Source organism: Mus caroli, unplaced genomic scaffold (genome assembly GCF_978045245.1).
Source record: "Mus caroli unplaced genomic scaffold, Mus_caroli_1 scaffold_11, whole genome shotgun sequence".
Classification (NCBI taxonomy): Eukaryota; Metazoa; Chordata; class Mammalia; order Rodentia; family Muridae; genus Mus; species Mus caroli.
This window is the reverse complement of record NW_028227266.1, coordinates 103,060,471-103,933,026: the sequence shown is the minus strand read 5'-3', so window position 1 is coordinate 103,933,026 and position 872,556 is coordinate 103,060,471. Positions and strand designations below refer to the sequence as shown.

The 872,556-nt window shown below is 42.4% G+C and overlaps 3 protein-coding genes, 1 long non-coding RNA gene, 2 other non-coding genes and 1 pseudogene across 9 annotated transcripts; 3 read left to right on the top strand and 4 right to left on the bottom strand.

Moving 5' to 3' along the window:
- Positions 1–22,862: 22,862 nt before the first annotated feature.
- On the bottom strand, positions 22,863–47,586 carry Mrpl3 (mitochondrial ribosomal protein L3). Its single transcript, XM_021171912.3, has 10 exons — positions 47,329–47,586; positions 46,225–46,409; positions 45,456–45,547; positions 44,022–44,120; positions 38,377–38,476; positions 36,246–36,306; positions 28,923–29,031; positions 26,528–26,605; positions 25,070–25,147; positions 22,863–23,328 (listed from the first exon to the last, which is right to left on the bottom strand). Exons 1-10 carry the CDS (start codon positions 47,418–47,420, stop codon positions 23,176–23,178), a joined length of 1,047 nt encoding a protein of 348 aa, XP_021027571.1. The 5' UTR covers positions 47,421–47,586; the 3' UTR covers positions 22,863–23,175.
- Positions 47,587–62,064: 14,478 nt separating this feature from the next.
- Positions 62,065–547,394, bottom strand: Cpne4 (copine 4). 3 transcript variants are annotated; one of them, XM_021171653.2, is made up of 16 exons: positions 547,265–547,394; positions 426,992–427,172; positions 230,550–230,729; positions 204,415–204,486; positions 203,197–203,271; positions 188,675–188,758; positions 185,413–185,502; positions 114,101–114,199; positions 110,633–110,719; positions 109,957–110,016; positions 96,155–96,288; positions 85,585–85,639; positions 84,071–84,122; positions 81,266–81,399; positions 76,444–76,680; positions 62,065–64,093 (listed from the first exon to the last, which is right to left on the bottom strand). In XM_021171653.2, exons 1-16 carry the CDS (start codon positions 547,315–547,317, stop codon positions 63,959–63,961), a joined length of 1,728 nt encoding a protein of 575 aa, XP_021027312.1. In that variant the 5' UTR covers positions 547,318–547,394; the 3' UTR covers positions 62,065–63,958. The 3 variants fall into 3 exon arrangements, with proteins under 3 accessions (XP_021027312.1, XP_021027313.1, XP_029337977.1); XM_021171654.3 differs by lacking the exon at positions 547,265–547,394 and adding an exon at positions 544,071–544,400; XM_029482117.2 differs by lacking the exon at positions 547,265–547,394 and adding an exon at positions 525,640–525,858.
- An 87,798-nt stretch (positions 547,395–635,192) lies between these two features.
- On the top strand, positions 635,193–635,335 carry LOC115032059 (small nucleolar RNA SNORA17; annotated as a pseudogene).
- An 83,797-nt stretch (positions 635,336–719,132) lies between these two features.
- Positions 719,133–719,204, top strand: Trnae-uuc (transfer RNA glutamic acid (anticodon UUC)). Its single transcript has one exon. It is a non-coding gene; the product is annotated as a tRNA-Glu (tRNA).
- Positions 719,205–723,887: 4,683 nt separating this feature from the next.
- On the bottom strand, positions 723,888–723,959 carry Trnac-gca (transfer RNA cysteine (anticodon GCA)). Its single transcript has one exon. It is a non-coding gene; the product is annotated as a tRNA-Cys (tRNA).
- Positions 723,960–776,242: 52,283 nt separating this feature from the next.
- LOC147002140 (uncharacterized) lies at positions 776,243–796,801 on the bottom strand. Its single transcript, XR_015044560.1, has 3 exons — positions 796,654–796,801; positions 795,059–795,153; positions 776,243–776,455 (listed from the first exon to the last, which is right to left on the bottom strand). It is a non-coding gene; the product is annotated as an uncharacterized LOC147002140 (long non-coding RNA).
- A 1,095-nt stretch (positions 796,802–797,896) lies between these two features.
- On the top strand, positions 797,897–848,605 carry Acp3 (acid phosphatase 3). 2 transcript variants are annotated; one of them, XM_021172578.3, is made up of 11 exons: positions 797,897–798,087; positions 808,508–808,603; positions 811,684–811,770; positions 812,209–812,361; positions 816,284–816,382; positions 820,130–820,222; positions 822,104–822,236; positions 826,622–826,704; positions 829,117–829,220; positions 835,256–835,425; positions 845,158–848,605. In XM_021172578.3, exons 1-11 carry the CDS (start codon positions 797,971–797,973, stop codon positions 845,274–845,276), a joined length of 1,254 nt encoding a protein of 417 aa, XP_021028237.1. In that variant the 5' UTR covers positions 797,897–797,970; the 3' UTR covers positions 845,277–848,605. The 2 variants fall into 2 exon arrangements, with proteins under 2 accessions (XP_021028237.1, XP_021028238.1); XM_021172579.3 differs by lacking the exon at positions 845,158–848,605 and adding an exon at positions 835,796–836,055.
- The last annotated feature ends 23,951 nt before the right edge of the window (positions 848,606–872,556 follow it).

The following is an 872,556-nucleotide window of genomic DNA, read 5'->3' as shown; positions in this document are numbered from 1 at the left end:
TGTCTTGTCCCTGATTTTAGTGGGGTTGCTTCAGGTATCTCTCCATTTAATTTCAGATTGACTGATGATTAGCTGTATATTGCCTTTATTATGTAAGGACCTTGAGTTCCTGATCTCTCCAATTCTTTTAACATGAAGGGGTGTTGTATTTTGTCAAACACTTATTCAGCATCTAATGAGATGATCATGTGTTTTCCCCCATTTGTTTATATAATGTATTATGTTAATGGATTTTCATATATTGAACCATCCCTGCATTCCTGGAATGAAGCCTATTTGATTGTTGGTTTTGGTGTGTTCTTGGATACAGTTTGTGAGAATTTTTTGAGTATTTTTGCATTGATATTCATAAGTGAAATTGGTCTGAAGTTCTCTTTCTTTGCTGGGTCTTTATGTGGTTTAGGTATCAGAGTAACTGTGGCTTCATAATATTAGCTAGTGTTCTTTCTGTTTCTTTGATCGTCTGATAGAATTCTGCACTAAAGCCATCTGACTCTGGGCTTTTTTTTTTGTTGTTTGGGAGTTTTTAAATGACTTCTATTTCCTTAGAGGATGCAAAATTGTTTAGATAGTTTACCTGCTCTTGATTTAACTTTAGTACATGGTATCTGTCTAAAAAATTATCCATTTCATCTAGATTTTCTAGTTTTGTTGAGAAAAATGCTTTTGTAGTAAGATCTGATGATTTTTTTAATTTCCTCAGTTTCTGTTGTTATGTCTCCCTTTTCATTTCTGATTTTGTTATTTTGCATACTGTCTCTGTATCCTTTAGTTAGTTTGCCTAAGGATTTTCTCAAAGAGCCAAACAGCTTTTGGTTTTGTTGATTCATTATACTTTTCTCTTTGTTTCTAATTGGTTAATTTCTGCCATGAGTTTGATTATTTCCTGCCATCTACTCCCTTTGGGTGTGTTTGCTTCTTTTTTGTTCTAGGGCTTTCAGGTATACTGTTAAGTTGCTAGTGTAGATCTCTCCAGTTTATTTATGAGGGCACTTAATGCTATTAGTTTCCCTCTTAGCACTGCTTTCATTGTGTCCCGTAAATTTGGGTATGCTGGGTCTTCCTTTTCATTGAATTCTACAAAATCTTTAATTTCTTTCTTTATTTCTTCTCTGACCAAGTTATCATTGAGTAGAAAGTTGTTCAGTTTCCATGGTTATGTGAGCTTTCTGTTGTTTCTTGTTATTATTGAAGTCTAGCCTTAGTCCATGGTGGTCTGATAGGATGCATGGGATTATTTTGTTCTTCTTGTATCTGTTGAAGCTTGTTTTGTGACCTATTATATGGTCAATTTTGGAGAAAGTACCATGAGGTTCTGAGAAGAATGTATATCCTTTTGTTTTAGGGTTAAATGATCTGTATATATTTGTTAAATCCATTTTGTTCATAACTTCTATTAGTTTCACTATGCCTTTGTTTAGTTTCTGTTTCAGTGAACTGTCCATTGGTAAGAGTGGGGTGTTGAAGTCTCCCACTATTCTTATGTGAGGTTCAATGTGTGTTTTGAGTGTTAGTAAAGTTTCTTTTATGAATGTGGGTGCTTTTGCATTTAGGACATAGATGTTCAAAATTAAGACTTCATCTTAGTGGATGTTTCCTTTGATGAATATAAAGTGTCCTTTACCCTCTAATTTGATAATTTTTGGTTGAAAGTCTATTTTATTGGATATTAGATTGGCATTGCTTGTTTCTTGGGACCATTTCCTTGGAAGACTTTTTTCCAGCCTTTTATTCTGACATAGTGTCTGTCTTTGTCATTGAGGTGTGTTTCCTGTATGCAGTAAAATGCTGGGTCTTGCTTGCATATCCAGTGTTATGTCTTTTTATTGGGGGATTTGAGTCAGTTGATGTTGAGAGATATTAAATACAGATGATGGTTAGTGCCTGTCATGTTTGTTGTGGGAAGTGGTATTATGTGTGTATGATTCTCTCCTTTTGGGTTTGTTGTGAGATGATTAATTTCTTGCTTTTTTCTTTAATGTAGATACTCTTTGTGTTTTGGAGAAAGTACCATGAGGTTCTGAGAAGAATGTATATCCTTTTGTTTTAGGGTTAAATGATCTGTATATATTTGTTAAATCCATTTTGTTCATAACTTCTATTAGTTTCACTATGCCTTTGTTTAGTTTCTGTTTCAATGAACTGTCCATTGGTAAGAGTGGGGTGTTGAAGTCTCCCACTATTCTTATTCTTATCTTCCCATTTCCAGGGAAGTTTCCAGGAGTTTTCTTTATAGAATCCTCTGTAGGGCTTGATTAGTAGATATATATTGTTTAAATTTGGTTTTGTCATGGAATATTTTGGTTTCTTCATGTATAATGATTGAACTTTTGTTGGATATAGTAGCCTGGGCTGGCATTTGTGTTCTCTTAGTGTCTGCATGTCATCTGTGCAGGCTTTTCTGGCTTTTAGGGTCTCTGTTGAGAAGTCTGGTGTAATTCTGATAGGTTTGCCTTTATATGTTACTTGGCCTTTACTCCTTACAGTTTTTAGTATTCTTTCTTTGTTCTGTGCATGTATTGTTTTGATTACTATGTGGCAGGAGGATTTTCTTTTCTTGTCCAATCTATTTGGAGTTCTGTAGGCTTCTTGTACTTTTATGGTCATCTCTTTCTTTAGGTTGGGGAAGTTTGTTTTGTTTTGTGTTTTTTCTATGATGTTGCTGAAGACGTTTTCTGTTTCTTTGAGCTGGGAATCTTCACTCTCTTCTATTTCTATTATTCTTAGGTTTGGTCTTTTCATCATGCCCTGGATTTCCTGGATGGTTTGGGTTAGGACTTTATTAATGCTTTGTGTTTTCTTTGATGGCTGTGTCAATATCTTCTATGGTATCTTCTACACCTGAGCTTCTCTCTTCTATCTCTTGTATTCTGTTGATGATGCTTGCATCTGTGGCTCCTGACCTTTTCCCTAGGCTTCCAATTTCCAGGGTTGCCTCTAGTGGTGATTTTATTATTGTTTCTATTTCCATTTTTAGGTCTTAGACTGCTTTGTTCAATTCCTTCACCTGTTTGATTGTGTTTTCCTGTATTTCTTTTAGTGAGTTATTTATATCCTCCTTAAAGGTCTCTATTAGCTTCATGAGATGGGATTTTAGGTCATCATCCTGTTTTTACCTGTGTTGGGGTATCCAGGGCTTACTGTGGTGGGAGAGCTGGGTTCTGATGGTGTCAAAGTATATTGGCTTCTTTTGCTTATCATCTTGTGCTTGCCTCTCCCCATCTGGTTATCTCTGGGTTTAGCTGGCCCAGATGTCTTAACTTTTACCATTTTAAAATTTATTTTAACTGTGTATGTGCACATGTGGTACATGTTTATGATGTGTGTGTAAAATGTGCTTCCAAGGAGGCAAGAAGCTGCTCTCCTCAACCATATGGTGTGGAGGACCTGGATGATGTAGACAAGGAATCCTTATAGAAAGGGAAGAAATTGGGGTGCTATGGGAAGAGAGAATCTTATCTTACTGCCACCTAGTGTGATGCTCTGAAGAACATCAGAATTCTGAGTCCCAGTGTGGCATTCTAGGACATTATGAAAGACAGAAACACCCCATGTGACAGTATAATGGCATAACTTTATGTAATACATATCTAAATATTTAAAAATTAGGAGTTGGTATTTCTATTCTTACTTAGTAAATGATACTGGAGAACTGGGGCATGCTGGTAGGTGTTTAATGAGCAGCCCTGAGGGGTGCAATTGAGGTAAGGGTGGAGTGGGGGAAGCCCAGAGTTCAGATTTCAGCTGGTTTTCATGGAACTGTAGCTGAGAACAAGAGGACATCCAGGCATGCTGGCTTTCAGGAGCCAGAAAAGCCAGCTGCAACACATCCCTGGTGCCAGTGCTCCCGATGTCATCCAGCTAGCTTGTGGCAGAGGCAGGAATTTGACCAATGTAGCCCTGCTGCAGAATCTGGATTCTTCTTGCTTCACTGCTTCCCAGTTCTCTATGTCCACGGCTGCAGCATCAATCCTGAGAAATTCACCAATACACTAGGCTTAACTAATTCCAACACACTGGTGGTTAGACTCTACCGGTGGTTATAATTTGTCATGACTCACTGGGCTCCCAAAGCTGTATTCCACACCACACTCTGTTCAAGCACGCCATCCTGATGAGTTTGAGCTTCTCCCTCCTTTGCATATAGGATATCATATCAAGAATGTTTCTGACTTCCATCATTCGCCTTTCCCCCTTCCTCTGCTCTCCAGAACACTAACCTGCATGCTAAACAGAGCCTGAGGGAGCACATTAAATGCATGGAGAAGTAGCAGAGTCAAAGCAGGCAGGAGGCCCAGCCAACCTCATATTGCTTGTAATTGAGATGTTATACAATCCTATTAAAAGTCTGCAGACATCTAGTTTCCTTTATGGCTAAATATTACTGAGCCTAGATTCATGAAACCCTTTAATATATTCTAAAATCACAATGATAAATCCGAGATTATAATGGAACCCTGTGGCTTTAGAATATGATCAGGAAAAAGTCAGCTTCAGATCCCTACAGAGGCTGCAGGAGAGTGAGCACATCTCTCTCTTTGAAGGAAATACAAAGAGTTATTGGGTTGGGAGTTTTCAGACCATGGTAGTACAAGATGTAGGTGCCTTTCCCCATTCTTGAGACAAACTTACAGCTAGCTGCTTATTATTACTTCCATTGTCCCTGGCTGGGAGTTTTGTCTGAGCATGAGGTGTGCTTGGCCATGTACTGGGTACACAGTGGGCTAGGAGCTTTGGGAGATATGTTTACACACATACACACACATACACACACACACACACACACCATATTTCTAATTATATATGTGTATATATATCATGTATATATAATTCATATATAAGTCATGTTTATAATTCACACATATAATTTATATATAATTTAAATTGGAGTATTCACCAGAGAAGACTGCTCAGACATGGGTTTAAGCCAATTAAGTCTTTATTAGCTGGGGGCTACACTGGGTTTTAGGAATCCCAGTGCAGCCCAGAGTCTTTCTCAGGATAAACTTTTAAGCTCAAAAACTATGTTCTGGGTCAACATACTTCAGTTAACAAGAACAGTTAGCCAGAAGCTGAATCACAGAATCTAAAAAGCAAGGTTGGGACATCTTGAGACTTTCTCAGAACAATATAGAGTTTGATTGATTAGACTTTTGTTTTAGTGTTAATTATATATATATATATATATATATATATATGTATATATATATATACACACACACCACACACATATATCATATACACACATATATCATATGCATATATGTTATATCTTAATATGTACATAAATAACATATTTATATATTTGCTAGTATGGCTTCTAGGCTGTGGTCCAAGTAGTCCAATAATGCTGTCTCCTGGTGAAAAGGCCAAGGATCCAGTATTTATTCAGATCATGAGACTGAATGTCTCAGCACTCCCAGTCTGCTGCTGCTGGAGTCCTGGAGGATTCCTAGAGAGCTGCTGGTCTTCAGTCTACACTGGAGTCCTGAAGAAGTCAATTGTAACACCAGAGAAGGAGTGGATGTCTTAGCAACAGTAGAGATGATCTTGCCAACAAGAGTTGGGGCAAGCAGCCAAAATGTAAAAGCTTCCTTCTTCCATGTCCTTTTCTGTATGTTGCCACCAGAAGGTGTGGGCAAGATTTAGGGTGGGTCTTCCACCTCAAATGATCCAATCAAGAAAATCCTCCCAGGTGTGTCCAGCTGCCTGTGTTCTGTCACTTGCAAATGAGGTCGAGTTGACAAGCAGGATCAGCTGTCACAATGAGTGTCTTCAGCACTCCACTCTTCTCTGCAGATGGTTCACTTGAAGGGAAAATTAATGAAGAAACTTCAGTGACTTAATGTGTAACATCCTGTGCAGCAGATAAGGAATACACATTCTTCTCAGCAGCCCGTGGGGTTCTCTCTAACATGAATTGCTTTCCATGGCTCAAAACAAGCCTTGCCAGGTGAGAGAGGATGCGCCTAACTCCTCGTATCTCAGCAGATCACAGCAGAGCAAAATCAGAAACTAACAGCAAAAGAAACTCCAGAAACAGCACAGATACTTGGAGGTCGAAAAATGTGCATTCTTGGATGAGTTGAAGAAAGCAAGCAGGAAATGTAGAACTTTCCAGAATCAAGGGAAGCTGGGTTGACAAAGCAAGTGAGACCCTCTGGAATCGACCCTGGGCAGTTTTAACAGTGAGGTTTATGTGGACTGTTGTCCTTAGATTTAAAGAGCAGAGGGGCTCAGTGGTGTGATCACTGGCTCTGCAAGCCTGAGGGCCTCACTCTGAGTCGTCAACCCCGCAACCCCCGTGTGAAAAACAGGGTGTGTCACACACGTGATTGTAACCCCTGAACTGTGGGGAGCAGAGAATCACCCGGGTTTGCCAGCTTCTAGCTCAGCTCCGGGTTCAGCGTGAGACCATCTTAAAGGAATATAGGTAGGGAGTGCTAGAGCAGTCCTGCGGTGCCTGCACACATACATGTAGAGATATACATACATGCATACATACACAAAATGTGTATATATGCATACACATGCATACATCCATAAAGACATATTTAAAGGAACAGGTTAAATTTGTGACCATTTTGTAGCAATTTTACAATTGTTATGAAATCGACACAAACTGTACACTTAGCCCAGCCTCAGCATAAAAGAACAAAGTGCTTGCTGTACCATCAAAGAAACAGCTGCTCCAGTTTCCTGTCTGCCTTTCTCCTTTGCCCCAGCTGCACACGTCCTGACCTCAATGAGAAACGGCCGAGAACACCACACATCTCAGAGAGAGGTGATCCTTCCCAGCTTGCTCACAGCTTGTTTTGAGTCACACTTTTTTTGGGGGGGGGGCTGGGGATGCTTTCCTTGTCCCTCTGATGTGAATTTTGCTAGGAGCTTTCTATTTTTGTCACGCTGATTGCTCCGTGTACACTGAAAATCATTGATTTGGTATTTAGGAAATTGCCATGTTTGAGACAGCAACGCTTTTAACTAATGGATTGATGAGCTTTAAACTTGCTATTTAAAAAAAAAACACATTACAAAAACAAGGCCCTTAAAATTACAACTCATAGTTTACTAGGTTCAGGATAATGATAAGCAGTGACCTCCATTATTCATTTCAACTCTGTGGCTAACCAACCTGGGAAAACACATTTATCCCCACTTCACTTAGGAATATATTAGTGGGTTGAATAAACCAGTCTTTAAACATCAGTACCTTCCACTAGATCTTGGTGAATAGAATCAACCCTGGTAATAAACACTGACCCTTCACTCTTGACACTTCCTGTCTACAAGGTCCACTGATGGCTTTGGGAAATGAGTGGCTGAAAGCCTCCCCTGTGTCCGTGATGTACTACTGAAGGGCTGTGACAGCACCTGGGCAGTGCTCATCTGCTAAGTACCCACTCTGATCTAGACACAGTCATTTCTGATCTTCTAGAAAAATCCCCAACGAGCATGGGACTAGGGAAAACAGAGGCATCAAGAAACTGTCACAGGCCTCTCTTAGCTGGGCATGGTGGCATACACCTTTAATCCCAGCAATCTGGAGGCAGAGTCAGGCATGCACGCATGCGCACACACACGCATGCGCACAGCCCCTCTCCCTGGGCAGGTAAATGCTGGGGGGCTTGGCCAGAGCTCCAGGTTGTCTTGCTTGCTGCCTGGTTCCATGATGCTGCCACCTTCTGCTCAGTGGACTAATTAGAAGGTGGCTTACGCTAGTGAACACTGTGAAAAGCTGGGGCAAAAGACCTGGAAAGGTGCCTCAAAGACGCTTTTCTCCCAACAACGGGGTTGCTGGGAAAGAAGTGGAGACGTGGAGATCAGCTCTGTTTTTGTCAGGCTCCTGCCTCCATACACTCCGGTGAGGGTCTTTTCCAGCTGACAAGGCCTTTGGGGGTGGGATATGTCTCACTAGTTGACAGTTAGCTTCCCTCAGGTTCTCTCCCTCCAGGTGGCTCCTTAGCAGATGCTTTTCATTAGCATGCAGGGTCTAATCTCATTAAGAATTGATGTTGGCAGAATTTATTTTTACCCGCAGTTGGAGGAAGGAAAAGGTTAGCTCCTTGCAGAGCCATTCCCACACATGACTCCCCAGCCCCAGAAACCCTTCCCAAGGCTTTTCCAGTCCTGGGAAACATGGGAGGTGGGGCTTCAGGGGTGGCGAAGAGGAGCCAGAGCAGCACCTACCTAAACAGTTGTCTCCTGCCTTCTACTCACACCACGTACACACACCATACACATATACACTCACTCACAACATTCACACACATACACACAAACTCATAGCATGCACATACACACTCAGTCACATCACTCACACATATACACACATACATACACTCACATATACTATACACTCACACATACATTCACACACACACTACACACTTATACACTCCCAGCATATACATACATACTTAGTCACACTACTCACATACATATACATGCTCTCACACACAAACACACTCTACTCACACACATTATACATTCACACACACTACACACAGTCACACCATTCACACACACACAATACAAATATACTACACATACTACACACACACATTATATACTCACAATACACTATACACACTCACATTACACACACATACTTATAACATACATACATACTACACACACATATTTATATATACACACTCTCACACACACTATTCATACACATACTTACACTACACATACACACACATACACACTATATATATACACACATTCACAGTACTCACATACTACATACATAGACACACACACACACACACACACACACACACACACACGACTCTCCTTAGGTTGAAGTCAAACATCTACCCACCCTAATTGGGGAGAGGGGCTGATACACCAAACAAAGATTCTGTTAACTCCACCCTGGTGAAGTAATGGGCTCCATGGGGGTTGCATACACAGGAGAATGGTGACCACTGAAAAGTTCTGTCCTCAACAAAAATCTGACCTTTTCACTCCACATTTCTAAGATTCTCTACAGCTAGGGCAGGGGAGAAAAGCCAGGAGAATCTTAGGAGAAGGTAGGGAAACCTCTCTCCCCTTCCTTAGAAGGGAGTTCTAACAACCTCCAAACCACAGACCTGGCACCTGCTGTCTAGTTTTGTTTGGTTTGTTGCCATGATTACCAGACAAAGTCTCCTGGAGGTCATTACAACTGCTCTGTTTGATGGTGGTGACAGTCATGTGACAGTCATGTGACACCTGGAGGACACTGCTAGAACACATGCACAAACACATGTGCGAGCGCACACACACACCTGCACACACCCATATGTGCACATCCTTTTAGGTAACTAGCATGGGGCAAGGCTCTCCCTTCAATACGATTCTTTGCAGGACTGGGTGAGAGGAAGCCCTGATCCTGCGAGTTGGGCCCTGATCCTGCCAGTGCAGGGATGATGGACGCAAAGCCAAGGCTACCCAGTCTCTCTGATCTAGCTTGGTCATTTGTTTCAGGTTCTGGCCTCCTACATTTGGGAATTTGGGACAGGAAAGATGTTCTTGTTTCTGCACTCCTGCTTTCTCCAATTGTGTGGAAAGGGCACCAAAGGTTATCCAGAAACACGGCCAAGCCTTCGCCTTCCGGACATACAGAGACCTGGACTTGAATGCAGGTGTAAATGCTTATTCACTGTGTGGCTTTCAGTAAAATCGTTCAACCTTCACTTTCTCACTTGAAAAATATAGGCCAGGATCTGGGAGATGGGTGGGGTGAGAGAAGGCTTGCTGTGAGGCATGAGGACCTGGGTTTGAACCCCAGCCACCATGTGAAACTGAGGTGCAGTGGGACCTGCCTGTGGTCTTGATCCTAGGGAGGCAGAGACTGGAGGATCCCTGAATCTGTGGGGTCCAGGTACAATTAGAAACCCTGCTTCTAAAGGTAAGGTGGAGGGACACTGAGGAAGATACTGAAAAGTTGACATTCCTGCTTCCACATGAATGCACATGTGCACACACACACACACACACACACACATTAAAGTCCAATGGAGGAATACATGACAACCTCCTTACAGGCTCCCACGGAGACTAAATAGGGCAACATACATGATGCCCAGTTTCTGTTGCTTAGTACGCATTTGATGGATAGGTCTTTTATGCAGCTCATATTGTGAGGCCGAGTAGGCACTGAGATGTTCTGCTAGAGGAATGGTTATTGTATTATTAGCATATACCAGACACTTTACACTTTAATTCACACGGTAGTTTTCTAAAGGGGAGATGATTATCTATCTTTCAGGGATGTAAATTACTCAGGAGGTTGAGTCAGGAGAATGTTATTCTGAGTCATGAACAAAAATATGTCAAAGAAGTAAAACTAAAGACTCACATAGGTTACTCAAGGTTACACCCTGGGGTCAGGTCACTTGGAAATAAATGCCAGGGGACTCTCTTTCTAATCCTCAAACATATTAAGTTTTGGAGTTTCCTGTTACACACACACACACACACACACACACACACACACACACACACACACACACATACACACACTTCCAAGTGTCTCAACAAAACTAACTTATACGTAGGGTCACTGGATGCTCCTGCAATCGTCATGCTTCTCTGAATTTGCTCAGTATCTGTTGTGATGCCTCACTTTCACCTCTCGTTTTCTTAAGTTTGATTCCTTCTCTTTCTGAGCGATTTCTGATAGAATCATCTGGGTTTCAAAGCACTTGGTTAGCTTCAAACCCTCCAGCTCCAATGTCTGTAACATATATCCTCTCAGGCGTGTAACACTCCTTGCCTGCTGGTTTCCTTGGTAGATAGATGTCCTATGGCTCTGACATCGGCAGCATCCTGGGATCTGCACTGCAACTGGACTTCATCTTTACAGCTTCATACATTAGGTCTCTAGGGGCTCTCTGCAAGGGATCAGAGCCTTCATGATGCCCCCACTCTTGCATCTTTCTCAAATATAAGCCAGTACTATGGATGCTGCTGCCCAGTTTTGCTTCCAGCAGGAGATGTCGCCTTGCTCACTTGAAAGCACACAGTAGGACTTTTTCAAGATCTCTCCAAAGCTGATGTGAAGGAACATTTCATCCACAAGGAAAGACTATCTAAACACACAAGTGAGAAGCAACCTGATGAAAATGGAGGCTGGCTGCAGTAATAGGCAACTACAGAGAAGGGTCCTTTTAGAGTGGGTGGCTCTTGGGAGGGATGGCTACAAACTACAGCATTCTCTGACCATAGCTTTCTAAGAAGAAAAGACAGCATGACAGCAAGACTTAAGGCTTAACAGTTGGAAGATATATTATAGCAATGACTACATGACTGTCCCCTTACTAGTAAAGTCTCTATTTTATGCTCTCTATTATTCTATTTATGTATATGATTGCCTGCTTGTATATATGTGCAGTGTGTGTGTGTGTGTGTGTGTGTGTGTGTGTGTATGGTCTGCAGAAGCTCAAAGAAGCCATTAGATCACTTGGAACTTGAGTCACTGAGGTCGGGAACTGAATCTGGGTCCTCTGCAAGAGCATCAAGTGTTCTTAATCATTCAAACATCCCTCCGGGCCCTATAATGTTCTTATATATTTTAATTATGAGCAATGGCTGAGAATCAGAGTCCACTGGGGTGACTTGACCAAGGCCTATCCCACCCAGCAGCAGAAAGTGGTGGACAAGAAGTTATCAATGGGATTAAATGGTGGCAGACATGGCCGATCTGATCAATGGTGATTTGATTGGTTAATGAATCATACGACTGATGGATATGTGAGATGACAGCTCAGGGCAGTAGAATAATGTCGGAATTCTGGCCACATCAGCAAAGAATCACCACACTAGGGGTCTGGTGCTGATTTAAATAATAGCTTCTCGGTCAGAAATATTGCATCCCTCCCTAGAGGGTTCATTTCACTGTGATGCTAGAATCAGGTCATGTACGTTTTCATATTAAGCTTTTGCTAAGTAAGCCTTAACAATAGTTCAAAATGATTTTTTTTCGTATGTTCTCAAAAGAAAAGTAATGAGTCCTTTGTAAAAGAAATGTGAAGAGCAGAAAGGGGAGTTATTGAGTGTGGCCACATTGGGAAGGGGACAAGGGTCCAGTGACACCTCCAGCCACCTTTTAGCACCTCTTTGTCTAATCTTCTCCAATGTTGCCTTTCTTGGCTGAGATTGTTTTCCAGTTTTATACATTAAATCAGGAGGTTTTCATTTAAACTCTCAAAGCATGAAGAACTGTTGGTTTAGGAGGCCGAGAGTGGCTCCCACACTCAGGAAGGGTTTTAGTGTGGTTTGGTTGTGTCTTTTCCACTCACACTGACTTGGGGAAGAGGCAAGTCTCAATGACCAGTTACGTGCTTATTCAACTGAAGGCTTTGGTTTCTGGCCACTTGTTGGACAGCCCAGAGATCATCTCAGGGAAAAAAAATGGCTTCTGAAAATGCTTTAGCCCCTAGTGCTTCTAGGAGCCCTCAACAAACAATCCTTCCAGAGTTAAATAGCCTGGCCTCCTCCTCCTCCAGCCCCAGGCTGTAATATTTGCTTGAGGAAGTTTGCAGTAGGCCATGACATTTCAGGAAAGGTTGTTACCCCAAAGCATTCCTGCAGAATTTATCAGATTTTAAGAGTGAACCCTGCCCCCTTGTAAAGAGATGCTACTTTGTAGCTGAGGATCTGAGTTCATCTGAGGCCCCTGAACTTTCTGCTTTCTGTGGAAATGAAAACCCTCATCACCAAGGACAGGAACAGTGGAGGTTCAGGAAGGGCAGCAAAGTGGCGGCAGGGTCTTCCCACTCCACACCATTGTTTGTCTTTCTGTGTCAGAACTCCAGATTCCTTCAACCTTTTGACCCATCAAGTAGACCTTAGGGAGGAAAGAAAGATGGGGATGCTGCCCACCCCTCCCACCCCCAACTTGTTTTTTTAGGGCTGCAGCAACAAATGATACACTTGGTGGCTCAATAATAAAAATTTGTTCTCTCAGTTCCAGGGACACAGAAGGCCTAACCTAAGCAAGGTATTAACAGAGGGATACTTCCTCTGTGAGTTCCTGAGGAGGTAACGATCTATCCCTCGCCTCCTCCAGCTTCCACTATTCCTCCACTTCCACACTTGCGTTTCATTCTGCCTTCCTTATAGTAGGATTGCATGTAAGGTTCCCCTGGACAACCCAGGATCATGTGCCCTCAGTACCAAAGCAGGACAATAGGGAAGAGAGAGAGATAGAAAGAGAGAGACAGAGACACAGTGATAGAGACAGAGACAGAGAAACACAGAGACCTTCTAGTGGCCTTGTGCAATTCTTACAGAGTCAGTATCAGAAACAAACAAGTCTGCAAAGGAAAAGGCCAGAAACCCATCTGACCAAGGCAGAATACATGTCGAGTAGCTGCCATATTGGAAAACAACCGTAGAGAAGTGTTTGGGGATTGAATTGGGCAACAGTTAATTATCTGTTGGCCTGGTTCAATAAATCTTAGCTACTGTTACTGACACTGGTACAATAAAGAAAGAAATGATAATTGTCTCATCCAGGTTGGTGTTGGAATGAATCTTCCAGAGCTGAGTCCAATACTAATTAATTTCTGGAGGAGTCCAGAGGGAGTAAGGGGCTGCAAGGAAATAGCTGTACAATAAATCTCCATCCAACCTTTTAATTGCATTCATTAATTCTTTTATTGATTTCTGAGTCCTCTGTTGGTTTAACCAATGTGATAGAAATTTTTAAATTTCTTACTGTTCTCATAGATTTGGGCTTTTCTCCTGTGATTCTATATGCACAACACGTAAGGTTATGTGTTTTGAAGTTATGCTGTAGGCACATAACATTTCGTGATGGTCTCTCCTTTTATCATTGCTTACTGCTTCTTTTTATCCCTGATAATAGTTTTTGCTTTGAGCTCTTTGTCTAATATAGACGGTGTTATATAGCTTTTATTCCCCTTTCATTTTTAGTTTTTCAAGACAGGGTTTCTCTGTGTAGCCTTGGCTGTCCTGGAACTCACTCTGTAGATCTGCCTGGCCTCAGACTCACAGAGATCCACCTGCCTCTGCCTCCCAAGTGCTGAGATTAAAGGCGTGTGCCACCACACCTAATTTAGCTTTCTTTTTCTTACTGTTTTGTTGATATACATTTTTTCCTGTTCAAAAGACATCAAACCTTTATGAGTTTAAGAGCTCTGTCATCAATACCTTGCAACTAGATTCTTATCTAATGTAACAATCTCTATATTTTTTAGGTAATTCTAATCCACTTACATTTGATGTAATCTGCATGAATTTTTCAGTACTGTTCTGCTTTATTAATTCTTTTAGTCATTGTGATGGTTAGTACTGTTAATGAAACACCTAGGAGACAAGCCTCTGGGGACACTATTTAGATGGAGGTTAATCTTTGAGAATGTGCGAGGTATTGAGGCCTGCCCCCCTAGTATAGCTGTATAACTATTTGTTCCAGACCTGCCAGCTATTTCACATTGTTGCTGTAATATGCCTGCCTGATATTTTATATTGTTGACAGAAAAATAACGACTCAGAGCAGGGTCAAGCTGACCGCACATCCTGTTATGTTCTGAGGTTTGTTAATCTTAAGAAACTTCACAACCATAGGCTTCACTTAGGACCAATCAGAACTGTTCTAACTAGCCAAAACCAGCTTGAGTCAGGGCTAACCACCCTGCCATACTGTGTATGAGCTCATTGTGGTTTTTTTTTTTTTCCTTTATAAACTGGTCATGAGAAATGTTCGAGGTCCAGTTTTAACTCCCGAGTCTAGGCTGTGTTGCTGATAGATCAGTCTTGGGGGGGGGGTGTTCAATACACCAGCCCTGTTTAACTGAGACCAGAGTCTGAGTGGTTTGCGAGGCGATTCCAGAGCCTCAACATGAGGGACTAACTTGATTCCTTTAATTGAGGTGGGAAGACCCATCTTGGGGTCCTGGACTGTGGAGAGTGAATAGAACAAGCCGAGTGCTAGCATACGCTCATCCATTGCTCTCTGCTCTTGACTACGATGTAATGTGATCAGTTCTCTCAATCTTCGGCTGCTACGACTTCCCTGCCATGACAAAGTGTAACCTGCAGCTGTGAGTCAAAGGCCAAGTATTTTATTACAGCAACAGCAACAGAAAAGATGGTCATAGAAAGCTTGAAGCAGATATTTAAGTTGTCTAGTATTTACCTTAGCTCCTTACAATAATCAATTTCCATTTCCTTTCTGGCTGGTTTTATTTGCAATTTCTCATCATGTTGCATAAAATTTATAGTTTTACTTATCTCTTTCAGCCTCTGCTAGTCCGTTATTCTAGAAGCCATAAACTTTTATGCCTTTTGTTACTTATTTCTTTTCCTCTTGAGGGACTACATTTCTTAGCAACTGGATTTGAGTTAGGGATTCCCAGGTGGGCTACTACCTGATTCCCAGGTGGGCTTCTCCAGTGTATCATATTCTGTGAAGTATGATGGACATCTGCCCTTCGAAGGTAATATCACTTCAGGTCTTTTAACTTTACAACTAATAAGTAATCAGTGAAGAGAATCTTTAAGACAATACAAGCTCCTAGTCACTAACAAAATTGATCTATCTCTTCCTCTTAATTTGATATCCATTGATAATTCTTGGTCTGGATGGGTCTTTACCATGATGGCTGCAAAGCAGTAACAAAGTTACAGAGCTGGACTTTACAATCTTAGTACGTTCATGTGTTCATTTCTTCATTCATTCATTATTAGTTTATTCATTGTGGTAATTAGAGAGAGAATGTAATGACTGGCCATGTCAGGTGTCTTAAAAGTTTGAAGAGATGTACGTAGTCTTAGTAACTCTGTAAAGAGTGATCATGAAGTTTATCTTTTTAACTTGTATTTTCTAATTGTCTGTGGTATTATCTTCATAATAGAAATAAAGGTTTTCAATCTAAAACAATCCTATTTCTTTGTGTGAAGGTAAAAACATGAGTTTAATTTTCCCATGGCACAAATTTAATTTGTATTCTTTGCTTGATAACTTTTTAAAATTTACATTCCAAATGTTGTTATGCTCAAAGCTACCTCTTCCAGAGTTTTTCATCCCCTTTCTCCTCCCCTTTGCTTCTGAGAGGGTGCTCCCCCACCCACACACCCACACCTCACCTCACCCACTGCCATCCCTCTTCCCTGGGGCATCAAATCTCTACAGAATTAGGCACATCCTCTCCCACTGACGACAGACAAGTCCTCTACTACAAATGTACCAGGGGCCACAGACCAGCCCACATATGCTCTTTGGTTAGTGGCTTAGTCTCTGGGAGCTCCCATGAGTCCAGGTTAGTTGGCACTGTTGGCCTTCCTATGGGGTTGCCATCCCCTTCAGCTCCTTCAATCCTTCCCCTAACTCTTCCATAGGGGTCCCTGACCTCAGTCCAGTGGTTGGCTATAAGTATCTGCATCTGTGTCAATTAGCTACTGGTAGAGCCTTTTAGAGGACAGCCATGCTAGGCTCCTGTCTGCAAGCACAACATAGCATCAGTAATAGTGTCAGGGTTTGGCACCCACCCATGGGATGGATCCCAAGTTAGGCTGGTGACTGTATGGCCTTTCCCTCAATCTCTGATCCATTTTTGTCCCTGTATTTATTTTAGATAGGAACAATTCTTTGTCAAAAATTCTGAAGCTGGGTTGGTGACCCCATCCCACTGGGAGCCCTATCTATCTACTGGAGGTGGCCTCTTCAGGTTCTATCTCTCCACTATTGGACATTTTGGCTAAGGTCATCCCCATTGAGTCCTGGGAGCCTCCACATCCCAGGACTCTGGAATTTTCTAGAGGTTTCCTCTGTCCCCCATCCCGGCAGCTGCATATTTCCATTCATTCTCCTGGCCCTCTGGGCTGTTTTCCCGTTTCCCTCCACACCTGATCTTACTCCCTCTTTTACTCTCCCCCACCCCTCTTCTACCAAGGTGCCTCCCTCCCTCTGCCCCCTGTGACTATTTTGTTCCCCCTTCTAAGTGGGATTGAAGCATCCTCACTTGGGCCTTCCTTCTTGGTAAACTCCTTATGGTCTGTGGGCTGTATTCTAAGTATTCTGTACTTTTTGGCTAACGCCCTCTTATCAGTGAGTACATACCAAGCATGTCTTTTGGGGTCTCAGTGACTTCACTCAGGATATTTTCTAGTTACATCTATTTACCTGCAAACTTCATGATGTCCTCATTTTTAATAGATGAATAATATTCCATTGTGTAAATGTGCCACATTTTCAGTTGAGAGACATCTGGGTTGCTTCTAGTTTCTGGCTATTAAGAATACAGCTGCTAAAACATATTAGAGCATGTGTCCCTGTGGTATGGTGGAATATATTTTGGGTATATGCTCAAGAGTGGTATATCTGGGTCTTCAGGTAGAACTATTTCCAATTTTCTGAGGAAGCCACCAGATTGATTTCCAGAGTGGTTGTGCCAATTTGCAATCCCATCAGTAACGGAGGAATGTTCCTCTTTCACCACATCCTCACCAGCATCTGCTGTCACCTGAATTTTTGATCTTAGCTACTCTGACTGGTATAAGGTGCAATCTCAGGGACATTTTGATTTGCACCTCCCTGATGACTAAGGATGTTGAACATTTCTTTTTTTTTTTTTTTCCAATTAGATATTTACTTTATTTACATTTCAAATGTTATCCCCTTTCCTGGTTTCCTCTCCAAAAATCTCCTATCCCCTACCCCTTCCCCTGCTCCCCAACCCACCCACTTTCTGGCCCTGGCATTCCCCTACACTGGGGCATAGCGCCTTCACAGGACCAAGGGTCTCTTCTCCCGTTGATGTCTGACTAGGGCATCCTCTGCTACACATGCAGCTGGAGCCATGAGTCCCACCATGTATACTCTTTAGTTGGAGATTTAGTCCCTGGGAGCTCTGGGGATACTGGTTAGTTCATATTGTTGTCCCTTCTATGGGACTGCTAACCCTTTCAACTCCTTGGGTCCTTCCCCCAGTTCCTCCATTGGGGACCCTGTGCTCAGTCCAATGTTATGCTGCGAGGATCAACTTCTGTATTTGTCAGGAATTGATGGAGCCTCTCCAGAGACAGCTATAACAGGCTTATGTCAGTATGATCTTAGCCATTCTGACTGGTGTGAGGTGGAATCTCAAGGTTGTTTTGATTTGTATTTCCCTGATGACTAAGGATGTTGAACATTTTTTTAGGTGCTTCTCAGCCATTCAGTATTCCTCAGTTGAGAATTCTTTGTTTAGCTCTGTACCTCATTTTTAATTGGGTTATTTGGTTTTTTGGAGTCTAACTTCTTGAGTTCTTCACGTATTTTGGATATTAGCCTTCTATAGGATGTAGGGTTAGTGAAGATCTTTTCCCAATCTATAGGTTGCCATTTTGTCCTATTGCCAGTGTCCTTTGCCTTACGGAAGCTTTTCAGTTTCATGAAGTCCCGTTTGTCAATTGTTGATCTTAGAGCTTGCTCTGTTCAGAAAAATTTCCCCTATGCCAATGTGTTTAAAGGTATTCCTCACTTCCTTTTCTATTCAATTTAGTGTATTTTGTTTTATGTTGAGGTCCTTGATCCACTTAGACTTGATCTTTGTACAAGGAAACGAAAATAGATCAATTTGCATTCTTCTACATGCAGACTGCCAGTTGAACCAGAACCATTTGTTGAGAATGCTTTCTTTTTTCCCACTGTATGGTTTTGGCTTCTTTGTCAAGGATTAAGTGTCCACAGGTGTGTGGGTTTATTTCTGGGTCTTCAATTCTACTCCATTGATTGACTTGTCTGTCTTTGTACCAATATCGTGTGGTTTTTAAATCTATTGGTCTGTAGTACAGCTTGAGATCAGGGATGCTGATTCCCTCAGAAGTTCTTTTATTGTTGAGAATTGTTTTCACCATCCTGGGTTTTTTGATCAATTTTAAAAATAAAAAATATGTTTAAAAATCAAAATGAATACTTGCTTCATAATAACTTTTTCAAGGATTTTTAAAACATTTAAAAAGTTCTTAGTTTTATTTTAGACAGAATCTCTCCATAGGCTGTCCTGTTATAGAACTCACTATGTAGACCAGGCTGATCTCAAATTCAGAGATCCACCTGCCTCTGCCTCCCAATTGCTTGGATTAAAGGCATGTGTCACCACGCCTAGCTCTTTTCAAGATTCTTTATTTACTCCTTCAGTGGGTTCCCTGAGACAACACATCCTCGCCTCGACATAGACTAAGCAACTCAAAAGCTCAGGGTAGAACAGAGATGGCATATGCTTTGGCCTGACAATAGTTCTGCAGAGAGCAGTGGTGAAGAAATGGAGTTATCCTCACCACAGAGTGCCTGTAAAGTCAAGACACTTTGTTGCCTGGTGGGGAGAAATGCAGAAGACTTGAATTTGATGCCAGCATATAAACCCACTCAGTCTGATTAAGTCAGTCCACCAACTAAATGGGAGAAACCATCTCTTCATTCTTCCTGGGTCTGCCTGTCCAGTGTTCCTCACCAGGTAGACATAAAATTGGGACATTGTTTCTATGAAGCTTCATGAGTTCTTTCCTGAAGTTGTCATGACTCAGCCTTTGCCTTTAGGAAAGAAGGCTTAGCAATTTTAGCTGTTAGGACTGCTTTGCTATTCTTGGACCTCAGGATTTGTTTTCTTAAAGAAAGTTGCACAGTGTTTTACTGCCTGGGGTTGCTTCCTCCTTCTGGGAAAGGCTGCCTCCCCGATAATGTTGCTTAGCTATGTTTACAGGCACAGCAACGGGGAGAGAATGTCTATCTCCTCCAGAGGAAGGCCTTCTTCAGTGTCTGGTCACCGGATTCGGAGGCTAGAAGCCAGAGTCTGCCCAGGGTGAATGAGTTGGAGTAGAAGGTGGCTTCCAAGGCAGTTCACGGAGTAGCCACTCACTACATAGCCTCTACTTCTCAGCGTGCTTACCTGTGAAGCCGAGATGACTGCACATGCGTGGCTGTGACCCCTGTACTGTGGATGCCGAGGGGTAGGACTGCCAGGAGTTTGAGGTGAACCTGGGATCCATGTATAGCAAGACTCTACCTCAAAGCAAAAACCTGCTTGCCAGTGTTGGAGAAGACTGCATGAGACTGTAAAGCATCTGATGATGTGGCTGCTCAGAGAAAGCCAAGCTCTTTGTTTCTTTGGGGTTGGGAGTGAGTGAGGTAGCCTGGGTGAGACAGCTCATTGACTGTCCATCCTCAGTTCACACTGCGATTCTCCTCTGTACAGCTCTTCTAAAATTGTACTAAAGTATTGGGCCACAAAAAGAAGACAGCAGCCATGCTCTGTTCCAGTTTGCAGAAAAAGAAGCTAAATTATAACAGGTAAAAAAACAAATCTATATTGTTTTTCCTAAGTGTTTTTCTAAGCTTGTCATACTTGGTGCAAGCATGCTACAAGAATCAGTAAAACAGCAAACACAGATAACACCACTTTGGAACTCTGAGCTATTGAAATGGACAATATATTTCTAAAACAATAAAACAAAACCCTCTTTTTTGTGAGATATGATCACAGTTCCTCCTAGAAGTTTTGAATGTATGCAATAGCATGTACACACAGGACACTGTTATTGTTACATTTTTACAATGGTTTCTCTAGGTGAATTTACTTAAGTGGACTCTCCCAGTTAACTGGCTTGTGTTTTATAAATACTATGACTATCTATAAAATAGAGCATGTTGATTTGGGCCAGTGCCTTTGGCTATAAACTGGTGTAATCTGGGAGAGCTTCTAAAAGGCAGTTTTAGGCCCCTCCCCTCCCACTAAGAATGGAACTGAGTTTTTCAAAGCTCTTTAAGTTTTAACTTGGGACTAGAGTAGAGAACTGACGAGCTAGGTGACATGAGGCTTGCTTGCCTCTGTAAGCAGTGCCCAGTGTCCTTTCTTGAGCTTTCTGGTTTTCATTGTGAACCACAGAACCTGGACCTTCCTTCTCGGGGACAAAGGTATCTAAAGGGGGTTTGGGGCCATTAAGTCAACTGTGCGATGGCCAAGCATCTGAGGTACCCTCACTCCATAGTTAGCTGGTTAGTGAAATGAACCACACAAGCAGGGAGATGCTGCCCCCCCCCCCCCCAACTCCCCTTACATGTGGCAAGTTTTAAGTTTTTATACAACACCTCTTTTCCTTTTCTGGAATAGAATCTTTTCTTTGACCACTTCTTTAGCCTTGGTTTGATTTTCTAAACATCCATTTTCTCTGTTGGTATCCTCACCTTTGTCCTAAGCCTGATGGTGGAGATGAAGGTATTTTAGCAGCAGCCTGGTTGCTGTTACTACCTTGTCACACTTCCTGAGGGGTGAGCATGCCAGTCTGGGAACACATCAGATTCAATGCTCCTGCAGCTGGCAGAAGAGATGAACAGTCAACTAGAACTCCTGATGTCATCTTAGCTTCATCATGTAAACAGGACACCATCTTTGATGAGGCAGTTTATGTTGGACACTTGCAAAAGCCATTTATTACTATTCATCTCTGACACAGCCACTACACGTTCCTACCAGGATTATGACGCAGTCTTTAGTTGACTCTTTTGCAGACAAAGCAAAGTCACTGCCACTGCAGAACTGATGGATATGTTATAGTCATGGCACAACTGATGGATCCTCTTTCTCCTTAAAACAACAAACTGTCTAAATGCTGAAAATGAAACATACCTCAGGACCACATGAAGTCTGTTTTAGCTAGAGAAATCAAGACCACAACTGTCAATTTCATTCTCTTCTTCAGATGCCAAGATGAGCAATCGTGGCCGTCCCACACCAGGGCACTGTGGCCAGGTGAGTTCATTTCTTACCTTTTATGGTGGTATGGACTCATTATGATTAAACTGGCCCATCTAACTTGAACTGACTACCTCATTAATCTACAAAGAACCAGAAATATGTGGCATGGACTTTTAACCATATTTAGAAGCAGAAAAGTGGAAGGCGAAGGCTAGGACTCAGCTAAGACAGCAAGGCATGAGTCTTCTCCCTTCAGGGAATCCTAGGCAGCTGTGGAGAGAGAATGTGAGTGGCACGTGCCAGCTGTCTGGGGCAGCCCACAGTGAGTGACCACTGTCATTTATTGGTCATGGAAGAGGCCTTACAGCAGATGGAAAATTAATGGAAATTCCCCAAAGCAGAAGCAACTAATCTGTGGCTAGTCAGGCAGTCTCTCAAGAGGGAGACGTCATCTACAGAGAACAGGTAGTCATGATGACAAAGGAGTATGGAGCCCCTGATGGCTGCCCTAACAGGGAGGATAGAGGTTCTGTCAATCTAAAAGGTGACGGCTCATAGTTAGTCTAACTAAGCTAGTACCCTTGACCAGTTGGTTCCCCTTATGTTTTATTATTAGACAGTCTGGTTGTATAGCTCCAGCTGGCCTTGAATTTAAATCCACTACCTTCCTCAGCTTCTCTAGGGCTGGGATAGGTGTGTACCATGCTGGCTACTAGCTGGCCTTTCCGAGGCTTACACAATTACTCAAGGCTCAGTACTAGCCCCATTTTACAGTTAATAACCTGCACCAGTGTTGGTACAAATGGCTAATTGGAATGCAGTCTGGTTACAAATATGATCCCTGATTTCAAGAGAAAACAGAAATGGCATGTCAGGTTCACGCTCAAGTCAGGAGCCAAGTTCTGAGAAGTGAATTGCCCATATGTCCCCCCATGCTCAGCAGTAGAGCCCAGCAGTGGCTGCTCCACAGAAGCAGGCTATGCTGGGGCTCTGTATCCACCCAGTCCTCATTTTAACACGTAGGTTTCTATAATTTAGATTTAAAAAAAAGTCCTCCTCCCATTAAATTTCTAAACTCTAAAACAATGTTATATTTTTTAAGAAATGGTTTCTTTTATCCAACAGGCAGCAATGTAGTTCCTTCAGGTTCTGTTTCACAACCACACATTAAGAGAGATAAATCTTTAATAAACGTTTATAAAAACAAAACTAGACTGGGAAATATGTCTAAAGAATGACACCTACAAATGACAGGCATCTTGTTCTTCACAAATTGTTAATTTTAACAAACTCAGTCTATGTGACTATTTGTTTAATGCAGTAACCTTGCTAACCAGGCTGAAGTGAGGGCTAAGTGACTTATTTGTGTCCTTTGATAAAAACAAGAGCATGCTCTCATGACTAAGCAGAGGGAACACGATTCCCATTCCTGATCAGGTTCATCAGAGTGCACGAGCACAGAGTCCTGCACACCAGGGCATCAGGCAAAGGTGATGGAAGGCTCACTGGGCTGCCACACGCTCTCGTCGAACAAATCTTCTGGAAGTTCTTCTTCGTCTCCATCGGGAAAGTAGGTGGGGAAAGGCAGGTTCTTACAGGAGTCCTTGTATGCAGGCAGCGTAGAGTCTTTGATCTGAGAGAATAAGGAAAAAACTCTCACTCATATGTGCTACCAATTTTGGTCTGTAAAGGGACCACCGACAAAGAGTCTCCACTCTACACGTCTGAGCATGAATGCAGCCACTCCACACAGAGGCGAGAACAGCTCTTCTGCTGTATTCCTTTGTATTCTAGGAATTCTGGTTAATTGTTTTTCCTCAGTTGAATCAGCTAGCCCCTGAGAATAAAGCCACTGAAGACCACTGTGTACTTTACTGTGACCTGTAAGTCTGTATTTAACTGTCCAATAGGATGGATATTTTAAAAGTACATCTCAAGTATCTTTTATATGCATATTTATTTTTCAAATATAAAGGTCTGATACTAAATACTAAATACCTAACAACTGTCCAGTCTGCTGTGTGCTCTGTTTGCCTGATTTGTTACTCTGTTTTCTATACTTAGAATAAAATTTTGGAGGTTGAAGCTTAAAAACATGGAATTTACTCTATTTCTGTTAGTTTTAAGTCTATCAACACAAAAAGGGAAATATCGATTTTATTAAAGAAAGTAGCTGATAATGCTGGCAAGGAGCATTCTAACTGAGAAGTTAAAGACAGAGTGACATTCAGCAAAACCAAGAGAAAGAAACCCACAAGTGTTTACAGAAGCTCTGAGAACATGTTATGGCCTGAGAACTTTCAGATTATGTCTGGATTCACAGCAGGTGTCCCTTAGCAGAGGTGCTGATAAGATCCAAGATGCTCTACTTTAGTTTTGGATAATAGTACTGGGATCCTCAAAGCTTCTGTAGACTCATTCAGAGAGAAAAATATACTTATATAAACAATAAAATAGGGCTGGTTCATTTTAACAATGAGAAATAAATAATTTACTCAAAATTAGTCAGCAGCTGTTAGGAACAACTAAGTATATAAAAAGAGTTCTATTTTAATGCCCCTCATTACAATTGATCGGGAAGTGGCCAGGACGCTGCCCAGGGAACCATCACAGTCCGTTTTCTTCAATGCCTAACCTTAGGCTCAGCTTTAACTAGGAAAACACCCTAAAAGAAAACTGTGTGCTAATCTGATAAACATTGTCACATAGGATGCAAGTAGTGACTTCTCATCATGCTTACACTTTTATGTATTCACCATACCTGAGGGTTTCCTGTCTCAAAGCTCTGATCCTGTTCCCAGTATAAATGAACATATCTAATGCAGTAAGTATACAGTTCACACTGTGATCTCTAATTGTTTCTGCTGGGGCATTAGCGATGGGCTCACCTCAGCTATGAGCCCACTCACACAGCAGATCCTCGGAAGCACCCAGCTTTACCTCAGTTTATTTGGTCTACACATTAGTCTTATTTCCCTTTTCCCTTTCTCTTTAGTTCTGACAAGGACAGCAGATGTTTGGGGAGGCAGGTATGACTGAGTGATGTTTCAGTGAGACCCCAGCCTCCACTTCAGCACTTCTTGTTCTTTCCTCAAATTTCTGGAAAGACAGAGGAAGGACACTGGGCAATGGCTCCCCTCCCTGAAGCCTTCATTCCCACAGACTCATGGCTCCAGTGTGCAGCGCATTATTTCCAGTGTGTCTTTTGTTTTTACTGAGATGCTACTACAAAGAAAGCCGGGGTAGGGCACACGTGGCAGCAGAGACGCTTCTTCAGAAGCTACAGAGCAGAGAGAGCAGAGAGAATTCATGGACAGAACCCAAAACAACGAGGAGGAGAATTGTACGCACCTTTAGCAGACAGCCGTACATACCTTTACTAAGCAATTTTTATGTCCAGGCACAGAGCCATTGACATAGATTATGTTGTGCTTGGTGTTCACTCTCCACACCTGTAACAAGAAGCGAACCACCTATGAGAAATGAAGGCACCAGGAACGAGGAGACAGTGAGATAGAAGCGCTCTCCAGTTGACCACCCCAGCATGAAGGCCAAGCAGAGGCTGAAAGCTTTCAGCCCTGTGTTAGTGACTTGTGAGGACCTGCACCTCACTTTCATTCCTGCCTCTCACTTCCTGAGTGTGGCGGCTGGTGACTCCCTCAGCTCCATGGAGTCTGCTGACTGAGAAAGAGGTGCGGTCAGTTCTAGTGAGGCTACTATTACTGTTCTACACTAGCCACTGGGAATTCCTAACTCATTGAATCTAATCTCTAAATCAAGCAGGCTAAGCAGACTGCCTTTTAAAACATCTCAACAAGAAGCAAAACAAACACACAACTGGAAAGTAATAGTCAAAATTGAAATAAAATAAAATAAAATAAAATTAAAAAGACAGTAAGAAAATAAATGCCACACCGAACACCGTGACAAGTAGACAGACTTTACTGAAGTAAAATAGAAATGGTGGGAAAGAGATGCCTATTTATCTGGTAACTGACTTCAGGGTTGACTGACTGGGTTGAGGAGACTGAGCTGGTATGCCTGTGAAGGAGTCTCAGTGTGGACTTTTAGTAGGTGACTCGCATCCCATCAGGGGCCCAGAGTAAACAAAAGCGGCTGAGAGAAGTATCTCCCCTCTGTCCTGGAAATCTGTCCCAGCCCCTCAACTCCTGTCTCTCTGCACCTAGGACGCAGGGTCCATCTGTGCTTGGGCTTTAGTCTTCGGACTTCTGCTCCAGCCTGAGAACTCCCATCACTGGGCTTGCTGGCTGAGGCTTTGGAGTGAGTCAAGGCCCCAGCCTGGAGGCAGCCCACAGTGGGTTTCTCAGCATCCATATAACAACCAGAAGGGAACCCCAGAACCATCCTTTCATGGATCCATCAGACTGTCCACTCAGTCACACATCCACCCACTCAGCCAAATAGTGTTCCCCCTGCCAGAACCCTGATATAATTATAAAAAAAAAATATTCAGAATCTATACATTTTATGTGTGAATAAAAATTCCGGGTGTTGTTGCTATGGCAGCTTATTTTGTTCTTTCTATGCTTTGAGCTATAGACATATAAATATATGCATGTCTGTTGTTTTAATGGAAGTATAAGCATATAGAAGCCCAGTACAGTACAACTCATTCCATTCTTTTGAATGACTCTAATTCCACATCTACAACTTAACCCCACACCCTACACCTTTAACAGTTACAAAGCACCCTTGTTCAGGACACACACACACACACACACACACACACACACACACACACATACACACACACACACAGTGCACACTCTGGCCTTTGCATGTAAACTTACATTAGCACTTTACAGACTTACTTTCAGTCCATACACCGTCCTGTTTTGGTTTCCCATTCGCCCGGGCATTTTAGTTCCAGGCCAGACTCTGGCAATATCCTGAATAACAAAAGACAAAGTTCACATTTACAGTAACTTTGATTCCAAGGATGTATAAGGCACAATGGTTCTCTCTACTGCTAGTACTCTCTCTTGATGGTTAATCTGCAATCTGACTTGAAAGTGGATGTAAGTCCAGCTTCTCTCAAGCATCCACCATTTGATCTGTATCCACTGACAATGCTGGCGGAACTCATCATCTGCAACAGTCACCAGGCAGCAGGATGCCCTTGCTCTGACTACAGGAATTAGCCAGCTGGCAGGAAGGATGTCCCATTTTGTTCTCTTTTTTATACTCATACTCATGGATGCAATTCACTTATATCAGCAGGAACCCCTTCTCTTTGGGGGGTAAGCAGTTACTGCTTGTTCCTGAGAGAAGGCTACATAGCTCAGGCTGGCCTTGAACTCTTGATCCTCTTGCCTCAGCTTCTGTACTCCATGAATTTTCAGCTGTAAGCCACAATTGTCTCAGCTCTGCTAAATGGGAAGCTCCTTAAGCAGGCGTCTGTGTCTCCTTCCCATGTCTAAGCACTTCCTGGTTTTCCTGTCTAGGGCATCTTGGGTTCACTGTGTCCTTCCAGTGCTGGAGTTTTAAATAACCCAACCACTGCAGGGCTTCCTGTCTGTGGGGCAGGATGCTTAGACCACACCCTGCACTCTAGGCATACCCACTGCACTGGAGCACTTCTGTAGGTCACTGCAGCAGGCAAAGTAAAAAAACGGACAGACAGACACTCATGAATACACACACACAAGGCTGGGGCAGACTGATGACACAGGATTCGAGGTTCACTCTAACCCCCCCTCCCCCTTCCACACCATAACATTCTTCTCTAACGGAGGAACATGATTCTTGGCTTCCATCACCAATATACCTATTTTTCCTGCTCAATCCTACAATTCACAGAAAATTATTTATGAATTGCTGCCATCAGTGCAAAAAGCAAATCTAAATGTAACATTTGTATGTGTTTGCTGTGTATGATTTTCCTTCCTTCTGTATCTGTGCATGTGTGTACTGTGTCGTGCCTCTACACATGTGCTGTAACATCCCTTGGGGCTGGAGCATGGGCACTTGCTGGACATTCACATTATTACTCGGGTGCTGAATTCTCACTGCTGCTCAGCAATCCCTCATCTGCCCCAGCCCAAAGAGCACATGTTTACCCTTACACTCACGGTAGGTAACCAGGCAGCTATGTTAAAATACCTGACTTAGTTACTCTTCCCTCCTCTTCAGTGTGGCTGCGAGTCAAGTCAGCTGAAACACTCAAGCTCATTTCCTAATTATATCTCATGTTGCATTTACTCCCCTCAAACGTGAACAAAAGGTTTTGATTTTGAAATTGTAAACCATTAGCAAGGCTCCAGGGGTAAACACTACAGCATACAAAGAGCATCTTCCACTGAGCCTGCCCACCATCACCTGGAGGTAGGCAGTCTCACTGCATCTTCCCAGCCCTTCTACTAGTGAGGACGAACCAAACACACACACACACACACACACACTGAGTCTGCTGCAAGTCACCACTGTTTCCTAAAGGTCTCACCCATTTTTCTTCTAAGAAAATGCTTTTTTTAAAGAGATACCAGTTTAACCTACCCAAACCCCTGTGGGCATCCATGTTTGCTATTACAAGTAACAAGGCAGGAGCACCTCGTGCCTTGCCCTGGGGAGAACACACTTAGGGCAAAGCCAGAAGAAGCTCTGTGGTGTGGAAGGAAACGCCTGCAGTTTCCCCTTCATCAGGGCAGCATGCTTCCGGGCACCCATCATGGATTTTGACCCTATTTCCTGGCCGCCTTGTGAACAGACCTCTCTTTAGTTCTCAGGAGACAGTGTGACAAAAATTCAGCAACTTGGAACACAATCTGGTAGGTTAGGGACAGAAGCTGTGATGTGCTTTATTGTGAGAAGAACGGAGTGTGTGACCTCAGCCACCAGCAGAGGCATTCTTACTGCAGTACTGCTTACTTCTGTTTCTGTCAATGACTCCCCTTCCTATACGCTATCCTTGACAATCTGAAACAACTGCTTCCTTCAGAGCAAAACTAGTATGTGAGGTGGCAGCCACCTTCAGTTGCTGTAATAATTTAGATGGGACACCGGGGAAGACAGGAACAGAGAGTGCTGCCCACATGTACTCATGCACTAGAAAAATGGGTGAGGCCAGGCCCACGGAAGACTGACAGCTACCAGGACCTCCAAGGCTGAGGCAAGCAGAGTCCTGCAAGATCTTGGCTAACCTGGGCTATAGAACGAGCCCCAGCCCAAGTCCTACCTCCTTCAGTGAGCTCCACTATTTATACTCACCCCAGTTGAGATAGCGCCAGGTCTCCTGTGAGTCTTTGTTTGACCGTGAGAAGCAGGTTGGCCTTTAAATCCCCATCTTTTCATGACGCCCTGAAAACCTTTACCAATACTGGGGAGAAAAGTTAGAATTTACATAATGAATGGAGTATAAAATATATCTGATACTTTTTGACAGCACTTTGGAGTTCTAACATTACTTCTTATCTAAATAACCAGAAAAGGCCATACCAGCCAAACTGCAAATGAACATTTCTTTGTCTGTCTTGGTTTGCACCTCCCGCTGGAACCTAGCTCTGTATAAAATGTTATGTCAAGACTGTAAGACAACAGCAAGCTAGGTGTGGGGAATTTACCTATGAAGTTCACCCTCATAATCTCGGGATGCTAGCAAAGCTCTGGAAGCTTCATCTCATAACAAGCATGGCCAGCAGCAGTCAGCAGGACGGAGCCTAGAGACTCCCTCCCCAGGGCTGATGCTGGGCTTAACCCTCTTCCCAGGAGCCTGGGACTGACTGGGTTCAATGACTACAATATGCTGAGATGAGATGTCCATGTGAGCCTTGCTTATAAGAGGCCCTTCTCTGGTACTCTCTCTCTCTTTTCCTAGGCACTACAAGCGCAGTTTTCAGTATATGAGCACTCCTATGGATCACAAAGTAACAAGATTTGTTCCAGGCAACAGCAGGGCCCTGCTGCTGTCAACAACTATGCTAGTAAGCTTGGAGGCAACTTTTCTCTAGTCAGGACCCAATGTGACTATGGCCTGGGAGAGACCCTCAGCCAGATGCAGTTAGGCAAGTGTGCTCAATTTCTAACCACAGACACTGAGGTTGCAACTGTGTGAGGACAACGAGTCAGAAAGCAACAGCTAGTACACAAATCAGAACACTGAATAAATAAACCTCTAGATGCTGGGCAAGTAGCTTTAGATGGCACCAGATGGATCCTGACCTGTGGTGAATAGGAAGCTAGTGGAAAAGCAAAAGTAGAAAAAGGCAGTCTCTTAACAACTTAAATATTATTTTTTAGATGAATATACTTTATTGCAGAGTCTGTTAGCTTGAGAAACAAGCTAACACCATCAAGTTTAAACATTACTAAAGGCTATCTCTGAATGTCAAGTGCATCCCTCCAAATGATCCTGTGCAGGAGCAGGGGACTTGTAGATCTACTACAGGCATCATCTATGTGCTCTTAAAGTGCAGCTTTTCTTCACCTTTCACTAGACAATAGCAATATAATTTAACGTAATGCAGTGTAGTTATGATTAGATGCGCACTGTTCAGATCAATTAGAGCACAGCATGAAAACCATGCTGCTCCCCCAGAACCTTGCTATGTGCTTATTAAGAAAGAATTCTCAGACAGGATGGACTTGGATAACAGTTTTAGATAAATCAAGGACTTAACATAAAAACAACTCTAAGTTATACACAGACCCCCTCAGGCGTATACTTTCTCACTCCTCAATAACTAAGGGAAAAAAGAGCATTCCTATCACAATAGGAACATATATTCAATGGAAAAATTACTGCAAATCCTATAGAGAGCTGAACACCGAAGAGAAGCTATAAGAATCAAATACTGAAACTATGCTTCAGAAATTATTAATATTTACACTTAACAATGAAGTTCAGTGCATACTTGCAAAGTAATGTAAAAAGCTTAGCAATTTAAAAATAAAGAGAAATAAGTGAAGAGTAATTTGGAAGTCTTCCATCATTTAGCAAGTAGCACCTAAGAGCAGAAGGGTGGGACCAACAGTGCCATCTTGAAGAAACAAGCTTTAAAAGGACCACCTTTGCACACTGGCCGCCTTCTGAGTTCTCAAACTGATTATCTGCCTTAAAAAGTCAGCGTGAGAGCATGCACCAGAAAAACCGCAAGCAGGTAAATTACAGACGATAATTGAGCTCATTTCAGAGTAAATGATTACAAGATGAAAGCGGTACCCTGAAAGTGCTAATTATGTGTCAGCTAATTGCAGATTGTTTTTCAGTCTGGGTCTGGAACACTTCATGAGCCCCACTGTGTACATCGGGAACCTCTTCAGTAAATAACTTCTAAACAAAAGGCGAAAACACAAGAGACACGACAATTATGGGCTTAATTCGGGATGCGGAGGCCAGGGTGCACCTGTTGCTCGCGGAGGCACAGGTAGCCAGCGTCTCACTTCTCCAGCTGCTAACCAACTCAGAACAAAGGTGAACCAGGAGTGGAGCGAGGGATGAACTCATCTTCACTTAGCTTAGCCCTTAAAAGTGTAAGTTACAGAAAAGTACACCAAGGCAGATGCCCAGCTCCTCCCCCTCCCCCACTGTGGGGCTTTGCTTGCCTGCTTGTTTGTCTGAGACAGGCAATTGCCCTGGCTGGCCTACAGTGTACTGTCTCACAGGCCGGCTTAGAACTCATGCAATCCTCCTGTCTCCCACAGGACTGACTTTGCAGGTGTGCACCACTCTTCCTAGCTACCCAGTGTAGCTTAACTAATGGCTGCAGAAAGAAATCAAGTGAAAATTCAAGCCAGGGAGAATGCAACTTTAGACATTCCAACGTTAGTAAGGCTTATCTGAAAATGAGGACAACACAAATGAATTTATTTAGATGCTTGGACTGTTTAAAGGTCTCACTAACTTAGAAAACCTGCCGCTGTTCCTTGGCCCGTGTTCTCTTATGGGCTGCATACAGGGCAGAGATCATTTAGCCCACGGCCCAGCCTAAAGAAGTGAGCCTAACACCCATCACTGCCACTGTCATGCTGTGGGGAAAAAGGAAAAGGGGAAGAAAGGTTCAGAGCAGTGGTTTTCACCCTGTGAGTCCTGACCCCAGGGGTCATACAAACCTTCCACAGGGGTCACATATCAGATATCCTGCACATCAAACATTTACATTACGATTCATACCAGTAGCAAAATTACAGTTATGAAACAGAGAGGAAATAGGTTTATGGGGGGGGGGGAGGGGGGGTCACCACACCATGAGGCACTGCATTAAAGGACCCCAGAATTAGGGGGTGAGAGCCACTGCTCTAAAGGCTCGATCAGTAACTGTAATGCATAACTTACTATTTCCCAACTCATCCCATTCATCTCTAGAGGCCACTAGATTTTCATCTCCTTGTCATATCATGACGACAGCACAAATATCGACAACATACATGGTTTTAAATCAAATTATCAGATACTTCTTTACACAGTATGGCAGGGACAAGCATGTCTGAGGTGAGGAGAGATGAGAAAGCTGCTCTGCTCAGAACCATCTCTGCCCAGTTCTCTTAGGACACCTCTATAATCCCGCCCCCAAGTCCTGTCCTTTCCACTGGCTTCAGTGATATCTCTCCTGTTCTTCCTTCTCTTTTCTCATCAAACTAACCATAAACCTTTACAATCTATTTTCTTCTTCAATTAGTCTCTGGGAACTTTTCTGAGATTAATCTAATCCAAAAATGCAAATGGATTTTAGTAAAATAATTTTTATTATGAAATCATTGCACATACTGAAGAACAGACTATAAGGAAGCCCAAGCATCCACCACTGACCACCAACTCCAGGCCTGCCCTGTCTCATCTTGTTTCTCTTGCTCTGCAGCTCCAATAGGGTACTGAAAAACCATCTCCATCATGAATATAGCAGTATGGAAAGCTAAGGACACTTTTAAACTACAAACCACAATATGGTTACCATAGTCTTTAAAAAGTAAATGACTCTTTAGTATCAATATGCAGCCAGTGTTCAGAGGCCCATGCCCTCCTGTGAAAACATGGCTGTCCTCTGTCCCTCTCTGGAGTCTCCCTTCCTCTCTGCCACCAACGTTCACTTTGTCATTTCCTTAATCTTTGAGACACCCTTCCTCCCTAATGCCTCATGTACAGGCCCTCTGAGCATCTGCTTCTGCTTCTCTTACTACTGTTTAAGCCACAGACTGGCATGTTAGCATGCTCTGAGCACCTGCTTTTGTGAGTCCTTTTACTGGGGTATAGAAATGTGCATTCAGGCTGGGCAGTGGTGGTGCATGTCTTTAGTCCTTTAATCCCAGCACTTGGAAGACAGAAATAGATGAATTTGTGAGCTCAAGGCCAGCCCTGTTAACAAAGTGAGTTCCAGGAGAGCCAGAACTACACAGAGAAACCCAGAAGTCATCTTTTGGGGCTGGAGAGATAGCTTGGTGGTAAGAGCACCAGCTGCTCTTCCCAAAAACCTGGGTTCAATTCCCAGCACTGTCATGGTAGCTCACGCCTGCCTGTAACCCAGCTCCAAATGATTTGCTACCCTCACAGACATACATGCAGGCAAAATACCAAAATAACAAATCATTAAAATAAACAAATTTTAAAAATGTACGTTCATTTGCATGTTGACTATGTCTGTCTTAGAGCTATTGAGTCAAAAGATGTTTGATGTATAAGAACTCTTAATGAGGTCATGCCTTCTACTCCTCTTTCACAGTATGTCTTACTGAGGGTAGGACTTTCCTTTTAAACTCTAAACAGAAGGCAGCTGAGAACATGGTAATGGCAGACAACGGTCCTGAGCAGGTAGGTCCTCAGTGCCAGCCTCAAGCCAAGTGCTGGAAGCCCTTCTGCTAAAGATGAAGTATTAAGAACTAAGGAACTGCCTCGGTCACAGAGCCGTCTGAGCATGGCTTTCAGCTGTGACTCTAGGTTACCGGTTACTTAGTAATCTCCAGTCTTGTTGACCTGGGGTTTGGTTGCTTGGTAGACTTAATTTAGGAAAGCAATCACAGCCACTATGTTTAAACAATAAACCAAGATCCAACTCTAAGACTCTAAAACACTTCCTCTCAAATTAGCTTTCATCTAGAAACAACCATTCACTTTAAGTATTATTTTTTGAAATATTATCTCTTTATAATCTAACCACTCCTTGTTTCACTACATAATTTACTGCTCCGAATAGAGTAAATTGAATTTTTAAAGGATTAAAAATGGAGGACAAAGTAGAAAAGTCTGTCCCCACATCAGTCACAGGAGAAAGAAAATGAAGGGACACAGAACCTATACCTGAAAGGTGGTATCTCCATTCATAGTTAATGGGGAAAACAATTCTCTCATAGGCTCCAAAGAGCTTAAATTCAAAACAGGAAGTGCCTTCCAAATGAGGAGCATTGAGGGACATGCACTAAAGAACTTAAAGGGAAAATGAAAAACAAGCAAATACATGTGGGCTGTCCAGACATGCCATAGCCCAGGAAGACAGCACAGGGAAAAGCTGCACAGCTAAGGAGCCAACACTGCACTCCGGAGTTCAAACTGAAGTACATGCGCCCAACAATCAGCCTACAGGCATGTAAACCCTAGGGGGACAGCGGCAACATGCTAACACAGTGGCATGGTCCCTGCAAATACTCAACATAAAATTATGTGAAATCCAACTCAAGCCGGTGTCGGGGAAGTCAGTCTACACAAAGACACAGACCAGCGTACAGTGAGCTTCCACAGGGCAACCCACCTCTCATACCGAAGTTAACCGAATGCTGTGCTGCAGCCATGCAGCGGCAAGAACCTCCTCAGTGTGGTCTGCTTTCTTCCCAGCAGGCCATCACTGCTTCAATCCTAAGGAACTCGTCCCCCTAGTCATCATTTGCCATTTATCCTGGAGGCTGCCACATAACTTCAAATCATTGTTTTCTAGAAATAGAACCTTACAAAAACAAAATGAAACAAAACCCAATCAAATAAAGCCCACCCCCACCTTTCCTCTCTATCCAAGAAGACTGGAATTACCAGAAGGGGGAAAAGCCAAAGACACTCCACAGCTCAGCATCGGTATTTGAGCTGAAAGCATCCACTGAGCACAGGCTTGGAAAAACTAAGCTCTATACTAAACCAGTCACAAGCCTGGCCCCAAGTCACCTGCCGACCAAGGCATCTGACTCCATGCCTTCTCAGAGCAGCCTGTATGTCCTGCAAGGTATGGAATGGGGTTCACACAGCAGTGTATATAAACTCACAGGATTAATGCATGGCATCTTAGGACTGGTAATAATTAATAAATTTAAAAGTAAAATAATCTGGTCTGTAACCCAGAGTCTTCACTTGCTAACTAACAAAGCTCAGGAAAGCTGAAGAACAGTCTCTAAGAGACAAGAAGGAGACTTTACTGGGGAGAACAAAAGGGACAGGTTGAGAATCTCCTAAAAGCTCTTCTGACCGCCAGGCTATCCCACTTCACTTCTAGAGCTGGACAAAGAAAGGCAGCTAGCAGCTTTGGCAGTGGCCTGTGTCTGACATGAGGTGGTCATGGTGCGGAAACTCAACTGCCATCGGGTTCTTTGTAAGGAACCTGAGGCCACACTCATCAGGTTCTTGGGATGAAAACTGCTGTTTGGTCACCATCACAAAATAAATGCAAACAAACTGCCCTGTCCCAGAGTCCACAGACACCTTTATTTGTTGAAGGCTCTTGGTGCTGCTATCTTTGTAGGCATTGTCATGTGACTGAGAAAACAAACACAGAAGACTGAAGTCAGGATCCATGGTGAGAGAACAACACATAGCAACCGGGGCTTTAATTCTGGCTGTTCTAGGTTGTGTGAGTTCCATCTGCCAGCAGAATCCAGTTTGCAAGCATCTACATGGACTTGGGTACTCCACATTACAGAGCAGTAACTTCTCTAAGATCCGAAGAGCCCATGGAGTCACAGAGACACTGCTACATCTCGGGGCAGAAGTGGTTAAAATCCCCAGAATTCTAGTCCAGACTAAATGAACCACGGTCAGCATTCTGTCATGGCAGTTAAAAGGTCATCTCTACATTAGGCCCTGGGATACACGAGGGCTTCCCTTCCCCGCAGAGACTCACTACCTCACACTAAGAGTCCTGAATCATGCTCCTAAGGGGACCTGAGGTGTGGGATCTCCTTTAGTTTCTGATAAAACAACTGCAAACATGTTTTACAGTTACACTAAGAGACACTTAAACACAACAACCACTTTTACAAATAGTATAAAATCTTACAACTCCCGGTGACTAGAAAGAACCTGGAACCAAACTCCAGTAGTCACTCGGGTCGCCCACCACCCCTGCTTAGCTGTGTTTCACAATCAAATCTTGGTCTTTAAAGCAGACCTAACTGGGAAAGTACTCAAGTCATGTGATCTTCCTCTGAGCCCCAATTCTGGAAGCATACATCTCAGTTCATCTAATGTACACTTTTATATGAAACCAGTAGTCAGTGACTTTATAGACAGACGTATGTGAGCAGTCTGTCTTCATGAGCTGACTCTCGAGACTGTACTTTCACCCGCTCTGTCCTTTACCCTGTGGAGAAAAGCAAAGCAAAGGAGAACCACTGAGGACCTACGTTTTGGCTGTGACATCCACATACTGTCCAGGGCGAAAGTGAGCTGCATAAAGAGGGGTCCCTGTATGAGAAAGAACACAAGAAATCAATGTTATCTGTCAGCAACAGAAAGGACTCCATCCACAGATACTTGGCCCAGATAGCTCTCAGCAGTGCTTTCAAATGCTCACAGATCTTCAGCAATTAGGAGCATCAAAGACACCCAAACCCTAAAGCCATCTGCAAACAGGGCCTACTTAATGATGAGAAAGCTGAGGAACAAGGGGTCCCCGCCCTGTGCAAGGCTCCTGGTGCTCCAGTGAGCCTCCAGACTACTCCTGCAGGCCAGCACCTTCATGGAGCCGAGGTGGAGCTGCTCTAAATGAGTGAGTTCGTGGCAGTTACTGTCCCCTTGCTGGCAAGCAACGTTTAATGATTCCTGGTTGTTTCAGTGAAGAGGTATGCTGAATTAAAATATAGTGTCCACTTACATGAGGGGACCAGGCAGGGTTTGATGCAGTCTTTCATCATCCAGTGGATGAGGAACTGTGCCAACCTGACTCAGTCTCTCCTCTGCTGGGTATGGATTGTGGTGTATATATTCATATGGCACCTGCTCATGTCAGATTACTTCTGCTCTAGGCACAATACTGATAAAGTCTCTCTCGGTCTTTGGGTTAGACAAAACCTGTCCTTATAGATACTCAACACTTGTAAGGCTCAGCCCTGACCTCAAAAATTTGTTATCTTGGGTAAGAGTCAGCACTCTATCACCAATTAAGAGCCCTTTAAAAAACCAAACAAACAAACTAAAGATTAAAAAAAAAGATTAAAAAGAGGGACCAATGTAGCTGAGAATGAACTGGAAAGCAGGTCCTACTTTGTTTAATTAGTACAAAGAGAGGGGTTCAGTGGAGTTTAAGAGAGCATTTTCTTTCTTTCTTTCTTTTCTTTTTCTTTTTTTTTTTTTTTTTTGGTTTTTTGGTTTTTTGAGACAGGGTTTCTCTGTGTAGCCCTGGCTGTCCTGGAACTCACTTTGTAGACCAGGCTGGCCTCAAACTCAGAAATCCGCCTGCCTCTGCCTCTGTCTCCCAAGTGCTGGGATTTAAGGCGTGCTCCACCATGCCTAGCTGAGAGCATTTTCGTTAAGGTAAGATTAATCCAGGTTTGTAAAGGGGATTTAAATAGGGACTTCATCCTATGTATGCCAAAATATCACATTATACTCTATAAAATAAATACAAATGATTTATCCATCAACAATATTAATTTAAAAAAAAAAGAAAAATTAAGGGATTATAGAGACCTCATTTTTGTAAGGCTGAACAACTCAAACTGCAATGTGACCATCACTGACTCAGAAATGTAATTTAATATGGTTAGAACTCCAGCAAAAATTAACATGAACTTGACTTTTACAACGATCCTAAACATGAACAGAGGGCCTGGACAAATTACATCTGCCAATATCAAAGTGGATACTTAACTTTTCTTCAGAACAAAGTATTTCAGAACAATTCCTTTATATTTAAAGTGGAATACTGTTATAAATCAGACCAATAAATGATACAAGACTTATACTAATTTTATAATTCAAAATTACTTTGCCTTCAAGTTAAGAAATTTAAACTTAAAAAATTTCACTATCTTTTTGCTGCAATGTAAGTTTAAATACCATGGAGCTCTCCTGAAGGCCGAACATCCACAGGAATCAGTATAATCACATGCCAAGTCCTTAAGCTGACATTCCATGCACGGGAGATAACTAACTCTCCCAGGGCTACGTCTGAGGCTCTTTTTGAGGCTGCATTTCTCTCTTCAGGGAGTATAGCTGTTCCTAGCAGAGCCCTAGCCTGCAACCATGAACACACTTTGAAGCTAGGGCGCCTACTTGGAGAGGCTCTTTATAAACGTGTCACTCCCCACATTTGCACCAGAGTTCCTCCCTCTCAGGGAAAACAAAGAGGTTCCTACAGCTTCCCCCTACCAGAAACAAAGACTGTTTGTTCCCAGTGATTAAATCAGATAGGTTTTATATTTAAAAATACATGCTTGGGACTTTGTGTTTTGTTTAGCTTTACTGAAAGGGCTGACATTAAACAAACCACATATTTGGTATTTTTACCTCCCTCCTCTCCCGACCTCAGATTACCTGGCTTAATTACAGCGTTATCTGTCACATGAAAGATTTTATGTATCTGTTTTGGTGGCAGTCCAAGATCTCGGTAAAATTCCAATCTAGAGTCAGGTTTCTAGAGGGAAAAGCAGCACATTGTGATGCATGAAACAGCACAAATGACCTGAGTGCAGAGCCCCAAACCAAATTACACACACACAGAAAAATAGAAAAATCAAAGCATACTTTATTCCCTACTGAATCAACACCATCTAATTCCCACTGCTTAAGGGAGATGAGATTATATCTAAACTAATTATCCACGTAAGAGCAAATCACCTTGCTGCTTACATCCAACCATGTGCACAAGTCTCAGCCTGGCCGCCCTTGCCCTTGCTGGTTTGAAAGCCATCCACACTGGCCTCAGGTCCTCTGTCTACACTAGTCTCCTTCTTCACAGAATGTTTCCAATAGATTTTCAGATGAGCTGCTCTCTAACTCAGGCCTCCCGGTTTACTGTCCAAAAGAACCATTTTGTCATCCTATTTTTCTTATTCCTTAGACCATTTATCTACATCCACTGTGATACATACTACAGTCTTTTTTTATTGCTAAATCATCTATACCTGCAGCTCAGTGGATTGTATCCTGAATGCAGTGAACACTGCTGCTCTAATGGGGCTATTCAGTGAACACTGCTGTTCTAATGGATTTGAGCAGTGAACGCTGCTGCTCTAATGGGGCTGTGCAGTGAACACTGCTGCTCTAATGGGTTTGAGCAGAGTGAACACTGCTGCTCTAATGGGGGCTGTGCAGTGAACACTGCTGCTCTAATGGGGCTGAGCAGTGAACACTGCTGCTCTAATGGGTTTGAGCAGAGTGAACGCTGCTGCTCTAATGGGGCTGTGCAGTGAACACTGCTGCTCTAATGGGGCTGAGCAGTGAACACTGCTGCTCTAATGGGTTTGAGCAGAGTGAACACTGCTGCTCTAATGGGTTTGAGCAGAGTGAACACTGCTGCTCTAATGGGGCTATTCAGTGAACACTGCTGCTCTAATGGGGCTGTGCAGTGAACACTGCTGCTCTAATGGGTTTGAGCAGTGAACACTGCTGCTCTAATGGGGCTATTCAGTGAACACTGCTGCTCTAATGGGGCTGTGCAGTGAACACTGCTGCTCTAATGGGTTTGAGCAGAGTGAACACTGCTGCTCTAATGGGGCTATTCAGTGAACACTGCTGCTCTAATGGGGCTATTCAGTGAACGCTGCTGTTCTAATGGGTTTGAGCAGTGAACACTGCTGCTCTAATGGGGCTGAGCAATGAACACTGCTGCTCTGAGGGGGCTGAGCAGTGAACACTGCTGCTCTGAGGGGGCTGAGCAGTGAACACTGCTGCTCTGAGGGGGCTGAGCAGTGAACACTGCTGCTCTAATGGGGGCTGAGCAGTGAACACTGCTGCTCTGAGGGGGCTGAGCAGTGAACACTGCTGCTCTAATGGGGCTGTGCAGTGAACACTGCTGCTCTAATGGGGCTGAGCAGTGAACACTGCTGCTCTAATGGGGCTGAGCAGTGAACACTGCTGCTCTGAGGGGGCTGAGCAGTGAACACTGCTGCTCTGAGGGGGCTGAGCAGTGAACACTGCTGCTCTAATGGGGCTGAGCAGTGAACACTGCTGCTCTGAGGGGGCTGAGCAGTGAACACTGCTGCTCTAGTGGGGCTGAGCAGTGAACACTGCTGCTCTGAGGGGGCTGAGCAATGAACACTGCTGCTCTGAGGGGGCTGAGCAGTGAACACTGCTGCTCTAATGGGGCTGAGCAGTGAACACTGCTGCTCTAATGGGGCTGAGCAGTGAACACTGCTGCTCTGAGGGGGCTGAGCAGTGAACACTGCTGCTCTGAGGGGGCTGAGCAGTGACCACTTTTCTCTCGAGAAGCTATTGTTCCCTCTCTTCCCTCCAAAAGACAGATCCTATCATCCTTTGCCCTTCCCCTTCTCGCTTGCTGAGAACTCCTACACCCTTTCTCACCTTCCTTCTCACTCATGTCTGCAAGATAAAAGAGGCTTTCCATACAAGTCTGTGTCTTGAGATTACTTTCTTGTGTTTCAAATTCAAATGTACTTGGTTTAAGTTTTCAAAATTGCTTTCAACATTTACATAGCTCAGTTGATTTATCAAGCACAATGTTATTTTGTTACCATAGACTTTGAGTATTCCAAGAAACTTCTGAGAAGAAACCCTTATGTTTTGATATGTTTTGATACAAAATAGCTGAAATGAACATCATAGCCTACTTTAACACTAGACTCCAACATAAAAGAATTAAGACAACATATATATATCTTAATTGCTTTTCAGTTGCACTAAAATTGAATAACTGCTTCAACTAAAATCATAATCTTATAAAACTAGGTCTTAGCCATGGCACAGCCAATGCTCAGCAGAAGCGACAGCAGAAGTGCTCGAACAGTCTGTTCAGCCCTGCCCCCTTCCTTTCCAAACTCCCAAAGAAATGATTCAAAAAGGCAATGTAGACGGCACTGTCACACGTGGGTAGCCCCGAAGATGAAGCTGAGTCTCCTTCTGCAGAATTCCTCAGCAATTATCCTTCCTACAATGAAAACACTGCTCTGCTCCCAAGATGAATTGATTTAATCAATTTTTAGGGCCATTTAGTGTTCTTACAAAGAGACACTATGGGCCACGTCAGTTTTTATATGATACAAAAATAGCAAAAACAAAGTAGACTACTTTTTTGGGGTGTAAATTCCTTGTAGATTAAAAAACAGTTCTAGCCTTATTATGAATAAAACTATTTTAATCAACTTATTTTGAGTGCCCAACTATTCAATATTTGATATTCATAGGTCTTAAAAAAAAACAAAAAGCAAACTAAAAGATAAAAACAAATCCTCTATATCGTTAGTCTAATTGCAGCTCCCCTGAGGGCTAAACATGTAAGTGGCTGGTACATTTTTAGTTTGGAAAATTTCTTTCCTTTTTAAACAAAAACACTTTAATTATAAATGATGAGTGCTTCCCACACTGGCAAAGTAACTTTCTCTTTTTCTTATTAGTACACATTAGTGACACAGGGTAGTGGGTCTCACTGTGACAATCGCACATATTTTGATCACACCCATCCTCTCTAACCCCCTTCTCTCTCTAACAGACCTTTGAGAAGTGAACGCTCTTAAGGTTTACCTAGCTGAATGGCTAGCATCCCCCACAGTGTAAGACAAAGCTCGTGACCCTCCAGATCCTCACTGGGCTGCACACTCACCGCAGATAACACTGTAAGGTTATACACGTGCACACTCACCGCAGATAACACTGTAAGGTTATACACGTGCACACTCACCGCAGATAACACTGTAAGGTTATACACGTGCACACTCACCGCAGATAACACTGTAAGGTTATACACGTGCACACTCACCGCAGATAACACTGTAAGGTTATACACGTGCACACTCACCGCAGATAACACTGTAAGGTTATACACGCAGGAGAGGGGACAGCCATCTCGAGTGTGAAAGCAGAATACTAACCTTTCTGAGAAAAATGATTAGTACGTACAATGCTATTTTGCAAATACTGTTTGTGTTTGATCAATAACACATCTTCATCATTACATAAAAGGGACTATATTAAATTGTGCTCCCGAGCACATTTTCTTTAAGAGCTAAAGGATTCAGAATTGATATAAACTTCAGAACTGGAAAAGAATTTAGAGATCTCCAAATCCTATCTTTACGAGTAAAAGAAGGACGCTGAAGGGGGGTGGTGGTGAAGAGGCGCAAATGGAGGAACCCAGGATCAGCGCTCTGCCTATGCACCATGTCTTCATCATTCCTACTTAGTTTTAAAAAAACAATGTAGATTCATTTTTATATGTGTATATCTTGTCTGCATGTATGTACGTGCACCATCTACATGCCTAGAGCTTGCACAGGACAGAAGAGTGCATTAGGATGTCCTGGAACTGGAGTTACAGATGACTGTGAACCGCCATGTAGTGCTGGGAACTGAACCTGGGTCTTCTGCAAGAGCAGCTAGTGTTAACACTGGGCCATCTCTCCAGCCCTGTTTTCTGCTGTCTGAAGACTCACTTACTGATACATCTTTTAGAGTAGAATAAATTGTCCCAAATGATGGCTAATTTATAGATGTCAAGACTATAAGGTCATACATTTACAAAATTGATAATGGAAAAGACATTAGCTGTATAAAAACAAAGAAGTGACTCTCACAAGTGTCCCTTTGACACCCACTGTCGTTCTCCCACACACTGGGTGTCTCCAGTTCTGCAGCATTTATGCTGATTTATGAACTACTTCATTCATCCCTCTTAGCAGCTTGAGGGTCCCAGGGGTTAGGATCCAGAAACATGGGGTTTGTAGGGTCATGGAGTCTCTCTGTTCTTATCAGTGGTCAGCCAAGTCCTGACCAGAACATCACTCCTCTGTGCCGGAGGCTGCAGTGATTATATGTGATAATGGATGCAAAAGCCTTCACACCATGCTCCTGGCATGTAGTAAACACTCAATGAGTTAACCGTGGCAAGCACCTCCATGCCATGGACCAATCTCCTCTCAGTGACACATTCCTTCCATGAGACTCAGGAGTAAATGAACCTCCCAGTTTTGTCAGAGTAGAACCACACTCATGACGACTCACGAGGCCCTCTTGAGAGCCGTGGAGAGAGCAGACAACTACGGCACCCTGGTTAGCCCAGCTGCCGGCAGGAGCTGTCCACACCTCATGCCGAGCGAGTGTTCCAGGCTTGTTGACTCTTAGCTGTTACCCAGCCTGGGCTAGGCTGAGCTGTCCATGCTCCTGTGAGCAACCCTCACACATACTGCTCCATGTGATCCCAGTATCTCAGGGCTCACAAGCTGGGCTTTTGCTTAGCTTCTCTGCTCTGTTGTGGGTTCATTCTGAGGTGAGTTCATTCATGTCTCCATAGGAAAAGTCACACAAGAGCATGCAAGAAATATGTGCTACACGTGACAGGCAGTATGGTTACATCTTGATTTTTGCCCATGTTTATTTCATAAATGACAACAAAAACCTAAATTTGTTTGGAAATGAGTGGTGTGTTCACTCGCCCTTGAAGATATTAATTGGGGGCATTTTTCTAACAAGCTACACAGTCAGCATTCTGTTAACACTGCACTTAGGAAACAATGATCTGTTAAAAAAAAATCTGATGTGGGTTCATATGCATCCCAAACAGAAAGTTCCTTCTAAAATACGTAACAATAATTTTTATGAACTTCTGGTTTTAAGTGTAAAATTGATTTTTTTTATACAAGAAAAAAAAAGGTAAAATATCTATGTTTTTCTATGCAGGAAAGCCCTATATCAAATGAAAAAACCAAAATCAAACAAATGGACCAGGGTGTGCTGAGTATGTACAGCAGTCCAGGCAACTGGAGGAAGCTTGTTTAGTCCTTGTGATGAGGCCAACACAGGCAGTGAGTACGTTAACCTTCGATTCACCGATATACAAACACTGCGGCTCTGTGAAGTCAACCCAAAGTCTCTGCCAGCCCGCCTCTCCCCAGCCAGGCCTCGGGGTCAGTGTCAGTTTGTGACTACAGAACATCCTGCAAACATGAACGTATGTAGAGCTAAAACTAATAACATGTAGTATTTTAGGAATGAAAATATAGACTTACATAGAAGCGTGACACAGTTTTCCCACCCACTGTCAGAGCTGCGATTTTTCCATTATGGTCTTCCTTGGGAGTGTATTTTAACACATGACAGTCTTGTACCTGAAAACAAACACAAAACCTGAGCTTGTAACGTGATCCACCAGCCACAGTGAGTGCCTAGGACAGTCAGGATTACAGCAAAAATAATTATTTTTAAAGAAGAGTTATAATCCCAAGACTGTGCCTGCCTCTCCCGAATCTTCACTTCTCAAACTGTGACCCCAATCAGCATGAGCATCCCCTGGGAATACGGTACAGTGAACCCAGGTCCCAGTCCAGACTTTAAACCTCTGGCTAAGTAAGGAGAGCTGCCTTTTACTCAGCACTGCATTTGAGAAGCTCACTTTCCTGCTATGTGTAACCCCATTCACTGCCCCAGACTGTGTGAGTGGTCATCATCTACCTGTTCTCCACACTGATGAACACTTAGGAATTCTAGGTTATTAAACACCATAGTGCCTGAGACAGTGCTGAAGAAGAACCATGGCATACACCTTCCAGGACTTCCCAGAGAACCCAGCGAGACAATGACTACAGGGTTCATAGGCCTAAACTTGACACACAGTAATAAACTGCTTCTTGTGCGGTTGTACCAGTCTGCCATTATTGATCCACACTCAGACCATAATAGTTCATGAAGGCTCTGTACCTTGTTAGGATTCTAAGCGTGCACAGCTTATATTTTAACCATCATCACACCTCTGAGATTAGACCCAGGACACTGAGCTGTCCAGAATGATCTAGAGTAATGGTCTAACTTCATCTGTGCTTTCTCTACAGTGAAAGCAGTTGACAGTTTCGAGACACTGTGCACTGTCTCTAGGAGCTGACATTCGTCATCTCCTGTGTTCCTCACAGTAACAGTGTGCAGTGAGGCCTAACTTTTCCTCTTATAGAATTATATCACTTAGAGAAGAGGCTAGAGCACTCATGAACATACAAGTGGCAGAGCCAGGATTTATCCTCGGAGCCTGAGTCCTTAACCATCTCAGAATGACTGCTCTTGGTGAATAAAATGTGGTTTCCCCAGAGGAAGCAGAGTCCTCTCTGACTGTCAGCAGGGAGATCACAATCACAGTCAGGGCAAGAACAAACTACTGTGAACATGATGGGCTTGAGACACTTTCTAAGAATGAATTAAGTGGATGATCTGTGAGGCTCTATGCCACCCTACCCTGCCTAGGCATTACTCCAAGTATTCTAATCCCATTATGAGAAAACTGGTGTAGGCTAGAATCAACTTTCCTGGAACCGTCAGAAGCAAAGCTCTTTACTATTATCTGTCATATTCTTCTTTACCACACCGTTTTCTGTCTGGGATACACATTTCAACCAATGCAGGTTATGTGCACAGATCTTGGCACACACATATCCCTTATATGCATGTTTTCTTACCTGTAGTAATGTGACTGCATGCTTTTGACCATCTTTGGTCCATAAAGGCATCATGCCTAGCTTCAGGGCGATGAGGCCAACTCTGAAAGAACCTGCCAACAAATATAATATATTCAAGACTACTTACAGATGTAATTATCTTCAATTATATCAGGTACAATATACTGGTGGTTAATAAATGTTTGTAAAATTAGCAAATGTAAGATAATTCTAACATTTCAGTTTTAAAATAACAGTATTCATATAATAATAGTATTAATATATATAAGCCAGGCTAGACTTGAACTTTTGTCACTAAACAAAGCAAGTGTCTCAATAACTCCAGCGAATACACGTTCACAGGAAAAGCCCCATCCTGCTTGGTCTGGCCGCCAATGGGTTTAGTGTATCATACTACACACATGCCACAGGACATGCTGATTTTGGAACTATGCTTCCCAAACAGCACACAAGCATCCCAACTGAAAGTAGCTGTATTAATACAGGACAGTTTACACTGGATTTTCCAGCCTCTTCTTCCTGGTTTCTACCTTTCATTTTATATTCTCCGTATCTAAAGAAGACAGTATATGCAGAATGCTTCTCCTCACACCTACAAAACACCTTCCTGAGGTCCTTTCCTTATTTGCAAACAAATAAGCTGGCAGACGAAAGCAGAATGAAACAGAAATGAAAATTCAAGATGGCATATGTATAAAGCAGTCACCATTTTCATGCAATCCAGCCATACTGTAATTAAGGGGTCACATCTCAAATCCCTACGCCTCACCTGGTTCCCAGGGATGTAAAGGCCACGGCTCATCTTTCAAGGGATTCAGTTTACTTGTCAGCTGGGTTTTATTTTCATCGGAGACCAGCTGCTTAACAAACGAGAGGTTTTCTTCAGAAAGATGTTCATCCCACCAAGTACTACTCTTGCTGTGGAGATTTCTAACAAAGAACAAGATGTTCTTTCTGGAAACAAAAACAATCAAATCATTATTTCCATTTAATGTAGGGGAGGCCACAGTTAGATAATGCACTCACGGCCTCAGGGAATGGTGTGGTTTGTCCATTTCCCCCAACACTTCTTATAATAACACGGGGGCTTCTGCTTTAACCAAAAATGGTTACCCTGAAGGCTAAATTTCTTTTTTTATTAACAATAAACAATCCTACCTAACTAATAATAAACACATGAGAGGCTACTAACCCACATGAATCTGTACTTGACAGTTTTCTAATGGAGTGGCATCGCCAATGTTAACAAACTACTAAATAAGCAGTTTTAAAAACAAAACTAAAAACCACAGAACACAACCCCTGTCCAGCAAATGCACTAAGAAGGAGATTAGCAGGCTTGAGGCAAGGAAGGAAGGAAGTGTGCTTAATTTTTGCATACGGTGAGGGGTGGGATAGAACCTAAATAAACCTCTGGGCAGTCTACTTTGGTTGGCAGTGAGGAAGTTCCAGCTTAGAATTACAAGTGATTTTCTACTCATTAGCTGAGTGACTTTGGACAACCTATTTCCCTTTAGTTTCAGTTTTATCTGAAAAACTGTCACGACAGTGGTCTGCTCACGGGACACAAGGCCTAATAGGACACAATACAAACACAACGTCTAGTCCAGCACTCGCTGGTTGGAAGACATTCTTGCTGCTGCTAATAGTCGCAGCTAACCCCTAATTCCTTGAACATTAAAACAAAAACCCACTACCCCTTCAAGGCTTTAGACTGAAAGATGCTTTCTTAATCTTCTATGCTACCCCCTTGAACACATAGCCCGTTCCACTTCTAACCCTCTGCGCCAAACCAAATCTCTGTTCAAGGACAGAGTTTGAGTGGGCGGCGCCCTCCCCCCTCCCCACGCTACCCACTTTTGCCCATACCCACCTTCTCCCTAAGCCGGGGCCAGCACCTAGGCCTCCGGCGCCACAGCCCAGCACCCGGGCGCTAGCCTGCGCCAGCAGCCTCCAACCCGGCATGGAAGTGGCCGGGCAGAGCTCCGCTCGCGACACCTCCCGCCGCGCCGCCGCGAAGCTTTCAGCAAGTCCCCGACCCCAACCCCAGGAGTTGGTAGTAGCCCTGGGACAGCAGTCACGCCGTTTGTCCGCCAATGCCCTCCGCGGAGGAAAAGCACAGCCGGGCCACTTCCGGTCCGTTTCTCAAAGCGGTCCGGGTAAAGACTCCATACCTGTAACTATGGTTCCGTCTCCAAATGGCTCTACTTTGCCAATGGATTAGACAGTTGACTCTAGCGGTGGCAAAGAACGTTTGGGGCTTTAAACTTTAGGAGAATGAGACAAGAAAAGATAAAACTTTCTTTGTAAACTAAAGAAAGAGAAGTCACCTCCAATAATACTCACTGTGGGAAAACTCACTGTGCTAAGTAAGTAGCACTTTGGCAATTTTATATTGGTTAATCCCAAGAACAGCCCTTTAAAGAAGTTATTTCTATATTATAATTAAGGGAGCAAGTACTTAAAATGTATGTACATGCCAAAACCAGATGAACAGAGTTAACACTGAAATAGGACTGATGTATGCTAAGAATAAAGTGGGGTCAAAACAGAACAAAACAAAACAAAAACAACAAAACCGGACAACATGCAACTTTCGGGGCTGGAGCACAAACAGTCCCAGGCCATTCTTCAACTCATCAAAGACCTTAAACGGGAATTGTCTAGAGAGGCAGCTCATAGAGTTGAGATCAGGTGCAATTGTTTCAGGAAAAAGTGTTGCCATAAAGTTTCAGAATGATCGTGATACAGCTACAACAGTACTGAATCTTCTATGCCCCAGGTCCGTCCTACCCTGTATGTGCTAGACATTCATTTCTCTACTCCAAAAATCCCATCTCAGTCACATGAGTGTTTTTGGAAAAGCAGAAACGACAATTTGGCCTTTCAGCTTCTTCTTTTAAAAAAGAAAGAGAGAGCAAGAGAGAGCGAGAGAGCGAGAAAGAAAGAAAGAAAGAAAGAAAGAAAGAAAGAAAGAAAGAAAGAAAGAAAGAAAGAAAGAAAGAAAATTAAAGACCTGGGTAACCTGCTTTAGAAAGTTCAGGCAGGGATCGAGTTATTGCTTGGACTTGAGGGCTCAAAATTGTTGCCTGTCCTTCCACTAGGTGCTGTTGTGGGTACCTTGACAGCTTCTCAGTAATATTTTGAGACTTAGAGAAAAGAATGCATCACTCTGTCCTTGCTACCTGACTTCACAGATACTTAAGATAGGCATATTCATTGAGCCTTGACATCTACTATGCATGAGAATAAGAGAAAAAAAAAACCTACTATCACCAATATCTAGTATTTTGTATGTCTATAGTATACAATAGTCTGTGTTCAGTATTGTATCTGTCCATCAGTCAATGATATCCAGGAGGTCACTAAACTTGTAGGAAGGCAAGTTTAAGTAGCTCAATGCAACAAGAAGGACTATGTGCCTGGGGCTGTCAGTATAGAAGTAAGTTGAAGAGCTTTATTACATGATTTGGGCTTACTCCAGGTGTTTTAAATGTATTATCAAGGAAATGAACGTATCTTCAAAATGGATGCTATGAAGAATTAAAGACAGTTCAGCAATTGGGCATCTTAATTTTTGTTTTGGTAACAGGAAGACCAAATCATGGGTTGAGAACAATTGGTGAACCTGTTAGTCATGTTTTTAGCAGCCTCTAGAAATACTGTGTTGATTTTTGGATGTAAAGACAGCAGTATGGGTGGTAAGAGGATTCATTTTCATTCTCTCAGTATATTTTTCCCACTTAATTTTTGTAACTCATGCAATGATACTGTCATTATCCCAACTTAGGCAAAGGGAGACTGCATTAATTCTATAATATTACTGGGTAATATTATAGAAGTATATTACCCAGTAATATTATAGAAGTAATAATAGTAAGAGGTAAAGACAGTGTCTAAACAATGGCAGTGTCACAACAGGGATGTTTTCCTAGACATTTTATTTGTTTCTCAGGAGTATCTGTGTTACTGTCCTGGCCTTAGAATTCTTCTAACAATAGAGAGGAAAGCAAGTAAGTATACCCCATGCAATCAATGGCCTGGGGTGAGGGAGCATCCAGGTTAACCTTTGTTTCTTGTGCCAAGTTTTACCTGACCCAGAATGGGGACATTGTGTCAATGAAACCAATGATAGGCACCACTGCCGAAGTGAATTGAAGAAAACCAATGATAGGCACCACTGCCGAAGTGAATTGAAGAAAAACCATAATTTGCTGTCCTGATTGACAACTGGGGCGCGGCATTGTCATTATTCTAGATTTAGTCATTGCTGTGTACATCTAAGTGACAGTCCCAGGTCCCAAGAGACCTAGCACTGGTTTCTTTAGGAGATACAGGCTCAGAATTCAAGCTTTCCATAACTTGTGATGCTACTCCTAAGAAACTGCCACTTTGCCTTGATAAGACTTCATTTCTCACTGGAGCAGAGATAACCTTCCCAGTCTCTTTTTAATATGGCATTTCTGAGGTCCTTACCCCACTAATTCAGACCAAAGCTGATGAAAGAAACTTTCTGCTCATAAAAGCAAGAATAAAGCTATTTCCAATTCTGAATTACTACATGCATGCTCAGAAAAGAGAAACCATCCATCATAAGAGTGTGTTTCCAAGCCAAGCTTCACTAGAGATACTGTCCTTGTGTGTTCCTACCATGTGCTTCTGCCACAGAGTCTCAATGATATTTGTGATGCGTTCCATGTGGTTGGCTTATTGCATAATAATAACAACAACAATTTCATCTTCAGGTGATTATATTTTAGTGGCTATTTATGAGTCATTTAATAATATACATTATACTTGAAATTTAAAGCCTTTAATAAATTAGTTTAGTCTTTACACTATCCTAGGCCTTATTCTAAGTTGTGGTGAATTAGAATATTTACAGATTGTTAGTGATGTTATTAATCTGGGACACCTGTGGTGGTGGGAGAGAGAAAATGCAGTATAAGAGACTTTGGACTTGGAGATTCCATTGCTGGCTGAAACCAAAAGCCTAAAAGGCCATGGTGTAATGTCCCCAGATGCCCATTCAACCAGGAAATGAACTTCATTTCAATGCAAGATCAAAACACATTCGAGCTTTGCCATAAGACTTTCAGGACATAATCTTTATTTTTACTATGCCAGGCCCAGACTTCAGGGTTTCAGGAAACTATCAAATGGAAATATATTTAATTTGAGGAAAGCAAAAGGAAGAAGTGAAGGAGAAGGGAGTAAGAGGAATTGGAGTGGGGGAGGAACAGGAGAAGGACACAAAAGAGGAGGGCAGAGGAGGAGAAGGAAAGAAGAAGGAGAGGAACGGCAGCAACTAGAGGAAGCCACCACCAGTGTGGCTATGTCTGACATGTTAAAAAAGTATTTCAGAATCTCGTCCCCTTCTGTTATTTTTTAGTGTAGTTGTGAGATTTAATATGATACCAATGTGCATTTCTTTAAATTTTTTATTGTTATAAAAGTGTTAGCAGCGGAAAACAGAACACCATACCAGTGAAACACATGGCTCCAGTCGAGGCCATCTGGCTTGCTTCCCTCCTGGTGCCAGACCATTATTGCAATGCTCACCATCTACATTTGCAATTGCACGAAACTCAAAGAATAGGTAACTTCCCCACTTAGCAAAAAACAGACAAGCAAACCCAGGCAGGCCATCCAGCTTTACTGTTTGGCTCCTACTGTGAAATCACCAGTACTCAAATGGCTCATGGCAGGGAAGATGGGAGAAGCAAACAGACAAAACTGTGTGTCCTCGGGGAGATGTACAAACGACTTGAAGAGGATTCTCACAGAAGAGGTAATGCGAATTATCCCTTGGGGCGAGAGGATGGTTTTCCAGGAGTAGAGAATGGACATCATAAAGAAAGGAACACAATTACTGCAAAAACAAGAAACTGACCTGAAACTCTGGGCTCAGAACAGCCACTGCTGTACTATCTGTAAGGATTCCCTTTGCCAGGGTTGTAGAAGCTTGTTACTTCTATGGTTTCTCAGGCATTGGTTGGAATGAAGATGACGGCTGATGCCAGCTTGGGGCGGCTTTCAGGCTTATTCTTTACTCTGTTTATGATGGTAGACGGGCAGATATTGCTTTTGTGGCTGAAACCCATGTCTAGTCTCTGCTTGTGCTTCCTCACAACATGGTGGTTAGCTTCTAAGCACGAGCCTTGAACACGCATAGGTTGTACAATCCACCTTGACCTAGCTGTGTGAAACACGTGGTGTGACTTTACTTCCACCACAAGGGCGAGGGTCACCCTGAATGGGAACATGGCAAAGCTACACTATAAAAAGAGCACGCGAGCCGAAAGACCTTGTGAGCATCTTCAGAGCCACAGACATCATATGTCCAGGTGGATGAGTAGGGCTGGCTTTAGGCTGTAGGGACAGGACTGATGGCTGACTGCCATGACAGAGTGATCCTGTGAAACATTTCAGACTAAGTCTGGATGGCTTACAAGGCACTGCGATTTGTACCATATTTTCCTTTGCTCATGAGAGAAGTTTCTAGATACACATATAGTACCTCTTCCATTTAGAGAAACAAAGGAAAGGGCAAAAGAGTGCATGTGTCTGAGGGACAGGAGGACAATGACAATGGGCATGAGTGTGAGCAACTGACTGGGACAAAAAATCAGACAGAGCAGGCTGCTGTCCTCATGATCATTTCCAGCTGTGTTTGCATGCTCCGGGGGCAAGCAGCTAAGGTGGGGAGTGAGCGAATGGCAAAGGTTGGGAAGAGGGCTGCCAGGCTGCTCCAGAGTCATGTGGCGACAGTGGTTTCTCCGTCTGTGGCATTTAGACTCCAATCAGGCCTAGAAGCATCGTCATGGCAACTTGCCCATCTGCGCTGCTGAGCTGAGACAGGATTCCCTTAGTAACGGAGGAACGGGGAGATAATGCTTAAAATAATCTTCTATGCCCAGAAAGAAATGCCTTTGCAGTTTTATTAGCCGCGTAGCACCATGGGGCCTGGCTTTCACTCTCACTTTATATCAAAATGGAACAAAATGGGTTCTTAAAGCAAGAATTTCACTGTCTCCACTGCACAAGGCATTCATTTCACTGAAGCCAATGGCTATCACACCTAGAATTTCTGGTCACCATTACATAAATTGCCTCCAAATGGATCAAGCAGTCTCCATCTGAAATCACTGGGCTTCATCTAATCTCTTTTCTATATCCTGCTGGAGTCCCAGCAGTCTCTCCATGGGGGAAATAGTTATGCCAAATAAGAGTTTAACACTTAGGTCATTTAGCCTGACAGTTCCTTGCATCTGATGGCCCTCCTTGCTCGGGCCTCCCCTCCAATTTTCTTTTAGCTGTGACTCTGTCTCCTGCCTGAGCCAGTCCTAGTGACTGACAACGCTGGCTATTAATTCCTCTCGTCTCTCAGTGTTTACCTTGAGTGTAAGCATGTCCTTTTTACGGCTGCATCTTCCTCTGTTTTACATAGTGAGGAGACTTGAGTTCCTAAACATCTCTTCTCAATGAAACTGAAGGCTCTTCTGATTGAGCCAGTAGCTCGGAGGCTAATGCTCATTTAGCCTGCATCCGGCACTGGGTCCAGGCCCCAGTAAAACAAAGAGACTGTGTAGTTCACCGGGAAAGCTGTCTCATTCCCAGCCTCTTTACCCTCCACCATCATTATCCCCCACCATATTCATACACCTGTTACAGTTGGTCTGTTAAGAGTCCTGTGGGTCTGGACCACCTTACAGGTGCCCACCATTGAGGATGGTGTATTTCCTTCTTTAAAGACAATGTTTTAAATTGAAATAGAATGACAACATGTCTTCCTTCCCTGTTCTCCTCCAAGCCCCCCTCAGTTACTCTCCTTTGAACTCCCCCATCTCTCTCTCACTCTCAAGGTGATAGTCTCATTTTCTTTGATTATATTTGTTGTGTGTGCGTGCAGGAACACCCCCCTTCCCCACGTGCACACACCCACAACACTTCTCCCCACACACGTATGCTCAAATACATATAAATGCAACTTGCTGAGTCCTTTTTTGCTTGTGTGTATTTAGTGTCAAAAAGCTGACCATTCTGCACAGAGCAACACATTAGAGAGCTTATCCATGAAAGAGGCTGTTCTCCTCCCTCCAGCCGTCAGCAGCTCCCTGAAGTCCTTTGCCTGGGCGTGGGAGCCTGGGAAATTCTTCCTTTTCCAGGTTAGCATGTTCACTGACAATGCTATTGTAGTTTTGCTTATGACTCCATTTCTAGTTTCTAGAAGAAAGTGTCTCTCAGCGGATTTCCAAGCGACTCCCCAGACAATACATATTATCGATGTAGCCCTTATTTGCCTCACAGGGTTTGAACCTGTGCCCCTATTGCTGGAGACATCACCTGTGTAAGACATAGGACTCTGATGATCCAAGTTAGATCTGAACTGACAACCTCTCTCCTGCAGTTTAGCATTCATAGTTTTGGAAAATACTAATCAAGTTTTCAAAGAAAGAATGCAATTAAAGTTCCCTGGCCTGAGGCAACACCATGAGCCATGGCAACCACCAGCATGGCAAGATAGCCACAAAGGTTCAAGAAATAGCACTGACATAGCCATAGGGAGCTATGGTGGATGTCAGCCCCGCCCAGCAGGAGGGAGAGCGTACCTGGTGATGGAAACATGAACTCCTCTTTACATCTCTATTTTCTTTCTCTGTGTGAGTGTTTTGCCTTCATGTCTATGTATCATCCACATGCCTGCACCCAGGGAGGTCAGAAGAAGGCATCATATCTCCTGGAACTGGAGTTATTGGTGATTGTAAGCGCTGGGAACTGAACCTGGGTCCTTTGTAAGAATAATAAATTCTCTTAATCACTGAGACATCTCTCCGGGAAATATGAGGTGGGATCCAAAGTTGACCACAAAACCATCCATCCTCAATGGTCTCTAAGCCTGGTAATCTCTATAACTATACTGGTAGCCCGTGTTGTCATAAATAATGATTTATAACGCCCTGCTATTATATCTCCACGGATGAAAAGTGTGAGGATCAGAGTTGATAATACATGGTGGTGGAGGTGGTGGTGTCAGTCTGACCTCGAAACTGTCATTGGTAACCATAAAGATGCTGCTCTTTTGGAAGGTCAGGCCTGCTTGTTATCCATTCTTCTAAAATGAATCAACACACTCCTGAGAATGAACTAGTGTCTGCAGAGTGCCAGCTCAGCTAAGCTCACGTTGATCCAAAGATAATAAACAAAGAGACAGGCAGAGCTGCAGCTATATTTAATGATATTTTTAGTCACTTTCAATTCATTTGCTTCATATTAAACTGTAAATTAATTATAAACTAACCTGAGCGATTATGAAATTATTTTCTCAACCTAATTCAGTCCCCGTGGGCATACATAATTTTAATCCTCCACACTCCAGTCCACCTGTGTTTGACATTTGGCATTCTGATTGCTTTCCAGGATGGAAGGATTGAGATCCCAGGGGATCCTAGTGTTGCCAAGGATTTACCTTTGTGTTGTTAATATATGCAGGAAGTCCTTTTTTTTTTTTTTTTTAGCGTTTTTGTGTTACTTGAGGTGGGGGCCATTAAATACAGGAGAGGGGAGAAACTATCTTCCCTTTGAAATGGACCAAGTCTTTTAATCATCAGGGAGATAAATTCTCCTTTTGGAAACCTTATCCTGAGCATTTAGAGGGGAAGTGTGATGAGCGAGCTGGTGTCTGCCCCATCCTAAGGGGGACCGGTTTCAAATTCAATTCTGCTTTCAACTTCACAAAAGCGAAGGCCAATGAATGTATGTGCATATATACATAAGAAAAGGACATTAAGTGCTAGATGAAACCTGCATATGTATATATATATTTAAAATCCTTCTCCCTCCCTTCATAAATGCCATGCAAGATTTTCAGGATGATTCCAGAACTTGAAGCCCTATTTCCTTTCTGGGAAAAATGTTGCTTCTGTTCCACCAGGGAGGTTATAATTTAAGCATTCTTCTCTGGTCTCAAACATCAAATAGCCTCATGTTTGTCTATGAATTTACACTGGAGTTTTAAAGTTACAAACCATCTATCTGTAAGGGGCTGGAGATGGCTTAGTAGGTGAGCATGTTTATTGCCTTTCTAGAGTCTCTGGGTTCAGTTCTTGGCATCACCATTAGGTAGCTCACAACTGCCTGTGACTCCAAGTGGCCTCTGAAGGCACCACCCCCACCTATGTGGTATATGTTCACACAGACATATAAAGTAAAGAGAAAATAAATCGGAAAGCACCACAGTTTTATCTGAAGAGCTTGCACCCACAAAATCTCAGTGAACCTGGGTGAGGTTCAGAATTACATTACCCATTCTAAAGACCCCCCTACCCCCCCCCCAAGTAAAGGGTATGGAATATAGTTCTACGTTTCAACCTTTTGTATGGTGATCCACTTAACTACAGAAGGCTATAGAATGTGAGTAAAAATCTCCTGGTCAAGAGAGCAGACTGTCCGGTCTGAGTGGAGATCTATTCCAGCTGGGCCAGGTCGTTCACTTGGCCAGGGTAGGGCTTACCATGCTCAAGAGGTGGACAGAATAACTAGTCCTTCATTGAGATCCTGAGCTGTGTCTGAATCTCATATCCATTCCACCTTAAAATGGTGTGGTGTTTGCATCTCTTCTTTTCTCTTTTCCTCCAGGTAGTTGCTAAGTTCCCAGCTGACTGTGAGCTGTCACCATGCTGGGGTGGGTTTTAGTGGTGCAGATATCTTTGAGTCATTTCTACTCCTGCAAGTAATCTCTTGCTCATATTCCCATCAGTAGCCCCGGGAAAACTCACGCTTCACCAAGTCAGGCTTGTGTGGTATCTACATTTTGGTCTCTCATAGGCTCTCTATCTGGTATGAGTGGATTTGTGAAGCATTTACCCAGGAAATATCTTCTCACACAACAATTTCTTTAAGTACTGGTGTTCCCAAGTCCATGTCCTTTTAATAGGCTTGGTGATAAATTGCAAAACACACATAAGTACTTGGATTTCCATTTCTATCTAAAACGACCCCCACAGGAAAAGCAAGCCCACGATTGTATTGGGATTGGGATAGTGGATTTTCCCCACAGAGCATCACTCTTCCAAAAAACATTTTAAAAAGGAGGATTGACAGATTATCCAGGCATGAATGTTTGGATACATTTCTCTTGAAGTTGAGTGAAGTGAGCCTGTCGCTCCAAGAAGAACATCTGACAGGGCTTATTGCCAATGGTAACATTTGAGCTTTCTAGCAAGGATTAGGATTTTAAAAAAATTAAATGTGCTGCCAATATTTGACAGATTCTCAATACTTTCTTGATGAGATAAAGTGCTATTAGACAGCAGTAGGTCATGCGATGTTTTGATGTTGTTAAATCAACTGTGTAAGCGTTTAGACTATCTGATACATCTGAGTGAACTAACATTTTCTAGATTACCAATGCATGACATTACAAAACCCTTCATAAGCAAAGAAGCTATTGACAAATGCCAGGTAAATTTTATTGCTATGATCTCCTGTTCTACATTTACAATCCTACGCTGGATTGACTTTGAATGAGATAGAAACATAATGTGATTGATTACAACCAAAAGCTAAAAATAGGAACATCAGTTAAGAAATTGCCTTCACCAGACTGACTCACCTTTCAGGCACTCTTTGGGGGCATTTTCTTGGTTCATGACTGATATGGGCAAGCATGAGGACAGCGCCACCCCTGGAGAGATGTTCCTGGGTTCTATAAGAAAGCAGGCTGGGCAAGCCACAGAGAACAAGCCAGAAAACAGCATTCCTCCATGGTCTCTACCTCAGTTCCTGCCTCCAGGTTCCTGCCAGAAGTTTCTACACCAACTTCTCTCAGTGATGAGTGTGACTTGAGGATTATCATCTGAAATAAACCTGTTCCTTTCCAAGTTGCTTCTGGTCATGGGTGTTCTGTCACAGCACTAGAAAGCCCGAGACACAGATGGTTTGTGACTTTCAGTGTTGGAGTTCACACAGAGCATCATGTCTCTTGCTGTCTATCCTACCTGCTACACCTTTCTACAGCCCCAGCTTTGGGTAATCACTTTCTATTCCTTCCTTCTGGAAGATCACCTGTGTTAGACTCCACAGTCACTGGAGATCATGTAGTCCTTGTCTTTCTGTGCCTGGCCTATGTCAGTTAACACAGTGTCCTCAGGGTTCACCTATCTTACCTCAAAGAATAGAATTAAAAATTTTGACTGAATTATTGCAGTATAGAATAAACATTGAAAGTGATGGATATGCTCATTGTGAGAGGCCAAACCTATGCCATCTTAGGATTGGCCTCCATTTTAAAGAAAAATTAAAAACCCTGAGAACTTGACCTGCAACAGAACCCAAGCTGCACCTAACTACTAGGAAGGCCCCCATGGCTTGTCCTTGGTCTATACCAAAGAGTTCCTCCACAGCTACTTTCTAGCAACAGATTAGTCTGACTCTTTCAGATGTACTTAGTTCATGGTCTTGCTTCAGAGCACCCACCTGTCTGCTTACAATAGACATCCAGTTAGATGCTTGCCAGGATGGACACCCCCTCACTTGCTCCCATTCCCTATACAACTTTGTCCTGCCGAGCGTTCAAGGCTGCTCTGCCTTCCCTTCCTATTCTGCTGTGTCAGGGTTGAGTTGGAGGAGAGCACAAGCCTGAGCTTGTAATAGAGACCCTAATGCTATTACGTCAGAGACAGCTCCTTGGTGGTCTTTGGGGTTCACAAATGCTTCCTGGCACAACATTTACCATGATTTAATCATAGAAAAATGGATTAAAACATCTTCCTGCACCACATGAACATGTTCTACTAATATGTGCTTATAAATATAAAACAACAACAACAACAACAAAAAACCAAGAGGATGAATGCAAAGTAGAAATGAGAACATCACTGAAGATTTGCCAAATTTGAAGACTATCAGTCTAATTCCTTTTATCTTTTGAAAATAGATTTAAAATAAAATTATAATATTTATTTCTTTTTCCATTTTTGTGTGTATGTGTGTTGCATGTGTGTGGGCATGTGTGTGTGTGTGTGTGTATATATGTGTTGGGGGGTGCTCACAACATATGTGTGAGCATGCTTGTGGAAAGCTGAGGTCGATGCTAGGCATCACTCTTGATAGCCCTTCCATCCTGTTCTTTGAGACAGGGTTTCTCTATCATACCCAATATGGCTAGTCTCACTAGCCAGCCTGCTCAGGGGATCTCTTCTCTCCACTTTCAGAGAGTAGAGATGCAGGTGGGCGCCATGTCCACCTGGCATTGTTATTGGTTCTGGGGTTCTGAACTCTGGTCCTTAAACTTACATGACCCTTGCTTTACTCTTTAACCACTGACCCATCTCTCCGGTCTCTTAAGTATTTATTGCTGATAAGACATAATGAGCTGCTCTGACCCTCTTACACTCTTGCCTCTTTCCCCCTTGTGTCCCTTCTCTCCGCATTCCCTTTCCACCTCTCTCCACGTGGCCATGGCCAGCCTAAACTTCTCTACTCTCTCCTTCTCTCTGCCTTTCTTTGCCTCTACTACTCTCTTAACTCCCCTCCCTATGCCCTAAATAAACTCTATTCTATACTAAAAAAATTTTTAAAAAAAGATATAATGAGTTGATTTTTGTTACTTACTACATTTTCAGTTACAACTTCCCCCTTCTTTTGACATGGAGCTCTCAAGAACACAGACTAACCTCCAACTTGCTAGATAGGCTTCATGGGTCTGTCTCTAGACAAGTGGGCAGCGCCATGCTTGACTTCCAGTTTCTCTTTCTAATACAATTATCAAGAGACACAAACTCAGAAAAGGACACTAACAGTCTCCGAGAGTCATGAGACCCCATGCGGAGGAGGCCAGATGACCCCTTGTTGTCATACTAGACCCCAGAGTCAACTTAAACCCAGTGTTAGTTCTCTTTTGACTGGCACTGTTTGACTCCTATCCTGTTTCTAATAGGTAATATTAACGGGTTTCATGCAAAGCCACAGAGTTTATGATTTTGCTGAAAAGAAGATGGACAGTCTGCACTGGGTCACATTTCTGCTTGGTCCCCTGAGCTGTGGCTTCCAGCTTCTGGACACAGGCTTTCCCTTGGCCCTCTGTTCTTACCCTCTGGTCTTGCATTACTCATAGGGCTTGCTCAGATCCCTGAAGCATCCTCATATGTAGTGTCTGGTCTATATGGTACCCTTAGTGCCTAGATGGTGGAAAGAGCTGGCAGTGTCCTGAGGATCTGCTGCTCCCATGCTGGGGGAAAGAGAAGAGCCCATGAGAGGAAGATGGCATCCTCAGATGAGAGATAGGTTCCGAAATTGGGGGCAAAGGTATTTATGTGTGTGTTTGGCGTGTGCATGTGTATGTTTATATGTATGTATCGATGAATGCAGGTGTGTGCACACAACATTGGAGACAATTCTGGATGTCAGTCTTCATCTTCTACTCAGAGGCTGTCTTCCAGGGTTTGCTGATGTGTAAAGCAGGATAGTTAGACTGTGAACCCCCAGGAGTCTCTCGTCTCCACCTTCCATGTCACAGGAGAAGTGTCATGATTACAGACACAATCTGTCATGTATCACTTCAATTAGGTTCTGTGGATTTGAATTTGAGGCTTTGATGCATGACAAGCAATTTAACCCACTTTCTTACAGATTTCCTAAGGATCTGTTATTAATATAACCATGGCTGAGTACAGTGCCAAGAGGGCAGAGATGGAGATTTCTACGTGAATTTGGGTTCAGGATCCAGAGTAGCCATTCAGATTCTTGCTTCACTAAGGAAGCCACGAACATTTCCAATCTAGTGACAGCATTCCTCCATTTAAGCTATTTCTCCCTAAAACCTTGTTTTTCCTGAGTTCTTGCTCATTCTTTATTGATCTATCTCATTTCACTAAAATTTTTCCTCAATGTGCTGCTGCCTGTCAATCAAGGGAACAGTTTTGCCTTGTTTTGCTGTATTTGAGCACCGTGTGAAAACCACGTGGGCACTGAATTCAGAGAGAGCTTTTCTGCCTCAGTTTTGCCTGCATTACATGTCTTTCCAGTCTTTGCTAGACTTCTTCCTTTGACTCTATGTACTTCATAGTGTCGGTGGAAATCCTTTGCTTCCACCTTTGCCTTAAAGCCAAGGCTTCCATTTCAGGTAGTCAGAAGCACGTGCCTGTCAGAAGCCAGCTGATTTCAGTTAAAAGGGGGTGGGGCTCAACTTAGAGTAAAAACTGTTTTAACTGATATCAGCCTGCTTAGCTGACAAGGGCAGAGACCTGGGGCTAGCTTCCCCTCTGCCAAACAAATTAGTAAGGAATATTCAGATATTAAACAGGTGCCCTTTTTGTTCTGGCTGTATATGTGTTGTCGATGCCACCTTTCTTTGGGGTCACGTGATAACTCTTTAGATTTGCATATCCCCTTTACCCCCACCCCCAAGTGTGTGTGTGCGCATGTGAGTATAAAATATGTTCACATGTTACTTATATGAACTACACACATATGTATTTCTTTGGTTTCTTTTTGCCTGCTAAAACTGGTCACAAAAAAGGAGACAGCCTTCAATATCTAAGGTTAAAGAAGAGAACCAAAGACATCAATGGTGTCTGGCTTTTATATCTGATTTTGGAGCACTTTTGTCGAAGAGAACAGTAGTTGGCTTACAGCATGGAGGGCTCGGCTCCCCAGACTCCTCTGAGCACTCACTCCAGAAGATAAGATTTAGCCAAATTGCTACCAGGGCCTGAAAAGCTGACTCTGTCCTACCCAGTTTCAGTAGAGGGTTTGCCTGTGAGTTCTCTATTTAGAAGGTATGTATTGAGAAGCCTGCCCTGGGAGATGGGTGGCAAGTGGGTAAAATCCAATTTTCACTCCTCATAGAGAACCTGATACTATGATCCCAGAAACTCCAGAGAAATTAAGTGAGCTCATACACAACGAGAACTAAGAGTGACGTCTGTTTCAGTGACCTCTTGTTACTGACAATGTTTGTGCCCTTCCACAGTTCACATATGGGAGACCTGGTGCCCACTGTGATACTATTAGCAGATAGACACTTTGTGAGATGGCTAGGTAATGAGGAAGACATTCTTGTGGGGGGGATTAGTGTTCTTGTAAAAACAGAGAACTCTTTTTTTCTATATCATGGAAGCTAAGGCAAAGTTAAATGTCTAACTGTGAGTTACAAAGAGAGGTTCCAAATGGCTGGCACCTTGATCTTGGTCTTCTTAGACTCTTAAACCATGAAAAATAAAATTCTGCTATTCAAGCTACTGTATGTTATTTTGTTATAGAAATCTGGGATAAGATACCCTTAAATGATCGTTCAGTACTATTTTTACTATTTGGGGGCGGGAAGGGGCCTGAACTTGAGTCTGGCTATGTAAAGGGAAGTAAACTTCCTAAATGTCTGTCAGGCAAACTGGACTCTGACCTCACTAATTCGACATCCCAGGGAGTCTACACTGAGTGAAGACATCCCAGGAGATATTGGAGGATATCATGGGACAACATGGCATGCCACTTAAGGACAGTCACAAACACTCATCCCACATATTAAATCTATCACAGGTCAGATATAGATCAGAGGCAGCATTGACAAGTCTAATTGTTTATTCATTCATTTTATTGTTCACCTCTGCATTGCCTAACTAGCTGAGTACTTCCTACATACCAGGTACATAGACAAGAATGTTCACACACCGGCTTGGGGTTAGAAACAGTCATTAGGTATTTCTGTAATATAGAGCTTAACTATTTCAAGTTAGAAGCAATGGTGAAGCACCAGTGTCCCCTGATACCCCCTCAAGCATGTGACATACACAACTCACTGACAGGAAATTGCTTCAAAATGAGGAACAAGACCACAACTCTTAGAAAAAGATTCTGTAAGTACCCAATTTATTCAGAAAACAATACAATTTAAACATTTGTGACTTTTTTTTCTGTCGTACATTTTTTAAACCACCATTCCCAAAATGTTATGCATTTGGTTGACATGTATTTGCAAGATAATCTATAATTATAACTCTGGAAATCGTACAAGACATTTGATTTGCTTAATTAATTATTATTGTTTCCGCTTCAAAAAAGAAAAAGAACAAAAACTACCCCCAAAACAGATTTCTTTTGCTTTGGATACACTTCACTATTTTTCTGACCAAAAATAAGTTACATTTTGTGCCTTTTATAGCTTATAAAACATTTGTCCATTTCTCAGAGAGAATATCATAAGAGAAGAAGTCATTATTTTGGTTTTAGACTTCCTTAGATTCAGACAAAATATCTCCACCCTACACAATTCCAGGGCATTTCTGCTTATGGAAATTGTACTCAGGAGTGATACAAAAGAGGCCAATAAAGGCCCCCACAGTGAGCTCAAAGACCAAGCGATTAGAACAGAAAGTTGGGCAGCCATGTTGCTATTTGGCATGAAGAGGATTCCACTCAAAGATCCAAGGGAGGAATCTTGGGAAATAAATTCTAGGAACGGGCATAAAAAATGGAACCACCCATGCAGGGAGCTGTGCTGCCTCTTTTAGCCAAGCAGGAGCAAACCAGAAGGCGTGCTCCTCAGTCCGGCTGAGGAAGAGGCGGGGCTATAAAACAGGGAGGCTGGGATGTCGGGTGGACAGCTTCTGGAATCAGTCTCCTTACTTTCTAGTCTCATCTTGGAGACAGGCTGGTCCTCTAAGCTACTGGGGAGCCTGGGGGCGGAAGAGGTGCCATGGGCAAGCAGGCTAGGAGCTGTTCTGTTTGGCATGATCTCTGTGGTGAAAGCCTCAAGTTCAGAGCCCCATTAGTCCTCATGCCATGCAAGGGATGCATTAGCATCGTTGAGGACCTTGTGAGACGTGCAGAACCCCAGGCCCTGCTTTAGAAAGCTTCATTAGAACAAGATTGTCCAGGAAGTTGTGTCAATGGGAGTGTGTAAAGATGGGTACTGGGATAAATAACCCAGGCCAGCTTAAAAAAAGACTACCTCTAGGTACATAAATTTATTTAGTAGAGAGAGACCATTCTCAGCAGGGAGAGATTATAGATAACAACTGCAAAAACAGTGTAAGGTTATTTTTATTATAATTATTTTAAACATGCAAAATACAGTCCATGCATCTGCCATTTTGAAAAGTCTCTCATCCTATAGGAGATTAAGCCAAAATATAAGTTTTGGCTATCGACATTCACGAAATGTTTCAAAATGCTTTACAGTGTAAAGATAATAAGAAATTTAGCAAAATTTCAACAAACCGGTATAAAAATGGATACATATACCATTTTAATTTCAAGGCGACATGCTGTAAAGAGTATGTTATAACTGTATTTCATTGTAAAAAGTCTTTAACAATTCAAGGGTTTAACAGATCCAGGCCTTGGGCTACACATGCAAAAAAATAAAATAAAATAAAAAGTCAGTTAATTAAAAATCACCAAAACGTGCTATCTTTAAATGTATATTATTGTTTTCTGTTTTTGTTGTTATTTAAAGTACAGGAATAGATAAACAGTGCTTCAGAATTCTGTAAAAGTGTAGTTCACGGTGCCAGTGTCCGGGACGATTCATATACTTCCGATGAACACTTTGGTTTAATCCCTTTACCATTGTAATAGTCTACGACTTGATTTGGGACTTCAGCCAACACACTCTTGGCAAGGGCAGCTGGCGATGCCTGCAGGGAAGAAGAAACAACCATCATTTGAAGCGGACGAGATACAGATGCAAAGATTTGAGCCCTGCCCTGAGTGGCCAGCTTCCTTCCCTCAGTCATCCAACCATCACCCACTCAGTGTTCACGCTCTGTGTCTGCAAATGTAAACTCACATCTGAGGATGAACTGTCCTGCAGGGTTTTGCTTTGTTTTAAAATTTGCATTCATTTTTAGATACTTATGTTCCGGTTGCTATGCCAGAAGTGGTGGAACTCTGGAAAGAGTAAAAGTCGTGTGAAGGTGACTTGGCGTGGCCAAGTTCAACCCATCTATGAGGTGTCAGGCTGTACACGCTGCCCACCAGTGTTATCACATCAGACAGATACTTCCAAACAGTCAGATACGCCTGGATGGGGATCTGTGTTTCTAACACAATGCTCTGGTGATTCCTACTGAAATCTGAGATGTGTTGTTATAGAAAGTCACAAACACTGTGAGACCAAGTCATCACAGAAGAAATGCCAGCATGCCTCCAATATTTAACTTGGACACATATTTAAAATTTTGGGGAGTGGGGTGTGGGATTTGAGGATTCTAGAGACAGCAAAGCATCTAATGAAGAAATGCATCTGAAGAAAGAATGCTCATTCCTATGTGAGGGGTGGTGGTGGAAGGTGGGGTGGATTGTGAAGGTGATTGTGGTGGTGGTGGTGGTGGTGGTTGGTGGTTGTGGTAGTAGGGACTCGGTTTGGGTAGTCATTCAATTAGAAAGTGAGACTGGGGTGAGGATCTTGAATGCCCTTGTAGTATTGATTCTGTAGCAGAGAATGATTGAGGTCAAGAGCATAGTGGACTCTAGGGTCATAGATAGCTGGCCTGACTCTTAGATCTGACCCTTGGTATTGACTTCATAACCCCTGTTCAATTTGCTCCAATGGTCTGAGCCACCATGTTAGCTATTGAAAGAATTGGAAGGTTGGCAGATTGACCATTTAACAAATATTTGAGACTGTCAAGAAAGGAGAGCTGGCCTAGGGACTGTGCTTCTAATCTTCTCTTTCTTAAACCATTCAACACCTAGCTCTGATCTCAGAAGCAAAATAAGAAGGAAACAGAAGCCATGCTGTCTAATGGAGTATGAAAAAAACCCAACAAAACCAACCAACCAACCAACCAACCAACCAACCAACCAACCAACAAACAAACAAACAAACAAATGAAAAAACCTGGTAGCTGAGAAGCCCAGAAGCATCATGAAGAGTTTTGGTTTCTAATGATAACGCATGCATGGAGGCAGGAGCAGAATTCATCTCCATCCTCTCCTTGATTACAAAGGTTAGAAGGTCAAAACCCAACTTAGTTTCCCAGCTTTTTCTACATCTAGGGATTGACGCCACATGACCTAATTTGCCCTATGAGATATAAGAGGACTTTTCCTAGATGAATTTTAGAACTCCTTTCTTTCTGCTTCAGGGGAACAGACTTAGTTGTCTCTGTTTTCCTCTTCCTTTTCTTTTTTCTCTTCAATGAGAATGATAATTCTTGGAAACAGACTACCCTATTATCATCATGAAGACCCATCAAAGGAGGCCATACAGCACTGATTTGCACACCCCGGAATTAACCAAGAAAGGAGTGGTCTGAGCCATCATTGCTAATTTTTAGCTTCATAAGAATAGGTTTGCTCACTCCTCATCAAAGACATTTTTTCCCCTGTAACAACCTTCTGTGACAGTTGCTTTCTAGTCATAACTGGTCAAAATGCAAAGAACAGTCAAGGGCCAGCCCCAGTTGATGTAATCACAACACAATCCCTACACCCAGATCTCAGAAGAGGGGTTGGACAGATTATAAGAGCCAGATGACCAGGAGGTCTGCTGAGATAGTGTCGTTCATACACAAGAGGGGAGCTGTACTCCTTAGATCTCAACAATATGGTCACCTAAACAAGAGCTGATGAACAACACCAGTTGACATGCCAGTGCAGATAGGTAGAATCTCAGAAGACCCTGTCCCTGGACGAAGAACTACTGGACCTGGACACTGATGGCTGTTGAGAGGGATGGTTTTCTCCAGGGAGCTCCCCAGTCCTGTGTGCTCTGCCCTAAATACATGTACATGAGTGCTAGAGATTGGACTAGGTCCTAACGTTTGCACAGCAAGCACTTTATAGACTGTGTCGTTTCTCCAGCTCCAATTTTAATGAATCTGAATGCAAAGACCCACTTGTGGTTTAGTGGCTCATTGGAAAGCTCTGGGCCTAATGAAGCCCCTTGTATATCTGTGCTGGCATGGGTGCTTGGTGTAGGAACATGAGTTGGATAGAAAAAAAAAAGGCAAAACCTCAAAATCAGTTGGTAATTAATAGCAGTAATATGGGCAGTATACACTAACCATTGTACAGAAGAAACTCCACCTTCCACCATCCAAGGCATCTGTAGCATTTGCCTCATCTCACTAAAAGTCTGTGTCACTGAGAAGCTAAGCAGTCTGCCCAGAACCACATAGTTCAGAGCCTGTCCCTATGCACTTTAATGCACCATGTTAGCACACAGAGCAACAAAAGAAAGGCAACTCATGGGTTACTGGTGTCTATGAAATATCAGCTCCTCGCCTCCCTTTTATTTATGGCTTATTGAATTCTGAGTAGATTAGTTTGGATAATGAAATGTTTTTCAAAATCTAATTTGAAACCCATGAAGATAAGGTAGGTGAAAATCCTCCTGTCACTCTGCCTGTGTCACCCCAGGGAGACTGCAAATGCACACACAGCACAGAGTACAAGATGGGCACCGTGTCCTTGTCCTGCTTGGGGCATTTCTCCCTTGGGACAATTCTTTTGTTTCCAGTCCCCCTTCAGTTCTTGTCAACAATCTTCCTTTTTTTTTTTTTTGTCAATGCCTAGCTTAAACTGGAAGGTGGTGGCTGGAGGTCTGTCTCTGCTCTGAAGTCATTTCAGGGGTGTAGGACCCATGAGCTGCAGGTCACATGTAGCTGCATGTAGCTGAGGATGGGGATGAAGGCAATCAAGCTAAAGTAATAAACTTCAGATCATGAGGGTTTCCTTTGCAGTTTTTGGAATTCCACTGCATGGTTCTCAGACATAAACTCTGTATCACGCTGTGATGTCAGAACGTTGGACACAGAGCTAGAGGGATGTCTCAGTCAACAACGTGCTTGCCAGGCCAGCATAGGGACCTGAATTTGTATCCCCAGCCCTCATGTACATAGTGCGGTATGCATTCCTGTGCACCTGTAATTGCAATAGTGGGCTGTGGTGTGCTGGGTGGGGAGGGAGATATGTAGATTCTTGGAGCTCCTTGGCCAGCTTGGCAAGTAAGCTTGGGTTCAGTCAGAGACTCTCTCAAAAATTGAGGTGGAAAGTGATAGAAGACACAGGCATACAAACCTACACGCATGCACATATGTACACATACATACATACATATATACATCACATATTATACACACATGCACACACACATACACACATACATGCTGGGAATAACTGTAGGTTATTATCCACCCATGGGCTGCTTAGCATGTGGATTTTTTTGCAAGTCTTCAGAAAATTCTCCAAAGCCTGGACTCATGCTTTCTTATCTCACTGGGGTCCCAGTGGGTGCCAAGCAGTGAAACCTGAGTGTGTAAAGTCCTGAGTCAATGTGCATTGTTGGCATGGGTGTGGCCATGCAAAGAACCGCAGTGCTTCAACCCCATGAAATTTGGCCTGGCTGATGGAAGACCAGCAAACCCTGTGAGATCAGCCTTCCCTCTCCCCTAGGGGTGTTAGGAAGAAGAATGCCACGTGACATAGCTGCAGCAGATTGAGTTGGCCCCAGGATACCCTTCCATGTGGACAATGCTAGACCTTTTTGATGCCATACTTTGCTGTCCGTAGCAGACAACTTGAAACTTTGGATGAGCCTCAGATACCTTTCTTTAGAAACTCTCTCCATGGGAAAGTGGAAGATGGGATGCTGGGCAGTTATTCTTTCCTACCGCACTGACCTTAGATCTCATGGTGAGATCAGCTTCCCCTGCCACTTGAAAATGCCCTCTACACTCAGCTCTGCAGCAGGGGATTGATTTCCTGCTTGCTTGATGATTTTAATTACACCGAGGCCCTCTTTAAAAAGAGAAGAGTGATTACGTGGCAGTATGGCGAGGAAGAGACTTGGGGAGGCCTGGAGTGTACAGTCTCTTCTTTTAGAAGTTGGACAGGTCATAGAGCCTAGGGTTCAGCTGAGGCTATTTGGCTGATGCTAGAACTGAATGACACTGTCATTCTGCCTGTCACAGAAAGACAGAGGTGCAGGAAGCCATGCCTGGAGAGCACATACAGAAAATAGGACAACTGAGAATAACTCTGTTACTGAGATTGTCGCTACTTAGTGTGGCTAGGTCCCAGGGCGAGCCCAAATTGGATTTGATGTGCTTGGACACAGCCAGTAAGTTGGCTGTGAAGAATGTTGGAAGTTCACTTGAGGGAGAGTCTTTGGAGCAAAATGGCTTTTCCAACTATGCATCTAGTAAAGAGAGCCTGCATTGGATTACACAGTGCTGTGGAAAAGCCTGCACTGGATTGCATGGCACCATGCCTCCCTCTCTTGTATCTCAAGAGCAATGGAGCCCTACCTACATAGGGAGGAGCTGCCGTAGAAGCTAACAGGGCTCTTTCCAGAAGAACACATGCATTTGTGCATTCATGGTAACCTGTACTGAGGAGACAAAGCAAAGGACACTGAAGTCTTGCATATTTCCTTCTGCTAGGAGCTCATGTTTAGACACCCCTCCCCACCCTCAATAGTGGCAACAGCAGCAGAAGAGAATCCAGGGCTTTAGTGGAGAGCAAGGGCTATAGATGTGCTCTGTTGTTCGATGATGCTTACAAGGGCCTGCAAACTAAAGAATACAGTCCTTTGCAGTCTATATGTCTACCTACTATACTTCAATGGTCTCCCAGACATATCCTGGGCATCTCTGAAAGACCTTAAATGAACCTAAGAAAGTCTTAATGTTGGATATCACAATCTGTTTTGGGGTGGGGTTTGTGGCAATCTCAATCTACTTCTGACTCTATGGGCTTATCCCCAGAATGTAAGAGTGTTATGAGAATCTTTTCAATATCATACTTGGCAATTATCTTGAGTGTTTTCTTGCTCCAGCCAACCAGGAAGCACAACTCTGCTTCATTACTTACTATGGATAATGGATCACGACTGCACAGACCAATAGAATACAGGTGACTTTCATCCAGCAGAGAAGTGATTTAAAGATTATGGGGCCGGGCGTGGTGGCGCAGGCCTTTAATCCCAGCACTCGGGAGGCAGAGGCAGGCGGATTTCTGAGTTCGAGGCCAGCCTGGTCTACAAAGTGAGTGCCAGGACAGCCAGAGCTACACAGAGAAACCCTGTCTCAAAAAACCAAAAAAAAAAAAAAAAAAAAAAAAGATTATGGGTTTGTATGTTCTTGGCCACGAACCAGTCTGCTTTGATGAGCTTATTCCAGCATTTTCTCCCATCTCTGACCACACTAAACTACTTCCATATTCATTTGTACTAGCTCAATCATCTTGCTCCTGAGTGAGCAGACTAAATTGCCAATGCCATTCACTATACTGAGATGGCTTAAGTGTCTTATCATTTTGCTCATGACTTTTGCCAAGCAGAGATAATCTTCTGTTGGCAGGGTCAGACTGAATTTCAGCTCATCCTTGCTTCTTTCCCAGGTATCCTTGAGTAATCAATAAGTTGCCCGAATTTTTAGAACACCCCTGAAAGAAACAAGAGCCCTGTAGGGCCACAAGCCTCTCCGGTCAGAAAAGCGCTGGGGTAGCTAGGGCGCAGGGTCGGCTGGCACTCGCCAGCTACCCACGACCCCCGCCACAGGATTTTGAGACTGCTGGTGAGTGGAACACAGCTTCTGCTCCAGTCCAATCACGCGGGACCTGAGACTGCTTTGGTTGGGGAGGCAGGAATCCGGCCTCAGTAGGGCCACAAGCCTCTCCGGTCAGAAAAGCGCCAGGGTAGCTAGGGCACAGGGTCGGCTGACACCCGCCAGCTACCCACAACACCTGCCACAGGATCTTAAGACTTCTGGTGAGTGGAATACAGTTTCTGCTCCAATCCAATTGCACGCGGGACCTGAGACTGCATTAGTTAGGGAAGCAGAAAACCGGCCTGAGTAGGACCACAGGCCTCTTCCGGCCGGACCAGCACTGGGATAGCTAGAGCGCAGCGTCGGCTGACACCCGCCAGCTACCCAGGACCCCCACCACAGGATTTTGAGACTGCTGGTGAGTGGAACACAGCTTCTGCTCCAATCTTTAAACAGTGACAACGACAACAACTAACCCCAGAGATTAACAGATGGTGAAAGGTAAACGTAATAATCTTACTAACAGAAACCAAGACCACTCACCATCATCAGAACCCAGCACTCCCACTTCACCCAGTCCAGGGCACGCCAACACACCAGAAAAGCTAGACACGGATCTAAAAGCATATCTCATGATGATGGTAGAGGACTTCAAGAAGGACTTTAATAACACACTTAAAGAAATACAAAGGAACACAGGTAAACAGGTAGAAGACAGTAAAGAGGAAGCACAAAAATCCCTTAAAGAATTGCAGGAGAACACTGCTAAAGAGTTACAAATCCTTAAAGAAAAACAGGATAACATAATCAAACGGGTAGAAGTCCTTACAGAAAAACAGGAAAACACATCCAAACAGATGATGGAATTGAACAAAACCATACTAGACCTAAAAAGGGAAGTAGACACAATAAAGAAAACCCAAAAGGAGGCAACACTGGAGATAGAAACCCTAGGAAAGAAATCTGGAACCATAGATATGAGCATCAGCAACAGAATACAAGAGATGGAAGAGAGAATCTCAGGTGCAGAAGATTCCATAGAGAACATCAGCACAACAATCAAGGAAAATGTAAAATGCAAAAAGATCCTAACTCAAAACATCCAAGAAATACAGGACACAATGAGAAGACCAAACCTACGGATAATAGGAGTGGATGAGAATGAAGATTTTCAACTCAAAGGACCAGCAAACATCTTCAACAAAATTATAGAAGAAAACTTCCCAAATCTAAAGAAAGAGATGCCCATGAACATACAAGAAGCCTACAGAGCTCCAAATAGACTGGACCAGAAAAGAAATACCTCCCGACACATAATAATCAGAACAACAAATGCTCTAAATAAAGACAGAATACTAAAAGCAGTAAGAGAAAAAGGCCAAGTAACATATAAAGGCAAGCCTATCAGAATTACACCAGATTTCTCACCAGAGACTATGAAAGCCAGAAGATCCTGGACGGATGTTATACAGACACTAAAAGAACACAAACTCCAGCCCAGGCTACTATACCCAGCCAAACTCTCAATTAACATAGATGGAGAAACCAAAGTATTCCATGACAAAACCAAATTCACACATTATCTCTCCACGAATCCAGCCCTTCAAAGGATAATAACAGAAAAAAACCAATACAAGGACAGGAACCACGCCCTAGAAACAACAAGAAGGTAATCCCTCAACAAACCTAAAAGAAGACAGCCACAAGAACAGAATGCCAACTTTAACAACAAAAATAACAGGAAACAACAATTACTTTTCCTTAATATCTCTTAATATCAATGGACTCAACTCCCCGATAAAAAGACATAGACTAACAAACTGGCTACACAAACAAGACCCAACATTTTGCTGCTTACAGGAAACTCATCTCAGAGAAAAAGATAGACACTACCTCAGAATGAAAGGCTGGAAAACAATTTTCCAAGCAAATGGTATGAAGAAACAAGCTGGAGTAGCCATTCTAATATCTGATAAGATTGACTTCCAACCCAAAGTCATTAAAAAAGACAGGGAGGGACACTTCATACTCATCAAAGGTAAAATCCTCCAAGAGGAACTATCAATCCTGAATATCTATGCTCCAAATACAAAGGCAGCCACATTCATTAAAGAAACTTTAGTAAATCTCAAAGCACACATTGCACCTCATACAATAATAGTGGGAGACTTCAACACACCACTTTCACCAATGGACAGATCATGGAAACAGAAACTAAACAGGGACACAGTGAAACTAACAGAAATTATGAATCAAATGGATCTGGCAGATATCTACAGAACATTCTATCCTAAAACAAAAGGATATACCTTCTTCTCAGCACCTCATGGTACCTTCTCCAAAATTGACCACATAATTGGTCACAAAACAGGCCTCAACAGATACAAAAATATTGAAATTGTCCCATGCATCCTATCAGATCACCATGGACTAAGGCTGATCTTCAATAACAAAATAAATAATAGAAAGCCAACCTTCATGTGGAAACTGAACAACACTCTTCTCAATGATACCTTGGTCAAGGAAGGAATAAAGAAAGAAATTAAGGACTTTTTAGAGTTCAATGAAAATGAAGCCACAACATACCCAAACTTATGGGACGCAATGAAAGCATTTCTAAGAGGAAAACTCATAGCTCTGAGTGCCTCCAAAAGGAAACTAGAGAGAGCACACATTAGCAGCTTGACAACACACCTAAAAGCACTAGAACAAAAGGAAGCAAATTCACCCAAGAGGAGTAGACGGCAGGAAATAATCAAACTCAGGGGCGAAATCAACCAAGTGGAAACAAGAAGAACTATTCAAAGAATCAACCAATGAAGGAGCTGGTTCTTTGAGAAAATCAACAAGATAGATAAACCCTTAGCCAGACTCACTAGAGGGCACAGGGAAAGCATCCTAATTAACAAAATCAGAAATGAAAAAGGAGACATAACAACAGATCCTGAAGACATCCAAAACACCATCAGATCCTTCTACCAAAGGCTATACTCAACAAAACTGGAGAACCTGGATGAAATGGAGAAGTTCCTAGACAGATACCAGGTACCAAAGTTGAATCAAGATCAGGTTAATTATCTAAACAGCCCTATATCCCCCAAAGAAATAGGAGCAGTCATTAATAGTCTCCCAACTAAAAAAAGCCCAGGACCAGATGGGTTTAGTGCAGAGTTCTATCAGACCTTCAAAGAAGATCTAATCCCAGTTCTTCACAAACTATTCCACAAAATAGAAACAGAAGGTACTCTACCCAACTCATTCTATGAAGCCACAATTACTCTGATACCTAAACCACAAAAAGACCCAACAAAGATAGAAAACTTCAGACCAATATCCCTTATGAATATTGATGCAAAAATCCTCAATAAAGTTCTTGCTAACCGAATCCAAGAACACATCAAAACAATCATCCATCCTGACCAAGTAGGTTTCATCCCAGGGATGCAGGGATGGTTCAATATACGGAAATCCATCAACGTAATCCAGTATATAAACAAACTCAAAGACAAAAACCACATGGTCATCTCGTTAGATGCGGAAAAAGCATTTGACAAGATCCAACACCCATTCATGATAAAAGTCTTGGAAAGATCAGGAATTCAAGGCCCATACCTAAACATGATAAAAGCAATCTACAGCAAACCAGTAGCCAACATCAAAGTAAACGGTGAGATTCTTGAAGCAATCCCTCTAAAATCAGGGACTAGACAAGGCTGTCCACTTTCTCCATACCTATTCAACATTGTACTTGAAGTCCTAGCCAGAGCAATTCGACAACAAAAGGAGATCAAAGGGATACAAATTGGAAAAAATGAAGTCAAAATATCACTTTTTGGAGATGATATGATAGTATATATAAGTGACCCTAAAAATTCCACCAGAGAACTCCTAAGCCTGATAAACAGCTTCGGTGAAGTAGCTGGATATAAAATTAACTCAAACAAATCAATGGCCTTTCTCTACACAAAGAATAAACAGGCTGAGAAAGAAATTAGGGAAACCACACCCTTCTCAATAGTCACAAATAATATAAAATATCTTGGCGTGACTCTAACTAAGGAAGTGAAAGATCTGTATAATAAAAACTTCAAGTCTCTGAAGAAAGAAATTATAGAAGATCTCAGAAGATGGAAAGATCTCCCATGCTCATGGATTGGCAGGATCAACATTGTAAAAATGGCTATCTTGCCAAAAGCAATCTACAGATTCAATGCAATCCCCATCAAAATTCCAAATCAATTCTTCAACGAATTAGAAAGTGCAATCTGCAAATTCATCTGGAATAACAAAAAACCTAGGATAGCAAAAACTCTTCTCAAGGATAAAAGAACCTCTGGTGGAATCACCATGCCTGACCTAAAGCTTTACTACAGAGCAATTGTGATAAAAACTGCGTGGTACTGGTATAGTGACAGACAAATAGACCAATGGAATAGAATTGAAGACCCAGAAATGAACCCACACACCTACGGTCACTTGATCTTCGACAAGGGAGCTAAAAACATCCAGTGGAAGAAAGACAGCATTTTCAACAAATGGTGCTGGCACAACTGGTTGTTAACATGTAGAAGAATGCGAATCGATCCATTCCTATCTCCTTGTACTAAGGTCAAGTCTAAGTGGATCAAGGAACTTCACATAAAACCAGAGACACTGAAACTTATAGAGGAGAAAGTGGGGAAAAGCCTTGAAGATATGGGCACAGGGGGAAAATTCTTGAATAGAACAGTAATGGCTTGTGCTGTAAGATCGAGAATTGACAAGTGGGACCTCATGAAACTGCAAAGCTTCTGCAAGGCTAAAGACACCATCAATAAGACAAAAAAACCACCAACAGATTGGGAAAGGATCTTCACCTATCCTAAATCAGATAAGGGACTAATATCCAATATATATAAAGAACTCAAGAAGGTGGACTCCAGAAAGTCAAATAACCCCATTAAAAAATGGGGCTCAGAACTGAACAAAGAATTCTCACCTGAGGAATACCGAATGGCAGAAAAGCACCCGAAAAAAATGTTCAACATCCTTAAGCATCAGGGAAATGCAAATCAAAACAACCCTGAGATTCCATCTCACACCAGTCAGAATGGCTAAGATCAAAAATTCAGGTGACAGCAGATGCTGGCGAGGATGTGGAGAAAGAGGAACACTCCTCCATTGTTGGTGGGATTGCAAGCTTGTACAACCACTCTGGAAATCAGTCTGGCGGTTCCTCAGAAAATTGGACATAGTACTACCGGAGGATCCAGCAATACCTCTCCTGGGCATATATCCAGAAGATGTCCCAACCGGTAAAAAGGACACATGCTCCACTATGTTCATAGCAGCCCTATTTATAATAGCCAGAAGCTGGAAAGAACCCAGATGTCCCTCAACAGAGGAATGGATACAGAAATTATGGTACATTTACACAATGGAGTACTACTCAGCTATTAAAAAGAATGAATTTATGAAATTCCTAGCCAAATGGATGGACCTGGAGGGCATCATCTTGAGTGAAGTAACACAATCACAAAAGAACGCACACAATATGTATTCACTGATAAGTGGATATTAGCCCAAAACTTAGGATACCCAAGATATAAGATACAATTTGCTAAACGCATGAAACTCAAGAAGAATGAAGACCAAAGTGTGGATACTGTGCCCCTTCTTAGAATTGGGAACAAAACACCCAGGGAAGGAGTTACAGAGACAAAGTTCGTAGCTGTGATGAAAGGATGGACCATTTAGAGACTGCCATATCCAGGGATCCATCCCATAAGCAGCTTCTAAACGCTGACACCATTGCATACACTAGCAAGATTTTGCTGAAAGGACCCAAATATAGCTGTCTCTTGTGAGATGATGCCGGGGCCTAGCAAACACAGGAGTGGATGTTCACAGTCAGCTATTGGATGTATCACAGGGCTCCCAATGGAGAAGCTAGAGAAAGTACCCAAGGAGCTAAAGGGATCTGCAACCCTATTGTCGGAACATCATGATGTACTAACCAGAACCACGGAGCTCTTGTCTCTAGCTGCATATGTATCGAAAGATGGCCTAGTCGGCCATCACTGGAAAGAGAGGCCCATTGGACTTGCAAACTTTATATGCCCCAATATAGGGGAATGCCAGGGCCAAAAGAATGGGAATGGGTGGGTAGGGAAGTGGGGGGCGCTATGGGGGACTTTTGGGATAGCATTGGAAATGTAACTGAGGAAAATATGTAATAAAAATATTAAAAATTAAAAAAAAAGAAACAAGAGCCCTAAACTTCGTGAGCAAAGGCAAGTATTTTCAAAAATTTGGTAACTATATTTACCATGACTATATTTGTAACTCAATATTTGCTTTCTTCCCCAAATAGTTATGATTTGTATATCCTTCCTATAGGATTTGTTCAGCCTAGATAGGGGCTGCTAATGCTGCTTTAAGAACAACAGATGACAACCAACATTGACAGACATATGGGAGATGTGAGGATGCCCCGTGATGTCTATGCATACATGTTTGAAGTTCCGGAAGGGCACAAACTGGACGATGTCTCGAAGGACAGGCTCTCCCTTGGGTGACCTTAGAATTCCGTCGTCACCATCCAGCATCTGCATGTCACTGAAGTCGGCGTTCCCCACCCCCACGATGATGACTGACATGGGGAGGTGGGAGGCGTGGACGATGGCCTCACGGGTGTCAGCCATGTCTGTGATGACCCCGTCTGTCAGGATCAGCAGGATGAAGTATTGCTGGAGTCAGAAGTCAGGTGGCAGGTGGGAGAGAAAAATGACAATACACTATTAGTTAGGTATCTATATCTAGGTGGCCTCCTTGCAGGACAACCATAACAGCAGGGACAATAGACGTTTTTGTTTATTTCTTCAACTTTTTATTAAGGAAATTCCAGAGCAAAACCAAAATAGCCTAGGCACCTCTGTGGGGTCATTACTTGGCATTAACAATTATCAACATATGGTCAACCTTACTTTATTTATTGGCCTTACCTGCTGGCTTTGTATTATTTTTGAATCATATTCTGTATATCACAACATTTCTATATGCAATATGCACAAAGATGAAAATTTTACTAATAAAACAATATCCTATATGTGAAACTAAAATGTATAACCTACTGAACAAAGCCACGGGTATTTGTGCTTTGCTGTAGAAAAGCTTCTCCCTGTGATTTCAATTTCTGCCTTAAACTAAAACCTATGGTCTCAAGAAACATTCTCTGGCCACTCACATTCCTGGTACAGGGTGTTTTCCCACAAATGGTCTCCAAATTAGATTCTAAGTAGATGATACCCTCCACGAATCCCAAAAGCTCTGGCTCCTTTAATGCTTCTTGTTTGTTCTTATCTACCACTTTGGTTGCTATCCCAAATGCAATGTTAGCCTTGACTCTAGATGACTGTTGTATCTCTGCTCCTGGACCATCAATGTCCGTCCTTCTCCACTTCTGTAAATCCTTGTTTCAGCCTCATATTATCTCACAGCCTTACCAAAGCTGGTCATCATCACTAGTACACTTAGGACATTGAGTCTTCCAGCATCTACCTTCTAGACAATCTCCCATCCTTCCAGCCTATTTGTTTGCCCTCTGTCTTCCAATTGACTTTAGAGAGACCTCAAAACCTGTGTTGCCTCTGTATCTTTTGGGTTCTTAGCTCTGCCCTATCTGATCTCGGCTTCATGTCAACAACAGACATATGTTAAGCCTATGTAGGGTAGCTCTACCTTAAGGTCATGATGAATGGAGCCACAATAATTGTAGCATGATAATAATAATAATAATAATAATAATAATAATAATAATCTTATTGACTATTATAAAGCTTAAGATAGTTAGGAAGCAGGATCCTGGGAGTCAGGAGTACTGGATTCTAAGCTTTGTTCTGTGATCTCTGAAATACCGCTTTGTGCCTTGGTCTCAGATACCTTATTTCTTAAAAGCTAAGAGGGACAAGACCATTATATAGTCTCGTTCAGCTTGAAGACCTTTGAAAATCTAGGGCTGTGCTGTCTTGTGTAATAGTTAGTAACCTCATGAAAATATTGAGCATTTCAAATGTGGCTACAGTAAAAGAGGAGTTTAATTTTAAATAAAAAAATAGACCCATTTCAGTTATTGAACATTTTAAAAGTAAATTTAGAACAAACCAAATTAAATGTATGATATTTTCATCTATCAACTTATAATATCTAAATAAAGACCAAATGTTTGTTATAACTCAGCACCCAAAACTGAGATGCCATTAAATGTAAAATACACAAATATTTTAAAGTCTTAGTACAAAAATTCCCAGAATGTCTCATTCATAATTTTTATACGAATCAGATGCTAATGAGCCAATATGTTGGCTAGTTGGGATTTTATTAGTAGTAAAGGGTATTAAAATAGGTCTCCTTGTTTCTTTTTACTTTGTAAATCTGGTTACCTCAGAATTTAAAATAGTCTCTAGGACTTTTACTGTATTCCCTTTGGATTATGATGGTGGAAATCCCTGCTAGGAGATGACTGGTTAAGGGTCATTATGATGGTTCTCTCAGCACGCATATGAAAACTATCCTGACTCTTGGTTTTCAGCCTTCCTCTTCCCTCTCCCTGTGGAGAGGCTGCCACGGGGTGGAGATAGGGATTGGAGTGAAGACTCTTAGACTTGTCAGTGCAGGAAGAGCCATTGCAACTGAGAGCAAGTGTTGCCCATCATGAGCACACTACACTAGCTCCACTGTGACATGGGTTGAAAGAGGTTGAGGGAGATTAAACACAGGTCAAACCTAAGAGGACTTTCCACGCAGTCCCAGAAATATGCCTGATGGTTGCAGGAAGTAAGTGTGGGAGCCTAAGACATCTGAGCAGAGGTATTATAGCTCTGGTGGAACACTTGTCAGGCACAGGAAGTCCTGGGTTTGGTCCTCAGCATTACAAGGACTAATACACGAGTAAGAATGAACATAAACATGCTAACTCACAACAACAACAACTAAAGAGCTCTTTGGAGTCAAGGAAGTGTGACTATTCTAGAATCTGTTTCTTCCAGGTTTAGTGTACTAACTTTAACAAGCTACAGACTATTATAGCAAACCAGATGGAAATTCCCAAATAAAGCAGTAATAACAGCTCATTCGAAGGTCAGCTTAGGAAAGTGCTCATGTGTGATCAGGTCTATGGGGGCATTTATACCTAGAAGAATTCTTTTTTTTTTTGGTTTTTTGAGACAGGGTTTCTCTGTGTAGCTCTGGCTGTCCTGGAGCTCACTTTGTAGACCAGGCTGGCCTCGAACTCAGAAATCCACCTGCCTCTGCCTCCCGAGTGCTGGGATTAAAGGCGTGTGCCACCATGCCCGGCCCTAGAAGAATTCTATAATTATCAAAGAGAAAAATCCTATTGCAAGATCCTCTGACACAGCTTGTCTAAGGGGCTTAAGCTTATGCCCTTTCCTAGTGATAACAAGGGACCCTAGCTCACAGTGTCCAACAATGGGAGAAACTGCTAGAGAGAATGTAAATTCCCCATGTTGCCAGGAGGTCTTATTTATCTGATACCTTGTTTATGGTTGCTTTATTACATGCGGTTCTGCCTTTGGACTATTGCAGTCTCTGCAAGAGCAGACTCATCGGGTCCTGGAGTTGTTAGTGATGGCCATCACCACATTGTTGGCTTGTAATAGCACAGAATCCACACCCGTGTCTTTGCTATTCTCCCTTTACTTGTGTAGGCCCTGGCATCCTAGAAGGATATTAAGCTGCAGGAAATGCCAAAGATATCACAGATACTCTTGTCAATAAAGGAAAAGGGACAGGTTTCCCCTTGCCTGGTTTCATAAAGAATATGGTTTTGGTTTCATTTTTTTTTTTAAAAAATCTATTTTAGCTACCTTATCTATTTCATGATGCCCTTGAACAGATTATAGAGCTGAGGATGAGCATACCTTTCTAATTCTCCTGTCTCCACTTCCTGGATGCTGATCTTATGCGTGTCCACCACCATACCTACATTATGTGGTACGAGGGATTAAGTTCAGGGTTTTGTGTATGCAAGGTAAGCACTCTGCCCACTGAGTTTCACTGCCAATCCCTTAGTTATGTTTCCAAAAGAGGAGTCTGTTTTCTGCATGAAGCGTGATACACTTCATGGGGAAAGATGAAGTACAGATTCTACGTAGAATTTGCTTTGATGTAGGTGAAAACAGTTGTTGGCCCTGAACAGTGTCCATGAAGGTATTCAGAGGTGGTAACACATGGGATATAGTTTGAAGATAGACTAGCATCATAACTTGCTGATCAATTGGATGGGAAGGGAGTGTTAACAGAATTTCAAGATGGTAGCCAGCCACTCTTGCCTCCTAGTTAATGTCCTCATTTGTTCTTTTCCCACAATGAGTTGGACTAGTCTGTGTGATCATCAGAGTATCATGAGATGATGAAGTGAGTCTTCTGTGGTAAGTTATGAGACACAGTTATTCCTTTGTCTTCTCTTGGATCACCTGGGTGGGGCCAGATGCTATGCCATGGGAAACTTTCTCTAGTAGTTATCCCAAGCAATGAGGAAATGAGGTCTCTGACCAGAGACCAGCAACCACATGGCAGGAATGAGACTAAGCCATCTATTAGCAGAGCATTCAGCTTCAGGCCACTCTTCAAAGGACCTCACTCCTGGCCAGTATCTTAGCTGAAACCTTGGGAGACCTAAGCCCAGACCACACAGGCCAGCTGTGCTTGAGTCTCTGGTCCATAGAGACAATGAATGTTTATTGTGGTTTTAAACTGGTTAAGGCTGTGTGTCATTCAGCAAGAAGAAATGAAAAGAAAAAACACAACGTAAGTCAAGGACTCGGATTACTTCAGGGTTGTAGCCTAAGCAGCTAGTTGCATGATGGAAGAAAAAAACACAAGGTAAGTCAAGGACTCGGATTACTTCAGGGTTGTAGCCTAAGCAGCTAGTTGCATGATGGAAGAAAAAAACACAAGGTAAGTCAAGGACTCGGATTACTTCAGGGTTGTAGCCTAAGCAGCTAGTTGCATGATGGTAGGGTAGAGACTGGGAAGGCCAGGAGTTGAGCATTGTCACAACGCAGTGACCATAGTAGCTTCTGCTAGTGAGTGTCTGTGTTCAGGCAAAGAGGCAGACATTTGACATTTGTGTCCACCCTAAGCTTCACACCCCAGCAGAAGAGAGTTTAATTAACTTCATCTTTCCTCCGATAAAGAGACTGTGAAGATAGAGAAGTTAAGCCATTTAGGAAAACTAGCATTGACTGTCAGGCTAAAATGGGCAGTATGACCAATAATCAAAAGAAGCAAGGTGAATCCTGTCTCTCTCCTTACCGATGCTTCCTTGGTGTTTGTCTCCTCCGAGGCTGACTTGGCAACCTTCTGAATGATGGGAGCGATGTTGGTGGGACCATAAAGCTGGAGCTTGGGAAGACAGCTCTGATAGGCTTCCACGACTCCTTGAATTCCTAAGATGAGATTTGAAAAAAAAACAAAAAACCCAAAAAACAACAGTTTCATGGTCCATTTGAATATATTTGTATACACACGAAAGCAACACATTAACTTTCTCCAGATAGTCTTTATTCATACCACTTGTAGGATCTCAAGACAAAAGGAAATGCTGGGTCAGTATTTCCTGCCTCCCCTCCCCCACTGAGATCATATCACAATGGGTGGTCAAAAGCAACCTTTTCCACAAACTTCACCCCTCAGAAGCTTTTATTAGCTCACTAAGGTCTAAGGAGGCAGAAGCTGCTCCAGTTCCATGGGTGGACAAGCAGAGGTTAAGAGAAAGTGCCCCAGGTCCCAGAAAAAGTGAATTGCAGACTCAGTGTATAAATACAGGTGTTTGAGCTGAAAGAACCACTAAGCCAGTTGGCTCTAGAGGTCCATTTGTTTGTTTGTTTATCGCCTTGTTGATTTTAGAGTAAACACTGCTGCCTGTAACTGTCACCCTCTCTCCAGATACCTCCATTTCAGTATCCCCCACAAAAGAGCTTGCAGCAGTGCTGAGAGGACACTGAGTGTACCATGGACGTGAACACAGCCTTCAAGCCTATACGCTGGGTGTTATGAGACGACCGATGTCAACTGCTCATTTAAGGACGGGTGTTCACCCTGAGGTCACATGGGCTCAGGAAATAGAAAAGCCAGGGGTTTTGCTGGGAGAGGTCCTTCTGCCTGCACTCTTTGGCCCCATGGAAGACCATTAGAAATAAATTGCCGTTATAAATCCATTTTATTCACATGGATGCTGCTGTTGCCCATGCAACTTTTGCTTTCCCCTGCTTTAGCTCCTTCTTCTATCCTTCTTGGTACCAAAGCAGCACGCTGCTCTTGATTTTGACTGTAGGGAGTCACAGGAGTCACTGTTGAAATTGTTCTCCATAGCCATCACATACTGCAAATCAGCCTGTGAACAATTTGGATGAGCAAGTTCTCTTCTGTTCTGCCTTATATGGGTTTCTCACCTTATTGAAAACACTCCACCCACCTAGGCCAGCCTGAAACACAGATGCCTGCCATTCCAAAGAAACCAAATTATTTTAAGACATGGAAAAGAAGCAAAATGAAGCTGAGTTTTTTTTTTGGGGGGGGGGCAAGGGGTGTGGGGCACACACAAAGAGGGCCTTAGAGAAGGAAGTTTGATTTCCTTTTCAATACTATCGGGGACTTGAACTCTGAGAGTGTGAGCTGGTAAACACTAGGGTATGCACCCCAGTCTCCTTTGGAGGGAAACCACCTTACTGTCTTTGACAGAGTCTTTTCCTGACCTGGAAGCTCGGGGTTTCAGCTAGACTGGGGATATCAGGAGAATAGGAGCTTAAACTGTAAGGAGCCGTCCTCACATTCGCCATTATAAGATGGCACTGACACCTGTGTTCTAAGTAGTAAACAAACCATCTGCACATGCGCTGGGGTAGTTTCCCACCCCATGTGCTCTGCCTTTCCCGTGACGACAACTCTGGCTGATGGGCTGCAGCCAATCAGGGAGTGACACGTCCGAGGCGGAGGACAGTCCTCCATAAAAGGGAGGGGGCTCCGCCATCTCTCTCTCTCTCTCTGGCTCTCTTCTCCACTGGCTCCTGATGGGGTAAGCAATAAAGCTTGTGCCGCAGAAGATTCCGGTTGCCCTGAGTGTGTTCTTACCAGGGGGAACAAAAGCGGCGGGCAACAAAAACAGAATAAACTGGTTTTGAGTGATGGGGGAGGAAATACTACAATAGCAGAGATCCCTGACTTTGAGGGCACTGTGCTCAGAGCCAAAGACACTGATGTCCTAGCCTTAGTAAATGCCAAGTTCATGAAAGAAACTGCAGAATGTTCTGTGCCCTTCACTTCATCTCACTTCTCCCTCAATAAGGAGGAGGAGAGGAGTGTGGACATTTACACCCTATAAATGTCAACGTCACAGCCGCAAAGGCTCTCGGCTTAGTTTGTTACTTCTTCAGAGCAGATGGGATCATCCTTATCATTGTTCCCCAAGCATCATTATCTCGTGAGATCAAGTTCAGGAATTTCTAGCCAGGAGAAAACAAAGTAAAATGGTCTAGACCAAGATGGTGAGTCTTTGCTCTCTCTCTCTCCAAGGTATTTGTTCCAAGTCAGCATTGTTAATGTGCTGGCAGCATCAAGTGATTTCCACATCCTCCCCTCACACCCCTTTCCTTAAACCTGCACAGAAAAGAAACTGTGGAAAACACAGGTGAAAAGCAGAGAAGCAGAGGAATGTCTCAGCTTGGTCCATCATAGGCTATTCTCTCATTCAAAAAAAAAGAAAAAGAAAGAAACAAACAAACAAAAATAAACAAAGCTAAAATGAAATTTTAATCAATAAATTAATTAATTTTATTTAATTAATAGATTAACTTTGTTTTGGCTGGAGGAATCCATGATCTTGCTGAAAGCTCACTTTCTCCTAGCCAGTCTGTCTGTCTCTTCCAGGGTGCGTGGGCTTACTTTATAATGTGTTTCTCAGCTTCCTGTGGAGCACTGTGGCTTATTTGGGTTTTCAGAGCTGATTTCTGTGCTTTGACACAAACAACCCATGTGCCTCACTAGAGAGATGCCAGACCTGGAAATGTGCACAGCGTCACGGACTCTGAGACACTGGCTTTCTGCACACTTATGACTTACCTGCACACTCCGGGTTGTCTTCATTAAAGTTGATTGCAAAGTCATGAGAGACCTAGACACCGATGAAAATTTTAAAAGAGGAAGAAAGGAGAATTACAACTTGAATCCATTAAGGAGGCACTGGAGGTTTAGGGTTTGCAAACAAATAGCGTTATATTCATTATGAGTTAAGCAGCAGGTACCATTTTAAGCCATTATACAATCGATCTGAGATGGAGGGTGAAGTCTCAGCTCCCTGTGGAGCTGAGGTGACAGGAAGACTTTTTAGGATCAGATAAATGCTCACCGGAGGGGGGAAAGTATAGCATATTGAAAGAGAAAGAAAGAAAAAGGAAAGAAAAAAAAAAGAAAAAGAAAGAAAAGGCTTCAGAAAAAGTAGCCTTAATTGGTTTCTAGATTCTAGACCCAACGATCAGACCCAACGATCAGTCCGTATTCAACTGGATACGGACTGAAGGGTTAAAGTTGGATGGAAAGTTGAATGGGCGCTGAATTGTACCACCAATTAAAAAAAAAGAATTCAACTCAAGATGCCAGATAGACATGGTGCGGCTTATAGAGGTGTTAGCTAAGTTGTTGACATTTAAGAATCGTTCTGATACCCAGAATTACAGTGCATGGGGATCTTCATGTACACACAGGTGAAATCGAGTGTCTTCTACTTCTGAAAAGATAAGTGACAAAAGCCATCTACCCTGTAATCTTCCACCACAAACCTCCCTGCCTGGCCGTGCCTAAGCGTAAGGTTAGGCGACACACCGCTTGCTATTTTCTTCCCCCTAAAATCTGATAAAAAGAATGGGATATTCTGGCATCTGGACAGTTTTATTAAATCACTTGAAATTTCATGGAAAATTCCATTTCAAAGGCTATTTCTGATCGTTGGGTCTCTTGGATGCTAAAAAAGTAGGTCACCTCATTAAAAGATAGATACCTCCTTTCTTAGTGGGAGGTCACAGGTGAAGCAGCTGGTGTGTGCCCACTGTCCCTTTATCCTCCGCAGATTCCAGACAGGTGAGCTGACTTCCAGCTGCCCTACTTGGTTTATTTACCTCAAGTCTTCCTTTGTCTGTCCAAGCTATATACTATACACGCTGGCACTGACAATCTCTACAGAGATCTGAATAGATATTGTTTGAGTTCCCGGAGTTAAACGTTTTGGGGGTGTTTTCTTCATCTCATATCATATTAATAGTGAGTTTAAACCAAGAGACCCTGTCTGGGCCTTTGGACAACGTACCCAGAACACTCTGTGCTCTAGGCTAGACATCCATAGTTACACAGAGAGCAAGGATGTGTGCAGTTACAAGATCCTAGGTCCAGCCGGGCATAGTGGCGCACGCCTTTAATCCTAGCGCTTGGGAGGCAGAGTCAGGCGGATTTGTGAGTTCGAGGCCAGCCTGGTCTACAGAGTGAGTTCTAGGACAGCCAGAGCTACACAGAGAAACCCTGTCTCGAAAAACCAAAAAAAAAAAAAAAAAAAAAAAAAAAAGATCCTAGGTCCACTCACTCACCGTGTATTCCGGGGGTATCCTGGCGCCAAACCCAAAAGCCGGGAACATTTTGTCACTGGAATTAAATAAAAAAAGAAGCTGCTTCATTTATTCATCTAAGAAGGAAGAGAAACAGGAGCCTGTGTAACCTCACCAGGGCATGTCGCCAAGCCAAGTGCTGAGTCATGCAATAGCGTGGTTAATCAAAATTAAGAAACCATCATTAATGCTCATTACTGATTAGTATACAGCCTCTCCCCTTAAGGTTTTTACTAAGCTTGATAGCCAAGAGTAAACAGATCTCAGATTTATACAGATCCTACCCCCCACCCCCAATTATGATGTTCTGTTTTCTTGAAATAGTGATGAGGAGTTTGGCAACTCCAATCATTGACTGAATTAGGATATTTCATATATATATATATATATATATTCATATATATATATATATTTCATGTATACACACACACACACACACACATATATATACATATATATTTTTTAACTAAAGAAAGAGCTTAGTCTTTCTCTCTCTCTCTCTCTCTTTCTTTGGTGTAGGCAGACACCTGGAGGAGAGGTATCAGTCAAGATTGTGTTGCTGATTAGAGCCAGGGTTCAAACACAGACACTCCGGAATCTAAGGAGCCATCAGAAGGCAGCGGGGACGTTGATATCTGCTACCCAACAAAGCATGTTTATAGGATTCACTGTATCCTCCACGTTAAGCTTATACACAAGCAGCAATAAATTATTTGCATGTCTTTTCTTACTTCCTGAACTCAAAGGGACACTGTCCTTTGTGTTAAGTTCTTCTTGTAGTGGTTTCCTTAGGTTTCTTAGGCTGTGCCTCACTCTGTAGCCCAGACTGGTCTGGAAATTGCACATTAATCTAGACTAGTTCCTAACACATGGCAGTCCTCTAGCTTGCAGACTTGTGGCCAGCTGTATCACCATCTCACATTCCAGCACCCCCGGGCCCTGACTGCACTGTACCCTTCTCACCTTTACCACTGAACTTTTCAGTTCTGTGGAATAAGGAGCCAATGACAAATAATCCATGCATTTGGCTCAATTAGTAATGCCTGTGTACAACTTAATTCTGATGACGAGCTATGAGACTCACGCTCGCCCTTTATTTATCTTGGTCTCTTGTATGATCATTCGAATTTGTCTGCTGATTTGTGTGGTCATGTGTACCTTAACCCTAACTAACCTGCACTGTAGTTAAGAGAATGGAGAAGGGAGTCATGACTGACACCACTGCCCCAGGTGTTAGACAGACTTATCCACAATCCTGGGAGTTCTACTTACTCTGTGCTTAGAAAGACGGAAAAAAGTGATCACCAGAGAGGATTATAGGATTCCGAAGCCTATGCCTTTCTAATTGCCATCATAATGTAATAGCTATAGGTAGTATTAATCATCTACTGGCAATGGCAGTATCTAGGTCACCGAGTGGGCAACCAATAAGACCTTTCTTAAGCAACATATGTGCCGCTGTGGCATTCTGGAATATTGAACCTTGGCAGAAGCCATCTGCCTTTGGTTTGTTTGTTTGTTTGGTTTGGCTTTTCTTTTTTGTTTTTTTTGTTTTTATCTCCTATTAAGAACACAACTGAGGTTTGTTCTTGGAACGGTTTCTACATTTTTCAGTTCTTTACAGAATTAGTCAAGGGCAAAAAAAAAAAAAAAAAAAAAAAAAAAAAGGAATTCAGGTCAGGTGTTTACCACTGACTATCTTCTGTAGGAAATGAGGACATTAACCCCTCTTTCTGAGCAAACTCAAGCAAATTTGAGAAAATCAAAGCAACAAAGCCAGATTCTTACCCAGCCCTTCCTAATTGACTTAGAAGTCCCTAGCAACTGATGACAGCTTTGACAAAACCTTCCAACACAGTTAGGTCCACACAGCTGGGGTTATAGACTTAGAGAAACCAGAGTTCTCTGAAGTAAAGGTTTAAGTCCTCCATAAAAACCACACTCCCTCGTCTCCTCATTGCTGTGTCAAGGCAGGCTCTGTTGTACCTCACATCTAGCATCTGTTAGAGAAAGTGCCGCTGGTGATAAGTAGGGGACACAACCTCCTGGTCCTTGGAAACTTTGGAAGACTTTGCCTCAGCCCCTCCTCCTTAGCCTAAACGAGTGGAAGACCATGGGGGATCTTGCTGGCCAAGTGAGAAGAACTTTCTTTTTTTATTTTATTTTATTTTATTTTAATTAGGTATTTTCTTAATTTATATTTCCAATGCTATCCCAAAAGACCCCATACCCTCCCCACCCCCCGACTCCTCTACCCCCCACTCCCACTTCTTGGCCCTGGCGTTTCCCTGTACTGAGGTATATAAAGTTTGCAAGACCAATGGGCCTCTCTCACTGATGGCCGACTAGGCCATCTTCTGATACATATGCAGCTAGAGACACAAGCTCCGGAGCAGGGGGGTGGGGTTACTGGTTAGTTCATATTGTTGTTCCACCTATAGGGTTGCAGACCCCTTTAGCTCCTTGGGTATTTTCTCTAGCTCCTCCATTGGGGGCCCTGTGATACATCCAATAGCTGACTGTGAGCATCCACTTCTGTGTTGGTTAGACCCCGGCAGGCATAGCCTCACAAGAGACAGCTATATCAGGGATGGATCCCCAGGTATGGTAGTCTCTAGATGGTCCATCCTTTCGTCTCAGCTCCAAACTTTGTCTCTGTAACTCCTTCCATGGGTGTTTTGTTCCCAATTCTAAGAAGGGGCAAAGTGTCCACACTTTCGTCTTCGTTGAGAAGAACTTTCCAGAATGGAACATGAGTCATGGGTCTTCCACTGCAGGGATAACTCAGGAGTGAGAACCAGGCGCCTGGGAGATGCCATGCCCTCTGCTTTTTTCTAATGGATTTTCTTCTCTCTCTCTCTCTCTTGAGGAAGGGTAGATATGATGTTGTATCTACTTCCAATCACCAACCATGTGCTTTAATGATATTCTTTTTAAACCAGCTAAATCCCCCTTGGGGATTTGGAGTTTGCTGAGCTTCATGCACTGTTATGTAATTGAGTTTCCAGAGGAAGGGTAGGGAAAATGCCTCACCTACAAGGAGAATAATTAATGCACCAGAAGGCTGAATTCTCTGAAGTCAGCCACTAGAAAGCTTCTACCTAATAAATATACTGAAGGGGAAAAAATCCAAGCCTAGCACAATAGATTTAAAGTCCATTCCTCCTGTTTAAAAATAAAATGAGCCAGAGAGGAGTCTTATGCAAGGACTAAGGGAAGGAAGTTGAACAAAAGAAAACTTTAATATGAGAACACTTCAAAGAAGTCAGAACTGGATCCATCGGCCACAGAGCATAAGGGCCATTAGCAGCTGTCAGGAGAAAAGGACAGGCAAACACTGTCCACTGGGAAATTTCAGAAGTATATGTCCACACTGGGAAAGGCCACATTTCTTATTGTCAGACTAAAACAATGGTAAACACAACAAAAGGGCTCATGCTTTCTCATAGTGACATGCCAGGTGCCCTTAGATTCACAGGAAATAGCTGTGTCCAAGTATCTCCATGTGAGAAGTTGATTTTAAGCACGTTTTTCACTCGCTCCATTAAGGAAAACACTGAGCTAAAGCAAGGGGTTAATACACGTCAAGGGAAATTCCCAATCTACATGCCAACGAAGGTCAACTCAAGGTGGCCTCTCAGAGGACATGGGTGTTGGCTGAAAACAGTTTTTCAAACAGTCATCTTAAAACAATCCTATGGATAGAGATGCAACACTCTTCTGGGGATATGAGAGTATAGCTTTCTTTTGGAAACGGGCAATCAGTATTCAGTTCTTCTACTTCTCCATTGTCTGCTGAGCACATCCCAGATCTTCTGGGAGCATCTGTGTTGGCGGTGCCTGGTCTCATCCATGCATCTCCCTTCACAACTCCTTTTTTCTTTGCCTCTTCTGAGTCGTATCCACTGTGCTGCTATGCTGTATTGCTTCAGAGAATAAAAACTGAATATCAAGAAAGAACTATTCTGCAGGATTCAGTACCAACAACCAAGTACTGAGATTCAACTCTCAAGCACAAGATTCAAACATCAGATAAAAGAAAAATTCTACAAAATTCAGTAGCAACCAAATCTTCTGCAACCCAGGTTATTGTCCATTTTCACTTTTAAAAATTGCTTGAGGAGTGTAGCTCAGTCGTAGAACATCTACCTACCATGTAAAAGACTTTGGGTTAAATTTCTTGCACTGTATAAAAGAAAGAACTTAGGATGTATTACTGTCAGTTGGTAAGTTATTAAAAATATATTTTGGGGGACTGGTAAGATAGATCAGTCGGTAAATATGCTTGGCATTGAGTCTGACCACCTGAATTTGATCTATTCTTGAGGCACACATGGTAGCAGCATGTGTGCTCTTAACTGCTAAGGTATCTATCTCTTAATTGCTGAGCCATCTCTCCAGACTCTATACCCTAAGTAGTAGTTTTTGATTACTGACTGTTATTTTTTGGGTGGTGGGTGGGTTATATCATTGAAAGAATTGAGTAATACTGTAGGTTAAAAATCTAAGTTCACATATTTGAAACTGAAGAGCTGGTTCAGGTATTTTTTGGTGAGAAAAAAAAATCCAGGATGATTGCCAATAGCTAGTCTACACGGCATAGCATAGGCATTCCAATGGGCAGCTACAAGAGTTAAATTAGAGTTTATTTTTTAAGTGTATTTAAGTACTTATAATACTCCAGAGTTTTCAATTCTTATCATTATTTAAAGTCATGATGAAGAAAGTTAGATGTTATCTATGAAAGAATGTGTGAGGGCTATGCATTTTTACAGAATCCTTTTAAAGGCAAATGAACAAAACAGAAAAAGGAACAAGACCCCCAGATGTCATTTGTCCAACATGATCTTTAGATCCTACACTACATTCCTTTCTCTTTTTGTGTTCAGTTTATTTTTTTAAAGATTGGATTCTGAATCTTAAAGATAACACCTTCCACCATTGATTATTTACCACAGGCAGAACTGCCTGGGCACTGCAAAGGAAATTAGATGTGCCTCTGATTTGCAATCAAAGAAATAAATCTCATGAGAAAAGGGGTGTTGCTCTGGGATATGAACCTAGATCTACTTGTCATTGGGACCTCACATTCTTTAAATCATCCTTGTAGACTCCATTAACTACAGGAGGCTTATCTGGTCTAATGATTCAGAATAATAAGCACATTTATACATTTATGTTCTAATAATCTCTCTCTCTCTCTCTCTCTCTCTCTCTCTCTCTCTCTCTCTCTCTCTCTCTCCCCCAATAGCTACTGTCAAGATTCTCTTCCTTCCCACTCTTCCTTCAGCAGGGAGGAGGTGGGAGCCCTTCCTCCCCTTACATACTTTCCATTCTTATCCTTACACAGGAAGGGTTTCTGGGTTATGCTGAGCTGGGGCTATGCTTTGTTGTTCTGAGATATAGTCTTTCCATGTATCCCAGGCTAACCTTGGACTCTTGGGGTCCTCTGGCTTCAGTCTGGCTATGCTTTCAGGAATGAGCCACAGCACCTGAATCACCATGACTTACTGACATGCTTCTGTGTTCCACTAGACTGTGAGTGACATGGGGAAATTCTGCCATGTTAAATCTTTGCTGTCCCACACAAAAGAGTGGCATCTAGGCTGCAGGCGAGTTAATGGTGGATTCCAATTCTGGATACCTATCATGACAACAATGGCAGCAACAGCAGCAGCAGCAGCAACAACATCAACAACCACACAACAACAGATTTCTAGGGGCACAGCAGATAATGAAATCAGCCTATGGGAGTGAGGCCCAAGTATCAACATGTTTTGAAACTTCCCAAGTGGTTTTGGCATGCAGACAAGGTAAGAATCCTGATGGGACAAGGTCGGGTGTGGCAGAGGCTGTATTGAGAAAGCCCACATCATCTGCTGACCAACCCAGTGCCCTACACATCAAAACTCGTGTCAGCTTGAGTTTCAGCTTCAAGTTGTCCCCGAATACAGGACCTAGCACACTCCTGCCTTGCTTTCTGGTGTCCCAAATGCATTCAAAGTTGGCCATTTCTTTAAACTGGCACTGTGTTTGCAGCGTTAGATCACAGACAGGCTGCATTTTCCTCCCTTTTTCCCCCTTTCCTTCATGGTATTAGGGACTGAACTCAAGGTATCATGCATGCCAAGCAAGTGCTCTACCACCAAAATATGTCTAGCTCTGTTTTTAGTTTTAGAAAATATGAGACAGGATATCACTAAGTTGCCCAGGCTGGCTTTGAACTTGTAGTTTTCCTGTCTCACATTCCAAAGTCACAGATTGCAGGCCTGTGCCAACAGGAGCAGACCAGGCTTTTCATTAGAAGATAGTTAAGGTTGTCTGAGACCCGTAACAATACTGGCCCCAAGCAAAGCGTGCCACATTGGCACTGAGGTACACAAGGAATATGAAAGCTGTGAATGAAAATTCTTGAAAAGAAGCTGTGTCTGTAGATGTACCCACTGGTGTATTTTAAATTTGCCTTGATTTTTGACTTTCTTTGGAACCAGTCATTTAGGGTAACCTAAATTTAAGGCCATGGTCTTTCAATATGGCCTTAAAATAAAGGCTCATTCATTCCCTTTAAGATGGGAGCTGTGGGGCTGGTGAGATGGCCCAGTGGGTAAGAGCACTGACTGCTCTTCCGAAGGTCATGAGTTCAAAGCCCAGCAACCATATGGTGGCTCACAACCATCTGTAACGAGATCTGATGCCCTTTTCTGTAGTGTCTGAAGACAGCTACAGTGTACTTACATATAATAAATAAATAAATAAATAAATAAATCTTAAAAAAAAAGATGGGAGCTGTGGTTTTTACTTTGATAGCACTTCCTGGAAGCCAGCTTCAGCAGGGAAATGTGTGTGTGTGTGTGTGTGTGTGTGTGTGTGTATGTGTGTGTATGTGTGTGTGTGTGTGCGCGCGCGCGAGCGTGTATGTGCACACACACTCTGGGATGTGTGGGACCATGTGATTACAGGCATGTGTGTTTTTGTTCATGTGTGTTTTCATGAGAGGCAGATAGCCTGAAAAGTCTTTGCAGATGGTGAAGTATAGTGTGGGCCAGCAACACTGGCTTTGGGAACTGCTATCTTGTGGTTGGGGGAACCTCCCTTCAAGGCCATCTGGAGAAGAGCTTTATGTACCTCTCAAGCTGCTCTGTTCAGTGGGTCACCTGCTTGTGACCCAGGATCCATGAGTATACAGGGCAGAGAGACAACCCTTGGCTGTCAGAGGCAGAGAGGAGTTGCTAAGGCTCATGGGAACTGCAAACCTCTGTGTGGTTGTGGGAGGGGGATAGTGGCTTCTGTCAGTTTTTATGCAAGCGTTTCTTTTTAAGCACCAACCTCCCTGACTTTGAAGCAGGAATAAATTAATTCCAGAACCCTGACTTGAAATTTCCTGACTCTGCCTGTCTCCTGTCTGTCCACCCACACAAAACAGAAACTGGTGAACCTTGTCAGCTTTCATGGGAGCTGCTTGCCTTCCAAGCTCTCCCAGGGAGTCTCTTAAAAGAGCATGGAGGTTTTTTTTCAACCCTCCCTTTCTTCTTTAGAACTTTCCCATTTTAATGTTGAGTTGCCTTTTAAAACAGAAATAAAAGTGTTGCTCTGTTGGCCTGCCAAAAGTTGATTTTCTTGTTCATCTGGGAATGATGACTTCAGAATTACACTATGAAAATTTTAAAAGGAATAATTTCTGATGACCTCATATAACTCCCAGGGTGACATAGTGAATATGTTTCAATATGTGTTTTTGAGGGAACACAACATATCTGTCAACTTTTGTCTGGTTTGCATTTGAAAGGGATGAATGCTTTACGACATCCAATGGCTCTGACTAAGGTGTCTGTATTCTGTGTGGGAAGCCACCAGGGAATGGACACTCTCTGCAGGAATTGGCCAGTAAATGCTTCCTGATAATGGACCATTGCCCAGATGAGCAAATGAAGGTGATATAGGATTATGACGCAGACTCTGAACCTCATCTTGGTTTTTAGAAAACTGGCCTCTCTGCTCTGTGGAATTCAATATTGGATGTCTTCTTCTCTGCAGGTTCATGGTTCTTATAATATATATATATATATATATCCATATGTATTGTATTCAGTTCTTTTATCTATTTATTTAACTTCTATTTTACATGGGGACCTTACTATGTTCCTTAAGTTGGGGTTGAGCACAGTACATATCACTGCCCTGGGCAAGGTACCTTCTAGTATATGCATCTTAAGGTCCAAACATTAGGGATCCTGCTAACACTTCCTCCAGTCTTATCTCCAAACATGTACACTATATTACACTAGATCATTAACATGATTATGCACAAGTAAAGGAAAAGAGAGGATTCCCACTCCCAGGTCTTAAAGAAGTCTCTGACACACTGTAGGTGTAATTTATCAAACTCGTTCCTCCCTAGTAAAAACCCCATCTGCTTCAAACCTTACTATAAATTGTCCCTGAATTAGAGCCTGAAGAAGTCAGAGCTGAAACTCATTATTGTCACAGTCAATACCTCAAGGTCAAGTATTCTGAGTGTCACTTTGTATTAGTCAGGGTTCTCTAGAGGAACAGAGCCTATATAATGAATATCTATCTATCTATCTATCTATCTATCTATCTATCTATCTATCTATCTATCTATCTATCTATCTATCTATCTCTATGTCTATCTCTGTATCTAATTCTCTCTATATAGGGATTTATTAGAATCACTTACAGGCTGCTGTCCAGCTAGTCCAACAATCGCTGTCTACCAGCAGAAGGCCCAAGAATCCACTAATTGCTTGGTTTTTGAGGCTGAATGACTCAGCTAGTTGTCAGTATTCACTGGAATTCTGAAGAAGTAGGCTCTAATGCCAGTGAAGGAATGGAGCTGCTAGTGAGAGCAAGCAGGCAAAGGGAAAAAAAGCTTCCTTCTTCTATGTCCTTTATGTAGGCTGCCATCAGAAGATGTGGGTCAAAATAAAGGTATATTTTTTTCCACCTCAAAAGATCCAGATTGAAAGTACGTCTTTCTACATCAAATGACTTAAACCAAGAAGAAATCCCTCTCATAGGTGTCCCTAGCTGCTTGGGGTTTAGTTGACAGCCAAGAATGGTCATCACAGATTTCAGTGATTTAAAATGATTACTGAAGTATGCTTTAGGTGTGCAGCAAGAGCCACTGGAAAGTTTGGGGGGTGCTTACTGCTCATTGATTGCATAGGGTCTGGCAATCCAATCTCTAAGTGTCTCTATGCTACACTAAGGTATTTTGCTGACCAGATTGAATACAGAGATCTCAGCAGGCAGGAGACTGACTGGACTTTTCCTATAGCTCATGCTGGAGGTTTCACAAGGGTGTGTCCTTTACTGTGCTACAGCAGAAACAGGTTTTTAAAGTGGTTGTTACCAGTAATGAACTCAGGAAGAACAGAAATAACGATATGTGCTCATGTTTCTCTACAACCAGAGCACAGAGATGCTTTGTTTATCTTCTTGGATTAAAAGGTCAGCTGCTTACAGCTCATTACCAACTAAGCTTGTTTCCCCATCACACCAGGGAGTCCTCTGAGAGGTGCACCTTTGTGTTTACATTGGTTCCACCTCCAGAAGCCTTAGGTAAACATCTGTGCTCCTTCCCTTTATCCAGTGACACAGGAGTGACAGCAAATCCAGCTTGCTATAGTTTATGTTGATCACTTCTCTGGGGAAATATTGAGAGGCCGAACCTACTCCATCTTGGGACTGGCCTCTATCTTAAAAGAAAATACAATACTGTGGTGGAAAAGGCCAATATTTATCATTACGAAGAAATAAATAATAGTGATTGAATCTTAAGATCATCTCTGCATACATGTGAGCACACACACACACACACACACACACACACACTTTCCTGTCCATATTGATGTGCACCTGGGCAGACATATCTTGTCTGTTAATGTTACCAGTAGCTTCCAAGATCGGTAAAACACAAAGATTTTGTACTCAATATGTAGAACCTGAAAGACTGTGGTTCAAATACCATTTCTGTTTGTGGGGCAGTATACAAATTGCTAATATTTCCTATAGTCTTATTCTTTTAATAATGATGACTATTATATAAGATGCATAGAATACAGAGGATGGATGCAGGAGCATCCAATAAAACCATGCATCTAAAACTCAGATGTGTACACCAGACATCTAAGAATCTCTTCAAGTTGTAAAATCCAATTCAGCAGGACAGGGTGCTGCTGGCGCATGAACAAACTGTGAGGAGCAAGGACACCTTCACACTTAGTCCACACAATGAAGCTTAGATTTGCTATCTATCTACTTCACCAACCTAATAAGAGCAGAGCGCTGAGAGAGAGAGAGAGAGAGAGAGAGAGATTTGTTGGCTCACTGGAGCAAATGTGGCACCAACTCAGTTTCTCTAGGAGCAGAGGATGAAATGTTTGACACAAAGTTTTATTCTGTTCTTCCAAGAGTTTCTACATGAGGAGATGCCTGAGCTGACTGCCACTCTTTGGCCATGAGTCAGCCAAGGGCCATAGGACCTCCCACCTCAGAGATAAGACCACAGTTGATGTCTGAAGTCTCTTACCTGTCATAGTCTTGGCAAATCTCTCCCACAGCCACCAAGGCCTTTAGGTACTCATTGGGCTGGTAAGGGTGGATATAGTGCAGGGAACAGCTGTTTCTGGGGTCTCCATTAGAGGCAGTGAAGTCTATAGCTACCTGGAAGAGGGGAAGCATAAGAATAAATGCACTGTTAAGAACTATAACCAACCTGGAGACATGGCCTCGGATAGAGAAAAATAAGAGTACATGACATATCTGGCTGATAAGGAAAGTAAGAGAAGTCAGTTTCCTGAAAACCTTGTTATGAATTTGACTGAAGTCAGTTTTGCTGTCTTGAATGGCCCCTGCTTCTTCCTATCCAAATGGGACTTGAGACGATAGTTCAGAAAATCCAATCACTATTGATTCACATCACCAAGCATCAAGGGTAAGGGTGGGGCATCTGTCTCCAATTTCATAATCCACCAAGAAAAGGCTACTGTGCCCCCTGGGCAGAAGAGCTCCATCTGTGAAGGACAAGAACCCTTATGGCCAAATTCTGTGTAGAGAATCCCGACTCCCTGAGAAAGCTGCTGTCTAATTTCTATGCAGTCAGTTGCAGAGATATGTATTAGGGTGGTTTTAACAAAATGCATCCCAGGAGCCACACAGTGAAGCATCTTCCAATGCATGTGAGGACTCCTGTCTGTAATGCAGAACACACCTGGATAGCTTGTCATTGCAGGTGGGAACGAGAGAAGAGCAGCCTTTGTCTAGCCATCAAATAGTCTTTCTCCTTCAGCTGTCTGAGATTATTCTAACTCCCAACTCATCTTTTAAAAACAATATATTTTAAGTTATCATAAAAAGCAATGAGTTTCTTTAATGTCCTTTTCTACATAAACACCATCATATTTTATCTTAATTATCCTTCTTCCAAACTGTTCTTCCCTGTGTTTTTGTGGACCCTGCTGGCTGATTTCCACTTTTCCCCAGACAACCCCCTCTGCTTGCTTATCATATTTATTCTATTACCCTCTCTTCCCCCTGTGCCTTAAGACTTCCTCTTCCCATCTTGGTCCATTTTCTAGTTTCATAACACACACACACACACACACACACACACACACACACACAATTTTAAATCTTAGTTTCATATGTAAGAGAAAGTATATTTGTCTCTCTGAGTTTGGTTATTTCACTTCATATAATGATTTCTACCTTGTGTCTGGCTAGGGTTATTATTAAACTTTTTATTTTGCCTGAATCAGACTCTAATATGTACCTCATATTTTTAATCCATTGGTATGTTGGGGACATCTGACTATATTGCCTAGTTATGGTAAATGGTGCAATTATAAACACAGGGGTGTGGTACCTCTGTGGGATGATGACTTGGAGTCCTTCAGGTATATTGCCAAGAGTGGTATAGCTTGGCTGTATGGTGGTTCTGTTTTCAGTGGTATGATGAGCCTCCATACAGGTTTCCATAGTGACTATATGAGTCTACATTCCCCACCAAGATTGAATTAGGGTCCCTCTCTCCCGACACCCTCATCCACATTTGCTACTTGTTTTCTTGATGATGGCCATTCTGACTGGGATGGGATGAAATCTCAGAGCAGTTTAAATCTCCATTCTCTTGATGGCCAAAGATGTTGGATAGCTTTTTAAGTATCTAATATTGGCTCCTTGTATTCTTTTTATCCTGTATATGGCGTGTGTGTGTGTGTGTGTGTGTGTGTGTGTGTGTGTGTGCACATGCCCAAGGTCAATACTGGATACCTTTCTTGATCATTCTGCACCTTATATATTGAGGCAGTGTGTCTTTCACTAAATCCAGAGCTTGCTATTTGACTAGGCTGGCTAGCTAGCTTATTCCAGGTATTCCCTATCTGTGTCCTATGCACTAGAATTGCAGCTAGACCCATTTGGCTTTCACATGGATTTGGGAATCCGAACTCTGGTCCTAGGACCCTTGGAGCTATTTCTCCTGCTCTTGCATTTCTTCTTTTGAGAACTATCAAATCAGACATTAGCCTATTTACCTAGCACATGGTATGTCTTTGACATTTTATTTGTGCAGTTCTTTATATATTCTAGATATTAATCCCTTCTCTGATGTGGAAGTGGGAGAGACTGTCTTCCCACTCTCTGTGTTGTCTCTTCTCTCTGGTTATCGTTTGCTCGGCAGTGCAGAAGCCTTTTCATTTCAGGCTCCCGGACTTGTCAGTTCTTGAGCTTCTTTCCTGTTCCTTTGATGTCTTTTTGTCAGCAAGTTTTCTGCTGTGGTTACAACATCTTGAAATCTTTTCTCTGTAGTTCCCTCTAGAAGTTTCAAAGTTTGGGAGTCTCAAATTAAGGTTTTTGACTCATTTGGAATTCATTTTTGTGTAGGGCAAGTGATAAGTCTCATTCATCTGCATGCGAAAATCAAATGGTCTCAGACCACTGTCAAGGAGGCTGTCCTCTTGCTAATGGATGTTTTTGCCAGTGTTGTCAGACACTGGTGACTGTAACAGTAGAGGCTTAATTCTGGGTCCTCTATTCTATTCCCTTGGCCTACTTGTTTGTTTTTGTGCCAGCATCACACTGTTGCTGCTGTTTTCCTACTATAGCTCTAATGTAATTGGAAGGCAGTGACTGCAGTGCTTGTAGCATGGTTCTTTCTGTTAAGGGTGTCACCATTTGGGATTTTGTTCTTCCTTATGAACTTTATGTTAGTTTCCTGCTTCTGTGAAGTAAAGGCCACTGATCACCTCACTTCCCAATGCTCTTTAATAGTTACCATTGATCTCTTGCAGGGTTTCTCTGGAACCACTAATTTTATAATTGGCATGTTCTGGGGCACTGTTATGTAGTCCAAGGTGGCACTGAACTCAGAGATCCACCCGCCTCTGCCTCTGTAGTGCTGTGACTAAAGGCAAGCATCACTGAGCCTGTGTTGGCACTGTCAGACATCTGACTCAGCTTTGCAACGATGTGTTGAAGGGTCCCATGAAGCCAAGGTTACAGGAAAGCTCAAGGCAAACGTTGGCTAAGAATGTGCCCCCCCCCGAAATGCATTGCAGTCTTGGAGAAACAGTTGTGACTATTTAACATTTTAGGATCTAAATTCTGTATCTCCCTAAGTCAGGGAGCACTGTAGTATTGGAGTGCCTGCCTACTGTGTGAGAGGCCTTGGATGAGCTGAGCTAAGGCTCCCATTTTTGGCTTGCTTAGAATTTAAAGCAATTTTTTTTCTATATAGTAAAAGATTATTTTTAATATTTAAAAATAAAAAAGGTCATTGAGATTTTTATTACATTGGATCTGTATGCAAACCTTTTTCCACTGCCACCTTCTTATTAACAGCATTAATTCTGGCAATCCCTTAGCATCGGAGGTCTATCCAAATTCTACTGTCTTCTTCAACTTTTTTCTGAGAACCCTTACAGCTCCTTTGTTAGTATTTTTCTTTAGTTATTTTAACCTACTGTGAATGATATCCGTCTCCCACCCAACTCACCCTGATGCTTTGTTGTCAAGTTGTATATAGATATGCATACTGATTTTTGTGTGTTGATTTTGTATCCTGTTACCTTGCTAAAAGTATTCATGAGGTCTAAATGTTTTCTGGCAAAGTACCTAGGATCTCCAAAGCTAAGTACAGGATCATCTCATCTAAAAATAGAAAAAATTGGCTTCTTCCCTTCCTTGATTGCTTAGATAAGGTTTTTGAGCACTGTAGTAAGAAAGAGTGGGCACCTATTTTGTTCCACATGTTAGAAGAAATGGTCTCAGTTTTACTCTGTTCACTATAATGTTGGTTTTAGGTTTATTTTATAATAGTCTTCCTTATGTTGATTTGTATTCTTTCTATTCCTAGTTTCTTGGGTACTTTTATCATAAAGGAGTGCTGGGTTTGTCAGGACTCTTGGCATTACTTGAGTTAATATGTGATTTCAATCCCTCAAGTGTATTTATTCATTTGCTGATCATACTTCCTGGTTTGTGAGTATCGAACCAACATTTCCTCTTTGGGATAAAACCAACTTGGTCATATGCTCTTGAGTTCACTTTGCAAACATTTTATTGAGAATTTTAACAGGTATAGTTATCAGGGTAGTTAACTGTAGTTGACTTGTGAGCATTTACAGTTTGGCATCAGAGTGGTACTGGGGTTTGTAATGAGTTTGGTTTTAGAATTGGAAGATCTTTGCCTTCCTATTTCATAGAACCATTTGAGAAGCCAATGATATTGGCTCCTCTTTAAAAATTTGGTAGAATCTGGCAGTAGATCTGGGCTTCTTTTTGATGAGAGATAATTCTATTACTGCTATCATCTTGTGGATCTCCTATAACTGGAGTTACAGGTGATTGTGAGCCATCATGTAGGTGCTAGGAATTGAACCTAGATCTCTTGGGAGAACAGCTAGTGCTCTTAACCATTGAGCCATCATTCTAGCCCCAAAAGATAGGGCCAACCTTTTGATGGAGTCTATGTACTGCTCTTTATCAAATACTTCTTAACAACAAAAGATAGCAATGAATACTTTAAGATTAGGGTGTTAAAATGAGAGGAAACACCTTGGCTTTCCAACAGCACCACCACTGAAAGAATAGTCAACCTGGCAAAGATATCTCAAAGACTGGTCAGCTTAGGGTGGGGAAGGATACAACGTGAAGTCATGGGGGAAAGTAGAATATTCATGTTGCATCTTATTTTCTTTCTGTTTGCACTATACTAGAATGTGCCCATTGGTTCCCTGATAGCAAGAAAGCTCTATTTTCCACACATGATCTTGGAAATTATGATATGGGAATCATTGTTTGTGTTAAATTTAGAAAATTCTATTATAATCAATGACTGGGATGTTCCCTGGACTTTCAAAGAAGTGTGGGGGGGCATCTAGAAGGAAAAAAGCGCTATAATTAAAGAGAATGATGGTGGAAGAAACATGACTTTGTCTGAGCTTGTAGTCCTCTAATCAATCAAAATGAAAAGAATAATCTAACTATAATTTATTTACAAGTTTTTGTTTTTTTTTTTTTTAAATGAAGCTACTCCTCTTCTTCCTTACTTCTTTACAGGACTTAGTTTAAAATTATTTCAGGAAGGAGTCAACTCTGTTTTCAGAATACCTCTTCAATTTTGACAAGGGATGTCTACTGATAAAATGAAGGTACAAAGTACAAAGATGTGACAAGGAAGATCATGGAAAGGGAACTCACCACCCCAAAGCATCCTGACTCTGAAACATCATGAACAGAGAGGAACAACTTCTGTTACAACTTTTCTCCATGTAGGCTGCTTTATTGGCATTATTACCTTGTATGAAACTATCAGGTATGTAGAAATTGTTGTTACTTTTTATTAATTACCATGATGCCCAAAGATATTGAAGGACATACAAGTACTTTATGGTGGGGCTGGGCTTAAAGTTACATCTATATGCCTTCTGTTATACACCTAAAAGAACATTTTCAGGACAAAATATACTGATATTTTAACCTTTCCCTAGTAAGTTTTTATTTCTTGTGTATCTGACTGTAGTTTCTTGAAGCAATATCTTTGCCATAAGAAAATTTATTACATTTGCTTATATGTAAAAAAATAAAATAAAATCCATCAGTAGATGACTGGATACATGTGCACCATGGAGTCTTTTCCAGACATAAAAAAGAACGAAATTACATTGCCTGCAGAAAAAATGGCTGGGGCTGGAATCCTGTTCATCATGTAAACAAAATAACTCGGAGGCAGAATACAACACATTGCATGTTTTCTCTGGCCTGTGGCGCTTAGATTTTAGATGGCTGCATAGATTTACACACATTTAGGATATAGAAATTGAAGTAAGATTGTCTGATTCTGTGAAGGAAGATGACTACTGAGGGAGGAGAGAGAAGAAGTCTGACCAGTGATTCTGTCAAAATAAACGATATGTGAGAATGAAAAAGTCTTTATGAGCCCTACCACTATGTACAATAAATATATGACAATAATAAAAAAGTCCTAAAATCTTTAATCTCTAATGTAACAATTCCCATTGAAAAATGAAGGGGCCTGGCCAGGAGGTAGAGAGATTGTGAAGTAGGAAGCAGGATGTAGCTGTGACAATTCTGGGGAAGTGGTCTTGAACCAATTAGTTCTCTGTGACTAACCAGTTGTGGAGGGAGGGAAAGGGACAAGCAAAATGTATGTGGCAGATGGGTAAGAGTGGGAAGAGGTTTTACTGAATATGGATGAAGGTGACCCCAGGGACCCTAATGCCTCTGTCTTTTGAGATGGGGTTCATCCCGGAAGTGAGAACTAATCTTCACAAAGAAAGAGAAGACAATGCATAGCGCTCCCTCCAATTGAACACTGGGATGCAAGGGGGTGATACTTAAAACCTCCATGAACTCTAAGCAAGAGACAGGAAGCACCCAGGGATCCATTCATGAGGCTCTGGTCAGACACTTCTGGTCAAAATATGTGCAGGCAATTCTAGAAAATTTTTCTTAAGAGGAACATCCAAGAGGTTCTCAGAGTCTGCGGGTGTTGGTACCCGCTGTTCACTCCAGCACTTGGGAAGGCAAGCGGGTACATGAGGGTTGCAAGGCAAGGTCAGCCTGGGCTACAGGGCAGGAGATGGCATCCATCATACCATGCTAGACCCCTGGGCTACAGGGCAGGAGATGGCATCCATCATACCATGCTAGACCCCTGGGCTACAGGGCAGGAGATGGCATCCATCATATCATGCTAGACCCCTGGGCTACAGGGCAGGAGATGGCATCCATCATACCATGCTAGACCCCTGGGATGAGTTTGGTTCAGACACCCACCATTCTCAGCCATTTTCTCTCAAAAAGATAAATTTTAGAGACGATAACACCTGTGGTTTGAAAATACTTATCCCAGGGAGCAGCACAATTAGGAGGCGTGGCCTTGTTGGAAAAGGTGTGGTCTTGTTGGAGTAAGTATGTCATTGTGGGTGCTGGGAATTGAACCCCCATCCTCTGGTGCACTTAACCACCCCAATTAAATGTCCTTTATAAGAGTTGTCTTGGCCATGGAGTTTCTTCACAGCAATGGAAACCCTAATGAAGACTATGCCTTACATATACAATTGGGTTTGGAAGGTAAATCAGAGCTGGAATGACCAAATATGACATCACTCCTTTCCTTTCTACCTAGAAGATCACTTTAAAACTGTAGGGAACCCAAAACTTGGTGTGATGATATATTGGTGTAAGTTCTGTACTTGGAAGAGTGAGGTAGAAGGACTGCGAGTTCTATAGACTATCCTGGGCTATATGGTGGAACCATTTCCCAAGTATCCCACCGGAAGTTGGAGATGAAATACCCACCTTCAGGAGGTGGCCTTCCAACAAGAGTTCTGTGCTCTTTAAAGTTAGCCATGGTGGGAAGAGAACGCAATGAAAGGTTAGATTTATTTTAGAAAGCAACAAGCGGGAGGTGGGGGGTGAGGAGAGCAGTGAATGTTGGGATTAAGTTGAGAAAAAAAAAAAAAAAAGACTGAAAATGCCTGTCCCCAGAGGTGGCTGCAGACACTCAGATTCCTAAGTGCCAGCAAGCTAGCTGAACCTTTTCTGATGGGAAATCTTTATGAAAACCTGGTCTTTTGGTGAGTGTTCCAGCCTTCTTGGCAGGCAGCAGAGAGCAGGCTCCTGGGAAACAGCTTATGTTTTGAGGATGTGTGGAGTGGCTCTGCAAACCCAGGCCTAGAAAGCAGGCCTGACACTCTCTAGATGCTCTCTCTGGCGCATCTGGGAGAGGGCTAACTGTGAAGAATGAATGTGTCTTTGACACTTTTAGTTTTTACACCAAACAATCCTAACTGGCCATTAGGGGGACTCTGTTGGATACAAGCCACTGGAAGCAGAATCTAGGGAGTTGCTGGATCTCTTGTTACCTGGAACTCACATGTATACTGTCATATCCTGAGGCAGCCACACAATTTGGACTTAGGTAATGAGTCTGGTAAGAGAGGTGGACTTTGGACATTTCTTAAGTGATAACCTAAACTCTTGTTCTCAATTCTCACAAAATTCTGTGGGGTGGTCATGAAATAAAAAATAAATTCCATTTCCCTGAAAGTGTCTAGTGCATTTCCTGGAAATGATAGAACATTTGCCTCCTCTGCCCATTGCACCCCGGCTATGTGTAGGCATTCAGGACACAGAGATCACTCTTCTGCATCACAGTTCATCAGGTGTCTAAAATAGAGAGTTAGAAACTTAAGCCAGGAGCTATAAGGCATGCTAAGTAATCTTTTCTAGAATAAGAAAAGATTTCCTGGGAGGATCTTGAATAGATAACCCAAATTTTAGATTTGATGGTCAGGATGAGAGAACCCATATTCGGCTTCATGTCTATAATACCATATTACTAAACAACATAAAATCAGAGGAAAGTGGAAAACATCACCTTTAAATTTTTACAACAACACATCATGAGTAGCCATGCCAAAATATATTAATAAAAGTTACTGCTCAGGACTCTGTATCTTAGTAAGTAATTTTATTTTACTTTCTAGTTGTTTTATATATTTCTCCCATCCATTTTGCACGGCCATAGCAGAATACTATAGACTGGGTCATTTACAGATAATAGAGATAGGATTGGTTCATAGTTGTAGAGGCTGGAGTACCCAAGCCTGCCTCTGTTGCCCAGAGTTGCTCTGTTGCTCAAACTGTTGCCCAGTCTGAGAAGACTGGAACGCTCGCCCAAAGATAGGCTCACTGCTAGAATCTATCTAGGAGTATTTCATTGTGGAAGGCAGAAGAGAATGTGTGAGAGAGAACACAGATGTACTCTCTTTTATAATTCATATTATAATTATATTATAATTCCTCAAGAGCGTAAAACTCTCATGCGTAAAACTCTCATGACCTATAAACCTCCAGAAAGATCCTATCTCTCACTTCCCAATTCCGTTGCTTTGGGGATTCAACAGATGCTTCATGGGGACACACCCAAACTATAAAATATATAAAATCACACATAGACGCATACGATAGTGACATCTAGTACATAGTTGTACTCACAGAGTCATTCTGGTTTTCTTTATACTCAGTGCTATCATAGACATGGCTCTATGTGATTACCTTGCCATTGGAATTATAATTTAAAATGGCTTTATCATAGTCCATTTAGATGAAGTGCTGTAATTTACACAGTTGTTTTACTGTTGGACATTTAAGCTGTAGAAGTTCCTATCTGTGAAAAATCTATGCTACAATTAACATTTCTATGCATCTATAAAAGTCACAGCTTTCAAAGGAAGACTTTAATTCTTCCACTATCTCCTTTCCAGACATCTTACAGCATCTGTTTCTTCCGCATTGTCTATAATTACATTTTGTCTATGAAGTTCTAGTATGTGGTTTTATTTTTAGATGCACAGCCATGTGCCAAGCCATGTGCCTCTCTCTGTCATCTGTTTCACCTCTATTCACCTCCTCTAAGACTGCAACACCACAGTTATCTTCGTTCTTGTGCCTCCAGGATTCTCATGAGGTATATATGGAGCTCACCTGGGGGACGCTCTGGATTTTCTATGGTTATGTGCAAAGTCAAGTACGCATTTTCTACTGGGAGAATCTGAGGCGTGTCTCAGGTTCTCAGATGTCCTGGTGACCAAAAAGAAATAAATGACTAAGGTTCCTTTTAACATCAGGATTGTTGCCTTGGTCTTGTAACTTTCTCCTCCTGATCCCTGACTGGCCATCTGGCCATTTGGGATTCTGGGCCTCCTTTCCTGTCTTTTCTCTTGCGCACGGAGGTCTTATATGACTTCTTGTCATTGGGTACCTTGTCTTTCTGTATTCTTTTCTTTCTCCATCTCCTCCAGATTCAGGTACATTCAGTTCCACCTGTTTATTGGGATCAAGGCTTGCCTTTGTAGGTGCCATGCAATGGGATACTCAAACATCCTTCCAGCATTCCTCAAAGTAAATCCATCCTTTGGTTTAGATCTCTCTTGACTTGCATTTCTCTGTGAACAACATCTGCCAGGCTTTGCCAGACAGGCAGCAAGTCCAAGTCATGCTAGACTCATTTGCTTTCTAAATCTCCTTTTTTTTTTGTATCCCAGGTCATTGTTTTCCCTTCCACACACCCCTTCTCTCACTACCACATTAGGTTCCCTTCTTGTCATTGTCCACTGGCACTGTTGCAATGGCTTTTACTGTTGGGCCTGTTGCCCCTGCTTTCACCTCCTGCTTCAACACTCCATATCCTTCGCTGCTATCACTTGCGTTTGATAAATAGTGCTTGATAAACATCACCAGATTTTCTCCTCTAAAGCACATTTCTATTGCTTCCTGTCCTGTTCTTGGTCCATTTGAACAACATTCTCTCACAACTCAAGTCATCTCAAACTCTGACCCAAAGATACCTCTCAACACCTCCTAAACACACCTGCCACTCATATTAACACAAGTAAGTTTCCAGCATTTATCATTTGAATTTATGTACATACGTACGTAATCCATGGGGGATATTCTTCAAACCAAATTCCTAGAACTTTGCCAATCCATCTAAAAATCCACCCGAACTGTTTTTCCTAGACAGTTTGGGGTTAAATAAAAGTATTTCAGGCAGTCTGTTGTTGGGCGCAGTTTCCCCAGCTTTAACCCTCTTATTTTGAATCTTAATCCTCATGGAAGACACAAAGGCTTCTCTCTACTCCTGAAGGCCACATGAGATACTCAGAGTCTCTCTAGGAGAGACTCAGAAGAGGTGAGTATGGAGAGTTTAATAAAGGGGCAGACCACAAATGTTTAGAAAAGATTATAAGAAATCAATTACAGAGGGTAGATAAAACTGTTTCTAGAACTCAGGAAGAAGAGTATATGAAGGACAGGGCATATGGTAAGAATGGAGACCTTTTATGAAACGACAAGGTCTCTATGGTTCATACCTAGAAAGCAGAAATCTAGAACAATTCTTCTGCATTGGGTTTCCTGTTTGATCTCTGGTTAATTCCTATCAATGGAATACCCAAGAAACAGCTCAAAGTAGGAGGACCTGGCTAGTGCAGGTGCTTGGGGCTCAGGCAGGGGTGGGAAAGAAAGATTAGGTCTGTAGGATGAAGTGTAGAACATTGAGAACTTGGTGTCACTTAAATATCACTCTTTAGGACTCAAGTTTCTTGTGCCTAAAGCTACCTGTCTTGCTCAGCAGCCATGCACAGCTTCGTGAACCAATGAGAATCTTTGCCTCTGGGTGGTGCACAGGTCTAATGACTTTCCTCCTCCTTCTCTCTTCCCTGCCCTCTCCATGCCAGGGAGGCCCCTCCCCCCATATCTCCACTCTCTGCCACTCATTTCCATGCTGCAATAAAGTTACTGGGTGGTACATAAACACTAGTAGGCAGAATTAAACCACACACTATTTTTAATTAACTGTACTACAGCTTAAAATTTGCATAACGTTGTACTATTTAAGCAGCAAGAACTTCGTAATGAGAAAGCTGACTTCATTTTGGAAGTAAATGCCACTGGCATGAGAGACTGGTGCATTTTCTTGGACAGAGCATCCAGAACTCTTATTATCCTTTGAGTATCTAACCTGAGATCTTTAGGAGGAAGGGGCTTGTGATGGAACCCTCAATAGCCCTGCCCCTTCTCAGCATTATTTTACATTCTCCTTCCTATTTGTTGCTCCTGACTGAGATCCTCACACAAGTCTACTATTAGTTGGCACTGGAGGAGACGAGGGTGGGGATGAACATGGAGAGAGCTAGGACTTGGGGTGCTGCTGGTGGCAAATTTTGAGGTAGCCTCTACTCAGTTGGGGAGGGTTAATGAGAAGAGAAAATTGAGGAAAACAGAGCAGGAAAAGCAACCTTTCAAAGTCAAGCAGCTACAGGAATATTCAAGAGTACATACCCTGTGAGCCAACTGGTGGAAAGTCACACATTCCGAAGAACTGGGTAGCACAAATTGGCCTTTATGGGAAATTTCAGGGGGACACTCAAAGATGAATGGGAAGAGAAATGGGTTGAATCTTGGAGGAAACTAAGAAAGGAGGGTAAATATAATCAAAACACATTATATGAAATTCTCAAAGAAGTAACAATCAGTCAGGATGTGGTCTGGGAATGCTGTGGGGGTGGCTGATGCTATCCAGCACAGCCCCAAGGGCAAAGCAAGCCCGTGAAGGTTGAATAAGGAGTTGTTCAAGAGCCTAGGATCTACGGAATCCAAAACAAACCGAAATCAATAGAGCTTTCCCTTGAAAAACCTATAAATAGCTTCTTGACATCACTCCTTTGCCTATTATCTTGGGAAACTATTTCAGTAGCTCTCCTTGGAAAACTTCTTGTTTTGCTACTGCCCTGCAGATAGACCTGGATCAGCAATAAGTGTGCTACACAGGTAGTGTTGGATGGGTGTGCCCACAGGACTTGCTCTGCTTGTGTTCTTTATGTACCAGTGTGAGTGTAGGAGGGCAGGTGGCTCCATCACTGTAGAACCTTAGACTTTAAGGAAGTGATGTAAGCATTCAAAAGTAAGTGAGCAATGCTGAGTTGAGACAGAACATATGTTGACTTTTCTTTACACGAGAACAAGTTATCCTAGTGTTCTATACATGTGAGGAGACATCATGACCACAGCAACTCCTATAAAGGAAAACATTTAGTTGGGGCTGGCTTACAGTTCAGAGACTTAGACCATTAGTATCATGGTGGAAGTGTGACAATAGGAGACATGGTGCTGGAAAGGAGCCAAGAGCTCTGCATCTAGATCAGCAGACATAAGGAAGAGAGAGAGAGTGACTCTTGGCCTGGCTTGAGCTTCTGAAACCTCAAAGCCCATCTCCAGTGACACACTTCCACCAACAAGACACACATACTTCAACCAGGACTCATGTCCTAATCTTTTCTAATAATGCCACTTCCTATGAGACTATGGGGGCCATTTTCATTCAAATAACCACACAAGTCTTTTGCTAAAGACACACTGGACCATTAAATGCCCATTTATCTTGATTCTCCTTTCTAGTTCTGAGACCAGCATTATCCTTGATTCTGGGAATGCCTGGATTTTGTCAATTGTGTTGGACTCAAACATATACAAAATCTAAACTCATTTTCCATGCTTTTCTCACATGGATGATTTGGTAGAGTGAATGAAAGAGGACTGAGCTTCACAAGTACAGTTCTGTAAGATGAGAGGTAAGCATTGTACAAATTCCACCTTTTCTGTACTATAATCTATAGCTCTTTCCAGTGTTTCAAGCACAACTACATTTTGTTATGTGGGTATGTTCTTTCTGAAAGTTAAATCTGCCTATATCTCAGAACATTTTGAATATTGATTGAGTGAACACAAGTTACTCCAGAGTGAATAGACACAATTTTGTGTGTGTGTGTGTATGCACACTCTCATTGCCTGAGAAAGCATTTGGATAGCATTCCCTTGGTACTGATCATTGGCTATGACATGGATGCCTGGGTTCTGGTTATATGAGCACAACTAAGGCATCTGTCTGAGTACAGTGGAATAGAGCAGCATGGCTCACTTCCTTTTCATCCTTCTTGCTCAGCCATGGGGTCTGGAAATCTATAGCCTGTCTTGCACCTCATGTCACATGTAGGTACTTTAAAAAGGAAAAAAAATCCTAGGAGGGATTTCTAAACCCTCCGAGGCTGAGGAGCAAGGATCATACTCACCAGAAGGAGATGGAATATGGACTCATTTAAGAAACAGGGACCCACATAATATTTTAGCAATAGTACTTAAAAGCTCAAGATTTTTAAGATCTTTTGTATCTGCATGTTCACAAACCCAATACCATTCCCACCCCTCATCGCTCCAAAAAGGATAAACACAAAAGCAGCTTACTGTAAACTGGATTTGACAGCCACCCATGATGTAGTCCAAGAAGGAATGCATCTTGTGGATCTGCATGAAAGAAGGTCTGGATTAATAACAGTATGCTCTGCTTTCCCTACAGATTGAAGGCCTGCACTTCAGAGATAGGCTGGTAAGCCAAGACAAAGGGTAGAAAGAAATTTGTGGTGAATCTTCAACGTCAATACAGATGGGCCCAAAACATCTACAGATTCTCACCCCTTGCTCCACTTTATTTGAGTCTATGTATTGCTTTAATTGACATCATCTGCCCTTCGGAGAAGACCCAAACCTTATTTCAAGAGTCATTACTACTTTAGAATAAGGAATATCTCATACTTAGTTACTTCTCTCACACCACTTGAGCATCTTCCTCTAGATCTGCCCTGTGCACAGAAGAGCCTGAGCTATGACCTGCACTTTCCTGTCTTTCAGGGCAAGACTGTCCCTGGGAAAGGGAAGGTGACATTGGGTTGTCACAGCTTTTAGGCCACTCATGCTTATATTTGATTTCCTCTATCCAGCGCTATATTGATTTTGTGAATTTTCTTTTCTTTGAGAAGGTCACTCCCTTGTGGAAACACTTCCCCTTTGATCACATGACTTGAACTCCTCCCACAAGGCAAGTTTAGCATTATGCTCCTGGTGGAGAGGGGATTACACCTACCTTGCACTGGTTTAGAATCACCATGCCTGAGTTCTTGTAATTTTTCTTCTTGGCTTTGTACTTGGGGTTGATGCATTCCCACTGTACCTACACCAAAAGGGTCAAACATGAGCATCTTCAAAACAAAGTCAAGTCATCGAATGAGGCCAAGATCCTACATGCTTTTGGGGACATACACATGGATCTGGATGGCTGGAAAATGGTCTCTAGGTGGTACCGTTGGTATCCATGAAAATGGCAAGGGGAAGTGATTGACAGACAATGGACTGCCTAGTGGATATTCTTATGCCTTCATTGCCCAGCTTTGTGTCCTTTGATGGGCTGCTAGACTCCTCTATGCCTTGGATTTCTCCTCTCTAAAGCCGACCTTATGATTCTTCAGTTCTCAGCCCTTTCCTTGGCACTCATTCCAGAGGATACTCTTTGAAGGACAGGATAAAAGCCTTGGGAGACACTGAGAACCGATGGATTAACTGGTAGTAGCTAAAACAGTTTCCATCTCTTCCAGACTACAGACAATTGACTCACAGTTAGAAGCAACTGCAAGGCAAGCACCCAGCGGTCACTGGACATTTCTGTTACTGATCCTGAAGGAGCTGGGACCTTCGGCTTCCACTCAGGAGACCTAACTTTATTCCTGACATTCAAAAAATGCCTGAAGAAGCAGCTTTGGAGGCATATGTGAGCAGGATAAACTGACACAATGGCCTCCAATGACCTTGGTGCCCGTGTATTAGTCATGTGACTTGTTTTGGCCAATAGGTCATTAAACATGTGGTGAGAACAGAAGCTGGGGAAAACCAGTGTTCTGAAGTTGCCTTTTCTTGCTTCTAAGTTTTATTTTACCACCTTGTGAAAAAAAAATACATCAGAGGATAAAACCACCACCACTACCACGGAGATGCACTAGCCATCTCTGCTGCTTAGGCACAAAAGTGTGAGCGTTCCACGGCTCCATAATAGGCAGAGAGGAGCTATCCTGGGTGAACAAGATGAAATTGCCAACCAAGAAAATGTCAAGTAATGATGACTGTTTGGGGGCAGGAAGTTAGTGGGAAACTCATTACTCAGGAACAGATCACAGTAGTGTCTCACAGAGTCCATCAGTGACTCTGAACCACTTCCCTAGTCACTCTAAGCCTCACATATCAGGACCACTCCAGATCCAGATCTTCCAACCACATTGATTCCTTCCAGGAGGGTCTTGGAGAGGGCCCTCCTATTTGGTATTATAAAAATTTTCCACTTATCAGTCTCAAACTAAAGCTATTTATGGGGATGGTCAATAATTAATGGTTAGTTAAATTACTGCATTCTGTCAGCATAATGACCCAGGCAGGGAAAGGGAGATTGAACAATGGGTCTCCTCTTTTTCCCTCTGATATAGGTATACTAGGGTCCTCAGGTTCAAGGTTCCTATCCTCTCACCTATCTGATTGACCTGCTTCTTCCTCTTCTCTCTTTAAATGATACTTACACAGTAGCCAAAGCATTCTCTGAACATACATGTGTGCATATGTGTGTGTGTATACTTGTACATGAACACACATGAACATTTATGTGCAGGCCATAGATCCACTTCAGGTATTGGTGCTCAGGAGCAATCCATCTCATTCTTTTGAGATTAAACATTTACTGACATGGATCTCTCTAGGTAGGCCAGGTTGGCCATCCCACAAGCCCCAGCTACCCTCCTAGCTTCTTCTCCCTAATGTAGGAGTATACCACCATGCCTGGCTTTTTAACATGGGCTCTGGGGATCAAACACAGGTCTTTGTGCTTCTACAGCAAGCACTTTATCAACTGAGCTACTGCCCCAACCCACTGACACAACCTTTTAGCAAATTTGAATCAGTTTGATCCTTTTCAGCATCACCCAATGAAGTTTTCTACAGTGGTTGGGATACTCTGTGTCCTTGTCATCCAATACCACAGCCACCAGCTGCATTAGATGGATCTAACAGTGTTTCTTAATCTAATTTTAATTAATCAAAATATAATCACATGTGGCTGGTGGCCACCATATTTTTGGAGAGCACAGTTTAATTATGTCTTCATAACATTTGGAGGACTGTATTAGAGTCAATTCTTCCTGACCTCTGCTCTGTCTTTGATTGCTTCCCATGCAAGGGCACCCCACACTCTCTGCACCCAATATACTGGTCCCTTTCCAAGTACTCCAGCACACCAGCTCGTTCCTGCATCAGTATCTAAGAATGTTCTCTCTGCCTGAAATGTTTTTCCCTTACTCACTGCCAGACTTGCCTTCTTTCATCCTTAAAGGGTCTGAAGTTAAATGTGACCTTGTCAGCTGATAACTTGTAATCCACTCCCTAATTGGAGGGTTTCTATCCTGTGCATGTGTGCATATATGCATAAGTGCATGCATTTGTGAGTGCAGGTGTGTATGCATGTGTGTGCATGTGTATGTGTGTGTGTACATGAAAATGATCCATGCGTATGTGGGAAATAAGAGGACGACTTACAGGAGTTGTTTTTCTCCTTCTACTTCTTTGGATCTCAGGGATCAAACTCAGGCCACCAGGCTTGGCAGCAAGTACCTTAATCAGAGGCGTCATCTTTGCAGTCCTATCTCTCCTTTTTAAATAACATTTGTCACAAGTTGTAATTGCCTTCTAATTTTTGTTTACTTCGTTCATGTTTATATCATACTTTGACTCCCATCAGTCTGTTAGCTTTAGGAGAACAGAGACAATGTTGGCAGGATTGGCCATTGTGCATCTAGAGCCAAGCACACTGGATGCCGTAAAAATCACCGAAGAAGAGAACTGTTCCCAACAAATAAATGTGTCAGTACGGGGTCTTGATGTGGAACTAAATTTTACTAGCATCTCACAGATACAGAAAGTACAGTGACCTGCACTTCATGGTCTCAATGGGAATTACAGATTTATCTTTGTTTATCTGGAAGCATCTAGCCATGGTGGTCTTCAATTATGATATATGTTATAATCTTACTTTTAATGGCATCTCAGGAACCCAAAGATGCAATGTTTCCAATATTTATTGATTTGCCTATTTCTGTTTATAGAGGAGGGCAAGATACAACTTTATGAGACACTTTACAACTACAGAGGGTGATATTGGTAAGCTGGCATTGACTTCTTAGCTCAATAGGGCCTGGCCATGTACATTTAATGGAGCAGCAGTTTCTCTAGCTGTGTTCCTTATTATACAAGGAGTGATGGCTTATAATTTAGAGTTGATTTTAATTGTGGCCCTTGGGAAAGCAATGCCCAAGATTGCATAGCTAAAGGAAATTAGACCTGCACTCATTGAACCACTCTGGTTTCCCCATGGAGGAATTGCTATTTCAGGGTTGCAGAATGGCTTTGGGTTGGGAAGGTTCTAGAATCAAATCCCACCATCCTCCCTTTTCATCGGACTCGCCTTTCCACTTTTAGCTAAAAGTGAATCCTAGACAGTGTCTGGGGCAACACTACCTACCTGTTTCCCTTCCATGGCTCCTCTCATCTCCTTGAAGGTGGAGGTGAACTCTCCAATGAAGTCATGCTTGCCGTTGGAGTCCCAGTCCCACACTATGCACTGCAAGACAAAAGGATGACTGTTTTCCCCAAGGCTCTCATCCCAGCAGCTTCCAGCAATGAGGACTTAATGAGGAAGAGTATGTGACAGATGCTTGGTCTGGAACAAAAGCTCGATGTGATGACGTAATATCCCTTTGGAGTCCAGAGCTTTTTCCTTGGTTATGTTGGCCACAACCTCCTGACAGCCCTGTGACACATCAGTCACTGTGACAATTTATCTGTGTTCTCAGAAGAAACCAGTAAGTCCCAGCGAAGAAAGGGATGACTCTCTGGAAGGGGCACCTAGTGAATGGCAGCCTGAGTCATGAAGGTAGCTGTCCTGCTGAGACCCAAATGCCTTTTCTCCTCAGCTCTGATAAGAAAAAAATCACAGACAGTATCTGGTTTATAGCCGGAAGATGTCTGAGTTCAAGAATTTGCGGTTTCCAGAACAGTAGCCTGTTAGTGATTTTGATTGAGTGATGCTAGTCTTGTTTTTTTGTATTTTGTTGATGATAAAAGTACAATGCCAACAAAATCAAATGAAAAGGCTTAAAAGTGAAAGCTTTCATGGTACATGCAGGATAACTGGATGGATGACGGTGAACAATATTTCACATCCATCACTTAGCTGTGGCTGTCTATGTCTAACCAGAGGGATTCATCTACTGCTGTTTAGGTGAGATTCTGGGTGTCCTGGCAATAATTCCTACAGTGACTAGATTAAATCAGCAACAAGCCCTCTGATTGGGTCCATAACTAGGTAAAGAGGAAGGTTCTGATTTTTTTCCCCTAGAGTGAATGTTATTCTACGGTCACGTTTACATTATAAGCCAAGGGAGCACCAGACAAGGTCAAGAGAAAGAGTTACTTGGAGGTATCTTCTAGAAAAGCAGTGTCCTAAAGATATCTCATTCTCCCCCCAGGCTTCAGATTTCTACTGTCTAGTCTGTCTAAGATGTTCAATTGCAGACCCGTTCTTGGATCAGGTGGGGCTCCTTACACATATACAAAGAAATGTGTCCCACCCCCAGAAACATCCTTACTCATTTAAATTTTGTTACAATAAATTGCACCCACATCCATGTAGCTACTACAAATTGGAAATGGGCACCATTCACAATATTTGTCCTTACCACCACATACCACATACTACACATGGGTCATCTCCATGCTGTCTGCTCTACATTGCTCAACTTCATCCCTCCCCTCCCCTCCCCTCCCCTCCCCTCCCCTCCCCTCCCCTCCCCTCCCCTCCCCTCCCCTCCCCTCCCCTCCCCTCCCCTCCCCTCCCCTCCTCTCCCCTCCATTTCTTCTTAACCACTAACTACAATAGCCACCCAGCTGGCTTCCTAGCCTCCCTTGTATTCCCCTAACTTTATGATCCATTAATTATGCTAATTACTTGCTTTGAATAAAAGTGAGTATTAATAGGTCTTCCAAGATCTTTCACAATCTGATCACCATCAGTCTCCCCAAATTTACACTTTATAACCCATGCTTAGAATAATTTTAAAAAACTTTCTTTACTAATAAAAAGTAAGGTTGGTGGGACTGTAAAACACTTGTTTCACTAAGACTTATTTTTCTGTTTGAGGCATCTTGAAAAAAATCTAATTTCTCAGTTTTTCTCACCTTTAGCATGGAAGATTTGTTAGATAAGCCTTTTGATTAGAAAATAATAATACTACTGCCAGTGAATAAAGAATACGTCAGCACAGCCCAGAGTGGAAGAGGTGAGGACAAAGGGAAGTACTTTGCCTGAAACAATAAGGAAAATCCTAGTTGATAAGCAGGGTTAAGGACTGAGAACAATTTGGACAGTTTCCATCAAAAGGCTGAGACTGAACTGCTGTACCTTAGCTCTTGAATGTTCTTCAGAGACCCAGGCATTGAAGACCCAAGCTTGGCCTCTATCCTCTGACATTATTAGAACATGGTGGAACTTTCAGGAGAAGAAAGTTAGGTGACTAATGTGTGCTCTGAACGTAGATTGTCAGATCTGTATTAGTTATCTTCATTGCTTTGATAAAATAGCATGACCAAAATTGACTTGTGAAAGACTTTATCTTGGCTCATAGTTCCAGAGGGAGAATCTCTAGTGGGAGGAGACATGGCAGCAGATTGGCATGGTTGTTGGAGCAGGAAGCTGAGAGATCACAAGAAACAGAGTAAACTGGAACTGTGACAAGACTATATAGTTTTAAAGCCTTCCCCTGTGATATACTTCCTCTGACAAGACTCCACTTTCTAAAAGATCAACAACCTTTCCAAACAGTGTCACCAACCAGGGACCAAGTATTCAAATATGGGAGCCTATAGGAGACACTTTTCATTTGAAGAAGCACAAGACCTCAGACACTCCTTTTTCTCTGTTTCCCAGCCACCTTGAGATGAGCAGGTCTCCTTGGTCATATGCTGTCACCAGGATGTTCATGGGCCTATCTATTGGCCATGTACTCCAGATTCCAAACCTGTAAGCACAAACAAATCTTTCCTCCTATTTACTTGATTAACTCAGGTAGTTTTGTCAGGGTGACTGAATATTGACTAACATACAGATCCAGCAAACGAGTAGGGAGGAGGCAAGCTAAACAAAACAAAACAAAAACAAACCAAAACCACTGGAAGCAATGATGTCTGATCCCCTGGTGCCCCTCACAATGTCTTGTCTCCTGTTAACACTGGGACTGCTGTCAGCATGGTACCCACAGCAGCATTCGTGCTGATGGTTACTTGCAGAATAAAGAGCATCATATTCATGTTCTGGAAACAGACTAGAAAGCAGAATGAGATGTCCTACAGCAGTGACTGAGAGCTGAGTGGTAAGCAGGAGTGGGGAGGTGGGGCTGGTAACTGAGTTTGAGTAGCCGACACCACACAAGCACTGTAGAGGTCATGAAATATTGTAGTGATAAGGATGCTCATTCTTTGTGTGTAGTATTGTGTGTTTGTTTTCAAGTATACATGTTTATGTATGTGTTACATAGATGTGTGTGTGTGTGTCTGAGTGTGTGTCTGTGTGTGTATGTCTGTGTGTGTGTGTGTCTGTGTGTGTGTATGTCTGTGTGTGTGTGTGTCTGTGTGTGTGTGTCTGAGTGTGTGTGTGCATGTGTGTGTGTCTGTCTGTGTGTGTCTGAGTATGTGTCTGTGTGTGTGTGTCTGTGTGTGTGTGTGTCTGTGTGTGTGTCTGTGTGTCTGTGTGTGTCTGTGTGTGTGTGTCTGAGTGTGTGTGTGCATGTGTGTGTGTCTGTCTGTCTGTGTGTGTCTGAGTATGTGTCTGTGTGTGTGTGTCTGTGTGTGCATGAGTGCAGATGTGTGTGTAGCCCAGAGATCAACACTGGGTGTCTTCCTCTCACTTTCTTCTTTACTTGATGGAGGATCTCTAATGGAACTTAGGGATTGCCAATCTAGTTAGACTTGCTGCCCAGCAAACCCCAGCAATCCCCCTGTCTCAGCCTTGTTAGTCCTGGGATTATAAGCACACATTGTTGCACCTAGCTTTTTATATGTGGGTGCTGGGGAATCAAACTTGGGTCTTCGCGCTCACAGGGCAGGCAAGCACTTTATTGGCTCAGCCATTTCCCCAGGTCCTCAGTTTCTTTTACTTAGACTTTATGGTTGAAACATATTATGTGCAGGCAAAATATTATAATAAAACCCATAATTACTAACAATTAATAATGCCAACAAAATAGTAACATTTGCAAGTCATCCGAATTCTATACATGACTATTAGAGATAGTTGAGTGTGGCTATTCTTTGAGATGCCCACACTCATGCTCTCTGTGTGCTTCATTCTTTCTTTAAGTATGTTTCCTCTCTATTTTTAAATAAACCCCAATTTCGCTTCACAACAAAAACCACCACCACAACCAAAACAAGAACCCCACAACAAGAAGGGAAATTTTGCTAAAACTCATTTCTTAATTCCCACTAATGCTTTGGTCTTCCAGTTCCCTTGGCTGACAGATGCTAAAAGTAAATTGTAATCCCAGGGAGGCTTGAAAATGGTCTTCATTAAGAAAAAAATCCATGATCCTCCCATTGATCAAGTTTGCCTATGGTGCTTTGACTCTGCCTGGTTTTTGTTCCCATCACAGACTAAGGCTACATTTCTCTGTCCCTTTCAGTTTGGGGGTGGCCATAGGACCCTGGCTAGGCATTAGAGTACAGGGAAATGCTCTGAGGACTTTTGGAGGGAATCATGAAGGACTAGGATGTGTTTCCACGGCTAACCTCTGCCTGTGCCTCGGTGACCAACAGCATGGTAGCTGTTGTGTTGACCCGAGGCCCCAACTGAAGGCTTCACAGCACAACTCCCTGATGATGGTTGATGGACATAGACACATGCACATAGAAAACAAAGCTCCATCATGCTCCACCTCTGAGATTACTGTACAGTCTGCTGAGAACCACTTATGGCATGGACATAAGACAACGACTTGGTATTGATTGTAACTCTAAATATATATATATATATATATATATATATATAAACAAACCAGAAGTTTGAAAAGAAGGCAGTAAAAAATACTTACTAAGAATTACATTTTCTCAAAGCCCAAATAATATGTTCACAGGGATTCTGTTTCATTGCTATAAATATCCAAATAGAAGTGTGTGTGTGTGTGTGTGTGTGTGTGTGTGTATGTATGTGTGTGTGTGTGTGTGTGTGTGTGTGTGTGTGTGCAGTCCCACATACAGGATCCAGTAGGAAAAGCCTAATGGGGAAGCAGTGAGGGACCTTTAGGATGTTTTTGAGCTATCATCATCTATCTTGGGCATGGCAACGTTAGTTCTAGTTGCAGGGTGCAAAATAAACTCAATGGGCAGCTTTGCTTCTTTTGGTTGAAATGCTAGGTCTTACAGAAAAGCAGGCTGAGAGCCTTGGGGAGCAAGCTAGAAAGCAGTATTCCTCCATAGCTTCCACTTTCATGACTGCCGGAGTTCTAGTTTCCTTCCTGCTCAGTTTTCTTCCTGACAGATTGTGATCTGCAACTGAGATTCTCTGTATAGCTCTGGCTCTCCTGGAACTCACTCTATAGACCAGGCTGACTTCAAATGCAGAGATCGGCCAGCCTCTGTCTCTTGAGTGCTATGATTAAAAGTGTGCACCACCATCACCCAGCTTAGCCCTGCTTCTTAAGGTAACAGGCATCTCGTATTTGTGGCAGTTGTGAAATTTTGTCTTAAACACTCTCAGAAAGGGTCCCAAAAGATCAAAGGCACTGAGGCATACAGATAAAATAGTCTGTCACTTGCTGCCTCAGAGCTCTGATGCAGCTGAGGAGGTACATCTCAGTGAAAAGCAAACAAATCAACCCTCCTCAGGGAAGAAAACTGAGAGAGTGAGATGCCTTGGTGTGAGGCCTTGACACATCTGGGAGAGCCCAGCTTTGCAAAACTCTCTGCAAGCTGGAAAGTTCTCACAGCTCCCAAAGGGCTTGGGGATAGAATCTGAAACTGTAAGCTTTTGCAGATGGTCTGATCGATCAATATTCTTCCTACAGCAAGGAAATTGATGATTGGATTAGTTTCTGTTCCTGTTGCTGTGATAAAATACTCTGAGAAAAGCAACTTAAGGGAGAAAAGATTTCTTCTGTCTCATAGTTCAAGGTGGGAAGTCCTGGGGGAGGAACTGTTTGAAGCAACTAGTTACATCACATCCATGACCAGGAAATAGAGTACGGAGGACAAATGTTGCTGCCTAGGTCCCTTTCTTCACTTGTACAGACCAGGACCCCAGGCAGCGATTGTAGAAGTGGGTCTTCCCATCCCAGTTAACACAATTATAATAACCCCTACAGGCATGCCCAGAAGACTAGTTCTCAAGTGAGTCTAGGTTTTTTTGTCAAGTTGACAAAGCTAACAATCACAATGATCTAGACAAGGCTTCAACAAATCTATTCAGTATGTCAGGGATTCAAACTCAGTCCTTCTAGAACCTCATTAGTGTCACTAATACTGTGCAAATCACAAAGTTTTCACGATTATAAAAATATAGATTGGATATTCTTTTGCTGCACAGTGTCATGGAGACCATGCAGCTTTGGATCTGCAGGACGGACCCGTCACATGCTCCAGGAGTTAGTGGGTGGGATAGACGTTGGGGTGGGCTAACTCAGGGCAATAACAGGATATCTGAGAGGAGTCCTGGTGAAGATCCAGTATTGATAGTGTAGCAGAAGCTGGAGGCCTCCAAGCAGACCAATGGCATCTTGCAATGAGCATTTGCAAGTAATGGTGTTTGGACAAAAGGGTGTATTGTGTGACACACTTCGACACACTACAGCTTCCTCGATGAGACTTTTTGCTTTCCTTTTGAAAGTGGGTTGCGAGAACAGAGGGTAACTACGAAGCGATAGGGAGATGAGTGGGGTTGGGGTGTATGATGTCAATGTCACAAATAATCAATAAAAAGGTTTTTTTTAAAAGCATAAAACAGTCAGTACATGCCATTCACTGTTGTAAGCACATCCTACTGATCAGAGCTTATACCTCAGTGTTGGAGAATGAATCTGGACCCTTATTTTATGCAAGAACGGAAGCCAAATTTTGGATCAAGGACTTAAAAATGAGACCTGAAATCCTGCACCCCAGGAAGAAAACAGAGGGAAAGTTTTATGACATTGGTCTCGACAATGACTTCTTGGGTATGACACCAAGTGTACAGCAATGAAAGCAAAGGTGGACAGACAGAAATACAACAAAGTAAAGACCTGTCCGGCAAAGGGAACAACAAACTGAACTAAGAGGTGACCTGTGGAATAGGAACAAGCATTTGCCAACCCCTTCTCGCTTAAGTGTTCACTTCCTGAGAGAGGAACTCATTCACATCAATAGAAAAATAAAATAAACAAAAGAGCAACAAATCAGAAAACAAGCAAGAATAGCTGGGGGTTTGCAAGCATTGGCATCACCTCTCTGGGCTTTATCTTCATGGAAAGCCAACACTTCTACCCATCTGCCTGGGCAGTTCAGACAGAGTTATTGTCTCATCAAAATGAGGCAGGATATGGGTCAGCACTGGAATGATTATAAATGACCCCACGAAAGAAGTTTGTAAGATGTGTCAGAGCTAAGAGAAGGGGCACTGCTCTTCTTTTGTGGTGTTAGCCTAAGTGAAATGAATCACAAATTGAGACTAAGATATTAAAATTTTTATGACCAACTTCAGGCAAGGCACAGTTGTCATTTAATAAATCAAAGAATACCAGAATCGTTAGGGCACTCATATGAATAGTGCCCAGTTCCTATGAGAACAGGATGTGTTAAATACCTTGTCCTCTCTGGCCTGTGTTATAGTTGAATGTGTTGGCAGCATCTCAGTAGCCCCCCCTATGCCTGGTAGGCCCAAATAATTGGGCAAAGCCTTGCAGAAGTTGGCCAGGCTAATTATTTATTGATGTAGCTCAGCAAAGGCTTTTTGGGAAGGGCTAATCTTCTAGACTCCCACTCTCCTTTCTCTTTTATGCTCTCTCTGCTCCTTAATTCCTTGCATTTTAGTTCTGATGAAGTCAAAGCTGTGCAGATTTTACCTGACTGACCCATCCGTAATGAGGTGTTAGAAGGGCCAGCAGAGACACAATCTCAACTCTGCCCATAGGAAACCTGAGCCTAGAGATCTGAGGTGAAGATGGGAGAAGAAAGATTCTAAGCTCAATCCATCACTTGCTAGATCTGTTGATCTGCTGCTGGGGCCTCTTCTGGGGGCGGGGGGTTATATTGGTTCTGCTATTTTGATTCCAATGAATTTGGGTTATCTTTAGCTTGGGAGGTTTATGGGAAAAAATAGCCTAGGAAAAAATTGTGCCACACTGCCTGGGTTCCAGGAACAGTTGGATAGGTCAAGTATTAGTGGAACTTATGAAGTACTTAAGACTGTGAACTATTTAAAATTCAATTCTCTAGCAAATGGGTCATCTGGTGAATCTCCCAAGTAGGAACGACTCACAATTATTCTCCTGTTCTGCTATTATGCTAACTCAGCTAGTTACCTTGTGATCATTAGTTCCTATATTATAACTAATTACCTTGTTTCTTCTGCATCAAGTTCTGATTTTCCCAAATATTATCTATTCTCTGCTATCTATGATGACTAATATTATATTTCAAGGCACTCCATAGCCTCTTGGCCAACCCTCAGCTTGGCTATCCTAATGTAAACTATCAACTTCTTATTTTTTTTTAATAAAATTCAATATGTATTTATTCCTTGAAAATTTTATACATGTATGCAATGTATGTTGATCATATGTATTACTTAGTACTTCTCTATAACCTTTCCTAGGCGCTTCTAGACTATCACTATTTCAACTTCATGAGGTTTAAAAAATACTATCATCATCATCACCACCACCACCATCATCATCATCATCCCTAAATCCAGTTAGTTCTGACCACATGTGCATGGATAAGGAATTATTCATTACAGCATGTGCTACCTACCAGGGACAGCACCTGCAAAGAAAAAAGAAAATTTACTCTTTCTCTCATTGGCCATCAACTGCGAATAGATTCTCTACTTGGAATGGGGACTCAGAAATCTCTGCTTCTATATATGCTGAAATTCTGATAGGCTTGATCTAATGAAGGTCTTGTGGGGGCAAACTTAGCCATGCCCTGTCCTTTTATCTGTTCTCAAGGAAGCATAGGCATGAGACACCAATGGTGACTTTCCAACAGGGAGCCCTTTGAAATGGAGCTGTGGGCATGACAGATGTTTGGAAGCTCCAACTGTCCAGTCAAAGGTGTAGAGCTAATGCCCTAGCAAGGCTTGAGAGCCCAGTACAACTCCAACTGCTCTCCAAGCAGAAAAACTAGTCAATGAAAATGAGTTCTACCTTCAAAATACTTAAGCGAAGGTTTCAAGAGCTCCTTTATAGACCATTTCTTTCTTTTATAATTCATCCTATTTTATTTTATTTTATTTATTTTATTCTATTTTATTTTATTTGGTGAACGGGTTTTAATAGTTGGAGTTCCTAATGTGTTAAAGACAGAAAAATCTTTATTAAAATTTTAACTTTTACTGAGAATACTTTCTTCTTTCATACAATTCATCCGAACCACAGTTTCCCCTCCCAGTGCTCTTCACATTCTCTCTCCCCCAGAGTCATACCCCCTCCATTTCATCTTCCAAAAAGGACATGCCTCCAAGACACGACACCCAAACAGGACAAAGCAGGATGCCACAAGACAAGGCAAAAACCCTCCTATTAAGGCTGGACGAGGCAACCCAATAAGAGGGAAAGAATCTCAAGTGCCAGCCAAAGACTCAGAGAAACACCAGCTCCCACTGTTAGGAGTCCCACAAAACCATAAAACTAATAGCTGTGATGTATATGCAGAGGACCTGGGGCATGCAGGTCCCATGCAGGCCCTAAGCTTGCTCTTTCAGTCTCTGTGGGCTCATTCTGGAAGAGGGGCAAGAGAGACAGTATAGGAACCAGAAGGGATGGAGGATACCAGGAGAACATGGCCTACCAAATTAACAATAAAATCTAACAAAGTTTAGTAGCTGTATCAATTCTAAGGATTATCTGTTGGACAGAATAAGTACATACTTTCAAGATTGTATTTTGTTTAGTTAGTAGTTAGTACTGAGGTAGTATTATGTTTCTGTGACTGTGTGTTATACCACTGAGAACTTTTCGTATATTTCCAAGTAGCCCAAGCTTGTATAATAAACTGGAGATTTGAGCTCTATTAGAAATACTACTGCATCAAGAAAAATAATATTTTGAGTATAAGTAACTGTTAACAAGAGGAACACCTGAAAAGCTATCATTTATAAATTGAAAATAAGTAAAATTTCACTGAAGGGTCCTTTTGTCACCTGGCATCAGTTATCTTTGATGACATCATGTCAAATGACCTCAGAAAAAGATTTGGATTCATGGCTTCAGTCCATGGCTGCTTGGCCGTTACACCTGTGGGAAGGTAGTACATTGCAGCAGAAGCATGCGGGGAGGGGTCGTGAAGTGACTCATTACAAGCTACCTGGGAAGCAAAGAAATGAAAGAAAAGGAGGAAGGAACTGGGGTCCTAACATCCCCTTCACAAGCATGGCCTCTGTAACTTCCTTCCTTCCTTCAATGGGGTCTCACCTACTAACTCCCAAAGACACCAGCATCTGAGTACCAAGCCTTCAACACATGATCTTTGGCAGGGGGATACACCTAAGATCTAAACCAGAACAGTGTATAGTGTATTTTCTTTATCATCTATCTTTGATGGACTTCTAGGTCGCTTCCATATCTTGGTGACTGTAGGTAAAGCTACAATAAGCATATGGGTGCACATATCTCTTTAACACCTGAAATTGGTTTTATTTTGTTATCCACAGATGATTTGCTGGTAGTTAGATCTCTAGTTAAAGATAAATCTTAGTGTGCCATAGTGACTTTGGCTGTGATGATGCTTGGAGCTTTAAGAAACATTTTACAGAATGCTGACTCAGAACCTCAAGTCTCAGGGTACAAAGAACCTGCCAAGCAAATGACTTGTACATGACAAGAGAGACCCAGAGGAGAGTGGTAATCTGTTTAGCAATGATTGTGTTCTCAAATCTTTCAGTTGAACGAGGTTACATTCCAAATTATAATATATTCTCCCAATGCAGCTATGCAGGGTTACCTACAAATTCCTTTGTGAGACACATGTCAAAGCAATCAAAGCAATGCTCAGAGCACATCCCAGCCCATAGAGGTGACTTTGCAAATATGCACAACACTATGAAAGCCCATGCTTTCCAGTTTTCCCCCTTCCATAGATCAAAGATCCAGAGAACACTTTCCCCCCTTTCCCTGGACTGGTCTGGAATTCACCATGTAGTTTGGGTGGCCTCAATTTCATGATCATCCTACCTCAGGTTTCCAAGAGCTATAAATACAGAAATAAGCCATCTCACCCAGACCCCGAGAACACCCTAAAAGCAATAACACTTCTAGGCAGGATGGTATATGACTATAATCTAGTACTTGGGATTTAAGCAGGAGAATTTTGAGTTCAAGACCAGCTTGGTTTACTTAGAAAGCCCATATATCAAAACTTTTTTTTTAAAGCTATGCTTCTAGTTAAAGACAGAACAGGAAGGCAGGAAGATCTCTAAGCTTCTTAGGAACTTACCCTGAGGCAACTGAGATGTGGAGTCTGGGGGTGGTGGTGGTCTTACATCACCTTGGTATTTGCTTCCTAATCATCTGGCTTTAGTAATCTATAAAACTAGAAGAACTTGATACAGAAAATGCATGACTGAAAAAATGGGGCAGGAGGCTAGAGGAAGAGAGCCAGTCAGCAGGGCAATTTTGTAAAGAAAGTAGTTTCTTGATGTCCCATTACACATTCTTTTTTTCTTTTCTGTTTTTTTTTTTCCAGAGCTGAGGATCAAACCCAGGGTCTTGTGCTTGCTAGGCAAGCACTCTACTACTGAGCTAAATCCCCAACCTCTTGGCAATGCAAATAAAAGGAAAGCTGCCATCTTGAGTAAAGAACACCCAAGGTGACTAACCTGTCAGCAGGAGGAAGGATCTCAGAATGAGAGAAAGTGGCTGAACTGTGGGACCTAGACATGCTAATTAGTAGCCTCAGGTGTGTTTCATTTCCATAGCAACCCAGCTAACCCAAGTGTTGACTCTGCTGGTACTTTGTGACCTGGATGGCTATAAAAAGACTGGATGTGGAAAGCCAAACCTCTAAACCATCAGAGAGAACAAAGACGAAATCAACCCAAGAGTAGCACAAAGCTAAAATGATCTGATTCACAAGAGAGGCTCATTCTCTATCTTTACAGTTCTGCACCAGTGTCTAAGGTGATGCCATGCAGGTAGCTCTTTCCCTCCTAGCACCCATCGTACTTGCATTGTGTCCGTGGCATGCACACATGCTTAGTTGCTGCTTTATCTTTTACTACAACAACTCTGGCCGATAGATAATATCTGACTAGGACTCTGAATCAAGGAGGTGGACAATTGATTCATTATTGAGGAAAGGGTATGTTTGATTGGTAGCATCTTCAGGGGGAGAAGATAAGAGAATAGGCAGGAAGAAGGGGGCAGAAGGGGGGGTGGCAATACTTTTACAAGGTATTTTATACTGTAGCTAAATCTAGTTCTGAGATGGAGAGAGAGAGAGAGAGAGAAAGAGAGAGAGAGAGAGAGAGAGAGAGAGAGAGAGAGAGAGAGAGAGAGATCCACAGCCACTGTCATAGCTCTGAGGACTTGGTTTCTCTTCCATGATGGATAAATAAAATAATTCCTCCTCACTTCAAAGAACACACACACACACACACACACACACTCCCCAACAAATGGGTCTGAATATGAGAATATTGCATAGTGGCCTCACAGAAAAATTTCACACTAATAAGGAAATAATTTTTTAAATAATTTTCTCTCTCAAATGAATTGTAGCTATTGTCTTGACCTTCCCTGTGACCACACAGAACTTGGGAGATTCTGAAGACATAAGTAGCTATCCTGGGCAGAGCAGATGATTCTTCTGGGCCACTGTAAATTTTAGAAAACAGCCCATAAGAGGAAAGGTCTGAATGGGTCTCATCCACACTTGCTCATGAACTAACCAGTACCCCGGAGCTCTTGTCTCTAGCTGCATATGTATCGAAAGATGGCCTAGTCGGCCATCAATGGAAAGAGAGGCCCATTGGACTTGCAAAATTTATATGCCCCAATATAGGGGAATGCCAGGGCCAAAAGAATGGGAATGGGTGGGTAGGGAAGTGGGGGCGCTATGGGGGACTTTTGGGATAGCATTGGAAATGTAATTGAGGAAAATATGTAATAAAAAATATTAAAAAAAAGAAGCATTTATCATTCCTCATCAGTTACGAGAGAAGCATTATACACATAGTCAGAGGAGCGGAAGCTGTCACAGAGACTCTAAACGGCTAATGCTCAAAGCAATCTGCAGAAAGAATAGTGAGTGACACAGGGGCTGGTGGCTGCAGGAAAAGCTTATGCATTGTGAACACTTCCAGAGAAAGCCACTCAAGACAAAGGGGAACTGGGGATCTCTTCTTTGTCACCCCCTCAAAGATCACAAGTAAAAGGTCAAGATAAATAGCAAGGAAGACTGGATACCAAGATGCTGTAGGCAGCTTAGATCTATAGATAAGAGTCTCTATGACTGCTGGCCTCACAAAAGCTCAGAGCCATAATCTAGCCAGAAAGTGCTGAGACATTTCAAGTCACCCTTTGCCTCCCATGTGTACTCAGGGACGTGTGTTTATACAATATGATTGATTACCCTGCATTTGGCCTTGTCAGTCAGCCACAGAGTTAATTACACATTATTCTCAGGCATTATTATATAGAAGGGTATGGCAAGCAGTGCTAAATGTAATGGTCCTTAGCACTCAGCTATTAATTTGATGACATGCCCACATCAGCACTGATGGGCATGGGCCTTCCCTATCAAGGGTAATTTATGTCACCAAGCTTACTGGCTGTACCATTCCCCTTCTTGCCAGCTCATTTATTCACAGAGACGTAGGCCATGAATCTGTCAATAAAGGAAAAATAAATGGAGTTTGTTTTTCTTCAATCTTGATAAGTGTTGATCGTGAAGCAATATGGATTTTATAGCACTAAGATACAGCCTGAAAGAAACGTGGGCTCGCCATAACATTTGTCAAAAATGGACTGATAAGATGGAAGTTGGAGGTCATGTATACCTAACTGAGGTCTCTCCAAAGGAATACCAGATTGTCAGCCACCTATCCCCAACAGACTCTTATTTGCACCACTTTAATGTACCCGAGTGACTGCTCATCTGTCTAGGTTTATCTTCTGAGAAGTCTTCCCTGAGTACTGGACTTGGTGAAGTGTCTGTCTTGTGATGGGGTCCTCCAGGAAATAACTCATGAAAATGACACACGGAAAGGTGTTTCTAGAAACAACTTACATGAGACTGGAAAACTAGGTCAGAGCAGAAGAGGACACAAACAAATATTTCTTTTTTTGAGGTTTATTTTTATTTTCGTTCATTCATTAATTCTCTTTATATCCCAACTGCAGCCCCCTGAGAAAGGAATTTTGACTCCGTCTCTCAGGTATGTCTGAAAACAGAACTCATACCTTGGAACTGAAGTTTTCTGGGGAGGAGAACAAAACATGATCTCACTCTGTAGCTCAGGGTGGCCATAAACTTACCTCAATCCTCCTGCCTCAGCCACTCAAGTGCTAGGATTATAGGTATAAGCTACTAGTTCTAACTCAGGATTGGACACTTAAGCCCCTGGTGTGGGTCAATCACTGATAAAGGGTTTCTCCAAGCATTTCAGGTCAACCATGCAGTGAGGCTGTCTCAGCAGCCTTAGGCTAGTCCTCCCATTAATATATAGGTACTGGATGTTAAAGGAGAAAGAATGTGGGGGCAGCTGTGTCACCAAATACTAAGGAAATACAGGTGTGACATGGGTGATGTGTATTGATAATATTTGCCTCACTGACTCTGAAAATTTTTTATAACATTTAAAGATGCTCTATGAGAAAATTTATCATGCTGTTTTATGATTGCTGAGCTAACGATCTCTCTTTCCTATGGATTTTAAGCCTCATCATGGGAGAAGCCATGGCTTGTTCATCACTTATCATCAGTGAGACACCTAGAACTTGACCCATGGTTAGTCTCCAGAGTCTTCAAAAATATCCATGAAAATTTAAACAGGGAGAGAAATGGGGCATGTGTCTAAAGGGATGGGGCAAGGGAGTTAATTGAAATGAACAGGGTATAGCTAAGACTCTTGGAAACCCACAGTTCAGTAAAACAATAAAATAAAATATCAGAAAAGAGAGTTCAAAGGCAGATCTCCTACAAGACTAGACAATGCCAGTCTTAAAAGTAATGGGTCACAAGAAAAAAAAAAACAAAATAAGACAAAAACAAAACAAAACAAAACAAAACACCTTGGTGCCAGATGCGGGATACCTCTGTAGTAATTGTTGACTATGGAGAACCTTGAAGACCTCCAAACAATACAAGCTCTTGCCTTTTCTTGGTTGCCCACAAGAACTATCTGATAAGACCATCATTCTGAAGATTCCTCACACTTTGGATACAAAATATAGAGAAATTGAGTTGATACTCAGCTGAAAGACTCTGCTTCGCTGGCTAGCGCTCTTAGTGCTGGATGGTCCCATGCAGGCTGCTGACAAAGTAAATCAACCAATGGTCTTACTTGGCTATGACTTCTATGAACCATAATATTAACACAGTAGGCAAAATGTACCTATTGTGTCAACAGTAGCCTGACTGTTATAGGGGTAACCAACTGTTATGTGATTGAATTTGAGGTCTTCTCCACAAGAAGAGTATAAATGTCAGTGACTAGCTAACAACTCTACTATTCAGCAAATATTTGTTACTGATCAGAAGGAAAGGTAAGAAGAGCAGGAGTTAAAAGTCATTTTCAGCTCTCCAGTGAGTTAAAGGTGAGTCTGATCTACATGACATCATGTTTTAAAGCAAAAAGACTTTAAATTATTAAGTACTTAAAAATCCATAAAATTCAGAATTAGCTGCTATACATAAAATGGTAGGTGAAATGGACACGGTTGCTGACTCGTGGAGCTAACATTTTTGAAGGAGTTGGAATTTATCTGGCAATCTTGAAACCAGCTCTAGTGATCTCTTACTGTATGTGTCCTGTATCCAATGGGTGCACATTGATCTGTGAAGGGTATTGACAAACATGTACTAACTTTATACAATTCACATCCTCTGTTCCCCTTTATTCTGAACCTTAATCGTGGTCTGTTTAATGATAGTTGGTCTCAGGGACACTTACATTTGTATCTTCTGGGTGTCTCAGGGGACACGATCAATACCATGGAGGTTCTCAGACATATGAGGCTCACACCTTCCTGCATGAAGCACACACTTACTGTTCCCTGTACCCAGAAGGTTTATCATCCTTTCACAGGTCAGGACTCACTGCAACTTTATCCCAAATGGAGCTTTCCTAATCAACTCTATATGAACACCTCAGTATCTTTCCTCAAACTATTCCAACCTCACAGTACCCCATCTGAAATGCACCTTCCAGTCCAGCACACATTAGATTTTATCCTTGATTTATGTGGTCTTCTTGAAAGAAAGAGATCTCTTCACTTTCATATCCCATTACTCTGTCATTATTTTCCCCACATAGCAGACACTCAATAGCATTGATTGAATAAAGAAACAAAAAATTAATTTCTTTCTCAAAATCTTTTTCACAAGGCAGTCTCATGGCCAGTTGTACCTACATGCAAATATTCACATACAAGTTCCTTGGCTAAATAATGTGGGGGGAGATTATGTATTATTATGCTCCAAACTTGAAAATTATTCCCAATGTACTTTGGTAGGATCTGGCCATAGAGAAAACAAATAGACAATGAACAGCATGAGGAACTGGAGGAAACGGTCACCCCCAGCTTCACGTGCATGCCATTCCTGTACCTACAGTTTGCCTGAGCATGAGCAGCTACTTAAGCTGACAGATGGTGCTTCTCATCCTATTAATGTGCTTTGCACACTGACATGCCAAAAGCTCGGAGTTCCTGCGAGAGTCAAATGGGTTAACTTCTGTCCCAAGGCAACCTACATGTAGTTGAAGATGCAGTCCTTCCTTCCTTCCTTCCTTCCTTCCTTCCTTCCTTCCTTCCTTCCTTCCTTCCTTCCTTCTTTCCTTTCTTTCTTTCTTTCTTTCTTTCTTTCTTTCTTTCTTTCTTTCTTTCTTTCTTTCTTTCTTTCTTTCTTTCTTTCCTTCCTTCCTTCCTTCCTTCCTTCCTTCCTTTCTTTCTTTCTTTCTTTCTTTCTTTCTTTCTTAGTTTTTGAGTTTTTTGAGACAGGGTTTCTCTGTGTATCCCTGGCTGTCCTGGAACTCACTTTGTAGACCAGGCTGGCCTCGAACTCAGAAATCCTCCTGCCTCTGCCCCCCACCCCCCAGAGCTGGGATTAAAGGCGTGTGTCACCACACCCGGCTGCAGTCCTTCTTTCTTGTTATTAATACTTATTAACATTCCAAAAAATTGATGCTTTGTGAAGTAAACTTTTCAAAATTCATTGCCAGGATATGTGAATAGATTTCAGTTTGATTTTCCTTTGCAAATAGTAGCCTTGATGCAGAGAGTGGAATTTTGATGAAAATGTGGGTCCATTTTTCAAAACTATCTTTGAAAACATAGTGAATGTTATAGCAGCCAGGGAACTGTCTAATTGAGTTCCCATACTTTTTGTTGGTTTCCCAAAATAGTTATCAGAGGACCAGTTACAAGGAGGGCCATTCCCACTGGTGAATGGATGGGCTTTTACCTCTGGGCAAACAAGATGTGTTCCATATCCTCAAAGACAAATAAAGCTATCCAAGAGTCCAGTAATAGGAATTGAATGAGAAGAAAAGTTCAATTACTGGTGTAATAGCCTGATGAGATAGGTCAGTGACCCTACTTAACACTGTCAAAAGCTTGTTCTCCTCGTGTCCATCTTACGAATACGTGTTTGACTTTATCTGGATGGAAGGGATGGGATGCCTTCCTGGCTGGTTCATGGAATCAAATCCTTCTAGCTCATAGGGAAATATTCTTTAGAGTCTGCCTCTATAGGAGAATTGACTCTTTTTGACAAAGAACAACTGGTAGAAATTTCAGCCTTAACAAATGAGTGTAAACTTTTAGTTTTTTCATGTCATCTGGGACTTTCCAAACTGTCTTAGACACACTAGCAAAAGAAGCATGATAATTCAGTGAAGTTGCCCGTGAATGACCGAATTAAGATAGGAAGGCCAAGGGATGAAACAACACCATATCAGTCAGTAAATAAATACATAATCAAATAAATAATCTTTAAAAAGAATACTGGGGGCTAGGGAGATAGTTAAGCTGGTACAGTATTTGCATGGCAATCGTGCAAACCTGAGTTTGACCTCCAAAAGAAGAAGAAAAAAAATAAACAGCCAAGTGTGGTGTTGTGCACTCATCTTAGCAATGGAGAGACCCATGGTGGCTCCCTGGGACTTGCTGACCCATCAGTCAAGCCTGCTTGGTGAGCTTCAGACACATAAGATTCCTCTCAAAACATAGAATGGGCAGTTTCTGAGGAACAGCAGCAGGGGTTGACTTTTGGCCTCTACCCATGTACAAACACATGCACACAAGTTCATCCATACACAAATGCACAACTATGTGCATATGACCTTCTGGAAAAGGATTACTGGATTACCCTAGACTTTGTTTTCTATTATTTAGAGAGTCCCTTGAGTAAGTCTATACAAAGCCCCAGGCAGTTATTCTCAATTAGACCCAGAGATTCAGATGTGATCATCTATAAATGCTACCCTAAAAAATTTAAAAAAAATCACAACAGTTAACTGAGCCTCCCAAAGTCTTAAACTTCAAGGGTGTAATGTTATAGTTCTCAATGATAAATGAGCTGTGTATTCCAAGCAAATCAGTGGAGCATTATGGACACTTAGACCTGGGCAGAGGTCAAAATCAATAGCTGTGATAAAATAAGGTCTACAACAATGTTTATGAATCTAAGTGGAATGCTTGAGTTTCCTTTGTATCATCTGATGGATAGGTGGTCAGTCTTTCTTAGGTATTCACTTTTGGCTTGAATATGGTCCTTGCAAAACTGGTCTGTGTGAATCATTTTGTGAAATTGGATCCTATGATTTTAGTTTTTTTTTTTTCTTTCATGAAAATCCTCCAATTCTCAAATACCTATGGTAGTTGCATTGGCAATAACTGAATAAGAGAAGTAAATAAGTGGGCTTATCTTAGAAGGGCAGAGTCATCAAGTTGCCTGACTATGTCAAGACTTCTTCCAGGCTGGCAACAAATGCCACACCACCAACTTGCGGTTTCCATACTGATTAAGCCATACAAATGAAGTCATCTGTTCTTTCTCAGGTCTTCAAGTGCCTTCCCCCCCGCCCCAGAGACCAAACAGGAGGTTGTCTCCTGGCATCAAATTATAGCAATCAATAAACCTTCCGCAGCATGGCTCACTTAGTGTCAGAGACACAGGCATTTTGCTAGAAGAAACAATGATTACCTGTCATGGGATCTGAAAATCATTGTGTTTACTAGAGGTCAAGAGTGCGGGCTCTTTGTGGCCAAATGCTAAACTACCCTCTGGTCCTCAGACTGCTCTCTGTGGGAATCTCATTTTGTGAGTGGTACACTCAGTTATCCAAGCCTAGTTGTTTGAGGAAATTCTTCTATTGCTTTCTCCATTTTTTCTTCTCCCTCTGTCCCTAGCACTCACTCAGATATTGAGACCTCTAGCTTTCACTTCCTTGGTCCTTTTATAATTTTTTTTAGATTTATTTACCCCAAGTCCTCAGTGGGCTTCTATTCCCTGTACCACTTCTTCATTCTGTATTTAATAGCACAAATGAAGTTTCTAAATTTGTTATCAGAATATGGCACTCCTCTAGTCCAAATGCCTTTCCTCTCTAAATTGTCTCTGCACAGATAACCCGACAAGGAGTCTGCAGAATACGCTGGTACTTGATAAATACTGGGATGGACTGACTTCATAAAAATATAAGTAAAATGCATGAAGATCTGGCTCAGCAAGTAAGAGTGTTTTATGCTCTTACCGAGGACTAATGGTTAGTTCCCAGCAACTGTCTCAATTATCATGCAAGCATGCCCCTCCAAAATTGCATAAAACATAGCATATCCTCAACAAAAACATACTCAGTGGTGAATCAACAGGCCATGTGGCATAGAGGAAAATAACTGCTTATTCAGATGCTGAAAATGGTATGCCTTCCACTCCAGCAACCAACTGGATTGTCCCATGTTCTCTAGTAAATCACATTTCCACCGGGAATTCTCTCAGTCCAATCATCTGTCAGGTCGCAGATCAAATTCCAGCTTCTTGGATAAGCCCTATTCATATAAACTCTGTAGAAGACAGCGACACAGTCTGAGACATAGTGACTGGCAATACAATGAAGGGCTACAAAGCTTGCCTCCTCACACTGCTCATGCAGTTGTGGGAGTTTCAATCTTCCCAAAGAGCACTGAAGTATGAAGTTGCAAAGGATTAAACAAGCATTCTGGAACCCTTGGCGATTATCCGAACTAGCCAGCCCTCCCAGGGTCATCAATCTCCATGAAAGCTTCTGAGAGTGACACACTTCACTGTGAAATATCACAAAGCATGCTTGCAAACACCTCCCCAAAACCATGTATGTGACTTAGCCTGATAAAGTCAATACCCCCACAGCCCTTCACTTTTGGATACCTCCCAGTTTGGCTTTGATGAGTAAAATATTTTAGAACACCCTTTACGCAATTATCGCTATGATCCACTGAATGGTTGAGCACTCGTGACTCAGGAATGTCTGTGAATGCAGTTTTCTGTCAAAGATTAGGCTTTTTATTAAATTAAAAAAAATTTGTGAATGTGAGCCAGAATATAATGGTAACTCCTGTCTTCGTGTCTTATATCATAGACTCCTGGGTCTTTCATTTAGGAAACACATGCATCCAAACTGACAACGTGTTCACTTCAAGTGTGACTCTTGTGCTCTACTCCATACAAATGAATCAAAGTCTTTGGAAGTAGGGACTAGAAATCTGAAATTTCACAAGCTCTTCTTTGGGCATTCTAAATATCTAAGGATGAAGAATTTTCAGTTATTATTCATGTAATGCAAATCTATCATGCTGCAGATGAAGGCTAAGGCCAAGAGAGATGAGAGGTCCTGCTTCATCATTGTCTCCTGTCCAGTTGACATAAGATGCACATGGGGACCTGAATCGGTGAATCTCAAAGCTGTTTTTGATTTACTGCAGTCTCATCCTTTTCTTTTGAGACATTCATTCACTGTGGTAAAGCACAGGGTCCTGACGAGACTGCTTCAAGGCTCATGAGCTATCTCTGAGGTACAAGACTTGAAGGCAAAGGACTCAGTTAGACAAATTACATTTCAATTCTTTGCAGGATGGCATGTAAACAAAACCAAGGAGAAAGTATGTTCGCATCATCTAGTCATCCTCTCCAGATACTGAATGCTTTCCTGCTCTGTTCTCACATTGTACTCGGGAGAGGTCTGATATTAGTCATTTGTTCTTCTGTGTAAATAAAGTAAAGAAGTGTTTTACTTGCATATGCCACTGGCCAGGTGCTATTTTCTTATTTGCTCTTGGATGATGCCCTCTTTGACTGTCTGTAGTGAGTACTCCCAGACAACCTTTGGTACAACCTTCCATTTTGGGCGTTTGCACTCTGTATGACTCTTACTTATTTGCACATCTGTCTGTCTCCTGAACTCTGTTATCAGCTTCTAGAAGGAAAGGAGCTAAGTCTTTCATTTCTTCATCCTGATTGCCAGGACAACTGTTAATTTACAGCAATTGATGAAGTGGAGGGGAATGGGGGGGGGGGAAGGGGGAACCTAAAGTGTGTTGTGATCAAGTTCCTGATAGGAAACCCTTTAAAGGAGGAAATGGCTCACAGTTTAAGGCATACAGGCCTTGGTTGCAAGGATGACCTGGGGGTGGGACCTGCCCATGGTAGTAAGTGACTATATGTTGACATCTTAATGGATTAGGAAACAAACAAACAAAAATTAGCATAACATTAGCACTTAGCTGGCCCCCAATTCTCCTATCCCTTACCCCCAACCACACTCCTGCCTTTCCATTTACCCATGGACCTTCCCCCCTTTTCCTTCAGCCCATGATGCCAACCCACATTCAGGGTGTGTGAGGGTGTGTCTTCCCTCTTTAGTTATCTTCTCTGATCTTCATAGACACACCCAATGCTGTGCCTCACTAAGGCTCCCTGTCTAGGCAATTTTAAAAATTGAATCAAGCTGAAAATCAAAAGTGAATGTCACAAATATCACTCTGACCTTTGGAATAAATAAACTGGGTAGAGAGAGGCAGGATGACTTGGAGATGATAACAGGGAAAGGGAGGAGGTTGAACGGAATTCTGAATGATTCCAAGAGCTGTTGCTGCCTTAAGCAGGTAACCAAGTTCTCTCTCTCTCTCTCTCTCTCTCTCTCTCTCTCTCTCTCTCTCTCTCTCTCTCTCTCTCTCTCTCTCTCCCTCCCTCCCTCCCTCCCTCCCTCCCTTCCTCCCTCCCTCCCATCCTCCCTCTTTCCCAAAATGTTCCCTTCCTTTCAGATCACTGGTATTTTTCATCAACTCTCTAGTCCTGGGAAAGGAAGTTCTGCCCCATTACTACACAATGCAGCGAGAGAAATGAAAAGACAAATTGAGACCAGATTTAAAGGAGAAACAGTACTAAAACCCACAGCCAGAAAGTCTAGAACCTATAGACAGGGCAAGATATAGGAGCAAGATGAAGTCAATGGTTCTGACCCTAGCCTGAAAATCGAGCTCATTACTCAAGATACTATATATTCAAGATATGCCACTGAACAGATCTAGGCTTCAGGGCCAGACAAAACTCCATTAACATGACCACATAACATCTATTACAGAAAGTGACTTAACTTCAAGATGGCAGATGAGCTGTTCCTACATCATTGGTATTCATGCCCTAGGTATTTCATCTTTACTCTTGGGGCACAGATCAGTACACAAGTACTAGCCAGGCCAAAGAAATGCATGATGGGTGATGGTTTTGTGATGGTGTACAAACTCCCAGGTACAAACTAGTTTGTCCTGGGAGTTGAACAGTGATGGCACACTCAATCTTTAGAACAGTGCTTGAAGTAGATTCTGGTGAAAGAACTTCCCTTTTCTGTAAAGAGAAGTCCTCACTATGTAACCCTGGTTGGCCTAGAACTCATTATGAAAACTGGTCTGGCCTCAAACTTACAGAGATCCACCTGCCTCTGCTTCAGTGCTGGGATACACACACACACACACACACACACACACACACACACACACACACATATATATATATGTGTATGTTAGTCTCCAAAAAAACCAAATAACCTAATTAAAAAAAAAATGGGTACAGAGCTAAACAAAGAGTTCTCAACTGAGGAAACACAAATGGCCAAGAAGCACCTAAAGAAATGTTCAACATCCTTAGTCATCAGGGAAAAACAAATCACAATCATCCTGAGATTCTACCTTACACCAATCAGAATGGCTAAGATCCAAAACTCAGGTGACAGCACATGCTGATGAGGATATGGAAAGAAGAGCACTCCTCCATTGCTGTTAGGATTGCAAACTGTTACAACAACTCTGGAAATCAATCTGGAAGTTCCTCAGAAAATTGGAAATAGTTCTACCTGAAGACCCAGAAATACTACTACTGGGCATATACCCAAAAGATGCTCTACCTTTACCTCAAGGACATGTGCTCCACTCTATTCCTAGCAGCCTTATTCATAATAGCCAGAAACGAAACAACCCAGATGTCCCTCAACTGAAGAGCAGATACAGAAAATGTGGTTCGTTTACATAATGGAATACTATTCAGCTATTAAAAACGAAGACATCATGCATTTTGCAGACAAATGGATGTAACTAGAAAATATCATCCTGAGTAAGGTAACCCAGACCCCAAAGGACATGTATGGTATATACTCACAGATAATTGGATATTAGCCAAAAAGTACAGAATACCTATGATTCAACCCAGAAACCATAAAAAGTTTAACAAGAAGGAAGGCCCAAGTGGGGATGCTTCAGTCCCACATAGACTGGGGAACAAAATAATCACCGGAGGCAGTGAGAGGGAGGAACCTTGATGGGAGAAGGTTGGGAAGGACAAGATGAGGTATCGGGTGAGACAGGAAAGAAGTGCAGAAAGCTAGGAGAATGAGTAGAAATATGCAGCTTCTTGGGGTGGGGGATGGATGGAACCTCTAGAAAGGCCCAGAGACCTGGGATGTGAAAGGATCCCAGAAAGCAATGGGGATGAACTTAGCCAAAATGCAGAACAGTACGGGCATGGAACCGGAAACGACCACCTCCAATACATAGACAGGGCCCCTCCTAGTAGAGAGATGGGGTCATTAATCCACCTTCAAAATCTTTGACCCAGGATTGTTCCTGTCTAAAAGAAATGCAGGGACAAAAATAGAGCAGAGACTGAAGGAAAGGCCCAACTTGGGATCCATCCGATGCACAGGCACCAAACCCTGACACTATTACTGATGTTATGTTGAGCTTGCAGACAGGAGCCAAGCATGGCTGTCCTCTGAGAGGCTCTACCAGCAGCTGACTCAGACAGATGCAGGAACCCACAGCTTACCGTTGGACTGAGATTGTGGATCCCTATGGAAGAGTTAGAAGAAGGATCAAAGGGGCTGAAGGGGATGGCAACCTCATAGGAAGACCAACAGTGTCAACTTACTCAGACTGCTGGGAACTCCCAGAGACTGAGCCACCAACCAGGCAGCACACACAGGCTGGTCTGAGGCCCCTGGCACATATATAGCAGAATTCTGCAGTATCTGACCTCAGTGGAAGAGGATGTGCCTAATCCTGTAGAGATTTGATGCCCTAGGGAAGGGGGATGCTGAGAAGGGGAGCACCCTCTAAGAGGCAAAGGGGTGGGAAAGTAGGATGAAGAACTCAGGGAGGGAGGACCAGGATGAGGGCAACATTTGGAATGTCAATAAATAAAATAATTAATTTTAAAATATTTGTTCTTTCTACCACTTAAAATATTCAGCGCAGTACTAGCCACTCATTTTTTTCATATCATGTGCCTTTTAGAAAACTGCATTGGTCTTTCAGTTATCCACCTGTGTGGTCTACAGTGTCTGTGATTCTTTTTTTTTTTTTTTTTTTTGGTTTTTTGAGACAGGGTTTCTCTGTGTAGCCCTGGCTGTCCTGGAACTCACTCTGTAGACCAGGGTGTCTGTGATTTTTAAGAGCTTTTCCAAGATGTTCTTGGGAAGACAATGCAGTTGGCATAGTGGGGATACTCCTATGCAGCCTATGAATGGGCAGTGGTAATCCAAGCTAGCAGCATATTATGAGGTTACTCTCAAGAGATGGGTAATAGACAGAGATGTCTGTAGTGCAGACAATATTAAACCAATATGTGTTTTGATCATCTAAGGCTCTTAAAGATTATCTCTTGAGTTTGAGCTTATAATAGAATTACATCACCTCCTTCCTTTTCCTTCCTCAAAATCCTCCCATATACCCCCCTGCTCACCCTCTTTCGAATTCATGGCTTCTTTTTTCATTAACTGTTACATGTATATATGTGTATTTTTGCACAATACAGTTTTTTCTAAGTACTTTAAGTACAGCATGCTCAGTCTGTATAATGTTATGTATGTATGTTTTCAAGGGCTGACCATTGGATAGTGGATAACCAATTGGTGTGCTTTCAACTGTTTATTTCTGAGTTAATTCCTAGAATTTTTGTTTCAGTATGTCTGAGACATGGCCCTGGAAGCTGCACTTCTTACAACTGCTGTGTGGTCTAGAGAACACACTGTCACTTACCTATAATGCCAAGAATTGGAGAAGAGGGTCACAGTGGTTAGGTCCCTGTGAACCTGCACCATAATAGCCAGAAGGTGGAAAGAACCCAGATGTCCCTCAACAGAGGAGTGGATACAGAAAATATGGCACATTTACACAATGGACTACTATCCAGCTATTAAAAACAATGAGTTTATGAAATTCTTAGACAAATGTATGGATCTGGAGGATATCATCTTGAGTGAGGTAACCCAATCATGGAAGAACACACATGGTATGCACTCATTGATAAGTGGATATTAGCCCAGAAGCTCAGAATCCTTCTTAGAGGGGGAACAATATGTCCATGGAAAGAGTTACAGCGACAAAGTTTGGAGCAGAGCCTGAAGGAATGACCATCCAGAGACTGCCCCACTTGGGGATCCATCCCATAAACAACCACCAAACCCAGACACTATGGCAGATGCCAACAAGAGCTAGGCGATAGGAGCCTGATATAGCTGTCTCCTGAGGGGCTCTGCCAGTGCCTGGCAAGTACAGAAGAGGATGCTCACAATCATCCATAGGACGGAGCACAAGGTCCCCAATGAAGGAGCTAGAGAAAGTACCCAGGGAGCTGAAGGGGTTTGCAGCCTTATAGGAGGAACATCAATATGAACTAATCAGTACCCCCCAGAGCTCCTTGGAACTAAACCACCAATCAAAGAAAACACATGGTGGGACATGTGGCTCTAGCTGTATATGTAGATGAGGATGGCCTAATCGGCCATCAATGGGAGGAGAGGCCCTAGGTCCTGTGAAGGTTTCATGCCCCAGTATAGGGAAAATGCCAGGACTGGGAAGGGGAGTGAGTGGGTTGGGGAGCAGGGGAGGGGGGAAAGGGGATTGAGAGAGAGAGAGAAGACACACAAGTCAAATATACTCCCAAGATTCTTAGTAGTTACTAAGAACAGACTGCCTTTCTAATTCTATCTGAGCCTTAAGATTTCAAGCTAGCTATGGAGGTGGTCTTTGAAATATAGCCAATGTTCCAGCAAATGCAAACTACACATCAAGATCGGATGTGTCATGTGATCCCCATGGCGACCCTGATGCTGGTAGATACAAGACATTAAATGTGATGACAGGGACTCCATGCAGCAGGAGCATCTCCTAAAATGTAGGTGCAACCTCATTCTGTTGGCCAGCAAAACTGGCTTGCTATTTTATTTTCTCCAGAATAAGATGCAACCAGTTCCTGGACACTTCCTGGAGCAATGGCTGCACAATATTAGCTTTCTTTGTGCAGCTGGGTGCTCTGAGAGGAGCCTTTGTGAACAATTCCTTGTAAGTATGAGGAAGCTACGTGAAAGAGAGAGTGGCAAGGGGCTATGCAATTACATGATGAAGCTGACAACTGGTGGATGGGAAAGGGCCTGTCCTGGCAGAGGAATTAACCAAGTATTTCTGGTTGTTGTTGTTGTATGACATTTTCAGAGTCAGTGAAGATTCTTCTGCTGTGAAAATCCCAATATGGCAGGTAGCATAGGAAAAGACATGGCGTGAAGGAGGGAAGGGAGAAGGGAGGGAGAAAAAAGGGAGGGTGACCACTGATCATTGACAATGATTAGCCAGGCAGTGGTGGCGCACACCTTTAATCCCAGCACTAGGGAGGCAGAGGCAGGCAGATTTCTGAGTTCGAGGCCAGCCTGGTCACTCTGTAGAGTGAGTTCCAGGACAGTCAGAGAAACCCTGTCTTGAAAAACAACAAACAACAACAACCCCCCCCCCCAAAAAAAGAAAAGAAAAGAAGAGAAAAGAAAAGAAAAGAAAAGAAAAGAAAAGAAAAGAAAAGAAAAGAAAAGAAAAGAAAATGATTAATGATTAAACTGTAGATTGTTTGGATACAACCAAATGGATACACTATTTTATTCAGCTCTCCAATAACCTATACATTTTCACTGTATAGGCTTGGTGTAGCTAAGCAACTTGTTCACCTCTACCAGCTTGAAAAGCTGTATTCAAGTGTGTCTAATTTCCAAGGCCAATTTCTAAGCCCATCCTGTTTCATCCTGTCAGCCCTGCTCATCCTTGTCTGATAATAAGAATCACCGATTCATCTATTCAAGTTGATAACAAGATCCCCTCCAAAACAGAAGAAATCAGAATTTCTGAGTGAGGAGCCTAAGTATCTGCCTGCTGAATCCACACACCAGGCAGCTCTTCTCCAATTATTTTGGGGAAACCATACAATGCATCCCACTGTCTTGACAAATGGCAGGAGGCTGAATAAGTGGGTAGGAGGGATACAGAGATTAAGGAAGTGGACTGGAAAGTCCTGTCTGTGATTGCAGGGGAGACAGTCTTCCGTTTTCTACAGTGTTTCTGTCCAAAGTTACATAAGTTGTAAATTAACCCCTCATGACAACGTTTGTTTGCAGGCAAAAGCAATGGATAGCCACTCCGCCACATTCTCTTGGGTGTTTGTACCCAAGCGAGCTTTTGCCAGGGCGCATCTACCTGGAGTTGTTCTGTGTTGGTTACATAACTTGTGGGAGATGATTTTACTCAGATTCAGAGGTGAAAGGAAATGCAGAAGGGTTCCCGGGAGAGCAGCCAACTCACATGTCCCTGTTTTCAGAACACAGACATTACTGTAATTGTTTAGCTGATTAAAAACATAATGATGATGATGGATATAATTTAGAGAGAGCTTCTTGGAATAAGAGATTATGTGAGAGTTTTTAAAGGCTTCAAATTGGCAAAATTGTAGTTGGGTGAATCAGGTTTCTTTTTGCTTAGTGGATGACTTCTCCTGAGCTCTTTAGGCCCCCATCCCCTTGCCTCTTCCAGGGCAGATGTGGGCTGTTTTACTTCTTCTTTTGTTAAGTCTTCAATGAAAATATGGTCTGTGGTGTAGCTCCCCAAATATGCTCACATTCTAATCTCTGGAACTACAACGTGTGATTTTGTTGACTTACATGGCTGATGTCCTTGGATAGGAAGATTATCTGGATTATCCAAGTGGGTCTAAAGTAATCAAAAGCATTCTTTAGGAGGAGGGGGGTGGGTTAGAACCAGAGATGGAGGAGCTGAGGTCAAATGATGTGAATGATAGACGAAGGTCAGAAGATAAGGACAAATACCCCAGGTCTGGTAATCAGATGGTTCTCTTCTACAGTCCCCAGAAGGAAAGCAGCTGTACAGGCACCTACTTTAGTCTAGTCTCATTTTGGATTCTGATCTGCAGAGCAGCAAGACAGAACATCTGTGTGCTCTCCGGAACCAGCTTTGTGAAAATTTATACAGCAGCAATATGAAAATAATAAAACACCACCCAGTGGCTTCTCTGTTATTCATTTGTTAAGAAGGAGGACTTTCATGACTTGGTGGGGTCCAGGGTCAGGTTTGATAGCGATCATCACTTAAAATGACCATGGAGAGGATAAGCCCTAAGCTCTCCCCTTGAGTGTGAGATCTATAGTTTGTGGTTTTTACAATCACAGATGCCAAAGGTGTGCCCCAGTGTCTCTCCTGTGGTCTCTTTTACATTTATCCTGAGAGTGGCACCTCAAGTGTCTTTAAAGCTATCACTTTTAACAGCAGCTTTTAAGGTGAGCCTCAGAGACTCCTCTCTACTGATTGTTCTAGCTTATGGATCCTAAGAAAAATTAGCACAGCCATCTCATAAGTGGCAAGTGTCTGTGAGTCATCTTCTAATTGTGCTTTTCTGATGACAGTCAAATGGCTTTCTGTACTGAGCTTCATATCTTATGACTCTCTGTCCCTCAAAGAAGCAATTTGGAAGTGTGTAGGCAATTGACCAGTTGTAGTCAATTTTCTGGTTCCATTGCATTTAGACATCTCCTTTAACCTCATCTCTTTACTCTCAATTTTTGCTTTTGAGAGTGTACTCAGCATCTGACCATGAGGGCAATTCACCTGCTCTCCATACCAGGAAAAGTGGCAGCTCTAGTTTGCTCAGCTGGTGAATAAATGAGTGTACTGACCACTGTCACATGCTCTAATGATTCTTCTTCTATGAAGCAGCATATCGTGGATTTAGCCCCAAAGCGAGACTCAATTGAAAGCCATGAAGGCTAATTCCTAGACCTCAGACATGAGCAGATGTGAGCTGAGAGGCAAAAGCTAATATGGATGCACCAAATCAGGAAAACTGACCAGTGCAAAACAGTCTTCATAACTCCTTTCATGCATGAATCTCTAATTCTAATATGTAAGTGTGTATGATGACGCTGGCCCATTGGAAGCATTATGCCAGTTTGTATACATAAACACATCAGGAAATAATTATATAACATTGCAAGAGAAATTTTATTGTCTAGAGAGGGTGGGCACCTTAAAGGGCAGTCAGAAATGACTGTTACTTGTGAGGTAACCATGGAGTGGAAGCCCACGTTGAAATAGTGGATCTCTCTTCATGGAGGTGGGCTTCTTGTCCTTGGTACTGAGGTGTTCTAAGAGAATCTCACTGTAGTCTACTATGGGTTTAGTTGCTATCATTTTTTGGTCTGCTGCCTGGGAGCCACACTGATAGAGATGTATAGAGGAGACTGGAATATCCTCCAAGGTTTTCTGAAGTCTTCTTGATGCCTTTCACAGAGGTAGATAGGTACAAAGATAGAGCCAGGTATTTAGTGGACAACTTAAAGAGTTAATGCAGAAAGTTTGTCTGCAATGTCTGTAGCATTCCTATTTCTACACCTTTGCCACACAATTAATCTACTCTATTTTAAAATCAGACCTTATGTCACTAAACTCTACTGTAGCGATATATGTCAAGATAAAAAACAAAACAAAACAAAACAAAAAACACAAACAAACAAAAGTCCTGCAAGCCTGTGCTTCTTTTTTATGTGACAAGACAGAGTGTGTGGAGAAGAAAGCCATTGTTGGATGATAGTTCTTGTTCCTGTTATGAAGAGTTCTGATGGCAGATTGGGAGGAAAGCTCAGTGGGTAGGGTGTCATACATACATGAGGTCCTGGGTTGAATCTCCAGCACCCACATAAAAGCCAGAAAGTTGTGGCAGCCTGATTGTGACCCCACTACTTGGAAACCAGGGACAGCAGATCCTTGGGCAAGCTGGCTTAGCTGGGTGACAAATGAGGAGTGCATGTGACCTGCATGCTACACACATAAACACTCAACAAAGGTAAAAAAAAAAAACACATAAGCAAAAAGTTACAAGGGCTGTACTGGGCAAAAATTTAACAGAATCTTCCCATTACCAAATTGCATGTGTAATTTTAGTTACCAAATCTCCCTTCTCCAAGCTTGGTATTGTCAACTGGGAAAAGTTCTCTAATTGTACCTCTTGAGAGCTGGGATTTTTTGCCTTAGGTCATTTTATAACCCTCTCAGTTCTTTAGAACCCTCCTTTGGTTCTCCTTTGGTCCTTTCACAGCGAGTTTGGCTTGCTAAGTCATGGCCATAGCTGTTTAGAGTGTGGTATGGACAGGATCACCATGAATCAGCAGCAATGAGATACTTGCAGGAAAACATGTGGTTACAAAGAAGTCAGAAATCCAATCTCAGTTCCCACCCCAGATCTATGAAACCCAAGTATCCATTAAAAGAGGCTCCCAGCTGAGCTTTCTGCACATTGTTTGAGAAGCAATGGGTTAAATTGTTGGCTGAATTAGAGAGATCTATTTTCAGTATGCCCAATGTGTTTTCTGGTCCTATGTGTTTAGAAATAAGCAATGATTGTCTCCCTTGAGTTTGCTCTGTCCTCGGCTATAGGAACAAAAGGTACAGAGGGTTCAGCTCATTTTCTTTTTGCATGGTGCTCATTTACCAACTTGTTCTATACTTTCACTCCAGAGACCCCACTTTTCCCTAACACTCTTCTTTTTTTTTTTTTTTTTTTTTTTTTTTTTTTTGGTTTTTCGAGACAGGGTTTCTCTGTATAGCCCTGGCTGTCCTGGAACTCACTTTGTAGACCAGGCTGGCCTCGAACTCAGAAATCTGCCTGCCTCTGCCTCCCAAGTGCTGGGATTAAAGGCGTGCGCCACCATGCCCAGCTCCTAACACTCTTCTTAATGTGTGGTGCCTGTCTTTGCTTTGCCATGCACTTTCTGAGTTTTGCGTGCCATTTGGGGCGTTCCTCTCTTGGTTCTTCTAGAAATCCTCTGGATTGCTACTGAGGCTGCTCTGTGGCTGGCTCTCCTCCCTGCGGCTCTGTGCTTCTGCCTCACCTCTCTAGGAACACAGTTATTTTTGTGTAAGCAAGGAAAGCACTTCTGATTCTAGCTGCTACCAATTCGTTCGGCAATTGTGACCCCCTGGCAACTGCCAAGGTCATTCCTTCAGGAGAAATAATCTTACCTTTCAGGAAAACACTACCTCTCTTCCTTACCACACAAAACAGCCCTTTCCTCACAGTTTTTTTTTCTCACATTTCCAGCTAAACTCCCTGCTTGACTCTCATGTGTATGCATGCTATATTTCTCTCTGCCTCTCTTTCTCTGTCTCTCTGTCTCTCTCTCTCTGTGTTGCACAGGCAAGTGGCTAATGCCAGTGTCTTCATAAATTTTCTTTCTTCCTTCTTTTCTTTCCTTTCCTTACTTTTTCTTTTCTTTTCTTTCCTTCTTCCTTCTTCCTTCCTTCCTTCCTTCCTTCCTTTCTTTCTTTCTTTCTTTTTTCTTTCTTTCTTTCTTTCTTTCTTTCTTTCTTTCTTTCTTTCTTTCTTTCTTTCTTTCTTTCTTTCTTCCTTTCTTCCTTTCTTCCTTTCTTTCTCTCTTGAGTCAGGATCTTTCATTGCACCTGGAATTCACTGGTTTTACTATGCCAGTTGGACAGAAAGCATCCTCCTGTCTCTGCCTTCTCAGCCCTGATATTACAGGCAGGACCACATCTGCTTTTTTTATGCACCTGAACTCAGGCTTTCCTTCTCATGATCCAAGCATGCTACTGAGCCATCTCCCCAGGCCTGATTCTTTTTAATAGCATAGCAATGAATTTCAAGTAGGGCAACAAAAGGCTGTTTTCTAGAAAGCCCTCTAACATCCCATATTTTCCTCCATTTCTTTCTGTCACTTACAGAATCTGCTACACATTAAATGGACTCACAGCTCTAAGCAGATTTAATGAAGTGAAGAAATTACAGTAGAAGCCATAACTCTTCCTGCAGAGTGCCTTTAAAGAAGACAAACATCATTTGTGTTTTCTGCTTTCTTGAATGAAGTACTGCTTCTATTTGAATATGTTCCTTCTCTCATTTACGTAACACGTTACGAGAATATTATGATTTTAGGTGATGCTACAGAAACTGTGACAGGTTGTGGAGATGGTTCAGTGGATAAGAGCACTTGCTATGAAAGTAAGGGGACCTGAATTAAAATTCCCATCACCCACACATGAGCTGAGCATGTCTATGTGTGCCTGTCACCCCAGTATTAGTTTGCTGGCCCACCAGTCTAGTTAAAATGGTAAGCTTCAGATTCAGTGAAAGAATCTGTCTCAAAAAGTATAGTAAAGGGTGATAGAAATATCTGATATCCCCTTTCTTGTCTACACATGTATGTACATGTGGGTATATATGCCTGCATATGCAATGGAACATATTACACGTATATATGTAAATAGAGGTAGAGATAGATAGATAGATAGATAGATAGATAGATAGATAGATAGACAGATTCTGTAGCAGTTCAATAATGTGTCCTTGTTACCTGGACTCTATAACTACACTTGTGCATGGAAACCCTGAAGACACTCTCAAAACAGGTCCTATGGTACAAGCCCTCTACCAACACGTTTCTATTTGAAGATAAGATTCTATTTTAACTACCTATACTTTTATCTTGAGTGTAGTTTGATCTCAAATGTAGTTTATTTCCAATCTTTTATTTCTTCCAGTCAACCAGAGGTCCACAGTGCACTAGAGCCCTCAAACACACTCAAACACTCCAGCTCAGTCTGCTGTTCCCTCTCTTCTCGTGCTCACACTAAGATGTTTATCAAGCTTCTGCTATATAGAAGAAATGATATCCCCATTGTGCTGGCTAGTTTTTTTTTTTTTAATGTCAGTTTGACATACGTTAGAGACATTTTCTAAATTTGTGATTGGTGCAGGAGAACATAGTTTACTGTAGGTGGTGCCACCCTGGAATAGTGGTCCTGGGTTTTATAAGAAAACAGGCTGAGCAAGCTTGCTTTAAGGTTCCTGTCTTCTTTGGGTTTCTGTCCCAGATCCCTGCAGCGATGGACTGTTACCTAGAAGTGTAACAAAAATACCTTCCCCATTACTTGTTTTTGGACATGGTGTTTCATCACAGCAGTAAAACCCATGAATAAGACCAGCGTATTTCCCATCATTACAGACTAAAGGAACCTGTTGTTCCAGGTTTCAATCTGAAAGTAGAAATATGCAGATGGCGAGTTCATAGGAGATTTCTGCTGTGGTCATATAGAGTTACTCTGTGAAGGTCTATGCAGACAAGAAAAAGTTATGCCTGCCATACAAGAAAGAACAGTAGGAAGATATACATATACTCATAGTAACACTGTCTGGAGGTAAAGATAATTGTCTTTAAAAAGGAATAATTTTATTTAACTAGTTGTTGTGTATATGTGCATGTGCATGGGTGTGGTTGTGCATGTTTTAAGACATGTGTGGAGAAGTCAGAGTACAGTCTTTTGGGAATTGGTTCCAGTCCTGCAAACCTCGTTAAAAATGCATAGAGAGATGTTTTACTAAATTGTTATTGTCAAACTCCCTCTAATTATTTATGTTTATGTCTATAGATTTGTGCTGCTCTTAGCCTTGGTCAGAGAAGCTTTATATTTCAGGAATGGTGGTTAATCAGAGACTTACTGTCCGAGAATAAATGTGTGCTGAGAATGAATGGCCGTGAGTATTCAGCTGTAGATGGGTCATCTACAGGTCATCTACATCACTGTCATCTACATGTCATCTATATCACTGTTTTCCCATCCAAGGCCCCAGGAATGTCATAGAAGATGGACCAGGAAGAGTGTAAGAGGCAGAGATTAAGAAGATCTGTGAAATGCTGTGTTTTAGACATTGCTCAATTAACTGTGTGGGGTGACCTACACAAGACCTAGTCAGTTAAAATTTCATCATGTATAGAGGAAATGGTTCTTTGGCCTCATATCTTGTAGAAGATATTGCCTGTTGATGGTCTCTAAGGGAGGTAGAATCATATTTTTGGGGTGTGTGTAGCTATTGGTAGGTTTCCCATGCCCCTGTGGATTTCCTCATACTCAGGAGCATATGGTCAAAGCTAATGGTACTGAGGAGTTTGATAATGGTAATAACTTAAAATCAGGACCTGAAGCTGGGTATGAGGTGGGTTGATGGGTCCCAGTGGAAGAGTTGGAAGGAGGTAGTGAGGAATGGATATGGCTAGGATACATTGTATCCATGTAGGTATGCAAGTTTCAAATGACAAATAAAAAACACTACTTTAAAAAGATGAACATTAGAAACTGACTTTTTGAAAGCCACCATCAACAGCAATGGTCATATTGACTATATGGTGTTGCTTATCTTTGAGATTTAAAAATGTGAGAAATGCATGTGCCTTAGACTCAATGGAGCAGCAGATGTAGAAGTAGAGAGGCAAGGACTTCCAGGGATGCAGTGGGTGTGAGAATCAGGCTTGGAAGAGTATCTTAGGTCTGAGTGAAGGCATGCAGAAGCTCTAAGTCATGATTTCTTCTTGAGCCTCCTGAGAACCCAGAGCTGGCAGGAGTCACATAGACTGAGTGTGACTAACTGGGGAATTAGCAGAGAAATCTCATTACCTGAATGACCTTCTAGGCCCCTTGTTCTTTGGAAATCAGAACTGAAGGCAGAATGACACATTTTTTTGATATCTTTTCCCCCACAACATTGCTACCTTTAACCTTTCAAAATTAAATTCATTTTCATAATGTTACTGTGTAATCATTAGAGTAATATAATCATTTTCTGAGTCCCAAAAGAATACAGACCCAGCAGGAGATTCCTAAGCAAAGTATTTTACAGGCAATGTTGTACAGGTCTAATTCTCCCCCAGCCTCATTCTTTGACATATCTCTCTGATGACATTTTTATGATTGAGATTTTGGAATATAGTAGGGAATTACGTGGTGCAACAGCGGACCTAGATGTAGCCCCGGTTTGAGTTTACACTGTTTCAAAACTGTAGAAAGATAGTCTAACTTAATAACAGAATATTTAACTTCTCGAGAAATTACTTGGTGACTGTATGTTTTTAATCATCTTATACAGAAAATGAAAATTACTAACACTTTCCTTTTGCTCCAGTTCATAATAAGGAGTAATTGAAGATTGGTCTCCATCATGAAGTGCATTTTAATGAAAGAATCACCTCACGCATGCTAAATAATTGCTAGAACAGGTCAAAATATGGAAGCAGTAGTTTTTTGTGGGGGTTTGTGTTGGGATGTGTTTTCAGGGGGCAGGAAGTGGAAGGAATGGCAGAGTTGTGGATAGAGACGTTGGATAATTATTAAAAACTGGCTATGTACCTGTCTTAGTCAGGGTTTCTATTCCTGCACAAACATCATGACCAAGAAGCAGTTGGGGAGGAAAGGGTTTATTCTGCTTACACTTCCATGTTGCTGTTCATCACCAAAGGATGTCAGGACAGGAACTCAAGCAGGTCAGGAAGCAGGAGCTGATGCAGAGGCCATGGAGGGATGTTCTTTACTGGCTTGCTTCCACTGGCTTGCTCAGCCTGCTCTCTTATAGAACCAAGACTATCAGCCCAGAGATGGTGCCACCCACAAGGGGACCTCCCCGTTTGATCACTAATTGAGAAAATGCCTTACAGCTGGATCTCGTGGAGGAATTTCCCCAACTGAAGCTCCTTTCTCTGTGATAACTCCAGCCTGTGTCAAATTGACACAAAACCAGCCAGTACAGCATCCATTCTGTGCTAGGGGCTTTACACTCGTTGTTTATGTTCTGTGAAACCCTGCGGAGTATATTTTTATCTCTTAAACCCAAAAGAGGTTAAGTATCTTGCCCTAAGCAAATTGTCAGCAGGTAACAGAGACTTCTGGTTGCCAACACCACTTCACAGAACTGCTCTTGTCACTGAGATGGTCTTGTCAGTGACCTCATTATGATAACTTCAATGGGAAGTTTTCAGTCCTTATCTGACTAGGCTTCAAAACTAAGTGCTGGACCTGCCAGCAACTGATTTAATAATAGGAACTTTTCAGACTCGGAATACACGTCCAATGGCCGCACTTAGAATCCAGGGATACCAACACTGGCAACCATTTTGTCAAAGTTTCAGCCATATGACATCTAGGCGAGAAAGAGTTCTTTATCTAGAATCACTTCCCCAGGTGAAGATGTCAGAATCAATGAGGAAAGTAAGTAATCAAACTCTCTTATTATAATAATCCAATTTTGCCGAATTCCAGCTAGCAAAGAAATCCTGAGGAAACTTACATCTGGGTGTCCAGTTAAGGGCCCAGTAATATTCAACAATTTCAGTCACTTCTCACTTGCTTATTTATCTTCCTGAGGTAAGTGTTTTAGACTGAGTGAGTGTGCTTGCTTCTATGTTAAATATCAAACCTTCAGGAATGTTCATCTTGATCCTGATGTGACATTTGAAGGTGGAGGGTTTAAAAACCAGAAGGTCAAGGTAGAACAGCGCTTTCTGAGACCTTATGAGGGTGTGCTGAGCTCAGAGTCTCGAGTCTTGGTTTACGAGAGACTATTCTCCAGCTTTGTACTATGATCCAAGCTGAGAGCAAGGCTGGGGAGATGGCTCATTCAGTGACGTTCAGACTGGGCAAGGATGAGGACCTGAGTTCAATCCCCGGAACCCAAGTGAGAAAGCAAGACATTGTGGCAAATGCTTACAATACCAGTTTAGGGGAGGTAGAGGCAGAGAGATCCCTGGGACTGGCTCACTGGCCATCTGATCTAGGTAAATCAGGAAATTAGGCCAATGAGATATTCTGTCTCAAAAAACAAGGGGGACAACATCTGAGGAATGACATCCAAGGTAAATATCACTGGCCACCACATTACACTTATACACATGTATATGTCCACGTGTACATGTATGTGTGTGTGTGTGTGTATATATATATATATATATATATATATATATATATATATGTGTGTGTGTGTGTGTGTGTGTGTGTGTATACCATACATGTCCATGCATACACACACACACATACATCTGAAATCATCCCGAGTGTAGACAAGTGACACAGGCTTTTTTTCCCCCTGGGTTAGTAAGTGTCAGGAGACAACATATTGGGTGCTCATCAACACAGTTACATATGGGTTTTTAAGGCTTATATTCTTTTGTGAGCAACTTATACATTTGAAAAAACACTTATTATAATTATAGGTGACACTTTAGAGGGTGATTGCTTAGTCCAAAAGACCAAACTGAATGTTGATTTCTATGATTTTGTTGAAGAACTGTTATTTGCAGATTTTAATGCTTCCCATAATTCATATCTACTGATTGTTTCCCATTTAAGACAGATTATTAAAGAACCAAAGTCACGAAAATTCTCAGAAATCCTACTGATCCTAGAATGACTTAGTATGCATTATGAATGGAGGCTCCTATTTTGTCAAACTACCTTAGTTATGGATTTAGACATAAACACCCTGAAGTGGCTCCAAAGGAACTTCATTAAGTATTTTAATTGTGTGTGTGTGTGTGTGTGTGTGTGTGTGTGATCTTGTGTACACACTTGTAGGTCAGGGTCTCACTGAACATAGAGAGCTTGCTACTTTGTATAGGCTGGCTGCTGGCAAGCTCCCTGGATCCATCTGTCTCCTCTTCAGTGTTGGGGTTACTGGTGTACCCTGCCATGGGTAGGGTGAAACTCAGAGCTTCATGCTTGCTCAGCAAGCAATTTACCCAGTGATCTATCTCTCTAGCTCAAGCATTTTGATATTTAATCTGCTCATGTTAATTGTACAAAGAGGCTTCACCACAACATCTCCACACATGCACACAGTTTGCCTCGACCATATTTATAATCTCATTACTCTTTCTTTTCCTTCCTCCCATTCTCTTCCTCTTTTATATCCTATCAGTGTTTTTGTGAATAGCCTATTCTAGAGTATCAACTTGTAAGCATTCTAAGTACTCTTGAAAGTGTACAAATCACCTTTCCATCTGATAAATGATAGTGTACGATATTAGATATTAGTTATACCTATCAAACATTAAATATGTCCAAACTTATTTGGGCAAGTTCAGACTCATAAGATTAAGTGAAATCTGAAGTGTTCCCTTGTTGCTACTAGCTGAATTAGCACTAAACGGCAATACCAGTTTCAGCACTTATGCTACTGGACAGCACCAATAACTGATAATTCTCTGAAATGAATAACACACATTATAAGACATTCTGTTGACCTGAAATGCATCTACCATGCTTCCTGAAGACTAAATGGCATTTAGAGTGGGAAGCAATCTCAAAACTCCTCAGAATTTGCAAGGAAGTTAACACAGACATGCAAAGTGATATGGTATTTAGGAAAGTGTCTGTCACTGTGCAACTGGACAATATAGTCTGTAGCATCCATTCTCAAGTGTGTACAGGCATCAGAATCACCAGCAGGCTTAAATGTCTGTGTTGATAGGTACTGGGCAGAATCTGAGCTATGACATTTCTCATATGTTCCAGGGCAATAACAGTATTGCTTGTTAGAGAAAGAATTGCACCTTGAGAAATGCCAGTTCATGTAATTAACTACTGTCCATTCTTCTCAGCTTCGGTCACTTTCTGTGCTCACAGGTGATATATAAACCACATTTGTGCATCTGGGAGCAGAGAGTGTCTGGGCTAGAAATGAAATATCCCAGCATCAGTGTCATCTTCTGGGCTTAGGAGAGCAAGAAGGTCTAAGGGTAGTGTGGATGTCCAAGGAAAGGAACAGGAATATAATAACGTGTGATCATGGAAGTGTAAAGGAAGGCTGGGGACAACCCAGAGTTATTGTGGTGTCTTTCCAGGAATGAGTAGAAGCAAAGACACGGCACGCAGCCTTTTCAGTTTTAGTTAATTCAACTGCAGTCAATAAAAACTGGTTCTCAGATGAGAAAGAAGAGATTTACGTCACACTAACAAAAAATACCTCTGATGAACCAGGCTGGAAACTGATTTCAAGGAGAAATTGTGGATGCCCCAAACCATGAGTAGCTCAAGAAGGAAAAGGGAAACAAGAACAAAGTCATTCTGGAGAGACGATCTCTGTAATGGACGGACCAAGGATGAATTAGATTATATCTGTGCTCTGGCCACTATCCACCTGCGTTGTCCAAGTGGACATAACCCTAGACTAAAAGAGACTAGGTTTCAGAACTAAATACTGAAACCTGCAACGCAGAAGACCTTTTGGCTGCTATTTTTTAGAATAGCTTTTTATTTTCTAGAGTTAGCATCCCTGCACCTCCCCCAACCCTGGTACCAGTAGTGGTTTGGTTACTTCAGGCATCCCTACTGTCAGACAACTTGCTTATGCTGTAGCTTATTTGGTGTCTGGCCACAAAGAATCTTGTTGAATGATCTATCACAACATCTAAGACAAATATCAGCACATACTTCCTGGCCACCTACAGTTTCATTTTTTTTCTGTTAATTCTTATGCCTCCTTGAGGCAGGTCTTCTTTTATTATATTTTCATTTTGTTCTGGATGGAGACACAGAGACATATCTTAACTAGTCACCAAGATTGAAGAAGCACCCAAAATGTCAAGTATACTGCCTTTACAAAGTCAACAGGGAGCCCGGTTTTCATTCTTTGAAGTCTCAATGTTGTAGTACCTGCTTAGTTGTCCTATAAAATTCTGGCTGCTGAGAAGGTATTTCGGAAATGGTAGCTTCCTTAGACAAATCCAAAGTGCTTTTTAGTCTCCATCACTGACTAAAATAATGTCACAGGGAAGTGGGCAGGGGCAGGACCTCACAATCTTAGTTTGTTTAGTTTAAGCACAGGACTCTCAGAGAAGAGTTCCAGAGTTGTTGTGAGCAGAACTCGCATACTGATTGAAATGCCAGGCAAGGCATTTCTTTTCAACAGCTCCAGGGCGTCCAGTTTCTGATGCCAGGGTTACTGTGGGCAGGAAGTCTTTCAAATCTGATTTGTGGCACACATAGGACACAATGTCTGAGGTCAGGTGGCAAACAGTGCAGGAAACAAACAGGAAATCCTCACTTTCATATCAGACCAGAGTAGGAAGCGGTTTTTTATTTTTATTTAAAAAAATAGACAGTGCCCCAAGCATCAGGAGTCAGGCCAAAGTGGGTTTTCACATTTCACATTCATATCTTTCTTATTGTAAAATGAATCGACAGGAAAATAGAATTTGCTTTTTGTGATAACTGTCAGTGAAATATATCTACACTACTAAACTAGGGAAATTACTTTTCCTGTAAATTACCATAGCAGAAAAGGCTCACAAGGTCCAATTCTGTCCTGGGGAACCTTCCTTGTAAAATCTCTCCCATTTCTCCAGGTTCCTATGAACAGCATAGATCAAGTTCAGAAAGAGAGTCCTGTCAAAGGCAACCAAAGGCTGTAACACCAGGTTTTCACCTCAATAAGAAGCTACTACTACTCTCCAAAATTCATTTTTGTATCTTAGAGCTAATATAAATAGATACATTAAGGAAAATCATGTACATAGGTATATCAGGGTAGAGAGAGGGCTGCCATTTAGCATCTTTGCTACCTTGGAAACCGTCATGCTTAAAGGAGAAATGTAGTTATCAGGTGGTGCCTTTGTGTTCTCCAAGCTATTGGTCCCCAGATACAGAAGACACAGTCTCATAGAGAAGGTAGGGGAGGAGAGCTTTCTATACCATTCACACAGGTGCCTTAAAATGTTGCACAGATTCAGAGGGAACAATGAGGAACAAAGTAGCTCCTATATACACACTGTCAAGGCATTGCTTTGACCAGGTAGGACAATCCACACTGTAAATGTGAAGGACAGGTCCTGAGAAACACTGTCAGTCAAGAAATTCAAGTGTCCTAAATATCATCTCGTAAGCCTTTCTTAATGGGGCATGCCGGATACATCCCAATTTATGCAGATGTTGTAAGTAGTCCAAGATAATGTGACCGCTGGCAGCTGATGTGAGTGTTTAGGTTTCTATACAGGATCAATGAGCTCATGAACTGTGCATCCCCTCCTGGCAGAGAAGAGCAACACAGAAAGCAGAGGGGATGGTGAGAGGGAGGAGAGCTTGTGTCAGACTCCAACCTTTGCCTTTCCCCTATCTCCCAATCTTTGATGTCCCCGCTGATCTCTTGTACTGTGAAGTGTTCCAGAGGAGATATTTTTGGATCTAAGGACAGTGTCACAGTCAGATGGTTCTGAAGATCCTGGAGAGAAGGCTAGGTTTATAGTGGGAAGTCCTGCACTGTATTGACAGGGTGGCTTGGGTCTCAATCTAGACTGTTATTGCTAGTAGCTATTTGATGTTCATGGTTCTCAGAGTAAATAAACAAACAAAAAATGATGATAATATATCTTAGCATGCAGAGAAGACATTTTCAAGGCAGAAATTAGAGAGGCCTTTTGATTCCCTACTCCCCACCCAACCCACCCTCCAACTACCCTATTAGGTATCAAGGGGATCACATTTCCCTGTGGTGGTGGTGGTGGGCGTCTACTATCCAGATAGACTTCCAAAAATATTCCCTTCCTTTCTTATCTTCAATGTCACTGGACTTTAGGGGCTCATCATCTCATGTTCCAACAACAACAGCACCACAGTCATTTCCCTGCCATATTCTACAAGTCTGAGGAACAGAATAACAATCACAAATTCAGTTCTGACCACATCCTCCTTGTCTCATTCCCCAGGATTCTTTTCCGTGGTATTTCTGAGTTTAAACATCACACATCTGCTTCTACATGGACATCACATTTCCCCCACAACACTTGAGCTGTTTTGATATAGAGTCAATCATCTTTGTAAACCCAAACCAAGGGTACTGCTTCACAGAGAGGAGGTCTTCAGTGGAGCTTCATATAGGACTGAATAAATGCTCACACATTCAGTGGCCTTGAGAGAGTTGAAAGCACACTCTGTGAATGATTATTACCTATAAGGAATAAATAGTTTATGAACTATTATTTTTATTTATTTGCACACACACACACATTCACACACACACACACACACACACACACACACACACACACACGTGTGTGTGTGTGTGTTCCAGAGGACAATTTGTGGAAGTTACCTCTTTTCCTCTATCAAGTGCATCTCAGATCATCAGGTTTGGCAGCATGGACCTTTACCTGCTGAGCCATCTGACTGGCTCTGAACAAATGCATTAAATACTTGAAATTGAGATGGAAGTGGTACTCTGGATTTGATCTTTGATCATCATTCTTTTGAGTATATTATCAACAGTCTCAGAATACAGCAGGCAATTTAAGATGGGCAGAATTAAGCATGACTCAGCTGCAAGAAACAAGGGTAGACACTGTTGTCCCCGTCTGATAAAAGTATAAAATAAAGCTCAAGGTATATGTCACTATGTGCTGCCCCCGTTGCCTGTGGAGGTGTCAGAACCAGAAGACAATTCCGAAGTCCCTCTCATGGCAGCCATATAGCAGCTAGTCCTGTACACAAGAAACCCAAGCATTTTCCTCCTTGACTACATTACTGGGTCTGACTGGAGATGTATTTGCAAGTCTGGAAACATGGAGCCATATGGGAAATGAGCTAGGGTAGCTGTATCCAGGTGGAAAGTTGATTTGTAAAAGGCAGCAGCTTTTGCCACACTGTACTGCATAGAGTAAAAGAAAATCCATATCAAACAATCCTTTCAGGTTATATGGGACTATTTGACTGTTGGGATTCTCTCCTCTGATACCTTCCCAGCCCTGAGAGGAGGTTCTTATATGGACTCCTTTTCATGTGTAACACCTACATCTAGAATCTACTGCCACCACTGAAGAGATGCCCTCAAATACACCTACCTTAGAGCAGCATCTATGTGGAGGTGTGGATGTCTACAGCTGATACTTATGGAAAGGTTTGCCCCGTGACAGCTGTCACTAGGTGGGAAGGGAAGTGAGTTGAGGATAATTTCATGTCCTGATATAATGCATGGCCAGTTGATTATAAAGAAAGAAAAGATAGAGCTGGCTTGATTATCAGGTCCAGGGTGGGGGTCAAGCCCTTTCCCTTTCATGTCTATCTGAGAGACCTAAGGGAAATTTCTATTTATTCTCAAGCTGAACAAACACCAAGCCTCACAGGTCTGGGTGGCTCATTCTACACCCTGTAGGTCATCAAATTCTTACATTAGAAAATAACAAATACAAGCTGAGTGTGGTGGCAGAGACATGGCATCCCAGATACTTGGGATGCTGAAGCAGAAGGAGTTCATGTTCAAGAGCCCTTGGTCCTGTGAAGGCTCTAGGCCCTAGTATAGGGGAATGCCAGGACCAGGAATGGGAGTGGGAGGGTTGGGGAGCAGGGGGAGGGGGAGGGGATAGGGGATTTTGGGAGGGGAAACTAGGAAAGGGCATAACATTTGAAATGTAAATAAAGAAAATAAAGAAAAAAAGACATACTTGGCCTATAGAGTGAATTCAAGGATAGCCTGGTGCTTAGAATATGTAAGGTCTTGAGGTCAATGACCAACTTAGAGGCAATTGTGCCAAAATGTAGAACCTCCTATTTTGAACTTGACCTTCCTTAATCAAAGGCAACAAGCAACCACTTAACATTAACTGTAAATGTAACATTAACTATAGTGCTGGATAACGGTTTGCAGCAAAAGAATACTTATTTGTTATCTCACAATTTTGTAGATCAGAGTCCACTCATTGCTTTCATCATCTGGGGTCTTGTTCAGGGCAGAATGGAGGGATTGGCCTGACTTCACCTAGATGCTTAACTAGGAAAGTGTTGACTTTTAGCCTCTCTGGGACTGTAGGCAGAATTAGTTTCATTGTACCTGATTTTCTAGAAGCCAGCAACAGGGAGGCTTATAGTCTCTGACATCTGGGACTCCCTGAACCCTCTTTGAAAGGGCTTCCCATAATCAGCTCTATTATATCAAAATGGACAGATGTGGTATCCCAGCTACACCTTCATCTTTGCCATAGAATATGACAGAACCACAGGATGGCATATCATTATCATCATAGCTATTGATAGCTGAAAGCAACAGGTCCCATCCACATTTAAAAGCATGAGATTATGCAAAGATATGAATGGTAGGAGACAGGAATCATGAGGGCCAGCCTAGGGTATGTGTAGTGTGGTTGTGGAAAAGGAAGAAAATATTAATTATTAGTGCTTTTGTTTGTGCTAATTTTTCTACATCATAAAAATTCCCCTATTGGATAAAATTCACAAACTAGTCCCATAACAGTAGAGATATGTAATTAATTAATTAATCATGCAATTAATTAATAGCTCCTTTCCTTGTAGTCTCCTCCCACCTTTTGAAAATCATTCATGATATCCTGTACAAATAATTGAATCTATCTTTCTATTTTGCATCTGTAAAATGGGAAAACCCTGGGAAGTCTTGGAATGCAGTACAGTTAGTACAATACAGGTATAGGAAGAAAACTGTTTCTTCCTCTTTGATCTCAGACTTAGAAGAAAAAGAAAGAATGTTCAAGGTGCCCTCTCCTCTCTGCCCTTCCTTACATAATGTCTCCCCCATATCTACAGAGTCCTTGGCTTTTAGAACAAGCTTAGGACAGCCCTCGAGGTTCCTGTTTCCTGGTTGTTCGCCTTTAAGGGCCCTTCACTTTCCTATTAAATTATAGTCAGGTTGTTGGCATTTATCCTCTTCCCTCATCCTTTAAACACTGAGCACAGCTGATAAATAAATGTGACACTTCCCCCTTTCACTTAAGGACAGAGGTTTAACCTGTTCCCTCACCCTTAGGAAGGTAGTGTGTCCGAACAGAAGGATCACAGAGTCTCGGGGCACTTTAGTAAATGTAAAATGAACTTGGGACTCAACCGGACCTGGGCTTCAGGCTCTGACTTTAAGAGATCTGTGACTTTTAAAGGAGCGTACTCAGCTCTATGGGCTCCAGCTTCTTTCTTTGCGAACCTTGAAGGCTTGTGGTATGGATTAAGGGAAAGTACCCAAATCATTTCTGCTACACAGTAAGAGCACATTTCATCTATAAATCCATATTAAGGTTTTGTTTTGACTTCTAATGAGCCTTGTGGCACATAGCAAGCCATTTCTCTTTGCTAGATCTCACAGTTTTTGTTGCTGGGATAATAAAATGGTTGGGATGCCTTAAGGTTCCTACCCCTCAGTCGTCTAAAGAATCCAAGACTTTCCATATCAGAGCCACTGTGCATTAGTTTCCATCTCTCACCTCCGGTGAAGATCGATGTTATCATTCCTGACGTATTTGTCTTAAAGGATAGTCAATGACGTTAATGACCACAAGCTTCAGAAATAAGTGCTGTGGTTATAGTCTCAAACAGATTGAAAAGCTTTGTTTCATGTGCGTGTGTGTGTGTGTGCATGTGTGTGCATGCGTGCATGTGTGTGTGTTTATATGCACATGTGTGGGACACCGGACATAGCTGCTGGGAACCACACTCTGATCCTCTGCAAGAGCACCAAGCACTCTTGATGGCTGAGCCAGCTCCCTAGATTACTGATCACTGGGAATGAATAAGACTGAAGTGTGTTAGAAGACAAACTCATTTTTAGAAACTAACAAAGCTTTGGAGGCCGACAGCCTTTGCTGTTTGCATCCATATCAAGTGGTCACTTTATTGGCAAGTTACTGTGGGTCTCTACAGACACTGAATTTAAGTGGAGATTAGGGCAGACTGGAAAACTTTGCATAATGTCACTCTACAAAAATAGGACATACTTGCTCATCATCAGGAAAACCCACTGGGGACTTTAAAAATAGTCACTTCAATTTTGAATTTTTAAATAGGAACTAAAAAGGTCTAAGTAAATATAACACATTGGCATGTATATTAAAAACGTGTGGGGATTTTAAACGAGTGTTTTCCTTTTCCTCACTGCAAATGTAACACATTTGAAGGTAGAAAATTAAAAAGAAACTTTTTTTTTGCAATTTTGCCACTGAGAAATACATTTTGGTGTGTTTTCTTATAGTCATACATATATATATATGACTACATACATGCATGTTTACTGAGTCTTACATGTGTGCCCCAACTTAGATCTCTTCTCTGAGAGTCAAATTCATTAAGCCAATTGTCATGTTAAACAGTTATCCTGGTTTGTTCAAGACTTTATGGCTTCCTGCACTTATGTAAGGGAAATTCTGGGCTGTCTACTGAAAGTCTCAGAAACACCTTAAACTCAGCAACTATGAACCAAAACTTACCTTTCCCACCCCAAACCTGTTCTTCCAGTGTCTCATATTATAGTATGGTCCCTTCTCCACACATGTGAGTGAACCAAGAATCAGAGACTCATTCTAGTTTCTCCTTTCCTTCTCCCTATATCCAGCATACAATTTGGGGCCGCGTTCTGATCATCTTACATTGCCATGAACTGGATTGCCCATCTCAACTTTATCCTCTCTCCCTCCAAGTTTCAGCTAAGAGCTCAAACACCATTTCATCCCCTTTCCTCACAGAACTACTGCTTCTCATTGCCTGGGATAAAAACCTAAAATTCTTAAGGTGAAACATAGGCTGTACCTAACTTACTAACTTTGTAATCTCCTAACTGTTCTTGCAGTCCCTGGCAACACATTAAAATAATATAACCTCCAGCCTTTTCATTACAAAGCCCTAGGCCTTTGGGACACAGAATCCTACACACGGTATTGTCCCAGAAAACCCCTGAAGCCTCCTATGCAAACCCTCTTGCCAGCTACTTTGCCACTTACATGGCAGCAGAATTTGATGACTCATTGGCTGGAAGAGTCTTAGAAGGCTTTCTGGGCAATGGTGCGTTAGTCTAGGTGGTTGTTTTCCTCGTTGATTTTCAGAAAAGGCTCCCAACACAAAAGCCAGACATGGTGGGAACATGGCGTCATGTTGTCCTGGCTACTCAAGAGGCTGAAGCAGGACTGATTTTGATCCCACTCTCTACAACACAGTGGGACTCTATCTACCAAAGCTAAAAATGGTGTGAGCTCGTCTACTGGGTGCATTCTTGAAGCCCTGGGTTCAATCCTCAGCATTGAAAATAAATTTAAAAAAAAAAGGGGGGGATCAAAATGTCTCAGTCTATTCACTTAAGCAGTGGACCTTCACCTTGCTAGATTACTCTGGCTGCATCTAAGAATTTCTGCCATCTTGGCTCTTTGCCCAGAGAATTTTATTTAATTGTTCTGAGGTGGAGGCCTGGGAATCCATGTTTTTCTTATGCTCCCCATGTGGTTGTAATATGCATCCAAGGTTGACTTATGCTTCTCAGGCTACTGGATGCCCATGTACACAGTGGGGGGATCTGGCACTTCTAAAGCCCTCGTCTTCCCATCCTAAAAGTAGCTATGACTTCTCTCACTTGATGTTATTTTCAAGACAAGGTCTTATGTAGACAAGAATGGTTTTGAATACCTCATCATCCTGCTTCCAGCTCTAAAGTGCTGGGATTCCACACATATGCATCATAGTGCCCAACACTATTGTTCATCAGAGCCCAAAGTCTCCTAGGAGACTTTCCTACCTGGGCATCAGGGACCAGGTTTATCAGCATCAAAGTGACATTTTGATTGCCATGTTTTTGAGTTATGTCTTTACTTTTCAATTGGACCGAATTCAAGATGGGTTGAAATGAATTTTCACCCTTAAAATTCCCCAAAGTGCAAGAGATTAAATATGCACTTTTAATTCCAGGATCTCAGCCTAAACTGGGAGCATCTGGCTTGTCTGGATGGGAGCCTCGACAACCGAGCAGATGCTCATTGCACATCTTACGTTGCACAGTAAGTTACCTACCTACTTACTGTGCAACGTAAGATGTTAGTAAATGTCTGGACATGCAATTGTCCAGACCAAAATATGGGTCATGGGGAGGCTGGAGCCCCCAGCTGACAGAGAACTACAGAGCCTCCTCCTAGTGTTCAAATGCTTGTGTCAGTGCCTGCTGGTGGAAGGATATCATGTGAGCTACTGGAACGAAGTGCTGATTTTGGGGAAAAAACAGTAATGGATGCAGGTACAAAGAATTGCAAGACTTGAAGACAATATAATATTATGGCAGTGGATCCTTTCTCCTGTATTATTAATTCTCTAGATGTGGATGGCCAGCAACATCAGTGGCACCCGGGAACCTATTAGCCATGTACATTCTCAGGCTCCAATCCCTGCTGCGCCAGAAACCCAGGAATTCGTGTTTTAACAAGCTCTCCAGGTGACTCTGATGCTGCTGGAAATCGGCAGCATTGTTTGGGATACCATGCTGACCTCAACCATCCGAAAGTCCGTTGTACTCTGGTATATCATGGGCCTTCAAGAGTTGATTTCGTGATTGGAAGTAGCAGAGTTGAGGAGGTTGTAAAGAGAGCCAATGAATCAGGCCAGCTGGTCCGCAGGGGAGATGAGCTGGACAGAATGCCTCCTGACAAGTCCATTTAATGATTTTATTCTTTCATGGGATGTCTGCCATAATGTGTTTTAAATGTCAGTGCAATCAGGCATGCTGGGTACAGGCTTAACTGCTAAGGGAGAGAGAAGGGAGGGGTGAGAGAGGAAGGAGTAGGTTGTAGAAAAGCTTTAAGGCCCAGGCTCTCAGGTTGGCTCTCCCTTTTCTCACTTTCTTCAAGACTTTTAATTGAATCCTGTTTGTCTCACCCACCCCGCCCCCTCTCCTGATTTATTCCACTGAACACCTCCTGGCTTAAGGGTAAGCCAGGATTTATCATTCTTAGCTCTAGACTTGGTTTATGTCATTTCAGAAACTGTTCAAAGGGAGCCAAGTACAAACCCATGAGATACGGCACTGAAACGAAAGGGACCTGACATTTGGAAAAATCCACACAGCAGCCTCCATCCTCCCTTCTTTTCTGAGGAGAATTTAGTCTCTGTATCCTCCAAAGCTGAGCTCAGAGAGTCAGTTATGGTCAAGAAAACTTTCTTCTTTGTGGGACTCACTCTGTAAGCCCTCAGTCCTGAAGGCATGCTTCCCCTTTGCCTCCCTCCTCATTTAGACCCCTTCCTCCCTGTATCCTGGGGCTGGTGGTGGGAAATAACATCTGGTAATGAAGAAACTCCTTGGAAAGAATATGGCATATTTCAGTGGGGAATATCCCTCAAGATGCAATAAGAAGTGTTTGCATGTTGAATTTAGACTTGCTATAGGTCACAGCAAGTGTCCCAGGTCCAACATTAGAGTCTCTCTCTCTCTCTCTCTCTCTCTCTCTCTCTCTCTCTCTTTCTATACACACACACACACACACACACACACACACACACACACACACACACAAGATTACAAGATTAAGGAGTATTCCCCCCCCCCTGGGAGATTTTAAAAGGTCAGGTCAAATAGTAAAACCTTACTACGGGCTTTGACATCCATTCATCCACCTCACATTCATCCATAGAGGATGGAGACATCCTTAGAGGTAGAGGAGACAAACCATAAGCATGCATGTACATGAGCAAGATGATAGTAGATGACCATACCTGCTTTGAAGGAGATGAATAGGTGATGAGGCGGGAGTGATTGGAATATGAATGACATGTGTGATTGTGTCTGAGTAGCTGACTCCTGAACATACACAGAGGTTGAGAACTTGCTAGCCATGCAGAGACAGGGACAAAATGTTTGAAGAACAGATGAGGATGTCAGGTTTACATCTGGCTTTAGATGTGTGAACTCAAGGGGTTATTTGAATATGTTAAGAACATTAATCACAATGTAGACTTAAGCACATGGGTGTGGCTACACATTCTTTCAATGCCATGAAGAAACTTTGTTTAACAGGTCCTTCCAAGGATAATTTATTTCCTTACAAGAACATATAGCTTGATTTCAAAATTTACTACTATTAATTAAGGACTCAGGGGCCTGACCAGCACCAGGGTAGCTAGAGCGCAGGGTCGGCTGACACCCACCAGCTAGCCACGACCCCCACCACAGGATTTTGAGACTTCTGGTGAGTGGAACACAGCTTCTGCTCCAGTCCAATAACGCGGGACCTGAGACTGCTTTGGTTGGGGAGGCAGAAATCCGGCCTGAGTAGGGCCACAAGCCTCTTCCAGTCAGAACAGCACCGGGGTAGCTAGGGCTCAAGGTCGGCTGACACCCTCCAGCTACCCAGGACACCCGCCACAGGATCTTGAGACTTCTGGAGAGTGGAACACAGCTTCTGCTCCAGTCCAATCACGCGGGAACTAAGACTGCTTTGGTTGGGGAGGAAGAAATCGGGCCTGAGTAGGGCCACAAGCCTCATCCGGTCTGACCAGCTAGAGCGCAGGGTCGGCTGACACCCGCCAGCTACCCACGACTCCCGCCACAGGATTTTGAGACTTCGGGTGAGTGGAACACAGAGTCTGCTCCAATCTTTAAACAGTGACAACGACAACAACTAACCCCAGAAATTACCAGATGGCGAAAGGTAAACGTAATAATCTTACTAACAGAAACCAAGACCACTCACCATCATCAGAACCCAGCACTCCCACTTCGCCCAGTCCAGGGCACCCCAACACACCGGAAAAGCTAGACACGGATCTAAAAGCATATCTCATGATGATGGTAGAGGACATCAAGAAGGACTTTAATAACTCACTTAAAGAATTACAGGAGAACATGGCTAAAGAGTTACAAGTCCTTAAAGAAAAACAGGATAACACAATCAAACAGGTAGAAGTCCTTAAAGAAAAACAGGAAAACACATCCAAACAGATGATGGAAATGAACAAAAGCATACTAGACCTAAAAAGGGAAGTAGACACAATAAAGAAAACCCAAAATGAGGCAACACTGGAGATAGAAACCCTAGGAAAGAAATCTGGAACTATAGATACGAGCATCAGCAACAGAATACAAGAGATGGAAGAGAGAATCTCAGGTGCAGAAGATTCCATAGAGAACATCGGCACAACAATCAAGGAAAATGTAAAATGCAAAAAGATCCTAACTCAAAACATCCAAGAAATACAGGACACAATGAGAAGACCAAATCTACGGATAATAGGAGTGGATGAGAATGAAGATTTTCAACTCAAAGGACCAGCAAACATCTTCAACAAAATTATAGAAGAAAACTTCCCAAATCTAAAGAAAGAGATGCCCATGAACATACAAGAAGCCTACAGAACTCCAAATAGACTGGAACAGAAAAGAAATACCTCCCGACACATAATAATCAGAACAACAAATGCTCTAAATAAAGACAGAATACTAAAAGCAGTAAGAGAAAAAGGCCAAGTAACATATAAAGGCAAGCCTATCAGAATTACACCAGATTTTTCACCAGAGACTATGAAAGCCAGAAGATCCTGGACAGATGTTATACAGACACTAAAAGAACACAAATTCCAGCCCAGGCTACTATACCCAGCCAAACTCTCAATTAACATAGATGGAGAAACCAAAGTATTCCACGACAAAACCAAATTCACACATTATCTCTCCATGAATCCAGCCCTTCAAAGGATAATAACAGGAAAAAACCAATACAAGGACAGGAACCACGCCCTAGAAACAACAAGAAGGTAATCCCTCAACAAACCTAAAAGAAGACAGCCACAAGAACAGAATGCCAACTTTAACAACAAAAATAACAGGAAACAACAATTACTTTTCCTTAATATCTCTTAATATCAATGGACTCAACTCCCCGATAAAAAGACATAGACTAACAAACTGGCTACACAAACAAGACCCAACATTTTGCTGCTTACAGGAAACTCATCTCAGAGAAAAAGATAGACACTACCTCAGAATGAAAGGCTGGAAAACAATTTTCCAAGCAAATGGTATGAAGAAACAAGCTGGAGTAGCCATTCTAATATATGATAAGATTGACTTCCAACCCAAAGTCATCAAAAAAGACAGGGAGGGGCACTTCATACTCATCAAAGGTAAAATCCTCCAAAAGGAACTATCAATCCTGAATATCTATGCTCCAAATACAAAGGCAGCCACATTCATTAAAGAAACTTTAGTAAATCTCAAAGCACACTTTTCACCTCATACAATAATAGTGGGAGACTTCAACACACCACTTTCACCAATGGACAGATCATGGAAACAGAAACTAAACAGGGACACAGTGAAACTAACAGAAGTTATGAATCAAATGGATCTGGCAGATATATACAGAACATTCTATCCTAAAACAAAAGGATATACCTTCTTCTCAGCACCTCATGGTACCTTCTCCAAAATTGACCACATAATTGGTCACAAAACAGGCCTCAACAGATACAAAAATATTGAAATTGTCCCATGCATCCTATCAGATCACCATGGACTAAGGCTGATCTTCAATAACAAAATAAATAATAGAAAGCCAACATTCACGTGGAAACTGAACAACAGTCTTCTCAATGATACCTTGGTCAAGGAAGGAATAAAGAAAGAAATTAAGGACTTTTTAGAGTTCAATGAAAATGAAGCCACAACATACCCAAACTTATGGGACGCAATGAAAGCATTTCTAAGAGGAAAACTCATAGCTCTGAGTGCCTCCAAAAAGAAACTAGAGAGAGCACACATTAGCAGCTTGACAACACACCTAAAAACACTAGAACAAAAGGAAGCAAATTCACCCAAGAGGAGTAGACGGCAGGAAATAATCAAACTCAGGGGCGAAATCAACCAAGTGGAAACAAGGAGAACTATTCAAAGAATCAACCAATCAAGGAGCTGGTTCTTTGAGAAAATCAACAAGACAGATAAACCCTTAGCCAGACTCACTAGAGGGCACAGGGAAAGCATCCTAATTAACAAAATCAGAAATGAAAAAGGAGACATAACAACAGATCCTGAAGACATCCAAAACACCATCAGATCCTTCTACCAAAGGCTATACTCAACAAAACTGGAGAACCTGGATGAAATGGAGAAGTTCCTAGACAGATACCAGGTACCAAAGTTGAATCAAGATCAGGTTAATGATCTAAACAGCCCTATATCCCCCAAAGAAATAGAAGCAGTCATTAATAGTCTCCCAACTAAAAAAAGCCCAGGACCAGATGGGTTTAGTGCAGAGTTCTATCAGACCTTCAAAGAAGATCTAATCCCAGTTCTTCACAAATTATTCCACAAAATAGAAACAGAAGGTACTCTACCCAACTCCTTCTATGAAGCCACAATTACTCTGATACCTAAACCACAAAAAGACCCAACAAAGATAGAAAACTTCAGACCAATATCCCTTATGAATATTGATGCAAAAATCCTCAATAAAGTTCTTGCTAACCGAATCCAAGAACACATCAAAACAATCATCCATCCTGACCAAGTAGGTTTCATCCCAGGGATGCAGGGATGGTTCAATATACGGAAATCCATCAACGTAATCCAGTATATAAACAAACTCAAAGACAAAAACCACATGGTCATCTCGTTAGATGCGGAAAAAGCATTTGACAAGATCCAACACCCATTCATGATAAAAGTCTTGGAAAGATCAGGAATTCAAGGCCCATACCTAAACACGATAAAAGCAATCTACAGCAAACCAGTAGTCAACATCAAAGTAAATGGTCAGAAGCTTGAAGCAATCTCTCTAAAATCAGGGACTGGACAAGGGTATCCACTTTCTCCATACCTATTCAACATTGTACTTGAAGTCCTAGCCAGAGCAATTCGACAACAAAAGGAGATAAAAGGGATACAAATTGGAAAGGATGTAGTCAAAATATCACTTTTTGCAGATGATATGATAGTATATATAAGTGACCCTAAAAATTCCACCAGAGAACTCCTAAACCTGATAAACAGCTTCAGTGAAGTAGCTGGATATAAAATTAACTCAAACAAATCAATGGCCTTTCTCTACACAAAGAATAAACAGGCTGAGAAAGAAATTAGGGAAACAACACCCTTCTCAATAGTCACAAATAATATAAAATATCTTGGCGTGACTCTAACTAAGGAAGTGAAAGATCTGTATAATAAAAACTTCAAGTCTCTGAAGAAAGAAATTATAGAAGATCTCAGAAGATGGAAAGATCTCCCATGCTCATGGATTGGCAGGATCAACATTGTAAAAATGGCTATCTTGCCAAAAGCAATCTACAGATTCAATGCAATCCCCATCAAAATTCCAAATCAATTCTTCAACGAATTAGAAAGTGCAATCTGCAAATTCATCTGGAATAACAAAAAAACCTAGGATAGCAAAAACTCTTCTCAAGGATAAAGGAACCTCTGGTGGAATCACCATGCCGGACCTAAAGCTCTACTACAGAGCAATTGTGATAAAAACTGCATGGTACTGGTATAGTGACAGACAAATAGACCAATGGAATAGAATTGAAGACCCAGAAATGAACCCACACACCTACGGTCACTTGATCTTCGACAAGGGAGCTAAAAACATCCAGTGGAAGAAAGACAGCATTTTCAACAAATGGTGCTGGCACAACTGGTTGTTAACATGTAGAAGAATGCGAATCGATCCATTCCTATCTCCTTGTACTAAGGTCAAGTCTAAGTGGATCAAGGAACTTCACATAAAACCAGAGACACTGAAGCTTATAGAGGAGAAAGTGGGGAAAAGCCTTGAAGATATGGGCATAGGGGAAAAATTCTTGAATAGAACAGCAATGGCTTGTGCTGTAAGATCGAGAATTGACAAGTGGGACCTCATGAAACTGCAAAGCTTCTGGAAGGCAAAAGACACCATCAATAAGACAAAAAAACCACCAACAGATTGGGAAAGGATCTTTACCTATCCTAAATCAGATAAGGGACTAATATCCAATATATATAAAGAACTCAAGTAGGTGGACTCCAGAAAGTCAAATAACCCCATTAAAAAATGGGGCTCAGAACAGAACAAATAATTCTCACCTGAGGAATACCGAATGGCAGAGAAGCACCTGAAAAAATGTTCAACATCCTTAATCATCAGGGAAATGCAAATCAAAACAACCCTGAGATTCCACCTCACACCAGTCAGAATGGCTAAGATCAAAAATTCAGGTGACAGCAGATGCTGGCGAGGATGTGGAGAAAGAGGAACACTCCTCCATTGTTGGTGGGATTGCAAGCTTGTACAACCACTCTGGAAATCAGTCTGGCGGTTCCTCAGAAAATTGGACATAGTACTACCGGAGGATCCAGCAATACCTCTCCTGGGCATATATCCAGAAGATGTCCCAACCGGTAAGAAGGACACATGCTCCACTATGTTCATAGCAGCCCTATTTATAATAGCCAGAAGCTGGAAAGAACCTAGATGTCCCTCAACAGAGGAATGGATACAGAAATTATGGTACATTTACACAATGGAGTACTACTCAGCTATTAAAAAGAATGAATTTATGAAATTCCTAGCCAAATGGATGGACCTGGAGGGCATCATCTTGAGTGAGGTAACACAATCACAAAGGAACTCACACACTATGTATTCACTGATAAGTGGATATTAGCCCAAAACTTAGGATACCCAAGATATAAGATATAATTTGCTAAATGCATGAAACTCAAGAAGAATGAAGACCAAAGTGTGGACACTGTGCCCCTTCTTAGAATTGGGAACAAAACACCCATGGAAGGAGTTACAGAGACAAAATTTTGAGCTGTGATGAAAGGATGGACCATCTAGAGACTGCCGTATTTAGGGATCCATCCCATAATCAGCTTCTAAAGGCTGACACCATTGCATACACTAGCAAGATTTTGCTGAAAGGACCCAAATATAGCTGTCTCTTGTGAGATGATGCCGGGGCCTAGCAAACACAGGAGTGGATGCTCACAGTCAGCTATTGGATGTATCACAGGGCTCCCAATGGAGAAGCTAGAGAAAGTACCCAAGGAGCTAAAGAGATCTGCAACCCTATAGTTGGAACAACATGATGAACTAACCAGTACCCCGGAGCTCTTGTCTCTAGCTGCATATGTATCGAAAGATGGCCTAGTCGGCCATCACTGGAAAGAGAGGCCCATTGGACTTGCAAACTTCATATGCCCCAATATAGGGGAATGCCAGGGCCAAAAGAATGGGAATGGGTGAGTAGGGATGTGGGGGGCGCTATGGGGGACTTTTGGGATAGCATTGGAAATGTAACTGAGGAAAATATGTAATAACAATATTAAAAATTTAAAAAAAAGGACTCAGACCCTATAAATATACATGTTGATCTATTTGCAGGTGTGTATGTAGCTATGCCTGTGTACAATGTAATACCTTATGTCCAATAACAAAGATGAGTGTAACATTTACAGTTGATTGCCCTGAAGGACATTAATCCATTTATTTTATATGTAGAAATCTTAGTTCTTCATAGATGATATGGAAGTAAAGAGAAGAAATATTGATAGCAGAAAGGTTTAAGCAGGATTGGGTGGGGGTACTCAGGGTAGGGTAGGAGCACAGGGGAGACAAGGGGGCTGGGAGTGAGTGCTAGCCAAGATAAGGGTATATGAAAAACCATGCTACTTGGTAAACTAATTAAAAACACAGGTTTAAAAATGGGAGTTAGAAGGTAATTCCCTGCGCTATTAGACAATATTACTCCTAGGAGCCACAGAATATTAAAAAATTCCAGTAGCAAGTATGGAATAGTACCTGGTCAGGGAGACTCAAGAGAACCTCCAAACAATATAGGCTCTTGCCATTCCACTTGGTTGCTTACCAAAACTAAGTGATAAGGCTCTATTGCCCAAGACACCACATACTTTAGTTGCAAAATACAGAGAAGTTGAGCTGTAACTGACCTAGAAGTTTTCTCCTACTGGCTGGCTTTCATAACATTTAAAGATATTATGCCTGCTTCTAGGAAAGAAACAGAATCAGTGGTCTTATCCAGCTGTGATCTTTATGAACCACAATGCCGACATGCCACACAAGATGTGTAACAGAGACAAAGGTGGTACAGTAAGTTTGGTGATAACCAATCACTCTTACACTGGATTTAAGGCTCACTCCATAAGGAGGAATTCATGGTTGGTACTATATCCTCAGTTAAAAACTCACTGCTGAGGAGGCTTTGGTATGGGTTTGGGGAATGTGTGAGTTTACTATTGATACTCAGCTAAATTGACATGGCCCCAAACTCCCTTTAAATATTTTTTGCTACACTCTTAGATAAATGCTACTCTGAGTCCTAATCAGAGAAGTGCTTTGTGAGTGGTGGTGAAGGCAGAGACTCATGGTTGCTCAAGGTGCTGAGAAGAATTAAGCTAAGCAGGAGTTAGTAGCTCTAAATAACATTTATACCACAGCCATTAAGACTCAGGGAGCAACACAGAAGAGGGAGCAGAAAGAATGTAAGTGACAGACGATAGAGAGGTAGGCTGGAAAAGGCTGTCATCTGGGCATGACACAGCTGTTGCAAATACAATCTCACAGCAGCTATAGTTGCCTGCACTGGGCCTGTACATGACTGTGCTTCTCAACAATTGGGGATTGGGGAGAGGCTCATGGACCCTACTACTCTCTGCTTAACTACTGGCTATTGATAGCTAGGGGAGGCGATATACTCACTAAGGAAGGAGCCCAGAAGGCCCTAGCAGACTATTCTAACTATTCTAAACCTATTGTCACACAAATGGTCCTGACTAAAATCAACAGGCCAAAAGAAGAGACTGTGGGAAGGGAACTTGCAGGGAGAAGGGAGGATGGCAGAGGTGGGAGAGAGATAAGTGGGTGGGAGGTGACAATAATAAGGATGCATATATGGAATTGTCAAAAAAAATCATTTAAAAAGAGGTAGGATTAAAGAAAACAGAAATCTTAGTTCTAGTCACATTTAGAGGGAAAGATGTGTAAACTGAGTTCCTGAAAACGCTTAGGTTTATCATCTCCTTGCTTTTCTCTGTAATTAATGAGTTGGATACAACATAGTAAACATAATCACTTTGAAGTCCAATGCAAATCCTGCTTTCTTACTTTATCAGCATTATATCGTGAGAAGTGTCATTCATAGTCCAAATCAGAGGTCTGGAAAAGTTGCCTTGAAAGACTTCAATGTTTACTTCTTCACAGTGGGAAAGGTTTTTAATCTGACCTTGTTGGCAGGAAGATCTTCAGAGATGGAGCTGACTCACTGAGAGACATTTGCTTGAGTCAGGTCTGCAGGGCAGGCATGCAGCTGCTCCCCGCACAGCATAAGCACTAAATAGGGATGTGGTTTACTGAGGAGGAGGGGAACCACAATCTAAGGTTATGCTGGGCATTTCTCTCTGGAATGCACCTTTAACAGAACCTTCAAATAAGGCACCAGGAAAGTTATCTCTGAGGAAGAACACCAAATTTTATAAAAAGAGCCCTTTAGGTTGGGTCAACTGGGCTCTAGTTACTAATGTTCAGATACAAGGGAAGGCCCATCTCTATATGGAATGTGAGGAATATTGTTTTTTTTTTGTCTAATCAATTTATTAACATTTTAATAATTTCTTATAAATTAGAATTATGGCCTCTGGAATTACATATTTCCTTATTCTGAGTCAATTCTTCCAGATCCTGTCAAGTATTTGGGCAAAGCCAGACTCCTTTCATTGAAGAAGCTCTAGTCTAGACCAGTTGCTTGCTGGGAATCCCAAACACGAGAAGCCTCTGTAGACAGCATGAGGAGGCATCTCTCTTCTCTTACTCTTTTATCTCCAGCTGCATGAGGCCCAGGTGTGGCTGGTCACGGTACTGTTTCCTCTCTTTATTGAGAGAGTCAGAAAGTATTTATTGTTCCTTTCTAGAGTTTGAGATCCCAAAAACACGGTAATTCCCATGTTCTCAGAGGGCAAATAATTTCTTAAGAAGTTAGTGGGAACTTTCCTGCTTTCTTCCTTAATATTCAGTTTAAGGAATCTGTTTCATGCTCACATACCTGGCATAGCCTTGACCGTCCTCGGCCCTGCTTTGAAGACCAAGGATGTTGTAGGCATGTGAGATCTCAGGAACACTACACCTATGAGGGGAGCTATTTCTACTATTTCTTCCAGCTCCCAAGGAGGCCTCTGGGATTGCTCTGCTAAGCAGCAGAATGAGGATCCTTCCCCGAGTCTCAAGGACTCTCTTCATAAAAGCTGATGTAATTCCTCAGAGATAACTCTCTTCCTGTTTTGTTTGTAGATTCTATTGAAAATATTTTTCTGGAGAAAACCTTACAGAATAGCCATAAACTGTGATGCTCCCCCCCCCCAACCACATTGTTAGTGAATGCTTAAGTTGTGAGAGTGGAGCTGCATACACACCCCACAGATCTGACTCAGTGGCAAATGCCTCCTAGGAAGCCAACTCCATCCTGACCTTCCTATCAACAAGGTCAGGTTAAAAACACTTCCAACTGTGCAGTAATAAACATTGAAATATTTGGAGATAATGTTTTCAGTTGCAGTGTTAACAAACTAGTACAATAGATGAGAACATAAAAGACTTAGATTAGCACGCAAACAAACCAACTAACAAATAAACTCAAGAATGAGCCACGAAAGTGGCCGGCACACAGCATCAGCCTTACCAGTTACAGATTGCCATACTACAACTAGAATTGTTCTATTGTACTACAAATACAATCAACCTCTGACAGCTGTACTACGGGATTCCCAGAATCCCCACTCTCTTCCTTTCTCTATTAGCTACTTTTCTCATCACTATGAGAAAACATCTGACTGAAGCAGCTTGAGAGCAGAAAGGCAATGAGAGCTTGCCTTGGCTCCTGGTATCAGAGGGCTTCAGTGGATCACAGCGCAGAAGGTACTGCAGAGTTCGTAAATGATGGAGTGAGTGCACGGGAGAGACTCCTTACCTGATGACTGGGAAACTCTGGAACCAGAGCCAAGTGGAACCTTCAAATGCTAGTGATCTGCTACCACCAGGTAAGCTCCAACTCCACACCTAAAGACGTCAGAGCCTTTAAATTAGCACTACACGTGGGGAACTGAGCCACCCACACATGAGTCCATGGAGGGCTTTTTAGATTCAAATCACAACAGTGTTTCTTGTCATCATTCAGCTTCCCATCGTTCCTCTGATTTCATCCCCAAAACTGGGCACCTACCACTTTTCTGGGTAGAATTGGCTGCAAGTAGGATAAATATGAGGAAACAGAACAGTGGATGTAGTCTGTACTTGGGAGACATGGTACTCAGAAGGACAAGAGGCCTCTCATCTATTATCATCTGGAGATCTTACCAGAGACATGACTAGTGCTCGCACAGGGCTCTTAGTTCACAACTGAAGTGATTTCTTCAAAATCACTGTTTGAACCAGTCAAGTCCTGGCTGTCTTGTCAGACAGTTAAAGACATGCCATAGCCCTGGGCAATTTCGCCGATAAAATAGTTGGATTTTGTGCCATTATCTTAGTATAGAAGCAGTACCTGGGGCTGATCTCACCCTTCCCCCTTTGTAGTTTCTTAATACAACAGCCTGAAGAGGGCTTCCATTAGCTTCAGGGATATCACACAGAGACGGGGGTGGGTGGGTCTATTCAATAGATGTTAGAAAGGATGATTTGTGGAGAGAAGAAGAGTGGGGTATTGGTGCTGCCTCCACCGTACTCTTCATTCATAATGACTGGGCAGAGGATTTATGAAACAGAAGAACTCCAGTGTCAGAAGGGAATCTTTAGGGAGCTGCTAGGTGACTGACAGAGCAAGAATAGGTAAGCTGTAGGAAGTAGAGGTAGGAGCCAAAGGCCCCATAGAACACTGATGCTGGGTAGATGCTTCAAGTTTACTCATGTTAACTGGAAGATTACTTATTTATTGTGGTAAAAGATTTATCATACTACATCTACCATCAAATTGTTTTGAAGCACATAGCTCTGCAGTATTAAGTATGGATTACATTGTGGTATAACCATTATCATTGCTCACCACAAGAAATGATCTGTCTTCCTCACTAAAACTTTATGACCATTAAATACCAGCTCCATAGCTTAAGCTTTATGTAAATCCAATTTGCTGGATTCCTAGACAAAACAGGTCTTGCTTTGGGAAGATAGTCTCTCTGTCTCTCTCTCTTTCCCTCTGTCTTTGCTTCTCCCTCTCTCCTCCTCTGACCCCTCTGATTCTCAGTGATAGAAGCATCACTTCATTATTGAAGTAAGCAGCACCCACTGCTGACCCCATTTGTAGGAGACATCATCCCCTTTTCCCTTTTAGAATTACTAAATACAATATGCAGCAGAAGACTCTCATTGGCAGCAGGGGCCTGGGGCAGGAAGAAGGGCAATTTCCTGCTCCGTGGATGAAAGGATGATATTTGGGGAAAGAGGAATGGGTTATTAACACAGGACAAGCAAAATAGGAAGGTGCTGAAAGAGAAGAAATGGCTGGGAGGTAACTGGTCTGGCCACATGTGTATGTTCAGTCAACTGCTCCTCGGAATGTGCAGGCTTAGATAAAGTCATCATCTTCCAATTAACACGAGTGAACTTGGAACATCTGCATGACATAAGTGTTCTATGGAGCCTTTGGGTCTGATGCACACTTCCTACAGCTTACCTATCTTCCCCTTCACGACATTTTATTGTACCATACTGTTGTGAAATTCAGCTCAAAAGTCAGATAGACTTGATTTTGTTCATGCCACTTAAAAACGTTGTGGATCTAGGTGTTAGACTACTATTTTCTTCTTCTGAGCCCCAGACTTCTCATCTACACAATGGGCAATAAAAACATTTCTCCATATGAAAGTTAGGGGATTACATTTAGGCCATCGGATGACTCTCAGAAGAGACTTTGAACTTTGAACGTTGTTGAGACTGTTATAGACTATGGGATTTTGGAAGCTGGACTAAATGTATTTTGTATTATGCTATGGCTAGGTATGACCCCCATAGACTCATGAGTTTGAATAAGCCTATGGGGACCAGGGAGTGGAATGTGGTGGTTTGAATATGCTTGGCCCAAGGAGTAGTGGCACTATTAGGAGGTGTGGCCTTGTTGGAGTAGGTGTGACCTTGTTGGAGAAAGTGTGTCACTGAGGGGGTGGGTTTGGAGACATGCCACACCCCAGCTGTCTGGATGCCAGTCTTCTCCTGGTTCCCTTTGGAATAAGATGTAGATCTCTCAGCTCCATCTCTAGCACCATGCCTGCCTGGATGCTATCATGCTTCCCACCATGATGATAATGGACTGAACCTCTGAACCTGTAAGCCAACCCTAATTCAATGTTGTTCTTTATAAGAGTTGCCTAGGTTATGGTGTCTCTTCACAGCAATGAAACCCTAAGGGAAGTCAAAGAACCAGTTACACAAATCTCTTTCTTTTTCTTTATAGGCATTCAACTAGACTATATTGTTCAGTTTGCCTGGCTGCTCCGTGTGACTGAGCTGTTACTGAGTTCTAGTAATTGGTTTCAGACACAAAGCTTTCTTTTTCTGTTTCCTGGAAGTAAATGAGGGTGTGAGCCAGAGGTAGGAGGAACCTGAGTACCACTCCCAAGAGTTCTCTCCAGGGTCTGGTTATGTAGTCTTGGCTGGTCTAGAATTAGCTATGTAGACCAAGGTGGCTTCAAACTCAGAGATCTACCTTCCCAGTCATTGGATTAAAGGTTTGTGCCACCACACCCAGAGGAAACCTGGGTTCTTGAATCATGAAGAAACAGACATTGATTTGAAATTTTTTATCTGTACTTGCTTTATAAGCAAGAAATAAATTTGATACATGGAAGTTCTTTGCTATACTATGTGTTTGCCTTTTAAATTTTCTTTTATATGTGCGTACGTGTGTATGTTGGCAGAAGACGCCAGTGTCTTCTTGAATTTCTCTCTCACTTGAGTTTTGAGACAAGGTCTCGCTCTGAGCCTGAAACTCACTACTGATTCACCTAGACTAACTTGCCAATGGGCTGAGAGATCCTTTCCTCTCCTGTGTCACCCTCCAGTGCTGGGGTTATAGACATATACAGTTGTGCCTGCCCTTAACCTAGATACTAGGGACCCCAATTCAGGCCCTTATGTCTACACAGCAAGCACTTTCCCCACTGAGCCATCTCTCTAGCCCCCTGCTGGATTGTTTAAGCTAAGGTAATTGCAGAGTTCAGTGAGAAAACTTAAGCCAAGGGCCTACCGAGCACAGTTCCTAGAGCCTGGCACGCACTCAGTACATATTATCTGTTCTTTAGCAGAGACAAAAAAGCACACGAGAGGCTCTGGTTTAAGGTAAGATTTTGCTTATTTAAGCTGCGAATCTTAGATTATTTTCTACAAAGCAGAATCTCTGATCCTCATTTGTGAAGGAGGATGATATTAGTGAAAAGGAAGAAATATTAAAATGAGGAGGCCATGTCCCCATCAGTTCACAAGCTTGCCCCATTCCTGCATTATTGAACACTGCTTTTCACACTGTGGTATTGATTACAGATTCTCAGGTAGAATCATGGATCAGGGGTACCATTTACTCAAGTGGAGTTAAGAATTCCAGAGACACAGACAATTGAATCAAGAGAGACTTGGATGAGACTTGAATCCTCCTGTAAATTTCTGAACATTTTGGTAGAGTGAATGATTGACAGGCACAAGACTAAAAGCCCTGAGCCCACAAGGCTATGAGGGAAGCACTTGAATTTGAACAGATTTCAAGAAAATATAATAAGACCATGGACATCCAAGTCTTTCACCCTTCATAGCTATACAACAATAGAAAGGGAAGTAAAGTTGCTTTAAACTGCCAGGCTCTTAATTACCATTGCCAGTAATTCTGATCACATTAATGGTCCCTTCAAGTCAAGTTGCCTGTGGTTTGCATGCACCAAAACCCCAGAAAATGTTGATCAATCCCCATGCTATAGATTTGGGGTTTTATGGAACTGAATGGGGGTCACTATTAAGGACTAAGCTTTGGAGGGATTTAAATTGCAATGTAGTATCATCCTTCCCAGGCAGTAAAATACAGATTTATTAGAGGAAATCAACAATAAGTAATGCAAGAATATTTAAAGGATGGATAAAGGTTAAAGGTAATGGGTTTACAGGGACTGGGGATAAAAAGCAAAGGTCCAAGGCAAACTAAGAACATACTGGAGGGCAGTCCCAACTCAACTCATTAGGCAAATGCATATCATTTTGACTCAGAGAGTCCAAAGAAGAACAGTGGAACTTAGGGAGAAAATACAATTTCAACTCAAGACAGCCTGGTCACAGTTAGAAGGGGAAGATGCAGATAGTTGGACTAGTGAAAGAACAAATGCAAATGATTTTATAGAGTGGCAAGAACACACACAGACGTGTACACTTAGCTTTGTGTTAAGATGGCAGAAAAATAATGAACTGCTGAAGGGCGGAACCTGAAACAAGTTGGCAGTAAGAAGGAGAGGGTGTCTCTTAATGCAGGCTAAGCAAATGGTTGTGTCTAGTACTATTTATGAGTTATTAACAAGGAAGACTCCAGCCTCAATGAGCTGGGATTTTGACTTACGAGAGCACTTTAGGGATCGTTCACAAGTCCCAACTTTGGGAGTCTCAGATGGCAACTTGTAACTGTGGCTGTTTCATTAAGCCAAAAAGGAGGAGGTGACCGATGAACAGGTGTGGGCAACATTATCATTTGATGGTCACTTTTGATGGGTATCTGGGCTTCCTTTCTCACTCTCATGGGTCTGACTTCTCCTTTAGTTTTAGAACACTGCTCCCTGCTTTCTGTTACCGATGATTACCGACTATGTTTTCTCTGTGCCCACCTTAGAATGACCTCAGTTAACAGCCTGGACCCCTTGCTTGCCACTCTCAAAGCAGCTAGCTTTCATCAACGCTTACTTGAAGGAATTCACATGCAATTTATAGAGGGGAGACTCCAAATCATCTGTGTAACTAATATATTGGAAAAAGAGAGAATCTGTCTCTTTAGTATAGGTGGTTCAAAGTTCTCAGTGTGAGCAGGTGGTATTTGTCAAGCCTGCTCTCGTGTGGCCTCTCCCCTCAGTACTAAGTATGTTATGGTGTCAATAAATGTTTGCCAATGGTGCTCCCCAACCCTCTCCTTCTCTAAGACCCCCCCAATCTGAAAGACTCTCCTGTGAGAAGCATACAGTCTCTAAAATTCATGACTTGTTTAGGATCAGTGTGTTGGTCAAATCAAAAGAACTGATGAATATCACATCTCATTGAATTGCTTTTTGGAGAGTATCTTCCCTTAATGGAACATTAAGTGATTCAGGGTTTCAGACCTCATAAAATATCTTACATGTAGACATTTTTCTTGTTAAATGTTTCAATGACAGAAAATGAAGCATTTTGCTCAAGAGTCAAAAACATGCTCATCATGGTGATTCATCTTCTAATAAATCAAATACAGGAGGAATGAGTTCAAGAGATAGCCAACAACTTGACATCCACATAAAGTTATGTCTTAGGGAGAAAGAAATTATAGAACTTTTAAATTGATGATCTCAAAGCTTTGGTCTAGGAAGCAAGGAAACCTTTAAGTACCCACTTATGAAGTTTGAGCTTGAAGAATTCAAGGGCCAACTTAAAGGAGTTCTCCTTGCTCAAAGACATAATGATAGAGTGTGTGAAAAGATTAATAATCGTGGAAATAGACTGAAACATTCACATAAAAATCCATGAATTCTTAATAACACCAGGGGCATTGTTGCTCAAAATCAGAACTTGGCCCCAGTGACCCATTTGTAGGAAACATAATGTAGAAAAACACTTCAGGACACACTAGTCTGCTTTTTTTTTTCCTTTAAAGAAACCTCACAGAAAACAAGACTAAACATACAAAGAGGGAGCAACAACTAACTCATTAAAAGAGCCTCATTTTCACCCTGGGCATGTTTTAAAGCCTGCTATAAAACCAGGATAACAGGGACCTATGAGATGTCTCAGTGGGTAAGAGTGCTTGTTCCACAGACATGAGTTCAAATCCCTGGCCCTCATGTATGGTCTCAAGTGCTGTGCCTGCAGGTCCAGCGCTGTGTATGGGTGGGTGAGGCAGAGAAAGGACAAGTGGGACTTGCTGGCTCTCAGCCTAGCTTCAGATTTAGTGAGAGATTTTGTCTCAAGGGACCAACGTACAAAGTGATAGAGAAGGATACCACACATCCTCCTTCTGCCTCAGTGTCTATTTGTGGGTGTGTGCACCTGGCACATATGAGCACATACAGCACACACACACACACACACACACACACACACACACACACACACAAACACATACAGAACAGAAAATCCAACTGTTTCAGAGGTTAGCAAATCACTAGCAGAGAGGCAGATATACACAGGTGGCAAGGTATCTAATGGCATTAAATGCTTCCAGGTAACAGTCTTGGGCATGAGATAGTTTTCTGGTTGTGTTTACTGGAAGGTCCTTCATTCTTTGGTGGTACATCCTGGAGTATTTTCACATCAGGAAATGTAGTTGCTAAATAACACCATGGCATACTATTGCTTGGCCTCAGGCTTTACCCTGCCCCTTTATGGCTTTCTATAGTAGCTTACCATAGGCCTCTAGAACATCATCATCTTATGATGTAGCAAAAATGTAAATATTTGATCTAATTCGAAACATCTATTCTTTTAAAAGGACTCAGAGAAATTTGAGGGAGGGGCACCTGAGAGCATTGTGGGCCTACTGCCTGCTCACCTCGGTTCAAGATGGCTCAGCGGTGTGAGTGACAGGGAACGTCAGGGCGTGATGACAGGAAGCTGGCCATGATTAATGATTTCCGAAGCTGTGGGATGGTATGGGGGTGGGGGAGGGGGAGGGGAGAAGGTCTCAGCACTCTTTAAACTGCCTGTGTACTTAAATACTTTCATATTAAATACATAAATCAATTTCAAAAGTGTCATCTAGTCACTGTTTTTGACTTTTATCATGAAGAGGAAAACAAACAAATGGAGAAGCTACTAGCTACTTAACGTTGATGTTCACGTAGATGCTGCGTAACTAAGAAAGACACTGAAAGGATGCTTTGGAACAAAAGCCTTCATTATTAAGTTAGGATTTAAAATCTAGCCTGATAGATGGTTTAGGACATTCCGATTTTCAATTTTGTTGGTTGGGAAGATGACACCCATATGATTAGAGCTCTGATCTGGCAGCTTGGCACTGCAGTATTTGGAGAAGCCATACTAGAATTTCATGGCTGCTCTCGAAGCAAAAGAACCAATGAATATAAATAAAAGGCCGCATAAGAACCCATCCCACCTTTCAGAAGAGCCAACGTTGCCACTGCAGGGCCAGCCCGGCAGTGGGTGGTAGGGAAGCCTCCTCACAATGGGGCTAGGCCTAGCCTGCCAACCTCCCTATTAGACCAGCTTTCCTGGCACAGGTTAAGGCCAGAAGCCGTTACTGCAGGAACTCTAGGCAGGGACTGGATGTGGTAGATGTCTGGATGCACAGGGAACAGATGCTTACTGTGTGGAGAAGCAGCGTCAGCCGGGAAGACAGAGACATCTGCAGGAAGCTTGTGAACTGATGAGACAGCACATTCTGTAAAGCGCTTTGAGGATTTGGGGTTGGTCCCCAGAGAGACCTTGTTTTGTTTTTTGAAGGTTGACATCACCCAAAGAACAATACACATACGCATATACTCAGACGCATGTGCCCACACTCACTGCCCACTACAAGGGCTAAGAAAGTATTGGTAAATAAGGCTAGGAAGCACCCCATGGATGTTAGCGCCACCAGGAAGGCGTTCTGCAAGTGGGAGGAGATTGAAGAGACTCAGAAGCAAGCAGTGTGCTCAAGGAAATGCAGAAGAATAAGGACAGCCTCCAAAGCAGAGAGCTGACTGTCATTTCTCCTGCATGTGCAGGGTGTACAGCCTGGGTCTAAGCACTGGACAGAGAGAGGGTGGCAGGGAGGAAGCCAGTAAAGAGGAGTGGAGAAGGGCAGAGTGGAAACTAGTGAAAGCTGCCGACGCTTAATCTCAAAAAGTGTGGTCACTGAACAGGGACATGAATCCCATTGGGAAGCTTGACAAAAATGCAGATTCTTATGCCTATTCTATATCCCCTGAATCTGAAACTTGGGGTTGCAGGTGAAGCTCAGCCATTCCTATTTCAACAAGTCTTTTAGGCACTGTGAACATGTCAGGAGTTTGAGAATACTGGACTGTACCAGCAACTCTTAATTAAAAATGACTTTTCCCTCTAGGGATCATTCTTCAATGTCTAAATATATTTTGGTTTATCAAATTGGTGAGAGAGTCAGGGAAGGAGTGAAGGAGAAGGAGGGGAAAGAGAGAGGGAAGGAGAGAGAGAGAGAGAGAGAGAGAGAGAGAGAGAGAGAGAGAGAGAGAGAGAGAGAGAGAGAGAGAGAGAGAGAGTAACTACTCTCTATAATACACAGGACAGTCCCCCAGTACAGTACCAATAGATCAGCTGTGAAGATGCTGAGAAACTGGTCCTCCCTTCTACGTTTACCCTTGCTTCTTTTCTTCTTTCCTCCACCATTCCTTAATTCTGTCTCTTCCTCTTTTCCATCTGACTATATCTTATGACTCTATCATCTCATACATGTTCTTGTTCCTACAGAGACCACAGAGTTCTCAAAAACCCACGGAGGGATCCTTATTTATATTTTTATAAAAATATTCATCTGTACTAAACCTTTTTTTTTTTTACCCACTCAATGACTCCCAGTGGCAAAATGCCAAAGGACGTGATATTTTATTCGTGGCCCAAGGAAAAGAGTTATTTTTCTGGGACAGGTGAGCACTGCTCAAAGCAGAATTGGTAATCGCCACCCATACCGGAAGCTGCAGCTCTCGGGCACCTTAAAAAGGAGTTTCTACCAAGAAATCCAATCGGAAATCCCATCCTTCCCACACACACACCCCCCAGCATGAATGAGAGTTTCCAGAGGTTGTCCCCAAATAACTTTGTTTTTCATAAGAGGTAGAGATAGACATTGGACATGTCATTAGCACCATGGAAGTCAGCTAGTCTGTTCACTACCGACAGTTCAACCACAATATCCACACAGTGGATTTAAGCAAGGATATGCAACATTACCGAGACTAGGTCTAACCAAACAGACGGGATTCTAACCTGAATGATAACAATGAAACTACAAGAAACTTCAGGGTGAATGGGGTAGAGGATGCCATCACGTAGGCAGACAGCAGCAGTGCCTATGGTGGCTAGTGTGATGCGACAGCTGGACAGACTGGAGAACTGACTGGGAGGTAATCCCTGAGGTGTTCCTTTGGAGGACTAGCTTGATCGTGTTACTTGACATGGGAGGACCCATGTTTCTGGTGGATGAACCTCAACTGTGTAAGAATGGAGGAAGTGAGTTGGGCACTAGCTTCCATGAGTCTTTCCTCTCTTCTGACTGCAGATGCACTAGGTCCCTGATGCCTTCACTACTGCCCCACAATGCACTGCAGCCTGGAATGTGAGCCAAAAGAAATACTTTCTCCTTAAGTTGATTTTGTTAAAGTATTTTTTATCACAGAAACAGTCACTAAGACAATGCCCATCTTGCAACTTGCTGAGAATGGCTCCCCTGAGAAGCAACCATTCATGTTAATTCCGAGTGGCGAGTGGACCACTCCTTTTATCTTCATGTGGACAAGGATGCTGTTGCCCTTTGGAATCTGAAGCCAATGAGGGTCTGAGTTACCCAGCATCCCTCCTATGCCCTCAGGCTCAATTCACCTTCTGACTTCTGTCTTCCTTCTGGTTTGCTCACTGTACAGAACACCAGAAAAGCTGATGGGACCCTGAATCTGCTTGATAATCATGTTAATCAACTGGACTTTGGGCTTATGGATAGTTTGTGTGAAGTGAGTTAGTCATCCTGAATCCATAGAGTTGACTCTGTGGTATTAGCAACGAAATTTCTCAAGATTCCAAGACCAAGGGCAGAGCAATCCAATGACCACAGCAAGTGTCTCCAGGAAGAGACTTCTGGTATTCAGTCTGTTGTCTCCATCTCATGATTCCTGATTCTCCCAGTACATGAAACCCAGGCCCTCCAATTTCTATATTTCCATAGTGCTCAAGGTATTTGTGGCAGATTAAAAAGATTGGTCCTAATACTTTTCATTTCCTCCCATGGAGAGGTAGAATACATTGTGTTTGAATCTGGAGTAGGCACACTTAGGCTTCTAGGTTATGGAGAAAGTAAATGGGTTCTTCAACTTGCACTCAGAGGCCCTGCAGCTTCTGTTTTGGACTCTTGAAACCCACAGCTACTAGACATAAAATTTTAAGCTAATGTGTCTGATGACAAGAACTAAGACACACACACACACACATACACACACACACACACACACACACACACACACACATGCACTGCCTACCAACCCCTAGAAGTCACCCCATTCATGGGCAGCAGACCATGAATGCCTCACAGAGACCAAGAATGCCTATGAACCACCTAGATTGTCTATGAACCACCCTGTTTGCCCATGCACAGAGTTATAAGCTAAACACATTTACTACCTCAAACTACCACACTTGTGTGTGTGTGTAGAGTAATACATTATATAACAATAGATACCTGATGCAGAAATATTTTCTTTCCAGAAACTTTCAATTATACTCTGAAGTTATTGCCACATTTTGTTTCTGAAACATCCCAGGCACTGTCTTTTGACATAATACATTAGGATTTATTTTAGAGCTATTGTATGAGTGTTGATAGCTCTGGAAGAAGAAACAGCCTCACTTTCTTCTATTAAGATGCTAAAAGGTGAGAGGGTTGGGAGAGTGGCACAGAAAATTCTGCATGCCCTGGTTCATGGGAGAGAAGAAGCGGGTGCAGTGCAATGCATTTTCAAATTCACATCTCTCAGATAGGATCTAACCTTCAGCCTGCGGTCTGGATCTCCACTGCATAGAGAGTTTACCGATACTTTGAATGACTTCCAGGCTGGGCTTAAGTTATTCATCACAACCTGGGAAGAGAAAGAGATGAATAGTGATTTGAAGAGGAAAGGCTTGACATTTTCATACTCCAACAGGAAAATGACTCCAGAAGCCACTGTGCTGTTTATGAAAAGATATCCATTTTGGACAGGTGGCTTGATGCAAACTTGAGGACAGTGGATATTTTAAGAGTGGCCCTGAAGTAGGTCATTATGGGCAGAACCGCTGTGTTCTCTGGCCTCAATGTTGTTTCATGAATAAGGACAGTGACATTGCCCAGCATGGGAATATAGAAGATAATCTCTTCAATATCTAAAGACCTGGGGTTGAGGCAAGGTTGCCTCTGGCCACTGATAAAGGATTCCCCAGTCCTGAAGGGCCATCAGTCTTACGGTATGGATTCCTTTCCCTTGGAGTCAGCAGAGGAAAGGTATCTGGGATGGGTGGAAAGGTACTGCTGAAAACATCACCTGTGAGCAGTTAGTGATTGCTGGGGCTAGGGGAGTCTATTAGGCTTGTGGTGTGGATCCTGGTCAGTTGTCCATGCTCCAGTGAACAACCTCACAAGCACGCTCATGTGAGCAGTCCTAATTAAACTCAACAGCTCACACAAGCACACAAAAAGACATCAAAGTAGGAGGTGAGCTTGCTGGGCACCCAGTGAGAGTGAAAGAGGGTTAAGATATGTGTGTGTGTGTGAGTGTGTGAGTGTGTGTGTGTGTGTGTGTGTATGTGAGTGTGTGTTGAGAGCTTTGGAAGTCTATGAGTTATATCAGATGGAGAGTCTGGGAATTTTCTAGATGAAGAATACTCAACTTTACATTAGCCAAACACTATCTCAATTAGAATGTTTAGAAAGATATAACCTGGTAATTCTTCAGATTATAAAGTTAACCAATAATATAGCAAAAATGTATTTAAAATCAGCTTATTAATCATGAACTTGGCTAAATGTTGCCTAAGAGTCCATGAGATTTTTCCTGCCTTTGTTTTGTTTTGAATGATCCAGCCTGTTTCAGAGTGTATAAGTGGTTCCTTTGTATCAGGCATGTACTTTAGAGTAGGGGCTACCAGAGTGTGATTCATGGACCAGTAGGTGCTATGTTACTGAGGACTTCGTGCAAGCACAAATTCTGAGCTCCACCTAGTCCTATAAGCAGACACTTTTGAAGATCTTTCATGTTATCTACTGAATGAAACTTAAGAGGGCACCCAAATAAAATCAAACTATTAAATGAATTCTGCTATGTTAATCTATGAAGTTTTTAGGTAGAAGTCTTTGTGGATTTTGATTTTGGAAAAATATTCTGTCTCCAAATAGAGTAATTATTTCATAAATGATTCCCACTTCTTCCTTACTATAATTATGAATTATTGATGAGATCACAGATTCATTATTAAATTTATTTTAATGTATTAAAATACAGAAACAATGTTCCTTCGTGAGTTTGTCTTGTCTCCTAATACCCTGGGCATGACCAAATTTCTGAGAAGGAGAATTGGTTAATATATTCTGTGTTTATTTAGGACAATGTTAAGGAGTGAAGAGGTTTGGGGAAATCAGTAGCAGAGAGAGGGAGGGAGGGAGAGGGGGAAGATAGAGGGAGGGAGGGAGAGAGAGAAGAGAGAGAAGAGAGGAGAGAGAGAGAGAGAGAGAGAGAGAGAGAGAGAGAGAGAGAGAGAGAGAGAGAGATATGCTGGCACTCTGCCTGCTCTCTCCTCTTTCTTTACTCATTCTGAGACTCTAGTCTATGGTATTGCATGGCTCACATCAGCTATGGGTCTTTCCCACCATAGTCAGGCCTCTCTGGAAGTACCCTTATATACCTCCAAACATTTGAGGTTTTTTTTTTTTTTCCTTTAGGTGATTCTAAATCCCATCAAGTTGACAATGGATATTAACCATCATAGGCATTGCCTGTGCATATAAGAGAATTGTACCAGGCATTTAGGGTAGGGAAGGATAAGGATTAAAACCTGTAATCTGCAACTCTATAGGTGGAACAACATTATGAACTAACCAGTACCCCGGAGCTCTTGACTCTAGCTGCATATGTATCAAAAGATGGCCTAGTCTGCCATTACTGGAAAGAGAGGCCCATTGGACATGCAAACTTTATATGCCCCAGTACAGGGGAACACCAGGGCCAAAAAGTGGGAATGGGTGGGTAGGGGAGTGGGGGGGGAGGGTATGGGGGACTTTTGGGATAGCATTGGAAATGTAATTGAGGAAAATACGTAATAAAAAAAATAGAAAAAACCCCTGTAATAGCTCTGAAATATCTCCCATAGACTTATATATCTGAATACTTTGTTCCTAGTTGATGGCATCTTTTGAGAGCTTGTGGAAACTTTGGAAAATACTGCCTAGTTGGGAGACATTGCCCACAAGGCAGGGTCCTGCCTCCTGATCCTTGAGATGTAATCAAGCCCCTCTGCTTCCTCTCCCATGTGGGCAGAATTCCTTGAGAACAAAAACAAAGCCTTCATCCTTTCCATTGCTTCTGCCAAGTATTTGGGCACAGGGATAATAAAAGCAGTGACCATGAAGCTGCTTGGAGGGAGAATGGGTGAGGAGCTCACCTAGGCCCAGTGACTTGTTACCTCTAGTGTTCCTAATTTATTATAAATAAATTATAGCTTGGCTGTGTTGAAATTCAACTATAGGATGTTATCTAGAAAGGAGAATTTTCTCCAACGTTAGAAAATCAGAGTAAACACCCAGATCAAAAATGTGGAGGATCATCCCAAGGAGAGAGGAGGCCCCAGGTCTGTCTGTCTACAAGCAGTGAGCTAACAAGAAATAGGATGTCCCATGGCCAACCCTAGACAAAGAACTATAGGTAACAAATAACAGTGAGAGCTGGAGGAATAGTCTTTCCTGAAGAAGAGTCCAGCAATTGACTTTCCAATACCAAGGGTCATCTCTGAAATCATACAAGCAACATTTTATGGATTAAGCAGACTGTAGTTCTATATTTAAGGTAACACATACACACGCATGTGTGCACACACAAGAGCTACAGAAAAAGAGGTCACAAATTTAAGAGAGAGCCAAGGGGCACATGGAAAGGGTTGGAGGGAGGACAGGGAAGGGGAAAATAGTATAACTATATTTTAGCTTTTAAAAATTGGAAATCATGTACAGCAATTCTTTACAAGGGCATTACTGGTCTCAGAGGCAGAGTGCACGCATCTTACCTCTGTTCGGTGCACAAGCTGTTGAGTCGCGTCATCGTTCATTCTGAAAATTTCCAGAAATGGGTCGGATTTACTGAAGAAATCCTAAAACAGATAAATGAAATTAAGTGTTCTTTAATTCTCTTTATCTCTTTCCTGAACTTGATATGGTCCTGACCACTGGTAGACTTAATCATCATAACTGATTTTCTGGGGAATGGAGGACAACTGGCCATTTCCTTTTGGAAGGTCAGCCTCAACTCCACACCTTCTCCTCCTTACCCCAAGTCAGTATGTGCCACCATTTCTTCCTGTGCTCTTGTCCTTCCAACTCACTCTTTGCCTGGAATGAGCTGCATCTGAACTCTTTGTTATGTATTTGCTAGGCTGAACTCTGAAGGATTCTTCACAGATGGATTCAAATGCCAGTTCCTTGAGAAGTCAGAAATCTGTTGTCTCAGATACGCTAATCATGGCTATTTCAGAGTCCATATCTGACCTCTGTGATGTCTGGATCATTTATGCCTCTGCCTCTATTATCTGTTGCCTGGTTCTGCTTCTTGGTATGTTTGTTAATTTTGATTAAATAAACACTTCATAAAGAAGATTACGAAGGTTTCAGATGAGTCATCAGCATCTAAAGGCGCTAAAATGAGGGCAGTGCCTTGAATCTTGTCCGGATTAAGCTGTTCAGAGGTAGGACTTCAAAAGCCTTTAGTAAAAAAGAGTCCTTCTATTTCGGAGTCCTCCCTCCTTGGGTGCTGTCCTTGGAATGAGCTACCTGCAAGCCAGAGTATTTATGGAGTAGGTCCTCCCTGTAGAAAACTCTGAGTCTCTGTTGATCTCTGCTAGCCCAGCTTTAGGTTCCTGGTTCACTTTCTCTGTTTCTGTTTGTTAATTAGTGAACACGTTGAGAGGCGAAACCCCTCACATTGCTGCACTCCTCCCTGGAGCATCCTGTTCTCTCAGTGGCCCTGAATTTCTACCTTTTCTTTCCCTATTCCATAAGTCAATTGAATTTTGGGCTCAGTTTTTGTTTTCTAGACACTTCCTGGTAAACTTCACAGGCTCTCTATCCCCATGCTATTTAAGGAGCCAGGCTTGCGTGAGAAACCTGCACAAAGTGTGTGAGTTATCTCGCTGGCTTTTCTTCTCTGCTCAGTTTCTGGGTTCTTTCATCTTGGCTGCCTGAGAACCCACAGACAGATGTCCCTTGTATCTTTTTAGTGCTTAGGGGTGTTTCCAGTGGGAGGAAAAGCCAATACAAACAGGTGCTTTACTGGCGTCAGAACCTACAGAGCATATATCTTCTTTATAGCTTTGGTTTTTTGGACCTGTGGTTGGTAAATTCTCAGAAGGGAGGAACTATGCCTTGCTTTCTCTTACACATTTACTGTTTATCTTCTTAGCATTTTACAAAGTGTATACTTTCTTGTTATTTTACAGTGTACTCTCTAAGTATTTTACACGGGGAGTACATTTTGCAGTGTATACATTATAATAGTGCCTGGGTAAAGGAACACATGCATGAATGAATACAGTAATGAATGAATGGATGGATGAATGAATGAATAAATGAGCCTGTGGTATAGAATATGGAGGCACCTCTTCCATAGCACTCCCAATCTAAAATGTAACAGAACAGAATTAAATCTATATTGGCCCTAACATCCATCGAGTTAACAAGCCACCATCTGACATTTTATTTCCCTTTGGCTCCAACTTGTAAATTTCCCTTCTCTACCAGGGTCTTCAGTCATCTTCCCCTAAGCTGTAGGGGGTGTGGAGGCCATAAAGCCTTTGTGTTATGTTAGGATCCTAGGAACACTAGTACCTAGTTGTACTCTCTGCCTTCAAGTTTGCTGGGAAGATAAATATAAGAGTCAACATGACTTATGCTAAATAGTGAATGAACAAGTGTGCAAGGGTTCTTTAGAAAGGAGGCATAAATGGTTGATTTGACTGAAGAAAATGGCTGTGAGGATCTAGAGCAGGAATATTGTGAAAGAAGAAACATGGAGGGGTTTGAGGAAGCAGCTTAATTTTTCTGTGTGTGCTGAGGGAGGGTGAAGACATAGTAACAAAGATCACTGATGGGCTTTGCTATCCTGGAGAGAAAGACCAGTGCCACCAAGGGACAGTGAGCAGGAAAGCAGCAAACCTGGCTCTGTCCTGAATATGAGCCTAAAGAGCATTGAAGCACATATGGACACACAGACTGGAAGCATACACAACTGCACAAGTTCAAGCTCAGTGGAGACCCAACCCGAGGGGACAAGTAGACACAGGGTGGCTCACCCAACCGAGATGCTATTTGCAGTTGGTACCCATTGGCAAAGGGGAAAAAAACAATCAATTTTTTTTTCCAAGGAAGTGCTACTGGGTATATCAACCTACTATACTCCAGGGTAGGCCCCATGCCAGGGGTGGTTGCCCAAAACAAACATAACAAATGCTAAGGTTTGTTGATGTGTGTGTTGTTTTGTCTTGTTTAGGCATGGTTTTTATCTTTTTCATTTGTTTCGTTTTTCATTTTTAATGCTTATGATCAAAGTATATTTTATGGGCCCTGAGCATCCTGCTATCCCAGGGGGATCTCCACTCTCCTATCACCTCTCATCCATCTACATCAGACTCCTGAACTACACTGACAGGGGCATGTTGTCCTGAATGGCTCTACCCAGCAGCTGACACAGACAAATGCAGACATCCACAGCCAAACAGTGGATAGAGCTTGGGAACTCTTATGCCATAATAGGAGGAAGGATTGAAGCCCTGAAGGGGATAGGAATTCCTCAGGAAGACCAACAGGGTCAACTAACCTGAACCCTTGGGGTTCTTAGAGTATGAATCACCAATCAAAGAACATACACAGGCTGGATCTAGGCCTGCCTGCTCACATGTAGCAGATGTATAGCTTGGTCTTCAGGTGGGTCCCCAACAACTGGAGCAGGGGCTATCCCAAAAGCTGTTGCCTGCATATGGGATATGTTCTTATAGCTGGCTGCCTTGTCTGGCCTCAGTGGGAGAAGTGCCTAGCCTTGAAGAAACTTGAAGTGCCATGGTGGGGGGATACCTAGTGGGGCTCCCACCCACTCACAGTAGAAGGATTGTGGGAGGGGCTGACCAGGACGGGGGCAGTGAGTGGAATATAAAGTGAGTAAGTAAAAAAATATTAAATTCAATTGAAGATTAAAAGATATTCAATTTATATAAGATCAAGGCAAACTCTCTGTATTGTATATTCTACACAATTTCAACACTAAAAATAATTTTGCAGCATTTTCTATAATTATTTCATAAGTCTTTAAAAATAATTCATTACTATCTAACTAGTATGTTTAAATTTCATAAAAAAGTACATAATCATTTTTTCAAGTAGTATTGTACTGGCAATGGTTTTAAAGACTGTGGTAAGACAGAAAAGCAGACAGCATTATATTGTTTACAAATTTAAAATAAGCTAATAAACTTTGGTTGGTGAAAGAAATATATTTTATGAAAATTACTTAAAAACAAATATTCTTAAAAAGAATATTGCCAGAGAACCTTTATAGAATATCCTAGAAAGAGAAGATGGGCAGGAGAGAACTACTTTCTCTGCATCCCGCCCCATCCAACCTGAGAATTGAGTACTGCCCTTTTCATTCCTGTCTGAAGGCAATGTCTGTCTTCCTCTTACCAGGGGTCTAAGTGTCTGCCTTCTTTGTTAGCCTGCCCCACACACCTTGCCTCATCCCTAAATGGCCCATTTGTTTCCCAGACACACTTGTAGCTCATTCCCATGTGCCTGTCAAGGCATTTGCTTCTCAGCCCATTTCTGTTTCTATACACTTCTAAAAATATTGTTGCCACCTCTCTTCCCCTTTCCCTTCTGGATGTGGGGCACATTAGCTTGTTCCTATATGCCCATGGGCTGCTGCTTTGCCTCCATAAATAGATTACTGCCCCTCGGGGGATGTTTGTGAATTATACTTAAGAATTGCTGACCACCATGGAAGAACTCTATCAATTACTTTCTTTTTTCCTATTTATGGAAAGATTTAAAACTTTTCTTTGGTGATTTTTCACTTAAAATGGAAAAGGTAGAAAAATATAAGTTAAAATCAGAAAGATAGGGAAAAAATCCAGAAACCCATCTATAACTTGGTGTTTGGAATCTGATGTTTTTGTATTGTTCATTTCTGTCCTGAGAACCCAGAAGACAGAAGTTGGTGGGAGACCTCACAGAACAATGTAGCTCTCAGACATCAACAGAGATGTTTCTTTGAGTAGCAGATGGTGGTTAATACAGAACTCTTAACTAGTCAGAGTGCAGAGAATAAAAGTCTGTGGAGTGTCATACTCTTCTCCACGTTCAAGGACAATTGTGGAAGAAGAGGTGGTAAGAGTCAGAGGTCAGGGATGACAGAGTGAACAAAACAGCATCTAGGCACAACAGGAATTCTGCAATCAAGGACTTGCAGCAGCTGTGGTTGCCTGCACAAAGCCTGTGTAAGATCAAGCCAGTCTATCATTTTAGCATGGAGAGGGGGAGGGACCTATAAGCAATCTTCTGTCTGTCCATCTGTCTGTCTGCTGTCTCTCTCTCTCTCTCTCTCTCTCTCTCTCTCTCTCTCTCTCTCTCTCTCTCTCTCTCTCTCTCTCTTTTCCCACCCCCTCTCTCAGCTGAGAACCTATTGACAGTTGATGGCTTGGGGAAGCAAGCGGCAGAGATTCAGTTTTCTTTAAGGGTGTGGTCCCATAGTCTGATAAATGCCCCCACAAATTGGATTCAGTTGGTTATTAAACACACACACATGAGAGAGAGGGGGGGGAGATAGATTGGGATGAATGGATCCAGGAAGAATTAGGGGGTGGCTAAGTTAAAGACGCATTGTATATATGAGTGAAGTTCTCAATGAAGTAATAAAAATACTACATCACAAGAAAGAAATCGGTGAGAAGCAACAGGTTTATTCAAGACTTCAGGGTTTTAAATCTATCTCAGTGGTCCAAGGTGTTGTATAGTGTATAGCAGTTTCTTCACAGGTTAATGCCTTCTATCTTGGAGGGAGGCTCATCAAGACATGGGATGTTAAAAGGGCAGTGAAACAGCAGGATATCTTAGGACAAAATGTTTACAAGGGGGTGACACAACAGGATGTTGTAAGGGGAGGTGAAACATGCCATCCTACAGAGAATCCTGTTAAGCTCAGGAAGTAATTCAAAATAGCATCAGGAAGTTCCAGAAATTGAGCAAATTGAGTAGACCCAGTCTCTTCCCAAGAGGATATGTAAGTATTGAGGTTTGATGAGAGATAGTCTCAGATAAACTGACTGGCTGAGAAGAGGTTCGAGGTTGATAAGCAGTCTGGAAGAAGCAGAGACCAGCAGAGCTATCTGGACAAGTGTCAGACCAGCTGAACCACCTGGAAAGGACCCCCTCCAACCTGCTAAGCTTCCTGCAGGTTACACAGTACAGTGCCTTCCAGGTTTCCAGCTTCCATGAGCTGTCATTCATGCTGGGATAGGCTTTACTGATGCAGACATCTTTGAATAATTTCTTGTAAATAACCTCTTACCCATATTCCTGTAAATAACCCCAATACAACTCATTGGTCCACTAGGTCAGACTTTGGTGGTCTCCTTTCTTTGGTCTCTAACGGTTCCCTATCTGAGATGAGCAGATAGATGTCTTATCATGTCTCTCTAGGAACAGTGTCACACAACACAGGGCGCAAAGGTCTTGAGAGGTCCTTCTCTCCAGAGGACCATCTCTTTGTTCTGTTCTTGGAAGTCACCCACAGCTTGGTCTTACGGTGCTGAGTCTGGATTCTTCCACAGAAACATGCAGCACTCTCCAGTAAGTCACTTCACATGCACAGAGGAAAGGTGGGGATCCTGGGGATGAGGGGTCACAGGGGACACCTTGTGAAAAGCATGGGATCCTTAAAATATCAGGGGAAGGTTTGAGAGAAGAAGCAAAAACTAAAGCTAAAAATTCTCCTCCTTGCATCACAAGTCTGTGTCTTTAAGACAAGCAACTCAAAAGCAGGTGAGATGGCTCGGTGAGTCAAGGTGCCTGTCTTCAAGCCAAAGGACCTCTTGGTGCTCAGGACCCACAATGCAGTAGGAGATAATGGACTCCTGAAAGTTATCTTTACACACACACACACACACACACACACACACACACAGAGAGAGAGAGAGAGAGAGAGAGAGAGAGAGAGAGAGAGAGAGATCACATTATGATCAAATATCCTACCAACGGGGTAAAGGGAGGGAGAGGGAAACAGAATGAATGAGTAAAGACATAATAACCAACCTAAATGTTCTGGACATTTTCTATATTACAATTGAAATGAATATATTACAATTCCCCAAGTATCAATAGTAGTTTGGTAAATCTAGATATACTCTACCAGATAATTCAGTATTTTGTCACTTTCACTTGGACGCATGCTGAAATTTTCTCATTTATTTCACACTTCTCATTTATTTCTCGTTTAGAAAACACCATTCAGGGGATGAATGGGAATTCCTGGACAGAAGCTGTGTCTGCCAAGGCTGATCGACTAATTAGAACTTCAATGATGTGTAAGAGGTTGGAATGTTATAAATCTAGAGCCAAAGTATCCTGAAGGGATCTTTTACCCCATTTAGTAGCCACGTTCTGCTCTCCTCTGTACATGACCTAACATCTTTTGTGACTACAGGGAAGAGCCTTGGGAATGTATGAACAGACCTCTAGTTCCACCAATCAAAGGGTTCGATTGCTGTCAGACAGCATCCGAGGCCAATAGAAGAGTTCCCCCTAATTTGCTGTAACTGCCTACCTGATATACCTGACAATATAGTTGAAAAGCGTTTTATTTCATACATATTTAAACTTGGTTGCTATAAAGAGTTTATGAAATGGATCCCTCATTGAAACATAGTATTTGGGAAAAGACCTAACCCTGTGTACCAGGCCCTGGTTCCTCATATTTAGCTCCAGAATAAACCATCTCCATCATTCCTGTATTACAGGATCTGTTTCTTTAACTGACAAGGGTTATTAGCATTAGGGTACTGTGAGTGTACCAGAGTGTAAAACGTAGAGTCAGATGCAGTCTCTGGCTTCATTCAAATGAAAATCTAATACATTCTAGGTGGCTTTAGCGTTACTGTCAAATCCAAACTCCACCACATCTGCTCTGGATAATCCTGAGCACAGGGTCATAGCCTCAATTTCCCACACACAGGGAGAAGATCATTTGTCTTCTCTATAGCAGTGTGGGAAAAGTAGAAGAGCTGTCTGCATGAATATGTCACATGGTAAACTTATAGATGCTGCCTTCTAGGAGTAATGTATGAAAAACAGAAGTCACACTAATACTGTGAAGAGCCAGTCAAATATGAGGCTAGTGATGATTAGGAGTATGTTTGATTGCTGGAAACAAAACCACTCAAAAGCAGTTCAAAAAAGTTACTCATGCAGATCCTCACAGGTTGTAAATCACAACCCTGGGCACAGTTGTTTGGTCACCATAATCTGGACTCTTTAGTTTTCTGTATATCAAAGTGATCTTGGAGACAGTTCACCATGATGAAGGTGAATGAATCAGGCCGATTAGACAAGTTTTGCTATAGTAAATCATTTAATATTCTATAGGTAACACCACTTTGGTCCAATGTGAAAGAAATCTGCTAGGTGGGGGTGACTATGAAATTTGTGGTAGTTTCAAGAACTAGAGAGGAAGAATGAAAAGTTCCCAACAAAGAGCAATGGCAAATGTTTGAAGAGTTGAAAACACTAATCTCCATAATGTGCTCATTACACATTGAGTAAGTATATCAGATTATCATACAAATAATTGTCTATTTAAAAAAATTAAAAAGAAGATACTCCCCATTCTATAACAGACATAATTTGGAACACACCCATATTTCTATCTGATCTTTTCACAATAACAAGGAAATCAAACTAGCCTACATGTCTACCAGTTGACGAATGGATGATGAAAGGGAAGCAGAGATATACAATGGAATTCTGTCCAGTCATGAACAAACATGAAGCTGGGAGATTTGCAGGGAAATGGGTGAAACTAGAAGCCAGCATATCAACCAAAACAATCCAGGATCAGATAGACAGATACCATCATACCATCCACTCTCTTTTCTTTGTGACCCCCAGCTTCTGACAGTTCGTTGTGTGTATACATGTGGACAAAAGCTAGGAAACTAGAACGGGTCCATGGAAAAATGGGAGGTGTGGACAAGATAACAGAACAAAGTGGAATGGGGGATATGGGGATGAAAAAGGTACAGAGCAGGGGCAAGGGGAAGCAGGGAGATGTGGATGCATAGGAGAGGGGAGTCAGCTAAAACCAAAGATGTATGAAAAAATCATGTGGAAGCTGTTACTTAACAGGCATGTTTTATAAAAGAATATATATTTTAAAGAAACAAGAAGAAAAATGAACAGTGCATATTTACAGCAGTAGTGTTTGAACCAGAACACTGATTCAGAGAAGAACTGGAAGGAGGTTGCCATATCTAGACACCACGGTTAGTCAGCTTTGGGTCTGTGGGCAAAGCTCCCTGTGCTCTGTGTGTAAGTTAGAAATACAAATGCCTACCTTTGGAAATACAGTCAGCATCTTAGGGATCATATGGGTCAGGTACTTGAGTGCTGGTATATTGGAGTGGCTTAGTAACTATAATTTTCCCATCATTTATACTGACTGGGCCCCCAATTCCAGGCAGCCATACTCAAGAACCATGACCCTACAGGACAGCAAAAAGAGCTTTCCTATCACAGTAAAGGGGGAGTTAGCCAACTATGTTATGAGAGACAAATATAGCCATTGTTTTTATGAATAAAGTTTTATTGGACCACTGCTACATCCCTTCATTTATGTTTCACTTATGTCTGTCTTCATGCCTCAAGACACAGCTCAGTGATAGGGACAGAGAGCATATGGCTTGCAAAGCCTACAGTACTTACCATCTGGCCCTGCACAGGAAAAGTTTGACAACCTCTATTTTAGAGACACATTTGCTTCGTCATCTACATCTCTGTCAAGCTAGGTTCCTGGAACCATTAAAATAGAGTCTGTCATGACAACCTTTGCAGATGTGGAGGCCAGTGGAAAAAGCAGTTTCTCTACAGCAGCATGGATACTTCCTCGGGGAAGGGAGGAGAAGGAAGATCCTGTTAGCTTTTATGTTCCAAAGCATGTATATGTAATGCCTCCATGGTAGGCTAATCGCCAACAGCCTGCTAATATGATGGAGGTGTGCTAATATAACAAAAGAAGCTATAAAGCCTCTCTCTTTGCTAAGTGAGTTGTGTAAGCCTATCTCTCCACTAAGTGAGTTGTGTCGACATTAAAGAAATAAGATACCCATCACAGATGCAATTTATTTTACTTGCTCGCTCTTAATGACAAATGCCTGTCAGACTTCAAAGATTTCAGCCTTTGGTAGATAGCTGCTGCTCGGATGAGCTGCAGAAAGGAAACTGAAAAGTAACTTTCTGCCAAGAAGAATGGACAGACTGCTTTATCACTGTGGCTTGCAAAAGTATTTAGCACTCCCTGGTGAATCCCACAATGGCTCCCAAACACCTGGTTTTGATATTCCTTTATACTCTTAAAAATTATTGGAGACTTGCCAGACTTTTAGTGTGGATTGTATTAGTTAATAAACACCATGTTATAAAACTTACACCTTAAAGAATATTCACTTGGTTGTTATTTTTTTTTTTAATGGCAAGGCCCACAAAGGGGAACAAAGTAACATTTAATCAGAAAAATAAATGTACTTTCCAAATTCAAGAAGCCAGTGAGGAGAGTATTACTAAAGTTTGTACACAGCAACCCAGTGACCGCAAGGAGAGGGAGAGGAGCTTGGGTTCTGTGCTCCTGTGCTCAGGGAGGCTCAGTCACCCTCCAGAGCATCTCATTGTTCAGGAGTGAGAGAGTGAGAATATCGAGAAAAGCTGTCTTAGTGTTACTATGGAAACAGGTTTAGGGATTCCTATGGAAGCAGGCAGGGATATAGTACCTCCCTTTGACAACTGCTGACCTCCAGCATATATACCCAGCCTCCTTTGCCTGACTTCCTGATTCTCTGAGCCAAGGGTCCCACCTCCTGAAAGCAATCTAATTTATATGTGAACCAGGAACTTCACTGGGTCACCCTCTGTCCCTGATGTTTGTTCGTTTGTTTGTTTTTTGAGTGTATATTTGTTACTTTAGGTAAATCATTTCACATCTCAGAATCTCAAATTACCATCTTTCAGAGAAGGCGGGTGGACAGAGCAGTGTGTTTTTAACCTGTGGTGTTTAAATGCTCAAAGGTTCCCAGAGTTCCTAGCGGCTCAGGGATTCAGATTTTCTGCGACTTGTATGAACTGGATACAGCCCATTTCCACCACATATTCAAGCTGCAGTTTTTAAGTATATGCAGAAATCAGTTACTTTAATGTTACTAATGTAATAAAGCCCAAGAACTTATTTGTATGACAGATGCTTTTAGTCATTGATTTCTAGCCAGTGAATATATCTGATGACTACATAAGTGGTTGCAAAACTGTTTAAAGCAAAAATCTAGAAAGGAATCTTACTTGAGAATTTCCAGAAGCTAATTTTATTTCTACTTGTGAAAGAAAAGGATTGTACTGTGTTATTCTGTTCTAGCCGTGTGTGTGTGTGTGTGTGTGTGTGTGTGTATCTTAGTATGTATGAGGACTGTGTTTAATCTGGAGAACCTGTGTAAAAACCTGGATATGATAACTACATGGCAAGACTGTTGCTGAAGACACCACCCACTTTGACTGCAGAGCACAGAGTGCTTAGTTGTGAACCGATCAGGAAATTCTCTATCCAACAGCTAGCTTTCATAGAGCTGAAATGTGCTATGCAGACTGCTGGAGGGAAGAAAGGACGTTGATGATCTTATCCAGCACTGAGCCCTTCATGCTGCAATACCAAACTACTAGACATGATGTACTTCTTTTATAATAATGGTCAAATTATTTATGGGGTAACCAATGGCTCTCTTGATTGGATATGAGGGCTGCTCTACAAAAGGAAATTCACGTCTGGTCCTATAAGCATGGTTAAAACCCATGGCCACTGAAGTCATAGCCCTAGGGGAGAAATGATGTTGTTCTGCTAAATGGGTGTCAAACTGCACTCTAAGTCCTCATCCATAGACTTGAGCTGCTCTCCTCCTTACATCATAGACTAGAGTACTCATGCATATGTCATAGACTCAAACACCCATGCTTACATCATAGGCTTGAGATGCTCTCATGCTTGCATCATAGACTCGAGATGCACTTATGCTTACATCATAGACTTGAGCACTCATATTTACATCATAGAGCATAGTACTCATGCTTACATCATAGACTCAAGGACTCATGCTTACATCATAGACTAAAGCTGCTCTCAACCTTGGGTAGTGAAGCTTCTTGCTGCAGTGGGTGGTGGTTAATGTAGGACCTCAAAACTAGTCCAAGTGTTGAGAGTTAGCGATCAAGAGTGCCTGGCCATAGACGAGACATCTCTATCAACCGTTCCCCCAGTGTTCGGGGAATTCATGGAAGATGAGACAGAAAGCTTGTAAGAGCTGGGGTATGGGGAGGAACACTGGGAAGTGTGCTCCTCTAGACAGGACGTGGCTCTTCCACACATGAATTCAGAGTGGCTGTGGTTGTCTTCCTAAGAGCTGCACATAACCAAGCCAGTTACTACTAGCAGTGGGAGCAAGGGCTATCTCTGACATTTTGACCTACTTCTGGGACCCTTTTTCTCCTACTGGGCTGTTCTGTCTAGCCTTAATAGGAAGGTAGGCACCTGGTCCTACTGCAAATTGATATGCCATGCTTGTTGATATACAAGGGAGGGATGTTCTTTTCTGAATAGAAAAGGAGGAAGAATGGGTTGGGGTGTGGGTGTGTACTGAGAGGAGAAGAGGAAGGGGAAACTGTGGTCAGGATGTACAATATGAGAGAAGAATAAAAAAAATATTCAATGTTGAGCCAGGCATGGTGGCCCTGCCTTTAATCTCAGCACTTCAGCAGGCAAAGTCAGGTGGACATCTGTGAGTTTGGGGCTAGCCTAGTCTATATAGGAGTTCCAGGACAGCCAGCACTGCATAGAGAAACACTGTCTGAAAACACAAAACAAAACAAACAAATTTCAATGTCAAAGTGGGAGGAGCTCCCTAGACCTCACTGTTAGATGATATATTGACAGTTGATAGCTTCTTGGGGATCAAGTAGCATTGCTGTGGGTATGGAGGGTTGGTTACTAGTAAGCACCCATGCCCCAGTGGATAGCTCCACATCTGTGTGCAGATAGGCAGCAGTAATTGGACTCACTGTGCTATATTTTTTTAATTTAAAGAGATGAAATGAACTTGGGAGGAAAATGTTTGTTGGGCAGGGGCCTGGAAGAGAGAGAGTCAGGTGGATATAATCAAGATACACGTGTGCAAAAATTTCAAAAAATAAGTAGGAGGGAAAAAAATCTAGATTTGGTAGGACAGGTTTGCAATTTCCACACGGTGGATGCAGAGACAGTTGGATCTCTGGGGTTTGCTGGCCAGCCAATCCAGCATAATCAGTATGCTCTAAGAGCCAGTGGGAGAGCCTGTCATGAAAAAGAAGATCCATGGCTCCTGAGGGATAATATTTAAATATTGTCACACACACATATGCACATGTGCATGTGTGCACACAGGCGCACGCACACGTGCGCGCGCGTACACACACACACACACACACACACACACACACACACACGGCTTATAAGGATTAAAGTCTGATATCCCAGACATTCTTATTCACACACTGATTAAAATATCAGGTACATCACCATAACATTATAGCTCATGTAGTTTTAAATTTGTATTTAACTTAGAAGATGCTGTCCAGGTTGCAGCAAGGGAAGCATATCCCCTCCCGAGCACCTTTAACTAACAGACACCCAGTGTGGTTTGGAAAATGAATGATGAATAAAGGAATAAACTCATAAATAAGAGAGCAAGTGGGTCAATAATTCCTGATGTGGTGTGGCCTTTGGCATAAGGATACATTTGATGGGAAATCATAGAAATGATCAGGTGAAGCTGGGCGTCTAACCTTTGTAAGGTGTAGGGCCTAAACAACTTTCACACACATGTACACATATATACTCACGCACATATTCACACATAAACTCACACTCATACACATGTACATACACATACTCACACACATATGCACACAGACATATACACACATCCACTCATACACACACCGATGTACAGACACATAGACACACACTCATATACATGTGCACACACATATACACACATAAACACACTCATATACATGTATACACACATACATACTCACACACACAAACACACATGCATACACATTTATACATACACTCATACACACACACTCATACATATGTACACACACATACACACATACACAAACGTACACATGCATCCTCTCTCTCTCTCTCTCTCTCTCTCTCACACACACACACACACACACACACACATGACTAACTAATTTGGCATAGAGTGACATGGGATTGGATCTTCAGCTTTACCACTATCAGGATGCAGTGGCCATGGAAACACCTTGTAAACTCTTTCTGTAGGGAATGGAGCTGGCTGAGGGTTATAGGCTTCTGAACTCTAATGTCCATCTTTGCATTCACACCGTGGCCAGGCTACCTAGGGCTGCTCTGTCCAATAAGGAAATGCATAGGGGACACTAAGGCAGGTCCTTGGCTGGGAGACACAGCCCTGGAACTTCCCAATGGCTTTGCTGCTCCTCTTTTGGTCTGGGTGGCATTCTAGGAGACTTTCCATTCATGCTTGCTCATTTCTCTTTCCTCAAGGGTTGAAATTTCCTCATGACCTGTCAGTTCCCGCAGATTTTCCTTTCTGCAACCCACTGGAATTTCTGCAGATAACAATCCTTGTGTCTTTAATCCAGCCTTGGTGTCTGTTACTCAGAGGCTCTGGAGTGTGACATGGTGAAAGCTTACTACTTAGTTAGTAAGAAACTAACTTACTAGTTAGTTAGAAAGCTTAGTTACTCATCTTTTACTCTTTCTTCACCTTCAGTCATACTACCCCTCACCTGGGAATTGTACAAATGACTAATGAGACAGTGTGTGCAAAGCTCGTAACCCTGAACTGGGCAAACACCGATGCTAATTTATGTGTGATCCTTCTAACCCCTCACAGCCTTTTTCCATTTAGAATGGCCCTGGTGATTGGGAAATAGTCATATTTTCTTGGGCACAGCTGACCTATGATGTTTGGAAACAAATGAAGACTTAGTGTTACCAAATGGTCATGTACTAATTACAGGCCCTTCCCCTCCTTCTTAACTGCCTCTCCATTTTGGGGAAAGCCTCACCTTCCAGACCTCTCTGAAGTCTTTGATATGTTTAATAATGTGGGTTGAAAGGGAAAAATAGCTTCGAGGAAGAATCTGATTAAACTGTGTGTCTTGGTTTTATTACTTCCTTCAGTGAGGTCAATGCAGACCATTTTACCTTATCATCCAATTTCCGTGCATTGAATGCAAGCTCAACATAGTCGTCATTGCCCGATAATTCTTCAGCAATCACCTAGGAGAAAAGCACACAGGAGTTGCTCAGCCCAGGAGCCTATCAGCACATTCGGGTCGCTTTGATCTCTAAATGAATAAACACAGACATTAGTAAGACGTTTCTCCACATTCTTTATGCATACATGCACCATTTCCAGCTCTGGACAGGAGCTCACTAGAATACACAGCAGCAGGGTGACTAACTTTCAAACTCTGGGCATAAAATATGAGATGGGGCCCAGGCTGTGGGTAAAGCTATCAAGAGGAGAGACTGAGAAGCTTCCTTGCTTGGCTTGGTGATGCATGCTTTTAATCCTAGCCTTTAAAAGGCAGAAGTAGACAGATATCTGTGAGTTCCAGGCTAGCTTGATCTACATAGCAAGTTCCAGGTCAGCCAGGGCAATATAGTGAGACCCTGTCTCAAAACAACAAACAAACAAACAAACAATCCCCCCAAACCAACCAAACAAACAAAACAATTAAAAGGCACTTGCCTTTTCTTTAACAAGTCACTAGACTCATTAATTTTTGATCAATTTATTTATTAACAGTGTCACAAAGGAGCTGCATTTGGGCATTTATTTTATTTTATTTTATTTTAAACCCGGACTAAACTTGCTGAAATAGCTACTGTCTATAGAACCAAGCAACAGAGCTCCAATCTGTTGCTTAATAAAGACTGCTCAGGCTAGCCTCTTCTTGGGCAGCAAACCAAACCTTGAACTAAATCCTTTTAAAAACAAAAATATTATAATAGGAGAATGAGAGAGAGAGAGAGAGAGAGAGAGAGAGAGAGAGAGAGAGAGAGAGATTCTATCTGAAAAGCCTAGTCAGTTCCATATTCTCACTGTGTTCAACAAAGTTAACTTTTTTTTTCTTTTTTCTCTTTCCTACTCTATATTGTGATTGCAGAAACTCTCAGTAAGAAGTGAGTGATCTCCCATTCAAATCTACTTTCCTTCCCATTTTCTCTAAGGGTAGAACAATCAAAATAGTTTACCAAGAAAGAAAGGGGTGGAAGGCAGAAAAAAAAAAGACACACAGAGAAGCCAGGGGTAGTCAGTTAGTTCCCAGCAGGCAGAGGAGACGTTACCCTAGTGTCCCTTTTGGATTGGGGAGTGCACAGTGTCTGACACCTGTTGCCACGACAGGGCCAGCTTACCGTGATGGAGGACTTCCCTGCTGTGTTCCCATGCTTCAGCAAGGACTTGGAAAGCTTTCTCTGTGATACAATCTGCAAAAGGAAACAGAAAGAAGATGCTATGTATGTGACTACAGGTCTATCTTTAACCATTCTTCTCTGCAAAATGCTTCATCAACAACAGCTCCACCTGAAACCATCTATGTCCACTTATGAGTCCAGCCTTATTCCTGGGCCTCTCTGGATACAAATTAGCCCCTGCTTTCTCCTTCTGTGTGTTCTGGAAGAATGGGGATTTAGATAACTCATTTGGGAGATGGTGTAATTGTTGCTGAGACGTTCATATCAGAACAAGGAGGGCAGTGTGGAACGTGAACGTCAAGTTAACAGGAACAAAGTTTTGGAACCGTCTGAAATTAGCATCAAATCTTTGCAAAGTAGGTGCCGGGAGGAGGAGGTGTAAATACGTAACTTCTGGGTCTGTAACCTCTGGATTCTATTTTCAATATATACATCAGGGAGCTATCTGTCTCATCAGGAAACCAATGCTCAGACAAGCAACTTGGGTGCTCTTCATGACCCGGTGTCTGCACGCATGCAGGGACAGCTACATCATCACACTGAAGTTATTCTTAGAAGAACTTGCTTGTCCCTCTGATTGCCCCCACCTTTTTGTCTACTGTGAAAGGCAGCAAGCATGGTAAAACACAGTGGCAATAGTGTGTGTCTGTGTGTGTGTGTGTACATAAGCCACGCCCAAAGGAAAAAGAGTTAAGAGAATCCAGATGGTGTTGTGCCTGTGCTTAGGGGAAGCAACATCACCATCTTTGATGTCTAACCCGGTCCCCAGTGATGTGTGTAGTGCTATTGTGTGAGCCCCTCCCTTGAGTGGCAGCTTCTAATCATCAGCACACCTGGAGAGTGGAGAGAGAATATGTGGTTGGGAACTCCCATTTCTCATGCTATCCTGGGGGACACAAATAACTGAATTGTACAAAGCCTCATGCAGAAAGGGGCTGATGGTTACTTTCAGTTGAGCTCATGGGTATGGGAAGAAATCTACCCCTAAGCTGATCCCAGGAACAGTAGCACCCCAACTTCATCTTAATAGGCCCTTATCTAGAAGACCTAGAAAAGCCACACCCTGGTTCTAGAAACAAGGAGTATTGAGATGATAAAGGCTTGCTTTTGTAAAGTTATAGCATTTTCAGGTAATTGTTTTCTTTTTGTTAATCACAGAAAGGCACTGTGTGAGGTTGGGAGACAAGCCATTCTCATACGGTGTGTTTCCTGTCTCTCTGCTAGAGTACTGAAAAAAAACCAGTATTCTAGTCAGAGTGAAGAAGCCTAGAAATGACATTCCCGGGCTGAGCAGAGCGATGATGCAGGATCCTGTGCTTGTGGTGATCACCGGGCTGTGGTCTGAAGAGTAGAGAGCACTTCCAACATGAAACTACCTGGTGGTCACACCAGTGTTGCTGGTCACACCAATGGTAGCTGCAATGACAGCTCCAAGGAAGCCTCCCACTTACAGAGAGCACCACTACGTCAGATGCCTTCACTCTGTAGGCATCTTCTCCCCACTGCACGAGAGACTTTGGGCCAGACATCAAGAATAGGCACAAACAAAACTGGACTTGACCTCACAGAACACAGAGTTTCTTCCTATGAGTCTTGCAGCAGGAGGGTGGGGAACACAAGATGAATAAATGACCAAATACCTGTAGGGTTGCAGACCCCTTCAGCTCCTTGGGTACTTTCTCTAGCTCCTCCATTGGGGGACCTGTGATCCATCCTATAGATGACTGTGGGCATCCACTTCTGTACTTGCCAGGTACTGGCATAGCCTCACGGGAGACAACAATATGAACTAACCAGTACCCCCAGAGCTCGTATCTCTAGCTGCATATGTAGCAGAAGATGGCCTGGTTGGCCATCATTGGGAAGAGAGGCCCCTTGATCTTGCAAACTTTATATGCCCCAGTACAGGGGAATGTCAGGGCCAAGAAGTGGGAGTGGGTGGGTAGGGGAGCAGGGTGTGCGGAGGGTATAGGGAACTTTCGGGATAGCATTTGAAATGTAAATAAAGAAAATATATAATAAATAATAAAAAAATGACCAAACACTGATTATCTATGAGCAGCAAGTGGGCTAGCATCTGACAGGAGACGTTTCCCATTTTCCAGGTTAATCTGCTATCAGAGGCATTTCTTCCTATCCTCCTTGTGCTTTGCCTACATTGGTTACTTACCCCGGTTCTAGTTGATCCCAACAAACCTTCAGGGACTCTACTAGCCACTTACAGGTGCAGATGGATTGTCCCCACAGGCTGGGTCTTACAAGATCCATATTTCCATGCTTCAAGCAAATGTAAGAGAAGTGAACACACGGGAGCCAAGTTGGACCATGGTATATTGTCTTCAGTCTTGGGAATGTGGGTGTGCATGTTCTTATGTGTGAAGTTGCATGTGTACCTGGCTGCATGCACATATGGAGGTTAGAGAGCAATCCTGGCTGAGAGTTTTTGAGACAAGGTCTCACATAGGCCTGGTACATACCAGTCAAGCTAGGCTGGCTGGCCAATGATACCTGGAGATCTGTCTACCTCAACCTTCTCAAGATTATAAATGTATACTTCCACTCCTGGCTTTTATTTATTTTCTTCACTTGGGCACTGGAAGCTGAACTCAGATCCTCATTCTTGGTGACACCCCATTTCCCCAGCTCCCTTTGCCCAGTCTTACCAGACACAACCAACATAGCAGTTCAGGATGTGAAGAACCAGTTACTGTGCACTATCTCCTGCCTTCTGAGTGCTAGAGAGTGAGCCTTTGGCGTCCAAGTGACTAACCAAACCAAATAACAACCCACTTTGTACTCTCTAGGCCTCCAACTCAGCTTCCAAGGATGAATAATCATTAAGGTTTCAAAGCTTCCATGGTGACAATGATAGACATGCAATGGCCTGTCATTGTTGATGCCATTCTTGGAGCTCTCCGGCAAAACCAGCATGGGTGCCAAGCTGGGGTATGGAGAAGTCTGTTCACTGCAATCCCCCACCCCACCCCCATCACACATATTCTGTTGCTTTGTGAGGAGGAGACCTCAGGTCCTGCCTTGGAATGAGAAAGTCAGAGTGACAAGGACCCACCCTGGCTGCAGCTGACATTTGAGGCCAGCAAATAATAAGGTTTGCTTGGCATCAAGGCTAAAGGGGGTTGCACCTGTCACAAATCCTTGAATTTGATTCTGTTTACCCCGTGGCAGGGTCACAGCTGCAGACCTTTGTATGCTGCAGGAGGGTGATGCCCAGAGAGAGCAAATGGAAGCTGAAGCCCCTGGGTGAGCAAGGTTGGAGCACAGGGACATTTGCACCACCAAGAGTCTGCTCTGCACCCAGCCCTGGGTCAATGGAGAGCAGACTCCTCTAGTGGGGAAAACAGCAGTGTCCAACAGCACAGGTCTCCATGTTCCGTAAAGCCCAATGTTAACCAAACAGTCCTCATTTTTTAGGAAAGCCTGGAGTTTCATTTAAGCAAATAGGACCAAAGCCAGGAAAAATAAACATTCAGGCCAGTGTTGTAGCAAGTGTATAATCAGCTGTATTTCAAAAATAGTCATTTGGATACCAGACATGCATTTGTCATGAGGCTGCTTGTAGTGAAAACATTCTCAGAATTCTTTTTATAATCAGCTTTGAAATTGGTGCAGTTGCAAATATTTATTGAATATCTTATATGTGTCAAACATTGGCTCATACGCTACAAGGGTGGAGAGAAATCTGTTAAAATGAATTTATAACATTTATTTTATTTTGTTTTGTTTTGTATTTTTGAGACAGGGTTTCTCTGTATAGCCCTGGCTGCCTTCAAACTCATTCTGTAGACCAGGATGGCCTCAAACTCAGAGATCCACTTGCCTCTTCCTCCTGAGTGCTGGGATTAAAGGTGTGTGCTGCCATTACCTGGTTACATTTTAAATATTTTTAATTTAAGTAAAATTAAATCTCTTTCCCTGGTCATTTTCTCTCGTCTAGCTCCTCCCAGCAGCCGCCCCTTGAACCCTCATATGTCTTACACTCAAGTTGATAGCCATTTTCTTTGATTATTGCTATATTATTGATATTTATGTGTATATTTATATAGTTATAAATGTATGTGTATGCATGACTATGTATAGATACAATCTGAGTCAGTTTTTGCTGTCTTTGTGTACATGCAATCAAGGCCGACCACTCTACATTGGACAACAAATGAGGGTGACTCATCCCTGGGAGAGACAGATTCTGCTTCTCCCAACAGTCAATGGTGTAGAATTTAGTTTTAGGAATGGAGGGGGAGCTGCACATTGGGCTGAAAGGAGAGAGTTTTTTTTTTTTTTTTTGGCTGTTGTTTGTTTTTTGTTTTGTTTTTGTTTTTTGTTTTGTTTTATTTGTTAGAGCCTTGTCTGTGAGAAGGAGGTGGGACTGTTGGAGTGGTGGAGCTGGAACAAGTTTGGAGACCCATGGTGCTGAAGACTGGGGAGGTTTGAAGGAGGTGGGTGAAGATTCCTACACAGGCCTAAGGGGAAAAAATCAGTTCTGTGATCCAGGCATAGGCTTAAGAAAGCCATAGTTCCTGGAGGGACAGGCTGTTAAGGAGTGTTGGAGAAGCTGTGGTGTTCAATACAGGAGCATTGAGGCCTCGCCCTGGGATAGGCTGGACTGTGCAGAGTGGGCGGGGCTGATATGGGAGTGAGTATGCCATTGTCCAATGGGCAAGGAGAGAGGAGGAGGGGTTGCTCTGGAGGTTCGCTAGGGCAAACTGAAAGGAAGCCTGCGTGCCAGAGCCACGTGGGGGACAGAGTGGGCTGAAGAATCGGACTATGGAATTTGGAATCAAATTCGCAGACAAATGATTTGTGCATACCTTTGGAGGGTTAGATTAACAGCCTGGTTCGGAGAAGCCATTGCAGCCGAAATAAGTATGTTGCTGCCAAGACTAGGGAGTTGGAGGTGGGGCTTGGCCAAAACAGGGGACTTGGATTCAGGATTGGAGTCCTTAGAGGCAATGGGGTTCGCTGGCAGGACCATACTTACTAGTAGAGCCTTGCCATAAAACATTGGCTATAGAGAGAGGGATGAGAGTGTGGTTTCCAACAAACCTGGATAGAGGGGAGTTCAGACCGTTGCCCATATGTAAGGAGAAATTTAAGATCATGGAGGATGCTAACATCAAGAATGATCTCTGACTAACCAGTACCCCCAGAGCTCGTGTTTCTAGCTGCATACGTAGCAGAAGATGACCTAGTCAGCAATCATTGGAAAGAGAGGTCCCTTGGTCTAGCAAACTTTATATGCCCCAGTACAGGGGAACGCCAGGGCCGAGAAGTGGGAGTGGGTGGGTAGGGGAGCAGGGCGGGGGGAGGGTACAGGGAACTTTCGGGATAGCATATGAAATGTAAATAAAAAAATATGTAATAATAATAATAACAATAAAGAATGCTCTCTGGTGGCCATTTACTGAAGCCAGGCCACAGAACAATGGTGTTTTGGGGCTCAAAGTCTGAGACAGTTCCAATTTGGATAAATTTCTTAACAGGCACCCCAGGGGGGACTGACGATAGGGTTGAAATTCAGCTTTGCCCATCTCTCAGTCGAAGTGGAGACCCCTAGGCCTATGACTCTTGTCAAACAGTGTCCCTGGGGTCAAACAGTGGTGGGTGGAGAAACCATAGAAAGGACATCTCCAAATCCAAAGGCTCCAGAGAACAAAGTCCTGGTCTACAGTCAGTACCACTCAAAGCCTCCGAGCATAGAGATATCAAGTGTGGCTGTAGGAAGATTGACCAGCTCTACAAGAGGAAAGCCAGAGAGGTTCCGGCAGCTTCCCTGTCCTCTGCGTGAAACTACCAGGATGCTTTGTTTTGTTTTTGTTTGTTAGGTGTAGTCCAAGAAATTGTAGTAGCAAACACACGAGAAGATGGGAAGCTGCAAAAAGCAAGGACAGTGCCCAGGGCTGGAGAGAGCCCAGTTGGTAACGTGCTTCCTGGACAAACAGGAGGACCTGAGTCCAGTCGATAGTACCCATGTACTAAAAGCTGTGCCCAGCAGCACGGGCCAGAAATCCCAGTGATGGGGAGGCAGAGGAAGGTAGATTCTGGAGCAGACCAGCCAGCTAGTCTAGAGTAATCAGTGAGTTCTGGGTTTGTTCCCTCAAATAAGGTAGAAAATAATGAAAGAAGGCACTCAACTTGGATCTCTGGCATGTGTGCACACATACACACACACACACACACACACAGAGACAGAGGGAGAGAGAGGGAGACAGAGAGACAGAGAGACAGAGAGACAGAGAGACTGCTCTCTCAGGACACATCTCCATTCCATTCTTTCTGACAATTTTCACTTTTCACATGGCTAGCCCAGTTTGTAGGGCTGATGATACTAATCTGTCTTTTATTTTTCTCCTAGCACCTTGCCTGCTCCTCTTCCTTCAGAAACAGATTCATGGTTTCCCAAGTAAAGGTCAACCAAGTCTTCTACACCTGCCGGCTGAGCAGGATCCCATAGACTCCTGACTCTCCCACACCACCCTGTCCCTCTTCAGCAGGAAGTAGCCAGATCTGAATTGGCATCCCTATACCCAAAGAGGTCAGAATGTTAGGCTGGAACCCTGATCACCTCCTGCACAAGCTGGCAAGCACCACCTGAAAGAACTCCTTCCCCGCAACCCCACAGAAAAAAATCTCCCCATCCATTTGGAGAAAACTTTGGGTTAACCTGCGATCACTCCTCATCTCTGTGCTTCTGTCAACCCACCCAGGAGTGCCCGCCCAGGAGCTCAGTTTTTAACTATGTATAGACACAATCCCAGCTCCTAGCTGGCACATCATCACTCTGTAAAACCCCCTTGCTTTAGCCTGGATGTGTGACTTCACTGACACCCACCCGTGAGATCAGTGAACCCACCCTAGAGGTGACTCCTAATAAACCTGCTTTTATCTACTTTTAATCTGGTCTAATCTGGACTATATCTGAGTCACCTAGGAAGAGAAAATGCCTGTCACTCGTATTTCCTGCCCACAGATACACAAAACAGGAAGTGGGAAGAACTACACTTTTGGGGACAGCTTTCAGCCAAGGATGGGCAAACTTGGTATATAAACACCCCATCTCCTTTTCTTTGAACTAGAAAGTAAGAATACAGTCAGACAAATAACTTCAGTGCACTGTGGCTGGCTTTGCTACTTTGTGGGTTCTTCTTTCTTCCACCATTCTCCACCCTTCTTCCACCCATTCAACACTTTAACACTAGATAGGAGAGACAGAAGGATAGAGAGAAGGTGGTGGATGAGAGAGAATTCCTAAATAAAGTTGTGGATCAGGAGGGGGGCAATATTGTTATTAGAATACTTCCTGCTGATTAGGGCGTTGAGGTCCTTGGGACAAGTTTGATTTTTGCCATCAGGATATCTATTTTTCTTTTTCTCCTTATTTCTTCTTTGTGCACTACTACTCACGAACCAAGACCAACAAGGACCACCAACAACCAAACAACAACCTACCCCACTTCTGGGAGTCCCTAGCATGTATATATCTTCTGAAGAGTCCCCAAAATTCCAAATGTCACACAATTGCAGGAACTATCTGCAGCTGATAAAAATCAGAGCACGAGGCAAATCATAGTCAGCTGCTGTAGACAATTTGAAGCAGTCCCACATCCCACACCTAGGATTAAAACAAAATACATTCTTCCAATATTTCTGTGTTTTAAAACATCAACAACAACAACAACAAAAAACAAAAACCAAAACCAAAACAAAACACAACAACAACAACAAAAACCACCCAAACCTCCAAATTCTTACTACAGTGCATAATGTGATCCGATTTTAAAGGTGTACTTAAAGGGCCTTTTAAACTAAGTTGTCCTGGTGGGACTTCACCAAGGAGGAAAACTTGTAGCACTTCAGAGAGGCACAACCTGCCTCCCCCATCTTTCGTTTTGGGGATAAAGCTAAGGCTTTTTTATCCCTGAGTTACGTCCTTCTACTTCAGTTTTACTTTTTATTGTGAGAGAGGCTCTCAGTAAGTGTCCCAGGTTGTCCTTGAACTCATTCTGTAGCTCAGGCAGCCTTTGGATTTGAGAGTCTCTTGCCTCAGTCTCTTGAGTAGCTGGAATTAAAGGCGGGTATCATGAAGTCACGCTAGAAAAACACAATTCTGAAGCTGTCTTGAGCATGCAGGAGAGAGGGTGGCAGTATGCCTGTGCCACTTAGACAAACTAAGTATAGTCTTCAGCCTTTAGGTCAGTGCTCTCCACATATGGGCCATGATGACCCCTCTAGGGGTTGAAGGACCCTTTCACGGGGATAGCAATAAGACCATCTGCATATCAGGTCTTTACATTATGATTCACAACAGTAGCAAAACTGAAACTATGAAGGAACAAAAATAATTTTATGGTCGGGGGTCATAACATGAGGAACTGTATTAAAGAGTTGCAGCATTAGGGAGGCTAAGAACCAATGCTTTAAATGGACCATCCTAGGGAGGATGATTCAGAAGGATAGAGCAGGTAATGGTAGCAATGGGTGATCTATTGGTTTGGGCTTCCTGCCTTAAGCATTCTATTAAGTAGGGTTCTAATTACTTCGGTGTAATTACAGGCTTTTACTCTTTCTCTGACTTCATTAGCAAGAGTTGGAGTGAAGGAGAGGGATTTAAGGTTTCAATCCTTCTGAGCACTAATTACTCACCTTTGCTTTGTTACTAAGTATGGCTCCATTATCATCCCAAATGACTCAGTTTAGTGACTAGTCAGAAGCCACTTGGTCCCTCATCCCACCCTGCCTGCCATACCATGAGCAATCAGGGAAAGAAGAAAGGGTTGTTCACGTAGCTCAGTGTCCAGTCCATAACATTCTAACAGGGGAAGGGTAGGCAACAGCTTATCCTTGTTTACGTCAAGGCAATCAAGCATTGGCAGTCTGTAGAGCTGGACTCTATAGACTTTGCAGTTTTAAAATGAAAGATGTTAACCCAACTTTGAGGTAGACAGAGTGTCCTTATTGTTACCAGTTAAAAGTCACATACTATTTGAGTCATACTAAATACAGCCATGTGGCAGCTGCTGCTATAAAGGGCCTGTAGGTACTAATGGGCTTAGTTCTCATGGTGGCCATTGAAGCACTGCTATATGCTCACACACAGGTGAGAACTGAGGCGTGGAGAGCCTGTAGTTTGCGAAGGCTGACCATCTAGCAAAGAACTACAGACTTGAAGCTTAAAGCAAGAGCAATTACTTTTATGGAGCTCTAGAGGGCAGAAGTCTGAAACCAAAGGGTTGGCAGGGCCATGTTTCCTCAGAGGATCTTGGGCCACTCTGAATCTTGTCCCTGCAGCTTCTGGTGGCATCTCTGTTCCTCTGCTTTTTTCCCTGATAACTGATTCACTCTTCTTTAGATGGCCCTCTCCTCCTCTCTCACAAAGACCCTTGTTAATGCATATGGGACTCGTCTGGCTCACTCAGGGTCTCTTCATCTTGAGATCATTCATAAAGGCTTTTGCTAGTTGGGGTCATGCTCACAGGACATGGGCAAAATTTGTGAAGGCTATCATTTAGGCCATGACAGAAAGCTAATTTACTGAGACTTTCACAACCAGTAAGGGAATCTGGGATCTGAATCCAGACAATCGAGTTATAGCATCCATGTTCATTAGACTGTTAGGCCTTCCAGGGATGACAGAGGCATTACTACACAATGCCACTATACCATCTACGCCAAGAACTGCAAGGAAGCTGTAGATTGAAGCCCAGGTGTGGGGCCTTAAGGAGCTTCATCAGCTGTACCCCAGTTTCTTAACCTGTGAACTCATGATAATATTATCTATCACACGTATTTCTCAAGTGCATAATGAGCATTTACAAGATTCCACAACCAGACAACAGGTGTTTTGAAAATGCTTTCTTGCCTTCTATGCCATCCAGTCAGTCCCTACTTAGAGATAATTACAGTCCTCTATTTATTGACTTAGACTGGGGTCCGGAGGTAGAAAGGGAGTGTGTGAGGCATTGAAGACACCTCAATCAATTGAAGATTGATTAGGGTCTCATGATCAGATGATAGGTGGGGTGGGGAGTTTGGGGTGATGGAAGGCTTCCAGGTTTCCTTTCTCCGGCATCTGGGAGGATAGAGGTACCATTCACTGCATGGACTCCACTAGAGGAAGGATGGGTGATAGAAGACAGTGAGCTTGGATTGGGGATATTGAATCTGAGATGTCTGTGAGTTATCCTTTGACTTGTTACCTATATTGTTGGATATTTGAGGAAGTGTCCTGGCCTGGAAATCTCCAAAGCATAAATACTGAATGGAAAAGAAGGGACAGACATGGATTATAAGAAAGGGAAAGAAGGCAGGGATAAGAGTGAGCCAGCCATCTAGGCTGAGCCCTTAGCAATGTCATCATACTGTACTTTACCCCCAACCCTTGGACAAACCCACTAGTGGGGAACTAACCTCCAGGTCCATGGTGGAGTGGGGGGATGGCATTCAGTCTTCTGTCTTCTCCATGCTCATCTATGGCTGGGGAAGGGTCTATGTGGGGGAGTTGACATTTAATTCATGTCAAGGTCTGTCTTCTCATTCATGTGATGATAAAAGCTTCAAAGAGAGACTCATTCAGAAAGGAGATGTTGGAGCTATTACTTAAGATGTAGTAGAGGGGACCTTTATGCACCAAGCAGGGATGTGTGTAAGTTGGTGCAAAGTTTCTGGGTGGATCACTAGCTTTGTTTACTGTTAGCATTTAGTAAACTTATTATTCAATAAGAGATGAATAAATATATGGACAAAACATATCCAGGACTGAACAGGGCAAACATACTCCAAGTTGCTTAAATCCTCTGACTCCTGTGTCTGGAAAAAAAAAAAAGCCATTTCTTGGCTTAAAGAGCTCTCTGGCACTCCATTTGTGAATATTAATCAGAAATACTCCTGGATTAATCTACCTCCTTGTGGAATAAAGTGCCCCATGCTAGGTATTCGTGACTACTTTCACAGTGGCAGCATTCAGGAAGAACAGCACATTTTGGGTTAAGTTTACAAAGGGTTGAGCTGGAGAGAATGGCTCAGCAGCAAAAAACACTTGTTGCTCCTCAGTGGACTGGGGTTCGATTCCCAGCACCCACATGGAGACTTATAACTGCCTGTAACTGCAGTTCCAGGGAATCTAATAGGTGTGCACAGAGTGCACACATATGCCTGCAGACAGAACACATGCCATACACATAAATTATAGTAAATAACGTTAAAAATATTTATAAGGGTTGTAGAAATCGCATTCCATTTGATTTGAGGGATGTGATGGAATGCAGAGTCCATGTTGAAATCAACTCATCTTAATTTTGAATTGGAGCTACACTCCAGTGTGATCTTGGGTGAAGGAGTTGAGCTTCCAAGGTTGCTGACTCTTGTCTCTAATCTATCAATTAGAGATAATGGTGCTCTCATTTGACACAATACTTCATGATAGAATAAGGTTTCATGGAAATTGGTCTTTATTTTCTCCCTTCTCCTGCCCCTCCCCCTCCCCCTCCCCCCCCCCCTTTCCTTCTATCTAACACTTAGAGAAAGCCAGTGGGAAAGCCTGGGGATTTTTAAAACTGTTTTAATATTTTTCTTATTAAGGATATGAAACAGGGCAGATGTAATATAGATTAGGAATATGAGAAGAGCATCTTGGAATTCCGTGAATCCAGATGTCTCATGTAAGCTTTTGCTGTGCCAGTTTGCAGGCTTCTGTTCTTGCCTGAGTGTTGTTGTAGTTGTTGATGTTGCTGTTGCTGTTGTTGTTGTTGTTGATGACGATGATGATGATGATGGTTGTACAGGTAGCAATAATGGTAGTGATCATTATGCTGCTGCTGCTGGTGGTAGTGATGGTGATAATAATGATTAAGATAGGGTTGTAGTTATGGTGCGGGGGTGATAGTGATGGTGATGATAGAGGTAATTATTGATGTTGGTGACGGCACTGATGGTGATGGTAATGGTTGTGGTAGTGGGGACGATGTGATGCTTATGATGACTAATGGTGGTGATAGTGTTGATGGTGATGATGGTGATGACGACGACGACGATGATGGTGGTGGTGGCAGCTGTGGTGGTAGCAATGATAACTATGATACCATCAAGAGCACCAAGGTCATAAGTGCCAGCCAGACCTAAGATGAAATGGTCAGCTATGAAAGTGATTTATTACTACGAAGTAGCCACAAAATTATGTTGTTCAAAGTGGGGCATTTTAAAAATGAAAGAAAAATGTGATTAATTAAAACAACATGATGTGTTTAAGTTAATATGGCCTAGGCAAATGGAACCACAGGCTACAGTCTCATTTTATGTCTCTCGCATGAGAGTGTACAGTCCCTTTCCACAGAAGTGTTCAGAAGAGGGCACACTCCTCAGCGGGAAGAGAGCTTTGTCTCCTCAGTTCTCAGATGTCTGATTCCACTAGGGCCCTGTCAGCAAATTAATTGTAACAGCAGAATTCTTGCTTTGAATTTCAACAGAGGGGAGAGGGGTTGGCAGGATTTCTGCTCCTTCATTTCTCTGACTAGTGAGGTCAAGAGTCTTGCCCTGAGCCTCCGTGTGGGCAGATGCTAAGGAAGTAGGAGACAGGGCTGGAGTCAGCTTACTCTGGGCCTTTGGGAGCTGGGACTCAGGAGTGTGCACCTTGGATGACCTGTACTGGTGCACAGAGAAGCCCCAGAGGCCCACGTTCCATGTGAAGCAAGGCTAATTAATTCATACCTGGCCTCATTTTGCCCTGGGATCTAAATCTAAGACTCTTGGGAGTGACTTTGTAAACCGAGCAGGTAACTTTTCTTCCTCTAAACTTTATTAGATTAATTCAACATACAAATATTATGTTTCTCAAATTCAGCTTGAATCAGCTCTGGGAGAATCTCACAACCCCTTTGCAGAGGCAATGGTGGTTTCTTAAGCTATTTGTTATTAGTGTCCTGGGCCTTCCTAGGTCTCTTCGGTAACCAAAAGTAATATTACAAAAGCTCAGAATCAGATTAGCTAGGTCATTTCTACTTCCCATGGGCAGAGTGTTGGGGACCAAGGTTTTCTCAAAAGCATCTTAGGACAACTTCTCAAAAATCTTACAAATAAAGCACTCCAGAGACTTTTCTACTGACATCCTGGGCTGAAAATCTGCATATATTGTAAACGTTTATCAATGGTTTAAGAGTCTCTCTCTCTCTCTCTCTCTGTAGTTCTTGCATGTGTATTTGCATCTACATGGACATTTATATATGTGGGAGGTGGAGAGGTTAAGAATCTTTATAATGTATGTTCCATCCTCTTTTGCTTATTTATGGATGTTCAGGATGTTTTTACTAATACTCACTGTTTGGTTTTTTTTTTTTTTGCGTGAATATGTGTGGTATATGGTTGTGTGTGTGTGTGTACAGGTGCATGTTTGTGTCTGTCTATCATCTGTCTTCTTGTCCTCTCTCTCTCCCCATCTCTCCATCTGTCTCTCTGTCTCTCTCTGTATGTCTTGGTGTATCTCTGTCTCTCAGTCTCTCTCTCTCTCTCTCTCTCTCTCTCTCTCTCTCTCTGTTTCTGTCTCTGTCTCTCTATTTCTCTGTGTGTGTGTATACAGGTACATGTCTGTGTCTGTCTATCATCTGCCTGCCTGTCTCTCTCTCTCCCTGTCTCTCCCTCTGTCTCTCTGTGTATGTCTTGTGTGTCTCTGCCTCTCTCTGCCTCTGTTTCTCTCTCTTCCTGAAACCTGTGTATCATGATGTAAAGCTCTCGTGTACTGTTTCAGCACCATGCCTGTCTGCTTTCCACCAAGATGGTTACCGACTAATCTTTTAAAACCATAATCAAGTCTTCAATTAAACGCTTCCTTTTCTAAGTTACCTTGGTCGTGGTGTCTCTCAGGGCAAGAAAACAATAAGTAAGGCATGAACTGTACCCTGGAGCCAACCAGGGACTTCAGGTTCTTCTGTAAATAAATAATGACAGTTCTATTTGACCACTGTGGTGGTTTCCAATCCTGGTTTGCTTTCCACTGTTGTTGTTCTGAGACAGGGCCTCTCTGAACCTGGAGCTCACTGTTAGTCTGGTCTGCCTGGCCACCGAGCTTCGGAGTTTTGTCCCTAGTGCTGAGATTATAGAGAGTCACCAATTAACCTGGATTTTAGGTAAATGCCTGGGACCCAAACTCCAGCCCTTATGTTGTGTGGCACACACAACTCGTGAACTCCTGAGATCCTTTGTTGTACTTTTTTTTTTATCATAATGACACTATATATTCATTGTAAGAAGTATAGAGAAACACAGCTGGGACATTACACACTAGCTATAGTCTCACAACCTAGAAGCAATCATCATTAGCACCTAGATATATATCCTCCTTAGCCTTTGTCCTTTGAACAAACTGGAAGCTTACTGACCACCACCATATTTTTCCTCTCTTTCTGAAAGAAAATATGAGACACTGTTTAATATTCTTATGACTTGTTAGGTATTCTGAAAGGCGCATTATCAACACTACCTAAATTTCATTCATAACTTGAAGAAGTCAGGAATATTCACGTTTTAACATAATTGAAGCAAACTTTATAAGGTTAAAATTCATAGTGCAGAAAACTTTTTTTTATAAGAATGGTTTGAGGGGAAACATTATTTATTAAAGAGCTTTGGTTACTGAGGTTTAGCAAACCAGTGATCTGGCCTATTGACAAGGCTGTTCATGGTGATACAGTGGCTTCCGGCTCCACACTGGGACAAGGGCAGTGTATTCTTACCTGGGACTCGGGATGCTGACATCTGAGAAGGGCATCAAGACAGCACATACAGAGGAAAGGTGAGTGGCAGGTGGTGGGACATGTGTGCTACATCTCAGAGACAGGGCCAGGGTGCATGGATAGCCAGTTCTGAGCTATGTGGACTAGAGAGTCTAAGGAAAGCTGGTTAGGAATGAAAAAGCAGAAGCTGAGGTGGTCTCAGGTGTAGGCACTAAGTGGTTCCTTGCCTGGGTAAGCTAGTCTGGGTGCTGAGTGCTTTGTACCAGCCTGGCTTAAAGGGTTAAGGCCAGGACAAATACCTGGAGCTGTTTTTCAGCACTGAGGTGGGAGTCCTTGCAAACTGTCTTTCAATTCCAGCTGTCTTAGCCTCCTTCTCTGCATTAAATAAGGCTAAGACAGGTATTAAATAGCTGAATAGATGTGAAACAGGGCCCATAAACATAATCCCATTTAAATTGCCACTGCATATATCTTTTTAATAGTATCTTTGAAATGGAATGGGCACAGGATTGCTTTCACTAGGGAAGCGGGGTGCCAGGGTAGAGCAATGCCATCTGTTATTCAATGGCATCTAGGACTTAGCAACATGGAACCTCTGAGTCACAGATGTGCTGTAGGGGTGCATGTGGGCTGTGTGGCGGGGACTTGGGAGACCACTTTTTAAATGAATGAGTACAGAAAAAAAATGCTTTGTTTCTGAGGTGAAAGGCAAAAAATGATTGACAGCCACTGACTCTGGATGGGGAGGAACTCAGAAAGGAGCTGACCCTAACCTTCCAGAAAAGAGAGAGATGAAGTCCATGACCCACATGTCCCAGAGAGCTTAAACAGCGTGGCAAAAGCCAGATAGGGCCTGGGTGGCAGCCACCTGATGTACAGGGCATGACTCCAATTGCAGACCCTCTAAAGGAGGTGCAAAGCTCTAAGGGAAGACTTCCAGAGGAAGCGGGGACTTTCCTAGAGTCTGAATTTAAGGTTACTAGCTTGAAAGAGCTAGCAAAGAAAAAAAGGAAAGAAAGGATTTTATTATCTCTGGAGAGGTTGGGGCTTGAATCCCCACAAGTACCCCGAATCCCATCTGTGAGCAGAGCATCAACACTAGAGAGCAGTACTGTTTGCCAGGCTTCCACAGCTGGTCCAGGGGAACTGAAGGAATGATGCTTACCTATGACACCACTCACTTATTCAGGTGCCACTGCAGTGTCTCTGCAAAATTAGGGAAAGCTTTGCCTCTGAGAAACAAAGGGGAAATGAGTTGCTTGCCATAATATGTAAATTTAACTTCCCCAGACATCATTTTTAATGCACAAAAGAAGTAGATATTATTGAACAAAATGACTTAGAATCTTGCTCTAGGCGTGACAGTGAGTTCGGATGCTACTTTTGGCGTCCACAAATGGAGACACTTTGACCCTAGATCAAATTCCCATAGATTGTGACAACTTAAGATCTATCGGTCTTTTCAAGGGCCATTGAGCTGATATCATCTGGACATCTATCTCTGTCAGGAAGAAAACCCATTGTCTGGATAATAGGTCTATTTGACTATACATAATGGATAGCAGAAATAAGCAGTGGCAGCCAAGATCTCCATCAAGCTGAGGAGATGGCTCGTGGTTAAAGAGCTTGCCATGCAAGCATGTGGACCAGAGTTTAGACCATATGAAACCCAAGTGAACACAGGGTGGGCATGATACTGTTGTGGGGCAGTGGATCATGCCAGGAAACTTGGTAAAGTTGAGTGGGTTCAGAAACCCCGGCACGGCACCCATCTGAGGACAGTAGGAGTTTCTCTGCTCCCTACCAGATCCTTGGCCTGGAACATATAACCACACTCTCCACATAGGGAGCTGACAAATGGTCATGTAGATCACAACAACGTTCTCCATGCTAATGAGGTATCTAAATGGGCCCTGAGGGCTTAGTTAATAAGCTTCCCTTTCCAGACATTTCTTCTTCCAAAAGGTATTTAGTCTCTGGTCCACCCTGAGGAAGTGGCATGCACTCATTTCCCATGATGAACAGTCAATAAACAGTTTGAAACCAAGGACTGTCTCTCTCATCAAGACCAGCCATGGGGAGAATGGTGAAAGCCTTTGTCTACTGAACTGCAGAAGGTTCTTCTGTATTTCTGGACTCTCTACCACTGAGCAAGCTGGTGTTCCCCTTCCCCCAGCCCCAGGCTCTTAGCCCACGGGCCTACTCCATTCCCAACTCCCCCTGACTTCCAGCTGCATCTGGATATTCGGGAGTTTGGAAACCCCTGGTCCTAGTCTCCTCACAGGCCTGTGGTCCCCCTCCATTCCCAACTCCCTGTTGTTTCCAGCAGTGACTGGACACCTGGGAGTCAGGGAACCCCAACTTCTGCCTCAGCCTATGTCATTTCTCACTCAAGCTGAGGCCACCACCCAAGGCTATGTTATCCTATCCTGAGTGGTGCATTGGCCCTTCCCATAAACCCAGCACCCGATGTCAGTGTAGGGGAAATGCAGTCTAAGGCCTCCCATTTCACCTGCCCAAGTGGCATTCCTACACCCTAGTGTCAAGGCAGAATGTGGGACCACACCCTGTAATTACAGTTTCAGAAGGCAGAGACAGGGGATTTCATGAGCAAGCTGGCTAGGGGAACTAGCCATGTGGGTGAGTTCCGTATTTGATTGATAGAGCCTGACTCAGTGTGTAGCATGGAAGAACAACTAAGGATGCCTTCTAACAGCAATCTCTGAGCCTCTGCATGTAGACAGATGAAGGTGCTCATGCCCCTCTACACACATATGCACCCCCACACATGCAAAGACATATATACACGCATGACAAATAGAAGAAGAGGAGGGGTGGGAAAGGAAAAAAAAAAGCCAGTGTGTATTTGTAATCCCATCACCAGGAAAAGGAAACAAGGGTGGATCCTTGGGGTTCACTCATTGGCCAGTCAGCTGGGCCTACTTGATGAGTTCCAGACAGGTAAGAAATGTTATCTCAAAAAGCAAGGTATATGGTGCCCTAGGAATGATATCTGAGATTGTTCTCTGATCTCTATAAGCACATACATACACAAGCACTGCTCCCCTACAACATTCACCTGAATGCACACACACACACACACACACACACACACACACACACACACTCATGCATGCACATCAAGAATATAACCCATGAGCCATGTACAGACTCTGTTGTACAAATGTTAACTTCATGATAAGCTCTTGCTTCTGGGTCCTTAATTTCTCTAGATAATTTCTTACATCATTGGTTTATTTTATCACGAAAGCTATTGATAGAGTCTGACTCACTAGCAGATACAGGCTTCTCAGAGTGTAGTCTCTGGTGCAGCAGAAGGGGTGTCAGTAGGGAACCTGGAAATTCTGACCATGGGTCTCCCATGAGATCCTTGGGATCAGACACTCTAGGATAGGCCAATCAATCTACATTTTTATAGGTTTTTGGATCAGGGTCTGGAGAGATGTGCCAGTGATCACAAGCACTGGATATTCCAGCACAGTACTGAGGTTTGATTCCTAGCACCCACATGGTGTTTCACAACCATTTGTAACTCCAGTTCCAGGGGAACTGATGCCCTTTTTAGGCCTCCATAGGCACCAGGCATGCATGTGGCACATAGTGTGCTATCCTTCTGTTACAAACAGGAGCCAAAGAACCCTATGCCGCCAAGACCAGAACCCCTAGATGGCTCACAGACAGAGTTCTCAGTTTTAACAGACAGATACAAATTTTATTCTGGAGAATAAAATACACTGAGGGGCAGCCACATGGCAATGAAGAAGGGGGATTTAATGTAAATGCTGCTGACCCATAGAAAAGAGAAAATGCCTCTAAGAACTTAGGCAATGCATATGTTCAATATGACTGAACACAGAAGGAATCCTGGCCAGGTGGGGATGCCCCTGGGTGCTGACTTTGTACGATTCTGCCTTTAAGAGATTGGCAGTCACTCAAACATTTTTCAGAGAGCCATGCTGAGGTCTTTTGATTTTAAGATTTATTTTGTTTTTAATTATGTGTATACTGAACAGGATCTTGGATCCCCTGAAAATGGAGTTACAAGAGGTTGTGAGCTGCCCAACATGGGTACTGGGAAATAAACTCAGGCGCTCTACGAGAGTAGCAAGTGTTCCTACTTGCTGAGTCATCTCTCCAGTCCCTATATAATATTCTTAAAGCAAATGTCCTTTCTGAGGGAGGATAACTAATGTCATGTTTGTGCAAAAAAAAAATGTTTACAGGTCATCTATATTCCTTCTGTATAAACCATAAAACAAATTTAACTGAAAGAGAAAAGGCTCCACCAAACACTACCAAAGTCAACTCCAACTTCGCTTTGCATGAATACTGATTTCAAATGTATACTAGTTAGTGATGAACTAGCTACTGGAATAAACGGAAAGAACCATAAAGGTTGGTGTGGCTTTCGACAATGTTCCTGTCCTCTTGGTTTCATTTCTCTCAACTGTTTAATGTCAGTAACAGGAGTGGCCAGTGTCTCTCAAGGCTGGGTCCTGAGGTGGTAAGGGACAGTAACTCCCTAGCCCAGCAGCTTGAGGAAGTCATATTTGTTCCTTAGGACCATTGCCTTTGGTGTGTGAAGAGAGGTGGACATATAGGAATGGTGAATGAGTGAATAAGCAACAGAAGAAGAAGGGACATGAAATTGCCAGGGCAAGGGGCAGCTCACTCTTGTAGGTGGTGAGGGATCCTGTCTTTTCTGGTGAACCCTTGGTAGGGTGTAGCACAAGATGGCTTAGCTGTGCGTCTAGTTTGGGGTAGGATGCTCTCCGAGTTCACCCAGAAGGAAAGCACAGCTTTCTGATCACTCTGTGTCCTTGTGATTCGCCCCCCTCTCCCATCTGCTGAGAATGTACAGCTCTGCCTCTCTGAGGACATGAACCTTCCATGGCCTCATTGGGCACTTTTTTTTTTTTGGCTCCGTGAAGTCACTTGCTGTGCTTGAACCCAACTGCACAGTCTGCCAGTTCCTAGCCTGCTGAGGGCTGCAGCTTTTCTTTCTGTAAAGCAAAAGTCCGGCTGTTCACGGCAGAGTAGGCACATCTCAAACTCTGAAATCCCTCCAAGCACCTGTGGAAGCCTAGTGGGTTGGGGAATGGGGTAGGGAACAGGCTGCACATGTGATTTCCTGTGTAGTTCTGGTGAATTCACTTCCTTTCTTTCCTGTAGGCTTTAGCTCTAGTAAGATAAGGGTTAAGGGTTGAAATAACTACCCAGATTATTGCAACATTCTGTTTTTATTTGTTTGTTTTGTTTGCTTTTTTGTCTTATTTTTTGTTTATTTGGTTTGGTTTGGTTTGGTTTGGTTTGGTTTGGTTTGGTTTGGTTTGGTTTGGCTTGGTTTGGTTTGGTTTGGTTTAGGTTTTGATTTTTCCAGTCAGGATTTTTCTGTGTATCCCTGGCTATTGCAGAACTCACTCTTTTAAACCAGGCTGGTCTCAAACTCAGAGAGAGTCGTCTGTCTCTATCGCTCTAGTTAGTGCTGAAATTAAAGGAGTGTGCCAACTTTTCGGGCTTCAACATTCTGTTTTAAAACCATCCTCCCCCCACCACACACATAAATTATCCTAAAAGAACTGATGCTACGGCATGCATTCACATGAGCCAATGTGTGCCTTGAATCCCTGGATGAAATGAGATCACTAACAAACTGAAATTATACTTTCAGTATTGGTGGCTGCCCAGGACATGGGAACTCGTTCTTTATAACTCTTCCTTTCCCTTGCTGAGACTGAACCTTCCCATCTTTCCCTAGATCCTCACCACATGAATAACGGCACTCAGACATCTTCAACAACACTCCAAGTGCTTTCTTTATATCAGGGTCTCAGCTCAGCATTTTTTATGTACTGACTCACTGATTGTGTGGGTAATCATATGTGAGCATGTATGTTCATAGGTGGATATTTGTGTGTGTAGGTGTATATATAGACATGTGTACCCGAGAGTTCCACATGTGCACATGCATATGGATATGGAGGCCAGAGGACAACTTTGAATGCCATTTTCTCAGGCAGCTGTCCACTTTGTTTTATGAGAAAGGGTCTCCTGCTGGCCTGAAGCTCACCAGCTGGGCTAGACTGGTTGGCTCCTGGGCCTCCATTTCCCAGTGCTAAAATTACAAGTTCATGTCCTGCACTCAGGTTCCCCTCCTCCAATGGTTCTGAGAGGATCCCACTTAGGCTTTCCTGTTATGCTTGCATGAACTGAGCTATCCCTCCAGACCAACCCTCACAATATCTCCAAGGCTCAGCGCTACGATTCTCTCTATTGGTAGATGAAGAAATGGGGCTTTGATAGTGGGAAGAGTTTGTCTTTGGACAGAGAACCTGGGAGCACTGAGAGAGAATGCTTGAGGCCATTGAGGAGCCATTAAACAGTACAGCGCACAGCGGTTATACTCAAGCCTTACGGAGCCACCTGGGACACCGGCTGTGTCATTCTCCCAGCTGACATCTAGCCATTCTTTGCCTGCCTTAGCTACCCATGACAAAAACACTTCCTTTTACCACCACAGATGTCAAGAGGGAACATGGTAGTGGTTTTTCTTTTTTGCTTGCTCATATTTGAGAGAGCAGATAGTTTGAGGGGAAGCAAAGGTCTCCTAAGTGCTATCCTTGCCTCCACATCCCTCTGTTCCCATGCATCCTTCATGAGCATGCTGACGTGCTCTTTCTAACACTTGCATCCAATCTCGTCTTTCCCCTGGCTACCAAGGACTCAGTGCATCAAGTCTAAGCATTGAAGGCTGCTGCATGGCCCAACTCTTCCTCGCAGGTGTTGCATCTGCATCCTCTTCCCATCCTCATCCGACTGCTTACCCAGTCTCTTCAGGTCTCTCTGCCATCACCCCAATGCCCCATGTGACCGTATCTTTGTGTGCTCTGCTCATTTGGTTTGGACAGTCCCTTTGTTTCCTGTGCTGGTGAACTGCTCTTGAGTTCATGTTTCAGGTTCAGAGTCCTCTTTCCTGTGAGTTCTTCTTTGATTTCCTCTGGACAGACAAGTCTTTGTACTACAACTCCTGGAACACATTTCGATTGTAGCATTTAACCATGGGTACTTTGGTCATTTATCTACAGGTTGGTGTCACCTAGGTAATTACAGAGCTTCTCAGGGACAGAGTCTCTGTCTGCTTTGTCTTTGTATCTCTAGCACCAAGCATAGTATTTGTCATGTCCAGGGAACCTGGTAAATGCTTACTGAATGACTAAGTAAATGCATGAATGTTACATTGCCTCCCCTAAACCAACCACCCTAGAATCAGACAATGAAGTTCAGTGGCTGGTGGTAAGGAGCTCCTCCTTATCATCATCACCACCATCATCATCACCACCACCACCACCACCACCACCACCATAATCATCATCATCATCAAAGGATGCTTTGATTGCCTGAAGCCAAGTGATGCTGAATACATATGTGTCAGGAAAGCCAAATCTACTAATCTCATGACCAATAATGAGGTGATTGTCATCAACAGAGGCCAGCATGTCACCTGGAGTTGGCTTGGGGGGTGGAGGGGCTGCATGTCAACCCTATGCCTCCATAGTGATTTTTAGCTTGAGGCGCCCTGAGGGCTACACATACTCTAAGCCACACTGCAAGACTACCACAATCTCCCAGGAATCCCAGGCAAAAGAAAACAGTCTTTGTGTCTCTAGGCTAGGAGCTTTCAAATAACACCCTCATGTTTTACTAGTTAGTGCTGGCCACAGGCATAGCCCTAAGCCACAACTCTAGCAGGTGGAGGGGTGAGAAGTGCAGCCGAGCTTAGTCAGGATTCCCTCCTGAGTTAGAGATGGAGTTTTCTCTACAGGGCCCCATGGCAAAAATAATGATCCCCAGATGATCAAGGCATGGCAAGTCATAATAAGAACTGAAGAACACACATATAAGCCTCTGTTTCTATCGCCAGGTCCACGAAGTGACTCCAAGTTACTAACTTCTGACCATCAGCCACTGAACACTTCTTTGCCTAAGCTTCCACCAATCTTAAAGCCTCCTTTGCTACCCAGGCAGCCAGCTAGGAATGCTGGGAGTTTGACGTCCCCAGCCTTGGAGCAGCCCTGCACCAATGACTGCTCAGAACAGATTCAGCCTGAGTGTGAAAAAGCCAATTTCCTCATCCCTAGGGCACATACTCTGACGTTTCTATGCACTGGCTTCCAGAATGTTCCTAATAGAACTCAGCTCCAATTATGCACTATGGTGGCTGGCTTGACTATACATCCTTGAGGGCTGCTTTTCTTCCATGGAGTTGCTTCTTCAGTCTATTCTGGTGTCTCCTCGACTCTTTTTGCCTCTGATTTCAGAGCTCGTGTCTTGACAAAATCAAGGAAACAGGCTCTTTACCATATGGCCAGCTCATTCTTGAATCTAGAGGCCTGTATGTTGCCCTGCCATCAGTGGGGAATGTGATTTCTTCTCCTTATTTCAGTGTAAATGCCACTGTCCTTGGCAAGCCTTACCCCAGACTACCACCATCCACACACACACACCTAACGCCTCCCAGTGACCAGCCTTACATTCTGTAATTCCTCGTAATAGTTGTAATTTTCCTACTCAGCCCTTTGCTTCCCCATCTACAACTAAACTAGATTTGACCAGCTTGAAGGCAGGGATGCTGTCTTCAATTGCTTTTATATTGTTGACCTCTAGTGCCATAGCTAGTGCAAACCAGGGTCGCAGACCTGCTGGTGTTTGGAAATATGAACCTTGTAAGGAACTAAAGTAAAGTTCAGGGTTGTTTCACAGGCAAAATTATTTTTAAAAAATTGAATGAGAAAGACATTTATCCTGTGACTTCTACATAGATCTACATTTATTTCCTGTGATAAATACAACTTATATCTATATAAAAGAAGCCCAGAGTCTGAGGTAGAATCTTGCCAAGGCTCACTGAAGTATATAATGATATCATTTTTTAAGCATCTTTTTTTTAAACATTGTTTTGTATCATTTCTACCCCTCCTTCAACTAACTCTTCTGCTATCTCCTTACTCACTCTCAAATTCATGAATTCTTCTTCAGTTATTATATTAACACACACACATACACATACCAGTGCATGTATGCATGTGTGTGTGTGTGTATGTATGTGTGTGTGTGTTACTGCACATAAATTCAACCCACTGAGTTCATCTAAAGGTTCCCATACATATAATTTTTACAGCTGACCACTTGTTTTTAAAACCTTAAACAAAGTTACACACAAAATCCATAAGTCGTTCATTTCATTTGTACCTAAAAGGTGGCTGTCTCAGCAAAATTCTAAAATTCTCTATCATTAAGTCTTTTAAGAAGTCTTCAGGCTGATTCTATTAATTGTCCTCTATTTCTCTCTCTGCTTCTCCTTGGGAGAATTTCTGCATCTGGCCTTTGGCTTTCTTTAAGGGAATATAGTGTGTTCCTGTGAAGGCGAGCACTGTATTTCATGGAAAAGGCTAACAGGGGCATTCTAAGTCACCTCTCTTTTCGACTGGGAGAAATGTCTTCCAGCAAGTGGCATGCAGGAGGGCAAGCACCCACATGGGAACACAGAGGCTTGCCTTCTAGGCTGATTTTTCCTCACAGAGTTTTCTCTTCCTGAGGCAGGAAGGGAATGAAGGTTTGCTGGAACATTAGGCTTCTATAATTTGGAGTCCCTCTTTGTGACAAACCTTGCAAATCTACAAATAACAATGTACCCCATATCCTTAGTAGGAGGCCTGGGCTGCAAAGAGCTTTGAAGTTCAATCTTTAGTGGTTTACAGGAAGTAGGCATCTGGCCTGGCTCACTGACACCAGGCTCTCCTAAGCCACACCCCTGGCACACTCACCTGACCTTTAGACTTGTTCACACAGCTTTCTTCCTGGAGAGTTCCCCTCCTTCTTCTGCCTTCCCTGAACCACATTTTTTTTTTATTTTTGGTTTCCCACAAAGTTTGGTCCATTTCCTGAAGGCCCACACACTAGGGTAGGGACCCAGAACCTGACACACAGTGATGCGCTTGAGCACATGGATCGCACTTTCATTTTCCACACAGCTCAATTATTTTGGAGGCTCAGAACAGGTTTTGTACTTTGATCCCTCTCTTCTAAAGGAAACCTGTACCCCCAAACCAGAGACATTAAACAGGCCCAAGGCTTCAAGAAACTGGCTACCATAGAATTCTTGAAAGCATTCACCAACTGAATATTCATATACACTGGGCTCTGATGTTACAAAACCAGAAAACCTGAATTATATTTCACTCTGGAGTTTCAGAAGGAACCCTTGATCCAGACAAGCGGCTTCTGGGCTTGGAGATGCCAGACCTCTCTTTCCCTTCTCACCAACCAAAACCATAAAGACCAGATTCTCAGACTCTGCACAACTGGCTCATTCTTGTGTCCTCTCGGGTCCCTAGCCCCAGGGTTTGAGGACACTAACCTCTCAGACCAATAAAAAATCAGCTCTCAGCATTTTGAGGTTGAACTGAGTCTAAACCATTGACTTATTTCTTACAAATGCTCCACTGCACTCTGGGTACAGCAAAAGGGGATTGAGAGGGGATAGACAGGAAAGGCCAGTGGAAGTAAAAGGATGGGCTGTGGCCAGCACTGACTCTGCTACTTACAAGGGTGAGCTGTTGGCACCAGTGGGTCTTACCCTTCCTAATGCTAAGACCCTTTCATACAGCTCCTCATGCTGTGATGACCCCCAACCATAAAATTTTCTTATTTCTACTTCATAACTGTAGTTTTGCTACTGTTATGTATTATAATGTAAATATCAGATATTCAATACTTGTGGGGGTCAAGATCCACAGGTTGAGAACCACTGGTAGGTCACTTACACACTCTGGATCTTTTTTTCCTCTTATCAAAGGAACTTAATCCATGTCACATTCCCATTAGGGGTTAAATTACAGTATTTATTTAATCTTGGGCCATTTTAACTTTTGTCTCCGGAGATTTTGCATAAATTTGAATGAGGAAGAGTCTATGTGTGGGAATCTTCCAGATCATTTAGGAGATGGCAAGTTTGTCATGGGACAGGGTGGTGTGGCTCTAACAGACCCAGGAATAGCGATGTAGTAAGTGCTGGATCTGCATTTGTTGCATACATGACCGACACAATGAGGACATTCAGGAAGAGAGTTTATTAACTCTACAAAAGAACCAACTGCATATACTTGCATGATCTCTTGTGCATATAACTGATATAACAGTACCTAGGAAATGTTGGAAGATGCTGTAGTTTAAAGAAAATGACCACTTAAGGAAAAGAGAGCAAGGATCAGAAGAGGGGAGGAAGGCCTGAAGTGGAGGAGACAAAAGACATCTGTCTACCTGGCCAAGTGTGCACTCCATGCCGCCAAGGAAGTCAGCTTCCTTCAGTCCATTGTGGTTGCTGCTGATGTCATGAACTTCAAACCGGAGACGTTGGACCTCTTCAAAATAAAAGTCCACTGTAAACAGCTTTGAGTACACTGGGTTTATGCAGGTACGAATCACCTCTGTCCTGTCCACCTGAAAGGAGAAAAAGGAAACCCACGGGGATTAGGACTTTTAGTACTAACCTTCAAGCAAATTAATCTATAAATACCCTCCCAAGAGTCACTAGGGCTAGCAAACTGAAACTCTACAAGCCACTTCAGAGAATGAGCTAAGCTTTGGTGCAGACAATTTTACCAGACATCACAAACAGTCGGAGGTTCTTTATTTGGAGTTTTTAATCATGTTATATGGATTAGGTAACAGAACAAGATGAGATCATCATTAGTGCAGGAGAGTCTGAAGGAATATCTGGACTCAGTAGGAAAGACATCTGTGATCAATTAGTGATGTCTGCTGGGCACAGCCATAGGAAATGGTAGGCTAGCTGTCTCCTTTTAGCCAAGTCTACTCTAATGGGGGTTTCCAACTCGTGATTCCCAGGACAACAGAGAGGAGGGCCATTAGAGCAGAGGTCAGCTGCCTTTGTTCTCAAGTATGTTCTTCATTAGGTAGACATTCACTGGTTCACCACAATTGGAGACCTTCAGTTTTCTCATCTACAAAATGTCAATTAGAAGAATAGACACACTGTTCCAACATGCCATGAGCTATAATTCTTTCTGCCTCTGTTTGTCCCCTTCTCCCAGGTCCAGGGCTGAAACATGCTGTACTGTTCCACGAGGAGGCTGAATCTACACATTGAATTTCCTGGGCTCTCGTTTGGGAGGGGAGGACCAGAGGGAGGACTGGACATGAGATGAGGGAGTCTGAGAACAGAGAGATTCAAGCTGCCTCTACACATACAGATGCTGCCAAAGACTCTTCCCCTCTACCCAGAAAGCATGTGCTAAGCCTTGGTGATATGAACCCTCATTCTTCTCTGTCCCCTCCCTATCACATGCTTTGTTACTGTTTGGATTGTTTTAAAGATTTTTTTTTTAAATTATTACTTTAATTATGTGTACAAGTGTATCTTTGTGCACATGTGTATGTTTACATGGGAGTGGTGGCTGGCAGAGTCTAGAAGGCAGCATGTGTCCCCTGGAGCTGGAGTAATTATGATTTCTCTGCTGTAGGCAATGGGAACTAAACTCAGACCCTCCACTGAATCATTTCTTCAGGTCCCATTTTTCATTTTTTCAGACAAAGTCTTTCTTTGTAGTCCAGGCTGTCTGGGAGTTAACTATGTATCCAGGCAGGCCTAGAATCTACCACAGTCTTCCTGCTTCAGTTTCTCCATGTGCGCTGGGATTATAGGCACACACTGTCATATATGGCCTTTTGGTCCCATGTCTTGTCCCTTCAGATGAAGGGTAGTAATGCATTCTGCTGAAGCTCCCCCGATGTCCTACTGTCCAGTGCTTGCTCCGTGCCCTTATCCTGGGAGAGTTTAGTTCTCCAAAGGCTCAGTCTCCAGGACTGGACACTCTGGTTCTGCTATCTGTTTCCTGTCTAGATCTGGACCATTTAAGGTTCTTTCCCTTTGTGTTTGTCACAAGTGAAAACACACAAAGCCATTTATATTCTTGGAAGCCTGGAAAAAATAATGTCTCCCAGTTCTTGTAGCACCATCCAATGGGAGAAGCCAATTCTTTCATGCTCCACAAATCAACTGGAGCCTGTTGTTCCTGCACTATGTTGGCTTTCAAGTAGAGATGTGGTCTGCCGACTGTTTCAAAAGTGCTGGGTCTTAGCACAAATTATAATACCACTTCCTTTACTCTCACATAGGTAAGAGGAAATAATAATCTCCCAGAGGGAAGAAGTCCTCTACACTGTCATCCATGACCACACTGCTCCACAAAGAGAGTCTCATGCTCGCTCCAACACTAAGGTGCATTGACTTGACCCTGGTCCTCGCCACTTGCCTTCCCATGCTATAAGTGAGGGACATCACTCATCATGCACAGGTGGGTGAACAATCCAGGTTTCAAGGAAAAGGAGCATATCGCTTCTGTCATGTCATACGCAGCAGAAAGGAACATAAGCTTTTGTCATATCATACGCAGCAGAAAGCCATCTCCAGTCCACTATGCTTAGGATTTTACAAGTTGGTCATTCTTTGACTATTCTGGCACCTTATGAAGACTCCATTCCTATTTTAGCAAAATTTTACACTCATACACATAATACATATACATATACATATACATATACATATACATACATACATGTCAGTACACACACACACACACACACACACATCCATTTTGGGAACAGGGCTGATTCTATCATTGACTATGGCAGTACAAGAATGTACTGGCATAATTCCTGAGTCTGTATAGTTTTGCATAATGGTGGAAATCAGAGTTTACAAGTTTGTGGATCACCAGTTTAGGTGACATGAAGATAATCCTTTGCCTTTCGTCAGTGGGCTTTCTGCTTCGTCCCCAATGTATCAAGGGCAGTTTCTACTATTCTACATTTGGAAAAAGATGCTGTAACAGCTGGTGACTTTCCTGCATTCCTCGATGGTCAGAGACCTCCACACTGAGATGGGGCATCTACACCACAGGCCTGACATGTCCTTCCAGGCTCTTCTCTCTCATGGAATGGCTCCATTTGTCCCTGAGAGACTCATTGTATTTTAACATCTGGTCTGAATGGGTGAAATAATGAGCCACAAAATGAGAGGTTTACATATACTTCTGTGGTATCTTAGAACTTGGTTATAGGTAGATTTGACATCTTCAGAGAAGAGAGAATACATTCAGTGTCTTGGTCAGGCTCAAGTGAAAAGAGACAGTGAATGGAAATTGGTCTTTGTTTTTGTATTAGACACTTCAGTTGACACAAATGGATCACATTTTAATTCTCAAGTGTAATTCACACATAGAGCTATGAATCATGTTGGCATTAAGCTACATATCTCAAATAGGCTATCCAAGCATGTGACCCCATCCCCAGGAAATGAGAGAAATGGGAAGAAATGAAATAATACAGATTTACTTTATGAAAATATTTGATCTCCAAGGACAAACAGCAGCCACTTGGAACCACAAGAGCATCAGGTTTTCGACACAGAGAGAAGGTGGTGAGGGGAGTGAGTGCTCACAATGCTAAATGCGTAGGAAAAGGTGGTTTTAAGCATTATGCATCCCCAGTCATTATGAGAGATGCATCATCTCTTCTGGAGACTCAAGACAGGGTTCCCAGAGCAGTAGCCTTGAGTTGCTCATGATTCTTAATAAGGGGTGTCGCATTCAAGGTAAGCATATCTAAAGATCCTTACTAACTGCAAATGCCGGCTCCAGCAGGGGAATGGTCCCACTCCATTTAATCCAATCCCTCACACTGATTTTCTGGGTAGAGGGTAGGGCCCAGCAATCCAGGCAGTCCTGTGCTTCCCAAGGGCTGGTATGGCAGGAGCACACCAACGTCTTCTGTGTGCCCTAGGCAATCATGCTTGCCAGTCCTTGTGAAATAAACTGCTCTCTGTAAGTTGAGGCTCTTCTTATTAAAGTGTGGTTTAAACTTCCTTGCTCTCTATCACCCACTTTGCAAGGACATCAATAGTAATTCAGCCCCTATCTTCCCTGGTCATCATGATTGACATATTCATATTGCTTTAGAAATTTCAGGACATGCTTTTATCCATTTAAATAAGTTGTAATGGTGGTGGTGGTGTGCGTGTATATGTGTGTGTGTATGTGTACATGTGCAGAGGTCAGAGGACACCTTGTAGGAGTCAGTCCTCACCTCCCATTACGTGGATCTGGGGACTAGAACTCTGATCACTAGGCTAGTCTGCAGTTGCCTTGAGCCACATCTGCAGCCATCTGTTAACTTTGGCTTTTGCAGCAATCATGCCAGCAAGCTTTGTACCCTTTTCCAGCTGAAACAATTTCATGTCATATGTGCAAGGTCGGATGCAGTGTAGGCTCTTAAACTCAGCATGTGGACTGACTGCATCACCTGGCCCTTATTTCATGTTTATTCATATCCGTCCTTTGAAAAGCAAACATAACTAGGCTATGGTGGCATGAAGAGAGAAGCCATCCATAACTTTCCCATTTATACACAGCTTGCAAGTAACAAGGGTGGATTTGAACCCAGGTAGTTGAGCTCTGGAGCTCATGTGTTTACCCTCTATGTTAACCTCTGGTCTTACAAACTTAAAGTTTTTCTCCATAAAGGCTCTCAAGCCTCAGGACTTGAATTCTAACCCTAGATCCAACATGGTAAAAGGAGAGAACCGACTCTTGCTGGTTATCCTTTGGCCTCAGCACACAGACTGTGACAAGTGTGCTCTTAAATAAATGAACAAAAAATAAGTAAGTGTAAATTTAAATTTTTTTGTTGGTGAGAATGTGAAGGTGGTGACCATAGGAACCAATCACTGAAGCCAGCCAGAGTGCACTGGGGTTAGAAACCCTTGTTTCTAACAGGCATTGGTAAATAATGACATCATCGACCAAAGGATTTCACTATATCCTCAGGGCAGGCTCCAAACTAGATACTCCCTCAGACTGATATTCTTTAAGTACTTTCTCCCCATATTTATTTAGGGTGGATAGAGAGAAACTAATTTTCTCTGAATGAAGAACGGATACGCTTATGTGCAAGAAAGAAAGGGTTTATTGCAGGCAATTTTTCAAACCATATTAACTTCCAAGAGGGCATATTAAGCTACATAAAGCTTCTATAATAAAACAGATGGCTGGGCTAGCTGAATGAACAGTGTTCTGTCTCAGGACCTCAACTCTTGCCCAGTACCTGCAAGAATTCATGTGTCCTTTAAGCCACCCACCTCATGTCACTTACTTAAAGCAACCCTGGAAAATGAATGCACCCTTCTTACTAGAAACATTCAGCCTGGTGCCTTGCAGAGAGCTTCCTGCCCAGACTGGCATTCTTCAGCCACCATGACATAAATCCTTCCAGCCCTCTGGAGCAGACTGAACAGGGTATCAAGGGACTCCTCTCCCCTCTCCCCCAACTAGCAGTTCATCGAGTCCTCTGCTGTGCACTTGATCATTTCAATATATGAGCCTATGGTGCCAGAGATGTTCTGGTTGGAGGTCCTGGAATCAACCTGACATTGACCACAGAGATGGATGCTGCTGTCATGATGGACACCGTCTGGGGCTTTGATGTTGTTTAAAGCAGCCAGTAGAAGTGCAGCACCTTGCCTGGAAGTGTGGTTCTGAAGTCAATGAGATGAGTGCCACCTGACTTAGTGCCAGTTGCCTTGGGTTTCCACTCCCTTCACTACCAGATTTGTAGGCTACAGGCTCTACGCAATCGGAACATCAAATCATCCAATGGTCTGGCACATGCACGAGCTGTCCAATATGTCTTCTGGTGCCCAGTGCCTCTGTTCTCCACAGTTCACTTCTCTCCCTCTGAATGTCCAGTGTGTGAGGCTCAGCCTTCCTGATTTCTATCCCAAGCCTTATTGCCTTGAGCATCTGCTGATTTCTTAGAGTTGATTCATAGAATTTTCCATAATGTTCTGTCTGGTTCAAATGGCAGAAACTAGCCATATGCATCTTTTAAATTTTGAAACGCAGCCAGTGGAACAAAAGAAGTAATTTAAAATTTTTACCTGAATGTAATTATATTAGATTTAAATAGTAACGATGGACAGCACAATTCTAGCTTGTCTCAGCTCTATCTCCTCTTGGCTTAATGAAAACCTGTATGATATGCATGTGCTCACTTAATGAGGCTGGCGATTCCGAGCTGATTTCAATATAGGGCACTAATTCTCAGGCTTTGCTATATCTTGCAGCTACTTGGGGGTCTCCAGACCAATTAAATTAAGATTCTCTAGGGGAGGAATGTAGTCACCAGCCGTTCTTAAATCTACCTAGGTGATTCCAATGTGTAGTTAAGTTTTAGAGTCAGTAATTTATTATCAGCAGTGTTGGCTCAGCTCCATAGTGGAAGGAGAGTATGAGCTAGATGGGCCAGACCTACTGTGTGTGTGTGAGAGAGAGACCTACTGTGCTCACCACACTTTGTACACTAATACATTTCTGTCATTGAAAGCTAAGGAAATAGGCTGGTAGATTTGACTTGCTTCCTCCTTTCTCTGTGTAGCAAATCTGGCAGTGACCATGTCACCCACCCCATTCTACCTACAAGCCCAGTTAGCTGCCATTCTGGCAGAGTTCTAGGAATAACAAGCGCTCCCCCATCCATCCCTCTCCACCTCCAGTAGCATGTCCCAGTAAGAGAGGAGACTTCTCAGCATTGCTATTTCAGGACACTGAAACATCTGATTATTCCTTCAATCTCACCTGTACAGGCCAACACGGACTCTTCACTAACTTTTTTTTCCATATTGCTGACTGGTTCTATGGTATTTTTACATTTGTCTGTCTATCCATGAATATTTAACTTCTCAGGAATCAAACATAATGTAAAAGTTTTATGAATGGCGGCTACAAGTGAACCTGTGTGGCTGGTGGCTCCTAATGAGTTTTGTGGCTTTTAAGATTTGGAAACCTCTAGCGTCCTTCTCTTCACTAGCATCACCCTAACCTAGCTCAGTATTGGGTCATAGAACACATCTGCAGAGCGCTTAGAGAGCACCACAGCTGCTCTAACCTCTTCTCAACCTCCTCCCATATAGCCACTCCAATACCATGAATCAGCACCCAGTGTTTTACACACGAGGAAACATAGGTTGGAAAGGTTAACTGTGCAGGGGACTCAACTATTAAGTGAAGGGATGTAACTAGAATTTCCCTCAGAGCTCTATCCTGAGGCACGCCTCCACTTCCAGAGAAGACAAATCTATTCAGATATTGTCTCCCCACAACTATTTCAGGACAACTTGATAAATCAACATTGCACATGTTCTCTGAGAGAGAAACATTCTTTCCTCTCCAATTCCAACTGGGCAGGTGTCTCTTAAAAGTCTTTTCACTGTGATCTATGAGGGTCCAGCAGGAACTTTCGGGGTCTTGGGTCTTAAGCTTTCTCATCCTCTTTCTTCAGCCTGCTTTATCTTGCTCAAGTTTACACATGTGTGTATATGCATATGTGTATATGTGCATGCAGGTATATTTGCTCTTGTGAGTGCATGTGTAAGTGTGGAACTGTGTGTGTGCAGGTGTATTCGCTCTTGTGAGTGCATGTGTAAGTGTGTGTGTGTGTGCATGTGTGTGCAAGTTTACTTGCTCTTGTGAGTGCATGTGTAATTCTGTGTGTGTGTACTCACTCTAGTGAATGCATGTGTAAGCCAGTGGTTGACATTAAGATGTCTTCCTTAATCACTTCTTTCTCTTATTATCTGGATCTCACTATTATAACCTGACAGGTTGAGTAGCAAAGCTTTGGGACCATCTAGTCCCCTTATCCTCTCCACATGCTGAAGCCACAGCTGCATCCTACTGGACAATCTTCCTATGTGGGAGCTATGAGTTCTGATCTTAGGGCCTCAGATGCAGGCAGCAAGCAATTACCTGCAGAGCCATCGCTCTAGGTTGCCTCCTTCTTCCTGTTTAGATGGGGACCTCTCTACAGTGACTCTGGAGAGACAGAGATGCTCCAGATCCAGAGAGCTTAAGAAAATTCTATCACAAAAAGAAGAGTCCACTCCTCAGTATTACATTAGCTGTCTTTTCACAGAATTGCTGCCTTCATAAGGAAACTGGAGACCTCCCATACTAGCAACTTAAAAGCACACCTGAAAATTCGAGAACAAAAAAGAGCAAACATGCCCAAGAGGGGTAGATTGCAGGAAGTAATCAAATTCAGGACTGAAATCGATAAATTAGAAACAAAGAGAACACAAAGAATCAATGAAACCAAGACCTGGTTCTTTGGGAAAATTGAAAAAAGAGATAAACGCTTATCAAAACTAACTCAGAGGCAGAGAGACAGTATCCAAATCAACAGAATCAGAAATGAAAAGGGAGACATAACTACAGACCTGAGGAAAACCAAAGAACCATCAGGCCCTACTTCAAAAGCCTGTACTCCACAAAATTGGAAAATCTAAACAAAATGGATAATTTTCTTGACAGATACCACTTACCAAAGTTAAATAAAGATCAGGTAAACAATGTAAATAGTACTATAAATAGAAGCAGTCATTAAAATCTCCCAACCTGGGGGTGGGTTGGGAAGCAGCTCAGGACCAAATTGTTCCGCACAGAGTTCTACCAGACTTTCAAAGAAAAGTGAATAGCAATACTCTTCAAACTATTCCACAAAATAGAAACAGAAAGAATATTGGCAACCTATTCTATGATGCCACAATCACCCTGATATGTAAACCACACAAAGACTCAACAAAGAAAGAGAATTTCAGATTAATTTCCCTTATGAATATTGATGCAAAATTACTCAATCAAATGCTTGCAAACCAAATCCAAGAACACGTCAAAAACATCATCCATAATGATCAAGTAGGCTTCATCATGAAGGGAAGGCAGGAATGGTACACTATATGAAAATCCATCAATATACTCTACCATAAAACAAACTGAAGGGGGAAAAAAACACGAATGATCATCTTATTAGGTGCTGAAAAAAACCCTTGACAAAATCCAGCAGCCCTTTGTGTTAAATGTCTTGGAGAGACCATGGATACAAGGTACATACTGAAGCATAATAAAGGCAACATAAAGAAAGTCAACAGCCAAAATAAAATTAAATGGCATCTTAAGGCAATTTCTTTAAAATTAGGGATAAAACAAGACTGCATACTCACATCTATTCAACAAAGTAGCTGAAGTTCTTACCTAGAGCAATGAGACAACTAAAGGAAAACAAAAGAATACAAATTGGAAAAGAAGAAGCCAAAGTATCACTATTTGTATGTATGATATATGATGTATGATATGATATATGATTGATTGATATATGATACATGATATGATATGTGATGTATGATGTATGGTATATAGTATATGATAGTATATATAAATGACCCCCCCCCAATTTTACAAGAGAACTCCTATGGCTGATAAACACCTTTGGCAGAGTGGCTGGATACAAAATTAACTAAAAAAACATCAGTAGCCCTTCTTTGTACAAACTATAAACAAGATGAGAAAGAAATTAGGGAAACAACACTTTTTATAATACCCACAAATAATAATAATAATAAATCTTGGTGTATCTCTAACCAACTAAGAAAATACCTGTATGACAAAATTTCAAGTCTCTGAAGAAAGAAATTGAAGAAGATATCAGATAATGGAAGATCCCATGCTCATGGATCAGTATGATTAGATAATAAAATGGCCACCTTACCCAAAGCAATCTACATATTCAATGCAATTTTCATCAAAATCTTGACACAATTCTTTAGACCTTGAAAGAGCAATTCTCAACTCCATATGGAAAAAAAAAACAGGATGGTTAAAACAACCCCATATAGTAATAGAATTTGTGAAGGTATCACCATCCCTAATTTCAAGCTATACCACAGAGCAAGAGTAATAAAACCTGCATGGTATTGGCATAAAAAGTGCACAGGTCAATCAACAGAATAGAATTAAATACCTGGAAGTAAGAGCTCAAACCTACAGACACTCGAGTTTTGACAGAGAAGCTAAAACCATACAATGGAGAAAAAGAAAGCATTTTCAACAAATGGTTTTGGCCTAACTGGATGTCTGCATATATAAGAATGCAAAGAGACCCATATTTATCACTCTGCACAAAACTCAAGTTCAAGTGGATCAGAGGACTCAACATAAAACACTAAATCTAATAGATGAGAGAATGCTGAAATGCCTTGAACACATTAACACAAGAGACAAATTCCTGAACAGAACACTAATAGCTCAGGCACAAAGATCAACAATTAGTAAATGGGACCTCATGAAACTGAAAAGCTTTTGCTAGGCTAAGGACACCATCAATAGAACAAAACAGCAGCCTACAGACTGGGAAAAAAATCTGCACCAACCCTCCATCTGACAGAGGACTAATATCCAAAATGTAGAAAGAATTCAAGAAGTTTGACACCAACCAACTAAATAAACCAATTAAAAAAATGGGGGTACATAGCTAAACAAGAATTCTTAACAGAGAAATATCTAAAAGTCAAGAAGCACTTAAAGAAATGGTCTGTGCCTGGAGCTCATCCTATACCATAGTGCTCCACACCCAAATACCACCCAGAGAAAGCTGGTCTCTCAGGAGTTCTGACACATCTATGAGCACAGCTAAACCACCACTTCTACTCAAATTCCTGGCCCAAGAGGGACCTTCCCAGAGCTATCAGGACACAGGAACCAAGGAACAGCAGGAACAGGATCCTTCCAGTTTCTGTCTGCAACCTGGAGCTGACCTTGTGCCACAGCTCTCCATACACAAATTCCTCACAGAGAGCACTGGTCTCCCAGGAATACTGACACACAGGCTTGCAGGAAAGACAAGCCACAGTCAGAGACAGCAAGAGCAGCTAACACCTGAGATACCAGATGGCGAGAGGCAAGGGCAAGAACATAAGCAACAGAAACCAAGGCTACTTGGGATCATCAGAACCCAGTTCTCCCACCACAGTGAGCCCTGGAAACGTCAACATACCAGAAAAGCAAGACTCTGATTTAAAAACACATCTTATGAGGATGATAGTGGACTTTAAGATGGACATAAATAACTCCCTTAAAGAAATACAGGAGAACACAAGTAAACACCTAGAAGTACTTAAATAAGTAATATAGAAATCCCTTAAACAATTACAGGAAAACACAACCAAACAGGTTAAGGAATTTAAAAAAATCATCCAGGATCTAAAAATGGAAATAGAAACAATAAAGAAATAACAAAGGGAGAAAGCACTGGAGATAGAAAACCTAGGAAAGAGATAAGGAGTCATAGATACAAGCATCATCAACAGAATATAAGAGATAGAAGAGAGAATCTCAGGTGCAGAAGATACCCTAGAAAACATTGACACAACAGTCAAAGAAAATGCAAAAAGCTCCTAACCCAAAACATCCAGGAAATCCAGGACACAATTAGAAGACCAAACCTAAGGATAATAGGTATAGAAGAGAGTGAAGATTCCCAACTTAAAGGGACAGCAAAATATCTTCAACAAAACTATAGAAGAAAACTTCCCTAATCTAAAAAAAGAGATGCCCATGAATATACAAGAAGCCTACAGAACTCCAAATAGATTGGACCAGAAAAGAAATTCTTCACATTACATAATAGTCAAAACACCAAATGCACAAAACGAAGAAAGATTATTAAAAGAAGTACGGAGAAAAAGTCAAGTAACATATAAAGGCAGACCTATCAGAAATACACTAGACTTCTCACCAGAGATTATGAAGGCTAGAAGATTCTAGCAGATTTCATACAGACCCTAAGAGAACAGAAATGCCAGGCCAGGATACTACACCCAGCAAAATTCTCAATTACTATAAATGGAGAATCCAAAATATTCCATGAGAAAACCAAATTTACACAATATCTTTCCACAAATCCACCCTACAAAGGATAATAGATAGATAACAACAACACAAGGAGGGAAACTACACCCTAGAAAAAGCAAGAAAGTAATCTTCCAACAAATCCAAAAGAAGATAGCCACACAAACATAAAAATAACATTAAAAATAACAGGAAGCAACAATCACTTTTCCTTAAGACCTCTTAACATCAATTGACTGAGTTTCTCAATAAAAACACATAGACTAACAGACTGGATATGTAAACAGGACCCAGCATTTTGCTGCATAAAGGAAACACACCTCAGTGTCAATGACAAACACTACCTCAGAGTAAAGGGCTGGAAAACAAATTTCCAAGTAAATGGTCCCAAGAAACAAGCTGGAGTAGCCATTCTAATATGGAATAAAATCAACTTTCAACCCAGAGTTTTCAAAAATGCTAAGGAAGGACACTTCATACTCATCAAAGGAAAAGTCTACCAAGAATAACTCTTAATTCTGAACATCTATGTTCCAAATGTAAGGGCTTCCACATTCATAAAGAAAACTATAATAAAGCTCAAAGCACACATTGCACCTCACACAATAATAGTGGGAAACAGAAACTAAACAGAGACACAGTTATGTTGATACCAAACCACACAAAGACCCAACAAAGAAAGAGAACTTCAGACCAATTTCCCTAATGAATACTGATGCAATACTCAATAAAATTCTCACAAATCAAATCCAAGAACACACCAAAATGATCATTCACCATGATCAAGTAGCTTCATCCCAGGGATGCAAGGATGGTTAAATATATGGAAATTCATCAATGTAATCCACTATATAAACAAACTCAAGGGGAAAAAAAAACCACATGATCATTTCATTAGATTCTGAAAAAGCATTTGACAAAATTCAGCATGCCTTCATGTTAAAAGTCTTGGTAAGATCAGGAATTCAAGGCCCATACCTAAACATAGTAAAAGCAATATACAGCAAACCAGTAGCCAACATCAAATGAATGGAGAGAAACTTGAAGCAATCCCACTAAAATCAGGGACTAGACAAGGCTGCCCACTCTCTCCCTATTTATTCAGTATAGTACTTGAAGTTCTAGCTAGAGCAATTAGACAACAAAAGGAGGTCAAAGGGATACAAATTGGAAAGGAAGAAGTGAAAATATCACTATTTGCTGATTATATGATAGTATACTTAAGTGACCTCAAAAATCCCACCAGAGAACTCCTACAGCTGATAAACAACTTCAACAAAGTGGCCAGATATAAAATTAACTCAAACAAATCATTGGCCTTTCTATACTCAAAGGATAAATGAACTGAGAAACAAACAAGGGAAATGACACCCTTCACAATAGTCACAAACAATATAAAATATCTTGGTGTGACTCTAACCAAACAAATGAAAGATCTGTATGACAAGAACTTCGAGTCTCTGAAGAAAGAAATTGAAGAAAACCTCAGAAGATGGAAAGATCTCCCATGTTCTTTGATTAGCAGGATTAATATAGTAAAAATGGTCATTTTGCTGAAAGCAATCTATAGGTTCAATGCAATCCCCATCAAAATTCCAACTCAATTCTTCATAGAGTTCGAAAGAGCAATTCCCAAATCCATTTGGAATAAAAAAACAAACAAACAAAAAAAAACAAAACAGGATAGCAAAAACTATTCTCAACAATAAAAGAACTTCTAGGGAAATCACCATCCCTAACCTCAGGCTGTACTTCAGAGCAATTGGGATAAAAACCGAATGGTGTTGGTACAGAGACAGGCAGGTAGATCAATGGAATAGAATTGAAGACCCTGAAGTGAACCCACACACCTATGGTCACTTGATCTTTATCAAAGGAGCTAAAACCATCTGGTGGGGAAAAGGCAGCCTTTAACAAATGGTGCTAGTTCAGTTGGTGGTCAACATATAGAAAGATGTAAATTGATTCATTCTTATCTCCCTGTACAAAGCTCAATTCCAAGTGGATCAAGGGCCTTTACATAAAACCAAATACATTGAATCTAACAGGAGAGAAATTGGGGAAAAGCCATGAACACGTGGGCACAGGGGAAAAGTTCCTGAACAGAACATAAATGGCTTAATGCTCTAAGATAAAGAATTGACAAAAGGGACCTCATAAAATCACAAAGCTTCTGTAAGGCAAAGGATACTGTCAATAGGACAAAATGACAACCAACTGATTGGGGAAAGATCTTTACCAATCCCACTTCCAATAGAGGGGTATATCCAATATATATAAAGAACTCAAGAAGTTAGACTTCAGAGAACCAAATAACCCTATTTAAAAATGGGGTACAGAACTAAACAGAGAAGTCTCAACTGAGGAAACTCAAATGGCCAAGAAGCACCTAAAGAAATGTTCAACATCCTTTGTCATCTGGGAAATGTAAATCAAAATGACCCTGGGATTCCACCTCATACTAGTCAGAATGGCTAAGATCAAAAACTCAGGTGACAGCAGATGTTGGCAAGGATGTGGAGAAAAAGGAACACTCCTCCATTGCTGGTGGGATTGCAAGTTGGTACAACTACTCTGGAAATCAGTCTGGTGGTTCCTCAGAAAATTGGACGTAGTACTACCTGAGGACCCAGCTATACCACTTCTGGGCATATACTCAGAAGATGCTACTGCTACAATGTGTAGTAAGGACACATGCTCCACTATATTCATAACAGCCCTATTTATAATAGCCAGAAGCTGGAAACAACCCAGATGTCCCTCAACAGAAGAATGGATACAGAAAATCTGGTACATTTACACAATAGAATACTACTCAGCTATTAAAAACAATGACTTCATGAATTTGAAGGTAAATGGATGGAACTTGAAAATACCATCCTGAGTGAGGTAACTCAGTCACAAAAGAACACACACAGTATGCACTCACTGATGAGTGTATATTAGCCATCCTATATACAGTTACCAAACCCAGATGCTATTGTGGATGCTGGGAAGTGCTTACTGACAGGAGCCTGATATAGCTGTCTCCTGAGAGGCTCTGCCAGTGCCTGACAAATACAGAGCTGCATCCTTGCAGCCAACCATTGGACTGAGCACAGAGTCCCAGATGGAGGAGTTGGAGAAAGAATTGAAGGAGCTGAGGGAGTTTGCAGCCCCATGGAGGGAGCAAGAGTGTCAACATGCCAGACCCCCTGGAGCTCCCAGGGACTGGACCACCAACCAAAGAGTACACATGGAGGAACGCATGGCTCCAGCCACACAAGTGGCAGAGGAAGGCCTTGTTGGCATCAGTGCGAGGAGAGGCCCTTGGGTCTGAGGGTGTTTGATGCTCCAGTGTATAGCAATACCAGGGTGGGAAGACTGGAGTGAGGGAAGGGAGTATCCTCATAGAGGCAGGGGAGGTGGGATGGGATTGGGGGTTCCTGAGGGGGAGATCTGGAAAGGGGAAAACATTTGAAATGTAAATAAAGAAAATATCCAATTAAAAAAAAAAGAAATCATCCTTAGTTATCAGGGATGACTAAGCATCCTTAGTCATCAGGGATGTGTAACGCAAAATGACTCCGAGATTTTACCTTACACCCAGAATGGCTAAGATTTTACCTTACATCAGAATGGCTGAGATAAAAAACTCAAGTGACATTCAAGGCTGTGGAGCAAGGGGAACACTCTTTCATTGCTGGTGTGAGTGCAAACTTGTTTAACCACTTTGGAAGTCAATATGGTGGTTTCTCATAAACCCATAGACCCAGCTCTACCATACCACAAGGATATTTGCTCAACTATGATCATAGCAGCTTGTTTTATAATAGCTAGAAACTTGAAACAACCTAGAGTTCCCTTAACCGAAGAATGAATAAAGATAATGTGGTACATCTACACAATAGAATACTACTCAGTTATTTAAAAAAAAAAGATATGAAATTTGCAGGCTAATGGATGGAACTAGAAAATACCATTCTGAGTAATGTAACACAGATCTAGAACGACATGCATGGTATGTACTCGCTTATGAGTGAACATTAGTCATAAAGTGTACGATAATCATGCTACAATCTGCAGACCCAAAGAAACTAAGTAATAAGGAAGGCCCAAGTAAGGATGTGTAAATCTCACTCAGTAGGGGAAGTAAAATAGACATCAGAGATGGAAGGAGGGAGGGAACTGGGTAGAAGAGGGGGTGAGGCAGGGAACAAGGATGGAGCTCAGGTTGGGTGTGGGTGGGTGGGAGGGGGCTGAAGGAGAGAATGGAAATCAGTGGGGAGAAACTCTGGGACTAGCTGGAGACCTGGGATGGGGGAGACTCCTGGGAGTCTATGGGGGTGACCCTAGATGAGACTCATAGTAGTGAGGAATATGAAGACTGAATTGGACATCTCTAATAGCCAGGAGGGACATCCAATACAGGGATTGGAACATCAATCCTTCTACCCAAAATTTGTCCTACCTTTAATATGTGCAGTGATAAAGATGGAGCAGAGATTGAGGGAACTGCAAACCAATGACTGGCCCAACTTGAGACCCATCCCATGGGAGAGGGTCAACCCTGACACTATTAATGATACTCTGCTTGCAGACAGGAGTCTAGCATAACTGTTTCCTGTGAGGCTTCATCCATCAGCTCATGGAAATAGATGCAGAGACTCACAGTCAAACATTAGGTGGATCTCAGAGAGGTCCTGTGGAGTCCTGTGGAAGAGAATAGGGGATCATATTGAGCCAGTTGGAGGGGTCAAGAAGACTACAAGAAGACCTACAGAGTCAATCAACCTATGCCCATGGGGTCTCACAGTGACTGAACCACCAAACAAAGAGCATGCAAGAGCTGAACCTAGGTTCCCTATACATTTGCAGCAGATGTGCAGCTTGGTCTTCACATGTGTCTCCTAAAAATTGGAGCAAAGGCTGTCTCTGACTCCATCACCTGCCTTTGGATCCCCTTCCTCTAGCTGGACTTCCTGGCAGGGCCACAGTAGGAAAGGATGTGCTTAATACTGCTGGGATTTGATATCCTAGGGTGGGGTGGAACCCAAAGAAGCTTCCCCATCTCTGGGGAGAAGGAAAGAGAATAGTAGGGGGAAAGGATTTGTGAAGGTGGGACAGGGAGGAGAGGAGGGAAGGAACTGTGGCCAGGATGTAGCATGAGTAAATAAATAATGAAAAAAAAATTAGGTGTCTTTGCTTGCTCACTGAAGAGTGGACAGAACGTTCCAAGATCAAGTGCAGGAAGGTGGTGGACTGTGGTCACAGAAAGTGCAGCCAGGGTCAAATCTTCAGCACAGGGGAGCATGGGGGCTAGCCCAACTCAACTGTAAAGAAAATGTTCACTTAATTCAGGATGTTGGCTATTAATAGAATGTTCCCATCATATCGACTCTCTGCCACAGCTGCAGATTCCTCCAGAGAGGTCATACAAAGCTGGAGAGTCTTGGGTTTTTTTTTTTTTTTTTATTAATTGGTATTTGAAAACAGTCCAGATATTCCTCTACCGAATGGGACATATATATCTCAAGCCCAGCATACTTACCAGACAGCAGGATCTGAACTCGAGATAGTTGGAGCCCTCCCAGCCCCCTCACCACGGGGATCCCATGCAAGGATGAGATTCTGGAGCCATCCTGTGGTTTCCTATCCTACTTACCCTGACGCCTTTAGAATAACCATCCATTCTGCTTATGAGTCAATTCCTAACTCTCCAGATTGGGAATCAACCACAAGATTCAAATGGACCCTTTCAGGGTGCCCCAGGATAAGGAGAAACATATCAGTTGTATGCCCTCTGTTTTTCCCACTCTGGTATCCAGCAACTTTACCTGATGGTTCCTACTAGAAAAATAGGATATATATATATATATATATATATATATATATATATATATATATATACACACACATACATATATACATACATACATATATACATATGTGTGTGCATGTGCATATATATGTGTATATGTATATATGCATATATCTGTATATATGTGTATATATATTACACACACATATATGTAAAACACTATGTATATTATATATAGTAGTGGTCCATTATGTTTTATTTTTTTAGATAGGATCTCACTATAGTAGTAGTCTAGGCTGGCCTTAAACTTATATCTTCCCTTAGATTTCTTTTTTTTTTTGAATTATTTTTTTTATTAGGTATTTTCCTCATTTACATTTCCAATGCTATCCAAAAGGTCCCCAATACACTCCTCCCCCACTCCCCTACCCACCCACTCCAACATTTTGGCCCTGGCATTCCCCTATACTGGGGCATATAAAGTTTGCAAGTCCTATGGGCCTCTCTTTCCAGTGATGACCTACTAGGCCATCTTTTGATACATATGCAGCTAGAGTCAAGAGCTCTGGGGTACTGGTTAGTTCATAATGTTGTTCCACCTATAGGGTTGCAGTTCCCTTAAGCTCCTTGGGTACTTTCTCTAGCTCCTCCATTGGGGGCCCTGTGATCCATTCAATAGCTGACTGTGAGCATCCACTTCTGTGTTTGCTAGGCCCCAGCATTGTCTCCCAAGAGACAGCTATATCAGGGTCCTTTCAGCAAAATCTTGCTAGTGTATGCAATGGTGTCAGCGTTTGGAAGCTGATTATGGGATGGATCCCTGGATATGGCAGTCTCTAGATGGTCCATCCTTTCCTCACAGCTCCAAACTTTATCTCTGTAACTCTTTCCATGGGTGTTTTGTTCCCAATTCTAAGAAGGGGCACAGTGTCCACACTTTGGTCTTCATTCTTCTTGAGTTTCATGCGTTTAACAAATTGTATCTTATATCTTGGGTATCCTAAGTTTTTGGGCTAATATCCACTAATCAGTGAGTACATATTGTGTGAGTTCCTTTGTGATTGTGTTACCTCACTCAGGATGATGCCCTCCAGGTCCATCCATTTGCCTAGGAATTTCATAAATTCATTCCTTTTAATAGCTGAGTAGTACTCCATTGTGTAAATGTACCACATTTTCTGTATCCATTCCTCTGTTGAGGGACATCTGGGTTCTTTCCAACTTCTGGCTATTATAAATCAGGCTGCTATGAACATAGTGGAGCATATGTCCTTCTTACCGGTTGGAACATCTTCTGGATATATGCCCAGGAGAGGTATTGCTGGATCCTCTGGTAGTATTATGTCCAATTTTCTGAGGAACCGCCAAACTGATTTCCAGAGTGGTTGTACCAGCTTGCAATCCCACCAACAATGAAGGAGTGTTCCTCTTTCTCCATATCCTCGCCAGCATCTGCTGTCACCTGAATTTTTGATCTTAGCCATTCTGACTGGTGTGAGGTGGAATCTCAGGGTTGTTTTGATTTGCATTTCCCTGATGATTAAGGATGTTGAACATTTTTCAGGTGCGTCTCAGCCATTCGGTATTCCTCAGGTGAGAATTCTTTGTTCAGTTCAGAGCCCCATTTTTTAATGGGGTTATTTAATTTTCTGGAGTCCACCTTCTTGAGTTCTTTATATATATTGTATATTAGTCCCTTATCTGATTTATGATAGGTAAAGATCCTTTCCCAATCTGTTGGTGGAATTTTGTCTTATTGACGGTGTCTTTTACCTTGCAGAAGCTTTGCAACTTTATGAGGTCCCATTTATCGATTCTCGATCTTACAGCACAAGTCTTTGCTGTTCTATTCAGGAATTTTTCCTCTGTACCCATATCTTCGAGGCTTTTCCCTACTTTATCCTCTATAAGTTACAGTGTTTCTGGTTTTATGTGGAGTTCCTTAATCCACTTAGATTTGACCTTAGTACAAGGAGATAGGAATGGATCAATTCGCATTCTTCTACATGATAACCGCCAGTTGTGTCAGCACCATTTGTTGAAAATGCTGTATTTCTTTTCCATTGGATGGTTTTAGCTCCCTTGTCAAAGATCAAGTGACCATAAGTGTGTGGGTTCATCTCAGGGTCTTCAATTCTGTTCTACTTGTCTGTCATTATACCAGTACCATGCAGTTTTTATCACAATTGCTCTGTAGTACAGCTTTAGGTCAGGCATGGTGATTCCACCAGAGGATCTTTTATCCTTGAGAAGAGTTTTTGCTATCCTAGGTTTTTTGTTGTTCCAGATGAATTTGCAGATTGCCCTTTCTAATTCCTTGAAGAACTGAGTTGGAATTTTTATGGGGATTGCATTGAATCTATAGATTGCTTTTGGTAAGATAGCCATTTTTACAATGTTGATCCTGCCAATCCATGAGCAAGGGAGGTCTTTCCATCTTCTGAGATCTTCTTTAATTTCTTTCTTCAGAGACTTGAAGTTCTTGTCATACAGATCTTTCACTTCCTTAGTTAGAGTCACGCCAAGGTATTTTATATTGTTTGTGACTATTGAGAAGGGTGTTGTTTCCCTAATTTCCTTCTCAGCCTGTTTATCCTTTGTGTACAGAAAGGCCATTGACTTGCTTGAGTTAATTTTATATCCAGCTACTTCATTGAAGCTGTTTATCAGGCTTAGGAGTTCTCTGGTGGAATTTTTGGGATCATTTATATATACTATCATATCATCTGCAAAGAGTGATATTTTGACTTCTTTTCCAATTTGTATCCCCTTGATCTCCTTTTGTTGTCTAATTGCTCTGGCTAGGACTTCAAGTACAATGTTGAATAGGTAGGGAGAGAGTGGACAGCCTTGTCTAGTCCCTGATTTTAGTGGGATTTCTTCCAGCTTCTCACCACTTACGTTCATGTTGGCTACTGGTTTGCTGTAGATTGCTTTTATCATGTTTAGGTATGGGCCTTGAATTCCTGATCTTTCCAAGACTTTTATCATGAAGGGGTGTTGGATTTTGTCAAAGGCTTTCTCAGCATCTAATGAGATGATCATGTGGTTTTTGTCTTTGAGTTTGTTTATATACTAGATTACGTTGATGGATTTCCGTATATTGAACCATCCTTGCATCCCTGGGATGAAACCTACTTGGTCAGGATGGATGATTGTTTTGATGTGTTCTTGGATTCGGTTAGCGAGAACTTTACTGAGGATTTTTGCATTGATATTCATAAGGGAAATTGGTCTAAAGTTCTCTATCTTTGTTGGGTCTTTTTGTGGTTTAGGTATCAGAGTAATTGTGGCTTCATAGAATGAGTTGGGTAGAGTACCTTCTGTTTCTATTTGTGGAATAGTTTGTGAAGAACTGGGATTAGATCTTCTTTGAAGGTCTGATACAACTCTGCACTAAACCCATCTGGTCCTGGGCTTTTTTTGGTTGGGAGACTATTAATGACTGCTTCTATTTCTTTAGGGGATATGGGACTGTTTAGATCATTAACCTGATCTTGATTTAACTTTGGTACCTAGTATCTGTCTAGAAACTTGTCCATTTCATCCAGGTTCTCCAGTTTTGTTGAGTATAGCCTTTTGTAGAAGGATCTGATGGTGTTTTGGATGTCTTCAGGATCTGTTGTTATGTCTCCCTTTTCATTTCTGATTTTGTTAATTAGAATACTTTCCCTATGCCCTCTAGTGAGTCTGGCTAAGGGTTTATCTATCTTGTTGATTTTCTCAAAGAACCAGCTCCTCGATTGGTTGATTCTTTGAATAGTTCTTCTTGTTTCCACTTGGTTGATTTCACCCCTGAGTTTAATTATTTCCTGCAGTCTACTCCTCTTGGGTGAATTTGCTTCCTTTCGTTCTAGAGCTTTTAGGTGTGTTGTCAAGCTGCTAATGTGTGCTCTCTTTAGTTTCTTTTTGGAGGCACTCAGAGCTATGAGTTTTCCTCTTAGAAATGCTTTCATTATGTCCCATAGGTTTGGGTATGTTGTAGCTTCATTTTCATTAAACTCCAAAAAGTCCTTAATTTCTTTCTTTATTCCTTCCTTCACCAAGGTATCATTGAGAAGAGTGTTGTTTAGTTTCCACATGTGTGTTGGCTTTCTATTATTTATTTTGTTAATGAAGATCAGCCTTATTCCATGGTGGTCTGATAGGATGCATGGGAAAATTTCAATATTTTTGTATATGTTGAGGCTTGTTTTGTGACCAATTATGTGGTCAATTTTGGAGAAGGTACCGTGAGGTGCTGAGAAGAAGGTATATCCTTTTGTTTTAGGATAAAATGTTCTGTAGATATCTGTCAGATCCATTTGTTTCATAACCTCTGTTAGTTTCACTGTGTCTCTGTTTAGTTTCTGCTTCCATGATCTGTCCATTGGTGAAAGTGGTGTGTTGAAGTCTCCCACTATTAGTGTGTGAGGTGCAATGTGTGCTTTGAGCTTTACTAAAGTATCTTTAATGAATGTGGCTGCCCTTGTATTTGGAGCATAGATATTCAGAATTGATAGCTCCTCTTGGAGGATTTTACCTTTGATGATTATGAAGTGCCCTTCCTTGTCTTTTTTGATGACTTTGGGTTGGAAGTCGATTTTATTAGATATTGGGATGGCTACTCCAGCTTGTTTCTTCCTACCATTTGCTTGGAAGATTATTTTCCAGCCTTTCATTCTGAGGTAGTGTCTATCTTTTTCTCTGAGATGAGTTTCCTGTAAGCAGCAAAATGATGACTCCTGTTTGTGTAGCCAGTCTGTTAGTCTATGTCTTTTTATTGGGGAGTTGAATCCATTGATATTGAAAGATATTAGGGAGAAGTAATTGTTGCTTCCTTTTATTTTTGTTTTTAGACTTGGCATTCTGTTCTTGTGGCAGTCTTCTTTTAGGTTTGTTGAGGGATTACCTTTCTTGCTTTTTCTAGGATGTGGTTTCCATCCTTGTATTGGTTTTTTTCTGTTATTATCCTTTGAAGGGCTGGATTCGTGGAAAGGTAATGTGTGAATTTGGTTTTGTCGTGGATATCTTTGGTTTCTCCATGTATGTTAATTGAGAGTTTGGCTGGGTATAGTAGCCTGGGCTGGAATTTGTGTTCTCTTAGTTTCTGTATAACATCTGTCCAGGATCTTCTGGCTTTCATAGTCTCTGGTGAAAAATCTTGTGTAATTCTGATAGGCTTGCCTTTATATGTTACTTGACCTTTTTCCCTTACTGCTTTTAGTATCCTATCTTTATTTAGTGCATTTGTTGTTCTGATTATTATGTGTCGGAAGGAATTTCTTTTCTGGTCCAGTCTATTTGGAGTTCTGTAGGCTTCTTGTATGTTCATGGGCATCTCTTTCTTTAGGTTTGGGAAGTTTTCTTCTATAATTTTGCTGAAGATATTCGCCGGTCCTTTGAGTTGGAAATCTTCATTCTCATCTACTCCTCTTATCCATAGGTTTGGTCTTCTCATTGTGTCTTGGATTTCCTGGATGTTTTGAGTTAGGATCTTTTTGCATTTTGTATTTTCTTTGATTGTTGTGCCAATGTTCTCTATGGAGTCTTCTGCACCTGAGATTCTCTCTTCCATCTCTTGTATTCTGTTGCTGATGCTCGCATCTATGGTTCCAGATTTGTTTCCTAGGGTTTCTATCTCCAGTGTTGCCTCAATTTGGGTTTTCTTTATTGTGTCTACTTCCATTTTTAGGTCTTGGATGGTTTTATTCAATTCCATCACCTGTTTGGTTTGGTTTTCCTGCAATTCTTTAAGGGATTTTTGTGCTTCCTCTTTAATGTCTTCTACCTGTTTAGCAGTATTCCCCTGCAATTCTTTAAGGGATTTTTGTGCTTCCTCTTTAATGTCTTCTACCTGTTTAGCAGTGTTCTCCTGTATTTCTTTAAGTGTGTTATTAAAGTCCTTCTTGATGTCCTCTACCATCATCATGAGATATGCTTTTAGATCCGGGTCTAGCTTTTCCGGTGTGTTGGGGTGCCCTGGAATGGGCTAAGTGGGAGTGCTGGGTTCTGATGATTGTGAGTGCTCTTGGTTTCTGTTAGTAAGATTATTACGTTTACCTTTCGCCATCTGGTAATCTCTGGAGTTAGTTGTTATACTTTTCTCTGTTTAGAGATTGGAGCAGATGCTGTGTTCCACTCACCAGAAGTCTTAAGATCCAGTGGTGGGTGTTGTGGGTAGCTGGCGGGTGTCAGCCGACTCTGTGCCCTAGCTACCCTGGTGCTGGTCGAACCGGAAGGGGCTTGTGCCTCTACTCAGGCCGATTTTCTGCTTCCCTAACTAATGCAGTCTCAGGTCCCGCGTGATTGGATTGGAGCAGACACTGTGTTCCACTCACCAGAAGTCTTAAGATCTCGTGGTGGGTGTCCTGGGTAGCTGGCGGGTATCAGCCGACTCTGCGCCCTAGATTCCTTAGATTTCTAATGCCTGGATTACAAGCATGGGCCACAACACCATTCCTTGCCATTTAAAAAAATTATTTATTATTTTATTGTATGTACATATGGGTGTTTTCCCTGCACGTATGTCTGTGAACTATGCGCATGGCCAGAAGAAGCTGTTGAGTCCCCTGGAACTGAAGTTATGTGGTTGTGAGCTGCCATGTGGGTGCTGGAAAGGCAGCCAAAGGTCTTCAGCACTGAGCCATCTCTACACCTCCTCAGATTTTGGATGTATGCCATTGATAGCTGTTGTTTTGGGTGTGTTATTGAAGCTGGGAACAACAGTGGTTTTATCCTGACCCTAGTTCTGGGTGATCAATGGGAATATTGGGTCTGGAAGGTACTGCTGACTGTCTCTAAACTTGGTGAGAATCATCGCTCAGCAGTGCAGTCAGGAGGTGGATAAGCAGCTCCCTGTCACATTCCTGTCACCCCTCAGGCACTCATGGTTCCATTTTTTTTTTTAAGTAGAGAAAACTGAAACTCACAGAAGTTGAAATGACATTCTTAAATCCCTCTAGCTGCACATAGTTAAGCTATGCCTGCTCCCTGACTTCTGGTGCATATTCTCAACCTCCCCAAACCTCTTAATCCATTACTTTCTATACAACATATCTGTAGGATCTGGTACCCAGAATTAATGCTAACCACAAGTACATCATACTTAGACTCAGCTTTTTTGTGGGTTCTGTCAGTGAAGCCCAACCCCTACAACATCTGAAACAAATTCTATAATAATAATAATAATAATAATAATAATAATAATAATAAAGATTTATTGATGGAGGCCACATCTTGGAAACAGGTGCTGCCAGGAAGCAGGGCCCCACACAGTGGGACAGGTTAAACCTCTTTCCTATATGAACAGCATGTGGAGAGGACCTCAAACTAGATCAGACTGGATGGCCAGCTGACAGAGAGTGCTTGGGTGGGTGTCATGAGTGTCCTCAGGGAAGGATGCTCAATAGTTCAAAGTCTCATTGACTCCGGTCAGAAATCCAACCAGCTCTGCAAGCATCTATCATTAATGGCTTTTACAGTTAAATACATTGTGAAAGTCTTTTCCACTGTGCCCAGATCTTAGAAAGATCAGGCAGGATATGTATCTTAAAATACATTGAGTTCTAGAGCAAATCAATAGTCTGCCTTTTCTATTATTTCCATAGTTTTAGTATTTCCATAATACTTACCCCTCCTTTTTCTTCATATTATATATATATATATATATATATATATATATATATGATGTTGATATGAAAATCATGATATGTTGATATGAAAATACATTTCAGAGTTTGCATTAACATATTAGTAAATTAGCTATCTCTATTAAATATCTTAGGCATTTTCTGAAAATATAAATATTTAAAAAGGCAGGGCCAGTTAATTTATGTAGTACCCTTCACATACTGTCAAAAACCATAATTCACATACTGTCAAAAGCCATAGCTTATTCAGTAACTCATACTAATACAACAAGCAAATGGTGATTAGCCTATGAATACATCCAATACTTTGTATGATGCCAATATCCCCTGTCCCTAGTGTTTCCTGTGGTCTCTCCTGACCCAGGTCTTCCCTCATTTCCTCCCTAATGTCTTATCTGAAACCACACACAGCGGCTACCACAATTTCTAATTATCACAGTACTCTAGCTCAGTTTGGCAGAGAGACTTCCATCTCTTGGGGAGCAGGGCCTGGATTGCAGTGCACACAGATCCCTCTGCCTTCACACAGCTTTGTCAGGTGTGTGGCACATGACTTAGGCAAGTAAAAAATCTAGGACACACCCATGTAACAATCACTGTGTGCCTGGAATTTTCTCCCACCATGGCTCAGTAACCCATCCTCCCTCCCTTTCCAGTTCAACACCCCCCCACACACACACACACACAAACACAAGTTCCATTACTAGTTTCTGAAACTCGGCCCCCTGGGAAGCTAGGACACTTACACTGTTGCACAGTTGTGAGTTTACAAGGTGCAGCTGTGTGTGAAAGTGCTGAAAGGAAGCATGTGGGGACACACCCAGAGTCTGGGTACTGCAGTCTCATTCTTGAGTCCTGTTTGTCTGGCATCGTGCCTAGCCCATGAATACTAGAACGTTCTAGACTATTACTGCTAACTCCCTCTCCATATGGGTGATTTAAGCCGTTTTTCATATCACACATATCATATCTCCAAACTTCCCACATTTTTAAACACCAGAGAGGGTCCCTAGCAGACAAATGGGGTTGGTCATCATGAGATTAATTTCAATGGAGTATTAATTCATGGGGAGCCACTTGGGTAAAATGAATCCTCTGAGCAATGGCCTCAAGATTGTCATCAATAATGACTTTAGTAGAAGAGGTAAAAAGTTGTTTTTCCTTTTTCCCATTTTTAACAGCACCTCCCAAAGGTTGAAATATGAGCCTATTTGTGATGCCCATTGCTTTAAAGTCTTGCCTTGCCGCTAGAGGCTTTTCTTCCCCTGTTGCTGGGCCCCTTGTAATCTTGCCAGTGGGCCAAACCAGGTCTCTAATTGGTAAGCTGGCCAATCACACCATCAACAGCAGCATCATTGTACCAATCATCACCACACAAGCACACTGCACAAGCAAGGACCTGGCAACCTCGTGCTATAAACTCGGCAGTAAATCAAGCTGCTGTTTCATAGTACATCTCTATAGTAAATCTAGCTGGTACTCTGGAGGCCTATCACAGGCTCTGCGCTAAACTTCAGATATTCATTAGCCCTGTGTAACTATGAAATGAGTTTCTGTTTGCCTCTTGTCCACAGTTAGGAATTTGCAGAAATGTAATTCAAACTATATGGCTTTGCTACTGCATTAGTGATTTCAGGGTCTACACATGGACATTCAGAGACTGTTTTTCCCATTTTGCTAACAACTATTTGTTTCTTGCATCTTATTTATTTATCCATAGCAAATTCTTTGCAAATTTCCAACTGGCAAGTTGTATTAATGTCCATGTATTTACTCAAGGAAAGCTTAATGAGTGTTTGTGATGGATTTCAGGTCTGGATGAGGCCCTACAGATTCAGCTTCATCTTGATACTTAGCAATCCATCTCACAGCAGAGTCCAAGGTAGGAGAGAATTCTTACTCAAAGCAGAAAGCTGGGACTCCCAGGAAGACACTGTGTGTGCTAGGTGGGACTGGACTTTATGGAGCCCTACAGTGGAGGCTGTCCTGCTACAGCTCTGAGAAAGACAGAAAACAAATGTGTGTATCATTAGCATCTTCGGATGAATAGTATGTATGCTAAATGCGAGCACCTTTTCATTGTGGTCATAAACAGTCCTGCTAACTCGATGTAGACAATTCATTTGATCTGCCAGCTGTTCCAGGAGAAAGGCTGAATGTTTTTTGCTTATATGTACAAGACATCAAACTTTTAGGAGTTAACAGGCATGGACCAGAATGAAGCCATTTGGTCCCATAAAGATAAGATCTTTGTCTAAATAGAACGATCAAATATAAAAAGAATCAAAGAAAGACTAAGGCATTATTTAGTGGAGCAGAGAGATTGTTTTAAAAATAGATTCAGGGAAGGAGAAGGAACAGATAAAATCTGTGTGGTTCCTCCCAACTTGGAGGATTTTTTGCTTGTTTGTTTGTTTTGGAGTATTTTTAATGATTTATTTTTATTTTATGTGCATTGGTATTTTGTCTGCATGCATGTCTATGTGAAGGTATTTAATCCTCTGGAACTGGAGTTATAGACAATTGTGAGCTGCCATGTGAGTGCTGGGACTTGAACTTGGGAATAGTAAGTAGTTCAGCCAGTAACTGCTGAGCCATCTCTCCAGTCCTCAATTTTGGAGTTTTACTTTTATGAGAGGATCAAATTCAGAACTTTTATGGCCCTGGCTTTGATGGAAGGTGTGATGGTTTGTATATGCTCAGCTGCAGAAGGTGTGGCCCTATTAGAGTTGGCTTGCCACTGTGGGCGTGGACTTTAAGACCTTCATCCTAGCTGCCTGGAAGCCAGTATTCTGCTAGCAGCTTTCAGATGAAGATGTAGAACTCTCAGCTCCTCTGAACCAGGCCTGCCCGGACACTGCCGTGTTCCTGCCTTGATGATAATGGACTGAACCTCTGAACCTGTAATCCAACCCCATTAAATGTTGTCCTTATAAGAGTTGCCTTGGTCATGGTGTCTCTTCACAGCAGTAAGACCCTAAATAAGAAACAGGTAAACATGGTCTGTGGCCCCTATAGAAGTCTGTATAGTGTCTGTGGATCATTTCCAGCTCACTACAAAGCAAGTGCACAAACATCTACAAAGCAGGAAGAGTGAGTTAGCTGCTTTCACATCTTATACATTTTATATTCTAACCATTTGGAGCCTTGCTGACTCTAGAGTAGCAACCTTCCCAGATCAAGCTACTTCTTAGGGACAGAACAGCGTAGCATCTATCTGTCTGTTTGTCTGTCTGTCTGTCTATCTAGGTATCCCCGGTGTGTCTTTCATAAGCAAACCAACCAACCAATTGACCAGGAACCACCCACACCCCAAGCACCTCCCAACTGCACACCCTGCACTAATTACTCCAAGGCCAGAGATCTGACCTACAGGCTTGACTGTGTTGTCCTAGAACCTTTTAGGGAATTTAAACTAGCTCATCTCAAACTACTTACCCCAACTGGACTGTCACTTCCCATAGAAACTGTACTAGAGACTTCTGAGCTGTCCTGGTAGCCCTCCCTTACAACCCTGCCTCCCTTCTCTATGGAATGGAAAGTGGACATTTCCATATCTGCAAGCTATACCAGCTTAGAAGGAGTCTGGAAACAATTAAGAGACAATAGGACAATGGGAAGGTCAGAGGTTAACAGAGAATGAATGAAAATTTGAGGATCGTATTATAGATTTAAATTTAAATTGCCTTTCACAGGACTGTTGATTTAGTTCGGTTCTAGAGAGGCAGAGGCAGGTGGATCTCTGAGTTTGAGACCAGCTTGATCTACAGAGTTTCAGGACAGGCAGGGCCACACAGAACAACTCTGTCTTAAAAACCAGAAAAGAAAAAAGGAAAGACAGAAAGGAACGAAGGAAGAAAGGGAGGGAAGGAGAGAGGAAGGGAGGGAGGAAGGGAGGGAGGGAGGGAGGGAGGGAGGGAGGGAGGGAAGGAGGGAGGGAAGGAGGGAGGAAGTAAGTAAGGAAGGAAGAGCTCTTCCCTCACGTTGGCAAAGCTTTGGGTTTGATCCGCAGCATCATGTCAAACTGGGCATGGTGGCACCTGAAGGATCAGGAATTTCAACAGCTTTCCTTGGCTATATACAAAGTTCAAAGCCAGCCTGGACTACAAGAGACCCTGTCACTAAATACATACATACATACATACATACATACATACATACATACATACATATTGCTTTTCTTCACCCTGTTTGGGCACCAAAGGAAATATCTGACACTTATTGAGCCTCTACTGCATATTGCCTTAATTACTTTATACCACTTGAATTCTAGGACAAAACAGAATTGCAAGGAAGATTCAAAAAATACCTTCACTCTAAATGTGAAGAAAGTGACTTTAAGCAAGAAGTTTTGAGATTTGTCATGGTTGGCCACTCTCCTCTTGGAAATGTTGAAAATGAATTAGACTTTCAGTTCTAAGCATTCTTTCTTTCAATCTTACATTATGTTTATCCCCCTATGCACAAAATATGATTGTACTGCACTCTGTATTGTACTGTTGACTGCACTCTGAGACCTCAAACACAATCTATGTGGGCAAAGGTGCTTCCATCTGATATTCACAGAACTGTGTGAATTCTGGGGACAGTCATATGCTAGAACTGATGCTTGGACATTTAAAACCAAGTTCGGGAGCACAGCATAATTCACTGATTTTCAGACTGTCATTTCTCCTTTGGGGTAGCCTGAGGTTTGCCCAGCCAGCTATTCCTGACCTGGTCTCAGGCAGAAACCCCTCAGTTCTATAATATGAACTTAAAGGCTGGGCTTGGATCTAGGAGTTGATATTGTCCATGGACTAAGCCTTAGGCTTTGGCCTTCCTCTCTGTGTTAGCTTTCTAGGTTATTATCCAGTCTCACAGAAACTAGACAAACGAATAGCTTCTGACCTGAGATCTGAGACCCAGGCATCTCCCTTGAACACCAGCCACATGGACCAGAACAGAACTGCTCCTGCTCTGTATAGAGGTACACAGAGAGAGTCTAGCCAAAGGAAGGGACAGGCTAAGAAGGAAAGGTGTGCGGGGAAGGACTGGTAATCCTTAGCTCAAAACCTGGAGAACTCCTTACTTAAAAGCCTTGTCAACACATGGGAGATCTTGATGAGGACCAACTAAAAGAAAGTGGGGGGAAAAATCCCCTGGAGAGGCAACTAGCAATGTAACAGAAAACCTGGGAAAGGGAGAGCCTCTCACCTCTGGGGATCAGGAATGTCGTGCATCATGCCCTGTGAACTGTGCTACTAGTACAGCAAGAATTGAAGTGGGATCCAGGTAGCCTTGACAGCATTCCCCAAGGCACTTGCAGATGCACCCACTCAACAGGGGAGTCTTCATAGCTCAACAAACTCCCATGCATTAATTAAGCAAAATCTTAGATGAAACGTGAGATGAAGAGTAAAATAATGTGTCCCAGGGATAACTCCTGGAAGCCAGGCTCTTCCACTAAAACCACATCCCTGCCTGATGGAAGGTGGCCTTCTGCCTGGGGAGATTTGAAGCTACTCCCTGCAGATGTGCGTAGAAACTGCCAAAAGTTAATAGAAAAAGCTACTAGTAGGCTAGGAGCAAACTATTGCACAATTCTCATGTGAATAAGAAGAGAAAGAGTGGAGTTTTCAAAAAACTATCTTTTGGGGGGTCATAGAAGAGAGGCAGGGCATGTTGGCATGAGTAAAAGTTTGTAATTCATCTGATCACAGAGATGTGTGTGCCTGAGAAGGAAGATGGGCTTGAGGTTTGGCAGACACTCTTTGCTGTAGACCCAATAGTTAAGTTCTTCCCATCTCTCTTACCAACCTCCCACTGCCAAGAATGGGAGTGTCAGAGGCTCCACACTTGACCCTGCTTCCCTTGTAGCCAGAGCCTGGTTATATAACCCTGTCCTGACCAGGCCAGCAGGACTGGAGAGGACAGTTCCTGGGGATTCTCAGAATGCCCAGTCCCTCCTTGGTAACAACACATATGCACAGAAATGAAAGTATTTTTCATTTACTTCCTTTAATGGTGTCTTTGATGTGATGTTTGAAGATGAAGCCATCGACTTGCAGTCATAAGAGATGTGATGGTTAATTTCCTGTGTTACTTTGATTGGGCCATGGGGTACACACACACACACACACACACACACACACACACACACACAGAGAGAGAGAGAGAGAGAGAGAGAGAGAGAGAGAGAGAGAAAACACAAATATTGTATAGATGTTTGTACCTTAATCTCACTAAAGAGGAGTCTTTTCTTTTTCTTTTATGTCTATATTTATATAACTTAGTTAAAATAATTATACAATAATTTGATAAAGATAAAAATGAGGTTTTTTTAGATTATACATGCTCTAATGACAATTCAATAGAATAGAATGCAATAACTAGGAATGGCTCATCCCAGAATTCCTTGATAATTGTTGTGGTACAGGAGAATTGAAAATGAAAATCTCAATGATTCTAGAAATGAAATGAAAGAAAGCATCTTGTAAAAATTATGGAACTCAGAGAAATGCCTACATTTCTGTATCTTTACATATCTCTGCTACAGAACAATTCAGAAACAATGGATATCATAAGGAACAAGATTATATACAAAGCAAAAGAAGCTGGAGACATTTGAGTAAATATGAAGACATATATTTTTTAAAAAGGGAAAGCAAACAGAAAGAATAAGAAATTCCAGGTGTGGTGGTGCATGCCTCTAATCACAGCACTCAGGAGACAGAGGCATGAGGGATCACCATAAGTTCAAGTTAGCCTGGGCTACATAGTCAATACTAGATCAATCAGGGCTACATAGAAATTGTCCATTAAAACTATTCCCAAAAGAAAACTCACAAAGAAGAAACTCCAACAACAACAAAGAAATGGATAAAAACCCAGGAAGGGGGCCAGGGAGGTGGTGCAGAGAAGGAAGTGCTCTTGGCACACAAGAATGAGGAGAATCTGAGTTCAACTCTCTATCATCCCTGTAAATTGTAGGTGGACTAGTGTGTGTCTGAAACTCCAGCACCAAGGATGGGTGACTGATGAATGCCTATAGCTTAATGGTCAACCAGTTCAGCCAACCACTGAGCTCTAGATTCAGTGAGTGACACAATCTTAGATAAGGATGCTAGTGATAAAGGGAAAATGTCTAACATTGACCTCTGGCCTTGACCTGTGCAAGTGCAGGTGAGTACACACACACACACACACACATACACACACACCTATACACACATACATATATATACCTACACACACACATCACACACACACATGCATACATATATACCTATACTGACACACACGTGCACACACACACAAATATATATGCACACACACATATATATACACACACACACACACATATAGACACGCACACACAGACACACACACAGAGGAAACCCAAGGGCAGTCCTTTGAAATACAAAATGAATTAGATCAACACCTCATAGTCTGATTATAGATAAAAGAGAAAGAGCAATGACAGATGCAGAAAAGATCAAAAGAATATTATGTGCAAATTATTTCCCAAAGGGAAATGACTTCTTTAGCAAAATATAAACAACTTAAATGTATCCAAGAAGAAGTGGAAAACTTGAACAGACCAGCAACTCTAGATGAGCCACTGAAGGTGATTAGATCCGCTGCTGAAAGGCCAGTGGGACCAGATGGGTTCACAGCTGAGATTTATCTAACCTTTACAGAATGGGTAATTAGGATGTTACTCCAACAGTTCCAGGCCAGAGAGAAAGCCAGGCAGCTCACCAACTAATTTCATGGCACAAGCAAAAATGTAATAGCAAAACTTGATAAGGAACAGGAGAAAATAGGAAAGTATATATCAGTCTCATTAGGAATATAGATGCAAATCTGTGGGAAAGGGGAGTTGGGCTCCAGTAAGAAAAACTGGGTTAAGCATCAGGGACTTTCCACGTGACCACATCGCTAGCTTTGAAAAATGATACGGAGTAAAGATGGAGGGAGGGTTAAAATAGCCAGAGGCAAATCACATGTGAATAGAATAAGCAGAGCAATGCAACTATAACAATTAACATAAGCAATTAGTAGGGACACTCAGAATTAATATTCTCATGTTCTAGACTGCCATCTGAAAGCCATAAGACAAGAAAATTTCAACATAGGCAGAACCTTATACAAATAGAGTTAAAATTATTTTCTTGTTGATGGTTATAGGATTGTATATCCATTATGAGCCAAGATACTCAGTAAGTATGTCAAGATTCATAAAGTGATTCGGCAAGGCCAGAGATGGACATGGGAATGATGGTACCCTTACTAATGGCAATACAAAACTTAAATCTCACAAATGTGTTTTAATTAAAATATATTTAATTTAATACAAAATTTTCATTCAATTGCAGGAAACAACAACAACAACAAAAACCTCTTAGTGCCTTTACTCAGTTTCCCCCAACAGTAACCTTCGATGGACCATAGTATAAGGTCACAGTGTATAGACCTGAGAGTGCTGAACCCTTCCTTTGCCATTTTATAGATACTTCCATTCCCTTCCATTCCCCCCCCCACTCTCTGTGTGTGGGGGGGTGTTCATTTGTGTGGATGTGTGTGCATGTTTGTGTGTATACACTGGGCTGTCATTCCTTCTCAGACATCATCCACCTTGTTACTTGTGACAGTCTCTTTCGCTGACCTGGCCCTGGCCACCTAGGCTAAGCTGGCTGGCCAGCAAGCCTCAGGGTTCCTTTCTCTCTCTGCCTCCCCAGCCAGTGGGATTGCAAGCCTAGAGCACAACAACCAGCACATGAGTCCTGGGGATCGAACTCAGACCCTCATGCTTGCATGACAAACATTTGATGGGCTCTCTCTCTCTCTCTCTCTCTCTCTCTCTCTCTCTCTCTCTCTCTCTCTCTCTCCCTCCCACTCACCCTCCGCTAACTTGTTCTCCAGGTCTTTACTTTTGACCATTAGAAATGTTATTTAAATGGACGTCTACAGAGTGCAAGCATTGGGGACTGCCTCTCTTCACACCACACAATTCTCTAGAGACTCCTCCAGGTTGTTGTCTGAACTGGCAATTTGTCCTTCTGTACAAGGAGGGATGGTACTGCGTACATGGCATAGTTTAACCTTTCACCTGTTGAGGAACATCTGTTTCCAGTTTGAAGCTATTAAGAGTAGTGCATTATAAACCCTCATATGCAGATTTTCACTGGAGTGCAAACCATAATTTCTCTGGGATAAATGCCCAGGAGTATAATTGCTGAGTCATGTGGTAGTTACATGCTAATTTTTGCAGAAACTGACAAATTGCTTCTGAGAATGTCTGTCCCACTTTACATTTCCACCAGCAGTAGCTGCAGGATCTATTTCCCCCTAAACCCCTACACAATTTGTTATCTTTTTCACATTTTAGCCATTCTGAGAGAAATATCCTGGTGGTTTTTATTCTAATTTCCCTAATTGCTAACACTTTCTCATGTGCTTAATTCCCATCTGTGCATCTTTGGCAAAATGATTCTTCATGTTTTCTCATTTTCTAGTTGGATTGGTACTTAGTATTGAGCTTTGAAATTTTAATTAAAAAATTGTTTGACATTTATGGATGTTTTGCTTACATGTGTGTCTATGCATCCCTTGGGAGTCTGGGACCAGTGGGGGTCAGAGGGCATCAGATCCCTTGGAACAGGAGTTGCAGACAGTTGTGAGCCACTAGATGGGTGCTGGGAATCGAACCCAGGACCTCTGGGAAGAGCAGCCAGTGCTTTTCCAGTGCTTAACTACTGAGCTATTTCTCTCTCCAGCACGGTCATTTTTTCTTTAAGAACCCATAATTAGTATTGCCCTTAAATTTTTGGTTTCCACACATTTTCTGTTAGATACAATTGAACATTGGGGCTTAATGAACTCACTTTTAATGACTGGAATTTCTTTGCGGACAGACATCTGTGCTCTCTACAGTAGATAGGACAGTGTTCCTTCCTCTTTCTTATGTTTTTGGGTTATTTCCTTGTCTTACTGTCTTGGCTAGATCTTCAGCACCATGTTGTATACAGGCTGTGGGAACAGACAAATTCACTTTGTCCTTTTCATTGGGGGAAAGTGCTCAAGTCTTATTTGGTTGTGACAAACAATACAATCAATTCTATTTGCTATTTCTAAAGGTTTTCTATGTGTACTTTTCCATTTTCATTTCTGATGCTATGAGAAAATGCCTAGACAGTAGCAACCTTAATGGAGAAAAGGTTTACCTGGCATGCAATTCCAGGTTACAGTCTATCACTGGGGGGAAGTCAAGGCAGGAGCTATTATATTCACCATCAAGAGAGGCAAGAGAATGAATATATAAGTTTTTATACCCAATTTGCCTTCTCTATTGCTCTTCCACTTGTTTAGTCACCATAACAACATGAGGAAGCCTTTTGCTGAGAACACTATACACTATGGCTACAGGAGATATAGAAACCAATTTCAAATTGGTAAGAACCAAACCAAACCAAAAAACAAACAAACAAGATATTTTATCCTTGCTGGCTAGCTCTCTTAGTACTGGAAAATACTATGCAGGCTATTGAAGGGGAAAGACATTACCAGCATTTAAAGATGCTGCTAGTCTTACCCAGCACTGGACCCTGTAGGCTGCAATACCAGGCAAGATGTTCATGACAGTGCAATGACATCACTGTTATGGGGGTAAGCAAGCACTATCCGATTGGATTTGCAACCTGCTCCATAGGAGGAAATTTCATGCTTGATACTGTAATCTTGATCAAAAGCCCATGGCTTTGGAGGTCAAAGCCCTAGGGTAGAACATGTTATTGTTATTTTGCCAAGTGGCTATGGTGCAAAATTGCTCTCTAAATATTTATGCTTATACCATAGGACCTGAACCTCTGTCAAACTTCGTCAGAAAAGGTTCTTTTTGCAGTAGTCAATGGAAAGATGCACAAATGTCAAAGGGCTGAGGACAAGAGACTCAGTGCTCAGCCCTAAATGGGGCATGCATATTATCTGCCCCCCCACACACTGACACCACCAAGGCTCCCCCCCCACACACACACACACTGATACTACCAAGGCTCAAGAAACATAGAAGAGGAGGAAGAGGAGGCAGAAAGAATATAAGAACCAGAGGATGGAGATGAGTGCTATAAAATGCTGTCATGATAATGAAATCATGAGTTCATAGCAGTGTGGTTCATGCACAAGATCTATACATGATCAAGCCAACCAAATAACTAGTATAGATAGAGCCGACAATCATCTCCAGGCCCCACCCCTTACTGAGGAGCTATTAGTAGTAGATAACTACCAGGGGGAAGGAGAATTATTCATATATATATATATATGTGTGTGTGTGTGTGTGTGTGTGTATATATATATATATATATATATATATATAGAGAGAGAGAGAGAGAGAGAGAGAGAGGCTTCCTATGTTCCGTGCTTGGTACTGTAACCCTGATCAAAAGGTTTTCAAAGTCGCACATGCATGCACATGTGGGCCACAGTAGCTGGACCTAACGGGCTATATAACAAAGGTTGAGAATGGGGTACAGGAGGATACATGAGTACAATTGGAGCAGACCATGGGGCTTAGACATGATCAGACTTCATTAGTTCATGCCTCAGCAGGGAGTGTCTTTACTCCCACATCCTGTGTGAAGGATGCTTCTTTTTAACCAAGGGTGGAATTCTCCACCAATGGGCCGTTTCTTTTAGAAGTTGAACACCATTGTAGTTCCTCTCCTCCTGTATGTCACTTGATGGGAAGTTAGCTGTCGCCATTGTTTTGGGGAAAGTGAGTCCTCTCTGTGGTTGCTCCTTCTTTTTCCTTGCTTTCCGGGATAAATTGTGTCTCCTGCCACTGTGGTCTCTTTGTTTTCTCATGGTTTATGGAGCTCAGTGCTCACCTATCGCCAGAGTTTGCAGGTCTTTAACCTCCCTAGACTTTGAAAACTTCCTGCCATGTTGTCAAATTGGTCTTTCGGGTCTGTCAGCCCCTTCTCTTTGACTCTGGCAATGTCAAGGTGACACCTTATTTAGCCATCCCTGTAGCACCATTCATTATTTTTCCAGCCCGTTTTCCTCTTTATTGAACAAATTGGTTAGTTTTCTATTATAGCTTTCAATTTACTAAGTCTTTCATCCAAGCCTTCTGTCCTGCTGATAATTTTTTGTCTTTGTTTTTGTTTTGTTTTTTGTTTCTGTTTGTTTGGTTTTTTTTCCTCTCCCATCAGATATTTCAACTCTTGATATTCCCATTTTTGTTCCTCATTATATCTTCTCCTTCTCTGCTAAGGTTTCAATTTTTCCATTTAAGAATAATTGCTTTTTCAAGCATTTTAATTACGGCTGTTTTAAATCTTTGTCAGATAAATTTAGCATCACTGTCATCCTAATAGTGACATCGTTTAATTACCTTTTAAAAAATAGTTTGAGGTGTTTTTTTCTCAGGTTTGGAGATGACAAATAAAATCTAGACACTTTTATGTTATAAGACTGTGGATCTTGTTGGAATTCTTTCAGTTGTTTTTTTTATTCCCCTGATACTGCTCTGAGAAGAGGAATGGGGCATGACCTTATTCCCTGCAGTGCAGAAACTTGCATTCATCACATGGTCTCCAAGCCCACAGCAGGTTGGAAGGGAAGCACCAGCTCCTCATTAGGATTCTCTGACACTAAGCCTACCAGGGTGTTGGGAGTCTGCTACAAAAGGAGTGGAGCCATGTTTCATCCCTGGTGTTTGGGTTTGAATAGTTCTTTCTCTCTCTCTGACTCCTTTTTCTCTGAGCAGGCTTTGTTGAGGGCTCTTCTGTCTGTTAAGTTTAGTGTTTTTAAGTCACAGGGTCTTTGTTGTTATGTGTTTATTGCTTTTTTTTTTTTTAGCTCTAATGTATCTTACTCTTTCTCATTTTTAAAAAGTTTTCTTTTGTTGTTGTTGTTTGCTTAATATTTAATGTCCAGGCTTTTTTTTTTTTGCTATAATTAGAAGAGAGATAAAAATACATGTATTCTATCTTAATAGTGGAAGTGTGTTCTTCCAACTAAACTTTAACATGAAAGACACAATATCTCAGTGAGAAGTGACAGATTTTAATCGAAAGGTCTGAGGGTAACACTCATATGTTTATGTTATTTCTGAGTTGACAGAAGAAAAACGTGAATATAAGCCATCAGGGAGGAGTAAATTTCTTCACCAGACACTGAAGCGTACTACAAAGCTGATGTTGCTCAAACAAAGAAGTTCCCAGTAGAGGAATTAACAAATAGATCAACCTAACGTCACTAAGATGTCAGAAAAATTGCAATATTTATAAGAATTTACACATGATAAAATACATTGCAGTGGAAAGAAATGTATTATGTTTTAAGTTCTCAACTGTCTAATAACTTACAGAGCCTGTCTTACTTCATATGAAAATTTAAAAGCATGCCTAGAGACAGTAAATGCTTAGCTGTAATGAAAGACTAAAACAATACTTCAAGAAAGTCAGTGTAACTACACATGTCTAACATAGGGGAAAAGCTCTCATTCTAGCTCAGTTAAGTGTGTAATCACAGAGGTTTAGAAAGGTAGGAAAGGGGGTGGGAAACTGTAAGAGCAAGGGGAACAAGAAGTTTGCTGTGAAACTGCGTCTCCTAGAAGTACCAGAAGCTACACACAGAGTCTCACCAACATGGCTGCATAAACAAGCCCTGCACTGAGAGGACTGTATTTATGTTCTTGGGAATATACTCACCGCCCCCCTCCCCAAATGTATGTATGTATAACAACAGTTAAACCCAAGTCATGAATTTAAGAGAGAGCATGGAGGTGATTGGGAGGCATTGGAGGGAGGAAAGAAAGGGAAAAAACAATTCTAAAAACAAAATATTGTTAGAATGAATTACATTAAAATATTGAATTTCTATATATAAAATTTATATCTATACATACATATGCATATATATGTAAAGTTTGAGAGATGGTTCAGTGGCAGACAAGAGTTCACGTTGCTTTTGTAGGGTACCAGAGCTCTGTCCTCAGCTCCCATAACCTGCTGTTCACAACTAACTGTAACTACAAGTCCAGAAGGTCCAAAACCATCTTCTGGTCTCCACGGTACATGCAGTCACATGCATGTACCCTCACACAAACATGCATACCCAATTAACATAAAAACAATTCTTTTTTAAAAAGTATACTATTTTTAATGATTTATTTGATTTTTAAATTGTATGTGTGCATGCACATGTAAATGCAGCTACCCACAGAGACCAGAGGTGTTAGGTCTCACAGAGCTGGAGTTACAGGTGATTATGAAACTCCCAATGTGGGTACAGGGAAATGAACTTCGATCCTCTCAAAGATCAGTTGTACTTAGCTGCTAAGATGTCTCTCCAGCCTTCTTATAAAAGTAGCTTTAAAATTATGTAAGAAAATCATCATAAAGAAAGTCAATAAACAAATGATAGAGTTAGAAGAAATTCAGGTCCCACATAGTTCAGATGACTTAATTCGAATGCCAACAGTGAACTGTTGAAAGACAAATAGAAAATTAAATCGTGGCAATAAGGTAACTTGCAGGAATGAGAATTGATGTCCAAAGAATTTGAGAATTCTCACATTCACTAGGGCTCTATAACTAGGAACTGAACCAACAACACAGTCAATTGACTGTCACTACACCCTTTACATTCTGGGGTGATATCAGCTATTCTGTTTGAGATGTGGGACCCAAAGCGCATGTATAGTATTGGTCGGGAAAGAAGATGCTACAACCTTCTGGGGAGAGACATTTAAGTGACATGCATTTAAGAAAGTTTAAATGGTGGCTGCAGAGATGGCTCAGAGCACATATTGTTCTTGCATAAGATTCAAGTCAATTCCTGGCACACACATCAGGATCTAATCCTTCTTGCCTCCAGAAGCACATACACTCACGTGCACACCTCCACACCAACACACATGAAGACACAAAATTTAAAATAACAATACAAATTTGAATGTAAATATTTCCCCATAGCCTACCAATCTGTTATGAGAGTATATCTCTGGTAAACAAAACCACTGGCATGTTAAGAAAGTATAACAAACAGACCATTATTTTCAGTGCTGGGCATCTGTATGGGATTATATGAACTCACAGCCAGTATGGGATACTATGTCCTAAGTTACATTTTGGAATGAGAATATAAATGGAGAGACAGGATGATCAGAAATTAAGTGGGAAAACCAATTATTCATAACATGTATGAGGATAGGATCACATACCTAGCTATACAACACAGTATGTGTTGTGTGCATTTGAAGAAATTTTAAAGTTAAATATCTATCTTAAGTCACTACCAAAACTGAACACACTCATAGCCAGTCTGAAATACTACTTTCCTCCATGACAAAACAGATTCTGATTCTTTATATGGAACCAAGCCAAAAGACTTGACAGACACATAGAGACCACAATGCATAAAAACCAGTGACTGAAGATAAAGACAGCTCCCAGCAGTGATAGGGTAGGTGACTCTCACAGCGAAGTGCCCCTGTAACAGGATGCTGTGTATCACAGCTCAGAACTTTGGGCACCAATCTACTCTAGGGATCCACAGTGATGTCTAGGGCAGCACCAGAAATTCTGAAGAGAAAAGAAGACACATTTGGCATCTACCGACATCGTGGTACCTGCTAGCTCAAAGTAATGCCCATTCTCAGAAGACATTTGCGTGAATAGGTGTAAGCATAAGTGGAGCCCAGGCTAGCTTTGAACTTGTACACACTTAGGTATTTCTGCCATATTCCTTTCAAAGGCATGCTACTTAAGTAGGATTAGATTTGGGTACTTGCTTCATCATGGGGCAGGGAATGAGGCTGCTAGTGGGTTCCTGTGTGAGTCCAGGGTTTGAGAAGCTCTACAGTGACCCACAAGCGCACACATTCAAAGGTGATCAAATATGATTATTAAGGGGTGTTTTAGTTATGATTTTACTGCTGTGAACAGACGCCATGACCAAGGCAACCCTTATAAGGACAGCATTTAATTAGGGCTGGCTTATAGGTTCAGAGGCTCAATCCATTATCACCAAGAAGGGACCATGGCAGCATCCAGGCAGGCATGGTGCAGGAGAAGCTGGGAGTTCTACATCTTCATCGGAAGACTGCTAGGAGAAGACTGACTTCCAGGAAGCTAGGACTAGGGTATTAAACCCACGCCCACAGTGACACACCTACACCAACAAGGCCACACCTCCTGATAGTGCCAATCCCTGGCCTAAGCATATACAAACTAATTTTTACAAGGAATAAAAATTATTTTTTCTTTATATTTATGTGCATAACTTTTATAAATTACTTGACCAGCAGTTTGGACTCAACTACTTAGTAAACGGAGTAGCTAGGCATTTCTTTTGGACTGGACTCTTATGAGAAAAATCATTGAATGGCTACTGGATGCAAGGGTATTATTTGCTAAGGAATGATGCTATAAAGTAAGCTGTTGGCTGAGGGGTAGAAGAGCCATGTAGATGCCCATGGGGAAGGGGGGCAATAGCTATAATGACTACGAAAACAGCTATGTGGGCCTGTGACAGATGGCCTTTTCCACAGTGACATAAACTCTTCCTCTTTTATGCATAAAACAAAATTAACATCCCACAAGTGCCACTGATCCCTTTCTTCCTCTTCACTGCAAGGAGCTAATTGATATTCCATCCACTGCTTCTGTGATAACCTGCAGGGATGAAAGACAGCAAAACAATTACAAATCAATTACTGTTACATTGGGGTTCTCCAGAGCCATAAATCTGAGTGCTGCTTTGCCAGGAAACACAATCATTTTGACAAGTTTCTTAATATTCAGGAGCCAGCCATCAGATCTAGTCAGAATCTGCATATTCCAGTGTTGATGACTTCTTTTGTGTTTTTGTAATGGGAGTAGTCAAATTCAAAGACCACTTGTCTACTTTATTTTATTATCATTAAGTAAATTGCATGAGAATCATCCATCCTGGTGTACAAGTTACTTTTGGGCCAGAGACTGCTGGAGGTGTTCTAGGGCTCTCCAACATCTGTCAGGGAGATCCCCATGAAACAATTTCAAAGACACAAAACTTTCTGGGGGCAGCCAAGAGACACCCTGAGTGTTGTACTGGTGTACAGCAGAGTGCACAGCATCCACTCCCTTCTTAGAGAATGCCAATGTGCTCAGCCAAGTCTTCATGATCAATTGTCTCCCTCAAGCCAAGCACTGCTAAGGCCAGTGGCCAGTCTGCTACATGTTATATAAGGCTGTTATGGGTGGCTATAGACTGGGTACAATGTGACAAAGAGCGGTGGCATTTGAAACACTTGGTCCCTGATATATATGTGCCAAACTCAAGGAGTCTTAATTATTAGGCCTTAATTATTAGGCCATGTTCCTTAGTACTTCAACATGAACAATCTTGGAACATTAGCAGCTTAGCCTTCATCTGCTCACTGTTCCTACACCTTGTGCTGAGAAAAGCCTGTGTTTTTCTGAAGATACTTCGTTGCTACTACAGTCAGACCAAAGATGCCTTTACCTAGACATGTGAGTTTCATGATTACTTACCCATGTCCTGCCTTAGGGTAAAAAAGACAAATGACACAAGTCAGCTGGTTAAGCTCACGGGACAGTTTGGAATGGAAAAGGGCTGAAGAGGGTCCTCTCAGTGGAAAAAGCCACTGAGATAGTGGATCTCATCTGCCTCTAGACAATTAATTGGCTATCCTTCTCATGGGTTTAGCAAGTCCTGAGTTAGAGTATTTAAGAGCTGAAACATGCCTAACTCAGAGGCAGTGGGTGGGGTTGAGGTACCGGGAGGAACCTAGCTAGTTTGGGTCACAAGGATGGAATGCCAGAAAATAGGAGGGGCTCAAAAAGAAGGAAGAAATAAATCAGGTGTGATGGTTGTAGCACAACTCACCAGGCAACAGGGAATAAGCCAGGTGGATGCTAAAAGACACTGAGCTTGGCAGAGCCTGGAGGTAACCTACTGGTTTGGGAGCCTCTGTGAGAGGCTATAACTTATATATTGGGTAGGCTTGATAACCACTTACTCTTTGCAAGGCGGCCCTCATCAGATAACTATTCCATGGATTTCATAACTAAAGCCAAGAAACTTAAGTCCTGAAAGCTTCTTCCATTCTCTTATTCCCTACAATCAAGCCAAGGCACCATTTCCTTCTCCTCTATCAAATCTCAGCTCATAGTTTAGAAAGTAGAGTTATAACATTCATCTGATGGGAGAGCCTTGCCAGTCAGACCAGTTGGTAGCTATGGAATGCTCTTTTTAAAATAATTATATGTGTGTGCATACTTGTGAGTGAGTGAGTGAGTGAGTGTGTGTGTGTGTGTGTGTGTGTGTGTGTGTGTGTGTTCATGAAGGTAGCTATGGAGGCCAGAAGAAAGTACCAGATTCCCTGGAGGTGGAATTACAGGTGATTGTGAACCACCTGCTGTGGGTGCTGGAAACCAATTCTAGGCCTCTGAAAGAGCAGCAGGAAATCTTAACCAGTGAACAATCTCTGCTATTGCCAGTATGAAAATTTTAACTAAAGAAAAAACAAACAAAAGAATTGGCTAACAAAAAAGATATGAGGGGGGAAATTCCAATGAAGTAGAAACTATGTACACAATTGGATCTTGTGTATTGTATTTATCAAGGTACACCAACTGCTTTGTCATTGATGGGATAATGGATAAAAAGTTGTATAAGGACTCAGAGTTTAGAAGTGCTTCAAACTATGCCTGTAGGGAAAGTCCTTTTGAAGAAATGATTAACATTAACAAGAAATGAATAATAAAAAAAAAACCTTCAAAACTGTCTCTCATGAAAATGTGAATAAATCTGTAAGGTTCCTCACAGGGCATCCCAAAGGCAGCACTTTAATATTCTTTAAGTGCTATGAAGACCAGGAGGTCATTGATACTATGACATCATCAAGCACCCATTTTAGAGGATCAAATCCAAATGGCTTTGCCATTCTTGAAATAGAACTTTCTTCATCACAAGGAAAGTGCTCTGGTCAGAATGCCATAGCATGATACCCACTTATCTAATAATCTTACTCATATCTTTGATGTTGGGTCAGAGTGCAAATAGTGACCATTTTTAAAGGAGGGTCAACTCCTTCAATACTGGAACTGTCACCATTGCTCTTAAGAGGGATTTTGTTTAAATAAAAACCATATGCATAGGTCCCTGACTTAGTTATGATAATAGGGACTTCTCTGAGTGATGCAAAGACTTTTGTTAAGACCTTATTGCATATTCATATAAGCCACCTCCACAGCATCTCTGTGAAGTGGGCATCCTGATCTTCCTGGAAGAGGAAAGAGACTCAGCAAGAGCTTAGAACTGCCCAAAGGCTGCATTTTTAGCCACCACATTGTAGATTCACTGTTAGACTCTGACCACATGCACTAAGTGATTTGCAAAAACAACAGACCGAGCAAAGAACAAGCAGACACCATGCCAGTTCCTCATTAGTCATTCACTGCAGGCTCCAATGGGATGTGTGCTCCTAGGCAACACTTGAGGTAGCATTCTGACCACTAGACATAGCAGGGACCCTCATCTTTTTGCCCTTTGTTCCCCCAAATCACTTGATTCACCTGTCCTCATATGTATTTCATAGGAAGAGGTAAAATGTATCGCACTGCCTACCAGGAGAATTTGATGAGCAAAGCTTTGGATGTTACTCCCATTTATACTCTGAATATCCAGATAACACCATTCCAAATAAAGCTTAAGTTTGGGATAAATTTTATTTTTATTTTTTTAACTACAAAATAGTAGCCAACTTTTGACAAAATGAGATGAGTGATTAACCCTGTACTCACACCCTAAGGTAATGATAGTGTCAAAGACCAAATGAAATTGAGGTGCAAACAAAGACAAAGACAGACGAGAGATTTAACAAGACAATTTAAACTTCTTAAAAAAATAAAAATAAAAACAAGCTTAATTTGTTTTTTCCCACATTTTTTATTAGATATTTTCTTCATTTACATTTCAAATGCTATCCCAAAAGTCCTCCATACCATCCCCTCGCCCTGCTCCCCTACCCACTGACTCCCACTTCTTGGCCCTGGCATTCCCCTGTACTGGGGCATATAAAGTTTGCTAGACCAAGGGGCCTCTCTTCCTAATGATGGCTGACTAGGCCATCTTCTGCTACATATGCAGCTAGAGATATGAGCTCTGGGGGTTCTGGTTAGTTCATATTGTTCCACCTATAGGGTTGCAGACCCCTTCAGCTCTTGGGTACTTTCTCTAGCTCCTATATTGGGGGCCCTGTGTTCCATCTTATAGATGACTGTGAGCATCCACTTCTGTATTTGCCAGGCACTGGCATAGCCTCACAAGAGACAGCTATATCAGGGTCCCTTCAGCAAAATCTTACTGGCATATGCAATAGTGTCTGCATTTGGTGGCTGATTACGAGATGGACCCCCAGGTGGGGCAGTCTCTGGATGGTCCATCCTTTTGTCTTATCTCCATTCTTTGTCTCTGCAACTCCTTCCATTGATATTTTATTCCTTATTCTAGGGAGGAATGAAGTATCCACGCGTTGGTCTTCCTTCTTGATTTTCTTGTGTTTTGGAAGTTGTATTTTGGGTATTCCAGGTTTCTGGGCTAATATCCACTTATCAGTGAGTGCATATCAAGTGACTTCTTTTGTGATTGTGTTACCTCACTCAGGATGATATCTTCCAAATCCATCCATTTGCCCAAGAATTTCATAAATTCATTGTTTTTAATCGCTGATTAGTACTCTATTGTATAAATGTACCACATTTTCTGTATCTATTCCTCTGTTGAGGGACATCTGGGTTCTTTCCAGCTTCTGGATATTATATATAGGGCTGCTATGAACATAGTGGAGCATGTGCCCTTCTTACAGGTTGGAACATCTTCTGGGTATATGCCCAGGAGAGGTATTGCTGGATCTAGTGGTAGTATTATGTCGAGTTTTCTAAGGAACCGCCAGACTGATTTCCAGAGTGGTTGTACCAGTTTGCAAAACGCTTAATTTGTTTTATTCCTCATAAAAAAACAATATATGGAAAGTATGCTGGGGCATGTGTTCCCTGCTCTGAGACAGTGGTATGGGTGTCACAGGTGGTTGCTGAATTCCTGATGGAGAGAATAGGATAGTTTAATTTTCTTAGCTGACGGATAGATAACTCTGAAGAAAGAAACAGGTCTCTCCAGAGGGAATGCTGGGTAATTTCTCTATGAGATTGAAATGGAGGCTTTGGGCTTGAATGAGGTTGTAACTATTTTCCCCGAAACTTGGGGTAGGATTTGTTTCTTTCTTTATAAAAGCAAAAGGAAAGAAAGAAAAAGAAAGGGAAAGGAAAAACAGTCAGGTGGGGTGAGGGGAGAACAGAATGTAGAGGAGCTGAGAGGATTAGCTCATGCTAATTCTCACCCAACCATAAATTACTTGCTAAAGCTACAAAATGAGAGAGAAGATGAAATTTTTTCTTATGAAAGGTCTTAGTATATTGTCTGGAATGACAGATGGTGCTGATACAGGGGCAAGACTGGAGACACAGGGGCAAAGCTACAGAAGAGCGTGTGTTTCCAAAAAGTTGAGTCCCTTGGCAGGGAGCAGGGACAGCTCAAGGCTCCCATCAGCGACAAATGGTGTGGGTTATATCTAACAAGACACTGTGGGGTGACCACCTGTACTTTAGGCCATCACAATCCTGTTCCCTTGCTGGTCTGGACCCATTTGATTCTTATGTTTAGGATTTTTTTTTACCAGGAAATCTTAGGCTAACTCTCAATGACACCAGGAAGAGAAAGAAGCCAGAGTAGAGGGTAGAAATGGAAACAGGTAGGATGTCCAGTGAGTCACCAGATGAGGGGAAATACAAACCTATATTCACACCACCCAGACAAACAAATTAGGATGCCTTTTGTGTAGAAACAAATGAGTGGATGCCATTTTTAGTCAGTAAAGAGGCATATGATAGCAGTCAGGTGAGTTTCTCTATGTAGCAAAATACACAGTGAACCATTCAGTACTCATCATATGAAGGATCTTTCTAGAATTTCACTTTAAATAAAAACTCAATTTAAAGATAAACCATTCTTGAACTTCCATCTCTTTCCCTCTCTCTGGTAAAGTTCATTTATCAGAAGTAAGAAGCCTTAGTCGCCCCTGACCTCCATACATCACAGTATGCCTGAAAAGATTGTATTCATATTGAACTTACAGTTTTGTTCATTTGTTTGTGAGACAGGGGCTCACATAATAGTCCAGACTGGCTTCAAACTCACTAGTAGACAATGATGGCTTTGACACTGATTCCACTTGCCTTTTCCCTCAGTGTGAGAATTGCAGGTGTGCCACCATGCCTCCAAATACACATGACTTTTCTCAAATTCATTTAAGCATACCTAAAAGACACTGAAATGAATAGCAATTCATTATTTTCCAGGCTCTATTCTATAGGTTTGCGCCCCTCCGCCATTTCATTCAGTCTTAAGAGCTCTAGAGTGATGGAAGATTTATTCTTATTTTGCTAATAAGCTAACGGAGGGTCATCATGGTTAATGTATCCAGATCAGTTATTCACTCTCCTTCCTGGAACTCAAAAGTGCCTACTATGTCACCCATCATCCTGTGGTTGAGGAGATAACAGTGAGAATAATGACCAAAGTCCCTAGATTTGCAGTATTTACATGTTCTGGGAGATCAAAATAACATATAAAATGTAAGATATGAAATAGACTAGACAAGAAATTAGGTACAATAAGTATTGGCTTATATACAAAGCATGAATGTGGGTGATAAGCATTAGAGATAGAATAGGAAAGACATTATTGATGCATATGGCAAGAGAAACATCCTTCAACTTCCTGAAACTCCTGTCAAAAGGATGGAGCTATTTACACCCTTGGATTTCTGGGCATGTGTCTTCATTAACCAACATCATCTGGTGGAAGCTATGCTTTGAGTAACTGGTGGGTGGGTGTAGCTTTAAAATGACTAGAAACTTCCTCTTTTATGTCTTGAAACTCCAAAATAACACACTGTGAAGAGGCCAACGCTATACACCAGGAGGCCCCTATAACGCAAGGGAGAAAGAATATCACCGTCTCTGTGCCTTGCCCCATTTCTTGATCCAGAGTCATAAGCCAGGATGGTAATAACTTCTTGATATTTAAATTATTATTCTTTCAAAAAAGTTTTTAGTTGACTAATTCTGCCATTTGACAATTTTACAATGCATATCAGATATCCAAAGTTATCTCTCGCTTATCTCACTCCCAACTCTATCAACTACCCACATTCCTACCAGTCCCTTTCCCAGGTTCATGACATGGGGCTTTGTTCTGTACCTAATTAGTTTAACTAGGGACACTTGTGTCTCTTTTGGAATCTAAGTGTCCATTGAATCATAAGTAGAGTTATAGGCAGATTGAATTCCACATAGAAAAGTTTTCTATTCATTTAATGGAGTATGGGGTGTACTGCTCATATATGTGTGAATATCTGAGGACAACCTGGCTAGGAGTCGCCTCTCACTTTCCACCAATAGGTCCCGTATACTGAACTCAAGTCTGTTAGCCTTGGCACCAAACACATGTATTCATTGAGCATCTAGCCAGGTCCAAGCCTCTGATTTTTGAGGTAATCTATTACAAAGTATCAGAACAGCATAACAGAGGTAGCTCTGAGTCTAAAGAGTGAGCCATATTTCTGTTAGCAGCTCTCTTTGCTGCTCTGGCTGGACTCAAGCTAGAGTGATTCTCCTTCCTCTGCCATCTGAACAGCTAGGACTACAGGCACACTCCACCATGCCTGCCTGAAAGTGAGCTATTCTAAGCAAAACAGTCTGGGCAGAAGAAATAGCATCCCCAGAGATCTGGATGGACTAGAATCCATCAACAAATGACAAGGAGACCAGGCTGGTTGGACCAGACTTAGGGAAGGGGAGAGAAGTTAGTGAGGTAGGCTCAGAAATAAAGCAGGCAGGATATCATGTATGATCTTGCAAAACATTCTAAGAACCTCCTTATAAATTATAAGATGATTGATGATCATGGAAATGTTATGGTATCACAAATACCCAAGATTTATGACATGCACTGGGAGATCAAAACATCAAAAAAGGTGTTAGATATGAAATAGACCAATAGGTAAGATATAAACTACAATAAGTATTATCTTATATACAAGGCATGGGTGAGAAGCATTGGGGATGAAGTAATTGTTAATAAGTTGACAGGAAAGATATCAGTGAGGCATATGGCAGGAGAAACATCCTCCAATTTCCTGGGAACTCCTGTCACAAGGATGGGGCTACTTACACCTTTTGAATTTGGGGTGTATGTCTTCATTAAGCAACATCATGTGGAAGAAGCTATGCTCTGAGTACGTTGTGGGTGTAGAAATACCCCACTGTTTCTTAAAAATCTGTAAGGCCAGAGATTGTATATTATTGAGTAAAGTCAACATCCTAGCTAAGTGGCAGAGCCAGAGCACAAGTCAGGCTGTCAGCCACAACTAAAGGTCATGCCTTTAATCACTGGGTAAACCATAGATGGATCTACTCCCCTGTGATCACCTTTCTTAGTAAAGGTGTAGTACCTGAACGTTTTATTTAAGATCTGATTGCTTTTTAAAAAGACTTGAGTTGAGAATTAAAATGTATGTTTGTGTAAATTAAAATGAGTGTGTGAATGTGTGTTCATGTGTGTGTGTGTGTGTGTGTGTGTGTGTGTGTATGTGTGTGTGTGTAAACCAGATGGAAAAAAATTTTACCATCAGAGTTCAGATTTTTTTATCACTTTGGGGGACATTAATGTCAAGAAATAATACAAATTGTTCATATTCCAGTCAGTGTCAGATAATCTGGGGTAATGGATTTTGAAACATTAGCTGACTAAATGTTCTGTCTCAAGTGTGTCTTGCATCTGTTTAAGGGGAAGTAGTGCTATGTGTGCTGTAATATATACATAATATACACATAATATATACATATACACATACATGTGCATGTACACACACACATCACTTTACTTTTGGAATATCTGCAACACTAATGAACAAATTAAAGACTCTGGTGAGGTCTGTGATGCAATTGGAGATGGCTTGTCATAAAAATACCTCTGATCCCTCACAGGTATAATTAATAATCTTCTAGAATGTATACTTATCTCACCACTGTGAGTAGAGGTTAAATGATTCATTACATACTCATTAATCATTGATATATTACCGAATGTATCATTTATCATGTAGCTTAATCGCATTGGCTTTTCTGTCGTTGGTGCTCAGCATGTGGGTGAGAACCAGCATTTCATTTCCTCTTTCTCTTGGTGACTGTAGTTAGCACGCTTTTCTAGAGCTTTGTTTCTTCAATACTAATTAAGATGCATAATCCAAGTCTTGAATATTACAAATGGTGGTCAAGTTTACTGTATGTTTGTAAATGCATATTTGCATCTCCATGTGTGCCCCCTCTCTGTTCCTGTGGATTTAGGGGAGAGAATATCCAGGACAGAGGTTAGGAATGATCTTCTATGAGCCAAGAACTCCATTTTTCCTCTTCAAATATATGTATATGTTTTTTCTCTAGGCAACTTAAAATGGCAGTAAGATGAGGTCCATCTTTTAACATTTTCTCCCCTTTGGGATACAGAGGCACCTGACCTGAAAGGGGTTAATAAGAATAGCAGTCAGCTGACCTCTAAATAATATTAAGCCAGAACCAGAGAATGGCTCTTTCAAATAAAAAAAGATTTGATAAGCACAATTTCATTCCCTTTGCAGGAAAGTTGGGGTGATAATATAAAAGAAAATCAAATGTCTTTCTATTCCTTTATACTTTCACATTATTTTCCTCTCACCCATATTACAGTGAAGTCAAAGGTTCAACATGGTCATTTTATCATTACAATTAAAAACATGTACATGTCAAAAAAGAAGAAAAAAGTCCTGACCAACCCTACTAAGATTTCTATAGGGCAGGAACCAAGGCAGGAAAGAATCATATACAACACAAAATGATTTCTTTAGGGAAAAAATACAGTCTTCTCTACAAGATATAGCCAATTAGCATTAACTTTAGAAAGAGTAACAGATTCAGGCAGAATGTCCTAGATTTTTGCATGTCTTTACTTGTGACAGAGCTGTTGCCATATGACTCAACTGACAATGAGCTTCTCCTTGTTTAACTAGACCACAGTAGAGCACCACAAGGAACATGATGTTATAACTGATTTAATAGCTGAGGTATCAATAACTGTAGTTGCCATATTCAAGCAACCCCATTTGCCAAGCAAATACACCCTTCTTATGTACATGCAAAAATAAACATGTCCCCAGCTCACTCTGCTCATGTTTACTTTTAATAAATCCGATGATTATTTCTCCAGATCTTCCATCTCTTTCTGAGATGTCTCACTGTAATGTGGCTCAAATTAATGATAACCCTAAATGCAATATTACCAGTTATGATTTCTCCCTTCATAGTAGTGTCTAAGTGGCTAATGTTCCCTGCTGTAGATAACAGCCCGGACAGGCTAATGAGGAGATGATGATAGGAAGAACAGAGAGGCCACAGGAAATTGTGCCCCTGGCTCTGCGATCAGATCGTATTTACTTCCCGAACTTCACATCTTTCAGACATCAGGGACCTGAAGGAAATGAGTTGCAAGCTCTTGGAAGGAATAAAACAAGCTCACACCAAGCCTGGGATATTCTCTTTGGAAGAAAGTATGTCATAGACGCTTCAACCATTGTATGTTTTTCAGCTTAATATTAAGAAATGCATCCTAGGAAATGTTCAGAACATTTTTATAATGGAGGGGAAGAGAAATAACAGTAAAATCCAATAACACAGACTTGATGAAGTTATTGCAGTAGACCTACAATTGTCTGAAGCGAGCACATTTATGATGTGTCCTGTGTGGAAGACTCTATAATAGTTGTACATTTCTACTTATTTATTCTATATACAGCTTCAGGAGCAAGCAATGCTGCTATATTTCACAGATGGTTAGATGAGATATGGAGATCTACTACCCTATCCCAAGCCACACAGCCACTCCAAGCTGACCAGGTGGTTGGCCAGGCATTTGAAGCCAGCACTTGGGCTCCATGGCCAGTGCTCTTTCACTGTTTCTTCTCTCTCAATGCACTAGCCAATGGCATCATGCTCAGGAGGTATGACCAAAAGCATGACTTACTGATATGTGGAAATAAGTCTAAAACAAATGGAGGAGTGGTAAAAAATAAAAGCAGGTTGTAAAATAGGTTGAATAGTCCTTGAATTTATAGATAAATGAATAAGTCTATGAAAGGAAAGCAGAGGTCTATTAAAATGTATCAAAATATTAAGATATATCAAACTAATAACTGATATGTTTAGGAGAATCTTTTATTACTTCAATTTCTTTATGCTAATGTCTTTATTCTCATCATTGTTACAAAGGCTATGTGTTTTGATTTCATGCCATACAAATGTTAGAGTAGAAGTTTTAAAAAGAGAACTATTATAGTTAACTTATTCATACACATATTCATGTATGTGTATATATCTACATACACATACCAGTATAGATTTCGAATCTAAAGCTAGTCATGTTTTGTCAGAAATAGTATATTCTAGATTAATCCTGGCAGTGTAAATATTGACAACCCTCCACAGGGAGTTAATCTGTCAATATAAATTAAGAGCTAAAAAAATGTTCACTTCATGTTATCCTGTAATCCACTTCTGGAAATGATCCTATTATCAAAAATCAGAAGAAGAGGGCTGCCACATATTCTTAGTATGAAATACAACACAGAGTAGTTCATTAGTTTATGCCTTGGAAGAACACCGAGAGCTGGCTATCAGGATTCCTATTTGGATAGCACCCTGATAAACCCACAAGGAAAGACAACTAGGCTCGCTTAAGAGCTCCTTGACTACTCAGCAAAGGTCTTGGGGTAGTGTGCTGGTTGTCCCTCCATCCAGGAGATGCCCCACAGAAAACCACAGACTAAATCTGATTCCAAGATGCCAATGGTTGTGAGAGGCAGAAACTCCTACATCTGATGACCTGTGCTGTTGTCGTTCCTTTCCAAATTCTGGGCATTTCTAGTATTCATTCTATGGGAAGTGGAAAGGTTATAACAAGTATGAGACTTGTAACACAAGGGTCACCATGAGAAACCACAATACACCTCCTGTTTGTGTTGGAGCCCATGGACATCAGTGGAGAAGATCTTTGCAGCCAAGAACTAGAACACCAGGCTTTTCAGTTGTTATAAATGACAGTGGGAATGGGAACTGTGTTCTCTCTCAATCTCTCTCTCTCTCTCTCTCTCTCTCTCTCTCTCTCTCTCTCTCTCTCTCTCTCTCTCTCTCTCTCTCTCTCTCAGAACATACAGAAGGCATTTAATAACTCTGAGGACACTTGCAATTGGAAGATGTGATCCTGAACAAACACAACAGCTTACTTATGAAGACTAATGGCTTGATTGTCAAGAATTATTATAGGCAAGTCATCAAGTGTACTAACGCAAAGGAAGGTGAATCCCAAATTTCCTGTCACAAAGAGTTCCCTGTCCCCTCAGATTGACTACAAGGCAACTAGCCCAGACTCTGAAGATACCACCCCAGGACTCTTCCCTGGGTATTCTGTCTCATTCCAGTAAATCCAACTAACTTTGTTTGATGCTGGATTTCCTATGTGTCTTTAGACAGGCAACAGTTGACTCCTCCCTAGATTAAGGAATGGAAGAAGAGACTAGGAGAGAATCAGTAGAAGGTAGAAAAGATGTTTATTTGATTTCGTTTGCTAGTATTGCTGAGGATGACGTAACCTAGAACCCTGGGAAGGATGACCACACAGTAATGAACAAAACATGGAGAAGGAGTTCTGGGGGCCTCTGGGGACAGCAGGTTCCTAGCTCACTCAAGGCTATGGTAGAGACATAGTACTCCTTACTAAGGCTCATGTGTTGGAAGCATGGTTACTCCACACGTGAATGGGAGGTAATGTGGGACCTTTAAAGGATGGGTGTCTGTGCTGTTGTACAAAAACAAGGTCTCAGGTTGCTTAGACTGGGTTTGAATTCACCACATGGGAGAAGATGAGCTTGAGTTTCTGGTTCTCTTGCCTAGAGCCCCCAAGTGCCAACCGTGTCTACATTTTCATGTGGTGCTGAGGATTGAACGCAAGGTTTCATGTGTACTAGGCAGACACTCTCCCAAATGAGGCGCAGCCACCTCCTCAAGTGTTCTTGATTTTGGATGCTATTGTACATGTTGCTTTCCTTCTTCCATTGATTGTCATATGGTTAACAACACTGACAAGTGTTAAACTCACTTTCAGAACTAGAGTAAGTCATTATGGATTATATATTATTGAATATGTATTTTTGGTATGTTATTTATGTTTATTTGATTTAGTATGCTAATATTTGACTTATAACTTTATGTTGACTTTCCTGAAGGCAATTAGACTCCAAACCTGCTGGCTAAGAAAAAAAATGAAGTAAGGCATAGAATTTTCAACTTTATCTATAAAATGACTACAAATAATAACCCATTTACAGCATTGTTTTACAGCTGAGTTAAGGCAGCTGATATTGAATCTGATATTTATCTGTAACTTCCTGACTGCGGTAGTAAGAAGAGAAGATCCTATGTGTGCTTAATTCTTGGTTCTTGTTCTCTTTCTGTGTCTCTCTGTGTCTCTCTGTGTGTCTCTGTCTCTCTGTCTCTGTCTCTCTGTCTCTCTCTGACTCTGTGTCTCTGTCTCTCTCTGTCTCTGTCTCTGTCTCTGTGTGTGTGTGAGTGTAACCACATTGTAGCATTTATTTAGAACTGTGCCTTTAAGAAAAAAAAATGAAGAAAAAACAATTTAAATTTAAAAAAAAAAATCCCCCTGAAACCCAAAAGGGTTCATATAGAATAACTGAGCTTCTACGAAGGTATTTTAATCAGCAGTAGCTCGGTTACTCCCTTCAGGCTAGATGGGGCACCAATAAGGGAGTCAGAGTCATAGCTGTAGCTGTGCCTCACTCCACTTCCCCACTGGGCACCATTCAGGCTTTGTCAAACTTGAAAGGAAAAACAATCATTGTTATATTTTTGTCTCTTATTACCTCACCTTAGTAAACTATTTCTTCAAAACAACAGCTTCAGCCCCAATCTGTCACTCAGAAGATAACTTAAGGCTATGGGAATTTCTTCAGAGTCTTCTGAATCCTTCTGCCCTAAACTCTCACCCTAAACATGCATTCTCAGATTTCATGTTTTGGTTGTTCGTGTGCACATGTGCATACATGTGTGTGTGCTTGTATGTATGTGCACATATGCATGTGTTTTAGGACAAACAGGTTGTAAATGCTCTTATCCATAATGTCCTACACTTCCACAAAGCACAGCCTGTATCCCAGTCTATCTGGCATCTGGGATTCCAGTTTGCAGGCCATCAGGGCCTCTGGAATTTTGCTTGTTTGTTTTAGAGGTTTTTTAAAATTGTGCCCTCTAAATTTTCTTGCGGAATATTTAAAATGGTTTACTTTATTTTCTATTGAGAATAATTTCCCCCCCTCAACACTTCCCAGACCTCGGGCTTTTATGATGCCCTGCTACCTCATTTCTTTATTTAAGTCTAGTGAAGACAAACATAGAGCTTAATAACTAAACAACAAAGTTCCCCTGTTTCAGGTAATGCCTGGACACCTGAGATACTGCACCTAGTCTAGTAGGAGACAAGGCTGAGCCATGTGGCTGGAATCAAGCCTCTCCAGTGTTCATGTAGCAGAAGTCTCAATGTTCTTATGCCCCACAATTCCTACAGAAAACCAAGGGCTGGTTTGGGGTGCATTGTATCCACTCTAGAGCCAACCAGATTCCTTGTGCCTACCACAGGTCACAAAGGATGCCCATCGCGGGGATTCTGCCTGAGGCCAAGAATTTCAATATTTCCTCTTGTCGGAAGAACCATAAGTGAAAACAAACTCCTGCACACTGTGAACTGGACACACTGGAGATGTGGAAAAACATTCTATCATAAATATCATATCCTGATCCAAGGACTCCAAGCATCAGGGTGGAATTGACTTGGGAGTCCTCCTCTGAGTAAATGCCTTTCCTCTTGATCTTTTCTTTCTATCCAGTGTTGTTTGGGTATCCAATGGAATCTCTCTATTTTTTAAAACAATCCCAGAACTTAAAGGACCTTGTACTGGCTATAATTAGTTAAATGTTCAATAACTGCATTCATCAGTAAGTCCACTGGAATGCCAGCTAATCATCTTCATCCCAAGCAGGGCTGGACTTGCTCCCTTGGATCAACTATCCAAAGGTCTAGGAAAACAAAATTGGTTCCTTCTACCACTGTGGATGGCTGCTTTTATCCTTTGCTCCAGGAATCCAATGTCACACTGCCCTGCATTGCAGCCAGACTGGATATGAATGAGACCCTGGCATGGAACTTAAGCTCCAAACTAGGCAGTGGTTCCAGAGGAAGTCTACCTCCAACACTCCCAAAGCAACTTGCTAATTCAAGAAAAATGATAAGTTCATTTTCTATGATAGAAAGAGGTATATCAAATATCTCATAGTTTGATGATTAGGGAAGGGCAAAATATTCTATAACATACTATAATACTCAACTATGGCTTGAGAGCATGGATTTTCATTGAGTATTGGATCCACTGATCACATCCTAGCTGTGTTTATCTATTGGTGTAGTCAGATACCACCCACTGCTTCATAAGGAACCTTCCAGTGCACACAGATTCTCAAGTAGTAGGCAAGATCATTAGATAGCAAACTCTGGGAGGGGCTCTAAAATGAGCTTAGTATATACGCAGAAAGACAAGGATGGTGTTGGTGCCTGTTCTGCATTGTGGAAGATATGGGGAAAACCCCAAGTTAACGTGTGACTTCTAACAGTGAAATATGGTCATCTGCACTCAAGGGTCCACACTGTTGTGCTCAACATAACAGTCCATATCTCTTAGACATCTTGTCTGGGCATGTGAATTGTTGGAATCATAAAGAAAAAAAAAGGCACAGAGGCATCACATGTCTTTTCAAAAGTTAGTATTTCATTTTATCAACCACTCCAGAACCCATGGGAACCTATTCATAAACATGAAGGTAATGTCCGATTCAGAAAGTCTTTACCTTCACCTTCATTGTAATTCCCTGTTTACGTAGCCTTTTGTTCAAATTTTATCTCCACCAAGGTTTAAACTCTATGAGAATGAGAAGTACGTCTTATGTTGTATGTCATTAGGTCCCACTCAGTGTCCAGGGACAGATTATCACATGAAATACTCAGGGAAAAATCAAATAGATCTCTACAATGTTACTAATGGATGTGTGCATAGGGTAAAGCATGTACATTTATTTATTTTCAAGGATATAAAATGTAATTTATTATTATTATTATTATTATTATTATTATTATTATTATTATTATTATTAAAGTATATGAATGCTTTGCCTCTATGCATGCATGTGTACACTACCCATGGAGGCCAGAAGAGTGTGTTGATCTCCTGGAACTAGATTGTTGTAAATTGCCATGTGGGTGCTGTGAACCAAACTTGTGACTTCTTCAAGAGCAGTAGCTGCTGAGCCACCTTTGCAGCCCTCTAGTTGACTTTTTAAAAGGTGTATTCTGCTCTTCAGTTGATCCTATTTGAAAATGACTTCACACATTCCCCATTGATGTGCAATTGTCTTTTTCTTTCCTTTGTCTCCACTCCACTGCACACATTTCCAGATGTGATCATTCTTGGACCCATACTGAGTTTGCTACTGTTTTGGATTGTATGTGTAGATCTATGTGATATGTACCTCTAGGTGTGCATGGGTGCAAGCATGCAGAAGCCAGGGGAGAGGTGATGAGGGTCCTTCTCTGTTGCTCTCTGCTTTTCTTTTTTGAAATAGGGTCTCTCACTGAATTTGTAGCTTGCCATTTTAGGTCTAGGCTAGTAGCCAGACAATAAACAATAAAATGCCTAAATAATAAAATCTTATCTCTTCTATTCTCAGCATTGGGATTACAGGTGTATAAATGTTCACATCTAGGCTCCTGGGTTTTATGCTGGTTCTGGGGTGTCAGAACTTGGATTCTCCTGCTTGTATATCATTGAACCTGATTTCTGTTTTTCTTAAGAAAATTGAGGCTCATTTCTGAGCCTCCCTCCAGCCCTTGCAATCACCAATTCACAAATGACCAGGAAAGAGACAGAATTCAGTTACCATCAAGTTCCTAGAGAGAGATGGCTTGGGAAGTTTTGCAGTTGAGGTTTGGTCTGTTGCTATGTGTTATGATGCTAAATTCTGTATCCCCAGGTCTACTCGCCTCAAGATGACTGAATTCACACATATGCCAGCTTTTGTTGTATAAACCTTGCTCCTTAATTTAAAACTATTGGTTAATCAAGATGCCTACAGACTGTGGCTGAGCAGAAGAGAGGTAGGCAGGACTTTGTTTCCCAGGCTTGGGGTCTGAGGCAGAAGAGAGGGAGGAGGAGAAGGAAGAAGGCACCATGGGGTAGGTGGATTGTGAGCTCATGGCCATGAGGGCCAGTTGCTTATAATAGGAGTGGCCCAGGGGGAATATGGCAAGTGATATCTCAGGGTTATTAACAGAAAAGTAGACAAGCTAGCATAGAGGGTTGATATCGGCTCAGCTCTAATGCAATAAGGATTATTATAAATATAAAGATTTTGTCTTTTATTTGGGAATTAAATGATCTAAGATGGGGTAGAAACCCCTAAATAATGTTTACTGCAACATTTTATCAGGACTCTTATCCTTCAGAACAAGTTCTTTGTTCTGCCAGAGGAGTGGTTTCCCTGTAGGAGGTAACATCACAAGGGGTTATCTGAGTTGTCTTCAACTCTATGGAGAAGAAGAATTTACAAAGACAAAACTGGGTAATCTGGCCCATACCTGCATCATACCAAAAAGAGTCTAGCATGCGACAAGGGTTTCAACAAATTTATGCTACACAAATGGATGGATAAACACAATGTATTGTGTTGATTGGAACTATAAGTAGTCTTGCCATAATAAATGTGTTGGTATAACTTCTTTCAGACGAGGTTCCCAGCGTGTGAGCTATGATGTGACATCTCCATATTAGTCATAGTCAAAGAAATTCACTCGGGGTTCCTTTTCATTGTTGGAATCACAGGTCACATCTCCTCCTGTCATAGGCTCCTCAGATAGCCACAAATGCCATAATTTCTTCCTGGAGATAGAAATTATTGATGTGATGTCACCTGGCCTTTTTCCTCCCATTTGTGAATCACAGATGGCCTGGTAATGCCCTGTCAGTCGAAAAGAATGCACGCCATGGGGAGGGATGTTTATCCCGGATCTTACTGTGTGTGATGCATTAGCACATTTTTTCCATTTATACCCCTGTTGGCATTTTGTTTCTTCCTAGGACTTGTGATTTTCAGGCTACATAATTAATATATATGGGGAAATCCCAGAGTCAGAGGAGTCCATGGGTTGTTCCCTAAAAGTGGAGGTGAACCTGATCTAGACATTCCTGCCTACACCATTAATAGACATTGGAGACAACATCCCCTTTAGGACTATGTAAAATCTAGCTCAAACCCCCTTAGTCTCTTCTACTTAAGTAAGAGATGTAAGATATGTGGGTAGAGTTATTTAGACATAACACTGAGCAATACTGAATGCCATAGGATGCAATGTAGGCAAAAGATCCTCGCCTATCAATTTGTCTTCTCACTGCAGTGTAGTAGAGAAGAACCAACCACGGTTTATCTCTGTAGAGAGAAGCATAAACAATTTTAAACAACATTCTCCATTTTCAGTAACATGTGGTTTAACATGTAACCATAGAAATATTCACTAATTATATAAAAATACCCATTCACTGTTAGGATTGTTCTCTTTTAGGATGGTGTGGCACTTAGTTTCTTTGTGTGTGTGTGTTTGTGTGTGTCTATGTGTATGTGTATATATATGTGTATCTATGTGTGTCTGTGTGGGTGTGGGTGTGTGCGCGCGCGCGAGCATGTGTGTGTGCTAGTCCACTACTTTCCTATTGGGATATTTTCTCAGGCCTGTTTTGGTTTTGTACACAAACAATTGATGGACATGCAAATGGTCCTGGGCTAAATTTGTTGTTAACTATGCTGGTATTCCAGAAAGCAACACTTGAATTTATGTTCTTGACGAGAGGAAGAAGTAGATTCTTTGGAGTTCTGATGACAGAAGACCTCTTATCTTATAAGTGATTACTTCTTACTTAATAAGAAAAGCAGTTGAATTTCATATAAAAAAAAACCCCTAAGCTGTTATTTAATATTTCAGGGATTCAAAACAACAAAGAAGATGACATATAGAATTGTTTTCTGCATATCTTGGTGACTTTGTTTTGTGCTGAGCATAACAACATTTGTGTAACATTGACTTTGCTTCCTCAGTTTCCAAATGAGGAAGCTTAGGCTTGGGATCACCAGATAAGAGACTCACAGACAACCTGTTTAATAGCCAGCCTCCCCAACCTCCTTGCTAAAATATCTCCAGCTTTATCTATCAGGCAGGGTCCTTACAAAAGGTGTCCCCTAAATGAAAGTGAATTATGATTGGTCAAAATTCAAAGTGGTAACATAACATGCTCTTTGTCTAGTGAATGGCTCAGACATGAACCTGTATCTAGTCCCAGGAAAAAATAGAGTAGACTTGACAGTCTGTCGAGGAACTTCTACAGTGTATTTACTGCCCTGTTTTTAAAAAAAAGAGCTAGAGAGAGAGGGAGAGAGAGAGAGAGAGAGAGAGAGAGAGAGAGAGAGAGAGAGAGAGAGAGAGAGAGAGAGAGAGAGAGAGAAATAAAAAGGCTTCGGTTCTTCTGCTGGACAGGGAGCATCAGAACAAAATGCTGCCTGCTCTGCTGCCATCTTGTTTCAAAGTGGAACCACTTGAATGTAAAAGCCAGCATGCTTTAAATGGAGGAAGAGAGGGATGAAAGTGCCCGTGCTCACAGGGACATTAATAATTCACAAAGAGTTGAATATTCTATTACTTGCAATCAAAAGCACTTCAGCTGGTGCAGTGACCGAAATGAGATTTACAGCAAAGCCTGACTGACCAATAGATCCATGAAATTACCAAGGTGTGGTCTGGTGCCCCCAGGAGACCTTTTCTTAGGTGCTTGAGGGAATGGCATCAGATCTTATGAGAGAAGTTTCCCTGTGCTGTAGATGGTGGTTAACGCAGAAACTTAACAACGAGTCAAAGTGAAGGGAGTAGGTGTGAGTGGCGTACTCAGACACAAATGGAAAAGATGTATCACACAACTGCTTCTCAAGGCTCAAAGACCACTAAGGAAGAGGGGCAGAAAGGTCAAAAGAGCCAGAGTTGGGAAAAGGCAGGAATAAAACAGTGTCTATTGGACATGACAGGGCTGCTGTATTCATAAACTCACAACTGTGGTTGTGTTGTGTGGTTGCCTACAGACCTGCACACTTTAGCAAGGAAAGGAAAGGGCTCATGAGCCCACTCTCACTGAGGCGCTGTGGATATTTGATGGCTTCTAAGGAGGGAGGGTCAATTTTTTTTTTTTGTTGTTTTTGTTTTTCGAGACAGGGTTTCTCTGTATAGCCCTGGCTGTCCTGGAACTCACTTTGTAGACCAGGCTGGCCTCGAACTCAGAAATCCGCCTGCCTCTGCCTCCCAAGTGCTGGGATTAAAGGCGTGCGCCACCACCGCCCGTCAAGAGAGTCAATTTTTTAAGAGTGTGGCTCCTGCTAAATCTATCAGGTTCCAGTGGATATCCCCCTACTCATATGTATATGGACAGCACACGATAGAGGGTGTGGGTTATTAACTAAAAATAAAATTTAAAAAAGGAAATAAATTTGATGAGAGTGGAAAGATCTTGAAGGACTTAAGGGGAAGAGATAGAGTGGATATGATTAGAATACATTGTGTGGAATTCTCAAGGAATTAATGAAAATATTTGAACAACAGCATAAGAGAAGCTAAGATGATGACAACCCATGGCATCCTCTCCCTACTGTATCCCTCCTTCTGCTCACAGAGGTTCGGTGTTAGAAACACTTCATCAACTTTATCTGGTTAAAAATAATAATTAAAAAAAAACCCAATAGAGTACTTTTTTAAAAAAACAGTGTCTTTTCTTTTATTGAAGATAGATGTTTTTAATACACTATACACTGATAACAATTTCCCTTCCTTTACCTTTCCTAGTTCCTCTCCACATCCCATACACCTAAAACCATCCCCTTTCTGTCTCTCATTAGAAAACACAGAGGCTTCTAGAGGATGATAAGAAAATATGATAATAAGAGAAAACAAACATATCAGAATTGGATAAAACAAACAAACAAACAAACAAACAGAAAAGAGCCCAGTAAAAGGCACCAGAAACAGGTACAAATGCAGAGACCCACTCCTTATTCACACACTCAGAATTCTCATAAAAACCATAGGGCCAGAAGCTATAATATATATGCAAAGAAACTGTGGGGGGAAATATATAAAAATAATAAATAATAAAAAATAAAACTTTTAAAAATCAAAAAGAGAAGGCCCTGGCATGATTCCGTGAGACAAGAAACCTCCGAAGGTGCTACTGAGTTTGTTTTCTCTTAGCATCTACTGTGGGGCATGGGGCCCGCCCTTAAAAGTAATTTGCCTTCCCAGTGAGACAGCCTTGGGAAAAAACTAAAGTTTCACTTGCAAGTGGCTATCATTAGAGATAACTTCTGGGTTAGAGATGAGGTCTTGTGTCTACTTCTCCTTTCAGCCCTAGGACCCTATCTGGTACATACCTGTGCAAGCCCTGTGCATCCTGCCTCAGTCTCAGTGTGTTCATCCGTGCATTGCTCCTGCTAGGTTTAGAAGACCTTTGCTCTAAAGACCAACTCTAAAGCTGTCTTCTGCTTAAGAGGATCATAGTCATTAAATTGTCTCATCTGATAGAGTATTGGGAAAGATGAAACTCAGAGACAGTTCGGATATTGATTGTCACTTGACCAAGTCTTTACTTTTTATTACCTAGATGCCTAATTCCCAAGGCTATAAAATAAATAGCTAAATCAGCCATTTTCCATCCGTGTGCTTCGGATTTATGTGTATCTTCTGCCTTTTATTGTTTTTAATTTCCAAAGAAAGTCCACAATAAGGAGTGGAATGGCTTTGGTCCTACAGAGGAAGGAAAAGGGTAAGGACACTGAGGCAGACAGAGAGGTCCCAACCTTTGAAACCTTTGATTCTTCTTGCATCAGGAATCATGCATCAGGGATAATGTTTTCTTGTTTTGTTTTGTTTGGTTTGGTTTGGTTTTTTTCCCAAAACAAAAAGTAACTGTCTTTGACAGTTTATACATGATAAATATTTGAATAGGCTAGAGAGTTAGAAAAGGGGTATAAAGAGAAAGGATGGAAGGAGGGAGAGAGGGAAGGGGACATGTACCCATTGCTTTCATAACTTTAAATGTTTCTGTGCATTATCTGACATTTCATTGCTGTGAAAAAACACCTGAGGTAATGAACTTCAGGCTGAAAGGGTTGTTTTCCTTATGTATTGAAGAGGTGCCAATCTATGGGGACAGAGAATACAAGGGTAGACAGAAGGCGGAGTAGAATGACAGCAGGGAGTGGTGGGGCAACCTATGAATCCTAAGGGTATCCTTCACCTAAGTAGATCATACTTGGCACAGTCCTGTCACTCACCAATAATCTTTTAAAATTTTAAATCCATTGATGAACTAAATCATCCATGAGGTCAAAGCCCTCAGGATCTGTCTTTGAAACTCATTCACATCCATTATCTAAGATGGACTTTTCAGATCCTCAAAACCAGTGGTTCTCAACCTTCCTAATGCTGTGTCCCCTTAATACAGTTCTCCATGGTGTGCTGATCCTTCAACCATGAAATTATTTTCACTGCTATTTCATGACTGTAATTTTGCTACTTTTATAAATGATAGTGGAAATATATGATATGCAGATGGTCTTAGGAGTCCCCTATGAAAGGGTCATTTGACTACCCAAGGGGTTGAGACCCACAGGTTGAAAACCACTATTCTAGCCCTTTCTCAAGCCAATCATGTTGACAGTGAAGATTGATACCACACTAGATGTATCCTTATATAGAAGTGTGGTGGAATTTAGATTAATCTCTAGAATATGGTGGAATACAGTTGACCGAGAGGAGGCCCAATGGCAACGGTGGCAGAAATCTGGGCATCTTTAGGTCCTGTTTTCTGAGGGGTAGGTTTGCTATGGACCACACGTATACAGAACAAGTCAAAAAATCTTAAATGTTCTATCAGAAAGTCAAGAAGAATGCAGAGGTATCCATTTCCCCCTTCTTTCATTTGTCTCAACCTGCAGTCGCAGGTCTCATCACAACAAGGGGAAGAAAGATGTGTAATGTGGTGGTTTTTCTATACTTAGACCAGAATCTGCCAGGAAGGGATGGTGAATTATGCACATCATGCAAAGAAACACACAATAAAACACTGGTCTAAATAATATGTAAACTCCCCTCAACCCTCAGGCACGAGAGAGCTCCATTAGTGGATACTGTGCAACATCACAGTCATCCTTGTGCTGGATCCAGGTGTCCCCCTTAGTGCTTGAGAAATTTTTCTTATGGGCACTTCTCTCTGGTTTGCACTGGAGGATCCCTGATACTGTCACCATATCATTTCTCCTCACTGAAGCAAGAGATTTCCAAGCCAATGAAGCATCCTACTTAGCCAATGACGGTTCACTGTCTCTTCTTTACCTTTCAAAACAGGATCTTATACATTTCAGGTTGACTTCAAATTTATTATGACCTTGAATGTCCAATTCTTCTACCTCCACCCTCAGATGCTGGGATTATACGCTGCTACCACGACATCTGATTTGATTGTCTTCTAATGTATTTCTTAGGGAGATGGTTGCCAACCTACAATGAGTTTGTCCTTCTTTTCATGAGACTTAAGAATGTTAAGCAACAGGAGGCGGACCAAAAATCTAGTGGGGAGATCCAGGTACCTGTGTTCTTTTCATGGCCTAAGGAACTGTCAAAGTCCTGATATCAGTCTCTGAAAACCCAGACTCTGCAACTCGAGATGGAGGAGGCTGATAGCATCTTTGTTGAACACTCATTTCAGCATCCCGTCACCACCCACAATAGATAGGGAGAGACTGTGATAATGGCAACTTCATTTCAGACAAAACCATTTCAGTCAGATTTAAATTGATGAAGTAATGCCAAGCAAGGGCACTCCCCCTGGAGATAAAGCAGATGCCAGTTTGGGAAAGGCCCCAGACAGAAAAGCTTAGGCTCGATGCAATCAGCATTTCTACAAGCCAGCATTTTTACACAAACCATTGGAAATGGGGTTGTCTTATGTAACACAACACATTTACTGCATCTTGTTGGACAATGACTTGTTTATCAGGAGTTGACAGTTGATTAAAGGCTTTGCTGCAGGGAGAAAATAGCTCCTCATTTCATCCTCCACCTGCTGCAGAGATGTTTAAGGAGACCTGGTAAACATTAACAAGTACCTGGAAGCATGTGTATAAGCTGAATTAGGGAGTGTCAGGCTAATGCATTTAGTTTTATATCAGTTACAACTATTCCATTCTCCTAGGGGCTTAAAAAGGCTGACTAGAAGCTGCTGTGGTGATGGATTTTGTTTGTTTCTTTGTTTGTTTTGGTCAGAAAATGCATGTTCCCCCTTCCCTCGGAGATTCAGCCATTGGATTATACCCTACCTGGAGCAGTAGAAACACTCAACACCCAGTCTTTAATTATATTTGTATTTATTTAGTGTGTGCGCACATTCATAGAGGTTATAATACAACTTGTGGGGATTGTTTCTTTCCTTTCATCACATGGGTACTGGAGTTTGAACTCAGGTTGCCAGGTTAAGGAGAGTTGTCTTTACCAGCTGTGATACCTTGCTGGCCACCAACAGGCATTCTAAAGTGCACACACTCAGGATGGAGAGATGGCTCAGTACTTAAAAGTATCTAATACTCTAATAGAACACCCAAGTTTGGTACCTAGAAACCCATTTGGATGCCTCACAACTACCAATAGCTCCAGCTCCAAGGAATCTGATACTCTCTTCTGGCTTTTGTAACATCTCTCTTCTTAATTGTGCCTACCTACATGCAGACACACGTACCTAGAGATAATCAAAATGGAAATGAAATCTTAAAAAAAAAACTGTTCACATTTATCTTCCTGAAAGGGCTTTGTATTATAGGCAAGGCTCAGATTTAATGTGAGAAAGCTTATCTTTTCTTCTCCTTGAGAAAAGCATGGTCAGGGGAAATCAGGTAACTCATATCAGTCTTCTATAATGACTTGAACCCAACCCCTCCTTTGCACAGAGCAGAACTTCTAAGACAAGGTGTGTTTAGTTAGGGCTGTAAATTCAGGAATGTAGGGAAAGATCAGAGATCAGCTTTGAGCTTATAAATACACTGAGTCCGCGGCAATAGCATCTCAGAAATGTTGTTTATGTGTTCATTTCCTTAGTGTGTTGGTTTGGATGAGAATGGCCTCCATAGGCTTGTGCTGGTTTGGATGAGAATGGCCTCCATAGGCCTGTATGTTTGAATGCTTGGTCCTGGGTTGGTAGAACTGGTTGGGAAGGATTTGAAGGTGTGTACTTCTTGGAGATGAGTCACTGGGACTGAACGTTGAGATTTCTGAAGACTCGTGGCATTACCAGTGTGCTTGGTCTGCATCATGGATTTGCATCATAATGAGAATGCTAGATTGTTCCTTCACTCAGCCATCACAGACTCTAACCCTCTGAAAGCTTAAGTTCAAACTGAAAGCTTTTAAACATATGTTTCCTTGGTCATAGTGTTTTTATCACAGCAATAGAAAAGGTAATTGTCTTAGCTGGTTAGTTAGTATCTAGTTAGTTATACAGTTGAGTTTAAAAGAGCCTGGGAATTTCAACTGTTCAATATAAAGATTATTATAGATAGGACAAGGGAGGGATAATCCCAGCAGTGTCTAGTTAAGAGCTGTTCTACTGGGGGAGGAATCACATTGAAGAAAAAAGACAAGAGACATCCAAAGGAGACTTTGCATATGTGTAGAGTTCTGTTCCTCAGCAGGTATGCAACTTCTCTCCCATGGGAAGATGTATCATCATCAGAAGTCTCGGGGACTTCCTACCTACTCTCAAGATGTTGTAGTCCTGTTGATCCTGTCTTTGCAGAAACACCTAGAGAACAACATTCCTGGAGATCCTTCAAGCCTTTTAAGACTAAGCCTGGCCCTTGGCACAGATAGATGGTAAGGATGTGGAATGCAAAGCTCTTAGCATCTGTTCCTGGGTTGAGATGAAAGGAAGCATAGAAAGATCTTGAGCTTCCTGGGATGGAGTGTAGTGTTGTCCTGTATTGCAGACTGAGGGACCATCAGTACAGCATTGATGCGATTGATTGACAGTGCTTTGAGGGAATCCCAAAGCAAGAGAACCATGTGGACCCACAGCATTCTGACCTAGTGGTCAAACCAGGCCTGCTAAGCAAGACTGAGATTTGATTCTCGGTGATGCTTCAAAAACTGTTTCAGCAGGGAACCTGGTTTATTCCTCCTCTCCACTCTGGGGTCAGAACTGCAGCCTGAACCCCACTATCAGATCTGTTCCTTGGGGACCAACATCTTCTGGAAAGCCTCTGGTTGTTTATCCCCACCTTTAAGCTCTAGGGACCCTGAGCTGCCTCTCAGTACCTGGTTGTTTCCTAGACTCTCTGGCCAAAGGACGAGAGAGTTCCTATCTCACTCATCCATCCAGGGAACAAACAACACAATCCATCGTGTTTCCTTCAGACTGCCCAACACTACAGGGAAGTAATAGAACTTCTCAGAGAAAACTTTCTCTGCAAGTGTGATTTGTTGTTTCATTTGTTTTTAGGTTTCAAAGTCAATGCTGACATCTATGGACTCTAGATTGGAGTGTTCTTCAAAGTGATCTTGTTAATTCACCTGAGCAATATTGAGATGATGAACAGTAAGTTCCCTGCCTAGTATTTTTTTTATATTAGACTCACATTACTTCAGAAACCATTTACTCCTACTTTTAATGATGCCAACTGCCAAGCAAGCCTTACTTTTATGGTCTTAATATAGATACCCACACAGTGCTCTTTCATTGGTCCCGGTACTGATGTTTGATATAAAATTGAGTAATTAGAACTAATTCTACATGTTTTTGATATGGAGGTATCTAATACCACCTCTACTCCTTGGCCCAATCAGCTCCAACTTCTGTTGTAATTGTAGTACATAGATCAAGCCCCTGATTAATTCTGCTGATTTCTAGCCTCTGTATTTTTCTCTGAGGTTAGGGAAGACCACATAGAAGAAAATCTAATAACAGGTGGATGTCCATTCCCTGGAGAGGAAAGAGTTTCTCATCTTATAGTTTGTAGTCCATCATTCAAAGAAGTCAGGGCAAGAACCTAGAGATGGGAATGAAAACAGTTGTTCCCCATGGTTTGCTCAGCCTTCTTTCTACCATCTTATACCATCAGCCCAGGGGTGGCACAGAGCACAGTGAGCTGAGCTTGCCCACATCAATCATCAATCCAGAAAATGTCCCATAGGTTGTTCATGGGCCAGTCTGGTGGAAACATTTTCTCAGTGGAGGTTCCCTCTTCCCAAATGACTCCTGCTTCTGTCAAGCAGACATAAAAATGACCAGCATAGTGGCTTATAATTCCTAAAAGGGAACAGTTAGCTGAATCTTCCAGCCTACCAGTCTTTGGGAAAAGAATACTGGAATGTATCCAACACAGTTCCCCTTATCATCTACAGTGCAACTGGACTCCTACTGTCCAGGATAAGAGCAGTCTTTCACTATCCTAAGAACCAGTGTCACCAGATAGTGTCAGTGATATTAGAAGAGAGTTCACTTTGTGTCAAGGACATGCTAGGCACTATATATCATATCACTCAGTTTAAGCACAAAAGCAACTATGAAGCATATATCATTATGCCTATTTTAGAGAAGAAACTGAAGTCAGAGTAACTTTCTAAGGTCACTCAGCTGGTTGGTGGTCGAGTCACTTAGAGTAGAGTAGTGGTTTAGCTACTAAGGTAATTTCCCAGGTCAGATTTTAGACAGGCTATGTGAGCTTCCTAAGGAAAGCAGAGGTGATAGTAAGACTCTTTTGTTTTAAAATTTTATTTATTTATTCACTTTACATCCCACCCACTGTCCCTCTTCTGTCCATCTCCTCTCACAATCCTTTTCCTATCCCCCCAAAACAATAAATGAACTTCTGGAGGAATCACCATTCCTGATCTCAAAATGTACTACAGAGCACTCAGGATAAAAACCACAGGGTATTGGTAAAAGACAGACAGGTTGATCAATGCAATACAGTCAAAGACCCAGAAATAAATCCACATACCTGTGGACACTTGGTAAAGAAGCCAAAACCATACAGTAGATAAAAAGAAAGCATCTTCAACAAATGGTGCTGGTCTAACTGGATGTCTACATGTAGAAGAATGCAAATAGATCCATATTCATCACCCTACAAAAAACTCAAGTTCAAGTGGCTCAAGGACCTCAACATAAAACTGGATACACTAAGTCTCATAGAAGAGAAAGTGGGAAATACCCTTGAACACATTGGTGCAGAAGATAATTTCCTGAACAGAACACCAATGGCCCAGGCTCTTAGGTCAATAAATGATAAATGGGACCTCATGAAACTACAAAGCTTCTGTAAAGGCAAAGAACACTGTCAAGAGGACAAAATGACAGCCTACACATTGGGAAAGGATCGTCACCAACCCTACATCTGACAGAGGGCTAATATTAAAAAATGTACAAAGAACTCAAGAAGCTAGGCACTGAGATGAACCTTTTTCAATGTAACAGCATATTTAGGAGATTTCTGGTGTGACAATTAGTACATAGTGTTTAGGCGGAAATCCTGGTCTTCCCTGCACAAGTCAGAGGTTCCCTCATCTTCATTCAGCCCCACCCACACAAGAGAAAACTCCAGGCTAACATGTCATCATTCCTTGTCTCCCCGTTTTCTACAACCTACCCAATAGTGTCTGCTCAGGCGCTCAGTTTTTAACCATGTATGGGTCAAATCTCAACTCCTCCTTGCCATCACTCCTTGCCTAAGCTCCATAAAACCCCTTTGCATTAGCCCTGGATGCAGGACTCCACTGATATCCACCTGTGAGATCAGTGAACCTGCCCAAGAGCTGCTTCCTATTAAACCTGCTTTTATCTGCTTTTAATCTGGTCTAATCTGGCCTATATCTGTGTCATGGAGGGAGAGAAAAAGCCTTCCACATACCCTGTCATTGTTAGGTGGAATTATGTAACACCCAGGTAGAAATCACATTTGTTTTGTTCTGGGAAAATGGAAAGCACTGTCTTTGGACATGAAGAGATGATCCCTTACTCTTTGGACATGAAGAGATGATCCCTTACTCTTTGGACATGAAGAGATGATCCCTTACTCTTTGGACATGAAGAGATGATCCCTTACTCTTTGGACATGAAGAGATGATCCCTTACTCTTTGGACATGAAGAGATGATCCCTTACTCTTTGGACATGAAGAGATGATCCCTTACTCTTTGGACATGAAGAGATGATCCCTTACTCTTTGGACATGAAGAGATGATCCCTTACTCTGCTTGGAAGTTCTGAGTTCTGAGCCCTGAGCATCAGGAACCCCTGAGCTTTCTGACTGCCAGGCTCCTGCCTGAGCTTCCTGGCACACCTTCTGTGAGCACATCTGTTAATACCACTCACACTTCTGCCTCTCTTTTTGTATCTTCAGACATTCGAATTCAAATGATTTGCTAATTGATTCGCCCACCACGCCCCTACTTATTTCTGAGTCTACCACAGCCCTTTGTAATCACTGCTCTGAAGACACTCAGGAAGGGCTGATTTTCCACCTTGATCCAGACCATTACTTCAGGAGGGAGGACATGGTTGTCACAGATGGGCTCTGTAAAACCAGATGTTGAGGAGGATTTGGGAGTCCTGATGTTTGGGAGTGGGGTCTGGGAAGGGATTAGTGCCTAGAAAAAGAGGACAAGAAGCAGATTTCCAAAAAGATCAGAAAGGATGAACTCTTAGCTGATCTGCTGCTGGATCTGGGGCAAATATGATGGGAATTGCTCTACCTTAGACCTACATGGTGAGACAGACGATTTCATTTCACACTGCTCATTTACTGTATGTCACTGAGATGTGCACACGAGACGTATCTTGCAGTGAGGGCACAACCCCACGGTAGCTGAAGGTTCCCTGTTCATCTTTCCTCCTGTAGCTGGACATCAATCTTCCACAAAACAACCTAATAGAGCCCCCATGATACAGGCGGTTCATCTCTGATCTCGAACTAGACATGAAAGTTCATCAGCCTAACGGAAGTGCTGACACACCCTTTTCCCTTGTTTATTAGTTCCTGGAAGGCTAGGGATTATGTATTTATAGACCCCAGAATACACAGCACAGTGTCCTTTGGTTCATGAAGATGGACTAGACGCTTATTAAACAAAATAAATAGAAGAGAATTATGATAAAGTTAAAAGGGAAAGGGTAGTTATATATCAATTTGAACAATTAAATAGTTTTTTAAAAGCAACATTATTCACTGGTACAGATACATAGCAAATATATTAAAATTATAAAGATATAATTGAAATAACTCTCAGAAGACATTGGTAAGTATGACTGATTTTTCAGATATTTGAATGTTAGAAGCGAAGGTGAGATCCTTTACTGAGAGTAATTATATCATTTTAAAATTTCCCTAAGTTAGAAAAAATTTAAAAATTAAAGAAAGGTGAGCCATGGGGGAAAAATCGGTAGCAAATTAAGCATGAAGAAGTTATACACATTTATTGAACTATCAAAAATCCCCCAAGGGAGAAAAAGTTTCCAGATTTGTTTTCAGGGCTCCCAATGGAGAAGCTAGAGAAAGTACCCAAGGAGCTAAAGGGATCTGCAACCCTATTGTTGGAACAACATGATGTACTAACCAGAACCCCGGAGCTCTTGTCTCTAGCTGCATATGTATCAAAAGATGGCCTAGTCGGCCATCAATGGAAAGAGAGGCCCATTGGACTTGCAAACTTTATATGCCCCAATATAGGGGAATGCCAGGGCCAAAAGAATGGGAATGGGTGGGTAGGGAAGTGGGGGGCGCTATGGGGGACTTTTGGGATAGCATTGGAAATGTAATTGAGGAAAATATGTAATAAAAATATTAAAAATTAAAAAAAATCCCCCAAGGGAGAAAAAGGGGGCAAATGATATTTATTAAAGTTTTAAAACAAACAAACAAACAAACAAACAAGGAATGGGCCTGACCTTTGTTAATCAATGGGTTTCAATTTTAAAACTGAAGAGAAAGATTCTTGTGCCTCTAAGTGGCCGATCTTTAGAGCATAATACTGTTGGCAGCGGTCAGGGAGATAGAATTTATATCCAATACAGATTTGGTGGTGGAATCAATTTCAACAATTTTCTTGAGGACACTTTGGTCACACAAATCAAAAGCTTTTGAGCCATCTATGCTGCTCCTGAATATTTTCCCTGAGGAAGTCATCTGAAATAAAAACAGTGATAAATACCCAGCAATGAAGAAATCAGAGGGAAATACATTAGCTGATTCACTTACTATGCAGCTATTAAAATTTACCCAGTTGAAGAATACTTATTGAAATCAAGTTATAATATTCAGTTGAAGGAAATCAAATATAAACGAGGCAGATTGAAACCTATTTGTGAATACATTTATCTGTACATCCTAGATGAATAGAAATTAATCACTCTATCAGAATATGATAATTATCATTTTCTGTATTTCTTTCTTGCTTCAAGATATTCACATACTATACACATTAGCCTGGCATGAAAATAAATGAACCAAACTGTCTTTCCTTCTCAACGTCTTCCCCTACGCAAGGCTTGTGAACAAGATGCCAAGAATAGATGACTTTACCACAGTTCTGTCCCCTGCTCTGGCCATTGATCTCAGGCTACTTACCCAATAAAGGATGACCTAATTCTATCATCTTTCTCATTCAAAACACTTAACCGTTTCTGTGCTAAAAAGATAAAAATCCTTCTGCGATATAATGAAAACAAATCTGGAAACTTGCATGTTTAATTCCAACTCCCAGGCTAAACAGCTACACCCTTGAATTCTGAGAATCACTCTCCTCTTTGCAAAATGAAGTAATGAGCATTCGCTGGATAGTCTTGTTATTGCAGCACAGGCAAGAGGACCAGACTGCCTTGTTTCATAGCTTGTCTTTGCTGCTGACTGTAGAGTTGGGATTATGGCCAAGGCTTTAAACCTTTCTGTGACTGATAACTCATGTAGTAAGAAATAATGATAGTGTTTGCTTTACCAGGTTTTAGAAGCATTTTGGAGATTAACAAGCACTGAGAGCAGTCCCAGGACCTTCTTTCTGCTCACCGTGCTACCATTTCCCCTGGATATGTAGTTGAGACACTTGGTGCAAAACTCAGAGACAATTCAGTTCATCAAGCACTTAAGGATAGTTGTGTACCAAGCTCTATGTACAAAGTCCAGAGTATCTGAAAGCCTCACCTTTGCTAAAGCCTTGGTCTTGAAGGGGAGGCATGGACATAAAGAAAAAAATGATGACAGCCACATGGACGAAATCAAGTCAGCATTCCACTCAGGGCACCTTACAAGCTCTGAAAGCTAGCCCTCGTCCACCATAGGAGTTCTGAGAAGAGCAGGACCCTGGTAGAAACTTGAAGCACATAGCGGTAGCCATCTTGAATCTTTCTCCCTCTATACCCTCCTGTTTCTAAGCACCTCTCATCAAACCTGTAAGTAGGGACTGAGTGAGAAGAAATAACAAAGACAAAACCTGGGGGAGAAGGCAAGTGTGTTTTTCTTTCTGTTTCTACCTTCTCCCTCTTCTTAGGCAGCCTGACAGAACCACACTGCCTCACATCCACCATGCATACTTTTAAAGTTCAAGGTCCTTTCTCAGTTGCCGCCACCCAGATGTGGGAATTACGTACTTCTCTCCCTGAGTTGTTCTGACCTTTCATGAGAAGCTCTGTTTACCCCCAGTTCTCATAAAGAAGTAAATACCCAAGTCTTGCTGTCACAGAGTTTTAGGAACACCAAGACATGAGAACATCAGACAAAACTCTGTTTTCCCCAATGATTCTTCCATTTTCTGAAGTCTCGAAGTGCTGCTGTCTGACTTCCCATCACCCCAACACATCTGGTTTCAGTTACCACCCCCTCCTTGCAGGGTTTCGAGCAGTCCCTAACTTAAAGTACAAGTTGCTCAAATACAAGTCAAGAGCAGGCTGAGCCTAGGGAGTGTCCTAGGGGAGCGGGGATGCTCCCCAAGTCTACAACTTCCATTCTTCTGTAGCTCATTCCTGCTGGTTTCTGAGACTCCTTGGACCACTCCTCTCTGAAGTTTGCCCTCTGCTTCTCTCCCTGGTTCAATTATCATCTGCACTTACACCACAGATATCAGGAGCATCTGGCTTTGTCAAGCAAGCCAGGGGTCCTGAACACGGTAATTATGCTTCCTGTCTGCAGCCCAGTACCAGCATGGTGGTGAGCTTGTACTCAGCCAGTGTGCAATCAATGTTTGTATATGATTGAAAACTGAACTTCCCAGCTAGGTCAGATATGTGAGTTAAGGTAAAAGTAACAGATGGCATTCTAGGATAAAAATATCTTTACGGCAGTCACAATCCTAATTGGGTCTCTAAAGTGTCAAAGACTGATCCTTAGTCACCTGGAGCTGAGCATATGCCTCACCTCCTATGGGGGAAAATGTGTCAAAACGTACCTTTTCTTTTTATATTTTACTGGATAAGTGACACATGGCTATTACATGTTTAAAAAAAACTAAACACTTAGAGCCCAATACCCGATGACATTTCCCAAATCAAATTCTAAGCCGTTAAGGCCAAGGGCTACTTTTATAGGGTATCCATTTGGCAGCACAAAGCAAACAAAACTCTCAGAGTTACACAGAGAACAAGGAAAAGATCATCTATGCCTAGCTTGCTCTAAAAAAAGAGTCCATCAGTAAATGAAACTTATCAATGGAATGAAACTTTTTGAGGCCCTCTGTAATTTTAAATACATATTTATGTACATTCTGGCAATAGATGTCCAACAGTGTGAAGGACCTTAATGCTATCAAACTGTGTACTTAAAAAGGCTAAAGCTGGGAAATTAGGTTATATATATTTCTACATATATGCAACACATACACAAATGAAGTATGCACATGTGATGACTAATGATCATTTTCCAATTACTCTGACTCGAGACTATTTCTTGGGGTCATTTTGCTGGAAGACTATATACCTCCCTGCCATTGCTCAGTGGCCAAAGACTACTTAGAGTGTAGGATTGTGTCCTTGGCTGAAGAGGGAAGGTGAGGCTAAGCAGAGCATCCATTATATGCTCTGGGAGACATCTTCTAGCTTTCTTAATTATATTCCCACTAGAGAATTCTGAAAAGTCTCTGACTTCTTTAAACACGTCAAAGCTGGCATCTAAATGATTCCATATTGTATTTCATCCGTTGCAAATAATTTATTTGTATTATTGCACTTAAATATGTTTAGTATATTTGATTTCTACTCTCTTGTCTATTTAAAGTCAAAAGACTGGCCATTGATACAACAGTGATTTGATTCTATCATCGATTAAAACAAAAGTACATAAATGAACTCTTCCTTCATGACTTTTGTAACCTTTACGTCCCCTTTCAAGTCACCTTCCATTTTATTTTACACATGAAACCGAAGCCAAATGAAAAATAGAACTTTATACTTTAAAATGTTTTATTGATTGGTCTTTCATTTCTCTGTGACAAACTCATTTGTAAATATAAATTTTTGAAGCACAGTTCTGCCAGCCTAAGTATTAAACATATTATTTGGATTGAGCTATTGTTGTAATTATGAGTACAAAGTTGGCCAAAACAATGAATTACAAAAAAATTAATGAATCATTTTAGTTCATTCAAAATGTTTCTTAATGAGATAGATGGTAGCCCTTCCCATGATTACTTCATGTACTTGTGTGTGAATAAATGAAATTTATCATCATTTGCATTTCTCTGTATTTAAATAGACACAAATACAGAAGTTTGGTGCCACACAAGCTTTTGTACTCCCTCCAAGTTGTATATAAAAAGTCTCATGGTGATTTATCATCAAAAATATTTTTAAATATCCAGCAAGTGACAAGTTAATTATGTCCACCTTAACTTTTGAGGAAGGAAAACAACTAGAGGACAGGACTTGGGGGCAGCTTTATTGATTGCAGAGCCAGGAGAATTATCTGCTTCACACTGTTTCATATACCTTCACACTTCTGCACAGCACATGCTCTCCATGACTGTTCTCCATGGGCAGCATGTAGCCTCCCTCTTCCTTGCCTCCCTTAACCCTTCGGACCATTCTGTGGATTACTGTAATCATAGATACCAAGGCACATAACTTATTTAGAGTTCTCTGTGCACTCCCATTGTTCTTTTTTCTCTTGTCACTTCCAGCCCTAGAGTCCCATGTAGCCTAAACTGGCCTTGAACTTGCTATGTACTTGAGGTTGACCTTGAACTTCTGATTCTCTAATCAAGTGCTGGGATTACAAGAGTGAGTCATCACAGGCAGCTGGCTTTTTCTATTGTTCTTAAAAAATCAAATTCAATGTTCTTACCTAGCTGATAGAACTGCATCAGTGGTTTTTAGTCTGTAATTATGATCACCTGGGGGACCTAAAATAACAGTGAGAGGGTACTAGCAACAGCGACAAAACCAAAGCTATCAATAGGTGGGTTCCATATCAGGCCAACTGCACAAGCATTTGTATAGATGCAATTCGGATATGCAGTGGGAGTTGACAGTCACTGTCCTGACCTCTGACCGATGATCTGGTTTTTCACTTACTAGCTCAGTCATTTAGAATCTGAACCTACTGAGTTTTTTAAAACAATTTTGGTTTTTGTTGATTTTTGAGTGTGCTAAAATCTTGTGGTTGCCCAGGCCCTGTGAAGTAGCTATTTCTGGGATGCTTTTGCCCACATTTGCTGGCCACTTTTGACATTCAGATCTCAGTTCGAATATTACATCTTCAAAGAGGATTGTGGGGAAAACAAAAGATTTGCCAGTCTCTGCACCTACACACATGATATCAGAACCCTCAATTCTGTGTGTATGTGGGTATGTGGTGTGTGTGTCTGTGCATGTGTGTGTGTGTGTGTGCGCGCGCGCACGAGCGCGCGCATGTGAATTTAGGTCCTCTGAAGAGACCAGAAGAATCCCCTGGAACTGAAATTACAGAAAATTGTTAGTCATCTGATGTGGGTGCTTGGAATTGAACTTAGTTCCTCCAGAAGTGCAGCAAGTGGTGCTCTAGAAGGTGCACCACTGAGCCATCTCTTCTTCCCCCTAGATATCCTTCACGTTCTCTCTTAACTCTGGGTGTTTAAGGCTGGCACCAGGTCTCTGCATTTGAATGTATAGCTTATGTTCCATCAAGGTGTACATGGAATGAAAGCTTTAGGAGTGAAATCAAGTCCTTGTTCCAAGCCAGGGAGCTGGTCAACCTAGAGAAAACCATTCTAAATTCAACCAGGAGAGGGAGGATTTCTCACTTCTTCCAGTGATACGGTTCTTTTTGTCTGTTTGTTTACTGAGTCATTTTGGAATCAGCTTCACTAACTACAGGAGGATGAAGGACCCCATCCCAGTGGCAATCTCCCAGCGACCTGACATAATAGTCACATTAATCAGCCTCTGTGTGTATGTATAGCTTTCCATGATCCCTGGGAACTATTATTCCTTACACACTGGGCTGGTTTGTAACCAGTACCTACATGCTGATGGATGGGTCCTGAACACTAAAATGGGAGGCATGATGAATAGAGCCCAGGGCAGAGCACTGACATATTATCTAGTTCCACGGGAATCACCCAACTCATCTCAGTTCCTTCTCCCATCCTGGAAGCTGAGGCACAGATTCATCACCATCTTCCTTGGATTAGGCTTTTCTTGAGCAAAGATTGGAAACTTCTGTAAAGAATATCCTTCTTCACGCTCATCCCAGCTGTCCAGTGCTATGTGAATAAAAGCCACTCTGGGAGGCAACATCAGCTACATTGAGCCATTCTGGAATCACCATCAGCTTCACCCACTACACAAGGTGGTGCCTTGACTGCAGTAATTTCTCTCTTTATTGGACTCGATGTTGAATTGAATCCCTAACTTGAAGCCAAATGTCCCATCCCCAGGGGTTTAGTTCCAAACACACTTATTGATTTCTATGCCTGCTCCCTCGGGTCAAAAGGACAAAAATCCCCCATAGCTTTTTACAAAGTGGGGCACGCTCTCTAAGCCTTCTGCCTGTTGCGTCCAGAGAAAACCATCTTGTTGGAGGAAGGACACAAATGCAAACATTTTCTCCCAGTCATCAGTCATGGCCACATAACATGGCCCCTCCCTACTGCAACCTCCTCCTATCCTTACTCCCAGACCCTCCATCAATAAATAGATTAACCTCATTTGCTACTCTCTAGGGAGAAGGCATTCAGCCTGGGCTTCCTAAGGTGCTTCTGTTCCTGGTACAAAAAGCTGAAAATGTCATCGCATTTGCAAATGAACAGAAACCTCCCACTCAAAGAGCATCCCTGCCACAGTGGCTCACAGAGGCAGCCCACAGGAGCCTTCCTCAGGATGCCATTCCTTTCTTGTCAGAATAATACACACATATTCTTTTCAGCTAACTACATTGGGTAAATCTAACTTGCTTTACAAAGGCAACAACTTTGCCTGCTTCTGACAGTGATGGCTCTCTCTTTCTTTGGAAAGGGACAAAGTACTCCTCTTTCAAATTTCCTATTGGACCAATCACCTTCAGTTTCTAGGCTTGTCTTACTTCATTCCACACTGAAAACTTAAAACTCTGTAGGTCACAGTAGGCTTGATAGTCTTTTGTTTTGTTTTTCTCTGTTTTGTTTTGCTTTGTTTTGTTTTTGAGACAGGGTTTCTTAGTGTAATCCTGGGTATCCTGGAACTCACTCTGTAAACCAGACTGGCCTTGAACTCACAGATATCCACCTGCCTCTGCCTCACAAGTGCTGGGATTAAAGGCTTATGCCACCACCACCCAACTAGGCTTGTTATTCTTAAGCCCTGGAAGTCTAAAGTTTGGACCAAAATTCCAGCCCCACCAAGCCTACCTTCCCCTGAATGTCATTACCAAGAAGAGATGAGCTAACAGTAAGACTCCTACATCTTCATTATCTGCAGCACTCGGGGCTTCAATAGGTTTTAATGTTTATATTCAAGTCAGTATGTCCTGAGCAAAGGCTCCCGAACACTAATAAAACAGGACAGAATATCTCCAGTTTTCTAAGGACCAGCTCATGATCTCATAAACATGAATGAAACAGCCTGGTGCCTAGCCTCATGCCACTGGCTAATCCAGCCTGGTAGTTCATCCTGTCCCAAAGACCTCCCTCCTAGAGCATAGCCAACAGTGTTCTCCAGAGATTCTAAGTATGAAAAGCAACTTCCCTTACAAGCTTACCATGCATGTGTCTCGGCAGGGTCTGAACCCAGGAGGGCCACCTACTACATATTTTTATCTTGTGCTACAGGAAAGGAACATGAAAATGAGGGGGCTCTGGTTGCAAACTTTCCTGGAGCCTTTAGATTCAATAGGTGGGGAAGCTGTGTTAATTACTGTTCCCTGGCTGCCAATGGAAGCTCATTGTTCATTAATGCTAGAATAGAGGCTTTCTGATAGAGAATTATCTGGTTCAGATGTGACACAACAATGCCACTATCATCAAAACCTACTGAACCAGCTGTGTAGATGCCTGTCTGCATGTTCACCAAGCAAATGAAAATGCTGAGAGCATTAGTCAGCTCCAGATGTTAAAACAAAATACAAGACCAGGTGGTTTGAGCTTCAGAAGTAAATTGTCTCATATTCTGGAGGCTTGAAGGTCTAGTAAGTTATCAGGCAATTTAGCTCCAGGTGAGGACTTGGTCCTAAGAGATAGATCACTGCTGTCTCTTCTTCTTGTTTGGGCACCAGCCCTATAAAAGTAAGTGTTCAGTCTCGTGACCTCACCCAATTTTTATAGCCTACCTACATGATCTTCAAACACAGTCCTATTTGAGTTAAGTGTTCCCATGTATGAATGTGGGAAGACATAGGCATTTGGTTTATAATGCCCAGTAAATGGCAAGTTACAAAACATTTGACCTCAGCTGCTCTGCTCCTAGACCTCTGCTGAAATTATGTCAGGGATATTTATAAACTATATATTGTGCTAAGTAAGATGTAGCTACAGAGATGTGGAATGATTCAGTCATCACCAGGACCATCTACATTGATTCGTGGCCTGGCTGTTCTAAACAAGAGGAAGATAAATTAGACATGCTGTCAACCCAAAGCATATCATATGAAAGCTAGACAGACATATGAAACTATGTAACTACAACCAGACAAAACAGTCTAATGTAAAAGATGTATATGGAATGTTGTAAATATTCACAACCAGGAGATCATGTGATCTAGCCTATGGGGCTGGCAAGGCAAATTCCAGGCAGTTGTGGCCTTTTGGTTGAATCCACTGTGGCAATTTATGGAAAACTTGAAAGTTTCAAATGAGACAAGTATTTGAAAGCTAAATGATAGATCCAATACTCTCCTCTGATCATTAATTGAATCTGGGACATGTGAATGAACACGGAACTGTGGGAAACTAGTGATATTTGGCCATGAGGCATTAATGTCTAAGACTTCACAAAGCAGCATTATTGTTTGTAGTTAACATTTCTCCTCTTTAATTTTTTAAGCCAAAATCCAAAAGAAAATCAATATGCTGGAATTATGCAAGGTTTAACTTGATTCCACTTTAGAATTTAAATTGAACTTATGTGCCCCATCGTCAATTAGACACACTTTTCTCCAAGCTCGGTAGTCAAGGCATTTATGGAGCTCTTCAGATGTACTTACTTGGTAGGGTTTTGAAAGCCAGGTCTGTGAGGAACCAAATGTCATGAATGTTATGGTGGACGCACTTTTCACTTTTCAAGTTATCTCTTGAGAGACTGGGTTATAAGTGAGTTAGAAAGAAGCAGAAGTCTGGACCAGGACCTCTCTCCAAAGTAAAGATAAACTCATTTAAGATTAATGCTGTGTTTAAATCAACACAATGAACAGAGCTATTATTCTAAGTGTGCCCACCATAGTAAATACATGGAAAGCGCAACCCCAAAGCTGGGTCATAGAATTCACCCACACATTTTGTCAGAGTGCATTCTGTCCTGTCCCACTGAGCCTGTCCTATAGGCAAGAGTTGTCCACAAAGTTGTGCTTTGTGCTAAAAAAAAAAAAAATGAGCCTACATTCCCTAGTTTTTAGTTTTAATTTTGTTTATAACGTGTGTCATTCTATCTCAATCTCTGAATCTTAGAATGAAATTAACTGGAACCATCCTCAGCAATGAACTCCCTCTTGCCCATGACTCAGTTCTCAAGACTGGTCCTCTATCATCAGTTAGGTTTACACAGCCACCTTTTCTTTTCTAAACCTGGAAGTACAACCTGCTCAGTCTGTATAATGCTACTTGTATGTATGCATTCAGGGCTGACCACTGAGTATCGTATAACAGATTGGTGTGCTCTTCCCTGGGGAAGACTAGCTCTTTTCCGCTCAGCATTCCTTAGTTTAATCACTATTTTCAGTGCCATCCTAGCTCCCTTCCTGTGGTACAGTCAGTAGAAGGCAGGGCACAGTGATCCTCCAAGGTTGTCATATGCAGATGACCTAGGCTTAGTAAGAAGTGGCTGGTGCCGGCAGCTAAGGTTTCCGCTGCTTCTCTACCATCAAAGTATAAAGACTAGAAATGGATAAGGCTCTAGACTCTGAGAACCTTTCACTTTCAATCTGAGTCAACACAGGGACTGCCTCTTACTGGTCCATATATAAACTTATTAATTTACTGTCTCTTCCCAGAAAGATGCCCTGGAGCCTGTGACCCCTGTGTAACCACTAGGATGGTTCCTTCAGCTCTCACAACACCTAACAATTTCAGATCTATTTGGCGATCTCTACCCCCCATTGCACAGCAAGTTGTTTTAGCTCCTTGCAAAGGCCTAGCACAGAGTAGGTACTTGAAGATATTAGGAGGATGGATATATGACAGAAAATGGGTTGGTTGTGGAATTGGAAGCTAACAAGGAATATGGCAGAAAAAAAGCCTAATTTGTATAATTAAGTCTGATGATTGATAAAAAGGAAACCAATATACAGAATTCTGACCTTACATACAACAACATATTTGTTCCCTAGGTGCCTAGAATGTCACAGCTAGTATGAAACAAAATATCTTATGAGTGAGAAAACAGAGTTTCAAATCTACTTATCGTATGGTATGTTCTGTGGGGCTCTCAGCCTGTGTGGAACATGTATACTGTGTTTTTCACTGATAGTGTTCATATGAACTTTGGGAAGGCTAGATGGAACAAAATTTAAGGAGGGTTCATTGAGTTTATAGTGGATGCTTTGAATGTTATTCTGAGTGTGTGGAAGTAATTTCATAATTAATTAATTTAGCTTTCTAAGATGGTATCACACTTTGTAGTCAGGGTGGCTTGGAACTTATTGTCTGGTCAAAGCTGGCCTTGAGCTCACAGAAATCCTCTTGCCTCTGCTTCCTAATTTCTGGGATTATGGGCATATGATACCCTATCTGGCTCAAGACAGAGATTTTACATTCTCTGAGGGTGTGATTGGTGTGACTGGGCACTGGGGAGCTACTCTGAAGCCAGGCTAAAGGCAGTCTTGCTTACTGGGCAACCATATACATTTTTGTAAGAAACATGGAGGTTTCCATAAGGGTATAAAGAGAAGAAAGGATGGGTCTGAAAGCATTTTAGGGGCATACCCATCAGCGCTTTATAGTATGGGGTCATCTAGAAGGATTCTCAGCCTATTCTCCCTTCAGCTCTAAAGAAGAAGGCAGTGATGAGAAGGGTCAGAGTTCAGCATACCAGCGGGGCCTTAAGTCAAGTACCTAAGTATCCAGAGCCCTGGACTAGATTGTGCTATCTGAATGTAATTTCCCCCAGTGGCACATGCAGGCGGCCCCTATCAGAGCAAAACCTGGCCTTAGAGAAATGGCCTGTTTCTATTGGTAATGGCCACAGCAGGCCAATCAATCCATACCCAGGCAGTGCCTGGGATTTCGTAAAATGTTCCTGCTGCTTTCCTGATTGAAATGGGGTCAGGTTTATTTTTGAACTTTCCATGCATTTTCCAGTGAATTCCTGTCCAATCCATGCAGAGCTTATATACCACTGGTGAAGAGCTGAATCTGTAAAACCAAGGGGGAAAAAGCTGCCTTTTGACACTAAACAGTAACAGAAATGGAATCAAACCCAGATGTCTCTACAAGTCTTCACTAAAGTCATAGGTCAACAGAGGACAAGCTGGGACACTGATGAGCTCTGGGTGCCACGTTCTCATCAAAGATGACCACGCAGTCACAGGTTAGCTCTTTCAAATGTAGGGCACCACTGTGTAAAAGTTCCCACAGCATAAACTCTGGCCTATGTAAGTAGCATTGTATTGGGCTGATAAACATGATAAAGATACATGAAATGTTTCAGGTCTGAGCTTAGTCTGACTTAGTGGCACTGTCACCAATCTATACTAGATATCAGAGAGAACTAATTCAAAACTAGTGGGGAGAGAGAGAGGCATCCCTAAGACCCACAGATGAGATGTCAATAGTAATCTGTCAAGAAAGTTAGAAGGAGGTTAAGGAAATGGCAGAAAACAGTTCAGGTCCGTGTCAATCAGAATATATGTACATAAAACACAGAGAGGAAAAGAATCATATAGAAGATAAACTAGGGTAATTTTGGCGAGAATCCATTTCTGATCAGCGTTACTTGGTCAAAGTAATAAACACGGAAGACTTCCTTTGTAAAAGAATGATACTGCAAAGAAATGCTTTGTGATCAAGGCAGGGAATAGCCCCCCCACCCCCCAAAGGCAGGAATTATTATTCAAATGTCCACAAACTCTAGTTTGGGGAGCAGAACAACCTTAGATAATTCCAAGCTTTTCAGTGTAACAGAGCAGAAACTGTTGACAAACTACCCAGCTGTCTCTTCTATAATCCAAAATGGAAGTTCAGGGAGGTGGCCATCAGAGGCTGGCTCTGAGCTAAACTCTGATGAGATGGCGCATGCTAGTGCTGACAGGTACTATTAAAGGCGATGGCCTAAGTCACAACACACCGAGATTTTCCCAGCAAGACTGTGAATGGCCCTGTGAGCACACATCTAACCTGAGCTCATTAGCAGCAACAGGAAGGCACAAAGTGTTCACGGAGGTCCATGCTGGAACTTTCCCCATAGCTCTCAAGGTGTCTGAAGGTACAGAACAGTATCACAATGATATGTGATAGACATGGGCAAAGATGCTGCTTGCTAATAACTGAAAAGAAGGACCAGGTCATGATAACATGGAGCCTCAAATTACTATAACAGGACAGCTGCCCAGAGACTGTTACCCTGGATAGGCACTTCAAGCAGTTGCTCTGGCTTTAATATTTCGGCTTTAGAGCGGATGTGTACATGACTGTAATTAGGTACTTTGTAGGAGAATGTTTTGTTTTTAGAAGCAGGGACTTGTTTTGCAACTCTGGCTCTCCTGGAACTCATTATGTATACCAGGCTGGCCACTAATTCTAAAAGATCTTCCTATCTCTGCTCTGCATTCACAGTGCTAAGATTCAAGGTGTGTACCACCACACCCAACCTTTGTTGTTGTCGTTTTAATCTTTTTGTTATCATATATACTTGTTAGTTTTTATTGTCAACCAGACACAAACTTGTATCACTTGGTTGGAAGAAACCTCAGTAGAGCCAGCAACTATCAGAACGACCTGTAGAACATCTGTGGCTTTTTGTTTGGTTTTGTTTTGTTTTGATTGTCGGATATAAGAGTGCCCAGTCCAATTTGGGCAGTGTCATCCCTTTGCAAATGGGCCTGGGATATACAAGAAAGCTGGCTGAGCAGGCTGTGGCTTTCCTTGATGATGGACTATAATCTAAAATAAACCCTTTCTATCCCAAGTTCTTTTTAGTCATGGTGTTTTTAATCACAGCAACTGCCACCACATCAGAGCAGCATACAAGGTAACAAGTTCCAGGCTATAATTTTCATATGTTCATGTCACTACAATTCATGCCCACTCATTCCCCCTCCCCCCACTTCCCTTTCCTTCTCTTACATTCTCCTTTGCCATAACAGATAGTTCTACCTTCAGTTATCATATAGAGCCATTACTCTCTCTTTTGCTTGCTTCCTTAAGATCTTTTCCTTTCATAATCTCATTTTTTACTCTCATGCCCTACACACACACACACACAGACACACACACACACACACACACACACACACACACACACACACACACGCGCGCATGCACGCACATAGACACATACTTAGATCTGTGGTCTGCATATGAGAAAAACAGCATTTGTCTAAGTTGGCCACTTCTTCTAACATGATGAACTCCAGTTCCATCCATTTGCTGCCAACACCAAGGCTGTATTCTCTCCTCTGTGGCTGATGTAATTCTATTCTATGTATCATATTTTCTTTACCCACTCATCTGTAGATTGCTATCTATTCAGAATAGTTCAGCACTAAACATGTACAGACAAGTATTGCTATAATAACACTGAAGGTTAGGGCTCTGCTAAGGCAACTTAAAACTGTTTCCTCCTACACAAAAAAACTGAGATAAAAATCAAATAAATTTAAAAATTGAAAAAAAAGAAGGAAGGGAAGAAATTCTATCTCTGAGTGAGACAAGCCATTGTTCTCTCTCTTAAGATCATTCCATCAGCTTCCTGTGTTTCGAAGTAGCAAGAACCAGGTTTTTGCTTCAGAAAAAAAAAATCCAACATGTATCATTCCTTTGAGGCTGTGATGGTGAAAGTCAGAATTTCTTTTGGACTCCATTGACCAGCAGTTAGACATGATTAGTCACTGGATATATTTGTCCAACTGACCCACTTAGATAAAAATGAATTTTCCCCCCCAAAATTCTTGTTAGGAGAGAGGTTCTGTAACCTGAAACTGCTCTCTTTGTCCTTCTGCTTGAAATTATATCAAGTCACTCTGTTATAGTGTTACTTAATGGGAAAATGTGTTTTTATACGTACAAATGTTGATTTTAAAAATTACTTAGTTCAGTCAGGACAGTCAGTCACCTGGGCTCAGGAAGGCGGACTCACCTTAAGCCATGCTCAAATGATAGTGACATAATGCACTATTCCTCCCAGAACCCACCCTAGGCACTTGCCCTAATGTAGTTGCTGAAGGACCATCATACCATGAAGCTCTCTTTGCTCTGCCTTTCTGAGTCCTCAGTCAGAGAGGTCCAGCTTTTCCTTGTCTCCTTTTCTCTCTCTGTCTTCCAGATGTGCAAGGATAACTGAGCTCAGCACGTGCTCCCTAACACGTTGCTTTCTCATTGTTCCTCTGATGGATTTCCTTCCTCCCTTCTCTCCATTTTCCTTCTCCAGGCAGCTGCTGGGATGGACAGCTTGCTTGCCCTGAGGGTTTTTTTTTTTAATGGTAGTAAAATTGTCTTCAAGTTTTCTTCTGTGTCCATTCTTAAATTCCTTTATTAATGAGAATAAGAACTCTTGGAAAGAAGCCCAGTTTCCCCAGTAACATCTGGCACCCCAGGTAGGGATCCCCAAAATTTCTAGTAATAACATCTCTATAATATGCAGACTTACAGCTCTTCAGGTGCATACCCAGAAGTAATATAACCAGGTCATAAGGCAATTCTATTTTCAGAACTTTGAGGAACTTCTCCATGCTGATTTCTATGCTGGCTACCCAAGTTGCTATTCACCATAATCTCACCTGTCTTTGTTGTCATTGATTTTCTTAAGGATAGTCAAGCTGCCTAGTGTGAAATAGAATCTCAATGTAGATTGAATGCACATTTTTCCTGATAGCTAAGGATGTACAATTATTTCTTGGCCATTTGTATTTCTTATTTTTAGAACTAACTATTAAATTCAGATATTGATTGGGTGGTTGGATCATCATGATGTTTAATCTTCAGGCCAACTCAAGACAAGCAGAAACTGAAGCAATCTTGGAACACAAGGCTGGCACTATGGAATGCTTAAGAAAATGTAAACAGAGGAGAAAGACAGTCTAGGTCATGACAGCACAAGAAAAATAAAATAAAATTATGAGAGAAACAGGAAAGAATGAGAACTGGAATCATGTAGGACACAGTAAACCAAGGATCTCCTGACAGGAGTCAGGAAGGGGAAAAGAACTGGCAGTGGCTCAGACAGCTAGAAAAGCAACTGGGAAAATCATAGGAAGTAGTAGACCCTCCCAATAATAGCTTTAAATGCAGATGGCCCCAACTCCCCACAACAGAGATGTAGGCTAGTTGACTGGATTGAAAAGCATAATCTGTTATTTGTTATCTTCAATGAAGCCCACTGGCAAAGGCACCCCAGGCTACAAACCGAAGGAAGGAAATCAACATGTCAAGCTAAAAGGAGCTGAAAGTGGGCACAGCTATTCTGATAACTAGTAAAGTTGAATTCAACCCCAAAATTACCCAAGATGGATAAATGAGACCACTATATATTAATAAAGTGGGGGAAAGCACAAGCAAGTACCATCGTTGTAAATATGTATTTTGGTGCATTTTCTAAGTTACATATTCTATTTGAATTAGAGAATAGCTGTTTAGGAATTTCTTCTTCATAAACAATTTAAAGTATGAGAAACATTATACCAAGTTTAAAAAAAATGTATACCACTAGAAAATATCGTTAGGCATCTATTTGTGCCAGCCACGGTTCTTGGCACAGGAGATAGACAAACAGATAGCTTCCTGTTCTCTTGAGAAACACATAGGTCTCTGTCACATAGATTGTTCTCTGCCCTCTAGAAGCTTCGACACAGGTCATAAGAACACACTGAAAATGTTTATTGCAGTGCTGTTTCTAGTTAAAAGAAATGAAACACATGGCATCACTATTTAACAAGAAGAATGTTGGTGGAACATGTACTTATAATTGCTGGGTCATTATACAGTGACAGGGTGATAGTTATTGTAAAAGTAACTTCTATTCTCCTGCTGTAACTGGTGTCAGGGAGGCTCGCTGCTTCCGTCTGCTAGCCTAGGCCTACTCCCGAAAAGCTTCTAGCCTCCTTACAATCTAATCTGGGCCTAGAATGTTTTCAGCCCCTGAGATTTGCTGCTGAATAAATGCACCCTTTCTTGTTCTTTCTGAACTCTAGTTGGCTGGTTCATCTCAGCTGTTCTCACTCAAACTCCTTTATGCACTGACTTAGTCAATCTGGCTTTTCTCTCAGCCTCTGAATGGCTCTGCTTGGCCTCAAACCAACTCTAGCAATCCCTTCTAATCTTCTGGCTCCTTCTCATTCTCTGGCTCATTCTATCTTCACCTGTGTCTAGCTTGTTCTGTCTTCAACCTATCTCTGAAAAACTCTCCCAGGAAAATTGCTTCCTTCTTCCTCTGGGCTGCTCTACTCTCCCTCTCAGCTCTACTGCACTGCCCTCTATGCACTCTCCTGTATCCTGGACTGCACTTGCTTCCTCCTGTGCTGTCTGTCTCTCCCCTAAGTAGCTTCCCTTTCCTCTCTCTTCTCATGAAAGTTAGGCATATTCTATTCTGTCAAATCTTTCTCTGATTCATCACATTGTCTGCTCTCAATTAAACATCACTTTCAAGCATGTGTGCTTCCTTCTACAAACTAACTTTACCTTCATTGTTTTGGATTAAAGGTGAGTATTGAAGATATGTCTTTATTCCAGCCAGGGGCATTCAAGGTATGTGCTAAGGGCTGAGTCACACCACAACTAGAAACGGGTTCAAATATCCTGTAGCAGGTTATGAACAGAATGAACAGCCTATATAAGATCTGTACTTGAACAGGCAGTATAGGTTCCTGACTGAACACTTACCTCACATGAATAATGCCCTGGGCTCACTCATCAACCACCACCTTTAAAACTAAAGCAACTGAAATTCTGATTCAGGTTTGACTTCACATTGAAGCATCTGAGTTTATAAAGCCTGACTCTGGACCCAATAAATCTTAATTAATTTTCTTTACCCCTTATCTTTTCGATGTCTCAGACTGCCTAGAGTAAGTCAAGTCTCTGCCTCCAGTCCTAACACACTGATCAGTCTGTTCTGTCAGAGAAGTGGCAGTTGAGGTGCCCCACCAGCACTAAAGATTTCTGTCAGCAAGTTGAAGCCCTTAGAGTCCTATCACTTCCATACCACTCACATTTGGTTTTCCTGTTAGCAGAATTTACACTTTATAAAATGCAATTGGCTGCTATCAACAGAACCCAAATGTAATGGGGGCATGGGAGGAGAGACTTTTAATGACAACGAATAGACACATATCATAAAAATTACAAGTTGTAAGAGTCCATGGGATGTGAATGCGCCTTGTGGATAAAGGTCGAGCATCCCACTATGTTTATCTGACCCACAAAGCTAGCAGCCTGGCCAATCAAGATCAGAGATAAATGATTATAATAGGAGCTGTTCACTGAACTGTGTGCAGGGTCTTTTACTGTGGAACTCATCTCACAAGAAGCTAGTGCTGTGGGCAGGACAGTGGTGGCATGCACCTTTAACCCCTTCCATCTGAGATGAGATAGAGTTTCCTTTAGCAAGTAGAATTCAACAGAAGAGGACAGTGTGCCTTTTCTGAGCCTAGGCCACAAGAAGGGCCAGTGCTCTGATTCTCTCTCAGAACTACGGCATTGTCACATGACCAAGGTCGATCTAACATGGCTTAGTTATCCCAATTGCCCCAGTCACTTGCCAGACTTCATCTGCAGCTGAGCACTTGCACATGATAAATTCCAGCTGAGCACAATCTAAACCACTGACCCACAGCACCGTGAGCTATACTAAGTAGCCAATGTTCAAGCTAGTGTGTTTTGGATGGTGCAATACTGAAGGAATATATCTAGAAGCAGCCTAGATTCCAAACGAGCGTAATCCTGAGTACTTGCCAGATTCATTTGCCCTGAGGCTGGTCCAGAAGAAGTCTTGTTACCCATTCTGTGAGTTTTCTATCCTCACGTGCATATTATCAGTCCGGGAAGGTGAATCATGTGCTGCCTGCTACAAAAGAGAAACATGCATTCTTCTAGAAAGTCCACAGCTTGCCTTTCTTGGTGCCTTGGTGAGAGACGTTACTGTGGATAGCTAATTTGAAGGAAGATCTTGTGGAGATGCAAGTGGCAAGATGCATGTGTGAAGATGCCCCAGCGAGATAAGCAGAGAGGTGGGAAAGGCAGCATCCACTAGACTGTGAGCAGGGATGCTGACAAATTTTACACTTTCTAATTCAATGTTGATTCTGTCTTTGGACCAATGTTGTTCCAATTTCCCACACCATCTCTGAAAGTGCCAGTATGAATAACGACGGTATAAAAACATCATTTAATGGAGGGTGCATCTCAGTAGGAGAGTGGCTGCCTAGCATGTATAGCAGTCTCGTTCTAATCCTCACCATTGGCAAGAAGAATTACGAATCAATGCAGTTCTGGGCATGCGGGGGGGTGCTCACTTAGATGATTTTTTTAATATTTATTTTTTTTAATTTTTATTTTTATTTCATGTGCATTAGTGTTTTGCCTGCATGTATGTCTGTATGAGGGTGTTGGAACCTCTGGAACTAGAGTTACAGACAGTTGTGAGCTACCATGTGGGTCCTGGGCATTGAACCTGGATCCTCTGAAAGATCAGCCAGTGCTCATAACTCCTGAGCCATCTCTCCAGCCCCCCAGTTAGATGATTTTTAGTTGGGCCTCTTCTGACGTGGTATCCATATGGCAGAAAATATCACTTTTAAACCCTCCTCACTCTGGTATCTTGTGCTTGCTGCTGGCTAGCAGCCAGAACACCTACAACTGGTATGTTCACCTGGCCCAGGGCTTTCCCACTATGTTATATAGCTGCTCCTTCATTGTTTTAGAAGTCAGCGTGCTTCCCTGTGCACTGCACTGGCTAGGGTGGTCTCACAAGGTGATGGGCAGATGCAAGAAAAGAGGTCCAAGATTCAGCCCACCACCCACACATGGACCAATGCTAAACGATCAAGCTTGAAGAAAAATGTGTGAACCAGAAGATATTCTCACAGCCTGCGATGAAAAGTAACTTCTCAAAGATTTTCATGTAAATCATGGGTAGTCATAAAAATTGAGAGTAATTTCACTTTTATGGACTTGAATCTGGAATCATGCTAACCGGCAACTTCGGCATCGAATATTCTGTGGCAGTAGCCAAGCCGGTCTCAAATATAATTAGATACTTGAAATTTCATCTGGGTCTTCTAAAAGCATCTTGGAAGTTAATGAGAACCTTTCCGTTGGCCCAATGCCATCCTTCCACGTACAACTAAATGACATTTAATTTAGAGTATGAACTTCACCTTGAGATATTAATCAGAACACAGTAATTTTATAGTTGCAAGCCTGGGGCATGAAAACACAGTCAACTTGATCAGCTGATATTAAGGCCTAGGTGTAGGGGGGGAATTAATCTCATAAGCAGTGAAGAAGTCACAAAAGGACACAAAAATCATTTCTCAGTGATTTCCCTGCTCTGTTCTACTGCCCAGCAAATGGTGTGAGCCAGGATTTTTCCCTCTGAAGTAGAAACCGGTAGGAGAAAAAGAATGGCCAGTGAGTCTTCTTGGGTTTGCCTCTCAAACCATAACAACTATCCAGGAAAGTAGGCTGCGAGGGAGAAAGCTTATGGTTCTCAAAATTTGTTACACACAAAATAGAGTCTATAGGGACCACCAGGGTCTTCTTGTCCATACGAGAGGCTTTCTAAGATTAAAAAGAAGGAGATAAGAGAAAAAAAAAAAAAGAAAGTGTGCCTACTACCACAACAATGGACCTGCACTCCTGACAAATTCAGAGAGGCCTGGGAAAACTGAGAGGTCAGGAATTGGTGTCTGTGCTACCAGCATCCTAGGAGGCTTGTGGATTAGCACACCTCTAGCAGGCTGCCCTCTAGCAGGTTATGGCAAGGATAAGTAGGAGGAGGTGGGCACACTGTGCAAAAGTCTCTCTGTCCCAAGAAAACAGCGAAGCATTATAAAGTCCTGAATTCTGTGAGCATGTTGTCCAGGGTACGGAGTGTTTTATATAGTGACAAGCCACTGAATTTGGGGCAATTTGATATAATAGCAATATAAAATGAATATGACCTCTCCCCTTAACCACAAAGCTTCAGTAAGCATGTAGAGACAATCGAGATATCAGAAGATAGAGGGTCAGACCACAACTGTGTGGTCATAGAAATTGAGTAAGATTGGAATGAAAATTCACCCAGGCTAATGAAAACCCAGTAGAACGTGCACTAATAAGAAACCGAAAGTGGGGAGACTGCATTAGTTAGGGAAGCAGAAACCGGCCTGAGTAGGACCACAGGCCTCATCCGGCTGGATCAGCGCCGGGGTAGCGGGAGCGCAGGGTTGCCTGACACCCACCAGCTACCCACGACCCCCGCCGCAGGATTTTGGGACTGCTGGTGAGTGGAACACAGCTTCTGCTCCAATCCAATTGCGCGGGACCTGAGACTGCATTAGTTAGGGAAGCAGAAACCGGCCTGAGTAGGGCCACAGGCCTCATCCAGCCGGATCAGCGCCGGGGTAGCGGGAGAGCGCAGGGTTGCCTGACACCCGCCAGCTACCCACGACCCCCGCCGCAGGATTTTGGGACTGCTGGTGAGTGGAACACAGCTTCTGCTCCAATCCAATTGCGCGGGACCTGAGACTGCATTAGTTAGGGAAGCAGAAACCGGCCTGAGTAGGGCCACAGGCCTCATCCGGCCGGATCAGCGCCGGGGTAGCGGGAGAGCGCAGGGTTGCCTGACACCCGCCAGCTACCCACGACCCCCGCCGCAGGATTTTGGGACTGCTGGTGAGTGGAACACAGCTTCTGCTCCAATCCAATTGCGCGGGACCTGAGACTGCATTAGTTAGGGAAGCAGAAACCAGCCTGAGTAGGGCCACAGGCCTCATCCGGCCGGATCAGCGCCGGGGTAGCGGGAGCGCAGGGTTGCCTGACACCCGCCAGCTACCCACGACCCCCGCCGCAGGATTTTGGGACTGCTGGTGAGTGGAACACAGCTTCTGTTCCAGTCCAATCACGCGGGACCTGAGACTGCTCTGGTTGGGGAGAGAGAAATCCGGCCTACATAGGGCCACAACCCTCTTCCGGTCAGAAAAGCACCGGGGCAGCTGGGGCGCAGGGTCGGCTGACACTCACCAGCTACCCACAACACCCACCACAGGATCTTAAGACTTCTGGAGAGTGGAACACAGCTTCTGCTCCAATCCAATTGCACGCGGGACCAGAGACTGCATTAGTTAGGGAAGCAGAAAAACGGCCTGTGTAGGACCACAGGCCTCTTCCGGCTGGACCAGCACCGGGGTACCGTCAGCTACCCACGACCCCCGCCGCAGGATTTAGAGACTGCTGGTGAGTGGAACACAGCTTCTGCTCCAATCTTTAAACAGTGACAACGATAACAACTAACCCCAGAGATTACCAGATGGCGAAAGGTAAACGTAATAATCTTACTAACAGAAACCAAGACCACTCACCATCATCAGAACCCAGCACCCCCACTTCGCCCAGTCCAGGGCACCCCAACACACCGGAAAAGCTAGAGACGGATTTAAAAGCATATCTCCTGATGATGATAGAGAACTTCAAGAAGGACTTTAATAACACACTTAAAGAAATGCAGGAGAACACTGCTAAACAGGCAGAAGACAATAAAGAGAAAGCACAAAAATCCCTTAAAGAATTGCAGGAGAACACTGCTAAAGAGTTACAAATCCTTAAAGAAAAACACGATAACATAATCAAACAGGTAGAAGTCCTTACAGAAAAACAGGAAAACACATCCAAACAGATGATGGAAATGAACAAAACCATACTAGACCTAAAAAGGGAAGTAGACACAATAAAGAAAACCCAAAATGAGGCAACACTGGAGATAGAAACCCTAGGAAAGAAATCTGGAACCATAGATACGAGCATCAGCAACAGAATACAAGAGATGGAAGAGAGAATCTCAGGTGCAGAAGATTCCATAGAGAACATCGGCACAACAATCAAGGAAAATGTAAAATGCAAAAAGATCCTAACTCAAAACATCCAAGAAATACAGGACGCAATGAGAAGACCAAACCTACGGATAATAGGAGTGGATGAGAATGAAGATTTTCAACTCAAAGGACCAGCAAACATCTTCAACAAAATTATAGAAGAAAACTTCCCAAATCTAAAGAAAGAGATGCCCATGAACATACAAGAAGCCTACAGAACTCCAAATAGACTGGACCAGAAAAGAAATACCTCCCGACACATAATAATCAGAGCAACAAATGCTCTAAATAAAGATAGAATACTAAAAGCAGTAAGAGAAAAAGGCCAAGTAACATATAAAGGCAAGCCTATCAGAATTACACCAGATTTTTCACCAGAGACTATGAAAGCCAGAAGATCCTGGACGGATGTTATACAGACACTAAAAGAACACAAATTCCAGCCCAGGCTACTATACCCAGCCAAACTCTCAATTAACATAGATGGAGAAACCAAAGTATTCCACGACAAAACCAAATTCACACATTATCTCTCCACTAATCCAGCCCTTCAAAGGATAATAACAGAAAAAAACCAATACAAGGACAGGAACCACGCCCTAGAAACAACAAGAAGGTAATCCCTCAACAAACCTAAAAGAAGACATCCACAAGAACAAAATGCCAACTTTAACAACAAAAATAACAGGAAACAACAATTACTTTTCCTTAATATCTCTTAATATCAATGGACTCAACTCCCCGATAAAAAGACATAGACTAACAAACTGGCTACACAAACAAGACCCAACATTTTGCTGCTTACAGGAAACTCATCTCAGAGAAAAGGATAGACACTACCTCAGAATGAAAGGCTGGAAAACAATTTTCCAAGCAAATGGCATGAAGAAACAAGCTGGAGTAGCCATTCTAATATCTGATAAGATTGACTTCCAACCCAAAGTCATTAAAAAAGACAGGGAGGGACACTTCATACTCATCAAAGGTAAAATCCTCCAAAAGGAACTATCAATCCTGAATATCTATGCTCCAAATACAAAGGCAGCCACATTCATTAAAGAAACTTTAGTAAATCTCAAAGCACACATTGCACCTCATACAATAATAGTGGGAGACTTCAACACACCACTTTCACCAATGGACAGATCATGGAAACAGAAACTAAACAGGGACACAGTGAAACTAAGAGAAATTATGAATCAAATGGATCTGGCAGATATCTACAGAACATTCTATCCTAAAACAAAAGGATATACCTTCTTCTCAGCACCTCATGGTACCTTCTCCAAAATTGACCACATAATTGGTCACAAAGCAGGCCTCAACAGATATAAAAATATTGAAATTGTCCCATGCATCCTATCAGATCACCATGGCCTAAAGCTGATCTTCAATAACAAAATAAATAATAGAAAGCCAACCTTCACGTGGAAATTGAACAACACTCTTCTCAATGATACCTTGGTCAAGGAAGGAATAAAGAAAGAAATTAAGGACTTTTTAGAGTTCAATGAAAATGAAGCCACAACATACCCAAACTTATGGGACACAATGAAAGCATTTCTAAGAGGAAAACTCATAGCTCTGAGTGCCTCCAAAAGGAAACTAGAGAGAGCACACATTAGCAGCTTGACAACACACCTAAAAGCACTAGAACAAAAGGAAGCAAATTCACCCAAGAGGAGACGGCAGGAAATAATCAAACTCAGGGGCGAAATCAACCAAGTGGAAACAAGAAAAACTATTCAAAGAATCAACCAATCAAGGAGCTGGTTCTTTGAGAAAATCAACAAGATAGATAAACCCTTAGCCAGACTCACTAGAGGGCACAGGGAAAGCATCCTAATTAACAAAATCAGAAATGAAAAAGGAGACATAACAACAGATCCTGAAGACATCCAAAACACCATCAGATCCTTCTACCAAAGGCTATACTCAACAAAACTGGAGAACCTGGATGAAATGGAGAAGTTCCTAGACAGATACCAGGTACCAAAGTTGAATCAAGATCAGGTTAATGATCTAAACAGCCCTATATCCCCCAAAGAAATAGAAGCAGTCATTAATAGTCTCCCAACTAAAAAAAGCCCAGGACCAGATGGGTTTAGTGCAGAGTTCTATCAGACCTTCAAAGAAGATCTAATCCCAGTTCTTCACAAACTATTCCACAAAATAGAAACAGAAGGTACTCTACCCAACTCATTCTATGAAGCCACAATTACTCTGATACCTAAACCACAAAAAGACCCAACAAAGATAGAAAACTTCAGACCAATATCCCTTATGAATATTGATGCAAAAATCCTCAATAAAGTTTTTGCTAACCGAATCCAAGAACACATCAAAACAATCATCCATCCTGACCAAGTAGGTTTCATCCCAGGGATGCAGGGATGGTTCAATATACGGAAATCCATCAACGTAATCCAGTATATAAACAAACTCAAAGACAAAAACCACATGGTCATCTCCTTAGATGTGGAAAAAGCATTTGACAAGATCCAACACCCATTCATGATAAAAGTCTTGGAAAGATCAGGAATTCAAGGCCCATACCTAAACATGATAAAAGCAATCTACAGCAAACCAGTAGCCAACATCAAAGTAAATGGTGAGAAGCTTGAAGCAATCCCTCTAAAATCAGGGACTAGACAAGGCTGTCCACTTTCTCCATACCTATTCAACATTGTACTTGAAGTCCTAGCCAGAGCAATTCGACAACAAAAGGAGATCAAAGGGATACAAATTGGAAAAGATGAAGTCAAAATATCACTTTTTGCAGATGATATGATAGTATATATAAGTGACCCTAAAAATTCCACCAGAGAACTCCTAAGCCTGAGAAACAGCTTCGGTGAAGTAGCTGGATATAAAATTAACTCAAACAAATCAATGGCCTTTCTCTACACAAAGAATAAACAGGCTGAGAAAGAAATTAGGGAAACAACACCCTTCTCAATAGTCACAAATAATATAAAATATCTTGGCGTGACTCTAACTAAGGAAGTGAAAGATCTGTATAATAAAAACTTCAAGTCTCTGAAGAAAGAAATTCTAGAAGATCTCAGAAGATGGAAAGATCTCCCATGCTCATGGATTGGCAGGATCAACATTGTAAAAATGGCTATCTTGCCAAAAGCAATCTACAGATTCAATGCAATCCCCATCAAAATTCCAAATCAATTCTTCAACGAATTAGAAAGTGCAATCTGCAAATTCATCTGGAATAACAAAAAACCTAGGATAGCAAAAACTCTTCTCAAGGATAAAAGAACCTCTGGTGGAATCACCATGCCGGACCTAAAGCTCTACTACAGAGCAATTGTGATAAAAACTGAATGGTACTGGTATAGTGACAGACAAATAGACCAATGGAATAGAATTGAAGACCCAGAAATGAACCCACACACCTACGGTCACTTGATCTTCGACAAGGGAGCTAAAAACATCCAGTGGAAGAAAGACAGCATTTTCAACAAATGGTGCTGGCACAACTGGTTGTTAACATGTAGAAGAATGCGAATCGATCCATTCCTATCTCCTTGTACTAAGGTCAAGTCTAAGTGGATCAAGGAACTTTACATAAAACCAGAGACACTGAAACTTATAGAGGAGAAAGTGGGGAAAAGCCTTGAAGATATTGGCACAGGGGAAAAATTCCTGAATAGAACAGTAATGGCTTGTGCTGTAAGATCGAGAATTGACAAGTGGGACCTCATGAAACTACAAAGCTTCTGCAAGGCTAAAGACACCATCAATAAGACAAAAAAACCACCAACAGATTGGGAAAGGATCTTCACCTATCCTAAATCAGATAAGGGACTAATATCCAATATATATAAAGAACTCAAGAAGGTGGACTCCAGAAAGTCAAATAACCCCATTAAAAAATGGGGCTCAGAACTGAACAAAGAATTCTCACCTGAGGAATACGGAATGGCAGAGAAGCACCTGAAAAAATGTTCAACATCCTTAATCATCAGGGAAATGCAAATCAAAACAACCCTGAGATTCCACCTCACACCAGTCAGAATGGCTAAGATCAAAAATTCAGGTGACAGCAGATGCTGGTGAGGATGTGGAGAAAGAGGAACACTCCTCCATTGTTGGTGGGATTGCAAGCTTGTACAACCACTCTGGAAATCAGTCTGGCGGTTCCTCAGAAAATTGGACATAGTACTACCGGAGGATCCAGCAATACCTCTCCTGGGCATATATCCAGAAGATGTCCCAACCGGTAAAAAGGACACATGCTCCACTATGTTCATAGCAGCCCTATTTATAATAGCCAGAAGCTGGAAAGAACCCAGATGTCCCTCAACAGAGGAATGGATACAGAAATTATGGTACATTTACACAATGGAGTACTACTCAGCTATTAAAAAGAATGAATTTATGAAATTCCTAGCCAAATGGATGGACCTGGAGGGCATCATCTTGAGTGAAGTAACACAATCACAAAAGAACTCACACAATATGTATTCATTGATAAGTGGATATTAGCCCAAAACTTAGGATACCCAAGATATAAGATACAATTTGATAAACGCATGAAACTCAAGAAGAATGAAGACCAAAGTGTGGACACTGTGCACCTTCTTAGAATTGGGAACAAAACACCCAGGGAAGGAGTTACAGAGACAAAGTTCGTAGCTGTGATGAAAGGATGGACCATTTAGAGACTGCTGTATCCAGGGATCCATCCCATAATCAGCTTCTAAACGCTGACACCATTGCATACACTAGCAAGATTTTGCTGAAAGGACCCAAATATAGCTGTCTCTTGTGAGACGATGCCGGGGCCTAGCAAACACAGGAGTGGATGTTCACAGTCAGCTATTGGATGTATCACAGGCTCCCAATGGAGAAGCTAGAGAAAGTACCCAAGGAGCTAAAGGGATCTGCAACCCTATTGTTGGAACAACATGATGTACTAACCAGAACCCTGGAGCTCTTGTCTCTAGCTGCATATGTATCGAAAGATGGCCTAGTCGGCCATCAATGGAAAGAGAGGCCCATTGGACTTGCAAACTTTATATGCCCCAATATAGGGGAATGCCAGGGCCAAAAGAATGGGAATGGGTGGGTAGGGAAGTGGGGGGCGCTATTGGGGACTTTTGGGATAGTATTGGAAATGTAATTGAGGAAAATATGTAATAAAAATAAAAAAAAAAAAAAAAAAAGAAACCGAAAGTGGACAAATGCCCAGTGGGGTCTACTTGAACAAGTGAGAACAGGTCATTATCATCCGACTGATGTTACAGAAATTTGTGAACATTAATACAGAAATGCAATAAACTGCTTCACTGGACCAGGCCATGAAGTCAGCAAAGGAGCAGCTTACTGTGGGCCAGGCAGTCCCTCGGCATTTTAGACTTTATTCATGTGTCTCCAAAATCCCCCCCCTCTCTCTCTCACACACACACACACACATACACACACACACACACATGTTTTATGTGATACTTCAATAAGTACGTATATGAACATATATGGTTATTCTTGGAAATAACCTAAATAAATGCATTAGGTTAGAACATCTGAGAAATGAAAGACAACTCATGGCTTCACGCCCAGCAAGAGTTTGTCCTAGACAAGCTCAGTTTTCTACTATATTCAGAGGCCCCTTTTATATGTGTCTGATAGTCCATGTCTCTCTTCTGTCTCAACCCTGACTCTTATCCTTTCTGTGAGAATGCTATTCAAATTAGCCCCAGTATAAAAGTTCTAGGCCCCTGAGTGTCCCAGAAGCTAACAGTTATTATAACAAATCAAGATGAACACATTCCAAAGCAAAGAGAACACCTATTTCTCCAGAAGGAGAAATAATCTGACGGTTTCTGGTGCAAATGGTGAAATGCTAAGAGCATCATTTCATATAATCTCATCTTTATGCAAAAGCTGTAAAACTGAGTCTCAGAGAGGTGAAGCAACTTGTCCAAGGTTATACCATATTGACTGACCAAGGGAGGGGCACGGCTTTTCTGAAGGACAGTGTTGAAGGGTACTGCTCACTATTCAAGTGTGGAAGAGTGAACTGCCCATGAAGGATGCCTTGGAAATCAATTGCACTCACTAGGAATTTCAGCTCGATGCCTGCCTGGGTGTCTTTGGGTCAATAAAGAACAAATTAAAGAGTTTTATCCCTGGCCCATAACTTAGAGTCTAAATTACCTAGGGCTGCAATTAGGATCTGGTGTTTATGACCCCCCAAGGGGGGCATAAAGGATAGAAAAATTAAGATAGCCAAACTGGGGGAAAGCCATGGAGCCTGCAAAGTACAGTTCTAGTCAAAGAATCTGTAAAATTAGAGATATTAAGATGAAAGCATAGCAAAGATATTTAAGTTCCAGAAGGGAGAGAAGAGGAAAACAAAGTGATAGAGAAGGGGGGGGGGTCAAAGATAAATATTCAGTACATATTTATTTCATGCAAAGCAGGGTGACTATCCAATCAAGGCAAAGATCTAGGCTCAAGGGCAAAACCAAAAAGACAGGAGCCTGCTGTTTTGTTGATTAGCCCAAAGCACACTTTCTATATCTTCAAATAAAACAAGGGACTTGAAGGTTCTCTGAGCTCTGCCTGGGGCCCCATAGCCCTGGTAATAAATATCAAATATCATGTGTGACTGGAGGTGCCTGAGAGCACGCACCATCTTTTATTCATTCTGTTCTGCAACATGTTTGGTTCTGAGAACTTGCTCAGATCTAAGCTCTCTCAGGAGCATCGGTGGGAGAAGGGTGCATGGCTCTTACCCTACATCACAGAAGCATATGGAGTCAAACCCATAGATAGAGTACACAAGGGCTGTAGAAGGCTATTGCTTCAAAAGTGGCTCAGGGTTGCAGGACAAACTGAACCCGAAGCTGGATCTAAAGGAGTGTATATACACCTTTCATATTAAGGAGTATATATACACCTTTCATATTAAGGAGTATATATACACCTTTCATATTAAGGAGTATATATACACCATTCATATTAAGGAGTGTATATACACCTTTCATATTAAGGAGTATATATACACCTTTCATATTAAGGAGTGTATATACACCTTTCATATTAAGGAGTATATATACACCATTCATATTAAGGAGTATATATACACCATTCATATTAAGGAGTATATATACACCTTTCATATTAAGGTGTAGGTATAGTTGTATCCTCTCTAAGGACAGAGTCAGCTATTTTTCAATGACAAATAGAGTTCCAATCTTAACTTTTAAAATCCTAAGGGTGTACTCTCTCTCTGGCTTCAGGGGCACGTAATTTGGCAGGGCCTTTTCGGTTCACTATTGTACACCATTACAGACTAATACAGAAGCCACTACCTCAAACCTAAGCAGCTGCTGTTCCAGAGAAACAACCCTACAGAGTCTTTCACTGCTTTGAAAGTGACCCATTAGTCATCGTTTGCTTGCTGGAATTAGTCACAATGGAAGCCCCACCAATTATAACGGCCTGGGAAATGGAATTGGTGTCCAGAAGACAGAACTGGAAACGAATAGCAAATACCACTGCTGACTACCATAGGAGTCCTTCCTTCTTTCTGCTCTGCTTGTCTTTAATTGAGGCATGAAATATAGAGATGAGATTCAGGCACTGCCTTCAGATGGCATCTCAGAAATTCTATCTGCAGGAGCACAGGGCATCAACAATCAAGAGGAGGTCTACAGAATGGCAACACAATTTGAAGAAACTGGTAGGTCTGTCAGATAAGGGAAGATTAGAAAAATTAAATATGCATGGTTTGTCTGAGCAGGCCCAGTAGGGAGCCACAGTGGGTGGTGGAGGTGGACACACTCGCAATCTAAAAATAGCCAAGAGATAGAAAGATCAGAAGGAAGAATTATTCAACATGAAAATCAGAAAGCATCTTTAGGCAGCCCACCCGAGAGAGCTAGGGAGGAGGCCATGGGATCCTGAAACTGGACAAACGGACAGCATTTTAAGTAAAGCCAAAGACAGAAGGACATTCTGGGTAAATATATACTTGAGAATATTGGGGGGGGGAGCTAGAGAATAAGAACCCACAGGAAGTTAATTCAGAGAGACATTCAGACTTGGAGATGAAGAGCCTCTGGAACATTTTTTTAAAATATAAACTAAATAATTATTTTATGTATTTATATATTTATATATTTATGTATGTATGTATTTATATATATTTATATATTTATGTATGTATTTATTTATTTATATTAGATATTTTCTTTATTTACATTTCCTAGTTTCCCCTCCCAAAATCCCCTATCTCCTCCTCCCCTCCCCCTGTTCCCCAACCCACCCACTCCCTCTTCCTGGCCCTGGCATTCCCCTACACTGGGGCATAGAACCACCACAGAACCAAGGGCCTCTCTTCCTATTGCTGATCACCTAGGCCAACCTCTGTTACATAAGCAGCTAGAGCTATGAGTCCTACCATATATTTTCTTTGTTTGGTGGTTTAGTCCCAGGAGCTCTGGAGGGTACTGGCTAGTTCATATTATTGTTCCTCCTAGGGGGCTGCAAACCCTTTCAGCTCCCTGGGTCCTTTCTCTAGTTCCTTCATTGGGGACTTTGTACTTCTGGGACACTTTATTTTTCTTTTCTAAAAGTTATTAACATGAGGAGTGGTCTCATTTACTTTTTCCTAGAATATTTCCTAAGGAGAAAGTATGTTCTTTTTCTTTATTATGAAAGCTGTGTGTTTTCAGAATTACCAGATTCTAATGCCTGTATCAATGTAGGAGTGAAGCAAGAGTCAACTCACTTCAGAGCAAGATGTTCTCAGGCTCAATGGCTCAGCCCCTGTCTTGTATGACATGACCCTGTAAAGACAAAGTCTAGAACTCAGGGTTGTACTGGTAGATGAATAGGACTCGAGTCACGTCCCTAGCCTTGGAGGCCATCTTGAACTTTCAGGCAGGTTATTATTTGATAACCATCTATATCTGGCTCTAAGACTCCTAAACCTTATGGGGTTCCTGTTCACTTTCTCTTTAAGAGAAAGAACAAAAACATTGCCCTCTCCTGAAAAGTCAACCCCAAATGGATGTGTCAATCACCTGAGCACACAGCTCTCCTTAGAAAAGATGTCTGTTCCAGAGGCTTTAGAAATAGTACAAAACCTGACAAAAATGTACATCAACACAATGGCTTCCCTGGCCCTTCCTTGTCCACCTCCATGCTGCAAGAGTACGGGGCTCTTTAAAGGGTCCTTTGGCTATTGTTCATGCTCATCCCTTCAGGGTAGCCCACTATACTCTTTAACAGAGAGAACACATGACTATCTAGCCAAAGGGAAGCCACAGAAAAATTGATGCACTTAATGATGTATATGCCATCAGTACAGCAGGAGGGGTGGCAGAAGGGCTTTGGGAGACCTGGGCTGTTTTGAGCCAAGGCACAATTTGGAAGGCTGAACTAACATTGCGTTTCTAGCTTGTCACAGAAGGTATGCAAGTGACAGAGCCCAGAGCCAGAGTGTCAACAGCTAAGGAAATGGTGTGGGGGTGGGGGAGGTACCAAAGACCAACAGAAAAGGAATCAAGCCAGAAGAACCCAGAAGTTTCAGGAAAGAAGCCAGGAGGCTAGGAAAATGGAAAACAGTGTTGCTGATGTTTTGCAGTAGAAGTCAGTGGAGAGAAGCACTCTTCTTAACCCACGAGGGATGCAGGAGCATCCTTCATCAAATAAAAAGCATTTTCCCACCACCTCTAAATGAAAAGAATATAAATAAAACAAACAACGCCTACCCACATCTGAAATGTTGTCGACTTCTGTTTTGTAAGAATCCTGGCTCTTTCCAGCCGGGGCTACCTCCTGATCTTAAACACTCTGTGTCGTTTTGTACAATTCTAACCACTCAGGTCTCCTAAGTGACTGAGCCACAGCTTTCTTTTCAAATGACCCCCCCCCCCGATTCAATGTTTAAGAAATAGTCCTCTGATAAGTGAATCAAAAAGCACAAATTTTTCCATGTCATACTGTCCGTGTCAAGAAATAGTTTCTTTTCAGCCAAACATGAGATTGCTTTATTAGTTGAGTATATAAAAACACTACAGGATCTCTGTTCTTTCCCAACACACGCTTGGGTAACTCCCATTAGTAACAGCAGGGATTGTAACAGCCCACACAGGAGAAAAATAGAAGCTTCATAGGCTGAGGCTACAATAAGCAGCCCAGACGCCCAGTGGATTCATTTTGCTGTCATAGGATTGCTCGACTGTGCCTCAGTTTCTGTATTTGGCTAATGGTGAAGTTCTGTGCCCTCTGTCCACAGGGTACACTGTAAGGGCTAGTTAAAGACTGATACCAACAGCTTCACATGCATTTTATACACATGTACACACACACACACACACACACACATACACACACACACACACAGGCATGCATGTGCACATTCACACAAGTATTATCTAAATTCTCATTATTCTCAGTATTGCTTTGAGATGGGAGGTTGTCAGTAACTCATAACTTTGGGAGGGGGTGTCTGTCCCTAACTTATTGTCCCATCTTCTACATTAATATATGAGAGAAAAAGCACAATGCCCACCAAGTTTACTTAAAACCTAATGTGGGGCTGAGGAGATGATTCAGTGTGTAAAAGTGCTTGCTCTGTAAACATGAAGACATGTGCTCAAATCCCCAGTACCCATATAAAAAGCCAGGCATGCTACACATCCCTATATCCAAGCAGTAGGAGTTTGAGGTAGGTAGATTCAGAGTACTTGCTGATCTTCCAGCTTAGCCAAAAGAGCATGCTTCTCTTCCAGTAAGAGATCCTGCCTCAAGGTAATGAGTCAGAGAATGATAAACAAAGACACCCAGCATCCTGCTCTGACCTTTGCATGTGTGTGGAGGATTGGAGGTGTGTGTGTGTGGATATACACATCTAAACACTTCAGTGCATGCAACAGCCCCCCCCCATCATGTCACACACAGACACCTAATGTAATCTTTGAATCAACTCTATTTATAGATAATATTATTCCTATTTGATTGATTCTATAAGGTGGATGATTTTTCTAGGAATACTTTACAACCTCGTGATACATGTGACCCCAGGTCAGGGCTGAGGAAGGACATACAGGAGATATAGCTGTACTTAATTTCCTTCCAGTGTTAAGAAAAAGTAACAGAAGAGGATCGCTGTCAGATGGGGGAGGACATGCTTGATAAAAGACAGTGGGGCTGCACATGTGTAGATCTAGGAGAAAAACAGTGAAAAGACAGAAGGACAAAGAGAAGTACTTCTAAAGGCCACACTCTCCCTTCCCTGCATGTCTCATATAGTAAAAGCTCTCTCTCTCCTTCTCTCTCTCTCTCTCTCTCTCTCTCTCTCTCTCTCTCTCTCTCTCTCTCTCTCTCTCTCTCTCTCTCTCTCTCCCTCTCCCTCTCTCTCTCTCTCTCCCTCTCTCTCTCTCTCTCTCTCTCCCTCTCTCCTTAAAAATCAAATCCTGCCCGGCATGAATATGTATAATTAGATGTTCCCTAGGAGTGAGAAGTAGTAATTAATTCAGTGTTAAACATCACAATCTATTACTTGAACTCCATGGCAACCGTGGTTGCCAATAGAGAGAAAACAAAATTTCGGAGCCTATTTTAAAATAATTACATTGAAATTTTTGAAAATGTGTAAAAGCGGACGCTTTCTATTTTTAGGTTTAGACAATAGGCAGTGCCTCAACAAGTAGAGATGGACATCCAGAAATAAAAACAAGGGAATAGCAATCCCATCCTAACTGACCAAAATGGCGATGTGGACCCTGTGACTCTGACCTGGTCCAGAGCACAGAGCACAGCTGCTTGCTCTGGGTGAGATCATTGCTCAAGCCAGAAGGAGATGTATTAATAATTTCCCAGGAGATTGAATCTTTGCAGTCAATCTGAACTAGATTTTAATCCCAGATCTGTCACTTAAGTGTTTTCACAGAGACAATTTCCTTCCTACTTGTCAACAACAGTGGTGGGGTGGGCAGGTGACTTGCAATATTCTTAAACATGTCAAAGGTATTAAGTCAAATATAGTGTGGTTGGCTGTGTTCCTCTGAAATCATATTCTGAGTTTAATATGTCTTTAATGCTAACAGCTTGAAAAATGAAAGCAAAGGAGGAAGAAAGACAAGATAGAAGGAAGAGGTTATTCCAAGATAAAGTCCCCTTCACAACCTGGGATGGTCTCTTGGGGATCTCTGGAGCTAATGTACCTGATAAAGCTAATCAAGCATGGAAAAGAATGCCACGAGTATTTCCCACACCACAATCCGTCACTTGGTAGGTTGGCCTCTCCATGGAGGACTGGACGTTGGGTGAAGGGGGAACATTGGAGGCAATCGATGAAGGAGCTTCAAGCTACCAGCTTCCTCAGCAGCTGGTCCATGAGTCCTTGGAAGGTGAAGTGGAAGTGAGTTTGAATGCTGAATCTCTACATTCATTTTATACTATGTAGACAGTGTTTGCTTTCTTTCCTTAGAAAATGTAATTATTACAAACATTTTTGACTAGTAGAGATTCTAGTGTCCAGAAAAAGCCATTCATAATGGAAAGCATAACATTTTCTATTCTTTAAAATAACCTTGAGGGTTGGGGAAGTGATGCAATCAATAAAACATGCACCTTTCAGATCTAAGGGCCTGAGTTCAGTCCTTAGACATGCATTGTAATCCCAGACCCGAGGAAATAGAGTCAGGCAAAGCCCTGAGGCTCACTGGCCAGCCTGCTGAGCCTAATGGGCAAGCTCCAACTAGTCACATCATGCCTCTTTGTCTAGAATCAAAATAATCCATCAGCTCTCAACTACCAGTGCTCCCATGGAAACTGCTCTCTTCCCTCCCTTCTACTGAGAAAGTTGACTCAGTTAACCTTTATGCTGCAATATACTCAGTTTCAAGTATAATTAAATTGTGTGCTGCAGATAGAAATGATCAGATTATAGGATCTCTAGAGTTTGTTTAATCACCAGTATCTTTCTCTATCAGTATCCAACTTATTATTATCCGACTGTATTCTTGAGGCAAGTCTAGAGCAAAATTCTATAGAACACTTAGGGATTTTTGGTTGCAAGCAATAGAACCTGGATTTTTTTCTAAGTTACACAAAAGGGAATTTGTTGAACAAGGTTGTGCATTGACCAAGGCTAAGTGGATGGCTTTGGAAAATAGCTGGGCCACCTTCTTGTAGAGCAAGAACAAGCAAAAAGTCAGCAATACCCTTACTGAGAGAAGATTAGGTTGATGCTATTTGTTCTGTTGATGCATCCAGAGAGATAAGTATCAAATGTGCTGTGTGGCATGTGTTCCTTTCAGAGACACAGTCTGGAGGAGAATCACATGGAGATATGCTCTAGAGGGAAGATGAAGACCGGAAGTCCTTTGGTTTCCATTAGAAACAAGGATGTTGTTTTCCCCATGAAACTATTCAAAATATAGTTTGACCAAATTCTCTCAGGATGCTATTTATTAGATATCCATGCTACCTCTGAGGTCTTATGCTTCCCATTTATATTTGATGGATTTCTTCGGGAAACAAGAGAGTGTCTATCTCTCATCATTAGTAATGGTACAGTTTGAAGTAAGCAATACTAGGTTACGAATTCAATATAATAAGAAAATTGGCATTTTACATATATTTCTATATGTAAATAGAAACATACATTTCTATATGCAAATTAATTTGCTTCTAACCCAGGGAGAAGCAAATTAATTTCCAACTTCAGAAAACCTAGAAAAAAAAATCACAATTTACAACAAAGTTCAAAAGTCACTGGGTCAGTGCATGGGCTAGTTAGGTAGAATGATACTGTTTTCAAGTTCTTTTTTTTTTAAATATTTTTTTTATTACGTATTTTCCTCAATTACACTTCCAATGCTATCCCAAAAGTCCCCCATACCCTCCCCACCACGACCCTACCCACCCATTCCCACTTTTTGGCCCTGGCGTTCCCCTGTACTGGGGCATATAAAGTTTGCGTGTTCAATGGGCCTCTCTTTCCAGTGATGGCCTACTAGGCCATCTTTTCATACATATGCAGCTATAGTCAAGAGCTCCGGGATACTGGTTAGTTCGTAATGTTGTTGTACCTACAGGGTTGCAGATCTCTTTAGCTCCTTGGATACTTTCTCTAGCTCCTCCATTGGGGGCCCTGTGATCCATCCAATAGCTGACTGTGAGCATCCACTTATGTGTTTGCTAGGCCCCGGCCTAGTCTCACAAGAGACAGCTATATCAGGGTCCTTCCAGCAAACGCTTGCTAGTGTATACAATGGTGTCATCATTTGGAGGCTAATTATGGGATGGATCCCTGGATATGGCAGTCTCTAGATGGTCCATCCTTTTGTCTCAGCAATGTTTTCAAGTTCTAAAGGACATTGCTTAGATTTTTTTCAACTACTATCCAGGGTGCTGGGTTATACTTTCATATGATTTGTACCTGAACTCCATTGTAGAGTTTGAAATTTGGCTCTTTGTAAGCTTCTCAAAGAGGTGTGTGTGTGTGTGTGTGTGTGTGTGTGTGTGTGTATGTGGTGTGTGTGTGTTCTTCAGGCTGGTTGCTTTGGTCCTTAGAAATGCACAAATGGCTGTAAGCCTAGCCTTAGCCCAAATAGGTTACTTTCTAAAGTATTTTTTGTTTTTTGTTTTTTGTTTGTTTGTTTTTTGAGGCAGGGTTTCTCTGTGTAGCCCTGGCTGTCCTGGAACTCACTCTGTAGACCTGGCTGGCCTTGAACTCAGAACTCTGCCCGCTTCTGCCTCCTGAGCGCTGGAATTAAAGGCGTGCACCACCACCACCTGGCTCTACTTTCTAAAGTAACAATATGAGAGGGGTTAGAAAATTATCATTTTTGATTCTTATTCCTAAAACTCCACAGCTATCAAACTATCCATGTAACTCAGAATTCATTGATTTAGTAAGGGGGGAAGACTTGGCTTCTAAATTTACTGAATTTACTGTTAACAAAATCAATGCCCTTGTCTTCTCAGAGAGGCAGCTGGCTTTGGGCCCTACACAGTGAACCAAAGGCCCATCCCAACACAATCACAGTGTTACTGGCATTTAGGCTGTAGAGGTATAACAGGGATCCAAGTCACAGCCTCACTCCCAGAGTCCTTGAAAGATCCATCTACCTGAGATCATTTTGAAAACATGTGTGTTTCAAATCGCTAAGATACTCTTTTTCATTTAGTCTTGGCTTTCCAATATAATTACCCAATTTCTATACATCACAACTTCTCTTGTTCAGGAAAAGAAGGAAGAAAGAAGTTAATATTTATAAAAGCATACTCTATTCTTTGTGTCAGGCTGGTGGTTTCCTGCAGTTCTTGATCTCTATTATACTTTTAGAAGACAACCAGGCATGCTAGAGGTCACTGGGTTATTTCCACAGTACCATGCCCTTGGAAGGTCATAACCTGTCTGCAGTCTCAAGCTTGCAAGTAGCAAAGCTGTATTTACATTGACCCTGGTGTTCTCAGCCTCCCACTAAGCCACAAGCTTGGCAAAGCTATAATCTAGAAACTGGCCCTTTGGGGCAGTGTTGCATCAGTACCAGCAGCACCTCCACTGTGGTTGGGATTGATATGTGCAGAATCTCCTGAATACAGATGGGATAAGGCCTTCTCTTTTACTGAGCATGCACCAATTCGAACCCTCCTTGCAAGTCAATGATAGAGGAGAAGCTTTGGGTAACCACTGATGTTCAAATTTTTCTGAAGTTACAACCACACTCTAATTAAAGATTAGGCAGGAAGGAAAGCGGACTTTCATCAGCTACGGTGCAAAAATATTTAAATATGAGCACATGTTGCAATTACAAAACAAAACAAACATTAAAACTATATTATTTTGAATCTGGTATCAAACATAGACAGCTAGACATTTCTTCTTTTGTTTAAAGGATTGTTGAGCTGTCTCAGTGGGCAGAAGCACTTGGCACAGGCCTGTCACCCTGAGTTTGATCCCTGGACCCTATGAAGACAGTGTACTCATATACATAAAATAAATAAATAAATCTTAAACAACAAAAACCCAGGGTGTTTTAATCATCTCTCCCTTACCCCTTCTCCAACTCTCCCCAGATCTACCCCCCTTCCCTTCCTACCCAACTTCATGTCCTTTAAAGTATGTGCTTTTTAGTGTTCAGCTTCCTTTAGTCAAAAATATCTATGAGCTATTTCTCTATTGTTTATGTGTGTTATTATAGTTTGTTCTTTTGGTGGCCACTGGCTGTTTCATTGTAAGAAAATGCTGCTGTTTGTTAGTGCATCCTCAAGTTGAAAGTCATTCAGGTTGCTTCCAGTTTGAGCATTACAAAGATTTTACTGGCTTTCGTTTAGAAGACCTTGGGTGGATATATTCTTTCTTGTTAATGGATGTAAGGAAAAGAATTACTGCATTCACACAGTGTATTTTTAAATTCTTATCTAAATTTATCTCTTGGTTCTCTTGTTGTACACACACACACACACACACACACACTTTGAGACAAAATCTAACAATCTAACTCTGTAGCCCAGGCTGGTTGCAACCCACTATGTGGCCCAGGATGGCTTTGAACTCCCTATAATTCTTCTGCCTTGGCCTCTTGTATTTTAGAATTGTAGGCACAAGCCATCATGTCCCAACTTAACAGTGTATTTCTTGAGAAATAGTATGTTTTGAAATTTTATCTTATAAAATAAAAGTAGGCATCATTCCAGTGGGATACTGCACCTGCTAGGGTTCTGATCTCTCTGCCTGTACATTGGCAAAGATGATAAATCCTCCTGAGATGAATGTTTCCAAATCACTGACATTTGACTGCTACAGTTTAGGTACCCCCAGGTATCCACAACCTATGTCATCAGCACGAGATGTAAAGTTACAGCAGTCCAAATTTGAAATTCAGCTCCAAAATGGACCCAGCGTGTCATTAAATGCAAGAAACGATGTCTAGAATATTAACTCTACAGCCCTAAGTGAGACAGTTACTACTTTATTTAAAAATAACTAACAAATCAAGAAGTAAAGGGCCCAAGGTAGCATGGTTTGACAAATGTTGATGATATTAAGTTGGAATAAATCCAAAGCAACACCTTTTACAAGTAGATGTGGAGAGATCGGCTGAATTTATGTGTCATCTGTTACTGAAATAACTACACATATATCACTGCTGTCAGGACTGTTTATCAACAGAATGTGGGTGCATTTCAACCAGGCCATTAATTTAGAATTTTCAGATTGAGAATTAACAAGACCCCACCCCCATTCCCCCCACATACTCATGTATGCATGCCAATGTTACCCAGACTCTCACAGGAAGAGATGGCCATCATTTAGGTCTGCTTGGCTCTACAGGGATAAACTAAGTCCTTGCAAGATCTGTTTTCTCTTACATTAATTGTATGTTTGGGGTTTAGAAGATTAATGAAAATGAAGCTGCCTTGGGGGCCAAAGACAAACAGTAAATTTATGGCTTTTTACAGTGATTCTGTCCCAGGTGTTTGATCCTGCACTAACTGTCTAATTCATGTATACTGACTGTCCAAAGTAGCAGTTCTATTATGGCATCTCCACGCATGCATACGATGTGCTTAGCTTGTATTTACATCCATATCGATCCTCTTCACCCTCCATCCCTCCTTCCTATAACACTCTTTATACTTTTGAATATTTTCCATACATTCTAGATAGAGCAGAAAATTTCTATGTCTTCTTGCTGTGCTCTGTATTGTTCAAAAATTGTCTCATATTCTATATACAAGCTGTCAAGAAACTGTTAAAATGCAGACTATATCCAGACCTTGTGCTGACCTCCACCCTGGGCCGCAACCTTTCTCTCTCTCTCTCTCTCTCTCTCTCTCTCTCTCTCTCTCTCTCTCTCTCTCTCTCTCTCTCTCTCCCTCCCTCCCTCTTCCTTCCTTCCTCCCCCCCACCGTGTGTGTGTGTGTGTGTGTGTGTGTGTGTGTGTGTGTGTGTGTGTGAGAGAGAGAGAGAGAGAGAGAGAGAGAGAGAGAGAGAGAGAGCTGCCCTTGCTTCCTTCATCCTGATTCGTCCCATCCAGCTGACAATAGGATTCTTTATACTCTCTACCCCTGCCTCCTTCCTCTTCCTAAATGTGCCAGGAAAGTTCCTCCCTTGGGACTGTCCTGGATATCCCTGCTATGCACATTTGTTCAACATCTCCTCCTCACCGAAGCCTGCTCTGACCACGGCAGAGGAAGCCTGGAAATCTCTTGCTTCCCAATCCTCTGACTCTCAAAGCACTGACCTCATTCTTTCTAGTACTGAATGACTGGTTCTAATACACATGTATTTCTTTATATGCATATATGCACATTTGATAATATATGTGTGGAGGTCTGGGGACAAAGTGTCTCCTCCTACCATGTGTGTCCTGGGGATAGAGCATAGGTCATCAGGCTTGGTAGCAAGTGCTTTTCCCACTGAGCCATATTTATTTTTTTGTTTTTATTGGCTTTCCTATCCAACTATCTCTGCCAAGGAAAGTCTATGAATTTGTGTCTATTTTTCTTTACTGATCTGTCCCAAGTGTCCAATTCTCAACATAGAGTAGGCGTGAATATTTGCCAAACAAAGGAATAACCTTGGATTAGAAGTTTCTGGAAATGAAGGTCTTTTTTTTTTTTTTTAAGTTAACTTCAGTATGGAACATTCAGGAAATAAACCAAACACTGCTGTCGACACCATTGCACTAGGTCAGATGTTGGATTCTGTATTGCTCTCCAGGTAAAAATCTAACATGGGAGTAGAAGAAGCTTTTGTTGTGAATTTGTTGTTAGTCTTATATTGTGATCTTTTGTTTCTCCAGGCTGAATTTCAGTAACCCAGGCTAACCTTGAGTTACAATATAGTTACAATATAACCTTGGCCTCCTGATCATCACGCCTCCACATCAGGGTTACTGCAATTGCAGATGAGCATCAGTACATAAGGCAGAGTAAAGCTCTTAAAGGGAGAAAATCAACCATCATCCTGGATAGTTTGTCTAATACACAAAATTGTTAGAAATAACTCAAAATTGAGAAAATGTAGCTCAGTGGATCCCTATATGGATTCCACAGGTGTGCTTGGGCCTTCTTTCTCAGGAGTAGGTGGTCCATGGCACAGGATAGATGCTGAGAAATGCAGGGGAAGGAATTAGATCATGCTGCTAAGGCCTCAGCCTGCTCCAGGAACTTCTCATGCCACCCTTGCACAAATGTTGCCCATACACCCATCTTTCCCAGTCTACCTGCACTTGGATGGAGACTTGATGCTTTCTTTAAATTGAAGGGATAAACCAAACTCTTAAGCTTTGTACGAATTCTCTAGAATCCCTGCATCTCTCATTCATACAGGAAAAAAAGGGAAACTAACATGGGATATTGGGATAAATTTTAAAATTCTTAGATTCTAGCCAGATCCTGATACCACCCTCATCCACCAAGGATGATGTTGATCTTGGGGGAAAGTAGAGAATATAAAAAAGTAAGAATGTTCATTTTCCTTTGTCTGCAACACAGGCAGACATACTACAGAGAGATGTGGCAATCAATAATGTTGTAGATAAAACACAAAATAATGTTGTGTGAAAATGCAACCCGAAAAACCCTTTCCTGTCATCAGGATATAAAGTTTAGGGAGCCAGTGCTTTACTGAGAGACTCGGCATGTCCAGATTTCCCTTGAAGTCATCAGTGTGTCACCAGATTCACAGAGTGGTTAGTGCAGACTCAAACAGCACAGCCATCCTAATACCTCAGCTCCCATAGACTTCGCTGTGTGCATTGACCTTACTTTTAGAGTGTTACACAGATTTTTCTTTCTAGTTCTTTCTTTGGGTATGGGAATATCTCTTCTGTCTGTCCCTATACCACGTTTTAGAGGTACATGTTTCTGTTTTTGATCAAACAAGTTGATAGCTGGAGTAAAACTCCTATCAGGATGCTCTGTATCTTGAATGCCCCCCACTCCGGGTTGGAGTAGGGAAGAGTTAAGTCATTCAGGGACTTTAGGATGTAAGGATAGAGTGTTGCTTATGAGAAGGAGGTGAATTCATGGAGATAAATAAGCAGGAATAGAAAGAAAGAGAGCAGATGTCTATGTCTTTCAAGATGTGAATGTTGACATTCTAACGCCCAAAGGTCATGGTAATAGGAATTGAAAACTTTTAGGGGGTAATTAGACAAAGAATCACTTTAGGAGTGGGATCAATGACCTCATGATAAAAACCCCAGGGTTCCTGGGCACCTTTCCTCATGCAAAGACACAACACCAAGGTGCTGGCCCTAAGCCAGGGACTTGGTCTTTCCAATAACATCCCACTTCCCAGGTCCCTAGCTATGGAAAATAGTTTTCTCTTGTTTATAAGCTAACTAGTTTATTTATTTATTTATTTATTTATTTATTTATTTATTTACTTACTTATTAGTTTTCTTATTGTTTTTATAGCACCTTGAGCAGATTACAACAACAGTGTTTTTTTTTTAATCTTTACTTTTATGAGTCTATATCTATATACATAATGGGTTTATTAAGACATTCTCATCCATGTATAATGTGTATTTTGCTCATGTTCATCTCTCATTCCCCTCTCCTGTCCCCTCCCAGGTCCTCTTGCACTCTTCCTCTCCCTGCCTGTTCTACTTTCATATAGGTTGTTGTTGTTGTTGTTGTTGTTGTTGTTTTCAAGATCCAATGACTTTCATGAGGGTTACTTAACAGAAGCATGGCTTGAGAGGTGCCAGTGGCTAGACCATTAAAGAAAATGTCTCTCTTCCCTTAGTAACCATTAGCTGCATATAAAACCCCGGGACAGTTTCAATTGGAGGGTAATCGTAAATGGTAGGAGTTGACTGGGTGTTCTCTGGGAATGGTATGATTTCTCAGTTTCTTCAGCTGTAAGTTCCATCTGTGTTAGAGGAGAACTGGGGCAGGCACCAAGGCATGCCACTCAGCTGGGCTGACTTGTGTAAGGTCAACTGGTCAAGACTGGGGAACTTTGCATAAGTTATAACTGACCCCAAAACACCAGAGTTTCCAACTGATTCCCACAGCCCCACATAGCAAACAGATTCTGCTTCTACTGAGACAGACACATCTTTTTCAGCAAGAGGAACCTGACATGAGGGAATATATTTCCCCATCTGTACAGAAGCGGGGGCAGAACCAAAGGCTAATGTATGTCCTCGAGTAACTACTGAAGATGTTAAAATGATTTCAATAATTTAGAGAATTCCCCAGATAAACAAGAAATCTTTGCATCCCAAGATAGATGCAATTACTTTACTTATTCATGAAACATCAATTTTAATTCCACATTTTTAAAGGACAAGAAATATTCACATCTCCCCTCCCCCACTTCTTTCTTCTCCCTCTCTCTCATTCTCTCTCTCTCTCTCTCTCTCTCTCTTTCTTCCTCACTTTCTCAAAGCTAGCAAGAGAAACAGAGATGCAAACTACAATGAAAGCCTGAGATTTAAGTTATTTTTTGATTTTGTAATAATCTTCATATCCCTGTATTTTCTTTCTTCCTTAATATCACGGGACAGGCAGACTTAATTATCTCCCTTTACATGGGCTCCTTGTTTCTTTGCTTGCTTAAGTCATTCTCTTGTTCAGTTTCTTACATGTGGAATGATGAGGAAGGATTAGAAGAGGGAAGAGAAGGAAATGTGATATCACTGTTCATGAGAGAAGTCATATTTCTATTTTCTTATTTAAATCTGGAGAGGGTTTGTTAGGCTGGGGGGTGGGGGTGGGGTGATGGCTAAGAAGTCCTTTGAAGAGAGAAAGCTAATTCTTTCAGTAATTATGCTTGTTAGCAGAGACAGAGAGAAAGGCTCACCACTGGAAATGGGCTGCTGAGACAATAAATTATTTGGAGGGGAAGATAAAGTCATATCACTTCTCTTCTCACCATGAAATAAAAAGAAATCCAAAATGGACAATGGTTTAAATGTAAGGTGGAGGAAGAAATTACCTTATCTGATCCGAGGGTATAAAAAGAATGAACCAAAGGATGGATTTATAAAACAAGTGAACTGTTTAACAAGACATGTAGAGATAGAGAGAATATATGCTCACCTTAACTAACAGAACTCACTTGATGTTTGCCCAACAGTGAAGACGTAATTAAAAGAAGAAATAAATGTTAACTTAAAATGAATTTTGTCTTACTCATAGCATAAGCATAGTGGCTTCTATGGGTGACACAAGCATTTTCCAGGCACCTGCCAATTTAAACTGAAACCCTGGGTCAGCAGAAGGCAATGGTAGAAGTTTCTGAAAGATGGGGTTAAGATGTTGGTTGGCTCTGGAATTTTCCCCTTCCAAGTTAGCATGAAAGTTGGTATTGCCATTACTCTCGCCTTGTTTATATGACTGCGAGGAGAAGGAGAATTACCCTCTCCCAGGGATGATTCCCTTGCTGGTTGTCCATGGCAAAATGCTCATCACTGAGACCATGTACACATAATCAAAAATAGACTTATCAGGTTGCATCTCTAGATATGTGCACATACATACATACATACATACATACACACAATACACACAATACACACACACACACAAATACATATGCAACAATAATAATCAAAGAATAAGAACCTATCAATTTTAAAGTTGTGGTGTGGGAGGGGTTGGTGGAAGGGCACATGGAAGGGTCTAGAGGCAGAGGGGAAAGCAATGTACTTCTATTTCAATTAAAATACATTTTGAAGTTTGGGTGGTATTGCAGGCTGTTAGTCTTAGCACTCATATAGAAAAAGGCAGGTCTCTGATTTTGAGGCCAGTCTGTTTTACAAAGTAAGTTACAGGATAGCAAGGCTACATAGAGAAATCATCTCGTGAAAAAAATTATATCTATCTATCTATCTATCTATCTATCTATCATCTTATCTATCTATACACACACACACATGCACACACACACACACATACACACAAACACACACACACAAAGTTAGTTGAGTCTGTGATAAAGAATTGGGTAAGCCCCATCTATGTATTTAGCTTGATCTGGATGCCAAAACAGCCTGTAACTTAGAACCATTAAAGGACAAGTTGTAGGAACAAAAGGCTGAAAGCCAAGCTCTGAAGCCAAAAGGTTAGGCTGAGCAACCTAACCCCCCACTCACCGTTTAAAGAGAATTATTATTGTAAGAAACAGAGAGAGATTAATTCAATATGGCATATTGAGAAAGAGCAGATAAAGGGGTTCAAGGACCCTCAAGTCAACCTTCAAGGTATTAACATGAGCATTACGTTTACATGGAGGAAGAATGGGGGCAAATGGAAGAGCTGCATGCAACTAAGCAGTCTTGGTCCCAGGGTAGGTTGGTTGAGCAGGATCTCAGGTATGGTTTCCAGGGTGGTTCCAAAATTACCACTGCCATCAGTTTCATAATGAGCCAGTCCCTTTGAAATGGTGATCTTATCATGGCATGATGTCTGCAAAATTCTATTGCTCATGTAGTCCAAAATGACTCGCAGTGGGGTGAAATAAGGTATTGTGAAAAGGAACAGTAAGATGCCTAGGCTCCTGTCTCTGTCTTGTACCATACAGGAAGATGGAGAGGGTAAGAACCATGTTCTTCAGCAAGCATCCCTTGACAAATCAATATGTGGAGTACATCACAAGACTGTCTCAAAGTCACCGAGATGGATACAAAGTGAAGGTAGAGGTGTCAGGTTTTCTTTGTTCTTCTCTAGGGACCTCTTGAGGCCAAGTAAGTTTCTAAGTGCCTGCTATAGATAGAGTTAAGAAAAAAACATCACCCGAAGAATGAGTTCTCTCTACAGAGGACAGAGACAGGGAGGCTCTGCAGGAAAGACCCTTCTCATCTTGCAGATCCATTCACACCCAAAAGAAGTGGTACCCCTCTCTCCTCCCATCCACAGAGCTATGGCATGTGAGGTGGTGGCCTGACCTTCCAGCTCTTCAATGAGCTTCTCCTCCATGGAGCTCATGCAAAGGAGCACTAGTAACTCATTCTCTTCTACTGGGGCAGGTGTAGAGGGAGAGAGCTATGGAATGCCTCTCTAGCTAACTTTCCAGAGATTCAGTATAGTGGAACAGTATGTGACTTATTAGCTGTTCATTAAGCCAAGGCCAACATGGACAGCATCTCTGTGCTTTGCCCTGTCCTCCATCTAGAGAGTGGGAAGAGGGCTCCTTTGGATTAGCATATGAAGTCCCAGGCTCACCCTGAAGTGGCCCATGCTAAAAGCTGAACACAGCTGACACAGAGGGGCCTGTATGAGCTGGAGCACAGTATAATATGTCACCCGAGTGTGGGGTATACGAGCTGGGCATACTGGGAGAGCACTTTAAGGGCTTTGAAAATAAAATAGCATTTGAGCCAAACTCAGATATATGAAGCATCATAAAATATTCATAAGTACATAACTAGAATGATATACCACAACTAAGTGGGGTTTAATCTAAAATATAAACTTGGTTTAATTGCTTAAAATAAATCAGTGTGAAGCTGGGAATAGGGTAACTCACTCAGTCCACACATAACACACACTACTGCTGATGGATTTGAAAACTGGCCCTGCCATTCTGGAAAACAAAGTGGTAGCTGCTGCTGCTTCCGCTTCCGCTTCCGCTTCCGCTTCCGCTTCCGCTTCCTCTTCTTCTATTACTTTTATTTTTTTACAATCCAGTCATTGCCCCCTCCTGGTCTGCCCTCCCTCAGTTCCTCATCCCATTCCTCCTCCCGTCAGCCTCCAAGAGGATATCTGTCCCTGCTCCATCTGCCAGGCCTCCCCAGTCCCTGGGGCCTCAAGTCTCTCGAGGATTACACATGCCTTTTTCCACTGAGACCAGACCTGGCAGTCCCCTGCTGTATATGTGTCAGGGGGCCTCAGACAGGCTCATGTATGTTGCCTGGCTGGTGGCTCAGTGTCAGAGAATCCTGGGTGTCTATGCTAAAGAAATTGAAACTTAGCATATATTTTTAAAAAAAAAAATCAGTGTAAGTAAGTGCTCATAGCTCCAAACACAAACCTAACCAAAAACCTCCATACACGGTAGAGACATTGTTGGACATCTAGACATTTATTGCCATCTAGTTCATGGTAATAAAAACAACTGATAAACAATAACTTGAATGGCTCTTGAGAGAAGAACGTTACCCTGGAGTTGGGGGTGGAGAGTCTATCTCAACTTATTACATAGTGATTGCACTTCACTCTCTATGTAATTAACAAATGACCAAGCCATGATGATGGAGAACAGGTTGTTAGCTGCCAGAGTCATGGATGCTGAAGTAGCAGAGGGGGAGCGGGAGTTTATTTTGGAGTTGGTAGTGACAGAAAAACGCTTCTGGTTGTGGTGGTGGATCTTCAGTTCTATTTGGGTAATAAAGCTCATTAAACTATATACTGCATCTCCTGCACACACCAACCAACCAACCAAACAAACAAATAAAAAACAATGGAAATTTAGAGACGAGGAGAAATGTACATTCAGTGAAATTCGAGTACTGTGGCACCAAGGTTTGTAGAAAGTCAAGTTTCAGCCTTGATCATTGCATTAAGGTTAATTTGCATATGATATCCTCTTGGGAGAAGAAGGAAATATTCATGTATGGAAATATCACAATGAAGCCCACTGTTCTGTGTGATTAGTGCAGGCTTAAAAGATTCAGTGGAGACTAAAGAGATTGGCAGGAGGAGGGGAGAGAAGAGAAGAGAAGAGAGAAGGGGGTGAATTGTGGGGGAAATGTGCTCAAGATAAAATATATATGGGAAAAATACATATAAAAATATAAAAACAGAGAAATAAAAATCAGAAGGAACAAACAGAAATGTTCATCACTGTTGGAAGTCACAGCTTGAAAAACCATGTAAAATACTGAAGAACATCAATGAGAAAAAAGGTGTGTGTGATGGGGATAAGAGGGAATTTTACACAGGGATTCTCTGAGTCATGTTTGTAAATCCTTTTTCTTCCTCAATGTTGTGAGTCAAACTCAGGTTTTTTACACATGCTGTACTGAAGTAATAAAGACACATAAGAAAATTTATTCATTATAAGCCTACTACTGATGGCTTTTTAGCAATTTTGCAAAGACAGTAAAATCCTCACCACTATTTTGAATACTTGCATAGCTGCCTGAAGAAACCTCTGCTTATTTTCAAGTACCCTACCCATTCCTATCCTCAGGGCCAGGCTTCAGTTCTTTTTAATTCCTATGGATATGCAATTTCTAGATTCTGTACCATGAGTTCCACATTAGTCTGAAATTGTTTCAATATAAATATTTTAAAGATAAAACATTTAAATATATTACCTTAAGATTTATTTTGCTAAGAAATTTAACAAAGCTATCAGATATTCATGTTGTCTCTCTCTAGACATATGAACATTTTAAAGATCCCACTGCAACCTATATTAGAAAAAAATACAAATGACAAGATTACACTAGGGACTTGATTACATTACACAAAGGAAAAGAAACATTAAAATGTATTTTTGTTGGTTGGTGCTTAGAAATAGTACTATTATTAGAACAAGCAAAGTTAATTTAATACAGAAGAGAAGAAGTCAGCCCAAGAGGACTAATAAGAACTAAACTATATATATATATATATATAGTGGTTAACAAAGTTATTTCTGAAGGTGACACAGAATTGTGTTTAAAAAGTAATTTGTGCACTATGAAAACTATCCTGTAGGATTTGATAATGCTTCCAGGTGAGGACCAACCTTATTTCTCTCTGTTCTGTGATGTAAATGTGTGGTGTCTTCAGAAATAGGATTTTCCCATCAATTTCCAGAGGTAAATAAAAGTATTGGCAATAGCCTGTAATACTTGGGGTGGGGGCAGTTTATAGGAGCCCATTAGCCAACAACTCAAGAAGAGGTAACTCATTCCTCGTACTATGGTTTTCATTTGCTAGTGAGTAGTGTCTAGGAGTCAATATTATCCATCTGTGGTACAATAATGATGGGTGTAACTGGATACACTCGCTGTTGTGATAGTGGCATGAATGTTTTGGGAGTAACCAACCACATTCTGATGAGGGCTAAGGCTTGTTCCGTGAGATGGAACCCCCAGCTGGCACTGTTAACAGGTCCAAGAGTCTATAGCTAGACAGGTCATATGCCCTAGGGGAGAACCCAATGCTATACTCTGCTGAAAAGATATATTGCTAAAAACATTATTAATTACTTATTGCTATACCCATAAATCAGTGCATCTCTTAACCATCATTAGAGAAGGTTTTCCTTGAAGTAGAAGGCAATTAACAGAAAGACTCTCAATCTTCAGAGAAAAAGAGACTGTAGAGTGCTCAGCCCTAAATGGGACATATTTATCATATAACTCTCCACAAGGCCTTGGGATCCTTGAGGAAGAAGATGTGGGAAGATTGTAAGAGAAAGAGGAAACAATATATTCTGAACACAAGAGGGCAATCGCTCATATGAACTCATGGTGATGGTGACTGCATAAACAACAACTGAGAGAGCTCAAGACAGATAAAATTCCAATACAGAGGGGTGAGATATGGGCATGGAATCCCACCTCTAGCTGAGGATCTACTGATATCTACTGGCTACTAGAGAAAGGGACTGTCACCTTTCTTTAATGATGTGATCCCTGATAAGGTAACCACATTCCAAGGAAGGTTTTACCCAAAAGAAATTGAGTAACATAAACTGGTATTAATAGGGAGAGAAAAAGCAGAAAACTCAAGGTTGAGTGGGTAAGGAAGTAAGAGTGAAAACAGTGGATATGGGAGGAGTTTGGGGTGAATATGATTGATTGCATCATATGAAATTCTGAAAGAATTAAGAAAAATATATTTAAGAAGAAATAGAATAACTCCTGAAAGCCCAACAAAGTGGCACTTGGCATTTAGCATGATGTCCTGAGTTTGATCTCTTGAACCTACAAGGTAGAAGGAGGAAATGACCCTCATGGGGTTGTCCTCTAACCTTTATCAGGTACACTATAGCATGTTACCCCTCCCAAGTGACAACAAGAATAACAAATGTAATAAAAATCATTATCAATTTTGAAAATTCGGTGGCAAGTGAAGATAACATTAAAGTACAAACTAAAAGCTGGTGAGGTGGCTCAGCACCAAGACGGATGATGAGTTCGATCCCGGGACCCATGTACCCATGTGGTTGAAGACAGAACTAGTTTCCACAGATTATCCTATGAACTTCACAGGCACACTGCCCTGCCTATGCCCATGTGCACACACGCATGCACGCACACACACACACACACACACACACACAAATGAATAAAATTTAAAATTCCCAGGCTAAATTTAGAGTAATCATTCTACTGATTTAAGTTTTAAGTTGTTTCTTGAAGACATTAGAAGAAAATTCTGACAGGAGGAAAACATCACTGGAGTGGAGAAATGACTCAGCCACTAGAGGTTCAGGCTCACAGCCAACAGGACAAAAGAACATCCATAAGGATCTCATGGAACCAAACCAAACCAAGCTCAAGTAATGAGTAATGACACAGCATTATGGTGAGAAGTTTTCAGTGACTTCTGGAAATTCTCAGCATCAGTCTTGGGAGGTGACTCCAGTAGTGAGGACCTGAGTCTGGTACCCAGAGCCCACATACAAAGCACTAAGTGGTGATGCTGTTTTGTAATCCCAGGGCTGAGAAAGCTGGAATAAGGGACCGCCTGGGGATCCATGGCCAGTCACTCTAGCCCAATCAGAGAGCACCAGGTTAAATGAATGGTTCTGATTCAAGTTACCAGGTGACTGGTGCTTCCTGAGGCATGACAACTGAAGTTAACCTCTGGCCTCCATACCACAGCCTACATGTGCAACCTCACCCACAAACACATAGACACACATGGACACAGACATACTCACACAAAAGAGTGAAGTCTAAAGTTATCTGTGCATTTGTACATACGCATACATAGGTAAATATGTGCGTATGCATACATGTGAACCAAGTAAATTCAAACATTTATGACTTGGGAATAATTCTGATCTGAAAGTTTACTCATTGAAACAATCTGTTTTCTTACAGTAAAAAGGAGCGTATTTTAAAATAAAGACATTTGAACTTAGCTCGTTATTTTCAAATGCCGAGTGATGAGAGTGGGGGCGGGAGGATGCTGTAGGAAAACTTTACAAAATGACCTCGAATCCTTCCTACGATGCGTCATGACTTGGTCTCAGCAATCACGTCTGTGCAGAAGCATGGGGTGCCAATGAGATTGACATGAAGCTGTGACCCCCACACTGTACATTTGGAAGGGGAAACAATGCAGTTAGAATACTAAAGTTGAATACTAAAGTATTCAGATACTTTCCAAATCCACATTATAGACGTGAGCCAACGAATGGTGAATACAAACAATGAGCCTGTGTGTGTGAGAGAGAAAGGGCCTCAGAGAGCCCAGGCTAAACTTGAACTTGCTATGTAGTAACCTTACACTTGGAATTCTGATCTTCCTGCCTCAGCCGCCTAAGTGCTGTAAGCATAGGTATATACCGCTGTGCCTGTCTGATGTGGTGCTGGGACAAACCCCAGGACTTTGTGCATGGGAGGCAAGCACTCCCGAAACTGTACTGCAGTAGGCTTTTGAATTTTTAAAGATCATATTGGTGGAGAAAATATAACATGGGAGATGCTTATAGTCTAATGCAAAATTAATCTTTAAAACTAGGGCATAATATATATGCATTATATATACTTAAATTTCCTTTAAGTTTGTTATTTAATATATTTAGTTAAAACAACAAATACATACATTCATTTTTACCTATATATACATAGATATACATTATTTTTGTATATTGATATATTAGCATGTCTATTATATTTGAATATGTATATTTAATACAATATTGATATTGGTTATTTTGGGTGACAGAACTGTGGTATACATTTATTTGATTTTTTAAACACTTGTTTGTTTGTTTACTTGTGGGAGGGTCACCCCACACACAAATGAGTGTGAAGTGTGAAGGTCAGAGACTCATTTGCAGAAATCTCTTCTTTGCTTCTTCCATCGTGTGGGTCTGGTGGATCCAACTCCCGTCTTACGGTTATAACAGCAGGTATTCTTACTCAGTGAGCCCTCTTTACCAGCCCTACACTGATGCTCTACAATATACCATTGTTATGATGACAAGATAATCGGCAAAGGACTTGCTTAGACCGCAGAGCCCTGGCCTGTGGTTCCTGGGTCACTTGCACTCATGACCTCTATTCTGTCACCTGTGGATGGAGGCTGAGGTCATGCTCTCTCCAGGTTCCTTCCTAACTCTGATTGTACAGTGCAAGTACCTAGCATGTGTGAGACACTGCACAATGAAGCACACAGTGATGAAGGCAGACCAACCACAGGTCCCTTCACTCTAGTCAGGAAGAAACCATCGTATGCAACTGTAAACTCCCTTGGCATGTGGGAGAACTGGGGAGTGTCATGAAGAGCTGGGTCTACGAGGGAACTTCACATCCGGGAGGGTGATGGCAACATTTTCGTGAATTTATATTACCAGCCTGATCAACTTCACTCCCAGTTGTGCTGTGATTTTTGCCTCTATAATTCTTACAATTGCTTTCCAATCTCTTCCCATTAGTCATCCGGATCGTTACTGGTTTTTACTTCACTTTCCTCTGCGCCGAGCCCTATCAGCAGTGAAAGGGTGACACGGAATGAGTGAATTGGGATGCAAAAGAACAAATCGCAGCTCAGCTAACAAACACGTTGGCTAAATGCCTGCCTCAAGCAGGAAACTGCCAGCCAAAATATTTATCAACAGGATTTTAATTCTACAGTCTGATTTCAATTTCTACTTAGCAGAGTGCAGGGTGTGTCAAGCTGGTGAACTCTAGATTTCTAATCAGGCCTGTCGAAGCAGCAAGACAAACATTGGCATTGGTGCTGCCACTGTGGACTTCAGGTGGCAGGGCTCCTGAACATCTTCAGACATTCCCTTCAGTCATTGGCTGCCGTTATGGAAGTCTCTCGAGGTATTTACTCCTTAGCTTTTTAATATCATTCCAGTTGTGTACTGGGCCTCCAGAAAGACAGTTCTGGTTTTTCTTTAATCCAAACTGAGTAGAAAATGAAGTTGGAGCTGTCTTGAGCAATATTGACACATCTAGACATCAGTCACACTGCCACAAGCCTTAGGTTGGAACATGCATCCAGCTGTGGGTCTGCCTGTTAGGCTACCCCATTGGGGAGCCTTCTCCTGGTGTGCAGTTGCTTTTGTTAGCCTTTATGTTTCCCAACTGCACCCACACATTTCTCCTTAACACAGTTCTTCCCTAACCTAGCATCTAAGGAGAAACAAGGATACCCTCTCAGTCCCCAAAACAGCTACAGCCCAGAGGTCAGTGCCTATGGAGAAATCACTGGGCTACTGGAGACAGAAAGGAGTGAGACATTCCCACTGAGTGTCTGTGTTTCTCCCTCAACCACAGAGAGTCGGTTTCCCATGAGGACAGATAGGGAAAGTAATGTGGCATTTAGATGCAGATGGAGAATATTTAAAGTAAGGGGAAATCACATCAGGAAGCAAGCAGAGAAGCCATCTATCGTTGTCACAAACAGAGATGGAACACCCAGAGCTTCCTTCATGCTCACTGCCCCGAGCAGATGGAGGCAGTCAGCAGACAGCCTCTTGGGGCAGCCCCCAGGTACAGGAGGTATTATCACAACAGGAAATGGAAGGTGGCTTTCAGTAGTATTGGAAGCAATTGAAAAGGTCTACCTGGGTTACTAATGCCTACAGCAGGATGTGGGACATGAGTCGAGGCTAGACCCCAATCTCCTTCTTTTGGAAGCGATGGGATAGAAACTCTCAATGGGCTTGCTCTCCTGACTTTCTGAGAACAGCTGGGTCAATTCACCCCAGACCGGAGGGAGAGCTTAAATAGTAGAAGAGCAATTTCAAACGGGCTTGAGGAAGCACCCTCAGTTTATAGCAGCTGACTGGTTTGTCAGGTTTCCAACACACTAATAATTAGTTGCATGTTCCAATTAATAAGAGAAAGGAGGGGCTGGTGAGATGGCTCAGTGGGTAAGAGCACCCGACTGCTCTTCCGAAGGTCCAGAGTTCAAATCCCAGCAACCACATGGTGGCTCACAACCATCCGGAACGAGATCTGGTGCCCTCTTCTGGAGTGTCTGAGGACAGCGTACTTACATATAATAAATAAATAAATCTTTAAAAAAAAAAAAAAATAAGAGAAAGGAAACCTGTACTTGGAACGAAGGGGCACAAGACAGGAACCATGGCCATCAGCAGATCTTATCACTTTCCCACTGACCAGGAGATTCCATTGTAAAAGGAACTTCACATTGGGCACAGGCATCCACTCGGAGGTGACCAACAGGGAACTGGGGGATGTACCAATAAGGAAGCCTTCCAATGCAATGTGGTTGTATGCCAGACTGGAAAGGGAGAGGGAAAGGAGCCTCCTTGAAGAGAGAGGATCACAAGGGTAAGAGGACTGCATTTTATACTGACCTCATTTAAACCCTCAATTGACCACTTATACCAGGACCATTGTACCAATCTGCAGGAGGCTGAAGCAAACTGGAAATTACCAAGCCACGTCCACTGGCTAAATCGCTGTCTTTGTCACCAACCACTGAGTACAAAGACAGCATGGAAGGATGTTGTAGTCCTATGCAGAAAAAACAAGTCCCATTTTTGACATCTGAGTCATCACCAAAACATTTAAGTTACTTGTATGTAAAAAGAAACACTGACCCTAATAGACAGCCATCGGCAAAGGTCCCATCGTGGGAAGAACCACGGACAAGAACAGCATTTATCCAAGGGGGGAAATTAAACAAGAAGAATTCACCAAGTCCAAGATCCAAATCTTGCACAGATATTCAAGTGGGTTGGACTCAATTTTACTTCTGCCAGCAATACTTTCACTCTCTCTACACTTGTATGCAGGAAAAAAATAAGTAAAAACCCAACCATATTCATAAAGCATTTTTTTTCAAATGCTAAATGAAAACAATAAGTTTGTCTCTTATACCTTCGGCGTGTTACGCTGTGCCTGACAAAATTCCGAGAGATTTCTGGAAGGCAGTGGTGGAAGCAGGGAGGTGCGCTGTTGGCAGAGATCCAGAGAGTCTGCAAATTATTTATGCAAAAATGCAATGGGACGGTGTTTCATATTTGAATTATGCATGCTTCTGTTTTATCAAATTCATTCCACCCACACGCACATTCGAGAGTCATCATCTCTTATTTACACACCGCAGGGTACGCTGCTCAAACACAGGGCAGGATGATACAGTGCATGCAGAAAAAAAAGGAGGAATGTTTACAGCAAAAGTATGCGTATTTATTAATCAATTCAACAGATTTTAGATACACTTTTAAAGGCTGAAGCTATGTCCACAGGGAACAGGAGTGATTTTCCCCCCTTGCTATACTGAAGGCTAGCCTGTGGTTTAGAATTCAGCATCGGCTCCAACAACTGATCTGCCTGAACCTCACTTTCCTTGTGTGTAAACTGGGAAGACCAAGGCTCCACTTTAGAAGTGCTAGAGGAGTAATAAGACACAACAACAACAACAATAAAGCTGTTGTGTGGGTGGGGCTAGCCCACTGCAGCCTTTGCCCTCTTATTCCCAAGGTCAAGGGACCTTCTGTTGGTTGCTCTTGTTTGTATTGTTAGCAGAAACTAAGACTACATTTCTGGGAAGCTCTAAAAATGGCAGTGTTCCAAGGCCAGCATGGGCAACGTAATAAGACACTCGATGAAAAACATGCTGAGTTTAAAGAGGCCAAGAACATAGCTCTGAGGCAGAGTACGTGCCTAGTGTATGCAAAACTCTACGTTCAATTCCCAGTGCTGGAGGATGAACAGAAGAGCAACTCCTTTCTCTGTGATTAAACCCAAGAATCTCTGAATGCTCCCTGTTCTATGTCCTCATTGCTTACCATCAAACCTCCTTGCAGTCAGACTGATACTACAACTTGTCAATATATTATTTCTTTAATCTATGCCAGATAGATTTTTTAGAATATAAATTATATCTATCACTATTTCATGTGTGTGTGTGTGTGTGTGTGTGTGTGTGTGTGTGTGCACGTGTGTCTGTGTGTGTACTGTCAGAGGTAACTTGCTAGAGTTGGTTCTCTCCTTCCACCATGTCCCATGGTTCAAACTCAGGTCACCAGACTTGACAGCAAATGTTCTTAGCCCCTAAGCCATCTCCCCAGGCCCAGAAAGTTTTAATGGGTATCACCTCACAAAATATTCTCAGCAGCTCTTGGTATTATTGCTGTAAGAAGGTAGTTAATAGAGGCTCATGATGGATACAGGTAGTGGAGAACACACAGGGCTATCAGGGGAAGAAAATGGTGTTTGAATGCAGTGCATTAGTCCAGGGCTCTGAGCTGATCAGAACTGTGTTCTCTTGGCTCTTTCCACATCTGAGTCCCTTGTCACACCTGGCATGGAGCTGATGCTGAGTTGATTCTTGTGGAATGATTTCAAACTGAAAAGAATGATCAAAATATGCTATGGCAAGTATAATCATTTTTCTCCTAGTGATTTTCTTCTGAGTACCACAGTCTTGATCTTGAACATCCCACAGCAGGCCTATATACTTGGTCCTTGTGTAGGCCCTGTCATGAGGTTACAGGGACTTTTTAAGACATGGAGTCTAATGGGAGATCCTGGGTCACAAGGATTGTGTTTTTAATGGGGACTGCAAGACACAAGTCTCCATTTCCCTCCTCCTCTCTCCTTTCTGAGCATCATGAGGTGAGATGTCTGCTCTACTACACACTCTTGGCATGGAGTTCTGCCTCTTCCTAGGTTCCCAAAGAAACAGGGTTAGGTCATTGAAATGTCTAAAGCTATATAGACTGAAACCAACACTGCTTCTGGTATAAGTTGATTTTCTCTGGTATTTTGCAACAGTAGTGGAAAACCCACCAGCATAGGACCTAACCATATCACATCTCTTTCATCATCTTCAACTTTCTCTTCTCAAGTTTTCCAGCAATGGTTCCCATGTGATGCTAAGGCAGTCTGTGTGCTCCCGAGCCACTCTCGACTAATCAGTCATTGTGGCTTGCGAGTTTTATCTTGTTTGCTGCTGCCGGTTTGGTTTGTACCTTCACTGTAGATAATCACTTCCCTCTCTATTTGAACATCAGGGAAAATAAAAAGATGATTTGGGGAAATACCTTCAACAAGAAAACAGACTCAGAGTTTCAATCTATTAATATATATTCACAGGGCATAAGAGTCACTGAAAAGTCATATTAAATTGATTTAAAATGCTGATTCCTCGTTGCATAGGACAGTAATGCCATTGTAACCCCTAGGAAATTACAATAGATATCTCTCTTATGACAGATGTCATGCCCAACCACTTAAATATATTATTCCACTTAATCTTCACTACAACTCTGTGAGGTATTGTTAACATTCCGAAGTGAGAAAAATAAATCTTCAAATATATAACTCTCTTACTCAAGGTCACAGCTACTCAGTAGACCCTTGGCTCAAACCTAGTTCCACCTAAAACCAGAGTATCTGTTCTACGCCACATAATTCTGCCTTCCAAAGTTTACACAGCTCGCCCATTTAATTACAGCACAGTGTCCAGATACGCAATCCCGCTAATCCACTCACATTCAGCTACAGAAGGGTAGGATTCTTTTGAAACTACAAAAGCCCAGCGGCACAGCAATGGAATGTGGTCCAAGTCAGTCAGAAAGTATCTAAGTAATTCCATGTACTGCCTTTAACAAAACAGGTATACAGTAAGGTATATGACTGACAATTAATTGAAAGAATTAAGGAATGCATGGGCAATCAGTGGCACAGTAACTTAACCAGGACTAAAACTGTTGGCTTATAATCTTCCTGGCTTCACAGTCTCTGCAAATGCTGTTGAGTTAAGAACTGGACACTAGCTTGACTTTGGCACCTTTCAGGACATTAAATTCCAGGCTATTTAGAAGCTTTGCAATGTGATAAAAAAAAAAAAAAAAAAAAAAAAAAAAAGCTTAGTTACCATAAGTCATGGACTCCATCTGCATCTGCTTCATTTTGTTACTGAAATGAGTTTGCATCCTTTATTTTTAGTTTTAAATAATTAATTGGATACCTCAGCTAGAATGGCTATTGGTAAAGAAACAAATAATATATGGTAACAAAGATACAGGGCAAAGAAACCTTTACATGGTGCTGATGGGAATATAAGCTGGTTCGGTCACTATGAAAATTAATAAGGTGGTTTCTCAAAAACCGAAAATAGAACTACCATATGACCCAGTCACACCACCCCCTGCACATTCCCAGGGGAACTGAAATCACCCTCTCACATTTGTGTTTACTCTTGCACTGGTCACAAAGCCACATAATGGACTCAAGCTTGGTGCCTATCACTAAATGATGGAAAAGGAAAATGTGGCGCACATATATACAATAGTGTTATATTCGGCCATAGTGAAAAACAAAATTATGCTGTTCCAAGGGAATTGGTGCACCTGGGATCATCACATTAACCAAGATGACAAATAAGTCCCACATTTTCTCTCATCTGTGGGTCCTAGATTTTATAGACACAGAAACCATGTATGAACATAGGGCCTGAAAATCAAGACTATCCAGGGAAATGAATTGGAATTGTGGGAGGAAGAGGAAGCCAGGGTTAATGTGGTCAAGTACACATTTTAGTGATACACTTAGATGACGATCTCTTCATGAAATGCATCATATGCACAATGCCAATTAATAAAAAAGTTAACTAGAGTTAAATTGGGTACATCAATCTGATGGCATTAGGCTCACAGCACAGACACTGCAGTCAAAGTGCTCTGACTCTTTCCTGTATTTGTTTCACAATACACAGTCTCTCTGTGCGTTGTAGGCTGGCCCAGAGCTCACTATGTAGCCCAAGCTGGTTGTGAAACTGAGATCCTCCTGCCTCGGTCTCTAAGGGCTGGGATAACAAGCGCATAGCATACCCAGCCCAAACTGCTTCAATTCCAATGTCTATAAATGGCATGATGAGGAGGAGGGGTGGGGGAAGATAATTAACCTGCTTCTTATATGTAGAATGGTAACAATTATGCACTTGGCTCATGGAGATATTTTAATCAGGTAAAAACATGTAAATAACTTAGAAATTCCTGGCACTTTGTAGGATATACTCTTTAAGAATATCTAGTGTGATGCCGGGATCTGAGAGATATTAGTTTGCCCAGATTCTCTGGAAGGGATTGCTTTGTTCATCCTGTTCGTGACTAGACATCCAAAAACACTCCTGGCGGAGTAGACAGCAGATGCCCTGCATGGGTAAGTACGTGGATCCTTCTTTCCCCCTTTATCACCACATGCTGCTGTCAGAAAGCCTGTCTATAAAGACTTTTGCTTGATCCTCAAGCATAGCTGTGCCCCCTGTACTCTTGCTCTTCGTGTGTCAATAGGGAGACATCTCAGTAGAGATGCAGAGAGATGCTTAGGGATTGGCCTGGCATGGGGTAGAGAAGGTTATGAACCAGATAAATTTTCTTTTTTTTTTATTAGGCATTTATTTCATTTACATTTCCAATGCTATCCCAAAAGTCCCCCACCCACTCCCCCACCCACCCACTCCCACTTCTTGGCCCTGGCGTTCCCCTGTACTGAGGCAGATAAAGTTTTGCATGACCAATGGGCCTCTCTTTCCACTGATGGCCAACTAGGCCATCTTCTGATACATATGCAGCTAGAGACATGAGCTTCGGGGGTTACTGGTTAGTTCATATTGTTGTTCCACCTATAGGGTTGCAGATCCCTTTAGCTCCTTGGTTACTTTCTCTAGCTCCTCCATTGGGGGCCCTATGATCCATCCAATAGCTAACTGTGAGCATCCACTTCTGTGTTTGCTAGGCCCTGGCATAGTCTCACAAGAGACAGCTATATCTGGGTCCTTTCAGCAAAATCAATGCAATGGTGTCAGCATTTGGAGGCTGATTATGGGATGGATCCCTGGATAGGGCAGTCTCTAGATGGTCCACCCTTTTGTCTCAGCTCCAAACTGTGTCTCTGTAACTCCTTCCATGGGTGTTTTGTTCCCAATTCTAAGAAGGGGATAAATTTTCACTTATTAGAGATATTCATGGAAGAAATGCAAAGACAGAGTAAGCCAGCTACTTCATGACTAATATCCACATAGTAAAGAGATGCGTGTTCAGTTTGGGGAGCTAGACTCTCTTGGGAGGAAAGCATTTCTCACATCTTTTACCCCAGTGAATGGATTTGGATGGAAGGCTGCTTTTTTTCCTTCAAACTAAACCAGTGCATGGCCTGTCTATGTCCTTGTGGCCATAGGGCATCCTCATAGGATGGTGGCTCAATTCCTACAAACCCAGTCAGAGGCTTATGTGGTGTGTGTGTGTGTGTGTGTGTGTGTGTGTGTGTGTGTGTGTGTGTGTGTGTCTGTGTGTGTTGCTACATGCAAGATATGATGAATATGTACATATGGAAGCCACAGGAAAACTATTTGTTTTGTTCTCCAGGCATTATATATCTTTCTTTTTCTGAAGCAGTCTCTCATTGGTCTGAAGTTTTCTAAGACTAGGCTGGCTGGCCAGTGAGTACCAGGAATCCCTGCCTCACAAGAACTTGGATTAGAAGTGTGTGCCTCCATACCATTTTAAAATGTGGATTCTGGACATCAAACTCAGTTCTTTAAAATTATTTATTTGTCAATTTATTTATTTTTATTTTTCTAGCCATTTATATGTGTATGGGTATTTTGCCTTCATGATTTTCTGTGTACCATGTACATGCCTTGTTTCCACAGAGCGCAGAAGAGGGTGTTAGATCCTCCAGAACTGGAGTTACAGACAGTTGTAAGCTGCCCTTTGGATGCTGGGAATCAAGCCCAGGTTATCTATAAAAGGAGCCAGTTCTCTGAACCTCGAAGTCATCTCTGCAGCCCCCAAACTCAATTCCTTATGCTTCAAGGGAAGCATCCTGCCAATTCTGCTATCTTCCCAGCTTGGGCTGTACTTCTTTCTAGAGCAATAACCAAGTGCCTCACTTGCTGAGTCACAGCCCACCCCGGTTCCACATCCGTACGAGACAGAAAGTCATGCCATTCACCAGAGCAGATAGGAGAGGGTGTGCTCTCAGGATGCCCACAGGTGCTACTGGACTGTTCTAATGACCCTATAGGCACAATGTTTGTATGTCTAGTGCCACAGGCATGCCTTCCCACCAGTCCTCTGGATGCTCGAATTCCAAGAGGTTGGTTCCACTTTTCCTCTGCGGCTGTGCCCAGAGTCCACCTGTGCTTAGCTTTGCTCATCACAAGCTGTCGACTTGGTGTCAGCTTTGTCTTAATTTAATCCATACCCGCACAGTGCCCCGCCCCGCCCAGTCTCCTTGTCACTCCTCCATAAACGAAGCAAGCTCCCTTCATCTCAATAAATCTAGTCACAATTGGTATAACTAGTTCCAGAAACCCATGTTTTCAATAATGTATCTTCCTACAGCTTCAGGCATATGTGGTTGAGCAAAACTGAATGCGCTGCTGGCTCTGCCTATTATCGAGAGAAAATCTGATTCTCTCCTGCCTAGGGGCAGAGCTAGGAAGAGAGTATGGGGTGGGGAGCGCAGAATATGTGTGTGGGGGGGAGGACTGCAGAATATGGGTGTGTGGAGGGGGCATGGGATATAGTTGAGTCCAAAGCTGTGGCTGATCAGATGTTACAGTGTCACACCAATATGAGTTCCAATGCCATGCAGCCTGGATGGTACAGGTAGGTACAACTTGTGTTAAGAGCCAGCTCAGGAACATGTGTATTACAAGTCCACCTTAGGGACCCACTCTTTGCAAGGCTGTCACTATTTCAAGGAAGGACAAAAGGAGTCAAATGGACCGAGAAAAACAGCAGGCTACTGCAAGCGATAAGTGGTTAGTAGACATTGTGAGGAAGAAAATGATCACCACGCTCCTAACAATGTGATTTGTTCTGATTATTAAGGCAATTTGCAACATCCGGACAAGAAAAAAGAGAATTGAAGATCCCTGTTTCTTCATAATTCAGAGGGAACAGGGCATACATATTTTCAGGTAATTCATTTTGCACTTTTCACAGTTTCACCCGCAATGGAATTATATTACTCCCAGAGTTAAATATCTTTCTCTTTACTGTTGTTTGTATACATGTGTGCTTGCATGGCATGTGCAAGGGTACATGTATGTATGGGTCTGTGCATGCCACACAGAGGCCATAGGCTAACCTCTTGTGCCTTCCTGTATCATTATTCCCCTTCGCTTTGGAGACAGGGTTTCTCACGAAATGCAGAGCTCACTGATTGAAAGGGACTAGTGAGGCAGACGCTCTGTGGACTCTCTTGCCTAGACCTTCCCAACACTGGGATTTCGGGCATGCACCACACTGAGCTTTTCCCATGCCTTCTGGGGGTTGAACTCAGATCCTCAAGCACTTCCCTGGCTGATCTCCTCTTCACCTCAGATACGTCTCTTTATATAGCATTATTCCACAGTCGGTGTAACCAGCTGAACACTACCAAGTTATATGACGAGAATTTACCCTCTTGTTGTCAATGGAAACTGTTTTCATATGTCCACCTTTAAAGAGAGTATCGTGAGGCTCCAACCCCTCCCTATACATAAGGTTAGCATTCCTTGGCTCCTCTTTCCATTCTCAGCCATTAGATTCTAGAGCATCCCTCTCCAGCATTCTCAACAATACTGGATATTATAATTTATAAAACCCCCAAGCAATTATGATAATTTAAAAAATTTTATGCCTTCAAAATTAACACTTGATTATGAATATAGCAACACTTTTTATATGTTTAGAAAGCATTTGGATGCCTGCTTAAATTGCCTGTGGGATCTCCATGCCTTTTGCACAGGTATCCATCTATAAAGGTAAGATAACACTTGAAAGCATGGATTTCTGAATTGTACGAGGAAAGAGGGGTGAACAGGGATGAAAGGTGACGGAAAATAGCTGTTGGGAGCGTTTTAAGTAGACCAACTGAATCTCTAAGAATGCTTGGAAACCCACCTTCGGGCTAAAGAGCTAGGGAAAATGACTAATGACTCCCCCTTTAAACCAATTCTGAGGAAGAAATTGTAACCCTGGTGGCAGCTGCCACAAGAGAGAAAGAGTTTCCTGGCCACTCTGTTTCATTTAACTCCCCAACCCAGTACTGATATGACAGATCTGTGGGGCCTGAGACTAACGGAAGAGAGGAGGCCATGGTCTCCTCCTCCAAACTTATAAGATAAAGATGTCCCAGTACAAAAAGGCCAGGGGAGGCTGGGCAGCTGAAGCAAACAGGGGATGCCTGCCTGGAGTCTCTGGGATTCACCCTCAGTTTAACCACAGTAACGAGACAATCACAGATGATGAGGGTATGTGCGGAATCCCCAGAAGTTAAGAGATACCTGCAAGGATGCCCTCACTGTAACTGAGAATTCTGTTCCAGGTGAGCTTGCCTGGATTTCCCCTGCAGCACCTGAATAGGACTTATATATTCCTCTGTGTGTGTGTGTGTGTGTGTGTGTGTGTGTGTGTGTGTGTGCACGCACCCACACAGGTATGTACATGTATCTATGTGTATATGTGGAGGAAAGTCTAGTGTCCTTCCTCAGAAGTTGTGTTCCGAGACAGGGTCCTTACTAGCCTAGGAATCAGTGTTCAAGCTAGGCTGGGATAGCCAGTGAGCCCCAGGGAGTTTCCTGCTTCCCATACCCCAGCGCTGAGATTAAAATCATGTCCCTCTAGATTAAAAAAAAAAACAACTGAGTACAGGTGAGTATATCAACACATAAGCATATGTATGCACCTTGTACACACACATGCAGATACACACACACACACACACACACACATTACAATTTCTATTGCCACATCTGAAAATTATTTTTCATACATTTAAATATATCAATGGATTAATGTTACAGTCAAGTGTCATGGTGACATTCAGGGGACCAATAAAAGGCCATTCATAGTGAGCCTTCTTTAACATTTTTAAAGGGCTGAAAATCTTCAGGAAAAATAAAAGTTGGAGAAAAGAATCATACTATTATAAACACAGAAGCTAAGAGATTAAAAAATAAAAGTGGCAACTCAATAAAAACAGTAATTAGAGAATATAACTACACTGACATCATGACTGGAGCTGTCCAATGACCATTAAAGATATCTTCTCCATTATTGGAGAGATGACGAAGTAGTTAAGGCCACTGATTGCTCTTTCAGAGGACCTGAGTTCGATTCCCCATTCATAATCATCATAACTCCAGCTCCAGAGGACCTGGCACCCTCTTTAGGTGCCAGGTATATAAGTGATGCACAGAGATGTATGCGGGCAAAATACTCATGCACATAAAATAAAATATATTTAAAATACATTTTAAAGATAACTCCTTTTAAATCTCAAAGAGTGATATACCCAAGCATGCTAGGTCTAAGGTCATAAGTGGTGTAATAGTTAAAGTCCTTAGTGAGTTGGGTAAATTAATGTGCCTATACTGTATAGTCAGCATTCCTTAGTTTTCCTTGGCTATCTGAAGAATGACCACTTCAAAAAGCAAGATGTTTTCTAGTAAGAACTAGGCTTCAGTTATTTTTGCCACACTCACACTCTCCTGGGCCATTCCAACTGCATCCTGTCTATTATCTAGAATGGCAGGCGATGCAGTGACCACTCTCTGACATCTGTTGAGAAACCTTTATCAAGGAGTCTCAGAAAAGGTAACTCCAACGACATGTAGGGCAGACAGTAGTGCCGCTGCACAGAGCACTAATTCAGAGATGCTCTCTAGACCCCATTTACCTAAATGACGAGAGAGTGTGGCAAGCTCTGCTCCTTAATCAAGTCTTACTTAAGTCTGTTCTCCACAACTTCTGCTTTTGTGAATAAGTAGCATTTTCAAATCCTCCCTGGTCTGAGGACACTAGGGAAACTCCAGACAAACTGTGTGCTGTAGATAGGTTTCCCATGCCTGTGATAAAATACCCTGATGGAAGCAGCTTAAGGAAGAAAGTATTTATTCTGACTCATAGCTCAAGAATACAGTCCATCACTATAGGAAAGTCAGGGAGGCAGAAGCCTGAAGCCACTGTGTATATTGTATCCATTGTATCCATAATCAAGAATCAAGAGGGATGAGTATCTGTGCTGCTTGCCTTCCTCTCTTCTTTTCTTCTTCTTCTTCTTCTTCTTCTTCTTCTTCTTCCTCTTCCTCCTCCTCCTCCTCCTCCTCCTCCTCCTCCTCCTCTTCTTCTTCTTCTTCTTCTTCTTCTTCTTCTTCTTCTTCTTCTTCTTCTTCTTCTTCTTCTTCTTCTTCTTCTCTCTCTCTCTCTCTCTCTCTCTCTCTCTCTCTCTCTCTCTCTCTCTCTCTCTCTCTCTCTCTTTCTCTCTCTCTTCTTCTTTCTTTCATATAGTCCAGGAATGGGGCCTAGGGAATGGAGCTTCATATTTTGAATTAACCTAATAAAGATAATCCTCTGGGCATTTGTATCTCCCAGATGATCCTTGATCTCATTAACTTGACAACTGAGAAAATATACAGCTATCCTTAATCACCAAGTTCTCAGTTTTTCCTACCACATAAGCTCCCAGGATAGAGAAGCAAGACGGTCAGGGGAAAATATGCTCAGATGAGGACACAACAATGAAGAAGGTTCCTTAGCTCCCGCATAATAACACACTCTAGCTACAACTACTGCAAATACAGTCCAAAAGTCCTGGGGAGATTGGGTACTATGGTTCTTAGGGATAATGTGACTGAACTACCATCTAGTAACAAACTCCAGATCCGATAACTCAGGAAACTGGGGTAGTGCCATGACTGATCCTTTGCAGAGGTACAAGGGTGGCAGAGAGCACTGCAGGTCTCTGGAGGTGACACATGTGGGCATTGGAACAGGTGTAATGACTGACAAGTGCCCATTGAACCACAGGAATCAGCCAAGGGCAGACACACTGATAGGCATAGAGAAATAATCGCATAACTGTGGACAGAGAAGCAAAGTAAGGCACAGCAAAAACACAGGACCTAGAAGAGGAAGGAGATAAAGGAGAGAAACGCATGTCTTAATAGGCAGAGGCATTTGGGGAGAGCACGCGAAAATATGGAGCTCAGTCTGCCTGACGAGGGCACTGGGGTCACTCGATAGCCATCTTGCATTAAGTAAGCCTTCCTGAACCTCTGGTTTCCTGTCTGTACACTGAAATACCACCACCTAAATCATAGGCTTTTTAGTAAAGGTTATTTTAAATAATATATTAGATGCCAATACAATAGCTGCCACTTCAAAGTTATTCAAATACCTTCTGTCTAGTGTCACTCACACATTAGCTGGGTTGTGGCTGCCCATTAAGTTTAGGGACTCCACATTTTTAACATTTTTTGGAAACATGAGTGCTCATGGAGGCTGAGATGAATAGACCCAGAGGAGAATGAGTTCAAATCAGATTGCTAATCATGACAAAGTCTCATAAAGTGGCCTAGGCTGTCCTCAAACTTCTAGACTCAGGTGGTCCTCTTACTTCAGCCCCCAAATAGCTGGGACTACTGGGGTGTACCACTGCACCCCATTATTTATTATAACTTAAAGTATATACCCACACTTCTACCCATCCATCTCTCTCTGTGTCTCTGTCTCTCTCTGTCTTGCTCTGTGTGTTTGTGTGTGTGAGAGAGCGACAGAGACAGAGACAGAGACAGATAGAGCACATGTTCCAACTCCTTTGATGTGTGCATGCAGGTGTATGTTTGTGAACATGAACACAGATACCCATGCTTGCTAATCTTTCATGTATGTCCTGGGGATCTAAACTCCAGTCATCATGATTGCACAATGGGGGGGACTTGATCCACTGGGTAATGTCCTCAGCCACACCCCACTTTACTCTAGTCATCTCTTGAGAACAGGGTGACACTCACAGGTTCCTGGTAGCAGAGATGAGATGCCTGTTTCTCTGTTGAGCTTCCCTGTGGTTCTTAAAGAATGTGCCATAGCTGGGGAAGCTCATTTCCCCCAGGATCAGGCAGCTAGCATCTGACATCTGGTATATTTTGTTCTGTAAAGTTCACTGGTGGTGCTTTAGACTCCTATACTGTACTGGCTGGTTTTGTGTGTCAACTTGACACAGGCTGGAGTTATCCCAGAGAAAGGAGCTTCAGTTGGGGAAGTACCTCCATAAGATCCAGCTATGGGGTATTTTCTCAATTAGTGATCAAGGGGGAAAGGCCCCTGGAGGGTGGGACCATCTCTGGGCTGGTAGTCTTGGGTTCTATAAGAAAGCAAACTGAGCAAGCCAGGGGAAGCAAGCCAGTAACATCACTCCATGGCCTCTGCATCAGCTCCTGCTTCCTGACCTGCTTGAGTTCCAGTCCTGACTTCCTTTGGTGATGAACAGCAGCATGGAAGTGTAAGCCAAATAAACCCTTTCCTCCCCAACTTGCTTCTTGGTCATGATGTCTGTGCAGGAATAGAAACCCTGACTAAGACATATATGATCCTTTATACTCCCAAAAGAAGACTTCTAAGTCCATGGCTTGCCAGTACCCATCTTGTGCTCATGGTCTGAGTAGTTAAGGCAACATTTCTATGATCACCATGAGGCTGGAGTATTGCTTTAAAACAGTGGTCCTCAACCTTCCTAACACTGCGACCCTTTAATGCAGTTCCTCATGTTGTGGGGACCTCCAACAATAAAGTTATTGTGTTACTACTTCACAACTGTAATTTTTCTATTGTTATGAATCATAGTGTAAATATATGCTATGCAGGATATGTGATATGTGACTCCTGTTGGGAGAGGTCAGGATCCACATATTGAAAACCTCTACTTTGAAGTGAAGTCATGACAGCTCAAGATTTTCCATTTAAGGCCATTGTGCACTCTCTCCTGTCCATCTGTGGGTTGAATAACCCCAATCTTCCTTGAGTAAAATATTGAGGTGACAAGCAAATAAAAACACAGAAAATGGATGCCAACATATCCTCACCGCATACCCACTCCCACCGCCTCCTTTCAGTCTCCACTCTTCCACGGCATTGCATCAATGGGTGATAACTGCTACTGAAGAGAACATTGTCTTGGAGCTGACTGCCTTCAAACCTACTCCATGTGAGCAAAACTGACGAGCACAGGGGTGTGGAGTTTTGTTGTTAAATATGAGAAAAAGAAGCGAGGTCGGGGGGGGGGGGAAGATATCAAGTGGATGAGGCTTGCCAGGGAAGCTTCTAAATCTGTTCTGCTGTGAATTCAAACTGGGACACTGGGAACTTTACATCTTTGCCATGTTTTTTAGGCAATTAGTAATTAAAAGCACATTAAAAAAAAAAGCCTTGAAGATTTGTGCCCAACTCCGATTTGTCTCCTCGGAACACAGAGGCACTTGTGAAATGCAAAATTCTTTAATCACTCCAAATTGCCCAAGCACTAACCAGGCCAAGAGCATCAATTGCATCTAAAATAAGATGCAGGTGTTCTCAAAAATCTCCATGCAGTCCGCTCTTCACTCATTTGAAATTGCTCTTCACTTCATGTGCCCAGCAGAGAGGAAAGACTGGAGGAGGCACTTCCTATCACAGTCTCCGTGGTAGAAGGACAGCGGAGATGCCAAAAGCAGCGAGGAGGGCAGGCTGGGTGAGGCTGGACCACAGGACGGCTGTCCACCTCCTCTCTGATGTGTTAGTGTGTTCAACCAAGGGAGAGGAAGCTCAGGCAAGTCCCCAAGGGCATCCTGACCATACTCGTTGTGGGTGGAATTATCCCCAGTTTTCACCCTCAATGGATCCATATGGAGATCCATAAGGAAATCCCCTCACCAGAGAGCACTGTAGATTTCCCCACCCTTGCCTTTGTCTTCTTCATTTTTTATGAATGGATAGAAGGCACAGTCCCACAGAGTGTTTGTGTGATAGTCTCTCTCTCTCTCTCTCTCTCTCTCTCTCTCTCTCTCTCTCTCTCTCTCTCTCTCTCTCTGGGATGGACCTCTAATCCCAGAAGGAAATAAGAAAATGACTCAACAGAGGTGTTCAACCAATCAGAATCAGAAGGAGCCCAGCCTGAGCTACCAGGCTCCCAGCCCACCACAGACACCTCAGCCAAAGAACACTTGTATTCCTATGCAGTAGTTCTGTGGGTATTTGTTCTCCAGCATCATGGAAGCAGCAGCTAACTGAGACACAGCACTAAACCCCATCTTTAGTGAGCTAAAAGAGCAGGACACATTGGGTACAATTTTAAGTGCTTTATATGTGGTAAACTTATTTAATCTTCTTAAGACTTGGCATGATCCTATAGTGTGAGAGAGTAGATCCAAGTTGCATGTCTAATGTATTACAAAGCAAGAACTCAACCTTGGGTGGTACAACACCAGAGCACCCTTCCCTAACCCTTCTGTTATAATACTATCTGTTCACTTAAATGTGATCCTGCTTCAGATGCAGTAGCTCTGATCATTTCTACTGCATTTATGTACAAGATAATATATAAGCCATTTATGATAATGATAAACAGAAGCCATGTAACATTAGCATAACATAATTACTTATGCTAATATTTAGTGGCCTTAGGCATGTGTGAGTATGCATGATAATGTATAAGAAAAGCCCCAAAGTGGAAATGACATGGAAGGTGTCTGGGATAGGTTTGTGGTTGATAATAATTTAGACATTATCAATATCAATAATGTTTAAATCTTTTAAAATGAGACTGTGTTTGTACATTATCACTCAATTGCAATTAATATTTTCAGTTTTCTCCTTAACAGAACATTCAATGAGAAACTTAAATGAGTTCTCTCTGACTTTAATTCCCACTATGTAATAGTTGGGGAGTTTGGATACATAAGGGTTTGTCTCCTAATCTCACATTCAACGTCTTTGTAGAGTCCTTTCATGGGAGCTGGTGATAGAAGAGAACAGAGCTAGTCCTCTGTAGGATGATTTCTGTAATCCTCTAAACATCCAGCATGGAGCAGTTAGAAAGCAAACAACAGAGCAATCTAGTGGGAGAAAACAGCAGCTTAGCCTGAGCTGGCTTGGGTTACATCCCCTGCTTTCCCAAAGTCCATTCTCCATTGCCACAATTGTGGAATTCCATGCACCGGAGGGGTTATGCAGACTAATAGCTTTGCTATCACACGGGGGAGAAAAAGAGGCATGTGTGGGAGATGTGGGGTGTCTGAGATCTCTCACGAGCAGATCACAAACTAGGATCCTAGCCTTTTCCTGTTCACTGCATGTCTGATGAGGTCACCTTGATTTCTGAGGGAAAACAGAACCAGGGTGTACCCATCCTCTCTGTGGGTAATTCTCATCACATGCACCTGTATGGAGTACTTACGTAAGGGGGAAGCTTTTTAGAAAAACCTACTCCCGGGAGATATATCAGAGAAGCGAGCGGTAGCTATTAATCTGCTGGTTCGTGAGTCCTTTTATCCTTTACCTTCCCGACAGACTCTCAGAGCTTTAGGGGCATATCCCAGGAAAGGTGACTTGGGGCATTAAAAAAAAAAAAAAAAAAACAAGTTCCCTTCTTGGGATCTCAGTCTAATAGTATGACATGAGCTGTGTGCTCTTACAATATTATTAAATGGGGCCAGGACAAAAAGTATCCAGTAATCTGTACAAAGAAGAATATAGTTATGACTAAGTGGGGTTCAGCCCCAAGTGGAGGGCTGATTAACATTTGACCATGAGTCCATCTAATATATAACTTCCAAAAATAAGAAACAGCCGACAGTGGATGTAGCTAAGTTTTAAAGCACTTTTCTTGTCTTCTCCTCTCAGTACAAGAAGACTAAGGGGAAACAAGCAAACAAACAAACATGTGAACAAAAGTCCATATTAGTAAGAAATGTAGAGTAGACATGTGACAAACTGAAGAGCCTGTTCACGTCAAAGCCTCTCTGAACATGGAAAATGGACTCTTCCTGAGCAAATCTTCCACAGTCTTGGGGCTGGTGACTTATTGAATGGTGAAACACTAGATGCCTTTCCAAAGATCAGAGACAAAGCAAATATATCTGATCATGTTATACCTGCTCAACAGCTCAGGAGATGAAAAAACTAAAAGGCTTTAGATTGACAAGACCACCATCATCCCTGGGTCTCAGAATCCTGGGTGCTCAGAAAAGTAAGATGTGGTTTAGAAAACAAAGGAGTTAAACTAATTGAATGAGTCAGCAAGGTTACATAATACAATGGAAAAATATAAATGGGTGTGCTTTATATAATAAATAATTTACATATAAAACAAGCCAGACGCCATGGAAGTCCATGACCTGGTTGCTGCTGTCTGCAAAGGGCAAGGAAGCTTATTTGCAGAGATCTTAGTGACTGCACACTTGAGGTTGAGAATGAGAGACAGGGAAGGCTTCTGTGACAACCCCCAACCCCCAAAAGAGAAAAGAAAAAGAAACAGTCTAAACAGGAAGCCATCAAAGAGAACTCTTAAAAATTGTGCTGGGGTTGCTGAAGTGTGGCTCATCACAGTTGGTGGCTTCTGGCAGGGATGGGTATGGAAAGGAGTCAGTTATGTTTAAGGGGCTGACCACTGGGGCTTTGGCCATCCATGCTCAGGTGAGGATATGGGCAACAAAATTGGACTTGGTATTTTTACTTTCTTTTACTTTCTTTCTTCCTTCCTTCCTTTCTTCCTTCCTTCCTTCCTTCCTTCCTTCCTTCCTTCCTTCCTTCCTTCCTTTCTTTCTTTCTTTCTTTCTTTCTTTCTTTCTTTCTTTCTTTCTTTCTTTCTTTCTTTCTTTCTTTCTTTTCTTTTCTTTCTCTTTCTCTCTCTCCCTCCCTCCCTCCCTCCTTCCTTGCTCTCTCTTTCTCCCTTCCTTTCTTCCTTCCTTCCTTCCTTCCTTCCTTCCTTCCTTTCTTTCTTTTCTTACTTTCTTTCTCTCTCTCTCTCTTTCTTTCTTTCTTTCTTTCTTTCTTTCTTTCTTTCTTCTCCCTCCTCCTCCTTCTCCTTCTTCATTTTGTTTTGAGGGAGGTATCAAGGATGGAGGTAGACCTGGGAGTACTGGGAAGTGAATATAATTAGGAACATATTTCCTAACGCATTATTTTCCAAATAATCAATAAAAATATTATGTTAAAAACAAAAAAAATCTTACGGTAACATAAATAAGATGCTTACGAATAAATTTAGTAAAATATATATAATCTGTATAGTGAAAATTCTAAAAATAATTGTCAAAACCAAATTTAACCGTGTGTGTGTGTGTGTGTGTGTCTGTGTGTGTGGTGGTGGTATGATATTCATGTATGCAATCTATGTGTACATATGTGTATTGGTGTATTGTAGGATCTTGTAGTTCTGGCTGTTGCATGTTCCTATCCATCCCTTTCTGCATGTTTAAAGGAATGTCTTTGAGAATGGTTTACATATATTTATGTGCATGAGTGCTTTGCCTGAACAGATTGTTGTGAACTACCATGTGGATGTTGGGAACCAAATAGGGGTCCTCTGGAAGAGGACCCACCCAATCCTGCTTCCTAGACCTTGCATTCCCCTAAACTGGGGAATAGAGCCTTCACAGGACCAAGGGCCTTTCCTCCCACTGATGACCAACTAGGCCATCCTCTGCTACATATGCAGCTAGAGACGAGTCCCACCATGTGTCCCACCAGTGCTCTTATCCACTAAGTCCCTGTTTTCCAGATATCTTACAGTGTTTGCGACTGGAGATTTATCAGGTTAAGCTAAATAATTACTCCATCACTTTCCACTAAATTGACCGCGCAACCTCAATCACAATACCAGTTTAATTTTCTAAAGAAATTGTTCTCCTGAGTTTACAGTTTCTTGAAAAACTCACGTGATGTCAAAGAGTCAAAATAACCCTGAAAAATAAAAATATTGGCAGGCTTATGAATTTAAAATTTATTCTGAAAAGGGTGATACTGGTGTAAAAGATAGGAAAATTGATAAATTGAAGCAAGTAGAGTCCAGGGAGTCTAGAATTAAAATCACACAAGCACAACTATAAACTGATTCTTAACAAAGGACCCACAGAAATTCACAAAAAAATTTTTTTTTTAATTTTTAAATAAGTAGGGCAGGAGGTGGAGGATGTGGCTCTGTGGGAGTACACTTGCCTACCATGCAGGAGGCCCTGAGTCCTATTCTTTTTGTTTGTTTGTAGTTTCATATTGTGACTTTTTAATATATATTTTCTTTATTTACATTTCAAATATTATGTTTTCCAGGTTTCCCCTTACAAAGCCCCCCTCCCCTATTCCCTCTCCCCTATCCCCTCTCTCTTCTCCCTGCTAACCAACCCACCCAATCCTGCTTCCTAGACCTTGCATTCCCCTAAACTGGGGAATAGAGCCTTCACAGGACCAAGGGCCTTTCCTCCCACTGATGACCAACTAGGCCATCCTCTGCTACATATGCAGCTAGAGACGAGTCCCACCATGTGTTTTCTTTGGTTGGTGGTTTAGTCCCAGGGAGCTCTGGGGGTACTGGTTAATTCATATTATTGTTCCTCCTAGGGGGTTGCAAACCCCTTCAGCTCCTTAGGTCCTTTCTCTAGCTCCTTCATTGGGAACCCTATGCTCAGTCCAATGGATGGCTGTGAGCATCCACTTCTATATTTGTCAGGTACTGGCAGAGCCTCTCAGTAGAGAGCTATATCAGGCTCCTGTCAGCAAGCACTTGTTGGCATCCACAATACTATCTGGGTTTGGTGATTATATATGGAATGTATCCCCAGGTGGGGCATTCTCTTGATAGTCATTTCTTCAGTGTATACTTCACACTCTGTCTCTGTAACTCCTTCCATGGGTGTTTTGTTACCCCTTCTAAGAAGGATCGAAGCATCCACACTTCTTCTTGAGTTTCATGTGGTTTGTGAATTGTACCTTGGGTATTCCAAGTTTCTGGGCTAATATCCACTTATCAGTGAGTGCATATCTAATGACTTCTTTTGTGATTGGGTTACCTCACTAAGGATGATATCCTCCAGATACATCCATTTGTCCAAGAATTTCATAAATCCATTGTTTTTAATAGCTGAATAGTACTCCATTGTGTAAATATACCACATTTTCTGTATCCATTCTTCTGTTGAGGGACATCTGGGTTCTTTCTAGCTTCTGGCTATTATAAATAAGGCTGCTATGAACAGAGTGGAACATGTATCCTTATTACATGTTGGAGCATCTTCTGGGTATGTGTCCAGAAGTGGTATTGCTGGGTCCTCACGTAGTACTATGTCCAATTTTCTGAGGAACTGCCAAACTGATTTTCATCGTGGTTGTACCAGCTTGCAATCCCACCAGCAATGGAGGAGTGTTCTTCTTTCTCCACATCCTCACCAGCATCTGTTGTCACCTGAGTTTTTGATCTTAGCCATTCTGACTGGTGTGAGGTGGAATCTCAAGGTTGTTTTGATTTGCATTTCTCTGATGACTAAGGAGAGAAGTGTTTTCAGGTTTCTGTGAGTACCAGGGTTAGAGGGTGCCAGCTCAGAAAAGGGGATAGGGGATTGGGGAAAGATTGTGGGAAACAGTGATCTGTTGTGGGGTAGTAAGCAGGATGTAAAGTGAGTAAGTAAAAAAAGAAATAATTAAATTAAAAAAAAATATCCAAGATCACTGAAGCAACATTCTATAAATAAAAATGAATTTGACATGGCTCATAGGCGTAAGCAAAAGCTTGGGTTCCAAACCATCTATCAGAAAACATTTTAATTTGCTATCCAATTTTATTTTAAATGGGGAAGACATGAGTCAGCAAAATTCAGCAGGTTACAGAATCTGTCTTAGAGAAGGCAGAAAGAGACAGGTCCCTGAGCATCTCTGGACATTCTCTTTGATATATCCTGTCAATCATTTCTATTGTTGTGTTTATTCTAATATAAAATAGATATATCTATATAACCATAGCACCAGCCATACCACAAACACTCACAAACTTTTTCCAGCCACCTAAGGAAATAAAGCAATACTGGTAACTATGAAGTCCTTTATGATACCTAGTACTATGAAATTTATATTTTCATTATAAGCATCAGAAGTGGATACTTTGTGAGTTATAGAAAGACAATGATTTCTTAGGGTAGGATTAATTTTCAATAGATATTTAAATATTTAACTTTAATCAGAATTTATTTTTTTCCTTTTAGAGGCATGTTAGGAAACAAAAAGACAACCTATATAACACAATATTGAAATATTAAATTGGATAAAATCTATGACCACTGGATTTGTTAAAAATTATTTTTAAAATTTTGACAATATCAAACGTTGGCATGGATACAAAACAAATGAAGAGCTTATTCACTCCCACTAGGAATGCCAATGCTATAATCACTTTGGACACTGTATGAACTTTCTTAGAAAGCTAAATGTACATTTACTACTTGACCTAGCAATTTCATGTTTATGTCCTGGCACAAGAGAATCAAATAGATATATTTGGCAAAATACTTGTATAAGACTATTTCTTTTTTTTTGTTTTATTTTGGTTTTTTGTTTTGGTTTGGTTTGGTTTAGTTTGGTGTTTTTGAGACAGGATTTCTCTGTATAACCCTGGCTGTCCTGGAACTCACTCTGTAGACCAGGCTGGCTGCGAACCCAAAAATCCGCCTGCCTCTGTCTCCCAAGTGCTGGGATTAAAGGCCTGTGCCACCACTGTCCAGCTATAAGATTATTTTCTAATATCTAAAAACTGGTGAAGCATGAATGTTCAAAACAGAAGAAGAAGTGAAAAATATTTTATATTCAAATGATGAACTGTTAGGGTAAACTACAGATACTCAAGACAACCCGGAAATATCTTTACAACATCATGTTGAAAAGGAAGTAGCTAGGCAACACACACACACATACACACACACACACATACACACACACACACACACACACACATTTTACATGACTGGACTCTGAATTTAGAGTGCTTTCTTGGAAGAATGAGTTTGGAAGGGGGAAGGTCATTGAGGACTTTCTGGTAAGTCAATATAATCTACACATCACTTTTCCTAAGTATATATCAATATGAAAAGAATCTGCATTGGCCATCAGATCTGTGCTCGGGAAGTAAATCTCATATGCAAATTTACTACAAGTTTTTTAAATGATTAAGTGGAATCCAGGAGTGGTAGCACACACCTATAATCCCAGCACTTGGAAGGTAGAGGCAGCGGGCATCAGAGGTGTAAGAACATCCATCCTCAGCTACATAAGCTAGGCTACATGAGAATTTTGTCAGAGAACACAACATGAATAATTTTTAAATAAATAGAATAATGTTTCACCAAATCTGACTGAAGAAAGCTAATATTCTCTGCTTCAGGGTTCAGGAGAAGCCTATGTAAAATCTGTACATTCTCATTTCTTCCATTCTTTCTTTCCCCTTCTCTTTGTCTCTCCCCTCCCTTTTCTCTCCCAGTCCCCATCTTTTTCCTTACTCCCCCTACTTTCTATTAAGAATGCAAGGAAATGTATAAAAAGTTTCATTAGATAATTCATTTTCATGTAATTCAATAATTAAAACCACCTGTGACCACTGCTTAGCACAGAACCAAATACCTGCCTAACAAACTTCTCCCCACTGCCGACACAAGCCAACTATGGGTACTCTTACAGCACCATCAAACGTAGGTCTAGCAAAAAGGAATACATGGATCATTTCAAGAGAAAGGGCCAATTTTTACTTTGTATAGTGTGATTCTCATGAGCCCTTTTCTGAGTTTGATTTGTCAGTATTCAAGAAAGCCTGGTGTAGGCTTAATCTTAACTGATGCATCTTGAAGTTATTGGATTTTTCTATCCTGGACCACAAGATACACTGTCAAGTCATCTATGGCCAGACAATTCTGATGACTGACAAGCTCCACATGGATAAAGGCTGTCTTATGATGAGGAATGTAGATTTGGTCAACACATGTCTCTCACCATGGTAGCAGCAATGGCTTTGACCCCACTAAGGTTGGTACAAGGAGGACAGATGTGTAATGTTGCCTGGCCTCGGTTTCTGGGCACAAGCAGGTATTTTTGGCTTGTTCCTTGTCAATAATTATTCATTCACAGCATTCTGACTACCAAGGGATCTCGATCAGGTTTCAGAGAGACTGCTCCAGAGCTTGGTATGATGGTGCACAACCTTAATCCCAGTACTTGGGAGGTAGAGGCAGGTGGATCTCTGTGTGTTCCAGGATAGCCTGGTCTACAAAGTGAGTTCTAGGATAGTCAGGGCTGCTAAACAGAGAAATCCTCTCTCTGGATAAAACCAGACAAAACACAAAAAATCTACAAAACAAAAACAAAACAGCAAAGAAGGTGGCTCCTTTTGAAAAGTGTCCATCCCACCCCTGTACCTCTTGGTTTTTAAAGATCATCATCTCTATTATTAATCTTGCGTCCATTTTTATGCACGCAGCTGAATCACAGAGTCCTTAGTTTCTGATTTCAGTTGAGTTCTCATTTGTCCTCTTAATTGTGCCTTGAGGTTGCAATGCACGGGAGGGGAGTGCAATGCGTAAGTATATTATGAAATTCAATAATTTCATCTTGAATTTCTTTGGGCCTTCACTTACAAAGACTTCCACTTTCAGCCTTGACTTAGCTAGCTCATAATTCTTTATCTGGCTATATCTGCCATCACTATTACTGCCATCAAACCCAATCCTTTCTAATAAACAGATATTGAGTTTATATAAATAATTTTTTTCTGTTTCTTCCTGCACTCAGTTTCACATATCTGCCTTTCTGAGCACCTCAACCCCAGATGAATAGGTATGAAAGCCCTCATTATATTTGAGATGAAGCTAATGGATCATTTGTGTGGAGTCATTCTGCTGTGTGCTAGAATACTGTGCTCTCTCCCTACACAGGCCAGAAGCTTTTGATTCCTCTGTCTGCCAGGGCTAAAACAAAAATAACCAACCACGCAGCTTAGTCTGTAAAGTCCATTCAAGACATCACACATTTTTGGAGCACTCACTGCAGAGAACCCGGAGGAAACACAATTGCCCATTGTATGGTTTCCACACACTCACTTCTGTCATAATGAACATATATTCACTTTGTTCAAATTTATAAGTTTTATAACAACAACAACAAAAATGTTTCAAAACATCTGTGAATGAGCCAGGAAACCAAGACACCAAGCTTCTCATTCTGTACTTGTACAGGACCTGGAGGGTCTGTGCTTTGCCTGGAAGATGGGATGGGATACTTCAGTTCTGCACTAGGATACGGAATGAAGATGAGAAGATACACAATGATAGAAAACCTGAGTAACAGGCAGCAAAATGTACCAAAACAAAATGAACAAACAAACAAAAACAACACTTGGGAAACCTGCCCAATGAAGAGACTTTCTCCCAACATGATCTTTAGAATGAAAATGCTTTGGAGCTGATGAGATGAATCAGCAAGTTAAGTCACTTGTCACCAAGCAAGGTGATTTAAGAATAATCCCAGACACTCACAGAATGGAAGGAGAGAACTGACACCTACAGGTTGCCCTCTGACCTTCACATATGTGCTACAGTGTGTCTGTACAATCAGATACACAAATAAGCACAGATAGATAAGTAGGCAGATAGATAGATAGATAGATAGATAGATGATAGATAGAGAGAGAGAGAGAATGAATGAATGAATGAATGAATGAATGAAAATGGCCCCAATAGTCTCATAGTGAGTGGCTTATTGTTAGGAGGTGTAGCTTTGTTGGAGTGGGTGTGGCCTTGCTAGAGAACTTGTATCACTGGGGGTGAGCTTTGATGTTTCAGAAGCATAAGATAGGCCCAGTGTGTGCCTCTCTCTTCCTGCTGCCTGCCAATCAGAATGTAGAATTCTCAGCTACCTTTCCAGTACCAAGTCTGCCTGCATGCGGCCATGCTTCCCACCATTATGGCAATAGACTAAACCTCTGAACTGAAAGCCAGCCCCAATTAAATATTTTCCTCTAAGAATAGCTGTGGTCATGGTGTCTCTTCACAGCAATAACACCCTAAGCCAATAGCTATAATAAAAGCAAGTGTTTGCATATTCACAAGGAGTTGTTACTTACTGTCTCCGTTTTACACATGAACAAACTTAAACAATGAACACTCACTCAGTGCCACAAAACTAGCATTCCTGGCTGGCAAAGCCTCAGACTCGAACCCATCCTGGTTGAAGAACCCCAGTTCTTCTCCATGATGATCTATTATTGCATTGATTCAGTGGAGTGGGAATTTTGTCCATTATTTCTGTTTCCAGCATGGTATTTCACACACAAGTGTCAGCTTCCCCGGATGTATACCAGGTATACCAATCACCTTGAATCACAATTCCACTCTCTGCCTCAAGGACAGGCGAAGAAAAAGAACAAAGATAAAAGTCACATGTTCCTTTGGATAGTTTCCAAACAAAGAGGCATGGAAACATACCTTGTGCTGACCCAGTAACCGATTCGTAGGTCTCAAGACGACACTGAGAGAAGTTGACCTGCAAGCTAACAGGCAATGCATGGTTTTATAATAAAGACAAAATGGTTGCTTCTACCCTGCAAACTTCAGCAGGGCCACCACAATATGAATCAAGGAAAATGGAGAGCAACTCCTCCAGCAACTGCTTAATCCCTCACTGACAGATGGGAAATGGGAAAGTTTTCATTTATGGAGATCTGCAAATAAGTCAGAGCATTGCAAGAATTGGTAACTATCTGTTGAAACTTTAAGCTGCTGGGAACGAATAAGCTGGATCCCTGAAGACTTGACTAACTTGACTTTAGGAACTTTTTTTCATTTACCTTGAGACTTAATAACTCCATTTTATAAAATGGTTTGGGTGATTTGATATTCTCTAAGGTCTCAGCTCTGGCATCCTATAGTTCCATAGAACTGCTGTTAGGCAGCCTTGGGACCAAATGTTCTTTCTGGTTCCCACTGTCTGAGGAGGGTCAGCAAAAGGAACACTCTGAGGGTTAGCTAGGGAAAGCCTGTGATAGCCCCTCATCCCCCATCCCCAGGCCTCCTTCTGCTCAACTGATCAGACTCCTGGGCTAATTGTGTTGTGGCTTCCTCTGAGAAATTGAATCCCACCCTCATTTCTCCTAACAGCACAGCAATTTCCAGCAGGTGTTAGGTGGTTAAGAAAAAAATTAAGACAGAGAAAAAAATACCAGATGTAGGCCATATAAATACTACCACACAGGTGTTGGGAGGGGGTAAGTTCTCCTAATTATGCAAATATGTCTCTTTTTCTTGACAACTCAACTTTTCTGAAAAGCTAAACACATTTCTTTGGGGATGTCTTATTAAATTTAAAATTTCAATGTTCTGTATTTCTGTGCCTTCAAATTTCCTTCAAACTCATTGAGTCAAGAAAATTAAATGTTTCATCATGATTATTTGCTTTTAGACAACATCAGAAGTTTAAAAATATAATTATTTCAGATGTGAATCCATGTGTTCCAACTCAACTTCCCATTCTTCTCCCATCTCACCTCCCTCCCATCCCTCCCTATCACCAGTTCCACTAAAGCAAAGGTAGTTTGGGTTTCTTTTGACTATTACTTTTATTCATGTCTGTGTATGTCTGTGTCTATCTGCAAGCCGCATGTATGCAGATCACCACAGAGGCCAGAAGAGCATGCCAAATCCCCTGGAGCTGGAGTTGCAAGTGGTTTTGAGCTGCTGAATATGGGTGATGGGAGTTGAACCCAGGTCCTCTGGAAGGGTAGTACGTGCTCTTAACCACTAGCTATCATCACCCCAGCCTAGCTAGTTGAGTTTCTATTTATGTATATTTAATTTTTCTGATGGATGCTAGAGAACTACTGCTAAAAGAAAAGGGTAGCTCAAAAAAAGAGACAATAGAAGCAGGAAAGCCCAGACTATACACAAAGCTTGGATCAGAGAGATGTTCACAAAGAGGCAGTGAGTTCCAACGCCTAAGTGGGACTTTTCATCCTTCACTTGTTATACATAGTCTCTCTTTTCACGTGAACCTAAGAGGGCATCCCCAGGAGCTGTCACAGCACACTAAAAGCTATATTGCAAACTCTCTTTTGGATGCCATCACGGGATTTAGAAACCAGCACTGTCAAACTGTTCCCAAAGCAATGGCAGTATAAAGACCATGAGTCCCTAAACCATCATCTAAGGGTCATTGTCATGTCTATAGATTCTGTTTAGGACTTACAACACTAAAACAATAGGGTCTCATCATACATACTACCAGAAACAGCTTGAGATCCAGCCATTTGTCATCCATAAACTCCCCACCAAGGAATGCCAATCACTGACACTCCTTAAGAAGTGATTTTCAATTACAGTGACACATTCACATCACTTAAGAGCTGCACTTTGTGGAGGTGTGGCTTTGTTGGAGTGGATGTGGTTTTGTTGGAGAAACTGTATCCGTGGGGGCAGGCTTGGAGGTCTCAGATGCTTAAGCCAGGCCTACTGTGACCTTCTCTCCCTGCTGAATTCAGATCCAGATCGGAACCCTCAGTAACCTCTCCAGTGCCATATTTGCTTGCATGCCACCAGGCTTCCCACCCTGAGGATGATGGATGAAGCTTCTGAACTGTAAACTAGTCTGGACTAAAAGTTTTCCTTTATAAGAGTATGTTCATAGTGTTTTTTTCCATAGCAATAGAAACCCTAACTAAGATGCCATATAAGCATGAGAACCTGAGTTCATGACAACCACGTGACAAAGCTGTGTGTGATGAATGCATCTGTAACCCCAGTGTTAGGGAGTCATGCACGCACAAAGAGGGTGGGAGGGAAGGAGGGAAGAAAGGGGGAGGGAAGGAGGGAGGAGGAGAGAGACAGAGGGAGAGAGAGACCCTAATAGTCAGGGCACAGCTCATGCTAATAAAATTCGAATCTCTCAGGGCAGAGTCACACATCAGCATCTTAAGGGTCTCTAAGTCATTTGAATGTTTATCCAAGACTGGGAAACAATATTATCCAGAAGATCCCATTAAGCATCACTGATTTATAAGCAGATTTATAAGGGTACCTGAATTCAGCCCAAGAGTCTGCTGGTGCCTCGACTTGTTTATTTCTCAAGAATCAAATTCTGGAAGGGATTGTCTAATGGATAAAAATTGCCAAGGGAGACACTGTCCAGCATAAAGAGATTACAATGTTGCCAGATATGAATAACATGAATAATGAGTAGGTTAAAGCAGCCCAATGCAAATCCATTCACAAAAGGACTCCATGGTGCTGCACTTTCTTACTCTGTCACAATGTCCCCAAAGTCCCCATTCCATCTTTTTTTCTAATCTCAGGTCAACTTCTGATTTCTACCTGGCTTCTCTATGCACAGAGTCAGATTTCAACCCATCATGGCACCTACCTGCATCTTTATCTATTCACGAGTTAGCCTTTGAGTATCTGCAAAGCCACATTGGTGCGTCACACAACAAAGCACAGCAGTGATGCCTTAGGAGTTACCCCTGGGTGAGAATGATGATCACAGGGAGGACCTATCCACCAGGGCCAATGGTGCCTAAAGTCATAAATCTACAAAAGCCACCAGATTACTAACTTACAATAAAGGATTGGAAATAGTTCAGATACTAAGTGAGGATTACAGTTCTACAGAACACAAGGGAAGGAGAGACAAGACACCAACAGCTTTATATCTGACTTGAGCCCATTTTTATTATTCTTATAAAACAGTTAAAAGAGATATTGGGAAATAGGATGGGAAATAGTCTAGATAGTTCACATATCTCAAATAGCATCTATGTAGCAAGAATAGCCATTATGAAGCTGTGATTGTATCTTACACTTTAACTATGTGTATCTCAAAGAACTTCTATGTAGTGAGACTAGCCATTCTGAAACTGTGATGGTTCACAAAGTATCTTACACTTTAACTATGAAATATGATTTTATGGAGTTATGCACTACCAAAAATGAAAAATCCACAACAAGATTAGGAATAAAAAACCAATTAGCTTCATATCCCCTTTCCTAACTTATGTCCATTACCTGGACTAATGCTTCTTCATCCCTTGGTATGCAGCTTTTCTTGTTTTGTTTTGTTTTGTTTTGTTTTCTACATGGTATACTGTTTCCACATGCAGATATGCTTGTGGATTTCAATCTTGACTACAATACAAACATATATACTTTTGCTTCTATTAAATACAAAATTGTAGTTTGACTCTATAATGGACGCCCCCCAGGCCCATGTGTTAAACATTTGCTCCCCAGATAATAGTGGCATTTTGGAAAGTATTGAGAACATTTTGAGGTAGAGCCTACCCTCTGAGACCAGACCAGCTGCCCAGAAGAAACAGAAACTAGCTGAGCTGCCTGGAAGATGTTTAGAACAACCGAGTAACTTGGAAAGGACATTCTCCAGTCTGTAGTCTATGGTCCAGGTTCCCAGCTTTGTGGCTGTCACCCATGCTTGGGTGGGCTTAGGTGATGCAGCTGTCTTTGAGTGATTTCTGCTTCTGCAAGTAACCACTCACCCATACTCCTGTAAGTAACCCCAGTAAAACTCATGGTTTACCACATTTGACTTTGGTGGTATCTGTACTTGGTCTGTTGTGGGATCCCTGTCTGTAATGAGCAGGTGTGTGTGTGTGTGTGTGTGTGTGTGTGTGTGTTGGGAGCGACCTTGTTTGAACATTAACTGCCTTAAGTGCTTGCTGGCATAAAGTCTTGGCCTCTGTGGGAAAGTACTAGCCCAGCTGAGTACAAATAGACATAGATCCTGAAGTTAGCAGAGAACAAATAGCTATACATCTTATGTATAGGTACCTAATAACCCATTATGTTCTGATCTTCCTGCTGAACTGTATACCCAGTCAATATCCTGTTCCTGGGAACAGGTGCATTACCCAGAGACAAAGCGACCCTCTTTCACCTCCTTCCTGCTCCTATGAGTATATAACCTGTGTGGGAAAAATAAAAAATTGTCAGCTTGAACAGGACCTCTTGTCTTGCTGTCCATTTTTTGTGTTTCTTGTCCCCCCCCCATTCTCTTTCAGGTGTCCCTCAAGTCCCTGTTTGACTGTCCCATGGATTGGGACATGTGTGTATGTGCTTTGTTTCCTCAAGAAAAGTTTTGTCACACAACATAATGATCTTAAGTCCTTCTTGAGTGAGGGGCACTCTAGAAAAGAGAATGATCTTGTGTGGCAAGGCTTTTTGAAGCTGAGATCTCACTGAAGCACAGAGAGCCAGGATCAGCCTCAACATTGTGGCAACAACACATTCCTTTCCCCCAAATCAGGTGGCTGAGTACAGTATTCACCTTGGAGTCTGGGTTCACTTTGTTATGACCTAAGCATAAAGTGGAATTCTCCCATAACACTGGTGAACTCGTGCAATGCCTGTTTCTTTTAACGAGAATTCTGGACATTCAGATTGCTGACATTTGTTTAGTAGCTGAATTCCAGGACTGAGGTCTCTCTGTTCTCTATGTTTTATTCTCACAATTGACTAATGGTTATGGAAACCTTAGTCACTGAATCTAGATGCTATGGAGCTGGAATAGCAAAAGACAACAACAACAACAACAACAAATCAGTGGTATCCATAGGAAACCAAACTTTTCCAGAAGCTCCCAGACTTTGCTGATGGGAACTCTATCTCATGGCAAGGGGCCAAGATACAAGGAAGGCAGGAAACTGTGATTCATACAACAGGCCAACTGCCTTTTCCAGTAATGTCCCCAAGGCAGACTCTTGTCTGTGAAAAAAAGGAAGAGCAACTATTACATAGGAAGCAGGAACCTCTATCATGTAAATTCAGACTAAGGAATCCAGGTTGAAAGAAAACCAAGAAACAGGTAAAAAACACTTAGATAATATGGAGACCTGGCCAGTGCACAAAATAATTGTTTTGTAAAGTGACTCTTTCCAATTTAGCAGAACAAAGTTATATAAATGAATAAGGCCTGCAAGAAGAGACAGAGAAAGGAGAGTATTATACAGCTTTACACAGAGGAAACAGATTGTTGGGACAAAGAATCAAAGTCAGCTCAAATAAAGAGGCAAAGAAGTGACCAATGAAGAAAAGGGCAGAACAGGAATGAGATACCACCAAGCATTAGAATAAAAAAAGAGAATGCAAGACACAAGGATGTCAGCAACCAGTACGCCAGTCTCCTTAGAACTTCAAACGAGGAGTCAAAAAGACAGCTGCTGATGCTGGAAATGTTCAGAGCTGATTGCTAGTGTTCATAAAAGAAGTTAAAGGTCACATTCTGAAGATAGAAATAGGCTTCCTTGATGTGAGGATGGAGCTGCAAAGAGAGCCGTGATACTGAAGAGGAAGTAAGTCCCTCCCACCACCACCTCCCTGGCACAGCTGTTACAAGAGCAGGTACCATAAAAAACAAAACCATCGGGAGCTGATAAACTAAGAATTCCCAAAGTCGTAATGCTGCAGCAAGGAAGAGCAAGCAAAATGTTCGAGAGATCTCAAGGACAGAGTGAAGATGGAGTCACGGGGCAGAGAGAAGGCCAAGGTTGCTTCCATTGCTAGGAAAGAAAGGATACGTTGAAATATTGAATTAGCCATTATGAATTGTCACTAGAGGCATTGCTTGTAGTTAGGACCACTTACATACATCAGTGCAGCCCTCTACACAAATGGTGCCTCTGTTCCTTCTTGGAAAATTCCAGTAACTTCTTGACCACAAACTTCCTTTGCAAGTTCAAAAATCTATTCCCTCATGTTATAATTGATTTCTATTTGAGGGAGGTAAGGCCTCTGTGGTGGACCTGACACCAACTGTCCTGGCAGGGATCCCAAATTTAATTCAGGCTCTGCCACTAACCAGCTCCAAGACTTCAGAAAAATAACATTCTTTCGCCAGACCTCATTTCCTCATCTGTTCAATGAGCGAGCTAGACCATCTGTCCCTTGGCTCTCCCATCCTCTATGTAAATGGATGATGAAGAATGTGTTTTCCTTCTAATAATCCTTCATGAAATATATCTCAACAGTAGTTCTTCAGAATGAAACATTACCTAATAATTGCCATTTGAGAAGCAGGCAACCCCTATTCCTTTATTCTTTACTTTTTTTCCCTAGATCCCTACCGATAAAAATACTACTGATAATATTTTAGTAATAAAACCTGCCAAGGAGAAATGACTTAAGCAAGCAAAGTATATTCTCAAAAAGCATTTCCCTTGGTGCCTGGTCCCCAGTATGTACCCTTCTTGTCGTCAGAAAAGTAGCTCCTATGGTGATTTGAATGAGTATAGACCCCCACAGACTCATATAATTGAATGCTTGACCCACAGACAGTGGCACTATTAAGAGGTGTGGCCTTGCTGGAGTAGGTGTGGCTTTGTTGGAGGATGTGAGTCACTGTGAGAGTGGACTTTGTGACCCCCTATGCTCAAGGTACAACCAGTGTGACACACGGTCCCCCTCTGCTGACCCCATACCAAGTTGTAGAACTCCCAGCTCCCTCTCCAGCACCAAGTCTGCCTGGACATTACCATGCTTCCCACCATGATGACAATAGACTAAACTTCTGAAACCGTAAGTCAGCCCCAATTAAATGTCCTTTATAAAAGTTACCTTGGTTATAGTGTCTCTTCATAGCAATGAAGTACACACTCAGACAGCTCCTAATTTCAATCATGCCTCGTGTTTGTGTGAGGTAATCTTTTTCACCTTCACACTGCAATTAGGTGTGGCACCAGCTAAGTCCTGGTGGAAAGCAGTGTCCTTAAAGAGAATCAGCCACACACTTCTCTTCCCCATCCTTGCAATGTGAAAGGACTGGAAGTTGGATAGGGCTATAAACATTCAAGGCTGTTCCCATGACTCACTTCTTCCATTGAGACTCCAGCCCCTAATGGTTTCAGAATTTTCACAAATAGCACCATTAGCTGGAGACCAAGTGTTCAACCCCTGAGCCTATGGGGGCTATTTTATGCTAAACCCACAGCCCAGCCTAAATAAAGCCTAATATATTACTGATTTCATATCACATAAGTTTTTTTCTGGAAACTTCTTTGGGGTTAGCATTTGAATGCAAGACAGCTTCAACATCTATGACCAACATATCTCCTAATCCTCTATAAATAAATAAAATCAAGTGTGTGTGAAGTGAAAGACAATCTTTTAACATGGGACTGAAACATCTCAAGAGCAGCTTTGGGTGCCTCCACATAGACAAATATTCCTAGGATGAGTACAGTCAACAACCATCTCTCTAGATGTTGAGATGGTGGATACCAGTTCTACAAAGGGTTCTTGTCTTCCACAAAGTTTCTGAAAACTAGGAGGATAGGGGTACACAGCCTCAAAATAATAACTGACAAAAAAATATCCCATACATATGATAGGTGCATTTTAGAGGCTGTTGTGATATAAACCAAAGATTCAAAAAGAATTTAGACAGTAGAAAAATAGAGTATTTCTTCTTCCATCCCCTTGACCCCTCCTTTCCAGTGACAGTCTTGAAAAGGACATCTAGACAGGATAAATTTTACAATTTCCACAAAGAGTACACCGAGACTGGTGTTGTTTCTCATTGTATTGAGTGAGATCACCACTTTCACATTGTTAGTAGGTCTTTTAGTTCTGTGTTCTGAAGCTTATAGCAGCTGAACAGGGACTATTATTCCAGAAATAGGTTATATTAGAACTATTAATTTTTTTGTCATTTTAAGATAAAATCCTTCCATATTTCTCACAATAATGATATTCTCCTCCAAGAAGAAGATGAATGTCACTGATAATTCTCAAAATAGCTCCGACAGCCCATTCAAAATGAACAGTAGAGGCAGCAGGAGCCCATTAGTTAACTCAGCTTTTCATAATGTAAGAAAAACTGCTGGCCATGTATCCTCTACTTCTGCATATTTTATAGTAATGGAATATTTTTAGACAAAAGCATAAATAAAAGATGTTCCTGGGTGTTTGAACAGTACATTGTATAATTGTATTTTATTACAACTTTATCCTTTCTTGATGCCATCACAACTTCATAGATGATTATAGTTGCATCTTGAGAGAAGAAGAAGGAAAAGATGGTTCCAAAATGCATAAGAAGTGATTTGGATTTTTTAAAATTACTCATACATACTTCTATTTCTATTTTCTGAAAGTAGAAGTGGCCTAGGCAATGTTTGACACCACAAGTATCACAAAAGCTAAAAGCATGTGTGTCTTTTTCTCATGCTGCTAGTATATTGAAAGACTCAATAAGAAGCAATTAAGAAGCAAGCCATAAAGATGTGTCATCTCTATGATATGAAGGATGTAAAGGAATATCATGCTCTCTCAGTCTTGGTCGCAAGGGAGAGCAGAGTGTGAAGGGAGGGCTTAGGATGGTTTCTCAAGGAAATGAAAGTTGAGTTATAAGCTATCCACACCAAGCAGGAGATGTTCTGATGGGTGTGGGAAGAGGAAAGAGGATGAACAACTTCATTCACAGAAGTACCCTAGTGAGGTTCTGTCAAAATATCACCTCAGGCAGGTCCCACCTGGCTGGCCGCCTTACCCTCAAATGAACAAGCCACCACTACTTACAATGAGCTGCTCATGCATTCACTCAGTCGACGTATGCTCTCTGAGCACTTGCTCTGTGCTACCTGTCTTCTAGAACTGTCGAGATTAAGTATGAAGAATACACAGTAGTGACACTCAGGGAGGTGCCAGTCTTATGAACAAATGCAGTCCTTACCTCTGGCTGTGATAACAAAGCATAAATGTTACACAGTGTGACCAATGAACAACCAGCAAGAATAATCTTTAGAGGAAAGAGCAAAGCAGTAATAAATGAGGATAGAGGGATGGTCAAAGGAATTCCGGAAGGGAGAAGACTTGGAGATTCAACATCAGGCACTGCACAGTTTCTTCTCTTTAAACCCAGCCAGCTTAACTTCATTAGCTTTGTGGGGAATGCATTGTTTTCATAATAAGCTCCCTTTAGATGTTCTGAGCAAGGATGCTAATTAGTGATGGCACTACCAGAAGGCTTCTATTTAGGAGTCACTTGACTCCAAGTAGGAGACATCACATGAAGCCGTGCTCAAGAAGCATGAGGATCCATTTGTTCAGTGCCCTCTGTGAAGGGGCCCTTCTGATGTTCAGTGGAGAAGCAATAGAGACAGCCAATAGATTGCTATACCAATTATTACATAGCTTCAATAGTCTATAGGAAAGGTCCAAAATCTAGAGTGAGAGAGGGCAAAGAGAATATGATACATTTTAAAAAGTGGATGATAGTGTTTAGATATAAAGCGATTCCTAAGTTAGGAAGAGCAAGAGAGAAAGAGCCTGCAACACCTAATTATTTGTAACTGTGTTCTGCAAGTGGTAGCCACTGTCTTATAAATTCTCCTGCTGTGATACACATTGAAAATACCCAACAAGTCCCAGTTTGGATGTTGTTCCCATAGCTAGGGACACTGACCTGGGTGGAGGAAGTAAGTCACTAAGGAAGGACCTGTGGATGTCTGTCCAGTCTCTAGTTCTCACTGTGCCCAGGACTTTTCTATGTCCTGATCTGCTGTGCTAAGATGGGAACAGCTTTTCAGGCACATGCTCTTACTGCTGTGAACAGAGATTCTCTGCTATATTTTCCCCACCATGAAGGACTGAGCCCTCTGAACCCATGACGCATTGTAAACCCTCCCTCTTACGTTATGTAGTTACATACTTGGGTCATAGTGTTGCAAAAGTAGTAGCCACCAAGCAAAAACAGAACATGTGTATATATTCTCTGTATAGAGGGAGGTAAGCTGAGTAGCAAAGAAAACTCTGTTGGGATTTGTCTCAATAGGAAGCATCAGAATTGATGGATATTAGTATCCAATATACCAAGGAAAGTGGAAGAGTCTCCATGGAAAATTTTAACATTAAGACTGTAGTTTCAGATGCTCGCAGTGGGACTGATCATCAAAATGTTGACAGCAGCAAAATGGAGATGTTGGAGGCAGTTTGCTGATGTCTTCATGTTCTCTTCCCACCCATTCCCACCCTGATGCTAGAAACATCTTCTACTATGCTACCATGGGGACATTGAGTGTTCAGGACACCTCCTGGGGTCCAGGGAGATCATGATGTAAGAACTGGATAGGCTGGTCTATGAATGGCATCGACCTCAAGATGCCATTGTCCTGAGGCATAAGCTCTTCAGTCTGCCTGGCTGGTGCCATTGCCCTCTTATGAGAAAGGAGGGGCTCGGAAAATTCAGACCCTTACCAGTCAAAGAAAATAAAACACAATGACTGTGTGTGCACAAACTCTATTTAATGTCCTCACAGGTTGATGTATTTTTATCTCTAAAATGAAATACTTTTCTCTGCCAACCTCGAGTTCGAGACAACGTTGCCACCCTGATTCTTTTTTAGACACCCCCTCTCCTAGCTCCTGACTAAGATGCTGTGACAGATTACAATCTTCAAAGATGACTGGCTGATGTATTGTGTTCACATGCTCTTCCTATACTCTGGTGTTGACACATCTCCAACAAGACTGGAGGGGAAGAGGGTCTTCATTCCCAGGCTGTCAGCTGCCCAGTCCTTTGTGATTGGTTTAATCAATACACTCTGACAGAGGTGAGATTTCTGAAATGTATGAGTCAGGGCTCTTCAAAGAAACAGAACTTAGTGTGTGTATGTGTATGTGTGTGTGTGTGTGTGTGTGTGTGTGTGTGTGTGTGTGTGTGTGTGTGTGTGTGTGTGCACGCATGCCCATGCACACACATGTGCATGTTTTGGGGTTTTTTTTGCATTTTTTTTAATTTTTAAAGATTTATTTATTTTATGTATGTGAGTATACTGTAGCTGTCAAACACACCAGAAGACAGTATTAGATCCCATTACAGATGGTTGTGAGCCACATGTGGTTGCTGGAAATTGAACTCAGGACCTCTGCAAGAGCTGCCAGTGCTCTTAACTGCTGAACCATCTCTCCAGCCCTGCACATGTTCATGTTAATGTGCATGTGCACATGAATATGTGTGTGTATACATATCCATGCTTGTATATGAGTGTATGTGTATATTTGTATATGAGTGTGTATTTGGGGTATTGCAGGGGGTATTGCAAGGAATTAGCTCTAATGATTACAGAAGTTGGAAAGTCCTATGGTTGGCAATGATGGAAAAGCTTTGGTCAGAAGCCTGTGAACTTTAAAAGCTCAAGGTGTCATTACACACTGAAAGCCACTAGGCTTAAAACCTAGGGAGAGTTAGTATTCCACCATGTCAAGTCCATAGGCAGAATAAAGTAGGATGGATTCTCTTATTATAGGTAAAGTGAACTTTCTGTTTTATCAACCCTTCAAGTAGTTAGATGAAATCCACTTACAGTAGGAAGGGAAATTTACTTTCTTTAGTCTATAAACATAAATGTTAATATCATACAAAACCCTGTCATACAAAGAACATTTGACTACCCCATGGCTCAGTCAAGCTCACACATAAAATAACTTATCACTGAGATGAAGTCACAAAATGCTATAGGGCTGTGCTTCATATTCCTCTCTCCCTATGCTAATTGCCCTAGAGGTCCAGCCATTATGTTATGACTTAGACTAGAATATGAGTAGAAGCCAAATGTAGACATTTTGAGGAAAAGCACTAGCCAGGCACTATAAGTGGTCACACTGTACACATGACTAAGTGAGACACTGGATAATATCAGCCTTCAGTCTTTTCTAACAAAGATTCAGTATCATCAGGGTGGGATACGCTTTGATGTGGTTTGTCTTAATAATAGAGCCATAGAAAATATAAGAAACAACTCATGATCACCCCTAGATTTATGATGAGGTAAAGCTTTGCGTAACAATAGAATCTCACGTGGTCCTATGATACCAATTTTAATAAGTCATGGCTCCTATCACTCTGTTTTGTTCCTCCATTTGCTGTCAGAATCACAAGACTGGGAGCCTTGACGTGGCAGGATTCATGCCTTTTTGCCTATATGCTTCCAGGTCCCAGAACACAGCAAAGAAGATATTGATGGATAGGTGAATTTGTAGAGGGTCCATTTTATTCATTCCTTCAATGCTTGTTACACTCAATCACAAATGGCTTGAATGCAAAGCTGGGTATTGTGCCATTGACCTATAATCCTAGCATATGGTAAGCTAAAGCAGGAAGATTAGAACTTTAAGGTCACCCATGGCTGCGTAGTAAGTTGCCCCCCACAAAGAAAAAAAGAAATCAATGGTAGAATAAGAATTACTATTTAGTGAGCTTCTACTAGTAATGAGCATCAATTTATTTTGAATCCTTACCATCTCAAGTTGTATAAGGTGGTTATGTTACTAATGAGATAGAAGGAGAGTGGCAGACTATTGTCTACATAGTCAGTTGCAGAGTCAAGGCCAAAACAATTGGAGAGATAGATGAATGGGTAAAGCATTTGCCGTACAAACATGAGGTCCTGGGTTCAGATCCTAACACCCATATTGAAAAGCCACACACAACAATATGAGCTGTAGCCACAGTGCCAATGAGGCAGAGCCAGGTGGGTTTCTGGTGCTCACTGACCAGCACGTCCAGCTGAATCTGTGAGCTCTAGACTCAGTGAGACAATTTGCCTCACAAGATAAGATGAAGAGTGACGTTGGAAGACACAGACATCAACCTGTGGCCTCGATATGCATGTAAAGTGTAGGCACACATGCATACACACATGCATGTAACCCCCCCCACACACACACACACACCACACTTTAGGTAAGGTTCAAACCTCAGTGGCTGTTAAAAAGCCTGTGTATCAATTTATTAGAGAGCACAAGTTGATGCTTCAGACAGGACAGACAGGAATGGGAAGTCTACTCTTACCTATCTAGGACAGCCAATAAATCTGCAGATAACATCAAATGACTTAAATATCTGTCATAGCCAACAGGAGCATTTAGCTGTCTTGTACAATAACTGTAGACAACTCATGCCTATGACTATCAGACCATTTGGGGACAATAGATGGGTGTGATGATTATTAAGCTGGTGTCATTCATTGCTTTGTGATCCTGGATGCATTGACTCTGAAAACCAGTTTCTACCTTACCTCTAGATCTCTACTGGGCTCAGCCTCTGCAGGCCACTAGTCAAAACTGCAAGGCTCGAAAAGGAAGAAAAGGAGGCTAGCTCTGCACCACCTTAGCTGTTCTTCTGGTTCTCGTGTGCATCGGCAGCCTTCCCCAACCACATGTAGCTCCTCACCTGAATTGTTGAATTTGCTTTTCACTTTCCCACCACTCATGAAACCAGCCTTGACGATCCCTTCTTATCTTTCTGTGCCCAAGAAAAGAGGCTGATAAAGGGGAAAAGGGTTCATCAGGATGCTGGTCCTTCATGAAAAGGAAGGCATGGTGACAGGAGTAACTTGAGCCATGGTGCCATGGAGCAAGCATTGAAAGGGGGATTCAGTAATTGGTTTATTTCTACTTTTAAGGTCTGTCTGTGACATGGTGCTAGTCACAGTAAATGTAGGTCTGCATTCCTCAGTTAAACAGCCCTAGAAATGCCCAGAGATAAGTCTCCTAGGTGAGTCTATATTCCCATCAAGTTATCTTGATAATCCAGACCAACCAAACACCACCTCTCTAGAAGACAGCACATCCCTGTCCCTTCCTGAAAGTCTAAGCTTTGCTAACAGTCCTACCCAGGGTCCCGTTTACTCCCATACCCAGGGTAGAAGCTGCTTCCTGCAGCTGCTGGTTTTTTTTTATTCACTAACAACATCGCAACTTTAGCTCCTACTAATCAGTTCTTTAGATGGAATTTTCCCTTTCAAGATAATGGATGGCTTCTGTCCTCTGATCAGACACTGACTGATACAGTAGAGATGGAAATGATTGTTCCAGCAAAGCCCAGTCCTAGATTTAGATAGAGAAATGAATCTTCAGGATGCTGATCCTTTCCTCCCTTCTTAGAACTGAAGCCTAACCTGCCTATCCTTATCTTCTTGTCAAGCCATGCTTCACTTGCTCTGTAGTGAGGACCCGAGGCCACACCGAGGCACCTGCTGTTCCAGGAACTTCACTAGCAGAGGCCAGACTTCTGCTGCGTGGGAAGCATTTCTTCTAGCCCACTAGTGTCCCTACTTGGGTCCACAAATACCTCCGGCACACTAACATTGGGGCTAAATGGTGGGGATTTAGTAATGACAAGTGATCAGATGATACACGCCAAGAATCCATTCTTTTTTTTTTTTAAGTGATTGACTAATAAACAGTTCTTCTCAGCTCAGTCCAGCAAGGAACACAGAGGGCCCTGGGGGTAGTCCAAAGGAATGATCATCATGGATTCCTTCTCCCTGGATCCTCATCATCCTTTATCACCACCTGCATTTCACTCATCGGGGCCATACTTGAGGGAAAGGCTAGCCCATCAGACAGACAGTGGACAAAGGAGAAGATAACTGGATATCGCTCCTCCCATTCCCAAGTCATTTCTTTCTAGTAAACCTCTGGAATCAGTAGCACAGTGGTTGCCTTCTGTGGGAGGAACCTTGAGAACAGCTAATCTTGATTGAAAACCACTTCAGTAGCTTATGGTTTAGGACTCATTTACCCACCCAGTTAGTATTTATTGGACAGATGTTTATTAAGCAGCTACCACCAGGCATTGGGTCAGACACTGGAAATAAAACAGGGAATGAGATAAGGTCTCAGCCCTCAGGATGCCTTCAGAAATGGGCATTTGAAAATATAACAAAACAAAACCCACTCTTCATCCTTTATATTCCTCCTGCACACAAGCCGTTCTGGAGATGGGGTAGGTACCAAGACCTCTTTTGATGCTTGTGTAACCTTGGTAAGTCACGAGGTCTCTAAACTTTGGATTCTTCAACTACAAATGAAGGTTAACTCCACAATGCAGCAAGATTGTTGTGGAGACAGAGTGGCTGAGCTCAGGAAAGTCCAGCATACAAATTGGATGAGCTTAGAGGAAAACACCCACTTCATCTCCCTTGTTATACTTAATATGCTCATTTAATCTGCAAAGCATTTGCACTGAGATGATTGAATTACTACTTTATGGTAAATAATTCAATTTAAAAATTCACATCTGGTGTTCCTTGTTACAATGGGAGAAGATGGGAAGAATTTGGCTTAAAGTCAAATTAGATTCCAAAAGAGGAGATGGGAGGGGGTGCATGCATAGTATTTGTGACTATTTCTCTTATCCATTGCTGGACCAAAATCCTCTATAGAATGTGTGTCTTTCAACTGACACTGGAGGCCTTAGCTATTGGTTTCTCTAAAGAGATCTGAGAACATGATACCTCTCACCTGTCAAGGAAACCTATGAATTAGACCTTTTCTTATTATGTAAACAAAGAAACTGGAGGTGGGAACCCTAAGTGAATGAGGCTTGCCAAGCCAGCCACTAGAAAGTTTGGGTCCCCTATCTGCCTTTTGCCAACAGGCTATCTGGGCTTATTAAGAGACTCTTAGGTTTTTGTTGGTTGGTATTTTTATTTTATTTATTCACTAGTCCTATTTTAAAAAAATAGAAATGACCACCTTGCCAGAGGAAAACAAGTTCTCTTGTTTACCAAGAGAACAAAGACAAATGTTTATCTGGTTTAGACAGAACTCCAAGACAAACCAAGTGGAAGGCATACCATTCATGGCGGGAGGAGGGATGTTTGTTGCAAAGCATTACCTTCCCATTTCCCACTGAGTGTGTGGGTAGTGGTGTGTGCTATCATCTATTTTACTAAAGGTCAATTGGTACGGTAATGGAGGAAAGGTGGCTGAGTCTAATGAGGCATGAGCACAGCATCACCCCTTAGAACAAACAGAGAAGGGACACTGAGTGCAACCTAAGCCCATGCGTTGTTCACCAAAACAAAGGTGGGCCTGCACCAGCAAAGGGCACTGTCAATTCCAGTGGTCTTGTCCCAAGGCTAAGGAGAAGCTGACTACACCAGGCTGTTTGGGAGGCCTTTCTCCAACATCTACAGCAGACATCATTTTTATTTCGTATCAAACTAACACCTTCTCCCTTATTCTGCTTTAGGGGTTTGAAACTCAACCACTAATTTTCCAGCCTCCTCAGAAGCCAGTTCTAAGCAGTTACTCAGTGGTCTTCAAGACAGAGACCTAACAGGCTAAAGAGACACCTCAGCATTTAAGAGAACTCACTGCTCTTGCAGAGGTCTTTGTTCCCAGTACCCACATCTGGCAGGCCACAGCCTCCTGTCATTCCTGCTTCAGGATAGCTGATGCCCTTGTTTTGCTTCTGTGTGCACCCACATACATAGACATACACTTATACAGGCACATATGTATCTCTTATATAAAATAAATATATTTTAATATAATTTATTTACTATGTTATCATTTTATTATTTTAAAATATATTTATAATTTATTATGTATTCATGTAAATAACAATTTATAATTTCTATATTTTATATAATGAATATATTATGTGCTTATATAAATAACATTATATTTTTAAAAATAATAAAAAATTTAAAAGCCAGAGATATGCGCAGCTGGTAGAGCACCAGGCATCACATTCTGAACATAACTGGAATAACCTTTTGCCTCTCTCTTTTTCCCATTAGAATGTGAACAAAATATCTGACCATTCAACCACCATTCTGCCTTCATGGAACAGCTATGGGGACAAGAAAGACTCAGCTTGTTAAGAATGTGATAAAATAATGGGATGAACAAACAATATGGATTTCTGTAGTGATAACAGAGGCTCTGGATCAACACCAGAAATAACTCTTTATATGAAAAAAAACATAATCTTATTTATGACCATCTGACCCACTTTCGTACTGTAAGTAGCTGTGATTTGAATACTACAGAGATTTAGTTTGGGTTGCAATGAAACACATGAACCAGTATGGAAAATGATTCTAGCATATATAAATCAAGAATAGCATACTGATTTTACAGATGAACAGGAAGAAAATAGATACTAAATACAATAGTATAGGGCTCCACAACACAAGAATGGAAGAGGAAACAAATATAGCAGTAAAAACTTTTATGTTTTTAATTTTAAGATATTGTTCTGATAGGGTTGTAGGGATGAAGTGGTTTCAATAAAGAACAATAGCTAGGGCTAGGGACATGTACTTAGACTGGAATACAATTGAAAAGAAATCATTGGCAATTGCCCTGTGTCATGTCTGTAGTTTTGGATCTGTAGAACTGGGTCCTTCACACACTGCAGCAGTTCATCAGTGGGGTAGATGTTGGGCTGAGCCAATTCAAAGCTGTGAATCTGGTCCTGAAATGTACCAGAAATGCTCAGCCCACTGGCTCTCACACACAGGATATCTAAAAGGAGTCCAAGTGAAGTCCCAGTATTGACAGAATAGCAGAAGGCAGACGCATCCCTCATACCAGACCAAGAAGTAATTGTAATGAATATTTGCAAGCAAAAAAAAAAAAAGTGAACAAAAGGGATACTGTGGACACACTGTGACACACCACAGTTTCCACAATGAGGTTTTTTTCTCTCTCTATTGGAGGAGATGTTACTAGAGTACATCTAGAGATGTACAAAGAGATGGGGAGATGAGTGGGATTGGGGTGCATGATGTAAAATTCATAAAGAACCAATAAAATGTTTAAAAATGTTTATCAAAAAGAGATAGAGCAAAAATTAAGATGGTACACATTTGCAATCCCAGCATTCAGGAGACTGAGGCAGGAGGATTAGTGACCATTCCAAGCCAACCAGAGATACACATTAATTCTCTGTCTAAATGCAAATGAAAACAAAAAGTCTCTGTCTTAAAAAAATACAAAACAAATAAAAACAAAATATGATCAACTTCAATATATGTATCACGCATAATGAATATGTGTGTTAGAATCTCCCTTCTAGGGAGAGGCTGTGAATACAGTCTTCATAGAAGAGAGATTGGTTAACATGTATGAGGACCTGGGTTTGGTCCCCAGCAAAGTACCACTGCAGACCCACCAGAAAGGTTATAATGCAAAGAATGGATGACACCATGTGTTGGGGAACAGGAAAAATGCTGGTGACCATCACACATTACTTGTGGGAGTATGTCTTGGTATAAACATTTTTGGAAACTATTTCAAAATATCTACCACAGTGAAGCATATTCCCATTCTATGACTCATCAATCATACTTCTAAATATTTGTAGCACAAAGAACCGAATCCATATGCTTAGGAAAATGATCTATATGTAGGAGGGTCCAAAAGCGACATTGTCCCTGAAAGCTCTAAACCAACAATAGCCCAAATGTACATTAGCAATAAAATCAATCAACACTTTATAGCTACACAATGCAACAATATGCAGCAGCAGGGATGGCTCAACTAGACTCCATATAATACCATAAACTCACAAACCTGTTAGCTAAAAGAGATCACAAGCTAAACAGGAAATCGTATACGATATATGTTCACGAAGAAGTGAAGCACAGTCCAAATCCCTGTGAGAAGCCAACACAACGTTACCCCACACAGATGGAGAGGAGAAGAAGATAGGTCCAAGAGTGGTGTCTGAGGTGCTGCTGATGTCTTTCCTGGTTGGGTGTTGATGTTAGAGTTCTGCTTCCCTTTTAAAAGTCGATTTAGCCACACAGTTAAGGTAGGTGAGATAAGGTTAATCTAAAAATATTCATCAGAGGACATTGCTCTAATGGAAGGTTTGGGTAAAATATCTCATTGGTGGGATGGCTGACTCATTAAGAAATCAAGTTTTTCAAACATGCTACCATCAAGAAATAAAACATTTGATTAATAATAAAAGTTCAGCCCTGACTCATGACAGCAAGGAATGGAACCAGCTTAGGTGACCATCAACAGATGAAGGGAAAGTTAAAATGTGGCACATAGGCACAATGGAGTTTTATTCAGCTGTAAGGAAAAATGAAATCTGCAGGGAAATGGATGAGTGTTATATCTAGAAGGTGTTAGATTAAGCAGGGCAATCCATATTCAAAATGACAAACATCACATGTTCACTCTCTCATGAATCCTAACTTTTAATGCTTAAATATATGCATGTGTATAAGTGGGTGTGAGTGAGGGCATAGGATTGGACATATAAGGAGACGATGAGAAGGGGCAGGGTGTGTTGAGGAAAGAGAAGCAACAGATTGTCTGAGGAAGGGAAATGAAAAAGAGGCTCTTGGGGAGGAAGGGTATAAGATGGAGTCAGAGGAATGAGGGGAGAAGGGGATAGAGGAATGAGGGGAGAAGAGGGTAGAGGAATAAGGGGAGAAGGGGGTAGAGGAATAAGGGGAGAAGGAGGTAGAGGAATGAGGGGAGAAGGGGGTAGAGGAATGAGGGGAGAAGGGGTCCTCTGGGAAGGAGAGGAAAGGGAGCAAAATTAAATGTTTAAAATCCTAGAATGAAACCTTATATTTTGCACACTGATTAAAAATAAGCAGATAAAATTTACCTTTTCAGAACAATGCTGCAACTATCGGGTATGCCCACCCCATAAGAAAGTTCCCATGCACTTAATGCAGCAAGCAGGAATCTCCTTCACCCACACACCCCACACTCAAATACTAAACTGTGTTAACCTGGTATCAGACATGGTCCTGGGTGTAGCAAGTCTGTGACCAAGATCTTGACCTTCTGGGATTACAGTAGTCTGCCCTTATTTCCTGAATCTACAATAGTTTAGAAATGGGTCTGTTTATTCTAGAAAATTCCACCCAAATTACAACTGAAGCTCTTTGGTCTAGCATTGACACACTGGGTTGAATTTATTTGCTAAGCCCTAAAACTTAGCTCTGTACTGAATGCAACGATTTATTTTGTGAATGTGTGTGTGTGTGTGTGTGTGTGTGTGTTTCTGTCTGTCTTTCTGTCTGTCTGCCTGCCTGCCTGTCTGTCTCTTTTTGTGCCTGTATGAAAGAGTCAGGTGTGTGAGATCATCTAAGACGAAATGAGCTTCAAATCCATTCATGAAGTAAGTGTTCAGTGTGATGGGAGATACAGCAGATATGTGAGTGAGATTATATGTGTCAGGCTGAACCATGGTAACTGGTATAACCCAACCAAGTACATTTTATTAAGAGGTTTGCCAGCTCACTCACTCTCAATACCCAGCAATGGAGCAGAAGTCAGCTGTCATATCCAACATGCCTGCACTCGATCTCATTGGTAGATTCAGAGGAAAGGCCACCATCGGAGTGGATTCACACAAGCTGGAGACCACATCTGTGGCCTCCCTTCCCCCAGCCTGGAACCTGCTTGCTCAAGGGTGGAGCTACCTGCTCATTCGTCCTGCCACGCCTACTGCTGGAACCTGCCTTTGCTGCCTGGAGGCACACACGTGTTCGTCCTGCTACTGGACCCTGAGTTACTTGGCGGGAAGCTGGGTTCCCTCCCCCTTCCTTTATAACTGAGTGTCTGGAAATAGTAAAATTGAGCCTTGATCAGAACGTTTGTTGTCTTGGCTCCATTCTTTCTTCCGCCCCGTCTAGATTCCTCTCTTTTCAGATCGAACTGCCATTCTCAGTTGAACCGTTCGTGTTGTGGACTGCGGGCAGGCCGCAACACACATCCAGGCAATTCTCTATTCAAAGACTTAGCCCTCAAAAGCAGCAGTCCCTCCTGGGAAGCCCTTTCCTCTCCCCAGCTGAGATCTTCTGAAAACCATCTGTGCTGAACAGACAGCAGCAGGGGCCCTAGGAAGGCTCAGGGCTCTTCTTCTCAATCAGTCTTTAAAAATAGCAAAGACCATCTTTGCTGGGGGTTAAGGCTCCAGCCAGGAAGATGCATCACCCTTCATATGGTATTCTCAGAGCTATTCATTACTGACTTATCACAGTTTATCAACTGGGGTTCTCCCTTTCTTGGGCTCAGATTTCTGCAAAACGTTTAGGTTTTTCTTTGAAAGCAGTGTTATTTCTGCACCTTATTCCCTCCAGACTCACACCTTAAAATCAACCCCAGGTCATATATCCTCTATAAAGTCTTCCTTGGCTCACCTTCCTACTCCAATGTGGAACATACCTTTCTCCGACATCCCCATCCAAGTTTGCAGAGAACATTTTGATTCGTGCATTATGCTGTCTCCTGAGGAACATAACTGTTCATTCTCACATGAAGCAACAAGAAGGGCACATGGCATATGGGAGGTGTGCGGTAACTGTCAGTGACCAGCTGACACTTTCAAATGAGAGGTTTGGAAGTGAAACTGGCTAGAACTCAAAGTACTCTGTTGAAGAGCTACAGAAAGCGTGAACAGACTTGTTCCTGATCTTAGTGGAACGACTTTACGTTTCCTTCCTTTAATTTGATGTTGGCTATTGGCATGCTGTATATTGCCTTTATTGTGTTTAGGTATGGGCCTTGTGTCCCTGCCCTTTCCAAGATTTTTATCATAAAGGGGTCTTGGACTTTGTCAAAAGGCTTTTTCAACATCTAATGAAATGATCATGTGGCTTTTTCCTTTCTGTTTGTTTATGTGGAGAATTCCATTGATGGAGTTTCATATATTGGACCACCTCTGCTTCCCTGGGATGAAGCCTACTTGATCATGGTGGATAATGTTTTTAATATATTCTTGGATTTGGTCTGTGAGCACTTTGTTGAGTATCTTTGCATCAATGTTTATGAGAGAAATTGGTCTGAGATTCTCTTTATATGTTGGGTCTTTGTGTGGCTTAGGTATCAGGGTGACTGTGGACTCATAGAATGAGTTTGGCAGTGGCCTGTCTGTTTCTAGTTTGAAGAAATGGTTTGAGAAGTACTGATTGGTATTATCTCTTTGAAAGCCTAGTAGAATTCTGCACTAAAACCATCTGGCCCTGGACTTCTTTTGGTCGGGAGACTTTTAATGATTGATTCTATTTTCTTAGCATTATATGGGAAGTCTAGGGGAGTAATCCTAGATTAGATTTCTACTGGGGAGCATACAGAAACTGAAGTGGCCACCTCCTGTAGCCAGGAATAATTCCAGTGGAGGGAAGAGGACATCAACCTATCCATAAAACCCTTAACCCAAAATTTGCCCTGCCTACAAGATATTTCATTAGATGTTGAAAAAGCCTTTTGCAAAGTCCAAGACCCCTTTATGATAAAAATCTTGGAAAGGGCAGGGACACAAGGCCCATACCTAAACACAATAAAGGCAATATACAGCATGCCAATAGCCAACATCAAATAAAGATGGAATAGAGACTAGGGAAAGGCCAACCAATGACTGGCCAACATAAGTCCCATCCAATGGGAGAAAATCAACCCTGACACTATTAATGATACTCTGCTATGCCTGCAGACAAGAACCAGCATAACTGTCTCCTGAGATGCCTCATCCAGCAATAGATGGAAACAGATGCAGAGACCCATAGAGAAACATTAGGCAGTGCTTGAGGAGTCTTGTAGAAGAGTAGGGGATAGAATTGAGCAAGCTGGAGGGGCCAAGGATATCACAAAAAGGCCTACAGAGTCAACTAACATGGGTCCATGGGGGCTCACAGAGACTGAACCAGCAATCATAGAATATGCAAGGGCTGCACCAAGTCCCCCCACATTTGAAGCAGATGTGTAGCTTGGTCTCCATGTGGGTCCCCTGACAATTGGAACAGGGGTTGTCTCTGATTCTGTTGCCTGCCATTGATCCTCTTCCCCTACCTTGTTGGGCCTCAGTGGGAGAGGAGATAAATAGTCCTGCTGGAACTAGATGTCCCAGGGTGGGTGGTAACCAAAAGGGGCTTCATTGTCTTTGAGGAGAATGGTAGGGGTAATATGGAGAGGGATTTAAAAGGGCAGGACTGGGACAAAAGGAGGGAGGGGGCTGTGATTGGGATGTAATGTGAATAAAAATAAATAAATTATGAAAAACATAGAAAAAAAGAAAGAAAGAAAACGTGAGACTGTTTCCAAAACCACAAAAGACTGAATCTGGCTTAAGAACTGAGACAGGAATGGAGCCATCTATCCCACTGAGGCGCCCTCCTTGCTAGATCCCTGGCCAAAGAGTATACTCTTATGTTTTTAGGTCAAAGAATATGAAGAAGTGAGTAGATACACAGGACGAGTAAGTCTAGAAATCTAATTAAATTGTGCCACAAGAAATTTAGGTGGTGAAATTATGCTGTATTTGGACATGGTGTGAAAAATATAGATTTTAGCACTCTTGTCATCAAAACCAAAAAAAGCAGGGGATAACTGTAATATTGTAGATGTGTTAATTGCCTCACATTATAGTAACCTTCTTACACCTCTAAGTAGCCTATACAATCAGACTGTATTCTTTACATGTGCAGGATACATTTAGGTTTAAGGAGCTCCAAATAGGGATGAAAAGAGACTTGAGTATCTTCCAATGAGTTTGTGAGAATTTTCCCTTTATATGACCAGAAAGAGAGAGGAAGAACAGAGGAAAAAAATGGCGTTAAAGAAAAGATGAATGAGCCGGGCAGTGGTAGCTCACGCCTTTAATCCTAGCACTTGGGAGGCAGAGGCAGGCAGATTTCTGAGCTCAAGGCCAGCCTGGTCTACAGAGTGAGTTCCATGACAGCCAGGGCTATATAGAGAAACCCTGTCTCGAAAAAAACCGAGAGAGAGAGAGACAGAGAGAGAGACAGAGAGAGAGACAGACAGAGAGAGAGAGAGAGAGAGAGAGAGAGAGAGAGAGAGAGAGAGAATTACTCTGAGCATCATGACTAGTATTTTAATATACAAGAAAGAACCTGGGAATGAAAGGTCACGGAGACACAAAACTTGTTAGGATTAACTGTTCCCCCCTTTTTATGCTTTGCCACCATGCAGACTAAGGCTAAGTTACGTTAGAAATGTAGCAGCCCCACATCTGAGCTTCACTCTGCTCAAGAGAAAGGCAGCCCCTAATATCTAGGAAATGACTTGGTTCTCTCTACCTGGCCTAGTGAAGACTGGAGCTGGCCTGGTACACACAGCTGAGCTTCTATGTCCTCCTTTCAAAAATTTTTCATAAGACAAGGTCATTCTATGCCTACGATGGAGCAAGACAAACGTGAGACAATTTCATAATCATGCCTGTAGCAAAGACACAAACATTGTTCAAACCCCAAACACATCCACACGTCTCCCTATCTTGGACGAGATGCATAAAATCTATTTCTTTGCCTTCAGTCATGGTCGGTTCTCCACACTTGAATAATATTTATTAAAAGACATTAGAATTGCCCTGTCTTCTTGACAACAGTCCATCTAGAATAAAGCTTTCTCCCATGCAAACCCTCTTCCCAGTGCCTAATGTCAATGCTGTGAGTTCTTCTGAACTCTCTTACAAAGGATCTTTGACTACCCTACAGTGTATATCTCCTCTGTACCCACAAGCAACAAATCCAACTTATTCCACAATTGGTGTACATTTCTCAGTTGTTCACTAGAAGATATGGACAATTCTTTAAAAACTTGGTTCAGTCAAGGAGAAAATGGGTTGCCCCCAAAGCTAGAGTATATTCTCAAGTATTAGACTCTTTGGAAGAAGCACCAGAAAAAGATATTGCTCTAATTTTTGTCATGTTTCTGCCCCACCTCAGTTTAAAAATGGAATATCAGAGAAACTCCCAGAAGAAATGGTGATGTAAAAATTTATTATTTTTGATTTTTATTTCAAAACTTTTTTCCTTACAATATATATTGATCATATTTTTTCTCCTCTCCCAATTCTTCAAAGATGCTCTTTATCTCCTTACCTACCCAACTTCGTGTTCTTTTTTCTCGTCAAAACAAACAAAAAAGCAAGCAAACCCAGAAAGAGGAGACAATGGAAACAAAAATAATCAAATAAAATACCAATAATGTAAAAATTAAAAATAAAATAAATAAGCCAACCAAAATGAAAAAATAAACTCCACCCCAACCAAGAAGCTATTTGCACTTGATGCCTGCTGGGGAGGGGACAATAAGGTTTTGTTTTGTTTTTTTTCCAGTGGAGTGTCACTGGTGTATCAACCACATTCCATGGCAGGACCCATACCCAGGAGTAGTGGGCCAACAAAAATGAAATAAATTAGTTTATTGGATATGTTCTTTATTTATATTTCAAATGTTATCCCTTTTCCTGTTTTCTCCACCTCCCAGAAACCCCCATCCTATCCCCCTCCCTCTGCTACTATGAGGGTGTTCCTCCCACAGATACCTGACAAGAGCATCCTCTGCTACATATGCAGCTGAAGCCATGGGTCCCACCATGTATACTCTTTGGTTGGTGGCTTAGTCCCTGAGAGCTATGGGGAGTCTGGTTGGTTGATATTGCTGTTCTTCCTATGGGGTTGCAAACTCCTTCAGCTACTTCAGTCCTTTCTCTAACTTCTTAATTAGGAACCCTGCACTCAGTCCAATGGATGGCCGAGAGCATCCACCTCTGTATGTGTAAGGTTCTGGTAGAACCTCTCAGGAGACAGCTATATTAGGCTCCCTTCAGCAAGCATTTCTTGGCATCAACAATAGTGTTGGTTTTTGGTGACTGTATATGGAATGAATCCCCAGGTGAGACAATCTCTGGGTGGCCTTTCCTTTAGTCTCTGCTCTACACTTTGTCTCCATATTTGCTCCTGTGAGTATTTTGTTCCCCTTTCTAGGAAGGATCAAAGCACCCACAGTTTGGTGTTCCTTCTTCTTGAGCTTCATGTGGTCTGTGAATTGTATCTTGGATATTCCAAACTTTTGGGCTAATAACCACTTATCAGTGAGTGCATAGCATGTGAGTTCTTTTGTGATTGGGTTACCTCACTCATGATGATGTTTTCTAGTTCTATCCATTTGGATAAGAATTCATGAATTTATTGTTTTAGTACTCCATTGTGCAAATGTACCACATTTTCTATATCCATCCCTCTGTTGAAAGACATCTGGGTTCTTCTGAGCTTCTGGCTATTACAAAGCTGCTATGAACATAATGGAGCATGTGTCCTTATTACATGTTGGTGCATCTTCTGGGTATATGCCCAGGAGTGTTATTGCTGGATCTTCCTGTAGAACTATGTCCAACTTTCTGAGGAACTGCCAAACTTATTTCCAAAGTGGTTGTACCAGCTTGCAAAACCACCAGCAATGGAGGAGTGTACCTTTTTCTCCACATTCTCTTCAGCATCTGCTGTCACCTGAGAACTTCTGGGGGAATCACCATCCCTGACATCACACTGTATTACAGAGCAATAGTGATAAAAACTGTATGATATTGGCACAGAGACAGGTAGGAAAATCAATGGAATAGAATTGAAGACCCAGAAATGAACCCACACACCTATGGTCACTTGATATTTATCAAAGGAGCTAAAACCATCCAGTGGGGAAACAGCAGTTTTAACAAATGATGTTGGTTCAAATGGCAGTGAACATGTAGAAAAATGCAAACTGACCCATTTTTATCTCCTTGTACAAAGCTCAAGTCCAAGTGGATCAAGGACCTCCACATAAAACCAGATACACTGAGGAGAAAGTGAGGAAGAGCCTTGAACACATGGGCACAGGGGAAGGTTTCCTGGACAGGACACCAATGGCTTATGCTCTAATATCAAGAATCAACAAATGGCACCTCAAACTGTAAAGCTTCTGTAAGGCAAAGGACACTGTCAATAGGACAAAATGGCAACCAACAGATTGGGAAAAGATTTTTACCAATCCTACATCTGATAGAGGGCTAATATCCAATATATACAAAGAACTCAAGAAGTTAGACTCCAGAGAATCAAATAACCGTATTAAAAATGGGGTGCAGAGCTAAACAAAGAATTTTCAAATGAGGAATATTGAATGGACAAGAGGCACCTAAAGAAATATTTAACATCCTTAGTTGTCATCAGGGAAATGCAAAATAAAACAACCCTGAGATTCCACCTCACACCAGTCAGAATGGCTAAGATCAAAATCTCAGGAATGAATTAGTTTTAAGGAACAATTGCAATTTCCTTTCACTGCTCTTCACACAAGAAACAGCCATCTGAAAATGAAGTTCTGTAGTGTGGTGGGCCAAGTACTGTATGGAAGCAACGGATTTCCCCCACATCCTTACTCAGCGCCATGATTTCTACCAGTTCCTGTGCAAGCATTTCTCCAGAGAGCTGTCACAATATTTTTCTTTCCACCAAAGAATACCAGAGTGCTTTTTCTTCTCAAGTTCTTCTTGTGTTGTATAATGTGACAGGTTATTAAATCAATTTCTTTCCCTCGCTTTAAATAGCACATAGCATCAAGCACAGCAATGCTTCAGAATTAAAAATGACAACCTAGAAATGATTGGATTCACCATTTATCTTGAACACACACATAGACCCAACCCACACTGTTCATGTCAACTCATATTCATTATATATTACTAGTATATGAATTAGCTAGGTTTTAATTATAGCCCAATTTTACTACAACCCTATTCATACAATATCATATCATATCATATTGTATTATATTAATAGTTAACACATTTATTGACATAAATTAAATTTTAGAAAAGACAGAAATTATTTAGGATCACTTAAGTGAGCTCAAATCATGTCAAACCAAGTATGATCATTAATCTTGATTGTTAACCTGACTGAACTGAAAAATACCCCAATTAGGTGTGTCTGGAAGGGCATTTAGAGCCATGCAAATCTGAGGACCCTGACAGATCCATAATGTGATGGTACTGGGAAATGGTAAAAGAAAATGAGGCAAATGTGGAGAAGGAAGAAGATACCCTGGATGTATTCTTGGGGCTGCATCTCACCTGGCACCTCCCTGTACTTCCCCACTTTGTCTGCTCATGGTCTGCCATGAAGAAGTTCCTCTCTCATCAGGCCCTGCTACCAGGATGCTTCATGATGGAGTCTGAGACATGGAGTACAGAGATCCTGGACTATACCTTCAGAAGCCATGAGCAAAAGACAACAATTTCTACCATTTTGATGCTTTTGTTGGGGTCTGATCTCAATAATTAAAAGTTATTAAAAATGCCAAGAAAGTTGACACTTTGACTGGGGCAAGAGCATGCCTTTGCACTGGAAATATTTTATTTTATTATTTTATTTTTTTATTATTGGGTATTTATTTCATTTACATTTCCAATGCTATCCCAAAAGTCCCCCACACCCACTCCCCCACCCACCCACTCCCACTTTTTGGCCCTGGCATTCCCCTGTACTGAGGCATATAAAGTCTGCACGACCAATGGGCCTCTCTTTCCACTGATGGCCGACTAGGCCATCTTCTGCTACATATGCAGCTAGAGACATGAGCTCTGGGGGGGGGGGCGGGGGTACTGGTTAGTTCATATTGTTGTTCCACCTATAGGGTTGCAGATCACCCCAGCTCCCTGGGTACTTCCTCCAGCTCCTCCATTGGGGGCCCTATGATCCATCCAATAGCTGACTGTGAGAATCCACTTCTGTGTTTGCTAGACCCCGACATAGTCTCACAAGAGACAGCTATATCAGGGTCCTTTCAGCAAAATCTTGCTAGTGTATGCAATGGTGTCAGCATTTGGAAGCTGATTATGGGATGGATCCCTGGGTATGGCAGCCTCTAGATAGTTCATCCTTTCGTCTCAGCTTCAAACTCTGTCTCTGTAGCTCCTTCCATGGGTGCCTTGCTCCCAATTCCAAGAAGGGGCAAAGTATCCACACCTTGGTCTTTGTTCTTCTATCTTATATCTTGGGTATTCTAAGTTTCTGGGCTAATATCCACTTATCAGTGAGTACATATCATGTGAGTTCTTTTGTGATTGAGTTACCTCACTCAGGATGATGCTCTCCAGGTCCATCCATTTGCCTAGGAATTTCATAAATTCATTCTTTTTAATAGCTGAGTAGTACTCCATTATGTAAATGTACCACATTTTCTGTATCCATTCCTCTGTTGAGGGGCATCTGGGTTCTTTCCAGCTTCTGGCTATTATAAATAAGGCTGCTATGAACATAGTGGAGCATGTGTCCTTACCGGTTGGAACATCTTCTGGATATATGCCCAAGAGAGGTATTGCGGGATCCTCTGGTAGTACTATGTCCAATATTTTGAGGAACTGCCAGACTGATTTCCAGAGTGATTGTACAAGCTTGCAATCCCACCAACAATGGAGGAGTGTTCCTCTTTCTCCACATCCTAGCCAGCATCTGCTGTCACCTGAATTTTTTATCTTAGCCATTCTGACTGGTGTGAGGTGGAATCTTAAATTGCCCTCGTGAATCTAGTTTTTCTGATAGGCATATGCTGTTTTGACCACTTCAGACAGAACTTGGATTATTTTTAAAGTTAAAATATATATATATATATAGATAGATAGATAGATAGATAGATAGATATTTAACATGACTTCAAAGAAAGAATTATGTAATCTATCAAGCATTAATAATAATATCAATAATAATCATTAACTAAATGATATAGTCCATATTCCTATCTCCATTTATGAATGAGGAAATATAGGTTACTTATTTCTATAGGATCTCATAGACAGTAAACAATAGCTCTATAGCTGAAATATAGACCATCTCTGCCAGAGTCAGCTGTATATTCCCCAACATTAAAAACTACATTCTCTGCAGAGTTTTTTTTTTATGCAATTCCACTCCAGAAGTGACCTACTCGTCCCCTCAGTACGTGTCTCAACCAGTCAACCTTATCTGGAATCCCTATTAGCTCTTAAGTTTTTTTTTTTTTTTCATGTAACTCTTCAGTAGAAATTACAAGGATTACTTTTTTAAAAAAGTTCATTTTCAACTACTCTTGACTTCACCACAGTTCCTTCCTATCCATAGTATCACAACTCTCAGAAGGACAAATCCAGTGGCCTCCTGAGCTCTCTGCAATATCCACATTTGTCATTGTGCACTATCACAAGCGAAGTTATTTCATAGAGTATAAACCCCTTTTCTGTTCCGAGCCCTCTATTTGTGTTGTGGAACTATGTCCTGCAAGTTGAAGTATTTGGCTGAGGCCCAGGAAATAAATACAACTCACAAGTCCCATGAAGATTACAAGAAACTAGCAGGATTCACAAGGCTTCTGTCCAACATTATGCAAGTAGTAACAATTGCTGGGAGAAGAGACAGTCAACTAATTGAGCTGTCTGCAAGCAATATAGATACCTTCAGGGACATAGCCTTAGTGAGTTGCCATCCATTGTAGTGGTTTAGCCCCTCATAGGCTTATATGGTCAAATACTTGGTCCTCAATTTGTAGAACTGTTTGGGAAATGTTAGGAGGCATGGCCTCACTGAAGGTGTGTCACTAGGACTGGGCTGTGAGCTTTCAAAATCCCATGCTATTCCCAGTATCTCTTTCTATCTTTCTGCCACATATCTATGAAACAGAATGTTAGATCTCAGATACTGTTCTAGCCCCACATCTGCCTGCCTGTTGCCATGTTCTATGCCATGATGACCATGGGCTCCAACCCTCTGGAATTGAGAAGTCCAATATACATTGCCTTTTATAAGGTGCCTTGTCCCTTCATAGCAGTATAAAAGTAACAAAGACGTGTATCCTGGGGTGAACTTTTCAGTAATACAGCTGCCTGTGAGTCATCTAATCTGTAAGCAACCTCAAGAAACTCAGTGGTTCACTAAACAAGATTTGGACAGATTTTATTCCCCCTTTGGCCTGTCATATTGGTACCCTATCTGGGGGAAAAAGATATTTGTTCCCATCTCCCCAGGAGAGAGAAATCATACATATATGGCATACTGAATAAAACCCTCCAAGATTTCTTCCATTGTCTACAGGGCTTTGTATGATGATGGTTGTTTGGCAACTCCAAGATCATTTCCTGACATTTTCCTTATCACACTGTCCTCCAGGCACCTTGCCTCCTCATTGTTTGGGAATGATAAAGATGAGGATAATGAAAAAGATGAAGATGATGATGTTAAGAATGACTGATAGCAGATCCAGCCTATTCAGGAACTTTTAAGTACATAGCAGAGTAATGTTAACTTTAGACACCATGTTGCACAGTGGATCTATGATGTACCTATCAAACATAATCTTGGATCCATCCCTTACGAAGTCAGATAGCCTATGACAGGGCCTCTGTCTTTCCCTCTGTCAGAATACCATCCCAAGAATCTAGATGGCTGACTCCTTGCCCATCAGGCTTCTGTATGAATATTTCCTCCTCAGAGAAGTTCTCCCTGACTACAGTTTTAAAATCAGTCTCGATTCATTCTCTATCTACTTCCTTGCTTTAGTTTATCATCAGAGTGTTTGCCATTTTCTAACAATAGATTAGACAATTATTGCATATTTTCTATTTTCCAGGAAAAAAAAAGCTAATACCATGTTGCTCCCTGCTGTATCTCCAGTGCTGAGAAAAGTGTCTGGGCAGGAACTCAAAAAATGTTTGCCAAATTAAACAAACAAAAGTAAAGAATTATTAATGCACATTGCATTGATGGTAGGTGGAAGGACAAACTGCTTTATGCCATTGAGTTGTTGTATAGAATACATATTTAAATAGCAAAATGTAGTTTCAATTTTTTAAATTCTCAGCATGCCAGGGGTTATAGCACATGCCTTTATTCTCAGCACTCAGGAGTTAGAGGCAGGTGCATGCAGATATCTGACTTTGGGGTAAGCCTGGTCTACAAAGTGAGTTCCAGGACAAAAAGTGATACACAGAGACATCTTGTCTCCAAAAAAAAAAAAAAAAAAAAAAAGAAGAAGAAGAAGAAGAAGAAGAAAAAGGAAAAGGAAAAGAAAAAGAAAAAGAAAAAGAAAAAGAAAAAGAAAAAGAAAAAGAAAAAGAAAAAGAAAAAGAAAAAGAAAAAGAAAAAGAAAAAGAAAAAGAAAAAGAAAAAGAAAAAGCAACAACAGAAAAAAATTTCAACATAGTAGTTAACAAGAAAAGACTAATTATCAAAGAAGTGAGAAGTTTCAGCTTCGATTATGATGCTGTGGCCACATGAGTATGGTCCAGGAAGTAAACAGGACTTGACATCCTGATGCACCAGCAGAAAGGGGATCCTGGAGTGACTAGGGCTCCTGAATCTGAAATCAGAGGATTTAGAGAGAAGACTCCACTACAATGATCACACGCTCTTTGAGAAGACATCGTGGCATCTCAGAGTCTCAGCTTTCTTATCTGTGATGAGTAACTGAGGTTGTAGTAGTAGCCTTGAAGGATCAGTTTGAGGAATCAACGAGAACACAAGTGTGAAAGAGATACCCAGGAACAGGTTGTACATCTTCATTTTCCTCATCGCTAGTGTGGTAATATACGTGTACATGATCCTAAAAGTAGGAGAGCAACTGTAATTCAAATTTCCTTCCTATACTCCTTGAAACTATTCATTGTCTAAGCTGAATATTCAGGATAGAAAGTATTTCCTTTCACAAAGTCTATGCTGCCCATTCAAGGTTCCAAGAGAGCTCTCTAAAGAGGAATCAAGATCTTGAATATGATTAAATTCTTCATGCCCACATACTTCAAAGCAATTGTGTTTTGTATGATAATAAGATGAAATCTTCAGACAAATGATGTATCCAGGTATGGTCCTGGGCTTCACTGTGTGGGAAAAGTTAGCATTTCCCATTTAAAAGGGGGTCCATACCCTTGTCTTGAACTGTCATGAACGGAAGTCTACATATAAGTATTCTACCTATTAGTGTAAGCCTGTGGTGTGAAGACATCTGTAGATAATAGGAAACACTGGCTATTCAATTATGCCTAGGACTTCAAGTGCTCCCTGCTGCTCTTCTAGCCATTGTGGAACAGGAATGAACCATACCGGTAACTTGTGCCCTTTGTGACCTCCTCCTAAGGAAGCAATGAGTCAATTTAAGCTGCTTCAGATCTGGGTACTTGCTACACAATCCTAGTTACTAAAGGAAGCTGGAGGAGGTGAATCTTCAGTAGATAAAGGAGGCTAAAATAAATTCCTTACACGACAGCTTCCTTGCTCAGAAATTATTTTGAAAAGGCTAACGCTGAATAAAGTGGGGGAAAGACTGTCCAATTGTTCTTTGATACACAGTTCTGAGGTATGATCTTTCACCAAGAACTTGTATATGTATTCAAGAGGCAAAGATTTTTAACTAAGTCCTCAGATGAGAGAAAACTCTCAAAAAAAAAAAATCAAGTATTTGAAACTAGGATCCAAGATAGAAAGTTGAAGATTTCCAAGCTTCAGTCAAGATAAAATATTTAATTAGCCTATAAACTAACCCCTAAGAACATCTGGAGATTCCAGAAGGCAAGAAATTTTCTTGTCACTTGTAAGTGTGCCAGACAGTGGAGGACCATGTTGGCAAAAAAAAAAAAAAAGCAGAAATGGGAAGAGAGGTTATCAGCATGGCCTCTCTGAGATTCCGAGCTTACAGATTAGAGAACACAGACCAGCAGCGTGAACTCTCTCCATGCCTATTCATCTTCTTCAAAATACAGAGAGTGGAGGGGATAAGGAAAGTCAGATAAGTCCCAGCCAGGAAGCTGAAGCACACCAATCAGATGGTTATTCACATGGTGAACACATACAGACCTGTTAAATCTCCTCAGGGAATGCTCTCATACTTTGTCCAGACAATAGAACCAAGAACTCTTAGGCTCATCAGCAGACCAAAACCTCGCCTTTGGTATTAAATACATCTAGATGTGATCATTACATGATAAGTATTTTCCTATCTCTATATAGACATACATACATGCACACATATGTACATACATACATGAGCACCAACTGATCTGTAATATTAGTTTTCATGTGACATTAGTCTTCATGTATTATCTCCATCAGGCAAAGTAGTGTCTAGTATTTATCAAGTGCCCGGAGTGTGCCAGGTATTACATTAAGCTACTCTTCAGCACTATCCCTTTCCATCCTCAGAGTAAACCTTACTTTTACTATCACTGTGTAAATGATGCAAAATACAGGCCAAAGAAAATTGGTGAATTTGCATAAGCTCATATGGAGAACTGGAGTGATCAGACTCCAACCTCTGCATCCTCAGTCACGTCACTATCTTGCAAGGCAGGTATTCCATCTTCACAACCATTTAGTGAGAAGGTCACACGAGAAGCTCAGAGATGATGGAGGACTTCTCCAAGGTCACACAGTGAATCCGAGGCAGACACTTGCTTCATTTCATACTACCCCGAGATCAATCAAGGCTTCTAGAATTCCCTGAATTGTCTAGAAAGATAACTCAATTTGAGCTGAAGTCTGGTGGTCCATGACATAAAGAAAGATCACCTTGGAGTTTAAGTTTCTTCCTCTGGCATTCTTTCTGGAGTTCTCTAATGCTCTTTTAAAAATGGAACCATATCATCTCCCTTTAAACCACAATCTCATATAGAATGCCTTTACACTTAATAGTTTGATGTATTTTATTAATGTAATTTAGAATTCCTGTCATTTAACTATAATGCTCTAATGGCACACAATCTGAGAGTCAGTGGCTTCAAATGTAGTGATATTTAGGCATTTGAGTTGGTGAACTGATTGACAAAAAAAGGACCAACCATACACAATGGGGTAAGAACATCCCTGTCAACAAATGGTGTGGAGAAACTGGACATCTACAGCAGAAAAATGATACTGGGTCCTTATCTCATACACAAAAAAAGTCAACTCAACTCATAATGGAATAAGACCCAAAACTCTACGTTTCTAGAAGAAACTTAGAGGAAACACTTTGGCATTAACCTGAACAAGAATTTGTTTTGGCTTTAACACCAACTGCATAAACAACCAAAGCAAAACAAAACGAGTAGTATTGTAGCAAATGCTTTCATACTGCAGAGGAAACAGTTAGCAGAGTGGAAAGGAAACATATAGAATGGGAGAATAGATTTGCATACCACTTACCATGCAACAGATTAACGTCTAAAATATATTAGGGATTCCTAAACTTAGTGTCTAAACAAAATAACAACAGAAAACAAATAACCCAATTTTAAAAATGAATAATGTACATGAAATGGGAGGTCTTATAAGTTGATATAAAAATGGCCAAAGGACACATGAAAACATATTCAATATTAATAATCATGACAGAATTCAAATCAACACTAAAGTGAATATTGCATCACATCTGGAAGAGTAAAATTTAGTTTTAAAATGGATACCAAGGTGATGATAAAATTGGGGAGGGCTAGAGTCTTGGCATGCTATTGTTACAGATTAAAAAAAAATGCTACAGACACTGAACAAAAAAATATGGAGTTTAAACTCCTAAAGCTTAAGCCCTAAAAATAGAATTGGCAGATTATGGAGGAAACACACTCTGACCATCTTTCCCAAACATCCCAAAGATCTCTACATTCACATGTTTATTCTAGCCTATTCATGATACAAGATAAGGAAACATCTACATATCCTTTCATAGATGTATGGGTATAAAGTTTAGCATAAACATACAATAAAATATCACTCAGCTCTAAAAGGGAAGGCATCTTTACCACTTGTGGCTCAGATATCATGGACCCGGACAGCATTGAGCTAAATGAAGTAAGTCAGTAACAGAGCAAACACTGTGTGATTCCTCTTACATAAGGGCCTAATGTAGTCAAAGGTAGAGAGGAGGTCATTAGTATGCTTATTACTGGGGACACAGAGAGGATACAGTGACCTTTTGCTTATGTTGCATAAAATAACAGTTGTATGAAGCAAAGTAAGTTTCCGAGGTGAGCACCATCACAGTGCCTGTGGTTAGCAGTAAGTTATGGTGTTTATAAAAATTTTGTTAAGAAAATGAATCTCACGTTAAATGTCTTTACCATTATGAACAACAAACTAAACCAAAAGGCCATATAGAAGCATAAGGAGGGGATGAATACATGTCTTACCTGGATCATGCGGATATTAGCATGCATGCATATACAAGTCTAAACTTATCAAAGTATATACATTAGCTATATAATAATTTCATATAATAATTAAACCCTAATAAAGTTGGGTTTGAAAATATAAATTAAGTATGATTTATATATTTTGTCAAAATATATTTTAGAAAATATTCTATGCCTTAGTTGAGATAATGATTTCATGAGTGCATCCATTTGTCCAAATGTACCCAGCAGAGCATTGAAGACAGTTGTATTTTATATGTAAATTGTCTCACTAAATTTGATTTTTAAAAATGAGGTCTCAGAACTATTCTTTTGGAATCGGTCATCATGGATAATTATTCTGAGAATGAAAGAGCCATGTTCCAGAGAGTTCACTACTGCATGCACCATTCAACAAGAGGTTGATAAAAGTGTTCACAACCCACTTCTCTGGGACACACATGGACACATGTACCCCATTCTGTGTTGCTAGCAGGGATGCTTAAGCATAGGAGGATCGAAGCCTACATCTGGATAGAGTGGAATAAGGAAAGAAAAAAGAAAATGGGAAAGCCAAGGCAGGTTAGAAAAGAAGGTATTATGTGAGTGGGGAAGGGAAATGAGCCTTTCCCCCAGGAGTCTGGTTGAGGCCTCTCACCATCTGAGAACCAAGAATACAACTAACTGCTATGAAAGTTGCCAAGATTCACAATATTCTTTTCATATATAGTTTATGTGCAATAGCTATGAACGGGGCTTAAGCCTTGATATATATTATCTTATCCCTCTCACAAACAAGGTGACTAGCATGACTTACAGCAATGGTGCCCCAACTTCCTAAAACTTTGTGCTCTAGAGTTTGACTTGCTCTGCTGCAGTCCTGTCAGGTGCCCACCAAAAACCACCTTGTGGTCTCATTTAGGTTTCCTGACTAGCCTTGGATGTTAATAACTTCAAAAGGCACAGAATATGGCACATACACGTGGCTACTATAAAGACAACAAAGTATGATTTGTCTTTGAGGTGTTCACACCCATTCACGTAGGCATAGCCTACTCCTCTCCCAGAATTTCTTTTCTCTTTAGCCCATGTGTACCCTTTTTAGTAAATTCCTACAGTGGCTCATGCTGAAATTCTTGTCTGTGTTGAAGCCAGAAATGCTGGGTTTGCTTCAGTGGAAGTCTCTTAAAAAAAGGACTCCCCAGGCTGTGTCAGGGTCCAGTATATAGATGTGTCTCCATCCCTGCATCCTTGTAAAGAGCAGTAGAATATGGGTTGATTTTTGGTTATCACTCTGCTGTGCCCACTATACTTTAGGAATAAGAACAAGTCTAAATCAAGAACTGTTTGAGCTCTTTCCTGGGGTCTGTCTGAGCCTCTAGTCCTCTGTCTCTAAAGCAGAGTGAGTACTGATTGACAGTCACACATTTAGGGAGATGCACATGCTTTCCTCATGGTGCCCAAGGCACTCTGTTGTTAATTTTAATGACCACGATGATTTTACACAAGACTAGAGTGAAAAGCAAATTAAAAATGTAAGTAGAGACTGGGAATGTAAAGGGGTATATGCATATAATATTATTAATAATAATAACCTTATATCAGAGTTCATTGATGATGTGTTAAATGTAATAATCATAATTATTACTGTCACTCCTGGATAGTGCATAAAAGCCCAGGATTCACTGAAGCATATTTTCATAGGAAACTGATCCATGGGTGATTAATCCTGAGTTCCTCAGCATGTCCTACGAACCCAATAAACATATATTAAAATTAGGTGTCCAATGAACCCAACAATCATATATCAAAATTAAGTATATCAGTGGGATTAGCAGTGATTGAAGAGACATCTTCAAAGTCTGCAATGTAATTTGGGTTTCCCCATAATGACAAGTTCTCCTCATTCATGGGATCTGGGCCCAAGGCCACACAATCATCACCTTGGCTCAGCTCCATGGAAAACATCCAACACTGCCGTGGAGGAGAGCCTATGCTCCAGCAAACAGAGGGAAAGCCTTCAGGACACAAGTGTCTGCCTCTCAGGTCTCTGGGAAGCTTTCATTTATCACCCCGGTTAAGATGTCTTAGTTCCAGGAGCTAATGAACCCATTGACACTCACCAAAGACAAGAAGGAATTATTCCCACACCTCATCAGAAGCTGAAAGTTCCACAGTCTCATTAACTGTATACTTTCATCTTTGTGTGGCCAAAAGAGGGTACACAAGATATTATAATAATGGATGGGAATGAACCTCAAATTAAGAAAATTGTGTGTCTAAAACTGTTTGGAAAGAACATCCCAGTCATAAGCTTTGCCTTCCTTCAGTAAAGTACAAAGGCACTGTAAAAGACTTATGTGCAGATTATAGATATGCATGCTGGCAAAACATTCATACATATAAATTAAGAAAAACCCACAGAAATCAGAAGCAGTAGAAAGAAAGAAAGAAAGAGAGAGAGAGAGAGAGAGAGAGAGAGAGAGGAAGGAAGGAAGGAAGGAAGGAAGGAAGGAAGGAAGAAAGAAAGAAAGAAAGAAAGAAAGAAAGAAAGAAAGAAAGAAAGAAAGAAAGAGAGAGAGAGAGAGAGAGAGAGAAAGAAAGAAGAAAGATCAAATAGTAGTTTCATTTCTCATGCCCCACTTTAGGCTACTCCCCTCCTCAAAAGGAATGTTCATGACCCATGCTAGGTTGTTACACTTACAATGAATGAAACATTAGTTACACATAGGTCATCCCAAAGTTAACTCTTAGTTACGCTAGTCACTGTCTACATGCTCAATTGCCACTCATTGGACAGAACAGGTCTGCAATGGAAAGAACTCGGCTGGGCATGCCAGCAGACACATCCAAACCTCAGCCCACAGGCCAAATGCCTTCCCCGCTAGCTAGGCATATTGGCCTAGCATGTATTTAAACCACAGGACAATGCTAAAATGTCAAAAGACATGATAAGGCCTCCCTTTTTGTCGAACTTTAAAGCTCTTGCTGAAAGGTGGATTGCTTTGATTTTCTGAGTCTCACCCCAAAACTTATCAACAGTCTCTTCACTCACTGTTTAACATCTCAGATTCACCATGATGAAGACACTAAGAAAGTTAACATGGTGCTTGAAATACGTTTGGCCACTAGATTCATGTAATTCAATGCTTGGCTGCAGGGAGTGGCACTATTAGGAGGTGTGGCCTTTTTGGATTAGGTGTGGCCTTGTTGGAGGAGGAGTCACCATGGGAATGAGCTTTGCAGTCAGTCAGTGCTCAAGCATTGCCTAGCATAGAATCGGAGTTTCCTCCTGGCTGCCTTTGGATCAAGGTGTAGAATTCTTAACTCCCCCAACATTATGTCTGCTTGCATGCTACCATGCTGCCTGCCATGATAATAATGAAACAAACCTCTGAAAATGTAAGACAACCCCATTTAAGTGTTGTCTTTTATAAGAATTGCCTTGGTCATGGTGTTTCTTCACAGCAATGGAAACCCTAACTATTAGACACTTAAATAGTCTTTCAACCTTGGATAAAAGCTTTTTCTTCCAATTCTGTATTTCTGTATATAGGAATCTCTTTTGTCACCAAGATCTTCAATAGAAAAATCCACCCTTCAGTCCTTCTCCTCATTGAATGGTGCTTGCTGGCCTTAACTAAGCATATCACTCCTCACTTCTAGCATAGATACAAGGATGCGAAAGTCACTTTTGGAACTTGCATCAGAAAGTAGGTGGTGTCACTAAATAAGTGATCCCCACTTGCTAACAGTATATGATTCTCCAAGTGGGTGGTTGGAAAGGTCTATGTGTTGTCTACTTGCCTCTTTTGGTCTAAAATATATTCTGTGTTCTCTTTCTGCACCAGCTGACTTCCAGCAAAGTTTGCCCAATAGGGAGAACAGAAAGGAACAAAAGAGGAAAATTACTCGTCATCCCTATTAGATTTTAAGACAGCTTCTTCTGCCCTATGTGCTTCACCACTGTCTCTCCAGCTCCTGGTAGGTTGGTCCTTCCATGACCCTGATACCCGTGGATCCAGCTTCTTCTAGGTAATGCACCTGCTTGGTCTCCTGTTTGTTCCTCTTGACAGTGGGAGACTGGCAATTTTTAGTAACTGACTCTCTGTTTTGTCAATGTAATGAATATGCATTGGCCAAGCCATCTCTGAGTATTTGACAACTAGCTTTCAGGAAGTTTTATAAGTTTGTCTTAACAGAATCACTTCTCCAGCCACAAGCTAAGTACCAATTTACTGGTTCTCATCTCAAAGTTACTTCACAGCCTTTATTTAGTTTCAACTCCATTATCAATAGCCATACAAATGAATTCTTTCTGGCAGCTGCATGGCATGGGATCTGTTTTTCTAGTCATCTCAGTGGGAAGGAAGTTATGCCTGGTAAACCTACCCAACTACCTGTAACCAGAGAAGTGGGTAATAGAGCCTATTGAAGAATGTACTACCATTTCCCTAAATGAATGTGATTTGTCATGCTATTTTTACTTTCCTTATTCCCACAAATAAGTGTAGCTTTCATCCCTCATCAAAGACACTTCTCTTTGCAATATATGGAGACAGTTACAGAAATCCACAACTTATACAAACTATAAGTCACTGAAGGATGCCCAGCCCTAACTGATACTTCCACAACACAACCCATATACTTAGGACTCTAGGAGCAACCTGGAAGAGAGAGCAGAAAGATTGACAAAGCCAGAGGCTCAAGTTGCCTCCTGATAGAAAGTGAACCTTCAAAATGACAGGTATAATGTGCTCATACAATCTTGCCATGGACCAGCCCCAGTTGGCCTCCCTTAATCTGCGGAAGAAATTTTGGAGTTCCTGGTTACAGGTGGGCAAGGAGTTGGGGACAGACATGACACAAGGGAGTGCTGTGTGTGGATGTATTTTCTCAAAGCAAGCACCAGTCTTATAATACAGACCAAAAAAAGAAGGCTAGGCAAATACATTTGCCAAGGTATACTGGTTCTTAACACAAAACAGAGAAAATGCATACATAAAAAGATGACAGGAGTCAGGCTGTGTTTACAACTGAGAATAGGAACAACCCTTAATTAAGATCAGCTAAACACAGGAGCCAGATGAATGCTCTGATACAATGCTAGTCTAATGTTAAACCCACCACCAGGGGTCCTTTAGTAAATACCTGATTATGCTATTCCTCTGGGCCTAGTGAAAAACCTGCACCAGGGGAATTCTATTCTACTAACCCTTCCATGACTAATACTACAACCCACCTATTTCCTAGGTCATTGTGTATTCCTGTGTTTGGGTGTGACTTGGCTATTGTCCTAAGTAATTACTATATAGACTAGCCCTGAGCTTTTCTAGATCTATTCAAGTAAAATACTGTAAGAAAGCATGCAAGACCCTCTACAATATCGCAGGGACAAATCTGGGACATTCTAGCTATGGGAATGCCAAGGTTCCAGGAGGCTAAGTTTCCATGAAACTCAGGACTGCTTCCAGGCTTTCCAGGCCTGTCATGCCAGTCACTACTGGAATGGATATAGCACAATCTCAACAATATGGTTGTCTGAACTAGACCAGCATAACAGTAAGAGTTGACATGTCACCATAGAGAAGGGAAATGCCACAGTGTTCTACTTCTAGATGTAGAGATTCAGGTAGTCAATGACTGCTAAAAGAGGAAGGGTCAGGTTCCACCAGGGACAAGCTTGGTCATAGGTTATCCAATTCTGAGTAGCCAACTCTGGATACATGTACATGTGAGCAATGTTATATGGAGTTAGGAGGTTGTATATACACACACACACACACACATGCATGGGCACACACACATGTGCACACACACATACATGCATGTACAAGCATGTGTGTGTATATATAACAGTAGTAAAGAAGATGCTGTGAATTGAGGAGGGAGGTGGAGACATGGGAGGAGCAAGAGTGATGTAAATGCAGTGCCCATGTGTGAAGTTCTCAGAAAAATAAAACAAAATAAAGTGTCCTATTCTGTATCCCACCAGTTCTATTTTGACAGCATATCTTCTAGGAACCCCTCTAAAAATAATTGAAGAATTGTGTGCACCAAGATGTTCCGGCTGGTATTACTTAAATTAAGGCATTTTAAAAGGCAAGAAAGCAGACAGTGGCTTAAGTAAATCTATTTGATAGGATATTATGCAACTTGAAAATTACATTTTATCAAAATGGTAAAATGTGGGAAAAGCATATACTGCTAGGCAATAAAATCACAAAAGAACATTTTACATGAATAAGAATCCTGTTAAAATAGATCCTGGGAGATGGCTCAGAGGAAAGCGGATAACCTGCCTTCTAGAACCAGAGCCCACAGGGTGTAAGGTGAGGGGGAACTTCTGCACATTGTCTTCTGATCCCCCACCCCTCCACTCATGTGCTGTAACATGCATACACTCTCATCCTCAACACATGCCAAGTAAATACATATTAAAGATTAAATTGGAAAAAGAAATGTTTAAAATATGAATATCAGAATAGAGAAAACAAGGTGTTTTTGAAAACAACTTACTCTGTGCTAATTTTCAGAAAGTGATTTGTCCCTACTGTATGATCCCATTTAATTTTGTTTAGCTAAGATTTACTTTTTAAAGGTTCACCAACAAAGTCTATAAGACAGTTGCTTAGAAGGAGGAAAAATGTGCCATTACACATAAACCTTCAGTGATGAAGATTTCAGTGTACGTGAGACCTAATTTAGGATTCCAATCTTTCTGTCATTCCTTCTTCAAGGATGAGTTGCTTGCTCACTGGAGTGCCATCTGTACATGAGCAACTACCAACACTCCCTTTCAGAGAAGTGGTTGCTGCCTGAGCTTCAATTTTGCTGTCTGCTCAAACAGGCAGAACAATACTGAACAAGGCCATGCTCTTGCTGTTCTTTTTTCCCCTACTCTTCACAACCTGGAGTCAGTAGATCAGTTCACTCACAGTCTTTGATAAGTCACTGATAAAATATAACTCACATTGTTTCAAATTCACTCAAAACCATAAATATTGTATGATGCACATCTTGTATGGCCGCCATCTCTGCCCTTCCCCAAGTACCATCATGTCTATATGAGCATATACTAGCACAGCTTCTAGCCATGCCAGTTCAGGGGACATAAAGAACCTCCCTGCTTTTTCCTATGGCTGTTCTTCATGGGATCATTGATATCCTGGAATCTAACGGGTAAACAAATAAAAAGATCCATTCCTTCCCCAAAACAGATGAAATAAAAGACCAAGTCCTCTCTTGACAAATTGGAAATAGCCACTCTTTGAAGACTAATTCATAGCAATACCATTTCATTCATGCCATTGCCCAATGATCCATTGGGCTATAGAATTTTTTTGTAGCTTGTTTCCTTCCAACACCACTTAAAGCACTGTGAACATACAGGCTCATAGCTCATTCCATCTTCCTGCCACATCTACCATCCCAATGCATCTCTTCACTGTCAAACCATTCAAGGTTTATATATACACAGGCTTCTCTTTCATTAGTCCCCAGCCAACTCAGATTGAAGTTATACATCCAACACAGAATCCCAATGCCATGGGACTTAGAATGATTCCTTTAGACCAGTAGTTCTCAACCATCATAATGCTGAAACCATTTAAAACAATTCCTCAATGTTGAGGTGAGCCCCAATCATAAAATTATTTTCATTGCTACTTTATAACTGTAATGTTGCTACTGTTATGAATCATAATGTAAATAGCTGATATTCAGGATATCTGATGTGTGACTCCTGTGAAAGTGTTGCTCAACCCCCAAAGGGGCTTGTGACCCACGTGTTAAGAACCACTGCTCCAGGCTTGAGGACTGGGTTCTATTACTGTCAATGTGTCCCATGTTGCTCTCTCAGACACCTGGTCCTAAGAGCCACTCAGCTCCTTAAAACTTGTGCTGTCCCTCACAGTTCTTCAATGCGAGCAAGGTCAGCTCCTTTCCTGCCATTCTGTCAATAGCTTAATTAGAGGACTGGCCCCTAGTCTTTGACCAACATCTTAGGACTCAGCCCAACTCCCAGGTCCAGAGCTCGCCCTCAGGCTATGGAGCAAGGTCCAGAGATTCTATGGGACTGGCTTGCTTGTTACAGTTGCCCTTGACTTCTATCTCAATCTTGAAAAACCCTAGACCCTATACTAACTCCATCTGAGTAGTCAATTCTCTCTCAACTTCCCACAAATGTTCACTCAGAACAAGGGGCCTCCCTCCCATCATGCCCAGGAGCCTGGTTCTTAATAAATCTAACCTGAAGTCTGCCTTGGTTCTGTGGCGCCATCATTTGCAACATTTATCTTGTCATCCCAGCCCAGCCTGGGTTCTGGATGCAAGTCTGTCTCTGACTCAACATTTTGTCAACGATTGGGTATAAAATAGTATATTATAGTTGTCTCTCAGTAACTATCCAAAACATGCTGAAAACACTAGGCTCACAAATTGTCAAAATATTACATATCAAACCATCACAAGATGAACAGAAATATGATTCTATTTACAGTTTTCTGGAACTTCCCTTCATTTTACAGCAAACCTGCTAAAGACAGGAAGTATTTTTTGTTTTATTGTTTTTGTTTTGTTTTTTAAATTGAACAGACCAGCTAGACAGGCTTCTGTATAGCTCTGTGGGCAAGCCTACCTCAAACCATTGCCCATGGGATTGCATCTTGAGGATGACACAAGGGTCCGGCTTGGACAGAGCATCTCTGTCGGAAATGCCTTTGCATGCCACGCGCAGCTCCACTTTGGTCAGGCAGGGGCTGTTAAAGATTCCCAGCGTGTTGGCAGCCGACTCATAAATGTTGCTCATCTTCTTCATTCTGTGTTAGAAAATAAAAAAGAAAAAAAATGATGTGCCAGTCACCGCAACATTTTTCAAAGGAGGAAACGTCCCTATCCCGTCCCCATTCAGGAAGCTATTCGGCACACAGATGCGAATGTCTGAAATCTTTATTATCTCACATTTCAATTGACTAGCAATTTCAGTGAAACATGTAACAAACAATCCTCCCCACCACTACAAAAAGAAAGCTTCCCAAACAGATGCTGGCACACTCGGCTCAGAACACCATTTTCCGGTATCACTTGCAGAGTAAAAATTTTCATCTGTGAAATAAAATTCATGAATTAGTGAAACAGACTACAAGATGCAATCCAGATTTATATTAACTATAAGCTTTATGTGAATATCTTTTTTTTTTACTGACCTGTTGGTTAATGGATTTTATCACATCTCATTTCTTATTTTTAATTATTATTGCAATATGTTGTGTTTGTCTCTGAATACAGGTGCATGTTCACCATGCAGCATGTGTAGAGGTCAGAAGACATCTTTGTAGTGTTGGTTCTCTCCTTCTACCTGTGCAGGTTCCAGGGATCAAACCCAGATCACCAGGCATACAACAAGCAACTTCATCTACTGAGCCATCTTACTGCACCCTCAAGTTTTTATAATTTTCTTTTTTTCCTTTTTAGTATTAATTTATTTATTAATTTTACATCCTGATCACAGCCCACCTCCTCTTCCCAGTCCCTCCCCCCCCAATACGACCCCTTTCCCTAGTTTCTTTTTTTTCTTCCAATTTTTTATTAGATATTTTCTTTATTTACATTTCAAATGCTATCCTGAAAGTCCCCTACACCCTCCCCTTCCCCCTCTCCCCTACCCACCCACTCCCACTTCTTGGCCCTGGCGTTCCTCTGTACTGAGGCATATAAAGTTTATAAGACCAAGGGGTCTCTCTTCCCAATGATGGCCGACTAGGCTATCTTCTGCTACATATGCAGCTAGAGACACGAACTCTGGGGGTACTGGTTAGTTCATATTGTTGTTCCACCTATAGGGTTGCAGATCCCTTTAGCTCCTTTGGTACTTTCTCTTGCTCCTCCATTGGGAGCCCTGTGTTCCATCCAATAGCTGACTAAGGAAATCCAAAACACCATCAGATCCTTCTACAAAAGGCTATACTCAACAAAACTGGAAAACCTGGATGAAGTTTTTATAATTTTCTAAGATCTAACTCTCTTCCTATGTAATGGATCATAGACGTCCATTGTCTTGTCTCTAAAAGTAATCCAAGTTTCTAACTTCTAAACTCTGGCTTTTTTTCCCAAGATGTCCTTGGCCAACCAGCACCCAAGGGAACCCCAGCATAGATTTTTCTACCACGAGTGTCTAAGTTACTCTTTCCTTCCTTCCTATACTCTAGACTCCCAGTTACTATATCATTATTCAAAAAAAGAAAGGGAACGCTGGGGAGACAAAAGAAAAGGAAAAAAAACAAAAGAACAAACAAACAGTCCTCGAAGGCTGATTCTGAACTCGTGAAACATCAGACATGGGTCTGAACACTACGAACTAGCACAGTTCATCTTCATGCCATGCAGTGCTCAGGCAAGAAGTACCCACATTCTCCTCCTCTGAACAGAACAGGCCTGTGAAGATGCTGGGAGACATTCAGGAACAAAATTCCTCACAGTATGCTCTATGCTTCTGGTTGCAGAAGGAAAACCAGCAACAGCTCTCTGATCTTCATGTGGAGTTGATGTCTTACAGTGAAATGTCTCCTATAAGATTGGACACTTCCTCCCTGTCTCCTTCTCTTTCACCATATAAGTATTTCGTTTCTCCCTGTTGCTATTGCCATATTAGTTTTAATGAGCAGGCCACATCACCTCTTTCACAGGGTACTGATTATACCTCAGCCTTAAACATACATGTACGTGAACATAAGCACAGACACACCACATGTGCAGACACGAACATACAAATACACTGCAGTAAAGTTTTAGTGAGATGCAGGCATATACATATTTGCTTACTTATTATCTCTGGTTACCTTTACTTCAGTGGCTGCTTTCAGTAGCAGAAATAGAGATTGCAGGGCCAACAAAGTCTGAAATATTTACTATGTAGTCAACAAATATGTGCCAACCCCATCTCTAAAATGTCAGGTTAAAGTACATTTGTGACTGAGGGAAATTTCTGTCCTATTTTTTTTCAAGTGTGTTGGAAAATTAGTCCACAAGCACATGCAACTCTGTCTTCTACCAACTGAATATTAATAAAGACTTGAGGACAGTTGTTTTGCCATATTAAAAAAGTCAAATTCCAAGGGGATTGGCTCCTTGCCAGTGTCACATAATTATTCTGGGCAGGGCTGGAGTTTCAGTTCCAGCTTTTTCTCTCCCAACCCACAACAAGCAAAACCTTTGGTGTAGAAACATCCAAGTCTACCAAGGCACAATGAACGACAAACATCCTGGACTTGTGTCGTCCCCACACTCATGCTTCCTTTTTAGTTCCATATAACAGTTACTCAAGTATAGAGAACAAGCAGGTTGTAAATCCGTGGCTTACTAAATTATGGTCCCTGTATTTGTATAAATTGTGAGCAATGTGAGAACCAAGACATGCCTGAATGAAGACCGTGGCAAAGCAAATGAGGGAGAGAACCCTTTCGGATGAAGGTGTCTTGTATAGAGACAGGTTGCTGAGTATTCAGTGGGCATTGCCAGCTAAGGTCAGAGTCATCCTGGACTCCTGATTCTTCCAGTCATGGGTTTCTTCCAATCCACCATATACTTCTGATGTTCTTGTCCACCCCTCTCACTAGGAAACACCCCTACTTTCCCTTCATATTATTACATCTGTCCTTTTCCAGATGTGCAGCCTCCATAAAGAATATGCAAGCTTCTAGAGAATGGAGCATCCTTTCTAAAGCCAATCTTCTGTTTAAGATTTATTCATGTTTACTTTATTGGTATGCATCTTTTACCTGCATGTGTGTAAGTATATTCTGTGTGTGTCCCAGTGCCCATGGAGACCAAAAGAAGCTCTTTGTGAGCTGCCATGTGGTTGCTAGGAACAAAACTCAGGTCCTCTCGAAGAGTAATAAGTATTCTTATCCCCTGGGCCATCCATCTAACTCCTCTAATGCTAGTGTTGATGGTTTACACACACACACACACACATACACACACACACACACACACACACACACACAAAATGCAAGAGACTCTATCAAAGAGAGGAGCAGTTCTAGGTTTGATTGCTTAAATCCTAGTTCCTCCACTCACTGTGAAACATAAAACAGGACCCCCAACCTGTCCAGTGGTAGCACACACATGGAAAAGATTCTATAATGGATATGTCAAATAACATATGTTACATGGTTTGTACAATGTTAGGCACAGGTAACTACTCTCAAAGTTTTAGCTATTATTCTCATTCTGCTACTTGGAATCTCTAATATGCCTCCCTATTGCTTTAAAAGCAAAGCACAACTCACTCCTGTGAAGTCCTTCTGCCTTTGTGATTGTGGTGGTTTAATTGGGGCTGACTTACAGGCTCAGAGTTTCAGTCCATTATCATATCAACATCTTAGCATAGAGCTGAAGGAGCTGAGAATTCTACATCTTCATCCAAAAGGAGGGAGGAACAACTAAAAGGAGGGTCTCAAAGCCCATTCCCACAGTGATACACTATGTCGAGGTCACACCTCCTTCAACAAAGTCAAACCTCCTAGTAGTGCCACTCCCTGGGACAAGCACATCCAAACCACCACAGGAGCCTATGTTATCTGGGCATACCTTCCTCTAGAAACTCACAGCCACTTCTCAAGTCAGAAGTTCACCAGAGAACCCACATGCATGAGTTACTATTTCTGACAGGTTCACAGAGCAAGGAGAAAATGGTCATGCCTGCTCTGATAAATTTATGTAGCTGCAGTCTCAGCTTCCAGGTCAGGTCATTTATCCTCCCGACAACGCTCTTTCTATAGCAGCAGCTGGTGCATATGAACCACATATTCCATAAAAGTCATCTCTTGGTCTATATGACAGATGGTCATGTGTCCTGTGTGTGCTACATGAGAGGTCTAATGGGACCTGCATGAGTTCTACAGCACAGGCAACTCCACAAACTCATCTTCCCTCATGTTTTCATTTACAGATGGCTACAGTGCTTTTTTTCCCCCACATATACCTTGTTGCCCTGTGGTCTTCAAGTGGTAACAAGTAGTTTCAACTACCACTTCCATAAATGCAAAGAAAACCTCTGATTTAATGTAAGACAGTCATGAAGATAAGAGACCACATGGCACAGGGGCAGGGGGGAATCAGAGATGTCATACATATATCTATCCTTGATTTGAGAGTCCCATCAGTCAACTTATCTGATTTTAAATGGTAGCAATCTAGTCATATGTATCAAAAACTGTCCAAAAGCAACTGAAATTTTTTAGTTTTTCCCACAATAATTTATGGTGATTGTGTAACTGTTTTATATAAGATTGATACAAGAGCGCCATCTTGGATCCGGGACTCCGCCGAACTTAGGAACTTAGTCTACACAGGTGAGAGTGTGAACCACAGAGGCAGACAGCTTCTGGGACAGGCTGGAGCCACAGAGCCGCTGAGGCAGCACCCTTTTGGGGCTGCAGACATCCGGCACCCTCCCAGCCAGAAGACAGTGGTCCCGCCCTGCACGGGAGCCCTCTGCCTCAGGAGAAGGGAGCGCCATCTTGGATCCGGGACTCCACCGAACTTAGGAACTTAGTCTGCACAGGTGAGAGTGTGCACCACAGAAGCTGACAGCTTCTGTGACCTGCCAAAGCAACACAGCATCTCGGAAAGGTCCTGTTTTGGGCCTTCTTCTTCGGCGAGGAGGAGGTCCAAACACCAGATATCTGTGCACCTTCTCTGTAAGAGGAGAACTTGTCAGCAGAGAGTGCTCTAACCACTGAAACTCAGAGGAGAGAGCCTGTCTCCCAGGTCTGCTGATAGACGGTAATCAGAATAACCAGTAGAACAATCTCTAAACAGAGACAACTATAACAACGCCAGAGATTACCAGATGGCGAAAGGTAAACGTAAGAATCTTACTAACAGAAACCAAGACCACTCACCATCATCAGAACCCATCACTCCCACTTTGCCCAGGCCAGGCCACCCCAACACACCTGAAAAGCTAGACCTGGATTTAAAAGCATATCTCATGATGGTGGTAGAGGACATCAAGAAGGACTTTAATAACTCACTTAAAGAATTACAGGAGAACATTGCTAAAGAGTTACAAGTCCTTAAAGAAAAACAGGATAACACAATCAAACAGGTAGAAGTCCTTAAAGAAAAACAGGAAAACACATCCAAACAGATGATGGAAATGAACAAAACCATACTAGACCTAAAAAGGGAAGTAGACACAATAAAGAAAACACAAAATGAGGCAATACTGGAGATAGAAACCCTAGGAAAGAAATCTGGAACCATAGATGCGAACATCAGCAACAGAATACAAGAGATGGAAGAGAGAATCTCAGGTGCAGAAGATTCCATAGAGAACATCGGCACAACAATCAAGGAAAATGGAAAATGCAAAAAGATCCTAACTCAAAACATCCAGGAAATACAGGACACAATGAGAAGACCAAACCTACGGATAATAGGAGTGGATGAGAATGAAGATTTTCAACTCAAAGGACCAGCAAACATCTTCAACAAAATTAAAGAAGAAAACTTCCCAAATCTAAAGAAAGAGATGCCCATGAACATACAAGAAGCCTACAGAACTCCAAATAGACTGGACCAGAAAAGAAATACCACCCGACACATAATAATCAGAACAACAAATGCACTAAATAAAGATAGAATACTAAAAGCAGTAAGAGAAAAAGGCCAAGTAACATATAAAGGCAAGCCTATCAGAATTACACCAGATTTTTCACCAGAGACTATGAAAGCCAGAAGATCCTGGACAGATGTTATACAGACACTAAAAGAACACAAATTCCAGCCCAGGCTACTATACCCAGCCAAACTCTCAATTAACATAGATGGAGAAACCAAAGTATTCCACGACAAAACCAAATTCACACATTATCTCTCCAGGAATCCAGCCCTTCAAAGGATAATAACAGAACAAAAACAATACAAGGACGGAAACCAAGCCCTAGAAAAAACAAGAAGGTAATCCCTCAACAAACCTAAAAGAAGACAGCCACAAGAACAGAATGCCAACTTTAACAACAAAAATAACAGGAAGCAACAATTACTTTTCCTTAATATCTCTTAATATCAATGGACTCAACTCACCAATAAAAAGACATAGACTAACAAACTGGCTACACAAACAAGACCCAACATTTTGCTGCTTACAGGAAACTCATCTCAGAGAAAAAGATAGACACTACCTCAGAATGAAAGGCTGGAAAACAATTTTCCAAGCATATGGTATGAAGAAACAAGCTGGAGTAGCCATTCTAATATCTGATAAGATTGACTTCCAACCCAAAGTCATCAAAAAAGACAGGGAGGGGCACTTCATACTCATCAAAGGTAAAATCCTCCCAGAGGAACTATCAATTCTGAATATCTATGCTCCAAATACAAAGGCAGCCACATTCATTAAAGAAACTTTAGTAAATCTCAAAGCTCACATTGCACCTCATACAATAATAGTGGGAGACTTCAACACACCACTTTCACCAATGGACAGATCATGGAAACAGAAACTAAAAGGGACACAGTGAAACTAACAGAAGTTATGAATCAAATGGATCTGGCAGATATCTACAGAACATTCTATCCTAAAACAAAAGAATATACCTTCTTCTCAGCACCTCATGGTACCTTCTCCAAAATTGACCACATAATTGGTCACAAAACAGGCCTCAACAGATACAAAAATATTGAAATTGTCCCATGCATCCTATCAGATCACCATGGAATAAGGCTGATCTTCAATAACAAAATAAATAATAGAAAGCCAACATTCACGTGGAAACTGAACAACACTCTTCTCAATGATACCTTGGTCAAGGAAGGAATAAAGAAAGAAATTAAGGACTTTTTAGAGTTCAATGAAAATGAAGCCACAACATACCCAAACTTATGGGACGCAATGAAAGCATTTCTAAGAGGAAAACTCATAGCTCTGAGTGCCTCCAAAAGGAAACTAGAGAGAGCACACATTAGCAGCTTGACAACACACCTAAAAGCACTAGAAGAAAAGGAAGCAAATTCACCCAAGAGGAGTAGACGGCAGGAAATAATCAAACTCAGGGGCGAAATCAACCAAGTGGAATCAAGAAGAACTATTCAAAGAATCAACCAATCAAGGAGCTGGTTCTTTCAGAAAATCAACAAGACAGATAAACCCTTAGCCAGACTCACTAGAGGGCACAGGGAAAACATTCTAATTAACAAAATCAGAAATGAAAAAGGAGACATAACAACAGATCCTGAAGACATCCAAAACACCATCAGATCCTTCTACAAAAGGCTATACTCAACAAAACTGGAGAACCTGGATGAAATGGAGAAGTTCCTAGACAGATACCAGGTACCAAAGTTGAATCAAGATCAGGTTAATGATCTAAACAGCACTATATCCCCCAAAGAAATAGAAGCAGTCATTAATAGTTTCCCAACCAAAAAAAGCCCAGGACCAGATGGGTTTAGTGCAGAGTTCTATCAGACCTTCAAAGAAGATCTAATCCCAGTTCTTCACAAACTATTCCACAAAATAGAAACAGAAGGTACTCTACCCAACTCATTCTATGAAGCCACAATTACTCTGATACCTAAACCACAAAAAGACCCAACAAAGATAAAAAACTTCAGACCAATATCCCTTATGAATATTGATGCAAAAATCCTCAATAAAGTTCTTGCTAACCGAATCCAAGAACACATCAAAACAATCATCCATCCTGACCAAGTAGGTTCATCCCAGGGATGCAGGGATGGTTCAATACACAGAAATCCATCAACGTAATCCAGTATATAAACAAACTCAAAGACAAAAACCACATGATCACCTCATTAGATGCGGAAAAAGCATTTGACAAGATCCAACACCCATTCATGATAAAAGTCTTGGAAAGATCAGGAATTCAAGGCCCATACCTAAACATGATAAAAACAATCTACAGCAAACCAGTAGCCAACATCAAAGTAAATGGTGAGAAGCTTGAAGCAATCCCTCTAAAATCAGGGACTAGACAAGGCTGTCCACTTTCTCCATACCTATTCAACATTGTACTTGAAGTCCTAGCCAGAGCAATTCGACAACAAAAGGAGATCAAAGGGATACAAATTGGAAAAGATGAAGTCAAAATTTCACTTTTTGCAGATGATATGATAGTATATATAAGTGACCCTAAAAATTCCACCAGAGAACTCCTAAACCTGATAAACAGCTTCAGTGAAGTAGCTGGATATAAAATTAACTCAAACAAATCAATGGCCTTTCTCTACACAAAGAATAAACAGGCTGAGAAAGAAATTAGGGAAACAACACCCTTCTCAATAGTCACAAATAATATAAAATATCTTGGCGTGACTCTAACTAAGGAAGTGAAAGATCTGTACAATAAAAACTTCAAGTCTCTGAAGAAAGAAATTATAGAAGATCTCAGAAAATGGAAAGATCTCCCATGCTCATGAATTGGCAGGATCAACATTGTAAAAATGGCTATCTTGCCAAAAGCAATCTACAGATTCAGTGCAATCCCCATCAAAATTCCAACTCAATTCTTCAACGAATTAGAAAGTGCAATCTGCAAATTCATCTGAAATAACAAAAAACCTAGGATAGCAAAAACTCTTCTCAAGGATAAAAGAACCTCTGGTGGAATCACCATGCCGGACCTAAAGCTTTACTACAGAGCAATTGTGATAAAAACTGCGTGGTACTGGTATAGTGAGAGACAAGTAGACCAATGGAATAGAATTGAAGACCCAGAAATTAACCCACACACCTACGGTCACTTGATCTTTGACAAGGGAGCTAAAACCATCCAGTGGAAGAAAGACAGCATTTTCAACAAATGGTGCTGGCACAACTGGTTGTTAACATGTAGAAGAATGCGAATCGATCCATTCCTATCTCCTTGTACTAAGGTCAAGTCTAAGTGGATCAAGGAACTTCACATAAAACCAGAGACACTGAAACTTATAGAGGAGAAAGTGGGGAAAAGCTTCTAGATATAGATATCTTCTAGATATGGGCACAGGGGAAAAATTCTTGAATAGAACAGCAATGGCTTGCGCTGTAAGATTGAGAATTGGCAAGTGGGACCTCATGAAACTGCAAAGCTTCTGCAAGGCTAAAGACACCATCAATAAGACAAAAAAAACCACCAACAGATTGGGAAAGGATCTTTATCTATCCTAAATCAGATAAGGGACTAATATCCAATATATATATATATATATATATATATATATATATATATATATATGGAACTCAAGAAGGTGGACTCCAGAAAATCAAATAACCCCATGAAAAATGGGGCTCAGAACTGAACAAAGAATTCTCACCTGAGGAATACCGAATGGCAGAGAAGCACCTGAAAAAATGTTCAACATCCTTAATCATCAGGGAAATGCAAATCAAAACAACCCTGAGATTCCACCTCACACCAGTCAGAATGGCTAAGATCAAAAATTCAGGTGACAGCAGATGCTGGCGAGGATATGGAGAAAGAGGAACACTCCTCCATTGTTGGTGGGATTGCAAGCTTGTACAACCACTCTGGAAATCAGTCTGGCGGTTCCTCAGAAAATTGGACATAGTACTACCGGAGGATCCAGCAATACCTCTCCTGGGCATATATCCAGAAGATGTCCCAACCGGTAAGAAGGACACATGCTCCACTATGTTCATAGCAGCCTTATTTATAATAGCCAGAAGCTGGAAAGAACCCAGATGCCCCTCAACAGAGGAATGAATACAGAAATTATGGTACATTTACACAATGGAGTACTACTCAGCTATTAAAAAGAATGAATTTATGAAATTCCTAGCCAAATGGATGGACCTGGAGGGCATCATCTTGAGTGAGGTAACACAATCACAAAGGAACTCACACAATATGTATTCACTGATAAGTGGATATTAGCCCAAAACTTAGGATACCCAAGATATAAGATACAATTTGATAAACGCATGAAACTCAAGAAGAATGAAGACCAAAGTGTGGACACTATGCCCCTTCTTAGAATTGGGAACAAAACACCCATGGAAGCAGTTACAGAGACAAAGTTTGGAGCTGTGATGAAAGGATGGACCATCTAGAGACTGCCATATCCAGGGATCCATCCCATAATCAGCTTCCAAATGCTGACACCATTGCATACACTAGCAAGATTTTGCTGAAAGGACCCAAATATAGCTGTCTCTTGTGAGACTATGCCGGGGCCTAGCAAACACAGAAGTGGATGCTCACAGTCAGCTATTGAATGTATCACAGGGGTCCCAATGGAGAAGCTAGAGAAAGTACCCAAGGAGCTAAAGGGATCTGCAACCCTATAGTTGGAACAACATGATGAACTAACCAGTACCCCGGAGCTCTTGTCTCTAGCTGCAGTATCGAAAGATGGCCTAGTCAGCCATCACTGGAAAGAGAGGCCCATTGGACTTGCAAACTTTATATGCCCCAATATAGGGGAATGCCAGGGCCAAAAGAATGGGAATGGGTGGGTAGGGAAGTGGGGGGGGGTATGGGGGACTTTTGGGATTGCATTGGAAATGTCATTGAGGAAAATATGTAATAAAAAATTAAAAATTTAAAAAAAAGAAATGATTGCAAAAAAAAAAAAAAAAAAAGATTGATACATTCCATCCTCCAGGAAAGGTCATTCAGACCTCATTGAAGAGAATTGTGTCAGCTTCCTCTATAGACTGACAAGGGGTGTTGTCTTATGTCTTGTAATAATTATCCTTTGCTTCTGGTAATATTATTATGCAATAACAGATAACTAATATGAAAGATTAGTGAAGCACTCTAGGATGTTTCTGTGTATGTATATGCATGTATACATGGTATACATGCACGGTTTTGGAGTGTAGAACTAGTTTTTATACCTTCCGGCATCCTTGGTAGTTTTTAATCCCACCTTCTTCCTGGGATGTTGGGTACAAGATAGCAATGTGGGAGTATTAATGACAAAGTTCCCAAATTTTCACAGTTTTTCTCAGGCTCTCTGGTTTATGTCTCTGCCCATGCTCAAATAAAAGCCTCAAGCAGATATCATGGACCATGTGAATACATCAGTACCCAAGCCTGCTCAGATCAAGCACCAGCCCTGACCTTGACTCTGGAGATGGGACAGAGGCCAGGAAGTCAGAGTGGTTGGCCTTGGGCCAGCTGAAGCTCACTGTTGAAAGTGATCACAACGTGTAACTCTGTCAATGAGTGATCAGCTTCCCCCATGGCCCTGGATAAGTGGAATAAACAAGTAATTTCACACTCCGTTAGAGACCAGGATTAATACGGCCAGATTATCAATACATTTTCCATGGCCTATTTAAATCCTCTTTGTTACCTTTCATACAACACCCCGGTTATGTCTGCTCAGAATAATTTTGATGGAAGCTGACTTTTGGCCAATTTTAGAAGTAAATTATAATTGTCCTTTCACTCTGATAATTTAAGGTATAAAAACTACCACTTCAGCATATCCACACTCTCTTACAGGACAGACTGATCCAGAAAGTTAATTAGTTTCTGAATGAGCTGCAAACAACACCAAGACAATAGAGAGCTCAAGAGGGAAGGAAATCAGCTGGAGTTCGCAGGGGAATCAACTGAGCAGAATTTGTCCCAAGACCATTAAGAACAAGTGCTTAATCACTGTTCTGCTTGTCACCGCATTACTCAGTCTTTCAAATAGCTCAGCAAACTCAAGGAAGGTGGGAATGCTGGATGTCTTCACCATGCAACCTTTCAACCTTAATACAAGAACTTTATGAAGAAAATTCTAGGATTCTGGTACCGTGTTGGATGGTACTGGACACCATGAACATGTATGCAGTCAGCTATGATCCCAGAGATCAGACAAGTTGATAATACATCTATTCTCAACTGTAAGTAGTGAGTGCTTTGTGGGACCCTGTAGGAGGCAGTGGTATGAATAAGATGAGGAATCCATCTGTCTCAAGTTCCCATTCTGAAGTGATTCTTAGACCTAACCTGATCACCAGTGGTAAAGGAGCTTGCCTCCATGGCTGATGATTCCAATTTGATTTTCAGTCCCACACGATGGAAGGAGAAAACCAAATTCAAACCCCAAGTCCCTCCCACCCACCCACAAGCACATGCCAACATGCATGTACACACACACAGACACACACACACAGACACACACACACACATTATAACACTTGTAATTCCAGTAATAGTACTAAGGCATTGTACTCAAAAGGATACTTAGAGTTTGATAGCCAGTCAGTTGACTTATCATCAAGCCCCAGGTTCATTGAGAGACCTTGTCTCAAAAAATAAGGTAGAGAGTGACTGAGGAAGGCACTTGTCAACCTCTGCACTCCATACACATACACACACATACCCATATGCATGCACACAAATGTGCTTTGGTTTCTATCCACCACCAGCAACAGGAACACTACCACCATCATCACCAGTTTCCTGTCTCCCATCTCCCCTCCCACCTCTCCCCTCTCCACTCTCTCCAAACTATGCATCTCTTCAACAAAGCAAAGCAAACTGCTTCGGAGGTTGTTTCTCTTCAGATGCAACATTCACACAAGCAGTATCCACTGGCGTGTGTGTGGGCATGCCCCTCCCATTAGAGGATGAATGCTTGAACCCCTGTTCCATAGTTCACCAGCTGTGTGACCTTGAGCAATTTACTTGAAGCTGGGCCTCCGATTTACCATCTTTTAGATGAAAGTAGTAACAATTCCATTTTGTAGTCTTCAGAATTTAATGAATGGACTCACATACAGCTCTCAGCAGAGTACCTGGGCCATAGGGATTATTTTAATATCTAATAGGATTACTGCTGATTTGAATCATACCATTAAGCCTGTGTAACATTTATCAAACCCTTACATATTTGCTGAGCATTGAGCAATTACATCATCAGATCATCAGGATAAGGCAGTGATGGTTTCTGTATAGGAGGCCCATTTCCCAGGGAAGAAAATGCATTTTAGAACACCATCAGCCCTACACACATGTACCCGGCCATGAAGCAAAAAGGTCACGTGGACATAAGCCCAGCAACTGTTCAGAAACAGTGTCTGTGTCTTTACCTACTCTGTTCTATGGCCACTTGGGAGGCTAGCTGTTTAGGAAGCTTCAAAGGAGAGGTGTGGAATTCAAACCACATATATCCCAAAATTCTCTTGATTTCCTTTGTCTCCTTGTATGTCATATGTCATCTACCCTCCTCCTCTCTCTTTCTCCTCTCTAAACTTCCTGAACCCTTCTATCTCCTGGGACCAGTAGGTCCCAGGATGTACACTGAACTAATCTGTTGGAAGTAGACTCAAGTCAGAGGAATGTTGATCCCCATGCGCGAGAGAAGCCAACCATTCCCATTGATGGTCAGCATGTAACAAGAAAAAGCAAGAGATAAATAGCAACTAGATTTTACTCTCTCCAAGCTTTCTCTGTAACTCAAAAGGGACGCAGGAAAAAGAGGAAATAGCAGGAATAAAGAATATCTACTCTCACCCAAATGACTACCACAATGTGGACAACTTTTTAATGTAAAAATGTTTCCTTTCGGTAATATATATACATATATATGTGTATATATATGTGTGTGTGTATATATATGTATATATATATATATGTGTATGTAATTTGTATATTAATATATATATGTAATTTGTTTGGTTTCTACCATAACATGGTAAAATAAAACTTGAAATCAATATTACCAAGAGAAACTTTTAAAACTCATGAAGACAAGATAAGACAGTTTAAGTGATCAGGGGGGATTATCAAAAAATGGAGGAAGTTTTGAAATTCTTGGGGAAATAACACATTAAAAAGATCTGTAGGATGTAGCAAAGGAAGTTCTAAAGCAGAAGTTTATAGCTTTGTGCCAACCTTTAAAAAAAAAATCAGAAACTTGGGGCTGGGAGATGACTCAGTGGTTAAGGGCACTTGCTGCTCTTACAGAGGTCCTGGGTTCAATCCCTAGCACCCAGATGCCAACTCACAGCCATCTGTTACTCCAGCTTCAGAGGACCCAGTGACCTCTTCTGGCTGCTTTATATACTATACACACATGTGCACAGACACACATGCAGGCAAAGAAGGCAAAAAAAAAAAAAAAAAGGAAAAAAACACCTCACATACATTAAATATAAATAAATATATCTTTTAAAACATTTAAAAATCAGAGACTGTAAAAACAATGTATGGTACTCAGGATATTATAAAAAAATTATGTTTAAAATATTATAAAAGGAAAGAACTAATAACCATACTGAAATAGATGACATAAAAAAAAAAAAAAAGACAGCACAGGCGGTCAATGAAACAGAGCTGCTAATCTTCAAAATGATTAACAAGACTGAAAAACAGAACTGAGAAGAGGGAAGAGAAGACCCAAAGCCACAGAGGGAGAGGGGACAAGGAATTGACAAGAGACACTCTAAAATCCAGAAGATAATCAGGAATTGATTTGAAAGCTTGTGCCCTACAACAAACAAATAAGCTTCTAGATGTATTCAATATTCAATTCAGCCTATCCAAACAAAGAGATGGGAAACAAGTAGCAAGACTTCTGTAGGAGTAAAAACGTCTTCCTAAAAGAAGACTCTGAAAGAGAGAGTTAAATGGAAATCTAGGAAATGAAAACCTCAGATAATAATAATAATAATAATAATAATAATAATTAATAATAATAGAATAGAATTCATTCCTGAACAGATCCAACCAAAGAGAATTCTGGGGACTGAAGACAGTGTTGATAAATTAGAAAAATCATGCATTAACATGGAAAATAAAACATGTAAATATAGCATGCAAAGCCCTCTGACCAGTTCATTGATAAATGTTATCAGCCACTTAGAGACAAGCTCACACTGGTCTTCCCAAAACAAGTCCACTAAACAGAAAGGGCAGGGGATACTTCCTGTGCTTGGTTTACAAACAGTATTACTCTGAAGCCAAGACTAGATATGGATAGTCCACAAAGAAATAACAGATACACCATCAAATTAGCTTCATCCAGGGAGTGTACGTGTGGTTCAAAATATACAAATCAAGAACAGGATATACCATGTAAAGAGAATCAAGAACAAAAATTATGCAATCATCTAGTAGCAAAAGAAAACAGCTTTTGACATAAATCAGCAAGACCTCCTGATAAAACTCCTGAAGGAACAAATTATAAAAGAATCATATCTCAGTGTGGTAAAAACCTATAGATGCCAGACTCATAGTCAATAGTGTACTCACTGGAAGAAATATTAACATTCTCTGTAAATCAGAGAAGATGAGTGTTCACTCTGTTCAAATTTATTCTTTATAGTACTTGAAATTTTAGCCAAGGCAATAGGTCATGGAAAAGAAAGGGGATACAGACAAAGACGGAAGAAGGCCAATAATTTCTATTTGCATATGATGTGATGCTATAGTTAAAATTCCCAAGCATTTCATGAGGGTTTTAGATTTGATAAATATTTTCAGCAGAGTAGCAGGATACAAGTCAACACTCAAAAGGAAGTAGCCTTTTTATTTACCACTAATGAACCTGCTATGAAGGAAATCGAGGACTAAACTGCATTTGTGAAGGCCCCAGAAGAATCCATCATCAAGGATAACCAAGATCATGAAGTATTTACATGATAAAAATATAAAGAAATAAGGAAAGAAGCCACAGGCTCCTCTAGTTGTGGGAAAGATCTCCTAGGCTCACAGACTGCAGAGTTAGTATTGCTGAAATGGCCATATTGTCCAAGTGATATGCAGTTCCAATCTAACCCTTATCAAGACACCAAAAGCATTCCTCACAAAACAAAACAGTCCTAAATTTATACGGAAACCTGAAATATCCCAAATAATCAAATAGAGCAACTACATTGAAATTGTCATGTTTTAAAAAGGGGAAGTAGTGGTGAACCAAGGAATAAACCCTAGAAACTACAAACATTTAGTTCTTGACAGAAATGTCAAATGTTGGAGATAACAGCCTTTTTTGACAAACGGTGCTGAGAATAACAAATGTCAGTACCCAGAAGACGTCAAGGAGACCCTTACTCTTACCTTGCCAGGACATCAACTCAAAAATAGACCAGAGATATGCTAAGACGATAACTAGAGGAAAGCACTTCGGGATTCAAATGGGGGCTATGACTTCCTGAATGGAACTCCAGGGCTTAGCAAGTAACAGCAAGAGATGACAGATGGGGTCACATCAGACTGACATGTCTGTGTCGAAAAGGAGACAACTGAGCATTGAAGAAAAGCCCACAGCTAGGGGAAAACACAATGTCCAACAGGGTTTTCATATCTCCAATATATAAAAAGCAAGCAAACAAAAACACTTTTTAAAATGTCAAAATAAGTCATCAGAGAGATGAAAGGGAGAAAGGAACATGGAGGGGGTTAAAAGTGAAATGTCAAGATGGCCCAGTGATATTGCCCTTGGTATAAACCAAAAGTTGCATAACATAGAGATATCTGTGCATCCATGTTTACTGTGACAACTACTCCCTATAGCCAAGCCATGGAACCAACCTAGATTCTTATCAAGGTATAAAGGATGAAGATATGGTTTCTACACACAGTTGAGTGTTATTCAGACACAGAGAACTAAGCATGATCATATTAAATCAAATAAGGCAGACTCAGAAAGAGTCTGGAAGGAAACTGTGGTGTCTTCTCTCATAGGTAGAACCTAGGGGCAGGAGTGAAATAGAATAGAGACAACTGAGGAAGAAGAAGGAGGGGGCAGGGGACAAAGAAAAGATGATAAGAAATAAATCCGAGGGCACTGAGCATGCATGAGAACATCACAGCAAAACCCAGTATTTTGTACAATTGAAATACAGTGGTAGACTATCTGAGAGGGAAAAACATCTTGCTTTTCTAGCCACTACTATTAACTACAAAAAAATCAATAATAAATATAATATGCTGATAGTAAATGATAAAAATAAGCTACATATGTATCATCTCATTTTGTCATTGACATGCTCCTTTGATGTAGGTGCTATCAAACTTATAGGACAGGTCACTTCCAGTCTATCACCATAGCTGGCACCTCCCAAGCCAATAATTAAATTCATGCCTAGTAGATCCTGAAACTCAAATTTTGTTTTGTTTTTATTATTTTATATGAAATGGTCATTTTTTTAACAAGTTCTACATCATAAAGGCAGCCTCTGGTACTGTTGGCATATTAACAAATCCTTACAGCGTGGCATGTGCACCCCAGACATGGTGATTTAGCAATCCTAAAGATGTATTATGGGGGCTAGAGAGATGACTCAGAGGTTAAGAACGTACACTAGCTGCTCTTGAAGAAGACCTGGGTTTGATTCCCAGCAAGTATGTGGCAGCCAATCAATGTCTATAACTCCCATTCCAGAGATCCAATGCCCTCTTCCAGCCTCCGCTGGCACCGTATGTTCACAGTACACAGATACACATGTATGTGAAACACCAATATGAATAAACGTAAGTTTAACTGTTTTAATTCATTTTTCTTCTATCCATTTAGTCCCATCGAACCTCAAGTCAACACCAAGCTCCACTTACGATGCAGCTCCAACAAACTGAGGAGTCTGAGGATCTCATGTTCCTGCTGTGATTATCCCAAACACTAGGCACAAGATAAATTACACGTGGAGAAGCTGCAAGAGCCAAGAAACAGGGAAATACAAGCCCAGTCACACAAGGACATGGCTTTCATAAATAACATGGCAGCATGCAGACAAAAAAATGACAGTATGAAAATTGTTATGGGCATTGAAAATCGACAGTAGACATATATGATTTTTTTTCTGGAATATTCTATACCCACATGATCCTTGTAAAGAAAGTTAATTGTTTTTTAGCTGTCTCCTAAACTTTCTAATGGGAAGCAATAGAGACCAAAGAGAAATGCATATTTCACTTCCTGAAAAACAGCATTCTTGGGGAACTATGCAGAAGGAATCTGATATGTTGATGCTCTCAGGAAACTCTGGGCTCATAATTTTGGCTCTGGCAGTGAGTCATACAGATGAGACTTTTCTAGAAAGCAATTATGTCCACTGCATCACATTCATATTAATTTTGTAGCACTTAAATGTCAGCCACTCTTAGGAGAACAAACTGCGTGTATAAATTTAACCAGATAATTATAAAGGCTGACAGAAACTTTTAAAAGTAAAATTTCAACTAAACACCAAGGGAAATAACATGAATGAATGTCTCCTCCCTGCAACAGCCCCTCCCTTCATATTATGTCAAAGGCAAGCCCGGTTCCGGAATTGAGAGGGGGGAAGCAAATTCCAGTGATGTTTCATTATTGTGGCTTTAAAATCATTTCCTCCTGTTTCTCAGGCAACTAAATTTACCCAGTAGGAAGATCAAACTGCAACCTTCTTTTGTTCCGTTCCTTTCCCTTTTTAATATAATCATACTCTGGGTCTTTCTCCAAATGTCATGTTAACAGGAAGCTGGGGGCTCAGAATAAAAAAAATGGATTTGAGACTTCTAGTCTCAAACGTGAGATACACTCAAAAGAAAAAAAAAAGAGCAAGATTATTTTTGTATTCAACAAGAGATGTTACAGACAGCAGATGAAACCAGAAGCCAATTTCCTTGAAAAACTGCAACTTCTGAGTCTTGTTCAGCTCCTACTCCTTCTTGCTTAGGACCTGCTTGGTCTGCTTTAATTATATCCTAGCATTAGGAGCTTTTGCTCAGTAGGCAGAGCACAACATGGAGCGTTTAGGGAAAGAAGAAACTGGGTAGATGTTTTTTGATACAGTATACAGAACAGTCTCTGGGTTGGGGCCCCCCCAACAAAAGTGCATGTGATCACCTGTGCCTGTCCAGATGAATGCAGTGGCCACCAGCTACAGTTGCCTGGAGAGAAGCTACTGCAACTAAACAAAGAGTTTCTTAAGTTTAAATTGCAACCTGTGGCTGGTGACTGCTATATCAGACGTGTATAGTATGGTATACATTTAGGGCTGCGGATGGTTCTTTTCTTCTTTCCTTCCTCTCTCTCTCTCTCTCTCTCTCTCTCTCTCTCTCTCTCTCTCTCTCTCTCTCTCTCTCTCTCTCTCTCTCTCCTTATCTCTCCCTCTCTCTCTCTCTTTTCTTTCCTTTTTTCCCCTTTGTGTAAGCAAGACTCAGCGGAGACACCATTGTTCCATTATTTTGGTGTCAATTAGATTCAGAAGTTCTAAAAGACATAGGCAAAGCTTGGTCCTTCCTGTTCCCTTATCTACTCTTGAGTGCCTAAAGTCCTATAGGGAGGTAGCTACCTTGGGAGGAGCTCAACTGATGAATTCACAGGGATAGGAACCTAGTCATGCACAAAGGACTAGGAACAATACTGAAATGAATCTCCTTGGACCTTAATCTCCAATGGGTGGTGATGTTTCTGCCAAAAGTTTCAAAATCTAGGAGCTTGTTTTGTGGGGGAGAAATGCTTTTCTATGCAAATGGAAGCACCTGAGTTGGAACTTCATATAAAATCCTGCTAACACACCTAAGGAACCTAAGATCCTGACATTAAGGCAGGTGGATCTTGGGAGTTTGGTGGAATGAGCTTTCAATTCAGTGAGAGATCCTGACTCAAAAAGCAAGAGAGAAATGATTGAGGAAAAATTCTATGTAAATTCTTGGCCTCCAAACTCAATCATATGACTGAGTATATACCAGCACACACACACACACACACATATGCACATATGTATATAAACGAGAGAGAGAGAGAGAGAGAGAGAGAGAGAGAGAGAGAGAGAGAGAGAGAGAGATCAAAATGGGGGAACATCAGGTTCATGTAAAATAGACTTATTAGGACATTTATGAAGTAAAATAGAGACTGGGATTTATGTATAAATATTGTGAGAAGAGAACCTGGTTCTTCAGTGGAAGAGAAAGTGGGGGTTAAAGGCAGAACATGTCAGAGGCCAGCATCATGCCCATCTCAGTGACCCCTCAAGTAAGTGCCCGCTCTCCTGAAAACATGGCTGATGTTTACAGAAGAGGAAAGTCACAGATGAAGAAAGGGATGTGTGCTCATCGGTGAGTATGCACAGGTATGTGACATCCTGTATACAAGAGTGTCAACTTGGTGAGATGAACTGCCATGGAACAATGTCAGACACGCACAGTGACTGGAGGCATTTAGCAGGAAGGAACAGCAAAGGAAAAACAGCATTTGGCATGGAGAAATTTTAGAAGCCCGTGACAGCAGGAACAAGTGCTGGCTGAATCAAGTCTGTGTACCTGCACATGATTTAGTGTGATACAACAAAGAAGGAAGAAATTTAGCCAATGTCATAGCGGGGTAGTGGAAAATTCTATGGCTTCCTATTGTTCATCAAATATGAAAAGAATTCAAGAATGAACACAAAATCCCATGGTGTCCAGTGTGGGTACAAACAGACTAGAGGAACAAATGGTAGATGAATAAGCCAACGGCAACAGTGTCATCAAAATTGTCCTGTTTCGGGATGCTTGCAAGCCCGTCCTGTGGTATTGTCACATTTAATTCTGAGACTTACAGTAATAAGCTGTCGATAGTCCTACTCTACATATGAGAACAAAAGACTCATGGCTCAGAAAATCGATGGAAAATGTTTAGTCCCAGGTCAAAAGATAGAGGAGGTAGGACTCAGTCATATTTTAAAAACTCAGCCGTCAGGATTCTGTCTTTCCCAGACTTCCCATGCAGGATTGACGCTGGCTCCATTTGAGACTGCCGATGCTGGAAGTCTTACAATGTTAGAGCTCATTCATTCATTCATAAAATATTTATTGAACACTTCAAGTATGTGCTGAGAACCATGCTGAGTGCTGAGAGACAGAGAGACGAAAAGACAAGGCTGCCACCTTGACTGTGCTAACCGGCTGCTGGGGAAATGACAGGAGAACAAATATTTACAATGGATAAATTTTGCTTGCTCCACCGTCTGCCACATTCTCATTAAAACAGACACCAAGAGACTTAGAAATCAGCTGTAACACTGCAAAGGGGGGGAACAATCCCCCATTTTCCACAAAGCAGCTACAAAACGGGTGCAGGAAGAGGTACCAGTGGGTATTCTCATGAGGAAGTTGCAGAGGTTAAGGCTTAAAGTTGCTTTGTTCAGAGCAAGATATTTCTGTGATCAGTATGTGAGCCTCTTAAAAACAGTGGTGTGCTATATAAGATACTGCACATAATTTAATCATAGAAAAATAGTCCACCCAGATACTTTATAACAGAAAAGATTTAGACACAGAAATAAATACTTTGGAAAAAAAAAAAAACAGAAGACGTGGAAGGGTATTGGGCAGAGGCATATTGAATTTGAGAATATTCACATTTTTTTGAGTATTTCTTTTAAAAAATATAATATTCTTGTTAATTCTTTGAGAATTTCACACAATATAGTTTATCACCTCCTACTCCCCTAAGTCCCACTGGTTACCTTCTACTCCACACCCCCCCATAGTGATGCTTGAATGAGAATGGCCCCCTTAGGTTCATGTATTTAAATGCTTGGACCCCAGTCAGTGAAACTATTTGGGAAGGATTATTACGAGGTGTGGCCTTGCCAGAGGAAGTGTGTCACTAGGGGTGTGCATTGAAGTTTAAAATGCTCATGCCAGTCTCTAGGGTTTTTCTGTCTCTGATCCTTTCTGTGGCTCAGAATGTAAGCTAATCTCTCAGCTACTGCTCCAGAGCCATGGCTGCCTATGTGCTGCCAGACTCTCTACCATGATAATCATATTCTAACTCTTTGGAATCATGAGTCCCAATAAACTCTTTTTTTTATAAGTTGCCTGGGTCATGGCATCTCTTCCCATCAGTGGAAAAGTAATTAGCATATTCCCAAACTCCCTGTCCTCTTATTTATTTATATTTAAATAACATGTAGAGTCCATTTTGAACAGCCCTTATTCTCAGGGATATGAAGCCATCTATTGGAGCATGGTAGACATACTAGGAGTCACATCCTTAAAAAAAACGAATTCTCTTTCTCCCAGGAGCCACCAACTGTCAGTAGCCCCTCAGCTATGGATAAGGGTCATGAGTTTCTTCCCATCCCATGTTCTAGTGTTGGCTGAATTGATCTTGTACAAGTCTTGTGTAGACAGTTTCAGATCTCATGAGTTCATAAGGACAGTAGTCCTGTCATGTCCAAAACCACTGTTTCATTGTGGTACTCTTCAATCTCTGGCTTATTTCACTGTTTTGTTTTCTGATACAAGGCCTTCTATGTAGCCCTAGCAGTCTTTGAATTCACTGTATAGTCTAGGCTGTCAGTCTCACAGGGATCTGCCTGCTTCTGCCTCACAAGTTCTGGGATTAAAGTTCATGGGTGTGACACCCATGTGTCACAAGGCCTGGCAACCACTTCCAACCTTTATGTCCTTCTTCTGAGATGGTCCCTAAGACATGCAGGGAAAGGGTATGATATAGATGTCCCATCTGTGGCTTGGCCCTCTACAAATACTTATTCTCTATACTTTGATCAACTGTGAGTTTCTACACTAACCACTATTTACAACACAAAGAAATTCCAAGTATTCCCTGGCCCTATCATCACTGTTTATAGCATTATAAAGTAGGCATTAACATTTTTATTTATATGAAAATTCTTACTTATCCATACTTCATGCCTCAGTATTTGATCTTGTAAACATTTTCTTATACTTGATGGACATCAATTAGTATGTGTTGTTACATTCCTCTCAATCCAGTTATTACATACCTGATCTATTGGCCTCCATGTCTATAAAAAGTCCTGGTGGTTAAAGACTAAAGACTATCCAATAATTCAAAGTAGAACAGGCTAGAAAAGCCTGTTAAAGCTTCCTAATTCATACAGTGAAAGGCCTTCTGTTTGCAGAGAACTTTAAAATCTGTAGCTCCAGTTATTAATAGAGAGGTCTAAAGTCAGAAACAAATACTTGGGCAGCCGACCAGAACCTCAGAATATCAAATGACCATGAAGTATAGGTATGATCTACATGGTCATAAATCACATAGAATATTATAATTGGTATGACACTCTATGCAGGAAGACACTTAGCTTCTGAGTCTCCTTTCTTCTCTGCATTAAGTGTCCCACTAATACTAACTCAAAGAATGATTGTCCTTATAAATATACAAAGCCAAGAAGACAGAGGAACTGGGTATCCAAGAGCTAAGAAGAAAGACTTCCTACTCATTCCTGACAGGATGACATCATTGTTGCCCCACCTTTAACATAAGTGGACTGTGCCAAAGGATAAGGCTTGTAAAGTGAAATCTTAATCTCTCTATCTTAAAGATGCAATTCCCCAACAAGAAATTATTCTACTTGTAGTAGGCATCACTAATTCAACCCTAGTTTTACCAACAATTGGATTAGAAGACGTCAGTATATCACTTAACTCATGGGTCTTTCACATTCTGGACTTCATGTTTGTCTTTGTTAAAGGCTAGAAGTCCCAAGGAGCATATGAAAAAATACCTTATGTTTCTGTCTCTTGTTTCTGTTTTTGAGACAAAGTCTCACATAGCCTAGACTATCCTTAAACTCAGCTCAGAATTCTCTTAAACTTCTGAGCCTCCTGGCTCTACCTTCCAAGATCTGAGATTACATGTATGTGCTGTGAATTGAACTTAAGGCTTCATATATGTGGCAAGAAAGCATCCTAAAAACTGAACTACATTCCCAATTCCCTTAGAAAAAATTATTTTAATTAGAAACAATGGAAAGAACTTGTAATAGATAGAGGTATTTTTCATTTATCTCTAAAAATCTCTAACATTTAACTCATCAAATAATTATTGGACAAGTATTGGTGAAGTATGTGCCTGGTACTGTTGCATGCCAAGAGGAGTGTTGATATAATATACGGTCATTGTCTTTGGAGAACTTTTCAGTGATATAAGATAAAATGTTTATTGGAGGAATGCACTAGAGTAAGTTATTAAAATGTGCAGGCATTTGAATCTGACAATCTATGGTTACATTCTGGATCCATGGTTTGTTAACCACACTAGAGACAAGATGTACTTTGGATTTCACTTGTGAGAGTGGAACTAATAATAGGGTCTCTCTCAACACTATGATGAAGGTCCAGTGTATAATGATGCACATACAAAGCATACAACGAGCACTAATTAATCGTAAAGGATCTGGTGCTGATGTGAATGAGTTACATAGTAGATATGTAATCGATTGCCAATGGGACCATAAAAAGACCACACCACAAAGCCCCAAGGAATCAGGAAATGACAATACATATAGTAGTTACCCTACAAATCCCCCAAACAATGCACTGTATCTACAACCATAGCTGTCCATTTCACTGACCATTGCTTAGTGAAGCATGACCAAGTTGAAGGACATTTCAGAAACCCAGACTCTGTGTGTCTGGGATTTCCCAGCCATGAAACAACTTTCCTTGGCTTGAGGTTTTTCACTCTAAAAACAGCATCTATAATATCTGCTTCTTGGGCTACTGTTGGGGATTAGAGAAGATAATAGACCAATTATAAAACCAAGCATAATAATCAACACAGTAGACTGCCTGAAATATTGTTTCTATTTTTATATCTCCTGAACTGTGGTACAGATCATAGCAAATATCAAATTATGTTTATAAATTTCAAATCATGTTAGAACTATGACTTAAGGATAATTTATTGTGATAAATTCATACTCTAAATTTAAAATCCATTAATGTTAAAAGTTATTAATGTACTTTCATTTGGGGCCAAACATTTTTGAACAAACAGTTTGAATTATAAGTTAGAGTGGTTCATTAGACATGTGTGACTTTTCTACAGGCATTTAGCTTTGAAAGTTGTAGAAGACTAGTTAGCTTCATTCTTACTTGAGGGTCAGAGGTTAATTCAATTAAAAAAACCTGCTATGGTTTAAGTATCAGTCACACACACACACACACACACACACACTTCTGTATACAGTTTTGTAGGAAATTCTCAAAAAAAGTTATATCGAATAAAGCCTCTTAAAGAATATTTTTTCTCATTAGAGTACTTCCTATGTCCTATGATAGGATCAAGGAAGCAAAGGCTAAAGTATAACATAAAGGGCGATGGGGGAACTGTTTCTGTAAAACCCTCTGAGCAAATATTTCCACTGCTCACTCAGCACAGTTACAGTGAGACACAGCCACAAGTCTCCTTCTGATGAGCAATGTGCTTCAGAGAGAAGGGGAGAAGAAGCAGTGTGTGACCTCTAGCTGCCCTTTGCCACACCAGCTGGACCAAGGAAACAGTGGAGACAGTGAAGCAACAATACCAAAGCGGCTATAGTCAGTGAGGTGCTGCTGAGAGCAGTATCTCTGCAGAATAATCAGGGTTTATCAAAGGCTCTAAGTGGGCTGGCAAGGTGGCTCAGTGGGTACCAGCAGCTGTTGCCAGGCTGACTACCCAAGTGTGATCTCTGGAACTCACATGGTGAAGGAAAGAAGCTACTCCTGGAAGGTGTCCTCTGACCCCATGCATTCACACACACACACACACACAGAGAGAGAGAGAGAGAGAGAGAGAGAGAGAGAGAGAGAGAGAGAGAGAGAGAGAGAGAGAGTAAATAAGATATGCTAAAACATTTTAAAAGGCATAGGTATATAAATCTATGGAGATTTGGTCTTATTTGCTATTACCGCATGGCTTACCTTTTCCTGAGAATGATAACATCATTCTTTTTGAATCAAACAAAATGTACCTGGGGTGGGAGATTCTAAGATGAAAAGTTTAGTAAGTGCACAGTCACATAAAAGCATTGTTGTGAGAATGAATATGTAATGTGCTGGCTTCTGTTGCTTAAACACATCAGGTGAGGGTCGTCTGGGATCCATTATTTATAATGACAACCAAGTGCTCATGAGCGGCCATTTCTAGAATGGCTTTGAAGTAGATATGTGCCTCACAATCCATTTCTTACTTTTCATTAATCCATACCTTAAATCCCTCTGATCTCTCTTACAGCTTCTTTGAAATCAGTGGCTAAGCACCTGTCATTTAGCATCAAAGACATATCATCAGTCCTTGGATATTACCTCAAGTGCCATTCACAGAAAGTCAAATGTTCCTTTAAATGAAATTTACATTTTATAATATTCCTCGGAAATAAAAGAAATATCTAACTTGGGGTTGAAAATAGAAATGATTAAGAAAGCAAAGAGAAAGTGGGATAATTTATAATTTTACTATATAAATAAAATATTTGGAATATTTTATTATACTCTTTTTATGTTTGTATATTTTAAAAGGACTCAGGACCGATAAGTAGTTTTCCTACTTTTTTTTTAAAACCTAATTGGGTGTTTAAGAGTACATTTTATAAACATGAATAACTAATATTCATTAATCCAATATAAAATTTATTCAACTAGCCCATTTTCCTAACACTATTATTTTTTTTTTGCTTTCAATGTGCTACTACTTAAATATAATCTAATGGTATACATATTATTTATATTTATCACTGTCCCAAAGATATATTGTGTATCAGCTTTGAAGTATCACACAGTAGCAACTGTTTAAAGCAATGTGATGCTTTTGCTTTGTGGTTATCAATGGAAATCAGGGGCCATCTGTTTTGTAGAGTATGTAGAGAAGTGACTTCCAAGCTTTTCTACAGCCAGGAATCATTTGGGAGTCTTTACAGAGACATTAAGAGACATGGGTCCTTTTATAATATTGGGTGTTCAAATTTAAAATGATTACCTATCCATTATTTAACATATTATAACAGTGATCTAAAAGATGGACTTGAAAATTTTAATAGTTCTGCTTTTCGTGAAAAGACCACAGGCATAACTGAAGACTGGACTTAAAGCGAAAATATCACAATTCATTTTTCAAACCTACTTGACCATGGAACCTTAGAAATTCAGCATGAAGGCAAAGAAAATCCATTGAAAGGAGCAGGCCTTTCAAGTCAGCAGTACTCAGTGAAAGTTTTTCTTATTATTTGCCAATACAAACGCCCTGTCTATCAGAGACAATGACTTGAATCTGGACAGCCCGTGGAAATGATCTCCCCACCCGAAGCTGTGTTCCAGTGAGTGTCCCTAAAAAACAAAGCCAAACTCTGATTACATAGTACCTGGCCACACTCATCAGTACAAATGTCCCACAGTGGCCATTCTGCTGTCTGCTCTCAGACAAGCCTGGCCTGGAACAGACAGAGGAACATAAAGCTTTGAGTCATTGCCAAGGGAAGTTGACAATAGAAACGGTTGCTTCCTTGACATGTCTGTCAAGATACAGGAAAGTGGAAGGAGTTGAGTGGAAGCTGGCTGCCACAGCACTGAAGGCTGGCCTCTGACACTGACAGTGAATAATGAGGCTCTGGACACGGTCCACAAGAGAGAGCCAATCCTATGATTGTTCGGGGGAGCCAGGGAGTTTTCTACCAATCATGGGAGGCAAAGAATCCCCACCCCCCATGGTTCCTGGTATGTCTGTCAAAAAGGCCTTGAAGACATCACACGCAACTCCTGGAATGGTTAAGATTCCTCAAGCTGGCCAGATTTAGTTTCCTTCTATTCTACCACTGTCTTCTCTCTTTAGGATGGTCAGGCCCCTAAGTTGTACTCACATATACACAAAGATTTGCTGTGTTCTGGAAGACTCCATTGAGATCATGAATGCCTTGGATTTCTGCTCCCTCATTCCTGCCAAATTAAATAAACACTAAACCCACTATGTGCCAGAGGTCTCAAGTTTAAAGACCATGAATCGAATGATCTTCATACCATAGAGGTATCTTAACTCATTCACATCACCATTCTATCAATCCAGAGATGTTTACTGAGAAATGAACATAAGAGATATTGTCTGTGTCCCCATGGAGCAACAATCAGTTGGACCGGTAGGGAGGACATGGTCACTGAACATTTAGCAATCCAGGTAACGACGACCATGGCTTTGCAGTTCTATGGCCCATTGTCTTCCCGGCAAGGCAAGTGAACATGAGCAAGGAGCCTACATTGACTTGTCCCAAAGCCAAGTTCAACTTCCTGTCTCTTTCCCCTCCTTGAGCACACCGACCCTGTCCTTCCTATATCACACACCATCCCGAGTTTTAACCCCCTGTTCCCCAGCTTGACTCCTCCCTTTCAGGAAAGCTGCCCAGGAGAATGATTTCCCACCCTCTCACCCAGCCATCGTCCCTTTTAGTCCTTGGCATGTTGCAAACCCTCAAGAAATATTTGTTAGCTGGATGAATAACAAAGAAACCCTGCAAGATGGTTCTAAACTATGCAGCAAGGCAGATCCCGACAAACCTGAGAGGCCTTCCTGGCACCATCCGATCAACTGCTAACCATGTTTTCTTTTTCTTCTCAGTGCATTAATACTAATAACCCTCATATCTAATATAGAGGGGGAACTTTAACATAAGCCAGGAGTTATGTCAAACTCTGATAAACTCCATAGATTGTCACAGAAAGCCTGTGATGAATGGATGGATGCATGCATTATATACAATCATAATGAAAGATAAGAAACTGAAGTTCAACAGGTTCTGTAGCTTAGGCAATGACAGATGTTAACCAAGCAGCCAGTTTTACCCTAAGGCCTGTTCATTGCTAGTGGCCCACACCTTACTGCATGTAGCCTTTCCTTCTGCATCTCTCCTTTGATCTTATTTCATCCATAGAAAGTAGGCAGATGTGGCACAGATCCCAGCTCCTGTGGCCTCTATGTGGGTCCCTACAATAACTTTGAGTATAATTTACAGAAAGGCTTCTTAAAAGTTTTTCATTTGAGCCAGGTGTGGTGGCGCATGCCTTTAAATCCCAGCACTTGGGAGGCAGAGGCAGGCGGATTTCTGAGTTTGAGGCCAGCCTGGTCTACAAAGTGAGTTTGAGGACAGACAGAGCTCTACAGAGAAACCCTGTCTCAAAAAAAAAGAAAAGTTTTTCATTCACTTCCTTATTTTGCCTGAGAAATATTTCTACAACCCAAAAGACAGGCATACAACAAATAAAATATGCATTGGTTAAATATAAAGAAATTTATTTTAATATGGTATTTTGATATACATATAAATTTAACATTTATTAACCATGAAAGAAAATTTGCATGCTAATGAGATAAATGGTCATGTTAGTCTAACACAATAGCATCCACAGACACACTAATTTGGTACTTCTAGGCTGAGAATGATGATGTAAAAACATTGTCCTTTTATTCTGTAATTACACCGTTATGTTTCTATAAGAGCAATATATTTTGTACAATAAAAACACTGCAATTCATAAGAGAAGGAGCATGGAATTTGGACTGCAGTGTCTCAGGTAACGTTTGACGATGCTGTATAGCATGATGGCATGCACAGCACAGTGCTAGTGATCTGTGTTCAGAGCCAAGGATGCAAGGACACTGTAAAACATAACACAGAAAATTGTCATACACACCTTTTGTGATTAATTTTGAAATAATGTTTATTTGTTCTACATTCAGACCACATGTTTTACTGTGGGCCAGAGCTTTTGCAATCTCCACCTTCAGTGATGTGACCCTGTATGAGGTTGCATTGCAGTTTAAGAAGCATTAAGTCAGAAGATAACAAGATAAAGAAAAGATACACACCCTAAAAGTATTCCAACCCCTCCTAGTCTCTGGAACTCTTTCCTGGGAATCTTCCCCAGCATGTGACTAATTCTTGATAATCTACATGCTTTGAGCTTCTTCTAGGAGCTATAACTATATACAAAGGGTATATCATGGTCAGATGATAGTTTGAGCCAGGAAAGTCCTTTGTAAGAGTGGAGAGTGCTCTGGAGGCTTCCATAGCCAACCAGGTAGTAGGAAATGTCATCATTGTCCCGTGTCTTATATCTATCAGTTTTCTATGCCTGTGGGTCCTATTCCATATGTTTTTCCTTTCCTTGTTAAAACTAGTCCATTCTATGTCCTCTTGTTTTCTGGTCACTTGTCTGTTTTTGAAAGCTCAGCAACTAATTGGATTTCCGGTTGAGAATATTCCTGACAGAGGTTTTTGTCTTCTACTAAACACTTCTGGGTCTGCAAAGCCTTCCTGCTTTTGGCTGGATCTGCATTCATGTCATTGGCTGACTAGTGAGGTTCTGGTTGCTGGGAGGCATTTGGCAAAGGATGGATTTGTCTACTGTGCCTCAGTGTGTGACCCCTTGAAAATCACCTACAAGACACACATGCTTACTGGCTACCATGGAGGATATGCTGTGGAGAAGTTGAGTAGACAGCTGATATGTCACTGATGTCATTCCACTTGACAAATCACATTCAAGTATCAACTTTTTTCAGTGAGCACTAACAGTGTCAAGCAAGGTTCTTTAGTTTCTTGTCAGAAGGGTTTCATGTTAAGAATACAGCTTTTTGAGGCAGGAAACAGATGACACACTCGAATTAGAATGCTTGTGATGTAAGATACTTAAGGGGAATGTTTCAACAACCCTTCAATCCAAGGGACCAATAGAAGGAGCTAGAACCTAGAAGAATATGAATATATATATACATATATATATACATGTACATATATATGTATATGTATGTATGTGTGTATTATGTATGTATGTATGTATGTATTATGTATGTATGTATGTATGTATGTATGTATGTATGTATGTATGTATATTGGACAGAGAACAGCCTGTCCAAGGTAACTTCACAGAAAAAAATCCAGGGGAACACAAACTCCAACTCAACCTTTTCCTTTGACCTCCTGATAATCTTCTACTTTTAAAGAAATGGGAGCCAAAAGACTTACTGATTGGTGGGATCATTTCTAAGGCAGTTGTACTGCTGTGGAAACAAAAGACTATCTCAGTGTACAACTTTAAATTGTACATCTTACGCTGAGTGCAGTGTGAATAATTTTCCCTAGAGTTCCACACTAGGACAACCCTACTAAGCACCTAGCCCAAGACTTGCACCCTAGTCCTACAATAGGGCAATGCTACTAAATACCTAACCTAACACTTGATAAGTGCTGCATGACTACAAACTCCCTCTCCTCTCTTAACTGGGACACGCACAGTTGGCAGTGCCCAGTTAAATATGGGCATGCAGACCTTTTGGCCCCTCACATGGGAACATAAAGATAAACTATCTTTTAAGTGATCTCATGCCCTTAAGAAGTAAAGGACCTGGAGAATGGTATAAATGCCACCAGATTCTCAAGCTTGACTACTCAGAATTTTCATAAACAGGTGCTTTCCAAATTACTGTTTCCTCCCGAGAGCTTTGCCATCTCCCAAGGTGAGATGAGGTGGATGAGCTGATGGGAGGTGAGAAAGAATGAGCTCATACACAGGATGCTAAGGGTGTTGATTAGAAATATTTCCAATCAATTCACAAGCCAGTGCCTTAGACAGGAAATATCACTACCTGATATTTTAGCAAAAGCAGCTTGCACTTGCTTCCTCCCGATACATTGCAGGCAGGTTTCGGTCATGGTGAGAAGAGCTGCCAAAGAAACGTGCCCTGAGGATTAGTAAGAGAGCATCTTTCTCAATATGCTCCTGAAATTCAACACCACTCGTAAAATCCAGCCTCAGAATAAAGGCAGTGGGAAATGTCTCAAGAAAGGCAACTTGAGTGAAGAACAGACTCACTTAATTAAAAAAGTCACGGTGGTGCTAGAGTCTTCCTAGGTGGGAGAAGGGCCGGCAGTAACTTTACTTTCACTAGCAACATTCTTTGAAAACAAGCTATATGTGTAAGAGAGCAAACTTCACCCTGTTTATCTCAGTTAAACTGCACATTCTTGGGTCTGGAGACTTCCTATGCAAGCCCATGGGTGTAGAGACTCCCTGTGTACATACCTGGGTCTAGAGACTGGCTGTGCATGTCTGTGGGTGTGAAGACTGCCTGTGTATATGGTTATGTGTTTTCTGCAGACTTCTTCAGCTCTGAGGGATGAGGAATCCAGGTCTTTCCCTGTGATGACAGAGAACACTAGAGTCTCCAACACTATTTAGTTCTTACCTTCACCTCCTCTAACCTTTTTGCAACTCAGAATAAAAATTTCTAGAAAAGCAATCTCAAAGCAGCAGGCATATTTTTGTCCCTAAAACAAGTGCACAATGCAGCCAGCAAAAAAGGTCACAAATTGGGTGATCTCAGAGAAACTGCTGCATTTCTCTGATCTTACAATTTTATAAATTTGCCGTGGGAGTTTGGATTATGACTGTAAGGTATAGACTAGTTCTGACAGTCTGTGACTCTAAGAAAAAGAAAAAGATTTCCTTTGCTTCTTATATGGCAAAGCTAATTGACTTTGAAAATTATAGACACTGGAAGGATGTGCTGAGAGCTTCAATAGGCAACTTGTGAGGTACACATAGCATCAGGAGACAGGACAGATGGAAAGACTTCCTTAATGATGCTTCTGTGCATATCAGAGTTATCTCCCATGTTAGATCATATGTTTGGACCAAACACCAAGAGGGCTACAAGAGAGAGACTGGAAGCAAAAATAGGAGGGTATGCATGAAAACAATTTGAAAGGTCTCATTACATGAAATCAACTGATGTGGTTATGAGGTCACAAAACACAACCCTGAAAGAACTCTGATACATTACTGATTAACTCACAACTTTGTGAAACACCAGTTAAATGAGATGGGATAGGTCTATACACCTAAAACCCCAATGTTTGAGAAACTACGGCAAGAAGATAGCAAGACTGAGGCTAGATTAAGATACATACGGAGTTAAGAGTTCAGACAAGGCTATAGACCAACTCTATCTAAACAGAAGTGAATTCGTAACAAACTGTGAAAGAGCTAATAAGACCATGCCTATATTCATGCTATGAGTAATTAGATATATGTAAATATGTTCTGAAAGACAAGACACTAAGGAGGAAGAAATAGACACCAACGGTGGAAATCAAAAGTTCCTGTCTTCATAAGCCATGTCAAATGCTGCTACTGTGGGATGAAGAAATAAAAGTGACTGGTCAATATTAGATGGACCATTAGTGGCTTTATCAAGATCAATGCAGTCAAATTACAGGCACATAATTAATGTAAAGGCATTGTACTACATACTTTTAAAAGGAGCTCTGTTGCAAATGTCGTGGAATTATAACAGGGGGGGATAACATTCTAAAGATACAGTAAGTAGGGACTTGATGTATGTTTCTGGGATGAATCCTACGGCAGAGTGGAGAATATATTGCATAGGTTGGACCAGAAGACTGCTAAAGGGTAAGAAGGGATGCTGCCTGGAGGTACCTATGGAAACCTGGCTGATAAGTATAAGATTCTGCCTTCGTTGGGCATGGAGGGACATACAGAGGATGCTGTGGCTATGATGGCAAAAGAATGTACCTGCTTTGGTGGTGTCTATGCCTTTGGCAAACCAAAATAACAGCATTTGATTAAAATATAAAATAAAATAAAAGTGAAGAGAAGGAGGTCCCTGATTTAGGATGTTGAAGGATTTGTAAAGTAAAAGAAAAAAATGAAGAAAAAAATCTCAACAAAAAATAAATAAGGTATTTTTTAAAATCTCTGATTGAAGAGACCACAGGGGAAATGCTAAGTAGGGATTAGCCAGACAGTGCTCTGAACAAAACAGAGAACCCAAGAGCTGTAGAAATTATACATTTGAAGAAATTTACTGCTTGGAGACATCTTGAGAATAGCAAGTAGAAGCAAGGGGGTGTTTGTTTGTTTTGGATCTGAAAGGGAAACATGGATAGATGCAGGGATAGAGATTGCCTTTTATACATTACAAAAGACCTGCGAACGATGAAGGCTGGCAGCCAAGGTGCTGCCCAAGACTCTGGGCATCTTGCTTTGCTTTGTTCTGCTTTATTCATTTTGTTTTATTTTGTTTTGACAGAACTAATGTGCAGTCCTCCTGATATGATTACCGCTCTGCATAAGTCAAATTTTTTTGCTCTTCCCCTCATGAAAACCATATAAAAGTAACAAAGAGAATAAAGAAGAAAACTGTCAATTTCCATTTTTTCATGAGACCAGGGGACACCATTAATCCTCAGAGCCTGCCAAGAGCAGCTGAGAGCTGGCAGAATCTCGTCTGAGAATAAAAACTGATGAGAGAATTCACCATGGACAGATTTTAGAAAAGATCAGCAAAATTCACTTGAAAGTGAAGCTATCACCTTATTGTATAAGAAAGGTGTCTGTCAAAGTGGTGCAGGCAGGCTGGGGGTGGGAGTGGGGATACAGGGAGAGGCAAAATGCTATCCAAAGAAAATGCTAGTAGGTTACACAGACTCACTAGGGTGAATCTATCTGAATAGCAGCAGAGACAGGGAAAGCCTGCTCCAGACCTGCGCCACATCAAACAGACATTTTCTGCACATAACTAATTCAAGAGAAAGCCAAGTTGTCAGTGGCAAGGGAAAAGAGTACACCAGCAAAGACACGCTACAAGAAAAATAACCTTTTAAATCTTGAAGAGAGTAGGAAAAGAACTTACAAAGCATGGTCATTACAGAACATCATAGGCCTGTAAAAACTGTGATCAGAATGCTTTAGCATGGATTTTAAGCATGGAATAAGTAATCCCATTTGCTAGGGAAGACTACAGAGAAGAAACAAAAGATATCAGCAAAGAGCCGGAGGAACAGGAAGAAGGAAAGAATTTGTAAAACCCAGAAAGCCAACAGAAGGGAAAAAATTAGAGAAGAAATCAAGTTTGGCAGGAGGGGTGGGGCAGAGAGGAGGGTGAGAATGGTAAAAAAATGTAAAAGAAAGAGGACCAATCTACTCCTTCATTTCCAATGTGCACAACTCAACTAAAATAACAGGTGAAGCAGAAGAATATAAAAACACCAACAAGAAAACTCTCACGCAAGGAAAACATTGCATGTGTGCACTGAGGGTGAACTGCCACCTACCAGTAAACAGTGCAGAGACAGCCAGTTCTGGGGTGTCACCTAGAAAAAGAAACATCATCGCCACACATTAAAGGATGATTTGGGAAACCACACAAAATCATAGGAGATAAATGAGACAGACATCAGATCTTCCCACGGAGAAAGTCTACAACAGGAAACAACACACAGGCACCAACAAGGTCTTCAAAGACTGAGACAATGAGACAAGTATGTTAAGTCAAGTTGTCCTCTGAGTATAAATGTCACTGATTAATTTGTATGAGCTTATAAGAATGAAAGCTATGTTGCACTTAGGAACCATCTTGAAAAAAAAAAGTACATGGGAATAAACATTGGCTGCCTAATGAGATGACAAAAGAAAACTATAGCAAAAGAATAGTACATTGGGTGCAGCTGACTCTCCAACTGGCATCCACCTAAATGTGCCTTAAGGAGCCAAGAAAGAATGCCTATGTTAATTTCTTGGTTACACACACTCACTTGCTCATGTGCACATTCACACATGCTTGTTCCAACTAGAATCACAGTTAAACCTTCAACCTGAGGTTCAGTGATTCTCCAAAGAGGTTGGTTTCTCTGTTGGTTTAGCTCTAAGCTGAGCAAAATGAAAGAGTGACAGAGGAACATGCAGTGAACCAGACACCCAGGTTTTTAAACAAAGCACAGTTGTTTGTCAAGAAGGATGAAGATGCCAATGCCTTTCTTGCTGTCATGAAAGCCAACCCTTGTCACTGCCCCTCAACACATTCTCCTGAATATCTGAAATTTCATCAATCCAATTTTACTATGGATATTGTGAGGAAACTAGAGATGTTATCAAGACCCCCAAGGAGAAGACAAAACTGAATAAAACACAAAGGAAATAGAGAAGATGAGGATGCATGGAGGACCTCAGCTACTCCAGGGCACCACTGGGTACCTTTAACCTTTATTATGCCAGGCTGGAGACAAGCTGGCCTAGTTCCAAGAGCCCACTGTAAATTTCCAACAATTCTGAAAATGGGATACTAAATGTAGCTGTTATTAAAGATTAAATTATATACATTTTAACTTAAATTAAAAACTTATGTTATAGGTATTTAAAGCTCACCATGTCCCAATAATTTTATTACATTTCACTCTTATTTATGCACTTAAGATTATTTACTTCAGATGGAATACAGGGCCACCAATGTAGGAGCTAGAGAAAGTACCCCAGAGCTGAAGGGGTCTGCAACTCTATAGGTGTAACAATAAAATATGAACTAACCAGTACCCCCAGAACTCGTGTCTCTAGCTGCATATGTAGCAGAAGATGGCATAATTGGCCATCATTGGCAATAGAGGACCCTTGGTCTAGCAAACTTTATATGCCCCAGTACAGGGGAAAGCCAGGGCCAAGAAATGGGAGTGAGTGGGTAGGGGAGCAGGGTGGAAGGGAGAGTATAGGGGACTTTTGGGATAGCATTTGAAATGTAAATGAAGAAAATATCCAGTAAAAAAAAAGATTATTTACTTCTACTCTGTTTGTAACAAGGAAGGAGACACTACATAATTATGCTTTGATGTTACATTGGTCATTTGAAATCAGCCACTCTGGGATACTTACACCATATAAGATAGGTTCACTAAAAGTCAAGGCTCTTAATTTTTTTCCCTCCAGTTTTCATTTCTGGTGGTAGTTCCTATACATTTAACAGCACCCTGCTAGGCACAGCTCTCTGTCTACAGGCAAGAAACCGAAATCAACACAAGACCACATTCAAAATAAACAACATTCAGTCTATCTCCTGCTACTGAGTATTTCAACAGTGCAAGATCTCATCAAGGTGTCCTATTGAGATGCTAAAAAAAGTCACAACCTCTGGTCTTGGGGAGAGACAATATCTTAGATCTAACAACTAAAGCAAGGACTTTCTCAAAGTTCCCTCATCTACCCCATCCAAATTAGGTATTAGGGCTGGGGAGGTGGCTTGGCCATTAAGAATACTTGTTGCTCATTCTGAGGACTCAGGTTCAATTCCCAGCACCCACATGGTGGCTCAAAACCATCTCTAACTCCAACTATGGGGGATCTCATGCCCTCTTCTGTCCTCCATGAGAATCAGGTGTGTATATACATGCAAAGAAAACACTCATGTATTTAAAATAATAAAACAAAAAATCATAGATGTTAGGTTAAAGAAAACCATTAACTTCAAATGTAGATTAGATAGCAAAATAATAGTTTTATTTGGTTAAACAAAGTAGCATATGCTTGTAATCACTGATCTCAAGAGGCAAATGTAGGAGGGTGATGTAATTGCGAGGCTAGCTTAAGCTACATAGCAAGATGCTGTAAGAGAGAGAGAGAGAGAGAAAGAAAAAAAAGAGAGAGAGAGAGAGAGGAAGGAATGAAGGAAGAAGAAGAAGAAGAAGAAGAAGAAGAAGAAGAAGAAGAAGAAGAAGAAGAAGAAGAAGAAGAGAAGAAAGAGAGAGAGAGAAAGAAAGAAAGAAAGAAAGAAAGAAAGAAAGAAAGAAAGAAAGAAAGAAAGGAAGGAAGGAAGGAAGGAAGGAAGGAAGGAAGGAAGGAAGGAAGGAAGGAAGGAAGGAAGGAAGAAAGAAAGAAAGAAAGAGAGAGAGAGAAGAATAAGAAAAAGGAAAGAAAAGATTCAATAACAAGAATAATAAAGGTAATATCTTGCTTGAGTAGAAAAGACTTTTTTCTTTAATTGGCTCTTGACACAGGGCTGCAGAGAGAGCTTAGTAAGTGAAGTGCCCCTTGCACAAGCATGAGGTCCTGAGTACTGAGACACAGCACCTACCTAGCAGTTAGGCACATGTCTGTAATGCCAGCACTGGAGAGAAGGAGGAAGAATGGGCAGATCTCTGGAGCTCATTGGCCAGGAGCCTAGCCAATCAGGAGCTCAGTTGCAAAAAGTAAGGCTAGGAGAAACCAAGGAAGACACTTAAACTTAACCCTGGCCTCCACACACATGTGCATGTGTGCTCATACACACATGAACAAGTACATGGACCACATTAACACACAATTAGACAAACATAAAATTTCATATATTTGAAGTGGGATCATAATAAAGTTTAAAGGGCCTCCTGAATTTTCTCATATTTCTGAAACATTATTTTATTTCTACTGAACACAACACTATAACCTGAAAATCCTTTTACAATGTTTTTACTGCAATGCAATAAATAACTATAGCTTTAAAAATAGAAAAATATTTCTAAAAATAGGAGATAATTAGAAGCAGTTTGAAGAAGAAAAAAGCCTATCCACTGAACAAGTTACCCATATTGATTGAATATTCACTGGTTATAAGGCATTTCTTGCTTCATTCCACCTGAGAATATGTCCCTTATAATAGAAAAATTTAAAAGAAAATCACCTAAGTAAAAAATAAAATCAGACTACTGTGGAGAATACCTACAAAGCTTTTAGGATCAAAACCCAAATCAAAGGGCTGGGGTATGGCACAGAGGCAAAGCACCTGCCTACCACTTGTGAGATCTATGTTTAATTTTCAGTACTATGAGGAAAAAAAAATTGACACTCTTAACCTCCCAAATCCACTACTGCTTAAATATGTTTCTGTGTGCATTTTATCTTGCTAGATTAAAAAACGAGGAACAGGATGTCCCATTAGACTTTTGACTCTGAGTCACTCCTGACTCTTCCATCTACACCAGTGATCTACTAAGCCACATCTAATATGCCTATCTTAGAACTCTTACCCACTGCTCCATAGCCTTGTTCTGTGTCTGAAAGCTCCAGTTTTGTAAAGCTGGTAAAGGAATCATTTATCTTGCCTAACATCCATTAGGTGTTAGGAATATCCATTACCCAGAATCCAGAAAAAAAAAAAAAAACCATAGTTTGCTTCACTGAAAACTAGTCTTTAGGACCTTTTCATGCCAAGCTCTGCAGACTACAGGAGAAGGGCTGAGGATGCAGGTTGTCCCCAAACAATGGATTCTCATCCTGACTCTGCCACCTCTTGGATGTGTGTCTCCGTACATACTTCCCAGTACATCCATTTCTGCAGCTCATGGAACACACAATCACTTACCTGAAACTATTAGGGTAGATGTGCAATGGAAATCCAGGTGCATGGAGTTCACAAAGACGACAATGTGTCATGAAAGATGACCTTGCCCCACAGAGGCCAGTTTAACATCTACTGTACATTTGGAAGTGTCTTGGCAACACCATGCAAACACACAAGTATTGCTAAATCAAAAGCATGAGGACATGCTGTAGAGGACATCATAAAGCTTTGACTCTCCTCTTATAATTTTAGGTCAGAATTTTCCAATGAGTTGAATCCAAAGGTCTTGTCAAGAGTTGATGCAAATAAGTACAGAAGTCTTCAATGTTTTAGAAGTTTCAAAATCATGGATAAGAGACTGGGAACCTATAAGAGCTCATAGGTCACCATGAGAAATGAAAGCTTACCTGTCACAGGCCTGGGGAAGATTCAAGGTCTAATGAACAAGGCAAGATCTTGCTATATTACCCTGGTTGGCTTGGTTCTTGCAACATACAGTAAATACATTGGCTTTGAAATTTAAGCACCTTGCTACCTCCTAAATGCTGGGATTATATACAATGGGTTGTACAATGGAGCTTTCTCAAACTTGTGATGACCCTGCCTCTACCTCCGGAGTGCTGGGATTATATGCATGCGCCTGATCTTCACTCTTACTTAATCCCTCTATGGGCCCTATAAGTCACCTTTCAAACTCCAGAGTACCAACCTCCCATGTCAGCACAGGATTACCCTGAAACACACCAGCATCACCTTGAATCTCCTTTGCTCTCCACTATTTTTCCATCACGAACTTCATGTAGTCTAACTTGTTTGCCATCATCTACAAAGCCAGTTCTTATTGGAGCCTTCTTCAACACCTGACACATCCCTCCATACACTCTAAGAAAATCCTATATGGCTCCAGAGAACAGAGGCATATAAAACAGGTGTATAAATCAAACATTCACCGCCAATAAGACATAAGCACGTTTATTTTAAAACTATTTCTGATTTACATATATTTTATCATTTATTGAAGATGAAAGCCAGTTTGCATACTCATGAAATACGTTGGGATAACCTACTCCACATAGGCATTGAATCAAATGACTCTGTAGGTGTGCCACTGCATTTTCAATTGTTAGCTACTATGCTGGCAGGTGAGGGAAGATGAGCATTTATATATAGAAAGCAGGTAAGGGCCACAGAAATGAAAGTACCAAATATCCTGCCAGTACTTGTGCCTTGCCAGGTAGTAACTAATCGTTGAGAATACAGAGAGTTATCTAACAACCTGTGTTGAGGTGGGTTATCCCAACAGAGATAGATCTGCTTGTTCACCTAGCACAAAACTGTTCAAAGACATACTAATGTGGTAATTTACATTACCAGAAAAAACAAGTAACTTACGTTACTCAAGAGACAAAACAAGCCTTTGTTTTCTGTCAGGAAACCATTTCATTTCCACAAGAGCAGAAATGTTTGCATGTACAGTAAAAACTGCAATTCATAACACACAATGCTCTCAGATCTAAGCGGAAGACTTACAGGCAGCAGTCAGTAGTGGCACGGGGTATTGATAGTGCAGTGTAAAAACTGCACGTATGAATTCCGAACCACGGATGTAGTGAAGTCACACTATGTAACACAGGCAAGCATGGCCAGAAATCCTTCATATTTGTCTTGAATTTTGAGTTTATCTTGGGCCATTGTGTATTTAGAAGACTTTTAGGACATTTATTCAAAAGCAAATCTTTAAGGTGTGACTACTGTCAACCATGAAAACATCTGTAAAATGGAATTGTGGGTCTCACATTGTGCAGAGGTTAACTGAGTGTCCAGGGTTCACTTCCTAAACAGCAAAGCTGGAACTCTTTCTCTTTTTACAACAGAAAAGAATCAGTTAAGTCAAAGCCCAGGAAGACAGGCTGGTGTCATTCCTCTGATGGACAGTGACAAATGACGGCCTGGTATGGGACACTTTAAGAAGAGGAGGAATGGGGAAGAGGGGGTGGCAAGCTGCATTCAGGAAAGTAAGTAAGATAAATGGTTTGGAGGTGGCAGGGCACTTTGTGACCACAGGGTCCTATCTGTTCATAAATTGCTCCTGGCTATTAGTAACATAAGTGTTTCACTAATAGCAGTAGTAGCCCTGGGAGCCTGGAGCTCTCCTTGGGCCCTCAGCTGGCAACCTGCCCCAGACAGAAGCAGCTGGGGTTCCTCTGCCCTGCTCCAGATGACGGAGGAGGGAGACAGCCCTTTCCAGCCTGGCTCTATCAACTTAGCAGGCCTGAGTGATGCAAGTAGTGAGATTTAAATGAAACCAATTTACATCTTATTTTTTCCCTTCCTAAGAGAGAGTTTTTTTAACGATGAATATTTCAGTGTTGAAACTGAGACGGTCCTTCCAAAAGCTCAAAATTCCAACTTCCATCTAATGGTGGGAGAAGACTTGACACTTCTCAGTGGTGTGCAGATGCAAAGTCAGAAACGAGAAACTTAAGTAAAACCCACACATGCGCACACTCTGGACTGGCAGATGTGCCTCTGTGGACAGTTTTATAGAGAATGGAGTGTTCATGCCATCCACAGCTCCATAGGGAATACATTTTCATGTAAGTGTGTGCTCAGATGAACCATGTGTAGGATAAAAGGTCAGGCTGGCCTTTAACCTTACGCCTGCCAAGTGCTGATCATGTGACCTTCCCACACAATCCCTTCCTCTCCCTTCTCACAAGTAATGGGCCATCTTCAGCCTAAAGCTCTTCCCACCCACACCGCTCTTTTATCCCTTTATTCTTTGCCGCCACAGCAATGGTGACAATGCACACAGAACTCTAAGGTCCTTCATGAGGAGAAAGGATAAATACATGGTACTCCATTCATATTGTCTTACAATGCTAGCAAGCAAATGGGTTTATAAATGGCATAATAATTAATAAAGCATATTCTTTTATATATGAATAGTTTTACCTTGACTTATGCTTCTTTGAGGATTAAAATAACAGTGGGTATGACTACTGAGTCAAGTCTTATGATGACTTGGATTGGAATGATAAAAAAAAAAAACACTTAGAAAGGAAGATAAAGCTGAGCAGTGGGGTGCATGCCAATAACAGCAGCACTCAGGAGGCAGAGGCAAGCCAATCTCTGAGTTTGAGGCCAGCCTGGTCTACAGAGTTAGTTGTAGCCATGGCTACACAGAGAATCCCTGTTCCAAAAAACCACACATGCAATGCAAGTTAAAAGCATTCATTCAGTAAACATCAATTCATCACATACTGTTGGTTAGATTGTGAGTCAGAAAAAAAATGTTTGCTTGTTTGTTTGTTTGTTTATAGGTAAGGTCTTACTATGTAACCATGACTTGTCAGAACTTTGTGTACAGACCACACTGGTCTTGAACTCTGATCCTACTGCCTCTACCTCCCTAACTTTAGGACTACAGGCATGCACCATCACATCGGAATGTCTGCTCTATTTTTTTTTATATTTTGACACAGGATACACTTGGTGTGGTTATGTTGCTTATTGTACATTCTTCTCCTAAGATGCTAAATCAAAGTCACTCTACTGAAGGAACAGAGCATGTTTGCATCCAATTCCTCCCATAAAGATTATTGAGGTTGTGTGCATGCTGATGCCATTAAAAAGTGTACGCTCACACACGCCTCCCAAGTTTCTCAATGGGACACACAGAAAATCTTCAGTATATGCAAGATTTATGTTCAGTTAACATGGAACCACTCCTGCTAGGGGAGAGAGTTGGGTACTAGCAGATCCTCCGTTTTTAATTTTTAAAATCCTGTTGGAATTTTTTACTGGGACCACATTAAAATGATAGGTTAATCTGGATAGAATTAACATCCTTAAAGAATCAATTACTATCTTCTCTGTTGCCATCTTTAAGAGCTGTTCTGTAATCTTCTCTGTGAGAACACCATCCATGTGGGGATTGACTTATTCATAGGTGTTCTATAATCTTGCATAACTATAATTATATGTTTAACCATAGCTTTCTAATTGATGGCTGTTAGCATATGGTTCACTACTGAAATTTTTTAATATTTTATCATGAAACACTCTGAGCATTTATTTTTAATTACTCTTGATTCTGGTGATTTTTATCCAGCCATCGATATGGCAGAAACTAATCATCGCCAAGCATGTGGCTGCCACATTTTTATTGTGAATGAGAACATTCCCTTCCACCTTGGCTACTCCTCGCTGTAGACCCCCCCTCACAGGACACCCCTCATGACACGGCCCTCACTATAGAACCCCCTCACTTTCAGAACACTCCCCCTCCAGTGCAAGCTCATGGCCACCAGCTAGAAATGGCATATTCCATCTCTCTTGTAATCATATGGTTAAGTCCTAGATTGTTTTTCCTCTATTGATTGAATGACTGACTGATCAAGTTTTGGGGATTGAACTAGGACTTCACACATGCAAAACATACACTGACTTATATGCCCAGATTCTGGGTTCAGTATTTTACGTGTCAAATCTTGAGGAGAAGGTAGAATGGGAGGGCATCCTTGTCTAACACTTGACCATATCTAAACTTACACCAATGTGGAATTTGCCATGGTTTCTCACTAATGTACTGGCTGCATTGTAGAATCCACCTACTGAACACTATCATACTGCCAGGCGCACAAAGCATGAGGTCTCTGTGTTGGGAGCTATAGGCAATAAAAGGAGAGTTTTAAGCTGGGCGTGGTGGCGCACGCCTTTAATCCCAGCACTCGGGAGGCAGAGGCAGGCGGATTTCTGAGTTCGAGGCCAGCCTGGTCTACAAAGTGAGTTCCAGGACAGCCAGGGCTATACAGAGAAACCCTGTCTCGAAAAACCAAAAAAAAAAAAAAAAAAAAGGAGAGTTTTATCTTTTGGAGACATCTCCGTTAGCTGAGGGAATATGATTGCCTGTTTGGAGCTGAATACCTTTGCCATGGATTTGGAAGCAGGGCCCAGTACAGCAACATAATTATGTCACATGCCTCTCTGCCTCATAGTCCCTGCTTTCCTTACATTCCCTGCCAGAAACTAGTAATTTTCAATGTGTCAATGTTACAACCTCTGCTTTGGGCTCTGTGTTCTAGCAGACCCAGAATAGAGCACAGAGAATAAAGTGTTTTACATTTACTGAGACAATATTGATAACATGTTCCACATCAGTCCCTTTCAGATAATATGCTGATCTGCATTTATATGTTACAGATCTATCCTCTGCTCCTTCACTCCTGAAGTAAACTCTCATTTATACTGTTTTTATTGCTTAGATTGAGATTCATGTATTCTTATTCGATGTATATAAGTGTATCTGGGTAGCATGTGTGTTGCTTGTGCTAACGGAGATCAGGAGTAGATGATAGATCCCCTGACACTGGAGTTTCAGACAGCTGTGAGCTGCCATTGTGGGAACTGAAAATCAAACCAGGGTGCTCTGCAAGAACAGGGAGTATTTTTTGACCACTGAGCCATTTCTCCAGCCCCTGGACTAAGTTTTTAAATGCTAGTCTTTAATTTAGGAATCATCCGTTTCTACTCTTTAACTGAACTAATCATAGTTTCCTTTTACTATCACAATTCATCTCTGTGTCAAAGTAATTCCTCTCTGTAAACTGAGCTAATGGCTTCTCTTTTGTGTCCCCTGAAATATATATATAAGGAATGGTGCACTTAAGACCATTTCTGTTAAGAACACCATACTATTATAATTTTAAGTGGGAGCATATGGTTTTAGTAGCACATCAATTTTAGTGGATACTGGGTCACTGAGGTTCCTATGTCTCCAGCAGTCAAATCTTAATATCAGAATGTTTTACATTTAAAAATATAGCTTGAATTCATTTAAAATACTTAAAAAGATTCTTTTGGATATTGATATAGTTCCCAACTTATTAGTATTTTAATAAAAGCTGTACTGAATTTTTCTACGTACATATACATTTGAAGTGCATTCATGATAATGTCAATTAGCATGATGGTGAGATTTTGGATAACTTGACACTAACTAGAGTTCTTTGGAGAAGGGAACTCCAGTCGAGGAATTGTCTCCATTAGGTTGGCCAGTACGCAAGTCTATGGGGACATTGTCTTGAGAAGACTGAGGTTCTCAGCCATCTATGGATGGCGCCTCCCCTGGGCAGGTATCCTGGGTTGTATAAAAAAGCAGGTTGAGAAGTGTTCATTCACTGAAATGAGTACTGCATATCCAATACAAATAGTATTCTTCAAGTAATGAAGTAACAACTTCAAGTAGTAAATTCTTATTGTTAGTAAGAGCTATTAGATAATCTATTGCTTAATTTCTTAGCAAATGGAAAGAGACCCAGGAACTTAAGTTCTAACCTTGCTTCATTCTTCCTTAGAATTTTATCACAGTGATGAAGAGACTTTTGTCAACAGGAACTAAACACTTTCCAAGCATTTTAAAAAGTCACTAATAGTTCAAAGATGTGTTCAAGTCACACTTTGCTAGGATAAGGTGTTAATTCAGCTCACATCCAATCCATCCTCTCACAGCTCCGTGCCACGTCCTACTTAGACTGAGCTGGAATGCAAGGTAACCTCACATAGAAAGTCAGAGAGAAATTGCTGACATCCGTAACTGCCTCAGAGCATGAACACCAGAGCCCTGCTACTGTCAGAATGCATCTAGGGCATCCTTCAAGCTGTGAAAAAAAAAACAGCCCCCTTCAAAAGAAAATGATGTCTCTATGCCTACCTGCTGGTTCCTGAAACAAACACGAGCTTCCCAAGTTGAGTCAAAGGGATTTTAGAAAAAAGCAGATTCTCTCCAGTATACACTAGCATAGCCCATTATCCATTCCACACCAAGTTCTTAGGCATGCACCCTGTCACGGAAGCACCCAAACAAGAGTACACAAGGTACCTTGGACTACCAGCATGGCTACCAAATGGGTGGATACAAAATTATTTTTCCACAGGAGTCTACTGAAAGAAACAGAAAAGGCATATGGTAAATTTAACTTTATAATTCTAACACAAGGATTGCTCTAAGGGAAAAAAAAAATTCCTGAAAGAAGTAATTCACCTCAGGTAGCTTGACCATGGGTCTTCTGACCCCCAAGCTATGACTTCCCTCATGTGGTCATTCACTTCAATGTGAGTATTGATTAGACTCCTGCTATGGAAGGCATTTCAACCACAGAGGAGCTGAGATTTCTAGAACTAAGTCTCAAGCCTTAAGGAGCTTGTTCTAGAGTAGGATCTCAGATGATTCTGCTGTCTTCTGGGCCACATGGTACACATTCTGAGGAGAGTTGGACTTAGAGTTGAGCGATCAAAATTGAAAAGCCAGAGAGAAGGCTAGGTTTTAATCTTCTATGTAGAAGATTTGAAACTGCTCACTTTTGGTTGGGGCGCGTGGGGGAAAATGTGACCTAGGGGCAGTGACTGATAGAGAAGGAAGAAATGAATATCTTTTAGATAGAAAAAAATTGATGTGAATGAGATACAACAAAAATAATGAGGCTTCAGAATTGGAGTACAGGAGGTCTCCAGTTACAGAAAAGATTAAGAAAGGCTGGAAAGTATAACTTGGTAAGAAAGAAAGCAATTGGGAAATTTCCAGTGTCTTCAAGACTCCAGGGTTTTTCAAAAGCATTTGAGACGCTTCATTTCAAATCATGCTACTGCAATTCTAGCAGGCAGGTGAACTATGTAATAAGGAACTCAGAGAGAAAGTGGCTTTCCCCCAAACTCCTGCCCTTAGTAAACAGCGAAGCCAGTATTTGCATTCCAGCAGCCTGACTAGGAACTCATTTCTCTCAACCACAGTGGGGGCGTGGCATGGCCCACAGACCAGCTGCATCAATATCACATACGAGTCTGCCTTTAACATAAACAAACATAATAAAAGCAATATACAGCTAACCAATAGCCAACACCAAATTAAAGGAAGAGAAACTTGAAACAATCCCACTAAAACCAGGGACAAGACGAGGTTGCCCATTTTCTCTCTATCTATTCAATATAGTACTTGAAGTTCTAGCTAGAGCAATGAGACAAGAAAAGGAGATCAAGAAGGTACAAATTGGAAAGGAAGAAGCCAAGTTATCATTATTCTCAGATAATATAATAATATACATGAGCAACCCCCAAAATTCTACCAGAGAACTCCTGCAGCTGATAAACGACTTCAGCAAAGTGGCTGTATATAAAACTAACTCAAACAAATCAGTAGCCTTCCTTTATACAAATAATAAATGGGCTGAGAAGGAAAGTAGGAAAACAATACCCTTCACAATAGCCACAAATAATATAAAATGTCTTGGTGTAACTCTAACAAAGAAAGTGAAAGATCTGTATGATGAGAACATCAAGTCCCTGAAGAAAGAAAGTGAAGAAGACCTCAGAAGATAGAAAGATCTCCCATGATCATAGATCTGTAGGATTAACATAGTAAAAATGGCCATCTTACCAAAAGCAATCTACAGATTCAATGCAATCCCATAAAAACTTCGACTGAATTCTTCACAGGGATAGAATTCTCAACTTCATCTGGAAAACCAAAACCCCAGGATAGCCAAAACAATTCTGAACAATAAAAGACCTTCTGGGTGAATCATTATCCCGGACCTCAAGCTGTACTACAGAGCAATAGTGATAAAAACCATCTTATACCGATCAAAATGGCTAAGATCAAAAACTCAAATGACAGAAGATGCTGGAGAGGATGGGAGAAAGAGGAACACTTCTCCATAGCTGATGAGATTTCAAACTGGTAGAACCACTCTGGAAATCAATCTGATGGTTTCTCAGAAAATTGGAAATAATTCTACCTGAAGACCGAACTATACCACTACTGGGCATGTACCCAAAAGATGTTTCACCATACCACAAGGACACCTACTCCAATATGTTCATAGCAGCCATAATTGTAATAGCCAGAAACTAGAATCAACCCAGATGTCTTTCAACAGAAGAATGGATGCAGAAAATGTGGTTTATTCATACAATGGAATACTATTCAGCTCTTAAAAATGAGAGCATTGTGAGCTTTGTAGGCAAATGGATGGAACTAGAAAATATCATCCTGAGTGAGGTAGCCTATACCCAAAAGGACAAGCATGCTATGTACTCACTAAGTGGACATTAGCCAAAAAGTACAGAATACCCATGATACACACCACAGACCCTGAAGTTACACAAGAAGGAAGGCCCAAGTGAGGATGCTTCAATTCCACTTAGAAGGTGGAACAAAATAATCACAGGAGGCAGAGGAAAGGAAGGGCCTGGGAGGGAAGGGGGTAAAAAGTGGCAGGATTAGGTACGGGGCAAGACAGGAGAGAAGCCCAGAGGACCAGAAGAATGAAAGGAAATATGCAGCTCCCAGGAGTTGGGGTGGGGGGTAGGGATAGGAGGAACCTCTAGAAAGTCCCAGAGTCCTGGAATATGAGAGGCTCCCAGGACTCAAGGAGGGTGACCTTAGCCAAAATGTCCAACAGTGGGGAGATGGAACCTGAAGTGACTACCTCCAGTAGTTAGAGGCCCCAGTGGAGGAATGGGGACACCAACCCACTTACAACATTTTCAACCCCAAATTGCTTTTGTCTAAAAAAATGCAGGAACAAAATCAGAGCAGAGACTAAAGAAATGGCCAACCAGTGACTAGCCCACCCTGACACTATTACCGATGCTATGCTGTACTTGAAGACATGAGCCTAGCATGGCTGTCCTCTGAGAGGTTATACCAGCGGCTGACTGAGACCAATGCATATACCCATAGTCAAGCATTGGACTGAGGTCAGGGACCCCTGTAATATCCATTTCCAGGCTCCACCCGAGAACTGCTGATTCAGGAGCACTTTGGGGAGAGATGAGGCTCGAAGCTGCTTCAGCAAGCCTTCCAAGTGACTCGGGGACAATCGATGCTTGAGAGACACCGCCCTTCCCCAGCCTCTGAAATAAGAGACCTAGAACATTGCTTCAGCCTCTGTGCATTCCAGCTGTGCGACCTTGGTCAGGTCTGCTGGCTTCTGAGCATCGTCTCTCCTCCTCAGAAAATGTAATTCATAGCAAGGACCTGCCCTAGTTTCCTTTCTGTCTATGCTAAAACACCCTCAGAAGGACTGAGAGTGGTGAGTGGCTTTAAACCTAGGACTCAGGGGGAGGCAGAAGCAGGTAGATCTCTGTGAGTTGAATTCAAAGCCATCTTGGTCTGCAGAGCCACTTCCAGGACAGCCGGGACTGCAGAGGGAGACCTTACCTTAACCTCCCTCCCCCTCCAACCCCCACACATAAAAAAAGCTGCCTGGCAAAAGCAACTTTCAAGAGATAAGGTTCATTTAGTATACAATTCCAGGTTACAGGAGATTGTTTCAGGGAAGGAAAGCAGGAACGTGAAGTATCTAGTCACATCCACAGTTGAGAACAAAAAAAGAATGAATTCATGTGTGCTCACTTGTGTGTGGGCACCCCCCCCCAATACTCCTACATCCCAGGACCCAACCCCATCAAACGCTGCTACCCACACTGGGCAGGTCTTCAGCCTCATGCAACGCAATCAATACAATCAACCCTCCACAGACATCCCCACAGGTCCGCCTGAGGAATACAATTTGCTCCTTGAGAAAATTTCTCACATAGATATATATTTCAGATATTACAACACTATCACCAATTCAAGTAGTAACTCAAATTATTGAGTTCTTCTAAAAATGTAGGTAATTAAAATAGCCCAGAAATGGCATTGAAAGAATTACGAGCCCTACAACAGGCTGTGTTAAACATATGAGAGGAAGGGAGGTATTGATTTATGCTAATTAGCACAAAATAGATATGTAATCACATTCAGAAATTCTTATTGCTTGGGAAAATGCTGATAATGCCTTCTGACAATATTTATTTTTGCGATGAATTTGATTTATTATTTTTCAATCCACAGAGTTGATTGCAACTAGGTCAGCTTGGCTGCCATAATTTAGAACAGAAGAAGGTGGCCCATAGCTTCTTATGCTCAGAGCTCTGTAGATAGATGAGACACACTCTGTAGATGGATGTGAAACTCACATGGATGTCACAGGAAACAGGTCCTGATCTCCCTCAAAGCACCATTCTATCCCTTGCTGTTGTCTGTTCCTCGTGTGCAATACCCACACCTCAAAGATGAAAGGCAGGAATAAGCCCCAGGAACCTTCACTGTGATCCTCAAAACGTGGTCCTGAAGAAACCACGGTTTCTTTTCATGGTTTAATCAAATGAAAGAACAGGGAACCACAGAGGTGACGTCACCAAAGTGCACACACTAAACCTCTCAGAACATCTGTGCATGCTCCACTCTCCCATCTCCCTTTTCCTTAACCCAGACTTAGCCTGAGATACCCATCACCAAATCTTCCCCACACCACTTCCGAAATCTTTTTTTTTTTTTTTTTTTTTTTTTTTGGTTTTTCGAGACAGGGTTTCTCTTTTATAGCTCTGGCTGTCCTGGAGCTCACTTTGTAGACCAGGCTGGCCTCGAACTCAGAAATCCGCCTGCCTCTGCCTCCCGAGTGCTGGGATTAAAGGCGTGCGCCACCACGCCCGGCTTCACTTCCGAAATCTTAATCAGCTCGTTAGCCTGTCTTCATCCCAACTGGCCACACTAGAGTCACCCATGCACTAGTCATTCATTCATTATCCCTGAAGGTACCAAGGTCTGGAGTAGTTCCCTTAGAAATATCCTTGGCTCTCAAGGTGTTTGTGTTGGCAACTATGTAACAGGTTTCCGTGGCTATTCCCATGCACTGGAACCTATGGCTTTATTAGCTTCCAACACAAACAGTATTTAATTAAAAGTGATGCCCTCTCTCAAAGTCTCAGAACCCCAAGCATATGCACCCAACCCGCCTATACAATTTCTCTCTGACTACATCTTTCTTCTAACCCTGAAAAGTCCTAATTATTCTTCAAATTACTCTGTTGTTTTTTTTTTTTCTACAGTCCTACAGCAAGTTGCTTGTCTTTTCATTGTGACTATATTATTTCTTAATTTAGGGCTTGCCAATCTCATACATTGTATTGATAACACATCTTATGAATGTGCCTATTTGACACTGAGATAAGTGGCTATTGCCAAACGTTCTTCTAAACTCTTAACGTGTATGCCTGTCAACTAGCGATGCCTGCCATGCTTTCAACACTCAACTGCTTTGGCCAGAGAAGCTTCTGTAGACAGTGGGTTGGATGACAATTAATACAGAGACTTATAACTGGCCAAAGAAAAAGACTACAAGTGCTTAGCCCTGCTAGAATAACTATACCACTCCTCAAAGACCCACGTAAGAAGCGGGTGGAAATATTTTAGGAACTAGAGAAAGGAGGAGCAGTAGCAAACACTGACTTCTGGGTGCGAGGTGGGCGGTTCCTGTTTCTTCATGCTTAACAAGTGTCTGAGATCCATCAGGACTAAATGATCAGACGACTCTTCCTTCTCTCCAAAGTGGTTACAAGTGTCAACCACTGCTCTAGGCGCCAGATCTGTCAGCTACAATCAGTCCCCTCTCTTATTTTCATTCAGCATTTGATCTCCTCTCCATTCCTCTGAGCTCAGTTTATGTGTGATGAACAGGGACAACATTTAAAAGAATAAAAGGAAATAAAATTGTGCTGATACCCCCAAAGCGAAACAAAGGCCACTTTTGTGAGTGACATCCACAAAGATCACAGGATGGATGCTTCTCAAATGTTTCCTCTTCCCATTCATCCAGTCAACTGGGTTTGGGGAGAGGAACATGGGCTTTATAATTGAAGGTTTACCTAAACCACAAAACCTTAAGGAAATGCATGGGCTTGTGGCAGGAAACGTGTCTGTACTGAAACTATTAAAAAAAAAATCCCAGCATGTAAATACATTTTTCCCTGAGAATAAAAGCAGCTTTTTGGCAGCTTCCCAGAGTCCCTGTTTCAAAAAGAAAAAAAAATAAAATTTGTCATTTTAAATGGTTCCAAAGCCTGCTTGGGATAACATATATTTATATCTGAACACGTTCCAGCTTTTTCTACTGGCTATATAAAAGGAATATTTTTATTTGGAAAAAAAAACACCTTGTTCAAGTGTTAAGAGATGCACTCTGTATTAATTTACAAGCATACCCTTCAAGTGCCTGTGAGCCTTTCCTTAAAATATTTATCTCCTCTTTTTTCGGGTGCACTAAACTGTCCAAGGACACGGGAAGCTCTTTCCTGATCTGAACACAGTGGGGACTCTACAGCTCACTGATCATCCCAGTGCACTTCAGAGCACACGTCTATGGAGAGGCAAAATGCCTTATTAAGATGAAAGTGACCCCTGAATGCAAATATAATTATTAAATTCCCTTCACTCCCTTTTGACCTTGCGAATTCCTGAAGGGCTTGGGTATTCTTAATAAGCACCATGCCAAAACAAACAGCCCACACTTTGATATTGAATATAAGAACTTGGGTTGCTGTTCCCTTCTTCCGTTGTTGTGTGACCATGGAAGGGTATTTGGTCCCTAATAGCCTGTTTTCTGTCTGTAAAATGGGTTTTGTTTGTTTGTTTGTTTGAAGTTACAGACCTACCTTTGCAGTAGAGCAACCATGTAGCATGTCTGACCCCTGCCTTCCAACCCCAGCACCATCAAATTTATGTGTAGGGTTTTGTTAGACTCCATGCTTACCAAAGTGCCTGTATTGTAACAGGCGCATACAGTTGTGTCCGCTGCTGTCCTGTGGGGTCTTCAGGTTCCTCCTTTCCCAGACAAACCTCTCTCTCTTCAAACTAAAGTGGGGCCACATGATTCACTTTGTCTAGTAACTGGGACAGAGGTTGCCTATGTTATTTTTAGGGAAGTTTTAAGCATCTTTTATATGAGTTGCCCAGATGCCTTTCCAATGTTCCAGAGGCCTTGGAAGCACATGCTGGTGTGCAGTCTCAGTTATGCTGTGTGTCTGAACCAGTCTGATGTGTAGAGCTTTACTCTCCCGTACCGATACCAGTAGCCGTTGTGAGGAATTATTTTCCCTTAAGTCACAGAGACACAGCGCTTGCTTGTTACACTGGGAAACAAACCTCAGTAGTGTTTGGGCCAGTACTGTGTGCTATCCATCAAATCTTACTAACTGCCCACTAGCTGGTTCGACTGTCTGTGAAAAAGTGGTCTAACCTCACCATTTAGCTTAACATAAATGTGTTTGGTTTTAGTATCTATTTTATGTTTAATTGTGTATCTATGTGCATCTGTGCGTGACTATGTGCACATATGTGCATCTGTGTGTGACTATGTGCACGTATGTGCATCTGTGTGTGACTATGTGCACGTATGTGCATCTGTATGTGACTGTGTGCACGTATGTGCATCTGTGTGTGACTATGTGCACGTATGAACACAGATGCTGAGTCCAGAGGAAAGTGTTGAATATCCTGGAGCTGGAGTTACAGGTGGCTGTGAGCCACGCCACGTGTGTTCCAGGAACGGAACTCAGGTCCTCTGCAAGGGAAGTGCATGCTCTGAACTGCTAGCCCAGCTCTCCAGACACTAATAGTTTTGTCTTGATGAAGTATTTGGATAGGGAACATAGAATGTGTTAAAAAAAATTAATTAAGTTTTTATTTCAAGACAACTTAAGAGGAAAGAATTCCATTCTTTCCCTTTGCTTCACCTTCTAGATTCTGTCACAGTTCTGTAGAGCACTAACTCTACAGATTTCTCTATCTCTGAAAGCCAAAATGCCCCTAGAGTTCAACAGCTCCACATTAGAGTCCATTATCTGGATAGATATTTTTTATTTTATTTTATTTTATTTTATTTATTTTTTACTGAATCAAAATATTAAAGCTATATGTATGAGCATATATATACATATGAATATACATATTCTCTCACAGGGATGGAGAGATGGCTCAGTAGTTAGTAGCACTAATTGCTCTTCCAGAGGTTCTGAGTTCAATTCCCAGCAACCACATGGTGGCTCACAACCATCTGTAATGTGGTCCATTACATCTCTCCATCCCTGTGAGAGAATATACATATATATTAACATATATATATATGTTAATGATAGTTTATGTTACTCCTCATTAAAACTGTGAGTGATGAGATGGATACTTGGAAATAATCAGTTTGAGAGAGTTAGAGCATGGATCAATTGCACTGTGCTGCTTTAAACTTCCCCCAAAACAGAATGGAATAAAACGGGAGCTATTTTACTGTATCTTGGAATGTTTGGAGTTCAGGAATTTGAGACACACTCTACAGATGGTTCTTCTGCTCCATGTGGCAGCGAGGCTGGTCTAGAGATTTACTCCTATATTTGGCCACTTGTTAGGGATACCTGAAACATGAGTCTCAGCCTTGTCTATAAACTCCTAAGATGGTAGTCTTTTAATAGCTGAATTTCTTATATAGAGTAGATCAAGTTTCCCAAGAAGATCTTTTCTAAGACATAATCTGCAAGATCTCTTTTGATGTAGACTTGCACAATTGCTAGAATTTCACATCTATTAAGGTTTTTGTTGTTGTTTGGGAGTCTCAGGGGGTTTGTTTGCTTTGTTTTTTATTTTGTTTGTTTGTTTGCTTGTTTAGGACAAAAAACAAACCAAGTAGATTATATCCAGGTTATATGAACAGTAAAATAATTTCATGTCTCCATAGAAGGGATCAAAAAGCATTTGCAATCATCCTCCTTATAACATGGAACTGTGACATGTTGCCTGCTCTTCTGGATATCTAAGGCATCATTAGATCCAAAGCCCCCAGCTACTACATTAAGATTTGAGGAGAAAACAGAAGTCCCTTTACCCCTTAAAGACTTACATGTCTTCCTTGTAGACTTAAATAACACAGTGGGTCATTGAGATTTATTTATAAAACCCTAATGTTCTGGTTATTTTCTTTATCTTTCCCATTGCACTCTCCATTTTTAATTTGGTCCCTGGACTTGGAACCCACATGAAGCTGCTTCTCATATTCCTTATGTCAAAGGATAATTGTCTTCAGACACACCAGAAGAGGGCATTGGACCACATTACAGATGGTTGTGAGCCACCATGTGGTTGCTGGGAATTGAACTCAGAACCTCTGGAAGAGCAATTAGTGCTACTAACTACTGAGCCATCTCTCCATCCCTGTGAGAGAAGTTTTAAGAACCTGTTTGTAAGGTGCTGAATGTGTTTCCCAATGTTGAGTCATGGTAAAGACTACACCCCAGGGTCAGCTTCCTATCACTTCCCACCAATGTATGCATTTTCCTTAACTCACTTATGGCTCCAAAATCCCCAGTCTCACAGTGCTTCTGATGGCTAAGGAAAGCACTCCTAGAACTAATTAGTGGTGACAACACCACCTCCAAAGCTAGACCCTGAATTCAAGAGAGAGAAAAAAAAAAACTAGAGAGTCTCAGAAGACTTTTGGGTGACCTCAAAAATTTATCTGGCACACCAATGTTCTATCCATCCTGTTGTCTGTGGATTAAATTGCTCTTATTCTCCCAGAGTCTATTTAAGAATAGTAAAAAATGGAGAGGGTATTAATTTTTACCCAGTGAGAATCCATGAAATAATGTCACTAAAAATAGTGGCAATGAGGTATGTCATGTTTACAGACACCAGAATAGACTAGGCATGGTTCTGAGTATGATATATAGAAATCTACAGATCTATATCTATAGATAGATAGATAGATAGATAGATAGATAGATAGATAGATAGATAGATATCAACTAACTCTTCGGTATAGCTCTAAATAATAGATCAGCATCCGCAAGAGGAGACAGAAGGCTGAGGATCAAAACAGCTAAGTAATTTTCTTAAAGTCTCACAGTGGAACTGGTGTCAAAGCTGGCATTCCAACCCATGTAACTTGATCCCAGCAATAGTGCTATGTGCCCAGTGTGCCTACTGGCTTCTCCCACATGGAATGACCATGGCAAAGAAATCTGGATGGCATGTTTTGATGAGCTTTAAGAATGGAGGAGTCGGCATGAAGTTGTGCCTCTTAGGCCAATTTCCTTTCATCTCTGTATCCACTTAGCAATTACCTGAGAAAAGTAGAGATGCTAGAAACATTCATTGGGATCTAGGCTCAATAAATGGCTCAGTGGATAAAGTACTTGCCGTGCTCACCAGAATTCAGATTCCCAGAGCCTCCAGACAGGCATTGTGGTCTCCTGTAATCTTACCACTAGGAAGGAAGAGACAGGAGGTCTCTGCAACAAACTGTCTAGCCTGACTAGTCAGATCAACAAGTTCTGCGTGCAGCAAAGGATTCTCCCTCAGTAAAGTGGAAAGAGGTTAAGGAAGAACTCGCAAGCACTTTATCTCAACTATTCAAAGTAGGTTATCCAGAACTACAGAACAGGACCAGTGATCTTCAATCACCATGGCAACTGGTTTCCTTGGCATCCCCCACCCCCACCCCCACCCCCACCCCCACCCCCACCCCCACCCCCACCCCCACAGACAGGATAAGGGTCATCATTAAAATCTATTATGGAGGAAAGGGGGTATTTGGAAAGAAATTATCCCATTGAACACTTATTCAAGGATGAGAAACACATTTGCTTTTGCCAGAACTTTCTGTACCCAGGTCTCTGTACAGCTCTGTTTCTCTACACAAAAGGTTCATAAAAGTCCTTAGCTTCTGCTTTCTTTCACAATTAGACATTGTAAATCTATTCTGTGCATGCCTGTTTATACATACATGTGTGTATCTGTTTATGCACACACACAGATGAGCATATGCACATACACATAAGCAGTAAGTATAATACACACCTAACATGAATACAAGCCAGCTTCCCAATCTCTCTCTCCTCAGTGTAAGACTCCCAGCTCCTGATCCCTCCTCCATCTAAGACTCCCAGCTTAAATGAAGGTGACAGATGAGCTGCTCATCTGGAAGCAGATTTAGCTGAAACAGAACACCAAAGCAGAATCTCTCTTCCCTTCCTCTAATGAGAAAAGGGCCAACTCAGAATAATCTGATTCATCAGTCACCACTGGCAGTAAAAGGTGTCTGCCTGCTCCCCCACCCCCATGCTATGCTAATAAGACCAGGTCAGTCTGCTTAGTGTCCTCTCTGACTGTTCAAAGGGGGATGCAAAACAGAAAGGTGGAATGGGCGCCCCTCAAAAGGAAAGTTACACCATTAAGTCTTAGCAGTGGGTTTGAAGCCATCAACAATTGAAATGGGGACTCTGGGGAAGGTGGAGGGGAGGGAGGGCATGGTGTCTCCTGCAAGGAGGACCTGCTTGTCAAATTTTAACTAGGCTTTTGAGGTTAGATGAGATGGTTTTTACATGTGCCTTTCAACTCTGAGACTACAAGTCAAGAAAATCTGATCAAGATCAAGAGGAGAAATTATAAGCCTAGAAGACTCCCTGTGGGAGAGTCAGAGATGAAAGCACATTTCACAATGTGGTTGCAAGAGCCCTGGATGGTGAGGGGTTCCTTCCTCCTACTTGAAGGACTGTAGGCCTAATCTCAGAAGCCTCCAATGGTCCATATATTAAAGGCATAGGTCTCACTTCAGCACTAACGTGGTGCCAGTGCCTTTAATATATGGACCATAAGTGGGGCAGGCTCCTGAGGGGAAAGCTGGGCTCCAGCACCTCCTTTTCTTTTATTGGGTTGGACATAAAGAGATTGGATGATGTCCAATGCCACTCTCTCTTGTTATGATGTGCGTGCTTGCTTACCCATAAGTCCAAGAGTTATTGGGCCAAATGACCATGCACTGAAACTCCCAAAACTATGGACCAAAATAAATCTTTCCTATTTTATAAGTTGACCTTGAGTCACCCAGGCTAGAGACTGGCTACCCCTAGATGTCCAGTCCCTCACGCTGAAGAGAAGGGATTGCACTCATTACACATGGTAACCCCTGTCCCCACCAGCCTGGTTAAGACTACAGTAAACCTCTGCACAGGTGAATCCAGCCTCCCCAGCCCAGCTTGCCTTGTATCCAGAGAAAACTCTGCTTGCTGCTTGTACAAGACATAAATGCCAGCACTGCAGGTACAGGCCTATGAGAAGGAAATCCAAGGTGACCCCCCCACCCCAAGATTGAGATGGTATTATACCTGTCACTCTCCTAAGAGTCTCTATAAAGAGAGGAAATCAAAGAACAGACCCCACATTCTAACGCTGGAGTATGCAGTGGGTTTTAAAGGTGTTTATCCAGGCATAGACACGCCTGTCTTGTGTATACAGAGCTCATCCAACAAACAAGCCACATTTGGAGGAAATGGAATTCAGTAAGGAGAAGTATCAATGCCTGGTTCATAAACACAGACTACGTACGCACAAGTCAGAAAGGAAGCCATGGGAACATTCACTGATTGGACAGAGTCTCGGGTTTAAAAAAAAAAAAATATGCTAACACTTGCACGTGACACAGCTGTGTCAGAGGACGACTTAGACTGCAAAGTGGGAAGCAAGTTGTCAGTTTTAGCAAGAAAAAGAAAAACCCTTCGAGGATGTTCTACTGTCCCTTGCCCTGTAAGACTGTAACACTCTACTCTTGAAGCCTCTCTCTAGCGTCCCACTAACCTAGCCTGAATGCAGACACCCCAGGATTCAGACACCCCAGGAAATCGTGTGGGGTTGGAGGAAGGCTTACATGGTTTCATGTTTTTAATATTATGTTCATGGTTAATTTTTAATTTTTTTAAATGTTTAGTTTATGGAGAAACAAGTAAAGGACAAAAACCCAACAATGGCAACAGAAAACTCTGATCAATTCTCCTAACCTACTTTCCCTCCAAGGGTTCACATCATGGGTCTGAGACTACAAGAGAAGAAAATATTAGGGTTTTTTGTTTGTTTGTTTGTTTTCTCAAGACAATGAAGGTGGCAAGGGGGACTGAGATGGGAAGGGAGACTCTCAAGTCTCTACTAGCACCCTCTCTGAGGTGACTGTCAGAAAATTCTGTGTGGACTGATGCTGTGCCATACCCAAGGGGAAAGTGAGGCAAGCTCAGGGGCGCAAACACACAGATGATGGAGTGAATTACTTCTGAGTTAGAGCCTGTGTGGTGACATGGCTGTATAATGGCTGGGGAAGGATTTGGCAGTTGGTTTCTAAATATTTAAGAGGTTCAATACTCTAGAACACTAAATACCAGGTGGGCTGGGATGGTGAATCAGTCAGGTAAGTGCTTTCCATGCAAGCAGGAGGACTGGAGTTCAATCCCCAGCTCCCATGTAAAAGCCAGGTACAGAGGCTCACACAAGTAATGGCTGCAGAGATAAGAGGAGTCCAGGGGCAGGATAGCTAGCCAGGTTAGTTGAACAAGTGAGCTGTAGGTGCAATGAGTCAAAAAATAAAATGGAAAAAGATTGAGAAAGGCACCCACCATTGACCTCTCTGCCCTCTACATGCACACAGTATCACAGATACAATATCATAGACACATGAACAAATTAGACACTAAAATATTACATGAAAATATTACTTCAATAAGGCTACTTTAGAAGGTAAAACTTATACTTTTCTTTAATCATCTTTGTGGGAATGCAAGTCAGATACAAATGGATTGTTCTAAGCAAAAGCGTTAAAATGTGTTGGAATCAAAAGAGGAGAGTGAAAGAGTCTGGAAGAAGAAGAATCTGAAGATCAGCGTCTCCTTCCTGCAATATCCTGGCTGCAGCGGCAAATAGGTGAGAAGCACACATTTCCCCAAAGCTGCCTTACATCACAGAGAGAGTCCCTGGAAGTCTTTAGCACACTTGCTAATATTGCACTTCATCTGAGCATGACACCGTCTTCCCTTTACAGTAACAGATGAAATACAGTATTAATTAGCTTCCTGACACCTTCTGTGGGGACTGTGAAAAGCAGCACAAGAAAAGAGAACCTCACACCTCAACTAGAACTAGACTTAAGGAGCATGCCAGGCTGAAAATCCATCAAAGCATCTGTCATTTTTCCTGTGATGATACCTAACCCCTCCTACCATCACCCTATGCAGCAACAGAAACCAGTGATGCTGCAGTCGTGGCTCAGCTGTCCAGACAGTCCTTTCAACAAGCAAATGGGGGATGGGGTGGGGGGAAGACAGTTGCCTTCACAAGACCCACAGACGTCAAGCCAGTTAAAAGTGCCAGCATAGATAGGGGAAGGGCTACCAAGGCCCTACCCCTGGCTGAGAACCCTGGCAGAGAAGCTACTGGGGGTGGTGGCAGCTGGAAATGGCAAAGTCTGCAGGTATTCACTGTAGACTTTGTAAGCACAGGATATAAGCATAATGCAAGTCCTGTAACGTGAGAAAATGAAATGCTACATTTAGAAAATGCAGTAATGTAAAATGGACAATGGGTTTCTCGAAGGCAATTGCTATTCGTTCCCTTGGCATGGGCAACCTGCTTTCCCCCTCTTCCCTGTTACCCCGATTAGAGTTCATGGCTAACTCAGAGTCACCGGGGGAATTATTTGGGGACTTTAGTGCTAGTATTGTTGATAGTGCACTATTGCTACTTGCTTAAACAAATATGTTTGGGTTATACATTAAAAATACTGCTTTTTAAAAGACCAAAAGTTACTTTGTTGTGCATGTTTACGCTATTCAGTGACCTTGACCTGGCTTGAGGTCATATAGTTTGTAGATATAGAGACAGATGGATAGATAGATAGATAGATAGATAGATAGATAGATAGATAGATAGATACAAACTATTTACACTCATACACACACACAAGCTATTTAGAATGCTCTAACCACATTATTTTTGTGGATATTCTGAAATCTTATGGTTTTGTTAAAGTGCTACCTGATACTGAGTTGAGCAAACAGAACCTTTAAATAAAAGGAAAAGATAAATTGATTATGTCTTGCCGTTTTTATTTTCTAAGCCACTTCAACAGTATCTTTCTAAATATTAAAACCAGGGAACGCTAAAAACATACAAAAGTTAAATAACATTTGTGGGTGAATTTTAGATTTCCTGTAAATATCCAAATTCTTGAGCACCTGAGTTTAGAGTGTTAAGAGTAAATTCTGGTCAACGGGATTTTTCTAAACTTAAGAGGAGAGAAAAAAAAAAAAGGAGGTGTAGCTATTTCTCTCTGTAAGTAGGATGATCCTAAAATGTACAAAAAAAATTTGTGTGTTTCAGTTTAAAACACAAAATCTGGCAGAACCAATTTACATTTGCATTTATATTCTGAGAGAGTTCAGTTGCTAGAATGCCACATTGCATCTACGCAATACACGCACTATAAATTCTTTGCTCTGATAGGAAGCCACAGGACTTATGTTGGATAACCTAATTTATAGGAGACCTATCTAAATTTTTTTAAATCAAATGTACTCATTGTATTTTGCCTGCATTCGTGTCCATGCACGGTATATGTACTGGGTGCCTGTGCAGCTCAGAGGGGCCACAAGATCCCCAGAAACTGGACTTTTTGATGGTGTGAGCTGCCATTGGAGTGCTGGGGGTTGAACCTAGGTCCTCTGCAAGAGTAACAAATGCTCTTAACCACTGAGCCATCTCACCAGCCCTGAAGAAGAGCTCTTTAAGGTTCATGATTTCCACTCGATTTTTGGAGCTTCAAAGTCTTGTATTTAAATATCTACCAAGATGTAAATTAGCTCAATATCTCAATACCAGTGCCTTATTTATGGGTAGAACATAGAGTGTAGTGTATAGACATAGTAAAGTAAAATGAACATCATTCTGCAGATTTGGCATGATTGTCTCTTGGATTTGGGGACAAGGAAGGATGGCACTGTGCTGGTCAGATCTGCCACTATAACAAGATACCTCAGCAAAATAACTTAAAGGAAGAGAAGTTATTTAGGCCCCTGGGTTTGATAACTTCAGTCTTTTATGACAGGAGGACCCAGCTACACAGTGCACATCATACTGAATGGAAAGGGGGGGGAGAAAGGGAGGGCTATGCTAGCAGCCTTTTTTCTCCTTTCTCCTTTCTCCTTTTCTCCTTTCTCCTTTTCTCCTTTCTCCTTTCTCCTTTCTCCTTTCTCCTTTCTCCTTTCTCCTTTCTCCTTTCTCCTTTCTCCTTTCTCCTTTCTTTCTCCTTTCTCTGCATCGGGTCTCCAGCTTAAGGGATGACACCACCCACATTCAGAGTGACTTGTTCTTTCTTTGCTAATCTTTTGTAGAGAAACCCTCCCAGAGACATGCTTTACAGATCTAGTAGGCCCCTCTCGATCCAGTTAGCAATCTATGAGTCATGAAAATAACCCATGAGAACAGACTGAGGAAAACAAGCCAGCCACTGGCCACCCACCACACCGCACACTGTAGAAGACCAACGCTACAGAGAACCCTCAGAACTGTCTGATTGACATCAGCTTGTCTAAGGTATCCCCTGAGCATCAGTGAGTCTCCATGCCACAAATCACTTATGTGCTAAGACCAGAAAAGCTTGAGATAACACCAAACCTGGAAGTGAACTTCTGACCCATAGTAAAGCAGCTAACAGCCCATGTCCTGTTTGCTGATAGAAGACCTGGCTGGTTGCATGTGGACTTGCGCATCCATGACAATCCCTCTGCAGAGCACTGAGCTTCATCTCTCACTACAACAAAACCAGGCAACAGATTCTTCTTCTTAGTGATGACTCAAGGAGACTGTACTCTTTTCAGTGACCACAGGAATGGCGATGGGCACAGCGACTGAGCTACGACTCCACTGAGATCTACTGACTGATCATACCCTAGGGTCTTTGCACTATGTCAATGATTCTAAAATCTATCTTTTATCTCAGAAGAGGTGAAAAGGATGCAATCCCCATTCCCAAAGTAAAGGAGAGAGGACTGCATGGGTTTCTTATAACTTAATCCCCAAAAGGAGCAACGTTTGTTCATGTAGAAAAAAATATGTCATCAAATGTTTGTGAATATTAGAGCCAGGATGAACCTTGGGAACTGAATTGATAACCCTTTAATTAAACTATCCTGCCTCCCTCCCAGTAAGTGACTAACTAGTTTCCATGATGAAACTCTCTGTAGATAGCTATGACTTGTTTTTTGAGCAGCACAGATGTCAGTGCTTGCCTGCATTCCTTTGGTCCTCAACAGTATTCCAACGGCTACCATTTAGCCACAGCTCTTTGCCAAGTGTTTCCCACAGCCACTGGTTCCTGCACTGTATACCTATGGATGCTTGCGGCATGAGTTAATTAATAACCAGTGGCTAGAGTCCTGCCTGTAGCCCAGGAGTTGAGCCCTTGCCAAGCACAGACAAAGCCCTGAGTTTCCCTCCCCCACCCCAGACATCCAGACAATACACGTGTACCAATCAATGAATGGCAGAAGTTGGTGAATTATATGTCTGTTACTAATAATGCAATGCCCTCCATAGGCTCATGACCTTGATCTAATAGTGGTGCTTATTCTGGTTAGCTTTCTGTTGCTGTAGGAAACCACTATGACCAAAGCAACTTGGGGGAGGACAGAGTTATTCAGTTCTTCATCAAGGAAAGTTAAGGCAGGCACTCAAAACAGGAACCTAGAAGTAAGAACTAAAGCAGATACCATAAAGGAGTATTACTTATTGGCTGGCTGTCTTAGACAACGCAGTACCAACTTCTAGGTTTGGTTTTAGTAAGGTGCTCTTTCTACCGACAAACTTCTAACTTCTCATTATGCACTTACATGGCCAAAAGTGAGCTAGAGATCTCTGGGTTGTGTTTTCTAAAGGCATAAACCCATGCATCCGTCCTCATGATCTCTCTACCTCTATGTCCTAAATTCATTACATTGAGGATTAAGATTTAAACATGAGTTAGAGGGAAGCCTAAGCCTTAAGTCTATAACAATTCCTCAAACTACATGAAGCCAAATTCAGCTCCTGGAGCTGAACCTAAGGTACTGTTTTACTATGTCAGGTTAATGCTTACCTCCTTTGTCATTTTATCCTAGTAACCATCACAAACCCACAAATATTTTAACCCTCATTTTTCAGATGAAGATCCTGTAACTGGCATATGATCACAGAAGGAGTAGAATGACTGAAATTCAAAAACAGATCTGACTCCAGAGTCCCCTTTCACTGCCAAGAACTATACTAGCCCTGGATGCCTGCTGCCTTGCAGGTGTATATAGACAATGCCCCTAAAAGGTCTTGACTCTGTATTCATGGAACTCAATAATCAATAGGAAACAAATCAGTCATGCATCCATGTCTGGCAACTCCAAGAGAGTACTGGATTCAGTGGTGAGCTGTGATGGTTTGTATATCATCTGCTCAGGGAATGGCACTATTAGAAGGTGTGGCCTTGTTGGATTAGGTTTGTCACTGTGGCTGTGGGCTTTCAAATCCTCATCCTAGCTGCCTGGAAATCAGTATTCTGCTAGAAACCTTCAGATGAAGATGTAGAACTTTTAGCTCCTCCTGCACCATACGTTCCTGGATGCTGCCACACTCTCACCTTTATGATAAAAGACTGAACTTCTGAACCTGTAAGCCAGCCCCCATTAAATATTGTCCTTATGAGTTGCCTTGGTCATAGTGTCTGTTCACAGCAGTAAAACCCTAACTAAGACATAAGCCTTGAGGGAGATGCAACAGTGAAGGTCATTGCTGATGTCTGCTCCTTTACCATGAACTAAGCACAGCCCTGTGTAGAAGAGTTTAAGCAGAACTGGACAGTCATAATCATTGGGAGCAGGCTTCTAGGAGTCTCTAAGCAAGCTGAATGAAAGAAACACATCTTCATCTTCTAAGAACCCACAGATGACTGCAGGTGTCACCAGCATTACTTACACATACCAAACTGCTGGCAAATGGTAAACTGGAGGCTAGCAGAAGGGAAAGCTTGGCGACTTCAAGCCCTCCTCCTCCTCCTCCCTAACCTCATTTACCTGTAGGGAGTATACAGGAGCAATCTACCTGAGAAGAGGTGGAAGATGAAATAAAACTTGATTGGTGGTATTCACCCATGATAGCCAAGTTCAAGTTGCAAAGACGATGCTTTGAACGGATAGCTGAGGGTGGATGGATCCTACAATCTTCCAGTAAGAGCCAGTAAGAGCCAGCTCTAGCACATCACTGCTCCTGTGTGGGCTGATGATAATGGCTACCAAATAGCGTGGGTATATCTCCTCCAAGCTCTAGGGCAGGCTGGACATGAGAAAAGGCAGTAAAGAAGAAAGCAGGCAACTCCACAATGGGAAAGCCAGGCGTAATTCTGAGATATAATAGCTATGTTTTGCCAGCACGGATTAGGGAGACAGAGCTATGCAACGTAGAACTTGGGATATACAAGGAGAGCAGTGTTTTCTAATTTGGGCTGCAAATTAGAATTCCCTGAGAATTTTTCTTAATCCTAATGTCTAAGCCTCACAGAGGCTAATTTAGTCAGAATCACTGGGGATGCTACTCAGGTATCAGCTGATAGCAACGTCCAGCATGAACACATATTGGAAATACTTCTCAAATGTGATGCATACACAGGAGACCTGAGCATTTTGAAAGCATGTAGAATTTTAAAATATTAAGCAAGTGTAGTGGCACCTTCTAAGTTCAAGAACATGCAACACTGGCAAGCTAGTTAACATTGGTGCAAGTAAGGTTTGCGGTTGCCTCTGGGAGCTTATTGACAAAAATGGGGAAGAATAAAGTATGGAAGGTGACACATGAAATTGTATACTTTAGCAGGTATGGTGACACATACCTGTGGTCCCACTACTTGGGAGGTGGTTGCTAAAATATTGGAAATGCAAGGTCAGCTTCACCAACATAGCAAGTTCAGGGCCAGGCTAAGCTACATGAGACCCTGTTTCAAAAAGAAAGAAGGAAAGGACAGGAAAGGACAGGAAAGGACAGGAAAGGGAAGGGAAGGGAAGGGGAGGGGAGGGGAGGGGAGGGGAGGGGAGGGGAGGGGAGGGGAGGGGAGGGGAGGGGAGGGGAGGGGAGGGGAGGGGAGGGGAGGGGAGGGGAGGGGAGGAAGGAAGGAAGGAAGGAAGGAAGGAAGGAAGGAAGGAAGGAAGGAAGGAAGGAAGGAAGGAAGGAAAGAAGACTTAACTATACATTGTTTATAAAAATGCTAAGCCTCAGTGTAAACAGTAGCACTGCTGGGAGTTTATCTGCCACTCTGGAAATTCTGGGCTTCTGGACTCTGAGCTTCTCGGTTCTTAACAAGCCTTCAGGCAATGCTGACGCTGTTGACCTGATTCCATTTCAAGTCACTGACTCCAGACTCCTGTCAAGGGTGACTCACAAGTGAAATGACTATAAATGGTCCCATGGCTCTATAATATACCAGACACTGATGTGAGCCCTGTAAACAATGTGGGATAGAAAGGTGGAAAAAGTTGAGGAGTCATATGGAGAGAAAGGATTCCCCTCCAGAGGCTGGTTGAAGGAACACCAGTGATGTTAACATTTGTTATGAAGATTGCCTGCATAGAGGCAATGTTCCCTTTACACGGAGATTGTCAAAGGATGTTAAATTAGCAATGAGCAGATGACCTTTGAGTATGGCCTTATTCCATTTCTAGTTGTAAAAAACTACAATGTTCTGAGGAATCTCAACAAGTAAGACTATGCTTTCATTTGCAGCAAAGATTACCTTAACTTATCTTGCAGCCATTTCCACTAAGGTTTACCTAATTAGTTGTAATCTTGGAATGCACATCTGGAATAATTATATATTCTCATTTATCAAATAAAAGTCTCTTAGGGACACACTGAGGTGTAACACACACACATATATACATATACATCATATACATATATATGGCTATTGAGTATACCATTGAGAGTGATTGTCCTTTAAAAAGCCCACCACCAGGCTTGAATGTGTTTTATGTTTTCTCTGAGAGCTTCTCTATTACTCCCCATGCCTGAAAGCATGCTTAAATTCTATCTCTGCTTCATACTGACATCCACTGAAGTTCTTCCTGCAGAAAAGTCAAGAATCCCAGTTTCATCTAAGTGAGGGTCTCTGAAAAGATCTCCCCAGGCTGCTGTAGATGGCAAAGTGGCACTGTTGTTTCTAGTCATGCCCCAGGGCCACTACTCAATGCCAATGTTCAAAACCAGGCCCATAAATAATAATCAGCTTGTATTCTGTCTTTTGGCAAGCCATAGAGTACTGAAATAAAATATGTCGTGTAATATATACTACAGATTACAGATAGCGCAGTAGGTCTCTGCCATATGTTACAAGTAGGGAGAATAGACATGAAGAAGTCAGGGAAGCCTCCCACTATCTTTCTATCCCCCGTATTTGAGTATTAGGGTACAAAGCAAATAGATGTTTATTCAACCAAATTGACCTCTGCCTCTAGCGTGTAAGAGAAGGGAGAGGTTTGCTGCTGGATGAAGGCATGTGTGGTTGGAGAGTGAGGATGGCGGTGAGTAGTAAGCAAAGAGGTGACTGTCCCAAGCAGGGACAAAGAAAGCAAGGTCTGGAGAAAACCACAGTAAGGACTCTGGTCTTATCTCAGGAGCAATGGGAAGCCTTTGAAAGGTTTGAAGCAGGGGGTGGTGGCATAATCAGATTTACATTTTTAAAAAGATCACTCTAACCACAGTGTGGAGAGCTTATTGGATGGGGGCCAGCTAGAGGTCCAGAGGGATGCTATTAGCTTGGACAAGGGTGGTATCTGTAGAGATGGGGTAGACCTAGTTCATAAATATTTATGACGGAGTCTGTAGGACATACTAACTGTAGGTCTTGGATGATACTTATCTAGATGCATGGAATTTCCACTTGAAACCAAAGATGGTGATTAGATAACTAAGCACGGGATAGATCTTAGTATTTCTGCCTGGATTTGGCATCTGTTTCCTTTACATTGGGTCAGATTCCTGCCCAGTCTGCACACAGGGTATTTCTTGCTTAAGGACTGGTGATCTTCCCTCCTCCGGGTCAAGGAGAAGACAATGAGAGAGACTAAAACGTTCTCAAGCACCATCTTTTACAAAGTCCTACTCATGCATCTAGGATGCCATCTGAGCATCTCCAGTCACTTCCCTAGACTTGCCAAGAACAAATATCCCTGTCGGCATTTCCCCTGTGTTAAGGCTGTCCCTCTAGGCTGGAACAACCAATGGAATGGAGTTACTCAAACTATTCAAGGCTTCCTCAGAGCTTCACAAACCAGACCACACCTTCATCAAGACCTCCTGGCTGTGCACTCTTCTTGCTTTTCTTCACTCTGTAATCTTAAAGCTCATGTTCTCATTCCCAAAGATAAAGGATTATTGACCCTCTCATCTTTCTAATAGGGTTATATTAAATAAATAATGTCCTGCCCATTATTTTTTCCGTTGCATCTGATAGATAAGTATAGGTTGATTATGAGGGCATTGAAGAGGACCATGAACCTCTTTGTTTGCACCACTGTGGAAGTGAATTACCATTCACAAAAATGGGAATATGGGCTTTAGTGTTTGCATACTCCTTATGTTTGCCAGAATGGTCCCCATTTTATGAAAGTATATTCTATGGCTTACATAGTTCACCACATATGAGGATGCTCCCATATGTAAATCTATAAATTTACAAAAACTTGTTTGGTAGCAGTTGTGGGGTTGTTGTTGTTTGCCTAGTCCCCATAGCTTTGAAAGAGGTAGACTCAACCAACCATGGATCATTGTAGCTTAAGCCTGTCAGGGACATAAAATCCCCCAAATTCAAAGGTTAAATATGAATCATTCTCCCATAGGTAGGTTCTTTCAAACAGGTAGCTGAGATGCAAGCATAGGGGATGGCTTGTAGCAGTATGCTTCACTGTATTTACTTTCCAGAGCAATGTACTTTCAAACTGAACTTAGAGCATCCTGCCTGAGTAGAGGAAGAGTTGGGCTGGAGAACTCAGAAGCCCCTATAAAGTGAGGCGTGTACAGAACATGACCACATAGGCCTAAGGATGCATTATTACATCTCTGGAGGAAATGAAAGCTTCAAGTAGTTATTGAGATCAGTAACAAATAGTTGCTGGGCTATGGAGACTGCAGAGTGGGTTTTTGTACATTTGCAGCCAGCAGAAGCCTGTTTCTCCTCAAGGTGAGGAGTGATGATGCTCACTCAATGTAGACTTTACATAAGCACATTCAAGACTGATCACTCATGTCTTGCTGCACATAATGGCACATGCCTCTAGTCCTAGGATTCAGGAGGCAAAGAAAGACAGGTAGATCTCTGAGAATCTGAGGCCATCGTCGTCTACATTGTGACTTCGAGACCAGCCAGGACTACATAATAAGACTCCGTGTCAAAAGATTATGCGACTTTAATAATCAACTTGCTTACTCTGTAGATCTCTCTATAGATTTCTATAAGTTGCATGGCAACATTTTGAAAAATGAAACATTATAATTTATTCAGATTTCTAAAACAACACAATCAGTAGTTACAGCTTGGTGAAAGAATAGTCTGTCTCTAATTGTAATTTGCATTTGAAGGGTTTTGGGTTTTTTTTTTTTAATTTGCCTTAACAATTTCCTTTTTTAACTTTGAGTCAGTTACCTGTCTCAGGCTACATACAAGCATGTTAATTCTGCAAAGTGTCTGCCTATAAGTTGGTCATAGCTCACCTACTGGATCCCCCTCTCAAGACAGAAATGAGGGTAGCTGAATCCTGTCAGCTTTTCCAGACCCCTCCAACTCACAAAACTTCCCAAGTCTCTACGCATTGTTCTAAACGCTCTAAACCTGCTGCCAGCTGAGATTCTAGGAACAGAGCCAGCATACAGATCAGCTCCAAGCAGGAACAATAATCTTGTAAGAACTGGCTTTACCTCTTAATTGGGAGAACTTCTTGGGTCCCTGTACAGAACCGGGACTGAAGCAATGACCAAGTAGAGAGCACTTTGACCAAGACTGATAAATTATGCAGGCCTCTTGTTCTCCAGCCCAACTCTTCCTCTGTTAAAGCTTGATCTTACGCTGTGGGACCCAGAAGATGAGCCAGAAGTGTGTGCTTTTCATCTTCACAGCTTAGCCAGTGAAGAGCCTTGTCTGCCTTTTACCCTGGCCTTTGCATCTGTGCCCCTTTGAGAGGGAGTGGGAAGAGCTGGCACCTCTGCCCCCACCCCTGCAGAGTGGAGCTGTTGGCCTAAGGTTCTGGTTACAAAACATTGACTGTGTCCTGAATCCAGGCAGATCCAGATGGATAAACACTAGCCTGCTTCAAGACCTCAAAGAAGGGCACAGGACACTTGTAACTTGTATTCCATGATCAGCATTTTTTTTTCTTCCCCAAGAAGCAGATGGCCACAGAGAAACACTGTTAATATTTAAGCATGGGCTGCTGAAGCAGAAAAAAGTCTGGTTTTGGAGGAATGGGGAGCAGGGAGGGAAAGCTTCTTGCATTCCCTAGCATGATTTCATGGAAGCAGGGAGGCAGGTGTCACCCAGCGTGCTGAAGAACAGCAGAAGCGGAAACAAAATGCCCAGGTTAAAGCTGAACTCTGAAAGGACGTCTCACTTAGGGCAAACCACCTTTGCCAACACAGCGAGGATGATGAAAAGTCATAGCCTAAATGTGTTAACAGGCAACAAGCTCTGGGTCTAAGCCACCATCCCCAGACTGCCTGTCAAATACTCCTAGAACGAAAAGCAGTCAAGCGCTCTCATTTGACCGCATCCTTGACAGGTTTGCTAATGCAAAACTGCAAAGAAAAGCATCCAGATGGCAAGAGAAGAGATCAAGTTCTCCCCAACTGCAGATAAAGTGACTATCCCAAAAGTCTGCAAAGAAGCTTCAGGAGCCAAGGCTGACAAACAGCATTATCCAGGCAGGGCACTGGGGCACATGCCTGGCATCGCATCCCAGCGTCAAAGAGGCTCGAGGATATTTACGCTAGCCTGACCCATACAGTGAAACACTGTCAAAGAAAACAAAACAAGCAAACAAAAAGACAGAGAAACAGAACAGAGCAAACAGAAGCACATATAAAGTCACACAACACACCAGAGATTTAGGGTGATGGTTCTGTCAGCACAGTGCTTACCTCAAATTGTAAGGAACTGAGTGCCTGTTCTAGCCCCAGCCCAGGCCAGAAACAGTGCCCCCCTCAGTAACTCCTCAGTTCTAGGAGTTGGGATATGTGAAGATAGGCCTGAGCTCCCAGGCCAGGATCTAGCTGAACTGATGAGTTCCCTGTTCAAAGAGAAACTCTGCCTTTGAAAATTAAGTGGCAAGTAACTGAGAATAACACTCAACTTCAGACTTTGGCATTCATGTATATATGTACAAACACACACACATGCATGCATGCACATATGCACACACATGCACACACACAAGCACATGCATACACATGCACACACATGCACACACATACAACATACATAAATATAGACACAGTATTTCTGTCTGTATGCTAACTGTGGACTAGGAAATTAAAATGTTTTCAAAAGTGCTATTTTTAATGTTCTAAGATATAGCCTATGCTGGAGAAACAAATGAGATAGAAACTGTAGATGAAAATCAAAATGTAGCAACAATATATGCCCAAGATTTGCATATTGAAAACTGAAGATTTTTAATAAGAAAAAAAAATCAATGCCCTTGTAGCTGGAGGCACAGGTCTGAATTTTGCAGACTGGAGGATAAATAAATGTTCACATAGATTCAATGCAGTCCCAACTAAAAATACCAAAGGGCTTATGGTTAAATCTTTTTGTAATGTATAGCCTTACATAAACAAATTAAAGATAACCCCAAGTCCCAAGTGTAAAGGGATGTCAGTTTGAAATGCTAACTCTTGTCTTCTCCAAGCGGGGCTGGTGGACCAGCAGGAGCTATACCGCTGCATCTGTCTCTCACCTGAGAAGCCGGGATGTGCATTTTTTTGATTTTACTGAAATAGATTCTTGCCTCACATAATATATTCTGATTACAGTTCCCTCTGCGTCTACACCTCCCAGTTTCTTCCCACCTCCCCTTCCCTCTGGATCCACTCCCTTTCTGTCTCTCATTAGAAAAAAAAATTAAAAAACAAAAATCCAAACAGGCTTCTAAGGGATAATATTAAAATATAGCACAATAATATAACATAAATAAAATATAAAATAAATAAACAAAATAAAATAAAACATGATAAAGTTATTGCATCAGAGTTGGACAAGACAAACCAAAGAGTAGGGAAAGAACCCAAGAGAAGGAATGAGAGCCAGAGACCCACTCATTCACACACTCTGCTTACGGCTAACATCATATCATGACACATGATACATAACAAGTGGCACATGGCATGTGTGATATTCCTTTTAACCAGACTCCCAGGCATTCTGTCCCAGTGCTCCTGACAGCTCAGGAAGAGATGGGCTGGGTGTGATTTTTCTCCCAGCCATTCCTCAAAACAAACTGCTGTTTGCCAAACACTTTCCCTTCCTTCAGGCAGCAAAGTGCAGGCAAGCAAAATTAATTAAATCCCTTCGAAGACTCGTGTCTTTGAGTGTCCTGGATCTAGACCCTAAAGCCATCTCTGAGGTTTGAACAGGTTAAAAACGAGTAATTAGCTTCAATTAGCAGAGATTCCTCCCCAAGGGCCTAAACTTTTACAGTAACATATTTACTGGGAGTTGAGGGGGCTATAATGAAATTGTCCTTTGTCCATGAAAGCTGTTAATCAATGATAAAAAGGACAGGACCAAGACTGTGCGAGCCAAATGCACAGGCTGCTCAATAATGTGAAAGAAAGACACATCTCTCTCTTTTCTGTTCAAAGATGTCAAAAGATGTTCAAAGATGTTCAAAGTTCACTTCATAACAATTTCCACTAAGGCGCAATTTTCATTTTACTGTGTTTTTTTTTCTAGAAGCAAATGCCCCAACACACACACACACACACACACACACACACACACACATGCTCACACACATGCAGCTCTATCATTCTTAGCTAGTGTACTGGTTGTCAGATCTGAGGATAGGAGATGTGGCTGTTATGTTGGCAAAGTACCAATATTTCTTTAAGTTTATGTGCGCTTGTTTACAAAGATTCAAGCTTCTGTTCCCTCCTGTGTTTCTAACTAACACTTTCCCATCAGAGGCTCTGGAAAGGCCCTTTCCCTTCCAATAGGAGGTTCTTCAAGGCCCCACCTAGGAGGAAAATGCTCCTTCACACTTCTTCCAGCGAGTTCTTTCCCAGAACAGCAGATCTGACCATGACATAGCGCATCCTGACTCCTGCACCTCCCCGGCTCCTATCTAAGCAGGATGTGCCAGCACGAGAGAAGATGCAGAACATGGACACTCTAGAAGGAAACCAACCTGAGAAGGAGGAAAATGAGAGGGCCAGTGCTGAGCATTTCACAGGCAACTGCTTGGCAGCTTGGAATCCCAGTGATCCCTCCCATATCCTCCATGGAACCACCCATTTCCTGAGACATTATCTATGTGAAGCCCACTGACCTAAGCTTGGAGGAGTCTCACAAATCCATTATCTCCATAGTCTATGAAAGATTGCAATTATCAAATTTCATCCACCAGATCTCGACTGTGTGCATGCTTGCAGAGGACAATTTCGGGGTGGGAGGGATCAGTTCTCTCCTTCTGCTATGTGGGTTCAAAGGTTCAAACTCAGGTTATCTGGCTTGTTAGCAAACCCATTACCAGCTGAGCCATCTCACCAGCCCTGGGTCTCTCAGTGAACCTGGATCTCACCATTTGAGCTAGACTAACTGGCCAACAAACCCCAGGATATGGTGTTCCACAGTCCTCTGGATACAATCACAGGCCACAGCACTGGCTTTTCAACATGAGTTTTGGGGTTCTGAGATGAGGTCCTCATGCTTGTATGGCAGACACTTTACCAACTGAGCCACCTCCCCAGTTCCTGACCAGATTATCTCTAACAGAGGAATTGCCCTCAGGGCACACTAAGCGGGCAAGGAAAAGGACCATGAAGAAGCAGCACCATTGGTCAGAGAACTTCTGTAGTCATAGATGTCACAGTTAGGACCCTGTGGTTCACGCTGCTGAACTTGGAAGTGCCCTTCCTGACCATTATCTGCTATTCATTAGCAAGCTCCTTTTGTAATGGGCCAGTGATAAAAACCAAACCTCAACTTTCTTCCCTCTTGAAGTAATTGGCTGTGACTCATTCATTTGCATAGGATGCCATAAAATGCTCTCGGTGTTTTGAAGAAATCAAATGCTTGATTTAATCCACGTGTCTTCCTTTGGAGTTTTAATTATTCATTTCTCCATGAGAGCAAAAGGTTGGGCGCCTCGGGTTATTTATAACTGGGAAATTGTGGAGGAACACAGAGAGTAGGTGGAGAGCGAAGAGAACCAGAGGAGAGATTCCATTAAAAATAGGGTGAACTCAGGCAGGGAAGCAGAGAGGCTGGATCTGAAAAAGCCAGCAGGTAGGAGGGAGAGGAAGCGGCACATGGTGTCAGCAGAGGAAGATGCTGCCTAGAAGGAGAGAAACTCAATAGTGTCAGAGGGAAATGGGGAATTAACTAGAGGGGGGAAGGAGGGAGGACCCAGGTAACTAAGAGCATCCTTAGTTCATCCATGGCTCGTCACACCTTGGAGAGCAGAGTGAGCTTATTTAACACACACAGACACTTCACTTGATTCCTTTCTACCAGGCTATCATCTGCTTGCAGAGCCCAGACACAGGATGATCAGATCTGCCTGAGGGGTTGCTACTGTGAGTAGCCCTCAATAGGTTTGGGGTTAGTGTGGAAGATCCAAACACCTGGGATTGTGTGTAGATAGAAATGGCTGCATCATTTCAAACAGATGCTTAGAAATAAAAAAGCCTAGAATTCTAGTGATAGGAGTTTGGCACCAGTATTTCTGAAACATTGTAAAATGTACAAATGCTTAAAGAACGATAGAGATGTACAAGGTTGATGGGGGCGAATAATGGGCTACAACAAGAAGGAATGGTGAGGCTGGGCAGTGGTGGGGGCACATGCCTTTAATCCTAGCACTCAGGAGACAGAGGCAGGTGGATCTCTGAGTTCAAGACCAAGACCAGCGTGAACTACAGAGTTCCAAGACAGCCAGAGCTACATAGAGAAGCCCAGTCTGGAGAAGAAAAAAAAAGAAAGTATGATAAGAACATGTCTCTCTATCATTGTTTTGATGCAAACCATTGTCTACAGAAAAACTTCTGGGTTCTGGCATCCCTCCAACTTTGTAATTCATTTGCCTAAAAAAGTGTGTGCCTGAGTGTGTGTGTGTGTATGTCTGTGTGTGAACGTCTGTGTGTCTGTGTCTCTGTATGTGCCTGTGTGTTTGTGTGTGTGTGTGTATGTGTATGTCTGTGTGTGTACGTCTGTGTGTCTGTGTCTCTGTGTGTGTGCCTATGTGTTTGTGTGTGTGTGTGTACATCTGTGTGTCTGTGACTCTGTGTGTGTGCCTGTGTGTGTGTGTACGTCTGTCTGTCTATCTGTCTGTCTGTCTGTCTGTCTCTCTCTCTCTCTCTCTCTCTGTGTGTATGTCTGTGTGTCTGTGTCTGTGTGTGTGTGTGCGTGTGCGTGTGCGTGTGCGTGTGTGTGTGTGCGTGCGTGCCTGCCTGCCTGCCTGCCTGCCTGCCTGTGTCCGGGTTTCCCAGGATATTTGTTATATCTGAATGTGAGATGTTCCCCCATAGGCTCATGTCATTGAATCTATAATGGTGGTGCTGTTTGGTAGGTGTGGAACCTTTAGGAAGTGGGGCCTCCTAGGAGGAAGTGGGTAGCTGGGGAAAGCCTTTAGCCTTTACATCCTGGCCCCCTTCCCATTCAGCATCTGCTTCCAAATACAGATGCAATGTGACCTTGCTCCCTCCTGCTCTGCCACCATGACTTTCCTGTCGGTGCTCACACGTGCCCCTTCGTGATGGACTACATCTTTCTAGAACTGTCAGCCAAGAAAAACCCTTCTCCGTTAAGTTGCCTTTGTCAGAATATTTCATCACAGCAACAGGAAAAGAAACAGACATATTAAAACCTGGTTTTGTCCAACAGTGAAAAGGGCAGACCACAGGGGAGTATAGTGTTCCGACAGTCCAACAGCTACAGTTACCCCAAACACAAAGACGTGCTTTGTAGATCAGCTTCTGGCCGAACAAGTCCCCACTCCCACTCCTCCCCATGCCACAGCTGGATGCTCACAGCTGAATGTGCACAGTGATACAAGCACTAGGAGACAAGGGGTCTCCAGGAGGGAGGAGGAGAGTTCATCTAATATTTCTAATGTTTCAATCAGTCCTCAGTCAGCTACTAGGAAACTACATAACACTGATCAAGTCATTATATTTGCTTCTTTTTTTCTTTGTTTATATGGACAAGATCAAAGGACTAGCCAAGAGAAGAGGGGAAGGGAGAGACAGACAGACAGACACAGACAGAGGAGGGAGGAGAGAGAGGGAGTGGAGAGAGAGACACACACACACACACACACACACACACAGAGTTAAAAAACCTAACTATATGGGTTAAAAAACCTAACTATAGCTTCCAGAGCTGATACACCAGGTGAGTGGGACAAACACCAAGTCCCATGTCTTTCATTTAAAGCCGGAAGTCAGAGATTTCTTTTTTTACTGCATGCAATCTGGAGACATTTTTACAATCGGAGATGGTATTGTGGATGGAGTGTCTAGCAAGGCCACAGGTACAGATATCTTTTTTAAAAATTAGATTGGTGGCAGTGAAGTTGCTACAGTTAACAGGGACTCGAATGTTAAGCCACAGTGTAAACATCGTTCTGTAACAGTAGCAGAGGAAGATTTTTTTTTTGAACATCAAAGTGCCATAATGAGAGCGCTGTTTGCTGAGCAATTTGTATTTCTGGAGTGACATAATATCAAGTGAATTAGGCAAGCAGCCACTTTGCAAATGACTCTGTGGGTTTCATTTGCTGCCCTGTCAGAACTCCAAGCTCATTGCTCCTTTCTGGGTTTTGGGCTTTGGGTTTTGTTTTGGTTTTTTGTTTTTGTTTTTGTTTTTTTGTTTTTTTCTTAATTCAACATGACTGACTCTTGGAGAATAGGTGTAAATTCCCCAAACTATGTAATGTCCCTTTTTTATATATTATTTTTAAATACTGTCTTCTGCCTGCTCCTCTGTGGGTGGGCCTGCTAGACTGTCTGTGGGGTCCCCGGGTCTGTGTCCCACATTCTGAGCCTCCCTCCCTCCCTCTTTAACATTTGTATTATCTTGCTTGTGCTTCACGGTACCTTTCCATTTGCCTCTCTGGCAGCTGTGCTATCACACTTGACAAGAATGCCAAATACAACCCCGGATACTTGATGCTACAAATAAATCTTACTGAACATTCTTTCCTTTCTTCTCTCTCTCTCTGAATATCTGTGTATCTGTGTGTATATATGTGTGTGTGATGTCTGTGTGTGTGTGTCAGTGTGTGACTCTGTGTGTAATACTGTGTATCTCTGAGTCTCTGTGTATGTGGGTGTGTCTGTGTGTCTTTGTATGTCTGTGTCTGTGTGTGTTTGTGTATATGACTGTGTCTATCTATGTTTCTGTGTGTCTGTATCTGTGTGTGTCTGTGTCTCTGTGTCTCTTTGTGTCTGTGTATATCTGTGTGTATGTCTGCGTGTGCCTGTGTCTGTCTGTGTATTTGTGTGCATGTACATGTGTGTGTACACATGTGTGTGTGTGTGTGTGTGGCTACATGCTTTGTATGGATGTGAGCACACATGCATGGGTGAATATTTGTATGAAGGACCAAGGCTGATGTTTAGACTCACCTTTGACGGCCCACCCTCCTTATTCAGAGAGACAGTCAAACAATGAAACCCAGAGCATACCGCTGGCCAGCATGCTGCACTGATCACCTCTCTATGCTTTCAGAAGCTGTAGTGACAGGCAGTTGCCATGCATACCTGTATTTGCGTGAGGTCCAGGGATCCCAACTCGGTTCCTCACAGTCACATGGCAAGCATTTACCACAAAACCATCTCCCAAGTGTTCATAGTATCACTGATTGTGTTGTATGCCTAGTATCAGTTCAACAAAGTAATGTCTGTGCTGGGCATTCCGCCTGGCCCTCTTCCCTGTGACCTGACTATACATGCCTTATTACGCACAACTTACAGTCTCTCCATATCCCTCCTACTGTACCCCCTCCAACATAAAAGCTTTCCTAGATGGAAGGAAACTTGCATGCAGTGGGATCGGCAGCTATCACAGTGGATCTGAGGGGAACAGGTAGTCACCCCCATCCCCACTCCACCCCAGAGCCAGGGCCAGCAGGGCTGCCAGGGTCAGTAGCGCCCAGACCCACAACTTTGGAGTAACTCTGCCAATTCCCCAGGAGAGGAAAACCTACTGACTCTTCACAAATCAGCCCTGTACTGTTCTCTCTCTCTCTCTCTCTCTCTCTCTCTCTCTCTCTCTCTCTCTCTCTCTCTCTCTCTCTCTCTCTCTCCTATTTGTTGTTGTTGTTTTTGTTTGTTTTTGGTTTGTTTTTGTTTTTTGTGAGTCAGTGTTTTACAGACATAGCCCATCCCAGCTGACCTCAAATGTACTTTCAAGCATAAAGATAACTTTAAACTTCAGATCCTCCTGCCTCTACCTCCTGAGTGCTAAGATTACTTGTGCACACCAGCACTCTCATTTTCCACAGCTCTGTTGGACTGAATTTCACGCATGCCAGGCAAGCATTCTGCCAAGTGAAACGCAACCCTAGCCCCTTTCTCTAGTTGTTTTTTATGTTGTTTGTTTGTTTGGGGGGACATTGGTTTTTGTTTGGTTGGTTTTTGGAGGTGGGGTTGTTCGTTGTTTGAGGCAGGATCTCACAGAGCCTGGACTGGTCTTAAACTTGATCTTAGCAAAGGATGGCCTTTAACTCCTGATCCTCCTATGACCAACTCCCAAGAGATTATAGAAGACACCACAGTCTGCTTCTCAACACTCTCCACTGCTGTCCTCTTGACCTTTTGATCCCCCCACTCCACTTTTCATGCACGTGTGTGTGTGCTTTGATTTGGTTTGGGTTTGAGGTTTGGTTATGTAGGCCTTGAACTTCTGATCCTCTAGTCTCCACCTCTAAGTACCATGATGACAGGCATGTGCCACCATACCAGGTGTGTGTGGTGTGGTGAATGGAACCAAGGACTGGATGAAAGCTACACAGGTTCTCTCCTTAGTAGCTCAGTCTCTGAATTCTGAATTCCTTAGAATATATTTGATGCAGACTCCTGCTTTTTCACCAAACAAACAAACAAAGCAGCCAGGACGGTAACTCCAGAATCTCCCAGTGCCTCAAGCACTTCTGTCACATGACTCTGTCACATAACTTTGCAGAAACAGTCAGACGTGAGTCTGGGGGTGAGACTGATTTCCTTCTAGACTCTCATCTCCCCAGACTCCTTCACTTCAACAAGCTCTTGAGGTTCAGATATTTTAAAATTATATGGGAGTTTCTAAAATATACAATGTAGAGTGTTACATTGCAGGGTAGCTAGACTTCCAGAGGATCATGACAGTCTCCATTCAGAACCCTGATGAATGCTGTCCTTCACAGTTACACCTACAAAGGACAAAACCCACAACATTCTCTCGGCTTTCATCCCTACGCTCCAGTTGCCTTGATGTGCGCTCTCTCTCTCTCTCTCTCTCTCTCTCTCTCTCTCTCTCTCTCTCTCTCTCTCACCAAAGAACTTGCCAGACCATCCATGTAAACCTTATTCTCCATTAAGGGAGTGAAAGCAAGTGTGGAGTGGACAGGAAGGCGTGGCTTCTTAAGTTTATTTCCAAACAATCCTCTCTCTTACACATGTGACAGAAACCTAAGAATAAAGGTTGCACATTGATTGTAGAGATGAGAACAATATGAACTATGATTTTTTTGTTTTCTTATATGTTAATTTGATATAATAATGGATTTCACATGGCATTGTCATATATTTATATAATATATCTCTGTCGTATTAATTCCCCATTGCCATCTCTTGTCCCTCTCGGCCCCTCCTGATTCTCTTCCTCTTCCTGTGGATTTTGGTTTGTGTTGGCCTTTGTTAGCTTTTATGGCCCAGTCAGTATTATCAGAGATGCTTGCAGAAGCATTGATACCTTACTGGAGATGACACCACTGAAGAAAATGGTTCTCCCTCCCAACAACCATTAACTACCAATAGATCCTTTGAGATAGATGGAGCCTTGTAAACCCTGCTCTGGTCAAGGATAAATTGTATACAGGCTCAGTCTTATAAGGTCTCGTGCAGTGATGACATCTACTGTGAGCTCAAAAGTATCAAGACCATGCCATGCAAAAGACACTGTTCCCCAGTCCCCAGCGCACCTCTGGCTCTTACAGTTTTTCTGCCCTTGCTTCCATGGGAAGTTCCCTATACCTTGGAGCACTTACCTTTATTGTGCCTGTTTATAAGACTCCACAACATGAGTGTTTGCAGTTAGTGCAAGGAGACGCTGATTCTAGGAAGATTGTCTCCCAGAGTTCTTATTGGTTGTCTACTCCATGAGATGCTGAATGACTAAGAGGTTCCCTTCTTAACTCCAGTTGTAGGCAAATCCTACCCAGTACTGTCAGCTCAGTTGAGAAAGCAAAGACCTGGATGTAGATACCTCCAGCCATCCTTTCTCTCGCCTTCTCTATCTCCAACCATTCTTTCTCTTGCTCCTCTCTCCACATCAGATCTGAAGCAGAGAAGCTGACTTTTCCTCTCCTTGAAGGTCAAAGACCTTTTTTAAAACTGTGTTTAGGGGTATCCTAGATACCAATCTATTGGACAAGAAAATCATGTCCAATCAGGCACCCTAAAATATCTGTAACTTAATGCTTTACTTCTTCACCCTTCCCGCAAGTTAGGATGATTCCAAGAAGTCAAGCACGGAAACACACTTGGCACCACTGAAAAGCAAATTAATGAAATTAAGCCATTCACGTGTGTGTTGACATCGTAATGCTGAACTCTAATATAACACACGCTGATATGATGAGAGGGGTCTCAAAGGCCACCACCACAGTGGCACACTTCCTCCAACAAGGCCACACCAACCCCAGCAAGGCTATTCCTCCTAATAGTGCTACTCCCTGGGCAAAGCATATTCAAACCAAAAAATATACAATAATCTGTGGTTTTCTTCAAAATGCATCAACTACAAAATGTGTTAATACAGAAAGTGCAGGGCAAATGGAAAGATATGTGAAAAAGCAATCACATTAAAAATGTAATGCTAGAACCTAATTGGTAAGTCCATGGCATATTACTGTAAAAATCCTTTAGACTGTCCTGATATTCAATTTTTTTCTCTCTCCTTCTTTTCACTCTGAAATTCTGAGCAAGAAAAGAAAGCCAGAGCATTTTGAGCATCCTAGAGTGATGGAGAAAGGCGTGGCCCAAAGGATTTTCACAAGTAAATACCCTCACTCATGTGGGCACTGAGTCTAACTAGACCTTCCCTTTCCTCCCCTTGACTGGCCTTGGGGTCTCTAGTTAGTAAGTGATAATGCTGGAAGTCGAGTGCCACATCTACAGAACAAACTGAGGCAGCTTCAGCAGCCTCCAAACATCCACCAACTCAAAGTAGCAAGAAGAAGAAACTAGAGTAATGAACTATTCATTTCTGCTAATAAGAAGCTTGAAAAAAAAATAGTCAAGAAGATGGGATTCATTCAAGTGAGATAATTAGAAAACAAGATCCGAGAGCAGGAGGGATAATGCTATCATAAAATGGGATTTAAAGACAGACGAAGGAGATTGGCGTTGGGGAATCTCTGAGTCAATGCAGAAAGAGTTTATCTGGTAAATCCAGCTATGGAGCTTGGGTGAAAAATGAAGAGGAGGCAATGTGAGATGGCCCAGGCACAGGCTTATTAAATGCTGGGATGTGTAAGCACAGTACATTAATCTAACTAATATTTATTGTATCCTCAGGCATTAGGGATAAAAACAGGGCATGCGATTTCTTGACTTTAGGACTTTCTAGGAGGGGAACAGCAACATATAAAAAAAGAGAACCCAGTGTATTAGATGTTGTTGAGTAAACAATGGAGCAGGGAGAGAACACACTCTCTGTGTGACCACTTCAAAGCAAAGTGGCTTTAGGCTGTAGTTTTCGTTTCTCTTCCCTTTACAGATGTGTTAAGGAGAAGACAGAGCTGGCGTCCGGTGTAGGATAGTCTCCACAATATGACCTGCAGGCATCAGCAAGGCTGATTCGGCTGAATTCTGACTGGCAAGTGATTTCATCAGCTGGCCTGTAGGGCACGAAGGCCAAACGGGTTCACCGCAAGATCCGAAGGTTGAAACAGATGAGAAACATGATGAATCTTCATTCAGAAGAGCAGAAATAAAACACTTTCCCAGAAGGGCAGAGGGGAACCTTGCCCAGCTATGATGAACGCACAGTATCAGCACTGTGGGTATTTTAATCAATAGACCACAGATGAAATGATAAAGGCAATTTGGCTGCAAACGTGCCCACAAAAAACATCTCACACACATGGACAACTGTTTCAAAAGAAAAGCTAGGGACCATAGTGATGAGTCACTTGGTTAAGTGTTTCCAAACAAGTTTAAGGACCTGAGTTCAAATCTCTAGAACTCCTGTAACAAACAAACAAGGGTGCTCACATGTGCCTGTAACTCAAACACTGGGGTAGAGCAAAGACAGGAGGGTCACTGGAACTTTCTGTCTGCCAGCTTCAAAGAGAGGCCATGCCACAAGGGAATAAGGTGGAGTGTGGTAGAGCAAGACAGGCAACATCTTTCTATAGCATCTACATATGTGCAGGGACCCAAGCATCTGCACACAGGACCATAACAACACACATACATATTGAAATATACAAATATATATATATATATATATATATATACACACACACACACACACACACACACACACACACACACACTGAAATAAACAAACTTAAAAATAAAATGAAACTCTTGAAGCACACAAACCAACAAGGTGTGTGGCTTCCCGCTGAGGAGCAATACCCACACCTGTGATTAGTGACGCTCAGGCTGTCTCAGCTCCTCATGCATGTGCACACATATACCAGCCCACCCCCATGCACACATCAGTGTGTACACACACACACACAAACACACACCAAACAACAAACCACTCTAAACTGGGCTGGACTTCAGGAAATAACTGAATCTTATAGTTATCATCTAAAAGAAAGGAAGGAAGGAAGGAAGGAAGGAAGGAAGGAAGGAAGGAAGAAAGAAAGAAAGAAAGAAAGAAAGAAAGAAAGAAAGAAAGAAAGAAAGAAAGAGAGAGAGAGGAGAGAGAGAAAGAGAGAGAAATTGAGAAGGACAGAGGGGGAGAGAGGAAGGGATGGAGGGAGGAAGGGAGAGACAGAAGGAGAGAAGGAGGGAGAGAAGGAGGGAGAGAAGGAGGGAGAGGAAGGCAGGCAGGCAGGTCTGGGCTTTAATTCCACCTACTCAGGAGGCTGAGACAGGAAAGTCACAAGTTCAAGCCTTTCTTGGTTGTAGTGTATGGATCCTGTCTCAAAGTTAAAGCAAGCTAGTTTAAAAAAAAACAAAACAGGTCTGGGTAGAACTCAGTGGTAGACCATTTCCCCAATATGTTTGGCCCAATATTCAAAACTCAGTACTACTAAAAATGAACGAACAAACGAAAATAATGGGCCAGCATGATAATTCAGTGAGCAACGACTTGTGGAAATCAGGGGATCAAACTAAGCCCAAGAGCCTGAGTTCAATCCCCAGAACCCATATGGTGGAAGGAATGAGCTGCCCTCACAAACTGTCCTATGACATCAAATATGTCCCATGATATATGCATGCCCACAGACATAAACAGGCAGGTAGGTGGGTGGATGGATAGGTAAATAGATAGATAGATAGATAGATAGATAGATAGATAGATAGATAGATAGATAGATAGACAGACAGACAGACAGACAGACAGACAGACAGATAGATGATAGATGATAGATAGGCACATACATGGTAGATATATACATACACACATACATACATGATAGATAGATAGATAGATAGATAGATAGATAGATAGATAGATAGATAGACAGACAGACAGACAGACAGATAGATAGATAGATAGATGATAGATGATAGATAGGCACATACATGGTAGATATATACATACACACATACATACATGATAGATAGATAGATAGATAGATAGATAGATAGATAGATAGATAGATAGATAGATAGATAGGTAGGTAGGTAGGTAGGTAGGTAGGTAGGTAGGTAGATAGATAGATAGATAGATAGATAGATAGATAGATAGATAGATAGATAGATAATAAAATAAAAACAAAGAACTCATGCATACTGAGAATAAGATTACAAGAGTTGAGTCTTGAAAACGCCTCAGTCTCTGTGAAGTAGGTAAGGGGAGGTGGGTCTTATGGCTCTGTCTTCCCATCTACTCCCAAAATGAGTAGTCTCCTGCAAGAGTCAAAGGCTGAATCCAGGCAAATGCTGTCCATGTGGCTGTAAAGAAGGTGATTTAGGGTTGTCTCAAGTGACTATTTCAATCATCCTTTCCACATGAACTCTAGATGTCCAGGACCTACACACTCACCTTTCTAACTTCCCATGATCACCTGCTGCTGAAGAAGAGCATCACTATATCTCACTACAGCCTTTTGCAAGTGCTTCTGTGCTTACCTACATTACGCTGCCCCCAGTGTGCCACTTTATAAAGGATGAGGTCATCACAACGCAGCCTCAGTAGCAAATAATCTCCCTGCCATACACCCACCACGCTAAAGAAGCACCCGTGCCTCCTCTCTCAACTTCTCTTATTTATCCCATCCAGTCATCCCAACAGCTCAGTATAGCCTTCATAGGAGTCTCAGAGGCCAAAGACCAATGGCTCCAGACATGGCGGGTTTGATTTAAAACACACCAAAGCAGACAGCCTCAGGGAAAGAAAAGAAGGAGACAGGAGCTGAAACTGTCATTAATATGTTCCTGACTGTCATCGCAATGGGGCTCTTGAAAGGAACTGAACTCTGATTTAAGTACAAAGCAAAGGACTTGGCAAGGGAATTTCTTCACGTTTTCACACCCCATCTTACTAAAATGCATGGCCTTTTCCAAGTCCATCCTAACAGAGCAACGGTAAAAAACGATGAAACACATGGGAAGGAGCAGACCCTGATCCTGTCCTTGCCTGTCTCTTCCAGAAAAGCCTACTCTGCTAGGAATAGTGAAGGGCATGAGCAAGCATGATGCTGGTTTGGACAAGGCCATTCTCTGCTTACAAACAAGCACAAACTTGGCTCGGCAGGTAAAAGCATGGATTACTTACAGGAGGCCCAAGACCTATGGCTGACCCCTTGATTCCCACAAGGTAGCAGGAAAGAATAGCTCAGTAGTTTATCCTCTGGCCTCCACCGGTCCATTAAGACACACATGTCTCAGACCAGCAAGCCAAGTAACCAGCCAACAGAGTTATTTACATATGGAAGTGTACATAAGAAACAACTATTCTTGTCAATAAGACAATCTAAGAAAAAAAAACTGTATGAAGATGTCAACCTTCCCCAAAGTCCTTTGAAAAAGCTGATGGTCCCTATGATAACAAGCTGATGACATCCTCCAGAGTGTGGCCCTTGGATTAGAGGCCTTCTATTGCCTGGAACTTGTTAGAAATGCAAACTCTTCAGGCTCCAGCCACAATGCCTTAAAACCTGCATATTTATAAGACCCCTCACCCAATCCACCCCTATGCTCCATGCCCCTTAAGGTTGAAGAAGCACTGAGCTAATGGATCAACTATAGGTTCTTGATAACCTCTGTGTGTTTCTGACTCATCCTTAGCAGATAGACACAGGTATCAGCCTTCCATGTATCAGCATAGCTAGCTACTATAGAGGACATCATGGCTTCCACTGTAGGGAAGCTCTGCAGTTAAAGAAGGCAGGGGTATGTGGGTCATTTGTCACAAGGAATAACTTCACAGCCTGTTTGGGGTAATGCTGTTGGGGTATTTGGGGGCGATGGTGTCTTTGGTCTATACACCAAGCACACATGAGACAAACTCCTTCATTCCCAGGAAACATGTAGTGAGGTTCATATCCTTCCTTCCATAACTGAGACAGCAAGGCGTGTGATGATCTATCCAGCCAAGGGCCCATTCTCTGCTCTCTGTCAACTGCTTTTGGGTACCAGGCCTTCTGATGACCCGCAGCATCCCACTGTGGATGAGAAGATGGTAGTGATCAGACTCCCAGCACCTGCATCATCCATTCTTCCATTGACAAACCATCCTTAGACCACTTCTTCAGCCTATTTTCTACATGACAAGACTAAATTAAAATTCAACTGATGTCTTTCTCTTCCATCCAAGTTTTCTGTTACCTGAGAAAGTTAAAAGTTGTTTGATGGAAGAGAGCAACACGGGTCCTGATTAAACAGATGCAGCTGCTGACAGCTGGGGTCATGGAAGCTGAGATGCTGAAATGTGCCAGCCCTGGCATATTAATTGCAAGATGGCAATTGTCAGAAGATGCCTAGAATTACCTAACCTGGGCAAGCACAAGAGGAGAATGATGAGGGACTGGCGGACCGTAATTAAGTTGGATTTTGTGGTATAAATGATAGCCTCCTCGCCTCTGAATGGCATCTCTCTCCCTTCCTGCCTCATGTACCTTTCTATAAGAAGTTTCTATAAGTTGTAAGCAATTTTTTAAAAAGGGCAAATAGATAATGTGTATATGTAAAATATATCTTGTTTATTATTGTTGCATATTTAAGCAACCAAGATGGTATTCCGTATACCATCTTTGGATAATTTAAAAGATATTTTAAATTTTTTAGAGAAGTTAGAGAAGAAAATTAAAATTAAAATTAAGCTCATGAATAATGGATGTTAATGTGTGTGTGTGTGTGTGTGTGTGTGTGTGTGTGTGTGTGTGTGTGTGTGTGTGTTCAGAGAGGAGCAAGAAAGAGACAAATTGGATGTTGTAATATGCATAGTCTTCTATTTTGTACACTTAGCATTATTGTGAATGGAGTCAACTATGCTGGAATAGAGGCTTCTGGAGACCTCTGTAAACCGTCTTCCTCCTAGACCTCCTCTGTAGCCTACCAGACTCAGGAAATGAGAAGTGGGATGCCTCTTCAATAGCTGACACAAAGCAGACCCAGTACCCTGTTCAGTTGTGCTGACCACAAAGTTGACCTTGTGTTGGTATGGCCCAGTCAAGACCAAGGCAGTCTCTGGCTCACTGGTAATATTGTAACTACCCTGCAGTTGCCTCCCTGTGTGGAGCTACTGAGGTTATTCACCAAGTTAGCATGACCTGCTGACTAACAAAGCCATGCAACATGAATCCATGCAGCATTTTTGATAATATATAAATTATTGTGTGATGTTTCACCTAACATCAAGACAGCTATCTGCTAGCATACCTTCTTCTCACCTGCCTATCTGATGGGCAAATGGGAAGACGCCAATAAAACATGCCACAGAGGCAAAGCCAGACTCAGTGACATTCACCATGTTTAGTAAGTGTGGGAAGCTAAAGAATTGCCTCCGTAGGGAGAAAGATACTTCTCAGGGAGTTTGAGGGACAGGGGAATTATTTACAGGTAATTCATTCCTGCTAGACTAAAATCTAACATAAAAAAAAAGACATAGAGTATGAGGCTGGGGTGGAGAAATGGCTCAGTGGGTAAAAGTGTTCAAGCATTGGGACCTAAGTTCGACTCCCTAGCACCCATGTAAACATTCCATATATCTCCCATGTAAACAATGGGTGGATGAATGACTGGATCACTGGAGCCTGCTGACTGCCAACCTAGCTCCAGGTTCAGTGAAAGACCTTATCCTAAGGAGATCAGGCAGAAAGTGAGAAAGCAAGATACCTGAATTCCCCCTCTGGTCTCCTCGTGAATACCTGCAAATATACATGCATACATACCCCACCACACACAAACACATAGAGGGGCATTTCTAACAACTGTGTCATTGTGGAGAGGCCATTTGTCTCTGTGGACCTCAACTTTACCATCTGTCAAATGGGCAGAAAGCAATATCTTTGTCCTTGAAGTGTTGACAGAGTAACTGCTTACTAACTCTGGGCAGGGAGTGTGACCTTCATTACCAGAGCACAACCTTCCTCCTGCTTAAGGAAATAGTCCTGTCCACGGCCATGAGAACTCATACTGTATAAAGAGCACAAGTTACACAGGAGCTAATCTGAAGATGGAAAACAAAGAACGTAATGCCCTGGGACACGTGGTCCAGCATGTAACTTAGCAACAGACATTTCTGCCTCGGTCTGCCCGTTTTCATTAGGAAGACCTGTAAACAAAAAAAGGCATCATGATCACCACCATAAGTAGATTCTCTCTAAGGCTCTACAGGCTCTGCCATTTGAAGAGATGGCCATAGCATACGGAGTCAGATGCATCCACAAAAGGTATGCAGTCCCGTCCTGAAGTCCAAAAGCTAAACTCATTTCCCACCAAACTTTCAAGGTCATCTCTGAACCTCGAGGTCATTTCTGTCTCTGTCCACTTTCCCAATATGATAAAAGCCTTTTACATTTGGCGACCCTGGGAGCTAAGTGTTCTGAGTGTTTACTGAGAATTAACTAAATGGCCCTGATGAGCAAGGGCCATCATTAGAGACTGACTTTCCACAGTCTCACTGGGTGTGGCACCCCCAGGTCTCAGGCAATCTTCCTCTCAGGGTCTTTGGGATGATTCAAGGAGTCGTGTGTGTAGCTCAACAGCATCCATTTTTGCTTGACTCTTCCTGACTTCATCAAGGAGGATGAACAGGACAGAAAGTGTAAGAGCCTGGTTATAAGCACAGTCAACCAGAACTAAGAAGAGAAGCTAAGGCTAGCCTGATAGATCACACATCTTGTTTACTGCTGACTCTGAGGAAGGCTGGATATTCAAAGTGAGTTCTAACAGAGACAACTCACTGGCCTTATCGCTGATCTCCTCCACTTCTGCTGATACCCTTCAATTGCCAACAGTGCCTGGGGTGTTCCCAGAACCTCCATCAGCTGGTGTTTTCTGGGATCATTCTCAAGTCTTTTGAGAAAAGAAGAAAGAAAGAGTGTAGGGGGTGGAGTGTTTCAGACAGAGAAAACAAGTCACACGAACTTAATGGTCAAAGGGCTCTCAAACTTAAACCCTAAAGCTCAAGACTTGGAAAATCATCATTTCAGTATCTTCTTGTTGAACACCAGAGACCTAAATGCTTCCACAACTCCATCACATTCCAGGGACTGTTTCATCCGAGTCTCCATGCAGGAACTCTGTGTTGGATGCACCTGGGTTCTGACTGAAAGCTCCTCCCTGAAATACTTCATGGACCCAAGGAAAAACTGACCTCTCTGCCTCCAGGTTCCACTTCTGCCACAGCATAGGGAAATACGGATGAAGTAGGAGATAGAGCACAGAAAGGACTTACTGAGACTGTTTGAACAATGCACTTTAAAGCTGCTGTACCTGGCCATGCGGCCTGTGCGTTAGCTCTGCTATAGGAATGGGATGCCCTGGAGAGGTGCAGTGCAAGGCCCATGCAACTATGCGTGACAGCTCTCTTCATTCATGCCAATGTTTACATAGTATGTTCTAGGCTCCATGCCTTGACATTCCTTGGTAAGCCTTAATGAATTATTTCACCCAGAAATGTATTTAAAAATTCTTAGATTGTCATGATGCCTGACACAAATTTGCATTTTTCAGTCTCCAAATTAATTGCTCATGGACCAGTTATCCAGTCTACCCACCACTGAGGCTGGGTTCCAAAATCTCTGTCCTTGGAGCACACTTCCTCCCCCAGTCCGGAGCACAAAGTGAATGGGGAAGAGTTTGTTCACTGATGTTCTAACCATCGCTGAACACCGGGCTTCTCTCCTGGAGGCATGGCAGAACCACATAAGTTCCCGGAAAGTGAGATGAGGGAACAGGGCAGTGAGTGAAGTCATCACTCTGCAAGCACGGGGAGCTGAGTCTGAGTCTCCATATAAAAGGCAAGAATAGTGCATAGTTCTAGCACTAAGGAGGAGAAGAAGGCAGGAAAACATAGGGAGTGGGGATTGCTGGCTGGCCAGCCAGTGAGTTCCATGTTCAGTGAGTGACCTTGCCTCAAAAAAAAATAAGTTGGAGGGTAAATGGGAACACATAAGATGTTGACATCTGGCCTCTACATGAGCATGCCCAGGTTAACATGCATACACATACATGTACACATGTCCCTCCCCACACCAAAATAAAATAGATTTTTAAACACACTTGAAGAAGGTGGTGGTGGAGGAGGAGGAGATGAAGAAGATGAAGAAGATGAAGAAGATGAAGAAGAGGAAGAGGAAGAAGAGGAAGAAGAGGAAGAAGAGGAGGAGGAGGAAGAAGAAGAAGAAGAAGAAGAAGAAGAAGAAGAAGAAGAAGAAGAAGAAGAAGAAGAAGAAGAAGAAGAAGAAGAAGAAGAAGAAGAAGAAGAAGAAGAAGAAGAAGAAGAAGAGTATGACTGGTGCCTATTTTCACTGTTGAATCCAAAGTCTGGGTAAGTGTCTAGAACACAGTAGGTGCTCAATAAATACTTGTGAAATGAACAAAAATCTGGAGCCCCTAGATGCTTAGTGTGAAAATACTTCAGAGGTATGAAATATGCTCTTCTAGCCTTACCAAAAGAAAGCATTTTAAGATGCAGAACATCTTTGCCTAGTCCCGAGCATGAAATGAGGTTCAAAACACTTCATACGTGTGTGCATGTGTGTATTGTATATATACAGACTAAGCTGGAATTTAAACAAGGCCACCTGGCCCACTCATTCACACTGTGTGTGTACCAGGCATGGATGTTCACAGACTCATGTACAGTGCCCACTTTCAACTACAGCTCAGGGTGTCCCCACATATTCTTTCATGAAGAACCTACTGCATTTGCCTCTGGGAGACTTTTCTAGGTAACACTGTATGTGTGGCTGAGATGGAAGAAGACATGAAGTTCTGGGTCAAACCATTAGCAATGTATAAAGCTCGTAGCTTACACCTATAAACTCAACACTCAGAAATGGAGGAAGGAGAATCAGCATTCAAGACCATCCTTAGATAGACAGGAGTTCAAGGTCAGCCTAGGTTATGTGAGACCCTGTTTGAAGAGGGGATAACATTTTTCCAGATGGTCCTTACTTATTCCAAACACATATGCTCTTGGAATTAATTCCAAGAATGTATCCGTTATAGGACCAGTGCAATGGCTTGGTGTATAAAAGTGCTCCCCATGCAGGCCTGATGACTTGTTTGATTCCTAAAACCCACATAAGGTAAAAAGAATACAAACAAATGTTGTATTCCAACCTTCACACAAACACTATGGGTGTGTGTGTGTGTGTGTGTGTGTGTGTGTGTGTGTGTACACATAATGATGATGATCAAATAAATTCAATTTACAAATTCCCATTAACAATGTGCCTTGATGATGGCACCCAGGAGGGAGATGTCTCATTCTTGGCATGACTGGGAAACTTCATAATCAATATGCTTTGTGGATAGAATATGCCAATGACCTTTGCTAGCTGTGTTCATCCTGGAATTGTTAAACTGGGACACTCTGCCGCCTCCACAGCTGATCTCTTACTCAGACTCTAGGCTAATTGTCTGCTCAGAGTCTCCAAAGTGATGGAAGCCACCCCTCAAGAGCCTGTGCACTCAGAATGCAGTGCATGGCTGGCTGCTGAATTGCCTAATGGAAGGTGGGTGCCTGCCTAGCGTCAGACCTAGGATTAATGCTGGCCTACATGGTTGCTCCAAGTCTCTCTCTGTGGCAGATGCTAGGGTCTAGAGCAAGCCTTCCTAAAGGAACAGTCCATGATAGGGCCAAGGCACTAGCCCTATTGCACACAAAGCATGAAGTATACAGATTCAAGTACCCCAAGGAAGCCCAGCCCAGTCCTCCTAGGAAGAGGAGGTCCTATCTTGTCCGCTTTCTGAGCATAGCACAACCTGTCTCCCTCTCCTCCACGCTTGTTAACCTCTCAGCATGGCTCTCAGAGGCCATGTTGATGCCATATGTTCCTGCCACTGAAACATTTTACTGCCTAGGCAGAGGCACTTAGCCGAGAGAAGAGCACACGGCTTTCATAGCTGGTTGGCTCTTAATACTTCCTTCGGAGGCTCCGGGCTTCAAAGAGAAAGTGTTTGAGAGATTTGGGAGGCTGCCAGGGAGGCTGCCAGGAAGGCAAAGGTTTTCCAGTGACACACGCCAGGATCTCAGCCAGGCAGGGAGAGGGAGCTAAGATCATTAGCAATAGAATTTTGGTAGAAAAGAAAACAAAATGGAACACAGTTTTAAAATTTCATATATAGATCTTTCTTTTGATGGCAAATGGACATGTGGGTCATGTGACTGACTCTCATTTTGTTGAAGCAAGGCTGGGATTTCGGCAAAGTGTGCGAACTTTGGATGTTGTTATCACTGAGTGATAGAGTTGGAGGAGAAGGGCCTGCTACAGTCAGCATATGAGTTAGAGGAAAGGGACGCTGTCTCAGACATCCTGTGATGCTCAGGGAAGCCTCCAATAACAGATAGTTCAGTGACCTGAAATGTCAGAGCTGGGACTGAGAATACCGAGCTACGTTAATGTGAAAAGTGAGGCACTTGCTCTCTTGGCCTGTAGCAGCAGCAACAGCAGCAGCAGCGCTTAGGCTTAGAAATGTACTTTGGAAGCAAGAGTGCACTTCAATCTGCTCTAAGATCTGGGTTTGCATTTTAGCTGCAGAATGTCCCAACTCGACGGCTGTGGGATCCTGACTTCAGAGAGCTTCCATTTGTCCCTTGACTACATTGCAAATACAACCCAGTATGAGCTTCAAATTACATGGAATGATAAAGTACTTAGCACAAAGTCTTGTCTGGTTGGAATTGACTGCTAGGGGGCTAATTACTTTTCTTCTGAATGCAAAATAGCAAAGCCAACAACACACACACACACACACACACACACACACACACATTTTTCCAGAGAAACACTTTCTTCTTGAGTAATTGGAAGAAACAGAAAGTTTCTTCTGCTCGGACTTGCCATTTCTCTTCACAGAGGGTTCCTTGGCTCTAGCAAGGGTTGCCCTGGCTCTGTGTGCCTGCAGACCTCAGTGACCTGTTCTAATGACTTTGTCCCTTTCCTTAGTCTAAGTACCTGGACACTTTTGAGTCTGGGTGTGGCCCTGCAAAGTCTAAACATTAGCCCAATGATGGTCTTACCAAGATGGGAAAGGCTGTCACCTGCCATGCCAGTAACCTCTCTCCTTTGTTCCAAAGCTGGGCAAAATTAGCCCAGACTCAGCCACGTCTTGCTTGTGGTCTGATACATGCCCATCCCCACACCTCTAACCTCCAGAGCCCTGTCCTTAGAGCAACCCCAAGAGCTCCCTTCTCTCCAGCCCCAGGGATTCCCTGGCCCACTGCTTTCCCTGCTGACTTCAAAGGCACCTCAGGCAGGGAAGCACCACAGGGCTGTGAAGAGGACTGCCCACACTGCCACAGAAGGCCTCCAAATCAGAGTTAGAAGATGCCTTATAAACTATTGAGCTTGATCCCATCCCCCACCCCCTCCAGGTGAAACAGAAGGCCACAGAGAGGCAAGGTCAGGAGTGTTGCTAACCCATAGAGCTCCTTGTATCCATGTGAGCAGTGTTGACCTGCTTATATGGGGGCAACCCTGAAGCAGGGGAATTACCTGTAAGTCTAAGTGTCCCAGACACTTAGGACAGCAGACAGGACACCTGTGCTCTAAGAAAGTGTGTTCATTATTCTTCTCATTGCTGTGACCAAAACAACCAGGAAAGGAACTTAAGGAAAGACGCATGTTTATTCATTAGCAAGGACCATGAATTAAGAAGGAATACAGTCTATCATGGATGGAAGGTCTGATGGCGGGAGGCAGAAGGGAGCTGATCCCCCTGGGATCCACAGACAGGAGTCAACCCAAATCTCAGGACCCACCCCACTTCCTTCAGAAAGGCTTCATCTCCTGACATTTCTAAAGGAGCACCAGCAGCTGGTGACCAAGTGACAGGTGAGCCTACAGGAGACATTTCACTTCGGAACTCCAGGAGAGTTTCTCTCGGAATGGCAATAATGACTTGGCATTGAGCTGGACTCACACTAATAACCTTTTAATGCAGACAATATTAGTCACATATGGAAAATAAATAGTTGCCTAATGCTTTATATCTTTGCCGAGCAGGAGTTGTTGGCCCAAATTCACCCTTCATTGTTAATAATCTTTACTCTTTGGGCCTCTTTAGTGATGGAGGAGGTGATCTGAGAGAGCTTGCCAGGGCTGTGGGTTCCTTAAGGACATTTTATACAGTACCGGCTGCCTGGGGCGGGGGTATGTAATACATGCAAAGTGGTGAAAAGGATTCTGGTTGCTGGGGCAGGGGAATCTAATCATCTAGTTCGCAATCAATGCTTAAAAACTCAAGGTCAAATCCCACAAGATGGTTTTGTTCTGAAACTGTGAAAAGCAGCATGGCTCAGCTGTGGGAGAACAGAGCTTCGTTTGAAAGAAACCTATTCAGCTCCCTGTTGCCGAAGTATTTTATTTTATGTGACTTTTGCGCTGAAAAAATTTGGCATATTATTAGGAATGAATTCAATGGAATTAGAGCAGCTTTTCCATCCTGAAGCTCAGGTGGCAGGAGCCTGCGACAAAAGTCTTGTCGCTCATGCCTCGCCATCCGGTTTCCTGCAGGAAAATTGTTGTTCCCTTACTAATCCTATTACGCCCTTTAGATTCTAAATGCCTCTATCTGTGGAACCCCCCTGACCTCAGCCCCCAAATTATCCTGGCAAGACTTCCTCCTCATCCTTCTACAATCAACTTTCTAATTGTTGAGTATCAAGACCATTTTTCTGTAAAGGGGCTAGATAACATTTTCTGGGACTTCGAGAGCTGTACAGTCTCCACCAAAAAGGCAGCGCCACATGATATAGGATCCATCTGCTGAGTGCAGCTGGATGCAGGCAAGTCTGAGCAAGAGAACTCACCTACAGAGTGTAAGTGTCCCATACTTCAGGCCAGCAGAGAGCCACCTCACACTGTCTATAGATAGGAGTTTGCTCAAAATGACATAGCTGGGGTCACAGAAATAGTCACTCACAGACATAGCCACTCACAGAAAACAAGTCCCTCTCAGATGTCTATTGTCTTTCCAAAACACTATTTTCAGCCCTGAACTCCTGGAGGGGAGGAGAGGAAAAAGTAGGAGGGGAGAGAAGGGAGAAAGTCCTTTCTATGGCTACCTCAGGTGGAAGATGTTGAGAATTTGCCTACAGCCAGAAATGGCATGTTCTCTCAGAGCCTTACCCATGGGAACATGAATCCAGCCCAGTGACCTAGGGCCTGCCCCTTCCACATTCCACCCCTTCTCCTATGACCCTGTGTCTGAGAAGTTCAGCGATGAAGCTGTTGAATTTCCTAGTATGAGCATGGGGACCTGGTAAGGAGCAGGAGGAGGCAATATCAAACAGGGTGAGGGGGGTCAGGAGGGGTATCTCAGGAGCAGAGAGCCTTCCCAGAATCCTCTAGGTCCCCAATTTGGCCCCCAGCATCAAAACAAAGAAACTGGAGCTAAAGTTATGACTGCACCCTGAACTGCTTTTTCTTTCATATTTTTTTCCTAAACCATTTAATTTGTTGATTTTTTTTTAAATGCTGGCCTGGGAAATAGAAAGCTTAATTTAATTATAACTGGTGAGTGTTTTCCATATCATATGACTTGTACTGTATTGTGTTCCTGGTTTCTGTCACACATTATTTAAAGAGTCATTGGACAGGTTTTGGTCAGCTGGCTAAGCTTGCTTTTCTTATTACACACCTCTGAAGTTGTTTGTTGTATGAGGTTGTGATAATATAATGTGCAGTAAATCTGACAGTATTTAACCAGGAATATTTTTTAAACTGATCCTATATATATTTTATTAAAATCTCTGTATTCTTTTAAAACATACACTATGGTTTAAAGATTTTCTTGAAATTTCTATTAACTCACTTCTAGTCACAGTGGGAAAAAATGTCAATTTACTCTGCTGATCAAATATTCAGTTTATTTATCATTTTATCTTTTATCTGATGCAACTTCACAACTGAGGACAAGGGTTTAATTTATTTATTTCAGGATGCCAAAGAGTCCATGCTTGGACCCTGGTTTAACTTTTTTTATTGTTGTTGTATTTGTCCTGGTAGAATGGGTCTTCATCTGTAGCCCAGGTTGGCCTTGAATTCATCAACTTAACTTACCTTTACTCTGCCACATCAAGTTAACCCAAATAATATCCCTTCATTGAGCTTCTGTTGCCCTTCTTTATAACACAGGGAGGAGCGTGGTCTTCCAATTGCCTTTTAATGACCCCAGCCTAACACATGGCTGGTTATATTCATCACCACGGACCGCATCCCCCTTCCTCCCTCTACCATGCCACCTTTCCACCGGGTCTCACCTAAGAATGCAAAGGAGGAAAAACCCAGACAAACTCTAGGAGCTACACAGTGTTCTTAGACAGACAGGCATCCTTCCTAACTCCACAGACACACATACCCATGGCTAGCTCATACGTTCTATGTGGTATGAGCTGTGAACTTTTCAATAATCAATGAAAATGCAGCAGGGAGAACATTTATATTCTAAGCAGCCTAGCAAATATTTGATAAAGGGATTATTTCCTTTGCTTCGGGGCAAAAATCCAAAGGTCATGAGCAGAGGAGACCTCAACTACCCTCTATCTCTCAAGCAATGTTAACAGTAAAGCTAAGCTCTCTAGGTGTTACTTGGAACAATCACAGAGATATGCCAGCCTTGGAGGGAATAAACTTAGAATCATCAACTTCCCTTTCTAGGCTGTTAACGCAATATCTCAGCTAGATTTCACATAAGCATTTCCATAGAAAGAGACACAGACACAGGACTCGGATCAGGGCTCTTCAGCACAGGGTGTTACCCACAGTGCATACTGTTGTGGCGTATTTATTGAATGTTCTGTCTTCTCTATAACAGGAGGTTGGCCCCTCGGTACCCTCTCTTCATATAATATTCTCAGCCCAAGCAAAAACGTAAGGGACCATTATATCTGTAGGTATCAATCTGCCTTTCCCACAGTATTTTCTCGGATTCTTGGATAGGCGACAACACTCTGATGACCCAGATACATATTTATTTGTATGGCATACTGTCTCGTCTTCAGGCTCACTAATCTCCCTCACAGCTGTTACAGTGGTGGTGAGATCACTTTCTATGGGTTAGGGATGCTGAAAAGTCATTACAGATGTTGGAAAGCCGTAGAATTTGAATCAGTCTCAGTTACGTATCCACGATGAAAACCACAAATGCAGATTAAATGTACATGTCAGCAAACATGTGAGGCTGGAGACTTTTTCTGACCTATAGAACTGGGCAATGCGAAAGGCAAGGCAGCCTAAGCTTTTCAGTCCCAAAGTACTGTAACAAAATAGAGACAAGATGGGTAGGCAGCTCAGTAAGGCTGCACTCATCTAGCATGTGAAAAGTCTTGGGGTCAAGTCCTCACACTAGAAAAAAAATAGTCCAATGACAGGCCAGACACCAACTAGACAAATTAGTATTTCTGACCCAAGTCTTTACATCCAGCCTCCCTGGGGTCTCTAGCTGGTCAGATTTCAGCTCTGAGAGCTTTGGTTACCCAAAGATATGACAGAAATTATGGGCTGGAATTTCTACAGTAGGCTGGGACTTTATGTCTGTCCTTTCCCCTTCAGCTTCACTTTCTATACATGTGATTTTTCCAATCACTAAGCAAACAGAACAATCCCCTGACCAATTAGAGTTCAATCTGGACTGGTTAATCCCCTGAACCTGTTACCAGCTGAAGAGAAATCTCATTTGGGAAGAACTACAGCCATGGCCAGGAGTGAAGGGAAGTTAGGCAGCCAAAGGAGCCCGAAGAAGGACAGTAGTTTTTCATGGAAAGTGTCGGTGACAAGGTTACAGTCACCAACATGGAGATTTTAATCTACACCCATTCCCTCCCAGGCCTGGGGTTTCATCTCTTCTCCAAATACTAATAATACATGGAAATTCAACTTGCATTCATTGTCTAAAAAGTTTGCTTAAACTCACATACCCCATGAAAAATTGCTCCCTTCTTGCAACTCATCCAGCAAGGCTGCCCGACTCATCCTGCATCGTCTCTAGTTATAGCTTTGCATGATTACATAACCATAATGATTATTTCACCTGCCCATATCTGTAGCAACATTCCTGAATTGAATCTTAACACTCTGGAGAGCCCAGTTCTATTTCAACCTTCTTTTCTAAGTAGTAGTAGTAGTAGTTCATAGTAGTCATCCAATATCTACTAGCTGGCTGAATGGTCAAGGGACACAAACCAAGAAAAGAAAAGATGGAGGTTAACTCGGGACAAAAAAAAAAAAAAAAATGTTCCTTCGGCAACCAAAAAGGTAGAGCTGTTATGGTATGAAATGAAGGAAGGAGGCAAGACAGGGTGGAAGGAAGGAAAGAAAATGGAGGTAAAGATAGAAAAAGAAGTGGAAGGAAGCAGGAGAGGAAAGGGCATGGGAAAACGTGAAAAACGTGAAGGAAGGTCTTACCCTTGGGCTTCTGGGTCTTCCATTTTTACTCTTGTTCTTTCTTGACTTCCCAAGCAGCTCTTGGTGCCTTTCAGGGTGCACTGTGCCTAATTTCAAGCTCGTTGGTGCACCTACAGAAGGCTGTGTGTGAATGACTTCCACTACTAGATCGGTGCCTTGCTGGTTAGCACCTTCTCCTAAGAGGATGGAGTCACGGAGCTTCGGGAGTCAGCCCTAGGAAGCCCTGCTTCATGACCCAGGGTACAGAGCACTGAAGAATGTGTGTGGCAAAAACCAGGGCACTCCTGGCCATCCACCAGGAGCTGTGGTGGGAGGTCCTCTTATTAGTCTCAAGGAATCACATGACACCCTCAGTCCACTGGCTTTCTGAGCAGCCCATCAGGGAATCCAGGCTCAGAGGCTCCATGCAGCGGGCAGGGCAAGGGCCTTTGAGGATACTCACTCATTGGCATGAATCCATGACTCCCTCCCTGCCAAGTCCCCTAGACTGTGACATCCCTCCTTTATCTACCCATGAGGACCCAATGACTAGAGACAAGAATGCCCACAATAAAGACAGATGGGTGCACAAAACTTAAGAAGGTACAGCTCGTTGATCGAAAACAAAGCAGCTCAGGTCCCCACAATGTCCTCAGCTCACTGTCCCCTTTTTTCCTCTGACAAGGGCCACAGCTGTGTCTGCTTTTGAGCATCTTTAACAAAGGGCTTCCAAACAAGGATGGTCTGAGAGTCCCCACTCTGCGCTCTGTATGGGTAAATTCAGAGGCTTCTCAACCAGGTAAAGATACACTACATGTGTACTTTAACAAACAAAACAGAGTTGTTGCTGTTGTTTGGTTTGGTTTGGTTTTTAAAGCATTTTCTGGGATTAAACTGTTTTTGCTAAAATAACAACTTGATTTTAAAACATACTCTCTTCATCTCAGAAATAAGTTTGCCTGCCTGCCTGTTTCTCTGTTTGTCTGTCTGTCTGCCTGTCTGCCTGTCTGTCTGTGCTCAGCAACCCTACAGACACAGCCACTGTCTGCCAGGGAAAGCTGTTTAAACTTGTGAGTCTTCAATAAGCTGGTCCTCGTACCTTTAAGGCCGTCTGAATTAAGTGAACTGTTCCCTGGTGAACCAGCTTGGCAGACGGTCCCAGTTACAAACATACCAACAGACGTAGAGGAGACTCTGGTTTTCATGAACTGCCTCATCGCCCTGATTCCTAAAATTAAAGAATAACCAGGAGTCTCTGAAATATTTAAGCCCCAGTAGCACCACTGGGCACATGAAGACTGATTCAATTGTTACAGAATAAAATAAAGCTGAGGAAAACCATGATGATGCACTTGAGCAAGCACCGATGCCCGAAATAATGGAAAAATCTACCTTATCGCTTTGTTTTTAAAAAGTAGTTTGCAGACTCTGTTAATCACTGCTCACATATGGCATGGCTGTCACCTTTATGAATCATGTCTTATCTTTAAAAGATTTTCCTCTATTACCTTTTGTTTTGTATGCTACACGGTGAAACAAGAAGCAAAGGAGGGCTCGGGGGTTCATGATGCTAGGATCAACACTGACAAACAAGATCAGCAGCAGGAGCTCAAATATGAGCATCTTCATTTCCAAGTTACAAGAGTGATCCTGGCTCTTACAACATTACAGAAACCTTTCCCCCACTAAGCCCTTACCTTGATCACAAGTAAAAACTGTACAGCCCTCCACAGTAACAGATATGTTTATATATCTGTGGAACACCAGAATTTTGAACAAATGTGATTCAAAGTAAGATCTTGTTTAGGTCCTAAATCCCTTGAAGAAGCTGCCCAGATTGTGAATCAAAGTAATATATCTGCCTGTGATGTAATCCTCTTGAAAAATAAATGAAGTGAGGTGTCTAGTATTAGGATATATATATATATATATATATATATATATATATATATATATGACAAGGTTCAAACTCAGATTCTTTGGGCTTCCCATTTTACCTTGTAAAGTGGAATAATGCAATCAACAACAGGAAACTTGGGGTTCAAAAAAAATGTACCCTCACGTTCTTCCTTGACACAATGATGTCACTATACTGAGCCATCACAGAAGCATACCTTATCTCTCTGCCTCTGGTCCTGTCACTGAGAGTGTCTGGAAATGCTAATAAGATAAAAAAAAAATTCTCAGATACAAAAAAAAAAAAGCCTAAATTAAAGCTGCCTCTCAACTAGAAAGACTAGGCAGTCTATTCAAAGCAACACACCTTATGCCTAGCTATTTGTCTGCCTGTATGTCTGTCTGTACCTGCCAGTCTCTAGCATGTGTGGGAAAGGACATTCAAACTTCAGACCATTAAGCACAGACACACCACCACCATGGCTCTCCAAAGTAAGCCAATTGCAGATTGGAACTTAAGAATCCAAGAGTCAAAATGCAGCTCCCTGTGTTGCTTTTTCCCAAATGGGGAAAAGTAGCCAGGGTCCTACACAACAAGTCAAGAGCCTAGGAGAAGGTTCCCCTGCCTCAGCCCAGGGCTCCTCACAGTCTGCCTGATCTCGGCCATCCATCCCACACAGGGAGTGAGTGACTTACCACACACAGGAGGCAGGCTGAGTGGCTCTCTCTGAACTCGGTGCTCCGGAGTTTGGTGTGCTTACTAGGAAAGCCCTGCAGCCTCACAGTCTCATGCAGAGACGGAGGCCAGGGCTCTGGTCCCTTCTCAGCTGAGCCAGTGTGTCTGCCTCCTAAATGTCTAAATTAATAAATGATAACTCCATGGTCAAGTCTATGAAGCCAAGCAGATGGACGCCCCGGCTGTCTCCTCCAGAGAGAGGGCAGTGGGAACTCCAGTTCCTGAAGGGGGCACAGCGAACTCTTTGAATTAGGAGTTGGCTACCCTGAGTTCACTGTAGAACACCAGCCTGCCTCCCGAGATGACGAGTCTCATTTGCTTCTGTAGTGTAGAGCGTATTACAGGCTGCCCTCACTATCACATCTGCCCCACTCCTCTCCTGACAAGTAATGAATTTATAACAGTCATCCTCCCTGTAATTTTTTGGAACTACAGGGAATGTTATTTCCACCTGCAATTTTGACACATGAGTTAAGGGATCTTAGGCACTCTGAGTACATGATAGCAGGGGACTGTTAACCCAGAGAACTACTGAATACTCGCAATAAACATATTCTCCAACCCCATCTCTACAGATAAGCTCAAGTCGGGACAAACATCAGGCAGGATCGTGACAATAACCAGAATCTGTGTTTCTCTCCAGGTGAGACCTTGTGACGGCAGATTGGTCATTCTTTTGTATCCATCCAATAACTCAAACTGATGCTAAGTGAATTTGACTGATTGCAACTTGAGAGACCATAGCTGTTGCTTGGACAGATGAGGTCACGGATGCACCAGGGAGGGTGTTCCTGTTTGTTTATCTCCTCCCTCACTATTGTACAGAATAGTTACACACACACACACACACACACACACACACACACACACACAAATCCCACTAGAGAGTAAATAAGATGTTTTGATTTTATAAGTAGGAGGGTAAAATATGCATCGCAAATCACTAATCCAGAATCAGTACCTACTGAGTGCAAGAAACACTCAATGCGTAGCCACCAAGTTCAGGCACTTAACTCATCACCTATATTCCAGGACACTATTCCCTTGGACATTTTGAAGTGTGTATATTTCCTGACAGGGGATGGCCAGATCAAGATACCCCAAATACAGGGCTTCATAGACGTTTTCTATAGAAATTTAGAGTGTAGGCTTTGCAGGTGTATCAATGTGCATTACAGCTTTTCAGCTCTGTCGTTGTCAAGTGAAAGGAGCTAGGGACAGGAATGGGTATAACTGTGTTCTTATGAAACTTGATTTGCAGAAAGAAAAAAAGAAAGAGAGAAAGAAAGAAAGAAAGAAAGAAAGAAAGAAAGAGAGAGAGAGAGAGAGAGAGAGAGAGAGAGAGAGAAGGAAGGAAGGAAGGAAGGAAGGAAGGAAGGAAGGAAGGAAGGAAGGAAGGAAGGAAGGAAGGAAGGAAGGAAGGACAAGGGAAAGGGAAAGGGGAAGGGGAAGGGGAAGGGGAAGGGGAAGGGGAAGGGGAAGGGGAAGGGGAAGGGGAAGGGGAAGGGGAAGGGGAAGGGGAAGGGGAAGGGGAAGGGGAAGGGGAAGGGGAAGGGGAAGGGGAAGGAGAAGGAGAAGGAGAAGGAGAAGGAGAAGGAGAAGGAGAAGGAGAAGGAGAAGGAGAAGGAGAAGGAGAAGGAGAAGGAGAAGGAGAAGGAGAAGGAGAAGGAGAAGGAGAAGGAGAAGGAGAAGGAGGAGAAGGAAAGGAAAGGAAAGGAAAGGAAAGGAAAGGAAAGGAAAGGAAAGGAAAGGAAAGGAAAGGAAAGGAAAGGAAAGGAAAGGAAAGGAAAGGAAAGGAAAGGAAAGGAAAGGAAAGGAAAGGAAAGGAAAGGAAAGGAGAAAGAAAGGAACCTCTACAAAAAATCAATTTGATCACAGTCTAGAGTTTGCTGGCTTAAGTTTTAATAAATCACATTTGACAATAACTTCTGGGAACAGCAGATCCCCAGTTACCTTAATCTCATCTTATTTCACCTCAAACTTCTCTAGGATACAGAACAGAGCATTTAGAGTTTATATCACAGCCAGCCACTGGGGTTTGTTTAAAACATGGGTAAGGAATAGGAATCATGAAGGGATTGTCCCTGGGCCAGCCAGGCTTAGAGGGGGAGATAGTGCCTTCTAAGTAACTAAGCATTGTGCTTCCCTGAGCATTCTGATCCAGCTTAGAGACGATGGTGTTCTCGTGTTATTACCCAGTGCCACACAGCTTCTCTCTCCCTGTCCCCATCTCCATGGAAAACAACTCCCATTCATTTCTGCTGACAGCTCCAGCTTCACTTCTGAGTTTCCCCAAACAGAGGGGATATGTAGGGTGAGGAAGCACATCTAATCGGGAAGGAGCAGATAGAAAAGGGGAAGGAGGGCTCAGCCATCTCCTGCAGGAAAAAGGGGGTTCTCACGCAACCTAGCTGCAAATCTGAGAGCTCGTCATTCAGAGGGAGAGTGTACATTGCTCACCTGAGCCTATTGATTAGAGGTTTTAGAATTCTGAGCAAGCTGCTCGAATCTTAAAACAGCTCGAGGCGCTCAGTTAAAAGAGTTGTAAGGAGATGGCCCTCATAGGATAAATCCCAGACTCCCGCTTGATGTGACAGAATGATTATTCTTGGATGTTCCTGTTAGCATTTCCCCCTGTACGCACAGGTGCCATACCAAGGGATCCAAACCGCCTGAGGTCAACTGGTGAATTTTAGCTTCTACTAACAATGACAAATAGCCATGTAGCATCACCCTTTGTGGGTCTGCTTATTCGTGTGATGGATCGTGCCTGTGACATAAAACATCTGGATAAACATTTTAAAAGCTGCCCCAGGGGCCAGCAATCCAGATGTTTGGTGTCAAAAAGATCACAGTCAGATGACTGCCACCACCCCTTCTCCCTAACTTCTCATCCAAGGAGCCGTTACGGCTAAAGAATTTCACGTTCACTTCTCTCTACAAAGACAGAAGGAGCAGCGAAGCCATTGATCATCAATTGAGAACCACACTGAATGCTATCAGTTCCGACTGGGTTGGCTTTGCTCACGCTCACTTAATGACACCACAAAGCATTAAGAATCAGCCAGAGCATCAGCTCCACTCAACAGCCATGGACCATTACGTGTCAAAGGAAGATATCTACTGGAATCCCTCTCTGCCATCAGATAAGAAATTAAAATGATGGGGAGCTGTAGCGTTTCAGGCATTAACCCACAAACCAGTTGGCAACAATAGAAAACAAAACAAAACAAAAAAACAAAAAACAAAACCTCCAGTTCTCAGAAGGCTCACCATTCATCTATTTCTCTCAATGTACTGAAGCAACAGAAATGATCCCCCAGACAGCTGCCCTGGCTTCCCTTGCCGCAGCATGTACCCTGGGGGACATGAAGGCAATGCATGTCACAAACTTGTGTGGGTTGTTACTTCTCTAAGCGCCCTCAACTAGGACTGAATTCCTTCAATGGATAGCAGAACCATATTGCAAATTGTGATCGACACTTTAACTCTTACCTTCCCTTTATACAAACAAACACTAATAACCCAAAGCACAGCTCCAAAGCAGGTCAGCCTTCTGCTGAGAAAATTCATAATCAGTAAAGTATGCAGGCAAGCAAAGATTTAGGTTCGAGCCTTGTACTTAAAAACAAAGTCTGGGTTTTAATGATTCCAAAGGTCACTAAAAGTGAGGACTCAGAGTCTAGGAAAAGTATTATGATTTGAAGCAGTGTTTAATACAGCAATCCTCAAAGGGCAGGTGCCTTTAATTGTAATACAGTAAATATTAACATGGCAACACATATAAACAAAACTTCACTGAGGTCTTTGTTAACTTCAAGCATGAAAAGGGGCCCCGAAACTCAAATGTTTGAGCAGCCTTGTTTTAAGGGGAGGATTGTACATTTGGGGGTAAAACGGTGTTTGCTTTTGTCTCATGCAGCCAGGGTTCAGTGTCATTGCAGGCAAGTTATTCAGCATCTCTGAGCTTCCCTTTTGTGCAGAGAAGTCCAGCTGCCCCATGATTAGTTGTCTCTGTGTGTCTTCCTGGATGAAGTAGAGGAACTGTGGGGGCAGGGCTATGTCCCTCACCTCCATTCCATGTCCCCTAGAGCCTTGCAGAGTGCACTGCATGATACTTGGTAAATAATCCTGGACCACTGGGCAGCATGGCACAGTATCTTGGAAAGTGCCTGGCACATATGTGTACAGTAGCCTGGAAGGTACCTGGCACATGCGTGCACAATAGCCTGGAAGGTACCTGGCACACTGTAAATTCCATAGGTGCTCAGCAAATGCCTGGTCCTTTGTTTTCTCTTTTGTTTACCACTAATGTTTTACCCAGTTGAAGCACAGGAGAGAAGATGCATAAGTGGCTTATATTAGGTAAGTATTTAAGGCACCAGATCTCAAAGTATGGTCTCTAAACTAGAAACCATGCATCACCTGGGAAACAGAAATACAAAGTATTTTGCTTCTGGGCCAAGTGTGTTAAATCAGAGCGCCAAGGTGAAGGCCCATCTCTGTGTTTCAGGTTTCCTTTAGAAGATCCTGAACCTACTCAAGTGTGAGATTCACAGCTTGAAAATTGTATTTTATGTTAGTAACATTTTCTACTTCCTTCCTAAAAGATTTATTTTTTATGTTTAATGGTGTGTGTGTGTGTGTGTGTGTGTGTGTGTGTGTGTGTGTGTGTGTGCAGGCATGCATGTGTACACGTGTGCATGTGCGTGTTTCCCTGGAGCTGTTCAATATGGGTGCTAACTAAATTTAGGCCCTTTGAAAGAGCAGTTCATGCTCTTAACTGCTGAGCCATCTCTCTGGACCCTATTTTGGACTCTCGTGACAGGCAATGCCCACTGTGCTTACTATGGCTGGTGGCCTTGGATAACTTCTGGATACAAGTTAAGGTGTTTTTAAAGTCCAATGCAGTAACTCTCTGTTGCTGGTCTTGTAAAGTGGAGGAGCTGCTTCTGCACTCTGGCTGTGTTCCTAAGGCCAGTACTAAGCATGCCCTCGCATCTGAAATAAAGCTCGAGCCAACAGAAATAGGAAGCTTGAACTTACAGAAGCCCAGCTCGGGTGTTTAGTCATCCTTGTGCCTGAGGTTGGGAACACAGGAAAGGGAGACGAGGCAAAGGAGAAGAGGGGAATTAGCTGCTGAGAAACTGTAAAAAGCTGTTGCTGCTGATGTCAACAATAGCTTTGTAAACACGCTCCCCACTTTTCCAACTCCCCTGCAACACAGCAAACCACTACCATTAGGAAATCACATCAGGGTACCTTTTTGAGAAGATGTCCACAGCCAAGAATAGTTACAGTCTGAATAATTACAAGCTTCCCAGCTATCTTGGCATAATAGTTATCTTCCGTTTGCATTTACGGCACTTCAACGGGACAAACAGAGCCAGGATTTTAAACCTGGGAACATTTCACTCAGAATTTATGTCCATCACCGTCAAGCAATCCTATCTGACTATCTGACTATACAGAGCACTGCTCTGCAGAGCTTTCTCAGTGTGCTTTCCATTGCTATGATAAAGACCATGACCACAAGCAACTAGGGGAGGAAAGGGCTTATTGGGCTTACACAGCTAAACCGTAGTCCATTGTTGAGGGAAACCAAGGCAGGAACTCAAGCAGGGCAGGAACTCAAGTAGAACCATAGAGTGGGATGTTTATGAGGGTTGAAATCAGTCTTTTAAAAAAATCCAGTGACCTTCAAGTCCAGTATCTATTCTATTTACAGACATAGATAGATAGGGTTACATACACTTCACACATCTATCATATAATTTAGAACAAATAACCAAGGGATGGGAGTTTTGATGTTGGTGGTAGTGGTGGTGAAGATTTTGTTTCTTTTCTTATCTTATCTTATCTTATCTTATCTTATCTTGAGACTGGACCTCTAAAGAGTGGGTTGGCCTTAACCTCAAAGATCTTCCTGCTTCTACCTCCCAAGTGCCAGGATTAAAGCTGTGTGCCACCACCATCTGGCTGTGCCATTACTGCCCGACTATGAGAGTATTTTAAACAAATCCAACTGGTGCAGATTGGATCTCAAGTGATGACATCAAACCTGCACACAGCGTACTAGCTAAAGGAATATGCACACACAGGCAATAGATGGAGAACAGGAGGCCTTCCCTCCACCTCTGTGAACTAAGCTAATGATAGACTGATAAAAAAAAAAATGTTTAAAGAATGGAGCACAAGCCGGGCAGTGGTGGCGCACGCCTTTAATCCCAGCACTTGGGAGGCAGAGAGGCAATCAGATTTCTGAGTTCGAGGACAGCCTGGTCTACAGAGTGAGTTCCAGGACAGCCAGGGCTACACAAAGAAACCCTGTCTCGAAAAACCAAAAAGAAAAAAGAAAGTGGAGCACAATGTAAATCAGTCGATCATAGCATAGACTGTATATGAAATGATTACATTTGGTATTGTAAGTAACTAGAAACGTAGATGATGTGCAAATAATGCATCAATATAAAAAGGGATGAGAATCCAAAGATGTTAGCACCCACAGATAGCAGCATATGTGCTGTGTGCCCTGGGAGTGGGTATATTCATACTTGCCCACATTATAAAACAATGATACCATAGGTAAGAGAAAAGGAATAGAAACCTGAGGTGCATCTCAGTGGTGGAGTGCTTTGCCTAGAAGGTACATAGTCTTGGTTTGAAGCTCTAGAATCATGGAATGGGGAAAGAAGAACCCTAGAGCCATGGAAAGAAGGAAGTTATGTAGGAAGGGATCAAGGGAGGAGATAGAGAGCATCTCAATTTTTTTTATTTGTGTGCATGTGTGTGTATGTGTGTGTGTGTGCCTGCATGAGCTTATGTGCACCACATATATGCAAAGCCCAGAGAGCCCACTGAGCTTGAATGACAGGAGGCTGTGAGCCACCTAATGTGAACCTGATATGCATGCTGATGTGCATGCTGGAACCAAACCAGGTCTTCTACAACAGCAGTTTAGCAATCTCAAACACTGACCACCTCCCCAACCCCTCAGTTTGGTTTCTTTTCTTTCCTAGCTATATTGGACATTGAAAAAAAAAAGTCATTTGTAAAGCAGGACTAACCATAACTAATCCATACATTACTTTTACTAATTGTATCTGAATTTATGTTTATATATTTGAATAATTTCATATTTTATATAAGGTAAATGTGAGTAGCAGGTAATAAAATTGCTTTAAAAAAACTAGTATTTTGGTGCCAGGGAGATGTCTTGATTGATAAAAATGGCTCCCACATAAGCATGAAGATATAAGTTTAGATCCTTTGAATCTTATATTTAAAATAAGTAAATAAACAAACAGTCAGGCACAGTGGCAAACATCTACAGTTCCAATCCTGGAAAATCAGATACAAAAGGATCCCTGAGACTTGCTGGACAGCTAATTGAGCAAAAGAAATCAGTTCCAGGTTTGGTAAGAGATTGTTGCAAAAATAAGGTAAAGAATGACTGAGAAAGACACTAACATTGACATCTGTCCTCCAAATACACACAGAGACAGAGAGAAAGACAGAGACAGAGAGAGACAGAGAAAGAAAGACACTAATATTGGCATCTGTCCTCTAAATACACACACACAAAGAGAGAGAAAGAGAGACAGACAGACAGACAGACAGACAGACAGACAGAGTGAAAGACAGTGAAAGTAACATAGGGAATGAGAGATACAGAGAAAGGCAGAGAAAGACACACATAGAGAGACAGGGACAGAAAGAGACAGAAAGACAGAGAGAGATGGTTAAAGACACTCAGAGAGAAAGAGAGAGAGAGAGACAGAGACAGAGACAGAGACAGAGACAAAGAAACATAAATACATATCCATGCATGAACAAACATACATACAAAAAACACTGTATCTCCTTAAACCAACTCAGGAAGAGCTTAAGTCAAAAATATGGAAATCAGAGAAAGCCAACACTTAGCACATACTGAGCATGGGTCCACTTCTCCTCTATACTAACTTTAGTCTGTCAGCATTTTTAAAAATGAATGAATAAAAAATAAAGAGGTTATGCAATTCAGCCAAATCCAGACACCCAGAGTGGTTAAGCCAGGGTGGAAACTATGTCTGTTAGTGTCACGGCCTAATCCTTTATTATACTGAAATCCCACAACTAATTACTTGTCCTTATCGAACCAAATCACAGTATGTGACTTCTTGGCACCTCCTCTAAACAAGAGGAAAGAAGAGAGAGAAGAAACTAGAGTCCTCTACACACAAACAACTCCTTCCTGTTTCTGAAGGAACTGCTAAATGGTTGACATTTCTTAGTTCACCTCTATGCAAGACAGAATGTGTGTGAACACATTCAGAGAATACTACAAAGGATAGAAGGATGTGCTGAAGGACAGAAGAACACAGGACCAGGGTTGAGGAACCCACCTTTTGGTGTAACCTGGGTACCAATTGGTTCATGTGTATCTGTACCTTGCTGAAGCATTTTCTCGTCTAGAATATGAGAAGGGTGTGGTGGCTTGGATAAGAATGGACTTCATAGGATCATATATTTGTATGCTTAATCATCAGGGAGCAGAACTCTTTGAAAGGATTAGAAGGATTATGAGGTGGCCTTGGAGTGGGAGTGGCCTTGGTGGAGGAAGTGTATTGGTTACAATCTCCCTCTCCCCTTCCCCTCCCCTCACTCTCAAGATCAAAATGTAGCTCTCAACTACTTCTCCAGCACCATGCCTGCCTGTGTGTCTCTGTGTGCTGGACCATGATGATAATGGACTAAGCCTCTGAAACTGTAAGCCAATCCCCCAATTAAATGCTTTCTTTTATAAGAGTTGCCTTAAACATGGTAGCCCCTCACAGCCATACAACAGTGACTAAGACAAAGGGTATTCTTAACTTCATGAGACTGTCAAGACCTCACATTTCCTGAATCCACAGAAAGTGTTTTCCTATCTCTTTAAAATTAAATCAGTCCAGGCCAGACCCAGCCTGCTTGTAAAAGTCTGAGATTCCAGCTATTTAGGAGGCTGAAGCAGGAAGACCACAAACTGAAGGCCAGATTATGAAGCTAAGAGAGACCCCATCTGAAATCAAAATGAAATATAAGAAGGACTGGGCTTATAGCTTGATGGTAAGTGCCTGCTGAGCATGTGTGAGGTCCTGGGTTCAATCCCGGTATCATAAAAAAAAAAAAAAAAAAAAAAAAAAAACCATAAAGAATTAAATCAGGCCAGGAGTTTTGGTCCATATTAACAGCTGTCGCTGGGCATGGTGGCACACGCCTTTAATCCCAGCACTCGGGAGGCAGAGGCAGGCAGATTTCTGAGTTCGAGGCCAGCCTGCTCTACAAAGTGAGTTCCAGGACAGCCAGGGCTATACAGAGAAACCCTGTCTCAAAAAACCAAAAACCAAAAAAAAAAAAGCTGTCCCCAAATATACTATTTCCATATTTTCTCTTATCATCCCTTTTCTCTGATATTTCTCATAGTCAATATAAATCACAGAATTTTCATAATCAGTAGAAATCACAGAATTGAGGAAGTGCCATGGAAAAGAAGTCTGGCCCTGTTTTTTGTTGTAGTTGTTATTTGTTTTGTTGGGGTGTTTTCCCCCCTGAGTCTTTGCTTCCTCGTCTAGGAAAACGGAAGGATGTTCTCCGGAGTTCTGCGCTCTTCTTACACAGTACTAACCCACGAGGTCAGAGGTGCTTGAACCCGGTTTTACAGGGATGCAATGTCAGATGCAAGTCAGTGGGACTTTTCCATTTTGCATCTAAACCTTTGCCTCTGAGTTACCTGTTGAGTCAACAACATGAAAGGAAAGAAGAGTGTCCCACACCCTGGTGTTGGCTAACAAAGTCAAACCTTGATTTGCCATTTTGATGACAATGATTAGATATTGTTTCTGGAGTCCACTGTTCTTATTTTAATAACATCTGCATTGAATATATATGCACATTTCAATATTGAAAAAAAACTTTAATTTATTTTACATTTATGGATGTTATGCATACCTGGAACCTGCAGGTGCTAAAATGGGGGCTCTGGTTCCCATTTTACAGACTCTTGTGAAGAGCTGTGTGCGTGCTGAGAGTGAAACTTGGGTTCTCTGGAAGATCAGCCTGTGCTCTTAACCACTGAGCCATCTCTTCTCCAGCCCTACCTTCAAATATTGTAAAACAGTAATTCTAGTTTGATTGATTGTTTCAGACACGCCAATCAGTGATTAGAATGCCTGGTGGGTGGTTGCTACATTTCTATTGAATTTCCTTCTAAATCATTTCCCACATAAATGCATTAAGTCAATTGCTTAAACGTTTATTTTATTATGATATTGATGAAGGTAGTATACATGAGGCAATAATACAACTTGATTGGATTTATGAATATTAACACTGTTAAATATTCATGTGTGCGTGTGTGCACACACACTTTGGTACAGAAGGATAGCTGAGCATGTCGAAGCACACTTATAACCCTAGCTCTTGGAAGGCCAAGGTAGAAGTATGAAGACTTTGAGGACAAACCTGGGCTTCACTGTGAGACACTGTCTCAAGACACAAACAAACAAAGACATTAATAGAAGATAGATGGATGATAGATGATAGAATAATTAATAGATGAGATAAACAGATGATAGATAAATAGATGAAAGATAGATAGATAGATAGATAGATAGATAGATAGATAGATAGATAGATAGATAGATAGATCTATATGGGAGAGAGAGATTTAAATGCCTGCTAGGTGAGACTTGACCACTCTCTTCCCTCTCTGAATTGCCCTCCTGGACCTAGTTATTTGATAACAGGGAAATGAAAACACCAAACAGTGGTGAGTTTTGTAAAGAACCCCTTCCAGGTTTACAGAGACAAAGCAATGGCTCTCTTACTCTCGCCTTGGATCCTATGTCATCCTTCTTGCTTCCCTATTGCTTTGAATGTTTCTCCAGCCCAGTGACTTTCAAAACTGTTTTTGGAGCAGAGCCTGTGGCTCCATATTACTGGGCAACTGAGTGTATGAGACATAGTGCAATCTGGACTGGAGGGACAGAGGAGAGAAAAAAAATCCCATGCCTCACCCCTGGGTACAGTTCAGAAGCTTCATCACCCAACTTCCCTGAACCTAGAAGGCTCATGGTCCCCCAGAGGTGGGCTCTGTCGGTGCTCCGGCGCCCTCTAGCGACGGTCCACTCTAATGCTAACCTTCTGTAACCCAGCTTGGACGAGGCAATCCTGGGGGCTTGAGGGAGGAGAGCCCCTGCTAGCCAGCTTCCACCACTCCCGTTCAAGGATCAATAAAGTAGCCCAAAAGGGCTTGATCTTTGAGAGAGAGAGATGTCTTTAATCCTTACACTTTAAGCCAGAGAAGGTTTCTAGGGTCTAACTGAAATGCTGTATTCCCCTCTAATGTTTTCAAGGGGCAGGAAGCATGTGTGTGTGTGTGGGGGGGGGTAATCCTTTGTTTTCTTTAAAAAATAAGAATAATGAAGCTAGATATATTGTGTTCTGAACCAGATATGTGAGAAGAACATTTAAGAAAGCTTGTTCATTTTAAATAGACCTTTAACTTAAAGCAGAGTTAAGATTTCCCCCACGGATTCCTAGAACTGTGAACACTTAGAAAATCTCTCTGTTTATTTTATTGACTCTGTGTGACATTTAAAATAGAAGTCTAAGTCTGTGCATGGGCAGTTCTTCACAATGTGTGCACACTAACAGAGATGGCTGCAGACAATGACTTTGTACAAATTTAATCACATCTGCTGAGTAAATATTGCAGTGTCTCCAAGAGAAAATGTAATAAATTCCCAAGCCTGATTCTCTAAACACCACAGTGGAGGTGGGAGTCCCCCCTGTCCCCTCCCATCATCTCCAACTCCTGGTCCATAGAGAAGATCAGAATACATGGCGCCAGGGATTGGCGCCACCACAGTAATGGTCTGCACGGAACTGGAGTCTCTTTACAAGAGGAGTAATCAAGAAGGTTGTTGAATGAGTCTCCTGGTCTTGAACAAGTCAATTCCCTGACTTTTCATTCCCACATCTAGCCAATGAAACAGTAGGTTATACTTAAGCTCATCCAGTTTGGAGAGTCCTAGATCCACGGTGCTAAGTTGTTCTTCGCCGTTTAGAAGTAAATCTACCACAGAGCTCCTTAAGTAAGCTCTGCCACCCCTGGGCACAGTAAAAGCACAAAACTGGAAAAAGACATACTATCTAACTATTGTCTCTTTCTCTTCACAAGATCCACCTCAAGGCCTTCAATATGCACTGATCTAACAGCTGGTGGTTTTCAAAGAACTTAGCAGAGAGATAAAGGAATTATTGGAATTCACCAACTCAAGGTAATATGTTATATTATATACATAAGGTATGTTACATCATATATTATACTTATTCATAGAACTAACAGAAGCCCCTTAGAAATGAGAATACTAGTATAGGAAAGGCTGAGAGCCCATGGCAACACTAACACATTTGGTCTTGAACTTAACACCAACCTCTACATACCCAAACAGGAGAATGGATCTGAAATATCAAGCTAATTATTTTCATGACATGCCTCCTACAACAACAACAACACAACAAAGGGATGGGTTCTAAAAAGAATAAAAACTAAAGACCAATTCTAACCATCTGTGTTTGATCTGGAAAGAAAAAACTCTGACTGGATGCTGGGAGATCAATTTTAATGCGCCCGAGGATGGTCCTAAACTGAGTGGCATTTTATTTTGAATGCATTTAGAATTTTCTGTCTTGCTATTTCATAACTCCAGTGTGTCACTACCGTTGCCAAGGAAATGTGACTTGGGTTACTGCCATGGATCCAAAGGGGTTTGTTTGTTTTGTTTTAAAATATTAACAAGACGAAAATGGAAAGATCAAATAAAAGGGATGAATCTACTTCCCTCTTCCTCTTCAAGATCCATGAAATGCAAATATGACCATATTCTTTTTAATTACATGATTTTTTTTTCCACTAGAAAACTCACAGCTCACCAGCCAGGTAGATACCCTCAGAATGGCTGCTCTGCTCAGTCTCTATTCTGGATGCAAACCATTTCAAAAATGTATGACTCTTATTCTGTGCGAGTAAAGGTGGTCCTTACCTACCAGGCAAGGAAAGGCAAGTCATGGCACAAAGCTTATAAAATACATTCAGCTGAATCAAAAAAGGTGGATTCTAATACAGATGTGAAAGAAGATTCCAACACTGACCCAGTTTTCTCCTGTGATTATTCCTTACAGTCAGGTAAGCCAAAGGTAAGGCTCATAATAATGGACTCAAAACAATTAGATTTTTAAATCTCTCTCTCTCTCTCTCTCTCTCTCTCTCTCACACACACACACACACACACACACACACACACACACACACACACACACACATACCTCAAAGCAGATACCAGCTTTGTTTCCATTGACTACAACAGGACTTTCACATGCACATGAAAAAAAAAAAAAAAAAACCTTTACAATAAGAAACTTTTCATGCAGAATCTAGAGAGGCAGGGTCCCCTTAAGACAAAGCTGATAATTTCAACAAAATGTAAACTGTCACATAGCCCCATGTGGAGAGAAACAGGAAGTTGTATCCTTTTCTTTTTTTTTTTTTTTTTTTTTTTAACAATTAAGAAGCAACTCACACATCCCAAACCAGTTATTCTAGAGTAAAAATTTAGAAGTTCTGGTAAAGTTGCTATCTCAAGAGCTAAAAAGCTGTCATCAGCGCCCAAGAATGTAAGAGTATTAGAAAAGTAAAATCCAGTCAGGATTTTATGGCAATGGGAGTCCTTACATGGGGCCATGTGAGTGAAGAGATGGTTTCATCACAAGCAGCTTTGTTCATATGGCTCTTAGCAACTGCCCAGGCTTCTGCATCCATTCCCACTGTGGACCAACAGATGGTTTTATATAATGCTCAGGGGGAATCACCTACTTCTGACGTGGTTTGAATTTGAACCCATGAAACTGTCAGAATCTTTCCATCAAAAGAAAATGTGAAATTTTTGACCTAACACACATGGGTGTTCTAACTGTATTTCCCAACCTCCTCTCTATTTTTATCTATCTCACTGTGTGTAAGGAGCTTTGACCAACTTGACTCAGAGCCCTGATCGGCTAGATGGATTTTTGTCAGCCCTTCTTTCACACCTGGCAGGCAAATCAAATGAATTTGACCCAGGGGCAGCTCAGGTAGAGAAATGGAAACATCAGAACTTATCTAATTACAGAGAAGCGCCTCTTGAGTCCTATCTTATCTTCTGCTAAAAAAAAAAATGTGGTCTTCCTAAATTTGAAAGACATCAAATAAAGTGGTCTCTATACCTCTGGCTTTTCAGCGGCTGTGACTAAGAAGTTTAACCTGTTACTGTGAACTACAAAAAAGGCCACGGATACAAAACCACCGACCTACATTGTAAAGAAAGTTTGAAGGGGTGGGGCTTACATTGCATTGTGGCAAAACCCACAAATGCCTTCAAAAGTAGAGACTATGAAGGAGCAAGCAGGGGTTAGGAGTGGGAAGGACTCTGGAGCAAGGGTAGTTTTAGGGTTGTGTTTAAATAAAGTCAGAGTTTAGTCTCAGTTAAGAGCACTTAAGTCACGTAAGTCGGAGCTGGAGAGATGGCTCACTAGTCAAGAACACTTAAGTGCTCTGTAACAGCTCAAAATGCTGTTCAGGAAACACAAAAACAAATGAGCCAAGAGAAACCAGAGCTGAGCTTGGCAAAAAAAAAAAAAAAAACCCTGCAAAGCAGCAGGAAGATGAAGCTCCTGGTCTGGTCTGCAGAGTTTCAAAGACCAAGTGTGAAACTGCTGAAGCTTTTCAGTTCCAGAGGCATGGACCTTCTAGGAGTGGGTGGGTCCACAGCATGAAGGAGACAGATACCTCTTATCAACTTTCCCAGGACTCTATCCCTGTCTCCACCCCATCCCCACCCTACTTCTACCTTGCTAGCAAGTCCTGCTTCCACCTCATTGACTCTCCATAGGTAATCTTCCCTAAATCCTGGAAGCCCCACCCCCCAATTGAATCTGGAATGCATAATGAGGTTAGCCCCCCACCCCTTGTGAAGCCCACTTACACTAAGAGGAAGACACGGGGTTCATCTTCCTAAGACTATTCCTTGGATTTTGTCCACTCCCACCCATTGCTGTTCAGCTCAACTCAGTGTAGACCACTCTGACTCCCTTGGATTGAGTTTTAGCAATCCTTAGTAGTATGTGATACCGAGTTTTATCTCTCTAGTCAGAAGCGACTTCCAGTACTTCTAGTTCCTTCTTTACCACCCTGCTATTTCATTTAACAAAAAGAAAAAATGTTGTAGACCGAGCCAAATAAAGCCACGAGCAAGACTATGGGTTACTTGTGAGCCTCGGTGTCATGGACGCAGTTAAATATTATTAGAACCTCTTGCAGAAGCCGAATTCAAACAGCAGAGGATCAAGCCATTGACTAACACTACTGATGCCCCACACCTTTTTTGCTGTCAAATGGGAAGCAGCAACTCCAGCCCCCGACTTTGGTCCCATCCCCCTTCTCATTTCTAAAACAATAATAATCCTCCCTCAAACCCGCAGGACTTCCAGAGCCTAACCTCGCCCTCCCTCTGTCGTCCCGCCTGGGGCCTCCCTACCACTCCACCTGGGCGAGTAGAGTTTTGCGGAAAAAGCAGGTATTTTGGCTGAAAGTTTTTTTGCCTTTAAGGACTGCTGCTCCTGCCGCTGTTCAGAACAACAGCAATGACAAACAAGCCAGGCTGGGCGAAAACCCAGAGCTTCTCAAAAGTTGGTCTGGCTACGCAGCAGCCCTGACGAGTTTGCAAGAACACAGGACTCAGAGTTAGCATCTACTCACCTGGGTGTGCCAGCCTCAGAGACTAGAAAGAGAATTCAGCCCGGGACAGGTCTGTCACGCCCCCAGGATGCAAAATCCGCCTTTGGAGTGGAGGTCCTGGGTGATGTACTTGTAAAGAGGTCTTAGGAGAGACGGGGTTCCCTCCCCCCTCTTTGGTCCACTGGGGGCAGTTTAGCAACAGCCGAGGAGGATAAAGATGCGGAGAGGAGAGTTTGGTCGCTCTGGAAACCCCGACTCCATTCTTGGGGGTGGGGGCTGGGGGAGAGGGTGAACAGCGTGGAAGGAGCTGCTGGGCTCGGGAACTCGCTGAGTAAAGAGGAAGGAACTGGGGAAGGAGGGAGGGAGCAGAGGAGTGAGGGAGGAAGGAAAGGAGGAAGGGAGGGAGGGAGGGGTGAGAGCCAGGAGATGGCAGCTTCTAGCTGAGATTTCCACCTTCTGACGAAACCCTTGCGCCCAGCAGCCCAGCAAGATACTAGTTCTTAAGCCTCCTCTCGAGCGCCCCCTGGGGGGTTCCGGGGACTCAGCGACGCCCCGCCCTGGTCGCGGCCCTGGCGCTCTCCATGGTCCTGCCGCGCCCTCAGCCCTGATTCCCTGCTCAGCTTTGCAATTCCCACCAGCTCCTGAGAGGCACGTGATTAATTCTCCTTATTCTATGATAAAGCAGTGAAACCACAAGAGCTGAGAGGAGAGAATAGGGGCTATACTTTTTTTTGCATACATTCAAGAAAACTTCTTGATTCGCTCAACTCTCACTAAAAATGGGGGTGACATTGAATACTTATTTTGGTACCTACATGTCAATAAATGCATGATTAAATGAGTGAACAGCTATTTTTCTCTTCACGTCAGAATATTTTCCTGAATACAAACACCTCACCATACTTAGGGAATGTATGTTTTAAAATAAAGTTTTTGGCTGGAGTTGAACCACAGTTGTTAGAGCACTGGCCTAACATGTAGAGGGTTCTGCATTCAAACCGTAACATTGTACAAAGCTAGGCATTTGTACATTTGTACATGGCATTGCATCCCTGAAACCCCAGACTTTGGGAGGTGGGGGCAGAAGGCTCAGAAAGGCAAAGTTACCCTCAACTACAAAGGGAGTTTGAAACCGGCCTAGGTTAGAGACCCTGTCTCAAAAAGCCCACACCAAAAACTATAGGTCTTATTTAGGGAGTAACCATTGTCACATATTATAAAACATTTTGAACACACTACATAGCATTTACACAAGAAATCATGGGTTTCATGTTTTGCTTTGCACTGCTGCTCAGTGACATCTCTCTCCCTTATGGGGTAGTTTGGACATGATGACTTTTCTGTCACAAATTTATTCGAAGTCACATCCAGGCAAAGGAACGATGAGGAGGCATGTCAGGCTGTTTCTAGTTGTCTCTGCAGAAGTAGCTAAACTAGACAACCAAAACCATCCCGGGTATGCCCATGATCAGAATCAAATTAGACTTTATAATCCATAAAGCAAATGAATAAAAGAATCTCTCTGCACCTGGGGGTCGCACAGAGGTTAGAAATGATGGGCAAGCACACAGGGCAAGGGAGGAAGGTGTCTCCCTCTCTGCTTGCTGAAGTACTACCCAACAAGGTCTCTTGTAAGGTGAAGGCTTTGGTTATAAGCTTTAGACCACTACACAGTTCCCAGTTTCAAAGACCAGAGAAGGAGAAATGACAGAAGAAAGCAAAGGGGCCTCATAAATGACCCTGGAAATCAAAGGAGAAGATCTTTGGGAAGAAACAGTTTCCAGAAAATCAACATTTTTCTTATTTCAGTCACCTCGCATGCTGTTCTGAGATGCCATATTAGCTACAAGGCTAGAAAAAATAGCCCTGAGAGAATCTAGCTGTATCATGGAGCTTACACACAAATCCATGGTCTGCCTTGAGTGAGAACACTTCGGTCATGTGATTATGCGCAAGCTAATCATTGGGGCTTTGGCTTGTGAGGTTACAATAAAGGACAGGTCCTGGTGTTTGGAGCAGGAAATGTGTTCACAATACTCCTGGGAACAGACTGGGGCTTCATCAGAGTCACACAGACTACAGCTGGAAGGACTGACCTCCCAAGAACACTCAGGGTTTCCTCCTAGGGAAAGAAGGGTGCATTCTGGGAAAGTAAAATCAACAATATGCTTGTTAATTCCTCCTGGATTTTATTCAGTAGCATCTAGCCCTAGAGATGAAGTCAGTGTTGGACGAAATAAAGAAAATGAATGCCTTATTTATGTTTCTTGCATGTCGATTGTGAACTCTAACATTTAAATTCTGTGGAGGCGATATCTCTGGGTGTTTTGTTTTGTTTTGTTTTGTTTTGTTTTGTTTTAACTTGTTCATGACTGGAGCCACAAAACCTAGGAGAGTGTCTCCACTTAGTAGACAGCAAATGCATACTTATTAAATTTAAAAATGTTTTTAATATTTTCTAGAATGTTTAAAGCAAACTTCTTCTTTTATAGGCAAGAGGAAGGCAGTTATGATCTACTGAACATATACTATTTCCAGTAATCTCTTAGTCAATTCTACTTATCAGCCCATTTAATTTCTATAACAGCCTTTCCAAGTAGTTTTATCATTTCTACCACAAACCAGGTTTAGGTGGTTGAGATAACTAGACCACAGCTCAGTTCTTGCTGAGGATTACTTGAAGCAGGCTCTAAAGGCGCCTAGCAACTAAAAGTGGACCACGGAGAAGTTACAAAGTCAAAACCAATCGAGAAAACCCTAATGCAGTTACCCCCTCCCCCATACCAAAAGCACAGGCAAACTAAACACAACACCAAGACTTGTGACTGCCAGCAGGCTTCGGCTCCCTAATTAGAAACAAACAGTTTGCCTGCAAGCCAGTACGCAGAACACATGTGCAGCTTTATGCCAGGAGATCTCTCTCTCTCTCTCTCTCTCTCTCTCTCTCTCTCTCTCTCTCTCTCTCTCTCTCTCTCTCTCTCTCTCTCTCTCTCCATGACACTGAAGGTAAATTCAAAGAGGATCTTTGCAAGACACATAAGCAGAATTCACTCCCAGCTCTCCTATGAAATCAACAGCTCAACTGTACAAACGATGATTTATAACCAGCTAATAACCTCTGTTCTTCATCACTGCCCCCACGGCAGGTTGCCCACCAGCCGGAGTCCCCTCCACGATTGTGAAATCAAAACCTTCCTTTTCCCCATTCCGCTCACCTCCTCCCAACTCTCCTTCTCATGGACTCTGGGTTGCTGGGTTCTACAGCCATGGTGAAGGTTATCTAAAAGCCAGGCCGCTGAACTCGGTGGCACCAATGTTCCCAAGCTGAAAGGAGGCTCCAGTACTGAGCAGCTCCACTCCCTGGGTCTGCTGGATAACATAAGGGGAGGCATCCGCTCTGTGTCCTATGCCAGTATGAAAGGCATCTCACCCATCAGTATGACAAGTCAAAGGCTGGAAGGGAGCCAGGGAACAAGAGAGAAGGGATGTGAACTCTTCCGCGTGTGGCTGGTAGCATTTTTTAAGGGTAGCAGATGATGAAGGCGAAAAGCAGGCGGAGAGACAGTGCCCTACATCAGAAACCTTGGCTCCTTCCCTGAGTGAGTCAGGGTGAGCATTTTGTTTTGAATTGGGATTTCTGTTTTCTTTTCTTTTCTTTTTTTCCTTCCTTTCGAGCTGTAGGATGGTTACACATCCAACCAGTCAAGCGATGGCTGTAAATAACAGGATTTATTTCTGAGACCTTGGATCAAAGAAAAGCCTTGAATTTCACCTCGGGGTTATTTATAGCTCAAAGATATGAGATGTGGGTTGGTTTGTTATTCCCCCCTACTTCGTGTAATTTTGGGAATTGGAGGATATGCTTTCCTTTCATAGTTCCATGTATTCCTGAGGTGAGTAGTGTTACTGGAAAGCAGAGAAGAGAGGGCTTTTCCAAAGAAGCCTTTCTAAGATATGGAGAGTCAAGGGAGAATGCATAACACTTGTTCCAAGCTGAGGGGGGTTACAAGGACCCTGCATGACCTGTGTGATACCTCTAATACTCAGTAACAAGCTATGCTATGGAGGGCCACCTGATACTTGTTTCTGCCAATAGGTGGCATCAAAATCTCTCTAGCTTTCCCTCCCTAAATTGTAAAACCCATGAGCTGAAGGCATTTTTTTTTTCTTCCTGAGATTTCACAGTTCACTGTGGGTGGCGTTTGAAAGGCCATTAATTGAATCTGTTATTTCATAGCAGGTCACCCTAGTATCTTTGAAGAGAGCCTCTCAGTCACTTTCTAAAGCCCAGTTTCCACATCATAGGCAGAAGGTTCTTGAATGAACCCCAAGACTGAAACTCAGGCAGAGGTCTCCCCACACACATATTGGCATGCAGCTAGCACCCTGTTGTAGACTCTACTGTTTTCCCTTCCTCTATTCATATCTGGTTTTTTTTTCCTTATGAAGAAAAGCATAATTTTCTGAGAGGGAGTCATGTTCCCAGCCCCCAAGTCTACATTTTCCAACCTTACTTTTGGATGGGTTAGTTATATGAGTCAGATCTAACCCTGCATTCTTCAGTGTAGCAGGCACACATACCCATTTGCATTTGTTATGTAGAATTAAAAATGTACTTCTTCACTTCCCCTAGCCTATACTGAGGTGAGGAAGTCCTAAGTGGTTAGTAGCTAACATCTTGAAGAGTCCACCTAGAATATCGCCACCACTGTGGGAGGTTCTGTTGCTGGGGGCTGCTGTGGGGCGCTGCCCAGGAGCGGTGCAGAAGGAAGGAAGGGGGCTGACTCCACTAGAGCATGCACTTACTACTTTGGCCCTTCTCTTGTTTCTACCCAGAGTGCAGGGGGTCAGAGTAGCATTTGCTAAGGCAGTCTGAGCAAAATTATAAAAGGAACCTGAGCTTTCAATACCAGGAAGACGACCATTAAGTCCAGGTTTGTTTCTTTGTTATGAGGGAAAGAAAGCCCTCCATTGATTCAATACATTATTTTCAGCTCTTTATTCCTTAGAACCAAATATTATTTCTAATTGATGTATCCTCCGGAACATTACACAGACAACTTTCTATTAATGGTTTTAGACAAACAAGGCTATTTGTCCTGGTTTCCTTTATTCGGTCGGAGTTGAAGGCAAGATTCGGGCTAAAGGAGATGAAGTAACATGCACACCATGAGAGAGCATTAGGGAGCACTCATTTCAAAATGTCAAAAGAGACAAAAGGGGTGCAGATGGGCTTTAGCAACAGGGAGAATGAATGTCTTCTAGTTTATCACTTGGCTGAAGAGCAGCTATGAATTTTCCTGGAAAGGAGGTTGATGAGTACAGATAGAAAAATGAAATAGCATTGATACCGGGGGGTGAAGTGTCTTGACAACATTAGCATGGTGACATCTCGTGACAACCCAACATGGTAGATACTCAGGTCACTGTTCCTGACTAGAAACGTAGGCTCAGGGAAATGAACCAGGCAAAGTCTGCACATCTAGGTAGCTCCAGGGTGAGTTTCAGATCTGGAACTTTAGGGTCCTTGCCACATTGCCTAATAAAATTCCACGTATTCATGCTGTTCATTCTGGATTGTTCTTGCTCATTTTGAGGCTCTTATTCCACTTGCTGTGTTATATTTTTCTACCGTAATAAGGTATAGTTATCTTCATCTGCATGAACGGACATACTCTCAGTCACATACACACACACACACACACATGCTTTTTTCTTCAAATTGTGGGGTTGTCTGAGCTTTTCTTATATTTAGAGGTACAGTAGGCATGTGAAATTTTATGTGAGTTGGGAGGATGCTCTCATGACTGGAGTCTGGAATAGAAACAGAACAACTTGAAGAACAGAAGATGGGAAATGTGGAGAGAAAGAGTTTAAAATCCAAAATGAAATTAAATATTCTTTCCTTTTTCAATTCATGAAAGAAAGAAAAATTTTAAAAAATCACATAGACTTACACTCTAATTCATGAGTCTATCCTAACGTAATAAGAACATTGTATAAATGGAACACAGAATTCACAGAGAAAACAAGAAGTAAATGTCACTAAAGAACTTAACCTCACACTCTCCCCAAGAGCAGTTTGATGATGGTGGTGGTGGTGGTGGTAGTGGTGGTGGTGGTGTCGGCAGCAGCAATGATGCTGATGAAGACAGCGGAAACCGGAAGTGTAGCTCAGTGGTACAGAACTCCCCTTGTGCATTAGTTACTCTTTTCTCGATTAAATACTTGACAAGAAGCATCATAAAGGAGGAAAGATTTCTTTAGACCCTCCTTTGAGGGGAAATGGTCTGTCATGCTGAAGAAGACATGGCACCTGGCCACTCCACGGTGACAGGAGCTTGGAGTAGCTACTCATTCACAAGCCCATGCATGCATCAGAAAGAAGAGAGATAGCAGGAAACAAGGCCTGGCTCTGACCCTCAGCCTCCACCCCTCACATCTCACCTCTAGCGAGGCTCCACCTCCTACTGCACAGACTCTTGAAGCAGCATGGCCCAAGGAAAGCAAGGGTTCAATCAGGTGCCTCTGTGAGAGATGTATTAAATCCAAATCGTAATACCTTACATTCCTAAGGCGATGGGTTCAGTGCCCGATACTGGAAGCACTGAAAACCCCTCCCTCCAAACAAAGAACATCAGAAAACAACTAATGTTCTCAGTGACCCAGATAACTGCAGAAAAATCTGTTGAATGTCCAAAGTGTTTATTAAGAAATGAGCGATAAGTGTCCTGAATACTTTTATAAGGACATTTTATAGAAGTGATTAAATCAGTATTTGGAAGTCAAATAAATGCTCTGTAGTGAGTGCAGACTTATTTTAAAGTCACTCCACCCTCAGGCCTACAGATAACTATCCAGCTACCTATATCCAGCTACCTATATCTAATCCATCCCTGGTATATCAAAAACATATGAGGAGAGTGTGAAAAGAGAATATATACACCTCCTAACAAGAATTGGGGATTCAGAGCCGGGCGTGGTGGCTCATGCCTTTAATCCCAGCACTCAGGAGGCAGAGGCAGGCAGATTTCTGAGTTCGAGGCCAGCTTGGTCTACAGAGTGAGTTCCAGGACAGCCAGAGCTATACAGAGAACAGCCAAAGCTATACAGAGAAACCCTGTCTCAAAAACCATAAAAAAAAAAAAAGAATTAGGGATTCAGCCCAAATTTGAATCTGGTGTCATTAATTAGTGAGTCCTAAGATTTCACTATGGCCTTTCAGTGTAAGCCCAGGTCCCTATCCCACCCTTTCTCCTAAGTCTATATCTAACCCTGTTTCACTCAAGAAGAGAAGAAAATCCTTCTCCAGAAGGTGTAAGTTAGAAGGGTCCTGAAAAGACACCCTTAATTCTGTTTCCCCCTTCCTCTACCCCCTTGAACTTCACCAATAATCCCCAATTCTTGTTAGGAGACACAACCCACCAATCTATTGCCTCTGTTACACAAGATGGCAGAGACGAGTATTTAGAATTCTCATAGGATGTTCCCTCATAATTGTCTCTTGATTTTTTTAACATGGTCTAATTCTGCATCTCAAGCCGACCTGGCACTCAGCATGTGATCCAGGCTGTCTTCAGGCTTGTGACAACCTTCCTGTCTCTGCCTCCTATGTGCTGGCATCATAGACAGGAGCCATCACGTCCAGCTCTAGGTTCATTTTGCTGCTACATTAAAACACCACAGATGTGGTCATTTATAAATCATATAAATTTATCCCGTCTAGCTCCAGAGGCTGGGAAACCCAAGACCAAGGCCTGGAAGGCCTGTCATCCAGGGAACTCCCATTCTATCTGCTTCCAAGATGTCGCCTATTGCTTTATTCCTGGAAAGGGGATGCATGCTATGACCTCATCTGATGGGAGAAGAGGGAGGACAAGAGGACTGACCTGCATGTGAGGCCTCTTTCTTAAACATCTTCATTTTTCATAAAATGATTTGTGAATCTCTTGTGGCATAATCAGCTCTCAAAGGCCCAACCTCTTAATGTCATTGTATCTCTACAATGACAGACAAGGTAGTGGCTATCATCAATTAAGTCAGAGTGGAAGAATGAAAACAAAGAGAAAACCACAGATTGGGAATCTCAAAGAAGAAAGAGTGTCTATAAACAGACAAATCCTATGAAGGAGATGACAAAGAGGGTGAGCTAAGCATTCCTTAGAAATAAGTCCTTGAAGGATGGTCCCAAAGCTCTCCATAGTAAGACAGCATCTGAACTGTGATGTAAATAAAAGAGTGAGACAGCAAAGAAAGCTAGGTGGACAAATACTCAAGGCAGGCAGAAGAAATAGCAAGGCCAGAGGTGGAAAGAATAATTAATAGCCAGTCATAACAGCTCAGACAACAGAGGGTGAGGAAGTTATGCCAGACCTGTTAAGGAGGTATAGAGGAATGGAGGACAAAAGATAGATGGAGTCATTGGTAGTGAGGATTTGTTGGTTTCATTAATTAGATGGCTTGAGCATCTAGTCTGGGCCAAACGCCAATTTAGATGCCAAGACTCACAGAGCATCATCTTGGTCTTTAGAACCTCGGAAATTGAAACCCAAAGCAGGCTCTGACTAGAACTGAATACCATGCGTAGACGACAGAGACAGTAGCTCTCATTAACAGCAGTAGAAAAGAAGCATTGTTCTTCTTCCTAATGGAAACCAACATGCAGGAGGTTATTTATGGAGGAGGGTGTCCCTGTGTGCACACAAGGATTCAAAGGAAGAAGGGGGCTTTCCTCAGCATGTTCCCTTCCCCAGTATGATCCACCATTCCCATAACTTTTGCTCTCTTAATGACTCTTCGGGTTTGACCAGCATCTTCCCTTACACCAAGCACAAATTCTATCCTGTGTGTTATCTGGATGTGTGTTATACTTTTTCTCAACAATAAGTCTAGGAGGCACCATTGTGCAGAGCACGCCTTTGAGGAGTAATGTGGCTCACCCAAGAGGAGTGGCATTTTCCTGATGTGAGGAGGTTGCCCTTTGCAATGGTTAACCCTGTAGGTTTGATTAGAATGAGAAACACCTAGATCAGCAAAGAGCACTTCTGAGTTTGTCTTTGAGGGTGCTAGAGGAGGTGTTACGAGGGCTCTTGATTATTATATTGAGAATACATTGGCATCATTGGGAAACAGTGCAAGTTGAGAAACAGTGCTTGCTTAGAATGAGTAGCTCATTTGTGGTGTGTCCTTGGAGCTGCATCTTGTCCTGAACCCTTCCTACGTCTATCTTTTTGGTCCCAGGGATATGAGATGCTTTAACCTGTCCCCTTCCCTGCCATGAAGGGAATCAACCCCTCTGAAACTGTGAACCAATCTACCTCCTTTATGGTGTTTTTCTTGGGTGTTTAGTCACAAGGCTAAAAAGGTATGGGTGCACTCAGGAGAGGTGTGCTGCTTCCTGGGTCATGGAGTCAATGTCACAATGGACACTGGTTCCCACCAAAGAACGGTAAACAAGAGTCAAAGGCAGACTCAGGATGGAAATGCCCTCATCATAGGGTTGGTGAAAATGTCCTCCCAGTAGGGTTGAGAGAATGTAGTATGTAGAGTTTCTAAGACCACGTGAATGAGTAAATATTAAGAAACCTCTTCATATCCTACTTTGCAATATGCCTTTTAGAACAATAAATACTAATTGATCATAAGTAGATTAAAATTAATCATAACTTGTAACAGCTAGAGAATACCTCCATAAGCAGCTAGGACAAAATAAATGGTGACACTGGAGATGTAGTTAAGTGAGCCCAGTGCTTGCCAGCCTGCATGGAGCCCTAGGAGTGATTCTTATAACTCCATAAAGCAGCTGCAGTAGCACACACTTGCAGCCCTCATATGTAGAGGCAGAGGAAGATGAATCAAAAGAAAACAGATGACAACAGATGCTAGTGTGGACCTGGGGAAAGTTAACCTCTGTGCATTGCTGGTGGGAGTGTAAACTATAGCCACCTTGGGAATAAGTCTTGAGCTTTCACAGAAAACCAGAAATGAAATTATCATATGACCCCAAGTATAGCTTGTTGACATATATCCAAAGGAATCTATATCCTACAACAGAGACACTTGTTCACACATAGTCATTGCTACTTTATTCATAATAGCTAAGGGGTGTGGGGCATCTATACAATGGAATATTCTTTGTCTGCAAAGAAAACTTGAAATAAGGAAATTCCCATGTAAACGGATTTAATATATATATATATATATATATATATATATATATATATATATATATATTGAAGTAACCCAGACCCAGAAAGACAAACACTGCACATCGGATCTTATTTGTGGATCATAACCTCAGTTCCTTAGCTTTGGTTGTTCAGCAGGGAGTGCCTATGGAGGCCAGGGAACTAGAAAGGGAATATAATGGAAGATGGTTCCTGAGGGAGGGAGCATGGGAGAGCATGGGTAGAGGGGAAGTAGAGAGCAAGAACATTGGGCTGGGAAGGTTTGCGCAGGGATGGAGATGGGGGAATTGAAGAGATAACGCTGTAGGAGGGAAATTAACCAAAATAAAAGGCGGATTAAAAACCTCTATGGAAACCTGCTATCTTACAACCCAAATAAAATACAAAAGAGAGAATAAATGGAACTACTGGGCATGACGATATAAAGCTATTCTCAGACACAGAGGGCTACTAAACACAATTCCCTGTGAAATACCTGAACGGGGTCCCCAAAGACCCCTAAGACAATGTAGGCTCTTGTCTGCCCTCTTGGCTTCCTACCAGAACTTGTAGATAAGACTGTATGCTCTTATCTATACTCTGGTTACAAGAAATAGGATAGCAAAGTGGAAGTGAGCTGGAGACTCCCTCACTACAGGCAGTCCAAGTGTCAGACGGTGGGTTATATGCAAGGGGCTGAGATGAGAGGGGACTCCATGGTCTTACCTAGCTGTGAACACTACGACCCAAGAAACCAAACTTCTAGGCAAGCTGTGTCCACCTATACAATAGGAGCACAACTGTTTGTTCTGCAGAAACCATAAACAACTCCTCTGATTGGATCTGCATCCTACTCTGTAGGAGAGAACCCATGTCTGGAATTGTAACCTTGGTTAACAAGCCATGCCTGAGGAGGTCCAAGTCCAAGTGGGAAACTTGCTATCATTGTGTAGTGGTTTGAATGAGAACATCCTCAGCTGGTAAAACTATCCAGGAAGGATTATGGGGTGAGGCTTTGCTGGATGAGATGTGTCCCTGGGGGGCCTTGAGGTTTCAAAGACTCCTGCCATTCTCAGTGTAGTCTCTGCTTCTTACTTACTGATCGAGATGTAAACTTTCAACTATTCCTGCTCCAGTGCCTTTGCTCTGCCATCCTAAACTCTCATCTTCCGAAACCAGAGCCCCATTAAATGCTGTATTTTTAAGTTGCTCCAGCCAGGGTAGTTTGACACAAAAATAGGAAAGAAACTAGCACATGCTGTTGAAATAAATTGATGTAACATCCAATTGCATTCTAAATATCTACTTGGTACCTATAGACAAAAGCTGCTCCCAGCACTGATCAGAGAAGCCTCCCTGTGCAGTGAGTGGTAGTCAGTGTAGAGATCCATGGCTGATCAAGGTGCTGGGGATGCATGAAAACTGAGGGCTCAGGCCTAAACAAGACAATTACACCGTGCCCTCCAAGGCTCAGGGAACACTGCAGAAGAAAGGGTGGGAAGTATATATGAGCCAGGAGATAAAGGGCTGTGAGATGCCACACTCTAGACGGGATCAAACATTACAGTCATGAACTCATAACTATGATTAAATGCACTGGGCTTGGCACAAAACTGACATTGTAAACAGTCAGAGGGGGCAGAAGGGTTCATGGGCCTCTACCATACTGCAAACTATTGGCAAGTGGGAGAATCTGGGGAAAGAACTATTGTCTTCCCCTGTGCATCCAGGCTCCAAAGGATAGCTCGCAACCCATGGCTGCACAGAAGGCGCCAGTTAAACTCTGCAGATCACAAAACAAAAGGAATAGATAGGGCACGAGAAAGAGATTTGTAGGGAACAGGGAGAAAGACAGAAGTAACAAGGAAATGGGAGATTGTGGGGATAAGAGACGTCATGTAAATCATGCGTTTGTGTGAAATTATCAATAAACACAATTTAATTAATTTTAACAACTGAAAAAAAAAAACAAGGTGATGTAAGAATATGTGCTAAGTTAGTCCCCTGTTGTGAAGCCTTGGTTTCCAATTTTCCAGTACTTGACACAGTGCTGCCACTGGCAAGGATGTACCTCATAACCCACCAGCAAGGTGATATCATAAACCACTAGCATGATGTCATAAGTCACCCAAATGATGATGCCATAAGCCACTGCCATGATGATGTTATAAGCCACCAGCATGATGTCATAAGCCACCAGGGTGGTGACAAGAATGTCCAGAAGAACAACTTTGTAATATTCATCCCAAAGTCCGCACATAATCCAGTATAACCATGAGGAAAATATCAACAGGACCCAAATGTTCTGTAACATCCCCACCAGCCCACCTCAAAGCTGTCCACATCATTAAAATCAAGACTGAGAAAGCATCGCAGGGCAGAGGCTGGAAGGGAGATGTGATCATTAAATGCAGCATAATGCCCTAGATTGTATTGGGAACAAAGCGAAAGTGTTCAAGGGAAAAGCAAGATTCACATGGAGTATGGGTTTAGTTAAGCTGGCCACATAACTAACGATAACAACTCTTTCCTGATGATGTCATCTGTCAGCCCAGGGGAAATGGGTGGCGATTAGGTGGCACCCCTACCCCTCTGCCTGCCTGTCTTTAAAACCTCACCACAGATCTAAAACTATCACAAATCCAGCTTTCACTCAGATAGGTTTTTACATGTTCTTATTGATTTTTTGGGTGTGAGTAGGTGGGCGTGTGCCACAATGTGCATGTGGATCTCAGAGGACATCTTTGAAAGATAGTTTCTCTCTTTGTCATGTGGCTCCTGGGAACGGAACGCTGCCTGTAAGCAATAAGCCATCTTGCTGGCTCTCAACTTTCAGCTTTAAAAAATACAAGTGTTTCACTTGCTTCCTTCGAATCATAAAGTTCAGGCAGTTTGCATTGAGAGTTCTGACAAATGTTCAGGTTTCCAATACATTTTGTGAAATTACCATCATTGTAATCGCAATTTAATGCATCATTTCTGACTACTTTTTAAAGTAAAAACTAAAATAAAATCTTACTTTAGCTGCTTGGCAGCCTTAAGTCAAATTTCGTTTTGGCAAATTACATAATAATATACTCTCCGGTTAATTCCTTGGCAGAACTCAGAGAGGATATGGTGAGAACAGCCAGATAAACACCACACAGTCTACCTTCTCAGTCAGGCTGGGTCTCCACGGGCCAATGAATTAGGAAGTGAAGGGGAAGTAGGAAAAAAAAAAAACTCCTAGGTAAATACAAGAGCAGAAAGACAGAGGAGGCCATTTTTACATAGTCATTTTTCTGATTGCAGCCCAGCTTCCTGTGCGCGTTCCCAGCAGCGCTGCCTTTAAAGTGAATCACTGGTGATCAAAGGCAGACCAAAATAACGCATTGTTCCTCTAGAGATGAGAAGGTGAAGTCCTATCATTCCAGAGGGTATTCTTGGGGGAGGAAAGAAAGAAGAGCAAGAGAGACACCACATTGCCAAGGTTTGCTAAAAGCGAGGCCTATAATTTCGCTCTTTTGAAATCTCTTTTGAAAACACTTGCCTGATGAAACAGGCGTAAGCAATGCTCAGGCACGCGCTGAAAAGTTCATCTGTTCTGTTCCTGTCGCAGCTTCCTATCGCTGTGCACCTGGACGATCTATCGTGTCTGGTCCTGCTCTTAGCTTTTTGTATGAAGGAAGATTAACACAAGGATTGCGTGTCTGTGTGTGGGCTGCTGCCGTAGGCAACTCTGGGTTTATTCTTATAAAATCTCCACAACAACGAAGAGCAAAGAATGGAAGAATCTGAAGAAAGACCACTGCCAATGCCCCTTGCGCCACCGTGCCTCCGAAGCCCCTTTCATGGAAGGAAGTCTCCTTCTTCTCCACTCATTTGATTCTCAGAGGGCCTAGTGATCTGTTTTGCACGGCAGAGAGCTGCAGATGCAGTGCTCTGCCAGTTCTGAGCCTAGGCTTGAGAAATATCCTGTGCATTTCCACTCAGCCACCATGATGACAACACACACAGGCTTTCTTGTTTGAAAAATGAGAAATGAGTTAATTTTATATCCAGCCACACTTTACTGAAGGTGTTTATCAGGTTTAGGAGCTCTCTGGTGGAATATTTGGGTCAATGAAGTATACAATAATATCATCTACAAATAGTGATACTTTGACGTCTTCCTTTCCAATGTGTATCTCTTTGACCTCCTTTTGTTGTCTAATTGCTCTGGCTAGAACTTTGAGTACTATATTGAATAGGTAGGGAGAAAGTAGGCAGCCTTGTCTAGCCCCTGATTTTAGTGGGATTGCTTCAAGTGTCTTTCCACTTAGTTTGATGTTGGCTACTTGTTTGCTGTATAGTGCTTTTACTATATTTAGGTGGGGCCTTGAATTCCTGATCTTTTTAAGACTTTTACCATGAAGAGGTATTGAATTTTGTCAAACGCTTTCTCAGCATCTAATGAGATGATCATGTGGGTTTTTTTCTTTGAGTTTGTTTATACAATGATTATGTTGATGGATTTCCATATATTGAACCATTCCTTGCATTCCTGGGATGAAGCCTCATTGATCATGATGGATGATCATTTTGATGTGTTCTTGGATTCGGTTTGCAATAATTTTATTGAGAATTTTTGCATTGATATTCATAAGGGAAATTGGTCTGAAGTTCTCTTTCTTTGTTGGGTCTTTGTGTGGTTTAGGTATCAACATAATTGTGACGTTATAGAAAGAATAGGGTAGAGTTCCTTCTGCTTCTATTTTGTGGAATACTTTGAAGAGTATTGGTATTAGGTCTTCTTTGAAGATCTGATAAAATTCTGCACTAAACCCATCTGGTCTTGGGCTTCTGGGGGTTTGGAAGACTTTTAATGACTGCTTCTATTTCTTTAGGGGTTATGGGACTGTTCAGATGGTTTATCTGATCCTGATTTAACTTTGGTACCTGGTATCTGTCTAGAAAATTGTCTGGGACAGTGCAGTAGAAGCCCACATGTGTGAGAAAGCCCAGGCAAGACCAAGACCCCAGCCAACCCTCAACTGGCCATAAACACACCAGTGCACAATGTTCTACCTACCCTTGCCAGCCTGAGGAAATGAATGTCCTAGAAGGTAGGACACCTATGAAGGTGCCTATGATGTTGTTTCCAGAGATGATTTAGGTCACGAGGGCTCTGACCCCATTTGTTGTTCAGTCTGTTCATCTGATGGCATTACTGAGGGGTGCTGAAAGATAGGAGGTGGGCTCTGATTAGAGCAAGGGGTCTCTAGAGGCAAATATTTGGAATTACATTTTGCACTGAGTCCTCTGCCCCCTCTCTCTGCTTTCTGGTGGTCGTGATGTGAATTTCTCTGCTCTGCTGTGTTCTCTTTGCCATGATTTTTTGATATTGCTCATGATGGTTAATCTTGTTTGACAACTTAATTGGATCTGGAAACAACTAAGCCACATCTCTAGGAAGGGAAGCTAGGGTAGTTCCCAGAGGGAGTACTCAAGAGAAGGACCCTCCCCTGAGCGGGTGGCAACTTCCAGATGTAGCCCAGATATAAAGGAGTTTGGATGTAAAAGCTCTTGCATTTTGCCTGCCTGCCTTCATCACTCACTTGCAAGTGCATCCACGCAGTGTCTAACCCTGTGGCTATCCTCCACTGATTCCTCAACCCAGCTTCTTCAGCCCTCCTAACATCAACTGAGAACCAGTGGGCTCTTCAGACATCTTCCAAACCTTCAATGCCAGACTGGGGCTGCCAAGGCCTTCCCCCTCAGATGGAGCCTCGTGCTGGCTTCACAACCTCTCAAGTGTTCACACAGCCATTGTTGGCTGACCCAGCCCATACAGCATGAAAGCCAATCTAATACAACCCCTTTGTAATATATCTTTATTCTATAAATTATGTTCCATAAAAGAAGCTGAGTCACAAACCTCTGAAATTTAACCCAACTAGATCTTTCCTCCATTTAAGTTCGTGTCACATTGATCCTGTTGCAAAGGAACAGGACACTGGGGTTGCACAGAATGAGGGCGTAATGAACATGTATCCTTTTTTACTTTATAAGCCATTGAACTTAATATTACATTAATTTATTGGGTTGTGTGTGTGTGTGTGTGTGTGTGTGTGTGTGTGTGTGTGTGTGTGTGTGTGCAGCACACATATGGTGATCAGAGAACAGTCAGTTTTCTCTTTTCACCATCTGGGTCCCAAAGATGGAGCTCAGGTGCTTGTCTGCAAGCACCTTTCTATACCGAACCCTCTCACTAGCCCAACCATTGAACTTTGAAAGTAGTCTGTGATAAAAGCAATAACTAATTGAGACAAAATAATCTCCCTCTTATGAAGAGGGAGAAAATAAAGGCTCAAAAACATTACATAGTTTCCCCCAGGGCCTCACAGGCAGTAAATTAGAATGGCCAGAATTCCATTCCAGGACTTTTTAAGTCCAAGGTCCCCTTTCTTTCCACTACAACCACTGCTAAGAGAGTGGAGAGAGGAAGAAAAACAAAACACAAGAAAAATGTTGCTGCTATTTAAATGATATAAACCTAAGTGGCTTTCCTAGCTGTCTGCTGACTTGCAATGAGTACACTCCCATCTGTGTGAAGAATATCTATTTGATGTTGAAGATGAGCTGGGTGAGAGAAAACTATCTTTGCTTTTTATCTCAGTAACGTTGTCAAAATCAACTGTGTTCATCTTGCTGTAATGAGCTCGTGATGTCAAGTGGCTTGCTGTTCCCAATCTAACTTATTTTTTTATTGGATACTTTATTTATTTACATTTCAAATGTTATCTCCTTTACCCATTTCCCCTCTGGAAACCCTCTATCCCATCCTTCCTCCACCTGCTTCTATGAGGGTGCTCCCCACCCACCCACCCACCCACTTCAAGCTCACCTCCATAGCATTCCCCTAAACTGGGACATGGAACTTTCCCAGGACCCAGGGCCTCTTCTCCCATTAATTTCCAACAAGGCAGTCCTCTGCTACATATGCAGCTCTAACTTATTTAAAGCTAGGTCACTGTCACTCTGGGGATGACCATTCTGCCCCATTCCTTCCTCTCTTCGAGGCTCTATCAGACTGTCCCCACTTCTTTCCTATTGTCCTAGTTAGGTTTCTATTGCTTCAACAAACACCATAACCAAAAAGCAAGTTGGGGAGGAAAGGGTTTATTCAGCATAGGCTTCTACCATCACCAAAGGAAGTCAGTACAGGCCTTCAAACAGGGCAGGAACCTGGAGGCAGAAGCTGATGCAGAGGCCATGAAAGGGCGCTTCTTACTGGCTTGCTCCACATTACTTGTTCAACCTAATTTCTTATAAAACTCAAGACCACCAGCCCAGTGATAGGACCACCCACAATGGTCTGGGTCCTGCCCCATCAATCACTAATTAAGAAAATGCTTTACAGGTTTTATGGAGGCAAATTCTCAACTGAGGTGGTTCTTGCCTTTCAGATAACTCTAGTTTGTGTCAAGTTGACCTAAGACGGGCTTACACGCCTGTCATGTTTCTCTCCAATCCGTCTGCTCCCCCTTTGGCTCCTGTGTACATTTTCTGATTTTGTTCATCTGTCAAAGCCTGTTTAATAACCATTTGGCTGATCCTGGCAGCCTTGTTCCCTGACTTGTGATAACTTCTTTTCTTGGTTTTAACTGATTACTTCCTCTACTTCATTTCGACATTTCACAACAGTTTGCCTGGGATTCTGGCTCTTCTGCCTCTTTCCACCCCCTTTTCCATCATGTTCCCTGGGCTGTTGATGAAGGTCACTGATGTGAATGTATCCACTGGGGCTGGGCTCCAGTGATCCCGTGATCTCTCCCGTGTGTCCAGTAGTAGTTTTCTGTGATGGTTTCTATTTGCTCTAAAGAGAGCCTTCTTTGATGAGAGATGGTAGCTACACTTAACCTGTGGGTATAGGGATAAGATTTAGTGTAGCAAGGAATTATGCTGCCTCGAAAACTGTCAGTAACAGATTCTATTCTAAGATCCATGAGCTCACTGGCCTTGGGAAGTTAGTGAGGGGTCTACTACCAGGGATTAGTTTCCTCCCGTTGAGGAGGCCTTACGTCCACTTAGCTGCTGGGTACCACCATGCACCTTTTGCAACTCCATGTACATCTTGCCACGCTGGTCCTTCCTATGGTTCATAGGTATTGCTGTTGGGAAGGACTTTCAATTGCTTCACTCCCTTGACAGCCTACATAGTATTTTTCTGGTACCATGGAAGCTAGACCTCAGGAAGGAGGTTCTCAGGTCTCATGCAGCTCGAATTATCTAAGTCCTGTGTCTGAAGTATGTGGTTTCTTCAGCAAAAAGGGCTTACCTTCAACCTATGAGGCATAAACAAGGGAAATAGCAATGGTCTATATTGTTTTGAGAGTCATGTGGACTACACTGACCAACCATTAGAAAGGATGTTTCTTGTGCTTGGTGCTGGAGTTTCCTATTAGTCTCTGGTTCTTAAAGGGAAAATGATAAGCCCAAGCACAGTAACTTCCTTTAATAGATACACACATGGAAATACACATATATTTATACACATACACACACATATCATCTATATCATATATATCAATGTATGTATGTATGTATGTATGTATGTATGTTCATTCCTCCTCCATCTCCTTCTGTATTGACCTCTGTCCCTTTCTGCCATAGCTGCAGGATCCTTGTCACTTTTTCACAGATAATTCACATCAGCTGCATCCTGCTATTGCTGTTTCAACCCAGTCCCAGTCCCATATTCCCACCACCACCACCACCACCACCACCACCACCACCACCACCGATGGTTTCTTTGTACTTTCTGAGTTTCTGAGCATCATGTCGATACTCACAGGTCTGGAGGTCTGGAGCTGGGAACTGCAGATAGAAGGGAACATGTGCATTTGTCTTTCTGGGTCTGCAATATACTCTATTCAAGGTTCATCCATTTACCTGCAGATTTTTTTTTCTTTACTGCTGAATGGTATTCCATTGTGCAAATAAAAAACATTTTCATTGTCCTTTCATCTGTTGAAGCACATTTAGGCCATTTCCATCTCCTAGCTCTTGTGAGGGGAGAGCATCAGTGAACATGGCCCAGCAAGAATCTCTGGAATAAGATGGTATACCAACAAATGGTATGGGTGGGATATCTGATGTATTTATTTGTTGGTGTTTGTTCGTTTTGGATTTTCATACATATTTCTACAGTGGCTACACCAATTTGCATTTCCACCAACAACACAGCCTTGCTATCTTCTTTTCTCAGTTATTTTGTTGATCTCAATCATCCTGACTGGGATAAGAGGAAATCTCAAAGTTGTTTTAATTTGCATTTCCCTACCTGCCAAGGTATTTGGCATGAATACGTGTTGAGGTATTTATTGGTCACTTTTTTTCTTATGTTAAGAACTCTGTTTAAATGTCTAGTCCTGTTTTCAATTGGGTCATTGGTTTCCTTGACGCTTCTTTCAGCTCTTTGGACGTCCTGGATATTAGTCCTCTCCCCATGCACAGCCCACACAGAGATTCTATCCCATTCTGTGGTTTTCTTCTTCATGTGACTGTATGTTTAGATGTGCCTTGAACTCTTTGATAACATTTGGGGTCATTCTCTTAAATTCTGTGCCCTGAGGTTCATCTAGGTGTTTTGAGGCAATTCCACCAGAGAACACACATGGTTATCCTTAAAGCTGACTTAGAAAGTCTGTATTGCTCAAATCATGTAGCCCCAAGCCTCATTATTCTTTGTCTTTTATGCACAAAAACTATATCCTTGCTGACATACTTCAGTAATGAGAACAGTTAGCAAACGGTGAAACTGCAGAAGTAAAAAAAAAAAAAAGCAAGATTAGTCCATTTAGGGACTTTCCTGGATCCTGGAAGTATGGACCATGTCTTTAATAGACTGGGTCCATTTGGCAGGGGTTAGGGCCTACATGCTGGGTTTGAAGGTCAGAATGGTGCTTCCAACACAGTGTCAGCTGTGCTAAGGTTTGGCAGGAGCTGTGGGAAGCCATTTCATAGGTAGTTTTCATTAGAGAAAACTTCTTTGAGAGTAGTGGGTTTGATGGGAGATACACTGTCTTGGGCATTCATATTGTTTTTAGATTTGATCTGGGTATGTGGACATCATTTTTTGGTTATACATCTGATGTGATAATTGATAATTCTTTCTTCCTTTCTTCCTTCAATTGGTACAATGTAGGAACTGTGTGACCAGAGTTCAGCTGATTGATAAGTGACTTAATCAGACCAGGCAAAATAGCAGCGTGTAGAGGGATGAGAGATGGCAGGACCATTTTACCTGTTAAAAATGTCTCTTGAGCAAGTTCAAAGGTCACCAATATGGACCTATGCCTATGGGTGCAGAGTTGACCATGCGATAGGAGGGACGATTGGGAAAGAAAGCAGTTACTTACCAAGCAAAGGTGGCTCACAATCAGAGAGATCCTGGGCTGTGGGTCTAAAGCTGGGCTTATGAGTTTGCAGATAGCACTGGATTGGAGGAGCAGAAGCAATTTGCCAAGGGTGGTTCATGAACCGTGACTGGATCTTTTGGTCATGTGGCAAATAAAAAACCCATTCTGTGGCCAGAGCAATGCATTAACCTGCTGTGTTAGGTTAAGCTTTCTATTCTACTTCATGACCCAACAGGGCATAGGGAGTGGCTAGAGGGTCTTATCTGCATGACTTAGAATCCAGCTGTCATAACTCCCCTTCTACTCCTTATTTCAGACAAGTTAACTTAAAGTTCAATGAAAGTGGGGAGCAAAAACTGCTTATGGAGATTGAGCATCCAGACTCTAAAACTAAGATGTTTGAAATGCTACAAGGTCTGAAGCTTTTTATTAGGGTGTATTCATTGCACAAAGCAATGGGTTCGTTATGACATCGCACTTTGATCAATTTGACTCCTTCCCCACATTGCTCTTGGCTGTTATGGCCAACCACAGGGTCCCCAGGAGGCTCCCACACTCTCAATGAAAGTAGTGGCTATGTTATCAAGTGGCTATCAGTGGGAAGTTAATATTTAAATGAATTTATCTCTTGTCCCTCCCATCCAATCAGAACTTCCAAGAGTTAAAAATCCCTCCCAACCTTCAATATTGCTGCCCCAGATGTTTGCACTTTACCATGGAAAGAAAGGCATGCTTTAGGGTGGCTATCAGAGAGGACTCAAGGTCAAGAGAGGGGAGAGGGCACAAGACCCAAGAAGCCAGTGTGAATGGGAACACTGAAAAACAAGTGTGCTCCTTGATTGATTGTTGTAGTAAACATTTAATGTCAATCGTGGGTTTCTTCCCCACCTTTGATCATTCAGTTCCCAAATAAAAGATACAAAACTTTTATATTTATAATAAGCTTTAATCAGCAACAGACCTAGACAGATATCTACCCTCTATGATATTATGTCTACTTCCCTGCCAGTAGCCCTGAGATATGACTTGCCATGTTCTGCCTGGGCCGCTCTTACTCACTAACCAGCCCTCATGGCCACTTCTCATGACCCCTTACCACATGGCATCTTCTCCATCCTCCACTCTCTTCTCATGCTCTCTCCTCAGACCCCTACCCATTTCTCTTCTACCCAACTATAGGCTGTAGTGTAGGTATCTTTATTCACCAATCAGGGATAACTTGGGGATGGGGGGAAGGCTACATAGCATCACTTGATGCACATGAGGATCCCCTTGTCCCTGAGGCATCCAAGGCCAGAATGTAGCATTACAATACATAGCAACAAACCAAGTCTCAACAGTTGGTAAGAGCTACATTTATAAAGCATTGCAGATCAGGTTGGGAACAAACCCAACATCCATTGGCTGCCTCTTGGTTTTTAAGGCTAAATGTGATCAGGGCTCCTATGTGGGCTTTAAGAGAAGTATCCATTCTTGGCCTTTCTCCATGGTTTGCATTAAAATAATTTTCTATGTTTTGCTCACCACCATTCTGTGTGTGCACTTCTGGGTCTACTTCCCTACTTTTATAAAGACAATTAGCAGAGGAAAGCATGATCAGATGTGTTATTGAAGTAGAGCCCACCCTCATAACCACATTTCAATTTAATTAACTCTTCAAGGTCCCTATCTCTAAATTCAGCCACATTATAAGAGTCTAGTCTATAAATTTTAACATACAAATTTCAGGAGAACCCACTAAATCCATATGCTAAGAAAGACAAAACATTTCTAAGGGTGTAGTATAGCCCCATAAAATAATCTATAATACTTTACATCTTTAACACTTTCACCATTGAGGGTGTTTGTTCAAACTGAATTAAGAACCCAACTGAGACATAGACTATAACTCAGTTGGTAAAGTGTTTACCTGACATACATGAATCCCTAAGTTTGATATCAGCATCATATAAATTGGCTGTGTGATGTACATCTGTAATTCTAGTACTTGGGAGGTAGAAGCAGGAAGACTAGAAGTTCAAGGTCATCCTAGGCTACCCTAGAGTTTGAGGCCAGCCTGGGCTAGTGGCCCTGTCTCAAACAACAGCAAAAAATCCAAATCCTAGTAATAGAAATTCTATGATTATAGTCATATACTTTTAGAAACTGATCCACTAGTTAACCATAAATGTAATTGGTTATGATTGTCTCCTGTTATCTAAGATTTGATTAATGAATGGTTCTGTTTGCTGTAGTCTGTGAGTCTTTGTACACATCAGCTCTCCCTATGATTCCTAGGCTACTGCTGTGGAAAAATCAAGGGTAGCTTCACAGAGCAAGAGCCTTTATCCATAGCTGGTCCCCTTCATCATCTCCCCATATGAAGGAGGCAGAAATGTTTCCACGGGAACTCACCTTGCATCATCACCTCCACAGCTACAAACTAGTCATTGTGGCCCCTTATCTGTCCCTCAAATGACCTTCCAATGACCTTTTGAATGAGCTCTCAGCCAGCAGAGGTCATCACGGCCATACCCCCACTTATGCACAAGTCTCAAGGTATTGCAAAGATTTTTATTTTAGTTCATTCAGGCCCCTGCCTTTCTCAGTAAGGAAATGCAGCTCTCAACCTGACATCCCTTTTCTTTGCAGTGGCTGTAGGCAACCAGAAGGAAATACACCCACTCCTATTACCTCAGCCAAGAATCTTGGCTTTAGGTGTCTACATTTTATTAATATGTATACATCCTTGTTGGGCCTTGTCAAGTAATTACCTTGGAAAGATAATTAGCTTAGTCTTCAATTACCCTTGATGATGTCCTGCATTTCACACACCTTGAATTCTAAAGGAAAGCTGTACCCACTGTCTAGAGAATAGATCTGAAAGCAGATGCCTTACCTCCTGCCTACCACTTAATCTCCACTCATTCATGTTAAAGGGTAAGAATGTTTCCATGAAATGCAAGCTTTGTCTCAGGCTCCCAGACTCCTTCCATCCCTGAGCCAGGTGTTCTCTATCCTATTAGCTCAACTAGGATGACCAGGTCTGCATATCAGAAAGGAAGGTGGGGCAAGAGTTGTGGGGAGACAGGAACAACCATTCCTCACACCAGAGAGAACGCTTGTGGGTGGTAGATGTTGTAAATGTGTCTTCTCATTTTATTCTCCCCATGAGTTTGCAAAATAAGGGATTTTTTTCATATCTAAACTTTAAGGAGGTTAAAGCCCTTGGCCAACATCACATGTGTTCATGTGAGAAAGGCTAGATTTAACCTAACCCTAATTGAAAGGTGTGGACAGTCTGGGGGGAAATCTCATGATTTTCCCATACCTTTTGATTTCAAGCCTTTTTATTTTTGTTTTGTTCTTACTATTTTATGTGCATATTCTTTAAAGAATATTTTTTAAAAAACAACTTTTATGGCAGAACTTTCAGTTAGTGTATTCCTCAATATCTGGCACTCCCACAGGGGACTGCATCACCAACCTTAGTGTTGGGTTGAGACGTGGCTCAGTGGGTAAAGCACTTTGTGTATAGATGCCTACAGTGAAACCATTTTTTGCCAGACAGGACAGCACAGTTGCACACATGGACTAACAGGGGCTAACACTGCATCCACAAGACTTTCACAAAATCAAGTCAGCCAAAGTAACAGCACAGATGTTTGAGGGACTGATAAAGTTTCACCCATATCCCATATTCTAGGAAATGCTGGCAATTGATGGCTGTTGGGAGAGGAAGAGGAAGTTTTCCACAAGGATGCAGGCCCTGTGAGGCTACTCATGGCCCAGTAGATAGTCCATACCCAAACTACAGACAGTAGCTCAGTAGACTCAGTGGGAAGGAAGCAAGCAAGCAAGCACACAGAGTTGGGAGGGATATGCTGAAGGAGACAGGTGAAGAATTGGAAATGAAGGAATGGAAAGTGTTTGATCAAAATACATTTTATGCATTATGAATATTAAATAAAGTATTTTTAAAAATGGCAGCTGCGCCAGTGAAAGCCAAGGAGCTTCTGTGCCTTTCACAGCGTATTGGATAAAGACTATGAATCAGCAAACCTGAGCATCAATCCTAACAGCCCCAGGAGTGCACAGTCAGCAGTGAGGGAGACATGGGAGAGACTCCCCCAAGGAACAGGGAGATGGCTAGCACTCAGCCTTGGCACCACCAAGAGAAAGAAGAGACAGGAATATAAAATGGAATGTCTATCACCCCCAATCACACGGGAGGCTTAAATGAAACAAACAAACAACAAAAGCAAAACAAAATGAAAAGAAAAGAAAACTAGCAACAGCAGTGACACCCACAAAAGTGGCAAAATTCTTTGCTTGAGGTATAGGTGGTAGCCCAGATCTCCAGGTGAGAACTCACCTTTCCTCAGAGGTATGAAAGAGGGGTGAATTTTTCAGGCTCTGTTTTAGTCTTTTTCCTCTACTGACAGAAATAGACACTGCTCTAAGGAAAAGGCCAGTGAGCAGAAATGATGAGATGAACCAGCAGGATGACCAACTTCATGTTATCATGGTCCATGATGACTTGGAAGGCAGATGCAAAGAAAGATGATAACTCCGTCCCACTCATCTGTACAAGAAAATATGCAGCTCTAACCAGGGAAGGATCATAAGTTATGATGCAGGATATTGTTGCCCTGCCAATTAAGGTCAAAGTCTCCCAGATAGTCTTCTAGGCTCTCTGGGTACAAAATGGAAGAGTCCCATTACTAGCAGGGCTTCCCGTCCTCTGAGATTAACTCCCATAGAGGAATGTCACATAGCCTTGGTTAAGATTACAGGTTCAACTTCCTTTTTCCTGAGATTCCTGGAATGCCTCTCTAGGCTGATAAAGCATCTCAGTACCCTACAACTTCAGTTACCTTTGCCCATCATGGATGTTTTGACCTCCATCCCCAAAAGTATATAATCCTTAAATGACCCCAAGTAAAGTAATCTGTCTCCCCCACAGTTGGTCCCAGTGTGTACTGCACAAATCCACAGGGCTTCTGAACCCACCCACATCCCCAAACCCCACCCCCATTGTCTGCACTCTCTGTTCCATTTGCCCTAGTAGACTGATGTCCACCCACAATCCCCAGGGCAGAGAGGGTCACAGGATATCTAAAAGAGCTTCCAAGGAAGAAAGATGCCAGGTCCTTTAGAGGCCACAGGTCAACTCATGCAGAACTCTCCAAAATCTTTCCCAGAACTCTACGCTGCTTAAAAATAATTTTTAAAACATCACAATTAAAAGTAGTTCAAGGGATCAGTAGATGACTTATACAGAGCCTGCTATATAAGTATAAGAACCCGAATTTGATCCCATAACATACTTTAAAAACTTAATGCAGCTGCCTGTTTCTGTAACTTCAGCTCTGACAAGGGATGGGACACAGACACAGGAGAAGCCCTGAAGTTCACTGAACAGCCAGCCTCTAGACTCTGATGAGCTCCAAGTTCCCTGAGAGAGAGCATGTCTCAAAACCAAGATGGAGCGGGATGAAGGAAGACCCTCAGCGTTGACCTCTGTCTTCCACCTGCACACGTGCACACACACCATACCATCTCATACATATGTGAATACACAACACACACACACATGTGCAAATACAGAAACACACAAAACACATGTACGCAGCAGCACAGAAGACAAAAACAAAGAACTCACGGACAGAGTGGATACTCAAGGAGAATCTATCTACACTGTTAGGACAAATGGGAATTTCGGTTATGTCTGTCCATAGTGCTCATAAACAAAATGGAAGGAAATGATGTGTTATTACAAGAATATACCCCAACCAAATGAGAGTGCTAAAGGAGAGCCAAAAGATCAAAGTTATAAATAACCCCAAACTTCACAAAAACATAACATAGAAGAAAATTCCCCAGGGAGTAAGGACACTGTGCATCTTGTTTCTGTAGGTTTACAGAGAACATCAACAAGACCACAAACAAGATGGTAAAGGGAGAGGCTGAGATGAAAATGGAGATTGCAAATACAAGAAAATCAGTCACCAACCATAACATCCCACGGTGGAACATCTGAGTATAATAGACACAGCTGAAAACAATTACAAATATATGAGAACATAATCACAGAGGGCACAGACAGAAAAAGACCGATGGCCTCAAACAATGAAGAAAAGAGATGGGAACAGATGGGAAGAAAAGGAAAGAAAAGCAAACAACTCAGCCTAAGGCATATTATCATACCAAAATAGAGAATTCAATAATGGCTCAGAAAATGGATTAAAATATATAGAAGAGAGACCTTTCTTGAAATAAAGTAAAAAAAAAAAATAATCTATATTCTAAAAATACTCAGAATGTTCCAGTAAAAGGTAATAACAGTGAGAAAATTATTAGAATCATAGTTAAGTTACTGAATTCTGAGACTACAAGAAAACTTCCCCATATATTTAGTAAGAAACAAAGCCATCAGGCTTTGGCTTCCTACTCCCCAGTATAAATTTTAAAGAATTAAGTTTACCTACTTTACTTCTCTATTGTTGTGGGAAGCACCATGACCAAAAGAGAACTGGGGGTGGGGAGGGGGGTCATGGTTTGTTTGGGCTTACACATATCACACACAGTCCATCATCAAAGAAAAACAGGGCAGAAACTCAAGGCAGGAACCTGGAGGCAGGGACTGAAGCAGAGGCCATAAAGGAGTGCTACTTGCTGGCTTCTCCCCATGTTTTCTTATATAGCCCAGGACCAATTGTCCTTGGGTAACATCACCCACAGTAGACTGGGCCCTCTCACATTAATTATAAACCAAGAAAATGCCCTACAGACTTGCTCACAGGCCAATCATATAAGCAATTTCTCAACCAAGTCTCTCTTTTTGTATCGAGTTGACAAATCTAAACAGCACGGAACTGGATCCTCCTACATGTACAGATATCTAAGTTTAAGAAACTCTCACCCAAGACTTTCTTGGCCAACTGTGGTGCTGTGCAAGTATAAACAAACAGTTACCTCTGCCATGAAATAATTAAATAATTAGAACACTTAGAGAGTATCTTACACACACACACACACACGCACACACACACAAAGCTTTCCAGTTTTTTTCCTTAGTCTCTTACAATGAGCCTATGAAACACTTTTAAGAATATTAAGGTTATTGGTATCCATAACAACAAACTTAATTCATGGACATGATGAATCTGTCAAGGTTTTAGCTTCTCAGTATGACCCATTCACGTTTGGAAGACCATGGCGACCTCCACTGATGTCAGTCATGTGATACTCAGCCCCACCACCTTGCCTCCTCCAGTCACTCTGTAGAGCATCATCAACAAGGACTCATCGATTTCCAGGTAGAGGAATCGTCTTTCAATCCTGGGCTGTCTTGTACAAGTCTCACGTGGGTCCTGCCTGAAATCAAGCCTGGCTTTAGAGACTCAGAAATTAGCTCTCTCAGTGTCTTAGGGAACTTGGTGAACGAGTCTGTACTAGGAGTTTTCATATCCTTTGATCCTTTTAAATTATGTAGCCACTCTGCTTATCATAGCTGTGTCTTATAAAAGATGATGAATCATTTTTAAAGTCCTTTCCTAAGACAGAAGTCCCTCAGTCCCACCTCTTTTAATATAGCATCTCATGTATCCCAGGCAGCCTCAAACTCACTATGTAGCAAGGATGACCTTGAAGTCCTGATTCTCAGGTGGCTGAGCACATACTACAACACCTGCTTTCTCCCAGTTTGTTGAAACTCTCCTTTGAGCATGTTTTTCAGCGCTTCTACATGATATGGTTGAATGTGGTGATAAATCAAGAAGAATTCTCCCAGAGTCAAAGAGTGCATCTCAGGTTGCCCCTGAAGCAGAAAGTGAGAAAAAATAAGTATATTAAAAAACCCATTACTAATTATCAAATCTCATCTTAATTTTACAGTCCTCTCCCATTGGTGAATGAAATGTAGATTATACAACTGCCTCTGAAATAAAAGAAAAGCATCGATGGTAAATTTCCATGCACAGCCTGAGTGCATGGGAGCCGGCAACAGTACCTGACAACCACACTAGACTTTCTGGAGGATTGGACGCATGTGCAATGACTGGATGGACCTCTGGGATTCTTGAAGGAGGGCGTGAACTGTTGCACCTAGTCAGCACTAAATCAGAGAGGATGACTTCTAAAGTCTTGTTACATATAATGTAACCATGAACCAGTTCCTAATTTGACACCTATCCCTGGGTATAACTCAAGATATGGCTCAACTCTAAATCAAAATAGTCGGCACATTTTCCAACAAAGTTGTTTTTGGAGAACAACCCTGCCTCCTTTTTTTCTAGAAAAGAGGATCTGATGGTTGATCTTGACTGGTAAATGTCTGGATTTAGAATCACCCAGGGAATGGATCTCTGGGCATGTCTGCTCGAGAATTTCTAGAGAGGGTAAAGTGAGGGGGACAACACCTTTGTAGGAAGCACCTTTCAGATGGTAGTTGGGATATAAAGAGTCTGAAGAGAAGGCAGCACCCATGTGCCTGAGTTCACAGCCATTAAAGCAGGTTAAGTAAATGTGAACAGGAGATATAGCATGGCAATTTTACCCCAAGAAACAGAATCTCATTCATTTTATCTTAACCGAGGGCTCCTGTATCCAATCAGTTAGGACTGTGTGCAAACAAAATGCCATACACTGAATGGATGATAAGAAACCAGACTTTGTTTCTCATAGTTTTCAAGGTTGACAAGCCCATGATCAAGGCATTGCCAAATTCAATGTCTATCATCAGGGGTCACTTCTGGCTGTGCCTTCACAGTGGAAGGTGTGAAGGAGTACTCCGGGGTTGCACATTTACTTAACTTGCTTTAATGAGCTGCCACCTACAAATGCCATCACAACGTGGGGTTGGGATTCAAATATGGGAATTTTGATGCACACAAGCATTCATTCGGTCTATGTGTATTTTATATATTGCTAAGTGTGGGTACTCCTTCCTGATTAAGGTATTGATTCTCTCAGCAGGCTAAACTTTTAGTGAAGGACAAGGCTTGAAAGTAGATCAGTCACACTAAGCTGTGACAAGTGACATGACCTAAGATGAATAAGGTTGAGGCCAACTCCCCACTCCCTGCTCTAAGCAGGTGCCCACCTGAAGCCCAGACAAGGAGGGAGGGGAAAAGGTCTATACAGAAGCCCTGGAAAGAAGTCTATATCATATCTCCAGGATATGAGGTGTAATATAACTGGTCTTTTATAAAAGGCTCCTCTTTTTATCCGCACAATTAGTTTCCCCCTAACCTGGCATATTGTTCATGTAGATTGCTTCTAATGTGGCAGTACAGAGAAGTTCCCCATGTTGAGCTCTTGAACCAAAAGGCCTCAGAAGTCAGTCTGACCTTCAGCCTCCCTGTTTTCCCTCTTCTTTCTCCCAAGAAACAAACCAGAAACTGGAATTTCTCTTCTTCAAAACAGATCATAGAAATTAGACTCCCTCTTCCCAGAAGCAATTGCTTCATTGGGAGTGGGGAGGGAGTATTCTGCCCTCTTCTTTAGAGAATCAGCAAGCAGGCTGTGCTAGGTCCACAATAGTCTATTATCATTAGCCTGCACTCCCCTGCCTCATCACAGTCCTGAACAGATGGACATTTCATCAGCCTAGGAATGATGCTGGGTGGTCTTCTCCTGGATCTTAGGTCTTCCTTTCTGAACTCTCCTATGTCACACAAAGCTTGAGGTTTGAAGCTATAGAATGGAGACTACAACCATTCATCTAAAATTTGAAAACTATTAACATTTGTGCTAACAACAACAACAAAGCATCCTTTCTTCTGCTGCTCTCTTGCTGGCTATGATGCTTCTCTTTGGCATCAGCTTCCTGCCACATCTGGTCCTTTGTAGCTTCTCCTCACTCTGTCCATCTCCTCCTATTCCTTACCTCTCGCCCACAGACCATCTTCTGGGTGGCCCTGTCACATTAAAAAGCCCTGCTTTGGTTTTGGTTTAGTGTGCAGAATAACTCTGTCTCTTCTACCATTTTTTTTCCTTCAAATGATGCCCTGGGAGAAAACAAACTCAATTCCTACCTGCCAAGAAGCCATTGAGGTAGACCTGTAATGTTCTCTCCTCTATGATGTAAAACAAAACCATCCTTAGCCTGCAAAAGGTGATGCTCATTTCTCCTGCTGTTTAAAATGGCAAGTTTACTTCCATAGTGCAGAAAAAGAAACAAGAAAGATTTTCACTAGTCATATGACACACATTTATTCTCTACATACTGAACTTGAGGGATGCCCCCCAAAGAAAGCATTTGTAAATAATATTCTCTTGTTAAATAGGCCAGTTCTATAAACATGTGAAAAGATCTACATGCTTCTTTGGCCACAAATATATTTTTAGATATAGGTTTTTCTACCTTTTTATTGGTGTTATTAATTTTTTGTTCTCTTGAGATGAAAACCCCAAAATTTCAATGTTATCAGTAAGTAAAGAAATCAAGAGTCTGAGGAAATGGCACCTAGAGCTGTAATTTGCAAGCATGTGCTGTCCTACATTGCTATGGGTGACTTGGGGGACGTATTCTTGGCTGTGGCCAGAAAAGGCTAAAATGAAGACATGCTTCCTCCTTGGTCACCCATTTTACCTTTATCCCTATACCATCCCTGTCTTCATTTTATTCTCTGAGTACAGAACCAGCATTGGGAGAAATTTCTAGAAACTCTTCACTATCTTGGAGAATGGTCTCACCAAATCCAATTAACAATTTGGGTCAGAATACAGTCAAGGTTGTAGCTGGCTGAAGAATTTTCTAGTGTCAGGGAATGGAGATAATCGCTTACTGGAGATAAACAGTTCAGACCCTGGCTTACTCTTTGCCCCCAAAAGACAATTTTGCAGGTGAAGTCAATATGAGGCTCAAGGTATGTCCCTTAATTTTTCTCCCCTTCATTAGGAAAATAAAACCTTTTAGCTGATGTATATTCACCTACTGTTAGCCAAGCCCCATGCTATTTTACCTGTAATATACCATTTATTCTGTGCAATGAATTCATGAGAAACATACCAGCAGCTGCTAATATAATCTAGATTAGCCTAAAGACAGTTGAACAAACAACTAAAAGATTCCTAAACACTCTAGACCTAAAACAAAACAAAACAAACAAAAAAAAAAAAAAAAAAAACCAGGAGTGGAAGGAAACCCCACAGGGAGCCAGGAGTAGTGATGGGGTTTGGGGAAGGAAAACTAACAGCACCACTGCAGCCCAGACAGATTGTAAGTATTTATTTCTCTGCTGCTCTATGAGAACCCTGGGGATTGTGCTGACCGAGATCCACACTACAGATGAAGGCACAACCGCAGAGCGTCAGTCAGACCACGCTCATCACCATCCACATTTATGTTGTGGGATTTGAATCTGAGCTTGTCTGGTTCCGTTTTACCAAGAGTCTGAAAACTAAGATAGAGAGCAACTGTAATTAAACAGCTAATTTTTCCAACTCATATTTGAACCCCAGTACCCAAGATTTGCCTGATGAAAAATGAAAGGAAGCCTGGAGAGACGGCTAAGAGCTTTGTCTTAATCAGGGTTTCTATTGCTGCCAGGAAACACTATGATCAAAAAGCAAGTTGTAGAGAAAACGGTTTATTTGGCTTACACTTCCAGATCATAGTCCATCAGTGGGGGAAATCAGGACAGGAACTCAAGGTTGGCTGGAACCTGGAGGCAGGAGCTGATGCGAGGCCATGGAGGGGATGCTGTTTACTGGGAGGCCCACTTACTGGGCCTGCTTCACATGGCTTGCTCACCATTTTTTTATAGAACCCAAGACTGCCAGCCCAGGAATGGCACCACCCACCATGATCTAAGCCCTCCCTCATTGATCACTACTTGAGAAAATGCCTTACAGCTGGATTTCATGGAGGCATTTCCTCAACTGAGGCTCCTTCCTCTCACATGGCTCTAGCTTGTGTCAAGTTGATGCACAAAACCAGCTGGCATGAGATTGTACTGCTCTTGCACAGGACCAAGATCTGGTTCCCAACACCCATGTTAGGCAGCAAACAACCTTCTGGAACTCCAGCTCCACAGGCTTTGCTGCCCTCTTCTGGCCTCTAAGGGCACTGCACTCAAATATACCTTAAAAAATAAATCTATTTAAATTGAAAGAATTTTGGAGCCTGCCTACATACATATGCACATCTGGCTTGAACCATAAGGGGCTAAGCTAAGCAGTAAAATTCTCAGATAGGACCTTTCCTCACAGTTCCTGAGTAACAATTTTCTGGACAATTAAGAGCCTGGCGCATGGTCCTAAAGGCTGGCTCTTGCCTTTTTTAAGATGACAGAACATCCCAAGGATTTATACAGGGTATCGCTGTCTTCTCAGCCAGCCCATAAGGTGATAGAGAAAACCACACTGGTGGAAACAATGCTAAAGGCTTGGTCCCCAGAGAGTTCATCACTGGAAGATGACAAAGCTCTTCTCCTTGGAATCCTAGCCCTACTTTCTATGACAAGGCCACCCTCTCTGCGGAGGTGTCCTGTTTCTGCCATGAACTCCTGAGTCAGCCTGAAGACTCCAGCTCTGAAGGCGCCAGCACTGCTTTCCCAGGTGGAGTTATAATTAGCCGTGGGAAAAATCAAACATTTTTTTTTTCATCGCACAACTTGAAGAAATCACAGTTCTGAAGTTTAGGGGAGAGAGGAGTCTGTGTGCACTTGTGTAATGTCTAGGCACACTCAGGTGTCTGTGAGTGTGCACAGACATATGCATGAATGTGTGTGTGTGCATGTGTGGTGTGTGTGTATGTGTATGTGTGTATGTAAGTGTGCATGTGGTTGCGGTGTGAATGTATATGTACGTAAGTGCATGTGTGTGTGATCTGTGTGTATGTGTATGCATGTGTGTGTGCATGCACATGTGTGATATGTGTATGTATGTGTGTGTGCACACATGTGGTGTGAGTGTGTGCTTTCACGCATGCTGACTTATACATCTGTGTGCCTTGGTCTCTTGCATTTTTGTCCCATCTTGAACAACTCTTAGAAATCACCTAGCAGATGGTCTGCAAGGAGCCTGCTAAAGCCAAGCATTCCACATTAAATGTTTATGGAGCATCTGATCAAGGATGAGAGATGAACAGAAAAACAACTCAGAAATCCAGGAAACTGCCAAAGCCACTTCTATTTGAACTATCAAGGACATTATCCACACCACTGTATAGCTAGCTAATCACACATTTTCTTCTCAAACACTAGTCGGTGTATTTATTTCAATTTTACACATAAGACAAATGAGACTCAAACAATAGTCCCCCAAAGCACACCATCTCTAAATGGATAAAAAGAAAGTCACCCCATACCACCACTGTCCCACCTGGAGTTTTGTGTCCTTTAACGTCTTCCCCGCTGCTTACTCCTGTCCTTTAACTGGGAGCTGTGAAATCATGAAACAGCCCCCATGTGCCTTTTCACTCTCTGAAGCTTCCAATGTGCAAAAAAATTAAAAATCATGCCGTGTCCTTCCCATGGAGCAACATTTTTCCCTCTCACACCAATTTTTTAATAACAAGGACACCTGCCACGGAACAAATCCACAGAAACAGAGCAGCACAAGAGAGCGAACCCATTCATCAAAGCTTTGACTGCAGCATCCAGGTGCAGCAGGAAACTCAGTGCTGTGGATGAACACTAAGGCAAGCTAAGGAGTGCAGAAAAGTCTGCCCTGATGCTTACATGAGAGTGGCAAAGACAAGCAAACGATGGGGAGAATGGCTTGGAGGCATTTAGTAGACCTATACATTTCCTCTCAACACGTAAGTTAAAATAGGCATGAAAAAAGAAGAGCCTCTAAGTTAAACTGGATAGACCAAAGGGTTAAGGTAGCCATTCTGGAGACCCTATGTGAAGATCACATACTCACATCAGACAGAAACGGGGTCCAGCAGCATCTCACAGGACAGTGAGTTAAGCAGCCAAGAAGAAGGCTGCCTTCAAGACTTCTAGACGACCCTCTTCACCTCGATGCTACTGATGCCTAATAAGTCATAATAAAAGTAGTATGGACATCCTGTGACCTCAGCCTGATGGATGCTGTAATGTGGGAGGTGCTGAGGAGCATAGAGAGGAGGGAACAGACAAAGGGAAGAAGCGTCAATGTGGTAGGACTGTAGAGATGCGAGATCTCCTTCTGTGTCACTGAGTCATGTCCAGGCTGCAGCTACATTGGTGTCCATGAAAACTTGGCTCTCTGGAAGCGGCTAAGGATAAAGAACTCCTGCCTGAGGACTCTGTTTTATAAAAAAATAAAACTGTATTAGAGAATAGAAAAGCTCAGCTGTTCAAATGATATCAGCACACATAAAAGCACGACAGAAACTCTAGAATGCTGCTGAGCACTCCATGGATAAAAACTAGGTGGGACCCATGCTGGAGCTCACTCTCTCCCTCTCTCCATCTCCCTCCCACTCCCAACCACTCTCCCCCTCTCCCTCTCCCTATTTCCAAGAATATTGCCCTAATTAAGAAACTGGAAAATAGGCCATCTCCTACCTTTCCTTGGCCTATAGGCACCTGAGCAAATGATCCTTTCATGGGCTTAGTTCTAGGAGATTGGACATCTCAACACATCTCTTTGCTTGAGCATCAATTCTGGACAAGGTTAGTCGTGGAGGTGGCCGATGAACAGTGATTCATATTTCAATTGTCCTTATACTCAGAACTGCAATTTTTGTTTGTACCACGTTTTCACGCTACAGAACATATCCGCTTCTTATTCCAGACACACACCAAACAATCCTGGTTCCCAAGTTCTGTTAACATACACTTTCAGCTGGGAGTCGTGGTCTGGTTTTGGCGGCCTCCTAGCCTGTGCTCTGTCCACCATTCAGCAGGCAGGGCCTCTGCAGAGCAGACTGTTTAACTAGAATGGGGAGAGACAGCAGTAAGGCCCCCTTAAATTCAAGGCCTTGGATTTGCTCACTTTCAGAGGATGCATGCAAAACAGGAAGACAAGAGAAACAGATTAAAATTGTCCTCATAACCAGTGTTCACATCCAAAAGATGCCACAGTGACCCTCAACAAAGACAAAGCAGAAACTGCATTATTGGTGCCTTCAGAGTCTGGAGTCTGGACTACCCAGCTGACCACAGCACAATAACTCCATTCCACTGCAGGGCCTTTTCTGACCTCTCGATCACCAGCTTGTCCAGGAGGTTACCCTTGGCCTCAACACTCCATTACCCACCATTGTCTTTTGGGTGGTAACTAGCATCCTGGTCTCTATATTCATGTTTAGTAACCTACTAACTGCCATGGTCAGGTCACCCCAGCCACCCCTTTCCACCCTGTGCTGGACTCACCTGTTAAGCCACTGCCATAATTTCCTGATAAAATCCACCTTCCATCCCACCCAGTGTTGTCATACTATGTAGTATTGGGTGCCTTATTATCTTGATACAATCTTCTGTGCTCAACTGCACCTTCTTCTGGCTTCCAAAATCAGCTCCATTCTATAAGCTGTTAGTTCAACCCAAGAAGCAGATACTCTCATCTGTGGCACTGTCCAATCAACCCTCAGCCTGTCCTCAGTGTAGACACACCTGTCTGTAGACACAGCCTGGAAGATGTCTTGCCATAAAGGAAACATCTGCCCAACCTCAGCAAGCTGAGAATCTCAGTCCACAGGACCAATTTTATAATACTCCCTTCTACTTCTTAAAAGGTTTGCAGGATTCAGAAAGAAGAGATATATGTAATATATTTTTAAAAATATCTCATGACTCTGATGGCTATAGGCCCTATACATCTGGAGGACTTAGAAATTAGAAGCCAGTTCTGTTCTTAAGACAGTTTTACTCAGGGTCAAAGTGGAGAGGAGGTAAGGAACTTGCAATAACCTTGATTTTCCCGAGTGTCCATCAGCGGCTTCAAGTCCCATCATATCTCCAAGAATATTCTGATTTCTTTATCAGCCAGAAGGATAAGAAAGAAATCAGCGAGTCATCAAGAGAAGTGTTCTGAGGGTGCTGGGGCGAAGAAGGACTCAAACCATTCAAAGCATCTCTTGACAGTAAGATGACATTGAATCAGAAAACACAAAAGGTGTCAATAGCTTTCCAGACAACTGACTCTTCTCTTTATCTTCTTGGGAACATTCCCCTTCAATAAGGAGCTCTCCCCAGGCTCTGTCATTCCTGACTCAATACTAATCCAACAGTTGGAAGAGTTGCTAAGTAATACACAACATTGGAGATGGTACCCTTTGCCCATCACCAAAATGCCATGCTGAGGAAGTGTGTTGTGGTACATTAGCTTGGGGAAAAAGGAGGAAACTTTTGTATCAAAAACTTACTAACCCCAGTAGTTCCTCTGAGAGTCTATTCAACAAAATAAAGAATCAAACAACATTCACAGAACTACTATCTCAACCATGAGTGAAAAAATCAATAGAAGCCACCAAATGAGCTAAATAGTTACATGCAATAGACAGCATTATAGTTATACTATAGAAATATTTACCAAGACAGAAAAGTTTTCAAGATACAATGTTAAGATCAGCATTGGGACATATGCTTATAATCTCAGCACTTGGTAAGTAGAGACAGGAGGATCAAAGGTTCAAGTCTAGTCTCAGCTTCATAGAGTGTTTGGGGCCAGCCTGGGCTACATGATGCCCTACTCAAGAAATATATATATATATATATATATATATATATATATATATATATATATATACAGTGAGACAGGTTAGTGGGTAAAGGTGCTTGCTGCCAAGTCTAATGACCTGAGTTCAATCCTCTCTTCTCTCAACCAGGACTCATGTAGTTGAAGGAGAGAATGGATGCCTGCATGTTGTCCTCTGGCTTCCATACACATGCCATCACATGTGTGCTCCTAGACACAAATAAGAAACAAATATAACCTTTGTTATTCCTGAATGTTAAATGGTACAGCCACGAGCCAAGTCAAGGCTTTGACTCCCTGCTCTGACTCCCTTGTCTTCTCAACAGGGAGCTCCTGACACACGGACCTGAGTTCCATGCTCATGCCACCTCTACAAGAGCTCAGCTCACACTGTACAGCTGGCTACTGGGAAAAAGAGTAAATCTAATTGTCCTGGTCATTTCTCAGCCACCAGCACAGCTTGAAAATTAAGCCTTCCTGTTCAACCCCTTGACCTCACATCTGGGCACGACACACAGTGCACACCTTGGAAATGGAATGGCTGAAGAATTTCACAGAAGCAGAAGAGATGTATTAGGCTGGGTTTCAGGCACATGATAGGTAGTTAATATATGTGTGATAAACAAGAAAATTATGAACGACTGGCCCTAGCAATCAATCATGTGTGATGTGGTGTTCTTCTTATAGGATGTGAGTTATTTAATGCCCCAGGATAAACCTTGCACCTGTCAAATTTCTCTCCTACCATTTTGTTTTTCCAATGATGATGATTTACTAACAAGAAATCTAGGAACCTGGATTCAAGCTTGTGCCCCCTCATGTGCAAGTCCCTTGCAGAGACACCTTCACACTGTGAGCTTCTCTTTTCAGAGGCTGTCTCCCACCAGTGTAGATGACAAACTCTGGAAGGATCCTGAATGTCCCCTCACAAAAGGCAGATTTGACGATGAAAACTGAGAAGGAGAAATGATCAGGTATTAATAGCTCATTGGTTGGTCTTAGCTACCATGTGTGGCTCCATAGGACCAGGGATACCTGTGTCACTCATTGTCACAGATTAAGTGTTAAGAATTTGTGCATATAGAAGTTCCTAGGAAAAATCTCAGCTTTATCAATTATAGCTAAGTAGCTCTGATGGCACCCTGTTCAGTCCATGGTAAGATCCTATTCTTGTATAGGTGACAACCATACATCACAGGGTGGGTGAACTTTCTCCACAATCAGTTAGTGGTAGAGCTGAGATGTAACAGATGCAAGATCTTCCCTGTTTAGATTGGACCATGAGTGTGGTAGTTTGAATGAAAATGACCCCTAAAGCCTCATGTTTGAATGTTTGGGCCCAAGGTTGTGGAACTTTTTGGGAAGGATTAGAAGGTGTGGCCTTGCTGGAAGAAGTGTACCACTGGGCACAGGTTTTGAGGTTTCAAAGGCCCATTTCATTCAAGTTAACTCTCTCTCTCTCTCTGCCTCCAACTTGTGGGTAAGATGTAAGCTCTCAGATACTTCCTCAGTGCCTGCCTGCCTGCTACCATGCTCCCTGCTCCACTGGTCATTGACTCACCCTCTAAAACTGTGAGCAAGCCCCAAGTAAGCTCTTTCTTTTATAAGCTACCTTAGTCATGGTATCTCTTCACAGCAAAAGAACAATAAGCAAGCCAATGATTATCTGTCTTCAACAATGATTAAATATCAATAATTAGGAGAAAGAGAAACTGCACGTAAGAGTCAAATCAAAATAACCAGAACCCTCTGTAAGCAAAGTAGAAAATCTGTATCTAGGAATCTCTTCTGACAGGACTTCTGATCGAGGCAAAGCCCACAGGAGAAAGTTGTTACCTGAAGCACATGAAGAAAATGCATATAGTCACCAAATGTGATGACAGAAATGGTCCCATGTTGATGCACAAACTGTTGAGTTCTCCCTACTAAATCTACTGGAACACCCACGCTTATACAAGAAATTCAACATGTTAAAAGATGATTCCATGTCTCATGGTTCAAACATATTGCTCATCTACTTGTATTCTGAAGGGACACTCAACAATCAAATGAACTGTTACCCAGCACCCTTGCCGTCCAATCAACACATTGTCATGAGAACCAGTTCAGATTCTTTCTTCCCTTTTAAAAACTGCCTTCTAACCAAGGAAAATACTAAACATTAATTCTGAGTTACTTATATTCTGCTTCAAGAGAAGTTTTAATGTAAAGACTATTTGATTGGGGCTGGAAAGGTGGCTCAGCTATTAAATGAACCTGAAGGACCCAGGTTCAGTTCCCAGGCCCTGCATGGGAGCTGAGACATGTAATTTCAGTTCCAGGGGGATCTAACTCCCTCTTCTGGTTGCCTCAGATACTACATGCTCATGATGCACACATATACATGCCAGCAAAATACCCACATAGAAGATTTATAAAAAAAACAAGTTTAAAAACCTGAAGATTTTGAAAGAGAGAGAGACTGTCTTATTCTAATAATCTAAACATTGTTGCTGGGAAAAGCCAGCCACTGTGGTCTAGGTTTTTACATATGTGCAGAGAAAGACATATTCATCATTCCGGTGGTCCCTGAGCTGCTGCTGCTACTGCTCCTGCTCCTGCTGCTGCTGCTGCTGCTGCTGCTGCTGCTGCTGCTGCTGCTGCTGCTGCTGCTGCTGCTCCTGCTCCTGCTGCTCCTGCTCCTGCTCCTGCTCCTGCTCCTGCTCCTGCTCCTGCTCCTGCTCCTGCTCCTGCTCCTGCTCCTGCTCCTGCTCCTGCTCCTGCTCCTGCTCCTGCTCCTGCTCCTGCTCCTGCTCCTGCTCCTGCTCCTGCTCCTGCCACCCAAGGTGCCAGAGTGGTATAGTAGATTGACTTTATAGAACAAAGGTTTCAAGAAAACAAGACTTGACCCTTTTCACTGAAAAGAAAATGAAGGGGAATATACACTCATTGTCTCTGACAGCCTTAGAAAGTAGAGTTCATATCTAGCCAACAGAACTACCTAGCCAACAACAACAACCTAGCCAAGTGACCTAAGGGGAAATCTCAGCTACTCCATTATCTTCACCTACTTAACAGTCTGTCTAGCACTTGATCTCGTAAAAATCAGAATGCATTGGTATCACATTGCACCAGCAATGTACTTGACAATAAAGTTGCAAAGTAAGGAATAGAGCTTGTGGTGGGAGAAAGGATGTCTGTTCATTGAGGTTTGGGGGTGTAATGTCCTAGCTTTGCAGTCATGAAAACTTCCGGATGTAATATCCTCTAAAGATGCTTTACAGAAGAGTTTCTCAATCTCAGTACTTTTGACATTTTTGGCTCAGTCAAGTCTTTGTTGAAGAATCATCTTTATAATATAGAATATTTAACATGATCTCTACCCTCAACTCAGTACCTTGGTTGAAATAAGAAAAGGCACCCACAGACATTGCCAAATGGACTCTGAATGTGGAAATTTCCACTCATTACAAAACGCTGTAGTTCAGTTGATAAAGTGTGGGTTCCTTAAGAGAGAGAAATCTGTAGAAAGTACAAACTCCTGCTCTTCATCACACATTCTGTAACGCTATTCAACCTGGGACTATGTAAGCCTCCGATGAAAAGGAATACTTGAAATACCGACTTAAAAGGATATAATTAAGCAGGGAGGAAAAAAATCTAATAGTGTCTGAAGCAAAGCGAATAGAAAAAAGGGTGGGGTGTTCACGAACATGGATTTCACATAGCTCTCATGAATTATCATGTACAGTCTAGAAAAGAGTTCATCTAGGATGCTCCAGGAGTGAAAGGAAACAGGATGAATTATTTCTATCCATCCAGGCAGCGGTTCAAGGCTCCAGCTGTAAGACCCAAGCAGCAAAGGGCAGCTGAACTGAAACCTTCCCCAAGGGAGCTCCTCTCCCTAGGGAACAGATAGTCCACCCACTCTGTATGATTGCATGTCACCCTGAAATTTCTAGTTCGCAAAATTTGAAAAGAGAACCATCAGCAATTAGCTGATTACTTCAGCCCTGAGAATCCTTGACACCCAAAATCTCCAACACCTTCATCTCCCAAGAATGGGTCTGAAGTTCACAACAGTCATTCAAAGCTCCCCAGGGCAAAAACAAGGATGGTGCAGGATGAGGATAGGTTATTGTATCAGATCTGTCTAGTTCAAATCCCAGTTCCATTATTAATATGTGTGAGATCTCTATAAAATTAATATCTCTTAACTATAGTTTTGACTTCTAAAAATATAAGAATTGAAACACCTACATTACTCCGTGGGTCTCGAGACCAAAGAGTTCATTTTTTACAAAGTCCTTGGCATATAGATGGTTCTCTGGCAAATTTAGCTAATGTTATAATTATTGTCATCAGTACAGTTACAATTAATAGTAGTTATTGTTATCACTGATGCTGCTGCCGGAGGAATTATTTTCCCTCCACAGCACAAAGGCTTCGTAAGGCTGCTTCAGCTTTGCCTCATCTGCTGGGGCCATTGGTATTGCAGAAATCCTTTCCAACTCAGCTTTCCCAACTGCCGTTCTCCCAGTTACATCTCCCAGGCATGTTAGATGAAGCCTTCTGTCGACATACCCTTTGATCCATCCAAAATGTTCACAAACTCCTCACTGCCTCTGTTTCAATCATACTGTCCCCCTGTGTTCAAGGTCAGCACATCCTCCTGGCTTCCTGCTACTTCCTTGGTTTTACTATCTGAGTTTTCTTTCCATCCTTCTCTGTTTTCTGAACTTCTAAAACTGTGATGTGCCAGGGTTGGGACCCTGGTCACTATGTTAATTACTTGCCTCGTTGTTGCAACAAAATATTCAACAAGACAACTTTAGAAAGGAAGGGTTTTATGGTTCCAGATTGTACAGTCGGTCTATCCTGCCTAGCAAGCTATGGCAACAGGAGCAGGGGAGGCTGGGCACATATCCACAGTTAGGACGCTGAGAGCCCTGATGTGCATGCGCCCAGGTTAATACTCTTTTTTTTTTTCCTTTAATTCACTCCTGAACACCTACTCAGGGAATATTATCACTTATTTTCAGGAAGGGTCTCCCACCTCAGTTAAACTAATCCAGATGATCCCTCATAGATGTACCTAGAGATTCATTTCCATGACAATTCGAATCCCATCAAGTTGACATTCAAGATTAACAATCACTGTTGCCTCTTTCTCTCTGCTTTCTTTCTCTCTCCTTTTTACGTTGTCTTGAAAATTTCATCTCGTCTCATGGATTTAAGCACTCCACATACACTTTACAATTTATGTCTTCAGCAAAAAGCTTTCTATTAATTCCAGGATTTGGCATCTGGTTTCTGCTTACCTTGTCCTGAATATCTCAGCGATGTTCCCCAGCCAATGTGCTTAAATTTTAACTGGTTTTGTCTCTCAAACCCACTCCATCCATCCATTAGCAAGATTTAACAGTCCCAGCTAATAGTGTCTCCATCTTTCCTGCTATGGAGGTCAAATTTTCTGGAATTATTCATGGCATCTCTCTTTTTATCACCGCACAACCTCAATACTCATGTAAAACATAATCTCTTCTCTTTCTATGCAGAGTCCCACCTGGACTTCCTGATTCTCTAGTTGTCCTCTTACAATCTACATTCATACTTACTCTCCATATACACCAATCCAGTTGTGTTACTCCACTGTCAGAATGCCCTCAGTGGTCTCCTCTCCTACCTACGATAATAGCTGGTTCTGTTACAGCCAGTGATGACTGGATTGTAAGTTGGCTGCTCCCCTGGTTTCATCCCCCACTCTGCACCCATGCTTTGCTCTCACCAGTCTCTGTGGGCTCTGTGCTATTCCCACCAGACACACTCCCACCTTGAGGCCTTTGCACCAGCTGGTCCCTCTACCTAGAATACACTGCTCCCAGATTCTCACACAGCAGACTCTGACTCCAGCCCTCATTCAAATATCATCTCTAGAACAAATCTCGGCCCCTGAGCACTTTGTTGAAACCGCATCCTTTCTCTCTCCTGCCTTTAGTAATTCCACTCTGATTTTTCATCATCACAATTATTCAATTGTATTACATGATATAATTACCACTGTGTGTGTGTGTGTGTGTGTGTGTGTGTGTGTGTGTGTGTGTGTGTGTGTGTGTTCTCAAAAGCATGTAGAATTCGTAAAGCCATTTTGTTCACTGACATTTCCCAACTACTTGGTAGAATCCATAGGAGCTATTTAATATGTATTTGCAAAAAGAAGTGGAGAGACTGAAGGGAAGGAAGGAAAGGGGGAAGGGAAGGGCAGTGTGAGACAGTGCAGCATTGAGGACCAGCATCTTGGACAAAGCACTCTCTGGACCTCAGTTTCTATCTGGAAAGAGAGTGCAAGAGTTGATAACCTGGACCCAAAGGGTCTAACAGAGATTGAACCACCAACCAGAACACACACACACAGCCTTCCTCACATACATTACAGTTCTACAGCTTGCTCTTCCTGTATGACTCCTAACCGTGGGGACAGGTTGGGAACAGGAGCTGTCTCTGACTCTGTTGCATGCCTCTGGATCCCTTGCCCCTAACTGGGCTGCCTTGTCTAGCCTCAATAGGAGAAGACGCATCTAGTCTTTCTGCAACTAGATTTGCTAAGGATGTTTGATATCCACGGGAGGAAGGGAGAGGGGAGAGGGGAGAGGGGAGAGGGGAGAGGGGAGAGGGGAGAGGGGAGAGGGGAGAGGGGAGAGGGGAGAGGGGAGAGGGGAGAGGGGAGAGGGGAGAGGGGAGAGGGGAGAGGGGAGAGGGGAGAGGGGAGAGGGGAGAGGGGAGAGGGGAGAGGGGAGAGGGGAGAGGGGAGAGGGGAGAGGGGAGAGGGGAGAGGGGAGAGGGGAGAGGGGAGAGGGGAGAGGGGAGAGGGGAGAGGGGAGAGGGGAGAGGCAGGGACTGGGAGGAGAGAAGGGAGGGAAAGCTGCAATCAGAATGTAAATAAATAAATAAATAAACACATAAATAAATATGTAAAAGCTGAAGCAGATGACAGTAACATACTTGCCACTTCCATATTCAGGGATTTTGTGAATTATGTGAAGCCGAAGAAGTTCAGAAAAGATATAAAGAACATTTGGACTTTATTACGGTGCAAAAGTCTTCTAACAAGTAGGAAGGCTGCTAGACTGCGGCTGAGCCACCTCAGCCCTCCTCCAGATGACACTGATCTTCTGGATGCTGGTGCACCCATCCCCCACTCCACCTCCAATGCACAGGCTACACAGCCAAAGGCTTCTTCATAAGAACCCAACACATATGTCTCTGCCAAATTTAGAGATTATTACTCCATTGTCACGTACTTTGGTTGAGTCAGTTTGACATAGCGTAAGCTGGGAAACTGACCGATGAAGCAATGGGTTTCAAAGGGAACTCTCTTCCTGAAGTCTGACATTCTTCTCCCCTAATTTTTATAAATCATAATATCAATCCTCCACTCACCGTTAGTCTAATGTATACATTCACGTGCACTCTATTAAGCATTACCTTATAGTAAATGCCTTTTAAGATTGTATTCTAACATAGCTAAAGCCTTTTCCCAGTGTTCTTAGATTCCAGATAGCAACAAGGAGTTTAACCTATTCAATAACCAATTAAGTACTAGTCATTATTTCACCTATCTACAAAAAGAGACTGGAATTCTCACTGAGATAGAAATTCTTATTACAGACTATATTCCGTGCCAACAGCAAATTAAGTAACTATACTGATAAATGGGAATTCTCCAGACATAGATAAGTATTAACAAGGCCTAAGTCCTTGACACTACTTTATTCCTGAGGCCAGGCAATAGTTAATACCCCTCTAGCCCAATTAACTCTAAAGTGTGAAACTCAGCGCTGACCCTGAGCAGGTGCTAATCTCTAAGATAAACATAGTCCTTTTGAAGTCACTCCTCTTACATCTGGAGGGATGCTGATCCCTAGCGTAAACTTTGCAGTCACTCCCTTTGCACCTGGGAAACTTCAATGTACCGTATCTGTTATGTTTTACAATTTATGATATTCGCTGTAATATAATTAGTCTAAGCTCAACCAGAAGATTACATTCAGATTCAACACCTCTCTTGTGTGTTTGTCTGTCTGTCACGTCCTAATCTTTGCCCATCTACTCTAGAGAACCGTTTTACGCAGGCACGGGACCCAGAGGGTCTGCAGCACTCCATGAACCTTGGTTAGCCTGTAAGGGTCACACTTCTGCCTTGACCTTACTCCCTTGGTATCTTTTGTTTATAGCACCATTAAAAAATCCCCTGCCAAACTTGGTAAGCTATAAACTGTGCCCATGATGGATGTCAGCAAAGGGTCCTATGAGGTTCTCTGCTCTTGGATACAGGGTCCTTGAAATGAACAGGAATGTGTCTGTTTTTCCCACACCAAAAGAATAAAATACGCTGTTCTAAGAAAGTGGTAGGTGCTAAGCTGAAGGAAACCTGAGGTCCTAGTCCTGTGGGACCCTTGCTCATGTTGCAGGGGAGATGGAGAGCTAGCTGTGAGGGAGAGGTCAGCAAGATGCTCTATAAAAGTATATACTATATCTGAAAGAAGATGTGTGGGAGTCACCCAGGGAGGAAACTCCTCCAGCAATCATGCAACTGGTCTAGTCTTATTTCCTTTCTTAAATCTGACCATCTATCTCTTCAATACACACATGTCACAGAAGGCACATGCAGTTTAATAAGACACATGAATGTACCGATAATTAGAAGAGGGGCTAGGGATACAGCTCAGTTGGTGGAGTACCTGCTCAGTGTACACAAAGCCCTGGATTTGATCCCCAACACCACATGAACCAGATATGGTGGCACATGCTTGTAACCTTAGCATCCTGGAGGTAGGGGTAGGCGGCTCATATATTCAAAGGCATCTACACAGCAAGACTGAGGACAGCCTGGGCTCCATGAGACAGTGTACCAAAATGAAAGCATGTATGTGTGTGTGTGTATGTGTCCCCAAAACAAAGAAACACTTTTTCCTGAGAGTGTTCCCAAAAGCTTCCCACAGGTTAAGCTTGCTCTGGACAGTGATGATGTAGCCAACACCTCTGACAAAGTCCAATCACTGTCCTACACTCCCTGTGAGGACAATTCCTGTTGCCTGAAATGCTTCTCTACAGAGACAGCTCCTCCTCATCCATCATGACTCAAACAAAATTTCCTCTATAAAAACTTTCCAACCACCCCCCCCCGACACACACACATTTTCTTCTCTGTAATAGTCAATATTTGATACATAATTCAGTTAGTCAATCCACAACTGTCTTGAAAAAAATAGGCTTACTCTAAAAGTGTTTAATCATAATTTCTTATCTCATTAATGACACATGCTAAATATCTTAATGCACCTGATGATTGTAACCATAGTAATGAGAAATAAAGTATATTTCCAGAGCAATTGCTAATACACATACACAGAGTCATTTTGCTTTAGTATTCAATATTGGCAATTCTCACTTGCTTAAATGTAAGGAATTTATATGTATGTGTGTGCATGCATATATATATACATACACATGTATATATGTGTGTGTGTGTGTGTATATATATACATATATATATGTGTGTGTGTGTAGATAGATAGATAGATAGATAGATAGATAGATAGATAGATAGAGCTTGGTTGTATATATTAGATATATAATATATATTTCAACCATCTAGAGATACAGATAGAGATGATGATAGAGAGATATATGGTTGAAAAACAAAATTTCCAGACAGCATAACACAGAGTCACAAAGCTCCCTGGTTTTCTTCCTCTTCTTTACATATACTGGCTTTATCTCCAACAGAATATGCCTATACCTATATCTTCTGGGTATCTAGATGTGGAGATAACATGGCAGCCACACCAGTGCTAGATATTTTTGGTGAGCTTTCAAGTTTCAAACCTTACTTTGTGTCGCTACTGTTTTGATCGTGGGAGAGAGGGAAAGTGCAGAACATGCAGTCCAGCTGGCTGCAGAATAATGAGACAGCTTATCTCCCAAAGCAGATCACAGTGCATCTTCGTCCGGCCAACAGAGGAACTGTGTGTGGATCCAATCTGCATACGTGGGATCTCTTTAGTCCACGCACGCCTTTAATCCCAGCACTCGGGAGGCAGAGGCAGGTGGATTTCTGAGTTCGAGGCCAGCCTGGTCTACAGAGTGAGTTCCAGGACAGCCAGGGCTACACAGAGAAACCCTGTCTCCAAAACCAAAAAAAAAAAAAAAAAAAACCCACAAAAAGCAAAACATTCGCACCTCAGGAAAGATACTCCTAAAGAGCAGGGTTCAGTGGGTGCACCCTGCAAGAGGGAGGACTGGAGGTCACATTCTCAGAATCCCATGAAAAAGCCAGGCATGCATGGTGGCCCACCTAACTCCAGTGGCAGGGGATTCCTGGAGGTAGCTGGCTAGCTGGACTAACTTATAGATGGCCTCTGGGTTCAATTTAGAGACTCTGCCTCAATATATAGAGTAGAGAGTGAGGGAAGAAGATGCCCACAGTCAACCTCTGGCCTGCTTATGCATGTACACATATGTGCATATGTACCTGCATATACACACATGCACATACATACATCACCTACCATATACACATTCAGAAGGCACAATTAAAGACTTGATCATGGAAGTAGACAAAATCAAACTAAGAAATATCCCTTCCATCCTTGCTTAAAGGGTCACTTATTAAACATATCAGGCTCTATGGAGCACGCATGTCTATAGGACCTACTCAACCCTACTGTCATAGCTCAAAGGCAGACAAGGCATTACAGTAACAAAAGGACTTGACTATGTGCATAAAACATAGTTTCTACGGGTAGCCATTGGAAGTTTGTAGACCCCTGCTCTAAACCAGTATTTCTCCAATATTGTGTGCGCAAGAAGCCTGGCTAGACTCCTGATTTGGGGTTACTCAGGCAGAAATATTTTTAAATTGAAAATGTGTATGATTTAATGTTTCCTTAAAACAAACATATGACTTTCCAAACTTGAGTCCAAACTTGATAAGTCATATGTTTATAATGCTTAGCATAAGGCTAAGCTTATTTTTAGTAGGAAAAAAAATGTTTCATGTAAAGAAAGATAAAAAATACAAACAAGTTAAAGATATGGCAAAACAAAAATGAGTCTGCAGTATTTAAATTTCCCAAGCCTTCTGACAGTGTATGAGCTGCCGTGACATCCCACCCACTGACACAATTTGCCCTCAAATCATCTGTCACTGTTGTAATTATACTGAACCAATGGGAAGGCCACATCAGATCTCCAGACACAGGTTTTTATCTGGATAGGACCAGTCCCCACAGATCAGTTCACAAGAGAAAGCTATGTTTAACTTTTCCAACTATCATGTGACAACATCTATGGCTTTATTTGAAATAAATTGTCCATGATGTTAAAGGTAGAGAAAACTAGACAACATGCTTCTCTTTAACTTGAAAAATTACTAAGCTATAAAGCATTTGCTCAAAAGAAACCAGAGATGATTGTTAAAAATTGCTATTGAATGCTTAGGGGGAAACAGCTTCTTATGCATAATTTTGCCCCAGATATGCCACTTACAGATGTCATGGTTCATAGCATGTCACATGCTATGTGTCAAGTTGAGGGAGTAAGAAATGGCCAAGGGATGTAAGATTTTCTCTCTGATCTCTTCTGGATATTCAAGCCTTTTGACAGCTCCAGCTTGGCTGTGCATAGAGACTTTGGTCCTAGGAAAGCTGTGCCTCCTTCCCTAGGGAGATTGGGGAGCCTTCTGTACACCCTCAATGGGGTCAAGGTTATACAGAGCAGAAGTGTTTACACTCAGGAACAAGAGACAGTGATTCAAACTCCAAGATGGTTATCAAGCTCCAACCTTGTAGAAGTGTGGTAAATATTCAAGATAAGCTTGTAAAAATAGTTAAGAGCACTTGCTGTTCTTTTTTCTTACAGGGGACCTGAGTATAGTTTTCAACACCTACGTGGCAGCTCACAACTGCCCTTACCTCCAGTTCCAGGGGATCTTCTGGCCATCTTCTGGCCTCCTCCAGCACTGACTGTGCATCTGGAGGCAAAACACTCATGCACATAAGATAAAATATGATACATATTTAAACAATGTCTTAGACATTGTATCAGTTACTTTTCTATTACTGTGATAAAACACCATGACTTATAGAAGAAATTATTTATTTGGTCTTAGGGTTCCAGAGGAATAAAAGTCCATGATGGTGGAGCAGAGGCAACAGATGGCAGGAACCCGGTGGTAGGAGTAGATGCTGAGGGCACACATCTTCAAACCAAAAGCACAAAACAGAGAGAGACCATTAGGAATGTTGGAAGGATCAAAGCCAACATCCAATGACATGCCTCCTCCAGCAAGGTCACATCTTCCAATCCTCCCCAAAGAGATCCAACATGGGGACTAAGTATCAAACATCAGAACCCATAGAAGACATTCTCATTCAAATACCACACACATTTTCCGTGTAGGGTCCCTGGGGGTTTTGTTGTTGTCCAGGCAACCAAGAACTGATTCCAGGGTGGACTCGGCACCATCTTGAAATGGTAGTCAGAGCACAGAGCTGTAGCACTGGTTCAGTGTCCACTTTTCTAACAAGCAAGATTTTTTTTCTCAATGTGTTTTGTATTTGGTCTTTCCCAGGACCCATCTTGCTTGGGTTTTGTTTGTTGTTTACTTGTTTGGTTTTGTTTGTTTGGAGGGTAGGTGGGTTTTTTTAGTACTCTGTATTTCATCTATTTATAGCAACACAGCACACTTGAAGCAAATGTTAGAAAGTGTTATCGTTATTAAAATCGCTAGCCCTTTCTGTCCATTCGTAGGAAGAGGGAATAGAGATACGATAGAAATTTCAAAGCAAATGAACACTCAATCGATTAATGTTTCTTTCCTCAGAACGGGAGGCTTGACTTTATTATAGAGAAACAGAAGCTCTGTGCTGAGCAAGACTTGAAAAGACCAAAACACATGGAGAAAAAAATCCTGCTTATCAGAAAGGTGGACACTGAACCGGTGCTTCAGCCCTGTGCTCTGACTAGCACTTCAAGATGTTCCAGTGTCAACCCTGGAATCCATTCTTGGCTGCCCTCTGTGGCTTCTCTAAGATGGAGGGGAATTACATATCTATTGTAGGGAGCCGTTTTCAGATTCCCAGCTATTCACCATATTTGCCTTTCATAGAAGCAAAAGGCCCGAAGTCACTAGAGCTTTTTACGGTGGGATAGTAGAGTTTTCTTTTCACCATGGTAACTAAGTATAAAGAAGTTACCGCTCTTCATCCCAAGGGAGGATAGAGATAACCTGTGCTCTGCCATCACTTGGTGTGGTTTCAGAAGGTTCCTTTCTATGGTGCTCCTGAAAGATGATTTGACTGACTATGTATCTGGGAAGGCAAGTGAAAGGCACCCAAGACTTACTTGGATTAGATCCTAAATAACATGTTTCTTGTCCTCACTAAATAGAACTAAAATTCTCAGATGGGACATTCACAAATGTTTCCAGGCACGGTACTAAAAAAAAGGAAAATGTGAAGGAGTAAAACAGATCCTGGCTGTCTGCAATAGGGCCAATAAATATTCTGCAAAGTACACTCATTAAAGTATAACTAGATCCGGGGTGACTCAGACAATCAATCTTTTCCAAGCACCACTGAGCTCATGACACAGCAAGGCAGGACACCGAAGAGTTTGGTTTCAGTGAAGGCAGGGTGGGAAACAGGAAGCTAAAACCAGAACGATGAATAGGAAAAAAGGCTAAAGTCAGCATTTGGTTGAGGGGGAAATACCAAAGCCATCACCAAGAAAACACAAACGAAGCCTAAATATGATGTCATAGCCTAAAGTTACCAATGCACAAAATTAGAAATCACCACGAGTTAGACTATGAAACCGTAAGTGCTGTCTTGTAAGTGCTGTCTTCTACACAATAATGTGAGCCAGAATGCTTAAGCGAATAAACGCAGAACCGAGCAAATAAAAACCAGCATACCGAAATGACTTAAACTCAAGCTGGTCAAATCAAAGCTGTAGGAATGAAATGGTAGACTCGACGAAAAGTAAAAAATTCATGGACGATATTAAAGAGAAAAAGGTGCTGCTATAGCTGGAGAGATCGGTGAACTAGCAGCAGTTGCAAATCCATATTTAAAAGAACTTGACGTACACCTTGCACACTGTGGAAAAAAAGGTAACCCATACTGGATAATATATGTAACAGGAAAAAACTAAACTTAGTAAAATAATGAAAAGAAAATATACCAGAAAATAATTCTGGCACATTCCTAACTACTATGTGATAAATCCTTCAGTGTATGCATGGATAAATAGAATACGGTACATCCATTCAAGGGTGTGATGGAAATGAAAAGAAATTATTGGTTATTGTGCTGTATTTGTTGAAAGTTCATCCTATCTCTGAGGAATTTACTTGTATACCTTTCTTCAAGCATTGTTGGTCACAGAATATCTTCCTGCAGTCTTTATGAGCCTGTGCTGCTGTCTCTAGTCTTTCGGACTCTCTAGCTATTGAGTTTACAAATTATTGGGAGAAAGGTATTGTGGTGGTTTGAATATGCTTGGCTCATGAGAAGTGGCACGATTAGGAAGTGTGGCCTTGTTGGAATAGATGTGGTCTTGTTGGAGGAAGTGTGTCATTGTGTAGGCAGGCTTTGAGGGCTCCCAGTGTAGAAGAGATAGAGTCTCTACTAGTTGCTTTCAAATCAAGATGTAGAACTCTCTGCTCCTCCAGCACCATGCCTGCCTGCATGCTGCCATGCTCCTGCCATGATGATAATGGATTGAACCTCTGAAACTGGAAGCTAGCCCCAAATAAATGTTGTCCTTTATAAGACTTACCTTGGTCATGATGTCTCTTCACAGCAATAAAACCCTAAGACAGATATTAAATTCCCGAACTGTAAAAATGTTAAATGTGTTACATCAAAATTAAGAACATTTTTGTCATGTGAAAAATGTTGTGAAGACAATAAAAACATGAAGTATACACTAGCGGGTAAGACTTGAACATGATCCACACACTAGGAGATAAATAGAGAACTATAGATTTGGCAGGGATTCTGTTTCCAGAACATACAAAGAACTTTCAAACCTCCAAAGTAAAATAATAAAAAACAAAACAAGACAAATTAGGTTTGAGTCCCACTCCACAAGAAGGAATTTATATCTGACCTGGTTGAAATCTCATAGCTAGGGAGATCATAGGCTCTAGTAGGGAAGCAACAATGGTTATTTTACAAAATGGAAATCATATGCCTATCTAAGTTTCATCTCAATAATTGTGTTTATGCCCTCAGATTGCTGTTCCTGTTGGCTTTGGTTAGAGAAGCTGGTTTTTGTAATGGGCAAAGGTAACTACAGAGACTAATGACTTCAAAATGCTAAGAATAAATTACTAGTAAATGTTCATTTCTAAATAAAACATCTGAAGCACACCCTCCAAGGCTCCAGGAACATCAGAGAAGCGACCATCTGAGAGCTGGAGGGAGCCAGAGAGTGGTGTGGAACCCTGTCATCCAGGTACGGCATGGCCAGTGCATGCTTGAGTCACGGCAACTATCATTAACTGCAGATCTGAGAGGCTGGGTGGGCTAGTCAGGAGAGCTCACCCCTGCCTGAGGATTTATATGAAGTTGATCACTGCTGAGAAAGGGAAATTTTCTTCACTGTTGTAGCCACCGGAGAGTTATCCATATATCTGTAATCACTTCTCACACATGTGCTGTAAGTAACCATGATGAAATGCATTGGATCTCTCTCTCTCTCTCTCTCTCTCTCTCTCTCTCTCTCTCTCTCTCACACACACACACACACACACACACACACACACACACACACATTTACTCACAAAATAATAATAATAATAATAATAATAATAATAATAATAATTCAAACTATAAAAAACAGAAAAGGCCTAGTTGAGAAGAGAAAGGAGGATGAGAGGGTGGGAAAGAGGTTAATTGTGGAATGAATATGATTAAATGCATGATGTACATGTCTGAAAATACCATAATGAAGCCCATTATGTATAATTAACATATGCTAATTTTAAAAACGTTTTAAAAGCTAGAGAATAGGCAGTAGACATGAATAGAAAGTATGCTGAAGATCAAACTGTGATGTCAAGCACATGAATGTAGATTCAGTACTATTAGTTAAGAGTAAAAAATGAAAATTAAAACCACAATGAGAACATATTTTCATATATATTCTTACATAATTTTTGTTATTTTAAGACTTAAACCTATCATTTTTTAATTTTTTTCTCTTTCCTGTTCTGTTTCCCCCTCCCTTTCTTCCTGTGAGTTTCAGGAAGGCATTTTCTAGACCTGGAAGGACATGCATGACAGGAGTCTAGCTAGCATGGCTGTCCTCTGAGAGGCTCTATCAGGAGCTGACCAAGAGAGATGCAGATGCTCACAGCCAAGCATTAGACAGAGGTCGGGGACAGCTATGGAAGAACTAGGGGAAAGATTAAAGAAACTGAAAGGAAAGGCAACCCCATAAGGAAGACCAACAGTGTCAACTAACCTGGAGCCCTGGGAGCTCACAGACACTGAGTCACCAACCAAAGAGCATACAGGGGCTGGTCCTAGGCCTCCCCCACTCCCCCAGCACATATGTTACAGAGGGCTGCTCTGTCTGACCTCAGTGGGAGAGGATGAGCCTAATCCTGTAGAGACTCAATGCAAGGGGGGGTGGGGGACAAAGGGGAGGGGAGGAGTGAGGAACACTGCAAGGGGGGACGGGAAGGGGGACGACATTTAGGATGTAAATAAATAAAATAATCAATTAATAAAAATACTTTGATCCAGTTAAAAAAGAGATGGAATACATCTTAAATTAAAATATAATTATATCACTCCCCCGCTGTCCCATTCTTCCCTCAAGGCCCTCCCAAGTTTCTCCTTTCAACTCCTTCCATGTCTCCCCACCCCCGCCGACTCTCAAACTGATAGCATTTTCTTCCATATATATATATAGATATAGATATATGGAAGAAAATGGGTGTGTATCTATGTATGTATATACACACACACACACACATATATACCCAAATATATAAATAACGACTTCTCAGTCCATTTTTGTTGCTTGTGTGTGTGTGATGGCTTCAGAGCTAACCAGTCTACATTGGACAACCAGTTAGGGGACCCATCCCTGCGAGAAGCTAATTCTCCTCTCTGCAATCCTGAGTTCTTTGTCCGGAGATGTGAATCGGTGAGGTTTCCCCCATTCGGTGTTACCATGTCTATTGGTATTGCCATTGTTACATCTTGATTACCACCATTTCTACAAGAGACGGTTTCACAGAGAACTTCCTGTTATTCTGGCTCTTACAATCTTTCTGTCTTTTCCATTTTTTCGTTCCTCTGCCATATATTTGTTTTGTTTTGAAGGATAGATGCTCTTAGGTGTATGTGTGCGTGCATCTGTCTGCCTGTATATGAACTTAGGTTAGTGATTGCTCTGAATTTAAGTATATAGTCATAATTTACCAATCTGGCAATATGAACACTTTATTACCTCTGGTGGGAAGTAAGAACCTCGGCATCACTGAAGTCCCTTTATGTCCTACACCACATAATTGTCTTAGATGTTACATTCCTAAGAGCTAGAGATGGAATGCATCTCAGCGGGAGAGAGCATGCTTAGCGTATGGGAGGGCCTGAATTCAATCTCCAGCATACAAAATAATAACAATTACATTTGAAGGCATTGCAAGCCACACCAAACATATTATAGTTCTAACTTTCAGTTATCAAACATGTTACAACGAGCAGCCCATTGTGCCTGGCCCCTCCACAGCTGTTGCTTTATTACTGATACCCATTCCGCTGTTGCTGTTCTTTTCCTGTCTGAAGAATTTTCTTGGGCAATACTCTCATACCGGTTCTGCTAAAGACAGATTTTATAGTTTCTTTAGTTTACCTTAATGTGTGGGGACATTTAAACAGAATAAATGCTTCTGGTCCCTTTTATTCTGTTGAAATAATGCAGTGCCACTTATGACCAGACACCCCGGTCTCTGAAGAGCTATTCGGTGTTGGGCCGACCACGGGTCCCTTTCAGCATGTTGGCATCTGAAAATGCAGCTCTATCTTTATTTACCCCATTTGGAGTTTCATCATCTTTTGCCTGGCTATGTCTGTATTATTTGCAAAGTTTTAGAAGATTTGAGAGGTTATTTCTTCAATTTTTTTTACCATCTTTCATTACAAAATATTGCTGAGAATGGTGGGAGATACTTAGCTCTCACCCATAGATGCTTTAGGCTGTGTTTAATTTAATATTCAGCTGCATTTGTCTCCTGTATAGCTATTTGATCATATCTGTTCATTTCTTTTTACAAAGCCCATATATCCCCTCTTCTTTGCTGTACCTTGGTTACTGAGCCCATCTAGTTTTCAAATTATTTTCAATGTGTCACTTTCAGTTCTAGCATTTCAGTTTGATTCTTCTTTATATCTTTCATTTCTTCTCATAGAGAAAAAACATTTTTGTTTTTTGTTTTTGATAAAAACTTCCTTATTTGTTTTCCATTTGTTTCTAGATCCAGCTAGAGAAGCTGGCTACTGACCTGCAGGGTTCCTTCTGTCTGTCCTCATCATGCTGGGATTAGAGGCATGCTCTAGGCTCTTACATTAGTGCTGGTGGTCTCATTGAGTCTTCATGCTTGTGCAGAGACACTGTTGACACTGAGCCCCAACACACTTACACTTATCAAGTGTGAATATCCGTCTAACCAAAAGATTCCTTACTGTTCAACTTCATATAGTTGGATTCCATGTTCTTGGATTCAATGAACTGTGGATAAAATAATGTCTTTTTTAAAAATGTATCCATACTGAACATGAACAAACCTTTTGTTCTTTATCACTTCCTAAACAGCGCAGTGTAACTATTTGCATGGCAGCTACATCATATCAAGTATTATAAATAATCTAAAGATTACTTAAAATGCACAGAAGGATATGCATGGGTAACGTGTAAACACTACAGTATTTTATATGTGAGATTTGCACATGTGTACATTTTGGTGACTGTGAGGGTCCCTGAAGTCTCTCATGAATGTCAAGAGATAGCTATAGATGCTGTCGGGAAGAAAAGTTTCATAAGATATAAAAACAGAACAAAGGCAGAATATTACATATATTATAGGGATGGATTTAAAATATGCTCTAGTGTGCATAACTGCAGATAAGTCTCTTTTTTTTAAATTAATCTCTTCCCATCCAAGGCTCAAAAGACATTGCTGAAGAATGAGCAAAAAGAACATAAGGATTGGAGGAGGAGGAGGAGGAGGAGGAGGAGGAAAAACAGAGCTATGAAATGTTGACTTAAGGGCAAGACATGGCTGTTGCACACATCAGCTCACAGCAACCTTGGCTACCCACACAAGACTTGCACAAACAAAGCCATTCAAAATTCCAACATGGGTGCTCAAGGCTCTACCCTTGGTGGAGGAGACAGTGACAATGGATGGTTACCAAGGAGAGACAGTCACTCTCCTTTGGGGGCCATGGCTACAAATAGGTTGCCCATGCCTTAGCAATTGACCATATATATATATATATATATATATATATATATATATATATATGTAGCACTTCTTAGATTCATGGAGTTATTGACAATAAACCAAAAAGACAAAACATTGATTTGATAGGTAAATGGATAGAGAACACTAATAGAGCTGGAGAGAAGTAATGATGGATGGATATGATCAAAATACATTGTACAAATGTGTGATATTTCTAAGAATGAATCAAAAATAGTATTAAATAGTGTATGCTCTATACCTTTATGTTCATATGCTTGTACAAAAAAATAAAGAAATTTTAGAGAAAAAATATCAAGCCCTTAAGAGTGATTACATTTGTGAAAGTATATTTTACCCCAAAATTTTTATGGACAGTTATTCTCTTCAGTTTTGTAATGCTACATTAACTTTCTTTTTAAAAAAGCAAAAGGAAAACAATGTCAGCATCTATCGCAAAACAGTGTCAGCATCCATCACAAAACATTCTCTGGAGTCCCAGGAGTTCAGAATGCAAAGATGTAACCAAGTTTACTCCACTCACAGGGTTTTCCTTATTCCTGAAGATGTGTCAACATCCCTTCAAAGCCTGGAGAGCCGCCCCAGGAGGCCTAACTACTGAAGCAGAGATGGAAATCCACAGTCTCTGGATCTGGATTTGCATCTCAGCCTCCAGTGCCACAGTAATGATGCCTTGTCTGCCCTTTTCCCAGAAAACTTAAAAGTGTATATCGAACTAGAGGCTGAAAACTGAAAGCCTGTGACAGCAACAGCATGCAGATTTTTGTCCACAATCACAGGGAAATATCCATGATATTTAGTTTGCTGGTAACATCATAATATCATCTTTACAGGGAATCCTTCTTTTCCCACTTAACTTGGAAAATATCCATTCATCTAGCTATTCTATCTTCCATACTACCCAGGACCTGTATGGCATCCTGGGATAGCAAACCTAGGGAGGGGCACAGTACACCACAACCACCACCACACACCAGAATACTCTAGGGCCTGTGTCCCTGATCTCAGATAGGGACCTCCAGCCTGGCCACTATCACATCCACCCCTATATATCAGGACTTCAAAGCACTCTATGTCCTGCTCCCAAAGAGAACTGCTACTCCTATTGAGACCACAACCTCTGTCACAAAAGGACCACCTGTAGAACCCAGCAAGCCTTCTACAAACTTCCAAAGATTGGTAGTAGGTGTCTTATAAAACTACAGAAGATTCTTTTCCTGGACTAAGAAGCTGCTCCTATCCCTGACAACTTATGACACCCCATTGGCATATCAACAGAAAGTTCCGCCAAGACTAAACCTGAAGCAATACTCAGTATTGCTTCAGGCAATATCAAGCAATATTGTTTATAACCTGACAAGTTGGAGTAACAGCAAAGACTGAAACAGCAACTCAACAAACGTAAGACCAGTTATTCATACTAAGAAATACCCCTAACAATCTAACTCCAGATGCCTAAGTGCCATAGTAAAAGAACAAAATACATAAACAACCAATACAATATTGATTCTCTTGTCATAATGTTCTCCCAAGAAAAGCAACTTATCTGAAGCACACAAAAAAATGATTTCAAAATACCAATTATAAATATGTTCAAGGAACTCCAAGAGGACATGAATAAATGCCAGAATTGAGAACATAAAACCACAAACAATAGTTGAAATAATAAAAACAATTAGGATATTAAAATATAATTTAATAAAAGAATATTGAAGAAAAGCTAAACAAACAAAACTCAAAATGAAAAACTCAGAAAGTCAAGGAAAGGCTTAGAGTAATGTGTCATGAACATATGGGATCAAGTGAAAATACGAATATCATGTTGTATTTAATGACAAAGTAGAGAAATTGGATCGTTCAGTCAAAAATGTTAAGTAGGAAAAAAAACAGGAACAGGACATGCAGGAACTCTGAGGTACCATGAAAAGATTAAACCTACTAATAAAGGGATATAGTAGAAGAAACCTGGGTCACAATCACAGAAAATATTTTTAACAAATGAATAGAAGAAAATCTCCCACATCTAAAGAAAGAGATGCCTATCAGAATATAAGGCTCATAAAAATATGAAAGACAAACCAGAAAAGAAACTCCCAGGTCACATAATACTCAAAATACAGAATGTAAAATAAAGAAAGACTATTGCAATCTTCAAGAGAAAGATGATCCAATTACATATAAAGGCAGGTTCTTTAGAATAATACCTGATTTTTCAGTGGAGAGTTTGAAAGCCAAAAGGTTTGAATTAGTGCTCTACAAGTTTGGAAAGACCATAGATGCCAGCAACGACTATTATACCCAGCAAAACTATAAAGTCATAATTGAAGAAAAAAGAAAAACTTTTCATCAAAAAAAAAAAAAAACATATGGAATTTCTGGAAATTAAGTCAGCTCCACAAAGGATACTAGAAGGAATACTTCAGCCTAAAGAGAAGATTAAGTGCACCCTAGAGGGAACAAGGAATAAGTAAACAGCAAGTAAACAATTCCAGAAAAGTTAATCAAAGGAGTTCTAAGAAAACAGCTATACAACAACAAAATAATAAGAATTAATAAATATTGTTCAGTAATAACTCTTTATATTAGTAGTCTCAGTTTCTCAGTGAAAGATACAAACTAAGAGACTGGATTAGAAAACAGGACCTATATTGTGAATACTCCCCAAAACATACTTCACCATCAACTATAACCTTAGGGTAATGAGATAGAAAATGTATTGCAGGCAAATAGAACTAAGAAACAAGCAGCTGTAGCTACTCTGACATCTGGGTACTGTTGAGAAAGAAGGAGAGAAAGAGAGAGAAAAAGAGAGACAGAGAGACAAAAAGGGCTTTCTTTTGGGATGTGACCCACCCAGCTCCAGGGCAGGCTCTACACTTATGAGTATTTGACAACACAAATCGTATTCAATAGGCTTTTGTAAAAAAGAAAGAAAGATGACCCAGTGTTGGGAGAGCAGGGAGGTGGGAGGACTGACTAAGAGTGAGTATAACTAAATACATTACTGAAATTTTCAAAGAATTAATAAAAATATTACTAAACAAAAGTCCTTACAACAAGGAGTCCACATGATGTAAGAGGATAAGGTCCTTTGGTTTTGTTTAACAATAGTTCCTTTCTTTGTGTGCTCAGTATTTTTAAAAGTGAATTTAAGTTAAATAAATGTGACTTTAGGCAGTCTAATGAAGCAAATCATAGCAAGAGCCCTGATGTGAGCAAATTGAGAATTTGTACTTGTGAGCTGGAACACAGGAGTCTTTGCTCTCCTCTCCCTAACAGAATACTTATAACCATTCCCACATCGATTTCCTAAGGCTTCTGTGTTCATATCCCTCAGAAGCCATTCTCTATCCCTTCTATGACTTACATAATTAGGCTAACAGAATACATGTCACCTATCCAATAGTAAGAATACGAAATAGTCCCTTGTCACCCACTCCAATATACCTACGTAATCCCATGTGCTTAAAAACAATGAAAAGAATGCCAACTGCCTGTGGCCTCAAGAAGCTTGCACCTTGTCCCAGCCCTGGTATAGGTATGTAACAAATCATATTGTTTCTGGGAAATATATGTTATACTCAAGAGTTTTAAGTAGGGAGGATCATGTGATACACTTTCTTAGCTGTTCAGAAATGTTTTAATTCAGCCAACTAAAATGACAGTCTTTCTGAAGCGCTGTTGGTAATTTATTCCCTGCCTCAAAACATTCTGCTTCAGAGATAATGGCTTGCTCTCTGCATGACAAATCCACTATTTGGCTATTTAACTAGGAACTTTTAACTGGAAGTGGTAAAGAACGAAGAAGTAGGAAATGAACGTTAGCAGAATGCAAGGCATTGGTCCTAGAAGTTAAATTTGAGAAGTAAATTTTGTTTCATTTCAAGAAGAAACCAGTGCTTAAGCTGATTAAGTAAATTGACCAAATAGACTGGGACACCAATTAAACTCATGTCTACATGCAAAATCTCATCTCGCACCATGGTCAAGACTCTAGGAGCTCCACTTAGACCACCACCAGCAGCAGCCGTGGCAGAAGCATCCTTTGAATTTGTTGGAAATGTGAGAAAAGTCCCACCAGACCTTGGAAAGCAGATACATGTTCTAAGAACCTTCTGGGTGATTCTGAAGCTGGCTTGTTTTTGAGAAACACCACAACCAGCCAGAGCAATTTACAAACAGGGAGAGTCCATGTTTAAATAGTGTGAAAGTAGTTTACAAACACATGTTTGTTCTTTAGAAAAGATGCGGTAGTGGAGCAGAACAGTCTGAGATCAGCATGCTGGTTATTGCTACCTAAACTTTGCTAAGAGGACATTTTAAGTAGTTTTTCAAATTATTATTTTGTTTTACATATTTAGGTTCTGTTGCCTGAGTATATGTCTACCTGGAACCAAGGAGGCCAGATGAGGGCATTGGATCCCCTGGAACTGGAGTTGCAGATGGCCGTAAACATAAACCCCCATGTGGGTGCTAGGAATAAGACCGGAGGCATCTAGAAGAGCAGCTCCTGCTCTTAACCACAGAGTCACCTCTCCAGCCACACCCGGAGCTCATTGAGTGTCAGAAGAAGACAACTGTGTGAGGTGATAGATGTGGGCACTTGTTTAATTGCGATCATTTCCTGGTGTCTACATGTATCACAACATTGCTTTGCAATTGAAGGTTCTACTATTCCCAGTTTTACTTCAATAAAGCAGAGGAAGAAAGGAAGAAGGGAGAGGGGGAGGGAGGGAGAGGAGGAGGCAGGGAGAGAAGGAGAGGGGAGGGAGAGAAGGAGAGAGATACAGAGGCAGAGACAGAGACAGGGAGAGTTGGCTGACACTGGGTGGCTTCCAACTTGGACACTGAGAACATCTTGAGGGACAGACTTTTAGTTACAAAACCACTTTGCGGATGAGAGGTGGAAGATGATAAAGCAGGCTTTGCTAATGCCCTGACTGAGGTGGAATAATTAAGCTGGTTTACTTCTGAGCATCTTTTTTGTTTGTTTGATGTTTGTTTGTTTTTATTTTTATTAGATATTTCCTTCATTTACATTTCAAATATTTTCCCCTTTCCAGGTTTCCCCTCCAAAAACCCCCTATCTCCTCTGCCATCCCCCTGCTCACCAACCCACCCACTTCTGCTTCCTGGCCCTGGCATCCCCCTATACTGGGGCATAGAGCCTTCACAGGACCAAGGGCCTCTCCTCCCATTGATGACCAACTAGGCCATCCTCTGCTACACATGCAGCTGGAGCCATGAGTCCCTCCATGTGTACTCTTTGGTTGGTGGTTTACACCCAGGGAGCTCTGGGGGTACTGGTTAGTTCATATTGTTGTTCCTCCTATGGGGCTGCAAAGCCCTTCAGCTCCTTGGGTCTTTCTCTAGCTCTTCCATTGGGGACCCTGTGCTCAGTCCAATGGTAGACTGCAAGCATCCACCTCTATATTTGTCAGGCACTGGTAGAGCCTCTCAGGAGACAGCTATAACAGGCTTCTGTCAGCAAGCACGTGTTGGCATCCACAAAAGTGTCTGAGTTTGGTGACTGTATATGGGATGGATCCTCAGGTAGGGCAGTCTCTGGATGGTCTATAAAGAGACTGGTAACTAGATAGCTACCCTACCTACTCAGAAAGGTAAGTATAGATGCTCCAAACCACACAAGCAGAACATGTGATTAGAGACAGAAATCTATCTTGTGCTTCTACTAAAGCCTCTATGACCTCTCTACTTGCGTTTCTTCCAGTTTATGCACTTCAAAGTAACTATTAGCAACAGCCTTGCTTTCCACTCTTCCAGATAACCCTTTGGATTTTCACTTTGAAATTCTCATAAAACAAACAAAAAAGTTGGGATTTTAAATTCAGTCTTCCCACCTCCTGTCTCTGGGCCAAGGGAGCTGGCCACCTGTTCTTAATCCATTCTTATCAACTGGAGAAGACCTTAGTAAGTGATGTCAATAGTAACCACTTCCAGAAATAGGATCTGATCCTTCCTGTTACAGAAGCCACCGTAGGCAGGGAAATGGTGGGGACAGCTGGCAGGCAGGGATGGCATCGAGAATAAAGACACAGCGAGTGCCTGCTGTCATAGGGGGCTTTTTTTTTCCTTCCCAAGTTTCCACCTCATTAGAGCTCAGCTTTGTTGGAAGAGACAAAATAGAAAAATTCAAAGTAAGCAGAAGGGGTTAGGAATGATGTTACAGTGACAGAGGCACAGAGGTCAGCGATAGAAAGGAGCTCCAAGATGGCAGGAAAAGTCAACAGTCCTAGGCCGCTAATTCTCAGGCAGAGATGCACGGGGAGCAGGCGTGGGGAGCAGGGGTCGTGGGGCTACAAAGGTTTTACAGAAACCCCTTTCAGAGACTAGAGGGCAGAGTTAATGGGAACCAAAAAATCTACGAGGATTCAGGAAGACGGGAGAGAGCTAATGACACATCTGCAAAGCAGAATCGAGGGAACGTGTTTGCCTTCTGACTGGGGGGCTAGAAGAAGTACTGTGGGAGCCGAGTAACAAGCTGGTCCCCAGAGCCACTGTCATTCCAGGCAATCATAGTTTCAGACACTAATGGGCACGATGATCATCTGCTCATCACTCTGTGCTGAACAGGATTACACTGTGGTCTGGTGAGTGAGGAGCAGACAAACGTATGAAAGAAGGAGGCTGCTGTTCTCCCATAAAAGATGAGTGCCCTGGGGTACTCCTGGGCGGGTGTGGGTTCCACTAAACAAGGAGGAAGGCACACTGACTCCATATCTGGAAACTGGACACAAGGTCAAGAAGTGAGTTGAGAATGCCCCCCAAATACGGTGTTGTGAATCTTCTAACTCTACTTCATTGTATTAGTTTGATGAGAGGGGTGGTGTGTTTGAAAGTGGAAAGATTATAGAAATGATATTCTGGGGACACTTAGAAAACAAAAACAAAAGAAGTTCAGACTAATGATACAGTCAAAGTTTCCCTAATCTGGTCAGAATTTATACAACAGATTATCAAAGACACCAAAGTTAGACTAGTCATTTTCTTTATTTTTTTCCCCACTGTTATAACAGGAAGGTTGATTTCCATTTAGAAAAGGCAGCATCCAGCCCTGGTAGTCTCTAGCACTCCTGCAAAACAGACAAATGTCTCACGCCCATTTACTCTATTGGTAATTTTTTTAAAACCAGTGAGTGAGAGAGAGAGAGAGAGAGAGAGAGAGAGAGAGAGAGAACTAAAACACCTACTGGCTTCCGTATAGCACCGCTGCCTGAAACTACCAACTGGGTTACATAGCCAGGGGCAGAACCCAGACTTCACTATGCACATCTGCCCCTGCACACAGTACGGCAGTTCTAGGACATGTCTAAGCACAGTGTGCCCCAGCACTTAGCAGCAGAGGCAGTGATAGATTACAGGTCTACACTTCTCCTGTAGAAACGTCTACTGGATTATTTTTCCAATGTGGAGGTAACCTTGGCAACTGAGCAAGGACGCAGCAGCAACTGTGAAAGCCACACAGCAGCATTATAGGTTCCCAACACTGATTCTGTATATTATCCACCAAGTGCTATTCCTTCCCTCCTGAGCCCCACCTTGTACTGCCCATCACCGCTGCTCCATCCTTCCTTACCAGCTGGATTTGTTCAGGTTGGCAACATAGCCTACTAAAACTGCATGACTTTCCAGCACCACACCCCCAGCCCCTTTGTAGACAGATGGCATGCCAGGGGTGCAGATAGGATCAATGACATCTAGGCAAAAGACTCAATGCCAGTGCCTCTGACTGGATGAAAGATCTGTCTTTCTGACATGGCACTCCACTGCCACACATTTTTCTTCCTTTGTATGATGTTCTCCTGGTGCCCAGAGGTCACATAACCATCTTTTCACCAGGACACTGACAGGAGCGCAAATGGAGAGATACCCAATTAGGATAGAGAATGGGAAGGAAGCATGTGGGTTCTCAGGGCACCCCAGGCTGACTGTGCCAACCCTGCACTGTCAGCCTGTGTGCTTCTTAGTTTAGAGGGACAGACTTCATATTTTAACTTCTCCCAACAGCCTTTCTTATGTTTTCAGCTGAACATCATCCTAACTGGTCAGAGCCACCACAGTTCTCATGACTCATTTACAGAGAAGACAACAGTGAAGCCCAGTTGTGGGCAAAGGAGAATAAGAAGGGAATTCTGGAGAGACGGTCCAGAGGGGATGCTATTTACCTTATACATCAGCACTCTGACAAGGGCTAATGGCATTAAAAAGATATAAATCAGCAGGGTCACGAGCCCTGTGGGGCACCTCAACCTGCCAGCCTATGAATGTTTGCTGACCTCTCCTCTGTAACCTGCGCTATCCCTCCTCATTTTCTTAACACCATTCTCCAGTGGTATAAAGGGGCTCTCCTCTAGGACTCCTAAAACGCTTTGGCAAGGTCTACAGAGAGAAATGTCCTACCCTGATCTCCCGAGAACTGCCTTTAAGTCCGACTCACTCAGCAATCTAGGTGGTAATAGAATACACGTTTGCTCAACTATTTTTTTTAACTTATATTGATTGTCATCCAATACAGCCGAGAGGCTGAGAGCTGAACAAGAGAAACGAGCTGAGTCTCTAGCCCTAATAAAATGAAGCCTCTTTAGGTAGTGAACAAAAGATGGAGCTACTTGGTCAGAGTGACAATAAGGAACAGCTGAGAGCTTGGAAGGACTGGGGGAACCCAGGAAGGGAGCGGTGGGGATGCTGTCCCCCGGATGTGACTGTCGCAATGATGAGCACACAGCAGCTGTGTGTGCCTGCGTGGAACCTGGAAAGAAACAGGGAAATAGGGGCCTTGGTAAACCAGAGAGCAGTCAGGAAGAAAGTGGGGATCAGAAGGAGTGGAGAGGGGCGAGAGAAGGTCATGGGGGAGGGGATGTTGAAAACAGTCAGGGTGCATTTGATACAGATACAGTACTACCAAAAAGTTAAAAGATACACACACACACACACACACACACACACACATCTAAGCCTAGCCAGTGTGGACCACAGTCATGTTTCACAAGATGACAGTTTTAAACTTGTAACGAATGCACATGAATGATAACAAATGTTATAAATGATAGACTCACTTTTTCTGTCTCTCCCCTCACATTGCTGGTTTCCTAACGTCTAGAGTGAGCAGTAAAGTTTGTGGAATTGTTAATTTAGCATCGGCGTTTATGCCCATGTGCCCACCCTCAGCCACTGAGAAAGCAGTGAGATATCCCAGTCTTCTCCTGGCAAAGTGCAATGGCCGTGGGTTTTGCTCTGCCCTCCCAGGGCCCGACTGTATTCACTAACCTTCTCCAAGGCTAAACTCTCTCTTTTCCACCCATACAACAGAATCCTACCAACTTGTCTCCTCTGTTTTGTTCAAGGTTACTGAAACGCCAGAGCCATCTGTGACATACGCTACCAAGGTTTAAAAAGCGTGACTTCTGATCATTGGACTCTAAAAATGCTGCTCTGTGGTGTGCGCGGTACCCAGCGCTCTCTTGACTTCCACACACTTCACCCGCTTATTCTTCACAGAACAGCTCCCTGAGTCAGACGCTCCCCCTCACACTCACTCAGTAGGTGCAGACCGGAGGTACAGCATGTGCGAGAGCTGTTACCTAGCAATAACAACAGTTAAATGCCACAACCGGCTGCTGACCCAGGTGGTCTGCCTTCAGAACTGGGCCACTTCAATGCTACGCCCTCCATCCCGTGAGCACTGTGGGCCCTTCTGGACCTCAGATACCAACCACCCTGGGTATTCTTTCTCCTATGCGGTGCCGGAACCCAGGCCTGCTCTGTTCTGTGTCCTGAAAGAGGGCTAAACACTGTGGTCTGCATTTCCTTAATTCCTTTCTCTTTTTGGCTTCCAGTTGGGTTTGGCCAATGGACATGACTAGAAGGGGTAAGAAAATAAGAATTTATTTTCTGCCCCAATTTCTCTGGGTCTCTCCTCGTTTCCCTGCCGTGCTGGCCACAGCGGCTTCCTCAGCAGCCTGGGCTCCTGTTGGGTAGCTGCTTGCATCACTTCTGCTTGCTGGCGACTCCAGTAAGACTAACTGGTCTTTAAGCCTAGTGTTATCGTCTGCCTTCCATGATTAACACCTGGGTGTTTTCCAGCCTCTGCCGGTTGCCTGAACTCTGTCCCGCACTTCGTTATACTGTAAACTCTAACATAACATGGAAGCACATCAGCTATTTTCTTTCAGGATCCTGACTATAAAAACGTCATACAACAAAGATTCCTTTTTTGGCCCAGAGGAAAGGGCCCACTGTTGTGACAAGGAGCTCTGGATAGAAAGGACACGCCACTCTTCATTTAGTCCATCCATCTTCAAAACAGAATGGTGGGGACTGGAGCAATGGCTCAGCCGGTGAAGTGCTGTCAAAGCATGAAGACCTGAGTTCAGATCTCCGAGGCCCATGTAAAAAGCATATACATATAACCCCAGGACTGGGGAGGGTTAGATGGGGGAAGCAGGGACAGATGGATACCTGAAACTCACTGGCTAACAGTCTAATCAATCAGTGAGCACCAGGTTTAAGGAGAGTCTTGGTCTAAAAATTAAGGTGGAGAGTAACACAGAATAACCCTCTAGCCTATACTCACACATGCAGAAGTCTGTGCATTCATATATACTTGTGCAAACAATAAATACACACACACACACACACGGGTGATGGATTGCAGACCTTTGAAAATGACAAGGACCAACAGAGCCAACTAACCTGGACCCTTAGAGGCTCCCAGAGACTGAACCACCAGCCAAATAGTAAGCATGGGCTGGACCTAGGATCCTGCACATGTATAACAGATATGAGCTTGGTCTTCGTGCAGGTCCCCCACCAACTGGAACAGGGGCTGTCCCTGAATCTGTTGCCTGCCTGTGGATCCCATTCCCCTAACTGGGCTCCCTTGTCTGGTCTAAGTGAGAGACAGTACACCTAGCCCTGCAGTGACTTGGTATGGCAGGATAGGGCAATACCCCCCGGAGAAGAAGAGGGGGAAATGGGGGTTGTTCTGGGGGGAGGGGGGGTGATATTGAGATGCAAAGTGAATAAATAAATAAATTAATAAAAAAGAAAATACCCCCCAAAAGAAAATAATAACAGAGCTGATGTGTCAGGGAGACATGATGATTATAAATGTGTCTGCCTTTAATAACAACAATTTTAAGTACATGGTTAAGAAACTGACAACTAAAAGGGAGATACAAAAATTGCCTCTAAAATTATAGCTGGAGATTTTAAACACACCTCTTCCAAACATGACAAGAGGGATAGATTAAAACACTCAGTGATTCAGAAAACCTGAAGAGCCATTTCCCTCTCCCCCTCCCCCATTTCATCATTATCCGTAACACACCACTGAAGAGAACACAGCTACACTGCCATGTGGGGATTAAATGATACTTAAATGCTAGCACACTGGTGCATACCAGTCAAAGCGCCAAGCAGTAAGAAAGCCATGAAGGGCTGTGTGAATTCAGAAGACGCTGTATAACAGGGCAGCTTCTGACATGGGTGGAGCCTCAGAAAAGACAAGGTGTGCCCCACATCCACAGTGCTAGAAGTTAGCATCTAATGACTCACTTAGATACAAGTTATGCTTCATTTGTTCGGTACATGAAAGTTCTGCAAGCTGTACCCTAACAGTTTTAAAACTTTGGAAATGCATATAGCTCTTCAAGAATAAGCATTTTTAACGCACAAAATTCCACACTTGCTAGCTTATCTTTGCAGTGATTCCTGCCCACTGTGCCTGACCAGGTGGGAATCTGAGGGAAGTATTAGCCCAGTACGGCAAATCACAAAGTCACCTGGATGTCAATAAGCAGGGAAGAGATTGAATAAAATAGAGCTTGGATGATTTGGGCTCTCCTAGTTCCTGGCTAGTGTCTTTGCTCTCGGTTCTTAGCCACCCTCCCATGCATCCATGCCCTAGAATGGGAGACTTTGCAAAAGCAAGTGGCTCATGCCTGCGTCAGTAGAATGCATGTATCCCTCCCCTTGCCTTTCTGCATCAGTAGAACACATGCATCCCTCCCCTTGCCATGGAGCTTGATCGGGTGTCTTTCTTTGGTCAATGATACATACAAAAGAAATTGCACGCCAATTCAAAGCCTAGGCCTCATGCATTTTTGCTTCCCCATTAGTACTTTGAAGGGTGTTCTAGAAGCTTCCGTACTACACCGTTTGTTTTAAAGATTTATTTGGGTTTTTGTTTGTTTGTTTGTTTGTTTGGGTTTTTGGGGTTTTTTTGTTTTGTTTTGTTTTTCAAGACAGGGTTTCTCTGTATAGCCCTGGCTGTCCTGAAACTCACTCTGTAGACCAGGCTGGCCTCGAACTCAGAAATCCACCTGCCTCTGCCTCCCGAGTGCTGGGATTAAAGGCGTGCGCCTCCACGCCCGGCTGATTTGTTTTTATTTTATGTGTAGAATGTTTTGCTTGCATATATGTATGTGTGTGTTAATTGTATAGTACCAAAATAGAACAGAAAAGGGGATAGTACCCCTTGGAACTAGAGTTAGAGACAGTTAGCTACCATGTGGGGTTTGGGAACACATCCCCTGTCCTCAGGAAAAGCAAGCAAGTGTTCTTAACCACTGAGTCATCTCTCTAGCACCCTGTCCCTGAATCTTGAACCTCCAAATGAAATACATAGACTAGACTTGAGATACCTGGACTTGAAGCAGAAATATTCTACAATTCACAGACAAATGCTTATTCTATACAGTGGAGAATTTTCTTGTAATTGTTCGTTATGCAGCAGTCACTAGCAATACATTTGCCAAAGTCAAAAATCCGGAAACATGAATTATACAATATGTATTACACAAGCAACTTGTATAATTCTGTCTGATTTCTTGAAGCTGATAGACCAACTTATAGATTTTTTTTCCATAGATTTTTCCAGCTTTTAAATAATTATAATGACAAATACTATAGAAATAATAATTGTGGTAATAACATTACGTGTTAACTCAGCTGAGCTGGTGATGCTGAAATAGCTGCTAAACATTGTTTCTGGGCAGTGCCTCTCTTGGAAGAGTTCAGCATTGGACTCATCAGGCTGCATTAAGGCCTGAATTCATCTTAATTCTTCCCTTCCTTGGGCTGAGACATCCATCTTCCCCTGCCCTCAGCATTTGAAATTCCCTTCTGTCAGGCTTCAGACTCTGGCCAGAACTCAACAGCACTGTCTAACTTGCTCTCAGGACTCAGATTTCGATTGAACACTGAAGATTCTATTGAGGCATATCGCTTGAATAGGGACATCCTTGTACCCTTGAGCCATAACCTAGCCATGGATACCCTAGACTGGAAAAATGGATCCAGCAAAATGATTAAGAAGAGCGTTTCAGCATGGGAAACCAGAATATTCTTTCACATCACACCCCAGGTTGGCATTTACTCTTCTCCTTCAAAGCTACTGTTGTCTAGAGGTATAAGAAACCCAGCCCATGTCTGTATCCCGGCGTCCTTGAGTCAGTCATTGAACCTCTTAATCTTAGTTCTAGATGCAGAGCGAATGAGCCCTGCCTTGGCAAACCCTGCAAGTTCTTTGGCTCTGAATGTCTTAGGAGTACTCGGAAGGCTTGAGCAGCATAGGGGACAGCTAGCACATCAATCCTCTGTGGTGGAAGTGCTGTCTGCTGACATTCAGCAGTTCTTGCAAAGGCTTCATTTGCATAGCGGCACTGTCACAGTGCTGGGCCTCACAGAGAGAGTCTAGCATCTGTCAAAATAGGGATGCAGTTGAGAGTACCTGACGGGAATCTTGAGAAGGATGCCCAATTTGGAATCAGACACTCACTTCCCACCTCCAGAGCCACCCGCTTCCTCTTGTGATCAGCAAGGAAATAAAATGAACTAAGGCTCTTGAATGTGGTTGGTTAAGTGCTAGGAGTATACAGACATTGCTTCACGTTACTCTTGTAACCGCCTTCAAGGTCAGAGGTCACAAACAAGGAAGGATGGGGAGGGGGGTTGCTCAAGAAGATTGACTTAGTCAAAGTCTTGTGGCTGGTAAGCATCAGAGTGCCCAGTTTGAACCTGGGTCTGTTCCGTCCTGTTCTTAGAACCAAAAGATGAATGTAACTATACAAGAGTTATAAGAAGATGTTTAAATGACACCAATGCCAGGCATTCTTCCAAATGTCCGCTGTTGGTTTATCAGAATGGTACAAACAGGAAACAAACCTGTCCCTAGAATCCAACAGCAGCCTTGCATTTTCTCTCAGGCATAAGTACCACAGGCAAGGAAGTTGACTGTGAATAGAAAGATGGACTTCAGGCAAAAACAGAGATTCCTCTCACTGGAAGGTCTCAACTCTCGCTGAAATCACCCAATATCAGCATTGGGGCTACCGCACAGACTACAGCTAACACAGGGGCAGTATCATTGGGATAATTTGACTGGAATGAGATGGGCAGAGTCTTAGCCATCTAGACACAACTGAACACAAAGAACACACAATTCTCTAACGCTCCTGGACATCCTACATTTGAGGATCCCAGAACCTAGGCTGCTCTGTGAAACTCACCATGATTCCAAAGTGGATTTAGGTCCCAGTACGGGTACTTTTTCAATTATTAATTATTTGCCTGCTTTCTAACTTTTTAAGGGGAAAAGCCTGAAAAAAATTTTTTTTCATTCACATCAGAAAGGGTGCCAATGACCAAACTGTGGGTCCAGTTCTGCTTTTGCCTTCAAGGTATTCGGGCACCAACCCTTGCACACCAGGATGGAATGAAAGGAACAAATGATGCTCAGGCAGGGTAGGTTCACAGGAACTCATCAAGCTTGAGTGCCAGGAAGAAATAAGCCTTCTCTGAGATGGTTTTCAAGGGTTACAGCTCTCTTTATTCACAGATAATAAGGGCTATATAAACCTTGAGGGTGGGGGAGGACGTTTTCAGGGTACTGGGGTGGTGGGAATGTTTCATTTGCATGAAAAGGAATTCCAGGTGCTTGCTGGACATGTCTTTAGAGGGAGGCTAACTATGTGGCTACCTCAATGGTGGTGGAGGTCGAGGTCACAAGGAAATATTCTCTGAGGCATGTCGGCCCAGAACAAGGAGGAAGCAATCCTTAATCCTGCCTGTCTCAAGATGAGATTTTTCCAAGTTTGGATACATCTTGACCTCACTCTTGTTCCAGACCCGTTCCATCACTACCATAGCCACTCAACACCCCTCGAATCCTGACACACTTGTCCCACACCAAAGTCCAACTTGCCTAACCAGGAAGTTTATTGGGTTGCTTACAAGAGTGTGGATTAAGGGTTATTTACAGGAGTAAGCATGAGTTCAAGGCAGGTACATCACTGGAAAGCCCACCCAGCATTGGAGTATAGATGATGACTTATAAAAGCTGTAATCTCAGCATTTCCACAGAATTCTCAGGCAGCTTGATAGGTTAGAGAGTCCCATTTAGGTTCGACAGTAATTCTTACTGTTTATACCAGCTCAGGGATCAAGGGGCCTTGTGAATCTTGTAAGTTTCAGGGACTTCCTGATATTTGAGGGTTGTTTACTTCTTAAGACACAGAGTCTCCTTCCAGGAAGGAACTGTTTCAACTTTAAGGATATTGTCACTCAACAGTGCCTATGGTGAAGGTGGTCACTTCTGCTTCCTAATTGATCATATTTGTCAATCTGGTGAAAGCAACAGAAATCAGGTTCAAGGTGTATTTCTTCTCAAATTCTTACTCAGTACCCTGCAAACAAAAGTGTCAAGATGGACTTCAACATCTACTTCTCCTAAAGAACATCTTACAGTGTAGCTGTAAAATAGGATCCTTGGATATAACCCCTTGGATTGTGTTTATAGTCATCAAAGAGTGAGACTACTATAATATCTTGAACAAGCACATGATTACAGGGAGAAAGATGGCATATTAAAAGGTAAGATAACAAACTGTACTGCAAAGTGTAACTGCAGCTGAGCCTCCTTCATAAGCATTCCCAAATATGTAAACACTTTTCAAGGGCAACACAGAGCAGCATTTGCACATCGAACTTTAACAGCATTAGGTAGGTAAGTACATAGATATAGATCAAGATGAGATAGAGAGATGATAGATAGATAGATAGATAGATAGATAGATAGATAGATAGATAGATAGATAGATAGATAGATAGACTCAGCATTGGTTTAGAAAGCCTGTCCTGTATGGAACAATACCACTTTATTACTTAGATACACAGCCAGCTCTAAGGATCCTTAAATATAGAAAAATTGCTGTAAATTTCAGAAAGGGCATTGTTTTAATTCCTTTTACAGAATTAGATCGATAACTATCAGGAAGATTCCTGAGAGTTCTCAGAGCACTGTCAGAAATAATCTCTCTCCTAAGCATTTTTAATGACTCAGGGAAGGCATCCCTACCAGAACATGGCTGTACAAACCAACCGACACACTAGGATCATTTAGGCGGAAATTGTATTAACTTAGTGAGTTTGATAGCTGGTAGAAAGCCAAGATCAGCAGGTAGGAACATAAGTAGATGTAAGTGCTTACTAAAACGTGAAAACCAGGCAATTGTTATGTGTCTATGTCGACTTTGCAACAGGATGCAGTCTGATAGAAAATGCAAAGAATTGTTTCATTAAAAACAAAAACTGAGCCAAAAATATGAATAGGCAATTCACAGGAGAAAAGGAAGCCTCAAAGCTGGCACTGCTAATTCATGTTAGATATGCTAATCAGCCACTTTATATGTACATCACATGAGTGAGCGTCAGAGTCGTGTGATGCAGGGGATTGACAAGGCTGTACAGGCATGAAAACTGCACACAGTGGATCTGGAATTATGAGCCTGCGCAGATAGGCTGTGTAGACTATGAAGACAAGAGTGTATGTCCTTCCCTTTCTTTATTTTTTTTTTAGGTATTTTCCTCAATTACATTTCCAATGCTATCCAAAAAGTCCCCAATACACTCCCCCCCTAGTCCCCCACCCACCCGCCTCCACCCCTTGGCCCTGGCATTCCCCTGTACTGGGACATATAAAGTTGGCAAGTCCAATGGGCCTCTCTTTCCAGTGATGGCCTACTAGGCCATCTTTTAATACAAATGCAGCTAGAGTCAAGAGCTCTGGGGTACTGGTTAGTTCATAATAATGATCCACCTATGGGGTTGCAGTTCCCTTTAGCTCCTTGGGTACTTTCTCTAGCTCCTCCATTGGGGGCCCTGTGATCCATCCAATAGCTGACTGTGAGCATCCACTTCTGTGTTTCCTAGGCCCCAGCATTGTCTCACAAGAGACAGCTATATCTGGGTCCTTTCAGCAAAATCTTGCTACTGTGTGCAATGGTGTCAGCGTTTGGAAGCTGATTATGGGATGGATCCCTGGATATGGCAGTCTTTAGATGGTCCATCCTTTCTTCACAGCTCCAAACTTTATCCCTGTAACTCTTTCCATGGGTGTTTTGTTCCCAATTCCAAGAAGGGGCACAGTGTCCACACTTTGGTCTTCGTTCTTCTTGAGTTTCATGCATTTAACAAATTGTATCTTATATCTTGGGTAACCTAAGTTTTTGGGCTAATATCCACTTATCAGTGAGTACATATTATGTGAGTTCCTTTGTGAATATGTTACCTCACTCAGGATGATGCCCTCCAGATCCATCCATTTGCCTAGGAATTTCATAAATTCATTCCTTTTAATAGCTGAGTAGTACTCCATTGTGTAAATGTACCACATTTTCTGTATCCATTCCTCTGTTGAGGGGTATCTGGGTTCTTTCCAGCTTCTGGCTATTATAAATAAGGCTGCTATGAACATAGTGGAGCATGTGTCCTTTTTACTGGTTGGAACATCTTCTGGATATATGCCCAGGAGAGGTATTGCTGGATCCTCTGGTAGTATTATGTCCAATTTTCTGAGGAACCGCCAAAATGATTTCCAAAGTGGTTGTACCAGCTTGCAATCCCACCAACAATGAAGGAGTGTTCCTCTTTCTCCACATCCTCGCCAGCATCTGCTGTCACCTGAATTTTTGATCTTAGCCATTCTGACTGGTGTGAGGTGGAATCTCAGGGTTGTTTTGAGTTGCATTTCCTTGATGATTAAGGATGTTGAACATTTTTTCAGGTGCTTCTCTGCCATTCGGTATTCCTCAGGTGAGAATTCTTTGTTCAGTTCTGAGCCCCATTTTTTAACGGGGTTATTTGATTTTCTGGAGTCCACCTTCTTGAGTTCCTTATATATATTGGATATTAGTCCCCTATCTGATTTAGGATAGGTAAAGATCCTTTCCCAATCTGTTGGTGGTCTTTTTGTCTTATTGACGGTGTCTTTTGCCTTGCAGAAGCTTTGCAACTTTATGAGGTCGCATTTGTCAATTCTCGATCTTACAGCGCAAGCCTTTGCTGTTCTATTCAGGAATTTTTCCCCTGTACCCATATCTTCGAGGCTTTTCCCTACTTTCTCCTCTATAAGTTTCAGTGCCTCTGGTTTTATGTGGAGTTCCTTAATCCACTTAGATTTGACCTTGGTACAAGGAGATAGGAATGAATCAATTCGCATTCTTCTACATGATAACCGCCAGTTGTGCCAGCACCATTTGTTGAAAATGCTGTCTTTTTTCCACTGGATGGTTTTTGCTCCCTTGTCAAAGATCAAGTGACCATAGGTATGTGGGTTGATCTCAGGGTCTTCAATTCTGTTCCATTGGTCTACTTGTCTGTCGTTATACCTGTACAATGCAGTTTTTATCACAATTGCTCTGTAGTACAGCTTTAGGTCAAGCATGGTGATTCCACCAGAGGTTCTTTTATCCTTGAGAAGAGTTTTTGCTATCCTAGGTTTTTGTTGTTCCAGATGAATTTGCAGATTGCCCTTTCTAATTCGTTGAAGAATTGAGTTGGAAATTTGATGGGGATTGCATTGAATCTGTAGATTGCTTTTGGTAAGATAGCCATTTTTACAATGTTGACCCTGCCAATCCATGAGCATGGGAGGTTTTTCCATCTTCTGAGATCTTCTTTAATTTCTTTCTTCAGAGACTTGAAGTTCTTGTCAAACAGATCTTTCACTTCCTTAGTTAGAGTCACGCCAAGGTATTTTATATTGTTTGTGACTATTGAGAAGAGTGTTGTTTCCCTAATTTCCTTCTCTGCTTGTTTATCCTTTGTGTACAGAAAGGCCATTGACTTGCTTGAGTTAATTTTATATCCAGCTACTTCACCGAAGCTATTTATCAGGCTTAGGAGTTCTCTGGTGGAATTTTTAGGGTCACTTATGTATACTATCATATCATCTGCAAAAAGCGATATTTTGACTTCTTCTTTTCCGATTTGTATCCCCTTGATCTCCTTTTGTTGTCTAATTGCTCTGGCTAGGACTTCAAGTACAATGTTGAATAGTTAGGGAGAGTGTGGGCAGCCTTGTCTAGTCCCTGATTTTAGTGGGATTGCTTCCAGCTTCTCACCATTTACTTTGATGTTGGCTACTGGTTTGCTGTATATTGCTTTTATCATGTTTAGGTATGGGCCTTGAATTCCTGATCTTTCCAAGTCTTTTATCATGAATGGGTGTTGGATTTTGTCAAATGCTTTTTCAGCATCTAACGAGATGATCATGTGGTTTTTGTCTTTGAGTTTGTTTATATAATGGATTACATTGATGGATTTTCGTATATTGAACCATCCTTGCATCCCTGGGATGAAACCTACTTGGTCAGGATGAATGATTGTTTTGATGTGTTCTTGAATTCGGTTAGCGAGAACTTTATTGAGGATTTTTGCATCAATATTCATAAGGGAAATTGGTCTGAAGTTCTCTATTTTTGTTGGGTCTTTATGTGGTTTAGGTATCAGAGTAATTGTGGCTTCATAGAATGAGTTGGGTAGAGTACCTTCTGTTTCTATTTTGTGGAATAGTTTGTGAAGAACTGGGATTAGTTCTTCTTTGAAGGTTTGATAGAACTCTGCACTAAACCCATCTGGTCCTGGGCTTTTCTTGGTTGGGAGACTATTAATGACTGCTTCTATTTCTTTAGGGGATATGGGACTGTTTAGATCATTAACCTGATCTTGATTTAACTTTGGTACCTGGTATCTGTCTAGAAACTTGTCCATTTCATCCAGGTTCTCCAGTTTTGTTGAGTATAGCCTTTTGTAGAAAGATCTGATGGTGTTTTGGAATTCTTCAGGGTCTGTTGTTATGTCTCCCTTTTCCTTTCTGATTTTGTTAATTAGAGTACTTTCCCTATGCCCTCTAGTGAGTCTGGCTAAGGGTTTATCTATCTTGTTGATTTTCTCAAAGAACCAGCTCCTCGATTGGTTGATTCTTTGAATTGTTCTTCTTGTTTCCACTTGGTTGATTTCACCCCTGAGTTTGATTATTTCTTGCCGTCTACTCCTCTTGGGTGAATTTGCTTCCTTTCGTTTTAGAGCTTTTAGGTGTGTTGTCAAGCTGCTAATGTGTGCTCTCTCTAGTTTCGTTTTGGAGGCACTCAGAGCTATGAGTTTTCCTCTTAGAAATGCTTTCAATGTGTCCCATAAGTTTGGGTATGTTGTGGCTTCATTTTCATTAAACTCCAGAAAGTCCTTAATTTCTTTCTTTATTCCTTCCTTGACCAAGGTATCATTGAGAAGAGTGTTGTTTAGTTTCCACGTGTGTGTTGGCTTTCTATTATTTATTTTGTTATTGAAGATCAATCTTAGTCCATGGTGATCTGATAGGGTGCATGGGACAATTTCAATATTTTTTTTATATATTGAGGCTTGTTTTGTGACCAATTATGTGGTCAATTTTGGAGAAGGTACCATGAGGTGCTGAGAAGAAGGTATATCCTTTCGTTTTAGGATAAAATGTTCTGTAGATATCTGTCAGATCCATTTGTTTCATAACCTCTGTTAGTTTCTCTGTGTCCCTGTTTAGTTTTTGTTTCCATGATCTGTCCATTGGTGAAAGTGGTGTGTTGAAGTCTCTCACTATTATTGTGTGAGGTGCAATGTGTGCTTTGAGCTTTACTAAAGTATCTTTAATGAATGAGGCTGCCCTTGTATTTGGAGCATAGATATTCAGAATTGATAGTTCCTCTTGGAGGATTTTACCTTTGATGAGAATGAAGTGCCCTTCCTTGTCTTTTTTGATGACTTTGGGTTGGAAGTCAATCTTATCAGATATTATAATGGCTACTCCAGCTTGTTTCTTCCTACCATTTGCTTGGAAAATTGTTTTCCAGCCTTTCATTCTGAGGTAGTGTCTATCTTTTTCTCTGAGATGAGTTTCCTGTAAGCAGCAAAATGTTGGGTCCTGTTTCTGTAGCCAGCCTGTTAGTCTATGTCTTTTTATTGGGGAGTTGAGTCCATTGATATTAAGAGATATTAGGGAGAAGTAATTGTTGCTTCCTTTTATTTTTGTTGTTAGAGTTGGTGTTCTGTTTTTGTGGCTGTCTTCCTTTAGGTTTGTTGAGGGATTACCTTCTTGCTTTTTCTAGGACGTGGTTTCCGTCCTTGTATTGGTTTTTTTCTGTTATTATCCTTTGAAGTGCTGGATTCGTGGAAAGATAATGTGTGAATTTGGTTTTATCGTGGAATACTTTGGTTTCTCCATCTATGGTAATTGAGAGTTTGGCTGGGTATAGTAGCCTGGGCTGGAAATTGTGTTCTCTTAGTTTCTGTATAACATCTGTCCAGGCCCTTATGACTTTCATAGTCTCTGGTGAAAAATCCGGTGTAATTCTGATAGGCTTGCCTTCATATGTTACTTGAACTTTTTCCCTTACTGCTTTTAGTATTCTATCTTTATTTAGTGCATCTGTTGTTCTGATTATTATGTATCAGAAGGAATTTCTTTTCTGGTCCAGTCTATTTGGAGTTCTGTAAGCTTCTTGTATGTTCATGGGCATCTCTTTCTTTAGGTTTGGGAAGTTTTCTTCTATAATTTTGTTGAATATATTTGCTGGTCCTTTGAGTTAAAAATCTTCATTCTCATCTACTCCTATTATCCGTAGGTTTGGTCTTCTCATTTTGTCCTGGATTTCCTGGATATTTTGAGTTAGGATCTTTTTGATTTTGTATTTTCTTTGATTGTCGTGCCGATGTTCTCTATGGAGTCTTCTGCACCTGAGATTCTCTCTTCCATCTCTTGTATTCTGTTGCTGATGCTCGCATCTATGGTTCTAGATTTCTTTCCTAGTGTTTCTATCTCCAGTGTTGCCTCAATTTGGGTTTTCTTCATTGTCTCTACTTCCCTTTTTAGGTCTTGGATGGTTTTATTCAATTCCATCACCTGTTTGGTCTGGTTTTCCTGCAATTCTTTAATGGATTTTTGTGCTTCCTCTTTAATGTCTTCTACCTGTTTAGCAGTGTTCTCCTGCAATTCTTTAAGGGATTTTTCTGCTTCCTCTTTAATGTCTTTTACCTGTTTAGCAGTGTTCTCCTGCAATTCTTTAAGGGACTTTTGTGCTTCCTCTTTAATGTCTTCTATCTGTTTACCAGTGTTCTTTTGTATTTCTTTAACTGTGTTATTAAAGTCCTTCTTGATGTCCTCTACCATCATCATGAGATATGCTTTTAGATCCGGGTCTAGCTTTTTTTCCGGTGTGTTGGGGTGCCCTGGACTGGGCGAAGTGGGAGTGCTGGGTTCTGATGATGGTGAGTGGTCTTGGTTTCTGTTAGTAAGATTCTTACGTTTACCTTTCGCCATCTGGTAATCTCTGGGGTTAGTTGTTATTGTTGTCACTGTTTAAAGATTGGAGCAGACTCTGTGTTCCACTCACCAGAAGTCTCAAAATCCTGTGGCGGGTGTCGTGGGTAGCTGGCGGGTGTCAGCCGACCCTGCGCTCTAGCTACCCCGGTGCTGCTCTGACAGGAAGAGGCTTGTGGCCCTACTCAGGCCGGTTTTCTGCTTCCCTAACTAATGCAGTCTCAGGTCCCGTGCGCAATTGGATTGGAGCAGAAGCTGTGTTCCACTCACTAGAAGTCTTAAGATCCTGTGGCGGGTGTTGTGGGTAGCTGGCGAGTGTCAGCCGACCCTGCGCCCTAGCTACTCCGGTGCTGGTCTGACCGGAAGAGGCTTGTGGCCCTACTCAGGCCGGATTTCTGCCTCCCCAACCAAAGCAGTCTCAGGTCCCACGCAATTGGACTGGAGCAGAAGCTGTGTTCCACTCACCAGAAGTCTCAAAATCCTGTGGCGGGTGTCTGTCCTTCCCTTTCAATCCTTAAAGGAGTCCTTGTCTGGGGACAATAGGACTATTTCTCAGGATTCTGTTTTGGAAACAAGAAATGAATCAGATGTAGCCTAATTTATTCATCATTAGGAAAAGTGGAAAGCTAAAGCTCAGCTTCAAACTGTGGGTTTTGCCTGGAAGTAGAGAGAATAGACTAAATGTGCACAGGGCATGGCTAAATCTCCAAAAGTTAATGCTGAGTGATGAAAACAAAAATCATAATGAAGGCTATAGTGTTTCACCATGTATATGCATACGCGTGCACACTCGCATGTGCACACACACACCACATGGACACGGACACACAGACTCATGGACACAGACATAGACACATAATTTACTATATTTCCAGGGATGTATATATACTCAGAGATATGAGATAGATGAGAGGGGACTGCTCTTCCCTAGTGCATCAAGTCAAGAGTCAGGGATTGTTAGACTGTTATTAAATGCTGTGAAGTCACTGTCAATGCTAATATCATCTTTATTCCAAGCACCCCTTTTAATGCTTATTTTCCCTTTAAATAAGCTAAGATGTTGCAGCAGGTAGCCTGACTCCCTACTGGGAACGTAACTGTAAGGCCCTTCTCCAGTACTCTGTCTGCCCAAATAAAGGGTTATCTGCCAAGCAGCCCACACTGGGCAGCCTTCATTGCCAGCAGCAGATGCTTTGAGCATGCCAGAGGTACCTTGAGAAAGATACGTGATAAGCATTGCTGCCATGGATTGAAGATCCTTGTGTCCATGGCCTGTCTGAGAACTGTGATGCTACCGGATGTTGTTTGCAGCATCTGGCTGGTGCCTCTGTGACATTAAACAGGAACAATATATCTTGCAAGATGTTGATGGGAGACCAAAACAGGAAAAATATACACTTCAGGTTAATGTTCTGTTTGCAGCTAGGACAGTTAAGGATAAGTTCCTGTTTGTCCTATTTTAAGTCTTTGCAAGTCAAAGTTTCTATTTGTAATTAACCATGATACAAACCACAGACCCATAGTAACAAGGTGGGGCCTAAGGGGGAGGCCTAAGGGGGGCCTAAGGGGAGGGGGAGCTCTTGAATCTTGAATCTTCTCAGTAATGAGAAGGGGAAATAAATTAGAGATCGAGGGGTGGGTTGAAGGGAGGGACTGGGTGGAGAGAGGGGGTGGATGGGACCAAGAGGGATGACTTGTGGGAGGAGGGAGGGAGAGAGCACTAAGAGATGAGCTGGAAACCTAATACAATGAAAACTTCCAGGAATCTATGAGTGTGACCCTAGCTAAGATTCCTAGCAGAGAGGATATGGAGCCTGAACCGTCGTCCTTCTCTTGTAACCAGGCAAGACTCCCAACAGTGGGATTGGGACACTAACCCAGCCACAAAACCTTAGACCCACAAATTTTTCTGCCTATAAGATGTACAGGGGTAAGATGGAGCAGATGTTCAGGGAATAACCAACCATTGACCCAGCTTGAGAGCAGTGCTGTGAGAGGGAGCCCATCTTGACACTATTAATGATATTTTGCTGTACTTGCAGATGGGTGCCTAGCATAAATGTCATCAGAGAGGCTTCACCCAGCAACTGATTACAAAGACCAGGGCAAAATATTAAGTGGAGCTTGGGGAATCCTGTGTAAGAGGGGGAAGAAGGATGAAAGGAACCAGAGAGGTCAAGGACACAGCAAGAAAACCCATGGAATCAACAACTAACATGGGCCCAGAGAAGCTCACAGACACTGAACTGCCAACCAGAGAGAATGAATGGGATGGTGCTAGGCCCTCTACACACATGTAACAGACATTCAGCTTGGTCTTCATGAGAGTCTCCTGACAGCAGGATCAGGTACTGTCTCTGACTACATTGCCTGCCTTTAGATCGCTTTCCCCTAAGTGGGCTGCCCTGTCTAGCTTCTAGGAGAACGTGTGCCTCATCTTACTGCAACTTGATATGCTAAGGATGGCTGATGTGCATGGGAGGGCTCCTCTTTTCTGAGGAGAAGGGGAGGAGGGGTGGATGAAGGGGAGATGTGAGGGGGGGACTAGGAGGAAAAGAAGGAGGGGATACTGCCATTAGGATGTAAGATGAGTAAATAATTTAAGAGGAGGAGGAGGGAGAGGAAGTGGAGAAGTTTCTGTTTGTAATTAAAGAATAAGTTCCTGTTTCTCTTCCATGAGTCCTTGCTAATTAAGGTTTCTATTAAGAATAAGCTCTTGCTTCCGTAAACTGCCTGTGACCCCATCCCCAACCTTAACCTGGCTCCCTTGCTGAATTTTTCTAGCAATGTATGACAGCCAACACTCACCCCTGTGAGCATCTTATCTCTCCTATAAAAGGGACTTCAAGAGGCCAGCAGGGGCTGCTCTCTCAAATGCTGACATAAAGTGAGACAGCCAGTTGGCCAGTCCTGGGTGCACCTCAAAATATAGCTTGCTTTAACTAGACAATCATAGACTTAATCTTTTCTAATGATTCTCAGATTTTAACAGTCTGCTTCCACAACTCACTGGTGAGAATTATTATAGCTGCCAAGGGCCAACACCATTGAAAGTTCAAGCCTAGAACAATAAGCCTTATACCCAAATGCCGAAAGCAGTAAGGCTCTGGCTTCTAAAGCCTAAAGCAATTGGTCTCTGGTTCTCAGCTCTATGGTTTCTGGGTCATTCAGTCCAGCTGCTAAACTGAGGGCAGGGAAGGATTCAAGGCCTTCAACCCAGGGAAGTGCTACCCACAGTGTCTACCAGGTTGAGCATAAGGACCCTAGACACTGGTTGGTAACAGATATCTAATCTGTTAGAGAAGGTAACTGGGAATTGTAGAGTCATGGATTAAAAACAAAAAAACAAAACAAAAACAAAACTGAGAATAGTTCATGAAAAAAAATAAATAAAAGTAAAACAAGAGAAGGAGCTGCTGTGATCGTGTGCATGGCCTGAGGAGGTCATGGACAAGCCAGGAATCTGGAGTCCAAGTGATTGGAGTCGGGCTTGCATGGGGTCCTAGGGGTTAATGCTTAAAAGGGATGACAGAGAACTATTGATGTAAAAATAGTGACAGTCACTTTGAGTCAAGATCTCACCACCACCAAATGGGTGACCATCAGGGGTCACAGGAAGTATTGTTAGCTGAACGCTCAGCCATATTTTCCTACTGTGACCCTACTGAAGAGCTCCAAGCTATACCAAGAGCCCACTGGGACCCTAGGACTATCCCCAGCTCGCAGAGGAAAAGGTGACCAGCACAAATGACTGTTCTATCACAGAAGTCCTGAACGTGCACCACAGCTTAACAGAATAAAATACATGGCTATGGACAGACAGGAGAAAGAAAACCTTGGCCAGTGTGAGGAAAAGGCCACATGTCACAGGCATCTCCATCAGCCCGTCTCTCTGCCTCTGCTGTCAATGGAGCTGAGCAGTGAGCGGCTGTGCTGTGGATTCCAGGTTAGCCCTAGACTAGGTTGAGAAATTCCAGGAACTACCAACCAGAAAAAGACACAAATCCTCAGAAATATAATTAAAGATAATTATCTTCCTAAATCACCATCCAGACTGCAAGCTTCCTGCTTTGCTCTTAATAGCAGTCAAATAAACAAGCAGATCCATAAATCAGCAGCAGTCACGTCCACTTCCAGCAAGCGGTTAAAGAAAGAAAACCTCGACGAGTGAGCAATGTCTTCTCCAACATGAGGTAAAATAGCAACGGGAGGAATTTAGTTGATGTGTGAAAATACTTGTTTAAGGATAAATCAGCTGGGGATTCAGGCATATCTCAGGGGGTGAAGGTGACAGCCACCAAGCCTGTCCTCTGAACTACAGAGAGAGAGAGAGAGAGAGAAGTAAATGTATCAAAATGTAGAAACGGTATCAGCTGGAAGCCAACCCATAAAGTATAGAAGCTGCAGAATATTAAGAAATACAATTTAAATAATTACCAGCACCAACATTCTTATCTAAAATAAGGCTGCAGGTATTTGTTTAGTTAGCATACAGAGTTATATGGCAAAAGAAAATCTAATCGCTATGGACAGAATATTCATAAGTATCACACAAGAAAGTAATACTTCCTCTGGCAAAACACACACACACACACCCCACATATGCATACACTGGAAATGAGACCTGGAGTAAAGCATTGTCAAATGAAAAATATTTTAAGAAATATTAAGTTTCTGGGACTAAGGAGGCAAGGGAGATAAATAACTTCTAAGCTGAATGTGATAGTGTGGAAGCCTGTAACCCAGCACTTGGAGGGCAGAGAGGCGAGAGGATTACAAATTTGAGTTTATCTTGGACTACAAAAGGGGGGGGCATCTAAAAACCTAGAGCAGTGGTTCTCAACCTGTGGGTCACAATCCCTTTGAGGGTCACCCTTTCACAGGGGTCGCATATCAGACATCCTGCATATCAAATATTTGCATTACAATTCATAACTAGCAAAATTATAATGATGAAGGAGCAGTGAAAATAAGTTTATGGTTGAGAGTCATCACAACATGAGGCACAGTATTGAGGGTCGCAGCATTAAGAAGTTTGAGAACCACTGAGCTACAGGCTTAGGGAACACTAATAAAGTCGTGTGTGTGTGTGTGTGTGTGTGTGTGTGTGTGTGTGCGTGTGTGTGATGTCTACACGTGCATGTGTGTGTATAAGCCAAAGCTACTCTCTACCTTGTTTTATTGAGACAGAGTCTCTCACTACCTGGAACTACTTAATCAATTTGGTGAGACTGGCTGGCAACAGGCCCCAGGGAGTCTCCAGTCTCTACTTCCCCAACTCCGGGGTTACAGGCATGTGCCATTGAGGATCTTCACAAATAGAAAGCCTCTTTACCAGTTGAGCCCCCAGCAGCCCCTTGGACTATTCAGGATTACTGGAGACTTTAAACAACCCTCCATCCCCCAATCCTACAGCTACTGGATCTTCTTTGTTCTATTTAACTGCACACACACAAAACCAGATAATTGTATGCCCTTTTCTGATAGCTTTTCATCCTTTAGATGGCAATGGGCTCTCACATTTTGCAGCCAGTCTTGGTAGCAAACTCTTACCGTGTTCTAATCAGCGGTTATTCCACCTTCCCAGTTCTCAGGGTGAAACACAACAGAAGTGAAATCTCCACTTTTACTACTGACAAAGTACAAACCTGTAACTTACACTCTAGTGGAGAAGACACAGAGATAAGTGTGTGGAGAGGGGAGGTACTACAAGACAGTTGGGAGAGTTGTATAGCATCAATAATTGCAAGATTTTATAGGAGAATGTTATCCTTGGGAAAGGTGAGTGAGAGTAGCATAGGGCATTGCCTGGAGCCTGTAATCTTTAATTCATAACTGGAAAGGTAATGGCAGTTGTCGGCAAAGAAAGAAGTATGTCCAAAACACAGTCTCAGTTTCCTATGTCACATGTTTCGCCATTCCAGAACGAATAAAGTGACACTTCAGAGGAGCTTGGCAATGATTTGAAGTTTTTAACTTACAGGCTGCAATGGTCTAAATATGAAGTGTCACCCAGAGACTGTTTTAACTTGGTCCCCAGATGGTAGCTCTGTCTTGAAAGGTTCTGGAACTTTTAGGAAATGGATAGAGCTTTGTTACAGGAAGTGGGTCCAGGAGCCAGCTCTGAGATTGATTAGCCCAACGCCACTTCCTGTTCACCCTCCACATCCTGACTGCAGACAGGTGCAGTGTGGCCATGCTGTCCTATACTCTCAAACTGTGAGCCAAGCCAACCCTCCCACTAAGCAGTTTCTTGTCTGGTACTTTGTCACAGCACTGGAAAACAAAACACTTAATTCAGGCAAGTATTTAACAAGGACCAGGAGACCCCTCACAGTTTATCTCACAGGCCTACCATGCCATACTTTACCCACCAGTGTACAGTATTTCTGGAGTTCTAGGCTTGCCCTTCTGGAATCTCTCAGCCATCTAGGAAGCTCTAGGGTGCTGTTGTTCCTGAATCAACAGCCATTTCCCTCTGCTCCAGTTTTTAGTTTTTCTGTTGCTTGACAGATATTTTACCAAAAGCATCTTGTGGAGGAAAGGGTTTATTTCATCTCACAGGAAACCAAGGCAGGAACTCAAGGCAAGAGCCAGAAATTGAAACTGAGACTATATTGGAATACTTTGTGCTGGCTTGCCTAGCCACTGTTTTTTGTTCAATTCAACTTAATAATGTTCTAGGAGATATTGTTATTCTATTAGCTCTAACAATGTTAAATTCATTCTATTGTTCTATTATTTACTTCTTTCTTTTTCCTCTTTTTATTAATTTATTCTCTCATATATGTGGTCAGCTACCTGTCTCATCCAACCCAGGCTGTTTGCCTAAGATTAACACTGCTCACGGTGGCCTAGGCCCTCCTAAATGAATTAACAATTATGAAAATGCTGCACAAGCCTGCCCAGCGCCAGGATGATCTGGAAGATTCTTCAGCTGAGGTTCCTTTTACCCATGTGACCCTACGCTTATATCAGATTGACAACTCAAGGTAACTATGACACCTCCTCTGAAGCCTATTAAAGGCAGAGATGCAATCAATAAATTATAGTGTTTCTAAAGGATTGTGTGTGTTTGTGTGTGAGACAGAGACAGACAGAGAGAGAGAGAGATGTGTGTGTACTGTATACGTGGGAGAAAGAGACTTGTGTGTGTGTGTGTGTGTGTGTGTGTGTGTGTGTGTGTGTGTGTGTGTGTGTAGATGGTTGCAGACTCCAGATGAGGACATTGGGTCCCCTGGAGCCAGAGTTGCAGGCAGTTGTGAGCTCTATGATGTGACTGCTAGGGACTGACCTTGTGTCCCCTGCAAAAGCAGTAAGTTCTTTTAACTGCTGAGCCATCTGTCCAACTCCCAGATTGTAATATTTTCACTCTCCACTTTCTGACAAATCCTAATTGCATAAAAGTAGTCTTGGATAGAAACGTTCAAAACCCAAGTTGGGGTGATGGCTGTACACATTTATGCATTAATAAAACCATTGCAAAAGATGTATTTTAATGTAAAAACCAGAAATGTCTTACTAAAGTATTAAAAATATAAATTTTACCTGGATAAATTATACCTTAATAAAATACTCCTGAATAAATTTTACCCAAGTGCATTAGGCTCTGTAATGTTCTACGTGTTTCTATGTATATAATATCTACAGAGGTATCAACTTTGCCTGGTTCCCACCCCAACCAGCTATGTTACCTCAGCACTCAGCATAGCCTCACTGAAATTCCATTTCTTCATATTATAAAATGTGTTTTCATATTATTTACACACCCACCTCATAAGGTAGAAAAAACAAGAGGATGCCAGGTCACTGCCAAACAGGGTTCTGGTGTTTATTAAAAGTTCTATAAATATTAGGTTTTTTCCTTCCTTCTCTTTCTTTTTTTATTATTATTTTTATTAATTTATTAATATGACTATTAATTTTATACTCCATATTCCATTCCCCACCCTCTAATTGTTCCACACCCCACACCTCCTCCCCATGCCTCCTGTCTCCACGTGGATACTCCCACCCCCCACCCCACCTGACCTCTAAACTCCCTGGTGCCTCCAGTCTCTTAAGGGTTAGGTGCATCATCTCTGAATGAACACAGACCTGGAAGTTCTCTACTGTATGTGTGTTGGGGACCTCATATCAGCTGCTGGATTCTGCCTGCTTGGTGATCCAGTGTTTGAGAGATCTCGGGGGTCCAGATTAATTCAGATCAACTTGCTCCTCAGCTTCTTCCAGCCTTCCCTAATTCAACAGCAGGGGTCAGCTGCTTCTGTCCATTGGTTATACAAATATCTGCATCTGACTCTTTCAGCTGCTTGTTGGGTCTTCTGTAGTGCAGTCGTGATAGGTCCCTTTTTGTGAGCACTTCATAACCTCAATAATAGTGTCAGGCCCTGGGACCTCCCCTTGAGCTGGATCCCACTTTGGGCCTGTTACTGGACCTTCTTTTCCTTAGGCTCCTCTCCATTTCTATCCCTGTAATTCAGACTGAAACAATTATGGGTCAGAGATGTGACTGTGGGATGGCAACCCCATCCCTCACTTGATGCCCTGCCTTCCTGCTGGAGGTGGGCTCTATAAGTTCCCTCTCCCTACTGTTGAGCATATCATCTAAGGATTCATCTTTGATTCCTGAGAGTCTCTCACCTGCCAGGTCTCTGGTGCATTCTAGAGGGTACACACACACAAACACACACACACACACACACACACACCAACTTCCTATCTCCTCAGGTTGCCTGTTTACATTCTTTCTGCTGGATCTCAGGGCTTCAGTACTTTTCCCCGACCCAATACCAGATCATGTTCCCCTCTTCCCCACTCCCCTCCCCCCATCCACTTTCCCTCCCTCCCCACTTGTGATTGCTTTCTTCTCCCTCCCAAGTGGGACTGAGGTGTCCTCACTTGGCCACTTCAATTTGTTGACCTTTTTAAGTTCTGTGGAGTGTATCTTGGGTATTCTGTATTTTTTTTTGCTAATATCCACTTATTAGTGAGTACATACCATGCAGAGACAGACACATTGATCAATAGAAAAGAATTGAAGACCCAGAAATAAAACCATACACTTATGGTCACTTGATCTTTGATGAAGATGCCAAAAATATACAATGGAAAAAAAGAAAGCATCTTCAATAAATGGTGCTGGTCTAACTGGCTGTCTGTATGTAAAAGAATGAAAATAGACCCATATTTGTCACCTTGTACAAAGCTCAAGTCCAAGTGGATCAAGGTCCTCAACATAAGACCAGATGCACTGAATATAATAGAAGAGAGAGTAGGAAAGAGCCTTAAACTCATTGGCACAGGGTGAAATTTCCTAAAACAGAACTCCAATAGCTCATGCTCTAAGATCAAGAATAGATAAATGGCACCTTGTGAAACTGGAAAGCTTCCTTCTCTTTCTTATGAGTAACATTTGGTAACAATTTTCTCATGGTGACAACACCTCTTCTACCCAGGATTTCTATTCCTTTCCTAAGAAGATATTAGCATTCCATAGTAATGATATTCACCTGAAGCAGGTCTGACCATCTCTCTGGTGAATCCTCTTCCTGGTCCATGGCTCCCAGCTTCCTGGGAAGCACCAGGTCCATTTTGGCTAGGACATTCTCAAAGTGTTATTATTGTGTTTTCCTCTTCACTAAAGATGCAAAACCCTGTATCAAAGCAACATCAGGCTTGTAAAACTGCCTCCAAGGTCCATTACTAGGTCACTTGGGAGTTGCCACCCAGGAATCAAAGATCTGTCTAACAGTTTATGCCCCGATGGCACCTGGACTACAGCAGTTGCCACTGACTGTGTAGTTAGTGTCTTGCCAGGGAAACATGGGGAAATTAAGATGTCTAGAATAAGAAGCAGCTAAGAATGGGAAGCTCAGGCCCTGACATCAATTGTAGCTTAGACTTGACAAGGTCCTGTGGATTTCTCTTTACCCATGACTCACCATGGACATATGCTAACAAGTTCCAGTGGTTGTCCCTGCTCAACAGTCTCAGGTCAGAACAGGGGCTGGGATTTTGGCTGTAGTCTTCATCTGCACAGCAGCTCACTGGTACCTGTCCATATAGGCAAGAGCACTTCTTTTTTGGGTGGCTCTTAGATGCCTCCTCTCTTCCATTTTAGGTCTACAGCCCCTTTGCCTACTTGGTCTGCTGACTCCACCCAAGACCACCTAAAATTCAATCTACTTTCCATAAAAACTGATGTTTCCTAATGGTTTGTCTTCCTTTCTTATAACCAATTGACCAACACACTGGATTCCCAAAAAGGATCTTGAAATACAACTGCCTTATTGAATAATGTTTACAATGTTTGGCTTATCAGTCGTGCTTTAAGAACTCAGTGTGATGAAAGAGGAACATATATAGCCATATGACAGAGTATTAAATATTTAAAAAAGTCATGCTCCCAATCCTTATGCCAACAATAAATGAAAAGAACAAGATGCAAATTGCACAATGTGTTTGATCAAAACAACACACACTCACACATCGCACATCATATTATGTGGAGAGAAAATTCTGGAGCAGAGGCTCAAAAATATTGACAGCGTTTTGTTTTTTTTTTTTTCTCCAGGTGGCAGAACCATGAATGGTGTTTATAAAAATGCCTGTGCTTATTCTTGTTCCTCTTTTAGTGAGCACCTGTTCCTTTTCTAGTGGAAACAAAAGACTTTTCAAAACGAACCAATGAAACTTTCATACATCTCTGCAAAACAGAGTGCTTTCTGTCTCCTCTGACGCCGTGTGTGCCTCCAGTCCCCACGTGCCAGGCACTTCAACCTCAACTCTCCTATGGAAGCAATTCTCATAGAAACTAGGAAAACTCAGGATATTGAGAAACGAGTTTGGGGGAATGGAAGGAGCAGTGTTGATGGTCTAGGATGAGACAAGAGACAGACTCACATGAGCCCATCCACAACTTATACCTCTCTTCCCATCTCAGAAGTCTAAAACCTCAATGCACAGTGATGAGGAGCCTGCACATAGACACTGCCAGGCACTGCAGCTCAGTGCAGCATGCAGAGAAGAGCTTCAGATGAGAAGTACCAGTCTCCGCAGCAAAACAAAAAACAAAAAAGAAAAACAAAAACAAAAACAAAAAAAAAACAGACCCTGGTGGCTGCCCCTCAGTAGCTGAACTGTACACACAGGTAGACTTCAGTTTCTCTACTTTAAAAGTTTACAGAACAGCAATAACAGACAGGATCGTTCTTTCAATGCAACAGAGAAAGAAAAGCATAGAGCCTTTCAGGAAGAGTGTGAAGCCAGATGTGATGGCACATGCCAGGAATCCCAGCCTGAGGCAGGAGAATTCCAAGTTTGAGGCCATCCTGGGCCACAGTGAGCATTTTTATATTTCTGTGTACTGAATTATCTTTGGGAACCTTTTATTCACTGAATAAAGTTTTGACTTTCACTTACCACATGGCACCATGGGGGTTGCGATCAATTAATTAGCACCGCTTCAATCTAGGCAGAGAGATTAGCATCAAGCAGACATATAAATACACTGTATTTGTCCATCTCAACACAGGTAAAAGCAGAGCCTCTGAGCCTCGGGATTATGGTCTTTGGGGGCCCGGTGCTCTTGTCTTAAGAGGACAGTCAATGTGCTGTGAGGTCTTAGGTAGCATCCCTGGCCTCTGCCCATCAGATGCCAATACCACACTTTCTTTTATGTTGTGACCAGAAATGTCTCCAAATACTACCAGGCATTCAGGAGAAGGTGAAAGCAAAGATCTTCCTCCTCCTTATTCCATGTTAAGAACCAATGCTGCTGCCCCTAGAAGCCTTGCAGGTGTGGCTGCTGTATCATGTGTGCATCAGTAGGTGGCAGAAAGGATAAAGTCTATGTCTCAGCTATATCTACAATCATTGTTCTGACCTATAAACATCTGAATAATTACTAACCTAACATCCCCCCCACCTCCAAAAACTGAGCCTGAGATGACCACCAAGCTAAAGGCCGGCTCCCAGAACTGGGAGGAAGACTTAGACTACAATAACCCACCTGAGACCGAGGCCCTCTCCCTCTGCACCCAGAAGGAGTGGGCCTAGGATGACCACCAGACTGGTGCCATGGGGCCTGGACAGGAAGCTAGCCTGAGATGACCACCATTCAGGTGCCATGCCTGGGGCAGAGGTGGGAGTAGAGACCATGCTGGAGATGACCCCTGTCTGGTGCCATAATGCACAAGTCAGGCATTGCACTCTTAAGACCACTCCTGAGATGAACCCAGACACTCAGAGACCCCAGGCACCTCAACAGGAGCAAGTCAGTGGTGGAGAAATGGAAGAGAAAGAGAAACAGAAGGATGTGGGCACAACAAAGACAGAAGTGAAGACTTGAGGGTCGTGAAGAACAGCCTGATGTGAGTAGCCAGTGATGCCCCCATGACCATGAGTGGGTGCTGGCCTGAGCTGCCACTAGGGGGCCACATCTGGGTCCATAGCCCTGCAACAATCAGCAGAGGTCTATTGCCACCAAATGCCAGACAGATGCCTCTGATCTGGGCTGCCACCCAAGGACATATTGTCTGAGGGCTGGGCAGAACTGGCCCCACCCCTCACCTGGGCATCTTGGGAGAGCTGGCTCTCGGGTCATGAGAGCAATAGAGCTGACCCTACCCAGAGCCAGCTGCAGTACTTGGGAGAGTTGCAGGTGAGCTAGGCCCCCAAGGATCTGAGCATGGGAGAGCTGGTCCTACCCCTCATCTCCTGTGTGGTGGCTTGGAAGAGGAAGAGATACCCTTCTCCAACCTCCTCCTTGTGGCAGATGGAAGACCTGACCCTGGAGTCATGAGAACAGGAGGGCTGTCCCTGCCCCTCACCAGCTCCAGAGCTTGGAAAAGCAGGCCATACACCTCACCTGGGCAGCACATGGGGGTGAGGGTGTTGGCCAGCCGACCCTAAGGGCATGTGTATGGGAGAACTGGCCCTACCACTTGTCTGCCATGCAGTGACATGGGTAAGAGAGAGAGATGACCCCCTCTTGCCCCTTGCCACCTATGGCAGGCACGAGAGTTGCCCCCAGGATCATCAGAGCAGGAGAGCTTCCCCTGACACTTACCTGCTGCAGCACTTGGGAGAACAGGCCCTGCACCTTGCCTGAGTAGCACAGTAGAGCTGGATGTGGGTAGTACATGAGCCAACCCCAATGTTGAGAGTGTGGGAGAACCAGCCCTGCCTCTTGTTAGCTATGCAGTGGCATCCCCTACCCTCCCTTTTGCCCTCTCCACTGACGGCAGGTGTGAGAGTTGGCCCTAACTGGAGCATGAGAGCTGGAGAACTACCCTGCCCCTCCCCTGCTGCAGCACATGGGAGAGCAGGCCCTGCACCTCACCCAGGCAGCACAGTAGAGTTGCCCCTGATGGCTGGGGTTGGAGGGAGCAAGCAGAGAGCATGTGGTGGTGGTGATGGGAATCCAGACCCTAAGCCATGAATGTATGAAAGTTGGCCCTGATTCTTGTCTGCTTGGACAAGGGAGAGATACACTCCTCCCCTTCCTTCTCCCTCACCATTTATAGCCCTGGGGTCATGAGAGTGGGAGAACTGACTCTGTCCCTCATTAGCTGCAACACTCAGGAAAGCAGGCTAACACCTTGCCTGGGCAGCTGTGTATAACTGGCCCTGCAAGCAGAGGTTGCCAATGAACAGGCCCCAAGGTGATGAGAGTAAAAGATCTGGTGAGCTGAGCAGATCCAGGGCTCTAAGTTAGCCCACCCCATAGAGGAACTGTTGGAGTATTCTGGGACCCAGTCCTACATATCCAAAACTACAGGATCTTCATGGCACAGGGCAACAACGGCATAGCCAAGAGGAGTCCCAGTGAAGTCCCTGTGTTGATAGAGTAGCAGGAGACAGAGGCCTCGCACCAGGCCAACGAGTCATTGCAATGAGCATTTACAAGCAAAACCATGTGGACAAGAGGGTATACTATGAGACTCACTGTGACACACTACAGCTTCCACTATGAGAATTTTTTTTCCTCTGTTGTGGGAGAGATTGCAAGGGTAGAGGGTACGTCTGAGGGGAGGGGGAGATGAGTGGGTTTGGGGTGCATGATGTGAAGTTCACAAAGAACCAATAAAAAATTTTAAAGGAAAAAAAGAAGCACTTCTGTGGGCTGAGGACAGTTTAGTCAGTGAAGCGCTTGCCTCTCAAGCATAAGAACCCCCCAGCCAGATCACCAGAACCCATGTGAAAAGGTAGGGCATGGTGGCTCAAGACTGCAAGGCGGTTAGGACAGACAGACAGACAGACAGTCTATGTGGAGCAGTCCCAAGCTAACAAGAGACTTGTCTCAAACACCAAGGAGAAGACACCTGAGGACTGATCACTGAGGGACCAAATTTAAGCTTTGAGTCCAGAGAAACTTGAAGGCAAACCCTAAAGCTGAGACTCAGAAGGTGATCAGGACATAAATTGGTGACTAGTGAGAGTGTGCAGACAGATCCAGAGCCCACGGACTGCCCTGCCCTTGGAATTCTAGAAGAACCAGAAGTCCTGTGCAGTGTGGCTAGAGGACCCACAGGAGAGGAAACAGCAGAGGGAAGGCCATTCGTGAGGGGTATAGTTGCCAATTTCAATGTTCTGTTTCCATTGGCTTATTTAGTTTCTGTTTTACCTTCTCTAAAAGAAACAACAGAATGAGAAATTAAAAAAAAAAAAAACAGTGTTGCAATAATCATAGGCTGCACATTAAGTCAGATCTTGTCTCTTATTCCTGAGCCAATCTGGATATGTGCCCCAGCTGAGGCCAGCAGGCTGAGTTCTGGCCAGCCAAATATAAGCAGAAGTGATATTCCCAGCCCCAAAGCCCAGCCTCTGATAAGCACAAACAGCTACCTGACTCTTACGCTTCATCTAGTGAGATGCCAGTGTCAGGGGAACAAGGAAGCAAACACAGTTGACGGCATTGGCGTGGCTCTTCAATGCCCCAGGAGCATCACAAAGCAACCCCCACTGATCTGTCTTTCTGCCACTTAGAAATAGCCATCCCGGAACCTTTCATAAAACAGAGATGATGATCTGTTAAAGCCTGAAACCTGGAGGTTTGTCTGAGAGTCCAGCTGGGATTCTCTTAACATAGCTAAGCAGTATCTCATGAAACAGTCCTCTCCCAGTGGAGGGCATATGTGTTCCTTGGATAGGCACTTAATATGGAAAAGAAATATATCCAGGCTGGGAACGTTCAAGAAACAGCTAACTCTTGAACAACTCAGACCCATAAAAAAAGAGATACTTTTAGTCTTAAGTTTGATGTGAAGAAATCGTAGGAATGAACAGAACTGTTCCTTTCCTTTTGAAATCTCACGCAGACAATTGCTTTTTTTCATTGCAACACCATAGTAGAGGGAGAAAATTCCCCCCAAACAATACAAAGTTCCAAAGCAAAGTTAATAAACTCGAAAACCTGGAAAACAACAATTACCATGATCAAATCTAAAAGTAATTGAATGAAATTAACTAAATAGAATTTTAAAGATGTATAAAATCACCCAGATTTCTACTCTAGACAGTTTTTGTGTCAGACACCACCCTTTTTCCTACCATCAACTCTCACGAATCCAGCTGTCAATAGCTACAGATGATTCCCACTTTCAGCAATCAAACACTTAGCAATCAAGCCGGTGAGACAAAGGCTTGATTGTGGGTTCATTGAGACACATGGGTCCAAGTCAGTCTGAGGCGGTGGTCCTCATCCTTCCTAATGCTGCCAACCTTTGACACAGTTCTTCAGGTTGTGGTGGCCCCCAACCACAAAATATTTCATTGCTATTTCAAAACTATAATTTTTCTACAGTAAATATGAATCATAATGTAAATATCTCATATACAGGATATCTCATATATGGCCTCCAAAGGGATTGCGACCCACAGGTTGAAAACCACGGGTCTAATAATATATGAAGTAGAATGCAGACAAGGAGCATACGATGTAACTAGATGCTTTGGAAGATGAATAGCAGAAAACCTGAATTGTCCCTGGGACAGGTCTGTAAACCCATCTGTTTTCAGGGAAGATGAAGCAAGAGGGTTGAAACTAAAGAATCTGCTTAAGGGACAGAGTGAGTTCAAGAACAGGCAAGGCAATTTATGGAGACCTGATTTCAAAATGACAGCTCAAGAGAGGGCCAGGGAAACAGCTCATGGGTCATGGGGGTGGAGGAAATGCTTGGCTGTGATATATTAGCCCTAGATCCAATGCTTAGTGCTGGAAGAAGACTGGAAATGAGGAGAGGGACAGGAGGGATCGGGGGAATGTGGCTTTATGTTGATTTCAGTTATAAATGGGGCTGAGTGAGGGTGTGTGCCTGTGTGTGTGTATGTGTGTGTGCCTGTGTGCGTGTGAATGTCTGTTTGGGTGTTTGTGGAGGTCATACATTGATATTAAATGTTTCATTCTATTCTCTACACATTAATTTTTGGAGACATGGTCTGTCCCTGAACCTGCAGCTTGGAAATTTGTCTAGCCAGTCAGTGAGCCCCAGGAGACTCCTCTCTTTGCCTCCCTAGAACTGGTGTGACAGGCAGAATTCATGGCACTCAGCTTTCTACGTGGCTGTGGGGAGTCCAAACTCAGGTCCCCATGGTTGCCTAGCAACCACGTTACCTGCTAAGCCATCGCCCCAGCACAGATACATGACTCTTATCTATGTATACATAAGTACATACAGCTATGTGTATATGTCCAGAAAAAAAGTATACTAGCTGGAATGTACTCTGATTCTTTCTATTCTATATTGTTTCTGCTTTATTTTTAAAAGTAACAAAGAACCAATTAAAATGAGCAGCATATGTAAATGAAATTTTCAAACCAGATGTACAAATAGACAATGTGCCCATGAAAAAAAGACCCTTAGAGAAGTGGAGATTTGCAACACAAGGGAGCATTACAAACACATGGTATCTCCTAACAAGGGAACACTACATAGAAAAAAATAAAAATAAAAAAGGAACTATTCATATTCACATAAGATGAACCTCATAAATGTTATAAGTGAGGGACATCAAATAACAGTTTATATTTACTATATGGCTTCATTTATACAAAATTGCATATAAGGGAAATGAATACCTAATGATAAAATTAAAAGAAAATGGTGTCTGGGAACTGGTAAGTGTAATTGACTAACCACAAAAATTTGGCATTCTAAGAAACTTCCTGGGGTGATGGAAATATATACAGTGATGATTACATGGACATCCAGACTTGTCAAAGCTCTTGAAACCATAGACTGAAAATGAGTAAATTATTTTTGGTTCCACAAATAAGAAGTGACTTAGCACTGGAAAAATTAAATGTTATCATTAAAAATTATTTTTGCCTCGGGATTAAAGTTTTATCTAGAACCCAAAGTATTAATGAAATAACCCAGTAAGCTGTCATGTTATCATTACCAGACTAAACTCACTTTGACAACTAGACAGGAGACCTGATACCCATCATTCCTATTTTCTCAGGCCTTTGAGGTCCATCTTCATCCTTAATCATTTTAAGATTACTGGAGTAAGCCGGGCGTGGTGGCGCACGCCTTTAATCCCAGCACTAGGGAGGCAGAGGCAGGCGGATTTCTGAGTTCGAGGCCAGCCTGGTCTACAAAGTGAGTGCCAGGACAGCCAGGGCTACACAGAGAAACCCTGTCTCAAAAAACCAAAAAAAAAAAAAAATTACTGGAGTAGAAATCTGTTTAGTGTTTGAAAGATCTTGGACACAAAGAAAGGCACCTCTTTTGCAGGTAAGGAAGTGAAACTGAGCTCGCAGAGTCTAAGGCCAAGAGGAAGGGACAAACCTTGCCTGCTTCTATGTGTGCTGTGCCCCTCAAATTACACTTAGAAGACAGACTCCTCCCCTCGTGACTTTGAGCTTCCAGTTCTTTGTGATTGGGACATATTTGCTACATTGTAGTTGCTTTTAAAAAAATAATAAAACATTTAGTGCTTTTGCTGTTAGTCCAACCCACAGATCTATACCTCACGGGTTCTAGAAGAACAAATGGAAGTCACCCAAAAGGCAGCTTTAAAAAAAGATGTCCTTTGCCCAAGCATTTCCATTTTTCTTCCTCCCAAGAGTAGAATGCGCTTTCCTCAACAGATTTGCCTAGTTAATCAAAAAGTAGAAACCACCCAGGATGGGAATCTGTGACCTCTTTGTCAAGGGAAGCTGGATTATTCAATGCCAAGGAAGGTCTATTTTTACTTCCATCTGACAAGCTGCAGGGTTTGTTTTAAAGGTCAGCAGATGAGAGTAAAAGGCACAGTCACTTCGCAGGCATAGCTTCAATCTGCTCCCCTAACAACCTCAGCCTGACCCCACCTCTTAGGTAGCCTGTTAGTTAGAACTTATAGACTGGGGACAGGGGACTCATTCTATTTCAAGGGAGGTCACGGAAGGTGCTTTGAAATATTTTGGATGCACTCAACTCTCTGTTGACACCCACAGACACAGCCTGGGGCCAGAATGTAGGTGGACCATCCCTAACTGATGTTCTTGCCAAAAATGCCAGCCAGTAGCATCTTAGGAACAGTGAGAGGAAGTTAGAGGGTGCAATTGATCCCTTTAGACTTAAGAGTGACCTTGAAGGCCAGGTCTCAAGGGGTAAAAAAGACAACATAAGTGCAGTTAACAGAATACAATTACCCTACAAACTTGACCATAACCATCGGTCTGGTTATTGTACTATTAACACGAAGAGACTGCATGACCAACATGAAGAGACTGCATGACCAAGGAAGCTTATTAAAGAAATCACTTACTTTAGGGCTTGCTTACAGTTTCAGAGAGTGAGCCCATGACCATCATAGCAGGGAGTGTAGCTGCAGGCAGGCAGGCAGGCATGGGGCTGGAGCAGTAGCGAGACTTTACATCTTGATGTACAAGCAGGTTACAAAGAGAGTCTGGGCCTGTCATGGGCTTTTGTAACCTCAAAACCCTATCCCCTTTCTCCAACAAGGCCACACGTTCTAATTCGTTCTAAACAGTTCCATCAACTGGGAACCAAACATTCAAATATATGAGTCTGTGGGGGCCATTCTCATTCACACCACCATATCATCTTACAACCACTAAAGCCAGGTCCTTCAAATGATGAAGTGACTCCAAATAACTGTCTCTCTCTCTCTCTCTCTCTCTCTCTCTCTCTCTCTCTCTCTCTCTCTCTCTCTCTCTCTCTCTCTCTCTAACTGTCTCTCTCTCTCTCTCTCTCTCTCTCTCTCTCTCTCTCTCTCTCTAACTGTCTCTCTCTCTCTCTCTCTCTCTCTCTCTCTCTCTGTGTGTGTGTGTGTGTGTGTGTGTGTGTGTGTGTGTGTGCGTGTTTTACTGTTTTTGTTTCTCTGTAAAACCTGACTAAAACAACTTCTCAGATAATACAAGTGACACATGGCACTTAGGATACACTGGTAATTGTTGACTTGGCACTAGTGTGGCCTACTGGGTGTAACAATGGGCAGTCACAAGACCCTACACTTGGTCCCAGTTGTGTAAGCCACTATCTTAAAAACTTCACTGATTTTTTCCCCATGTTTATGGTGGAGCACATGTGTAGGCAGAGGTACAGGTGTGGCACACATGCTCCCCAACCCTGTAACCCTGTTGACAGCAGTGAAGATTTCAAGTCAGCTAGAGGAATAAAGCAGATAGTGGTTATCTCTAGCAAACAGGGGAAGAAAAGTAGAGAAAAGGAATGAAAGAGGCCACGAGAGTCACAGATTACAGGGAGGCATTTAAAAGAAAACTGGCAAGGGATGTTTAAAATATACACTCAGTATCTTGACTGTGTGCACATCAAAATCTTCCAAATTACATGCAAGTGTTTGTTTTATATTCCTATAAAGCTTCCTTAAATGCTGTCTGAAGGGTCCTTGATTATTTTGTTTACTCCTGGATGTTTTTAATGATTCCAGAATAAAACAGTTGAAAGGAAATAACTGCATGAGGCTCCTGGAACTGAAAGTATCTGGGAGGAGACATGGTATGGGCTCTCCTCCCCTGCTGAGAAGAGCCAAGCTAATCTCCATTTGTAACCTAGGCTGTATTGCTAGATTTCTGTAACAGCATGCTGAGCTTGCCCAAATTGAACCTGACCCCTTGAGTCTCTTCTAGTCCCCTCCACTCTCCAGGACAGCCACGAAACTGACTGTCACTGCTGCCAGTAAGGTTTCCACACAGATTCTAACTTCATGAGAACCAATAGGTGCAGAGAAAAGTGAGGCCAAAATGTGTATTTGGTTTATTAATCAGCTCCCAGGATCCTCTTTGGTGTCTATGACTGATTGAGCTCCTCGATAGCAATCAGAACTGATTTTTCATCCCACCCACCCCTGCTCCCATCCTGTTAACTCAGATCCAACCTTGAGCAAGTCGCCCCCTTCTTAGTACTCAGCTGCCTTCTTTGGAACATCAAGGGGCTTTGTCTCCCCAAGGTCTCTTCCAGGGTGATATTTACAACCTTTGTGTTTGTCTTTTCTACATCCTCAAGGAATAATAAATGACAGGATGAGACTCAGCAAGAATCCTACAATATGGGCACCAGGCTGTGCCTGGGGAGGGTTAGAAAGACAGCTCAGATGAATGGTTTTATCTGGGCTATCACATCAAGTTCATTTTATGTAGGGTTGGCTCCTGTGTAATATTGGTCTTTATGCAATCTTGTTCGGCTATGGTTTGTACATTTGGCACTTCTAGCACAAAGGACTATTTCCAGAAGTGGCAGCAGTTTCTTAAAACCCAAATAGATAAAGTATAACTAGACACTACAAGGAGCTAAAACTCAAAGCCATCGAACCTTCAATATGGTTTTTGACCTGGCTTCTTAATCACCCTTCACTTTCTCTCATCCATATGATTAGCTTCTCCCTCTCCCTCCCCCCTCCTCTCTCTCTCTCTCTCTCTCTCTCTCTCTCTCTCTCTCTCTCTCTCTCTCTCACACACACACACACACACACACACACACACACACACACTACTCCCGACAAACTGCTGTACTTCAGCAGCATAGCATAAGTCATGGCTCAACGGGCTATACAGTCCAACATCAGAACCACCCACCTGTCATGTGTAATTTGGGATTCCTAGCAGAGGACTTCAGTGAAGCCAGCTTAGCAATCTATAAGCTCTACTCTCTACTGGGGAAAGTGGGTCAAAACATTGCTTTCTGGTGCAGGGCAACACATCTAGCTTCATTGCTTTTCTGTAATTCTGACAAAAAGCAACTTCAGACAGAAAGGCTTTGTTTTGGCTTACAGTTGCAGAGGGATACAGTTCCATCACGGTAGGGAAGGCCTGGTGGCAAACACATGGGGCCAGCCTATCACATCACACCAGTAGTTTGGAAGTGGAAAGAAAACTGAAAGTGAGGCCACACTATGAAACCTGAAAGCCTATCTGCTAAGACTAACTTCATCCACATAGTCCTCATGTCCTGAAGGTCCCACAACCTTCCCAAGCAGTGCCACAACCTTTATAAGAAAGAAGGTGGCAGAGCCAGCTCTAGACTTCCTCCTACACCCTGAGACAACTTGAGTCCCAGGAGGTCTGTCATAACCAAGCTCTCACTCAGCCTCACAGGAGGGACACACTTAAATCAGAGACAGCAAGGCCAGTTAACACCAGAGATAACCAGATGCAGAGATGCAAGCACAAGAACATAAGCAACAGAAACTAATGCCACTTGGCATCATTAGATCCCTATTATTCCACCACTGCAAGCCCTGGATACCCTAAGACACCTGAAAAGATTCTGACCTCAAATCCCATGTCATGAAGATGATACAGGACCTTAAGGAGGACATAAATAACTCCCTTAAAAATTACAAGAGAACATAGGTAAACAGGTAGAAGCCCTAAAAGAGAAAACATAAATCCCTTAAAGAAATACAGGAAAACCCAATCAAACAGGTGAAAAAAAAATTGAACAAAAACATCCATGATCTACAAATGGAAATAGAAACAAAGGAAATAGAAATCACAAAGTCAGATGTAAGCATCACCAACAGACTGCAAGAGATAGAAGAGAGAGTCTCAGGTATAAAAGATAACATAGAAGATAATAACACAACTGTCAAATAAAATACAAAATATAAAAAAGCTCTATCCCAAAACATCCAGGAAATTCATAATGAAAAGACCAAACCAAAGAATAATAGAAATGTAAAGGAGTGAAGATTTGAATTGGGATTCAAAGGACTAGAAAACATCTTCAACAAAATCATAAAAGAAAACTTCCCTAACCTAAAGAAAGAGATGGCCATAAATGTACAAGAAGCCTACAGAACATCAGATAGATTGGACCAGAAAAGAAATTTCTCCTGTCACATAATAATCAAAACACTAAATACAGAACAAAGAATATTAAAAGTGATAAGAGAAAAAGGTCAAGTAAGATATAAAGGTAGACCTATCAGTATTATACCACTTCTCAACAGAGACTCTAAAAGCCAGAAGATTTTGTACAAATGTCATGCAGACACTAAGAGAACACAAATTCCAGCCCAGGCTACTATACCCTGCAAAATCCTCAATCACCATAGGTGGAGAAACAAAGATATTCCATGCCAAAACCAAATTTAAACAAGATCTTTCCACTAACCCAGCCCTACAGAGGATAATAAAAACTCCAACACAAGGAGAGAGATTATACCCAAGAAAAACCAAGAAATTAATCATCTCACAATAAATCCAAAACAATAGAACCACAGAAACAAAAACAACAAAAATAACAGAAACCAACAATCATTCGTCTTTAATATCTCTGAACATCAAAGGTCTCAACTTACCAATCAAAAGAAAGCCCTTAGCCAAACTAACTAAAGGGCATAGAGTGAGTATCCAAATTAACAAAATCAAAAATGAAAAGGGAGACATAACAACAGAAACTGAGGAAATTCAAAAAATCATCAGACCCTACAACAAAAGTCTATACTCAACAAAACTAAAATATCTAAATGAAATGGATGATTTTCTAGACAGAGACCAGGTACCAAAATTAAATCAGAACCAGATAAAATATCTAAACAGTCCCATAACCCTAAGGAAATAAAAGCAGTCATTAAATGTCTCCCAGATGGTTTTATCAGACCTTCAAAGAAGATTTAATACCAATACTTCTCAAACTATTTCACAAAACAGAAACAGAAGGAATACTACCTAAATCGTTCTATGAAGCCACCGTTATGCTGGTACCTAAACCACACAAAAACCCAACAAAGAAAGACCAATTCTGCTTATGAATAACAATGCAAAAATACTCAATAAATTTCTCTTAAATCAAATCCAAGAACACATCAAAACCATCATTCACCATGATCAAGTAGGATTCATTCCAGGGATTCAGGGAAGGTTCAATATATAGAAAGCCATCAATGTAATCTACTATATAAACAAACTCAAAGGAAACAAACAAACAACAAACCACAGGATCATCTCATTAGATGCTGAAAAGGCCTTTGACAAAAATACAACACCCCCCAATGTTAAAAGTCTTAGAAAGATCAGGAATTCAAGGCACATACCTAAACATAATAAAATCAAAATACAACAAACCAATAACCATCATCAAATTAAATAGAGAGAAACTTGAAGCTATCCCCCTAAAAACCAGAGACAAAACAAGGCTGCCTACTCTCCCCCATTTATTCAAATATAGTGCTTGAAGTTCTGACTAGAGCAATTAAACACAAAAGGAGGTCAATGGGATACAAATTTGAAAAGGAAGAAGCCAAGGAATCACTATCTGCAGATAACATGATAGTATCTAAGTGACCCCAAAAATTCTACTTGAGAACTCTTGCCCTAATAAACAATTTCAGCAAAGTGGCTGGATATAAAATTAACTAAAACAAATAAGTAGCCTTCATCTATACAAAAGATAAACAGGCTAAAAAAGAAATTAGGAAAACAACACATTCACAATAGTCACAAATAATATAGCATATCTTGGTGTAACTTTACCAAGCAAGTGATAGATCTAGATGACAAGAAATTCAAGTCTCTGAAGAAAGAAATTGAAGACCTCAGAAGATGAAAAGATATCCCATGCTCATAGATTGGTAGGATTGACATAGTAAAAAAGGCCACCTTACCAAAAGCAATCTACAGATTCAATGCAATCCCATCAAAATTCCAACTCAACTCTTGACAGGGATATACAGAGCAACTCTCAACTTCACCTGGAATAACAAAAAACCCAGGATAGAGAAAACAATTCTAAACAATAAAGGAACTCCTAGGGGAATCACCATCCTGACCTCAATCTATACTACAGAGCAATAGTGATAAAAACTGAATGGTATTGGTACAGAGACAACCAGGTCGATCTATGGAATAGAATTGAAGACCCAGAAATAAACCCACACACCTATGGTGACTTGATCTTTGACAAAGAAGCCAAAACCATCAAGTAGAAAAAAAGAAAGCATCTTCAACAAATGGTGCTGGTCTAAAGGGAGGTCTGCATGTAGAAGAATGCAAATTGATCCATTTTTATCTCCTTGTACAAAGCTCAAGTCCAAGTGAATCAAGGACCACCACATAAAACCAGATTCACTGAATCTGATAAAAGAGAAAGTGGGAAAGAACCTTGAACACATGGACACAGAGGAAATTTTCCTGAAAAGAACACCAATGGCTCAGGCTCTAAGATCAACAATTGGCAAATGGGACCTCATGAAATTGAAAAGCTTCTGTAAGGCAAAAGTTACAGTCAATAGGATGAAACACAACATACAGATTGGGAAAAGATCTTTACCAACCCTACATCTGACAGAGGGCTAATATCCAAACAATAAAAAAAACTCAAGTTAGACTCCAGAAAACCAAATAACCCAATTGAAAAATAGGATAAAGAATTCTCAACTGAGGAATCTCACATGATCAAGAAGCACCTATAGAAATGATCAACATCCTTAGTCATCAGGGAAATGCAAATCAAAATGACCCTGAGATTCCACCTTACACCAATCAGAATGGCTAAGATCAAAAACTCAGGCTACAGTTGGTACCACCACTTTGGAAATCAATCTGGTGGTTCCTCAGAAAATTAAAAATAGTTCTACCTGAGGACCCAGCTATACCACTACTGGGCATATACTCAAAAGATGTTCCATATATAGCAAGAACACATGCTCCACTATGTTCATAGCAGCCTTATTTACAATAGCCAGAAGCTGGAAAGAACCTAGATGACCCTCAATGGAAGAATGAATACAGAAAATGTGGTACATTTACACAATGAAATAATACTTAGATATTAAAGATGATGACTTCATGAATTTTGTAGGAAAGTGGATGGGACTAGAAAATATTATCCTGAGTGAGGTAGCCCAGACCCAAAAGGACATACAAGGTATATACTCACTGATGAGTGGATATTAGCCCAAAAGCTAAGAATACTCAAGACATAATTCACAGACCATATGAAACTTAACAAGAAGGAAGGCCAAAGTGTGGATGTTTCAGTCCTACTTAGAAGGGGGAACAAAGTAATCATGAGATACAAAATGAGGGAAGGAGGGACCTGGGAGGGAGCAGGGACAAGAGGGCAGGATCAGATATGGGAAGAGACAGGAGAGAAGTCCAGAGTACCAGGAGAATGAATAGTCATATGTAGCAGGGAGAGGTGGGGAGGGGGTGCACTAGAAAGCCCCAGATGCCAGGGATTTGAGAGACTCCCAGGACCCACTGGGGATGACAGTAGCCAAAATACCCAACAGTGGGAAGATAGAACCCGAAGAGACCACCTCCAGTAGATAGGCACGGCTCCTCCCCCATTGAGGGATGGGGCCACCCACCCATCTTAAAATCTTTAACCCAGAATTGTTCCTGTCTAATATTGCATGCAGCTTTTGCTACACCAGCTAAGCTCTGGAAACAACAGGCTCTGCTACCAGCCACCACCCAGCTTTCCTTGAATTCATGGATAAAAGACACAGACACACATGTTCTTCATTTTCAGCTTGCCTTCTGACACAATTGCTAGGCGCTACTTACGGCCCTTATCAATATTCTTAGTTCCGTACCTCTGCACCTGCCCTCAACTTTAGTTCCTCAGTTACATCTAGTCCCAGCTAAATATCCCCAAGCACCCACCTTTAGGGCAGCCACAGGCCGCCACTCCTCCAGAGATCTCACATGGCTGCTTGGCTTTTCTCTCTCTGAAGCATGGTGAACTCTGTATTTCTTATCCTTGCATCTGTCTCTTGCCTGTGGAAATCCCACCTATTCCTTTTGCCCACCAATTGGACTAGTGCTTCTTTACTGACAGATCAAGAACCATTTGGAGAACAGGACCTTAGCATCTTCACTGGATGGTTTGTCAACTTGACACAAGCTAGAGTTATCACAGAGAAAGGAGCCTCCCTTGAGGAAATGCCTCCATGAGATATAGCAGTAAGGCATTTTCTCAATTAGTGATTAAGGGTGGGAGTGCACCATTGTGGGTGGTGCCATCCCTGAGGTTATAGTCCTGGGTTCTATAAGAAAGCAAGCTGAGCAAGCCAATGAGAACAAGCTGGTAAGTACCATCCCTCCATGGCCTCTACATCATCTCCTGCTTCCTAACATGCTTGAGTTCCAGTCCTGACTTCCTTTGGTGATGAACAGTAATGTGGAAGTGTAAGCTAAATAAACCCTTTCCTCCCCAACTTTCTTGCTCATGATGTTTGTGCAGGAATAGAAACCCTGACTAAGACAGCATTAGAACCACCCCTACAGTCTAAAGAAAATACGGGGAAAAAACTGGAGCAAAGGCTGAAGGAAAGACCATCCACAGACAACCCCACCTTGGAATCCATCCCATTCACAGAGACCAACGCCCGACACTATTGCTGATGCCAAAAAGTGCTTGCAGACAGGAGCCTGGTATAACTGTCCTCTGAGAGACTCTGCCAGCACCTGACTATGACAAATGCAGATACTCGAAGACAACCATTGGACTGAGACAGGGGGTCCCAGTGGAAGAGTTAGGGGAAGGACTGAAGGAGCTCAAGGGGATTGCAACTCCATAGTAAGAACAACAATATCAACTAACTGGACCCTTCAGAGCTCCCAGGAACTAAACCATCAAACAAAGTATACATGAGTAGGTCCATGGCTACCTCTACATATGTAGCAAAGGGCTGCCTTATCTGGCATTGATTGGAGGGGAGGTGCTTTGTCCTGTGGTGGCATGTTGCCCTAGCAAAGGGGGATACTAGAGGGGTAAGATGTGAGTGGGGGAGTGGGTGGGGGAGCACTTATTAGAGACAAAGGGAAGGGGAAGGGATAGGGGTTTGCAGAGGGGAGATGGGGAAGAGGACAACATTTGAAATGTAAATAAATAAAATAATTAATTATTTTTTTAAAAGAAGGCATGAAGTAGTGCACTGAAAAAAATTGCCTTCATGTTGTTCTGGAAGGCAACTAAATGCACAGGGAGGGTACAGTTTCTTTCCCTAATCATAATGCCTCTGATCTCTACAACTTTATAGAGAAAGAGGTCCAACTGGCTGTGGCAGGAATGGATCTGAAGTTCTGTCTATTCCATGTTCAGGACAAATTTGTTCAGAGCCTTCTCTCTGTACCCAGAATAAGGCCAAAGCAGCCAGACTCTCTTGCCAGGAAAGATACAAGTTATGATAAACCCAACCATAAATAATAAAAAAGAAACAGCTGCCTCTGATAGGTTATTGTCCAAAGCTTATTATACCACTCTCAGTTTGTTCTTCTCTTACACTATGCTCCTGACCCTCCTCCAGTGACCGTTAGAGTCTATGCCTCTTCTGCTTGGACCTTGGCAGACCTCTGTGGCCTTCACAACCAACAGAGCAGAGATGCTTCACAGCTTTTGAAGCTAGATCACACAAACACCTTCACACTCACCGTGTTGTCTTACAATACTTACTTTTGGACCCTAGTCACTGGTTGACCAGACCACACAGAAAGACCATGTACAGATGTAGAAGATAAGAACGCAGCTGTGGTTCCAGTCAGCAGCTAGGATCAAGTGACAGACATGAGGGTGGAGGTATCTCCTGATGATGTCCACCCCAAGCCACTGGGAAACTCCCATAACCTGAATGTCAGAGCCTGGGGACCTAAGTCTCACAGAGTCACATGTGACAAGTTCCTGACCAGTTTTTCACTCTCGGAATCTGTTCTTTTTGATCATGATGGTTATTTTGGGCCACTGAGATTGGGGCTGTTTTATTTCACTGGCAAATCATCGTGCAAAGCCTATGAGCAAACTCTTACAGTCTAATATATAATCTTTCCTGAGAACATTTATCCTAGTTTTCATTTTTAAAAGATAGCTTTCCATTGTATTACTACATATCATGTGATTTTTTTCAATGACAGTAGTACAACATGCAGTAAATCCAAGCTCCTATATCTTTGTATTACCATCCTCTGTCATGACTAATTAGGGCCCAGTGTCAGTTATTTATGATAAAGCATTATTTTCTCAGGAAGCCAAAGAAGGCTAAACATGGCCTCAACTCTAACACACTTGGCCTTAGAGTCCTCTGCACATCTGCTATTGCTAACTTCCCTTCAGGTTTGGTAAAGCTGAGAGTCCAAATGTTTCCTTCCCAGACTATGACCAAAAGCTCCATTAGCTTTAGTAACTCTGGAGGGTTTCAACATCTGATTGTATTGGGATGAAAAATGCTAGACTCAGCTCTCCCCCGACCCCAACCAAAAAACATGCATGAGCTGCACCTAGGCCTCCCTGCACATATGCAGCAGATGTACAGCTTGGTCCTCATGTGGGTCCTTAGCAACTGGAGCAGGAGCTATCCTAAACACTGTTGTCCACACATGGTATATGTTCTTCTAGCTGGATTGCCTTGTCTGGCCTCAGTGGGAGAGGAAGGGCCTGACAGAGAGTGGCAGACAGACATTCAGTGTCATCTTCTGGCTTCTGTATTGCCCCAACTCCATCCCCCACTCTCTAATCACTGATTTTCAATAATGAGTAAACAAAGCAAAGCTGCCACAGTTAAACTTTGAGACTTGGAAACATTTCTTAGTAGACAGTGACATCATCTCGGGTAAATCACCCTACACCATCGACATCATCAAGCAAAGCCATCGAGTCTCAGAGACAAATTCTGAGCATTTTATTTTCCTGAGTTTTTCTATTGGCATATATTAATTATGCTTAATAGGTTTTATTATGATCTTTTATACATTTTATATACAATGTATTTTGATTATAGTTATCCTCTGATCTTCTCTTGTCTTCCATTCCTACTGATAGTCTTCTTCCCCCCAGTAGCCCCTTCTACTGGGGGGAAGTGTGGGGCAGTGGACCATGCCAGGATATCCAGGCACCCATCTGAGGACAGTAAGAGTTTCCCTACTCCCTACCAGATTCCTGGCCTGGAACATGTGACTACACTCCTCATATCGGGATGTGACCAATGGCCACATAACACAGAGTTCTCTATGTTAATGAGGTATTTAGATAGGCCCTGAGGATTTAGCCAATAAACTTCCTTTTCTGAACAGTCCTGTAAAAGGTATTTGATCTCTGGTCCACCCTGAGGAAGTGGTATGTACCCATTTTCCAAGATGAACAGTCAATAAACAGTATGGACAAGCCAGGACGGTCTCTCTCATCAAGAACTGCCATGGGGAACATGAAGGAAGTCTTCACCTACAGAACCATGCCCCCTAAATCTCCTGCAGAAGGCCCTCCATACTCTGGAACATTCATCCCCTGAGCTAAGCCGGAGTTCTTCCTCCCCCTGCCCCAGGCTCATCTTCACAGGCCCCCAGCCTCCTCCATTCCCGACTCCTCCATGAGATTTCCAGTAGCGACTGGATGCCCGGGCTATGCAATTTTTGGTGCAGGTGCATTGGTACATCGGTACATCAAGTGGCCACTTAGGCTACCTCTGGGCACAGCCACAAGAGTGAGTAGCAGCTGAAACCAGAGAAACACTTACCCAGACCATAGGCTTATGTAAGAGGTCGGTGCTGTGGCTTGAAGCCACCTGACTTTTAAGTGTTTGTTTTGCCATAATCACCAATGAACAGGAACATCCTTAAAAATTTTAAAGTAAACAAAAATCTTCTTAGTTAGTGGTGGTGATGGTTCCCAAAGCAGGGGCTGTAGAGAGCTTGGGGATTGGGAAGACTGACTTTTAGCTGGTAATTTTGTGCTCATGCATGTGTGTGTGTGTGTGTGTGAGAGAGAGAGAGAGAGAGAGAGAGAGAGAGAGAGAGAGAGAGAGAGAGAGAGAGAGAGGAGAGAAGGCCAGATGTTTTCCACCTAATATTTTGAGATGGGGTCTCTCATTGAATCCAGAGTTCACTAATATGGTTAAACTGACTGGTCAGCAAGCCCTAGGGATCTACTTTTCTCCCTCAATACCCCTCCCCTCTGATCTGGGATTATAGGTGTGTGCTGCTATGCCTGTTTTTTATCTTAATGCTTGGAAAAGGTTGAGGCAGCAGAAGCACTTAACAGCTGACCACGCTGCATCCACAATCAGGAAGAGAAGAGCTGTAAATGCTTGTTGTTGCTTCCCTCTCTTTCTCCATGTCCTCAGCCCAGGATCCCAGCCAGGGAAGAGTGTCATCCACAGTGGGGTAGACCCTCAACTAAGGAAATCAAGAGAATCCCTCATAGGCATGCCCAGAGAGATTCTGGATTCTCTCAAGTTAAAAATTGTCATTAAATACCTCACACCCATTTCCATCCAATGAAGAATTCTTCCAGTGGGCAATTCCACCACCAAAAAAAGAAATTGAATGATCCTGTATGGCTGCAAGAGAACTTGTGTGCTTAGCATCACAGTGGGCTCTCCCTGCACAACCCTCCCCCTCCCTCCTCTATCCCACCAAACTCATTGCTCTTTAGGAAACCTTTAGATTCCAGTTCAGTATTTTTCTACTATATGCTTCAACATCTTACAAAGCTCTAAATGTGATATTTAATCATCTATCACCAGATAAATTTAAGTAATACAACCAAGATAATGAATAATTTTGAAGAAAGAGTCCTTTCTTCCATCCATGGAGGGATGAAGCCAGCAAACATGCCCTTTTGCTACATTTTGTCCAATGTTCCCTAGATCTTTTCCTCCTCGCATTCCCAAGTTAATAGCCTAAAAGTGTGGCTAAATCTTGACTGCAACTCAGGAAAGGCTTTCTGGTCTACCAGCTATACTTGTGGTAGACAAGGTCTTGTTTCCAATGCCTTCCCTCTCCTCTAACTACCACCCCTTGCTATTTTCTCCTCCTACCCCATCTTAGGAGAAGGTTAATTAACCAACTGTCACTCTGAATGATGTAGACCTTGAACACTTCTGAGCCATTTATTCTGAATGCTTCTCCTATGTAACCTTGAGCTCCCAACTGCATGATAGATAGTTGGGTATGAGATTTGGCCTAATTTTTTTTATTTCATCTTCTACTGACACATATAGAAAGATTTATCATGGGAAAGAATTGTGGCCTGTTTACCTTTTCAGCTAGGTAGTCACTAGCAGGCGTTTTGGCCTTCGGGTTGATGCAATCCCCAGTATGATTTCCTTTACACCTAACCTGACTACCATGAGCACATTCTCTTGGTTTTCAAGAGTCAAGCGTTTTAAGTCCCTCTTGTTTATAAAGAAGATACCATTTCTTCAACTTCATCGGAACTGAAAGATAAAATTTTGATAATATATGATAACTGTGTAGCCCTCACAAATGGCTGCAATGACGGTAAATTATGTAAATAGATTGGGTTAAGAAATGCTTAGGATGGTAGCAAGGTTCAAATCTGGGTGTGTATGTGATGACATTTCCTGCAATGACTAAATCATGAGGGCCCTGATATAACCAGAGTATTAATAATGTGATAGGTTTCACATTACGCTAACATTAATAAAAAGAAATAAAAGGAGGTGGGACCCAGTTGAGCACAGTAGGCAGTGGGGTGGAGGTTCTTGGAGCCTGTATCTACCCTGGGTGTCCATTGAGAGATGAACATTTTTTTCTACTATATGCTTCTGCTTCCATAGTGTCCTATGCAAGTACATAGAGCAGAAAGCAGAAGGCAAAATCATTTCTGTTGGGTATTTGGTTGCAGTGATTCAACAGTAGCTACTACATCCACCAACAGTGTCTTTTTATGCTCCTCCTGGACCTGGGTGGTCTTGGGAGTATTTTGACATATGCATTTTGGGGAAAGACAGTGTGCTGGGAGTTCAGGGATTAGATCCAAAGCTTATGAGCAGCTCTGTTTCTTCTCCAGCACCCACCAGCTCTTCTATGAAAGATCCAAGCCACATGGCACCATGACAGCCAACAGTGGCACCAAAGTGAGGAGCTAACGCCATCTCTTTGGTCCAGTGAGTTCCAATTGCATAGCCCTTGATTGTGTACCAAGGAGTTAGGGAACATTCAACAGAGTCCAGTAAGCTGTAGACTCATGAGTAGAATGATATGGTTTCAAAGCACTGTTTTAAGGTATTTTCTTATACAGTAATAATAACAGAAAATTCGAAAAATTCCCACTTAAAAACTAAAGTGAATGTGTGGGCAATGGATACTCACAATCCACAGGTAGGAGAAAATTCATACAGTTACTACAGTAGTTTAGAAACATTTATTCACATTATAAATATGAATATCCTATAATTGAGCAATTGTACTTACAGGTACCTCTTCTAAGATGTCAACCATACATGTGCCAAGTAACAGATACAAATAGACTTATCTTGATTGAAGAGCTTAAAGGAGACTATCCATCACCAAAGGAATGTTCATGTGCCTAAAGTAGAATTTTTTACCTGCTAAAATAATGAGGTATATTGTAGTTTCATTCTGATGCTGTGAGAAAACACTTAGACCAAACAACTTGGAAATGGTTTGTTTGGCTTACATTTGCAAGTTACAATCATTGAGAGAAGTTGAGGTAAAAATCTAGAGACAGGAACTATAAAATAATTCTACTTACTGCCTAGTTTCCTGTATCATTTTCTTACCTGGTGTGGGATCACCTGCCTGAGGAATGGAGCATCCCACAGTGGAATGGGTCTTCTTACATCAACTAATAATAAAGATAATAACCTACTGAATAATATGACTGGGGAATCCCCCAACTGAAACTCCCTTCTCAGATGATTCTAAGCTGTTTGAAGTTGACAGTCGATGCTAACTAGGAGAGTATATCCTTAGGAACCAACATAAAATACATCTCCAATATACTGCTGAGTGAAATAGTTAAAAGTGATACTACAGCATGCAGAATAAGAGCTTTAATAGCAAACATACACATGACCACACATATGTGACTATATTTCATATTATATAATTACCTATATATCTGAAAATTGTTGAAAATCTGAAGGAGTTAACTGCATTTATATTCATGATAAAATGGGTGATAAGCCTCTAAGATGTCAAGAGTTTAAGACGAGAGTGAGTCAATTTCCTCCTCTTAGGAAAGGTGATCTAGGTCAAGTGGCTTTCTTGAGTTGTTTCCCTTCATAGCAGCCTGGATATCTTGCTTCTGTTACAGTTACACAATGTGGTCTACATGGTCGTTAGCCTGCTTTCATCTGGGAGAAGAACTGTGGAGGGGGCACATTAGCTTTTAACTACTGTAGCTTAGACATGGCAACACGTCATTATTGCTCACAGTCAACTGGCTGGACCCACAGTAGGTGGGTCCCAACCTACTGCAGTCTTGTTTTGAGACATTTACATAATTTTAATTATTTTCCATCATCATAAATAATACTACCCTGTGTGTGCATGTGATAAGCTGAAAATCTCTTAATCCATTATCTCACTTTAAGCTCACAACCATCGAGTATGAAAGAAAGGCAGGACAGGATCTTAAGACTTCTGGAGAGTGGAACACAGCTTCTGCTCCAATCCAATTGCGAGCGGGACCTGAGACTGCATTAGTTAGGGAAGCAGAAACCGGCCTGAGTAGGGCCACAGGCTTCATCCGGCCGGATCAGCGCCGGGGTAGCTGGAGCACAGGGTTGCCTGACACCCGCCAGCTACCCACGACCCCCGCCTCAGGATTTTGGGACTGCTGGTGAGTGGAACACAGCTTCTGCTCCAGTCCAATCACGCGGGACCTGAGACTGCTCTGGTTGGGGAGAGAGAAATCCGACCTACATAGGGCCACAAGCCTCTTAAGGTCAGAAAAGCACCGGGGCAGCTGGGGCGCAGGGTCGGCTGACACTAGCCAGCTACCCACAACACCCGCCACAGGATCTTAAGACTTCTGGAGAGTGGAACACAGCTTCTGCTCCAATCCAATTGCACGCAGGACCTGAGACTGCATTAGTTAGGGAAGCAGAAACTGGCCTGAGTAGGGCCACAGGCCTCATCCGGCCGGATCAGCGCCGGGGTAGCTGGAGCGCAGGGTTGCCTGACACCCGCCAGCTACCCACGACCCCCGCCGCAGGATTTTGGGACTGCTGGTGAGTGGAACACAGCTTCTGCTCCAGTCCAATCACGCGGGACCTGAGACTGCTCTGGTTGGGGAGAGAGAAATCCGGCCTACATAGGGCCACAAGCCTCTTCCGGTCAGAAAAGCACCTGGGCAACTGGGGCGCAGGGTCGGCTGACACTCGCCAGCTACCCACAACACCCACCACAAGATCTTAAGACTTCTGGTGAGTGGAACACAGCTTCTGCTCCAATCCAATTGCACGCGGGACCAGAGACTGCATTAGTTAGGGAAGCAGAAAACCGGCCTGAGTAGGACCACAGGCCTCTTCCGGCTGGACCAGCACCGGGGTACCATCAGCTACCTACGACCCCCGCCGCAGGATTTTGAGACTGCTGGTGAGTGGAACACAGCTTCTGCTCCAATCTTTAAACAGTGACAACGATAACAACTAACCCCAGAGATTACCAGATGGCGAAAGGTAAACGTAATAATCTTACTAACAGAAACCAAGACCACTCACCATCATCAGAACCCAGCACCCCCACTTCGCCCAGTCCAGGGCACCCCAACACACCGGAAAAGCTAGACACGGATCTAAAAGCATATCTCCTGATGATGGTAGAGGAGTTCAAGAAGGACTTTAATAACACACTTAAAGAAATACAGGAGAACAATGCTAAACAGGCAGAAGACACTAAAGAGGAAGCACAAAAATCCCTTAAAGAATTGCAGGAGAACACTGCTAAAGAGTTACAAATCCTTAAAGAAAAACAGGATAACATAATCAAACAGGTAGAAGTCCTTACAGAAAAACAGGAAAACACATCCAAACAGATGATGGAAATGAACAAAACCATACTAGACCTAAAAAGGGAAGTAGACACAATAAAGAAAACCCAAAATGAGGCAACACTGGAGATAGAAACCCTAGGAAAGAAATCTGGAACCATAGATACCAGCATCAGCAACAGAATACAAGAGATGGAAGAGAGAATCTCAGGTGCAGAAGATTCCATAGAGAACATCGGCACAACAATCAAGGAAAATGTAAAATGCAAAAAGATCCTAACTCAAAACATCCAAGAAATACAGGACACAATGAGAAGACCAAACCTACGGATAATAGGAGTGGATGAGAATGAAGATTTTCAACTCAAAGGACCAGCAAACATCTTCAACAAAATGATAGAAGAAAACTTCCCAAATCTAAAGAAAGAGATGCCCATGAACATACAAGAAGCCTACAGAACTCCAAATAGACTGGACCAGAAAAGAAATACCTCCCGACACACAATAATCAGAACAACAAATGCTCTAAATAAAGATAGAATACTAAAAGCAGTAAGAGAAAAAGGCCAAGTAACATATAAAGGCAAGCCTATCAGAATTACACCAGAATTTTCACCAGAGACTATGAAAGCCAGAAGATCCTGGACGGATGTTATACAGACACTAAAAGAACACAAATTCCAGCCCAGGCTACTATACCCAGCCAAACTCTCAATTAACATAGATGGAGAAACTAAAGTATTCCACGACAAAACCAAATTCACACATTATCTCTCCACGAATCCAGCCCTTCAAAGGATAATAACAGAAAAAAACCAATACAAGGACAGGAACCACGCCCTAGAAACAACAAGAAGGTAATCCCTCAACAAACCTAAAAGAAGACAGCCACAAGAACAAAATGCCAACTTTAACAACAAAAATAACAGGAAACAACAATTACTTTTCCTTAATATCTCTTAATATCAATGGACTCAACTCCCCGATAAAAAGACATAGACTAACAAACTGGCTACACAAACAAGACCCAACATTTTGCTGCTTACAGGAAACTCATCTCAGAGAAAAGGATAGACACTACCTCAGAATGAAAGGCTGGAAAACAATTTTCCAAGCAAATGGCATGAAGAAACAAGCTGGAGTAGCCATTCTAATATCTGATAAGATTGACTTCCAACCCAAAGTCATTAAAAAAGACAGGGAGGGACACTTCATACTCATCAAAGGTAAAATCCTCCAAGAGGAACTATCAATCCTGAATATCTATGCTCCAAATACAAAGGCAGCCACATTCATTAAAGAAACTTTAGTAAATCTCAAAGCACACATTGCACCTCATACAATAATAGTGGGAGACTTCAACACACCACTTTCACCAATGGACAGATCATGGAAACAGAAACTAAACAGGGACACAGAGAAACTAAGAGAAATTATGAATCAAATGGATCTGGCAGATATCTACAGAACATTCTATCCTAAAACAAAAGGATATACCTTCTTCTCAGCTCCTCATGGTACCTTCTCCAAAATTGACCACATAATTGGTCACAAAGCAGGCCTCAACAGATACAAAAATATTGAAATTGTCCCATGCATCCTATCAGATCACCATGGACTAAGGCTGATCTTCAATAACAAAATAAATAATAGAAAGCCAACCTTCACGTGGAAACTGAACAACACTCTTCTCAATGATACCTTGGTCAAGGAAGGAATAAAGAAAGAAATTAAGGACTTTTTAGAGTTCAATGAAAATGAAGCCACAACATACCCAAACTTATGGGACGCAATGAAAGCATTTCTAAGAGGAAAACTCATAGCTCTGAGTGCCTCCAAAAGGAAACTAGAGAGAGCACACATTAGCAGCTTGACAACACACCTAAAAGCACTAGAACAAAAGGAAGCAAATTCACCCAAGAGGAGTAGACGGCAGGAAATAATCAAACTCAGGGGCGAAATCAACCAAGTGGAAACAAGAAGAACTATTCAAAAAATCAACCAATCAAGGAGCTGGTTCTTTGAGAAAATCAACAAGATAGATAAACCCTTAGCCAGACTCACTAGAGGGCACAGGGAAAGCATCCTAATTAACAAAATCAGAAATGAAAAAGGAGACATAACAACAGATCCTGAAGACATCCAAAACACCATCAGATCCTTCTACCAAAGGCTATACTCAACAAAACTGGAGAACCTGGATGAAATGGAGAAGTTCCTAGACAGATACCAGGTACCAAAGTTGAATCAAGATCAGGTTAATGATCTAAACAGCCCTATATCCCCCAAAGAAATAGAAGCAGTCATTAATAGTCTCCCAACTAAAAAAAGCCCAGGACCAGATGGGTTTAGTGCAGAGTTCTATCAGACCTTCAAAGAAGATCTAATCCCAGTTCTTCACAAACTATTCCACAAAATAGAAACAGAAGGTACTCTACCCAACTCATTCTATGAAGCCACAATTACTCTGATACCTAAACCACAAAAAGACCCAACAAAGATAGAAAACTTCAGACCAATATCCCTTATGAATATTGATGCAAAAATCCTCAATAAAGTTCTTGCTAACCGAATCCAAGAACACATCAAAACAATCATCCATCCTGACCAAGTAGGTTTCATCCCAGGGATGCAGGGATGGTTCAATATACGGAAATCCATCAACGTAATCCAGTATATAAACAAACTCAAAGACAAAAACCACATGGTCATCTCGTTAGATGCGGAAAAAGCATTTGACAAGATCCAACACCCATTCATGATAAAAGTCTTGGAAAGATCAGGAATTCAAGGCCCATACCTAAACATGATAAAAGCAATCTACAGCAAACCAGTAGCCAACATCAAAGTAAATGGTCAGAAGCTTGAAGCAATCCCTCTAAAATCAGGGACTAGACAAGGCTGTCCACTTTCTCCATACCTATTCAACATTGTACTTGAAGTCCTAGCCAGAGCAATTCGACAACAAAAGGAGATCAAAGGGATACAAATTGGAAAAGATGAAGTCAAAATATCACTTTTTGCAGATGATATGATAGTATATATAAGTGACCCTAAAAATTCCACCAGAGAACTCCTAAGCCTGATAAACAGCTTCGGTGAAGTAGCTGGATATAAAATTAACTCAAACAAATCAATGGCCTTTCTCTACACAAAGAATAAACAGGCTGAGAAAGAAATTAGGGAAACAACACCCTTCTCAATAGTCACAAATAATATAAAATATCTTGGCGTGACTCTAACTAAGGAAGTGAAAGATCTGTATAATAAAAACTTCAAGTCTCTGAAGAAAGAAATTATAGAAGATCTCAGAAGATGGAAAGATCTCCCATGCTCATGGATTGGCAGGATCAACATTGTAAAAATGGCTATCTTGCCAAAAGCAATCTACAGATTCAATGCAATCCCCATCAAAATTCCAAATCAATTCTTCAACGAATTAGAAACTGCAATCTGCAAATTCATCTGGAATAACAAAAAACCTAGTATAGCAAAAACTCTTCTCAAGGATAAAAGAACCTCTGGTGGAATCACCATGCCGGACCTAAAGCTCTACTACAGAGCAATTGTGATAAAAACTGCATGGTACTGGTATAGTGACAGACAAATAGACCAATGGAATAGAATTGAAGACCCAGAAATGAACCCACACACCTACGGTCACTTGATCTTCGACAAGGGAGCTAAAAACATCCAGTGGAAGAAAGACAGCATTTTCAACAAATGGTGCTGGCACAACTGGTTGTTAACATGTAGAAGAATGCGAATCGATCCATTCCTATCTCCTTGTACTAAGGTCAAGTCTAAGTGGATCAAGGAACTTCACATAAAACCAGAGACACTGAAACTTATAGAGGAGAAAGTGGGGAAAAGCCTTGAAGATATGGGCACAGGGGAAAAATTCCTGAATAGAACAGTAATGGCTTGTGCTGTAAGATCGAGAATTGACAAGTGGGACCTCATGAAACTACAAAGCTTCTGCAAGGCTAAAGACACCATCAATAAGACAAAAAAACCACCAACAGATTGGGAAAGGATCTTCACCTATCCTAAATCAGATAAGGGACTAATATCCAATATATATAAAGAACTCAAGAAGGTGGACTCCAGAAAGTCAAATAACCCCATTAAAAAATGGGGCTCAGAACTGAACAAAGAATTCTCACCTGAGGAATACCGAATGGCAGAGAAACACCTGAAAAAATGTTCAACATCCTTAATCATCAGGGAAATGCAAATCAAAACAACCCTGAGATTCCACCTCACACCAGTCAGAATGGCTAAGATCAAAAATTCAGGTGACAGCAGATGCTGGCGAGGATGTGGAGAAAGAGGAACACTCCTCCATTGTTGGTGGGATTGCAAGCTTTTACAACCACTCTGGAAATCAGTCTGGAGGTTCCTCAGAAAATTGGACATAGTACTACCGGAGGATCCAGCAATACCTCTCCTGGGCATATATCCAGAAGATGTCCCAACCGGTAAAAAGGACACATGCTCCACTATGTTCATAGCAGCCCTATTTATAATAGCCAGAAGCTGGAAAGAACCCAGATGTCCCTCAACAGAGGAATGGATACAGAAATTATGGTACATTTACACAATGGAGTACTACTCAGCTATTAAAAAGAATGAATTTATGAAATTCCTAGCCAAATGGATGGACCTGGAGGGCATCATCTTGAGTGAAATAACACAATCACAAAAGAACTCACACAATATGTATTCACTGATAAGTGGATATTAGCCCAAAACTTAGGATACCCAAGATATAAGATACAATTTGATAAATGCATGAAACTCAAGAAGAATGAAGACCAAAGTGTGGACACTGTGCACCTTCTTAGAATTGGGAACAAAACACCCAGGGAAGGAGTTACAGAGACAAAGTTCGTAGCTGTGATGAAAGGATGGACCATTTAGAGACTGCCTTATCCAGGGATCCATCCCATAATCAGCTTCTAAACGCTGACACCATTGCATACACTAGCAAGATTTTGCTGAAAGGACCCAAATATAGCTGTCTCTTGTGAGACGATGCCGGGGCCTAGCAAACACAGGAGTGGATGTTCACAGTCAGCTATTGGATGTATCACAGGGCTCCCAATGGAGAAGCTAGAGAAAGTACCCAAGGAGCTAAAGGGATCTGCAACCCTATTGTTGGAACAACATGATGTACTAACCAGAACCCCGGAGCTCTTGTCTCTAGCTGCATATGTATCGAAAGATGGCCTAGTCAGCCATCACTGGAAAGAGAGGCCCATTGGACTTGCAAACTTTATATGCCCCAATATAGGGGAATGCCAGGGCCAAAAGAATGGGAATGGGTGGGTAGGGAAGTGGGGGGTGCTATGGGGGACTTTTGGGATAGCATTGGAAATGTAAATGAGGAAAATATGTAATAAAATATTAAAAATCAAAAAAAAAAAAAAAAGAAAGAAAGGCAGGCTGTGAGTCTCACTGTTGAACAATGGAAGAAACAGCAGCCTAGAGTCTCTTGACCAGAATTTCGTGCCTATCAAGCATCTGTGATTCAAGTGAATGCCATGGTGGGTAGGTCTGGCTCTCTTAGGGCAAAACTGCCAGTTACCTTCCTTCTCTGCATCATGTCTTTTGAGTTAGCCTCAGTATGAGTGGATGAAAGGAATTTAGCCAGAGAATAGATAAGGATTTTTAGGACATGAAAGAACTATTCCAAGAATCTGGGTCAGAATGATTTTGAAAAATGTTTGCATTCATGTCTGCCTCCTTGGTGGTGTTCTAAATGGGATAGACCATAATACCCCCCCCCCTGCAATCCCACTGTCTGCCACAGGACCTAACCACGAGCAGCACGCAAACATTGATTGGATGGATATGTATATAGACAACTGAACGAAGACAAAGATATGCTTTCTAAAGCTGCACTAATAAAAATATTTTTTTTAACCTTGAACAAATCTGGACCCTTTCTAGTCCAACTTACTTCCTGAAGCAGCCAATCTCAGAACTGTCAAAAACATAGAATCCACAAAGAATCTTAAAGACCTCACTTTAAGACATACTAAGCTAACAGTCTATTTTTTTAATAAGATCTCAAGATGAGTCATAAGCATTTTAAATTCTGAGTCAACACAGATGCACTGTCCTGAGTTACGTCTTCTTACTGTAGAGACAGAGTAGCCCTGTAGATCACCGAAAGCCCCCCCAAGATGCCCCGACTTGTGTGGAAACCGATCTTGAAGCAGAGTCATACCCCCAACCTCCATGATCTGATGCTTGTTTGTCTGAGAACTTCTTCTCAACATCAAAGAAATACACAACAAACCAAGCCCGTTTAGATTTGAAGCATTTAGTATCTCTGTGTGGGTAGGGTTTTAGGATGAGATCTTTAATGACCAAATAGATGCATTGTTAAACATGTGTACATTTTCAGGAAACACAAGATCAGAAACAGCACATTGAGGTCACATGTAAATCTTATTTTTCTTACTCTAGTGTCCCCTCCCTTCTTCCAAGGATGCTCCAGAGTCATGGTTTACCATCAATGCATAAACCCATCCAGGGCACCACATGCTACTAAAAAAACAAAAACTGGAATGTATACCACATCCTGAAACACTAAAATTAATGTCCACTCTAACATTTCCACAGAGGTAACTCCTGTAACTCCTATATAAATGTAGGATCAACTTCTATTTGTACCACAGACACAGGACATTAAGGCAAAAGTTATTAACTTGTCTAAGTCACTTTGATGATTCAGAACCTTACCATCTAAAGTCCAAGATGGCCTGACATGAACCCTGTTAGACTGGCTCAGATAAGTAATAGCCAACATGGGCAGCAATATCCATTGTTCCAGCAGAGACTAATGCAATGGGAGCAGAGGTCAGCTGGCTCTAGGATGATAGTGTCTGAGCCCATTTGCAAACAGTGGCAGAGATTATCAGAGAGCTGCCCAGGTCTAGACCTCCTGGACACACTCCAGCCATATGCGGAGCCCTGGGGCTCTGGAAGTTTATTCTGACCTCTTCAGAGATTGCAGATAGCTCTTCTCCAGCCAGAGAAGATGGATGATCAGAACAGCATCATCTCCAAGATGGCAGACACAGAGCATCACCACATAAGTGACATTGCCAGCACAGCACACAACATGGATAGCAAACGAGGAGCTCTAACAGAGTCCCAAGAGTCTAGCTGCAAGGCTTTCCAAATACTGGATTCATTACAGTCCGATCCCTGATACACGGGGCCAAAAGATGTTCCCGATCAAGAACACATAGAAACCAAGCAGCTTTGTTCCTCCAAGAGGGAGTAACTTGGAATTTGACAAACAATCGGTGTTCAAATCAGAGGCTAAAGGGCATAGCTTTGTAAGACTTTTCAAAGTCAAGGAACCAAAAATGCAAAAGGGCCAAGCCGTGGCTGGTAAGATGCCACAAAAGAATTAGCACCTGGATCTAATGCATTCATTTTTGTTCTTTTCGTGTGTGTGTGTGTGTGTGTGTGTGTGTGTGTGTGTGTGTGTGTGTGTGCCACACATGTGCAGGTGCCTGTGGAGACCAGAAGAAGGTGTTGGATCGCCTGGGGCATCTGTGAGTCACCGGGGATACTGGAAACTGAACAGCAATCCTCTAGAAGAGCACCATGCACTAACTAGAGAGTTGTCTCTCCAGTCTTTTCTTGACATTTTTACTTGGATTTTAACAGACATCTCAACCTTCATTTGTCCAATCTGAGCTTGGTCTAAATCTTCTACCAAAACTTGTCCTACCCTCATCCTTCTGTAGTTAGATAAATATGCAACCCTTTACAAGTTTGTCCAATTCAAAAGGTTACCAGTAATGTTTAACGCTCTTTTTTCCAGAACATCTCATATCCCATCTACTAGCATGTTCCATAGCCCTCAATGTCAAAGTGTGTCCTATCAATCCATGTGTCATCCTTGCTGCCACTAAAGCACCAGAGTCATGGAATCACTCATCGGGCCATGTCAGTCCTCTGATGGAACTAACTGAAGGCCTCCCAAAGTGCTGGGAATAAATCCAAGTGCTGAGTTGAGGCATTTGGATAAGGCCCCCACTGAGCCAATCCCTGCCTGTCTGTTTAACCTCATCCTCTAATCTCCCTTTCACTGATTCAAACAAAAAGATCCTTTCCTGGGTCCCTAGAATATGCCACCTTACTTCTGCAACAGGAACTAAGGCAGGAACTGTTCCTGCCTTGTAAATGTCATATAAGTACATGAACATGTCTGTGTTCCAATAAAGCTTTATTTACAAAAGCAGATCATCAACTGAACTGGACTTAGGACCCATGGTTTGCCAACCTGTTATCTAGATGAGCACATAAGGACTATTCAGTAAATATTTATTGAGTGCATAAACAAAACCCACAAATGACAACATAGGATCTACCCTGAACAATACATGGAGGGGAAACTCTAAATTAAATGGAAAGGGGGGGAAGCAAATACTATCAGGATGTCTCCTCTACACACCTAGCAATAGATGATTATTAGCAGAGAATTATTGTCTCTTTAAAACAACTAAATGTTAGTGTTTCAGTCCCTCTGAAAATTATCAAAGACCTGAGAACGTGCTTTGTGGTAAAATCAGATGGGTCAGCTAGATCCTGTGGCGTCAGAATATTCTTGAGAGCCAAATTAAAGACTCCTTTCTATGCTTAGACCAGATAGGGCCTGAAGATAGAAAGGGTGTCATGTTTCATCTCAGGAGAATCAAATGACACACAGTAACAGCAGCATTTAAGGCTCATTAAGAGAAAGCTCTTGCCTCCTGACCTCCTAATCTCTGAATGGAGACATGCCACTGTATCCTCTTTTAAGAGTTAATCTAGTTGGGTCACCTGACCAAGAGAAATGTGCTCCTCAGAAAACTGGGTCCACCTTATTCAATACTAAAGAGGTAACAATAATTACCCCTTTGGTTAGATAATATGTTTTTCTTTCCCAGAATTCTTGCCCTCGCACAGCCTTTGTCTTGAGATTTTATTGCTCTGAAGAGACACCAGGACCACAGCAACCCTCATAAAGGAAGACATTTCCTTGGCACTGGCTTACAGGTTCAGAGGTTTAGTTCATTACTGTCATGGTGGGAAGCATGGTGGCACACAGGCAGACACGGTGCTGGAGAGATCACTAAGAGATCTCCATCTGGATCCATAGGCAACAAGAAGAGACAGTGAGAACCTGAGCTCCTTAGACCCCCTAAACACACCCCTAGTGACACACTGCCTCCAACAAGACCACACCTATTCCAACAAGGCTATGCCTCCTAGTGCTGCTCCCTAAGGGCCTATGGGAACCATTTTTATTCAAACCACCACAGTCCCTATGAGCCACACGAGACTCTGGGTCTTCTGAGTATGGCTTTTCTCTTCTCTTTTGGATGCTGGCCAGAGTCTAAACGTGCTTTCTCTGGTCATTCTGGCTTCCATAGCTTGCTCTCTGAAGTTTCCCCACCTCCCCACCATCTAACTGCCAGTCTGACAGTCACCTCCATGTCAGCTTAGTTCAAATGGCAAGGCTTCCACGCCCACTCTTCTCCATCTCCTTCCTCCTCCCGTCAGCAGCTGAGATTTACAGCTAGAGTTTCTAATGAAATCATTCTTGGACTTCCTTTTGAACCTATTCCTAAATTTTCCTATTAAAGAGACAAAGAACCCCCCCCAAAAAAGGGGGACTCCAATCTCCCCTTTAACAGATGCAACTCTGATGAGACTCCCAAAACTTTCTTTTTTTTTTTTTTTTGGTTTTTCGAGACAGGGTTTCTCTGTGTAGTCCTGGCTGTCCTGGAACTCACTCTGTAGACCAGGCTGGCCTCGAACTCAGAAATCCGCCTGCCTCTGCCTCCCAAGTGCTGGGATTAAAGGCGTGCGCCACCACGCCCGGCCCAAAACTTTCTGATAACACACTGTTTCCAGAAGACTTTGGGGACTTGCCCAGTGTCGATGCTCTCTTCTGAGTTTACCCCCTCAATTAAATTCTGAGTATCCCCCACCCATTTATCCTTTATAATAAAAAAAACTGTGTTTAGAACATGACAATATATTATGAACCTTTACCTGAAAAAGATGGGATTGCATAACTACTGAAAAAACTTGTAGATACAACAGGAGATTTGGGTTTAAGTGAAAGAACTTGTGGCTTAAACGTAACAAAGCCCAAAGTTCTGAATAGGGAGCAAGATAAAGAATCCCCAAGGGTAACTATCCACCCTTGCCCACCTAAGAGTAATAAGATTCATAGGAGTCCCCTCTATAATCCACAGAAACAGCTGGCTGAGTTAACTGTTGCCACGGTCACTGATCTGACCCTATCAGCTCACTGAGAGAAGAAATCAGGATGTTTCTCCAGGAACACCATTGCATACTTACTACCTATTGAGACTGAATGAAACTCTGAACTTCAGGCACCTCAAGGGTTAAGAAGGTCTTAATGGCCACCTCACTATAATTTCTGGGGAAAAACATTTTAAGGCATAGGGGACTTTTGAGTTCAAAGCAAATGATTTCAATAAAATCTCTTGGGAGCCCACTGTATACAGTAGCTCGGAAAGGTTACACAACCTTCTCTAAATGGGAGTTTGGTTCCTCCTAGGACTATGAAAGATTTGGGAGTTACAGAGAAAGAGAGAGACAGAGACAGAGACAGAGACAGAGACAGAGACAGAGACAGAGACAGAGACAGAGACAGAGACAGAGAGAGACGGTGTCAGAGAGACAGACAGGCAACTTTCCCTTCTGCTTTTCGAATTATGATTTGGGGGAGGGACAGTAAGGGGTAACAATGTTTCTGTTACAAAGCTCTACTACTTGTGGACTACTTCAAAGACGACTTCTGGAAGTTTCTGAGTCCAAACCAAATCCCATTTGAGTAACTTTGTCAAAGCTCAAGTCGTCTTTTTGACAAAGTTGATGGTGAGCACCATCTACTGGGCATTACCCAAAGTCTGCTTTAGGGATGTTTCCATGAAGGTTGGGGGAAAAAAATCGGGATCCCTGTTACACAATGGTCCTTTGGCATATTTAAGCAACATCCGGGACATCTGGCAGCTCTTGTACTCATCCAGAAGTTCTTTCTTAGTTCTTCATATAGAGTTAAAGGTTTTTGAGAAATTAGATGGAGAATGAAGGCCCCTAGAACGGCTTTATTAAGCAGCTACAATTCGGGGGTAGACATCTTGCAGGCTGAGGAGTTTCTGCGCATCCTATCCCGCTCTTGTTGTTTTCAACTGGCTGGAAAGGAAGATCCAATCCCTAAGGGACAATTCTCAAAAAGCTGTAACCCCAGAATCCTCATTTCTTGTTTTGTAAAATAGACTGATATTTTTCCTAAAATATGTCCCTGCATTTATTTCTTTTCTAGGAACAAAACATGTGCATGCGTGTGTGTGTATGAGAGAGAGAGAGAAACAGAGACAGAGAGAAACTAAAGTAGCTGGTTTTTAAACTCTTAATTCTGGTTGTGGCCTCAGACTGAAAATGTCACACTTCTATGAGGTAAACAAAATGTCTGTCTCTAGGCTTTTCTTCCCTCAGTTAAGCAGATCCTGCCTGTGAGGTGTGGAGGATTCCACACAGTCACTGCTGTTTTCCTCATGAATCCTTTATGATGCTACTAGTCTCTGGGGTGCGCTCTAAAGTCAAAAGAAAATCTGACTCACACTGAAAAGTTTTCAAATGAAACATTAGGGACAGAAGTATCCTATGTAGGGAGGAGGGAGGAGAGGGAAGGGAGGAGGGAGAAGAGAGAAGGGAGAAAGAAGGAGGGAAAAGGAAGAAGGAATTTTTTTATTAGATATTTCCTTTATTTACATTTCAATTGCTATCCCCTTTCATAGTTTCCTCTCTGAAAATCCCCTATTCCCTACTTCCCCCTGTTCCCCAACCCACCCTCTCCGCTTCCTGGCCCTGGCATTCCCCTCTACTGGGGCATAGGATCTTCGAAAGACCAAGGGCCTCTCCTCTCATTAATGGCCCGGGAATTTTTGCTAAGAGTAGGCCAGCAATATAGTGCAAAGGGCCTGCTTGAACACCTTGCTCATTTCCTAGAGGGACAACTTTGAACAGATCTAAGTCTTAGAATCTTTCTTTTTCTGAAAAATAAAATGGGATAATATCACTTCATCAAATGATATTTAAGTTACAAGATGGGGCAACCCACCCATCTCAAAACATGTAACCCTGAGTTGCTCCTATCTAAAGGAAATGTAGAGACAAAAACTGGAGCAGAGACTGAAGAGAAAGCCACCCAAGGACCTCTCTACCTAGGAATCCATCCCATCTGCAGACGCCGAACCTAGACACTATTGCTGATGCCAAGAAGCACTTGCTGGCAGGAGCCTGGTATAGCTGTCTTCTGAAAGGCTCTGCCAGCACCTGACCGAAATAGATGCAGATACTGCCTACCAACCATCAGACTGAGCCTGGGACCCCAGTGGAAGAGCTAGGGGAAGGACTGAAGGAGCTGAAGGGGATTGCAACCACATAGGAAGAACAACAATATCAACTAGTGGGACCACCCAGAGCTCTCAGGGACTAAACCACCAGCCAAAAAGTACACATGGAGGGAACTCTGGCTCCAGCTACCTATGTATGAGGTATGGTCGTATCTGACATCAGTGGGAGAGGAGGCCCTTGGTTCTGTGAAAGCTTGATACCCCAGTGTAAGGGGATGCTAGAGCCGTGAGGCAGGTATGGTGGGTGGGTGGGGGAGCACCCTCATAGAGCCAAAGGGGAGGGAAGATGGGATGGGGGGGGTTGCAGAGAAGAAACCAGAAAGAGGAACAACATTTGAAATGTAAATAAATTAAATAACCAATTAAAAATTCTATTTAAAATAATGTCTGGCTTGAGTTTGTCAGGTGTATATTGACCGTAGAATCACTTTTTGGTTTCCTTTTCCTCTTTAAAAAGGCTTGTGTAAACAGGAGGTGTAAGAGGTGCTCCCAGGACGTCTCCTGGGGTTGCCTTTGCTGTTCCACTGCAGAGAAGAACTGCAGTGGTGCTACAGAGTCAGCTCTTAAAGCATGCATGAACTCACTCCAAAGCAGTGTCTTCACCCAGGAGCCCAACCACTTCCATGTAGGAGTCTAGAAATAAAGGGGAAGGTTTAAGATCACAGTTTTGCCTGCTCCTAAGGTACACAAGCACATTCATCAAAGGAGTTGCCCAAAATATACTGAGAAAATTGTACCTAAGCAGAGCCATCAAAAGCAAACAAATGTCATCTTAACAAATGGAACCCCCACCCCCACCCCCCGACCTGCCCAAAGGTAAGGATAAAGATTTGTCTCTGCCATTGAGCCCCTTTCTTCCATTCATAGGTCACAGCTACAAAGAACATTGGATTGAAGCAGTAAACCCCAAATGTCTTCCTAGGAAATATTTTCCAATAGTCCTAGCTTCTACTATCACCTCACTGAAACTTCAGTGTCAGCAAGAAATTCTATCATTTATTTATTTGCTGACTTTATAAAATACTTACTGATTGCCTAACTTGATCCAGGCAATGTTCTAGGCATAGGAAATAAAACCGAGACTGAGACCATTAAAGCTCCCCTGTGCTCATGGCACTTACCATTCTAATGAGAAGATAATAAATGCGCCATGAAAAATTATAACAGGACACAGGTCCCTAAGGTCTGTACTCTTGGATCCTCTGTGATAATGTTGTTCAAAATCTGAATTACAAAGCAGAGTCATGGAAACATTTGGAAGAAACCATTACACAAGAAGATAGGTCAAAAGCTGTCTAAGGTAGGAACTAGCTAAGCTTGCTTAGAAAGCTGAAGCAAGGGTACTGTGATGCAGATAGCAAGGTTGTGGGAAAGTAGGTCTGGGCAGGAGCTAAGAGTCTTCCTTTCTAACAAACTCCCATGGGGTGCTGATGATGCTGACCCATGGAGCCCACTTTGAATGGCAAGGGTGTAGAGCCTTGTGTGCCATGCAAAAGTGAGATTCCCCCAAGATACATTAGAAAACCATGTTTATCTGATGCTCTTTTGACCTATGGAGCCTCTCACAGCTACTTAAAGGTCACAAAGCCCTTTGGCATTTCCCTACACCTCACAAAACTAAGTGTTCAGTGGATACACTGTGAATGTCTGGATTAAAGGATAAGAATGAATATCTAGACCTTACCTTGTGGGATCCTGAACTTTAAATGAAAAAAAAAAGTAAAGAAACAAGAAATGGAGAGTAATGGGGAAGGATCCTTCACAGGCTTTGAATCGTGTTTATGTGGCTTCCAATCTTACGCTGATTTCTAAAAGACTTTCAGGAAGTGGCCAGGTTCTCTGGGAACTCTATTTCATTAAAAATAGTATTAGCAACTACATCATTAGGAGAGATATGAAAATCACATACACTAGTAAAGAAAAAGTTATATGTTTTCATAAATACTCGTTTTCTTTTCCTCTCCCACTTCAGGTTCACTTCCAGTTCAACAACATGGCATTTAACCCTGAAAGTTTTCCAAATATCAGCCAGTTATAGAAATAATGAAATAAAATGTATATCCACAGATTGGAACACGACTCAACAATGTAAAGGAGGAGACTGTTGACAAAATCAAAAGCAAGTAGAATCTGTATCAGTTACTCTTCAAACATCTAGGATAAAACATCTGACAAAAGCAACTTAGAGGAGGGTCCTGCTTTGGCTCACAGTTTGAGGGTCCACAGTCCATCGTGGCAGGGGAGGCAAAGCAGCGGGAGCTTGAGGCAACTGGACATAGTGGACCTTCAGTTGGGAAACAGAGATAAATGTTGATAGTCTGCCCACCTATTCATTTTTATTCAGTGGGATACTCCTGAACCATGGAAGATTGCAGGTTATACTTAGGGTTAGGTCTTCATATTTCAACTAACTTAATCTAGGAAGGCCCTCACAGACATTTCCAGAGGTGGATCTCTAGGTGATTCTAGATCCTATTAAGTTGACATTAAACACTAGCCACCACAAGTCCACACCTTCTCAAATTGATCACATTAAGCATATCCATTTCAATCCAAAGCCTTTTGCCTCCACCTCCATAGGTTCATGCCATTTCACAATACAAAATGCATCCAGGCCAGCTTCACAAGTCAATGTCATCTTTACCAGTTCCAATGGTATTCAAAAGTATCAGCATGGCTGGGGAGACAGCTCCACAGGTAAAGTGATCAGTACACAGCCCTGACAACTAAATTTGGGTCTCCAGAATTCACAGAAGAGCCAGATGCATCAGCATGATATCGTTAATCCTACTATTCCTATGGAAAAAAGAGGTGAAGACAGGAGAATCTCCAGAGACCACAAGCCAGTCAGCCCACTACCCTGACCCCATAGCAGTGAACAAGAAAGACACGGATTCAAACAGGTTAGGATCAACACCTGAGATTGTCCTCTGACCCGCACTCACACAGTGGCATGCAGATGCCTGCATTCACTGAGTATGATATGAAAACACATATCATACTCAAAAGAGAAAAGAAGTGATTTCTATATTAAAAAGTCTAAGTGCAGAGTATCTTTTGAGACTCGATAACTCTCTTAATCATGAGCCCTTAAAACATCAAAATAGAAATGATAGACTTCCCACATACAAATTACAGAGTAAATATTAGCATTCTAAAATATTGTACGTGTATACATACATTGGGTAACGTTTTTCCTCTTTGTGACACACATCAAATTGTTCAGGTTGAATATGGAAATTGTAGTGCATGGTAATTTTATCTGGGTAAAAGGCTGTTGGAAATAGAAATATGCAGTCCATTTGAATTCAGGTGGTCTGGAAGACCCAGGACCCTGAGCTATGTGTGACTTCGGGCAAGTGACTCCTCCTCTCTAAAAGTCTGTCTCCTCATACACAATGTGGTTAGAGTAAATACTGTCTGCTTCTTATTTTAAGAGTTCGTGGGTGCCACTAGCAGGAACAGCATATTAATTCCAAACCAAATTCCCCCTCCAAGCAAAGTATAGGGTTTTCACATCTGTGCATACTCAGGTAGGAAAGTGGGCCCTTAGAGAGGGTGATCATGGATAGTAAGCAGCAACATTTGCATACATTATTTGGGCAGTACCTAGTTCATGGGAAGTATGAAATAACTATCTGCTATCATACTAAAAAAAAATCTGTGAGATTTGTATAGCCCATCAGTTTCCAAAACAGAAGTGCAAAGCCTGCACCCACATAAAGGAGCTGAATACTCCCCTAACATTTGCCTGTTGGTGCCCCAAAGACTGTCTTCAAAGGCTCAAGACTATCTACCCAGGCTCAAGCTCTTGTTTCATGTATAACTAGACAGTCCTTAGTTAAGCCTTTGCTCATCTTTGAACTGCACACAGTCTGGCAGAGGCTGGACAAGCAAGGGAAGGGAAAAAAGAGAGACCAACATGGTCACTGGAAGCTGATAGAAGCAATGCTGCCTGAATGAGAAGACCCACTGGACAAAAGACTTGGAATAACATGGAATGGTGAATGGCAAGGAGATGATCGTCATGTCACACACAACATGGGCTACTCTAAATAGTTCAGTTCAGTTATCTTCTCTACACTTTAACAGGTCTCAGATTTCCTGTGGCCATCATAAAATAATCCACTGGATAAAGAAGTCATTTCAAAACCATGTGTATGTGCTGGTGAATCTTGATTGACAACCTAATGGGTTCAAAATCACCTAGAAGATAAAACTCTAAGCATGTCTGTGAATGAGTTTTCAGAAAGGCTCAACTGAAGAGGGTAGACCCACACATGTCTGTGAATGAGTTTTCAGAAAGGCTCAACTGAAGAGGGTAGACCCTCTGTGGGCAGCACCTTTCCAAAGGGGAAGGTCCTGGACTGGGTGAAAATGAGAAACTCTGAGTATGAGCATCTATTTCCCTCTGCTTCTTGACTGGGGACGCAATGTGGCCTCAAGCTTCTGCCCACATGAAGTCCTGCCATGATGGACTGTGGTGGTTTGAATGAGAATGGCCCCCCATAGACACATAAATTTGAGTGCTTAGTCACTGGGGAGTAGAACAGTGTAAGAAAGATTAGGGGGTGTGGTCTTGTTGGAGGAGGTGTGTTGATGGGGGTGAACTTTAAAGTTTCAAAAGCTCAGACCACCTGGCTTAGTCTCTCTCTCTCTCTCTCTCTCTCTCTCTCTCTCTCTCTCTCTCTCTCTCTCTCTCTCTCTCTCTCTCCCTGATACCTGTGTATCATGATGTAAAGCTCTCGTGTACTGTTTCAGCACCATGCCTGTCAGCTCTGCTTTCCACCAAGATGATTACGGACTAATCTTCGAAAACCATAATCAATACCCAAGATATAAGATACAATTTGCTAAACACATGAAACTCAAGAAGAATGAAGACCAAAGTGTGGACACTGTGCCCCTTCTTACAAGTGGGAACAAAACACCCAGGGAAGGAGTTACAGAGACAAAGTTTGGAGCTGTGATGAAAGGATGGACCATCTAGAGACTGCCATATCCAGGGATCCATTACATAATCAGCTTCCAAACGCTGACACCATTGCATACACTAGCAAGATTTTGCTGAAAGGACCCAGATATAGCTCTCTCTTGTGAAACTATGCCGGGGCCAAACAAACACAGAAGTGGATGCTCACTGTCAGCTATTGGATGGATCACAGGGCTCCCAATGGAGAAGCTAGAGAAAGTACCCAAGGAGCTAAAGGGATCTGCAACCCTATAGTTGGAACAACATGATGAACTAACCAGTACCCCGGAGCTCTTGTCTCTAGCTGCATATGTATCAAAAGATGGCCTAGTCGGCCATCACTGGAAAGAGAGGCCCATTGGACTTGCAAACTTTATATGCCCCAATATAGGGGAATGCCAGGGCCAAAAGAATGGGAATGGGTGGGTAGGGAAGTGGGGGGAGGTATGGGGGACTTTTGGGATAGCATTGAAAATGTAATTGAGGAAAATACGTAATAAAAAAAAAAAGAAAACCATAATCAAGCCTTCAATTAAATGCTTCCTTTTCTAAGTTACCTTCATCATGGTGTCTCTCAGGGCAAGAAAACAATAAGTAAGACATGAACTGTACCCTCGAGCCAACCAGAGACTTCAAGTTCTTGTGTTAAATAAATAAATAATGATAGTCCTACTTGACCACTGTGGTATTTTCCAATCCTGGTTTGGTGAGCTTTGGTCTCAGAGCAATGACTTCCCTGCTAGGAAAGAAGGCAGGAGCCCAGCAGCTGAGACAGTGGGGCAGGATATCCAAACTCATTGAGAAATGGATTGAAATTCCTACACATTAACCTTGGCCCTCACATTTCCTCATACCCGTCCTTCCAGTCCCATTATTCCAGAGTGCCAGAAATATTATCTCATCTCTGCTCAATCTTTAATATTTTTAAAAGCAGCTGATGTCACAAAGAGAACCTGAGAATAAAACTTAATGGGATCAAACGTGTGAGCTCCTTTCCTCTCACAGAGTAATGCTATAATGTTTTATTTCTATTTAAAAAACAAAAACAAAAAACTTTGACACCAAAATAAATCTGTAAAGGGTGCTTGTGACGGCCGTTCTTGATTGTCAGCCTGAGTCTATCTGGAATTCAAGCCTAAGTGACTAGGACAGCTGTGCGGGATTTTCTTTCTAGATAAGATCATTTGAAGTGGGAAGATCCACGTTTCACCCCGTCTTTGAGGTGGGAGAATCTACCGTTATTCTGGGCTGTGCCTTCTGTTGGCAGTCTATATGAAAGGAGAAGTTGAAAATGTCTATGGAAGAAGTTTAAAGATTTACACATGTTCTGTCTCTGCTGCCCACCCCACTGCTCCCTCAGCCAGACAGAATTCTCACCAGATGTTATTGACATTCCTCCCTGTCGCTGGTGTGTTGTCATTACAACCAAAGTTGATAGACAACTAAGACTACAGAAGCTGGAGGGTTACAATGGCTTTGAGGGGTGTGAGCTAAGCAGGGAGCTGTGAAGACGGATTCTGAGACAGGCACGGTGTCACAGCCCTATCACCCCAGCACCAGTGGAGGCAAAAGAATCAGAAGTTCAAGGATATCCTTGCTACATAGCAAGTTCAAGACCACTCTAGATATCCTGAGAGCCTATTGTTGGGGGGGGGGGGGAAAGGAGGAGGAAAAGGGGAGAGGAGGAAGAGGAGGAGGAAATACAAAGCTGCTTCTAGCTGCTTTTCCTTTGTTTTTTTTTGTCCAGAGAAGACTAGGTACTTTCAGCTACACCAACAGAAGAAAAAGTACCGTTCCCTCAGACCCACACCAGAGGAGAATCCCTTTTTAGCCTACTTGACCCTCTACCTAAGAGGGCTTATGCTGTCGGTTTCTTTATCCTGATTTTTTTAAAGGTTAAATAAACAGAGAAAAGACTACAGAACTGACAGGGATCCACAGCGTGGGTTCGGAGGCTCACGGCAGCCATGGATCACCTGGTTATTAAAGGGTTAAATCCTGTGTGCCAGAGGTAGACATTTAATCGACCAAATTATATGTGTGTTTTTTTCTGATCCACAGGTCTACAGAGCAGGCAAAGGAACAGGTGCTGCTTACGGAAAACACGGACTTCTTTAGTATCATCTCTGCTCTCTCCCCGCCAAGGGCACCCATAATTATTGCTCCTAGGCTGAACCCTCAACCCCACTGTGCCACACATACACACACCCGCTGCTGCAAATTGTATTGGCAATTAATTTGTCAGGAAAATGCTAGGGCATGTGAACACTGGTAATTTTATACCATAGATATTCAAATTAAGCCTCCAGCCTGAGTATTTTTGGTGTCAACTTGTAGAATTGTTGCAGAAGAAGAGAAACACAACCGTCTCTTGCTAGCTCCTGAGGAGGACCAGAAAGAATGCCACAACGTGGATGTAACAGCCCTGGCTCCATCTGTAGGCTTGTCTTGGGAACATGAAGAACAGAAACACTAATTATGGGTGACACCCCCTGCGTTCCTCCTCTAGTGAAAGGGGTGCAGGGGTTGCTTTTTCTGTACCATTCCTTGAGTGCTCAGAATCTTTTTAAATAAAAAACAACTGTGTCAGTTACTGATGACCTATGGACCCCAACTCAGTTATCACAAGGTATTTTCCCAGAATCACCGTACAGGTATACAAGGATGATGGAAAGACCCTGGACCAAGCAGTAGGCATGAAAGATTCACAAAACCTGAGTGTCAGACAGCATCAGCGGGCAGTCCCCGAAACCATCCAGTATGCCTCGGGGACACAGAAGCGTCACTAAGGAGAAAGGCATCACCCTAGTTCCACTTTGTCACTGGGATAAAACACTCTGGGAAAAGACAACTTAAGGGAGAAAGGGTTTATTTTTAGATGGCCATTCCAAGTTACAGTCCATCATTGCAGACAGGGCTGGGCAGGAAATTTCTCGCCAGCTAGTCACAATCACAGTCAAGAGCAGAGAGAAAATGAATGCATGCACAGATTTACCTAGGCTAGTTGGCAAGCAAGCCTCGGGCATCCTCCTGTCTCTGCCTCCCCAGCACGGAGTTTCTAGGTGCACACCACCATACTGGGCTTCCAGGTACATGGGTTACCGAGATCAAATTTAGGTCCTCATGCTTGTGAAATGGCTGACTAAGCCCATACTCATTGTTTACTCTTTAATATATCATACAAACCGAATGCACAGAATCAATTACATATGCATGTTGGCATTGTTACATGAGGAATGGAAGTCACAGATACCGAAATTTAAGCCCCACAGAAAATACAACCACTTTTCAAAGCAATGAATAGGAACATGAGCGGCTTGGTTTAGAAGAGAGTGTTAATAGTTTCTGAGACAGGGTCTCACTATTTAACCCTGGCTAACCTGAAACTGACTATGTAGACCAAAGCTGTCCTTGAACTTGCAGCAATCCTCCTGCCTATGCTAACTGGTTACTGGAATTACAGAAATGATTCACAATACTCCTCTTGAGGAACCTAGACACTAATGTGGTTCTATTAAGCCAAACTCTCTGCATAAAGCACTCAAACATCGCATTTATTTGGTAAGTTCTGTAGGAGATTCTAAGACTCTTAAAGACTGAGAACAACCATTGAAACAGATATTACAAAATAAATGTTAATTACACAGTACAGTATCTAAAGAAGACAAAGGAAGTGTGCAGAATGCACAGCCTTGCACGGGTGTGTCTTGTCCTCAGAGAGCACAGACCAGCACATTAGTCCCAAGCGAGAGTTTGCCCATACTGAGATGTGAGAATGCATAGCTTGAGTAACTTTGAGAACTGTTTTTCTTCGTATCCCCCTCTCTATTTAGCACAAACACCATCATTGATGATTCTCCGATCATTCCTGCTTCATTTGACTCTGTTTTTTCACATTCAGACATTACTTCTTTGACATATGCTGGAAGTCAAGGATGGGACTCTACCTCTGTGCCCCATCATGGTAGCTGTGACCAGCTTGTTTGGTTCTGGGGTCTGTGAAGGAAGCAAAGCCCCGACATGAGAGATACAGAACTCAGAACTCTTAGGCTCCAGGTAGACTCAAGGGCAACTTCAATGGATTTGGCTTGACTTCCTGAGTGCTGTGCTAAGAGAGACTTCCCAGCCACATCCAGATGAAAAGGAAGAGAAGGGATTGATCCTGGAAGCAGGGAGAGAAAGCAGACAGTATTTTCTCTCCTTGCTCAGGGAAATTCTAAGCGCCCAACATCAGAGAATTCTGGAAACATCTCCTCATCCATATCCCACATTTAGTGTAAGAGAAGCTGGATGCAGAAAGGATAAATTCCCCCAAAGATGCATAAGTGCTTGCTAATGCAGACCAAGAGCAGGAATGTGTTTTATTATCCCCTGCCTATCCAGCTCTTTTACTCCATAGAGACATCTCACAATGAGACAATCCCCTCTAACTACTCCAGCCATATCTGTTACACAGCTTCTGGAAGAAACATCAAGAAAAATCTTCTCTGTGCCAAGCTAGAGGACAGATGTCCTGCACAGCAGGTTGAGACAACCACCCTCCTCCCCACAACATACAAACCATAAAGAAATAATCTGGAATATAGTCCATTTCTTAAATAACCAACTAATTAATGACCAGCTCCATTCATCTAGACAGACACCTTTCCAGGAAATATGTGGGCAAGGAGGGTTTTTCTGAGACAGCATCTGCTCTGTGAAACAAAACAGATACACACAGCGAATACTGAATGCATGCTGTGTTTTCTTGCCTGGAAGTCCCTTAGGCTGAAGGAGACCATGACTTGAGAGAGGGGTTATGGACTCTCTTCCTACAGAGCCATCTGTGAAAGGGGTGGCTTCCTCCTGGTGGACTCTCACCCGAGATGTCCCCATCTTCATAGATGCCACACTTAGATGTAGTATCAGCAGTGTAGGCAAGAAGGACTGGAAGGAAAACTGCCATTTAGGCATCTTTGTTATCTTGCAACCATTAAGTCAGTCCCTTATGTGTGACCCTTCTTTCTTTTCATTAGTCCTAAATAGATTTCTTAAAAGAAAAGAAGTGAGGAGATAGAGAGAAAGCAGGGAAGAAGGGAAGGAGAGACAGAGAGAAGAGTCTCATATAGAAATCTCATCTTTTCTGTTTCTAGGGCTATGTGTCATTGGTTCCTATACAGACTCTGGTGTCCCATGTAAGAAGCCTAATCCAGAGCTACAGCGATGGCTTGCAGGTTAAGAGTTCTTGTTGCTCTTGTAAGAGGATCTGTGTTCCAGGCTCAGCACCTACGTCAGCATTTCTCAACCTGTGGGTCATAACCCCTTTGGTAGTCACCTAAGACCATCGGAAAACACAGATATTTACATTACTATTCATAACAGTAGCAAAACTATAGTTGTGACATAGCAATGAAGATAATGTTACGGTTGGGAAGTCACCACAACATGAGGAACTGTATAAAAGGGCCGCAGCACAAGGAAGGGTGAGAACCACTGACCCACATGATAGTTGACAGCTTTCTAACTACAATTCTAAGGAACCTGTTGCCTTCTTCTAACCTTGGAAGGCGCCATGCATGCCCGTGGTACACATTTAGACATGCAGGCAAAAATATTCACACACGTAAAATGCATGAACCTTTAAAAAAGTAAAATAAAAAGAGCCTTAATCTGACTCACTCTAGAATGAAGGCAGTGAATTACTTACAGGTGAATCACAGACTGAAAGAACTGAGACCCAAGGCTAAGGACACCAACAGGCTTGGGGTGGTGCCTGCATCTGTGTCTTGGGTGCTTGGCAACAGAAAATAAGATGTGATAAAGAGACATATCTCTTTCTTCAAGCATGAGGCTTTTCCTGTCTATCATCTCTAAGGCTGACCAGGTCCGATTAACGGTAAGGATAAGGGGTGACAAGAGGGAGACAGGGAACTGAAGCTAGACCCTTCTGCTAGATTAGTGGGCTAGCTTATTTGGGGACTTTGTGGCCACCATCTATGGGGATGTTGTCAAAATAACTCAAGTACTTGGGTAACTGCTAGTGGATGCTGCCCCCTGGAGGTGTGCCTTGTTACTGCACATCCCAGACTTCTAACAGGAGTACACCCTGGGAGGAAATCGATTCTGGCAGGTGAAAAGGGAAATCCCAAGCCTAAGCAAGCAAAGGTGCAGGCCAGAGCTTATGCTACACAGTCCGTGTGCAGTATGTAAATGAGAGGGAGCATAAGAATACAAAGTCCAATGGTGACTCAGCTCCTGAAGCTAGGAAGACATGGTCTGGACCGAGGCTGGTCACACAACCAGCAGCTAATGGAGATAAAAGGTTCCTACCAACCAGACTGAGGAAGCGGGGCAGACTCACTCTCACTGAGCAAGACGCAGATCTTCAGAAAGTGACTCTGAGTCTTGGCGAGTGAGGAAGGTAGGACTCCAGGCAGAACCATGCAGCCTCAGCTGTCAATATAGCACAGGTTCAAAGGCTAGTGCTGTGGCTGGATTCAACGGTCATCTATTAGACAAGCACCAGCTTTCCACTCTGAGTTAAGTGTAAGTTGCCCTAAGTGATTGGGAAAAAGGATCAAATCATGGTTGTAGAGCTACCTTCATGATTTAAATCAAGGATTCATGGACTAGTAAAAACCTCCAACACACCTTTTAGATGCTATGTAAATTTATTTTAAAAGATCAAGAAGTACTACTGAGTACCCTCTCTATAAACAGTCCTATGTAAGCAGTAGAGAAGCCATCAGTGAACCAGACACAGCCCCTGCCTGCAAAAGTCCAGTCACAAGCAAATAATTAGTCACAACCATGGTAGCAGAGTGGACTCTTATTTGTTTGGGAGGGGTAGGTATTTTTTTTAGACAAGGTCTTGTGCAGCCCAGGTCTCAAACTCACAGTGTGTAGCTGAGAAGACCTTGAATTCCTGATCCTCCTACCTCCCCCTCCCATGTACTGAGCTTACCAGTGCCTGCCACCACAACAAAGAAGCAAAGAGGCACTGACCTCAGTCTTGGGAAAGGTAGAAATGGGCTCCAGGAGATGCAATAACAGAGGTATAGCCTGAAAAGACTGAAGTTCCCCATCTCAGAAGACTTAGGGTAGGAGAATACAGCATGATATCCACACGTGGCTACTGGGTCCTTAAAAATGTGACCATAACATTAGAGGCACCAAATTAAGAAACTTAAGGTGCTGTGGTTTGAACCTGGGGCCTTTTTCATACTAGGCAAGCACTGTATTCCTCAGCTACATTCCCAACCCGAATTTTACCTTTCATTTTAAAACATGGTCTTACTAAGTTATCTGCATTGACCTTGAACTCACTTTGAATCCCCAAGTAGGACTAGAACATGTGATCCTCCTGTCTCGGCCTCCCAATTGCTAAGATCACAGACCTTCATCCTCTGACCTAAGAAACTATTAAATAATTATGTTTAGTTTTAATTTATTCAAGCTTTTAAAGCTGAAGCCACACAAATTTTCCTTTAAATATAACTTTTTTTTGAAGAGCTATATTTCAGTTTAGCCAGTTTATTGCCCACAATCACACCCCCGCATGTACCTTTGCCTCTTATAAAACTTTAAATCATGCATGTGGCTTTCGGTCTATTTCTATATTCTAAACCAAAGAGAGAGTCACGGGGCTAGAGAAGTGGAGAGGCGGACGCATTAGAGGGCTGGGGGAGACGTCTGTCTGCTCACCTGCCACTTACTGGCTCCTTCCTGAAACCATGAAAGCAGAGTGCTCTTGGGAGACTCTAAGTGGCAGAGCAAACAACTCAGCTTTAATACAAATGAAAGCAAGATGACTTCATTAGGAGATGAGTGGTGTGTGCTTAGGCGAAGAAGAAGCAGGGCCTCTTAGAGGAATAACATATAATCAGGTTCAGGGTGGAGTTCAGCTGCTCATCTGCATGGCATCCATCAGCGTGCATTAGACAGTAAGGAACAAGGACACTGGTTTAAACCTAAGAGCCACTCACTGTTTGCTTAGCAAGCCCATGGAGAGGGAGCCCAAACGTATCTTCAAGGATCAAGCAATGGCTACTCTTTCTGCCAGCAACCTAAGAATTGGGTTCATTTGCTGAGGATCGTCACCTTGGAAATTTCAAAGAGGTCATGGGAGCTGGAAGGGACAGCTGGGATGTCCCTTTAGACCACTGGCAATGTCTCCTTTTACCCTTTGCTCTCAAGGAGGCAATGGGAAATTAGAAAGCCATGACATACTTACACTTCTTATTGGTGTCCTGTTATCATCAGGAGGACCATCAGCAAGGACTAAGGGAGGTCAGAATGTCAACCACACATACCAACCCTGTGAGACTTATTGCATGATCCTTAAATATCCCACTGCCTGATTCTTAGGGAGTAATTGGCTAAAAGGCATCTACCTTAAATGGGAACACAGGAGAATCTCAAGATTGTATGTGAGGGCAGAACGATGTGAATGCACCAATCAGGACAGCCCATAGTAACCCAAAGGCAACTTCTTCCAATCCGTCATTCTCCCCTAGTAACGATGATGTCATCTCAGAACACTGACTTCAGAGAAAACAACGAGTGAGACTCATGAGGACCATGGAACTTGTTTTATTGAGAAAATAGTGTTCATGTTTCTCTAAAGGGGATGAGAAAATTTCAAATTGCCCAATGTTCTTAAGCCAAGAACAAGTTTGTTTGTTTGTTTGTTTGTTTGTTTGTTTGTTTTTCAAACTTCTCCAAGAAATAAAGGCCACTAATTCTACTGGATACATAGGATTTTTAAGACAAATCTCTACAGAAAAGTAAGTTAATGAGAGCCACAAAGTGGAGCCAGAAGCAACAGAAACTGGCCCCTGAAGCAAAAGGATCGTCACATGACACCCATGTAGAAATTAGGATGTTCCTTTGTGATGCACACTATGGAATCTATGTGACTCCTTCATATGAGATGACTCTCCACTGGGAGAAGCTGTAAGTTCACTCTCTGCTAGGACGTACCAAATAACTGAGAGGAATAGTACATTTGAAAGTCGAGTTACATCTGGGAATCAGGAGCAGTTGTAGCCCTTTCTTTTCTAAAGGTATTTATGTAGTTGGTGTTGACACTCAGTTCTGGATGTGAAGGTAGATGTTGGCAATACAGAAGCAGAGAATACTAAGTGCTACCAATTCTCTGTTCAGAGCCTAATGGAAGAGACAAGAAAAGAGATCACTGCCATTCATAGTACACAAGGGCTTTAATTGATGCAGTGACTACAAGAGTATGTCTTAGTTAGGGCTTTATTACTGTGAAGAGACAACATAACAGAAAAAGCAAGTTGGGGAAGAAAGGGTTTATTTGCCTTATATTTCCACATCACAGTCCACCACTGGAGGAAGTCAGGATAGGAACTCAAGCAGGGATGGAACCTGGAGGCAGGAGCTGATGCAAAGGTCATGGAGGGGTGCTGCTTACTGGCTTGCTTCCCATGGCTTTGCTCAGCTCACTTTCTTATAGAACCTAGGACTACCAGCCCATGGATGGCACCAGCCACCATAAGCTACCCCAATGATCACTATTTGATTAGATGCCTTACAACTGGATCTCATGAAGGTATTTCCTCAACTGAGGCTCCTTTCCCTCTGACAACTCTAACTTGTATCAAGTTGGCACACAAAATCATCCAGTACACAGGGTCACACAGAATGTATTAGCTATGTTTCACATCGATGTGGCTAACTACACAGAGGAGGAGGGGCTTGCTTAGCTCCATCCAGTGACTACAGTCCACAGTGGCAGAGAAGGCATGGCTGGAGCCCCCTGGGTCCTTGACAGTGGGAGCTGAGACCTTTTCCTTGTGTCTCAGGGAATCAGGAAGCAAAGATATAAAGAGGTCTGCCAGCCTAAAAACCGCCAAAGCCCCACATCCAAAAGATTCCATAACCCTCAAAAACAGATCCTCATGCTGGAGATTAAGTATTCAAATCTAAGAGCATGTGAAGTGCACTTAACATTCAAGTCACAACACAGAGAAAGTCATGATCTGCTTGAATTTTTTAAATGGTTAAATTGAGGCTGGAGAGAATGGCTCACTAGTTGTGCACCTCCTGCTCTCCAGAGGACCCAGGTTCAATTCCCAGCACCTGTATGGCAGCTCATAATAGTCTGTAACTCCAGTTCTGGCAGATCTGATGCCCTCTGGTGGTCTCCTCGTGTATGCTCACGGTACACAGACACATGCAGAGGAACATTCATGCACATGTAATAAAGTAGACTCCTGGGCACGAACACAAAAATGCAATATGAGGAGAAAAACAATGTTTGGGGAGCTAGGAAGAGAGTTGAAGAAAGTGGGTCAAAGAGAACATTAAAATTTCTTCCTTTAAAAAAAAATGCTGAGAAGACAGGCAAGGAGGCTTTGTACAGCACAGAGCTGCCCCATCCACTTCACCTCTCTGATTTTTTTTAATAAGACATTTCCATTTTATGAGGAGTAATTTTCTTCTTCATCTATAAAAAGCAGGAAATGAGCATTTCCCAGGGATCTTAGGGGATAAAATATGACAATCATTAAAGTAGCTGGCTCCCTAGCAGTGTGAGGACATCTGTGGTTGTGTTTATCCTTATACCCACACTGCTGATCAGCTGGGTATAAAAGCATCATCATGTGCATTAACTCTACCATCTTTAAAAAAAAAAAAAGTGATGCTACTGTTTCTCAGTGAACCACTAAAGACAAAAGACCCAGCGGAACAGCTTCAGTTGTAAACATACACAGGGATAGCTGAAATCATGCTAATTAATGACATAGTGACTCTGCAAGCAAAGAGCTGCTGAAATCTGTTTCAGGGAGGACTAAGACCTTAGCTAACAGGGTATCAGTGTAACTTGGTGATTTAGAGGAACCTAGGATGCAGCCTTTCATTTCTATCTAGCTTATTAGCTACTGGGCATACCCTGGTCCTTTCCCATGGAGCAAGAGGGCAGCCCTGTTTTCAGAGGCAATAGACAGACATAGTCGTAATAGCTTACCAACCATGACCAGCATCCTAGCTGTGCCTGCCTGCTTTGATGTCTGGGGTGGATATCTTGGTTGTCAACTCAAATATATCTGTAATTGACTAAAACACCAAAATGGGTATTCATGTGAGGGATTTCTGCTTAATTTTAAATGGAAAGATCCACAACTAATATGGGCCCACCTCTAACATGGGTCATAGCTTCTTCTGAAAACCTATATAAAGACATGGAAGAAATAAAATTTGTTCTTTGACTGCTTGCTTTAGCCTCACTTGCAAGCCCGTTCCTTCACTGGCTTTAAAGCCTACTTCTTTGGGATCCCTGCATAAACTGAAGACCAGCTGAGACATCCAGTCTCATGGACTGAACAACTACTGGATTCCTAGACATTCCATTCATAAGCAACCATTGTTGGATTAGCTGGACCACTAATCATTCTAATATATCTATATTCATTCTGTAAGTTCTCTTATGCTATAGAATTCTGACTAATACATTATCTGTTTACAAATCTCTTGAGTATATTTTGAAAGGAGCTCTGCTGAAACTTAAGGTAGTGGCTGAAACCAGAATGAATCCATTGGCGTGCTCACCTGGCCTGTCCCTAAGAGCTGAGACCTAACCCCAGCTCTATGGATTCTGCTTGTTCCTTATATAAAAAAAAAAGCAGAGAAAATATGCACAGTTCTGCTTCTGTGAGGAAGAATAAAGCATTTTGAAGACTATTCTTCAAATAAACTCTCACCCGAAACCCACAGTGAGCCGGTACTTTATGAAGAAGATGTTCTACTAGAGATTTCCCTGGTTTGTGGCTTTGTCTACCTATGTGTAATAGTCTGCTTCTCTCTCTCTCTCTCTCTCTCTCTCTCTCTCTCTCTCTCTCTCTCTCTCTCTCTCTCTCTCTCTCTCTCTCTCTTTCTCTCTCTTCTCTTCTCTTCTCTTCTCTCTCTCTTCTCTTTTCTGAATCATATAAATAAAAACTCTTTTTTTAAAAGATCCATTCCTACAAAAACATACATCTTCACAAATGAGTGATAATAGTTATTAATAATGTAAAGATTTCCGAGGAACTCTGGTGCAGATTCACTAAATCTCAGCACTGTGGAGATGCTGTGTGGTTTGCCTAAAAACTCTGCATCAGTTACTTCTGTTGCTGTGATAAAAACCCATGACCAGTGAAAATCTATAGAAGGGGTTTATTTTGGTTTAAGAGTCTGGAGGGTTAAGATAGCCATGATGGGGAGAAAGGTGTCATGGCATACTACAGGAACAGGAAGCTGGATGGTCATGTTTCATCCCACAGGAAGTCTGGAGAGTAAACTAAAAGTAAGGGGAGAATATAAACTCAAAAAGCTCGCCCCCAGGGACGTACTTCCTCTAGCAAGACTGCATCCTTAAAGTTCTGTAACCTTCCAAACTGTGCCACCATAGGGATATTTTTGTTTTTCATTCAAACCATCACATCCCCCAACCTCATTTTACTGGTGTACTAAATGTGGAAGAGAAGATGAATTTTGAACGGGGAAGATCAAGATTTAAAACTGAAACCTTTCATTCATCATCTGGGTACATCAGTTCCTCCTCTGCTATTATGTATCACATCTGAAATTATTAAGACCACCTCTTAAAGTTGATGTTAGACTCAAATAAGATACACTGTTTATCTGTTGTCATTTTCTCCTACACTAACTGATCCTCTCTCTGTACTCATTCTGAAATGGTAACATGACTGACATCAAGTTCACATGCGAGGGAAAGCACTGTGAGAAATGGAGGGGGGAAAAAGATGACGAATGACCAGCATGAAAACCAGACAAAAGGAGTTGACCATCCTCAAACTCCCACAGGACTAACCTGAAAGAAGAAAAGAAATGTGTGGAGGAAAACAGGAACATCCTGCAATGGTCCAAATACAGAATTACCTGATCATAAACAATGCAGCAATGTGGCTCTTTTGGTATAGGAACCGGTGTCAAGGCCATGTTCAGCCACTCTTTCTTGATGACCTCAAACATGTCCCCTAAACCTTCTAAGACGAGTTCTTTATTTGGTCTGGAACTGAAATAATAGCCCAGCCTTACTTGAGAACTGGAATGTGTGAAGCTGAGGAAAGACCATGGATGGAGCCAGTGGTGCTTTTGGAAACCTGAGGTTGTGCAAATGTGGGAGCTGGACCATGAGGGAAGATTCCAGAAGGAAGAAGAATGGCCCTGAAGTGATTCTTTACCAACAAGTCGCAGCTATCGGATTTTTTAATTTGTGGTCAAAGCTAAGCAGTGGGGTTGCTGAGGGTTATGACCCAATCTGGAGGCAGATACTCTCCTGAGACTCTGGTTCCAAGTCACTATTTTCTTGTAGAGTAGAAAACATCCATTACTGGCAGAAAACAAGGTTACTATGCCTGTTCATGAGTTACAAGGTCTCACTGGCTAGCTACCATTTCTTCCACTGCCTTCCATCAGTCTCAGCCAGCATATGTTTACTGAGTGCCTCCTGTGTAACAACATAGTGCTGGGTACTGGGGAAATGTGGTTCTTATTGCAGAAAATATTTAATTTCAAATTGGAGATTTCTACATGGCCTTTGGTCATTCCATTCCCAGATAAAGACACACAACCTTTATATTTATTATAAGCCTTTACAGCACTAGAGCTGGACAGATATCTACCTTTCATGTCTACTCCTCTGCCAACAACCCCACAATATGACCTGTATATGTTCTGTTTGGACTGCTCTTAACTCCAATTGGCCAGCCCTCCTGGCCATGTTTTCAAGATTCTTGCCCCATGGTATCTTATCCTCTCTCCACCTTCCTCTTCCTCACCTCATGGTCTCTCCTCAGACCTCCAGCTCAGGAATCAAAAACCCCACCCATCTCCTGCCCAGCTATAGGCTGTTGGCATCTTTATTTAACCAATAGCTTTAAATTAAGGAGCAAGATCGCGTTGTATGCATGGATTCTCTCATCCCTGTGGGTAACCAAGCCTTGAGGGACAGTATTTAGCATTACTCTACATACCAAAAGAGCAAACCTCAACAATATCTGTCCATAGGAAATTCATAGTCTACAGGCACTGAACAGCAACCGTATCATGCATGGTTTTATATTTTCTAGTAGCCATAGCAAAAAAGAAAAAAGAAAAAGAAAGAAAGAGAGAGAGAGAGAGAGAGAGAGAGAGAAAGAAAGAAAGAAAGAAAGAAAGAAAGAAAGAAAGAAAGAAAGAAAGAAAGAAAGAAAGAAAGGAGGAAATACATGACAGTTACTAAGGTTATTTAGCAAGCACAAAGAAAATATCATCTCAACATGCTGTCCACACTTCTGAAATACTAATGAGAAATTTTGTATTTTCCATTTTAAGGCATTAAAAAAAAAACCCAGTGAGTATTTTACATTGACAAAACATTTCCATTTAGACTAATTTAAAATATTCCATAGGTGCCTGTCTTTAATACTCCCACATTAGACAGCACAGGATTAATAGAGAAAGTCATTATTTTAGAGATAAATAACTATCCACACTGACAGCGCGGAAAGCCCTGTGCTGTGGCTCACAGTGCTACAGCGGTGGCTGTTTAGCAGCTGGAAAGGAGCAGAGATTCCCAATGATTTTTCATTTCCATGGTGGTGCACTCAAATACTGGGCTACTGTGATGCTTTCCTTGGTATCCTTAACGTGTTCTTTGGGTGCTGAGGAAACAGGCTTCCCTGTGCTAGAAGAGGACCACGATAGTCAGCTATGGCCTTTCTAAATAGAACTCCAGTCAGGAAACCAACAAATGAGGCCTCGTGATATGAAAAAGTTTAAAATACAGTTACTCAAGAGAAGAGATAGACTATTGAAGGGGGAGGTGATCTTTAGTAGCTGTGCATCTGACACAGGATTAATATCTGGAATATATAAGTAAATCAAAAGACCCAACCACTAGAAACCAAATAGCCCAGTCAATAAGAGGACTAGTGAAATAAACAGGCAATTCCCACAAGATAAAACTCAATGGCTAACACACATATAAAAAAGAGTTCTCAGCTTCATGAGCCATCAGAGAAATGCAAACCAAACCTACATTGAGATCCATCATCCCCGTTGGCGTGGCAGCCATTAAGAAAGCAAGTAACAAAACATGGTATTTGGTGAATGTGTGGAAAAGGGAAACTCCTGCACTCTGCTATTGGCTGTTCAGACTAGTCCACTCCCCCATGAAATCTGTACAGAAGTTTCTTGGAAACATTAGGACAAAATGAAGCCACTGAAAGGACCACAAGTCACCACAGCAGAGAGACCAACAAGCATCAGTGTCTACTACAGCCCTTGTCAGAATGATTAAATTCTAGAACCAAATCACAAATCAGCGTAGCAGAGAGACCAGTGTGCACCAATGTCTACTACCGCCCTCTTCAGAACGATCCAGTTCTAGAACCAAGTCACCTGTCCAACAACAGAGGAGCAGGAAAAAAATATGTGATGAATATGCAATGGTTTGGTTTCTGCCATAAAGAAGAACATGGTTATGTCATTTCCATGAAAATAGATATATCTACAGACTACCATATCAGGAGAATTCATTCTGTCTCAGAAAAACAAATATCTTCTCTTTTCTCTCATTTTTGGTTCCTAATATTTATATATTCCCATGAAATGCGTATACAAAAGGAAAATAGAAACGAGGCTGTCTAGGAGAACAAGAGGAACAAATTGGAGGGAGTAATGAAAGGGGCAGGAAGAATATGCTGAGTGTACAATACCTACCTGTATAAAAATTTTTTAAATCTGATCAAATTTTAAAACACTTAGAACATAGATCCCAAAGAATAAATAAAATAAACCTTGCTATTAAAAATAAATTAATAAGTCAAATCCACTGGGCAGTATGTGACCTGTTCTAGTAGGCAGATGAACTAAAATCTAGAAGAATAACTACCTAAGAAAGTCCTTTCATCCACCCATCTGTGAAACAGGAACTACAGCAATTGTGGTAAATCCACAAAGCAATACAATGTATGGCAAAGCCTGGATGGGGCCCCCCAAAACTCAAAAAACTTCAATAAAAATTTAAAAACATTTTTAATTTGACAAAAGTTATTATACATTTATGGTATTGATCATATGTGTTCTTGTTTTGATGCATGCTACATTGCACCAAAGATGACTTAATCAAGCAAATACACACATTACACTCATTTTTGTGATGGTGATGTTTAGAAACCATCATTTTAGCCATTTGTAAAGATTCAACACATAGTTGACTACTCACACTTCATTGGACAATAGAGCTCCTAGATTTATTTCTTCTTCCTGTGTAAAGTTTGTGTCCTTTGAACCTTCTTGATACCTCCTCCTGTTCAATGAGTTTTCATTAGTAATTCCTTCTCCTCCACATAGTCAGGACAGAACTTGCTGTAGGATGACAGGTAACCATTGAAAAACCCTAAGAAAGACCTTGCTGGAAAGATGAGTGGTGTTACACTGAAACTGCCCAGCCTCCTCCACATGCCAGCTGTCCAGGAAAGTGGTTTCCTGGAGCGATGAAGTTGAGTCACCTTTATCTGAGTCTCTGTGGTTCTAAGCACTAATAAGAGGGAAGAAAGCATAATTTACTCATGGACCAGTAATTATCACGAAGTAATTCAGTCTCCCAAAGAAATATTGTCAACCAATTTCCATCAATCATGATCTCCAAAGCCCCAGTTGTGATTAATGGGCATTTCCATCAAAGCTGCTCCCACAGTGGACCTTAGCCAGATGGTAGCAGGTGATTAGCAGATCCACATGATATAGGGCCAGGTATTAATAAGTACCGTTATTTATCAAGTATTTTCTTGAGCTGGCTCCAGCCACACAAGCTGATACATTCAGAGCTGTTCATAAAGATTATAATGACGTTCAAGATCTGAGCCAGGTGGGAGCCCTCCAGCCAGCATCGCCCCATCAGGACACAGAACTGTATCATTAGAACTCACACCCCTGAGTTCAGGTTAGGAGACCCAATGCAGGATCATCATTACTGATCTTTGAATACAACCATACTGGATGCTTGGAACCATGCAGATGTCTGATAAAATGTCCAGAAAGTCTCATGGTACAGGAATCTCCCAACAGGAGGTATTAATAAAAGGGTTGGGATTCTACAGGACATCTTGTGACATTCAAGGAATAGTTACATTAATAGGTTATGTTGAATATAAATTTAACTTGGTGCCCTGTATTATGTGTACATGTATGTGTGCATATACACACATGTGTAAGTACGTATGTTGATGGATAGGGACATATGTTGATCCCATTAATGTGGAGCCTAGAGAGCAATGTCAGGTGCCTTCCTCAGTCACTCACTTTTTGTGACAGAGTCACTCACTCAAACGGAGCTTACTGGCTGACTAGGCTGCATGGTCACAAACCCCAGGGATTCTCCTGACTCTCCTTCCCCAATACTATGATTATAGGCATACCACTGCTGCGCCTGGCTCTCAGTGTGCATGATGGGAAGCCAGAATCTGGTCCTCATGCTTGCACTTTACCCACTAAGCCAGCTCTCTAGGCTTGATGCCCTGTATTCATCTGAGAACCTCCCCCAGATGAGGGTAGCAGCTGCCTGCCTTACTCTCCTCTGTATTGCTAGCCTCCTATGCTCCCCTGTTCAACAAAAAGGAATTTCTTACTTTTTATATATATATAATTTTTAGTCCAATTTATGCATTATAGACTCGAGGTACTATCTACTGCTTTCTCTTTGGCTTTACAGAAATAATAAACCCTTCCTAGTTTTATTGGCTAAGAGGGTCTTTGTCTTGCTTTTGAGTTAGTTCAAAGTCTCCAGGGCATCTAAAGGTTTGTCTTGCTTCTGTATTTGTCATCTCAGGCTTTTCTCCTCTCAACAGTTCACATGTAGCAATTGCTATTCAGAATCAGCCACAAAGGTGCTTGCAACATCTACCACATAAATAAGCCCGGTTTAACAGGACATGAGTGCTTGCCTAAGTTACATACATAAATAAATGGCAGAGACAGGATGCAAATGCAGCTGTGACTCCAGGACGCATGCTGGGATGTGTCTGCTGCCAAACCTCTCCACAGAGCTTGCTGGGGAGCTTTGTCATGGGACACTGAGGAACCACCCAAAAACAGTCCTGTCACCATATTTGTAGGATAGCCCTTCTTCAAAGAAAGTAAACAGATCTGCTTGCCATTTTAAATTCATTACCTCTTGGCCTTCAGTAACAGAGAAGCAGGAGTTTGAGAATAGACCCAAGCTTGTGGTCACCATGGGACATGGGTTATGGAAGCAAGCCTGAAGACACAAGGGCAGGAGATGTGTCCAGGGCCAGCAGTCCAGGCTCAGGAGCCTGAAGATGCTGGTGAGAACAGTGTGTCATTCTCCTCTGATTGTCAGCGGACTCCTGTAGGTTTGAGCAGGGAAAGAGAGCCACAATAGATACATATACGACGCTTTGGTCTTCAAAACCACCCTGGCTGTCAAAAGAGTACAGAGTACTGTGTTCTCTGGGGACAGGTGACCACTGCTTAGCCAACCATCTCTGGGCAGTAATGGTTCCAGTGGTCAGGAAGAATTCGAACAGGACCTCAAAGGATGACTCCAGCAAATTATGACATCAGAGCAGCAAGACTGAAGGCAGAGTCTGTGGAGGAACCAAAGCCATGTGACATGTGCTGCACAGATTTCCAGGATCCTTCAGAAAAACTAATAGCTCACAAGACAACTGGGGACAGAGGCCAAAACAAACTCATTATTTCTGTAAAATATCCCTGGCCCCTGGCTGACTTTCTCTGAAGTAACGAGGGTTCATTAAAAGCCATGGCAAATCCATTCTTTCTACACAGTTTTCAAGTTCAAAGATAGTCTTCTCTCAATCCTAACAAGATAATGAAAAAGAAAATATAAGAAATAATTGGTGTAAAATATCTTAATGCACACATCCGAGAATGTCTTTCAACATAAAAATCTGTGCTTAAATAGATAAGTATGGTTTTTTTATTCTGTCATTAAAAAGTATTAATTCTAGTGCAGACCTACTTCTGGGTTTTGCCAAAGGGAATACATACTTTCATCCCCTTAGCATTCTGTGGTCCCTTGTAGGGGGTCAGTTAATTTAATATATTTTTGTACAGATCTACTATTCTTTCTCATGACTCTGAAAAATGTGAACATGGCTATTAACAGGAAATTTCCCCATAACATTGGTCCTGTGCCTTACAGGTTACCAAGAGCCTACATGACCATTTTTTTAACTCACATATACTCTGTGGGTATGCAGGGTAGCCTGAGTCAGTAATACAGATTAGCTGCTTATTAGATCTCTATAGAGCTGATCACAATGTAAGTGATGGTTTGCTGTAGTGGTTACCGTTTGTAAAAGAATTCTTACAGCTCAGACAGTGTGGTAAGCACCTTCCTTTGAACTATTTAATCCCAGAAGTCATTGGTTATAGGCCATACAGGCAGACACACCCATCAAGACCCTAACTATTGAGGTAAAGAACCCCTTCAAGATGGATTCTTTTCTTGGGGGGAAAAAAGCTATCCTAGTTCAGTGCATAGCCCTCTGTCACCTCATTCCCAGAGCTGGGACTACCAGCCTGCTGGAAGCTGACCAGAGCCAGAGGGTTCATTCTCTAAAGGCTTCTTTCCATATGGCTGTGCACTGGGTTAAAAGCACCACAGGAATGATGGAGTAGAAGCTTGGCCCGTGTTTCTTGGGTGGCCAAAATTCCTTCAGAAGGGGGGAGAGGGAGAGACAGAGACAGAGAGCCAGAGACAAACAGGCAGAGAGAGAGAGAGGGAGAGGCAGAGAGTGGGGGAGGAAGAGGGAGAGACAGAGACAGAGAGGCAGAGACAAAAAGGCAGAGAGAGGGAGAGGGGGAGAGGGGGAGAGGGGGAGAGGGGGAGAGGGGGAGAGGGGGAGGGGGAGGGGGAGGGGGAGGGGGAGGGGTAGAAGGGGAGGGGCGAGGGGGAGAGGGGGAGAGGGGGAGAGGGGGAGAGGGAGAGACCTTCATTCAAATTTCCCAAGCCATGAGGCAGGCATAGATTTAAGATCTTGGGCTTCAGCTCTTCAGTGCTCTTCAAAGGAGCCATTGTGACAAGGAATTCTGAAACCAAACTGCCGCTGTGGGCCATGAATTGCAAGCCAGGATGTGAGGTATGCAGTCTCCACAAGGCACTGGATTTGGGAGTCTGGGATTATATCTATTCACAACGTTTTCTTTATCAGTGCTGAAGCCTGAATGCCAAACCTCAGACATGCTAGGGATCTGGCGCTGAGATGCTTTTTGTTTTCTGTGCTTTGTGATGCCTTGATGTCTTGTGGACCTAGGAGAGGTCATCCCTCTCAGGCTGAGCTAATCCCTAGAAAGCACAAACAGCTTAACTGAGAAGCACACTTGACTTGCAAGCCAGGCAGCCTCCTTCCTCACCTCCTATTGTCCAGGACTCTAGTCCTCTCCTAATTATCCTAGGGCTGGACATCAAAGAAGTCATGGCAGGTCCCTTACTCCACAACCTACTACTGTGTAGAAACTGAAGTCTGAAAGGTCGGTATCTTCACACTGCCTAATTTCCCTCGGCTTTATCTGTAGAATAAGAGTTCCTGGGTCAAAGCTGTGACTGTGCCTGTGAGCACAGGTGATGCCACCACCCAGCCGCCCTGTGGACTCCTGGGGCTGGTGCCAGTGCCCCAGGCCTGTGGGTGAGGGGCTCAAGGCCCCGCTGGAGGACCTTGGTCTCGAAGCCATACGTGGTTGTCTGCCTTCCTGAGCAAGGCTTCTCATCCCATATTAAAGGATCATCATCATGGTTCTGCAGACACTCCGTGGCTCTGGGCAGCTCGTGTCCTTGCTGGCCACTACCCTTCAATTCACCTGTGATGCTAGAATTAGTGGTACCACCATATTCATGCCAGTAGGCTCCCTGCAGTCCCTGGGAACTATCCAAGCACGAATCAGCGGAAGCTCTTAGGATGAGTGTGTCGGGGCTCAAATACTAGACAGTTCCAATGAGATAACATTATCAGCTTGTCTGGTAGAGCACCCCCTGGATCACATGAGGAGCACTGTTCAGAGCACACACTGGGGAGTTCTGACTTTGGCCATTAGAATGAATCACATCCCAGACCTACCAGAGAGCAGAATGCTTGTGGCACCCATTTGAGGCACAGCCCTCAGGCTGTAGAGTGCAGGGTCTTCTGGTTTTGTTTGGGTTAAAACAGAACTTTCCCATTATTGTTAGGGAACAGAGTAACTCATAGTCTTTAAAAATCAGTCCCAGAAGAGAGCATTGCTTTACTTAGGGGCCTTCTCAGTGCAGTGTCCATGTGCCTCTAGCTCCCATTGGTGTGGAGGGTACTGCCTTGGCCTGTGGCGTTTGTCCTGTCTCATCTCTCCCAGCATCCATAGGAACACACTAACATTGGGATGGCAGGCACATCCTGGTACTGACACAAACTGGAGAGTCTGTGTTTCTGTACCACTTGAGGTATATGTTTAGTTTTTTTTACATATCTTCTAAGAAGCTCAGTTTTGCGGTTTGGATTTCAGGTTGCAAGCATTTAAATCGTGCACAGCAACAGGTTCTCAGTTCTGCCAGTTCCTTTATGCTCCTGTAATCGGCTAACTGTGGATTTGATGTCAAGTATGCATGGTACCTTATGTGTATTTAATCATGAAACTTAATTTTTGCACACTTGTTTGTACTGTTTTCTTTGAAATAAAAGTGACTATTTTGTCGTTAAAAAAAAAATGTTTCTGGATCACATAGTAAGTCTCTGTTCAACTGTCAAACTATTTCCTGAAGTGATGCATCATTTTGTCTAAAGCGCCCACCTTCCACATATTGAACACTCCCTTTTTTTTTTACTATATCTGCCCTAGTAGGTGTGAGGTTGCATCTCACTGTGGTTTGGATTTATATTTGATTTCTATTCAGATTGACTACATTAGAGATGACTGATGACATCTAGGATCTTGCCAGGTCTTCTTTTCCATCCAATGCATTCTTCAAATAAATAGTTATTCTATTCAGAAACTTTATCCACTTCTTTATTTGGAGCCAGAACCCCATGTATCCCGGGCTGGTCTCAAACTTGCTATCTAGCTGAGGATGACCTTGAACCCCTGACCCCAAGAGATAGAATTACAGTGCACACCACCACGCCCAGTTCAATGCAGTGCTTGGAAGGGACTCACATACTTTAGGCAAGCACTCTACCAACTGAGCTACATCCCCAGTCCCCTTTCTTTATCTGTGTCTTTGATCAGGATGTCTTCTTGTTGTTGAGTTGGGAAAATTGCTTGTATTTCTTGATTTCAATTTTAATTTTTAATTTTTTTTCTGTTAATTATGTTTTGGGTGTCATATCTATAAAACCACTTTCTAATCCAACACCACAGCAAGTTACTCTTATGTTTTCTATTATTCTGGGTCCTGTAAAGGTCCATATGACTGTAGAATCAGTTTGTCAATCTCCAAATTCAAGATATTGGGATTATGATCGCATTTTAAATTTTTTCTAATTTAATTCCATTACATTCAATGAACACAACTTGTACAAAATTAACTTTTAACATATTTCCCTAAATCAATAGGTGATCATCTCCAAGAAATCATTAGCAGCTCTGATGTTCCCCAGATATCACTTTCCAGAACCAAGCAATAAAAACTGTTCATTGCTCCACATATAAAATATACATGCACTGTCCGGTTTGGGATTTAAATGTAGGATTATTTTAAAACCTCACAAAGACAAAAGCAAGTACGATAATGAAATGGTAGAGTGGCCAAGAGGAGGGAGGAGCTGCCGACAGGCTTGCCAGCACAATGCTTTGAAACATCAAGGTCTACAGAGGGTTGTGCTACACATCTTTGCTATGTGTTATATAATTTCGTTTATAATATAACTACATAATCCCCCCTTCCCTTTCTTCCCTCCAAGCCCTCCTATATACCCTGCCTTGCTCTTTTTCAAATGCTTGCCTCTTTTCATCAATTATTGTTATATACATATCTATGTCTGTATATATAGAAAATTTATTCTTAAATACCTAAGTACAACATGCTTGTCCTTGCCATTTCAATGAGAAAGCTATCTTACAAGATTGGACCCAGAATGGATTCTAATCCCAGGATGCAATGTTCTATCTCTATGCTTGACCTGGTGCTGCTGTTATTCTCCTGTGGTCCGAAGAGTGATGAGAACCATCAGGTATCACAAGGAGAAGTCCTGAGCTGTATCAACCACAGAAGGACTGCAAGGATATAAAGGGATGCCTCCAAGGATGCTCCAAGAAGAAGCTATCCAGCTGATCGCCTCTTCCACAGAACTGCAGGAAGAAGTACATAGAATTCCAGATTCACACTGGTCCTCACTGAAGACCCCACCTCTCCTTTTACTAGCCACATTATCCCAAGTCAGACAAATACCTTAAGCTTCAGGATCCCTAACCATAAAACAGGGATGAAAATACCGTCATTAGGGGCTAGTTGTAAGCACTGAGATGTGGAGAGTAGTGGTTTCTGTATATGTGGAAGGCTTGGTCCCATTTACTTGTATTGAACAACTAAGAAGTGTTCAGATCCTGGTGGTGCAAACCTAATCAATAAATTACTCCTTAGATGAACTCATAATATGCTGATATTATTGGGAGATGCTGCTTTCTCCTAGTTAAAGAAAGCAGGTCACAGTGGGTAAGGTGGTTATGTCCCAGAAAGATGTACCTCATCCAAGTCCTTTCTCACCTGTCTCTGTGCCTTGCCTCTTGGCCACCACTTAGTGCGCAGCCTTGTTCCACCACAACCCTTCCACCATGATGTTCTGCCTCACCACCGGCTTAGAAATGACAGAGTCAGCTAACTATAGACCGAAACCTCTACACCCATGCACCAAAATAAATGTTTCCACCTTATTATTTATTTCAGATATTTGACACAGTGGCAAAAACTAATACCAGGCATAAACACATTTTCAACAGTTCTAAAGCATCACATGAGTATTAGTCACTGCTGTCTGCCTCATGGATCCACACCTAAACCTCCTCAGGCAGTGAGTGTGTAAACCTCAGGCAGTGAGTGTGTAAACCTCAGGCAGTGAGTGTGTAAACCTCAGGCAGTGAGTGTGTAAACCTCAGGCAGTGAGTGTGTAAACCTCAGGCAGTGAGTGTGTAAACCTCAGGCAGTGAGTGTGTAAACCTCAGGCAGTGAGTGTGTAAACCTCAGGCAGTGAGTGTGTAAACCTCAGGCAGTGAGTGTGTAAACCTCAGGCAGTGAGTGTGTAAACCTCAGGCAGTGAGTGTGTAAGATCTGCTCTATCAACTAACAGTGAGTGTGTAAAATCTGCTCCATCAACTAAAGGAGAACAAAAAAGAAGGCTTTGCTCCAATCAACCCTGCTTCCAGGAGAGGAAATGGTAAACCTGCCCTCAAGTTCTAGCCTTTTATTACGTTTGTAAAAGAAAGCGATAGGCTTCAAATCATACCCTTCCCCTTACAGAGTGCATCAGGTCCTCAACTGCCAGTAGTATAATCTAGTTCAAAGGAAGGAACACTTAGTTTGGTTTTTCAGTTGTTGTTGTTTGTTGTTATTGTTGTTGTTCCTTTTTTTCAGGATTTGAAGGATGAAGCATTTAATTACGCATTCCGTAATTAGTTTTTAATTCTCACAAGAGGCACACGGGGGATGTGGTATGGTGGTCGGTCGTGTGCCATGCAAAGAGGCCACAGCATATTTCATATTGAAGGACTGGCCCAGGAAAGGGGTCCATGGAACACACTTTGGGATTACCTTCATCTCTGTGCATCTACTGGAAATCTTAAAGATGGCTCCCATCAGAACAGTGAAGGAGGAAAGCAAAAGTCTTTACAGATCAGAGTTTGCCAAGGCATTCACCCAAAGAGCTGACAGCTTAATTACGTTAGTTTTGTGGGACTATTGGTCATCCCCCCAAGAAGGAGGTAGAACATCGCTGGGATGACATTTTTGCATTGGACAGTCCCAGAAGCCATGGGGCTTGATTGTCTCTTTTGAATTCTCCCTTCTGCCAGCGTTCTACATTTCTCACACAAAAAAAAAATGGTTCCTTCAGGTAGCAAGCAATTATCGAAAGCTTCTCAAATATGAGGGGCTGTGGGGTATATCCAAGGCAATCAGGACCAAGAAGCCTGCTCTCCAGGCTTAAGACCAAACAGTGGGACAGTAATGACTGCTTCCTCCAGCTCACTCAGTGGGTGGGTGCCTGAGCAGGCGTGGCCCTGTGGGAAGAAGAGCTGATTTTCTGTATAAACTATAAAGTGACTTAGATCCCAATTTTTTTTTTGCCTCTGCCTGCTCATAGAAGAAAAAGGGCAAATGGACAGATTGTTTGCAGAAAGTGGCCTCAGTTATCCCCCCCACACACACACACATATCCATACCTGTTTGGAGTATGATTCTGCAGTCCTTCCCATTAACATCTGTTTTCCAACTTCCTGTGTCTGACCTGGTTCCATGCTTTGCTTGGCCAGGGGAATGTTAGTGCAGTAGCATGATGAGACCCGTGCCCAGCCTGTACTTGAAGGGACCTTGAATTTTTTTTCTTGGAACCATGCCCTGCTACCATGCAAATGAGAAGCCCAGGCTAGCCTGCAGATCAACAAAACTATACTCTTATAGATGTGGATCTGAGTCCAGAGAGGGTGGCTGCTGAGAGTGCTTCTATCAGGACCACCTAACTGAACCAAGGACTTGTGTTTGATAGAAATAAAGGCAGTTAGTGAGAGAACAGAAAGATGCTCTTGAGGATGAAAGCCACCAAGAGAGCCAGGCCAGTCCTGAGACATGCAAGTGGCTAGTGGGAAAGCCCAGAGAGTCACATCTGTTCTTTTTTGTTACGTGCAGCCCATGCCCAGAGGGGTTTCCAGACCTCTATCAATTGATCGCTTCATGATAATCTTGATCTTCACACACACACACACACACACACACACACACACACACACTATTCTGTGACAAAATGGTCTGGTCCCCACCACATCTCAGTCAACACCCAGAATTAATTCAGACTTAAAACTTCCTAACTGACTCCTGACTGGATACGCAGATATGCCTGAGCCAAGGTCTACACTTCCAACCCACAGGATAAGGAATTAAATTAGTGGTGGGAAATCTAAACCACAAAATTCCCACAGCAAGTCTCTGTGGACAGTATTTCATAGTCTATTCCAGTGGTGAAGGTGAAGCAAGATGGTGCCAGAAAAACAACACATCTGGCTTCTGAGCAACACAGCAAAGGAAACAGTCCATCCTAGACAGGGATTCTGCACCGGCCACCGTGCAGCCCAACCTTCTGTGTCAGGTCTTGGTCCTCCTACCTGGAAGGCTGTGAATACCAGACCCCGTGCTTACAGAAGCCCTTCCCCTGCCTTTGGAAGGAGCTCCACCCCTAAGCCAAAAGTGCTTGTGCTCTGTCTCTGTGGTCAGGTCTCACTCACTAGCTCAGTCCCCACCATTCACCTGCTCAGACTGTCCTGCTGGTCTGAGAGACCTCAGATGGGGTCTCTGCCTCCTCTTCCTGGTCCTGTTCACTTCCCTGCTTTCTGACCCCTGTCTACACACTTGGACAGGGACTGTTTGCCTAGGGCTACTAATAGCCTCCTAGGTCCTATGTTGAATGGCTTTATATCCATTTTCTTCTTAGTTAGCATTACTTTAGTACTTGACATTTCTCTTTGATTTAAGAGGGCTTACTTATGAACACTTCTGAGAATCTTGTTTTAGATCTCCTTTTATAGAAAAAAAGTCTCAAGGCTTGAACGTGATCATCACAAAGGACTTGCACCATCAGAGTCCTTTCTAAAGAAAATGGTGCATCCTTTTCCAAAGAGATGGCTGCTGTAATATGCTAACTATGAGTTGCTTGGTTTTTATTTTGTTGTGATGTTAGGGTTTTCAAGGATACCACAAGAACATGGCACACAGAATCAACTAAGCAAGGCTTATGGGGGCTCACAGAGAACTGACAGTCAGGGATCCTGTATAGGTCTGACCTAGGTCCTCTGAATGTATGTTATGGTTGTGTAGCTTAGGATTCTTGTGAGACTCCTAACAGTGGGAATAACGGTTGTCCCTGACTCTTTTGCCTGCTTTCAGAACCCTTTTCCTCCCAGTAGGTCACCTTGTCCAGCCTGGATATGAGAATTTGTGCCTAGTCTTATTGTAGCTTGTTATGACACGTTTTGTTGATATCTCTAGGAGGCTTGCTCTTTTCTAAAGGGAAACATGAAGAGTGGATCTAGGAAAAAGGGGAGGTTGGGTGGGAGGGACTGGGAGGAGTCAAGGGAGGGAAAATTGTAGTCAGGATGTAATATGTAGGATAAAGATAGATGGATAGATAGATAGATAGATAGATAGATAGATAGATAGATAGATAGATAGATAGACACATAGATAGATGATAGATAGATAGATAGATGATAGATAGATAGATAGATAGATAGATAGATAGATAGATAGATAGATGATAGATAGATAGATAGACACATAGATAGACACATAGATAGATGATAGATAGATAGATAGATGATAGATAGATAGATAGATAGATAGATAGATAGATAGATAGATAGACAGATAGATAGATAGATAGATGATAGATTGAGTGAGTCAGGAGTTGAGGACTGAGACCCGGTACTGGATCTCCCGGCTGCCATTCTGTGTAAACTACTTAATACCTTTGAAGGGCATTCTATCATCTGTGAAGCACACACACCAAAAAAAATCTGTCAGACTATGACCACCCACAAGTATAATTTCTTTGTCTATTCGCTGGTACCTACAGGCCCCAGTGCATTGCCTACAACACAGGAGGTACTTGATAAATGTTCAAATATGTGTTGAGTAAATTTTCAAAACATCTGCAACTTCAGACACAAAATCATAAACTTGGTCAGCATCATTACCACTTCCCTAACTTGCCAAACCCACCAGGACTCAAAACTCACTGTGGGGTTTTTCCCCACTGCCTGGAATTGTTCTTGATGGGCATATGAACAGCTTGTCCCCTGTCTGGAGTCGTCAGCAGTGAAATGGTGGTGCTTGGTGTTGTCAACTTGGCAGCATTATGTTACCTAGGAGATGGGTTCTGGGCATGTCCAAGAGGATTATTTGATTACATGAACTGGGGTGAGAAGAATGACCACTGTGGGTAGGGCTATTCTCTAGGCTGGGGATCCTGGATTGTATAAGGTGGAGAAAGCAAGCAGAGCATAGGCATGCATGCATTCATCCCTTCTGTCTCTTGACTATGACTATATTGCAGGCAGATGCTTCAACTACTTCCTGCCTTAATTCCACCATCATCATGAACTGGGAGGTAAAAATAAGTCCTTTCTCCATCAAGTTGCTTTTAGCGGAGCATTTTATTACAGTAGCCAGAAAAGAAACCAAGTTGATGAGCTTAGTCATTTCAAGGAGGGTGGGCCTCAAAATCACACAAGTAAGTGCCTGTGTCTGTGAAACCTGCACTCCTGAGTGCCATTCTCGTGAACTCTAAGTCTTTTTGAAAAGCCAAGTTCTTCAAGTGATTCTGATGCCTGCGGTCTTTGGTTAGGATTTGGGATGCATGCTTACATCTCAACCCAAACCTCCCTTCCTCTGCTCCAACCATCCTCGGAGTGTCTTAACATTCTTACCTATCTCATCCCAGACCTGAGATTTCAAATGCATTTAATTACACTGGTACTCAGGAGGAGAATGAGTTTCTGGTCTCCAGAGGTAGCTGAGTTCTGGTCCAAAATAGTCATTCAGAGCCCGTGGAGCTGGCTTAGTGAGACAGGCTCAGTCCACTATGAAGTTATGAGTCAGAACATCTTTTCCAGTCTTGAAGGTGATTAACAAAGCAGAACAAAGTCTTTGAAACATTGTTTTCCCCCATAACAAAGGGATGAGCATGCATCTATTTAAGTTGGTGCCGTTGTTATAGAAACTACCTATTTTAAGTGAGCAGTAAAGCAACACACAGTCCCCTGAAATGAACAGGCTCAGGGGGTTCTAAACGTACATGCTGGCTGGCTCCCTGTTCTTGCTGATGGGTTTGTCTTCTTCGTGGAGACTCTGAGGGATGGATCCTCAGAGCTCTCTCCCTCCACTCCTTCTAGCATAAGCCTTAGGATTCGCAGTATCCCAAATCCTTTATTTCACATCCTTGTTTAATCATAAGAGAAATGGAACCAGCCAGCAGCCTCTTTTCCTATATTACATGAGTATAACAATATGAAAACTATTGGCTCTTCTCATGATAACATCATATCAGAAAAATAATCTTGGATCTCCTTGGATCCCATCATGGGAGGGAGAAAGAAACACCTGCCCCAGAGTGGAAGTCCTCTCCAGGGGATTACAGTGACCTAGGCCTAAGTCAAAGGAGGCAAAGTTTCCAATGAAAGCCTGAACAGGAACACGCTCCTCTTCACTGCTCATTTCCTCCCCGACCCTCCTTCCTCTCCTACCCTGTATTTCACAGACTCCATGAAAACTCCTTTAGGGAAAGACACTTTGCATTGTGTTGCTTCTATACCAGGTGTCTGTGGCCAAGGTAAAAGTATGTAATAGAATAAATATTTTGGGTATTTTAGGCACAACTGGTCGCTCTGACCTAATAACTAAGAAGCGAGTCAGGCATAGTGACATCCACCTGTAATCCCAGCATTTTAAGAGGACAAAGCAAACCCCAAGGTCCCCACAAACTAGAGCTGCATTGACAGTCCTGTCCTGGAACTCACTGTGTAAAACCACCACTACACCTGTCTTAATCCTTGCCTTTGTTGCAGTTGACAAGCCTATTGGGATTTTATTTTAGACGAGAAAACTAAAAACCAACATCAGAATTGGAGTGTCTAAAGAATAATATATTAAAATGAGATTGAAACATTCATGAATGGGTTTTATCTCCTAATAATGGAGAGTCTCAATTTAAAGGCAAGAAAGGTAGGACGTCCAGAGGCGAGGAGGTGCACTTCACCACCATAAGCCAGCGTCCTATCCAGGCTGACTCACTCTGTGTGATAGAACGCTGGGTCAGGAAAGAATTGTTCCTCTGGTTCCTTCCAGCATAAGCAGCAGCCGACTAGATGAGAGTAGGCTGGCCTTGTTTGAGTGCAAGCACAGAAAGCACAACCCAAGAGCCAGGCACACTAGTACACGCTTGGAATCCTTACACGTGGAACGTGGTGGCACGAAGGTCATCAATGACACAGAAAACTGGAGGGTGGGCTGAGCTGCATGAGACCCTATCTCAAAATAATAGATTAGAAGGAAGGAAAAGAGAAAAGGGAAGAAGTGAGAAGGGAGGCAGAGAGGGAAGGAAGCAAGAAGCAGGGAAGAAAAACCTAACCCGAAAGAACCTACTGTCCTATGTCACTGAAACTCCTTAGCAAGAGCTCATATTCATAAGTTGGGGTTTAGGGGTGTTCCTTTCAAGATTCCTTGCTTTCTCCCTGTTGCTTCACTCTGCCATTTAGGTTTCAACCTCAGTCTAAACACCCACATGAGAGTAACATGTGGTGCAAACATCTACACTGCCTCCAGCTCCAAGCCAGAGGGAAGAACTCCTGCTTCTCCACAGACCATGACAGCCTGAAGATGCTTCACTGGTTTCATCATAGAAAACTCTGCTCGTACACACAATGACTTGAACGGCTTCTGCAACCTTCCACGCTGGAGCTTGAGGACAAGAGTCAACAATTAAATCCCAACCATTGGTAAAAACAGGCAGAAACATCCAAATAAAAGCAGGCAAATAAAACCTGGCCTGGTAAGTGTATTTCATGTGTGTTATATATGTAAGTATATAAGTAGATAGACAGATAGAAAGAAAGAAAATATAGAGGAAAAGAGAGAAATAGATAGATGATAGATAGATAGATAGATAGATAGATAGATAGATAGATAGATAGATAGATAGATAGAAGAGAAATAGAGAAATAAATGGAGATATAAGATGTAAATTGCTTTTAAAAACCCATCCCTGCTAACAGGCTCATCTGTGTTATCCTCAAGACACCATAATCAAAAAGCAATCATGACAATCTACCGTGTGTTTCTCTTTGTGCTTGGTAACATATTCAATAGACTGCATCTCATTCATGTGCCTTCCAAAAAAGAAAACAAACCTCAGATTCTGCTTTAGAAAGATGGGTGTTTTTTTCTTCCAAATTGAGACCATAGTTTTTGATACTTTTCTCTTGTAGACCTCAAGAGTATGAGCAGATAACCTCCCCCATTTAGGTACCAAAATGAGAAGACTCAAAGGCTCACACAATCTGGGCAGAAAAAAAAAATCAGACAGAAAATTGTCAAACTACTATGTTTTATAGTTGAGGAGAGCCAACAGGATAGAATTGAAATCGTGGGTTTTTACAGCAGCAGCCAGGCTCTTCAGCCTGCATTCCTCACACTTCCATGATCTCTGGAAAAAGAGGAGCTTTACTCCCTGTTATGCTAAGGGACAGAGGTTCCAAGGATGTCTTTGTCTTTGCAAGTCTGAGGATTCAGCCCGTGCTGACACTGTCAAGTTTCTGCTGTCATTCCACCTATCCATTTAGGAGAGTTTCAGAGTCAGGTGATGGGCAGTCTAGCAAAACTGACAGCAAAAATGGATGGTGACCAGCAGACCAGATGTCATATGCCACCCTTTCAGCTTACTCCAGTGCATCACCCACAACTACTCCATAAGAAGGACTACTGACACAAAACTCAGGAGAGTCACAAAATGAAAAGAGCCTGGGCCGTGTTTGGAGGTAAGGCTAGGAAATGTTCAAAGGCACAGAAACCCAGAAGGCTCTCGTGCAGGTGGTGTGGGTTTCATTAGGGAAGAATTATATCCATGATTGTCCCTGCTGTCCTAGCAGAACAGTAGTTGGGTGGACTGCCTCTCCAATAAACAACGCAACAATGGCTTAGGTCTCAGCTTCAGTGACCTTACAAATATGGGCAGGTATGGATATGTGCACATTCATGTGTATGCTGGTACCTGGTGTGGGGGTGGGGAGGTAGAGACCAGAAGTCAACCCCAGCTATTGTTTCTCAGATGCTATCTACCTTGTTTTTTGAAGCAAGGTCTCATTGGCCCAGAGCTCAACAAGTAGGCTAGGCTTGCTCACCAGTGAGTCTCAGGCACCTTCTTATCTCTGCCCCTGCCCCTGCCCCTGCCCCTGCCCCTGCCCCTGCCCCTGCCCCTGCCCCTGCCCCTGCCCCTGCCCCTGCCCCTGCCCCTGCCCCTGCCCCTGCCCCTGCCCCTGCCCCTGCCCCTGCCCCTGCCCCAGCACTGAGATTAGAAATGTGCCTTGCTGATCCCAGACATTTTTTCCTTTATATGGGACATGAGGATCACACTCAGATCATCATACCTGCATAGCAAGCACTTTACTATCAGAGCTGCCTCTCCAGCCCTGACCTTGAAAATTTAATGTACTGTTTTTGCAAGTAAACAAGTTATAACATTTAATTTGCTGCAATTCATTTTACTTACTCATTTTCCTTAACATACTGCCTTTTATAGAAATTGGAAAAAAAAAACATAGGACACTGAAAAATAGAGGCAAATTTATTACGGGTCCAATTTACCAACAGTAGCATCGATTTCTTTTTGTCCTGCCTGTAAAGAAAGACAAAGATGAAGAGATATGACATAAATGAGGAATATGAAAATTTAGTACTTTGTGTCATAGGTTGGTGAGTGGCTTTGTACAGGGGATATCTCAGAAACATACAATATTTTTAAAGTGCACTTTCAGTGGCTTACAGCATCCCTGTATGTCAATATAAAAAGCTGTGGGCTGGCAAGATGGCTCACTGGGTAAAGACACTTGCTATTCAAGCCTGATGACCTCGGTCAGATGCCTGAATCTCATAGTGGAGGGAGAGAATCTGTTCCCAACAGTTGTACTATTCGTACTATGACCTCCACATGAGTGCTGTGCCACATGTGGGCCCACGTTTACATATATCATACACTTAGACCAACATACACACAACATACCTGCTCCCCACACACACACACATACACTTAATGAAATAAAGAAACCATTAGCCAGAGAGCAGCAAACTACAGCCCAAGGAGCCAAGCACACACCTGGTTCAATAACTCAAGTTGGTATACTAGTTTATGTAAGTTTGCCCCTGGCTGCCTTCACACTATAGTGACAATGATAAGTGGTTGTCATATAGACTATCACCTGGTCTTAGACAAATAACAAAGGCTTCCCCAACCTCTGTCCCAAAGGCCAGAACCCAACTGCCTCTGTAGTGCCCTTGTTCTAGTGCCTGGGTTTCATCTCCCCATTGACAAGGAAAGTGTTGGGACAATCTCTTGTATGAAGCATCACCTGTCTTAATGTTTTGTAAACATCTTCTCCATTGCCTTCTGATTTTAATAAAGAGATGGATGGCCCTATAGCAAGGCAGGAAAGAATAGGCAGGACTTTTGCCAAAGTCAGGAAATCTAGAAGTCAGAGGCAGGAGATTGGCCAGTCAGACACGGAGAAAGAAGCAAGTGCAGGTACTGAGGAGGTAACGAGCCACATGGCAGATCAGTAGAGATGAGCCAATTTAAGTACAAAAGCTAGCTGGGAACAAGTCTAAACTAAGGCCAAGCTTTCATAATTAATAAAAGGTCTCCAAGTCATTACTTGGGTGGCTGGACCATCCAGCGATGGGAAAATCCAAGAACAGATGCACTGAGGTGGAAAGCAGGTGCAGCCTCACTGTCCTAGGCTCTCACAGGGAGGGACTTCTCCCTCATAAGAGCTGACACATTGGACAGACCCAGAAAGGAAGCTCAGACTGACAAGTATCGGGAACCATAACTGCTGGAGGACTTTATTGTCTCATATCTTCTCTCTTATGTTTGTAAACACTTTGCTTTTTTAAGGGGTGTGTGTGTGTGTGTGTGTGTGTGTGTGTGTGTGTATGCGCACAGAGGCCAGAAGAGGACATCAGTTATCCTGAAGCTAGAGTTGTAAGAGATTATAAGCCACCCAACATGGGTACTGCGAGAACAGTACACAGTCTTAACTGTAGAGCCATCTCTCCGGTGCCCATATGCCCATCCTTATAGTCCCCACAGCACATGTTTCTGCCACCTCAGACAAACGTTGACACCTCCCTCTTCAATACTGCCCTTTATAGCCATTCCCCAAAGAAAAAACAATTGCTGAAGATGGATTAAGAGTTATGTACATCTTCCCATTCCCAATTTATCTTCCCAACATTCTGACCCATCCTATGAGCAGCACTTCGTAGGATGGACTTCCCTAATTTTCACTGCACTGTCGGGGATGGGTAAGGGGAGGTTTAATTACTATCTCTGTAGAGAGGCCCATGGCCAGGAATGAGTTATAGCTCTGCCTGCCTTGATATCATATGGTGTTCTGAAAAAAATTAGGGTACTGTGGGAAACGCTGTTCACTCTGATCAGCTTCAAGAATCGCCACGTGCTAAGCAGATTAAGGACTCTGGGAATAACGCCCTGGAGAAACCTGTTTAACTTCAACCTGGTGTGTCAGGCAGCTATTGACCCAGTGGTGCTGCCTAACAACCAAGCTCTCAACTGGCTTATAGAGATCAAGTGCTCTCATAGTCATAGATCTGAAAGTTGACTGTGTTGTGGGGTATCCACCAGAGAAGGCCACTCAGACATGGGTTTAAGCCAATAGAAAGTCTTAACACTGACTACATTGTATGTTCAGGATCCCGGTGTAACCTTGAGCCTTCCTTGAGGTGAGCTTTTAAGCATAAAAACCATGTTCTGGATTGACATATGTGTTGGCTGGTTTTGTGTGTCACCTTGAGACAGGCTGGTTATCACACAGAAAGGAGCGTCAGTTGGAGAGGTGCCTCCATGAGATCCAGCTGTGGGGCATTTTCTCAGTTGTTGATCAAGGGGGGAGGGCCCCTTGTGGGTGGTACCATCTCTGGGCTGATAGTTCTGGGTTCTATAAGAGAGCAAGCCAGGGGAAGCAAGCCAGTAAAGAACATCCCTCCATGGCCTCTGCATCAGCTCCTGCTTCCTGACCTGCTTGAGTTCCAGTCCTGACTTCCTTTGGTGATGAACAGCAATGTGGAAATATAAGCTGAATAAACCCCTTTCCTCCCCAACTTGCTTCTTGGTCATGATGTTTGTGCAGGAGTAGAAACCCTGACTAAGACAACAGACTTCAGTTAACAAGAACAGTTAGCCAGAAGCAGAACTGTGAAGCCTAGAAGCAAGGTTAGGACATTTAGAGACTTTCCCGGAACTATGGACTTTGTTTTAGTTTTGGCAGGTGGTGCTGTCTATGTGCTGAGTTTTACAGCCTGAATTGCACTTCCATCATGGAGTCAGTTGTGCTAAGGTCTCAGGACCTACTAAAGTCTATAATGTAACTGATCTGGGATGGGCGGCTGAGTACCTTGACTTTAGATGAAGGTTACCTAGGTTTGACTTTAAGCTGTCATTGAGTTCCTGCCAGCTTCCAGAGTCAAGACTAAAGGAGTACAGATGCCTGCCCGAGGGAAGGTCTTGAACATGTCTAAGCGTCAGCTCCCAGCAGACTTCCTAACATCTCATGGGTCAGATCATGGACAAACCAAGCCCAGAACTGGGCACTCACCTATACCAAGGTCATGGCATGGCCATGGGGATGTGACTTACTGCCTCTGACAATCCACTGGCCTTCTCATCTTATTCTACCTTGGCCCCACCAATATTCCCACAATAATCCAAAGAAGCTCCCAACTCCTTTGAACACAAGCAAGACTAATAATCTCTTCCATAGAACATGCATCAGGCTCTTCTAGGCTAGACGAATTGCCACAAAATGAAGCTTGTTTCCTGAGTATTCACAGACGCAGGAAAAAACACAGAGGAGAGAGCCTCCCAGACCTCAATCTGTGTAAGCATCCATGTGCCTCATCTATATGATATCACACAGATTTAGAAAACATTTGTAAGACTACATGTTCTCCTTGTTTGCAAGACCATGCCTTTGCCTCCCACAGCTCTCACTGTGAGACCATGGCCAACCTAGTGAGTAGATTTACACTGGTAGTTATCCAACTCTTAGACTGGTAGGTCAGAATTTCAGGGATCTAGCCTGAAAGCCCAGGCTAGGCTGTGAGTGAAAGGTGACAGCCTCTTTCTCATTCAGTGAAACTCACTATGAAGGAGATCTAAGTAGTAACATGAGAGGAAAAATGAATCTGTAGCATCCTCTGAATTGGCTGTTCTGGTTGGCAGAAAACAACTGCTGGATACAGCTAAGGCACATCAGCCTGATCTATGAAAAGAACACTAGTTGATTTGTATCAGGGAAGATCCACCAGGCGGAGCTTGGAGACACCACGGATAGACTTGATGATCATGAACAAGGGATTGATTCTAGGTCAGAACATTCTAAAATATGTGCAGAGAATGCACATCCTATGGTGTGCTAGAGACTAGCACATGAGATGGTGTTGGACAAGCTAGAGGGACTTCTTGGTAGGATTTTGAAAACCCTTCATGACACTAGCTATGGTGTATATGCAAGAGGGCTATGTGGTTCACAGCATTTTCAAAACTAATTTTTCAGTGAAATGGTCCTACTTTAAAGCATCTCTAAACACACTTTAAGAGGCATGGGATATAGCAATACAAATCAATGAACGATTGTTGCAGAATATCTGATCACACTGTGAACCTCCAGATTGTGTTATTTACTGGGGGGAGGTGAGGACTGCTTCTAGTTGTGGTGTGGCTCAGCCCTAGCACACACCTTTAATCTGAGAGCTTTCTGTTTATTGTAAACAGGATTAAGTAAAGCCAACCATGGGTCAACCCTATAGAGCCTGAGACTGCATCTCTTATGAATTCCCAGATGATGCCTCTGTGAATCCAGGGTCCATATGTTCAGAGCAAGCAACCAGTTGACAGGGAGTGAACACAGGGAAAAAACATAGTGAGAGGAAGTCAAGAGGTCGGATAGAGAGATACACAGGAAGTAGAAGGGAGGAGCATCCAGATTGAAGGATTTTGAGAAAGAGCTGGCTTTTCCTTTTGGGATAATCATCTAAGGAGGCAGATCAGCTGGGTGCTTTCTCTGCCTCTCTGAGCTAGCAGGCTTTCTCCCCAGCATCAGGTTTCCAAGGCTTTATTGGTAAAATCAAATGTTTAAGATTTTATTAAAGACAACAAACTATGCTTCCTACTTACAAGCTACTCGGTGCCATGGTAAAGGTAAACAAAAAATTCAAATATGACAAGTTCTACAGTCATGAACTTTAGGGTTTTCCTCATCTCTTCTCTCGTTGTTTCCTCTTTTTATTTCCCAAATGTAAAGCACGTTGTTTTAGCATGATTAAGCATCTTTCCCTTGTTTCCTTGCATTGGACTTGCAGTGATCGATCTGAAACATTTATTTCCCTTGAGCAAGTGACTGGTGGCTGTACCAAGAATATAAAAAGACAAACAGTTAATACTCAGCCTCATGGCTCCAAAATGGGATTTTGGAGCAACTTAATGGCTTATAGAAGCAAGCTTTTTCAGCTTCTTCAGGAGAAAGGGGATTTTCCAAAATCTCTTTAGCTCCCCAATTTAGTAAAGCAAAGTCAGCTAATCAGACATGTCCGTCTACCTCTGTGCTTCCCACATCGTTATGTGCATGGAAGTCACCTGAGATCCATGAGAACCCTATAGAACCTGAGGCTGCATCTCTTATGAATTCCCAGATGATGCCTCTGTGTATCCAGGGACCATATGTTCAGTGAGATACCACCACAGATTGCCTTTGGGTGTTTGGTGGCTCACCATAAGTCTCTCTTCACTCAGGTAAAGGAAATTTCAGTGCTAAGGAAATGAAAAAGCCAAGTCTCTTCCATCTCAAGGGCAGACTAGTGGGATGAACAGAGAGCCAGAAGGCAATAAGATGCACCTCAAGTTCTCTTCTTTAGATTTCAGACCAGACATCATCAGTGTGTTCAGAAGGCTGTGAAGGAAATGTCCTAAGGAGAAATGACTCTGTTCAGGAAGGAATGTCAGTACTGGAATGCATGTGTCTTGGTTTGCCCCTATCCCGGGGTGATCCCTTAGCCCCAAATCAAACTGGATGATGAGAAGGGCTTCTGCAAACTCTTCAAAGCTGCATCCTGCTCCCTCAGATGGTCTCAACAGCTTCCCAAGTGTCCTGGAAAGTCCATCAGGGGAATCTCACAGAGGCAACTACAGAGGGGTGCTCCCACTAGACCCCAGGGGCACCAATAGTACCCCGGGACCCTGGGAACTGAGTTAACAGGGAAACCTAGTGCAGCCAGAGAGACCAGACTAGTGGGCACAAATGCAGAAGATGTCAACAGTAATCACCAGCCAGCTAAACACTCCCCAGATGGAACTAGCTGACCTTGGACTTCCATAACCCACACAGCATCCCAGCACAGCCCCTCTGCCACAAACACCAGGATTGTTCTAGAAAACTATCATGGCCCCAAGAATCCCACTCCTAACACATCGGGCAAGGCCACACAGCCACACCCTCTAATGCCACCACCACTTTGAAGACATGCAGTGGCTGCAGATAAGAATCCAGGGTGTGTTCTATTCAGAAGAAAAGATTCATAGTCCTTTAAAGATGATTAAACCTGCTGGCCTGTGTTCAGTAAAGCTAGGCTCAACTGTGACCGACTGCAGATTTATAACTTCTCGTGTAACTACTCGCATTTGAAGACAGTAAGCACTGGAAAGGAATTAATTTCTTTAGATGTAAACTTGCCCTTGTTTTGTGGCGCTTCAGATAATTAGATGTAATTTCTCTTGTCTCTTCCTCCAGTATTTTTATGGATGTGTGTCCTGACACACTGACAGATGTCTAAGGGAAACAAATACCTTCTTAAAAGAATGCATAACACACTAGGAGACTCTGGGTAATTAAATAATGCTCCCTTGGAGCACTCTGCAAACTCACGCTGTCAGGAAGAAATGTAGAGGTGTTATATGAGAACCTCCCCGGTACAATGCTGCAACTGCCCAATGAGTAACTGTGCTTGCTCTTGGGTCTCAGAAGGAAGCAAATGAGAAGGGATTTGACCTGCCAAAAAGATCCACAGATAAGATTTACAGCATCCCTCCTGATCCAACAGCAGAGAGAGAGACGGTGTGGCTATAAAACACCTACAGAGACGGGGAGAGAGGGAAAGATAAAAAATCGGGCGTTACAGCAGTGCCTCTCAGTAAAAGCATCTCTGAGAGTGGAGTAGATTTCTCAGGATCTCTGTGATCTCTCTGCTGTCTCCCGTATTCCCCTACTCCACCCCACAGTGATGCATGTGTGCATGTGTGCTTTCTGACTCTACCTCCGTTCCCATTCCCATGAGAAACATCACCGCAGAGATCTACTACTACCAGTGGGGAAGCATGTTGCTCTCAAGTTGCTCAGATAATACGAGGAAGGGAGAGGGGGAAGAAGAAGAGGAAGGAGAAGGCAGAAGTGGGGAAGAGGAGATAAGACACAGAAGAGAAAGGAGGGGGGGGGGAAGAAGAGGAGAAAGAAACGTGAGATGGTCCAGTCAGCAAAGTGCTTGCAAACATGAAGACCTGAGTTCAATCCCCAGGTCTCACATTAAAAAAAAAAAAAAAAAAAAAAAAAAAAAAAAAGTTGCTGCCTTTGTAACAAAAGTGTGGAGTTGGCAGAGACAGGCAGATCCTTGGGGCTCATTGGCCAGCCAGCCCAGCATAATCAAAGAGCGTGTCAGGCTCTGCCTCTAAGAGGTAAACAGCTACTGAGGAATGACACCCAAGGCCCTCCATCCTCTGGACTCCACATGCATACACACATGTCATGTGCACCTGTATACACAAATCGGTGTATACACAAATGCACACACATGCGCATCTGCATATACACAAAACAAGAAAAGGTTAAAATAGAACCGTCATACATTGGGCAGACACGCTCCATTGTGTCTCTAACCCAAATACAAGCTAATGTTTTGCAAATGTCCTGGGAAAATAGGAAGCCCTTTTACAAAGCTTACTTGAAAAAGGCATGATATTTTAGACGATGACGTAAGTAAGCACCAGAGAGCAGGGATGGAGGAGGAGGGAGGCCGACAGGTGATTATGTAGAAAAAGCAAAAAAAAAAAAAAAAAAAAAGCAACCATGCCCAGGGCGACAGGATAGACAAAGAAAGTCAACAGGCTGAGTCTTAACTCCCCCACCCCTTGGGCTGTTCATGAGAGCTGATGACAAGCCAGGGAGTGGTTAGAAGACACACCACTTCTGTGCTCTGCTGTCTCAGGGCCCAGACCTTATCCTCATTGTGGAGTTCTCAGCTAACCTTTTCATCATCGTCATAAAGATCTAGGTATATTCGTATTTATCCAGACTGAAACTAAGCAAACCGTACCATGTTCACAGAGTCAAGATTATAGTGCCCCAGCTGACCATAAGAAAAAAAAACTGGGCATCTGTGCCCTGCAAACTGTCTCACCATGAGCCACTGTGTCCTGTGTGTGTGGCATACATGTTTACCTCTTCAAAGTTAATGACACACTCCATTCTTAAAGGAAGCAGACTGACTGTGTTCTTCTTCAGAACACATGAGGAAACATCCAGGAAAAACAAAGTTCACTAATGGCCAAAAAGTAGGTTTTATCTCCCAGCACAAACACATTACACACAGGTACAGTAGCCTCCTGCCAAGCCTTCAATACACACACACACACACACACACAGAGAGTACCCACTGGGCTCACTTCATGTCCTCCTGGCCTTACTGAACCATTCTCATCCATTAAGGCTCAGATCAAATTTCACTTCCTTAAAGAAGCCTCCCTTGGCCACTCAAGCCTCCATTGATCTCTCCTTTCACAGAAACTTCGAGAGCAAGTATCGATTGTACTGTAATTGCAGTATTTAATCACATACTGTCTTGTATTCCTTAAGTTCGTTTTTAAATGCAAAGGCATTTTCCAAAAAGAGCTAGAAGATCTCACCACCACAGTGTTTCTCAACAAGAGATTGGGTTCTAGGCTTTCCCATAATCATAATACAACTTGTTTTTTAAATTATATGGTTTGTTGATGGAAACCCACTGTTTTCTGCTCTTACCACAGCAATGGACCACTGGAATACTGAGTCCTGAAAGATACCTGGGAAGAGGCTGGGACTCCCAGAGCTGTCAGATAAGCCCACTCTTAGCACTCCCCCTAACCCAGCTCCTGATTTCCCAGCTACCATCCAGTCTCCTATGGTAGCTCCTCTCTCTGCCCCCTAGCAGGGCATCATCTTTTCTCCTGAGAGGCAGCCGCCTGCCCTCTGCCTCAGCTCTCCTGGCTTAGAGATGCTCATGCCGAAGCGTTCTTTGCAAACACTCCCCTGGTAGGCAGCTCTTTGCTGCAAAGTTAACGTCTGCCTAGTGGATAAAACCTTGGCGCACAAATGCCTCTCGGAGCCATTTGGCAGCTCTCTGCTGCTCCCTTCTGGTAATTTTATGACACTGCATCAAGTCGTTCAAATTCTAGTTGCATCCTGTAGATGAGGGAGGTGGGGTCCTAATGGCAAAAACCAACCAAACAAGCTAACTAACAAACAAACAAACAAAACTACTTATTATCACATGAGAGATGAATGTTTTTAAATTTACCTACATTTTCTTAACACTTACCCACTTCATCTTTGGCTACTGCAAGCAGCTTTGTCTGCACATTAGATACTGAGACCGGTCTACCTAAAAGCTAGCAGTCTACAATAGTCGCCAGATTTCTGTATCAGACACTTCTTCAGATGCAAGATTCATGTATGTGGGAAGCTATGTGCTCTGACATTCATACAATAACAGAAATTAAGCCTGATAGGAAACGGCTGTTGATTCACAAAGATTAGTTTAGACATAGACTGCCTGAGTGACTTGTTGAAAACTAAAATTCCTAAGCATCTTCCCAAGAGACTCTGATTTTCGAAATGGGGCCCAGAGACTAATTTTTAACCAGCTCCAGGTAATTGAACAGACTGTGGCAGACATTAGTCTCCTAACCATTTCCCCTATGAATCCGTTCCTTGATTCGGCCACAGCCAAGTAATCTGGGGTTTAGAAACCAGCGCCGCAGAAGTTGGGGGAGGGAAGGGGGCGGATACGCTTCTCGGAGTAAGCATCGATGTACAGCTATCAGAAATCCCCTCTCCTTTGCAGTGTGATAATTGCAGTGCCCAAAATATGCCTAGCGACAGCATCTGATACAAGGCAGTGTGACAATTTAATAACGCTCTATTCATAATTTATCACACAAGACCTCGCATCACATGGAGCCACTAAATCGCAGAGTCAGCGAATGGTTAAGCATCCAACAAACAACTATTCAAAATACGTTGTGGTGCACTTCATTCGGCCTAGAGATGAGGTCTCGAAGACATTTTGTTTTATTTCAATTATTTGCAAATGAAGAGGTACCAGACCAACCTGATTTCTTAAAAGTTGGTTAGCAGAAAGAAACTTCTGCAAGTATCGGGGCTGCTAAAACTAACTTTTCTTCGTGTCAACTGTGGTGTACGGTATTAGCGCTTGTCCAACCTGAGCACGCACTTAGATCGCCGTTGAGACGTAGGTTCCTTTTCAGGTCTATCATGCACACCAGATTCGGTGGTTTCCGTGAGTTCCGGGGAAAGCTAGAGCCCTGCCTGCACTAGCCGGCTCGCTCACCTGATTTTGCTTAGCTGCTGTTATCATCGGTTTTCTGGCTCCTCTATCTAAGCAGCTCATTCCCAAGAGCTTTTTCACAGTTAGCACCTCTGGCAAACTGGTCACCGTGGTGATGGGTGCCCTAATTTGGCTTTCAGAGACAACTTAGGTTGCACAGACCTTCTAAAGTCAGAAACCAGAACGTCGCTCAGAGCCAACACTCAGAGCCAGAGCTAATGCTGCTGTTCGCTGAGCATGCGCCCTAGGAAAAGCAGTAAGATTTGACTGTGCACAGACCACCACTACTTCGCTTTCCCAGCCTTTGATCGCCTTTACCCACACTCCAGACCACCCTGTTTCTTTAACCTTATAAGTACCCCTACACTGTTTCCCCCCTCCCCCCCCCCCCAGAGGCAGATCTGAGGCTCTTTGCCCCAGCTTCACAAGCGACCTCTTCAGGAAGGTGCTCTCAGTATCAGTTCCCACATGGTCTAGCGGTTAGGATTCCTGGTTTTCACCCAGGCGGCCCGGGTTCGACTCCCGGTGTGGGAACATGAGATCTTTAGCTGGCTGCTGAGGTGAGAGTTCTTTAGTCTGAGTGGAATGTATACAAGCTCTTTAGATGAGCATTGAAGGAAACACTTGAAAGGCATAGTATGGTTTACAAAATTAAAGGGGAAAAAAAAAAGTCCGCACACTACAGCAAAAGACTCAGTCTTGCAAAATCCACTTTATTATTGTAATTTATTATTATTCACTTGTAGCGCTTTTGTACTGCACATGTATTAGTATTCGTAGTGTTTGGGATTGAACCCAGGGCCCCACACTTGCTAGGTAAGCACTCCAACGCTGACCTTCATCCTGGCTTTCTTTAATTTTTTATGTTGAGACAGTGTCTCGCTAAGTTACCCAGGCTGAACTCTGTAACACGAGCAAGCCTTCACTCACCATCGTCCGGCCTCAGAATCTGGAATAGCTAGATTTACAAGCCTGTGCCACCCAGTAAAATTCTTCCGGGATTGAAGGCAGGCTCTACGGGTTGCAGCCAATCACGTGCTCAGCAGCAAGACTTGCTTTCAGCTTCTGCTCCGAGGGTGGCTGGCTGCCTTATAACCCTGCTGGCAACCATTATTAACCCGCCGAGGAAGGGCAAGTTTTCCGTATTCTTGGTTTTACTCTGGCAAGTAGTAGTGGTGAAAGTAGTGGTGCATGGCTGGGAGATTCCTGGTTGGTGGAAACCTTCCCCTTATTCAACGTGACCCCCTGCTTTCCCCGCCCACTTGCATCACTTTCCAGCCTTGATCACAAGATCTTCACCATCCCTGGTTACCTCCACTTGCTCACACAGTGGAGACAGAGAAGGGACTGTGATAGAGAGATCTGATGACACTCTGCTGCTGGCTTTAAAGACAGAAGATCGGGTAATGAGCCAAAGAAGGAAACAGACACTGTGGACAGATTCTCCTGAGATCCTTCTGAGAGTTTCTGTCCAGCTAACATTTTGCCTTTAGCCCACTTGAATGGAGTTCAAACTTGTGCCTTCAGAGCTCTGAGGGAAGAATGCAGATCAGCATTGACCTGTACTTGAGTGGACTCCCCCACCAACCACGCGCACCAACATGAGCTGTCTGGAGCCTCTATATAGATTCTAAGCATCTATATAGAACAAGCAAAGCATCGAGCAAAAATGTCACTCACTCAGACAGAGAGAAAGAGAGGGAGGGGGAGGGAGGGAGAGAGAGAATAAAAGGCAGAATTGCTGTCACTTATAGAGTAATTACTATACACTGTACATTCAATTGACATATTCAGTTCTGACACCGAACTTAGTAAAGAAGGAACTAATGCTACCCCTAACACACATAAAAGAACCCAGAGCTCAGTGAGTTAGCTAACTGGCCTGAAACCATTGCCCAGAACTGGAACAAAACCATCAGAAGTCTCCCTAATTGCATTACAATGAGAAAGGGGCCATCCTTTCAAAACCCAATTTGCCCTAGAGTGAAACAAAATCTATCTAGTGCCACATAATGAGTCTGACTTGTCATTTCTATTCAAAGAAAGATGGGAGCAGCCTTCGTCCTGCTTAATGAAAGCTGGGGTGCCATTCCTTTTCTTCTAAAGTAGAAGATAATCAAGAGCCTTTTGATTGTTTTCTCTAGGGAACCCCTGCGATAGAGCAGCCTTCAAGGAACCATCAAACAGAAACCAGGAGAAATCTCCGTGCGTCCCCCATCCTTCCCTCCACAGGCTCGAGTGATCACTCTGACCCAGCTCAATCAGACTGGGCTGGTTACAGCTGCATAGGAGAGTTAGCTCAGACTGGGCTGGTTACAGCTGCATAGGAGAGTTAGCTCAGACTGGGCTGGTTACAGCTGCATAGGAGAGTTAGCTCAGACTGGGCTGGTTACAGCTGCATAGGAGAGTTAGCTCAGACTGGGCTGGTTACAGCTGCATAGGAGAGTTAGCTCAGACTGAAGTGGCCAGCGTGCTCTCTCTCCTTAGGTGCTGTCTGATTCTTCATATGACAAACAGCACACACGTTTATTACTGACATGTTTCCGTGAACAAAGTGCTTCTCTTGTGAGCATGATGACCTGAGTTTGACCCCAGAACCCAAATAAAGATGCCAAGTGTGCTGAAGTACTTGTGATCCCAAGGCTGGGTAGACAGACAAAAGGATCCCAGATGCTTCCTGCCAGCCAATCTAGCCTAATTGGTGTGCTTTGGACCAATCAGAGGCTCTGTCTCAAAGGAGATGGGTGGCCTTCCTGAGGATGACGCCTGAAGCTATTGGCTGCCTCCGCACTTAAAAATAATATGTCATACACACACACACACACACACACACACACACACGGGGTGGGAGGAGGACAGAGACACACACATACACAGAGAGAGAGACACAGAGACACACACAGAGACATACAGAAAACTGATCCATTTTTAATTTTTTGGAATATTTAATGAAATTGATGATATACATTAAGGGAAAGAAAATTACTCTTTTAACTGACACTATCAGTTTTGATGTCTGAGTTTGGTTCTCAGAGGTCGAATATGTGCCTACGAGGGGCCTCAGGTGATAGTCCCTGCTGTCAAGCCTGGAAGCCTGAAGTCAGTCTCTGGGAGCCATGACATAAAAGGAGAGAATTCGCTCCTGCAAGTCATCTTCTGACCTCTGTGTGTGTGTGTGTGCATGTGTGTGTGCGTGTGTGTGTGCCTGTGTGTGTGTTTGTGTGTGTGTGTGCCTGTGTGTGTGTTTGTGTGTGTGTGTGCCTGTGTGTGTATGTGTGTGTGCCTGTGTGTGTGTGCAAGTGTGTGCATGTGTGTAGCAGGACCCACAAGTTGAGTTCGTTGGCCATAGGGAAGAGCTGCAGTGGTTGGGGGTGCATCCCTGTCCTTAGAACAGATGGTCCTGGGGTACAGTCTATCTTACATTTTGACAAACAAGTTTGAGATCAAGCCATCCTCACTCTAGCTTCCGTGGGATGCCCAGCTCAGAAATACACCGTTGAACTCACTTAGCCTTCCCTTTCAGCCATACTTCTACCTCATCCCCACTTCTTGGGTTCAATGCCATGTGCACATGACACATACCACACATTCATGCACACACAATTAATTAATTAAATCATTAACTTTTTTTTTGAAGAATTCAAACCAGACCTGGTGGTTCTTGCCTTTAATTTTAGCACCTGGGAGACTGAGGTCAAACTGATCTACATATCGAATTACATGTCAGGCAAGAGCTACACATGAAGACCCTGTCTCACATACATATATGGTACACACCTGTGAATTCAGAAGTCAGGAAGCAGAGGCAGGAAGAAGGTGAGTTCAAGTCCAACCTGGACTATACTTGCCTGTGATGCCAGAAGTTAGGAGACAGAGGCAGGAAGTTGGCGAGATTAAAGGCAGGGATTTCTCTATACTATCTTTACAACCCTTTTTTTCCAGGATTAAAAGTTATTTTAAGCTTAAAGAAAAAGAGTTGCACCAGGCATGGTGGTGCACACCTTTAATCCCAGCACTCGGGAGGCAGAGGCAGGTGAATTTCTGAGTTCGAGGCCAGCCTGGTCTACAGAGTGAGTTTCAGGACAGCCAGGGCTACACAGGGAAACCCTGTCTTGAAAAACCAAAAGGAGAAGGAGAAGAAGGAGAAGAAGAAGAAGAAGAAGAAGAAGAAGAAGAAGAAGAAGAAGAAGAGGAGGAGGAGGAGGAGGAGGAGGAGGAGGAGGAGGAGGAGGAGGAGGGAAGGGAAGGGAAGGGAAGGGAAGGGAAGGGAAGGGAAGGGAAGGGAAGGGAAGGGAAGGGAAGGGAAGGGAAGGGAAGGGAAGGGAAGGGAAGGGAAGGGAAGGGAAGGGAAGGGAAGGGAAGGGAAGGGAAGGGAAGGGAAGGGAAGGGAAGGGAAGGGAAGGGAAGGGAAGGGAAGGGAAGGGAAGGGAAGGGAAGGGAAGGGAAGGGAAGGGAAGGGAAAGAGAAGGGAAGGGAAGGGAAGGGAAAGAGAAGGGAAGAGAAAGAGAAGAGAAAGAGAAGGGAGGAGAGGAGAGGAGAGGAGAGGAGAGGAGAGGAGAGGAGAGGAGAGGAGAGGAGAGGAGAGGAGAGGAGAGGAGAGGAGAGGAGAGGAGAGGAGAGGAGAGGAGAGGAGAGGAGAGGAGAGGAGAGAAGAGAAGAGAAGAGAAGAGAAGAGAAGAGAAGAGAAGAGAAGAGAAGAGAAGAGAAGAGAAGAGAAGAGAAGAGAAGAGAAGAGAAGAGAAGAGAAGAGAAGAGGAGTTGCAAAGGGTATGGTTAATTAGATTGACCCCTACAGAAAAGAAAAACTAGAGGTGTGTGTGTCTATGTACCTGTGTGTAAGTGTGTCTGTGTGTGTGTTTGTGTGTATGTGTGTGTGTGTCTGTGTATGTATGTGTGTGTTTGTGTGTATATGTATGTATGAGTGTGTTTGTGTGTGTATGTATATATGTGTGTGTTTGTGAATGTATGAGTGTGTATATGTGTATACACAAAATATGTGTGTAGTCTCAATATAAGTGACTATACTTGAGTTCTGGTGTCAGAAAAAGGACTGGTTTATGAGCAAGTGGGCCTGTAGCTCTCATGCCAGGGAACCAATGAGCCAAGATATCTGCATGAACCCCAGAGGAAATGCTTCTTTCAGTCTGGAGCTCTGGACAAGTGTTTGCTGTACCCTGGCTAAGCATGAAGTTGCCAACTGAAACAAAAGTCTAACCCAGGGGGCACCTGGATTTGAACCAGGGACCTCTTGATCTGCAGTCAAATGCTCTACCACTGAGCTATACCCCCACAACTAATACAGGCCTCATGGAAGTATTTGTTCTGCCTTTATGACCTACATCACTCCTCATAAATTACTTTCATGTGTGAGATTCCTCTAGGATTAAAAACCACCCTAATTATCTTCTCACCACCCTGTCCCCTGCTTTTCTCAGAACTTAAATGTTTATTTTCTTCCTGCCACCTAAAGCTCAGACCTGTCTCCTCAGTCTGATGATCTTATTGTCATCAACTGCACACTTATCTCCAAGTAAATCAGTGTTCTAATCAGAGTGGTCACCAGTGAGGTGGGGCAAGAGAAGGATGCGTACTTTGTGTGCGTCTACAAATGGACTTTAGAAGCCATGCTCCACTCTAATTAGAGACAAAGCATATGCACATGTGCCGTGCATGTTCACATCAGACTTCCATGTAGGGACATCAGTTCTGTTTCAGAGTTAAAGCAAAGCAAAGAAAGAAAATCAAAGCAGAGAAAGGTAGATCGAAGTTCACCCGATTTGTATACCCTCAGGTTCTAATCTAAGAATTCTCAATCCCATGCCTGGCTAAAATTGAGGCAAAAAAACAAAAAAACAAAAACAGGCAAGTGCCCATCACTGTAACAAGCTTGCCCTGACAAGGCCTGTCAGCCAGGGTAGGGCCAGGGAGAAAATAGCAAGAAGCTGGGGCTGTGGATCAAAGGCTTTCTGAAGGCCTCAAACACCCACTTCCTCCCTCTACCGGGGATGCCCAAAGGGGGCCTTAGATTTCAAGATCATTATATCCCAAATTAGACTCGTGATCTCCTAGCCTAACGTCTCCAAGCAGTTTGCTCTTTTGTGACATTAGCTCAAGGCTCAAGCCCAGTGGGCATTTGCAGGGTGCCACACACTGTACTGAACATCTCCCCTCCCCGCCCCCCCAAAGTGGAAAATGGAGTTGCAACGTAGTTGAAGTATCTAGTTCAAGGTCCCATAATTTGTAGGTTATGGGGCCGGGATTCTAGTGTAGGCTCAGGACTCAGTGCTGGGCCTGCACACCCACCCAACTGACAACCTTCCTCCTCCCTACCTTACTTGCTGATGCCACTGTCATCTAGGCCAAATATTTCAGGTAACTCTGGGCCACGCCCATCTTCTTTTCCCAGCTCCAGGTGAATCATTGAGTGCTGCTGATTTTAGTTTCAGGGTGCCCCGATCAATCCCCTGTCCTTTTTCCTGCCCCAGCCTCTATTCGCGCGGCTCCCAGGGCTTATCAGAAAACCAAGTCCCTAGTTTATACGCCCCTTGCAAATGCCTTCTCAATAAATTCCTAAACCAACAGATAATGGTCTTCACCCTCGATCTCTACTTCCTCAACTTCTAGCTCCCCACGTCTCACTCTACACAGCGACCTGGCCCCAGCTTCTTCTGGCCCACTGCTGTCCCTCCTCCGCCATCCACCTCCATTCCGTGCTCCATCTGTGCGATTTTATTCTCTGAAACTTACTGGCCATAAACTCCTCTCCGAAGCCTCCCCTAACCTCCCCTCCTCCAGACGGAAGTACACTTCCTCTGGACTCTGCTAAACCCACACATCTAGCGCAGCTCACACATTGCCTCCTATGGTTCATGCTTGCGTTCCTGTTGTGAGTGGATGGAAAACAGGAACTGAGTCTCACTCGCCTCCGGGGTCATGCTTAGTACAGTTCACTGTACTAATGTACATAATATAATGACATTCAAACTGTTACCAAGCAGGGCGTGGTGGTGCACGCCTTTAATCCCAACACTTGGGAGGCAGAGGCAGAGGCAGGCAAATTTCTGAGTTCGAGACCAGCCTGGTCTACAGAGTGAGTTCCAGGACAGCCAGGGCTACACAGAGAAACCCTGTCTCAAAAAAAAAAAAAAACAACAACAACAACAACAAAAATCAAAAACCAAAAAAAAAAAAAAAACGTTACCAAACAGCCTCTGCCACAACAAAGCCAAGTATGGCAACCCATCCAATGAAAAGAGCCAAAGTAATAGTGAAAATCAGAAAAAGAAAATCTATCTAGTATGAACCACATCGGAAGAGAGGCAAAGAGATCCTGTGGCCCCCTACGCCTTCCAAGTGCGTCTTCTGGGGCCTGACTTGAGGAGAGGTTTAGAGAAACAGCCTGGCTAAGGCGTGGTCCTCTGCCGACCGTTGCTACAACCCCAAGTCTCTCCAGCAAGGTCATCTGACTACTGTAAATCTTGCTCTACGAGACAAGTTCCTCCTCTGGCTGCCTACAGGGTGCCAGACATTTTTCCCCAAGGCTGGAAATCCCTGGGGAAATTCTAATGTCTTCCAGTTCACGTTTTCAATAGTCTAATAGTCAAAGATGGGTAACACATGTCTCTTTGGGACACACTCATTCCTGCCAGACTGGAGTTTCCAGAATTGACTTAAAGGCACAGCCTTGCCTATGCCCTGCACCCCACCTGATCCCCCAGCTTAGTGTCTAGGTACTAAAGCAGCCGCTGTAAGAATAATGGCTACTGAAGATAGGTGGATAGAAGGTGACAGACACCCATCAAGCTTGAGAGTCTGAAACAGTGGGGCTCACCCTTCCTCACGCTGTGACCCTTTACTGCAGCTCCTCATGGCACGCTGACTCCAACCATAACTTTATTTATTTATTTATTTATTTATTTATTTATTTATTTATTTATGGGTTTTCGAGACAAGGTTTCTCTGTATAGCCCTGGCTGTCCTGGAACTCACTCTGTAGACCAGGCTGGCCTTGAACTCAGAAATCTGCCTGTCTCTGCCTCCCAAGTGCTGGGATTAAAGGTGTGCGCCACCACCACCCAGCAACATTATTCTTGACTCTACTTCATAACTGTAATTTTGCTACTATTATGAACCATAATGTAAATATGTGTTTTCCAGCAGTCTTTGGGGACCCCTGTGAAAGGGTCCCTCAACCCTCTGGGGCCATGACCCACAGGTTGAGAACTGCTGGTGTGGGAAGTATACAGTTCCTTAACCTCGGGCCGGTTAGGATTTCACCCCAACAGTGCTCTGTGCATAGCCATGGCTATCCCCTTCAGTACCCCACCTCTCTCTCATGTCCTCTGTGTGTGTGTGTGTTTGTGTGTGTGTGTGTCTGTGTGTGTCTGCCTGTCTGTCTATCTGTCTGTCTGTATGTCTCTCATTTACTAGGTTGGAGCCTCACACAACCTCACACACACTCTGTCACTAACCTACATTCTCTGGATTTCTTTTGGGGCTTCTCTCAGGGCACAGTCACTAAATTTCTTGAATTTCCTTGAGGCCACAATGTGGTAAAGATCAGGGGACCTTGTAAACCTCCCATGAAAGGATTTTATCACAGAGTGGTTTGGCTTGGTTTGGTTTGGTTTGGTTTGGTTTGGTTTGGTTTGGTTCTTGGGATAGGGAATCATCGCATAGCCCAGACTGACCTCAAACTGATCATAAAGCCAAAGCTGGTCTAGAACTCCTGATCTTCCCATAGCCACTTCCCAAGGGCTGAGATTATGGCTGTGTGTGCCCGACACAGAGTTTTCCATCAGAATGAAGTGGTATCGTGAGGTCACTGAAGGCATGCTCTGAGTTCAAATCCTGACTTGCCCTTTGCAGCTTCTGACTTTTACACATTACTGATCAATTATGAGTCTCAATCTCCATGAAAGAAATTCACAAAGTATTCACACTGGCAAAACTGCTGGAAGAAATGCAGGAGACAGTAAAAGTAAAGAGAGCCTAGCTTGGTACTCACAATGTCCAAAGAACTCAAGGGGGATTGTTACGATTTAGTCAGCCATGAACCACAGAGCATAATAAAATCCAAACTCAATGCCCACTCTAAAGCAAAAACCAAGAATGTACAGGGGGCACCTGGATTTGAACCAGGGACCTCTTGATCTGCAGTCAAATGCTCTACCCCTGAGCTATACCCCCAGTGAGATGGATTTGTTTTTATAGTGTATCTGTCTCTCCGCATTCTGGTTCTTAAAGCCTCCAGTGACTCAGGGGAGCTATAATTAGGAGTGCTGCCTGGAAGAAGTCTGGGCATTAGAAGTTCTAAAGGAGATGTATAATGAAACAAGACAGGGATCTGAAGGACTAAGTTCACAGGGCCAAGAAAATCTCCTTTCAACTGTCCAGCATTCAACACTCCGTTTCTGCCTATTGTGTAAAGCAAACCTCACTTCCAAGGAAAAATCACCGGTTTCGACACAACTGAGAACATTGATATAAGTATTAGTAATTGGATTTCTATCATGACCGTCTCAGATCCTGTTTACATGAATCCTCATTGCTCTCCACGGCGTCACAGAGCACAGCTCCAAGTTGGCACTTGAGAGATAATTGCAGCATTAAATTGACTCGGGGAGGGGTGTCCCAATAACGATTGGTGTGAGACAGCTGTCCGGAGCCATAACTCTAAGTTGATTTCTGTCCGATGAAAACAGATGGTCCGTGGCACTCTTATATAACATAAATATTAGGTTATATAAAACATAGCTCACCTGAAACTTGCAATATTGTCTACTCCAGAAGGTCATTTGATTTAAGAAACAGAAATGGATGCTGGAGGCTCACAAGCAGCTAACTACATTATGGACCCCAGTCCCAACGTCAAAGCGTCTTCTTAACTTCACAAATGTGCCCACGATTCCAGCAGCCTGTGCTTCATGACCTCGTAAACATCTTCTCTTCCCCTAGTAACACGCACAGGAGCATCCTATGGAAATCTGATGCACACACCTATTGGAAGTATTCCTCCTGACAGTTTCCCAGACCATACACACTATTTAGGTCTTTCTAAGGATCTTAGTCTTTGGGAGTGGTCGGTCAATCAGCATGAAGGCTGTGGTGATCAGGATCTTGGCAGTGGGGAGAGATACCATCCTGTTCTTGAATGGCCTGCCTCACACTGGAAACGAGTGCATTAGTTACTTTAGACCATTGTGACAAAATGGACCAGGTGACAAACACAGCTTAAAGGAAGAGAGATGTATCTTCTCTGATGATTTTAGAGACGTTTGGTCTGTAATGGAAGGCAAGGCGTGACAGAGTGAAAGTCTGAAAGTCTGTGGTAGAGGCAGTGTGTGCTGAAGGCTATTCACAAGGTGATTCGAGACGGTTATTCTGTTTTTATTTTTTTTTAAGATTTATTTGTTCATTTTCTGCATATGAGTACACTGTAGCTGTCTTCAGACACACCAGAAGAGGGCATCAGATCCCATTACAGATGGTTGTGAGCCACCATGTGGTTGCTGGGAATTGAACTCAGGACCTTTGGAAGAGCAGTCAGTGCTCTTAACCGCTGAGCCATCTCTCCAACCCGAGAAGTTTATTCTACTCCGTTTTTGTTCTACCTGCCAATATTCTATAAGCCTCCCTTAACTTTGTAAGACTTTCATGCAAACCTTTGGATCTCCCCAACCTGATAAACCTTTGTTTACACAAAGCTCCAGCTGCATCCTCAGAAACTGAGGACACTGGACAGTAACCCCTTCCTCTTTTCCTTTCTGTCGTTTTCATCAATTCTTTTTTAACTCGTCCACTGTGAAAGACTGTGAGGTCAGACCCCTTCCAGTGAGGAAAAGACACAATCACTATAGACATTAAAATAAACCCCAAGTGAAAATCCTGTCTCTGTATGTTTGATAGCCGGGTCCTGGTTAGGGTGTAGACTTTCTTGTTAAAAAAAAAAAAAAAAAAAAGGAATTGCCTTGCTGAGCAGCTCTTTGCTTGGGTGTGCCCTGGTGCAAGGCCAAGACTACTATTGGCTTGTTTCTAATGATGCCAGGCTAGAAAACACAGGATGCATTTGAACAAAAGGCGGGGCCCCACCAGTTAGGGAATACATGTTCAAATCACAAAGCTGTGAAGAGCCAAGGTGCTTGGTGCATGCTTCATTGACCCCTCCATCTTTTCTCGAGGTAGGTATCAATAGGAACTGAGATGTTAGCAGTGACAGGGAACCATGTGCTTCACACTCAACAGCCCCCAGATCTGGAAGGGATTTAAAAATCATCCCAGTCACTTCTTTTATAAAGTACAGAGTGAGAAATGACAAACGGCCTTGCTTAAGATCACTGGTGCACTTGAAAGAAAATAAAACTTGAGACCTGTGATTCATGTAATGTATGTCAAATAGCCCAAAGAGTTGTTTGTGAGCTTTGAAACCTGGGGCTGAGAACATGGCAGAACAGGCCAGGACATGCCCGGACATTCCTGAGGCTGCTTGGCCATAAAGATAAAGAGAGATAAAGAGAATGACATGCCGACTGGCCCGGCACCTCCCTACCTCCCGCCCTTCTGACCTAAGTTAAAGGTTAACAGGCTGCTGATGTTTAAATGAACCAATCATGTGAAACCGTGCCAATTCCTCCCCCAGCCCCAGCTCCTTTTCTATAAAAACCCCTAGCTTCCAAGCCTCGTGGTCGAAACCACTGTCTCCTTCCTGCGAGAGATACATTTCGACCCAGAGCTCCGCCATTAAACTACCTTGTGTTTTTACATCAAGACGGTATGTTTGTTCATGTGCACATGAATCGGGAGTTGAATGGAGGTTTTGAAAGAACCTAGTGGGGAAACCCCCACTCAATTCCTGATTCGGCGCGAACAGACGGCCAACTTGATGTAAGAACACGAGGTAGTTTAATGATGGAGCTCCGGGCCGACACATATCTCCTGCAGGAGACAGAGGTGTTGACCACATGGTGGAGCCATAATGGCGGAGCTCTGGGTTGAAACGTATCTCACGCAGGAGACAGTGGTTTCGACCCCGAGGCTTGGAAGCTAGGGACTTTTATAGAAAAGGGGTGGGGTCAGGGAGGAATTGGCGCGGTTTCATATGTGTACTGGCTATTTTGTGTCAACTTGACACAACTGGAGTTATCACAGAGAAAGGAGCTTCAGTTGAGGAAATGCCTCCATGAGATCCAACTGTAAGGCATTTTCTCAATTAGTGATCAAGGGGGAAAGGCCCCTTGTGGGTGGGACCATCCCTGGGCTGGTAGTCTTGGGTTCTATAAGAGTAGGCTGAGCAAGCCAGGGGAGGCAAGCCAGTAAAGAACATCCCTCCATGGCCTCTGTATCAGCTCCTGCTCCCTGACCTGTCTGAGTTCCAGTCCTGACTTCCTTTGGTGATGAACAGCAGTATGGAAGTGTAAGCCGAATAAACCCTTTCCTCCCCAACTTGCTTCTTGGTCATGATGTTTGTGCAGGAATAGAAACCCTGACTAAGACAACATGATTGGTCCATTTAAACATCAACAGACTGTCAGAAGGGTGGGAGATAGGGAGGCACTAGGCCAGTCAGGACATGTAACGACAGACCTGCCCGGGCATGTCCTGGCCTGTTCTGCCATGTTCTCAGCCCCAGGTTTCAAAGCTCACAAACAACTCTTTGGGCTATTTGACATACATTACATGAATCACAGGTCTCAAGTTTTATTTCCTTTCAGTTTCTCCACTAGGTTCTTTCACACTGGGGATAGGATTTGAACTAGAGTCTACTCAAGGTTCCTCATGGAGCAGGGAGGGTGTCATTTGGAAAATCCTCATGGCCAGGGACGATGTTGGAACTCAAAAAAATACTGTTTGGATGGATGTTGGATAGTACTCACCAATCATCCTGGTTTTCTAGGGGCATTTCCCAGATGTTAAGGATAGGCACCTGCATCTCTGGAAACCCTTCAGAAAAGTGGATCCATTATCATCCTAAATAGCATCCCTCCCACACACACCATCATCTTCAGTATTTCCCAAACCTGATTACTCAGTTTTTCCTGTCATCATTTTAACTATGTCTCCTGTACTAATGTCGCTAGTACTAATGGCTAGGGGTGACTCAGAAATAGAGGCTATAGACGAGACCTTACTTTATCCACTGTTTCCATGTTCTAGTCACCGTCCAAGAAAGAATCCAGTAAGGGAAGTTTATTTACACTCGAAAAGTATACACCCAAGGCAGGGAGTTCCAGCTTCCCTAGCAAAAGCCTCACTGCCTGCCCTGTTGTGGAGAGCCCCGGGGGCTAATTATATTTGATGTTAATTCCTTTCTCCATTGAGGGGTGGTGAAGGAGGAAAGAGCCAGCACTCAGGTGATTTCCTGTAAACCTGCTTCCCATCTTAATTTGTAAAATAAAGGAGAGCTGTTGATTGGGCAGATAAAGGGGTGGTGGATTGGAAGATAAGGAGAGAGAAGGAGAAAATGGAAGAGAGAGAGAACGCAGAGGAGGAAGAAGAAAAGCGGAGCAGAAGCACATGGCCTGGAGAAACAGCAAGTTCTAAGGGGTCTCCTAGATGTGGAAGATGGTAGTGTAGCAGTAGATCTGCCTAGATTCTAGGCGCACAGCATATATCCATATTAACTGAGTTGTGTTTTCATTGCCAGGGCATATTTGGGTTGGAGATTTACCGAAACACCACCCAGCCCTCTGGAAGTCTAGACTCTTCCCCAGACAAACTCCAGCAGGAAAGAGATACATTCATGAAGTACAACAGGGAAACGGTAGAGAATTCCAAGAATCAGCCAGGGGTTTTTTTCCAGAAATGTTTCTGTCATTACAGGGGTTTCCTGGATGTGCCATTCTATCAGATGATTATAGGAGGAGGTAATTAATGATACTGAAACTTGCACTTAAGCAAAAGTAATTAGCAGATGTCCTGGTTGGCCATGTTGACCCCAACTGGTTTGAGATGGCATTTAATTATTTATATTTTATCTTTTTACCACCTGTGTGGTCTCAAGGTGTTCTTTTTATTTTTTAATTAGATATTTTCTTTATTTACATTTCAAATGGGGTTTTTTTCCTGTCTCAAAGTAACATTTCTTTTTATTAGATTTTTTTATTTACATTTCAAATGTTATCCCCTTTTCTGGTTTCCCCTCCAACCCCCCCCATCCTCCCCCCTCCCCCTGCTCACCAACCCAACCACTCCCACTACTGCTTTGTGATCATGGCATTCCCCTACACTGGGGCATCGAGCCTTCACAGGACCAAAAACCTCTCCTCTCACTGATGACCAACAAAGCCATATTCTGCTACATATGCAGCTGGAGCCATGGGTCCCTCCATGTTTACTCATTGGTTAGTGGTTTAGTCCCTGGGAACTCTGGGGGTCCTGGTTGGTTCATATTGTTGTTCCTCTTATGGGGCTGCAAACCCCCACAGCTCCTTGGATCCTTTCTCTAGCTCCTCCATTGGTGACCCTGTGCTCAGTCCAGTGGTTGGCTGAGAACATCCACCTTTGTATTTGTCAGGCACTAGCAGAGCCTCTCGGGAGACAGCTATATTGGGCTCCTGTCAGCCATCACTTGTTGTCATCCACAATAGTGTCTGAGTTTGGTGACTGTATATGGGATGGATCCCAGGTGGGGCAGTCTCTGGATGGCCTTTCCTTCTGTCTCTGCTCCCCACTTTGTCACTGCTTTGAAATTGCATCAGCCTCTGGCTGCCTTGTTGGCTTTCCTGGGGCCTCTGTGACCTACCTCACTAGTACTTACTTAGTATTTGTTATGAAACCAGCCTACTGTTGTTGGTTTTTTAAAGTTAGTCTCATAATAAGCAAAAATATCCTTGAAAGCATGCCAACTGTATTTTGTTCTATTGCATTCATACATACATACATACATAACTATTGGAATACATTAAAAATTGAGTTAAACACGTGCTGCCTTTACTTTAGCTTGCTGTGAATGCTTCTCTTAACACTTTACAAATGCTAATTTATTTAGTCTCCAAAAGAAGCAATGTAGGGGGGAGCTATTTTCACCTTCATTTTACAAGTGATGAAATCAAAACTTTGCCAAGGCTATACAGCTAGCAAACATATACACACAGAGTCCAAGTCACCTTAAAAACCTTCACTGTAGCCGCAGAGTGATCTTTCAACTCGAACCATTATTTTGTTCCAACTTGAGTGGGCCATGGGAAGCCCAGGGACTTGGTTAACTTTGTTCTAGGTATATGTGTGCTGGTGGTGCTGGGCAGGGGGGCGGGGCTTGCATGAGATTAGCATTGCCATCAGGAAACTGAGTAAAGCAAATTATTCTGCGTAATGTGGTGGGCCTCATACAGTCACAGAACAAGCCAGTCTGTTCTGAGTTCCCAGTCCTAGCACTCAAAGGTTAGAGCCCCAAGAGAGAGGCGTAGCACAACAAGATTTGCAGGAATGCAGGGAAAATTGTGGTTGTTACTCAAAATATGATCAACCTCAGTGTCTGAGGAACTGAATGGCCTTGATGTTGCCAGTTCCCTAAAAATGTATTTCATAAGGAAAACTAAAATTTCAGTTTTCAGAACTGCACAGCAAGGAAACAATGGATATAATGAAAAAGAATTTACAGAATGAGAGAAATTCTCAAACCTATATTTGGTAGGAGGACTTATCCTATTAAAAGTCCTTTTTAGAGCCGGGCGTGGTGGCACATGCCTTTGATCCCAGCACTCGGGAGGCAGAGGCAGGTGGATTTCTGAGTTCAAGGCCAGCCTGGTCTACAAAGTGAGTTCCAGGACAGCCAGGGCTATACAGAGAAACCCTGTCTCGAAAAACCAAAAAAAAAAAAAAAAAAAAAAAGTCCTTTTTAATTCATAACTATTATGAATTAAATTGTTAAGTATGTATAATCATAAAAACCCCTATTAAACACACACACACACACACAAATGCTTAACATAAGGGAGTATGGGGAATGTAAGCTAAAAATAAAATTACATGTGAGTAAGGCCACAGATTAAAAAGGAGCCTGTGCGTCATTGATGGAACTGTACAATGCTGGAACCACTGTAGAAAACAATGAGCTCCTCAAAAGCCTGCAGAGAGAACTATTGCAGGATCCAGAAATCTTACTTCTAATCGGAAAGGAAATCCGCATCTTGGCGATCTCGGTACCCCCTGGTCAGTGCAACATCATTCATAAATACCCAGGACACGGGAACAACTCTCACCACCCGTCAACCAACAGGTAAAGGGGTGGAACGAGTCATACATGCTTGCATGCACACACAGTGGACGATTATAAAATAAGGCAATTCTGCTATTTGCAGCAACATAGATGAAACCTGAGGGCATTACACCAAGTGTAAGACTTTGGAAAGAAAACTTGAAGTACCGTACTACCTCACGTGCATGTGGAATCTAACAAAAAGGCTGAGGTGTGGAGGAAGTGGGGAGGTGCTCCTCAGAGTATAAGACGCCAAGTCCATGATAAACTGGTCTTGAGAATTTAATTAGCAGTATATTCAAGATTATAAATTGTAACCTCCCCCACTCCCTCAGCCTGAAACCTGTTTGCTCAGGTTTCACTGTTTGCATCGGGGTGGAGCCTGCTGCTCTATCGTTCTGCCACGCCCACTGCTGGAGCCTGCCGCTTTGCTGTTCCTAAGCCACACACGTGGTCACCCTGCAACTGGACCCCAGGATTATTTGGCGGGAATTAGCCCCTTCCCCCTCCTTCATAACTCGGTGCACAAATTAGTAAAATTGAGCTTTGATCAGAATCCGATTTGACTTAGCTCCGTTCTTTCTTCTGTCCGTCTAGTTCCTTTTCTTTCAGCTCAAGCCTGCCAACTCAGCTGCTCCTGTTCCTCGTGAGCCGCTGGTCGGCCCACAACAAAAAATAATGCTGTATTGTGTACTAAAGATTTGCTAACAAAGCAGTGCTCTAATGTCCTCACCACATACATGCACATAGTCACACAGATGCACATAAGACACACAGACACATTCATGTGCACAGTCACACATATACACATATATTAGAACTATGTAAGGTGATGTATTAAATAACTTGACTGTGGTAATCATTTTATACATACATATATGCATATATATATATATATATATATATACATACATACATACACACATACATACATACATACAGATAGATAGATAGATATAGATATAATATTGTACACTGTGGTGGTTTGAATAGGAATGGCCCCCATAGACTCATGTGTGTGAATGCTTGGCTATAGGGAGGGTACTATTAGAGGGTGTGGCCTTGTTGGAGGAAGTACGTCACTGTGGCATCGAGCTTTGAGGTCGCCTATGCTCAAGCTATACCCAGTGTAGCACACAGTCCCCTTTTGATGCTCATGGATCAAGATGTAGAACTCTTGGCTCCTTCTCCAGCACCATGTCTGCCTGCATGCTGCCATGCTTCCCACCATGATGATAATGGACTGGACCTCTGAAACTGTAAGCCAGCTCCAATTAAATGTTTTTCTTTATTAGAGTTGCAGTGGTCAGGTTGTCTCTTTACAGCAAGAAAACCCTAACTATGACACACACCTTAGATACAATTGTCAATTATATTTCAAAGCTCAAATAATTATAACCTCAATAGTTAAAAGACTATTCCCTTCTATTAAAACAGTTTTTAATTGAGTTTTTCATGGTTTTGTTTGTTTAGTATTTTGTTTACAACAGAACTCATATATCCCAGGCCAGCCTAAAACTAATTATTTAGCTAAATAGTACCTTGAACTTCCTGTCTCCTCCCACCAAGTGCTGGGATTACAGACATGTGCCACCATTTCAGAGTTACATGGCACTTAGAGATTAAGGTCAGGGTTTCGTGTGCTAGATAGGCACTCCACCAACTGAGCCATGCACCTGTCCCAGGTTGGGACTTCTTTTTTTTTTTTTTATTACATATTTTCCTCAATTACATTTCCAATGCTATCCCAAAAGTCCCCCATACCCTCCCCTCCACTCCCCTACCCACCCATTCCCACTTTTTGGCCCTGGCGTTCCCCTGTACTGGGGCATATAAAGTTTGCGTGTCCAATGGGCCTCTCTTTCCAGTGATGGACTACCAGGCCATCTTTTGATACATATGCAGCTAGAGTCAAGAGCTCCGGGATACTGGTTAGTTCATAATGTTGTTGCACCTACAGGGTTGCAGATCTCTTCAGCTCCTTGGATACTTTCTCTAGCTCCTCCATTGGGGACCCTGTGATCCATCCAATAGCTGACTGTGAACATCCACTTATGTGTTTGCTAGGCCCCGGCCTAGTCTCACAAGAGACAGTTATATCAGGGTTCTTTCAGCCAACGCTTGCTAGTGTATGCAATGGTGTCATCATTTGGAGGCTAATTATGGGATGGATCCCTGGATATGGCAGTCTCTAGATGGTCCATCCTTTTGTCTCAGCTCCAAACTTTGTCTCTGTAACTCCTTCCATGGGTGATTGTTTCTAATTCTAAGAAGGGGCAAAGTGTCCACACATTGGCCTTCGTTCTTCTTCAGTTTCATGAGTTTTACAAAATTGTCTCTTATATCTCAGGTATACTAAGTTTCTGGGCTAATATCCACTTATCAGTGAGTACATATCATTTGAGTTCTTTTGTGATTGTGTTACCTCACTCAGGATTATGCCCTCCAGGTCCAACCATTTGCCTAGGAATTTCATAAATTCATTCTTTCTAATAGCTGAGTAGTACTCCATTGTGTAAATGTACCACATTTTTTGTATCCATTCCTCTGTTGAGGGGCATCTGGGTTCTTTCCAGCTTCTGGCTATTATAAATAAGGCTGCTATGAACATAGTGGAGCATTTGTCCTTCTTACCGGTTGGGACATCTTCTGGATATATGCCCAGGAGAGGTATTGCTGGATCCTCCGGTAGTACTATGTCCAATTTTCTGAGGAACTGCCAGACTGATTTCCAGAGTGGTTGTATAAGCTTGCAATCCCACCAACAATGAAGGAGTGTTCCTCTTTCACCACATCCTCACCAGCATCTGCTGTCTCCTGAATTTTTGATCTTAGCCATTCTGACTGGTAATGGAATCTCAGGTTGTTTTGAAATGCATTTCTCTGATGATTAAGGATGCTGAACATTTTTTCAGGTGCTTCTCAGCCATTCGGTATTCCTCAGGTGACATTTTTTGTTTAGCTCTGAGCCCCATTTTTAATGGGGTTATTTGATTTTCTGGAGTCCACCTTCTTGAGTTCTTTATATATATTGGATATTAGTCCCCTATCTGATTTAGGATAGGTAAAGATCCTTTCCCAATCTGCTAGTGGCCTTTTTTGTCTTATTGACGGTGTCTTTTGCCTTGCAGAAGCTTTGCAGTTTCATGAGGTCCCATTTGTCAATTCTCGATCTTACAGCACAAGCCATTGCTGTTCTATTCAGGAATTTTTCCCTGTGCCCACTTCGAGGCTTTTCCCCACTTTCTCCTCTATAAGTTTCAGTGTCTCTGGTTTTATGTGGAGTTCCTTGATCCACTTAGATTTGACCTTAGTACAAGGAGATAGGAATGGATCAATTCTCATTCTTCTACATGATAACCACCAGTTGTGTCAGCACCATTTGTTGAAAATGCTGTCTTTCTTCCACTGGATGGTTTTAGCTCCCTTGTCGAAGATCAAGTGACCATAGGTGTGTGGGTTCATTTCTGGGTCTTCAATTCTATTCCATTGGTCTACTTGTCTGTCACTATACCAGTACCATGCAGTTTTTATCACAATTGCTCTGTAGTAAAGCTTTAGGTTCGGCATGGTGATTCCACCAGAGGTTCTTTTATCCTTGAGAAGAGTTTTTGCTATCCTAGGTTTTTTGTTATTCCAGATGAATTTGCAGATTGCTCTTTCTAATTCATTGAAGAATTGAGTTGGAATCTTGATGGGGATTGCATTGAATCTGTAGATTTCTTTTGGCAAGATAGCCATTTTTACAATGTTGATCCTGCCAATCCATGAGCATGGGAGATCTTTCCATCTTCTGAGATCTACTTTAATTTCTTTCTTCAGAGACTTGAAGTTCTTATCATACAGATCTTTCACTTCCTTAGTTAGAGTCACGCCAAGATATTTTATATTATTTGTGACTATTGAGAAGGGTGTTGTTTCCCTAATTTCTTTCTCAGCCTGTTTATTCTTTGTGTAGAGAAAGGCCATTGACTTGTTTGAGTTAATTTTATATCCAGCTACTTCACCGAAGCTGTTTATCAGGTTTAGGAGTTCTCTGGTGGAATTTTTAGGGTCACTTATATATACTATCATATCATCTGCAAAGAGTGATATTTTGACTTCATCTTTTCCAATTTGTATCCCCTTGATCTCCTTTTGTTGTCAAATTGCTCTGGCTAGTACTTCAAGTACTATGTTGAAGAGGTAGGGAGAAAGTGGGCAGCCTTGTCTAGTCCCTGATTTTAGTGGGATTGCTTCCAGCTTCTCACCATTTACTTTGATGTTGGCTATTGGTTTGCTGTAGATTGCTTTTATCATGTTTGGGTATGGGCCTTGAATTCCTGACCTTTCCAAGACTTTTATCATGAATAGGTGTTGAATCTTGTCGAATGCTTTTTCTGCATCTAAGGAGATGATCATGTGGTTTTTGTCTTTGAGTTTGTTTATATAATGGATTACGTTGATGGATTTCTGTATATTAAACCATCCCTGCATCCCTGGAATAAAACCTACTTGGTCAGGATGGATGATTGCTTTAATGTGTTCTTGGATTCAGTTAGCGAGAATTTTATTGAGTATTTTTGCATTTATATTCATAAGGGAAATTGGTCTGAAGTTCTCTATCTTTGTTGGATCTTTCTGTGGTTTAGGTATCAGAGTAATTGTGGCTTCATAGAATGAGTTGGGTAGAGTACCTTCTACTTCTATTTTGTGGAATAGTTTGTGCAATAACTGGAATTAGATCTTCTTTGAAGGTCTGGTAGAACTCTGCACTAAACCCATCTGGTCCTGGGCTTTTTTTGGCTGGGAGACTATTAATGACTGCTTCTATTTCTTTAGGGGATATGGGACTGTTTAGATCGTTAACTTGATCCTGATTTAACTTTGGTACCTGGTATCTGTCTAGAAATTTGTCCATTTTGTCCAGGTTTTCCAGTTTTGTTGAGTATAGCCTTTTGTAGAAGGATCTGATGGTGTTTTGGATTTCTTCAGGATCTGTCGTTATGTCTCCCTTTTCATTTCTGATTTTGTTAATTAGGATGCTGTCCCTGTGCCCGGGACAATAATATGGAAGAATTTAAAATGTGGGGTTTCTATGGCTAGGTCAGGAAGGAACACAGAGATTTCCCTTATTTCTGGTAGAATTCCTACTCGTAGATCCCAGACACCATGCTATGAAGAGGCACAGGCAGGGCTGCATGCTTCACTGTCACCTCCAGTCTCTCAGAAAGTATTCCTGACAACAGTTCCAAGTCATATCCAACAAGAAGACATATGAGCAGCTGCAACCCCAGTTTTCAAGTCACCCCAACTTTCAGTCTTCCCAACAGGGTTCCTAGACAATATGGAACAGAGGAATTCATGCACACCACTAATTTAGACATAGTTCATGAAGCCATACATAGCTAGAAGTACATGTCTGTGTTCCTGTCATTGCTTGTAGCTGTTGGGACATTCTACCACCCCATCCCTCAAGAATAATGGAAGATTGTTAATGACCTTGGGCCCTATACTTTCCCTACCTTACTACCTGCTACCATCATTAAGCACGCTGTACTAGGATCCCATCTTTGCTCTGATTTGCTAAGAGAATGCTCTGCTTTGTAAATAAATCCCAAGAGTATGCAGACACAGTTCTGGGCTGGTGGGGTATTTTAGTGAGTTAAGGTGTTTGCTGCCAAGCCTGATAAGCTTGAGTCCCTAGGATTCACACGGTGGAGAGAACCAACTCTTTCAAGTTGTCCTCTCGCCTCCAAATTCATGCTATGTTCATGTGTTATCCCTGCCCCCAACACACACACATCTGATACATTTAATTTTATTTGCACATAACTTCACAGTCATGGTGGCATGACTAAGATTAGGCAGTAAATAAGGAAATCAGTGTCTAATATTGGGCCCTTGGCAATGTGACCTGCTGTACCGAGCCTGAGACTCATCATATTGTTGTCATTTGTCCCGGCATCTCCATCTAGCAAGTGGCATTATATCATAAACTTCCTGGAATCAATGACCAATGGATGACAAGCTCCTGGCAGATCTCAAGCTTTGCTTGATAGAACTCCAAGGCAAATACCATTGCATCAGACTCCTCTCTAATCAAGCCAGCAACTGTACCTTCCCACCAGCTCTGATGTCCTGATCAGCGCCCACCACTTCTACACACTCAGAGTCCCATAAGCCTGTACTCTCAAGGCATCCCAAAATATCATTGGCTCACAGCCCATGTGGATCTGTCAGGGTCATCAATGCTTCCTGATCAATACTTCCTGAGAAGTAGTGTATCACACAGCACTGCAATAGCATCACCCCTAAGTGTGGTGATGGCCGGGGTGGGGTGAGGAAGGCTGCAGGAACAGATGAAATGTCCCCTGATTCAGTGCTGATTTAGGGTCATGACAGGAGCCTACTTCCTCTGGCCTTCAATCTTCATGTCATTTTCATTTGTCTGTCTGTCTGTCTGTCTGTCTGTGTATGTTTTTTGAGACAGGATTTCTCTGTGTAGTCCTGTCTGTCCTGGAACTCCTCTGTAGACCAAGCTAACCTCAAACTCAGAGATCTATGCCTCTGCCTCTGCCTCTCTGCCTCTGCCTCTCTGCCTCTCTGCCTCTCTGCCTCTCTGCCTCTCTGCCTCTCTGCCTCTCTGCCTCTCTGCCTCTCTGCCTCTCTCTCTGCCTCTCTCTCTGCCTCTCTCTCTGCCTCTCTGCCTCTCTGCCTCTCTCTCTGCCTCTCTGCCTCTCTGCCTCTCTCTCTGCCTCTCTGCCTCTCTGCCTCTCTGCCTCTCTGCCTCTCTGCCTCTCTGCCTCTCTGCCTCTCTCTCTGCCTCTCTGCCTCTCTGCCTCTCTGCCTCTCTGCCTCTCTGCCTCTCTGCCTCTCTGCCTCTCTGCCTCTCTGCCTCTCTGCCTCTCTGCCTCTCTGCCTCTCTGCCTCTCTGCCTCTCTGCCTCTCTGCCTCTGCCGTCTCCTGAGTGCTAGGATTAAAGGTGTGTGCCATCACCACCAGCAACAACAGCAAATGTCATATCTTAAAATTCACAGGCATAACATCTGTGGAGGACAATGTAATATCCTGATCAGGAAGAAACCCTGGAATTGACAGATTGGGGGGGGGGTGTCTGTGCTTCTGAGGCCTGATTCTTTAATCTGATGTGATTGGTGCACTTTACCGATGAAGTTTCGTAAAAGATTAAGTCATTTTGCCACTGACAGTGTGTGTTGGGGAGGGGTACCCTGTGCCTCCAGAAGACCTTACATTTCTCTTTGCTTCACTTACAATATTTCTTCAATTTCCAGGAACCTCAGGTGAGCAAAGAGGGAGAGGAGCTGCCAATCACAAAACTTTAAACCCTAGATCTGAACTTCAAAACCCTGAAAGATGTTCGGCTCTCAAAGGATGCTCCACTTTCAGAACCTGCTCTATAAATAGTTTCTGGGGTTGAGGGACTCACAGAGATTTAATTTGTTTGACAACATTTTCATGAGTCTCTTTCATACTTCCTAATGCCACTGTCTATGTCATTTCAAGTCCCAAACTTCAGATTACTGTGGACATTTGCTTCCAGCGGATATAGACAGAGCTGCCGGTCACCGCCAATCTGCTTCATTTCCAGAGGAAGAAAAAGATAAGGAGCACCAAACAAACAACTCAACACAGCATCCAAGAACCAGAGCCTTCCCCTATACAGTCCTCTCCTCCATCTCCCTATCCTGTTCTCTCCCGTCACGTCCAAGGCAACTCCATCTTTCAATGGCCAAACATGCAGAAGCCATGATTCTTTGGCAAACATTCAACCCAGAAAATTTAAACAGTGAAATCTGCATTTGAGGATTCTAAATGCTCCATTCATTTCAGCCACAAGCTTATAATGACGAGAGTCTAATGTTTGCTGGGTAGGCTGTCCCCTGGCTTCTAACCTGATGGTCACTGAGTCTCCCTTACCTTGGCTACTGCTCTAGGCCACTGTCATCCAATCAAATGAAATATGGGAAAAATATAAAAGCTATATACAGTGACCTAAACTTTCTGGTAGCTATGTTCCATTACAGCAGTATAGACAGAATAAATTAATTTTAACAATATTCTTTAGCCCACTATATCCCAAATCATCCCAGGGAGTAGACAATATATAAAAGTTATTAGTGACAAATCCTACATTCCTTTCTTCACACAAAGTCTTTAAAGTAAGCTGTATGCTTACACAATTTAAGCTAGTCCGTTCTGGGGCTTGGTATCATCCTGTGGCTAGCTGCCCACATGTACTTTTCTGCTCAAGGTCTACATGTAAGCTTGCCCTAATTCTCTGGCTAGTATGCTCCTTTCTGAATGAAGCGCAGAGCTGTGGAGATGGATCCATGGCCAAAGCACCTGCCATGCAAGAATGAGGACCAGAGTTCAGATGTGTAAAGCCCAATGCCCGATGGGTAGAGGGAAACTCCTATAATTCTGTGTTCTAAAGGTAGAATGAGCTGCCTAGGTAGACTAGCCATATGTGTGCAGTCTGTGTTCAGGATCTGCCTCAGTGAGTAAGACTGAACACAACTGAGGAAGTCATCCAATGTTATCCTTCTGCCTCCATGTACAGAAGCACACATGTACGTGTGGACTCCTCACCCCATGCACCCAGTCGACGTGAACAGACATACACACACATACACATGCACATGCACATGCACATGCTCATAAGCAAAAAACAACAAACAAATTTACTGTCTCCTGGATGAGACAACTGGATATGAACCCATGGTTCCAAGAGTAATCATTTGGAGTAAACCACCCAACACCTGCCAGGCCTGGTGGCACACATCTGTAATTTCAGCACTTAAGAGACTGAGGCCAGAGGATCAGGAATTCAAGGACAGTCTGGACTATGCAGTAAGACCCTATCTCAGAAAAACAAAACAAGCAAGCAAGCTAACAAACAAGGAAAAGGAAATGATAGGAGGTCAATTAAACATGAGGTCCAAATAAAATTTTTTTTAAAATGGGATTTACTAAGTCTGTAAAATTATGCACTATTTATCAAAAAATTCAAACTTAACTGGGCTTTCTGTACTTTCCTTTGATCAATCGAGAAACTCTACCAATTCTATTTAACTCAACTGAGTTGGGCTGTCTTCAGCTAAAGGAGAGTCCAGAAACATGTAGAGGTACAGGTGAAATTTCACACAGCCAGCCAAGCTGGAAAAGGTCAACTGGTATACCTTGGCCCAGCTCTGGCAGAAATAGTAACATACTGGCCACCTCTTCAAAGAAGCCAGACATGGTGATAAAGGGAGAGAGCACAACAGCAGCTCAAAGCACAAGATGAAAAGACACAGAGGAAGGGAAAAGCTGGCCTACTGAGTGAGCCTGTGCTTTCATGAGGAGAACAACCATTACTAAAGACAAAGGAAGAAGGCAGGACGGTTTGTACCCACACTCCACATTTTCATCTTCCATTCTGTGAGTTCACCAAGATGTTTGTACATCCTAGAAGAATCTCTTTGAAACAAGGTCTCACTATGTAGCTCAGACTGGTTCAAAGCATGCAATGCCCCTGCCTCATTGCAGGGGTGTACCACTACCTCTGGAGATCAAAGCCTTGGTATATATGTCTTCTGTAGCTTTACAATTTACTACAGCTTCTCCTGCCTAACAAAAAACATTTCAAGGTGGTGCCAGGCCTGCTGGCATACCCCTGGGAGGCAGAGCCAGGATCAAGGGCAGCCTGAGCTATATATCAAGACTACCTTAAAAAAAAAAAACTAAACTAAAAAGCAGCCTGGCCTGGTGACACATGCCTTTTAATCCCAGCACTTGGGAGACAGAGGCAGGCAGATCTCTGTGAGTTCTAGGACTACCTGGTACACACAGTGAATTTTCGGCCAGTCAGGGATCCATGCTCTGTCTCAGAGAAGTCGGGATGTGAGGATAGCATAAGCCCTGATTTCCATTTTTCACATTATGTGCTATTATGATGAGTAAAGAGAGAATTTGCTCCATTTTCCAAGTTTGCCTGCAAGTGAGAGGGGAGACATGCTTCCACAAAGTTCTCCGAATACTTAAAATTCCCCAACCTGTAAATTTCTCAGCTCCCATGGGACAACAAAATTACAAAACTATGGGGTGGTGGTGGCAGCAGTGGCAGTGGTGGTGGCGATGATGGTGGTGGGTGTGGTCATGGAGGTAGTGGTTGTGGTAATGGGGGTGGTGATGGGAGCTGGGGGTAGAGGGGGAGGTGGTGACAATGGCTAAAGTTCCAGGTAAGTACAGAATTTGCATCTCTCATGGTTTCCAAGGTGATGCTGCCAATGTTGGTTCAGAGGCCACACTTGGACCATTTCCTGATGAGAGTTTCTTGCTCTGCTTCTGGTTAGCATTTCTCTAGAGTAGAAACATAAAGACCACAGCCTGGGTAGACAGCTGATGATGATGATGACTGTGCGCTTGAACAACGTGGAGTTTCTACTTCATGAGTCATAATGTCCATCTGCAAAGGAGACTGGAGGAAATGAATCAAAGGTGATGCTTTGACAACAGATACCTCAAGGAGGCTTTTCCTACTCCCTGGTTACCACATCCCCCTCCATCCTTTCCTTCTCTGGTCTAGCCTCTGCTTCTGGGTCCAGCCACTTCTCTGGCCACAAGAGGACGTCTTCCCCATTCAACCCTCTAGACTGCTGTCACCCAGAAAGATCAGTCCTATGAATATAGAGTCTCCAAGTTCTATTCCTGGCTAGCTTGGAGAGAGAGGGGAGAGGGAGAGGGGGAGGGGGAAGGGGAGGGAGAGGGGGAGGGCGAGGGGGAGGGGGAGGGAGAGTGGGAGGCTGAGGGGGAGGGGGAGGGAGAGTGGGAGGCGGAGGGAGAGGGGGAGGGGGAGGGGGAGGGGGAGGGGGAGGGAGAGGGACCTAGTGTCCTAGCGGTGTTTTCCCTTCCTGGGGCTAACTTCAGAGAGTTACTATCCTGTCGGAAGGATAACACACAAATTCATCAAATGAAGAAGACAGAATCACTCACCAGAGCAATAATGGTTATATTTAGTGAAATTTTCAGCATTTGCTAAGGGCATTCTACTTTCTACCCTCTCCTAAGGGTTAGGCTTGATATCCTAACCCTTGCCCTCAGCTGTCCTTCCCAAAAGGCTCCTGCAGGTCCCTGTGCAGTCCATCTCTTTTTAGAACTAACTCTCTTGATGATTTCCTGTTTTCCCCCAAGCCCTGTGTGAGCTTTCAATAAGATGCAACCATTATTCATGTAAGACTCAACCAGCAAGTGAAATGGAGCTATAGGGTCAATCAAGATCAAACATAAGGAAACCCAGAGGGTCAAAAAATCTTACTCACTGCCCATGCTCACTGTCTCCATTCCTAAAAGTGCAGGGCCCTCGGGGCTCTCCTCGGAATTCAGAACATTATCTGTGGTCTGCTCTCCCGTGTCTGTCTCATCCATCTCTAGCCATGAGGAGCTCTTCTCATGAGGATCCCTCAAAGAGGAGTTTTTATTTTGGTCATTTGGGGGCAGATCCACAAAGGTGATCTCAGACACTGATCAACCTCTTCAGCCCTTAGGGGAACTTGAAAGGGGCCTTCGAAAGAATATTGGTTTCAACAAAGACTTTGATTTCCACTCGGTCACTGCTTGGCATTTCATTCAAAGCTATGGCTAGACAAGCCCTACCCATTTCCCCCATTTGTAGAACCAAACAGATTATCTCCACTAAATTTATATTGCAAATTATATAAAACGGAGACTCCAAGTAATTCTTTCCCTCAGCATTCCTAATGTGATCAGCCACTTTCCACACATAGTATCTAATATCTGGGATCCATCTGCCACTTTCTCCTAAGGCAGATTTCCCTGGAAGTCAAAATTAATATTTACTGCACAAAGTCATCTTCTTCCTTTGAAAATGGAGGTTCCAAGAAGTATTCTAGTGACTTCTTTCCCTAATTTGATGTCCTGATTTTTAAAAAACAATAACAATAAAAGTATTTCTGGCGCTGTGTTCCCTGGAGCCAGTTGTGTAAGGGATACCTGGGACACCTGGGGGCCCTGGGAACCCGTGAGAGGATCTCCATTCCTAACGAGCTTCCGAAATACCTGCTTTCTGGGTTTATTTTATTCTAACCATGAGCATATGTGTCTGTCAGTCTGTGTGTTTCGTGTGAGTGCAGCACCTGAAGAAGCCAAAAGGACTTCAGATCCCCTGGAGCTGAAGTTACAGGGGGTTATGGGGCAGCATGTGTGGGTGCTGGGAGTTGAACTTGTATCCTCTGTAAAAGCAGTGTGCTCTCTCAACTGCTGAACCAAGCTCCAGCCCCAAGAGGGGGTAATTATGTTCGCCAATTTTTAAAAGCCAGCATAATAACTGTACTCAATATGTACCTTTCTGTAGGTGCCATGTATGTTTACAGTAGATAAGGGTTTAACATAATCACTTGTTTCTAGGGCTCTGGCTAATCCACTGTTTTAACTCTGGGAAGAACCCACAACATTTGTCGAAATGAAACTCACCACTAGATCTAGAAGGCTTCTCCCCTTTCTTTTCCTATATTTACCACTCATTGCCTCCCTTTCACTCCCCAAGAGCCCATGCCATGATCTCCAGGTGATGAAATACATCCTTAAAAAACAAAACAAACAAACAAACAAACAACAAAACTTTGATTCAAAACCCCTGGTACTATTTCTTGTTACCAAACTGGGATCTCCACCAGATCATGACTTCTGAAGAAATGTGTCCCCTGTGACTCTAACCCAGCTTGGTATTCCTGATCCTGCCAGCCTAATTCACCTTCAGGTTTAGCTAACTTTAGTCCTGGAGGTGATGGGGGCTGCCGCCTGCCTCCTTTCCTTAGGGTTGGTAACCAGCCATGTGTTCCTTTTTGCAGTGACCTGAAATGAACTGACCCTCGTTAAATCATCTTTCCTTCATTTCTCCAGCCAAACAACCATACCACTAATCCCTGCACAGACTTCAAATGCCAACTGCCACCTTCTGGGTAGAAACAGCTTATTAAGCCTCCCTTTATATTGGCTCTACACTTACTTTAAACACACTTTAGTAATTGTACCTGTCACTGTGCAATATGGCATTTGTATCCCTGTCCTTTCCCTCAAGTAGATAATGGACACCTAGAAACCCAGGCAGGTATCTGGTGAATTACTTTGCAACCTCCAACACGCAGCTATTATCTGGCAGAGCGGGCATTCAGCAGTGTGTAGGTTGAATGGATTTCTCAGATTTTTATGAGTAGATATTATCTACTTAAGATTTGTTTTGCCACTACTAATTCTCAGAGATGTCATTACATGTTACACATATATGGTGTTTCTCATATATACATCATAGCTGAGCAATGATGCCACTGTAGTTTTTTATGAAACTAATGTTGATAGAATCTAAAACAGCATCAATAGAATGTTTCCTGGAATGGAAGAATTATTCTACGTCCAACATGATGGTCACTACTAACACAGAAGAAAAAGATAAAGACCTCTTATAATGTGAAGAGAATTTTAATAGTGTTATTTTTGATTGATTTAAAGCAAAAAGCCATATAGGGGCTAGAGGCTCCCCCATGGACAGCAGGCCTGCAGGACACTGATGCTCTCATCCGGGAGGAACCGATAACACCAAGCTGTTGCTATCTTCACTGTGCATGGAGTCCCCACTGGTGTCCCTGATGGGAGAGAGGATGGGAGTGGTCAGCTGAGGAATGGGAAAAAGGTTTTACTGTTTAGAACTACTGGTGCAAGATGGTAACAAGCAGTCCGGTGTTTTTTCATCCATTATTCTAAAGCTCTTGATGAACAGTGTACCCATTTATCTAAGCCATGAGGAGCACTTTCATCACAACCTTTGACCTTCATTAGGCCGCTCTTTTTGGTCACTACGTCTTTTCCTGTCCCTGTGTTCCATTTCAATAAGCATTTCTAATCCACAATGGATAGTGAGAAATTTCAAGTGGCGATGCTGAAAGAGGCTAGAGAGGGTGTGGGGGAGGCAGGAAGGAACTGGGTATTAAAATACAGGTTTCCAGTCACCAGAGGATGCCTTCAGAGAGAGATGGGTAAAGAGTATTTATGTGGCGAAGTCTCACTCCCCCATTGCTGCCTGGGGGGGGAATAACCACACACAGAGAAAGAGATAGTAGCTTAAAGGCATTTTGACCTAATTCATGTTCTAACTTGAGATGTATTATAAAGAACCCAAAGCTAAGCAGTGCAAAGAAACCCAGAGAGCTTGTCCTACACCAAGCCCTGATCATCTTTGATTATCCAAGTGGCCTCCCAGATTCAGACACTCTCTTCATGCTTAAACAGGCCAAGCTGGTGCATCTCTGTCAACCAGCTAGATAGATCCAAATCTACCAGATAAAACTGGCAAACTAAATATATAGATAATATTTGTAACAGGAATGTAGAATTCATGTTGGGCTCCTTTTTTACAGTAACCTGTGTACTTAGAACCTGTGTGTCTTTGAAAATACAGCACCATTTAAAGTAGGTCTACTGGTTGTCATGGAAACCAACTAATTGTGTATTAAGGGAAGGGGATACCTTGTGTCAGAGGATGTATAATATAATTCTAAGCATACGTAGGTAGGGGTGTGTGTGTGTGTGTGTGTGTGTGTGTGTGTGTGTGTAGTGTTACTGCATAATGTGTGTACATGTTTAATATGTTTGTCTGTACATATCCAGCATACAAAACCTTGAAAGAATGCAACCAAAGAGTAGCGAGGATTATATCCATGTACTAAAATAAAAAATAAACTATAATAAAGATATAAACATATATGAAATATTTCACAGAAAAACGTAGAGCAAATAACAACAACAAGAAAAGAACACTACTTTAACTGTCAACATAGTCATATCTTTTAGGCATCAGGTGCAAGGACCCTACCTGACAGCTTTCAGAGTCTCAGAGTTAGGCACTGGGCTTTTACTTCTTTGGATCCATTAAAATTGATATATAGAACCCTCCCTTATATCCACTACTTACACAATAAGTGATTTATCTTTGTCCAGGAAAAAATCCAAGTTCAACTTTCTCCTAAACAGTTTTTGGTCCTTATACACTTGTTTAATGATGTCAGCAAACAGGTGTGTTTCCCTTTACATTAATTGCTCTAGAATCTTGAATTTTTAATGAGGTGGTCTAAAGCCATAGTTATCGATATCTAAAACCATGCTATCAAGCCTTTTTTCAGCTCAAGAACAAAAGCAAAGTCTCCATAAACACTTGTCTTGCCTATATGGGCTTCTCACCTTTAGAAATGAGACACTTGCCATTGCTTTCCACTAGATTCCAAGAAAATGAAAAAAAAAAAAAACTTTTAAAAAATTAGGTAATGGCGGAGTGGGTAGTTTGGTGATAGCCTGGCACATGCAAGGCTCTGAGTTTAAGCCACTCTGCAAAGCCCCAAATACATAGAAAGTAGGTACTAAAAGCGAATCATTGTTTGGACTCCAAACCAACACCTAGATAGTAGATTCACAGTGCTGAACGCACTAAGGAGCAGCAGGCTCAGACACACTGGAAGTCTAGACGTCTGGGGAGAGCCTGTGTTCCAGACTGGGGTAGTCACTCCGATGCATCCTACACCACAGATGGAGATGAATGCAAATGAAAGCAGACCTGGATCCTAAATGTGATACGAAATAGTTGCACCATAGAAATAACTCGAGGTAATTAGGAAGCAAGCCTGCCCAACTGGATGACTGGACTTGCATAACAAAATAATCTCAACAAAACCCAGCGCTGGATGAGGCAACTCCAGCAGCAAGTTGACAAACTGGCTCTTCTACGGAGAGAGACTGGGCCAGCTAGATGTGCTCTCTCTGAGGCCTAGGCTCCTGAGTTAAAAGGTAGACATCACTACTAATCTCCCCCAGCTGATCATGACTATTAAAGTATTTCTGTAAAAGTAGAAATACGCTATTATTATACTCAGGTTTATACTTCTTCAAAGGAATTGAAAGAGAACAAAGGTACATATACCTGCTGTATCAGCCATTGAACAGGAAGCGTTGTGATTCATAGTGTTACTGCTAGTAACAAAACATCATGTACCAAGACCATCAATAACGAGATAGGATATACCTGCTTGGTGCTCCCCACGGATGGAAATTGCCATGTGGGAGTTGTTTTCATGTATTTTGAGTCACAACTGTTGGTTTGCTAGAAGTGGGCCTTCACGTCTAAGAGAGCAGTTGACTCAGGCATCTTTCCTGAGGAACAGATAAAAGGAATATGGAGTGATGGAGAGAACTAGTAGAAGAAGAGGAATGTCTGTGGATGGATTGTATAGAGGTTAGAAGTCGAAAATAAGAAAGATTGGAGCTTCTGAAGCGCTGGCTACTAAGGGTGATCCAAGGACAAGAAATAAGGGCAAAAATTAGCCTACCTCTGAGTTTGTAATGGCCTGTGTCATTTTCTCCAGAGGAGTGGGCAGTCAAAACCTTCACCTATTGCTGTGTTAAGTACAATATAGATTAAAATAAACTTTGGTATGGGAGCAAAAAGAAATAGAAATTTGGTTGTTATTCTCAAAACCAGCAAAGGACAGGTGAGTTGAGCGAGGGTTGATCAGCTATGTCAAAAAGTGAGGTGTCTTAGTTAATTTTCTAGTGCTGTGAAGAGACATCATGGTCAAGGTAACTTATAAAAGAAAATGGTTAATTTGGGTCTCACAGGTCCAAAGGGTAGTAGAGTTCATGACCACTATGAAAAGGAGTGTGGTAGCAGGCAGGCAGGTATAGAACAGGAGCAATGGCTAAGCGCTTACATCAAAATCTACAAACAAAAGCCAGGGAGAGAGTACTAGTTGGAAATAGCATAGGCTTTTGAAACCTCAAAGCCCACCTTTAGGGTCAAACCTCTTTAACAAGGCCACACCTCCTAAGCCTTCCCAAACAGTTCTACCAACTGGAAACCAAGCATTCAAACAATGGTGTCTATGGGCACCATTCTCATTCAAACCACAGAAACACAGGGTGAGTGTGCCCTGGCATAAAGAGAGGGTGACAGGATCCCAGCCTGCCATGTGAGCAGATGATAGAAATAGAGCCAAATCCAGAAGTTGAGAGATTTGGGGGAGCTACTGAAAGACTCTAAGTTTTGGCTTCCTCATGGACAAAACATGGATTACAAATAATAAAAAATTATGTCCTCTATCCCAAATTCTTATGATGAAATCCCTACCCCCAGAACCTCAGAATGTGGCATTTAAGAAGGTAATTAAGATTAGATGAGGTCATAGTGGCAGGGTCCAATCCCAGAGGATGAAGGAGAGGTAGATGGAGACACATGGAGAAAGCGGTCATTCTAGTGGCAGGAGGAAAGGCCTTCAGAAGAAACCAGACCCCCAAGCCCTTGGTGCCTGATTCCCAGCCTCGAGAACCATGGGAACACATAATTCTGCTGTTTAAGCAACCAACTTGTACTTGAGGCTAGCCTAGAAATTAATTTACATGCAAATGATACAGGAGTAGCTATGAGGATTAAATAGAAAAAAGTAGAAAGAAAGAGGAGGCAGATATTTAATGCCAGTCATTTCTGTCTCCTGCTTAAAACGGTGCTCAGCCTGCCGATGATTACTCGGGCAGAGAAGGGACAAATACATGAGGGATGGTTTTTCGATGAAAGTCGAAACCCAAAGCCTCTGAGCTTCAGAAAACTGACACAGCCACAGATTCTGGGTAACCTAAGAGACACCGATCTGTTAGTGTGGTGGCAATTTCACAGGACTACTTTCCAGTGTTAGAAGTTATAATTAGAACATTTTAGAAATATTTATGTATTTATTATTTACTTATTTATTTGTGTGTGTGTGTATGTGTGTGTATCTATGTGTGAGTATCTGTGTGGGGGTATACACATATATGGATACAGGTGCACATACCTGTGTAGTTATAAGTCCCTGTGCAGATGTGTGCACCTGTGCAGATATGAGTCTCTGTGCAGATGTGTGCACCTGTGCAGGTGTGAGTACATGTGCAGATATGAGTACTTTGTACCAATGTGTGCACCTGGGCAAGTGTGATTCCCTGTGCAGATGTGTGCACCTGCGCAGGGGTGAGTTCCTAAACACATATGAGTACCTGTGCAGGTGTGAAGGCTGGAAGAAGGTATCTGTTCCCTTGGAGCCAGAATCACCAGTGTTTGTCATGGGTGCTGGGATAGGAACTCTGGTGCCCATGACTGCACAACAAGCACTCAATATCGCTCAGCCCCTAAAAGTTTTAGAATTCTCAAAATTGTTTATTTGCTAAGTTCTTTCGAAACCACCCGTGTACTATTTGTTTCTGTGGATGAATAGGTCTTAATTTTTAAATCATGCCAACAGGTATGACTAAATTAATGCTCAACCAAGGTCTATAAACGTTGCTATCTGACTCACCGTGGAAAAGAATGTCTCTTGATCTAGAAAACCACTTGTTCCTCATTCGTTAGCACATGGTGAGTACTGACAGCCGTCAGCTCTGAGACAGCACAAGCTCGTTTTCATGTTATCCCCAGCCTCTGCTTCCAAAGGCCAAGAATGCTTGACAGTTGCCCTGGTGTTAGTTTTCTAAAGTAACTGAGTTTCCTGGAATCTCACTTCTGGGCTTTTTGAGCAATTTGTTGCTCAAATCCTTTCCAAAAAGATAGGCCTCGATGTTGACCTACAGATGGCGCTCTTGGGCTGCAAGAAACAACTCCTTTAAGGAAAATAAATGAAACTAATAGGGAAAATTTTCAAACACTACAAAACTAAAGAGTATTATGATAGATTACAAACTACCCATCACTTAGTGTCAGTAAATTATGAGCCCCCGTAATTACCTCGCCCACTGGACTTTCGTGTATTTCTGCGACGAAGCTTCACGTTCTGACATACGTACACATGATAGACCAATCAGAACGCTGAGGGCATGCAGCAGCAGTAGCAGGTACAAGGGCACTCGGAGTTCTTCCCTTGAGCTGCGTGAAACACACAACACACTGCCATTAGTTACAGTCCGAGGTACAGTATTGGCATGATACTGGGGTTGTTTCACATCTTGGCTACTGTGAATTTCCCATAACATGGGAGTACAGAGAGAGGTTGGTCCATTTAAACATAAGAATTTTATTTTCTTTCTCCGGTAGCGAGATTGCTAAATCACGTGGACCGTGCTGACCTTGAACTCATAGCGGTCTGCCCGCCTCTGCCTCCTGGATCACCGGGATTACAGTCCTGCCCCAGCACACCCAGCTCTCCTCTACTCCTTTTTATAAGCATCATCCCTCTTTGGTCTTTTTTGAAAAGAGCTGTTCTATCTAGAGTGAGGTGATGAGGTCTGTTTGAGGTTTTGATTTGCGTCTCCTCCTAGTTATCAACGGCATTCTTTCAGAGACCTTATGGCCGCATGTTTAATTTGTAAATATTTTCTCCCATTCTGTAGGTTTCTTTTTTTTTTTTTTTTTAACCTGGCAGAAGCTCTTCAGTTTGCTCACGGCTTGGGGAACCTTATAAAAAGAAGAAGAAAAAAAGTGTTTGCTAGGCAGCTCTCACAAGTCAGCAGCTCTACATGTTCTCTTTGAGGGCTTTCAAAGTTTAATTCTTATATTTAGGTGTTTGATCCGATTGGAGTTCTAACATTTTTTTTTTAACTGATGAGTGAGTGTTCCCCACAAACACCTCCTCCCTGCCATGGATATTCAGGTTTTCTAGAATGATCTATTTAATAAACTATCCTTTTCCCATTGTGCATTCCTGGTGTCTCCCTGAGGAACTACTGTCTATGAACGCATGGATCTATTCTAGATCCTCTATTATGGTCTACTAGTCTATGTGTGTTCCATGTCAATATCATCATATGGGTTACTATGGACATGTTTGATATACTTTGAGCATATTTTAAAATCAAGGGGTACAATGCTTCTAGTTTCTTCCTTTTACCTTTTTCCTTTTAAGACTGTACAGCTACTTGGGAGTCTTTTAATTATTTCAAACAAGCTGTACAATTTTTTCTGCTTTAATGAAACACTAGGATTAATGAAATACCACTAGGATTATGCTAGGAACGTCATTGGATCTATAGACTGGCTTTAGGTCATAAGGAATGTTTTCAAGAAGATTTAGTTTTCCCAATCCATGAGCACAAACCTAATGGGTGATTTTTTTTTAATTAAATCTCAGTCATTACACCATGGATTAAAAAATATTCCAGCAGGTACAGATAAAAGTTGATGGCAAGGAGAATACCTTAGCAAGCCACAATGTGACAGGATATTTATTTTTTAATCTATATAAAGATATACAACAATATATTTTATTTGTTTTATTTATTTTTTTAAACCTGTTAATTCACAAAGGATCTTTTAAAGGATTATCTATATTATTTTTAATTATGTATCACGTGTGTCTGTAGGAGATACACGTAAGTGCACACATGTACTAGGGGAATCCAAAATCATCAGATCCCGTGTAACTAGAACTCCAGGCCATTGGGAGCTGCCCAATGTGGGTGCTGAGAATTGGACTTGGGTGTGCTAGAAGAGCCGTCTGTGAGCTCTAAACCGCTGAGCCCACAAAGAATTTTTAAAACTTTTTTTAAATGAACCATTCAGTGGCTGGGGAGATGGTTCCGTGGGTAAAGTGCTTGCTGAGGAAGCGTGGGGATCCAAGTTTGGATGCCTGGACCCACGTAAGGATCAGGTCACGCCACGGTGTACCTAAAATCTCACTGCTGGGAGTAGCCTGGGCTCGCTGACAAGCTAGCCTAGCCAGTCGATAAAGCCCAGTCTCAGTGAGAAATCTTGTCTTCAAAAAACCAGGTAGCCAGAGATAAAAAGGGATATCCAACACCAAACCTCTACCTTCCACACTTGCTTGCAAGGGAACCCATACTGACACATGTATGCACACGTGCACACATATATGTGCACATACACACAACACACACACAACACATAGTTTGCATTATTGTTTCCGTTTCCCATCAGTGACTCTTAGTGCAAAGAACTGCGATGCTCTCTCTCTCCCCCACCCAGCACCCACTCACATACCCACTCTTGTTTCGCTTCATCAAATATTTGCATATATACTCAGCCCACAAGTGGCCGCACCATGAAAACTGGCTGGTGCTATTTAGACAACTCATAGTTTTGACAAAGCTTCATTACATCAAGTTTGTTATTCATAAAGAAAGGCATTAAGAATTAGGTCAGTGAACAATTGTATTTCAAACTGAGATGATGGGGTTTTGTTCATGGGAAGGTCATAGGGGAAGCCCTGTCTTTAGAAACCATAGCAACATCATGAGGGTTTTATGAAGGGCTCTCCCTAATGAACCGAGTTCTGATGCTATCTCACACTCTCTACACACACCTGGGGGATGAAGAAGCAGTTCAGTGTGGAGAATGCCAACATTTAGGGATCATTGTTGTGCCCCAAGTCCACGAGAAACCCAGACGAGCACAAGAATTGCAAAGCCCGCTGCAACTCACAAAAGAGTCTTTTGAAGTTGGTTTGCCCACCTAGCACTCACTGCGTGAATGCTGGCAAGTAACCCTGAGTCCAGAAAACAGGATAGGAATAGTGTGAATATTCACAGAAAGGGGGAATAGACGGTGGAATAGTACTGAAGGGGGGGTTAATGGGTGTCTATTCAAGGACTAATTTCATGGCCAATCATAACTGTCTGTGACCTGACCTCTGTTTACCTTTTACTTTTTCCGTGGTCTCCCTTGAGCTTGTTATTTCTCTAAGGTCTCAAGGACAGGCACCTGGAGAGTTATCGGAGGAGGGTTGAGTGTTGGTTTTTGAGACACAGAGGCGGTGCCGTTCTAACGATAGGGGACACAGAGTCAAACTGTCTGTACAACACTGAAATCTCTCTAGTATCAGTAATTCGGGGGTTACCACAATCATCATGAGTCTTCAAAGAGCCCAGTCTTGGAGCCCTCCATTTCTATCACCACAGGATCTCAGCAGGGCCTCAGCAGCTCTGTGCCTCAGTTTCCTTTTCTGCACTCAAATGAATCGTTGTGCTCACTCATCCTCTTCAACACAACTGTAGCAGAGGTGAAAGGTGGGTGGGTCCTGTCAATCAAATCTGGATGTGAATCCCTCCATGTGTGACCTTCCGCCGGTGACCATCTTTTCTCGGTTTCGATAGCTGTAATAGAACCTATGACATGGGGATGATTTTAGATCAAAAGGTACATGCGTTGAAAGCAGTCACCAGAGATCTTAATCAATTTCTAGGCTAGGGGGACCTCCAAATCAAGAAACAGAATGGACTCTAGAGTCCTTTTCTTAGGACAGAATCCTCTGCCCTAACATTAAACTCATCCCAGAACTCCACATCTTTCTCTATAGCTCTTTGGCCAGTGAGGTCTTCCCAGGGTACTTTAAACAAAGCCTCACCTATTCTGAACCTAACACAAAGGGAAGTTAAACTCCTAGCTGATGCTTAGGGAATTCTGGTCCATTCTTCCTCCTTCTGGTCATCCACTAATACCTTTGAGCAGTCAACCCAGATGTTGCTTAAAGAAAACAGTGATTGGTGTTCTGTGGCAGATGGTAATGAGTTGAGATGCTGAGGTGGGGTGACTCACAGGCTGCTGGCAATGTTACTCCATCCATCTGCAGGAAGCTACAGCTGTCCATCTGGGGTTTTCCCGAGCGTTTAGCCTCCTCATTCTCAAGTGGGAGGGACAGGGAAGGGGCAGATGCCTTCGAGTAAGTCTAGATGGGGTTCTCACAATCTCCCGTGGGGTTCACAGCAAGGAGAATTAAAAACCTAACGCTGCCTCTGTCATTTTAAATCAACCTCCTACAATAGGAGAAGCTTGAGGCACTCATGTGTGACTGGTCACCACGGTGGCATGTGGAGACTCAGAAAAAGCCCTGTGTTTGGCTCTAAGTGTTCCAAGAGGGAGAGGGTGAAGGAGGAGGATTTCTTCACAAATTTCCTGTAAACACTCCAGTCAACCCAGCTTTGTGCCTTGCATGGTAGCATCCACAATCAGGTTCTTGACCATTCAGAGAAAACCCAGGTGAAGAGATCTCGGCACTGAAGAAAGGAGTATCGGCAATGGACAGAGGGAGGTAAGAAGGTGAGCAGAGAAAGGAGGTACTGGGGTTGTCACCTCCTTCCCTGCCACAGAAGATGCCCACTGTTTCCCAACCCCATCTGACCAAAAGATATATATGCTAATAAGTTATATACTAGACAGAAGTGCTGGCACACACCTGGCACCTCAGCACTAGGAATGCAGAGAAACTGCAAATTGAAGGCCAGCCTGAGCTACACAGTGAGACCTCAATTTTCATTTAAAACTTAAAAAAAAAATGACATGGTATGTCAACAATTAATATCCCAACATAGATTTAAATAGGTTTAAGACACATTCCAGAAACACTGGATTTAGATAAAATTAGAGGAATCACTTACCTCAAGATTTCTCAGTATTTTACATATCCTTATACCGGGCCTGAAATATCTCTCAAACATAACCACAGGTTAGATAAGACAAGAGGAAATTTTATTTTGTTTGCTTATTGTTTGTTTGTTGGATGTTTGTTTGTGGATATTCTATTTTGTTTTGTTGGGGTAGGGGGCAGGGCCTTACTATGTAGCCCAGGCTATGAATCCCAATCAAGCCTAAAACTTCGTGTATTATCATCCTCCCTCAGGCCCCTACACGTCAGGATTACAGGCATGTGACACCGCTACAGCTATTTCATTTTTTAAATCCTGTTTTTTCAAAGTGTTATATTATTCCTCAAAGGTAAAGGGTCACACTCAAATCTAAAGAGAAGCAGCTATCTTCTACATGAGGGAGGTTTTGTGTGACTCCATTGACCATTGGCCAGGCGTTATTCCTGTTACCTTAAAACACACAGGGCTAGTTCATAATGTTGTTCCACCTATAGGGTTGCAGATCCCTTTAGCTCCTTGGGTCCTTTCTCTAGCTCCTCCATTGGGAGCCCTGTGATCCATCCAAAAGCTGACTGTGAGCATCCACTTCTGTGTTTGTTAGGCTCCAGCATAGTCTCACAAGAGACAGCTATATCTGGGTCCTTTCAGCAAAATCTTGCTAGTGTATGCAATGGTGTCAGCGTTTGGAAGCTGATTATGGGATGGATCCCTGGATATGGCAGTCTCTAGATGGTTCATCCTTTCGTCACTGCTGCAATCTTTGTCTCTGTAACTCCTTCACTGGAAAGAGAGGCCCATTGGACACGCAAACTTTATATGCTCCGGTACAGGGGAACGCCAGAGCCAAAAAAAAATGGGAATGGGTGGGTAGGAAAGTGGGGGGGGGGTATGGGGGACTTTTGGGATAGCACTAGAAATGTAATTGAGGAAAATACGTAATAAAAAAAAAAACGTTAAAAATTAAAAAAAAAAAAAAACCACAGGGCACCAAAAACTTTCGACCCCTCTCAGCCTCAAACTCCAGTTGTCATTAAAGGAAGAAGCTTTAACCACTTGTGGGTTGAATTTTGCACCAACAGACACACAAACCCCATGTGCATTAACACACTCATAACCAGTTCCACAGAGCAATAATCTATTTGGAGACAGAGTCTTCCAAGATGTAATCCCAGTTAAAATGTCATCAGGGTGAGGCCTAAGTCACAAGACCACTATCTTTCAATAAACTGGAAATGTGGCTACAGAAACATGCACAGAGTTGAGGTGTTGTGAAGAAATGGAGGGAGAGCAGCCATTTAGAAAGAAGCCAGAGAGGGAGCCATAGAACAGACCCTGTGCAAGTGGCCTTGGAAGGTCCCAAGCCTGTCAACACCTTGACCTTGTAGTTACAGCCCCCAGAGTTGTTAAAGAGGCTGCACGCATTGTTTTTCTGGCAGGGGCTGTGTTAGTTACCTTTCCCATTGCTATGATTAATCACCTAACAAAAGCTGCTAGAGAAAGGCTTGTGTTCCAAGTTTCATTGAAGTTGGGGAGGCATCCTGGCAGGAGCATGAGGCAGCTGCTTACATCCATCCCGCCAGGAAACAGATGTTTTCACTTCCTCCTTTGCAGTCCAGGACCCCAGCCCGTAGAGATGGGGAGGCACCATGTTCATGGTGGGTCTTCCATGGTCGGCTAAATCTCTCTGAAAACAGCCTCATAGTTAAGGGTGGACAGTGACAGTGAGTCACCACAGTTGTTGAACCACATCCCCGCTGGATTGATGGACTGACTTTACAATGTAAAGTCATACTTCCCATTCATACTTCCCCTTTATCATCAGATTCCTTCTGAGGTCCCTTCATTTCCAAGACCACCCTAGATGATAGAGACACAGCAGCCAGCAACCAAGAACAACTCCCCTGCCGCCGTGGATCTCTAAGAAGGGACACAGATGTGAAATCAGTCACCCGGACGCTTCAAGTTACAAAAAGAAAGAACTCAGAGGAGACAAGGAGGATGCTAAACAGAAGCAGGAGCCTGCCCCACCCTGGGGTGTGGGAGGAGAAGCTTCCAGGAAGAAGCAACAAACAAGATGAGGACTGCAGGGTGCGACAGCAAGGTTCCCACCAGAGGGAGCTGCAGGCTCCGACATCAGAAGCAAGCTCAAATGGAGAAAAAGAACAGAAACACTGAAGTGGTCAACGCCAGATCAGCACCCAACTAGATCCTGGAAACAGTCCACTTTTGGAGTATCAGATCCTTGTGTTAACAGCATGGGACACTCTCATAGGACTCCCTACACCTCAGTGAGCAATTCCGCTCCAAGACATACCCAAGAAACCTGAATAAGTTGTCCCCACAAGTATACACCTGTATTCAAATACTTAGAGTAACCAAAAGTAGAAAAAGAAATCCCAATGTTGATTAATTGATAAACGAATAAGCAAAAATTGCATATCTTTACACCATGGAAAGTACTTAGCCAAAAAAAAAGATATGTGCTACAACAGAAGTGAACTATGACACTGTGCTAAATGAAAAGCTAGCCATAAGTGACCTCATAACATATTCTTCTATTTATATAAAGTGATCAGAAATGGCAAAGCTACAGTATTGGCAGGGATCAGAGATGGGAATAAAGCAAAGAGACTCCTGGATGGAGACTGTTTCTTTTAGAGACAAGGAAGATAGTTTGTGTTTAGATAATGGCGATACTCACACGTGCACATACGAAATCCTACTGGCTCATATCCCTCAAGAAAGGCACTTCCCGTCCTCCTAAGTGTATTCAGTAAGAGATGTGTGAAAGGAAAACACAGAGACCATCTTTGTGTTTGACAGTGGTTGGAATGAGCCCGTTATCTAATACTCTCAATGAGTGATACACTCTAAATCCAAAGCATCTTTTAAGTACATTGGTAAGCTCGTAAAACCATCAAGGACAAACAACAAAAGTGAAAAGAAGTAAACGAACTATTACTATTAAAGTTAACCCTTAAAGTCATTTGTCTAGACAAATGATTTTTGTTTTTGTTTTTGTTTTTCCCCCCAAAGGACAGGTGAGAGACTTGTGACCCCACTGAGGTAGAACACCTAATAGCAAACCTCTCAGCCTAGCGCTAAGATTCCCCGAAAGCCTGATTCAAGCAGGGATGAACAATCATGGTGAAGCATAGGATATCGTGAATATCTGATTACTTTTGAGTTACTAAAAGAAATCTCATGGAAGCCAGAGAGCTGGCTTGGTGGTTAAGAGCATTGGCTCTTCTTGCAGAGGACCTGGGCTCAGTTCTCAGCATCCACGTGGTGACTCACAGTCACCTGTAACTCCAGTTCCTGGGTACCCAATACCATTTTCTGACCTCCTCAGGCACCTGCATCCACATGCCACCCACATATACTGAGAAACATATAAAACAAATAAGTAAATCTTACCAGGCAGTGGTAGTGCACACCTTTAATCCCAGCACTCAGGAGTTCAAAGCCAGCCTGGTCTACACAGCTAATTCTAAGGAAGCCAAGGTTTTTATAGAGCAAAACCCTGTCTCAAAAAAATTAAAAAAAAAATTCTAAAATTAAAAAAATATATACATCCAATATAGTTTCAGCTACAAAAATTATGCTCCAATGACACCTTATCCAACCTCTTAGATATTATTAGGAAAATCATACTTTAAAATCTTGATAATGAAGAGAAGGGAAAACAATTTCCTTAAGGAAGGAGTGTTCACCAAGAATTACATTCAGGTAAGCAAAATGGTTTTTAAAGAAGCAGAATAAACGACAACATTTTCAAACATCCAGTAGATGTGCTGACAGACTGTCACTGCAGAAAACGTTTAGTGGTGTTCATGTTTCAGAAGGAAAGCAATTCCTAGGGTCACCCAGATGGCTCAGCAGCTAAGTAATCAGCAGCTGAGGAAACCGCCTTCTTCCCGTCCCCAGGACACGAGGTTGAAGCAAAGAACTGACATCCCAGAAGTTGTCCTCTGACCTGCAGCACCAACGAGACATTCTCCGTCCCTTGTATTTGCCATGGACGTTGGGAAGGCACTGTCTTTTCTAGATCAGCCCATCCAAGGTGACAGCTCTTCAGAGGCACTTAGAAAAAGTCTATCTTCCCTTCACAATGCAGGCACATCAGTAGCTTCTGTTGCTGCGACATCTGTATTCTCCAGTTCTCCTGGGTGTCTTTAGGCCTGGAACACTATGCAAATACTCTCTGAGTTAAACTTTCACGGACCTGTCTTTGAATATGTCATCTACTTCCTGCCACAACCCTAACTGACACAAATCTATCCTAGGGTTTTACTGCTGTGAACAGACACCATGACCAAGACAACTCCTATAAGGACAACATTTATTTGGGGCTGGCTTACAGGTTCAGAGATTCAGTTATTATAATCAAGGCAGGAACATGGCAGCATCCAGGCAGGCATGGTGCAGAAAGATCTGAGAGTTCTACATCTTTATCTGAACCCTACTGGCAGGATACTAGCTTCCAGGCAGCTAGGGTGAGGGTCTTAAAGCCCATGCCCACAGTGATATACCTACTCCAACAGGGCCATACCTTCTAATAGTGTCAACTCCCTGGGCTGAGCATATACACACCATCGCAGATGCATGCTGGGGATGTTAAGAAAAGACGAATTGTGTAGACCCAGAGAAAGTGATTAAATGGAAAAATAAAGATGAGTGGGAATTGACATAAAATACACATACATGTATACAGATACATACAACACATGCTGACGAAAAGACAAACTGCTAACAGCAAGAAAAAGCAAAACAACCAAGTCCTTCCCAGGACAGAGAAGCAAAGCGCGGCAAGGTTGGTGTCTAGTCTTAAAGGGCACTAACACGGCAGGACGATCTGATGGCAATAAATATACAGAAACTTCTAGAAAAAATGTAATTCCAATGAAAACAACAGAAGCTAGCAGGGTAGTGGTGGTGCATGCCTTTAATCCCAGCACTCAGGAGGAAGATGTATATGCATCTCTGTAAGTTCAAGGCCAGCCTGGTCTACAGAGTGAGTTCTAGGACAGCCAGGGCTACACAGAGAAACTGTCTCAGGAAACAAGAACTTCCAAGCAGGGGCCTGGGGCCATCTCAGACTGTAAGGTAAGCACCAATGACCATTGACAGTAAGCACCACAGCAGTGGTTCTCAGCCTTCCTAATGAGCAAGCCTTTAATATAGTTCTTCATGTTGTGATGACCCTCACAACCATAAAATGATTTTCATCGCTACTTCATAACTTTAGTTTCCCTACTATTATCTATTGTAATGTAAATAGCTGTGTTTTCTAATGGTCTTAGGCTACCCCTGTAAAAATATCATTCAGCTCCCGAAGGGGTCGAGACCCACTGGTTGAGAGTCACTGTGTTGAAGCCCTATGTTGACAATAAGAGCATTCCTCTTGCAAGGATGTGGGTTTGGTTCCCAGCACCCACATGATGGCTCCCAACACCTGTCACTCCAGTTCTGGGAAAGTTGACATATCTTCCAATCTCTGTGGGCTCCTGCCTGCACACGGTACACAAACATACACTCAGGCCCATACCTATACCCATAGAATAAAATGAATATTTTAAAAGACATGTATAAAGCTTGATGTTCTAGGGAACCCAATGACCCCCTCAGGCCTGGGCACCAGACACGCACACAGGACACAGACATACATCATGCAGGCAAAACACTCATACACATAAAATAAAACAAATCTTTAAAAAAAATCGTATTTAACCTACAGACAATGAAAACATCTTAAATAAATAGCAAACTGTACTAAGCAGTCATGAACCAGACAATTCCAGCCTCATTCCAACTCAGGTAAACAGACAGTAACAAGTTCAGTGTCCAATCTGATAAAAGATGAGTAAGAAGAGTCACGGGATACTTTCACCTGTTACCATAGATGCAAAATTGCTAAGTGTATTTCTTGACTTTAATCTACCATGTTTCATCTAAGTAAACTAAAAGGGAACTTGGATGAACCTTAGAGATATGTGTGATTTTTAAAAAGAGGGAGATTCGAGGTGGTGGCACACGCCTTTAATCCCAGCACTTGAGAGGCAGAGGCAGATGGATCTCTATGAGTTTGAGTCCAGCTTGGTCTACAGAGTGAGTTCCAGGACAGCCAAGGCTACACAGAGAAACCCTGTCGCCAAAACAAAAACAAAAACAAAAGAGCAAAGTCTAGAGAGAATGTTTAGTGGTTAATGTGCTTGTTGCACAAGCATGAGGACCTGAGTTCAAATCCCTAGAGCCCATGTGAAGCCAAGTGTCTGAAGTCTCCATGCTCCCAAGATGAAATCGGACACAAAGACAATAGAATCCCCAGAAACTCAAAGCTAGCCTTGAGCATACATCCCCATGTTCACAGAGAGCCTCTGCCTCACACAAGATGGAAAGTAGAGAGCAACACCAATGGTGGTCCTCTGGCCTCTCCACATGCACTGTGGTATACACACACACACACACACACACACACACCAGAGAGATGGGGAGATGGGGGTGGGGATACAATTTTTTTAAAACTACAAACCAACAAAAGACTAGAAGAAAACTTCTTGAACCTGATAAAAAACTCTGCTTCCCCAACCTTTTCTCTTACATTTTCAGTTGTGAGTCTAGCCTTGCACAGCTGAGCAAGGCTCAGCCCACTCTCTTTTACTCTTACAGTGTGAAATAAGAGCAGTGAGATGACCCGCTGGAGATATTTCTTGTACAGTCACAGACAACTCAAGGGTGTCCATTCCCTTTCACTATCTCTGCCCGGCATTGAGCTGGGTGCTAGCTAGCATTTTAAGGCATGGAGGAGAAAATAACGTGTGTGAAATAACAAGGCTCATTGCAAAATATAGCGTGGGAGAAGGTAGCTGGCGCCATTCTCAAGGGGGTAATTTAAAGCCAGTATCTAGGCTACAATAAGCCTTGAAGGAAGGGAGAGAAGGTTTCCTGGAGAAGACCCAAGAACCTAGACAAACAGTTGTGTTCTTTGCTTTTCCAAAATGATTGGATTGGTAAATGAAGGCTACCACCATCATTAGGCTGTCAGCGAGCCCTGAGATCTCAGGACTTGGAGGCAAGGTGGACAGGAACTTCGTGTTATCGGCCACATTCTGAATCTAGTAGCCATCCCAGCACAAAGCAACTGCTGCTCTCCTCCCTCACCCCAAAGCTCCCATTCTCTGACCACCTTCCGCAGTAGATGGCTCTGCATGCCTTCTGCATGCACACTGAAGTGGGGTCCACCCACTGTTCCAGAGACATTGTTTGTTACCAGTCACCAGCCAGAAAGGCAGAGAAATTAGCTGTAAACATGCAGAACCGGTATGGCAACTCGATGCAGCCTCTTCATGTAAGAGCATCTAATAACCCCTTCGTAAAGTAGGACTTTTATTTGTATGGATTTTTCTACCCCTAGCACCCCTCTTTTTTTCTCATCTAATATTTGGTAGCGTTTAAAGTGGCTAGAATTGAAAGCTTCAAAATAAAATTTTTTTAAAAAATTCTGTTCCTTTATCTGGAATATTTTTTAAATATTCTGTAAAAGATAGAAAAAAAGAAAGAGAGGGGAGGGAAGTAGGGAGGGAGGAAGAAAAGGAGAGAAAGAGAGAGAGAGAAAGAGAGAGAGAGAGAAAGAGAGAGAGAGAGAGAGAGAGAGAGAGAGAGAGAGAGAGAGAGAGAGAAATGAAGCAAAAAACAAAGAAACAAAGAGACAAAGCAAGCCAGCCAGCCAAGCACAGTGGTATATACTTCTAATCCAAGCACTAGGATGAGAGATGAAGACCCCTGGGCCTCACTGGCTGGACAGCTGGGAATAACTAATGAGCCTCAGGTCCTAGTGAAAGATGCAATCTGGAAAACAAGGTGGGTGTCCTGGAGAGGTGACTTGGCAGTTAAGAGCACTTGCTGCTCTTTGGGATAACCCAGGTTCTATTTGCAGCACTCACATTGGCCCACGGACTGTCGGTAACTCCAGTTACAGAGGATCTGGTGCCCTCTTCTGGCTTCCATGGGCACTGCATGCACATGGTGCACAGACAAAATGGCTATACACATAAAATAAAAATAAATACATGTTTAAAAACAAAAACTGGATAGGTGGATCCAGAGGAATGACCTCTGACCTCTACAGGCAGGCACAAACACACACACACACACACACACACACACAATGTACTATGCGTACCATACCACATGCATGCCACACCGCATGCATATACACAGACACCGGGGTACACCATCATGCTTCCACTAATCCGCTTCTCTTTGCCTGTAAGTTGACTGTCTCTCAGTTTGAGAGTTAGAATTCCTTTCCTGCTTCAGGATTGAACTTAAGTGATCTTCCCCCATTGACCCTTCGGTAAAGCCAGGTATTTCTTTCGCCATTTCCCACTGCCCCTCCTGTGACTGTTTAAATATAGCTGTGGCTACAGAGTAGGGAGTACTGTTTATGCTTCTGTCTTGCTCATGCCTTTAGGCTCTTCCAGGCAAGGACCACGTTCTCACTCCAGTGGCTTTATCTCTGGCATCTCTGGTCTGCTCTTCAGCCAAAGGAATGGTGAACTTTCCAAGGACACTTGGCTAGGACTCTAACTAGAGCCTCCACCCCCCAGATTCATCCCTGGCTCAGGATAAAGATGTTTATGAACCAGCTCTTCTCAGTGGTGCAAAACTAAATAACCACACACAGGGAACACTCCCTTGGGAATGCAGTCCCCCCCCCCTCCATCCCCTCCCAGCCCATTCAAGAAAAAAAGTGGATGATAGAATCCCTTATTTATTCGGCAAGGCCTTCAAAAGAAAAGGACAAAGTTAAAATACCCATAACCTATGTCTCTTAGGTGATCATCTAAATACACTCAACTGCTGTTATTCACAGGAGTTGGCTTCCTAAATTTACCTCAACCTATGAATTGGCAAATCACAAGAGTTTGACAACCTTCTGGTCCCAAGATTTTCATCACTGGGGCTTTGAAGAGAGAGATCTCATTAGGTTAATTTATTCTCTATCTGTCTGTCTGACTCTATCTATCTATCATCTATCTATCTATCTATCTATCTATCTATCTATCTATCTATCTATCTATCATCTCTCTATATATGTCTATCATCTATCATCTCTCTATATATATCTCTATATCTATCTATCATCTATCTATGAATCACCCATGCATCTATCTATAGTGTGCTCTCTCTCTCTCTCTCTTTCTCTCTCTCTCTGTGTGTGTGTGTGTGTGTGTGTGTGTGTGTGTGTGTGTGTGAGAGAGAGAGAGAGAGAGAGAGAGAGAGAGAGAGATTCTGACCAAAGAGACCAGAGACACTGAGACCTCAGGAAAGCAATTTGGCTGCACATGTACAGGCTAAGATGAGCTCCTGTTTGAAACAGCTTTTTACAAAGGCTTTTTATGTGAGATGTTTCTGCTTTGTCTCTTATATATGGTAGCATCATTTCTTGGTTATTTTAAAACCTTAAGGTGGGATTCTTAAGGTGGTCCAGGTGAGCAAAGGTTGTAAGCACTTTGACAGAGACTAAACCACATAGCGGCCTCTCTGTCCTTCCTTCAAAGTCTCTGGGAAAGCTTAGTAAGCAAGGAGTGAGTGGCCAGGGAGATGTGTTCATATGTATTTAAGGACATTGCTCTGCTCCCAGGGCTAGTATCTGTTTTTCTTTTCTCTGGCTCTTGGGGGCTTCAACTACAGGATAACTTTGAACTTCTTTCCTGCCTCTGCCTTACGAGTGCTGGCTTTACAGATGTGCATCACCACATCCAGTTTACAGGATGATGGGGACCAAACTCAGGACCTTGTAAATGCTAGGCAAGTACTCTCCCAATTGAGCCACAGCCACAGACCTTCTATTTTGTTTTTCTATTTTTATCTTATTGAAAATAGATCTTTTTCATATGATATATTCTGATTAAGGTTCCCCTCTCCCAACTCCTTTGAGATCCTCCCCACCTTCTCTCCAGTCCAAACCCAAACCCTTTCTTATTAGGAAACAAACAGGCTTTCTGTATGTTTTTTTTTAAATGGGCCTCACCATACAGTCCACACTGTGTTGGAACTCAAAATCCTCCTGCCTCAGCAAGCATAAGTGTTGGGCTTACAGGTGTGCATCACCAGGCCTGTAAACCTAAAAATTTTTTTTCTATACTTGATACTATAAAAGGAGTTTCCCTTTTATCTTAAAAAAATTAGGAATATTTCTGAGGCTCATCAAAGTCTTTTTTTTCCTACTGAGATGATCACAATGGTTAATTAAGTAGGGGAGCTCCAGTAGGAGATCTTGTATGTTGCTATCCTTGTCATCTTTTTGTTTGTTTGTTTGTTTGTTTTTGTTTTTGTTTTTCAAGACAGGGTTTCTCTGTGTAGCCTTGGCTGTCCTGGAACTCACTTTGTAGACCAGGCTGGTCTCGAACTCAGAAATTCGCCTGTTTCTGCCTCCCAAGTGCTGGGATTAAAGGTATGCACCACCACTGCCCGGCTATCCTTGTCGTTTTGGGGAAATTGATTTTGCTACTTTTCTGTTTTGTTCCCATTGCTAGATTTGTCTTGTTGTCTTCTGCAGGAATGGGTGAGATTGTCCTGTGATTTTTTTTTCTTATTCATATTTTGTCAGACTGGACATGAAAGTTTCATTACAATATTAAATAATTAAATATTTTAATTAAATATTTTCTGTTTACCTGAAAGACATTGTGTAATACTGGAATTGTTTTGTTACTCTTTAATAGCTCTGTGCTTTAACCCCTTAGAACTTGTGACTGTGCGTGTTGAATGACTCAAATTTTTCTCAGTACATGACCACAAATAACAGTGGAGGTGCCATAGTATTTATTGGAGGATTACAAGTAAATACTATTTCGTGAACGTACTCATTGTTTTTGCTGTTGTTTGAGACAGGGATTCAACATGTAGCTTAGACTAACCTCAGCCACTCACTCTGTAGACCAGGCTGGCCTCGAACTCACAGAGATCTGCCTGCTTCTGCCTCCTAAGCACTGGAACTAGAGGTGTGGGCCATCCTACCTGGCCTGAACGTACTCTTATATTAGTAACTCTTCTATTGCTAAAATGAAACACTGTGGCATAGGTGTAGCAACAGAAGTTGGAAGCTGGGAGCCCACATTTAAACCAAAAGGAGGAAGCAGAGAGTGAACTAGGAATGGCGCCTAGCTTTTAAACTTCAAAGCTCCTCCCCACTCCAGTGACATACTTCCTTTAGCAAGGCAAGTCTTCCTAAACTACCCAAATAATACCACCAATTGGGGACCAAGTATTCAAATGTACAAGGCTACGAGGGAATCCTCTCACTCAAAACAATACACTCACAAAATTGGAATCTATGAGTAGTGAAGATTTGGTCCACATTGTAAGTGGTAGGAATGTTAGCAGATCAGAAGACATGCCAACCATGTCACTTACAGCCCTAGAGGTCCCTGCCACGCTGGACAACAGCACTCTGATTGCTTGGGGCTGAGTCACAGATGCCCTAAGAAGGGCCCAAGGCAAAACCTGGGCACCCAGGGTGACACAGAGACAACTATGTCCCCAGTCCCTTGAGCTGTACTGAGCTTCTCAATGCTCCATTATTTTTACTGGGCTGAGAAATCCCCAATCTCTCCTGTTACTCAGTATTTTATAAATGTGTTTGTTTCATGCATTCTCCTTCAGACAGAAAAGTTAATTATACCTTTAAAACAAAGAATTTCCTGGCAATCTGGTAGCTACTGGCAAACTGTTTGGGTTTTCAAATGATACCACTCCATCTTCAAAGACTAGAGCAGAGTCACCTCTGCAAGGAAGCCTGGTGCTGTTCATGTTGCAAGCTATCTGTTTTTCTGACAGCATCACATGAGGACACCAGGCATTAAAGTTATTCAGACTGTCGTGATGTTTCAGGGCTCTGGTGACTGCCATTGGAGGCATTATTGCTAGCCCTAGCTTGGGGCTCATTATGGCAGGGCATGTTCCAGTCAGAGCTTTGAAAATTGTGGCATCCTGAAAATATTTGGGAAAGTGGGAATTCTTTTTTTTTTTTTAAGATGTATTTATGTACTTCAGGTATGTGAGTAGACTGTCGCTGTCTTCAGACACACCAGAAGACAGCATCAGATCCTCAGGACAGATGGTTGTGAGCCACCATGTGGTTGCTGGGAATTGAACTCATGACCTCTAGAAAAGTAGTCAGGGCTCTTAACTGCGGAGCCATCTCTCCAGCCCAGAAAGTGGGAATTATGATACAGCGGGGTGGAGTGGGGCTGGGAACTATACAACAAGCTCCTGAGGTCTGTTGCTAGTAGTGGTCATGGTCCAAAGACCGCCTTGTTAGGCTTCCTTTACTGATGAGACACAGTGCTGCAAATCTTTACAGTGACCTACTATGTGCTGGGGACCTACTATGTGCTGTGGACCTACCTACTATGCACTTGTGATTTCTGGGAGTCAATTTGGGGTCTACAGGGCAATCAAGGGTAGCCTGTAGGAGGTCACAATTTTCCTGGAGAATGAAGCAGGTAAGTCAGTGGCTTTATGTTACAACACCTGAGCACAGAGGCGAATAGAGAGAAGATAGTGACATTCTTGGGAGATCCAGGGAATGCTTTGAGAAAGGGTAACATTTATACTGGTTCTTAAAGGACATATAAAAGCTAATTCAGAAGCTGAGCATAGCAACACGATGCTGGCACCCAGGAGGCAATTGCCTTGAGTGTGAGACCAGCCTGGGTTATGGCAAGACACTGTCTCAGAAAAAGGGCTGGGGGTGGGGCTAGTCAGTCATGGTAGCACCTGCCTTTAATCCCAGCACTTGGGAGGCAGAGGCAGGTAGATCTCTGGTAGATTTCAGGCCTGACTGATCTACATAACAACTTCTAGGCAGCCAGGGGTAGTGAGACCCTGTCTAAGAAAGAGGAGGAGGAGGAAGAGGAGGAGGAGGAGGAGGAGATGAAGGGAAGAAAGGAAAGGAAAGGAAAGGAAAGGAAAAGAAAGGAAAGGAAAGGAAAGGAAAGGAAAGGAAAGGAAAGGAAAGGAAAGGAAAGGAAAGGAAGTGGGAGACCCAAGCCACAGTGCATTCTGGAAGCATGTGCAGATCTCACATGAAGAATCCTATCATAGAAAAGCCGTTTTCTGCCCCTTGAAAAAGGACAAGTACCTGCTGTGTTGAGTACCTCTCTCCTGTGCCCCGCGGTACAAATGGCTATTTACACTGGGTTTACTGGCGCTTTTTAGCCCAGGGCTTGATGGCTGCTGCCTATCATTAGAATGGCTGGGCCCTGACTGCTAGGAACTAGGGGTGTGGTCACAAGCTCCTATCTACTGGGAAACTGGGACCTGGTGCTTAGCCTCTGGCACTCCTGCTCAGTTCACTCCCTCTCACGAGCATCAGGCGATTCCTCCTGAGTCTCTCCACCTTTGCCACCACACTGCAGGGAGCCAGATCGGTTTTATTGGCTCAGGATCCCCACTTCCAACGCCTGTCTCTCCTGTCTCGGCATGTCCTCACAGGCTACGTTTGTAATTGAAACTTCACCAATCATTTATCACGAAGACTTCTCCAGCCGAGTAATCTCTCTACGGCAACCATGCCTTGAAGCTTTCTCTTCTTCTCCATAATATGAGCACTATTTCTGGATCATCTGTCTGTGTGTCCTCAGCGATTAGGGATCTCCCAGGGTGAGACAAGGACTGAGAGGTCCCATGTCTTTTAAGAATGGGGAAGACTTAGGTCTCGGTATATATACATATATATATCTTAAACAAACAAACTTGTATGGGCATGCCCTTGTATTGGTGTGCACTTGTGTGGGTGTGCCCTTGTGTGGGTGTGCCCTTGTGTGGACCCGAATTTGCACATGAGTGAAAGTATGTGGAGGGCAGAAGTCAATCTCGGACATTGTTTTTCAGGAGCTGTTTTGAGACACGGTTTCTCACTAGGACCTGAAGTTCACCTACAAGGCTGGACAACCTAGCCATTGGGGCCAACCTGGCCACTGAGGCCAACCATCCTGCTGTCTCTGCTCCAGCACTGGAATTAGAAATTAGAAATAAAATGTTTTCAATCACAACTGGCATGCTTTCTTGGTTTGAGGCAGGGTCTCACTATGCAGCTTTGGCTGGCCTGGAACTCAGTATGTGGACCTGATTGGCACTGAGCTAACAAGATTCACCTGGCCCTGCCTTTCAAGTATAGGAGATGCTATACTCAGCAACTCCTAGCTTTTTATATGAGTGCTGGAAATCAAACTCTGGTCTTCATGGTCTCACAGCAAGCACTTCACTGCCTAAGGAATTCCCCAAGCCCCAGGGTCCATTTTTCTAATGGGCTCTTAAGTGGTGCCAATGTTGCTGGTTTGCGGACCACTCACTGCTACAATCACCTTTCGATGGAAGGCAGGTAATTGCAGTTACATTATAGTAATGGAACACACAGGGTAGGGCCAGTGAGATGACTTAGCAGATAAAGGCACTTGCTGCCAAGCCTGCTGATCTGGGCTGGCTCCCCGGGACCTCATTCACGTGGTAGAGGAAGAAGCCAGTGCTAGGCAAGTTTCTCTATGGCTCCCACATGCCTGCTTTGACTTGTGCTACCACCATTCCAACATACCCATAGGTACATGCAAAATAAGCTAAGGAACAGAATTTTAAATTTTTAAAAAGTAAAAAAATTAAGAGAGCAGAAGCAAGGCCCAGAGTAAAATCGAAAGTGGAGAGAGTGTGTTGGAATTAGGATTTTGAAACATGGCTGCTGCCCGGTGTGCAGGGCGGTCTAGAAGTGAGAAAAAGATACAGCTAATAATCCCTTCAATAAGGCCAAGACTTGTGGAGCACTTACATCATGCTGAGCAAGCACAAAGTGCTCTATAAAAACACCAAGCTGAGTCCCCTCAATAGCCCTTTGACATCCGTGACTGTGGCAGACAACACCACCTCTCAGAACACCTGTCCCTTGAGTTCATTGAGAATACGGCAAAGGACAATTAAGCCTACATAGTAAATGTTGTCTTGTGACCCTAAGCTAGAAAGATCACCTTGGATTTTTCCGAACAGTTGTAGTGTATCCATAGTCAACAACAAAATAGGTTCAACCAGCTATTTTGGGGTTTGCAAACAGGAGCAAGTCACAAACTAAGCAGCCTCAGGGAATAGAAAACACAGAGCATGCGTTGTCCCCCTAAGACTCCCCAGAAGACAGACAGCCCTGCCATCTTCTACATGTTAGCTACTTAGGACCCCAAGCCACAAGATAACAAATTTCAATCGTTTTTAAGTCACCAAGATGTCAGGAATTTGTTGTAGTAGCCATGGGAAACTAATACAGTATCCTCTGAGATTAAGAAAATGGATGCCCAAAGTTTCTTTACTCGGTAGCAAGTAACTGCCTAATTTGGAGCCTGAACTCTGGTGTGCTTGGTGTTAGTTAACAATGTATTTGACATCTTATAGAAAGCATCTGAATTTAATCAAAAGATGTGGTAGGATTCCATGGCAATTTAATGTGCATAGATGTAGGAAATGAAATCTAGACTCAGTGTGTCGGCATACACTATAATCTCAGCTACTTGGGAAGTTAAGGTAGAGTGTGTTCAAAACTAAAACAACCAGAGAAGGAGAAAGAGGAGGTGGTGAAGAAGGAAGAAGAGTGCAGGAGGAGGAAGAGGAGGAAGGGGTGAGGAAGAGAAGGAAAGGAGACCAGGGAAGCAAAGAAAGGGAAATCTAGGGCCACACGAGGGTTTTTCTAGTTCACCTTATTGCTGGGGAAATGCCATCTTTCCATTGTTTACTGATAGGATCACAAGCAGCAGATGAGCAATTGGATCTTAGGACAGAGAGTAGAAATACATTTGTATCTAATGTCCATTCTCAAATCCAGACTCTGCCAGGTGACAAGCCAAACTCTGACGGCTCCTCTTCAGAAGACAGGTGTTCAAGATGGTCTTCACTATGGCTCCCCATTCAGGTTCAAGGGGAGCAACATGGGGATGGGAGATGGGCGTGTGGCCTGTGGGAAGACTGTCTTCTCAGTGCTGGAGAGTGAACCCAGGGCCTTGTGTATGCTATGCACACATTCGACCACTGAGCTGGATCCCCAGCCCTTTGAGGCAATGTTCTATGGAGGAAGACAGGGTCTCACTTAGCTATCCAGGCTGACCTTGAACTTACTCTGTAAGCCTGATTGGCCTTAAATTTATAATCCTTCTGCCTCATACTCCTGAGTAACTGGGATTATTGGCCTTTCTGTGCCACCAGACCCAGATTCACCTTCAAAGTCTTCCTAGTGGTATGAGAGTCGGTACGGTCGTGCATTTCTCTTCTATGTTACACTTTGCTCAAAGCCAGCTTGTAAAACACCTGCTTATGAAGCATCTCTTCATCCCTCTTCTTTCATTCCCAGGATAATAGGAGAACAAGCTGCTGCTAAATACAGCCACAAAGTCCCGCCAGTGGGAAAACAATGTTGAGATCTCACGGGCTTTGGTGTGGCAAGGTCCTGCTTCTGCTGGCTATTGTGTATGTGTTCTCCCACAAGTTACCTAAGGTCTCTGGGCCTCCCATCCTCCCTTGCAAAGTAGAGAATCTAAAGAGCTAGGTGCATGAGACACACTCAGTTGAAAACTCTACAATAAGAAAGGAAAAGCAGAGAATCCTATAGCATCCCAATACCTGCCATGAGTGATCGTTTTTGCAAAGTTTATTTTTTAATCAGTTCTCAGGCATGGCTCAGTCTGAGCAGCTCCTGGCCACATGAGATAGGGATTCCTGATGTCCACCACATAGCCTAGATCATTTGTTACCAAGGTGCAAAGTGTATGTTCCAAATTCACACACACACACACACACACACACACACACACACACACAAAAGCAGGTGTCCACCAGACCCAGGTTCAAGCCCCCCAGTTGGACTGAGAAGAGACATGGTTCCTGGACACACCAACTCCTTCCCTCCCTTTCTAGGTTAATTTCCTTCCATGTTTACAAACTGTGGTCTTTTCTCAAGAAGCCACATATTTTGCTGGCCGTAGCAGTACAGGCCTGGAATCCCAGCACTCTGAAAACAGAGCAGGGTGCAAGGGAGTGTTGAGGCCGGCCTTGGAGACACAATGATGTCTCAAGCAACTGACTGGAATAAAAGGCCCAGGGTGTTGAGATGGCATCATTAACAAAGGCTCTCACCACCAGCCCTCAGTAGTGGCGCACGCCTTTGATCCCAGTACTGGGGAGGCAGAGGCAGGTGCACCTCCAATTTTGAGGCCAGCCTGGTCTACAGAATGAGTTCCAGAACAGTCAGTGCTACACAGAGAGACCCTGTCTACAAAAAAAAAAAAAAAAAAAAACAGAAAGAAGAGGAAGAAAGAAGAGAAAGAAAGAAAGAAAGAAAGAAAGAAAGAAAGAAAGAAAGAAAGAAAGAAAGAAAGAAAGAAGAAGAGAGAAGAGGAGGAGGGAGAGGAAGAGGAAGAGGAAGAGGGAGAAGGTGGCTCTTACTACCAAACCAGATGATCTTAATTTGATCTCTGAGCCCCACATGATAGAAGAAGAAATGAATGGACTCCCTAAGTCCTGCAAATTATCCTGACTCCCATATCTGTGCTGTGTTGAGTGAGTGTGAGTGTGATACATGCACATGCAGAGAGAAAGAGAAAGAGAGAGAGAGAGAGAGAGAGAGAGAGAGAGAGAGAGAGAGGAAGAAGAAGGAGGAGGAGGAGGAGGAGGGAGGGAGGGAGGGAGAGGGGGGGAGAGGGGAAGAAGGGGAGAGAGAGAGATTAAATGAAATAAAAATCTTGATGGTCTTAAAAACCACATGTGGGTGGGTAGGGAGCACCCTCATAGAAGCAGGAGGAGGGGGATGGGATAGGGGGTTTCCAGAGGGGAAATTGGGAAAGGGGATAACATTTGAAATGTAAATAAATAAAATATCCAATTAAAAAAAAAACACATGCTTTTTCAAAGAGGGGTCTCCCATGTCTTTACCTGGTCTTCACACCCTTCTTCCTCCTGATTAATTTTCTTCATACAGTTCGCATCTGTGTTAACACGTGTTGTAGATGTCTGTGGGAGCTCTATCTGATCCTTCCGGTTCCACACAAGTGTGAAGAAGAAGTGAAGAAGATGGAGTCTTTCTCGGGCTGTTATAATGGTTTTGTTCCTAGTTCACCACTGTATCCCTGCCACACAAAATCGATCTGCCATGTAGTAAATGCTCGGTGCGTTTCTGTGAACCGAATGTTTGAAGGCAGATGTTCAGTCGATGGCTATAATACTCCACAATTGTGTGAATAAGCATTCTTTGATCAGCTTCATGTTGTTGTTGAGGAAACGATCTTGGGGTACTTACCCAGGACATACAGAGAGGACATGCGCAAGCACACACATGTGCATGCACACACACACACACAGAAGGAGAGAGAGAGAGAGAGAGAGAACATACAGAGGACATATGGTGGGATCTAGACTCAACCTATACTGTGTCCCATTCCCCTCTGGAGCATGCAGTGGTGAAGTGCTTAGACAGGTGTGTCCAACACTACAACACAAGATTGTCAGCAGTAAAGCTCACACTCAAGAACCACACAAGTGAGTACAAAGATACCATATTCACCCACGCGTGTGCACGCGCACACACACACATACACACACACATACATACATACACACACGCACACGCACACACACACACACACACACACACACACACACATGGCACTGCACGGCACAGCACAGCAAGTTTTGTATTGCACCTCATTTATAGCTATCCTTGGCCACACAGGCCTGAGCTGGACACACTCAAAAGGATCTTTAAGTCCCCCTCCGAATCTGACATTAATTGACATGAAAACGCTCGATAAGCATACAAGTGAAAACGGGAAGCGTTTTAACTCAGAGTTAAGTTTCCCAGCCTCTTGCTAAAGCCTCAGAAAGCAACAGATGTGTAATCCAAGCCCAAAGGCAGAAAAGCAGACACATTCTGAAAGACAGCATTCTTTCAACAAGACCATCAGCCAACACAGACAGACCTGTCGAGGGTTCATTTGGAAACAAGAACAGCCGTCTGCTCAGAGCCACGTTCTGTGTTCCTGCCCATGATGCAAACTGTAGATTATTGATGTGGGGGTTGGGTGGGATGGCTTCATTAGGAGAGCATTGAGAGCAAGCAATAGCAGGAGAGAGAGGTTAAGAGGGGAGCAGCTGTAACTGCACCTGCACACGGACAGACGGATGGATGGACGGATGCAGGCTTGTGCTATGGTGGGAGAGCCGCCTCCAGGGCAGGGGGTAGGCTTGTCTTTAAATTCAAACTGAGACTCACACAAGGCACCTGGACTGTGCTTCTGACCTGCTTGTCTGTGGCACCTGTTAGGCAATTGCTAGCTTATCTGATCACACCCCATTCACTCTGCAGTGTTTCCCAACAGTGAATATATTGTGTGTATCTCTCTCTTACCAGAACTGACCACAATGCTTAGGAAACTCCACATTTCAATCAGTTTAGAAATAGTCTCTCAAGGTTGTTGTGAGGAATATTGACAATGTTTAGAAAGGCCTGGGCAAACACTGGGTGTTCCCTTGGGAGGCTGTATCTGCTTGACTCTGAGTGTAACCTCTGCCCACTGACCCATGCTGATGCACTAGCAAATAATTGACTAGCCATTTTCCAAAGTTAACAAGCTCAGACTCAATGATAATATAACACAGTAAAACACAGACTCAATGATAATATAAGAATGTGTGTATACTTCAGCATGTCAGAAACAGCATCAGCCAATTGAGACAAACAAAATAGGAATGGGGTGGGTTTTTTTTTTTTGCAATAAATAAAAGATTTAATATTTAGGTAGGACAGACAATAAATATAAAAATTGTCCAGACATTTTAAAATGAGTAAATGGCACTGAGAGACAATTCATCAGAGAAGAAATTTAGATGACCAAGAAAAGAGAAATTTGAAATAACATTTTCATATTTGCCCAAAATGAAAGACTTATCAAAGAAAACAATAGATTTTTTTTTTGCACATCAAGTTGGTAAGAATGAGAAGTGGAAGGAAGAAGAAAGAAAAATGGGAAAAAAAAGAAGGAGAGAGAAGGAAAGGCACTACAGTAGGGAAACAGCACATTTCCAAGTGAGATTCCCGTTGTAGAATAGCTAATGGTAATGTGAATTTCCTAGAATATAATGTGTTAATATTGTGACGAACATATCTAAGACATGTATCATTTGATTCAGTAGCTACAGTTCTATAATCTATCTTTGGGCAACAATCTAGAACTACAGAACATTTATATAGAATGATATTCATCTTGGTGTAATTTGACATAGGAGGAAAATATACAAGTGTTAAATTACTACAGTGTAAAAAATAATTACTAAATGTTTTTAAAAATACATAATATCTTAGGAAAATATTAAGCTATGAAGTAGACAAAATATGGGAATATAAAAATATATTTTGAAGTTGAGACTCTTTCATGAAATTTTGTGTTTCTAAATATGGGTATGTATACATGTATACATGTGTGTGTGTATGTGTGTGTTCCTGGTATGTTTTATGTGTACCTGTGATGTAGAATATGTGCATATTTAGTTCTACACACACACACTAGCTAATTAATTCCAAAGTATCTTCCCTTTTTTAAAAAAGACTTATTTATTTATTATATGTAAGTACACTGTTGCTGTCTTCAGACACTCCAGAAAAGAGCATCAGATCTCATTAGAGATGGTTGTGAGCCACCATGCGGTTGCTGGGAATTAAACTCAGGACCTCTGGATGAATAGTCAGTGCTCTTAACCACTGAACCATCTCTCCAGCCCTGCAAAGTATCTTTCATACTTTGAAACTATAATCCTTCTAAAATAAATAATGTCGTTTTTTTTTCTTTTTGGGTTCTGCCTATTGAACCTAGACTCTTGTGCACAGCAGGAAAGAACTCTACCAAGTGAACTACAACCCCAGTCCTAAATAAAGTCTTGATTCAGTGAAATAGTGTGTATTTATGATACTGTTATATCTGTTAACTTTTGTATATCTATTTATTTTCATTTGTGCTATAATCAATTTATAATAATTTAATGTATGAGTGTGTGTGTGTGTGTGTGTGTGTGTGTGTGTGTGTGTGTGTGTGTGTTGTGAATCACATGTGTGCCCGGTGCCTTTGATAGTCAGATGAATTACAGATGGTTGTGAGCTACCATGTGGGTGCTGGGAATTGAACTCAGGTCCTCTGCAAGAGCAACTAGTGCTCTCTCTTAGCCGCTGAGCCAGCTCTCCAGCTGCAGTATCATTCTCTCTTGTTTTCTAAGTTGCCCAGTTTGGAGCATTTTGTTATATTTGCCCCAGGAAATAAATATAAAGGGTAAGACCAAAGGGGAGAGGGTGAGAGAAAAGGAAGAAAGAAAGAAAGAAAGAAAGAAAGAAAGAAAGAAAGAAAGAAAGAAAGAAAGAAAGAAAGAAAGAAAGAAAGAGAGAGAGGAAGAAAGAAAGAGAGAGAGGAAAAGGGAGGGAGGGAGGGAGGGAAGGAGGAAGGAAGGAAGGAAGGAAGGAAGGAAGGAAGGAAGGAAGGAAGGAAGGAAGAACAGATGAAAGAAAGGATGAAAGAAGGGAAGAAAGAAAGAAAGAAAGAAAGAAAGAAAGAAAGAAAGAAAGAAAGAAAGAAAGAAAGAAAGAAAAAACGTCTAATAAACTGATCCTGGAGAGGGGATATCTGACTGAGAGTCACCGGTGATGTTCTAATAGCTGATCCGTGTTTAAGGGTGTGCTTCATTCCCTAGTAAGGGATTGTGTCTCCTATCTCTGCATGGGAGACACACTTCAGTGTTGAGATGAGGATAAAGTGACATTTCAAAGAGCAGAAAAGGAACAGAATGCTGAGCCTTTGCGGAGAGCAAGAGACTCTGACCGAAGCATGAGCGCACAGAGCAATGTCCTGTAGCTCCATACAGAGCCGGCTCGCAAGGCTGTGGAACCCGGGATGAAACGAAGTAGCTGGGTTGCAGCTCTTGCTCCCTTGAAAGACTCAGCCAGGCAGACAGAGCAAGCCTCCCAGGGCATTGGTTTCTTCCAACTCTCGGGCCAGGAAGAAGGAGAGGGTGGCTCTGCTCTCTGGCTTCTCTTCCTCTTTTCATTTCCTTTGGATTCCTTGGACTACACTAAGACGCTTCCCTCCTCCAGAATGTACCTTCCCAGCTTAGTCAATCCTCTCTGGAAACATCCTGATTAATACACTCAGAGGTGTGCTGTGTTTCTCTGCAGGCCCTTCCCAAGCCCTTCAAGCTGACAGCGGGATGACTCAGTAATGGAGCATCACACCAAGAGTCCTTCCTTGTTTCTTAACCGGACTCCTTCTCTATGGCAGTGGGTGGTTTGGGGTGTTGTTGTTGTTTGTTTGTTTGATTTGCTTTGTTTTTTGTTTTTTAATATTTTCTTTTTTTAAAAATTTATTTACTTATTATATGTGAGTACACTGTAGCTGTCTTCAGACACTCCAGAAAAGGGCCTCAGATCTCCTTACAGATGGTTGCGAGCCACCATATTGTTGCTGGGATTTGAACTCATGACCTTTGGAAGAGCAGTCGGTGCTCTTACCCGCTGAGCCATCTCACCAGCCCCTTTTAATATTTTCAATGACAGGTTTTGATATTTTTTTAATGTTACATGTATATGTGAGGTACGATATGCAAACATGCAAATACAGTGCTTGTATAGTCCAAAAGAGAGGGAGAGGGAGGGAAGGAGGGAGAGAGAGACAGAGAGAGAGAGAGAGAGAGAGAGAGAGAGAGATATCCCCAGAATTGGGATTAGCTGGGATCATCTGTGAGCTGCCTGATGTGGAGGCTGGGAACTGAGTTCAGCTCTTCTCTAAGAGACTTGCACACTCTTAATTGCTGAGCAATCTTTCCAGCCCAGATGGAAGGATTTTAAAAGGACGTTCACAGATCATCTTCACTAACCTTCCTTGGGGTAACTATTTACAATGCTCATTTCCATCCCTCCAAGTTTTGAGAATCAGAGTCTCTGGGAGCATTGGCAAGAGCGTAAATATTTTACCAGGCTCTGGGTGATGAGAAACAAGGAAAGCCTAGGCTCCCTCTGCTCCCTCCGCTGTATAAGCTGTAGCTTTCTGTGTTGGTGTCCTAGTTAGGGTTTTACTGCTGTGAACAGACACCATGACCAAGGCAAGTCTTATAAAAACAACATTTAATTGGGGCTGGCTTACAGGTTCAGAGGTTCAGTCCATTATCATCAAGGCATCAAGGTGGGAGCATGGCAGTATCCAGGCAGGCATGGCACAGGAGGAGCTGAGAGTTCTGTCTTCATCCAAAGGCTGCTAGTGGAAGACTGACTTCCAGACAACTAGGGTGAGGATCTTATACCCACACCCACAGTGACACACCCATTCCAACCAGGTCACACCTATTCCAACAAGGCCACACCTTCAGATGGTGCCACTCCCTGGTCCAAGGATATACAAACCATCACATTCCACTCCCTGGTCCCCATAGACTTGTTCAAAAACAGGAGTCTATGGGGGCCATACTTAAACATAGCATAATGCAAAATGCATTTAGTGCAACTTTCAAAGTCCTCATAGTCTATAGCAGTTGCAACAATGTTAAAAGTCCAAAGTTCAAGGTCTCTTCTGGGATTCATTCAACTTAATTAACTGTAATCCCCAAAGCAAGGCAGGAAACCAGCTGGGCAAACTCCAAACTCTGCATCTCCATGGCTGATGTCAAAGTGGTCTTCAGATCTCCACTCCTTTTTCATCTTTTTTGACTGCAACAAACTGCTTCCTCCTGGGCTGGTTCCACTCCCTGTTAGCAGCTTTCCTCAGCATGTATCCCATGGCTCTGGCATTTTTAACATCTTTGAGTCTCCAAGGCAATTTCAATGTTACATCTTCTTCTTTCAGTGTCGGGGATTCCACTTGATGCCTAAGGGCTGGCATCACTTCTCCATCTCTGTCCTCTGTAGCACTCTATGCTCAGGTTGATCCACTCTATTACGGCTGCTGTTCTTGGTGATCATCCCATGGTACTGACATCTTCAATACACTGGGGTGTTCCACTCCAACTAGGCTTCACCAATAGCCTCTCATAGGCTCTCTTCAGGGTGCCAAGCCTCAAATCCTTTGCATGACCCCTTCAATCCTGAGCCATCAACTACAGCTGAGGCTTCACCTTCTCCAATGGGCTTCCCTGGCCTCTCACAGTGCTAAGCCTCAGCTTCTCTCCATGATCCCTGCATTCCTTCACAAGCAGTACCACCTGAGTGACTCTTACACATTACCAAGTCCAGCCGCAGCATGAGGTACAACCTTGGGTATCTCTGGAACACAGCTTCTTTGTGATCCCAGAAAACAATTTCCAGAAGATTTCATCTCAACGATGCTGGTCTCTTCTTAATCACCGCTAATTCCTTAGCTCCAGCTAACCAGCATCAATTTTCCCAGTAGTTCCTTCCATTCTTAACTCTAGAGCCAGAGGCACATGGCTGAAGCTGCCGAGTTCTGCTGCTTACAGGAACTAGAACATGATCCCCTTGTATTATTACATTATCACTAGCTTTATGTTTTCTAAATCCTTCACTGCCTAAGCTTGGCTATCCTGGTTCTTGCTCTGTAGATTGACCTTGACTCCAGAGATCAGCATGCTTGTCTCATGGGATTAAAGGTGTGTACCACCATGCCTGGATCTAATTTAGCTGGGTAGGATCTTGCCCCAAGGTCCCACTCCCTTAATCTTTATCTCTTAGAACACAAGATTTTGCTCCATTTCACTTCTTGGTACTCCTTTAATACTCAAACCGTATATTTTATATTTTTCCTTTCTAAGCTTGCTATGCTTGTTCAAACTTTTCTTCATAAGACTTAACCAGAGAACAAAGTCTCTGCTGGGCTTTTTTGAAACTTCTTTTGTCAATGCAATTAATCCAAGTCTCTTTACCTTAGCCTCAGGCAAACTTTTCAGACAAGGGCAAAAAGTAGCCACATTCTTCACCAAAATACCACAAAACCAGTCTTTATGCCACATTCTGAAATTCTTCTCCTTTGAAATCTCTTGGGCCAGGTCAACACAGTTCAAATCAATCCCAGCAACAAAGTCTTCCATATTCCTACTAGGATGACCCATTAAGCCCCATTTAAAGCATTCCACTGCTTTCCAAATCCAAAGTCCCAAAATCCACATTCTTTCAAATAAAAGCATGGTCAGGCCTATCACAGCAATACCCCACTCCTGGTACCAACTTGTCCTAGTTAGGGTTTTACTGCTGTGAACAGACACCATGACCAAGGCAAGTCTTATAAAAACAACATTTAATTGGGGCTGGCTTACAGGTTCAGAGGTTCAGTCCATTATCATCAAGGCATCAAGGTGGGAGCATGGCAGTATCCAGGCAGGCATGGCACAGGAGGAGCTGAGAGTTCTGTCTTCATCCAAAGGCTGCTAGTGGAAGACTGACTTCCAGACAACTAGGGTGAGGATCTTATACCCACACCCACAGTGACACACCCATTCCAACCAGGTCACACCTATTCCAACAAGGCCACACCTTCAGATGGTGCCACTCCCTGGTCCAAGGATATACAAACCATCACAGTTGGCTTGGTTGGATTTTACGCAGGAAGGCATCCCTCCATGATCTATGGCTTCTCAGTGCTAAGGAAACAGCTAGGAATATCTGGATCTCCAGCAATGTGTATTGAGTTCCTTTTCTCTTTTCAGTAACAAAATACTCAACAAGGGCAATTTAAAGAAGGACTTCTTTTGGCTTACAATAGGGTGGGTGTTTTGAGGGTACACCCATCCTAGTGGGGAAGTCATGGTAACAAGAGCTTGAGGGAGCCCCATTAAATCCAAGTCAGGAAGCAAAGAGACGTGGATGCTCAGAGACCCAGTGGTATAATTAGTTATCTATCACACGATGTGTATAGGGAGATGCATGTTCACGTTCCCCTAATTCTCTACTCTTTATTTAATTTGGGACCCTGTCCTTAAAATGGTACTGTCCTCATTTACAGTGGGTTTTCTCACCCACAAAGAGCCCAGTCTAGAAAACCCTTCACAAACATGCCCACGTGTCTGTTACCATGGTGATCCGAAAATCCCAGCAAGTTGACAACCAAGATTAACCATCCAACAGCAAAATGAAGCCGTGGATCGAAATGTCAAAGTCATGAGCTTATCTGTTCTTTCTTACCAGATCTAAGTTGCTTTAATGTTGGATAAACTCAATATGGGAGTTAAAATATGTATTGTAACCTAAGTGTATGGAGAGCATTCTATAGTTATGGTTTGAATGAAAACAGCCCTAGTAGGCTCATAGGGGTGGCATTATTTGAAAGGATTAGAATGTGTGTGGCCTTGTTGGAGTAGGTGTGGCCTTAGTGGAGGAAGTAGGTCATGATGGTCAGCTTTGAGGTTTCAGAAGCTCAAGCCACGCCCGGTGGTTTACTCTCTCTTCCTGTTGCCAAATATAGAATTCTCAGCTCCTCTCCATCACCTTATCTGCCTGCATGCCGCCATGCTTCCCACTATGATGACAATGGACTAAACCTCTGAACCTGTAAGCCATCCCAATTGCATGTTTTCCTATATAAGAGTTGCCTTGGTCATGGTGTCTCTTCACAGCATTAGAATAGTGACTAAGACAAGTGTATATTGTTGACTAGGTAACAAGTGGGAAATGTTGCCTCTTCAGCAGGGAAAATACAGAAAGGTGCTCTGCTCATAAGGGCTAAGTGCTTGCCTAGCATGATAGGGAAAAAAACCAAGGGAACACAGTCAACCAAATGCCACAAAGGACCTGAGCTTGTTGTCAATGTTACCTTTTAAAAAGCAAATTTGGAGGGCTGGGAAGCTGTCTCAGTGATTAAGAACACTTAATCAAAAAAGGGGAGGGGTTTTTGTTTAAGTTGAGACTGGGCCTGTAGATGACTGGTTAGAACATTTGCCCAGTATGCATGACGGCCTAGGTACACCCAGTAATGCCAGGGAAACCAAGAATAATCTGGACAGTTGCCAGACCTCAAAAAAAAGAACAAAGAACCAAGTGTCCCCACTTGATTGAAATAGCTCTAAAACATTAGGAAAGGAAGGCACCCACATGGTATTGACAAGGGCAGAGTGAGCTTGACTCTGAAGTGGGAAAACAATAGCACAGAAGAGAAACTGCAGGTGACTACTTTGTAAGTACTACTTTAAAAATCTAAAATAAGGTGATAGGGAACCTAGGCGTGAGGATAGACAAAAATGTAACATGATTAAGGGAGAGTCACTGAAGGATTTTGAAGTTACAATTCAGCACATTAAAGATTTGAAGGGCAGCTGATGAATTACTCAGGAAGGACAGTCAATTTTCTTTGAGGGGGTGGCCAAAGAGGAGTCTGCTATTATTTTCAATCTATATGTATACATATGTGTGTGTGTTGTTTGTATGTATGTATGTATGTTTGCTCATGTATGTGCCCAGGTGTTGTGTGGCACACATGACAAGGTTAGGATAAACTTTTTCCCTTCCACCATGCAAATCTCAGGAATCAGCTCAGGTCTTCGGGATTTGCAGCGTATGCCTTTGCCTACGGAGTCTTCCAGCCTCAGCCCCTTTAGTGGCTTAATAACTCAAAAAGACATAAAGCTGGGAGAGAGATGAGACATGTTATAACCAAAAACTCAATGAACACATGTACAAAATTCTCAAAAACAAAAATAAAAGACCAAAGGTGTAAAGATATCATCCTTATCATAGATATCAAAAAGAAATTTATAAAAAAAAAATCTCAGCATCTACTCAACACACATGTTCAGAGACTTAAAAAGCAGGACCTGGGCAGCATCTTTCATTAGAAACTGTATGGGTTTGCCTGTATTTGTGTCTGTCTGTGAAACAAACAAAAAAAACCCATTATTTTGAGATTTATTATTTTTTATGAGTATGAGTGTTTTATACGTACACTTTGTGAGTGTCTCATGCCCTCAGAGGTCAAAAGCGGGTGTTAGACCTCCTGGAACTGGACAAGAAAGAGCAGTAAAAGATACAATGCATGGAAAGTTACTCTTCACCAGATAAAAGACCCAGATAAAGTAATAGGTTTGGGTTTTGTTCTTTTGTTTTTTTTTAATGCTGCAGTATTAAAGACCAGACTTCCAGGGTGCACCCTTAGCACTGCAGATCCAATTCTTGGCTTCCCAACCACTACATCCTAGAATGTTTAAAAGATTTCATACTCTCCTTGATTCTATTTCCTTAGATGACCTTGTTCCTTTATTTATTTATTTGTTTGTTTGTTTGTTTGTTTGTTTGTTTACTTTTAAAGTGAGACTATAAAGGTGCTGAGAATGCTCCTTCTGGGCTTCCACCTCCCCTTGCACTAAAACAAAGGATGCATTACGTGGTTACTGTATGAAACATCTGTTACCCCAGAACCTGAGCGGCTAAGCCACAGAATCATGAGTTCAAGGCCAGCCTCGTGTACTTAATACAGTGGCTGAATTGAGGACTTCCTCTATTGGAAAGCCATCCATTTCACTGTGTCCTATGTCCCAGTGCTTCGCCCTATTCAAGGGCCCTTCTCTGTCCTCTCTATTACATTGACAGGAAAACTCTATGTTTACAAAGCTATTTTACATCCCCATCAATCTCTCTGTGTCCTGTTCTGTCTGTAGCTAAACTCCTCCCAAAAGCTCTCAAGGGTTGCTGTCTTCTGCCCTCCTGTCAAATGCTTCTGACTTTATTCTTGTCTCCATCGTAGTGGACATGACTGCATCTGGTCAAATCCAGAGGCTAATTTTCTGCCACAGCCTTTCTGCAAACTCTCGGGACCTTTAAAACCAACCACTTCCTTGAAATCTCCCTTCCCTTTTGTTCAGTGCCATGGGGCTGCTCTCCCTAGCTCATTCCGACCCCTTCCTCCGATGCATCTTCTACTGGAGTTCTGTGAACCCTGCTCTGGTCTTTCTAAAATTTGAAAACATCAATCCATCCATTTAAAGTGCACAATTCTATTACTTTTAATAAATGTATGACATTGAGTAGCCATTCCCACAAACCAGTTTTTGAACATTCCCTTACCCTATTATCTTTCTTGCTCATTTGCAGCTAAGAAGTCTGGTTCCCACACTAAGCCCCAGGCACCTGCCAATCACTTTCCTCTCCATTTTCTCCATTGCCACACTCTATAGATGACTTCATCCTGCCCTGTGGCTTTATATACAAGCCACATGTCCAATATAATAGATGCATATCCTTAGTGCCAATTACTTCCCTCCTGACTCCAGGTTCATGTGCCATTCTGGTTCCCAATAGCACCTTGGACACTGATAATGTCACTGTTGCTCTTCTCCCCAAAGCCTGATAGACAGCAGAGTCTGCAGCAAACTTCGGGACTAGAAGCTTACCTCTTACTTATTAATTTGATTTGAACAAGAAACCTGACCTTCTCAAGATTTCCTCTTCGATGACATGAGGGTTAAAAACATAGCTACTGCTACCAAACCTGGTGCTTGTGACTCCTGCTGCCTGGCCGAGTTGCTGCTCACTGCCCCGTCAGTGCCATACAGCACCAACCTGGGCAAAGATCGAAATTCAGAACCTTAAGGCACATGGTTATACATCAAAACACCCTAAGTGGAAACATTGCAGATAGAGTGTCTGCAGCGGCTGTCTTACAGGATTCATGTAGCTGTTAAATGAATCAACACCTCGCCTAGAAAGCCTTTAACTGAGCGAACCACATAGGAAGCCAGTGGTTCTCCAAACTTGAGGCACATTAGAATCGGGGAATGTTTACAAGTCTGGGTGCCCAGCCTGCAACAATTATCTCAGAACTCCTAAAAAGTAGCTAGTGCCTTTAAATTTTTATTTTATTTGGTGTGCGTGAGAATTGTCCTGCTTTTGTATGTGTGTGTACCACATTCATGCTTAATGACTGCCGAGGTCTGAAAAAGGCGTTGGATTCCCTGGAACCAGACTTAAGGATGATGTGAACCTCGTGCTGGTGCTGGAAACTGAACCTGCATCTTCTGTAAGAGCATCAAGTGCTCTTGACGCCTGAAATTTCTTTTTTTTTTTTTTTTTTTTTTTTTTGGTTTTTTGAGACAGGGTTTCTCTGTATAGCCCTGGCTGTCCTGGAACTTACTTTGTAGACCAGGCTGGCCTCGAACTCAGAAATCCACCTGCCTCTGCCTCCCGAGTGCTGGGATTAAAGGTGTGCGCCACCACGCCCGGCGCCTGAAATTTCTCTCTAGCCTTGTTTTCTTGTTTCCTTAATTCTTTATTCTTTGAGAACTTCATCCACATAAACAATGTGTTTTGATTATATCCACCCCCATCCCTCTCCCCACCTCCTTCTAGATCACCCATGCCCTCCCTCACCACGAACCTCCCTCCCTCTCCCCAGCTTCGTCTCTTTTCTAAAACCCTGCCAGCTGCTTTTCTCATCACTGTGACAAATACTTGACAAGAAGCAGCCTAAGGAATGTTTCATTGGCTCACAGTTGTAGAGTACAGTCCAGGACAGGGAATGCTGAGAAGCAGCAGGGCACATTACCTCCTCATTCACAAAACAGAAAGAACGCAGGAGGTGGGGGGTCAGGCTATAAAACCCTTATGGACTGCCTCCAGTGAGCCGTTTCCCCTGGCCAGCTCTACTGCCTAAAAGCTTTTACAGCCTTCCACAAAAGTACCACTAGTTAGGAGTCAAATCTTCAAACACAGGAACCTAGTGAGGACACTTTTCATTCATGCCACAACATTCATTTAAGATTATCAAATTAGATTTGCTTCTCATGCCGTCCCTCGTTCCAACATCAGCTGAAGGGAAGCTTTGCCCTGGAGCTGGTTAACCTGTGCCGAGTCCCCATTGCTCTCCCATCCCACCAAGCCAAGAGGATGGGGGACGAACCGAGCTGTCTAATAGAGATGGTTTTAGAACCTTCTGCTGTAACAGAAGGGTTCTGGAAAGCCTATCTAAACTCTGACGCCCGTGAGAATAGCAGGTAATAAACGCTGATATTTTAGGGGCAGGAATGTAGCTCATTTGGTAGAGCACTTGCCTAGCATATATGAAGCCCTGGGCTCAGTCCTCAGCACAGTGTAAACTGGGTGTGGAGGCTCACTCCTGTAATCACATCATTTGGGGACTCAGAAGAAGGAGGATCAGAAGTTCAAAGTAATTTCTTGCTGCAGAGTGAGTTCAAAGCCAGCCTATGCTTATGTGGGACTCTAGCGCAATTTTTTTTAATTGCTAGGCATTTTAAGTTTTCTGATTTTGTTGAGGTTTGTAAGACTTTGTTATGGGTTGAAGTAATGAGAGGATATTATTTGCCCCGTGGTCACAAGCATCAGATCTTTGCATGACACTCGAGATGAGCTGCCGCACAATGTAAGGGCTTTCCTTTTCCACCCAGTAATGAATGAAAAATGTTTGTTCCTGCGTGACAACGTCAGAGTTGTGGCATTCCATCCATGTCTCCAGAACTCCGCCATGATGTCACCGTGAGCTCTGATCCCTCAGGTTACTAAGAGCTCTTCTCATACACTTTTAATTAAAATAGAATTACGTCACTTTCCTCCTTCTCTCTCCTCCCTTCATCTCCTCCGGATTCCCCAAGCCCAATTCTTTTCATGCCCCTCTGCTCTCAGATTGTTAGCCTCTTTTTCTCTTATTAGTGTTGTTTTTACATATACATATACATATGAATATCTACACATATATAAATACAACCTGCTGAGTTCATTTTTGCTGTTTGTGTGTATGTGGGGGTCCACTCTGTATTGGATAGCCGACTAGCAGCTCATTCCTGGGAAAGGTTACTTCTCCTTCTCCTCTCAGCGGTCATTAGTTGCCCGTAGTTCTTTGTCTAGGGAGGGACGTAGTGAGAGCTTTCCCCTTCCCCGTTAGCTTGTCTATTGATGATGTCATTGTACTGTATACAGCCATTTCTAGGAGAGACTTTTGAGATCAGATCTTGGTCTTTTCAGTCCTCTTTACCAATGTTCCCCGCACCATAAATGCAGGAGCTGTAATGTAGATGTATAAGCCGGGTCTGGACTCCCATGATCCATTGACCTCCGCGTTGTATCCAGTTGTAGTTCCCTGTGATGGGCTCCATTTGCTGTAAAGTGAGGCTTCTTTGATTGGGGGTGGGGCAGGTAGCTGCATATATCTGTGGTATAATGGTAAGGTTTAGAATGTACTTGAACCCTTTTATTATGAACAGGAAAATTTATGAGCACAAAAGTCCGGGGGGGGGGGGCTTGAAGTCAGCTTTCACTCAGCCTCAGAGATCAAAGCAGAAAGCTCCTTAACATTCAGGAGCCTCAGAACAATTACCCATCATCTGCTTCACCTCACCCAAGTCTGCTTTTCCTTGTAAGGGAAACAGAAGCAGCTATGGCCAGTCTCCCAAACATCAGAGCCACAGCTGGAAATCAGAGGAAGGTCAGTGAGCCATTCACTTTGGATACCACATTCAAGGGGTGTCAAAACAAACAAACAAAACCCTCTAATATCAACATGATCGTTTTAACAAAATATTTTTTAAAAACCTAACGGGTCCTCGTTCTTGTGGTAGTCAGCCATGTCAAGACGAAGCTAAATGTCTCCTCCCAGCCACCGGCTCTCAGAGGCTCTCTGAAGTGGACGATGAACGCAGATGTCATATTTTCTTTGAAGGGCACATGACCACAGTAGCTGCTGATGCTCTGGGTGAAGACTGGAAGGGATATGTGGTCAGAATCGGTGGTGGGAATGACAACCCAGGCTTCAACCATAAAACACAGCGTCTTGATGAATGGCAGAGGCCACTTACTGTTAAGTAAGGGGCACTCTCGTTGTGGGCCAAGAGATGGGAGGAAGTACAAGTCTCTTCGTGGATGCCTTGTGAATGCCAATCCGAGTATTCTCAAGTTGGTTATAGTAAAGACAAACGGATATTCCCAGACTGACAGATGCTACTGTGACTCAACAGTTTGAGGACCCAAAAGAGCTTGCCACGCCTGAAAGGTCTCCAGTCTCTCTAAAGAAGATAATGTCTACCACTGTGCTGTCAGAAAGTCCCTAAACCAAGAGGGAAAGAAGCCCAGAGCCAAAGCACCCATGAGTCAGCGTCTTGTTTCTCCATGTGCCCTGCAACTCAAACGCCTACATATTGCTCGGAAGAAACAGCACGCTAAAAGAAACAAGGAGGCTGTAGAATATGCTAAACGTATGGGCAAGAGAATGAAGGAAGCCAAAAAGAAAACACCAGGAACAGATTCCCAAGAGATGAAGGCTGACCTCACTGAGAGCTTCTACTTCTAAGTCTCAGTCCAGTGAAAAACAAGTTTTAAGAGGGGCAAATACAATGATCAGACTCTGAATATAATAATAATAATAATAATAATAATAATAATAATAATAATAATAATAGGGGTGGACATTTTACAGTTGGTGGGATGGCTCAGTGGGCAAAGATGCCTGCCACCAAGGCTGAAAACCTGAGGAGTTCAATCCCTGTTACCCCTGGTGGAAGGAGAGGACTGATTTCTGCAAGTTGTCCTCTGAATAACTTTTTAGGGCTGTAGAGATGGCTCAGCAGTTAAGAGCAACTGAATGTTCTTCCAGAGGTCCTGAGTTCAATTCCCAGCAACCACATGGTGGCTCACAACCATCTCTAATGGGGTCTTCTGGTGTGTTTGAAGACAGCAACAGTGTACTTATATACATAAAATAAATATTTAAAAAATAATAAACTTTTTAAAGTTAGTTTTAAACAATCCAGGAGAAATAGGCCTCCATATTAAGCAAAGGCAGGATAGATAGTGCTGACATTCACTCTGTCTTGGGCACCGCTAAGCCCTGGCCGTTACTCGCCTGAACTTAACTGTTTCAGAATTCCTGGGAGAACCATGAACCTGTTTTAGCAAGCTTTCCAGGTGAATTTTGCTTACGATCATGTTTAAGAATTACTGAAAAGATGACCACTGATGATCCCCTCCTGCCTTCTGGGCTGGTGCACCCAGAGAACCACACCACCATAAGGGGCAAAGCCAGAGAACAAGGAAGCAACCGAATCTCACCTACAACCACATGACCTGAGAGGTGACCCCCGGCCTGGCTGACACCGAATTGCAGCCTTGCAAGAAGCCTCAAGCAAAGCCCTTTTTAAACTTTCCCTGGACTCTTGGCCCAGGGGAAATGTCAGATGATAATTACAGGTCATTTTAAGCTACTAAGTTTGTGTCTATTTGCTTCAAAACAATAGACAACCTTAATGTCCTAGGTTGTCATGTACCAGTGCAGATCATTGTTTTTCCAACTCACTCAGTCATGATTTCCATCAGTGCTAACTCTCTACAAAATATATTTCTTTATTAACACATGCTCCTATTATCTTTTTATGAAATAGTAGAATATTGGCAGCACGTTACATTATTTTTACAAGTCCTCCTCCATTGGTTGTGTCCTGGATCCTTTTCATAGCCCCTTTATTGGCATATAATATACATACCATACAATTTATCCATTTGAAATGAACTGTTCAGTGGTTTTAGGGCATTCAGAGTTGTTTAAGCACCAGAGAATTGCCACAAGGCCCAAGAGACCATATATGGCCTTTGACTTATCCCAATATCTGACACCTCCCTCTCTTCCCCAGGCAAAGACTAAGAAACTACTTGCTGTCTCCCAAGACTTTCCCACTTAAGACATTGAATGTAAGTAGAAACATGTAGTATGTGTGCAGTCTTTGGTGGCTGCTTTGGCAGAGAGTTTTAAGGTCCATCCATGCTGTAACGTGTATGGATGATGCTTTGTTCCTCGACTGTGGCCAAAACCCACCAAATTAAAAAACGATCTGTTGTAAAACAATACTCTCATTGGCTAGAAGTCTATAAGGTGCTAAGTGTCCAGTCATATCATTGTGAAGACTATGAGCGCCCAGACAGGTTAGGCAGCATTCCTACCTGGTGAACAGCTATAAACCCCTGCCCCATCTCATTTGCCCATCAGCAGAACATTCAGAGCTCTTATGGCCCTTCATCTACCTAGGACCATCACTGTTTTTTCCTATAAATTTTTATTCATTGCCACAGATTTGTGTTTCAACACCCAAATGCACCCCCCCCCATATTCTGGGTTAATTCTTCCCAGTTCTTTTATATATGTGTTTGTGTGTTTGTTCACTTGATTTTCATGTATGCCACAGCTTGTTGTGTGGAGGCCAGAGTACAACTTCTTCCATCCATCTTGTGGGTTCCGGGAACCACACTCAAGTCATCAGGCTTGGCAGCAAGCTCCTTTCCTCACTGAGCCATCTTCTCAGCCCATCCTCTTTAGATCTTAAGAAGTCATTTCACCTCCTTGCACCCCTAACCTATCTGAGGCCAGCCTTGTCAAAAGAGCCACCTTCACCTTACCTTGGCCATCCTCCCTCTCAGGACCAGGCTAGAAACCTGGCTAGTTCAGAGGTAAACACAACCTTTTCTCCCTTCCCTATTCAGGACCACTCAAAGGTCATCAGAACACCCAGCAGGGCAGCTTAACTTTCATTAATATGGCATTGCAGTCCAGGCCTCCCTCTGTCCAGACCTGATGGTTTTTCTTCCCCTCTTTTCTTGTTGATTGTGAGAGCACTCCTTAATGAGCTTCCTGTATGCAAATTTATATCTGAGCGTAGGCTTTCCAAAAAGTCCTAACTTGTTCCAGTGATGGGACTTTTTAGTGCCACACTGACCAGAGGTTGGCATTCAATCTATGAAGAAATAAACAGTAGTGTAGAACAGGTGATTCAGACTGTATTACATTTTAATCATGGGAAACCACTGCTAGCCTTGGCTCCTAGAAAAGCATCTAATTTTTTACGAGCCTCACTTATAAGGCAAAAATCATAGCTCTCAACTCGAAACGGGTAAGAGATTCTAAAGTCAAGTATGAGGGGCCCTGGCCTGGGATAGTTTTAGATCGCCCCAAATTCCAGGTTCCAACATGGTAACAGTTTCATGAAGCTTCATAGAGACAGAGTGAAGGAAGCTGTGCATCAAGACACTTTGCAGACACACTGGTGGGAAGAAGACGTAGGCGTCAGAGTGCAGCCGGGAAGCCTCCACTTCAGGCGTCAGATGCTATCTGATGACACTCTTAGCACTTTAGTGGATGTGAGGGTCCATTCATACAGTCCAAAGAACTTACCTGACAGTCAAAGAATGTTACCTTACATTCAGAGGTAGGCACTAAACAATTGCTAAAGGGGCTAACGTTAGTCCAAGACAATCCTGCTTTGGATCTGTAACATTCCAACTTCTACACATCAGGGAAGTTCTAGTCAGTCCATCATCCTTTGAAGTCACAGCTGCTTTCTGGAAATTTCTCTCTCATATTACTATACCTCATTATCCCTGATTCCCCCCCAACATCTCCACAGAAGGGTCTAAAACTGTGTTTGGATTTTGTTTTGTTTTTTGTTTTGTTTTGTTTTTTGTTTTGTTTTTTTTTTCTTACTTGATGTTCTTTCAGACTCAAGTTCACGGTATTTAGGATTTGTAAGACTCGACATGGACAATCATTTTAAATTTTTAAAATTTTTCAAATTGTGTATTTCTGTACATGTAGAGGCTTGTGTGTGAAGGAGAAGACACCTTGAAGGCCAGTCATGTGTTGTGGGATCCCCCGAAGATGGGAATTGAACTTGGGTCTTTTGTAAAAGCAGTACATGTACCTTACCACCGATCCATCTCTCTAGCCCAGTGATTGTTTTACCTATTTTAAAATTTGTTCATTTATTAGTTGTGTGTGTGTGTCTGTCTGTCTGTCTGTCTGTGCCATATATGTGGGAGTACCTGTGGAGACCAGATGAGGGCATCAGATCCTCTGGAGCTGGAGTTACAAGTAAGCGATTATGGACCATGGATACTGCGAATGGACCTGATGTTCTCTGAAAGAACAGCAAATAAACACTCAGCATTGAGCCATGGCTCCAGCCCTGTACACGTGTACGTGTAATTTTTAACTGGTTTTCTCCTTATAGCTTGATAGTAAAAGTCTAAGATTAATAAAGACTATGATAGAAGTCAAATATAAGCCGTCTATTTAAGTCAACAGAAATTGTATTAGAGAGGTTTCGGTTTGAGCAGCCTTTTCCCTGGTTCTGTCTTTAAGAAAGCCTTGGTCTTGATGTTAGGAATAAGTTCAGAGTCACAAAGAAAGAAACAGTCACTCCAATTAAAGTGTCTGGACCAGGTAACAATGTACTTGTGATGAGAGGGTGCGCCACAGGCTAAAGCATGAGGGAAAGCACACGGGACCTGGTGTCCCTTTGGCTTTTGATGACTGTCTTTTCCTCATTGGTTTGGGCGGGGGGCTAAATTTGGGGGTGAGGCAAGGTCTTTGGGTAAACAAAAGTCTTAACTGTTGGGGTGGAGGGATTAAAACATTTACATAAAGGTTTTACAAGGTGAGGAAGAGAGACACATTTGTATCCCTTGTGGTAAATGGAAGTTTTGCAGTTTTACACACACACACAGACTAATATTTCATGTTTCTTAAAATGTTATTGTTTGGGGAGGGCTAGAAAACCCCAAAAGAGATATCCGAGACACTAAGGATTAGAAATGTTTACCCAGTTTATGAAGCAGACAGTTCACTGAACCTCGGCTTTTATCAGTAAGGGCAAAAGTCATTAACTACCATAGTTCCAAGCATGGCCCAAGTGTGGAACAAGGAAGGACACAGAAAGAAAGGAGGCTGAGACCTGAGAGCTTAGGATGTTCGGCAGAACTGGGGATCCAGAACTGGTCAGGAGTTCCGAGCTCACCAAGGCTGCCTGTGTGAACTGTAGCTGGTGAAAACTTTATGTTACCACGTGAACACTGCAGGGATTGATACAATATGGCAAGTCTGCCCTGGTCTGGTTGTTCTAGTTGCTTTAGTTCTTGTGATGAGTTATCTGACAGGAAGCCACCCAAGAGACAAATGCTTGGTATGGACTTAAGTAGTAAGGAGTTACAGCCTATCATTGTGGCAGGACTACACATTAAGACTCTTTGCATCTTGACAGAACAGGAAGCCGAGAGTGAGCCAGGAGTTGTGCCCAGCTACAAACCCTCAAGGCTTGTCCCAAGTGACCTAGTTCTTACAGCAAAGCTTCACTTCCCCCCCCCCCCCCCCGGGTTTCACAATGTTCAAAAACAGCGACGCGACACAAGCTGGGTAGCACATGTCTAAACTCATGAGGTTATAGAGGGCACTGCAAACCACAATGCTGGACAGTCTCTGTCTTCACCCCCTTTGCCGTGCACCCTTCTTCTCAGCCTCCCACTGGGTGAAGATCATAATGGAACTATTTGATGGAGAATACAACCGGCAAAGAAAAGATCAAATGACCCTCTAAATGCATAATCCTACCACACATACACAAATTTTTACTTCCCCATACCAGAAGAACCACAGCTTTTCCATACACCGCCTTCCAGGGCTTCCTATGACCACACCGCGATACAACCGGGGCCGTCCAGGTAAATTTGATGAAAATGCTGAGGGTGTTGTGGGTAAACCATTGTTCTCTCTCTGTCCTTGGGGCGGAAACGTCACAGCGGGTCGCTCCGCCCACATCACCTGCAGATCCTCACTGTGCCTCTCCAGCCGATGGATGTTGTTTCCTGTAGCGAGGAGACTGCCAGAATGAGGAAGAAAAAAAAAAAAAAAAAAAAAAAAAACCAGAAAGCCAAGTTTCTTCAGTGCATACCATCTTTCATAGAGTCCCAGTGAGGTCATGGCTAGAGAGTCAAGGGCGTGTCTTCCTCAGAAGGAAAGGGTCATCACCGAAGTTCATGACTGTCAACACAGCAAAGCAGTGTGGGCTTCTTTGGCTTTGCTTGTTTTCTGCTTTCATTTGTTAATGTTTGTTATTAGCATGTTGGTTACACATCTTAATGGGTCTTACTGCGCCTTTTTCATACTTGGACATAATGCATCTCTATCAAATTCACTTCCGTACCTATCTTACCCTCCCACTCGAGTTAATCCTGATTGTCATATTGACAGATATGTTGTTGCTATTTGGTTTTGATTTGTGACCCAAGGAGTTCAGTCACAGGAGCTGGGAGTTGGGAGTTGGGGCGGGGGACTCTGTGAGCTTTTTGTGATTGCTTGTGTGTATTCTTTCTACAGGGCCTCCAAACCCAGCTTTGCTTTGCTGCAAATGATCCCAGATGCCTTCAGGCACGAAGAGAAATCTTCTGTGTATCCTTGACCTCACTCTCCTGCCACTTTAAAACACCTTTATTGGCTCCATGAGAGTTTAAGACCAGACACCGCGTTTGGCAGGAGAACGAGCTTCCTCCTGTCGGTACATGCCCACTACTGAGGCTTCCTCACACACTGAGCTGAATCCTAAACCTTCCAGAGGCAGGGAGAATTTCTTCCCAAAGGCTATGCATCACCATCACCACGGCTATGGAAAAGATAAAGATGTGCCCCGAAAGCAAAAGAGAAGGCTGGGCAGGAGCCCCAGGACTTGAGTTACGCCTGCTCTGGCTCCTAATTGAAGTGGAGGAGGCTGCTCTGAAGAAACTCACAGATGACCTGGCATTATTTGCATGCTAAGCCCTGCCCCACCCTCCTTGCAATCCTAATAGGGAAGCATGTGGCTCCGCCTTCCTGTCAATCTCTTGATTAAATAGGCACTTCCCTCCCGAAGGCTTCTGAAGTGCAGCACCTCCTAAGGCTGCCCCAAGCAGCTCTCTCCCCGACCATGCGCGCTGTTCCTCTGCCCCTGAGCCCGACAGCAAGCCTCAGCCTTGGCTTCTGGCTCCTGCTTTCTCTCTGCCTGGCCCCAGGCCAAGCCAAGGAGTTGAAGTTTGTGACATTGGTAAGTACACCTTTTCTCATTGTTTTTCCTGTTCCGAGAAACCAAGTGTTGCCTTTCATGTTTCCTCTCTGCTGTCTGCCTGAGGGCAGGCACTGTTCAGTCTCAGAAAGCAAAGCGAGGAATCACACGAGTTTGTTTAAAGGACAACAGCCTCACATGCTGTCGATGGTACCGTTCCTTTACAGCTGCCCTTAGGTCCGATGCCTTCGGACTGACAGGTTACTTCAGGAGAACAGGCAGTGGTAGAGCACAGTTCAGATGTTCAAGAGCTAGCCTGGCCTCTTTCCATTCAGTGATCATTAGTTCCCAAACCAAAGACCAGTCAGTTTCAGCAGTCAAGGCTCTCGTGTTTACCATGACTCTGGAACATATGTCTGTAGTTACATGTTTGATAGCACAAAAGACAAACTGAACACAGAGTTTCAGAGTGACTATCAGATAAAAGATTTAGTTGATCATTAAAACCATGATTTTCCATGCATATGGTAACTGAGACAGGCCATGAAAAGAAGAAGAGATCTGTGTCTTGCCTGTTGTCAAGGAAAAAATTATATACAGTCGGGTGTTAAAGAAAAACATATGGGAAAGGGCTGGAGAGATGGCTCTGTGGTTAAGAGCACTGACTGCTCTTCCAGAGGTCCTGAGTTCAAATCCCAGCAACCACATGGTAGCTCACAACCATCTGTAATGAGATCTGATGCCCTCTTCTAGTGTATCTGAAGACAGGTACCGTGTACTTATATACATAAAATCAATAAATCTTTTTTAAAAATATGGGAAGTGCATTTTCAAAGTCAGGAGGATTCCCCTCCTCTTCCTCTCTGCAAGAGAACTCCGAGAAACGATTTTCATGACTTAGAGAAGGATGCCTCTTAGTTCTTAGTTCGCACTTAGACATGATGTTCCTTTCCTGCCAAGATGAGGTACTCAGGAGAGTCTTTTCTTTCTACAGAAAAAAATCTTTAATTTTACATAAATTATGATTCTTAGTACAGTAGATCTTTACCAGTGAGTCAGGAACCACATCAAAGAAAGACAAAGACCCATCAAGCCACTTGCCAGCTGTGTGGCTTTTGTGTCGATAAAGCAACATGACACCCCGTACCTTCTGCAGGAACACCCATGCGAGTTATTCTTTCCCTTCCACACATGGCATCCTTGCCAACAAGCTCCTTAGAAGAGGACAGGGACTGTGGCATTGTGGCTGTGTTCTGTTGGTCCTGCCATACTGGGCTCGGAAACAGCTGGCTTCAAGGCAACCTTCTTTGAGGCACTAGAGTGGCCCTCTGAGTCCCAGCCATAGCCCAGGTAACTTGCCTTGGCTGCCAAAGGTTGTGGGTCTTCTTTCCCTCCTGTCTGCCTCTCCGGTCTCCGTTAAAATATGGTCAGTGACCAGCTGGTAAATTCTTCCTTAAAGAGGAACCAAGCTACGATGGTAGCTGTCTTACAACTCAGAAGTTAATCAACACTGTATAAAGCAAACGTTATGTTTTCTACCGTGCCTTCTAGGAATGTTAAACAATGGGCAATTTAATACATCTTCCTTGGCCTTAACAAAACAACTTCTCTCTGATGATATCAGCCAGAAGGTCTCGTTTTCTTCTTTTGATTGATTGTAGAGACTATTGTATATAAATAGTTACCTTGAACATTCAGAGAAATCCTCAGAAGATTTCTCTGAATTAGAAGACTTTTTGTTTGTTTGTTTGTTTGCTTGCTTGCTTGCTTGCTTGTTTTTTTCAAGACAGGGTTTCTCTATGTAGCCCTGGCTGTCCTGGAACTCACTCTGTAGACCAGGCTGGCCTCAAACTCAGAAATCTGCCTGTCTCTGCCTCCCAAGTGCTGGGATTAAAGGCATGTGCCACCACTGCCCAGCTTCCTCAGAAGATTAATAAAAGAACAAATTTTAAAATGTCTAGTCTGGGGCCAGGTGTGGTGGCACACCCCTTTAATCCCAGCACTCGGGAGGCAGAGGCAGGTGGATTTCTGAGTTTGAGGCCAGCCTAGTCTACAGAGTGAGTTCCAGGACAGCCAGGACTACACAGAGGAACCCTGTCTCAAAAAAACAAAAAACAAAAATGTCTAGTCTGGCATGGTGATGCATGCCTTTAATCCCAGGCCAGCCTGGTCTACATAGTGAGTTCTAGGTAATACATACCCAAAAATCTAGTGACCCCCATTACTCAGGAGGTGGAGGCAGCGGGATCAGAATTTCTTCATAGCTAGTGCCAGACCAGTCAGCCTGGTCTACATGAGATGCTGTCTCAAAAAAAAAAAAAAAAAGAAACAAAAACAAAAACAAACAAATAAACAACCCCACCAAACTTGATCCTACTTTCAAGATGGAGGCATAAGTAAAAGTAGCTAGGCAATTTAATGATGTTCACACAGGTAGAAAAACAGTCTTGAACCCACACTGCCCTGACCAGGTTTTTGTTGAGTGCGTATACCCTAGAACCTGGAGCTAGTCTGAGATAACTACACGGTTTGTAGCACTACCTTGACTCAGACACTATAAATCATTTCCTTGTTTTCCTCCATAATCCAAGAAAAATAAATCTCTTAATTCTGAAAGGCTGTTTTTGGCAGAAAGGAAGGAAGGCTGCCCCTGGTTCTTGGTCTTGCCTGTGAACAGTCAGTCACCCATGATTATCTTAACGGTTATTTTATTTTGGTTGGTTGGTTGTTTTCTATAGTGCTGGGGGGCTGAACCCAAGGTCTCATGCATGAATCCAAAGCCTTGTACTTGCCAGGGAAGCAGCCAAAAAACAAACACCCTCAGCCCAGCACTACATCAGACACACACATACCACAGAGCATGTGGAGAAGTCAGAGGCCAACTCCTGGGAGTTGCTCTCTCCTCCCAACACTGAGTTCCAGGGACTGAAGTCAAGAAATCAGATTTGCACAGTTTACCTATTGAGCCATTTATCATTCAAAGACCCTACATGATCTTTTGTGGGTTGTTTTGATTGATTGATCAATTGGTTGGTTGGTTGGTTGATTTTTGGTTTTGTTTGTTTATTTGTTGGGGGTTTTTTTGAGATAGGGTTTCTCTGTGTAGCCTTGGCTGTCCTGGAACTCACTCTGTAGACCAGGATGGCTTGGAACACAGAAATCCACCTGCCTCTACCTCCCAAGTGCTGGGATTTAAGGCATGAGCCACCACCACCCTACTTTGCCACATGATCTTACAAAAATTAGACCTTCCCCCCCCCAAAGTATTTCCCATGAAATTGCGTTTTGACCTCTTATTAATAGTTGTATGGGGGAAAATGAGCTCTATTATAGGTTTAAAAAGGGTCTCCTTTCAGTGTTTAATGAAGTGCATCCTGAACAAAGACTATAGATTCCAAGGGAGGAATCCACCTGTAAACTGCTTCCTGGGATGACAAAGGCATCCACCTCCCCAAACTGTCTGTAGAATTGGTATTTGTAACCTTGTAGAGAGAAGATAATAAGGCTGTGAGTCTCCGTGTATGCATCAGCCAGCTTTGGTAATTATCACTCTAGGTCAGTCTTCCTCCCCCTCCCCAGCCTACCCTGTCCCACCCCCTCCCTGGATACCTACTCACTTCCTGCACATGTTCACTTGCCTTACTTTTTACAAGGATGTCGTGTGTCTTATTTCCCTATCAGAAAGGGAGAATGCTGTTGTAAAGCCTCCTTCCCTTCAACAAGAGAAAAACAAATCGGGTGATCTCAGACAGACAAAAATTCTGTGTTGTTCCTCTGGGCCTTTATAAAGAAAGGAATAATGACTCTCAATACAGAGCTTCCTTTTATTCTTCATGGATGGCCTTATTTCTGCAGGGTTTTACCTGAGTCGTAGTATATTTTTGGCTCAAAGAGCCTCCAGGACTGTGTAGCCTCCCAATCAAGGTTGGACCTGGGCGTGAGGCTAGCCATCGCATATCTCCAGGACCAACCCATCTTCTTTACTCAGTCTTCTCAAGGGTTAGCAACCAACCCCATAGTTAGTTTTCTAATGAATAGACGTCAAAAGTGATACCTAGAAAAGCACAGAATTTTTATTAACTCAGTTCCATTCTTGTTGACCAGATCTGGGAGCAGATCCAGGCCACTTAAGGAAAACAACTGAGTTTCAAGTTCCCCGAACTTAAAGTTGGGGATCACAACCAGAATGGGAAAGCAGCGGTAATGTTTTAACTCAAACAGAATCCAGTGGGTTGGCTGTGAAAATTTCAGGAAGTAGTGAATAGCTAGTGACCCTCGTGATTTCTAATTTGGGCCACTGGAGAGATGAGGATGCCACAGAGGTAGCATGTATAGAGAGCGTCAGAAAGTAGTAATTGATATGGTTCTGGGCAGCATCCTACTTATCACCGTAGCAAGTAGTGCAGACCCAAGAATCAGACCATTGGTTGAGCAATGGCAGCTGAACCAGGGGCTAGCCGTGCGGCTCTACTGAGCCACTTAACCAGTCTGTGATTCATCACTGAAAATGGGGCCAATAACGCCTCGTGGAGTTGTCATGCTGCTCAAGGACATGCATGGAAGGCCCTTAAGTCCCTCTGCTGAGGGTACAGATCGTTGTGACAAGCACCAATCTCCACACTCTAATCATTCACGGGACCAGTCCACTGCAGTGCCAGGCTTCGTTTTATTTGTTCTAGTTGCTCATTTTATTCTCAAAAAGGCCAAGTAACTATCGTCATATCTTTTAAGCTCCATCGTTGGCCCAATATAAGCCAGAGAAGCATGCGATTCAGACTCACAAAACCTATTTTACTCAGTAGACGGACCCGTTCGGCTCCTTCCTGGCTTCCAGTTGGAAGACACCTTTGACTGGCCTTCATCTCCAGTGTTCGTGTTGAGGTTATGCCTTTGGCCACAGGCATGGACTTTCCAAGACTTGTTCCCCTTTTTTTTTTCTTTTTAACTTCAATTGAAGTAGAATGTCAAGTGTAAGTAACAGGTTGTAGGCATCTGCCAGGTGACAGGCACTCTTTCTACACCGAATTTTCCCAATCACCCAAAGGCATATATATATAATATGATTTCAGTGTCACAGGAGAATCAAGAGTTTTTGTTGTTGATTCTTCGTACTGTTTTATTTCTTTAAGACTTAGACCTTGTCTTTCACAGCCTAGGATCCAATAAATCCTATTCTTGAAAATCATCTAGAACTAATGGCTTGGCTTAGGAAGAGAGCCACTACATAAAATGCCCCACTGGAAAAGAAAAAGCAGGTTCCTTTGCTCACCACCTTTTTTTCTTTCTCCCTCGTGTGTGACTCCCTAGTCATGAGCGTACAGGAGCAGCAGGTGTCTCTGGCGACCAACAGGTTCCGCAGAGATATCTGCTAGAAGTTGGTGGTCCTGAGAGCTGCTATTGGCCAGGCAGGAGGTCATCCATCTAAGCTTGTGAGCTCAGGAAATTGTCTCTACCTGTTTGTCCACACACTTTGAGAATTTCCAGGGCACTGAACTCATTAGAGAGACTGTATTTGGCTCAAAACATTTTAGGTTGCCTTTCCAGACATGTCAAGATTGCAAAGTGGCTTGAATGCAGAGGCAAAAGCATGATGGCTCTTAGTTAAATGGAAGACAGGGGAGATGATTATATATTAATAGAGATGTTTCTTGAAAGAGAAGGCTGTTTTCCAAAGCTCAATAGGTAATGCCCTGGATGCTGCAAACTACTTTCAGCAAGAAAGGAAACATATGGGACAGTTATTGTGTGACTACATGAGTAACGTAATAATACATTCTGATGGCTGGATGTATCTTGTGTGCTCAGTTCTCACACACACTACATGTGTAATTCTTATGTTGCTCTAGCCTGCTAGAAAATGATTTTGTGGTTAGCTGGAAAGAGAAATTGAGACATACTGACCTTGGAGTTTAGTTGTTTTCTCAGTGTCACTTGGGCAGTGGTTGGCAAAGCTGATGTTTGAAACTTGCCTTGGGTAAACAAAATGAGTATCAGACATTGCTGTTTACAGCTTGCACGCGATGTAGCACACAGTTTACACCACTTCCCTTTCCTGCTGCCTTCTTGTTCTTCCTGGGCCCTGGACAAAGAGCTTGCTAGGCCTCTTACGTGGTCCTCATGGCCAGTGCAGGATGTAACTGGATACTGACTCTTTTCACTGCCCCTCTTTCCTCTCACAACATGTCTATGGGGATCACTGTTTCCACTCAAACTACCTTCCATTCCAATTATCTGCTAATGCATTTATTTCTTAGTTATTTAAAAGAAGAAAATGGGACTAGGGAGGTGGCTCAGTATTAAAATGCTTGTTTATGAGTGTGAGCAACTGGAGTTTGGATCCAAGGCCATCCCAAAGTTTTCCTCTTGTCTTGAGTTCTAAACCTGACAGGGCAACGTGGTGGTTGGTTAGACTCCAGCATATTCCAAACGAAAACTCACTATTCTGAAATCAAAGGCAGAAATTGGGCTGAAAGAAGGGAGAGTTGAGGGCAGGGGAAGAAGGAAGAAAGCAGGATTGTGCGGCATTGCTTGTCAATACATGACGATCAAAAGCTCTCGTGAAACCGGAGGGCTGGAGGTGTTATCACCAGCCTAGAGGATGGGGACCCAGCCCAGGGTCCATTGCTCATCCAGACCAGGCTTCTGTATGTTGTTGTAATGTAGACAGTGGCCATTTCCATAGGGATTCTACATCCAAGGACTTCCTACAAAGAGGCAGTGTTAATCCGGGCTCACCTAGGGACACCCTGGAAATGTTCCAGAGTGTTTCCTGAGAGACTTAACTGAGGAGAGAAGACACCCTCTGAATACCAGCAGGCCCATCCTACGGCCCACTGCCCCAGACTGGATAAAACGAAGAGTTTTAAAGGAAAAAGAAAAAAGAAAAATCTGACCGAGTGCTAGCATTCCTCCACCCCACCTTTACTTCTTGACCACGTATGCAACGTGACCTTCTGCTTGTACTTCCTACTTCCACGCTCCCACTGCGATAGATTGAAATCAAACCAAGAACTGAAGTTAAACCTCCCTTCTTTCCTCAAGTGTTCCTGCCAAGGATTTTGTCACAGCAAGGAGAAACTAGTATAGAAGAAGAGACGTGTCATTTTTTTTTTTAAAGTTCTAATGAATACAAGCAGAAAATACTAGAGATGGAAACAAAACAGTAAGAGAAAGTAGGGACTGTGTAGGGGTTGCTTAGTATGAAAGGGCCCTTGCGTTTCCCTGGACAAGCCTGGATGCAGAGAAAGGGAGTGGGTGTCAGGAGAAGCAGGCGCTGGGCATTCAAAGCACTGGGACTGGGAGGGCTCCCATGGCTAAGCACATTTAGCAAGAATGTGGGCTGAGGACATTGGGGTGAAAGAAAGACCTGGTCAGGTAAGGTTTGTGGCGGGGAAGAGCAGTGAAACATGATATAATTCCTAAGAGTGAAGTTGTAAGTTAAGCCCTGACTATATACAGACTGACTGTTGGAGCTGGCAGGGCCCGCAGGGACTCTTTATAAAAAAATCTCAAGAAGAGCATTAACAATCCTGGGAGAGGAACAAGAGGAAGTGATAGAGAGTGTGGCTACAATATACTCTACACACACACACACACACACACACACACATACACACACACACACGACTGTCAAAACTCTTAAAATCCTTTAAAAAGTTAGACAGGATGGGGATTGAGTATTCTCTAATCCCAGCACAAGTGAGGTTAGGGCAGGAGGACAAGAATTCAAGGCCACTAGGCAACATGGGAAATAGAATGAGACCCTAACTAAAAGAAAGTTCTTGTAATTGAATAGGGGGGGTGGCGCAGGGGCCCAGCAGTAATAGAGGACCAACCATCCTAGGAATCAGTAGATCTGAACAGCTCATCAAATGTCTCTGAGCCTGTTTGCTGACTTGGTCTACGCAGAAATAATGCCAAGCTTCACGTCAGGGAGTTGTAAGAATTACAAGAGATAATAGGAAATCCAGAAATGGTCTCTCGTACCTGCAGTCCCAGTGTTTGGGAAGGCTGAAGCAGGAGGATCACTGCAAGTTCAAACCAGCCTGGGTTACCTAGTTAGATCCGGGTATAGAGAGGAAGACTCTATCAAAAACAAACTTTCAAACATGGTGGGGTGTGTATTTGAGGGGTTCTCATGGTCTCAGCGCTCTTCCTGTTCCTGTCTTCACTAGTTCTGTGGAAATTTTTGACTTCTAATAACACGTTTTTTTGGTTTTCTAAAGGTTTTGATAAGTAGAATTACTTGCCTGGGGTCAGAAGCAACAATGTAGTGGAGTTGAGAGACTGCCCCCTCTGTAGACTCTAGAATGCCTAGACATAGTCCAAGTGAATTGAGAAGCTCTGAGCTCAAAGAATGCCATCTGCACACACAGGCATGGGCACATGGATCCAAGGGACAGGACATCCAAACGCATGCCTGTAGACACACACACACACACCAAGAAAGATACTGTTGTGAAAGACACATGGCCAATGCCTGGTTAGTTGTACTGCTTGCAGGCTTGGACTCATGGCTTATTAAAATAAGCTGGGAAGTATATATAACAAGAACTGTGGCTAAGTTGCAGAACTGGTTGAGGGGATGAAACATGAGAAGCACTTAGCAGCTTCTCAAGCCAAAGCAAGTGTGGAAGACGTGGAGGAAGGATTGTTGTTATTGGACGCAGTAAGAAGGGCTGTGCCCTGGCAGGCAGGGCTGTTCATTGTTTTGGTGGAATACCCATTATCAGACTTCTCTTTGGCTAGCTCAGTGGTGAGATGTTTGGCCTTTCCAATTGCCGTACAAGGAAGTACTATGGGCAGCAAGAGGCCAGTGCTCTCGGCAGCTCCCTACCTGGAGAATTATCTACCCCTGAAAATGTCCAGTGCTGAGATTGAAAAACAAAGGTGAGGCTACAAATCTTCGAACCCCATGTCACCATTTCAGTTCTTCGGACCTAAGAAGGTTCATCGAACACTGAGTGGAGTCCCAACAGTTCTAAGATGGGCCTGGTTGTAGACACAGAGTCAACACTGGCTAACCTTGGTGGTTCTTGCTCATGACCAAGTCACTCCTACAGACTGGCACCAGCAGCTGTTCTTCCTGCCAGAAAGGGGACCTTTCAAGCTGTATTTCCCTACCTGCCCCAAGGGCTTCTTAGCACCCTGTGCCCTGTTCCCCTCTATGTTCTGTAGGCTGTCATGTGAGCTTTTAATGTCCCACTGGTTTGGAGTAGAAAAGACTCACTTTACTGAGAAACCAGAGATATAGCATAGGATTCAGAAACCTGCCCTGCTATCCTGGAATTCCTTCATAGAGGTAATAAAGTTTGAGGTTGTTCCTTCCTTGAGTCTCCTGAACTGTTCTGAAACACAGCCCCCATGCTTGTGTACAAGGGTCTCCCAGTAGGTAATCCAAGTGACAGGCAAAGGTGACCTCAGATCAGACAAAGGGTTAGGAGAACATCCTCTGTGTTATTAAATATTTTCTGCATGTCAGACTTCATCTTTTCCTTCTTGGGAGCTTTTCTTGCCTTGTGTTTTGACTATAAAATTGCATGGAGTTTGTCCTGGCACGCTGCTCTAAAGGTGTTTTAGAATAGAAGTACCAAGGTTTCCGAAGTTCAAGGATAACAAAGTGAAGAATAACAAAGTGTCTATGCAGATCTAAAATCATATTGTTAAAGTGGTGAGACCTGTATTTCCTAATCTCCCTAATCTGTAATTCATCTGCCCCAAACCTCCGAAGCCTAATCTCTGAGCCAAAGTGTCCACAATCCAGTGGGTCACTTCAAAACTATTATACATAAAATTTAAAGAGCATTGTTGCTATTGCCATAATTAAGAGAAAATACTGATTTTTTTAAAATCCTTTTTCTTTATTTTATGTATGTGAGTACACTGTCACTCTCTTCAGACACACCAGAAGAGGGCATTGGATCCCATTACAGATGGTTGTGAGCCACCATGTGGTTGCTGGGAATTGAACTCAGGACCTCCTGAAGAGCAGTCAGTGCTCTTAACCACTGAGCCATCTCTCCAGCCACAGAGAAAAATATTTCTATTCAGTCTGTCTGCACCAAGTGATCTTGTATGCTCATGGGCCAGTCTATTGTCTTAGATACATGACTCCAAATATATATGTGTACGTACACATATATGTATATATGTATATTTGCTTCCCAGTGGTCAGTTAGCTTGATGCCATAGTTTTATTATCTCAAGCTCAATGTTATTAGTTCTTCACTTGAGTTTTATTTGAACAGAATTTTAGAAGACTGGTACCCTTGGTCATAAACCCAACTAACAAAACCAAGATCACTGGAGAGGAAGCACTTTATCATTAGAAATTTTCTAAAGCTTCCCAGATGATTCCAGTGGACAGACAAGGTGGTGGCCGTGGTTTAAGAAACTCTGTTATGACGAGTAGAAACAAAACACACGAGTGACATTTGTAATGTTGCTGCACATCTTTTCTTAGGTGTTTCGGCATGGAGATCGAGGTCCCATCGAGACCTTTCCTACCGACCCCATTACGGAATCCTCGTGGCCACAAGGATTTGGCCAACTCACACAGGTTAGTTTGATCTATCTTGTTGTTACTTTGCATTTTTTGAAGTCGGGTTCATATTGCACAAGCTGACCTTGAACTCCCTATGTAACCAAAAGTGACCTTGAAACCCCCTCATCCTCCTTCCTCCACCTCCCAAGAACAAGAATTTCAGGTGTGAACCAAAGCTCTGCTTAAATTTTTGAGTGAAGGGAAAATAAGTACAGGATTTTTCACTTTGATGTATTTATCCTGCTGACTATATTTTCAGTGTGAGGGGTTTCCATGGAGATTGTCTAGAGATGTGTCTAAAACATCGACAATATTTTATTTAATTGGCATAGGTCGTGGTCTGGACATTAGGATGTTTGGAACATTGGAACATCTTTACCTGATTGTCTCCTTTTACTGCTCAGCCAAAGCCAAGAGTCATGGCCCTAGCCATGGTTTTGTAGAGATTAAAACTCAGAGGAGCCAAGGAAAGCCAGTATCTACCAGAGCCCTCCCCACCATAGCCTATCCATCTTTCTCTCTAATGAGAGAACATCATGAAGATCCACATAGTATTTTCCTAGTACAAGGCTCCTGTTTCCTTGCTATGCTTTTCCAGTGAGACCAAAAGATTTTTTGAGGATCAAGAGGTTTGGATTCAACCCTAGAAATCTCTTAAGTAGCAATCAGATTTCAAAAGTGGGTTGTAAGTTAGAAAATAGTTGGACCCAAATGCCACAGACCCTCTGGGTCTCTATGTCTGCGTGGAACGGGTCTCTAGCCGCAGGTGGGCAAAGCGTCGGATGAGATGACAGACAGATGCACACAGTAGAGGTTGTGTAGAATCTGAATGTATTTGTCAGGTCGCGCATCGAACTTTTTATAGTACAGAGAATACAAGGGTTTGGGAGTCACAGCAGGCAAGGTACATTGAAGTTACCAGGTACAAAACAAAGGAATGGGGGCTGGCGAGATGGCTCAGTGGGTAAGAGCACCCGACTGCTCTTCTGAAGGTCCAGAGTTCAAATCCCAGCAACCACATGGTGGCTCACAACCATCCGTAATGAGATCTGACGCCCTCTTCTGGTGCGTCTGAAGACAGCTACAGTGTACTTACATATTATAATAAATGGATAAATCTTTAAAAAAAAAAAAAAAACAAAGGAATGACTTTAAAAGGATTTACAGTAACCAGGTAAATGTTTACAGTAAAGATAAAGCAGTCCTGCCTAGGATCAGTTTAGTGACAGGCAAGGATTTTATACTCTAGTGTTATACCTTTGAACCTTGTGAAGGCTAGCACCAGGGGGTTCTGCTCTTGGCAGGCCTCAAGAATAATGCAATATCACAACCCCCCTAATTTTCTAGGCCTTGCTAAATTCTTATATGAGTGTAACTTTTAAGTATATGGAGAATCTCCATTTGTCATGAGGATATACCAACTTGCTTTTAATATGCAATGTAGCCTGTACTGAAGATTTCTATCTCAGTGAGATTCCCTGGCTCTTTCTGCAGACCAGTTGAGCCACTGGCTCTGTCTATTGTAATGCTTAATTAGTTACTGAATAGGTTAACTTCCTTACTGCCTTCTCATGGGATTCTAAGCTCTTGGCGGCTTCTGGGATCTTGGAACACTGGGGAGACTAACTATAGCAGAATTTAACCTTAAAAAGCATTTATAATAAAATATTAAAAGAGAGCTCGTAGATCCATACACCAGACTAACTCGGGAATAGAGTATGAGTATAAGAACGCAAAAACTCCAGGAGGGGAGCGTCCTTGAAGCTCTCTGCTTCGTGAGTGGCCTTTAGGCTTCACAGCCTGTCAAGCTGACTCAACTGGAGTGTATGACACCCAAAGCTGCTCCTTCTACAGTTACTCGGGTCATGGTATATTGTTCCTGCCCAACAGTTATCCTTATCTTTGATGAGAGGTGATGGGAGAGATGCTTCGAAGAGATGAGCAAATGAGCAAGTCTGTCAAGCAATAGCTTTGGGGTAACCACAACCTTGTGACTCTCTGGTGAGGCCCTGGATGAACGACGAACCTAAATGCAGTGCTTCTCAAAGCATGGCACGTTGTTCCCTGAGCCTGAATCATTTGGGGTCCCTGTTAAAAGCTGGTTCCAGGCCACATCCAAGATACAGGGAGCTAGAATCTTAGGGGGAGGTTTGAAGGAATCGAAGTTCAAACAGTGCTTTGGGTACTTTTCTTGTATGCCAGTGCTCAAGAACCACTGAGCTAAGACTGATCTCCGTGATCCACCAAACTCTCTGAGAGAGGTGGTTAAAGACAGATTCCTGGGGCTGGAGGGTTTGTTCAGTGGTTAGACCACTTGCTGTTCTGGGAGACGATTCAGGTCTAATAAGTGACACCCACATGATGGCTCACAACCAGCTTTAACTCCAGGGGATGTGATCTCATGATCTCTGTGGGTACCAGGTACACGTGTGCTGCATGGATACACGTGCAGGCAAAGCACTCTTGCACATCAAATTATAAAAATAATTTTTTTAAAAAGATTTCTGAGCCCCACTCCCAAAGTGTCTAGCTCAATACATCAAGAGTAGAACCCAAGAATTTGATTCTAACATGCTCCCAAGTGATACCAGTCCTGCAGATCCAGAAACCACACCCTGAGTAACAAGCTTTAATTTCTTTTTTATGAGCCAGCAATAGACAGTGATTGTAATAAATCAGTCCATTTGCTAATAAGGTTGAGAGGGACCTTAAGATTCAGCCAGTTCAATTTCAACAGATGGCTGGATTTCATTCACAAAAATCCCTACAAAATGGTCATCCAGTCACTTTGAATGTTCTACCTTCATGGTTCCCTCTATCACACCTGAGATGAAGGCTTTACCTAGATAAATCACCAACTATCAACTGATGCGTGCTATACACAAGCCTCTACGTTGTGTGCTAACAAAGATGAAGGAGTATTCTCAGGGAGTCCTGACTACAGCAACTGTTCTCTCTTGCCTTAGTTTAAATAGGTGGTTTTGCTGTGAAACTGTGGTGCACACCATGATCATGTTGTATATAACAAGAAGAGACACATTTCTATGATAATGGATACTTTTCCTAACCTTCCTTTTTATTTTCTTTCCCCATAGTGGGGCATGGAACAGCACTACGAACTTGGAAGTTATATAAGGAAAAGATACGGAAGATTCTTGAACGACACCTATAAGCATGATCAGGTAAGTTGGGGAACCGGAACATTGAACCTTGACTCCTGAACAAAATTAAAATAATTCCTCATGCATATGACGAATTTACACCTTTGCCTATTTTCTAGAGAATTTATACAAGTTGGAGGTCTTGTTTATAATTGTACTTCTTTTTGTGGGACTATTTTCCCTAAAAATTGGTGAATCTTAGTTCAAGTTTTTATGGGTACCTGTGTAAATACTTTGTCTTAGTGTCACGGGTCAACAGTTGGACTACAGATTGCCTCATCTCATTGTATTTTCCTAGGACTATCCCTCTCGTGACAGATAGGATGGTGATGGTCCCACAGTGCTTGCTGATAGCTTATGCCCCTTTCCAGCTCTTTCCCTGACACCCTGTCAACCCCACGGAAAGAAAACCTCGAGTTTTCTCTAATTTTCCATCTGCGTTGAATTCTCCCACTCTAGATTTATATCCGGAGCACAGATGTCGACAGGACTTTGATGAGTGCTATGACAAACCTTGCAGCCCTGTTTCCTCCAGAGGGGATCAGCATCTGGAATCCTAGACTGCTCTGGCAGCCCATCCCAGTGCACACCGTGTCTCTCTCTGAGGATCGGGTCAGTATCCTGGGTGATCCAGGAGGAGACAATCAGGCTACTGGGGACTTACAGATGAAGCAGCCTGGATACATAGGACAAAAAAGGGCCCAGACAAGCAAGGCTAGGAGCTGAGTTTTTCCTTGGGTTTATTTTGCTTTATTGCCATTCCAACTTTTGGTAATTTCCCTCTCTCTGTCTACACACACACACACACACACACACACACACACACACACACCAGTGTTCTGCCTTCAATCCTTAAGATTTTAGAGCCCAACATAGGTTTCCTATCTCCCCCAAATACCCAAAGATCTCCCTGTCCATCAAACACTCCTCTCTTGTGAGAGTTTTACATTCTGGAGCAAAAGAAATACTCAGAAAGGTTAAAAACAAAACAAAATAAAACAAAAATGTTGTCTAGTAGCCATTGCTAGTTAACAAGGATCAATCGTGGGCCTCTCCCATTCCGAAGCATCATCTTCCTGTGAAACTGTCGCTCTCAGGCTTAGCAGCCTCCAGGAACCACCTTGAGAGTTTTCGGAATGTCCAATGACAGGGACATTCCTCACAAGTCAGTGTCTGAGGGTGGGGGTCCTTACATCAGTATCTTTTAAAATTCTTTTATTATATGTTTATGAGTGTTTCACCTCATGTGTATACACCATGGCTGTGACTGGTACCCTTGGGAGTTGGATCTCCTGGAATTGGAATTTGAGGTGGTTGTGAACTACCATGTGGATGCTGGGTATAGAACCTTGGTCCTGTAGAAGAGCAACAAGTTCTCTTTTCTGCTGAGCCATCTCCTCAGGCCCAACATCCATGTTTTTAAAATCTCCTTAAATAATTTTATGGGCAGCCAAGTTTGAGATATAGCATCCTGTGCCAAGTTGCTTAAAAGGAACTATTTGAGAGAAACTCAACTTTACTCATACGGGGTGAGGTGTGACCAAGAAATCTAACCTTTTCAAAGAAACTGGTATTTAGAAAAAAAAATAGATAAATAAATCTAACCTTCCATTGTAAGGTATAAGAATGTAATACAGATTAACCAGTTTGGAACAAAGAGCCACTCCTTAATTATAGACTTAACCATTGCATGTTTTTATAACTGAGCAGTGTAGACTGGATAACTTATCTAAATACAGAGGTTCATTCAGGTCACACTTTTGAAGACTTGAGGTTCAAAGCATGAGACCAACATCTGCTCAGAATCAGGCGAAGGCCTCTTGCTGGGTTGTGACCTGGCCGAGGATGTCAGATGCTGCGGCAGAGCAAGTATAGCCAAGAACATTTGCTTCTATAATAAATCCCCTCCTACCCATAAAGATCCATGAATCCATCCCCGAGGGCAGAGCTCTTGTGACCCAGTCACTTCTCACAGTTCAGCCTCTCAGCATAGCCTCACAGAAGACCAAGCTTCCAACTCATGACTTCAATAGAAAACATCCAAGTAGCAATGGCATCTCAGACTCTGTTTATTAGCATTGACCGGAACCTTTCCCAGGAACTTCCGGGACATACTAGTCTCCTCTGCCATCTATACTCCTAGAGATTTGACTTAATGGCTATATGAGTTCTACGATTGCTTTGTAGAATTTTTCAAAATGCTTTGTGTAGAAGCAGTGCCTCCCCTGTAAACCCTACTCAAAGTTAATGGTACTAGTACCATTTTCCTAATAATTCAGGGAAAAAAAACAGAATAATGTATTTATATCCATATCTTCACAGAACCAGCAGGGGAGCATCATATTACCAGTGGTCTAAAAATGTTGTCAACAACAACAAGAACAAAATTGTTGTGAACAATACTTACCAAAAAAAAAATCATGTTTACCACAGGCTTTTCTATAGAAATAATGCCTGGAATGCAGTATCAAACCAATGCAAAGCAAAGGAGCTAGTCAGCTTGTAATCCAGACAGCTGGTAATCAAATTACACAATAAAGATGCTGGGGCTATTGGAAGGTGAGAAAAGAAACAGAGAGCGAGGGAGATGGAGAGGAAAACAGAAAATAAAATATCTATCCACAGGTTATGGCTTCTTTTTCATTAAGGGAAGCCAGGTTCTCTGATCAATGAAAAAAATTAACATAATTGATAAAAAAAAGACTAGGCTATTCTCCCGGCTGTGCTGAACGACGCATATCCGATCAAGCTCCGTGCCTAGATCAGTCTGATGAAAGAAACTCAGCATGTATCAAGCACGTGACACACTACAGGATGGTGGGTGATGATTTCAACACCAGCTGCACATACTGAAGGAGTTCCAAGAAGGGCCACAGGGCAGGGATTCAGGTCCTCACAGAAGGTGAGACTGACTAGATCTCAGAGGTAGGAGACGACGTGACAGCGTGTATTTCTCAGAGCTGCCTGGGTGTGATGTGTGGTATATTGAGCCACTGTCCCAACAATGCTTAGAAGGAAAAGATGTGGGCGCCCTGGAGGCTAATTGTTGATGTCATTCAGGGATGACGAAGCGAATGTCTGAGATTCCATGGTCGTAAAAAGGAAGGAAACAAAAATAAAACCAGGTGGCAGGCAGAGTCAGAGAGGACAGACCGGACGCAACTTAAAAGCTTTCTGAGCATCGACTAACACAACAGCATCCTAGTTCTGGTTGTAGACACTGCAGCGAAGAGTGTGACAAAGGGGAGTGTAGTTCACTTGAGATTACTATCTTATTGGAAATAGACAATAAAGAAGAACAGCAATAAAGTGCTTTCAGGTTGTGATAAGTCCCTTGGAAGAAGGAAATAAGTTACTGTAGTGGCTGAGACTGGATAGCTTGGAAGCATGAGGTGGACCAGAAGGACAGGACAGTGTGAGAAGATAGGCTGTGGGGAAGCAGGGTAGAGAACTAGCTGTCCTTCACCAGTCACCTCACAAGGACCCTTAGAAGCCATGGCAAGTTTGGATCTGACTGCAGGTAAAATGAAAGTCTGTGGTAGTTAAGACCCACCCAAATGATTTGGTCTTTGGGACTCCTTTAAAGAGGAGTGTGGCTTCTGTTGGGGACAAGGGACTGAGAAGTCAGTGGGATGGACCGAAGTTGACCAGACAGGAAGCATGCATGGACAGTGACTAAAACACAGAGCCTGAGTCCAGACTGGGGGTGGACAATGGAGATGACAGAAGGGTCTGTTTTAGATCTAGTTTGGAAGTAGACCGATTCTCCTGACCGCCTACAAAAGCAGGTTTATAAACTTGATCTCAGGCAGAAATAGAGAGACTGGCAAAAGGAAATGATTGAAGATGAGGCTGACCCTCTACACACTGAGTTTCAGAACTTCAGGGATTGAAGAGCAGGCGGCCTTGGGATGGCACTCCTCATGAAGGGCTATAGAAACAGAGTGGGTGAACCTTAGAGCCACGAAACAAACTCATGACTCACAGTTGGAGCTCAGAGCGATTGTGAAACGTACACCAATGTTATGACGATCATTTTGCCCTCCTAATAGATTTCTTAATTATATCTCCCACACATCTAACACACACTCTTATTTTGGCAGCGCAGACTGCCTAGAACGAAATCGATGAGCAGTTGATTCCTTTAAGATTCTATCCCAAGCCTCTAATTTATTTTTGCCTCACTTCCGGGGAAGAGAGGGCACGCACAGATGGGCACTTAGCGCAAGATAACAGTCATCCACACGGAAAATGAACCCCTGTGGATATTTACCAGCAACAAGTTCATGAAAGGAAAATAAATAAATCAGTTTCGGCATCAGGGTACACGCCCTATTGCCTGGGGACCTGGAGACCATTTGCCTTGTTGTGTCTGATTTTGGAACCTCTGTTCAAAGGACACATGGATCTTTTAAGGTTGCTTTAGACCTAATGAGGCTTAAAGGGTTGGCACCGAGTCTCTGCGGGCTCTTGCTTGAATAATCAAGGGCTTACATTTTGTTTTGCTCTGTTTTGTTTTTTCTTTTGTCCGCAGTTGCTGTACCTGCCTTTCAGAGACTGCCCTCGTTTTGAAGAACTCAAGAGTGAGACTTTAAAATCTGAGGAATTCTTGAAGAGGCTTCATCCATATAAAGTTAGTGCCCTCTAGCATGTTCTGGGGTGTGACCTGGGTCTTTTTCCCTGTGTGGCGGTCACCAGCCAGCACAGAGGCCAGGCCGGTCCCTCCCAGGCTTCGCCCATGTCCTGGACAGGTGCCTGGTGCATGAGAATGAATGCTTGTTCTGAGGAGGCTGAGGGACCGAAGCCCTCATCTTCCTAAGCCTGAGTATATTCTTCCCTTTTGGGAAGGACTCCCTTTTCAGGATAACACATAAGGTAGGCATAATAATTTGGATTAAAAAAAAAAAAGTAACCATTTGAGTCAGTTACACATCTCTACGGTCCAAGAATTAGAAAACATCAAAAGCACAGTAGAATATGGTGGTCTCTCAATGACCTCAAGCAGGTCACGAGTGACATTGTTTTCTGTGGGGTCTTCCAGTTCTCCCGTGCACAGGAAAGTGATGATGATCATCATCATTGCTTAATAAAATGTTTTATATTTGTAGGAAAAGTATTTCCTCAGGCTTTGGCAAATGTGCAGTATCTTTTTTTATTGGGGGGGGGGTGTTAAGACAGGATTTCTCTGTGTAGCCCTGGCTGTCCTGGAACTCACTCTGTAGACCAGGCTGGCCTCGAACTCAGAAATCTGCCTGCCTCTGCCTCCCAAGTGCTGAGATTAAAGACGTGCGCCACCACCGCCCGGCTTTTTTTTTTGTTTTTGTTTTTTTGGTTAAAAAATGTGCAGTATCTTAATTTACTGATTTACCGTAACGCATTTTTATTTCTTTCCTGGAAGTGTGGCTCACTTGTGATCAATTACCTTTACAAACACTATGTGGTTCGCCATTCTCTGCTAACCCACTCATCTTTTCTCACCAATCTGAGCTCCCATATATGAAAATCTCCTCGTGGATGGAGGCCGTTTCAAGAACTTAAATTCTATTTCTTGTTCTGATTATTTATTAGACCATGGTTTATTGGAACTTAGTGAGCTGTCTGAGTATCTAAAGTCAACTGTCACCCCTCCCTTACTGGTTTGTTTGCTTGTTTTTTTGTTTTTTGTTTTTGTTTTTACCTTTTTTGAAACAAGATTTTTCTATATAGCATGACTGCCTTGAAATTCATACATAGACCAGGCTGGCCTCAGACTCCCCAGATCTGCTGCCTCTGCCTCCCAAGTGCTATGATTAGAGGCCTGCACCTCCACACCCAGCTCCTCTCTGTTCTGAATTTTCTTTACATTGTACTTTTAGCTTCTTTTTAAACTGTAGAATCAGCCAGTATACTATAACAGGTATACTACAATCGTGTATACTACAATAGCATATACTACAATCACATATGCCACTATAGCATATACTACAATCACATATACGACAGGGAAAAGGGAAGCCAAGGGATGCTAGGAGAAATATGGGCTGTGAAAGGGAGATTTATTCTTCTCTGAATATTCATGTTCCCCTAGTTTCAAATATATTAAACTCTTTGGTGGCTTTATAGAGATAATATTAAATTTATGCTAAATTAGGGAGGATCTATAACCATTAGATGTGGAACTTTTTCTAAAAAAAATAATGGTATCTTTGTACTTGTCTTAAAGATCATTTTAGGCTCTTGCCGTGTATTTTTGCATAATTTTAAATGTTTTAAACATATTTTAAAAGACTTTTTAGTTTTATGTGTATGATTGCTTTGCCTACGCATATGAGTGTGTACCACGTGCAAGCCTGCCGCCTGCAGAGGTCAGAGAGGCCTCCGTTCCCTCGGAACTGGAGTCCCTGAGGATGTTAAACCATCAGGTGAATGCTGGGAACTGACCATGGATCCTTTGCCAAAGCAACACGTTTATCGCTAAGCCATCTCTCCAGCCAGTCTTTCTACACTGGGTCTATCTGTTCCAGTTTACAATATCTGTAAATAGCAGTGATTTATCTCCAGTTTTCCAGTATCTGCCTCTCTGGTTGCTTCTCTTGCCTGCTTGTTATGACCAGTAGCTACAGCACAATGTTACACAACACTGTTGTAGTCAGCTTCATTTGTCATATTCTTAATTTATACATTGTCTACCGTTAAGTGCACTAACTTTTGAGTCAAGATATAGTAGTTCTTTCTTTGTTATTAAGCTGACGATGTATCCAGTCCCTCGGCATGGTGGTAACACATCTATAATCTCAGCTTGTAGGAGGCAGAGGCAGGAAGAAAATCGTATGTTTCAGGCTAGCCTGGACTACACAGAGAATTCTAGGCAAGCCAGGGTAAACATAACAACCCTGTCTCAAAACTAAAACTAGGGCTGGAGAGATGGCTCAGCGCTTAAGAGCACTGACTGTTCTTCCAGAGGTCCTGAGTTCAAATCCCAGCAACCACATAGTGGCTCACAGTCATCTGTAATGAGATCTGATGCCCTCTTCTGGAGTGTCTGAAGACAGCTACAGTGTACTTACATATAATAAATAAATCTTAAAAAAAAAAAAACTAAAACTAAACTAAATTTATCTATCTTCTCTGATGTCGTGAGTGCTTTAACCAATTAATTTCTTAACCTTATGATAGATGTTTCAATGTAATCGTCTCCCCCTTTAGATCAATGACTTTATTAACTGTACTCTGAGATTTATTAGAATTGAACATTTCTCTTTACATTTCTCAAATCAAGCCTTTTCCTTTTGTGTGAAATTGTAGTATTTGCTAATGTTTTTTGCTCTGTGTTGGTATTTACAAGTGATGCTGAACCCATTTTAATTTCTGAGCACTCTCCGTTAGCATTGGTATCAGGACTAACACATAAACACTTGGAAAGTTTTTCCTCTCTTTTTAATGGTCCCGAGCAGTTAAACTAGCATTAGAATAAGTTGCCCTTGAAGAGCTTGACAGAGTTCCTCTAAGAAATCATGCACTCTGGAGTTTTGTGCTTTAGCCAGAAAGGATAGGAACCATCTTTCGTATCTAGGTAGGGGTAGGTGTGTGTACACATGCAGGTGTGTGTGTGCGTGTGTGTGTGTGTGTGTGTGTGTGTGTGTGTGTGTGTGTGTGTTCTTCTATGCCTGTGTGTATGTGCATGCTGCATCAGTGTGTGTGTTCTTCTATGCCATCTGTGTACACTTATATAGAGAGCCCAGAGTCATATTCAACTTCGAGTCTTCAAGACCACCCACTTTGTTTATTTGAGACAGGGTCTCTCACTGGGAACTAGGGCTTACCCTTTGCCTGGAATGGCTGGTTAGAAGTCCCCAGGAACCCTCAGTCTCCACCTCCTCGATGCCGTGTTACAAGCTCATGCCACCAAGTGTGGCTTTTCACATTAAGTTCTAGAAACCAAGCTATCTTCCCAGCCTCAGCAATGGGATGTTTTTTTAACAATTATTTTTGTTTATTTGATGAAGTCTGTTGAGGTTAACATTGAAAAGAGATAGTCTCTTGGAAATTTATCCTTTAAACTGTTTTCCAAAAGACTTCCTAGAAATGGCTGCCAAGCTCACAGGCCAACATGAGTCACGTGGTGACAATGTAGACCCTTCTAGTGAGGGAAATGCTTGCACTCCATCCAGAGCTCAGTTCTGTAACCAGAGACTTCGGTGCTTTGCCCATCCTTTCTCTTCTCCCTTCGGGATACTCCTTTGCATGTGTGATACTTCACCCAGGCAGAGTGCTCCTGTCAGCCGCTAGCGCAAACCAGGAACACGTGGCCATAACCCAGCCTGTACCTGCCACTTTAAGGCACTATAAGGAGTAAGCTCAGGTCAGATTCCTTAGCCGCAATTATCTGGTTGTGTTGCAGAGCTTCCTGGACACCTTGTCGTCGCTGTCGGGATTCGACGACAAGGATCTTTTCGGAATCTGGAGTAAGGTTTATGACCCTTTATACTGCGAGGTAAGAGAACTTATCAAAGATTCATTTGCAATCTGGTTTTATGATTTGATACATATCCCGAATCTGGTAAACTCATTTCCCTCTTTCTAAAAAAAAAAAAAAAAAAAAATGTGCTGCTTAGATGGCCTTTGGTATTGCTGGCCTTTGGTATTGCAGCGTGGCTCAGGATTTCCGTATATAAACTTGAGAATCTGCACTTCTCTTCTCCCATTACTTATGCGTTTGCCCTTTAGAAAACGGCAAACAAATGTGCTTTTCTTCAAAACATTTCTAGTCATTTACTTCGCAGTCACACTGGAATGCCAGGTTCCTGTTGTTGGATTTAATGGTGGGGGCGGGGGGAGCAATATTGTGATGTTGCTTTATTTATATATATGGGGGAGGAAATTTGCCAGCTTTCTGGATATTAAAACAATTCAGACAACCGTAAGCCAGGCTGCCCGACGTGGCCTTCCAAGGAAAGAACTCCCTGTGTGGTGCAACTGAAATCATCTTCCTAGATGGATAATAGAGCACTAGATAGTCCGCATGCGATGCTTTTCATTCACCGGGCTCCACCTTCTGGTCAAACGGAGTAACTTTTATTCCTGTATCTTGGAGCAAAGTTCTGACCACTGCATACCTCATGCCCACTTTTGACATGGAGGTCACCATGAGTATGCAGGGCAGGAGCTCCCCTCCTACATCCGTCTTGATGAGAGATGACACAGTTTACCCATCTCTGTGGAAGTCAGGTGACCCAGCCATGCATTCTCCCATCCTTTCTCTTTATCATCAGCATTTTTTAAGGCTCCTCATTTTGTCCTGATGGCTGCTGCTTCCTCTCCTCCTTCTCCCTCCTTCTCCTCTCCCTCTTCCTCTTCCTCCTTCTTCTCCTCTTCCTCCTCCTCCTTCTTCTCCTCTTCTTCCTCCTCTTCCTCCTCCTCCTCTTCCCCCTCCTCCTCCTCTTCCTCTTCCTCCTCCTCTTCTCCTTCCCCTTTACTATAGTTTTCTATTTGTTCATTTGCTTGTCCTGGAGATTAAGGCCAAGGCAGGGCCATGCTTCCTGCAAGCCTTACTGCTGAGCCACACCCCAGCAACTTCATATGGTTTGACCTGAGTTATTCTGTGATGAGCCCATGTTACCTGGGGTCATTGTCACATTCCCTGCATCTTCCTTCTGCATCTCTTTACTTCACTCTGCTCTTCTCATAACCTCTTCTCTTCCTTGTTCTCCCCCCTCTCTTTCTCTTCTTCTTTCTCTTCCTCTTCTTCCTCCTTCCCATTCTCCAACTTTTGAAAGCAAAGGAACTCTAACAATGCTTCCTAATAGGTAATAAACATCTGCACAAGGTCTGTATCTTTGTTGCTTGCAGATCCATCATACAATTAGCAAACATTTACTAGTAAATGTTCACTGTGCATGGGGTACGGATGCTCCCCCAGCCAGCGAACTAGAAGCTTGTATTATACTTGTGAAAATTCCAGAAACAGGTAGACTTCTAAAACTGGCCTCTTAAGAAAGTCCTTCTGATTTTCAGGCTACAGCATCTGACCCTCTATGCTTTTTTTGCCTTTATCTTAGAGACAGACCACAGAGGAATGTAGCTTACTGCCTTTCTCCCTCTGACTCACGCTTAGCCAGCTTTCTTATGCGACCCAAGACCACCACCAGGGTGGCGTTGCCCACAGTGGGCTGGCCCCTCTCACATCAATTCCCAATTAAGAAAATGCATCATAGACCTACCTAAGGCCAATCCAATCTGAAGGGGGCAATTCCTGGGTTGAGGCTGCCAGGCCTGCTTGCCCTACTTGTAGGGTGAAGTGGGGAATGGAACTCAACAAAGGAGGTCATAACTCACAACTGTGTGCACACATTTTCCTCTGTTCCCTTTTCTGCAGAGTGTTCACAATTTCACCTTGCCCTCCTGGGCCACCGAGGACGCCATGATTAAGTTGAAAGAGTTATCAGAATTATCTCTGCTGTCACTTTATGGAATTCACAAGCAGAAAGAGAAATCTCGACTCCAAGGGGGTGAGTATTTTTTGTCAAACAAAAAGAGAATGTTGGGTTTGGGGTTGGACAGTCTGGGTCTGAGTTCTAGTCTGGTCACCCACCCAGCGATTGGTTTTACACAGATCACTTTATTATCCTCTTGCAGATATGCTAAGAACAGTATGCAGGAGACACTGACTACTAAAGCGAATGTATGTTTAAGAGACTTAGCCCAAACAGCGCCCGGTGCCTAACACACTGTCCTCCAACACTGTGCTGGCACTGCCCACTCTGGTGGAATGTTTACTTCTGGAAATGAAAGTTTTGGGCTAAAGACAAAATGGTCTTTTCCATCTCTTCCAGAGAAAATAATTAAGGACTTATGTCTGGGTTCCAGGAGAGTGGATTGTGTCTGGTAGCTGACAGGGTGAAGCACAAGTGTGACATTTGGCAAAAGCTGGATATGTTTCGCAAACAGTAGACAAGTTTAAATGATGTCGTCCGCTGGCCTTGAAAGACATCGCGACATTGATCAGTGATCCCACTTCATGGCTGTAGTCTTTGACACCTTCCCATCATGAAGGCAAAGCCAGTAAAGAGGGTGCTGGGCCCTTAAAAGCAGGATAGGGAAGTAGAAGAAAGAAGCCAGGATGGATGGATACGGGGGCCTGCAAGGATGTTGATGTAAACAGGCCAAGACAGGAATGAGGGAGAGTCCGCTTCAGAAAGGTCCTTCTCTGAGATGTCTGCTCTTGGATTATAAAGGCTGGCACTCATGTGAACACACCTGACCTGTTTTCTGGTCAGCCCTTGATTAGCTAGAAAACTTATTTCCTGCATGGGATTTCTGTTGTTGTTGTTGTTGTTGTTGTTGTTGTTTTGAGATAGGATCTCACTGTGCTCTGGATAGCATTTAAGTCTCTACATAGACCAGGCTGATCATGAACTCACAGAGATCTGCCTGCCTCTGCCTCCCAAGTGCTGGGATTAGAGACATGTACCACCATGTCCAGCTTCCTGCATGGTGTTTTACAATACATCCTCTTAGCCTGTTATTACAATCCCGTTAGGTACGTGTGTGTGTGTGTGTGTGTGTGTGTGTGTGTGTGTGTGTGTGTGAGAGAGAGAGAGAGAGACAGAGAGACAGAGAGAGACAGAGAGAGACAGAGAGAGACAGAGAGAGACAGAGAGACAGAGAGACAGAGACAGAGAGAGGCAGGAGGGAGGGAGAGTTGTCAACTGCGTGGTGATTGAATGATAAAGCAGCTGGGCACAGGCCTACGTAGAAAGCCTTGAGGACACAGCAATACAGAACACCTGGGGTGGGGGGTGATCAGTGTCATCTCACATTTGCTGAAACTTTTGTTTTATATTTTGTTTTGTGGATGACAGTATTCAGTAAGATGCACCCATACATACCTCCTGTCTTAGTTAGGGGTTTTTGCTGTGAACAGACACCATGACCAAGGCAACTCTTATAAGAACAACATTTAATTGGGGCTGGCTTACAGGTTCAGAGGTTCAGTCCATTATCATCAAAGCAGGAACATGGCAGCATCCAGGCAGGCATGATGCAGGCAGAGCTGAGAGTTCTACATCTTCATCTGAAGGCTGCTAGCCCAATACTGACAGCTAAGGTGAGGGTATTAAAGCCCACACCGACCTACTCCAACAAGGTCACACTTCCAAACAGTGCCACTCCGTAGGTCAAGCATATACAAACCATCACACCTCCCAAACCCAAGTACCCAAGTGTAGTTCAGGAACATTTGTCTATTCTTGCCATAGACTAGGGACTGGCAAATAACTGCCTGCGAGCTGAATTCAGCCCTGAGCCTGATTTTGTAAATAAGTTCCCACTACATTGTATTTATCCAGCTTTAGTGAAGGCTGTCTACACTAGGCCATCTACACTACTGCTCTCTCCCTGTGTTTGCCCCACTGCTCATTCCTGGTGCTCTCATCTTCTACTCCTACTTGGCAAGATCTGGCTTTCCGTTCCAGGATTGTTTCAGAGCTTTGTATGGTTTTAGCCCCTCGATAAGTGCCATGAATCCACTCCGACAGTTGTGCTGTTAGCCTCTCCCCGCTGCACCACACCCATTCCTTCCTGAGAACCTGCTCTATCGTGCCAGTCACCTGACCTTGATGGCATCCTTGTATAAACTGAACATCATTGCCCTTTCTGGTGGGCAAAGATGAACCCAGCACTTCTGCCTAGCCCTTCGGAGAGACAGGAAGTCAGTATTCATCCTCCAAATGGGGAAGGCCCATTGGAGTCAGAAGTCACAAAGGGATTGGTGGCTGATGCTCCAGCAGTGGTTACAAAGGGAACTCTAATAAGGTTTTACTGAAATAGCCTCACTCATATTCTGCTTTACCTATAGCGACATCCCTGGTACCACTATAAAACGGAGTAGTGGCCACAGACCTACCTGTGCCTCATAAAATCTAAAGCATTTACTATCTGGCCTTGTATGGAAAAGAAAAGTTTGCTAATCTTTGCCGTATGTAGATAAGGAGTCTAATAAGTAGGGTTTATGCCTTTTAATCAGTGATTGTTATCTGATTTATTGATTTAGTAAAGAATGGATACAAAAAACCTAGGATGAGCATCTTGCTACACTGTCCAACGCCCAGCATTTCTGCTTACACACTACGTAACGTTGGACATGTTGCTAAGCCTTGCCGAGTCTCATTCCCCCACATATCCATCAGTGTAGTAGAATTCCAGGCCCTAAGGGTGCTTACAGTCATCAGAACAAGAAGAGAACTTCCCCAGAACTAAAGGGGGTACCATTTTCACTGCCAGGCTATAACCTGACACAAAGGCCCCTGTTGACAAAGGGCCAACGGCTCCTTGAAGGCAGTTTTCATGGTTCTCAGAAACTCAGCGACTAAGTTTAGGATTGATGGGGCTTGAAGAACAATATGAAGTGCCCTAAGTATTCTATGGGGTAGCCTTCCCTGGGCCAGAGACGTGGACCTGTTCAAGATGCAGCATCCAGTTTCTTCCACTCACAGCCAAAAAATTCCAGCATCCACAAAGGGAAGAGGTCACCTTTGCTAAGTTATCAACCCACATGCCTAGGTCTAACTATTTCATGAGCCTTCTAGGGGACAGGGACTGTGTCTGGCTCACTTAGCATGGTTCCTGGCCTGTTATAACTGTTTGTTATGCATTTCTGAAAGTCCTACAGACTGTGGGGATTACAGTCAGAGCCTTCAGTTTTGCTCCTTACCAAAAATAAACATCACCACGACCCACTCCTGAGCCAGAGCACACACACACACCAACAAGGCTTCAAGGACTCAACTCTCTGGAGATTCCTCAACAGAGAAGGTTGGGAGCAAGGGGGCCTCTCTGAGGCAGTATATCCTCAAAGTAGACTCTGCCATTGCTGGGTGTCTACACCCCTACCCCATCCCCAGCCTTCACTGTCTACAGACAAACTGGAAGTGGCAGTTGTTAGTCTACCTCACTCAACCCCTCAGAAGAGTCCAGTGTTTAGATAGAAAGGAAATGAAGATCGAGTCTGCAAATGTGCTATGAGGAAGCTAACAAGGCTGGCTGACCACATGTAGTCTCTCTCTCTCTCTCTCTCTCTCTCTCTCTCTTTGTGTGTGTGTGTGTGTGGTGAGACACACACACCCTGGCTAAGCTAAAGAAATGGTCCATAGGAGATAGTCCATGATCTGTATGTATGTATATATATATATATATATATATATATATGTATATGTATGTCTATGTCTATGTCTATGTATATATGGAGTGTTGCTTTCTCCCATGGCCTCCCACCGGTCTGGCTAATAACAAGTAGAAGCCAGAGGTGAAGATTCAAGTATCTGTCATGCCATCATCTCAGGCTGACTTTGAAAAAGGCTAACAACAGAACTGTCTATATAGTCTGAAAAGCATGGAAACTTCCAAGGGTATCAGCCTCCTAACTTGGGCTTTTTTTTTTTTAAAGATTTATTTATTTAATGTGAGTACACTGTAGCTGTCTTAAGACACACCAGAAGGGGGCGTCAGATCTCGTTACAGATGGTTGTGAGCCACCATGTGGTTGCTGGGATTTGAACTCCGGACCTTTGGAAGAGCAGTCGGGTGCTCTTACCCACTGAGCCATCTCACCAGCCCCTAACTTGGACTTTAATGAAAGCAAATCTAGGAGAGGGCTCAGGAGCCCACTCAGCTCCCCTCTCCAAGCTGTGTAAGGCACGGATGCCTCTGAGTTTCAGCTCCACAAGACCTAAATCACACAGCTTGGCATGCAGCAGATTATGAACCAAGATTAAGTCTTTGTCCAGTCTGATAACTCGAAACAGATAGAACTGTCAGCTGTGATTAGACAAGAAGCCCACAGACCACTGTATAAGCCTATGCTTGACTCAGTTCTGTTGATCTTGTCTCCTTTAAGGCGTCCTGGTCAATGAGATCCTCAAGAACATGAAGCTTGCAACTCAGCCACAGAAGTACAAAAAGCTGGTCATGTACTCCGCAGTAAGTATCTCTGTGTGCATTTAGCACAGACATCCATGTTCAGGTGTAGGACATCGTCATCTTGGTGTCTTCATCACAAAGCATCTAGAATTAAAGACATCATTCTGCCCTGGTGGAAGTTACACTGTAATACTAATACCGACAACAAGACAGTCGCAGTCATACACACCAGACAAAGCAACAGGAAATCCACCACAAGCAAGTGCTTTTGCATTTCCAAGGAGGCAGCCAGCCAACCTTCTGCCGCAGGGCATGGGAAAGAGATGCATCAGGCATCCTGTATTAGACAGACCTCAATCATTAAGAGAAAGGGGACAGTAAGCACTTCCTCTTGGGAGTGTGGGACTCTGGCATCGAATTTAAAAATAACAAATAACACTGGTCTACCTGATATAGAACTTTGTAGCTACATGCAACTGTTTAAGCCTAAGCCGACCATAATTACATAGAACAAAGCACCAGGCTAAGTGTGGTAACTCCTGCGTGTAATCCCAGCCTTTAACCAGAAGGCTGAGACAGGAAGATTGCCGAGTCCAAGGCAAGTCTGGACCCCACCAGGCAGTGTTTCTTAACCTGTGGGTCGAGACCTCTTTGGGGATGTGTGACCTTTACCCGGGGGTTGCATATCAGATAGCCTGCATATCCGATATTTATGTTACAATTCATAACAGTAGCAAAATTACGGTTATGAAATGGTAAGGAAATAAGGTTGTTATTGTGGGGTCAAAACAACACGAGGAACCGTATTAAAGGGTTGTACCACTAGGAAAGTTGAGACTCACTGACAGAGAATGTTCTAAGTTAGTCTGGGCTGTATACTGAAACCCTGTTTAAAAACAGAAAGACACACAGAGGTTGGGGAGGGAGGGAGAGGAAGGGAAGGAGAAGGGGAAAAAAGAAAAGGAAGAAGAAAAGAAGGCTTACGGGCCTCAATTGCATTGTCCACATTTTTGGAGCTTACGCAGTCCTGCAGCCATGAGGCCACGCAGCCACGCAGGCAGCATCTCTTGGGCTGGACAGCACAGACTTCTTAGCATCACTGTTTTGTTGGACAGCCTTCAAACAATGCGAACCATTTGAGCTAGAAGGCTTTTAAGGGCCATTTTGTTCTCCATGCCAGTTGTGGTAATGTGTGAAAAGCCACAGAAAGGTGTTCACTGGGGAAGACTGTTCAGGGGAGGTATAACGGGTCAGCACTGTGAGAGTGCATCCTCCTGAGGGTGTCTGGAAGCTGAAGATGGATATGGTGTAGAAGATTGTGCCTGCTGAGGGCTAAATGGAGGTGCAGCACAAAACTAGGATGACAACGGGAGAAGGGAGGGTCAGCTGGGTTATGCAGAAAGCTATGGTTTGTCTGGAGAAAAGGAAAGGTGCCTGAAGACACAAGGATGTTATTCCCATCAGGGACTCTGAATGCAAATGACTAGAGAAACAGCCCACACAGGAAGGAAAGCACTTCAGAGAGAGAGAGAGAGAGAGAGAGAGAGAGAGAGAAGTGGGCCTGAGATTAGACAATGCTGACATCTGTGTAACGTTTCTAAATGGGATTCCAGTTCTAACCTGTGTGCATCCTACAGAGAGTCTCAGCCTTGTGTCTTCTTTTCTTACTGTTTTGGTCCTAACTCCTTTTGAATATGTGTGCACTGCCATACAGCTTAGGCACCCAGATGTATGCACTAAGTGTGTGTGTGTGTGTGTGTGTGTGTGTGTGTGTGTGTGTGTAAAACCCTTCCCCAATACTGGTATTAAACCCAGGGATTTGTGCACTGTACCAATTGAGTTATATAGCCCCAGCCTCAGACAGTTCAAATATTCTTCCATTTTATAGAAATGCAAGGTACCGTTTACCTAAGATTACATAGCTCACCCATGCCAAAAGACCAAAAACCACTCTGATGTCAACAACCACGGCATTCATCATTTACTTTTTAAATCTTACACTCGCCACTTCCCTACATCTTTAACCTCTCTCAACATCCTTGGTCTCCTATACTCTTCTTCAACTTTAAAATCAAAGATGTTGCAACTATGTGGGAAATGTAACTTAGCACATGCCCCGGACTTTTTTTTTTAATGTGTTGAAAGTCAATACATCATGAAGAAGCAGGAAGGCCCTCTACAGGCATGGGACTTAAAACAAGAAGATGGGCTTCACATTTATTCTACTTAGGAAACAAAGCAAGGTGCCTAATTTCTCTGGATAGCCATTTTTTTTCATCTTTTAAACAAAACCAATAGATGAGTCCATCCTACTGCCCAGACGCGCAAGAGAAGCTCATTCTTTCCCCTCTTCTATGTTTTCACTGGGAGTGTGGAGGAATCAGGAGCCGTCACTATATCCTACACAGGTTGAAGTCTGTACATCTGAATCAGGGAGCAAACAGTAAAATTGCTTGTTTCCAATCTCTGCAGCACGACACTACCGTGAGTGGCCTGCAGATGGCGCTAGATGTTTATAATGGAGTTCTGCCTCCCTACGCTTCTTGCCACATGATGGAATTGTACCATGATAAGGGGTAAGTGCCGCTTTGCTCTTATCAGTTTGGGTCTGTTTGTTTGTGTTTGAGATGGGGTCCTACTATGTATCCTTGGCTACCCTGGAACTCATTATGCAAACCTGGCTGTCTGGAACGCATAGATATTTTTTATAATCCTTTATATTTTTTATCCTTTTTTATTATTATTATTACTAATCCTTGGAGAATTTTATAAATGCATTCAATGTATTTTGGATGCGTTCACCTTCATCTTCTCCTGAACTCCTCCTGGATCCAACACACACACACTTTCCCAACATCATGTCACTTATGATGGCCATTTAATCATGGGTGTGGGACTATCTGCTGGAGAACGTCAATTTACCAGGACCACACCTCCAAAGTAAACTAACTATTCCTCTTCTATAACCCATCAACCCTCTAAGCTCTCAGCTAGGCATTTCTTTCTTGACTTGTTTGTTTAGACAGTGTTTCACTACATAGCTGGGGTCAGTCGGTCTTGAACTCAGTCTGTAACACAAGCTGGCATTGATCCTCCCTCCTTAGCCTTCAGATTGCTGGAGTTACAGACCTATGCTGCTATGCCAGCCTGCTATTATTGGGTCTTGCTGGCTTAAGGCCATTGTGTCAGTCTCTACTTGGTTTGGCTTTATACTCAGAGGGCAGGGATAGTGATAACAATACCTTTGACTCTTTCAATTCTGTGAGCCTTTTATTGGGAAATAATGTACACACAGAAGATAGATTGAGAGAAACATCCAAAGGGAAAGAAATTAATTTTTTTTAAATGAAGGCAATATAATGAGTAGGCAGACATTACATTTTTTTTTTCCTTGCGGGAAGAAACTGTCTGATACAAGACACCAAGAGGCAAAGAAAGATACTTGACGGGTATGTAAAATATCTTTCAATTAAACAGTGCAAACCGCAGTTCCTGTGACTCACATCTGTCAGCTGATGGTCATAAAGTCCTACTGCTAAGCAGTATTAACCCACTGGTAGCTTGGTATGACCCTCCACCAATGACTAGCTTGGCCTCTGAGAGAAGAAAGAGCAAAGAAAAGTCAGGTTAGAGATGTCAGATGTCCTAGTTTACTGGGACTTCAGGGACTTCGGCCATTTTGAACATTCTATGAATACCTTGGAAGACACACAACGGCTGTATCACACACATAGCTGCTGCTGCTGCATCAGTCCCTCAGGAGCAGTGCCAGCAGGACGGTTTCACAGTGTTTATATCATACATTTTGCTATCACAAGACCTGGCTAGATATGAACTTACTACCATTTCAACCTAGGCCAAAGGCAGAGAGCACCTCCCCCGGTGGCACAGCAGAGCGACAGCTGCAACCAGTGCTAGCAAGGCAAGACTAAGTGATGAAATGCAAACTCGCATTTTCACATGAGCTGTGTGCGCTGATTGGCCCAGACCCATGCCTTCATTTACATATGAGGGGCACTGTGATTGGTCCACATACCTCTCCTCTCAATAGATTTGCAGGCTGTTCAGAAACTCTTAGCAGGGAGACTCTTTCCTATAAGGAAATATTAAAACACCACCCAGACTTCATCCTCAGCCAATTTCTTAACTCTTTACAAAGAAAGTGGGTTCATCGTGGTCAGGGGGAGGTAGACACTCTTTCCTGAACCTCTGACTGGGTGCCTGGCATGAAAAAATAGAGCTAAAATATCAACTTAGCTTCTCTTGCTCTCAAACACCTCACATCAAGGGAGAGAAAACCCCCACCGTGGAAACTAGTGAATAGATCAGTAAACGCTTGGAAACAAACGCTCTCCCATTCACAGCCCAGTCTGAAGGCCCCTCTGAGCATGTAGTTGAGAAATCTAGCTAAAACCCTAGCGTCAGCTCTAGGCGTAGGCTGTCTCTTCAGATCTAAGGCAAGAGGCATTGTCAGTTCTCCTCAGCTCTCTCTCCTCTCTGGTGTCTGCACCACAGTCCTGAGCTTACTGGGATGTGAAGTCCTGGGTTGGCATATTGGGGTGTGCAGTTCTAAACTTGACTTATTGGGGATGTGGTCCTGACCTTGCTTTTAGGGAGTGCAGTCCTGAGCTTTCTTATTGGGGTGTGAAGTCATAAATTGTTGGGGCACTAACTACAGTACGTTCTCACTGGCTCACTTTCTCTAAAGGCCTCATTCAAGTCCCTATTATTAACTTTTTCACCAAAAAAAAAAAAAAAAAAAAAAAAAGAACACACACAAACTTTAACAAAAAGCCACACACAAACCCACAGGTTAATCTAGGATAATTTCTCTGTACTCCAGGAATGAATCAAAGGTTAAAAGTGATTGCTTACTTTTAAGTTAGAACAAGGGGAGGGGGGAGGGTCCAAGTTAACACAGGCTTTAGCTTTTTATTACCTGATCCTGACTCCAAGGTCACCCTAGACTTTCTACTGAAAGAAGAAAAGATAACAACACAAAGGAAGGCTGTTTTCAGTTCCTGGCCGTTCTTAATCCGTGAGCTGTTGAAACTGTAGGTGGCATGGCTACCCTGCACTTAAAGGAGTTGTTCTAGAAACAGGATCTTGCAATGTAAACCCAAGCAGGACTGCAGCTCGCAAGTCCTCTTTTGGGTCCCTGTGGTGGAGTTACAGGCCTCAGTGCCACACCTGGTCTACTTCAAGGGTTTTTCTCTCCGATTTGGCACATAAGTTTAAAACTGGAGATGATATATAGTGAATCCCTGTGCTAAAATGCCATATTTTTCCATTTTTGCATTTTTTAAAGATTTATTTATTTTATGTATGTGAGTACACTGTTGCTGTCTTCAGACACACCAGAAGAGGGCATCAGATCCCATTACAGATGGTTGTGAGCCACCATGTGGTTGCTGGGAATTGAACTCAGGACTTCTGGAAGAGCAGTCAGTGCTCTTAAACACTGAGCCATCTCTCCAGTCCCCCATTTTTGCATTGTGTGCCACAAGTTTATCCTTTGTGTGCCTTTAGTAGGCATCTTCACCATGAGATCCAATGTAGATACTACTCTACATTGATTGATTGATTGATTAATTAATTAGTTAGATATGTTAATTCACAAAATCAACTTTCCCTTCTGTATCAGTGAAGACCAGGCTCTCAGAGGCTTCACACAATGGAAATTAAGCCCTTGTGTATCTAAGCCTCCAGCACTGGTCCCTCGGTCAAGGCTGATGTTTTGCAATGTGATAGCATTTGATGAGAATCAGGCACTGGGCTTTTGACCTACAGCTTGAAGCACCTTTAGGCAGCTTTTACAAAGGAGTTAGGGAGTGGAAATGCGATAGTATCAAATCCCTCAGTCCCAAAGAAACATGTCTTTTTTGTTGATACTTTATTGGTTAAAATGACACACTTGATCCCACTAGCTGCAAGGGAATCTTCACACTTGATCCCACGAGCTGCAAGGGAGTCTTCAAAATGCAGTCACTTCTGGGCCATAATTCTAGTCTTTGAAAAGATAGTTATGATTTTGCTGGACTATTGGTCATCAAGGCCACTTGAGGGGGAGGAAAAGGGAGGGCTGTTACTGAAAATGTCACTCCAAGATATAAGTACCAGCTCATGCCATATTGGAGAGTTTTGTTTTGTTTTTTTAAATAGATGTATCTTAAGGGATGGAGAAATGGCTTAAAGGATGCAGTGCTTGCTAGGCAGATGTGAGGACTTGAGTTCAGATCCCAGCATCCACATTAAAACTGTGTATGTGTGCATCTTACAGTCCCAGTCCTGGATGACAAACACAGGCAGATCCTGGCAACAAACGGCCAGACACAATAGCCAAAACAGCCAGCTCCATGTCCATCACTGAGAGACCCTGGTTCCAAATTATGGGGCAAAGCAAGCGAGGAAGATGCCTGACACTGTCCTCTGATCTCTACCCATGAACACATAGGTGTGCGTGTGCCCAGACACACACACACACACACACACACACATGCCATATCACACGCATAGACACACAAACAAAACATATCTCATGAATGAACATTCGCAGTACTGTGTTCGTTCCTTAAAGTGCTTCTTTAAAGGCACGAGTGAAACAACATCTACATGTTGAAATATGAGGTCATTACAATGGGACAGATCATTAAAACCTACTTGAATTTCTCTCCTGACTCTTTCATAAGCGAGTTACTTCCACAAACAGGTTGATGCAGGGCCATTCAACCTTCCAGCTTTTTGGTTTCAGAAGTAAGATTTGGGAAGAGCCCTACTTAGAACGACTCAGGAATCGAATCCACATCCAGTTTCTCTCCGAGAGAACTTGGTCTGACATCTTGGCCTACCCCCAGTTGTCTGTGTTGTTCACGTCTGTGTTTGTGGCTGAGGGAGAGGACATATTTAGAATACTGAAGTAATCCCCAAGGGGAGAGAAAGAAGAGAGGAGAGAATGAAAACCCCAGAAGTGACAGAATGTGGAAGTGAGTCCCAGCATCTCGGCAGACCCCCACATTTCCCCCTCTTTGGAAATGAGTAATACTTTACCCATTGCTATAGCTTGTCATTAACAGAAATGTCCCTTTTATACTGTTCCTCATGTTGTGGTCACCCCTCCGACCATAAAATTATTTGTTGCTACTTCATAACTGTCATGTTGCTACTGTTATAAGTAGTAATGTAAATATCTGTGTTTTCCAATGTTCCCAGACACCGCTATGAAAGGGATAGTTCAACCACAAAGGGGTCACGACCCATGACCTGAGAATACCTGTCTTAGATGGAGCCTCAAACTTATTGTTTAAGACCTTATATGAGGTCAGTATAATACATGGGGGCTAAGAAATTAGGACAGTTCATTCCCTCAACACAGAAGTGAAGAAAGCTACACCAAGGATTAAGTGCAGATACAACAGGAACTCATAATTAATCAATCAATTAATTAATTAAAAATACAGCAATAGAACCTAACTTGAGAGAGGTCTCTGCAGTTAGGAGTACATCCTGAACTTAGAGAAGACTTGAGGTTGGTTCTCAGCCCCACATCAGGCAGCCCACAACTGCCTGTAATTCCAGCTTCAGGAGACCTGAGCCCTCTTCTTTTCTCCGTGGATACCCATGCACACATGACATAGACTCACAAGCATACACACATATAAAATAAAATAAGTCTTAAAAACAAAAACAAAAACCAACCAGTAGATCCTCATTCTTTTTTTTTCTTATTTTTATTAGATATTCTTTATTTACATTTTAAATATTATCCCCTTTCCTGGTTTCCCCTCCAAAAATTTCCTCCCCCTATGCCCTCCCCCCTTCCCCTGCTCACCAACCCACTCACTCCCGCTTCCTGGCCCTGGCATTCCCCTACACTGGGTCATAGAGCCTTCACGGGACCAAGGGCCACTTCTCCCATTGATGACCAACAAGGCCATCCTCTGCTACATAAGCAGCTGGAGTCATGAGTTCCACCATGTGTAGTCTTTGGTTGGTGATTTAGTCCCTGGGAGCTCTGGGGTTACTGGTTAGTTCATATTGTTGTTTCTCCTATGGAGCTGCAAACCCCTTCAGCTCTTTGGGTCCTTTCTCTAGCTCCTCCATTGGGAACCCTGTGCTCAGTCCAATGGGTGGCTGTAAGCATCCACTTCTGTATTTGTCAGGCACTGGCAGAGCCTCTCGGGAGACAGCTATGGCCATCCAGAGACTGCCCCACCTGGGGATCCATCCCATATACAATCACCAAACCCAGACACTGTTGTGGATGCCAACAAGGGCTTGCTGGCAGAAGCCTGATATAGATGCTCATTCTTAAAGTCACACCCAGCTTTACTAATCAGCATCTTCTCTGATGAAGGATGCTGGTCCTCACCCTCGGTACCCTGTTTATCTAATGAGTCAGCCCTCCCAGTTCCACTCCCCAAGCTTGTTGCACCTGTCTTAATCTCTACATTCCCCCACCCCCAACCCCACACAAACTGGCTGGAATCCCTTCTTTCTCACGAGCTCTTCTACTGGTTCTTAGGAATATGTTACAGCTGAGTGGGAAGAAATCTCACAGGAAAACTTAGCATTGCAGGACTAACAGCTCTGCCCTCTCTGCCTGTCGCACCAGGGGCCATTTTGTGGAGATGTACTATCGGAATGAGACCCAGAACGAACCCTACCCACTCACGCTGCCAGGCTGCACCCACAGCTGCCCTCTGGAGAAGTTTGCGGAGCTACTGGACCCGGTGATCTCCCAGGACTGGGCCTCGGAGTGTATGGCCACAAGCAACCACCAAGGTACTGTGGACGCTTTGGGTTAGTGAGTTTGCGTAGCTCAGCAGGAAATGCAGGGTCCCTGCTCAAGCAACTGGGGCTTCCAGAAAGTTCTTTCGCCTTTGTCCCCAGCTTGGAAGGAAATGGGTTGGGATTGATAACTGTATATTTTAGGAGCCACTCACTGTAAGCCACGCCTATCTATCTAACCTTACTCCTACCTGCCGTCATCCCTAACTCGGTTGGTGTTTTTTTCAGTGTTGCCTTAAAAGAAAACCAGTTGCCAGTGTAATCAGGAATAAGCCTTAGGCCAAAGTTGTGGGGCTGTCGTGGGATCCAGGATTAGCACAAAGAACTCCATTGTTGAAGGACTCAGAGTTTTTTGCTTGAGCAGGACGGAATTAAAGCCCCACTGGAAATGCCTGATGTAAAACGGGTTTCAAACGAAGCCTACCAGTTAGTGCACCTGCATGAAAAAGAAGACACTGATCCCAGGCTAAAGGGCGAAGGACTGATTTCCCCACCAACAGCGCTCACCTGTTCCTGCCTTCTCTCCCAAGGCAAAAAGATGAGACAGGAGGACACCTGGAGAAGCTTTGCATACCCAGCCTAGACCAATTAGATTTTATGTGGATGTTAAAGCATGCTGGGTAGCAGAACTGAAAAATAAAAGCCTCTCTGTGTCCCTTCATATTCCTTTCAAAGAAACTAAAACTCAAGCTTCCTGGGAAGCTCTGTATATGGCTTCCAAACAGCAGCTCCTCCAAGACACTTTGTGGTCAATAAAGAACCTGACAAGAGCAAGATATCCAGACACAGCACCTCAGAGGTCAGAGTGCTTCACTGAGGGTCTCCCAAACCTCCAGTGCCTAACATGCAGAATCAAGAGCTAATACACAAGAGAAGCTATGAGGGAGGCACACACACACACACACACACACACACGCACACGCACACGCACACACACCCCTGAAACAAAATGCCTCCAAGCCCAAAACTGATTGGCACTTTGAGTGTAGGCTACAAAATCCGCTCAGAGAACAGTGCTCAAGGCTGGAACCTTCAAAAGCCATAAGCCAAGTACAGCCACTGCACACGGAGCTGTGTCCCGATGATGCTCTTTAGAGCCTGACTGGCCATGTGGCAGAACACACCTGGGATTCTAAGGTGGATAGAGACAAGATGGCTGCCGGAAGTGACCACCACTGGAAGCCAGACCTAGACCATGGCCACCCCATCTTGGGTCAGTCATGGAACTGACGAGCTTCTTTGTGTTACTTCTTCCCCGTGGAAATAACTGTCACCTAGCAGTAAGGCAAGTGAGAAGCAGGGAATAAAAGTGTTGTGGTTAGGAAGTTCAAAGGGAGATAACTTTCATAATGAACTTTGAAAAGCTTGTGTTTATTTCATTAGAATAGAATTCCTGCAATCAGACACGAGGGCTCTCTTTCTGCTTGGGAGGGGGGATGGTGTTGTTACAGAAGTGACTGTTAATATAATATAAAATTACTCAGCTGTGTTTTTAAGTTAATATTTTACATTAAAATATAGTTTGAATTTCTTCTGATAAAAGGTAAGCAATAAATAGCTCTACCTCATCTACCCAAGGTAGAATTTGGCAGCAAAGCATCCTTTAGGAAGTTTACAATGTGTTAAAGAAGTGATATGTCTTACTCGGAACAAGAACATGTTTTGCAACTCTATGGGTTAAGGTATGAACAAGAACTATAGGATATAAGAATTTTATAAGCCGGGCGTGGTGGCGCACGCCTTTAATCCCAGCACTCGGGAGGCAGAGGCAGGTGGATTTCTGAGTTCGAGGCCAGCCTGGTCTACAAAGTGAGTTCCAGTACAGCCGGGGCTACACAGAGAAACCCTGTCTCGAAAAAAACCAAAAAAAAAAAAACCAAAAAAAAAAAAAAAAAAAGAATTTTATAAGATAGAATATCAGTTCTACAAAGCAAGAATTTTATCTGTTGTGTCCTCAATACCTCAGAGAGCCAGTACTGTTTTGTTGACAGTATTGTCTGGTGCTCAATAAATATTTTCCCACTGGTGTATAATTAGTTATCTTTCCCCCTGACCTCCCTCTCTTGATTAGACACAATACCCAGCAGCCTGAGAGTCCTGTTTAGCCTGCTCTGTGTTTTATTCCCTAGCCAATTTGTCTCACTTGTTAAACCTATCTGCAGCATATTTACAGAATTTCCCCTTCAACACAGAAGCCTTGGCAATTCAATACCCAAGGGAAGAGAAATGTGACGATATTATCAGATCATATCAGCCAGAAGAAAGAGCAGTGGCTACCATGCTGTAACATCCCACGTAGATCCAAGGGTGAAACGTGTGCATCTCTTCCTGATGCTGACTTCCACAACTTTTCTTTGGTAGCTTGACATTGGTCATAGCTGCTCCTCACAGAACTCAGCAAGTGACACAAACCAGAGGGGATTGCTTCTGTTTCAAGTTACCAACACCCTGTTGGTTCTAGCTAGCAGAAAGCTTGTTAGGAGTCTGTGGGACAAGATGGCCTCTGACAAAAGAAACTCCATACATGAACTTCCTAATGAAAAAGGACTAGACTCCACCACTGTGCAAGAAAGTCTCAGAGGGTGATGCTGGAGGTGGTAGGTGGAAATTAAGATGGTCTGGATATGGGAAGTAACCACGTGGTTGGGCAAGCCCTTGCCTTAGCGTAGGTACTATATGGCAGAGGCTAAGCATGATGGGCAGTAAGGGTGGATGCCATTTTAGTGAGAGCAGCAATTTTAGGACATGATTTAGTGAATAAAGGGTAGAGGATCCCAAGATCAATTTGACAAAAAGCTCTAACAGCTGAACTGTGATCTTGGGATGGAGGGGTCAGAGGTCCAGTGGTGGAATAGCTACAGAACACATGTTCTGAGAAAGCCAATTCCTAAAGCAAGACAAAAATGACATAGATGTATTCTATATCTATGAGGTGCTGGCAGCCCTGGAATTGATGTTTGTGGGCTGGATAACTGTTCAACCCTCCAGACGCAACCAGACTTTCTCATGGAAGTTAGCTGGTCAGCCATAGGAGAGAGAAGTTATGAATGAGTCTCAAGTGTGACTGCTTTTTAAAGACCCAGTCATTGGCCATAATTGCAAGCCTACGCTTTGTCACTTAGCATCTGTTTTGCGTAGTCGTAGTTAAGAGCCCCTGCTCCATTGGGGCCCCATCCCCCCACCCCCTGCATCATTCTCCCCTCCCTGAAAGATGAGGCCAAGTGATTAAAACATCTTTTTCTCACCCAGTTACCATTGCCTTCGATTTCCCAGGACATGGCCATCATTAAAGGGCTTGGCCCTTGGTGGAATGACTTGCTAGGCAGTAATTCAACCCCATGCCTATTTCTGCCCTCAGTGAAGGCAACTGTGCCATTGGCAATTATGACCTAGTCTGTGCCCTGTCAACCAAGTCTACACCCAAGACAGACAAGACAAGTGGGGAAAGAGTTAAGAAACAGGCTCTAGGGCTGGAGAGATGGCTCAGAGGTTAAGAGCACTGACTGCTGTTCCAGAGGTCCTGAGTTCAATTCCCAGCAACCACATGGTGGCTCACAACCATCTGTAATGGGATCCGATGCCTCTTCTGGTGTGTCTGAAAACTTGTGTACTCACATACATAAACTAAAAAAAAATAATTCTAAAAATAAAATAAAAAGAAAGAAACAAACAAGCAGGCCCTAGCCATACAGGAGAGCCATGATGAAGGACACACAGGCAACACTGAAGACACACCACAGAAGCAATTAGCTAAGGCTAAGAGGTTTCTCCAGCGGGGTAATGTTTAAACAGAGACCTGAGGGCGAAAAGGAATCAGCCAGTCGAATGGAGCTGAGCAGGAAGGAAAATGCCCTAAAGAAAGGGGACAGAGAAGGTACAGATGTCAGAAAGCTGAAGACAGCATGGGGCATTTTAGGAAGAGGTAGGTGCGGAGTGCCTTTGATGAAGCTGCACTGTCCTGGTCATTGAAAGGTTTTGGGCAGAGGACTGGTGCTGCTGTTGGCTTCTTGTTTTAGGAAGACCCTGGCTACAGGGAAAGACTGGATCGGATGGGAAGGACGCTGAGGTGGTAGAGAATAAGAGGTTACTATAGTGACCAAGGTCTAGAGTGAGAGAAAGAACGGGCTAGGGATGTAGTTCAGGTGGTAGGGTGCTGATGCAGCATGCAGGAATAGCTCAATTTGATTCAGTGTGATGGTACATGCCTGTAATCCCAGTACTTGGGAGGTGGAGGCAGAAATTCAAGGCCATCCTTGGCTATATATCCAGCTAGAAAGATTGTGTCTGGCACATTGCCTTCAGCAGCTTTTGTGTGTCCCCATGCGATAGAGTCTCTTCTCAGCCCTTGCTTGCCCCAGACCTCTTTGCAATAAGAAACACGGATCACCATCATTTCTCAGCTTCTAGAATGGAACACTGCCAAATTTCTGAAGTTGTCTGTAGTTCAAATGAGCAGATAACTTTTAATTTTAAAAAAGATGGAAAGTTTCACAGACAGGCTGGTGTGGTGGTGCATGCCTGAAATCTCAGCACTTGGAGGCAGGATGATCTCGAGTTCAAGGGAGGAAATGCACCTCATTGGCAGGGTGCATGGCTCGCATGCGTCAGGCCCTGGGTTCAAGACTCAGTACTGAAAGATGGAATGATAAGGGACAGAGCTGGGTGTCTTTCCTGGGAGTTTTGTCTGTCTGCCCGTCTGCCTGTCTGTCTGTCTTTTGTTTTGGTGGGTTGGGTTTAGTTTGGTGTTTGTTTGTCCTCTTGAGTCCCTTGCTAGCTTCTTTTGGATAGATCCCTTCCACCAGCCCTTTAAATAATCACCCTTCAGGATCCCGTAGCTGCTGCCCTCACCCCACGCTTACCACAGCCTCCATCTTCCACGTCTACCATCCTTACTGCCATACCTAAGTGAAGAATCACAGACCTGTTGTTTGCAGCTACCCCTTGGTCACATCTATCCATCGAAGAGCTCATCTCGACCACTTTGAAAATAAAGGTCATTTCCTCCTAGTGTCTGTACCGGTCCTTTTTTGTGGTGTCCATCTCTGATCACAGCGCAAACCCAGATTATCTGACCCTCTTCTTCTTCCCCTGGACTGGGGTGTCTACTCTGTCACCAACACTTTTCAACTCAGACACAAGATTAATCAGCATTCTAGTCCCCTTCCTCGTGTCCCCGCCACATCTGCAACTCCAGTTCAGAGCCTTCGTTATCTTACCTGAGCTTTCAATAGCTCCCTACCAAATCTGCCAGTTCTTCACCATCTTGACATCCCTAGTTACTTTTTCTTAAACACAGACTAGAGTGTCTGGCTTCCAAACATCTTAGTTGATAATCATTTTTGTGTGCTTCAGAACAAGACTAAACTGAAAGCATAAAAACTGGGCCCCAGTATGCACATCCAGTCTTAACCCCAGCCCTGACTCCTGTGTGCTGCCCATATATAACCATTCATCGTGTCCCAAACATACCCTGTGTGGCAATTTCTATCTCATGTAAAATCTTATTCCTCTCACAAGCCACCTCAAATCTCATAAGCTTTCCAAATTTTCCCCTTTTTGCAAAGTCAATATACTCTTCTGATCGTACTTTTCTCTCTTGGAATGGCATTGGTGACATCTCCATTTCAATGTGTCACCTATCACATACATGTCTGTCTGATTGTCTTGTTACATGTTGGGTTTCTCAGGAGCAGAGCTTATGAGGTCTCGGCACCTCCCAAAGCCTGCCTGGCACAGGACGTGTGTGTGCTCACTGCATGAAAGTCTGGGGATGCTTATTTCATGGGACTGCTGTGGTAGCACAGGCAAAATTAATGGGCTAATTAAAAGTTAAATTTCTAAAGTCAGAAAATTAACCATGAAAATTAATTTACCTTTTTCACTCACGATTGTAGACAAGCTGGATGGGAGCTTAAAACCCTTCTAAGTTAGCATTCCAAATGGTAGGACTACAGGCTGTGTCATCATTCCCAGCCCAGTGAAAACAGCCTTTTAAGACATCTAAGGGGCTGGGCGGTGGTGGCGCACGCCTTTAATCCCAGCACTTGGGAGGCAGAGGCAGGCGGATTTCTGAGTTCGAGGCCAGCCTGGTCTACAGAGTGAGTTCCAGGACAGCCAGGACTATACAGGGAAACCCTGTCTCAAAAAAAAAAAAAAAAAAAAAAAAAAAGACATCTAAGGGATGTGTGTGTCTATGTGTCTGTGTGTGTCTGCAAATCACTAGTACTAGTACCTGTCCCTCTTCCTTCATTTCATCTAGTCTCTCTGTTCTTCAAGTCTACTTGGTTCTCTCCAACTTTATCCCAGCTCCATGGACAGTGCTAATAAACTGTCTGTTAGGGTTTAACTTTCCTAAAATTATATTTTTCATGCCACTAAAAAGCATCCTGATCATGGGGAAAACACTGAACTATAAGTTGACACTTTGTGAGTTCTAAGTCATTATTTTTAGTGGTTTTTGCAGGGGAGGGAAGCTTGTTTTGTGTTTGAGACATGGTTTCATATATCTCAGGGTAGCCTCAAACTCCCCATGTAACTGAGGAATGTCCTTGAACTTCTGACCCTCCTGGCTCCATCCCCTGACATATGAGATTATGGGTGCATCCCCACCCATACCCAATTTATGCAGTATCAAGATTCAAACCCAGGCCTTTGCTCCTGACAGGCGAGCATGCTACCAGTTGGGCCACACCCTCATTTTAATATTAATATATTGACACCTATGTCCCAGGTACTGATCTATGATCCATAGATACTAATAGATATATATAGTTCTTGTGCCCTGAAATGTATAGTCAATTTGAAGAAATGAGAAACAGATGATATATAATAAATGTAGTAAGAGTTTTTGAAATATTCAGATTATAAGCACTTGTTGGTAAAAGGGAGTGGAGAATGCTGTATAAACTTTGAACTGGGAAGAATTTATTGAAAAGAGCAGACTTGTGCAAACACAGGAAAGCAGTACCCCATCTAGGGGTCTGTAGGATGAGCATTCCAGCAATGCTAAAAGCTGAAACAATAGCACCAAGCGAGGATGCTAAGGGGTGTTTAAAGAGAATCTGGAAGGGCAGTGTGGCTGGAAGAGTCACCACCAGGACCTCAGCTTCTGCTCAGGTAGACACGAGTATCCATCCATAGCACACTTCACCTGAAGGAGCCGAATGACAAGGCTTGACTTGTAAACATTTGGCTGCTGTGTTTAAAACAGATCGTGAACAGAATAGCAAGAATAGAAGCTGGGGATAGGCAAAGAGTCTATTACAGTGGTCCTGGCAATCGGGGGCAGCTCAAAGCAGATGGTGGCAGAGATGGAGAGAGCCGTTGGTTTCTGGATTTCTTTTCTCCCAGTAGAACTGACAGGCTTTCCTGGAAGGTCAGGTGTAGATTATTTGGAAAATAAAGGGATCATGGAAGACTCATTTTTACCCCTCCTCCCCAGGCCAACAGAAGGCAGTTTTTATCATCCAAGGGGAGAGTGGCTATGAGAAAAACAGATCCGGCTGGAGGAGGCTTGGGTATTGTCCTTGTACCTTAAGATTGAAATGCCTACTGGATGCCCAGAGGAATCTGTAGCCTCTATTATCCAAGAGCCCACATGCCAAGATCCCAGCAGATACTTGACATAGCAGAGAATATTCAACATGTACATAGCAATGCTTTTCCCTGTACATATACACCTATGTTAAAGTTTAATTTATAGATTAGGCATGGTATAGATGAACAAGAACACACAACAAAATTGGAGACGTGGCTCAATGGTTCGAACATTTCCCTGCCTGGCACACTTGAGGACTCATCCTCGGGACCTCATAAATCCCGGCGTGGAGATGATGCGCTTCTATACTCTTGGAAGATGGAGGCAGAAGGATTGGGAATTCAAGATTTTCCTTGGCTGCTACACAACAAGTGCCTACCTACCTGGGCCACATGAGACATGTTTTCAAAAATGAACAGAAATAGAACAATTATGTAAATGAATTAGAAACTAATGAAGACAATGAAGGGTATATACTGCAACTTCTCCTCATGGATCCAGTTTCTGGCATTACGACTCCTGTGTCTTTAGCCATTACTGAGTAAAATGGGGGTTACCTGAACACAGGCACTGAAATACACGACAATGCCTGGAAAGCAAGGTGCTGTGGTGTCATTGGTGGGCGGGGTATAGACTTGATTGACAAAGGATGACTCGCTTTACATCATGGGGGAGGGGGGGATAGGATGGGACATCAGGAGATGCCATCATGCTTCGCAGAGAGGTGTAGCATTTAAAATGGATGATTCATTTATTTCTGGAATTTTCCATTAATACATTCATACAATGGTTGACTGCCACGGGTACCTGACAGAGAGTGAATCCGTATGTAAGGGAGACTACTACGTACCAAGAACACACTGGGTACGAGAGTCAAGCTTAAGCAAAAAGTCACAGCTGGTGGTGAGGGTTGGTTCAGAAGTCATTCGAATACAGATGGATTCGGATCGTGAGACTGATAAGATCCTGTGTTTCTAGGACAATAGAATTGCCCGGTGGTATTGGCGAACGCCTTTAATCCCAGCACTTGGGAGGCAGCAGCAGACAGATTTCTGAGTTCGAGGCCAGCCTGGTCTACAGAGTGAGTTCCAGGACAGCCAGGGCTATACAGAGAAACCCTGTCTTGAAAAACAAAAACAAAACAACAACAACAAAAGAATTATCTGCTGAGCCTTGACCAAACGATCTCTGCTTCTTCCGTTCCCTCCCTCTGGGATAAGGTTAGACTAAATCAGTGATGCTCATCTGTATTCCTAAAGCACTAGTGTCTACTGATGAGCCATCGGGACCATTATCTATCAAGGGATCTTTTTCAATAATTACGGACTCGGTGCTACTACGTGCTTATGCAAAATAAAAATAAAAAAAGACGCTTCCCAAGGTCAAACTATGCTCAGTTTCTCCATAAAACATGGTTTTCGAAAAATCAATTTTTAAAAATGGGATGTTCAACCTCTTTTAGTCAATTGCTTGAATTATTCAGATTTTCCTCTGAACTTGTGAGCAGATTCGATTGATAATTTAACCGTATGAAAATGCATAGAATTCAAGTGAGGAAGCTGAGGCAGTAGGATTGCAAGTCTGAGTCCACTCCATGGAGTTGAGGGGGGAGAAAAGAGTCAGGGCTGAAAGAAGGAAGGGGAGAGCGGCGCGAAAGCAGTTATTATGAGATGACCTTGGAGATTCTCCGGCCAGTTTCCTTCCATTCGTAGTAGAGAGCTGAGGCCAAATGTCAAAGGTCAAGCTGAAACTAGGGGTCACCTTCTGACCCCTAGCCCTTCAGAATCCAAGGCTACTTCAGAAATTCCTCTAGAATTTACAATTCTAGGTAGGCAAGCTGGATAGGATGGCCCCCACCTGTAATCCCAGCCCTTGGAAGATTGGGGCAGGAGGATCATGAGTTGAAGCTAGCTCACCTTTGGCTACCTACATAGGGAGTTCAAGGCCCCTCTGGGCTATGTGAGACCCTGTCTCTGAAAACAAGCAAGTAAACAAACAAAAACAGAAGGACAAAGAAGGCAAAAGTTATATAAACTTTTTTTTTGTACATGAAATAAGCATCTTTTTAATTTTTAAATTAAGGCCCAAAGTCAACAATGGTATATGATCTTCGTCTTCTTTAGAGTTTATTGCTGTGATCTTCATGTGTTCTTAACGTCCTAATTTTGCGTGTATTTCTCGGTTCGCAGTGCTAAGGGTTATCCTCGCCACTACGTTTTGCCTGGTAACCGGGATCCTGGTGATACTTCTGCTTGTCCTCATCCGCCATGGGCCCTGCTGGCAGAGAGACGTGTATCGGAACATCTGAACAGACAGCTGACCTCGGGGACGTCTCCTCAATGAAGCAGCACCGGCAAGAAGCTCTTCTGCCATGCAGGCTCTGTCCTGCCTATGCCCTCCCTTTAGAAGTTGCCTAGAGTTGATGTGAGCTCAGTGCCACGGGGGAGAGAGTGCAGAGCTGGCAGGTTAGTTATGTCTCCTTCCCACTGAGCTGCTCACAGGGCTAAGACAGGACTCTTGCAAGGGAGGCCTCTGCTCTCTTACACAGAGGTCCTGAAAGAAGAAGCCAAATTCCAACCCACCTTGTGACTATGAAGACGAAAGGGAGAGAAAGTGGGGCCAGGATTTAGGTTAGAACGCACTAGGTAACTCGGAATGCTAGACTAGAAGTAGAAGATCCACAGAAAAATGACTTTAGTTATGCAATACGCTTAATTCTCATTCTCTCTCTCTCTCTCTCTCTCTCTCTCTCTCTCTCTCTCTCTCTCTCTCACAATTCAAACCCAGCATTTCATAACTGACAAATGTCTGTGTGTACATCCAACACACACACACATATATCCGTATTTAGAATGTCTTTAGGTGACATGTTCGATTCTTGGAAACTGTAACATCATTTACTTTAAGCACAGCTCTGGTCATTTTCTCTCAGTTTCCATACAGAGAAATAACTGAAAACCCATGAGATAAGTTCACCTTCCCCACCCCCCTCACTGCCTTATTTTTATGCAGTGGGTAGTACATTCACTTTAAAATTATGATATCTTATACTTACGGGCTGTTCGTGGCTACTATGAAATGATTTTTGTTTTTACTTATTTATTTTTTACTGTCATGCCAGACTTCGAAATCCCTGGGTCTAACACAAGCTCGGAGAGTACCCTATATGAATTATGCCCTTAGTCTTCTCTGACTTTTATACAGTGCCAACACAGAAAGTAAAGTACCCCATGGGGGGTGACAACCTGCTGGCTTAAGTCGTATTTCTTATTCTAAAGTAGAAAACTCTAGACAAGATGAATGCAGAAGTCACATCCAGATTTCATTTTCCATGAACAGTTTTATTCTGCTTTCACTACAGATGAGTCAGGGCCCCATCAAACCCCTCCATGACTGGCACCACCCATGAAGTCATTAGGAAAAAAGGACAAAATGTACTTTATAGCATGACAATCCGCTCTGGACACACAAGCATTCCGCTGGTGATAAATTCGATCTCGTTCTTCAGTGGGTTGCCCTACTTCCTTGGGGTTGCTTAAAGATCTCGAAATATACCTGATGTCCATGCTCACTCTCCACCCACATGTGCTCTTCTGCAGAAAAACCTAGACATTCAAGCTCCCAAGGCCACACTCAGGATTCACTTTGCAGGACTGTCTAGATGTGGGATGCTGGGACCTTTGACCTGCTCTCCACTCAGATCCCCACCGCATCCCTCGAGCCCCAGAAGCTCTTCTGTTAAATACCACTCGCTCAGAGGCAGGTGGATTTCTGAGTCTGAGGCCAGCCTGGGCTACAGAGTGAGTTCCAGTACAGCCACGACTACACAGAGAAACCCTGTCTCGAAAAACCAAAAAAAAAAAAAAAATACCACTCGCTCACATCTATAGTCTGTATTTTTAATACCATTCTCAATGAGCCAAAGTCATTGAAAACAAAACTCAGAGCCCCCCTCTCATATGTGTGTATTTATGTGGCATGTGATAATGTGCACACGTGTGGGTGCTGTCTTCTCACGCATGCGCAGAGAACAAAGGAGAATGTCACGTGTCCTGTTCTATTACTTTTCTTACCTTGAGAGAAGACCTCTCACTGAACCCAAAGGTACTCTGACATCCAGCAAGCCCCAGTGATCCTCCTGGCTTGTCTCCATAGCACTAGGGTTACAGGGACACAAGGGCCACACTCAGCATTTTACATAGGTGCTTGGAACTTGAACTCAACTCCTCATGTTTGGACAACAAGGGCTCTTACCCACCTACCCATCTGCCCAATCCCCAGTTCCTACCATTGCTTTGATTACTATATGGAAAGCTTTCAGGCTCAATATCGCAGTGCCCTTTATCTTCTGTTGGTAAATACTATAAGCAGTTTTCATACACTGTGGCAGAATCCCAAGTGACAGATGAGCTATAGGAATCATGCAAAGAACACAAAGGAACTGTGGGGTGTCCCAGAAAATAAGCAACTTCAACAACAGGGCATGTGAACTCCCGATACTGATAACTACTTGGTAGATGAGACAGATGTGACCATTCCAGTTGCCATGGTGATGTTGCAAGAGCATCACTAGAGCTGTGATCACCTCTGTTGTGATGTGTGCTCTGTGTCATTTGAGAAGCCTTTGTGGAGAATTTCCATGAAGCAGTCATTAGCATGTCGATAGTAATTACATAAAAACACTAGTGATGCCTATACAGGAAAGCACTGAGAGAGCGAGCGCTCGAGTGCTAGGTTATTCCGAGGTTTAGTGGCATAGCACAGACAGAGAATTAGGGAACTTGTGGGGAAAAATTCCCACTGCTTAAGGAATGGTGTACATGAGGCTCCGACTGGCATTCACTGGGCAGCTTTTTACACAAAAGCTGATATTCTCTTCCCTGAATTCACTTGTGTTTCCTGTCTTTTCACCTTCCTGTCCTTTTTCTGTCTTGTTCTAATATTCTTAGCACTGATTCCTCACAGTCATGGGGGCTTCTGAGTAAATAAAAGCCAAATTATAACTGCTTTCTCTTTTAAAGCCCTCTCCGAGAAACTATCCAAGCAATCGTGAAATATTGGCACCCTAGATAGGGCTAAGAGACACATACGGTCACACTCATGGTCTTAAATGGCCTACAGCCACATTTGTAATGGAAAACTTTTTTAAGTGAGATGAATTATAATATAAAAATTTATTTATCATAATGCATGTAAAATAACATTTCAACAAAAAGTGTCCATGAAATATTTTTATGACTTTCATACTAAGTATTTAAAAATGTGATGTGATGTTTTGTTCCAAGTTGGAGGGAGTAGCCACCTTTGAGGACTTGGGAGTCACTAGTGGCTCCCATACTGAATAGTTCTGGCCTAGGCCATTAGATGACAGCCTTTTTTTAAAGCAGAGAAAACACATCCTTTATTTGTAAAATACACTTTGGGTTATTGTGAAGAAATAGACATCATCCTTAGGGCTGGAACATAGCTCACCAACAAAGTGCTTGCCTAGCATAGGTGAGCCCTGAGTTCCATCCCCAGTGCCACAATAAAGTAAAGTAAAACAAACACAACAGATCACCTTTATCCTATGTCTTCATTGTTTTTTTTATCTTTGGCCAAACTAATAAAATATTGTCTGAAATGTTTCATTTGTAAGCCTGGGTTACAGGTGTATTAGTCAGAGTTCACGAGAGTCACAAAACCTATGGGCTGTCTCTCTATATTAAGAGAATGTATTGTGATGACTTACAGTCTGTAGACCAACTAACCCAACAATGGGCAGTGTGGATGGGAAGTCCAAGAATCTAGAAGTTGTTCAGTCCCATGAAGCAAGTTGTTTCAGCTGGTCTTCTGTAGAAGTCGGTTCCAACGGATGTGCTGGCTAGTAAGTGCAAGCAGTCAAAGAAGAGTGAATCTTCCTTCTTCCAATGTCCTTACGTAGGTCCCCAGAAGAAGATGTGGCCCAAATTAAAGGTGTGTCCCTGTGTACCATCACTTTGTATTTGCTTTGTCCCAAGGCTGGCCTTGAACTCAGGATTAAAGGTGCATGCATACTACCTTGCCTAGGCCTAAGCTTTTCATGGCCACTATGTCTTAAGATCTCCATGCCAAGATCCAGGTTAGAAACTTGTGGCTTCCAGCCTCAAGATCAGGATCACAGGTGAGTCCTCCAATTCTGGCTTGTAGGTCACTCCAGTTATAGTCAAGTAGACAGCCAGGAATAGCCACCACAACAGGTGACAGCCAAGACCTCTTCCAACTTACCCCATACAGAATGAACGAATTCCCCTTCGTGTCTTAGTAAGGAAACCAGGAACAAAAGCAGAGGGGATGCTTTTTAAAGGGAAAATGGTTCTGAGAACAAAGAGCAATGAGGTCTCAGGAAAATCCATCAGTCACAAGTCATGACTTCCCACACGGTTCACTTTATAGCTAGATGAACAGAAATGTGGTCACCATGATGATGTGTCTGGGCTCAGACACATGAAAAATAAATTTATGATGTAATAAAATGTTTCAAACAATAATTGTCCTGAAAAATCTAAAGCAGATAGTAACTTTAGCATCTCCTATAAAATCAAAAGCCAAGAGCTGCAGAGATGGCTCAGCGATTAAGAGCACTGACTGCTCTTCCAGAGGTCCTGAGTTTTAATCCCAGCAACCACATGGTGGCTCACAACCATCTGTAATGAGATCTGATGCCCTCTTCTGGTGTATCTGAAGACAGCTACAATGTACTTATATATATAATAAAAAAACAAAAAAAACAAAAAAAAATTTTTTTTAAATCAAAAGCCAAGCGTCAATATGTGACCCTTGGTTGTCACATCTTCCAAACGGTTTGTTGTTGACATTTCTTTCCAGGTTTCATGTCTTAGAGAAGAAATACAAAGTAAATACATACATCGAAGGGGGCAAATAAAATCTGTACATCTCCTGCCCTCTTTGAATTTAAAATAGATTTATTGCCAAGTACTTCTGTAACTGTTCTTGGTGAAGTGATGGGTGGAGAACCGATGTCTATGGACTTCTGTTCCTCTTTTTTAAAACTGGTAGTGTGTGTGTGTGTGTGTGTGTGTGTGTGTGTGTGTGTGTGTACACATGCAGGTGCACACTGCCACAGCACACACAGGGAGTCCAACGAAAACTTTCTGGTTTTGGTTTTCTCCTTGCACCCGCCATGTTGAGGTAGCGTCTCTCTTGTTTCTACTGCGCTCCTGTAGCCCTGAGCTTCTGAGCGAGTCTTCTGTCTCCATCTCTCATCTCACCTTGGGTGTTCTGGGATTACAGACACTGCCATCCCATCTGGCTCTTTTTAAAGCATCCTATTCCCAGGCTTGTGCTTTCCCCCCACTGACCAGCTTGCTGGCTCCTGAGAGGACTGTCTTTTCAACACTTGGATCTCTGTGTTGCTAATGCATTTATTAATTTTACAGCTGTGATTTGAATGTCACCTTTAAGCTTGTATCAAAACTTGGCACCCAGTGTAACCTTGCTGACCGGAAGCTAGAGCCTTTCAGAAATGATGAGGTCATTAAAAGGTGTGATGATTGGTGGTGTCACCGTCTCAGAATCTAGGGTCGTCTTGGAGATGGACCTCTCGGCATGTCCACAGGGGAGTACCCTGGTTATGTGAACTGATGCAGAGAGACCATCTTAGCTGTGGTTGAACTGTTCCGGAACAGGGATCCTGCACTTCGTAAAATGCAGAAAATGCGCTGAGCACTAAAATGCATTTGTTCGTTCATGTCTCCCTGCTTCCTGACTGTGGATGTGACGTGACCAGCTACCTCAGGCTCTTTCTACCTTGCCTACCCTACTGCCATGGAGGGCTTTGCCTTTGAACCACAACAAACCCTTTGTCACTTATGTGACTCTTCTCAGAGCACTGCATCATAGCAACAGGGAAATGGGAAAAACATTAAGACAACAGGAATCAGCAGTTTCCCCTATGAGCGCTTGCTCTTACAGGACTGGGACACTGTGATGATGGGCTGTTATTATAAACATGTCTCTATGTCTCTCCCTTCCCCCTTCCCCCGCTCTCTCTGCTCTTCTACATCTACCTGAACACCACACCCCAGCGGCCCTCACCAGAGCAGATGTTGGCACACACTCTTGAACTTTCAGAGCTGTGAACTAAATAAACTCCTTAGGATTCTGCCTTGGGTGTTTTGTTTTGCCAACACAAAAACAAATCAAAGAAACTTGCAAGGAGAACAGAGGAGGAGAAAGGTAATTGAGGCAAACGCATGAAGACATCCCAGCTTGGACTCTTACTGCCCATGTGACCCTAGGATAGTTACTTACATTTTCTCTCCAAGTCTTCTTGTCTATAAATTGCAGACAGTAGTAGTTCCTATTCAGAGTATTATGAGGAATACATGAGCTGGTACTTAAAAATACCAGGAATGCCCCCAAGCCCTAGTAAGCAATATATTATTATTATTATTAAAGTAATAATATTTTATTAAATATTCAGTGGAGGATTCGGGAATTTATCATTGTCTGCTAAAAACATTATCATTCTGAATTTTATTGTTAAACAAACGCAAGCTGTGATTTTTTATTAGTTCTCTACACGCTCTCAAGAGTGGGTTTCAATCTTATCCCATATCTTAAAGTGACAACCATTATTAAAATGATAGAGTTTCCCTTGAAGGAGCAGTGGGGACAGCGGAGATCTCATTCAAACCATTGTTTTGATTGAGGATCTGTTTCTGAGAGAGCCTAACATTGCCTTAAAGAGGAAGCGCATTTCAGCAGGAAGACAACTGCTATTGGAAACTTCAAAGAAAGTTCATTGACACGTGAAGACAGGGTCCAGCTCCACTGTAAGGAACGTGCAGATGTAAGGAGAATGAAAAACACTGAGGTTGGCTGTAGAAAGCCTTGTTATCTTGCTGATAAAAACGGATGATGCCTAACAAAGCAACAATGAACACTGGCACAGTAGTGGTCTTTTTTATTTCCTTTAGTCGTTTGGTATTTATTGACTTCTTATAATTACAGAAGTGACTTGTCAACCCCAGGCACAAATTTCATTGATCTTGATTGAAGTTGACAGAGAAATACTGTCCAAGTCAAACAGGCTGCTATGACCAGGGAGTCTTCAGAACGGACGATTTCAATCAGGGCCTGGCCATCCTACTAAGGAAGAAAGGAAGTGGGTTTTCCATGGTAGAGGGCAGGCATTGTCTCTCCTGTTGAGAACCCTTCTTCCCAGTCACATGGGCTCATCCATCCTGCTTCTTACACAGACTGCCTGGCCTCTCCAGGTCTGGTCAGGAAGGTAAAAGCCATCTCATCTTTCCGGCTTGGATGCGTGGATGACACTTTCACTGTGTAAACAGAATGGTAGGTTGATAGGATTTGGGGTGAGCACACTGAAATCGTGGGATCTAGTGGTTCTATTACAAAACTGCATCTGTTCTCCTGGGTGAGATTACTTTTTGACTCCATTTGTGGTAGATCAAGAATAACATGCAGGCTGGGCAGCTGGCTCAAGGTTCATGAAAAGACGGACCGTGGAGGAAAAAAAAATAAATCTCAGGATTATGTATAAATTATGTGAAAATTCACATATAATTAAAGTGTTTTTTTTTTCAGTGAAAAATTGGGGGGGGGGGAGTGGAGTTAATCCCTAATTGATGGAAACATATTTAAAAGGAGAAGCCTGGATCTTTACCAAAACATTGTTTTAAGAGAAATCATACATTTCTATTGTTCAATGGGAGGAGAGACCCTTGGTCCTGTGAAGGTTCTATGCCCCAGTGTAGGGAAATGCCAGGGCCAGAAAGCAGGAGTGGGTGGGTTGGTGAGCAGGGGGCGGGGGGAGGTTTGCAGAGGGGAAACTAGGAAAGGGGATAACATTTGAAATGCAAATAAAGAAAATAATTAAAAAAAAAAAGATAAGACCAGTGGTGTACTCGCTGGTGAGTTCATGTACATTTTAGCCATAATAAAGACAGGTGTATGCCTTTGCTTTTTATATGCTTAAAAACAAAACCCAAAAAACAAAAAAACAAAAAAAGGTTAAAAAAATCAAGTGATTGAGAGTTTTGAGCCAGCTGGGCAGTGGTGGCCCACATCTTCAATCCCAGCACTCAGGAGACAGAGGCAGGCAGATCTCTGAGTTCGAGGCCAGCCTGGTTTACAGAGTGAGTTCCAGGACAGCCAGGGCTACACAGAGAAACCCTGTCTCAAAACAACAACAACAAACAAAAAACAAGTTTTGAACCAAATAAGGAAAATGTAAAGTGGGAGGGGCAGAAGGTGACACAAAGAAAGATGGAGAGACAGGAGACCACAAGCTTTCCACGAGGGATGGGCATGAGAGAACTGAGTGAGTGTGTGGGGGGGGGGGGGTGGGGGGGTGTCATTTTAGCTTCTTTTCTTCCTTTCTTCCTTCCTTCCTTCCTTTCTTTCTTTCTTTCTTTCTTTCTTTCTTTCTTTCTTTCTTTCTTTCTTTCTTTCTTTCTTTCTTTCTTTCTTTTTGAGGCAGAGTCTCACTTTGTAGTCCTGGCTAGCCTAAAGCTGAGTAACTAGAGCTGGCTGTCCTTGAACTCACAGATATTGACCTGTCCCTGCCTTTCTGAATGCTCTGATTAAAGGTGTGCCGTACCACACCTGGCTAATGTAGACTTTGACTTTCTACAGTGGATCACACACTCCTGATTACAAAGCACAAGCCCAGGGAGACATCGGGACTGAATTCAAGCAAGAGCAATATTTTGAGTAAATCGTCGACAAGCCCATCAGTAGTTTACAGGAAAATTGGCAGAACTGAGGAGCTTCGAAAGGGACTGAGACCCAGCTACTGACATCCCCAGCAGGGCCAAAAGATTGTGAGGACACGGCTGGCCACCAGCCCTAGGCTGATGGGCACTGTGTTACTGCCTGCTCTATCCTAATTAAGTAGTGACACTTCCCCCAGAATTGCTTGCTCAGGCCGGTGTAATAATTTACACACAACTCCCCGGTGAGGGCTAAAGAAACTTAATATGGTACCAGGCATCTGTTAAGGTCCACTGCCCTTTGCCCTGGCTTGGCAGTGAGATCCTACAGGCCTGCAGGTGAGATAGGAGAAGGAAGACGACGACAATGGTGTTCCTGCTGTGAAGTATTTAACCAATTGCTTTCTGCTTTTGTCAAGTTGCTTACCTTAGCAGGCCTGGGATGAAAAGACTGTTTCATTGCTAAACAACAGAAAATGAGAACAGACAGAAAGGAGAAAGAGTTTCTTAACCAGCCATGGGTTCCGTGGATAACTGTAATGTCCACCTTTAATATCCACCATTATAAACACTCCCTTTAGCTCCCTTCTGCAGGGCATGCTGTCTGACTCTAAGGCTGCTTCCTCCTGCTAGCAGTAAGAAATAATTCATTTAAATCTAAATTTGAATTGAGACCAAGTCTTTAGTGTTTACCAGGGCATTCTGAACACCACAGGATGACCCAGATGAGGCAGCCTTGCTTCAGAGGCAGACTGGCCTGCTCTGGAGAGCAGAGATGAGGACCCAGTTTGTTAGGGCAAGGTGTCTGGAGTGTTACAGCTGGACTTTAGTTGTAGATTTCAAGTTTCTGATGTTGTGGTTTGAATATGAACACACACACACACCCTGCAAGCTCATGTGTTTTGGTATCTGCCCAGCTGATGCTGCTGTTTGGGAAGGTTATAAAAACCCAGTGAAGGACGGCCTCACTGGGTAGCATGAGTCCCAAGAGCTTGTCCCTGAGGTCTAATAACCCAGCCCTCCTTCCTGTCTACTCAGCTTCCTGGAGTCCACTGGGCTGGTTAGATTTTTGTCAACTTGACACAAACCTAGGTCATCAGGGAAGAGCTGACCTCAGCTGAGAAGACGCCCTTTTCTGTTGGCAAGCCTATGGGGCATTTTCTTGACTGATTCGTGGGGGAGAGCCCAGCATACTCTGAGCGGTACCACCTCTGGGCAGGAGCTCTGGTCTCTCTTGCCTCTAACCTGCTTGAGTTCCTGCTCTGACTTCCCTCAAGGAGAAACTGTGTGTGACCTAGAATTATAAGCCAGTTAAGCCCTTTCTCCTCTTAAGTTGTTTGTGACCACAACATTTATCATAGCAACAGAAACCCAGGTCACAAGTCCATCAAGAGTTGAGGACCCTGGGGATCCTCTGGGCTGTGGCCCCAACCTGTGAATCAAAGCAAACCCTCCATCCTTAGTTGGTTTTGTTGGGCATTTTGTCACAGTGCAGAAGGTAATATACACACTGTTAGCATCTCTGCCTATGATATCAATTTCCTAAGTGTGTGTGGCAGTCAGTAAGAAGACACAGGGGGGCCGGGCGTGGTGGCGCACGCCTTTAATCCCAGCACTCGGGAGGCAGAGGCAGGCGGATTTCTGAGTTCGAGGCCAGCCTGGTCTACAAAGTGAGTTCCAGGACAGCCAGGGCTACACAGGGAAACCCTGTCTCGAAAAACCAAAAAAAAAAAAAAAAGAAGACACAGGGGGAAGAGCCCACTGAGCTGCTAGGTCGTCTCCTATTTAGTATAATTCACTTTGCCCTACACTCCTGAGAGCAAAGGACAAACAAACTCATATATGTAATCCTATCTGTGTTCTCATTTCCAAGATAAGGTCATAGCGAACAGACTAGGGGACTTGTTGAATTATGTCACTATTCTGTGATAGGTGATCCTTCTGAAACTGGTTCCTTCTTCTCTACACTGGATTTAGTTGGTTATGGGCCATAAAGTTCCATTTAAGGGGAAGTGAAACCCAGCACCGCTCTAAATGAATAGAGACAGAGGGAAATCTGTTTTTGTATTCATGTGGGCAACAGAAAAAAAAAAAAAATGTCTTCAATACAATGCACAAAATAGGAGGGCTTGAGTAATATCAGAGAAAGAACAAAGGCCATAAGGAAGACCCAGCTGGAGTTTCATTGATCAGCTTGGTCATCCAGATAAGCTTGGGAACTTATCAGGGAAAGAGGGAGGCATGTGACTTTGAGTAACCGTAGGTGAGATTTAGTTACAAGTTCAAGTCGTGTAGATAAATGGGTTGGCGGAATGCAGGGTGTACAGAAACTCATTAGGTATGCCTTAATTAAGCGGCTCATTATTACATTCATTTGTTAATTAAATTTTTGAAGAATTGCAATTCCAGCCTCTCAGCGTCACCTGGCAGACCTTCAGGCCCCATGTGTATTTATGTGATACAGACGAGCGGGCACCTTTAGCTTTCAGATGGAGGCTACGTTTTTTTTCTGGCTGTGCCCGTGGGCCTCTTTTTTTTTTTTTCCCCTTAGATGGCTTTTAGGCAGGAAAGGGTGGAGAACTAAGTGGAAGCTGATAATTCTGACTATGAGGAAAGGCAACTGCCTTCAGCCTCTCCACGTCACCCAAGGCTCTTAGAAGAAAGGAACTTTGGCTTTTGTTTTGTTTTTGTTTTAGAATTTTTTATTAGATACTTTCTTTATTTACATTTCAAATGTTGTTCCCTTTCCTGGTTTCCCCTCTGAAAACCCCCCATCCCATTCCTCCTCCCCTTGTTTCTATGAGGGTGCTCCCTCCACCCACATACCCACCCACTCCCACCTCCCGACCTTGGCATTCCCCTACACTGGGGCATAGAGCCTTCACAGGACCAAGGGCCTCTCCTCCCATTGATGTCCCACAAGGCCATCCTCTGCTACATATGCAGCTGGAGCCATGAGTCCCACCATGTGTACTCTTTGGTTGATGTTTTAGTCCCTGGGAGCTCTAGGGGGTAGGGATGTTGTTATTAAGAAAATTACTTCACCATGATTCTGATCCTGTCTTCAGGAGATTGCCTTTCCTTGCTTATGTGTGTGTATGTGTGAGTTGTGACACATGTATGTGTGACACGTGTATGTGTGAGTTGTGACCCATGTACAGATCCATGTGTGTGCCACTCTAGTAATGCATCTTCCGTCAGCCACGACAAGCCACCTTCTCTGTCCACCGTCCCTGTCTGTGGCTTCCAGCAGCCACTCATCCGGTCTCCACCTGTGATTTCCATGTTCAAGAAAGCCATTCAGATGGATTCATACCGAGTGCAACCTTTTAGACCTGACTTCTTTGTAAGAAGCTCTGCAAGGAGGGTATAATTAGACCGTTTCCCTCTTCCCTTTCTTCCTTCTGACTCTGCCCTTGGCCCTGCCTTCCTCCCTCCCAGATTCGTGGCCTCTTTTTACTTAATTGTTATTGCTACATTTACACTATATACGCATACGTATAGAAATACCGCCTGCTCAGTTTGTTTACCTGTGTGTATACAGTTCTGCGGCTGGCCACTCAGTATGGAATAACTAATTACGGGGCGCATCCCGGAGAAGACTATTTCTCCACTCTCAGCACTCTCGGTCGCTCGTAGTTCTTTGTCTGGGGTTGGAGGGAGACCATAATGCCAGGCATGCTTGAAAAGCCATATGGGAATCTTATTAATTTTCATTTACCAAAGATTACATATAACATACCCACAAGTATGTAAGTCCATACACCCACATTGTCAATGAAGTTATATCACTTGGACTGACAAGCTCCTCCCAAAAGCCACAGACTGTCTAATAAAACACCCAATATCAGGCATGACAGACTCCCTTTCAAGTGGGTGACGGGAGTCCAGGAGACTCTTAAAGCAATATAGGCTATTGCTGTTGTCCTAGGTTGCCTCCCAGAGGTTGAAGGTAAGTCCTGTTGCTAAAGACTCCATGTGTTTTTGGACAGGGCTTGGAGGATCCAAGCTGGATCTAACATGAAATGGAAGATTCTATGCAAACATCCAAGGGAGAGGGACAACCAACCGTCCTACCTGTTATAATGCCCATGACCCACAACAGTGGCCAACATGCATGGTAGCCTGGAGAATGTAATAGTGCCGTAGTCAGCACCATGGAACAAGAAAGAAGACAGGCGTGATTAAAGGATCTACTTCACTGAAGAGAGAGAGGCTAATGAAAACTCAAGGACAGCTTGTATCAGATTTTGAAAACCTTTTAAGGGGCTGGATTGAAGAGCAGACATAGAACCATGGGAGTCCAGCTGAGGTAAACGGTTTGCCAGGAAGAGCTTTTGAAACTGGCCATGCTGTTGAGTTTGCTTCTTAGCTCTGGAGTTCAAATGATTTAAGACCTGCTGGTCACACATACGTGGAAGTGAGGCAGTATGTCTGCATATGCTGTGAAGGCAGGGGTGGGGGTCTTTATGAAGACCCACACATACCCTGCTTGTGGGGGAAAGTTACTTTCTAGAGAAAACTGTCAATAGAGATGAAAATCTTCCCAGTCTAGACATGAACGCCTGACTGTCCTACCATCCGTTACGAAGCCAAGTTAGTAATTGACTTCAAGACCTTTGTGGCTGAAGTCTTGCTTGGGAGGCAAAGGCGCAGGCTACACACTGAGACCTTTGCTCTGGTATGGTGAGGACACCCAGCCTGCATGAGCATCAACCAACACACGTGACCAGAAACAGTGGAATGACCCAGCTCCCCCTCCAAGATGCCCTCTCAAAATGCTGTGCAAATAAAATAGAAAGGCCTCTCGGAGACTAGCACTCCTTTCCAGATTTTGTGAGTAATGTTCCCACACAGCCTTTTGTTAGTGATCTTAATCCCCATGTCAAAGTGGCGCTTTTTTCTCCAAACACGACTTCTCTGATCCAAGCAAAGGATCAAGACATCATAACAGTGTCTAAGGCCATCGCCTGAGGAGGATATTGCCACAACTGAGGAAGACACTGGTAGAGCTGTCAGAGAGTTATAACATCTCTGAGCACATCAAGAACCTCCAGTGGCCTAGGCATGATGTCACTAAGGAGTGTATGAACGTCATCTGGAAGAGAACACTCAAGAAGTCTGTCTGACCAGAGCTAGACCGTGGATGAGATGGCTATATCTGCGGTGACAAACTGTAGGCACATATTGGACTCTGGAGGGGCTGTGCGTCACTCTTCACACCGCGGAGACAAGGCATAAGTTGAGGGAGGAAGGATTGATTGTCTAGTGATCTGAGGGGAGAGATTCACCTGGGTTCACGCAAGTACAGCCTGGGATTCGCCCACGGGGATGAGGCCACCTAAGGATGAGCTTCTCAGAATGCACCTCAGTCATCAAACCACACATTACTGGATCTGAGGGGTCCCTGAGGTTTCAGACACTAGTTTGTGGGTATGCTCTGCCACCTAGTGTTCATAAGTGATCATTGCATGACTCAAAATGCAGATAGGTTTTATTTTCTTTTTTCTTTAACATAGGGTTTTAATTGTTTTTAAATCTGCATCACACAGGCACAGTTTAGCATAGCTGTTCTATGCTGGTGTGCCTCCCGCAACCCCTGCAGTGTCCTAAAGCAAAAAAAAAAAAAAAAAAAAAAACTAAAACAGACAAATAAACAAACCCACCTTGCTTACCTTCTATTCTGTCTAAAGGGCGAATTCTTTCACAACCCACCCAAGTCCCCCACTGTGGACTTTTAGATTGAACAATCGGCCATTGTGTTTGTGTGCCTTAGTCTTCTAACTAGGAGAAAAGGGGAGACAGAAGTCAGACTCCTTGGTGGCAGGGAATCGTTTTGAGTATTCTTTTCACTGTCTTTGTTCCGATAGCCTTTCTTTCTTTAATGTGGGTTTCCCGCCGCTCCCACCCGTGTTTCTATTACTGCGGTCAGAAGCACTGGGAGAAGAAAAGGTTCGCTTCACCTTACCGCTCACCGGGGTGGAGAGGTGGCTCGGCCATTTTTAAAGACTAGGCTCACACCAGGAAACTGCCATCTTCTATCATCCAGTCCACCATGAAGGGACGTCGGAAAGTCAGTGCAGGAACCTGGAGGCAGGAACTGAAGCAGAAGCCATACTTTTTGCTGGCTTGCACTTCAGGAATTGCTCAGCCTGCTCGCTTGTTTTCTTTTCTTTTCTTTCTTTCTTTCTTTCTTTCTTTCTTTCTTTCTTTCTTTCTTTCTTTCTTTCTTCCTTCCTTCCTTCCTTCCTTCCTTCCTTTCTTTCTTTCTTTCTTTTTTTTTTTTTTTAATAGCTCCTGGGGCCACCTGCCCAGGGACTACAATAGGACTCACAATGGGCTGCACCCTTCCATATCAATCACCAATTAAGAAAATGCCCCACAGGCATGCCTACAGGTCAATCTGATGGAGGATTTTACTCCATTGGGATTCCGTCTTCTCAGATGACTGCACTTGTGTGAAGTTGACCCGAACCAAACCAAACCAAACCAAAAAAATAACTAGGACACAATGGCTTAAACTTAGAGGGTTTTTAAAATACAAATTTAACGAGAGAGTGTTCATGTGAGTAACTTAAAAACCTGTCAGATAGGAGATGCAGGTCTATGTGACTGCGACTTGCAGGTCCCAGAAGCACTTGGTAGAACATTGCTACCTATAATACAGGAGGTGCTTTAGAGCAGTTGCTGCATAGAGAACCCTGTTTTAAATGCTTCGTGAGAATTACCTGGGTTGACATACATTTGAAATGGATGGTACCTCTAGCTTCATTTCTCAGATGAGGAACCTGAGGTACCCAGTTTTAATACTATGGCTAAATTCATCATTCTTCAAGGGCTGGTGTATATAGATGAGCAAAATAGAACTTAAATTCATGTAGTCTGGTTCTGAAGTTCAAGGTCTACTGCGCTGTTGTAGCCCAGTGACGCTGTGTGCATCAGACAGACTGCTGGCCGCCACAGACCCCACTGGGCAGATCTCCAGAAAGCCAGGCACGGGTCGAAGGAGGAGCTTCCAACTGACGCTGGTTCTGTTAGTTTGGGGCCACGAAGACCATTTGAGAAGTCAACAAACTGCCCCGAGAGAGATTCTGCTACCCAGGTTTCTCCCTCCACTTTGAGATGGGAATTCAGGGAATGCAGGTTGACTCCGAATTCCCCACCTAGGAGGAAGACCTTTAAATGGCAATCCTCTTGCCTACCTGACCCCACCCTCTCACAAGTGTGGGGATTGCAGGACTGCACCACCACACCTGGCTCTGTTGTCCAAACTTATGCTGCAGGCTCTGAAATGTGAGGTGTCTGGGCTTGGGGTGATGGGGTGAAGTATACTCCATAGTCTCTCTTCTTGCTATTAGAGTGTTCAAAGGATTTCCCTCTCTATAGTGAAAACAAACTCATGCTAAGATTCTGGCCCTAACCTCCTCCAAAGGAAATGACATGGCGATGGCACTTGGGGACTTTCTGTTTGTCTCTACATCATTACTCACCCCCTCCAATTCCACCTAAGCAACCAGGAAAGGATAATTAATACTCTAAGACTGGGTCATGCTCACCATGCTAACTATGAAAACCCGACGACCTGGGTTTGATCCTGGAACCCACGTGGTGGAAGGTGAGAATCTGATCTCACAAGCTGTCCTCTGACCTCCACACACAGGCAATGATGATAAATGAAAGAAAACAGTCTGATACTTTACCATGCAACCAAACAATTCCACATTTAGTTTTTTAATATTCACCCTAGAAAATAAAACTGGATTCTGGGGAGATGACTCAGTCAGTAAAGAACTTGCCTTGCAAGTGTGACTACCAAGTTCAGGTCCCCAGAACACATGCAAAGCTGGATGGAGCGGTGGTGCGCACATTTGTAATCCCAGAGTTCCTGTGGTGAGGCCAGAGTGGGGAGACAGGAGACTCTACAGAAGTGTCACCTAGCCTGGCCTCTGCAGTTCAAAACAACGAGAGCCCCTGATCCAAACAAGACGGCAGGTTAAGACGGACCCTTGAGGTTAGCCTCTGCTTTCCACGTACACACTGTGACATGCACAAACCTGTGTTCACACACACAGTCACACAATTTCCACACACACATAACTGTGCTCATATACTTTATTTTTGCTCTCTGTGGGCACATGTGATCTATAGCATGCATATTGAGTATATTGGATACACAAATGGCAAAATTAAGATAACTCCAGGGATAGTGTACCAAGATGAATAATAAAACAATAGAGACTGAATCTTGCATGGTATTTAAAGTGATCCAGCTACAAGGATGTTCATATCATCCTCGTTAGTAGAAGGAATAGACCAGAAGCAGTCTACATGTCCGAAAGTAGGAGAGAAATTAAATTTGGCTCCTATGCAAAGTGGAGTAATATTCAGCCTCCATAAATAATGATGAAGCAACAGTTATGCTCTGCTCTGCCACTGAGGCCCTGTGATTAAAGTGGGAGAATCAGAGCCATGGGTCCTGCTGACACTATTTGCAGAAAAGTTAAACAGACACATATGTAATACACATACATTCATCCATGACATGATTTTACATGGTGTCAGTTTATAAAGTTTATGTGTGTGTGTGTGGTATATGTGTGTAGTTGCCAGTGTGGGGAGGCCAGGGGTCGAAATTAAGAATCTTCCTCTCTTGCTTTCTATCCCAGCTTCTGAGGCAAGGCCTCTTGCAGAACCCAGAGCTCTCTGGCAGACTAGCTGGTCAGCACATCCCAAGGGCCACTGAAGACCTGGCTTTTTATGTGGATGCTGGGTATGGAACCCAGGTTCTTGCACAGCAAGCCTTTTACCAACTGAGCCATCTTCCCAGCCCAAATAATATCAGGTTATTGTTTTTTTTAAAGATGTTATTTATAATTGGTAACTATGCTTATGTGTTTACGTGTGGCTATGTGCACTTGAGTGCAGGTACATGAAGAGCCCAGAGGCATCAGATGCCCCTGGAACTGGAGCCCAGGCAGCTGCAACTTGTTACACACTGAACTTAAGTTCTCTGCAAGAGCAGTGCTCACTCTAAACCACTGAGTCACCTCTCCAGCGCCAGGATCAGACTTTTAAACATGTAGTTTCCACCCCCCACCCCACCCCCAAAAGAATCTGAGTTTAATTTTACTGCTGCTTCAAATAAACAGATTATAATTATGAAAATAGTGCTAGTAATAGAAATCGTGTTTTCTAAACTCAAACTATGTGTTTGTAAGACTTATTTGTATGGGGGCTGAAGAGATAGCTCAGAGAGAGTACACACTGAGCTATATGGCCAGCCCCTAGCTCAAGCTATGATTAAGATATTTTTCTTTTCTTTTTTTTTTTTTGTTTTTTTTGTTTTTTTGTTTTTTTGAGACAGGGTTTCTCTGTATAGCCCTGGCTGTCCTGGAACTCACTTTGTAGACCAGGCTGGCCTCGAACTCAGAAATCCACCTGTCTCTGCCTCCCGAGTGCTGGGATTAAAGGCGTGCGCCACCATGCCGGGCTAAGATATTTTTCTATGCATTTTAGATGTGTGTAGAAATCCTATCATAACTCCATCAAGTATGTATTTCTTTATATTCATTTTAAGTTGAAAGAGAGGCTGGGGAGAAGTAACTTTCTCTTAAGTGAAGTGTGGACTGCGTTCTCTGCTCATCGAATGTGGCTGGAGCCAGGACTATTGTCATCAAATTTTTGCTCTGATTCAGGCAACATCCTGCCAATGTGAACTCTCTGGTCATTCTGACTGAACACAGCACTTACAATGCTTGCCTTTCCTCTTCCAAAGCTCTAGTATGCACGAGAGGCAGGTTCCTCATGAACCTCCACTCGGGCAACCTTGTCATTTACCTACAAAAAGAAAAGTCCCTTTTCTCTTTGAGTCCCATGCGTTTTGAGGAAAGCTACTTTCCTTTCCAAGTAATTTCAAAGAAAGTCCTGCTGGAAGGAAAATGTGAGCAGGGATTCCTCACAGAAGCACAGAGGTGACACAGATGACAGGGACTCAAAAGGGGGTGGGGGCGGGGTTAAAAAGTAAACTTCCCACTGTCAATCATAAAACACAGTACTAGGTAGGAGACGGCGGCACGTGCTTCCAATCCCAGCACTCAGAGGCAGAGGCAGGTGGATCTCTGTGAGTTCAAAGTCAGCCTGGTTTACAGAGTGAGTTCTGGAATAGCCAGGGCTACACAGAGAAACCCTGTGAAAAACCAAACCAAACCAAAACCTACAACCACTATGACCACCACCGACACAGTACTAGAGAGACAGTACTTGCCCCTTACAAGATCAAAACAATTTATCCCAAAGTTGTGAGCTGATGACCCACTGCTCTCTAAAGTAAGCCTCCTGCCAGATTGTCGTCCACAAAGGCAGAGGGAGATGTCAGCCCTTTGAATTTGGACTCCAACTCTCTCCTAAAAAAAAAACCTAAAAAGCCAAAAAAAAAAAAAACCAAAAAAAAAAAAAACCATAAAAAAACTGGCCTCGTGAAAAATGTAGCACAAGCCATCAGACAGTGGGCTATGTCATGAAAGAGCAGAGAGACTTCCTACATTTCCCCAGCAAATCAGCTCTGGTGTGGGAACTGGACCACTGATCTCAGCAGCACGGAAGCTACAGGACAGCTGACTGGTTTTCCCTGTAAATGAGATGATTTATAAAACAGTAATACTGAACAGAGAGTGATACAAAGGAGGGTGGGGAGAAAAGAGGGACAGAACAGGGTGGGATCCACCCATCATCTATTTGGGGTTTTATTTTATCTTTTTCTATCACAGATATTGAAGGTTCTTATTCTAGCAACTTAAGACTTCTTGATGACACAAGAACATGGAAAAGGTAGAAACCTTACACACACACACACACACACACACACACACATGCAATTAAAAGCAGAGACTGAAATGTCAGCAAAAGTTGTTTTTTTTTTTAATCCTTTTTACCAGGAAAGCCATTGTGGAACTATTGTTTGCTGGCCTAACAGAAATGAAACCAAGGCTTTCACTAAAGAGTCTCTTATTCTTCTGCCAAATGCTGAATCTACAGCCCCGTTTCTGGTTTCTGCAAGCGCTTGCTTAATGGCCACAGACAGCTTCTGTTTGATGTAGTGGGTCACATGGAAGAAGAGGCCTAAGAGAAAGCAGGGCCAGGCAGAAACCAAATTAGTCCTTTGAAGGCTTACTGGGCTGGCCTCACACTAGGCATCTCCACCAGGAACTGTTAGCTTTCTCCAAAGGTGTTTGGCATTTATTTCATATTGTGGGGGGCGGGGGGGGGGAAGTAATGCTTTGTAAAATCTCCATCTTTCTCATTGGACAGAGAACATGAGCCACTCTCAGTAAGTCCTTCTGAGATCTCTCTTTCTCTAGGAATGATGATCTTTTTCTTTAGTTTTATTTTATGTGTATGGGTGCTTTGTTTGTGTGTATCGGTGTACCAGACACATGTAATATCCACAGAGACAAGGAAAGGGTGCTCATTGGATTCCCTGAGACTGGAGTTATGAGCCGCCATGTGGGTGCTGGGAGTTGCACTTGGGTCCTCTGGAAGAATAGCCATCGCTCTTAGTAGCCCCATGATTATTTTTTATAAGTCAAGGCTGGCCTTGAACCCGTGAAGATCTACTTGCCTCAGCATCCTGAGTGCTGGGATTAAGGGTTAAGGGCAGGAGGTACCATACCAGGTAACTCATTGATTCTTAAACTGTGACAGCCTTACCTGAGAAGCACAATCAAGTTCCAATGAAAGCTCCAATAAGCAACCTCTGATTCCAGGGACTTGTGAGGTCTGGGAAACCATGTGGTTCATCTGGGCCCTTCAGAGGCAGGGCTGCAGGTTATTCCTCCATCAGAGATGCTGTGGACTAGAGCGAAATGCCAGGGTGGCAGAAGGGAGTCGTGCCACTGTAATGATCTGCGACCGTTGTTACAAGACACGTGGTGTCAGTTACTTTCCCATTAGTTGCTTTCCTATTGCAGTGATAAAACACCGTAACCAAGGCAACCCATAGAAGGACAGGTTTATTTGGGCATATGGTTTCTGCTGGATAAGAGCCATTACTATCACCAGGAAGAGACAGGCACAGTGACAGGCATGGACCAGCAAACTGAGAGCTCACATCTTGACCTGCAACTATGAAACTGAGAGAGTGTGCATTGAGGATGGCCCTAGGCTTCAAAACCTCAGAGCTCGCCCTGAGGCCACATCTCCAACACCTATCCAAATAGCACCATCAACCGGGCCTACTTCAACCATGTATTCAAACACCAACCACGTATTCAAACACCTGAGGCTACAGAGGACATTCTTACTCAAACCATCACAGACACTGGCCTACAGAGCTGGGATTCCTTTGAGTATATTTAGGTCAACTCTCCCTCCCATCTTGTTTGTGGTAATGGATTTGCCATCTCCCAGAAAATCTGTGATGAAGAATAGTCAAGCACATAGTGACAGAAGGCAGACAGCACAGGGGACTGGGTGCAGCTCTCAGTGGAAGCTACAACAATTTGATGTCGTGGCAACGCAACGCTGTTAAAACCTGTGGATCCTGGAGAATAGCAATGGGTGGACTCCAACTCTCCCGGGAGTTGAACGACTGACTGTGAGTCAGGTTCCTTGGGAGGTTAGGGATTGTCCTTGTGTGCTTTTTTTTCGTTGATGTGATCATCATGATCAGGAGTAACTTGGGGAGGAAAGGGTTTGTTTCCTCTTACACTTTACAGCTCAGCGAGGAGAGGCAAGACAGGAACTCAAGGCAGGTACCAAAGTAGCAACCATGGAGGAGTGCTGCTCACTGGCTTGCTCAGCTCTTTCCTATGCAGCCCAAGCCTAGCTGCTCAGCTGTGACACCATCCCCAGTGGGCTTCTCCTACATCAGTCCACAGGCAAGAAAACCACTCACAAACATGCCCACACACCAGTCTGATGGAGGCAAGTCTTCAGCTGAGATTCCTCTTCTGAGGTAGGTCAGGCTTATTATGTCAAGCTCACAAAAACTAACCAGTACATGGGTAATAAAAAAAAAAAAAAAAAGAGGCAGAAAAAAAAATGAAGCTAAAGAGAAAGAAAAGAAATCAATTAAACAGTCTTGAAGATGAAAGCAGCCACCACTGCCCATGTTTCATGTAAGCCACCACCTCTATTATTAGCAAATGCACACCAGACAGCCATCTGCTCCTTTCTTAAAATACTTGGAGACTCAGCCCGGTTTTGGGTGTGGAGTTCAGCTTCATCTTTTCCTCAAGACACACTGACCAGAGGGAGAGAAGAGGCGAAGTAAGGGTTGGGACTCAGGGAAAACAAAAGAAAGACTGGGCAGCTCCCCCTGGCTGATCAGAGTCCACGGCCTGATCTGTTAATCTGCCTGCCGCCGCAGAGCCTTGGGTTCCAGCTTCACAACAGCTGTTATCATGAAAAATTAGCTCTGACACTGAGATACAGCGGGGGGGGGGGGTGCTGGGGGGGGGGGGGAGCGAATGAGACTCCTGTTCTTGGTCTGCGGAGTTTGACCACACACAGTTCTCTCTCCTTTGAGTTTAGCTTACTCTGCAGTTTTAGTTCCCTTTTGTCACTGATTTCCACGTCACTTTCTTTTAATCCTAACTGAGGCTCCAGATAGGATGAAACAAAGTAGAGTACAGATGTAGGAAAGCAATGTTTTCTGTACTTGACGATGCTTGCTATTGAAATGTCGTATTCACAGATGCTTGATGGCTATGAAGAGTTGACTTAACTAGCAGTCACTTTCAACAAGAAGATCAAATGATGGGGCTGAAGAGATGTCTCACTGGGTAAGACCACAGGCTGCTCTTCTAGAGGACCCAGGTTCAATTCCCAGCACCTACGTATTGGTTCATAATTCCAGTTCCAGGGGAGCTGATGCCCTTGTTGGCCCTAGATGGGTACAAGCCAAACACATGATATGAAGACACACATGCATCCATAAAATAAAATAATAAAATAAAATGTTTTTTAAATTAATAAATTGTGTATTATAAAGCTGATGTTGATAAAAATGAAATTCAAATTGCAGGCCTTGCATGCCATTCTGGGAAGATGCTGGTAAGCACAGCTATGCTGTTCTACATTAAACTCTCTGTGTAAACTTTTTTTTTTTTTAGATTTATTTATTTATTATATGTAAGCACACTGTAGCTGTCTTCAGACACACCAGAAGAGGGTGTCAGATCTCACTTCGGGTGGTTGTGAGCCACCATGTGGTTGCTGAGATTTGAACTCTGGACCTTCGGAAGAGCAGTCGGGTGCTCTTACCCACTGAGCCATCTCACCAGCCCTGTGTAAACTTTTCTTAAGATGATGCCCAGTGGTTACACCTGACCAATGGGAGAGGAGGTCATAGCTATTGCAGTTTATGTTTATCTGAGTACAGTGGTACAGAACATGAGTGTTGAAATCCAAGAGTCCTGCAAGAGACATTACTGTTCTCCAGTGACCTGATGCTAGAAAAGTTGAATGCACACCATCTTGTAAGTGTTGGGTTCTTAATGTGAAAAAATGGGGGAAATGGCAGTGTCGTGTGTGTGTGTGTGTTATAAAAATTAAATCAGGAGAATAGAGAGGTAGCTCAGCTGTAAAAAGGACATGTCACTCTCACAGAGGATTGGAGTTGGTTCCCTGGACCCAGGTGGTGGCTCCACGACCAACTCTACCTCTTGTTCCAGGTGATGTGATGGTCTTTGACCTCATCAGGCATCCAGAATGCAAATGGTGCAATACAAACAAGCAGACAAAATACTCACACATAAAGCAAAAATAAGTATAAAACATGAAATTAAACCAGTAGGTGGAGAGACAGCTTAGTCAGTACTATATACAGTGCAAGCATAAGGATCGGAGTTAAATTTGCAGCACACACAGAAAAACCCAGACTTGGTGGAGCGCATCTGTATCTGTCAGTGGGGTGGCTCTCCTGCCAGTTAGATGCTCTTAAAAACAACGGGGAGACTTTGTCAGGTGGATAGATGGCTTCTGGGGACCAGCACCGAGCTTGGCCTCTGGCCTATATGTATGTGGGCAACCATGTATCTCCTGCCAGGATTAAGGAGAGCAGAGAGTGTGAAAAGGAACTGAGACATTTCTTCTTAAGATACAAAGTAACGACAGGCTGATACAAAGCTGACCTCTCTTTTCCTTGACTGCCTGAGACAATACAGAAAACTAGTTACTTACTTTCTTGGAAGGTGAGCCACATGAGGCATTAGCCTATTTCACCTGTTGCCTAGGAGTCTTTCAGCTTTCCCTGGCTAAAGCACCAGAGAGCTGCAGCCACCTTGGTGCTTCCTATCCTCATGACTGGCAACATTTTTGCAAGACCTGGGCCTGGTCCAATTTTATAGCTTGGTTGCTGTCTTAGTTATCTTTCTTCCTCTTCCTACAATAAAATATCCTAACAAAAGTAACTTGAGGAAAAAAGGAGGGATGATTTGGGCCCAGAATTCTAGGTATAGTCCATCACGGAGGGCAAGACAAGGCAACTGGTCACACTGAACCCACAGTCAAGAGGCAGACGCTGATGAATGAAATGGGTGAAATGGGTTCAGTTCGTTCCTCCTTTGTCTACAGCCCATAATCCCAGACCAGGGAATGGTGCCAGCCACAGTGGGCGAGTCTCCCACATCAATTAACCAAATACAGATAATCCCTCACTGGAATGTCCCTTTTAAGAATAGCCGAGACTATATACTTATTTCTGTATTTGGAGTTGAGCCTGACCTCTGTGTACATAGATAACCCACTGAAATGTTCCAGAGTTTCTTATCGGGTTTTAAGGAGTTCAGGGTAAGTGTCCTTTCTTTGAAATGCTTTTGTCAGGAGTCTTTCAGGTTTCATTCTTAAACGGGAGCTAGAGTGTGAGTGTGTAGATTTTAGTAGGCATTTTAGTAGGTATCCATAATTGAAAAACTCTGAACTATGAAATGCACCAAACTCTGAAACGTCTTAGGTGCTGACGTAAATGTGAAAATTTGGAATATTTCAGATTTTTCTGATAAGAGATGTCCAACAGGACTGGTGACTAACATCTAGCTAAACATATATTATATTAGTTGCTTTTCTGTTTCTGTGATAGAACGCCATGACCAAGTGTGTTTATTTGGGCTGATGGTTCTAACGGGGCCAAAGGTTGCCATGGTGGGGGAGAATGGCACTGAGCAGCAGGCATGGGCATGGCAGCTCGAGCAAGATGCTGAGTGCTCACACCCTTTACCATAAGCAAGTGGTAGAAAGCAGACTAGAGGTAGGTGAGGCTTTTTACTCTCTCTCTCTCTTTCTCTTTGAAGTTAAACCATTTTATTTGAGAAAAGAGGACAGACACATGAACCCTGCCATTCTTGTGGGGGAAGTGGCAGCAATGTCCATATCCAGGGGAACCTGAACATGCGAACAGCACCACAAATTCATGGACACTGGATTTTTACTCTCAAAGCCTGTTTCCAGTGACACGCACACCTCCTAAACCTTCCAAACACTGCCCCCACCTATGGACCAAATGTTCAGATGCCTAAGACCCTGGGGCTACGTCTTATCCCACCATACATATCATCGATAACACATTATTAAGTATTATCTTGCATTTTTCAAATTAATTTTACTTCATGTTCAGTAGCCACATGGGGATGGTGGTTAATGTGTTTAAAACAGTTTATCTGGATGTGGTCATGACTGTCCATGACCAAAGCATTCCAGGAGCTACAGAAGTAGCTTAGATGTTTAAAGCACTTGTTGCTCTTGCAAAGACACTGGATTCAATTCCTAGCACCCACATGGCAGCTCAAAACTATTCGTGACTCTAGTTCCAAGGCACACATCTGCCCTCTGCACACACCAGGCATGCAAGAGGTACACATAGAGATAGGTGGGCAATGCACTCATACACTAAAATAAATCTAATAATGTTTTAACTAAACTGAACCCACAGAACTCCAGGCAATGACAAAGGAGGATTGAAAAATTCAAGGCTAGCCTGGGAAACAGAGTAAGAAACCATGCCTCAAACGGCAAAACAAGACAAAGGCAGCAGTGGACAGCAAGATGTGGATCGAAACACTGCGGCATGGTGTAGAGTTCTTAGTGGTTATATTGGGTCTGGGCATGGATATATTTAGGAAGCCCACTTCAACAGCAGCAGGGAACTCAATGAACAGGCTTTGCCATGTAGATCTTTTAAGATCTTGAACGTCTCCTGTGTTGGATGTCGACTTAGAACACAGATAAAATTACTGCTGTCTAGAAAGCAGTGAGGTGTGAATTTTTAAAAGCTTTGAAATAATATATTGCACAACTTTGGTCTGAAAATTTGATAGGTGTGCACTATGAAAAAAGTATTTGCAATTGTATTTGTGATCATGGGCTTCGAAGAAAAAAAGATAAATGCAGAAAGAGAAGTTTGAAGGTCTGCCTTGAACTTGACACCCCTTTCAAAAATGTTGAGGGGGTGGGGAGCGAGGTAACTTAACAGAAGTCTCTGGAAAGATGAGCCAAGTCCTCCTACTCATCCTGATTCTTGTCTCTAGTTCTAGCATCTTAGGAAGAGTGACAACTTTATGCAAATCCCACCCCGGGAAATGAGGAAGCAGTACAGAGGCTGGCAGGTGGAAACACAGGTAAGGATGGAATAAGATGATATGGGCAGGTAGACTGGCAGATAATGAAAGGCTGGGACACGGACGAGGAGGAGAAGGAGGACAGAAGAGCAAAACCAACCATTCAAACCTGGAAATGATTTCTGCAAGAGAAGGCTTGTGGGAAGAATACACAGCTTCTCCACTTCAGGATGTGTTCAGAGGCAGGGACTTTTCCACCACCGGGGACGGAGGCAGTTCATGTTACCTAAACTCCTTTCACCTCTGAGAATCCATTTATTTGGTTCCAAATATTAAATAGAGAGGCAGTGTCAAGGGTTTAGTAGTTTGATGACCTGGGTGTTACAGTCTGGGGCCAAATCTCGGCTCAACCTTTTGGATGAACTTCACCTTGATTTAGTCCTTAGGAACTCTGGGTCAGTTTTGTTTTTTGTTTTTTTTTTGTTTGTTTGTTTTGTTTTGTTTTGTTTTACCAAATATAAATAGGACAGCCCACATCTAGTTCTGGCAATACTCTAAGGGTCTGTAACATATACAAAGTCACATAAGCACATGCTTTTATTACCCTGGGATAAGCCAAGGGGCATCTTGTTTTGTTTTTCATTGTTGTTTTTTCCCCTTTCCACTCTACTTCAGGTCTCATCTTTCCAAACAAGCCATTTCTGGTTGCTCACAGGCACTTTTATTTCACTGGGACAGTGTGGGAAAGCCTTCCTAAGGGAGAATCCAGTTGTCTCCAGTAACACAAATGGGTCAGCCGGCCAAAAAGTCAGTCTGTAGAAACCATTTTACATGTTTTCCATCCCATAACCTCCATCTATGAAACGATTCAACCACAGGCGGGGTCCCTGAGAAATTCCAATTCCAGGGTTGCTACACAATAATAATATTAAGCTCACCAGAGCATTTAAACCTAGAACTGTGTGTCCATACAAGGTTTTTCCCCCCATAGAATCACGTTTTAGAGGGTAGTCTGCCTCTCTCACATCTTAGATGAGACACCGTCTGTTGCTCAGAGCTCTGACACAATTGCCATCTGTAACTTTGTTTCATTCTGATACTGTCACTCTCCTGAATTCCCCTCTTCATATAGTTTCAGTGAGTTCCTATCCAGAGAGCAGAAGTTCTTGAGTCAACTTACTTGAGCTCAAATACTAAGTCTACTACTGTGGAACTACGCATCAATTTATTATCTGAAAATAGAGGATAATCCCTATCTCAGGCGGCTGTAGGTTAATTGGCCTTAAGTACCTGGCCAATTAAATCCTGGCTCTGGGAT

Bases quoted from the DNA above. Each gene is read 5' to 3' on its own strand.
- Acp3 (XM_021172578.3), top strand. From the start codon at position 797,971: ATGCGCGCTGTTCCTCTGCCCCTGAGCCCGACAGCAAGCCTCAGCCTT. The intron at 822,237-826,621 runs GTGAGTATTTTT...GTCTCCTTTAAG, and splicing joins GAAATCTCGACTCCAAGGGG to GCGTCCTGGTCAATGAGATC. The intron at 826,705-829,116 runs GTAAGTATCTCT...CAATCTCTGCAG, and splicing joins AGCTGGTCATGTACTCCGCA to CACGACACTACCGTGAGTGG.
- Cpne4 (XM_021171653.2), bottom strand. From the start codon at position 547,317: ATGGCTGTAGAACCCAGCAACCCAGAGTCCATGAGAAGGAGAGTTGGG. The intron at 203,272-204,414 runs GTAAGCTGGCCC...CTTTTCTCCTAG, and splicing joins CAGGGAAGTCCTCCATCACG to GTGATTGCTGAAGAATTATC. The intron at 76,681-81,265 runs GTAAGGAGAGAG...TTCTGACTCCAG, and splicing joins CAAACACCAAGGAAGCATCG to CAATACTTCATCCTGCTGAT.
- Mrpl3 (XM_021171912.3), bottom strand. From the start codon at position 47,420: ATGCCGGGTTGGAGGCTGCTGGCGCAGGCTAGCGCCCGGGTGCTGGGC. The intron at 44,121-45,455 runs GTAAGAAAACAT...GTTTGTTTTCAG, and splicing joins ATGCAGTCACATTACTACAG to GTACAAGACTGTCATGTGTT. The intron at 36,307-38,376 runs GTAATCTGAGGT...TTTCTCATACAG, and splicing joins TAACGCTGTAATTAAGCCAG to GGACCCCTCTTTATGCAGCT.